The sequence below is a fragment of the Aureobasidium pullulans genome (assembly GCF_000721785.1).
Source record: "Aureobasidium pullulans EXF-150 unplaced genomic scaffold scaffold_7, whole genome shotgun sequence".
NCBI classification, from domain to species: domain Eukaryota; kingdom Fungi; phylum Ascomycota; class Dothideomycetes; order Dothideales; family Saccotheciaceae; genus Aureobasidium; species Aureobasidium pullulans.
Window position 1 is genome coordinate 1 of NW_021941027.1, and position 1,018,045 is coordinate 1,018,045.

General features: G+C 49.8%; 414 protein-coding genes across 414 annotated transcripts in view; 207 read left to right on the forward strand and 207 right to left on the reverse strand.

Annotated features, from left to right (window-relative positions):
* Window positions 1-704: 704 nt before the first annotated feature.
* Window positions 705-2,556, forward strand: M438DRAFT_396297 (MFS quinate transporter QutD; the record flags this gene model as incomplete). The annotated part of the gene is made up of 5 exons (XM_029909258.1): window positions 705-796; window positions 857-1,014; window positions 1,062-1,169; window positions 1,221-1,580; window positions 1,633-2,556. The coding sequence occupies 5 exons, from the start codon at window positions 705-707 to the stop codon at window positions 2,517-2,519; spliced, it is 1,605 nt and encodes a 534-aa protein (XP_029761382.1). The 3' UTR covers window positions 2,520-2,556.
* Window positions 2,557-3,312: 756 nt separating this feature from the next.
* M438DRAFT_344584 (uncharacterized protein) lies at window positions 3,313-4,752 on the forward strand. Its single transcript, XM_029905261.1, has one exon. The coding sequence runs from the start codon at window positions 3,555-3,557 to the stop codon at window positions 4,716-4,718; it is 1,164 nt and encodes a 387-aa protein (XP_029761383.1). The 5' UTR covers window positions 3,313-3,554; the 3' UTR covers window positions 4,719-4,752.
* Window positions 4,753-4,782: 30 nt separating this feature from the next.
* Window positions 4,783-5,742, reverse strand: M438DRAFT_272019 (Ribokinase-like protein; the record flags this gene model as incomplete). Its single annotated transcript, XM_029900525.1, has 1 exon — window positions 4,783-5,742. One exon carries the CDS (start codon window positions 5,740-5,742, stop codon window positions 4,783-4,785), a length of 960 nt encoding a protein of 319 aa, XP_029761384.1.
* Window positions 5,743-6,257: 515 nt separating this feature from the next.
* On the forward strand, window positions 6,258-7,327 carry M438DRAFT_271536 (dihydrodipicolinate synthetase; the record flags this gene model as incomplete). Its single annotated transcript, XM_029900490.1, has 3 exons — window positions 6,258-6,414; window positions 6,470-6,735; window positions 6,785-7,327. The coding sequence occupies 3 exons, from the start codon at window positions 6,258-6,260 to the stop codon at window positions 7,325-7,327; spliced, it is 966 nt and encodes a 321-aa protein (XP_029761385.1).
* A 1,680-nt stretch (window positions 7,328-9,007) lies between these two features.
* M438DRAFT_271493 (uncharacterized protein) lies at window positions 9,008-11,525 on the forward strand (the record flags this gene model as incomplete). The annotated part of the gene is made up of 2 exons (XM_029900487.1): window positions 9,008-9,205; window positions 9,255-11,525. The coding sequence occupies 2 exons, from the start codon at window positions 9,008-9,010 to the stop codon at window positions 11,523-11,525; spliced, it is 2,469 nt and encodes an 822-aa protein (XP_029761386.1).
* Window positions 11,526-11,776: 251 nt separating this feature from the next.
* Window positions 11,777-16,104, reverse strand: M438DRAFT_316586 (Non-ribosomal peptide synthetase C-terminal; the record flags this gene model as incomplete). Its single annotated transcript, XM_029902702.1, has 1 exon — window positions 11,777-16,104. Exon 1 carries the CDS (start codon window positions 16,070-16,072, stop codon window positions 11,777-11,779), a length of 4,296 nt encoding a protein of 1,431 aa, XP_029761387.1. The 5' UTR covers window positions 16,073-16,104.
* Window positions 16,105-18,697: 2,593 nt separating this feature from the next.
* Window positions 18,698-21,470, reverse strand: M438DRAFT_373676 (glycoside hydrolase family 3 protein; the record flags this gene model as incomplete). Its single annotated transcript, XM_029908440.1, has 7 exons — window positions 18,698-19,120; window positions 19,162-19,532; window positions 19,582-20,404; window positions 20,434-20,844; window positions 20,897-21,044; window positions 21,099-21,207; window positions 21,266-21,470. The coding sequence occupies 7 exons, from the start codon at window positions 21,468-21,470 to the stop codon at window positions 18,698-18,700; spliced, it is 2,490 nt and encodes an 829-aa protein (XP_029761388.1).
* A 363-nt stretch (window positions 21,471-21,833) lies between these two features.
* Window positions 21,834-22,623, reverse strand: M438DRAFT_344587 (uncharacterized protein). The gene has a single exon (XM_029905262.1). The coding sequence runs from the start codon at window positions 22,600-22,602 to the stop codon at window positions 22,159-22,161; it is 444 nt and encodes a 147-aa protein (XP_029761389.1). The 5' UTR covers window positions 22,603-22,623; the 3' UTR covers window positions 21,834-22,158.
* A 361-nt stretch (window positions 22,624-22,984) lies between these two features.
* M438DRAFT_354306 (uncharacterized protein) lies at window positions 22,985-23,755 on the reverse strand (the record flags this gene model as incomplete). The annotated part of the gene is made up of 3 exons (XM_029906938.1): window positions 22,985-23,396; window positions 23,455-23,597; window positions 23,654-23,755. The coding sequence occupies 3 exons, from the start codon at window positions 23,753-23,755 to the stop codon at window positions 22,985-22,987; spliced, it is 657 nt and encodes a 218-aa protein (XP_029761390.1).
* Window positions 23,756-24,672: 917 nt separating this feature from the next.
* On the reverse strand, window positions 24,673-27,035 carry M438DRAFT_272113 (glycoside hydrolase family 78 protein; the record flags this gene model as incomplete). Its single annotated transcript, XM_029900535.1, has 2 exons — window positions 24,673-26,817; window positions 26,871-27,035. 2 exons carry the CDS (start codon window positions 27,033-27,035, stop codon window positions 24,673-24,675), a joined length of 2,310 nt encoding a protein of 769 aa, XP_029761391.1.
* Window positions 27,036-27,364: 329 nt separating this feature from the next.
* M438DRAFT_271472 (uncharacterized protein) lies at window positions 27,365-28,665 on the reverse strand (the record flags this gene model as incomplete). Its single annotated transcript, XM_029900481.1, has 3 exons — window positions 27,365-27,753; window positions 27,829-28,438; window positions 28,597-28,665. 3 exons carry the CDS (start codon window positions 28,663-28,665, stop codon window positions 27,365-27,367), a joined length of 1,068 nt encoding a protein of 355 aa, XP_029761392.1.
* Window positions 28,666-28,831: 166 nt separating this feature from the next.
* On the reverse strand, window positions 28,832-30,735 carry M438DRAFT_294593 (FAD binding domain protein). The gene is made up of 5 exons (XM_029901849.1): window positions 30,547-30,735; window positions 30,025-30,495; window positions 29,539-29,969; window positions 29,269-29,480; window positions 28,832-29,215 (listed from the first exon to the last, which is right to left on the reverse strand). Exons 1-5 carry the CDS (start codon window positions 30,646-30,648, stop codon window positions 28,935-28,937), a joined length of 1,497 nt encoding a protein of 498 aa, XP_029761393.1. The 5' UTR covers window positions 30,649-30,735; the 3' UTR covers window positions 28,832-28,934.
* A 542-nt stretch (window positions 30,736-31,277) lies between these two features.
* On the reverse strand, window positions 31,278-32,404 carry M438DRAFT_344594 (Aldo/keto reductase). Its single transcript, XM_029905263.1, has one exon. It carries the CDS (start codon window positions 32,325-32,327, stop codon window positions 31,293-31,295), a length of 1,035 nt encoding a protein of 344 aa, XP_029761394.1. The 5' UTR covers window positions 32,328-32,404; the 3' UTR covers window positions 31,278-31,292.
* A 330-nt stretch (window positions 32,405-32,734) lies between these two features.
* M438DRAFT_334126 (uncharacterized protein) lies at window positions 32,735-33,775 on the forward strand (the record flags this gene model as incomplete). The annotated part of the gene is made up of 1 exon (XM_029903681.1): window positions 32,735-33,775. One exon carries the CDS (start codon window positions 32,735-32,737, stop codon window positions 33,773-33,775), a length of 1,041 nt encoding a protein of 346 aa, XP_029761395.1.
* A 660-nt stretch (window positions 33,776-34,435) lies between these two features.
* M438DRAFT_192441 (uncharacterized protein) lies at window positions 34,436-35,756 on the reverse strand. The gene has a single exon (XM_029899261.1). The coding sequence runs from the start codon at window positions 35,615-35,617 to the stop codon at window positions 34,622-34,624; it is 996 nt and encodes a 331-aa protein (XP_029761396.1). The 5' UTR covers window positions 35,618-35,756; the 3' UTR covers window positions 34,436-34,621.
* A 141-nt stretch (window positions 35,757-35,897) lies between these two features.
* On the forward strand, window positions 35,898-37,136 carry M438DRAFT_344596 (uncharacterized protein). Its single transcript, XM_029905264.1, has one exon. It carries the CDS (start codon window positions 36,129-36,131, stop codon window positions 36,873-36,875), a length of 747 nt encoding a protein of 248 aa, XP_029761397.1. The 5' UTR covers window positions 35,898-36,128; the 3' UTR covers window positions 36,876-37,136.
* A 493-nt stretch (window positions 37,137-37,629) lies between these two features.
* M438DRAFT_316606 (amino acid transporter-like protein) lies at window positions 37,630-39,673 on the forward strand (the record flags this gene model as incomplete). The annotated part of the gene is made up of 4 exons (XM_029902703.1): window positions 37,630-38,078; window positions 38,141-39,006; window positions 39,065-39,142; window positions 39,210-39,673. The coding sequence occupies 4 exons, from the start codon at window positions 37,630-37,632 to the stop codon at window positions 39,656-39,658; spliced, it is 1,842 nt and encodes a 613-aa protein (XP_029761398.1). The 3' UTR covers window positions 39,659-39,673.
* Window positions 39,674-39,857: 184 nt separating this feature from the next.
* M438DRAFT_404723 (uncharacterized protein) lies at window positions 39,858-40,780 on the reverse strand (the record flags this gene model as incomplete). The annotated part of the gene is made up of 2 exons (XM_029909739.1): window positions 39,858-40,315; window positions 40,375-40,780. 2 exons carry the CDS (start codon window positions 40,778-40,780, stop codon window positions 39,858-39,860), a joined length of 864 nt encoding a protein of 287 aa, XP_029761399.1.
* Window positions 40,781-41,297: 517 nt separating this feature from the next.
* Window positions 41,298-42,518, forward strand: M438DRAFT_391230 (uncharacterized protein; the record flags this gene model as incomplete). The annotated part of the gene is made up of 3 exons (XM_029909068.1): window positions 41,298-41,342; window positions 41,439-41,573; window positions 41,622-42,518. 3 exons carry the CDS (start codon window positions 41,298-41,300, stop codon window positions 42,255-42,257), a joined length of 816 nt encoding a protein of 271 aa, XP_029761400.1. The 3' UTR covers window positions 42,258-42,518.
* Window positions 42,518-44,435, reverse strand: M438DRAFT_364353 (malic acid transporter). Its single transcript, XM_029907712.1, has 3 exons — window positions 43,698-44,435; window positions 42,709-43,533; window positions 42,518-42,643 (listed from the first exon to the last, which is right to left on the reverse strand). Exons 1-2 carry the CDS (start codon window positions 44,270-44,272, stop codon window positions 42,846-42,848), a joined length of 1,263 nt encoding a protein of 420 aa, XP_029761401.1. The 5' UTR covers window positions 44,273-44,435; the 3' UTR covers window positions 42,518-42,643; window positions 42,709-42,845.
* Window positions 44,436-46,099: 1,664 nt separating this feature from the next.
* M438DRAFT_364354 (putative MFS transporter) lies at window positions 46,100-47,923 on the forward strand (the record flags this gene model as incomplete). The annotated part of the gene is made up of 4 exons (XM_029907713.1): window positions 46,100-46,215; window positions 46,269-46,318; window positions 46,370-47,231; window positions 47,288-47,923. The coding sequence occupies 4 exons, from the start codon at window positions 46,100-46,102 to the stop codon at window positions 47,814-47,816; spliced, it is 1,557 nt and encodes a 518-aa protein (XP_029761402.1). The 3' UTR covers window positions 47,817-47,923.
* A 782-nt stretch (window positions 47,924-48,705) lies between these two features.
* On the reverse strand, window positions 48,706-49,496 carry M438DRAFT_192489 (uncharacterized protein). The gene has a single exon (XM_029899262.1). It carries the CDS (start codon window positions 49,331-49,333, stop codon window positions 48,833-48,835), a length of 501 nt encoding a protein of 166 aa, XP_029761403.1. The 5' UTR covers window positions 49,334-49,496; the 3' UTR covers window positions 48,706-48,832.
* An 848-nt stretch (window positions 49,497-50,344) lies between these two features.
* On the forward strand, window positions 50,345-52,565 carry M438DRAFT_334133 (uncharacterized protein; the record flags this gene model as incomplete). The annotated part of the gene is made up of 3 exons (XM_029903682.1): window positions 50,345-50,514; window positions 50,590-51,510; window positions 51,566-52,565. The coding sequence occupies 3 exons, from the start codon at window positions 50,345-50,347 to the stop codon at window positions 52,563-52,565; spliced, it is 2,091 nt and encodes a 696-aa protein (XP_029761404.1).
* Window positions 52,566-53,699: 1,134 nt separating this feature from the next.
* M438DRAFT_373685 (alpha/beta-hydrolase) lies at window positions 53,700-55,638 on the forward strand (the record flags this gene model as incomplete). Its single annotated transcript, XM_029908441.1, has 3 exons — window positions 53,700-54,005; window positions 54,055-54,266; window positions 54,375-55,638. 3 exons carry the CDS (start codon window positions 53,700-53,702, stop codon window positions 55,636-55,638), a joined length of 1,782 nt encoding a protein of 593 aa, XP_029761405.1.
* A 455-nt stretch (window positions 55,639-56,093) lies between these two features.
* On the forward strand, window positions 56,094-57,876 carry M438DRAFT_364357 (xylosidase : arabinofuranosidase; the record flags this gene model as incomplete). Its single annotated transcript, XM_029907714.1, has 2 exons — window positions 56,094-57,663; window positions 57,722-57,876. The coding sequence occupies 2 exons, from the start codon at window positions 56,094-56,096 to the stop codon at window positions 57,874-57,876; spliced, it is 1,725 nt and encodes a 574-aa protein (XP_029761406.1).
* A 265-nt stretch (window positions 57,877-58,141) lies between these two features.
* M438DRAFT_271971 (alpha glucuronidase) lies at window positions 58,142-60,652 on the forward strand (the record flags this gene model as incomplete). The annotated part of the gene is made up of 1 exon (XM_029900520.1): window positions 58,142-60,652. The coding sequence occupies one exon, from the start codon at window positions 58,142-58,144 to the stop codon at window positions 60,650-60,652; it is 2,511 nt and encodes an 836-aa protein (XP_029761407.1).
* A 1,040-nt stretch (window positions 60,653-61,692) lies between these two features.
* On the forward strand, window positions 61,693-62,810 carry M438DRAFT_316623 (uncharacterized protein). The gene is made up of 3 exons (XM_029902704.1): window positions 61,693-61,849; window positions 61,906-62,163; window positions 62,219-62,810. The coding sequence occupies exons 1-3, from the start codon at window positions 61,785-61,787 to the stop codon at window positions 62,742-62,744; spliced, it is 849 nt and encodes a 282-aa protein (XP_029761408.1). The 5' UTR covers window positions 61,693-61,784; the 3' UTR covers window positions 62,745-62,810.
* Window positions 62,811-63,714: 904 nt separating this feature from the next.
* Window positions 63,715-64,721, forward strand: M438DRAFT_192538 (uncharacterized protein). The gene is made up of 2 exons (XM_029899263.1): window positions 63,715-64,630; window positions 64,686-64,721. The coding sequence occupies exon 1, from the start codon at window positions 64,041-64,043 to the stop codon at window positions 64,497-64,499; it is 459 nt and encodes a 152-aa protein (XP_029761409.1). The 5' UTR covers window positions 63,715-64,040; the 3' UTR covers window positions 64,500-64,630; window positions 64,686-64,721.
* Window positions 64,722-65,282: 561 nt separating this feature from the next.
* M438DRAFT_344602 (uncharacterized protein) lies at window positions 65,283-66,304 on the forward strand. The gene has a single exon (XM_029905265.1). It carries the CDS (start codon window positions 65,403-65,405, stop codon window positions 66,132-66,134), a length of 732 nt encoding a protein of 243 aa, XP_029761410.1. The 5' UTR covers window positions 65,283-65,402; the 3' UTR covers window positions 66,135-66,304.
* A 427-nt stretch (window positions 66,305-66,731) lies between these two features.
* M438DRAFT_391250 (alcohol dehydrogenase) lies at window positions 66,732-67,769 on the reverse strand (the record flags this gene model as incomplete). The annotated part of the gene is made up of 1 exon (XM_029909069.1): window positions 66,732-67,769. The coding sequence occupies one exon, from the start codon at window positions 67,767-67,769 to the stop codon at window positions 66,732-66,734; it is 1,038 nt and encodes a 345-aa protein (XP_029761411.1).
* A 1,716-nt stretch (window positions 67,770-69,485) lies between these two features.
* M438DRAFT_344603 (uncharacterized protein) lies at window positions 69,486-73,470 on the forward strand. The gene is made up of 2 exons (XM_029905266.1): window positions 69,486-71,477; window positions 71,529-73,470. The coding sequence occupies exons 1-2, from the start codon at window positions 69,556-69,558 to the stop codon at window positions 73,081-73,083; spliced, it is 3,477 nt and encodes a 1,158-aa protein (XP_029761412.1). The 5' UTR covers window positions 69,486-69,555; the 3' UTR covers window positions 73,084-73,470.
* A 4,402-nt stretch (window positions 73,471-77,872) lies between these two features.
* On the reverse strand, window positions 77,873-78,358 carry M438DRAFT_236898 (uncharacterized protein; the record flags this gene model as incomplete). Its single annotated transcript, XM_029899471.1, has 1 exon — window positions 77,873-78,358. A coding segment is annotated over one exon (486 nt), but the record flags the coding sequence as incomplete, so codon positions are not given.
* Window positions 78,359-78,658: 300 nt separating this feature from the next.
* Window positions 78,659-83,148, forward strand: M438DRAFT_391252 (uncharacterized protein; the record flags this gene model as incomplete). Its single annotated transcript, XM_029909070.1, has 10 exons — window positions 78,659-79,022; window positions 79,076-79,247; window positions 79,299-79,666; window positions 80,016-80,168; window positions 80,218-82,101; window positions 82,160-82,165; window positions 82,311-82,483; window positions 82,532-82,793; window positions 82,840-83,076; window positions 83,123-83,148. The coding sequence occupies 10 exons, from the start codon at window positions 78,659-78,661 to the stop codon at window positions 83,146-83,148; spliced, it is 3,645 nt and encodes a 1,214-aa protein (XP_029761414.1).
* A 215-nt stretch (window positions 83,149-83,363) lies between these two features.
* On the reverse strand, window positions 83,364-83,855 carry M438DRAFT_271499 (uncharacterized protein; the record flags this gene model as incomplete). Its single annotated transcript, XM_029900488.1, has 1 exon — window positions 83,364-83,855. The coding sequence occupies one exon, from the start codon at window positions 83,853-83,855 to the stop codon at window positions 83,364-83,366; it is 492 nt and encodes a 163-aa protein (XP_029761415.1).
* Window positions 83,856-84,040: 185 nt separating this feature from the next.
* On the forward strand, window positions 84,041-84,388 carry M438DRAFT_272025 (uncharacterized protein; the record flags this gene model as incomplete). Its single annotated transcript, XM_029900526.1, has 1 exon — window positions 84,041-84,388. One exon carries the CDS (start codon window positions 84,041-84,043, stop codon window positions 84,386-84,388), a length of 348 nt encoding a protein of 115 aa, XP_029761416.1.
* Window positions 84,389-87,124: 2,736 nt separating this feature from the next.
* On the forward strand, window positions 87,125-88,501 carry M438DRAFT_334147 (uncharacterized protein; the record flags this gene model as incomplete). Its single annotated transcript, XM_029903683.1, has 1 exon — window positions 87,125-88,501. The coding sequence occupies one exon, from the start codon at window positions 87,125-87,127 to the stop codon at window positions 88,499-88,501; it is 1,377 nt and encodes a 458-aa protein (XP_029761417.1).
* Window positions 88,502-88,902: 401 nt separating this feature from the next.
* On the forward strand, window positions 88,903-91,105 carry M438DRAFT_391253 (uncharacterized protein; the record flags this gene model as incomplete). The annotated part of the gene is made up of 5 exons (XM_029909071.1): window positions 88,903-89,133; window positions 89,197-89,214; window positions 89,263-89,476; window positions 89,529-89,813; window positions 90,413-91,105. The coding sequence occupies 5 exons, from the start codon at window positions 88,903-88,905 to the stop codon at window positions 90,892-90,894; spliced, it is 1,230 nt and encodes a 409-aa protein (XP_029761418.1). The 3' UTR covers window positions 90,895-91,105.
* Window positions 91,106-92,310: 1,205 nt separating this feature from the next.
* Window positions 92,311-92,790, reverse strand: M438DRAFT_271958 (uncharacterized protein; the record flags this gene model as incomplete). The annotated part of the gene is made up of 1 exon (XM_029900519.1): window positions 92,311-92,790. The coding sequence occupies one exon, from the start codon at window positions 92,788-92,790 to the stop codon at window positions 92,311-92,313; it is 480 nt and encodes a 159-aa protein (XP_029761419.1).
* Window positions 92,791-94,987: 2,197 nt separating this feature from the next.
* Window positions 94,988-97,650, forward strand: M438DRAFT_192555 (uncharacterized protein). Its single transcript, XM_029899264.1, has 3 exons — window positions 94,988-95,553; window positions 95,611-95,827; window positions 95,883-97,650. Exons 1-3 carry the CDS (start codon window positions 95,342-95,344, stop codon window positions 97,509-97,511), a joined length of 2,058 nt encoding a protein of 685 aa, XP_029761420.1. The 5' UTR covers window positions 94,988-95,341; the 3' UTR covers window positions 97,512-97,650.
* A 1,701-nt stretch (window positions 97,651-99,351) lies between these two features.
* M438DRAFT_334153 (uncharacterized protein) lies at window positions 99,352-100,054 on the forward strand (the record flags this gene model as incomplete). Its single annotated transcript, XM_029903684.1, has 2 exons — window positions 99,352-99,726; window positions 99,776-100,054. The coding sequence occupies 2 exons, from the start codon at window positions 99,352-99,354 to the stop codon at window positions 100,052-100,054; spliced, it is 654 nt and encodes a 217-aa protein (XP_029761421.1).
* A 1,498-nt stretch (window positions 100,055-101,552) lies between these two features.
* On the forward strand, window positions 101,553-105,441 carry M438DRAFT_354337 (uncharacterized protein; the record flags this gene model as incomplete). Its single annotated transcript, XM_029906939.1, has 3 exons — window positions 101,553-103,253; window positions 103,452-105,039; window positions 105,122-105,441. The coding sequence occupies 3 exons, from the start codon at window positions 101,553-101,555 to the stop codon at window positions 105,439-105,441; spliced, it is 3,609 nt and encodes a 1,202-aa protein (XP_029761422.1).
* A 528-nt stretch (window positions 105,442-105,969) lies between these two features.
* Window positions 105,970-107,046, reverse strand: M438DRAFT_354338 (uncharacterized protein; the record flags this gene model as incomplete). Its single annotated transcript, XM_029906940.1, has 3 exons — window positions 105,970-106,170; window positions 106,220-106,909; window positions 106,966-107,046. The coding sequence occupies 3 exons, from the start codon at window positions 107,044-107,046 to the stop codon at window positions 105,970-105,972; spliced, it is 972 nt and encodes a 323-aa protein (XP_029761423.1).
* Window positions 107,047-107,709: 663 nt separating this feature from the next.
* M438DRAFT_354339 (uncharacterized protein) lies at window positions 107,710-108,668 on the forward strand (the record flags this gene model as incomplete). The annotated part of the gene is made up of 2 exons (XM_029906941.1): window positions 107,710-108,183; window positions 108,234-108,668. The coding sequence occupies 2 exons, from the start codon at window positions 107,710-107,712 to the stop codon at window positions 108,666-108,668; spliced, it is 909 nt and encodes a 302-aa protein (XP_029761424.1).
* Window positions 108,669-108,920: 252 nt separating this feature from the next.
* Window positions 108,921-109,519, reverse strand: M438DRAFT_354340 (uncharacterized protein; the record flags this gene model as incomplete). The annotated part of the gene is made up of 3 exons (XM_029906942.1): window positions 108,921-109,025; window positions 109,083-109,373; window positions 109,424-109,519. The coding sequence occupies 3 exons, from the start codon at window positions 109,517-109,519 to the stop codon at window positions 108,921-108,923; spliced, it is 492 nt and encodes a 163-aa protein (XP_029761425.1).
* An 857-nt stretch (window positions 109,520-110,376) lies between these two features.
* Window positions 110,377-111,113, forward strand: M438DRAFT_334158 (uncharacterized protein; the record flags this gene model as incomplete). Its single annotated transcript, XM_029903685.1, has 2 exons — window positions 110,377-110,448; window positions 110,496-111,113. 2 exons carry the CDS (start codon window positions 110,377-110,379, stop codon window positions 111,111-111,113), a joined length of 690 nt encoding a protein of 229 aa, XP_029761426.1.
* A 975-nt stretch (window positions 111,114-112,088) lies between these two features.
* M438DRAFT_373691 (uncharacterized protein) lies at window positions 112,089-113,588 on the forward strand (the record flags this gene model as incomplete). Its single annotated transcript, XM_029908442.1, has 3 exons — window positions 112,089-112,578; window positions 112,634-113,045; window positions 113,096-113,588. 3 exons carry the CDS (start codon window positions 112,089-112,091, stop codon window positions 113,586-113,588), a joined length of 1,395 nt encoding a protein of 464 aa, XP_029761427.1.
* A 32-nt stretch (window positions 113,589-113,620) lies between these two features.
* On the reverse strand, window positions 113,621-115,516 carry M438DRAFT_294631 (monoamine oxidase N). Its single transcript, XM_029901850.1, has 4 exons — window positions 115,132-115,516; window positions 114,799-115,046; window positions 113,944-114,747; window positions 113,621-113,893 (listed from the first exon to the last, which is right to left on the reverse strand). Exons 1-4 carry the CDS (start codon window positions 115,307-115,309, stop codon window positions 113,657-113,659), a joined length of 1,467 nt encoding a protein of 488 aa, XP_029761428.1. The 5' UTR covers window positions 115,310-115,516; the 3' UTR covers window positions 113,621-113,656.
* A 473-nt stretch (window positions 115,517-115,989) lies between these two features.
* M438DRAFT_364370 (amino acid transporter) lies at window positions 115,990-117,798 on the forward strand (the record flags this gene model as incomplete). The annotated part of the gene is made up of 6 exons (XM_029907715.1): window positions 115,990-116,002; window positions 116,064-116,382; window positions 116,429-116,700; window positions 116,754-117,081; window positions 117,133-117,641; window positions 117,692-117,798. The coding sequence occupies 6 exons, from the start codon at window positions 115,990-115,992 to the stop codon at window positions 117,796-117,798; spliced, it is 1,548 nt and encodes a 515-aa protein (XP_029761429.1).
* Window positions 117,799-118,413: 615 nt separating this feature from the next.
* Window positions 118,414-119,759, reverse strand: M438DRAFT_344607 (uncharacterized protein). The gene has a single exon (XM_029905267.1). The coding sequence runs from the start codon at window positions 119,664-119,666 to the stop codon at window positions 118,437-118,439; it is 1,230 nt and encodes a 409-aa protein (XP_029761430.1). The 5' UTR covers window positions 119,667-119,759; the 3' UTR covers window positions 118,414-118,436.
* A 444-nt stretch (window positions 119,760-120,203) lies between these two features.
* On the reverse strand, window positions 120,204-120,842 carry M438DRAFT_316639 (uncharacterized protein; the record flags this gene model as incomplete). The annotated part of the gene is made up of 1 exon (XM_029902705.1): window positions 120,204-120,842. A coding segment is annotated over one exon (639 nt), but the record flags the coding sequence as incomplete, so codon positions are not given.
* A 5,329-nt stretch (window positions 120,843-126,171) lies between these two features.
* Window positions 126,172-126,699, reverse strand: M438DRAFT_354345 (uncharacterized protein; the record flags this gene model as incomplete). The annotated part of the gene is made up of 1 exon (XM_029906943.1): window positions 126,172-126,699. The coding sequence occupies one exon, from the start codon at window positions 126,697-126,699 to the stop codon at window positions 126,172-126,174; it is 528 nt and encodes a 175-aa protein (XP_029761432.1).
* A 356-nt stretch (window positions 126,700-127,055) lies between these two features.
* Window positions 127,056-128,011, reverse strand: M438DRAFT_344612 (uncharacterized protein). The gene is made up of 2 exons (XM_029905268.1): window positions 127,473-128,011; window positions 127,056-127,413 (listed from the first exon to the last, which is right to left on the reverse strand). The coding sequence occupies exons 1-2, from the start codon at window positions 127,643-127,645 to the stop codon at window positions 127,356-127,358; spliced, it is 231 nt and encodes a 76-aa protein (XP_029761433.1). The 5' UTR covers window positions 127,646-128,011; the 3' UTR covers window positions 127,056-127,355.
* Window positions 128,012-128,474: 463 nt separating this feature from the next.
* On the reverse strand, window positions 128,475-130,286 carry M438DRAFT_354346 (uncharacterized protein; the record flags this gene model as incomplete). Its single annotated transcript, XM_029906944.1, has 1 exon — window positions 128,475-130,286. One exon carries the CDS (start codon window positions 130,284-130,286, stop codon window positions 128,475-128,477), a length of 1,812 nt encoding a protein of 603 aa, XP_029761434.1.
* A 178-nt stretch (window positions 130,287-130,464) lies between these two features.
* On the reverse strand, window positions 130,465-133,401 carry M438DRAFT_391287 (uncharacterized protein; the record flags this gene model as incomplete). Its single annotated transcript, XM_029909072.1, has 3 exons — window positions 130,465-131,910; window positions 132,097-132,130; window positions 132,367-133,401. 3 exons carry the CDS (start codon window positions 133,399-133,401, stop codon window positions 130,643-130,645), a joined length of 2,337 nt encoding a protein of 778 aa, XP_029761435.1. The 3' UTR covers window positions 130,465-130,642.
* A 330-nt stretch (window positions 133,402-133,731) lies between these two features.
* On the reverse strand, window positions 133,732-135,168 carry M438DRAFT_334166 (uncharacterized protein; the record flags this gene model as incomplete). Its single annotated transcript, XM_029903686.1, has 1 exon — window positions 133,732-135,168. The coding sequence occupies one exon, from the start codon at window positions 135,166-135,168 to the stop codon at window positions 133,732-133,734; it is 1,437 nt and encodes a 478-aa protein (XP_029761436.1).
* A 202-nt stretch (window positions 135,169-135,370) lies between these two features.
* On the reverse strand, window positions 135,371-136,789 carry M438DRAFT_354349 (uncharacterized protein; the record flags this gene model as incomplete). The annotated part of the gene is made up of 1 exon (XM_029906945.1): window positions 135,371-136,789. The coding sequence occupies one exon, from the start codon at window positions 136,787-136,789 to the stop codon at window positions 135,371-135,373; it is 1,419 nt and encodes a 472-aa protein (XP_029761437.1).
* Window positions 136,790-137,412: 623 nt separating this feature from the next.
* Window positions 137,413-138,438, reverse strand: M438DRAFT_354350 (uncharacterized protein; the record flags this gene model as incomplete). The annotated part of the gene is made up of 1 exon (XM_029906946.1): window positions 137,413-138,438. The coding sequence occupies one exon, from the start codon at window positions 138,436-138,438 to the stop codon at window positions 137,413-137,415; it is 1,026 nt and encodes a 341-aa protein (XP_029761438.1).
* Window positions 138,439-139,036: 598 nt separating this feature from the next.
* M438DRAFT_334168 (uncharacterized protein) lies at window positions 139,037-140,590 on the reverse strand (the record flags this gene model as incomplete). Its single annotated transcript, XM_029903687.1, has 1 exon — window positions 139,037-140,590. The coding sequence occupies one exon, from the start codon at window positions 140,588-140,590 to the stop codon at window positions 139,037-139,039; it is 1,554 nt and encodes a 517-aa protein (XP_029761439.1).
* Window positions 140,591-140,762: 172 nt separating this feature from the next.
* M438DRAFT_192680 (uncharacterized protein) lies at window positions 140,763-142,576 on the reverse strand. Its single transcript, XM_029899265.1, has 2 exons — window positions 141,355-142,576; window positions 140,763-141,294 (listed from the first exon to the last, which is right to left on the reverse strand). Exons 1-2 carry the CDS (start codon window positions 142,487-142,489, stop codon window positions 140,936-140,938), a joined length of 1,494 nt encoding a protein of 497 aa, XP_029761440.1. The 5' UTR covers window positions 142,490-142,576; the 3' UTR covers window positions 140,763-140,935.
* Window positions 142,577-147,291: 4,715 nt separating this feature from the next.
* On the forward strand, window positions 147,292-148,547 carry M438DRAFT_294643 (uncharacterized protein). Its single transcript, XM_029901851.1, has 2 exons — window positions 147,292-147,349; window positions 147,403-148,547. The coding sequence occupies exons 1-2, from the start codon at window positions 147,326-147,328 to the stop codon at window positions 148,510-148,512; spliced, it is 1,134 nt and encodes a 377-aa protein (XP_029761441.1). The 5' UTR covers window positions 147,292-147,325; the 3' UTR covers window positions 148,513-148,547.
* Window positions 148,548-149,041: 494 nt separating this feature from the next.
* Window positions 149,042-150,609, reverse strand: M438DRAFT_316647 (uncharacterized protein; the record flags this gene model as incomplete). Its single annotated transcript, XM_029902706.1, has 3 exons — window positions 150,500-150,609; window positions 149,997-150,441; window positions 149,042-149,941 (listed from the first exon to the last, which is right to left on the reverse strand). Exons 1-3 carry the CDS (start codon window positions 150,547-150,549, stop codon window positions 149,042-149,044), a joined length of 1,395 nt encoding a protein of 464 aa, XP_029761442.1. The 5' UTR covers window positions 150,550-150,609.
* Window positions 150,610-150,700: 91 nt separating this feature from the next.
* On the forward strand, window positions 150,701-151,675 carry M438DRAFT_192741 (uncharacterized protein). Its single transcript, XM_029899266.1, has one exon. The coding sequence runs from the start codon at window positions 150,757-150,759 to the stop codon at window positions 151,525-151,527; it is 771 nt and encodes a 256-aa protein (XP_029761443.1). The 5' UTR covers window positions 150,701-150,756; the 3' UTR covers window positions 151,528-151,675.
* On the reverse strand, window positions 151,676-152,729 carry M438DRAFT_192776 (uncharacterized protein). Its single transcript, XM_029899267.1, has 2 exons — window positions 152,602-152,729; window positions 151,676-152,507 (listed from the first exon to the last, which is right to left on the reverse strand). The coding sequence occupies exons 1-2, from the start codon at window positions 152,605-152,607 to the stop codon at window positions 151,824-151,826; spliced, it is 690 nt and encodes a 229-aa protein (XP_029761444.1). The 5' UTR covers window positions 152,608-152,729; the 3' UTR covers window positions 151,676-151,823.
* Window positions 152,730-153,875: 1,146 nt separating this feature from the next.
* M438DRAFT_334174 (uncharacterized protein) lies at window positions 153,876-155,129 on the reverse strand (the record flags this gene model as incomplete). Its single annotated transcript, XM_029903688.1, has 5 exons — window positions 153,876-154,153; window positions 154,235-154,305; window positions 154,359-154,800; window positions 154,857-154,893; window positions 154,950-155,129. 5 exons carry the CDS (start codon window positions 155,127-155,129, stop codon window positions 153,876-153,878), a joined length of 1,008 nt encoding a protein of 335 aa, XP_029761445.1.
* Window positions 155,130-156,179: 1,050 nt separating this feature from the next.
* Window positions 156,180-159,724, reverse strand: M438DRAFT_344619 (uncharacterized protein). Its single transcript, XM_029905269.1, has one exon. It carries the CDS (start codon window positions 159,672-159,674, stop codon window positions 156,288-156,290), a length of 3,387 nt encoding a protein of 1,128 aa, XP_029761446.1. The 5' UTR covers window positions 159,675-159,724; the 3' UTR covers window positions 156,180-156,287.
* Window positions 159,725-160,043: 319 nt separating this feature from the next.
* M438DRAFT_354357 (Metallo-dependent phosphatase) lies at window positions 160,044-161,395 on the forward strand (the record flags this gene model as incomplete). The annotated part of the gene is made up of 3 exons (XM_029906947.1): window positions 160,044-160,184; window positions 160,240-160,330; window positions 160,386-161,395. The coding sequence occupies 3 exons, from the start codon at window positions 160,044-160,046 to the stop codon at window positions 161,393-161,395; spliced, it is 1,242 nt and encodes a 413-aa protein (XP_029761447.1).
* Window positions 161,396-162,801: 1,406 nt separating this feature from the next.
* Window positions 162,802-164,478, reverse strand: M438DRAFT_404750 (uncharacterized protein; the record flags this gene model as incomplete). The annotated part of the gene is made up of 3 exons (XM_029909740.1): window positions 162,802-163,174; window positions 163,257-163,428; window positions 163,579-164,478. The coding sequence occupies 3 exons, from the start codon at window positions 164,476-164,478 to the stop codon at window positions 162,933-162,935; spliced, it is 1,314 nt and encodes a 437-aa protein (XP_029761448.1). The 3' UTR covers window positions 162,802-162,932.
* Window positions 164,479-165,826: 1,348 nt separating this feature from the next.
* Window positions 165,827-166,366, reverse strand: M438DRAFT_344623 (uncharacterized protein). The gene has a single exon (XM_029905270.1). The coding sequence runs from the start codon at window positions 166,262-166,264 to the stop codon at window positions 165,890-165,892; it is 375 nt and encodes a 124-aa protein (XP_029761449.1). The 5' UTR covers window positions 166,265-166,366; the 3' UTR covers window positions 165,827-165,889.
* A 544-nt stretch (window positions 166,367-166,910) lies between these two features.
* Window positions 166,911-168,094, forward strand: M438DRAFT_354360 (uncharacterized protein; the record flags this gene model as incomplete). Its single annotated transcript, XM_029906949.1, has 2 exons — window positions 166,911-167,220; window positions 167,391-168,094. 2 exons carry the CDS (start codon window positions 166,911-166,913, stop codon window positions 168,092-168,094), a joined length of 1,014 nt encoding a protein of 337 aa, XP_029761450.1.
* Window positions 168,095-168,992: 898 nt separating this feature from the next.
* M438DRAFT_271459 (alpha/beta-hydrolase) lies at window positions 168,993-170,056 on the reverse strand (the record flags this gene model as incomplete). Its single annotated transcript, XM_029900480.1, has 2 exons — window positions 168,993-169,217; window positions 169,271-170,056. The coding sequence occupies 2 exons, from the start codon at window positions 170,054-170,056 to the stop codon at window positions 168,993-168,995; spliced, it is 1,011 nt and encodes a 336-aa protein (XP_029761451.1).
* A 653-nt stretch (window positions 170,057-170,709) lies between these two features.
* Window positions 170,710-171,983, forward strand: M438DRAFT_391309 (NAD(P)-binding protein; the record flags this gene model as incomplete). Its single annotated transcript, XM_029909073.1, has 3 exons — window positions 170,710-171,124; window positions 171,228-171,409; window positions 171,504-171,983. 3 exons carry the CDS (start codon window positions 170,710-170,712, stop codon window positions 171,750-171,752), a joined length of 846 nt encoding a protein of 281 aa, XP_029761452.1. The 3' UTR covers window positions 171,753-171,983.
* A 56-nt stretch (window positions 171,984-172,039) lies between these two features.
* Window positions 172,040-174,985, reverse strand: M438DRAFT_271475 (uncharacterized protein; the record flags this gene model as incomplete). Its single annotated transcript, XM_029900483.1, has 4 exons — window positions 172,040-173,504; window positions 173,553-174,547; window positions 174,600-174,737; window positions 174,791-174,985. The coding sequence occupies 4 exons, from the start codon at window positions 174,983-174,985 to the stop codon at window positions 172,040-172,042; spliced, it is 2,793 nt and encodes a 930-aa protein (XP_029761453.1).
* Window positions 174,986-176,700: 1,715 nt separating this feature from the next.
* M438DRAFT_192894 (uncharacterized protein) lies at window positions 176,701-178,414 on the reverse strand. The gene is made up of 3 exons (XM_029899268.1): window positions 177,841-178,414; window positions 177,750-177,782; window positions 176,701-177,683 (listed from the first exon to the last, which is right to left on the reverse strand). Exons 1-3 carry the CDS (start codon window positions 178,291-178,293, stop codon window positions 176,934-176,936), a joined length of 1,236 nt encoding a protein of 411 aa, XP_029761454.1. The 5' UTR covers window positions 178,294-178,414; the 3' UTR covers window positions 176,701-176,933.
* On the reverse strand, window positions 178,307-179,645 carry M438DRAFT_271401 (uncharacterized protein; the record flags this gene model as incomplete). Its single annotated transcript, XM_029900475.1, has 3 exons — window positions 178,307-178,752; window positions 178,802-179,490; window positions 179,545-179,645. The coding sequence occupies 3 exons, from the start codon at window positions 179,643-179,645 to the stop codon at window positions 178,307-178,309; spliced, it is 1,236 nt and encodes a 411-aa protein (XP_029761455.1).
* A 425-nt stretch (window positions 179,646-180,070) lies between these two features.
* M438DRAFT_316668 (uncharacterized protein) lies at window positions 180,071-180,568 on the forward strand (the record flags this gene model as incomplete). The annotated part of the gene is made up of 3 exons (XM_029902707.1): window positions 180,071-180,171; window positions 180,226-180,273; window positions 180,330-180,568. 3 exons carry the CDS (start codon window positions 180,071-180,073, stop codon window positions 180,451-180,453), a joined length of 273 nt encoding a protein of 90 aa, XP_029761456.1. The 3' UTR covers window positions 180,454-180,568.
* A 927-nt stretch (window positions 180,569-181,495) lies between these two features.
* Window positions 181,496-183,003, forward strand: M438DRAFT_271239 (glycoside hydrolase family 61 protein; the record flags this gene model as incomplete). The annotated part of the gene is made up of 2 exons (XM_029900467.1): window positions 181,496-181,597; window positions 181,657-183,003. The coding sequence occupies 2 exons, from the start codon at window positions 181,496-181,498 to the stop codon at window positions 183,001-183,003; spliced, it is 1,449 nt and encodes a 482-aa protein (XP_029761457.1).
* Window positions 183,004-183,497: 494 nt separating this feature from the next.
* On the reverse strand, window positions 183,498-185,542 carry M438DRAFT_344629 (uncharacterized protein). The gene has a single exon (XM_029905271.1). The coding sequence runs from the start codon at window positions 185,331-185,333 to the stop codon at window positions 183,654-183,656; it is 1,680 nt and encodes a 559-aa protein (XP_029761458.1). The 5' UTR covers window positions 185,334-185,542; the 3' UTR covers window positions 183,498-183,653.
* Window positions 185,543-186,003: 461 nt separating this feature from the next.
* On the reverse strand, window positions 186,004-188,611 carry M438DRAFT_294673 (uncharacterized protein). Its single transcript, XM_029901852.1, has 2 exons — window positions 187,083-188,611; window positions 186,004-187,017 (listed from the first exon to the last, which is right to left on the reverse strand). The coding sequence occupies exons 1-2, from the start codon at window positions 188,549-188,551 to the stop codon at window positions 186,438-186,440; spliced, it is 2,049 nt and encodes a 682-aa protein (XP_029761459.1). The 5' UTR covers window positions 188,552-188,611; the 3' UTR covers window positions 186,004-186,437.
* A 275-nt stretch (window positions 188,612-188,886) lies between these two features.
* M438DRAFT_344631 (uncharacterized protein) lies at window positions 188,887-189,942 on the reverse strand. Its single transcript, XM_029905272.1, has 5 exons — window positions 189,809-189,942; window positions 189,718-189,752; window positions 189,571-189,662; window positions 189,195-189,503; window positions 188,887-189,141 (listed from the first exon to the last, which is right to left on the reverse strand). The coding sequence occupies exons 1-5, from the start codon at window positions 189,867-189,869 to the stop codon at window positions 189,039-189,041; spliced, it is 600 nt and encodes a 199-aa protein (XP_029761460.1). The 5' UTR covers window positions 189,870-189,942; the 3' UTR covers window positions 188,887-189,038.
* A 326-nt stretch (window positions 189,943-190,268) lies between these two features.
* M438DRAFT_373712 (uncharacterized protein) lies at window positions 190,269-190,980 on the forward strand (the record flags this gene model as incomplete). Its single annotated transcript, XM_029908443.1, has 3 exons — window positions 190,269-190,351; window positions 190,401-190,497; window positions 190,555-190,980. 3 exons carry the CDS (start codon window positions 190,269-190,271, stop codon window positions 190,978-190,980), a joined length of 606 nt encoding a protein of 201 aa, XP_029761461.1.
* Window positions 190,981-191,238: 258 nt separating this feature from the next.
* On the reverse strand, window positions 191,239-191,805 carry M438DRAFT_271273 (putative stress response RCI peptide; the record flags this gene model as incomplete). The annotated part of the gene is made up of 2 exons (XM_029900469.1): window positions 191,239-191,627; window positions 191,748-191,805. The coding sequence occupies 2 exons, from the start codon at window positions 191,803-191,805 to the stop codon at window positions 191,239-191,241; spliced, it is 447 nt and encodes a 148-aa protein (XP_029761462.1).
* A 562-nt stretch (window positions 191,806-192,367) lies between these two features.
* Window positions 192,368-193,910, forward strand: M438DRAFT_294682 (uncharacterized protein). The gene is made up of 3 exons (XM_029901853.1): window positions 192,368-192,768; window positions 192,819-192,970; window positions 193,069-193,910. The coding sequence occupies exons 1-3, from the start codon at window positions 192,657-192,659 to the stop codon at window positions 193,798-193,800; spliced, it is 996 nt and encodes a 331-aa protein (XP_029761463.1). The 5' UTR covers window positions 192,368-192,656; the 3' UTR covers window positions 193,801-193,910.
* A 942-nt stretch (window positions 193,911-194,852) lies between these two features.
* Window positions 194,853-195,476, reverse strand: M438DRAFT_334192 (uncharacterized protein; the record flags this gene model as incomplete). Its single annotated transcript, XM_029903689.1, has 1 exon — window positions 194,853-195,476. The coding sequence occupies one exon, from the start codon at window positions 195,474-195,476 to the stop codon at window positions 194,853-194,855; it is 624 nt and encodes a 207-aa protein (XP_029761464.1).
* A 1,105-nt stretch (window positions 195,477-196,581) lies between these two features.
* On the forward strand, window positions 196,582-198,291 carry M438DRAFT_316690 (Clavaminate synthase-like protein; the record flags this gene model as incomplete). Its single annotated transcript, XM_029902708.1, has 2 exons — window positions 196,582-197,631; window positions 197,710-198,291. Exons 1-2 carry the CDS (start codon window positions 196,603-196,605, stop codon window positions 198,289-198,291), a joined length of 1,611 nt encoding a protein of 536 aa, XP_029761465.1. The 5' UTR covers window positions 196,582-196,602.
* Window positions 198,292-198,952: 661 nt separating this feature from the next.
* Window positions 198,953-199,787, forward strand: M438DRAFT_193001 (uncharacterized protein). The gene has a single exon (XM_029899270.1). It carries the CDS (start codon window positions 199,200-199,202, stop codon window positions 199,635-199,637), a length of 438 nt encoding a protein of 145 aa, XP_029761466.1. The 5' UTR covers window positions 198,953-199,199; the 3' UTR covers window positions 199,638-199,787.
* On the reverse strand, window positions 199,788-200,317 carry M438DRAFT_193000 (uncharacterized protein). Its single transcript, XM_029899269.1, has one exon. It carries the CDS (start codon window positions 200,212-200,214, stop codon window positions 199,939-199,941), a length of 276 nt encoding a protein of 91 aa, XP_029761467.1. The 5' UTR covers window positions 200,215-200,317; the 3' UTR covers window positions 199,788-199,938.
* Window positions 200,318-201,043: 726 nt separating this feature from the next.
* M438DRAFT_316693 (putative alpha-L-fucosidase) lies at window positions 201,044-203,764 on the reverse strand. The gene is made up of 2 exons (XM_029902709.1): window positions 203,405-203,764; window positions 201,044-203,352 (listed from the first exon to the last, which is right to left on the reverse strand). Exons 1-2 carry the CDS (start codon window positions 203,513-203,515, stop codon window positions 201,094-201,096), a joined length of 2,370 nt encoding a protein of 789 aa, XP_029761468.1. The 5' UTR covers window positions 203,516-203,764; the 3' UTR covers window positions 201,044-201,093.
* Window positions 203,765-204,326: 562 nt separating this feature from the next.
* On the forward strand, window positions 204,327-206,090 carry M438DRAFT_364399 (uncharacterized protein; the record flags this gene model as incomplete). The annotated part of the gene is made up of 2 exons (XM_029907716.1): window positions 204,327-204,436; window positions 204,491-206,090. The coding sequence occupies 2 exons, from the start codon at window positions 204,327-204,329 to the stop codon at window positions 206,088-206,090; spliced, it is 1,710 nt and encodes a 569-aa protein (XP_029761469.1).
* A 349-nt stretch (window positions 206,091-206,439) lies between these two features.
* M438DRAFT_294697 (uncharacterized protein) lies at window positions 206,440-208,609 on the forward strand. Its single transcript, XM_029901854.1, has 5 exons — window positions 206,440-206,682; window positions 206,736-206,831; window positions 206,887-207,802; window positions 207,851-207,911; window positions 208,190-208,609. Exons 1-5 carry the CDS (start codon window positions 206,524-206,526, stop codon window positions 208,419-208,421), a joined length of 1,464 nt encoding a protein of 487 aa, XP_029761470.1. The 5' UTR covers window positions 206,440-206,523; the 3' UTR covers window positions 208,422-208,609.
* Window positions 208,610-208,883: 274 nt separating this feature from the next.
* M438DRAFT_344641 (uncharacterized protein) lies at window positions 208,884-211,912 on the reverse strand. The gene has a single exon (XM_029905273.1). The coding sequence runs from the start codon at window positions 211,723-211,725 to the stop codon at window positions 209,062-209,064; it is 2,664 nt and encodes an 887-aa protein (XP_029761471.1). The 5' UTR covers window positions 211,726-211,912; the 3' UTR covers window positions 208,884-209,061.
* Window positions 211,913-213,066: 1,154 nt separating this feature from the next.
* On the reverse strand, window positions 213,067-214,303 carry M438DRAFT_364402 (Phospholipase/carboxylesterase; the record flags this gene model as incomplete). The annotated part of the gene is made up of 7 exons (XM_029907717.1): window positions 213,067-213,433; window positions 213,501-213,767; window positions 213,877-213,889; window positions 213,946-213,968; window positions 214,023-214,107; window positions 214,162-214,173; window positions 214,230-214,303. 7 exons carry the CDS (start codon window positions 214,301-214,303, stop codon window positions 213,209-213,211), a joined length of 699 nt encoding a protein of 232 aa, XP_029761472.1. The 3' UTR covers window positions 213,067-213,208.
* Window positions 214,304-214,849: 546 nt separating this feature from the next.
* Window positions 214,850-215,739, forward strand: M438DRAFT_373722 (aromatic ring-opening dioxygenase LigB subunit; the record flags this gene model as incomplete). Its single annotated transcript, XM_029908444.1, has 2 exons — window positions 214,850-215,473; window positions 215,533-215,739. The coding sequence occupies 2 exons, from the start codon at window positions 214,850-214,852 to the stop codon at window positions 215,737-215,739; spliced, it is 831 nt and encodes a 276-aa protein (XP_029761473.1).
* Window positions 215,740-215,935: 196 nt separating this feature from the next.
* Window positions 215,936-216,411, reverse strand: M438DRAFT_271979 (NADH dehydrogenase, alpha subcomplex, subunit 2; the record flags this gene model as incomplete). The annotated part of the gene is made up of 4 exons (XM_029900522.1): window positions 215,936-215,994; window positions 216,055-216,087; window positions 216,152-216,258; window positions 216,326-216,411. 4 exons carry the CDS (start codon window positions 216,409-216,411, stop codon window positions 215,936-215,938), a joined length of 285 nt encoding a protein of 94 aa, XP_029761474.1.
* A 272-nt stretch (window positions 216,412-216,683) lies between these two features.
* M438DRAFT_364405 (UPF0041-domain-containing protein) lies at window positions 216,684-217,279 on the forward strand (the record flags this gene model as incomplete). Its single annotated transcript, XM_029907718.1, has 2 exons — window positions 216,684-217,024; window positions 217,087-217,279. 2 exons carry the CDS (start codon window positions 216,684-216,686, stop codon window positions 217,277-217,279), a joined length of 534 nt encoding a protein of 177 aa, XP_029761475.1.
* Window positions 217,280-217,353: 74 nt separating this feature from the next.
* Window positions 217,354-219,008, reverse strand: M438DRAFT_193140 (short-chain dehydrogenase/reductase family protein). The gene is made up of 5 exons (XM_029899273.1): window positions 218,784-219,008; window positions 218,612-218,687; window positions 218,204-218,463; window positions 217,685-218,151; window positions 217,354-217,631 (listed from the first exon to the last, which is right to left on the reverse strand). Exons 2-5 carry the CDS (start codon window positions 218,671-218,673, stop codon window positions 217,575-217,577), a joined length of 846 nt encoding a protein of 281 aa, XP_029761476.1. The 5' UTR covers window positions 218,674-218,687; window positions 218,784-219,008; the 3' UTR covers window positions 217,354-217,574.
* A 376-nt stretch (window positions 219,009-219,384) lies between these two features.
* Window positions 219,385-221,014, forward strand: M438DRAFT_373725 (glutamine synthetase/guanido kinase; the record flags this gene model as incomplete). Its single annotated transcript, XM_029908445.1, has 4 exons — window positions 219,385-219,817; window positions 219,874-220,183; window positions 220,232-220,924; window positions 220,984-221,014. The coding sequence occupies 4 exons, from the start codon at window positions 219,385-219,387 to the stop codon at window positions 221,012-221,014; spliced, it is 1,467 nt and encodes a 488-aa protein (XP_029761477.1).
* Window positions 221,015-223,301: 2,287 nt separating this feature from the next.
* On the forward strand, window positions 223,302-224,142 carry M438DRAFT_193170 (uncharacterized protein). Its single transcript, XM_029899274.1, has one exon. The coding sequence runs from the start codon at window positions 223,582-223,584 to the stop codon at window positions 224,128-224,130; it is 549 nt and encodes a 182-aa protein (XP_029761478.1). The 5' UTR covers window positions 223,302-223,581; the 3' UTR covers window positions 224,131-224,142.
* Window positions 224,143-224,873: 731 nt separating this feature from the next.
* On the forward strand, window positions 224,874-225,870 carry M438DRAFT_354385 (alpha/beta-hydrolase; the record flags this gene model as incomplete). The annotated part of the gene is made up of 2 exons (XM_029906950.1): window positions 224,874-225,638; window positions 225,700-225,870. 2 exons carry the CDS (start codon window positions 224,874-224,876, stop codon window positions 225,868-225,870), a joined length of 936 nt encoding a protein of 311 aa, XP_029761479.1.
* A 1,640-nt stretch (window positions 225,871-227,510) lies between these two features.
* Window positions 227,511-229,378, reverse strand: M438DRAFT_271975 (subtilisin-like protein; the record flags this gene model as incomplete). Its single annotated transcript, XM_029900521.1, has 2 exons — window positions 227,511-227,731; window positions 227,836-229,378. 2 exons carry the CDS (start codon window positions 229,376-229,378, stop codon window positions 227,511-227,513), a joined length of 1,764 nt encoding a protein of 587 aa, XP_029761480.1.
* A 1,028-nt stretch (window positions 229,379-230,406) lies between these two features.
* M438DRAFT_316726 (uncharacterized protein) lies at window positions 230,407-232,873 on the reverse strand. Its single transcript, XM_029902710.1, has 3 exons — window positions 232,148-232,873; window positions 231,525-232,096; window positions 230,407-231,464 (listed from the first exon to the last, which is right to left on the reverse strand). Exons 1-3 carry the CDS (start codon window positions 232,528-232,530, stop codon window positions 230,770-230,772), a joined length of 1,650 nt encoding a protein of 549 aa, XP_029761481.1. The 5' UTR covers window positions 232,531-232,873; the 3' UTR covers window positions 230,407-230,769.
* Window positions 232,874-233,924: 1,051 nt separating this feature from the next.
* M438DRAFT_373729 (alpha/beta-hydrolase) lies at window positions 233,925-234,778 on the forward strand (the record flags this gene model as incomplete). Its single annotated transcript, XM_029908446.1, has 3 exons — window positions 233,925-234,209; window positions 234,263-234,639; window positions 234,694-234,778. 3 exons carry the CDS (start codon window positions 233,925-233,927, stop codon window positions 234,776-234,778), a joined length of 747 nt encoding a protein of 248 aa, XP_029761482.1.
* Window positions 234,779-234,938: 160 nt separating this feature from the next.
* M438DRAFT_193208 (uncharacterized protein) lies at window positions 234,939-235,248 on the forward strand. The gene has a single exon (XM_029899275.1). It carries the CDS (start codon window positions 235,035-235,037, stop codon window positions 235,191-235,193), a length of 159 nt encoding a protein of 52 aa, XP_029761483.1. The 5' UTR covers window positions 234,939-235,034; the 3' UTR covers window positions 235,194-235,248.
* A 1,259-nt stretch (window positions 235,249-236,507) lies between these two features.
* M438DRAFT_364413 (uncharacterized protein) lies at window positions 236,508-237,023 on the reverse strand (the record flags this gene model as incomplete). The annotated part of the gene is made up of 2 exons (XM_029907719.1): window positions 236,589-237,023; window positions 236,508-236,521 (listed from the first exon to the last, which is right to left on the reverse strand). The coding sequence occupies exons 1-2, from the start codon at window positions 236,821-236,823 to the stop codon at window positions 236,508-236,510; spliced, it is 249 nt and encodes an 82-aa protein (XP_029761484.1). The 5' UTR covers window positions 236,824-237,023.
* Window positions 237,024-242,326: 5,303 nt separating this feature from the next.
* On the reverse strand, window positions 242,327-244,118 carry M438DRAFT_396350 (uncharacterized protein). The gene is made up of 3 exons (XM_029909259.1): window positions 243,684-244,118; window positions 243,313-243,627; window positions 242,327-243,261 (listed from the first exon to the last, which is right to left on the reverse strand). Exons 1-3 carry the CDS (start codon window positions 243,973-243,975, stop codon window positions 242,639-242,641), a joined length of 1,230 nt encoding a protein of 409 aa, XP_029761485.1. The 5' UTR covers window positions 243,976-244,118; the 3' UTR covers window positions 242,327-242,638.
* A 3,585-nt stretch (window positions 244,119-247,703) lies between these two features.
* M438DRAFT_193271 (uncharacterized protein) lies at window positions 247,704-248,216 on the reverse strand. Its single transcript, XM_029899276.1, has one exon. It carries the CDS (start codon window positions 248,087-248,089, stop codon window positions 247,814-247,816), a length of 276 nt encoding a protein of 91 aa, XP_029761486.1. The 5' UTR covers window positions 248,090-248,216; the 3' UTR covers window positions 247,704-247,813.
* M438DRAFT_344658 (uncharacterized protein) lies at window positions 248,187-250,116 on the forward strand. Its single transcript, XM_029905274.1, has 2 exons — window positions 248,187-249,904; window positions 249,956-250,116. The coding sequence occupies exons 1-2, from the start codon at window positions 248,197-248,199 to the stop codon at window positions 249,967-249,969; spliced, it is 1,722 nt and encodes a 573-aa protein (XP_029761487.1). The 5' UTR covers window positions 248,187-248,196; the 3' UTR covers window positions 249,970-250,116.
* Window positions 250,117-251,332: 1,216 nt separating this feature from the next.
* M438DRAFT_193289 (uncharacterized protein) lies at window positions 251,333-252,135 on the forward strand. Its single transcript, XM_029899277.1, has 3 exons — window positions 251,333-251,735; window positions 251,787-251,840; window positions 251,891-252,135. Exons 1-3 carry the CDS (start codon window positions 251,576-251,578, stop codon window positions 252,040-252,042), a joined length of 366 nt encoding a protein of 121 aa, XP_029761488.1. The 5' UTR covers window positions 251,333-251,575; the 3' UTR covers window positions 252,043-252,135.
* Window positions 252,136-252,545: 410 nt separating this feature from the next.
* Window positions 252,546-255,009, forward strand: M438DRAFT_334214 (uncharacterized protein; the record flags this gene model as incomplete). Its single annotated transcript, XM_029903690.1, has 2 exons — window positions 252,546-254,789; window positions 254,842-255,009. The coding sequence occupies 2 exons, from the start codon at window positions 252,546-252,548 to the stop codon at window positions 255,007-255,009; spliced, it is 2,412 nt and encodes an 803-aa protein (XP_029761489.1).
* Window positions 255,010-255,849: 840 nt separating this feature from the next.
* On the reverse strand, window positions 255,850-257,873 carry M438DRAFT_404783 (uncharacterized protein). Its single transcript, XM_029909741.1, has 2 exons — window positions 256,252-257,873; window positions 255,850-256,198 (listed from the first exon to the last, which is right to left on the reverse strand). The coding sequence occupies exons 1-2, from the start codon at window positions 257,802-257,804 to the stop codon at window positions 256,039-256,041; spliced, it is 1,713 nt and encodes a 570-aa protein (XP_029761490.1). The 5' UTR covers window positions 257,805-257,873; the 3' UTR covers window positions 255,850-256,038.
* A 172-nt stretch (window positions 257,874-258,045) lies between these two features.
* On the forward strand, window positions 258,046-259,331 carry M438DRAFT_344661 (ribose 5-phosphate isomerase A). The gene is made up of 3 exons (XM_029905275.1): window positions 258,046-258,086; window positions 258,150-258,695; window positions 258,750-259,331. Exons 2-3 carry the CDS (start codon window positions 258,260-258,262, stop codon window positions 259,196-259,198), a joined length of 885 nt encoding a protein of 294 aa, XP_029761491.1. The 5' UTR covers window positions 258,046-258,086; window positions 258,150-258,259; the 3' UTR covers window positions 259,199-259,331.
* Window positions 259,332-259,833: 502 nt separating this feature from the next.
* M438DRAFT_193366 (uncharacterized protein) lies at window positions 259,834-261,204 on the forward strand. The gene is made up of 3 exons (XM_029899278.1): window positions 259,834-259,968; window positions 260,043-260,643; window positions 260,695-261,204. The coding sequence occupies exons 2-3, from the start codon at window positions 260,168-260,170 to the stop codon at window positions 261,065-261,067; spliced, it is 849 nt and encodes a 282-aa protein (XP_029761492.1). The 5' UTR covers window positions 259,834-259,968; window positions 260,043-260,167; the 3' UTR covers window positions 261,068-261,204.
* Window positions 261,205-261,341: 137 nt separating this feature from the next.
* Window positions 261,342-261,933, forward strand: M438DRAFT_334218 (uncharacterized protein; the record flags this gene model as incomplete). The annotated part of the gene is made up of 2 exons (XM_029903691.1): window positions 261,342-261,562; window positions 261,621-261,933. The coding sequence occupies 2 exons, from the start codon at window positions 261,342-261,344 to the stop codon at window positions 261,931-261,933; spliced, it is 534 nt and encodes a 177-aa protein (XP_029761493.1).
* Window positions 261,934-263,197: 1,264 nt separating this feature from the next.
* Window positions 263,198-269,691, reverse strand: M438DRAFT_344663 (carbamoyl-phosphate synth). Its single transcript, XM_029905276.1, has 4 exons — window positions 268,701-269,691; window positions 266,188-268,649; window positions 263,499-265,877; window positions 263,198-263,446 (listed from the first exon to the last, which is right to left on the reverse strand). Exons 1-4 carry the CDS (start codon window positions 269,299-269,301, stop codon window positions 263,390-263,392), a joined length of 5,499 nt encoding a protein of 1,832 aa, XP_029761494.1. The 5' UTR covers window positions 269,302-269,691; the 3' UTR covers window positions 263,198-263,389.
* A 466-nt stretch (window positions 269,692-270,157) lies between these two features.
* Window positions 270,158-271,345, forward strand: M438DRAFT_373737 (uncharacterized protein; the record flags this gene model as incomplete). Its single annotated transcript, XM_029908447.1, has 4 exons — window positions 270,158-270,167; window positions 270,225-270,822; window positions 270,876-271,097; window positions 271,147-271,345. 4 exons carry the CDS (start codon window positions 270,158-270,160, stop codon window positions 271,343-271,345), a joined length of 1,029 nt encoding a protein of 342 aa, XP_029761495.1.
* A 2,511-nt stretch (window positions 271,346-273,856) lies between these two features.
* On the forward strand, window positions 273,857-274,294 carry M438DRAFT_250670 (uncharacterized protein; the record flags this gene model as incomplete). The annotated part of the gene is made up of 1 exon (XM_029899642.1): window positions 273,857-274,294. A coding segment is annotated over one exon (438 nt), but the record flags the coding sequence as incomplete, so codon positions are not given.
* Window positions 274,295-277,126: 2,832 nt separating this feature from the next.
* M438DRAFT_334222 (uncharacterized protein) lies at window positions 277,127-277,836 on the reverse strand (the record flags this gene model as incomplete). The annotated part of the gene is made up of 2 exons (XM_029903692.1): window positions 277,127-277,733; window positions 277,790-277,836. The coding sequence occupies 2 exons, from the start codon at window positions 277,834-277,836 to the stop codon at window positions 277,127-277,129; spliced, it is 654 nt and encodes a 217-aa protein (XP_029761497.1).
* An 884-nt stretch (window positions 277,837-278,720) lies between these two features.
* On the reverse strand, window positions 278,721-279,398 carry M438DRAFT_334223 (ribosomal protein S12; the record flags this gene model as incomplete). Its single annotated transcript, XM_029903693.1, has 3 exons — window positions 278,721-278,786; window positions 278,839-278,939; window positions 279,053-279,398. The coding sequence occupies 3 exons, from the start codon at window positions 279,396-279,398 to the stop codon at window positions 278,721-278,723; spliced, it is 513 nt and encodes a 170-aa protein (XP_029761498.1).
* A 183-nt stretch (window positions 279,399-279,581) lies between these two features.
* On the forward strand, window positions 279,582-283,882 carry M438DRAFT_364426 (ankyrin). The gene is made up of 2 exons (XM_029907720.1): window positions 279,582-281,065; window positions 281,362-283,882. The coding sequence occupies exons 1-2, from the start codon at window positions 279,858-279,860 to the stop codon at window positions 283,802-283,804; spliced, it is 3,651 nt and encodes a 1,216-aa protein (XP_029761499.1). The 5' UTR covers window positions 279,582-279,857; the 3' UTR covers window positions 283,805-283,882.
* Window positions 283,883-283,916: 34 nt separating this feature from the next.
* On the reverse strand, window positions 283,917-285,619 carry M438DRAFT_344667 (uncharacterized protein). The gene is made up of 6 exons (XM_029905277.1): window positions 285,402-285,619; window positions 285,161-285,174; window positions 284,991-285,067; window positions 284,489-284,937; window positions 284,350-284,437; window positions 283,917-284,296 (listed from the first exon to the last, which is right to left on the reverse strand). Exons 1-6 carry the CDS (start codon window positions 285,484-285,486, stop codon window positions 284,209-284,211), a joined length of 801 nt encoding a protein of 266 aa, XP_029761500.1. The 5' UTR covers window positions 285,487-285,619; the 3' UTR covers window positions 283,917-284,208.
* A 215-nt stretch (window positions 285,620-285,834) lies between these two features.
* M438DRAFT_334226 (uncharacterized protein) lies at window positions 285,835-287,602 on the forward strand (the record flags this gene model as incomplete). Its single annotated transcript, XM_029903694.1, has 2 exons — window positions 285,835-286,570; window positions 286,626-287,602. The coding sequence occupies 2 exons, from the start codon at window positions 285,835-285,837 to the stop codon at window positions 287,600-287,602; spliced, it is 1,713 nt and encodes a 570-aa protein (XP_029761501.1).
* Window positions 287,603-287,668: 66 nt separating this feature from the next.
* On the reverse strand, window positions 287,669-288,505 carry M438DRAFT_271756 (DUF1681-domain-containing protein; the record flags this gene model as incomplete). The annotated part of the gene is made up of 1 exon (XM_029900504.1): window positions 287,669-288,505. One exon carries the CDS (start codon window positions 288,503-288,505, stop codon window positions 287,669-287,671), a length of 837 nt encoding a protein of 278 aa, XP_029761502.1.
* A 539-nt stretch (window positions 288,506-289,044) lies between these two features.
* On the forward strand, window positions 289,045-290,151 carry M438DRAFT_271923 (nagb/rpia/CoA transferase-like protein; the record flags this gene model as incomplete). The annotated part of the gene is made up of 2 exons (XM_029900516.1): window positions 289,045-290,004; window positions 290,062-290,151. The coding sequence occupies 2 exons, from the start codon at window positions 289,045-289,047 to the stop codon at window positions 290,149-290,151; spliced, it is 1,050 nt and encodes a 349-aa protein (XP_029761503.1).
* Window positions 290,152-290,564: 413 nt separating this feature from the next.
* On the reverse strand, window positions 290,565-292,256 carry M438DRAFT_354406 (uncharacterized protein; the record flags this gene model as incomplete). Its single annotated transcript, XM_029906951.1, has 1 exon — window positions 290,565-292,256. The coding sequence occupies one exon, from the start codon at window positions 292,254-292,256 to the stop codon at window positions 290,565-290,567; it is 1,692 nt and encodes a 563-aa protein (XP_029761504.1).
* Window positions 292,257-292,699: 443 nt separating this feature from the next.
* Window positions 292,700-294,860, reverse strand: M438DRAFT_316767 (putative allantoate permease). The gene is made up of 5 exons (XM_029902711.1): window positions 294,248-294,860; window positions 293,778-294,188; window positions 293,662-293,709; window positions 293,136-293,611; window positions 292,700-293,081 (listed from the first exon to the last, which is right to left on the reverse strand). Exons 1-5 carry the CDS (start codon window positions 294,508-294,510, stop codon window positions 292,774-292,776), a joined length of 1,506 nt encoding a protein of 501 aa, XP_029761505.1. The 5' UTR covers window positions 294,511-294,860; the 3' UTR covers window positions 292,700-292,773.
* A 139-nt stretch (window positions 294,861-294,999) lies between these two features.
* M438DRAFT_404796 (FMN-dependent oxidoreductase) lies at window positions 295,000-296,780 on the forward strand (the record flags this gene model as incomplete). Its single annotated transcript, XM_029909742.1, has 2 exons — window positions 295,000-295,694; window positions 295,781-296,780. Exons 1-2 carry the CDS (start codon window positions 295,474-295,476, stop codon window positions 296,778-296,780), a joined length of 1,221 nt encoding a protein of 406 aa, XP_029761506.1. The 5' UTR covers window positions 295,000-295,473.
* Window positions 296,781-297,420: 640 nt separating this feature from the next.
* Window positions 297,421-299,503, reverse strand: M438DRAFT_294774 (mannitol 2-dehydrogenase). The gene has a single exon (XM_029901855.1). The coding sequence runs from the start codon at window positions 299,344-299,346 to the stop codon at window positions 297,829-297,831; it is 1,518 nt and encodes a 505-aa protein (XP_029761507.1). The 5' UTR covers window positions 299,347-299,503; the 3' UTR covers window positions 297,421-297,828.
* Window positions 299,504-300,251: 748 nt separating this feature from the next.
* On the forward strand, window positions 300,252-303,037 carry M438DRAFT_316775 (ankyrin repeat protein; the record flags this gene model as incomplete). The annotated part of the gene is made up of 2 exons (XM_029902712.1): window positions 300,252-301,299; window positions 301,360-303,037. The coding sequence occupies exons 1-2, from the start codon at window positions 300,590-300,592 to the stop codon at window positions 303,035-303,037; spliced, it is 2,388 nt and encodes a 795-aa protein (XP_029761508.1). The 5' UTR covers window positions 300,252-300,589.
* A 586-nt stretch (window positions 303,038-303,623) lies between these two features.
* M438DRAFT_294778 (MFS general substrate transporter) lies at window positions 303,624-305,508 on the forward strand. Its single transcript, XM_029901856.1, has 2 exons — window positions 303,624-304,757; window positions 304,810-305,508. Exons 1-2 carry the CDS (start codon window positions 303,636-303,638, stop codon window positions 305,134-305,136), a joined length of 1,449 nt encoding a protein of 482 aa, XP_029761509.1. The 5' UTR covers window positions 303,624-303,635; the 3' UTR covers window positions 305,137-305,508.
* On the forward strand, window positions 305,323-305,939 carry M438DRAFT_193638 (uncharacterized protein). Its single transcript, XM_029899281.1, has one exon. It carries the CDS (start codon window positions 305,509-305,511, stop codon window positions 305,893-305,895), a length of 387 nt encoding a protein of 128 aa, XP_029761510.1. The 5' UTR covers window positions 305,323-305,508; the 3' UTR covers window positions 305,896-305,939.
* Window positions 305,940-305,982: 43 nt separating this feature from the next.
* M438DRAFT_334235 (uncharacterized protein) lies at window positions 305,983-307,173 on the reverse strand (the record flags this gene model as incomplete). Its single annotated transcript, XM_029903695.1, has 1 exon — window positions 305,983-307,173. The coding sequence occupies one exon, from the start codon at window positions 307,171-307,173 to the stop codon at window positions 305,983-305,985; it is 1,191 nt and encodes a 396-aa protein (XP_029761511.1).
* Window positions 307,174-308,359: 1,186 nt separating this feature from the next.
* Window positions 308,360-309,753, forward strand: M438DRAFT_373749 (uncharacterized protein; the record flags this gene model as incomplete). Its single annotated transcript, XM_029908448.1, has 3 exons — window positions 308,360-309,014; window positions 309,061-309,399; window positions 309,431-309,753. 3 exons carry the CDS (start codon window positions 308,360-308,362, stop codon window positions 309,751-309,753), a joined length of 1,317 nt encoding a protein of 438 aa, XP_029761512.1.
* A 514-nt stretch (window positions 309,754-310,267) lies between these two features.
* M438DRAFT_257571 (uncharacterized protein) lies at window positions 310,268-310,949 on the forward strand (the record flags this gene model as incomplete). The annotated part of the gene is made up of 2 exons (XM_029899732.1): window positions 310,268-310,388; window positions 310,480-310,949. Coding segments are annotated over 2 exons (591 nt in total), but the record flags the coding sequence as incomplete, so codon positions are not given.
* Window positions 310,950-311,748: 799 nt separating this feature from the next.
* On the forward strand, window positions 311,749-312,413 carry M438DRAFT_272056 (uncharacterized protein; the record flags this gene model as incomplete). Its single annotated transcript, XM_029900530.1, has 2 exons — window positions 311,749-311,912; window positions 311,969-312,413. The coding sequence occupies 2 exons, from the start codon at window positions 311,749-311,751 to the stop codon at window positions 312,411-312,413; spliced, it is 609 nt and encodes a 202-aa protein (XP_029761514.1).
* A 240-nt stretch (window positions 312,414-312,653) lies between these two features.
* On the forward strand, window positions 312,654-313,716 carry M438DRAFT_316782 (deoxyhypusine hydroxylase; the record flags this gene model as incomplete). Its single annotated transcript, XM_029902713.1, has 2 exons — window positions 312,654-313,156; window positions 313,212-313,716. The coding sequence occupies 2 exons, from the start codon at window positions 312,654-312,656 to the stop codon at window positions 313,714-313,716; spliced, it is 1,008 nt and encodes a 335-aa protein (XP_029761515.1).
* Window positions 313,717-314,054: 338 nt separating this feature from the next.
* On the forward strand, window positions 314,055-319,982 carry M438DRAFT_294786 (uncharacterized protein). Its single transcript, XM_029901857.1, has 2 exons — window positions 314,055-314,360; window positions 314,414-319,982. Exons 1-2 carry the CDS (start codon window positions 314,243-314,245, stop codon window positions 319,813-319,815), a joined length of 5,520 nt encoding a protein of 1,839 aa, XP_029761516.1. The 5' UTR covers window positions 314,055-314,242; the 3' UTR covers window positions 319,816-319,982.
* A 752-nt stretch (window positions 319,983-320,734) lies between these two features.
* Window positions 320,735-321,356, reverse strand: M438DRAFT_364440 (uncharacterized protein; the record flags this gene model as incomplete). The annotated part of the gene is made up of 2 exons (XM_029907721.1): window positions 320,735-321,136; window positions 321,210-321,356. The coding sequence occupies 2 exons, from the start codon at window positions 321,354-321,356 to the stop codon at window positions 320,813-320,815; spliced, it is 471 nt and encodes a 156-aa protein (XP_029761517.1). The 3' UTR covers window positions 320,735-320,812.
* A 387-nt stretch (window positions 321,357-321,743) lies between these two features.
* Window positions 321,744-322,449, reverse strand: M438DRAFT_334241 (uncharacterized protein; the record flags this gene model as incomplete). The annotated part of the gene is made up of 2 exons (XM_029903696.1): window positions 321,744-322,125; window positions 322,187-322,449. 2 exons carry the CDS (start codon window positions 322,447-322,449, stop codon window positions 321,744-321,746), a joined length of 645 nt encoding a protein of 214 aa, XP_029761518.1.
* A 375-nt stretch (window positions 322,450-322,824) lies between these two features.
* M438DRAFT_334242 (poly A polymerase C-terminal region-like protein) lies at window positions 322,825-325,617 on the reverse strand (the record flags this gene model as incomplete). Its single annotated transcript, XM_029903697.1, has 2 exons — window positions 322,825-324,098; window positions 324,153-325,617. 2 exons carry the CDS (start codon window positions 325,615-325,617, stop codon window positions 322,825-322,827), a joined length of 2,739 nt encoding a protein of 912 aa, XP_029761519.1.
* Window positions 325,618-325,931: 314 nt separating this feature from the next.
* On the forward strand, window positions 325,932-328,744 carry M438DRAFT_316792 (uncharacterized protein). The gene is made up of 2 exons (XM_029902714.1): window positions 325,932-327,163; window positions 327,219-328,744. Exons 1-2 carry the CDS (start codon window positions 326,035-326,037, stop codon window positions 328,436-328,438), a joined length of 2,349 nt encoding a protein of 782 aa, XP_029761520.1. The 5' UTR covers window positions 325,932-326,034; the 3' UTR covers window positions 328,439-328,744.
* Window positions 328,745-328,890: 146 nt separating this feature from the next.
* M438DRAFT_344679 (uncharacterized protein) lies at window positions 328,891-331,079 on the reverse strand. The gene is made up of 3 exons (XM_029905278.1): window positions 330,397-331,079; window positions 329,933-330,341; window positions 328,891-329,877 (listed from the first exon to the last, which is right to left on the reverse strand). The coding sequence occupies exons 1-3, from the start codon at window positions 330,666-330,668 to the stop codon at window positions 329,023-329,025; spliced, it is 1,536 nt and encodes a 511-aa protein (XP_029761521.1). The 5' UTR covers window positions 330,669-331,079; the 3' UTR covers window positions 328,891-329,022.
* A 684-nt stretch (window positions 331,080-331,763) lies between these two features.
* M438DRAFT_373756 (uncharacterized protein) lies at window positions 331,764-334,742 on the reverse strand (the record flags this gene model as incomplete). Its single annotated transcript, XM_029908449.1, has 3 exons — window positions 331,764-331,907; window positions 331,967-334,431; window positions 334,496-334,742. The coding sequence occupies 3 exons, from the start codon at window positions 334,740-334,742 to the stop codon at window positions 331,764-331,766; spliced, it is 2,856 nt and encodes a 951-aa protein (XP_029761522.1).
* A 1,320-nt stretch (window positions 334,743-336,062) lies between these two features.
* Window positions 336,063-338,743, reverse strand: M438DRAFT_396374 (uncharacterized protein). Its single transcript, XM_029909260.1, has 2 exons — window positions 338,489-338,743; window positions 336,063-338,437 (listed from the first exon to the last, which is right to left on the reverse strand). The coding sequence occupies exons 1-2, from the start codon at window positions 338,553-338,555 to the stop codon at window positions 336,300-336,302; spliced, it is 2,205 nt and encodes a 734-aa protein (XP_029761523.1). The 5' UTR covers window positions 338,556-338,743; the 3' UTR covers window positions 336,063-336,299.
* Window positions 338,744-339,005: 262 nt separating this feature from the next.
* On the reverse strand, window positions 339,006-341,772 carry M438DRAFT_316803 (uncharacterized protein; the record flags this gene model as incomplete). Its single annotated transcript, XM_029902715.1, has 1 exon — window positions 339,006-341,772. The coding sequence occupies one exon, from the start codon at window positions 341,770-341,772 to the stop codon at window positions 339,124-339,126; it is 2,649 nt and encodes an 882-aa protein (XP_029761524.1). The 3' UTR covers window positions 339,006-339,123.
* A 1,088-nt stretch (window positions 341,773-342,860) lies between these two features.
* Window positions 342,861-343,526, reverse strand: M438DRAFT_272125 (cysteine proteinase; the record flags this gene model as incomplete). The annotated part of the gene is made up of 1 exon (XM_029900536.1): window positions 342,861-343,526. A coding segment is annotated over one exon (666 nt), but the record flags the coding sequence as incomplete, so codon positions are not given.
* Window positions 343,527-345,827: 2,301 nt separating this feature from the next.
* On the reverse strand, window positions 345,828-346,966 carry M438DRAFT_193788 (uncharacterized protein). The gene has a single exon (XM_029899282.1). It carries the CDS (start codon window positions 346,737-346,739, stop codon window positions 346,158-346,160), a length of 582 nt encoding a protein of 193 aa, XP_029761526.1. The 5' UTR covers window positions 346,740-346,966; the 3' UTR covers window positions 345,828-346,157.
* On the forward strand, window positions 346,723-349,971 carry M438DRAFT_404811 (uncharacterized protein). The gene is made up of 3 exons (XM_029909743.1): window positions 346,723-347,164; window positions 347,221-347,375; window positions 347,424-349,971. The coding sequence occupies exons 1-3, from the start codon at window positions 347,058-347,060 to the stop codon at window positions 349,478-349,480; spliced, it is 2,319 nt and encodes a 772-aa protein (XP_029761527.1). The 5' UTR covers window positions 346,723-347,057; the 3' UTR covers window positions 349,481-349,971.
* Window positions 349,972-351,030: 1,059 nt separating this feature from the next.
* Window positions 351,031-354,420, reverse strand: M438DRAFT_193867 (ankyrin). The gene is made up of 5 exons (XM_029899283.1): window positions 354,405-354,420; window positions 354,164-354,356; window positions 354,091-354,115; window positions 353,446-354,042; window positions 351,031-353,385 (listed from the first exon to the last, which is right to left on the reverse strand). The coding sequence occupies exons 2-5, from the start codon at window positions 354,231-354,233 to the stop codon at window positions 351,231-351,233; spliced, it is 2,847 nt and encodes a 948-aa protein (XP_029761528.1). The 5' UTR covers window positions 354,234-354,356; window positions 354,405-354,420; the 3' UTR covers window positions 351,031-351,230.
* A 76-nt stretch (window positions 354,421-354,496) lies between these two features.
* M438DRAFT_344684 (phospholipase, patatin family protein) lies at window positions 354,497-355,954 on the reverse strand. The gene is made up of 3 exons (XM_029905279.1): window positions 355,499-355,954; window positions 355,219-355,452; window positions 354,497-355,169 (listed from the first exon to the last, which is right to left on the reverse strand). The coding sequence occupies exons 1-3, from the start codon at window positions 355,657-355,659 to the stop codon at window positions 354,560-354,562; spliced, it is 1,005 nt and encodes a 334-aa protein (XP_029761529.1). The 5' UTR covers window positions 355,660-355,954; the 3' UTR covers window positions 354,497-354,559.
* Window positions 355,955-356,234: 280 nt separating this feature from the next.
* On the reverse strand, window positions 356,235-359,500 carry M438DRAFT_364451 (beta-galactosidase B; the record flags this gene model as incomplete). The annotated part of the gene is made up of 5 exons (XM_029907722.1): window positions 356,235-358,181; window positions 358,277-359,068; window positions 359,124-359,153; window positions 359,201-359,268; window positions 359,327-359,500. The coding sequence occupies 5 exons, from the start codon at window positions 359,498-359,500 to the stop codon at window positions 356,279-356,281; spliced, it is 2,967 nt and encodes a 988-aa protein (XP_029761530.1). The 3' UTR covers window positions 356,235-356,278.
* A 668-nt stretch (window positions 359,501-360,168) lies between these two features.
* M438DRAFT_344686 (uncharacterized protein) lies at window positions 360,169-360,632 on the forward strand. The gene has a single exon (XM_029905280.1). The coding sequence runs from the start codon at window positions 360,182-360,184 to the stop codon at window positions 360,434-360,436; it is 255 nt and encodes an 84-aa protein (XP_029761531.1). The 5' UTR covers window positions 360,169-360,181; the 3' UTR covers window positions 360,437-360,632.
* On the reverse strand, window positions 360,613-362,404 carry M438DRAFT_316812 (uncharacterized protein). The gene is made up of 4 exons (XM_029902716.1): window positions 362,147-362,404; window positions 361,103-362,094; window positions 360,859-361,047; window positions 360,613-360,803 (listed from the first exon to the last, which is right to left on the reverse strand). Exons 1-4 carry the CDS (start codon window positions 362,349-362,351, stop codon window positions 360,738-360,740), a joined length of 1,452 nt encoding a protein of 483 aa, XP_029761532.1. The 5' UTR covers window positions 362,352-362,404; the 3' UTR covers window positions 360,613-360,737.
* Window positions 362,405-363,085: 681 nt separating this feature from the next.
* M438DRAFT_316815 (uncharacterized protein) lies at window positions 363,086-363,397 on the reverse strand (the record flags this gene model as incomplete). Its single annotated transcript, XM_029902717.1, has 1 exon — window positions 363,086-363,397. One exon carries the CDS (start codon window positions 363,395-363,397, stop codon window positions 363,086-363,088), a length of 312 nt encoding a protein of 103 aa, XP_029761533.1.
* A 120-nt stretch (window positions 363,398-363,517) lies between these two features.
* Window positions 363,518-366,143, forward strand: M438DRAFT_344689 (P-loop containing nucleoside triphosphate hydrolase protein). The gene has a single exon (XM_029905281.1). The coding sequence runs from the start codon at window positions 363,744-363,746 to the stop codon at window positions 365,958-365,960; it is 2,217 nt and encodes a 738-aa protein (XP_029761534.1). The 5' UTR covers window positions 363,518-363,743; the 3' UTR covers window positions 365,961-366,143.
* A 377-nt stretch (window positions 366,144-366,520) lies between these two features.
* On the forward strand, window positions 366,521-368,120 carry M438DRAFT_316818 (Arabinanase/levansucrase/invertase; the record flags this gene model as incomplete). Its single annotated transcript, XM_029902718.1, has 2 exons — window positions 366,521-366,997; window positions 367,056-368,120. 2 exons carry the CDS (start codon window positions 366,521-366,523, stop codon window positions 368,118-368,120), a joined length of 1,542 nt encoding a protein of 513 aa, XP_029761535.1.
* A 502-nt stretch (window positions 368,121-368,622) lies between these two features.
* M438DRAFT_294823 (Cloroperoxidase) lies at window positions 368,623-369,917 on the reverse strand (the record flags this gene model as incomplete). The annotated part of the gene is made up of 2 exons (XM_029901858.1): window positions 368,623-369,364; window positions 369,418-369,917. 2 exons carry the CDS (start codon window positions 369,915-369,917, stop codon window positions 368,623-368,625), a joined length of 1,242 nt encoding a protein of 413 aa, XP_029761536.1.
* Window positions 369,918-370,884: 967 nt separating this feature from the next.
* On the forward strand, window positions 370,885-372,161 carry M438DRAFT_404818 (paxneb protein; the record flags this gene model as incomplete). Its single annotated transcript, XM_029909744.1, has 2 exons — window positions 370,885-371,349; window positions 371,409-372,161. The coding sequence occupies exons 1-2, from the start codon at window positions 370,909-370,911 to the stop codon at window positions 372,159-372,161; spliced, it is 1,194 nt and encodes a 397-aa protein (XP_029761537.1). The 5' UTR covers window positions 370,885-370,908.
* Window positions 372,162-372,185: 24 nt separating this feature from the next.
* On the reverse strand, window positions 372,186-372,502 carry M438DRAFT_271436 (uncharacterized protein; the record flags this gene model as incomplete). The annotated part of the gene is made up of 2 exons (XM_029900478.1): window positions 372,186-372,394; window positions 372,445-372,502. The coding sequence occupies 2 exons, from the start codon at window positions 372,500-372,502 to the stop codon at window positions 372,186-372,188; spliced, it is 267 nt and encodes an 88-aa protein (XP_029761538.1).
* A 213-nt stretch (window positions 372,503-372,715) lies between these two features.
* Window positions 372,716-373,787, forward strand: M438DRAFT_364457 (uncharacterized protein). The gene is made up of 2 exons (XM_029907723.1): window positions 372,716-372,745; window positions 372,932-373,787. Exon 2 carries the CDS (start codon window positions 372,960-372,962, stop codon window positions 373,485-373,487), a length of 528 nt encoding a protein of 175 aa, XP_029761539.1. The 5' UTR covers window positions 372,716-372,745; window positions 372,932-372,959; the 3' UTR covers window positions 373,488-373,787.
* A 523-nt stretch (window positions 373,788-374,310) lies between these two features.
* Window positions 374,311-375,937, forward strand: M438DRAFT_373769 (FAD/NAD(P)-binding domain-containing protein; the record flags this gene model as incomplete). The annotated part of the gene is made up of 8 exons (XM_029908450.1): window positions 374,311-374,418; window positions 374,468-374,593; window positions 374,646-374,723; window positions 374,771-374,968; window positions 375,022-375,286; window positions 375,340-375,531; window positions 375,584-375,784; window positions 375,840-375,937. 8 exons carry the CDS (start codon window positions 374,311-374,313, stop codon window positions 375,935-375,937), a joined length of 1,266 nt encoding a protein of 421 aa, XP_029761540.1.
* Window positions 375,938-377,936: 1,999 nt separating this feature from the next.
* M438DRAFT_316833 (uncharacterized protein) lies at window positions 377,937-379,037 on the forward strand (the record flags this gene model as incomplete). The annotated part of the gene is made up of 2 exons (XM_029902719.1): window positions 377,937-378,204; window positions 378,289-379,037. Exons 1-2 carry the CDS (start codon window positions 378,012-378,014, stop codon window positions 379,035-379,037), a joined length of 942 nt encoding a protein of 313 aa, XP_029761541.1. The 5' UTR covers window positions 377,937-378,011.
* Window positions 379,038-379,913: 876 nt separating this feature from the next.
* M438DRAFT_316835 (SGNH hydrolase) lies at window positions 379,914-381,034 on the reverse strand (the record flags this gene model as incomplete). Its single annotated transcript, XM_029902720.1, has 3 exons — window positions 380,673-381,034; window positions 380,378-380,612; window positions 379,914-380,319 (listed from the first exon to the last, which is right to left on the reverse strand). The coding sequence occupies exons 1-3, from the start codon at window positions 380,788-380,790 to the stop codon at window positions 379,914-379,916; spliced, it is 759 nt and encodes a 252-aa protein (XP_029761542.1). The 5' UTR covers window positions 380,791-381,034.
* A 4,117-nt stretch (window positions 381,035-385,151) lies between these two features.
* M438DRAFT_404823 (uncharacterized protein) lies at window positions 385,152-386,366 on the reverse strand (the record flags this gene model as incomplete). The annotated part of the gene is made up of 1 exon (XM_029909745.1): window positions 385,152-386,366. The coding sequence occupies one exon, from the start codon at window positions 386,364-386,366 to the stop codon at window positions 385,152-385,154; it is 1,215 nt and encodes a 404-aa protein (XP_029761543.1).
* An 815-nt stretch (window positions 386,367-387,181) lies between these two features.
* Window positions 387,182-388,071, reverse strand: M438DRAFT_396392 (ubiquinol-cytochrome c r; the record flags this gene model as incomplete). The annotated part of the gene is made up of 3 exons (XM_029909261.1): window positions 387,726-388,071; window positions 387,422-387,661; window positions 387,182-387,381 (listed from the first exon to the last, which is right to left on the reverse strand). Exons 1-3 carry the CDS (start codon window positions 388,021-388,023, stop codon window positions 387,182-387,184), a joined length of 738 nt encoding a protein of 245 aa, XP_029761544.1. The 5' UTR covers window positions 388,024-388,071.
* Window positions 388,072-388,278: 207 nt separating this feature from the next.
* M438DRAFT_344698 (uncharacterized protein) lies at window positions 388,279-390,266 on the forward strand (the record flags this gene model as incomplete). Its single annotated transcript, XM_029905282.1, has 1 exon — window positions 388,279-390,266. A coding segment is annotated over one exon (1,684 nt), but the record flags the coding sequence as incomplete, so codon positions are not given.
* Window positions 390,267-390,568: 302 nt separating this feature from the next.
* M438DRAFT_316845 (glycosyltransferase family 15 protein) lies at window positions 390,569-392,727 on the reverse strand. The gene is made up of 3 exons (XM_029902721.1): window positions 391,466-392,727; window positions 391,124-391,412; window positions 390,569-391,061 (listed from the first exon to the last, which is right to left on the reverse strand). Exons 1-3 carry the CDS (start codon window positions 392,330-392,332, stop codon window positions 390,994-390,996), a joined length of 1,224 nt encoding a protein of 407 aa, XP_029761546.1. The 5' UTR covers window positions 392,333-392,727; the 3' UTR covers window positions 390,569-390,993.
* A 348-nt stretch (window positions 392,728-393,075) lies between these two features.
* M438DRAFT_194086 (uncharacterized protein) lies at window positions 393,076-395,745 on the forward strand. Its single transcript, XM_029899284.1, has 2 exons — window positions 393,076-393,295; window positions 393,350-395,745. Exons 1-2 carry the CDS (start codon window positions 393,162-393,164, stop codon window positions 395,613-395,615), a joined length of 2,400 nt encoding a protein of 799 aa, XP_029761547.1. The 5' UTR covers window positions 393,076-393,161; the 3' UTR covers window positions 395,616-395,745.
* Window positions 395,746-396,559: 814 nt separating this feature from the next.
* On the reverse strand, window positions 396,560-397,471 carry M438DRAFT_294854 (uncharacterized protein). Its single transcript, XM_029901859.1, has 2 exons — window positions 397,436-397,471; window positions 396,560-397,353 (listed from the first exon to the last, which is right to left on the reverse strand). Exons 1-2 carry the CDS (start codon window positions 397,463-397,465, stop codon window positions 396,565-396,567), a joined length of 819 nt encoding a protein of 272 aa, XP_029761548.1. The 5' UTR covers window positions 397,466-397,471; the 3' UTR covers window positions 396,560-396,564.
* Window positions 397,472-397,717: 246 nt separating this feature from the next.
* Window positions 397,718-398,215, forward strand: M438DRAFT_334269 (NUDIX domain-containing protein; the record flags this gene model as incomplete). Its single annotated transcript, XM_029903698.1, has 1 exon — window positions 397,718-398,215. One exon carries the CDS (start codon window positions 397,718-397,720, stop codon window positions 398,213-398,215), a length of 498 nt encoding a protein of 165 aa, XP_029761549.1.
* Window positions 398,216-398,503: 288 nt separating this feature from the next.
* On the forward strand, window positions 398,504-399,514 carry M438DRAFT_271233 (alpha/beta-hydrolase; the record flags this gene model as incomplete). Its single annotated transcript, XM_029900466.1, has 1 exon — window positions 398,504-399,514. One exon carries the CDS (start codon window positions 398,504-398,506, stop codon window positions 399,512-399,514), a length of 1,011 nt encoding a protein of 336 aa, XP_029761550.1.
* A 286-nt stretch (window positions 399,515-399,800) lies between these two features.
* M438DRAFT_272035 (GMP synthase subunit B) lies at window positions 399,801-401,497 on the forward strand (the record flags this gene model as incomplete). Its single annotated transcript, XM_029900527.1, has 2 exons — window positions 399,801-401,397; window positions 401,460-401,497. 2 exons carry the CDS (start codon window positions 399,801-399,803, stop codon window positions 401,495-401,497), a joined length of 1,635 nt encoding a protein of 544 aa, XP_029761551.1.
* A 557-nt stretch (window positions 401,498-402,054) lies between these two features.
* Window positions 402,055-402,530, forward strand: M438DRAFT_334272 (uncharacterized protein; the record flags this gene model as incomplete). Its single annotated transcript, XM_029903699.1, has 3 exons — window positions 402,055-402,199; window positions 402,253-402,362; window positions 402,423-402,530. The coding sequence occupies 3 exons, from the start codon at window positions 402,055-402,057 to the stop codon at window positions 402,528-402,530; spliced, it is 363 nt and encodes a 120-aa protein (XP_029761552.1).
* A 507-nt stretch (window positions 402,531-403,037) lies between these two features.
* On the forward strand, window positions 403,038-408,217 carry M438DRAFT_344703 (ARM repeat-containing protein). Its single transcript, XM_029905283.1, has one exon. The coding sequence runs from the start codon at window positions 403,181-403,183 to the stop codon at window positions 408,014-408,016; it is 4,836 nt and encodes a 1,611-aa protein (XP_029761553.1). The 5' UTR covers window positions 403,038-403,180; the 3' UTR covers window positions 408,017-408,217.
* A 2,690-nt stretch (window positions 408,218-410,907) lies between these two features.
* On the forward strand, window positions 410,908-416,525 carry M438DRAFT_249829 (Bromodomain-containing protein; the record flags this gene model as incomplete). The annotated part of the gene is made up of 2 exons (XM_029899632.1): window positions 410,908-411,270; window positions 416,274-416,525. Coding segments are annotated over 2 exons (615 nt in total), but the record flags the coding sequence as incomplete, so codon positions are not given.
* A 2,226-nt stretch (window positions 416,526-418,751) lies between these two features.
* On the reverse strand, window positions 418,752-420,206 carry M438DRAFT_194175 (uncharacterized protein). Its single transcript, XM_029899285.1, has one exon. It carries the CDS (start codon window positions 420,067-420,069, stop codon window positions 418,861-418,863), a length of 1,209 nt encoding a protein of 402 aa, XP_029761555.1. The 5' UTR covers window positions 420,070-420,206; the 3' UTR covers window positions 418,752-418,860.
* Window positions 420,207-420,858: 652 nt separating this feature from the next.
* M438DRAFT_344706 (uncharacterized protein) lies at window positions 420,859-421,978 on the forward strand. The gene is made up of 4 exons (XM_029905284.1): window positions 420,859-420,900; window positions 420,977-421,117; window positions 421,288-421,551; window positions 421,615-421,978. The coding sequence occupies exons 2-4, from the start codon at window positions 420,992-420,994 to the stop codon at window positions 421,672-421,674; spliced, it is 450 nt and encodes a 149-aa protein (XP_029761556.1). The 5' UTR covers window positions 420,859-420,900; window positions 420,977-420,991; the 3' UTR covers window positions 421,675-421,978.
* Window positions 421,979-422,202: 224 nt separating this feature from the next.
* Window positions 422,203-423,218, forward strand: M438DRAFT_294875 (nascent polypeptide-associated complex, alpha subunit). Its single transcript, XM_029901860.1, has 3 exons — window positions 422,203-422,631; window positions 422,690-422,748; window positions 422,809-423,218. Exons 1-3 carry the CDS (start codon window positions 422,407-422,409, stop codon window positions 423,119-423,121), a joined length of 597 nt encoding a protein of 198 aa, XP_029761557.1. The 5' UTR covers window positions 422,203-422,406; the 3' UTR covers window positions 423,122-423,218.
* Window positions 423,219-423,439: 221 nt separating this feature from the next.
* M438DRAFT_364477 (mitochondrial ATP synthase) lies at window positions 423,440-424,347 on the forward strand. The gene is made up of 3 exons (XM_029907724.1): window positions 423,440-423,480; window positions 423,584-423,979; window positions 424,039-424,347. The coding sequence occupies exons 1-3, from the start codon at window positions 423,469-423,471 to the stop codon at window positions 424,153-424,155; spliced, it is 525 nt and encodes a 174-aa protein (XP_029761558.1). The 5' UTR covers window positions 423,440-423,468; the 3' UTR covers window positions 424,156-424,347.
* Window positions 424,348-426,057: 1,710 nt separating this feature from the next.
* On the reverse strand, window positions 426,058-430,084 carry M438DRAFT_391457 (uncharacterized protein; the record flags this gene model as incomplete). Its single annotated transcript, XM_029909074.1, has 3 exons — window positions 429,338-430,084; window positions 429,249-429,292; window positions 426,058-429,165 (listed from the first exon to the last, which is right to left on the reverse strand). The coding sequence occupies exons 1-3, from the start codon at window positions 429,801-429,803 to the stop codon at window positions 426,058-426,060; spliced, it is 3,618 nt and encodes a 1,205-aa protein (XP_029761559.1). The 5' UTR covers window positions 429,804-430,084.
* A 91-nt stretch (window positions 430,085-430,175) lies between these two features.
* Window positions 430,176-430,896, reverse strand: M438DRAFT_354456 (actin-related protein-like protein 2/3 complex subunit 4; the record flags this gene model as incomplete). The annotated part of the gene is made up of 5 exons (XM_029906952.1): window positions 430,176-430,184; window positions 430,234-430,278; window positions 430,331-430,456; window positions 430,511-430,837; window positions 430,894-430,896. The coding sequence occupies 5 exons, from the start codon at window positions 430,894-430,896 to the stop codon at window positions 430,176-430,178; spliced, it is 510 nt and encodes a 169-aa protein (XP_029761560.1).
* Window positions 430,897-431,110: 214 nt separating this feature from the next.
* Window positions 431,111-432,782, reverse strand: M438DRAFT_364479 (alcohol dehydrogenase GroES-like domain-containing protein). Its single transcript, XM_029907725.1, has 3 exons — window positions 432,315-432,782; window positions 431,837-432,262; window positions 431,111-431,782 (listed from the first exon to the last, which is right to left on the reverse strand). Exons 1-3 carry the CDS (start codon window positions 432,357-432,359, stop codon window positions 431,210-431,212), a joined length of 1,044 nt encoding a protein of 347 aa, XP_029761561.1. The 5' UTR covers window positions 432,360-432,782; the 3' UTR covers window positions 431,111-431,209.
* Window positions 432,783-433,010: 228 nt separating this feature from the next.
* On the forward strand, window positions 433,011-434,604 carry M438DRAFT_334283 (fumarate hydratase; the record flags this gene model as incomplete). The annotated part of the gene is made up of 2 exons (XM_029903700.1): window positions 433,011-433,332; window positions 433,400-434,604. The coding sequence occupies 2 exons, from the start codon at window positions 433,011-433,013 to the stop codon at window positions 434,602-434,604; spliced, it is 1,527 nt and encodes a 508-aa protein (XP_029761562.1).
* Window positions 434,605-434,866: 262 nt separating this feature from the next.
* Window positions 434,867-436,998, forward strand: M438DRAFT_271801 (ALDH-like protein; the record flags this gene model as incomplete). Its single annotated transcript, XM_029900506.1, has 3 exons — window positions 434,867-435,064; window positions 435,346-435,524; window positions 435,573-436,998. The coding sequence occupies 3 exons, from the start codon at window positions 434,867-434,869 to the stop codon at window positions 436,996-436,998; spliced, it is 1,803 nt and encodes a 600-aa protein (XP_029761563.1).
* Window positions 436,999-437,124: 126 nt separating this feature from the next.
* M438DRAFT_344712 (uncharacterized protein) lies at window positions 437,125-440,362 on the reverse strand. Its single transcript, XM_029905285.1, has one exon. The coding sequence runs from the start codon at window positions 440,230-440,232 to the stop codon at window positions 437,311-437,313; it is 2,922 nt and encodes a 973-aa protein (XP_029761564.1). The 5' UTR covers window positions 440,233-440,362; the 3' UTR covers window positions 437,125-437,310.
* Window positions 440,363-440,745: 383 nt separating this feature from the next.
* M438DRAFT_271904 (malate synthase) lies at window positions 440,746-442,538 on the reverse strand (the record flags this gene model as incomplete). Its single annotated transcript, XM_029900515.1, has 4 exons — window positions 440,746-440,803; window positions 440,864-441,648; window positions 441,700-442,124; window positions 442,178-442,538. The coding sequence occupies 4 exons, from the start codon at window positions 442,536-442,538 to the stop codon at window positions 440,746-440,748; spliced, it is 1,629 nt and encodes a 542-aa protein (XP_029761565.1).
* Window positions 442,539-443,889: 1,351 nt separating this feature from the next.
* Window positions 443,890-444,509, forward strand: M438DRAFT_344714 (uncharacterized protein). Its single transcript, XM_029905286.1, has one exon. It carries the CDS (start codon window positions 443,961-443,963, stop codon window positions 444,333-444,335), a length of 375 nt encoding a protein of 124 aa, XP_029761566.1. The 5' UTR covers window positions 443,890-443,960; the 3' UTR covers window positions 444,336-444,509.
* Window positions 444,510-445,918: 1,409 nt separating this feature from the next.
* On the forward strand, window positions 445,919-447,676 carry M438DRAFT_271995 (choline transport protein; the record flags this gene model as incomplete). The annotated part of the gene is made up of 3 exons (XM_029900524.1): window positions 445,919-446,071; window positions 446,121-446,262; window positions 446,403-447,676. 3 exons carry the CDS (start codon window positions 445,919-445,921, stop codon window positions 447,674-447,676), a joined length of 1,569 nt encoding a protein of 522 aa, XP_029761567.1.
* A 1,045-nt stretch (window positions 447,677-448,721) lies between these two features.
* On the forward strand, window positions 448,722-450,900 carry M438DRAFT_404844 (putative sugar transporter). Its single transcript, XM_029909746.1, has 2 exons — window positions 448,722-449,386; window positions 449,440-450,900. The coding sequence occupies exons 1-2, from the start codon at window positions 448,848-448,850 to the stop codon at window positions 450,701-450,703; spliced, it is 1,803 nt and encodes a 600-aa protein (XP_029761568.1). The 5' UTR covers window positions 448,722-448,847; the 3' UTR covers window positions 450,704-450,900.
* Window positions 450,901-451,379: 479 nt separating this feature from the next.
* Window positions 451,380-452,674, reverse strand: M438DRAFT_316903 (uncharacterized protein). The gene is made up of 2 exons (XM_029902722.1): window positions 452,168-452,674; window positions 451,380-452,064 (listed from the first exon to the last, which is right to left on the reverse strand). The coding sequence occupies exons 1-2, from the start codon at window positions 452,552-452,554 to the stop codon at window positions 451,612-451,614; spliced, it is 840 nt and encodes a 279-aa protein (XP_029761569.1). The 5' UTR covers window positions 452,555-452,674; the 3' UTR covers window positions 451,380-451,611.
* A 197-nt stretch (window positions 452,675-452,871) lies between these two features.
* On the forward strand, window positions 452,872-457,071 carry M438DRAFT_344718 (uncharacterized protein). The gene is made up of 8 exons (XM_029905287.1): window positions 452,872-453,489; window positions 453,940-454,055; window positions 454,111-454,164; window positions 454,269-454,288; window positions 454,344-454,414; window positions 455,313-455,509; window positions 456,325-456,465; window positions 456,788-457,071. Exons 1-8 carry the CDS (start codon window positions 452,994-452,996, stop codon window positions 456,929-456,931), a joined length of 1,239 nt encoding a protein of 412 aa, XP_029761570.1. The 5' UTR covers window positions 452,872-452,993; the 3' UTR covers window positions 456,932-457,071.
* Window positions 457,072-459,361: 2,290 nt separating this feature from the next.
* On the forward strand, window positions 459,362-460,277 carry M438DRAFT_194796 (uncharacterized protein). The gene has a single exon (XM_029899287.1). The coding sequence runs from the start codon at window positions 459,615-459,617 to the stop codon at window positions 460,194-460,196; it is 582 nt and encodes a 193-aa protein (XP_029761571.1). The 5' UTR covers window positions 459,362-459,614; the 3' UTR covers window positions 460,197-460,277.
* An 80-nt stretch (window positions 460,278-460,357) lies between these two features.
* M438DRAFT_354465 (uncharacterized protein) lies at window positions 460,358-461,985 on the forward strand (the record flags this gene model as incomplete). Its single annotated transcript, XM_029906953.1, has 3 exons — window positions 460,358-460,642; window positions 460,703-460,915; window positions 460,969-461,985. 3 exons carry the CDS (start codon window positions 460,358-460,360, stop codon window positions 461,983-461,985), a joined length of 1,515 nt encoding a protein of 504 aa, XP_029761572.1.
* A 739-nt stretch (window positions 461,986-462,724) lies between these two features.
* On the forward strand, window positions 462,725-464,344 carry M438DRAFT_239897 (zf-C2HC5-domain-containing protein; the record flags this gene model as incomplete). The annotated part of the gene is made up of 1 exon (XM_029899516.1): window positions 462,725-464,344. A coding segment is annotated over one exon (1,620 nt), but the record flags the coding sequence as incomplete, so codon positions are not given.
* A 1,450-nt stretch (window positions 464,345-465,794) lies between these two features.
* Window positions 465,795-468,691, reverse strand: M438DRAFT_194841 (uncharacterized protein). The gene is made up of 5 exons (XM_029899290.1): window positions 468,395-468,691; window positions 468,306-468,342; window positions 468,113-468,253; window positions 467,920-468,057; window positions 465,795-467,864 (listed from the first exon to the last, which is right to left on the reverse strand). The coding sequence occupies exons 1-5, from the start codon at window positions 468,411-468,413 to the stop codon at window positions 466,007-466,009; spliced, it is 2,193 nt and encodes a 730-aa protein (XP_029761574.1). The 5' UTR covers window positions 468,414-468,691; the 3' UTR covers window positions 465,795-466,006.
* Window positions 468,692-469,387: 696 nt separating this feature from the next.
* M438DRAFT_373802 (uncharacterized protein) lies at window positions 469,388-469,772 on the reverse strand (the record flags this gene model as incomplete). The annotated part of the gene is made up of 2 exons (XM_029908451.1): window positions 469,388-469,585; window positions 469,653-469,772. 2 exons carry the CDS (start codon window positions 469,770-469,772, stop codon window positions 469,388-469,390), a joined length of 318 nt encoding a protein of 105 aa, XP_029761575.1.
* A 375-nt stretch (window positions 469,773-470,147) lies between these two features.
* On the forward strand, window positions 470,148-470,390 carry M438DRAFT_253163 (uncharacterized protein; the record flags this gene model as incomplete). Its single annotated transcript, XM_029899670.1, has 1 exon — window positions 470,148-470,390. A coding segment is annotated over one exon (243 nt), but the record flags the coding sequence as incomplete, so codon positions are not given.
* A 691-nt stretch (window positions 470,391-471,081) lies between these two features.
* On the reverse strand, window positions 471,082-472,937 carry M438DRAFT_271375 (cysteine proteinase; the record flags this gene model as incomplete). Its single annotated transcript, XM_029900474.1, has 2 exons — window positions 471,082-472,453; window positions 472,507-472,937. 2 exons carry the CDS (start codon window positions 472,935-472,937, stop codon window positions 471,082-471,084), a joined length of 1,803 nt encoding a protein of 600 aa, XP_029761577.1.
* A 206-nt stretch (window positions 472,938-473,143) lies between these two features.
* Window positions 473,144-473,821, forward strand: M438DRAFT_194821 (uncharacterized protein). The gene is made up of 2 exons (XM_029899288.1): window positions 473,144-473,651; window positions 473,703-473,821. The coding sequence occupies exons 1-2, from the start codon at window positions 473,297-473,299 to the stop codon at window positions 473,747-473,749; spliced, it is 402 nt and encodes a 133-aa protein (XP_029761578.1). The 5' UTR covers window positions 473,144-473,296; the 3' UTR covers window positions 473,750-473,821.
* M438DRAFT_194834 (DUF1348-domain-containing protein) lies at window positions 473,821-474,712 on the reverse strand. Its single transcript, XM_029899289.1, has 5 exons — window positions 474,628-474,712; window positions 474,537-474,575; window positions 474,493-474,515; window positions 474,413-474,434; window positions 473,821-474,246 (listed from the first exon to the last, which is right to left on the reverse strand). The coding sequence occupies exons 2-5, from the start codon at window positions 474,564-474,566 to the stop codon at window positions 473,893-473,895; spliced, it is 429 nt and encodes a 142-aa protein (XP_029761579.1). The 5' UTR covers window positions 474,567-474,575; window positions 474,628-474,712; the 3' UTR covers window positions 473,821-473,892.
* A 253-nt stretch (window positions 474,713-474,965) lies between these two features.
* On the forward strand, window positions 474,966-475,839 carry M438DRAFT_344726 (AhpC/TSA family protein-like protein). The gene is made up of 5 exons (XM_029905288.1): window positions 474,966-475,035; window positions 475,089-475,195; window positions 475,252-475,418; window positions 475,471-475,626; window positions 475,681-475,839. Exons 1-5 carry the CDS (start codon window positions 474,989-474,991, stop codon window positions 475,714-475,716), a joined length of 513 nt encoding a protein of 170 aa, XP_029761580.1. The 5' UTR covers window positions 474,966-474,988; the 3' UTR covers window positions 475,717-475,839.
* M438DRAFT_344728 (uncharacterized protein) lies at window positions 475,773-476,157 on the reverse strand (the record flags this gene model as incomplete). The annotated part of the gene is made up of 1 exon (XM_029905289.1): window positions 475,773-476,157. A coding segment is annotated over exon 1 (286 nt), but the record flags the coding sequence as incomplete, so codon positions are not given.
* A 136-nt stretch (window positions 476,158-476,293) lies between these two features.
* M438DRAFT_364495 (uncharacterized protein) lies at window positions 476,294-478,625 on the forward strand. Its single transcript, XM_029907726.1, has 4 exons — window positions 476,294-476,376; window positions 476,450-476,568; window positions 476,627-477,871; window positions 478,075-478,625. The coding sequence occupies exons 1-4, from the start codon at window positions 476,303-476,305 to the stop codon at window positions 478,413-478,415; spliced, it is 1,779 nt and encodes a 592-aa protein (XP_029761582.1). The 5' UTR covers window positions 476,294-476,302; the 3' UTR covers window positions 478,416-478,625.
* Window positions 478,626-478,646: 21 nt separating this feature from the next.
* Window positions 478,647-479,675, forward strand: M438DRAFT_316930 (uncharacterized protein). The gene is made up of 2 exons (XM_029902723.1): window positions 478,647-478,816; window positions 478,869-479,675. Exons 1-2 carry the CDS (start codon window positions 478,734-478,736, stop codon window positions 479,323-479,325), a joined length of 540 nt encoding a protein of 179 aa, XP_029761583.1. The 5' UTR covers window positions 478,647-478,733; the 3' UTR covers window positions 479,326-479,675.
* A 3,258-nt stretch (window positions 479,676-482,933) lies between these two features.
* M438DRAFT_391502 (uncharacterized protein) lies at window positions 482,934-484,317 on the forward strand. The gene is made up of 2 exons (XM_029909075.1): window positions 482,934-483,594; window positions 483,670-484,317. The coding sequence occupies exons 1-2, from the start codon at window positions 483,054-483,056 to the stop codon at window positions 483,885-483,887; spliced, it is 759 nt and encodes a 252-aa protein (XP_029761584.1). The 5' UTR covers window positions 482,934-483,053; the 3' UTR covers window positions 483,888-484,317.
* Window positions 484,318-485,011: 694 nt separating this feature from the next.
* On the forward strand, window positions 485,012-486,799 carry M438DRAFT_294936 (lipase 2; the record flags this gene model as incomplete). The annotated part of the gene is made up of 3 exons (XM_029901861.1): window positions 485,012-486,342; window positions 486,400-486,626; window positions 486,684-486,799. Coding segments are annotated over exons 1-3 (1,653 nt in total), but the record flags the coding sequence as incomplete, so codon positions are not given.
* A 549-nt stretch (window positions 486,800-487,348) lies between these two features.
* M438DRAFT_271854 (NAD(P)-binding protein) lies at window positions 487,349-488,452 on the reverse strand (the record flags this gene model as incomplete). The annotated part of the gene is made up of 1 exon (XM_029900510.1): window positions 487,349-488,452. One exon carries the CDS (start codon window positions 488,450-488,452, stop codon window positions 487,349-487,351), a length of 1,104 nt encoding a protein of 367 aa, XP_029761586.1.
* Window positions 488,453-489,743: 1,291 nt separating this feature from the next.
* On the forward strand, window positions 489,744-491,577 carry M438DRAFT_195131 (uncharacterized protein). Its single transcript, XM_029899292.1, has one exon. It carries the CDS (start codon window positions 489,970-489,972, stop codon window positions 491,485-491,487), a length of 1,518 nt encoding a protein of 505 aa, XP_029761587.1. The 5' UTR covers window positions 489,744-489,969; the 3' UTR covers window positions 491,488-491,577.
* Window positions 491,578-491,896, forward strand: M438DRAFT_195126 (uncharacterized protein). The gene has a single exon (XM_029899291.1). It carries the CDS (start codon window positions 491,668-491,670, stop codon window positions 491,836-491,838), a length of 171 nt encoding a protein of 56 aa, XP_029761588.1. The 5' UTR covers window positions 491,578-491,667; the 3' UTR covers window positions 491,839-491,896.
* On the reverse strand, window positions 491,897-494,152 carry M438DRAFT_195135 (uncharacterized protein). The gene is made up of 4 exons (XM_029899293.1): window positions 493,701-494,152; window positions 493,075-493,645; window positions 492,725-493,021; window positions 491,897-492,672 (listed from the first exon to the last, which is right to left on the reverse strand). Exons 1-4 carry the CDS (start codon window positions 493,894-493,896, stop codon window positions 491,955-491,957), a joined length of 1,782 nt encoding a protein of 593 aa, XP_029761589.1. The 5' UTR covers window positions 493,897-494,152; the 3' UTR covers window positions 491,897-491,954.
* A 709-nt stretch (window positions 494,153-494,861) lies between these two features.
* Window positions 494,862-495,759, forward strand: M438DRAFT_334305 (uncharacterized protein; the record flags this gene model as incomplete). Its single annotated transcript, XM_029903701.1, has 2 exons — window positions 494,862-494,897; window positions 494,962-495,759. The coding sequence occupies 2 exons, from the start codon at window positions 494,862-494,864 to the stop codon at window positions 495,757-495,759; spliced, it is 834 nt and encodes a 277-aa protein (XP_029761590.1).
* A 108-nt stretch (window positions 495,760-495,867) lies between these two features.
* M438DRAFT_195143 (uncharacterized protein) lies at window positions 495,868-496,588 on the forward strand. The gene has a single exon (XM_029899294.1). It carries the CDS (start codon window positions 495,975-495,977, stop codon window positions 496,452-496,454), a length of 480 nt encoding a protein of 159 aa, XP_029761591.1. The 5' UTR covers window positions 495,868-495,974; the 3' UTR covers window positions 496,455-496,588.
* A 7,165-nt stretch (window positions 496,589-503,753) lies between these two features.
* M438DRAFT_260197 (uncharacterized protein) lies at window positions 503,754-503,912 on the forward strand (the record flags this gene model as incomplete). The annotated part of the gene is made up of 1 exon (XM_029899762.1): window positions 503,754-503,912. A coding segment is annotated over one exon (159 nt), but the record flags the coding sequence as incomplete, so codon positions are not given.
* A 1,084-nt stretch (window positions 503,913-504,996) lies between these two features.
* M438DRAFT_354481 (uncharacterized protein) lies at window positions 504,997-506,512 on the reverse strand (the record flags this gene model as incomplete). Its single annotated transcript, XM_029906954.1, has 3 exons — window positions 504,997-505,767; window positions 505,821-505,908; window positions 505,959-506,512. The coding sequence occupies 3 exons, from the start codon at window positions 506,510-506,512 to the stop codon at window positions 504,997-504,999; spliced, it is 1,413 nt and encodes a 470-aa protein (XP_029761593.1).
* Window positions 506,513-507,791: 1,279 nt separating this feature from the next.
* On the forward strand, window positions 507,792-510,321 carry M438DRAFT_195211 (uncharacterized protein). The gene is made up of 3 exons (XM_029899296.1): window positions 507,792-507,816; window positions 507,921-508,378; window positions 508,434-510,321. Exons 2-3 carry the CDS (start codon window positions 508,045-508,047, stop codon window positions 510,224-510,226), a joined length of 2,127 nt encoding a protein of 708 aa, XP_029761594.1. The 5' UTR covers window positions 507,792-507,816; window positions 507,921-508,044; the 3' UTR covers window positions 510,227-510,321.
* Window positions 510,322-510,977, forward strand: M438DRAFT_195191 (uncharacterized protein). The gene has a single exon (XM_029899295.1). It carries the CDS (start codon window positions 510,416-510,418, stop codon window positions 510,878-510,880), a length of 465 nt encoding a protein of 154 aa, XP_029761595.1. The 5' UTR covers window positions 510,322-510,415; the 3' UTR covers window positions 510,881-510,977.
* A 1,580-nt stretch (window positions 510,978-512,557) lies between these two features.
* On the reverse strand, window positions 512,558-514,500 carry M438DRAFT_316942 (uncharacterized protein). The gene is made up of 4 exons (XM_029902724.1): window positions 514,308-514,500; window positions 513,717-514,253; window positions 513,551-513,661; window positions 512,558-513,502 (listed from the first exon to the last, which is right to left on the reverse strand). Exons 2-4 carry the CDS (start codon window positions 514,158-514,160, stop codon window positions 512,738-512,740), a joined length of 1,320 nt encoding a protein of 439 aa, XP_029761596.1. The 5' UTR covers window positions 514,161-514,253; window positions 514,308-514,500; the 3' UTR covers window positions 512,558-512,737.
* A 250-nt stretch (window positions 514,501-514,750) lies between these two features.
* M438DRAFT_364503 (uncharacterized protein) lies at window positions 514,751-515,379 on the reverse strand. Its single transcript, XM_029907727.1, has 2 exons — window positions 515,195-515,379; window positions 514,751-515,147 (listed from the first exon to the last, which is right to left on the reverse strand). The coding sequence occupies exons 1-2, from the start codon at window positions 515,346-515,348 to the stop codon at window positions 514,789-514,791; spliced, it is 513 nt and encodes a 170-aa protein (XP_029761597.1). The 5' UTR covers window positions 515,349-515,379; the 3' UTR covers window positions 514,751-514,788.
* A 204-nt stretch (window positions 515,380-515,583) lies between these two features.
* M438DRAFT_354484 (uncharacterized protein) lies at window positions 515,584-516,735 on the forward strand (the record flags this gene model as incomplete). The annotated part of the gene is made up of 4 exons (XM_029906955.1): window positions 515,584-515,657; window positions 515,745-515,870; window positions 515,900-516,381; window positions 516,434-516,735. The coding sequence occupies 4 exons, from the start codon at window positions 515,584-515,586 to the stop codon at window positions 516,733-516,735; spliced, it is 984 nt and encodes a 327-aa protein (XP_029761598.1).
* A 1,931-nt stretch (window positions 516,736-518,666) lies between these two features.
* Window positions 518,667-521,577, forward strand: M438DRAFT_271194 (uncharacterized protein; the record flags this gene model as incomplete). Its single annotated transcript, XM_029900462.1, has 2 exons — window positions 518,667-519,035; window positions 519,085-521,577. 2 exons carry the CDS (start codon window positions 518,667-518,669, stop codon window positions 521,575-521,577), a joined length of 2,862 nt encoding a protein of 953 aa, XP_029761599.1.
* An 839-nt stretch (window positions 521,578-522,416) lies between these two features.
* Window positions 522,417-525,905, reverse strand: M438DRAFT_354486 (uncharacterized protein; the record flags this gene model as incomplete). Its single annotated transcript, XM_029906956.1, has 3 exons — window positions 522,417-523,163; window positions 523,218-525,762; window positions 525,811-525,905. 3 exons carry the CDS (start codon window positions 525,903-525,905, stop codon window positions 522,417-522,419), a joined length of 3,387 nt encoding a protein of 1,128 aa, XP_029761600.1.
* A 1,885-nt stretch (window positions 525,906-527,790) lies between these two features.
* M438DRAFT_354487 (serine/threonine protein kinase, CMGC family) lies at window positions 527,791-529,765 on the forward strand (the record flags this gene model as incomplete). Its single annotated transcript, XM_029906957.1, has 4 exons — window positions 527,791-527,936; window positions 527,998-528,969; window positions 529,021-529,270; window positions 529,325-529,765. 4 exons carry the CDS (start codon window positions 527,791-527,793, stop codon window positions 529,763-529,765), a joined length of 1,809 nt encoding a protein of 602 aa, XP_029761601.1.
* A 1,447-nt stretch (window positions 529,766-531,212) lies between these two features.
* M438DRAFT_373816 (ERG25, C-4 methyl sterol oxidase) lies at window positions 531,213-532,316 on the forward strand (the record flags this gene model as incomplete). The annotated part of the gene is made up of 4 exons (XM_029908452.1): window positions 531,213-531,223; window positions 531,290-531,551; window positions 531,610-531,695; window positions 531,755-532,316. 4 exons carry the CDS (start codon window positions 531,213-531,215, stop codon window positions 532,314-532,316), a joined length of 921 nt encoding a protein of 306 aa, XP_029761602.1.
* A 660-nt stretch (window positions 532,317-532,976) lies between these two features.
* Window positions 532,977-535,087, forward strand: M438DRAFT_334314 (NCA2-domain-containing protein; the record flags this gene model as incomplete). The annotated part of the gene is made up of 2 exons (XM_029903702.1): window positions 532,977-532,993; window positions 533,098-535,087. The coding sequence occupies 2 exons, from the start codon at window positions 532,977-532,979 to the stop codon at window positions 535,085-535,087; spliced, it is 2,007 nt and encodes a 668-aa protein (XP_029761603.1).
* Window positions 535,088-535,611: 524 nt separating this feature from the next.
* On the forward strand, window positions 535,612-536,375 carry M438DRAFT_271553 (ras-domain-containing protein; the record flags this gene model as incomplete). The annotated part of the gene is made up of 3 exons (XM_029900492.1): window positions 535,612-535,644; window positions 535,706-535,973; window positions 536,041-536,375. The coding sequence occupies 3 exons, from the start codon at window positions 535,612-535,614 to the stop codon at window positions 536,373-536,375; spliced, it is 636 nt and encodes a 211-aa protein (XP_029761604.1).
* A 1,213-nt stretch (window positions 536,376-537,588) lies between these two features.
* M438DRAFT_404869 (putative nucleoside diphosphatase) lies at window positions 537,589-540,220 on the reverse strand. Its single transcript, XM_029909748.1, has 4 exons — window positions 540,094-540,220; window positions 540,007-540,041; window positions 539,826-539,952; window positions 537,589-539,769 (listed from the first exon to the last, which is right to left on the reverse strand). Exons 1-4 carry the CDS (start codon window positions 540,101-540,103, stop codon window positions 537,731-537,733), a joined length of 2,211 nt encoding a protein of 736 aa, XP_029761605.1. The 5' UTR covers window positions 540,104-540,220; the 3' UTR covers window positions 537,589-537,730.
* Window positions 540,221-543,655: 3,435 nt separating this feature from the next.
* M438DRAFT_344746 (uncharacterized protein) lies at window positions 543,656-545,215 on the forward strand. Its single transcript, XM_029905290.1, has one exon. The coding sequence runs from the start codon at window positions 543,682-543,684 to the stop codon at window positions 544,933-544,935; it is 1,254 nt and encodes a 417-aa protein (XP_029761606.1). The 5' UTR covers window positions 543,656-543,681; the 3' UTR covers window positions 544,936-545,215.
* A 200-nt stretch (window positions 545,216-545,415) lies between these two features.
* On the reverse strand, window positions 545,416-546,595 carry M438DRAFT_344747 (uncharacterized protein). The gene has a single exon (XM_029905291.1). The coding sequence runs from the start codon at window positions 546,589-546,591 to the stop codon at window positions 545,491-545,493; it is 1,101 nt and encodes a 366-aa protein (XP_029761607.1). The 5' UTR covers window positions 546,592-546,595; the 3' UTR covers window positions 545,416-545,490.
* Window positions 546,596-546,887: 292 nt separating this feature from the next.
* M438DRAFT_354493 (uncharacterized protein) lies at window positions 546,888-547,502 on the forward strand (the record flags this gene model as incomplete). Its single annotated transcript, XM_029906958.1, has 1 exon — window positions 546,888-547,502. The coding sequence occupies one exon, from the start codon at window positions 546,888-546,890 to the stop codon at window positions 547,500-547,502; it is 615 nt and encodes a 204-aa protein (XP_029761608.1).
* Window positions 547,503-548,455: 953 nt separating this feature from the next.
* M438DRAFT_195435 (uncharacterized protein) lies at window positions 548,456-548,855 on the reverse strand. Its single transcript, XM_029899297.1, has one exon. It carries the CDS (start codon window positions 548,767-548,769, stop codon window positions 548,539-548,541), a length of 231 nt encoding a protein of 76 aa, XP_029761609.1. The 5' UTR covers window positions 548,770-548,855; the 3' UTR covers window positions 548,456-548,538.
* A 25-nt stretch (window positions 548,856-548,880) lies between these two features.
* On the forward strand, window positions 548,881-550,802 carry M438DRAFT_373824 (uncharacterized protein; the record flags this gene model as incomplete). The annotated part of the gene is made up of 4 exons (XM_029908453.1): window positions 548,881-549,753; window positions 549,807-549,916; window positions 549,972-550,217; window positions 550,271-550,802. The coding sequence occupies 4 exons, from the start codon at window positions 548,881-548,883 to the stop codon at window positions 550,800-550,802; spliced, it is 1,761 nt and encodes a 586-aa protein (XP_029761610.1).
* A 1,245-nt stretch (window positions 550,803-552,047) lies between these two features.
* Window positions 552,048-554,087, forward strand: M438DRAFT_344749 (uncharacterized protein). The gene has a single exon (XM_029905292.1). The coding sequence runs from the start codon at window positions 552,156-552,158 to the stop codon at window positions 553,800-553,802; it is 1,647 nt and encodes a 548-aa protein (XP_029761611.1). The 5' UTR covers window positions 552,048-552,155; the 3' UTR covers window positions 553,803-554,087.
* Window positions 554,088-554,475: 388 nt separating this feature from the next.
* On the forward strand, window positions 554,476-555,658 carry M438DRAFT_334322 (uncharacterized protein; the record flags this gene model as incomplete). Its single annotated transcript, XM_029903703.1, has 4 exons — window positions 554,476-554,589; window positions 554,641-554,821; window positions 555,099-555,417; window positions 555,463-555,658. The coding sequence occupies 4 exons, from the start codon at window positions 554,476-554,478 to the stop codon at window positions 555,656-555,658; spliced, it is 810 nt and encodes a 269-aa protein (XP_029761612.1).
* A 1,687-nt stretch (window positions 555,659-557,345) lies between these two features.
* On the forward strand, window positions 557,346-558,886 carry M438DRAFT_294977 (uncharacterized protein). Its single transcript, XM_029901862.1, has 4 exons — window positions 557,346-557,411; window positions 557,463-557,484; window positions 557,543-558,523; window positions 558,581-558,886. Exons 1-4 carry the CDS (start codon window positions 557,397-557,399, stop codon window positions 558,604-558,606), a joined length of 1,044 nt encoding a protein of 347 aa, XP_029761613.1. The 5' UTR covers window positions 557,346-557,396; the 3' UTR covers window positions 558,607-558,886.
* Window positions 558,887-559,333: 447 nt separating this feature from the next.
* On the reverse strand, window positions 559,334-561,095 carry M438DRAFT_344752 (DNA repair protein rad18). Its single transcript, XM_029905293.1, has one exon. The coding sequence runs from the start codon at window positions 561,059-561,061 to the stop codon at window positions 559,664-559,666; it is 1,398 nt and encodes a 465-aa protein (XP_029761614.1). The 5' UTR covers window positions 561,062-561,095; the 3' UTR covers window positions 559,334-559,663.
* A 431-nt stretch (window positions 561,096-561,526) lies between these two features.
* On the reverse strand, window positions 561,527-562,487 carry M438DRAFT_255025 (uncharacterized protein; the record flags this gene model as incomplete). The annotated part of the gene is made up of 2 exons (XM_029899702.1): window positions 561,527-562,107; window positions 562,202-562,487. Coding segments are annotated over 2 exons (867 nt in total), but the record flags the coding sequence as incomplete, so codon positions are not given.
* Window positions 562,488-563,231: 744 nt separating this feature from the next.
* Window positions 563,232-564,635, forward strand: M438DRAFT_294983 (uncharacterized protein). Its single transcript, XM_029901863.1, has 2 exons — window positions 563,232-563,647; window positions 563,702-564,635. Exons 1-2 carry the CDS (start codon window positions 563,477-563,479, stop codon window positions 564,320-564,322), a joined length of 792 nt encoding a protein of 263 aa, XP_029761616.1. The 5' UTR covers window positions 563,232-563,476; the 3' UTR covers window positions 564,323-564,635.
* A 178-nt stretch (window positions 564,636-564,813) lies between these two features.
* Window positions 564,814-565,758, reverse strand: M438DRAFT_373829 (exoribonuclease family protein; the record flags this gene model as incomplete). Its single annotated transcript, XM_029908454.1, has 1 exon — window positions 564,814-565,758. One exon carries the CDS (start codon window positions 565,756-565,758, stop codon window positions 564,814-564,816), a length of 945 nt encoding a protein of 314 aa, XP_029761617.1.
* Window positions 565,759-567,533: 1,775 nt separating this feature from the next.
* M438DRAFT_316985 (uncharacterized protein) lies at window positions 567,534-569,102 on the reverse strand. Its single transcript, XM_029902725.1, has 3 exons — window positions 568,694-569,102; window positions 568,279-568,635; window positions 567,534-568,225 (listed from the first exon to the last, which is right to left on the reverse strand). Exons 1-3 carry the CDS (start codon window positions 568,895-568,897, stop codon window positions 567,647-567,649), a joined length of 1,140 nt encoding a protein of 379 aa, XP_029761618.1. The 5' UTR covers window positions 568,898-569,102; the 3' UTR covers window positions 567,534-567,646.
* Window positions 569,103-569,650: 548 nt separating this feature from the next.
* On the forward strand, window positions 569,651-570,845 carry M438DRAFT_271491 (uncharacterized protein; the record flags this gene model as incomplete). Its single annotated transcript, XM_029900486.1, has 2 exons — window positions 569,651-569,775; window positions 569,828-570,845. 2 exons carry the CDS (start codon window positions 569,651-569,653, stop codon window positions 570,843-570,845), a joined length of 1,143 nt encoding a protein of 380 aa, XP_029761619.1.
* A 164-nt stretch (window positions 570,846-571,009) lies between these two features.
* On the reverse strand, window positions 571,010-571,471 carry M438DRAFT_252579 (uncharacterized protein; the record flags this gene model as incomplete). Its single annotated transcript, XM_029899663.1, has 3 exons — window positions 571,010-571,098; window positions 571,166-571,348; window positions 571,408-571,471. Coding segments are annotated over 3 exons (336 nt in total), but the record flags the coding sequence as incomplete, so codon positions are not given.
* Window positions 571,472-571,686: 215 nt separating this feature from the next.
* On the forward strand, window positions 571,687-573,217 carry M438DRAFT_316993 (DnaJ-domain-containing protein; the record flags this gene model as incomplete). Its single annotated transcript, XM_029902726.1, has 3 exons — window positions 571,687-571,836; window positions 571,892-572,032; window positions 572,085-573,217. The coding sequence occupies 3 exons, from the start codon at window positions 571,687-571,689 to the stop codon at window positions 573,105-573,107; spliced, it is 1,314 nt and encodes a 437-aa protein (XP_029761621.1). The 3' UTR covers window positions 573,108-573,217.
* A 445-nt stretch (window positions 573,218-573,662) lies between these two features.
* On the reverse strand, window positions 573,663-574,787 carry M438DRAFT_271901 (S-adenosyl-L-methionine-dependent methyltransferase; the record flags this gene model as incomplete). Its single annotated transcript, XM_029900514.1, has 3 exons — window positions 573,663-574,244; window positions 574,303-574,471; window positions 574,738-574,787. The coding sequence occupies 3 exons, from the start codon at window positions 574,785-574,787 to the stop codon at window positions 573,663-573,665; spliced, it is 801 nt and encodes a 266-aa protein (XP_029761622.1).
* A 432-nt stretch (window positions 574,788-575,219) lies between these two features.
* On the reverse strand, window positions 575,220-576,642 carry M438DRAFT_295000 (aromatic compound dioxygenase). Its single transcript, XM_029901864.1, has 2 exons — window positions 576,230-576,642; window positions 575,220-576,175 (listed from the first exon to the last, which is right to left on the reverse strand). Exons 1-2 carry the CDS (start codon window positions 576,478-576,480, stop codon window positions 575,461-575,463), a joined length of 966 nt encoding a protein of 321 aa, XP_029761623.1. The 5' UTR covers window positions 576,481-576,642; the 3' UTR covers window positions 575,220-575,460.
* Window positions 576,643-576,896: 254 nt separating this feature from the next.
* M438DRAFT_195696 (uncharacterized protein) lies at window positions 576,897-577,330 on the reverse strand. Its single transcript, XM_029899299.1, has one exon. It carries the CDS (start codon window positions 577,226-577,228, stop codon window positions 576,935-576,937), a length of 294 nt encoding a protein of 97 aa, XP_029761624.1. The 5' UTR covers window positions 577,229-577,330; the 3' UTR covers window positions 576,897-576,934.
* Window positions 577,331-578,912: 1,582 nt separating this feature from the next.
* M438DRAFT_271857 (uncharacterized protein) lies at window positions 578,913-579,713 on the forward strand (the record flags this gene model as incomplete). Its single annotated transcript, XM_029900511.1, has 1 exon — window positions 578,913-579,713. One exon carries the CDS (start codon window positions 578,913-578,915, stop codon window positions 579,711-579,713), a length of 801 nt encoding a protein of 266 aa, XP_029761625.1.
* A 165-nt stretch (window positions 579,714-579,878) lies between these two features.
* M438DRAFT_354509 (acyltransferase) lies at window positions 579,879-582,558 on the reverse strand (the record flags this gene model as incomplete). Its single annotated transcript, XM_029906959.1, has 6 exons — window positions 579,879-580,628; window positions 580,675-581,350; window positions 581,400-581,544; window positions 581,594-581,704; window positions 581,755-581,973; window positions 582,072-582,558. The coding sequence occupies 6 exons, from the start codon at window positions 582,556-582,558 to the stop codon at window positions 579,879-579,881; spliced, it is 2,388 nt and encodes a 795-aa protein (XP_029761626.1).
* Window positions 582,559-582,795: 237 nt separating this feature from the next.
* Window positions 582,796-584,409, forward strand: M438DRAFT_373838 (mannosyltransferase; the record flags this gene model as incomplete). Its single annotated transcript, XM_029908455.1, has 3 exons — window positions 582,796-582,961; window positions 583,022-583,627; window positions 583,679-584,409. 3 exons carry the CDS (start codon window positions 582,796-582,798, stop codon window positions 584,407-584,409), a joined length of 1,503 nt encoding a protein of 500 aa, XP_029761627.1.
* Window positions 584,410-584,892: 483 nt separating this feature from the next.
* M438DRAFT_344765 (uncharacterized protein) lies at window positions 584,893-586,150 on the reverse strand. The gene is made up of 3 exons (XM_029905294.1): window positions 585,299-586,150; window positions 585,026-585,236; window positions 584,893-584,965 (listed from the first exon to the last, which is right to left on the reverse strand). Exon 1 carries the CDS (start codon window positions 585,991-585,993, stop codon window positions 585,355-585,357), a length of 639 nt encoding a protein of 212 aa, XP_029761628.1. The 5' UTR covers window positions 585,994-586,150; the 3' UTR covers window positions 584,893-584,965; window positions 585,026-585,236; window positions 585,299-585,354.
* A 184-nt stretch (window positions 586,151-586,334) lies between these two features.
* M438DRAFT_404889 (uncharacterized protein) lies at window positions 586,335-587,486 on the forward strand. Its single transcript, XM_029909749.1, has 2 exons — window positions 586,335-586,942; window positions 587,044-587,486. Exons 1-2 carry the CDS (start codon window positions 586,723-586,725, stop codon window positions 587,385-587,387), a joined length of 564 nt encoding a protein of 187 aa, XP_029761629.1. The 5' UTR covers window positions 586,335-586,722; the 3' UTR covers window positions 587,388-587,486.
* Window positions 587,487-590,398: 2,912 nt separating this feature from the next.
* On the reverse strand, window positions 590,399-592,682 carry M438DRAFT_195791 (general substrate transporter). The gene is made up of 3 exons (XM_029899300.1): window positions 592,226-592,682; window positions 591,672-592,171; window positions 590,399-591,616 (listed from the first exon to the last, which is right to left on the reverse strand). The coding sequence occupies exons 1-3, from the start codon at window positions 592,323-592,325 to the stop codon at window positions 590,531-590,533; spliced, it is 1,686 nt and encodes a 561-aa protein (XP_029761630.1). The 5' UTR covers window positions 592,326-592,682; the 3' UTR covers window positions 590,399-590,530.
* Window positions 592,683-593,319: 637 nt separating this feature from the next.
* M438DRAFT_317010 (DNA mismatch repair protein MutL) lies at window positions 593,320-595,852 on the reverse strand. The gene is made up of 3 exons (XM_029902727.1): window positions 595,529-595,852; window positions 595,207-595,473; window positions 593,320-595,156 (listed from the first exon to the last, which is right to left on the reverse strand). The coding sequence occupies exons 1-3, from the start codon at window positions 595,814-595,816 to the stop codon at window positions 593,492-593,494; spliced, it is 2,220 nt and encodes a 739-aa protein (XP_029761631.1). The 5' UTR covers window positions 595,817-595,852; the 3' UTR covers window positions 593,320-593,491.
* Window positions 595,853-595,972: 120 nt separating this feature from the next.
* Window positions 595,973-598,889, reverse strand: M438DRAFT_364534 (CLC voltage-gated chloride channel; the record flags this gene model as incomplete). Its single annotated transcript, XM_029907728.1, has 7 exons — window positions 595,973-596,921; window positions 596,973-597,327; window positions 597,379-597,704; window positions 597,754-597,831; window positions 597,882-598,241; window positions 598,295-598,362; window positions 598,412-598,889. 7 exons carry the CDS (start codon window positions 598,887-598,889, stop codon window positions 596,064-596,066), a joined length of 2,523 nt encoding a protein of 840 aa, XP_029761632.1. The 3' UTR covers window positions 595,973-596,063.
* Window positions 598,890-599,173: 284 nt separating this feature from the next.
* On the forward strand, window positions 599,174-599,773 carry M438DRAFT_334343 (histone-fold-containing protein; the record flags this gene model as incomplete). Its single annotated transcript, XM_029903704.1, has 3 exons — window positions 599,174-599,237; window positions 599,288-599,464; window positions 599,520-599,773. 3 exons carry the CDS (start codon window positions 599,174-599,176, stop codon window positions 599,771-599,773), a joined length of 495 nt encoding a protein of 164 aa, XP_029761633.1.
* Window positions 599,774-600,101: 328 nt separating this feature from the next.
* Window positions 600,102-601,255, forward strand: M438DRAFT_364536 (uncharacterized protein). The gene has a single exon (XM_029907729.1). The coding sequence runs from the start codon at window positions 600,422-600,424 to the stop codon at window positions 601,076-601,078; it is 657 nt and encodes a 218-aa protein (XP_029761634.1). The 5' UTR covers window positions 600,102-600,421; the 3' UTR covers window positions 601,079-601,255.
* Window positions 601,256-601,719: 464 nt separating this feature from the next.
* On the reverse strand, window positions 601,720-603,799 carry M438DRAFT_404895 (uridine kinase). The gene is made up of 5 exons (XM_029909750.1): window positions 603,561-603,799; window positions 603,382-603,509; window positions 603,030-603,331; window positions 602,801-602,842; window positions 601,720-602,750 (listed from the first exon to the last, which is right to left on the reverse strand). Exons 1-5 carry the CDS (start codon window positions 603,726-603,728, stop codon window positions 602,029-602,031), a joined length of 1,362 nt encoding a protein of 453 aa, XP_029761635.1. The 5' UTR covers window positions 603,729-603,799; the 3' UTR covers window positions 601,720-602,028.
* A 151-nt stretch (window positions 603,800-603,950) lies between these two features.
* Window positions 603,951-605,356, forward strand: M438DRAFT_344771 (uncharacterized protein). Its single transcript, XM_029905295.1, has 4 exons — window positions 603,951-604,084; window positions 604,164-604,243; window positions 604,434-604,629; window positions 604,828-605,356. Exons 1-4 carry the CDS (start codon window positions 604,082-604,084, stop codon window positions 605,293-605,295), a joined length of 747 nt encoding a protein of 248 aa, XP_029761636.1. The 5' UTR covers window positions 603,951-604,081; the 3' UTR covers window positions 605,296-605,356.
* Window positions 605,357-627,613: 22,257 nt separating this feature from the next.
* Window positions 627,614-629,641, forward strand: M438DRAFT_261961 (putative Myo-inositol transporter 1; the record flags this gene model as incomplete). Its single annotated transcript, XM_029899788.1, has 13 exons — window positions 627,614-627,670; window positions 627,717-627,738; window positions 627,788-627,894; window positions 627,946-628,032; window positions 628,091-628,369; window positions 628,417-628,604; window positions 628,657-628,761; window positions 628,816-628,957; window positions 629,007-629,147; window positions 629,204-629,241; window positions 629,297-629,375; window positions 629,425-629,534; window positions 629,587-629,641. Coding segments are annotated over 13 exons (1,410 nt in total), but the record flags the coding sequence as incomplete, so codon positions are not given.
* Window positions 629,642-630,159: 518 nt separating this feature from the next.
* Window positions 630,160-631,212, reverse strand: M438DRAFT_354522 (L-asparaginase II; the record flags this gene model as incomplete). The annotated part of the gene is made up of 1 exon (XM_029906960.1): window positions 630,160-631,212. The coding sequence occupies one exon, from the start codon at window positions 631,210-631,212 to the stop codon at window positions 630,160-630,162; it is 1,053 nt and encodes a 350-aa protein (XP_029761638.1).
* A 1,300-nt stretch (window positions 631,213-632,512) lies between these two features.
* On the forward strand, window positions 632,513-633,428 carry M438DRAFT_354523 (uncharacterized protein; the record flags this gene model as incomplete). Its single annotated transcript, XM_029906961.1, has 3 exons — window positions 632,513-632,838; window positions 632,893-633,212; window positions 633,271-633,428. 3 exons carry the CDS (start codon window positions 632,513-632,515, stop codon window positions 633,426-633,428), a joined length of 804 nt encoding a protein of 267 aa, XP_029761639.1.
* A 433-nt stretch (window positions 633,429-633,861) lies between these two features.
* Window positions 633,862-634,615, reverse strand: M438DRAFT_271488 (pectate lyase; the record flags this gene model as incomplete). Its single annotated transcript, XM_029900484.1, has 2 exons — window positions 633,862-634,095; window positions 634,148-634,615. 2 exons carry the CDS (start codon window positions 634,613-634,615, stop codon window positions 633,862-633,864), a joined length of 702 nt encoding a protein of 233 aa, XP_029761640.1.
* Window positions 634,616-635,514: 899 nt separating this feature from the next.
* Window positions 635,515-637,192, reverse strand: M438DRAFT_271473 (streptomycin biosynthesis protein StrI; the record flags this gene model as incomplete). The annotated part of the gene is made up of 2 exons (XM_029900482.1): window positions 635,515-636,532; window positions 636,585-637,192. 2 exons carry the CDS (start codon window positions 637,190-637,192, stop codon window positions 635,515-635,517), a joined length of 1,626 nt encoding a protein of 541 aa, XP_029761641.1.
* A 233-nt stretch (window positions 637,193-637,425) lies between these two features.
* Window positions 637,426-638,546, forward strand: M438DRAFT_295037 (uncharacterized protein). Its single transcript, XM_029901865.1, has 2 exons — window positions 637,426-637,791; window positions 637,847-638,546. The coding sequence occupies exons 1-2, from the start codon at window positions 637,486-637,488 to the stop codon at window positions 638,165-638,167; spliced, it is 627 nt and encodes a 208-aa protein (XP_029761642.1). The 5' UTR covers window positions 637,426-637,485; the 3' UTR covers window positions 638,168-638,546.
* Window positions 638,547-638,765: 219 nt separating this feature from the next.
* On the forward strand, window positions 638,766-640,577 carry M438DRAFT_271843 (phosphoglucomutase; the record flags this gene model as incomplete). The annotated part of the gene is made up of 3 exons (XM_029900509.1): window positions 638,766-638,818; window positions 638,911-639,212; window positions 639,268-640,577. 3 exons carry the CDS (start codon window positions 638,766-638,768, stop codon window positions 640,575-640,577), a joined length of 1,665 nt encoding a protein of 554 aa, XP_029761643.1.
* A 237-nt stretch (window positions 640,578-640,814) lies between these two features.
* Window positions 640,815-641,623, reverse strand: M438DRAFT_404902 (ribonuclease H-like protein; the record flags this gene model as incomplete). Its single annotated transcript, XM_029909751.1, has 1 exon — window positions 640,815-641,623. The coding sequence occupies exon 1, from the start codon at window positions 641,610-641,612 to the stop codon at window positions 640,815-640,817; it is 798 nt and encodes a 265-aa protein (XP_029761644.1). The 5' UTR covers window positions 641,613-641,623.
* A 313-nt stretch (window positions 641,624-641,936) lies between these two features.
* On the forward strand, window positions 641,937-646,545 carry M438DRAFT_344778 (uncharacterized protein). Its single transcript, XM_029905296.1, has 3 exons — window positions 641,937-642,270; window positions 642,324-644,701; window positions 644,750-646,545. Exons 1-3 carry the CDS (start codon window positions 641,985-641,987, stop codon window positions 646,502-646,504), a joined length of 4,419 nt encoding a protein of 1,472 aa, XP_029761645.1. The 5' UTR covers window positions 641,937-641,984; the 3' UTR covers window positions 646,505-646,545.
* A 253-nt stretch (window positions 646,546-646,798) lies between these two features.
* On the forward strand, window positions 646,799-648,116 carry M438DRAFT_195981 (uncharacterized protein). Its single transcript, XM_029899301.1, has one exon. The coding sequence runs from the start codon at window positions 646,853-646,855 to the stop codon at window positions 647,762-647,764; it is 912 nt and encodes a 303-aa protein (XP_029761646.1). The 5' UTR covers window positions 646,799-646,852; the 3' UTR covers window positions 647,765-648,116.
* On the reverse strand, window positions 647,975-648,601 carry M438DRAFT_334357 (uncharacterized protein; the record flags this gene model as incomplete). Its single annotated transcript, XM_029903705.1, has 2 exons — window positions 647,975-648,449; window positions 648,498-648,601. The coding sequence occupies 2 exons, from the start codon at window positions 648,599-648,601 to the stop codon at window positions 647,975-647,977; spliced, it is 579 nt and encodes a 192-aa protein (XP_029761647.1).
* Window positions 648,602-648,837: 236 nt separating this feature from the next.
* M438DRAFT_344780 (uncharacterized protein) lies at window positions 648,838-650,107 on the reverse strand. Its single transcript, XM_029905297.1, has one exon. It carries the CDS (start codon window positions 650,072-650,074, stop codon window positions 648,947-648,949), a length of 1,128 nt encoding a protein of 375 aa, XP_029761648.1. The 5' UTR covers window positions 650,075-650,107; the 3' UTR covers window positions 648,838-648,946.
* A 661-nt stretch (window positions 650,108-650,768) lies between these two features.
* M438DRAFT_364549 (uncharacterized protein) lies at window positions 650,769-652,264 on the reverse strand (the record flags this gene model as incomplete). The annotated part of the gene is made up of 2 exons (XM_029907730.1): window positions 650,769-651,239; window positions 651,482-652,264. 2 exons carry the CDS (start codon window positions 652,262-652,264, stop codon window positions 650,769-650,771), a joined length of 1,254 nt encoding a protein of 417 aa, XP_029761649.1.
* An 898-nt stretch (window positions 652,265-653,162) lies between these two features.
* Window positions 653,163-654,821, forward strand: M438DRAFT_404906 (uncharacterized protein; the record flags this gene model as incomplete). The annotated part of the gene is made up of 1 exon (XM_029909752.1): window positions 653,163-654,821. The coding sequence occupies one exon, from the start codon at window positions 653,163-653,165 to the stop codon at window positions 654,654-654,656; it is 1,494 nt and encodes a 497-aa protein (XP_029761650.1). The 3' UTR covers window positions 654,657-654,821.
* A 275-nt stretch (window positions 654,822-655,096) lies between these two features.
* Window positions 655,097-656,660, reverse strand: M438DRAFT_364551 (endo-1,4-beta-mannosidase). Its single transcript, XM_029907731.1, has one exon. The coding sequence runs from the start codon at window positions 656,571-656,573 to the stop codon at window positions 655,209-655,211; it is 1,365 nt and encodes a 454-aa protein (XP_029761651.1). The 5' UTR covers window positions 656,574-656,660; the 3' UTR covers window positions 655,097-655,208.
* An 816-nt stretch (window positions 656,661-657,476) lies between these two features.
* M438DRAFT_271207 (NAD(P)-binding protein) lies at window positions 657,477-658,403 on the reverse strand (the record flags this gene model as incomplete). The annotated part of the gene is made up of 3 exons (XM_029900464.1): window positions 657,477-657,509; window positions 657,566-658,040; window positions 658,099-658,403. The coding sequence occupies 3 exons, from the start codon at window positions 658,401-658,403 to the stop codon at window positions 657,477-657,479; spliced, it is 813 nt and encodes a 270-aa protein (XP_029761652.1).
* Window positions 658,404-658,804: 401 nt separating this feature from the next.
* Window positions 658,805-660,932, reverse strand: M438DRAFT_334363 (NADH-ubiquinone oxidoreductase subunit; the record flags this gene model as incomplete). Its single annotated transcript, XM_029903706.1, has 2 exons — window positions 658,805-658,821; window positions 658,874-660,932. 2 exons carry the CDS (start codon window positions 660,930-660,932, stop codon window positions 658,805-658,807), a joined length of 2,076 nt encoding a protein of 691 aa, XP_029761653.1.
* Window positions 660,933-661,372: 440 nt separating this feature from the next.
* On the reverse strand, window positions 661,373-664,951 carry M438DRAFT_317056 (vacuolar protein sorting protein-like protein). The gene is made up of 3 exons (XM_029902728.1): window positions 664,897-664,951; window positions 662,750-664,843; window positions 661,373-662,561 (listed from the first exon to the last, which is right to left on the reverse strand). The coding sequence occupies exons 1-3, from the start codon at window positions 664,909-664,911 to the stop codon at window positions 661,773-661,775; spliced, it is 2,898 nt and encodes a 965-aa protein (XP_029761654.1). The 5' UTR covers window positions 664,912-664,951; the 3' UTR covers window positions 661,373-661,772.
* Window positions 664,952-665,400: 449 nt separating this feature from the next.
* Window positions 665,401-667,311, forward strand: M438DRAFT_271824 (uncharacterized protein; the record flags this gene model as incomplete). Its single annotated transcript, XM_029900508.1, has 1 exon — window positions 665,401-667,311. The coding sequence occupies one exon, from the start codon at window positions 665,401-665,403 to the stop codon at window positions 667,309-667,311; it is 1,911 nt and encodes a 636-aa protein (XP_029761655.1).
* Window positions 667,312-667,811: 500 nt separating this feature from the next.
* Window positions 667,812-669,708, reverse strand: M438DRAFT_373858 (uncharacterized protein; the record flags this gene model as incomplete). Its single annotated transcript, XM_029908456.1, has 3 exons — window positions 667,812-669,446; window positions 669,501-669,602; window positions 669,655-669,708. 3 exons carry the CDS (start codon window positions 669,706-669,708, stop codon window positions 667,812-667,814), a joined length of 1,791 nt encoding a protein of 596 aa, XP_029761656.1.
* A 270-nt stretch (window positions 669,709-669,978) lies between these two features.
* M438DRAFT_404913 (uncharacterized protein) lies at window positions 669,979-670,523 on the forward strand (the record flags this gene model as incomplete). The annotated part of the gene is made up of 2 exons (XM_029909753.1): window positions 669,979-670,062; window positions 670,163-670,523. The coding sequence occupies 2 exons, from the start codon at window positions 669,979-669,981 to the stop codon at window positions 670,397-670,399; spliced, it is 321 nt and encodes a 106-aa protein (XP_029761657.1). The 3' UTR covers window positions 670,400-670,523.
* Window positions 670,524-670,662: 139 nt separating this feature from the next.
* On the reverse strand, window positions 670,663-672,242 carry M438DRAFT_373859 (zf-ZPR1-domain-containing protein; the record flags this gene model as incomplete). The annotated part of the gene is made up of 2 exons (XM_029908457.1): window positions 670,663-672,030; window positions 672,090-672,242. 2 exons carry the CDS (start codon window positions 672,240-672,242, stop codon window positions 670,663-670,665), a joined length of 1,521 nt encoding a protein of 506 aa, XP_029761658.1.
* Window positions 672,243-672,591: 349 nt separating this feature from the next.
* M438DRAFT_373860 (uncharacterized protein) lies at window positions 672,592-673,257 on the reverse strand (the record flags this gene model as incomplete). Its single annotated transcript, XM_029908458.1, has 1 exon — window positions 672,592-673,257. One exon carries the CDS (start codon window positions 673,255-673,257, stop codon window positions 672,592-672,594), a length of 666 nt encoding a protein of 221 aa, XP_029761659.1.
* Window positions 673,258-673,440: 183 nt separating this feature from the next.
* Window positions 673,441-674,606, forward strand: M438DRAFT_271587 (transcription factor Tfb4; the record flags this gene model as incomplete). Its single annotated transcript, XM_029900495.1, has 2 exons — window positions 673,441-674,368; window positions 674,425-674,606. 2 exons carry the CDS (start codon window positions 673,441-673,443, stop codon window positions 674,604-674,606), a joined length of 1,110 nt encoding a protein of 369 aa, XP_029761660.1.
* Window positions 674,607-675,185: 579 nt separating this feature from the next.
* M438DRAFT_354541 (DNA-directed RNA polymerases i, ii, and iii 145 kDa polypeptide) lies at window positions 675,186-675,790 on the reverse strand (the record flags this gene model as incomplete). The annotated part of the gene is made up of 2 exons (XM_029906962.1): window positions 675,186-675,291; window positions 675,465-675,790. The coding sequence occupies 2 exons, from the start codon at window positions 675,788-675,790 to the stop codon at window positions 675,186-675,188; spliced, it is 432 nt and encodes a 143-aa protein (XP_029761661.1).
* A 677-nt stretch (window positions 675,791-676,467) lies between these two features.
* Window positions 676,468-678,507, reverse strand: M438DRAFT_334372 (N-terminal nucleophile aminohydrolase; the record flags this gene model as incomplete). The annotated part of the gene is made up of 4 exons (XM_029903707.1): window positions 676,468-676,703; window positions 676,758-678,086; window positions 678,136-678,335; window positions 678,383-678,507. The coding sequence occupies 4 exons, from the start codon at window positions 678,505-678,507 to the stop codon at window positions 676,468-676,470; spliced, it is 1,890 nt and encodes a 629-aa protein (XP_029761662.1).
* Window positions 678,508-679,365: 858 nt separating this feature from the next.
* On the forward strand, window positions 679,366-681,277 carry M438DRAFT_344792 (actin-related protein, ARP3 class). Its single transcript, XM_029905298.1, has 5 exons — window positions 679,366-679,446; window positions 679,502-679,524; window positions 679,577-679,818; window positions 679,874-680,801; window positions 680,854-681,277. Exons 1-5 carry the CDS (start codon window positions 679,412-679,414, stop codon window positions 680,910-680,912), a joined length of 1,287 nt encoding a protein of 428 aa, XP_029761663.1. The 5' UTR covers window positions 679,366-679,411; the 3' UTR covers window positions 680,913-681,277.
* A 644-nt stretch (window positions 681,278-681,921) lies between these two features.
* Window positions 681,922-683,992, forward strand: M438DRAFT_317079 (glycoside hydrolase/deacetylase). Its single transcript, XM_029902729.1, has 5 exons — window positions 681,922-682,194; window positions 682,243-682,821; window positions 682,873-683,267; window positions 683,324-683,752; window positions 683,806-683,992. Exons 1-5 carry the CDS (start codon window positions 681,933-681,935, stop codon window positions 683,851-683,853), a joined length of 1,713 nt encoding a protein of 570 aa, XP_029761664.1. The 5' UTR covers window positions 681,922-681,932; the 3' UTR covers window positions 683,854-683,992.
* A 31-nt stretch (window positions 683,993-684,023) lies between these two features.
* Window positions 684,024-684,327, forward strand: M438DRAFT_196210 (uncharacterized protein). The gene has a single exon (XM_029899302.1). It carries the CDS (start codon window positions 684,075-684,077, stop codon window positions 684,252-684,254), a length of 180 nt encoding a protein of 59 aa, XP_029761665.1. The 5' UTR covers window positions 684,024-684,074; the 3' UTR covers window positions 684,255-684,327.
* A 134-nt stretch (window positions 684,328-684,461) lies between these two features.
* On the forward strand, window positions 684,462-688,640 carry M438DRAFT_364565 (GDPD-domain-containing protein). The gene is made up of 3 exons (XM_029907732.1): window positions 684,462-684,927; window positions 684,981-687,779; window positions 687,833-688,640. The coding sequence occupies exons 1-3, from the start codon at window positions 684,792-684,794 to the stop codon at window positions 688,438-688,440; spliced, it is 3,543 nt and encodes a 1,180-aa protein (XP_029761666.1). The 5' UTR covers window positions 684,462-684,791; the 3' UTR covers window positions 688,441-688,640.
* A 1,850-nt stretch (window positions 688,641-690,490) lies between these two features.
* On the forward strand, window positions 690,491-693,072 carry M438DRAFT_295086 (Lipoxygenase). The gene is made up of 5 exons (XM_029901866.1): window positions 690,491-691,719; window positions 691,774-691,811; window positions 691,863-692,258; window positions 692,315-692,540; window positions 692,612-693,072. The coding sequence occupies exons 1-5, from the start codon at window positions 690,555-690,557 to the stop codon at window positions 692,815-692,817; spliced, it is 2,031 nt and encodes a 676-aa protein (XP_029761667.1). The 5' UTR covers window positions 690,491-690,554; the 3' UTR covers window positions 692,818-693,072.
* Window positions 693,073-693,212: 140 nt separating this feature from the next.
* M438DRAFT_317086 (cyclophilin-like protein) lies at window positions 693,213-693,961 on the reverse strand (the record flags this gene model as incomplete). The annotated part of the gene is made up of 1 exon (XM_029902730.1): window positions 693,213-693,961. The coding sequence occupies one exon, from the start codon at window positions 693,959-693,961 to the stop codon at window positions 693,467-693,469; it is 495 nt and encodes a 164-aa protein (XP_029761668.1). The 3' UTR covers window positions 693,213-693,466.
* A 141-nt stretch (window positions 693,962-694,102) lies between these two features.
* Window positions 694,103-696,105, forward strand: M438DRAFT_295092 (uncharacterized protein). The gene is made up of 2 exons (XM_029901867.1): window positions 694,103-695,426; window positions 695,477-696,105. Exons 1-2 carry the CDS (start codon window positions 694,461-694,463, stop codon window positions 695,717-695,719), a joined length of 1,209 nt encoding a protein of 402 aa, XP_029761669.1. The 5' UTR covers window positions 694,103-694,460; the 3' UTR covers window positions 695,720-696,105.
* Window positions 696,106-697,067: 962 nt separating this feature from the next.
* Window positions 697,068-698,615, forward strand: M438DRAFT_391569 (uncharacterized protein; the record flags this gene model as incomplete). The annotated part of the gene is made up of 5 exons (XM_029909076.1): window positions 697,068-697,080; window positions 697,283-697,440; window positions 697,498-697,602; window positions 697,660-698,033; window positions 698,090-698,615. The coding sequence occupies 5 exons, from the start codon at window positions 697,068-697,070 to the stop codon at window positions 698,571-698,573; spliced, it is 1,134 nt and encodes a 377-aa protein (XP_029761670.1). The 3' UTR covers window positions 698,574-698,615.
* A 3,194-nt stretch (window positions 698,616-701,809) lies between these two features.
* On the forward strand, window positions 701,810-703,979 carry M438DRAFT_317092 (uncharacterized protein; the record flags this gene model as incomplete). The annotated part of the gene is made up of 6 exons (XM_029902731.1): window positions 701,810-701,885; window positions 701,940-702,035; window positions 702,088-702,344; window positions 702,391-703,528; window positions 703,580-703,759; window positions 703,813-703,979. 6 exons carry the CDS (start codon window positions 701,810-701,812, stop codon window positions 703,977-703,979), a joined length of 1,914 nt encoding a protein of 637 aa, XP_029761671.1.
* Window positions 703,980-704,385: 406 nt separating this feature from the next.
* Window positions 704,386-705,159, forward strand: M438DRAFT_271551 (uncharacterized protein; the record flags this gene model as incomplete). Its single annotated transcript, XM_029900491.1, has 1 exon — window positions 704,386-705,159. The coding sequence occupies one exon, from the start codon at window positions 704,386-704,388 to the stop codon at window positions 705,157-705,159; it is 774 nt and encodes a 257-aa protein (XP_029761672.1).
* Window positions 705,160-705,938: 779 nt separating this feature from the next.
* Window positions 705,939-706,482, reverse strand: M438DRAFT_404926 (uncharacterized protein). Its single transcript, XM_029909754.1, has one exon. It carries the CDS (start codon window positions 706,439-706,441, stop codon window positions 705,968-705,970), a length of 474 nt encoding a protein of 157 aa, XP_029761673.1. The 5' UTR covers window positions 706,442-706,482; the 3' UTR covers window positions 705,939-705,967.
* Window positions 706,483-707,659: 1,177 nt separating this feature from the next.
* Window positions 707,660-710,104, forward strand: M438DRAFT_396485 (FAD/NAD(P)-binding domain-containing protein; the record flags this gene model as incomplete). Its single annotated transcript, XM_029909262.1, has 4 exons — window positions 707,660-708,518; window positions 708,568-709,168; window positions 709,223-709,842; window positions 709,893-710,104. 4 exons carry the CDS (start codon window positions 707,660-707,662, stop codon window positions 710,102-710,104), a joined length of 2,292 nt encoding a protein of 763 aa, XP_029761674.1.
* A 608-nt stretch (window positions 710,105-710,712) lies between these two features.
* On the reverse strand, window positions 710,713-712,337 carry M438DRAFT_373874 (uncharacterized protein; the record flags this gene model as incomplete). The annotated part of the gene is made up of 2 exons (XM_029908459.1): window positions 710,713-711,857; window positions 711,923-712,337. The coding sequence occupies 2 exons, from the start codon at window positions 712,335-712,337 to the stop codon at window positions 710,713-710,715; spliced, it is 1,560 nt and encodes a 519-aa protein (XP_029761675.1).
* A 1,513-nt stretch (window positions 712,338-713,850) lies between these two features.
* M438DRAFT_344802 (amino acid transporter) lies at window positions 713,851-716,804 on the reverse strand. Its single transcript, XM_029905299.1, has 10 exons — window positions 716,206-716,804; window positions 716,080-716,150; window positions 715,976-716,028; window positions 715,868-715,928; window positions 715,487-715,815; window positions 715,306-715,434; window positions 715,236-715,258; window positions 714,713-715,036; window positions 714,558-714,665; window positions 713,851-714,499 (listed from the first exon to the last, which is right to left on the reverse strand). The coding sequence occupies exons 1-10, from the start codon at window positions 716,554-716,556 to the stop codon at window positions 714,098-714,100; spliced, it is 1,851 nt and encodes a 616-aa protein (XP_029761676.1). The 5' UTR covers window positions 716,557-716,804; the 3' UTR covers window positions 713,851-714,097.
* Window positions 716,805-717,209: 405 nt separating this feature from the next.
* Window positions 717,210-718,732, forward strand: M438DRAFT_317106 (uncharacterized protein). Its single transcript, XM_029902732.1, has 3 exons — window positions 717,210-717,568; window positions 717,627-717,854; window positions 717,911-718,732. Exons 1-3 carry the CDS (start codon window positions 717,260-717,262, stop codon window positions 718,628-718,630), a joined length of 1,257 nt encoding a protein of 418 aa, XP_029761677.1. The 5' UTR covers window positions 717,210-717,259; the 3' UTR covers window positions 718,631-718,732.
* Window positions 718,673-721,782, reverse strand: M438DRAFT_317108 (ARM repeat-containing protein). Its single transcript, XM_029902733.1, has 3 exons — window positions 720,762-721,782; window positions 720,540-720,713; window positions 718,673-720,487 (listed from the first exon to the last, which is right to left on the reverse strand). Exons 1-3 carry the CDS (start codon window positions 721,730-721,732, stop codon window positions 719,107-719,109), a joined length of 2,526 nt encoding a protein of 841 aa, XP_029761678.1. The 5' UTR covers window positions 721,733-721,782; the 3' UTR covers window positions 718,673-719,106.
* A 265-nt stretch (window positions 721,783-722,047) lies between these two features.
* Window positions 722,048-723,695, reverse strand: M438DRAFT_271210 (MFS general substrate transporter; the record flags this gene model as incomplete). Its single annotated transcript, XM_029900465.1, has 2 exons — window positions 722,048-723,581; window positions 723,643-723,695. The coding sequence occupies 2 exons, from the start codon at window positions 723,693-723,695 to the stop codon at window positions 722,048-722,050; spliced, it is 1,587 nt and encodes a 528-aa protein (XP_029761679.1).
* Window positions 723,696-724,293: 598 nt separating this feature from the next.
* Window positions 724,294-724,889, reverse strand: M438DRAFT_344806 (uncharacterized protein). The gene has a single exon (XM_029905300.1). It carries the CDS (start codon window positions 724,583-724,585, stop codon window positions 724,385-724,387), a length of 201 nt encoding a protein of 66 aa, XP_029761680.1. The 5' UTR covers window positions 724,586-724,889; the 3' UTR covers window positions 724,294-724,384.
* Window positions 724,890-725,155: 266 nt separating this feature from the next.
* M438DRAFT_364578 (3-alpha--hydroxysteroid dehydrogenase) lies at window positions 725,156-726,164 on the forward strand (the record flags this gene model as incomplete). Its single annotated transcript, XM_029907733.1, has 2 exons — window positions 725,156-725,652; window positions 725,717-726,164. 2 exons carry the CDS (start codon window positions 725,156-725,158, stop codon window positions 726,162-726,164), a joined length of 945 nt encoding a protein of 314 aa, XP_029761681.1.
* A 14-nt stretch (window positions 726,165-726,178) lies between these two features.
* M438DRAFT_344807 (SAICAR synthase-like protein) lies at window positions 726,179-730,812 on the reverse strand. The gene is made up of 3 exons (XM_029905301.1): window positions 729,671-730,812; window positions 729,339-729,616; window positions 726,179-729,238 (listed from the first exon to the last, which is right to left on the reverse strand). Exons 1-3 carry the CDS (start codon window positions 730,614-730,616, stop codon window positions 726,521-726,523), a joined length of 3,942 nt encoding a protein of 1,313 aa, XP_029761682.1. The 5' UTR covers window positions 730,617-730,812; the 3' UTR covers window positions 726,179-726,520.
* Window positions 730,813-737,728: 6,916 nt separating this feature from the next.
* On the reverse strand, window positions 737,729-738,194 carry M438DRAFT_196473 (uncharacterized protein). Its single transcript, XM_029899304.1, has one exon. The coding sequence runs from the start codon at window positions 738,089-738,091 to the stop codon at window positions 737,858-737,860; it is 234 nt and encodes a 77-aa protein (XP_029761683.1). The 5' UTR covers window positions 738,092-738,194; the 3' UTR covers window positions 737,729-737,857.
* M438DRAFT_295126 (putative poly(A) RNA transport protein) lies at window positions 738,169-741,865 on the forward strand. The gene is made up of 2 exons (XM_029901868.1): window positions 738,169-741,275; window positions 741,326-741,865. Exons 1-2 carry the CDS (start codon window positions 738,298-738,300, stop codon window positions 741,462-741,464), a joined length of 3,117 nt encoding a protein of 1,038 aa, XP_029761684.1. The 5' UTR covers window positions 738,169-738,297; the 3' UTR covers window positions 741,465-741,865.
* Window positions 741,866-743,643: 1,778 nt separating this feature from the next.
* Window positions 743,644-744,203, reverse strand: M438DRAFT_396495 (uncharacterized protein). Its single transcript, XM_029909264.1, has 2 exons — window positions 744,023-744,203; window positions 743,644-743,942 (listed from the first exon to the last, which is right to left on the reverse strand). The coding sequence occupies exons 1-2, from the start codon at window positions 744,136-744,138 to the stop codon at window positions 743,762-743,764; spliced, it is 297 nt and encodes a 98-aa protein (XP_029761685.1). The 5' UTR covers window positions 744,139-744,203; the 3' UTR covers window positions 743,644-743,761.
* Window positions 744,204-744,580: 377 nt separating this feature from the next.
* On the reverse strand, window positions 744,581-745,645 carry M438DRAFT_364582 (PRTase-like protein). The gene is made up of 3 exons (XM_029907734.1): window positions 745,586-745,645; window positions 744,990-745,522; window positions 744,581-744,933 (listed from the first exon to the last, which is right to left on the reverse strand). Exons 1-3 carry the CDS (start codon window positions 745,616-745,618, stop codon window positions 744,882-744,884), a joined length of 618 nt encoding a protein of 205 aa, XP_029761686.1. The 5' UTR covers window positions 745,619-745,645; the 3' UTR covers window positions 744,581-744,881.
* A 374-nt stretch (window positions 745,646-746,019) lies between these two features.
* M438DRAFT_272047 (uncharacterized protein) lies at window positions 746,020-747,845 on the reverse strand (the record flags this gene model as incomplete). Its single annotated transcript, XM_029900529.1, has 5 exons — window positions 746,020-746,961; window positions 747,011-747,378; window positions 747,432-747,499; window positions 747,552-747,650; window positions 747,706-747,845. 5 exons carry the CDS (start codon window positions 747,843-747,845, stop codon window positions 746,020-746,022), a joined length of 1,617 nt encoding a protein of 538 aa, XP_029761687.1.
* A 1,806-nt stretch (window positions 747,846-749,651) lies between these two features.
* Window positions 749,652-751,607, reverse strand: M438DRAFT_271982 (actin-like ATPase domain-containing protein; the record flags this gene model as incomplete). Its single annotated transcript, XM_029900523.1, has 2 exons — window positions 749,652-751,514; window positions 751,578-751,607. The coding sequence occupies 2 exons, from the start codon at window positions 751,605-751,607 to the stop codon at window positions 749,652-749,654; spliced, it is 1,893 nt and encodes a 630-aa protein (XP_029761688.1).
* A 256-nt stretch (window positions 751,608-751,863) lies between these two features.
* M438DRAFT_354564 (inositol monophosphatase) lies at window positions 751,864-752,806 on the forward strand (the record flags this gene model as incomplete). Its single annotated transcript, XM_029906963.1, has 2 exons — window positions 751,864-752,063; window positions 752,122-752,806. The coding sequence occupies 2 exons, from the start codon at window positions 751,864-751,866 to the stop codon at window positions 752,804-752,806; spliced, it is 885 nt and encodes a 294-aa protein (XP_029761689.1).
* A 236-nt stretch (window positions 752,807-753,042) lies between these two features.
* M438DRAFT_196665 (carboxylesterase) lies at window positions 753,043-755,006 on the forward strand. The gene is made up of 3 exons (XM_029899305.1): window positions 753,043-753,638; window positions 753,704-754,644; window positions 754,692-755,006. Exons 1-3 carry the CDS (start codon window positions 753,230-753,232, stop codon window positions 754,944-754,946), a joined length of 1,605 nt encoding a protein of 534 aa, XP_029761690.1. The 5' UTR covers window positions 753,043-753,229; the 3' UTR covers window positions 754,947-755,006.
* Window positions 755,007-755,065: 59 nt separating this feature from the next.
* Window positions 755,066-756,997, reverse strand: M438DRAFT_271798 (uncharacterized protein; the record flags this gene model as incomplete). The annotated part of the gene is made up of 1 exon (XM_029900505.1): window positions 755,066-756,997. The coding sequence occupies one exon, from the start codon at window positions 756,995-756,997 to the stop codon at window positions 755,066-755,068; it is 1,932 nt and encodes a 643-aa protein (XP_029761691.1).
* A 798-nt stretch (window positions 756,998-757,795) lies between these two features.
* M438DRAFT_344814 (uncharacterized protein) lies at window positions 757,796-760,537 on the forward strand. The gene is made up of 3 exons (XM_029905302.1): window positions 757,796-759,269; window positions 759,320-759,476; window positions 759,530-760,537. The coding sequence occupies exons 1-3, from the start codon at window positions 757,840-757,842 to the stop codon at window positions 760,208-760,210; spliced, it is 2,268 nt and encodes a 755-aa protein (XP_029761692.1). The 5' UTR covers window positions 757,796-757,839; the 3' UTR covers window positions 760,211-760,537.
* Window positions 760,304-761,591, reverse strand: M438DRAFT_196682 (vacuolar ATP synthase subunit E). The gene is made up of 3 exons (XM_029899306.1): window positions 761,170-761,591; window positions 760,597-761,108; window positions 760,304-760,547 (listed from the first exon to the last, which is right to left on the reverse strand). The coding sequence occupies exons 1-3, from the start codon at window positions 761,200-761,202 to the stop codon at window positions 760,397-760,399; spliced, it is 696 nt and encodes a 231-aa protein (XP_029761693.1). The 5' UTR covers window positions 761,203-761,591; the 3' UTR covers window positions 760,304-760,396.
* Window positions 761,401-763,049, forward strand: M438DRAFT_404943 (uncharacterized protein; the record flags this gene model as incomplete). The annotated part of the gene is made up of 2 exons (XM_029909755.1): window positions 761,401-761,577; window positions 761,631-763,049. The coding sequence occupies exons 1-2, from the start codon at window positions 761,545-761,547 to the stop codon at window positions 763,047-763,049; spliced, it is 1,452 nt and encodes a 483-aa protein (XP_029761694.1). The 5' UTR covers window positions 761,401-761,544.
* Window positions 763,050-763,838: 789 nt separating this feature from the next.
* On the reverse strand, window positions 763,839-764,652 carry M438DRAFT_271651 (SRF-TF-domain-containing protein; the record flags this gene model as incomplete). Its single annotated transcript, XM_029900501.1, has 3 exons — window positions 763,839-764,108; window positions 764,165-764,299; window positions 764,407-764,652. 3 exons carry the CDS (start codon window positions 764,650-764,652, stop codon window positions 763,839-763,841), a joined length of 651 nt encoding a protein of 216 aa, XP_029761695.1.
* A 1,334-nt stretch (window positions 764,653-765,986) lies between these two features.
* M438DRAFT_334403 (uncharacterized protein) lies at window positions 765,987-771,963 on the forward strand (the record flags this gene model as incomplete). Its single annotated transcript, XM_029903708.1, has 2 exons — window positions 765,987-766,012; window positions 766,062-771,963. 2 exons carry the CDS (start codon window positions 765,987-765,989, stop codon window positions 771,961-771,963), a joined length of 5,928 nt encoding a protein of 1,975 aa, XP_029761696.1.
* A 31-nt stretch (window positions 771,964-771,994) lies between these two features.
* M438DRAFT_196738 (uncharacterized protein) lies at window positions 771,995-772,689 on the reverse strand. The gene has a single exon (XM_029899307.1). It carries the CDS (start codon window positions 772,491-772,493, stop codon window positions 772,026-772,028), a length of 468 nt encoding a protein of 155 aa, XP_029761697.1. The 5' UTR covers window positions 772,494-772,689; the 3' UTR covers window positions 771,995-772,025.
* Window positions 772,690-775,604, forward strand: M438DRAFT_196739 (uncharacterized protein). The gene is made up of 4 exons (XM_029899308.1): window positions 772,690-773,414; window positions 773,463-773,608; window positions 773,694-773,760; window positions 773,810-775,604. Exons 1-4 carry the CDS (start codon window positions 772,885-772,887, stop codon window positions 775,539-775,541), a joined length of 2,475 nt encoding a protein of 824 aa, XP_029761698.1. The 5' UTR covers window positions 772,690-772,884; the 3' UTR covers window positions 775,542-775,604.
* A 149-nt stretch (window positions 775,605-775,753) lies between these two features.
* M438DRAFT_196852 (Rpl24ap) lies at window positions 775,754-776,818 on the forward strand. Its single transcript, XM_029899309.1, has 4 exons — window positions 775,754-775,982; window positions 776,060-776,203; window positions 776,378-776,521; window positions 776,651-776,818. The coding sequence occupies exons 1-4, from the start codon at window positions 775,932-775,934 to the stop codon at window positions 776,663-776,665; spliced, it is 354 nt and encodes a 117-aa protein (XP_029761699.1). The 5' UTR covers window positions 775,754-775,931; the 3' UTR covers window positions 776,666-776,818.
* M438DRAFT_344818 (DJ-1 protein) lies at window positions 776,693-778,373 on the reverse strand. The gene is made up of 3 exons (XM_029905303.1): window positions 778,227-778,373; window positions 778,102-778,173; window positions 776,693-777,625 (listed from the first exon to the last, which is right to left on the reverse strand). Exons 1-3 carry the CDS (start codon window positions 778,304-778,306, stop codon window positions 777,148-777,150), a joined length of 630 nt encoding a protein of 209 aa, XP_029761700.1. The 5' UTR covers window positions 778,307-778,373; the 3' UTR covers window positions 776,693-777,147.
* A 934-nt stretch (window positions 778,374-779,307) lies between these two features.
* M438DRAFT_364595 (MFS general substrate transporter) lies at window positions 779,308-783,112 on the forward strand. The gene is made up of 9 exons (XM_029907735.1): window positions 779,308-779,678; window positions 779,727-779,830; window positions 779,878-780,451; window positions 780,503-780,734; window positions 780,792-781,063; window positions 781,124-781,442; window positions 781,921-782,086; window positions 782,138-782,776; window positions 782,830-783,112. The coding sequence occupies exons 1-9, from the start codon at window positions 779,513-779,515 to the stop codon at window positions 782,986-782,988; spliced, it is 2,631 nt and encodes an 876-aa protein (XP_029761701.1). The 5' UTR covers window positions 779,308-779,512; the 3' UTR covers window positions 782,989-783,112.
* Window positions 782,977-783,676, forward strand: M438DRAFT_196903 (uncharacterized protein). The gene has a single exon (XM_029899311.1). The coding sequence runs from the start codon at window positions 783,135-783,137 to the stop codon at window positions 783,570-783,572; it is 438 nt and encodes a 145-aa protein (XP_029761702.1). The 5' UTR covers window positions 782,977-783,134; the 3' UTR covers window positions 783,573-783,676.
* A 480-nt stretch (window positions 783,677-784,156) lies between these two features.
* On the reverse strand, window positions 784,157-785,698 carry M438DRAFT_252438 (peptidase A22B, signal peptide peptidase; the record flags this gene model as incomplete). Its single annotated transcript, XM_029899661.1, has 1 exon — window positions 784,157-785,698. A coding segment is annotated over one exon (1,542 nt), but the record flags the coding sequence as incomplete, so codon positions are not given.
* Window positions 785,699-785,969: 271 nt separating this feature from the next.
* On the reverse strand, window positions 785,970-791,497 carry M438DRAFT_364597 (phospholipid-translocating P-type ATPase). The gene is made up of 4 exons (XM_029907736.1): window positions 790,635-791,497; window positions 787,573-790,572; window positions 787,289-787,518; window positions 785,970-787,238 (listed from the first exon to the last, which is right to left on the reverse strand). The coding sequence occupies exons 1-4, from the start codon at window positions 791,076-791,078 to the stop codon at window positions 786,206-786,208; spliced, it is 4,707 nt and encodes a 1,568-aa protein (XP_029761704.1). The 5' UTR covers window positions 791,079-791,497; the 3' UTR covers window positions 785,970-786,205.
* A 1,251-nt stretch (window positions 791,498-792,748) lies between these two features.
* Window positions 792,749-794,695, reverse strand: M438DRAFT_364598 (uncharacterized protein). Its single transcript, XM_029907737.1, has 3 exons — window positions 794,525-794,695; window positions 793,573-794,472; window positions 792,749-793,522 (listed from the first exon to the last, which is right to left on the reverse strand). The coding sequence occupies exons 1-3, from the start codon at window positions 794,553-794,555 to the stop codon at window positions 792,939-792,941; spliced, it is 1,515 nt and encodes a 504-aa protein (XP_029761705.1). The 5' UTR covers window positions 794,556-794,695; the 3' UTR covers window positions 792,749-792,938.
* Window positions 794,696-795,837: 1,142 nt separating this feature from the next.
* M438DRAFT_334410 (vesicle-associated membrane protein 4) lies at window positions 795,838-796,303 on the reverse strand (the record flags this gene model as incomplete). The annotated part of the gene is made up of 3 exons (XM_029903709.1): window positions 795,838-795,860; window positions 795,917-796,148; window positions 796,211-796,303. The coding sequence occupies 3 exons, from the start codon at window positions 796,301-796,303 to the stop codon at window positions 795,838-795,840; spliced, it is 348 nt and encodes a 115-aa protein (XP_029761706.1).
* A 1,217-nt stretch (window positions 796,304-797,520) lies between these two features.
* M438DRAFT_344828 (mannan endo-1,6-alpha-mannosidase) lies at window positions 797,521-799,756 on the forward strand. Its single transcript, XM_029905304.1, has 6 exons — window positions 797,521-798,007; window positions 798,055-799,151; window positions 799,204-799,256; window positions 799,309-799,394; window positions 799,449-799,482; window positions 799,534-799,756. Exons 1-6 carry the CDS (start codon window positions 797,917-797,919, stop codon window positions 799,547-799,549), a joined length of 1,377 nt encoding a protein of 458 aa, XP_029761707.1. The 5' UTR covers window positions 797,521-797,916; the 3' UTR covers window positions 799,550-799,756.
* A 210-nt stretch (window positions 799,757-799,966) lies between these two features.
* Window positions 799,967-801,065, reverse strand: M438DRAFT_364601 (uncharacterized protein; the record flags this gene model as incomplete). Its single annotated transcript, XM_029907738.1, has 1 exon — window positions 799,967-801,065. The coding sequence occupies one exon, from the start codon at window positions 801,063-801,065 to the stop codon at window positions 800,187-800,189; it is 879 nt and encodes a 292-aa protein (XP_029761708.1). The 3' UTR covers window positions 799,967-800,186.
* A 570-nt stretch (window positions 801,066-801,635) lies between these two features.
* Window positions 801,636-803,890, reverse strand: M438DRAFT_344830 (WH1-domain-containing protein). The gene is made up of 3 exons (XM_029905305.1): window positions 803,478-803,890; window positions 801,908-803,429; window positions 801,636-801,854 (listed from the first exon to the last, which is right to left on the reverse strand). Exons 1-3 carry the CDS (start codon window positions 803,685-803,687, stop codon window positions 801,826-801,828), a joined length of 1,761 nt encoding a protein of 586 aa, XP_029761709.1. The 5' UTR covers window positions 803,688-803,890; the 3' UTR covers window positions 801,636-801,825.
* Window positions 803,891-804,033: 143 nt separating this feature from the next.
* Window positions 804,034-804,929, reverse strand: M438DRAFT_344831 (nucleic acid-binding protein). The gene is made up of 3 exons (XM_029905306.1): window positions 804,810-804,929; window positions 804,663-804,741; window positions 804,034-804,599 (listed from the first exon to the last, which is right to left on the reverse strand). Exons 1-3 carry the CDS (start codon window positions 804,828-804,830, stop codon window positions 804,253-804,255), a joined length of 447 nt encoding a protein of 148 aa, XP_029761710.1. The 5' UTR covers window positions 804,831-804,929; the 3' UTR covers window positions 804,034-804,252.
* On the forward strand, window positions 804,886-805,716 carry M438DRAFT_197043 (uncharacterized protein). The gene has a single exon (XM_029899312.1). The coding sequence runs from the start codon at window positions 805,111-805,113 to the stop codon at window positions 805,567-805,569; it is 459 nt and encodes a 152-aa protein (XP_029761711.1). The 5' UTR covers window positions 804,886-805,110; the 3' UTR covers window positions 805,570-805,716.
* A 1,264-nt stretch (window positions 805,717-806,980) lies between these two features.
* On the reverse strand, window positions 806,981-809,480 carry M438DRAFT_317183 (S-adenosyl-L-methionine-dependent methyltransferase). The gene is made up of 2 exons (XM_029902734.1): window positions 809,126-809,480; window positions 806,981-809,075 (listed from the first exon to the last, which is right to left on the reverse strand). Exons 1-2 carry the CDS (start codon window positions 809,172-809,174, stop codon window positions 807,070-807,072), a joined length of 2,055 nt encoding a protein of 684 aa, XP_029761712.1. The 5' UTR covers window positions 809,175-809,480; the 3' UTR covers window positions 806,981-807,069.
* Window positions 809,481-810,181: 701 nt separating this feature from the next.
* On the forward strand, window positions 810,182-812,460 carry M438DRAFT_344834 (Amidophosphoribosyltransferase). Its single transcript, XM_029905307.1, has 2 exons — window positions 810,182-810,298; window positions 810,491-812,460. Exon 2 carries the CDS (start codon window positions 810,542-810,544, stop codon window positions 812,285-812,287), a length of 1,746 nt encoding a protein of 581 aa, XP_029761713.1. The 5' UTR covers window positions 810,182-810,298; window positions 810,491-810,541; the 3' UTR covers window positions 812,288-812,460.
* An 809-nt stretch (window positions 812,461-813,269) lies between these two features.
* M438DRAFT_258428 (uncharacterized protein) lies at window positions 813,270-813,845 on the forward strand (the record flags this gene model as incomplete). The annotated part of the gene is made up of 2 exons (XM_029899740.1): window positions 813,270-813,476; window positions 813,642-813,845. Coding segments are annotated over 2 exons (411 nt in total), but the record flags the coding sequence as incomplete, so codon positions are not given.
* A 729-nt stretch (window positions 813,846-814,574) lies between these two features.
* On the reverse strand, window positions 814,575-817,222 carry M438DRAFT_334418 (uncharacterized protein; the record flags this gene model as incomplete). The annotated part of the gene is made up of 3 exons (XM_029903710.1): window positions 814,575-816,395; window positions 816,443-816,842; window positions 816,915-817,222. The coding sequence occupies 3 exons, from the start codon at window positions 817,220-817,222 to the stop codon at window positions 814,575-814,577; spliced, it is 2,529 nt and encodes an 842-aa protein (XP_029761715.1).
* Window positions 817,223-818,269: 1,047 nt separating this feature from the next.
* M438DRAFT_197141 (uncharacterized protein) lies at window positions 818,270-818,756 on the reverse strand. Its single transcript, XM_029899313.1, has one exon. It carries the CDS (start codon window positions 818,628-818,630, stop codon window positions 818,313-818,315), a length of 318 nt encoding a protein of 105 aa, XP_029761716.1. The 5' UTR covers window positions 818,631-818,756; the 3' UTR covers window positions 818,270-818,312.
* Window positions 818,757-823,387: 4,631 nt separating this feature from the next.
* M438DRAFT_271489 (FMN-dependent alpha-hydroxy acid dehydrogenase) lies at window positions 823,388-824,702 on the reverse strand (the record flags this gene model as incomplete). Its single annotated transcript, XM_029900485.1, has 2 exons — window positions 823,388-823,495; window positions 823,548-824,702. The coding sequence occupies 2 exons, from the start codon at window positions 824,700-824,702 to the stop codon at window positions 823,388-823,390; spliced, it is 1,263 nt and encodes a 420-aa protein (XP_029761717.1).
* An 825-nt stretch (window positions 824,703-825,527) lies between these two features.
* Window positions 825,528-826,748, forward strand: M438DRAFT_271411 (uncharacterized protein; the record flags this gene model as incomplete). The annotated part of the gene is made up of 2 exons (XM_029900476.1): window positions 825,528-825,960; window positions 826,129-826,748. 2 exons carry the CDS (start codon window positions 825,528-825,530, stop codon window positions 826,746-826,748), a joined length of 1,053 nt encoding a protein of 350 aa, XP_029761718.1.
* A 431-nt stretch (window positions 826,749-827,179) lies between these two features.
* On the reverse strand, window positions 827,180-829,172 carry M438DRAFT_271658 (acetyl-CoA synthetase-like protein; the record flags this gene model as incomplete). Its single annotated transcript, XM_029900502.1, has 3 exons — window positions 827,180-827,527; window positions 827,576-828,993; window positions 829,052-829,172. Coding segments are annotated over 3 exons (1,887 nt in total), but the record flags the coding sequence as incomplete, so codon positions are not given.
* A 3,922-nt stretch (window positions 829,173-833,094) lies between these two features.
* On the forward strand, window positions 833,095-834,441 carry M438DRAFT_248448 (HCP-like protein; the record flags this gene model as incomplete). Its single annotated transcript, XM_029899618.1, has 1 exon — window positions 833,095-834,441. A coding segment is annotated over one exon (1,347 nt), but the record flags the coding sequence as incomplete, so codon positions are not given.
* A 373-nt stretch (window positions 834,442-834,814) lies between these two features.
* M438DRAFT_271949 (FAD/NAD(P)-binding domain-containing protein) lies at window positions 834,815-836,286 on the reverse strand (the record flags this gene model as incomplete). The annotated part of the gene is made up of 4 exons (XM_029900518.1): window positions 834,815-835,220; window positions 835,269-835,626; window positions 835,680-836,021; window positions 836,073-836,286. 4 exons carry the CDS (start codon window positions 836,284-836,286, stop codon window positions 834,815-834,817), a joined length of 1,320 nt encoding a protein of 439 aa, XP_029761721.1.
* A 725-nt stretch (window positions 836,287-837,011) lies between these two features.
* Window positions 837,012-838,271, reverse strand: M438DRAFT_344840 (NAD(P)-binding protein). Its single transcript, XM_029905308.1, has one exon. It carries the CDS (start codon window positions 838,205-838,207, stop codon window positions 837,359-837,361), a length of 849 nt encoding a protein of 282 aa, XP_029761722.1. The 5' UTR covers window positions 838,208-838,271; the 3' UTR covers window positions 837,012-837,358.
* Window positions 838,272-838,450: 179 nt separating this feature from the next.
* On the reverse strand, window positions 838,451-840,395 carry M438DRAFT_344841 (cysteine proteinase). Its single transcript, XM_029905309.1, has 3 exons — window positions 840,134-840,395; window positions 839,682-840,085; window positions 838,451-839,632 (listed from the first exon to the last, which is right to left on the reverse strand). Exons 1-3 carry the CDS (start codon window positions 840,204-840,206, stop codon window positions 838,838-838,840), a joined length of 1,272 nt encoding a protein of 423 aa, XP_029761723.1. The 5' UTR covers window positions 840,207-840,395; the 3' UTR covers window positions 838,451-838,837.
* A 214-nt stretch (window positions 840,396-840,609) lies between these two features.
* Window positions 840,610-842,387, forward strand: M438DRAFT_344842 (FAD dependent oxidoreductase). The gene is made up of 5 exons (XM_029905310.1): window positions 840,610-840,912; window positions 840,968-841,105; window positions 841,169-841,272; window positions 841,327-841,427; window positions 841,490-842,387. Exons 1-5 carry the CDS (start codon window positions 840,881-840,883, stop codon window positions 842,216-842,218), a joined length of 1,104 nt encoding a protein of 367 aa, XP_029761724.1. The 5' UTR covers window positions 840,610-840,880; the 3' UTR covers window positions 842,219-842,387.
* A 140-nt stretch (window positions 842,388-842,527) lies between these two features.
* Window positions 842,528-843,450, forward strand: M438DRAFT_317212 (COPI associated). Its single transcript, XM_029902735.1, has 5 exons — window positions 842,528-842,620; window positions 842,671-842,704; window positions 842,762-842,861; window positions 842,912-843,116; window positions 843,166-843,450. Exons 1-5 carry the CDS (start codon window positions 842,601-842,603, stop codon window positions 843,200-843,202), a joined length of 396 nt encoding a protein of 131 aa, XP_029761725.1. The 5' UTR covers window positions 842,528-842,600; the 3' UTR covers window positions 843,203-843,450.
* A 202-nt stretch (window positions 843,451-843,652) lies between these two features.
* On the forward strand, window positions 843,653-844,585 carry M438DRAFT_271945 (U2-associated snRNP A; the record flags this gene model as incomplete). Its single annotated transcript, XM_029900517.1, has 4 exons — window positions 843,653-843,731; window positions 843,802-843,842; window positions 843,907-844,167; window positions 844,223-844,585. 4 exons carry the CDS (start codon window positions 843,653-843,655, stop codon window positions 844,583-844,585), a joined length of 744 nt encoding a protein of 247 aa, XP_029761726.1.
* An 875-nt stretch (window positions 844,586-845,460) lies between these two features.
* M438DRAFT_197522 (uncharacterized protein) lies at window positions 845,461-845,923 on the forward strand. Its single transcript, XM_029899314.1, has one exon. The coding sequence runs from the start codon at window positions 845,580-845,582 to the stop codon at window positions 845,832-845,834; it is 255 nt and encodes an 84-aa protein (XP_029761727.1). The 5' UTR covers window positions 845,461-845,579; the 3' UTR covers window positions 845,835-845,923.
* Window positions 845,924-846,440: 517 nt separating this feature from the next.
* M438DRAFT_344848 (ALDH-like protein) lies at window positions 846,441-848,108 on the reverse strand. The gene is made up of 2 exons (XM_029905311.1): window positions 847,654-848,108; window positions 846,441-847,595 (listed from the first exon to the last, which is right to left on the reverse strand). Exons 1-2 carry the CDS (start codon window positions 848,053-848,055, stop codon window positions 846,594-846,596), a joined length of 1,404 nt encoding a protein of 467 aa, XP_029761728.1. The 5' UTR covers window positions 848,056-848,108; the 3' UTR covers window positions 846,441-846,593.
* Window positions 848,109-850,512: 2,404 nt separating this feature from the next.
* M438DRAFT_271898 (uncharacterized protein) lies at window positions 850,513-851,729 on the forward strand (the record flags this gene model as incomplete). The annotated part of the gene is made up of 2 exons (XM_029900513.1): window positions 850,513-850,676; window positions 850,727-851,729. 2 exons carry the CDS (start codon window positions 850,513-850,515, stop codon window positions 851,727-851,729), a joined length of 1,167 nt encoding a protein of 388 aa, XP_029761729.1.
* A 348-nt stretch (window positions 851,730-852,077) lies between these two features.
* Window positions 852,078-853,062, reverse strand: M438DRAFT_272095 (Caleosin-domain-containing protein; the record flags this gene model as incomplete). The annotated part of the gene is made up of 3 exons (XM_029900534.1): window positions 852,078-852,391; window positions 852,445-852,703; window positions 852,763-853,062. The coding sequence occupies 3 exons, from the start codon at window positions 853,060-853,062 to the stop codon at window positions 852,078-852,080; spliced, it is 873 nt and encodes a 290-aa protein (XP_029761730.1).
* A 481-nt stretch (window positions 853,063-853,543) lies between these two features.
* On the forward strand, window positions 853,544-854,794 carry M438DRAFT_344851 (uncharacterized protein). The gene has a single exon (XM_029905312.1). It carries the CDS (start codon window positions 853,597-853,599, stop codon window positions 854,722-854,724), a length of 1,128 nt encoding a protein of 375 aa, XP_029761731.1. The 5' UTR covers window positions 853,544-853,596; the 3' UTR covers window positions 854,725-854,794.
* Window positions 854,795-855,019: 225 nt separating this feature from the next.
* M438DRAFT_373924 (uncharacterized protein) lies at window positions 855,020-855,653 on the forward strand (the record flags this gene model as incomplete). The annotated part of the gene is made up of 2 exons (XM_029908460.1): window positions 855,020-855,242; window positions 855,313-855,653. 2 exons carry the CDS (start codon window positions 855,020-855,022, stop codon window positions 855,651-855,653), a joined length of 564 nt encoding a protein of 187 aa, XP_029761732.1.
* Window positions 855,654-855,780: 127 nt separating this feature from the next.
* Window positions 855,781-856,900, reverse strand: M438DRAFT_364622 (putative nuclear pore complex subunit; the record flags this gene model as incomplete). The annotated part of the gene is made up of 2 exons (XM_029907739.1): window positions 855,781-856,841; window positions 856,894-856,900. The coding sequence occupies 2 exons, from the start codon at window positions 856,898-856,900 to the stop codon at window positions 855,781-855,783; spliced, it is 1,068 nt and encodes a 355-aa protein (XP_029761733.1).
* A 126-nt stretch (window positions 856,901-857,026) lies between these two features.
* M438DRAFT_295236 (putative ATP binding protein) lies at window positions 857,027-858,358 on the forward strand. Its single transcript, XM_029901869.1, has 2 exons — window positions 857,027-857,443; window positions 857,499-858,358. The coding sequence occupies exons 1-2, from the start codon at window positions 857,054-857,056 to the stop codon at window positions 858,276-858,278; spliced, it is 1,170 nt and encodes a 389-aa protein (XP_029761734.1). The 5' UTR covers window positions 857,027-857,053; the 3' UTR covers window positions 858,279-858,358.
* Window positions 858,359-858,367: 9 nt separating this feature from the next.
* M438DRAFT_197645 (uncharacterized protein) lies at window positions 858,368-860,237 on the reverse strand. The gene is made up of 3 exons (XM_029899315.1): window positions 859,896-860,237; window positions 859,618-859,810; window positions 858,368-859,557 (listed from the first exon to the last, which is right to left on the reverse strand). The coding sequence occupies exons 1-3, from the start codon at window positions 859,896-859,898 to the stop codon at window positions 858,458-858,460; spliced, it is 1,296 nt and encodes a 431-aa protein (XP_029761735.1). The 5' UTR covers window positions 859,899-860,237; the 3' UTR covers window positions 858,368-858,457.
* A 399-nt stretch (window positions 860,238-860,636) lies between these two features.
* M438DRAFT_317238 (pantoate-beta-alanine ligase) lies at window positions 860,637-862,151 on the reverse strand. Its single transcript, XM_029902736.1, has 2 exons — window positions 862,011-862,151; window positions 860,637-861,954 (listed from the first exon to the last, which is right to left on the reverse strand). Exons 1-2 carry the CDS (start codon window positions 862,039-862,041, stop codon window positions 860,903-860,905), a joined length of 1,083 nt encoding a protein of 360 aa, XP_029761736.1. The 5' UTR covers window positions 862,042-862,151; the 3' UTR covers window positions 860,637-860,902.
* A 183-nt stretch (window positions 862,152-862,334) lies between these two features.
* M438DRAFT_344854 (NAD(P)-binding protein) lies at window positions 862,335-863,900 on the reverse strand. Its single transcript, XM_029905313.1, has one exon. The coding sequence runs from the start codon at window positions 863,419-863,421 to the stop codon at window positions 862,378-862,380; it is 1,044 nt and encodes a 347-aa protein (XP_029761737.1). The 5' UTR covers window positions 863,422-863,900; the 3' UTR covers window positions 862,335-862,377.
* Window positions 863,901-864,112: 212 nt separating this feature from the next.
* M438DRAFT_271897 (putative ATP dependent RNA helicase) lies at window positions 864,113-866,542 on the forward strand (the record flags this gene model as incomplete). The annotated part of the gene is made up of 1 exon (XM_029900512.1): window positions 864,113-866,542. One exon carries the CDS (start codon window positions 864,113-864,115, stop codon window positions 866,540-866,542), a length of 2,430 nt encoding a protein of 809 aa, XP_029761738.1.
* A 38-nt stretch (window positions 866,543-866,580) lies between these two features.
* On the reverse strand, window positions 866,581-867,854 carry M438DRAFT_373930 (WD40 repeat-like protein; the record flags this gene model as incomplete). Its single annotated transcript, XM_029908461.1, has 3 exons — window positions 866,581-867,182; window positions 867,234-867,559; window positions 867,616-867,854. The coding sequence occupies 3 exons, from the start codon at window positions 867,852-867,854 to the stop codon at window positions 866,581-866,583; spliced, it is 1,167 nt and encodes a 388-aa protein (XP_029761739.1).
* A 417-nt stretch (window positions 867,855-868,271) lies between these two features.
* Window positions 868,272-871,236, forward strand: M438DRAFT_317248 (uncharacterized protein). Its single transcript, XM_029902737.1, has 3 exons — window positions 868,272-869,452; window positions 869,502-870,367; window positions 870,419-871,236. Exons 1-3 carry the CDS (start codon window positions 868,553-868,555, stop codon window positions 870,867-870,869), a joined length of 2,217 nt encoding a protein of 738 aa, XP_029761740.1. The 5' UTR covers window positions 868,272-868,552; the 3' UTR covers window positions 870,870-871,236.
* M438DRAFT_344858 (uncharacterized protein) lies at window positions 871,195-872,104 on the reverse strand. Its single transcript, XM_029905314.1, has 3 exons — window positions 871,973-872,104; window positions 871,681-871,906; window positions 871,195-871,588 (listed from the first exon to the last, which is right to left on the reverse strand). The coding sequence occupies exons 1-3, from the start codon at window positions 872,098-872,100 to the stop codon at window positions 871,406-871,408; spliced, it is 537 nt and encodes a 178-aa protein (XP_029761741.1). The 5' UTR covers window positions 872,101-872,104; the 3' UTR covers window positions 871,195-871,405.
* A 441-nt stretch (window positions 872,105-872,545) lies between these two features.
* On the forward strand, window positions 872,546-874,086 carry M438DRAFT_404978 (pectin lyase-like protein; the record flags this gene model as incomplete). The annotated part of the gene is made up of 5 exons (XM_029909756.1): window positions 872,546-872,821; window positions 872,876-873,024; window positions 873,080-873,303; window positions 873,359-873,552; window positions 873,616-874,086. 5 exons carry the CDS (start codon window positions 872,546-872,548, stop codon window positions 874,084-874,086), a joined length of 1,314 nt encoding a protein of 437 aa, XP_029761742.1.
* M438DRAFT_344860 (uncharacterized protein) lies at window positions 874,071-874,730 on the reverse strand. Its single transcript, XM_029905315.1, has one exon. The coding sequence runs from the start codon at window positions 874,601-874,603 to the stop codon at window positions 874,241-874,243; it is 363 nt and encodes a 120-aa protein (XP_029761743.1). The 5' UTR covers window positions 874,604-874,730; the 3' UTR covers window positions 874,071-874,240.
* Window positions 874,731-875,212: 482 nt separating this feature from the next.
* M438DRAFT_344861 (Fasciclin-domain-containing protein) lies at window positions 875,213-877,110 on the reverse strand. The gene is made up of 2 exons (XM_029905316.1): window positions 875,774-877,110; window positions 875,213-875,716 (listed from the first exon to the last, which is right to left on the reverse strand). Exons 1-2 carry the CDS (start codon window positions 876,857-876,859, stop codon window positions 875,351-875,353), a joined length of 1,452 nt encoding a protein of 483 aa, XP_029761744.1. The 5' UTR covers window positions 876,860-877,110; the 3' UTR covers window positions 875,213-875,350.
* Window positions 877,111-877,271: 161 nt separating this feature from the next.
* M438DRAFT_344862 (uncharacterized protein) lies at window positions 877,272-878,232 on the reverse strand. Its single transcript, XM_029905317.1, has 2 exons — window positions 877,561-878,232; window positions 877,272-877,448 (listed from the first exon to the last, which is right to left on the reverse strand). Exons 1-2 carry the CDS (start codon window positions 877,909-877,911, stop codon window positions 877,308-877,310), a joined length of 492 nt encoding a protein of 163 aa, XP_029761745.1. The 5' UTR covers window positions 877,912-878,232; the 3' UTR covers window positions 877,272-877,307.
* Window positions 878,175-879,163, reverse strand: M438DRAFT_344863 (uncharacterized protein). Its single transcript, XM_029905318.1, has 2 exons — window positions 878,535-879,163; window positions 878,175-878,448 (listed from the first exon to the last, which is right to left on the reverse strand). The coding sequence occupies exons 1-2, from the start codon at window positions 878,784-878,786 to the stop codon at window positions 878,275-878,277; spliced, it is 426 nt and encodes a 141-aa protein (XP_029761746.1). The 5' UTR covers window positions 878,787-879,163; the 3' UTR covers window positions 878,175-878,274.
* A 1,770-nt stretch (window positions 879,164-880,933) lies between these two features.
* M438DRAFT_271321 (MFS general substrate transporter) lies at window positions 880,934-882,738 on the reverse strand (the record flags this gene model as incomplete). The annotated part of the gene is made up of 7 exons (XM_029900473.1): window positions 880,934-881,190; window positions 881,225-881,868; window positions 881,915-882,062; window positions 882,119-882,218; window positions 882,273-882,379; window positions 882,432-882,537; window positions 882,598-882,738. The coding sequence occupies 7 exons, from the start codon at window positions 882,736-882,738 to the stop codon at window positions 880,934-880,936; spliced, it is 1,503 nt and encodes a 500-aa protein (XP_029761747.1).
* A 1,693-nt stretch (window positions 882,739-884,431) lies between these two features.
* M438DRAFT_295268 (high-affinity nicotinic acid transporter) lies at window positions 884,432-885,980 on the reverse strand. Its single transcript, XM_029901870.1, has 2 exons — window positions 885,783-885,980; window positions 884,432-885,730 (listed from the first exon to the last, which is right to left on the reverse strand). Exons 1-2 carry the CDS (start codon window positions 885,801-885,803, stop codon window positions 884,510-884,512), a joined length of 1,242 nt encoding a protein of 413 aa, XP_029761748.1. The 5' UTR covers window positions 885,804-885,980; the 3' UTR covers window positions 884,432-884,509.
* A 2,388-nt stretch (window positions 885,981-888,368) lies between these two features.
* On the forward strand, window positions 888,369-888,908 carry M438DRAFT_197822 (uncharacterized protein). The gene has a single exon (XM_029899316.1). It carries the CDS (start codon window positions 888,416-888,418, stop codon window positions 888,827-888,829), a length of 414 nt encoding a protein of 137 aa, XP_029761749.1. The 5' UTR covers window positions 888,369-888,415; the 3' UTR covers window positions 888,830-888,908.
* M438DRAFT_364634 (aquaporin-like protein) lies at window positions 888,592-891,081 on the reverse strand. Its single transcript, XM_029907741.1, has 2 exons — window positions 890,841-891,081; window positions 888,592-890,789 (listed from the first exon to the last, which is right to left on the reverse strand). The coding sequence occupies exons 1-2, from the start codon at window positions 890,883-890,885 to the stop codon at window positions 888,987-888,989; spliced, it is 1,848 nt and encodes a 615-aa protein (XP_029761750.1). The 5' UTR covers window positions 890,886-891,081; the 3' UTR covers window positions 888,592-888,986.
* A 684-nt stretch (window positions 891,082-891,765) lies between these two features.
* On the reverse strand, window positions 891,766-894,120 carry M438DRAFT_295276 (RNI-like protein). Its single transcript, XM_029901871.1, has 2 exons — window positions 893,921-894,120; window positions 891,766-893,865 (listed from the first exon to the last, which is right to left on the reverse strand). Exons 1-2 carry the CDS (start codon window positions 893,956-893,958, stop codon window positions 892,020-892,022), a joined length of 1,884 nt encoding a protein of 627 aa, XP_029761751.1. The 5' UTR covers window positions 893,959-894,120; the 3' UTR covers window positions 891,766-892,019.
* Window positions 894,121-894,306: 186 nt separating this feature from the next.
* Window positions 894,307-895,796, reverse strand: M438DRAFT_344867 (GroES-like protein). Its single transcript, XM_029905319.1, has 2 exons — window positions 895,683-895,796; window positions 894,307-895,627 (listed from the first exon to the last, which is right to left on the reverse strand). Exons 1-2 carry the CDS (start codon window positions 895,779-895,781, stop codon window positions 894,653-894,655), a joined length of 1,074 nt encoding a protein of 357 aa, XP_029761752.1. The 5' UTR covers window positions 895,782-895,796; the 3' UTR covers window positions 894,307-894,652.
* A 3,604-nt stretch (window positions 895,797-899,400) lies between these two features.
* M438DRAFT_354616 (uncharacterized protein) lies at window positions 899,401-900,268 on the reverse strand (the record flags this gene model as incomplete). The annotated part of the gene is made up of 2 exons (XM_029906964.1): window positions 899,401-899,835; window positions 899,894-900,268. 2 exons carry the CDS (start codon window positions 900,266-900,268, stop codon window positions 899,401-899,403), a joined length of 810 nt encoding a protein of 269 aa, XP_029761753.1.
* Window positions 900,269-901,518: 1,250 nt separating this feature from the next.
* Window positions 901,519-902,943, forward strand: M438DRAFT_317281 (GroES-like protein). The gene is made up of 2 exons (XM_029902738.1): window positions 901,519-902,092; window positions 902,196-902,943. Exons 1-2 carry the CDS (start codon window positions 901,611-901,613, stop codon window positions 902,794-902,796), a joined length of 1,083 nt encoding a protein of 360 aa, XP_029761754.1. The 5' UTR covers window positions 901,519-901,610; the 3' UTR covers window positions 902,797-902,943.
* M438DRAFT_197975 (uncharacterized protein) lies at window positions 902,910-903,475 on the reverse strand. Its single transcript, XM_029899317.1, has one exon. It carries the CDS (start codon window positions 903,305-903,307, stop codon window positions 903,023-903,025), a length of 285 nt encoding a protein of 94 aa, XP_029761755.1. The 5' UTR covers window positions 903,308-903,475; the 3' UTR covers window positions 902,910-903,022.
* M438DRAFT_344870 (putative proteasome subunit alpha type-2) lies at window positions 903,215-904,662 on the reverse strand. The gene is made up of 4 exons (XM_029905320.1): window positions 904,597-904,662; window positions 904,525-904,544; window positions 904,423-904,473; window positions 903,215-904,365 (listed from the first exon to the last, which is right to left on the reverse strand). Exons 1-4 carry the CDS (start codon window positions 904,638-904,640, stop codon window positions 903,644-903,646), a joined length of 837 nt encoding a protein of 278 aa, XP_029761756.1. The 5' UTR covers window positions 904,641-904,662; the 3' UTR covers window positions 903,215-903,643.
* A 265-nt stretch (window positions 904,663-904,927) lies between these two features.
* M438DRAFT_344871 (uncharacterized protein) lies at window positions 904,928-906,490 on the forward strand. Its single transcript, XM_029905321.1, has 3 exons — window positions 904,928-905,601; window positions 905,654-906,000; window positions 906,055-906,490. Exons 1-3 carry the CDS (start codon window positions 905,082-905,084, stop codon window positions 906,157-906,159), a joined length of 972 nt encoding a protein of 323 aa, XP_029761757.1. The 5' UTR covers window positions 904,928-905,081; the 3' UTR covers window positions 906,160-906,490.
* A 17-nt stretch (window positions 906,491-906,507) lies between these two features.
* M438DRAFT_197993 (uncharacterized protein) lies at window positions 906,508-907,509 on the forward strand. The gene has a single exon (XM_029899318.1). The coding sequence runs from the start codon at window positions 906,652-906,654 to the stop codon at window positions 907,312-907,314; it is 663 nt and encodes a 220-aa protein (XP_029761758.1). The 5' UTR covers window positions 906,508-906,651; the 3' UTR covers window positions 907,315-907,509.
* On the reverse strand, window positions 907,261-909,425 carry M438DRAFT_364642 (uncharacterized protein). The gene is made up of 4 exons (XM_029907742.1): window positions 908,565-909,425; window positions 908,303-908,515; window positions 907,836-908,251; window positions 907,261-907,784 (listed from the first exon to the last, which is right to left on the reverse strand). The coding sequence occupies exons 1-4, from the start codon at window positions 909,331-909,333 to the stop codon at window positions 907,704-907,706; spliced, it is 1,479 nt and encodes a 492-aa protein (XP_029761759.1). The 5' UTR covers window positions 909,334-909,425; the 3' UTR covers window positions 907,261-907,703.
* Window positions 909,426-910,532: 1,107 nt separating this feature from the next.
* Window positions 910,533-912,609, forward strand: M438DRAFT_271178 (actin-like ATPase domain-containing protein; the record flags this gene model as incomplete). The annotated part of the gene is made up of 4 exons (XM_029900459.1): window positions 910,533-910,657; window positions 910,714-910,764; window positions 910,832-912,203; window positions 912,277-912,609. The coding sequence occupies 4 exons, from the start codon at window positions 910,533-910,535 to the stop codon at window positions 912,607-912,609; spliced, it is 1,881 nt and encodes a 626-aa protein (XP_029761760.1).
* On the reverse strand, window positions 912,530-914,541 carry M438DRAFT_391648 (cytochrome P450; the record flags this gene model as incomplete). The annotated part of the gene is made up of 2 exons (XM_029909077.1): window positions 912,530-913,947; window positions 914,023-914,541. The coding sequence occupies 2 exons, from the start codon at window positions 914,539-914,541 to the stop codon at window positions 912,796-912,798; spliced, it is 1,671 nt and encodes a 556-aa protein (XP_029761761.1). The 3' UTR covers window positions 912,530-912,795.
* Window positions 914,542-915,145: 604 nt separating this feature from the next.
* On the forward strand, window positions 915,146-917,127 carry M438DRAFT_317292 (uncharacterized protein; the record flags this gene model as incomplete). The annotated part of the gene is made up of 6 exons (XM_029902739.1): window positions 915,146-915,323; window positions 915,373-915,691; window positions 915,751-915,900; window positions 915,951-916,464; window positions 916,519-916,573; window positions 916,625-917,127. The coding sequence occupies 6 exons, from the start codon at window positions 915,146-915,148 to the stop codon at window positions 917,125-917,127; spliced, it is 1,719 nt and encodes a 572-aa protein (XP_029761762.1).
* A 793-nt stretch (window positions 917,128-917,920) lies between these two features.
* On the reverse strand, window positions 917,921-918,845 carry M438DRAFT_334459 (uncharacterized protein; the record flags this gene model as incomplete). The annotated part of the gene is made up of 3 exons (XM_029903711.1): window positions 917,921-918,292; window positions 918,348-918,691; window positions 918,746-918,845. 3 exons carry the CDS (start codon window positions 918,843-918,845, stop codon window positions 917,921-917,923), a joined length of 816 nt encoding a protein of 271 aa, XP_029761763.1.
* Window positions 918,846-919,361: 516 nt separating this feature from the next.
* M438DRAFT_317296 (MFS general substrate transporter) lies at window positions 919,362-921,026 on the forward strand (the record flags this gene model as incomplete). The annotated part of the gene is made up of 2 exons (XM_029902740.1): window positions 919,362-919,691; window positions 919,752-921,026. The coding sequence occupies 2 exons, from the start codon at window positions 919,362-919,364 to the stop codon at window positions 921,024-921,026; spliced, it is 1,605 nt and encodes a 534-aa protein (XP_029761764.1).
* A 92-nt stretch (window positions 921,027-921,118) lies between these two features.
* M438DRAFT_295303 (aromatic prenyltransferase) lies at window positions 921,119-922,618 on the reverse strand. The gene is made up of 2 exons (XM_029901872.1): window positions 922,515-922,618; window positions 921,119-922,465 (listed from the first exon to the last, which is right to left on the reverse strand). The coding sequence occupies exons 1-2, from the start codon at window positions 922,611-922,613 to the stop codon at window positions 921,194-921,196; spliced, it is 1,371 nt and encodes a 456-aa protein (XP_029761765.1). The 5' UTR covers window positions 922,614-922,618; the 3' UTR covers window positions 921,119-921,193.
* A 476-nt stretch (window positions 922,619-923,094) lies between these two features.
* On the forward strand, window positions 923,095-924,987 carry M438DRAFT_364645 (citrate synthase; the record flags this gene model as incomplete). Its single annotated transcript, XM_029907743.1, has 6 exons — window positions 923,095-923,417; window positions 923,482-923,679; window positions 923,734-924,064; window positions 924,117-924,544; window positions 924,601-924,686; window positions 924,764-924,987. 6 exons carry the CDS (start codon window positions 923,095-923,097, stop codon window positions 924,829-924,831), a joined length of 1,434 nt encoding a protein of 477 aa, XP_029761766.1. The 3' UTR covers window positions 924,832-924,987.
* An 8,210-nt stretch (window positions 924,988-933,197) lies between these two features.
* Window positions 933,198-934,543, forward strand: M438DRAFT_404996 (uncharacterized protein; the record flags this gene model as incomplete). The annotated part of the gene is made up of 4 exons (XM_029909757.1): window positions 933,198-933,297; window positions 933,346-933,422; window positions 933,475-934,210; window positions 934,260-934,543. 4 exons carry the CDS (start codon window positions 933,198-933,200, stop codon window positions 934,520-934,522), a joined length of 1,176 nt encoding a protein of 391 aa, XP_029761767.1. The 3' UTR covers window positions 934,523-934,543.
* A 332-nt stretch (window positions 934,544-934,875) lies between these two features.
* Window positions 934,876-937,178, forward strand: M438DRAFT_344877 (PLP-dependent transferase). Its single transcript, XM_029905322.1, has 5 exons — window positions 934,876-935,155; window positions 935,210-935,310; window positions 935,381-935,885; window positions 935,939-936,427; window positions 936,481-937,178. The coding sequence occupies exons 1-5, from the start codon at window positions 934,958-934,960 to the stop codon at window positions 936,679-936,681; spliced, it is 1,494 nt and encodes a 497-aa protein (XP_029761768.1). The 5' UTR covers window positions 934,876-934,957; the 3' UTR covers window positions 936,682-937,178.
* A 921-nt stretch (window positions 937,179-938,099) lies between these two features.
* Window positions 938,100-939,939, reverse strand: M438DRAFT_373954 (uncharacterized protein; the record flags this gene model as incomplete). Its single annotated transcript, XM_029908462.1, has 5 exons — window positions 938,100-938,803; window positions 938,860-939,354; window positions 939,416-939,562; window positions 939,616-939,752; window positions 939,800-939,939. 5 exons carry the CDS (start codon window positions 939,937-939,939, stop codon window positions 938,100-938,102), a joined length of 1,623 nt encoding a protein of 540 aa, XP_029761769.1.
* An 896-nt stretch (window positions 939,940-940,835) lies between these two features.
* Window positions 940,836-942,780, forward strand: M438DRAFT_334465 (uncharacterized protein; the record flags this gene model as incomplete). Its single annotated transcript, XM_029903712.1, has 2 exons — window positions 940,836-942,371; window positions 942,433-942,780. 2 exons carry the CDS (start codon window positions 940,836-940,838, stop codon window positions 942,778-942,780), a joined length of 1,884 nt encoding a protein of 627 aa, XP_029761770.1.
* Window positions 942,781-944,340: 1,560 nt separating this feature from the next.
* Window positions 944,341-944,787, forward strand: M438DRAFT_257430 (uncharacterized protein; the record flags this gene model as incomplete). The annotated part of the gene is made up of 1 exon (XM_029899730.1): window positions 944,341-944,787. A coding segment is annotated over one exon (447 nt), but the record flags the coding sequence as incomplete, so codon positions are not given.
* Window positions 944,788-946,021: 1,234 nt separating this feature from the next.
* On the reverse strand, window positions 946,022-946,906 carry M438DRAFT_198213 (uncharacterized protein). The gene is made up of 3 exons (XM_029899321.1): window positions 946,456-946,906; window positions 946,191-946,400; window positions 946,022-946,130 (listed from the first exon to the last, which is right to left on the reverse strand). Exons 1-2 carry the CDS (start codon window positions 946,663-946,665, stop codon window positions 946,212-946,214), a joined length of 399 nt encoding a protein of 132 aa, XP_029761772.1. The 5' UTR covers window positions 946,666-946,906; the 3' UTR covers window positions 946,022-946,130; window positions 946,191-946,211.
* M438DRAFT_198212 (uncharacterized protein) lies at window positions 946,907-947,755 on the forward strand. Its single transcript, XM_029899320.1, has one exon. It carries the CDS (start codon window positions 947,149-947,151, stop codon window positions 947,605-947,607), a length of 459 nt encoding a protein of 152 aa, XP_029761773.1. The 5' UTR covers window positions 946,907-947,148; the 3' UTR covers window positions 947,608-947,755.
* A 1,945-nt stretch (window positions 947,756-949,700) lies between these two features.
* On the forward strand, window positions 949,701-950,806 carry M438DRAFT_364653 (uncharacterized protein; the record flags this gene model as incomplete). The annotated part of the gene is made up of 3 exons (XM_029907744.1): window positions 949,701-950,096; window positions 950,166-950,200; window positions 950,548-950,806. 3 exons carry the CDS (start codon window positions 949,701-949,703, stop codon window positions 950,804-950,806), a joined length of 690 nt encoding a protein of 229 aa, XP_029761774.1.
* A 7,312-nt stretch (window positions 950,807-958,118) lies between these two features.
* M438DRAFT_391677 (uncharacterized protein) lies at window positions 958,119-959,849 on the forward strand (the record flags this gene model as incomplete). The annotated part of the gene is made up of 3 exons (XM_029909078.1): window positions 958,119-958,811; window positions 958,988-959,297; window positions 959,638-959,849. The coding sequence occupies exons 1-3, from the start codon at window positions 958,473-958,475 to the stop codon at window positions 959,847-959,849; spliced, it is 861 nt and encodes a 286-aa protein (XP_029761775.1). The 5' UTR covers window positions 958,119-958,472.
* A 743-nt stretch (window positions 959,850-960,592) lies between these two features.
* M438DRAFT_198233 (FAD-linked oxidoreductase) lies at window positions 960,593-962,234 on the forward strand. The gene is made up of 2 exons (XM_029899322.1): window positions 960,593-960,622; window positions 960,695-962,234. The coding sequence occupies exon 2, from the start codon at window positions 960,725-960,727 to the stop codon at window positions 962,141-962,143; it is 1,419 nt and encodes a 472-aa protein (XP_029761776.1). The 5' UTR covers window positions 960,593-960,622; window positions 960,695-960,724; the 3' UTR covers window positions 962,144-962,234.
* A 4,648-nt stretch (window positions 962,235-966,882) lies between these two features.
* M438DRAFT_271522 (Arabinanase/levansucrase/invertase) lies at window positions 966,883-969,108 on the reverse strand (the record flags this gene model as incomplete). Its single annotated transcript, XM_029900489.1, has 1 exon — window positions 966,883-969,108. The coding sequence occupies one exon, from the start codon at window positions 969,106-969,108 to the stop codon at window positions 966,883-966,885; it is 2,226 nt and encodes a 741-aa protein (XP_029761777.1).
* Window positions 969,109-969,574: 466 nt separating this feature from the next.
* On the reverse strand, window positions 969,575-970,831 carry M438DRAFT_251566 (uncharacterized protein; the record flags this gene model as incomplete). The annotated part of the gene is made up of 1 exon (XM_029899651.1): window positions 969,575-970,831. A coding segment is annotated over one exon (1,257 nt), but the record flags the coding sequence as incomplete, so codon positions are not given.
* Window positions 970,832-971,394: 563 nt separating this feature from the next.
* On the forward strand, window positions 971,395-972,570 carry M438DRAFT_271421 (Metallo-dependent phosphatase; the record flags this gene model as incomplete). Its single annotated transcript, XM_029900477.1, has 1 exon — window positions 971,395-972,570. The coding sequence occupies one exon, from the start codon at window positions 971,395-971,397 to the stop codon at window positions 972,568-972,570; it is 1,176 nt and encodes a 391-aa protein (XP_029761779.1).
* Window positions 972,571-972,865: 295 nt separating this feature from the next.
* Window positions 972,866-974,273, reverse strand: M438DRAFT_198271 (uncharacterized protein). The gene has a single exon (XM_029899323.1). It carries the CDS (start codon window positions 974,171-974,173, stop codon window positions 973,160-973,162), a length of 1,014 nt encoding a protein of 337 aa, XP_029761780.1. The 5' UTR covers window positions 974,174-974,273; the 3' UTR covers window positions 972,866-973,159.
* M438DRAFT_364660 (uncharacterized protein) lies at window positions 974,053-976,626 on the reverse strand. Its single transcript, XM_029907745.1, has 4 exons — window positions 976,041-976,626; window positions 975,539-975,987; window positions 975,293-975,421; window positions 974,053-975,245 (listed from the first exon to the last, which is right to left on the reverse strand). Exons 1-4 carry the CDS (start codon window positions 976,243-976,245, stop codon window positions 974,373-974,375), a joined length of 1,656 nt encoding a protein of 551 aa, XP_029761781.1. The 5' UTR covers window positions 976,246-976,626; the 3' UTR covers window positions 974,053-974,372.
* Window positions 976,627-977,559: 933 nt separating this feature from the next.
* M438DRAFT_271592 (aspartate/tyrosine/aromatic aminotransferase) lies at window positions 977,560-978,663 on the forward strand (the record flags this gene model as incomplete). The annotated part of the gene is made up of 1 exon (XM_029900497.1): window positions 977,560-978,663. The coding sequence occupies one exon, from the start codon at window positions 977,560-977,562 to the stop codon at window positions 978,661-978,663; it is 1,104 nt and encodes a 367-aa protein (XP_029761782.1).
* Window positions 978,664-979,231: 568 nt separating this feature from the next.
* Window positions 979,232-980,524, forward strand: M438DRAFT_248905 (uncharacterized protein; the record flags this gene model as incomplete). The annotated part of the gene is made up of 1 exon (XM_029899625.1): window positions 979,232-980,524. A coding segment is annotated over one exon (1,293 nt), but the record flags the coding sequence as incomplete, so codon positions are not given.
* Window positions 980,525-980,540: 16 nt separating this feature from the next.
* Window positions 980,541-981,853, reverse strand: M438DRAFT_354645 (putative aminotransferase; the record flags this gene model as incomplete). The annotated part of the gene is made up of 3 exons (XM_029906965.1): window positions 980,541-981,249; window positions 981,303-981,760; window positions 981,821-981,853. 3 exons carry the CDS (start codon window positions 981,851-981,853, stop codon window positions 980,541-980,543), a joined length of 1,200 nt encoding a protein of 399 aa, XP_029761784.1.
* A 307-nt stretch (window positions 981,854-982,160) lies between these two features.
* M438DRAFT_334479 (aminotransferase) lies at window positions 982,161-983,568 on the forward strand (the record flags this gene model as incomplete). Its single annotated transcript, XM_029903713.1, has 3 exons — window positions 982,161-982,628; window positions 982,692-983,080; window positions 983,130-983,568. The coding sequence occupies 3 exons, from the start codon at window positions 982,161-982,163 to the stop codon at window positions 983,566-983,568; spliced, it is 1,296 nt and encodes a 431-aa protein (XP_029761785.1).
* Window positions 983,569-984,472: 904 nt separating this feature from the next.
* Window positions 984,473-985,291, forward strand: M438DRAFT_334480 (uncharacterized protein; the record flags this gene model as incomplete). Its single annotated transcript, XM_029903714.1, has 1 exon — window positions 984,473-985,291. One exon carries the CDS (start codon window positions 984,473-984,475, stop codon window positions 985,289-985,291), a length of 819 nt encoding a protein of 272 aa, XP_029761786.1.
* Window positions 985,292-988,329: 3,038 nt separating this feature from the next.
* Window positions 988,330-989,569, forward strand: M438DRAFT_344889 (uncharacterized protein). Its single transcript, XM_029905323.1, has one exon. The coding sequence runs from the start codon at window positions 988,702-988,704 to the stop codon at window positions 989,374-989,376; it is 675 nt and encodes a 224-aa protein (XP_029761787.1). The 5' UTR covers window positions 988,330-988,701; the 3' UTR covers window positions 989,377-989,569.
* Window positions 989,570-989,759: 190 nt separating this feature from the next.
* On the forward strand, window positions 989,760-990,852 carry M438DRAFT_344890 (uncharacterized protein). The gene has a single exon (XM_029905324.1). It carries the CDS (start codon window positions 990,168-990,170, stop codon window positions 990,687-990,689), a length of 522 nt encoding a protein of 173 aa, XP_029761788.1. The 5' UTR covers window positions 989,760-990,167; the 3' UTR covers window positions 990,690-990,852.
* Window positions 990,853-990,974: 122 nt separating this feature from the next.
* Window positions 990,975-993,184, forward strand: M438DRAFT_344891 (uncharacterized protein). Its single transcript, XM_029905325.1, has one exon. It carries the CDS (start codon window positions 991,109-991,111, stop codon window positions 992,687-992,689), a length of 1,581 nt encoding a protein of 526 aa, XP_029761789.1. The 5' UTR covers window positions 990,975-991,108; the 3' UTR covers window positions 992,690-993,184.
* Window positions 993,185-999,985: 6,801 nt separating this feature from the next.
* On the reverse strand, window positions 999,986-1,000,958 carry M438DRAFT_334483 (uncharacterized protein; the record flags this gene model as incomplete). The annotated part of the gene is made up of 2 exons (XM_029903715.1): window positions 999,986-1,000,554; window positions 1,000,610-1,000,958. The coding sequence occupies 2 exons, from the start codon at window positions 1,000,956-1,000,958 to the stop codon at window positions 999,986-999,988; spliced, it is 918 nt and encodes a 305-aa protein (XP_029761790.1).
* Window positions 1,000,959-1,001,899: 941 nt separating this feature from the next.
* Window positions 1,001,900-1,004,562, reverse strand: M438DRAFT_364666 (glycoside hydrolase). Its single transcript, XM_029907746.1, has 8 exons — window positions 1,004,187-1,004,562; window positions 1,003,995-1,004,131; window positions 1,003,450-1,003,707; window positions 1,003,074-1,003,399; window positions 1,002,900-1,003,018; window positions 1,002,601-1,002,842; window positions 1,002,474-1,002,548; window positions 1,001,900-1,002,406 (listed from the first exon to the last, which is right to left on the reverse strand). Exons 1-8 carry the CDS (start codon window positions 1,004,261-1,004,263, stop codon window positions 1,002,387-1,002,389), a joined length of 1,254 nt encoding a protein of 417 aa, XP_029761791.1. The 5' UTR covers window positions 1,004,264-1,004,562; the 3' UTR covers window positions 1,001,900-1,002,386.
* Window positions 1,004,563-1,004,749: 187 nt separating this feature from the next.
* Window positions 1,004,750-1,005,375, reverse strand: M438DRAFT_344894 (uncharacterized protein). Its single transcript, XM_029905326.1, has one exon. It carries the CDS (start codon window positions 1,005,368-1,005,370, stop codon window positions 1,005,053-1,005,055), a length of 318 nt encoding a protein of 105 aa, XP_029761792.1. The 5' UTR covers window positions 1,005,371-1,005,375; the 3' UTR covers window positions 1,004,750-1,005,052.
* A 542-nt stretch (window positions 1,005,376-1,005,917) lies between these two features.
* On the forward strand, window positions 1,005,918-1,006,901 carry M438DRAFT_373969 (uncharacterized protein; the record flags this gene model as incomplete). The annotated part of the gene is made up of 1 exon (XM_029908463.1): window positions 1,005,918-1,006,901. One exon carries the CDS (start codon window positions 1,005,918-1,005,920, stop codon window positions 1,006,899-1,006,901), a length of 984 nt encoding a protein of 327 aa, XP_029761793.1.
* Window positions 1,006,902-1,007,946: 1,045 nt separating this feature from the next.
* Window positions 1,007,947-1,010,613, forward strand: M438DRAFT_271609 (P-loop containing nucleoside triphosphate hydrolase protein; the record flags this gene model as incomplete). The annotated part of the gene is made up of 3 exons (XM_029900498.1): window positions 1,007,947-1,008,291; window positions 1,008,406-1,009,516; window positions 1,009,571-1,010,613. 3 exons carry the CDS (start codon window positions 1,007,947-1,007,949, stop codon window positions 1,010,611-1,010,613), a joined length of 2,499 nt encoding a protein of 832 aa, XP_029761794.1.
* Window positions 1,010,614-1,016,383: 5,770 nt separating this feature from the next.
* The window catches only part of M438DRAFT_271455 (Ca2+/calmodulin-dependent protein kinase), a gene marked incomplete at both ends in the record, with an annotated part of 2,183 nt that continues 521 nt past the window's right edge, over window positions 1,016,384-1,018,045 (reverse strand). Inside the window, 3 exons of the mRNA XM_029900479.1 lie at window positions 1,016,384-1,017,775; window positions 1,017,867-1,017,917; window positions 1,018,015-1,018,045. The exon at window positions 1,018,015-1,018,045 is cut by the window's right edge and continues 521 nt beyond it. Of these exons, the coding sequence (XP_029761795.1) occupies window positions 1,016,384-1,017,775; window positions 1,017,867-1,017,917; window positions 1,018,015-1,018,045 (1,474 nt within the window). The remainder of the gene's footprint in view (window positions 1,017,776-1,017,866; window positions 1,017,918-1,018,014) is intronic.

Here is a 1,018,045-nt window from a genome sequence, read left to right on the forward strand (position 1 = left end):
TTTTAATACTCTTACTTACTTCTCTCTACTAAACACTTTTAATACTCTTACTTACTTCTCTCTACTAAACACTTTTAATACTCTTACTTACTTCTTTCTACTAAATAAAATCTAGCTATCTCCCTTACATTTTCTTATAACTATTACTATAAATACTTTAAATACTCCCTCCTACGTATAACTACAATTAAACAAGATACAAGAAATCCAAATAAGCCATTCTTTTTATAGTGTAGCAATTATAGATACCCTACTTCCGCTTTAAATATTCATTGACCTAATTAATATAGATCGGACCCCCCGAAATTAAACGGATCGGACCCCCCTAAAATTTCCCCCCCCACCCAAAATCAAATGGATTAGGCCCCGATCTGTAACTTTATGGAGGGTTAGCACAAGTCAGATTCTTCTTCGTCGGCTCGCTTTACCTTATTTACATCGCTAAGATGGGTCGGATCGGCAGCTGGCGAGCATTAGACAGCCAACGAATCCTTCCTCCAAGTTTACTCCCGACAGCAACACCCGTCGCATGTCTAAACGCCTCATCGCATGAAATCGATACCAAAGTACCCCATGGGGTGATCCGCGGAGGAAAACGCCTCTTCTTGAAGTTATATATGTATCACAAACCATTTCCCCATACTTCATAATCACAAGCTCGCCGGTTCATTGTTCATCACATCAGCTCCGCTAAAAGCATCAAGATGGGAGGTCTACACGCAGTCGAGGATCGACCAACCCCTAAAGAGGTATACAACTGGCGACTATATACCGAGGCCCTGATCATTGCAACAGGGTCCTTGCTGCAAGTCTTAAATAAGCCGACGACAGCGACTACCTCACTGACATATTCTAGCTTCGGTTATGACTCGGCCTTTGTAGGCACCACCATTGCTCGCGCCAGCTTCAAGAGCGACTTTGGCATCACAAAGGCTACCGCTGCCAGTATCTCAAGCAACATCACCTCGGCCTTCCAAGCAGGTGCATTCTTCGGCGCCTTGTTCTGTTATTTCCGTCAGTCGATTTACGTATCACGCGCTCATGATTATCACTGACATCAGCAGTCACGGAACGCGTGGGTCGCAAGTGGGCTTTACAAGTAAACGTCGTGGTTTTCATCATCGGGGCTGTCTTGATGACAGTCGCCACTCACCAACTTTCTTTCATCTGTAAGACAATCCTCGCTCTGCCATCAATATCAAGCTGACAAGACAATACAGATGCAGGTCGTGTACTGACCGGTCTCGGATGCGGTGCCATCACTGCGACTGTTCCCAGCTACATCGCCGAGCTCTCTGTTCCTTCGATTCGCGGTATTCTGACTGGTCTCTTCGAAATAGCATACCAGGTTGGATCAGTCATCGGCTTCTGGGTCAACTACGGAATCAACAATAATATGAATGTCAAGTCTTCATTGAGCTGGAGAATACCCATGGCTATTCAGCTGATTCCAGCTGCAATCTTGTTGGCAGGAGGCTTCTTCTTGCATGAAAGTCCTTTGTGGCTTATGCGCAAGGGTCGCGAGGCAGAAGCAAAGGAGGCCCTTGTCCAGCTCCGTCACCTTCCTGTTGAGCATGAGTGTGAGCATTGTACCAACTCTTCTTCTAGTCTTCCCATACTGACTGCAATCAGATCTCCAAGAAGATGTTAGAGACATGCAGAGCAGATTAGACGAAGAGGCAACGATCGCCGCACGTTACGGCAATGGCTCTCTGGCTTTCATTCGTGGCGCACTCAACGAATTGTCTCGCCCAGGCATGCGTAATCGTGTTCTTCTAGTCTTTTGCGCTTTCGCCCTCCAAAACCTTTCGGGTGCTTCAGCAATCAACTACTACTCGCCAACACTGTTCGGATCGCTCGGCGTGACAGATATCCCGCTATACACTGGTATCTACGGACTTGTCAAGGCTGTTGCATCAATCATCTACTACATCTTCTTCATCGACGTGATTGGTCGTCGTCATCCTGTACTGGTCTCATCAGTGGCTTGCTCTCTCTGTCTGTGGTTTGTCGGAGCTTACGTCAAAGTCGGACATCCTGCAGATGCCATTGCTGCTGGTGTACCTTTGTCGGCATCCACAGCAGCTGGTGGTCGAGCTGCGATTGGCATGATTATGATTTACTCCATCTTTTGGTCCTTCGGTCTGAACGCTATCCCTTGGATTGTCTCAGCTGAGATCTTCCCTGGCTCTCTCCGAGTTCTTACCGGAACCTACGCTGCACTTTGTCAATGGCTCGTCCAGTTCGTCATGACCAAAGCGTTACCGTACATCTTCAGTTCTTTCGGTTATGGTACGTGGTTCTTCTTTGCTGCATGGATGTTGGTCGCCACTGTTTGGACATACTTCTCCATGCCTGAGACTAAGGGTTTGACTATCGATCAGATGGACGCAATCTTTGGATATCAAGGTCATGGGAGTGCAGCTGATACTGAGTACGGTATGAGCAATAAGCAAGGAACTGACTCGGTGGAGAAGGTCGGCGCCACCGCCACAGAACATACTGAGAGGGTACAATAAACACATAGCATAAGTTGCGATTGGAAAATGTTCATGCAGATAAGTTGTTCCACTCGCGACATTTCCCTCGTGTGGCCCTAATCTCTGGGCATCTGTCGCCAGAGAACCGGTCCAAACGTAGCTTTGAGCGCCGAAACTTATCTGATGGTGAACATGAGACTCAGGGACCAAGATAGATTGAAGTAAATAATCAAATAGGAAGTCAAAGTCATCGAATCTTCCAATCGAAGATGAAGGCAGGGTCATAGGACTGACGAGTGGAAGCCGAGATCGGAGGTTCGAGCTTCTTCTCGGCAGCTGCGGCAAGAGTCGACGAATTCACCTTCCGGCATGAACGATCAACACCGACAACATGAACCAAGCAGGAACGGCAACACGGTGCGACTGGGAAGGTCAAGACTTGGGTGCCTAACATGTAAGCGAAGGAAGGTGCGATGCAACGAGCAACGGCCGAGATGCTCGCACTGTGAGCGACTCAATCTACAATGCGCCTGGAAGTCCAACGCCGCACTCGCTGTTGCCTTGTCGCAGCATGCCGTGGACGCGACTTCCCAAGCGACTCTCATCCATCCGACTTGGACTTCCCAAGCCGCCGCCGCCTTCACTGCAGACTCGACGTCGCCCGTCACGTCGCAGCAAGCTCCCGCAGTTGACAACTTCTTCGACTATGCCGGCTTCATGTGGGACAACCCTGAGTGGTGGCAGCAGTACCAGACCATCGACGCGTCTCTAGCCACGACTCAAGTCGACAACACCATGTCCGACCTCTTCAGTTCACCCAACACGAACTCGCCAGCACTCACAGCCACCGAAGAGACGCGCCGTCTCGAGCACTCCCACCCGCATCAACCAGCAGCAGCATCAGCCTCGGCGTCGCAACAAGCACAATCAGAAAGAGCTGGGAACATGGTACAAGACACACAAACGGGGGATCACCTGCTGCTGGACTACTTCTTGCATAGCACTGTCCCCCCCATCCTTGCGCCAGTCGAAACGCGCCAACAATGGTCTTCGATGCGCCGACACTTCCTCGTCATGGCCCAAGAGTCGCCCATGGTGCGCCTGGCTTTGTTGAGCTTCTCTGATCTGCTACTGCATCGTCGCCAGAACTCGACCATGTCTCCCGATGGCCAAAGGTATCATCAAGACTCTTCCCGCGAGTTGGCGAGTAGCGTCACTGGTGCCGGGACAGCTGTCACAAAGCGCGAGCATCTTCTGGCGACTTGCTTCTTCCTCAGCTACGTGGACATCCTGGGAGGCCGAACCGAAGCCGCCCATGGAAGCTTGAAGGCAGCATACACCATCTTTGACCAGGGCGACAAGGCCAGCTTCGGCCCTCTCGAGATCCGAATACTCTCTTGGATCCGGCTACTGGATGGACGCGCTGTCTCTGCAGGAGGCGAAGGTCTGTTCCTTTCAGATGATGAAGCGTCAGAGATGCTTGTACAACCGTCACCAGCTGGCTTGGAGAGTTTACCAGGAGATCTGGACACGACCAACGACATGGATCAGAACGCCGAGATCGAGGATGTCCTGTTCCAAGCACTCTACCAACCTGGCGCTGTATTCTTCCAGAAGGTGCAGTCTTTCATGGGTCGCATATCGAAGATTGACCCATGGCATCGGAGTCGAGGCACCGTCTCCGATGAGACAGAAGTCATGATTGTCGCTGCAAACATCACAAAAGACCTTGACAAACTGTTCGACGCTCGACCTCGACTCATGGACTACGCAGCAAAGGGCCAGCTGACACCCCAATACCTCAACCCCCACCTCTCGCATACCATCACAAGAGCCTTCCGGACATATGCCAGCAACTTCTACGCGAGCAAGGTACACCTCCATCGAGTCGCATACAAGTCCTTGCCTCTGGCACCGGAAACAGTCCTAGCACTTGCAAAGATCAGGGAGCTTGCAAGGATGATGGTTGATACGCCGTCGGAATCTGGTGTCGGAGGCGAGCCTCTGCCGGTGAACATGCTTTGGCCCCTCTTGATGCTTGGATCTGAAGAAGATGACGCACAAGAAAGAGCTTGGATCAGAACCCAGATATGCAGGATGCAAGAAGTCGCGACGAATGCTCACATGACAGCCCAAGTCCTGGACGAGGTGCAGAAGATGCAAGATGCGACAAAAACAAGGGTGGACATTCGAAGCATCATGCACAAGATTTTCGATGCATGTTTTGCCATTGTGTGATTGAACCTCTTAGTATGAACACTTGCTTTGACCCCGTTGTACCGCTCCTACGTCTTCACATCAATTACAACTCATCCATCCAAGGAATACTCTGTTGAGCGCCTCTTCGCTGGACCGTCACTGCTGCAGCGCTGTTGGCCTTCTGGACTGCGCTCGCTATTTTGAAGTCTCCTTTCACAATTTCCATTGCGTACGCGCCGATAAACGTGTCTCCAGCTGCCGTCGTGTCAACTACGTCCACCTGCCCTGCCTGAATCAATCCCTCCTCGCCAGATATTGAGTCAAGATAGAACACTCCTCTTCCTCCGAGAGTGATGATGACATGCTGGACTCCGTAGCTTTGGAACTTGCGAGCAATTGTTGACAAGCCAGACAAGGTCGCGAGGTCGCTCTCCAGACAACTCGCCAGGAACGAAGCTTCCGTCTCGTTCATCACAAGATGTGCGAGGCCGTCGTAGTACTTGGTAGGTATCTTTTGTGCTGGCGCAGGATTCAGAAGAATCGGCACGTTATGCGTCTTCGCGGTCTCCATGACTTGCAGAACAGTGTTCAAGGGTACTTCCAGCTGCATGATGATGAGGTCAGGTCGTGGTGTAGGAAGACTGACGAGCTCCGATGGAGAGAGCGTGTCATTTGCTTCAGCGCAGAACAAAATTCGATTCTCTGCTGTCGCTTGCTCCACCATGACAAAAGCCGATCCTGTCCTTTGGTCTTGTCTGACTTTGACGCCGGACATGTCGACGCCGTGTGCTCGCATACCAGTCAAAATCATCTCCCCGTGAGCGTCATCACCGACAGCACCTATCATTTGTACCGAAGCCAGAGGCGTGCTACCTCCGTTGCGAGATCTTGACAACTTTGCGCATGCGACGGCCTGGTTTGCTCCCTTTCCCCCCATGCTGATAGCAGACGATGATGCTCTGAATGTCTCGCCAGCATCCGGAATTCGACGTGTATATACTGCAATGTCGACATTGAGTGAGCCTATGACGGCGATGATGGGAGGGTCGAAAGTATCGGGCATCTTGATTTCCAGTATGACACAAAGCAGCACAGGAGCAGTCGCGTTCTCCAGCTCGATCGATCACGAATGATATCGGCCACAAAGTTGATTATTACATGCTTTCAAAAATTAGTGATAGTGGTAGTAAGCAACAGATCAAGACAACGGAAGTAGTTGTCGGATGTGGTCGGCGCAAGCAACAGCTGCGTTATTCCCTGTCATGCCGATGATTCCGAGTCGGGTCGCGACGTTCTAAGCCGATCGGATGTCGTTTTGGTGGAGCTGCGGAGTCACCGATCTCACTCCACAGCACCCCACAACTGGCGAGCAGCGACGAGCCGACCGCATACCACATGGATAAGAGTGGATGTTTGTCTAAAGAGACTACCGACACGACAGCTCGTCGCGTCGATGACAACTAAGATGCGAGCTGACTTGGCCTACCGCTCCGATATGTAGTTCCACACTCCCACAAGCTTTTCAATCAAACAATTTCCTACCCTCGAGTCCGCAGTCAACAATCTCGACTATCTACAATGGTTCACAGCACTACATCAAGATCCTTCCCTCCAGGTATCCCAGGTATCCATGTACCAAGCCTCACGTGGTTCGCCGATGATGCTAGTCAAGAGATTGATTGGCCTACGCAAAGCAAGCACCTTGAGTTCCTGATTTCGTCAGGTCTTCATGGCAGTATGTTATTTGTTCCTCATAGACTCTGCACCAGTTGCTTACAGGATTTGCTCAGTCGTCCTCGCCGGTACCAACGGAGAAGCTGTCACACTTTCGCTCAAGGAGAAGTCTGATCTGGTCAGCACAACTCGCAGACTTGCCAACGATCTCGGCCGACCAGATATCACAATCACACTCGGATGCGGTGGTCAAAGCACAAGAGATGTTATTGCAGAGACTAGACTCGCCAAGGAAGCTGGTGCCGACTTTGCGCTTGTGCTCGTACCAAGTTACTTCCACTTTGCTATGAATGAGGACGCAATCGTGGAGTTTTTCCAAGAGGTGAGAATATTCCATCACGTATGTGGGCCGGCGTCTGACTTCTTCTAAGCTCGCCGATGCATCTCCCATGCCCGTCTTGATCTACAACTTCCCCGGGGTCGTCGCTGGCCTCGACATCAATTCCGATATGCTCTCAAAGCTAGGCGCACATCCCAACATCGTCGGTGTCAAGCTCACATGCGGCGGTATCGCGAAAGTCGTTCGAGTCCGCGCTCAATTCTCTCCTTCAGAGTTCTGCGCTCTTGCCGGTCAAAGCGACTGGCTTGTCCCCGCTCTCGCTGTCGGTAGCACTGGCACAATCACTGGTGTCGCAAACCTATACCCCAGATACTGCATTCAGATCTACGACTTGTGGATGCAAGGCAAGACCAAGGAGGCTGAGGCGGCACAACTCGAGCTTGCAAAGATGGAGTGGGGTTTTGCCAAGGGTGGTATCAATGGCACAAAATGGGTCGTCGCAAAACTCAGGGGATATTCGCTCGACGGTTGTCATTGCAGAAGGCCGTACCCGAAGTTTGTGGATGCAAAGAAGCAGGCGTGGATTTTCGAGACGGTAAGCCCACTGCAGGACAACGAGCAGGAACTGGCATGAGTTGGTTTGACCAGAAAGCAATACTGTATACAAGCACAATCACAAAGCGCCTACGAGTCCCTATGAGACTTGTTTACTCTCTTTAAGTGATCGGATACTCCAGTCGATTCATCGGGCCCGTTACTACCTATCTCCCGGGAGTAGCGAATGATGGAAACACATGAGATCTCTTAAGATTGGGAATGCGACAAACCTAGAAGGAACCACCTTGGGCGATTATCAACTACTTTCGAGGTACGGTCTTGCAACTCTGGTGAATGAGTGAATGAGGCTGGCGCTTCGAAACCATCGAGATACGATGACATTCGCTCAAGCCACAGAGTCACCGAGGCAGCCCATGGTACTTTTTAAGGCGCGATGTGAAGTCGCCTGCAGAGTAACTTCCCCACTCCATCACAAATGCTAAGAATAAACCTTATCTGGCAAGCTGTCGGGTGCATGCCGAGCCCGGTGAAGTGCGGAGATAAGGTCGCGTCCTGACGGTTGCCACTCTTGCATTCATCCGGGCCGCTTTCGTCTTTGCGACATCCCAAACCTGAATTCCCACATTCAGATCTTCGACAACACGACTTGCAACCCATCTTACGCAAAACATCCCGGAGAAACAGAGGCGCCACTGCATCAATGAATTGGAATTGTCACACTGAACATGACCTTTCTGGAAACAGAGGCGAAACTCAGTGCAGCCTCCAAGAGCTGTGCCGCTTCATGCAACATGCAAGAACTATTGACGCAGCTCACCCAAAAACAAGGTTGGTCAGCAGCAAGAGTTCACTCAACTACCGCGTTCCTGGGACCTGCATGCGCATGTACAGGGTATGTTTGTAGCCGTTGACAGCGCGCACATGGAGCATTCGCTTGATCATTGGTCACGACTAATCGAGGAATATACCAACTCTGGAGCCGGCCGTCCTCCTGGAACGCGCTATTCGACAGCCGCAGGGAACCTCTCGACCAACAACTTCACCATGCCGGATCTAGGAGACCTCTGTAGCTCCAGAGCGTACTATCACATCGCCCGCAGCCTTCCTTGCATCCCCCACACCCTCCTTGTCTCCCAAGCGCGAAGCAATTGTGCAGACCTTCTAATTTTGAAACAATCTCCGGCCTAGCCACACACCATTTTATGCGGCTTTCATCAAGTTGATCGACGACCAAGCTTTCCCTCGGCCGTCTTCGGTCCTGATCCGTCAACAATCGCTACTTCTGGCAGGAGGTGGAAGCATTTTTCCGTCGAAACTCGAGCTGAATATCTAGCGGGTGCTGGGAACATGTACCATTGGATTTGCGCAAGCCACCTCGAGAGATGCGGCAGCCCAGAGTGCGAGCTGAGCCCAACATCGATCTGGATTTGACTGTGCAGGACGATGTTTCTCTGGAACTAAAAGGTCTAAGCATGGTATCTCCCAACATAAGCCACCTTTCCTTCTATTTCAAGTTGCTCCATATATCCCCCTCTCCTTGAGACATCTTCTGTCGTACATCTTCAGCAAAGAGCAGCCGTACGACATCTTGTGCTTCCATCAGTCGTCCAGCATGGGTCTGAAAACATACTTTCGCAAGCCTGGCAAGGATGCCCAGTCTCCCACTGAGAAGGGAGAAGATATCCCACCTATGCCCACCACACCCGCTTGCTACACACCTCGTTCAAGGGAATCTGCTGGTCTGGAAGGTATCCCCATGCAACGACTCAATGATGCAAAATGCGATGTCATGGTCAATCACGTCTGGTCTGAGCAAGCGAAACTTCTTTGGAACATTGGAAACGACGACGAGGGTGTGGTGATCAAGAAATCGCGAGGCCAATATGTGTGTTGTCCTCCGGACTTACGCAGACCGGATGGTTTCCTGGAAGCAGTCCAGGCACTAAATGTCAAGGTATGTTCTTAACCACGGTTTTCGAGATACTTTGGCTGATTAGACTTAGAGCGCCATGACAGTCAACACTCGTGTCATCAACATCCTCCTACAAGAAAGCCACTTCAGTTTCATGCCGATAGGCGATGACCTTCGACTCCAGATCCTTCCCGACATGTCATGTTTGAGCCGTTGCGCAAAACATCAATTTGCTGCCTTCATCGCTGACAGACGACTCCTGGTAGTCTGGGATGACCAACCTGAGAATCTCATTGCCCGAGCTGAGAAGATCGAAAGAGGTCTCATGGCCATGATCTGGTCAAGCGACACAGCAGATGAAACCAACGAGAAAAGCAACAAGGATAGTCGAGTCTCTATCCAGGAGCTGGATATGCCTCAGAGCGAAGAATGTCTAGCAGAGAAACCACGTCGCGTGGTTTTACTGCACTCAATCACAACTGGGCTCACGCTTTGTTTGATTCTTGTCGTCCTTGGTGCTGGCTACAGAAAAATCGTCAAAGAGATTGCATACGATAACAGCTACACCCGACTGGCACTGATCGCGGTCGCTCCGGTCACGACATGGCTGGCTTTTTTTTTCTTCCAGGCTCTCATTTCAAACATTCTCCAGATCTTCGGCCCGATCAGTCAAGTACAGGAGAACACCAAGTATTACTCTGGTCTACCACCAAAGCGACTCTCAAGCAATGGACCGCTACCTCATGTCACTATCCAGTGCCCTGTCTATAAAGAAGGTTTGCAGACGGTCATCGCTCCGACAGTGTATTCGATCAAGGCTGCCATCTCGACATACGAAATGCAAGGCGGCACGGCGAATATTTTCATCAATGATGATGGCATGCAACTACTGTCAGCCGAAGAAGCGCGCGCTCGTCAAGATTTCTACGAAGAACACAGCATCGGCTGGGTGGCGCGTCCTCGTCATGATCCAAAAGGAGAACACAACCCTGTCCCATTCCTCCGTCGCGGCAAGTTCAAGAAGGCGTCAAACATGAACTATGCTCTCTGGGTCAGTAACAGGATCGAGGACAAGATCAGTGCTGGTGGCCATCGACCTGATTACTGGACACAAGAAGACGAAGTTGCTTCCTACGTTAGGGCCCTTGAGGAAGTGATCGAAGAGGATGAAGGCCGTACCTGGGCAGACGGCAACATTCGCATGGGAGATTACGTGCTTCTCATCGATTCTGATACGCGAGTTCCGACGGATTGCCTGCTCGATGCGGTCAGCGAGATGACCCATTCACCACAAGTCGCCATCATCCAGTACTCATCAGGCGTGATGAACGTGACAGAATCATTCTTCGAAAACGGCATCACATTCTTTACGAATTTGATCTACACGCAGATCAAATATGGTATCGCAAGCGGTGACGTTGCACCCTTCGTAGGTCATAATGCTATACTTCGCTGGTCTGCGGTACAAGATATTGCATACGATTGCCCAGACGATTCTCGAGAGAAGTATTGGTCAGAGTCGACTGTATCAGAGGACTTCGATATTGCCCTTCGCTTGCAATCTTCAGGATACCTTGTTCGCTTCGCTAGCTATACTGGAGACGGCTTCAAGGAAGGCGTGTCGCTCACGGTGTACGATGAGTTGGCTCGCTGGGAGAAGTATGCTTATGGCTGCAGCGAGTTGATTTTCCATCCCTTCCGATACTGGCCAACCCGAGGACCGTTTACTAAGCTATTTCGCACGTTTGTCATGTCGGGAATGCCACTGCCGTCGAAGCTCACTATCCTGTCATATATCGGGACCTATTACGCCATTGGATCCGCATGGTTGTTCACACTGATCAATTATTTCATCGTCGGATGGTTCAATGAGCTTCTCGATAAATACTACCTCAACTCGTTCCAGGTCTACTTGTCGATCATCGTGGTGTTTACAGCTCTTGGAAACGTCTCGCTTGCCATCCTTCGTTATCGGATCGGAGAACAATCTCTTGTACAAGCATTGATCACCAATTTCAAGTGGGCACCACTCATGATAATGTTCATGGGCGGGTTATCACTCCATGTCTCGCAAGCTCTTCTATCGCATCTGTTCAGTGTCGACATGAACTGGGGAGCAACTTCCAAGGAAGTGGAGAACACGACGTTCTTCAAAGAGGTGCCCAAACTGATAAGGAATTTCAGATTCACCTTCTTGTTTTGTTTAGTACTGTCGGTTGGCATGGTACTGCTGGCAACTGTTGTACCTGAGTTTTGGAGGATTGATCAGTTCATCGCCATCTATCCACTTGGGACCATTGTTGTCAGTCACTTTCTCCAGCCAATCGTGCTGAATCCTAGCCTTATGCTTTTCACCTGGTAGTCGCGCTGTGTTGAATATGATGGACGGTACGACGGCAGGTCACATGTCAGGACAGCGGTAGAATCATGCAATAATAATGTTTTGTTTCGTTTTCATACGGACGATTGACAAGAATATGGAGGTTCTGACTTTCTCTTCCTTCGCATTCAAGATCTGCGATTTGCTCTTGACCTCCATTCTTGTGCGACATATATGAGCCAATCGCAAAGTGCATTCGTTGGAAGTTTTTGCGGGATAGGCATCAACAGATCTTACAGCTCCGATAGTCGCACGTCGCCGCTCGAACCGGACGCATTACCTGAACCTGCTCTTCTTGCGCGCGGGACAACAGGCGCACCCTCCCATGCTGTCCCTTGTGGTAACACTTCTCCTTTCATGAGCAGCGACAAGCTTCCAAGCTGCGCCCCATCCTCAACTCTACTCCCTGGCAAACAGACGGAGAACGTCTTGAGGCAAGCTCGGCGTCCAACAGATACATTGCCAACCTTCATAACGCGGTCCTCGAAGAGATGAGTCTGCGCACCACACATTTGGTTGACAATACACTCATCGCCAAAAGTGACACAGTCATATTCTGTAATGTCGCTGGAGAACAGCGTTACTCGTGAGCCAACGGAAGCGCCCATGAGGCGGAAACACATGGCTAGATAAGGCGTTCCGACCAATTGGGATGCTAGCAAAGGCTCAGTGAGAGTCTCCCAGGTGCTTGTGACAGCTTCGCTCAGCCAGACGTCAAGACTCCAAAGAGGCCACTCGGCTGGTTTGTAGCGACCGATGAGAATCCATTTAATCAGAGCTGTGAACGTCAAGGCAGGTAAAGCGAAGAGGAACAGATAGAAGAGTGGTAGCATGAGTAGAGTGCGAACTGCACCAATCTTGTGGTAGCCGTCGTGAGCAATTTGCAGTCCAAAACCAAGGCCGAAGATTATGATGGCGCGCGGTATCACGATGCGGAGACCTTCGATAAGCAGTCGTGCAGCAATACGACCACCAGAAGGTCGGAAGAGGAGACTGTCCTCGTGGCCCTCAGCTCGCTGACGATTGGGCATCAGGACTGGCGGAGATCCAAAGCATGAACTGTTGCTTGCCATGGGCGTGTCTGCAGGAGGGGCTATGGACAGCACACCAAGTAGGGTTCCTGACGCTAGTGTTGTACCCTGAGGAAGCACGGATGCGTTGCCTGCGAAAGCACGGGGTTCGAGTTTGGTCTTCTTGAGTGTTACCTGGTTTCTTCTCACCACACCCTCTCCCATGATAACCGCGTCGGCAACGAAGCTTTCTTCACCAATTTCCAGTAGCTCGAATGGGACATTGCGAGCAGTCGAGATTTCAGCACGCTTGCCAATCTTGGTTCCGAGTGCTCTTAGAAAGGGAACAATGTAGAGGGTAGCGAAGACCGGGTGAAGAACGTCCAATGCAAGGTCCATCAATCGATCGATGAACCATTTACGAAGGAAGAACATGCTGTAGATGCTGTAAGAACCCTCCTTGAGACGGCCGAGGAAAAGATGGCGGTAGACCAATAGCTGTGCAAATACCAGGACCTGGTAAGCAAAGGTAATTGGAATCGAGAGAATTGCAACCTGTTGCCATCCGCTAATGGTTCGAATATCGAGTACATCGAATAGAATCAGTCCAGGGATTTGAGGAAGAAAGTACAATAGTGGCAACACCAGAAACGCGATGAGCCCATTCCCAAGAAGCATGGCTGTTGCCCGAGCTTTCGACGGTCTGGTGTCTTGTGGTCGTGCTGAGTCGTCTGCGTTTTTAATCCTGTCAAGACGTGCAGGTGATCCATGGAAGCGGTGGAAGCTAGGAATTGTCATGCCAGAAGGTACAAGAGAAAGCGACGCGACTTCTGCTTCCTCGCCAACAGTCGTGCCACCTTCAATCGCGCAACGAGATCCAATACTTGCACCATTCTCGATGACGATTCGCCTAAGGATCAATTTTCCCCTCTCGATGGTAGATACACCGAGCAAGACATCGCCTCCTATGACAACGTCGTCTCCTATCTCGACAAGATCGTGACAGGGGCCAATCTGCAGCGCGCCAAGATGGCAAAACCGTCCAACTTTCGCTCCCATCGCTCGTAGAAAGAAGGGGTAGAGTCCAGAATCCGCGATCAACTTTGGGTTTGCCAATGAGGTCACGCGATCCACCAGCCACCAGCGAAAATAGTAGACACCGTATAGTGGGTGCTCACCTGGTCGCACTCTTCCAAGAATCAACCATTTGCTTGTAATGGCCACAACACTCAGAGCAGGTGGGATCACCACGAATACTGCGTAGGCTGTCAAGATAGCAAAGCCGATTCTGCCAGCGACCGCGTGGAAGTCGAAGAGCAGATAAGGAACCAGAATCTCGATCGACTGCAAGAAGAAGATGAAAAGCAGCGGTAGAATCTGAGCTATGCCGCAGAGCACGAATTTCGCTTGTGATATTGGTAGGTATTCTCCGGTCCAAGGACCAGTACCCTCATCATCGTATAGCGAGTCAACCTCGTTGATGTCAACGTAAGGGCTTTTAGTCCTCGGGGAGATATCAAAACGAGACGCGATGTTGGCAGGAGTTCTCGCTTCGTAAATGTCGGCGAGACCTATAGAAGCAAAAGGTCGAGTATTGCCCATACCAAGCTGTGCCTGACGCAGTCGCGACACTAAGATTGCTACTATCAGCGAGTGACCGCCTAAATCGTTAAAGATGTCGCTGTCAGGCTTGATGCGAACTTGTGGGAACAGTGGCGATAAAGTGGTCAACATCAGACCTAACACTCCATCTGCTGGAAGGATGGAGCCCAATGAGTCGATGTCGTCGTCCTCGTTGTGCCGGGCAGCCTGCGCATCTGCTCTTTCAGCATGGATTCGAGCAGAAATCCCTTGCAGGGCTTTCGCATTGATTTTGCCACTTGGTAGTCGAGGCATCTCATGCGACCGAAGGAAGAACGTCCCTTCTGGCCGCATATAGGATGGCAAGCTATCAAATGCAATCTGACTGATGGCGACAGTATCGGGGACAGCACCTTCGCTGAGGACTACGAACGCCTCTAGACGAGCGGACTCCGAGTTGGCATTGGCCAATATAACAGCTGCAGCTTGTACATCCGGTACGGCGTACAGTCGCGACTCGATCTCCCCGAGTTCGATGCGGAAACCACGGTGCTTCACTTGCGTGTCAATACGTCCAAGAAATACTATCTTCCCGTCCGCCTGCGTTTTCACAAGGTCTCCGGTGCGGTACAATCTCTCCCCAGTGCCAACTTTCAGAGGATGAGAGATGAATTTTTGAGACGTCAAGTCAGGGCGTCCAACGTAGCCAAGCCCAACACAGGGACCACCTATGGCAAGCTCCCCCTCAACTCCTTCACGCCACTCAAGAGGTTCGCAAGTCGCCAATGAAGAGTCGTCTGAGACAGGAAGAAGACAAGCATGATATCCTGGTAGTGGCTTGCCGATAGTGACTGGAACATCAGGTCGAAGCTCATCCCAAGTTGCGGTCACGGTGGTCTCGGTGGGACCATATGTGTTTATGATACGAAGACCAGGCCTTGCGATCCGGTTCACCAACGCGGGCGGGCAAGCTTCTCCGCCTAGATTGATCAGACGAACGAGAGATGGGAGCAGAGAACCCCCATCATCGGTCCGCGCGATATTCATGATACCGATCAGAGTTGGAACCGCGTTGACAAGAGTGACTCCGCGACTTGCCCAGACAGCAGGCAAGGCTGGTACATCTCTGCATTCCGCTCGGGTACCTATAGCAAGATGGCCGCCTCCAGCGATTGTGACCCACATCTCTTCAACGAACATGTCGAACGCTGGGCTAAAGCCATTCCAAACAATGTCTTGCGGACTTGTTTCCAAGACTTTTTGCTCGCTGAGAGAGAATATCAGCGCCGCAGAATGGGGAATGGCGATGCCTTTTGGTGTTCCAGTGGTCCCAGAGGTGTATATGAGATAGGCTGCATCGTGGGGCCGCGGACCAGACAATGCTGTACTTTGTGTGTTCAAGGCGAGTGGTGTTTGTGCTTCGTCAATCAACTCAGAGAACCCATGATATCGAATACATCCAGTCGCAGCGTCTCGTTCCGCTATGGCAACTCGCTCTTGTACTTCCCGGAGCTTGTCAGAGTGTGCCATGTCACTAATGACCAGGGAGACCGAAGCGTCGATGATACAGATGGCAGCACGCTCTGCAGGAACGTCGGGATCCAGAGGTAGCCATGTGGCGCCAGAATATGTCGTGGCAAGAATAGCAAGGATGAGCTCGAGACCTTTCTCTAGCCAAATTGCCACTGTTGGTACTCTGTCATCTTCGACATGGTGAGAAAGAGCAGCGATGCGAGTCGCCAATGAGGCAGCTATGGCATCTGCCTCAGCGTAGGTGGTTGTATGAAGGCCGGTTCCAGTCTGAACGGAATACGCGATGCTGTTAGGCTGTGTTTTCGCCATGTGTTGGAAGAGCTGTGGGAGTGTGGTAGCCGATCCTGGCGCGACAGGCTCCGCATCGAGTGGTGCATCTCCAATCAGAATACGGGGATCCATCATGACTGGCTCTGGTTCGATGAGCGGGGCAGAATTGTATAGAGCAAACGGAAGTGAGCAATTTCGTTATCGGTTACTTGGTGATGAGTCCGTTAGAGAGACCGAGCAGATGGGAATTGCAGTCTTGAACGCGAGGCAACGCTTGGAGGGAAATAGATCAAAAAACAGGCGAGAAACGTAAGGCGCTGAACATTGTCCATTTCGTGGTCATGACTGAGTATGACTCCATTTGGCACTGAGGCATTTTGAAGTCTGAGCCTTTGCTTTGGGCTTACGCCTACCCAGAATAGCATGTAGCGAAGATGAACAGGCCGGACCAAATTTGGAATTGGTCAGAAGCTGAGTGACTTGCATGCCGCGCGGCGCCAGATTGTCAATTCCTACGGTATAGACTTTGGGCGCTCGTATACCGCGCCAACGTCGTGGACCCCTCGGGCGGATGGACGGCTTGCGGTATTTGTCGACAAAGTCTGAATCGCCTTTGCGCGCATTGTAAGACCGTCACATCCAAGACACGTATTCATTCGGGTGTTCCCTTCCAGTAACGTGAAAATGTCGCCATGAGTGGAGTCTGTGATGCATTGTGCCATGATAATATGGAAGAACGTTGTTGTCAGGATCTGGAAGGAAACACATCTTGCATCTTGCCAAGCCAATTCAAGCACGTTGATCCCCGCTTCCGAAATGCTTGTGTGATCGGATCGAGGCGCCGGCGCGATGATTGCGTGTTCAAGGTTGGTGCTTATTTAGGACACAAGATGCGACACACAAATCAGAGATGACTGGGAACACACGTTCGCTCATCTAGTCACATTCTCACGCCCTGCCCTTGAACTTCACTTTTTTTCTCACCTTCTCACCCTGATGGCAATTCTCAAGAAGGCATGCCGCCAGTCTAGATCGCGACGCATTGGTACTTCACACTCACTATTTGAAAATGTGCCTTAGACACCTTGTGCATCTCATGGCTGCTATACTCTCTCTAGGATTGCCCTTGTCTGGCGATCTGGACATTCTCAAGACTCACATAGTATCATCACAACCTTCACGCCTGATACTCCCTGCTTGTTACGCTTCGGAGCTGCCTCAACAGAAGCGAGGCCTCCCTGAACCAGGCTGGATAAATTCTCTGACGATGGAAACACCTTCGCCACCAAGACGAGCCATAGCAGGCTTGGTCAGGCAACGTAGGTGTGTCGCACTACCCAGTCCAATCACCTGCTTGTTCTCTGTTAAGGGCTACCTCCTGCTCTGCTCTTGCACAGCTTTATCAGCCTCTTCCAGATTTACACAAACGATCAGTGCGGTCTCGACGTTTCCCGCCGCCTGAACGATCTTGAGGAACCCCTCACCGTCAAACGAACAACGACAGCAGGGGACATGACAATGTCATGATGTATGAACAACACCTTCCCAAGTTTGAGCTGTGCCAAGACAGCATCTTAACCAGAAAGTCTTCTCTACAGCGCATGTCGGTCGCTGTGGCTCTGTTATGTAGTCAACTACCTTCTGTTCCGCATCATTCGTGATTGCAACAGTCAATTTATTGATCGGCAGGTTAGGGTCATACCGCGCGTGCAATATCATCGAGTTAAATACGGACACTGAGATGTAAGGTATAGCTACCATTTCCACAATTGTGATAGTAGACGATTACGAGGTGGAAGGGGCTGCAGAGCGTTGGATATGTGATGCTCCTGTATACGGATGTCAGCAGCAGATGATATGTTCATAGTCATGGTCTCTTCTTACAGGATATCTGCACGAGTGGCCTAGTCTGGGCAGTTGGCCTGGACCTGTGAGGCAATCGCAAAACAAGAATGACCAAGGCTCAGAACGCAATCTCTAGAAGGGAAAGTGATACACTGTAGGGGAAGCATCGTCAAGACTATCTCTGGTTTTGTAGTTGAGTCCGATAAATCTTGTAGTCTGCCGAAAGACATGGTTTAGGTAGTGTAGAGCTGAAGCTTTTGTAGAGTAGAATTCAATGATGGGCATCCGGCTCAGGACGCTGGAAAGCTCTAGCAATAACATGTTTCAGGAAAGTCTTTCACGGATGGAAGACTTAACTTTCTAGAGAAGCAGACTTTCAGAGGCGTCTAAGATGTTTCGCGATTGTTGGCAGTCACAAAGAGATCCAAGACATGTCATGTCAACAAAGAGTGCAGCCAAAGGTGACTTGAGACACAAACCAGGCCAACGTTTCTAGCAGCTTTAGCTTCCATCCAGCACAATCTCGGTAGTCGGACTTGTTACGAGTACGAAGAGCCCTCATCTTTCTTTTGGACAAAGCCTTCATCATGTACGATTTTCAGAAATACCTGAAGTATCGACTGTCGCTGGGGAGGACCTGATTTGAGTGCATCATCAACCAATTGGAACATTATATTAGTGACGGCGTTCCTCAGTATCGGCCTCGTTGAAAGCAACTGCCATCTGCGACAAGTCCGTCGAAGGCTTGAACGAAACAGCAAAGCAGCTAGTTCGAGATCGTCCAAGTCATTGTCTACAATAATCAAGCGGTAGTGAGTAGCGAGCGAACGCTCTCTGTCCCATAATCGTAGCGAGGCACCGTCACCAGCGATGTTCTTCGTTGGTAAGAAGCTGTATTGCTTACCACTCTACAGGCTACTCAAGTACTGCATTCAATGGCAGATCTCTTGAAGATGAGCCAGCGTATACAGTCTTGATATGTTCAGTAATGACCCAGTCCTGCTTGACGGTATCCCAATTCGACAAATCTCTGCGAGCCAGAGGAAAAGTGACCTGCACAGTCTGACCAGGATCAATAGTCACGCGCTCGAAGCCACGAAGAATGATCTTTGGGTCAAAAGGCCCACCAAGAGAAACATATAGCTGAGCCACTTCATCGCCAACCACTTTGCCGGTGTTGGTCACGTTGACTCGGACATGATATAAGATATCCCAAAGGTACAAATTGCCGCCGTTCGGACCAGAGGAGGGAGAATGCTCGAAGCTTGTACCATTCAGAGCGTTCTCAGGTATGAAAGAGTCATCGCCAAAGCCTGTCGCACCATATGATTCGTTCAGCTGTTGAGCCAGGGGTAGACGTAGAGAGGAATTCGCGTAACATTCCCAGGGAAGGTATGAGCTGAGGTATCGTTGTCGATGGTGCCGTAGGTGGGTGCAGGCCCAGAGAAACCAGTAGTTGGCTGGTACTTGGCAACGTTCAACTTCTCAATGACCAGTCCCGAGTACTCGAAGGTGGTATAGCTCAATCCAAAGCCGAACTCGTATACTGGCGTGACATTTCGGTGATCGAACCCACGGTAGTCAATAAAGACACCTTCTTGGAAATTGTACTGAGGCACTTCTTGGTTTGGTGTGTAGAGAACGTCAGTGCCATAATCAGATCTGTTGCGACCCATGGTGAACGGCAATTTTGCTCCGGGATTGACGCGGCCGAACAAGACATCTGCAATCGCATATCCTGATTGTTCACCTTTTCCCTTGGTCAGTAATCGAAGTGCAGTAAGATTCACGAGGCTTACCTGGCAGTCCAGCCCAGAGAATCGCAGTGATGTTCGGATTGTCCTTGTACTGATCAATCTCGACGGCGCCAACCGAGTGAATTACCAGCACAGTGTTGTTGCAAGTGGCAGACACATTCGCAATCACGGCGTCAGCACCTTGCCAAAGGGTCAAGTTCTTACGATCACCAAGGTTGCCGTCGACGTTAGCAAATCCTTCCCCAGACCCGGCATTATCCCTAACGCGACGAGCCAAAGCATTGATCTGAGTGAATGCTGAGTTGTTGGTGATTGACTCGTACGATCCGTAACGAGAGACAACTTCATGCTGAATAGCTGCATCTGGGCTGATCAAATAGGGAGAGCTCGCTTGACCACTACCCCAACCAACTGCAAGAGTACCAACATCGCAAGCATGATTGCGACAGCCGTTTGGACCGAGAGGGTTTGAGCCGGCGTCTTCTCCGAACACTGCAGTCAATCTTGCCATGTTGTTGAGAGGCAGTGTGCCATGCGTGTTTTTGAGGAGCACGGTCGAGGCTCCCCCGATCTCACGAATCAATCGTCCGTGCTCACGTCGCACATCAACATGTTGATTGACCAACCCAGTGCCCCAAGTCGAGCCGACATGTGCGTGCACCGGGCCAAACGTATCGGGCGTCCATGACTGGAAGTTTGGATGAGGTACTTCGGTGTCTCCGCCCACCAAATACCAGCCAGCCAGGATACGGACGACCATGTCATCCAGGCGCCATTGCGGAACCGTACCATTCAAGACTGCAATGGTGAGATTGGGGCCGAAGTAGCTCAAGCCATCGCCGAAACGGATGTCGCCAGCCATGGTCTAGCTAATCCGGCAAGGATGGCAGACACACCGCTCGCAGTGGCTTGCCAGTCACTCATGACGTACCCCTGGAAGCCGAGTTCAGACTTTAGTACGTGGTTGAGCAGATAGCTGTTTTGGCAAGCTTGAGAATTGTTGACCAAATTGTAGCTGCACATGACAGAAGCAACCCCAGCCTTGACAGCATCTGCAAAAGGCCAGACATAGAGTTCATGAAGTGTTTGATCATCGATGTTAGAAGATCCAGGCTGAGTGATGTTGAAACCATAGTCTCGAGATTCGGGAGTTTGCCGGAAATGCTCTTGTTCGTTTCCGACGTAATGTTTGGCACTTGCTTGTACTCCTGTGCTTTGTATGCCACGGATTGAGTCAGCGAATAGCTTGCCAGTAAGATAAGGATCAGGACTGAATCCTTCCCAATTGCGACCTGCTGTGGGAGACTGGATGGTGATTCGTCAGCGTCAAGATCCTGTGATAAGCAGAAGAACTTACCCTCCCCAATGCGCCAGCATTAGGTCCAAGCTGGACAGTGACCCCCTTGTCGCGACTTTCAAGACCCATTGCCTTGCCTCGTTCATACGCAAGACGCCTGTCCCATGTGGCGCCAACATTGATGCCAGCAGGGAACAGACTGACGAAACTGTTCGTGCATCAGAAGCAGTTTTGGTGGAGCAGTCATGAACCGTGAACTCACTCGGTGTATCTCACGCCAACAGGCGAATCTTGAAGACATTGTCCACGGATACCGAGACGAGGAATACCTCCGGTCTGGCCAACACATTGTTCTTGCTGCCAGCCGGACCCTCAATCATGCTGTCAGCCACGCTCACGAATATCACTGAGAAGATAACAAGAACTTACCAGTCGTCAGATTCACCTTTTCTTCAAGAACCAACTGCTCGACAATCGCGATGGCCTTCTCGTAGGCAGTTGCCCATTCACCAGCCCCCGTGCCCCAAGGGCTAGGATATCTTGGTGGAGAAGTCTGGTTGGTTTGAGCTCCCAAAACCACATTTGGATTCGGAGAGATGGCGTCGGGATAAGTGACATTGGGAAACTGAGCCATGTCAAACGATGTTGAGAATTTCCAACAAGTGAGTAGTTACCGGAACTGCATTGTCACTGGATTGTGCTAGCGTCCAGCCAATAACAACAGCCAGTGTGAACATAGTCAGACGCATGTTGAGAAGCTGGCTCCAAAGGCTGTACCTTCTAAGAACGCGGAGGACCTTTATATATACTTCGCAGATGCTGATCATCGCTACTCGTTGCAGTCCAAGAAATGATTACCCGGCTGGTGTCTGGGCGAAGGCTGGTGATGATGTGTGGAGTGCATGTAACATCATCCTGTTGCGAGCCAAGCCCAATCCTACCAGGAGGGGTCACAATCCTACTCGCTTATGTTGAAAGCTTTGAGCGCTCGATGTATGCAGCGTGATCATATTATTGATGGATAACAATGAGACTCAATGCTGACACGACGATGTTGCAAGACGCGAGGAGGGAGGAAGACGCGGTGTTTGACGGTGTAAAGGCGGGGGGCAAGCGGCTAAACTCTCCGGCACTTCGGGCCAGCTGGCCGAGCCCGCATCGGACTCCCGAAACGCCGTTCTTGCTCATGCTGCTTCCTTCGATTTCGCTCCCACCAACTTAACCGGCGGACTCGTGTCGTTTGACCGGCCTGTCTGTTCGCACCCTGGTTCGATTCACACCTTTCAGCCTTCGTAATCACTGCTTGCTTTCCTCAGGACCCATCAAACCTTGGCTTCCTTCTTCTTCTCCTGGGCCAGCTCAGCAATGACCTCGAGCGCGTCCTCCTCCCTTCCAAGGGGTACAAACAGATGATCATGGTAGAATCCACTGATCGGATTGACGCCCATCCCAGCCGCAGCAAGCCTGGTCGCGACGACAGCAATGAACCCTACAGCATCTAAACTCGACGTGACGTCGAGCGTGATTTTGCGACACGGAAACGCGTACTCAATGCCATGTGACTCGGCATAGTCGCGTGAAGTAATGACTGTGATGCCTTCGGTTTTGGCTTCGCGGAAAAGCATCTCCACTTCTGTAAAAGGTGGTAGTTTCGTTTCGTCCGGGATCACAGCGAAGACGTAGGTCGTAGGACGGAGGGTGGTTGTCAATGTCGCGAGCAGCTTCGCAAGCGACAGCTCACCAGGATGCGTTGTTTGTGTCGACATGGTTCGGAACGACAAATCTGATGCAAGAGCGATCTTACATGATGAGGAGAGAAAGCAACAAAGTCACGCTTCGCGAGGCGTTGTTGTGGCATTTCTTCGGAAGAGCTCGTCGGAACATGCCTCCGGAAGGGCGTTCCATTGCCTTGTGTCAGCGTTGCCGACCCCTTCATCTACACGCGTCTCGCAACAACTGTATGGGCTTGTTACAGCTATGTCGTCAAACTCACACGTCTGCCGTAAGTAATGTCAGAAAGCTCAACACGCAAGATGCACCAAACAAGACGACACTGATTGGCAGCTAAGGATAAGTCATAAAGCCATATTTTGTTCCTCGTATATCTATGCGACTCTCCTTCTCACGCACTGCTACTCCTCGAATTGCTTAGCATGTGCGAGTGTTGACTCTGACATCGTCAATGACCAGACCGTTCAACGTGTTGACAGCAGCCTCTCCACCAGGAACAGAGAAAGTGAAAACAGCAAACTGAATATCCTCACAGCCCTTGACAGGACCAGAGTAAGCAAGCTGCTGAACAGCAAGAGCAGAGCTGGGGTTGAATTGGAACTGCTGGGAGCAGACCTGCTTGGCATTGCTGACAGAGTTGTCGCTGCCCTGGTATCCGGTCACCTCGACATTGCAAGCCTGGTTGAGGGCAGTGGCGCCTTGGCCAAGGTTGAGGACGCAAGAGAAGTAGAAGTCCTTGAGGTCGAAGGACTTGGTCTTGCTGTCTTGGTAATTGGTGGTGATCATGGGAGTACCCTGGAGCTCAGACACGAGGTTGGCGAACGCATAGCTGTAGCAGTCTTGTCAGTCTTTCTGGTTTCCATTTCATGACTGGGGTATCTTCGTACTTGGAGCCGGAGTGGGGAACGGGGCCAGGGAGCAGACCGGTCTGGATGACTGTGGCGAAGTCAAATGCCTGGAAGTAAAGGCCCTTGTAAGGAGTGGGGACAGGGCTGAGGTTGACGAGCGGGAGGGCAGTCAAGTCATCAAACTTTTGGCTTAGTTGTCAGCGTTGATTCTCCTCCGATTGACGAGCACATCACCCACGTTGGCATTTTGAGAGACAGCAGGGCACGAAGGCTGCTTGGAAGTCGGAACGGCAGCGACAGTGGCAGCGAGAGCCAGAAGAGTGGAAAAGAAGCCAGGCATGGTTTCGATGTGTTGAGATTGTTCAGTTGAATTGGTGATGGGCAAGGAATAGATAGAGGAGTAAGAAGCTGAGTTCAAGTTGTGATGAGAATACTGAGCAACGATGCTGCTCCACGCGCCTTATATCTTCGCACTTTGTGTTGAGCTTCTAGGCGACACATCATGGCATTTCGGAATATAACAGGCCAACGAATTCGAGCGTGAGCCTCATACAGATATGATCTGCTTGTACCTGGAAGGAACGAGAGACGTGGAGCTCGTTCAACTGCAGGGTTTCGTCACCGTTGCTGCGTTGTTCAGAGAAAAGAGAGAGGAAGGATCTTTCTCTATGTCATGGTGGAGAGTGTGGAGGAAGCACACACCGCAGCCGGTCAGATCTAACCAAATGCGTCGATCGCATCGGATCTGATTCAAAGTTTGTCAAACTTAGCTGTCCTATTATCAAAACGTCCGGAGAAGAATTCCGTGACTACTCCATTGCACGACGCAAAGATGTGTATCACTTGCTATAATTTTGAATATGCGCGACTTGGTCAGGAATAGGAAAGATCCCTTTCCCGAGAAAGCATTTACATAGCGGAGTAATTGGTGTCGCATCTGGCCGAATTTCATGCTTCTTTTTCGCACTTCCGCATCTTGCAGATCATTGTGGAGCTCGACTCGCGCGACGAGGAACTTCACAAGTCAATACGCACCGGGCACCGGGCTGACATTCAAACATGTGTTGCCCTGATCAAGCCTTTTACCGCAGCTTGGATGACTATGTCATCAACCAACGAGCTAGAGGCTGAAAATATTTGCGGAGTCCTGTCTCATTCCTCAATCACTTCTTGCACTCCAAATTCAAGATGGGGTGCCCACATTGAGGTCAAATTTGCGGTCAGAAGGATTTCATTCACTTTCACAATTCATGCAGTTCATCCTAGATACTGCGAAAGTACAAATGCTTCACAGCCGCGAACCTTGGAAGTCGAGCCTTGAATCAGACGCCCATTGACAATCGTAACCACTGCACGGCTTCCATTGGTTGCAGCGATGACTGAAGGGATACTCACTGTGCCTTGGGTCCCGACGGGCGATTCGACAATCATGGTGACAAGTCCAGCCTCGTCGATCCGCCATTCAACTGCGATATCTCCGAAAGGCGTGGGCTGACTTCCTTTCGCCCACGTCAGACCAAGCGACTGCGGTGCGACGCGCCATTCACGGAAGCCTGGTGCTACAGGCTGGATACCTAGAACGTTTCTGCTCAACTCCGCGGTCGGTCCCGATGACCAGGCATGACACAAAGATGACCCGTCGCCCAAACCTGGTCTACCGTCCAGATCCAAGGTCTCCCAGAAACAACCGGTGTAGTTGGCGTTGGTTTTCGAAATCATTGGCAGCCAAAGATTGTTGAGTAGATGGCTGGCTGCTTGAGCGTCGTGAGCAGCAAACGCCGCACGCAGGTGATAAGATGATGCGTAAGGGCTGATAAGCTTAGAGAAACCAGTCGTTGTGTTCGAAAAAGGCAATGTGCCATGATCCACAAAGAGAAGACGAGACATGGCTTGCGAGATACCGAGAGCCGTGTGATTGCCTTGGGGAACATTGGCCAGGATGACCATAGCATTAGCGTCTTGCGCGATCCCCTGAGGTTGAGCTTCTGAAACAAAGTATGCGCCTGTGAGGTCGCTATAGAGTTGTTTGTCGATGGACGTCCGGAGGACCCCAAGAGTCTTCTCATAATCAGTCGTATTTTGATCTGCCGCAGCGAGCATTGGTAGCACTTCTTGCAGCGCAAGTGCGTACACAACATTGAACTTTGTGACAATGCCTGACTGCGTAGGGTCATAGTAGTTCCAGTCACCACCGAAAGTTGGATCGGAAAGGTTAAAAAGTGCAATCTCGAGAATCTGCGAGGATGCCCAATCAAGCATACGAGTGGCAGCAGGTGCATATGCTTTTGCCGCTGCAACATCTGCACTGACCGTATAGTATTCACCCATCGCACTGAGCAGATTGAACGAATAGCCAATCAGGCCTGTCATGTTGATATTGATCAAGGACTCTCTTGGATGCTGCTGGATTTTCACTGTGGGAACAAAGTAGCCTGCCGTCATTTGATTGGAAGTCAGGAGACGAAGGGTGTCGTTGATGTAGTCAAGCTGGTAGTTGCTGGTCGCTATGGTGCGTGCGGCGATGTCCAAGTCACCAGCGTACGCAATCCTGTCTCGGCGAGCACCATCAACGATGACATTCAGAGAGTTTTTACCCACCAAAAAATCTTCAAGAGCAGAGTCGGACTTCAAGTCTGAGGAATAAATTTGATCGTCTTCGGAGGTGACCGTGAGGTTGGTGAAGAGTGCAGATTGACCATTAGCGGCGCCGATGCCGAACGAGCCATAGAACTTGACCTTCTGCGAGAACGAAAGGACAGGCATGTTGTTGATCAATACCGTAATGTTCGATAGATTGATAGAGGCAGGCACGTTATGCCAGTGACTTAGCAAGCTACTAGTGACGTTCAATCTAGCAGTCTGCAACAGGGTGTCGACCTCCGTTGAGCCGCTGTATGCCGAGATGGTCGAATTGGAAAGGTTGACCCAGACGTATATCCCATCACCCAGAGTATCGCTCAAGACTTTGAAGCTGAAGCCGCCTGTGATTGGTTTGACCATGAAATTCATTTGATATGAAGTCAACGCTTGCGCCTGAAGGCCGGCATAAGGCTGAGGAGCCGCACTCTCGATGAGAGTACCTTCAGAACTGATCTGCCAGAAGTCTGGGATGGATTTTGCGGCGATCATGCTTAAAGCAACAGTTTGAGCGCCAGCACGCCATATGTTAGTCCAGTTTCGATTCGAGCAATCAAAAGAGGCTCGCGGTCGGGGCGTATAATAGGATGGAATGATGCCCACTTCTGACAGTATAAGCTCGCCAGGAGATAAGAGCGTAAGAATCTGCCATCTGACTCCACCCTGGAGCAGGCGACTTGTGTGGGTGGAGTTGGACGCGGATATGTTGTAGTGTTGGACTCGGTAAGTGTTCTGCGAAGCAGACATGGCAATTGGTCCATCACTCTGCTCTTAAGTAAGCGTGAAGTGACCGAATGAGAAGCGACAATTGCACTGACCTGTATTTGGTTGAGCAATGCTCTTGATTCACTGTGAGCGACGCTGAAGAGAGAGATGTTCCCGATGGCGTGTACGACATTCAAGGTTGGGAATCCGGTAATGTCTTGACCATGGTCTAAGACGAATCCAGCTGGGTAAGAGCCATCAGTCCGAAGATGAATCATTCCATTGCGTTCCCGAGCAAAGACTGCATCGTCTGCTCTGACGAGAGTCGACACAGCCAAAAGAAGCGGCAGTAAGATCATCATGCTTGCGGTATCAGGTTAGGTGAGAGATGTCTGCTCTTCGATGACCAGACAGACGAGCTTTATGTATTCAAGATGGCTTGTCATGATGTCGATCCAGGTCCGGGAACTCTGTGTCCGTAAAATGCGTATGCATGAACCGCATGTCTAATTATTACCCCGGACTCCCAAGGCGTCCAGCTTAGCTTCTGGAAGTGTCGGATGCGCAAATTGCGTATTCGCTTGTTGCTCCGCTGACTTTTGCTTGATCACAAACCTACTAGCAACTTGACAGCGTCAATCTGGACAGAGAGGGCAGAAGATGTCTGCGATATCCCGGCCACCAGCGAGTTCACCAAGCACAGACCACCGTCCCTCAGCCACCATTTGCTGCGTAATTGATGCAACAATACGCCGTAGTATGTACATATCAGCAATGCGATTGGCTTTTTCGCTTGAAAAGCTTTGATGTAGTCATTGTTGACAAACGCCGGCCATGATGTAATTCCATCCGGAGTGTTCGATCGTTGATACCGACGCCAGGCAAGCATCAACTTGTGGGTCGCGTCCTTGTAGGCTTCGCTTAGCAGGACATCCTCAGGATCCAGGAGTTCATAGAGAGCTCGAATACTGAGCGATATTGCATCTGCGTCTTGCTCTCTGGAAATCTGTCAGATCGACATCTCAACAACAGCAGGTCATCAAGCATACCCGTCGTGATCGCGAGGTGAACTCGTAGCCCAGAAAACACTGAGATCTTCTCCAAGAAGATCAGCAAAGATCTCACCAAAGGGTCCAGACTTGAGTTCTTCTTCTGCCTGACGATAGATAAGACCGATGCCATGAACATACTCTCGCATCTCCAGTATACTCTCGCACGGGTCGCGCAGTGTGTTACCGAGTAGAGACAAAGCAGTCAATTTGGTCAAGACCGAGAAGCCGAATGCTGCATGGCAGTTGTCTGAGGTAATCTTGGTCAAGGCAGGTCGAAAGGTCTCTAGAGCTCGAGTTTGGTAGCCAAGAGCGTATTTCTGCCATTGCCATGGTGCATATCCTGATGACTTGGCCTCGAGAGCTGCTTGATGGAGACAGGTAAGTGCCATGAGACCGTGAAGCAGAAAATCGCAGGCGAAAGCTTGTTCCGGGAAGATAACTTGCCAAGTGCGCAAATCGTGGCCGCGACATATTGTTGGGGCTGTGTGGATGGTGTGGAAATGGATGAGACACAACTCCTGAGCTCTGGGTAAAAGTTCAATTGGCTGGTCGTCGTAGAATTGATCTTGCAGGCTGCATCGAATCTCGCGCTTTTGACAATAGCCACATATCGGTCTCACCTCGTCACACTACGTGAACACAGCTGGTCAGCGGACGAAGCACTCAACGACTTTACAATTGGCAAGAATTGCGAACCAGAACATCCGGATCTTGTACGTGCAGGCGTTGCCCTGGCACAATGCAGGTTCTGCGTCTTTGTATTTTGAGACCAAATCGATGTACGTACTTTCACGTGGCGTTGCTTACATTGAGCGCAGCCTCTGCGCGATTTCGAATGCGACTTACGCGTTGTCATCACGGTTTCTGCCTGTTAGTCGATTGCAACAAATTTGTGCTGATACGTTGGAGGTGCAGAAAGTGTCGTGATCGTTCGGAGACATCACAAAAATGCGGCGTTGATTGAGACGCGAAGACTGTTGCCATCAATATCTTGGCGATGTTGGCAACGCTCGAAAATTTGTCTCCAGCTTGCCAGTTTCGCGCCTTCCTCATCGCCTCAAACCTTGGAGCCATGGTAACTTCGCCCTGCCAGAACTCATGCGACGGTGGACCTTTGTTCGCACACTATTGGAGCTTCATGAAACCTCTCCAAAGACCTCGAAGAGTGAAAATACCCCGCGGATCAACCGCCTTCTGAATTTCCCGCAGCCTCTCCGCGTTGCTTTCTCCATACCCGGCGAAGACTTCGTCTGCTTGGCCAGTCCAGGCGTAGTTCATGTACGTAAAGTCGCTGGATACATTGTACTCGCGAGCAAGTGACTTGACTCGGTTCACGGTATTACGTGTCATATCCCAGACCGCGGAGTCGCCTTGTGCTTCTGTCCAAGATGTGGAGACGAAACAGACTGCGAGGTCGTCAGCGATGATTCGAAAGAGCGACTGAGTATCTGCCACGTACTGATCAGGGGTTCGCCTGTGTTTTTGATACCCAAAGCGTTGCCTCCCCGGCGAGACATGGCTGCGATGGTGTTTGCGTGGATTGGGTAGCAGATGAAGTTGGGAGTCAGGCCAGCTACTGTATTGATGGCTCTGACCTCCTCGCGGAAGATGTCAAGTGCTTTACTATGGACTAGTTGCGACGGCGACATGGTCAGAGTACCAAACAGATTGCTAGGAAGAGACTGTCAGTCAAAAACACAGATTTTCCAGGTAGGAGGAGTGATGATACCGAGTCACACCAAGCGGCGGGCTCGAAGCAAGATTGGCAACCGAGTCGACCGTCACACGTCTTGAGACGTGTGGAACACTGCTGAGGCCACTGAAGATGGAAGCGTTCATGATAGGCTGAAGATATCTTTGTGTGCCGCTGAAGGAGAACTGATCGCTAGTTCTGTTGTAAGTATAGTACAGATCAAGACTCATGTCCACATCACTGTAGACATCAGGATTGGCCCAAAGCTCGTAAGCTTCATCAAGGACCTCGTTTGTGTAGTTCGGGGCGTATGAGAACTGTGCTTGGTAGATGGGTCCTTGAGGGAAGATGTTGATGGTGAAGGTGGTCACAATTCCGAAGTTGTTGCCACCTCCACGCAAAGCCCAGTAGAGGTCTGTATCGGAGGTCTCGCTCGCTGTTACGATGGTGCCATTGGCAAGAACGACCTGAAGAGCATTAGCAAAGTTCTTCCCATCGCTCTTCTCATTCTCCGGAGATTACCTCATACTCATGGATATTGTCCAGCGCCCAGCCGTGTCTGTTTGCGAATGGCGAGGAACCACCACCAAGAGCATGGCCACCGACTCCTACCGTACCGACACGACCTCCGACGAAAGAACGATTGTATGGCTCAAGAGCAGTATAGACCTGCACAGAGTTTGCACCACCACCAACTCGGGCACGAGTGGCATTCGCGATCACCTCGACGGTACTCAAGCGATCAAGGTCGATTGTCACACCGCCAACAGAGTTTGAGTCATCTGCACTTCGAGAGTGGCCGCCACCCTTGACAGCAAATCTGCACCAGTTCTTCTCAAGGATGTTGATGATACGAGCGACCTCGGAGGCATTGAAAGGCTCAACTCGACACGCCGGGATCACCTCTTGTTGTTTCGCATCCCAGATGGTGAAGTTATCATTTTCGGGATAGTGCAGGTAGGCGTCGCCGAAAGCTGAACGAAGGGTAGAGCACTGGATCCTCTCAGCTTTTGATCAACACAGAAAATAAATGGAATATTTTACTGCTCTCTCGCATCCAAAAGATGTCACATTACTTCCGTAAGTGATCGCCTCAGCCAAAGTACTCAGCAAGACGATACCCAAAGTCTTGAAAAGTCGCGTCATGACTGCTTCGATGTCGTTGTGCAAAGAATGCAAGATTGGTTGCGTCGTGATGCTTTATATCAGCATCGTTCTGCGGCATACTTCCTTGCTCACGACGGAATACAGCGATCCGACTCAACACTCCTGATCGTCTCTGAAGTTCCAGCCATGCTCGCTAGCTCTACCATTGAATGACGACAGATGTGCAAGCAATCAAAAACGCGCATAGAGTCGTTCCCTTGGTATTCTTGGCAATGGCTTCCCCAGCCAAAATTTTCGGCCGAAAATGTGAGCGGAAGCAAGGCCGCTGTCTTCAAAGTCAAAAATCAGGTCATTGAGAAGGAGATACAACGTGAACTCCGGACGAATACTTAGCAGCGGATGTGATACTTGAGATTAAGTCCGGAGTCAGAAGATAGTCGCTATAGGCATCCCAACAGCAATTCAGAAGCCAGAAGAGGTGAAGTCGGGCGAAAGTGCACTGAAGCAAGCTTTGAGCACCACGTACATTGAGGATATTATCTTGGTCTGTAGGCAAATGACCATGGAAAGATCGGATCAAGATTCAGAGATTATTTGCTTTGCACCGTACAGACCAAGAGCAGGCAAAGACAATATGGACATGTTCGATAGACTTCAAGTTTTGAGATTCTCGCAAATCTATTCTACGCATGCCCAATGATGTTTCTAGGAACATACAAATCATCAATACTCTTGATCTCCTCAGCAGACAGCTCGAAAGTCGAAGCCTGAATCGCCTCATCAACTCTCTTGACAGAGCTCAATCCCAGAATCGGAGCACTGATGAACGGCTTGGCCAAGGCGTATGCAATAGCAATGACAGCCATTGAAACACTTCTAGCTTTTGCAATTTCTTCAATCTTCTCGTTGATCTTCTTGTCGGCATCAGTCATGGGTTGTCCCAGGAAACCTTGGCCTTGACCACTTCCTCTGGTGCTTTCGCCGAAGGACTTCCAAGGACGAGTCAGGAAGCCCATGGCGACGGGGCTCCAGGGAATGCCTCCCATACCGAACTTCTGACACGAAGGATACATCTCTCTCTCTTCCTCGCGATAGATAGCATTGTACAAGTTTTGCATGGAGATGAATTCGGTCCAACCGTTTGCGCGAGCAGTGTACTGGTACTCCAGCAATTGATGGGCGCGCATAGAGGAAGCTCCAATGTATCTGACCTTTCCAGACTTGAGGAGGTCATGGAGAGCCTCCATTGTCTCTTTGACAGGTGTGTTGGGATCAAAACGATGGATCTGCAACAGGTCGACGTAGTCCAGATCCAATCTCTTCAAACTGTTCTCCACGCTCTCAAAGATGTGTTTTCTCGAGAGACCATACTGGTTGACATAACCCTTATCATTTCTCTCCTCCTCAGACATCGACAGAGGCTCTTCGAGACCAAAGCCTATAGGAGCCCACACCTTTGTTGCAATGACAACGGCATGGCGGTTCCAGTTGTTTTGCTTGATGGCTTTGCCGAGGATGACTTCAGAGTCGCCGTTGGAATATCCATTCGCGGTGTCGAAGAAGTTGAGGCCGGACTTGTAGCAATGTTGTAGAATGGGGAGGGCTTCTGCTTCTCCAAGAGCCCACTTGTAGCGGCCTTCGGGGTTGCCGTAGCTCATACATCCAACTCCAATTGGAGAGATGCGAAGACCGCTTTCGCCAAGTCTGACGTACTTCATGTTGATGGAGAAGAAGGTCGGAGGGTGATCTAGGAGATTCGGTGTAGTGAGGTTCAAAAGTGAGATGTCGATCAATGTTCCAGCGAGGGCTCTATATGTAGTTCCAACAATTGTCAAGGTGTGAATCGTCAGGGTAAACAATACCGGAGCTATTCAAGCTTATGACCTATCTCCAGAGTTCAGTGAGCCCTCGGCGTTATCACCCCAGCTCCGATGCTATGACTTTCTACAAAGCGTTGATTCGGTCCCTGCTCCTACTGTACGTCACCTTTAGGTTTTACGAGAATACGGACTGGAAGTTCAAAATATAAATGGGACTTCATAGCTTCCAACACCTCTCGCTGTCTTCTCAGAATCAATTGCGACCTCATCCGTTGTTTATCCTTACGTCTCACTTGTCCCTCGTCATGATTTTTCCCCGAGCATATGGCGCATTTGTGCTTTTGAGTGCTTCGATTGTATCGGCTCTTCCCAAGCGTCAATCTGCTCCAAGCAATTTCACCTTCAGCACCGTGGGCACGGTTCCTGGAGCGGTCAACCTGGAAAATTTGGCAGTCCGACACAACGGCGATGTCTTGGTGACCTCTATCCGCAGCAATACTCTCTTCCAGGTCTCTCCGTCTAGGAACACGACTGCTAGTGAGGTGGTCCAGATCCCTGATGTGACCGGACTGACAGGCATTGTCGAACTCGAAAAGGATGTCTTCTACGTCGCTGGAACCAACTTAACAGGCTCCAGTTCCTCTCCAGGGTCAAATGGTGTTTGGAGAGTCGACCTGCGCAACTCCTCGATTGATGGCAATGGATGTGTCGTACAGGTGATCGCGCTATCACAAGTGGCAGACCTCTTATCTACCCAATTGATCAATGGATTTAGTAGTCTTGCACCCAATGACACATCCCACCTCCTCTTTTCTGACTCTGTTGCCGGCTTGGTCAGCATCCTGGACGTGGAGACTGGCTTGTCAGAAGTCGTCGTCAAAGATCCATCCATGAATGTCGTTCCAGGAGGATTGAACGTTGGCGTCAACGGTATCGAAACGTATGGCGATCGTCTTTTCTTCACCAGTCTCGATCAGCACTTGTTTGCATCTGTGTCGATCTCATTGTCCACTGGTCATGCTACTGGACCTGTCGTGCCAACCGTCAATATCACCGGCTCGGCAGATGATTTTGCATTATCTAGGGATGGGCGCACAGCATTCATTTCGTTGAATGGGGGCAATGCAATTCTTGAGGTCGATATTGCATCCAAAAGCAGTCGCTACATCGGAAGTCCTCTGCTTGAAAGCATATCTTCTGTTGCGCTGTCTGGAAGCAGAGATCAGTTCGGATCGGAGTCATTATACATCAGCGGAGCTATCATGGTGGACAACACGACCACTATCGGTGGTCTGTTCAAGGCGCAACCTTGCTTCGGGGTCGGATGTGCTGTTCAAGGAATCTGAGCAGAGGATTTCTGGATACAAATTGGCAGAAGCGAGTAATGGCTCTCATCAAAAATTAAGCTTGCCTGTATACCAGAGTCAATCAACTTTGCAAATTCTGCAGGAAATCATGCTATCCAGGCTCCAGAAAACGTAAATCAATCACACGTCGGTGTGATTTTTGATGATCATGTTTGCATAGACAGTTCCTCGGCTTGGCATATGGGGAGATTGAGTATGCGAAGTAAGCCAGACAGCATCTTCTTCCTGGCCCCGCTTTACCACACCATTCTTCGATTCCACCGACTCGGCAACCACGTAGCTCCCGGACGCCTCATTTGCAATCGTATGAGTAGTAACTCGATCCCAATACTTTGCAACGTCCTCATGATACATGGACATATGTAGATTTATCATCTTCAAGCCTTGGACACAAGACCCAGCAAATCCCTCAAACTCTCCGGGCTGCAGATAACCTGGGATACGATGGATCATCTCTTCTTACACTAGGTTATTTGTCTCGGCAGCAACCGTCACACTTCCAGATCTTGGTTCCATCGTCAGGGCTTAAGTCCTCTATGTCTTGGTCGCTGTACGGAGGAGGCAGGATGTAATTAGAAAGGAGTGAGCGACAAACGCGAATAATAAGTAGTGGACGACTACGGGTGAGCTAATCCTGTATCCTTGGCGTGTGCTGACTCATCTAACATGTGGCGAGATCCAGATAATCCAGGCAACCAGTGAACAGTCTTCCGTGGGTGACTTCTTTCGCTTCGAGGCTGGCTTCCAAGCGGTTCCTCTGTGCACTCAAGATCGCTGACGTGTGTGTATGATCTTTTCTTTAGCCATTGACAAAAGGCATGACCTTTACAGCTTGGACATCGGTCCGTCAGACTCCGTCGTCTCTTCCTTGGCCACATCCAACAATTCGGAGCCCGACTTCTCCACCGCGGTAGCCCAATTCGTCCTCGGAAGCTCGAAAATGTCTGTGATGCGAGCATATGATACACCTCCAAGCTGGCCAATGGGTCTCAACACATTCAAGTCGACATGACTTCTTTTCTCGTCAATCGCATTCTCAGCAACCCAGAATCTGGTGGCTTCGATGATTGCCAATGAGCTATGAGGTCCCACAGAGGGCCTGGAAGTCTTGTAGTTGACGACTTCCGTCAGCTTGCCTTCAATCGACATGACGGATTCCTTGACTCTCGGTGGCTTGACGGTCGTGCTGTCAGATTTAGTGAGGCCAGAGAGCGACCATTCAGAAGTGCCGTACGGTGCGTCCACCGAAGTCGCATTGACGGCTTCGATCATATCCTCCGATACGATGTTCAAGACGCACTCTCCGGTTTCCTCGAGATTGCGCAACGTATCTTTTGGTCGATTTGCGCGTCCAGAGAAGCCAATGACAAAGACTGGAGGGTCGTGGTCGACAACTTGAAAGTAGCTGAAGGGTGCCAGGTTTAGCTTGCCTTCTTTCGACACTGTGCTCACAAGACCAATTGGTCGTGGCGCAATTCCGGATACCAGCAAGGTATAGTTGTGGAACATAGGCCGACCTTCTTCAAATGGATCGATCTCAACCTGCGACTGGTCTTGCTTGCCCTTCACGCCCTCGCCCCATTTCCAGTCCGGCTTTCCTGGTTTGGTGACGCTGATTGTGGATTCTGGTTTCCAATCCGGCAAGTTCTTTTCGGTACCTCCAAGTGATGAGTAGTCGACTTTTGGTGTTGATTGATTGTGTTGAGAAGACGAGAAGGAGCGATTCATATTTGCAGGGATTCGTCTGGCCGTTGCGCAAAGATTTCTCCGAGACTCGCTAATGAATGCCGGTCGCCATAGAAGAGGACTGAACGATTGCATGGATGCTACTTCGGGCAGTCGAGAGAACAGAAAGCTGAGAATCAATGGTTATCGACGCTCTTTTGCAGATTGAGATTTCGATGCAGAGGACGAAATGCTAAACGCCTCCGTCGGAACGCGCCCTCCGAACATGTCTCCGCGGCAAGATATCGGCAAATCTGGCCGTTTGTCCGATGATAAGCGCGCTTTACCGCCGTGCCGCGTTTGTTGTGCGTTGCGCACTTCCCACACAAAGTCGTCTTCTTCTTCGTGGTCTACATTTCAAAAGGAAAGTGAGATTCACGGATTGGTCCTTACTTGTCTCTGGAGCGAGAAGTTGCACCATCCGCGGACCCCGTATCAATATGTCATGAAGGATTCAGGATGCGAAGCTTAACTCAAACTTGTTCGAGATAAGACTGAGGGGTTGTCGCTACTTCCTCCAAAACCCAGCCTTGCCCTCAACCCGCTCTCTTTGCCAAAGTCACAGTCACCTTACTGAACACACTTCGTCTTTGAATAAGACATAATTATGCTGTCTACTATCACACTTTACTCACTGCTGCTTCCACTGGCTGTCGGCGCCGCATTGAAAGACACTCAGGCCCCGCTGGTTCAGAACTCTCTAGACCCGTCGCTTGAACATGGCAATTTGACCGGTCTGCCCTTCAAGAAGTTTTTAATCGAAGAAATGGGCGATGTCAAATACTTGCTTCATCACCATGCCGCTAAAGCACTATTGGGGGACCGGTCGTACGTCCTCCTTCGTCAGGCAGAGATCCAAGAACGAGAATCTGCGGTCTGGGAATATCTTTGGAATCACGACTTGTACTGTGAGGACTGGCCAGAGTCTTCATCTTACTGGGATGGACCTCCCAAGATCTACATGTCTGATGGTCGCGTTTTTGATGCTGATCCGGAGCATGTGCCGCAAGATGTGATTGTCGCTTTGCAAGAACTGGAGGAGCAGGAATCAAAGCGTCGCATGGAGCTTAGACGTCATCGTTACTGCGAACTCACCAGGCCAGATGATGCGTCGGATGATGTCGTCGAAGCTATGCCTGACACAACTGAAGACGAATGGAAGATCGACATCCCAGAAGAGTACCTACGATACCTGATCCCCAGAAGTGTTCAAGATGAAGAAGACCAGAGAATGGACAGCTACTGGCAAGAGAAGCAGAAGGAAGACGAGAAGAAGATACTGGCCGGCAGAAAGTCCGTGAGAAACGTGGAGTTACCTGATCTCAAAAGGTGCAAGAAACTGGACAAGAACTGAAAATCGTCCGAGGAGGAGTAACGCTTGGGTAGGAATGGTTCGTGTTCTAATTATGATACAATGGAGTTTTGCAGGTTTTTCGAAAGATCAATTCGCAAGACCATTTCTTCCTAGGCTTCAAGGAATGGTTCCGTCGCCAATCTATTCATATTTCTCGTTTTGTCAGACAATCCAAAACTGCCATACAAGAGAGTGCGAGACATGTAGACGCGTCGAATACGATGCCCTGCAGTGATCCGTTGCGCGCCGGATAAGCGGAGCCCTGAAACAAGCTTTCACAAGCATTTTGGGAAACCTTAGTACACGAGCAAGCGATAACACCTTCTCGATTGGGCACCTTCCCAGTCAATCAGACCTTCTTCTCAATCCCAACATGTTAACGGAGTGACTATTGCACCTCTGAATCACGACGCCTACAGTGACAAAATTGCTGCGTTCGACCGACCAAAACTATTCTTACATCAAGTACTAAGATCAGATCGCAGCATCCAGCGAAAACTACAGTTGCATGCGTTCGGTTATAACAATACGGTATTCCCGTACCCCGGGAACTTCTAATCCGAGTTCATTACTTGTTTCCAGAGGATTATCGCGCTGTATGAGTAACGCTGCAACGCTGTCCGGCATGTTCGGCACTCTACATTGCGTACGCAAGTCTTCTCGATAACAACGCCATCCCAATCACCATGCCCTATAAGTACACTCCCTCTTGCTCCGTGTACCTGCATGAGACCTGACTCGACACATCAACAATATGGGGTCTCAAAATCTTGCCAACCTCGCCCTAGATGGTGGTGATCCTCGCGAGCCAAAGAACCCCACGCTGTTTGCGCTTGACCATGGCCATGAGAGTGACCACGCCGAGGGTTTCGTCATTGAGGCGGCTCTGGTTCGTAACGACCCGACCATATTCTTCGAAGAATATTTGCATTACGCCGCCATCACTCGCGCCGAAGAGAAAGAGTACGAAAAGAGTATCGAAAAACCGCCATTCTCAATACTTGGTGTCATCAAGAGCCGTTTCTCCAAGGGACATGTCCATCGATCCGACGACGATGACGATGAGCCAAAGTCACAGCATCTCACTGCTTCCACAGTCACTGATGCAGATTGGAGACGCGCATCTCGGGCAACGAGAACGGCAAGCTGGAGCTCAATCTTCTTCTTGATCACCACGGATATCCTGGGACCTACTGGTGCTCCGTAAGTGGTGGTGGACCTGGGGGCTAGATGTCTTTGCGGATCCTTTGACTAATTCATGATAGGTGGGCCTTTGCAAACACAGGCTACGGACCAGGCGTCGCTCTCTACACTGTCTTTGGTGGATGCGCAGCTGTATCTGGCTGGTATGTTTATCTCGTCTTCCTCGACATGGACTCAGACCGATACCCGATTCGTGACTTCGGACAGGCCTTCTTCCGTGTGTTTGGCTCCAAGATGAGACACATCGTGAACATCCTACAGACACTTCAGATGTTCCTACTGGTCGCCGTCTTGATCCTCAACAACGGTGGTGCCATCTCTCAGATATCAATTGGAGACAACGGAGTGCATGGCAATGGGCTTTGCTTTATCGTCTGTCTACTCATTCTCACTATTCTTGGTGGAGTGCTTGGTCAAATTCGCACCCTTCAACGATTTGGATGGCTTGCCAATATCTCGGTATGGACAACCGTCATCACTTCTTTCCTCGCAATCGGAGCCGCTGCTGTTTCAGAACCCAATTACGCTACAATGTTCAGTTCTTTCGGAGGCAAAACATCTGCCTACGGTAACACAAACTTCCCGAACGACACTGTCGGGAGCCACATTCCCATCCGCACGTTCGCAGGCACTCCAGAGTATGGCTTCGCTTCAGGCGGTACAGGGTTCCTTGGAAGTTTCCAAGGCATTGATCAAATCGTCTATGCTTACGGCGGCGCTATGTTATTCTTCAACCTCCTTGCCGAGATGCGCAATCCTTGGGACTTCTGGAAGGGAATGTTGTGCGCGGACATCTTCATCTACTTGGCTTACATGTTCTTTGGCATTTTCCAGTATTCGTATCAGGGACAATACACTTACAACACTGCTATTCAGAGTGTCAGTGCGTATGGCTACCAGACTGCTGGTAACATCTTGTCTATCGTTGGTATGTTGATACTTCGTTCTCCACCTGTCTGTCACAGGTACTTACACCAAATCCACAGGTGGTCTGATCGCTGCCGCTCTATACGGCAACATCGGCATAAAAGTAATCTACAGTAACGTTCTCATGGAAATCTTCCGTACGTATTCGCCCTCCCCTTCAATCCTAACCACCTTGACCAACCTCCTGACACAATTCACAATCAGATTTCCCACCCCTGACAGCTAAAGCGGGAAAACTCATCTGGATAGTCCTCGTCCCCATCTACTGGTCCCTTGCCTTCATCGTCGCCGGAGCCGTCCCAGAACTCGGCGACTTCAGCAGCTTAGTGGGCGCCTTCTGCATTGGAAATTTCACCTATACCTTCCCAGCGCTTCTGATGATTGGTTTCCAAATCAAGAAGGGTGCTGTTCTTCCTGAAGAGGGATTCGACCAAGCCACTGGGAAGTACGTTCGTGTTGATAGTGGTGTGAAGAGATGGATGCGTGGATATCGCAAAACGTTTTGGTTCACTACAGCCAACATTGTTTACTTCTTGGGCGCATTAGCGGTGTGTGGGTTGGGTTGTTATGCAGCTATCGAAGCGTTGATTACGGCGTTTAGTGGTGGTAGTGTAGCGACGAGCTTTAGTTGCAAGTCTCCTTATGCTGCATAGGGTTTCTATAGCCCTGATCAAAATCTTGCCAACCCACTCTCTTCTGTCCAGCTCACTACTACTCGCGAGACAACCATCTGGACTCGCGGCAAAGACGGAAGCCCCTCCGTCGCCGACACACAAGCAAGTCATGGTGTTTTCAACAGCCTGATGATGTGCTTTCGACACGCTAACTCGTATCATTGCGTAGTATGGACAGCTAAAGCTGAACTCTCTGCTCAATGTCCCTCATCTTCTCTACCGCCTTTCTCGCGAGACCCCTGCAGTGCTCATCAATATCTTCCTGCTCTGCCAATTCTGCAAATCGCTGCTTCCACAAAGCCCAACGATCAGCATTGAAAGCCTTTCTCATCCTCTCATGAGGTTCGGTGCTGTGAATCACGCTTTTGTCGAAACACAATCCGAACAGCTTTTCACCCGCAATTGACATCCACGCCTCAGCAGGAGGAATGTACATTTTCCATTTATCTGCCATTTCCCTCTCATCATCAAAAGGCAGTTCAATCTCATTGAAAGCATCATGTGCATGATACATCATGCCAATTCCGAAACTACCACCTCTCTGCATCAACGTCGCAACAAGCACGGTGGCATTCAGCAATTCCTCTTCCTGAGAATGCCACTCATCATAAGTCATACCATCAGTACCATTGATCTCTACAGTCACATCAGTCAACTTTCTTCACAACCAAGCATAGATAGAAAACCCAACATACGAACACCATGCTCCGCGAAAATCCACCCGAAATCTGGCATTCCTCTCCAAACCACCTCTCCAGATCTGATAACTTTATACCCCTTTTCATTGACCACATCAGGAAGTTCGCGGATTGCGATTATAACATCGGCCAATTGTTGTGTATGCGATGCACCGAAATGTTTGGTCGCGTCGGCGAAAAGACCCCAGATAGATCCTACACTTGCTCGAAGGCCGGAGATTAGACGAGGGGAGACGATTTCATTGATGCGAGATGCGGTGGAAGAAGCGGAGAGTTTGTTGTTGAGTAGTTGTTCGAAAGCGGAGATGATTAGAAAGTTCTCCTCCTTCTCGAGGGGATCTTTTTGCCATTTCTCTTGAGAAGCGCGTCGGTTTTGTACCCAGGAAGATATTGTTGTAGGCATGATTGTTGTAGAATTAAGGGGGGGTATGTCAGGATGTCACAAGGATATGTTCATGATAAATGTATCGGTGTTTCATGTCAAGGGTGGCGGCGGTGAACGCTTTGAGTAGTATTTGAGTCACGAAGGGGTGTGGCTTGGCAGTTCTTTTTGGTAGACCGCATACGTATCTTGATCACCGACGCTGCTCTTGTTCACTTGTTCCTTTGGCGACAAGAATGCATCTTGTCTGAGACCAGGCGGACAGCATTGCTGTCTCTCCTCCGTATCTGGACTGAGGAAGACATGAGGAGGCGAAGCTTCTTTCCCGACTGGCCAAAAGTCGTGTCTAACCATAAGCTAGTTTAAGCTCGCGCTCCTCCTTGTCTTCTCCTTCTCTCCTCCTTCTCTTCTCCTTCTCTCCTTTGTATAATAGTCTATAAACTAGAGTACAGTTCTCTTGGACCCTATTAACTCCTTACTTTCTAGCTACATAAACTTCGATCATCTCATCCGAAAATAGCTTTCCTCTATATAGAACATGGGCGGCTTACTATCGACTTTCCGAACTGAATTGCCGTTAGAAGTACGCGTATTACAACAGCACGCCGTCCGCCTCTTGGACCTGCCGCCGGAGATTATTCTAGAAGTGACCTATTGACTTTCACAAGACGACATTAAGCATCTGCGCGCGGTTTGCAAATATCTGGATGCAACCCTACTCGCAACATTTGGAGACCGCTATTTTGGTCGTTTACATCTGATACCCACACCGACGTCCCTCGACATTTTGACGCAGATTTCTACGCAAGGCCGCGTAAGTGATCATGTGCGCGAGCTGTGTATATGTTCTTCTATCTACCAGTTTTGGGGTCCTCGGCAGACGCGAGCTCGGGCTGCAGTCAGACGGACCAAACCGCAGTTGCGCGTTCTGAGTGAGACTGAGCGTCCATACCCTGATCCTTCGTCGCCAGAACAAGAAGTAGCTAATGTTTGCGCTGAACTCGTGCGCGGTGAACAATTCCGGGAACAGCTCACAACAGCGCTTCGAAGTCTCAAAGTTCAACGGATCGAGGTGCAAGGATGGCCGAGGAATCCTTCTCTAGTTCTCGGACTCACGGAACTGATGCACACCACGGGCAGAAATCCTTTTGAAGACAACTTTTCTGGCATTTCACCTGCCTGGGAGTACGAGACGTTGAATATGGTGACACGCATGACGGAACTAGTATTTTCTGCTGTCAAGGGAAGCGATACGCCTTTACTCGCCATGATTGTCGATAGGATCCAGATCGATCAGCTCAAACTCACTCCCGACCTTGGAAGCAATCTCCTGCACCTCAAACATGTCGAGTTCAGCATCGCATTGTCAGATCAAAGCCTTCAGTTTTCAGATCAGAAAAGGCGATTTGATCTTTTTACTCTGGTTAATCATTTGCTCTGTCTGGAACAACTTTCTTTGTCAAATTGTCCATACACCAGAACGATTGGGTACCACTGAATGATGCTCTAATGCACATTCACCCTCAAAAAGTCAGAAGACTTTGTCTAGGCTTATTCTGGGATGCTGCACCGCAAGTGGTGGACTATTTGAACAACTCCTTACCGAATTTACAGGATTTAGAGCTTCAATTCACCACAAGCAAAGATGGCAACAAAGCATGGAACGAGATGTTTTCTGGACTACGAGATGTCCTGTCTTTGGAGCACCTGAGCATTGATGTCGATGGTCATATAGGTTGCTCGCTACGTATTGGTAATACGCTACGCAGAAGAAGACGTATGATTCCGGATTGTTGGAGTTGAACTCTGCGTTCGTCATACTGGAATCAATGAACGGCATCTCGTTGGGCTTTTTTGTGAAATGTGAGATTTCCTTGTATGTGTCTAGGAAGTGTCAAATATAAGCGCGTGATTCTAAAGGTATATGTGGTGATTGGGGGGAAACGTACAGCCGGGTATGTCGGCGGTTTCGTCCTGCCAGAAAGATTCGCTTGTGATGAGTATAGAATGCGTTGGAATGAAGTGTAGGAAAATTAAAATCTTAGCATGAGAAATATTTGGAAGAAGAATAACCTGTCCATGGTACTCAAGCAGCATGAGCACCCCATCTGATGCCATTCATCGTTTTGTCCTCATCTTTTCCAGGCCACATGACCTGACCCTTTCGCACTGCCAAAATGTGAGCAATGGCTGTAAAGAACCACATAATGACAAGAGCAATGGTAAGAGCGCTGCAAAGACCATTGATTCCAGCGCTGGACAGAGCACCTCCAGCCTGGATAGTAGCCAAAGTCATGCCGGCATTTGGGAACACAAAAGCCCACCAGTTCAGAGTAAAAGACATCTGTTTGGCTCCAGCAATCACAGAGATCGTCGACACACAGAAAAACCAGAAAGAGAAGAGGAGTAGAAACAAACCAGCCATAATCCCCAAGACCTTGATCACATCTTCGACGAGAAGTGAGGTGATGCCAAAGAATTGCTTTCTCTCGAAGACTGCTGGTGCTTGTCGGCCGAGGGAGATGAGGGCAGCTGCAGTATATCCGGCTGGTCCAACGGAGACGTACATGCCAGGACGAGTGGAAGGGTCAGGGAGGGCGCTAACCATTAATCTTTGAGTGTAGATGGCATACATCATCAGAGCGACACACCAACCCATTCCCTGGAGCATGACGCCAGCAAGCCATATCGGAACGGCCGCGGTATGCGGTTGACTCGGAATGATGGTACCTGCAAGTGGCCCAATGACTAGCAATGGATAGATGGGGAAGATCCTTCGATAAAGTGTCAGATTTTCGTTCATTACGGCAGGCAGACTGAACTGAGAAACAAGACGAAAAGAGGTGCTGGAAAATAGAGGAAAGAGGAAGAGGAGGAAATGAACAGGCGCGTATTCTCAGAGCGTGATTCATGATGCGAAATCCATCGATGTACGTACCATGCAGGCATCGCATTGTTCACCTTCAGTCGCTCCAATTGGAACAGAACGTAGTACTGTCCAATGCCGACAATCAGCACAGCAGCCACATACATCCAGAACAAGATTTCGAGAGCCTTGACAAGCCACGGTCCGGTGTTCGGTACACCATATAGTTGTATGCAATTGAGGAGTAAACTAATCGTCACCCAGTAGCTTCCGAAGAAAAGAGACTCGACCGGGTGATGGAGCGAAGCCAGGAATTTCTGCGGTACCAGAATGAATCGGGTAATGATGATGGCGGTGAACGCGACAAATAACACAATGGCCAAGATAAAGAAGATTTTGCCAATGGTTTGTAGACCAGTGAAGGTGTTTGGTGTTTGACCGAGGACTACTGCGAGGGCTCCGGTAGACATTGTGCAGGCGAACCAAGGCCAGGTGAAGTGAGCGACGCGATCTCGCCATGTGACAGTTTCCGGTGGATAATGGTCGATTCCATTGGGGCTGTCGGCCGATTCTGGGTCGTCACACTCGCGATAACCATCGCGTTTGCGGTTTGAAACCCCTGTTGTTATTGACCCGTTCTCTGACATTGCGGGCAAAGATTGTGGGAGTGATGGGATGAGAGAGAAGTCCGGCCAGATACAAGAGAAACAGGTAGCTGTTCACTGACTAGGTGCTTCAAAGTCCTGGCTGAAACCCTGGAAGTTTAGATGGACCACTCGTCATTCCTGTCGCCCGACTCGCACTCCGTGGGGAGAGAGTTGACTTGTTTCTGCTGAACATGGTTTCCCATGACTACTTGGCGCTTTGATAACCTACCAGACGTCATCCTAGATTTGACCGTTGAGCTGAATTTGCAGATATCGTTTCAAACACGGCAAGTTGTCGTGTGACAAAGAGTCGCATGCTCTGTGGTTTTTTGAAAACCTCTATACGTCAAGGTCTCTTCTTTTCCAGCTCCATGAGAGATGCCAGGATGGTAGAAGTTGTGACGGTGAGGTCCAAATAATTCCGTCGATCGACGCGTAAGGTTGTGGCTGCCAAGAGTTCCAGGGCTAGGGTCGAGCGGACATGACGCGATTCGCCGAGCGCTGCCGGATGCCGCCGGCACTCAGGATTCAGGAAGCGACGAGATTCTGGGAAAGTGCCCTCAATTCCTTGCAAGTTGCAAGTTGCAAGACTGCGAACAAGAAGGCGCGACGAGTCTTCGACAGATCGCAACAAAGCCACTCGATTCGATGCAAAGCATCCAAAGATGATTTCCACATGCTGAATTTCGACAACCGTCGGGAGCCGGTCGCATCGACGGGACCGACCTATCAAGAGGTTTATACCATTGCCAGGTTCTGTGAAATGTTGGAAAGACGATATCTCGTCTCTCAGGCAAGCAAATGGTGCGATGCTCCACGACTTACAGTTTCTTTCTCATCCCATGGACTTGACCGATTGAAAGCCACGAAGTTCAGGATGGCAACAACCGTCGTCACACAGCACTGAAATACTCGGATCAGCGATTGATCAAGGAGCTTGACATGCTGCTGGCTGTGTGCTGTCGTAAAATCCTTGCCGAGTACAGGAAGGTCTGAAAAGAACGACGTTGCGACCATTCTCCTCTACTGGCTGCAAGAATAATATGCCCTTTCTTTTGGTTGGGCTCCACATGGATCGCGTCTTGCCGACAGAGAGATATTTATCATGGTTAGCGAGATTGTCGAAAACAAGACCGATTGGGATGGTCGAGAACAATACGAACGACTTATCAGCTGTGGACGGCACAATCTCGAATTCCTCATCGCCAAAATCACAACCGCAAAGCGCAACACTTTTCTCACTCTAGATATCGCCATAAAGCCTGGCATTGCGTGCTCAGGTCAAGCTACCACGCCTCAATGCCCAGTGTCTTGTTATACTTCATCCAAGAAGCCCGCCCAGACAATCTCACCCCAGAATTCCTTGTGTCGCAAATACGTGGAGACGGCAAACCACCACTTTCTTACCACATGTTCCAAATCCAGGTGTGCTTTTAGCTTCTTGCATAAAGATCTAGTCCTCGATGTTCGAATCAAGCCATCACAGTCTCGAGTGGCATCACATAGGTATTGTCGAGATGTTGAAAAAGAGAAACCATTCAAAGCCGCGCTCCCTTGGCAACGCCAGTCCAAGAGATTCACACCGTCGTCAAGAACAATGAGACTTTCCACAAACTGTTCTCGGGTTACTTGGCCTACATCGTCTTTGTATGCGGTACTTTTTTGTTCGAATCGGTAGAGGTAATAGAACGCCTCATCTTATGATTGAAGATGAGGTGATTAACTTGGCAGGGCAGGAATGGTTGATATAAAGAATGGGGACACCAGGGCATTATAATACGGTGTCAGAGCCGTGCTTTCTCCTGTGAAGTTGTGTTACAGAGCAAGATGGCGGAGTTCAAGACTGCCAACCCCGACCACTATCCCATCCCTAGGGATGATGAAGAAGGCTTGACAATTGAGAAAGATTGGACAGAGGAAGAAGAGAGAAAGGCGAAATGGAAGTCAGTAGAGACTTCCAACCAATCTGGACAGGTTGATGCTTACTCCTTTCCAGGCTTGACCTCCTTGTCATGCCCATTTTGACCCTCGGTTTCTTCTGCCTTCGTAAGAGACTTGTCTGCTTCCCACACCGCACGAGCTAATAATCCATCATAGAACTCGACCGTGGCAACATCGCAAACGCCATCACAGACAACTTCAGAAGGGATGTCGGCATCACTCAAAATGAGTTCAATGTCGGCCAGCAGATGTTATCTCTGGGTATCGTCCTCTTCGAGATCCCGTCCAACATGATTCTTTACCGAGTTGGCCCTGGCAAATGGTTGACTCTACAACTCTTTCTCTTTGGTACCGTCAGCACCTTCCAAGCTTTTCAGAACAACTACGCATCCTTCATCGCCACTCGCTTCCTCCTCGGACTAACAGAGTCTGGCTTCATTCCTGGCGGTCTGTGGACAATATCGACCTGGTATACTCGCAAGGAAACGGCGAAACGTGTCATGGTCTTCTACTTTGGCAATCAATTCGGCCAAGCTTCCGCTAAGCTCCTCGCTTTTGGCATCCTCCACATGCGTGGTGTCGCTGGCAGGCCCGGTTGGTTTTGGTTGTTCGTGCTCATGGGTGGCTTCACCTGTTTCTGTGGTTTCATCTTCGGCTTCTTCCTCCCTGATTCTTTCCGCAACCCGTGCTCGACCTTCCTGCCCAAGCGAGCATTGTTCACGCCTCGTGAGATTCACATTCTCCGCAACCGTGTTCTGCTCGACGACCCAGCCAAGGGCAAGAAAAAGAAGAAGATTGGTCTGACCGCTTTCAAAAAGGCCTTTAGCAACTGGCGCATGTGGGTTCATTTCTTGATCACATTGTCGAACAATGGACCTCAGCGTGCGTTTGATACCTATGCCCCTTCCATCGTCAAGGACTTTGGCTTTGGAGGTCTTTCTGCCAATGCTTTGGCGGCTGTTGGTCTCTTCCTTCAAATCCCCGTCTCGTATTCTTTCAGCTATGTTTCTGATCACTAGTAAGTCCTCCTCTTTGCACCGTCACGATGCTCGATACTTATATTCCTTTCCTCAGTTCACGGCGCGGCGAAACCGTCATGGCGGGCTTGAGTCTCCACCTCTTCGGCTACGTCCTCAACCGCATCTTCACCGAAATAGACAACCGCGGCGTCCGCTACTTTGGCGTCGTCTGGACCCAAACCTTCGGCACCTTCTCCCACCCCCTGAATATCACCTGGATGTCTCTCACCTGCACCGACTCTGAAGAAAGAGCTCTAGCAATGGCGATGGTCATCATGGGCGCCAATATCGCCGGTATCTACGGCGCTCAAATCTTCCGCAGTGATGATAGTCCGAGATATCGCAGGGCCTTTGGGGTTAATATTGCTGTGTTGGCTGTGGGTGTTACGTTGGCGGTGGTGAGATTTTTGGATGATAAGATTAGGAGGAAGAAGACGAAGAATGCTTTGCCGGAGGAGGACTCGGGGTCTGGATCTGAAGTCTATAGTGATGGGGTGGTCAAAGTGGCTGTTCCTGCTGATGAACAGCCGCAGCCTATTGCGTTGAGTGGGCGAAGGGCTTCGTTGTCAAAGGCGGATATCTGATTGGCACATGATTGTAGAATTACAGTGGCATCAATTGTTGGCAGTCACTGTTTCTGTTTCTAGATGCATCGTGCGATAGATAGAAAGAGGAAAATGTACGTTGAGAGATTCATACTCAAGATGCTCTGCTGTTTCGGCTCGGCTGCCACTTATCGATCACGTCACGTTGGGTGTTGCTGGCTTTTTGTTTGAATGGTAACCTCGAAGGTAGTGATCTGGGTGCACGTTCAGAAATCAAAGTATCAGAAAGCTATTTTCGGTCGTCGACGACCATACTTTGGCTCAATTTCTCCCAAATTTCTTAAGCCGAGTACAAAATACTAGAAAAGGACATTCTATAATCTCTTGGAGTACAGCTACCCGTCGTTGTCGCTATATGATAAGAATCAAGTCAGAAACCATTGCCAGCCCTACAACCCTGTCCATGCACACCATACCACCTTGCACAAAATGCTCAGACCACACAACGATATCATGCATAAATTCGGCCGAAGTATTCCTTGCATGCATGGGTACAAGACCAAAAACTCGGCCGTCCTCTGGCGAATTTAATCAATAGCGTGGTTTTTAGTATTACATGACTGTCTGCCACCTCTGCACTTCTTCTCTTTTCTTCGCTTTTTTGTTGTTCGTTGGTACAAAATTTGGTTGTTGGATTCGCGATGGCGGCTTCGGTGTTGCTGTATGGCTGGTACGTCATGATCACGGTAACATCTCTTGCCTTGAGGTGAGTACAGCTTGAGACGAGTACATTGACGTGAATGCGCTGCGGGCCTGTAAGAACTGGTTGTCTGGACCTGGACCTGGGCAAGATTAAAGATGAGAATGCTTGCTACTTCCGGAGTTCATCAAATCCTAAGCGTACTTCCTCGGTATTGCCTCCTGGAACCAAAGGAATATCTGGATGTACCGACGAACACGAGTCCAGCGATAACTCCAGCTCGACTATCGAATTCACCTTCATGGCTAGTCTCTTCGATACAAATGACTTCTGAGCGTTGCGTCTGCTCAAGATCTCACTGACGGAATGAGATACCTGGTGTGGTGTGGTGTTCTGATGGCTGTGGCAGTTGAGTCGAGACAGACATATCCCAGCACGTCAATATCTCACCTGAATGATCGCGGATCCAGGACTCCGGCAGAAATGGTCGATATGAGGACGAGAGTACCAGGTGCTGGAACATCCATTCGAAAGGAACCCGATGAATTCGAATGATCTGGATCATTTGCTTCAAGCGACCAACCAAGCACGCGCACGAAACTTCCTGGAGCATATCCGACCAAGTCCAGACGGTTGGACACAGCGTTCTGGTTGACCAGCGGCAACGAACATGACAACCCTGGTGGATGTCAAATCCAGGACTACCGCCGCAAGCGCACCTCAAAAAACTACCGGATAATGTCTTATCCGAGAAGAGACAAACCGGTGTGCAACGGGGATGGCAGGTAATTTGCCAACGTTCATGGAGAACATAGGCTATGTCGTGAGATCGTTGATTCGCGGGTCGTGATCGCATAAAGCACGGATGATAGGAGAAATGGCACTGATACCGCTGGTCATGGGCTTGCTCGCTGCATCATCCAGAGTCCATTCTTGTCAGTCAGCCAGGTTCAATAGATCTGATGGCAACCGGCTCCAGCTTCCAGGAATGCCAGGGACGACAGGAATACATTGAATGCCTGGATGGTCTCGAGATAAGCACGATACCATTCCTGTCGACGAACTTACGGTACCGACAACAGGGACTGCTGGCTTGCAGCGGCCCTTAAAACGTTTGACGGATGTCAGCAACTTCGCGTCCAGCGTCTGCCTGGCGATGGCGATGGCGATGGTCGAGCTGTTTCAAAGCATCAGGATCTCGTAAAATTGTCCAATGACACACTGCAAGGAGACAGTTTGGTCAATGCTGTCGAGTGATTGCTGTGCGATGTGCCGACGCCTTGAAATGATGCGCCGACGGTAATAAAACCTCGCAGCTATGCGAAAGCTTCGAGAAAAGCCTGCCGCAAGCTCACCCGCACTTGACCGAATCAACCAATCAACTCGAGAGGAAGGTCCGAAGCCGAACCAGCCGATCGTGGAGGGAACGAGCCTTTCTCGAGTCAGAATGCGGGGTGTCTGGGGAGATCCTCTTGACAGTCGACGTTACCCTTGCCTTGCAGACTCGATTTTCGTGCGCAAATTGACCTGGATATAGAAACCAAAACTTCTCTGTAAGTCTATGACAATTACTCGATCTTCTGACCCACGGACGGCCCTTTCATCGGACTCTAAAGAGGTCTTGGCGCGAGGCGGCAGACCCAAAACGGCAAGTCTAGACAGGGTCCACGCTATCCACCTATTAGGCTGAGTCGATGGAAAAAGTATATCTAATCAACTCGAACCAAGCTTCAAAGGGGTTGCCAAGTAAGTATGACCGAGTTCCGAAGTATTAGCAGCACCTTTAGATCCGGGACATTTTTTGACAAGCCACTTACATGCCTTGTTTCCCTCTGTTTGTCCGCAAGACTTTCTTGTAGCGTTCAACATGGACGAACAGAGCATCCGGTCGTCGCAGCGTGTCTCGCGATCATGCGTCGAGTGCAGCCGGCGAAAGATCAAGTGCGACAAGAAGATCCCGTGTAAGCCATGTGTGCGCCGGAATCTCGCCCACGAATGCCAGCGGCCCATCACCCGCGTCCGGGGCATGCTTACAGTGTACGTCCAGGCCATGTCCCCTCTTTCAACACCCCTCTGCTTGCAGTCCGTCTGAACATCAACTGACCAAGTCAGGGCGAGCACCGTCGACCGTCTGTCTGCAGACTCCGAGGACAATACCGTCGATGAACTGCTCAAAGAGCGATGCGCTCTCCAGGCGCAGATCGCCGAACTCGAGACTGCGCTAGCCCTGTCAAAACCATGTGGGCATACTCACGGCACTAAACCAGAGTCGCATCAAGGTCAGACGTCCATGGCCGCCTTCGAAGACCTTGTACCTGCTCTTGAGCAGTTCGACCTCCAAGTGTCGCACGATTCGGACCCTGTTGCCTTGTCGGAAAAAGACATGGCCGATCGCCTATACGAACCCTCGACCGACCCCGTCTTCCTCCTCCTTCCATCGAGAGAGATCAGCGAACAGCTAGTGACGTATTCGCTAAGGACGCTTGGTTGGTTACACGGTGCTGTGCATGCGCCCGAGTTTGTCGCAGAGCACGAAGAGTTCTGGAACCAAATACACAATGGTGTCCCGCTAGACGCCAAGGATCGACCTTGGCTCGCTCTATACTTTGCTCTTCTGGCCACTGGTCTGCTCTACCTAGATCCTGAGGAAGTGCCTGCCATATCGGATCTACCTCAGCTGAATCTTCATCAGTATCAGCAACATGATGAGATGAGATATGCCGTTCACACGTCACGCCTCTGGTATGAGGTTGCTCTGAAAGAGGTCGAACGCTATGGCTGCTCGGGTTCGCCATCTTTGAGAATTGTACAGGCGCTGTCAGTACTGACTCTCTGCCACTCCAACTTTGGCGAACCTCAACGAGAGTGGCTGTTCACCGGCTGGGCAGCCAGTATCGCGCGCTGTCTCGACATGCATCGTCTGGGCAGTGAGGTTGCTCATGCTCGACACTTAAGCAACAGGCCTGAATGGTCGACTTTTGAAAGACGCGAATTGGGTCGTCGCGTTTGGTGGACTTATGTAATTCGAGACTGGTACGTCAAGGCCACTCACTAGGACTCAAGCCCTCCATACTGACACCTTTTCTAGGCTAGGCAGTTGGTCTCGCCCACCTGCTATCACTCCAGCCAGCTTTTGTTGCAAGTTCTCGACTGAGAACGAGGCTAACCATGATGTGATCATCGAAACACCAACGCATACTTCAAGCCCTTCGCCACTCGTTTACCAGTCCGTCATGTGCCGATTGTCGTACATCTTTTACATTTACATCAAAGTCAACACGCATCAGAACGCATCCAAATTCATCAAAGCGCTGGAGGAGATTGAGATTGTCAAGAGGAACCTGCCCTTGCATTTGTCGAACAAATTCCCTGCCAACATTGATGACGAGGAATGGGAGGCCACGCATAGCTGGATCACTTTCCAGCGATTCCTCATAACCCATGGCATCGAGTTTATGTTGCTCAGCATCGCACGTACCTTGGCCATGGGAAATATCGGCAGCGAGCAAACCCGTTATCGCGAGGCAGCCATGGCTTCAGCTATGAGCATTCTACACAGCTACCTGTCTCCGGTGCCGCGAGTATATAAGCTTGTCTGGACAATTTCGGCTTCGACTGTTGCAGCTGCGGTATACACATCTCTGGACATACTCATGAACCCCCAGGACTACACACCTCAGAAAAGACAGGAGCATGTTCATCTGCTGAAACAAGTTGTCCAAGAATTGAGCAAGTACAGCCACGTCGCTATTCACGCCGCAAAGGGCTCGGCATCAATTCAAAAGCTCCTGGCACGTCTTGAGCAGAACTTCTCCATGTCCCACCTCTCTGTTCATGACATTCTTCGCCATCTGACGACCCAGGAGATGCCTTCAGCCGCTGGCACAACAGGAACTGTGGCAGATGGCTATGTCCTGCCAGCCCAGACGATTCCAGTACCTACGGATGGCTGGAATGAGATGATGGTTGGTCATGATATGACTATGCCACACATGGACCAAGGCCATATCGATGGACTGCTCGGTCCTTCCGACACCTGGGACAGCTTCATGGAGTTCCCGACTTTCCATCAGCACTACAACGGGTGAAACAATACGCGAACAAGATACCAACAAGCGGGACAAACGTTGAGTAGAGTCATCTACATGTCCACAATATCTGCCTCCTCTGTTCGAAGCTCTTCGACAACTCGAACTCCGCTCGCCAGCCGAGAAAGGTTTGACGCCAGAACTGAAGCAAGCAACTTTCACCACGTCGTCAGTTCACGAAACTCGGCTCGCTGTACCACCCGATATCCCAAATAGCGTGGGCGCGGATTTACGACAAGCAGCCTCCAGCCTTGTCTCTTAGTTTCCGTATCATCTAGAACTCTGTTCGCTGCGACTGTCAGCTGGGATGGTGTTCAGAACATGGAGATATGATGGGTGATGAGGCTTTCACCCATGTCCGCCGTCTTAGTGCGGTACACGGCATCTCAATCAATGTCTAGGTCCGGTTTGTCAAACATCACAGCTTCTAGGGAGATGTGCCTTATTCAGGAGTAGCAATGTTGTCTTCTCTTGCTCGCAAGATGAGCGAAGGAAGAATGGTCCCGAGGACTCTGTAGCATTTGAAGCTTCAGAGTAGAACCGAGGCTATCTAGTTGGCCCACTCGGTAATACCAGTCGCGATATATCCTGAAGACGACACATGAGAGAATGCTTAGCAGAGGCACTCATCAAGAACTAAGGAAATAGCCTAGGCTAGATCTTACCAGACATTACAAGTTACACCACTCCCAACATGATCCTATATTGCAGTCGCATATAGTTGACGAATTGAAGTGTTGTCGTCGAGACGATGATCTCGAGATTGGAGAGTTTACAAAACGCAGGAACAACCTCGGCTCAGGGCTTCTCGGAGTTCGGACAAACCCTGAGGCTCGCAGCTTGGCAGAACTCGGGCGAGCGCGGGTCAGCTCCAGCTTCCCCGGAGACTTTTGCACCTTCCTCCACATGCCGACAAAACATCAAGGTTGCGTGTCAACACTTGCTCAAGAACTTTAGTAGACGTACAATGTAAGCAGCGGCCGGGTGCGGTCGAGCAAGATCATGTATGTGAATAACAGTCGATCTCTCTGGCCCGCTTGAGATGGAGCCATGAACATAATACTCCACCCTTTCGCTGCTGGAAGAAGAACCCTCATCCACCTCGACCTCCACCGCACATTCACATCCACAATCATGCCCGTCGCATTCCAAGTCGCAAACACAGCCACCAAGCCCCCAACTATCGGCGACAATGGCTACCAAGGCTTCAACCCTCGTAAAGAAACCCTACCTCAAGGCTGGAAATTCAGAGAAGACGCTCGTCCGCTTTCTGAAGATATGATCGTTGAGCATGATGTCGCTGTCAAAGTCCGCGATGGCTGTACTTTGTACTGTGATATCTTCAGGCCTGTGGGGAGTGATGGTGCTGAAAAGGTGCCTGCGATTGTTGCGTGGAGTCCTTTTGGCAAGAAGCATAATGGTATTGAGATGATGTCGAAGGTCGGGTTTTGGAAGGATTGATTCATGGTGTAAGGCTGACTTGTCACAGGTGAAATGGGGTTGTGGTGTACCGAAGGGAGCGCTCAGTGGTCTTGAGAGATTTGAGGGTCCTGATCCGGCGGAGTACTGCCCGAGGGGTTTTGCTGTTGTCAACGTCGACGCAAGAGGTGCAGGTGATTCTGACGGTTCTATCGTCATCATGGGCAAGCAAGAGGGTGAAGATGGGTACGATTGCATAGAGGAGTTGGCGAAGATGGACTGGTGAGTCTATACCATCTTTTTCAGGTTTTCAACTTTTTCATGGTTGTTTTTGCGATTGTTTACACAACCTTCTCTGGCACTTCCGCAGACGTCTAACTTGTTCTGCAGGTGCAATGGCAGCGTCGGTCTTGCAGGCAACTCACATCTCGGTATCGTTCAATGGTTCATCGCCGCTCAGCAACCACCATCGCTCAAAGCTATCGCCCCCTGGGAAGCATGCGGAGATCTCTACAGAGAACAGTTTGTCCGTGGAGGTGCCTGGGACAATGGCCTTTTTGACTTTATCATCGAGCACGTCATTCGTGGCAAGAGAGGTGTCGAGGACTTCAAAGAGATGTACCGCCGTTCGAACACAATGAACCCGTACTGGGAGGACAAGCGCGCCGAAATCGAGAAGATCAAGATCCCAACTTACGTTGTCGCTTCTTACTCGAGTTTCGTACACACCATGGGCTCTATTCGCGGCTGGATGGAGGTCAACACAGAGAACAAATGGCTCAGATGGGATCCTTACCAAGAATGGTTCGATCTTTGGTCTGTCAGAGAGTCGATTGATGAGCTCGCCGAGTTCTTCGACCACTTCTTGAAGGGCAAGGACAATGACTGGCAAAAGACTCCGAAGGTCAGAATGTCTTCTCTACCTTTCGGAGACAAGGATGCCGTCTACCCCATCGAAGTACAAGATTTCCCCATCCCCAACACCGACTACAAGAAGCTGTACCTTGGCGAGAAGAATAATCTCCTCGAGTCCGCACCTACCGAGAAGAGTGTCGTATCATACAACTCAGAAAGTGGCAGCAATCCCGTTGCACACGCAGCATTCAACCTCCGCTTCGACAAAAAGACGAGATTGATGGGTTTGCCCAAAGCCGTCCTCTACATGTCTTGCGACGACTTGGATGATATGGTTGTCTACGTCTTGATTCGCAAGCTTGACAAGGACGGAAAGGCAATGATTGCCATCAACATCCCCTGGTCTCACGCACCATACCCTGACACGGCATCTATCCCTGAGTCCGACTACAGCAACCTGATGATCTACTTCGGTCCTACTGGTATTCTACGCGCCTCTCACCGCAAGACAGACCCCGCAAAGGCATTGCACCCCCAGTATCCCTTCCACACTCACGACGAAGTGCAGAAAATCACTCCCGGCACCGTCGTCGAGCTTGAGATCGGTCTCTGGGCCATGGGCATGGACTTTGAGGAAGGTGAATCTTTGAGCGTCCAGGTTTCGGGCGAGTATCCTCTAGTTGATGAGTTCAAGGGTAGAGGACCCAAAAAGGCTCAGGTTGAGGAGAGAAACAAGGGACAGCACAATGTTCATCTTGGTGGTGAATATGCCAGTCATGTCATCTTGCCTTTCGTTTGAACAGACGGCTGAAGTAGTTGCAAAATAGATACCCCATGAGAATCAGCACATCCTTAAGCAATGTCGCAATATCCATCATTAGGCAATACCGGGTATGCTCTGTGAAGAGGCGCAGCAAATCTGCAAAGAGCGCACAAACTCCAAATTTTTGGCGCAATGAAGCAATGCAGGACACTGTATATCATGTCGTCGATACGAGGCTCGGAGAGGGGAAGATGTGCACCCCGCAGTTTCATGATCAGCATCATGAAGAATGTGAGGGGTCTACTACGAATACTCATTTAGCCTGATATGTTTGCATGCATGGGAGAAAACTATGGTCGTATTGCAACCTCATATGGCAAGAGGCTTCAGCGGCCAAGACTCCCTGCAACAATGGTACGAGGATAAATACATCGCGACTCGCTCCTTCCTCAGATCTCTTGACCAAGACAAATCCTGAGTTTTGCAAAAAGATGAAAGCTCTTTCCTTCTTCACGGCTGCCAGTCTGACTGGAATTGGCAGTGCACAACCTGCAAAGCAACAGAACTCGACCATCTACAACCCCATCCTTCCCGGCTTCAACCCTGATCCAAGTTGTGTATTCGTCAAAGAATGGGACAACACCTTCTTCTGTGCAACTTCAACCTTCCTCGCCTTTCCTGGTATCCCAATCCACGCTAGCAAGGATCTCCAAAATTTCAGACTCATTGGCCATGCTTTCAGCAGACCTGAGCAACTTCCCGCTTTCGGCAATATCACTGGTCAGCAGCAAGGATGGTACGCGCCGACATTGAGATACCACAACAAGAGATTCTGGATCATCAATTCTTGTGTCGGAGCTGCCACGGGATATTGGAGCACTTCTGACCCATACAATAATGATGCTTGGACGAACGTTACCCCGACCGAGATTCCTGGCTACGATCCTGATCTCTTCTGGGATACGGATGGCACTGTCTATTCGGCCTTTGCCAAGACTGTTCAGAATGATCCTTTCACGACTGAGATCCACCAGGTCAACATCAGCATGCCCTCCGGAAACACAACTACAGATCGCTTCTTGTGGAATGGAACTGCTGTTCAACCTCCGGAAGGGCCGCACATGATGCTCAAAGATGGTTATCACTATCTTCTCCTCGCAGAAGGTGGCACGGCACAAGCTCATCAAGTCACCATTGGTAGAGGCAGGTCTGCTCAAGGACCTTTCGAAGCCAACCCGGCCAATCCTATCCTCACTGCATACAATACCAGCCAGTACTTCCAGACGGTCGGTCATGCCGATCTCTTCCAAGATGCTGCAGGCAACTGGTGGGGTGTTGCATTGGCTACTCGCTCCGGTCCTGAGTACGAAACTTGGCCGATGGGCAGGGAGACCGTTCTGTATCCTGCTAAGTGGGAGAAAGGTCAATGGCCAGTACTTGGAGGACCTGTCAAAGGCAAAATGTCAGGTCCGTTGCCACCAGCAAACAGGAACATTCGCGGCACTGGTGCTTTCATCAAGGATCCTGATTACTACAAGTTCTCCCCTGGCTCTTCCATTCCTTCGCACTTCAGTTACTGGCGCTTTCCGAAGACCGAGAACTATGCCATCTCACCCAAAGGCCACCCGAACACGCTGCGACTCCTCCCTTCTCGCTCAAATTTGACCGGTGATGCCACTGCCCTCCCGACCGATGGTATCACTTTCATCGGCCGCAGACAAACTGATACTCTTTTTACCTACAGCGTCGATGTTGACTTCTCGCCCTCTTCTGTCGGTGATGAATCAGGAGTCACACTCTTCCTCACGCAGGACTACCACGCTGATCTAGGTATCGTGCGTCTCAACAAGACTGGAACATACCTCCGCTTTCACGCCGAAGGTCCAGGTGCCCCAACAGATACTGTTCTCCCAATTCCGCAGAAGTGGAACAAGCAAGTTTTGACATTGCAGATTCAAGCTTACAACACAACACACTTCTCCTTCTCTGCTGGACCAAAAGCCGGTAGAATGCAACAGATTGCTACTGTTCCTGCTACCCTGGTATCCAATGGGTTTACTGGTGAGTCTTTCAAGCCCTCGAGAATTGAAAGTCGTATACCATGCTTACATTGGGATAGGTTCTTTCGTCGGCGTTCATGCTACCAACAATGGTAACACAAAGAGCAACACTCCTTCGTATATCAGCAACTGGGTCTATCAAGGGCAGGGACAGTACATTGGGAATGGAGAGTTCTATCCTAGCAACGGAAAGAAGGGTGGAGCTGGTTTCTAGTTGGGCGTGACATATGAAGAGAGTCTCTACTTCCTCGAGAGGTGTTACTCATCTGTATTGCCGGCTTCTCATTCAAAGATCGACAATGTTCCGAAAGCCAAAATAATGGTATAGGCTAAATTGATGGGGCCCCATGTTCTCCTCAAGATCGTCGTTCCCCACATTCTCAGCTACCGACAGCCCATGTATCATCAGCCCTCATTCAAGACATATATATATGTAGGGAGGTTTCCCTTCCAAGACTTTTCACATCCATCATATCATCATGCGCATTCTTCCATATCTTGCATTGATTGGCTTGGCCTTTGCAGAGGACGGCCTCAGCGGATGGCTACGATATGCTCCTTTGCCTTCCTCGGTGTCATGGCCGTATATTCCACACAACATCGTCGTTTTGAACACCACAAAGACTAGTCCAGTCTACACAGCAGGCCAGGAATTACAACGGGGTATTCAGAGTATCCTCGGTCAAGACTGTTATGTATCATCTGACAGCACGCACGAGTCCATCATTGTTGGCACTCTCGATGCATACGTTAATGCTTATGGCAATCTTTCTCAGACTGTTGATCTCAAGGAAGACGGCTTCTGGCTTAGCACGGAAGGCAACACTGTCCAGATCCTGGGTCAGAACGAGCGAGGCACATTGTACGGAGCTTTCGAATACCTATCAATGCTGGCACAAGGAAACTTTTCATCTGTCGCATATGCATCCAACCCCGACGCTCCGATTCGCTGGGTCAACCAGTGGGATAATCTGGATGGCAGCATCGAACGCGGATTTGGTGGCGCTTCTATCTTCTTCGCTAATGGATCTATCGTTGACGACTTGACTCGCGTCGCAGAATATGCTCGTCTATTGGCTTCTGTAGGCATCAACGCCATCGTTGTCAATAATGTGAACGCAAATTCAACAATTTTGACTCCCGACAATATCAACGGCCTTGGTCGTATCGCCGACACAATGCGACCTTATGGTGTACAGATTGGTCTATCTCTATACTTCGCTTCCCCAACACAAGGCGTCAAGGGCCAAGCGAACCTCACGACCTTCGACCCTCTCGATTCAGAAGTTGTCACCTGGTGGACGAACGTGACTTCCCAGATCTACGACGCGATTCCAGACATGGCTGGTTATCTGGTCAAAGCGAATTCAGAAGGCCAACCGGGACCTATCACCTACAATCGCACCCTCGCAGAAGGAGCGAACCTCTTCGCAAAAGCTGTGCAGCCGTATGGTGGTATCGTGATGTTTCGCGCTTTTGTGTATAACCAACTCAACGAAAGTGACTGGAAGGCTGATCGTGCGAACGCCGCCGTTGATTTCTTCAAACCTCTGGATGGAGAGTTTGATGATAATGTTGTCGTGCAGATCAAGTATGGACCTATTGATTTCCAAGTCAGAGAGCCCGCGAGCCCGTTGTTTGCGAATTTGAGGAAGACTAGTATGGCGGTCGAGTTGCAAGTCTCGCAGGAATACCTAGGTCAGCAGACTCATCTGGTCTACCTGCCGCCGCTTTGGGAGACTGTGCTGGGTTTCGATATGAGGGTTGACAATGAGACCTCACTGGTCAGGAATATACTTGCAGGCAGGACTTTCGAGCGTTCACTTGGTGGTTATGCCGCTGTCGTCAATGTCGGAACCAATCAGACGTGGCTGGGAAGTCATTTGTCCATGGCAAACTTCTACGCATATGGAAAGCTTGCTTGGGATCCTACTCAAGACACGACGAAGATTCACGAGGATTGGACACGTTTGACCTTCGGCCTGGACCAGAATGTCATCGACACTATTACTCAGATGGCTGTCGAATCTTGGCCGGCGTATGAGAACTACAGCGGCAATCTCGGCATTCAGACATTGACCGATATCCTCTACACTCACTTCGGACCCAACCCGCAATCCCAAGATAACAACGGCTGGGGACAATGGACACGCGCAGATCACGACACTATCGGAATGGACCGCACTGTCTCCAATGGCACAGGCTTCTCAGGCACCTACCCACCCCAAATCGCAGCCATGTACGAAAACATCTCAACCACACCTGACGACTTACTCCTCTGGTTCCACCACGTTCCCTACACGCAACGCCTCAAATCAGGGAAAACAGTAATCCAGCATTTCTACGATGCCCACTACGCCGGTGCAGAAACCGCTCAGACATTTGCTGCACGCTGGCAGAGCTTGCGAGGCAAAATTGACGATCAGAGGTTTGACGAACAACTATACCGTCTCAAATACCAAGCCGGTCATTCCATCATCTGGCGCGATGCCATTGTAGATTTCTACCACAACATCTCCGGAATCGCCGATGACCACAATCGCGTCGGCAATCACCCTTGGCGCATAGAAGCTGAAGACATGGACCTGAATGGCTACAAAATCTACACCGTCAATCCATTCGAAACGGCATCCAAACATCACGCTGTAATAACCTCTTCAAACTCCACTGTTGGCTCTATATCCACCACCTTATCTTTTCCTCCCGGAAAATACAACATCGGTGTCAATTTTTATGATTTATACGGTGGAAAGTCGAGGTTTGAGATTCGGGTTGGTAATGTGACGGTCGGGATGTGGAAAGGGGATAGTGAGGATTATCTTGGTCATACGCCTTCTATTTATTTGGACGGGCATTCGGCGAGGAGGATTACATTTGGAAATGTTGATGTTAGGGAGGGGGATTTGTTGGAGATTGTGGGTATGCCGGATGGGATTGAACCTGCGCCGGTGGATTATGTGGTTTTCTTGCCGGAGGGGGTGCTTGATTGATGGTAGGATGCTGTCGGATATGCTAACAAGATGTTACAAACTTATCATATTTATGAGTAGGAAATATGATGAATGGATATGTTACGGCTAATACAACATCCCATTGCGCGGACACAAGTTTTCTGGCAGAATATAAGGCTTTCTTGGTGTGTTCTAGCCCACTGGCCTTGTTAGCAGAATGAGAATAGCACACTGAGGTCTTGTCTTGGACTCATGATCGTTTGAGATTCGCCAAGCTCGCAGCACCTAGAGCAATTGCTGCATGGAAGACGGTCCGACTATGCATCGCGAGCCTCTGGAGCATATTCAAATTCAAAGGCAAGATGTAATGCACATCATTGTAGAAGTGTGATAAATACATGCACATCATCGTAGAAGTGTGATAAATACATGCACATCATCGTAGAAGTGTGATAAATACATTGTTTCCATGGACAGGAAGCTTCATGCTGTCAATACTGCGGAGTATGGGTTGCATCTTCAAACAAGATGAGATGTTTCACTAAGATAGTGGTTCTACACGGTGTTGAGTAGCAGCTTGTTGGTCAGTTGAAGGCTATCCGTTGTCGATCGGTACCGAGTTCATGCGTCCGGACCTCACTTGATTAACTTTCTGGGCTGCCCATCTGGCAACATTGCGGAATTTGATGGTCGTGCTAACGTAGCGACATCGACTTGGAGCTGCAAGCAGCTTTTGCAACCCGGTTTGCCTGCATCGCACTGAGCAGGTTCTAACTTCTCAGCACCTCATGAAGTTCAAGTTACGAAAAGCTTTACCTTGCGTCGCTTTCGATGACACGCTTCGCATCCCTCTCGACTCCGGACTGTGTTCGTCTTTTTGACATAAATTGGAGCAGGACCATACATCGAGACATAGAACTCGACATGCGAAGGTGTCACGGTGTGTGGACGGAAGTTACAAATTAGGCAGGAGTGCAGCGTCATCGCCAAGACACGAGTCCGACGCGTCGCGTAATCTTGCTCGGCTGTCCGCGCTCGCCGCGACCACCAACCTCCTGCTCTTATCCCACATGACCATCATCATCCATAGATCTGTCTCATCTCCGTCGACCTGATATAACATCAGGAATATCTAGCATCTTCTTCGCCGTCGACGCACCTTTCGTCAACCATGACCGCCGACCCATACTGCGAGCACCTGGCTTCCCCGAACCCTTGGGTTCTTGGCCTCTCCGTGTAAGTTTCCCCAAGCCCCATCAAGGTTCCATCAGATTCTGATATTACTACAACAGCCAGCTTGTGATCGGTATCCTCGTCTCTTATATACCACAACATGTGAAGATCATCCGACATGGCACCTCTGCGGGCCTCTCGCCGTGGTGGGTTCTACTCGGCACCATCTCATCTATCGCCGCACTCGCAAACATCCTCGTCCTGCCGGCTAGCCAGCATGATATGGCATGTTGTCGTGAGATTTCTGGAACTGCCTGCGGAGCTGCACTTCTCGGCGTCGTACAGATCGGCGTACAATGGGTCTGCTTCATGACCATGTAAGCTGCTTTCTTCATCTTTGTTCTTCACATGAGAAGCTGACAACAGCAACAGTATGGTACTCTTCTTGGTCTTCTTCCCCAGAGATGCGTTTGCGCAGACTCCTCCAGAGCATCTCAGCCCTGATACGCCCCGCAAGCGTGATGCTGTAATTGTTGGTGTTGTGTCTCTGGTTTCTCTCCTCACTGTTGGCCTCATCTCCACAATCTTTCTCTTCCGCTTACCCAGTCACCTCCTCAGCTGGGCAAATTTCCTTGGAATCCTTGCCGCCATACTTTCCTCCGTTCAATACATTCCCCAACTATACACGACTTGGAAGGTGAAGCAAGTCCTGAGCTTGAGTATCGCAACTATGGTCATACAAGTCCCAGGCGCTTTCTTATTCGCCTTCAGCTTGTGGTTGAGAGTCGGATGGGAGGGCTGGAGTACGTGGTTTGTCTACTGCGTGACTGGTGTCTTGCAGGGATCTCTGCTGGTCATGGCCATTACCTTCTACAAGAAGGAGAAAGACGGACAGGCAGGGGAGCATGAAGCCACAGAGACAGATCCTTTGCTGGAGCAGTCCGGCAGTCACAACTGATGGCCTTGAGATCATCTTTGACAATTTTTTGTATTTGTATCAATCTATTGAACTCTTCAAGCGACCGCATCAACGATGACTGATTGAAGTTGTCTCCCTCGCATGTATCTGGGACCTGTGAAATTCTCAGTCGCTCCTACCACTCTTATCTGGATCTTTATCAAAAGTTTCCCCAGGTCTGGTGAAACTGACGGGCAAACTTCGCCCTGACCCTGCTTTGGCCTCTTGCTTGGCACTTCCAACGCCGCTCAGACAAGACGACCATGCCACTGCCATCAAGCAGCGACTCAGGTCTCATCGCGAAATGATTGTGCAGACACGCGCAAAGATACAGGAATGATTAGTACATGCGACATCCTGTATTATCCTCGCCCGAGGCTTCGATGCGCTCGCGGTATGTCCGCCATCCTTTCTCGCACTTTCCCGCGTGCGTTCTGCCCACGGACATGGCAATCATCGCGTCTGTCATAACAACAACTTGCCAACGCCGATGAGTGAGCCTTTACGTGCGGGACCCAGCTAAACCTCTGTCTGTAGGCGATGATTTCGATATCGCACGAGTCTTCTGCACTTCGCCGCACGAATCGACTGCTTCGCAATCCACAAAGCGCATGTGGAACCAGACCATAGTTATCACACAGGACGTCTTGTATACCTCTCCTTTCGCTCGCAATCACTATATGTGACGCTCCCGGATCATTCGCACCGTGACAATACCATATGGTCTGTGAGGGAAGTACTTGTCTGGAAGCCCAAGTCGTTGTCTTACGATCACACTGATTCCCTGGAGTACCTCTCCGTTCTTACGAGGAGTACGACTACACTTCGAACAGGCACTAATTTGGACCCTTGCCTCTACCTTGTCAACATACTCTTTTCAACTCCTCGGGACTCAACATACGCCAAGGTAGGATAGCTGAAAATGATCACAGTGCGTGCTATCGAGCAGGAATATAATCTTGTCCACGAAAGAAGACCTTCGCGATAGAAACGGCTGTGATTTGTTCAAGTTTGACTGGCTGCTGACCTCCCGTGGTCACGAAAGTCCCAGCGTTGCTGCTGAGCCCGAATTCTTCCAAGAAAATCCACGTGGTGGCGGCGGATCTGACACCAACCATCTCACAATCAACTCACAACTCCCCGGCTCAAGATTTGACTCGCTGGCTGAAACAGACAGAGTTCTGATCCTACCACAATATATCAAGCACTACCGTCGACCTCACCTTGCATTTCGTTTCTCTTCCTTTTCTGACATCTCCGCACAATCGAATTCTCTTGATACTCTACTTCAGAATCATGTGCCAGCCCAACAGCCTCAAGAAAATCAACTTCGAAGAGATTAAGATGTTCTGCCAACTATGGGAAGAGCTCTCGCGCTCAGAAATCGGCCAACAGCTCTGGCACCGGGCGCTTGAGGAATTCGAGAGCGCTGGTCTACGAGCTTCTTTTTACGCCAACGACTCAGACGTCAAGATTTTGCAAGCGAACCGCAGCTTCCTCCGATCGATCGAAAGCATTTATCAGACCACTCTCCGCTACGTGGATACTTCGGAGGAGAACAGCCTCAAGCCAGCCCACTTGCCTCCGTACGAACCTTATGCACGGCAGACGTCTGCACCTTCAACGACGCAAGCACGACGGCCAGAGAAAAAACAGATGAACCTCAAAGAAGAAGATGAAGAGTACGATATCATGGATGACACCGACCTGGAAGACTGTACGAGGGGGATTTCTAGGATGAAGTGTCAAGAATGAATGCAGTGTTTGTCATTACTAGAGGAACGAGAGGAATAAAACAGAAAATTGAAGAGAAGCAAAGGAGCTACCACAAGATCGACAGCACGAGTTCTGATTTATTCACACAGAAGCTGTGTGGATATGCTCGAGTAAGTTGTTGATATTCGTGTCCATGATTTGATAGCACTTCTCACACAATTTTAGTCATGTTTATCATCATCGAGGGCACCAAACGGTACCAGTGTAGGATATATTGACCGACTATTCAGCTAAACGGCATTGTAGCATCGATGCGACTCGTTCACCAACACCCTAGGCCATATTCAAAGCCTAGTGCTTAGTGCATTTTAAGATCGCCATGTAGCAGGTAGGTGAAGCGCATATCATAATGCATGAGACTTTATCACTTAGCGCATCCTTATACATGGTTAGTCATGGCTATGTACAAAGGCTACCACCAAAGGTATGAATTCCAACGAACCCCCTGTGGAGGCAAATTCATATGAGCTCTCCATCGTCACTTTACGAATTCACATTACTCTCGCGAATCTATGTTGTGTCATCTTTTCCCATTGGTTGAGTGAACATAACGGGTAGCAGTGTTGCGTGGTCGAATGAGTCACGTCGGTGGTTGCGACGTTTGATTCATATATGAGCAAGTTTGCTCCTTATTCAGAATTCTCACGTCCATTATATATACCCGCCTCCCCCCTCCATCCCTCCATCTTCTTTTCTTTCCGTTCTTCCCAAGACGCATCGCAAAGTCCTCATACAACTTTTGCACCAATCCCATCGCATACTGCCAAAAACAAGTCCGATCTTCGAATCGCATCACCAATATCAAACATCAGCATCAAATTCCTTGCAACAACTTTGCCCACTTTTCAAAAAGTCGCATAACCTTTCGAAACAACAAAAATCATGACATCTTCATCTCTCGCATTCTCCGGCGCTGCATCGAGCGAAATCGCAGCTTCATCAACATATCGCCGCGCCATGAGCAAACAAGCTTCCCGCCACCTTTACAACTACCGTCTCAACACCTCTGAGCCTCAAAATGCTTATTCTTCAACATCAACATCATCACATCACCGCAAAAGCACTCGCACACATCAAACCGGCCTTACACAAAACCATCATGCGTCACGTCAACTCACCACTGCCATCGCTCCTCCACGCCGTCATCCAGGTGTGGAACTGCCAGAAGCAAGTGCATCTCAACATCAAGCAATGTATCTCGAATACCTGGATCTAGTCGCTGCAGGAAAAATTACCGATCCTGCTAGTCCTCCTGATTATCAGAATTATGGGATCAGGGATGGGGAAGAGGAGGTGCCAGAATTCGCACCGCCGAGTTATGAGCAAGTTTTGGGAGAAAATGGTGGATATGAGGATGTCAACAGGGGAAGTAGGAGTAGCAGGGGAAGGGATGAAGAAAGAAGAAGAAGAAGAAGAAGAAGGGGGGTGGTGTTTCGACCAACACAATCAACACAACCTTCGCCAGCAACACAACCTTCGCCAACACCGGCTATTCAAGAATTACAACTCATACGAATAACCACTCCTATCCCAACGACTCTACCACCTCGACCGAAATCGGTGAATTTCTTCTCTAGACTCGGCAATAAATTTAGAGTTTCAAGGGCAGGATAGGGAGGATGGGGGATGTAGTTGTGCAGTACATCAAGAGGGTGTATGGGGATTGAAGCATTTATGGAGAGGGGGAGGACAGGGGCGGGAGAGGAAAAACATTCGCTACTCTTTTTTCCCTAATAAAGGGGTTTTTAACGAGAGCGAAGCCACAATCATTGAATAAAGACCAGTCATTACTTTATACAACATACATCACATCGGCAATTCCTATCCCTACTACTCCTTGATTTGAAAGATACCCTCCCTATATCACCCCTGTAATTCTGGAAAATCTTTTAGTCTCTCCCCATATGTAGAACTATTGTCACCCGTATGGCTGTAGAAATGCATAATGTTTTTGAGATCAGTACAGTCGTCCACTGAGAGTGTAATGGTTAGCTGCTCTCTGCGGACGACTGCAGGGGTTTTGAAAACGATTGTGCATTTCTACAGATTGAAATAATACTAGGTATGGCTGTGGGAGATGGCTGGAAGTGACGAGATTTAGCACATGGGGAGGGGAGGAAATATTCATATTGAACTCGAATCTATATCCTTATGTTACTGTGATCGTACTTGCTTGCTCTTTCTCTCCAGCTATATATGCGTTACCATTTTTCAGATCTTGATGACAACCTTACCGACATGAGCGCCAGAGTAAAGATATTCAAACGCTTTCGGTGAGTCGTCAAACCCGAACACTTGGTCAATGGTAGGTTTTAGATCCACCTTCTTGTCGGCCAGAAAGTTGCACAGATCTTGATGATCTTGTTTTGTTCCCGTAGCGATACCCTGCACATGTGCAGACTTCATCAAGATTGCCATGGTGACATCGGGCATTTTTTCAGGGGTGCCGCCGAGGAAGCCGACAAGAGAGATGGTGCCGAAGCGTTTGAGTGCTTTGAAGGATTGATCCATGGAGGAGGTGCCGACATTGTTGACGAGGACGTCTACGCCTTTGCCATCTGTGAGCTTGAGCGCTTCTTCGGCCCAGTCGGGGGTGTTGCGGTAATTGATGGAGTGGATCTTCTGACCATCTTTTGCGAGCTTCTGAAGACCGGCGAGCTTTTCGTCCGAGGAGGATGTCATGATAGGTGTTATACCGAGAGGAAGACAGAGAAGGAGTGAGAAGAGTGAGACGCCGCCGGTGCCTTGCATCAGAGCGGTCTTGATGTTTGCAGCTTTCTTGGGGTCATCTTGGGCCAGAGAGGTCCAAGCTGTGGTTCCAGCGCAGGCGATGGTGGAGGCTTCTTCGTAGGACAGGTGATCGGGGTTCTTGACCAGTGCGTCAGATTCGTAGACGGCATAGTCGCGGAGAACGCCATCGAAGTCTCCACCCAGTGCTCTCATCTCACCGTCTGGGGTGTTCCAGCGGAAAGTAGGGGAGACGTGATCACCCTTCCTGAAGTCTGTGACTGCGTCTCCTACTGCGATAACGGTGGCGCCGGCGTCAGAGCAAGGGATTCCACGGTGATCGTGGGGAGCGGGGTATCGGTCGTGGATCATTGCGACATCGCGGAAGTTGAGCGAGACAGCATGGATCTGGATGAGGACCTCGGTGGGTTTGAGCTCCTTGGGGAGGGGCTCGGTGGATTGCTCGATGTTGTCTCTAGCTTCATTGCGACGAAAGACGCGGGCGGTGGTGGGAAGAGACATGATGGGGGATGTTGATAGGAAAATAGGTTAAATCAGAGTGCCGTGAGAGCTACTGTCGAGGAATGAAAGTGATTGGCAAGTACTTGACCTTTGTTTATGTAGTCTTTTACAAAAAGCACATCAGACTTATTACCTTGAGCTGATTAGCAAGCAGGCGTCTGAGTAAGACGACATTCTTGTCCTCGATTACGTCGATGAAAGGTGCTCATCCTGCACGGCAATCAGAAGGAAGGAACGGAAGCAAGAATCAAACAGGAAAGAAAGGTCGCGACGTACGGGCATGTTGTATCCCGCAGCGGAGGAGCCTCGGGAGCGCGGGAGCGGGATGGAGGCCTCGGACCGCTGCCTTTCCGGCGTCGCTGCCCGGATACGAGGACTCCGTGCTCGCCAGGCATGCCAGGCCAAATGTTTATAGGTGGGTAGAGATGCCTACTTTTCTTGGGACAGACTTCTGGTCACCTTGACAAGCAGTTGATGAGTGGATCGTTGTCAAGTTCTCGAGCACGTCTTGCGATGGGCTGTCCAATAACATGATTCGGCTTTCGACAAGGCTATCTTGCTGGAATGAACGGCCCAACACCGGAGCGCATTCATAGCAAACCTCGTTCTTGAGGCACGAAGCGCAAAAGGTATTGTTGTTGTGAGCTCCATGGAAGCAGCGTGATATTGTCGATGAAGCCGGTCATCTGTTGTTGGGAACAGCGAAGATGTGGAGAAAGGCAATCGTGAAGGCGCAGATCCCTGCCAAGCTGAGAAAGTGCATCGAAAACAGTTGGTTGCTCTTTCCTTCGTGGCTCCTTCCTTTGCAAAGCGATTTCCTTGACGAGATCAAGGCCAAGCTTGATGCAAAGAAGCAGCCATTTCGCAGAGGTAGGTCGAATTTGAAATCTTGTCGACAGAAAAAGCCGCTTTGGGACAACAAGATGAAGACGGTTCGACGGTTCGGCGGCCATCGACGATGTCGGGTCCAGACCCTACTGGTGCTTTAGTGAATCAAAGGCTAAAGTCGCAAAAGCACATCTGCTAAGAATGCTTGTTGCTGAGCATCTTCCTCTCAGTCCTAATAGGCGATGGGCTTGCAATGACCAGACTCATGGCGGGCGACGAACACAGCTCCAAAAAGCGAGCTCGACCGACCATGTCGCCGTCGGACGACAGCCAGGAAAAGACGACGACCACGCTGGCCATGCGCTGCCACAACGACGTCGCTCTACACAACTTGGGCCTGCTCCACTTCCTCGACCACGACTCCCGACTGACCTTTATCATCGACACTTGCGACATCGTGCCAGGCCACATTGCCTACCGTAACCCCGCTCTCGACCGATGGCTTTCCTCGACCTGGAACACGCCAGCCTTTGCCGACTGGACCACCACCTTGACACAAGACTCGACGACGGCGAGCTATGGCGGAAAGAGATGGACATGCACACTACAACAAAAGAGGTGGCTCATCGTATGCGCCTTGGACGAAACACTCCCGTCATCAACGACGACGTCTGAACCGACTCCGCCGCCGTCAAACAAGATACAAGGAAGCGCCGACGGCACCATCTCTCAGAACAGCTACACTTCGTCTTCAGACTCTCGACGACATTCGGTCGCTTCATCATCATGGCGCACCATGTCTGAAGACGGCGGCAGCCGCTTCCTCGATTGGACCCAAGCGCCCTCTCCCGCCATGTCGGCCCATATGCACCTTGTGCGCAACTTCCACTGGCACCAAGGCCCACTCGGCAGCATCCAGTCATGGCCCGACGCCCTCCGCCAGAACGTCCTCTCCATCATGGCCAACCCAGACCCCCGTCTTCTGCTGTGGGGTGAAGAGCACATCATGATCTACAACGAGTCTTGCATCTCCATGTTCGGTGCAAGACATCCTCAGGCAATGGGTTCAAGAGCTGAGGAAACCTGGTCTGACATCTGGTCCGAGATGCGCCACATGATCAAGTATGTCGAGGTCGAGGGAAGAGGCACTCGACTGAACAAACTCCCTCTCGTCATGACGCGCAACGGATACACCGAAGACACCTTCTGGTCCTTCAACCTCATCCCTGTCGTCGGTCCTCAAGGCACCACCATCGGCATCGTCGACGAGTTCTCCGAAGTCACCGAACAGGTCGTCATCGATCGCCGCAGAGACGCCATTGTCAAACTCAACAAGGGCATTGCAAGAGTTAACAGCACAAAGGAGTTGTGGTTTGAGTTCTTGGAAGGTCTTGAAGGCTGCAAAGACGACGTCCCTTATGCTCTTCTACACACGGTGCCCAATGCTGGCAACCCGTCATTCCACGACTCGTCCTCGAACTCTTCCATGTCTGCTTCACAGCGATACTCTCTCGAGGGTTCAATCGGCCTGGCAAACGGTCACCCTGCCGTCCCTCTTAGCTTTGATCTGGCCGACTGCGCCAATGACAAGGACCCTCTTGCTCGCGTCTGTCACAAGGCGTGGAAGTCGGGCGATGTTGTTGTTCTGCAAGCAAAAGACGGCACCCTGCCTGATAGCATGGCTGTCGCTGTTGCAGATCGAGCGTCAGGCGACAAGGTCCAGACTGTCTGTGTCATTCCCCTGCCAGACATCTCTGGCGATCACGTCATGGCCTTCCTGACCCTAGCCCTCACTCCACGCCGGCCCTATGACTCGGAAGCCGCCATCTTTGCTTACTATCTGCGCGATATTCTCGTCAAGTCTGCTTCGGCCATTTTCCTCCCCGAAGAGCATCGCCGAGCTCGTCAAAAGTTCGAACAGGTCGAAGCTTCGCTAGCACAACAACTCCGCGCCACCACTCTCGAGACTGAACGTCTGGAAAGCCGCTTCGCAAGGATGGCTCATCTCGCCCCTGTCGGAATGTATGCCATCACTCCCGATTCACGCACCACCTTCTACAATCAAGCCTACCTAGATATCACTGGCATCACAGAACAGGCTATCGAAGCTCGCACTGATCCGCTCGAGTACCTCCATGCCGATGACCGCGAGAGGGTCGTGAATGCTTGGATCATGTGCCTTGAAGACAAACAATCCTTCACCATAGAATATCGTATCTCCAAGGAATGGTCTCAGACAGATGCAATCTCCGGAGAGACCATGACTGGTGATACTTGGGTCTTGGCCACTGCCGCTCCAGAACTTGACGATGATGGCAATATTATTCATGTTCAAGGCTGGCTGCTCGACATCAGCGGTCAAAAATTCCACGAAAAATCGCGCATTCAACAGATTGAGAATGAACAATCAGAGGATCGATTTGCAAGAATGGCTGCAGAAGCTCCCATGGGTATGTATCTGCTTAAACCTACTGGACAACCCCTGTATCTCAACGACGCATACTTTGACATTATCGGTTTCACCAGAGAAGAATTTGAAGAGGCCGAAAGAAGAGGCCTTGGTTGGGCAGATCAGATCCATGAAGAGGACAGAGGCTTCGTTGGAGAAGCATGGCTAGCCTTGGCTCAAGAAGGTGTCCCCCTCAATCTTCATTACCGTGTCAAAAAGCCCTGGAATTACATCGACGAAGCGACCGGCACTCAGATGACAGGCGAGACGTGGCTGCAAAGCACAGCCTTTTCCGAGATTGGCCATGATGGACAAGTGGTTGCTGTTCAAGGTTTCGTTTTCGATGTCTCTCTGAAGAAGTTCTCGGAACGTCTTCTCAGCGAGCGATTGGAAGATGCGCTTGAGCACAAACGACAAGCCGACAGATTCATGTTCGTACTTGACCCATATCCGCTCTGTGATTGATACTGACTGTACGGCAGAGACATGACCTCACACGAAATGCGCAACCCACTTTCCGCCATCTTGCAATCCGCTGATGGCATCTTGACATCTCTCGAGAACAACAACCGCCTGGGCATATCGACTGGCTCGGAGACACTCAGCAGCGAGGTCCTCGAAACTGTACTCGACTCGGCTCAGACCATTATCCTTTGTGCTCAACACCAAGGTCGCATTGTCGATGACATTCTGACCTTGAGCAAGCTTGACTCAAATCTGCTGGTCGTCTCTCCCGATACTGTGGATATGCCAGCCTTGATGGAAAAATGCTTCAAGATGCATGAGGCTGAATTGGTGAGAGCCAAAATCGCCATCGCTTTGAAAGTCCATGAAGGCTACCCGAATCTGGCAGTTGGCAATGTCATGCTGGATTCCAGTCGTCTGCTTCAAGTGGTGATCAATCTCCTCACAAACGCCATCAAATTCACTCAATTCGCCGAGCGCAAAGAGATTACAGTACACCTCAACGCATCGACAACGCGACCAACAGAAGGCATGTACGACGCGCCATATGTCCCATTCCGAGCAAACAGACCCGAACATCAGTTCACCGCTGAATGGGGAACTGGTGATGAGATATTCTTGTCGCTTTCAGTCGAAGACAGTGGAAAGGGTATGAATGATGAGGAATTGAAACTACTCTTCAACCGCTTTTCACAAGCCAGTCCAAAGACGTACAAACAATATGGAGGAAGCGGTCTGGGCCTCTTCATTTCCCGCGAACTCACCGACCTTCAGGATGGGCAGATTGGTGTTCACAGCGAACCCAACAAGGGCAGTACATTCAGCTTCTACATCAAAGCCAGAAGAGCAGTCGAGTTCGACTCCCACATCGCAGATGCACCACTGACAACGCCTACACTCAACACACCCGTCACTTATACACGAGATACCGCTCACCTGAGTCCTCGAACTCTACACGCGAATCCTGACGTCGAGACACACAGTGCTGTTCGCAAACTATCCGCCATCAGCAACACCCACACGCCAGAATCCCCACACCTTCATGTCCTTGTTGTGGAAGATAACATCATCAATCAACGTGTTATGTCTCAGCAATTACGTCGTTTGGGTTGTACAGTTCACCTTGCAAATCACGGTTTAGAAGCTTTGGACTTCTTACGCACGACACAATTCTGGCGGCTTACCATCACCGAACAACAGAAATTATCTGTGCATGAAGAAGCACCTAGTCCGCGCACTAGATCGCCACCTCCTACTGCTGTCCCACTTTCAGTCATCCTCATGGATTTGGAAATGCCTGTTCTCGGCGGACTGGAAACGGTGAAACGTATTCGCGCATTACAAGATGAAGGCGAAATTATAGCTCATGTTCCTGTCATTGCTGTCACGGCCAATGCCCGCTCAGAGCAGATTGCTAATGCCATCGACCATGGAATGGACTCTGTGGTCACAAAACCCTTCAGAATCCCTGAATTGGTGCCGCAGATGGAGGAATTGGTCAAACGGGTAAGGCAATATGGTAGAAATGGGAGTCTTGGTGCACAGAGGAAATCTCTTAGTGGAGGGATTTGATGGATGTGTTTTTCGCTCATGATTTTGGATGGTAGATGTTCAGGGTGCGGAGTTTGGTCGTACATGGCATTTCTTGAAAGGGGTTTTTGGGTTTGGAGAAGATAATACCAAGGGGATTACTGGAAGGATGGGTTAGTGATGGGTTGCGGATTTATACATATCCGTAACGTTGTCATATGAGAAAGAAGTTTACATTTGTCATCACTGCATAGCGTAAAAGTGAGGGTTTAATATTTCCTTGTACCATAACATGCGTGGCGTGTTGTTTGTTTTATAAGATCCTTTTAGATGGCGAAGAGAGGCTAGTTAGGTATTTGATGCGAGCTTAGAAGTTTAGGGGAAAATCAGGAAGAAAGCGTAGCGTAGAGATAGACGATTCGATAGGTAGGAATAATAGACATAGAGAACGAATAGAGGTAGAGATGAAGAATTTGACAGATAGAGGTAGTCTAGTTTATGGATAAGTCAACTATGATCGCGCTAGGACTATAGTTAGAAAAGCCTCTTATAAATTAACACGGATAGATGTTTTTAGTGCTTACGCTCTAGTATAGGGTGTTTAGTAAGGCGGATATTAAACATCTATATAAGTATTTAATAATTACGGGGTCTAGATGACCGGATAAGAGGAGAACAGGGTTAGTGTCTAGTACCTTGATCTAGCGGCAGTCGTACCCGGCCTGGCCTAGGAGTACAAAGCAATCCCAAACGACGAGTGCTACTCCCGTCTGCGAGCTATGCCTATTAGTGGTCTAGACTCCTTTCGCGGCAGCTTAAGGATACCTAGCAAGTCTAGCAGTGAGATGGACTCAGGAGTCATGTAACCTGCGAAAATTGATGGGCAGTCGAGGCCGAGTCTGATTGTTTGAAGCCTCGCGAAAAGTAGCATAGCCGTATCGTGGTCGAGAAGCTATGCTAGTGCATTATAATGTGCAAGAGATACATGTCACCACCAAGAATTCTAAGGGTACAGTAAAGTGAAGTCAAAAATCCTGTGAAGCATGTGCGAAAATGATAGGTAGCTAAAACCGAGGCTTCAGAAAAAATGAAGCCTTACCTAAGACCAGAATCTTAGTATAGACATAATTTTTTGTATAGACGTCCTTTAATCTTGTGGCTTTCGGGGTAGCATTGTCTAGCCTAGAGGATATACCTAAACCGACGCCGACCTCGTAGGTAGCTCTAGTCGTTAAGAGACAAGACAGAAAGGTGGTCAAAACGTGTAGAAACGGGATCGGCCAAAAGTATGGTCAAATCTCAACCGATTTCGACCAAAAGTAGTCTAAAATGATCGTGAGCAGAGTGGGGTTCGAACCCACGCTCTTTCGAACTGGCGATTTAGATCTTGACCTAAAGCCAGCGCCTTAACCACTTCTGGAGTCAAGCACTGTAGGGGCTTCAATACTAGTTGTAAAAAGCATGTTTAAATCGCAAAGACAAGTATTGTAATGTTTTATATAAACAATTAATTACTTAACAGTATATCGCAGCTCTCCGAATTCTTTGCATATAAACAGACCTTTTTCTCTTGCTATTCTTTGGAATCCATCGTACACTTGCTAATACAGACCGAACGTACTGAGAATACGGCCTTTCAAACTCTGCTGGTGCACGTGTATATGACTCGACGATTAACTGGAAGTGTAAAGCGCTCCCGTAGCCGATTCGAATCTCGATGTTTTGCATTAGGGGAAAGGTTGCATTGTGAAGGAGTTCCCAGTCTGTGTGGGATGCTGATCTGATCCAAGTTCCTACAGCAGATGTGTCGGTAAGAAGCATTGTAGCGTCATCGAGATCAAAGTGTAGGAGAAGATGTTGGCCAGTAGTCAAGCCTGACCGAGGTAGCATTATTTCGGTCGTCCTAGAGGACCCGATAGATACGCCACGGCGCCCAAAGAACATCGCAAAGCTTAGCTTTGCGTAGTAAGAGGCGGAAAATGTACCCGAGTACAGCGAAGTTCTGTGTCTGAGATTGATCGACGGACAAAGCAGACTTCTGTTGGTGGCGAGTTTGAGAGATGCCTCTGCTTCACGAGAGCAGGGAACAAGAGCTGCTACAAGATCTGTTGAGCCCCGGGACAATGATGTTACCTGCCATTTTGGCATGCGGAATTGTACTGTCGCCATTGATGTGTGATGGACATTTGAATGGAGAAGCATGGTTATATAACTATTGCGTGATGCGTCCGATTGATGATGTTTCATGGTGGTGGGAACGACTGTAGTATCCTTACTTCGATAGCTGCAGTGAGACGATTGGAAACCTCGAGGACTCGTTAATAGCATGAATCATGCTTGGTGAAGATGTAGTCCAGGTTCTTCGAGTATGAGACACTGACAAAGCTTTGGGTCGTACAGCCTGCATTCGCGACATGTCCTTCAAGCACAAGCAGAATTCCAAACCGGTCTCAAGAACTTTGTAAGCGTAAAGATCGATGTCTCAAAGTTCAGATGGCCCACAAGGACTGATAAAAAGCGATATGTAAGCAAGAGCTACAAACCTTGTCTCCACGGACCATTGGGAAGAATGAGCCAGCTCATCTATGATGTGACAGTGTCCACCAGGTCTTATGTACATGCGTCAGTTGTCTCGGATATGTTTGGATGCGATGGTAATCATGGCGTGACCTTGTGATCCCCTAATCTCAGATCATTATTGCGCTTCTGGCAGAAATTTTGGGTAGAAAGGCACAGTACGAGAGACGTGAGCCTCGATGAGATTTGCACCCAGCTATGGACTTCGACAATCGATGGACGCAGGTCCCGATTGACAGCTGTTAGATTTTCAAAAGAAAATAACTCGTCATCAAGTTCGGTTGCGTGGCCGAGTGGTCTTAAGGCGCTAGCTTTAGGTTCTTTCCTGAATCGCTAGTGGGAAACCGCGCGAGTTCGAATCTCGCCGCAATCATCAACATTTTTGCTCCAAGCGAATTACAATCCCATCATACTCTATACTGTCATTGTAGGCACACACAAAGCATCGACTGGATTATTTTGCCCTAAGAATCGAATCGATCACATGCTACCGCGCATTTGTCTCAACTCCTCCTTTGTCTCAATACCCCCTGCCCCCAGCGCGCATTACGTACACTGCTCATGGCAAAGGCTTTTTGTGACTGGCCACCCTCAATTGCACTGGTACCGAAATTCTTCTGCAAGACGCTGGTGCAGGTCCTTCATCGAACAGCGATAACTTTTTGGCTCTCGTTGAAAACTGCATGGGTGCTCAAATGACGCGAAAAGGGTGAAAGCATCCAGCAATGTCCACATTGCGTCCCATCCCGATGATACGTATCCTTCAGGGCCACCAGTACCAGGCCGATACTCAGCAGCAAACCTTCCACGGTGAAGCAGAGCTGACAAAGTCGGGGTTGAGCCAGAGAACTCCTCGGCGGATCTCCCAAGGTTGCTGTTGAGCAGTTGCCTTTGGCTTGTAGTGGCGCTCATGTCCTCTGAGGGAATGACCGCAGGCAATTCATCATTGTACAGTGCGTCAGGGCCGAAGAGGTTCCAAAGAATCAACCGGCGGATAGTGCAACAATCGAGACGACGGAACTGAGAAGACGAGATAGATGGTCCTTCGAAGAATGTCTCTGAATGTTGCGCATAATAACATATTGGCACGACAGAGGTAGACGCTGGTAATTCGTGCGTCACACGAGGAGGTTTTCCAAGTCGAAGAAAGGTGTTGCTCTCGCTTTCAGTCCAACGATATCGACAGAAGCCGAAATCACACACAGGGTGATTGCCGGAGAAAATTATCAATAGCCCTGACCGTCTGTATAATGGGTTAGCAGTGCAAAGGTCCGTAAAGGCTATGAACTAGGAACCTGCCTTTGCGCGCATTGAGTCATGACTCGAGCAAAGAAATGTGAGTGACTAGACCGCATCGCGTTGGCCAGGTCCTTGCGTGCAGATCCTTGCTCGTCGTACTCTTCTTCTCTTGGCTCTGAAAGTGCCTGGGACAGATCTTGTAACTGGGCAAGATCCTCGTCTTGCAGGTCAGGCATATTCTCGGGCTTCGATTCCAGCGACTGAGCCAGGGTTCTGTGAGGACGTGGACCGATCTTTTGGGGATGAAGATTTTCTTCAACAATCTTTTGCACATGAGAAACCCAGATACCTTCTTCATCCATCGCCATCAAGTATCTTTTGAACTCTGGTCGGTCAAAGGATTGATAATGACTAGCCTCTTCAAAGAAGCTATCAGGGATCAGCCTTTCAGGGAAGAAGAGAAAAGACACGCGTGGTCTCGACATCTTGCTGGTCGAAAACGTAAACTGCACAAAGAAAAAATCGAACCTAGAGTGGGGAAGTTAGCCAATGGTTGCCTCAACAAGGCATCAAATTCTCACCTGTTTAGAGACGAGAACCAGTATTGCGCTTTTGGCCCGTCGTTACGGGTGACGCAGACCTTAGTCAACTGATCGTCTGCGTTCCTTGTCCTAGAATCGATCTTGTGTTGTACAAATACTTGACGCCAATCTTGACCTTGATCAAAGGCTAGAAACGGCGAGGGTGGAAACGATCCCGATATGGTGGGTAACAGAAGTTTGAAGTCGGCTAGACGAGGTTGCAAGCCAACAAGATCCACGAGCATGGAAGTAAGAGCGGACGAGTGATGAACCATACGGTATATATCCATAGCTGCCTTGTATGCCGTAAAATTGGAAGTATGCTCGGCAGGCTTGATATAACGAGTTGATCTAGTCGTCAGAGGTGACCAATCAGGAAATTCCACCAGGGTCCAAGGATTGATGTAGACGCCTTTCCCCTGCGCGGAAAGGCGTACACGCTCAATAGCTTGTGGCAGAAGAGAGATAGGCATGCGATATGGCGCGTTGGTCGGATCAAGACGATATGTTCGAAGCGGAAGCCTAGGAGCTCGGCCATTATTGACAGAGACCTTCCGGTTCTCATCTCCACCCATGACTCCGGGATCAGACTCGAAATCGACGGTTTGATGGTAGTTCGGGATGAGTTCGACGAAGTTGGGATCTGCGCTACTGACACAAACGTAGAATGCAGACCGTCGCCTCTGGAATAGTGAAGACACGTAGTGGTGCAAAGAGTTGAAGCTGGCTTTCATGTCGAAGAGCAACAGTTCGTCTGCAGTTTCAGATAGACGACTGGCCTGCTCCGTTGCCCAAAGGCGGTCTGCAAAGCTACTGTGTGGATCATGGGAATATTTGCAACTAACGGCGCCATCTGCCAGGGCGAATTCAAAAGCTCGAATGACATAGGGCGAGCGGAAGAGAATAGAGAATAGATTTCCTTCCGCAACGCAAGATCGATTGCGGAGAAGGAGATGGTCGATGGGTTCCAGCATTGATGCCCCTATGGTAAACTACTCTAGAGGGTGAGTGTTGATCGCAGCTGCCGGGGGTGAACGAGATCAAGATCCATGAGGTCAGGGTTCTCTATGGTTCAAGTAATATGGTGTGAGACAACACCTCAATCAGCGACCTCAAAGAAAGTAAGACAAGCTTGCAATACAACCCGTGCATTGATCTATCGCTTTTACTTACCACCATTGTTTGATAATCATTTTACACCCGCGAGCATTGAAGAAATCATGGCTTCATCAACTCCAGCACCGCCAAAACGAGCTGCAGAGGATCCGACAGTCCAGAGAGAGCACAAGAGACCACGAGCTGTGACGACTTCGCAGGCCCGCGGAGTGACGCCAGTCGAAGATTGCATCGTCGCGAGCGTACTATGGACCAATCCAGGATCCACTGTTGAGGGTAATCATGGCCTGTTCAGGAGCTTGTCACATACCAAAACCTTCGAGGACTTAAGGTCACATCTTCAAGCACATACACGAACTTTCGAACTTTTCGACAACGCGATCATACAAACAAATCTCAGAAGACTGTTGATCGATCAAGTTATTGTCATGGCTATGAATGACTACACATGCAAAACAGGCAAAGCTGGTACTTCATTTCTGGGCAATCCTTTTGCTGATACCCACTAACATATGGTATAGGTCGCATGATGCATTGTCATGGTCATTCTACCCATGATACGAAAGAAATGGGCATGGTCGTGTACTTTGCCGGTCGGGGGTGGAGTGTCGGACAACGAGAACATTACACCAAGGCCAGACCTTATGCTCGCCTGCAGATGAGTGGAATGTTTGCCGGTTACCACTGGAAGGAGTACGTGCAGAGGTGACGCGATACAAAGAGTTGTGCTGACACCATTGTTAGTCTCGACACCACCACCCTGAAGGTGCGCATACTGGACATGAAGCTCATGATCAAAGACGGAGGAAAGTGGTTCAAAGCCACTTTCTTCCTTCTAGCTAAGAACTTGGGAGAAGCGAAGAAGCTCTACGGCAATGACATTGTGATCTGGTGGCTTGATCACAAGCTGTACTGCACAAAGCTTGGAGATATCTTGGGTTCTCTGCTACTTCCGGCCACTTACACGTATCCTGAACTTGCAGATCCACCCCGACTCAGACTGCATAACAAATTGTTCCAGGGTTTTGTTGCTGGCTACTTGCAGTTCTATTGGTATTATGTACCAGGGTCACAACAATGTCAAGAGTGGGGGGCATATCGCGAAATCACCAGTGAGCGCCTAGCAGAGGGCCTGTATACAAGGTTGGTGGATGAGTTGATGGAGGAGGACAAAGAAAAATCATCACTCAAGAACTGGAAGGAAGCTCTCGTGGAGATGAATCAGAAGGGGAAGATGCTCAGCCATGTTTGAGGGGCTCGGATATGAGAAGCTGCGGATTTGATTGCTTGTGGAACATCACGACCCCCACGTTTCACTTATATATCTTTGATTGGTGCATCGCTCGTCACGTAACACAAATTATCAAGAGTGTGTTGTAAGCCGCATTTTCTTTCCATCACTCTCAACATTGCTTTGCATTCACCGTCCCTAAACTCTCGGGTATACTGCCAGATATCAAGCAATGTGCCTTACAAACTTGGCTTTGAAGCGAGAATTCGTTGAATCTATACGGTCCCTTCTCAAAAGTCCTTCAACTCGTATGAGTTGTGGATTCCTCGCAGAGATGGAGATCTTCGAGAAGCTCGATGCGGCCGGCGTACCCTATATTCGAAGTGAGTACGGACAAAAATCTAGTCCGAAGTTCTCTGCTAACGTCTCAAGGCTACGAAGGAGCGACTGTCGATGGCGCGTTCTTCTGTGGTACCGAGAAGGAGCTTGCTGATTTTCAGGCCCGCTTCGGACCAGATGACACCTACGACAAGTGGAGATGGGCTTTGGACCATCAGGGTACGATGTTCATCACATTCGATGTTAAATATGTGTCCCTTCGAGCATCAAGAACAAGAATGCAGGACTATTCTTTCACAGAAATCACCAGGGCCAATACCAACAAGAATGCCGAGCTCTACCTTCTCTCTTTCGAAGGTGTGGCTGACTACACAGCCATCGTCCCTAAGCTTGTCTGGGAAAAGGCCTCCAGCGTGTCCCACGGTATCGACCCCCTGATTGCGAAGATTCCATCATGGTGTTTTGGTTTCATGGTTCATGATGATGATATTCGTACTGTTGTCCTCGACATGATATCTACATCCGTCAGCCAAAGCGGTCACGTCCGAAACCCAACTGTCGGTACAACTCTGACAGGCTATCGTCCCAAAGCGACGACCCAAACAAACTATCTCATTCCTACTCTTGGCGGTCAGGCTCGCGCCCGATCGGCTTACGAAGCTGTCACATGGCTGTGGACGATGTTGGATGAGATGAAGCCCCGACCAAAGGTCCACTTCAATCCTCTTGCACCCTTAGTCTGTGATTATCTCTTGGAGATGCCAGGTCTCCAACACGCATTGAGAATCGAGGCAAAAACATCGCAAGCATTAGGAGCTCACAAGACAATCACTATGGAGACTGGAGAGGCTCGTTCACCATTCGCCCCTGCGCGTCAATGGCATTTCCTAATCTTACAGGGTGGGGTTGGGATATCTGCATTCATTTGCATTGGAAGACACGAGGTCCAAGACAAGTGGCAGGACCAACCTTCCTGGAGGCATGAAGATTATTCAGAGTTCTTGTTCGAGGGACCAGATGCGCTTGAGCGTATAATCAACCATATGCGTTCCAAATACTCGGAGGTAGTCAAAAAGGTTCGCCAGATCGCAGTAACTGCAAGTCTCAACGCTGTTGATCTGGAATCCCTTATTACTTCAAACGCCGCCGACAGACTAGCGGAAGCCTTGAGAAACACCACATCCATATTACCGGCAAGTCTGGTTTTCCACTCCCCTGGGTTACCCTGGGTAGCAGCAGCGCTCAATGGACAATGTCGTCGCGCGGAACGTGGTATCTGCTTTGCATTGGATTCAGGTCATCCTGTGTGCAGTCATGTAATGCTTGACTGGCATTGGACCCATGAAGAAGGCGAACGTTACGATACTGAAGGAAAACTTCCTGTGTTTCCATTTTCTCAGAAAGCTATGGATCTACCATGTGTTCCTCTTGATTTTGTCGATATGTCCGGCGCCAAATCCGCTCTACCACTGGGTATGCGGGAATACTACTGGACGATTCCAACAATCGAGCAAAACTTCCTTATGATTGGCAGTACTTTTGCATCACAAGATCTGGAACCAACAACAGAGTTCACGCCTTCCAACTACCTCATGTTTCCGTCCCAACACCTCAGTCGTATGGACGGAAAGGTTCGTAAGCCGGTGTCCACTGAGGGGTATGATGGCAGTGCTTTCTTCCGCCGTATCTATCAAGCGTGGAATGCAGCTGATCCAGAGCTCTGGACGAGTCAGAGAACTGACGTTCTACCTTTCAACCAAAAGAGCGTGTTCATCAATGACTCAGAGGTCGACCCCAAAGACTACTTTGTGAATCTCCAAAACGGTAGACTCAGGGCTCAGATATTTGAGATTTTCGAGGAGGGCGACGAGATGAGGATCAAAGGATTCCAAGAGATTCAACCCAACAAACCATTCTCTAAGGCTCTTTACCGCAGCACATTGAGAGTCATGCACCAGGCTGCGTGGGACTTCGGTGGTACGTCTTGTTGCCTTCACGCTCCGATTATACATGATTAGCTAACAAATATCATTAGTAAAGCGTAAGCCATGGAAGGAAGTCGAAGAGACACCAGAATGATGTGTTCGTAGCATCATGGTAGGATTTGGAAATGGGATTGTGTTGCAACAAGGTGTTGTGTGCCGCGTAATCGTCCAAGCATCTTAGAATTGCCCTCAAAAATAAAGATGGCTCTGACTCTTTCTGCTCTTATCGTCTGCCGGATAGAAAAATGAGCTTACCAACCAAGCGAGAAGTGGCTCAGGCCCTGGATCGCATCACAGGTGAACTCAGCAGTGATATCACCGCCGACATTGCTCTAATCTGTTCCGCTGCCAAAACCCCCGAGCGCCGGCGATTTGTAAGTGTCGAATGTGTGGTAAAAGCAGTGAACTGACCAGAGGTCAAGATCCAGGAGTGGTGTCCTCTGGTTAGGCCAGACGAGAATCACGATCAAGACTCCGTATCCGATAGTGTCATCACACTCCGGAAGAAGCTTTGGGCGCGAAATGAGTTCGTAGCTCACCGCAAGACAAAAGCGATCCTCGTGGGCAAGCCGCCTGGATGGAGTCAAATGATGTTCTGTCGACTACTTGACAGAATCCACCCTTTCCCAAGCTGCCTCGAGGAGTCGAGACAGGAGATCATGGCAGCCTCAGGGAATTTCGATCGTACGTTCTAATGCAGCACGATGCAGCACGAGCTCACATCAAGAAGATTATGCAGACAATCGAACAGGAACAGAAGGTAAAGTCGCTCACATCGCGTCCCTTCCGGCAGACACAGACTCAGAAAGCATCACACGTACTGCTGCCTATTCGCTCTGCCAAATGATGGTGCTATCGGTGCTCTCTAGAACAGAGAAACTTATCAGGGATGAAGTCGAGACTGAGACGGCCATTGACCGAAAGGAATTGCTCATGAAGCTGCAGCACTCCCTATCCAGATTCTGCGGTATGTGTATATCGATTGGAGTCTGATCACCTGCTAACAACGACAGAATGCTTTCGCAAATGGCAGGGTTGAGATTGACCCAGACCAACCACGGCTGCTGCCTTCGCCAAACTGTTTCCCGACAGCTCATAGCAGGAAGCCGAATCTCTTTGTAGCCCATGGAACGGGGTGGGCATATCCATACTTCGAAGAATCTTGTCTCTGGTAGAGCAAGATGAGCGGTCAGCGATTGAGACGATATTCAACATTGCTCTTTCCGTATCTCTTACGATATATGATGACAAGGGCTATGTTTTTTGGGGACCTTTCGGCCGTTTGGACAACCAATCCAATATCTCCTTCTCTTGTACTCCAGTGAAAGTTGCACTTCCGTAGAGAAGCAGACTGGCGCGATACATCTCAGCCTCTGTGAATAGTTCTTTCTCTGCTCGGTAAAGGGGAGTATCGAAGTCGGTCTGGGTGGTAGTTTCGATTTTGGTGAATGCGGAGCGACGGTCGGTTGTTGAATCGAAGATCTTTTGCTTCAAGGGGTCGGAGAACACTAGCGCTTCGTGACTCCTGAGGTCGGGGATGACCAATCGAGCCAGTTCCATAGCATGATGATCTTTGAGAAGATGGATGACACGGTCGACCATGCCAGAAGCAGCGGAATAGATGTTGGTGGTGCCGAGGGTTTCCCATAAATGCTCGCAAGCAAACTGGAGCTTGGCTCCCCAATCAGCGCATTGCGGGTGCTTTTCAAGGTCGTCCAGAAGTTTTTGAAGCGTAGCTTGGTCCATCATCATGATAGAACAGAGATCCGTGAACCAAAGCCGATCTGAGTGCGCCTCTTGCAGGGAGTTGTCAAGCACGTGATATGCAGGTACGCGCCCGAAGCGCTCGTTTGAAGAAACCAAGCAAACTTTCTGGACGGCCATGCAATGAAGACTTGCGCTCGACACTGTACTCATAATCTACCACAACAATGTTAGAGTCGGAGAGTCGCCAAATCTCCATCGCAAGCGAGGCTGCGAGTAAGAAACAGAAGCAACCAGCTAAAGACTCACTCCTTCGCAACCTACCTATCTCAGGCCGCCACTTCTGGAAGGGAACCTTAGCAGAGCAACTGTCTGCTACTCAGCTAGACAACAGGCCGACAAACAAGTCCAAGCGGAGTATGCCCGGCAATGAGCTAACGGTCATGGCGCTCAATGAAGTAGCGATCTCGCATGGTAGAGGTTTCTTCTTCCACGTCTTGGGTAGAGACTCATGGACTTCTTGGCCCACTGAAGATATGCACCCCAAGAGCCGAGTTCCCCAGCTTCCTGGGTAGGTAAGCCTTCCAAAGCTCAACTGCACTAGCCTACTGACGCGTGAATGAACAGATATCAAATACCATCGATAGTCTACATGAACTATGTCTGGTCCGATACTTCTCGTGCCGCCTTTCTTGCCGAAAGTCATCGAGGCCGATACCTCAAGTCTGATCTCATGACCAATCCGCCACCAGACGCAATTCCGCTGTATGCAATTCAGTACACCTCTCACAGCAATCAGGCCCTATACATAACGCCCGTCGACTCCCTAATTCTTACCGCAACCAAGACCTGCTTCTACCTCCTCAAGTGCTCAGAGTTGGAGAAGGTTGGCGGCCGCTGGCCTCCCAGAAAGCGCCCACCAAAAGGACCCGATCCGGAACAGAGGCTGAACACCGCACCCTATCTTTGGGACGGAACGAAAGACCCTAGGAAGGCTCAGGCTCTACAAAATTGCCATATGCTAAGCCTGGAGGAAGTCTACAAGAATGTGGTCGTACAGTGCACTCCTACAAATCTGATCTCCACGTTCTCCGCAATGGACTTTCGGCGCCTCATACCAAGACCTCTCGCTCCAGAGCTCGGCCTTCCTCTCGGTACTCCCGCCATGGATCAGAAGTTCAAATCAGCCGATCCACCGAGTAGAAGGGGGGAGATACACGCTCATGCACCACGCAAGACAGAAGGGAGGGGTATCAAGAGAAAGCTCAGTGATACAACAGAAACTACATGAAGCTTGAATGCTTGCTGGAGCCGTATATAGTGGATTCATGAAATTTTCGCATCAATACCCATCATGCTTGAGCCAACTATCACCCCTAGTCACTTGTGCGTAAAGTCGCGAAGAGTCTGCGTCTTCTGCCGCCCAGAAGACACTCGAGTGACTTCTTCACGACATGCTTTTTGTCCTTTCTCGAAGCTGCCTTGAGTGATGCTCTCTGTGATTTCGATACCCGTCTTAAGGTATCAGATCCTAAAGCGTCCGCTGTCTCTATGGATGTCGCAGCATCCAACAGAGAGACCGTGAACGCATGGAGATCGACGATTGTGGTTGGAAAGTCGTCCTCTCTGGCCACACCATTTATCTCTCCTAGCTGAAATCCCGTACGTTGAACGGCCCTGCGATAGCGTCGCTCGGTCTGGGACCAGTGTTCAAGCTTTTGATCATCGACGCAGGCTTGGTACATCTCTATCACGATCCTACTTCCAGGAGCGCTTGAAAGAGACAAATACCTAAGAGTTCGTCGCAGATTGGGGACTCCTGTGAGTTGAGGAGAACCGGTACAGATGAGGAGCTGGAAGTTATGGCAGTTGTATGTCTCGGTGATCGTCTCTAGAAAGAGCTTATGGAGGCTGGTTCCAGGCGTCGGTGCAGACGGCGAGTCAAAGTCATGAGCTTTTTGACACTCTAAAGTGACTGTAACGACAATTCTGTTCTTGTTTACGGCTCGTAGTAGGTCGGCAAGGGCTTTTGCATCTTGTCCAAGCGTTAATACTGGTTCGCTTTGCTGTGCTTTTGCGAAAGCCAGCGCGCGGGCGACGAACGGTATCTCTCGAGTGTCCATTGAAAATATGAAAGATCGGAGTCGCTGTTCTGAAAAGATGGAAAATGTTTCTTGTTGAATACTCTTGCCAGATCTGCAGAACATATCTCCTTTTATGTATTCTGGTCAATATGAGTGGCTAATTGTTGTGAATCATGGTTTCACATCTATTATAAATCACGTATCTCTGCCTCAAACATCATACAAAGAACATGGACTCGTAGATTCGAGGCCTCAAGTGAGTCTTGTTATAGATGAAACGGGAAAACTTCCCGAGCAGTTGGCCTCAGATAGTAATTTCTAGGAAGCAAGTCTCAAAATCGAGAAAAAGCACTATCATGATCTTCATCAGCTCCTTCCACAGTCACACTCATGTTCAGGTTTTCGGGATCTGGGACATGGCTACATCCTGACTCGTCTATATTACTGTATGAACACATTGTTGCACCTGTTCGGCTATCGAAGTGATGAACCGCGAGTTCAAAACGTTGAGACACGAGGTGGTCTGATGGCAAACCAATATTGGCACGACCTTAAGCCCGCCACGGCTTGTAGGGTTCTGTAGGGAGGCTCTGTTTGTGATGCCATCTGTAGGTGCAAAGCATGATGATCATTCGAGTGTAAACGAGATTCAGCTTCGGGCGTGTAACCTTTGTAGACGCGAACATGTTGAGTCATTGATCAGATGGCCTGATATCCGGCCCTGCAATGGCTTTCGATGTCCATGAGCTATTCTCGCATCGCTCCAACGGCAGTCTACATAGTCAAAAGCCTGTTGATTACATACTCTTCGCTCACTGCATGTCAAGGTGTGCTGTAGCTTATGAGTGGCAGGATGGTCTGCAATAATACCAAGAAGATCGAGAATGATATGTGTGTGTTTTATCGTACCGAACTCGTTGCCTATCACACCATCCATAACCCGAAAAATGATATCTCGAGCATCGTAAGTTTGAGTCTGCTGAAGCAAACAAACTTATCTCCCAATTCCACTCAGTACCGAGTCGCACAACTTCACAAATCTCAAGTACACACCGTCGAGGGCATTCATCTTGTATCAACCAGTGTTCCAAGTGTTGGAGATATTCTCGACCACATATCCTTTCTGAAAGTGTCGTCTAATCACTCGGCCAACACGTCTTGTGAAACCAATACTTATCCGTTCCCACTCTCTCTACCCAGCTTACCTCATACAAGACACCGTCAGCCATGGAGGGTGATATCGAACCTGCGGAGTCCATAGCAGGACGACCAAATGTTTCAAGCATTCAGACCCCCTACACGATCCTATCTCCCTCTAACTCTACCCTTACAACGACTGGCCATCAGACATCACCCGAGCGATCATCTATCGCGAATTTTGTTGCACCGGCAGGCGAGTCCTACAGCTTCGGGACCAATGCCTTCTTTGCTTCCGGATCGAATCTTCAGAATGTCACGAGCACTCTCAAGACTCTGCCCTTACTGCCCTCTTTTACCCCTGTCAGTTCGATGGCCGCTGTGCAGATCTTACCACAACAGTCATCTGCCGGCCCTCTTGCCTGCGCCTCGAATGCGTTGGTTTGCGACTTCGGATATCTCGCTTCCTCAACCCCTCACGCGAAGGACCGCTATGCTATAGACGCCGACGCTACCAACCTGGCGGCCGCCAGCCACACCTGGCCACAACAACGATTCCCAGACCATCCTGTCCATCCGTTACACATGCTACACACCTTCGAGTCTGGCCTGTTCCCGAAAGCCCACTCGACACGCCAGTACAATTCAAATCCCCCACTTACTCCCTTTGCACTTCCATCTTCAAACCCTACCAACATAACCACGACCGACCAAGCTCGACCACAGGGGGCGGATCCCAGTCACGCTTCTGTGATATCACATGCACCAGTCCAAACTTCCCTTGCCCTGGGAGTCGATGTAAGAAAAATCCCAAGATGGGGAAAACGAAACAAAGACTATGAGAAGGTGTGGATGACAGCCATATTGGAAAAGGTCATAAACAATCCCACAGGCGTTGCAGTCAAGTTTTCCAAAGATCCGATTCTGAACCATATGTACCAGAAGCTAAGCCGTTGGCGCATATCTTTTGACGACGATGAAATGGCTGCGCGCGGTCCGGCTTACCAAGGAAAGAAGCGCAAGAGAGAAGAACTTGAGAGAAAATCGACCGCCCAGGAACTTCATGTTAGCCCAGAAGGTGATGCAACAAAGTCAACAGGCCCAGCCTCACCTGTCGTCGATGATGCAAGTGGGCATGGTTCACACTCTACGGAGGTTAACCTTGAGCAGCCAGACACCACAGACACTGCCGATCCTCTTGCCGACAAGAAGAGATTGATTCGCGCTGATGAAATTCACGACTTTGCATTTGGAGGCGGTGCCTACCTTGACTGCCCAAAGTGCGCAGAAGGTTTTGATGAGTTCTGGATGTGGAGCAAACATCTAAAGGAAGAATGTGGTATCGAATGCGGTATCTGTTCAGTGAACTTTGAAGAGGTTTCTGGTCTGCTCATGCATCGTAGCACGTGCAAGGAACATCTGATGAAGGTGTCGACCTTGAAGGAGGAAATCGCGCTTGGGTCATAGGTAGCCAGCTTACAATGGATGTTACAGGGAACAAGCAGGTCGCTAAATTGCATTTTCTCAGTCTGTTGTTTTTATACTGACCCATGGCATTGGACTCTTTTCATCAACACACACCTCTTCCTGATCTCTACATCACTTTATACTTATGATCATGAAACAACTATCTTCTGATTTAATCAGGGCCGCCCGGTGCCTATGACTTTATGCCATACTGTGCTGGGTGTTGGATTTCACACAACACTCGCTGGAGGGCAAAACCGGGCCATGTGGCTGCCTATGACATGTGAATAACACGTATGAACGACACCTCGCATTCCTTGGTGGAACACCGATCCTCTTTGCCGAAATTCTACACCGACACACCTCTGCATCGATCACCGACTTCTCTTATCCACGAAAATATGGTCACCACAACCCCGACAGAACCTGCAAACAAGAGAATGAAGCAAAGCGCGATCAAGAGATCAGATGCCCACAGCTCTGACGGTAGAACTTCTGTGAACACCACTGATGCAGTTGGTATCAAGCAAATCCCGAAGCGTCATGCCCGCAAAGGCGAGGTCTTCAACAGAAAGCGCGCTTATGTTGAAAGGGATAAGCAAAAGAGAGAGAAACCCTATCCGCCGGTGTCTGTAAGTATAGAGGAGAACCTTAGGTTCTATGACCTTGTGATGGAGCTTGCTGAGGACATGAAGGTTAACAAGGATACTGGGGTACGTTGTGGTATGTTCCTCTTTAAGCGCTTACTTACCTGTAAACAGTTCATGAAATCTGTCACAATTGTGGGAGAGTTTGAGGGTGACTCCGACGGGCCCTCGATAATCGAGGCTCTGAGGACACGATACGAAAATTGGATGACCGAGTCGACAAAAGACAAGCAGAGCGAACATGAAGAGCTCTCTGGTCCTCCCCATGTCAGTGCTGGTCCCTTCTCCGACGGATCTCTCTTCCCAACCTCGAACTTACGCGCAGAAGGTATGCAAGTTGGATAATGGTTCAAGACGCTTTTCTGACAAGTCGAACTCAGATTCCGCAGCACACATCGAGTCTCAGCACACGCTTCCATCCCCTGACACGCCGGTCCAAGCCCCCATACCTGACGACGAGAAGATCATGCAAGAGAAGCAAAAGAGATTGGCGTCTGAACTTGCCTATGCACACGACTTCGCAAAGGGCAAGTCTCCACTTCGATGCGCATACTGTCAGAAGTGTTTCCTCAACAAACCCACCTGGAGTGGCCACCTCAAGTCATGCGCTGCATCGATCTGCAAGGTTTGCGACAAGTCCTTCAGCGGCCATCCGAAACGACACCGTGAGCATGCAGACCACATCAAAAAGGTCACTGCACTCAAAGCCGAGATCCAGGGAGCTCTTCAGGCCACCGCCCAAGACACATTTGATTGAGGACATCAGACTCAGGAGTAGAAATGATCCACAAAGGAGACATTTGACTGTTGCGGAGCTTGGAATGGTTGTTTCAAGGGTGCTTTGTTCTGACTTCGTTCTCTTGTTTTTGGAACATACGCAGTTTGGATTGGTTGTTTTTTTTTGGGGTGTGTTGACTTTCACGTTTTTTCGGTGACGTGCCGACATAATCGATATGTTATCCTCCACAAGAACGTAGTCTCCTGCCATCTTCAATAATGCTCGCTCTTGGTAAGCTGTTGGCACTTCCACTGTTTTTGCAGAAGTTCAGTGCCCCATCCGGGTCGTGATCTCGCTGTAACCAACACGTTTCACTCAAGCATCTTTTATTTTTCTCTGCACCTTTAATCTTCCTTTTTGCTTTATTTCAATAACCTTGACAATCTTACACAATGTCGACCCGATATGACTGCTCAGTGCTCGACTTGAGTGAGAAAACTCCAGAACTGCACAAACACCTCGCCAAAATACTTTACTGTCTTGAAGACTATGAGTATGCGGTGTCCCAATCCGAGATCGACTCTTCTTTCGCCTTATTGGCCCAGCTCTATCCACTGCTTCCCGATAAGCCTTCCGAGCTGTACAGTCTGCTATGTACCATGGGCGAGGCTCTGAAGAATGCGAAGTCTGCAATGCAGAGTCTTAATGATTTCATCGAGCGCAAGCAGGTTGAGCTCCGAGCTGGAGCCCGCGCGGATAGTGCAAGAAACGCCGACAAGAAACCCGTGGCTCTCTCTATCGAGATGGGAGCTGGCAGAGAACTCAAACAGGACTTTCTGATCTTCGCCCACAGTTGGTTCAAAGAAATCTCGTTCTCTTTGAAACCATACTGGACCACCGAAGTGGTAAACATCATCAACACGCATCATCACCCGGCAAGCGAGCACCTCGGATACCAGCGTACGCACAAGCAGTTGATCGACATCATTTGCAAGATCAACATCATTACTGGAAAAGTAACTGGTTGAATGTCACTAGTCTCTACGCTCCTGATCCACTCATTCTGATTGGTACCTACAGTCAGCACGTCCTCTGAGACTGCCCAATCACTATTCAAAATCATACCAGTAGATATTTTGGCACGAGATTGCTATCCCCCTCCTATGCAGAAACCCTCATACAAAATTCGTCGGTGCGCATGCCATCCTTACAGTATAACGACCATATTGCCCCCCCCCCCCCCCAAACCCCCCGAGGGAGGCTTTAAAAAGTGTTCTTAAGTATGGCGAGGTGCAGTTCTATATCCTATACGAATCTCGAAAGATTTAGCGATGGATGGGAGGGGGGTAGCAACCCGGATGGAAGGGGGATAGCATTTACGATTTTGGCAAATATCCTCTGCAACAAGCCAAAAGATATTCCAAAACCAGCCTGACCCATGTGGAGTCAGCTGGAACGCTCAGCTGTTGCTCCATGATTTGGCAGAACGAACATGACACAAGCACTGCTTCTCATCATAGTACCAGAAGTGGATGCCTCTCCAATTCGGTCTCGTACAAAGCCCCCGGATTCATGTGCTGTGTAACGTTGCCCTGCTACGTTCGTCTCCAATCGTCTGACCTATCAATAGATTCAGTGGGCTTGCGCCAGCCAGAGACAGCCCGAACTTGGAGCTATGATTGACTATCGAATTGTGACTGACTTGCATGGATGAATTTGGCTAGCCCATCATCACATCACAGACAAGGTTTTACAATGTATGCGGTAAGCATTTCACGATTTTCGTCAAGCGAATGATGACGAGTCGGGTCTTGAATATGATAGATTACGACTTTGCTACTGGCACTGGTCAACATGAGTATAGTAGACCAGATTCAGTCTCTGAACAGCCTTCGCGGGCATTCGCAGAACCGACAGTGTTCTTTCGAGATAGCAACCAAAAGCCCAGGAACAGAGACGAATGACCAAGCCCCGAAACTTGTATCCTTGTATGACTCCCAAGTCTATCTGAGAGCTCGGTCGTAAGAATTACCTTCGCAACGCCTGAGTCCGCCGAAGCACGTCGATCCTACTTGAACTTGGAGTGGATTCATTCTCATGGAAGTGGAAAGGTCTCTTGATGGCTGTTGGGGGTGGCGATGGTTGTTGGATAACTCAGCGCTGGGCGTGTCTTGAGGAACACAAATCTATCAGAGACACCAACTGATCAAAAAAGCATAAATGAAGCATGAATTGCCTAGACTTGACCAAAGTCACATGTCTTTGAAATTCAGCCCACAATGATGCTAATTACGGAAATGTCATCAAGACTTGACTTGCAATTGTGTTCCAGGGCTCCCAATATGAGAATTATAGGATCAGAGCGAAAGGAGAGTAAAGCCTTGTCTGAGTTGAGAGCAGTTCCTAGCCCCATACACGTGCTTGAAACTCGCGTAGTAGGAGATTTAGTTTTGAAGGCAAGCTTGGATACTCACGATTGTATCTCTGAGGCCTTTTGGATCTTCGAAGTCCTTGGGATCTTCCTTGATGAGGGTGAGTAGGGTACTTAATATAGCTCTGAACTCAGATCTGGGTACATCCTCGTTGGTAGTGCTGGGCTCGCGCATCATCCTGTAAATCTCTTTGAGTTGCGGTATAAGGCTTGTTTTGTCTAGTCTTTGACCTCCAGCCATGAGACAAGGTCCGCACACAGTGACTACGGCATGCGGTACCGAAAGACCTGCTGGCATGTATAGAACGTCACCAGGAAATAGCAAGATACACCGAATGTTCTCCGGAGCAGGTGTCTCGAAGTCTCCTTCTTCGGCACTCGGATCAAGAAAGAACCATGCCTTGATGCCCGCCAGACATTTAACCCAGGTGCCATTGAAAGCATCTTTGTGGAATCTTGACACTGTAAGTATGGTGCTGAAAACGTTGAACATCCGGCTAAGTCCAAGCAGTGTAGGCTTTTTCAATCTCCTTTGTATCTTATCTCCAATCCCGAATCGAGGATGACACATGAATGGCGGATCCCCCTCTTGTGAGTCTACAAGTGGTACCTTCAGACAGTTGATGGGATCAAAGTCAATTGAGCCAGGGGTTTTGCGATCGAGAAAGAAATCCTGCTCGAGTTGTTCAAGGGTTACCTTCCGTGCGCTCGGCTCAGACCCATTGCCTTGAACGTCCATCTCGTAGTCCAGTCCGAGCTCATCCACAAGCGATCTGAAAAACCATGATGCTCTGGCCACATGTTCACAATCTTGCCCCCGGATGATAATCGGCTTTGGAATGATTGACGCATGATTCACGCAATTCATGGCCTCGGCATTGGTGAAGCTCCATACATCAGCACGGTCGCGGAGGGTCTCTGGCATTTGCTCGTTCCATTCAAGTGCCATACCAAAGGATTTGAGACGAGCAAGTGCGAAGTCAAATAGTTGGTCTCTGTTAAGCTTTGGTCGATCGATTGCTTGATCGAGGGTATCTTGCATATAATCGTACGCTTGGGTGAGAAGCTCCTTGGCACGATGTTCCCGTTCTTCGTGCTGCTTGCGCTCGATGGGATCGCAGTCTGCCAGATAGATCTCAGCTCCGGGAGCGCGAATTAGAGTGACTGAATTCTTCTGGTGATGGTTTTCGTCATCTTCAGTGATATCAGGATTCTGGATCAGGCGTCTCCGAACATTCTTTGTTCTAGTGGTAGCCCGTGCTGATTTTGTACTCCCCACTTTGACAATCTTCATAGGTGCCGACGGTGCAAGCGCATCGGTGTTTTTCGGGCTGTGGGATACGCTGTTGACAATCTTCTGGTGTCTCGGCGACAAAGTAGGACTGATTGAGGATCGATGTGATGACAGTGGCGAAGAGTTACGGGATATCTGCTGGTCCCTGATAGCAGAGTTAATGGCTCGCCAGTTTCTGAAATCGATCTCATCATTGTGGATAATCATCAGCCCATAGCGATTGATGACCTTGTTATCCAGCTGGGGAGCACTCTTCCGGATCTGATCCAGATCGGTTCCGCGGGTCATTGTTAGATAGCCATCGTCGACCACAGCCTTCCAATTTTGCTCCTTGAGACGGTGGTGAAGAAGAGCAAAATTCAGCATAGATTTAGCGACCACCCAATCAGAGACTCGATTAGATGCACTGCGTGCTGATCTCCAGAACTGTTTCTCACCGGTACCAACTTTGTCAAACCATTTGTTCCGAGAGGCAAAATCAAGAAACACAGACCCCCAGTTTTCCACAGCAGCGCAACATGCAACGGTACGTTGATCGGCGGCGTTGCGGCTTGCGTCTAAGTGGCGTTCTGCTTCCGACAACCGCTGAATTCTGGCACATGCTTCTGAAGCTTTGATCTGGTCTCCGAACTCGTCTCCATATCTTGATTTGAAGACAAGATGCAGCAGGACTGCGAGATCCTGACCGTTCTGATGGGTTTCTAGATAGTAAGTAACGAACTCATCACGCAGAGCGGCGCGCTGTTCAGCATTTTTTGCACCGTTCAGACGTTCCAACAAAGTCTGAATGAGTGATCCAGGCTTGCCGTCTAGAAGTGCATGTTTCCAGGCGAGCTCGTGAACAGTCATCATCAAACAAGTAAGTTGAAAAGTAGGATTAATGAAGCAGCAATGTATTTTACGAGTAGATAATTCGTCGCTGGACCCTGAATCTGCCGCGACAAAACTGGTCTGTGCGCAGAAGCCCCGTGAAACAACTCATTGACGCGTCCGTAGTGTACGCAATCTAAGTCATAATCATATTGCAGGCCTGGTCGACCGGAAAGAGAACGAGCGAGTGTTGGTTGGTGCCAATTGGGGTATGGCGATTGGTATTTGAGGGGGTTTAGGAGGTGGGTTTGATCTCGCTGTTCTCTTCCCGGTCTTGGCATAGGCACGTTCCTTCTCTCATACCTCTATATACATGTCTCGCAAAAGTGTTGACAAATGCTGACTGATCTCTTCCAACGCTCCAGATCCCTTGATTTCCCTATGTGTTGGTGATTCTGCCAACTTTCTTTTCGAGCCTTTTCTGCTAACTGGATAATGCAGATTGGATTCAAGAGCTTTCGTTGATCGCAGTTTGCGGTATCATGTGGCATCTGACTCATCTCTTGCCGATAGTCCGGTGTACGCGAAAGCGGTTGTAATTCTGTACAATGGTGTCGACTGTTTCGTTCGGTGGCCCAGTTCTTGTTGTAAATTGCAAGGCTGTGATCTTGCTCTCGTTTCTATTCTTGTTCTTATTCTTCTTCTCGTTTTCGTTTTCGTTTTTGTTTTCGATGTCGATTTCGATTTCGATTTCCAGTCTTTGTATCTCTGACAAGTTCGTTCGTAGAGTGGTGGATGGGTGTTTTTCTGCTCTCGATGGTATCTATCGTGTCGCATTGGGTGCGCCTGCTGTGCGGCAAGCGACGATTTAGCAAGCGGATTGGTGGCATTCTGCATACTCGGCGAGGGTTGGCCAGACCCTCGACAAGACGTCAGTTGCATGTCCGAATTTTTGCATAGTCCAGCACCTTTTATACCAACTCGTCGATTTTTGACGAATGGCGTACCTCGCAAGCCGCGTGTCGAAATAGTAACACCACCAACACCCGCTCGCGTTCCTACCGCGACATTGTATGACTTTGTAACATGTCACTCCAAACCGAAACGCGCCTCAGTACCAGGTCTCGACTGTGCCCCGATGGATACAGACAGGTACGATACACATGTAACTATGCACAATAGCTGGCGACTAACAACCTGAACATGTAGACCGAGTCGTCGAGAGCTTGTCGACTCGCGATTCTACCAGCCGAGATTATCTTCTAGCAAGCTGTTACCTACCTTCGTCGCCCGCACGGCTACGGCCAAACTATCGATAGCACCACCTATCACAGACGACCCCGTTGGTTCAAGAAGATTACCAAGTTTGGCATCTCAACATCAAACATTAGCGGAAAGCAGTCATGAGCAGCGATCGGTTCCAACGGTAAGACTTGAGTTGGTGTGTTTTACAAAACTGTAAGCTAACAAGTCTAAATAAGGTGCCCATGTTGCCAAGTTGCGTCAAACTCGATCAGAGTCCGAGTACGTCCCAGCACCACCGTCTCCGCTCGACACCAACACTACTATCTCAAACAGCCGTAGAGAAAGCGGGAATCCCATACGCAAGTCCAAGTTCAAGTATATCTCCGGAAAACCATAATATGGAGCGAAAGCCTGGCATGGTCGGAAAGGATATCGAGGCACATGAATCGGAGTCAAGTGCTCGAATGGACACGAGAAAGAAGTCGCAAGACGCCAAATTGACAGATGCGATCTTTGAAGCACCTGAGTCCTCGCACATAGGTGCTGGCCACGGCCAAAAGCTCTCTTCCTCGCAGATGCAGTCATGGCCCATTGCAAGGTCGAGAGAAGACAACGCACGTTACAGCATCTCTCAATCCGTGGAGCAAGCTCCAGCACTGTTCGACGAAGCTTACTTGCGAGGGTTTTCACATCATGTGCTTGCACTATGCCGAGCGATACTCATCTTCTTCTGGCAAATGTGGTCTTGGTTCTTCTCCACGATCGGTCCCGTCGTGTGCATCTTTATGGTTTTGGTTGTGTTCTTCTTGATTTCGACAGAAGTGTTATGGTCATCGATCGTAGCGCGGCTCGGATCGCTCTGGGATAACTCCTGGTTCCTGGTCTCCTTTCTCGCCACAGCTTCTAGGAGTATCACTACCGCCGTACAACCTCTCGTCTGCCACTTCCCTGTCTTTGAGAACCTGTGTCCCGATCCGTACAATACCTTCGAATCTTACGGTAGTCACATTACAGCAACCGTGTCGGCTTTGAGCGACAACCACGATGAGATCCATACCACCTCCCACTTGCTAAGAACTTTTACGGCTATTTTATCATCCATCTATGTGGCAATTCCCCCCTCTGACAACGACTTTCTCGACAAATTCTTGCAGGACTCACACGATCTTCAAGAACTGTTCGATGCATATGCAAGCAAGAACGTCCTTCTGCTCGACGACATCAACTTCAAATCTTCATTCCTTATCAGTGCTTTGCAGACATTGCTCAATTCGCCTTCGCACTTCTATGGAGGGTGGGCAATGGGACTGATTGGTTATCCTAATCAGTATGCTTCCTCCAGAGACTCACTGACCAAGACCCTGCAGTCTTGGTCTGACGGTGTCGATGATCTTTCGCGAAAGGCTGAAATCATCACACGACAATGGTATGCCTATCAAAAAGCGCTAAGTCAACTCAGCTTCGATATGAAAACGAGAAGAGAGCGACAAGCGCTCGGCTGGTGGCTTGACTTCAGTGGTTTTCCTGTTACATTGAGTCAGAAGGCAACCCTTGGGGATTTCCGCGCGTATGCAAAGAGTGTCGAGACGATACAGAGGACGTCTCCTCCCTTTATTCGCAATGTTAGTATCAACCTCAGCCTTGCCAAGTCTAACATCGTTGATGCAAAGGCAAGGATGCCGCAAGCAAGGTTGCACCTCACGTTTGCTTGGGAAAAGAAAAGCCAGGTATTTGTGATTTTGCTTGCAGACTTGAGAAACAGCGTCGCGAAAACACAGCTGTCTCAGCAGGAGCGCGACCTGTCCAACAATGAGAATGCTAGATTTCTCCGGATTCCGCAGACGACCCAAGGATATAAAGCCTGATATTGTAGCTTTGCAGGTCTCGGAGGTAGGTTGACAGCCAGGGTCTCCCTTGCTGAGAACCCTCCGATCCTGTTAGTAATATTGAGAGGCTCTTGGCGCCCAAGCTATCCGAGGAACGAGGCTCTTCGCACGTAGGTAGACAAATCAAGTTCTTTTTAGCAATCACAATCTCTCTACACGACCTCCGCGAGTTCGACGTCGATATAATCACAAATATGCGTAAGCAATGCGTAAGCATAATAGTCAAAAGGAGAAGGTGTGAATCATGATCATGACGATTTGGTTGTCCAACTTGTAAGTCATGGTACCAAACTGCCATGCCTCCTCAAATTTGCTCCACACAATTTCCCCGCAAATTGAAAAGTTTGAACAAACAGGGGCGATCAATAAAAAACTGCCCCATCACATTGATGCAAATCCCGCGTCACCCTTCATGTCCCTCGTCCGTGTCTATGTTTGAGACCAGGAAGCACTACAATTGTTGTCAGTTGGGCTAGGCTGGCCATGTTGAGCACCAGGACATACCTCATGCATGCGAGTCCATGCTACGACGAAGTTGGCGAGCGCGACTGATGGCATCTCGCAAGTCATAGGAAACACATGCGCAATCGCCTTCCAGGTAGTGGATGTGGCTCGCGTTATAGTCGCAGAGATGCGCGATTGCGACCTGTCCTATCCAGAACCGGGCATAGGCTGAGAGGGCGTGGATGATCTGGTCACGCGATGTGGAAAGTCCAGCCTGGTACAGATCGGATTGATAATCAGCGTTTGCGAGGTAGCCGGCAATGGCGATGAGCTCGTCCAGGACTTCAGTGGTGGGACCCTGCATGCGTCGAGCAGCGGCACCAGATAGCGACGTTCCACTGCAGAATTCGGGCCAAGCCTGCTGAACTTCCAAGACTGCGGCGTACAGGTTGTGGTTGTTAGCACGGATGTGCATAGCAAGGAGAGCGTTTAACAAACGTGCGGGCATGGTGGGTTCAAAGCGAGCGTGTTGACAGTCCGCGACTCAAAGTGGGTTCGCCTCTACTGATATGCCTTCAAACTAGTATGTCAGTGGTCTGGCACGGCGATAATGACGATCGCTGAACTCAGGGACGGCTTCAGACTGATTGCATGGTTTGACACCACTAATCTTGATTTCCCTGATCTTTTAGAGCGCCTCGATGCACTCTGTAACACCAAGCTTGCTATTCCCGACGAGGCAGTCGCTGTTTACAGGGATCGATTTTAGCAGATCATGTAGCAACATGATTCACTGCTTTGCCTAAGATGAGGGTTCGTTCGAAATGCCCAATGAATGTTTCTTCTACTCCTGGAGAAGGACGAAAAACCAGTTTTGATGATTATGCGGCGCGGCGATCTTGGTCAACTCAATTAGACACCTGACTGATCAGCTCTTGTCAAGCCAACCAGCCATGTTGCTGTTGCTAGTAAGGGCGCGAACCGGAACAGTGGTTACTTCACAAACAGACTTGGATTCACTTGTCCAAAAGACTGCTGAGGATCAAGCACCTCAGGACCTATGAACAATTTCCACAACGATATGGCGTTCTTAGTCAAGAAAAAAAACAGGAGCTCCGTGTACGGTCGAACAACTCATCACCTCGACTTCTTTGCCTATATGGTATGAGCATTCCGGGCAGCTGTTGTCATTTCAGAAATTTATTCTTCACTCCATACAATCATAATGGTTGGTCTACTCCTATCTACCTTCATTTTGCTATGCGATACAGCCTTTCTCATCGCACCCTGTTCATTGTTCCTGTTGGCGATGTATCCCAGGCCTGTCAAAGTCTTCCTTTTCTGGCTTATACATGGTGTCCTCGATTTTGTCATCATGTTGTATGTTTCAGGCGGCAAATCTTGGGAATTGCAGAAGTTCAGGACTGAAGCGATTCGCGGACAAGTCTATCACCTCGAGCAGGCTGTGCTCAGTTCCATCTCTGGCGGCCTTGTCAACAAAAGCGGAGAAGTGATTCTTTCCGATGCTTCTGGGACATCTGTGAGATGCGGTGTTCTTATCGAGGGCGATGTCGAGTCCTGCGCCGATCATCACGTCGACGATTATGGGATGGTAGTCGTTCAGGGCCGCAAGCTAGGACGGGCTCTTCACCTTGAAGATATCAATCATGAGGAGGAGAGCATACTCATACAAAGCCTCCAGGATTATATCACAAAGGAGCTCATTCCCATCAGCCGGAAAATTGAAGAGGTAAGATCAAGTTTTGCTAGTACTGATGCCCACGACTGACGTTCCGTAGGCTGATATGGATCTCGACAAGAAACGCGACTTGGTTCGTCAAGCTCATCAACATTACGAAAACGCTCTACGCAGACTAGACCTCGTTCACGGCCTGTTCAAAATTACATCGAACGTCACGCAAGAGGGTTTGGACGATTGTATTCGAGGCGTGTGCAAGCTCAATGAGACTCTGATTCAGGCTTCTGATACGACAATGCCCCCTTCGAGGTGGCCTAGGGTTTCCCAAGCTCAGAATTCTGAGGCTGCAGCAATTCGCGGGCAGCGAGATCGTTCCTAGGTGAGACACTCCAAAACCTTCTTTCCAGTGCGATGACTGACCATTATTGTGCCTCAGCAGCTTGGCCAAGATGCCAGAAGAAACTTCTTCCGATAGTATAACACAGAGTTGCAAGCTCAGAGATCACAATTCTCTTTCACACTAAAGATCTATTTAAACAACTCCAAACCTCTTGTGTTTCCTTCCTTCTTCGCCTCACCCCCAACATCACATCAACTACAAAATCACATCAACTACAACCTACCTCCAGTCTCATACCACTCACAACTCAACCTCCAATGCCTGGCACCATCAAGGCCCCCAAGGGCATTCCCAAGTTTCCCAAGACCACCGTCACCTACGAGGACTCGCTGAAGATGGGCATCTTTCTTGAAGAAGCCCACAAATCGAACGTATGTTTATATCGTCCGTTCTCGGTTCTTCTTCTGCTTACTTTGCTTACACAGTATGACCTGCGTCCTTTCGCTCGTCAAGCAGGTCTGAACCCCGTTCAGACCACCTCGTTCTGGTTCCGCATGATGGAACTCTTCCCAGGTCCCGCCCAGGTTACCGTGGACGCCACTCCTAACTCTGACACCAACTCCGTGAAGAAGGCTGCCAACACCACCCTGGATGCCGCTTCGACCGCTGACGCCGACGCTATCAAGAAGGCCGCCAACACCACTACGGATGCCGCTTCGACCGCCGACGCCGACTCTATCAAGAAGGCCGCCAACATCACTACGGATGNCAGCGAGGGAGAAGTCGCCGTCAAGCACTTCAAGTCGGGATAAGGTTGATTTGCTGCTCTTCATCAATCCTCGCATACTCCTTAAATGCTCATGGCTTGGCTTGGCTTCCGTGGGGTACTTATTTTCTTTAGTTACATCGGCTTTTGCCTAAGAAAGCAAGATTGTTATTCACTCAGGGAGATGAGGCTATCTCGAACGTTGTTCATAGATTGACAAGCCACATTGTGCTTCTTATTATCCTACTCATCATGTGCATGCTGTATCTACCTGATTTCATCGATTGCTTGAGTACTATCTCAAGCCAAACAAACTTGGCAGAAGTTCGAGGCGCCAATAAGGCACGGGTAGGTTTCAGACTCAAACGACAGATCTTTCCAATTCAGGGGTGCGCTTCGATCTGGCAACCGGGGGGCTGTTTGACCCTCCATCTTCAGCCGACATAGCATCGAAAAATAGAGCACTCAAAGTCCTTCAGCGCTTCTGAATTCTAACACGATCGTTGGTTTGAAGAACACGTCTCAAGCGACTCTCCAATCAGTTTCACCCCGAGAGCCCATGCGTCAGCTCATGTCTTGCTGCGTGGCTAGTCTAGATCAGTTCGACTATTCTGGCGTGTCTTCAAGACATGCATCGAGACAAATCGGAAATGGCTTTCTCGCATGATAAATACTCTCACACAGTCCAGATGCCATCGTACCAATCATCACTCATTTTTGTCAATCAGTCTTCTATCAAGACCACATCAGCCATAACCGACAGCAATTAAGATGGAGCCGAATTCGAAGATATGCGAAACCGAGATTGCCCAAGTGAGCACTCAGAAGCCCATCAAATGGGACGATCGAGTTTTGCGAAGCTTCTACGAACTCATGTCTCGCGAAATGCTATCTAAGCACATTCGGCCTTCCCCTACCGCCCTCGCTGATCTTTGGAGCACGCACCAATGGCCACGAGAGCCAAGCCAACAAGTTCAGAAGGTGGTGTGCAAGATCTTGCGCTGGTTTGTACGACACACTCCCGACTTTGTGACCGAAGAGCAGGTAGATGAACACTCAGGGGAATATGTCTCTTACTGGCCCGAAACTGCCTTGGAGTGGGTCACTAGTGATACCTGGGTCGGCAATTTCAAAGGGTTTTCAGTATCAGAGGATGATAGGAGGGTCACGAGGAAGGAGAAGGAGAGATATATCTCCGAGACCAAGGCTACTACCGCCTGCTCCGCTGTGATCACTGGACTCCACGACTTGGTAGAACTGGACTCTCCGACCAATACTCAGGGTGAGTTAGATGTCGACTTTGAAGATGAACAACATAGGCCGCAATCTGGAAACCAAGCTCAGCCCGGGACCTTGCCGCCCGCTGAGCAGCAATGCCATCCAGTAAAGCCTGAGCAGTGGTGTCAATACCCACCAGATCAATCTAGAGAACAACAACAGCACCAGGCGTGGTCACCATCTTCGCTCTTACAACATTCGCCGTCAGCACAGCAAAACCACCAAGATCACTCGCAAGTACCGCGCCACTATAACCGTTGCCAGACGCAAAATTACGACAGTCCAGAGCCATCTTGTGACGGGCATATAGACCCTCAACAGAGCTACCTTACACACGCGCCTCAGCACAGCTGCTCACAGTCGCTTGGCGAGAGCTATCTACCTCGGTCTCGCCCCCAAGAGCACGATGCCCGACAGTACCTTCTCACTCAGTCGCTTCATCGCAGACTCGCCCCGTTACCCCGGTTCGACGACGCACACCCAGAACAACATTATCACCCACCACCGGCTCCCATCGGAATCACACGCTTACATCAACACAACAATCCGCAGCGACTTGGATATGATCATCAGCAATCGTCAATGAGGCAGCAACAATCACATGCGCCTTCAGCTCGAAAGGAAGAAAGATGCTTCAACGAAGCCAATTATACTGCTGCACCACAGCCCCGAGGTCTGCCCTCGAAGCTTCTCGGACAAGGCGTTGGATCCAGCTATGATCTATTCACGCCATTGCTGGAACAAGATTCTGCATACATTAGCAAGACTGAAGGCCACGTCAGAGTAGCAAGCAAGTTATCAGGATATAGCCCTAGGGCTCCAGACTTTGAAAGAGCAAACGACAGACCGAGAGCGTCCAGATCAGCGCCAACTTCTTGGAGGTTGACCAATCCTCTACAGCAGAGTTGGCCACCCGCAAGCGCCAAGTTCGAGGGTGATCTCCAGAGCTCTTGCCGTGTGGATACGCAGCCACCTCGAAGACCATCACGACCGTTCTCGGGCGGCACTGCTGACGAACGTTGTTTCCGTATGAATGAGGGCGGACAATCCAGACAAATTCAGGCAGATGAAGACAGATCTGAAGTGCTCAGAAGGGCGAACAGTCTCTATCAGGAGGGAGATGTAGATGATCGTCTTGCTGCTGTCGCACTGACGCTTGGCTGCCTTTTGAGCCGGGACAGAGACAGGGCTGATGTTAGGCAGGGATAATTGCGGTTGTAGACTTCTTCAGACACTCATGAATCCAATCATCCTCAAGCGTGGCTTCTGCACTACTTCTCGGGAAAGGCGCAGAAACTAATTGCACGCTGGCTCAACGTAAATGGTATTTCTATGGCCAATCTTCTGCGTGATTTTGTATCAAACCAATTTTACAGACTTCGATATCTTTAGAAACGGAAATCGTGGCTTTTCACCCGCAGAGATGAATGGACTGATCGCTTTGTTCGGCATCGAGACAGGTCTTATGCTCCTACACTACCACTGATTATATCGCACCACTTTCAGCGAGTCTTAACTTCCATGGTTTTGTACTTTTTCCGATCGCGCCCACCTCGGCTTGTTATCCAAACGCTGAACATGTTTTTTTCGCAAGATCAAGATGATCACTCGCTCGCAAAACGACTGCAGGACCACATACATTATATCGAAGACGACTTACGTGAGCTTCATCATGAGATGGTGGCATTAGGAATAAGTGAAATCGAGCAACGCGGCTTGAAAAAGTTGATACGGAAACTTTACATCACTATTGACTGGCTTGAAGGAGAACAGAAAAAGGATTCACTTGAGCAAAGTCTGAACAAGGATGACATTCAACAACTGAGAAACCTTTTCTGGTCCGTCCAACAGAAGCTTGACGAGTCTACAAAACTCCAGACTCAGACCTTGAACAGACTCGACAGCTTTGGTCAGCGGCTTGAAGAAATGCAAGCAAGGTACCATGAAGACCAGACACATATGGAGGAGAAGATGCAAGATGCCATCGATGCAGCGCTGAGAATACACAGTGCTACTTTCTTGTCCTACATGTCCGAAAGACTTCATGAATTTGAACAGCGCTCAGAAGCTTGCACTCAGAGTCAAGTTCAGAAATTGGTGTCAAAGCACCGGTTTAATGGCAGGAGATGGAGGTGTCCCAGCCCTACGAAGCTTTCCCGGCAGCTTGAGTCTCAAAGGAGTCTTTTATCGGAGCTGCAAGACCTTGGTGAAGAGTCGGACAGTACGCAGACAAACGATGGTGAATCCTTATCAATTAGCACCACGCCTGCTACCGAGCCGACCATCGATTCCAGCATGACAGATAGTCATCAACAGCGGAGCGACAGGGTGAAGCGGCACAAAAAGTATGTGGTCTCTCCTAAGCATCAGTCAAAGACTTTCACAACACGCGACTTGGATCGTGGTCCTATGGTCTTGCCAAATCAAAGCGCTCCGATAGCTCCTGACTCATCGTCCTTGAAGCGTATGCCACAGAATCTATCAAACCATTCACCAAACTACATACCACAGCTCCTAAGCACCTCAGCTTTGCCCATAGCAACCAAACATCTTCCCAGTTCAGCTCGAAGCGGTGAGCCATTACCTGGCCCATACTTACGCAAGCCATTCCAAGTCCGCACGGCGGTTTCCGACTCGGCAAACACTGATCAGAAGGGGGCGTACGCATCCAAACGACCACTTTCAAACAACAACAACACGTGGAGTTGTAGAGCACCAGACGTCCTACATCAGAAATCGCAATGTTTTTCGAGTCCCGGAATCAGTCGTGCTAGAGGTCTAGTGATGAAAGGGACACCGGACGTAACGAAGTTTCACAACACTTTTTCAACCATGAAGTCACACACATTTATAACGACACCATCAGCAATCGATAAATATCCTCAAATTAGTGCAGAGACACCATGTCAACAGATCTACAAACATCAGGGCCGTCAAAATGCAATTATCACCGACCACACCAATCGCGAGAAAATACAGGGTGTAGCTAGATTCGCCCTCACTCGCCCACCCGACATCCGATCTGAGTGATCAATTAAATTTAGTTACACCATCGTCTGTAGCAAGTTCAAGTCGATTGTCTACTCCACAGCAGTCAAAAGAACAGCGTGACTCCTTGCCAGACTGGACCATTCATCACGGGTCCGCCTCCAATTCGGCGCTACTCCACTCCGCTGCACAGGGCTCTAGCAACAAAGCAACTGAGTTGCAGTCCAATGTCAGCCCAGAAGAAGAAGAAGAAGAAGAAGAAGAAGAAGAAGAAGAAGAAGAAGAAGAAGAAGAAGAAGAGGAAGAAGAAGATCCTCCGGTTGAGACTGCATCTGAAAGCTTCCAACCGGTGCCCGAGACACAATGCGCAACTGTGGAACCAGATTATATATAATGATATTTTTATTGAATCAGATGACGAGGGAGAGGAAGAAGACGTGGCGCAACTTGGAGGTAGGGGCGTCAATATCTCCATTCTAGGGCGACCCAAGTTTTCAAGAAAGAAGTCCAAGTGTTTGGCAGGATAAACAGAAGAATCTCAGGAGAGTAGAGCCGCTGGAAGACGACCTTTTTGATGTTGTCCGTCTGTAAGGCTAGTAAATAAGTAAACTTGCCAAGCTATCAGGCTGTCAATCAAGAGGTAAATCATCCCTGGGACGGCAATGGTCAGTTTTATCGTTGAAAGTTCTGGAAAACGCTCACTGAATGATTTTGGTCACTCACTCAATTTTTGCTGGAGCCTCGTCTAGTAAACTGTCAAACATAGCGAGATACGAATAGCCTTGGCCCACTTGAATCGGGAGCTAAAGCGAGAAGTCTTGGAATATACAACGTTACTTGAGATCCTGGACGACAAAGCGTTCTTTCATAATCATATTACTTCTGAACTTTCCAAGATACATGACTGCCCGATATGCCCCCTTCAAGACTGTTGAGGAACAGAGAGTGGTCCGATATAAGTCTCGAACTCATCATATGCCACTCGGCTGAGGTTGAGAATAGTCTCGAGCAAAACCTCCTGTACTTCAAGGCTGAGTGTCTGGTACAGCTGAATTGAGGGCGGATAAGAGAGGACACGAGTAAGATCCCTCTCGACCCTAGCCGTGCCAGCTCGGGCCATGTACTATACAGCGTCAGCAAGTCCTAGTCTCTCGTGAACAGTTGACACTTACGCTACTGTTAAGCAGAGGTTGATCTGCCATGACCCTGCGAATCACCTCTTGTACGATGGGTTCCAATGATGGCGTCGAAGTTTGGTGCCTCTTCGGAAGTTTGTCTGTTCCGATGACAGAAGAGACTTGGGGGCCCTGGAAGTCTGTAGCTGTTCTTAGTGCGGAAGGCGAGATGATAGTCTCAACCTTTGTGGTTGGCATAGGGACACTTGCCCTGCGGGGACCATGGCTTCCCTCCGCCAGTGCCTGTAGAGTCAAGCGTGTTAATCCAGTTGGTCCGAGACGAACCATTCGATGAATTGTAGGGCGTGTCTGACCACTAGCTACACCATTCGTATCTCCGTTCCAGTCGGAGCGCAGCCAGTCTAAGGTATGAGCGGGCCAAACGCTGTCTCCAATCTCCAGACGGCCATTTATCTTGCGGACGTTGATGTCCATGACTCCAATACGGGTTGCTTCGCGCTCAATCCAGGCCAGGAGTTTTGGTACCAAGTTTTCTAGCGCCGCCATGGAAGCTTTGTGCCATCCGAGATCGCATATCAAAGCAGCGAATTCGCTAGGACTAGGCTCTGCTCGTCTGGACAACTGGTGCCTGGCCATAAAGGCTCGGATTCGAGTCTTGCTAGTGGTAAGTAATGTCAATCTAGCTCCTTGGACAAGATAGAATTGAGATAGACGGCCTTCGATATACTGAGTTGTTGTCAGCAGAAATCCGGACAAAAGTGGCACTGCTCGCTAAAACGTACGATATCCGTTTTGAATTCCTCCACAAGCTTCTTATCACAGGAAGCAACAATTCGCGAATTAATATCTCTATTACGCTGCATGATGAATGTTTTGAGATGAGCGGGAGTTTTAGAAGCGTGTGAGTCCAGCTCGTGTGTGTTCTGCTGTGGGTAGATTGTGGATTTCGTGAACGTATCGGCACCCTTTTGACAAATGCTTATATACTCAATGGAATTGGTCGGCTCATGTACTATGGTTCCAGACACCATATGTCTTTGTGCGTCCGTCGCAAGATGTCTCTACTTTTTGATTGTTGTGCTGCTACGAGTCCTACGTCTATACCACTTTTCTAGTTCTAAGGTCTCAAGGTAGAGAATGTCGCGATCTGACACACGAGTCTTCTTGAAGCTCCTTCACTGGTTGATATCTGTGCGAGACTCGAGAAACAGAAAAGAAACGCTTGGATTTGTAAAAGGCACTTTGTGATTGTCGAGGCTCTACCAGACAAAGCGATAATGTCCACAGCTGTAGAAGAATCTCCAGTTATAGAAATCTTGTCTCAGACTCACCCCGGCTTTGTGTTCGCATCAATATTGGTCTTGCCTCGGACCCTGTCTCACGAATATTTAATCGAAACCGGGTCTGATAAATCAATTTCCTCCCTGTCGACTATCTTCTGAGATTGATGGGAAGGTGTGGTTGATAAACGAGGGTGTCCCACAGCTTCAAGATCCATCATACAACATCCCTTACGACTATCTACAATGTCTGCATGCTGGACAATCTTCCTGGCTTTGCCACACCTCTTTTCTTGCCTGTTTCTCAGCATTAATATCATCATCATCGTCTCGGCTTTTAGATATATGATTACACGCTCTCAACGCCTATCCAAGATCCTCCTTTCTCCTTCTCGACTTCTGGTCTGGGAACAGCGATTGTCAAAGCTCTCTCGTGTGATTGACTCTGCGAAGAAAGGAGTAGCTAGCCCTTTGAAGGGCCACACTGTTGGCAGATATTGCGCTGTACGAGACAGACAGGGGAAGCTGAGTGGCGTTGTCCTCGACGGAAAATCACTCTGGTGCGATGGTTCCATCGTAGACCGCTTTGGTCTGGCAATCCGGGATGGCATCTACCAGGGTCAGGCTACATGCCTGGAAGACCTGACAGACGATCAGGTGGAAAGCATGGTTTACGACGTTCTGCATAGCATGGATCGTCAAGTCGATCGAGCTCTGTCTGTAAGTACTCAGACCTCTGAAATCATGTTTACTGAGCTAATCCCGATCAGCAGTTTGCCCGAGAGGAGAAGTTCGTCTTTCTCCGCAGCGCACATCAACTGATGACTTCTTGCAAAGCTAAGCTTCAATTCGCGCAAGACCTGACACAAAATCGACCCGGCAGCTCCCATGACTTCGTGATGGAGCTATCTTACAAAACACAAGAGATTTTTCGCGTAGCTTCTTTCCTTTCTCCTCGGAGTTTTGCAAGGACTCAAGATGGAGGCTACAAAACAATCATCAACTGTGAAGGCACACTAGACAAAGAAACACTTCGTCGAGTTTTGAGAGCATGTGTTGAAGAGTCAAACGAAGGTATGACGCAGCAGTTACACGAAATCCTGGAGGATGCTTGTCAATTACTTCTTACCGACCCCGCTTCAACAATCGGTTATGCGATCGATGCAGGAGCAAGGATTAGGGCGTCATTCGCTAAGAGTACCTGAATTTGATATAACAGTAAGAGAAAAGTCTTTAGAGGCACCGGCAGTGGCAGGCGAAGGGCGGTATGGAAGGCGTAGCATAATTTATATCATCATCACAGATCAAATGGCTCAAAATCAAGTAATTTTCAGTATACGAAAAATGTCTCCGCATATGATATTCTTCCCATCTCCTGCTTTTGTTTGGGAAGGGCGGATCATTCTGGGTGTGTATGCGCAGCACGTTGGCTTTCGAGTGTGGTCGCTTGACTCTACCTAGTTGGTTCTCTCGGGAGCAGATGAGGAGATGCCTTGCTGGGCCTTAAGGGTCTTCTCGGCCAGGGCGGCGACGTCAGATTCGGAACCATGGTCCTCGTCGATCTGTAATAACGTTTTAGCCTCTGTTTTGCCAAAGAGGTGGCTTGTACTGGCGCTCACCTTTCGCTTCTTTGCAAGTCTACTGCCGAGATATTTGATGTTCTCTTCATCGTCTTCCTCTTCCTCTTCGTCGGTCTTGTGATTGTGGTCCTTGGCGGAGAGAGGCGAACTGGTAGTAGACTTGACCTTGGGAGTGGGCTTTGTAGCGGGCGTAGACGAGGTAGATTCAGTTGTAGTAGTCGACTTGGCAAAGGCGGTGATCATGTTGCTGAATTCAATTCGAGCCTTGCAGTCGGCCTTGACATCGTCCGGGCTGTAGCCTTTGAGGCTTTTGTAGGTGGTCATGGGATACTACATCTCCGTCAGCTGTAATCCATGAAAGGGTTTCAGTCGACACTCACGTTGTCCATGATCAAAGAGTGGAAGAGGATGTTAAGATTAGCCGAAGGGTCTTCCTTGTCGTTCTCGATCTTCTGAGGTTGAGGTTGACGGCCCATGTTTGCAAAGACAGAGGATAGCAAAGTGAGACGGAGGTGGCGCAAGAAGGAAGAGAGGAACAAGAAACAGAGAGCAAGGAGAAGGTGCACAAGAAACCTAAGTGACAACAACACCAACTCTCAATTTGTTTGTGGGCTGCAGGTTGCCGTCACACATGGGAATAGCTTGGAGGAAATCGCCAAAAAATCACATTTCAATAGAGAACAAACAAATTACACACACGACAACTATTTGGGTTTGCGTAATGGCAGAAATACAAAATGGAGACTGAAGATATCGCTGCTTTCTCTTTTTTTTTTTTTGGCAATACTTCGTAGTCTAGGAAATTCACGATGATCAACGCCATCCGTGCATAACTCTGTACAAAAGTTGTGCCGCATCTGTAAAAGGCAATACATCGTGCTGTTCCAACAAACCCCCTCCATTGACTATGGACTCCTTCTCACTTGATTTTGTATTACGTCCGATTTGCAGTAAACTTCACGAGATGACTTCTCACTAACAACCTTCCCGTGACTCTGGAGAAATCATTTCTTACAAATCCGCGTTCAATGCGGTAAATACTAGTGTGCAGCTACATTGTCTCCTAAGATCTTGCCGAGCATGGTGTCTTAGCTTGAAACTGGAGTAGCTCGTGTTTGGAGTGACGCTTACTCTGGAGCCTGCTGCCTGAGCACAGTGTTGGTGTCTTACTGCTTTGCGACATGTGTAGGAACTTTCACATCGAATCCCGAATCGGGCAAGAAGCAGGCATTACCGAGCTATAAAACAAGATACAAACCATCCAATCGACTGATTGACGACATTCTGATTTTCCTTTTCGTGATTTCGAGCCAGGCCTTCCGACTCACACAAAATGACATTCACCGCCACTTCGAGTGAGCGCCGCATCATCCGCGTCTTAATCCAATCACTCATCGAGAACCACGTACGTCTTGCATACTTGACATGACGGACAAAGCTGATTACCCGCAGGCTTCGTTCAGTCAGTTCCAGATGGACGAAGAATTCCTATCCGTATCCGATGCAAACAAGACTCTCGTTCGCATACTCGCACTCTGTCCATCCTCACCGCCTTCAAATTCGACTGTCGGAAACTCAGACGCGAGTACAATACGCCCTGACACGAAGGTCTCACCAGCTGTTGCCCATTTCCTGCTTGACCAAGCTCAACTGTCCGTTATTGAGATCGAGAATACCACTCCATCCACCGATATTGGCAAGAATCTCGACTACCTTGGTCTGGTCAGCACGGTCATCCAGCAGTTCGACTCCTCACAGGTGTCCTTCAAACCAGAAATTGATGCGTTCTCTCGCCATCTCGCTCGACTGAGACAGCGCTTTGTAAGCCTCGACAACCAATCAAGCTCTGCTGCGTTCGCCCAACTGCAAAAGCAAAGCATCAAAAGAGAGTACGCCAGAGTCGCTTCCAGCTTCACCAATGTCGCCTATGCCTGGTTGGATCAGGCCGACCGGGGTTTCTCAACCCTGTCACTTCGCTGGGGGCTGGTCGAGAACATCGAGTACTCCGAAAAAGTGCTCTTGGATGTCGACGCTTTGCAGGTAGGCTCTAAGCCACACACTTCTTCATGAAGCTCTCATCGACACATACTGCCAGGCATCGATGACTCTTGGCTCGAACGTACGAAGATCTCAAGAAGGAGAAACAAAAGGACCACGCGGTTTTCATGTGATACCGGATTATCCTATGTCATAGTTCAGGTTCCAGTACGACACAGCCAAGGACCAAGAAGGGATGGTTTTTTGTTTTGTGTTTTGCGTCTATGAACATGAGAAAATGAGCATTAGAGAAAGAAATGGAAATCAACTTGCCGCTTTGTACCACCATACCATGCTCGAGACTGCCTTGATTTGTTTCTATACTTATCTACTTGAGCATAACTCTGCTGCCTTCGCAAACAGTATGTAACTAAAGTATGTAGGGGACCCGAGGCGTGACCTCGAGTAGTTACACAGGTATGTATGCACTTGTTCCTATCCTGAGCAGAAGCTCAAGGGATGTGGGTATAGATTGAGAATTTTCGTGTCACGTGAGCGCTACATACCCTTCTACCCATCAGAATGGCTCCCTATTTAATGAGTCCTCTAAGTGTATCTAGTATATTCCAGAACCACAGGCAGGTTCGCCTGGTCGAGGCGCGTCCGTAGAGCTGACAATCGTCATGATCGGGCAAGTATTAAGCTGGCAAATGGCGATCGAAGATTCGGAAAGAAAAATTTGGATATCTCAAGTGAAAAAAACCCTTTTCGGGAACGTAGAGTGAAGGATGATCAAAGAAAACACCCGGGCACATTGGGCGGCGACGGGTGCGAAGTCTAGCACAGCAAAGTCCCATAGAACGCGAGAAAAGCACAAGGGAGAAGCCTGCTCAGCCAAAAACTTGCTTGAGATTTGAAATTTCCGAAAACGCCGAAAAGAGTCTTGGCACATTGTTCCCGTTCCGTGCTCCTCGGTCGCAGTGAGTGACCCTCGTACCGTGCTCAAAGAGACGCATAGCAAATCGTTTATCTTCAATTCAAAGCACCCGAATTCCTGACATCGGGCGAATGCCGAGAGACGGCTGCAAAGAATGCTCGCGACGCCGTATCAAATGCGACAAAGGCGTACCCGAATGTGTAAAATGCACGAAAAAAGGCATCAAATGTACAGGCGTCGGGCGTCAGATCAGGTTCATTGAGGGTGTGATCTCGAAAGGAAAGCGCAAAGGGCAGACATTTCCTGATGTCGGAGGCTTCACGACCAAGCTGGGTCTTGAATTGGAAAATGTATTCATGTCAACGCCACGTTTGGAACAACATACAGAAACGGACAAGGAAGTTGAGCGAGTCTCAGTCGAAACAGAACATGGTCCTCCGAACACCGACATCGACGATGACGGTGCCGAGGAGATACAGCTTGTCCGCTACCAAGGACAGCACGACTTACCTGCCTGGACTTTGCCCGACGATGGCACTTTCATGCCATTCTACTATGACCCTGGCGCCGATTTGACCTTGGAACTGCTGAAGCCTGGGATACAGATGCTTTTCAACCACTGTAAGCTGGAACTGCTACTTTTCATCTGCCTCGTCAGGAATTTGACAGCAGACAGTCTCGCAAAGCATTGCTTCAATCATGGTCGTCTTTGACAGCGGATCCAACGGATATCGCAACTTCCTGCTCCCTCTAGCCTACGAAGACGACCTCGTACAACGTGCAGTCTCTGTTGTCGCTGCCTTTCACATGGCTCCACAGAGACCTGATCTTCTCCCAGTGGCAGAGAAAGGACTTTCATCCATCATACAGAGACTGCGGGCAGATGCGTTTGCTGGAGAGAGCAACAAAGTATTCAGCATGTCCACTTGGGCTACAGTCATTCTGCTCCTTGTAGGAGAGACTGTCACAGGATCTCAAGATTTTGTCCATCTGTATCCAATGCTTACTAACCTACTGAGTCACAATGAGGTACTGGCACCAGAGTTGACTCTTGTGCAACGAAGATTCTTGCTTCAGCAATCCAGAATGTACGTTGTGCACTTTGTGAGCATTAATCTCGAGCTGATATGAACCACAGATTCCAATTGTTCACACCTCCTCTGCTTGACTCGTCACAAGGCTGTGAAACTTTCCAAAAGGATTTGAGCTTCTATTTCGACTTCATGTTCTCCAAGGAATGCTTCGGTGATCCGTGTGTTGCCGAGGAGGCGGTTGTCTACCAGGATGCTATCAAGCAAGCGCGACATATCTATATGCGGCAGGCTCTCGGAAACTACCACTCCGGACAATTACACGAGGACGTCGAAAAACTACGCCTGATGGTCATCCCCATTCGATCAGACAGTCCGGGCATGCATACCTTGCCTTGGGTATACTTCATCGCAGCAGCATCCAGCGAAGACCAGTATCATAGAACGTTTTTCACGAGCAGACTTGCACAGGTCTACCAGAAGACACGAATGAACAGCATCCTGGTCGCTTTGAAACGTCTGGAGCAGATCTGGTTATTACAGCCCAGTGGCGAGTGGGCAAGAAATCCCAGTCTGGTGAACCCGGTCCTGATCATTTAAATCACAAAATTGAGTTCATCACTTGGAAGATGGCTGGTAGGGAATTCTTCATCATCATACACATCAAGTTAAAGATGTGCAGATCTGGATCTATCAAGGTCTCTCTTGACTGCCAATGCAGCCCGGGTGCCCTCCTCAATGGCACCATCAATGAAGCTTCTCCAGCCTACGGCCCAATCAGAGTTCGCGAAGTATATGTTACCTTGCGGTGCTCGGAGATCCTCGAGATGTTCGGTCACGAGACCTGGTGGTGAAAAGAACCACGCTCCCTTTGCGAACTCATCATCCGCCCAGTTGTGGAAAACCTGGAATATGTCAGCAAAAGCCTCGCATCACCGGCAACACAATCACCCACCACTCGCTCGACGTCCATTGGAGTCAAAGCCTTGAGCGCATCCATCGTCTTGTCGATGTCCTTTTCTGGCTGCAGGTGGTTGTGCTGACCACCAAACGCCACAATATGAGTGTTTCCACTAGGAGTTGTGCCATCGCCAATGGCGTACATCAGGCTGTTGTTCGGATATGTGATGCCGCTCCAAGATCTTAAGTCGCGATCGCGAACTTCTGCATGCACCTTTACGCATTTGTTTACGTGTTCGGTGGTAGAGGCGTCCAGCTTTCCAGCAGCCAATGGTGGACTGAAAGTGACATCCTTCAAGATGTTCATGGGAATTGCTGAGATCAACCTGGATGCTTTGAAGATACGACCATCTCTCGCAGTCGCTTGAACGCCATTTCCATCGTCGTTGATACTAGCGACAGGTGTGTTGAAGGCATACGACAAGCGTCCAGTCGAGCAAGCTTCTTTAAAGAAGTTGATGGCAAATGACGATTGGCCGCCCTTGAACTTGTACTTGATCAAGTACTCGATGCAGTACTCGTACGAGTAGTTGCACAAAGCCCACCAGTGCAGGTATTCATAGAAGCTAGTCTTCTCTGGTGTGCTACAACTGCACAGTAATACGAAGCCAAGTAACACGGTGTGTTCTTCAGAGGAAAGATCATCCTTGATCTGAGCGATACGATCGGCGACAGACATTTTGTCATATTTCGCTGCCTCCGGATTGTGGCTTTCGCTGTGTGGGAATGGCATCACAATTCTGCCATACTGTCCATCAACGTTGGCGAACTTTTTGAGAGCCGATTCCATCAACGCATCCTGGAACAACTGAGCATCAAGTCCCTCGTGTGCAGATTCATCATGCCTCACCTCGTCCTCATGGCTCATATTACGGCTTCCACTGGCAGAGTTCAGCGAGAAATGGTTGACACCTCTGGAGTAATCATGCGAGATTTCCAATTGGTCGCGCATCTCGTAACGAGAGATCTCTCTCCAGACGTGTGGCTGACCCCAGCTGACCCAAGTGCCACCCATCTCGAAAGGGTAGCCCTCAATGTTGCTTGACCATGAGCGGCCGCCAATTCGATCTCGCGCTTCAAGTAACAGTACTTTGAGACCTACACACTTGTCAGCCGGTTTTATGTACAGGCAAAGCTCGAATTACGATGAAGAAAAGAAAACAGCATCGAGGTCAAGACATACCTGACAAAGCTGCATCTCTGGCTGCTGTGAGGCCGCAGTAACCCGCGCCAACGACAATAACATCATACAGCTCGTGCTCGGTCTGAATATTTGTTGGCGGTTGGATGACACCAATACTGGGGACTCCTTTCACGAGGCCAGATGACTCTGTCCATTGATACCCGTCTCTTGAACTCATCTTTTGTCTTGCTGGATGTTGATCGAACGTTCAAGAACGACTGTCAGGAACTGCTCAAACATTTATTTTGTAAGTGCATTCTTTCAGGCTTCCAAGTTGTTTATATTGGTCATATCATTACCAATGGTTATTCCCGTTCCCGCCTATCATCTCTGTTTCCCTGAGCCGTCCACATGGACCATGCCCAAGGTCTGAAGCTTTCTCGCTTTTATTTCTAAATCGGGCTTAGTTCTCCCTTTTCTTTCCCGATCCGGACAGTCTCACTTTTTCTTCTACTTTGGGGACTCATCCTATATCACTTCGAGCGCACTCCACGCAGTCAACGTTGGTATATGCTTGAGATAGGGAACGATCCTACTATCTTGATAAGTAACTGAGACGCGTCTACCATTATCAATCTCGACTTCACTGGGGTGAGATACGACCGCGGCCAGAGAAAACAAGCCATGACAGTACCGCTCTCGTTTCGAGCGGGGTAAAGTTACCCTAGACCTCATGGTATCAAGCCAGGAATAGTTGTGTATCTGAACGGAATAGTTCCTCACTGCTCAGATACCTCAGTCTTTATCTCTACAGTGTAGTCCAACATAAGTATCCTTGACATTTCCTTCCCAAAGATTCATACCGTCAAGCCAAATTTCTATATCTCACCTACTATGTATTCCGGTGATCAGAAGAAGATGTCTTCAGACAGTACGTATAGTCTTCCATTATCTAATATTGTGTGATACCGCAGCTGACATCTTACGTCTAGGAGCGATAAGAGCGGACTCGACATTGAACAAATTTGCGAGGCATGATCCGGAGCGCGTTTCGGTGTCAATAGGAGACGTCAGCGAACTGGGCCTCTATCCACGTCCAGAGCGTCGACATTTCAGTGTGCTTAACATTGTCGCTCTGAGCTTCAACATCTGCAACAGCTGGAGCACCATCGCTTCTAGCTTAGCCATTGCAATCTCTGCCGGAGGACCAGCAACGCTCATTTATGGTATTCTGCTCTCGGTGACTGCATACTCAGCGACCGCAGCATCTCTCGCCGAATTGGCATCCTGCTATCCCACAGCTGGTGGACAGTAAGTCTCTCCTTCGTCTTCCGCTGGGCTAGTCTGACATCGTTAGATACCATTTCACCTCGATACTTGCCCCCAAAAGGTTCAGTCGCGGACTCTCCTACGCATGCGGATCTATCGCAACATTCTCATGGATAGCGATTGACGCCGCAGCAACTCTGCTAGGCGCGCAGATGCTCCTGTCAATTATAAGCTTCTACCTTCCGAGCTATGCGCCCGAGGCCTGGCATTACTTTCTTGTCTATCAAGCCATCCATCTGGTACTTTTCCTCTACAATCTCGTTGCACTGGTCAAGACGCCATGGGTGCACAACCTTGGATGTAAGATGTTACTTCTTGAGCTCTTTACATCCGCTGATGCTGACTATGTTTAGTACTGCTCACCCTATGTGCTTTTGTCGTCATCACCATTACCTGTCTAGCTCGCTCAGAGAAACGCAGCTCGGAATATGTCTGGGCAACGCTGGACAACAACACCGGCTGGCCTTCTGGTGTGACTTTTCTCACTGGACTTGCCACGCCGGCCTTCATGTACGCTGGCCTTGACGCTTCCATGCATCTAGCAGAGGAATGTACGGAGCCAGAAAAGACTGTCCCAAGAGCTCTCATGGCCACAATTCTGATCGGCTTCATCACTGGATTTGCCTTCAGTATTGCCATGTGCTACGGCATTCAAGATCTTGACTCACTGATCTCAACAACGTAAGTGTGAACATCCTATGGTGAAAAGTAGTAGCTGACAAGTTTCCAAAGCATGCCCATCTACGAACTCTGGCGACAAGCCACCCGCAGCGACACCGCAGCCACAGCCTTCCTCGCAACCTCCCTCACCATAATCTTCTTCGCCGTCAACGCCATCATCCAAACATCCTCCCACCTGATCTGGGCATTCGGCCGCGACAACGGTCTCATCTGCTCAAAACAACTCAGTCTCATGCACGCAAGCCTAGGCGTCCCCGTATGGGCCCTCATCGTCGAAGAGGTGGTTGTAATCATATGCGGATGCATTTATCTAGGCTCAACTGCCGCATTCAACGCTTTGATCAATACGGCTGTAATTTTACAGATCGTTTCCTTTGCCATCCCTTGCGCGCTTCTTTTGCTCAGAGGGAGAAGTGAGAGGTTTTTGGCAAAGGGGAGGTGGTTTTGTATCCCCGGGTGGCTCGGATGGGTGTGTAATGGTATCGTGGTTGTTTATGCCGTCATTGAACTTGTGTTTTTTGATCTGCCGACTTCGATTCCGACGACCGGGTCGAGCATGAGTAAGTCTACCTCCTGGTATATCTCTGGGGATATTGCTAATGCGACACAGATTATACTTGCGCTGTTCTGGCCACTATGGCTGTGTTTAGTGGGATCAATTGGCTTGTGTACGCTCGCAAGCACTACAAGGGTCCACGTATTGATCTGTCTTCTTAGAGTGTAGAGATGTTATCAAGATGATGTAGACACTGTGGACTATTCTATGACGGTTTCTGTCCACTCGAGTGTATGAAAGCTTGCTCCCACAATGTTCCCATCAAATGTTCCCATCAAGTTTCCCGGTATTCTGATCGGCTTCCGACAGCTTCCGAACAGATCCGAGAGTCAGGGTGGCACCACTTACAAGCCTTGTCGAGACAATCGGCGGCATTGTCAGTCCCCCACGAGCATATATCATTAGTAAACAAGCAGCATATATCTTGCGGATAATGTTTGATATACTAGTATATGTATTCTAGCAGTGGGAATACTCGTCGCCGAGTGATTAAGCAAAATGTGTTTTGGAAAGTGCTCATCTCGGAGGACGATCAAGAACTATGTAGAAAAGCACCAGGTTGTGGATGAGACCTAAACTCTACTCAACGATGGCAATATCATTTTGACATACTTGGAAAGTACATCGGAGTACATTTAGGCTTCTTCTGTGGCGATTAAGGGATTCAGATAGAACATATAAGATCATTTAACCATACACAAGACGTGTATGATCGAGACAGGGTGAGACCGCTTACAAGTCAAATTTCATAAAATTAATGCAACATGTGCTTTGTATCTAGGGCAAAAACATCCGTCACCTATAGACCCAACTCCTTACTGATCCATTTCGCTTTCACATCCGTCTCATTCGCAGCTTCTCGTGCCCACACACCTTCATTGATACTGACTCTCAAGGCCTTTCTGTCTGCGATGACCTTCTTCAAGATGGCACGATCGACCTTGATGTCAACCAGTGCACCTTTCAGCAAAGCGCGGCCATACTTTGGCTCAGAAAGAACTCTATACTTGTGCTGTTCAATTGCACGCTGTGTTTCAATCAACTCGTAAGATCCTTGATCAACCAATTCCTTGATCTCGACAATGCCGTCGGTGATTTTGCGGGCTCCTCGGAGGGCCTGTCGCAGGTGAAGAAGTCTGTGTGCGCGAGCCTTTTCTTCCTCGCTGCGAGATGGCTTTTTACATTTGAAAGGCCAGAAACAGGGTCGTGGGAGAGTGAAGGTGGGTCTTCTGGGCAGCAAAGTCCAAGGCCATTGCCTTGTTCCAAAGTCCGGTTCTAGTGTTTTCACCAGATAGTAGTCGATTTCTGCGAGTAGCTTTTTGCGGGTTTTCAGGAGTTTGAATACTTGAGCGTCGATTTGAATCAAGTGCTTGCGACATTGTTTGGGTTGATTAACAAGTGCTGTAAAGGCGCTGTTGACCGATGTGACTGTGAAACCCATGTGCCATAGCGAAAAGCTTCCCCACGACTCGGTCCAAGGTCCGTAGGAGATATCCCTCGAGAGCTCCTTGACTGCGGAGTTGGAATGATCCAGGACACAATCCAAGAATGTGTCCAATCCAGATTGTAGATAAGCCAGGTGTTTCAAGACTTTGTTGCTGTAAAACTTCGTATTCCTTCCAGTATCCTTGGTGACTTCGGTTGGGTCCGATTTTCTCAGGTACTTGAATTGAGCCTTGTTGACTGCCATGTCGTGTCTGAGCTGGAGATCGCGGATCTTGGCTAAAAGCTCGACCGCGCGTGATATGTTGAAACCTTGCTGAGTAGAAGGTGTGCTGTCCGAGTACTTGTTGGTCGACTCCTGGACTGTGGCTTGCTGAGTAGGAAATGTGTTCATGATGCTCTGCATGATAGAATCAAACTCCTGTCCTGGATTCATGCTGATTATTGGCTCCTTGACCTTGTGTTCAAAAGCACTGCTGATAGAGCTTGCTGAAGAGAACAACGCACTTTTGGCCGAGGATATGGGATTCTCGGTACGGCCACTTGTAAGATGGCCCTCAGAAGTCTTGAAAGAGTCCTTTTTCATCGTAGAAACTAGAGGGGGCACAGAAGACCTACGAGCCCTGGTGCTGGTGCTGAATGGATTCGAAAAGACGCTTCCGACCAAGACAAATGCTTTACTGGCCTTTGAGCGAGGTTTCTTCGTTGCCTCCTTTACACAATCGACAAGTCCTTCTGACCCAGAAATCTTGCACAGAGCTTCCTTGACTTCTCCTGCTACAACTTTTGCGTCCTCGGCTTTGTTGGACGCATCACTGACAACATGTTTGCAAGAATCCCACACGTCCTCAAGAGTTGCCTTTGCGCTTGTCAAGTCGAGTTTGGAGGCGACCTTGTCTGCGGCATTATGACAATGGCTCACGACATTCTCAATGGTGAAGTTCATGTCACCTTTGCAGTTCAATCCGGCAGGGTTGCCGAACCTATCACATATCGTATGGTGTGCGCTGTGGAGGGTGTCATCTCTGGGTAGATACGCCAAGCCTTTGATCATGGCAAGAAGTATCAGGATCGAGATGAGTGGCTGTGTGATATTAGAGAAAAAGAAGTTGCCTGCCCTTTTGAAGCCGAATGAATCGAACCGAGCCGAAGTCGGTGTGTCTGGTCTGGGCTTGATCCACGATGGAGAATGGGTCGGACTGAACTGGTCATCCTCATCCTCAGTGTCGTACCCCGTGGAAATAACAACTCGCTTTCTCGGAGTAGTCGATCTTGATCTTGTCCTAGGGGTTGAAGAGGCCATGGCCTTGGCTCGGCGATAATTCGAGATTAAGACTGGATCTTGGAACCTCCCATCCAGTGCGGTTCCTGGAGGAGCGCAGTAAGTGCTGAGTGGAACGTAACGTTGGCCATTAGGGTGTCTAAAATCAGGGAAAGGTACTGAAGGCTCCCCGTTGATGGGACTGACTGTAACATCGCTGAGATCGGATGGGTACTCCAAGGTGTGTTCGGCCAAATCAGAGCGTCTGACATATGATGTAGAAGGCTCACTCTCTCCCCTTTTGGTTCCATGGACCTCCACCCATGTCGGCGAGAGGGAGGCACTTTTGGGTTCGGGGGTTGGCTGACTGTAATTGGGGTCTGCGAATGTGGATGTCGTTTGAACATTAGAGACTGATCTTGCAGACTTCGAAGATCCCTTCGCCGGTCGGCTTCGGCTTCGACTTCGGTTTTTGGTACGTGTTTGTGTGATAGTCGACATGGTTACTGCTGTGATGCGGACGTGAGAAGAAGACCCGAACGACACCTACCTGGACCATGAATACTCAGTTCATTTTCTAAGCTCTAATTCCATGATTTCCGAAAGCAGAGAAAATGACAAACTTGGAAGACAATGTGCTGTTTGCGGAAATGTTTACCATCGACATTCCTTCGGACCTCGCGAATCCCCATGCACATGAATTAAGTATTGTACTTTGAGATGGGTTGGAGGCATGGTGAACTCTGTTAGTTATGACGACTGCTGTTACTGAGTACTTGTCAAAACGACATTAATACAGTGAACCACGAAGGTCGATAGGCAGAAGAAACCCATAAGCTGGAAGCGTCAGTTTGCCATGTTTTCCGGCTCTCAGGTGCAGGCTGCAGCAGTAGGTTCCCTTGCTGCAAACGCTTGCGCTCTGGAATGCAGACTATCCTAAAACCACCTGTGCATGAATTGCATTCCTCACTCACCTAAAACATCATCATCATATTGTCTTGCCAGACATTCGGGCCTTCGCACATCCTTCAAACATCTCCCAAGTTGTCGGCCGAGGAGCGAAGGAGCTGAAGTCGAGTTGCTGACGAATTCGCGTCACATAATGGAGCCGTAACTTTTTCTCTCGCCTCTCCGCAGGGTCTTGCATCGCATGAAGAGATAAGGGTCGGGAGTTGAGCGGGAGGTCGGGAAAGGCGCAGAAGCGTATCTACCATCCGTTTTGTCTCCATAACCCGTGCCTTCCGTGTCCGGAAGCCTCGAATGGCCTGCCGCCTGAGGTGGTGAGGAAAAGGGAAGAGCACCAAGAAGGAAATTCTTGGATGGCTGTGACGCAGCAAGCGGAGACTCATCCGAAAGAGCCTCTGACGTAACCCACCCATATCGTGCTCTGCCTCCATGAAGCACGCGTCAACCGTTTCTCTTTTCCAGAAATATTGATGCCATGAGATTTCATGATTTATTTTTCGTCGCTGTGGAGGCTGGAGATAGCCACACGTTTTTGATGATTTGCAAGTTGACGTTGCTGAACACGTTTGCTGTGTGCTGATCAATGAGATGATTTGCAAATGGTGTGTGTTGATCCAAGGGTCTGCGCCAGGTTGCGTGCGTGATGATGTTCAAGTCTTCTTCGGTAGGAGTTTACCAGATCTGTCCTTGATGCTGCGTTCGTTGAAGCAAACTCATGTATGGATGTCAAGTTCATGATTTGCGAGATAAACGACGATGACTGTTTCCCCGGGATGCGAAACGACGAGAGCTGCTCGAATCTACAGATTCCTGCGTGGCTCTGACCGGTAGTTTCTGTTGCACTTTTCTGGAGTTTGCTCCAACATCATGGTTGTATAGTGTAATGGTTAGCACATCGGATTCTGATTCCGGTAATCCCAGTTCGATCCCGGGTACGACCTATCGTTTTGCTCTTTTGCGGGCTCAAATCGCATACGGAAGCGTAGGGCGTCAACGAGGCTGTCGCAGATTCTTTTGGCCGAGAAGCGCCTCTACGGAAGCCACAATTCGTTCGGCGCTGAAGGGAATCAAAACGCCAGCTCCACAAGGCGGTCTGCTTGGCTTTCCAATATAGACTTTCCAATGTTTAGGTGGAGCAACGCACTTTTCTCGTATCCTCAATGATTTCTAGAAAGACGGACTCGGATTCCTATTCGTGCAATTTCTTCCTGCTCGATGCACAGCACATGTTCTTCTAGACCGGGGCATCGAGGCAGGAAATTGACGTGGTCGCACACGGCAGAGTAGATGAAAGTTCCAGCGAAGCGAGATGGTCGTGGATCACCGGAAGATTTCAGTGCGTCATGCATGGAGAGGAAAATTCGGAGAGAAAAAAATAGATTAAAATGTGATATTAATTGTACAAAAAGGGTATCCACGCTGTTCGGCGACAGCAGTCATAAAAATCGTTGAAGCAAAGTAGGGAAGAGAATAAAAAAGTCTGTTCTTCCAAACTCGTAAAATACGAGCGATGTTGAGTCTTGGAGGAAGAAACAGTGAACGGCTTCTCGGCGAAATGCTCGCGAAGCTGAAAAGAGCAGAAAATGTCCACCGCAAAACCCGTATGCAGACCTGTCAAACAAATTTGAGAAGAAGTCTGTCTGTTTCCGGTCGACCGCGGACAAGCTGAGCTTGAACCGTTGGGTGCTGTACGGACATGTGTCGCGGCCGTGACTCGGTACAGTCGGGGTGGCGGCGGAATGGACAAACCGCCTGGTCGCTAGACCCTGACTCAGGATCCGGGGCGCCCACCTAGTCTTCTCTCCATGGCCGAAAAACTGAAGAAAGCTTTGTATGGTCGCGGTGCTGATCTGGCTGATCAGGATTTGCCAGTGTCGAACGTCTGTCGATAGAAGCTGTAGGTTGTAGGTTGGCTGATGTGATGATGGATGGAATGGTCCAGGAATGCTCTCGGAATGGGTGACGAGTGTGTGATTGGTCGACGAAGGAGTGTGTTGTTATGTCTTGAATCCTCGAACGGCTTTCAAGGGGCGTTTCTTCTTCTGGTGGAGAAGGCTCGCATCAATCCTGAGATGCTAGGCGAGGTAGGTGTAGTTGGCGGACTGTGGGTGGAAGAGGCGAACTTGACGCTCTCAATTGAGCTCTTGGAACTGCTGCTTGACGATGGAGATCTTTGGCGGTTCTCGAGGCAGTCTTCAAGAGTGACGTTGGCCTCAGGAAGCGATGGAGGCGTGCAGTCGTCGAGCAACTCAGTGAACTTTGAAGTGACCATATTGGCTGTGTGATTGTTATGAAGGCTGATTGTTGTGGAGTAATTGAAGTTTGGGGTTGGAAGTGTGGTGGTATGTTGATCGTGGGATGATATTTTGTATGCAGAGGAAAATCAGAGTAAAGTAGAAGAGGGATCAACAAGTCCTTTGTACCATTCCATCTGTACCACGAGCCATGCGAAAGGGTCCAGCCATCCCTGCAGGCACAACGGTCATGGTGGACCATTGGAAAGCCTAAAGTTCGGCTCACGTTACCCTTAGCACGAAAGCTAGGCCCACACGTACACAGGTCGCTTCGCGGAGGGGCGCGCAAAGCAGATCTTCGGAATGATGTCGTGGTTGATCAACAGGGCATTCGTCTTGAGGTTTACGTACCCAAGCTCCAAGCACATCCCTTCGCCTTGTCCTCTCATTTCCTTCCAATCATGCAAGCCTGTGTTTCGAAATATGCGTCATGCAAAGATTGTGCAAAAGCGCAGCCGGCATGGCAACGTTGGCAAAGAATATCAGCCACGTTGACACGCAAAGGACACGAGATGGATTCCGTAGCCCGTCGCCTATTAGCTCTTTTACTACATCTTGTCGATCATTGGATAGACAAACATCTACATCTTTACAGTTCGAATCCTCAGCTCGCAAAGTATTATTCCGCCTGCAGATACGTCGCAGAAAACAAAGCATTCGTAGAGCGGGGAAGAGAGTTCTCCTGTTCCATTGCATCAGACAGGCGCCATTCCCATACTCGGCCGTCCGCCCTTCCGTGCAAGACGTGACCTCTCCCTCTACAATTTCTGCTTGGTCATGCGACGTGTGCAATGTGAGTAATAATCCAAAGGACGACAACGGCTTTCCGACTCGGACGTATTCGCAATCGCCACCCCGGGCGCAAGGCAGTTTACCTTTGCGACACCGGAAAACGATAGAGTAGAAGGACCCGTTATCCGAGTGTGAGGCGAGTCTCGCAAGGCTGCGACTTTGCGACAAATACTCGAATACAGCGAGAGTTCGCGGATGGAAGCTACCCCTCGAACGTACCTGCAGTCTTTCCCCTTTCTACGCCTCCTACCGCGGAATTGAATGATGGTCAATGTTGATGCGACGGAGGATGCCAGAAGAATTTAGGAAGCATATTCTTGCATGTGGAATGATAGGTCTAGAATCTTTTCCACGAGTCCAATCTATGAGGAGCCGGAAGTTTCGTGGTCAGGACTGTTGACAACTGTGCTATTTGTAGATAAGAATCTACTGATAGCCGTTGCTAACGGGGACCGCGACTGTTCACTGTTTGCGAGCGACGCGCACCTGCAGACAAGTCACCTGTCAGCCTTGCACAATTCCAACATCAAAGTCACCTGTCGCAAGCAGATGCTGAAACGAGATCTCAGTATGCATGTCGAATGCTCTGACTCACAAGAATCGGTGGATGTCAACCTGGACAACGAAACTCAAAACAAACAAAACATCCAAGCGTGCTTCAACACATGACCACAACGTTGCGCGATCAACTGATGCGCACAAAGTATCAATGCTCCTTTTCTCCTCCCTCTAATCCGGAGAATATTCAACAAACAAATCTGGAGAACAGGAGGAAACCAGAATTCTTTCTAGAATGCGATCATCGAATTTCCGCACCGCCGTCTTGTGGTCTCAGGGAGGACGGAGGGCCTGTTCCGAGGTCCGAGCGAGCCCTTTAGGCGTCAATTGAACACCCAAGCGACAACCCGAACCCGTCTTCGAGGCCGAGTGTTTGTGGTGCGGACGAGTGCAAGTCCCTTGACAACATAACGCCAAACCATCTTGACAGACCATCAAGTATGGTACAACTAGCGGGGTGTGCGAGCTTGAAGGACCTTCATTTCTTTTCGAGTCGACTGGTCATTAGAAGCCTACGGTAGTTGGGGTACGTACCCAGCCTTCCGGCTTGCATCTTCGGTTCGGCTACTTGATACTCGAGTTTATTATCGCTCCCCGATTCACATTTCACCTTCATGAAGATCAAGCTGACTCTGCTCTGCACCACTTTCCATGTTGCTCCGTCAGAGGACAGCCTCAACATGACAGATCAACAAACAAAGCTCTTCCCCGTGCCGAGCTGCATTCAGCCGGACGTCACATCTCACCGACATTCAACATGCTTCTCACAGACCAACAGCATCAACTCGGAAACACGACATATCAGTCCTCTACCACATGGGGCTCTGTGCCAATGCTAACTCTCATCATTCAATGACTCCAGCACTGCTCGTGCTGTTCCCCACGGACACAGCATTCTAGATCAGGCTTCTCTGTCGAACATCGAGAACACACAAGGCGAGCCACAGCTGTGGAAAGGAACCCGCATGATGGCATGACTCTTCTAAAAACGAGCAGAGTATCAGCTTGCGTTCCATGAAACTTCCATAACCCACTAACAACAGAATGTTGGACGATCGGACAAAACACGACTCCGCAGAAGCGTTCATCGAATATTCTCCATAACTCTTCATGCTAGACTAATCTATACCAAGTACCGACTCCTAAGAACTGCGTCTCTGAAGCGCACGTGGTGGTACTCTCGACTCATTCGTCCAAGAACACCTCTGCAGGTTGTCCATCTAGTCCTCTGCATCCCCGTCGTCTCCGTCTGCGATGACATGTGCGGTGGTTGAACTCACCATGTTCTGCAGCCGCCTGGCGTTCGAAATCTTCTTTTCGTCACTTGCAGCGACCGTGGATGAAGCAGTCACGATAGCAGCATTTGTGCTACTCGCACCTGTCGTGGTAGGTCCCCGGCTTTGCAGCAATTCTCGATGCAGCGACAGAAGACCTTGTGTCTTTGCAGGAACGGGTCCCTCTTGTACCTTTCTCATGGCTTCCTGGACTGCTCGTTGTCCCACTCGGGATTGGTTGATCTCAACCTCTTGTTCTCTGGTCCCGGTCTTCTCAACAACCTCATTCGCAGATTCGTTCCCGCGCGCATTCTCGATTCCCGTCATGTATGTGTAATTTCCGCACGTTGACGTGCAACCTTGCTGGCAATAAGGATCCGTGCCACCACAATAACCCATCCACGCGTTGATATTCTGGGTATCCGGCATAATTTTGAATTGCGACGATGATCTTTTTCTGCGGGTTCGACGCATGGCGAGAATGCAAAGAAAACATGGGGTTATCTGCAGTAAGTCTTTGTTTTCAATCAGAAAACAGGCACGTGGAACTTGATCGATCTGGATTGGTGTGACTGAGCTGTAAGACAGGCTGTAAGGTAATGTGGTACAGGGGGAGCGCATGGCAAACAAGGTTCACTGCTGTTGACGGTTTCTGGACATTTCACGTTTGGGGCAGTGACACGATTATCGTCGCACAGGAAACGCCTGCTTTAAGGTACATATCATTCTTTGCGTGGAACTTGGATCCAACGCATGGCTGCGAGTCAAGCAAATAGATTGTGACAGGAAGATGTGTATGTATAAGGAGTTACATATAAACACGATAAGAATAAAGAACCACTGATGTAAAACAGAAACTCCACTGCTTTAGAACCCCCAAAAGACAAAACGCCCAGCCAGCCATGCATACAAGAAATAAGAAATGAAAATGAAGCAAACAAGCCCGGCATGGAAAATCTTCAGACATCCTCCACGATTCCAATATGTCCATCTTCGCTCTTGACGATATGCTCATCAAACACCTTAGCGGCAGAGGTCAAAAGGTCAGAGGGTTGCGTATCCCCGACAGCAAAAGTCAAGCGATCGGAAGGACCCATGCCATCGACAAGAACATAGATGGGCATGAGTAGTCAGATGCCGGTTTTTTGGAGCAGGCCGGCTGCCATCCAAGGCCATCCGAGAACAGTGCTGTGTTTTTGATCAGTAAAGGTAGAGGAGAGAAGGGAAATGGATGGGGGATGACTTACATGATGAATGGTGTGTAGGTGGCTGCAGTGCGGAAGGTGCGTCTCATCAAGATTGAGTTGTCATGTTTGTGGGGCATGAGGGTTGAAGTGTTGCGAGCGAAAGGGTGTTCTTCCTTGATGAGAGTTCTCAGAGTGCGGAAGAAGGCACGGGTTTGGGTAGGTCTGAATGCCATTGTTGTGGAGTGTTGTGTGTGGGGTTTGGGTGTTGTGGAGTAAGAGTGGTCGAGATGGATTGGATCGAAGAGTGGAGATTGATTGATTGGTAGAGAGGAGATTGTTGGCTTGATGTTTTAGTTGTGATGGTTGATGATAGAAGAAAGGGTTACACAAGGAAAAGAAAGACAGTATACTTATAGAGGTGATAGACCTACGACGATATGCGGGATGAGAGATATTCTCGGAACAGGACGACAAACAAAAGCGTTCGCAGCGGACAATTGCAGCGACATCAGCAGATCACCAGATGACAGGCGACAGCACGAAGCCGAGTGTTTGCCGCATACTGCCAAGTGGAAGGCGCGTTCGACAGGTCAGGAATCTGGAGAAGTCGGGAGAGCGCGGCGCGAAGGCCACGGAGTCGAGGTGCGGCATAGCAAATTCATGGAAGGAAAAGGGATGCTGACCGACGAAGGATTGTTTGCGTGATTCGTGAGGTGACAAGAGTGCAGAGCTGGTGATGGACGGCGTGATTGTGGTCTGTGCCTGAGACTGTGGTGTGATGCGCCAAGCTTCTCACGGGCGACTCCGATTATTGCATTTTCCACCTTGATGTTGCAGTACTTCCTTCTTGCTTGTCGACTCCATGCTGGTTTCTGACATGGTTCAAGCGGACCTCATCGGCAGTCATGATAGAAGATCAAGGAGAGGTGAACAGGTCGACACGCACATCTGTATCTCCGGCGCCCACATCTGCCGACTGCCGCATTCACCATGGCAGCACAGCTAATCAAGTAGACTTTTACGACAAGAAGGAACATAATCTATCTATACGATTATCACTACCTACTCATCGCCCTTCCCCTCCTTACGCCTCCGGTACTCCCTCAACAATTCTTCAAACTCCTCGTCCTCCCCCGTCATCCTGGCTTCTCTTTTAGCCCAGGCCCTATCATACTGCCTCTCGGCCCTTTGACCCCTCCTTTGTTCCATCAGCATGGGCACCATACTCGCCGTTTCCCTCAATCCTTTGATGAGATCCTCGTCAAACATCCCTCTGCTTCTTACCAACTTAGTCCACCAGGATGACTTCTCATCTTTGATCATTGTTTTGGCCAAGTTTGCTGAAGTATATGCTTTAGATGTCGAAGCATGAATGGCGCGGAGGTGAGGGTACATATCTTGAATCGCGGCGAGTAGTTGCTCTTGATTTTGCGCTGGGGTGAGTGGTTTAGGTGTTTTCTTCTCGAAATCGGAGAAGAGCGTGCGTCTGGAGGGGCGAGAGAAGTCGATCGGGGAGGCCCAGAGGATGAAGCGTTTGAACAGGGACTTTCGTCGACGACTTTGAGCTGACTTGTCTCCTTCCTCACCCGAGGCTGGTCCGTCGGACTTCAACAACAGCCCAGTCTGCTCGAACAGGACACTCCACTCTCCACCCAACACCTCGAGTCCATCTCTCAACCCCTCGAGCACCATGGCATGATTCCTGAAATCGTCCTCCACAGCTTTCCGAAACTGGAGCTTTGAATTACCAAACCATTGCTTTGGATTGTATTGAACACCAGTCTGGGTTTTGTTGTTGATTTGCTCATACAACTTATCGACATGGTACGTTCTTCGCCGCATGATCTCGAGAAGGATTTCTTTGTTGCTGTCGAGTTTCTCGATGTGGTCTTTGAGGTAGGCGACGAGTGTGATGAGGGCTTCTATTGTTTCGGAGCGAGTGTGGGGTGTCTTCCATGATTCCGGTTTCATAGGCGACGATTCTGGCTCTTCGGTCTGTTGGCTCGGATCCGTGTCTGTGGTCAGAGTGGCTGACTCTGACTCGGCAATTGTTGCTTCGGCTGCTGTCCTATTGGAGGGCGAATGAACACGACCCGGCTGGGCAGATCGAGATGACTGCTTTTCACGGACTGGCGTCTCATGAAGCAACGCATGTAACCCTTTCTTCGCTTTCGCAAGCAGATCCAGTACGTCGTCCAGAGCTTCCGGACTTTCTGATAATGCATACAAGACTCCTGGGATGGCATGCCGGATGGAAATGTCACGAACCAGCAGCTGTGTCTCTGGAGGAGCTTTACAGTCCAGGATCTTCGGAAACACTGGCATTCGACACAGACCATATTTGACACCAGCGTTGACGTAGTTGAGATTCGGCCAGGCATGATACGGTGTTCTCTTGATCGAGTAGACAACGCCTGCAGAAGGATACCAGAAGAGAACCAGCCAAGAGAACATGATGCCAGCAAGAGCAACCATGCCAATGAAATGCTCTCTCTTCGGCACCTTCACTCGATGTCTCGGCGGCACAGACCTCGATTCGCGAAACCACTCGTCCAACCAAGACTCTCCGTATCCCAACGAGGATGACCGCTCACGCAACCTCGATCTCGATCTCGATCTAGATCTCGAGCGACTTGCCCCCAAGCCCACAGATATATTCTCCAGCATCTGACGTCCGCGATACTTGTTCCTCCATGCTTTCAAGTCAAAGTTCTCATCTGGAGCGAAAAAAGGTCTATCAGGATATCGGATTTCTGATATGGGTGGTGATGCGGTGATTTCGGCTAATTCTTGCCATCGGGGTTTTGCATTCCTGAAATCGTGGAGGTCTGTTTGGGCGAGATTGAAGAGATCGGGAGTTACTCGATATGCCATTGTTTAGTGGAATCAAAGGTATGGCGAATTTGACGATGGAAAGACAGGGACGTCGAATGTTTTCATGCTATTGCTGACGTTGGTGACAAGGTCTTGATCTCCGATTTCCGAATGCGGAAGTTGAAGAAGCTGGCATTGGAGTGAACGCTTCCTAGCATTCCTGCCATGTATATCTGACATGGAAATCTTGGCGACTCTTACGAGCTCGAGCTTCGATCTCGCACTTTGCAACATGTCACTCCCTTGAAAGACATATACGCAAAAAAACACCACCTGATAAACTGCTATCGTTACAATGTCATCTATCTGCCATTCTAATTCTCTCTTTACCTCCATATCATCTATCTCATGTCCCACTATTCCTTCCCAACCTCTTCCAACAACCATTCAACATATGTCAAAAGTCTGACTTTAGCACCAGTGAATAAAGACTTTCCACCTCCCGGTGTCCCTGCCAATATCCTCGCTTCTTCAAACGCATCAACGATTTTACCATCGAAAGAGGAAATACCATGAGTATATGCTGTTTTACGCAATGATGATCTTTGCGCTTTCATCTCCTTCTCAGCAGCTCTGGCAAAGGTATATGCTCTGCGGATACTGGCTTGTGCATTTTTCAATGCCGAAGACGTTTGGATGAGTTTATCGAGGAGGGCTTTGTGGTCTTGATGCATACGTGGGAATGTAGATTTGGGCTTGGGCTTGGAGGTTGTTAGCCAGATTGATTTGCTATCGGTGGGGTTATCCGCGGTGTAGATTAGGCGTTGTGTATGTTTGTAGAGTGTATCGCATGAAGTGCCAAGTCTATCTATACGATATGACATTTGCTCTAGTGGTTCGAACCAGCTTTTAATAGTGTTGGTAACGGCGTATTGATTATTAGTCCAAGGAGCCGTAGACTTAGCTCGTGGATCGTATGATTGGACGATCTTGGTTGCATCACTGTTGATCTGCTTTAAAAATCTATCTCTGTCGTCCACGAGGCGGAGCAAGTCGGTGCGGACGTTGGATGTGAGTTTGTAGACTGTTGTTCTCGGTTTGCGAGGTCTGTGGTAAAACTCCAGTGCATCGCCCTGGAACAAAATTATAGCATCCAGAGCGTCCGGAATGGTATTCGTATCCCTGGAGATGGCGTGGACAGCCCCGGGGATCAGATAGTTGATAGACTTCTGAGCCGGTCCCAAAGCATCGCTATTGTGTAGGTTGCAATTGAGAACCATCGAAGTACCTGGAATTTGACATAACTGATGTTTAAATTCCTCCACCAATCGAAAAGAGGCCCGGCGCTCCATTGGCGTAATCCTAGTCAAGCATTGCCAAAAAATAAGCAACAGCTTAAGCAGAAGCAGCAGTTTGACGAGATTCCATTGAAGTGTCCACCATAAAGATGTTGGCTTGCGGGTTTTCTCCACAGCAGTACGGTGTTTAGAAATACTTCTCACACGTGAAGTAGATTGAGCTCTCTTGCGAGGTGGATCTACTTGGGCAGGAGAGGGAAAATCCTCGTACTTTTGGTAGTCGCGTACATCGCTTCCGAAGGGAAAGAGTTTGCGGTCAGAGAAATCGTCGCCCTCGTAGCGAGGTCCATCCCCCGAACGTCGTGGCTCAAAATGTGAGAACGTGGCTGGCATTGTGTTTATGATGATGAGTGAACGATTGAGTAGAGCGGAATGCAGTCAAGACGGTGAAGAGCGAGCATAACCATCCCGAAAAGATATTTCCGCATGCGGAAGCCGCTCATCAATGAAAATTCTTGCAGCGTTTCAGCTCAAAGGACGATCTTTGAGAGTTATCCAGGAGTGGGACTCACATGCGAATCGCAGCCCAGCTTTTGGAGAGAGTACCTATGGATCATCTATACGAAAAATGTTTCTCAAAACTCGTGGTTCATGATAAAGATTGCTAACTCAAATGAAATATCTCCCATGATGTCTTTTCAAGATACACGTCGTGTTAGTACTACCAAGTCCTTCCACGACATTCTTACACCGCCATGTCATTACAATGATCAGATTCGCCTCTTCCCAGCTTTTAGGAGAGCGGCAGCACAATTTCTCCCTTCAACAAGCCCCTTATACACATCATCATCAAATGGAGGAACAGGAACAGGTCCTAAGAACCCAACACGCTTCGACCGAGGTTGCTCTTCCATTTTCGCTCCGACCGCTTTAGCCATATTGTATGCTTTCAATGCACTGGCCTCTGTCGACTTGACCAAAGACAAGACCTTCTGGATCTTCGCGAGGGTGATTCTGTCGGTCTGCAGTATGCGTGCGTCAGCTCGTGCTTGTCTGTCTCTAGTCCACAGTAATTGCTCAGTCTCTGCGTGCAATTTCTCACACCATGCAGTCAACTCCGAGAGCCTGTGTCCCAGACTTGCTATATAGCTTGGCCATTTGTTAACAGTGTCGATGACTTTATTCTCATGTCCTTTCCAAGGATCCATGGACTTTTTCTGTAGTTCGAAAGAATGTATTAGTGATGTGGATTCGCGGCTGATCGTATGCAGTATTTGATCTCTGTCATTCTTGATACGTCCAAGAGCCCGTTTAATATCGCGGTGTTGCGTGATGATTGAGATCTTTTCCTGCATCGAGTCACGGGATTTGCCTGGAAAGTGTGAGATGTCGTTTGTTGGAAACTCGTCGTGGAGCTTAATTGCCTCGATGATATTGCCATGGTCTTCGGATAGGATATGCACGATATTAGGGATTAAACGTTCAATTGAACTCTCGGACAATCTGGTGTTGCCGAACCCGAAAAAACTGGGCAAAGTTTGCTGTGCAGTTTGAGTGCTGATGGCTGAAGTATACCAGGTAGTGTATACCCCAGCGATGACCAAAAGCCATGCTAGGAAGCCAGGGAGGCATCCTCGTGTTGATCTGTGAGGAGGCTTTTGAGATGATGAGCGTCTAGGAGTAGTCCTCCTGTATGAAGGTGAGCGAGATGGAGCACGAGTCGATTTCTTTTGTCTTTCGCTATAGGCACGAGGTCGACGAGACTCTTCCCGATAGTTGTATTCTACATCTCGCCCTGCATCAGTTTGTTCAATGACTTCGCGAGTCCATTTAGATGTGTAACGAGATCTAGCTTTAGGTGATTCCTCCCTAAACATGGTTGATAACAGTTCGATGATTTACGGTCGTTCAAAGATTGATCTACGAAGCGTGGAAAAGCGCGTTGGAGGAATGTAAGGTTGATGAAGCGGAGATGATCCAAAGCAAACTGTGATTTGGCGCGCGTCCGTATGCGGAAGCTGCTCACCGCTTCAGGCCCAGTCTCAATGACCCCGTCGAGAAAATAACGAGGACAAAGCATCTTGCTCGTATATGTGTTGTAGGGCAGACATGAACTTGTTAATCAAGTAGCTAGAACCATATGAGACATTCTCTCGAAAGCATTAAGTAGCATACGACCTATCAACTTGAGCATCTACAAGATACTCTCAATCACCCGTTCGTGGTACATCAGTCAATGTTGGAAGCCTTGGATATCCTGATCCCTTGACTTCCTTCCGTAAACTTGCCATGATTGGCTCCAAGAATGCCGGTCTCTTGCCCGTAGCAGCTTCCTGTTTTGACAACTCGATGTTGGTGCTGATGTGAAGCTTCATCTCGACCATCTTTTCGAGGACGTAATTGTGTGTTCTCTGGAGTTCTACAAGCAAAGATTGCATTTCTTCCAGATTCACCACCCAGTCGTGGTCTTCAACATCCACTTCGTCATCATCTTCTTCTTGCCTCTCCTCCGGATGGCGGAACAAATTCTTCATATCGCTAGACAAACTTGATCGTTTGGGGACATGCTTACGCCGCCCTGTAGCCAACATTTGTCGAACGGCTTTGAGGAGCTCATCTGTCTTTTCCCTGACACCCACGAAGGAAGCGGAGATCTGGGTAAATCTTTCAATCGCGTCTGTATAGCTGTACTGGAGGTCATACATGAACTCTTCCCAATCACTTCCATATAAGAAGCCGAACCGGATTTGCGCTGGAAGCTTGTTGTATGCTGACAGTCGTGCTTTACATTGTCGCTGCATCGATGCGTCGTATAATTTGTAGTAGACGTTTTGTTGATCCAAGTTGGCCCATAGGCGTGACATGTGATTCATGACTCCCCTGCCGGTCTCATACTCAAGGTCAATGCCAGAGGAAACCATGTCGCGGCGCTGGTCATTTATGGAGAAGTATACCTGGGTCCATTTGTTTGGATACACAGGTTTTTCTTTCCTTGGTTTCCACCTTTTTGGCTTCGCTTTGGTTTGTTTCTCTGGTCGAGGGCAATGCAGCAGGGTTGACATGCCAGATATTTTGCACATCTGGTGCTTCAAACCCGCCCCAAGGCTTCCAGGGATGCCTTTGACGGGGCCGGTCAAATTATCGGAGAGTGATGGCAGACCAGCAGCGGGATTCCAGAACAGCGCCGCGCTAGGAACCTCCCATATCCAGAGAGTCAGTGCAGTGAGAAGCAGAGGTACAGCCCAGTCCGAAGTAAATATTGCCTCCAGAGCACGAAAGACTCGAGGGAAGAACGGTAAAGGTGGAAGATTGATGCGTATGGTTGGATCACGCTGACGCGATTGCGGACGAGAGCGTGAGGCGGTATGTGTACTGTAGGCGGATCCTCGCCCAGGCGATTGTGATCTTGGAGCGCTGTCGTGGCGATACTCATCCATGTTATCGTTGAGAAGATCATACCGACTTTGGGAGTCGGATGCCAACTGGTCATAATATCCGTGTGAATCTTGCTCAAGCCATTGTAAATCATCCTCGAGATCATCTTCGAGATCATCCTCAAAATCATCCTCGGAGTTTGCTTTCGAGCTTCTGAATCTACTCGATTCTGGGAAACGGGTGTATGCCGAATTGGGCTGTTGGTCCATGTTGCTGCCGTGTTGTAAAAGTAAGCTCGGGTAAATACATCGATGATGGGAGGCAGAAGAAAGAACACTTTCAGAGTGTGACGCTTGGAGAATTGTTGTTCTCAGCCGTACGCATTCCTCCCCTTACGATTCGGAAGCAAGGGGGTGGAACTCTGGAATTTGAGATGTCGAGTCTTGCATGGATGTTTCTTGTTGATTGTGATTATTTCTTCGATTGAAGAAGGATCCGTCTCGTATGATCAGCCACTCCAACGACTTCCCTGAACTCTTCAATAATCGCACCATTCAACCTTGTTCTCGTGCTGGACGTAACTAAAACCTTCTGAAGCTGGTCAAAAATTCGGACCTTTGCACGATTGAGCCTGTGATTGATTGTGTCGATGTTCTTTGCAGTAGATTCGAGTAAGTTATGAGTTTGGGAGAGAGCGTCCAGGAACTCAATATGTTTGCTGACGATCTGGCGCGCGTGCTCCTCATTTGTGGTGATCTTGGTCTTCCACAGCCAGAGTCCTTGTTCAGGTTTCTTGTTATTCATGGCCACCAGTGCTTTGCTTTTGAGTGCCACGGCGTGTTTTCGAGTTGAATTGCATATTTCCTTTATGTGTTGTATCGAACCGCTCAGCTCTGTCAGAGAATGCGTCCAGGCGTCGAGTGCCAGTTTGACATCCCGGCGAAAGTCATCTCCAATACGATCGCCGAATGCCAAGTGTACAATTGGTGGCAAAGAGCTGTACCATTTTCTGCCCTTAAGCTTTTCGTAAACATCGACGATGGAACTTGAGCTTCTGGCGACTCTTCGAAAAAGCAAGTCCATCTCAACATCGTGAAATTCAAGCTCAAGTGTGAGGTCGATAATTTGGTCTTCGGTCTCGGCGTAAGAAGAGAGATGTGCTGAAAGTGTTTCCAGAAGACGGCATGTACGGATCCATTCACCAGGGTCGTCGGCAAGTAACGCAATGCTACCGCTCAATGACTCTGGGGGATGGACCTCGCTATTGGGGTTGCAATCAATTATATGAGACAAAACAGGTATTCCGCATAGTGTTGAATACGACGGGAGGTTGGACCGGTGGAGCTGTGTCGACTGTGCGGTCGTAAAATCTGCCAATCGTATCCGGATTGAGTAAGGGATGACAGCAAAGCGCCAGACAGACCGAAGGAAGGGTATTGTCCAAGCAATCAGCACCAGCGACGCAAGCACAACCATAGTCAACGTCCATCCCGCAAGGCCAAGGGACGACGATGACCCGAGTCGCTCAAATGCCAGTGGCCAAGCGGATGAACCTTGTGTCGACAGGCGGTCTCTTCTTCTCCTGAAGTCGGCGCTTTTGCGCTTGAAAGATGGCGATGGCGCAGTGCTGACAATTGGCGGTTCACTCCGCTGACGTGCTTGAGTATGAGAATGAGAGGAATTGGCGGAAGTAGTCCGTCGCCATGATTGATGTGATCGCTGCAGCTCTCTGGTGTCGTCAAAGCCACTCGATTCGTCGCCCTCAGCCAACGGCCAACGGTACTCATCTTCCTGTTCTGACTGTAACTCAAGTGTGTGTCTTGCTTCAGAGGTTCCGAGTCTACTTGATTCGGGAAACCGAGTAAAGGTAGGGCCTGATTGTCGATACATGATAGTAACGCTGAGAGCGGTGATGGAGACGAAGGAAATACATTCCCTAGTTCTGCTTGAGAGAGAGGTAGGGATCCGCTACTCTGCTAATGATCATCTGACCAAATCTAGAGCAAGGAATGCAGATTGCGCAATTTCTTGGAGGCTGACAGATGCAATGCAAACAACGCCAAGATTGTGAACTCGAGGACAACGGTAAACGACTATCCATACAATAAGGGTAGGAAACCACACCATAAACCGAAACAACCCGAAAGCCAGCATTTGCGACGCGTTTGACGGGGAAGTCTCTTCGCTCTTGGAGACGAGGCAATCCATCGCCTTCCGGGTGTGATTATCTATGCTGACGAGGCATGATGAACGAGGATGGAGGGGAGGAGGGAATAGAGCAGGACGGAAGGCATCTATATATCGTCATTCCCTCGTCCAGAAAGGCTGGTGCGGAGTCCCTGTCTCTAGCTAGATACATAGTTTGCAGTGCTTTGAGACATGCATGACTTGTCTAGCTCGAGATCAAACCGACAGAGTGTGTACTCATCACAGCAGTGATACCCGTTGTCCAGGAGATGATAAATATGGCGTAGGTGCGGATGTCCGAGATCGTAGAAGACAGGACCATCCCATCAATGAAGTCCGTGGCCGTCATGGATCTTCGACATTCGAGCGTGACGATCTGAATCCGCCTTGTCGCGTAGTTGCATTCTGTACGCGAGGAGTTCTAGGGACAACGTCCTAGCCTCTTCCACATCAACAAGAGTGGCTGGGATATGTCTCGCCCTCTTTCCGATGAGCACTCTCCAGTCCGGCTTGCCAGCAATGATATTCCTTTTAGCTTCCCGCAACGATGCCAGCGCAGCTTCAGCAGCATTGTGATTTTTTCTCAACAGATCCAGTGCATTTTCGACAACGGTGTGGAGATGGCTGATCATTTTCAAAGCATGTGTTGAATCGCGATCGAGCGTGGTTGAAAATTTCCAGAATCTGATTGCTTTGTTCGCTTGCTCGATTTCGGCTTGGTTTGACTGTGATTGCTCGGTCTCGATTCGTAAGGTCTCTAGACTGTCTGACATTGTCTGACATATTAAGAGCAGCATCTCACTTTTGTGGTGCATCTTTGCAAACTCAGTGATGAAGATACTGAAATGGGTGACGACCTGGTTGTGAAAGCCTCCCCATATGGTGCCCACGCCCCTCCAAGGTTCTCTAGAGGGGACCGAATCATCGGCCTGTGTCCCCTTTGTAGACTCGCGGAGCAGCTGAGTCGTTGTGTAGTTGATCAGTCGAAGATTGGCGTCAAGATCACGTGCATAAGAGGGTATCTGCACCAGTAAAATGTTCACTTCTTTGACCAGAGTATGAGTAGCGCTGTAAGGCAAGTTCATGCTTAATGGCAGAAGATCGCGACGAAATTCATCAGCAAGGTGAGTTGCTTGAGTCAGATGGTCAGGAATCTCGACCAAAGCCTTGACAGTATCCGAAAGACGATTGAGATTCCTTTGATTGACAGTAATGTCCGGTTTTGCAGTGTTGGGTAGACCACAGTCCAAGACCCATGGAACGGCCGGCATCTTACAAAGGCCAATGGTCAAGCCTGGGCTGACTTGATTTAAGGATCGCGTGAGGTTCCGTGTCCAGATTGAGTAGGGCATAGAGGCAAAGCCCCAGACAAGCCGAAGAGAGGGAAACATCCAAGCCACTAATACTAGGAGCGTAAGAACAACCATAGTTGATATCCATCCCGAAAAACCGAGGATCGAAGAAGAGTCCCGTCGTATGAATGAAGGTTTCCTTGTGGCAAAGCGGTCATCTCTCCTGCTGGAACTGGCTCTCTTGTGTCTCGGAGATCCTTGATAGCCTCTTGAGAAAGCTCTGCGTTGATTCATTGGTGATTCCAGATCATCGGTTGCGTTTGCAGCTGAGTGAATGCTAAAGAAATGCCAACAAATGTTGTAGACAAGGCGCAAACCGATGATGTTCGAAGGTGAGAACAAGGCTTGCTGAAAGCAGAGGCGGGTCATCATGCCTACATTCCTCAAACCCGGGAGTGAGGGGCAACGCAAATTACGCAGACACGAAATGAGTCGCCACAACAAGAAGATCTACATGGAAGAGATAAAATCGAGTATGCTACCAAAGAATAAGCTAGAACGCTAACAAAAAGACGCCTCCCCGAAGAACAAAGTGAAATAAGAATCAAGTTAAACCAGTGTGTTGACCCCACTGACTGTCCGAGATGACACTGCATAATCATGATCCGCCTTCGATACTGGCGCGTATATCAGCCCTGTGGATTCCAGCAAATCGGGCGTTGTTCATGGTAATCTTCAAATCCTCAAGGACTAGTCCTAGTGTGACGTCAACCGATGTCGCCCTTAGAGGGCTGAAGAGAACCAGTAGGTCAACAGTGGCTTTATCATGGGCTGATCTAATCGCCGTAAGCGCAGACTCGACATTGCTGTTGGTGGCTACCAGTAGCGGACTTGCTTTCTCAATCACTTCGAGTATTTTCTCGTGCTTTCGGATCAGATTTGCAGAAGCAGATTGTTTAGAGGTCAACGGGATATTGGACTGGTGCATCCAAAATCCTTGCTGTTCGGTTTCTGAGCGTAGACCGCTGTTTGCTTCGACATTGAGAACCTGTATCTGCTCGCGCATGTCCTCACAAGCATTGATCAAGATCCCCAGTTTTCTTTGCAGATCACTAAGACTGATAGTCCACTCTTGGAAAGCAAAGGCAACACTGCGTTGAAACATGACGCGAGGCGAGTCACGAATTAAATCGAGACACGAACTGTACCATCGCCTCTTCGGTAGCTCGGCATAGCTGGTAACCAGCGCAGTTATAGTTCTGTGTACAGAACGTAACAGCGAGTCATGATCGGCATCATATCTTTGAAGTGCAACGATGACCTGGTTGACCTCTTTAATAAGAAGCTGGATAGTACCGTAGGGTAATCCGATTGCAAGAGGAGCTAGATCTCTTCTGAATTCGGCGAGAAGCTTTGATGCTTCGAAGAACTCTTCAGGGTTTTTGGTAAGCTCCTTGATACCATCAGAGGGATGATCAAGATTTCTTCCAACATGAGTAACCGATGCCGGAGTTGGGTAAAGCGTGTTGCAATTCATGACCAAGGAGGCACCCGGAAGCTGACAGAGATAGAATGCGTGACTCTGCCTGACTGGACGATTTGAGTATGAAGTACAGGCCGCTATGAAGGATACACCTGGAATGCCGCATATGCTGGTGATCAGTGTCTTTGGAATCCTTAGCACCCAGCTCAGTACTCCGAAAACCCAAGTGATGATTGCCCAGCACGATTGGACCAAGGGAAAAATCCAGACCATAAGAGACAGGAGCGAGAGTGAAGCAAGCAACAAAGCCCAGCCCGAGAGGCCGAAGAAGTTGAGAGGTCTCAGTGTCTCAAAGGTCCAGATAGCGTAGGTCTTGATATGAGTCCTGAGTGATACAGACGTTCCTCTGGCCGAAGAGCGACGCTTGTCAGAACCAAATCTCTTGGACTTGTCCTTAGATATTCTGCGGTGCTTTTGCGAAGAGCTTTTTGCTGACCTGACAGGCGAGCGTGAATCTTCCCCTGATTCATCGCCGTCCGAACATGAAGTAGGGACCTCTGAACCGAAGAACTCAAAATCTTCATGATCACTCGGAGAAGGCGAAGGAAATGCTGGCTCCTGATGATTGCGACTGGCCTTGCGTTTCTTTCCGATGAATTTGGAGAGGGATTCTTCGGCAGTAGTATCCGCTCCCGAACTTGAGTATTTGTGTCCGTGTCGTCGAGTCATGGCTGATAAGAGTGGTTGATGAATGTACACAAACGAAGTCGAGATAGGATGTTGGACGACAGGCTTTTATTGTTGGTAAATGAGCTTGGACTTATGGACGTAAGACTATGTCCTGATCAGAGGTGAGACCAATCATTCGAAAATGTGGTCTGTCTTGTGTTCGGACTGATCCGCCCGCCACAAGTCTTGGAAACCAGAGACAAAATGCATGTTGCAACAGCAGGAAGCCTTCGCACAGTCGTGACATCTCAGAAACACCAACAACGCGAAGCCCAAAACTCCATATCTCGCCGTTCCAACAGACAAGCAAGCGAACACCTGACAATGAACACCAAGACAGCGATCTCACATATCTGGAGTATACAGCTTCCCACCGCCTGGTACAATCTCTACAGCATCGCGCAATGCTTTCCGATGCGCCCTGAGCTCAGACGTGAGTTTTGATACTTCTTTCAAATCCGCAAGAGTGTTGGTGATGTGTGTAGCTCTTTTCCCGAAGTATTTTTTCCAGGTGGGCCCATTCGCGTTGATGCGTCGCTCGGCTGCCTGCATGGACGCGAGACCGGTCTGAGCAGCATTATGAGTGGTGTTGAGTAAGCGCAAGGCTTCTTCAATCGCGGTGATCAGACCTTCGGAAGTTTTGATTGTGCCAGTGGTATGTTCGGGAGCTTTGCCCAAGGATCTCCATGACTTGGCGGTCTTTGCTGATGTCGCTTGATCGGCTTCGGCTTTCAAAGATTTCATAGTAATGGAGACTGTCTCACATGTTGATAGCAGTCCCTTGGATCTGCTGTATAGGCTCGTAAACTTTGTTGCCCAATCGCGGAGATGGTGCACCATGTCGCCGTGGAAGCTACCCCACTTCGTTCGAGCGTTGATCCACGGTGCGATGAGCTCGAAGATGTTTTCTGTCCAAGGCTGCTCGTCGGAATCCAAGTCGCGCAACCTGGCAGAGATCTGCGGGATCCGTCGCAAAGTCAAATCAAGATCAAAATCGTAGGCAGCTATGTGTACCTTCAGTAGAGCAAGTCCTTCTATATACTCACTGGAGGCATCCAGGGGCAACTGGTCAGCTAGTACTCCATGGTCATGCATGACTTGGTTGACCAAAGTGTATGCTTGGAAGATATCCTCGGTGTTTTCAGTCAGCGCTATCACAGCATCCGAGATCCTATCACGGTTTACTTTATCAATAACCATGAATGAGTCCGTGGCATCCGGCGAAGCACAGTCCAAGACCCATGGAACAGTCGGCATCTTGCAAAGACTGGTGGTCAAGCCCGGGCTGACCTGATCCAAGGATCGCGTAATGTACGTCGAAGCCCATTGAAGTAGCGAACCCAGTACCGCAACATACTGCCAGATATTTGTGTTCCGGTAGGCCAACAAGATTGCAAGCACCAGAGTTAAGGTAAGAATGGCAATCAACGCCCAGTTCGCATATCCCATGCCATTCGATTGTCGCGTAAGCCAGTCATTGATATGGTGTCCGCAGGTTGTCGAGACTGGGTTGCGTCTACGGGATTGTGAGCGTGATTGGTGTGCCCGACCGGAGATGGGCCTATGGCGCGATCTTGATCGGTTCATTGTAGTTCGGTGACGCGGTGTCATTTGTGCATCTTCAGGCTCGTAGTAATGTTCTCTTTGGTTTTGCAAGCGTAAGTTGTACGAGGGATTAGAAGTAGCTGATGGCGTCCCAGATTGACGCATCGCGTTCGTTCTGGTCTGTCGCGATGCTCCAGTACTTGATAGGCGATGGTCTGCCCACATCTTGAAAATACAATTGTGATTGTGGTAGCGGAGAGATAAACTGGGGGCGCTGCACAAAAAGGGCGGAGATGAGAGCGAAGAACTAGAAGCGCGGTGCGAGCAGTTCTCAAGTCGCAAATTGAAGAACATTCCGCAATCTCCTGGTTGAGCTACCCCTGTGCTCGAGAGCTGATCATTGATAATAGGTTTTTGATCTCTGCGACGTAAGGGCACAAGCGCTGTTTGCAGTCAGTAAGTGTCAAGAAGACAGAAAATGTGAGTCTGTAAAGGACGGCATTTCGAGCAATTCGAACGCCAGTTTTGAAGCGCTGAAAACAAGAAGGAGCCTTTGTCCTCGGCACGAATCTTCGCCGACACGCATCTGCATAGACTGATCGTTAAAGAGACATCACATGCGCACCTTCCAACCCTGCTCCTCATGATCCAAGAAGCTCCATTTTCGTGCGGTATAAAAACCCTTTGAGAGGGCGAAATATTAGTATTCTCTACAATGATGAAATAGCACTAGCCCATCTCTGTTCATCTTTTCTGTTTACCTTGTTAGCATCTTATTCTCTACTACAAACGTTCAGGGGTGTAACTTACTTGTCGAAATGCAACAACATGCCAAGCACAGGTACGAGTTGCAACTGATGCTTCCTGTCCTTCTGCTCCAAAAATTGCAGTAGCACATTCTTCAGGTACACGTAGTCCACACTCTCACCCTTGGCGTCAGGTCCACCTGTGGTGGCCACACTACCGTTTCGGCTACCCATGGGACTACCGATACGTGATGACTCTAGTGATGAGCGAGCAGAAGGTTGAGATGTTCGACCCTTGAGCGTTTTGATCTCATCGGCGAGTGCCTTGGAGGATTTCTGGAGAGAAGCAAGACGGGTTTCTGTATCGGAAAGGGTCTTGCGGAGGTCGGTCTTCTCTTTTTCCAGAGAGTGCGAAGTGCGCTCGTGGTCATCAAGTGCATCACGTAGTTGTGTCATTGCACTCCTGACTTCCGTCAACTCCTCGTTCGCTGCGTCGGTCTTCTTCTCGAGCTCGACCTTCTGTTTCCGCCAAGCAGTCTCTTTCTTCTCGAAATCTTCTTTCTCGTCGTTGATGGAAGAAAGTTGTTGTTCTGCGTCCCGAAGCTTATGTTTAAGATCTTCAAGTTCACGGGCACGGCGACGACCAGCGGTCGATGCTTCCTCTTCAGCACGATCGCGTTCTTCAATTGCGACGTCCATTCTTTCGCGCATCTCCTTGACACGAGATTCAGCACGACCTTCGACGTCAGCTAGCAAGCGTCGCATGGTCTCGGCTTCTCTACTACGCTCGCTGAGAAGACGATGAGCATCCGCCAACTCCTCTTCCAAACTTTCGCATCGCTCCTTGACTTCCTTCATCTGAGTAGCAAGTTCGCGAGTCTGATCTTGCATGCTGTCCATCAAAGATTGGGCAGATGCTTGTTGTGCGGACTTGAGCTGCAGTTCCTCCTTCAGACGGCCAGACTCTTGAGTCAAGGTGGAGACCTGCTTTTCGAGATTTTGAAGCTTCTCGCGTTGCTTTGAAGACTCCTCTTGAGCCTTGGTCAGATCCTTCTGGAGCTTGTCTCTAGATTCCGTAGCTTCCTTCTGTGACTTCTCTGCCCTTTGAAGGTCCTTCTGTGATCTAGTCGTCTGCTCTTCCAAGGTGGCAGTGCGCTCTGCATTCTGCTTGACCTTGTCATTCAGAGACTTGATCTCGGCATCTTTCTCCTTAGCCTGAGTCTTGTAAGAGGAGATTTCTGATTGCAAGTCCTTCTCCTTGGCTTCCAGCTTGCGAAGAGTTCCGTTGGATGCAGTCAAATCCTCCTTGGCCTTCTTGAGCTCGGTAGCTTCTTGACGAAGGCTTGTCAACTCTGGCTGAATCTTGTTGAGATGTTCTCTCAGAGCCGTCAAGTCCTTGTATCTTGTCTGAGCCAATTCATTCGCGGCCGACAGGTCAGTTCGTAGAGATGAAGTCGTTGATTTGTGTTCGTCGAACTCAGCAGCCAAGCTCTTGTGCTTCTCGCTAGAGTCAATATGACTTGACTTGAGAGACTCGGCTTCCTTCTCCAGTTTTTTGTTGGTAGTCTCCAGAATTACCTTCTCCTTCTGTATCGCTGCAAGTTTTGACTCCAACTCCTTGCTTGAAGAGCCAGAAGATTGCTTGAGCTCATCTAGCTCCTTCTGAACCTTGGCTTGTACCTCAGTCTTTGACTTGATTTCAGACCTTAGGTCATCGCATTGCTTCTGTAGAGACTTGCATCTGTCTTCAAGTTGCTTCATCTCCTCGGCACGCTCTCCAGAATCCGAATCCTTCTGAGCTTTGAGCGTCTTGATCTGATCTCTAGCGCCACACAGATCGTTGCCAATGTCCTTCAGCTGTTCTCTAAGGTCATCGATCTCCTCTTTGAGATCCTCTTCGCCCTTCAGCTTAGCATCGAGTCTGTCAATAGCGGCCTCTTTCTTCTCAATCTGAGTGGTCAAGCTTTTGATCTCTGCGTCCTTCTGTTCAATCACAGTCTTCAACTCTGTGATCTTCTCACTACTTTCCTCTGAATCTACATTTCTGCCGGGAGCCAACTGGCCGAGTGAGTTCACAATGTGTGCTCTGGCTGCGGACAATTGCTCGGGTGATAGAACAGACTCCTGCAAAGTTGGCGTCTCCTCCGACTTCTCTTCAGGCTTTGGTGAAGGTGCAGATGAGGGTGGTGCGCTTTCTGAGGCCTCTGCAGGCTTATTAGCAGCAGCAGCACCGCCCTTCTTCTTTTTCTTGTTCTTGTTCTTCTTCTTTGCTGCTCCACTTTCCGCTCCTTGCGCAGGTGGGGCCGTATCCGGTGTAGCAGTAGGAGTAGACTCAGCCACGACGACCTCTGATGCTTCTTGCTCGGGGACCTTGCAATGGCCGCATGCCAGAATCATCTGATAAGCATCGTCACGCTCCCTCTCGGCAGCTTTCAGCTGACCTCGAAGGGCAGTCAATGATGTGTCTTGAGTGGAGACTACAGAGGCAGCTTCAGCAGCAGCCTTGAGACCATTCTCGCTCTTCTTCAAGTCGTTGCGCATGCTGTCCATGTCCTTTTGCAACGACTTCTTAACGGATTCAGCATCGGTTAGCTGAGACTTGAGGGTTTTGACCAAGCTGTCCAAGGTCTCCAAGCGCTTCTTGTCAGCATCGCTGGCCTTCTTAGTGCTTGCATCCTGACCGGCCTTGTCCTTGTTCTCCTTCTCCAGCTTGTTTAAAGCATCTTGGGCAGAAGTGGCTTTGGCCTTGGAGTCCTCGATCTGGCTGTTCGCAGTTTTCAGATCAGAGCTTGCTTGACTGAGCTTGTCGCCGAGAGACTTGATGCGGGATTCTAGAGGCTTCTTTTCCGACTCCAAGACATTGTCAACCTGACTCAATTGGGTCTCGATCTTGTTGATAGCATCTTCGGAGTCGTTGTACTTCTTCTCCAGTTCAGATGTCTGCTTCTGCAACTCCGAAACCTTTTGTTCAGACTCCAACTTTTGCTTCTCCAAATCAGACTTTTGCTTTTCAAGAACGGCCACCTTCTTCTCGGAATCCGAGTCAGACTTGTCTTGCGATTCCTTCGCAGTTGACTGGTCCTTGGTTGCCTTTTCCAGCTCGTCGCGGGCCTTCTGACCGGCGTTCTGGGCGGCCTCGAGGTCGGTCTCCAGAGTGGTAATCTTCTCGTTCAGTTCTTCAACTTGACGGGTCTTCTGGTCCAGCTCTTCCTGCAGACGTGGAGCCTCTTCCTCATAAGAAAAGAAATCCTCGCTCTTTCTGGTAGACTTGGAATCCTTGTCGTCGACTGACAGGGTGACTGCGCCTAGAGGATCCGTCTCGGTTGTAGCTTTGTTCTTCTCATCCCTCTCTTTCCTCAGACCAGCAGCTTCGTCAAAGGCATCCTTTGCCCTCTTCTCAGCATCGTCAAGTTTGCGCTTGATGTCGTCCTTTTCACCAGTGACTTTCTTGTACTCTTCCATGACCATGTCGCCCTTGAGGTTGAGTTGCATGAGGTATTCGACCAGAGCGGAGGGATCGGCAATTGAGGTCAGAGGGGTGTTTTCGCGAAGAGCGGCTTCGAAAGGCTCGATGGCTGTGACCCTTGCATGAGCGATGCGGTATGAGCGGAGAAGTTCGGTGTAGCGAGATTCGAGCTTTTCGAGCTTGCGCAACTTTTGACGGACATCCTGAGGTAGCTCTTCGGGTTGCTTTCCCCCACCTTGAGGCTTGTCAGTGACAGGGGCGTCGGATTGGGCTGGCTCTGTTTCGTTGGTCGCAGTAGCTGATTGATCGGATGAGGAGGCTGAGGCTTCGGTCACGGCAGGGTTCGGCGTAGCGGTACGAGTGGGAGCTTCGTCATCTTCAATGACAAACTCGCTCGGGTCAGGACCTTTGGCGGGGATGCCACGATTCGAGTCGGCGCGGGCACGATTGGCAGGACGGTTGGGCGATTCTGTTCTCGAGACGCCTCTTCTAGCGGCGGACGAGGGAGTTCGCTTTACAGGAGACGAGGTACCAGATTGGCCTTTTTGACGGGCTTGTTCCTCGGCGATCTTGGAGTCCAGAAAGGAGTCCAAGTTGCCTTTGAGGCGCTGAGGGTCGAAGTCAGGAGGAGGTCGTGGACACCTTAGCGTCAATGTAAGAAACTCACTTGAAACATGATGGGATGCTTATGATGGAATAAACAGCATAACTAAGGAAACAATAGATGGCAAGAAGAGAAGCGAATATTATTATTGTTTGATGAAGACGCAACACGTTGATGGACGGGCGGCTTTCCGAGGCGCGGCCAAGTCTGACTTTCGGCCTGTGATCGGTCTTGGGAAGGAGCACGTTGGAGCTTTGGCGGCAGGAAGGAGCGACCGACGCGTGTGGAGATGCTTCGTCATAGCCAAAGACGCCTTCGCGTTCTTTCTCTTTACGTTTCTGCTTTTGCATATCCATGCATCTCTCATAGCAATAATGGTTTCATTCTGGCCCTTCAAGGTATGCATTGTTCTATTATTGCCGTATGTTCTCTACTGACCCTAACTGTCTAGGGTCACGACTCTACCTCGGCAGCGTCATTCGAAAAGCTGCTGTCTGCCCTCTCGTCCAAGATCAACAAAGAGAGCGCTCACAATGATCGCCTGCGCCAGAGACAACGTCGCTACAAGGTGCTATGGACGCTATATACCACTTTTGCCTACATCCTCGCCGCTGCTATCCTCATCCTCGTCACCGGCCTACCGAACTGCTCCGCCATAGAGTACACCGGTCTTGCCGCCTCACCACTCCTCATCTACGGCGTAAGGACTGGTCTTGACGCATACTTCAACTACCGCCTCTCGTCATCGCAGAACTACCTGAACGGATTGAACAAGCAACGCGACGATGCTATCACAAAGCTCAAGGAAGCCACAAAGTACAACTCGACCCAGCAACTGCTCGACAAGTATGGCGGCTCCACTCCCACAAAGTCTCCTCAGCAAAAGAAGCCACAAGACACTCCCACGAAGAAGCCCCAGCCTTCTTCAGTCAGACGTACAGGACTGCCTCCACCACCCACAGCAAACATTCCTGGACGCCAACTCCCCCCATCATTCAACCCCATGACCCCACCTCAGCAAGGTGCACAGTTCCAACCTCTTCCCCCTCAGCAACAACAACCTACACAACCTCAACCAGACCCCCAAGCCGAGTTCGCACCAAATGCATTCACAGCACCCGCTCCCCGTCATACAGAGTCGTACGCTTCCTCAGGCCCCAGATGGTACGATCGCATCCTCGACGTCGTTCTCGGCGACGACGAAACCCTACCCAAAAACCGCATCGTTCTCCTCTGCCGCAAATGTCGCCTCGTGAACGGCCAAGCCCCACCGGGTACCAGAAGTTTGGAAGACTTGGGCGCGTGGAGATGTAAAGAATGTCATGCCTTGAATGGACAAGAGTCGGAAGCCAAGGCAATGATTAGGGAAATTGCTGGCGAGTCAAAGGTCGACGATAGCAAGCCGAAAGAGATGCAGGAGGCTTCTGGTGCTGAACCGTTGGCCGATAAAGATGATATTGAGGCGGACAGTGATAGCGAGCAAGACGCCGTGGACGAGGACAGCCTCAGGGAGACGCCTGCTGCCTCTACTAGAAGTAAGGTCAGACAGCGCAAGAAGTAGCGGATCTTCTCATCCATTCATCACTAGCATAACGGAAAAGCATACGTACAAGCAAAAAGCATCAAACAAATAAAAACAGTTGGAACATGATTGAAGTTCTCTACCTTTATCGCAGCAGCCGAATAACAGCAAGCAGGCTTCAGTCTAAGCTCAGCTTCCCCTTTATCTCACGATTTCAAAAAGTGACCACTCGATGTCTGGACCAAAACGAAAAGACAGCAAAGGACAGCGATTGATTTAAAGTGCGATGAGGAGATTCAAAAAAGAGCAAAAGCAGAAATGGACGACTAGGGGATCGAACCCTAGACCTTCAGCATGCAAAGCAGACGCGCTACCACTGCGCCAGACGCCCAATCATATATAAGCCTGTTTTTTAACACCCTATAAGAATCTGGGAACAACGCTCTTGCCAACCATCAAGGTGTTCGTGTCTTTGATTCATTCCTGGTGTTGACGGGTTGAAAAGGAGTTGAGGAGTTGAAAACAATCATGCATTCATTAGTCGAGTCCATATCTACAGAATCGCAATCTACACCCCTTCCATCTGCACCTCTCTCTGTTCTGTGCTTTCGAACTGCTTGTTCATCTCTCCTTCCTCGTTCTTGTCCTTGTCCTCCCTCACCCCCTCCACCTTTTCCAATTCCGCCAATTTCTGCTTCGTCTTCTCCACCTCTTCTTGCTCCCTCTTCTCCCTCTCAACTTTCTCCATAGCCGCAAATTCTTCGTCCACATCTTCTTCATCCACTTGTCCTCCAGTGTTGGCTTCATTGATGACACGGCCAACTTCATCCACATTTTCCATTTCCTCGCGCAGACGATCGACGACTTCTTCTACTCCTTCCGTGCCGCCTACTTCTGCGTGAAGTGATTTCAACACCGCTGTTGATGCGGACATGGCGGATACGATTGCCACTTGATCGGCTGCTGATTGGATTGCCGTGTATGTTTCTTCCAGCTGGGACAGGGTGGCGGATCTAGTGTGTAAGGTTGTTTCGGCGAGCTTTTTACTGCGGAGGGCGGATTTGGCTTGGATGGTGCGTTTTGCGGCGACTGCTTCTCTGGCTGTGATGTCGAGGGTGGTGATTCGAATGGTCAAGGCGTTGACTTGTGTTTCCAATGCCGAGATCAAGGTGCGTAGATTTGCGATATCCGTGTCGTGTTGGGTTATTGGTTGAGGAGTGGTTTCGGATGGATGTTTGAGCTTGATTGTTGTAGAGGTGAAGGAGAGGTATGGTTTATCGCGGGACAGGTAGCGGAGGAGGATTGTAAAGTCGGTGCTGCTGAGGGCGGATTCAGGGTGGTCTGTGGTATTTGCTGTTGGATCGAGGACGAGGGCGAATTCTGATTCGAAGAGGTCGCGGGAGAAGATGCGGGAGGTGAGCGATTGATCGAGTTGAGAGGCTTTGGCTATGATTGCATTGGCCGCTTCCTGGTGCTGGTGTTAGTGGGAGGTAGAAGTGTTGAGAGAGAGAGAGAGGTTGTACCTCGACATTGGCCATGACGACAAAGTTGCCGACTGACAGCTTGTCTGATGTACCGAACAGTGATGCGACTCCGACCTGTTTAAGGCCCCAGCTCACAAGCTGCCATGGTGAGGGTATCCAGGTCTTTGCATAGACACTCTTGGTCGAGTTCAGAAAATCGTCCAGCGGAACAAAGTCGCGCTTGTCAAGAGCATCCTGTATGACAGCACCTAGAGCCAGCGGCCGACCCCATTGTGTCGAGTTCAAGGCACGAGACAGATCTTCACCGCTGCCAAAGGCGACGTGACTCGGGCGTTCAGATGTCGTGGTTGTGGGTGGTAATCGTCCAGCGCGTGCGGCAGCCGTCAGGCCACGTAGCCATGCTTGAGAGTTTGCTTGGTATCCATCCGGGTTTGATGTCTTTTGTAGGCGGAAGTCCGAATAGAGAGACTGAAGGCGGTTGCGACTGCTCGTGGTATTAACCTTGTCTCGCCTGAGAGAAAGACGCAGACGAGGGCATGTACCTACGGAATGCCTCCTCGTGTGTTCGCAGAAACTCTACAAGGTCGTTCATGGTGATTTGGTCGTTTTGGTTGTACAGGAAAGAGATGCGCGATGCGCGATGCGAGATGCGAGATGCGAGATGCGAGATGCTTGTCTCGGATAAGAGATGCAAAACAATGACGCTCGTGTCTTGGCCTTCACATGCGTCGTCGCGCTTTCCTTCCGCATCTTCATCTTCTACAACAACCAATTGTTTCTACCTACTCGAGTATCGACTATGGCTTTGTTACTTCGCCAGACCTTTCAAACGGCCTTCCGACCTTTCAAACTTAGCACTATCCTCTCTTCTCAGTATTCTGCCTTTTCGTCTTGCCGCATACTCAACTCTCCCCAGCCACCATCTGATGCCGCATCAGATCGTGATGCCATGCGTCGAGAGCGAAGGCGCAAGAGGCATATCGAGAGATGCCAAAATGACTCCGAGTTTCGAGAAAAAGAATTGGAACGCGCCAGGGCATATCACAAGATGCGCAAAGCAAAGGACACTGAATGGCGTAGAGAGCATCTGCTCGCTCCAACCAGACGCAGGTTAGAGAACATCCGTGCAGATCCGTCTTTGTATCAGGCATACCTAGCCAAAAGTGCCGCATTCTTCCACAAATATCGTCTTGAGCAGCCGAGATATCGATGGCGAATTGCACTTTACGGTTGGTTCAACCGAAATAAAGACCATCTGTCTCAATTCACGTGGAAACGTTGGGAGCCCATCTACTACCCTGAAAAGGTCGAGCGGACGTGCGCCGCTTGTGGTGAGTTGAGGTTGTCTGGTACAAAGCTCTGGTTTAGGAGAAAGTCGTCCGACTCTGCTTCTGATTCTCAGCATGAATACGACTGCTTTCCTTGCTATGCCTTTTCAGATTGGTCAAGCATCGCGCCGATTCAGACAATGGGAAAATATCGTTTCTTTGAGCCCAGGAATCCTGAACTCATTGCCGTGCGTGATTCGCTCAAATCACCCAAATCCGCACAACAGGAGGATCCCAAATGATCTTCTCTCTGGCGTGCCCTCTTTGGACCATCATGCCAACATCAGAACAATCATGCATCTTGATGGCTGTGTGGCGAGGCACATACCGGACTACCATATCGATCACAAGGCCACTTCCACAGTTCAAGCAGTACTCAGGACCATGTCTTGTCGACTTGCAACGACTCTGAGGGATGGGGTCATCTGTATCTGTAACAATGCCAACCGGCACACACACTGTTTCATTCTGCGTACTGCATTCTCTATCTACCCCCGAGAACTCCAGGACGTTATCCTTCAGGCAAGCCCTCCGCTCTTCATTCATCGTCATCCCGAGTACCTCTCATCTCTCGTAACCATTTCACAAACCAATTCGGTTCATGATCGAATCCCTCGAATTTATCCAAATCGGAGGCATTGGGCCCTGGTGTGGCGTCGTCGATCAACTCAAGATCGGGATCCACCTCCACTCTGTCAAAGCAACTGCCCTTCACACCTCCACAACATCTTTCTCCATAACATCCTCCCTGGAAGACAGTTTTCATTTCATGTGCCGTCTTTCTCCACTGCGCTCTCTTACAACTGCCTTGCTGCTTTGCACAAGTAACATCTCCGAAACCAGCTCTGATGATGTAGAGATGGTGTTCAAAGAAGACGGGTTCCGCGGACATGTGAGCGTCGAAGAACTCGGCGTCAGTGGCGGTGATGTCGATGGCGGGAGAGCTATGAGCTTCGTTGTTGAGGGCGGCGACGAGGTTGACCAAGCAATCGTCAATCTCTTGAGGTGGGATGACGGCGCGATTGACCATGGAGCCCAGAGGTGTCTTTACGTGTGGTCTCCATGGAGGACGAATCGGACTGGCGGCGGCAACGTTGAGGAAGCCTAGGAAGGCGACCACGAGGAGAACGGACTTGTTCATCATGTTTTCGATTTGAGCTTGAGTTGATGTTTGTTGAGTTTTTGTGATGGAACTTGGGTTTTGTGGTGATGGAGGAAGTAAGTGATGATCTCGGTTTTATACCTTCAGGCGCAGATATTTTCCGTGGTGACTGGCTGCTATGACTGGCTGGAATGACTGACCTCCGTGCTGACATGTGCATCTTAAAGTCAGTCGGGATTACCCACTTTCCGCGCTGGAACAGCTATACGAACAAACTCATCGAACCTCACGCCCAGGAAGACGAGGAAATCGCTATTTATACCGCCACCGATTTGGAATCATTTTAGCATCGATTTTGATGGATTGCACACTTGTCGCCTTTGCTAAATCCATTCGATAACGGTGCTGCCTTCTTTACAAGCAATTTTTTCCCCATTTCGAGGCGAAAATCTTGTATCAATCTTGATGCTCGTAATTAAGCAAGTTTGGCAAGAGTCACCGTATCAACACATTCTCGCGCTCGAAGTCCATTGCTCTTTCCCAACCAATATCTCCCTGTTACCGCCTCCGTCTTCAAACCCTCATACCACCAACGAAATCAAATCCATCAACACAAGCAACAATGAAAAGCATCATCATCATCACCCTCACAACTCTCTTCGCCTTCAGTTAAGCCCTTCTGACACGTCCAATCCACTTCTCCACCGATAGCTCCAAACACCCGCACGATCAAGTATTCCGCAGACGAGAACACCCCCCACCATCAACCCCCCCACCACCATCCGCCCCTCCATCGCCACCACCCTCCTTCTCCTAAAACTCAAATTCAACAATGCAATTTCCGCCGACAAGATCTCCAGCAAATCAAGCCATGACCTTTAACCCCCACGTAGATATCAACACCTAAGTCGCCGCAAAATTTCTCACACATCGACTACTTTTTCCCTAGAAATTTGTCTTTTGAATTCTAAACAAATGAGGGTTTGATATCCGCGACGGGGGTGGGACGATTAGTGGTGAAATTGACATCATTGAGAATGGAATACCTCAGAGGAAGGAAACGATGGAAATGGAAATGTGGAAAGAAATGAGGGCATGGTTGTGAAAATAAAAGGACGCAAGACACTGATAACACAGTGAGTGGTTTCGTCTCTTGGATTTGAAAAAGGTTTGATTTCCTGCATTTCTTGATAGGGGGGGGTATTCAGCGAGTGTTAAGCGCAGAAAAGAAATACACAAAAGAGAAGAAAAGGTAAAGACTTGGTAAAGAGATTGACTAGCCAGGACAACCAGTTCTGTCCCCAATCCTAGTGCTTGCCATCCCCTCCATGAAACATTCTCCATCGCCATGAAAATCCTTCCCCTGATATACAATCCCTCCATCCGTGGAGATATTCAACAGAAGCAACCCAATGACACAAAAACGCCCAACCCCCAACGCTTCATAAAGATTCAAAAGGCACAGTTGAAAGAGAAAGTCAACATCGTTTAGACATAGACATCTCTCTCCTTGGCGACTGGACGAGCGTTGTGATCCTTGGTAGTCCAGGAACCACTGATGGTAGTCTCACCCACACTGGAACCGTCGAAGGTACCGTTGCGAGGACGAGACGACAGTGAGAGACTGCGCAGACGTTCGGAGTTGGGTTGTTTCTTGTTGCGGTCGGTGTATTTGCGGTAGAGAACGCGACAGGCGGGTAGGCAGGCGCAAGTGATTTGTACGGCGGGTTCGATGGTAGTCCAGATGGCAGGGTTGACGAGGATCCCTGTGATGGGATTAGCAAATGAATATTGATGTAGAAGGGGAAGAAGAATGGAACATCATGGAAGAAAGAAGGGTAACGTACAAGTCGCGTCGTGTCCCTGGTTCTTCAACTCGACCAAGACGGCCAGACGAATGATTCCAAAGACCAAGGAGCTGTGTAAAAGTTAGTCTGAGGAAACGTGTATGTGAGAATAAAAGTGACTTACATGACCCAAAGGAAACAAGCGGCGGCCACACCAATCTTCTGCTTGAAAGGCAGCTCAAGTCTCTGAATCTCACGGAAAGGCAAGAGAAGGATGAGAAGATCGGTGATGACGTTGGGAATCTGCATGCCGTAGTAGTAGGGAACGAGAGAGATACAAGAGCCAGGAGTGAAAGGCTTCCAGGCCTTGTGGACGGGTGTGCACATGAAGATTCCGGTAAACATGACGCCAGTGCACCACATGATCATGATAGCAATCAAGGTACTGGTCATGAGCTTGAAGTCGCGGTTGGGGAAGAGGCGTCGGTATTGATAGAGAATCGAAAGCTTGGTGAAGGTGACGCAGAGAGGGTATTGGATGACACCGGTGAACTGAATCTTTAGGAAGGCATCGAGGTCGGCGGCGCTCACGGTTGCTGCAGGACGACCCATTCCATGCTCGATGACTGTAATAAAATTAGATATGATTATGAGGTAGCGGAGAATAGTCCGGAGTATTTACGCAAGGAGCCGCTGATGTCGAGACCGATCTTGAACATCTACGATCTCATATCAGTAATTGCGGAGTAAAGCCTCGACAATCTGATGACCTTACCCAAGCGATGATGATGAGCCAGTCATCGAAGTAGAGGCGGATGCGCAGAACATGTCTGGCGAGAAGGCGCAGGCCGAGAGCGATGGTAGGAACAACAATGGCGACGACGGTAGCGGCAACGAGTCTGTGGGCAATGCTGCCGGTGTGCACTACCTCAGTAGAAGCGGCTGAAGTCGACATGGTGTAAGATTGTTCTGACAATGTCGTTACGCCGAGTGTTGATGATGTCGTCGATAAAGCGCGCAGAGACGAAAGATTAAGACGCCGAAGCTCGAATTAAACGAGTGTGAACGCGCGTGCAAGCTTGTGCCGAGTGAAGCTTTTCAGAAGATGAATTGACAGCGGGCTTGTAAATGAGTTCGGGGGTTGAGCTTGTGAAAGTTGCCTTCTTCTGCCTCCAAAAGTGTGTGACGAAATGATATCGAAGGTGGTGTTCCCGAATGAACTTATCTTGCATCTGAACCCAGCTCACGCCTTGTCATATGGGACCACCAAAGATTGGGAATGTGCTAGGTATATCGGTCCCGAGTACGGAGTACCCGATGGACAGGTTACAGCATATTGATTAGGGTAAGAGGAGGGGAACCAGTCAGGCTTATTCGAGGGATCGATCTAGAGCGAAGTCCAAACGAAGGAATCTCCAGTGGGTTTGTTCCTCGAAAAGTGCTTGGTTGCATTCACATATGTATTGGATCACCCTTTTCGAAGAGTCGTGGGATTTGTGTCTCAGGCAAGAACATGCCGACAACCGCATCAGGGCTTGCGCCAGCCTCTTCGATGGACCCGTGGCTACGTAGCCGGAGACCTACTCGCTGCTCGAAACAGTCGACTGCGCATGGGTGCATGGAATCCAACTGTCGTCGCTGCAAGCAACTGACAGCACCTGCAGGTCATATCTTTGGCTTCGCACCGTCGCCGGGGAGCAGTCTGTGCAAGACGGAGAGCCGCACTGTCGGTGGAAGCTACCGGGGAAACAGAAAAGGGTCCATCTTGCATGCACGATCTTCCCTCATTCCGGCTATGGACATGACGGAAGGTCGCAGAACTGGGAGATTTTTACAGGCGCCGTGCAGCAGGCAAAAAAGAAACACGAGGGGAAGATGGAAGTGTGGTTGGGCTGACAAGCGTTGTCGATCACTTCTCTCGGTTGAACCTGCCATTTTCGCTTGCTACACCCTTGTTTGACTTGTCAAACCTGCTGCACGACATCTGTTTGGGTTTTTACATTTACACTTTCGGACGGAGCTCCTTGCATACCAATTCTTGATTATTTTGTCATGAACGATTGCAGAATGCTTGATTCTACGCTATTTGGTCATCTGGGATGATGTTTATACTCTATGCTGCAACAGCCATCATTGCTCCCTTGCTCCACGTCTTTACTCTGGTTTCATCAAGACCGTCATTCACCTTGCGCCTCAAGACCTCGAGAGTTGCCGCATCCACATCACCGACCTTTGATCTCATGTCTAACCAGGCAAGCACGCCGGTTCTGGTTACAAGGCTGGTTGCACCACCAACGGCAGCCACTCTGTAGGCAACCTTCAGCACTGCATCCTTGACACCCTTCGGCGCCGATGGTGAAGCGAACAAATCCAGAATCTTCTCCATGCAGTTGCGGGGGAGCAAAAGGTGAACATCTTGGAGTGTCCGTGTGCCGAGGATTATAAACTCGAGAACAAACTCAATCTCTGCCCAGTGCTTGTCATCTTCTTCGGGCGTCTCAAGCACAGACTTATCAACCCAGTAATTAGCCAACTTTCCGACATTCCAGATGGGACCCTTGTTTAGGTACTTGTTGACCTTGGGATACATGAAATGCGAAGGGTCTTGGAGAATACTGAGAGCCTGCGTAGCGAACACACTGGCGATGTAAGGAAGTGGTTGTTGTGCAATGGGGGGCGACATTTCGGAGACGGTTTCTGAAAGCTCACCAAGCAAGAGATAGATCTGATCCTTGTCGTCATTCGTGGACTCCTTCACCTTAGCCATGAGTTTGCGAATCGCTGCATGTGCTTGCAGTCTGACAGAACTATCCTTTGAAGACAAGCACAGAATGAGGCTGTCGATGTCGCCGTTCTCAAGGGACTCCTCCAACTCCTTTTGTTGCCATCTACTCAGCTCAGGGTGATTATGCTTTTCGACAGGAGGCTCAGAGAAGGCAAGCGGTTGTCTTGTTGACTTCTTTTCAGACGAAGCTGCTGGCCCTGCAGTTTTATCATCCTCTGACTGTCTGCGAGACGCGACTGATCGAAGTGTAGGTTCGAGCTCGATTGATGAGACGACAGGTAGGTCCGACACTCTTTGTCTGATAAGCTGCAATAACTCGACATCCTCGCCCGTAAGCTTGAGTAGCTCAAGGAAGCGAGAGAACCACATTAACACGTTCGAGCGGTCAGATGCGGCCAGGTTAGAGGTGAACGGAATCTGTTCCAGGCAGACAGTGACTAGCACGCTGAGGATCTTGCCGTGATCAGATCCACCAGCCAACTCGTCGAGATCATCAAGATACTTGATTGGCTTTCTGACAAGGCGACCGAGACACTCATCAATGAAGGTGTACAGGGCATCACTCGGCTTCCAAGCCTCATCGTCTGCCAGACTGGCAATCAGAGCATTTACTGGCGGTTGCTTCGTTTGTTGTTGGAGGATGCCATGCTCGTCAATAACTGACTGAAGCAAGTTGATGAACTCAGACCCGGTAGATTGGTCCACGGGAGTCTGTGCGCTCAAACGAAGAAGCGTGGTGAATGGAGAAAACTTGAGCGAACCCTGTTTGTGCCACCAACGCATACCTGCAGAGCATTGGGCAATGACGAGTAGATGTTGCAACTCCAACAGACGGAAGGCGTAATTCTCGCTATCTGAGGTTACCGTCTCGACTCTCGACATGGCAACAGTCAACGCCTGGGAAACATCGAACTTTTCTTCCAGCGCGGCCTGCGGTGTAACTTGATAGTACATGCGAAGCAGTCTTGAGATGGCCTCCTTCTGAAGAATGTTGTCGTCTGAGACTTTGCGGAAAGCAGCAATTACATCCTTGACGTGAGGGCATCTTTGACAGAATTCCGCAATCAGTCTGATAGATCCTTCTTTCCAGAGGGGGTTGCCTTCGGTCGCTGCAACGTTGAATGCTTGCAGAACTTGCTGCAACTTTTGGAAAGCAACCACCAAGATACGAACAGCAAACAAAGTGATGAGGTCGGAGGACTGATTCAGAGACTTGGTCAGGATCCTTTGAGTGAGAGGTAGAGGCAGAATGTTTTCGATGGCAATTGAGACTGGCGGAGGGCAGCTTGTGTAGTGATCTTGCGCTCCGAAGTACTTGGGGAAAGGAACTTGGACAGATGAAAAGAGGAAGGACGCGTATCCAATCCATGTGTTGGTGAGTTTTGGCTCGAAAGAGAATTTCTCTCCCCTTGCGAAGTAGTAATCTGCGATGATCTCAGGAGCAGCAGTGAAGATTGAGAGCAGGATGTCCCTCTCTTCTTCGCTCGCATATGGTTTGAGAGTTTGCGAAAAGCCGGACAGGATAGTGTTCCGTACAGTGACTTGGCCTTGGAATTTGTTGTACCAGTCGACGGAGTCCAGTCCAAGGTCGAGTGCGAGGTCCGCGTCGACATCGTCATTCTGGTCTCTGGTGTGTCGCTCGCTGCCTGGAGGGTACCAACCACTGAGACGTAAAAGACCAAGAGAAGGTGTGGTACTGACAAGCTTCAAGAAGGATATCGTTGCTGACTTGCCACGGATGAGGGTAGAGTCGTCGCCGGTCGGGCTTTCTGTGGCGGCGAAAGTGCGAAGAGCAGCAAGAACACCGGCCAGAGAGCGTTCGCTAATCGTCTGGGTCTTGGTTGCACGAGCGATAGTCTCATCACGTAGGATACCAGTTTCCAGCGTTTTGAAGGTTTCTTGAAGAGCGTCGGCTGAATCGTCCTTTAGGTGGTCAAACAAAGCCTTGATGATATGACCATTCTTGAGAATATCAATCTTGGCGCCTTCTCCTTGGTACTTGAAGTTCGCAAGCAGATAACGGACGGCGTTGGAGCGTACGGAAGGACCAGATCCACTCTTTACCAAACAGAGATTACGAGCCACAATCTTGGACTCGAATGTGAAGTCACGTTTTGAGTAGACCTGCTTAGCCATAAGACCGCCATCAAATGAGACCATTTCGGTGAGTATACGGAGCGAGGGCGAAATAACATGTTCCTTGTGCTTGGGGGCAGAGACACTTCTCGAGATGAGCTTGAGCTGAGCATGGTTCAATAGAGTCTTGATAAGCAAGATGCCGTATTCGCGAGATTCGAGAAGAGTAGCGATTGTCTTTAGGAGTAAGGCCAGAATGGATGAGACGGATGAAGCCAAGTAGTCATTGTTGGTCTGGTTTGCAAAGCCCCAAGCTTGCATAAAATCGGGAAGATATTCAGCATCCTTGTCGCGAGCAGCCTTCAATTTGGCAGCATCCAGATAGTCGTTGAGAATGTTGATCTTGGCCGGGCGATTGGGCTCGTCCTTTTCGTAGAGGATGAGCTCCAGAAACTGCTTGAAAGATTGGATACCATTTCTCAAATCCTGAACACCGTCTTGGCTGAATGAAAGAAGTTCCTGAAGCTGGCGAGCGGAGAAGATATCTGTGGCCGGGATCACAGCGACCGGAGGCTGTGTTTTCGGGCGCTTGTTATCCCTTACTTCTGAGCCATCGGACTCTGCGAATCTTTTTGACATCTTATAAAAGTTGGTTGATATGATGAAGACGTCCAGGCCTTGCAGAAAACATCATCCTGCGACAGGCTTGGCATCAGATTGGAGAAGTTTTTAGGGTTTGGCGGAGATGGCGGGAGCATCCGGCGATTGGAACGGCTCGGCATACGTGAAGACGCTCGGACATTCGGTGGTGTTGGAGTGTTGGAGAGGCGGAGAGGCGTCAAGTTCCTCGAATTGTGTTATTCGCGCCGTCGTGTATATTGTTCTGGGAAAGCTGTCGTTTCGTGCGCGCCATCATCTCGCGACGACTGTTGCCTTACAAGTTTCTCCGGGACAGGAGTCAGATCACCACGGTTGGCCGATCGGCATTGCACGCGACATAATTCTGGAATGAGCGATCTCGATAAAGCCATCGCGCAGTTGCGCTCATGTCGACCCATACCTGAGACGCAGGTCAGAGAGCTGTGCTACAAGGCACGAGAGCTGCTGATCGAAGAGGGCAATGTCGTCACAGTCAATGCGCCCGTCACGGTATGCGCTCCTTCCCTGCTCTCTACTCTGACTTTCTTCTTCTGACGCATGGCAGATATGCGGTGATATCCACGGCCAGTTCCACGACTTGATGGAGCTCTTCCGCGTCGGCGGTGATGTTCCCGACACCAACTATCTCTTCATGGGTGCGCATCCTTCGCGACTTCCGACTCCAGCTTCCTTCCTAACTCATGAACTCAGGCGACTTTGTCGACCGCGGCTTCTACTCGCTCGAATCCTTCCTCCTTCTCCTCTGCCTCAAAGTCCGCTACCCCGATCGCATCACCTTAATCCGCGGAAATCACGAATCACGTCAGATCACCACCGTCTACGGCTTCTACGATGAATGTCTGCGCAAATACGGCAGCGCCAACGTCTGGCGGTACTGCTGCGAGGTCTTTGACTACCTCGCTCTGGGTGCTCTGATCCTTGGTGCCGCCTCCGAACTTGGTCCTACTTCTGCCGAGCTGCCTTCAGACGCAGGCCAGCCCATACCCGAATCTCTCGAAGACGTCGAGATCGAAATCATCAACTCACACAACCAAGTCATGAACCGCTTCCCTCGCGCAAAAGCTTCGACCGAGTCGTCGGTGCCCAACATCCCCTCAAATACTGGCCCCGCTGGTACAGGCGCAACATCATCAAGCGGCGGATCTGTATCAAATCCTGGAGGTGCCGTGTTGTGTGTACACGGCGGTCTAAGTCCTTTGATCGACAGCATTGATAAGATCAGGCTCATCGATCGAAAGCAAGAAGTCCCCCACGAAGGTGCCATGTGCGACCTTCTCTGGTCAGATCCAGACGAGATAGACGGCTGGGGTCTATCACCACGAGGAGCTGGCTTCCTATTCGGTGCTGATATCGTCAAGCACTTCAACCACAAGAATGACCTCAGTCTGATAGCCCGAGCGCATCAACTCGTTATGGAAGGTTTTAAGGAAATGTTCGACAACACCATCGTTACTGTCTGGAGTGCTCCCAACTATTGTTACCGCTGTGGAAACGTCGCCGCCATCTTGGAGTTGTCAGAAGATGGAAGCAACGGTGGCTACACACCACGCAGCAATGGTGAAATTGACCGATCAGCAGGGATTGTGTCTGAACTGGAACTCAAACAAGGGCCTGGCAGGAGGTATCGCGTCTTCGAAGCCGCGCCGCAAGATTCCAGGGGAATGCCTGCAAAGAAGCCCGTTGCTGATTACTTCTTGTAATTCTCGTCGGACCATTCATAGCACCTCTGCCACCGACTTGTTGTTCGGTCACCACATCCACGACCACGTCGTTGTCGTTCTTGTCGATGGAATCGACTACCATTACGCAATGCACCGCGATCCCCCGATACGAGTCGCATTGGCAACTGCCACTTCCTCGACAAGCCTTTCCATTCCTCATCGGCCACTGTACAGCACGGCCACGAGAAGTACCATCACAGTGGTGTCGGGAATTGCTGGGCCGATGGTCTCGAGATCATTTGACTTTGCACTTCGACTCCTCCGCCGGCGGTCGGTGGAGTTCTGGGCGCGCCATGCCCAGCGTGAGAATCCAAAAGTAACGGAAAAAGAAGGGATATACCTTTATTGATGACTACAACAACGAATTTCCTCAATTCTTCTTCGACATGGCATTGCAACCATCAAGGTCTGAGCATGGCATTTCTGATTCTTTGTCTCAAATGCAATAGGACTCTCGATAGATACCCCCTTTCCACACAAGGATATACATTATGTTCTTGACTATACGTTCCAGAATTTCTCTTCTGTCCTCACAGCACTGCATGTAAGCAATTGTGATATATGCATGACCACGTCGTTTCTTCATCATTGTCATTGATGTTGCCATAGCGTTCCTTTCCCACGTCCCCCTATCCTAAAATCTGTCACATTTAGCCATCTCCTGCGGCCACGCCTGGTGTCGTAAAATGCACAATGTTTTTCAGATCGGCATAGTCGTCCGCAGAGAGGCGCTGACTATCACACTCTTAGTAGAAGGCTGCACTAATCTTAAAAACATTGTGCATTTCTACGGCATTGCGCGTGACAAAGTTCTGCACACGGGGAGGCCCGAAAAAGCCCCGCACGCCAACCCCCAAACAAAAAAAAAAGTTCTCACCTTCCACCCATGTTTCTTTTAGGTCAAACAAGTCACAAAACAATGGCAAAAGAAGTATCTTCCGACACGGGGAATTGAACCCCGGCCTCCTCGGACCTAGTTGTTTCTTTGGGGAGAAACGGTTTGAGAGCGAGAAATCCTAGCCACTAGACCATATCGGATTTGATCGATGAAACTGTGGTAAGATCGTATATCTTATTTCAATCTTTGGAGGAAGGAAGATAGAGAGGGGTTGGTGGTGCGACCTTGCTTACATCGGGTAGTAGTGTATAACGTAGACGTAGCCGTAAAGAAATTGATCTGGCACCAAACTCGGTCCCGCCTATAAGGCCTTGCAACCATACCTGCAAAAAGGGCAGGATACTTTTGATGATCAAGTACATGTCCATTGAGAGCGATACTGCCCCTTAATCTCTTCGGACCTACATCAAAAACCAAAAATCATTGTGCCTTTTTGCAGGTATGGTTACCCCTAAAGGGGAGAGCGAAAGAGTGGGTGATTGTGCGTCATTGTTTGGAAAGATCAGATAAAAGTACAAAATCCAATTAAACGTGAGAGTATGGAAGTGATGTAAAGCACAGCGACAGTGAAGAAAACTAGCCTGCTCTGCTCATCTGACTGTATAAGATCTGCCAGGCTCACTTTCCCAACTCTCTGACCTTCAACCCTCCGTATCCATAGAGTCTTCTGTACACTTCACCCTCGACTTGCTCCAGCAACTCTTTGAGAGCCTTTTCTGTGGTAGTGCGGAAGCTCGATGACATGAGGCGTTTTCCTCCGTCTTGAGGGCGCTCGACGATGTGGGCGCCGTGGAGACCGCTGTAGGAAGAAGTGACGAGCATGAAGTTGACTTTCTCGGGGTGAAGGTAGCGGCAGTTTTCTAGTGAAGAGAAGGCATTAGCGACTGACTGGCTGATGAGGGCAGAGTGAGTGATGGGTACCGATGATTTGAGTGCGCAGACCGATGATGCTGTTTTCGATGTTGTTCATGTTTGGCGATGGTGTGATTTGTATTTCATCTTGTCTTGTTGGCTTGAGAATTGATGGGAGCATGGTGGGGAAGAATGTTGACATAAGATTGAGGAGAGAATTACAAGTCGGCGTTTGTAGTACGTGATTGAGAGGAGAAAGAGACTGGAGTATGTCGAGCAAGAAGTCAAGTGTGAGAGCCAGCGTGCCACGATGACCCTCACTCAAATTTCAAACCATTCACTGCGGCAAATGAACACCAAGTAACTTCTCAGCATTCTTGTAACAGATCATCTCCAACTCTTCTTTGCTCACCATACCGCTCGACTCGACCTCCTCAATGAACTTCAACCCCTTCTCATTGCCACTGAACGGATAGTCAACAGAGTATAAGATTCTGTCTCTTTCACACATCCTTAGCAAACAGCTCAAGGGCGCCAAGCTGAACATTCCAGAAGTCGTGATCCAAAAGTTTTCTTTCCACACTTGTTCAAGGCCTCGCTTGTTGTCTGGTGCCCAAGATGCGGAGGTTGATATGATACGATCGAGCTGATAGGGTAACATCTCACCCATGTGACCAATGATAATCTTCAACTTTGGGTATTCGTCGAAAAGCCCAGATGCCCAGAGACGCAGAACGTGAAGCCCAGTCTCAGAATGCCAGCCCCAAGCTGCTATGCTCATCATGATCGCCGCCTTTTCGCCAAAGTTGCCACGGTAGTGAGGCATCCACTCATCTGCTGCAAATGTGGGATGGATATAGATCGGCACATCCAGTTCTTCGGCTTTCGCAAAGACGGGTCGGAACGACTCGCCATCGTAGAAGGTACCATTGCAGTGATTGTTTATCAGAGCTCCAACAAACTTGTGCTGTTTCACGCAGCGTTCGAGCTCGGAGGCTGCAGAAGAGGGAGAAGCCATGGGTAACAAAGCAAACGCGGCGTAGCGTGGTTGGTCTTTGATTGCGGATGCTAAATTGTCGTTTGTCGCGCGGCACTCGTCGGGAGAAGCATTGAGAGGGCTATGTGAGAGTACTTGCAGTGATACATTGCCGTTGTCCAGGGCCTCAAGACGGTCAGAACCGAGAGAGGTAAGCTTGTCAATCAGAGGCTTAGGGAATTGTGCATATGGATCCTCGCGCCCTGTGTCGGCGAGATGCTTGCGGACATTTTGAGAGAGGTAGTGCTCCTCTAGAGTAATCATCGGAGGCACCATTATGGTTGCCTCTATCGATGTCGCTCAGGGCTTGAAATATGAAGCTATTGGTGGTCGATGGGAATAGGCAAGAACATAGGAGGCACTATGGATTTGGGTAGCAAAAGTTGTTTGAACAACGTGAATCAAGCGAGAAGGGGTATCCTGGTCTGCTTCTGTTCTTCCCATGAGTCTTTATAGTTCTTACTGACAATCAGAGGGTCGCGGGCAACAATGTCCGAGTGTCCGACTCAACAAATCGTGACATCACGGGCAATCTTTCCTCCGTACCTTCACGGCGGAGCCAGGCAACAGCAAAGTGAGTGGTGTACTGACCGTATTCTTCATCAATAGCGCACGCGCGGCCTTCCAGATGTCATAGAAGTTACGTTCGGGCATAGGAGTTATGAAGGCGACAAGAGCTGAAAGCCGTCAAAGGTGGGACAGGTGTCGGCAGAAGTTCGTGCCGAGTCGCCCGCTAAACAAGAAACAATACTGTCTTAGCTGTTTGCACTTCGAGCTTGTACAAAATATCTTCGTTTAGACTCTGCCGGTCCATTCATCATCAAGAGCAGGAGGTTGGCGATCACCTCCAAAAACTTCCGTAATGTGCCAAAGTTACCCGATTCGAAGAGTTCGGTAGCTTACTCGAAGGAGAAGTCCAATGATAACCCTTACCTTACAAGATGCTCCATCAGCGCTTGATTTCACTATACATTCTTCTAGTCAACAGCAGTAAACTTCAAGATTGATCCTATAGATGCGAAAAATGATAGAGCGCCATTTGAAGGTGTACACCATTTAAGTAATCCGATCCGATTCTCTATAGCGGAATTTGTTATTGATGTGTCGGCCGCCGTAATATACAAAGATAGTAAAAAAGTTAAATAGTTAAAGCTTTCTATAAAGAGGCTTGAAAAAGGGGAGAATTAATCTTACTAGACGAGTCCTATATTTTTACTTAGATAAGCTAGTGCATACCTATACGTGTAAGTCTTAATTAGCTCTTCTTCTTTATCACTATCCACGTCGACAGTACAGAAACGGCAATAAGAAGAGGAACGCCAAGCCCGACTCCAATTCCGGCCCCTAGCCGAACCGCTCGCTGATGTCTCCTCCTCAACCTCGCCTCTGCACTCTCAATCGCCTCTCCAGTAAAGTAGTTACCGACCAGAAAGCTGTCGCTGTTGTCGAAGTAAGGGTAAGTCAGACGACTGTCGTGACCAAGCGGCCGTCCATCCTGGCCTAGCACATCCGGCTGAGCGACGTCAAGCTGCATGAGCACTCCTGTCGCAAAGCGTGCAAGGACCGCCTCGCGACTGGCCTCGGACCCATTCATGTACGTGAAATTGTCCAGACTCGGAGGAAACGTGATTGAACTTGGCGGAGGTACAGATGTGTCTGGTACGGCGTCAGCAAAGATCGTGGCAAATCATTGGGCTGACTGACTGTATTGCCAAAAGATCCGACTCTCGTTCACGCAGTTGCCTCCGTCTGTGATGCATGGCAAGTCCCAGGTCAGCTGTACTGGGTAGTTTTGGTTGGCACCTGTCCATGAAACATTGTACACGGCTCCGCGAAGTATGATTGCAGGTGGGCCGGCATAGTCCTTAGGGATCGTGGGATAGACATTTTCAGGCCATGAACAGTCGTTGTGATTCTGGCTTTGGCCTTCTCGACCGCACCAGATGAATGAAGTTAAGCATAGCCGTGTGTATTCCGGACAGGTTCTGCTGCTCGCGTCAAAGGCTCTACATAATCTCGCGAGTGAGATTGTGAGAGCAAGTATTTGACGGAAGAGGACCATTGTTGGATGGAAGATGCTAGGAGGCGCTGTATCACGCGAAACACAGGCGTGCTTTTATTCTTGATTGCTTTATAGCACATCCTCTACTACGAGCTTGATGGAGTGGATGATATCATGTGCTTGGCAAAAGTTGATGATTCCTGTTATCCGAGTCCTGTCAGGTATCTCTTATTAGCTTGCTAAGGGAAACAGACTTGGGCTCGGATATTGACAAATGTTCATGCTCTTGGCGAATGTGGAAGGATGAACTTGACGTGATGTACTCGCTTGGCATTCCTACAATACCGGAAATAAAATAATACCCGCCCGAACGTCGCAAATCCTACCAGCCTTGCCTTTCTTACAGTACTACCACCTTTACCGTCTGCCTCTTACTCGGACTGTGTACTTCTAGATTGTTTCTCTGTCGTCCTCACTAGCGACCGGCTTATCGTGACACTTGAGGTCAAGCTTAGAGGGTGAAGCGAAAGTTGGGCCGATGATTACAGATTGCATTCTTTCGATTGCTTCCCAACCGTCCGCTCCGGCTACTGGCCCACCATCTTCCTTAACATCTACCAACCTCAGAGGGAAGTACGACTACCTCTTCTCTTCTTCCTGCGCGCAGCTAGAAGAAGAACCGAAGCATAGTGGACACTAAACGAACATGTCTGTTAAGTTTCTGGACATTGCACCCGCACTACCCGCAAGCGTAGCATTGGTCTACGTTACCTCCTTCACAAATGTGTGGAATCACGTACTGCCTTCTTGGATTAATGCAGAAGCCAGCGATGTCCAAATCAACTGCAAGCCCCAAATGCTCGACGAGGAAGCCAAAGGGCAGAATCCTACGTCGATACCCGATCGGAAAAGCCCGCTAGAAGCGTCTTCTTTTCTGTTGCACATGGGTCACCACAGTCTTACCACTACCAAATTCTTCAGCGACGATCAGTCCTGCTCGATTAATGCATGTATTGGTCAGCTTGGTCTTGTGGTTGCTGAGCTCGCTGTCTACTATTACCGCACTGGCATCTGGGTCCAAAATCAGCTGATCCTCTTGGGGGCGTGTTGGGCTGTATGATGATACGATCGCTGTGGCCAACGCTGCACCCTGTTTTCGATGAAATATCATCTTTGCTCATTGCAGCAACCGCAATCGGTGCTATACTGCCGCAAGACTCGCCCAAGGAGTCGAAGACGTATTCTGCGGACCAGAAGACCAGCGAGTCCAGCACTGGTGCGTCTTTGACAACAGGAGAGGAAAAAGAGCCACAGCGCCTACTGGTCCACATGCACATCTTTAGCGTTACGGCGCTGCTCATCTTCCTGCTAGATCGCCACGGACTCTCAAGTCCCACTGGATATCTTGCGTGGCGGCGTCTTTGGATACCTATCCTCCTGATCACACTTCGGGGCGCTATCGAAGATTGGCGTGTGACAGGGCAATACAGTCGGGCTTTTACATCGCACGTACAAGCCTGGATCCACAAGACTTATGCGTTCATGCCGCAAAATGCCTATTGGGGTATCTATCGCCCCCTTTCCGCGATAGCACCCTTCCTCATTTGTGGCGCGATGACCAGTTTTCTGACTTCATGTCTTGGATTTCAATATCTGATTCTAGGACTCCCGCGCACTGGCCCCTCATTCAGGGATGGAGGGATGTTGGGGGCGATTGTGTATGTGAGCGTTGCTTGTGTGGTTCTGGTGCTGAGGGGACGGGACATGGGACAAGGTACTGATATGCGTATGTGGAGATATAACATGGCTATTCTTGCGGCTTTTGGACAGACTGTTACGGGGTTGGTGGGGTTTGCTGGGGTGTTGTTTGTATTGAAGTGGTCATTTTGAAGTGGCCGTGTTAAGTGATTTGAAGAGGGGGGCAGTGCTCTCAATGGCTTGAGGGCTCCATGGAGTGGAGGAGAGGCTTCACTCCAATAGTGTGGAGTAAATTGGAGTAACAGGTGGCCACTCCATGGAGTTCCACCCTCCCCTAGTGCTAAACTTTGTCACGCGTGGAGCTGTAGAAATGCACAGTGATTCTGAGTAGGACTGCTTCGCCCACAGAGAGCGGCGCTCTAGAGCTCTCTCTCTGGATCTAGCTCTGGTTTTCAAAATCATTATGCATTTCTACAGGTTTTTTAATGTACATCGCTGCGACAAGAGAGTTGATGTGACGAAATCCGGCACACGGGGAGGACGAAGCTGCCTGAAGGGGATGTCCCTACGCCGAGTCAGGCATAGCGACGTTTCTTTCAAGAAGGAGGCGAGCTTCTGCCGGATCGAATATCTCCGGTCGCCTAGTCTCAACTTCCATGAATCCTACCACTTTTCCTACCTACCCTTCTATCTCTAAGACCATGTTTACTCAATCTAGAATTCCAAACTGGCTATTTGATAAACGTACCCTCTCTATCTCAGATACTCCTACGCATGTATTCCTCTACTCGGATTCAACCGAAGCCGTGCTTTCTACGGCTAATAACTAGAGTCGTTAGCAATATAGTTGATGGCGGCAACAATCTACCCTCTGCTTTAACCTAATTTGACGACCCTATCTAGAGCAGGATACGTGGTTCTTTTGGTCCTACCGATGACGGCGTGGGTGTAGTACATCATTCACTGCGGCAAACTGACACTAAGTAACTTCCTGGACGACCCTTTGTATTCGAATGATTGTGCATATTGAAAGCTAGTTCATTGCAGTGAGTGCGAGGAAGGAATAGTTCTACTACCTTTGTGACAAGGCTCATCGTGCATACCAAGTGGAGCTCGTCTTGTGCAACATGACGAGCACTCGTTCTGCAGTAAGAACGGGATCATCTCTCTGGATAAAGTGACCGCATCTTCCGGCCATAGCTGGTCCAGCGCGTCTTTCCTCATCTTCCGTCAGTCTGGTCAGGCCTTCATTGTATTCATGCCAAATCGGATTGATGTACTTGTTGACAAGGGCTTGAGGAACCCCATAGCTTCTCTGCAAAACATCAGTGACCCTGCAACCGATGGTACTCTTTGATAAGAACTAACCTCATTCTCCGCTGCGAAGGTATCTGGATCATGACCAATAACTGTGATCCAAGGTGGTCCGTCCGGACCTTGCAATTTGGGTGTGTACGCAAGTGGTAGAAGCTCGGGAAGACCAGACCTGTCCAATCCTTCTGCATTGGAAGAGTAAACGTCGAATATCGTTCTGTACTTCTCCCTTATGTGGCGTAGCTGGTCGGTAGTGGTACCTTTGGGCAGCTCCTTTTCGTCGAACTTTGGATCATCCGGATCCGGCCAGAGTGATGCAAGGTCGATATGCGCCATTATAGAGTCCAGGAATATGAAGCCGGAGACAGTACCAGGATGAGCGGCTGCGTAGAGGCGGGCAAAAGCACAGCCTATCGAATTCCCGACCAAGATTAGGTGTCTGGGTGATCTAGAGTTGAGCTCTTTCTCCGTGAAGGCCTGCAGAAAAGCGTAGAGATCTGTAACGACATCTTGGACATCGTGTGTACCGTTTGGATCTCTGTCGGACAAGCCCTGACCATATCGGTCGTAGGATAGTAGATGTGGTCGTAGATTGTTAGCTTCTTGGGTCTTTATGGCGATTTGCGATATTGTTTCTGCCCAAGAAGATTGTGGTAGAATCAGACCGTTCAAAAAGACCACGAGGGTTTTGTTGTCATCTCCATCTCCAGCTGCGAAACTGTAGCGGAGGCTTGCAGTGGGTTTATGCGTGAGCTGGATGGTGCCGAGCTTGGGGTTCACAATGGGTTTGTCTGGATAGTGAACGGTGCCGAGCTTGACTTTGACAGAAGGTGTGGACATCATGGACATGATGAAGGCGGGGCCGAAAATGGGCTTTGGAAGGATGAATGGCATGTATCAAGTATTCTCGGTCTCAATGCAGAAGTGATAGTTCTGGATTGATAAGGTAGATATCCGGTTGCTGATGATGAAGAAAGATTCAATGGAACGAGGTTTGAGGTGCAGCGTCGGGCTCCGTGTTCTTGCCTCTACTCGAGTAACAACAGACAGGAAGCTGCGTTCATCGACGTGACGTACTCTTACCTCACAGAACCATGATCCAGAGGTATATGAACATCTTGCGTCTTGGCAGCTCCCGGTCTTCCTACATGACACGAATGAGGAGAGTTGACCTTGGTCTGTATGGAGGCGGGGTTTGTTTGAATGTCATCGGAGATAGTAATTTCCCTTTTCGACCCCCGTCGGATTTAAGCCACCACAGCGTCTGCTCACCTACTCGATCACCATGATGACCACTTCTCGTCCGGACGGAAAGTTGACCAACTATCTCCGCATCCTTTAGCAAGTATCGAAGTATTTTCAACTACATAAAAGCAGGTCCTTCCATCAAACTCGAGCTTCCTACTCCCAAATCTCTCCACAGCAGTTGAAGACTATTAGACCCTTTCCTCAGAAAGTATCATTATCAAAACACTATCTGTAGAAAAGCACCAATGGCCATCCTCCTCACCGGCGGCACGGGAAAAACATCCCTCCACCTCGCCGCCCTCTTACAACAAGCCAACATCCCTTTTCTCCTAACCTCTCGCCGTGGCCCCTCAGCCTCTTCCCTTCCAACCGTCAAATTCGATTGGAACGACGAGACCACCTGGACCAATGCATTCAGCCATCGTTTCCCTAGGTCCGAAAAAATCACAGCCATCTACCTACTCAGTGGCGAGCTAGCCGAACCAGCACCACTGCTCAACAAATTCATCGATCTTGCACATAGCGAATATGGCGTCAAGAGATTTGTATTGTGTTCAGGCAGTACAGCTGAGATGGGTGGACCATACCACGGCAAAATATGGCAGAAACTCTATGAAGAGAAGCTAGAATATTGCGTACTGAGACCAAGTTGGTTCATGGGTATGCACCATCCCTACTTCCCTCCCCCATCTCTCCTTTCCCCAATGTAAAGAAAGCTATAGACTGACGTGATCATTGTGGACAGAAAACTTCTCTTCCCCAGGTCAAGGCCATTTCGAAACAATCAAGTACAAAAACACAATCTTCTCCGCCTGTGCCGATGGCAAAATCCCGTTCGCCAGTGCAGAGGATATAGCAAGAGTTGCTTTCCACACCCTCACGGATGCCACCCCTCATAACCGCAGCTACCGTATCCTAGGTCCCGAACTCTTGACCTACGATCAAGTAAGCCTCCCTTCCCTTCTTTCCCAGCCCTCCAATCCAACCCTACTGCTCTGAATGTTTGGGACGTCTTACTAACTCATCACCACCACGACAGATTGCAGAAAAGTTGTCCATCCACCTCTCCAAGAAAATAACCCACGTCAAGTTGTCACCTGAGGAAAGAATCCAAGGATTCAAGGATGTCGGATTACCTCCCCACATGTCATCCTTCCTCACAAACCTAGAGATCATGGCTGCAGAAGGTAAAGAAGCTTGGGACGGCAATGATGTTCAACTCGTGACTGGAAGAAAACCAATGTCGTTTGATGCATTCGTGCAGAAGAACAAGCAAGTTTGGGAATAGTGATGATAATGAAAAGACAGGAGTGGGTGGCAAGGAAGAGAACGGAGGAAGAGAAACCCAAATTTTGCTTCATCTACTCAAAAAGCAGAAAGTTGCAGATTATCCAACAAACGAAAACAATATAAGCGTATCGCTATGCCAGGGGGTGGGTTTTGCCACGACCCTTAAAGACTAAGAAAAACCAAAACCAAAATCATAACATCATTTTTTGTTCCGACCAACCCAGAAGCCCTGCTCCTATACCCGTAAAGGTCACCGAAAGAAATGGACAGAGGAGAAGAAGTAAACTATCGAGCCCAGATGACTGCAAGCCAACCAGGCGTGCGTGAGACTCGTGAGCCACGAGCGGCATATTCTGCAAACTCAACACCATCGACGAAAGCAGCAACATCATCAGCGCCAAAAGATCTTTCCAATGCAGAGAGCCATGATTCGACATCCTTGATCTCGCGATCCGAGGAGGTGCGGCGATGGTGTGCGGCATGTGCTGCCACTGCTGCACCAGCCAGTGCCTCGCTTTCCCGCCGTTGCTCACCAGTGAAAGCATGTATGCCTTGCAGCGGTTCTCTTGAGTTGCCATTTGAAGGCGTCCAAGCTGGTGTCTGAGGATGCGAATGTGACTGAGGTGATGCGTCGGCATATGCGGCTCGGAAGCCGTGACCTGGATAGTTGCCTGGTGTAGAAGAAGCCGAGGCTGGAGGGAATGCGTTGTAGAAGCGGAAGTGCGGGTTGTTGCTATTATTACCAGGCGCTGATTGTGTCAGACTCCTACCAGCAGCCACGGCAGAAGCAGCTGCTGCAACACTGTTGATAGCGTTCCAACGTTCTTCTTGCTGTGCATGTGCTTGTGCTTGTTCGGCTGGGGTCGAGAAGGATTGCTTGGGAGGTGTATTACCAAGACGAGGGCTACTGATGTCGGATCTCGGAGGAGCAGGAGCGCCGTTCGGTCCATCTGCGAGAGCATCCGACATGTCAATATCAGAATCTCCAGAGTCGTCCGAGTCTTTCAGTGCTCTCTCTAAGAGGACTCTTGTGCTTTCGGCATTAGGAGGGTGTAGCTGAGCAGTGGCGATGCTCTGATCATGGAAGACACCAGGCAATCTGGCTGCAGAATCTACCCATGTCTTCCTCAACCGTGAGAAGTACTTGTGTGAGCGTTTGACGGTCTGGAACCAGCCGCTAGCCATGTATAGGCGATTCTTCATCGAGGCGAGCATCTCAATAGCTTTACGAGAAGCATCTGCACCTGAAGCAACACCGTCATCCTTGGCGGTGCGACGAAGATAACCTTGAGTGTCCATCCAAGGGAAGTTGATGACATAAACACCAAGCAATGCAACGTTGTAGAGAGCGAAGCCAACCAGGGGAGTCTCTACCACAACGCCCCATTCCTGGAACGAACCGATCAAGTCAACGATGTCACGGGCAGCAGCGAAGCACTCGCGAGCGCTGTCTTCCCAGAAGCCATGTGGTGAAGGAATAGTATCGAAGCGTGAGCCATCGAGGGGACCTGATGGCTTGCCATGTCGGAAAGGAATGAAGGGGAGGAACTCGCGGGTGAGAAGAAGTTGAGAGAGGAGGAAAGTGAGGTGCACAAGAGCGTAGGGAGTTGAAGAGTGGAGGTTGATGTGCGCCGATGTGTTTTGTGCCGTTAAGGAGTGGTGTCTAGGGAGGCCGACTTTGAAGTCTTCGAGTGTTTTCCTGAGACCGTACCACTCGGATTGTGGGTTCCATGGTGGTAGAGCATCACGTCTAATTTGGTCAGTAATCAATCATAGCATAGATATCAGATTGACTTACTTTCTGCCTCCTCCACAGGTCCAGCGCATGACTTTACCGTGTATGTCCAGGACTTTGATATATCGACTGATCAAACCCTCATCAGGACCAACCTCCCAACGGCCTTCGGAATTTCCAGGAGAGGAGGTTCCGTTGTTACCATCTGGAAGTGAGGGTCTTTTGTAAGCGGGGTTCATCGGGTCGGTGGCTAAGGAAGCGCGACGTTGACTCTGAACTTCTGCTCTAGAGGTGTTATCCTCGCTCAGAAGCAGAGTGCGAACCTTCTCGCCAAATAAAAATGCATGCTCGCTAGCTGGCAACTGAATGCGCAAGTCCTTGGCGTTGATACCCTGAGGTCTGTATTTGCCATTGCTGAAGTAACGATCAAGAATGAAACAAGCCCATAGAGTACGACGACGGACTTCTTGTTTGACGAAAGCATCGTTCTGGCAAGTCGCGCTGTCGGGCGAGGCATTACCAGAGTCAACAAAGCCTTGCTGCTCGACAGCCCGAGATGGTAACGAGCGAGAAAGAGGCTGATCGTCAAGTTCCTCTTCGTAGTGCAATCCCATAGCCTGAGCAGAACGAATAACAATACCTAAGTGACCCCAAGCTTTAGGGCCTCGGTTCATGCCCCACTCGTGCAAGGCCAGCATCAGCATGGCTTGAATGGTGGAAATGTCGTGCAGACCCAGTCTATCGGTGGTAACGGCATTGAGCTGAGCTGTGGCTGCCGTGGCATAGAACTCGGCGGCTATCAGAGGGTCACTAGGACGGTTGGCGTTCCGTGATGAATGATGGGCGACAAGTATGGGGTGGAAGCGAGATGTCAATGCTAAGAAGGCCAACAAGAACTCGGTAGGTGCAGGTGGTTGTACTGGAGGAGCAGGGACGTTCGTATAGGGTCGGTATTGAGATGCTTGGGCCTGGGAGCTGGCCTGGCGGAGAGGTTTGAGGAATGTTGGGGGGTGGATAAAGGGGAGGTCGGCGGAGAAGTGCAGCTGGAAGATGTCGAACTAGATGTTGGGTCAGCGAAGAATGTTATGCAGGAGCGGTAGGTCATCTTACCAGTTCCTTCCAGACAGCAGGTGTCAAGACGTTGGGGTCCAAAGCATCCGAGGGTAAGATGGAGGGTTCGACGAAGGTGGGCAAGGGTTGACCTGGTAGGCCGGCATTACTTTTACGTTGCTGTCGGGACTTCCGGATCTGACACGCAGTTAGTATCCTGCATGTAGCTGGCCATAGAAGAAAGGGCATACCTCTTCGGTCATGGGATCAATCTTGGGAGCAGGTCCGGTCAGACTGTTCTCCCTCTTGCGACCACCGGTAACAGGCACCGGGTAAGTGCACTCCCGGTTTCCAGCCTCGCAAGACCGGCAAGGAGTACCGACACCACTGTTGACGCATTTGACCTTGGATCGCCGGCAGCGAGCACATGCTATCGAGGACCGCATACGTGCTTGGGCATGCCGTGTTTGTTGAGCGTTGCCGGCTTGCTGTTGCCGGGATGCCTGATCCGAGCCCGGAGCTATCGCCGGTGAGGGTTGGGTGAAGCCTTGTGGAGTGGGAAGAGGGCGAGCCGGAGTTACAGTCGAGACCAAATCGGGACGGGGACTCTTGCGAGGCCGGCCATCGTAGTCGTCGCTGCCGTCGGGAGAGACGGAGAAGCGGCGCTTTGGCGACGGCACCGAGGGCCCCGAGAGCAAATTGGCGAGGGCGACTGAGGAAGTAATGGTTGCGGCGTGCGTGAAACGCGTCACGACTTGGATACAGCAGGCCTGGAGGCACGCAGAGAGTGCTGCTCGAAGAAACGGAGCAACGGAATATCTGAAGACTGTCGGCTACCAGCTCGGCGATAGTAGCTCAATCAGCCGAGGGAAAGCGAAGATAGCGAACTTTGCGGAGTAACTGTTATCGAAGCACAGGCGCCAACGAGAGACGGCAATACCTGTTTGTGCAAAGCTGCAATCGCTCAGGTGAGAAGGACTGTCGGTCGGAAAGGAGGAGGGAGGGAAAGGGAAGGAGAAAGAGGAGCCGGGCCCTTGGTCCTCTTGAGCCGTGGCCGTCACCAAACATGCGACTCCGAGTACAGCCTGCTTCCATATCAACTCTTGGATTAAGCCGACACGGTCCGACTGCTCCACATGCTACAAACCCGAATGCCGCCCGAGCTGTTGATCCAACCCACGGATTTGACATGTGATCTTACTCGCACTGCCTTTTGTGCCTCCCGGCCCTCCAAAGCCCAGTCCATATCACTTCTCGCAAAGTCCCACAAACTCTCACGACTCCCGATACTTTTTACCGTCCATTTTCTTCACCCGAACATGCAACGCTGAGCGGTAGGGCTCACTCGTCTCTCCTGATGTCGTTGTCACACGCTGTCCCCTACTTTTCTCTTAGCCGCATTCCTTGCTCCGGTTGGTTTGCTTAACCGCAACCGCCAGACCGTATCCCGCCAATTCGGCTCCATCGTGCCTTCGACTCGGCAATTCATACTTGGACGAGTCCCGTCCACTCAGCTTCTACAATTTTACCCAGACCAGTCTTTGGGGAGACCTTTGTGTTACTCCATCTGCCGGAATGTCGTACAAATACCTACCGAACCCCGCGCTTCATTGGCTGTCCATCGCCATCGCGCGGCTACTCCTCCAGCGAAAATATGCCCCCGGATTGTAGATTTCGTGTTACCTTCCTGAACATGCATACCAGATTGTCTCAATCTGCATGGTGATGGATGGCAATGCAACCTTGATCGCTGATACGATTTTGCACATGGCATGATAGTATACCAGAAGTCTGGTCGTGCCGTCTACCATGTCAAGCAAGGATTTTGTCAATCCTGTCATTCTTGTTGTGTAATTTGCGTGATATTCTACACTGTGATGCTGTGACCGACCAGAATCGACAGGCCCTAGACCTTTGTTGTCGTCCATCACAACACGTACACACACATATCAAGCACTCACCCATTGCCAGCGACGACTGAAGAAGCTGCAAAAATTCAAGGTACTTTTCAGACATGGCGATTTGTCCATCAAGAGCGGAAATCTTCCGTGCTCTCCCTGTGTCCGTCTACCAATTCAACAAGCATTGTGTATTTCTACAACAGGTCAAGATTGTGGTCCATGGGCCTGGAAGCCCTGCGTCTAGATTTTGAATATAGCCGGTGAGGCCCCTAAACCCAAACCAGAAATTGCAAGCACGACAAGCACGCATTGGAGCAAGGTTACGGCACATCAGTCCCAGAGCCACGGATCAAAACACACACATTCTTATTTTGCGATTCAGCAATGTGACGTACTCTAGCTATGTTGTGTCAAGCCATGCATTGTTTCCCGTGATAACCCTTGCATCCATAGACCGACTCTCTGAGCGGCTGCAACATCATGACCTCAGCGGCTAATACATACCCCCCTCATAGAACTCGTGCTCGGGCTCCATCGAGTTGGCGCGAGCATCGCAAGGAGAGCTTCTTGGTGTGATGCTTCCGTCACCTGAACTATCGTTCTGAGTTCCGACTTGCCTTTCGTCAGCAGCGTTCTCCTCGTAGGTCCGAAAGCTGAAGATACCATCGTAGGCGTGGTTGGTTTGGATACCTGAGGCACGAGTAACAGGGGCAGGTTCCGCACTTTGAGCAGAGCTTTCTGAGCTACTTGGCTGGGGGGTGTTGACATTGTGAAGCTGGATGGGAGCGAGGGTATGGTCTGGGTCATGGTACTGTGGAGGAATGCTTGGGCGTGGCAGAGGTAGGCTCTGGCTCTCGGTGTTGGCAGTAGCAGGAGCGGGTGGCTGGCTTGATGCAGAAAGTCTTGCTGAAGTAAGGCCGTGGGTACCGGAAGGGTGCAGCGTGCCGCGGTAGGCATTGGACAGGTAGCGGCGAACCTCTTCACCATTGGCTCTGTTGGCAGCAAGTTGAAGCGTGTCCATGACTGCTCCCATTTTGATGTTGTAGATCTCGTTCGCCAGAGCAGCGTTGTGCATGATCCATTGACTGTTACCGGATGTGAGACTGTGTGAGATGAAGGCACTCATGCTGGTTGTAAACAGCTCGCTGGGGCTTGGATCAAGAGCGCAGTATTCACGTCGATGGCCGAGCTGTTCGCAGCCACCACACTTGACCAGAGGTTCCTGACAAGGCAAGGGAAGGTGCTGCAACAAACACAGTTAGCGATCATTGGGCGACCTCTTAGTTGAGAACAAGCAGCGAACACTCACCCATTTCTGACAGTTGTGGCAGAGAGCGAAGTACTGAGCGCATATTAGTGACCCTTGTTCAAAAAGACATGGCTGGGGCGAGATAGCTTACCTTATAGTCAGGCTGCAATCTGTGAGCACCCAGGTGGCAGAAGTTCCAAGTGTGACCGAGGGCACCGCAGTTCAAGCATTCTTCAAGAGCCTGCTGGCAAACGCGAGGCAGATGAACTAAAAGTGTCAGTCTAGATTCATAGCTTGATCCGAAAATCTGGGGCGACATACTCTGATGGCAGTTATAACAGAGATCCGACATCTTGGCAATGCTTTGAAAGTAAATTGGCACTAAGGGTAATGAAATGCGCAATGGAGGATCCGAGCGTCGATGAGGTTGAAGAGGAGCGGGAGCAGGGTAGAACGATTGGCAAATATGCAAAATGGGAAACGCCGGAGGCAGGAAGTGGGTGAACGCGCTTTCCCAAAGAAATTGCCAGGCAGACGTGCGCCTCTTGGGCCAATCCGGACATGAGAGGTAGCGTTCACCGAGGGCAATGCTTCTCAAAGTCATACCTCCTACTCATCTATCGCTTGTTCTTCTTCCAGTTTCCACCTTTGCCACCTTTCCTTGCAGCCGGGGGCTTGCGATCGAACAGCTTCTCTCTGCAGAATCCTGCATCTGCGAGCCTCAAATAACTTGTAACACCTTGATCCACAACAGCCAGGATAACGCTCTTGTATCCATTACGCAACTTTTGATACAGCTGTACATCTTTACGAGGTGGCTCGTATGATTGAGTGTCGATAAGAGCACTCAGCTGGGCAAGCGTTGGAACAGAAGTCTCTCTAGCATTGATGACTGCGATGCGGAAGTCAGGCGTGCCAGGGTCGCTTTTCTTGTAAGTTGTTGAGCCAGGCTTCCACAGGTGGTATGTAATTCTGAAAGCAGGATCTGTCGCATTTGCGGAATCCTTTGTTCTGGATGTCGGATCGTAGCTTGGGATGATTGCAAGACGGCGATAAATTTCAGCTGAACATATTAGTAGGAAAACACAAGCATTGTGCCAGCAAACACATACCATAATTGCGATAAAGCCCTGGTTTTACCAACGGTCCAGCTTTCTGCTCCGTTTCTGTTGCGGATCGAGGGATGAACATGCTTTGCCACTTGTCCCTGAGCAAGCCCAGGCTCCAAGACGTGCCTTGCACAGGCGGATAGCAGTCGTCTCCAGGATCACTGCCCGGACCGTCCCAGCTCGGAGCTCTGTGGACTGTATAGCCTGATCTCTTCAAACCAGAGTATACAGAATACTTCTCGAAAGTCAGAGCACCTTCGCCGTCACCCTCCATGCCCAAGAACGCAGCGTACGCGCCTTGAAGACTCATGGGCAAGCCCTCACCATCTTCATCGTCCTCATCCACTGGCCATCGAACATCAATAGTTCCTCGCTCAAGCAGATAGATGACTTCTTCCGGAAGCAACCAGATCCTGTTCTCTCCAGCGGTACGGGGTCCGAGTGGATCTTCTTTGGCAGGGAAAACTTTCCCCATACTCTTGAACAATGGTCCTTTGGGATCCTCTGTGTACGCCATGTTGGTCTCCGGATGGTAGTGAGCCAGAACATACTTCTTCGGTTGATGCACACGCTGGAACGATAGTGCTGTGTGCATAGCATCCCTCGAATCTGCCAGTGTTTTCGACTGAAGGTCTGTGTGGTGAGGTTCAAAGTCCTTCTCACCTCTTTTCGGAATCTTCGCATCATCGCTGCTGTGAAATATCAGTGAAATGTCAACCAGACTGTTGGATGGGATAGAGGCGCACGAGAAGTTCAGAAGGAAGCGAAAGTCCTGTGTCTCATCTGATAGATCGAGGTCCCCTACGTCCGGTCCACGTGGAATGACATCCTCATCTGCGTCCGCCATGTCGACCTGAGTCTTTCAACAAAGTCGATGGTTTTGTTGGATGGAAGTGAACAATAAAAGTGCCTGATCGGATTACAACTCGCGCACGAATTCCAACAACTCGACGACAACCGCTTTCCAAGACAGTGACGCGTCTTACTTGTTTTGTTGGTCTCTGTCTCGTTGCTTCTTGACGCGACTGTTCTGATAGCTTCTACAATCTGCCTTTCACAGACAACGACCATCTGACGCGCGAAAACGCAGTTGCAGTCAGAAAATCACATTCGCGCCTTACTCTTTTCGTCAGATTTCCAGCGGCTAATTCAGCCCTACCCGTCGGGGAGCTTTCCTCCACTTGAACTTCACTCCGGCGCACCCTCACCGCACTCACTAACGGGTCTTCCCCCGTTTGAGCATCGAGCATCGCATTGTACATCGCATTAAAAATGGCTCGTCTGTCAGGCTCAACCCAGCCTGCAGGTTTGGGCAAGACCACCACCGGCCTCGGCGGTAAAGGACTCGGCAAGTCCACTGCCAAGCGCCATCGGTGCGTTATCCGATCTCGATGCTACTTGGGTGACCCTGCTAACGGTTACCACAGTAAGATCTTACGCGACAACATCAACGGCATTACCAAGGGTTCGATCAGGTAAGTACCTGACTTGTATAGCGCCTCGAATATGCATTAATCACTCCCAAACTCAGACGCTTGGCCCGCCGCGGTGGCGTGAAGCGCATCTCAGCTACCATCTATGATGAAGTTCGTGCTGCACTGAAGGACAGACTGAAGCTGGTGCCCACCCATGACACCCAACATCCAAATGACTGATGACTGACATTTTACGTAGCTTCTCCATGACATCTGCGCTATCCTGGGTACTTACGGCTGCATCATTTTGCCTTCTTTCACTAACAAGCCGTACAGAATGCACCGTCCGCAAGACCATCACCGTTCCGGACGTCGTCTTCGTCCTGAATTGCCATGGAACTCCCATCTACGTGAGCTCTCACTGATTTCTGCAGACGACAAGAATTCTAACAAATGGCAGGGTTTCGACACACCTTTCCGCACTCGCAAATGAACACTCTTTACACAGACGTGGAACTGTTTAATGAAGACTGATGGATACCCCTGAATAGGCGTTTAGCGGCGATGTTTAGAAAAGCAAGGAAGCACAGGTCGTGGTATACAGACTGGTACAAAGGAGTCATTCTCATTCTCATCTCACTCCCTTGACGCAGAGGCATTCGCAAATGATTGGCCTCATAAAATTGGGATGTCGTGCAGTGTTTGCAATTGGCGCCGAAACGCCATCCGTTTGTTGCGGAGATCTGTTGATCTTCTTCAGACGTGGGGAAAGCTGTTCCTCCAACCTTGAAACCTTCCTTCCCGAACCAACCACACTCCTTGCAATATCCGGGTAGTGGCTGTCATCATGCACAAGCAGGACCTATCGTTTGCCAAACAGGCTGCCCTGTGAGATCAGTGAGCACAGTGTGCACGAGAGTGGTGGTTGAAACGCCTGCGCGCGCCGCCAAATGTTTCATGTCTTAGGTGCATGACAACCAACACCGCAGATGCTTGGTTTGTGAAATTCGCACAGAGGCAAGTGGCAGAGCAACCTTCACCTTCCATTCATGTCCGTCCTCGTATTCTCCCTTGAAATAGTTGGACCAATCCTATGCGCTTTCCTTCCCGAAGCACCTTTGAACTTCCGTCACCCACACTCCTTTGTACAAACGCACCAGCATTTAACTGCTGCCATCACGCTCCTTCAACACTTCTTTTCTCAGATTCATCCACGCTCTTTTAAAACCCTTTCGTATTCTCTTCTGCCATGTTTGCACTGCACTTCTTTTCTTTGCCCATCATGAAGATCTCTTCAATTGCTCCTGTGCTCGCCTTGATGGCTGCGCAGAGCGTCAACGCACACACTCTCTTTGCCGAACTCTATGTCGACGGCCAGGCTCAAGTAAGTAGATGTTTGATCGTCCAGCCGCGCGATGTTCAATGCTAATCTATCTCTCACAGGGCGATGGCACTTGCATCCGCATGCCCTCGGATCCCAACACTGCCACCAATCCCATCCCCAGCCTGGACAGCAGCGACATGGCTTGCGGTGTTGATGGCACCAAGGGTGTCGCTCGTGTTTGTTCGGTCGACAGCGGCTCCACCCTCAGCTTCGAGTACCGCGACTGGCCCGACAACCCATCGGTCGGCAGCATCGACATCTCCCACAAGGGACCTTGCGCCGTCTACCTCAAGAAGGTCTCATCTGCCATCGACGACGAGGGCACCGGTGATGGCTGGTTCAAGATCTGGAACGAAGGCTATGACGAGTCCGCCGGCAAGTGGTGCACCGAAAAGCTCATCGACAACAATGGCCACCTCAGCGTCAAGGTTCCCGAAGGCCTCCAAGGTGGTTACTACCTTATTCGTCCCGAGCTGCTTGCCCTCCACAATGCCGACAAGGGTGATCCTCAGTTCTACGCTGGCTGCGCCCAAGTCTGGTTGAACTCTGATGGCACCCAGCTTCCTCAGTCAACTGTGTCCATCCCGGGCTACGTCGACTACAACCAGCCCGCCACCAGCTTCAACATCTGGAATGAGAAGATGGCCCTACCCTATCCCATGCCCGGTCCTTCCGTCTACACTCCTTCATCTTCCGCCAAGGTCGGCAACCAGAAGCTGAGAGTCTCCCAGCAGAAGCAGACCGAAGGTCTTGCTCCCAGCAACAGCATCATCACCAATGGCAACTGGAACGGTATCGAGCTCGCCAGATACAACGATCAGGAAGGCTGCTGGAACGCCAGTACCGCATGCTGGGCTCAGTCCAAGGAATGCTACGACACTGCTCCTCCTACCGGTCACTCTGGCTGCAAGATCTGGGAAGGCAAGTGCCAAGACATCAACGATCAATGCAGTGCCAGCAACTACAAAGGCCCTCCCAACTACATGAAGAACCTCAACCCCGTCGTCAAGCAAGTCAAGCTTCCCGCCGCAGAGGCTGCTCAGACTGGTGACGGTTCTTATTCTCCTGCCTCTTCCGCCGCCGCCAGCAAGCCTGCCACCACGTTCAAGACTTCGGCTCTTGTCGCCAAGGCCACTGCTGTTGCCCCTCCGTCCAACTCGAACGCGCTCACCGTCTCTACTGAAGGCAACTGCGGCAATGGCGTGACCTGTAAGGGCTCAAGCTTCGGCGACTGCTGTTCTAGCCACGGTTATTGCGGCTCCAGTGACCAGTACTGCAGTGCTGGATGCAACAGTGCTTTCGGCACCTGTGGTGGTCAGTATAAGAGAGACGAACACAACCACATGCACGTCCACAAGCACAAGCGCGCTGTTCGTATCGGTGGCGACGCCAGAATGATGCCATGATTTCCATGACCTACTCACAATGACCAATCAACAAAAACAGGGGAGCATTGGGACGGGGAGTTTCTAGTCTCTGGTTTGGAGCATATGGAGGAGGCTGTTGTCAAGGGATGCTGTGCGTTTCTTCATCATCGGGCCTTTGTGTTTTCTCCTTTTTCTTTTTTCTCTTCCTTCACTTCTTCTCAGGGATGATGTCTCATCATACTGCTTTTGTAGGATAGTTTGTAACCTTCCAAATTCGAAACAAGTTTGTTTTGCTTGCTCTTTTGACCTGTGTTATGAATGTGATCTTGTGCCTTTCAAAGGTGAAGGGTGGTTATCTTGCATAGGTTTGCGATGGTTACAAACGCCAAGTGGGCATCTAATCAACCATCATTCAAATGCATGGTTTCGTGGATCCATGGTTGGTACATCACGTTGTAGTCGGACCAGGAAAAATCATGGGATGAGAGCGAAGTAGAAAAACCTTGTAGCATAAGAAAGGGGGTATCTTTATAACGAAAACGAGAAACACCAGTGCCCTTGGAATACCATCAGCCACTAAACCGCACCAACTCCCTCCACATCGTAGAGAAAACATTCCTCAGCGAAATCGCAGTGGAAGAAAAAAAAAAGAAACCAGAAAACACCTCGACCACCTTGAAACACCACCTCTAAGCATCACGATCCTGACTAAGTCTCTGAGCCCAACGATCCCTATATCCAGAAGGTCTTCTCGCACAACCTCTCTTGACACCCACATCCCTGACATGAATGACCAGCAAAGCGAGCGCCAGAGAAGTCCAAACGTCATAGCCGGAAATGCTGAAATCGAAAACACCGACCGTGCGTAGATATCCCACCGAATCGCTCGAATCGCCACCGGGTACAAAGGCCACGATACCGACGAGTCTGTGCGAAACCAAGGTACCATAGAGTGGTGGTGGCGTATTGAAGTCAGGACGATTAGGGACGGAAGGGAATGGTGTGGTGGAAGTTTGAACAGTCCAATGTTGATGCAAGGTATGCAGACGACTCAATAGTTCATCCTGCATGGCTTCTACGTCTTCATCTCTGCCACCTGCATGGATTTTGATGAATGGATGATTGGGGTATTGATTGTTGGAGTCCCATTCACCCCAATCCATGTAACGGCGGATCTCAGCCACGATGAGATTTTCCGGACTCTTGTTTACGAGAAGTTTATCGCGGACTTTGGGGCCGAGTTGCATGAGGCGGTTGAAGGCGTGTTTGGCGCGGAAGTCTGCGGAGCGTAGGGTGTTTATGTAGCCTGGATGGGTGTGGTGGGGAGGGAGAAACATGCCTTCTGGCATCATGGGAAAGTCGAGACGCCAGTGGTTGGCGAAGAGGGGTTCGCGACCGCGGTTGTGGATGCGTTGGACGAGCCAGACGTTGTTCTCGGGCCAGTTGCGATCGAGCAGTTGTTGCTTGGTCACGCGCTCGTCTTCGAGACTACCGACGCGGGCGCGTGAGTCGACAAGGATGGTGTCACCATCGATGGCTTCCTCGAAGAAAGACTCGAAGATGGAAGCGTTGTTGTTTGAGGCGATGATGGAAGAGTCGTCTTTGTCGTATTCGACGTCGAGCGCATCGTTGTCGCTGGCGTCTGTGTCGGCAAAAACGATGAGGTCCTCATCTCCATTACCATAGACAGGAGTGTCGTGACGGGGAAGGACGTTAATCACATCGTCCTCTTCCTCTTCCTCTTCCTCAACACTGTCGATGACGATGTGAGGAACTACTTTGGGCGTCTGTCTGATTATGGTGCTCGGCAGAAGAGTTTCCATGCCTGACAGAGGCCTGTCTGAGCGGATTGTCGGGTTGTAGATACTGTAGTCGTACTCAATGCCATCGTCGTAGTCTCCCTCTCCCTCAAAGACTTGTCCCATTGTCTCTGGGGTATCGAAGGTTGGGTTGTGGACATCGTGGTCGTAATAAGCGCCTCCCTCCTCGTCCTCGTCACCACTGTCATACTCGTCGTCCTCGGAGAAGATGCCATCGCTTTCGTACTGATCTACAGGTCTTGCCAAGTACTCTAGCTTCAGGTCTTCCAGGCAGATGGCTTCAAGTTCAGCTTCGCGTTCTGCACGTCTTCTCTTTCTCTGGTCTTCGATCTCGGTGAGTCGCTTTCGTTTGGAGCCGGGCTGTGTGTCTTCGGGAGTAAGTGGTTTGTATCCACCAACGTGGCGTTCGGGGGTGATGAACTTGTACGGCGACGCGGTGGACGGTCGGGCGGTGCGAGTGACGGTAATTCTTTTGTGCGCGGCAGCCTGCTGCGGCGACACGTATCCCCAGAAGGCCGCCGAAAGTCGTTCGAAGAGTCGAGGCGGCATGATAAGCGTGTCTCTCGGTTGTAGCGAATTTTGTCTCGAGGTTCAGTCGAGTCTTTGTGCGACCGTCGCGATAATGTTTAGGCAACCAAAGCAGGGAAGGAAGCTGTGTCAAGATGCGACAAGGGTAGAATGGAAGACCAAGCTTCGAGTACGGTCGAAGCCGAACAGTGAGTGATCACTCGAATCAACAACAGACCTATTCATAATTGTCGCAACCGATTGTCCGGCTTTGTCGAATGCTCCCTCGTGCTCGTGGACGTGGATGCAATTTCCCCGCATGCGGTATACAAAGCTCGGGCCACACATTCTTCGTTCTTTCCGTTTTCGGAACCTTCTTATCTTATCGGCCAGACACCTTGATGTGCCCTCGACGGCATGCTTCGTTTGCAATCATAGCCATTACAATGCACAATTGGTCTCCATTCCCGGGTGGCCTCCACTAAAGGTGCGTCGGGATAATCATCACCTTCAATCAAACCTGTCCACTTTTCACGCTTCTCCCAAGGCCGTACGAGCACCCACCTAGCAATCATTATCTCACCTGCAGTGTCTATCTTCGTAAGCAGAGCAGAAAATCGTTCGACCGAAAAGCTGGAGATGCCCAATGTAGTGAACATCCATAATATCTAAGCTATCATACATCTAGCCATCGACACCAACCACTTGACTTATAAATTGAAACGCGCGACAGCCACACCATTCATCGTGCTTTCTGATCTTCTTTCTTATCCTCTAAGCCTTTCCGCTGCATAAGCCCACTTCTCCAACCCCATCCAATGCTTTGACCACATCTTTACACCTCTGATCAATCCACTCTACGCTGCAGCCAGGTTTTTTCGGCTCCGTAGACGCATGTGATGGTAGTCCCCGGATGTACGTGTGAGGTGGATGCGATGCAGTACTTGCGCTTGCGATCCTCGCATCTGGAATTTCCACGCTCGGTGGGCAGGTAGGCGAAGCGGTGGGAGGTGCCGGTGTTGGCACGACGTTGACGCTCAGTGCTGGATTCACGGTTGACAGCGGTGCCGTGATGGTTCATTTGCCTTCCTCGGGATTCATTTTTTTGGAATCTGTAGCGTCTTCCTCATATTTACCTCGTCAATCTCAAACATCACCAACCAATTTCCCCATCAATAGCGCATCAACCATTTCTCCCTTCTTGATAGATCCTTCTCCGGCAGGTAAACACAACAACGCATTCGCGCCCTTGAAGCTTCCGATCCGCGAACTTCTCTGCCCACCAGTGCTCAAAGCATGTAACAATCCGTCCCCACCAGCCTTGACAACAGCACGGTGAAACTCATCTCTCTGCCTATCCAACCTGACATCCCCATCCAACTGCACCTTGACCCTCGCACATCCTCTGGGCTCAACCCCGGCCATCTGGTGCAAACTCGGCAGAACAAACAGATGATAGGTGACCACGCAACTAGCAGGATTTCCGGGTAGTGAAAATACCACCTTGTCGATCCTCTCGCCGGAGTTTGATTTTACAGGAATGGTGGCGAAGGTGGTAGGTTTTCCTGGTTTCATGGCGACGCGGCCGAAGTGGATGGAGCCGCCGAGTTGGCGTTCGAGGGTGGGTTTTAGGAGGTCGAGTTCGCCCATGCTGACGCCGCCGGAGGTGATCATTACGTCGACTCTGCGGGTCGCATCGCGGAGGGTTTGCTCTAGGGCGCCTGGTCTGCGGTAGTTTGTCAGCTTTGGTTTTCCATGATGAAAGAGGATGTCAGAGGAGGAGTGGCGTACTTGTCTGATACTATACCGAGATCTACGGCTTCGAAGCCTGAGCCACGGATGGCGGTTAAGAGGGTGGGGCGGTTTGTATCTCTGACTTCTCCTCTTTTGAGATCGCCTTCTCTGTCGTGGTTTACGATCTCGTCGCCTGTGCTGAGGACTCCAACGATTGGTTTCTTGTACACGGAGACCTCTTTGACGCCCACGGAAGCGAGAAGACCAAATTCTCCACCGATAGCCGAGATACCTTCGCCTTTTTGCATAATGACATCGCCAGATTGAACATCAGAGCCTACCTCTCTGACATTTTCTCCAACTTCGATCTCATCAGTCAAGATCTCGACTTCCTTTTCCTCGTTACCGTCGTCGGTTTTGGAGACGAGAATTGTGTCTTCGACCATGACTACAGAAGTAGCACCGGGAGGCAGAGGAGCACCAGTAGTGATTCTGGCAATCTGTCCCTTCTGCAATTCTTGATGTTCGCCAGCTTGAGCATGAGAAATCATGGATACAGGGAAAACTCCCTTGGTTGAGGGAGCATCTGAGCCGGCGATTACAGCGTAGCCATCTACGATGCTGGCGCGGAAGGCAGGGACGGATTCTTGCGCTGTGACGTCTTCGGCTAGGACATGACCGACAAGAGATTCGTTGACTGGAAGTTTGATGATGGTGGGTGAGGGAGTGTGCTCGGCGATCTTGTGGAGGGCGTCCTTGACCGTGAGCATTGGATAGGGCGATTGTCTGTAGCGTCTACTGGGTCCTTGAGCAGGGTCGTTGGATTGCTGAGGTCGTTCTTCCGGCGCCGTGTGGGCTTTTGGCCCCTGATGTCCTCCATGTCCAGGTCCATAATTATGCCCACATCCATGGCCACCATGACCATGACCATGCGAATGTGAATGCCCACCACCAACTTTCTTCTCCCCACCCTTCGCACTCACTCCCGCCTCCTTCTCCAACTTCTCCACACCCCCCTTATGCATATTCCTCGAATCGCCCCCCTGCGCCTGCAAACAAGCATGCCCCAACAACTTAAACACCGCCTCCAAATTCTCCTTCGCACCCTTCGGACTCCCCGGCAGTGTCAAAATCAGACTCCCATCCCTAACCCCAGCAACAGGTCTACTCATCACAGCAAAAGGCGTAACCTCCAAACTAGCAGCCAACATCCCATGCACCAACCCCGGCGCTTGTTTTTGAATAAGCGGACCCACGGCTTCGGGCGTTACATCTTTGACCGCAAAGCCAGTGCCGCCGGAAGTCACGATGAGGTTTACTCCTTCAGCGCAGGATTGGAGGACGGCATTTTGGATTTTGGTCACGTCGTCCGGGATGATTTTTGTGGCTGTGATTTCCCACTTTGAGGCGCCGAGCGAGGTGAATACTTTTTGGAGGGTGGGGATGCATTTGTCTGTTGAGGGGTCTGCGGAGGCGGTTTCTGAGATTATTATTATGGAGGCTGTGAGTTTTTGTTGGTCTGCCATTGTTGCTTGGGATTGTTTGGTTGGGATTGATGGGTGGTTGGTTGATGGGATGAGGTCGAGGTCGAGAAAGCGGGAGTTGTTGCGGAGATGCTCGAGAAATCAACAGGAATGAATTGATTACTCAGATATCTTCGAGCACTCTCTATCTTTTGATTCAATGTTTATATCACTTAAACAAGGGTGCACGTAATGGTGATCACTACAGAAACATGTCGAGACGGTTCAGATAAATTGTTTCAATCATTTGCTATACAAGGTCTATACACGGTGGTGATGATCCACTCAATTCAGATGCTTTCAATAAAAACACAACATGGCTACCCATTTGCTTCGCTCCGGACGCCTACTAATGCTGGCTGACTGGCTTCGTTTGCGACAGTATTTGTGAGGCAGTGTTGAGTTGCCCTTTTCTTTCTTCTTGTGGACTCCATTTCATTATCCCTTCTCTCCTCTTTCATGACACACAGCGTCCAGGGTATCGAATAGTTTAGTGGAAGTCGGCAGCGGGACCGGAGAGTAGGAGACCAATGATGAGACCGAAGAGTCCGAGGACTGAACTGAAAATCTCAATGACCAGGATCTTGACGAACCTGGAGCGGAATTAGTATGACTAGATGCGATCGATGGAGAGTGTTAAACGTACAAGCTGGGGTCAGCAGCATCTGCAAGAGCAGCACTGGAACCGTTGATACCAACAGACACACCGCAGACCAAGTTGCAAGCGCCGACCAAGAGACCAGACCAGAAGAGGGCGAAACCAGTGTAGTAGTTGCTGCCTGATCTTGCGGCATCAGAGCCCACCGAGGCCAGCTTTGCGGAAAAGACAATGGACATGATGACACCGTAGATGGCGACGACTTCGCAGAAGATGATGGAGATCAAGTTCTTGGTTCGGATCCTGGGAGCCTTGACACCACCACCGAGAATCGAGGAGCCGGTGATGAAGATACCCCTGTAGTGTGTTGTCTCAGTCTTTTGTTCTTTCTTTGCAGCTCCTTCTGGATATTGTGTGTACTGACCATGCAGCTCCAACGACCGAGAGACCAATGCAGAGGCCGATACCTGTGCTAGCCCATGCGTGGGGCGAAATGCTGAGAAGGAAGTCTCCAACCTGGGGTGCTTGTCAGATCCATGTTCGGCGGTACTTGTCGTTCGAAGGTGCATACGTTAAAAGCCTCGCCCTCTCCATTGAACAGCATGTCTACCGTCTGATTAGCTTTGGGTCCATCGCGTCCAGGATAGTGGTAAGAAGCGTACAAAGTCCGATGACTGTCAGGGCAGTGGTTGCGCCATAGGCGCCATATGTGAGACCGCCCATGTTTGATTGATCAAGGACTGCGCAGTCGTCGTTGAATAGAAGGCTGAATATCAAGATCCCGCGTCCCTTGGTCTGCCAACGTTGGAGGTGACGCTTCGGGCAACCAGGATGATGCGCTGCGGCAATCTCCGTCACTTTCCACGTGATATGGATCTGATGTTTCGAGTCGACGGCAACAACGTACTCCTTCAACTATTGGGGACTATATGGCAGTACAGACAACAGTCTTGTGAAAGAGAGAGAACGGAATATCTCAAAAGAACATGCTGGCGCAGAAGTAGGTAAACTCGCACCAACTAAAGCGACAAGAGCCTCAGCCTTGGCATACCCGCACCTCCTCATCAAGGTCGCTGCCCCAAACATCTAACTCTGGCCGTCCACTTTGATTATTCGAAAGCCATGTCGGCCTCTGCACCCAAGTGGCTGTTGTTCGCAATCGCCAGTGGAGCCTGCGCTGCTCTGAATGGTGTCTTTGCCAAACTGTGAGACATATTGAGCTCAATTGCGCATCCTCCTTACTCACTACTGCAGCACTACCACCCATCTGACTACAGCATGGGCTGAGTCGCTATCCCATATCTTCGGCCTGTCCGGACCTAACAAATTCTTCGAGTTCCTTGTGCGCGGTGTACGTCTATACGACTTGCGACCCACTCTTGTTCAGAGATATTAATCTTGCTACCAGCTCTTCTTCGTCCTGAATCTCGTCTTCAACGGCATCATGTGGGGACTCTTCACACGCGCCCTTACCTTGGCGACAAGTACGACCAGAGTCAGCGTCATCAACACGTCCGCCAACTTCATGATCACCGCCGTACTGGGCTTCCTCATCTTCTCCGAAACACTGCCTGGATTGTGGTTGCTTGGGGCTGCCATGTTGGTCGCGGGAAGTGTCATTATTGGAAGAAGAGAAGAAGGCAAAGAGACGGGCAATGCAGGAACAGCAGGTGCTGAGCCCACCGTCGTCGCACCGGACAGTCCACAGAGCACACCTTTCGCCGATGAGCCAGATGCTCCGTTACATGGACATGGACGGGATGAAGATTCGGGCTTCAAGGACACACACAGCACACACGAGTTGGAAAACACTGATAGAGTGTGGTCAAGTTAGAGATAGATGATCGCTGGTTGGAATGTGATATACATCACAACTCTGGCGAGAAACAACACGCCGTTCCATTTCGCCCTTCGCTGTCCGCGCAGAAACATTGTGAACAAAAGTAAAAGCAGCAAAGATTTAGGTACATGAATTGCATCATAGTCCGCTCGGTTTGGAGCGTTTTCTCGGGGTATGTGGGTATAGAGGGTGAGGGTATTGGGAGTCGTTGGTCGTTATTCAGCGTCTTATGACTATGAGAGCACAAGCAATCTAGTCGTGTGACTGGACCTTGTTGTTTCCCTTGACAGCCTCGGCATATGTGGGAGGGTTCGCGGCATCATCTCTCTTCGAGGCAGAAGGCATCTGCTGGTCCTGACGGTACTGCTGGGGTTGCGAACCCTCGGGCTGGTTGCTAGGGGCGCCGCTGATGGTGCCGTATCCGGGACCCCTCGAGCTGCTGACTGAAGGGCGGTGACTTTGCTGGACGTAGTAGTATGTCACACGGCCACCTTCGGGTTCTTGGTCGACCTGCTCATACGTGGGGTCGGGGTAGCGCGAAATGATGTACCAGGCGTGGAGGAGACCAGGGAAGAAGCCCAAGCAGCAGAGGGCGATGTTGATGAGAGAGTCTGCCGAGCAGATACCGCGCTTGACCCATACTGCAAGCTCAAGTCAGCACTTGAATCATCTAGAGTTGACCCTTCAACCACTCGCTTGGTCCATGCTGCACCGGTGGCTGCGCGGGCTTGTGGAGAAAGGGACCTGTCGTCGTCACTCACCAGCGATGGGCGGGAAAAGGATGGCCAGGAAGCCCAAGAAGATATCGCTGCCGCACATGTTGTTCGTTTGTTGTTTGTCCGATGTGTTGATCTGTTGCTTGAGCGAGGGGGAAGGGGGGTCAAAAGTCGATTGAAAGCGGTTGCCTTCGTCAAAAGCCCTCACGCGCGATGACGCGAACGCTAGCGTGTGGCTCAGCCCTGCCGGATCATTGTCATGCGCCACACCACAATACTGAAACCACAAACATGGAATCTTCGAAGCTCTTCATGAGCTGATTAAGAATCTGAGGCGAGAGTCAAATACCCAAATATCTCATCCGAGGTAAACGTTGAGATGCGATGGTCCTATGAGCTCTGCGTCGGTATGCATATACATGGTGCACTGCTTCGTACACCGCATTCATGCCTGTATTACAAGTCGGTCAAGTCGGTAAGGTGTGATGAGCGAAAAAGACCCAACTCAAAAGATATTCGAAACCATGGCATGTCTCCTTTCACCGCTTGGGTCAACTAACTCGGCACCTGAAAGAAACATCCTTGTCCATGGCCATGTGTCCAGCATCTGATCTTATGCAAACATCTGCTCGCAGGTTCAACAAGAATCGTTTAAATTGGAAAATCCTCCGATGAAATGATTCCACCGATTCTTTGCAGCCTTGCTGCCGACTTTGATGCCCCAGAAAAGATGAGGCTGGTGTTCTGTCCACCCACTTTCCCCTCTTTCCCATCTCCGCAAGCCCCGGATATCCGTGGCACCTTCTTCTTCCTCGGTTGCCGAAGCCGATCTTCGTTTGCTGTGTGCCTGATGATGCGCAGTATTATCTGCTGATAAGAAAAGGTCGACATGCTGTTCCTGACAATCTTCTTGTCTTTTGTAACTCGCAATCGTGTTGATCCAATCACTACAACATGAATGCTTTGAGGCGTCAAGTTTATGCTGTGAATGCACCGATACAACGATGCTTCTCCACGTCAAGTCAGAGGCACGCGACCTATGGCTTTATCGGATTGGGTCAGATGGGTATGCGATTACGATCCAAATCCTTATCAGCTATACCTAACACCAACCAGGCTATCGTATGGCTCAAAACCTAAGAGCCAAGCTGCCCAGTTCCGACAAATTGATCATTCATGATGTGAACAGCGAAGCAACGTCGAGATTCGCAAAGGAGAACTCAAATGTAGAAGTCGCTGAAGATGTCAGAGATGTCGCAGAAAAATCAGTAAGTCGAGTCCCTTGCCATTTCCAGCAGTCATCTTGCAACCCTACTAAATTGTAGGCATGTCTTATCTGCTGAAATCATGCTGATGATCGTTCCAGGAAACAATCATCACAGCACTCCCAGGACCATCTCATGTACAAAACGTTTTCAAATCAATGCTCAAACCACCAACACTCCTCCGTGACGGCGTGGACCAAGAACGTCTCTTCATCGACTGCTCAACCATCGACCCCCTCTCCTCCGCAGACGTCGCCAACGCAGCCCACTCAACCGGCCAAGGCAAATTCATCGACGCCCCAATGTCTGGCGGTATTGTAGGTGCCCAAGCAGGCAAACTCACCTTTATGATCGGGGCACCATCAGAACTCGTCGACCGCGCCACTGAAGTTCTGCTGATGATGGGAAAGCGTGTAATTCACCTCGGACCTCAAACTTCTGGCTTGAAAGGAAAACTGGCGAATAACTACCTTCTCGCTCTTAACAACATCGCTACCGCAGAAGCCATGAATATGGGTGTCAAGTGGGGATTGAATGCTTCCGCACTGGCTGACATGATCAACACGAGTACTGGAAAGTGTTGGCCCAGTGAAGTCAACAACCCCGTTCCTGGTGTTCTCCCTGATGCTCCCGCTAGTAAGGAGTATGCAGGTGGCTTTGGCACGGCACTGATGAACAAGGATTTGAAGCTGGCCATGCATGCTGCTCAGCAATTCGGCATTGAACCTCGTCTTGGACCCATGGCTGCTTCCATTTACGCCGCGATAGAGGGTAACCCAAAGTACAAGGGCAAGGACTTTTCGGTGGTTTACAAGTACCTTTGCGGAGAGTAGACGGAATTGATAGCGATTGTGTTTCAAGGAGTCGAGCGTGCTTTCATATGCTAGATATGTAGACTTTCAGGGGTCGTCTTTTGCAGGTGCTGGTCACCAATATCACTTGCTTTTACATCTTGACTTGCCGAACTGCAGACAAAATTCCACTTTGCGACCGCCGGACACTGCTACACTGTATTTGCTCCTCTTCCAGCTCTCGAGAGGATAAAGCTCAAAGGAAAACCTGACATCAATTCCTCCTTCTCCTTCGTGACAGACCACCATCATCTCGACAATAGAGAAGCACATGCGTCATCATCCCAAAAGGTAATAGGCACATGATACGCCAAAAATCCCGACCTCCATCAATCCAGGCAAGCAGCTCCAAAAGATTGCCTGGCCCCGGTATGGACAGCAAAAGAGATGATTCCGCCCGGGTTCGAACCGGGGACCGCCTGTGTGTTAGACAGAAGTGATAACCAACTACACCACAGAACCATTTGATGGAGAAACGATCCAATTTAGCACTCATAACTCTAAGCATAAACACACGTGGCAGCCACGAGGAGTGAGTAATTTCTCGTGATTCAACTCATCCAATGGTTTAGATACTACTTTTCTTATAGCTTTAGACTAGGACTTGAGTCATTTCTTGTATGACTTAAGGGGCCCGCATGTTCTAGCCTCGTGGTTCGGGAGTAGCCGCTCCTTGCTGGCATACTTTATAATCTAGTTTCTTGAAAAAGGTTACAAGAAAACTGCATACTAGCATATTGCTAGAGGCAACGTCTTCATCCTTGCAAAACCAATACAGCAGGCTCGTAAGTATAGAAGCTTAGGAGCAATAGGATCAGCAAGAAGACGAAGCTACGGTGGCGCCGCAATGTCGTCGATTATCTTAAGAAGCGTTGTTAGAGGCATGACCCTGCCTCATTCGATGCCATAATGTCGCTGATTGTCTTTGCAAGTCTTGTCATTGTGGTGACCTTGCTTTTACGTCACTCAGTCACCCTCTCGAAAGAAAGGACGGCATTGCCGTGCAGCCGTACACAAAGCTGTCTGAGAATTCCTCAGAGCTTGCGTGGCAGACCTTCGAAGAGGTCGCAGTCTTCATCAGACACCTGGTCGGGCGAAGCCACAGCATAAGTACTAGACTCTTTAGAGGTTGTCGAAGAAGGCGTCTTTGGCCGAATCGCGAAGTCGAATGCGCCACATGTGCATATCTTGTCGTGTTTGTTCATGGCTCTGAGCACGCGCTTGCTCCTCTTCTCACACATATTGGAGCTCTTCGATGGAGTATGCCCAGTCTTGATGTACTCGAAATCGCAGCTGCAGCCTCTTGAGCCCCTATGCTTGATCAGCACCTTAACGATGGATCTGCACTTGGAGTCGATCTTTTCGCCGCCACGTCCTGGTCTTTGTGGTTGGGATTTACAGGTAAAGAGGACCAGTGGCTCCTGACGAAGTACGGAGCCTGGAACGTAACCAAAATTTAAGGCGTATTGATGCCACGTCCAGTCATCTCGACGTATCTTGCGGACGAAGTATCGCGAGTGGGCACAAGGACACATGCGCCATTGCTCCTCAAAGTCCTTGTAAGATGGTGCGTTTCCAGATTGTCGCTTGAGTGCGCATCCCGAGTCTGATCTGCTGGCTGAGCCTGTATTGTTCGGCGTGGTGTTGACTTGACCCATCCTGTCAATTTTAATTGTATCTCGTGTTCGATTATGTGATGCATCATGAGACCCCAGAATCGAAGCAAAATGCTCGAGGGCCTGCTGTTAGTCATCCACCTCAAACTTGCTCATAGCCTCACCTTGCCGAACAGTCAAGGTTCATGCTGTTCGACAAGGTTCGTGCTCGAGAGCTTGATCATGTGGAGCTCCATATTCCATCACCGCAGAAGTCTTCCGTACGTTTGGCATAAAGTACAAGATCCATCAACCGAGAGAGAAGTGGATATCAAAAATGGCCACCACCGTCGATGCATGTGACTCTTTGTGGGCATCCAAATCGATCGACCCAGAATCATCAGCATACACATACACAGGCAGGCCCGACTGGCGAACCAAGCCCCTGATACCACGCGCCGTGGCAGAGAGCATCACAGAAGCTGTACATTCAGCAACAATCACCGCGTCTAAACCAGACCTTCCTCCGGCATACGACGATATCATGACCCATAGGAAATGGACTTACAGATACAAGAACGCCTTCATACGCGAGTCCCACTCCAATGGCAACAAGGAAACCCACTATGGAGTCAGCGATGATGGAGGAAGTGAGCCAGTTGCATCTTTCGTCTGCAAAGGAGAAACCAAGATTTCCAACTCAAACATCAACCACCAGTGCAGAAAAGTGGTTCGCAAGCTCTTGTATCACAGAGCGAAGATGGGTCGGAACTGTCACTGTGATTTTGAGTACATCAAGACCGGCAAAATAGAACGCAACACGTCGAGGCTGTGTACTTGGACTCCAGGCAAGACTGGAAAGTCGGTGTTGAAGCAGATGGAGAAGCATGACAGGAAGTGCTCTTGTGGCGCTTTTGACTTCTCGAGGGTCGGATGAGTCGTGCGTCTCTCGATCCTGCATCCCGATGCAAAAACACTCTGCATCACTTCAAGTAGAATTTCTAGAAAGAGCGAGCGCGGGAGTAGATGAGGAAAGAGGTCAAAGTCGGAGAAATAGCCAGGCAGAGAGTCAGGAATTAGCGCCTGTTTCTCCACACTTCGGCAATAAGAAAACTATCTCCATACATGCATCTTTCGGAAAAAATAACAGCTTCAAGTCTTCCATCAACTCAACACATCTAAATACAAAATGACGCGCACCAAGAAGAGCGCCTACAAGCCAGGAGCCAAGGAGAGAGCAGACAAAGCCGCAGCTGCGAACCCTCAATCTTACAATGCTCCCACAACGACAGAAGGAGGCATTCCGCAATGGAAGCTCGGCAAGCCGAAAGACTTCTACGATAGATTCGTCAGCAAACGCCAGCCTGCCGTAATCCAGGGCAAACTCGAAGACCTTGAGTTCGTCACCAAGAACTGGTCTAAGGTCGACTACCTGCGCGAAACAGCTGGAGATGCACCCGTCAAGGTCGAGCCTATGCACAAGGAGAAGAAGCGCTACGGAACCGACGTCGAGCGCGTTGACACGACATTTGGCGCCTTCCTCGATTCCCTGAAGGAAGAGAAGGACGAATACGACTATCTCACGACCCAATACTCCGACGATGAAGACGACTTGGACGACGATGATGAGGACGACGAGGATTATGATAAAGAGAAGGAAGACCAACACAACGAGATCGCGAGTGGTACATTTCCTCAACCCATCCGCGCTCTCTTGACCAAGGAAGTCCCCATGCGCCCCGAGGTCATGGGCAACCTTGTGCTCCAACAGATGAACATTTGGCTTGGAAAGAGCAAGGCCGGCACGAGCTCAGGCCTGCACCACGACTTCCACGACAACCTCTACGTCTTGCTCAAGGGTCGCAAACGATTCGTTTTATACCCACCTTCCGCCGTCCACCATCTCGACACCTACGGCAAGGTCAAGAAGATCCACACGAACGGCTTGATTGCCTACAAGCAGCCTGGAGAGGACGAGGAGGATGACGACGACGAGGAAGCGAATGAAGCCGACCAAATCAGAGCTGATGGTCTTGTCGAGAGAGATGCCGCTGCTCTGAAAGTTCAGGCCTTGGAAGAGAAAATGGACAAATTCGAAGCGACTGGAAAGACAAAGGGCCTTGATAAGGTCCAGAAAGAGTATGGCGAGGCTGTTGAGCGTCTTATGAAGTACCAGACCGCCGACTTTGGCGAACTCGGCGAAGACGACTTTGACGAAGTCTCTTCAGAAGAGGAAGAAGACCCCGAGGAGCTCAAAGATCAGGTTCTGCGTGATGCTCCCAGCAAGAAGCGCAAGGCTGACGGAGAGTTGGACGGAAGAGACACCAAGACCGCAAAGGCTGGTGCAGAAGACGACCAAGACTCGGATGCCAACGACGACGACTCGGACGCCGATCTCCTCGAAGCGCTTGAAAAGGCCCAGAACGGCCAACTCGACGACCTCGGCGATGATGAGGATGCATCAGACCTCGACCTGATGGAAGCTCTTGAGAATGCACAAGGCGAAGACGGTCCATCCGAGCCCCTCTCATTCTCTCAAGTCTCGACACAAGAATTGCATTCGCATCTCGGTCTCACCTCGCCCCAGAAGACCTCTGACGCTCTCGAGAAGGCAGGGAAGCCCTACATTGTAGACCTCAAGGCTGGTGACATGTTGTACCTGCCCACCAGTTGGTTCCACGAGGTCACTTCGTTCAGCGATGAGAGTGACGACAACTTGCACATTGCTCTCAACTACTGGTTCCATCCTCCGGATGCAGCTTTGACAAAATTCGAACACCCATACTCGGATATCACCTTGTGGAAGTTTATGGAAGAGAAGGTGAAGAGCGCATACCACAGTCTGGTCGAGAATGAGGACGATGACGAGGAGGAGTAAATTTTGAGATACCCCTGATATGACAACAATTCTTGCTTTCAATGCTGTAACGCACTCGCGCAACACCTGCCGCAATGCAGGAAGATTTCCATTGTAGCAAGAATGTCCAGTGAGAACTTAGCAACAGGACCGCAGACTAGCGTAATAGACTCCGCGATCTTCAGGGGGATCGCGAAGGTGCTCCGACACATGATAGGGTCAAGAACCTTCGACGTCCGCCTCGCCACGCTCAACAGCTGCTCGCATGAGTCGCTTCAAGAGTACTTCAACGCCCTTACGCTCGTGATGCATGAGGCAGCACGGCGCTCCTGGCAGAAACCTGCCCAATGTAGTCGTACGGCCACAGTCAGGGGTGCGTGGTCTCAGTGGACGATGGCACTACCTGGAATTCCATCGTGCATTGTGATGCGATAATTTAGCATAATCACGATCTCGGAGATTCCACCGAGATATTATAGCTTTGTTTCTACATTTGTGCGGGAACGCAGTAAGGAGGCAAATGATGTTGAGTAAACATCTCTTGCTTCCAATACTGTCTAGATCCTCTTAATGATGGAAGGCGCGATGGTGCAAGCTTCGATTGGTCATGTTCAGAGCATCCACAACCAACCAACCAACCAACCAGCTTACCCTAGTAGTATGTGTCACACTGCCAACAGCAGGACTTTCACTAGAGCTTGCTGCGAGAAATTTAAGCACAACTTGAGCTTTACATGACTCTTCAGACCACCAAGACTCAAATTCACTCACGACGCGCAAGAGAAAGCCATCCAAAAGGTTCTTCCCTCTCGAGAGCAACATACCTTTGATTCACAACTAGAAGATCGTCTCACAGGACTATCGATCGACTTCATCAAAAATCACGACACTCTCATCCTTTCAACCGATCACATCTACTCGATCACATCATGGGTAATCGCAACAGCAAACCACAAACCCCACACGAGGCAGCGGCACTTTATCAAGCACAAGAAGGCCGATCGAAATCTCCTGCGAAGGACCAACCGCCTTACGAAACCATAGAAGAGCCATGGAAGGTTTTCTGGTCGCGCGGGTTTGGCGTGCCGGGAGTGGTTTACCACCGCGAGATCTATCAACCAGACGGATCCAAATGGTGTCGATATGGTGTCGCCCAAGACGAAAGGCCGCCACGACCGAACATGAGCTTCACTTGCACCGTCCAGCTTCGCAACAAGTGGAGCAGCACGATGTTACTCCACATGAAGTGTGTGAACATAGGTCAGAAGTTGCTTCTTCACCGACGCAACTATGGGTGTTCGTGTGATCTTGAGTACATCAAGACAGGACGCAGCTCGCAGAAGAACACGAAAAATTGTGCGAGGTGAGAAGTTACTGGATAAACTGGTGCATGGAGTCGCATGACAAGAAATGTGCTTGCGAAGCATTCAGATTTGGGGTGGATGATGGGTCTGCTGAAAAATTACATCGCCCTAGGTTTGCTGCATGGCTCGACCCATGATACAGCGGCACTCAAATTCTACATGGACCTTGATTTATGATTTGTGTAACGAATTAACTACTCAGTGACTTCTTCTTCAGCCTCCATTCGAACACCAGAATCACGAATGATGAAAAAGAGATAAATGTTGTCGATTGTGCTCCCGTTAGCTTCACCCCAAAGGGTTACTAGACCGACACACCACGGTGAGGTGGGAGCTTGTGCCGGAGCCTGCCACTCGTGCCAACTGACGCGCACGCCACTACCCAGACCGCAATGGCAGAGAGGGGTTGAACCCCTCTACCATGCGGAACTGAGCACAACGCGCATGCTCCCAGCGGCACTGAGTCCAAGCCCCCCATCTCCGTGCCATCACGCGTGACTTGCTCCTGCGACCACTCGTGCTGCGTCACCAGAGGGAGACGATGGCGTGTGGCTGGCCCTCTCAGACAGAGCCTCTGCATCAGTGACCGGGGCCACTGATGGGAGGTTGTCTGAGAGGCGTCAGCCACCGCGCATCGCCTGCTACCCCTAGTGACTGCAGCCACGAATGGGAGGAGACAAGCCCGGCGAGATGGTCGAGATGAGGATTCGAAGAAAGAAGAAAAGGGGCAGAGGGGGAGAACGCTGGACTTTATAGTCCCCTTTTGCTTACTAAGCTGGATGACTGGATGAACAGTTTACTTGCTCTGCACACCACGTGGCTTCTCATGTTGACTCATATCAGAACAGGACGCAGCTTGGAGAAAGACGCGACCAATTTTGTGGGGGTAGAAGCAGGAATGGTGTTCAAGGCGACGAGAAAGCTCGACAACAATGCCGAGTGCGATCCATTTGGACTTAGAATCCCTGGAAGGATGCCTCAAGAGGCCGACACTGAATGCTGGTGCGTTTCATGTATGCAAGCATTGCTCGATAATCAAGCACCTGAATCTATCCCAGCCTCCCACCCAACGATCGAACCATCTATCAAAAGGCACGATGATTTTGGATCTGGCGTGATGGTCCAGAGAGAGCAGTCGAAAGTTCAGCTCTCTGTGGACATGTCACCGATCACCAAAAACATCTTGCCTTTTGACAGCTATTGTTCAGCAGGGCGTTTCGACAGCTGAGAGCTCAGTTCGCTAGGTAGGTCAAGGAATGCTGTTCATGTTGCGTCTCGGTGTTTTTCCGTCATTGCACAGTACATACACTGTTAAGCTATTTATACACGTTTTACTGGCTGACACCAAGATTCGCCAGCGATGCAGAGCACGTCCTCAAGGATAAGCCTTATAGCCGTCTTATGGCAGTGTTTCTATTGAGTGTAAGATTGTTTCGGCCAAGTTGGCTGTGAGTCTATGCTAACTTAAAGAACGATACTCCACTTTGAATACCCAGCAATACTCTTCTTCTTTGATGATGCTCTGCGGAACATCAATTCGCAAGCCATCTGCCACCTTCTCCCACGTCAAGCTAGTCCCATTGCCCACACCTACAGCGCTTAACTCGTCCCCTTCCAAGATAGGTATTGGTGCATCGATAACTAGCGTGCCGTTCATCGGTTTCTCAAGCGATAGAATGTAGAAGGCGTCATTGGTCTGCGTAAATCTTAAGCTCCCAGACTCCGGGGTAATGAACCAATAGGTAGTGTTGAAAATTGCCTCAGCATGGGTATTGATCCATTTACCTGCTTCACGGAGGTTATCTTCCTCCTCCTTGACAAGACTGCCATCTGCCCTAGGCCCTATATCGAGTAGGAAGTTGCCGTTCTTCGATACCATGTCTACTAGATCATAGACTATTGTGCTTGCGTTCATATAGGCCGATGGCGAGGTAGCGCGATTATAGCCATAACTATAAGGGTCCATGCCTTGGTTGCTTTCCCATTTTCTAGCCTGGACTGTAGAGAAGGTGGCGTATTCGGGGGTGTCAAAGTCTGCAGTATGGGCAAGTCCGCAACGCGAATTCATAGTAACTTGACGGTCTTGAGCGCGTGCTTTGTTCCACCAGTCCGCGGCAAAGTCGGCTGTTCCATTTGCAGCGCCGCAGTCGCACCACATGATATCGGTGGAGTAGTTGTAAGCCAGGATTTCCATCTGGGGTACCATGACGTCGGCTATGAAGTCGTTGACAGGAACATGGCCGGTATATGGCTCGTCAAGTCCAGTGTATGGGTTCGTGGCTAACATGCCTGGCCAGGAGGTCGAGCTGTCAGTGGCTAACTGAGAGAAGCCGTAGGGTCCAAAGTCCGGATTGAACCACTCTGGTAGAGAAAAGTAAGTGCCTCTGCGTAGAGATGGCTGATGCTCAGCTGCTGCGTCGAACAACTCGCCCAGTATGTCTCGTTTCGGCCCGTAGTGGATTGAGGAACGATTGCTTGTTACGCCCGTATCGAAGTTGGCGAAACCATCATGGTGCTTTGTGGTGAAGACAAAGTATTTGGCTCCAGCGTCTGCGAACAAATCCACCCAGGCCTTCGGATCAAACTTTGAAGCAGTGTAGTTGACAAAACTATCATCGTAGTTCCAGTCTGGGCCGAACGTACGTAGTCTGTAATCATAGAAGTCAGAGGCATCCGCCTCAGGATGATGGGTGGTGTACCACCAGAACCATTCAGCGTAGCTCTCATGAGGCGTTGAGTTACCCCAGCCAGGAACAGCGTAAGGACCCCAGTGTATGAATATACCGAACTTGGCTCCATCATACCAATCTGGTGCCTCGTGTTGCGCGAGACTATCGAGATCGGTAGACCATGCCGAGAGCCCAAGCTCCAACCCATGGAAGGATTGACTTTGCTGCAGCGACCCGTCGTTCAGGGTCACAGATACAGGACTCTTGGATACACCTTTGATACCAACATTGACCCGTTTCTGATCTCCGGGACATAGTCTTTTGAGGAATCCTGGATTTGCGGCTGTAATATTGCCACCTGATAAGGTAATGTTGAGTCCAGCACCCGAGACGCACTCCGTACCTGCATTGTTGACCGTGACTTCGACGATTTGTGTGCCATTTCCTATCCACTTCTGTGTGGGGCGAACGGACTGAACAGACACTCCAGAGCCTTCCCATAGAGAGACTGCGAAGACGTGTAGTCTTCCAGTTGTTGTATTAGTAGTAGTAGGTAGCGAAATCGATGCTAGAGCCTTATCGCTCTGTAACGCATAGCTATATTCGTAGATGTGTGTGGTGTTGAAGTTCGTGTCGTTACTCGTGTACCTGTAGGGAAGGATGATTTCTCCTCGGTTGATGGTCAAGAATGCAAACCAAGGCTCGCTCCTTAGTTCAGAAGTCGAAGTAGTATTGTCATGATAGGTAAAGGTCAAGTTGTCTGACACGGTCTCCAGCTCGACGTCTGAGGCCACTAGTATAGAGGCTGAGAAGTAGTTCCGCTCAGGCACGTCAATTACTTGGCCTGTACAGAGCACGTTATCCGGCTTACGTGGGCCACGATAGCCAGGGAAGTCGTATATAATGCCAGTCTGGGTAGATGAGTAAGAACCGTTAAGAGCGACCCCAGGTGCTGGGTAGGATTGGTTCAGAGGATCAAATGCTGCTTCTCCAGGATAAGTGCCAAACGCCTTATTGTTGAAGTAAGCTGTGAGATCGATAGGCGTAGACTATGTCCGTCGTTAGCTAGATCTCTAGTGGTAGCACAAGTATTCTCCGAACCTTCGACACAAGTGCACGAGGCCTGACTGGGGTAGCTAAACTAGCTGCGGCGTTGACTGCCAATACGATACACCAAGCCTTGATATGGCCCATCTTAGAAATCGAGGGCATGAAGATGCGATAGTCAGTCCAGAATCAGACGAAGACGTTCCTTCAGGTCTTCTTCTATTGCACCCAATCATCATCCTTATCTTCTAGAGTCACAATGAGCCTGTAGCGGAGACACCATAGCCTAGCATTGTTGCCATAACAATGGTACAGTAGCATCGTCAGGTACGAAATGCGCGACGTGCGATCTTCACTACCTTGCCACCGATACCCTATCCTTGTTTGGTTGCAGATGAACAATGATCAGCGTCGCGATAGGCCAGCATCTCAAAGCATATTCCTCTCCAGGTCGGCAAAGTTAGGCGACTCGATGGGCTCACAAGCTCGGTCAAGTCGTTAATTATCTGTAGCTTGAAATCTATTTCTATGCGTGAGAATCAGCCAAATTGGTAGAGCTCATCTGAAGAGGCAGGTAGGAGAGGTTGGTGATGGAACAGCACTGCCCGATTTCGGACGCGTCATCGTGCGGCGCGCCCAAACTTCGCACTTTGCTACTCCAACTCTTCCTCATCGACCTTATCTTGATTTACATCAACACACGCACAGCTTATCATGACTTTTTCATATCTCGGTATCACGGCCTAGCATTCGTAAGTTGATGCGACGTTGGACTCGAGTGTAACTTGATGTCCCATGATCTTCAGCCTGAGGAGACCATCGTGCGGAGTTTCGGCAATGCAGTGCAGCCGTGTATCACACCTGTCTTCAGACATACCAGCCCCAATATGAAAGGTAGGTCACCTCTGTTGTTGTGGGCATCTCTAAGTATCTTCGTTTCCCAATTACTTCGCATCTTGATGACAAGTTTTGTGCCATGTTCGCAAAGGTTGCTCTTGTCTTGACTGCAGCACTGTCCTTGGTGGATGCTCAATTCAACAATCCAACAGGTGTCGATATTTGGTGTGGCAAGGCGTATAGAGATACGTAAGTTCTCTTTGGTGACTAGAAGCTGTTGCAGCAGACTGCTCACAATCGCAGCAATGCTTCCTTCAATCCAGGAGGCTGGTTCCAAGAATCTTCAAAATCCGACACACCACTTGTTGACTTCAAAATCAAACCTCGGATGAACTTGTATCTGGAAGATGATACAATCTCCAGCTTCATAGTCGATGCACCTGTGTCTTGGTACGTTGGCCATGCTTTGCCTGGTGGTAACACGTCAACATCAAGACAGGGATCGAAGATTGTTCTCAACATCATGACCGGGAACAGATCTCTCCATCTGAATCAGACGTCAATCAAGCTTGGGTCAACCAACAACGAGATACCATTCGATCTATCATCGTTTTCAGCAAGGTCCGAACCGCACAACATCACAGTGACTGGTACACTCGACGGCCACAAGAATGTGACTTTCACCGCCACGACTCAGCTTAACAAGCTGCCGCTTCGCTCAGACAATGGTACGGCGACTCGGCTTGATAACCTGTATGGTGGCTTGTCTGTTCGAAAAGGGCAAGCCAAAGAATGGACTTCTCTGTTCCCTTACACGTATTATGTCCAATGGAGTCTATACTGGTACGCCAACCTGACAAACCTCGACGAGTTTGCAGCAATGGGCTACAACGTAATTCACATTGTGCCCACTGGCGACCTTGGCGATACACCATTTCCCTGGGACAAGTTTCAACCCTATTTGGACCGCGCAGACGAGCTAGGTCTCTACTTTATGTACGACGTACGCTGGGATTATGCCAATCTCACCACAATGATTGACCAAATCCATCACTTACACACGCACCCGTCCATTCTTCTATGGTACACGGCAGACGAGCCTGACGGCAAGTCCAACCCTATCAACTCGACTGCTATAGCCTACAACACTATAAAGGCAATCGATCCCTACCATCCTGTCTCATTAGCCCTCAATTGTCGAGACTTTTACTACGCCGATTATGCAGCAGGTGCTGAGATTGTTCTCGAAGATGTCTATCCTATTAGCACGAACACCTCGTACTCGACCGTCTACGATACACCTTGCAACGCTACCTATGGCTGTTGCGGCTGCGACGACTGCTCAGGCAGCTTCACCGACATCTCTGATCGTCTAGACGAATATACTGCCAAAGACAATCTGCTTGGCTGGCAAAAGATCCATTGGGCGGCTCCTCAAGCATTCGGAAACGAGACATTCTGGACTAGATATCCTACCGCTGCCGAAGAGGTCGTGATGAACATGTTGAGCATTAATCATGCGGCCAAGGGAATTGTGATGTGGGACTTTCCTACGAAGGCCAAAATTCTCGAAGTCACCAACAAGTTGGCTGCTGTTCTGACTGACGAGAAGGTGGCGAAGTTCCTGATAGGAGCGCCTTTGACACAGAAATTGAAGGTGGCTGGTGCTGAGAATATCGATGCTGCGGCCTGGACCAAGGATGGCGAGGTGCTGGTCTCTATCGTCAATCTTGACTATGGAAATACACCTTCCAATGTGACGGTCACCTTGCCTGAAGGCATGAAAGTTGCTCATGTGGAGGAAGGTCTCTGGGGGAATGCTTCGTGGAGTGTGCACGGTGAGAAGCTGTCTACAAACTCGGTTATGGGCTCAGAAGTCTCCTTGCTATTGCTGAAAACATGATTGGTTGCGTTTTCAGATAGATTTGATATCAGTAATGCTGACAATACGCAACTAGCATTTGACCCAATTCAAGGGAAGCTGAGCTTTCTTCGTTGTCCCACGACACCACTTTTGCGACCCATGTTCATATACTCATTGAAAGAGATGTTACTGTACAAGGTCATGGTTGAACACTTCTACTAGGCGTGTCAAACAACTTTAACCGGGCGAAAGGACAAAGTTCAACCGTTGACGATCAGGTGCTAATTCCGATAACGGCAGCTGCCCCGCATCATCGGAACATTAGGGTGATTCGTAGGCAAGAGCGAGCCGCGGTCACGATGATATTGTGAAATAGGTACAGTGTACACGGAAGAATACAGTCGTGGTGCTGTGTAACGGAGCTTGTTGTCCTTGTCCTCTTGTCTCCACTACTTTGAACCATAAGCCAAAGATGACTTGTCTTCTCGACCTCTCACACGAGCTTCTCCAGGGCATACTGAGCGAGGTCGACGGACATGACCTTGCAGCATTGAATGCGACATGTCGTGCCTTCAACTCCTTTGTCAAGGGCAATAGAATACTCTGCAAGAGTGTATATCTAAGATCTTGGGTTAGCAAATTTAGACATCCTCCAATCGTATACAGCACTAATGCGGAAGATAGGACTCCCCAGCGGAGGCCGAACCTTGCTGGGAGACGTCGGTACGCAACTTAGTCGCACTCAAGAAGCTCCTCGAGAGCGAAAACCTCGAGACTAAGGTTCGAGAAACCAGAAAGAGAAGATGCAAGTCGTCAGAAAACTGATATACACCAGCGCGAAGCTTTCGAGTGGGCAGCTCCCTTGATCACACCACTCTTGACTGTGAAGGATGGTAAAAAGAACACCCGCTTCCTTGCCGACCTGTTCAAGTCACAAAACAACATCGATGCCTTCCTGGCTTCTTCGTCGCTCTTCGAGAGCGCTGGAAATTTGACGCAACAACCAGCCACCACATCAGAGCTCCGCCAGCTCGCCGCTAAACTACACTGCCTGTATGGCGTGCCCATCGATTGCCAGATCCCACCGATGCTCGTCCACGAAGACAGCGACGACAACTCTCCATCTCCATCCTATTCGGTTCTTTGGCATCCAGACTCAGCTGCTGAGAGCGTTCAGATTCCGACAAACAATTACGCCCGTGCCGTAGTATACGATCTACGACGGTACACAGAAGAGAGTTTCTGGGGTCCTTTCAAGAGCGACGGAAGCCAGAATGTCGACTGGGAAAAGGTGGAAGCCATCATGGTAGTCCTTGGGTACAACATGCGCTTGTTCAACAGAAGAGCACCTCATGTCTTTGAGCCTATATGGGAAACACCTTTCAACGGCGCCTCGCCTAATTCATACGTCTCTGCTCCGCCGAAAGGTCTTGTCCGAGAACCGAGTCCACCTGGCGATCTGGACATGCAGGATCCGTACGGTATCACTGGAGAGTGGATGAGAGTCGTCTGTTTCCTGGATTACCACGACTTATTCGCATTCAACTTCTTACACAGTGTTCCTGCTGATCAACCACGGGATCCGATCAACACTCGCGAGGCAATCAGAATTATTCGTCTCAAGCTTCGTGTGTCGGCAATCGAACCACCTGGTCCAGAAGACGGTCAAGACTATCCGGTCGTTTCTTTCACAGGCACAAGCTGGAGTTTGCACGCAAGTTGGGACGCGAACGCAAACTCACAAATCAGAGGTACGTTCAAAGACATCCTGGAAATCCAGCGACTGACAATGTTGTTAGGTGTGGTCCGTCAGACACCGGAAGGTGAGATTCGCTGGACCACATTTTCGATATTCCACAGGTACGAGACTGATGTTTTGTTGAGATTGTTATTTTCTACAACTACTTTTCCTTCATCCATCATCCGGTGTGGTCTAACGGCTAGGATTTCTCGCTTTCACCGAGGAGGTCGGGGTTCGATTCCCCGCACCGGAATGTCTTCTTTTGCTTCTTTTTGCACTTCGCCTGCAACCCTCGAACCACATTCCGCAATCTTTTCCCTTCTTCTTTCCTAGTCCTCAATTTTTTTGTTCTTCTGCGACACTGAACATAACCACATGTGCTGACCCATCACAACAGCGAAGAACGCTGGCGAAGCGAAGGCATTCAAGTCGGCGGCATACGCTCAGGCAGAGGCGTCCTAGGCAACTGGTTCGACAAAGATTTCGACCGCCACGGTCCCGCTGGCCCCACCGCATTCTGGAAAGTATCAGACTACATCGAAGATAAAGACGCCGAGGAAGGTGCACCTGATGATGCGTCTTTGGGCGATGATGATTCGGACGGTGATACTGAATATATGAGTGATTGATTGAAAGATCGAGGTTATAACTGGAAATGGTGTTTGAAGATCTTACGAATTTGGGGTGTTATGGAATATGAATGGATTGGGCAGAGGAGGGAATACACGAGGCAATGTTTGGTGTTTATGGCGTTGTGTTGTGATTTGGGTTCAAGTGTTTCTAGATTGACACGATTCAAGATATGATTATCCCTTCCATCTCTTTGCGTCCTCCCCGTGTGCTAATATCTGTCTGTCACTTCCAGCCATCTCCCGCTGGCCACGCCTGGAGTCATCTAGACGTGTAAAAATGCACAATGTTTTTCAGATCGGTATAGTCGTCCGCAGAGAGCTGCTGACTACCACGCTCTTGGTAGAAGCTTACCCCTGACAATGCTGAGATTTTGCTGTTCTACAGCCGTACGCGTGACAAATTCTAGCACATGGGGAGGGTCATGTGAATTTTGTGCTAATGTATTGATTCATGCTCAACCATCCTGTGCTGGTTTGTATCCTCTCCATCTCACCTTCCAGATAGAATCTCATCAAGAAGATCTGCGATTGGCATATCAGGTCCTTGCATTGTATATCAATTGAACGTTCGAGAAATAAAGGGGTATCAACAACATAAAAAGCGGTAAGAAGCGAACAACAAAAGAGAACCTCCATCTCATACTCTGATGACGACTTTGACACCCAACCCACTCGCTTCTCTGACGCAACAACCCAAGCAAGTCTTACCAACTCTACCCACGACAGCGTTCTCGCCAACCTTAGCACACCAAGCCCTAGCTAGTAGTTGCAGCTCGCCTGTACCCCTGCAATCTAACACTACAGTCTCGTCACCCAAATGTACTGTATCCGTAAAGTCATCTGCCAGGATGGTTGCAGCAGGGATGACTTCGATAGCATACGAGCAATGCAAAGGATGCGTAGGTGGTTGTGGCAGCTCTTTGAAGGATGGAACACGAGAATGTGTGCGCGAGCGTGACTTGGGAGATGAAGTATTGGTTGCAGGTGTGGACGGTCTGGAAATATTTGGGAAGCAAGGTGTTGCGGAGATGAAGTGGACATCGTAGAGGAGTGGCAGGGTTACTTTTTTCGGTTGAGAGCTGCGCTTGGCGCTGAAGTCAAGACAGGCGACTGCAGTGGGGATTGGTGCGAGATGTGCATTGTCGTTGGTGTTGTCATCCGAGGGCAAGGCAGCGCTGAGTTCGAAGCTGGTTCCTGTGGGTAGAAGACTGAATCCATGATAGCGTGCTTCGTTGCCTAGGACGATAAGACCATCGACAGGCCAGGCGAATTCTGTGTCTGTGATTGTGCTCTTCTCGCCAGGTACGAATGCAGAGTCAGCTGCTAGAGCAGAGCTATCGGCGATTCGAGGTGTGGTAGAACTAGGCAGATCTTTGACTTCGAGGTTGACCCATCCATCCTGTTGATCTACAGGTGCACTGCTGCAGGACACCCAGCCCATGCAATCGGTCGCTCCATTGGCAGCTGCGATCACTCTGCCTACGATACAACTCTTACTCCAGTAACTGCGTGATTTGTAGACGAAGCCTTGATAGAGATTAGCAGCATCACCTAGTGCTGCCACTGCGGATGGTGAGTTCTCCAGTAGCGTCGAGATGAGCAGATGTGAAGTGGATTCGCCCGGCAGTACGAAGCCTGTCAACCAAGATCGGCTCAACCAGCCACCGAGGTCGAAGCTATCAGCTCCATATGCTGAAGCAGGTAGAAGTTGTAGCGATTGCGCCGTGGCGGTGCGACCGATCTGTGGCCGTTTTTGGAAGTAGTTGTTCTGAACAGGAGATTGACCCGGTGTTCCCAGCGGTGCACCATATACGTTAAATCTGCCTGCGTCGCGTGAGTGTCTTCTAACTCTTTCGGCAAAACGTTCTTGAATCTCTTCAGTATGTGGCCAGGCGAGTGTTTCGGCGAATTTCAACAACCCCTGCACCTGCCTCTTCTCGTGCTTCGGATACAGGATCGGTTCCACGCGGCTCTCGTCCAAGCTTTCTCTTGCAGTAACAAAGGTAGCAATTGACATCACGCTATTGCGGTAAGGGATTTCGGCGTCTGTTGGAATCTTGGGTGCAATGTTTATGCTGTCAAGAAAGCGTTGCGCAAGCACCAGGTCCCATCGCAGCTTCCTCGAAAACCCAGAAGTGGGGAAACCAGAGAGCTCGACACGAATTAGTAGCTCGCAAGCCAACGTAATTTGGAGGAGCAGGATATCGCGTTCGCTGGGCATGGTCGGTCCTTCCACGTCAACAACAGACTCGTCATCGAAGTCCGTTGACGGCCACAAGATCTGACCTAGACGTATCCGGTGCTCGACAAGGCTAAAGTCATACCAGAGTCTAGTCGTAACCAAGACCCTTGCAAGCGCTACTACCTGGCCGTCCAGGTCCGTGAATGGGGGATCGTCTTCCTCTCTCTCAGGCTCCGTAAGTAGATTAGAGAACAATTCGCGATGAAACTCTGCAGCCTTTTGTTCATTTGATTTTCGCTCAGAGTGTTCGCTGTTCCTGGGATGTCGACTATCACTGATCTCGCGCAATCTGTTTATCATGTATTCGAGATTGAGACGTCTCAACTCTAGCTGTTCGGGTGACGTGATCAACATCTGCCTCTTTGTTCTCAAGGTCTCTTCGTCGTCCTCGGCGCAGCGTTTGCTGTCTGACAAAGGCATCTGCAGGAAGTATTCCAGTCCGATAGTTCCAGGTTCACTGCCGTTCAGACTCATCATGTTTGGTACTTCCATCATAGGAATTTGATTGTCGGCGTCCTCCGCTACTAGGTCTCGGAGTTGTCTTGTCCTTTCGCGACGTCTTAGTGTGGCAGCTTCGAAGGTGCCATGGCCAACATCGACAAAATCCTGCGGTTCGCCACTCTCCTCGTCTAACTTCCATCGATAGCTGACCCTTGGTCTGAGGGATTTGATAGCAAATTCCGGTGCTCCGGCAAAGTAATTGATAAGATCCTCGTGACCCAGTTGCTTAGGGCTTGATCTAGGAGACTTGTGTGATGGTTTTGCGATGTTGCCGATGTAGTACTGTCCGACGACTGAATCCCTAGACGGACGTGGCAAGTCGCTTGACCTCTTACTTCCCCATTCGGTTAAGATGTCAGGCTCTGATTCCACCACGACGGAAGGGACGTCCAGGAGCTGGCTTTTGCGACGGCTTCTCTGTGAGTCTCTCTTGCTTGTGCTTCGTTTCAGTTTCGAGGCAAAGCTCTTCAATGCCTGGCGTTTGGAGGTTCGTTCTGGACTGGTCTGCTGAGAGACCGGCTCTTGCAAGATAGCAGCAAAGTCCACATGTTTCGTCATATCGTAGGCCGGCTTTGAGTAGTGCGAGATATTCTATACCTTCTAGCGATGTTGTGCTGCCCGCAGCTAGAATGACAATGACAAAGACAAAATACAAGTGGGAACGGAAGGACTGAGATGTCAAAAGATAAAACAAACCAGGGCCATCCGTTCGCGACACGAGGCGCACCACGCAATTACATACATCTCATCTCATCGTCCCCCTGCCGAGGTAGCCCACCACATCATTGAACAGATGCGTGGCCAGGCGCCACGCACCATTACCAACAGCGGGGAACAAGGACCTAACGCATCCATTCGAACGTCCTGGGTAAAAAGGCAGGGAAATCACAGGCAGTACTGTTGTGGCTTAGGCCTCTTGCACACCCTAGTAAGTCGAAAATAGAGAGATCCGCCCTATGGGGGGTGGCACGTCCTGACGAATAACAGACCGCGCACCAGGTTCTCGGTGTACCCGCGTGCACGATTCAAGAAACGAAGTTGCAGTTCGTCGCGCAACGATGGCGCATTTCGTGCATTCTTGATCCTGCCAAAAGATCGTGAGGAGCGGGAGCTGTTATCAGGCGTCTGTGGTTTTCTTATCCAGCGTATGGGACAATACTACCACCACTAGCTATCAAAAGGCACAATATTATCGCGAAACCAAAGATGCTCCCCTGAGAGCTTTAAATACTCCTCCAATGGACAATTTTCAAGTTTCCAAAGGATTCCCGCAATTTGACAGCTAGAAAGTGGTTTAGTAGTTGTGTGAGAGTGGCTTCATATGTTGAATAAGAGAACCGCGGGCGCTTGATAGTAACTCCTTAAGAAACCTGCTTTGTTTGAAACGTTGGTGCTTTGGTACAGAGGAACAAGGTGGGGAGGACCGTGCGAGCAAGAAGGGCAAAAGAATGGATTGCAAAGCAACAGTGGATGCCGCAATCAAGCTGCATCCACCTGTCATGGGGCTGTCAAATCTCGGGCAATTTTTTTGTGTATCTTGATTGTAGGGCACGTCAAGTTCTTTGAAACATGGTTTTCGGGACATTTTCCTTTGCGTAGGAGGCTGGCTGCGGGATGAAAATCAAGATCTGCCATGTTGTTGTGATGAAATGGTTCCGAATCTAGCAATATCTTGCGCTGATCCGATGAAACATTGGACGTCTGGAGTCGCACCTAGCTACAACTCTTTCGCAACCATTGTAAGGCTTATGACAAGGATTTCCGCATCTATATGCTTGTCCAATATTGCGTGTAGAATACTCACCTGTATATTGTAGTCCCTGTCAATTACCGCGCGGCCGAGTGCGGGTGTGTTTCGAGTGCTTCTTATACACGAAATGAATCCGATGTAGGTGATATGAGAGTTCATGTAACTTGTCTATTCTGTCTTTACTTCATTTCTAGGTCGGCCGTTCCATCTCCAGAAAAGCAGGATGCAAGCGAATAACGGCACGACCACCCAGATCTTTCCGATTCCAGTGTTCTGAGCATCTTGCTGCAGTCATGCCTTGGAGGGGAGCGGCTTGTCGCCGAGATCAGGGACTCTCTCCTTAATGTAGCGCTCCAGGTCGTTAATTTCCTGGGGAGCGGCGGAGTGAGGCAGACCCTTGTAGGTCTTGAAGTCGACGTTCCAGCCCCATTCTTGGAGGACCTTAGAAGTGGCCTGGCCCCATTCGTAGCGAACAACCGGATCAGCATCACCGTGACCCATGAAGATTGGTGTTTGCTGTTTGAGATAAGCATAAGACATATCTACAAGATGAGGTGCTCATCTATGGGGTGCGGAGACGTACCTTGTTGGGATTCTCGCTAGGAATCATCTCTCTGAGCTTGCCACGGAGCAACAAGTAGCAACTGAGTCCAAAAATACCTCCAAGACGTGTAGGAGCGGTGACTCCGGACATGAGACTCATAGCACCGCCTTGAGAGAAGCCACCGAGGACAATACGTTCTGAGGGGATGCCCTTCTCGATCTCCTTGGCAATCAAAGAGTGGATGTATGCCTGAGAACGCGTGATACCAGCCTCGTCCTCGTTCTGCTGGATATCATCGAAAGACATCTAAGAGATAGATACAGTCAGTGCCATGTTCGTGTCGTTGATCATGGAGTGGAGAAGATTGAGGGTAAGGAAGGATCGTGCAAACATTTGCTGAGTTGCGAGGCCTTACAATGTCGTACCAACTACGGGCGGTTAGGGTCAGCAAATGCTGGATGTTAAATTATTCGAGCTGTCTTACCCGGGCATTTTCATTCCCATGTTCTGTTCGCGTCAGTCAAGCAACGTAGTACACCTATAGGCAAGTGTTGTACATACCACAGAGATAGGAATCTCAGGTGCGTTGGGGAAGATGAAAGCAGTCTCATCGAACTTGCCCTTCCACATGTCGGCAAGGAAAGACCTTCAACGTGATGAGTATCACCGTCGACTTTTCTCTCAATGATATTGCGCTTACCATCCATGGCCACTAGGTAATCATTAATGAAGTGTTCTTTAAAGTTGATGAGCAGCTGTTAAACTCACCTGTCGCCCAAGCCGTGCATGACGATAACCGAGGAGGTGTGCCTTCTGGCAGCGGGGATCACGATTGCAGCCATCTTGTCAAAATGAATTAGATGGGCTTGTGTTTAGTCGTATAGGTAGGTTCGATGTTGCCGCTCACAATTCAGAGACCAGCCAGTGACGCGCACGGAATGAGACGTTATGAAGCCGACAGAGAACTTTATGCAACACTTGCCAAGTCTTGCTTGTTTTATGCAGCACATCAGCTTATGATCAAACATCCGATGCTCGGAAGCGAACATGCCGAACCCTCGTAAGCATCGCGGAATCAGAACCGCATATCATAATCCAGCAACAAAAAGGCGATATGATAATCAAGAATGATCTAGACATACAAACCCCTCCACTTGCCTTATAAAACAAGCATCAACAGCTGGTACACATCGCAAATGCAACATATCCGCACCGGTATCTTGACCTCGATCATCTGCCTCATCCTGGCTATCGCCATATTCCCTATATCAACCCCTCTACTCCGCTGGGCCCGGACACTCACCAGAACCAGTTCTACAACAACTTTGAAGAGCACTGCAGCAGTCGTTACAAGCAAGATACCAGCAAATCTCTACTCAACATCCACAATGCCGCGTACACCAGTCTACTTTCTCTCCCACGGAGGCCCCAACATAATGGAAGACTTTGACCACCCAGCCTACTCCAAACTCCAAGAAATCGGCAAGGAAATCACCGGGAAAGTGAAACCTAAAGCTGTAGTCGTGTTTTCCGCACACTGGCAAGCAAGTCCCGACAAAATACAAGTCAACACTGCGGAGATCACGGATTTAATTTACGATTACTACGGTTTCCCGGATCATTATTATAAGGTCAAGTACCCGAATGTGGGAAGTAGGGATTTGGCTGGAAAGGTGTTGGGTGCGTTGGAAGGGGCGGGGATCGAGGCGGAAGGGGTCAAGAGGGGATTGGATCATGGTGTTTTTGCGCCTTTCACCGTGGCGTTTGATCCGAAGACGAACCCGCTGAATGTGCCTTTGGTGCAGGTGTCACTTTTCGATAGCGATGATGCGGATAAGCATTACAAGCTTGGAGAAGCGATGCAAGGGCTGAGAGAGGAGGGTATTTTGGTTATTGTAAGTGGTATGGCTGTGCACAACTTGAGGGACATGTGGAAGGCCATGCAGCAGCCTGCTCCCATGCCTTACAGTGTGAGCTTTGATGCTGCGTTGAAGCAAGCAGTTGAACAGAAGGTATGTGTTGCTCCAAGTATGAGTGTCGAGAAGAGGCATGTGCTAACAATCAGATACAGCCAGAAAACAGACAAAAGGCGATGGCCGAATTGCTGCAGAGAAGTGATGCAAGAAGAGCTCATCCATCGTTTGAGCATTTGTTGCCCATTCATATCGGTGCTGGCGCTGCCGGTAGTGATAGCGGAAAGCAGTTGTGGACTTTGCCGCAAGGAAGCATGTCCTGGGCTCAGTTCAGATTTGGCGAGGTCTCGAACGTTACAGCGTGATAATGGGGAGATTCTTTACAACATAGTCAAAAAACACAATCTCAGTATCGTCGATGAAGATTTCGAACACGTCTACAGCTGTGCATCTTGAGTTTGTCGCATGACTGTAATCGTGGCAGGATTCGGCGGGTGACTGAGAAAGACGGTCGCAAATTTTATACAGTAAAACGGAAGAAGGTTGTTTCGAACGGGGTATCTATTGAGCTTGTTGGACCAGCTCAGCAATCTTGCTCTCAATAGCCTTGTTGTCGAGACCTGTGTTTATCGTGTCAGCACTTTCCCCTGTTTTCCAAGCTTCTCTCAACCAAGACATACCCTTCAGACTTGCACTCTTCTCCTTGCCAAAGTCTAGTAGACAACATCATCAGCGTTTTGCTCCAGCGTAAATAGACCGTGTTGTAGGGTTGCTAACCGTATCTTGCCCAGACTCTCGGCTCGACTTCCAAAGCTTCGCGGATCAGGATGGGGGTGTGAGGGTTGGCCTTCTTCATGGCAGGGTATTGCTGGGTGAGGAACGAGCTGTTTTCCAGTGTCAGAGAATCGGTTGCGCATCGAATGGAAGGTCTGCGAGAGGATGGCGATTTACCGGACGGCGGCGCTGGATTCCGAGGTTTGGCAGTGGTGGAAGCGCAGCTCCTTGAGCGCCTTGGAGAAAGATTGCTTGAGCGACATGATTGTATGTGTGGGTTGAGTTGAGTGTTCAATTGCTTCCAACCTCGACTTTCGCGACAGTCGAATGTCGCTGTTGCTGACCTACGGATTCGAGACAAACAGGGCAAACACTTTCTCGGAAACGGCAGGCGCTGACACAAACTCCGCTCTTGCTCCGCATTGCGGCATCGGGTCTGATATCGCCGGAAAGCAGCAGCGAACCTCTCTTTCTTCGCAAGCGCAACTTCCCTTTCAACCTTCACCCAGTCAATTACACCAAAAAGACAGCCATCATGTCTTTCAGAGCCGGTCTCCGTTTCTTCAATGCCTTCCGCCAACAGGCTGCCAACACCGGCAAGCCCATCATCCAAAGACGCACCTATCAGTCCGCGGCCGAGACCAATGCCACTCCTCCACCAAACCAGTCCCGTCTGCAACAACTCTGGAGCTCGCCCGTCGGCCCCAAGACTGTTCACTTCTGGGCTCCTATCATGAAGTGGGGTCTCGTCCTTGCTGGTGCCGCCGACTTTGCTCGTCCCGTTGAATCGCTTTCCCTCTCTCAGAACGGTGCGCTTATGGCTACTGGTTTGATCTGGACCCGTTGGTGCTTCGTCATCAAGCCCAGAAACCTTTTGTACGTGGGAAAAATATACCAGTGAGCTTCCAAGGGATCGAATGCTGACAAGGGTAAAACAGCCTCGCTTCCGTCAACTTCCTCCTCTTCTGCGTCGGCGCAACACAGGTCTCGCGTATCCTCCTCTGGCAACAAGCCCAGAAGGGTGACTCTATTCCCGCTGAGCTTGAGAAGGCTGGCAAGCAGGAGGGCAAGGAACTCGAGGCTATCGTCAAGGACCCCAAGGGTGCTTTCGAGAAGGCCAAGAAGGTGTAAACACGTTCTTCTAAACCTCTCCCCAACAACCTACCCTCAAGAACTACATGATTCTCATCTGCACTATACGAAGCAGATATTACGCCGCAAATGGCAATACCCCTCACACCTCACCCATCTGGTCCGCTGGACCGAAACAGAGACAGCAAGATAGATAATAGTCTTGGTCTAATGCGAAATCTCATAAACTTGAATAACCTTGCTGCCTACGAGAAAATCGTTAAGTCATTCTTTGCTCCATGCAAATTCAGCCATGCGCCAACCCGACCAACTCATGAAAATAACATCAACCACTTTACTTGGCGAGGTTAGTAGGAGCAGGGGCAGGAGGGCCCTCGGGAGTGACGTATGCCTATCAAAAACATTAGCCATTGCAACAAACACATTCCGGATCTCGAAACTAACCTTGGTCATACCACCATCAACGACAAAGTCGGTGCCGTTGACGAAGCTGGACTCATCACTGGCCAGGAAGACAACAGCGTGTGCCTGCTCGATGGCTTCACCGAAACGTCCGGTAGGGAAGTGAATCTCGCGGCGCTGACGCTTAGCCTTGTCGTCACCCAACCAGTCCTGCAGGAGAGGAGTGTTGAGAGGAGCAGGGCAGAGAGCGTTGAATCTGAAGCCCTCACGTGCGTGCACAATGGCAAGCTCACGGGTCATGGCGAGGACAGCACCCTTGCTAGCTGTGTATGCCAACTGAGGTGTGGCAGCACCGACCAAGGCGACAACGGAAGCAGTGTTGATGATGGAACCCTTGGTCTTGTTGTGCTTGCGCAGTGCCTGCACTGCGTGCTTTGAGCCGAACCAGACACCCTTGACGTTGATGTTGTGAGTGAGATCCCAGATCTTCTCTGGTGTGTCGATGGCGTCTACAATCTTGTGAGCTTTGGAAGATCTGATGTTTTTTTCGAAATCACTTACCTGCGTCGTCGGCGTGCATGATACCAGCGTTGTTGAACATGACGTCGAGACCACCCCACGAGTCGACCTTCTCGACGGTGGCAGCAACATCGGACTCCTTGCTGACATCGCAGATAGTGGTCTCAATCTTGCCGGTAGCGTTGGGAACGATCTCCTTGACCTTGGCGACGGCCTTCTCGAGAGCAGGTGCTGAGATGTCGCACATCAGAACTGAGGCACCCTCGCGGGCGAAGAGGATGGAGGTCTCAAGACCGATGCCACTGATCCGATGTCAGTACGAATTCTCTCGTTGACCCATGCTTTCGATGAGGATTGGTGATTTTGATGGTGGCAAGATATGCTTCTCTCTTTCTTTCTTCGAAAGTGATGTGATACAAAGGTGACAGGGAAGAAGAAAAGAAGACTTACCCAGCAGCACCGGTGATGACGGCGTTCTTGCCAGCGAGACGACCTCTACCTTCGGCGCTCATGATTGCAGATATGTCTTATCGAAAAGTTGTGTAAGTAAAGCTTGTGATTGAACCTGGGATCTGAGCAGCGTCAGAAGTGAATTCGTATGACCACTTGGACCAATCCTCACCTTGAGAGTGCAATGAGGTCAAGTGAATAGCAAGCAGAGGAGGCGATTGATGTTGAATGGATCGAAAAGGAATCTGGAGTTGAACATGTGTTTCATCAACTGCCAAGGGATGACTCGCTATCGCTGGCGGTCAGTGAGTCCGCCGTCCGGGCCGAGATCGGGTTCGTTTTACGTGATAATGGTGGGAGCAGGTGAAAGCAGGCGACACTGAGGCGGACTTTCTGTGGGGTGGACAATGATGTAATCACGAATCGGACTTGATGCTCAGAGTTGACAGAACTGCCTCTGGCAGAACCACACCTTGATTTAATGTTGGTATAGCCAGATTACTCGTCTTGTCTCTACAGAACACGGCACGTGAGGGATGGAAAGACATCCAATCGGCGGCCAGAAAACAAGCCCTGAGGTGAGACGCAGTCACGCAGCAGGAAGGCACGATCAGCGCTGCAGGCTGCCCCGCATTGACGCTTATCTTCGGCCAACAATCAGGTTGCGTGTGCAACTTGCGACTGGTTGGAGATATCCATAACAAAGACATATCGCCTCCTTGTCATTTCGTCTGAAGCTTCGATTCCTGAATCTCTGGATATTCGAACTCAATATGGCGATTTCTGACGATCCCACAGCTCTCACCCTCGAGGACCTCCCCGAGCTGCTCAAGAACGACACGAGTGTCAAGCTTGCAGGATGCGACATTGACGGTATCCTGAGAGGCAAACTCGTCTCCAAGAAGAAGTTCCTCTCGATTGCATCTTCTGGTTTTGGCTTTTGCTCAGTCATCTTTGGCTGGGATATGCATGATCAGACATATTTCAAGGAGCTCAAGATTTCAAACAAGGAGAATGGCTACAGAGACCTCACAGCGCAAATCGACCTTGCCAGTTACAGAAGAATACCGTGGGAGAACAATGTACCTTTCTTCTTGGTCAGTTTCTACGAGCCTGAGGGCCAGTCTGTTTCGGCTTGCCCGCGAAGCGTCTTGGGAAGAGCGGTAGAGAAGATCCAGGCCAAGGGCATGAGTGCTATGGCAGGAGGTGCGTATACTTGATCTGCTACCAACAACCAGCAGCTGACCATGATTCTTGCATAGCCGAGTACGAGTTCTACCAATTCAAATCGCCCTCCGATCCTACTGCCTCCGAGCGCAACTCGTCCAGCACAGCCAAATTCCTCCAGGAGAATCCTCCCTCCGCCCTACCCTCCCTCACCGAAGGCATGTTCGGGTACAGCGTTACCAGACCGGTACACAACCAGGATTACTACTATGGTGTCTACAAAGCATGCGAAGAGTTCAGATGCAACATCGAGGGATGGCATACCGAGAGTGGTCCTGGTGTCTTCGAGGCCGCTCTCGAGTTTGGCGAGATCAGAGGCATGGCAGACAGAGCTGCTCTTTTCAAGTGAGACGCAAACCCTGCCCAGACCGACTTCCGCTAACACAGTCATAGGCTCACCGTCAAATCGATCGCCAGCAAGTTTGGCATTACACCCTGCTTCATGGCCAAACCTCGCCAGAACCTGCCAGGTAACAGTGGACACATGCATGTCTCATTGTGCGATCCGGAAACGAACCAGAACCTCTTTGCACGCAGCGAGCCCGATCCCAATGCTCCTTACGAGGACATCAAGCACCTTTCTGACCTCGGTCGTCACTTCCTCGCTGGTCTAATCGAAGGCCTTCCGTACGTCATGCCTATCTTCGCCCCTACAATCAACAGCTACAAGCGTCTTGTCGAGAACTTCTGGGCACCCGTGACCGTCAGCTGGGGGTTAGAACATCGCGCTGCCAGTATCCGTCTTATCGCTCCCCCCACCGCTTCTCCCAAATCCACCCGCTTCGAAGTCCGTGTTCCAGGTGCAGACACAAATCCTTACCTAGTTTTGGCAACCATTCTCGCACTAGGATGGAGAGGTGTGGAAAAGAAGCTGGAGATTCCAATTCCCCCTCTGGGTAAGGGCGAGGACGTTGGCGGTGCAGCAGACAAAGGTGTCAGATTAGCCAAGAGCTTGAGAGAGGCCACCGACACGTTCAAGAGCAAAGACAGTATTGCGAGAGAGGTATTTGGTGATGACTTTGTCGATCACTTCGCCGGCACTCGTGAGCACGAGCTCAGACTGTGGGACGAGGCAGTAACGGATTGGTACGTTGATCTGTCTTTACTCTTTGGTGGGATGTTTACTAACAGCCTTGTGTTCACAGGGAGTTCAAGCGCTATATCGAGACTGTTTGAGAACAGAACTAGTGTTGCAATGGCCTTCAACACCAACAAGCCTCGAGAGACTTATGTTGACAGGCTTTGGATCTATGAGGCACGATTCCACTCCACAGCTTTCTCTCTGGTATGTTCGATGTCCTCCATGTGCTCGTCGATTTGAAAGAAGACACCCCAAACGCGACAGTTCTCATCCACCCACAGCAGCAACTACAGAAAGAAGCAGATTCCCAAAGCAACACAAGTCCCTATGCGAACACGGGCAGGTCCTCAATTGCCAACAGGAGAGAAAGAAGTTCCATGCCATAAGCAACCACCGTCAACAAATCCAGGGCCTCCACCGACAAGGCTCCCTGCTACGATCAACACTATGCCTTTTGATGGACATGAGAACACACAGAGCTCTCACTGGAAACCACATGCTACAGCCTCACCGGGGAAAAAACCACTGCAAAAATGCAAGAAGGTTTTTGAATCTCTTGATTTGAACCAAAGAGAGCTTAGGGGCAAGCGTCTCTCTCTGGAGGTACACTGATATCGTAATATGTCTCTGCATTTTGACAGGGCCAAATCAAACCTTACTGGGTGATGGAGATATCGATCAAATGATGCGGTAATTTGCATGTATAAAGACTCTCTGCAAGTCTTTGGGCAAACGGATGGAGGAGAGCATCGCAAGACATTCTCATATTGGAGTTTGCATTTCTTCAAGAGTTCCAGACTTTGATAGTCCCGGTTAACGAAATCTGAACGGTTAACTAGTGATTACTTGTCGGGTTTAAGGCGAAGATGATTGATATGGTTGATTCGCTAATGTTTCTAATTAGGAGGAATTCATCTCCGGTCTCCATCTTCGCTTGCATACTGCGCTAAGTACGCTTAACATGCATCTCGAGTGTCGTAATAGCATCTCTAGCTGCGTTAAACGGCACAAGGCACGGCCGGATGTACATGTTTGCAATAAATAAGATGCCTCTTCCGCGGTTCGCTTCTAGAACGATGCCGATTAGCGCATCGACAGTTGCGTCGGTATACTAAGTGTCTATATGGATTAGCTCTAAGTCAAGCACATCAGCGTTATATCCACCAAAATTTCCTAGGGCAGTCTGTTAGTTTTGTTTGATCTCGTCCTAGAGACTTGTCATAAAAGCGGATAGGGTTAATGGCGCGGATAGCTATACTTTTTCTTCTTCTAAGTCTTCCTCCCTCTTAGGCTCTTCGTCGTCGTCGTCGTTCTATAGATCGTCATTCTGCGGATTAGAGAACCATTAAGGAAACGACGTGTTGTCGCTAATATCGATATCTCCTCGCTTCTTAGATCTACGCTCGGAGGACATAGAGACTTTCTAGAAATGGCGCTTCTTCGAAGATTTAGATGCAGATGTCGCTACAACGATTTTGCTAGGAGTCGATGCCTTCTAGGGAGATGTCTTTTAAGACGAAGGCTGCTATTGCGTCCTCTAATCGGAATTAAGCCTCGAGGAAGTGTAAGGAGTTTTGTAAGCTTTTGCTAGTACGGAGCGTATGTCGCGAGAAGCGCTAGATTGCTCGGAGGGTCTAGTGTCGCGAACGTCCTTACGTTTCGAAGTGTAAGGGGTGTTATACGGCCTTTCGCTATGGCCGGATCGCGGACAGTTGTCACGAGAAGCGCTAAGTTACTATAAGGGTCTGTCGTCGGGATGATCATAGCGATCTTAAGTGTACGGCCTTTCGTAGCCAGGGTCGGATCGCTAATAGTTGTTACGACTAGCGTTAGATTGCTCGGGTAGTCGACTATCGGGATGCTCTCTGCGGCCTTCATTATATAGTCTTTCGTAGCTAGGGCAGTATTGCTAGTAGTTATCACGACCAGCATTAGATCGCTCGGGTAGTCGATTATCGGGATGCTCTCGGCGGCCTTCGTTGTACGGCCTTTCGTAGCTAGGGCCGTATTGCTAGTAGGTGTCACGAGACTGCTCGGGTAGTCGATCGTCGCGATTGTCGCGGCGCCATAGTTTGTGTTGTTCTTCTAGTCTACGGTGCGGTGGCTAGTAGGTGTCACGAGGAGGACCTTTAGGAACGGGAGCTGTATCTGATTCAGTAGGGAAAATGAAGAGAGTGCGATGGGAGACTGGCAGAAGAACACTGTGCATTCTTTCAGTCATTTCAGGACATCGACCAGGAGAAAGAGGAAGTGTCTCCAATTCAGGAAGCTGCAACATGGAAGCGTTCTTTTGTGGTTTGCTCCTGCTTCACTGGAGTTCTTAGGGACAACCCGAAAGCACAAAAGGAGACGCAAAAATGTAGAAATCGCAGCATTATTGTGGTTCTAGCCTTTGGCTGGATAAACAAGGGGCATCCGCAATACAACGGACAACAGCTGGTATAGAGGCTGGTGGATTTCCATAGTTCAATCGTCTTGAAAGACCATTGATGAAGAGCCCGGTCAATATTGCAAGGCCTAGAAGTGAAGCTCAGCGTCAAATGTTTGTGTCTTGCACGCCCATCTCCTCCGGCTTTGCGCGCGTCTCCTGGATTCTTTCTTCCTTGTGCATCACTCCAAACTTGATTGATTTTCTTGCCTTTCCGCAGCCATCGTCATCGTCATGAACAACAGCAGCAACACCAACAACCAACAGCAGCAGGCTCACAATGGTGAAGGCCCTCGCCCAAGCCTTGCCGAGCGCCAGTGGTGCACATGGCACCACAGGTGGGTCCGTCACACCTTTGAGCAGTGTGAGTGGGGTGTGCAGCAGCGCGCCCTGGGTCATCTTCCTGGCCAAGTCCTCCCTCCTCGCCCTAATCGCAATAGGGCTTCTAACCGCGCTGTACAACAGCCTCGCCGTAACAGGCGTGCCGACCACAGAGATCCGGGCTTGGCCGAAGTCATGGATACGGTGAGAGATCTCGCGGGCTCTCGTGCTAACAGCCGCATCGCAAGGCGGCTCACTTTTAACGAGCAAATTGCCATCCAAAGCGCAGGCATAACAGCAGTCGCTGGCATAGCGACTAGTATCGTGAGTGGTGGTGCCAATCGCCACAACGTATCGCAGGATGTTCTGCTACGCCGTTTCCGTGACACGGTGAGGTCCATCGTGGACCGACACGCCTCGCCTCGTCAGGCACCCAATGGTCGCAGTGGCTCCACCACCTAGTCGGGCTTCTCCAGTCACGAGTGCCTTCCAGGCTTCTTCTCTTTCTTCTTCATGGGCTTCACGCCACGTAAGAGCTATCGCTTCAAACTTGTGGGTAGTCTCTTAGGAGCCCTATCACGCGAAAGTGGTCTTCAAGATCACGGGACATCTCAAAAAAGAAAAACCAAAAACATTCAAGAAAAACACAAAACAATCACCAAAAAAAATGTACGAGTGCCCCCCCATCTTGATTCTGGCTTGCAAGCCGGGTTATGAAGGGGTTATCTTGCAGCATTCAGAGCAACATACCTGTCAAAGCGCAGATGTTGTGTTTTGAGGTCATGTCCACAAAGGAAGGGGGTCGGCTTTTGACCAACGCATGTTGATTGTGGCTCCCCCGTTCAGTGCGATCAATGAAACTACAGATCAAAATGCACAGTGCTATTGAGAAATTGGAAAACGTCCAGTGAGAAGGGCGAACAATTCGAACTCTCAGCGGATCTTCTCTGGATTGTCAATAACATTATGCCTTTTGATAGCTGTATCCGCAAGAGTGTTTGGTGCTTGGAACAGTCGAATGTTCTTGATGTCAACTCTTCAAAGGACTGAGTGTCGCATTGACGAGTGACGTTCGAAGAGATTCGGCGATAATAATTCGGAGGTACCATTATGTCCGAGGTCAACTACAACATGTCACATCATAATTATCAATCTTCCCCCTTCAACTTTTTGAACACATCCATTTTGATTAGGAAATAGCGATCATGGCAACTCCATCCAAGTACTCCGACTTTGACCAAAAAGATGTTGTTTACAAGACCGTTAACGACCAAGATATATCAACCACGATCCTAGTACCGAAGAATATCACGCCAGGGAAGCACCCTCTGCTGGTACATTTCCATGGCGGTTTCCTGATTTGTGGCTCGAAACTTTACGAGGAGTGGCATGCGACATGGACGATTCAACTCGCAGCTCAGAAGAATGCAATCTTGGTCACACCAAATTACCGACTCCTACCTGAAGCCAACGGAAGAGAAGTGCTCGACGACATCAGCGATTTCTGGTCCTGGGTGAAGACGTCTTTACCATCGGAAGTTGCAAAGATGGCAAGTGGAGTGGAGGTAGACACCACCAATACGTTAGTAGCCGGAGAATCAGCAGGCGGCTACCTAGCCATCCAATCCTCCCTCCTCCACCCATCCGCAGGCATCAAAGCCGTGATATCACAATACGGCATGCTCGACAACAAAATCCCACATTTCACCCAAAAAGGCCAAAAACACATGGCGGGAGCACCCCAACAGCCCGAATCAGAAGTAGATGATTACCTCCAAGATATGCAAAAAGGAGCTGTGAGGACGGAAACCCATCCGTGGGAAATGTGGTTGTTCATCTGTGCGACCGTGCAAGCTGGAAGGTATTTGGAGTTTTTGGGCGATGGCGTGGGTGTGCATGCGATTGATAATCTTGAGACGGCTGAGAGGGTGCCTGCATGTTGGATCATACACGGCAAAGAAGATTCGCTTGTAAGTGGGGAAAGGAGCGGAAGGAAGGGTCTCGATGACAATTTACTAACTCGGAGAGAAGGTGCCAATCGAAGCGTCAAACAATTTTGTCGACAAGTTGAAGCAGACGCATCCTATTACCCCGTTGAGGTATACGATACAGCCTGGTGAGCATGGATTTGATGGTGCGGTGAACATGGATGAGGACTGGGTCAAAGAAGGATGTGCTTGGCTCGAAAAGTATTGGCCATGAGCCAAAATGAATCAAAAATCACGATATCAGTGTACTTCAGAGAAAGACGCTTGCCCCTGGGCTTTAGCTCGGTGTAGCCTCTCTCTACGGCGTACAAGAACGATTCGACTATGAGTCTCGAATACTCGTTACGACCGTCTGCTTTCACTATGGCGTATTGCTGTTGCGAGTCGCCGGCGATGAACATATGCTAGATAGTCTTCTAGTTAGACATGTAAGTTGTTGCGAGGTTACCGTTAAGCGCCATACTAACTTCGTCGATTAAGATATAGACGGCTAGAAAGTACGTTCTAAGCCATTCGTGAGCGGAGGTGTTAAGCGTAGCACACATCACGTCGATGGTCTTAGCCTATTCGATGGTCAGAATGTGCTCGAAGTATAATGCCTTAGTCGTTAGTGCAGGCGTCTATTAGGACCGATTGTTAGATCTAGTTAAGCTTCTTGTTCTCGCCGTACTTATAGATAGCCTCGGCCTAACCAGGAGGCATGTTCTTAGCCTAAGGATTGCAGACTTTGATAGTTCTATTAGCCTTGTAGAAATAGAAGGCGAAGTCTGGTCTAGAAGAGGTTGCAGTGTTTGAGGGTATCTTCGTCTCACGACAAGGTCTCGAAAACAGCGGTAGAAATGCAGAGATATGTTCGCATATGAGTGAGTTGTCCAATGAGATGTGACGGTCTTGCAAGCTCTCTTTGGAAGGCACAATCGAACTGAAAATCATTGTGCATTTTTACAGACCTGTTTGCGTGACTCGGCCTCGCCGGAGCGCCTGCCACTTTGATTCGTTGATAGCACAGTGCATCTTTTTTGCTTTGGTACATTCGATCTAGTGTGGTACTGGTAGAATGAGATCATAAATTTTGTAGCTACAGATAGCAACGAACAGGGCTTCAGAAGTAAATCATACAATCATACAAGCATTTAAGCGGTCGAGTTACCCTTAGAGATCAAAAGGGTACCGAAGACATTCGAGTTGGGAACAGCCTTGCCAACCTTGCTCTTGAGGTAGCAGGCTGAACCAGACAAAGAGGAATCGATACAGCCAGGGGTCTGATCGCAAGCGGCAACACAGCCCTGGATAGTGCTGTTGACATAGGCCAGCTTGAGATCACCGCCCTGGTGGTCAACACCACACTCGACGAAGTACTTGGAAGTGCCGACGTTCAGGATGGTGTTGTTCCAGCTTGGGCAAGAAGGCTTGTCGGTAAGCTGGGCGTGCTTGCCGATGGGTTGGGAGATCAGACGTGCGCCGACGGCACCAGGCTTGGAGACGGCAGCGCCGACAGCACCCTTGAGGTAGCAGGTAGTGCCGGAAAGTTGGACGTCAATGCAGCCGTTGGTACCCTCGCAGGCCATGATGCAGTTGTTAAGTCTGTCGGTACCGTTGACGTAGATTTGGGAGAAAACACCACCGGCGTGGTCAGTACCACACTCGATCTTGTAGGTGCTGCCGGTCGAAGGCGTGTATTCCAAAGTGTTCCAGCTGGGGCAGCTAGGTGTGGCAGTCTTGTTGTAGGCACTAAGACCTAAGGTGTCAAGAAGGACGCCAAAGTTGGGAATACCGAGACCAGTAACGGGATCCCAACCGACTCTGTTGATTGTTAGTACAATTCTAGGTTGTAGACGAACAGGAAACCATGACTTACGTTGCGTTCCAAGTAGCCCAGGGAATAATTGATGCACCAGGGATCTTAGCACCAGTCTGAGCATTCACACCGTTACAGCCGGTAGCAGCGCCTTGAGTGACATCCGTGAAACCAGACTTGAGGGAGTAGAAGAGAGGGTTGACGAAACCAAGTGCAGGCTGGCCTGCCTTGAAGCGTGCGTCGTTCAGCAGTCCTATCCAAGCGGCCCAAGCCGGGGCTTTAGGTTGGTAAGTTAGCTTGGTTCTTGAGTAAAAAGGGATTGGTATACCATCGAGAAACTTGGGGGGAAAAAAGAAAGAAAAATGAAAATCAAAAACTCACCAGCAGCAGAGGTACCAGAGTAGAGAGCAAGAACACCGTTAGCGTAGACAGGCCAGTAAGGGTTGGAGCTATGCGCTGAAACGTCAGGGAAACCACGGGCGCTGAAGTTGGTGAATGGTGTGTAGTAGTCCTGAACACTTTTGCTGATGTAAGAACCAAGGTAAGTCTCGACGGCAGACTCCTGGTACCATGCACGAGAGAAGTAGTTGCTGAATCCTCCTGTCGATCCATCCCAGGCTTCCTCGTTGAATCCTTGAGTACCACCAACGGCAGTAATGTAAGGGCAAGTACCGGGGAAGGCAGGAGTAAATTGAGGAGTCTTCTTGCCATCGTTGGATTGGCAAGGAGCACCAACACCAGTGTCGCCCGAGGACTCGAGAATGGTGATACCACGAAGGCCCATCATACCAATTTGGTTGCAGACATATCTGGCATAATCGATAGGCACGGTCTGCTCGTCATCTCCGTAAGAATTGGAAATAACCTGGGGAAGAGCCTCATTAGACTGAGACAGGAGGTATGCGTAGTAGTCGAGGTAAGGCTCGTTGGAGTTGTCGGCCTCGGTTGGGAGGTCCAAGTTTGTGAGGAAAGGTGGCGAGCCTCCAGTAATGAACTCGGTAACAGGCAGGGGGTGAGCCAAGCCGAAGATGTTTTGGGCGTCCAGGTTAGCCTCGCCGATTGTGGTGTACTCAGGCTCCTGGTGGTTGACACCGCCGTTGATGAGAGTTACGTTAAATGACTGCTTGGGAATGCCATACTTCTGTTCGTAGAGGAACAGGTCGGCTTCGATGGCAGATTCGTTCAGGAAACTGCCGAAACCGATGCGACTACCAGAAGAGGCGTCTGGAACATAGGTCACATTGTAAACCTGCTTCCAGCAATCGGGTCCGAGGTAGGCAGTTCCGCGAGCAGAGTAAGAGACACAAGCAAGGGCACGCTTGGTCAAGCCTGACTGTGGCTCCGAAACTGGCTCACGTCTCTCGACGCCAACATTCTCGGGGAGTCTGAGAGCACTCTCCGCATTCGTACGTCCAAAGAAGGTAGTAGGTGAAACGAAATCAACGTGGCTAGAGATCACGTCAGGAACGGAGTACTGCAGCGTTCTCAGCTTCTCAACTCCAGTAGATTCGTCCTTGAAGGTTGTGAAGTTGGCTCCGAAGACCTCGTTGGCGTTACCGATGGTGGTCTTGATGGTGACGTGCAGGCCACGGTCAAGGCTGTTGTCAAGGCTTGCAGTCTTTGCCCAAGATGTGACAGCATCAACGGAGCCACTTGATGGTGCGAAGAGAGCGTTGACCTGGTCGGCAGTGTAGTATTTGCCGTAGTTAGGGCTTGATGGGTCAGAAACCGACTTCAAGAGACCCTCGAGCTGGTCGATGTTCTGTTGCTTGACTGCAAGCTTCAAGGTGATGGACTGAGAGGCATCGGGAGTACCAGAGACGGACCATCCTGCTGGTACACCCGGAAGCTGGTCACGAAGAGATGCTGCCAGAGCACTGGGCACGGTCAGAGCCGCAATGGAAAGAAGAGAAGCCGACAACATATTGATCGACGCGAACAAAGAGAGTACGACTGGATGGAGGGACCACGAACATTCCAGGGAATGATTGCCTGTTCATACCCCCTCACGGGTACCTGCTGAGCTCCATGAACTTCCAGTAGCACCTGTGCTCTACAGGCGCCGCTCCACAAGATAGCGGAGTATATCTGGGAAATTACAGAACACGATACCTGCAGATAGCGTTCGGTCTACTGCGGGAACTTAGATAGCAAGCATGGGGTATGTGCTCAGAACTCGAGTGGATGGCACGGCGAATGCTTAGACGCGATGCTTAAGCCTCTGCTGGAGGCATGCGAAGTGGTGGAGCACGAGATCAAGACTTGGTCTCAGGGGCTTCTAGAGGGCGATCAGTGCATGTTCACCATCCCTCACCTGCCTATTCAGATGCAAAGGTCGCGACGAAGGCCTTTACGGCCGCAGATCCGTATACAAGCTCGTAGCCACAACTTCGGTTAGATAGACCTAGAGCAGCGGCCAGGATATGGAGGAATAAACTCTGTAATTTGCGAGAGAGGCACGCTCAGCACGCGACATGCCTCATAGCAAGAGCGATAGCGAAAGAGGAAGGTGGAGGTGGAAGTTGGCGCGGAATACGAAGCGCGACGGGCGGCATCGGCCAAGCGCGTCAAGAAGCTTATTGCCTTTGACAAGTTTCGACCTTTAATTCCACCATCTTGCTATCACGGAATAGGAGACCTCGGATCAAGGAGTGTGAGTACAGACCGAGGGTTTCTTCTGCTTGAAAAGGTATGCATGTATCTAGCGCATAAAGTGTGATAACTATCGACAGGCAAACTAATGCTGAGCAGCGATAGTGCTCTCAGTAGACGAATTGTCGCCACGAATTGGTTCTCATCCTTGGGTATTAGGCCCATATTCAAGCACTCATGTCTGATGAAAGGAGAGGTAAAGCAATGGATAGATCTCGCTGGCTCGTATGATCGTATCTGCTCCAAATGCTCAAACATGATCGGATGCCGGTTAAAGTACGAATCGATTTCAAAGAACGGCATCTTATCTTCCGAAAATCTACATCGCAGAAAGTGGTTCATGTGCAATATGATCTTCATGACAGGCTTCATTTGTATGCAGGTACCGCTGATCTGCAGGATACTTCAACATCTTGCTATGATAAGTTTGTACTGTAACTACCAGTCCTGTATGCACATGCACCTGCGAATGCGAACGTCTCGCACCACCGTCAACTCCCTCAGAAGTTGAAACAAAGCAGAATTGAGCCTAGGTTATCCTCCAAGCATGCCACCACTGCGCTGAAAACACAGCCAGATATCATAAAAGAAGCCACCGAACAACCAGAGCAATGCAGAAAAGGAAAATTATTCAAAAGGGAATCGTGAATGTCGTGAAATGGATTATTCGCTCAACTCGGCCATTTCTCTTTCTTTGGCCAGGAGCGCTTCTCTCATCATTGCCATTTCTTGTTCCAGCCTTGCTCTTTTTTCCTGTCGCGATGGTGTCAGGAATTCACCCGCGCCCATGACAGCCAGAGGAGCTTTGTAGTCTTGCGCTGAAGTACTGGAACCAGGTGCGGGCGGTGCTGAAGAAAGCGAAGGATCTATGTTTTCGGCTTCGCTTCTATCGCTGCGGTCGCTATGAGGGTATGCGGGAGAAGGAGGTTGGCGCGCCTGATCTGAGGCGTTGCTGATGGAGAATGAACGCTTGCGCGAGACTGGCGGATTTGAAGCTTGGGCAAAAGCGGGCTGCTGGGCCGATGTCGGGCGCAATGGCTTGCCGAAATGCGTAAAATCGACAGCGATTGGGGCGCGGGAAATGCGAACAGGCTCGAGTGAAGCAGGCAGAGGAAGGTGGTGAGGGTGAGAGTGTTCGGGGTGTTGGTGTTGCTGCTGCGGCTGAGGGTAGAATGGCGGTACAGATCTTTGCACGGGGGGAGCGGGTTCGGGGGGAGGCGAGATGGGTTGCGTGTTGTTGACAGAGAAGGGAGCAAGATGCTGGTCGTTGGTAGCAGGCATGACTCTGCGACGACGCTTGATTTCCGACTTCTTCATGCCTGAGGGGCGGTGTACACCGTGAAGCTTGTAGTAGAGACCTAAAAGATTGAATCAGATTTGATCAAGATAAGATAAGAAATGGCATTCGTAAAACATACCGCAGGCATTGCAGATGGTGTGTCCGTTGTCGTCGCGTCTCCACAATGGCGTAATTGTCGTACCACAATTCTGACAGGCGACCGTGACGCTGGCCGCCGGCACTTGGCTTGGCCCGGGGCTGTGTTGAGCGTGCGGATACGGGCTCCGGCTGGCAGCGTGTTGACCTTGAGGCTGGCCTTGTGCGCGGCTGTCGTTTGCTTGCGCCAGAGCAATCTGCGCAGTCTTGCTGACGCGGTTGTTGTATGCTGGGCATCCGTTGCAGCCATCGTGGCCTCCAGTGCCGTTGCAGCGACCTCCGCCGGGGCATGTGCCGTTCGATGTTGTGTCGGCGACGTATGTTGCTCCTCCAAGCTGTTTGGCCGATGGCGATGAGCTCTTTCTATTTCCTGATGCCGTCGTCTGCTGATCTTGCTGCTGCTGTTGCTGGCCGGCTGCCGGTGCTTGGGCTCCTCGTTTTAGGTTGACAGGGCGCATCTGGTTTCGGGCCTTGAGGTAGAGTCCGCAAGCGTTGCAAATCGTGTCGCCTGCTGGTGAGCGTCTCCATAGTGGTGTTCTCGTTGTACCGCAGTTGCTAGTGCTTGGTTAGTATGAGAATGACATGTCGCGGCTAAAGATGGCGTACCTGCAGACTTGACCTGCTCCGCCCATGCCTGTATTGAATGGTTTCCTCTGTTTGACCCATGTGAGTTCGTGGATGGACGGGAGTTGCAGGTTTTGTTGTTGCTGATGATGTGAATGTTGCGGAGTGAGCTGCTGTTGTTGCGCCGAGAGACTCGTCTCACTGCCTCCATCATCAGACAACCGCTCGACATCTCCACCACTTCTGCTGCCTTCGTCGGCTGTTGATGGTGTAGTTCGGCGGTCGGCTATCGGTGGAGCATGTTGGATGCCTTGTGAGTGCTCGATCAATCGTTCGGCAAGTTCGAGTTCCTCTTTGGAGCGTTCGGTGGACAAGCGTGGACCGGCGACTGGGGACGGCGCGAGTGTTGTTGCCGGGTTGGACATGATAGAAGATGAAAATGATGTTTGGTCTTGTCGAATGAATGCGCACTGCCTCGGGGGCAGAGTGGAATAGACGAGAGAGAGCGCCAAGACGAAGGTGCTTGGGGAGCACGCAACTCACTTGCTGCAGCCTATTCTATCGTCGTCTGACAACCTGGGGGAATATGGTGTTTCTTGGCGACCTGATGATTGATACGGGAGACGACTGTCGACAAGCTTTCGCAACAAATCGAGTTTGATGGACTGTGCCTGTTATCAGATATGGCTTCGAGACGTGTACGACGGTATGTCGAATTTGCCTGCGAGGCCGAGGGAGCAACAGGAAACAGAGAGTACGAGATCACGGTCATGAAAATGCCTTTGATTTTATTGGCTGAAAAAACAGCCAGTCAAATCAAAGGCTATGGTAATATAGAAGAAGTGACTCCACTTTACCGCTTTACTTTTAGGCAATGGAACCTTCTGAGCGCTTTCGCTTATCTTGGCATCTCTGGTGACATCTCAGCGCTGTTACGGCATTTCAACTCTCGTGATTAGCGACACCGAGATGTGCCCGTAGGTCACGGTCGCGCTGCCCGGGTTGCGTCTAGTTGCAGCGCTTTACTTAACTATGTGCTTGTTGCCTGCTAAGGACTTGATGTTGCGTCCTCCCCATGTGCTAAAGTATGTAACTTTAACTCTCAAGCCGCGGCGATGCGCATCGTTCCAGCCATCAAAATGCACAATGATTTTGAGTAAGAGCACATTGTCCACAGAGAGCGGCGGTCTAACGGCCTCTCCTTGGACCTAGCTCTACTCTCGAAAATCATCGTGCATTTTGACAGCAGCATTAGTGACAAACTTTAGCACACGGGGAGGGTTGTGGTAGAAGTTCTTTTGATCTAGACACCTGATATGATAATATGCCACTGTCTGGGAGTGGGTTTCCTGCATCGAATGTGTCGAATTGCACAAAAGCACATAAGACTTACAAAGAATGTGCTCTAAAGGATGACTAGACCCTAATTCGCCGCTGAGAACAAACATCTGCCTCACTGAAGTTATGTATCAAGATCAACAATGGTGCTGTTCGTGTTCCGATATGGTATTGTAATTCCCGGACAGGGTTGTCCGCTTACCATCAATCACATTTCGGCCTCGGTCTCCGGCCATCTGACGAACCATGACGTATTCTACCCCATAGCTCGATCTCTCTCGAGCTCTCGATGGTGCCTCACCCGGGTGGTTTCCTGTGTGGAGCTGTTCAAAGCCAAAACAACGATTTGCAGGTGATTTGGAAGCAAATGCGTTTACCCGTTTCCTCTTCTACGTGCTTTCAAGTCCAACTCTTCAACTTCTTTCCTTTCTCCGCTACACTGAACTCCATCACCTCTCAATACCCCAGAAATATATACACAATGGCTCAATCTCACGCTTGCTGTACCGTTCCTCCCGTCATTAGCAAGGGCTATGATGCCAAGGGTACTTATACCACTATCGATGGCATGAAGACCTATGTCACTGGCCCCAGCGATGCGAAGAAGGCTCTCTTGGTCATCTACGACATCTTCGGTTTCAAGGACCAGACTATCCAGGGTGCCGATATCCTGGCTACCAGCGACAAGGAGAACCAGTACAAGGTCTTCATGCCCGACTTCTTCGAGGGCAAGCCCGTCGACATTAGCGACTACCCTCCTGACACCGTATGTGCTTTGCAATCGGGCCACTGAGATCGAAACGCTAACAACCATTACAGAAGGAGAAGGGCGAGCGTCTCGGCAAGTTCTTCGAGACCACCGGCGCACCACCCAAGACCGTCGGCCGCATCCCCAAGGTCATCGATGAGATCAAGTCGCAGAACCAATGCATTCAATCCTGGGGCATTGTTGGCTTCTGCTGGGGAGGCAAGATCGTGAACTTGTCTTCGCAGAAGGATACTGTCTTCAAGGCTGCCGCTGCCTGCCACCCCGCCATGGTCGACCCCAACGACGCTGCTGGTATTAGCATTCCTATTGCTATGTTGCCTAGCAAGGATGAGGACAAGGAGGCTGTGGAGAAGTGGGAGCAGGGTGTCAAGACCAAGCATCTTGTCAAGTGGTACAACGACCAGGTCCATGGCTTCATGGCTGCTCGGTAAGTTCTGCGTTGATGATTGATGGAACGAAACAATGCTAATGATGATTGTAGTGCCGACCTCGAGGACGAGAATGTCAAGAAGAACTACATGGATGCTTACGGCGTTCTGTTGAACTTCTTCCACGAGCACCTGTAAGTGCCTCTCTCACACTTACGAGATGTAACAAGTGCTTCGCTGTGTTGGTAAGCAGTTGGATGTTTGCGACATGCTTCCGATTGAACAATCATGCTGACAACTCTCTATCAGGACTTCGGCCAATACAACCAAGCTATGAAGCAACGCAGACGAATACAGTAGTCAGTAGTAGATGAATCATGAACACTTTTTCTCAGCTTGTCGTGAAAGTCGTGAATTATGTGTGCAAGTATGAATGTCGTTTCGAGCTCTGTGAATGTCGAGACGTGATCAGATGCCCTCGTCTTCGACCTCCTCTATCTCGACATGCCTGAGTGCCTTCTCGGCTTGTTGTCCTCTAGTTTCTCCTGGACCCATTTTCTCGAATTCTGCCTCTTTCTCCATCTCATCGGCCACCTTTCTCGCATCGTTATAGCCTACCTCCTCGAGCTTATCCGCTTCTTCCGGCTCTAGTAACCGCCTTCCTTAACCCTTTTATCTCGCAATATTTGAGCTACCGTATTCTGCACGAACCTCGACTCTTCCTCAAGATTGCGCAACACAGGTGCAGAGCTGTGTGTCGTTTGCGCCGGACAATAGGGATAGGAGAGAAGTTTTAAGTTGTTGTTTTTTGTCTGCTTTGTGTTGGGCGGCGACGGGATTAATGGAGCGTTCTTGGTGTGGGGTCAGATGGAGCTGGCGGTGATGGTTGAGTTGGGTGTCTCTATGCGACAGTGACTGTGAAGATCCAGAGTATTTTACTTTAGAGGTTGGTTTGCGAGAAAAGTGATGGTCTGTCAAGGCGCATTCAGAGATTCTAAATTCTGACGCAAGTTCGAGAAAGCTGCTTGTGTTTGCTCTGTTTGGTCCTTCCGTCACCAGCTCTCTCTCTCCAGCACCAGCTTCGCATCAATGCTTGACCATCCAAATACACAGTTATTTTCAAATCAGCCAAGGAGTCCGCTGAGAGCAGATACCTAAAACTGTACTATCTCTTGTATGGGTTCTTGATCATGAAACACTTCCTGCCTTCTAATAGATCAGATCCCTACGCGACTCCCTCCACTCGAGCCTCGGGTTACAGTGTCTACTGCAACTGCTGCCGCTCGCGCATCGCTGGCCGAGATGCCTAGAAACCTCTGCATGGAAGCACGAGAGCATTATCAAACGACGTAGTCACCGAACGAAACAACAACTAGTCTAGATCCTTCACGAACGACACCAGGGTCAATGTACCAATGTACTGTTGAGTTACAACGAACAAGCACCGGGCTTCTGGACGCTCGGCCTTCCTCTCAAAACCCTCGAACCTCGATGTCATGTACGGATGCAATGCAGGATGCACTTAGAAATAACCGCGTGGGTCTGATATGGTCTAGAGCACATGTCAACGGTTGGTGACCTGATAGAGCCATCGACATGTCTGGCAGTCTGCACCTCGGTCTTTGAGTTGGCTAGAACAGCGCAAGCTCATGAGTTGCGGAATTTTGCGAGCAGCTAGACAGCCAATGCCATTGATGGTAGCATATGATACTTGGAGCAACTCTGCACGCGAGGTTGGTTTAATGCTTCCATGCCTACTGGCCAGGGACTTTCAGCGGTCAAGACCGGACACCAATACATCACTTTGCATGTTTATAGGTGTGTTTCTGAGGGTGTGTGGTGGTACACACACTTCATTGACATTTGATTAAGGGTATCTGTTACTAGTAGGCACACAGGCCTCGACATAATCATATCATCATAGCAGTCACAGCTTGAGAGCTTTACTTCTCTGCACATCGAGTTAGCATATCATTGCTCCTCTCAAATGAGTAGATCGACAACTTACTGTCGCTGGAGAAGGTGTTGCTGGCAGCATCCTTGGCTTGCTCAAACATGCTGGAGCCCTTGTCTCCGGCCTTCTGCGAGTCCGACTTTGTGCTGTCGGGCTGCATAGAGCTAGCGGCGCTATCCATGCCACCAGAGGCCTTGTCCTTGTACTTGTCGCCGGTCGACTTTTGGCTGTCGGGCATGACGGTCTTGGAGACCTTGTCGGTGAAAGATTCGCGGCCTTCGTCAGACATGTTGATTGGTATGTGGTGGTGGTGGGGTTTGTTTTGTGTATTTGGTAAAAAGGATAAGTTGGTATGTGGATGAGACTCCTTACAATTCACCTACAACAGCTACCTTTATATAAGACCAGGACGAGGGGTCGTGTAGAAGTACAGTGCGACAACCAAGCTCACCTCTCACCCCTCTTCTACCACCAACGTCATTTGGGTCTGGTGGTCTGTCTGCTTCAGCCTTGGATAATGTCCTACATGACCCTTGTGATCAGGTTTGATTGGTCTCATTGATTGAGGCTCCATGCGATTACAGCATGGGTTGATAGGGAGGACCAAGGTCGAGATGGGAAAACTTGATAGTCGATAGCAAGCGGTCGTGATAGGAAACGTCACACTGATGGACGTGCCTCGAGTCTTTCATATGACAGACGCATGGTTGTCTGAGCCTCGTCTCACGTGAAGTCCATGCTCCGGCGTTCTCGAACGTGGTGGACATGCAGCTCGACTCGACACACAGAGCATGACGTCCGACAAGAGATGCTGCTGTGAGATTAGCGCTGCCTTCGGATAACGACATGTAGCATAACGACACGGTCGCCACTCATAGCTACAGCATAGCTACAGTCGGTATCCTTGCGCACTAACATTGCTGCCTAGCACTTGCCCGTTTTAAGGGCCGATCTGCTAGTTAAATCGTCATTTTCGCGGGTCAAAGTTAGTCCGATGTAGGTTAAAAGTACGTCATTTTGGGAGACTATCTACTATAAGTGTCTAACTCCAAAAATCCTCTTATTTTGCTATATGCGCGAGAGGTAGTATATAGAGGGAGGAGGCATATTTTCTTTATTACTATTGCTATTACTATATTGCGAGAAGGGGTATAGCTAAGACTAAGACTCGCCGACAGTAGATTATTCTAAAGGGCGAAGCGTATAAGAGGGTAACTACGGTAAGAGGAGCGTAGATTTAAGCGAGGGTAGTTTAATTGTCGAGGGTCTTAATAAGTTAAATAGTGCGAGCGTAATAGCTAAGTTTAGTAGTGTTATAAGGCTCGATTCATCTAGCATAAGTAGCCGCTTAGCTAGAGTCGTCTAAGTGCTTAAATACCGAGGTTAGGAGTACTAGAAGTAGTATTAAGAGGACTAAGATTAAGAGGACTAAGGTTACGAAGGCTAGAGGGTATTAACATTAATAAAATCGTCGTTATCTATATCTTCCTCTTTAAGTTTAATGTTATCGCGGAGCTCTATAGTGCTAGCGAGGGCTTCCTTCGTAACTAATGTAGAAACTTCCTAGTTAGTAGAGGGATTGTCTTATTATTACTTTATCTTATTAAGAGTAGCCTTACGAAGGCGCTTCCTTATCTTACCTTCTACTCTTATAATAAGACGACGTACTTCTACTCTTTACTTACGTCGTTTCTCTACTTTACGAGAGCGCCGGAAGGCTCGCCGGTTCCGGAAGATATAGATAAGCTTATTCGTTAAGCGACTTAAGAGGCTAGATCTAAACTTATTCTAGATAAAGTTTATGCTCGAAAAAGACCGCTTACTCGGCACCGAGTTCGCTAGTATTAATGCTAGTCGTTTAGCAAGAATAGCTAGATCTAGGACCTTCTTACGTACGAAGGACTAGAAGGTTCCTACTTCGGTTCGTTACTAGAGGAATTCGCTTGCAAATGGACCTAATTTGTCTTTAAAATTAGCGAGCTAATTATAGAAGTCCTTATGCCGGTACGAAGGAACATGCTACTCGAAGAAACGACGTACGCGTACTTAATCCTTATTATCGAGAAGGTCGTATGCCTTAGGGTTAGTAAAATTAAGAGCGTACGTAGTAAAGTAAATGTCGTAAGTCTACTTCTTAAAACGAGCATTAAATAACGCTAAGACCTGCTCCTTTAAGGGTATGTCTATAGCCTCGTAGTCGTTTCTTAGATCCTTCTACCTATTAATAACTATACCGACGGTTAAACGGTTAGATTTAGAGGCTACCTACGCGTTATACGTAGGCTCGAGGAGCTTATAGAGGAGCTTAGTCTAGCGCTAGAAGTAAGGGTCTCGAAGTCTCTTATTAACACGCTTACTAATAGGATCCTTACTATCCTTCTTCTTCTTTAAGCGCGATAACTAGAGGTCTTTCCGGTTAAGTATTAATAGCGAGGTAATGATGTCCTTATTTAAAAGGAGCATATCTAGCCCGCCGAACTAAGTTCCCTAGCGTGTAAGTACTGCCCTTACTAGAGCTCTAATTTTAACCTCGTTATCGCTCGCTCTAGCGACGTAGATAGCCTAAAGTTTTGGCGCATTACTAATATAACTAACTACCTCGTTAATAGCCTCTATCGCGGCCTTAATCTATAGCACTAGTTAAATTAGATTACCGAAATGTAGCTATAGACTATGCGCATTATAGAGAACATAGAAGACATACCTTATCGATAGGTTAGCTTTAATTAGCCGGTATACTAATCTCTAGGTTTTGTAAGTATCTGTATAAAGGCTATTCTAAGCACCTAATCTATCGACGGTTAGCGAGCTAATTTTTTGATATAGTAGATTAAGCAGCAACCTAGCATCCTAAGTCGATTCCTTAGTGTTAGTAGTCTCGAGGTAGAAGGCCTAACCGTCGTTAGCATTAAGCGAGATGTTCGCTATCCTAGCCTTATTCATTAATGTCAATTTATTACTAATTAAGTTTAGGTATGGCCCTTTAAAATTAAGCATCTATAGTCTCTACAATTTAATCATTTTATCTATTTCCTTACTAACTACCTCGTAGTAAGCATCGAGTAACTTAGTCGCTAGTCGCTCGCGACCCGGAGGCTTATAATCTAGATCTAGACCTTAAATAAATTGCTTAAAGGAAGGCAAATTCTTAAAGGTCGAGAAGGGTAATCTAGACTTATAAATCGACATAGCGTATAGCAGATTAAGCGTAGGCTTTAACAGCTTTTCTAGCCTCTCGTATGCTATATTAACACTTGCTAATGCCTCCTCGACTAGCTTCTAGTCGTCTATCTTCCTTAGCTTAAGTAGCGCTTTATTATCTTCCTTACGCTAGAGGGTAAGGCCCTTTAGATGTTCGATAAATTGCTAACATTTAAGTAGATGTTTCCTCTTCCTTCCTACTTAATTCCGGGCCTGCCTTACTCTAATACTACTACTACGGCACTAACGATAGACATCTATAGGGGTAACACTAGTAATTCTATCCTCGTCGAACTGCTTTAATACGAAGCCGGTCTGTAGCGCTATGCTAAACCTATGATTTAAGATCCGCTAACTCTAGCGATAGATTAAATACCTCGTGCTACGCCATTGACGTCATATAACAACTAGCTTCGGCCAACTTTCTGATACCTACCAATGTAGCTATCGATTTCCCTCCTATCAACGACCAAACAATACCTACAGCATAGCTACAACTCACGGATGTAGCCGAAGGCAGCTCTATGTGAGATGTGCGACAAGCAAGAGAGGGCGCGAAAACCTAGGTGTGCACCATCTCCTACTCCCTGTGTAAATTGCGATGCGAGCACTAACCCAGGTTTTCGCTGTTCTTGCCCTTTGCCCCCGCCGATATTGTTGCCGCTGCTGCCATACGACGCACACCTTCTTTTAGCTGCTCCCTGGCATCATCCCAGCGCATTGCGGGTCTTGCCGTCGCTTGTTTTCTTGGGGATTGTCTTGGGGTGACCGTGATAGTCGCTCTTTTTCGTCAGAACTGTCTTGCCATCGCCGATTTAGCCTTGCGCAGAGCAACAAAAAATGCTACTGTACATCAACACACAAGCGTGTGCCTTACGTTGCGCCCGCCGAACATAGCCGCCGGCAGCGCTTGCAGGCATCGCACCCGACTCGCTATCATCCTCGCTCTAGTCTTTTTAGCAGCCTGTCGTGTCCGTTGTGTTTCATGAGAGGAGGCCCCGGTTTTCTTACCAGTCGGAAAGGTCAAGACAAGTCAAAGACAAAGGGCCCCACAAATGCATGTGGTCTTTTGGCGAGGAGGAGTGTGAGAGCGACCGACGGCGAGTAAGCAAGATGCAGCATAAGGCTTGCGTAGTGATGTCCGCACAACGGCCGCTGCCAGATCTGCATTTTCGCTCTCGGTCACAACCCCGTAGGAGGGCATGTCATTGGCATGCTTCCTGTCCACCCCCAACGCCAGGGCGTTTCCTGTTGGCAGGAAAGTGGACTGTGGCTGTGTTTGAGAAGACAAAATGGAAAGAGGAGGAGATGGCTTTCCGGGCTGGATGTCATTGGGCAAAGGCCAGAACAAGGGCACAAATCGATTGCAACGTTTGACCCTCGAATCCTTAAACATTGCACACACTTTCTCTCTTTTGGCACGGAGGAGATGGAGTATCCTCCTGCCTCCACTTAACGCGCAAAGCCTCGCTTTGCTATTACCTATATCAGTGATCGGATATAGAATTTCCCAGCTCCACTACCTGGTCTCGAGTTGGTCCCCATATAATGTCTGGCCCAAAATACGTACAGGGCGCACGCGCAATCTCCTCACTTTCCCCTACTGACATAATACCATAGATCCTATTCGTACATCATCCAAGATCCGAACTTCTCCGCAATAAAAGATGTGGTTGATTGGTAGTGATTGGGTGGACGATGATGCATCGGCATGCAATGACCCGTGAACCGGAAGAGGCCAAAAGTCATCGGAGGAGCAGTCCAAATGAAAAGCTCGGGCGATCATCAGGTCAGAGCAGAAAACCGTTTGAGCTCTTCTGTTGCCAACGCTAAACGAAAGGAACGCTGTCAAGCCTCAGAAAATCAGCCCTCGCAAAGCCTATGGGGCATCTGGGCCCTCCCTCATCCCTCATTTGCTCGCGCTTTGATGGTTGGACATGTTTAACGACACCACCTCTCCTGATGGATGTCATGATCGCTGCTGCAGACATTGCATGCACTCTTATTCCCATGTCCACGTGTATTATTGAACTCTCACGGAGAATGCCATTTTTCTCAAAAAGAAGATCAGAAGATCACTCATTCAAGGTGACTGCTTGTGGTTGTATCGACGGATGAATTGATCTCCGATTTCAATGCGGGCTCCGCATTATTGTGCATACGTGTCGGTTGAAAGGGCACCTTTCCTCAAAAACTGTAGGCAGGATTACTGATCAAGGATCACGCCCTGATGCGGACGATTACAATCGTTCACCTGCCTTGCGTTAGACTCTTGGAAACTGTTGGTCATTGGTCTGCAAACGCTAAAGCACACCATAATTTGGCAGGTCCACAAGATCGTGGAAGAGTCGTGGGTTTGCGCAGAGTGATGATCCTAATTGCAACACTGTGAGTCTGTGGCGTTCAATTGTACGCGCTAACAACGGCTCCACATCGTCAAAGTCGAAGGGGAAAGTGCTCGCGTTGTGTAGGTTTTGAGGGCCGAAGGAGCGCAACATGAGACGCTCAGTTGTTGAGGAGGGAGAGGTCAGCACAGTGAACTAGAACTCCGAGAAAGGGTAAAAAAAGCACATGAAGAGAAGAACTATCATGTGTACTGATTCCAACAAGAAAGCAAACTACTGTATGTGCATCAATCCGTCACCAGATTGATTCTCCCGGCCCATTAATTCCTCCCAAAACACAGAACTCCAAGTCTCCTATTGAGAGACCACCCTGTCGTGTGCTGTCGATACGTCTTGAAAACGCCTGATAAGATACATATCCCATCCTGATTTTTTACACCGCTGAAAACGCCCAAATGTAAGCCCAATGAAAGAAAGAACCCATAAATCTAGAAATTGAAGTGAAGCTCCTCGAAACGTAGTCGGAGTTGTGGTTGATAGGTCCAAGAGCAATTTCGCTTAAGGTCTTTTGGAGTATCCGCTTCCGGGAGCATGGGACATGGGGTGCTGTTGGTGGTGATGTAAATCGTGCTCTGTCATAGATGGTCCGAGCTGCTGAGGATGATACCACTGCGTGGGCAGAGAGTCGTGTCTAGACGAATAGTCCATACCCATGGGGGGTTGTTGCTGGTGCTGATAGAAACCCCACTGAGGAGGGTACATGCCAATAGGAGTCATGGTTGGCTCACTCGTGACAGGTGTCATAGATGATTCTGACATGGTGCAGACTGGAGGAGCTCCTGTGTCGAGAGGTGTCAGACTGTAATGCGCTGATCCTGGTCTAGTGTATTCGATAGGAGCTGCAGCCGGTGCAAAGTTCCCGAGCTGGGGTTCGATGTGTCCATACGACATGGATCGCAACGGAGGCTGCTGGAGAGCATACTCATCTCTTTGCGGCGGGAAAGAGAAAGAAGGATATACGTTGGGAGAGTGTTCGGCTGTTGTGGTGGAATAGTTGGGGTATTCACCCATCTGCGACGAGCTCCAATGCACAGGGGTTGGGGGCTCGGTTCCTGACATGTCATTGGTGTAGATGGCGGGATAGCCAGGGCGAGCGAATGCAAACTCGGACGCGACGGGTGCTGTTTAAACTATCAGCTCTGATTGAGTCAATGCGATGCAACGAGACTTACTGCCTGTAGAGATGCCTAACCCCGTGGCAGGGTCGACAGAGCCATATTCCGGTGGCGCATTCGATGCGAGATGAGGGAAACGGCCTGTTTCATGATCATGTTCTAGTTTTGAGCCCGGAGGATGCATCTCGGATGGCGAGTTAGAAATTACTGATGAATCCTTAGATCCCTTGGTTTGCGCGCGACTTTCAGGTCCACCGGCTGAATCAACAGGATAGAAGACACATTCTTTTTTCAGTCGAATGCAGTTGTTGCATCGGCCCATGTCGTCGCTCTCAGCCAGAACGCAGCGGATCTTTCTGCGTCTACAGTGCGCTGATGATAGTTAGTATATGCCACACAGTACCATAACGAATGTGTTCTTTACTTACAGCAAGCAATTGATATGCGCTGGTAGCCTAGCTTGTTCCTTCTCTTGTCGAGAGCTGTGGGAGAGAGTCCCCCCGCCTCCTGAACAGAGAGGCCGTTCAACTGCGGAGTTGACGAAGCGCGTTTGAGTATAGGGCTCATCTTGACCTTTGAATTCTTCCGTCTCTTTGCAATTCCGGCAGATGATGAGTGTGGTAGTGTGGGTGTAGGGTAGTAACTCGCCGAAGGAGCAGAGTCCGTGGGAGATGTTGATGCGAAGTCGGAGGGTGCGTGTTTGATATCGATTTCCGGCATGTCTGTTTCTTTGAACAGACTCGAAGTGATGCAAGGTCCAACGACCTGACAGGAGCGGACCAGTAGACCTCCAGGTGGCAATGGAAGAGCTCAAGTGAGGAACACTACACAGCTCAATATCAAAGGCTCTGGCAAGCGCCGGCCATTACTCAGGAGAAAGAAAAAGAATCGATTGGATGAACGCGACTACGCGAAAGATATCCAGCCCTTGTTGGAGAATGCGCCGTGAAACCAGGACCACAGATGCGGTGATAGATCTGATGCAAGGAAAAAGACCCTCGTGTGTACGCGTAGGATACGAGGTGATATGATGATGAAAGGTGACAAGGTCAAATTCGTGCGAGGGGAAGATTGATTTGCCGGCGGGAATTAACAGAGGTACGGTTTGCAGATCGATGAGAAGCAGTAACGAATGAATGAAGACGAGTTACAAGAGGAAGTTGGAGAGAAAAAGAAGGCTACTGATGGACTACAGGTTCTAGAGAACAGGCTCGGGCCTTGACACGGAGTTACCGATTCCTGGGGGAAGGACCCACGCCTTCTGGATGCAGTAGAAGAGTCGGTTACGAGATTGGCCATTGCTATGGTGGCAAATGGGAAAGAGCGCCCTTGACTTGTTGCATTTTTGGTTCCAATCCTTGCATTGGGCTGGGCATCATGGATGGTGGCTGTTCTGCCCAGTTCAACGGCGGAAATGTCACTACTGATCCATGCCTGGGTCTGGCGCTAAACGGTGCTCGGACCCGGTGATGTGCGTGGGATCAAAGGAGCGCCTTCTAGACCTGGAAAACACATGGCCAATCTACCGAGGCTTCATTACTCCTGGACGTTGTAAGCACGGCAGTTTCCTGGCCGGCGCGATGCAAGAAGGACGTAGAGATATCCACAAGAACAAGCGTCTCCGCGCATAGCCTGGTCGACGACTCGCACTCGCTCCTCTGACGAGACAGAGAGAGGGGCAGGAGGTGTAAGCAATACCTTGCTGATCTTCCTCTTTCGCTCATCACTTCGAACAGCCTAAACAGATCGTTGGGCCACTCACAGCGCCACGACATTTGGCAGAATCTGCTGGTTGAGTGAGGATTGCCAGTGTCATGGAGTTTCGGCCTGTTTATCTCCGCCGACCATCATCGTCGCGAAAGCGCCGCGTACTTCTCGTAGTCTTGTTTCATAAGGACCTTCCAAAAGGGTAGCTGACGAGTGTCGCTCAAATGTCATCGATGACGCAGAGGTTTGTGGTGCCAAAGTTTCGCGCTTGCCTGCAGGAAACATCGGTGCGAGTCGTTGAACCGATTAGCTCAAGGACCGCGCGCCACTTTGGCCCCACCTTGCTTGCGGCTCTAGTGGGGTCCTGGAAGATCCATCAGAAGATGCGCATACGAACAAGTGGATGACTAAAATCCAGCTGAGGTTTGCGACGACACTTTTCACAAACAAGACTTCCGACTCAGAGCTACCACTCCTTCGGTCCTGAATGTTCAGTCCCTGCGCGATGCACAATCTCCCTTTGGTGTCGTCTCATGTCTCGAGGGTCAAGAGGCGTAGGCTAAGACCAACTCTGACACTCAGCCACAGAGGCAGGCGTTCGAACGCTTCAACAGTCGTGGTACCGAACGGGACCCCAGTGCCACGTTTTAGTTGCCGGCAATTGGTCCAGGCATGAAAGAGATATCTTTGCTCGCAGAAGTCGCAAGACCTAATACAACCATACTGTTAGGGTTGTTCGCCAGACTGTGCAATACTGTCTTTGACTTCGATGTCCGCGTTCTACCATTCCAAGTCCCGAGGTTCGCATGAGATAGCCACTTCTTCGCAGCGGCGCGAACCTACGCCGAACGGAACCCACCTTGAGCATGGTGATCAATACGTGCTTCGCCTCCCCGAGAGTCTATCACCACGTGAGGATCCGACTTCCAGCACGTTGGTTAGTTGCCGATTTTTGCCCTGTGTCATCCCGAACGTGCAAGTGTTGCGTGCTCGTGTACAGCGACCCGAACTTTGAACAAGAAGCCTAGGGTAGCCAGCGGCCCTATCGAAGCAACCAAACATTGTTTCTCGCTTGCTATTCATCTACTCAGCTCGTAAAACATTATACAGAATGGATGACTCGCGCTGGCGCATTCGTATTGAAGCAGGTGAATACCTATTGGCTCTCAGACTCAGCCTGGATTACTCTCTGAGACTTCGTCTTGACTTTCGTCGCTAGCAGCACTGCTTTGTCATACTCGAGCCATGGTTGGCGAGCAGAATGCAATCTCGCCTGAGTTGATGAGATTCAGGCCCTAACATTCCTTCCCAACACGCAAGCGAGATGTCTGCTTCGCTGGCGAGAGAAGTGGAAAGAAGAACACACGCACTGGCGAACAGGAACAGCGTTCCAATCATGGGAGTTGTGATGTCCTTCGACTTACAACGTTATGGTCTTGTATGAACATCATTTCTTGCATCTCGCCGTCAGTGTCTGGTTTGTCCAAATCCTATACTTTTTCTCCCTATTAATCTTCCTTTTCTTTTCTTTTTTCTTTTTTCTTTTACTTCTCTTTTGATTTCGCTCAAAACAATTTCTCTTCATGCCAAGATGTCACGATTTTTTCTGGTTTTTGTTCTATTTTCTCTCTTCTGCAACATCTCGGCATCTTCACCATCCGGTTGCATCAAGGACTTCTCTCCTTCGCAATCGGTTCAACTCATTCATAGATCCTGCTGCTTGCTCGAGCGGACGAGATCGGACACCAAGCCGGCGGTACTTGAATTCCTGTATTTCCGAGGCTTCCCCGCTTAGAGCGCCCAAGGCCGCTATCTGTGGTCACATGGAGACAAAAGGACGCGTTCAGTGCTCGTACGAGCAAAGCGTTGCAACATCCTGAAAAAGTCACTCGAGTCCCTTGGTGAGAGCGCTTCGAATTTCTCTTCAAGGATAGTCATGGACATCGTAAAGATGTCGTGAAAATGATGGGAATTAGTCTTGATTTATTTCGCAACTCCCATTGGTTTGTTTGGAGGCGTAATCTTCCTTCACGGTCAACGTTCTAGATAACATGCAGCTGGGGATTAGATAGCGTGGCCAAATTGACCAATGGCGAAGCTGATGATGCAACGCCAGGTCTTGTCCTAGGCCTATCTTCTGGCCTCCACATTTCGTGCGGGGTCGTCTTCCCACTAGCGGTATCAGCTATCTCTTTGTATCTCGAGGGAACATTGTCAGGAAAAGAACAATCCACCCCTTCTCATAGCATGCCCTATTGCCTCTTCCTCAATTAACCCTTTCGAGATCACAGCACACAACATGGCGGATACGATCACGATACCGTCCCCTTCTGTCTTTCTCCGCGCTTCGCCTGAACCTGTCCCACAGCCTGAACAAGTGCTCGGCGACGAGCAAAACAAGGCGGCTCCTATCAAGAGACGAAACACCACCACGAGGAAAAAGTCCACCGCCTCAACCTGTAAACCTCGTCGCGATGGTGCCGCTGTAGCTAAGCCAAAGCAGTCGAAGAGTCGTAATGGTAGGCTGAAACCGCACCTGATTTCTGGTGGTTCTATGTGCCTTTTTTCTGTACTGAGCAAAATAACTTTCAGGTTGTGTCACTTGCAAAGCCAAACGCCTGAAGTGCGATGAGAAGAAACCGGGTTGCGAACAATGCAAGAAACGAAACGTTGACTGTGGAGGTTACAAGAAGGACTTCAAGTGGAGGCCCTTCGAGGAGACCAACGTCGCCACGAACATTGCTAAACAGAACAATGGATGTGAGTACTCAGCATGAAACCGTCATGTGAGGCAATGTATCGTCGTCTTATGTTGACGGCGGAACCTCACGACTTACCTGCCTTCGACCATCTATGCAGTATCGTCGTTGCTAACGCATACCTCCTGCAGCCTTGATAGTGCTAGGAAGTGCAGCTGACGGCTCGGGTAAACGAAGCCCAGCGTCACCAACAACAAGAGCGCCGTCGTCAGAAGCACCCGCCCAGTTATCTTCCTCATTCGCACAGCAGCTGTTCGTTGCTCCCGCACCGCCCAAACCACAACGTGCACCGTCTGCAGAGAATGAACGTTCGGTTCAGAACTCTTCGAGAACCTCGCCCGCTGAAGTACAAGCCGAGCAAGGTGCATCCCCTACCGACTCTGCCAACGATGCTGGAACATCGTCTCAAGGATCACCTCATGGTAACCCCATCATTGATGGTGCACCGAAAGAGAATGACATGCCGCCCAATACAATGCCAGGCACCAAAGAGGTGTTCGACTTCGATATGAACTTCATGGACGACTTCCTGAACATGACGGATCCACCACTGATGGATGAGATGGAGACAGACTTTGACAAACATGTTGGAGGACTTACCCCAATCGTGCCCGACTATGACGCCTGGGCACTGCAGCTCTCTCACTGCCCGACTTTCCAAGACGACAACTCGATGTCGAGCCCGCCGGCAATGGTCTTCCCACAACGAATCACTTACATGTACGAGCAGCCATCACTTGCCCAAACCAGTCCAGAGATGTTGATGCTTCGGTTTGATCGGCTGACCTGTGGTATCCTTTCGATCAAGGATGGGCCAAACGAGAACCCTTGGCGTACGTTGATCTGGCCAATGGCTCAGACCTCACCAGCGCTTTACCACGCCATCTCTTCAATGACTGCATTCCATTCTTCGCGTGACATCCCCGCTCTTCGTGTGGCCGGCCACGAGCACAAGAGTGAGAGTGTGCGTAACCTGCTCGAAGGCATTGAGGAAAGTACCATGAATTTGGACACAGCCATTGCCACCACCCTTGCTCTTGCTTTCGCAGAGACTTGGGATCAACACCTTTCCAGCGGTAATGATCACATCCAGGGTGCTCGAGCAATGATCAACATTGCCCTGAACCAGCACAAGCAGTCGGCTTTGACCGGGTTGAACCTTGCCAGGCTGAAGTTCCTTGCTAACGCATGGGTCTACCTGGATGTTCTCTCTCGCGTGACGACAGCTGATGAGGACACGTCCGATGACTATGACAACCTGTACTGTCTCTACAGTACACCAGACAGTCCTCAGATTGGGCCTTCAGGTCATGCAGGGTTTGGCATCGACTTCGGTTTGCCGATTGATTCTAACCTTGACCCTCTCATGGGATGTGCAAGCACTCTGTTCCCATTGATCGGTCGTACAGCAAACCTCATTCGCCGAGTTTATCGCGCGGAGTCGAACTCGCCTCCCATGATTAGCCAAGCGATGGAACTGAAGCTTATGCTCGAAACATGGGAACCACCGGCGTTCATTGAACCACCGGAAGATCCTACATGTGACGTGCGACATGCATTGCAGACAGCAGAGGCATACCGTTGGGCTACACTTTTGTACCTGCACCAAGCACTTCCCGAGATCCCTGAACGTCTCTCAACAGCCGACATGGCGAAGAAGGTTCTTGTGTTTTTGGCCACAGTCCCTCTTGCCAGCCGTTGTGTCATCATTCATGTCTACCCTCTCTTCATGGCCGGCTGTGAAGCCGATGTCGAAGAGGACAGACAATGGATCAAGAGCCGCTGGGCTGCCATGTCTCAACGTATGAGAATCGGCATTATCGACAAGTGTGTCGATGTGATGGAAGAGGTCTGGCGCAGAAGGGACGAGTACAAGAACAAAGTCTTGCCCGTGAGGCGAAGCCTTGTTGCGACTGCAGATCTGCAGGCTCCGGGAGGCAACAACAGACCATCATCAACCAGACGTGGCTCATCTTTCAACAGCATTGCAGGTGCCAGTGAGGGTACCATGGCTTGGGCGGACAAGCTGCGACGCATGACCGGCGGTGATCCGGGTCAAATGGACGCTGCTTCCATCTCATGCCGAGGATCACGCGATGCGGTGAATGGTGCGACAGGCACGCTGCTCACAGTACGCGGACGGTTGCATTGGATTGGTGTGATGAAGGATTGGGGCTGGGAAGGTGAGTTTTTCCACAAGTCCAAAGCTTCCAACGTGAGCTGACCCGTTCAAGTGCTGCTTGGATGAAAATGCTGCATGGATTGATGTCGCCTGGGTGTCTGTCGCTTGGATGGACGTGATGTTGCTGTGATAGCTTGCCCGGACAAAACGTTACGTGAACAGAAATTGCTTGGATATTGGTGGGCGCTTGGTAGCGGAGTTGGTTGAGGTGTCGAATATTGCCGCTTAATGAACAATGCTGCATCAGATTGCTCAGATGAGTTTCCACGTAGATGAATTGTCTCTTGGATGGATCTTGACGCTTGGACGAATGTTGCTGCAGTATGATGCCGCTCGGATAGGTGTTGCTTGGACTTGTTGCTCGATGATATGGTGTGCGTGAGTGTCGCATGGATGACTTGGTCAATCGATGTTCGTGCCTGGATGATATTGCTGTGTTGCAATTGCTGAGGCAATACTGCACGCATAGATATTGCTTGGTCAAGACTTTGTAGGTTTGCTGGTACCTGGAAGTTGTCGCTTAGGAATAGTCGCTAGGAGATGATAGATAGGTCGCTCAGGAAAGGACCAAAGAGGTCGCTCAGGAAATGCTGGGTAAGTTGCTCAGGAAGTGCTGCTTTGGTAAATTGGTTGGGCTTTGTATGAGTCGCTCAGGAAGTGTTGCTTTGGTTTCTCTGTCGGGCATGAAGAAGTACATGCATTGCTGCTTTGGAGTGTTGTGTTGTCGACACCAATGATGAAAACATGACAAGTCTTTCTCTTGAATGGGTTCGGACTTGGAACATAACAGAGATGTTGAAGTTATGGCTTTGATTTCTCATTTTTCTGCAGTTATCAGATGAGGATTTATCAACGTACACTGTATTCTTTCCAAATTCTGGTGGACGGTATTCTGCTGCTGAGAGCTCCAAAAAGAAGGGCAACCTCGGTGGGAGAGGGAGACGGAGCGTTTTATGGGAAGCTTCGGGAGCACGCCTCGGCAGCACGCCATCATCGCGTGAAGCGGGGTCAGGACAGACCTTCTGAATTTGGACAAGACCTTCCAACTCTTTCTTGCCCGCCCTTGCCGCGAACCACAACCTTGTCTTCTCCACTCCGACGCTGCCGCCCTGGGCGAGGCGGGGGTCTGACCGGGATCGACTGACGTGCATGAGCTCTTCTTATCGACCACACGCTTCATCATGAGACGTCAGCAGGACTTTGGCTGTGAGAAGTCACGAACATAATGGGCATCAGACGATGCCCAGCTGAAAATAAGTCGACATAATGTCGTTCTCATGTCTTGAGCTGTGAAGGGCTACCGATTTGTCAATTGATAAAGCGTTCTGAAGACAGTGGTGGCACGCGTTGGATAAGATTCTCCATGGGCTTGGTATCATCTCCCGGTCTGACCAAGCCCGTTACGGCATATCTGAACACGCCTATCGCAGCTCATTCGGGACATCTAGTCCTCTATCGCGTCTATCTACTTCGCGCGAGTTCACAATCTCAACACGCGTGCCGAACTACCTTGTAGAGACTTGTACTTAGTAGGTCTATCGACAACAACAGTGAGCTTGGGTGTTCGAAAATGTAGATAAAAGGTGGGAGTGTTCGTCTTGAATTCACATCTATCATCAATCATCTGAGTTGCTACGTATCAACATCGACAATATCCTCAATATCTACCACTATGTCTGCCCCCGTTGCTATGAAACACTTTGCTCAGGCCCAGAAGGAGTACAAGCCTCCTCTCATTGCCAATGAGAACGCATTTCTTGGCGATGTATACAGCAGTGATCAGACCAATCCCGAGCATCCCATCAGTTGTGGATTCTACAGGCTAGAAAAGGGTATGTTTCCCATTGGCTGCGTTGTATCTCAAATCATCTGATGTATTCAAGGAACACCTCTTGTGTACACATACACTTATGACGAAATGAAGATTATCGTTGAAGGTATGTTGGACTCCACTTGTCCGGGACTCCAATATCTGATATCAGCTTAGGTCAATATACTATCTCGGATGAGACTGGCAACAAAGTGGAGGCCAAGCCTGGTGACGTTTTCTTTTTCCCCAAAGGCTCGACTATTACATTCACAACCGAGGACTATGGTTTGGCTTTCTACACTGGTGCCAGAAAGGAAGGTGCTGCATAGGGTTATGGAATCCTCAAATGCAAGATTTCGAAGGAATATCATGAGCATCATATATCGAGTGACAACTCAATATAAAATAACGAATTCAAGGAAGAAAATGCTTCGATATCACAAGAACTCACTGAACTTCACTTTCAAGATGGCCATCACCTTTAACGACGAGTTCGAAACTAGAGTCAGGGTTAGGGTCATAGCGAAAAGACATGGTGACATGAAGTCGCAGATGGCTGACAAATGACATTCCAATTCATGAATAGCATGATAGAAGTCACAACCACCCATTAAGTTCAATCTTACACATAATACAAGGTGTCAAGCAGGTAGTGTGGATATATTGTCGAGTAACACATGGAATTGAACTCGCCGTAGCCAGAAGTCTATACCGTGATCGAGAGAAGGAACGCCCAACCAGTCTTGGCAAGGCAACAACTTCCACCCCTGCACTTGCTCAATCCTGATGTTTCTGCAACGAGCTCTAATCATCATCAAACACCACGAACATCATGGCCAGCAGAGAATCCAACGAGGCGCACATGAAGCAAAAGCGCGCAAGGTCACAACTCAGCTGTACCGCCTGCCGACAAGGCAAATTACGATGTAACCGTGCTACACCATGCGATCAGTGTACGAAGCGAAGCAAAGAATCATCGTGTTCATATCTGCCACCAGCAGCGAAAACACGAAGTGCGCAAAATGTCAAAGGCCGCATTCAACACCTTGAACAGCTTGTTGTCGACCTGATGAATTCGAGATCAACAAATGATAGCAATGCGACACACAGTAGTGGGCGAACGAACAGCACTGCTACCAGTACTAAGGAATCACCCACCTCTTCCCAGACCGAGGTTTCACAGCCCAGCACACATAGCTCATGCAGAGCAGACAAGACTTATCCCGAAGTGACTCCGCCGTACAGCGAGGATGATCACTCACCGGTCAGACATCATCAGCATGAAGCGCCACAACTAGAATCATTTGGTCATCTACGAATCAGCAAAGAGGGGACCAGTTATGTCGGGTCATCTCACTGGGCAACCATCTTGGATAGTATCTCTGAACTGAAGCGCGATCTGGACGATTCTGAAGCCGAGGCGTCAGACGAAGAATTTGATGCATGGCAGAATGAAGAACCACTAAATAGCCATGACGATGGATTACCTGGATTATTGCGTTCGCCTCGAAAAGTCACGAAAGCTGAATTACTATCAATGCTCCCACCAAGACCTGAAGCGGACGGGCTCGTCTCGCTTTGGTTCAGAGCACCCCAGCCCTACAAGTCTATCATACACGCCCCTCAATTCCAGAATGAATATCGACAGTTCTGGCGCTCACCGACTAGTGCGCCAGTCATGTGGCTAGGCGTTTTATATGGCATACTTAGCATGGCGAGCTTGTTCAAGATGCGTGCTTTGAGAAACCCCAATACTCCAGAAGTACTCGCCGCCATCAAACAGGCGGACCTGTACCAAGAGCTAGCGGCGTCTGCAGCTGTATTGGGCAACTACATGAAACCGAGAGCGTATACAATCGAATGCTTGGTGTTGCATGCTGGAAGCAGTCGAACGAACAACATGTTCGACATGTGGCTTATCATGGGTGTCGTCTTCAGACTGGCACTTCGAATGGGCTATCATCGCGATCCGAGTCACTACGGCAACGTAACCGTACTGACAGGGGAGATGCGGCGAAGAGTGTGGCATATGCTGTACATGGTCGACACTCTCGTGTCGTTTCAACTGGGCTTGCCTGCCATGCTGCGCGCTGTACAGAGCGACACCAGACCACCACACAACCTCTTTGACCAGGACTTCTCCGTCCACAGCAAAACATTACCACCTTCAAGGCCTACAGACCAGATCACGCCATCTTCGTACGGCGCTGCTAAGTTCAGGATGTGCCAAATCTTTGCTCTGGCGGCAGACATGTCTCACGCGACAACGGCACCATCGTATACCGAGGTCATGGACCTGGATGCGAAATTGGAGGAAGCGAAAGCGAATATACCAGGTGCGCTACAGTTCCAGGCTCTGGAGTTATGTGTCACAGAAGATCCAGAATCGTTGATGTGCAGGTTCAACCTGGAACTGCTCTATCTGAAGACAAAGACAGTACTTCACAGACGATTCATGGTGGCTACAGCGACACAAGCAGCGGAGTCATACTCCCGAGAATGCTGCATTGGCTCAGCGATGAAAACATTGCGCCACCATCAAGAAATCTATCAAGCCTCTTCCCCTGGAGGTCAGCTCGAGTCCGTGTCTTGGTACATGTGCTCGATCGGCACACACGACTTCTTGCTAGCGAGCATGATAATTTGTGTAGAGCTGTCACGACAACTCAACGAACAATCGGATCCAGCAACGGACAAGATCGCTACACGTGGAGATATGATTGCGGCACTTGAAGCGTCGAAGCGAGTCTGGGAAGAAGCCGGTCAAGATGACTGCTTTGAACCATCATTCAATGCAGGTGGAGCATATTTAGAAAATGCAGCATTGTCGGAAGTCCGAAAAGCTTGCAAGGCAATGGCGGTCATGCTGGAAAAGGTCAGGAAAGATCAGGCAAGAGATGTGATACCACCAGCTGTGCCTGTGATTGCAGATTGGTCGCAGATATCGATGCCATCAATACCGATGCCCAACACGCTACCAGTGACCAATGACTGGCCAGCGATGAACCAATGGACGCCTCCAAATGATTTCTCAGCATTGGGCAACATGATGGACGTGTCCAACGACATAAACTGGGTAAGCATTTGCACATTGACCAATCACGAACACCTTGCTAACCACTCAACAGGAAATGTGGGATCAACAACTCTCGACTCAACAACAAGGAGCAAATCAACAACCAGAGCAGTTCTCATGGACAATGGACGACGTGTTGGCAGCCACCGCACCTGGATTTGCCGAACCAGACATGACCATGGGATATGGTCAGAACGGTGTATGGCAGCCAGAACTGTGATGATAGCGTCTCCTTGGCAAGAGCGAACTAGCCATGCCGACGAGGAAATCTATGAATATATCTTCGCTCTCAATGTTTACTTTGATCAACACAATTGAGACCAACACAACGCTTTCTCCTCTCGCTCAGATGACGTGATAAAACCTATGGGAAGGCCACATTCAATACATCATCCGTATCTACACCAACCATGCCTCGCCAGAAGGAGGTGGTCGAGGATGTGATTCCGCATTCAGTTTCCAGGAGGCACACCGCCCCGTCCACCACACGGAGGAGACCGGGCTCTCGACGAGTTACATGAATCCTCTACCTCCTGTTCTTTTCTCCCTTGGGTTTCTAAGCAGTAGAAAGGATGAATGGCAGTTATTTGTGAGTTTCCAAGGCATCCGATTCTCTGGAGAGTGCGAGATCAGTCCATGTACCTCCTGTATCGCGCCGATGTTCTCGCTCGTAGCAAGCACGACAAGAATCACTCGCTGCTTCAGCGGACATCGAGGCGCAGGTGTGATTTAGTGCTAGGCGATGATGAGTGGATCTTGTCTCTAGGTTCTGTGGAGGTCGACTGCCGATGTTTGAGGGGGTCTAGTACATAGCAGAGAACAAGCAAGCAACATCATCAAACGAGTTTCACCGTCTTGGACTTTTCTTCCACAGATCATGTTGACTTCTACTACGCCGCCCTCCAGGAGGAGAGGGTTGAAAGCGGTATAAAATCATTGACCCGAGGCTTGCGTAACGGATCCGCCGCGTCCATACAGCAAACCTTAGGTGATGCTGAGTGTTGATGAAGTTGGAAGAAGTATTTTGTGAGATTTAGTCGAAGGTGAGAAGCAACCTTGTACGTTTACATGATGCATTTGATGCAGCTGGTATGCCACTTCTTGAGGTCTAGCTAGATCTAATAGCATGACCAAAAAGGTGATGAAGAGAAAGCCCAAAATCGAAAACGCCTCGCTATGCTTTCTTGATAGCCATGAATATCCCTTGTAAACACCATTCTTTTGTAAAAGTCGTGAAATGCGAAGTGGCTCAGACGCGAAGGACGGTTGCCTTGCTCTCAATCCCGTCGAAGATGCAAGTGTTGTCAATGGGCACATATTGCTTCGTGATGACCTTGATGACCTCTTGGGCCACCATGCCGCCGGTGAGCGAGCCAAGGTTGTGTAGTTCTGATGAGCCAGCACGAACGCTGTCATAAAAGTTAGCAGAATTCGAGATTGGTAAAAGATAAATATGACTTACAGCTCGCGTACGATTTTGGCGCTCTTCTCCTTAAGCTCGTCATAAGTAGGGTTCTCGATAAAAGTCCCGGCCTCCTTGATTAGAGAATCCATGATGTTTGAGGCAATACCGACCATCTTATTCTCGTCGGCTTCAAGTTCAGCCTTGTTTGAGCCGGGCACTCTCGGTCCGCCGCCGAGTGCATCGACGTCGTGACTTCCGACGAACGTGTCCCAGGCTACAAATGCAATGTAGTGCAAGATGCCACTGTCCAGACCAAAAGTCAAGTTGTTGAGCTGCTCAACAGCAGACTTGGCGAACTCTTCACCCCAGTGAAGAGGGGCATCACCGCGTGCAATACGAAGAGGCTTTCCACGGACGAGTTTGATATGGGCGGCACCCTTGCAGAAAGCCTCGACTTCCTTCTCATCAATGGGGTCCCTTCGGCCAACAGCAGACTCTAGTGATCGAACAATCTGCAATACATCGGCGGCATCCTTGCGGGCCTTTGACTTGTAGATGTTTTGTAATTGAATGTAATCGGCGCTTCTAGCCTTCATATCGGGTACTGCTCCAGGAAGAGGAAGTTGGCCATGGGTGGCATAGAAGGTGCGTACGGCGCTGGCGATGAACCAGAAAGAGGGGGAGGCGGCATCCAAAGACTGCGACTCGGGGGCACCAAGGACGGCGAGAACTGATGATGGAGCGGTTGGGGGATTTAGGGACTTGATGATTGCAGCAGTGGCCTCAGTAAAGTTCTCTTCGTCAGGAGGTGAGGCCTTTGCGACCATGGCGCGGAAATCCGTCTTGTCCTGGTATGACTGAGGTGGTTGGCCGTTGTGAGATGCACGCCATTCATCGAGGAAGTGCAAGAGGAGCAGAAGGTATGGGACATGGCCGATATCCTCAGGTGACAGGGCTTGGAGGTTGTTTGTCTTCTCTTTCTGGAACTGGATAAGCTCTGGCCAAGGAGCAAGCAGGCGCAAGTCGGTGGTCGACGCGGGATCGGGGTGGGTATCGACGATGGGGAAGGCGGGAGGTAGCGAGAGGGAGAAGTGCGAATAGAAGCCGGAGCAGTGGATGTAGAACAGAGGCACGGCGTGTGTCTGACAGTGTGTTGAGATGACTTGGAGCACGTCTGGCGTGATGGGAGCGGCAACGAGGATGAGCGTGTATGGCTTGAGAGCGGCGTCTTTGGCGATGAAGGATTCGATGGGCTCGGTGATGGCGTGACCTTTGACGTCTGGGTTCAGCTCTTGCAGCAGACGACTGCTCTGCTCAGCGCGGAAGGAACCAAGGCTATCCTCGTCGAGGAAGAAGTTGACACCTAGATCCTGCTCTGAGACGACAGTAGAGTCAAGTATGGTGAATTGTCCAACGCCGGGAAGAATCAGGTTCTTGAAAGTCTCGACACCGACGACACCAGGACCATTGTTGATGAGCAAGATGTGAGCTTCTTCTAGCGCCGCCTGTCCGCTGGCCGCCCAGAGACGAAGTTGTCTGTCATATCTCTTCTCTTTTGATGTAGGAACTCCGTGGAGAGGAGGAGGTGTTGCCTCTGCGGTGGCAGCCATGATGATGCTGGTTTGAGTGTTTGGTGGGACTGATGGATTGGACAGTAAATACAGATTAGGAAGCTACCAGGTACGCCTGCTGCGTGTCGGCGTTTGTCGATGACGATGCCCAAAATGGCGGGGCAGCCGGCGAATGCGATGCCGGCCCGCCCTTTTGCAGGCGCCGGCGAGCACCCCGCCAGTCTTCCCTGCGGCTAATATCACCTTTTTGATATCACTTGCATCTGCTATTTATCATCTTGGTCAGCCATTTATCCAACCATCTGCAGTGTATGTTCGGTCGTAAGTCACTCGTGTTGTTGTGTCGCTGCCATCTAGCCCTCGATTGCTCATACATACCGCCAGCTTCCCAACAAACATTTGTCCGTCTCTTCTCCTCGACTCCCTCGACTTTCTCGACTCACACTATACGCACCCTCCGTCCTCTGTCCCGCCGATACCAATTCACCCGCAACATGGCCGCTACTGTCCAAACCCCCGATGCAGTGGCTGCTGCTGCCGTCGACTTGATCGAGCAGGCCAAGCGCAAGGCCGCCTACCGCGCCGTCGCAGACCACTTCAACCCCGAGATGCAGTTCGTCGGAATTGGTTCCGGAAGCACAATTATTTACGGCGTTGAGGCTATCAAGGACTGCTTGGCCAAGAACCCTCCCAAGGGTGGCCGCTACATCTTCTTCGTCCCTACCGGTTTCCAATCGAGAAAGGTCATTGAGCAGGCTGGCCTGATGCCTATGGCTTTCGACAGTTTGCCCGAGAACGTCATGCTGGATGTTGCCTTTGATGGTGCCGACGAGGTCGACGACGACTTGAACTGCATCAAGGGTGGTGGTGCTTGTCTGTTCCAGGAGAAGCTGGTCGCAACCCGCGCAAAGAAGTTTGTCTGCATTGCTGGTATCGACAACCTCTTCCTACGTCAAAATGTCATGTACTGATCTTTCGCGACAGACTACCGCAAAAACCAGACCCGTCTGATCAGCAAGTGGCCTTCAATACCTATTGAGGTCGCTCCCATTGCCCATGCTACCGTCATGCGCCAGCTCAAGCTTATCGGCTCTGTTGACCCTGTTCTTCGCGAGCACACTCTTGCAAAGACTGGTCCCGTCCAGACAGACCAAGGTTTCTACATCATTGACGCCCCTTTCAAGCCCCTTCTTATCCAGGAAGATGTAAAGAACGGCAAGGATGGCTCCGGCAAAGACGGCCAATGGGAGGTCACTGCTCTGGCTCACAAGATCAAGTCCATCTCTGGTGTCCTCGAGGTCGGTCTCTTCTACGGTCCCAACGGCTACGAGGTCCAGGCTGCTGGCGGCCAGGGCGGTCAGAAGCCTGTTGCTGCCTACTTCGGTAACGAGGATGGCACTGTTGGTGTCAAGGAGGCACAACCTCCTAAATAAGGTGCTGCTGCTTTCTCTTTCTTTACGTGCCCTTTCAAGTCACTCGTGCCATCTTGTCACTATGTTCATGCCAAAAGATACCAAAGTACATCCTATATCCATAACTTGGATATTTTCACCTCCTTGCCTTGCCATAATCTTCTGTTTTCCCATGATACTAATGTGCATATGTTCCTCGCTCTCTCGGGCCCTCTGTACCTGCTGTGGCACTTTCACATCTTTGGTGACTGACGGGCCCTCTAAGCGCTGATGAGACATGCCTCCAAGATCCCGTCACAGAAGCGACGGAAGCAAGGAAGGTCGAGCCCATAAGAGCAGAGTAGAATGTCTCATATCATAATGTCTATAATTGCCCTTCGAGGAGGTAGGCCACGATGCTCACGTTCCAGTACTCGCATCAAGATCAATAACACCCAAGAAAAAAAAAGACCTTCACTCACAGGAGACCCATAAACCCACACAACCAGTCCAAACACCAACAAATCACAATGGTCTGATGGCTTAACCACCATCCTCACCGCCGCCAGTCGCAAAGCTAACTCAATTCGGCAGTCACTTCCCCCCTTTCACAACAACAAAATCACCAATGTGCTCGAGTTCGACTCTCTGCATCAGCTAAAACTTTCACCACAGCAACTTCAACAAACTTGTCTCTTGGTATAGCGCTCCTGTGGAAGGGAGTCGGGTCACTATCGGGAGGCTGGAGGATGAGGAGGAGGATGGGGATGAGGATGAGGATGAGGGGTGTGAGAAAGTGAGAAAGTGAGAAAGTAAGTGAAACAACTCCTGAGCCATCAGACCTGTGATTTCTTTTTGCTGGTGGCTAAAGATTTGTGGATGGCAGCCAGTGCTGGTGGGTCATCACAACGCAGAAGCTGGATGGTGATCAAGATGACATCAGCCACGATGCTCTGATTTCATTCTCTCGAACTCCAAAGACACTGCATTCCGCGATGGTCGCAGACAGTGATGAAGACGGCAAACGTCGTCGACAAGCTGCATGCAAGACAGAAGGAGCGACCGCAAGGTTGGCTGTCACATGCAAAATTGGGTTCCGTCTTGAAGAAGTCGCGACTTCCTCGATCGAAGGCAAGGCACCTGACATCTCGACGCTCTGATTCTCTGCTTCCCTTGGACCTTCGACCTTCGACTTTCATTCCCAAAAAACCTTTCTTTCACTTCAGCCCGTCGTTCATCATGTCGAAACGATCTGTACCCGACGACAAACCTGCCAGCCTGCCCTTCGCCAAAAAGTCCCGCCTCGAGATCGATGAAGGTCTAGCAGAAGTCAGGGCAAAGGGCGCCAGCTTACTTGAAGGTCTCAAACTTCAGAAGACCACTTTCCAATGGCCTCAACCCTCCGCCCGCGAAGAAATCATCACGAACATCGCAAAGGCTGAATCTATGATGTCCTCTCTCACCAAGCTCGAACAGAAGTCGAAGAAGTAGGCTAAGCATCTTTACAAAGTGTGACTAGCGACTGATCATGAAAGCAGTGCCTCCGAAACCGTCGAAAAGCTCATCGATGCAATCATCAACAATGAGTTGAACAAGTGCTCAGTCTTGCACGTAGAGACATGGAATGCGATGAGCAGGGACCAGAAGGTCGAGTTATGGAAGGCCTCTTGGTCTACGATGCGCAGATCAGAGCTGAAGTCACCAAGATTGTCAAGGAGAAGATGCAGGGCCTGGCCGCCAGTGCCATCATCGCCAAAGCCAAGGCAGAAACCGAAGGTGCTTTCAAAGATGTTGCAAGCAAGAAACTGCTCAGTATCCTCAAGGCGGCAATGGGATCTCGTGTTTAACGGGTGGTCAGTCCGATGGGAGAAAGAACCGTGGCTGAGAAACGATGCAAGAACGAAGATGTAGCTTTCGCTGAGCCTGAAAACAGTTTCTTGCTCCAGACTTGACGAAGTCAACCACAATCACATGCTTGTCGCTTTGCAGAAGTCTCACTCATTTTCACTTTTGTGTCCATCACTTTCGAGTTGACTTTGTAATTCTCGAGTTCGCAACATCCAACACGCTTCTTCACTTGGTTGATTTCCCCAACGCTCTCATCATCCGCATCTTTCTTCCCACCTTGGTGTGCGCCTTCTAACACACCACACAACCAACATCATCACCAGTCCTACCAACCACAATGTCGAAGCGCACTCAATCCGAAACTCCCACCGAGGATGGCGCCACCAAGAGACCTCGCCTCGACATTCAAGAACAAATCAAGCGCGCCGGTATCCTCGCTGAGCAGCTGCGCAACACTGTCGGCAAGGATAATGTCGAGTCGAAGACTACCGCCGCCAACCAGATTGCCAGTGAAGAGCTCGTCCGCATCTTCGAGAGCCTGCAGGAGAAGACTGCCGAGTATGTATACACTTCACAGAAGATCAACTTCACATTACTGTACTAACATGATGGACAGCACCTCTGAATCTGTCGATCAACTCATCCTCGCCCAAATCAGGCTTGAGACCGGAATCACGATGAACTACATTCATACCAGAAGCGCTAAATCTCATCCTCTCGGCGTAGAGCTTGCTGAATACCTGACTCCGGCCAGCTTCGGAGCCCAACAGGCAATCATTGAAGTCGTGCAGAAGAAGATGGAGAATGTCAGTTCTGGTGACTACGTGGCCAAGATCAAGGAGTTCATCAAGGAAGCTCTTCTCGAGAAGTTCCTTGAGGGAATTAGCAAGAAGTTCGACGGCATCATTACAGGTCGCGTATTCTACTAAGGAGACGACAAAGCGTTCCGTCTTAGCAATGGTCCGTATTGTTGCTTGACAGATAGAGACAAGCAACAACAGAGCGAGCGTAAGGAGAAGAGGATCAGCGAGATCAAGTCAGACTCGAATAATCAGCTATGATTCTATGATGCAGCAAGGTCAATTCCAGCAAAACCCCTCACAAACAAATCTGCACAGAAACGCCCGCTTTTCCACTCCCTTGCAGAGTCGTCGATATCTCATCAGTATGCGACATATTCTCAGCCTATCAATTTGTCCTGGAAGAACAGCACCTCGACACACTTTCTCTAGACAACCATGATAACTCAAAAACATTCTATCTCTGACAGCTGACCACAGAAGGCACGTATAAACTTAGATGTATGTTCCAAATGCTCACATTCGGAATGAATACTCCCTCCTATCCTTTGTAGTGCTCCTGATATGCCTGCCAAAATGCAAGATATTCTTTTCGGATGGCACAGCTGGTCTACTGAGATATCTGATCACTGTTATACTTTCGCTCGAACCAAGTCTTGACAATGATGTTTTCATTCACCATTCTGATCAATCTGCTTCTTGTCTTTCTTGTCCGCGTCACTTCAGAACATCCCGACGTAAAGATATTGTTGATCGCATATCTTCAATTGCTCAAGATGGTATACACCACCCTCGGTTTGGAACTTTCATTCCCGGTAGACTGTCACCCATGCGCAGAGGCTGTGGGTGAAACGTGGGATGCGGTCTTTGTGAGTCGGATGTGTATGCATAGTAATGTGGACTGTTCTTTGGACAATGACAGGGAGCTGAAGATTATCTTGTCTTTTTGACAGTTGATGGGTCTGCTGCTTGGGAAGCTGAGTTGCTGAGATGCTGAGATGAAAGTACGTGGACCACAAGTAATGCGATGGCTCTTTTGCATTCGAGTGCACGCTCAGTAGGAATGTCACGATCGCTCGAGAAATCATCTTGTCCTTTGATACATGGTCGAGTAGCTAATCGGTGTCTCAAAAAGCTAACATGAACTCGAGGTCCGGACGTGATCGTCCCTTCCTTGCATCACCGTTACTCGAGGAACTTGAGGAACATCAATCCCAAACGAAACAGCAGACAAAAACACAAGACGATGAAAACAAATTGAAATAACTTCTTTATATACAGCGAACGTACAAATATATATACATAAAACGTAAAAACATAAATCGTAAAATCGTGAAAATCATAAAACGGTCATAGGACACGTAAAACACGCATACGAATCGTGTTGACGGGACGGACGTTGGCGAACAATTAAGATGAACGCAAGCGGTATCACAATCCCCAGAGTCGAACCTCAAGTATGAAGAGGTATAGTTGATTGTATACAAAAAAAGAGAAATCCTCCAATCGTCGCTTCGGTATAATCTACAAGGCAATAAAAGAAAACGCCATGACCCAATTTTTACGTTTTGATCCGAGTTCCTTTTTATGATGCCATGACCAAGGCCAAGAGGGCCATGCGGACGAACATGCCATACTTCATCTGTGATATTTGTCAGTGATTGTGTTGGGGAATGTGCATTGATAGGACTTACCTGTCTGAAGTAAGCAGCCCTGGGGTCGTTGTCAACCTCGGGGCTGAGTTCCAAGTTGCGAGGCAGAGGGTGCATGACAATCATGTTCTGCTTGGCGTGCTTGAGGGTAGCGGGGCTAACAACAAGACCGTCCTTGACCTGCTCGTACAAGCTCAGGTCATCGAAGCGCTCCTTCTGCACACGAGTGCAGTAGATGACGTCGGATGCGGCGACGATCTCGGGAGTAAGCTCGTGGGACTCGACGCCGAGTTGACCGCGGCCTTGGAGGGCGCTGCGGACCTTCTCGGGCAGATCGATCTGCTTGGGGGCGACAAGATTGATGGTGCAGTCGTAGTGCTTGAGTAGCTCGCACAGAGAGTGCACGGTACGACCGTACTTGAGGTCACCAACGAAGGTGATGGTAAGACCGTTGGCGGTACCAAGCTCCTCACGGATGGTGAAGAGATCAAGGAAGGCCTGGGTAGGGTGCTCGCGCGAGCCGTTGCCAGCGTTGATGATGGGGTGGTCAGCAGCTTCGGCGGCAACGTCGGCACTGTCATCGCTGGGATGGCGGAGGACGATGGCGTCACCGTATTGGTCAAGGGTACGGATGGTGTCTGACAAGGTCTCACCCTTCTTGGTGCTGGAGTGAGATTCGTTAATCATGATGCACTGACCACCAAGACGCTTCATGGCAGCATCGAAGGAGGATGAAGTGCGAGTGGAAGGCTCGTAGAACATCAAGCAGAGAAGCTTGTTCTTGAGAATGTCAAGAACACCATCGCGCTCAACACCAAGACGCATCTCCGAAGCAACAGTCATGAGAAGGTGCAATTCCTTTCTTGTGAACTGGTTGACTGAGGTGATGTCTCTGCCCTTGAGAGGAGAGTTGTGAAGGAGTTCCTGAAGGGTAGGGGTCTTCTTGGCAGCAGGCGCCTCAAGAGAGGTCGAGGGGTGGTCAGCGAAGGTCTGGTAGTCCTGACTGGTGACGGCCATGTCATAATCGCGAGCGATGGCCTCGATCAAGATCTTGGCGTTCTTGACGTTGGTAACCAGAGGAGTCTGGTAGTCAACTGCCATTCTGCGAGTGCGGTAACCCTTTGACATGTAGTTGGCAGGGCGACGGAAGCGGTTGCTTGAAGGCAAGTTGATGTACAAGTCGATAAGGTTGTTGGCCAAGGCGTGGGTCAGAGAGTACTCGGTTCTCTGCTCATCATCCTGCAAAGCCTCCAAGAACTTGCAAGGAACGCCGTGCTCCTCGAGGAAGTCAGCGGTACCAGCAGTGGCGAACAAGCTGTAGCCGAGCTTGTGGAGCTTCTCAATTGAAGGCAGCAATTCCTGCTTGTCCTTGTAGGCACCGATGGACAGGAGGATGTTCTTCTTGGGCAGACGGAAACCAGTGGCGACGAGAGCCTTCATATAAGCCTCGTACTTGGTACGACCGAAACAAGCGACCTCACCAGTGGAAGCCATCTCGACACCAGTGACGGGGTCAGCACCAGAAAGACGGGAGAATGAGAATTGAGGAACCTTGACACCAATGTAGTCCTTGGGCATGGTGGTGGGAGGGTACTCCTGGAGGGGAAGACCAGCCATGGCCTTGGTGGCCAACTCGATCAAGTCAACACCAGTAACCTTGGAAACGAAGGGGAAAGATCTTGAAGCTCTGACGTTGCACTCAATGACCTTGATGTCGTTGTCCTTGGCGATGAATTGAATGTTGTAAGGGCCGGTGATGTTGAGAGCCTCACCAATCTTCTTGGTGGCCTCCTCAATACGTCTGACAGTCTCGGCGTCCAAGTCCTGAGGGGGTTGGATCAAAGTGGCGTCACCAGAGTGAACACCAGCGTTCTCGACGTGCTCGGAGATGAAGTGGCCAATCATGGTACCATTGCGGGCAACGGCATCCATCTCAATCTCCTTGGCACCCTCAATGTACTTGGTAATGACAACGGGATGGTCCTTGGAAACCTCAGCAGCCTGGTTGAGGTAGTTTGCAAGGTCGTGCTCCGAGTAAACAGTGTTCATGGCAGCTCCGGAAAGAACGTATGAAGGACGGACAAGAACGGGGTAGGTGACAGCGTCACAGAACTTTCTGGCCTCGTCAATGCTGGTCAACTCCTTCCACTGAGGTTGATCGACACCAATTCTGTCAAGCATACGCGAGAACTTGTATCTGTTTTCGGCAGAGTCAATCATCTCAGGGGAGGTACCCAGGATCTTGACATTAAGACGGTGGAGGGGCAGAGAGATGTTGTTAGGGGTTTGACCACCCATGGAGAGGATGACACCGCTGGATTGCTCGAGCTGGTAAATATCGAGGACGGTTTCGAGGGTGATGTTCTCGAAGTAGAGACGGTCGGCTTCGTCGTAATCGGTGGACACGGTTTCCGGGTTGTACTTTTAAGGACAAGTTAGCAAAGATTCAAGTAGATCAAGCAAAAATTGACAAAGCTGCAAAGAGACTTCACCGAAACCGAGTTCCCCTATCTTAGCATACCCGCAAGAGGCTGTCGAAATGCACGATAGTTTTGGTTCAGGGAGTGTTGCCATTGAGAGGAGCGATTCAAACATGCTCTCTCTGGACAATCATACCGATGCCAAAAACATCGTGCATTTTGATGGCCGGCAAGCGAGACGCCTCGAGGATGGGAGAGCTCGATTCTGAAGCGATTTCTGTGCCGCTGCATGCATGCGAGGTGTCACTTACGTTGATCATCACTGTTTTATACCCGTTTTCCCTCAAGGTGCGAACGGTGCGGACAGAGCACCAATCGAATTCAACGGATGAACCAATACGGTATACACCGGAGCCGAGGACCATGATACCGTTGTCGTTAAAGTCGATGTCACTCTCGACACCATTGTAGGTGGTGTAGAGGTAGTTGGTGTATGCGGGGAACTCGCCAGCAACGGTATCAATCTGCTTGACAACAGGCATGATGTCGTATTCGAGTCTGTGCTTGCGGACAGTCTGCTCGTTGGTGGACCAGAAGATACTCAGTTGCTTGTCTGAGAAACCGAGCTCCTTGGCTTGTCTGAAGAGCGACGAGGGAACGTCGTTGACCTTCTTGGTGCTCATCAGCTTGCCGAACTCGCTGAGGCCCTTGAGCTTGCTCAGGAACCACTTGTCGATTTTGGTCAGCTCCCAGATCTTGTCAACGGTGTAGCCAGAGTGCATGGCATTGGCAATGGCAAACATTCTCTGGTCAGAAGGAGTCTGGAGCTCCTGGTCGATGGACATAAGAGCGCTGGTCTCCTGGAAACCGAGGTTGCTGACATCGACAGCACGAATGGCCTTCTGGATGGCCTCTTCGAAAGTTCTACCGATGCTCATGACTTCACCAACACTCTTCATAGCAGAGCCGAGCAGGGTGGAGACACGAGTGAACTTCTTCAAATCCCAACGAGGGATCTTGACAACGACGTAGTCGAGGGAGGGCTCGAAACAAGCGCACGTGACCTTGGTAACGGTGTTCTTGATCTCGTTCAAGGGGATACCAAGACCAAGCTTGGCAGCAACGAAAGCCAGAGGATAACCAGTGGCCTTGGAGGCAAGAGCAGAAGAACGCGACAGACGAGCGTTGACCTCGATAATGCAATACTCTCTTGAGTCGGGGTTGAGAGCGTATTGGATGTTGCACTCACCAACGACACCAAGATGACGAATGACGTTGACAGCAGTGCGTCTAAGCATCATGAAGTCCTTGTCAGACAGAGTCTGCGAAGGAGCGACGACAATGGAATCACCAGTGTGAATACCCAGAGGGTCGAAATTCTCCATGTTGCAAACAGTGATGCAGTTGTCTTGGCAATCGCGGACAACTTCGTACTCGATTTCCTTCCAGCCCTTCATACTGCGCTCGATGAGGACTTGGGGACTGGCAGCGAAGGCTTTGTTACAGAGTTCGCGAAGCTGATCCTCGTTGTCAGCAAAACCACTGCCGAGACCACCAAGAGCATAGGCAGCACGGATGATCAGAGGGAAACCAATTTGTTTGCCGGCAGCCATGGCCTCCTCCATGTTGTTGGCAGAGGCGGACATGGCGCACTTCTCGCCAATTGACTCCATGGCGCGGGCAAAGAGCTCACGGTCCTCGGTGGTGATGACAGTATCAATCTGAGTACCCAGAACCTTAACGCCGAGGCCTTCGAATTCATCCTTGAGCTGAATACCAACTGACAGAGCGGTCTGACCACCGAAGGTACAGTAAATACCGTCGGGCTTCTCCTGCTTGATGACCTTGCGAACAAAGTCGGCGTTGACAGGAAGGAAGTAGACTTTGTCGGCCAGACCCTTGGAGGTCTGGATAGTAGCGATGTTGGGGTTAATCAAGATTGTGTAGATACCCTCCTCCTTAAGAGCCTTGATGGCCTGCGAACCGGAGTAGTCGAACTCACCGGCCTGACCGATCGAGAGACCACCACTACCAAGAACGAGAACCTTCTTGACAGTGACTCTAGGGTTGGCCTTCTGGTTCTCGGCAAGATCACCGCCGGGGAACTTAATAGGCTGATGCATCATGCTGGAGTCCTGAATGACCTTCTGGACGGCGTCCAGGAAAACGTCGAAGAGGAACTCTGTGTCCTGAGGACCGGGGGCGCTCTCGGGGTGGAATTGGACACTGAAGTAGGGTCTGCTGATGTGGCGGATCCCCTCGTTGGAGCCGTCGTTTGCGTTCACAAACAGTTCGGACCAGTCCTGGGTCAAAGTGCGGGAGTCGACGGCGTAACCGTGGTTTTGCGATGTGATATAACACTTGCCGGAGATCAAGTTGGTAGCGGGAATATTGTGTCCTCTGTTACCATACTTCATCTTGACCGTCTCAGCACCCGAAGCGCGGGCAAGAAGCTGGTGTCCCAAACAAATACCGAAAATGGGCACTCTAGCCTCGCGAATGTTGGCTTGAATGTTCTTGACAGTCTTCTCCATCAATGCCGGATCACCGGGACCGTTGGAGATGAAAAGACCATCATACTCCTTGCCGGCCAATGAAGGGAAGTCGTAGTCCCAGGGGACGACCTGGACCTCGACGCCGCGCTTGACGAGACATCTAAGTTGGTTGTACTTGAGACCAACGTCGACGCAGACAATGCGAATGGGTCTGCCCGAGGGGTGCTTCAGGGCGTTTGACGGGTCTGGCGAGTAGATCTTGGGTTCCTTGATCGAGACTGGAGCATGTCAGCAGCAGACTCACAATTGATGCTGTCGAGTAGCCTTACCATCTGCGACCAAGTTCTTGTTGTTGGGGTTGGACCATTCAACCTCCTCGAAATCAGCCTCCTCTTGGGACTCGCCGTTGCTGAGAGTGATGCCATTGGTGATGGGGGCATTGGATTGAGAGCCAGACTTCTGCAGGCGCATACGGCCGAGCATGCTTCCCTTCTCGCGGATGATCTTGGTGAGGGCGCGGGTGTCGACGCCGCAGAGGGCGGGCACGCCTTGCTCCTTCAGCCATTTGCCCAATGAAGAGGTGGCCAAGTAATGTGAGTAGTCTTCGCCGCAGTAAGAGGCAACGATCAGACCAGAGACGTGGATCTGAGAGGCCTCGAAGTGAGCAGGGAGGTCCTTGAGGAGAGGGTCCATTTCGTTTCTGTCGGGCACACCATAGTTGCCGACCAGGGGGTATGTGAGGACCAGGATTTGGCCTTTGTATGAAGGATCAGTGATAGATTCCTCGTAGCCGACCATGCCAGTCGAGAAGACCAGCTCGCCAGCTACGCTCTTCTCAGCACCGAAGGATGTGCCTACGGCAAGACGGACACTTTCCGTGCCTTCTCTTGCCTCAAGGGCGATGAGTTTATCTCCAGTGTGGCCAGCCATTGTGCAAGACGAGGCCAGTTTGAACTGATGACACAAGAAAAAAGGGAAAAGAATTGAGAGCTGTATGCAATTGAAAAATCTCCAGGCTTGGCGATCCCCGCGATGAGGAACTTCGATGTCTGTGCGGGCTGCGTCACAATTTTGGTCAATGTTTCTCCTGTAAATCGATGGAAGATGGAGAAGATGTTGTTCTGGAGTGGAAGAGAAGAACTGTCGAGACTTGGAAGAGCTTTGAATTGCCGATTAAATGGCATGTGGAGTACGATGTGAGTGAATCTACAAGCTTTCACAGCCAGCTCAAGCACATTCACCTCCATAAAGCATGCAAAACTTTTTCACCTGAGTGGGCGCCGAGTCAGGCCGTTGGCACGCAAAGCATCACAATTTCGTTGAGTGCGGTATCGCTGAGCTTCACTTCCAGAGCTCTGCTGCAAGCAACGACTCGATCTATACTGGTCCACTCTACTGCCTCGTGAATAGCAAGGCGATGGAAATGGTTCAAATTGAACACTTTGCAGCCCCTGAAGGTGGTTCCTGCGGCCAGCGGGAGTGCGGGAAGATCAAGCTGCACGCTGCTGCAGCACGACAAGCCGAGGGGTACGCCGCTAGCGGAGGACATTGCCCTTAATTAATGGCACTTAACCAGAATTAATGTCAATTAACAGCATTATTCGGTCATCACGACTCTTGCAGCTTTCGATGAGGTCAGCAGCTTACAAGCTACATTCGAGCTCTTCTCACGACAGGCGACTTGATATATAACAACTTGTTGCTCATAATCAAAAAACGCATGTTGTCCTTTCTAAGACGCTCTCAATTGATCAACTCACATTTGAAACCTCTACACGCTCGCACAATGGCCGTCAGTTCTCATATTCATTGCTTCGGAACCAACAGCATGCTGATATACTAGTAGACTCAAGACAAGAAGAAGGACATTCTCAACTGGGTCGATCCCAAGGATAAGTCTGGCGAGTTCAAGAGACAGCAGTCTGTCTTCCGTGACTTCATCAAGAACGAGTCTGGTGCCGAGTTCCCTGCCGAGAAAGGCAGATATCACCTCTATGTGTCCTACGCATGTCCTTGGGCCCACCGTGCTTTGATCGTCCGTAAGCTCAAGGGTCTCGAGGACATAATCTCCTATACCTCAGTTCACTGGGAGATGCTTGAGAAGGGTTGGCGATTCGCAACGCCTAATGAGAACATTCCTGGAGAGAACACTACACCGGATCCTCTTCACGAAGGCTACACCCATCTCCGCGACATCTACTTTGAGAACAACAAGGACTACGAAGGTCGCTTCACCGTGCCTACTCTCTACGACAAGAAGCAGAAGCGCATTGTCAACAACGAGAGCAGTGAGATCATCAGAATGATGTACCACGTCTTTGACGACCTGCTACCTGAGAAGTTCAAGAACATCGATCTTTTGCCTTCTGGCCTCGAGAAGCAAATCGAAGAGACAAACGAGTGGACTTACAATGACATCAACAACGGTGTCTACAGGTCTGGTTTCGCAACGTCAGTTCCGCATGCACCTCAACTTTGCCAAATGCCTACTGACCTTACTCTAGTACTCAAGAGGCTTACGAGAAGAACGTGAAGACTCTTTTCAAGTCCCTTGACCGTGCCGAGGAGGATCTTGCCAAATCTGGCGGCCCCTTCTACTTGGGTGACAAGTTAACCGAGCTCGATGTCCGCCTCTACACAACCATCATCCGATTTGATGCTGTTTACGTCCAGCACTTCAAGTGCAACATTCGCGACATCCGCAGCGGCTACCCGCATTTGCACAAGTAAGTTCAAGTCATGTCAAGCGGAAATCAATCATACTAACTTACCTAGGTGGATGCGCAACCTGTACTGGAACAACGATGCTTTCAAAGATACGACCGAATTCACTCACATCAAGTCGCACTACACCAAGAGTCACAAGCAGATCAACCCATTCTCGATCACTCCTGTCGGCCCGATCCCTGATATCCTCCCTCTCGATCAAGATGTACCTGCTGCTACCGCCGCCATTCGTACAACGAACCAGTAGAGGATTCAAGGATGAGATTTCGATATTATTGTACGCTAGCGAGTCTTTACAGTCTTTCGACTCCAAACATGAGAGAAAGCACATCTTACGAGCCAACATATCGTGATTCATGATCCCGATGTTCACATCCAATTTACCGTTGCATCTCTCCATGTAGTTCCCAGCCTTGTGCAACGTCGATTGGACTTGAAAACAAGGCAGGCAAGTGATCTAGCCAGGGCTATGCTGAGGCGCCATGTCTCTGATTCTTCCGGGGTGCCGGCCGTACTGGGCCGCTTAGAACCGTAAGGGCACGATGACAGATGTTATCGTCTCTTTGGCTGTCTGCGTGTCACATAAGGATTATTTGTCGTCATGCCGTAGAAGCTTGTCTGGTAAATCATGCAACCGAAGCCGGGAACTTGAGAAGAGAGCTACGAGTTGAATAATAATGCCGTTTCTCGATGAAGAGGCCGAATTCGTCCAGCCTTATCCCGAGCCACGAGTCTCGGCTACAGCTTTGTCTCGGATCCTGTACGAATCTACGATTCGTCTCGGAGCGCGCTGCGAAAAGAGCCACGTTGGATCCTGGAACGAATGTGTGTCATGGTGGGTGAAAGTTCATTGGAAAAGGTTAATTTCATGCTCCAACACAGAAAGCATGTAAGCGCTCTAGACCTTTGTGCTCTCGCCAAGACCCATAACTCTCGACATATTACACGTATCGGAGAGAGAAGTGTCCCCGAATCAATTGACTCCGATCCGAGAACATCAAAGGCCAAGCATTCGCTCCAACCTCGAAAAGGAACAGCCGACCGCGTGCTGCTGTTGCCTGGCCATTGTTGTTGCTCGCTGAAGACTTCAGGTGTGTTCAGCTGGCGCAGTTGTTGAGCGCCTGCGACCCACTTGTAAGGTGCAGATTCTTCCGTAGGGGGCTCCTTATGTAGCATATCCTCAAGTCACTGAGCTGGTACTGAAGTTCATCACGTCCAGTACGAGTATGTCGTAAGAATTCGAAGACCTGGATGCTCGTACTGACTTGTGCTGCAAGACATCTGCCGCCATCTACGGCAACGGGCCGTCGAGTGTGTGAAGATCGGTGTTATCGAGATCTTCAACTCTGCATCAATGAGAGATCTAGGCTGTCTATGCAGTTGCTTGACCAATATTGTGCATGAAAAGTCCCTCTGCATCGCTATGTGCTTGTCAGATCGGCGATGGTATCCCTGAAAACACGTTTGGGCTGAAAACTCGTACGCAAGCTTTACCGACTTGAACAAAGTCCTCTGCAAGCCACCGGAATATCCGATAAACTCAGAGATCCAAAAGGTCAGTGAGAAAGTTGTCACGGTTGCGAGGAAACGTTCGGCAGCTTTTCCGAGATACGCTCTGATTGGGCAGAAGAACTTCACTCTTTCCAACGTCGCGACCAAACACGCATTGGGTTCACGGAAACGGTCTTGGATTCCACGTGCCCCGCCAATCTGTCAGCGCGAGTCTAGACCTGTGGCTTGCGCAGGAAATAATATTCTGACAAAACTCGCACCAAACTCAAGCCTTCTGCGCAACACAAACCGGCAAGCCCGACTGAAAAGGCGCCTCTTCTTATTTTGGCGTAAACCATTGACCGCATTTGTACCGCAAGGTAGGTTTTGGCGTACTATGATCTTGGAAAAGGCAGTGGCTTTTTTCTCTCTGCTGAGATCACGGCGTACGCGATGCACTCTTGCGCAACGCGTTTGACCTGACAGTGGACCCCGTAATGCAGGGGCTCAAGATACAACTCATCTGTAGCAAAGATTTCGAAGGATTCAGCCCCGGGAAGTCAAGTTCAAGGTAGTTGTACATCACAATTCATATCGGGATGGGTTGCAGGCCACACTCGGACGCGAGTCCACCGACGTCTACCCGTTCACACCAGCAACCGAACAGTCGCAACGCTTAAACATTGACACTTCCAAAAGAGCTTAAGGTTTGCTAGGTTCAGTTCTCTACCCCCTGAATGGGCCCTGGAGAAGCTTGTTGTTGACAGCGCAGATCACTTGCTGGAATCAGTCAATCCACTACTCTGGTCTCGAATACATATATCTCATATCGTCTTCTTATCCTTGCCTTTTGGTTTTCATTCTTCAGCAAACCAATACAAAGTCATCACTCTGGTAGACAATCATCAACATGAACTTCGCCTACTCCAACACTATGGGTGCCTTCCCTCAACAAGCCTTCTACACATCGACCATGGCCAACAACCAATGGCTACTGCAACAACCCAAGGACTCGGGCTACGCCAGTGATGACCATGACCTCTTCGAGAAGGCTTTCGAAGCCCAACTTCCCAGCATTCCTCAAGTCTCGTCGATTCACATGAGCCAACAAACACCCATGTCAGCATTCTCAGATTCATCATCATCAGAGGCATCAAGCGCTGGTAGCCACAGCAGTCCCTTCGAATATGCCGACTCACTCTGCACGCAATCAAACTACAACAACCAATGGAACCCTTACGAGAGTCTCAACATGGGTGTCAAGAAACTTTCCATCGATGCTGGCATCACTACAATGACTGGTTACTGCGACATCGACTCTATGCTCACTGCTGCCTACCACAACACTAGCGCTTCTCAACCTAAGCGCTTCAGTGCCTTTTCTCAATCATCCTCTCCTCGCGGCTCCACATCAAACCAACAAACTCCTCAACAAGAAGAAGCTTCATCAGTAGAAGCACCTGCTTCACCAGCACTTGGCCGTCCTCGTGGCCGCGTACCTCACACGGCCGTCGAGCAACGCTACCGCGCAAACCTGAACGACAACTTCACACGTCTGCGCAACGCAGTACCTGAGATTGCCACTCTGCAACCCGCAAGAAGCGGACAACCTCCCAAGCCATCAAAAGCTGAGGTCCTCGCTGCCGCTGCCGAATACATCAGGCAACTCGAAGAGGAGAATGAGATGCTCAGAGAGAGCATGATGAACGCCGCCGCTGGCGAGCTGAGAAGAAAGAGAGCCAAGACTGGTTGATCGTTTTCTATCTATACTTGTAATGACTGGTCCTGTATATGAGAAGTGGTGTAATGTATATAATCAAAGTGGTGTCAGGGGGAAAGCGGCGTTCTGGTTCAACGCTGGGCAAGCAGGATTGGGGAGTCTTTGGTTCATTTCTCTTGTCGATATACCCGCTTGGTTCTTCCAAAATTCAGATTTTCTTGTTCTCATTTCTCAACATCCTTCTCCCTCTCTCTCTCTTCTCTTGCACTCTTCGTTCCCTCCTTGGACGAAGACCGCACAGGCTTGGCAAAATTGAAACCTCTCAGTGTCTTGGATCTGCCTTCTCCATCCCGACGGCCGAGTACGGAAATCTTATGCCTACCTGTCAAAGTCAATCTGTATTTCTCCCTCCCACGTTTGATGGTCTGGAGCTCTGCAAGTCGATGAAACTGTTGTCGAGACTCCATGCAGGGTACATTTTAATGGATCTTTCACTTTCGAACCAAGCTTATACCTTCCCATCCCTCGGGTTTGGATCTTGCTATATCGAGCCACAGATCTTGCCTTCGATCCCACAGTTGGTAATTCCGTCTTGAAATCTTGATTTGTGTCCATCATCTTCTCTACACCAACCACTGGCAAAGCATTTTTCCTCCTCGGATCGCTTCTTTCTGCTTCAATTCACCGGCAGAGAGTTTTTACGCTTCGCATTGCACTGGTATTATTACTCGAGCAGTAAGAGACTTCGATACAAATCCAGGCACCGGTCTTCTAGATCGCTCCCTCTTGCATTCGTGTTGAAAAATTGTTCCTGCATCCTTCCTTCGATATCGATCCTTCCACATCCACATCTGCTATATTCGATCCTTTTATAGTCGTTCCATCCTCATCCGTCATTCCTTCTCTCAATCCTTCCATGCATCCTTCGATCAATTTTTGCATATTATCCTGCTTTTACGGCCGTATGTTTTGCCAGTCATGGATTTTTTTTGGAGAACGAGTCATGACGGGAGTTCGGATATGCTCGGTCTTGCGTCTTTCCCTTCTTTCCTTTCAATATATCCAAGACTGCTCAACTCATTCTCCAGGGTCTTGCTTCTCGTATCTGATCGATCTTGTTTTTCGGGTCTGTTTGACATGAGGATTGAGACCGTGGATACTGGTCGCTACTGCCCGAGCTAGTGTCCTGTTGGCCGCTCATAACGCTGTCGAGATGTATCGATAGCTTCTTTCTTGTCTGCTTTGTAGGAAGTTCCTCCGTTGACTAGTCTACTTGCCTTGTTTCCTCGGGAAGTGGTGCGAGGAGTGGAAGGTGCGAACCACCTCGATCGATCGTTCCTTCCTTCTTCCCTCGAAACTATTGGGTAGATTCTTTCTTTCTCTTGGTTCAGCCAATTACACCTTCCGCGTTAGATGAGCTCCGGTAAAGTATTGAAAGGTGCAATTGACCTCGGTCGTTCCTTCCTTTCTTGGAAAATCTCTGAATCGTTCCTTCCATTTGTGTATGCCTGATCGTGCCTTCCCCGTCTGCCACTGCTCACCGAAAATGGAAGGCGCAAACATTGTTCCTTCCCATCTTATTATGTGTTGTGTCGCTATTCCCCTTTGACTCTTTAAGACTGTTCTTTCGACCCCATTTAACAACTACCGTGATTCTATATCGCCATCTTTCTTGGCCATATCTTATTCCTCTGGATAGTGTTGTTTAGACACCACCTCCTAATCCAAACGGTTCCTGTACATGACGAAAGACTACATTACGGAAGCCTCGAAATGGACTTAGGTAGTCATGTTGCAATCAGAGAAAGAGTCTAGTGTGCTAGAAGAAGTTGTACTAACTAAGATCTAAAAATAAACCACTAATTTAGACAGACAAGACGTGCAAGATAGCCTATGTACATCTTAGTCCGCAAAGTGCCCTACCTAGGACATTTGATAGCATTACCCTAGTTGCGAATTTTTTAGTAGATAGCACTAATTGTTCGGAGTCTATTGTATTTACCATCAGAAGCAAGTCTAGTCCTAGAGAAGAGATGCTATTTGTTACCGAGAGGAATAAATGACAAGATCTACAAATGATTTTAAGAATAGCAACCGAAATCATTAACAGTGCTTAGAGAGCCGTCTTTCGGCTACCTCGATCAAAAGAGCGTTGTTCTTTATTCTCTCGCTCTAATCCCGTTCCTTCCCCTCTGTGAGTCTCTTGATGGATCGTCCTTTCCTTTTTTCTGTCGCTTCTCGCAGAATTCGGAAGGTACGAGTATCCTAGGTCGTTCCTTTCTTTCTCGTGAATCTCTTACTGGTCGCTCATTCTTTTTCTGTTCTGTGTAATCGCTCATTTCTTGGATTTACTTGCCTGTAGACTCTTTCTTCTTCTTATTCATCTATTGAGAAGGTCGAAGGTGCGAACGTAGTCGGACGCTCCTTCTTTACTGGTTCAACCTTCGTTCCTTCCTTCCTCGGACGCTTTCTGGGTCGCTCTTTCCTTCTTTCGAGGAAGATGAGGTGCAGATATTCCTGGTCGTTGCTTCCTTCACAAAGATCCTTGGTCGCGCTTTCCCTCGTAAGAGCACCATGTCCCATGACTTGTCGTTTTCCCCGTCTCTACGAAGACATGATGGTCTGTCTACGCTCATTCATTTTGACGCAGGCAAGATGGCTAATCAAAAGGCCCTGGCAAGATGCGAGCATGAGGTAAAGCACTTCTTGCATTTTGATAGACACGTATACCACTTGAGCCAATAAGCAAAGCAAAATATCAATCAACCAACAATATCTGGACTTCCTTGTAACATGAGCACCACGTTTTGCTTTCTCTCAATCCAAAGTAGCAATGGGGGTTGCCACAACCTCAGCTCCAGACGTAGCAGTATAAGTAAAAGAAGCACAACCAGCCGGACACTCGGTCTCACAAACCGCAACTTCCGTCTGCGTGACCGCCTCACCACAGCTTGGCACCGTAGTCGTAGTCTCGAATACACAAAGCGGTCTTATGCATTCTGAAGTGTCGAATGTGCATGCCGGATTGATTGCCGTGGTTGTGACAGTGTATGGAGCACATTGACCTGGGACATTGGTAGGAGAAGGCTCAGAGGTAGGGAGGATGATGGGACCGCCTGGGTTGATGGTTGGTTTTATGATAGTGGGTTCGGGGTCTGCGATGGGCTGCTCTGTGCTGGGCTCGGGAGCAATGGTCGGTTGGACCATGACAGGGTCGTCTTCGACGGTTATGGTTTCGGTATAGCAAGGCGCGCAGGAGCGTACACATGCTGTGCGGGTCTTTGTGGCGCAGTAGGAGGTGGGAATGGATGTTGTGGTTGTTACGGTACAGGTTGGCTCAAGGCAGTTGATGGCCGGACAGCCAGCTGGTGTGGTGTAGGTGATTGAGATTGGGCAGCGAGTACAAGCTGCTGCATGTGCAGTGCTGGTACGTTGTTAGACATCGCATGATGCAGAGTCAACGCAGACGATGAAGCGTACCTGGAAAGAAGGCCTAGGAGGGCGATATGGTTGAGTAAGCGAAACATGATGATGATTGCGAGCAGAAGAGGTGAGTCGATTGAAGTTGTAGCAGCTGATAAATCAATCAAGCTTATAGAATGATGGACGCAATGAAGGCAGAACAACCGGGAATGCAAGGCTTCTTTTATATCCGAAGAGTGAGATGCGCGTGAACATGTCCAGAAATAAAACACCTTAACCGTTTCTTGGGAGCTATGCAGTTTTGGCTACGGACTTACGAAGGAAGGAGCAAAGGAGGGGTTGAAGATCGTATCGATAGTATCACATACCTCAGTTGGAACAAACGCAGGGGCAGAGTTATGTGTTACTGTACATCAAAAAGGCGCAGTGAAGACACCAAGAGAGACTATGCGCAATAGTTAGGTCTCGCCTAAAACAATCCGCGAAAAGTCAAAAGGCGAACAGGCGATCATGATGTAGTTATCTGGGGATTGATGCCTCTAGTTTATCTTCTCCTGTAGAGCGCGACAATCATCATGCAGAAACGCTGGTAGATCTTCGTACGAGAAGAAGACGCCGGGCGTTTGGTGTTCAACATGGCCAAGACCTCTTTTTATTCCCTTTTGGACTTCATTCCTGAATAGTATACAAGAAACCACGCACCAAAAAACGCCATGCATGTGCACCTGACCAGCCTCAGGGCAGTAGTAGAGCAAGAAAGAAGATGTTAAGTACAGAAAAGAGATGGCGGAAAAGAAACGGTCGGGTGTGGTGTTACAGAATGGAATGCTTGGAGCAAGTCATGGCGCCAAGCTCTGACTGCAGCACGACGATGAGACACTGAGGGGGTTGGGCCTCATGACCGTTCATTGATCATCTCTGTAATGAAGATCCAGAAATGGTAGAGGGTGAAAGTGTGATGTGATGATGTCGTAAGTTAAGAGATTGTTTAGGCAGCCTTGGGCTTCTTGGTGCCGTACTTTGATCGTGAGGTGATTCTGTTACCGACACCGCCCTGTGGAGAAATTAGTGTGCTGAAAGGGAAGACGGTAAACAGAATGACGAACCAGATCCAAGGCACCTCTGACAAGATGGTACTTGACACCGGGGCAATCTTGCGAACGACCACCGCGGACCAGAACGACCGAATGCTGCTGGACGTTGTGACCTGTGATTACTCTCGTTAGCCAATATGGCCTTCAATCCATCCTCATGTTCCATCAATGCGATGGGGTTTCCTTCAATGTTCCAATCTTCCTCTTCCTGCAAGAGACAACGCACCTTCACCAGGGATATATGCCGTGACAACTCTTCCATTACTCAATCTCACTCTCGCAACCTTGCGCTCTCCGGAGTTGGGCTTCTTGGGCTTCGTGATACCCACACGCACACAGACGCCCTTCATCTCCGGTCGGTCCTTCAATTGCGGCGATGTCGGTTTACGGGCTCTTTGCGCGACACGGCAGCCGCGCATGACCTGGTTGTATGTGGCCGAGAATGGTGACGATGTGCTGAATGCGCGTGGTGAAGAGGCGATCGGTGTGCGGAGACTGCTGCTAAGGACGGAAAAGCTGGGGCGCGCTGTGGCAGGTAGCCTGAATAGGCGGGTGAAGAGGTTGAGAGCCATGTTGGGCGTATGGCGACGTGTGTGAGTGCGGTATAAACGTCTTCCTGTCGCAGATGTTCAATTGTTCAAGCTGCAACGAGTTCGCCGCGGGAATGCCCAAAAAGGCTTAGACATGCTTGGCACACATTTATTCTTTTTTGCTTCACGAAGAATAACTCACATTCAACACATCCCTCCTGACTACCGGGGTGTTGTTCAATTCTTTCGCAAGACAACCGGAATCATTGGCTCATCTCTTGATTGTATCGAGCTATATGTGCGGCCAGGTGAGTAATGTAAGGCTGGGGTTTACGGCCAAAACTTGCCGCCTGATGCTGCGCCCACCTATAGCAGGCCACAGGAACATGCATCCTTCAAGCGGCAGGCGCGAAGAGCGTGAAATGCCGCTCTGATTCAAACTCCGTGAACTTTCACCAAACTCATCTCATCTACTTGCAGAATTATCTTCACTCAGTGGATATGGCAGAACTTGGTATCGCTAGTGGGGTCGCTGGCCTTCTGAGTCTCGTGCTCGACGTGATACAGGTCACAGGCAAATACATACAGGCAGTTTCGACCTCCAATCGTAGCGTGCTTGATGTGCTTGATACCTTGACTTCGCTGCAAGCCATCTTCATCCGGTTCAAAAAGCATGTCGACAATACCTATCTCAGCAGTGTCATCTCTACAGGGCCTCCGATCATATCGTCTTCGACCATGATCGCATGCGAAGACCGTCTCAAGAGGTTGAAAACATTGCTGGAGAGCTACCTGAACGATGAGGGCCGTCTGAAGAAGAGGCACGCTCTGGCTTGGCCTCTTCGAACCGACCAAACGAAGGATTTACTCGTCAGCTTGGAGCGTCATCGCGACAACTTCCATGCAGCGCTCTCGGCAGACGCTCTTGACCTCTCCTTAGCTACTCACGCAAAGCTGTCGGAGCTAGAGTCGGATGAACACCTTCGCAGTGTCGTTGATTGGCTATGCCCGCAAGGCATAACGGTGTCACCCCAGTTGGAGTCAGAGGTCGACACAACTCATGGCTTCTGTAAGAAGCCTAGTCTCTTGAACTGGATGGCTAGCCCTGGCAAGATTCTTTGGTGCTATGGAAATACAGGATGTGGGAAAACTGTTCTCATGTCGCTGCTTTATCGCGACTGGAACCAGATCTTTACGTCGAAGAGATACCACACTTTCGCCTATTTTCATCACTATCAGGAAGCGAAGCAACAGTCAGCGGATGCACTTGTGAGGAACTTGCTTGCGCAGATCATCAGAGAACGAAGCGATGTGCCTATGGAGATCGACAAACTGTACACCGACGCAAAGTCAGGGATTCAAGCGCCTTCGAAAACTCGTCTGCGAGATACACTCAGCCAGTCACTCAAGACAATCCCTAACGTTGTCATCCTCATCGACGCTTTTGACGAATGCCAATTCAGAGCTGATAACCTATCGGTGCTGCGATCATTGGCAGCCTGCGGAGCTTCAATACTGGTCACAAGTCGAAAGACACCCGATATCGAGAGCTTGTTCTCTAAAGACCAGCAACTCGAGATCAGGCCAGATGATTCCGATATAGTCAAGATGGTCGACAGTAAACTGACCGAGATCGAGGATGATTTGGAGCTTGATCAAGCCTTCAAAGACGATGTGATTGGTAACATCGCCGACCGATGTGGTGGCATGTAAGTCATTATCCCCTGCTTCAAATGTGGCTGGATGAGGTCCATTCAGGCACTGCTTCAAGCCTGCCTCCCCTATGCTTGTGAGACGCAGGACGTTGGCTATCATAAGGCATGATGTTATTTCGATACATGAGCTGGACCGCGAGATTACCTGAAGGAACGCGCTCTCTGTCGGTGAACTTGTCGTCGTCAAAAGCATTGTGCCACTTGATGGACTGCTTATCAGGCCCGGTGCTAGTGGGGCCCGTGGTTTTTCTGCTTGGCCGCTGTCCGAATCAAAAGCTGACTATGTGCAGTTTCCTACTTGCCAGATTGATAGTGAACGACCTTCTCAGGACTAGTAGCCGGAAAGAACTTCGCAAGGCACTCGTAGGACTACCAAAGACATTACCAGAGATGTACCGGAAGACGATGGATCAGATCAAGCGCTCCAGACATGCTGACTTGGCGATGAGAGTCGTTCAATGGGTCATACTTGCCGCCCGCCCGCTGCGGATTCAGGAACTTCGCCATGGCCTCGCGGTAGAATTCAGGACGTCAGAACTCGACGAAGACAATCTGACAAGCAAGAAGACAATCATATCTGCTTGCCTGGGGCTGCTTACGATGGACACCGACGGCTTTGTTCGATGTGTACATGCGTCGGCTTTCGAATTCTTAGCCGAACAAGATCTTGAGACTACCAAAGCTGGACATTCTGATATCGCTGGAGCTTGTTTGACGTACTTGTCTTACAAAGTCTTCGATGAGCCCTGTCAGCGCAGCGAGGAACTTGAAGATCGAGTTGCAACCAACCACTTTGCCTGTTACGCGGCACAAAATCTGGGTTTCCATTGTCGACATATCGAGACCGAGTTCACGCAACAATTATCAAGTCTTCTCAACAATGAGAGTTTGCGTAGAAGCAGCACCCAGCTTTGTTACCATCGAGAGATCAAAGACAAAGTCCTTCGCCAAGAAGCCTTTTCCATGCTTCCAAAGGGTCAAACAGCCCTACAGGTAGCTTGCAGGCTAGGCCTTATTCTGAAAAGCGAGCAAATGATACAATCTGGTTGTGATATATCTGCATCTGATGCTCAGGGTTGGACAGCACTCACCACTGCCTCTTCATACGGTCACCTTCACATCGTTCGATTGCTTGTGATGGCCGGCGCAGATGTCAATAGCCAAGATATACACGGATGGAGCCCCCTAATCTGGAGTGTACTCAAGAACAATGTTGATATTGCTCGAGAACTTCTGACGGCAGTCGCATCTATCAACTTGTCTGACGAGAACGGATGGACAGCTATGCACTGGGCAGCCAGTATTGGAAACTTGGAAATGATCGACCTCCTCTCACCCGCTTGGGACCGGCTGTATGAGTCCAGGAGCACCGAAGACTATGGAAAAGCGAAGTCAAAGATACCAGACGAGCGTCTAGAGCCTCTTTTGATCGCTGCCGACTATCGAAACGACTCCGCCCTTGACAAGATGATCGACGTTCATTCCAACTCGTTTCGAGCCATTGAAGTAGATCGGCCTCTCGATACAAGTGGGCTCTTTCGTTTTTTGAACAAGGAAGAATACATCGCTCGAAGATATAACCTGGGACGCCCTAACTTGCCTTCTTTGGTGTTTCCGGAACGCTTTTCGGTGAAGCTTTTCGACTCCGCTATCAGATCCAATCACCTAAGCATGGTAAAACTTCTGGTCGAGCGAGGCATGAAAGATGAAATGTATCGTGAGGTGAATGGAAGAAAGCCTTTACACACTGCTGTCTTTTGCAACACTCCTGAGATACCTCAATACCTCATCGATCATCATTTTGACCTCTACGCAAAAGACGCAAAGGGTTACACCGCCTTGGATATTGGACTAAGAAACGGCACGCTTGAAATGATTGAGTATCTACTGAGTCTACCCGCGGCAAAATCTGTCATACAGGGTAGCCGAGGGAGCACTCTTCATCTGATCTGGAGCAATCAGCGTCTTCTCCTCAATCACGGTATCGAATCACCTCAAAGCAGCCATCAAGCGTCTCACATGCAAGCCTGGGGCGTACGACGGGCCTGGACCGCAGAAGCACACGCACGAATATCAAAAGCTCAAGTGGCCACCGCGAAACAATTACTAGCACACGGCGCCAATGTCAACGCTCCAAACGAATTTGGCGAAACACCCATTTTCCACGCACTCAAAAGCGGCAGCCAAGCCGTCGAGCTTCTCCTGACACATAAAGCAAAAACCGACATCCTGGACAACGATGGTAATTCTCTACTCCACCACTGTATCGATCGCGACCGCTTGAACACACAACTACGAGAGCGAGACGGCACATATATAGTTAACCACGAGCAAGACCCACAACTGGTCGAATTGCTCGTCAAATATGGAGCGAGTACGGACATCGTCAACAAATATGACGAAACACCATTACACTTACTCGTTACGCAAGAGGCGACAGAGAAGCAACTTGCCACCCTACGATTTTTGCTCGAGAGATGCAAATCTGGTACTGTTAATGCGCTTAGCGACAGGCGGCCGAGCAATGAGGAGTTTCATAATGTGAAATATCGATCGAGGACTGGGGATTATATTGATGGGTGTAAGGATGTGCTTAAGAGAAGTCCGATGGATCTGGCGTTGTTGGTGGGTAGTGCTGAGGTGGTGGAGGAGTTGAAGAAGTATGGTGCTGTGGCGTACTCGGTGAAGGAACCAGAGGTCGAGCCTGAGCCCGCATTGGCACAGGGTAATTGAAGACGCCTTCCCTGTAGAGCGCTCAGGTAGATAGCCGATTGTCAAAGGCCAAAATGGTGATCGTAACGTCCGTCGGGGAAAGACCGATTGAGAGGCTCTCACAAGATAGCTCTAGACGTTCGCAAAATTTTGTGCATTCTGAAGGCTCGCTCAAAGAGCCCCTCGGCAACTGAGATGATGGGCTTGAGCTCGATTCAGGTGCATTGTTCGTCTGTCTAAGTAGTACCATAATCAATGTTTTCTTGTTATTCCCAGAAGTATGTCTATCGAAATCAGTGACCGGCCTGATCTATTTCTCGACTGTAGTCCTTCTATCTTTTTATCATTTTTCCTATGCCGCGCTAACCAATTTTACCAGTCTATTTTTACTTTGAGTAGATGATACTGAACTTTTGATGGTCGGCTTAGACGGTGGGCTTGACACCAGCCTGACCCTTCTCGTAATCTTCGACACCTTGCTTGGCGGCCTCTTGTACGGTGACCTTGCCCTCACTGAAAATGATGGTTAGTTTGGAAAACGATAGACGAAAGAGGCAGCTACTTACACAACTTGCTGGACTTTGGCCTTGATCTGGCTCCAGTCTTCGAAGACGGTGAAGGGAATGTTGTCTCTAACACAGAACTGAATGAGATCTGGCAGACGTTAATTTCCTGCCCAGATGGAATATGATATTGTAGACCTACCGTGTCCAGACTTGGCGAATAAGAGGTCGGTCTCCTTGGCAGCGCTCAAATCCGAAACACCATCACCGGCGTAGAAGAGAGTAGGACGCTGATCAGCAGGAAGCTGGGCGTAAGGGCGGATAGTCAAGCTCTTGTCATGACCGAAGTGAGAGTCGTCGTGGTAGACGAGCTCCCAACCACCCTCCTCGTTGACCTGCTTTCCGGGTCTGGCCTGGATGTTGTTGCAAATAACATCAATGTACTTTGCGTCCTCACCGACCAACTTCTCGAGAATGGCGCGGATGATGGGCTCCATACCGGAGGACAAAACAACAGTGGGAATATTGTTCTTGATGGCCCACTTCAGGTAGTCGTTGAAGCCAGGGTCGAGCTTGACGTTTTCTGAGACGTACTTGATGCACTCGTCATAAGGCATCTTGACGCTGTCCATCATACGCTTGAAAGAGTCTCTGCAAGTTGTGTTAGAGGTTGATCAGTTCTTCCATGGACATTGATTATGTACCTGAAACTCTCGGTGCCATTCAGGACATTCATGTTACCCTCACGTCTCTTCTCGTAGCCGAAGCCGACATTGTCGGTCTGGTTGAACAGTTAGATTTACAATCTTGCATCAAGTGGACTTTTTGTTCCAGAACAGATATTAGATCTGGACTGGAAATCATAGGAGCTCACCATGAAATCGTTGCCTGGGACAAAATCAGCATTCGCAATCGAGAAAATTGTTCAGGCATGTGTGTATTGTGAGAATATGTTCGACTCGATTATAGAAGCAATTGCAGATACAAAGCAGATATTGATACTCCGTACTGCATCTGGAAATGATGTTTTTCTGGAATTTGAGATGGTGCATGCGTCGAGATTGAAACGCGGATACATGAATGGAATTGTGGCAACATAAAAGGATGTTACTCACTGTCAAATAGGGTGATAGTGCCATCGAAGTCGGTGAAGAAGATGAACTTGGGGTTCGTCTTCATAGCGGGGAGTGATTGGGCCATGATGTGTGATGTGAAGAATATGTAGATCAAAGAGGGAAATAGCAGAAGATCAGGAGTAAAACTCGATATAAGAGTTGATATGCAGGGCCAAAAGAGAGACTCGACTTTGCGTTGAGGGACTCAAAAAGTTCGGTGAACCAAGCAATCGACAACGCACCTTCCGCATACGTCAGGGTAAACACATTGGCAAAATTCGGCAATATTCGGCGCAGATCAGAAGAAGGCTCCACCGAGAAGCATCCGTTGCAACTCCGAAACACAAGTCTCCCCAAACCTCTCTTTACCCGAAAACATTTGAAACGATTGATATAGCTTGGAAGGATGCGGTAGAAGAGAAGGACCAGGGAAATGAGCACACCAACACCGCCGTATGCATTGCTACGCAACATCCTCGCCTCCGCCAGGACAAGCTCCGTCATAACAAGACCATTCACATCACAATGTCGACAGACTTCTACGAGGACATCTTCTGTCCACAACGCCCAATGGATCGGTAAACGACAATGGAGCTCTTCCGCTTGGAGGGCGGCATCTCCACCAGGTCGCGATGACCCACAGCCAAAGGACGACAAGACGAAAGCGGCAGAGCCTCAAAAGCCAGATGAGCGATTCTACATGCCACCGCCGCCTGAGCATATTCAACAGAGGATTGATGCGGCAATCATGGATGCTGCAAGAGCTGCTGCTCCTGCCCGACCAACCCCACCGCCGCCGCAACCAAAGCCCGAACCAATTAAGCCTGCGCCACCAATCGAACAACAACCTACTGAACCCGCACCTACCCCAGTATCAGAAATTTTGGAAGATGTTCAGAAAGAGACACCGCCTGTAGAGGAGCCGGTAAAGACCGAGGCGGAGATTGTATCTGAGAAGATCGAGAAGATGGCAAAAGAGGAAGCTGTAGCTGCAGAACAGGCACTACCCTCGACCCAACAAGCGCAAAGATGGCATTTGTCGAAGAGGGTACAAGAACGTATGGATGAGCTGCTGGCCAAAGCTGCGCTTGTTAGTCACAAGGTCAACAACTACACTGGCACAGACTACTCTGGTATTGAGCGCTTGCGTCGCGACATTATCGATCAAGGTATGGCATTTTGCACCTGCGATATGCGATTCAAGTCAGACTAACAAGAAAATAGAACAAGTAGTCAAAGCCGCCCACGCCGAAGTCACAGCCGCAAAAGTAGCCTACACGACATCCTACAGCCAACAAGCCGCCTCTCAAAAGGAAGTCGTCGGTCTCCTCGAACGCAAACACTCTTGGTCAGCCTCCGATCTCGAACGCTACATGTCTCTGATTCGCTCCGAACACCTCAACGAACAAGCCGTACAGGCCGCAAAAGAGCATCTCGCAAACGCCGAACGTGAGCTCGAAGACGCCAGAGGAAAGCTGGAAAAGAAGGAACGCAAACAATATCACGAAGAGCAGATTTGGAGTGACACAATTCGTCGCAACAGCACTTGGGTTACATTTGGTCTTATGGGTCTGAATATCTTCCTGCTACTGGCCAACTTGGTCATCTTCGAGCCCTGGAGAAGGCGAAGGATTGTCAGGGAGATCAAGACAGCTCTGGACGAGAAGACGACAATGGCTCCATCGATGGCTCCTGCTGTTGAGGCAGAGGTTGACAAGGTTGTCGAGCCTGCGGGTCAGACGCTTGAGAAGCTAGAGGAAAAGGTTGTCGAGACTGTCGAAACGGCTATACCAGAAGCCATGCCAGAGGTCGTGTCAGAAGTTGCACCTGATGTACAACCCGAAGCCATGGCCGACAGCGAAATCGCAGTCGGAGAAACAACACTAGCAGCTGGTGAAGTCCTTCCAGAAGAAGCCGTCGAAATCAGCGACCCCATCGCAGAGATGAACGAAGCCGCCGAGAAGGCTATTGAAGAGCCGGTACAACGACGAGAACCCGAGAACTGGGAGGAGAGATTCGCCCTATGGAAGGAGATTCTGTCGACCAATCTGGCTCTCTTCAAGGCCAAATTGCAAGACCTCTTCTCTGACCGTCAAGTCACAGTCAAGAGAATTGACGTGACGACGATAGCTCTTGAGGGAGCTGCAGCCGGTGTGGCTGTAGTCGGACTCGTATGGGCGCTGCTCACCACCCGATCATGATGATGAAGTCTCTTGCAATGTAAATAAAGCATAACCTGTATATCAAGCGCACTGTATTATTATTACTCATTGGAACTCGCCAAATTCGCCATCGTCGAAACCTAAATCTTGCGCAGAGGGTTGATTCTGGTTCTGCTGGAACTGGGATTGTGGAGGCGGCCTTGCTGGTGAGGGGCTTTTCGATGCAGCTTTGACATGGGCTGCCGAAGGTGGAGGGGCGAGGGAAGGTAGGGCAAAGTCGTCTCCGGAAGCAGGCGGCGGCGGAGGTTGAATGGAGAATAGAGCACTGCCGTCGTCTTTGGCTGCACCGCTTGATTGTTGTTGTCTCCTTCCACGACCACCAATCTCGACATGAATGCTCTCTCCTGCCTTGAGGCTGAAGTCTTTCTTTGGTTCCTCGACAGTCTTTCTGTTCATCTGCTGCGGCAGGGCTTGGCCAGGAGCGGCCTTTTGGTCCAGACCCAGAAGTTTCCTGGCTTCTGACAGGGTGATGCTGAAGTCGAAAGCATCAGGTCTCTCTTCGAAGCCCATACCTAAGGTAGCCTTCATACCACCTTCGCCGACGACACGAACAGCAAAGAAACGACTACTGTCATTTGCTTGCTCAACAACAGCGGGCGAGGTGTAGGGGGCGGCAGCAAAGAGATCACCAGTCTTGGGATCCTCAAGCACGATATCCGTCTTTATTTGAGTCGCGAGCGAAGTTTCAATGATTCTTAGACGGGCGGTGAAGATCATCTGGGCAGTCGGGCGTGGAGGAGCGGTCCATGATCCGGCAGAGAAGCCCTTGTTGGAAGTGAGAGGTGGGATCTGGTAGACATGGACGCGAGGGCAGATGAAGAGGACCCGCTGGATGGCAGAATCGGGCAAGGGACGTCCAGTGGCTGGATCGAGAGTGGTCATTGTTTCGGATGGCGGCTTTCTATGTTTGATGAGTGACACAGCGATGGAGAGACAGACCCTTGAGATGTTGGTGCGGGGCAGTCGGGCAGGACGGAGCTAGCATGTGAAGCTACCCGTCTTGGCGGAATGAGAGCAAGGCATGACATTGCAATCACAGCATATCAACAAGGCGGTTCCTTGGCGATGGATCCCTGAATCATCTCAGTATGGGTCAAAGAGCTTCAAGTCTGTCATGAATACGCTGTAGATTCTTTGAAAACGACAAGACGAGCACAATGGAAGAGGCCTACGCGAACGGAGGAGGGACGGTGGATTTAGACCATTCTCACGCTAATGACTCGTTAGTCGAAGCTTCTTCGCTCGCGCAAGTCGCTGCAGACAAGAAACAGTCACAGCCCAAAGTCCATGTCGAAGTCGAATATCAGAAACCAAAAATCGACATACACATCGATCCTCCCACGCCCGTCACACCCTCGCATCCTCCCACTCGCCCTTCGGTTCTCCGCCTCTCGCTGCTCGACAGCTACTATCTCGCAAACATGACCACCACAAACAAGCAGCAAAATTTCGATGTCGTCGATACATACAAGCGTTTACTGGCAGATGACCCAGAGCTAACCATGCCTGTCGCCGCCATCGAAGCTCTCGTCCTCGCTCTTGCCCACACCCCCGCGACCACCGTCTCCGAAACTCTGGACCTGTTATCCACCCTCACAGCCGAACTGAAGGCCCGCATTCCCAACCCCATTTCCCTCTCCGCCGGTACCGATTTGTTCCAACGCTACATCATCACCACTTTGCAAAAGCCCAGCGCTGGTCGCAACAGTGACTTCGACACCATCCGCACACATCTGGTCCAGAACGGTCGCCTGTTCGTCGAGCGCGCGAAGGAGGCCCGTGACAAGATTGCTGGTTTCGGTAGACATTTCGTTCGCGACGGCAACACCGTCTTGACGAATGGTGGTTCGCGTGTCGTTGGTGCTCTCTTGCGCTCAGCCGCCGAGACAAGTGCTGGTTTCGGTGCTCAAGGCAGCATCCGTTTCCGCGTCATCTACGTCGTCTCCGATTCCTCGGATGCCGAGAGCAGTGAGAACATTGCTCAATTGCGCAAACTCGGCATTCCTGTCGCCACTATACCTCCTACCGCCATCGCATACAGTTTGAACCAGGTCTCACAATGTTTCGTCGGTGCTGAGGGTGTTGTGGAGAACGGTGGTATCATCAGCAGGTTGGGTACCTATCAGATCGCTATGCTGGCCAAGGCTGCAAACAAGCCTTTCTACGTCGTCTCTGAAAGCCACAAGTTCGTCAGACTATATCCCCTCGGTCAGACTGACTTGGGTATCGATCAAAATATTGTCGAATTCAAGACTACTGGAGACTCTGGCAGTGCCAGTGGAAGTGTTTCTGCAAAGGACGAGGGTGTCGCTGATATGGATTCTCAATCTGACGTCGGTGTCTCTGACAGTGTGGCTAACAATGACGCCGTTGACTTTACAGTACGTATTCATACAACTCGATGTCGTGATGGAGATTGAACTAACATTATTTCACAGCCTCCTAACCTCATCTCTGGTATCATCACCGAGTCTGGTGTCTTGTTGCCATCTGCTGTCAGTGAAGAGCTCATCAAGATCTGGTTCTAGGCGCCTGGACTCGTGGAAGCTCGTATTGTGAGCTTGATTGAACATGGCCATGCGCGCAGAGGTAGTGCGAGTGCTTACACAGATACATCTGGCTGAGTGACACTTAGTCCTGCGCCTCAAGGGCAATGGATCGCCGTCACCTGCCAGAGAAGCGCCGCGCCGAGATAACGAGAGTCATGAATACCCATGATACTTATGAATCAAAAAGAGAAGGAAGAGGCTCTGAAAGAATCGGGAGTGTTTGAAAGGAAACTCGTCGCAGATCAATCTGCGAAAATGGGGTGTGAAAGAAGAGGAAGGCACCTCAGGCCAGACGTAGAAGATGGGTTGATGTGCTAAAAGTCACAGCACATGAACGGGTTCGATTTGTGAACATCCATTTCATACCTTTTGTCTGTGACTTCCACGTCAAGCTACCCATGATACTTTCCAAACCTCTCTCTAGCCATCTTTTCCAACCCCTCTTGCGTAAGCACAACATCAAGATCAACACTAACACCTCTCCAAGCACTTGTCCAATCAAATCCTTCTTTCACCTCCTCTTCAACTTCCAACGCTTGTTTTCTTCTCATATCATAGATGATCCAATCCCTATCTTCAAAACTCGCTGCTGTCATTCCTTCCTTTGTTTCCGCAATAAGTGTTTTTAATCCTTTGATCTCGTCTTCTGATCTTCCCTCTTCGCGCTGTTGTTGAACGGATTTCAGATAGCTGGTGAGTATATCAATGCTGATGGGCTTGTAATACTCGGGGAGAAATTCCTTTCCACATCGTGCTTTTATGCGTTGTAATTCTTCTCTTTCCTCCATGTGGGTGGGAGATTGTGGTAGAGTGGATAGTTTTTGGACTGCGGAGGCGTGGTGTAGTTTACTCAGTTCGCGCGATTGCATGGTACCGACATGTTCGCAAAATTTCCTCAGGGGCTCTTGATCGTGGTATCGTTGACGTTGGTCTTTTTCAAATTGTTTCCTTAGTGCGTGGAATTTGTCGGGGTTGAAGGCGTTGGGCCATCCGGAGGAGAGGTAGAGATTCTTGTAAGCAGCGTATTCAACGCCGTGGTTTGGGGAGTATAGACCTCCTGGTATCCAGTCCAATGTCTTGAACTTGTTTATGACGTTTCGAAGGTAGGGAATTGCGTTGTGGGTGAAGTTGCAGATTGTGCCTGCTTCTTGGTCGGTTTGGGAGATTGTGAAGGTGTGGGTGTTTAGGAAGAGTACTGTGCCGTGGTTTCCTAGTTTGTTGAGGGTGACGTGCCAGGGGCGGAGGTAGAGGAGGAGGCGTTCGTCTCTTGGGTCGTTGTCCAAGGTGTGTCGTTTGGCCCGTTCTGCTTCTTCCACTTGAGCCTGGAGTGCTGCTTCTTTCTGTTCGGCGGCTTCTGCTTCAATGGTTTCTTGGTGTAGTGCGAGAAGTTCTTCGCTTTCGATGTCATCCTCGTCCGAGTCTTCGAAAGAGCTTTCGTCTTCGGCGGTCATGTTGTCGTCCCAGTCTTCGTCTTCGTCTTCTTCTCCGTCATCATCGTCTTGATGGTTGTACATCATCAACCATCCCTCTTTCTGCTCCTGTTTCTTGCCCTCTTCCTCCATCTCCTCCCCCTCATCATCAACATCCTCACACCTCAAATTCCACCCCACCGCTCTCTTCCCCTTCCAATCAACATCCAAATAAAACAGCGGATCCACACACTTCCTCCACCAAACCGCCTCTATACCCTCTTCTTCCCCTCTCAAATCATCGTCAAATTCGCCTCCGAACAAAAACTCTCCATTGTCGCTGCCGAAATTCCAATTCGGCTGGCTTCCATCGTGGTAAGGCAGCATCTGCAATAAATCCACGACTTGTTTTTCGAGGCCGAAGAGAGCGGCATGGCGGAGAGATATTGGGTTGGTGGTGTGGGGGGCGAAAGAAACGGAGGAGGCGGGGATGTATTGCATGTCGATGAATAGGGTGTAGAGTTCGTTCATCAATGATGCTATGGTTGCGATTTTGGGGTGAAGGTTGGTCGGGTAAATAGGATCGTTGTAGATTGAGACATCTTTTGGTTCGACGAAAGGATGTAGCAACTTGATCTTTTCGGTCAATTGCTCATATGTTGTTGGAGCGTTCATTGTCTCGTTGTGTAATTAAATGGCAGTTTCTTGGTTGCAAAGTGGGAAAGGACCGTGATGCGTGGATCGAAATAATTTTTTCAACAGAAATGATGCAAACTATTCCCTGGACAAGTAGGCTCTTTATGTGTTACAAGATATTGAGGAGGTTGGGTGAATGTTCAAGGCAGCATCAGGCAGCAATGGGTAATCAACGCGTTTCGGGGTCTCATCCGACGCTTGACAGCTTGCGACATGTCATCGTCAATCAGCACTTCTGGTGGTTGGGGGTATGCGATAGAATCGTGTACCGTAATTATTGCAAAGCATGATTGAAGGAAGACGATAATTTATATGCATCTTGACGGTGACTTCCCGCTCGCCGCGAGCGTCAGAGACGAAGCTCCTGGTTGAGCCAAGCAGGGTGACACCTCACAGCAAGATGAACTCGAAGGAACGGCAATACTAGACAATCGCATTCTCATCGAATTGGGAAATTTATTCTCGTAAGCATACACTCGACAACCTGCATTAAGAATTATTCAATCTGTCTCATACTCCAACGTTCTTGGCCTTGGTCAGCACTAGACCCAATGGCCTTTTTCTTGTCTCGATTCCACAAGAACAAGATGAGAAAGATGACAACTAACTGTACCACCGTCGTAGCTAATGCACTACTAGAACCTGCATGGAAATTTGGTGCCCTACTAGCAGGGAATTGAACCACCTGCGAACCTGCAGCGATGGCTTGTCCTATGGCGTTCATGCTGGCCGTCACGACCGCACGCTCCTCAGCATCACCAGCCATGATGACTGTGGCCCAACTCATGGTCATCGGAGACATGACTAATACGAATCAGCGTTGGGAATCAAGATATCGCTGTATACTAAACCACTTACCTCCTTGGAAACCAGTCAGGAAGAATCCTGCTAGGCGACCTTTCTCCCCAACATTCCACGCGACCAAGAGCGATATTCCAGCTATCACCGGCAAAGTGGCTGCAGAACTAGCAAGCCAGAACTTCCCGGTTTTGTCGGCGAATATGCCAGCAGTCAAGGCCGCGACGATGCTGATGGCAGTGGTGATTGTAGGTAATGTGTTGACTTGAACGATGGAGTAAATCTTTGGGTATGCTTTCAAATACAGAGAGAATGGCTGTCCTCCGGGGGCAACATTCTGATCCAGGAGAGTCCATTGAAGGACAAGAAGATACCAGTGCCAACGACTGAGGACTCGTTTGAAGATGCTTTTGGAAAGCTTAAGTTGAGGAGGTGCAGTGACACCTTCCAATCGCTTACTAGCCAAATCATGGTTTGCTGTTGTGAGAAACCTTGGCTTCTTTCGGGATGGGACATCTGGAAATACAAAAAAGCCTCTGAAAATTTGTCAGGTATGAGACTCCTTCAGCTACAAGCTTGAACTTACATGGTTGCGATTGGGATCGTGATGATTGCATCAACGATAAACAGCCATCTAGGGAATATGTTAGCTTAACGTCGAAGTGAAAACGTGCTGCCCCATGACGGTATCATGATACTAACCTCCAACCAGCAAGCCCGTGGACGCCATGCAGGTTAGTGTAAGCAGCTGCTTGAAGATAGCCGGCAAACATGGTGCCGAGTGGAGAGGCAATGAAGAACAGAGATACTCTGCGGCCAATTTCTCCTGGCTTGTACCACGATCCGATAACGTAGATGGTTCCTGTGAATGAGCAGCATTCGAAGATACCCGTAAAGAAGCGCATAGCATAGACATTCTGCAAATTCTGTGACCAAGCGAGGCCGAACGTGCAAATGCCCCAGCCAACTTCCAATCCAGGTAACACGTAGTTGGCAGGATAGTGTGTCATGAAGTAACAGGCTGGAATCATAAAGGTACAGTAGGAAGCCCAGAAGGTAGCGGTAACGTAATTGAGGTCATTTCCTTTGAAGTTGAGGTCTTCTCTCATGCCACTGGTGATGAGTTGTTAGCATGATTGAGTAAAGGCAGAAAGTCGAAACGCAAAACAAACCTTACGTAGGCATTCGTCAGGGAAGCCTGGTCCAAGTACTTTATAAAGAAAGATAGGCATCCGAATATAAGGATGCTTAAATCAAGTCGGAGAATCAATTTTTTCTCCTCGCTCGGCATGTCCTTGGGGTACCAGTGGAGAAATGTTAAGAAACGAATCCACGCTCCTTCTTTGACACGACCATCAGGTGTATCGGCTGGCTCGTGTATAGTCGAGGATAACACGCGGGTGACTGTTTTCGAGTCGTCTTTGTAGTCTGCCATCTTGGTAGAGTAAACTGATAACTATGATGACTCTGGAATGAAGGCCTTCCTAGACAGAACAACATTGTTTTTTATACAATATACCTTATCGTCTACTTTACGTAGCTCTCCATACGAAGCGGCCCACAATGGCATGGGCGCCATGCCGTCTGTAAGCACAATGGATCAGGTCTTCAAGTGCGGAGCTCTGTCACGCAAGCAGCGGTAAAAATGCACGATTGTTTTCTGCATTGGAGGCAGCTTCCGTTGAGGGCACGTCAGCCAGCGCGCCCCTGCGAGCGGCTACATTACCCCTGAGGAAATGGAGCGTCTCTACAGACAACTCAGACACCTCTTGTTGCGACCGTGAGGGATGGCAAGATTGATGCACTTTGTCATAAGGAAGGTGTGATGGAGCCTCCGCGCCAACCAAAGTCGATGGCTTGGCAAAGGTTTCCCACCTTGGAGAGCTTCGCAACTCACAACTTCTGTCAATTCAAACATCCTGGTCGATATTGCACGTGCTACATCCGTGAAGGCATACTGATGACCCAAGAGGGTGTGGTGAGTGTCTTCGGAAGCGACCCTATTTCTCCCCACTCGATGGATTGTATTGATTGCGCAGTATGCCGGTCGCTCTGATCGCATCATCGGAGATGCAATCAATGTTGAGTGCATGCCCCAACCAGGCATCAGAATCTGGACTGTTGTTACGGAGTACAGCTTATCAAAACAATGCTCGACGTGACACGGTATCTTCGAATGTCGCGGGTTAAGGTCGATACCGCATCACGAAATCCGAAGGATCAATTCGACATCTCAACATCTCATCACGATTTTGCGGGACTGGACTCGACATCGTGTCACGGGACATCTCGACCAATTCAACTCAAGCAGCATGTTTAAATCCTCGTGTTCACTCGACAATCGACATTATCCTAAGCATCTGATGCAACCTGACAAATCCACCAAGTCTTTGATCAAATGACGACCAGTTCTCACAAGAAGCTCCATCTTGCCGCGTTCACTGGTTTTCCTGGCTGGTCTCAAACATGGCGCGACCCAGACTTACATGCACTGGATAGCCTCGACGTGGACTACTATATCAAATTCGCCAAACTCGCTGAAGAAGGCAATTTGACACGCTCTGTCTCGCGGACGGAGCATCATTCCACGGCGGCTCTTTTGCTCAACACTTGTCGAGTGTCAGTGCATTTGAGCCAGCAACTCTACTCTCAGCTATCGCCACACATACGAAACACATTGGGTTGGTGTACACTGTTAGCACCAGTGACAATGAGCCAACACATGTCGCACGACAGCTTGCAAGCCTTGATCACATCAGCCATGGGCGAGCTGGTTGGAACGTAGTGACCACTCCTGGTCCAGGTGCTCGCAACCTGGGTATCCCTGTAGAAGATGGAAAGGCAAAATACAAAAGAGCAGCAGCGTTTCATGACGCGGTAACGCAGCTGTGGGATAGTTATGAGGATGACGCCTTCGTACGAGACAAGAAGAGTGGAATATTCCTCGACATGAGCAAGGTCCACCCTCCTAAGATCGACAATGACCTCTTCAGGGTGTCTCAAGCTCTCACAGTTGAGCGCACTCCTCAAAGCCACCCGGTAACGGTACAGGCAGGCACCTCGCCAGAGGGCATGGCACTCGGTGGTGCGATAGCCGACTTCGTCTACTGCGCCAACTATTCAATCGCGGATGGACAGAAAACCTACAACTCGCTAAAATCATACGCCACCGCAGCAGGGAGAAACCCAGACCATCTGCTAGTCATGACCGGAGTCGTTGTAATATGGGGAGAAACCCAAGAGGAGGCTGAACGCAAATTCGAGAAAGCCATCTCGGCATGGCCAATCGATGTCGCTGTACAAAGTCTGGCCTTTGACTTCAAGGGCTTCGATCTCGATGATCCATTCCCCGATACTTCTGAACAAGATGTGCGGTCCAAAGGTCGTGCCGTTGCTATTACGTCTTATGCTCGCTCAGATGGCTTGACTATCAGGCAAGCAGCGCAGCATTGCTCCATCGGACTGGGTCATCGACCCCTGGTTGGTACAACACAGTCTATTGCAGATGATCTGCAAGCATGGTTGGATGCCGAAGCGACCGATGGATTTGTGATACAGCCATTACATATCAAAGGCTTGCAGGAGTTCAATGAGCATGTTATACCGGAGCTTGTGCGAAGAGGAATTTTCCGAAGCGAGTATGAGGGAAAGACACTGCGTGAGAATTTGGGTGTTCCTAGACCACCCAATAGATATTTGCAGTAGGATGAAAGCTACTAGGATAGGACGCATGTAGTCAAAGGTTTAACCGGTCTCTCTTCCTCTTGTGCACTGTGCAGGCTATAGATGGTTGTCAAGATGCGTTGTGCTTCTCAGTGTTCTAGACTTCTCCGGCGAGATGCGTACAACAATTCGACTCTCAGTAGAGGCCTCGCCAGATTCAAAAAGCAAATTCCAATTGAACAGCTTTTCTCCCATCACTCTGCTAGTTGGAGACGAAACTCAATTTCAGCCAGGGTGACACCCATTTCAAGCATTGGATAAACCCATTGCGCTATCTAGCAAGCAACAACGCGTTATATCTATATTTCATCGCGTCAAAACGTGTATTATGATACTCTCCCACAGTAAACCAGTCCTTGAGAGTGTCGGTCTCATATGTAGCAAGTCAGGTGTGTTTTCGATTTACAAAACACATCAGTCCCGCAGAAGCTCTTCGGACCACTGTGTTCCGATGTGATGAGCAAAAGACAGCGAACTCGGATCACATTTCCTCGCATCAGCAAGCCCTGACGCCGAGGAAAACACTGCATGACTATTTTGAGAAAGTGGCATGCGTGATTTAATTGCTCAGGAGAAGGATCTATTGAAAAAGGCTTGAAGTTTGATTGATGTATATTCATCAAGGCACAAGCACAGCTCCGAGGACGCAGCTTCGGGGATAACAAAATTTTACATCCGTGTCCAGAAATAGAATGTTTGCGCTTACACCTTGAGCAACACTTGAGCCACGGACAAGCAAACATCACGGTATGGGAAGAAAGAAACGTGATTGAACTTGGAAAATCGCTTCATTATGCTGTGAATCTTCTAACTTCTTTGGACCCGTGGTCCGTGGCTATCCTACGTGCCTTCCTTTTGTTCCGGACCCGCGAGCTCGGGGGTATATCATATCTCAGAGCTGGCTCGCGGCACTCTCATGCGATACACGCAATGAGAAGGAGTATAAAAGGGAGTTGTAACGTTCTTCTCTTTCTTGATGTTGAGTTCAATGACAAGACCGACCGGCAGTCTCGTCGAGAAACTGGGTCATTTAGTCAATGTACTTGGGGAGAGTGGCCATGATACCGTCCTTGGCGATGAGCTCCATGGCGGTGGTGATCTCCTTGATGAACTTCTCGTCCTTGCGCAAGTCGTCACCGAAGAGGGACTTGATGCTGAGGAGCTCGTGGGGCTTGGTGCCACCAGCCTTGGCCTTGGCCTGGAGCTCCTTGACCATGGGGTCGTCGACCTCGAACTTGTTGCCGGCATCGTCGACACCGTTGATGTAGCGGAACCAGGCAGCGGCGACGAAACAGAGACGGCGGAAGTCGTGCTTGTCCCAGATCTGCTCGGCGATTGAGGGCATGATGAACTGAGGAATCTTGCCGGAAGCACCCAGGCAGATACGGGGAAGCTGGTCCATGATGGTGGGGTTGGAGAAGCGCTCCATAAGGGTGTTGCAGTACTGGTCAATGTCGACACCGGGAATGGCAGGGAGAAGGGGCTTGACTTCCTTGTGCATCATCTGCTCGACGAACCTGCGGTAGACAGGGTGGTTGATGACCTCGTGGATGTACTTGAAGCCAGCGAGCTGACCGCCGTAGCCGAGAGCAGAGTGAGAACCGTTGAGAAGGCGAAGCTTGTGCATTTCGAATTGTTCAACATCGTGGACATCCTTGACGACCTGGACGCCGACCTTCTCGAAGGGAGGGCGGCCATCACAGAACTTGTCCTCAACGACCCATTGCATGAAGGGCTCAGTGACAACGGGCCATTCATCTTCAATACCAAAGTCTTCGGCAAGGGCGGTGATGTCGGTCTTTTCGGTGCGGGGAGTGATACGGTCGACCATGGAGTTGGGGAAGGCACCCTTCTCGGAGATCCAGTTGGCGACTTCGGGGTTGGCGAGTCTGGCGAAGGAAACGAGCATGTGACGAGTGATGGAGCCGTTCTTCTGCATGTTGTCGCAGGAGAGGACGGTGAAGGGGTTGAGACCGAGCTGGTGGCGTCTGTTCATGGCAGCGTAGAGGAAGCCGAAGGTGGTCTTGGGCGAGTTCTGGTTCTTGAGATCGTGCTGGATGTCGGGGTGCTCAGCCTGGAGCTCGTGGGTGTTCTCGTTGTAGTAGTAGCCGGATTCGGTGATGGTCATGGAAACGATCTTGGTGTCGGGGTGGGCCATCTTGTCGATGACAGCCTGGCGGTTGTCGGGCGCAAAGAGGAACGAGGTGATGGCGCCATTGACGTTGGCGGAGCTGCCGTCGGCGCCGCGCTCGATGACAGTGTAGAGGTGGTCCTGCTTCTTCAGGATGTCGCGCATGGAAGCGTCGAAGGGCTGAAGACCGACACCGGCGATAGCAAAGTCGCGGACGCCATGCTTCTCCATCAAGTTGTGGAGATAGACGGCCAGGTGAGCTCTGTGGAAGCCGCCGACACCGATGTGAACGACTCCTTCCTTGACCGAAGAGCGATCATAAGTCGGAACTCTGACAGTTGCACGACCCGACTGGGACGCGATCTGTGAGAGGTTTTTGCTTAGGAGCTTCAAAGACTGTGACGTGGAGTGGGGCATAGTTGATGTCTCTCAACACGGAGGATGAATGAAAAGAGAAGATGCCTAAAGGCGAGTGCGAGTTATGTACAAGCAAACGGATGATGTTCGGACGCAGGACTTTTCGATGAATTGTCTTTGCTTTTCTGTGAGTGCGCAAGGGTCTGTTGGGTCAACTGGAGCGAGTGACGATTACCGGTCAACAAACCGGGAATGACGGTGCCTTTTGGTGGAGCTCTCACCACCGTCCCCGAAACACTATTCACTTTTTGTGTCACTTCGAATCCATTCACTTGTATAAAATGTAATTACAGCAGCAAACATTCTTGCATGTCGATTCACACGCTCTGCCGTCCAACGACTCGAACGCAACACTACGCCTCCACCTGGTCATGACCATAAGTTACGTGAATATATGGGACACTTGAAGGATCTATCTATCTGAGCAAGAGCTCAGCGGATCTCCAGGGGACATCTTTTTCTGGACTGGGCGTTCTGCAGATCAGCCAGCCTCTTTCTGCTTCGAACCCAGCTCCTAAGCGCTCACTCGTGCATGACACCATACCCGGCGCCAATGCGGATACCCGAGAACGATGGAGGCTCCTGCGAGTAGGCCATGGCCATCGGAAGAAACAACAGCTTCAAGAGAATGAATCAGAAGGCAGACATTTTCAATTCAGGGACATGGTTATGACGTAGCCAACAGAGCTGTTATCTCCACTCTAAGTTTTGAGCCTCCTCGGCTGGTAGGATCCACATCCTCGTGTCGCACGCGCTCCACGGCTTCAGGCTTCCTGCGGATGTGAAAACGATAATCACACCTCCCCGTGTGCTAAATTCTGTCACGTCGACTCTCTCGCCGCAGCAATACACGTTAAAACACCTGTCCGGATGCATGATGATCTTGACTAGAACTGCTTTGTCCACAGAGGGCAACTCTTTAAAGCTCTCTCCTTGAACCCAGCATCGAGTTCAAAAAAACATTGTGCATCTCTACATCTTTACGCGTGACGATTTGCAAGAGTGCGAGTATATTCACCACAGCAATAACATTTGAATCGATGTAGGTAGCGAACACTTCTCACACACTAACGTTTCGGTGATATATCCTGCCGAACATGCATCCTTGATTACCTGCAGGCAGTGGGCTCGCTGCGCCCCTCCTAAGATATATTAGAGTGGTGTCCTCCACAGGTTCTGGCAAGAGGATTCCTTGCAATAGTTGATTCTGAAAACAAGCATCCCTTTCTGCTCCAGTCGACTAATGGATCCTGCCTCAGTGATTGGGGTGATCGGCGTTGTCCTTCAAATCACAAAGACAATCTATGCTTACGGAGATGCAGTGCTGGAGTACAAGAATGAAGTCGCACGTCTACGCTCCGAGCTATTCGGCATGCACGCGGCACTTACTCAGATTGAGCAAGACTTGTCCCTGGTTGGTAAAGACGGCAGGCACACTTTGGCCTCGCCGAATCTGGAATCACCACAGTTTCGACAAATGCTGGACGAGACGCACACAATACTTGAGCAGCTTGCCAATACGCTCCAAGAGTACATCTCAAGGTCACGTCGCTTAGCAAGAAGGATCATTTGGCCTCTCAAACGGCCCCAGATCCAGGATTTGGCAACACATCTTGAGCGCTTGAAGTCCTTCTTCATTCTTGCAACCATTCGAGATACCCTCGAGACCACTAGAGATATTCAACTATCTATACAAGCTCTTCGGCAGTCCATCCAAGATATCCAACAATCGAAGGAAGAGCAGACCCTTTACATGGATGCGATCAGATGGCTCAATCCTGGTGACCCCCAATCTATTCACACCGCAGCTTCCTCTGCTCGGCTCGATGGAACGAACTCCTGGTTCATCACAGGTCCTTTCGACAGTTGGGTTCCTGGGACAAGCCCTCTTCTTTGGCTGAATGGAAAGCCTGGTTCAGGAAAGACCTGCTTGACAGCTGCTTGCGTTCACAAGTCTGTCCTCCTGATCTGTTACCGCCTTGTAGAAATATGCTAATGTTAAGTACCACTCAGACTTCAGCAGAAAAGGTGTGCCGTAGCCTACTTCTATTGCTCTTACAACGACTTGTCATCACAAGAGCCTCATAGAATCTTAAGCTCGCTTATTGTGCAACTTTGCCAGAGCCAGCCCACTGCTCGGCGATCTCTTTTAAGCGCTTACGATAAAGTGAAATCACAGAACAGCCTGCCAAATGCTCCTGACATAAAAACGCTCATCGATCTGTTTGGACAGATGACCAACGCCCTGAACTCCACATTTTTCATCCTAGTTGACGGCGTAGACGAGTGCGGCAAGAACTTGGCGATCGTGCTTCGCGCAATCTTCCAGATTGCCACTGAAGGCAAGCGAGCGAGACTCATGCTGTCAAGCACAGAGAATGTAGCACACATTATCCAGGAAAGCATCTCTGAGTCTAAGCTCACACCAAACACAGTCAGCATGGATCTAGGAAAGGTTAGTGGCGATATCAACGATTACATCAACACGCAATTTTCTCAACAACCCAAGCTGAAAATGCTTCGGCGTGAGCTCAGAGCGTCTCTTATAGAGCGGCTTCAACGACAGCATCATGGATCTTTTCGATGGACTTGCACGATTGACGATCTCACGCGACGGCACACGCCAAAAGCCATCGAGAAGGCTTTAGACGGGGTCGCTCCCACTCTTGGAGAAATCTACATGGGGATACTGCAAGGAGTTCCCGATGACATGGTACAAGCAGCTGCCTCAGTGTTACAATGTCTAGTGTCATCACTACGACAGCTCACTATTAGTGAACTTTCGGAAGCTGTCTCTTTCACATTTTCCGACGACTTTGACGAAGATGATCGTTTGATTGAACCAGAGGCAGTTGTGCACTCCCTGTATAGTTTGGTTCACTACGACCTTAGTAGCCAACGCATCGAACTTGCCCACTCTTCTGTCCGTGACTTTCTGACATCGCCTGAACTCTCTGGAAAATATCATGTTGATTCGGTCAAAGCCAACATCGACATGTCTAAAATCTGCGTTCACTACCTCACACTTCCTTCGTTTGAGCAGGTATGCTCCGATCAAGAAGAGTTGAATGCTCGTAAGCAAGATTGGCCCCTGTTGGAGTACGCATCAGCATTCTGGACCCGCCACATACGAGTTTCCCCTCAAGAGAGCGGCGAGCACCTTACTGCCTTTTCCAGGTTCGCTGCTTCTTCTGATCTCAGAGCTGGGGGCAATTTCGCGGCTTGGTATCAGGTCATTTATCCACAGGGAAACCCGCGTGTCTGGAGCACCAAACCATTATACATGTGTGCTCGTGAAGGCCTCATCGAGCCACTCAGGACTCTATTAGCGACGTGCACCAAAGACCAAATTGAACATCGTGGTGGTGCACGTGGCTCAACAGCACTGCATGTCGCAGCCACATATGGCGAGACCGAGGCCGTAAAACTCTTGCTTGCCGCCGGAGCGGATCCGAATGAGCACAACGATGCCGGGGAGAATGGTATACAGTGGGCTGCTCTCTACGATCATACCCAGACGGTTCGTCTGCTTCTAGAAGCGGGTGCTCTGCCTGACCTGCTCAGACCTGAGAGTAATCCCGAGCTTCATGAACAGATGGTCCGGCATTCTCTGGTTCCATCTCCAAGACACTTGGGCACTGAAGGGTCTGGAAAACCAGGGTCGCCCAAGAAGCTTGAAGCAGTTTCTTGAGCAACCGCCTACATGAAAATATGTCTCCTTCAAGTCATGCAAGCATTTTAACACGGCCTTTCACAACGTTGTCTGTTCCGAGAGTTCTCAACATAGATAGGACTACCACACCGATTACCTTGATGGAGACCGCAATCTCCCAGCTAGGATATCACCGCCTTATCGTGCGTGGAAGGGTATACAATTCAAGGACCTTGGCGGACCTCCTTACAACCTCCCCGTGTGCTGAAATCTGTCACTTGCAGCCATCTCCTGCGGCCACGTCTGGAGTCGTCTAGCATATAGAAATGCACAATGTTTTTCAGATCGGCATAATCGTCCGCAGAGAGACGCTAACTACCACGCTCTCAGGGGAGGTACCCCTAACACTGCTGAAGTTGTGATGTTCTATAGTTGTACGTGTGACAAAGTTTAGCATATGGGGAGGAAGTTATGCCGAACAACTAAGCACTTGATCCTTGAGATGAGCATGTACTTGTAGAGATATGATTATGACGTAGCTAGCAGAGCTGTTATCTCCGCCACGTGCTTCGCTTTTAAGCCTCGTTCTCGTGTCGCACGCGCTTCAGGCTTGACTCAGTGATTTAATTACCAAGACATGAACGCTTTGAAATTCGTCTACCACGAGTCTGGGCTCAAGTATGTCAGAGATACTGGCAGAGATGCCTGGCTAATAATATTATTGCGCTGCTTCCGCATGCTCGCGTATGGCACGATCTCTCTTATCTTGGCCCTCTTCTTCTCTGCTCTTGAGTTCTCGGACTTCCGTATCGGATTGTTTATGACTTTGACCCTCTTGGGCGACGTTATTCTCTCTGCTGGACTGACCTTGATCGCTGACCGGGTAGGTCGGCGGAAAGTCTTACTGGGTGGATCCTTCTTGATGGTATGCTCAGGTGCAATCTTTGCTTTGTTCGAGAACTTCTGGATTCTGCTTGTTGCGGCTGTCATTGGCGTGATTAGTGCTACTGGCGGTGATTTCGGTCCATTCCGCGCTATCGAGGAATCTACACTTTCTTCACTCACGACGCCCAAGACCCGTGCGGATGTTTTGGCATGGTATGTGACCACTGCAAGTGTGGGCTCTGCGGTTGGGTCAGAGCTCTCCGGACGGCTTGTCTCATCTCTGATCGCTAGAGAAGGATGGACGACTCTTGACGCCTATCACGCTGTATTCTGGGTGTATTCAGGCATCGGAGTATTCAATATCTTGTTCACTCTCCTGCTCAGCAGAAAGTGTGAGCTTTCAGTACAGGAAGAGGCCGAGACCGAGGAGTCAGGAACTTTACTCAGCAATCTTGAAGACCGGACCGAAGAGGGTGACGAGTCTCGACCTGCTGGTCCTCCTCTCTCAAAGCCCAAGAAAGTGGCATTCGCTCAGGTTTCAAAGGAAACACTATCCGTCATGTATAAGCTGTGGTTCCTACTTGTTGTCGACTCGCTCGCCGATGGTATGGTTGGGTATTCGTTGACCGTTTATTACCTGGATCAGAAGTTCAGCCTCAGCAAATCATCATTGGGAGACATTGTCTCGATAAGCTATTTCCTCTCCTCGTTCTCGACGATCTTCGCTGGTCCACTTGCTCGACGCCTAGGCCTGATCAACACTATGGTTTTCACTCACCTACCGTCATCGGCTGCAGTACTTCTCTTTCCAGCACCTAGCTCCGTCATCATAACTGTTGCGTTGTTCTTCCTGCGTACGGGCTTGAATAACATGGTAAGTCTTATGCTCCTGTAACAATCGAATCGCTGACCTGACGCAACTATAGGACCAAGCACCTCGATCTGCTTTCCTTGCCGCAGTCGTGAAAGAGGACGAGCGGACCGCTGTCATGGGTATCACTAGCACATTGAGAACCTTGGCTGCAACAGCTGGACCAACCGTGACGGGTGTGCTTGCTGGACAAGACCGTTTTTGGATTGCGTTTGTCGCAGCCGGGACGCTCCGAATTGCATACGATCTTGGACTGTGGGCCATGTTCGTTAATATGAAGCTGTATCAGCACGAGAAGACCGATGTCGAGGAACGTTACGAGGAGGTTGATACGCGGGAAGAAATCAGTTCTAGCGATTCAGAAGGCAGAGCTAGGAATTGAGTGATATGAAGTCCTGCTCTGATACTCCAATGCCTCGGTCTTTGGAGCACCCTGCCTCAGTACGAGAACTGCGAACCACCAAGCTGACGTGGCATTGAAGCTGTGCAGGTCTCAAAGTTGCCGCCGTGTCCTCAGAATAGCCCAAACACCACCACCCGACCTGCCACCACAATGCAACTTGCGTGCTGTGAAATTCGCCCAAGGCCATACAGTGTATGGTCAAATCCTCCTCAGCTGCTGCTGCTCGTTGATCAGTCATGACATACTTGTCACAAGTGTGCTCTCTGCTTACCGTGCTAGCGCTCCATCGATCAACGACCAGAGAAGACGCAATAGGATACCCGTATTCATGCTCGCCTTGAATAGTCAGCCATGTTCCTTCCTTGTTTCACCGATCAACTTACTCAGCCATTAGAGCAAACTTCTTCACGCGAACACAGCGTCCACAATCCACCTCGAAGCAAGGGCAGAGCAACAAAAGCATTTTTCTCGAAGAAAAATGCCCGCCCACCCACCCACTTGACGCTCATTCGCAGCTCAGAACATTCTCGCGGGCGTATGAATCATCTCGATGGCGTCCGGCTCGCGTGTGTCGGCGGTCGACTAGACGATGATGATGATGATGATGATAATAATGTTGTTGTTGATGATGATCTTGTTGATGATGATGTTGTTGATGATGATGTTGTTGATGATAATGTTGTTGATGATGATGATGATAGTTGTATGTGCCTCCCTGCTCACGATAAATCGCGGTAGGGAGGCTACTTCGGTCATCTCGGTGTCGTTTCGCTCTCGATCTCGATCTCTTCTCTTTCAACGGCCTTGGATGGGAAGGACTGGAGTTCACACGAGGCTCATCTGGTTGCAGAGTTTCCTGAGAACCTTCTCCCTCTCATCCTTCTTGTTCTTCCAGAACTCAGCCTCCGCGGCGCGCTTGAGACTGCCAAGAATAGGAGGACCCCAGTTCTCTTCAATGGCCATAGCCCACTCCTTTTGCAAAAGCTCCGAAGTGAACTCTTTGTATGATCGGATGCGTTGCAGCATGGTGTAGATTGCCTTTGCACAATGCTCAACCTCCCATGGGGCGAGCTCGATCTGCTCCCAAAGAGCCAGGGGATCTTGTGTGGTGAAAAGCTCACGAGATGGGGTCTGTCCTTGATCGCTTGCTTGTTCAACATCGTCTTCAGATACAGCCAGTTCAACATTGTCTCCAGATATACCCAATGCAGCCGCTGCTGAGATGGTCGGCTTCTCCATGATGATTAGGGCTTCGTAAGCTGGGCGGTTATCCTGGAATTTCGAATGCTTTGGAAGCTCCTTGATGATATTGTATTGGCGAACTGGTGGGACGACGGCATCCTGTTCGTGGATATTTTCTTCGACGAGCTTGGGTTGTCTGTTGGTGACGGAGTTGGCCTCAAGGTTGTCATCATCCTCCTCGTCCTCGCCGAAGTCGAATTCTTCAAAATCAATCCAAACCTCTGGCTCGACTTTCAGAGTCCGAATGTCGAAGCGGTCCTTGTCGACTACAAAAACGGCCTTGATCTTGTCGAGGTCCTTGGAAGCCGCGTCTCGATTGTCGATAGAGCCAAGCTCGTCGTAAGCGGGACTTGAGGGGTCGCCGATGTCTCTGCCAGAATAGCGCTCGCTGATTGTGCCAAACTGTGGGAGGATGACATTTTGCTCGAGAGCCTTTTCCTCGGCGATCTTGAGCATGCGTTCGATGACAGGGTTGACCTCGTAGTCATCATCCTCGTCGTCGTGAAGCTCGAACTCGTCAGATTCGTCGTTCTCGCTGGAGTCAATTTCGTCCTCGTCGTCCTGGTCATCCTCATCATCGCCAAGGTCGTTTTCTTCGAAATCGATAAACTCTTCGGGGCCGGTGGATCCCGTGGAAGTCGTGTTTTGGTCTCGGGTTGAACCAAACTCGTTGCTGGAGAAACCTGCGACGGACGCGCACATGTCGGTGCTCATGGAGCCAAACTGCATATTAGCGAGAGCCGCCTTGTTGGAGTTGTTTGTCTTGGGAGACATGTTGAGATTGGAGAATTACCAACACAGAGTGTCAGGCAAGAAGGAGGTTTGAAGAATTGCCAGCACAGTGTGCCCGACAAGAGGGGAGAGGGGAAGAGGGAAGGGGAGGATTTTGGTTTGAGAATTACCAGCACAGTGTGCCCGATAAGAAGGAAGTTTGGAGAATTGGAGAATTGCCAACGCAGAGCGTCAGACAAAAGGGTGTCGATGCGGTGGCCACTGGGGCACACACAGAACGTGTAACAAGATGACGCACCTATGAATAAGGTGGTATGCGTGATGTGTTGCTGTGCTTGTGAAAAGAAGAGAGAGTGAGAAGGATGAAAAGCGCTGGAGATAAATTGGCTGCGCGGTGCGCGTGGTCTGAGCTTGACAAACAATCGACTTTTGTTTGTTCCGCACTCACTTGTTCTTTCATCACTTCACTTGGCTTATTTGGGAAAAGCAAGCTGCGAGAAAGGCGATTCATTGCCCGGCTGGATCCAGGCTATTCCTCGACAAACGCCATCCACATCTCGATCTCCTTGGAGGCCTATCTGTAGCCATCAAAAGGCAAGATTCTTTTGATCTTACTCTGTTTGTCCAGAGAAGGGTCATAAGAGTGGTACTCTCAGTGGACAATGAGCTGGCTTTCAAAAGCATCTTGCAATTTGATAGCCTGGCTAGAGGTGTTGCATTCACTAAGAGAGCTTGATCTGCAAGATGGTCTTTAAAAGTTCTTTTCACCCCTTTGTCATACGTGCTGTATGCCTGTCAAACTGCAGGACACTTCTCACAAGATGAGTTCCTATGGGTTGAGGGAAACAATGGTTCGTGAAGTATCTATCGCTTCAATCCTGTTGACGATCCTTAGTTTCTGTTTTCAAGCTTCGGTTCATCACGAAATACGAGATCAGGTGCAATATGAGGGATTTCGTTACTTATTCTAGTAGAACCTATATTTGAAAAACATCCTACAAAGACCCATGCTCAGATGACCTACCTCGATCAATCAATCTGTACCCTGTAATCTCACAAGTAAGCGCGCGTCTACAGACCGCCAAGCAAGGGGGTATTATATCTACGAGGTTGGTACCTCGAAATACACACCTGGGGGCTCTTGTTCATTCTCTCTCTCTTTAGTTTGCAGGATCACCGTCTACCACCTTCCATAAGTTTCACGGATCTCTTCATCGACTACTCCTCAATGGACGAGGATGATCTCAACAAAGACCACCAACATGCTACCAACAAATGGGCGAAGCATTTCCTCGACGAATACGGCGACAAAGGCGTCGAAAAGCTAGCATCAAGCTATCGCGAAGGACAGCCATGTAGATGGGAGCTTAAAAGGAATGGCTCATTCAACTCTTGCCATAAGGTCGTCTTCAAGGACGGCACAGCATGGGCAGTACGTTTTCCAATTCCTGGCCGTGTGATGCATCCAGATGAGAAAATACGTCGTGAGGTAGCAGTCATGAAATTTGTAAAGGAGAAGACCAAGATACCAGTTCCGAAGGTGATAGCTTTTGGCACTGCTGCAGACAATCATGATCCCAGTATAGGCCCATTCCTCATCACTGATTGGGTTGAAGGCGTACCTGTCACCAACGTCATCGAAGAACTTCCTCGACCATCTTGGAGCCCTGTACTGCGTCATGACATTGAGGATAATCTGCTTCGCAAAATCTACAGTCAGATGGCCAGTATTCTTCTGGAGCTAGCAGAACACGACTTCACCAAAATTGGCGCCCTATATATGGCCGAGGAGGATGATACATTGCCCTCGTGGTCTATCGAGCATAGACCTATGACCATGAAGATGAACGATGTTGGAGGAGGTGGAAATGTGATTGTAGATGGTATGACTGCGCTTGAATCGTCCTTCCCTTATGCTAACATTCGTAGATCATACGCTTCCTCCATTTGAAACCACTACGGACTACATGCAACATCTTGTGCAGCAAAACATCACTCACCTGCATAAACAGAGGAACTCAATCGACGACGCTGCTGATGCCCGGCGCAAGTTTATACTACGCTGCCGGATGGAAGCACTAGTACCGTATTTCACCTCCAAAACGCACGAATCTGGACCTTTCAAGTTATTTTGTGACGACTTCAGATTCGGGAATGTGTTGATCGATGAGAATACCCTGGAGTTCACTGGTGTCATCGACTGGGAATGGACTTATGCTGCACCTCAGCAATTCCTGTTCTCTGCGCCCCCATGGTTGATTCTGGAGCGTCCAACTTCATCATCGTACCGAGAACGGAGAAAATCACTACAAAGAGAACTTCACCATATTCTTACAGTGCTTGGGCGAGGAAGAAGAAAAACGACAGAATCAAATACCAGAAGACCAACGCATGTCGACTTTGATGCGTCGGAGTCTAGATGATGGAACGTTTTGGTTCGCACAGCTGATGCAAGAGGCTTTCAATTTTGACGAGGAGATCTTATGGCGAAACCTCGAAAGAGCGGTCCAAGAAAGAAGGTTGCTGGAAGTGGGTGTTCCAAGCGAAGAGGACGATGAGAAGTTTGTGGAAACGAAGCTGATGGAGCTGGACCAATACAACCTGGAGCTACGTATGTTGTAAAGGTGATTGGGATGGAAAAAAGACTAGTAAGGTATTAGTGTAGTTCAATCTCTCTGTTCTCGTACGTGTTAGACACAACAGGCCACCCGGCTGAAGCGTCGTCCGACTTTACCACAACGCACTTCTAATTAGACGACTGCTTGCTCCTGTTCAGGACCGAAATCCTGCAGTGAATCTGTGAGCACGGAATCTACTCATATGCAGGGCCAGAATGTTCAGCATCTGGCCCCTTGAAAGACCCCGCTCTCCAGGGCAACCTCCCGTGAATGGATTTAAGGTTGAAAGGCGGACAGGGCCCATCCTTGTACAACGACTAATCATCGATGTGAATACATGCAGACAAGCCGCCATGACGATTTAAATTTACAGCCACCATGGTTTGCGGGGTGCTTGCAGTCGCATAAGTGCCTGGTAGATGCTATAGGAACTGGAAAGGCCCCTTCAAGGCGCAAGTTCTCTTTCCTAGCAATTATCATCGACGACCCGTAGGATGGCGTCCCTTTTCAAAGCTACCACAACGACTGTGCCTCTGCACAAACTTCTCAATGCTGCAGATAAAGACGGAAGGGACAAACTTACAGGACAATGGAGGGATCATAAGCTTCAGGAATTGAATTTTGTCGGTGTCGTGGTCAGTAAATTTCGCTACTGGAATGCGTACCTTTCTGCACTCGACATCTCGCAAGGTCGTCATACCTCCACAGTACTAAATCTCAATTTAGGGAGGCCTTGTTGCTGGGATGCTATCAGGTACAGGTTCCTGGCCAGTCATCCAACCCAACGGAAAGATATCTCCTTGGACTGTTCGCGCCTGTTGGTACTGCGGAATCCTCTTCGCAGTCGCTGCTGTGCTTACAGCATTGCAACAATCGATTCGTCTGCATAGATTGTCTTGTCACCAGCATCCCGGGAAGTACATCCGACGACTTATCAGTCAGCAGCACCCCGATCGTAATGGCCTGATACTTGCTCGCAAGAGCCACGTTATGCTATGGCAGTGTGGTACTTACTTCCTGTCGCTTAGTGCATTGTCGATGCTTGTCGGTATGTTTATCCTGATCTGGGATGCAACGGACCCACTGCCCGGCGGATTTGAAAGAGCTTGGTGGACTGGCGAAGCCAAGTTGGCGGTTACCTTCAGCATCATTGGTTTCTTTATTGCCTGCGTCTTTGTTTTCCAACAATTTGCGCTCTATACTTGGAGAGGCGAGGACGACTCTGCAGTGCATGCTCGCCAACAAGACGAACCGTAGATTTGGCATAGCAAAAGCATTGTCTACTGAGATTTCATGAGTCTGCCGCACTCTCGTGTGACAACAGCTGCGAAGATATCAACGTAACGTAGTTCTACACGAGGAAAAATCGCGCCCGAATTGTTGCTCCGCCTGGCGCTCTCCGGATTCAGGGCAGGCACTTAAATGATTATCAGGTTGCAGGATGTTTTGTCGAACCGAGTATATGACCACTGAGAGTGGCTACTCCCTCATGCTCTCTCTGGAAAACCGTACCAGCATCAAATTCATCCTGCATTTCGATAGCATGTTGCAGGCCTGTAGGTCGGCTCCAGTGGAGTGTTTGTATCAAGTTGTTTGTGGTGGAGAAAGGATACTTCACGAGGATGACGTGAGAATGTTCGGCTGCGCCTTCCCGTTTTGAGCTTCCACTCGGGTGGCGAATGTCCTCAACCATCATCTTCTCTCCTAATCCGCTTCTCACTTCACCCGACATCGACTTACGAAATACAAAATGTCGGAGATTGAGAAACAGCCTCTTATTGAGAACCAGCCAGAGCCCACGCTCTCGGACCTCCGTTCAAGATGGCAGGAGGCCAGAGCAAACCTCCAGGCCGCAGCGAAAGACCTCTTCACAGCACGACGCGAATATGAACGTGCATGGTCACAAACTACCCGCGGCCGCATCACCATTGCCGCTTTCTGTATCTTCATCATCGTTGTCTTCCTCCTGCCGATGGGCGGCCTCCTGGTGCTAGGTCTGATGGACGATGATATCAACGAGGAATACTTGCCTAGAAGAGTCCCTTTGGAGGCTCACATCATGAGCAAGTGCCCGGACGCAAGAGACTGTCTTCACGACCTTGTCCTTTCTGCCATGGTCAACGTCAGCAACCTCGTTGACTTCAAGCTGTCTTATATTGGAAAGTAAGCATAACAAACACCACATAGCCCGAGCTGAACACTAGCTGACAAGACAACAGGACTTCTGAGGATGACGGTGTTGCTTGCCTCCATGGCCCATCTGAGTGCCTTGGAAACTCCATCGAACTCTGTGCAGCTCACCTCTACCCCAACCCTAAGGTCTACCTTGGCTTTACTATGTGCATGTCCCGTAATTACTCCGAGATTCCTTCTGAAGATCTCGCCAAGGATTGCGCTCTGGAGCACGGAATGGACTTTGGCAAGCTGAACCACTGTCTGAGTGTTGACGACGGAGAGTACTCTCGGGAGCTCCTCAAGAAGTCTGTCCAGAGAAGTGCTGAGAAGGGGGTCACCAAGAGCTGTACTATCAGAGTTGATGACAAGAACTGGTGCATCCGCGACGGTGGAAAGTGGACCGACTGTGAGAACGGCTCCGAAGTCAAGGACCTTGTCGAGGAGATCTATGATCTGAGATGGAAGCACAGCAGTGCCTACCAAGAGTAGTACTGAGATCTAGTCTTCCCTATGTACTTCTAGAATCGCGTGTTCAAACGAATGGAGTCTCCTCTTTTTCATTGTCCCTGGAAATTTCCTTATCTACATCTGATAATCAATTTAAGTGGCGTTCGTGGTCGATCGAGTACCCCACATACCCGATCGTGGAACGACTTTTTCGGGGTCTTTAGAGGCACTAAAACTTCTTCTGCTTCTAACGACTTTTACCGTACCTTCAAAACACACAACATGGCACCTTCAGCGATCACCCCTGAGGAGACTCAGATCCCTAGCGGCGACTCCACTGTCTTGGCTCTGCGCAAGACGCTGACTTCCGAGAACGAAGCGCTGGCCGCTCGCTTCCGCGCTCTTTTCTCCTTGAAGTACCTGGCCTGTCAGGAGCCCCGTACCGAGAACACTATTCCCGCTATCGATGCTATCGCTGCTGGATTCGCCTCTCCATCTGCACTCCTCAAGCACGAACTCGCATACTGCCTTGGCCAGTCCCGCCACGATGCCGCAGTCCCTTACCTTCAAAAGGTCCTCAGCGACCGCGAGGAAGATCCCATGTGCCGACACGAAGCCGCCGAGGCCATTGGCGCTCTCGGTGACAAGGCCAGCTTGAAGCTTCTCATCGAGAGAAGAGACGATGAGAGCGAAGAGACCGTTGTCAAGGAGACTTGCGACATCGCCGTCGGTCGCATTGAGTGGGAACACTCTGATGCTGGAAAGTTGGAGAAGTTGAAGCAGAGGTAAGACACATCGCACGACAAGACCTGCGACTCAGACTGACTTGTTTGTGTGCAGCGACTTCGCCTCAATCGATCCCGCACCTCCTCTCGCCATTGCCGCAAAGCAGCCCTCCATTGCAGAACTCGAACAGACTCTCCTTGACGCCAAACTCTCCCTATTCGACCGCTACCGCGCCATGTTCGCACTCCGTGACTTGTGCTCTCCTCCTGATCTCCCCACCGCCGTCCCCGCCATCAACGCCCTTGCACGCGGTTTCACCGACTCCTCCGCTCTTTTCCGTCACGAGATTGCTTTCGTCTTCGGCCAACTTTCACACCCCGCTTCCATTCCCGCTTTGACTGGCGCGCTCAGCGACTTGAAGGAGAGTAGTATGGTTCGTCACGAAGCAGCCGAGGCTCTCGGTAGCTTGGGCGACGAGGAGGGTGTAGAGGAGACACTCAAGCAGTTCTTGAACGACGCCGACCAGGTCGTCAGAGACAGCATTATTGTTGCTTTGGATATGGCCGAGTTTGAAAAGAACGGAGAGATGGAGTATGCAACAGTTCCTGTTGCTGCTTAAGAGCAAAGCATTACGAATTTAGGCGTTTGAAGATAAAAGGACATTATGGGACGGAGTTTCGGAGATGTCAGAGAAGACCAATGAAATGTTTATATTCCACTTTGATGAAGTGATACGGCACTAGTTGTTTCTAGCTGTCTTGTACATATCTTATATTGCGCTCATAGCAAATGTTATCGAACGTAAAAGTAAAACATTGGACCATCTCAAACGTACTCTAAGGACAAGACTGTGCGACTGTTGACACATGAATTGCGGAGGTGAGAACGGGAGATCCGTGCTCAATTTGTACCTGCCTACCTAAACAACTCTCTTAAGATTTCATCATTCTTGGGTGGCACTTGCCTAGTTTGTGATTCTTTTGCTATGAACGGTTGTCATCAATTTCAGACCGATCTATCTGGCTTCGAGACTAGACAGCTTGCTACCATTCAAGCTTCATCGTCGACTTTCCCAGGCTTCGAAATCTTGCCAGTAAAAGCAGCCATGTCAACTTGACAAGACTCCCGGACATTTCCCAAACAAAATGTCGCATCCCAATGGCGCCAACCATGCGAATGGCACACGCAAGGCCATGCGTGTTCCTACGGTCGCAGAGGCTCTCCCGTTCTCGCCATTCACATCTATCGTGCCATTCACTCTGGGTATTGTACTGTTGGCGGACAATAGGTGCACAATAGCTGATTGTTCTACTCAGATGCCATACCTCCTCCATTAGCGTTTCCTTCGTCCCCGGCTCAGATCTTCTCGTCAGAAGAACAAAAGATCTCGGCTCATGGAATGCTAGAGCGACTCGACGCGCAAGCCAACAATGCTGAAAGAGCCTCGGAGCAGTTGACCAAGACGCTGGAATCTGTCCAACACCTTCTCAACCCGGACAATCTCACTCAATACCGCTTCAACAAACCTGCTAGGTTTGCGCAGTCCAACTCTCGTCCCGGCCAGTCCGCATCAACTCCATCCAGGATCCAACTTGGCCCCTTCGCAAAGATGGTTCTTGACAGAACTATTCCCTCTCACTACACTGCCACAAAAGCCACTCTACCTACGCCGGCTTCCAATGCGGTATCCAAGCCATCCAAGCCACAGGCCCGTACTGTCACACCGGCAGCAACTATACCCGTTCCTCTCCACCACAATCAGAGCCGCTCTCAACCAACAACTGCGCCTCCATCATCTGCGACACAACCTGCGTCTTCAGCTTCAAGACCCCTTCCACAAGTTGTGATACCCATCACTCTATCGCCAGCCCCTCCCTCTCAACAACCAAGCCGTTCATCGCAAGCACACAATAATCTACCAGCCCAATCGCAAGGCTCTCAACCCAGCTCTCAAAGATCCACAATCGCTGTCGTGATACCGAAAGCTCTCACCGAGGCACAACGCGCTCAGTACAACTATGTGCCTTCCCAGAACATTTCTCAGGCCACCAAGACCGATGCTGAGAAACGTGCGCAATTCGAGGACAATCAACGTCTGACTTCGGCGAACATCGTTCTACAAGAAAAGGCGAATACCGCAGTGACACGGCTTCGAAACTTGATCGCTGAGATCTTTGAGGCTGAGGATCAAATGCAAGCCGACACGTCTGGAATGGTCTCGTCCAACGCTGCTCGCTTCTTCAACACCGAGGACGCAACTGAGGGCGCGCCGGTCCTTCAAGCGACCGTCCAGACACAGCTTGACAGTGCCTTGCTCAAGGTCGTCTCCAATGGTCGCCTCTCTACCATTGATGTCGACGACCTTAGCCGCATACAACGCTTGTGTGATCATGCTGCCAGCGCAGCAGGTCTTGCCAATTATCGCATCGATGAAGATACGCCACAAGAGGTCGATGAATGGCTTCACCGCATCGCCATTGGAGAACAAGGTCTGACTGCTTGTAAAACATTGCTACGTATTATGACGGCTGGCCGCGAGGAGAAGCAATTGTACTCTGAAGAGACACTCATCACTCTTCTGAACAGTCTGACCCATGTGGTCGAGACTTGCATCATCCCCGTGGTGGAGATGAGAAGTAATGGGGAAACCAGCGATGCGTTCAAGGTGGCCTCTTTCCAAAGCAAGCCACTCAATCAGCTGCTCACCGTCTGTATCCGCGTCATCAAGCTTCTGGGTGATCTCATTGCAGCGACCGACGTCGATGAGCGTGCTATCATATCCGCAGAATTTATCTGCAAAACTTTGGTATTCGTCGAGAATGCGACAGCTGAAAAGGATTCTGCGCTTGGGATTCAAAGATTTGAAACTGCTCGTAGAGCTGCCATGGATGTACTCGCAAAGGTCTTTGCCCGCTACCCGGATCAAAGACAATCAATCTTTGATGAAATTTTGACCTCTCTCGAAAAACTTCCTGTCGGCCGACAAAGCGCTCGTCAATTCAAAATGGTCGATGCAAAGCCAATTCAACTGGTTTCAGCTCTTCTCATGCGGTTGGTTCAGACTAGCGCGACTCGTATGGAAGCCAAAACGAAAGTCATTCCCGAGGACGATGCAGAGGAGAACGAGGAAAAAGATCCGGAGTCTTCTGATGATGGCGCTGATGAAGACTCGGACTTCGACAGCGAGACCGAGAAGAAACGTCGTCCCAAGCCAAAGCCCAAGAAGCGCGTGAGCGAGGGGCCCGAGGACTTAGCGTCAATTTCCAACCCTCTCTTTGAAGCTGCATACAGAGACGCTCACTATGTCGTCAACTACATGGTTCAGCGTGCTTTGACTTCAACGAAAACCGGTGATCAGCCATACAGAAACCTTCTCGACATCTTCACTGAAGACTTTTTGAACGTACTGGGCAACACCGATTGGCCCGCAGCGGAGATGTTCCTCCGTGTGCTTTTGGCAAAGCTGTTTGAACTTTCAGAAAATCACAAAGGATCGGCGCCTTCGAAAGCCATGGCTCTTGAGTTGATGGGTCTCATGGCCTCCAGAATCACAGAGCTACGTCTTCTGGCCCAATCCTCAGCTCGTCACCCCAACACAGATCGCTCGGAAGTCACAGCCATGTTGTTGCAGATCCATGAGAGCATTGTCGCAGAGCAGCTGGAAGATGAGGAATTATTGTCATTTGATGGCCCCTACCGAATTGTTCTCGAATATCTTCAGGCTAGAGGTACGGAAGATAAGGAGTTGTTGACTGCACGTGGTTACCATACCGTTCAGTGGGCCAAGCAGGTTCTCCAACCCATCCAAGGTACATCGAGGTTGACGAAACTCGAAGATCGCCTGGCGCTCATGGTCAAGGACTCGACATGGCTCGACCAGTACGAGTACAAGAAGGTTACCACAGAGGATGGCAGATTTGCCGCCGTCTTAATTACCATGAATTTGCCCTTCTGTCGTGCCTTCAACAAGATCTTTAGTAAGCTTCTTGGCACTATGGCCGGTGATCAAGCTTCCCTACGAAGCAAGAGTCTGAAGAGTATTGAACAACTTCTCGAGATGGATCCGGCGGTTCTCGATCAAGGAACATTCTTCATCAACAGCATCATCAGGTGTTTGCAGGACAATTCAACTCAGGTTCGAGATTCTGCTCTGGGTCTGATTGCGAAGTGTCTTTCGTTGCGACCGAAGCTAGATACGACGCTCTACGAGCGCGTCATCATGAGAGCTCAGGATGCCAATTTGCACGTTAGAAAGCGCGCGATGAAGATGTTGAAAGACATGTACTTGCGCAACGACGCCTTGAGCATGAAGGCCTTGATCGCAGACACTTTGATCAATCGAGTCACCGACGCTGATGAAAGCATTGTGGAGCTCGCTCGCCATACTTTCGAAGACATCTGGATGACGCCTTTCCACACCATCTCTGGTTCAGACACGGACTCAGTCAAGAAGAAGCTTCGTCTACGTGAGCAAACCAGTTTGGTGATCAACATTGTCAAGCGCAAGACGGATACCACAGAGGCAGTCTTGCCCGAGCTCTTACAGCAGATCTTGTCGGACAAATCCAAAGCAGCAAAGCCCAACATCGCAGTCTGTAAGGAGATGGTCAAGCTAATGTTCGACGCTATCATTGATCCAAGCGAGCTTCCGGAAAGTCCTCCGCAGCAACACGTATTGCAAACGCTCACCATCTTTGCTGCTGCGAATGCCAAACTTTTCACTGCCGATCAGCTCCAGACTCTACAACCTTATGTCAAGAACCTCAGCTCTGACGACAATCTGCTAGTATATCGCTCGGCAATCGTCATTCTCCGTCACACTCTGCCCTATATGAAGAACCTCAATCGAGACTTCTTGAGTAACATTCAGCAAGCTCTTCTTGGAAGCTTTACTAGACTCCCACCAGCAGAGCTCAAGGAGGTGGCAACATGCCTTTGGACGCTTGACGGTGAATTGCACAACACTGAAAGACTCGTCAAAGTTACACTATCGCTCTATGATCAGATCAAGCGAGGCTTAGTTGTTGATATGAACGGCAACCCAGCTGCAGCGCAGAAAACGAGAAGACTCATCACCATTGCTGGTCATTTTGGTAAAGCATTCAACCTCGATTCTCATCTCGAGGCTTTCAAGGAGAAGTTCACAGACTACAAGGGCAATCATGTGGCTTTCCTGGCAGTCGACCTGATATGCCCGTTCACAAGTCCTAATCAGCCCATGGTACTTCGTCAAGCAGCACTCGATAGTGTCTGCATGTTGTGTCAAGCATGGCCTGGTCAACTGATGCGCACCGATGTTTGCAGTGCTTTCAAGTTGGCTCTTGAGTCTGATGAGCCGCAGTTGCCTATGACTTTAATTGTTGGTCTCAAAGACTTCTACTGTGCTGGCGATAAGCCTGGTGAGTCGAGTCAAATTAAAGTCGGGACTGGTGTGGAAGCCGGCACCGAGAGGCTGGGCAATACATACATGGCGACTGATCGTGACGGCGCGGCCACCTCTATTGCTCAACAGTTCTTAGGTAAGATTCGCCATGTCGCTCTCACTTCTGCCGATGCTCTCGCCTTCAATGCAGTCCAAGTGGTCGCTAGTATCGGCCGTCAAGGTCTTGTACACCCTAAAGAGACAGGACCATGCTTCATTGCTCTTGAGACCTGTCCGGATGCTAAGATAGCCACTTTTGCCTTCCAGGAACACATGGGACTTTATAGCAAACACGAGGCTATGTTCGAAAAAGAGCACATTGGCGCAATTCACCAAGCTTTCGAGTATCAGCGAAATGTGGCAAAGAGCAATCAGGGTTACACTGGCACTCCTCCAACCTCGAAGATGCATCATTTCTGGGAAGTGCTCAAGACTGGCAAAGCAAAAATCCGCATCAAGTTCTTGACAGCAATCTGTGGCAAAGCAGGAGTGGGCTTTGATGTTTCGAAATTAGACATGTCGGGCGCGCTGCCTTCCCATGTCGCTTTCACCCGCTTTGTCTCTGAGAACTTGGCTTTCTTCGACTACTCCAAGTTCGATGAACTACAGCATCTGATCGATTGCCTCGAGAAGCTCATGGCCAACACTGGTACTCCTGTGGCTCACATGGTCGATGTTGATGTCCTTCGAATGCTGATCGAACAAGACGCACCAATGACTGATGTTGAGAATGGTGTTGCAAACCCGACCACCTTCACCGGAAGCCAAAGCAAGCCTGTCGAGCCAGCGCGCTTGAGAGAGCTGACTGTCTACGTGCAAATTCTTCTACTCTTGTGGGAATTACGTACATATCTTCGTCGTGTCTGGAACGTGTCCAGACACCAGACGTTGGCCAAGGGCAAGGCCAGTAAGGAGGGTATCCGTGCACCACAACGCATCCCCAACTCGACCAATCTGACCGAGAGGTACCTTCAGCGTAACCAAGAGATTATGAAGGCCCTCGAGGCGCCTGAGGATCAACTCAGGCTCTGTTCTTCCTTTTCGGAGGTTATGGCGGTCGACAGTGAGCTCAAGGTCGACAGAGAGGACGAGGAAGGTGACATGGACACCTCAATGACATTGAACGGTGATGGATATGAAACGCCAAGCGAGAGAGGTGAAAGCGCAACGCCCGGCAGTGGTCAGAAGCGTGGCCGCAAGCGAAAGAGCATCGACTCTTCGCAGAATACACCAAGGAAGAAGGGACGACCGAGGAAGAACTCGAGTGTGCAAGGCCGCTCCGTCTCATTTGCTTGATGACGATGGTGCATCATTCCCGCCTTTTGCTTTTACAGATTAGGTGCTTGAACAATCTGTAGCACATTGCTCCTTATTGCGATGAGCTTGAAATGCTACGTACCTTAATTAACAATCACGTTTGTTTGCTTCTGCATCGTGAATCGTGAATCGTGAATCGTGGACGGTGAGTACTACTGGACGAGGAAACATTCCATCGAGAGGTATCTACTGTATACCACCACTTTTTTTTTTGCAGCAGTCAATGCCTGCAGAGACGTTGTGGAAGTAGAAGTCTAGCAGGCTGTTTTGCTTGATAATTTCATTCATCCTGAGAGAAAGCATGTTGCAGTTCCATGAATGTCTTGGGCAGAATTGTGAGCTCTGGGGCAGAATCATGCAGAGGAATACTTATTCGCTCGGAGTAATGATTTTCATCTCATGACCGCGATTTCCTTGAGTGATGGTATTTCAGTTCGTTTGCTGTCCGACTCCTAGGTAACGTAGACGTAGCCGCGACGAGATTGACCAGGCACCGAACTCCCTCTTCCACTGTGAGGCTTCCAACCTAGCTGTCAAGTTATAGGATACTTTTGATGATTCAAGTGAAATGTCCACTGCCATGTCCGAGTGCCACTCTCCTCCACGCAAAAACAAACAATCTGCTCCTCCTTACCAAAAACAAGCAAGCAAAAAAAAACCAGAGCCTTTGAGGCTCTGGGGAAAACTCCCTCGACAATTTGTTCCTTGATCTAAATCACCAGATGGCGGACATCTGGCTGCGATTCGCGCAATTAAGACTACACGGCGGAAACTCTTGGAGTGTGGTTTTTGGTTTAGCCGAAATCATGAGTGTAAGCCGTTACACCACACAGCGGATTGCTGTAAGGAAAACAAATCTGGTTGGATTATATGACCTCGGTGATGGGGGGCGAGGGTTCGACTCGGGAGGTAAGCTTGCTCTCTTTTCGCTATTGCTCTGCTGAGCGGCGTTTTCTTTTCAATCTCGTTGGCGATATCAAGCACCACCTACAATGATGACTGCATCATCTAGATCGGCTGCAGCGTTATCGCTCTCGAGATGCTGTCTCAACACCTCCGTCTGCTTTCTGTGAAACTCCTCGAAATCCTCCATCAGAGCCTTGTTGATCTGAGCCTTGACTCTGTTCCTGATCTCTGTCATTAGAGCGTCATCGAATATGGCATCGGCTCTGTCTTTTGCCTTTTCGGCAAGGAAGGCTTTGAGAGGTTCTGGCTCGATGCTGATGAGAGGTTTTGTGGTGGGGTTTGAGTTGAGGTCGGTGACAGTGCGGGTGACTTCTTCATCGATGATTTTTTCGAGCTTTGATGTGAGGGGCGCGAGTCTGGTGGAAAGGAGTTAGTAGTGGTCAGATGTAAGTCGGTTGGTAGTGGACTTGCTTCTTGAGTTCTTTGGTGGCTTGTAGGATACGTTCTCTGCAAAGTTTGGCCTGATGTTTGATGACATCCATTTTCTGAGTAATATTTTCCTCATGTCTGTTACTGCTAGATATTTGCATTCCCTCGACAGTGCCCGTGATCATCTTCGCAAAGCGAGTTGCCCCCCTCAGGAGTCTGCCGATCGAGCGGCTTTGGTCAGACATATTTTTGCTTAGTTCTTGTATGGGGGTTGCTTGACCTGACGACGGAAATGACTGTTGAAGTACGCGCAATGGTTTGTTGAAGCAATTATATGAGAGGATGAAGAAGAGGAAGAAAGGAAAGAAGTTGGAGATGTTGTGTTTTGTATTGAATTAATGACCAAGTGTGAAAGTGAAATTGAGTAATGGGTTGCTCTTTCTGGTGAATGCCGAGTAAAGCTTTCTTCACTGTAGTGCTGTTTGCTTCCGATGAAGTTGTTTTACATAAAAAGTGGAAAGAACTCATGAATGAGTCTGCTGAATACCCCGAGTGAGGAAAGAACGGAACGCTTAGCCTCCAATCACTTCTTCGTCGCTCGACTCGCTTGACTCGCTTGACTCGCTTGCCTTGTCGTCGCTTTCTGCGGTAGCTGCTTCGTCGACTTTCTCCAACTGCTCTTCAATTTCTGCTTCACGTTCTTTGTGAATCTCCTTGGCAATATCCATAGCTGCATCATTGATCCGCTCCTTGATCTTCTGCTCCAAGAACGTCATGATCTCGTTGTCGGACACGAGCGAAGCCACATTGACCTTTTCTGTGAGGAGCTCGTGCGAGTTTTCAGAAGCATTGCCCATGCGAGGCTGTATGTTTTTGGTAAGGATTGGAGCTTTGAGGGAGGCTTCCTCTTCGATTGTCTTCTTGACGAAGGACTCAAGACCGAGATCTTCAGGCCTAGTGAGGAATATGTTAGAAAAGGGGGGTTTTCCAATCTACTGTAAGGAATGAGAGGTACTTAGTGGCTGTCTGCTTGAGCCTTTTTAGCCAAAGTGAACTACGACGGAGTTCAAGTTTGAGAACTTTCATCTCAGCAATGTCAATGCCACCAAGGTTTCCCAGGGTGATAGAGTTCTCGACAGAGGCCAAAAGTGCCTGTGTACGGGCGATCGTCTTTTTAGTGTCACGCGAGGCGAAATCAAGAACGCTCTTGGGTACGCTGACCATATGCTCCTTGCGCTTACGCCTGTGGGTGAACGCTTTACGGATTCTGCTTGACATCTTGGTAGATGAGGGTGTGGATTGTGGAAGTTGTTGTCAAAAGGAAGGAGGAACAGAATCGATGGAAGATCTCCTATAGCCAAGACTGAGAAGGAGATGTGAGAGTGATGACCACGAGTGAGAGTAGATATCATCGATTACTAGATCAACCTTGTGTATCCTCGCCCTTGACGCTGCGATAGGTTTTGAGTTAGAAAGCGAAGAACCACGCTCTCTGTATGTAGTAACAAGTCAAGGTAAGGTCTTTGTCGTCGGAGCTACTTTCACTGCTCAGAGTATTCACACAAAGGGGACTCGAATCGTCACCTCATCATGTTGGGGAGGGCCTGCGGTTGATGTGATCGAGTGAATTGTCTATCTAGCATCACCCATCGACTAGCCAGCGAACAACCCTGCCAATCTCGGATCCACTTTGATCAACTCTTCGACGTCTTCTTGAAACTCATCAGCATGTTCCTGGAGAGCATCTCTAAGCATCTCGAACACAACCTTACACTCCTCCTTGATCTTGTCAAAGTCTTCTCCCTTTACTTGCTCCTCTTGCATCCTTATCCACGGAACCGTCACACATTTCAAGATTTCTGTCTTGTGAACGTGCATCCTGGGCCATGTGTTAAGGATGATCGCTTGCAATGCTTTGATCGACGAAAGCAAAAGAGGTGGAGAAGCAGTGACGAAAGGGTGTGTAAGGATGGAAGAAAGCATGGGTAGAATGAAAGGAAGATGTTTGATAGAATCCAAACCTAGCGAGCTGAGAATGGCAGATAGACTTGAGGTTGTGACTGTGGTGACTTTGGCATGTTCCGGACAGTAGGTAAAGGTCATCAAGACACCTTTGCGGACCAAATTGTCTAGTAGCTTCAGCCGTTGAGATGGCTTCTGCGAGTTTTGAGCGGTCAAAGAGTCGTCCAGAGCAGCAGAGAGTGATAGGAGAGCAGGGTAGGCGACAGTAAGTAGACGAGCACTTTGGTCTTCAGGTGTCAGATTAGGTAGGTAGCCTAGACACGGCATCAGGACTTCTTCAAAAACTTCTCCCAGACCAGTGCGTTTCAACAAAGATGGCGGTGTCTTGTCCAGTAACATTTTCAGCAGTTCGCAACCTTGAGCTTTGTATTCCGTGTCGACATCGTCAAGAATGCTGAGTAACGGTGGCACTATCGCGTGCCAGTTCTTTTCCACCAGACTAGCATCTGCAGCAACGATGACCCATCGAAGCAAGTCTAGTGCGTAACTATCTCTTCCTTTCCATGTCTTTTCTTCCTGATTTCGCTCAAACTTTTTAGGTAGGACGGTGGTTTGCACCTTACGCCCTTGACTTGTTACCTGCTGTGTTTGTGTCTTTACAAACAGCGGGCGAATGGTAAGCTGGAGGAAATATGTCATGAGGTCTGCTGTGAGCTCACCAGGAGTTGGGGATTGGTCTTTGGCGATGCGGACTTCTTCAACAGCTTCGGCAGTGTCCTTCTTGCCAGGGTTACGCAGTTGCCAGCGCATGACTACGTCGAGGGCGTCCTTCATCCATGGGCCAGTTGGCACGCCGAGAGCTTTGGTCAAGGCTTTACCATCAAGGATAGGCTTGAGCGCGTGGACGTCGAGAAGGTCCAGCTCATGAACGTACTCGAGGAAGTTGGAGAATGCAGAAAGATGAGCTTGTGTTGTTAGTTTCGAGGACAAATCGACGTAGACCTGGGATTTGGACTTACAGTTGGCAGCAGACGGCTCATCGGCAACGTTGACTAGCAGGGCGAAGGCTGTCTGTGATCTCCATGTAGAACCCCAGCGGCGAATGGCCATTCCCAACTCTTCACGTGCTGGGCGCTTTCGTCCGTAAGAGTTGCTTACCATCATTGAGATTTCGGAGTGATTCTTGATGGAATTGGTGATGACTGTGCATACGTTATTGGTAGCCTTGAAGCCTTCGCGTGCGACAGTGGTGGCAATAGGGGGTGGCGGCTTCTTGCCCTCGATTTGTGGAGGGGAGGGAGCATCTCTGTAAGGGACCATTGCCGACAAGAGCCATACAAGATATCTTTCTTCTGCATCACGAACCAGGATGTCGCCGGTCTTGGACGAAAGAATCTCCTGAACAAAGTTGATGACGGTAGTCCAGTTGTCCGTATCCGGTGTGTAGACCTTGCTCTGGTCCTGAACAGGGTCCGAGAAGATGGTAGAGTAGAGGGTGAGCTGGTCAATCAGGTTCAGAGCCATGAGTGGATCAGGACCTCTCAGCATCTTTTCCAATTCTACTCCCACTCTCTCACGACTGATCTTTGCTTGGAGAGCACTCTTGATCTCGGCATCCTTCATCCATTTCCTTGCCTCGGACTCGATGGTGTAGTTGAGTCTGCTGGCAAATCTGATCAATCTCAGAACACGAAGGGGGTCGTCTTTGAAGGTTTGGTAAGGTTCGAGTGGTGTGCGAATGATGTTCTGAGCCATATCGCTGTGGCCTTTACCGGTGAAGTCCTCAATCTCACGAGTGGTGATGTTGTAGAACATGGCGTTGACGGTCGCATCACGTCTAAGAGCATCTTCTTCAGGGGTGCCAAATTCCATCTGAGGGTTTCTGCTGTCTTCGGAATATGTCTCCTTGCGTAGGTTGACCAGATCGATATCGAGACCCAGGATTTTTGTTGTGACAGTTTCCAAGTGCTTCGACTTTTCCGGGTTTGCTTCGATCTTGTGTAGGCCGCCAACGATTTTGCTCTTTCCAGATTCGGCCTTTTTTGATTGAGACTCGTTACTAGCCACACCCTCTAGGCCATATTTTTCGGGATTTCCAGGAATCTCAAGGTACTCCTTCAGTCTCAGACCGAATTGGAAACCAGTCATCTTGTTAATGGCCACATCAATGTCATGGCTCGCAACACCGAGAAGTTTGTCACGGACCCAACCACCGGTCCATCTCAGAACAAGAGGTTGTTTCGCGAGCTCATCAGGAAGGGGAACTTGACTTTCTGAAGCATGTCCGGGAGAGTTATCAATGTATTTGGCAACATCGATTAGGAGAGTGCGCAGGTTTTCCTCAACTTCGGTGAGCTCCAAAACACGAGAACTTGTGGACATGTTGGCGGTGTTGAAAGCACGAGCAGAGCTGAGCTTTCGACGTTTGATGAATTCTTGTACAGGCTCAGGCGACTGTCTTGTACGAATCAAAGCAGGAGACATGCACTTAGTCGCGAGACATGGAGCAGATAATGGTCGTAGCAGTGAGAGTCTTCTTGTATGAGCGAGCCGAGTGCGGATGATAGTGAATCCCAAGCTGCGTGGATTGATCATGAACGTGCGGTGGGAACAAGATGTCTTCTTCAGATAGTTGTTGGGCGCATTGCAAACATGTGTTGGTCGTTATTGATGATTGTCAGTCACATGAAAGGCTGATGATGCATTTTTCGAGCTCGGCAAAGCTTCCCGAAACAGAAGGAGCAACCATTTGTAGCCGGCGCATCTCGACATGTTTATCCGTATGCCATCAGCGTGGCACATGATTTGACATTATTTACAACGTCTTGATTTCTGATTTCTGATTTCTATGCGCATCCGGAGGGCTGGTCTATCAAGTCACTGGCCGCGTGCAAGCGACACATGACGTCTACTCCCAGCGAGGCGGGCTTTCAGTCACCGCTCCAAAGCGACTCCGAGTCGACGACATCTATACCACAATCCGCCGCCCGTCGCGTAGCACCCAGATTATCACTACCCTATCGACGCTCGAACGCTTCAGTCGCCAGCTTGTTCGCATCCACCTCCTCAGCCCAACACTCGCCCACCGCATCAGGCACATCGACACCACCTGCTGGAGTCGTCAATGCCTCTGTCTTCTCTCCGCCCGCAACGAGACTCGCAAATGCCTTGAACTCGCCCACCACGGCCGCTCAACCCGATGAAGCCCGCCAACTAGTTCTACGCGCATTTGCTCCTCGCGTTTCGGTCCTTGCCTCGGATGATTGTCAAGAGCTGTTGCGTCACAAAGGCATTAATGGTGGTCTTCTCGAGTTATTGCGCCCGTTCGGAGAGAAGGTAGCTGGTAGAGTCGTTGTTAGGGATAGCACTGGTGCCAGCAGACCATGGGACGACTTTGGAATCAGGTTCACCGGTGTATCCGATGGCCTTGAAGCCCCTAGACTGGACCCCAATCCGTCCGACCTCCCCGAATACCGCCCTGCACGTCTACGGACTGGAGGCGATGTCGAACAGATTGATGAGCTAGTTGCCCGCCATCTGAAATATGCACAGGATCAACCGCCAGCTGGCGATGACTACTTCTCTGGCCCCGAAATAAAACCACATCCATCACGCCTTACTCCCTTTTACACCCTATACCTTCGAAGACTCCTTTCCGGAATACCCGTCACTTCTCACGAAACTTTTTCTCACCCCGTCGCTCTTGTAATAGCCATCAGCTCTCGCAACCCTGCCCCTATAGATGAGCTCCGGACCCTATATGCCAACTCCAACACTGGCCAACACAAACCACCTCCATACGTCAATAATGAGTTCTTACGATATTATGTCCTGATTCATGACGAAGATCACGACGACATTACAAAGTCCACTGCTCTATACGAACAAATGAAGCGTCATTTCGGTCTACATTGTCATTTACTGCGTTTGCGAAGCAATGAGTGTCTTCCCTCAGACGATGACAGCATGAGGTTACCCACTTGCGAATGGTTATCTGCCGGTGAGGAGTTGGGTGAGATTGCCACTAGAGGTAAACACAAAGCGTTTCTTGCTGCGTCCAATTCATCGTACTAACTCCCAAACAGAAAGCTCAGAAGTAGACGACGATCCTACACCATACATTTTCGAATCCGATGCAGCCGCCATTCGAGCATTTGTTCGAGAAATGGTGACCCAATCAGTAGTACCAGGAATGGAACGCCTTTCAGCCCTCTGGAACAATGAAGTAGCATCACGCCGACGAGGTATCGCCGGCAAAATCGGGCTCGTCTCGAAACGTTTCACCTTTGGCTTCTCCTCACGAGGCTCCTCTACTGGCATTGGCGGTTCAAACAGCAACTACGATGCTCTCCAAGGCTTCTACAAACCCGACACACCTGAAGCCGTTCTCCGCAAACTAGCTGACTACGCCTTCATGCTGCGAGATTTCAAACTCGCACAAAGTACCTATGATCTCCTCTGCACCGATTACAAAAACGACAAAGCTTGGAGACACTACGCCGGTGCCAATGAAATGGCCGCCATTACAGCATTGCTAGCCGCCCCAGTGGTATCCTCAAGAGTCCGCGTCGACTCCCTAGACCAACTCCTAGAGACGGCATATTATTCCTACCTCACACGTTGTTCAGCACCCTACTCCGCCCTGCGCACTCTAATCCTCAGCACCGAATTACTACGTCTACGCGGTGGCTCCGCACTAGACGATTCAGCGCGCTGGGCCACACGTATCCTGGAAGATCGCTTGGTACCACAAACAGGCCATGCACTTCTCCTCGAACGAATCGCTTCATGCTATTCATCTCGTCGCGGCCATGGAACACTCAAATCCGGTGCTAGAGCTAGAAAAGCCGCGTTTTTCCATGTACTGGCTGCGGAGAGTTGGGTGGTGTTGGGGATGAACAGACAAGCCGATACTAATCTAGTCGCGGCCACCTCGTTGTATACATCAAGGAAACAAATGCTCGAGAAAGGGGAAAAGGCTTATTCGACGTTCAAGCCGCTGTCTGCATTCCAGCATTTGGAAACATTTTTGCAGGACTTGGGACAGAGGGTTGAGGATAGTCGACCCAATACCGCTGATGATGGTGCTGAGCAGGGTAATCAAGACACAGAGCCGGCAGAAGCGGATGTGGAAACTATCCAAGAACCCACCAGGACTCTCGGACATGCTAGAACTCTCAGCACCGCAGGTGTCGCCGCTGGTATTCCACCCGTAACCTCAGGTTTGGATCCTTTAGGTGTCGCAGTGGTCGGAGGCAGCCCCACTCTCGATCGACCCGATCCGAAAAATGATGGCTTTGAATAGAACCGGGGAGATATCAGTGTTGTGTTGAAGGGTTGTTCTCTGCATGGCGTGGGTATATTATTATTCGTTTTCGGCAGCGTGTTGCATTTTGACAATGATGGGCGTTTTTGTATAAGTGCATGCATGCAGCAGCAGCCAGCTGTAGGCGCCATTGTTCATGTCTCTTATATATCACTTTTTCTCTTTTTGCTCATGTTGTGATTTGCAGTTTTGTGTCCTTCCCTCCCCATTTGCTGATCTTTGTCTCACGCGTATAGACTGTAGAAATGCACGATTCTAATATTTCCAGAGCTGTAGGCCTTCATTGAGAGGCATGAGAGTTAGCGTTACTCTACGGACGACTAGAGCCATCTTGAAAGGATATTGTGCATTTCTACAGGACCAAACAACCCCTGACATGGCCGTGGGAGATGACAGAATTTGGCACACGGGAAGGGTAAGAAGCACTCAAGCAGATGGAGAGAAGAATTGAAAATTATATCCACATAATCCGGTATCTCACGAAAAGAAACTCTCGCTCACAATCCCATCCTCTGATACCAAAAAGAACGAGACCACACAAAAGTATCAATATGGAAAAAAACTCAAGGAATGGGATACCTTGACTTCTTCCCCTTGCTCGATCCTTTGGGTCCATCGTCACCTCCACCCAATTGACTCAACAGGTCCAAAACACCACCTCCATCCCCCAATCTCCCATTCTCTTTACTCTCTTTGGCCTGCCTCTCTCGTTCCTTTTCCTCTTCTTCGGCTTTGAGTGCTCGTTCTCTGGCTTCGCGCAAAGATCGCTCTTGAGCTTCGTAGTATGCAGAGTGTGGCGCTGCAGCACTATTGTGCTCGTCGTCGGAATCGTCGAATTCGGAGTTTTCGGCGCCAGAGTCGGCGACTGCGCGTAATTGGGGAGATTGTAGCAGTCCGCGGGATGGAGAGCGCAGTGTTTCGGGACTTTCGCTACGATTGCTGCCGAAACTGCCACTGCGACCACTGCGTCCGCTGCGGCGACTAACGTCTGAGCGTGCGGAGGTTACGCGACTAAGGGGCTCTCCGTCCGGTGCGATTTGATCTGGGCGATATCCGATAGCTTCGGCGACCATGCGTGCTTCCTCTTCTGCGTCGCGTTTCTCCAGTTCGGGTAGGGCACCTAGGCCGTCGCCTGGCATGATGCTGAGGCGGTGTAGGGGGTCCAGGGTATAGCCTGCGTCATTGGCGGCAGTGTTGTCACTCTTGTCCAAAATGTCGCGATAGCCACGGCGGGTAGGATCTTGAAGTCTCTTGCGCTTCTTCTTGTCGCGTTTGGATGAGGGGCGTACGACGATGACGGGGACTGGGGAATGTTGGAGACAGTATTTGGACACGGAACCCGGTAGCAGTCCTTGGAAGCCTCCCAGAGATCGACCTCTGGTGCCGACGACCAAGATTGCCGGCTCGTAGATTCTAATCTGTAATCCATGTCAGTTGCTGTGACTCTCCGAAGATGGCAGTGAATCAACATACCATGCGTTGAATCGTGTCCTGGACTTTGCCGATAGAAAATTCCAGGATGATGTTGATGGCCTTGTCTTCGGTGTTCTTCTCTTCAATACGTTCAAGCATGCGGTTGGCCTCCTTACGGTAACTGCGCTCTCTGCCTCCTCTGTCACTGCCACCACCAGCCCATTTGGCTGCCTCTTTACTGTCCTTCTCAACCACTCTGAGACAGACGACCTCATCGCCATCGTCGACAAGTTCATCAATCAACCATTCCAGAGCAGTATCGGAATAGTCGTTGGTATCTGTACCACAGAGGAAGGTGCGCGAACGCTTGGTGTATTCGTATTCGCGGTGCTTACGACTCAGCGTGAGGGAGAAGTCAGATGCGTCGCGATTGTCAAACGTGTCGAAACTAACGCGAGGCTTGAACTGCCTGATATATGTGTCAGTCTGCGCAATCCCTGAAGCATCAGCTGCAAGTGACTCACGTAGGTGGTGGAGGACTACTAAGTCGCCTGTTGATGGAGCTATCCTTGATGGGTACCGGTCTACGACTCCGGCTACGGCTGGCTTCAGCTGCTCCTCCAGCGACTCTCACATTGGGCATGAACTGGACGGAGGCTCTACGAGCGGGATTGTTGTCGTCGGAGCTGTGGAAACGAATGGGCAAGGGGGCGAGGCTTGTCGGCCGTGTTGTAAGTACTCCCACCGAATGCCAACGATTGCGAAGGGATGTCTGAAGTTGATGCTTCAGGAGCATTCTGTGTAGGAGCTGACATGGGCGACTGCATCGGCGACGGATCCATGATGGGCAAGCTCGCTTCGTGTTTGCGTTCGGGGAGTGAGAGTTATGGAGAAAAGGCAGGATTGAATTAATGCGATTGTTGATGAAACGGAGGAATAGCTGTGTTTCGACGACAGGTTCGGCGACGGCGATATGGGAAGTGAAGTCTGCGCCGTATAGTACTCAAAAGTGCCTTGGCCGAAAGGATTGGATGCCCTCCTCGAAAGTCGGTCGGCGACTACCTAATCCAATGATGCGGTGATGCGGCCAAGCCTTTGGGCTTGTCAATGCCACCTTACGGGAAAGAACATCGGTTGTCAATATGACCGAGCCTTCAAGCCATCGACCTTCCCTCGGATGCGAGTTGTCTATACTGTTGTCCCTTCTTTATATGCCTACTGCAGCTGTGTTTGTCTTGCACGTGTTCCTTCATGTCGTCCCTGAGTCTTGCTCGTCTCCACCGTTGTGATTGACAGACGGCATGTGGGGTGATGGACTGTGCTGTCATTTGATTTCACATGCGCCGGATCTTGGCTTGCTCCGAAACCCTGTCCAGCCACGGCCATTACACGTGGACCATGACACCATGTTGATGCATACAGTAGATAAAATTGACTGCAGTCTCCTATTGCTTTATTGGATAGATGAATAGGGATGAGGCAGGGAGGGTTACTAAGCACGTAGACATCTATAGGTCGACAGAGTAAGATTATCCCGCGAAGTTCAGGGATTGAGCAGAATAGAACTCAGTTGCGTCCTACATCGTCAAATGAGGTCGTTCTCCTATGCAAATCACGGGCATCCGAATTCGATGCCGCATTTTGACAGCACTTTTAAGAAGACGTTTGTTTCAGAGAGTGTGCAGGACATGTCATCGCATACAATGTGTGCTGTCTACCGCGACGCTCGAAAACAGGATAGGGTATCTGAAAATAGAGGAAACAGAGAAAAGAAGAAAACATCGGGCTTGATAGCAGCCATCTCGACGCGCGCCAGAGACCATTCCATACCCACATGACATCGTTGTTGCTATAATCGCTTTTTTTAGGAGGTTGGGTATCCGTCGTTGATCTACAACGCCAGTCCGGAACCATCTCCTGTCCATCTGTACAATGCAAGCACCTCCCTGCGGCGTTGCTGTTGTTCTCCAAAGTCTTCGAGACTGCGCCCACGAACCTGGCTTAATGCACTACGCATGACTTTTCGGAAGTTTCTCTGTGAGATGTGTTAGTCGTTTCTTGAGGATGGGAACGGGAACGAAGGAGGTAACTTACCTGGTATTCTGTGTTCAAAGTCACAACACAGACTTCGTGTGCTCGAACAATCTGCTCGCATGCCTTGACGACACTCGCACTGGCCTCTCCTTGCAGCTTGTCCGCAATCAGAAGTAGCAAGAAACTACCCTGCAGAAGATATATTCCGAAGAAGAACGGCATGAAACTGAGATCTGGATCGTAATCCAAGATACCACTGATGGCATCGGCGGCTGAAACTGCATGTCCCGTAGCCGAGACGAATGATTGTGAAGAGATCCAGAGATCGTTGTCGTCCAGAAGAGAGATGGGGTCCCACTTGCCGTTCAGAAGGATATGCAAAGTGTGCATCAGGTGCGTGCCGTAAGCCACGATTGTCTTGGTGAGCAAAACGGTTTCGGTAATGCGGTTGCTACTCGTAGATTGGTTGGAAGGACTAGCGTTGTCGACATGTGTGCCGTCAGGATTGGTGCCATCAGCTGGGATAAATCGCGCCTCGAACGCCTCCAGACTGCGACCATACGAGTCAAGTTGAAGGCTAATCTCGTGCGCCATATCATCAAGGTCTGTACCATTTCTGAAGCGCATACCGAAACGAGGGTGATTGCGTGTATGATTAAGATCCACGATTTCTCCTAGTATGGTCATCAATGGTAGGAAGTAGCCAAAGATGCTGTGTCCAGTGCACTCCAGCGGTGGGCCTCTTCGTCGATAGTATGTCTCGGGCATATTTTCGGTTGTGTAATACTCGCCTGCCTGGTAGACTGACTCATCTTCAGGCTGCAGCAGACCTTCGCATTCAGCATCGAGGAGGAACAGTGGCCTGTTGTAGCATAGCGCAAGATGTCGGTCGACAATGTATAGAAGCCACCAAGCTCTTCTCCTTTCTTCTCTTTCTTCTTCAGTCACGGCACCTGGTTGGGACATCGATGCAGGCATGCCACTGAATCGTCGCGAGTTGAAACCTTGCTGGCCATTCATGCCCATATCGTTTTCGGCGTTCCCATCGACTATTGCGTTCTCGTCCTGCGGCAGCGAAGGGTCCGGATTTGGTGGAAGCTCTCTGCCAAGTTTTAGCTCTCTGGCTAGTGACCAAGCTGCATTCCACCATCGTAGACTGGCAGCCTTATACTCGCTAGCAGAGACCACAGTAGCCAAATTGATATATGTCGCGACGTCGTCCAAAGCTCCTGCGGCTCCTGTAGAGCCTCCTTCGCTGTCGTGTCTTGCGGTATGCAAAGCTACGCCAAAGCCTCCAAGAGCGACACCGTTCACGACGGAGTTGGCCGCTTGGTTGGCGCCTTCGGTGGGAGTGTGGATAAGCGGTCGCAACAGGCTGACTGTAAGCTCCAAAAGTTTCTGACAGACTTTGCCTCGTGCTGATGGAGGCGAGGTCAAGAAAGCAGATTCACTCGTCTGAGCACCGACCCAAAGCATACTCGCAAGCAAAGCAGGACTGCATGCTCGAGGGTTGTTTTGGCGAAGGAAAGAATTTTTGCGGAAGATGATGCCGAGGACATATGGAGAGGCAGGTTGAATGAACTTACTGTAGGAACTAGAGAAATAGATTTCTAGAAGGTCGCAAGCAAGACTGATGGGTATAATGGCTGAGATACGCGACAGAATTGGTTTCAGCACGGGATAGCGCAGAGTCTGGTTGTTGGGTTGCTGGAAATTTGTGTACAAAGCGGCAGAGGGAGAAGGCAATTGCAGCCATCCGGGAGAGCCGGCATGTGGTGATGTGCCCATCAACCCATGTGCCGAGATGGGAGACTCGCCCATTCGAAAATTTGTGTTGAAATTGTTCTGGCTTTGCGGGCTCGGTACAGCATATGGGCTCTCAGGATTGAAAGGCATGCCGTTCGGATATGTGAGTGGAGCAGAGAGAGGAGCAGAACCCGCAGGCATCATTGGATGGTGAGCTACAGCAGATGGCGGTTGCTGTAGTACGCTACGGTGGTAGTCGTCCATGGAGCCAGTGTAGTTCGTCACGCCGACTGGATTCCGATCAGGCATTGCTGAGTGATTTGGACGAGGTGCAGGCAAGGCATTGGACTGATTCTGACCGTCTACCGAGGCACGCATGTTCGAGTAGCGCTCGTTCGGAGCTCCTGGTACGGCATCCTTGTTCAGATTCAGAGGTGGTAGATGGTGCTGTGTTTGCGGCTGTGATTGTTGAGATTGGGCAGTTTGTGGAGGTGGAGGTGGAGCGAGAGTCTGCGGGTTTGGTATCGTCATACTGGCCCTCCTCGGCGGAGGTGGAGGGATGTGGTGGTTGCTCGACCGTCGTCGTTTCAGCGAGTTCTGGGCGATTTCTGTGGCGTTTTCCGGGGGAGCGGATTGCTCGTTGCTCGACTTTGGACTGTCGTTGGCGCCATTGTCCGAAGTAGCTGTCCCAGGATTTTGCGATTGCGCGGCGATGTCTTTGCGTGAAGCCTTGCCTCGTTTCTTGCGCTCTCGGTTGTATTCGCATGTAAGTCCAAATTCTGTATGTCATGACGCGTTAGCCGGCTTCGGGTAAGTATGGTCGAGTCTTGGAAGTCGGCCTACCAACACAATGCGCGCAAGGTGTCTTTCCGTCGCATTTTGTTCGCAACTGGTTACACTGGTCGCACGCTCGGCTGATTCTTCGTCGTACTGGCGCTCCATTGCTGCTGCCCTTGTTGCCTGCTTGGTCTTGTCCACTCTGGTTTTGGGAGAACGCATCGTGCTCTTGAGGAGCCGGGTTGAGGTGAGAGTCATGGAGTTGCTGCAATGCATACTGTGAGCCCTGGGCCAGAGCATCCAATCCGGACATGGGAGCTTGGTTGTGATCGTGGTGTGTTACCATGTTGGCACTTGACATGCGGCCGAAGCCTTGAGCGTAATGCATGCCGCCGGCTGACAGCATTTCGATGTCCTGGAAGAGTCTCGTCCACCGCCGTCAAGTTTCCTTTGGTCGAGTCTCTCTCATACAAGACGAGGGGCAAATTAAAGTAGGAGAGAGCGTTTCGAAGGACTCTCGAACTTGAAATGCGGGATCTTGTGGGCGGCCTCCGCAAATCATTCATGCAGCCGGGGAAGCCGCCAAGAGTCGAACGCGTTCTCCACACCTCGGCCTACCACCGGTCGCTTGCAACTTGCATTGCGGCTGCCCAAACCTTCAATTTCTGACACCCGAACTTCGATCAAACTTCCGAGGTCCCTTGTTGATCTCAATCATCCAACCTTATACCCTGTCTTGTCCTCATGCAAAGCTTCGGACATTCTGTCTCGTCCATGTTTTCCCAGCTCTTCGAGCAGACACGCCATGTTGTTTGTAACGATCAAGTAGGTGGCGTAGCTTAGCTGGATTAGCTCGTCCTGTGATCCACTTAGAAGGCGTGATGTCGGCTTGTATGCGGCTTGAGTCTCCACGTGACGACTTCCTCTCCCGGATGCATTTTCGTACATCGTTCGTGGCATCGTGCATGACTTGATGATCCCTTCTACTTTTTCCACACCTCCATGCCATTCGCATCTGACACGTCCGCAATCTGGCTATTTTTTTCATTAAAGTTGTCAGAATTACGGCGAACTGCATCCACGTGCGTTCCGATCGATGGACCTCTCTCCTAACGTAGCAGTTCTCATCTCGGGCCTATTCCACTTGCTTTGGTCAAACGGATCATTCCAATTCGTTGTGGATCGAGACCAAAGCCCCAGAACCTCCCCACCTCGGACCCCGCCGTCCCCGGCACTTACTCCATCAATTCCACCACCGTGACCACATTCAACTCCCTTGTTCCTGGCACTATTTCGGTGTCAATGAAATTGTTGCTGACATGGCGGTGACCTCATAAATTCGCCTGTCGCGCGCTGAAGGATCGTGCAGCCTTCTCTTCGTATGCATCATCGCGAACTAACATGTCATGACAGCAAGAAATAGAAAGTCTTGCAGCAAACAACATCTGCCGTGACCCTGGTCGAGAACGGTGCGCTTTCTGCAGCGCGGGACATTAGCTTTGCAACAGCTATGGGAATGTACGCTATTTCCTGGATCGATGGATATGTCCATGAGAGCAACTGTCTCACATTCTCTTGTTGGATGCCCTTTGAGATGGTTACAATCATGATGCCGTTCAGTAGACACACAAAAGCCCTAATTCACTTCCACCTATATAAGCTTCCAGCCAGGATGCTTGTTTCTATCCTCGGACAGGTTATTTCCTGTTCGGCGTACTACATATCTCTAACATCGATGACCAGCAGGAATAAACATTATGCCTTTTGATGAGTATTTAGTAAAGTGCATTGTCGAGCTGAGAGCTCTATGTGGATATAAAAAAATGCCTTTCAATTATGCCATGATGCCTTTACAAGTTTCCAACCGAATCTATCTGGCTTTGGTCTTTGCCTTGACTCTAGCGAGCAATGAGTTCAGATCTTCGCCACCGGAGGAAGCCTCAGTCTTTGCCTTCTTCTCCCTCTTCTCAGCTGGCGGTGCATCAGCTCTCTCACCATCCTCATCAGCTCTGCCCTTTCTCTTCCTCCTGCCCTCCTCGAGCAGCGCCTTCATACCCTGTGTACCCTTGAATCTAGGATTCGTAGGATCGATGGCGAATTCGTGACTCTCGAACAACTTGGCGAATCTGGGATCTTGGGTTTCCATGTTGAAGTCATCTTGACCCAACACTTCTGCTGCATCCTTGGCTTTCTTGTTGTTCTTGGATTTCTTCTTGAGGGTCTTTTCAGCTTTGGCGATTTCGTTCATGTTGAAGTGGCGCATGTTGTCTGATTTGTCGTCGACCATGAGGAGTTCGAGTTCGGCGCGCTTGGCTGCTGTTGCTGCGTCCGCTGCTTCACGGGCCTCGCGCTTCTTTTGACGGTCGGCTTTACGAGCTTGCTTTTCGGCCTTTTGTGCTGTCACTGTGTCGTTGAAGAAGGGGTCGTTGAAGGGGTCTTCTTCGTCTGCTGGTGCTGTGACTTCTTCCTTTGCAGACTTCTTCTCTGAAATGGCGTCGTCGTCTGAACCTTCCTCTACAGTCTCGCCGTTTCTTGATGCCTTCATCTTTTCCTTACGGCGGGCCTTGCGTTCCTTTTCTTTGCGAATGTACTTTTCGCGTGTAGTTTCTTCGATGATGGGTTCGTTTTCGAAGACGCCGTTGGCTTTTGAGGCGGCGTTGGAGAGACCAGATGTGAATGTGATTTGCATGTCTCCTACGGGGCCATCGTCCTTTGACTTTGACTTTGAAGGTGCGGAAGAAAGACCTAGTGCAGCGCGCATCTTTTGTCTTTGTTGCTCGGCCTTGGTCAAGCCTGTGTCGTCGTCTTCGCCATCACTGCTGTCGCTACCAATGTATGCTTGTAGGTCGTTCTCGTCAATCTCGGCACGCGAGAAGGCGCGCTTTTGTACCTCCTTTCTCGTGGTGTCATCGGCGTCCCATGTCAAGCGGACTTTACTGTGAGTGAGGGCCTCGGTGACGAATTCGTTGGGCTTGTAGCCTGAGGTGATCTTTGTGCATTCGTCGCGAGGTGTGTCGGTGTCGAAGTCGACCTCGTCAGGGATGAATCGTAGATCGAAGAAGTTTGCTGTGGAGAGGTATTCGCGGCCGTCCATGCCATCGTAGAGCGACTTTGCCGTCTCCTTGGAGTCGCAGGTGATGACGGCGTAGTAGTACTTCAGGCGGTCCAATTGGTATTGACGCAGCTTTGCTGAATCGAACTCCTCGCCAGTGTCTCCCTTCAATAGCTCCTTCTTGATTCTCTCTTCCTCGTCATCGGTATCCTCATCTTCGTCGATCTCTTTTGTGGCGCTGGCAAAGATGTCTCTCGGCGGGCCCTCGAGCTCTTCCTTCTCCATGCGCTCCTTGCCGAACTCGCTGGGGTACACGACGACCTTTGAAACGCGACCGGTTGATGCGAAACTCTGAGCGACAGCCATGAGATCCTCTGCGCGAATGTTGTCCCAGTCGAGGTTGACGACGGCCAGACGAGACGAAACATCGCCTAGAGGCACTTCAGCCGCTCCCTCGTTAGGGAACTCGACTGCATCATCCTCGATCTCTTCCTCTTCTTCGCTCTCGTCTTCTGAACTGCTGTCATCTTCAGACGAAGAGAAACCACCCTCTCTTGCGGGATCTCTGACTCTGTCATCCAACCTCTTCAACTCGGCCTCGATTTCGTCATCGTCGGCAACAACCTCCTCTTCACTCTCACTGTCGCTTCCGACAACATCCCTCGTAGGCTTTTTGCTCTTCTTGGCCTTCACCTTCTGTGCCTTGCCCATCTCTTCCTCTGACTCCTCATCTTCTTCCTCCTCATCTCCATCCTCAATCTTGTAAAAACGTTCCAACTCTTTCTTCGCATTGCCCTTTGAGACCTTACGACCGTACTTGTCAACGGTGGCTTTCTTGGAAAAGTCGTCGTCCTTGAACATGCGACTGAAACGCTTGTCGACTCCAACTTTGCTGTGTCGTGCTGAGGGGAGGCGGAAGCGAGGATCTGTGGTCATGGATGCGAAGCGAGGATCACCTATTACACATATCAGTTTAGTTCTCCTCTAGTGCTCTGCGTCAAACTCACTCGCTGCAGCAGAAGAGGAAGTGCCTTCATTGCGGCGACTGCCCTTTGCTTTGCCTTGAGCTGGCATATTGGCGATCTGTGTATGCAAAATCCGATCTAATGTGTAGAAGCAGCAACTTGCGATCAAGTCAAACGCAAAGAAATTATTCGCAAAGAAATTCTCTCAATGTCGAGCGAGTCGCAAAGATCGATAAAGGGTGCTTGTAACTTTTCTAGAACTTCGAGAAAAAGCTTCGGAGTTAAGGTCTTTGCCCGGAGCTTGGCGAAAGAGATGGCCAATCACCAACGCACGCCCTCTGTGATGTGACTGCTGGTTTGAAAAAAAAAACACTCTGTAGTTTTAAAATCATACAAAAGGTGGATTGAGGTTGGTCCGAGAGAAAGCGAAAAGTTCACATCCCCACTACCGATTTGAACTATCTGAATTCCCTCTATCAGTCAGATTATCTACATGTCCGCCTGTAAACGGCACGAAATGGGTCTTCTCGGCATGCATTTTAAAAAGTAATAAGGATCTCAAATAGGGTGGTGGAAGGAGAAGGAAGAAGCGGGATCAAAAGTCAAAGAAAAGGGGGTATCATTAAGAATGCAATATAGGTATCAAGCAGAAAATAAAAGTGATGCTCTTCGTCTCATCATGTAGTCAACTGCGTCTTCTTCTTTGTTGCTCTCATCCCCTGAATAGTTCCATCTCTACCGAGTCCTCTGCCGCATTCCAGAACGATCATGCGAACAAAGTCCTTGAGGAGCCAGTAACTGCTGTGCGCCCCGAGCATAGTCAGATATTGGATTTCTAAGGGTCCCCCACCGTATTTGAGGAAGTAGTCGATTTGGCCGTTATCGTTGAGTAGTAACATGCGCTGTTCTGCAATCTCCTCACGTGAGAAGTTATGAGTTTCTAGTTCCACATTAGATGGCAGTCTGGGTAACTGGTCGGGGCGATTGCCTGATGCGCCTTCGGGCGAGGAATAGAACCATGATCCGGAGGATGAGAACCAGCCTGGACTGGCTGTGGGTACCCACGCTGACTTGAGCGAGGAGGCATATGGAGCGTCGACCGTGGCATTCAAACGATACGACACTGGATCATAAGGATTGATGATGTTGTAGATGTTGTCGACCGCAAGACAGCCGTACGTTCCATGACTTCCACAAATCGGCTTTCGGATGGAAGACAAATTTGCACCGGGCTTCTGCTTGCCCAGTCGGGGCATCAAGGATGCTCGCTTCAAAAGCAGGAAGAAGCCTGCAGGCGATCCACACAGGAACAAGCCAGAAGTGTTGAAGAGGAAATGCTCCAGAGGCGGCGAAGAGTTCAGATCGACGGTGGTAGGATCGGAAAGCTCCGCAGGGATACTGGTTGGTTGTTTAGACAAGATATCCACCGCCATCACGCTGCCCAATGAATGCGCAATGATGTGTACTCGTCCATGCTGAGCGAAGCCAGGATTGTTCTGACACCAAAGCTTGTAGATACGGTTGGCCTCACCAATGACGGCGGCAATCATCTTGGGTTGATGGTGTGATAAATAGTAAGGAACATCCAGCATGACGTCCGAGACGATGTTTCGCACGGATGGAAGAGTTTCGGGAGTAATGTCCTTGAGACCAAAGTCATTCAATGCCGGATCATCAGGGATGTCTCGTTCGCCATCTTCGAAAGAGAGACTTTGACGCCAATTGACCGGCAGAACCATGATACCACCCATGTTCGTTCTTAGCCGTGACTTCACACCATCTGTCCCCAATTCGACGCTCACTTCTCGTCGAAAAGCGTTGATAGCATGCGTAAAATGAAAACTCTCCATACGTTCCGAAAGCTTTTGGCCAATGCCATGAATGACGAGAATTAACTCTGTGACTTTGGGTCGCTCAGCATGGGCAAGGGCGGGATCAGACTTCTGTCGCCGATTCGGAGGCGCTCCTGATTGAGAGGATGATACACCTTCTTCAGCCTTCGTCGCGGTAGAGCTTTTCTTGGTTGGGTACAATCGATCGTATGCGGCTTGATCGAAGCCACGAACAACGGCTATACCCAGCTTGCGGCCTTTGCGGATGTAGTTCGCCAGGGGACGACGACCGTAGTAGGCTGATGGTTGGAGATTGGGCTTCAAAATGTATGCATCGTTCGCATTCGCGTATACGACACCGGCAGTGGGATACCACCTGGGCAAGCCGCCACCTGATGAATAAGTGGAGGTACCAGAGGCCTTGTTGTCGACACCATCGACACCTGAAGCAATATCAATGATATCACAAGCGATCTCAACAGCATGTTCGCGATCCTTCTCGGCTGTGGCTGGCTCGTCGTCGAGGTTCATAGAGGTGACGCTACCCATTTCTGTTCTGGCAGTGGATGGTCTGCTTTCGAGCCTCTTGAACAGATCAGGCCAAAGTTTGTGCAAGATTTTCGCTTCTCCAGCGGCACCGACTTCGATGGCACTATTCAGCTCGTCGCTCCAAGTCTCGGTCCAAGGCTGTAGCTCGGTATAGCCTGCTTCCAGCATGTTGGCGACAGATGGCTCGACCGGAAGCATGGTATCTTTGTAAAACCAAGTGGCACGCACAACTGGAGAAACGTCGTTGACTGGACGCCAGTAAATGGGCTCCAGGTTGAGATCCGGCATGGCTACATGGTGCAGGCGAGAGACTCCGACGGCTATCTTTGCAGAAGGTGTTTCTGGACTGGCTTGCGGCTTCTTGGGCTGCTTGGCCTTAGCTGAAGGGTCATCCCACTGGTAGCTGTCGAGCAGTTGAGGTTGAGGTCTGGAAGGAATTCGGTCTGCTCGTCGCATAGAAGGGGCGCGAATGAAAGGAGTCCCGGTTGTGTCGTGGTTCTCAGCGTCCGGTGGGACAGCCGGTGCCTCATGGATAACAGGCGGTCTATTGCTCCTTGTCGAGGCATCGCTGGCGGATGCCGGACGGCGAGCAGATGGAGAGGTACTCAGTACACTAAGCTCTGCCTTCTTCCCCTTCTCTTGCCTGCCGGTTGGCTCAGGATCCGCATGTGGCTTTGGCTTCTCGCCCCGCTCTTCGTTGTACCTGAGGAGCTTTCGCCGGAGGTCGTGCCATGCCTTGTCGAGAGCAGTATTATCGAATTCGGAAAAGGGCCGCGGTGGCAGTTTCGCATACATCGTCTGGGCTGTCTGAGCTGAAGGCGGTAGCGGTGATAGAGGATCGTCTATGGCTAGCGGTGAGGTGTAGAAGAAGCGGGCTTTTACTGGTGGCGGTGCCTCGCTATGATGCAGTATCTGGCGGATATACTGGTTCGTCGAGGATGTCATCTTGTCGCCTTGCAAAATCGTCCATGGCAAGTCTTTTCGTTCGTCTTTTGTTCATCTGCCCGCCTGAGCATGACCCACGGGTCCCACGCATCGCGCTTGAAACAAAACGTCATTGCCCCAAGCTCGGCATGTGAAAGCCTCCGCAAACATCACCACCATCGATGCCTTCCTCATCAGTCAAGTACACCTGGATGCTATCTCAAGTTTGAATATTGTTTTCTGATTTTCTGCAGAGTGTTCTGATGCTTGTGTTCCTTGTGTGTATGCATATCTCCTTCCTTGGTATCGTAGAATAGAACTTTTCAGCACTTGAAAAGTCCTTTGATGCAACCCCGATGCGACCACCCAAACTCCTTGATATGCTTGCTTCCCTCCTCATGACTCTAAAACAATGGGTATCGTGTGCAATGATAAAAAGAAGACCATGCTGCTTTGACTCCTATCTCCAAGCTCCGAATGCCGCCTTGCCCTCTCTTCCTTCTTGTTTTGATGTTGTTTGTTTCGTCTTCTGTCTTCGGTCAGCTTCTTGTCGCTATTTGTATTGAAGACCAGGTAGAGACATACCTTTGTGTGTAGTTTGTTTGGACCACAATTTTGTGCGCAAGGACATGCTGCCGCCCTTTGAATGTGTCCCTATTGTATGTATGCCCTTGAGTGTATGAGTGTGGGGGTAGGGCAGTGACATGTGTGGGAAGAGCAGCCCGCAGCCCTCACGGCTTAGTGTGTTTGCCAAGGTATGGTGAGGGCCACAGGCTACAAGGGCAGCAGCATGTCTGTCGTTTTCTGGGTCAATGGTTCAAGGCTCAGAGGTTGGGAGGATTTGAGTTTGATCTCCATCGAGCCTTCATTCATCGCAACTGGATGATGCCGATTCTCTGGGGACGCGCTTAGGGTAGGGTGCTTTTGAGCTTCTTGGATGCTGCGTGTTGCGGATTGATGAGGCAGGCCAAGATATCGTTGAATGTTTTCACGACCATTGAGTTCAAGTACGCATCTTGGAAAACGCTGCGTCTTGGTGGCGAAGGTCCGAAGTCCTCTGCGGCTTGGTCAGCAAGCAAATCAAATTCAAGAATAAGGAAGCAAATACCTCAAAGCTCAAAGTGTTTGTTGAACCCTCCGAGGTTGAACATCGAAACCATGGCGCGTCTAGCGTAAGGTATGTGCTCAGGCCCAAACTCCTTGGTCGGGTTGCTGAGCTCAAGAGCAGAGGCGAAGCCGTTCAGGCAGGTGAAAACGCCACAGTCTGAACCATTGTTCTGGATGGCGCTGCGGCGGTCGACGTCGGTCCAGTCCCCCTCAACGTACTTGTCTCCAAGCTCCATCTGCAACCACTGTCGACCCAGCCTTATATAGTGGGCGCTCTTGCGATTCTCCTCTGAGCGACCAACGTCCAGACTGTCGAGGTATTCGATGGTGTGGTTGTCTGGGCAGATGACAAGCAATGACCAGTGATTGCCAGGATTGACTGGAAAGAAGATGCGTTTGCATTGCAAAAGCTTGTCGCCCATGATGCCTTTGCGGCGCGACCATCTCTTGATCGCATCAATGCCGTTTCTGGTGACTGAGGAATACCAGCCGCTTATATACGAGGCGAATGGCGGGACTTTGCCCTTGGTGTGGCCGGCCTTGTCGTTCATAGCATTACACAAAGCAGTGAAGAAGCCATTGATGATTTCATCATTGAGCCATCCTTCAGGCTCGCCTGTGCGGTAGTTTGCGGAATGTAAAAGTGTGGCAAAGTCTTTGCGGGTCAAGTCATTTCCCTCAGGAGACTTGACAATAGCTCTGCCAGGGTTGGAGATGTTGAGAATTTCGCTGACTTTCTGGTCTAAGTCTTGGGGCAATTTCTTGAGGAAGAGAGCGAGCTTCTCTCTGAGAGGGGCTTCGAGATCTTCGTCCTCACCAAGTTGGATCTGGCTAACTCGTTCAGCGAAAGCAGCGGCTTCTTCTTCTGAGGCGGCGATGCTCCTGTTCCAATCAATGAGGTGGAGATAGACCCAGGGAGTCGAGATGCGACCGGGTTTGTTTTGAGCATATGATCTTGCTCGGATTCTGCGGCTTGACCAGTAATGTTGCTCGGCTTCGTTGGATGCTTCTGCTTCGTTGGCTGCGCAGGTGCGTGCTTCCTGCTCCCAATGTTCAGACGGGAAGGTAGAGAAGGCCGGCTGGGGAGATTCATGATACTCCCATGCAACTTGAAGACGTTCTCTCTCGGCTTGAAGCTGATCGGTAGAACTGGCAACAAGATGAACAGTATATTCGTCACCGTCTTCATCGGAATCAGTCTCAAATGCGGGTCCGGCATCGGGTGCGGGTCCGGCATCAGGTGCCTCATCGATTGATCTTTGATGTTTTTGGAAATGAAGGCGCGCTTGTCTGATCTGTTTTGCTTTTTCGATAACTGTATCGCGTTCCTTGCGAATTCTGTCGCGACCATTGACCTGGGTAGTTTTGGGTAGATCGGAGTTGTCTTCGCCGTCAATCTCCATGGGATCACCGAGTCCTTCCAAGCAGAGGCGCAGAATTTCGAGATCTGCCTCCTTGGGCTCCCGATCCGCGTAGACAGCCATCATATGCAGAATCTCTTCCTCAGTGTGGGCGAAAGTTGTTTGTGTTGGAGCTGAATTTATATGTTGCAAGGGAGACGCGTGGGAGGGGCTGAATGCGGCGTCACTGCTGAATGCGGCGTTGTTGATGGTCGGTGCGCAAACGTCGGCTTCGCTTTCGAGCCTCTCTTCGCTCTTCACCTCCTCTTGCTTCACTTTGAAGTCGCGCACGTTTCTGCAGTCGTCGGCGTACTTTGCAAGTTCAGACAAGAGTTGATCCGAAGCCTCGTTCTCGTCGGCATATCTCTGGAGCTCGGACAAGAGCTGCTGCGATGGCTCGTCCATGATCGTCGGCTGAAAGGCTGCAGGAGTCGTTGTAGCTGAACGTGCTGCTGCGGGTGAGAGCTCCTTGGCCGGCGAAGATGGCGGTGCCATGCCGTGAACTTCACGAACTTCTGACGAGGTACTGGTATTTCCAGGCTCCCTCGCCAGTTGCTGCTGTGCCTCGGAATGGTGTTGAACCATTGCGGTGGCTTGAGTGAACCCACCAAACGTGCTTCGGAGCAGTCTGGGGCTGGGGCTGTCCCCATCACTCTCGCTGCCGCTGCTGTCGGCACGAGCAAGCTTGTAACGAGTCACAGGACTCGGAGAGCGACTGATAGAGGCCAGTCGGGGGTCCAGGGATGACCAGACAACAGGCCTGGTGGTTGAGGTAGCTTCGTACGCGCCATTGCCAGCAACGACAGCGTACTCACCACTCACCACAGTCTCGAATGCCCGATGGTGACTCGAGCCGACCTGGTACTCCATGTCCTGGTCGGTCTCAATTGATGCCACCACAGGCATTTCCGACTCCTGACCCTCCTGGAAGGAACTGGCGCGAGGCAGGGTCAGGGCAGGCACCCGGAACAATGCCACTTGCTCCAGGTTGTTGTTGGCATGCTGGCCGACGGCGACCTCTTCGTCACTCTCGTAGTCAAGGAGCTCGTCCTCCATCTCCACCTCGGACTCCACAGGGCCGGCACTCTGACTGGCGCCAGAGGCCGCGTCGAACAAACCGGGTAGACGGCTCTGCGAGGGAGAGCGCGATCTACTTGCTGCAGCCCCTCTTCTCTTGCGAGAAGAGCTTAGCCAACTGTTCCTGCGAAGGACAGCTGCATGGTCGCCAGAGTCAGTGACCGAAGTCATCTGCCTCTTGGGCGAAGGGGACTGAGCGTCGGAATCATCCGACGGGTCGCGAGACCGCTTGCTGCTGGTCGGCGAGGGTGGTGAGAGGGGGGGAATCGATCCCAAGCTGGTGCTGGCGGTAAAACCAGGCCCGGACGAACGGGGCTTCTTGACGGGTCGTTCAAACTCCCACGTCTCGCCGCTCTCGGTCACGAAGGACTCGAGCTTGCGCTTTCTCTCGTTGTTGCTGTTGTTGCTGTTGCCGCGAGGCGAGACAGCGCGCGAAGGGGAGGCGGAAGAGTGCTCCATTGTGCGACGCTTTCGCTTCCTTAAGGCTACGGCGTGCTTTTGGAGACACTGAAAGGTAGGCGCAGGGCAGGTAAAGCAGTTGGTGGTGCTTTGTTGGTTGTCGTCGGAAAAAGGAATTTTTGACTGGTTGCGGTGCGCTGGGTAAGAAGAAGGGTTGGTGAAAGTCGAGAATTGTTTTGATACTGACGAAACGCGAGTGTCGATTGGTCGACGCATTTAACGCGATTCACTTGTTTGTCTCCTTCACTTCGAGTTTATCTCATTCGCTCAAGTCTGTCATTGAAGTAATGCATAATTTTCAACTTTCTGCATTCATGGGTATGATGTCCTTTCCATGACCTCCTTGACCACGGCGAATTGAACCTATCTAAAGCAAGTGTTTGTCTCCTCTGGCCAGCTACAAGACTGAGTCTCACGGTCCAGATGCAGAAGGCTGGTCAAACAAAGCAACACATGCATGGAGAGGCATTGTTTGCTCTGTCTGCTCGTCTCGTACGTACACAAGACCTTCTGCTCTCCCTGGACAATTGACACATCTGACTTCCCATCTTGCCTTTTGACAGACACATCTTGGACGATGTCAGAGCTTGGGAATGGCTGTAGTGTCGGTCGATGAGTAGTGAAAGGAAGTGAGTGAGTGATTGATGAAGTCATTGAAAAAGGCCGAGGAGTGAAGAATAGCTCGGTGTGACCACGCAAAGTTGAAAATGGATATTGTAGAAGGGAGCTCGGTCTTACAATGCATAATGATCTTGATGGTATTACTGTTTCACCTGAACATGAGATTGAAGAGAAGGAAAGACGACGCCAAAAGACGTGTGGGATTTGGGCATGAGGTTGGCAGACAGAATGCGGAGAGGGCGGTGGAGCGACGGACGACTTTCGAATCACCAACACTCCTGTTTGACAAGTCAAGCTCATCTCAGACAGCAACTTCCTTCTCATTCCCTGCAATTCCTAGTCAAACCTCAGTCTTCCACTCCTACTAGCTTCATTGTTATCGTTTTGGGCGGATCCTTGCTCAGTCAGCGCAAGTCGAAGCAGCTGACGCTCCGACCGAACCCTTCGCCGGGCGACGACAAGAACACATCGCGCCAACACCTTCACCCACCTCTCACTATCCACAACTTCGACGCTAACAGAGTCAATTTACACGACAACATCCAGAAGAGCTTCCACCACATTTTGTCCGCCCACGAGGCTACTTATTCTTGAACCTATCCATCGCCTCAAACAGCGACTGCCCCTCACTTCGCCAACAACATGGCCATGGAGGGTGCGCGCTACACGATAGAGCAATTGAAAGCTCTTCGTGAATCGCCCCTGGTGCGCAAACCAGATGAACTGCCCTCGATCGACGAGTGGATAGAGTAAGCCTTTCCTCTGACCGCCTCCCCAAAGAGAATCCCTGCTCAACCAAGAAAAGAGGCAGTCAACAACAGTCGCAACAAGAGAATGGCGGTCGCAAGCCCCGCAACCAAGCCCAGAGACAAGAAGAGCCTGCGCCCATGGGCAACTTCTCATCACAGAGACCATCACTACTACAGACCAGACACACCTCGCGCTCTGCCCAGCAGCCTGGTACGTCGCTCACCACACCCACCCCTGCCAAAAGCTTACAGTCTACAGACGAAATCGTGCTTGGCCCGCCAAAGACGTCATTCGCATCCTCCCGAAACATCAACAAGCTCGAAGAGCGCGAGCAAGAACAAGAGTCACCCGCAGCCGCACAGCGCTCGCGCTTTTTCCGCGACAGGGAAACCACAAAGACCGGCAACAACAGAGACTGGAGATCATCCAAACAGCAACAGGAAGACGACGATGCCTTTGCTGCGGAACCCAGATTTACACCCCGTCAGCCACGTGAGGGCAACGGCAACGGCTTCGGTCAGCGATTCGATCAACGCTGGTCTCGCGACAACAACGACCGTGATCGCGAGCGCGAACGCGAGCGTGAGCGTGAAAGACCCAGTCAGCGTGGTGGTTGGCGCGACAAGGCACGCAACGAGCGCCAGGGCCAAGGCCAGGACGCTTCCGAGAAGGAGCCTGAATGGATGGATGAGCCATTGGAGAAGGAGAACAAGAACCAGATGCACACACAAGAGGACTTTGAGCAATGGAAGGAACGTATGAAGGCTTCCAACGCAGCACCCGCCGAAACCAAGCAGGACACATTTGATGAGGTTGCCACTCCAGTCAAGTCAACGCCGGCACACTCAAAACCACAGACTCCTCTGGTGACAGACGCACCCGGCTTTGACAAGAGCATCTTTGGATCTTGGGGAGAGAGCAAGAGACTTGAGAGCCCTGTCGATACGCGCACAACCAAGACACCCGCCGCAGGAAAGGGCAAGTCCTCCCGCTTCGCATCCATGTTTGCTCCCAAGGAGGAGGCTCGTCCTGTTGTCGAAGAAGCTGCCAGCCCTGCGCCGCTTGAGTCGAATGAAGACAAGGCCGGCTTCTTGAGAATTATGGCCGGCCTTCGCAGAGGACCATCGCACTCTGGCGTCGACTCACCCATCAGAGAGCAGGATGGAAGAGGCCCTCCTGCTGGACCGCCGCCTGGCTTTGGCGTTCAAGCACCACAAGACGCTTTGGCTGCAATGTTCGACAAGGCGCCTGCATCTACTCAGTCTCCGCGACCTCAACCTGGCTTCGCTACTTCTGACTCGTACTTGCCACCTCCATCTCAATTCAGCCGACCTACGAGCAATGTCGCTTCGCCGGATCCCTCTTCAATGAGGTCGGGGAACCCTGCTTCGCACTTGCCTCATCAGATGCAGAACATCTTTCTCGATCAAGCTCCTCGTAACGGTTCCACCCCGGAAATTTTCAACCAGCAGCATTCGCGCAAGCAGAACTCGTTGAACAAGGACTCGGAGTTCTTGCTCAACTTGATTCAAACCAAGAACGCTAACAGAGCTGCTCCTCCACCTCGCAATCAACACGAGCCAGAGCCTTTCCAGCTTTTCCTCGACCAACCTCCCAAGACTCACACCCAGACCATTGCCCCCAAGCCGCAGGCTCCTCGTCCCACCGAATCAATCGAGGAGCAGCTGTTCCGTGGTAACCAGCATCTCTCCAACATCGATCACGGTCGTCCTCGTGCTCCTCCTGGCTTCATTGAAGACCCTTCGATTGTCCTGCAACAAGCTCAACGTAGCTATCCTAACGGCCCTCCCCAGCCACGCCGCCAGAGTGCTGCCCAACAGATGCCCAATACTGGACCTGGAGCTCCTCAAGACTTCCCTCCCAATTTCCCATACATGTCTGGTGGTCCTCCACCTCCTGGTCCTGGCGACCGCATGCCTCCACCTGGTTTCAACCCAAACCTACGTCACCCACCTGGCTTCGCCAACATACCCAACATTTTCCAGCAGCCTGGTTCGCAACCTCCTCCGCAACAAGGTGGTATGCAAGGCCCACCCCCTGGCTTCCCACCTGGTATGGCTCTGCCGCCTCCAGGTTTCGGAGGTCATGGCCCGCCTCCGCCTGGCTTCTTCAACAACCCTAACCATATCCCCGGCGTACCACCTGGTTTTGCTCCTCCAGGCATGATGATGATGCCCGGTAGTGGCGTCAGAAGCCCTGAAGGTACGCCTGGTATGAGAAGTCCTCAAGAAGGACCCGGCATGGGTATGCCTATGCTTCAGGGCATGGGTGCTGCCTATGGTGGCAGACGTTAGAAGTCGTATATGCTACCCAGATATGGTGGAAAGCCATACATTCACTACGAATCATGGCCGACCGTGAGTGGATAAACAGGCATAAGGATGAATACAGGCGCCAATGATTAGGAAAAGATGAGAAAACTCAAGGGATGATCTTTTTTTTCCGGTTCGATGTTCTGAGATAAAACTATGAATTCAGATCGAAGGGCACTCCTATGCCTTATTTGCTATCCCGATATCTTCTGTTCCTTTTGTGTTTTTCTATGCTGACATACCATGTCTTCCCAGCACATAAACCAAAACAGTCCATCTCAGTCTCCTCCATTCCACCCTGATGTTCTATTTTGCGGCGATGTATCGCGCTGTTCATCGATGCCGGCAAAGAAATCGTTTGCCATGGAATCGACGTCCCAAACCACATCATCACCTTCACCACCTCAAAGCCGCCCGCCTGTACGGTAGAGTAGGTACATCATAAAATTTCCCGATTTCAAAACTTCTATTCCCTGCTTCTTCCCATCCTCATCACATAATCAAACTCTGGAAATTTGAGGATTCAAATGAGCGCTTTATTAAACCCCAAGGCCACCGATCCCAACATCCCAAAAAAGACCACCACAACTTTTTCACCATTCTTGATCTACATACGGAATACGCTTATCGTGCTTTATAGCCTCTGTGCAAGTACCCCGGAATAAAGGTTGTGTTATTGCCCGAGTCGAAAGAGCGGTGGATGTGAATGACAGTGTTGTATTTTTTGACTATGCTCAATTTGTTGATTGGGATTATTTGGCTCCTAAATGTGATGATTGACGTGTTGGGAGGATGGGATGGAGATTTATGAGTGGTGATATGGCGGAAGAGATTTGCTTGGCTTGTGCAGGCTTAGTGGATAAGAAAGAAGATCAGAAAGCACGATAGATGGTGTGGCTGTCGCGCGTTTCATTTTCTAAGTCGAGCAGTTAGTGTCGATGGCTAGGTCGTATAACAGCTTAAAATATTATGGACGTTCACTCTATTAGGTATCTCCGACTTCCGGTCGAACGATTTTCCGCTCTCCTTACGAAGGTAGACACTACAGGTGAGATGATGTTTGCCAGGTATACTAAGCGAGTTTCCAGTGTTGTTGGAACCATTGAAATGTGCTTTCATCAACCATCAATGAGCTGTCAACGCCGAATGGCCCCTAGTCTAATTTCCAAAGCTCAAAGTTGTAAACCCGACTTCAGTCATACACCATCTACACACATATATATGATGAGATCTATATCCATGCTATACAATGTTGATCTGCTAAGAGGCTTAGGCTATTGTGCGTTATTTCTGGAACCCAAACCTGAGAGATCCATATTACTGGGATTATAGAATTTCGGATCTGTCAGAACGGTCGGCCGTCCACCAGAGTTATATCTCCGTGATCAAGTTGGAGATATTGCATGCTGTAAGGATTCAATTCGAAGTTGAAGAGTCTTTCCCATCCACGCTATGCAATTTTGACCTCTGCGCGTCGCCTCATCTTTGCTGTGCGTCTACTTCTTCAAGCAGTAGGCTGTGTATCGGTTGCTCCAACCATCAATCGAAAGCCAACGTAAGGCCGAAGACTCTTCTCGGAAGACGTGTTGACTCGCATCTCAAACTTTTCGTTGAACAAAATGCCTTCCCCGGCTTTCCCAGTGCTGCTAAGCTTGAGCGATCGTTCAGAACCCTTCATCAACGAGGTCCAGACTTCAGAGGTTCAAACTCCAGATGTCCAGACTTCACCACGTTACGTGAGCTGGATGTGCTGCATATTATACGGCTTTGGGCTGTACCCAAAATCCTTCACCGTTCCGTCGTATGAGATCCTGACGAGTGTGCCACTATGTTGCAAGTCCGTCAGAGACCGATCCGGTGGGGTTGGTCGCTTTCTCCAAGCAGTAAAATCTGCCTCAGATGTTCCAATCATCAGATCAAACCCGAGGAATCGATGGGCAGATAGTTCGACTTTCAGTGCATATATGTCGTTATCTGCGCCTCGAAGTTTGACAACATGCAGGACATTAGGGTAGCATTGTCCAACAAGAGTATCCTGGGACGAAGAACCAATCTTGGAACCATCGATTGCGCCACATGTCAACACGACACCGAGCCAACGTACACGTGGATTCGTCACAGATATACGAAACCTAAGTGTGTCAACACAAGTAACACAACGCGAAGCCAACGTACGTGTGCATTCGCCATACAGCAGCAATGAAGCCAACGATACCCAGCCCCGATTCAGAGCAAGGTGAAACGGCCTCCAAGTTTGACTGTTATGGTTTGAGTCAACATGGCGACCGGCGCCGTTCATAATGAGCGCAGTGGCAAGGTCAGGCGTTGAGGCTTCTAGCGCGAAGAAGATTGCCGCGCAGATAGTCTCCGGCTCATCTCTATCCAGCTCCGGGCTGCTGATGGCTTTTGAGCTGATTGGGGTGTCCAAAGGTACGCCCGCTTTGACAACACCGGGCACAAGACTGGCAAGACCATGCTTGACAATCCACGTCAGGAGCTTTGAGTGTGAATACCCACGAACTGATGTTACTCTCAGCAGAACATGATTCGCGAACTCCAGATTTCTTTCGCCTATGAGAAGGGCGTCCAAGACTTCATCGATGACATGTTGCTGCCAGACCTGACGACCCCATATCGATTCGATCACTTTGATGGTTTCGAATGATTGTGCCTTGACAGCCAAGCTAAGCACGCTGTGACCATCGTGTCCGCGTAGCAGTACTGAACCTGAATCTTCTTGCAGAAGGCATTTGACTATCTCCGAGTGGCCTTGCTCAGCGGCATAATGCAAAGCAGTCCTGCCAGTAGAAGGTGCCTTGGCAGCAATATCACAATGTCTAGCGACTCTGGTGAACATATCGAGGGAGCCGCGCTTGGCAGCTAGATGTAAAGGAAGCAACCCTTCGTGGTAAGCTAGAGGCAGTGTGAAGTCAGGACGAGATGCGCCGTCCAGCATTGTCGACCGCTCCATGGCGATATCATACAACGGCACATGAGTGTTGTCGATCGCCCACCAAACGATGTCGGCGTTTCCAGCGATCCGGCCCTGGTTCCAGGGACACATCTGCGAATCATCGCTATTACACATGAACGCCAGCTTCCAAAATTTGTTCATAAGCATCGAGTCGCCCGACACAGACCGGGATAGAGTCAGCCAATTGAACCTTGCATATTGTTTGAAGGCAGTCACTGATTTAGAGTCGTTTGGCCGCTCCACCAGCCTTTGGATCAGCACGGGCTTATCATTCATCTTAGGAAACGATGCTGGCTTCCTCCAGATAAGTGATGGTCTCTGCACGTACGCTAACGCTTTGCTTGGCCGTGCCCAACGACTCATTTGTGAGAAAGAGGGCATTTGCAAGGTCGTAAGCTCAAGCTCATGGTGAGTACGATTTTCCTCTCTTAGGGCCAATTCCATATGCCAGCAAAGATGCGTGATGCACATCGCGCCAAGTTTCAGCTCAGCATCATCCCAGACATGAAACTTCAGTTTCTCGAGTATTTCAGCACGAGAACTGTTCAGGAAACGTCTCACCGAATGATGAGCTGGCACTAGGAATCTCTCGACCTCGTCAAAGATTACGAGGTTCGCACCACATTCGATAATGAACCTGGAAGGTGGAATCTGCTTAGACTGTAGTTCTCCTGATAGGGGATCCGTTGCCAGTGCTTCTCCCAGAGCGTCGACAGTGAGCGGGTTCTTGGCTTCGTACACGTAGCGGAGCACGCGTAGAGCGTACGGTTCTTGTTTTCGCCGAAGCCGCTCTAGACACTTTTCGTATGTCTCATCGAGATCCTTGGGTAGTCCCCTGAGCGCCACGACAATCTCGGCGTCAGTTCTACACGTATCCCAGAGCACATCGATCTGGAGACGAGTCCAAAGCAACCTGAACTTGATGGTGAGCAAGGTATGTTGGAAAGTGCTTCTGGGCCACGGGGTTACGTACATTCCGTTAGCTTTACTGATCAGGGTCTCGATAATTTGTGTCACAGTATTTGGATTGTTCGATATCGGCCCGTCGTACATGCTGCGTTTTTCAACATGGTGCTTGACATACACTGCGATGTCATCCTTGTTCCTTGCGGCTGTGACCTCAAGGCGTATCGAACCCGGAAGTCGACTTTTGATGTCAAGTTCGTCACGTCCACAGATAACGACCTTCGCCGAGGTCTTCTCGAGTATGCTTGCGAAGCACACGAGAGCATCTAAATATTCGTCTCTGGCGCACAAGTCGAGTCCGTCTACGACAAGGACTGTTCCTTCGACCTCCGAAATCAGTGGTAGCAAAAGCTCTCGGAGAATTTCGCTGCAGCTTGGATTGGTAACGCGAGAGCCGAACATACGTCTGAGAGCCAGGATGACGGCTCTTGGAGGCTTTTGTTGACGTGTATACAGGTGTCGAAGGAACTGTTTGACGTAGCTTCGAAACAGGTCCGCTGCTTTCAACGAGTCACGCTTCTCAGAATCAAAATAGACGTGTGCAACGAAATCTCGCGATGATTGCTTGTCGTGGTGATCTAGTAAGATTTGGATAATCGTGTTTCTGCGGTGTTTAGAGATTGCACCTTGGGCCGGGTTAAGATGCACTTACGCCAGAAAGGTCTTTCCACATCCGACTATATAAGTATCAGTATGTAAGTTGGTGCACTTGGAGCATGACTCACTAATGCCGGAAACCCAGAGGCAGTTTTGATTGGGTTGCTGTTGTGTTTGGGGACGAGCAATTGATGACATGAAACTTTCAAAATCCTTGATGATCCATTGGGTGGTGTTGAACACCTTCAACAGTTTTATCTTATGGTGTACCCGTTCTGGTTGATACTTAGAGATATGTGCCAGGAGACCCCGAGAGTCATCCTCTGACAGGTCAGCAGGAGTGATTTCCATTGTGCACACCGAACACACCTGAGTTGGCCAATTGCCAGCCAGAATCTTGACTTATCAATTCAAAATCATGATCCTCGTCTCGAGCGATTTTGTTCATGCTCTCTAGCAATAAAGTAGGCTTCTGCACAGAAGACTTGGCTATACATGTAGTCATGAGTGATGCATCAATTTTGCTACATGAAGTCTGACATACATTGACGTTGTCGCAATCGCTCGACACAAGTTCGAAGGACACTTTGTACGGCCTCAGACTGCAGGTGGTCAGCTGTCATGGACTTGATAGTGGCAATCTGCTCGGTCTCCGCCAATCCTATGTCGCCCAACCCTCGAGGAACATTGAATCGAAAGCACAGCTTCTTCTCAAACAGTCTAGATTGAGCTCGATGAAACTTGTCGGCACTAGCTTCGGTCTCGGTAGCGATACTCAACAGCGTTTTCCCGATGCCCAAGATTGTGTCTTCGAAAGGTTTATAGCCAGGCTGGCCTGTCCCAAGGGAGATCAGACATCCAACATTTTCTGACAGCGACTCCTCAGAGGTCAAGAGATCGGCGGCTTCATCCCAAACATGCTGGACAGGGTTATTCGCACCAGTACCTCCATCCAGAAACCGCTGCTGGGGATCACCAATGCTGATTGAGTCGAAAAAGCTTGAAGCAGCGGAGGTGGCGCGAGCAGCTTCCCAGATGCGGACCGTCCTGTACAGATCAGGATCGCCTCTTGATGTGTACCAGCTTCTGAGTAGAGATGTCTGCGACGTTTCACCACTCGTGCAGCATACAAAGCTATGCGAGGTTAGGAAAACGATCTATGCGAAATGGCCGTTGTGCTTACACTTTAGTTCCTTGCGGGTCTTTGAGCAGCGTATTTTCGTCAAGGTTGCGGTCTCGAATAATTTGTTTGATAGCCTGTTCCAAGACTTTGCTATCGTAACGTTCCTTGAGGTTGCCCTTGATGTTGACAGGAATGCGATGCTTCTTGTGGAATACTGTGGCAGACAGTTCTGTGTAAGCTTTGATACACTCGTCGACACTCATATCAAGACGACCCAGCATGATTGCGATGAGCCTAGGGAGATTAGAAAGGTGAGGAAGAAGCTTGTGAATATGTTTACCCGCCAGTACTTGTCCCGCCAATAACATCGAAATAGTCGCAAGGCTTGGGTGGGTTGTCCGGATCAATTGCGTTCATAATGCGTTGAAGGATATATAACGAGGAGAGCCCACGAACTCCTCCGCCGTCAAGGCTGAGAAGATTGAGATCTCTGCCAGGCATTTTTTGAGCTCAGAAATTTGGCGGCTAGCCAGGACCGATAAGACGAGAGCTCAACAGAGGCCTGGGAAATGCATGATTTATCATCGGCAGGCACGCGGGGGCCCGCAAAGCAGCGTGCCGCTGCACACCGCAAGCTGGAGCTGAGTCGCAACTGCCTATTGGCATGGCTTGCAGGGGTTGTCGACGCGCTTGATCGCGTGAGACGCCATGCATGAGGAAACGGGAAAAGTAGACTGATTCACCAGCGGCGCATCTGTTCGGACATCGTTCACGTAAAAAGTATGAGAATTAGAGCATTTCCAGATGGTGTTTGGGGAACACGGTCGATGTCAAGATGACACATGCTGATTCGGATACAGATGTTGCAGAAGGATTGATCGACTCGGACTCGTGGTAGCTGCGATTGCCGGGCGGTGGTTCACGGCGAAGCATCGGAGGAAACACGACCACTTCAACGATATCTGCCATTTGAACAAAGCTTCACAATTGTTCACAAGATCGATGAAAGAATCACGAAATCAAATCGAGAAATCAAACGACGGCAAATTCAGACAATATGATTTATTCAGAAAAATATCGGCTCTCCCATTACTTTTCGTAAGCCAAGCACTCAACGAGGCTAGTAGTATTGCAGTCTCTCGTTCGTCCATCCAGGTCTAAGGTAGGTTGAATCAAACCCAACATCGAAGCCCGAAGAGTGTACACCGAGGACACTGACGTCGACAGAAACGCTTGCCTCAACGTTGTCCTGAGACCAAATCGACAGACCAATAGTGTTGTTGCCATGATAGTTCAAGATACCAGGGAAGACAGGGAACTCAACCTGATTACCAATGTATGGAACAAACTTGCCAAATTGGTAACCGTTGACATAGAGTTGAGCTCTGAGCTTCTTACTCTTGGTCGCGTGAAGGTTGAAAGCCAATGAGACATCATGACCCTCAGGCAAGTCAAGAGCAAGTGTGGTGCGGTAGAAGTTGGCACCTGCAGTGCTGAGGCCAGTAGAAGGTGAGCCAGAAGCCCACTTGCTGTCGTCGAAGCCGGGCAAGTGCCAGCCGAGACGCTCAGCGTGAAGACCACCTTCGTTGTAAGGACCACGAACGGGGTCGATGTTGGCACCACCACCGGCCTTACCAGCGACCTTCCACGAAGAGAACTTCGCACCGTCGGTCAAGGTGGCGTTGAGGATACCGCGAGGATTGATGGCACCAGTAGTCTGGTCCTTGCCCATGTGGTCTTGAATGACGAGAAGAACGTTTTCTCCAGCTTTGACCGCATCACCAAACTTGAGAGTCTGGTTGGTCTGGGAGAGCTTGATGTCACCGAATGTTGATCCGATAAACTTGCCGTTCAACCAAGCAGACCAACCACTACCAGTACCACCAATGACATTGATGAAAGCACCACTGCTGGTACCATTAAAGCGTCCACGCCAGAGGAGGTTACCGCCGTGGAAACCGTACTCATCGGCATAAAGAATGTGGTCGGTGGCAGGCTTATTCCAGTGAGGTGTGGTAGTGTGGTTGGCATTGACCCACTTTGAGTCGTCGTAACTGGCCTCACGCTCAGGAAGACCATCAGCAATCTTCCATTGCGACAACTTAGGAAGTGCGGCACTTAGCGACTGAACAGTAACTTTGTCGTGAGAAAGCTCTCCCTTCAAACTGCCGTAGCCTGAGGCCTTGACAGAGACGCTTTCGCCGTTGAAAGTGACCTTCTTGACACCTGCAGCAAAGACTTCAAGAGGAGTAGTTCCGTTGTAATCACCGACTAGGGCGAGAGTGTCTCTCTCTACAGCTGCTGTACGGACAAGGTATGGGCCAGTGACCAATGCAGTCTTGTCAAGAGGAACATGAGGGTCGTTGGTCAAGGTAGGGTGCCAAAGCTTGTAAGCATAGGATCTGTCCACAATGACGGCAGTGACACCGTTACCATACTGGGAGACGCTCATACCAGAACCCTGAGCGAAGCTGGTAATGACGCCATCTTTGGTTTGGTAGAAGCCAACACTGGAGCAGCCATTGCATTGCTTGACGTTACCGTTTTGAGCACCCTTAAGGTAGAATTCTCCGCTCTCGCCAGTAGGAACCCAGAAGACGATGATGGGCTTGCCATTTTGGATTGAGACAGCCAGAACTTCAGCGGTAGAGTAGATGATCTTCTGATCTCCAGCGTTGTAGTCGGAAACGAGGATCTTGGACTCTCTTCCGTTGATACGGATATCAGCGGCATGCTGAGGCACCTGGAAGTGTCCAAGAGAGGTGGTCATGTTCTGCTTGAAGGAGAGAGAAGTCTGCAAACTGGTGTTGGCGTGTCTGACAACGTAGAACTGAGCATTGTTCTCGACGTTGTACAGGACCTGGGTGAACACGTTGGAGCTCGTAGTGAGGTTTGTGCCGTTGATACCTCTCTCGATCAGAGGAAGGTCCTTAGCAGAGCGAATGAAGTATCCAAGCAGTTTTGTCTCGGAGTACTTGTCGCCAATCAGGCGGTCCTCTTGAATAGGAGCAGAATAGTCGTAACTAGTTCCAACCAAAGGGAAGGCTAATTGACCAAAGTTGGTGCAACGAGGGTGTCAGTACTGACGACAAAAAGTAGATAGATCATGGAAACTCACCCTCCGTACAGCATGTACATGTTATGAGCAGTGACCTTTTGAGCAATGTTGTTTCTGTAGAACACGTTCACCCAGTCAGGCCCAGTGTTGTTTCTGCATCCACCCGCGGGGCCATCCCACGGGTTGTAGCTTCCACCTTGGAACTCAGCGAAGAAAGAAGGATCTCCAGGAGCAGTCTCCTGGAAGTGAGTATAGTAGTCGAGAACTGTGAAGTCAGGGGCAGGAGAGTTGGTAGAACTACACTCTTGAAGGTTGCAACTCCAGCAAGAAGGGTAGTTATCCACTGCATAAAGCCAAGTGTCACCACCAACGTCATTGATATCGTAGTCCATGCTCCAAGACTTGCTACCAAGGTTGGGGTTGTTGTGTACGGTAGGCATGTTGATACCAGTGTCGTTTGCAACAGTCTCGAGAAGCTCCATGTAGTGAATGGCAGTCTCGTTGGGGGTTCTCTGAGCGGTGTTGGTCCATTGGTAACCATACTCATTCTCAACCTGGTAGAAAATCACATTGCCGCCATTGACAATAGAGTGCTCAGCAATGATACCGTTGACGGTCTCAATGTAGGGCTTCCAGGCTTCAGTATATCTCGTGTCGTTGTTGCGAAGAGATCCGTAGGCACCAGTTGTGACCCAGCCTGGGAAACCACCGCCAGTACTTTCTGCGTTAATATAGGGTCCAGGGCGGTAGAATATGTATAGACCCAGGGATTTGCATGTCTCGAACAAGCTGGTGATGTTGTGAGCTCCAGATTCGAAGTCTACAATACCGTCACGAGGAGCGTGGTATCCCCTGTAATCAATGAGTTGCCGATTCTGAGAGTAGTCTGCTTCCGTATTCTGCTTACCAATGAGAGTAAAAAGAGACTGCGTTGAATCTATGCATGTCAGTCGGTGCGTTGTAAGCTTTGTTGACTCCACTTACCCAGCAGCCTTCACCTTGTGTAGGACATCAACCCACAGTTCGGGGACTGGGATTCTCCAGTAGTGCATCTATCGAAAGTGCTTAGTATATTCAGACCGCTGATGCGGAGTAAACTCTATCACATACCTCTCCGGACCAAATAAACAAACGTTCGCCATTGACCTTGAAGCTGTAGTGGTCCCACTCGACCAAGTCTGTGAGACCGTTGCTTCGAAGCGGCCATTGAACTTCCTGTGCGCTGGAGAGAGCGGCAAGACTCAATGGTAACGAGAGCGTTAAGCTCTTGAAGAGTCCTTTCATGATGTCTGAAGATCAAAAGGCCTCGCAACAAGAGATGTTCAGAACCAAGTCGAAATGTCAGGACATGGCTGGGATTTATCACAATGCTGTCTGCTCCATAAGCCAAGCCATGCCGCCATAGATGTCATGCTCGCCTAACTGAATGCAGCATCATATCTCGTGTGAATAGAGTCTTAGCACGGAAGAATGACACTTTACCCACATCATTCATGCGAACCTGCACGACAGACGAGACGGAAAAATAGGTGCACGGTGGATGTGTAAAGTGGCGGGAAGGCAAGGAAATGAGGGGAAATGCAGATCCATGGTATAGAGACATGGGATCAATCTACCGAGCACCCTTAAGTATGCAGAGTTCTCACGTGGAAGACGGCATGATGGCCATCGAGATCGTCCGACACCAGCGATCGGGCGCAAATTGTGTCTGACCAAACACGACTGAGGTCTATAGAATCTTTCGAGAACGAAAATGAGAGTTAGGGCTTGGTAAAAAGGTGGAAAGGTCGGAGCGAGGAGGTGGGATGAGTGTGGGGGTTTCTGCAATCGAATGTGGAGTCTCGTACCGAGGTTGGCTCGTGCATGAACATCGCCTGTTTTTGCACCACCAGAGGACTTCTTCTCTGATGCTCTCATAGAAGGACCTCATCTCAATATTCATTCCATTATATGCATAAGCATAAGATGAGCCTTGGAGTATTCAAAGCCGCGTGGACTACGCGACAGCTCTCCGGAGCGTGGTGCCTTGGGCTCGCTTCAACCTCGAGACACTCCATGCTCACAAGTCCGAAAAGGGAGAGCGACCACAATCTCTCGAAAAACACAATCCTCGATTGTAGAAAGTTCTTCCGGCGACTCGACACTCTTCAGAAAAGCCTCACATTTTCCAGCGAGCGAACAGAAAAATCACACGGATACTGGGAGCAAGTGATCGTATAGTTACGGCACGGCCGAGTCGAGCGTCGCGAGACTCAGCAGGCTTTGATGCTCTCTGCTGACGGTCGGCAGTCACGTTGCCTGGCACGTGTTGGTGTTGGGTAGCATACTAGGTTGTGATGGAAGCGATTTAAATGAGAAATGTACCATCAGTGGTGAGAGCGACTGGATGTGTATTCGTGAGAGTGAATTTGTTACAAAGTGTATATCGTTACTTAAGTGTAGGCTTCTAAGAGTTAATGATTGTTTCGTTAGTGTGAATTAGAGGATCCAGGATCGTTGAGTAATTGGCTTGACGATCCAATTAAGCCCAGTATTCATGGATCTCATGCTTGCGCTTGTACATGAGGAACCAACATGCAAGAGGGAACTGTATTACATGTCAGTGAACTGCGCAATTCCGAATTTGTGAGAGATAATCTTACCACAGCCGAATTGACAGCTGCCCAAGCGAACAAGATGCCAAAGTTGAGTCCAATACGAGAATGCAAACCGAAAAGAATTTGCCTGCTTCCCTCGACGACGTTGTGTAATGGCCATGCATAACCCCATCGGAAGAATGCGGGCTCAATGTCGATATCATAGAACGAAGTGGTGACGTTAGTGATGACCCACTGCTCTCTGTTAATATCACGAACGAGTACGAAGTGGCAGCAGGTGAGAACTTACGAAGATGAGCCATAGACCTGTCCATGGTTGTCCAACTACCATGGCCACGTTCTCACTAGCAAGACCGAGAGCGCACATGCCGACAAAGTTCAGCATCCAGTATACCGGGAAAGTTCCGTGTCCGTAAGCATCCGGATTGCCGTACTCAATCTCTGTGACTTGAGTTGTCGATGTGATCGGGTTGCCTCCGGAGAAGTTGATTTGAAATGCCAGTGAAACCAAGGAGTAGGCCAATGAGAGGAAAAGGTAGGCAAGCACAGTGCCACCCCAACGAATAGCAATGAACTCGACGAATCTGAGAGGCGGGTGTCCCTTTGGCATGAGGAACTTGAACCAGATAGGCAAATAGAAAGCGAAGGAGAAGAAACTCAGAATGATGAGGTAAATCAGACCAATCGTCGTAGCCGGAATTGCAGTATAAGGGTAGAAAGGCCTGAGATCGTACTCGGAGAACCCAATTGCTGGAGAGACAGCCTGAGGTACGTTGGCAATGTTGCGTGCGAGGGTCTGATCAGTGGTGGCATTCTGGAGAACCATCCTAGCCCATTGCTGGCCAACCATAGAAGTTGCTTCGGTCTGGAACTGCGAGATCAAGGGCAGCATGAAGTCATACCACGAGGTGTCGTCGCGTGCGGATTGATAGATAAGTTGACATGCACCCATAGGATCGTAACTTGTGTTGCCATTCTGGACCGCGTTGTAAAGTTGTTGGGTTGCGTTAGGCATGATGATGATAGCAGCCCAGGCATCCCAGTCGTATACTGCTTGTCGTACAGCAAGCGGATCATAGTTGAAAGCAGATCCAGGTAGAGGACCCCATCCAAGAGTGGGTGTGCCTGATGCGACTTGAGTGCGAGCAAGTCCTTGTACGATAGGTCCCACAATTGGCTCGATACCAGACGTGTTGTATGGAGCAGTCTGGCCATCGAAGTCTACAACATAGACAACTAATGCAGACAAGTTCGCCTCTACGTGGAATAATGATGCCCAGTCTGAAAAAAGGTCAGCTTTTGGGATATTTGGTGCTCAGGGGCTACGACTTACAAAGAGACAGCACCGCCATAATTGCAGCCATCAGTGTAACAGTAGTCAAACACCACTTCTTCACAATCTCTTTCTTCACATCCTTGAGTTCTGGTGAAAAGATTCCGACCGGCTTAGGTTTTTCCTCTTCACCCTTCTCCTCTGAGTCGCCATCTTGCTGCGAGTTGTCACTCGGTCTTTCTCGTGAGTTTTCCTTGGAAGACATAGTATAATCCTAGAGGCTCCAAATCACGTCCAATTCTTACAGACAAACCGGCGAGGACCAATATTTATTGACATTCCTTAGTCTGATTTGAGAACGATTTGAGTAATGTTTCTCGTCCGTGCCGCGTTATGACGTCGATGTGAGCGTCACTTTGCAAAACGCCCTCCACGATTCGGATCGAGTTACCCGGCTTATTCAGATCAGATCTGTTGACCAAAAAACTGCCGATTAGCAGGCCGGTACTTGTATGGTTAATGTGAATTGAAGTGCAATATAGCAATACTCCCTATGCCAGCTACATATTCTTTGAAGACCTGCTGAAGCATTTCCACCATTTGGTTATCGCAAAACCACCTTCGTTCCTATTGAGATCGCATCGAGCAGATATCTTCAGAATTCTCCATCATGTAATCGCTGAAGATGATATGCACTGTCTCACGTTTGGGCCACACTGTACATGAGATGCCGATCAGAAAGCAGCGCAATCTCGCATTTACTTCTTGGTATCTCCATGAGACTCATGGACAACCTCAGCTGTCGTTGAGCCGTTGAGCCAGAGATCCTACTGAGACGCCCTTATAGATCTCCATTATCGTCTCCATTATCGTTCAAAGACATGGCAGAAGCTTGACAGCTTCTGATAGACGGATATCATGGGCAGTTGGTTGATAAGTTTGCACATTCTTGTAACGTTTGCGGTGATAATGTGATGCCGTTGTCAAGAAACGAAGAGGTCAAAGCTTGGTCAGAGGCGTTGATTTGTTTGAGTTGAAGACATAGCCTGTTGCCGAAGGATGAAAGCCAGAGGAGGGTACAAGTGGTAGAGAAAATGGTGGTTTATGGTAAGAAGTTGAGAAGAAGACTGGATGGCAAGTTGCAGGATTGTATGATTGTGGTTGGGAGGCCGGAGACATCTGTGGAGGCATAGCTTCGATCTGACTCTGAGGTTTCGAGACGTCATGCGATACACTTCGAGTCTGTTGGAAATTTGGCCGCGACGGAGCTTGCGAAGGCGGATACTGGTCAAAGTCAGCTATTGGACTCATGCTATCGTTGTCGCTTGCTTGCCTTTGGCCTGGATGGTTGAAGAGCTGGAAACATGGTTCACAGATGGAAGTGATGTGAGTATGGACAGGGAAATTAGGTATGCGCGACGGAGGAGTTGTTCACTGTGGCTATCTTGTCCTTAAGCTCGAGTTGACACTTGATAGAGGGCTATGACCGAGAGCCGACAAGGTGCGGAGTCGAGGAAGGCACGGGAGCGAAGGTTAAAAACAGGAAGGCGCATGCGAGTCCTCGGAGCAACAGCGACGTCAGGGATCGGCTTTTGACTGGCTTGGCGACGGAATTTCTGGACGGCGGCGCAGCTGACAACTTCGAGGACAATTCATCATGTTCAGAGCGCAACTGCGCCGTCGACCACCTGGCCCCCTATTCAATGCCTGTCGCAAATCACTGGTATCCAGCTATGCCAGCGTGAAGCCCGTTGTCCGCCTGCAAAAGGCGACAATCTACAAAGACAATCCGGACCAAAAAGATGCGACGCCCATCTTCCGCGACCTAAATTTCACCCTGCCAACGGCAGGCGAGTGCTGGGCTGTCGTCAGTTCCTCCTCGTCTGCCCGTACTGGTTTCCTACAAGTCTTGAATGGCAGGTATCTCTGCACGCCGCCCGACGCTCGCTCATATCCCTACTTGATCTGGCGCAAATCATTACCGGAACACGCCATCAGCTATGTTGGCTTCGATGCAGAGAGAGACGGCCTAGGCGGGACTGCTGTCAAAGGCGCTTATCTGAGCTCACGCTACGAATCACACCGTGAAGTCACGGATTGGTCTCTACTGAATTATCTCGAGGGAAATACCGAGCTGAATGCTTTGGAGAAGGAGGATTCCGTGGACACGCAGTTGTTGGCAAAGGTCATTGCGGATCTGAATTTGCAGCCGCTTCTACAACTACCTGTCAGCAACCTCAGCAATGGCCAGACTCGTAGGGCTCGCATCGCGAAAGCATTGCTGGCCAAGCCCGAACTCCTCTTGCTCGATGGTCCGTTCATGGGCCTGGATCCCAGAACTCAACTCTCAATCTCCTCGTTCCTCCAGGATTTGGCCCAGAATAACAATCCACGCGTCATTCTCTCTCTTCGCCCTGAAGACGAGATACCTGACTGGATCACTCATGTACTGTTTATAAGTCCGGGGAACAAGGTTTTGCTACATGGCGACAGGGAAAAAGTCTTCCTGTCTATTCCTCAGACTGGTGTCAAGGCAGGAGAGGCTCGTCTTACCTGGCAGGCTTTTCGCTCGAATCTAAAGCCTCGTCTACGTGGCATCAGAGCTAAGCCAAGCGAGCGTAATTTGTCTCGTGATGCATTCCACTTCACACATTCTCCACTTCCGGTTGGCGAACCTTTAGTCGAGATGCAGGGCGTCAAAGTATCTTACAGTGCAAACGACAAGCCAACGAGACGGACAGTCTTGGGCGATTGGTCCGAGTCCGTTGACGGTACCCAAAAAGAAGGTCTATGGTGGAACATTCGTCGTGGTGAGCGCTGGGGTGTCTTTGGTCCAAATGGTTCGGGCAAGACCACTCTTCTGTCACTCATCACCTCAGACCATCCTCAAACCTACGGTCTCCCTATCAAGCTTTTCGGCCGCTCTCGCATTCCTTCTCCAGGCGAGCTCGGAATCAGCATCTTCGAGCTTCAATCTCGCATAGGACACAGCTCCCCTGAAGTCCACACATATTTCCCCAAACATCTGTCGGTTCGTCGCGTGCTAGAGAGTGCGTGGGCCGATACACCCCTTTCAAAGCCGCGATTGACGCATCAACACGATTGCCGAGTTGACGCCTTCCTGCGTTGGTTCGCTCCAGAACTATCACCGACTGGTATCAGCGAGCTCCAAACAATCTCAAATAGCTGCATGCGTGGCAACTGGCGTCGCAGCGGCGACATGAGGGCCAGACTAGAGGGCTTGCTCGTCCGCAACAACGACCTCGACTGGGCAGACAGTACGACTTTCAGAGACCTGTCCTTCAGCTCGCAACGCTTGATTTTGTTCCTTCGAGCAATAGTCTCCAATCCAGACCTCATCATCTTGGATGAAGCTTTGAGTGGTATGGACAAGCATGTCCGCGATAAGTGTTTGCTTTTCCTATCTCATGGTGAGAAGATACAATTCAAGGGCAAGAGTCGGGCAAATTCCGCAGGCACCAGGTTTGTCAAGAGCTTGCAAACAGACAATGACATGGTCAACTTTGGTGGTTTGGAGGACAGACAGGCATTGTTGACGATCAGCCATAGCAAGGAAGATATTCCCGGCTGCATCAGGCAGTGGATCTGCCTCCCAGAACCTGGCGAAGGCAAGCCAGCCAGAGTTGGTGAATTACCAGGACCGCTAGAATTCAATGTCAATGGTTGGGAACACATCTGGAACCTGCCACTCCCTGAGCCGCCTGCTAAGAGAGGGCAGTACAAGAGGGTGCCAGGAGTTCACAGAAGCTCGTCCGATTCAAGGTCAAGGAGCAGGGCAGAGGGAGAAGAACAAGAACAAGAACAAGGGGAGGAAGAAGTAGAAGGAGCTGTTCATGATCATAGACCTCAATAGAGATGTACATTACCTGTAGCATGTAGAAAGACCCATCACGACTTGCATCATGGTCACAGTTGCGGGGTGAGCATCGCTCGTTCTGGCTCTCGGGCGAGCACGGGTAAGCCGCTTCTTTTGACCTCAACTCAACTTTCCTTAAACAAAGTCATGCAGCCACCACTAATATAAGTCGTTTCAGGCTCGTTTCGACCCTCAGAGGTGTTCGTATTATCCATCAATCGTAGACCCCCATTTCCATCTAGCCGCTGGTGGACAAAGTTTGGACCACAAAAGGTAGGGGACAAACCTACTATTCAGGGACGACTTCTCGTTTCATTGATCAACATGATCGAGTATATACTTTTGTTGGCTTTAGCCGCACCCGAAGGGTATTGACACCTGCACTTCAGTATTGCGAGATGCTGCAACCCCTCTCGAGGCCTGTAAGCGATGTGACGCTAGACTTGGTTTAGCAGTCATGACATTTCTTCGTCTGTACCTATAAAGGCCATGTCTCCACGAGCTAAATCTAGGATTTCTTCGAGCAGAAACTTCAATCTTCCTGGACCGGATCCAAGATGAGGTACTCATCTGTCCTCGCGGCTTTGTCCGCTGTTGGTAGTGCTCTCGCACAACAGACATATACCAACCCTGTTCTTTGGTATGATCTTGCAGACATTGATGTTTTCCGCAAGGGCAACCAATATTACTATTCAGCTTCAACCATGTCGTTCTCACCTGGAGCTCCCATTCTCAGATCTGGTGATCTTGTGAATTGGGAGTTTATCGGACACTCTGTCCCGAGACTTGACTTCAAGGACACTGCCTATGATTTGGCCGATGGCAAGCAAGCCTATGTCCGTGGTATTTGGGCTTCCTCCATGCAGTACCGCGAGTATGATAACACTTTCTACTGGATTGGCTGTGTCGACTTCAAGACTACCTATATCTACAAGGCCAGTGATCCTGCTGGTACTTGGAGCAAGGTTGGCGAGATCGGTACTTGCTACTATGACTGCGGCATGCTGTTTGACGGTCAGAACATCTATGTTGCTGTATGTTGATCATCCCTCTCTTTTCCCAAACATCCAAAGACTGACTTTACTTCTACAGTACGGCAACACCAAGATTAGTGTAGCTCAACTCAACAACGACTTTACTCAAAAGTCCACCACCCAGGTCTACTCTTCCAGCATCACGATCGAAGGCTCCCACATGAAGAAAATCAACAACCGCTACTACATCTTCGTCACCCAACCCGCCTCCAACGAATACGTCCTAAAATCTAACTCCGGCCCCCTCGGCCCTTACGAGTTCAAGATCTTCACAAAGGCTCCGGCCAGTGGAATCCAAGGCTCTGGAAACCCGCATCAAGGCTCCGTCGTCGATACACCTGATGGAGATTGGTACTATTTGTCATTCATCGATGCGTATCCGGGAGGCCGCAGCCCTGCCCTTGCGCCCTTCGTCTTCGACTCTCAAGGCTGGCCATCCCTGAAAGCAACAAATGGTTTCGCAATAGCAAACCCCTACCCCGTAACCCCCGTACCTGTAAAATCCACCACGGGCACCGATACTTTTTCTTCTGGCAAACTAGGCCCGCAATGGGAATGGAACCACAACCCGGACACGTCAAAATTCTCCTTCGCCGCTGGAGGTGGATTGGTGTTGAAAACAGCTTCCGTGACCAAAGATCTCTATCATGCCAAAAACACACTCACGCACCGTATCTTGGGCCCAGACAGTACAGCGACCATCCAACTAGATATCTCACAAATGACATCCACCGACCAAGCAGGCCTATCCCTCTTCCGCGACAATTCCGCCTACATCGGCATACGCAATGGCGTTGTAATCCTCCAACGCGACCTAACCCTCGGCGCAAACTGGAACACCCTCTCTACCGGCCGTCTCGAAACCTCCGCCTCCTTGCCCGCGAAAACGACAAATGTGTGGTTACGTCTACACGCTGATATCAAGCCCGCTGGAACCCATCAGGGTGTTTTCAGCTACAGCACTGATGGGAAAAGTTTTAAGCAGTTGGGTACGCCGTATACGATGAATACGACTTATTACTTTTTTATCGGGTATAGGTTTGGTATTTTCAATTTCGCTGAGCAAGGGTTGGGTGGGAGTGTGGTGGTTAAGTCTTTTGATTTGGCTTTGGGTGCGAAGTGAGAGAGAGAGGAGGATGATGTGGAGGAGATAGTGTTTTGTTTGATCGCACGTCAAAGGTGATGCTTTGTGTGTTTGTAGACAAGGAGGATGGTGAGGGGTCTATCGTACGTAGTCATGCAAATGTGGATTTGTTTAATGAAGCTGTCGATCCAAATGCAATGCGAGTTGAAAGGAATGTGCATGATTACCATACTTCTCATCTTTATCTTATTTTCAGGTGCATTTGGCCATTCACTCACAAAGCAGGAATCTGGAGGGAAGGTGCGAGGCAGACTGGGTTTATGTTGCTTATCGACGGCGAGACTTGGCGAGCGAATGTGTTGTGCTTGCTCGACTGCGCCATGCGGATCTACTGTACATTAACAGACACCAGCATGTTACTTCAGAAAGCACAGCGAATGGAAAATCATAACGATCATGTCAAGAGGTTGCATTCATATCTTCTTTGACTAAGTAAAATATATATCGTACATTCATAAAACAATCATCCACCAGGGACAATCTAGTAGGTGCCATCAGACTTCAGCTTGGTGTAACCAGGGTACTGATTGAATTGGTCCTGGTTGATCTTGGTAAGCTCAGGGCACCCAAGCTTCTGAGTGGCGTTGCCAAAGGCAGAGCTGACTTTGTTGACTGCGGAGGCGAGATCGGTAACCAGGCCAGAGAGCAAGTCGGGAAGTTCTTGTACAGCAAGCTGCAGGCCGTAACACATGAGGTTGTTGCCTTGAGTGAGAGTGGCAGCATTGAAAACACCGTCAGTCAGGATCTCAGGATCAATACCAACAAAGCTGTTGGGAGTGCCAGTGTTACCACCAATGCTTCCGAACTCGAGGTGCTGGAGGAGCTGAGCATCGGTGTCGATCTGGAGAGCGAGAACATCGTAGGGGTCGAGAGCGTTACGGGTGTACCAGTTCTCGGGAATTCGCTCGTTGCCAGGGGTGTATTTGAAGTTGCCGTCGTCACCAGTAATGGCGTAGAAGGACTTGAGAACCTCGCCGTTAAGCTTGCCCGAAGGATACTCGGCAGACTTGTTGCCCATGAAACGGTAGATAAAGCTCCACGCTGCAGGTTGAGCAATAACACCAGAGAAGGGTGCGTTGAAGAAGTAAGGGTTGGTCTCAATGTTCTGCTTGAATCTGGCGGCTCTACGGTCGGTCAAGAGCTGAAGATCGTAGTTGTCGGCTGCCTTGCCAGCGTCGTAAAGAGCCTGGAAGTTCTCCATTTTCAGGAGGTAGTCCTGACCACTGGAAAACATGTTAGTGTTGAACATCGGTCCAGAGTTTTGCAATAGACTTACTCAATATATAGATCACCTCTGGTTGGTGACGCATCGCCCTCATACTTGTTGTGAGAGCCACTGATACCCTGAGGCTGTCCAAGAAGGTTGATCGAAGGAACGTTTGGTGTTGGGCCTCCAATGCTCCACGAAACAAGGTTGCCGTCGATCGCGGCTCCGTAGACGGCAAGAATGAGAGCGAGATCAGCACCCATGCCGAAGACCTTGGTCGTGGCAGCGATGAACTGGTCGATTGTGCCAACACCGTTGTGTGGGAGGTAGTTGTGGTTGGCCAATGCATTCAGTCCTGGGCAAGGACCGCGTTGATCTCCGTTGCCAGGAGCAGTGAAAGCGTGAGAACCAGAGACATCGATCTTCTGAGCCACTGGGTCGAAGAGGACCCTCTTCTTTAGCGAAGAAGCCTTCTTCTGTGATTCCAGTTCGGCAAGGATGTTGGGGTAGGCGGCAGTGAGGCCTGCATAGGCAACAGCCAGAATAGATGTGATTTGTAGTGTCTTCATGATGGTGATGAGTAAGGATGAATGTCTTGGAATACGTATGAGTAAGGAGATCCGATCTTGTTTATATATCTTCCTCCCAGAGACAAGCACCGAGGCATCTTGTCGAATTCAAAAGACAGACGACATGGCTTGCGGCCGAAACACACTTGACAATTGGGTACAGATGTCGCAGAGTGTGGTAACCAACCATAGAGTGCAACAGTCGAGTCCGGACTTCCCAGACGAATGCGGAGAAACACGACGAAAAGGGTGTTGACCATGGATGATCCCCCAGATCGTCCCTCGGCACGCTGTCGCACCTGTTGATGAACAGGGACGAAGTCTTTGGATTGCAAACTGCGGATATCTGATTGGTCAAAGGCCAGAAAATCTTAAGAAAGCGCCCAACTATAACATGAAAAGAACCAACCACGAGTTCGAGGGTCTGACGGACAGGCGGGGATCATGTGTGTCTCGCACCTGCCATGTTGGTAAAGCTTAGCGACGCCGCGGGCTGCACCATCCGTCAGCCATACAGTTGCATCGCCTCCACCTGTGTCAGTCATTGAGACAGGGGACCTGAAAACTGACAGCGTGGCTCACGCCAGCAGTATGGGGAGTTCCGGGAATGGCGGTCTTGTGAGTAGGCTTGAATTAAAGCTTAACGTTGTTTCCCAAAGGAGGAGATCAACGAAGCAGCCACACCATCATCCGGCCTCAAGAATTTTCACAGACAAGTGGCGAAGCCTGCCAGAGGTGACAATTATGGGAAGCGTTCCTGGTACAGTATGAGTGTGCTTGCGGAGTATGGCACAGTAACAGCAGTCGTGATTTACGAGTTCGAAGGATCTCAGCCAGCAGCTGTCGTTGAAAGAAAAGTGACAGTACTGAGGAATAGAGAGGTGACGGAGCGATAAGAGATAAGCTCCGCATTTCCGGGCCGAGCGCAAAATCTCAAAGTCGTGGTTGTTCACAACATCAGATGCATCCGTAGAAAAGGCCCATCCACAACATGTCCTTCCGAAAGCGCAATATTGGTGTCCAGAGAGCCCCCGCCACATCGCCTTCAGGAGATGCCCCAGCAGAAACAAACAGCGCTCCTGCGCCGACAGCTTCAGGCATACGGCCATCACCCTTGACCGGACAATCTACGACGTCAACAGGAGCTTACTCGCTCGACAGCTTGCTAGGCGGTCATGCGGGATTGGCGCTTGGATCATCGCTATTGATTGAAGAGAGTGGAACTACGGACTTTGCGGGTGCTCTGTTGCGATATTATGCTGCCGAGGGAATCATCCAGAGCCACACTGTGCATCTCGTTGGTGCCGGTGAGCAATGGATCAAGGATCTACCAGGTCTGGTTGGAGACGCCGAGGCAGCAGAGGCTCAAAAACAAGCAAAGAGCGATGAGAAGAAGATGAAGATTGCGTGGAGATATGAGAGGCTAGGCCAGGTAGATGCCGACCGAGGCAGTAGAGGTGAACAACGATACATAGACCTTGTAGGACAAAGTATTCTGACTGCTTCGCAGTCGTTCCCCAACGTGGCCCCGCCCCTGTTCAGAATGTCGACCAGCAAGAGGAACAACAATCGTTGGCTTTCTGCCACACATTTGACCTCGCGAAGCGTCTTGTTGTGCCTGCCGAAGCAGACATCAACCACATCGCCATCTCCCCTCAATCGCCACTGCCTGCCATTCTGCAGAATCTTGCCCAGCGATTGAGCACTTCTCCACCTCACACGATACACCGACTAGTGATGCCTTCCCTCCTTTCTCCTGCTCTCTACCCCCCTTCAGCCGGTGCACCAGAACAATTGCTCCAGTTCATGCACTCACTGCGCTCGTTGCTTAGACAATACCCCAGCCGTCTCACTGCCATGATCACACTTCCGCTAGAGCTATATCACCGTTCTAGTGCTCTCGTCCGCTGGGCCGAAACTCTTTCAGACGGCGTGCTCGAACTGACTCCTTTCCCTCATCTGATGGACGCTGCAAACAGCTTGGCCGAGAGTGGTGGTGCAAGAGCAACAGACGAACAGCCACAGGGAATGCTAAAGCTGCACAAGCTACCTGTCACAACTGAACGTGGTGGTGGTGGAGCAGCTGCTGGTGTTGGTGACGATCTGGCCTTTACTGTGAGCAGACGAAGGTTCGTCATCAAGCCCTTCAGTCTGCCGCCAGCAGAAGGAGATACCGAGGCACAGCAGGGCAATGCTGAAGGAGGAGCACTAGGCAAGGCCACCAAGGTCGACATAGAGTTTTAAAGCATAAAAGATGTAGAATGGTTTTCAAGGCTCATCGTCCGAGTCGTTAGGTCCCCACTTGTCGTTGTGTAGCATGTCTTCCATTTCGATGGCCTCAGAACCCGCGGCTCCAGGATATGAGGGGAGGTTCCTTGCGTATGTTCGGCCGTACGCACCGTGCCTCGGGTTGATGGTGGTACCTCCAATTCGAGCTCGAACATTGTCGCCGAGGCAGCTGGATAGTGCAAACCAGACTACATCATATTAGGGAAGTCTGATCAAGGTTACGGCATGAATAGCCTACCTAACAGTGCAACGAGGGGTAGGAAAAAAACGAAGAACAGCAATACAAGGATGTTCATGCTGATCCTGGCAGAATGTTCTCAGTACCGAGTGTGGATCTTCAAAGATACAAGGTAGAGCGAACAGAATACTGGCGGTTGTTCAGCTCTCCAATGTCCGTGCAAGTCCGTCAAACCAATCAAACTCGTGTTGTGTCGAAACGGCGTCGCATTCTCCCAGGATTTACCTTTCTTCACCCTTTGCAAGGGAAAGAGCATCATGGGTTGAATAAACACTCCCGCCAATTTATCTTCTTCTTCAAGGTACGTCGGCAACAATCCCTCACTATCGCTGCAATCATCAGAACATGATTCTACACGTCCTGGCAATCATTAGAGGTCCTTGTGGTCCTATGACGAAGACCGATGCCATGCTCTTGTCTCCGAGACATGACTCCGTTCCCACCACGTGTTCCTCGGTTCGTTCATGTACTGACATTTTGCACGTAGACTTTGACGACCGTCTTGGTTCACCAACATGGCCGAAAACAACGTCCCCGAGCCCTTCCGCATTACTTTGACCAGCGGGAGATTCATGGTCTACGATGTCCAGACCATCGCACACATCCAGCGCAAGCACGGCATTGACGGCGCATCGCAAGCTCTTGAGCAATACAACCCTCTGGAATTGAGATCCGAGGACGCTGCATTGCTGGTCAACAAGGGTGCTGCCCACATTGTCAACGACGACTCCAGCAAGCCACCCAAATCGCCACAAAACGCTCCGAGGTCACCGAACGGCATGCCCAAGATCGCCACAGCCAGCGACAACACACAAGACAACTGGAACGACATCCCTGAAGACATGTTCGCCTCTCGTGGCAGAAGTAACAAGGCCAAGAAGCCTCGCGCACGCCTTGGAGTCTCGCCTGTGCCTTCTACTGCGCCAGGAAGCCGTACCGCTAGTGCCGCTGGCCTTCACACTGGTCCACCTCCCTTGAGGTCCACTGCTTCGCAACCGTTTCTACGCCCTCCTCCTCCGCCTTCACGACCGACTTATTCTTGAGCTTCTTTCGACTACAGACATTGCTCATCTCAATGCCAACATGGTCACGACCAAACATCATCATTTGATTGCGCTACCTATCTCTGGCTTGGATGCATCGGACCCGACATGGTCGCTCGGATACACAGGCTGTCTATTTGCTCAAGACATGCTGGGGATAGACTTTACGAAGCTTTCGTTACCCTACAATATTTTAATCTTAATACCAGCCCTCTCTTCATGATGGTCGTCAATCATTAGTGCATCAATTTGTGAGCGAACGCGCGATGCATGTTGGTCGCACTTCATCCACTACATGTCCATGTTTTTCAGTAGATTGCTCGCACCTAGATTTATATGCAAGCATCTTCGTGCAACACAAGCCCACACACTCCGCATTTGGCCAAGCTTAATATCGGATCTCCGAAAGCTTGAGCCGAGAACGGCACCTCGATATCCTATGCAAAGACACCAATCTTCTACATCTTATGCTCCTTTTCACAAACTGACTCTAATAAGTATGAAGGACGTTCGGCAAGCGGACTCTCAAGATCCGGACACAGAGTGGAATATTCTCACAGTGCTTCAAAAGAGAGCTGTGTTCAGGGTTTCTCGGGAGAGCGGGAGTGGCTTGTCGCCGAAGCCTAATCTATGAATGGATCATCTCGACGTCGATCACTTTCAATGTGCATGCTCGCGCATTTCGGTTGCACCTCAAACCCGAAGTCCGCTGTCATACCACGGCAATGTTACAAGTCACTATAGGCTACTATATAATGAGGGGGGCCTGGGATCAGCATGACTCTCTATCTTTCACGAAAACTCTTTCGATTGAAGAGACATTATGGCTGTCGACATGGAACAACAACCGCTGAGGGTTACAATCATCGGAGCTGGCATTGCTGGGCTGACTGCGGCGCTTGCACTCCGAAAACAGGGACATGTGGTTACGGTCAGTCCAAATTCTCATCGCTCAAGGACTATCACTCACGTCTGCCTAGGTGCTCGAAAGATCCCGATTCGCTGTCGAGACCGGTGCTGCCATGCATATGGCACCAAATGCCACAGCACTCTTGGAATGGATGGATATTCGCCCTAGTGAGGTCGGCGGAACTCTCTTGAGACAGGTGGGTGTATCAAATAGTCAACTGAGAATCGTAATACTGATTATTCTTGCAGATGCGTCGCTTCGACTCGAGTGGTAACCTCATCCACACAAAAGTATTCGGGCCGGAAGACAGAAGCCACTGGCAAACAGTAAGTCAGGTGCAGACAGACCCATCTCAGTAGACTGACAATCATAGGAATGGTACCTTGTACATCGCGTTGATCTTCACAACAAGTTGAAGTCTGAGTCGACATCAACATCCAGACCTGGTGTTCCTGTCAAGCTTCATTTGGCCTGCAAGGTCTCGGACATTGACATCTCCAACGCCAGTGTAACACTTGAAGACGGGCAGACGTTCGAAGGCGACGTCCTTCTGGGTGCAGATGGTCTCCACGTAAGCAAACGGCGTACACACTATCGGCAGTATACCACTAATTCTCACAATAGTCATTCACACGAAAGCTCATCTCTGGTGACATCAAACCATACGCCGTTGGTAAATCAGCCATGCGATGGCTGGTACCGAAAGAGACACTCTTGGCTGACCCAAGAACGGACCGTGTGTCTATCGAGACACCTGGTGCTTTTGTCGAATGGTCGGCTCCAGACCGTCGTCTGGTGGCATACCCATGCTCTGATGACAAAATCATGAACATGTGTGCTTTTGCTCCTTCATCGGAGTTCCAGGATCCAGATTCGATCGGCGAAGATGGTATCATGAAGCAACCTCAAGACCAGAGTTGATGACATACTAATGATTAGTAGCATACAATACTTCTGGAAACAGAGATCTGATGCTTCGTGCTTTCAAAGACTTCTGTCCCGCAGTCCATGCTGCTATGGAGAACTCTGGGGACAGTCTCAAGATCTGGGATATGTACGACATGAAGACTTTGCCTAAATGGTGTGATGGCCCTTCTGCTATCATCGGCGATGCTGCTCACCCTTTCCAACCATGTAAGACATTCTGTTTGTGTGTGCATGGAACTCAAAGCTAACACAATGAAAGACATGGGCCAGGGCGGCGCTATGGCTATTGAGGATGCAATCTCGGTCGCTGTACTCCTTCCTCTCGGAACCACTAAACAGCAGATTCCTGAACGCTTGCGCTTGTACGAGAAATGTCGCAAGGAGCGCAACGAACTTGTCTTGATGTATACCCGTATGAACGGCAGAGACGAAGGTGATGATTCTGTGAGGAGGATGACTGGTGAGTCTTCGGTTACTGTTATGAGACATAAGATGCCATGCTAACATTCAGGAAGCCAAGGATTTGGTCGACTGTATGACCATGTGCGTGATGCACAACGAACGAGCCTCGTCGATGGAAGCCTTGTCCAAAGCCGCAGCCATCGCTGTGTGAGTTCGATGATTGAACGCGTAATATTTACTCATTGCATGCTTTAGAAAGCCAGCGAAAAAGATGGGCTGTTTGCCTGTAGGTCCGGCCAATTCGAAAATTCTTTGTCACTAGTCATCCGTTCTTTTTACCAAATTCGTGGTTTGGTTGAAGAGTCTCACATTCAGTAAATCCCATGTCTAACCCAGATTCTATCGTCCAACACATCTCACTCACACTTGGCAACACTTCCAGTCAACCATGTCTAACCCATATCCCAATGAGTCCGCCAGCAGCATATACACACATCTCCGCACATTGAGCAACACGATTGGAGATCTGGGGGATCTTGTTTCCTCTCTGCAATTCTCAGCCAGCATTACTGAGTTCACAGACCCAACCATGCCTTCCTCGGGTCCACCAGGCTCTTTGCGCCGTCGCTTTCTCAGGATTATCAGCTTCGGGCGTTATAGCAGTCACAGCGCAGATGACACAGAGCCCCTGAACAAGACCTATGATACTGGCCGCAGACACAGCGCTCCACCAAACTTGAATATTGACACCAATCGACCCTCAACCCGCCGGAATGCTTCTGCGATTGTCCACAGCAGCCCTCAATCTTCCGACAGCGCTCAGACTACCATCCACCACGAGGTGTTCGAAACCGCAGTTCCCTTCATGGAAGCGTTCCGTAAGCAACATCCAGCCCACTACGCCATAGTCCCAGACTTCGACACAACCACCGAGACAGAGACGGAGGAAGAAAGAGAGCAAGAACCTAGGGACTCTTCTCCTCGTTCATTGACGCGCCTGCAAAACCGCCGCCACGACTTCGATGGAGTTGATCCAGCCCATGTAGGACACATCTATTGCGACAACTGCGGTGGATACTGGGAATACAACCATATCTACTGTCCACGCTGCGCAGGCAGAACTCTTCGTCACGACTACGGAACTGGGGGCCAAGAACCTGCTACTACCAACGATGCTGAGACAGGAGAAAGCACTTGGGACAACAATGCCGATGGCCCTATCACCGGCACAATTGAGGAGTCTTGGGCAACGACAACCACATCTGCAGCTGACACTTCTACTTCTTCGGAAGTTCACACCTCCTCAAGATCTTACCGCGAGCTAACTCCAGATGCAAGAGCGGAGCCCTCATCTGCTGCAGATCCATCTCTCCGCCATGTTCATCCGGTGATCGATATATGCTGCCGTGGCGTCCCCTATCTCGAGATGCCCACGCATTGCTGCTGCGCCCAACCCTGCACACACGACATAGCCCCTGCTGGTGTTCGTTTCTCCAAAGCTCGGGTGCGTGCTCAACCTTGCTGCACTTCGTGTCTTCCAATCACCGCTGCTGTTGTTTTTGGTGGCCCGGTTCCTGCTATGCCCGTGTGTAAGTGTGGGAAATCGGGAACACGTCATGCTTGTCTTCGCCTTTGGGGTGGTGAATGGGTGGAGCTCCATGAAGAAGGAGCTCGTGATAAGCACAAGGACGAGAGAAATGGCTTGCTCAGAGCGATCGGATGGTTGGGTAGGATGCTGAGCTGGTTTTGTTGCTGTTGAGTTGGGCGATAGTGCTGTTCTTTGCTTGTCATTTTGGTCTTGATTCTTTTATTCGCAGTCGACACCACTGAGCACCATTAGGGTACCTTTCATTAGACATAACTTTGATATCGGCTGTTAGAGACCCTCCTCACAAAGGTTTGCTGCTCCATTGTGTTCGGCTTCTATAGACTATTAGAGGAAAGGCAAGACTGACTGCCTTGAGAGCGTTCACGGCATTGAAAAACCATAGCGATTTCAGGCATCTTGCCTAGTATTCAAACGATCATCTCGTCTTTCTTTTTCTAATCTTGACAAATTCGTGTTCTGTGACAGTGAGAAGAAGAGCAGTCTCAAACGCTGAAGGAAGTTGTGAGTCGTGTGGCATAACTATGCACATCTGCACAAATCCTTATCGATAGCACAACGCCAAAGCCCTGGACTTTTTTCCAAACATGCCCAAGGCCCAACTTTGATCATCGCTCTTTCGCAAAAGGACGACCTTGACGTAATATCTGCTTTTGGACATACGCCAGACACCACAATCATGACTAGTCGCAAGCGCAATGAATTCCTGGACCACGAGCTCAGCGATGAGGAGGACGTCGGCTACAATTCAGAGGATCAGGAAGAAAGCCGTGGCGCGCGATCAATCAAGCGACGACGAGTGGATCAAGACTCTGACGACGACTCACAAGCCGACTTCGACGAGGAGGACGAGGAAGCTTTCGACAAGACGAGTGCTATCGCCGCAAAACCTGCACCTGCTGTCTCCAAAGGTCGCTTCGAACTAGACGACGAAGACGCCGATGATTTCGTACCAGAAGAAGACGATGAAGACGACAACGACAACCTCGAAGACGCAACGGATGCCACATCAACCAAAGAGAAGACCGTAAAGCCACTCACCCAAAAACAACTCCTCAAATCGCAAAAGGCAGCCAAGAAGACCGGCGTAATCTACATTTCCCGCATCCCTCCATTCATGAAGCCCGCGACTCTAAAACACTACCTCACACCCTACGGCGAAATCGGGCGCGTATTCCTGACCCCCGAAGACCCCGTGGCACAAAAACAGCGCGTCCGCAACGGCGGCAACAAGAAAAAGTCCTTCACAGACGGCTGGGTCGAATTCATCAACAAAAAAGACGCAAAAGCCGCCGCGGAGACATTGAACGGCAACATCATCGGTGGCAAAAAGGGAAACTTCTATCACGATGATATGTGGAATATGAAGTATTTGACGGGTTTTAAATGGAGTCATTTGACCGAGCAGATTGCGAATGAGAATGCGGAGCGTGCTGCTAGGTTGAGGGCTGAAGTTGCCAGAACGAGGAGGGAGAATAAGAGTTTCGTGGAGGATGTGGAGAGGAGTAAGATGTTGGAGGGTATGCGGGCGAAGAAGGCTGCTCAGGCGGATAGGGCTGGTGCCGCTCCTGCTAAGCCTGTAGGAAGAGTGAGGGAGTTGACGAGAGATTTCAAGCAGAATGAGGTCAAGAGTAAGAGGATCAAGGATTCGAGCAAGTCGGAACAGAGCGAGGATGTGCAAAGGGTGTTGAGCAAGATCTTTTAGTTTTCTTGTAGATCTTGTCTCAATCTTGAAAAACTTCAAGAGAGCATCATACACGTCTCGGCATGTATCTCTCGTCTCGCATCTCTGAATCTCCATCTCGTCTCGCCATCGTAGCCAGACATGCTATTTGGGGCTAACTCGACTCCCTGGCAGTAACAAGTGCCTCGATGCCAACCACAACTCCACCCACAACCCGAAACATCAAACCCCTACCACCACCACCCTCTCCCCCCATCCTCGAATCCCAACATCAAGACGATCACTCCGATAATCATATTTCCTCCCCGACTTGATCGACTCCCTCACCTCCTGTTTCAATTCCTTCCCCCGTACAACTCTGTATTTTCACAGTGAAATCGACAAAACACTTGATATCTTTGGCGTAATATTCTATGACGATTGGGTGGATGTCTTGATTGTGTTTATTGTAAGATAGCAGTATTGAACTGATTTTTGCTGGAGGATGTTCGGTGGGGGTGCACATTTTAGGGGGCCGGCTGTTTGGGATGGATGGTTGGGAGATGGGGTTGGAAGGAAATGATGAGGGGGTTTTTTTTGAAGAAGGATTTTATGGATTGGTTTGTGGAGGACAAAGGAGTATATGCGAGAACTCGACTGCATCTATGAAGAGATCGAGGGTGTGAGAGAGTCGTCGAAGAGCAGCTTGAGAAATGGGTTTGACTCAGTGACTCACCGGTCATGCCAAGCGAGGTACTGTTGTACTTGTACATACAACTTGCAACCGTCGAAGAACATAGGTAACACCCAAAAGAAGACAAGTCGGTTTCTACGGAAAGATCATGATGGCTAATGTTCTTGATAGGTCGTTGTTTCATACCACTATCATCCTCTACTCAACTGATATAACCCCCCCACTTACAAACAAGATCCCTCAATCGAAGCAGTAGCATTCTTGACATAATTGCTCAACAACGATCCACCACAAACCAGTCCCCTAACAAAAGCCTGAGCAACCAAATCCGCACCCTTGGGCGCCGTATGCGTATGATCATTAGGGAAATAGCTGTTGACAGTCGACACGGGCAAAGGCTTGTACGCAGCGAAAGAATAAGCGTTGTGATCGACATAATCCACCTTTGCATTTGTGGCGGCGGTCTTTGCTAGGGCGACGAAGCGGGGAGGGGTGGAGACGAAGACGCCGGATTCGTCGGGGTTGTTGGGGGTTTGGGAGGAGATTATTACGTGGGCGCCCTTTGCTACGTAGGATTTTGCTGCTTGCTCGAGGTAGTAGGGGAAGGTGTGGACGGTCTCGGTGACACCGCTGGACATGAACATCAGAAAGTTGTTCTTGAGTATGAGGACTGGAAAGGTTTCCTTACTTGTAGGTGTATTGGCAAGTCTCGGTGCCACTGCCGGGGCAATCGGAACGGCCATTGTCAGGTGAGCTGGCTCCATCGTTGTGACCGAACTCGATGACCACAAAGTCTCCCTTTGTAATGAGTTTGCCAACCTCGTCAAAACGACCTTCACGAGTAAAGCTGCGAGCAGAACGTCCAGCAAAGGCCTTGTTGACGACCGGGATCTTCATCGAGTAGTGCAAGTATTGGCCCCAGCCTGTGAAAAGTATATGTCAGTCTGATGCTTATATCATGAGAGCTAGAAAGATCTTCTTACCTTCTGTGCCTTTACCACCACCTCCAGGAGCTGTGGTCGAGTCTCCGGTCAAGTATACGGTCTGGCCAGCAACTTGACCCACGAGGGCAAGAGCCAGGGGAATGATTGTGCTGAGCATGTTGAATAAGTTGATGCTCTGGAAAGAAGTCGACTGGTCTGTTGTTTGTCAAAAGGAAGTTGATGCTTTCGAGTAGGTATACCAGCGACACCCTCTACCTTATATAAACCCTACATTTCTTCCTGTGTCACCAGTATACTCGGCTCCCTCGTGTTAATGAACGCCGAGATATCTCTAACATACTACCAAAGCATGCTCGCGAAACTTTACTAATATTTGCATTTCAGCATCCACCTACAGGACAGGCTGGTCAGCCAAGAAAGGCTACCCGGCTGTGCCTATTGACGGAATATCTTTAGCAACAGCATCTGGGCCGGCGGGTTTTCTTGTCTATGCTCAAGCGAGAACGGATGGTTTTGAGAAGACGTGCACGTTCGGGTAATATGAAACAGTGCCCCCGAGTATGATCGGCAAGAAGATGTAAGCGATTGGCAAGATGTCACCGAGGGGTAGAGTGCGGAGAATGTGGAGGCGATGGAGATCTGCCCGTCGGGTGTGGAGGATTTTCCATACCCTCTATCAAGCAGATTGATCATGACGGCCATCGCTGGATCTGTTTCCGAGCAAGAAATTTCGACTGTTGTTCGTGCAGGAGAGGAAGCGACGTTCGAGTTGGCGAGTGCCGGTGCTTCGTTGCAGGCAGGTCTAGCCTAAACTTTCTACCGCTCTCGACTTGGCTGGCTTCTTTTCCTTGTCCCCTGCGGTTTCATCTTTTGGCATATGCTTGTGCTTGACACTTTCAAACTGAGACATGTTTGCCCTGTGACCTTCAACTTACGCGATCGAGACCGGTAACAACAATAGAACGGGTCTTATTGCTTTATGTATAGTGAAGCTCCCGTTCGTTCAGTCCTCTCACCTCACGGCCGACCGCCTCACCAGTCATCGATGTCTAGCAAGGTCTTCATGATCTGAGAAGAGGATCCAACTCTCAAAGAAGGTTGAAGCCGTGAAGACGAAGCTGGTGATAAAGTCTGGTTCGTTTGGTTGAACTTGACAAGCAAACACATCTAACTTCTTTACAAATTTCTTCATCACGATTTGTGACAAAGAATGACTGGTTTGAACGATGGACTGAATGTTGGATGTTATACGTACTGGCTATCAAAACCAACCGCTGAGTATCCAAGCCGTCTCCATTATTTTTCGAGCCGCTGCTCGAACCTTTGTCGACAAATCTGGTCAAAGGTTGCTCATGTTTGTGCTTGCTACTAGCCCACAACTCTTGACCGCTGCCAACTTAGTCCAACGCAACATGTCTAAGAAGCTTCCAGATGCAGTAGAGCCTTTAAGAGCTTACATTCTTTGTAGTCAGAGGATATATATATCTGGCTCTAGCCGGCTTCTCCAAGTCCAGTCTTGCACTCATTCGGTGTGTTTATAAAGGCGTAAGAGCTGATGGATCTTCTTTTACGAATCTGGCCTGCACTCTTCCTTTCCAATCAACATCAGCCAACATACTATACATTATCGTGGTGTTGCGCAGACACTCTTCCTCATCATCCATCTGTTCTCTTCTTCTTCAAAGCGAGGACTTATCAATACCAGCGCCACCGACTACAAGGTATGCTCTCAAGATACATGATGCTCCTTTTCCTTCTCTTTCTCTTTCTCTTTCTCCTTCTTCTTCTTCTTCTTCTTTTCCTCCTCATGGTCGATGTTGACCAGTCACAGGGTTCAAGATGACTTGCACCGCATGCCTCGAGAAGCTCGGGTAAGGATTTTTTACCTCGATGATGGCCTGGAGAGCCGACGCACGCAGGCATTTCCCTGGTGATCTGGTGATGCATTTGTGGTTTGGAACTAAGGACTCGGTTGACCCAACCGACCAGAGCCAGACAGTTGGAAGCTCGGTCAACGATCTCCTTGCCGACCTTGCGGAGCTCGATCCTGACCCTCTTAAACCCCCTATACCCCAATCCTCGCGGCTAGCTGGCATGCTTCCAACCATCAACCTTTCAATCCTCTTCAACACGCAGCATACAACCACAATATTCCAGAATCGTGGCAGCATAACAGCAGATATCTCGCAGTCGGCCTGCGCTTTCACACCTACCTACAACTCCACTCTGCGCACGTCTCTCCAACTGTCTCTTTTCCCAACAACATCAATTCAAGACAACGTCTACCAGCAATGATCCTAACGCGCAACATCTGCCGCAGGGGCCCTAACTTCCACGTTACCTGCCATATAAAGCACCCCTCGTTTCTGAATTTTCTTTTGCGCAGGTCAATATCACATCAAGATCACTTGCACACTCCCACCGTCACCACAGCAACTAGACCCCTGTCTCGTATCAATGTCTCCTATACTAACACCCGCGAGCAAAAGAAATGAGAGCAAGTTCCGCCCCCGCCCATTTTTCGGGCGCCGGCAAGCGCGCCGCCGCCGCCGCACCCGAGGCCCCCGAGCCAAAGCACGGCAAGGTGGAGGTCGGTGTGAGTACTGTTGGTGAAAGGAGAAAGGTGTTCGATGCTGATATATGTCATGTAGGGCCTAACCCGCGAGGAGCGTCTGGAACAGGGTGGTGACTAACCTACACCCTCTGTACCCATGCTCTTACTACGAGGACCTAGGCAATGGCGTAAAGATCCTCGTTATGCGAGGCCCACATGCGTAAGCAACTCCCCTTTCCTATCCGCAACTGGTCCCTGCTTCCGTGTCCTTGTGTACTGATTGAAGCTATCGGCAATAGTCTCAAGCAGGCTTACGGAAAAATATCCATTGGCGTTCCCCCAGTTTAATGTAGCTCGACTACTAGTTACATACACCGACACATCTTTTGCGCGCCATTATCTCTGCGTTGACACCCTTGACACAGCTCCTAACTACAAGCAAGAGCAATATAAACAAAGAGGTATGTCTTGTCGTCATCGATCCCGTTCCTGAGTTTGTGTATTGACCCGCAACGTGATCAGTCAAAACGACTTCTCCTCTCGTTCACACAACAACATAAGACCGAAAACGGTACCTCGGGACCCAGCCGCAAGACCAAGGAGGTCTGATGGTAGAGTTCCAGGCTCTTCGACCTGAGACTCTTGTCTCCCTCCTCGTCCACTCGTCCTCGTATTAAGGCACCCCTATCACAACATCTTGCTTACTCTTTCACACCTTAAGTTGCAAAACATGCAGCGCATTAGGACCGGGAGTAGGGGCTCCGTGCGAGACGTGACCATCTCCGGCATAGATGCTATCCCGTCCCGTCTACTAGGTACAGATGCTATTCCGCCCCGTCTACTAGGTACAGAAGACATCCTACGCCCGGCTGTACGTCGCCGTAACTTAAATAACGGAGAAGAAAGCATCTCTATGTTCGAAATCCTGCAGTAACGCGAGGAGCACCTTACTCCCTCGGCCGTAGCAGCTACATAGCGGTCGAGGGAAGTTTAAGCTAGGCCTCTGCTAATTACTACTAGAGAACACGAAGGATGTAAGTCTTTCTCCTAGTTAGCCCTATCCTAGAGCTAAGCTAACTGTTTGCAGATAACCTAGATACTGTTAAAATTTAACAACAAAACTACGAAGAGATAATTTCGCGTGTCGTACCAGAAGATGAGCAAGCTAACAAGCTAACTAGCCGCTTAATCCGCGTAGCAGTTCGTGCTAGCAAGCTCCTAAAGATCACCAAGCGGAAGCGAGATAACTAGGTCGAAGGTAGCATCCATCACGAGGTGCCTATTTAAATGAGGTTTTGTCAAAGGTAGCATTCCCGGGCTCAATTTCTTTCTGCATACACTAGTATCTTGTCATAAGAAGCGATACTCGTCTTAATGTCCTACTTCGCATTGCAAGAGCTTCGACTTTATTAAGACCTTTGCTCGGCGCGCGCCTTTGCAACGCGAACTAGATTCCCTCCCCCCGTCTTGTCTAATCATTCACCAAAACACTGACGACATAGTTGTTCTCCCTCTGCACGCGATCTACCCCAAGGAATCTCATATATACTCCAGCAAAAGCCCTATAATGGTCGCTACAAGAGCATCAGCTCCCGCCGATGCGATGAGTACCTGTAGGATCACTAGTGGCATAGTCGGCAAGAATACCACCTTCACCGCCAGCCAAGTTAGCCAGCTTAAGAAGCATATTACGATATCCAAGGGCTCAAAGAAGACGCCTATCATCAGAATCCCTGCGGCCGAGGTCGTAAAGGCCAACAAGAAGGACCAGACCGGCAGAACCTCCCCCTCGCCTATCATTAAGATCCCTGCGACTAAGGTCATTAAAAGCCGACAAGAAAGCTTAGACTGCCGAAATGCTCCACTCTACTTCCCTTAAGAAGATCCGCTAGACTGCTAGGTATGATCGCTTTCAAGTGGGAGAGAAATTCCTCTCGTGCTACTGAACACGACTAGACCCAATTCTAGTTTGAGGGGTTGGTGACGCTGGGCGTACGCTCCCAGGAGATGACATAATTACCGTACTTCTTTGCCAACTGACGCTGAGTTCGTGGCAATGATATATAGACAGGCGTTCCATTTTCATCGATGTCGTCTACAACAGGTCTTGGTTTTGGCATTTCGGGAACCCTTGAAGGCGATATTGCTTCCTGCGTAGTCGGAGCCATGTCTTTGCGACATCGGACCCATTCCTCCAGATGTTTTCGAAGAATCGGGACCTCAACATCCAGGTTGCGTCGTTGTGGCCAATACTCGAGGTTCATCACTACGTCCGGGTTTCGCTCTGACGGCGGCAAGCGCTGGTATGAATCATCCAGTGTGATGATCTCGTATAGAGTGAAGATTACACCCTTGATGTCGTTTAGCTCCTCAGCCCACCCGAGCTGTCCAATCGAGCTCGCGCGATCGAAGTCGAACAGTTGAAGCTGATGGCCTTCTGACGCTTGCTCAAGACAGATGATATTCCTGGGTGCGATATCTTGATGAGCGACTCGCAGCTCTAGGTTCAAGAAGTCAACCACAGACGTCAACTGACATAGCCAATCGAGCTTAAATATCTGCTCGCGATCATCATGAATGGTGTGTGCAGATATGTATGGAACAGTGAGCCCCAGGATGTGCTGCGATGTCATGTCGTCAACAACAATGCGATCCAGAGGGACAAGATTAGGATGTCGAGGCAAAGAGTAGAGCATATTGATTTCCCACCACCTTCGCCCTCTAAACTGCATGATCGGCGCACTTTTGAACACCACTTTCTTGACAATGCCGTTCTCATCTTTGTAACTCGCGAGATCTACGCCAGGACCAAAACGATCCAGCTCCACCAGTTTGGACATTTCTATGGTCGGACATCCTTGAATACTGGGGGCGTCATGAAGACTCGGATAGAAAACGGCATATTCTGGATCCTCTTCGGGGTTGGATGAAGTCGAGACAAGAGAACCTTCCGCATCGACCCGGATCGTATGAACGCCAGGGTCGAGTTGATTCATGTAGCGTCTCAAAACATCAATTGCTGCGCATCCATCCTTCTCTTGATCTTCTATTTTCAAAAAGCTCGAAGGGCCAGAAATTGTGTAGTGACGTTGCTGGTCCCAGTCCATGACGAAGACCTCGTCGTCGAGATAATCGGTCATGCCTCCATCGGCCCAGAAACGGTAGTCGGGATCAATCATTGCAGGAAGACATACTCCGGAGGAAACTGATTGTAGTCGATGAGAGGAATGTGAACAGTACTTGTGGCAGATAGGTAAGATCTACTTATAGATTGGAGATGCGTAAGCTGCAACTTTCACGCGCGCGGCTAAACAACCAATCGTATTACTTTTGTCGGATTTGAATATTGGGCTGCCATGACTTTTTGATCCGTTCGGGTGGAGCCAAGAATTAATGTTTGTGTCTTTTTGAAGGTTCGGCTTTGACTATCTTAGTGGTCGGTCGTTTGACGTTCGTGTAGAGGCATCCGTCAACGTCGGGCGAAATGTGTCTGTGATATGTAAGCACACCATTTCGATGTTTTCTACTCGCCTTCTTCGCTGTCAGTCTGCCGCTGATTCGTGTCGGTCGATTCATGTACACCTTCAGTCGCCGATGCATTTCCCTAGCAGTTGGAGTCAAGTGCACTGCACGTGTGGGGAGTCGGAGGAGAGAGAGAATAAAATGGCAAGCGACTTTTGTACACGATGCTCTAAAAGTCAAATGCTGCTGAAATACATGTACAGTACAGAAGACATGAAAAGAGGAGAGAAAAAGGAAAAAAGGGGTGGAGGCTGATAGGTAGGTGGTAGGGGTGAGAAGTTGGGTGGTCGGGTGAGAGAAAGGCTCCGCAAAACACAACAAAGGTCTGTCTATCGCATTGAAGCAATTGTCGTGGTCGCGATATTGGAAGTATGTTTTTGAAGTCGTTTTTGCGTTTTTTGTGTTGCTCGCTCTCGTCTATTGTCCATTTTACCCAGCATTAAAAAGTCGAAAGATTGGAGGAAATAATTCTCTAACCAATGACCATGGAGTTCTCCTCGACGAAGTCGTACTCGGGAACCTCGAGGTTCAAAGGGGCGGGACCCTTGCGGATACGGCCAGAAATGTCGTAATGTGAACCGTGGCAAGGGCAGAACCAGCCGCCGAAGTCACCAGCCTCGCCAATGGGCACACAACCCAAGTGGGTGCAGACACCTGATGTAGATGTCAGTACTGTTTGTTATTTCGTGTCGACTGGGGCAGAAGAACGTACCCAACATGACGAGCCACTCAGGCTTCTTGACTCTGTCGGCATCCGGCTGGGGGTCACGGAGAGCCTCCCACTTGGTGTCCTCGGCCTCCTTGATCTCGTCGGCGGTACGGTGTCTGACGAAGACGGGCTTTCCTCTCCACTTGATGATGACGTTCTTGCCCTCGGGGATGGCGGCAAGATCAATCTCAACCTTGGCCTGAGCCAAGACATCGGCGGAGGCCGACATGTTGACGAGGAAGTCTGCGGTATGTGTTAGAACCGTGGCTGCTGGCTGGTTGTGTCCAATTGGAGGGTGCGGGCATACCCTGAACGGTGGCCTTTGCGCCGAGAGCGGTCACAGCGCCGAAGGTGCCGACCATGAAGTACTGGAAGACCTTGTTCTGGGTCTCGCCGCCAGTGCTGCGGTACTTCTTGAAGTCGGGGATGGCGGTGGTGTCGCGGTGGTTGCTGGTGCCACGGAAGGGCGAGGAGTAGCTCTCGGCGGTGGTGGCGCTGGAACCAGCATTGCGGACCTGGAGGGCGGCGACAGACGAGCGGACGGCCGAGGGGCGGGCGCATTGGCGAGCCAGAGAGGCTGCCGTCGAGACTGAGAGAAGAGACATAGTGGGATGTGAGAGGAGACGGGGAGCTGGACGGAGGTTGCTGCAACTGAGGAGGCTAGACGTCGTCGTCGGAACAATTCGTTGCACTTCGCGACTTCCCAACTTCCCAATCCCGTAGGGCTGAGAATCTGGTCAGCAAACACGTGACTGCCAGCCAATCACATCCGGACTCTTCACTATCACTACGTCTTCTATTTATTGCCTCGCCAACTCGTCTACTCCTTCCTCTTCTCAACAACAACATTTGTCCATCAACATGGTCAAGAGAAAGGAAGCACCAGACGGTGTAGTCAATGAACGCTCCACACGCAAGTCTCCTCGCTCGACAACCAAGTCTTCCACAATGTCAGATTCTGCCAAGCCGAAGAGCTCAACCTCGGAAGCGAGCAAGAAACAGGCCAGAAGGCCAATCATCAAGAGATCAAATGACAGTGACGACGACGACGATTCCAGCGATGACACCAGTGAACCCGCAAAGCATAAGACCTCTGCTACCGAGGTAAAGGCACCCATCACTAAGTCCAGCAAGGCTCACGGCACCAAGAAGAAGGTTGCCCAGAAGTCTACCAACAACGACGATGATGAGAGTGAAGATGCCGAAGATGAGAGTGAAGAAGAAAAGCCAAGGAAACCTGCTACTACCACAAAGTCTGCCATTGCAAAGAAGGAAGCCCTCAAGAGAGCTCACGAGAGTGATAGTGATGACGTCGAGGAAGTTGTCGCTCCGAGCAGAAGCAGCATCAAGGCCAATACCGACACTTCTGCGTTCCCGGCTGCTAAGAAACAACTGATCGAACCACCATTGAGCAGTCGCGACATTGTGGAAAACTACAACGACGAGAGTGACGAAGATGACACACAGCCCAAGACTTCTGAATCGTTAATCACAAAGAAGTCTACAGTCGAAATTGACTCCGAGGATGATAGTGACGACGACGACAAAAAGCTCAAGCCCAAGGCACTCTCGTCGGTTGTCAAGAAGCTAGCCGCTAAAAAGACATCCGCCAACCTGTCCAAGGCCAGTGATGAAGATGACTCCGAGGACGACGCCTCCGTGCATGGCAGCAAAGCCACAAAGCCCAAGTCCAAGGCTCCCACCTCATCCGCTAAGAAGTTGCCTGTCAATAAGGCCACCGTCAAGCCATCCAAGAGTGATACCGAAGACGAATCTGCAGACGAATCCGCCAACCAGGTCAGGAAAGGCACAAAGGCCAAGCCAACCGTCAACAAGGTACCCGCCAAACCTACTAACAGTCGTGAGACCGACAGCGAAACTGAGGATGACAGCGAGGAGGACGATGACGATGACTTGACCAGTAAAGTCACAAAGGCAAAACCGAAGACCTTTACCTCTTCGACCACCAAGAAGCAATCTGGCAAGGCACCAGTCCCTGCTCCCGAGGACGACGAAGAAGAAGAAGAAGATGATGATGAAGACGACGAAGAAGAGCCTGCCATCGTTTTTTCAGAGTACAAGGGCGACCTCTTTGCCGCGCCCCCCAAGTCCCTCCTCCTCCACGCCTGCAACTGCGAAGGAAGCTGGAACAAAGGCATCGCCTACGAATTCCAAAAGAAATACCCTGACCATTACGCCAAATACTCCAACCACTGCCGTGACAACGGTATCGAAGCCATCATCGGAACATGCCTCATCATCCCTCCACAAAGTGTTGGCAGCGACCATTGGGTCGGTTGCCTCTTCACCAGTCGCAAGTATGGCAGAGGTAAGGACAAAAAGGACAAGATTCTGGAACAGACCGAAAGAGCAGTGGAACATTTGGTTGAGCAGATTGAGAACATGGTTGAGAGACCCAAGCTGATCTGGATGCCCAAGATCAACTCTGGCTTGTTCAAGGTTCCTTGGAGCGAGACCAAGAAACAGATTGCAGAAATTACCTGCAAGGACGGTCTTCACATCATGATCGTGGACAAGAAGTAAGTATGATCTCTACGCCGTCCTCATGAAAAAAGAAGAGATTCGAAAGTCTACAGAATACTCCATGAGATCAATCAAGCATAGCGACTTGACCGACGCCGCCAACCGAGGCTACGAACTACGACGAAACAAGAAGATCATTATTTCCAACATCACGAATATGATAATTGCTTCTTATACATACTAATGCAGGAAAAGCGACTATGCTTTTCGTTAGGACGAGCACCCCATCCAGTTAACCACATACGAAGGAAAGAAGAGTCACCGGCAGAATATTGCTGAAAATTGACACTGGTCAAGGACGACTCGATAGACTCACGAGCGCCAGAAAGCAGCAGTAATTACTTAATCTTCAATTGAACTTTCTGGTCTTCTTCCACCTATTCTTGCAAGCGTGTGACACCCTCAGCTATTATAAAGTGACATGTTGTGCTTTTGGAATTCTCACACATTCAGTCGTGTTCAAGTGTTGAAAACAGTAATTGCCCAACCGCCTGCAAAGTATACTTGATCAATCAAGGACGACTGAAGCCCATTCACGACAGTCGAAAGAGGTTACAATTTGAGTCAATTTTTCGAATGCATTTTTCTGATTTTCTTTTATTTTCTCTGGGTGCAAAAAAAGGCATGCATCGCCATGGACAGCAACTGTGCCCTCATCATGTGAAAACGCCATCCTCTGTGCCTTTTGTATTCCTACACACTCCCAAATTGGTACTCCCCGTCCCATCCACCAACCCAAAAAAAACTAAGTCAGAGAAGAAATAAAAACTACTCATGCAAGAAAGGAAGAAAATCCGGTAATCTCCATTTATCCCGTTCGCAATCTCTTAATAAATGTTTTTGATCATCTCTCTTCGCTGCGGCGAGGACATGTGATGAGGGCCAAGCGGCTCGTAGCGGGAGCGCTTGTTTCGCATAGAGTGTACGAGATTGAGGATGGGGCGGATGGAGAGGAGGAGGATAAAGCAGCCGACGAGGACGGAGAGGACGATGAGGAGGATGATGGGCCATGACAAGCGTTTCTTGGAGAGTCAGTTGTTCTCTTGCTCCCAGCCCGCAGGCTTGTCCAAGTTGTTGAGTTCGTAGTAACGTGCGGTACCTGTGCAGTGAAGGTCAGCGATTGCCATTTCCATGTGTAGCAGTGGAAAGGGATTTTCTTACATGAGTAGCCGTTCCAGTCGAAGTTGTCCTTGGGGTTGCAGTGGCATTTGTGGTCCATTCTGTACTGCTCGCCTGTGGGGCAGTGGGTGAAGGGGACGTGGTAGTAGGCAATGTCGTTGAAGAAGTGGATTTCCTCCTTCTTGAGTGTCAGGCCGGCTGCGATGGAGTGGACGGGGGCATCTCCCCAGCGCTCGTAGAAGAAACCGCCGTCCTTGTCGAGGGCGTCGAAGTAATCGAGGTAGGCGGGGCTGCGGAGCCAGTCGAGGTTGCCGATTTCGAAGTTGGACCACTGGACATGAATTAGTATGCTGATTGGAACTAGCTGCTTGCGGAGATACTCACGAAATGGCAGTGGTTGTAAGTGTCACCACCGTCGTCAGAAAGGAAGCCCATGGAGTTACCCTCGACAATGTGCTCGGGGTGGTTCTTCATCCACTTCTTGGTGCTCTCCCACAAGGTGGGAATAGTCTCGACATATTCGTACAGGGAAAGGGTGAAACTGTACTTCTTCTTGTTGTCGGCCATGAACTTGAAAGTGTCGTACTCAATGTCGCAGAAGAGCTCAATGCTGGGCTCAACGCGCCAGTACCATTCGTAATCGAGCATCAAGGGGTGACGGAAGAAGAAGCCGGACTCGTAACGACACATGTGTCTGTAACTGATCGAGTCTCCGTAGATGATCTTTCTGGCAGCCATGTCGGCGCGCACCTTGGCAGCCTTGTCCTGGTCAATCCACTCGGGGAAAGACCAGTGCTCCTTGGGGATCTCGCCATACTTTGTGTTTCCGGAAGTCAGGGCCGAAGTGACCTTCTTGAATTGGTCGTCAAAGGGCTGGTCGTTCAGGAAGACCCAGTCGTAGTTGAACTTCTTGTTGAAGCGGTCTTCGACCTGGCGAATGGAACGAGCAATCTCCCAAACGTCCGAGTTGCGGGCAAGAGTAACGAAGGTGGCGTTCATGCGAGGACCGGGGTCCTTTGCGGGAGGCAGACCGGCGTGGGTGTTGGGGGTGGTGCCCTGGTCAGGGTGAGATTCCTTGACATCGCCGTGGGACTCTTGCGAGCCACGCCATCTTGAACTCGAGTCCTTAAGCAAGTCTGTGGCACTCTGGGCATATTCGCGTCCGGGGACTGATGAAGAGCTGGAAATGAAGAAGAGGACGACAAGTGCGACAATCGCAAAGACGATGTATCGCAGATACCTGGCCGCCATTGTTGCGATGGAGTCGGAAACAGGTCAGTTGAAACAGAAAGGAAGGGGGGAGTTGTCGTTAAAATGCCACGAGGGCAGGAATAGCAGCAGGTCCAACGACTCGCGCTATTTGTGGAGAAGGGTTTGGCGGAGAAAAGCCAAAGGTGTTAAAGGAGTGGCTACGGGATTGAGACAAATGCCTAACGTCCCATATAGTGAACGGCGAGAAGGAAGAGACAAGATAAAGAAGGGAAGGAAGCGATCGTCCCGATACAGCTGGGCGACGTGCGCAATTTGTATTAAAAGCAGCGTGCTATCTATGTATTCTCACAGCTTGTAGGGGTGAAAAAAGGGGTGAGCAGACCACCGCGCGTTCAGCCCTTCAGGAGTGTGGCTAGAGCTTCCCTTGACACAAAAGTCCAATCATCCCTGCGTACGCAAGAACAACGCAAGCAACGGTTCAACATATATTCGTATCCCCAAGCTTGGCCCGTACTCAGCATAGTGCTTAGGCTACTTTCAGCCTCAGACCCGGCTGCGATTCTCGTGACTTTTCGTGATGTTTCCTTGGCACTTGGAGTCGGATATTCTCCGGGCATCGGCCAATGTCATCACCGTCCATCGTTCATCGCTGAGAGAGTCAAGCTGGCCCGCCGCCGTCATATTGCTGCTGCTTGATACCGCTGCCGCATTCTTCCTGAGCGCATACCCCGCGCGTCACTTTCACTACTTGTACCAGCCTTCAGTGATTGACTGGAGTTGACAAGTCTCGACATCTGTAGTCCTCGGTCGACTGCAGTTCAACCCCTCCCACCCTCCCTAGTGTTTCCGCAAGCTTTCGCTACTCATCATGTCTTTCTTCGGCTTCGACACGAACCTCCCTCGGGACAAGCAAGACAGAGATGCTGGTCGCGGCTTCTTTGCCGGCCAGCAGGATGCCTTTGCCTTTGCCAATCGCGACAATGCCGCCGAGCAGGGCGACGTGTGAGTCTCGTCACTTGGATGCAATGCTCTCGATCCTGACTGAACACGCCGCAGCCTCAACTTCGATGATTCATACGATGCCTTGGGTGACAAGCTCGACGAGGCTGGCGATGCCTTCAACGACGATACCTTTGGTGGTGGTGGCCGTGTAGGCAAGGACTTCGACTTCTTCGGCACCACCAACAAGGTCGCCGGTACTCTGGAAGAAGAGCAGGCACTTCACTATGCCCGTCAACCTCCCCCGAATCAGCAGCGCTTCCAACACCAGCAACAGCAACAACCCAAGCCCGCTCGTTCTGGTTACGAAAACTACTCCAAGCCCGAGTACATCCCTCAGCTCGAAGCCAATGCCAGCATCTGGGGTCTTCCTTCCAAAAGACCCAATCAACAGCAGCAGCAGCAGCAGCAACAGCAGGAGCCCCAGTTCAAGCCCTCGACTCCTGCTAGCAGAAAGATGATGAGCCTCGAGGAGGTCGAGGCTTCAATGCGCGCCCAGTCACGACCCCTGTCTGGCGCCATGAACATGCCTCAGCAGCACACTCCCGTCCAGGAGCCTTTCGGTGCTCCAGGAAGCTTCCCCGGTGTGCAGCAGATGCAACAACACACTCCGCGACAGCCCTCGAGAGAGCCTCAGATGGCTTCTCCTTTCCCTCAAGCCCCCCACATGCCCGTCCAGCCTCCGCCAGGCATGCAAAACCCCGGTTTGATCGCTCAGCAGCTCCAACAACAGATGCCCCCCACTGGCTCTCCTTCCGGTCCCCCACCCGGCGAGTCAGGCCATGGCCACCGCGGCTCCTACTCTGGTCCTCCCATCACCCAGGCCAACCAGATGATGCAGCTGTCCGATGAGCAGCGTGCCCACTTCCTCGCTGAAGAAGCAAAACGCGCCAAGCGCAACCACAAGATCTTCTTGCTGTCCAAGGACAACGGCCTCATGACTCCCCAAGACAAGAACTTCATCACTCGCATTCAGCTGCAACAGCTCCTTACTGCCACTGGTGGCGTCGACGAGCAGTCTTCGGATGCTCAACTGGCCGAGGACTTTTACTACCAGGTTTACGCTCAGATCCGTGGTGCCCCAAGACAACACCCCGGTCAGCCTCTGAACCAGTTTGCTCAGACCTACCTTTTCCAGACCGGTGGTCGCTATGGAGCAGGCCGCAGACATCCTCGTGGTGGTGATAACCACATGCAGAGAATGGAGCAGCAGGTTCAGCGCGCTGTCGAGGCTGCCAAGGCCAGACCCAAGAATAGACAACTGATTGTCGAGGGTAGCTTGGGCAAGATTGCTTTCAGCAACTCCAAGACACCCCGTCCTCTACTGAGCTTCAAGCGCCCCGACAGTGAGAGCAAGACTCCCAGTCAAAGAGCTGCCAAGCCTAGCGTTGCGGATCGCAAGTCCACTCTTCGCAACATCGAAAACGTATACGAGACTTTGATGCAAATGGAAGACCACGAGCGTCACCTCCCGCCGCCACCAAATGAGGAGAGTCACCCTGATGCTATTCAGCGCCACATAGAATGGAGACAGAGGGCTCACGAGCTCAACCAGAAGCTGTGGTTCAACCTACGAGTTATGGAGCCCATCCAGCAAAATCCTTCAAGTCCTCACCCTTTCATTGCCATCTTGTCTCACGCCAAGGGCAAGAAGGCCATTCCCCGTGTCTTCCGCCACATCGACGACCAACAGCGTCTGACCATTTTGACCATTCTCATCATCCACCTCGACATCCTCGATGTCATCCGTTTGGCATACCCTCACCCTGACGAACCTCAATTGCCTCGCGCCGTCCGTGATGAAGTCGAGCTGTTCAGCCAAGCTGTCATTCCTACTCTGCTTGCCTACATTGGCGATGCTCCGCTCAACATTATTAGCGGTCTTGTTGGCCTTGTCCTCGACAGAGTAAATGTGCAAGCAATCGTCCGCACCAAGATTGGTGTTGCCATGCTCACCATGCTCGTCTCGCGCGCCTTCCTCGTCAAGCAACAAGCAAGTGCTCAAGTCTCGGATGAAGACTGGGCACAATGGACTCAGCTCTACAACCGTCTCTTCGACCTAGCTGAGCCCGTCCTTCCTTACATATTCACCACCGATAACGTCAACACCAGCAACGATTTCGAGATCTGGCAGTTCTTGGCTACTATGGGTGTCAGCGCCAGTCCCGAGCAACAACAACGTTTGGTCTTGGGCGTCAAGGACAGAGTCATGGCTACTGTGGAGATCTCCAAGCAACTGCCTCAAGACATGGCCGCTAGAAAATTGGGCGAGGTCAACCTTTTCATGAGAGCCATTGGTTTGGATGTTGAGTTGCTGGGTTAATTGCAACATGAGTTTCTAGCCGAAAGAAACAAGGCAAGAGTCAAGACTGTATTTGGGGATACAAGTCAACTCTTCCTCCTTTTATCTCGGCAGGACCTTTCTTGTTCCTTTTACGAAAACGAAGTCATTGGACCAAAAGACATTGCATGAATTGACTAGCTATTTAATGAAGAAGCAAAACAAAGCGAAGCGTGCCATTGCTCAAAGTTAAGAACGAAACACTATAAAAAGAATAGAAAAGCAAAAAAGATCAAAATTTCTACATTTGCCATTTTCTCAAAACGAATGTTACCGTCCTGACTGGCACTACGCTCATCGGACAAAACCTAGGAACACTCTCAACAGTTAAACATCTACATTCATGATCAGGAGAGGGGCTCGAGGGGTAGACGTTGTGTATGTGGATGCTAAATGCTGACTCGCACCTGTCCAATATCGATTTTCCCAAGAGGGAGAGAGTCATGTCAGGAGTGGCTGGTGCTGGTGGCTTAAGGACAGGGTGACACCCCATACCACTACTTTTTGACAATGATGGTGTTTTTCTCTTCACCCATGACATTTTTGTTGCAGTGTACTATGTGATCATGTGTAATATCGTTCTCCGGGTGTTCTTGGGTAATATTGGGCTGGGAGACCCGAGGTGTCGTTGTTGATGGCGGGTTTTGTGATTTTGATATTCGAGTTTTAGGAAATGGATGGTAGACATTGCGGGATGAGCACAAGAGTCGGGGATTGTGGGTGGGTTGGAAAAAATGCGTGAGATGATAGGTCAGGTACATTAGGTTACAGCTAGGCACATGGGAGTGTCATGCAACGGAATATTCGTGGATGGAACGTAGTGTTGAAGTTTGATCATGGAAAAGTAGAGAGGCAGGGTGACCCCGTGCAACCAGAAATAGTTGAGGTCGAATAATTCTAGAGCGTTTCATATCTCCCTTCTCCTTGCCTTCTAGTTGCCAGACAGGTATTCACCAACACCCTTGATAGCATCGTTAAACTTGCTCGCCTCGACAAGAATCAAATGTCCCTGCGGCCTAATACCCGCTTCCTGGAACGCCCTCTTCGCATCCGACGCACCGTCCTCACCCACCTTGTCGTGATCAAAGTTTCCACTTCCCACACTGAACCTCTGCAAAGCCTCATCCTCGGGGTGGAAATAGAACGTCAGCGCCTCTTGCTGTTTCTTGCCCTTCTTTTGCGGTCTGTTTTCTTGAGCGTCCAGCTTGCTCTCGACTTCGGTGTAGGTTTTTGAGAGGATGAGGTAGTGGGTGAAATTGTAAGGTTCCTTTTCGTCGATCGCCCATTGGATTTCTTCTTGCAGCATTGTGTACATTGGCGTGACGATTTCCGAGGGCATGTTGATGAAGCGTTCGGTGAGGATGAGACCGACCTCTGCCTTTGACTCTGGGGCCAATAATTGCGGCAATGTGGATTCCAAGCTGGGGATGGAGGTTGCCTTGCGCGACAGGTATTTTGTCAAGTCTTGGATTACGGGGTGGTCTTTGTGTTGGGCGAGGTTTAGGACTGTGAGGAAGGCGTAGGGGTCGCTTTCGTTGCCGTCGACTTTTACGGTGCTGCCGAGCATGGGTTGGGAGAGGATTAGGTCGGTGAGGGCGGAGAGGTTGAAGAGGTCGTTGTCCACGTCGAGGAGTTGGCGGAGGAGTGTTTTGAGACCGTGGAAGTCGACGGCGGGTTGGGGGTCGAACCATTCAAAGTCGACGTCGATCATGTCTTCGTCCTGGTAGTAACTATGTCAGTTTCATGTCTTGATCGTACTGTTGCGCATTGCTTTGGTGCTGTAGTGGGAATGGACGGCGTACGTCGCTGCTTGACTCGTCGTCGTCGCGCATCTTGGTGTCCTTGACGGGCGCGTCCTCTGCTGTTGTCTTTCTCTTAGGCATGTTGATTGATGTGATGTGGTGATTTGTCAATGAGGTCGAGCAAAAAAGTTGCGATCAAGGTGCATCAACTTTTCGACATGCACGCCAAGACCCCGCAACTTTGCATGTGATGGTGATGCCTCTGACGACCTTCGAGATCTAGAATATCTTTATGCATCAACTCAAGTTTAACAAGTTTATCATCACCTCCCAAACTTCGTGATGGCCAAAAGCTCATATCGATCGCTCTTGTCTTCGGACGAATTCGTCATCAGCTGTGGCACAGTCCCACTAGATATCACCCACAAGAAAGTGCTCCTGGTCAGGGAGCGCAAGACCAACGAATTCCTTCTCCCAAAAGGTCGCAAAGATATGGGCGAGGACTTGCAAGCAACGGCTGTTCGAGAGACGATTGAAGAAACTGGTTATGCAGCAACTATCCTCCCTCTCAAAACTGCGACACACGCTACAAACGATCACGGCGGTAAGCATACAGAACCTATCGCTAGAACGGAAAGAAAGTCTGGCGACGTTCTAAAGACAATCTACTGGTTTGCGTCAAGTGTGGACTCGCAAGGTGCACATCAGCAAGATACACAGCAAGAGGGAGAAGATTTTGAATCTGTTTGGATGAATCCGGACGAGGCAATTGAGCGCTTGACATATCATGACGACCGAGAAGTTGCTAGGATGGTGATAGATGCAGCATTTGGGACCTAGTATTTTGCATGGCGATGTTTCACTCTTGTGGCTTCTTGATGTGTCTGCTTAACTTTATGCATCTCTGCACATCTTATCCTCATCGGGCAACTTGAGCGAGCATGAACCTTCATCTTCCTCAGACATCGCTTTCGCGTAATGCTAGCCGACTGGAAACTCAGACCATCCCATTATGTAGACACAAGCGAACTGACTTGGCGCTTGGATCTAATATCCTATAAGTTCCTCTTTTCATCTTGCGCCTTTTGCCTTTATCCCTACAGTTGACCTCACCAACTGACCATGACCATGGATAGCCTGACCAAAAAGACTCTGGATGTCTCGCGCTCCCTGACATATACCTACTATACTCATCCACCTTCACGACCAGAGAACCCCACAGTGCTGTGTATTCATGGCTTTCCTGACGAGGCCGCTGAGTGGGCGGACCTAGCTACTACTCACCTGATTCCTGCTGGCTACGGCGTCATCGCTGTTGACTGCCTCGGCTATGCTGGAACATCCAAGCCTCTCGACCCTGCCCTATACGCTTTCGAACACATGACCAAGGATCTTGCAGAGATTCTCGACAATGAGAAGATCCAGAAAGTTGTGTCTTTGGGCCATGACTGGGGTTGTTCCTTCGCCCAGAGATTCTACAACTATCATCCCGATCGTGTCCTGGGACTCGTCATGATCAATGTTGCCTACAATGCCCCCGGAGACAAAGCCTTCGACTTGGATGCAGCCAACGAGATGAGCAAAAAGTTATTCGGTTACGCTACTCAGCCTTACTGGTACCTGTTCTCAAGCGAAGATGGTTATAAGCTCCTCGACGAGCATCTGGAAAGCTGCTTTACCGTTCTGCATGGTCCTCCTGAGAGCTGGCTCGACACAACCTGCAAGTACGATGGCCTCAAGGACTACCTGATCGCGGACAAGAAACAGCAAACCGAGCCTTATGCTACCGAAGAGATGATGAACGCCTTCATAACTCGTTTCAAGCGTGACGGCTTTGCTGCGCCTACATGTTGGTACAAAGCCATTGTTGGTGGTCACCAAAACTTTGAAGCAAAGAAAGTCAAGGCTATGGTCGTTGAGGTACCTTCATTGTATATCGGATTTGACAACGACAAAGTTTGCCGTCCAGAATTGATTAATATGGGCATCAAGAACGGCTTCTTGCCGAAGCTCACAAATGTGAAGCTTGAGGGCGGCCACTGGGGTCTCCTTGCCAATGCAGACAAGTTTGGCAAGACTATTGTGGATTGGCTGAAGAAGGAAATCGATGTATCGCGGGCCGATAACTCCAGACTGTAGTCTCAATGTAACATAACTAGAGAAGGATATATCACGAGCAAGTGAAGATAGGTTTCTACAATCGTTCGCGTCGAGACCGAGGCAGCGATAAGGGCTTGATAAGTGACGCCAAGAGAATCCATGCCTAATCAAGTAAAGCGTTTCAGGCCTTCGAGGTCGGACCCTTGATCCGTTGCATTTCTCTGAGGAGAAAAATTATTGATCTCGTCGTGTGTCATCCACCTTTCACCTTCTCTTTATAGTCTTGTAGCGCAGCAAGTCGCATCAAAGACACACGACCATCACAATGGCCGACTCAACCACCAATGTCCCTCCCCCACCCCACACCATCTTCGACACCATCTTGGTGCTCGACTTCGGATCGCAATACACACACTTGATCACCCGCCGTCTGCGCGAGCTGAGCATCTACTCTGAGATGCTCCCTTGCACTCAGAAGATCTCAGAGCTCTCCTTCAAGCCCAAGGGTATTATCCTTTCTGGTGGACCTTACTCTGTTTACTGGGACGATGCACCCCACGTTGACCCCGCCGTCTTCGAGATGGGCGTCCCAATTCTCGGCATCTGCTACGGTCTCCAGGAGATCGCATGGCACAGCGACCAGAAGAACGTCGTTGCTGGCGAGAAGCGCGAGTACGGACACGCCATCTTGAACGTCCAGAAGCACTCTGGCAAGACCGCCCACGTTGACGCTCTCTTTGCTGGTCTCGAGGAGGACATGGACGTCTGGATGTCCCACGGTGACAAGCTCTCTCAGCGCCCTGCTGGCTTCGTCACTGTCGCCGCTTCCGAGAACGCACCTTACGCCGGTATTGCCCACGAGGAGAAGGAGTGGTTCGGTATCCAATTCCACCCCGAGGTGACTCACACCAAGAAGGGCACGCCCTTGATCAAGAACTTCGCCGTCAGCATTTGCGGTGCCAAGCAAGATTGGACCATGGACGCCTTTGTTGGCAAGGAGATTGACAGAATTAGAGCCCTTGTTGGCCCCAAGGGACAAGTCATTGGTGCTGTCAGCGGTGGTGTTGACTCCACTGTTGCCGCCAAGCTCATGCACGAGGCCATTGGTGACAGATTCCACGCCATCATGGTCGACAACGGTGTCCTGCGCTTGAACGAGGCCAAGCAGGTCAAGGAGACCCTTACCGCCGGGCTCGGCATCAACCTTACCGTTATTGACGCCTCCGACCGCTTCCTCGACCTGCTCGCAGGTGTCAAGGACGACCCCGAGAAGAAGCGCAAGATTATCGGAAACACTTTCATCGAGATCTTCCAGGAGAAGGCAAAGGAGATTGCTGCTGCTGCCAAGGGCTCTGCCAACGAGGGCGAAATTGAGTGGCTCCTTCAGGGTACCCTCTACCCCGATGTTATTGAGAGTATCTCCTTCAAGGGCCCCAGTGCCACCATCAAGACCCACCACAACGTTGGAGGTCTGCTCGAGGGCATGCACCTTAAGCTCATTGAGCCTCTGAGAGAGCTCTTCAAGGACGAGGTTCGTGCCCTAGGTACTCAGCTCGGCATTCCGGAGGACCTTGTCTGGAGACACCCCTTCCCCGGCCCTGGTCTTGCTATCCGCATTATTGGTGAGGTTACTCGCGACCAGGTCCGCATTGCCCAGCAGGCCGACTTCATCTTCATCGATGAGATCAAGAAGGCTGGCTACTACAAGCAGATCAGTCAGGCATACGCCGCTCTTCTGCCTGTCAAGGCCGTCGGTGTCATGGGCGACAAGAGAGTTCACGCTCAAGTCATTGCTCTGAGAGCCGTCGAGACCACCGACTTCATGACCGCCGATGTCTTCGACTTCCCCACCAAGTTCTTGAGCAAGGTCAGCACTCGCATTGTCAACGAGGTCGACGGTGTGTGTCGCGTGCTGTACGAGGGTAAGTCACCACAACAACCAACATCAGAAGTTTCTGGACATAATTTGCTAACGGCTCAATAGTAACCAGCAAGCCACCAGGCACGATCGAGATGGAGTAGGGCCGAAGCAATCGGGAGAATGCGCGATATAACTAGAATTCTGTACATCGGGCTGGGGAAGGGCTTCACAATTTGGCGTTTTACTGATGATTTTCTGGAACTGAAATGCATGCATGAAAAAGCTGGCGGCGTTTAGATGGATATTCCCAAAGACACAGATGTGTCTCTCGTCATAAGGTAGCAACACCAGGCCCTTACGGCCTTGGAAGAAAAATCACCTCAATCTCAAGCCTCCCATGACGGAGTGCTGCTCAACTCAACGAACAGTTTCCCAAGTTTTCGATCGCGTGTGTCAAGTGGATTTTCGAGCTGTGGATTTTCGAGCTGCCCAAAGCACCCCTCAGTGTGGGGCAGCTGCCAGTCTTGGAGAAATTCGTGATGATACGTCATCAACAGACTCAAGAAGGCAGATACGTCATGTCCTCCAGGGACACATATTTACTTCTCTGCAAACACTCTTTCACGTTTCTTTTCCTCCATCAACACATCTTCTACAACTTACAACTCCATCAATCCACCTCCAAACCAACCCACACAACCCCCCAATCACAATCAAAATGTCTGGAACTTCCAACGTCGGTAACTCCTCTGTCTACGAGGCCGCTGATCAGAGAACCTACAAGGACTCTGAGATCGCCGAGGCCAAGCAGGAGGCCCGTTTCCACGAGGGCAAGGAGCACTCTCACAAGGCCAACGACTCCAGTAAGAAGCATCACTTTGATGACAGTCAATCACATTCACTAACAACATAACAGAGGACGAGCGCACCATTGCCAACAAGCTTGCCCGTGAGGAGAAGCGCGAGAACGAGGACGAGAAGGAGTCTCTCCAGACCCAGCAGATCAAGAAGGACGCTACCCTTCCCGTACGTTGACCTGATGCGAACTACTTTTGCCATGTCGAACCATACTTACACATACCACAGGCCCAGTCGCACGGCAACGAGCCCAGCAAGGGCGCCAAGATCGACCAGGAGCTCAAGGAGGAGGACGAGGCTGCCCTCAAGGGCAAGGGCTCTTTCGGTCCCCAGTAAATGCTTCGCCTCGATTGTCGAGCAGCATTACTTTCCACACCACCAGCGATGATTCCCTTTCTTGTTTACAAAAAACATTTCGATCCAATGCATCCTCATTTAATATGAGATGAATGCAATGCTTTAATGCATATATACGAATCGGCGTAGAAATACCTGATGGTCATGAATCAACGAAATAATACTTCAAAACACTTCAACTTTCTTCTCATCAAAACTGTGACACAAAGGCCGCAAATCGAAGCTTTGAACATATTGTGACTCTGAGCAGACAATCTCGATGATCTGCTATTCTATGTTGACTGTATACCATGCCAACAGGGCAACGGCCATGTTTTTAATCCAAACATGTCAATCGCATTTTCGCGACTTCTTGCAGGTGGTGCCTGATCGGCCTTCGCCAGTGAAACGCTTGGCTCGAACGTGGGATGTTTGCTCTGTTTGTTTCGTGCCTGCCAACTCCATGTGATCACTCTATTACCCGAATTAGTATCTTAAGTTAGCTCACACAACTTCCTGATCATGAGTTCGAATAACACTTGAGACCTTCCGTCATCGTCGATATCACAACCAGAAGTATACTCGATGCGCTCTGGAACCTGACATCAACGACTCGAGGACCCGAAACATGCGCGTAGACAACAACCATCATGGGCCAAGGATATTCTATTAACGTGTCCGCTGGCTCGGCTGGTATCGATGTTCCAGAACTCGCAGATCTTGAGACCGAAAGAAGTCTTGGTGCTGTACGGTTCATGAAAACGATCCGCGCGAAACACAAGGACGGTCTCGTTATCGCCAAGGTCTTCATCAAGCCATTTCCTAACCTGAAGCTTGAGGAACAATCGAAGATATTATTTGCCCAAAGGAGGGATCTCGCAGATGTACCAAACACTTTGCCTTACCATCGCATCATCGAAACCGCAACGAATGGCTATCTGGTTCGCCAATACATTCACAGTTCTCTCTATGACAGAATCAGCACAAATCCATCGCTTGAAGACATCGAGAGAAAATGGATTGCATATCAGCTCTTGTGTGCGGTCAAAGAGTGCCATTCGAAGCACATCTGCCATGGAGACATCAAGACCGAGAACATGCTTGTTACTACCTGGAACTGGCTGTATCTGACCGACTTCTCCACTGCCTTCAAGCCTGGAAGATTGCCTGAGAACAACCCGGCCAATTTCTCGATCTTCTTCGACACTACTGGCCGTCGCATATGCTACATAGCACCCGAGCGATTCGTAGACGACGAGGAGCTGAAAGAGCACGAGCCGAATCCTCAGGATGACGTGTTTGAGAGAGATGCAAGAAAAGCCTGGCATAACGTTACCTGGCCAATGGATATTTTCAGCGTCGGATGTGTCATTGCAGAGCTCTTTACTGAGAAACCCACCTTTACACTCAGCCAGCTGTTCAAGTACCGCAAAGGAGAGTATGACCCGACGCACACCACGTTGAACAACATCAAGGACGAGAATATCCGAGAAATGGTTGCTCACATGATCCAACTCGAGCCTGGCAAGCGCTACAGCGCCGAAGATTACTTGAACTTTTGGCGTGGCAAAAGCTTTCCAGAGTACTTCTACACCTTCCTGCACCAGTACATGCATCTCATCACAGATCCAACTTCTGGCAGAAAGCCGGTAGTCGTCGGTGCAAAGAACTCTGGAGGCTCAGACGATCGTATTGAACGTATCAATGCAGACTTTGACAAGATTTCATACTTCCTCGGATTCTCGGATGTGGGGAAGCTGCCACAGTCCACTCGCGCACCAATCACCTCTGGCCTAGATCTGTTCCCACTTCAGGTGGATCTACCAAATAACAGACACGATGCAGCAGATCGCGCTGGAAGCGTTCAAGATAATGGCGCTCTTCTTTTCCTGAATGTTGTGATCTCGGCTTTGCGAACGACTGCTCGCGCGAGCTCCAAGATCCGAGGTTGTGAACTTCTCCTTGCTTTGGGAGAGAGGCTGACCGACGAAGCCAAGCTCGATCGTGTATTGCCTTTTGCCATTGCTTTATTGGAAGATGAGTCGGAAAATGTTCGAATGGCTGCTCTGAGGACCATCACCCAGCTTCTCGCTATCGTCACTGTGTTGTCTCCCATGAATGTCTTCATCTTCCCCAACTATCTGCTTCCTCGCCTACAAAAGTTTGTTGCAAGTCCAATGTTCCGCAAATCAGGACCGCTCAGAGCGACGTATGCAACCTGTCTCGCGAATCTGGCCACAACGGCTGCACGTTTCTTGGACATGATGCAAGCTTTACGCGCTGATGGGTCTTTGCCTTCGACAGACCCAGAAGCCGAAGATGATCTTACTTCCTATGCTGCATATCAGAACACCTACGACACTACCCGCGAGGATCTTATCCAGCACTTCGAGGCACAGACTAAGCTGTTTTTGCAGGACGACGATCCTTCGGTCAAGCGCGCCTTCTTAGGATCTGTGACAAGCCTCTGTGTGTTCTTTGGCGAAAACATTGCAAGCGATCTCATCCTCACGCACTTGAATACGTATCTGAATGAAGAAGATTGGACGCTGAAATGCGCTTTCTTCGAGACGATAGTAGGCGTAGCTGCCTTCATTGGTGGCGCAAGTCTAGAAGACTTCATTCTTCCGCTCATGGTCCAGGCGTTGACTGATCCGGAAGAGACTGTCACTGAACAAGTGATCAGATCACTCTCAAGCATGGCGCATCTGGGTCTGTTCCAGCGATGGACGACGATAGAGCTCGTACTCATCGTCTCGCGCTTCACGCTTCATCCAAATGTATGGATTCGTGAAGCAGCGGTGCAATTCATTGAAGCAACTTCAACCCATCTTTCTGACGCGGATGTCTGGAGTATGGTCATGCCGTTGTTAAAGCCTGTGCTGAAGATGCCGTCAGCTGGGCTCTCCGAGTTCGAGCTCCTAGACGCTCTTCAGAAACCATTCCCTCGGCCTGCATATGATCTAGCAAAAACGTGGGCAGAGAAATCTGAGAAGAGCGTCTTCTGGAAACATGCACAACAAGTCAAAAGTTTCTCCTTCGAAGCGGGCAGCAACAAGGCTTTGACCGATTTTTACCGTGACAGCGATGCTCGCGCCTTGAGCAAAGCAATGAAGAACGATGATGACGAACAGTGGTTGGCCAAACTCCGTGTTGCTGGCATGCGTACTGAAGACGAACCCAAGCTGCTTGCGCTACGAGATTACATCTGGCGAACGACAATGCGCTCTGAGAAAGAGGTCACGAAGCAGTCCGACACGCAACTAAATCAGATAATTTCGCTAAGCGCCATACAAGTACCACTTCAGAACGTTTTCTTCGAGGCGGACACTGGTTCTTATCAGACGCTTCCTCAGGCTGATATTGCACAGCCGAATGTGAAGACTTCCCTTGAGGAAGCCTTGCGTGACGCTGCAACGCCTGCTGATCAAGACGCAAAGAACTTGTTCAATCCGGCAAGAGGCAAGCCATATCCATCTTCAGCGCAGCAAACATCAAACACGGCCGTACCAGCCGACATATCCCGAGCCCAAGCCACACCTATCAATGGACAAGTTTCGAACCATCGAAAACACATGGCAAATATTGATACTGCTGCGTACTTGTCCACATCTCCTGCGTCCACAACATCTGTCAGGAGCGGCCACAATCATACACTTCATTCGAAAGCGAGTGCGATGAACCTCATGAAACGCACAGAGCAGACCAAGGCATACGCAGAAACCGGTACAGACTCCATCAACGCCGTCGGTAAACTTGACGTCCCTGCAAACCAAGCGGCGATTGCACCTTCAAACTCAAACTCAGGACAAGCCACGCCACGTCCATCGCGACCTAAAATTTCTGCGACACACTCTTACCATGGTGGCGATCCGACCGTGTTAAAGTTGTTAGACTCAGTCTACACTGGTAGTCACCCCGGAAGCGATCGTGAATTTGGACCCAGAGTCTCGACACGCCCTCGTGCTCGAATGGCCACGAAAAACGCTCCTAACCAACAACCACAAAGTTACTGGAAACCAGAGGGACAACTCACTGCTGTACTTGAAGAGCACCAAGCACAAGTCAATTGCATTGCTGTATCTCCAGACCAGGTCTTCTTCCTTACCGGTTCTGATGATGGCTCTGTCAAAGTCTGGGACACCAGTAGATTTGAGCGTAATATGGCGCATAGATCGCGTCAGGCCCACAGACATGCTTCAGGTGCGAGTATCACCAGCCTTTGCTTCGTGGACTCGACGCATAGCTTCATCTCGACCGCTTCTGACGGTACAGTCGATATCGTCAAGGTAGATGTGACGGAGACCAACGGTAATGTCCGTTATGGTAAACTCCAGGTGTTGCGCAGCTGGATGATCCCAGCCAAGCCCGAACAAAAGGAATATGCCATTGGTGTTGAGCATGGAAAAATGGAAGGCCGATCAGTCTGTGTGGTCGTCACCAACCTCTGCCGCATCCTGTTTATTGATATATACTCGATGGAAGTCACGTACGAGCTTCAAAACCCGATACAGCATGGTACGCCAACGACTTTCTGCATATCGAAGCGATGGCAATGGCTTTTGATAGGCACCTCACACGGTGTTCTCGATATCTGGGATCTTCGCTTCCGCCTCAGACTTCGTGCGTGGACAGTAACACGTCCAGCGCCCATCACCCGTCTCACACTACATCCAAGCAGGAAGGACAGCAAGAAAGTCAAGATTTGCGTTGCTGGTCTGACGTCTCCCGGTCACGTCTCTGTTTGGGACCTCGAAAAGCTTGTGTGTACGGAGGTGTACCATGTCAGTCAATCCGACGGTGGCAGCCAACTGAAAGCAAGAGACTTCGAACTTCTCAATGTCGACGAAGACAAGTCTGGCACCATGCCATCCCGAATCCTCGGCTCTCTCGCAACAGATCTGCATCTGAGCGCCCGACCATCCGATAATGGTAAAGACAGATCGGGCGGAGGATCTGGAGGCAGTGCAGGTGCTGTCAAAGCATTCGCCATGTCGATGCACACATCACCTGACAGTTCAGAGCCAAGACATCCCTTCCTCGTCACTACCGGACCCGACTGGAAGATCCGCTTCTGGGACACCGATCGCATCGCCTCTTCCATGATCGTAAACGACAAGGGAGACAAAGCCCTCTACACAGCCTCAAAATTCGGCAACGACATATCCGCCTACACAGAAATGGCACTCTCCGACAGTCTATCAGAAAAAGAAAAAGAAAAAGGTACTTCCAGTCCAGCTTCTGGACGCACTGGCACCATGTCACCCATCTCCAACGACGCGGATAGCGATAAAGTCGGCGCTGCGTCCAAGAAGAAGAAAGAGAACAGGGAGGGAAAGATTGCGAGATATGAGGTTATCCGTAGATCGGCGAATCAGCTGCTCAAAGGTCATAAGGATACCGTTACTGCTGTTGCTCTGGTGGAATATCCTTTCGGCATGATTATTTCTGCCGATCGCTCTGGTGCTTTGTATATCTTTAGATGATTGAGGGTGGTGGCCTCGTCATGGGCTTCATTCATGGATAGCTGGATGGCTCGCAAAAATGATGTGCATTTTTACAACTATGCTGATGTGGCTAGGGAGGGATGGGGAAGAAGTGGATTAAGGGAGAGTAGGGATATTCGATTCGTAGCAGTTTGTTGGCGAGGAAGTAGGTAGCATGAATCAAAGCACAATTTCACATCACCTCCATGTCCGATTAGAAAATGGTATATGCCCACTCTCCTCTGCCCCGCACGATCTCTCGTTCACCTGTGAAAAGGCAAGAAGTTTTTGACTTTAGCGTGGATTTCCAATGAGAGTAACACTCTCACGCGCTCTCTCTGAAAGCGTATCCCTTTTCGAAAGACCTCTTGCCTTTTTATAGCTTGATTGATAGAGAGCTTGAAGCAACGTAAATTGATTCGATCTCCGCCTTCCTCGTAGGGTTTGTCAATCATCTATCAAACTGCAAAACGGTTTTCATACTACTGCGGATGTCTAATGAGAGTATGGGAGAGCGATTCTCCAGCAAAGGTTCTAATATGCCTGTCAAAAGGCAAGATGATTTTGACATCAAAGTGGATGTCCAGTGAGAGAGCCGTAGTAGTTCTCCAGCGCCAATTTCGGAAGAGCCAATCTCATTGGACATTCACCTCGATTTCAAAAACATACTGCATGGAGATAGAGAGTCCGAAACAGTTATCAGGGGCTTGAGATCCATATCGGCATCGATCTTGCTTATCCCAGACTTCCAGCAAGCTCTTGAATACCCTTGTCAAAATGCAAGGTGTCTTTGATGTTGTTGTACTTGTCCACTGCGAGAGGATAAATTGGCCAAGAAAAGCGGATGTGGTTTGCTACTCTCTTTGGCCCTGTGGTCTAGTGTCGAATACTTCTTGCATCTTGATATATATTTTACGGTCTTGCCCTGGCCTTGAGATGGTAGGATATCGTTTTGTTTTTCTGCTCTTGTTGGTGACACAGGTATGCATGATCACTAAAGCAATGCATGATGGTCTGAAGGCGAAGTTGTCTGATGAGGGCGTCGGGTGTAGATGTTGTTGTAATGGAACCCGGTTGATAGATCGCGGTATGTAGAGTGGTGTTACAGGTCTGTCAAGACGGGTGCTTCTGTTGGATGTCTCGAATGGCGGATGGACAAAGGCGAGCCTTTCTTGCACAAAGCATGTGTATGTCGGTGAGGATAACACTGACACGAGATCGAGTATCAAGAGATTTCACAGAGGTGCCTGGAGATCGTATCGCGCGTTGTTGGCGGTGTGTATTGTGTTCAGATGACCGCGAGAAGAGGCGGCTGGCGTGGGAATCTGAGATAACGCATGAGATAGGCCATACTATCAACGAAACAAAGAACCAAAAAGTCCTACTTGAATGTCTGAACAGTGATCTGCGGTGTAAGGTTGCACTTCGGGTTCCAGAAGATAAATGATCATCTCAACGCTGGTGGTTCCGGTGGTCGAAGAGGAGTTTGTGGAAACAACGCACGATGACAATGAAGTAGAAGGTGCTGATGAAGAAAGCAACAACGGGAAGATCTGTGCGGCACAAGTCGCGTCGTGGGCTTCTGACAATGGATGATCCTTCCTGAGATTGGCGAGGCTAGGTTCGAGGCGACACATACGGTAACGACGCACGAAGGGTGCTACTTCCACGAGGCCGAGAAGAAAGTAAACGCAGAGAAGTTCTGCATCGCACAGGTCGAGCCACGGGCTCCCGACGGTCGATATATTCTCTCCATCCCGCGGAGGCCGACTTCAGGCTACAGGCATACGGAAGCAACGCACGAGGATGTCAAGACTAGTTGTGCCAACGACGTAAGGAGTTCAGAGAGAGCTCACATTACATAGGCGGTGAGACGGGTTGCTGTCCTTTCAGAATCCCTGCGAGCGCTTCGCAGAGGCAGAGTTCCAGCCAAAATCTTGGAAGTCATGCAAGAAGTCTGCAACGTCCTCGACAGTGTTGACGAGCCAGGCACGATTGAGTTCGATCTTGGTGATACTCTTGATTCATTTGCCATTCCTGCATACTTCTACGTTGTTTACATATCAGTTTAGACTCTGAATCATGCAAAAGTATCATCCCTAGGAGTGATTCGAACGCGTGACCCTTTCAATCACTGCAGTAGAGTGGCGTTCTTGCAGATATAACGATGAATTGGTCTAACTACATACTACCATTCTCATGTATGGTTCATCTTTTACCCAGATAGATGAGTACAGGCAGACTGAGCCAAGGAATGATCTTTACCTGTAATTTAAGCTTGCAAAGCAAGGGATTCTGTGGACTTTTGACCCCTTACTTAGTAGTATAGATGACTTGCAGGACATTCTCAGTCGGAAAGTGTTAGCACAATGTTTTATAGGGTCCTGGATATGTCGTTCATATCTGTAGTCACTGTTAGGGGTGTGGTATGATGTTATAACACTGGAAACATGGATTGTACATCCTGTATGATTTTTATAGACATTGCTTATATCTTGAGAATGTGTATACGGTCTCCAATACTCTGTAAGATCTTTAGAACACCATAGCATAGCTATACAGACATGTGTCGGGCAATTGGATCATCGAAAGTGGTACTAGCGTCCTTGAGTGCAACACCGCTAGCGTCTATCAAATTGCCGACGCTTGATTCTTTTTCAGCTGTCGACTTTTTGTTTTTTACTTTGCGCGTTTCGAATTCTCGACAATTGCGCATCGACAGATTTTCCCCGTTCGTATCTATTCTTGTTATCCAGTTGCATAACTCTATTACTAAGCCTAATGTCCTCATTATAGTCCTTCTTAACATCAAAATGTCTGAGCTCGCTTTCTGCAGTCACCTCCTAGCCAAGTACGAGGACTTTTGGCTTAAGTCTAAGGCTCCTTACGTCGGACCCTTCCTTAGGCCCGTAGACGAGGTTAGGGATAACGCCCCCGGCTACTACGCCCGAATCCGCCAGCCTATGGATCTGGCGACTATGCGCACTAAACTCGAGGGAGGCCGGTACAACGCGGCCGCAGACTTTAAGGCAGATTTCGATCTTATGATCAGTAACTGCTACGAGTACAACACGGCCGGACCGGCCTCCCTTACTGATCTTGCCGAGAGGTTCGTTAAGGACTTCGACTGGGAGTGGGAGCAAATGGCAAGATGGAGAAGTAAGGAGCGTAGCCGCTTGCTGAAACTCCAGCAGCCTCCTCCTGCTCCCTCGGCTATTGCTCAGAGCTCCGTGTCCTCGGGCAGCAATGTTTCTGTTGCCGATAGCTCTGCCGCTGAGAGGTATATTTCTCATTCCAACTTCCATGCTCTCACTGGACAATTTACGGGAAGCGAATTCAATCCTGTATTTTGATGTTGACGATACAACTGGTGTTAGATCATCGAGACCCTCGCCCGAGCTGGGCAGCCCTTCGGCCCTGGGCAACGACCTGGTGGTGCCCTCCTCCGTCCTCTCTTCTCCCGCCCGCTCCTCAAAGAGAGCTCGTCAAATTGCAGAGGAGGATTACGAGACTAACGAGTCTCCAAAGAGAGCTCGTGTCGACCAGCCCTCCGAGGACGCAGTTGACGCCGTTGTTGCAGCCCTGCGCCAGATCATGGCACAAGAGATCGAGGCTCTTACCGCAGAGCAGGATGCCTTGATGGAGGCTCAGGTCGGGCCTCATTGGGCTCTTTGGGACAAGGTTTGGGGACCTGATCGCCATGAGATCTTCCTCGAGATGTGGCACGGGTTGGCTTTTGCCAACATCACCGACAACGAGTGGCCAAACTCCCAGGCTGCCATCAGAAGCCTAGTCCTTGCTGCTTGGAATGTCACCTTCGAGACACAAATGCAGTTCGTGTACGAAGAAGAGGCCAACGAGGCACAGAGAGTGGAGGCAGAGAAGGAAGAAGCCAGAGCTGAGATGCTGAGACGCATGAGAAGTTAAGAGAAGTAAGTCCAATCAACCAATGGAACAGATTCAAGATAGTATTGCCATGGATGCACAGTATACTAATGGTATTCTTGACAGGCAAGGCCTCGATCAGCAACCATTCCGCACGACCACTGGCACGAAATGCTCCACGGAGCTGGAAAAGACCTTCCAAAACAACATCAAGGGCATACACGATGACAACGAAGAAGACCACCCAAGGTCATGAGGTTACGATAATGCAAAGGGGGCCAAGACAGAAGTTCAGGCTGTTGCAAATATAGCAGCAAGCAATCAATCAATCATGAGGTTCGACAGATCGATTTTCAAACCCGTGTTCCAGTGATCAGAATGTGTATGTTATTCTCCGGTCCCTCGTAGGTCGCGACCCAGGTTGTCGGTTATCATAGCTGAGGTCTTCCCCGCTCCTGATGTCGCAACACTGCTCAAATTACTCTGATGACCGACAACTACACCGAGCCAGAAGCGAGCTGCGTCTACGAGGAGAGGGTCAAGATTGTAACTCGTCGTTGACCCGGGCAGAAGCCATCACTCCATGCGACCAATCTCTACAAGCCGACTGCAGGTCAAACTATCTATCAAAAGGCAAGATGCTTTTACTGTTTGTGTGCATGTCCGCAGAGAGTGTGCATTCCTTTATGATCTCACTGGACATCTCTCCTGCGTGAAAAATCATCTTGCCTTTTGATGGGTAGTTCTCAAAGACATCTCGGCAAGCTGAGATGTGGGTTTTGTGCCCCGTACCCCTTTCGTCTTCGTTTGCACATTCGACGCGTTATTCGCACTGTGTCTCACTTCGCTTGAGAAGTTCACTGTACGTGTTTGTTTCAAAGCGTCGAGTTCGACTGTAGTCTCACTCGTTGCCCTCTTCAAGCTTGCTCTCATCTTTCGTCTTTCTTCCGCATCCGACGCAGCATTTGCGCCTGTTGTCCTTCGATTCAAAGAGCACTGTAAGTGTTTGCGATCTATTTGTTTGTTTGTCCCTCTTCTCATGAATGTCACCTTACCAGTCGCTACTCCATGAATTATGGCTCCTGCAGCTCCCAAGAAGCAAACAAGATCGCAGACCGCGCCTAAGGTCGCTGTCAACTCACACGAGACGCCCAAAATCGGCCTAAACTACACAAAGACTACCAAAGGCACGGGCGCAAGTACGTCAAAGGATTTGCAGGACGAGGGCACAAATCTGCTCTTAGACGCCGCCCATGAGGATGTTGCCGACGAGGAAGAACCGGCCGCTTTGAGAAAGACCGCCTCAAAAAAGTCCACTCCATACAAGACCGCCCTTCCAGAGAAGATTGTCCCTCAGAAGCTTGCCTCCAAGTCACATGTGGTCAACCAAAGGTATGTTGCGGTAACATGAATCCACCTGAACACATTTTGACACATCCAGTGAGAAGAACAAGGAGGCTCTCAACAACCTTCTCCAGACAATGGTTGAAGAAGAGATGCAGAGGCAGCTTCAAGCCCTGGACACCAGTGAGGACAGCAGTCTTCCCAAGACTGCCACTGTCTTTGCTAAGTATCTCTTTCTTGCACCTGGCCAGGGCGCAACTACCAACGCGATGTGGATGGAGAAGTCAATGGAGAGAATTAGACGCATCCCCATGGAAATTGCTCTGCAAAACGGCATTGCAACTCAGATCCAAGAGGCCATGATCGAGACAATCCAGAGACAAACAGCCCTTACCGCCTACCAGATTGGAAAGGATGCCGTCAATATCATCAAGCATCTGAAGCAGTAGCTGGCAGATCGCAACGGTCTCAGTGCTGCTATCGATTTAGCATGAGCAGCGATCAGCAGGTTCAGCGCCGCGGGAGGTAGAGAAGATTGGCCCTTGGGGAAGCACAAGAAAGCAGTCACCATTATAATGTGCTCCTATCAAGAACGAAATCAAAGAAGTGCTCGCCTTGTATTGTCTGTTGAACTTCTGGTTCTTACTTCTTGTCATTTGTGTTCCCTACTTCGTTCTTACCTCAAGAATAGACTCGTACAATGGCTGCGTATGCCATGTCTCTTCCATTCAGTGGCAGAACAAAAAGCATCCATGTTGAGTTGTCAGATAGGCCTCCGTTCCTTTCATCTTGTTGTATGTGCTTCCTACTCGGTTACTACCTTCAGGATCCACCGGTGCAGTAGCTCCATGTATGATGTCCTCTAAGTTTAGTACCAGAACAAAAGGTGCCCGCCTCGCGTCTTCCGAAGAGCCTTCGATTCTTGCATCTTGTTTTATGTTCCGTCTACTTTGCTTGCGTTGCTGAGACCGACTCATGCAGTAATTCCGTGTGTCGTGTCGTGTCCACACGGCAACATGCTGGAAGTCGCCTATCTCGAATTTTGAGATGAGCTTCTGGCGCTTGCGTCTTACAACCTATACTATCTTCTTCGCTACCATCTCCAACATCCACTGGTGCTGTGGTTCCATAGCTCAGAAAGTCAGGATGGAATAACAGTGCACATCTTGCGCTGTCTAACGAGCTTCTAGTCTTTATGTCTCGTCTTCCTTGCTGCTTTTATTGACTTTTGGCTCTAACCTTCTGTATATACTCAAGCAGTGTTTCCATTTGTCGAGGAGACTTGGTTGAGGAACAAGACAAAAGTCACCTATCTCGCGGTATTCAACGAAGCTTCGTTCTGTGTGTCTTGTCTTCCCGACTACTTGTCCCATATCCTGTGCCTCAATCATCGAAAGCCTTTCGTATGGTGGTTGGGTAAGACCATTTTCTTATTCTGCTCCACAAGCAAGACAAGGAGAGCGCCCATCTCGCTTTAGCCCACCAGTATTCGCTTTCCAACGGCATATCGTCTCCTAAGATGCCTGTATCTCCTCTTCGTCTACAGATTGCGGACTCAATTATGTAGCGCTTTCGAGACCCACGGGCCCTTCTATACTTGATACTAGGAGGGAAGGAAGAATGGGCTTGTCTTCTGTCGTTTGATACCCTTGGTCCTAGAGCCTCGTCTTCCAGGATCTTTGTATTGTCTAACCCGTTCCATGGTTTTACTACCACTCGTGCAGAATTGCGATATATTAAGCTCCCCTTTACTACGCTAACGTGACCAATGGACTGACCCGTCGCTTGTCCTCCGATAATCTGCCAGTACTTATGTTTAGTCTTATACCTTCTATCTTGGTTTGTTCCCATTTCAGGTAGCTTAACGTTGATGCTGCTTTGCCTAACTTAAGAAACATCAAATCTGTAGTGAGGACAGTCTGTCTGTCTATTTAAACACTATGTACTTTGCCAATATCTGAAATCTGAGCATCTGCCTTCTGCTTTGCTTGTGTTATCAGATCGTTCGTTTCTAAGCTTGTGAGCCACCGTGCAGTGACTTCGATTATCGAAGCTAACTCTTCTTGCTTCGCGAGCAAGTCAATCGAGAGCCCTTGTGTTGTGTTCTTACAAACCTCTAGTACATCAATCTCATCTGCATACCCATCTCGAGTCACCCCTACTGCTGAAGCCTGTTCAGAAGGGGGACCTTGTGAGCGTTTTGTAATAAACCATGTGGATGTGGTGGCACTCGCATCTCAACAGCAAAGCTCTGTCTGGATAGATCCATCGAAAGGCACGATGCCGGGAGACTAATGAGACACCTTAGCGAGGAGAGCTACTGTACGTTCTCGATGGACACAGCACATATTCTCAAAAAGATCGTGCATTCTAACAACCTCTTGATAGCCGCCCTTGCTAGAACAAGACATTGATTCGAAGAAATGGGAACTCATGTGTTTGAGTGTTGCTCTCACGAAGAGAAAAATCATACATAGGATATGATATCATGATGACTTTGCCCTTCCTTTGAGACTTACTTTCCGGTTTGCGGTTCAGAGTTGTAGATGACATGAAGCGTGGTTCGTCGCTTCCCGAATTCTTCCCGTCCTTACTTCTTCTGCTGCCGAGTTCTAACTCTACCTTTAGAAACTCCGCCACATCATCGAAGAGCAATCAACTTAACGATACGGAAGCATCAAGATATCAACTAATAACAGTCTGCTTTACGTGCACCTCTTATTCTTCTTTGTCTTTGTGTTAAAGTCATTTACCGTTGTACGTTACATTCACCAGTCTCTCTTGGAACCGGAAGATTCGTGCGTCTTTGCGTTTCCTTGACCGCAAAACATCCAATCTCTTGCGTTAGCACCACTCGACGTGTGCATTTTCTTCTTCGCGCAACAGAAGTTCAATCGCAGCCTCATCTTCTTTCTCGACAGCATCATCACTGTTTCATCATCAAGACGAGAGCAAACTTTTCGCTTTCTCTTCGTCATCAACCATCACCAACGCTTCCAGAATGGCTCCTAAGCAAAAGGCCACTCAGATGAAGGAGGCCGAGTTACTCTTTTGTCAGCATATCCTTCAAGAGTTCATTCGTCCGAAGCACAAGCGTTACGTGCCCTTTTTCAAGGAGCCAGTTGACGCAGCTCGAGTTCCTTCTTACCATACCATCATCAAGAAGCCGATCGACCTTGCGACCATCACCACCAAGCTCGAGAATCAGCAGTACGACTCAGCTGCCACCTTCAAGGCCGACTTCGATCTCATGTTTAACAACAGTGATCATTTCAACGCTGGTTCCCCTCCCAGCCGTGAGCTCCAGGCTGGGGAGACGTTCAGGGAGGCCTTCGATGAGGAATGGATGAAGCAAGGCCCCTGGCTCAGAAAACACCATCCTAGTCTTGTCGAAGATCGCGTGGATGACGAGGAAGATACATCCGATGAGCCACCTGTCAAGAAGCTTCGTCAGAGCTCGCGCCTGACCGGTTCAGATTCATCGCCTGCTGGACAGTCATCTCACACCTCAACTGGCCTCTTCAACAAGCGCAGCGCCTCGAACCTGTCAACTCCAATGTCCACCATGTCCAAGAAGAGCACTACCAAGACCGGAGGCTCCAAAGCAACCCCTTCCAAGCCTGATTCTTCAGAGCAGATCGTCGAAGCTACCAGCTCACCACGTGTCGCGCCTCAGCCCAGGTGAGTGGCTCAAGGTCCCTCAGTGAACAGTGCTAACGTGATTGTAAGCAGCACAAATCCCCGAACCACTCTTCAGAACACTCTGAGAACAATGGTAGTGACTGAAGCAAGAGCCATGCTCGAGGATCCTAGCGTTAGGCACCCTAATGAACAAAACACCCTGGCAAACACCATGTGGCAGGCCATGCAAAATGACTTGAACTTAACCGAGGAGGACGGCAAGGCCAGCATGGAAGCATGGTATGATGAGGCAGTGAAAGAGCTTGCTAAGTTGCCCTTTGCGGAAATCAGTGACAGCATCCGGGCCGAGACCAAGAAGGCTCTGCTTGTTGTCATGGACCGCCACCACAAGTACCTGAGCGACAAGCTTGCTGCACAGCTCGCTGCTCTCAAGGCCAGAATTGAAGGATGAACGAGATAATCAGGGAAGAGATCAAGCGAATGGTCAGAAGAATGACCAAGGAGTTGACCAAGTGGACGACTGAAAGGATGGTCAAGCGAATGCCGAAAGAGATTGCTCAAGGAGATGATGATAATAATGGTCGAGCTCATGACATAGGAGATTGCTCAAACAACTAGCTCTGGCATGATAAGAGACGAGCAACAGTGGCCAACAATACAAATGACTTGCTTTTTGATTTATCGGGTTTGTCTTCAAGTGCTGTCATGTCAACTTTGAGTCCATTCTTTCAACTCGCGAGTGATTTGCTGACATACATGCTTTTGTCTGGTGTGCTCGGTCTTTGCTGTTTCCCCCTTACATCAAGCTCTTTATTCCCAATCTGGCAGCAACAACCCAGCTCGATGTTCTATCCAGGGGGAGCCTGGTGACGTATCGCTTACTCAGGCAACGTTAACGGATCTTAAATTCATTCTGTATGACTGCAGTCACATGTCGATATGGACATCATGCAGCAGATACACTATTGTACAGTGGCCCGCGATCATACAGTCACGCAACATGCAGTTCTGGACCATGTCAAAGAAGAGAATTCCTTTCCGCACACTATGTTTGACTCTCCTTTGATCGTTGAACTCGTATTGTCTCCTCGTTACTAGCTCGTAGTCCACTCCAGATGTCAAGACCACCTCTGATGCCATTCAATGGCCTGATTTCCATATCTGAGATGGCTAGTCAGATCTTCAGTCTTCAGCAACCCCAGCTCGACAATCTTCAAGAAGTGCTTGCTAGATGTGCACACTCTTTGGAAGTAGAAGGAATCAGGGCCGTATGGATTGGGGATAGCATGTGTGATCTGGACATGAGATGGTCTCAAAAGGAGCCACAAATCATATACACGGCTGTATCTTCAAGTTAATAGGTCTGATGACGATGCAGGAGGTAGGAGAGACGGTGTGTTTACCTCTCTGGACAGTGATGATCGCACCCTCAGTTCTTGTGCGTTGCATATAACGGGGTTGACCAGCGCCTGAAAGAGGCTGAGATGAAGCCTGCTTGTGGGACATTGCACTGACCTGACTATCGCTCTTTTGCGCCCACAGACACGATGCCAAACAGAGTGATCTAGATAGTCGACATGATGAGCTCAGGTCTGCAAACTGTTTTAGATGGATGCCCCGTCTCCGCATCACGGCACTCGTATACCGATCCTTCGTGCCTACGAACATACAACAGTCCATCTACTCGAGCAGGTGGATGAGCAGACGAACTGCTAAAGACCGTTCGTCGACCGGATGCACCCCACAGTGACCATAGACGTGGTAGTGACCACGAGGAATGCCGTTTCCGCCGACGACATTTCCAGGGCGAGCTTTCCACCACAGAGAATAGCCACGTGGCAGAGAAAGGTTCACAAAGAAAAGAGTCGTTGACCAAACCATAGAGAAGCGGGAATATTTGTTGAGACAGTGGCAGTCCATATGTAAATACTAGAGAGGTCATTGATGTGTACAATGTTGTAGTGGGATACTTTTCAGTTCGCAGCGGCGGCAGCAGGCTCGGCTTCTTCCTCTGGAACGACCAGATCAACGACTGGCACATCTACCCTGACGACTCCATCTTCCTCTCTGCCGCCTACACGTCTGAACTCTTCAAATGCTTCTTCGTCCCAAACACTCGCTCTCATTCTATCACCCGCAAATCTCAACACCTCTTTCAACCATCTGCCCTTCCTATTTCCAGCCTTCTCCACTCTTTCCACCCAATGCCATAGACTTGGGTCTCTGAAATTGATGTCTGGTGCAGAGTCGCCAGAAGCACGAGAAACGATATGAGCGCGCAAGGCAGCAACGAGCATATAAAACACCACGCTGGGGTTGCAACCATGGTCCATGACTGCAATCTTCAACGTGGTAGTATCTGGGACGACGTTGATGGCTGGTGAGCAGAGTAGTGCGACAGCAGTATGTGAGTGGCCAGAAATCGCTGTTGCTAGGCCGGCGGTAGCGGTCTCGCCTCGAGATGAGGATGTCCAGTCGATGGTGCAGCCAGACCAGATCAGGTAGTTGAGGAACTCGAGTTTGGGTGTTGTCCAAGGTTCGTGTAGGAGGGATTGAGGCGGCTGGATCGAAGAAGAGAGGGTGAGATAGGGTAGGTGTGGTTGGTTATGTGGGTGGGAAAAGTTGGGGACAGGCACGACGAGTCGCTGCGCTTCATCCTCATCCTGATTTTCTTCCGCGTCCTCGTCATCGCTCTCATCTGTGTCTGAGTCGGAGGGCGATGAGGCGCAAGATGGCGGCAGGCGTCTTTTGTGTATCTCTTGGATAGCGTCCTTGAAGATGTCCCAAGTCATCCATTTGCACTGGAGCATGCGAGAGACTGCGGCGGCGTCGGCGAACTTGTCGTCGCTTGCATCATCCTTGGACAATGTGTCGACGGCAAAGCGAAGGTATGTATTGCGGTACGACAAGTCGCGGGCGAAGACATACGACGACAAGGGCAGGCTAATGTTGTTGCAATATTGAAAGATCACATGGACTAGCTCGGTAGGAAGCTGCTCAAACTTGGATAATGTTGGATCTCGTTTTGTTTTCTTTTTGCTATTGAAAGAAGAGATGTTATTTACTGCATGAAATCTGACTGACAGACTTTCATGATGAAGAAAGGAAACTATTCTTGATGCGCCAATACTTACTTCTTCAGGGGTTGAGAGCTGGCTTGGTTGAAGCGCGCAGCCTTCCATGGTCTGTCACGAATCTTGAGCGACGCGTCTTGATTATCAGACGTGCGACCACGCTTGCGACGACCACGGATCCTGATGGGAGTGAGGTCCATGTTGGATGGAGTACTCAGCATGAGCCGACCAAAGGTGGGCGGAAAGAAGTAACCGTACTATCAACTCAAAATTAGCAAGTGTTTCAAAAGACAGATGCCTGTGATGAAGAGTGATAATTGTGAATGTTCTCAGTGATCTTGGTGTAAAGCGATCAGCGCCGAAGCTCAATTACTATCTAGTGCTAGAGTTTTTTAATCATTGAACGGGGGGAGGATGTGCTGTGATGAGATGGAAGTGTGTTCCTACCTATTGGAAAGTCGAATACTGAAAGGGAGTGTTGCTGATGCGAAGGCAAGCCTGTTCTGAGCTCAAAGTCAGTGAATGGTTCGAGCAAGTATTTCTTCAAAAAGTAGAGAATGGTGTTGGGTGTCAGAATATGTAAGAATTGAATCTCATAGCGCATGCGCCGTTTAGAGAAACAGGCGTGTAACTCCGGTCGCACACGTCAATCGCAAATTATATCATCTTTCGGAGAGGTGCTGGGAGTGGTGCAGAAAAGGAAGAGAGCGCGGATAGAACGTACCTTCACATGTTGTTGTTGATGAGAGAAGGAAGCAAAGAAAAAAGTCTCAGTCGCGCGCGAGCTTTTAGCAGACAGCAGAAGCCGGGGAAGGAGGTGGTGGATTATGTAAGCGGAGGGTAGCCGCTGCCAAGCCCGACACACACACTTTGTCGAAATCTTCCACATTCATACCGATACGCGAGCAATTCCGACATCAACCCATCCCTCCTTTTACTGTACGTCCGACCCGAAGAGCATTGCAGTCGCTGCCGCACCAACTCCTGGAACTTTTCATCTGACCCTTCTCGCCAGAACGCAACAGTCAAAATGGGTGACGCAGACATCAAGGCCAGCCAGTGGAGACTCGTCGAGGTCGGCCGTGTCGTCCTCTTCAGCTCCGGCATCTACGCTCAGAAGCTCGCCGCTGTTGTTGAGATCATCGACCACAAGCGCGTACGTGAACTCCTCCGACCGACATTCTGAAATCGACCGACATCGAATATACACTTTCGCACAAAACACACTTCCGCACACCACAAACACCGCACCCGCACATGTCGCAAGACGCGCACAGCACGAAAAGACGATCAGCAAGAGCGCAAGGCTGACAGTGTATGAAATAGGTCCTTGTCGAGGGTCCTTCCTCCGACCCCAAGGCTGCCGTCCCCCGCCACTCCGCCTCTCTCTCGGACCTCTCTTTGACTCCCATCGTCATTGAGAAGCTTCCCCGCGCCGCCGGCCACACCGCCCTCAAGGCTCTCTGGGAGAAGGACTCTGTCGACAGCAAGTGGAACAACAGCGCCTGGGCCAAGAACCGCGAGCGCTCCGTCAAGCGCAAGCAGCTTACCGACTTCGAGCGCTTCAAGGTTATGCGCCTGAGAAAGCAGGTGCGTGGATGAACATCTGGAGAGACACAGTCGAACAAGTCCGGCTGACAAGATAACACACAGGCCCGTTTCGAGGTCCGCAAGCAGTTCGCCGCTGCCCGCGCCCAGTCCGCCAAGGCATAGATGGATGACTCGGACAAAACAAAAGGGGACGGATACCTGGGTTCAATGGGAGTAGTGGGCTTTGGCTTTTTGCACAAATGAAAGCGGGGGTTCTTCTTTTCACACTGCTACGTTGCAAACACTCGATGCTGCCTTTACGTGTTTCCAGCAGAAGGTACATGACAGCTTCTGGGAGACTGACGGAAGGCCATAAAAAGTCCTAGCATCGACAAAGCCTATCCAGCTTCTTTTCTCAAATGCTGTGGGAAAACAAGGAAAATGCTTCAAACACCAAAATCTTCAGCAACAACGCTTTTTACGTTCATGAATTGTACATGTCTGACTTGTATCGTGATTTTGACTACCCGAGTGAAAGTGAGTGTAAACAGTGCTGATGTGAATGTTGATTATTGAGCGTCTCCACGCATGTTGGCCAGTGACGCAGCGGATTCCAGTCGAAGCAGCCAAAGTGGACAAAGTGGAAATTCACCGTGCGCGCAGCTTCGGCAATTCGAAGCACACCACGAACCCAACCTCATCCCAAGGCCACATCACCTCTTTAGCATAACAGAATCTTTTATATCGGTATGTACAGGCGAAGCCATGCGCAATTTTTGATGTTCCAATTCTCCAAATTCATCAAGCGACGCGCAATGCCTTTCTCAACTTCGGACAGCGAGGAGCTCTCGTGTCCCGCAGCAGCAACAGTCGACTGACGCGCAAATTCGCCCACAGATCCTATAACCAGCCAAAATGTCGAACCCCCGTGTTGAAGAAATCGTTGACGACAAGCCCGAGCAGCAGGTCGAGGTTGATGACAGCTCCTCCGACTCTGAGGGTGAGGACGGTGGTATCCCCGCCGGCTCTTCCGTCACCGTCCACTCGCGCAACGAGAAGAAGGCCCGCAAGGCCATTGCCAAGCTCGGCTTGAAGAAGATTGAGGGCATCACTCGCGTCACTCTCCGCAGACCTAAGAACGTGAGTGGCACATCTTGGATGTGTGTCAATCGCGATGGAGAAGCTAACATGGGTCCAGATCCTCTTCGTTATCAGCCAGCCCGATGTTTACAAGTCTCCCAACTCCAACACCTACATGTAAGCACTCAACGTCCATATACCTACAACACAAGTATATGCAACTAACGCGCAACGCAGCATCTTCGGTGAGGCCAAGATTGAGGACCTGAACTCGCAAGCCCAGGCTGCCGCTGCCCAGCAGCTCTCCCAGCAGGAGGGTGCCGCTGAGCACACCCACGACCACTCCGACAAGGGCAAGGCCCCCGAGGTTGAGGCCAAGAAGGAGGAGGAAGAGGAGGATGACGGTGAGGAGGTCGACGAGACCGGTCTTGAGGCCAAGGACATTGAGCTTGTCATGGCCCAGGCTTCTGTCAGCAGAAAGAAGGCCGTCAAGGCCCTCAAGGAGAACGACAACGACATTGTCAACTCCATCATGGCCTTGAGCATATAGATGCAGTCGCATGTCTCGAAAAGATATGACTGAAGCTCTGATCAAAACCCACCACTTTATATAAAAAGTTTCTATCAACGATTGAACGTTCTCGTTGTATTCTGATTCATCTCCCTCTCTTGTCTCTACGTGATTATTCCCTGGTTGCATCTGTTCAGTTAGCGGCAGGCCGATATCGTGCACTCGCAGAGACTCGGGACTGAAGGAGTGCACGGACATGTATGCCAAGAACGGAAAGAGCGACGGAGTTGCAGCAACCTCAGTCGATGTTCGCGAAGGCCAACGGATACCGCCTGCACCGCCGTCTCTCTCCCCTCTACCACCCGTCAATCCAACCCATCTTCACAATGGCCGTCGGAGTGAGTTATATCGCCCTCGATCCAACCCCCCGTCGCCCTTCCGCCCGCGCCGTCCCATCCGATGCTCGCCCTGCCGCCAACATAAGCTAACAGCCTTCTTCAGCGCAACGCAGCCACCAAGCTCGACTGGGCTAAGCTCTCCCAGCAGCTCTCGCTCAAGGGTGCAACTGCCAACTCCCTTGTCGCCTTCAAGAAGCGCAACGATGACGCCCGCCGCAAGCTCGCCCAGCTCCAGGGCCAGCAGCAGACTGTCGACTTCGCCTACTACCGTGGTCTCCTGAAGAACTCCGCCGTCATCGACGACATTGAGAAGCAATTCTCCGCTTTCCAGCCCAAGAAGTACGACGTCTCTCGCCAAATCAAGGTCATTGAGGCTTTCGAGGCCCAGGCCGTCAAGGCTGCCGAGGAGACCAAGGTTAAGGTCGACGGTGAGCTCAAGGACTTGGAGAAGACATTGAAGAACATCGAGGAGGCCAGACCATTCGAGGACTTGACCGTCGTGCGTATACCCGGAGATATCCCTCAAAGAGTCAATCCCTGTCTAATACACACATCTAGGACGATGTTGCCGCCGCCCAGCCCGAGATCGACCAGCGCACCGAGCAGCTCGTCAAGAAGGGCCGCTGGATGGTGCCCGGATACAAGGAGAAGTTCGGCGATCTCTCCATCCTGTAGAGTATTTTTTCCATGCCTCTACTTCCTTGTATCTTCTCTTTTTTGCTCTCCGCCACAAATTCCCACCCTCCAATATACGCTCAACCAACCTGTATCTTTTGCCGGTCGAATGGGCTACAACCAAGGCAAATTTACTTTGTAGCATAGACAAAATCGCATTTGCCCTTTGATCAAAACGAAAGCAGCGGATTTACGGAGAAACTTCAAGATTTTGTCTACCCTTTTTTATATCCCAAAAATTAATTCAATGAGACTAACCACCAGCCCGAAAAAGACGTTCCAGAGTAAGTCTTTTTGTTTCATGTGGATTTTTGTCACTCGTAAGACGTGCAAAAGCTATACAAGGATGCCTGTTCGCTCTTTCCATTCTTCCGATGTTCACAGTATCGTACCTGCCTTTGTTCTGTCTGGCCAGGTTCTCTTTGAAAACACTTGATTGCTCTTTCCTTTGAGTCAAAACATAACCCTACTGCCCCTTTCCTTGCCCTCTTTCAGTCGTTCCTTCTCCATTTATTTTCTTCACTGAAGCTTTCCTCCATCAGTTCCAATTCGTTCTCTCATAACAGTCCCGATCCCTCGCTCTACAAGATTTTCGAATCAACAATTTCATAATCGTAGATGTGGTCTTGGATTTGAGACTGATGAAACGAATGCCTGGCTGTGATCATGGACTTGGCTTCTTCGTCTCCTTTTCTTCACGTCTGATTCGAAGCGTGATGTTGATAGTGTATCTTCAATTACGTTACGCTACTCTTTGTACCCATAGCTCTTGTCTGCTTGTCCAAATGGCCTTCTAATTTTCATTGCTATTCGAAATTTTTATAAGGGTGACCCTGACGTTTTGTTAGGATACTGATCTCTGCTCTTAGTCCTTTGCCTATGCTCATACTCTTGATGGTAGCTATGCAATACGGAGCTCTGATACCCATGCGAGTAGCAATCGAGCCGTATCAATCATTCAAGCCCCTCGTGCAGCATCCACACTAAATCAAATTAACAAAGACACGAAACCCCCAACTTTTACAATGCTTGGGCGAAACAACCTGGCTAGCTCAACAACAACTTAGCTATCACAATACAAAAAGACTTCCAAGCACTCCTGTCGCGTAGTGAAAGGGAACCCTACTGTTATAGCCTCTTTGGATGAGCCCATGGTTAGAAAGAGAGCTACGAGCCTTGCATAACAAAAGAGTAGTCAAGCAAAACAGTAGGCAGCGACCGACTGAAATCGGAAAGAGCGATCTAGAAAATAGAAGGAACGACCGGTGGAAAGAGGAAGTAATGATCGATCAAAAGAAGAAGGAACGATTAATCAAAAGAGGAAGGAACGATAAATCAAAAGAGGAAGGAACGATTGATCAAAGGAAGAAGGAGCTACTGATTGAAAGAGGAAGAAACGACTGACTGAAAGAGGAAGGAACGATCAATCAATTGAAGAAGGAGCGCAAGATCGAAAGAAGAAGGCCCGACCGACGAGAAAGCAGAACGGGAAAGAGCAGTTACAAAGGCAAGAACTACTACGAGGAACAAGTACAAGGCGAAACAGGATATTATCACAGGCAGTGAGGCAACGACTGGAAAGAGACACGATTGAAGGTATCGACCTAAACTAAACTAAGTATAGAATCAAACTCTCCATTTCCCTCCTTCCCTTTAACTTCAAGGTACCAAAAGTGGTAGTAGTTTGTAACCATCTCGTCCAATATCCAGAGTTTCTATCCATCTTTCCGTAGTCGAGTGTGATGCGTTGCCAATAAAGTAATTGCAACAGCCGAACGACACATCCTTGGGAAGGGAAGATATGAAGACGGGATGAGGATCAAAGGACAAGAGGTCAAGGTTTGAAGAACAACAGACGTCTGGTGCCTGAAGTCTTCATGAGTGGGTCAAGGAGGTGCAAGCTCAGTTGAGCGAAGAATCCTCAGCACGCTCGAGGCCGGGCAGAGCCAGAACCTCACCACCATCGTAGTGACCGTTCTCCTCAGCACCACCCTCCTGCTGACCATCATCGTAGTCGTTGTTGTGGTAAGCGATGGCCTGGCGAGCAGGCAGAACACGAGAGAGAGCCTCATACAGGGCGCGCCACTCATCGTCAGCAGCCTCCTTGAGTGTGCACGACTCCTTCTGCTTCTTGTACTTGATGGAGAAGTTTCCGAAGTAGGACTCAGTGCCGAAGTCAGGCTCGGGCAGTTCAAGAGCGGAGCTGTCGTCCTTGCTGGCCATGTGAGCAAAATTGCCGTTGGGGTTGGTAGCAGTGCAGAGGAGGCTGATGACATAAGTCATCAGCTCGTCGGAAGCTTCGGGCTTCTTGGACAGCACCTCAAAGGCCCACCAGCTGGCCAGTCTCAGCTCGATGTGAGTGTAAGGCACGAAGCTCAACAGGTGGGTGTAGTTGTTGCAGTTGACGCAATCGATAACGTAAGCCTTCTGCTGAACACTGAAGCCGGGGTTGCTGAGGCAAGCAGTGATGTACTCTTGAAGAAGAGGGAGGTGAAGGCTCTGGGGATAGTGGCCGCGGGCAATGGCGGCGCACAGAACGCGCAGCTGGGTGACGGCACTGATAAAGATGGCAGTACGCTCACGGAGGGTGATGTGCAAGATGGCGTGCCAAGGGTACTTGTGCATGAGAGAAATCATGGTCTCGTAGGTGCGGTTAACGCAGCGCTGAGCGAAAGGTGAACGCTGAGGAGTCTCGGCGTGCTTGGTAATCATCACCATCTCCTCACTGGTGACAAAGCCCTGGAAGCCAGAGTTGAAGGCCTCCTCAGTAGTGTAGACTTGGGGAGTGTGACCGTCCCAGTTGACACACTTGGCACGAGGGAACAGCTCCTTCATGAGTTCCTCTTGGCTGCTGAGCTCAATATCGACGTGGCGATCACCGATGCGAGGGTGGCGGCTGTTTACGCAGCGCTGCTGGAAGCCAGCAACAGCAGCCTGAGCCTCGGCGACGGTGTTGAGCTCGACGTAACAGTCCATAGTCTTGCCAGTCGAACGTTCCATGATGATATGGATGGCCAAGTAAGATGCGCCGCGAGGCTGGTGAGCGATACGAGTGGTACGACCCAGAGCAGCGATGACCTCGTTCTTGGTGGTGCCATAGGGGATGTTGCCAATCTTGATCACGCCGGCAGTGGAGGCGACCGAGTCAGCAGCAGTGTCAACGAAAGGAATGTGCTGGTACACTTCGTCGATGCTAGGGAGGGCGTGCATGTGAACAGAAACCCAGTCGGGGTCGGGGTGCACGTCAGGGGCCATGGTAGCCTGACTACGTACAACATGCTGAACAGCAAGCTCATTGCCAGGTCTGTCACCGGGACCGCGAGGAGGAGATCTGCCACCGAAGTGATCAAGTGTGCCAGATTTGATGGCCTCAGCCATACGAGCAGCGTTGGTCTGAGGCTGTTGATTGTTATTGGTCGAGGCGTTGGTGTGCTGAGCATCGGGGGCGTTGAAGTAGCTAGTGCCATTCATGCTGCTGGGGCTGCTGACGGGAGAGGGCAGAGAAGAGCGAGGGTCAGAGGTGAAGGGCTGACGGCTAGACTGAGCGGGCACGAAGCCGGTGTTGGCATAGCTGGGAGGCTGGGGGTCCACGAAGGGATCGGCCTGATCAGCGGGCGTAGGCATAGCACGGGGGATGGGCATAGGGCTGTTCATCTGGTGGCCGTTCGATTGTTGACCGTTCATGTCGCGGCCGTTGATGTGTTGACCGTTCATGTGTTGACCGTTCATGTGTTGACCGTGCATCTGTTGACCGTGCATCTGTTGACCGTGCATCTGGTAGTCGTTGAAGTGACGAGAGTTCATCTGAGAACCATTCATCTCGAGGCTGTTGGTGAGGTGGCCACTTCCATTGAGACCGTTCATCTGGCGGCCATTCATGTTTCCGAAGCTGGCAGGAATGGGAACACGATTGAGAGAGGCGCCTCGGTGGGTGCGAGGGCCAGCGTTGTGGTTCACGCTGTTCATAGGAGCCACGCCAGGCATGAGAGGGGCGTCGAAGGGGCGGTGCATGTAGACAGGCGACTGCAAGCCTCCGAGACGAGGAGCAACAACGTTCTGGTTGTCAAAGGCGGGGCGGTGCATGTTGACAGGCGACTGCAGACCTCTGAGACGAGGATCGATGTTAGAGTTGCTAACGGCGGGGCGCTGATCGAAGGCAGGGTGTTGCTGAGGGTATTGGAAGTCTTGCTGCATGTTACCCATGTACTGCTGGCCGATGGGGTACTGGCTGATGGGTGGGGCAGGCTGGGCGCTGTCGTCCATGGGAGCAGGAGTCGCAAGCTCACGGAAAGCGTGCGAAGCTCTGAAGTTGTTGGGTCTCGGAGCGTGAATGTGCTGACCAAGACCATATGGGCGCTGCTGAGCCTGGTCGAGACTTGACTGCTGACCGTAACTGGGCAGGGCTGAGTTGTACTGCTGACCATAGTCGGGCAGAGCTGAGTTGTACTGCTGACCATAGTTGGAAGCAGTCAAGGCAGGCTGCTGGACATGGCTAGGCATACCGTGCTGGTTCTGCTCAGAGGCGGCCTCCTGGCCCTGGTTGGAAGCAGCGTACTCGGGGAAGTTGTCAAAAGCCGATCTGCTAGGGTTGAAAGAGTGCACGCGGCTGTGTTGAGCCTGCTGGGGCTGGGCGCCTTGGTTCTGAGCGCCTTGAGCCTTAGTGCCCTGGGCCTGGCCGGAACGAGTCTGCTGGGTAGCCGTGGCCTTGCTACCATTCATGCCACGAGAGTGGTCAAGAACGCCGCGGTTGGTGGCACCGAGTTGAGTCTCATCCTCAGCAGAGGGAGGAGTTGAGGGGCGCTTGTCCTCGTGGACGTAGTTGGCGTTGGGGCGGCGCATGTCGGACACGCTTGCGTCCAGGGACTGAAAAGCCGATCTTGCGGTTGAGGATGGGCTGTTCCAAATGCTGCCAGTAGGCGACAATCTCAGACCTTGGACCGAGGCAGAGAGATCGTTGAGGCTGATGTTGAAGTCACCGAGTTCTTCAATCTCGTGTGTAACTGTGACGGACTGTGAAGGTGTGAGCAAGGGAGTCAAGTAAGGGGAGATGAATATCATGAAACGATATAGATCGTAGGATATATGATGCGCACCTTGAGACAACGTGCGCAGCGGAGGGAAGCGCCTTCGGGGTGAGCTAGAAAATGGTCATAGCAGACTGTGTGTTGGCAAGGGAGCAGACGGTGACTAGGGTTGGAGACACAAGCATGGCACTGGGGAGCGCCGATGCGGCGGTCAGCGCTCAAGCTTGTCTCGGCGGCGCTCAAGTCCCCCGGGTATCTGGGCTGAGGAAACATGAAGCTTGAGTGTTGCCTAAGATGGCGGACGTGGGTTGCTTTGATAAGTCTTTCGATGTAAGGAAGAGTGTGAGATCGTGTGTGGATAATGTCGCGTGGTTGATCGCGTCTTGGGAATGATGTTGACATTGACAGACAATCCAACGCCAGGGAACTGACGAGATCAGTGAAGGTATAATTCCGGTATGGCCCCGGCGTCATCCAATCGGGAAATCCGGCAAGTTCCTTTCTGGCACAGCAACCAAAGTGAATTACTTCCTCCTCTTCGGGGATCAGACATGGGTAAGAAAGATATTGATATTTTTTGGATGAGGGTAGCTCCATGTGTGCGGTCGGGACAGCAAAGTACATCACGAACAGGAGGACAGTACAGTGTCAAGGACAGCAAGGAGATATTGATGCAAGAGGAGATGAAGGTATACTACCGGTTCAAGATACAAATGCCTATGAAGGTGTTGATCGCAGAAGGGACGTGCGCCGTAGTTGAAAGCAAGCATGCTGACACAGAGCAAACCGCCGTCCTATGGAGGCGTCGGTCTTAGCGATGGCATGAGACAGTGATGATAGTCCTTGTCGACGAGTAGAAGTTCATGTCCATCCAAGGGAAAGGGCTGGTCATAATCGTTTCTGGTCGGATTGGTATCTTTGGGAATCTTCTATGTAATGCAGCGCCAAGACCAGATACAGAGACCTTGGGGCAGCACAAAGCGGCGTGCAGCTGAATCAATCGAACTAGGCTGAATGAGTATGAGTAGACAAACAAGAGTAGAAGGTGTCTTACTGGAGTCAAGAAAGATTCGGCGACGAATCTTGCTCTGGCGTTCAACTGGAACATGTAAGTCAAGGCCGGGCGGCATTAGGCAGAAGGGGTGACATACGAAGAGCTTCATCTCGGAAATCTCCTTGTCTACCTCTTCCATGAACTGGATGATGAAGTCAACAAGCTTGTGCTTGAGCATCTCCTCGGTGTGGAAGTTTGTGATGAGGAAGGAGATGTCGTATCCCTATCGTTGTGTGAGCTTGTTACGGGCGGCGTAAAACAGGTGTGGTCAACGGACCTTGACGGGTTTCCTTCTCAGAATGAAGAAAGACTCGGCACGCTGTGTCAAGAAGCGAGTGAACTTGTGGACCAGGATATGCTCAATCTCGTCTGCCTGCTTGATTCTGATGCTGACGCGGATGCTGTTGACGCTGGGCTCGATGAAGACGCGCTCGTTCTCATTGCGGGAGACGGTCAGAGGGTTGAGAAGAACTTCGGGAGAGGTTTGGGCTTCGATCTCGGGGACATTGTGACGTTCAGACGCTTGCGAAGCGAAGTTGGATAGCGACATGGCCGCCGTCAACGACGACCGCACACATTGCAGGTATGGTCGGAGTGATTGCGACTAGGAGTTGATCAGCGCTGGATAGCTAAGTTGTATGGATGGTCCAAGAGGCGTACCATGATTGAATACTGTGCAGCGACAATGTACTAGACAAGGAGCTGTCGTTGGTATACAATGCCACGCTTCAGACGACGAGGTTGCGGAGATGCCGAGCCGGTGACGCGCCCGATCGAGGGGTCTTGGGTGCTCCTTCAGCCACAGCACGAGCCACAACCTTGACTTCCTCTGTTATGCAACTTTCCTTCTCTCCAATCTCAGGACATTGCGGTCGATCATCAGTACAAGCTGTGATTCCAAGTGTCGGAGTCATAATGAGGGCTTCGCTTTCAGCCCGAATGTCTACTGACCAAGAAATTTACTATTCAAGCAGGATCAGAATTTCATGACCAGACGCCCCTTCAAATGATTGTCCATGTACATCTCGGGAAGATCTGGCGTCTTCTCGAAAGGCACGGTTCTCACATATGACTTGACACCATGAGATGCCACAACCTTCATCATCTCCTCTACTTCCGACCTGTTAGCCACTCCAGAACCCTTGACGATGATTTCTTTTCCAATTAGGTCGAATGATCCAAAATGAAAGCCTTCTCCTGGCACTCCGAGAGGGACACAGATTCCATGAGGTCGCAGTGTCTTTAGCGACCACTCTATCGCTTGAACGTTGTCAGTGCAGACGACAATGCCTGCAAGTCCACCTTTGCCCGACCATTCCACAATCTTTTCGCCTGCCTTTTCGTCGTTGTAGTCAATGACCAAATCCGCTTTGAGTGGAAACTCAGTGGCTAGATCACGTCCTTCTGGACGATTGTCTATCGCGACAGTCGAGTAGCCGAGTGCTTTGCAAAACTGGACACCGAGCCCACCAAGGCCTCCAATTCCCAGAATGCCGACGGATTCGCCTGCAGGAAGACCAAGCTTAGAGATACCGCCCCAGACCGTTGCCTAGAGCTGAAGATCAGTCTCATGACGGTATCGAGATCACCAAGGTATACTTACACCAGCACACATCAAAGGTGCAGCCTGCTCAAACGGAATGGTCTCAGGCAGCAAGACAGTGTTGTCGGCATCCGCGATCATGTATTCGGCAAACGCTCCATCGCTTGTGACCCCGGCCATCTCCTTCTTCTCACAAAAGCGTATGTCTCTAGTGGTCTTGCAACCAACACACTCGTGACAGGCGTGCCTGAAAAGGAGTACGCCTACACGTTGGCCTTCGTTGAAAGACTTGGCAGCCTTGCTTCCAACCGCGACAACAGTTCCTGCTGGTTCGTGAGAGCCGATCTGAGGAGTCTGAGATTGGTAGAAGCCTTCATAGACTTGATAATCTGTATGACAGAATCCTGCTGCGCCGATTTTGACTAGCAAATCATTTTCTCCGTATTTAGGGACATCAACCTCGTGTATTTGATACTTCTTGTTGTACTATTCGATGTAAGCATTCAGTAGTCATGGAAAAACAGACCATGAACAATACCTCGACCAGGCGGGCAGCTCTCATGGTTTTGGGGACTGATGACATGATGTCTGATATATTGCAGATGTATAGGTAGATGTCAAAAAGTCCTTTTGTCTACCGCTTGGTGGTTGAAATACTTGAAGATTGATAGAGCTTCATTTTTATAGCAGCTTACGAGAGTTGCATGACGTGCATTTGATCAACGGTTCCGCGGGTAGTATGAATCTAGACAAAGCACAAAGCTAACTTTCTCGACATCCGTGTCGTTATTGTGCGATTGCTGTTTGGAGTCTTGGTTGTAGATGATCGCTTTAAGCTTCCATCTCTGCAAGACATAGGACATCTAGAAGGTAGAGCATCCATCGGAAGCGGCGCCTTTACGCCTTCACTAGATGCGACACTAATTGTGAGAAGCTGTGCGTCTTCTGACAATTTACTCATGGTAATCGTGCTTGATGATAGGAAATCCTGCCTGGGCCTTATATCGCGTGCTGTGCTAAGTAGAAAAGTGCGTGGACGGAGCGTAGAGAGGCACAACAAGAGGTGGTCGAGCTTCATTCAGGTCTCCTCCGGTCCTCGGCTTTCATCGGGATCGTCGGTCGGTGACAATCGCGAATTAATTGTGCTTTCTCCACGTCGAGGTTGACAATTGCTGTTGTGCTTGTCCTTCCTTCCTTTGTGTCTCTCCAATCAATTCCCGAGTCCCGACCTATCATGTTCAGATCGTCGGCAATCGTCAAGAGGGGTAGCTCCTTCGCTGGAGCTGCTCTCCGCGTCAACCAGACTCCTCGTCTTGCCATCCCCGCCCTCCGCCAGTTCAGCACATCCCTCCAGATGGCACAACAAACCCGCGCCGAGAGCGATGCCTTTGGCGAGATCCCCGTCGCCGCCGACAGATACTGGGGTGCTCAGACCGAGCGCTCGCTGTCCAACTTCAAGATCAACCAGCCTCATGACCGCATGCCTCCGCAGGTCGTGCGCGCCTTTGGTATCCTCAAGGGCGCCGCTGCCACGGTCAACATGAAGTTCGGCCTGGGTATGCCATGATCAAGACACGTCCACAACCACAGCAGCTGCCTGCTAACGCCCTTCTCTCCGCGCAGACGCAAAGGTCGGTGAGGCCATCCAGCAGGCCGCCAAAGAGGTCGCCGCCGGCAAGCTCGACGACCACTTCCCTCTGGTCGTCTGGCAGACCGGCTCCGGCACCCAGTCCAACATGAACGCCAACGAGGTCATCTCCAACCGCGCCATTGAGATCCTGGGCGGCGAGATGGGTTCCAAGAAGCCCGTCCACCCCAACGACCACGTCAACATGTCCGCCTCGTCCAACGACACCTTCCCTACCGCCATGCACATTGCCGCCGTTCTCGAGATCGAGGAGGAGCTCCTCCCTGCCCTGCGCAGCCTCAAGGACGCCATGTACAAGAAGCAGCAGGCTTTCGACAAGATCATCAAGATTGGCCGTACCCACTTGCAGGATGCCACTCCCCTGACCCTCGGCCAGGAGTTCTCTGGTTACGTTACTCAGCTCGAGTACGGTATCCTCCGTGTTGAGTCTGCTCTTCCCCGTCTGCGCTACCTCGCTCAGGGTGGTACTGCCGTCGGTACCGGCCTCAACACCTTCAAGGGCTTCGCTGAGGACATTGCTACTGAGGTCAGCAAGCTTACCGGCCACGAGTTCGTCACTGCCCCCAACAAGTTCGAGGCTCTTGCCGCTCACGACGCCATCGTTGAGGCCCACGGTCAGCTCAACACCCTTGCCTCCTCCCTCTTCAAGATCGCTCAGGACATTCGTTTCCTTGGTTCCGGTCCTCGCTGCGGTCTTGGTGAGCTCAAGCTTCCCGAGAACGAGCCCGGTTCATCCATCATGCCCGGAAAGGTCAACCCTACTCAGTGCGAGTCTTTGACCATGCTCTGCTGCCAGGTCTTCGGTAACCAGGCTGCCGTCACCTTCGCTGGCTCCCAGGGTAACTTCGAGCTCAACGTCTTCAAGCCCGTCATGATCCGCAACCTCCTCCACAGCTCCCGTCTGTTGAGTGACGGTATGCGCTCTTTCGAGAAGAACTTGATCGAGGGTCTTGAGGCCGACGAGAAGAGAATCGAGGCTCTCCTCCACGAGTCTCTCATGCTTGTTACTTGCCTTAACCCCGTCATTGGCTACGACATGGCCTCCAAGGTCGCCAAAAACGCCCACAAGAAGGGTCTTACCCTCAAGGAGAGTGCCATGGAGCTCAAGGCTCTGAGCGAGGAGGACTTTGACAAGACTGTCCGTCCCGAGCTCATGCTTGCTCCCAAGGAGAAGAAATAAATGTAGATCATGAAGCGAATTGTATAATACACTTTTTTGGAATCATCTTAAGTGCGAAAGTGTCTTTTCACATGTCCTGGTTTAATCTCCTACTTTTGCATCTCTCTCATTGATCGTGTCTCCATCTCAGAATGGTTCGAGAAATAATGCAATTTCACGCACGGACATTTCTTTTCGCCGGGAAATCCAGCCTCTCCCCCGAGCTTTGAGGAACAATCTCCTTTATTCGAGATCCTCGAGAAAATCAATTGCATACCGGAAAATGGAGGAGGCATTCGATTGGGTGTCCGATAATCAAGGCACAGTCGCCTTAACATGGGTTGCTGTTGTATTCGCCACTGCTGTGTTGTGGTTCACGACAAAAGGAGATTCCGAAGCTGCTGTCAACTTTGAAGTGCCACTTCCCAAGCAGTGTGAACCTGATTGGCAAGGAGAGGTTTTGCAGGAGCCTGGATTGAAGGTGTGTTTTGCTTTTCCTTCGTGTTCATTTCTGTCTTTCTCTGGTTTCTCGTCTCTTTTATGGAATCACGAGTTTCTTGAATGCTCGTTGATGGACATGTGAGAGGATAAAAGAGTCGGATATCAGGAGGCTTTCGGAAGTTGTCTCTTCCTCTGACAGACCTCAAAGACTTCCAAGCACCTCTGAAATTTGGTCATTGATGTTCTGAAACGGCATGATTTTATACTCTCTTGGTCTTTGAGACAACGTTATGAGTATGTGACTGACATGAGGCTTCACAGATCTCAGGTTCTTCTGCTGTTCAATGTTACTGCCCAGCAACAGGCGAATTGCTCGGCGTCATCAACCCTTCTACACCTGATGGTATCGACAGAGCCATTGCACGTGCTCAAGAAGCCCAACACACTTGGGCTCTGACGACCTTCTCGCAACGTAGAAGAGTGCTCAAGACACTTTTGAAGTGAGTGATTTCGACAGGTTCCATGTGACACAAATACTGATCAATCAGATACGTGCTCACACACCAAGACGATATCGCTACAGCAGCATGTCTGGACTCTGGCAAGACGCGCGTGGATGCACTTTTTGGTGAAATTCTGGTAACAGTCGAGAAGCTCAAGTGGACTATCGACCACGGCGAAAAGGCTCTTCAACCCTCGTCTCGCCCCACCAACCTTCTCATGATGTACAAGTCCAACTCGGTCGTCTACGAACCCTTGGGGGTAGTCGCCGCCTGCGTGAGCTGGAACTACCCTTTCCACAACCTCCTCGGACCAATCATCTCAGCACTATTCACCGGAAACGCCATCATCGTCAAAGGATCCGAACAAACAGCCTGGTCCTCCAACTACTTTGTGGAAATTGTCAAGGGCGCTCTTGTAGCTTGCGGACACAGTCCTGAGCTCGTTCACGCTGTCACCTGCTGGCCCACTACAGCCGAACACTTGACCTCGCACCCAGGAATATCACATCTGACCTTCATCGGCAGCAAGCCAGTCGCCCACCACGTCTGCACTTCAGCAGCCAAATCTCTCACCCCAGTAGTCGTAGAACTAGGCGGCAAAGACGCAGCCATCATCCTCGACGCACCCCACCAAAAACCCATGCCCGCTTCCGAACTCTCTCGCATCGAAAGCATAATCATGCGTGGAGTCTTCCAATCAGCTGGACAAAACTGCATCGGTATCGAACGCGTCGTCGCCATGCCTCTAGCTTACGACTATCTTCTCTCCGTCCTTCCTCCCCGCATCCGCTCCCTACGCTTAGGAAACTCCCTCCACTCTCTCGACATCGACGTCGGTGCCCAAGTCTCTCCCGCCAACTTCGGTAAACTGGAATCACTGATCGCAGAAGCCGTGTCCCAAGGCGCCATCCTTCTCGCCGGCGGAAAACGCTACAATCATCCTGAATATCCCAGCGGTCATTACTTTTCCCCCACGCTTCTCGCGGAAGTGACGACAGACATGCGCATCGCCAATGAAGAATGTTTCGCCCCGATATGTCTTCTCATGCGCGCAGAATCACCTTCCCACGCAATCGAAATCACAAATTCCACAATCTATGGCTTGGGCTGCTCGGTCTTCGGCCCTTCTTCCTCTCCTCTGCATTCCGTCGCTGCTGGCGTCAAAACAGGTATGGTCGCCATAAACGATTTCGCAGCATACTATGCCGTTCAACTCCCCTTCGGCGGCGTCCGGGGTAGTGGGTATGGCAGGTTCGCGGGAGAAGAAGGATTGAGGGGTTTGTGTAATGGAAAAAGCATTTGTGTGGATAGGTGGGGGTGGATGGGTGTCAAGACTGCTATTCCTGCTGGATTGGACTACCCTATGAGGGAAACGGCTTGGGAGATGGGAAAAGGTGTCGTGGAGCTTGGGTATGGAGAAAGTTTGCGACGTAAAATCAGAGGGTTGAGGAGGATGATTGGGGGTATGTGAGATCATTGGGATTGCTGTTGGAGAGTAGATTCTGCAAGAACATAAGCCATGGATGTAGAAGTATTTGCTATACTTGGCTGTATAACAAGAGAATTGCTATAAACAAGGCAAAATCACACACACATTCAACAGGCAACCTCGCACTTTGCAGCAATTTGTCCATTCTCAGATCCACGAAAGATACAAATCTCCTATACTAAAAAGATACAAGTATTCATATATATACAAAAAACGCCCCATAATGTATCCCAACTTCCCAAGCCCTCACCATACGCCCCCTACATAACCCAAAATATCCCATATCCATCAAACTTAGAACAGTGCCTCGGTACTGATCTTCCCCTTCTGCTGAATATCCCTAGAGCTAAAACCCAACTGCACCTCAAAGTCTCCCATCGGCAAGACCCAATTCTGCAACCCCACATCCCAGAAACTAAGATCTTTCCTCGTCAACTGCAGAGAAACCTCTACTCTCTTTTCAGGAGTGACGAATAACTTGTCAAATGCCCTCAAAACACGGACGGGGAAATCGACAGTGTTGCCCAAGGAATCGATGATGGGAGTGGAGGGGTAGGAAATATACAACTGAACGACACAGTCGCCTGGAAGAGAACCCGTGTTTGTCAAAGAGGCCTGGACGACGGCAAGAGGGGTGTAAAGGTCAGGATTTCCGCCTTCTGCGCCTCCGGCTTGGGAGAGCGGTTGTGCGATTTCGTAGCCCACTGGATAAGGGTATTTGCCCGTTTTGATGTCGTCGACCGAGTTGATGTAGGGGTAGATGTATTTCTTGAGAGCGATGAAATTGGAAGGCCAGAGTGCTTCACGGGCGTCCGGGATGGAGACGTCTAGGTGGGGAGGTGTGATGGATTCGGGTCGCTTGGCTGGGAGGGTGGAGTATTCGGTGGCCAAGGGGTGGATGAATAGACTACTGAGGTGGAAAGTCGTGTATGAGAGTCCGAAGCCAAATTCGTAGCGTGGCTCGATGTCATGCTTGTCAAAGTAACGGTAGTCGACGTACAGACCTTCAGAGAAGTTTTGCTGCGGGATGACAGCGTTGGGGCGGTAGAGAATCTTGCTTGTCGGGCCGTAATCATCCTCGTTCTTAGCGATTGTGTAGGGAAGACGACCAGAAGGATTGATGTCTCCGAAAATGATGGAGGCCAAGGCGTTACCGCTCTCTTGTCCAGGCAGGTTTGCGTACAACACCGCCTTCACGCCAGGTAGATCGATCCATTTCTCGAGGATGACAGGACCGACAGCGTGGACAACAACGATAGTAGGGCCACCACACTTGGCTGCAACCTTCTGCACAAGCTCATCACCACCTTTCTGTGCGTAGAGATCATTACGATCACCCTTGACGTCTTTCCATGCTACGTATCCTTCTCCTCCATCGGAGTTGATAAAGACAAAACACAAATCTTGGTCGGCTGCGCGAGAAGGATGCTTGTCAAGATCTTCGTAGTTAGAAGGGTAGTCGGAAAGAGTGACACTTTCGACGTCAAATCCAAGATGGATACCCTCAGCAGGAGCAACAAGGTAAGGGAACTCGACAGTACCAGAACCCCATCCTTGAGCAAGAGTACCTTCGTTGCAAGCACGGTCTGCGCATGCATTGGGTCCCTTACCGTTGTTGTAAGCGTCTTCGCCGAAGATGGCGACACGAAGCTTGTCACCATTCTTAGTCAACTTCTTACCATCACGATTGAGAGGGAGGACGTGGTCGTCATTCTTCAAGAGGACGGTACCCTCGGCAGCAATCTGGCGAGCGAGCTTGCCGTGAGAGTCATCACCTTCGCCTTGGACGTTAATGAACTTATTGACAATACCCTTAGTAGTGTCATTGCTTCCAGGGTGCAACAAGCCAATCTCATCGTTGGTCCAGGAAGAGAAGTTGGGGCCACCACCATCTTTCTCAGCGGGCCATTTTTTCTTGTCGTCCTGACCGAACTGGTACCAGGCAGCAACAACGCGAAGGACCATGTCGTTGAGTCGCTCCATAGGAACACTACCATTGAAGACAGCCTTGGTCAATTCACCGCCCCAAACAGATTGGCCATCCATCCAGCGGAGACCATCACCAGGCATGCTCATATCAAGACCAGCAAGAGCCGAGGCAACACCACTTCTTTGAGCGAGCCAGTCGCTCTGGATGAAACCTTGGAAGCCCAATTCGTCCTTGAGAATACCATTGAGCAGCTTGCTGTTCTGGCAGGCATAGGACTGGTTGACCATGTTGTACGAGCACATGACACTACCAACACCAGCCTTGACACTCTCAGCAAATGGCCAGGCATATATCTCGTGCAGAGTTCTGTCGTCAAGGTTGCTGCTGATAGCATTGGGGGTGCCCCACTCCCAGCTCTGACGGAAGTGTTCCTGCTCGTTGGCAATGTAGTGTTTTGCAGTAGCAATAATGCCCTCCTCTTGAATACCGCGGATCATGGCGGCAGCGGCGAGGCCTTGCAGGACGGGATCCGAACCAAAGCCTTCCCAGTTTCTACCACCAGCGGGCAAGCGACCGAAAGGACCCATGCTTGGACCAAGCGCAATGTGAACACCCTTGCCACGAGCTTCGCGACCATGAGCACGGCCTTTGAGGTAAATCAACTCCTTGTTCCAGGTAGATCCAAGAGTGATGCCTGCAGGGAAGGCGGTAATGTTGTCGGCGAATCTCAAACCCAATGGACCGTCCTGCAGACAGAGGGAAGGGAAGCCGAGTCTTTCGACAGGACCAGTGTTTCCAACACACATGCCCATCTCCCAGCCAGTACCAGTGGTAATGTTGACCTTCTCGACGACGGACATTTGGCCAACCAGGGCGGCAGCCTTCTTGTACGCCTCTTCCCATGCAGTAACGGAGCCTCCTCTTGGTGCCGGATACCATGGGTCACTCTGACCGCCTTCGGGCTCGGTCTTGTATACCCAGATGCCTCCAGCACTCAACAGCAGTACTAGAGCAGCTGTGAAGAGCAAGACCATCATGCAGCACATGCGAGATGGGAGCAAGTAGCGACGCCATGTCGAACGACGGCGTGTGACGAAGACCGAGTCGTGTGTTTGTGAGACGTCGTCCTTGTACGGTCGATTGGGTGTCTTGAGGGGGTCGAGTTCATTGATCGACGACGAGATGGAATCGCGCGATGAGGTGGACAGGCGGTAATCTTCGGGGTGGTCGAGCGATTGACGCGGCGACTCTCTGGGCGTCAGCTCGTAGTCCTGCGACTGCGACATTGCTGTGGTTATGGGTCGTCGCTGTTATGACATGTAGGAAGTATAACGGGAGATGTCTTGTACTCAATGACCTCTTGGAAGCATTGGAGCAGAAGAAGAGGAAGAAGCCATCATGTACCTGAGGCTGACAGAGTTACGCCATGCCATCTATCTGCTGCACTCCAGCCGACATCCGATCCGTCACATCTTGAGCATTCGCCCCGCTTTTCACCCTTCCCGTCCTTTCCTAATTCGGTCCATACCGTAAGCCACCACTAAAGTCTCCGATGGCCAAACTCACAGCACAAGCAACCACTTCTCTCAATATGATATTTCAGGATTCGGTATTAACGCTTCATCAATTCGACATATACATAGGGGCCATTCCTCCCATTCGTGTTACATTCGCCATAGCACATCATAGTTCAATCGCAGCCTGGGCCGGTCCGACCTAAGATTCCCCATTATCAGCCTTCCGTTCGGGTATCAATTTTGAGGCTGCTCAACATCGTGCTGACCATTTGGACAACTTCCTCAAAGCTTAGAGGCAGGGGCGGGGCTACCCACAGTCGTGATTTCGTCGTACAACAACCTGTGCAACCACGTTAGCAATCTTGTCCTACTGTCAATCTTGGAATCTCTTGTTACGTACGATGTCAAGAACTCGTCATACTGCTCGCCAGTCACCTGAGTGGCAAAGTACTTCTCTGCCAACTGGTACTTGTGGCCCTTTGGTGCCTTGGACCCGAGCTCCTCAGCCTGCTCGTGGAGGAGCTTAAGTGCGTACTCCTTGTTGATCGTCTGCCCTTCGGCCGTCTTGACCTGGTGCTTGCACCATTGCCAAAGTTGACTTCTGCTGACCTCGGCAGTGGCAGCGTCTTCCATCAAGAAGTTGATGGGGACACAGCCAACTCCTCTGAGCCAGCCCTCCATGTAACCGAGACCGATATTGAGGTTCTTTCTGATACCGTCCTCGGTAATCTGGCCGGGAACGTTCATGTTGAGGAGATCGTATTGCTTGATGTTAACATCCAATCTGCGTACGTGGAGCTGGTTAGGCGTGGGCATGTGCTCGTTGAAGACCTCGGCAGCAATGCTGGCAAGGGCGGGGTGAGCAACCCAGGTACCATCGTGACCAGCCTTGACTTCGCGGAGCTTGTCGGCACGAACACCAGCCATAGCCTTGTCGTTGGCCTCCTTGTCGGTCTTGATGGGAATTTGAGCAGCCATACCACCCATGGCGTGGACGCCTCTGCGGTGGCATGTCTTGATCAGAAGCTTGACGTAAGCATCCATGAAAGGGGAAGTCATGGTGACAGCAGAACGGTCAGGCAAGACAAAGTTGGGGTTCTGGCGGAAACGCTTGATGGTGCTGAAGATGTAGTCCCAACGGCCGCAGTTCAGACCTGAAGAGTGGTCACGGAGCTCGTAGATGATCTGTCCCGACATTAGCTAACTCGTCCGAAGTTTTGCAAATGCAATTCTTACCTCGTCCATCTCGAAGGCCGCCATGATGGTCTCGATCAAGACAGTACCTCTGATGGTACCACGGGGCATGCCAATGTAGTCCTGGGCAAGGTTAAAGACATCGTTCCAGAGTCTTGCCTCAAGATGGCTCTCCATCTTGGGGAGGTAGAAGTATGGGCCGGCTCCTCTCTTGACGAGCTCCTGTGCGTTGTTGAAGAAGTAGAGACCGAAATCAAACAAGGAGCCAGAGATGGGCTCGCCGTCGACGGTGAAGTGCTTCTCCTCCAAGTGCCAACCACGGGCACGAGCGATGAGTGTGGGCAACTTGCGGTCGGTACGGAGCTTGTAGTCCTTCTCACCCTGCTTGAAGTCGACCTGCTTGCGGATGGCGTCGTAAAGGTTGAGCTGACCGTTGATCATGTTGTCCCAGGTAGGTGCACTTGAGTCTGGGAAATTCTGTCAGCCGCTTGTCTTTTAGTTCCTTCCCTGGTGGGCTCACCCTCAAAGTCGGCCATGTATGTCCAGACATCCGAGTTCAGGGCATTGACAACCATCTTTCTGTCGGTAGGACCAGTGATCTCGATTCTGCGGTCGGCAAGGCCGGGTGCTGGTGGTGCACCCTTCCATGCATCGCTGTCGCGGATGTGCTTGGTCTCAGGGAGGAAGTCGGGAAGCTTGCCGGCGTCGAGCTCGGCCTGGCGGGTTTCGCGTCGTTGCAACAGTTCCTTGCGAGTCTTGTTGAATGTGCGGTGGAGAAGGGCCAGGAAGACGGTAGCCTCCTTGGAGATGACCTTGCGAGTCTGCTCATTGAGAGGTCCGAGGATGTTGACCTCACGGAGAATTTGTTCTTGGCTCGCCATTTTATCTTTTTTGGTTTGAATCTGAATGTGTTTCACGGATAGAACGAGGAAGTTCAGAGCAGGAGGGAAGACAGAAATGATGAGCAGATCTCCGACGTATATATGTATCTAGCTATCGTTATGCCGTCAGAGATACCTTACCGAGGCTAGTGATCTGAGCTCTTTTACACCTCTTCTCCGGCGAGAACGGCGGGGGAAGGGAGATGGTCGAGATCCGGGAGATGTGGGGAAGTTCTCTCCCAGTGGTTCACGTCATTCATGCTCTTCGGCAATTGCGTTCCGCCTTCCTGAATGTAGAGTCTCAAATACTCTTCAATCGCCATTTGTATAGAGAGACCTTGCTCATTCTGCGAGTTTCAGAGATCAATTCATCACCTCGGGTTGTAGACGCCGCGGTCTGGCACATCGACTTTTCTTCACATGCTGCCGGTGCCGAGGTCAGAGAAAACAGTCACAACAAAATGTTAAGCTCGTGCAAGGACCTGGAGACGCCCGTGTTTCCCCATTCGGGTGCCCGGAAGTCGCCGCGCTTGTGATAGGCCTGCAAAATGCCATCTTTACTCGATGAATACACCTGAGAGTGACTCGATGGCTACATGTAACATGGAAAGAAGGGTTCGCCCATCGCGCACTTTGGATCTTTCGGGATGCTTTCCGATCAGGGGCTGAGTATTCGTTATATGCTCCCATCGAGTAAGAGCTGGATGTTATCTTCGCCGTACGCGCTGCTCGGCTCCCTTCACCGTGTAGATTCTATCGAATCTCCTCGTGTGCTGAACTCTTGTCGCGCGTTCAGCTGTAGAAACGCGCGACTCTCGCCAAATAAGTACCGGTGGCCTTCACGATGCACGTGACTGTCAACGCTTCTCTGTGGACGACTGTCCTGCTTGAAAAACAAGATGTTGAATTTGTCACTTTCCACCGCACGAGACATCTCTCTTGTCGCTTTACGCGGTTTATCACAGATGCAAGTGGAAGCAACATGAATTTTTCTGAAGAACGGTTCCTTCCATGAACAATACGGCGCGAACCCAGCGACTCGTGGCCGGAGCGGGATAATCCATCGTTCTACTTCATGTCCTGCACGTACTGCTCTTCAATAGAGAGTCTCTTTTGCTTAGCAAAACACAGACGATACTACCTTCGAACACGAATATCACAGATTCACAGATGCGTATGCGACCACAATCGCCATAAATTTCGCTCAGGTCATGAGTTGCTCTGCTACGGTCCGAGGCTCCTACGCTCAAGTCAATCCTACAGTTGAATTTGGACCGCCGTCTTGTCTGGACTACCCTCTTTCTGATTGATTTACTGCCGAAATGCTATCTATATTCCTGTTATGGGCGGACGTGACATTGCATGTGGTCTAGCAATGTCGTGTCTTAGTCGGCGCCAGGACACTGCTGGGTGTGTAAGATCATGCGTGTTGTTCTTCTCTGGCTCAACGATTCGACATCGACATGCCTCCCCTGTGTTTGTGCACTACCATCGACAGCACTCGTACGCTTGGACCCAAAGTCCGACATAAGCCGGTATCTCCGTACTTCTCCTCGCAGGGTCCAAAAAGCGACAATCGCTCATCTCGCCGAGACTATAGTGATGGACAATCTTGGAATAGCGGTCGGCATGATTGGTCCCATGCAGCATAAATCAACATCTAATCTGGAGTTAGAATGGAGAAAGGGCGAGCTGCAAACTCCACAGCTATCAATGATAGGGCATGGTCAGGATAGACACGCTGTCCGAACGTTTTGTTGCTGCAGCTCTTATCACTTACGCCTAGGACACCCATAAGATGTGTCCCCATTTGGTATACAAATCCTTGTGCCCGAACTTCATGCGAAGAGGTCAGACGCGTAGACAAGAGCGCAATACTGTATCAATCCCAAAGCGTCTCTGTCCATGATCATCTTTGATGCAGATAGACAGGGTTCGTAATTTCGTATACGACTCAGGTACGGATGTCCACGCATGCTGAGAAATCGGTCAATCGAAACATCTTCCTCGATTGACTTGCTGTTTGTCAATTCGATCTTTGTTGCTGTGTGATACGTATGAATCATGCTCCGAGGGCAGGGTATCAACTTCGGTCGACAATGCCAACCCACTAATCCAACTGACTCTGTTGGTGTTTTTTGACCATCTTGGCAGCATGCAGACTCCTGTCGAGCTGTTTCACCCTCAACCGCTGTAGACACCAAGGCCTCAGACGTCTGACTCTCCATACTGAACCCCAAATTTCAATCCCGCTCCCGTCAGAGTATTGTTAGCCATGGCGTGTGACATGTTCAAGAACGAAGTCAAGTTCGGGGGCCTGGATTGGTGTCCGAGACGTTGGCTTCCGGCAAAACTTGGCGTGCAGTGTTTGTCACAGAAATCCACCGCGACTTCTGAAAAGTGGTCCTTTCTCGCAAATTTGAACTTGCCTGCGACGTCATTCGCAAACGGGCTGTCAAAGCGAGTTGAACGAAGAGCTGGAGATGCGAGATGCGCGACACCATCTGGACAGACGGCATGCTTGCCCGACTTGCCCTCGACCTGTAGGGTTACTGACACCTGAAACTGGTTGGCCGACGCCGCGAAGGCAAGCTTACGGATGCAAAACTTTTCCTAATAACGTAAAACTTGTACCTGCAGGATGGCACAGCTTTGAACTTCCGAGCCCTAGCTCTGGACTGTGCTCTGCACTTCCTGCCTACCGCCGCGCAACGGTCAATGCCATGCTGTTAAACCTATCCACCTACGTCGATCGGATCAGAATTCTTGTGTTTAATGCTCCACTAATGGTCAGGTACATTACCCCCCGAGACGACCACCGTATCGTCATAGTCTTTGTGCCACCCTTCATTTTCTCGAGATCGATACTCAAATACCATCCTCCTTCTTAAACACCATCCATCTCTGCCTCCTTTTGATACCCAGCTTTCAACACCGCCACCTCCTTCCTGCCCTTCCCTACTGGCATTGATCCTTGACTGGTTACAGTGTTTCACCGCCGCCTCCAATCATACACGACCCCTTTTTCACCCTGTGTCTATCGCTACATTTGACAGAGTCGAAGAAAGAAAGAAAGACTGTCTTTCCAACAACCCATACCCGATCCGAGCTGTGCTTGACAATTGGTAGCGTCGTGTGCGTGCCAGGCATCTTCAACGTCGAGTCATTCGCCCAAGCAACAAACTTCACCTAAAGCAACATCATTCGCCACGAGTTGTCTAACGATACCAAAAGCAGCATTCTTTTGATCCGTTGCGAACTGAAGACGACTACGAGAATACCAAAGCGACTTTACCCTCTGCGACGTGATATTCGACTTTACTACTTGTGCTCAGTAACAAATCAGTATGGGCAACGACAAGATCGCCAAGGGCGACACTATGTTGCGAAGTAACGGTTCATCTAGCGAGCTGTCCGGGTTCGTGGACTCTGACGGCATGCAACTTGCCTCCATGGGCTACACTCAAGATCTGAAAAGAAATTATTCAGTTTGGTCTATCCTGGGAGCAGGATTCTCACTCACCAACTCATGGGTATGCGACTAATCTAACAACATGTCTTTGTTGTGCTGACATCTTTCAGTTTGGTGTGTCCATCGCAATGGTGACTGGTATCAATTCGGGCGGCCCTGTCTTGCTTGTCTACGGTATCATTGTCGTCATGTTGGTCAGTATCTGCGTTGGTGTCAGTTTGAGTGAACTTGCCAGTGCGCTCCCAAACGCAGGTAAGTTGATATCCCTAGAACATCCTTTGACTTCCTCCTTGTCAACGCGGCTTGCTCTGAAATTGCACGATGCTTTTCGAGATCAGAGCTCTGTGCAGTGAGAGCGTCTAAAGCAGTCCTTTTCTGACACGAATCAATAGGTGGACAGTACTTTTGGACCAACGAATTGGCCTCGAGAAAATACGCCAAATTCTCAAGCTATCTTACCGGCTGGTTCTCTTGGGCTGGATCTATCTTCTCGTGCACATCAACCACTATCGGAGTAGCAAGTGGACTCGTCGGATGCTGGCAACTCGCTCATCCGGACTACGTCGTCAAGGACTACCATGTTTTCGCAACTTACCTTATACTTACATGGTTCTGCTTCTTGTTCAACTGCTACGGCAAGATTTTGCCCTCAATTGCTACGGTTGGACTTTACTGCTCTCTAATCTCATTCGTCGTAATTTTGGCCACCGTACCGGCCACAGCACCAAGTCACCAAACCCCTAAGTTCGTCTTCGCAACCTTTATCAACAACACTGGCTGGACCAACTCCGGTATTGCCTTCATCACTGGACTAATCAACGCCAACTGGGCCTTCGCATGTCTTGATTGCGCCACGCATTTGGCTGAAGAAGTACCTCGTCCCGAAAAGATGATACCCATTGCTATCATGGGTACGGTCGCTATCGGATTCGTCACTAGCTGGTGCTTTGTCGTTTCCATGCTGTTCAGCATCGTTGGAGATTTCCAGGATGTCGCCAATAGCTTGACTGGAGTGCCGATTCTCCAGCTCTTCTACAATGCTCTTAACAACACCGCTGGGGCTATAGCCTTAGAAGCCCTCATCATCTGTACCGGTTTGGGCTGTGTCATTGCAGGGCACACTTGGCAGAGCCGCCTGTGTTTCTCTTTCGCTAGAGACCGTGGCGTGCCAGCCCACAAGTGGCTTAGCAAGGTCGACCCTAAGCTGGATGTCCCTTTGAACGCTCACTTCACTAGCTGTGTCATCGTCACCATTGTCGGTTGCATGTATCTGGCTTCTACCGCAGCATTCAACGCCATGTCTAGTGCTTGCATCGTCCTGCTCTACATCTCTTACGCCATTCCAGTCGTCTGTCTTTTGTGCAGAGGAAGACAGCAATCTCTCACTGGTCCCTTCAACCTCGGCGTATTTGGACTCATCTCCAACTACGTCCTACTTGCATGGACAGTCTTCACGCTCGTTCTATACTCATTCCCGTCTTACATGCCCGCAACTGCCGGAAACATGAACTACGTTTGTGTCGTTTACGCAGTCGTCTGTTTTATCATCGCAGTCGATTGGTTCTCAAGGGGCAGAAAGTCCTACAGAGGACAGGAGGATAGACATGTTGATGTCGGCGACAACGACATCTTCGTCAAACCGATTGCGAGCGCGACGGAAGCATAGAAATGATGCATCGGCCTTCTTTCCACTTTCTCACGAATCATGTATATACTTTCAATTGAACCATTATGTCAGAACAAGGTTTTTCCGGGAATGTTCTGCCACCATTCCCGAAGTTTCAGAGGATCGGAGCGGCAGATGATGATATCGAGCGCCAGAAGAATTTCATGCGACACTAGCCGAGCACCAGCATTGTATTGTGAGGGGCATCAACGGGTCGACCAGGAAGAGAGGCAGGATCCCCTTTTTGCATCTCGAGAGTGTACAATGTGACAACTCGATAACTAAGTCTTCGTTGGAAATTCTCTCAGTTCCCCAATTGTTGTGCCTTGCTATGGCTGGTCATACTGTGGCATGCGCTGGATAAGAATGCCGGTTCTGCTCTGTATGAGTTCAGGACAAGCATTTCCCCACCGGCTCGGCTGCATATTTTTGGCTGTGCCGTTGAAGTCTTGTGCGCGCTTGTCGAAACCTTCAAGTCTCGAAAGCCTTTTTCCAGCCTCTTCCGCCTGTCTGCAGGAACGTCAAAGTACCCTTCCGGAAGACTTCTCTGCTTCTGAATTGTATCGCAAGATCATGAAAATGAGAGATCATATTCGCAAGCTTGTTTGCTGTCAACATCGTTTCCAGGAATCGTACAGGGCGGGTTAAACCGGTCTTGCGACACGAAAGACGTTACTTTGACAAACTTGCGTGGTGCACGGCTTGAAGTGGTATCAGACACGATCCGAGTTCCGGTTAAAACTCGTCCTCGACCACTCAGGCGGCAGTAGATAATGAGTTGCCTCGTCATATCATCAGTCGGACCGAAAACACACCCTCATCGGTGGACACACCATTCCTGAAAGGACCTTGAAGCGGATCTTCAATTCGGACCTTCTCAACAACCCTACAGGCATCCTGCATGTTTTGGAGTGATTCTGGGGGCAAGTTCTCCATGGAGATGAGAAATGGAGAGACCGCGTGCCTCCACCTTCGCGATGGTCTGCCCACGGAGAGTGATCGGCTCTGATGCACGAGCATCCCCATGGATGTTCTCCACTTTCATGGAGCATACAAAAAGGTGGAGGGTCACCCAGTTGAGTGAAAGTTTCCTTTCTTGAAGCATTCTTTTGCAACCGTCCACTCCTCTTTCAACCCAAGCCGAGCGTAATCGTTCGCTTTCTACATCAACATGGGTAAAGGTGTCAAGGGTGCTGCCTCTGGAGAGCAGCATGAGAACATTGAGATGTTCGACCCCGCTCAGCAGGGAAGCTACATGGATCGTCGCGAGATGACAAAGGACCAAATGGAAGACGCAGTTCGTGCTGGCAGTGTTCCTCACGTCAACACCAGCGAGGCTGTCGATATTGCAAAGAACGGCGGCTGGGAAGTCGATGCTCTGATGACCGAAATGCAGAAGGAGATCGACGCTCAAGGTGGTGACAACAATGGCCACTTCGACCTCGAGTTCGCCAACCCCAAGTACTTCACATACCTCATTGTTGCCTTTGCCTCGATGGGTGGTATGCTTTCTGGTCTCGATCAATCGCTTATCTCTGGTGCCAACCTCTTCCTTCCTGGAGATCTTGGACTCAACGACCGTCAGAACAGTTTGGTCAACTCTGGTATGTCTCTTGGTGCCGTCGGTGGTGCCATCATCTTGTCTCCTGCCAACGAGTACCTCGGACGTCGCTGGGCTATTATCCTCTCTTGTATTCTCTACACCATTGGGTATGTCAAAAAATCACTATGAAACCAGTCACGAGTTCTAACCAGAATGACAGTGGTGCTCTCGAAGCTGCTGCCATGAACTACGGCATGATCATCGCTGCTCGCGTTATTCTCGGATTCGGTGTCGGTCTCGAGGGTGGTACTGTGCCAGTCTACGTCGCCGAAACTGTAGAGAGAAGATACCGTGGTAACATGGTCTCCCTCTACCAGTTCAACATCGCTCTGGGTGAAGTCCTTGGTTACGCCGTTGCCGCCATGTTCGTAACTGTTCCTGGAAACTGGCGCTACATTCTCGGTTCCTCGCTACTCTTCTCTACCATCATGGGTATTGGTATGCTTTATATGCCAGAGTCTCCTAGATTCCTCATGCATAAGGGCAAGCCTGTGGAAGCCTTCAAAGTCTGGAAGCGCATTCGTGGCATTGAACAGCTGGATTCTCGTGAGGAGTTCTACGTCATGAAGATGTCTCAGGAGCAGGAAGATCAGGAGGTCGCTGCCGGTCGTGGCAACGCAAAGTACCCCTGGATGGACCTGTTCACCGAGCCTCGTGCACGTCGCGCCTTCGTTTACGCCAACGTCATGATCTTCTTGGGTCAGTTCACCGGTATCAACGCCATCACCTACTTCATGAGTACTCTGATGCAGAACCTCGGTTTCGACAAGTACCAGTCCAACTACATGTCGTTAGTTGGTGGTGGCTCGCTTCTCATCGGTACCATCCCTGCTGTCCTCTACATGGAGAGATGTGGTCGTCGCTTCTGGGCTTGTGCTACTCTCCCCGTCTTCTTCGTTGGTTTGATCATCGCAGGTGCTTCCCAGTACGCTGGTGGCCAGAACGCACAGATGGGTGTCTACCTTACTGGTCTCGTCATCTACGAAATTTTCTTCGGAACCTACGCCTGTTTGACTTGGGTCATTCCCGCTGAGTCTTACCCCACCTATCTACGCTCCTATGGAATGACCACCAGTGACGGCTGGCTGTTTTTGTCGTCCTTCATCGTCACCTACAACTTCACTGGCATGTCGAAGGCCTTCACCAACATTGGTCTCACCGCAGGCTTTTACGGCGGTATTGCCTTCGTCGGCTGGTTCTACCAACTGTTCTTCATGCCCGAGACCAAGGACAAGACCCTCGAGGAGATCGACCTCATCTTCTCTCAGCCCACCAGCAAGCTCGTCGCTCAGAACTGGAAGAACGTCAAGGAGACCACCAACGATCTCCTCCGTTTCAGATTTAAGAAGGTCTTCATCGATGCACACAACGCCCCTGCTGTCGACTTCTCGCAAGGAAAGCACGAGGTCGGTCACCAGGCATGAGCTGTCCACGATCACATGGATCAGGGCTGGATTACCTGAGCCGTGGACCTTCATGATATGCCTGAAATTATCAGGAAGATGGTTACTGGCATCTGTGTGTTGCCAAAAGTGAGATTGGTTCTTCTTGTAGATACATGACCATATAACATGAGCTTACGATTTCAAATCACTTCTTGTCGACTCGTATGTTTTCGGCCTAGTTAATGTGACTTACTGTTGTTACTTGTTCTAGCCATTATTCTGTTCTCGTGCCTGTGTAGTCCTAAGATCATCTGGAAGATCACGTTGTCTTTAGAAACTTGTATCGCTACCAAGAAGCGTGCCAAGCATCGACTTTCCGGGCAGGGTCGTATCTTCAACCATACCTGCAGAGGTCGACAACGATATTGCGAGTGTACTACATGTGTTGATGGTGTAATAATATCACAGGTATACTTTTTGCAACTATCTTCAAACGGTTACAAGTATTCTGGACGGTCTGCACCTCTCTGTGATGAGAAATCTGGGAATTCAACTAAATTTCACAGTCACTTCGGGAAGAGCACTACTTTTGTAGCGAGCACGACTGCGTTGCTGGATGTGATTCGTAATTTGTAAAACCGAGGGGTATCATGAACTTTCGACATGACATATGGATAATGTTAAAGCCATACAGCATCACACGGAAGGAGCGTGTAAGCCACACGGTATTATGTACAGATTGAGTGTGCTTAGTAGGCCGAAGTCATGACAAGGTGACCCTTTGACTGTGGCTATTCCACCCGCTTCAATGCAGTATAAAAAATGTGTTGTGTAAGACACGTCTTGTCTGATGATGCCCAATAGTAAGAAAACCAGCTCTTCACATATCTCCTTTGGAAGCTAAACAACAGCGATCTGAGCCCTTGCCCCATAACTACACTCCATCATTATTGCGAGCTGCGAGCAGAGTCTTCTGTAGTCCTCTGCGCATCTGCTTTGCGGCGAATATCGTCCTCTCTCATCCTCACCCTACGCTGCTCAATGGGCTCCCACGCACATGGGCCAGAATATTGCGCCTGTGGTGGTCCGAAACTCGTGAGCAAGGCATTCTGAAATTGTTGTGTCCTCGCCTTGTTGGCCTGGAATTTTTGATTGCCGAGCTCGATAAGGATGCGCATATATGCTTCCGTGACCATCGGAATCAGTCTACCGTCAGGTCCCTCATAGCCAATTATGTTGTCGAAGACTAGGTCGTTGGTGCGTATTGCTACCATAGCGGTTGATGTTCGAAGATTGTCAGTCGAGATACTCGAAATACCACTTTCTCTAAACCCAGACTGAAGTGCTGCTGTGTGTATCTTTTGTGCGCTTTCGAGCGAAGAGCTCAGCACATGTAAGAACTGATTCAACAGTCAACACGGGGCCAATGTCATCGTTTCCGACGCAAGAGACGATGGCTTGAGAGCGGACCGATGGAGAACGAGATATTCAGGTTTCACCTACCATGGGTTCGAATTTGCACCTTACCCACCTCACGCCCTTGGCAGATGAAGGGACGCTCAACTCGGTATGATCGGACAGTCCCAGCATTGGAGCTACAGATCCATTTCCAGATAACGGCAGAGGATCGTGCGAGATAAACAACCACTGACCGTCACCTTCATCCAAGGATGATTGCGATAAGTTTGGGTCTTTGCCTTCCAGATACACAGCGAAGCGCCCGGCGCAGCTGCTTGTCGTTGCAAGTGTGTCTAGTTTATTGATTTCATCTACCAACTCGCGAATGCCCACGTCTACGCAATCTCTAGGCTGGATATCCGTGGATGAGGCATCAGGCACTGCGAGTTGTTGCAGAATTTTCGCCTTTTTGGCCGCGAATGTCGTCGACATGGTGGTGGTGTATCTCAGGCAGCGCGTCAAATTTGAGAGGGAGTCCCGATCCAGCGGTAATCAAGCGCCTCGTGGATAAATCCGATTGGAGTCGTGTGAATATTCTTTTTTTCCTTCCTGGGTACAAAAAACACACGCGATGCAAGAGAGTCGTGCGATGTTTGGAGGGGCTTCATGATGTCATTCTTGGAATGCGATTCTCACGTTCCGGTCGCGTGGAAACGACTCGCGAATTGAGTTGGGACACGGACAAAGTGCTGGCCTCCATCGCACTTTCTGAAATTGATCAAAGTCTGGTTCGCTCTCCACCAGGGATTGTCTAGTTACAGGACTGGTGTCTCAACAGCCAGCAGAGAAATAAACCATTTGATAACTGTGGAATTGGACCCTCCCCACTTGGATAACACTTTCCTCGAAGATCAAACAAACGACGCGCAATATGGCTCGGAAATCCGCCAACACCATTGAGAGCGATGAAGCGAAAGACCCAAGCATTGGGGACCGTAAACGAAAGCAGCCATCTACTAGGGCATCTCAAAGAGCTGCAACCAAAAGCCGATACTTTGAACACAACACAGATGAATCTGGAGAAGAAGCTCCAGAAGACAGTTCATCCAGTGTCGATGTGGAATCTGAAGACGACTCTGATGATGAACCTGAAGAGCACTCATCCGAGGAAGAACAGCGTCCCCGAAAGCGCAGAACCCCTGCATCAACAAAGACGTCCCAGACTGCCCCAGCCGCAGGCACCAAAGGCAAGGAACTTTGGCGTCAAGGTGTTAGTACTGGACTCGCCCCAGGAACTCAGGTCATCATCAAGAAGCCGAAGCCTAGAGCTGCGGGAAGCACTCCATACTCCGATGACACGATCCATCCAAACACCATGCTATTTCTCAAGGATCTCAAGGCGAACAATGACCGAGAATGGCTCAAGAGTAAGTAGATACCGTCTTTCTTCCATTAATGCGTATATCTCGCCCCGTGTCAGAATCAAAGATCTCGACAGGGGCCGAATTCCGCTATTTCTCCACATCACCGCCTTGATCTGAATGACCATCAGATTGTTGCGTGTGCACTATCCCATCACGGCTGCGCCGCTCAATATAGCATCATGCAACAAAACACGAGACAGAATTCTCTCGGCCGAAAGGTCCTTTCTTGGCTGACTGCAAGGAACGCTGGTTCGCTTTGCAGCTCGAGCATTTGTGCAGTAGCTTGCAGCCAGATCAACGAAAGGACGTTGATTTTTATCTGTTCTCCACAAGTCCTCCACCCGCTCGAGCGCCTATTTACACCGCTAGATCTCACACACCATTCTCCAAAGATGGCTTCGCCTAAATTCTTTTTGCATTCATGCAGTGGCTGACTCGTTACCATTACCACAGTGTACGATGCCGACTATCGTTCTAGTTTGAAAGACTGGAACTCTTTTGTGGAGGCCTTGACCGAAAAGCTCACCGAAATTGACGACACCATTCCAGAACTGCCACTCAAGGATGTGGTCAGTGGAGTCTAGAATGTGATATATACATCACATGGGACTGACATCTCAACAGGTATTTCGCATTTACAGAGATATCCGGTTCAGCAAGGATCCTACGCCTTACAAGGTATGTACTTGAATGCTCTCGGCCGCAACAAAGATGCAGGCAGTATCGAAGTGGCCCCATCTCTCTTGCGCGCTAATACAATAATAACGCTTTGACCTCTATAGCCATATTTTTCCGCAGCTTGGTCAGTCACACGTGAGCACAAGGAACGAGGATACGACGCTGACCAACATATTTAGGTCTAGGACCGGACGTAAAGGCCCGTACGCCGCCTACTATGTTCAAATTAGCCCGAACGACAGTTTTGTTGGTGAGTGACACGATATGTTTTCTTTGATTCTTGATTTATATGGCGCTTGTTGGTCTGCACGGTTGTGGCTTGCTCAATCTACTTGGTGGTCATTTGCCTTCCCGGAGCGACATCATCTTGAATCGCTACCCGCTCCCGGCACGATTGACAGTGGGGTTGACGAACACGGCGGCAATCGATCAGGGTCGAGCCGTGTGTGATTAGATAACGGCTCGATCAACCGATCAGACTGTTGTTGGAAATGCCCTGGAGGACAGTCGTCTTGCTACATCACACACGCTTGCACTTCTGTTCCATTGTCGGACGTTGAAAGAGACCCATTCCGACTTCCAACGCGGAATGCCGTAGTCTAGACGATGTCCCAGCCGACATTGTTCCCTCGCTCTTACAGTGTGTCTCGATATGAAAAGAGCGGGCTACACAGCAAGGGTCGTATGGCTCGTCTTTTCGTGCTAGAGACTCACATACCCGAGTCGTGGGAATGCACGATGTCTTCCCTACGGGTACGGTCGTCCGAGTAGAAGGGCCGCTTGGCACACTCCCGTAGGCCATGAGTCCAATCTGGAAGCAACTGTGTGTCTCCACAGATCGGTTTGTCAGGGTCGTGGATGTTGTGTTGAGAGTCGTCTCTTCTTTCTCACAGTATATGCGGGCTCGAGGTGTTCGGCTACGCTGCGCTCTTGAGTACGATTCGTTTGGACGTCGTCTACGCTCAGGTCGACTGCGACTGCGACTGCGACTGCGACTGCTTCATTGGTTAGCGTTGTTGTCACAGTCTTGCTTGTTTCGGACACAGAAGCAGACCGAAGTCTTGAGCATGGATTGAGCTTCCTCATGCGGGCGCAAGCTAAGCCTGCCTGGCGAACCTGTGAATTGAAGCTGACCCTTCATGATGTAGGTGGAGGCTACTGGTCTCCGGACGCAAGAGCTCTGGCAGCTTTGCGCAACACAATCGACAAGAATCCGCAGCGTCTCAAGGACGTGCTGATGAACGATCAGATGCGAGCTGAATTTCTCTCTGGCAGCTCGGCCAAGGGAGCTGTGAAAGCTTTCATAAAGACAAACGCGGAGACCGCATTGAAGACCAAGCCAAAGGTAAGCAGCCAACCTCTCTTTCTCCGTTGTAGGTAGATCGTGTATGCCTTCAACCACTGGTTGTGGTGAAGCTTATTGAGACGGACATGCTCGATGCTAGCCTTCAGTCTTGCTTGTGTCAGCGAGGAAGTGTTTGGCGAAGAATGTCACCATCCAGCCTTTTCCGGTGCTTCGTGGCTGGCTACCTTCTTAGCAAGCCGCTTGAGCACGCTCGGAAGAGTGCGGACTTCGATGTGACGTCCACAGCCCATCCCTAAACGGCAGGGAGTAGCAAAACCTCGACTGCCGGATGTTTTGAGGAAAGAGAAAAACGAAGCAAAGTCGATCACACTCACGAAGGATTGCAAATGCAAGTCGTCACAGGTGATAGCAAGGGAACCTTCGGTCCATGCTTCATCCCGGGCGGGTAGGGGTTCCTCGCTACTACCTTACTCCCGCTCGGGCTGGAGCGTCCCGCGTTGCCTCTTTTCATCGCAACACCGAGATCAACAAAGGAGATGACAGCTCATTTCCCTTGAGACTGTACGGAAGGTTCGTTTTTCGATACCTCGTCTGTCCGGCACGGCCAACTTTCATTCACTTACCCTTCATCTCCTAGAGTCTACAGATACCCGACGACACGTATGCCGAGATGACGAGCGAGATTCGTGAAGTGGTTATTGTTTGGTAGACTAGTCGGTTGAACCCCGCTAGCCAAACCTACCTGACATCCATACATGTGTCTCATGGCATGAGCGCCAAAATTAACAGGATGATTGATGGTCATACAGTGGCATACGAAATGGAAATTAGAACTGACCCTGTTCATTTTGTAGGGATACGATGCTGGTCATCCGGACATCGACCTTCTCCGCCTCAGACGCTTTACAGTCGGCACCAAGTTGACTGATGCTGAAGTCCTCGACGCGCAAGTTCTGCGCCGAATTGCGGATCTGTTCTCGGCGCTGCACCCGTTTGTGAGTTTCCTTCCCTCTACCCTTGCGGGCCTGCCCTTCCTTGACTTTTCGAATCGTCCGCGCATACAGAAAAGGGCGCGTACTCAACCATGGTACTCGTGTTGCACCGTCTCTCGACTATGCGGCGACGGGGGGTGGCGGACCTTTTAAGGTCGCGAGTCATTATCCACAAAATGACAACCGTCCGGCCCGCGGTACGGTGCGCGGTCTGTTTCGGGCTTTGTCCTTCTCTGAAGCAAGCCTTGAAACCTTCTTGCCAGCCAATATCCCTACTAGCCAACCACAATTGAAAGAATGCTGGCTGATGTTTATTGAATTCCAGATCGCTTGCTTGAATCGAATTTCCCTTCCAGACCCTGGCGAAGAAGAAACAGATGCTGATGACGATGATGAGGATGGAGATGAGGAACAAGAAGCCGAGGACGAACAGAATGAAGAATCCGAGACAGAAGCCTCTGATGCCTAGCTAGCAGAATGCAACACAGAATCCAGAGGTGTGCCGTTGAATTACGGGTAAAAGGTTCCAACAGACATGTTGGTCCTCTAGTTAGCAAAGTTGATCAACAAATCCTCGACTGCCACGAATGTATCGTTTTCTCATGCCCTGCGCCATATTCTTCATTCGACCACACGCAGTATGCAGCACTTGTCGTCTGTGACAGGTCGACGTTTGAACTTCAAGAAGAGTCTGCCAACGCATCAAGGCTCGCATAACGTATGATTGGTCCCTCCCTCACTTTAGGGCGTGCATTCTGCATTGACCGACCGCATGAGATTTCAATCACCTGACGACGCACCTTGCGCTTTTCGGCTTAGAGCTTCCACGGTACATGCGCGCGCAGTGCCACCTTTATGTTGGCTTCGGTCTGTGCTACCCATGTCCGGGTGTGGTTCATCATCAGCAGGGCAGTGGTTATGCGAGAATGGGAAGGACGGCAGACCTTTCAGTAGTGAGATGCGAGCTGTAACAATGCACAGGTCTTTCTAGATTGGAGCGATGCCCAGTGAGAGCGCGTCAAGCGGCTGGTCTCCATGGGCGGCTCTACTCATTCCGAGAACATTGTGCATTTCTACAGCTACATGCGTCAGACCTGAGCCGATGGGATCGATACATGATGATCAAGGTTGGACGGACGGTCTTTCGATCCGCACCGCTTCCCAGCGTACCGTACCTTATGTTGGTGGTTCGTTTGCAAGGGGCTTGGACGCGCGGGTGGCAGTGAGCTTCTCGAAACACACGACTGGGATCGGCCCCGGGACGCCGCGGACGGGTCAACGTTGCCGACAGATTACAGGTCTCTGTTAGATCACGATGTCTTTGCCCTGTGTTGTTTCATTTTTGCTAGAGACAAAACACATCGTTCAATGTTTCTCGCTAGTGTGGTTTTGCCAAACGTCGGAACGGACCGCCATCGGCAGGAGGGGTAGGCCTGACGAGGGATGCGCAACAGCCGAAATGACTGCACATGAAAACAAGCGACGTCCAGGGCTGATGTGTGGTCGGTCGGCTTTCTTCAATAGGAGCCATATTGCGAGGAAGAATAGGTATTTAGAGTTATTGCCATCATCTTTCCAGATCACGATACAGCGATGTTGCATCCGACTATTGCAAAGCCGCATGACTGCAATGTAGCTGCGTTGGAGGGAAGCAGATGTGGTTTTAACTAACTTTTGTCCTTCATGCAGGCTCCATCTTATCGCAGAGACGCATCTGCCGGGGCCGCCACTCCACGCTGTGCGCTGTACGGCATGTCAGCGACAGGTTGGAAAGCAAGGGGACAGAAGAAGGAAGGGGATGTGATGTGATTCAGATATGCCATGCATTCGCGCTTCGTCCCGGGCCTTTTCTGAGACTGAAACCTTGTATGGACCCCTCTGCATACCGGTTGTTGGTTGACAGATCAGAATTCCTCGTCTCGAAAGGGTGATGCCGTTGGAGGAGCGCCGATTGAAATAGAGCGTTGGAATCATCTTTTTTGCAATCCCTCAATCAATCTCTATCTTCGCTCAATCAGCGCATGACGTCCTGCTGTTCCTCCAAAACCAAGACAGTGTCCAGACTACTCCTTTTCGGTGATTCCAATTCGGAGAGTTCTGCCCAAAAAGGATCAGAATAGCCTAGACAAGGTAACGTCAAATCTTCGGACGCTCGATACAGCGGTCAAGCGCAACTTCAGTTTCACTCCCTCGATTGCAGTCGTTGGAAACGGTGTGATCTTGGACATCCTCTTAGCCGCGACTTGCCCCAAAGTCAGTGTCCTCGGGGCGCCGCATGAGCCAGCGGGTGAACGGTTTGGACTAAGGTAAGTGTCCCGTACCGCACGTGTGTGTCTAAGACATGGACGACCTGTCTCTTCGTAATCAATTGACAAGGCGCAAACTGACTCGAAAGGGCAGGGCAAACGATGAGGTGATGATCAGATGCAGTGATCACTCGAAGCAAACAAATTGCGGAAGGTCACCGGTCAAGCGAAACAACAGGCGGAGCAGAGGTGACAGTGACAAACGACCAGCGCAGAAAGGTGACTCGGTTTCTCCTGCACAAGTGAGAGCGGTCAGCAAGAAAGATCGCCCCTAAGCGCGTCAAACATACGCGCGCACACGCCGGAGCCGCTGACGGAGCAGATTTTGGCGAGGCTCGCACCGTCACAAACGGCGAACGAAGGCTTCACCCTAAACGCAGATCATTGCATCCCTCGAGATCCGCCTTGGTCAGAGAGTTCGTGCTGTCGCGTGGCAAGCCGAGGGACGGTCCTGCAGAGCACTCGGACCAGCCGAAGCAAGTTGCTGAATTAGCGCGCCGGCGACCGCTGCATCCCACAAGGACGACGACGGCCAAGTTCACTTTCAGCTAGAGCCTAGAGAGGTGCTTAGAAGCGGACCACAAGTCAGCGATCAGGGCCCCCCTTCCGTGACACGTCCAAATCTCGCTTTGCCCTGCCGGTAGTATTTGTCTTCTGACCGCCTGGCCGTCCAAGTGGAGACCTACCACCAAACAACGTTTCGATCACGGCACGGCTCTCTACGCACTGAGTGGCAGCGTCCGCAAAGCTGAAGCCTCTACGACACGGCGTGGCTGCCTTCACCCGCGCGCGCCGTGATCGACAGGATTGTTTATTGCGTACAAATTCATTACGCTAGAGCCGCGCATGCCCTCTGCTCTTGCTGAGATTGGGAGGTTTAGCGAAGCAGGAGGACGCGGAGGATTCTTATTTTTTCTCACATCCACTCACTTTCGAGACTTACTTGCTCGCCAGGGCGCAGGGTGGCCAGAAAACTTCTTGGGGAGCGTCGCAAGAAAGCTCGGGCGCCAGACAGAATATTGGATTCGAAAGCATCCACAAACTCACGGACGCTCTACCCGTCCGCGTTTCTCGCTAACCACGGCCCTTCCGCCAGAGATTCAACCAACCAAACGAAACCGCTTCGACAGCCGGCGGTCTTTTGCACCTGAAATAGCGGCAAGAACCCCACCATCTGTTCCTTGGACATTTCCGTGCCTGTGTGTCGGATTCACATCGTTTCTTTCTACCGCTCCTTCTGCCGCCCCTAGAAGCGCGCTTGAGGTCATCTGGTTGATTTTCCGTACAAGAAAGCCTGCACACCCGCACCCGCGACAACTCGCAGCTGCGTACAACACCTTCCGACTCTCCGTACTGATATCCAAATCCCCTGTCACTTTCTGCTGCAGCTGTCACCCGACGCCGCTGTCTTGCCTTGAGTGCCGTTGATCCTGCAGCTCGCCTGCGGCCCGCGCCTCCCTTGTGCAACTACGACGTAGCTGCCACATCCCACATCCCACGCCAGCCGACGTGCATACTCGGCTACTGCTGTTCGACAAATCTCACCAAAGCGCATTAGTCGCACCCCTCCCGCGTGTATTTATTTTCAGATGTACCCAAACCCCGGACCTCCTGCTGGTTGGAGTCCGAATGGTACTCCACAGCAACAACCTCACCCTCAACATCCTCAGCACCCTCAGCACCCTCAGCACCCCCAACACCCGCAACAACACCCTCACCCGCAACAACATCAACAACCCCCGCCGCAACACCAACAACATCAGCAACAGCAACCTCCTCCACCTTCATCATCTGCACCTCCGCAACATCAACAGCAGTGGGCGCCACCTACAGCGCATCCCAACGCTCAGTACGCCCAGCAACGTCCTCCTCAGGTATGTCGAGTCGCACAAGCAAACACTCTCTTGTGTCACTAACCATTTCTTTCCATCCAGATCCCTTCCATCAGCCAGACATTGCCTCACGGGGGACCTCCAACCATGGCCACGCTTCAACCTTCTCACCCGGAACAGTATCGTTCGCTGCCACCGCCTCCGATGTATGGACATGCTCCTCCAGGTCACTACCAGCCGCCTCTCCCTTACCCTCCTCAACCTGCACCTCGTCAGAGAACAGCGATTGCTTGCCGCTACTGTCGTCGCAGAAAGGTATGCTCTTGAACGCGATCAATGGATCAAAATAACCTTCTGACTTCTTCCAGATCCGATGCTCTGGCTTCGATCAGTCCGAGGATGGTCGCTGCACCAACTGTCAGCGTTTCTCGCAGGAGTGTGTCTTCACGCCCGTCTCGGCCCAATCGCAAGCTTTTGTTCCGGCGCATACCGTCTGGAGACAGCAAGGTGCACCACCACAGCAATTGTACGGAGCTTACGGTCAGCCACTTCCTCCTCAGCAGCATGCACGCGATCCCTACCCTCCGCCGCAACATCCCTACCCTCCCCAGGGTTACCCTCAGGGCCCACCCGTGTATGGAATGCCTCAACAGATGCAACAGGGACCTCCACCACCACACGTTACGCCTCCACAGCCGACAGGAACACCACAACCTGGGCAAGAAGCTGGTCGCAAGCGTCCCAACGAAGAACCTCACACGCCTACCCTCCCTCCGCCAAACCCTGCACAAGCTGCTCAGCTACCTCAACAAGGTCCTCCACCTCATGTCCCACCTCAGTACACCTACCCTGATCCCACTGGCTTGACCCCTGCAGCTGGTTCGCCTGCTTCCTCGACGACCTCGTCTCAGTACCCTCAGCCCCACGCTCCTCAGCCATACTTTGCGCAGGGAGCTCCACAACGCAAATCACCTGCTCCCCAGCCGACTTACTCGTTCGATCAGCCTCGTCCTTCTCACTCTCCGCACACGCATGCTGCTTCTGTTCCTCCAGCCGCCTACAATCCGGCAGTGACCTCGCACCCAGACACTAAGCCGCCTGTGCCTTCCTCAGAGCGTTCAAGCCCTTCGAACGCTACTAGGGGTGTGCGCATCGATGCGCTTGTCGGTCCCGGTGGTCTACCCCAACAGCCTCAGCCTCAGCAGAACCATGCTCAACCGCCACCACCTCCTCCCTCAACCGCTGCCCACTCTCAGCAGCCGCAGCAAGCACCTGGCGCAACTTCTGCCTCACAGCAGGCTCAAAACGCAGCCAACTCGGAGGGTGGGAGAAGCCAAGCTGATAGTAACATGCTTAGCAAGCTCAACAATCAGAAGCGCATGTAGCGCGATAACTCAGCATACTTCCGGCTGTAGATGCTTTGGGGCTGGCCTTCAAAAAAGTTGCTGGATTGCTTTACTCAGAATGATCACGTCTTGTTAGTTATTGTGTTTTTTCGTGTTTGCTTTTCTTCCCTCCCATAGCCGGTCCATTAGGCGAGGCGTACGGTTGTTGTTAGACTCAAAAGGCATTGAATTTTTGCCGGCAGGGGATATCTGATAGCGTTTACCTCATGCATTGGGTGGTTTATCTTCTGTTGCCACGAATAGCACTTCTTGAGCTAGTGGATAATTTGGCTCTATAGAAGAGCTGAAAAATTGCGAATATTGTCGTTTCGAAGATTCCTTGACGTTAGCCATTTCCTCGTGTGACAATGTGTCGAACCAGAGCTGTGTACAGTGAGAACTTGAAAAATAGCTGGACTCCATGGGCGACTCCTTAAGACAAGATTAAACCGCGCAACTCTAGAGCTTCAAAAAGCTAAAGACTCTCGCAGGCGGACGAAGATGACAAGAATTCTATAGTATGAAGTTGAAACCATCAATGTATCCATCTTCGGGTTCGTCGAGATGTTCTTTACATGCAAGAGAAGCTTGCCTGCGGGCCGCGCCGGTGCGATTGACGGTGACGGTGATGATGTCGACGCCAAGAGGACACCGCGCTCAACTTCTCTTTCAACACCTTTCTTGACCTTGACTGGTGTTCAATCAAAACTCATCAGCGTTCAATTTCAAAATCAAAAACATGACTGAAGCATTGGTGAAATGGGCAGTGCCTCAAATCTCGCGGCTTTTGCCTCTGGACGAAGATTCGCTGAAGCAGATCATCACATACCACGACACACTACCAAGAGATGTAGCGGCTGAACAACTTGGTGGTCTATTAGGCGATTCACCACAAGCTTTGGAGTTTATTGCTTCGTTTAATTCACGTCGTCAAACACCACCTGCAGAAGCTAAACCGGCGGCTGCAGCTTCTTCAAATCAGAATGAGGGTGTACCGAAAAGACAAGCGAAGCAGCCAAAGAAGAAGGCGAATATCCACAATTTGCCCGCACGGCAGGTCCAAGATCTTGGAGGTGCTTCTGGAGCATACAGAAAGCAGGATGAGGGAGATTACATGGCTGGATCGTCGAGAGGCAAGAAACCGCAACCCTCTCTATCAAATGCTCTAGCTCTACAGGAGGCGCCTGATGCCAGGCAACTTCCTGTTCGTACTGCTGGAGGTGTCTCTCGTGGATCCAAGGCTCCTCCTTCAGCATCTGGACCTTTGATCTCTGATGTGCTTCCGCCCCCATCTCAATCGTCTACTCCTCGCACTGCATCACCAGCGCCCACGAAGACAAAGGTCAACATTACTGGGGGTACCAACATGCACGGAGCTGGAAAGACTTTGTCAGATCTGGATTCTGCAATTCGAGCTTTGGAACTGCAGACGAACCCTACTTTGGCTTCGAATTCACAATCAGCGGCCGACCTCGCAAAGCGAAGATGTAATTGCATGGCCACACGTCACCCTCTGTTAACCATCGCACCAAACTGCTTGAGCTGTGGAAAGATTGTCTGTGTCAAGGAAGGTCTGGGACCCTGTACTTTCTGCGAATCTCCACTTCTCTCATCCTCTGAGATCGCAAGCATGGTTCGCGTACTCAAGGACGAGCGTGGAAAGGAGCGTCAAGCCGCCAACAATGCCTCTCACAAACGTGCTGAAGTCAGCCAAAAGCCTCGCGCCTTTACCGGCCGTGACTTCCTATCCTCTTCCGCCGCAGCCTCTACGACTGCATCACCGCTTTCCTCCGCACCTCCCTCGGAAGACGAAGGCGACAATGCAGTCAGCAAAGCCAAGGAGCACAGAGACAAACTTCTTGCATTCCAAGCCAACAATGCAAGACGTACACGCATCCACGACGAAGCAGCCGACTTTGACGTCCCCACCTCCGGCACAAACATGTGGGCCTCACCAACCGAACGTGCTGCAGAACTCAAACGTCAACAAAAGATCATGCGCGAAATGGAATGGAACGCCAGACCCGAGTACGAAAAACGTCGCATGGTCGCCAGTATCGACGTGGTCGGCGGCAAACTCGTCAAGCGTATGGCTAAAGTCGAGAGACCTGCTAGCGATGCTGAGGAGGAAGAGGCAGATGAGGAAATCACACCGGTGCGAAGGGATGATAATGCTGGGTCGGGAGCATTCAGCAATAACCCTTTGATGGGTGCGCTGATTAGACCGACGGCTAGAGCGGAGAAAGGAAAAGCCAAGGGGCAGGAGGGAAGTGAGAATAGGAAGAGTGCTTGGAGGAGGGTGCAGGATGATAACGATGACAACGAGCAGTGGATTTTGGACGGTGGTGCGTATGGTGGTAGAGTTGAGGGCAGAAGATTGGGTGAGGAGGAACATGCTGTTGGTTCGTAGACTTAGTAGCTGCGAAGAGACCATACGACTCCTTGCTTCTATCCACTGCGTATCTAATTCGTCGAGTCCGCCCACATATACTCGTTCATAAGATATATGCCACGAGCATAATGTGTATGCAACATCAAGGCCCTTGCGTCTCGAACGTCCTACATCCCGACCACCGACTCCCTCCACATTTTCCGACGCCTATCTCCATACTGACATTTCCCTTCCAGCTCTTGGTATGCAAACAAATGAATGTTCACCTTTTCTCTATTCATACCATACCAGATATGTCGAACAAAGAAATGAAAAGTCATGTGCTGAAGCGCATCAACCTAGCCAAATCAAGCTAGTATTTTTCCTCTTTTCTTTGTGCGGTCTTCTCGTTCTTCTGGCTCAAAGTCGCTTGTTAGGTGAATTGCAGCGAGAAAGACGGACTCGATTATTGAGCACATGACCCACGGGCAATTGGACTCAGAGTTACAGAGCGAATACAAAGATACGAACTCGGACTCGATGTGAATGATGCATTTCAAGTGCTTACAGGTCGTGAATGCACGAGAAACGATGCCTAATCGTCGCAATTACTGCTGCAGACTGGATATCACAGCCGAGGTGATATTAACCCAAGATCTTGGGAGACCTTCAACAAAAAGGAATAGTGGTGTAGTGGTAACATAATCGCCTTCCAATCTGTTGATTGCGAGCGATTGCTGTGGGTTCGATTCCCGCCTATTTCAGTTCTTTTTGCCGTCAGCTCGACGCGGCGGTTCCAAAACTGTAATTAATTCTTTTTTTCCTCGACGTTTGGGATTGATTTCTTTTTTTTTCGATCTCATATCTTTTTCCGAAGTTTCTGCTTCTCTGTTTCCTTCTGACACGAAGTCCTGTGTGCAGTGTGGTGGGCTGGCTGTCTGCTTGGACGTGGTGTGACTTGTAGGCTGGCCGGTGGCACTTTCATGGTGGAACAGATTCGAAAACCAATTTCGTCGTATCACAGACGATTGGGTGTAGTGTTGGATCGTTACCTACTCCTGTATCAACGGCAGTATCTTAGGAATACATCAGATGCAACATTCTCAGAGTCGAAGCATCCGTGGATGAGCAGTGTCGTCGATGACCTCACAGCCCATAGTCAGGTGGGTGACCCTGGCTCGAGAAGCCTGCCAACAGCAATAGAAAATTCATCCAATTCTGGAAGAAATATCACGAGATCAAGAAGAGTGCAAATGCTAGGCGCTTAAAGGTGAACAGACAATATCAATTTAACCAAAACAGGTTCACTGACCGTCTAGTTTTGTGCCCATGGTAAGGCCTCAGATTGGAAAGAGTATTGCAGCAGGTGCATTCAAGACACATCCCCCCCAACCATTACAGTGAGCTCCAATATCCAAGCACTCGAATCATTGGAAAACCTTCACCCATGATATTCTTTTTCTAGTTCAGTACAGCAAAGTCATCAGCTAACATAACAGCAGCTAGCAGCAAGTGCCCCGTAACAACAGCAGATTCCAGCAAGTATAGCAAAGTCCTCCTCCATCACCTCCTCTCTAACAATGTAGCAACAATAACACCCATCTCAGATCATGAACTCTCTCCATCTTCGATAATCATCCTCAAAAGAGCTCACAAAGCTCTCAACTCAATAGCCCCATACGCCTCGACCTGATCAGCCGCCAACAAATTCCTCGTAACCAACGTCAACACATGCAAAAACCCTTGCGCGGCCACCACCGTCGTGTTCCCCCTTGGCGTTAACAAGACCTCAAACTCCACAACTGTATCGCTGGCATCAGAAGAAGTGGCAGCTTCAACATCAAGAACAGAAGCTATAGCCTCGACAGTGGTTTCTGCTTCCGCCTGCACCTGTGCGATGCCGGCTTTTACGAAAGCGAGGAAGTTGAGGGATTCGGAGGATAAAGCTGCGGAGAGCCATTGTGATGTTCCTGCGGTTTGGGTAGAGACGGCCGCGGCGGGACCGAAGAGGGAGTAATCTGTTGCCATGGAGGGGTGGGGGAGTTCTGGGTCGATGTTGTCGTCGTTGCCCGGGTTGAAGGCTTCGGCGAAGTGGGCGTTGTCGTCGCTTTGCATGAAAGCTAAGTCGTCTACGTTGGTTGTTGGGTGGACTCCACGGCCGACGAGGGGAGAGGCAGATACCCCACGGCGGTTGTGGGAGGATGGGACCATGAAGCCTCCGCCTGCGACTGAACTGCTGGCTGCGGTTGGGAGCAAAGGGAAAGGTGGGTTGTAGGCGTTGGATGATCCACGCGATGCAGGCATTGAACGGTTCCAAGGCAGTGCGGCGTGGGCTGAGGAGTGACGGTCCGCCAATGGAGTCTGACCCTCACGACCTTGCTCGATGGAGTTGTCGGTTGTGTTGTCGCCGAAGCCAGCGTCGAAGTTGGCCATATCGTTGGCATCAGCACCTCTGCCGACTTCATCCTCGTCGCTGCGAGCTCTGACTCTTCTACCCTCTTCGTCTTCTCCTTGATCGTCTCTGGCATGCTTGGTTCCTGCCACGGTCAACTGGATACCGGTCAAAGCTTCGAGCAACGCGCTTCCGCTGAACATCCTCAATGGCTCTGGCATGTGGTCTTCAGCTCCTAGGTACGCCATACCAAGTCCGCCGATACCGTTCTGCAACACCCAGAAGTCTGCATTCTTACGAGCCAAGGTACCAATCTTGTTCTGCAACTTGTGTTGTGAAGCTCTTGCCTGGTTCTCGAGATATTCACGGTCCCAGTCTTGGAGGTCAGAATTGTGGAGTTCGAGTTCTTGATCTTGAGGTAAAGGCTTTGGGATGCGGACGCGGACGGCTGGGGCGGATGCTGAAGTTGCTGAAGTTTGGCTGTGTGCTTCATCTCCTTCCACAGCAGCTGGGTGATCGAGGTCGGCCTGTTGAGCGGCGGTACGGGGAGTGAAGGGCTCGACATCAGCCATGTCGACATCATCTTGGTGGAAAGCAGGAAGTGGGTCGTCGTCGTACATGACCACATCACGATCACCATCGGTGTCCGGAAGTGCGCCTTGACGCATGTTAGGAGCAGGAGTGTGCACCGAAGCTGCTCTTCCGATGTCTGGCTCTGCCTGGTCATCTGCAGGCTCAATCAGGTTGCCGTCACCATCAAAGTCAACACCGATATCGTCGAGTAGCCTTTGTTCTTGTGCTCCGTAGAGAGAAGGGTTGGCTCCTCTATTGTGATCAGAGCTGACCACACTGCCGCCGCCAAGGCCAAAACCAAGGCCGCCTCCACCAGCTGAGTACGAGGATGCTGAAGGAGGAATGATGATATCCAGATTCGGGTCCATATGTTCAGAGCCCAGAGCGCTGGAGATTGCGGCATGTGGTGATAGAAGACTCGATCTTTGAGACGAGCCATCGCCGCTGGTGAAGCCAAAGTCATCGCGAAACGGATCGAAGTCGATACCCCATGCGAGCTCGGGGATGAAGTTGGGGTCGTCATCGAGGACGAGTTGATTGGGCCTAGCATAACTCGGTCAGTCTTCTCCCATTCTGGAGAGATGGGATGAATACTCACTTGGCCTTGTGCTTGCCATCAAGCTCAATCGGAACCGCATGTAACGAGCGCAGCAGAGCGCGGATCTTGTTTTGCTCCACCTGTGCATCTTTGAGCACGAAATTGCATTGCTCGCCATACACACGAGTAACTCCATATCTGTGAATCTCGTCAGTGGCTTCCTCAAACTCTTCCGAAGCAACACAACTCTCACAGTAAATTGCTTTGAAGTCTCAATGCCATGGGCGCCTCAGGCGACACGATAGTCTGACATGCCTTGGGAATATTGACGGCACAAAGTTCTTTGCGGTCGACTTTCTTGAGCGTGGATTTGGCGCCTAGAGTTGCGACGAGCCTGGGTCGTGATTAGAGATGCGTTTTGAGATGGAAAGTTCGAGTGTGCTTACCAGATTGTTGCTACGCCGTGTTTGCGCGAGGTAAGAACTGTGAGTGATGATGTTAGATGGGGGAGAAAAGATAGAGGCGCATGACTTGCCCTCGTGACTGTAGAACATGATTAATATGTGCGTGGAGACATGCACAGAGAGGATGGATGAAGAGAAGGATAGGAAATGTACAGATGCCGGACAGATTAAACAATGATGGATTGAAGAGTTGGCAGAGGTGTTGGGGTTGAGGTGACAGTCAAAAGATGAGTTGCCGAGAAGCGTAAGATGATGTTGAGAAAAGAAGGCACTCGTCGATGTGCAGAGGAAACAATGGGTTGCGTAGAGATTTGATTAGGATGCTCGAGGTTGATGGAGGAATTTTTTTCTTGATGCTGGCACTACATCAATATTTCAGCCGTAGCACATGAAACCTCCTGACCGTTGTAGATACCGACCATAAACACCCTGACCGACATCCCATCATCCTACTACCTGTTCTCGTCCAAGCCGTGTTTTCTGTTTAGGTCCAACTCTTCCCGCAAGTACCTGTTTAAGCAGCTCAATTGCGGACTTTTAGTCTGATCCTCTAGCGCATCGGAATTGTCTTGTGAATTTGCAGCCTTGATCCAAGAACAGCTTTGCTCTGGTAAGACGGAACCATGCAAAGATGGCATTCTTCCAAGCTAGACGGCAGTTTGGTTGTTGCCCTTGGCTGGGCTGCATCTGGTTTTGCGACTCGAGGGTAGTGGTGATAGCTGTTGCTCCCTCAGAAGACCATGACTCCACAGCGTAGGTGGCGTGTGTGTGCCATCTTTGTCCTGATGGCGGATGACCTCTGTAAGATCGCGTGAGACTATCTCAGGATGAGCCTGTGGCATATCTTTGGGCCAAGATCTGCAAGACTGCCGAAACCTCTTCCTTCCTCATCTCCTGGAGACAAGACGGAGCCTCTTCCCAGTTGATTGGGAAGAGATGTCTGCCTCTTCGGACTCTGTATGTGTCGACCGGTCCAGTGTATCCAGGGCAAATGTGTGACGTCTCCCAGCCTTGCCCTTCGAAGGCAATGTTTCGCGATATCATCCATGAATATCCCAAATCTCTTATTCCCCTTTCTCGGCCTTTTCTTTCTCCAGCTTCTGCAATGCCTTCAACCTCCTCCTCTCCTCCTTTCTCTTCTTCATGTCCAACTCATCAATCTTCTTGTCCAGCATGATTTTCTTTTGCATGAGGTTGGCGCGGTAGGTTTCCAGTTCTGTTATTTGTTGGAGTGGTGTTGATTCGGCTGCCTTTTGTTTCTCCTGTTGAGCACTTATGTCAGTATTTGTACTTGAAGATACTGAGAGAGGTGTAGCAAGGGAAGCATACCTGTTTTATATCTTGCTTCATCTTCAAGCCAGCGCCATACCAAGCTCCAGTAGCCGTAACGGCGGCAATGCTGCCTGTGAGCACAAAGCGACGAAAAGTCGCGAATTGTGGTGTCGACATGATTGACTTTCCAGAAGATGGTTATGGAAGCTTCGAAATATAAGGATAGAAGGAAAGGCAGAAGCAACCAATGATGGCAGAGATTCATTGCGATCGGCTTGTCCCGCCGGGTGTTGCTTTCTCCGCATTCTTGATTGTTTACTTGCACCTTTAACTTGCTCTTACCCGTCTATCGCAAACCATCTCTGCAAAGAAACAACACTGAATTGCCAAGAAACATACCTTCACGCCAATTAAAACATCTACGCGATCGCAATAATGTCAAACTACGGCACCCACCGCCAATCCCTCGCCCACCCACGCCAATCCACAAACCACACCAACCACACCTCCCACACCACGAACCCCTACGCCTCTTCCACAACCCACCAAACCTCCTCATCACGTCTCTCTACCCTACCCACTCAAGCTTCCAAACAACGCCAATTGTCGCATCTGAACTCCCAACTAGCCCAGTTGACAGCACACATGAGCGACCTGGAGAATCTATTGCGCATGACTGCCGTACAAGCTGAGGGCATGAGAGGGTTGGGTGGTTATGCGGGTGGTATGTTTATGGCTGCTAGTAAAGTATTGGGCGAGGAGGCTGTGAAGAATGAGGGGGCTGGTGAGGGGAAGAGATGATGACGGGAAGGGAGGAGAAGGATATATGGTTTATCATGAAAGAAAAATTGAAGTACTCTGATGTAGAGAAGAGCGACGGGATCTGCTCTATGATGGTCAGAGCAACTTGAGCATGGTTCGAAAGATGGGTCGCGACTCTTTTCAGACGATGGCAGCGGAGACGGAAAATGCTTGACGACCCATAAGGCATCGGTACCCATCTATCTCTACGGATCTGAGAGAAGAGGAAGCTACGACTCAACATCACAACGAAGAGACGCCCGCTGTATGGAGTACATCATTCACCTCTCGCCTTCTGATTGCAGGGATTGAGCATCCATCACGATCCACGGCTTCAAGTCATGAGGGAAATCGTAGTGTCTATCGAAGCCAAGACATGTCAATTCTCTGTCCGAAGATCCGGAACAAAGGCCCGCTCTCCTTTGCCGTACGACAAGCCGACACGAAGGATAGCAGAATGGAGGAAGACAAGAGAGGAGAGATTAGAGGAGATTGGAAATTCATCATGCATGTCATTCCACGTTATCTATTTGAACAGAAAAGAAAAAGGCCAAATCGCTAGCCTGCGCTGTGTGAAGAAAAAAAAGAAGCAAAGTCCATCCCCTTATAATCAACTGAAGTTATGGACTCCATCTAAGCCTTCCTGTAGCCATGCTTTTGCGTTCATTCCATGAGGACGAGCCTTCTATGCCAAAGCCTTTTCCTGCTCCTCGATTGACTTCTTGGAAGGAAGCTCGACTGCCTTGTAGAGAAGAATGAGGGCAGAGTGGCTCTCACCACCGCCGGACAGTGTCTCGACCTTGTCAGCCTCGACTTCGCTGACCTTGTCGTCGTTGAACCACCACCACTTGCCATCCTCCTCTCCAACAGTGCCGTCGATGTTCTTGCGGCCCGTCTTTTTGACGTATGAAGTGTAATGACCGCTGTCAGCACTAGAACCTTGGTGAGTGATGACGGCGCGGAGTTCGAAGAGACCAGTCTGGTTGGCGGCCTCGTCGGCGGCGAGTTCAGGAGAGACGTGGGCGAGAAGGTCCTTTCTCATGGAGAGAATCTTCTCAGCACGCTCTCTCTCAATCTCGGCGTCGGTCTTGTATGTCTCGGTACCGCCCATCTCGGTGTCACCACCTGATGCACTCATACCGACAGTCTTCTGCTTGGCGAGCTGGGCCTCGGTGTCGGGGCCAGTGGCCTTGGTCTCGCGCTCCTTTTCCTTCTCCTTGCGCTTCTCCAGGGGCTCGGAGGCGTTGCCGGCCAGGTCGTCGTGCTCCTTTTGCATACGCTTTTGTCTCTTCTTGGCACGCTCGACATCCTCTTGCTCCTTGCGGACTTCACGAATGCGATCGCGGATGGGAATGAGCTGCTTCTTCAGCTCCTCGGTACAGAACTCGACGGCGTCAAGCTCCATGGGGAATGTGACCTTGCGCATAATCTTTGCCTTCTTTTGAGTATCCTTGCGCCAGAAGAAACGAACGAAGTGAACGGGCATGTACTTGGGAAGACGGGAAATGCGGGAGGACTTGGTGTAGGTAGCCTCACGGCCGAGCGACTCCGAGCGCTTCTCGATGGTCTCGTTCAAAGCAATGTTGACACCCTCGCGGAGGTGGTTGGTGTCGCCACGGATGTTGCAGTCGAGCTTGAAGAAGACGTCGCTCGACTTGACAGGCTCTTCGGTGGCACTGGACTCGTCACAGGTCATAACTGATTCGGTGGTGCCGGCCATAAACTTGTCAACCCAGTTGTTGCCACGAGTGTTACCCGAAGACGACGACGAGGAACCGTCCTGCTGCAGCTTCTGGCGAAGCATCTGGACAATCGAGGACCAAGCCTCTTCAGCATCCTGCTGTGCGTAACCGTGTCCATCCTTTGACTTTTGCGAGAACTGAGGGAAGCTCTGGCGGAGAGCGTTGACGAAAACGAGAGGAGGGAAGCCTTGCTGGGTCTCGCCCATCTGCTTGTAGAGGTCGCGGAGGGAACCAGTGAGATCAGTGGATGAACCGAGGCCACCCAGACCGAACTCGCTGAGGTTGCCTAGGCTGGAGGAAGGACCGGCGCTGCCACTGTGACTTGAATTAGCAGACTGAAGACCATGGTACGGTGCAAAAGCGCATACCTGTCGGAGTAGGAGTTCAGGGCGTCTCCAAGTTCGGGAATGCTCTTGAGGGTCTGAAGCGCAGAGTTGAGATAGCAGGTGTTGCCGAGGTTCTGAAGACCGGCGGGACTAGCACCAGAAACTTGAGCGGCCTCAGCCTCAGTCATGTCCTCAAGGAAACGAATCTTCTCGGTGGGGCGGTCAACTTGAGATGCGGCGTCTCCAGAGGGAGTACCCATCATCATAAACTGCTGGCCAGGCTTGGCCTTGAGGGATGAGAGAGGAGTGTCATCCTTGAGCTGGCCTCCCTTGATGAGGATCTTTTGGCGTTCGGGTTCGACGTTGGTAAGAGAGAAGAGCTGGTACTTGAAGGTCTCTCCGGTGGCTTCGGGGTCGAGGTCTACCTCGTACTTGGTACCCTGGTGCTTGACGATGACGGGGATGGAAGCCATGGTGAGAATGCGCTCAAAGAGACAGTCAAATGGCGAGCCAAATAGTTTGTAGAGATAGCTGTGCACTCCAAGCAGAGGCGATGGAACGAGCGAGAACAACATGGCGGCGTCATTGTCGCCGACCTCCGAGGGCGCACGGACCAGCTTACTGACCATGGCGTACTTCGAGCTTTGGTGAGTTGGGTGAGCTTCGCGAATTTGGGAAGTGCTTGTTGTCAAACATCAACAAGAAATTATACCATCTGCGGGGCTTGCAACACAAACACTCGGCGGCGGACCTCTTCTTTCACAACTTGTCTCGGCGTGCCACGTCCAACAAATTCAACACTTCCAACACGTTCAACACTTCCAACAACAACATGATGCAGCAAAACCCAGCAGACGAGAGCTTTGCTCATCTTAGCCGTCTGTCGCAAAAGGCTGGTGTCCAGGCAACTCTTATCCTCTCTCGCGAAACTGGTGCTATTGTCCGTTCTTCTGGTCTGGTCTCGCGCGACGATTCTTCAAATGCAGAGAGCACTTTGCCTGCCTCTAATGGTCTGACGGACGACCGAACAGATGGTGCTATGCCGAATGCTGAGCACGTGGCTGAAGTTGTCTGGAAGTTTGCAAAGGCTGCCGGCGATATGCTGCAGGAATTGTCCAACTCGCCCGACGATGATGTGAGGTTGCTCAGACTGCGCTCCAAGAACAAGGAGTATGTCATCTTTCCAGGTAAGCACATTTCTCCCATCTTATCGAAAACTCTCCTCTCATTCAAAACAGATGCCAAGTTCATTGCAGTCGCTATTCACAACACTCCTCCAGCATGAGGGAAGTATCAACGAGGCGACATCGGCTTATCAGATCTGCCAAGAATCCTCCTAAAATCACACCACCACCCATTCGAGACATGATACGATTTTGAGCAGTCAAGAGAGGCTGCCGACTGCTCCATGCTTTACGGAATCTTCCTCTACCAGTGCGCTTCGGAAATGTCCACCGAGTTCACATCAACGCCTTCCTTGAACCATCGCTCGGCCTCGCTAATCTCAATGTTGTTACCGCTCATCTGTCGCTTGCGCATCTTGCCGTCCTCTGCAAATGTCCAATCCTCAAGACCGTAACATCTCGTCCACTTGCCACTTTGGGCATCTTTGAATTCATACCAGAATTGGACCGCGATCTTATCATCGCCAAAGGCAAACAGCTCCTTACGCAAGCGATACTCCTTTTCCTTCTCCCATTTGCGAGTCAAGAAGTCAATGATGGCATCGGTTCCGGAGAAGAAATGGTCTCTATTGCGCCAGATGCAGTCTGGAGTGTATGCCTGGCGAGCAGCCGTTAGTGTGTGGATGGCGTAGGAGAGAAGCACAAACAGCTTCGGCATGAGCAAGGCGGTTGGAGATGGGAGTGATGATGAACAAAGCGGGACAGTGGTCACAGCATGAAATGGGATTTTGTGAAGCTCAAGGCTCAAAAGAAGCTTTCTTTACCTTTGCAACGTCTTCGGGGTTCCTACGGGATTTGATCAGCTTTCTTGAAACACCTAGCTTCAAAATGAGATATGCCCTACTGTGCGTTCCAGAGATCTTGAGCCTTCTTGACCTTCTCTTGCGCCGTCGCTTGAGTGAATGGGGGCTTCGACATGTTTTATTGCTGTATGTATCAACAATCGAAGCAGACGAGTAGGGTGACGTGTTTTCTGTACATCAAGGTGAGATTACGGAGTGTTCCCGAGATCGGTCCGCCCACGAGTTTCGTGTTTCGGCAACTTCCACACGCGTTGCGTCAATGCCGGTGGAGCTCTTCTCCGTTGAGCAAAAGGCAAGAGCGGTGGAGAGCTCACGGTCCCATGGAAAGTGCCAGAGACTCATGGGCTCTCTGCCTAGAGACTGATTATCGTCTGATTTGAAATTCAGATCCCGATGTGATAGATAGCTAGCTCCGATACATAAGTGTTCTCTTCCTCTTCCCATATCTCTCCCTGTTTCTTATCAGATCAATTCACTTTCCGTCTATCAACTTTTTTCCATCTTCTCCTAATCCCACATAACCTATCTACATTCACAATGGTTCTCCAGGCTGGTGACAAGTTCCCCGAGGGTGTCAAGTTCGGGTACGTTGTCTAGACACCTTCTTCCGAAGTATTGGTACTAACAGATACATCAGCTGGGCTCCCATCCTTGACGAGGACCCAACTGTCTGCGGTATCCCTCAAATGTACGATGCCAACAAGGAGTGGGCAGGCAAGAAGGTCGTCATCGTCAGCGTTCCCGGTAAGTCAATTGAATCGTCTTAGAATTGGATACAGTAAACTAACATTCCTCTCAAGGTGCCTTCACTCCTAGCTGCTCCGCCTACCACCTTCCCCCCTACGTCCAGAAGTTCGAGGAACTCAAATCTAAGGGTGTCGACAAGGTCGCCTTCATCTCCAACAACGACGAGTACGTTCTTGCTGGCTGGGGCAAGGTCAACAAGGTGCCTAAGGGCGAAGACTTCGTAGGTGTATTCAGAAAGAGCTTCGGATAGACACGGGCTAATTGTACAACAGCTCATGCTCTCTGACACCAAGACCTTCTTCTCTGAGAACTACGGCTGGCAGGCTGGCCCCAACAAGGGTGACCGTACCGGTCGCTGGGCCATGATCGTCGAGAAGGACGGCACCATCAGCTACGCTGAGAACGAGGGTCACCTCCAGGAGGTCAAGGTAAGATCAATTGCCAGTGTTGATTTAGTTGCATGATTCTAACCCTAGTACCAGGCTTCCGCCGTCGAGACCATCCTCACCAAGGTTTAAATCCACTTAATATTCGGGTCAACCCCTACTTCATAGAACATGGCATAAAGAGGTGCCATGCCGGCCATAGAGGATTATACACTTAGATTATAGACATGCTGCAACGAATGATACACATTAACGTCCAAACATTGTCCAAGTCCCTAGCCACAGTGTACTGACGGCAGAAGATCCCAGTCGAATTGTAGATCGGGCCATTGCAATCAGACAGCAAGAGGATATGTCTTGAGCGGCATGCTTTCACGAGAGATATGGGACCAAGCCTTCTTGACGACTTGCACAAATGATTATGTTGCATCACAAACGACCCGCTTCCTTCAGTTGAAATATGGAGCAGGAGATACAGGACGGACTTCTTTCTCACGCGACCCATCGGGACCGACAATGAAGCGGTCAACCTGCCTAAAAGCCTTTTCCTGAAGTGATCAAAGACTCGCAGCGGGCGCGGTTGAGAGAAGAAGAAAGAGCAGAACGGTCGTGCGCAAAAGATTCGAAGGTCGATCAGGATTCGCTTAGTCAGCGCGCAGAAAGCTGCGAAATTCGAAGAGCACCCCTCGTCTCTCCAACTACAAAACCCAACCTTATCATGGACTCTCTTGAAGGATCTAGCTTTGATGTCCTGATCTCAGGAACAGGCATCCAGCAGTCCTTGCTTGCTCTGTATGTCTCTTCATGCTTTGCTGTTTGACTTGACCGAGAGCTTGTCTGACTGACGCAGCTTCTTTGCTTAAAGTGCTCTCTCGCGCTCTGGCAAGAAGATCTTGCATGTCGACAAGGATGACACCTACGGCGGTCCCGAAGCTGTCTTGAGTCTTCAAGAAGCCGAGCAGTGGGCTGAAAAACTCGATTCTGGTATGTCGCCGCTTCCAATGCGCGCATTGATCTGAATATCATACTAACTCTTTCGCAGCAACGCAATCTAGATTCAGCAATGCCTCGATCGCCAAGTCGGAGGGAGATAAGAAACTCTCTCCCTCTCGCGCATACAACTTGTCGTTGGCGCCGACTCTGGTCTATACTCGCTCCGGCCTGCTGCCCATCCTAGTGTCATCGAACACCCACCAGCAACTTGAGTTCATGGCTGTTGGTGGATGGTTCGTCTATGAAAAGCAGGAAGATGGCACGCGCCTAGCCCGTGTGCCCAACGGACGCGAAGACATTTTTGCTGACCCTTCACTCACCTTGAAGATGAAGGGTCAGTTGATGAAATTCCTCCGATTCGTCGTCGCGTTTGAGGAAAAGCCTGAAACATGGGAACCTCACCGCAACACACCTTTCGCCGACTTCTTATCTGAACAGTTTGGTCTGCCTGCTGTCGACACTCTCATGGCTCTCTGCCTCAGTCTTGAAGTACCGGAAAAGACGACTACCGAGTTTGCACTACCTCGCATAGCTCGCCACCTTCGTTCCATCGGCGTCTTTGGTCCCGGCTTCGGTGCTGTCATCCCCAAGTGGGGTGGTCTTTCAGAGGTTGTCCAGGTCGCCTGCAGAGCTTGTGCCGTTGGTGGTGGCATCTATGTTCTTGGACAAGGCATCTCTACCATCGAGCCTGCTCAATCTGAAGAGGATGATGTCGAGGAGATCCCAAGAGAGCCAGAGAAGCCCGATGTCTCTCAAGATATCCACAACTTGATCACTGAAGGCGAAGGCTTTGTCGACACGAATCCGGATAGTCTTGATGAGCTTGAATCTGGTATCAAGGAGCAGTCTTTGGATGACCTCCTCGCTGCAGCTGGATACAGTATCGCAGGTGTTGAGGAAGGAAAGCCCGCCCTTGCTGCTGCGGAACCTGTTGAAAAACAGACTACTTTCGCTGTGCCTTCTGAAAAGAAGTCATTGTACACTGTCCAGCTCAGCAATGGAGAGAAAGTATCTGCGCAGTATATCATCGGCTGCTCAGACGATCTGCCTGGATCTCTTCCTGCAACAACAATCGGCACAAAGGTTTCAGGTGCTCAACCTGAGGCCGCTTCAAGGAGCGTTACCATCATCTCATCACCAATGCAACACCTGTTCGTCACTGTTGCTGAGGGTGGTGTCGCTCCTGCAGGTGCTGTTGTGGTCTTCCCAACTGGCTGTCTCTCCAGCCCAGACCACCCACCTGTTCATATTATGGTTCACTCCAGTGACACAGGCGAATGCCCACAAGGTCAATGTAAGTTCCAATCATCTCCCTTTACTCTCCCTGGAAGATCATTGCATGATGAATGATTTTACGAATACTTATCTACATTGTCTGAACAATAATGTCGATCAACACATCTCTGACAACCTGATCGCTTTGGTCTTCCAACCGTTAAAAATAATCAATCGTTATTTGTTTTGCTAGAAAGCAATTGCTAACAATGGATTGTACAGGCATCGCATATGCAAGCACTGCACTCACCGGTCAACAAGGCCAGGACCTTCTTGCTGAAGCTGTCAAGTCACTTCTCGCGGCCCATGATGGTGAAGCTCAAGCTCTGTGGTCGCTCAGCTACCAACAGTATGCCCAGGCACTAGCACCCTCAACCGAGACGTCTCAGTCCAACATTCTTAAGTTCCAGGATCCGCCATTGGACTTTGTGTTCGATGATGCGATCATCGAGAACGTCCAGGCCGCCTGGCAGAAGATCTTGCCTGGAGCTGATGACTTTATGGTCTTCAGGGAGAGGGGTGATGATGCCGAGGAAGAGGCTGAGGACGAGGACGAGGAGTAATGAACGATGGATATAGACTTGCTATACTACATGAATGCTACGATTGCAGAACAAGTATATTGTATCCTTGCCAACACCTCCTTAAGCGGTTTCATGCGCCATACGTGCTTCTGACGAGAAACTGACATGCCCATATGGTGTCAAATACCCCACATGACGTAGTTGCTTCGTTCCTGCATCACCGTTAAATATCTCTCCGGAAATGCCGCCTTGCACCTTCTGTATCTTCTCACCTTTCCTATTGCTTCCTAACACACAAGCAAGTCAATCCAAACACGATTAAACAGAAACTTGACAACCTCAAACCATCCACACATCATGTCTTCCGATAGTCTCGCACTCTTCCGCAAGAGCCTCGGTAACGAGCTCGGTGCCCTCGCAGAACAACATTACCAACATGAGTCCGTCTCCCGTCACGGTGCTTCTCTAACAACAGCTAACATTACTGTATAGCCTTCAATCATCCGACCGCGAAGCTCTCCAGAAAGCAGCCTCTCGCGTCTCAATGCACACGACCATCGGCTCCGTCGTAGGCCTCTCCCTCGGTCTCTTCCTCTCCTTCCGCCTTCGCAAGAACAGAACCACCATGTTCAACGCCTTCCGCACATCCGAGAAGCCCGTCGCTGTTCAGTTCGCCGGTGGCCGCACTGAGCCCCTGCCCGACCTTACACCCATGCTCAAGCCCTCAACCCTTGGAGACATTGCCACATACACACTGTTCGGCCTAGGCGGTCTGTTCGTGGGAGGAGAGACTGGACTCTTGACTGGAGGATTGAGTGCACAGAGTGCTATTAAGAAGGATCCTGAAGCCAAGAAGAGAATCGAGGCTGCCTTCAGAAAGTTCAGAGCCGAGACCTTGAGGTTGGAGGCGGATCAGCTGGAGAAGGGCGAGAGGGGTTTGGGCATGTAGGATATCCTGGTCAAGGATGTTTTGTAATGAATTGCTGTATTACTACTGACGATGGAAATGAAAACACATCTAATACTCACCTTTTCCTTTTGGTGCTGGTCAAGATGAGGCAAGGTATAGCAATGGTTAGGAGAAGGCTTCTGGCGTGGTAAGTAGCTACTTCCACAAAAGCATCCCGATGATTGATCAATTCTTTAGGAGTTTCCTCGAAATCACAAGCATTTCAGAAGGTGCGGGCTGTCCTTTCCTAAATCTGCTTGCTTCCACTGATATGCCAGGCTTAGTTTGACACTTCCTTTTTCTCCCGATCCATCAGCCTTGCAATTAATATTTTAGCCAACCTCGATCATTGTCCATACCTTTGAAAGTGCTTGATGTTTGCGCCTTGTATCAATGAAACTATCGCCTCTGTAGCAAACAGCTGGAAGATACTGGAGCTGGAGAGACGAAGTTTATCAAGCCCGTCTTCTGCCCATTCCGATGCTCATGGACCTCTCCTACGACTTTCTTCTCCTCAAGCCTGGAAGATTTATATAGGCTCGGCTCAAGCACCGCTTGAACGCCACGAGCCAAATACGCCACAACGAACACCCAGTTCGCACCAGCTCGTTTGCTTTCGTCATCCCATGTCCCCAACATGAGCCCACCTGATACCTACGCAAAAAGACTGTCTCATTCTCGCGCTCATATCACTTGCTTCAGATCATCACCAGAAGCACGTCGAACAAACCACGATCTGCTCGCCAAATTTCTTCCCACACTTCTTCTTGCGTCTGCGCGAAAGACCTCCTCCTCCAACAACCATACACCGACTGCCTTTGAAGCGCTCACAGGCCTCGACAACGATAAGTGGTGAGGCTGACCGTATATCTTAAAAAACAATCCCCGATTTCCTAGGGCTTGTACGACGCCTCATCGTGCTTTCGATTTATATGGGCGTGTTGTGTTGCACCGCAGCACTGAAGCACCATGTCGTCAGTGGTTGTATATCGGAAGCAAGACTGCAAATCGTAAATCTTCATGTCTCTATATAGATCTCGAAACGTCGTTCATCCACGTCACAACGCTCTGTTCCATGAGAGTGCGCCTGCAGGCTGGGACCTTGACAATCGCTGTCCGCGACATGTTAGCATCTGGAAATATGGACACCATTATCTCTCAATCATCCATCGAGAAGTCAATCGGCACTGATTCTGGATAGGAAAAAGTGGACGACCTCCTGACTGATTGGAAGCAGAGCAAGACACCACTGCCAAAGGGATTAGTCGATGCCCCAGCTTCTCAATTTCTTGATCTGCTCTCTGCTGCATATGGAGCCTGGGCAGAGGACAAGATGACCGCATTTGTAACATGTATAAAGCCAGCCCAGCAGCATCGCCGTCGTCACCACCGCAGACGATGGATGGTGTCGAAGAGGGCGGTGTCGATAGCTCGAGGAGTTTTTGTCTGTTACTGACGCTCCCTCGCCAACCAACTTCTCAGCTACTCCAAGCTCTGCTACGATGATGATGATGGCATTTTGTTCCCGGAGACTCTCTATCGGAGATCGTGGCTTTCTTGTCGTGAGCGCGAGCAATTTCATAATATATACATCGAGGGCTTCTCATGGCACCTGGAGGAGAAGCTCAAGAACATGCTCGAGGAGATACTGAGGAGCTACTGAGGAGCTTGCACGACTCTGCAGAACAATCGTCCGGAAGATGCGGAGGGACGGTGGGCAGTAGATGGCAACCGAAACGACGTAATTGTCAACGCCCGAGGCAGGAAGGTGATCGCGAGTAACACGGCCTGCCTTGCTCACCTGGCTTTCATCACGTATGACGCCTCCGCCATTGCTTCAACCATCAACACTACAGTAGGTCATGCTTTCGGAGAAGAGTGGATCACAGCAGTCATGTCCATCCAGGAGATCATCTCTCAGATTTCGGCTGGGCAGAATATTAATGATGCGCTCTGCACACAAGAGTCGGGTACAACAATCACGATCGTCCATATGCTCTCTCAAGGATAGCGGCCGTCAAGGCATTCGAACGCAGTTTGGCTGACGCAGTCAACTACACCTACAGGCTCTATTCTGAGCACTGTCCTTTTGGTACCCTCTACGATCTTGTCGAACAGCAACGCCCCCATAAGCGCAAGGTCGGTGTCAACTTTGGAGCACGGTTGATCGCAGAGAGCGCAGAAGAAGTAGCAAGCCACCTCAGCCAAAGACACTACCTTCGGCGATCCCACCGAAGCTCCCGAGGCCGGTAAGAGCGAAGAAGATGACGGAGAGACTGTCACCACTACTCTCACATCTTGAGCAATCAACAGCACTTTGATGAACGCGCATCACCGCATACAGCGCAGAAACTGGAACGTGCTGCCACAGTGCTGCATACAATAAACATATACAATCGAGAGATGTGCACGTACATGGTCATGGTGAGTGTCGTTAACGCATTCTACTCTCCTCTAAACAACACCCACGACGTGGGATACAGACATCTGCTCAGAACCGAGCCCGTAGAGCTCACAAGCTCAAAATCCATAGTCGTCCTGGTTTCTTCCACAAACTAAGAAAGATACTTGGACAGTCCCCGAGTATGACTCAAGTCTCGTCACACGACCAAGAGCTTTAGAAACTCTGGGATTTCCATCACAGTATCCACATCTGTCTGAGACGGAATATTCGGCACTTGGACTATTCGCTTGTGATTTCGTAGTATTGCAACTGAGATTTCATGCATACCTCCAGCAGCTCTACCGCGGGATCAAGCCCTACCAAGAGCAGCTGCTATGGGCAGGCGTCTCTGTGCAAGTCACCCAAAAGGAGACGCGAATCTGGATGAACGAAGGAGAAGCTGAGCTGGTCGTCCTCTTGTTAGACACATAGAGAGCCCATAGTGCTGGTGGGTAGTATAGTTTAGCTGCCTGCTAGAAGCCAAGAGAATGCTCAATGTCGGTACAATGGACAGAAGCTTCGTCCTTTCAACATGGTCCTCACGGCTTGGACCGATATTCTTGGATCAACTATGCTTGGACGCTACCCTTACTGCGTAGCACAATTCAAAGTCCCAAGCAAAATTTCGAACAGTCAATTGCAGAAGAAAAAGCATCAGTCATCTCCAGTTTCGTTCGATCTGGCTACACACTATCATCAGTCCAAGTTCTGTCATGGTGATGACTCGCGAAGGCTTTCTAACAAAGGCCACTGTACCAGCTGTTCGATCAACACGACACACGCGCCAAAAATGGCAGCGGCTCCTTCTTCCTCCGTGGTCGCCACCACACCTACCACTTGGCCCCTCTCACCCATCATGCCCTCAACCAACACCGCTCGCCCTCGGGTCGTCGTGGTTCGCATTGTAATTTGTAGAGGATGATTTGGGCAAGCCGCTCATCTGACTTCCTTGAAACAGGACGTCTTAGAGCTCACAACGATCACTCAATCCATGCACAAACACAAGCCTAGCTTTGACGATTCCTGTAGACTGTTTGTTGTTACAAAGCGGAACAGAGCTGATGATAAACATGGCAGAAAAGCCGGAGCTCAGCCCTTATGGGGAAGCATCTCGAATTTCTGCACAGATATCACTAGAACAACGGACGCTCCAGGCTTAGAATTTGAGGGTGTCAGATTAAGACTACACGGGGGGTACTTTAACGAGTGTTTCATTGAATCGTGAGTAGGATATGATGTTGCAACAATTGTTGCCCCTGCTCTCCCTAGCGCCGCTACACCGCGCATGTGCGAGGTCTGTGGTGAGGACAAATGTATCAACAGCTTCCCCAATGCAACCCAGGTATCCTCTCACGACCACGAACACGACGTCTGCCACGAGTGCTTTGCCATGCACCTCGACGTTGAAGTCGACTCGAAGATGTGGGACCAAATCTCCTGCCCTCAGTGTCCTTCCCTTCTCCAACAACACGAGATACAGAACCTCGCTACCCCTGAGTGCTTCGCAAAGTACGCCCGCTTTGCTCGTAGAGCAGCTCTCTCCAGCAACCCTGACTACAGATACTGCTTCTCCACCAGTTGTGAGTCTGGTCAAGTCTATGAGGGTCAAGAGCCCGTGTTCTCCTGTCAGGAGTGCGGTCATAGGCACTGCACTGTTTGCGAAGTCGACTGGCATAAGGACGAAACTTGTGAGCAGTATCAAGCACGCAATCAGGTCCAGAAGGGATACGAGGCAGAGTCCGAGGCAACACTCCAAGCCACTTCAAAGCCCTGCCCCAACTGCCAGGCCAGAATCGTGAAGAGCGACGGCTGCGACCACATGCTCTGTAAGTCTTACCCCTGAATAGGAAAATTCTCACATTACATACCCAATGAGGAACAATTTCTAACATGTCATGCAGGCTCTCAATGCCAACACCAGTTCTGTTGGGCCTGCTTGGCTGACTTCATCCCCATCGCTCGTCACGGTCTTCACAACCACCATCCCGACTGTCCAAACCATCGCCCTGCTGGTGATATCAACGAAGACATGATCGCACACGCCAATGCAATGCTGCTGATGGCAAATGGCAGATTCCAGGAGATGCTTGAAGAGATCTTTGGATTCAGATTGCAGTAGTCGATTGATACGAATGGGAGTACGTACAGAGATACAGTAATAATGAAACTTTCCGATGGCACGAACACCGTTGCCCCTGTTCCCCTGAGCTCTTCCTTATCTCACTGTTAGGGGTGGTGCTAGATGAATTCAGTGAAATTGCAGGATGAAATTTCGTTTTGCGTAAAGATCCAAAGAGAGCTGGAAAAATAAGCAGTGAAATCAGACTTTCAATGGTCAGTCAGAGCGGAACGAAAGTCATCTTGCATCTCGATGCAATATATCGGGCCTAGGAGAGCAGTACTAAATCCAACCTTCCTAGTACCCCTTGATGCTCGCGTATAGAGCCCTGCCATCCTTCTCATATGAACGTGTCAGTCCAGAATACGCCAGTAGGATTGCATGATGATTTTACATTCTGTATGTGCCTCCAGAGAGAGTCATGATTGATTCTGACTCTCATTGAACATCTTGAACAAAGCGAAAAATCTCATGCATCATGATAGACATGACACAGACCAGCGTAGGTCATGTGAAACACGTCCAGTACAAGACACAGCTGCAACTCCCTACACACGTTCATTGAACTTGCCATTGTTCCACGTGCCGACGTGACAAATGAAAGCATACTGGAAGAATGCAAGGTGTATAAAAGTCCCACCTCCATGAACAATGCGGCCGACGACGGCCGACACCTCTTAGGCTAGCAGACAGCCGACACTCCACTGAAGATCATACTACAACACTTTCGAGAGGTTCATGAAAGCTCCACAGAGATATCTGCAGCATGGTGATCTATGCGGAGTGACATCGATCATTGCGGGGTTGATGGCGGGGTCGCGGCGCCGATGATTGTACGAATCGCTCCTTCTCTGTCATGTAGACATGGAATGAACACTTTTTGTAACCAAGACGGCAGTTGCAAAGGATTTGACTCGTGGACTGAATCTTTTTGCCGATGGTCACTACCACCTTACCCCGATACAATGCATCAAGACATCATCCCAAAAGCGGGGCAGAACACCCACCAGACCGTCGTGTATCGTAGCAGCCGGGGCTATGCTCTAGAGAAGTATGAGAGCGGAGTACTGAATTAACATAAGTACGAGGCTCTCCCGGTTACACAAACGCAGCCGAAGTGAGCACTCAGATCATCGATCATCAACATGAAAGTCCTCGCTAGTGGGTTCTTGCTGCTCAATACTGCATCTGCAGCTGTCATCAAAAGATACAGTACCTATCATGGCGTTGCCATACCTGCGGTACAAGTCAAAAACGGCACCTACACAGGGTACCATGCTGCTGCTTACAACACCGACAATTTCCTCGGTATGCCATATGCTCAACCACCAATCGGCGATTTACGCTTCCGTATTCCTCAGTCTCTCAACTCTACCTGGTCTGGCTCGAAGAGTGCTACCGAGTACAGCCCAGAGTGTATTGGCTATGGCAGAGATACCTGGAGTCAAGGCAACTATGTCAGTGAAGACTGCCTGACACTGAATGTCATCAAGCCAGCCGGCTCATGCGAAAGCCTTCCTGTCCTTGTCTGGATCCATGGAGGCGGTCTTGTCATGGGAGGCAGTGGAGACCGTCGGTACAATCAGTCTTTCATCGTCCAGCAATCTGTTGAAGCAGGCATGCCAATCATTGCTGTCAGTATCAACTATCGTCTTTCGTCCTGGGGCTTCTTGTACGGCCGCGAGATCCAAGAGTCAGGTAATACGATGAATGGGTTCAGAGACCAGCGTCTTGCTCTGCGTTGGGTGCAAGAGAACATTGCTGCTTTTGGTGGTGATCCTGACCGTGTCACTATCCAAGGAGAGTCTTCTGGTGGCACGTCTGTTGGAGCGCAATTACTCGCCTACAACGGTCGGAATGATGGTCTCTTCCATGGTGCCATTGCACAATCTGGAGCTCCTGTCAGCCCCGGAGTCGACTTTGATGTTGATGACTGGGAGCCTATCATCGCCAATATCAGCAGAGCTACTCAATGCAGCGGCACTGGCTCTGTACTCGACTGTCTCCGCAAAGTACCCACTGATCAGCTCAACTCTGTTATAAACTCTACCGTCACAAGAGGAGCCCGCTACGGCCCTGTGGTTGATGGCGATTGGTTCACTCAAACAGCTTCGCAAGCACTGTCCAACGGCGACTTCTTGAAGATCCCATACATCATCGGCGTCAATGAGGCAGAAGGCGTAGGCTTTGGTCCGAGACAAATCAATACGACCCAAGAGATCTTGGACTACATTGTTGACTCGGGTTATGATAATGCCACAGCTCACGATCTTGCGATACTGTATCCTGATATTCCAGCTATCGGCGTACCGAGCACTCTCCACGGCAGACCGAACTCTACCATCGGACTTCAGTTCAAACGTAGCTCTGCCATTGCTCAAGACATGAGCATGAACGCCGCAAGACGCCTGACATCCCACTGGTGGGCAAGGCACGGTGCCAGATCCTATACCTAGTAAGCATCAGCAGATGAATCACAATCGCGACCATTCTTTACTGACGTTTTGTACAGCATCTTCAATGCCCTGGTCAATAGCCTCTCCTACTTCTCAGGCGCAGTGCACTTCCAAGAGGTGGCTTTCGTCTTCTACAACACAGAAGGCCTAGGCTACCCGCAGAATGGCAATCCTAACCCTCTTGGTGGATCTGAAAGTGAATCCCTCGTCACACTGGCGAAGCAAATATGTCGTATGTGGATCAGTTTTGTGAACTATGGTGATCCAAATATGCATCTGGGCTGTGAGTCAAACTGCTTTGCTTCATTGAAAAGGGAATTTGCTGATGCTTGGTGTCTAGTGAAAGCAGAGCCTTGGAATCCTGTTGACGCGGAAGAGCCTGAGTTCTACTATTTCCAGCAGAACGAGACGTCGAAGTCGCTGCCTGATATCGTTCGTGCGGAGGGAGTGAGTTATTGGGAGGAGCTGATCATGGCGAGGAAGGGCACTGATTGTACTGGCATCGTTGCTTGTGGTGGCAGTTATGATGGAGACCTGGATGATCTGTGAGCTATAGTGTGTTGGCAAGTCGTCTTAGGATCCGCCAACACTCATTCAATCCCCTGGTTAGTCTTTATATTCTACCTTGGCCAGGAGATTCCCATCGAGACAGCGGACCAGTCGGACTCCTCCATTGGGGACCCTGCTACGGCGGTGGTATATCCTATGGTGTGGGGGTCGGGCTCCCCTGTTCTCTAAACTCATCGTCACTCCGAGTTTCTTTTTTGTAGGTCTTGAGTTCGATCCCCCTCTTGATCATCGATCAATCTTTTGCATTTACTATTTTGCCAACCTCGACAGTATTACACAACCTGCGGTTGCTAGTGTCATGGAGGCGGCTTACTGTGAATACGTCTGCTGGCCCATCATAGAAACACGGCTTAAGGCTTTCTTCCAATTTGTCGATACCATGGCATCTGGAATATTGATTTGATTGTTTAATTGGTCGAAATTCCATGTTGCGGCTCATACGTAGGACACACGTTTGCCGGTCTCGTTGCTTTTGTATAGAGCATCCACCCAGGCATGACGCTTGACAGCCCACTTCCAGTCAGGGTAGTACTGGCCATCAGCGAATGCCTCATAGAGTCTTCCAACATTACCAGGAGGTCCCGGCTTATCCTCTGTGAACTCAATATCCTTTACATCACCAGTCTCGAGCAGTTGCATCTGAACATTCATGTCCAAGGACATACTCAAAGCAAATGGTTGGTCACCACGAACCTGAATGACACCTTTCTCGCCTTCAATTCGCCAAAGGAAACTAGGGTCGCCTGGGAAAGCCTGACCTCCATACACCACTGCCGAAGATTGAGCACCGTTTGGAAGAAGGCCAGACATGGAGATGTGGTCGGCTGCCGTGCGGCGAACGGTCTTGACAATTTTCGAGCCATCCGCAGACTTGACAACAACATCTGGGTGCTGAATGGACAACGTCGAAGAGACTTCTTGAAGCTCACCAAGAGTATAACTTATAGAGTCGTAGAGGTGTCCGAATGGGATTACAAGCATGTTTCCGCCGGTTTCAGCATAGTTGAGATACTCCATGGGCTCGATGGTCTCTTTGCCACCTAACATGCCGGCCAGACTGACATGACTGCCGGTGATGCGGCCGATAGCCTTGTCTTTCTCGATGATGGCCTTGATGCGGCTGATGACAGGGCTCATCTGGCCTTGCAAACCAATCATGGTCTTGACGCCCTTGCGCTCAGCAATTTGAAGTAGCTCGGTAGCTTGTTCTACATTCGAGGCGAGGGGCCACTCCACGAAACAATCCTTTCCAGCTTCGAGGGCGGGCTTCATGGCTTCGTAGTGTCGGTCAACTCGAACAGCGCAGACAACAAGATCAACATCAGAGCTAGCTGCCATCTCTGCGACTGAGCCATAAGCTTTAGCATCTGCTGAGAAGCCATAAGTGTCGATTGCCTTTTGTGAAGACTCGGTCGATGAATTGCAGACGCCGGTAATCTTGTACTTTGCTGAGTCCTTGAGGTAGGGTAGATGAGCGGAGGCACCCCAGGATCCTCCAGCAGCTGAGAGGCCAATGATTCCAACACCGATAGGCGCCATGATGATGCGGAGATGTTGATGGGTAGTAGAAGAAACGGTTGGAGATCAAGTTGAGGGATGCAAATATACAGATGGTGTTCAAGGATGGGTCTACAGCACAGTCAAGATCGAGACCTGGGTTACCTTATATGAGCCGATAAGCACATCAGAGAAAGCCGACGAAATTGAAAGCTGTTCTATTGCGTCAAATGTAGATAAAGATGACCAAGCAGGCAGGAGCTGTGGATGAAAGCAAAGCCGTGGCTCGGATGCGGAACAGCGTCGGATGTCCACGTGATTTGACATCCGGTATTCATAATCTCTGCCAAGATACACAATATTGTGCATACAAAGCTTCATATCATTTGAGACATCAACCAAGGGTCGCGCTCGAGGAACACAATCATCTTCCATCTTTCTCGTTTACCTCACCATGACACTTCATGGCTCAAACTTTCAGACTCTTAGACCTTCGGACCTACAAGGATGTTGCTGTGAGGCACAGTGTCCCACGCATGAGCGACACGAGCTTACCATGACCTTTTCCTACCCTGCGTGACGAGCACGCGTAGAACTGAGAGGCATCAAAGACTGCAACAGCTTTGTTTGCATACGTGGCCATGGGAAAATTGAGATGCCTAAGCTCGAGATTGATATGGGCTTACCGACCTCGCCTCGTAGACGCCCTGAGCTGTTCCTGCCTTAGGCCACCAACACCGGGATTTCGACCATTGTTTCACTTTCAACACAGTACATGATACGCCAGTCGCCAAAAGCCCTAATCTACAGTGCACTTGCGAGGTCTCAAGAGTGTACGTGCGAACATGCGTCTGCATATGCCAGGATGGTGGCCAATAGAAGGCGATGTCACATTCGGCACAAACAGTCTGCAAGCTGCGCAGAATCACATGGCTGCATAGCATGCAGTCAGGGCTGTGAAGCGTCCTGGTCTTCCAGTCATGCCACCGTCTTGATTGCTACATGTGCGATTTGGACTTGTCGTCAGACGAAGAACACGAGTACTGTGCCTCTATGCATCTCGCTTGCACAGCAAGCCAACACCAGCACAGGTTTATCTGCTACATGATTTGCCAGACGGTACAAGGTTTATCAAAGCTACCAGACAGCACGCATAGTCATACGAGACTCGCAGCGAAGTTAGCGACACGAGGTTTGGCTCGAGGGGTTTGTGAGCCGTACACTCGCAAGACCTCGCTGATCTTCTGCGCAAGGTTGAGCTCGCCAATGTGAGACTCATATTGCAGCGAATCAAAACTCTTGTATTAGGCTGCACTAGGCCATTTCCAACATCATGCCGGCTGTATCAGGCTTATCTCGGCCTTGTGAGCAGCGCTCGCGAGAAACAGCCCCTGCCACACCTCTTGCCGCGATGTAGGTCAGGATCTGGTCTTCTGCCACCGTTAAGTATCGACTCCCCCTCAACCCGGGCCAGTCAAGACTCTGAACAATTCTACTACTTCGTTGAATCCAGGCTTAATCGTTCCTGCCTCGAGTCTCTGACCAGCATTATATTCAAGATGCCAAAGACGCCCAAAGCGACTGCTCGCAGCACTGTTTCGAACAACGCACATCTCAGCCCCGAAGCCTTGTCTCATGGTGTTGAATCCCGAAGGAGCGCTCGTCTCGAAGCAAAACGAACTGCTCGAGAGCTACGAAAAGATGCGGATCTGCTACCATCGGTAGAGAACACCCCAACACGCTCAAGGAAGGACTCCAGAATCTCGGTACCGCACGACTCTAGTCTCCAAAAGAAGACATCCAAATCCGAGATCTCTTGTCATTATGACATTGGAGAACTGCAGAATGTCTCTGGCGATGATAGCGATGTGGAAACAGTTTCCGAGCTGGAATCTCTGGAGGATGACTGCTCAGACCAAGACTCTACCTATTGCCCTGAAGATTCTTCACACGGAAGCTCAGAAGACTATTCGGATGACTGCTCAGATTACTCGGACGAGCGCTCCGGTGATCTCGTGAACCAGGGCTTCGATGATCAAGCAGATGATTGTTCTGATGATGAAGTGATGATGAGCGACAGTAACATATCCCAAACGCGACGAAAGCGGTACGATCATACTTCTCAGAAGCTTGTGGATATCCTCCCTGTCGTTTGTGAGGATAGCAATGGCACACGAATGGCTTTCTTAGCCGAATCAAGCCCATCACGCGCGCATCGAAGGCGAACACAGACTCCCGACCGCCAAATTTCTCGCGCTGCAAGAGCATCCACAACTCTATATGCCGACTCAAGCTACGAACATAGTGTGGTGATCAACGCAAGCAAAGTGCGAGACGTGATCATTGATAAACTTCAGCACGGAGATTGGCGAGATCTCGATAAGCCAGGCTTTGTATACGCGTTCCGGGACGAAGAGCTTGGGCTTGTCAAAATCGGCTTTACTGGCGATCTGCAACGAAGGAAAAGCCAGATTCAGAGCACTTGTAAGATGTCGCGTCCCTTGGTTCAAGTTGCAGACAGTGGTCTAGTGCCGGCTTACCGGGCACTCGAAGCAATCTTGCATCAAGATCTTGCGCCACTTCGATGGGTGTTCCTCTGTGATTGCAAACAACCGAAGAAAGAGTCTCCCAAATCACGTGCCAAGTCATACTCGACGCCATACACCAAACACCAGGAATACTTCGAAATCAATGATGACGACGTCAAAAAGGTTATCAGGTTCTGGAGCGAATTTGTCAAGTCGCGCCCTTGGGAAAGCCGATTGAACAGGAACCCATGTTTTGGTTTGAAGGCAATGACCAATTTCCAGTCTGATTGGCTTCATTTGTTCAGCCCCGACAAAGGCGTTCTTCCCCCCAGATACGAAGGCCAGCATGAACATCACGATTACAGACTGATCCGATGGCGCAAGATCTTGGGTCTGAAGTGTGATAACGCGAAGACGTCCGGGGACGAGGAGCCGTCTGCTGCATCTCTCGTTCGTCACAAGAAAGCAAGGGGTGTCAGAAGAACTACCATTGATTCTACTCTCTGTATCTCCATGAATGGTTTGACCATCAACGTGGACCAGAGGTGAAACAACCAAGCGTCATCCCTTACGACAACTCGAGGTCCAGCTCTAGGCTCCTAGTTTTCCCTCCGTCAGCCCGCCAGGTTTACTTCTGCTTCCTATCATTTATCTACTCCGATCGAAGAAGCCGGTTCTTTTGGCGGTGTCCGCACTCGGAGGCAGTATGACTTTTATGTCAGGGCCATCATGCTAGAAAGCATCTGTTGCTTGATGTTGGTTATCAACGTTCGTCCATTCTTTCTCTGTTTCGTTCTTTGGCATGTAGTGTTTTCAACGATTTCCGGTTTTTCTCTGATGCCTTCCATATGGTTGTATAATGTGCTTCTGGCCTTGCTAGTGAGATATTCATATGGGTAGATGCATGTAAGTAGTTCATCGATACGCTGAGCCTAGTCCCACAGGAGCTTCGGGAATGCCTCAGACATATCTATCGATCGGCTTAGCTGCATAAAATTTCGTCGTGCAAGCCCAAATCATGTGCTCGGATGAACAGTAGGAAAATGGACGCCTCCGAGTGCATGGAGGAACGAAAAATCTAGATCAGTATCGAAGCCATCGGTCAAAGCGTATGGGTCGAAGCAACCATATCCAGAGGCCCATGCCGTGTCGATAGATGAGAATACCTCAGGTACCGGGTTCGTAGAGATAATTATACTTTGCCGTACAGTTGCATCGCTACCAAAGAAAAAGCTTTCCTGCGAATCTGTAGGTTGTGTTCTTTGACTCAAGACGCCGGCTTCCAGCTCCGAGTCATGGTTTGGGAGTAGTTCTTCCAACGAACCCTGGATATCTATATTGCATAGTGCTGATAACTCCCGCAAGGTAGTCTTCATGTTGTCCAGACTTTCTCCCCATCTGAGACTGTGGCCATGAAGTAATACCAGCGTTTTGGCCACGAATTGCGACAATTCGGCATGAGATAATTCCATGTGCCAGAATGCGTAGAATAGTATTAGACATGAGGTCATAATCCTGCAGACCTGCCTCCAAGTCGATGGTAGAATGTGGCGTCCTGTACTGTTGCTTTTGTAAGAGCAGCTGGATGCGTTGTTTGCAGTCACAGTCTGTCGCTTGGACACAATCTCGTAGTATTCAAGGAGAATCATTTGTGCTCCACGAACACCTACGCTAATTGAAGACAGCCAACCACGAGATGATGCAAGCAGAGGTATACGCAGCAATACGCGCAGCCTGGTGTAATCTGATTAGCGTGTTCCGGAGTCAAAAACTAGACGTGCCTCACCAATACATGTTGATAGATACTAAGGATTCGAATTGAGCCTCGGGCGTATCATCGCTTGACCTGACTTTAGATGAACGCTCTGAACGAGCTTGCACGATGTCTTGCTCGATATCCACGACCTCCTCCATTCCCGTAGATTCCCCGTCATACAGGCGTTCGATGATCTTGCCGTTAAGCTGGACCATATTCACTACGGGGCGAAGCTCAGGATGCTCTTCAAGCAAAGGATGAAAGTTTTCAAGCTCAAGATTGGAAGCTTTGATTCTAGTCATGCAGGCATGGCTCATTGCACAATATCTGCATGTAGTTAGCTTCTTCTAGTGCTAACAATGCGGTCGCGTGTTACATACTGATCCGTAAAGCAAAGAATGAGGTACACATAAGACGCGTGAACATCTGACGTTTTTTGGTGAAGGCTCAAATCGTGCGCAACCTGTATAGCTTGGTCGACTGTTGCTCTTGAGCGATTCGATGAGCCTGTACGAAGTACGTAAAGATGGTGGAACAAATGTATGACGACCAAATCGATAGTCTGACCACCTGCATGCTCGTTTATCCAATATATCGAGAGCTCAAAATAGTAACTGGACTCGCTTGTATCTCGCGTAGAAACAAGGAGACACGCGAGAATCGCGAAACTTAGGGCCAGGTCCAGGGGCGGTAAAGTCCAGTTGCGATCGACTCCTGTCATGTCGGCTACAATGCCTGGTGGCAGAATCTTAGCCAGCACGTTAAGGGCACTTGGGAGGTCGACTATCTGAGCATAATAGCCCAGACTATCCGAAGCTGTTGAGAAAACTTGTGATGCTTTTGCAAAGGTCACGCTCGTCGTACGTGAGAAACCCTCATGGGATTGTAAAGGTTCCAGAGACAATACTTTCTTTCGTTCAGGCTCTTGCAGCTCCAATTGAACTTCAAAGTCTGCCTGACGTTAGTCTGCGGATCCAAACTGAGACGGTGGCGGCGGAGGAGCTACCAAAATGAATCTTCGTGTAGGAGTTTATCAGCCAAATTATCGTCACTGGCGTAGTTGGAGTGCTGAGTGCACACGATACACCGGAGAAAACTTCCGAGCCATTGGAACGAATAGGACACCTTGTCGTCTTGTCTAAGTGATGTGAATTTGCAATAGAGGGTTCCAGAACAAGGCATGGCTCGTTAACAGATCGCATACGTGCCCGTCGACTGCGGCGAGATTGGACGTCGTTTACACCATGCGAGGGACCGGGTCTACAGACTACGTCAGTCAGGCGGAAGCGCAGCAGTTTCACTGCTGAGTTTCGACCTTGCTTTGCTTCGCATCACGCACTCCACTCCAGCGGCCCTGCAAGCCGAGCAAGGCCACGACTGCTCGCACTTTCGTTTGTTGCTACGGCATCTCTGACATGCTTTGCTTAATCTTTTGTGTTTATCCGTCATGATTTGATCATTACGACATAGGAAGAAGGCAAGTGCTTGGAATGTGCTTGCCAAAAGATATCGATGGTCCTCAGCTCCCGAGATTCAGCCAGGTCGACGCGCCAATTCTTTGACGCGGCAAAGACCTTGCAACAACTTTGTCTGTTAGCGTCCAAATTACATACGATCACACGATCGTCTACAGCCATTCGCTACAGAACATCCACTGGTCGTAAATCATCGCGTCATTGTCCGTTGTTTGATGCTTACGAGACACATTGAGAGAAAAGGCCGTTGCCAAGTCCAAGTCCATTAATGATGTCTGCGGATATAGACGTGCGGATGTAGGAGCGGCAATATGCTGTTCAAAGAAGCTCTACCACTCTCTGTGAGGCTTCATAACTATCACAGTACTGACTGCATCAACGACCAAGGTACGAAGTTCAGAAGCCAAACGGTCTAACTAGTTAAAATCTCGCACACCACACCTCGTGCCGCCAAAGCCTGTCCATGGTCCTTATCATCGAGGTTACGGATAAAACTTAAACAGCGGATATACATCTAAATCGGTCTTATTCGTATGACCGAGACATCTGTTCGAGCTTACGCTACCAAAGATGCCGACTTTGCCTTTGCTCTTATCAACCTGGTTGCTACATCTTCAAGATGCGCCCCGATCAATGTGCCAACACACCTCTCTCACATTCATATCTCTTTCACCATTGTCAGCTCTATCAAAATGACTTCGTCGCAAGATGTCGCATACTCCGCTCTGGTTGATTTACTAGCCGATTTCGGTTTAGATCACTCGCAGGCTGATTCGAGGATACAATTCGTAGACAACATTCCACCAAAAGCCGCCACCAAAAGCCGCCACCAAAAGCCAGCATATCAAATTAACGCTCGTTGTTGCCATACTATCCGCTGCAAATGCCCTTGTTGCCGCTCGAATCTTTGAGCAGCGCGGCGGCGAACCACACGCAATAACTATCGATCTTCGCAAATCTCACAACTATATCGACCCGGATATCGGCATGACACCATCTATCAATGGACAAGAGATTCCACACGACGTGGTCGTCGGTAACCCTTTCCTGCGAAACATCTTCCAGACGAAAGATGGAAGACATGTGGTTATCTCGGCCGTGTACGTCGATCTGGTCTACAAGTGGACAGCATTTCTTGGGTGTTCAGTACTGGAATCAAGCGTCAGAGGGACTGTAAAGAATTGGAACAGCAATGATCTCGAGGAAGCTGCTGACAAGGCGGGTTTGCCGCTCGCATTGGTCCAATCTGAAGACGCCTGGTTGACAACAGCACACGGAAAGCACATTTCCGATTCGACCATAGTTCCGATCAAAAGAGCTACAAACTCTTCATGCAAAGAGCTTTCTCATAATCTGCGTCGCCCACTTGAAGGAGTCAAAGTGCTGTGTTGCACACATGCCATCGCAGGTCCATCCGCAGGACGAACAGAACACGGCGCCTCCATCTTACAAGTCATGTTCACTCATGGCTTTGAGCATAGCTTCGTCTACACGTACGCAAACCTTGGATGTGCATCGACTCGACTGAATCTGCACAAAGCTGAAGATCGCGAAAGGCTTTGGAACCTTATCAAGGACGCAAACGTCTAGATTGAATCCTACCGGGAAGGCGCCATCGCTCGTTTTGGTTACTCGGATATTGCTATGTTCACTGCAAACCCCAGCCTCGTTATATCGCATGTCCGATGCTATGGTACTACAGGTCCGTGGTCTGACAAACCTGGATTCGGCATGCAAGGCTCCGCGTCGTCCGGACTCATGGCATATTGCGGTGGGAGCCTCCAAACTTCCGTCTGGCCACCCGTATGGTCATCAATGACTATACAACAGGTTACTATGGAGCTTTGGCAATTCAAGTCGCTCTTCTTCGACAGCTCAAAGAGGGAGGAGGCTACTTACTCAGCCCCTCGTTGACTGGCACGGCAATTTCCATCCTTCGACACTTCAAAAGCTCCGAATTGCACAGCTTCCAGGGCTCGCAGGATGCAGCCTCACCACCCGGCACACTAGAGGGCTGGACTGGTTATGGTTATCTCAAGACACTTGAAACCTTTGCCAGTGATACCCAAGACGCCGATCAAGTACGATCCTGTTCTTCTTGCGCCCACGGGGTCAAGCCCACCATACTTTCCCGGGTTTCCAGAGACTGCGATAGATGTCACCCAAACGCTGCCTCGCTTGAAATAAGATTTTTTTTTTCCGATGTGGGCATGCCATTCTTGCAAAAGCTCACCTACGTGGAAAGAATTGGTAAAAAGTGGATCAACAACACTTCCTCCATTTGATCTTCTCTGGTGTATAAATCAGAAGAACGCACATGAGTCTCAAGTATCGAAATATGAAGTTGTCGGGCCGTCACCACCAGGACCTTTTTATATGCAGAAGTTCAAACGCTTGTTTTGTTTGTGACCACATTGAACTTAGGAAGACTAGACGTCTATGTGCTGGGCATCATTTATTCAATCACAAACACCATCGTAGAGGTGGCTTGTTCGCTATGTGCCTATTCATGGTTGAATGCTCCCTTCTGGGAACTTAGAAAAGGGATTTCCATGAAGTATCGCCCTCAGCTCTGGACATTACGAGTCTACGAAACCTTAATGGAAGACTTCGCAGTTCAGAGGGCCTTGCGGAAGTACGGAGGTCTGCTTGAAGTATTTTCCACTGGGGATATCTTGCTGGTGGTGAGTTCATGTCCTTATTCCTATTCTGGCAACATCTGACGGCGAGTAGTCTTTCCTGCTGCAGCGCTGGTCCAGCCGTCTCTCTTGGAAAGTTCATCTCTGGCTTCATCGTATGTTGGGGTGCTGTGGTTATGCTCACTGTACTTGTAAAAGGATACCAAACATTTCTTGTCCAGAGGTCCGTACTTTTGATCTGGCAATGGTCAAACACTTATTGACAAGGGTAGATTATTTCTCGGAGTCTCTGAGAGTCTGGTTGCACCCGCATTCACCATCTTCACGGCCATGTGGTGGAAGAAATCAGAACAGCTACTCCGCTTGTGTCTATGGTATACACCTACTGGACTTGGAGATCTTCTAGGATCTATCCTACTCTTCGGTATCGGTCACACTCAAGGCCCAATTCATCCTTAGAAACATCAATACCTTATACTGAGAGCCGTGACTGTTGTCTAGGGTGTGTGGCTATCCTGGCTGCTGCCAGACAACCCTAAGAAGGCAACATTTCTGGACCCGAAAGAGAAATCGATCACCGTAAAGAGGATAGAACTGAGCGGAGTCAAGCCAGAGGACAGATCTTCCAAGTTGTACGAGATCAAGGAAGCTCTTGTCGATTCTAAAATTTGGCTTTAAATCTGTGGGTTTACTCACAATTTGCGCTCTCAACGCTGACTTCGCATCCCACAATCACTTCAGTCTTTGCCTCGGCTTCGCTTCAATCGTACATCCTCCGTCATGTGCTCAAGACAAAGGCCTTACCCCTAGCTGCAGTATAGTGTGCGATTGTCACGTCAAGCCTCGCGCTACGTCATAAACTCCTGACTTCATTGGAAGCCTCTATGCTCCTCTTAGCAACTAGCAATAGCAACTGATTGTCCTGTTCTGCCTTCCCCAACATCGGGAACGCCCGCAGCGCTCTGCACCGAAATTCAGCTTCCTAGCTATACTTGCGGGACTCGGTGAATACCAACACATCTACACGATCTCGCTTCTATAACGCTACTTTACTGCCTACATGCTCCTCTTAATCGATACGAACAACGCCATGGATACGCCTGTACAATCGCGCCACTAGAATTATGCCTCTTTTGCGTTTGTTGTCTGCTTAATCGATCCCAACCTGTTGTTCGTCTTGCCGCAGCCAACATGTTCTGTCCTGTCGTGCCGTCGAGCCGCGCCAGACTCCCGTGCGGCAGCGCAATTGGCAATAACTCGCGCGATTTCTCCACTATCTTGTCTAGGGTAGTTGTTTGTTCTTGCTGGTGGATTCGAGATACGTTTTTGCCATTGTCATGTAACACGCCTCAAATTTTCCCGGCCTCAAGGACAGCTAAGTCGAAACGTCTGTGCTAAAGGTCAACGCTCAACACAATCTGCTAACTAAAAGTAAGTTATACGTTATGCTAAGAGGTTCTTCTTAAGACTTAAGCTCTCTAATCGCTTTACGAGCAAGTCATCTTATGCTCTCTATCTTTCCTATATTTCTAACACTTCCTTGCTTGCTAGAAGCTAATGCCTAGCCTTCAAACCCTTAAATATCCGGTCCTAATATGTCTTAAGTGACCTATCCACTTTATAAGGGTCGGCCTTAGTCATCCATCGTGCCTATCTCCCCATTATTTCTATAGCGTGCCGCTTACTAACTTCGAACTACTCTAAATGCAATGTGCGGTAGTTAGAGTAGACTATGGATGGATTAATAATCCAATCCACTAGATAATCTAGTACTAGATTAGACTAGATTAGATTAGTATAGGCATTAGACTAGACTAGATTAGGTTAGCCCCTAATCCAGTACTCTAGTAGATTCTTAGCCCTATGCTAAGCCGCCTTCTAATTAGCTTACGGAGGTCCCCGGCGGCCTATAAGGCCTCTAATTAGTTAACTCTAACGTTAACAAAAATCCTTACGAGTGTAGAGCTAGGCGCGTCTCCTAACTTTTTACATTACTACCCTAATAATTTCAATTATTATGAACGACACCGTATCTAACGTACTATCTTCTATACTAAACACCTCTATAATTAACGTACCTACCTACCTCTAACGAACCGACGACTTTAGAAGTACTACCCCCGAGGCGCGCGAAGTAGAAGGCACCGACACTAAGTACTATAAACACGTCGACTAGTCCTACCTCTTATAGTACGAGGGCGTACCTAACGGTAAGGGTACGAGTAAGAGCCCTATCTAGAAGTACGGTTAGCGTGTTCAGAAAAAAGCTACAGTTCCTACAAAATTCTTCTAGGTCTATACTAACTACTATAAGTCTCGTGCTTATCGCACCTATATCTATAACATTACTAATAGTACGGATAGCGCCGCTAACTACCTCTTAGCAGTTTACGACATCGGTAAGGATAGCCTAAGGAAGCGCCCTCGAAGTATTATAGACTAGGTCTTAAGTTAACCCGCCTTATCTTTACACGGTTAAGATATAGAGCGATATAGGACGGTCTTTAACGAAGCTGCGTAGAAGGGAGCAGTTACTACGCTAATTATTTATAAGAACCTCGCCTTCCGTCTTCTTAAGTCCCTATATATGCAGAACTGTCTAATAATGCTTAATCTAGTAGTAGACTTAAGGGGATGTCTCCTATAGCATAGGACCATGCGCCGGTAGATTTCTTAAGTCTATAACAGTTACCTTAGAGTAGTAACCGAAACACTGCACTTAGCGTCCTCTACTATCTACTTTTCCTTCGACCTTTAGACGTCTCGTAATCTTAAGGCACTCTACGGCATTAATGTTTACTTTACAGATAAATACGGCAACCTTAAGACCTTCCTTCTAGCCCTTCTACAGTAGGAAGGTAAGCATATAGGTACTAATATTGCTAACACCATTACTAAGATTATTAGTCGCTTCTTACTTAATAAGAAGATCGGGTTCTTTATTACTAATAACGCATCGAACAATAACACCTACATCTCCGCCCTTACTAATAAGTTCTACTTTAATGCTGTTTAAAGACGACTACGCTACGCCGGACACATCTTTAACCTTATTACGCGCGCATTACTCTAGGGTGTTAACGAGGACGCCTTCCTTATAGAGCTAGCCGGCGTAGAGGTAATAGAGTAAGAGCTCGAGTGCTAGCGATGTCGAGGACCTATTAGTAAAGTTAGAAACACTATTATTTACATCCGCGCCTTGCCTTAGCAAAATAAGGAATTTAAGAAGGCTTAGAAGGCTTACCTACTACTTACTAAGGTTACCGAGCTCTATACGTTTAACGATACTCGCTAGAACTCGGTGTTTAATGCGCTCCGAGTCTTTATCTTAGTGCGCCCTACTATTAATGATTTCTATTAAAAAACCATGAAGGATTAGCAGGATTATGTTAATATTAAGACTAATTTTAGGACTAAGCTATACCCTAAGAAGATGCGTAAGAAACTAGTAATACTAAACGACCGCATTACCTAAGACGACTAGGCATTACTAACTTAATATTACGAGATCCTCGAGCTAGTATAGCAATTTACCTAGCGCCTTAAGGGTCGAGGCACCGGTGCTAGCTATAGGGTAGTCTAGTAGGTAATACTAGCAATAGAGCGCTTGTTCTCGTACTTTAAGAAGCTTAAAAATTAGTACACCATTATTAAGCCTATATAGAACTACTCTGCCGTCCCTTTACTAACTAGTTAAGTCCCTGCTTCTTAGAGTATAGTAATATCGCAATTATAGTCCTAAAACATCGACCTTAACGACGACCTTCCTATTTCCTAACCCCTACGTAAGGCCGTTAAGACTACTCGAGGACGACGAGCTAACATCGCTTTAGTATCCTCGCTAATGCTACCGCCTATTACCCCTCTCCTATCGTCGATACTAGTACCCGCCGTACCTACCGAGTAGACTCTAGAATATCGTATGTTAGCTACCGGGGTTAACTTAGCTTAGAAAAAATTGAACGAATACTATTAGATAACTAATTAGTCGCCTATATACGTCGCGGCAGTTGTACTTCATCCGGCTTACACCTAGAGATAGTTAAGATTAAAGTAGAGAGGGCGATAGGATTAGCTCGTAATGTTAGAGAAGTTAGTACGTAACTTCTAGCTATCCTCCTACTCTTAACTTATCGTAGAGACTACCCCTCTCGAGGACGATCGTACGCCTAATATAATAGTATAGATAGACGCTACACTTACCTTAGATAAGGAGGACACTAACACTAGTAGCCCTAAGACCGATAAATACGCTAGATAGTGCGTTAAAGGGCGTGTCCCTAACGTCTACTATCCTCTTAAATTCTAGTCGAAACTACGTATTAAACACTCCTATCCTAGGCTCTCTCGTATAGCCCGCGATCTTTTTATAATACTAGCTATATCTAATGAGCTAGAGCGGGTGTTTTTAAGCTACGGAAACATAGTAACACCCTAGAGGGGAAAGCTTACTAGCGAGGCAATAGAGGAAGCATAATGCATTAAGAGTTAGATAAGGCATAGTATTATAACTAATCTCGGAGCAACATTTAAGTTAATAGTATAGGCACTAGAGGAAGCGCCGGAGGCGCAGATGTACTAAACAAACAAAGCAAACGTTAAACTATCTACTAGTTCTGTGTTTTATCGCGTTTTTGAACGAATTAGACCATTTCTAAGAGAGTGTAAAAAGAATAATTAACCGTTACGACTAAGGCTCGAACGGTAGTCTATAGTCTATACTAATCTACTAGACTCTATAGATTGGATCCACTAGATTAGACTAGATGCTAAGGCCGACTAGACTAGATTAGATTAGAGGGTTAATCTAGTCTAATCTATCTATAGTCTACTCTGCCGGTAGTTCGGATTATTAATACATGTCGTATAGTACTTCCGGTGTTAGCCTAGTTCGCTATAGACGAGTCTCTCTATTCTTCTAATATAGGGAACATGCCTAACTTGCCGTAATGGAATTAGTATAAACCTATATAGAGATTCGAATAATACGAATCTATTATCTATAACTATAGTAGTAAAACCGATCTTAACATGTCCTAGATCCTTTTCGCGCTTAAAGATGTATAGTGTTCCATTATAGAACTCGGATTCTCGTAGAGGCAAAGATAGAATGTACTAAAGCTCGTTTTTTAACCCTTTTTATTTATAAGGGAGAAAACGCGTTAACTCGGTTAACTTCGAGTTAATACCTAAAGTAATAGATAGAGCACTAAAAAGTTTCGTATATTCTCTTAGAAGTTGCTATAAACCTTTCTCGGGACCCTTAAGAAGTTTAATAGTTAATCTTAAATGGACTGCTATTTCTCTGTCGCCTTTGTTAACCCTATTCTTATAGCGCTAGCGACCTTCTACGTTATATATATGTATATAAGTAAAATCTGCATCTACTAGGCTAAAACTGTTAAAAGAGAGAAAGGAGGACGCTAGAACCCTAGTAGCTCTATCTAGACTAAGGACGAGATTAAGGTCGTAATTAGGATCCTCTATCTTAACTAGCATAGTAATTTAGGTCATTGTCTCCTACTACAAAGTTGTCTTAAATGTCTTCTATTAATTTATTATAAAGAGTAGGTTATTAGACGAAGGTAGAAGATAGCGCTATAGAGGTTTAAAAGTGGGGAAGCTAGGTTAGGTACACCTAAAAGAAGGTCGACTATATCTATAAAACGGCGAACTCCTCGAATCCTTAAAATTCCAAAATCTGAAATCCTAGGTCCTCCGGGCGCAAATAGGCGGCTTCGTACCTTAAGATCGTAAAACAATTATCTACACTCTACAAGTCGCTATATAGATTATCTAAGTCGATAGTTCTACTTTTTAAGTACAAATCTACTTAGTAAAATTATCTGCTACATAAATTTAGATAGTCTAAAATTTGTTATATATAGAAAAATCGAGTACGTGCCCGGCGTTATTAGGATAGCTACGTCTAGAATGCGTTTAGAACGTATTTAGAGCAAACCTTGGCAGGATTTATAATAGATAATATGCCTACCCCGGATAATCCTAGTGATATTTAATGCTATACATAAAATAGTTATGTAGCATACTACCACTTTTTCTTTATAACCACCTAGTCACAATTTCTATAATCAATTTAGCACTTATATAATAGACCTATCGACTCCACTTATATGTTTAGCGACTTATAGAATGTAGAGAATTATTCTAAAGTTTTAACGCACGAATCCGATTAACTTGCGCCCGGGGGACCCCGGATATAGATAGGATTTAAGAATTTCAGAATTTGAGGATTAAGGAGTTCGCCGTTTTGTAGGTATGGTCGACCTTTTAAAACAGGTTTAGTGATGGCAAGAGCGTCCACTTTAACACGAGAGCCGATCCTGCCCGTCCCGCAACTCCTCGGCAAAATCCAAGTCCCTGCTCTGTGTTGCAATCGCGTACCTTGCCCAAACGATCATCACCCCATTAGGATTATTGCTCTCAGGATCCGGAAAAGTCGTCATTACGGACAGACGTCGTACCTTTATCTACTCCAACGTTCTTCTCGAATACTCTCCATTAACAAACATCTGTCTTGTTGGCTCTGCCATGGACATTATGTTTCAAAGGCACCGGAGAGTTGTAGAGGCCGCTGAACCCTCGATGTAGTCAAAGCCATAGTGGCAACATACGGAGACAGCTGGTTTTTTTTGGCAAGGAGGCTCACATCATTCGTTTTAGTTGTGTCGTCCTTGAGTCGCTCGAGAGCCTCATGATGTTCTGGGATTCTTGTAACGAAAACTTGATACAGCGAGGCGCGGGAGGCGATGGCAAAGGCAACTCACCTTGGGAATTGTTCCAACTTCAAGTCGTCGTCGAGCTGGCATCCACTGCTTTGCAGAGAGGAAGACACAGCAGCTGCGTGATACCACCCGTTCTTCTTCAACCAGCTTTCCACCACAATTACATTGCCGCAATGAATCCACGCGAGTTCAACCTTCGGCGAGCGTCGATGAGTTCAACCAAGGCACGATTCTCTCAATACGAGCAAGACCGCGCACGCATAACATCCCCGAACGAACCATCCGTCGACGCCTCACTGGTATACAAGATCGACGTACCACTCACGCACACGAGCAGCGACTGGCTCCACGACAAGAGATTGCCTTTGAAGATTGCATTCTCGCACGTTCGAGCTCGTGAGATGGCTACCCATATTCTTCGTCTTCAAGACTTCTACAATGCGCACGAAGAGGTAGTGCGCTTGTACATCATCCAGCCATGTAAAACATAGAATGTGGATGGCTACGAATCGCTCTTGGTATTTGCACGGACTCAACAGTCTTTTCGAGGCGCCTCTGGTCGTTGTCAGTACGTCAAATACCCATGATAGCGGCACGGGTCGAAGGTGATGTCTAATTTGATTCATGAGACTGGTCGTGCTCTCGAAGCTTTTTCTCGTGCTGCTGGCGACGGTAAATAACGAGGTATCTTGGGCAACCATCACTCGATCGGACTCGTATCTTGATGACCGCAAGACTGTCAAAGAAGAGTCAGCTTCGTCGAACATGGACTTCTGATAAGTGATTACGCATTCGGTGCGCACGCTAACGAGGCACAACCATGCCTTGCACTTTTCCAAATAGCTACATGAGCGAAGGCAGAGTTGACACTGGATGGAGTGGAGTGGAGTGGCCCTCTAATCCACTCCACTCCAGTGAAGTCTTGGCTAGAGTGGACTCCGGTGGACTCCAGGCGGGGTAGTAAGTAATGGTATAGGGGGCACTAACCGTAGACCACCGTTCGAATCCAAGCAGTACTACAAAAAATCTTGTTTTAAGCTTCGTTGTAATCTCGCCGGAGCTCTTATAACGTCAAACAATACAGACTAGAAGCATATCTAATAGCTGATTCAATGGTTTTAGCTCGTTCTGCAGCATTTATTAGTGCCGAAAATCAGCCTTAGAGTCCGCTAGGTACTGGAGTTATACCGTTTCGAATCCACTCCACACCACTCCAGCCCTGGAATTTGGAGTGGAGTGGGGTTTTACTCCATCCACCGTCGACTCTGAGCGAAGGGGTGTTCCAACCAAGGTTCGTGAGTACATGGCTCAAATTAGATCAATTGAATCAATATCCATATAGCTCCTGCAATCGCCTGGTGCAAAAAGAATTGACAATGAGATGGATGGCAGCCCGCCTCACAAATGCTGAAGGCTTCCACCAAAGATGGCCCACAATCTCTTCATGCAACTCCCAAAAACAGACTCTTTCCCAAAATACTGTTTCTTCTGCCCCGAGACTGTCCTTTCTGAGGCCTGGGGATGGCTTGATCAGCTTCAGCCTGTGCTTCTGCCTCGGCACTGATGATCTGCGACCTTGTCAGGACCATACGCGGGAAAAGCATTTCTCGCCGGCCCGTGCAAGTCTTAATGAATCCAGGAAAAAGCACAAGTACGACATCGTTTGGCATCGTGTCTCTTGACGCAGCTGTCTGTGTAGCCTTGACCATAGTACCACTTGAAAATCTCGACCATTCGGAAGTCTCTCCGAGATGACGGCTAGCATCCACCTTGACCGTACTGCGCTGTACGTCTTGCCATAGATCCATGATTCGACTTAGAAGCAACTGTATGTCGGTCATGCAGTTCTTATACTCGGTGGGTCCGAGCAGCTTGTTTGCAAAGATGGAGAACCCGTTGTAGATGGCATCTGTAGCAGAGTTGATACAGGGGTCATGGTTGTTGAAGTCCGAGATGGATAATAGGAGTGCGCGGCATAGTGATTCTGCCTCGTCGTTTGAGTATGCTTTGTCTAGAAGGATATCGTGTAGCTCAAGCTTGCCACCTTCGATGTATGTAGTCTGTAGTAAATGCATCGATACAAGGCTTGAAAAGACGGCAAGGGCAATCGCCATACGAACATCCTTCGCTACATCGGAGTTCGACGCTGGTATTGGAGGAAGTGGTTGCTCCCCGTATATTGCTTGTGCCTGGTCAAGCCAGCCGCTCTGTCTCTGGACCGCCAAGCACATTAGATCGGATCAACTTTTGATATCAGCAGACTCACCTCGAGGAATATGCGAGGAATGTCGGCTCGGAAGTACTTCTCTGACATATCTGCGGTATCTCTCCAAATAGATGAGATGCCCTCCCGACTTAGGTTTTCGTCAGTACTGGTCCATACCTATCCCAGAGTGTTACTCACAATCTGTCTAAGTCGACTTCAAGAAGAGTCGATTTATAAGATTGCCACTTTCGTAGTTCCTCTCGTGAGCTTTTCGACGAAGTAAGTGATTCTCTCAGCTCCACTTCCTTTGACTTCAACATTTCCTGCAGCTTTCCAGAACGGATCTTCTCATTTTCGAGGGCTTGAATCGCTTTCGCGAGCGACACTTCCGTCTTCTCAATCTGCTGAGTTAGTAGGTGTTGTTGCTTTTGTATTCCTTGTAGCTGGGCGCTTTGGACGTTTGCTTCGTTCCGGAGTTTTGCCTTCTCTTCTCCTGACTTCTCAAATTTCAGCACGAGATCTTCAACGACCAGACTTTTCTGCTGAAGCTGCTCAGACAACTCTCGTGATTGTATTTCCAAGTTCAACAGTCTATCCTTGGTTCCTTCGGCGTCAGTGTAATACGATTCGTGCTGAATGCAAGTTTCCATTGCATCCCTGAGGTTGCAAAAGGCACTTTTAGAGTCAGATGGAAGAGAGGAAGGTTTTGAGCCATTACCCAGATGAGCAAGTGACACGCTCGAGCTAGGCATACTGGCGGGAAAGATGATAGTTCAGTGCTTGTTCTCGTAGCGATTGATATCACGCGAACGACGTTACTTATAACCCCTATCAGTTGCGCCTACCTAGACACGGAGACAACCCGAATCGACTTTTATCCTAATCGGGTACCGGCAGTCGCTTGCCAATGCATTCCAACGCATGCATGGAGAGTTTCGATAGTGCCTACTCGCATCTGTTTTGGTCCAACAACCACTGGACACGTATCGTTTCATTTTGTGCAGATGCAGTGATCTACTTGTTCTCGGGCAGAACTTATGATACGACTTGCGTTCGTGCTCTTACTGAGCGTAGCATCCTATCGCGTAGCTGCCTCGTACAAGTGTTATATCTTCGGGCATGCCAATAAATTGCTTAGCATACATGAAGAACCTGGCCCGGAAGACACTACGATTGGTGGAACGTTGGTGACTGTCTTCGAGCTGATCGTATCATAGCTCCCGGTCCTAGATGGGAGTACATTGTTAGTGATGAATCCACGGCCTTGCGCCTCGACCAGAACGGGGGCACAATTCTGCATACGGTTGATCGGCGTCCAAAGCTAGGCTGTAAGATGTGCTGAACTGGGCAGCTATGAAGTAGTTACTCACATCTCAAGAAAATCGGGTGATCCACCCAAGTCAGTATCATAATCTGTATGTACCCATCGAATAACCAAAACTGACATCTAGCCGTTGTCCGTAGCGCAACCCTAATCAGATACCAGACTCAGCAGTCATTCGCAGCATCTTGGAGAGCTATGCGAACGAAATGGTTGGCAATCGCTTACAGTCCGGATCGCACATCGAACCGCTAGAGATGTAAGGATAAACGGACCAATAGAAGTGTAAGGATAAATGAACCACATTTGCGGAGTGTTGCTCTCCGAGCTGCTACAAGGAATTCCACTCCAGCCGCCAAGAACTCAATCTCAAAGACTTAGTCCTGTCAGGTCGCAGACCACTAAACGCACCCCTCTCAGAAAGGCGATACTTAATCCATAATTCCGGCAATTTAGTGCGCGCACAAAAACAGACTCGATCATCCGGGTTTTAGCCGTGATAAGAGTGAGCAGCTCTTTGTGCCAAGCTACAGTACATTGTCACAAGTCTTGGGGGCACGGAGAAATGTTTGCCCATCGCAACAAATGCCTCCCCCTCATGACCGTTTGCAGATTGTGCCTCGAAATTTTGCTGCATGCTTGACGTGGCCAGTTTTGACATGCCTTTCAGTCCTGCAAGCCTTGCATGTGCTTGCATACAGGTTGTACAGGGTGCTTTCACGTCCGACGGTTAGCGTAAGATCCCACTTTCTTGCAAAGCAAGGGTATTTGACCAATGGCAATTGTTACCAAGGTCGATATAAGCAGTGTTCAAAGCTCACACTAACCGTCGGATGCAGCTACACCCTGTAGCAGCTGGCGGGCAAGGCTACTACAAGATATGTTCCCCATGTAACGTGAGTCTCAAATGCTCTTCGAATCCATGAGTCGTTTAGTCAACCTTGGAAGCATCAGAGCGCTGGTATGGAGCCTCATTTAGGAGCCATAACGGAAAACATAGCGTTTCTGGCTTTCCTTAAGCATAGAGGACGATCCAAAACAAACCCGATACCCCTATGTCCTTGCAATTCGAGCAAAGATATTTTCTCGCTCTCGTTCAAGCACGAGGTGATCATTGGGAAAGCCTTTGCCTTAATTCTGGTAAACACCAATGACAAAAGCAAGGTCGGGGCTGTCTGCATCGAAGAACGTGTTGACCAAAGTGGCATAACGGTTCGTTCAGCGACAAACACAGGATCGCAAGAAAAAAGAGAGTCTGCATTTACCCGTATCGCCAAACTATTGGAGCATTTATCAGGTACCGTCTCAAGTCCAATCTTGGATACGTCCCTTTCTTACTTGCGCTCTCGCAGCTAGTCGACGTGATGAGAAACAGCAGAATGAGCTTTTGTTCGAGATAATCTGTGTCTGCCAGAACAAAATTCTTGGTCGATTACGTTCAAGACATGCACCGCAAACAAAAAAGAACAAGCGTCCTCTGCTTCGCAAGCTGTGGCACGTCATGGAAATCCTGAAGAAATACGATCATCGCAGTCGCCATTATGACAACCTGGAGATCAAGGCTAACACTGTGATCGACCTACTCAAAGCCCTCGAGCGTCACGAGCGTGCGTGGGCGTTGGGGCACGAAGGAAGCAAGTGTATACAAGAAATGTTTAGAGGCGTCCAAGCCCTGTTGCCCCAAATTCTGGAAAGCCGGAAACGGTTGTCGACTATGGAAGCAGAATCTTTGGAGCCTGTTGAACATTTACACCTGGAAAACCTCATTGAACGTCTAGAGAAGCTTGATCAGTATCGGCACGCAGCAATGAACCTTATAAGTCTAAGAAGACGCTACCGAATACTTCGAAACATCAAATTCGAGGGAGTGACCATGTCCAATTGTCCCAACGAAGGGAAAAGCATGGACCTGTGCCTCACGAATAGAGGACTTTTCACTCAGTTCTACGCCAGGCAAGAAGTAGACCATGGACGCCCTTCTTCTTTTCCTTGTACACCAGAAACATACCAGAAGATACGTACCGCAGCACGACAGAAAAGCAAAGTTCATGCAGAAATTCAACTCCTCTATTTCTACGAGAGCATGGGGTCAGATTTGGGGGTAACCAGACCTCGTGTCATTTGCTCTGAAAAGCACGCATGCTTTCTCTGTGACACCTTCATAAGAGCCCATGCACAATTTTACACGGCTTCAACACACGGAACATTCTATTCGCAGTGGAGATTACCAAGACCTGGAGAATTCAAGGTGTCAAGCACAAGTATCATGGCTGCCTTGAACCGTTTCAACATATCACTGGAAGGGGAAATAATGGCCCGGCTTCTGCATGGGCCACAACTAAACCTCAGTGTCCCAGAGAGTGTTCTGGTCGAAGCAGAGACTTTCACGCCGTCCCTGCAATCGTCAGTCTACACTAACGATCGGGCTCAAACATTTGATGATCTACCTGACAGAGGAAAATTGAGCTATGCCTCGACCGTTAACAGAGACGAAATCTTTGCTACTGCGAAACTTTTCCGAAATGGTCGATCGAAGTCAGCTACTGTTCTCAATACTGTGAGCGCCACGCATCTCGATGAAACACTCTCTTTGAAGTCTATGCAGGGTACTGTCATCTCGGTACCTGACTCAAGCCTCTGTGCTATCAAAGAGCTATACAAAGAGGACGAGAACGCAACGTTCGTATCGAGTAGACGCTCGATAACAGACTTTGGAAGACCAACTTTTGGCACTTCAAGGATTCTTGCTTTTGACAATGCTTCTAAGGATTGCTTAATTATGCAATACGCAGAAAGTGACCATGCGATCGCTACGATTGTCCCGGGCCAAAACCTGACTACATATCTCTCACCTGGCTGCACAGTACAAGTGCACACACCATATATTCATTTGCACCTGGAATATGCATCGATCGCACCAAGAGCGGAATTGCGTAGCGATCTGATCCTAAATTTGACTTGTGCAGTTGGAACTATCGACGGATCTGAAGACGAACGCCCTCCTTCTACTTGGATTGATCTTGGAGCTAGAGGTGATAAACTCCCAAAGACTCTTCCCGAAAACGCTCTTCTCCAAGAAGGAGGTATCAAATTGTGTAAGCATGATCAGTTTGTGACCCTCAGAGCTTTAGTAAATGAGAGCTAAACTCCCCCTACAATTATTGTCTTCGATTGTCGGATGGCCTGCCGTCAAGATCTCTGCTGCTTACTCTCAAGTCGCCACCGGCTATTCGACGAGCACAACAACGGCCGCCGCATTTAATCTTCTTCTCACAAAGAGCGACATGACGACGACTTTGACGCAGACGTAATCTGCTGTAGCCACAGCAACCACATGCGTTGGTACAACACAATGACTGGACTCACTGGTAAACCTGGTTCAGTCGGCTTAGGTTTGTGGACGATGGCCTCCACTTCCCCAACTAGAGGCAGTTCGATGATGCTTGGGCCCGGTATATTGAGCGACACGGTCATCTTGACAAACTTTAATGGAGACGCTCCATACCTCTACCATCCGAGATCGGGTATCTGTGCCACCTTGCAGCCTGGATTGTCTAGTACAGTTGCCATGCAGAAGTATGATGGCGGCTCGGTGACGCTTGAGCCCTGTGGGTGCAGCGACGTGCCCGCGGAAAACCAGGCTTGGCTATCAACACCTCGCCTGTTTAATGGTCAATGTGTCATGGCTATCGGAGACCGTGGTGCTCTGTGGCCTAGTGGCTTCTACTCTGCGAACAATAACAATGGCTATTTTGTCAGCCTGAAGGCTGGTGATGGTGGTTGCTTCTATTTCCAGTAATAACAACTTTCGAAGTTGAGGGTTTTGAGGTCAGAATGAAATAACAAAAGTAAACAATGTCGAGATGAAACTGTAACTGATCTGTCGTCCCCAGCGTCTCCCTCGAAGCACATTCAACATCCCCAGCGGAGGCTCAAGGGGGCCTATCGACGTAGATGCTGGATATTTTTGAGATTCAGTTCTGATCACAGACATGGTCCAGTTATGCAATTTGACCATGGCGACGGTATACGGCCCATTGCAGTGGATGTCGAGACTCAAAGTCCATGCAGGTCATTTGCTCAAGACTCTGGTTTCGACAAAAACGGATATTTGGGAAATTGTAAAAAGTGATCAAAAATGCTGGTTCGCCAAACTTGAAGCAAGACCATTGCTACACCTGATGCTGCCAAGCGCCCTCAGTGGTTGCCAGTCGGAGCGTTCCTTCCTTGATTCTCTGACCTCAAAGAGATTGCTCTTTTTCTTGTTATCACAATCTCTTGTCGCGACCTGGGAACAGTGAAGCAATACACAAGGCATAAAAATCGTGGGCACACGACAAGCAAAGAGACCAATCGCCACAATTCCAGATTACGACACCTTGCTGCAGCAATTCAGGAACCATCGAGAACCTCCAAGCCTCATCATGCGCCAATACCACATGTACCACATTCAAACCTCGAAACACGGAAAAACAGATCCCGCAAAAAAAAGAAAGAACCTAACCGCCTAATATGCAGCATTCCCATCTCAGGTATTGATCTCGCGACACTCGCGTCTTCAAACCGGGGTCAAGCATGCCGACCAAACCGAGAAGAAACATATCAAATATGATCAACAGGTACCCGGTCACATAACATTCTCTGCCAAAGTTGATAGAAATGGATATGCAGGAAAACGCACGATCCCACGGACCGGGGTGGAGTTGTTCGGAAAGGAGTTGACAGGTCGCTTCCTGCAGCTAACTCGATCGGGTAATACCACTCGCTTTTCTGGAACATTGGGAACTGTCAGTTGCCGTCCACGACAAGGAAAAAGTTGACTTGTCGACTTGCGAAACAATTTGATAGAGTTTGCGGTGAAGAGAGACGAAACATGCGACTTTTCTGATTTCGTAGATTGGAGTTTGGGTGGAGTTTGATGGGCATTTGGGGCGGTATAAGAGGGCTGCCATTTCCCACTCGAGGTCAGTCAATCAACTTCTTCATTCTCAATATACTCCGACGTACATTCAATCTACAATCTATACATCGATTCCTTCCCATTCGGATACATCATCTACCGCAGCAATGTTCCAAAACTCACACAATGATGGCCGCGAATGCTTGCCCCAGCCGTACACTCTTTGCTTCGAAAGCGCCTCTTCGTCTACTTACGTCGACCACACATCTCCAATCCTTGGTCCCGTAAGTATTAGTACTACGCAGTGCCGAATAGGAGAACATTCAATATTGACGAGTCAGTAGATCATGTTCGCAACAAGAGCTTGCGCTGGTTGCGGCCGGATGGTGATATCTGGAAAGCGTTGCGGTCACTGTGGCCAGCCGGCAAGTTAAATGCTGCGTCGATAATCAGACCTACCGCGCCTTACATGTATCAACCGTGGCCTGGAAGCCCCCAGACCCGCCGATGTATCACTTGGAGAACATGAGCATCATTTCGACTGTTAAAAGTCGACGATTGTAGGGATACAAATGAGGATGTGCTATACTTGTTGTCAGGCAATTTCTTTTGTTCTTGTTGCACCTGCTGGAGTCCGGTTCAGGAAACTAAAATCATCCTCATTTATCCTTTCTGTATCACTAACCCAATCAATTTTCGCCTTGCGTCTCTTATTCATGTTCGCTTTCCCAGCCTCTCTCCCTCGCGATCTCTCTCTCAATCTCTCTCGCACTCATCAGTGGCTCCGGCGCCTGCTTCTAGATCTGGTGCTTTCCTGGAATGTCTACGTAACAGACCGGGTATCGGAAGGTTCGTATTTGATGGGTGTGACATGGAGCCCACGACTGGTGTTGGGGCTAGATTTCCGGATGCTGTTGACGTATGGATGCTACCAGCGTTCTTGTCCTGTTCAGATGCTCCCGAGGTTGCTTGAAACTCTGGTGTCGGGTCCGCATCAGAAGTTTGGTGATCGATGGCTGAATGTTTCGCATCTTCCGTCATGTTTTCGGGCTTTGCGTCATCCTCTGCAGGGAGCGCTTCAGCGGTGACATTTTCTGTAATGCTTTCTTCTTTGACTTCCTGTGGCCCACTTCCACAGTGGCTTGGTGCTAAACTCTCATGTGGTACGCTCGATGCAGTATCTGAGGACGAAAATATTGCTCGACAGAGTCTTGACACTGCTGTCCAGATTGGGGCAAAGATAGCCTCAGATAGATACCAAAGTAAAAGCCATTCTGACGGTTGTGGTTTTAAAGGAGGTGGTTGAAATTGTCCGAACCTGGCGGCTCTCTTTTGCCAGTCATCATTGTCAGACTCAGTCATACTTTTGACGACTTTTTTCCTTCCGACGTCGTATATGCTTCGCGACAATTTCACGAGCTGGTTGAGGTTGAAGGTGACGAGATATGTGATTACGGCAGTCAAAACCATGGCAAATTTGAGACCGTTCCAGCTAAATGTATCGGTTGTGGACCACAGGGACTTTTCATGTGTTAGACATAGTAATGAACGCAATAGGTAGATACGTACTGCACAAAAGCCCAGAGGCAGATAGAAGATGCTCACATACGTGAGCAGCTTCACGTTCTCACTCAAGCGATTTGCTGCTCGGCTCTCAAGCACTGAGCTAGCATTGAAGAGCTGAAGAAGGTTAACAAGCCTGCTTGCATGGTACTCGAGAGATTATGTGACCTACCCCATCGCGGAATGCGACAACCCTTTGTTGAAGTGTCTTTGCTCGCCTCGTCACTTGGTCCAATCTGGCTATGTGAGGGCCTATGGCTTCCAAGGCATCACTCTCCATCATCGAGAAATTAGTCGTATCAGGGTATTGCTCTCGAACATATTCCTGGAGTCGCTCGCAGTTTAGTTTGGTGTCTTCCATCATATGGACGAATGTTGCCAAACTGCTGAGCATCCAGAAGTACAGTCTTGATCGAGAGAACCTCTCGTCATCAAAAAGAAGTCGATCATGCTCTTCGGGATTGACAATGACTTTGTGAACTGACACAAGACTTTCCATGTATTGCAGTAATTCTTCCCAGTCGGTGACAACGTCTCTCAGTGTGAAGGAGGCGAATAGGCATAGCGCCAAAGGCAACTCGAATAGGGGTTCGGTAAGAATCCTCTTGACATTCATCGGAGCAATGTGACCAGACGGGGTAAAAATCAAACAAATCCATCGTCCTGGAGATACTGCAGAAGTTCTACTCTCCGGATATATGGCTATCAGCTTGCGTCGCGAATTAGTTGTGAACACCAAAATTTGTGACCGGTGCGAACCCACAGAGAGCGTCTGGCCCGACAAAGCCTTGGTATCCCCTGATCCATACAGATGTCCAGATGGCCATGGCTTGAACGGATTCCCTAGAGAATGGTTTGCTGAAATTTTATACCAGCAAATTCTCAACACAGAATGGGAATAAAGCCTTTCGAACAGACCAGCACCTTGTCCAAAGCGGTAGATAGGAAAAGATAGGCGCTTCCACGAATCGCTCCCGAACCCTTCAATGTCTATACCCTCTTGCAATCTGTGTAACAGATTAGACGGCTGGCCATGACTTCAACAGATTTGTACTTACACCACTCGTCGGAATGTTTTTTTCGCAGCATCACAACTTTGTGATACATCTGTTGGTGTAAATGCTTTGGGCCAAGGTCCATGTGCGACCTCGTTTCTTATTGGGGACGTGTTTTTGAAACCTAAAGAGATTTTGCCACCTCCATTCTCTAGATAATGATAATTGAACTCCCAGCTTTGATACGTATCATTGTAGCGGTAATGTGAGGACTTCCGCTGTACAGGAGATTGACACCTGCAACGTTGTCCCTGACGAATAGTGCCGGGGCATGGTTGAAGTCCTGGGGGTGGTGGAGGTCGTGGAGGTCGTGGAGGACAGATTTAAATTGTTCCGGTTCAGTTCTGAACAAATAATCAAATGGTTCAAGTCTCCAATCCAGGTCCAGATCATCCTGCGGCGCGTAGAAGAACGAGGGTAGCTGTCCATTCGTAGTATCAAAGAATCGAATCGGTATCTCTCCTTCCTCGCGAACTTCTGTATAGTAAGATTCAGAAGTCGTCGAGCTCGTTTGCGCAGGAGATCCGTTTCCAGGCTCCTCTGACACACTACTCCAATCAGCTTTGTAGTTTTATAATGTGTGATATCTGCGTACCTTTCGTCCGCCATGTTCTAATGTGATGTGGTCTGCTTCGTGGACCTCTCAGTAGTGTTGAGAAAGACAGCAAGTTCACTTCGAGTCGTCTGTCAGACGTGTCGTATCGAAATAGCCGCCGAGGCTGGCAGCTGCAGCCACGACGGCGTCCCATTGGTCATCGATATGGTCGTCGTCCTGATTGCTGGAAATTCTAGGGCGCATGATTCCGCTGCTGTCAACATCAGAAGATAAATCGAAGGCTAAAATCATTTAGCAGTTGAGTGCTTTCTGATGATCCAATTTTGTTATCAAGGAGGTAGAGCAGCTCTAGGCAAGCTGGGAGGCAGGTGCGACCGTCAGCTACGACTCGCGTGCTTCTTCTCAAGAAGCCAAAATTACGACTGATCATGCCTTCCACATCTGCTGAACGCGATTCCTTGTCGAAGGTACCAAGAACACCTTTGAGCTATGCTCATTCACAGTATGTCCTCATCAACAGGATCAGCACACGCGCAAATACTATCCCTAGAATGGTGGGTTTCTCAGATAGATGAAACTGTACGAATAGAGATACCGGCATGCAGCAGTCCCAGACGACTGTGAGAGGACAACATCAAGGCGTGGCTTCTTGGTCAATGCCAAGATTGAAGCTCACCCACCCTCTGCCTGATTACGATTGCTGTCAGGCTCGATAGTAAGTCATTGTGATATACCACTGACCAGCCTCTGGTGTCTCTGCAAAGCGCTTTCTGCTTGTGTCCTGACAGCCACAATGACGAGCGCACGAAACTCGACTTATTCGACACACAGTGTGGCTGATACTCACCTATTGGCAATGCTCGACGGCAAACAAGATATCCATGGAGACGACACCCAAAGCTCTAGACTTTCAGCATACTTTTCTACAAAGCTTCTGGAAACAATCCTGATTGTTCCAAGCACCTCATCTCGCAAACATGGGCACGAATTACCCGGCACGCAATTATCAGCAACATCTTTCGACGACATGCAGAGAACGGTCCAAGTCATTGGGCTTCCCAAACCTGAGAAGTCAAAACCAAGCCTGAAACGTTCTCCCGAGTCAGAACACATCATCGACGACGCGGCCATTGATGATCCTTTTCGAGGCCATGATTACGACTCTGAACCACAGATGCAATACATGTCACCCAGTCAAGAATCAGTCGCCCACGCGCCCGAGTACCGTCAGCAAGGCTGCGGACATCGACGCCCAACATATTATGGACCTTGTGGGAGGCCAGTATATTATGGATATGGCGGAGGATATAGTGGTCCTCAGCGACCGCCGCAGGCTTACTTTCCGGGAGGCAAGCGACAACGAAGGTACGGAGGAGGTTATTATCATGGCGCGGGTGGTTGTGGGTATGGCAGAGGTGGTTATCCAGGCTGCGGTCCGTACTACACACCACGGCCAGTCTTCGTCCGGCGACATGGCGGTTGTTGCTGTTGCTGTTGTTGAAGGTTCTCAGTCAGGGCAAAGCACTAGGCTTACAGATGGGTTGGAAGGCCTCGTTCAATTGATTCTTCTTGGGGGTTAAGTAATCGGCGCCTGTCTCCGGTACCTCGTTCAAAGCAATTCAGCCCTCATTGTCGAGTCATTGAGGAGAAAGATCTTTGGTACAATTCATCAAGTCGTGTTACGCGAGGATAGCGGGGCCTGCGATGGACCGTCATGGATGTCGGCCTTATATTGCATCTCACAGGTTGATCCATGGAAACAATGACATGCCGTCACACACAGTGGGCCATGGAGCTCCGTGCAGCAGTACCGGTAGTTGTGTACTTTCTAGAAGCAGTTGTCGCCCGGCATCCTTGTCAGATCGAATCTCGGTTATCGTGAAACGCCACGTGAACGCTGCGATAGGGTTACTTCGGCAGTGCAAACATCCAGAGGGTTCGAAATGGTATCCTTGCGTGCTGTGAAAGAAGTTCAAAAAAATTCGGTCGAGTTTGACGCCTGAGCAGACACGAAACAAGCGGCTCGAGTTTGTGCTGTGTGCCTCGAAAACCAAGACCGGGATGAACCGAGAAGAGAGCGGGCTGCAGCCTGCATCGAGTTCAGGAACACAAAAGGTGGAGAGCCGGTTGATCACATCACCATCCTGCAGGCGCTTACGGCGTGCAGCAAACATGTTGATGACAGTTTTCTCAACAATCGATCATCAATATTCGCTGTCCTACGAATACTCTTGCGAAACCTCACGCTCTATTCGATAGAATTTCTCATGAAGTTGTCGACTTGCTTATCAGATGATGCCAACAACCGACCTCGGCGTTTCGGACACGCCGACCTTCTTCTCAGCTGTTGAGAACAACTCGCTTCCACACAAGTTTGTTAATAACAAAGACGAGCCCTCTGAGCAGCATCTTTAATATCACAGAAGGGCGGAAGACGGCAACGTGCAAGATGCAGCGGATACCTGCACGCACTGTTGCACGCATTTCACAGACCACTGCATCTCATGCATGCTTCTCTCTTTGATGAGCTCATGACTGACTCCTGAAGAAGCACTTGAATATTCGGTTGACAGCCTATCAAAGTTGGAAAGCAAGAGACACGAACGACAGCTTTAAATGTAACAGGGGTGGTCAAGACTCAAGAGAATGTGGCAGTTCCAGGCTCTAGAAGATGAAAAGGCAAACCAAGGCTATTTGCTGATATGACAGGGATACTGCTTTGGGAGCAGCAATGAACATCACCCGAATGGAAATTGATTGCTGCGAAACAAAAGCGTCCGAAGCAGCGGGCTCTGGAGATTGGACGGTATATTTCTTGTTGGTCAGCGGAGTGGTTCTTGTGTTCCCAGAGCAGCAACAACGATTGTCCAAAGCGGCATGCTCTTTTAAGGACTCGGGAAAGTGGTGAGCAAGGCAAGGCCGGGGTTGCAGTAGGGTGAGTTTAAAGGACCACAGCATCTGACGAGGCGTGTCGATGAGGGTTGCTGATTCGGCAAAGATCACTAGAGTTGAGATAGCGGCCGTGCGTTAGCGGTGCGCTTCTCCAGTGTGGTTTATGCACAGCCGTCGATCCCGTCTCCCCATCGGACTGCGCTGCGACGGGCGCGGTGGCGCGCTGTAACTAGCTTTGACTGCTCAATTGTAGGTTAGTGGTTACGGAGTCGACACTGGTGTGTGTCCGGCTGCGCTCATCAATTCACCATTCATCTTCCCTGCCATCAACTCCTTGGGCCGCGTTTTCTTTTCCTTCCGTCCGACTCTCTTTTCCAGCACTGTTCAGCCTGCTTGCTTGCTTACCTGCTTGCTCTCTTCTGTCCTTCGCTATCCCATCGCAGCGACTAGAGCCTCACACGCCTGGACGCCGGTCGTGCCAGCGAAATTGGCATATCTGAATCCGACGTTTGAACGGGAAAGTCAAGCTGAAACACAGTTGCGGCGTTCGCACCATTGCAACGTGGGGTCGTACAAGCATCAGGAGATATAGCAGACTTCCAACGACGATAACGACAAGATGCCTCAGAGCTTCACCTCACGCCCGCGCTCGTCGCGCGACTCAAGACCGGCCAGTCGAGCAGATGAGGACCTCGTCATCCCGGACCGCACATCGTCGCTTCATTCACGCATCACACAACCATTGGCATCGCAACTAGCCCAACCGCGCAACGGTCAGCGTACACCAAAGACTCTCACGCATGCCTACATGGTATGCGGTGTTGGTCGTGAGCCGTCGCAATGGGTCAAGGCACCCCCACCACCACAGGGAAAGATTGGACATATGAAGGGTGCTGTCGGTCAATTCTGGCTTCCTGAGATTCTGGGAAGCAGCCCGAGGTTGGAACAGGACAACGACATTGCTCGTGCTCTGCATGCTGCTATGAGGGTATGTATACTCAACGTCACTCCCACTTGACAACACTAACACTGTGTAGGCATGCTTCCCTCACGATGTCGAGATCTGCACCGGCAGCATGCAGCCTCACTGCGTACACCACGCCTTTGTCCTCCAGCAGGACTCATCTCACACTCTTTACGGTATCGCTCTTCGTGTCTGGTCCCGCGCAGACGAGAAGCGTGCCGAGACAATTCGCGAGTTGAGAAAACGCACCGAGTCCGACTACTATGAGAGCCCTGGCGAGACATACTGGATCCCTTACTGCTTGAGTTTCCTTTCGAGATATCCTCTTTACAACCTCCTTGGCGACTACCTTCGTGGCATGTGGATCCACTGGAACAAAGCCACCAACCTCTTCCATGCCGAGGAAGTCTCTCGTATCCTCAGTTTCCCTGCTCCCAGACTCAACGACCTCGTCCGCATCGACATGAAGGACTACGCCCTCTGTTATCAGTTCCCTTCATCTCCAACCGGCTTCCAGAATTTCGCCATGTGGCCTCTGTTCTCTTGTTTGTCTATTCCTAACATTGTCGGTGTCATCGAAGCCGCCATCTCGCCTACCAGAAGAATTATTTTCGTCAGCCACTACCCTGCAATGTTGACCATGGCCGCCGAGACTATCCGTTACATGGTTCGCGTCTACGAGTGGAGTGGTTTGTACGTTCCCATCGTCCACGCTCGGCATGCAAAGGACCTCGTTCAGGAGCCTGGTCCGTATATTATTGGTGTCACCGCTGAGTGTCGTACTCTCTTTACCGCTCCAAACGACGCTCTGGTTGTCGATCTGGACCGCAACTTTGTACTGACCTCAAGCCCTCCGGATGTTTTGACTTCCGGCCAAAGAACGAAAATGATCAACCGTCTTACCCAGGCTCTCAATGGCGATGTCGCTCCTTCTGGTGTTCCACAGCACTTGCGCTCCGCATATGGTGGTGGTAAGCTTATTCCTGCTGGTCAAATTATCGTTATGCGTGGCGAGGTCGAGAGTGTTCAAGATCCTGGTTGGTGGAACCAAGATGCTGTCATGACAGTAATGGACCATGTCTGCGAGAAGTTGGGCCGTAACACTGGTCTGAAGGCTGTTTTCGGAGGTGCTCAGAAGAAGCCTTTGATGACCAAGGTTTCGATGCGTCATCTTAACGAAATTATCCGTGAGCGTAACCAATACTCGCGTGACGCAAACGAGGCCTGGCAAGACTTCATCAACCTCAAGTGCCGTATGGATACCGAGGTTGTCAAGGTTACCAAGCGTAACAACATTCTGGATGCCGAGCTCGATTCCTGGAAGCAGCAGTTCCTCAAGTTCCAGTCTTTCGCTGAGACGCTTACCAAGGAAACTCAGGATCTCAAGGTCAAGATTGAGGGCCACAAGCGCGAGAACAGAAGACTGGGCCAGATCGCTGACCAGGCCAAGGAGGAGATCGCTCGTCTTACGCCTAGGCTCAGTGGCACCGAGAAGCAAAGAGACGACGCTTTGGAAGCTCTTGTTCTCCAGCAAGAAATTGCTGAGGAGCTCGAGCGCGAACGCAAGCGTAACAAGCAAGAAATTGCATCTCTGCAGCAGACCAACTCAGCAGTCCTCCGCCAGCGCGATGAGGCACAGCGTGTTGTCCTTCACCTTCGTGCTCTGATCGATGGTCAAGCACACCACATGGAGCACATTGTTCGCACCATTGAATTGCCCGACGAGACTGACGAAGCCGCTGCCACTGCCCTTCCCGCATCGCCGGCTCCTGGCTCTGCCATCACTAGAGATCTTGGCAGCACCAGCAGCTCCCGCGCCTCATCTCGAAGCAGCACTCGCATGTCAGCTCGTGGTGAAGATGCTGCAGCAGAAGCACTGCGTCGCAATGCTGATGCACGTCGTCGTCTGAGCTCTCTCAGCATGACCGATGTAGCAGACCGCCAATTGCGCGACAAGACCGACGCTATTGCGTATATCATCCGCAACATTAGCGAACAGTGTGCCGCCGCTGTTGAAGGTCTCAACATGGCTCAGCGTGCTGAGTCTGTTGCTGGCGACCGTAACGGGAATGATGAGGAGGCAAGCTTGGCTTCATCTGAGCACGGAGGCAACCTCAAGCGCCGCAGCAAGGGTCGCATCATGACGCGCGCCTCTTTGAGTGACGCTGCTTCTGAGTATGACGGTAGTGAAGCATCCGCATCTTCAAATTACAGCCTGCACGATGCACGAAGCCACACGATCCGCAGTAGCATCCCTCCCACTCCTGATCTCATTCACAGCCACAGCGCAAACACCCTGAACAACCGCAGCAGCACATCCATGAGCATGATCTCTTCTTCCACAGCCGCCACACCGACCGATCGCGGAAGCATGCAAAGCCACTGGCGCACCACCTTGCAAGAGGACATCCCCGAGCTCCCTACCAAAATTGTCAGAGGAGAGTCCAGTGATTCTGGCGTCGTCGACGAATTCGGCGGAAACTCCGGTATCGAGGACGAAGAGCCTCTCAACGCCAAGTACTCACCCAGAGGTCTCGAGCACCGCCTGAACATGCGCGCGAACTAAAGCAGACTATTTCTGATCTCTTTTGTTTGTCACTTGTCCCATTCGATACCCCACCCAGTCTTTCACTCCGATCTTTGATACGAATATCTAAAGCCGGGCAAAAATCTTCTTTTTTTATGTAGCCTTTTTTTCTTTTTTTGATGATAAGGACAAATTTTTCTTTTGTGTCTTGTTTGGATTCTCAACTACCCTTAAGCAGGCGAGCGCTTTTTTTTTGATTCATCTTCTTTGTTTGCACTTTGTTTCTGATTTGATCTATCTACTCAATCTACTTGATCTTTTCGATAGTGAATCTCACTTTTCTCCCTCATTACTTCCTGTCTATGCATCTAGTTATGTCGTCCTTAATGGTCCATCGTGTGGGATGTGAATGCTTCATCTTACAGACCTAACTAGTCGCTCTTTCCTTGTTAGTCGATCCGTCCGTATCTTCTTTTCTTATGAACCAGATCACTCCTTTCCTCCTATAACGTGGATCGTCCCTTCCATTTTTGTCTCTATAAACAAACCTACTTGTCAAGTATGGCGGCATTCTACATTATGATAGAGAATCAATAGATCCGATATATCCGGCCGATGCTGCGACTTTTTCTGCTTCGACCCACCCAACCTCAGCTTGTTCGAGATGACATGATTTCTCTCACAAAGCAGGTGAGGCACTGTTTCGATACTCGATCTCCGAGGCTCCGTGTTCACTTGTCAATATATGCCTTGGACTTCCGCCAAAGCGTAGACACAAGTCAGACTCACATCAAAACAAGACACACGCCACACAAGTTCGAGTGTCAATAAAATAGTCATCTGTATTCATGAAAGTGGCGTTTACTGCCGCCAATGCTCTAGTGCAACCTTCTCAAGGCCTCAACGATACTCCTGACCTCCTCGACGTCGACGCTCAGGCCTTCCACAATGCTCTCCTGTAGCTTTTCGTCGCAGTCCAAGAAACGTTCGATCAACTCGCCATCGACGAATCTGTTTGGCTCATCGGATTCACGCACAGACGTCTTGTAGGCGCGGTAGCGGTTGAAAGGTACATTGCCAGGACTTTGAACCTTCTCTGCCATGTTTTCTTGCAGACGCATGAGCGTGTCTTGGTGTTGAGGCGCAATAGTTGCAAAGAGGTAGATGGCACCTTCGACGGTGGCGAGGAATGCGCAGGGGATAACGATAGCGCCTGCGGTGGGTTGCACCTCAATGCGACGGATGCGATTGACCATCTCGCCAAGCTGCATGTCTGAGAGAACACGTAGGCGGCGCTTGTCTTCTTCTGAGAAGCCGTTGACGTCTTGATTGAGCACAAGCAAGTTACCTTCGGCATCGCTTTCGAGATAGGTGTTTGCTTCGATGTTGGCGACCGCGGTTGCCCATGCAGTGTCGTAGTGACGAGCGACCTCGTTGAGGCTGTCCTCTTGGCCGTTTGTACCCTTTTGGTACTGTACGACTGAGACACTCTTCATCAAGTCTGCAATAGCAATCTTATCTCCCGTTACCGATACGTCGATCGGGGCTGTGGATGTGCGATAGCTGGCGACCTTGTCAAGGTATGGCGTGCTTGATGTCTCGTACTTGAAGTCATACACAACGACCTATAGATGTCAGCAGGGGGGTGGTGGGAACTCATCGTCAGGAGAAGCACTTACTGTCTTGACCAGAGCGGCAACGATGCGACCCTCACATATAGCTAGGCATCTGCAAGCTCCTTTGACCTTATGCTCGGTCACAAGCTTCAGATGTCGATCGTCAGTCACCTCGAAGACCAAGATGCGGCCTCTAGGTGCGTCTCCAACGTCTTCTTCGATGTAACTTGTGCCTACAATAAAGCGTTCCACCAAATCACCCGACCCGTCGTCTAGCTTTGCACGAATGCAACTTTCGACCAGTTCTTCCTCGTTCAAAGCATAGGTATGCAACTCTTGGAAGGCGACTTCATCTACAAGCTTGAAGTGACTCTCTATGTGTTCAAAGCTGTCTTTTAGTGTGCGCTTAATGGTTCCGAGACCGAAAGCGCGTAGGTCGGCAGAGTATGCAATTCTGCGAACAGTCTCGTTGACTGATAATGTCTGGACATGTGTGGTTCTTTCTTCATCCACCAGAGCAATCTTCAGCTCATTGGCTGTGGCGATTGCGATGGCGTTTGGGAAAGCCTCAGCGTCGAATGGAGCAACACATGTCGCGTCCTCTGCTGTGATGGCTGAGTACACGATGCGACCCTCGGACCCATAGATCAGACTGGGGTGCTCGCAAATGGCGAACACTGTCTTCAGTCCATCACCTTTGGGTAAGGCCTTGAAGTTGGCTTGTTGTGTGCCGAGAATCGTGCTCTTCTTGGACGATAGAGCGTTGGTGCTAGGATCGATAGAGTACGTTACGACATTCCCATCGGCCATGCCGACAAAAAGAGTTGGCAACGAGCCTTCCAGAATGGGAGCAACGAGCAATGAACGTGGGACCGCTATGCTCTCTTCGTCGATCGTTTCGGAATGGATGGTCCTCAGAGAAGAGGTGTCCAACAAAGCTATGCTAGCATCTTGCCAGAAGCCAACTACAGCAGTGCCGCGTAGTGTAGGTGACAGTGAGATACAGGCAACTTGAGAGCCAGCATCGAACTCTCTTGAGGCTGTGACTTTTACGCTGTCGCCGGCGACGTTGAGCATGGAGAGACCAACACCACTGACAGAGACCAAGATGTTGCTACCAGCTGTGGAAGCTGCAGCGATTGACGAGCCTCCTTCTGGCGACCATCTTTCGAGCGTCATGCCGCTCTCAGGGTCCGTGATATGTACCGCGGAGCTAGTGATCTGCAAGATCCTGCCACTAGGAAGATTGGTCGCAAACAGAGTACTTTGTGATAGATCCATGCCTTTGAAGTTGTCGACTTCCTCGACGTCACCTTCGGGAGAAAAGTTGAACACCCGGGTATGCGCGATGAAAGATACAACCAATGTGTCCACAAATTCAAGGCTGGGGTTCGACTTCAAGCTGAAGACATCGGTAATGTTCTCCATGTCGCCAATAGAACCCAGGTCTTCAAGACCGACACCACTGCGGACACTTCGTAGGCTGCCATCTTTGAAAGCACCACTACCAGTAACGATACGAGCCTGCCCTGAAGAGTACTCGTTGACTTGAGCTTCAGAGGAGCGGTTACCCATGTCCATGACCGTGAAGTCTAGGATAGGAGCAATATTGGAGAATGTTTGAAGGATTTCAATGGACCCGGGAGTGATTTGGATGAGCTGAGAGTTGCCTTGATGAGAACCGACAAAGATGCGGCCTCCATCCAGATAGACCAGTGTCGATGCGCGAGAAGTCTCACCAATGACGTCCAGCTTCCAACCTTCAAGGTCGTTTTTGCTATTCAGGACTACCATCAGCAAGTAGAGCTTACCGTAATCGTCGGCAAGGACGAATCGTTGATCGTCAATTTGTGTCCAGGCGACAAAGATGGTGGCCTCTTTGAGTGGCTCGTTCTTTGTGATCTTGCGGTCGAATTCTTCGCAGTAGGCAATGGTGGTTTCCCCAAGAATGAGTGCACCATATGCTGGGGCTGGCAAAGGTATCACATGGCTGGCGCCTAGATCCAACTCTTCGCTTGCATCCTGCTCGTTTTCAAGCTCGGCAGTTCCAGGCTCGTTTGACTTCAAAGGTGGACTATAGTCGAGTTCGCGGACCTTCAATCTGACTTTGCCTACTGAGTCCTCGTAAAGCAGAGCTAGTTCGGGCTTGTCCTTTTCCCTCCTCCTGTGCAAGAAAGCAGACGATCGTACATTGAGCTCAGGTATTCTGACCGATGCCGGCTGACCCATGTCTGAGGGCTGAGATTGTGAGGAGGATTTGCGCTTGCTGTCAGGTGCGATGGGGATGACGGATACTATGCCTTCGTAGATCTCGAGAGCCATGAATTTCCTTGTCGGGTCGATGTTGCATCGTTCTCCTAGCTGTGCTTCTCTTGCTGCTCTGTCTGACATGTCCTCAAAGCTCTTCTCTGTCTGCAGTTGATTGGTCTCGGGATTCCAGGAGAGGGTGAAGTACATGTAGCGATCGGTTCCGACGAATAGATGATCGATCTGGGAAGAGGTCGGACGAATGCTCTGCAGCATGATGACCTTGCCATAGATGGCTTTCGAATGCTGCAATACGAGACCATCTTGTTGCTGCGTGTAGAACTCTAAGCGGTTTGCCTTGCTGTCTTCATGTCAGCGCATAAAGTGAAGCTTGTCTGAAGCGACTCACGCCACCACAAGGGTGTCTTCGTCGGCGCTCAGGAAGTTGAGTTTGAGCGCGTGCCGTACGCTACTGGGCCGGTGGATGGATGCCAGGTATGCCATGCTGAAAGATTAAATAGTCACAGCTGGTTTGCGATAAACACAACCGTTGATGAATCGAGAGAGAGCTTGGGAGCTTCCGCGAAAGTCGCTTGTATGATGACGGCGTCACTGCTCCTTATCTCCGCTCCTCGGCAAAAAAGTATGGAGAGCAACGACAGTGATTGATGTGAGAATCATCTTTTGTTACAGCGTTCTACTTCATCTTTCTTTCACTTTAGTAGGCATTTATCGATACTTGGAACCTCTCCGAATCAAGAAGTGCTGCCATTTTCAGAACTCCGCAAAGTACTTGGGTTCATCTTGTGCTTCTACTGCAGTCGAAGCCATGTTCTCCGAATTCGATATACAGATGGTTCATTCCTTGCCCACATGCTCAAGGCTGCACATACTGTGCCCAGGAACATTATGAGACCTCAAGTATTGTCCAGAAGGCCGACACAAGAGTCCAAGGGTAGCTAAGCTTTATATCCAAGCTCTTATGGCTGCAACTACTCGTAAATTACTGCCGGCCGGGTAACCCTGTTCTTTTCCATTCTATCATGTTTGGCAACAATCAAAGACTCCCAAGCTGAGAAATCAAGGAAGCCAAGGCCAACTACATGAGATCCTGTAAAGAAAAATGCGTTACTATGAATTCTAAGCATCAGATTCTGGGATGGAACAGTCATGAAAGGGCAGGAACGATTTGGCAAATAAGAGAGAGCCTCCATCGAGATCTTCACTTTGGATTACTTCATGAACACTTGTAGGGCTTCGAAATAGTCCCGTGTAGCTTTATAGATGGTTATAGTGCCTGTCTCCCTAAGGGATCTTCGGTTCCTATGTGCTTCCTGTCCAGGTCTATCCATGAGAGTTTGTACGAGTCGTAGAGAACTCGTTAAAAAGCTGGCGTCTGTCAATTGTTTCGAACAATAAACCGGGTCAGCGGTCGAATGGCGCGCTAGTGGAGACATATGTCATGGAACGCATGGGACAGGCCTTGTTTTATGTGAGAGTGCAGACAGGCACAGTGACATGTTTCAAAGGCACTGCATGTCGTGAAAGTCTGACAAGTTCGAGTGTGACAAGGAATGGCCAAAAAGTGGCCAAGCAGCCATTCGCGGTGGAGAAAGACCAACCTCCCCACCATCCGCAAGACGCAAGAAGAGTGACAGAGCACAGGCCATTAGTACAAGATACTCGATAGAAGACCAATAAATGGCCGTTCACGCTTCACGAGAAGAATAAGAGCTTCGGGGTAAGAGGGGAGGCGTTTGAAAGCAGCGGGTTGGTCATCAGTTCTGCATCTTGTGTCGGGTTTTGCTTTTTATCGAGCAGGATCTCTGTTAGCAAGAAGTCGGATACAGAGCGCTTGGGCAGATAGACTGGCAGGCATCTTCCCAACCATCTACTTATTGCATCCCCATCGGCATAAAAATCATTGATAGCCCTGGCTAGCTGGGAGCAAAGTCGCGCATGGTCAATCAGCAATCCACGTGCACAGCAAGAGCGAGAAGACCGAGACAGGCATTTTCGCAAACAATCAACAAGTTGGCAGAAAGTCAGCTTTGACCATCGAATTCTTGAAGGTTGCGAGTGCAACAGCGTCACCATCCCCTCCACGCCCACACACGCCTAGCCCTTCCCGCGCCGTACGCTTGTGCTTGACGACGCTCGTGAGCTGCGACAGCATCGACACAGGCTCCAACAACTCTATCGAGATCGCAAATCTATCATTTGTACCAGTCGGGACTCTCCAACCAAGCGCGCATTCGACTACGACCGAAGCGACGCATATTCTAGCACAAACAGCAGTCGCTGCCCGACTCTTTATTCTTTGCACAGCCGGCTTGTGATTGTCCGTCAAAGCCAGCAACAACCCGCTCTCCCTGTTCAGCCCTCGAAAATGAATGGATCCGACATCAAGAAGGCTGCAATCCAAAAGGCAAAGCAAGTCGCCCAATCCGCAACCAGCGCTGCCAACGGTACCAACGGCAAGAAGCGCAGAAAGCAAGAACTGAAACCCATCGTCACCACCGAGCAGCAAGAGGCGTAAGTACAATGCCCATCCACCCTTCCGCTCCGTCGCATTCTAACCACAGATCGTCTATAGCGCTTCAGGCACAACCGCATCGCCCATGAGCTACCAAAAATCAACAACCAGCACCCGTGACGTGAGCCCGTCCGGCTCAGATTCATCCTCGCTTTCCGGTGACGAGCAAACCGAAAACACGGCCGACGAGGAGGATTCTGAGGACTACTGCAAGGGCGGCTACCACCCCGTCCAGGTCGGCGAACAATATAACAACGGCAAATATACAGTCGTGCGCAAGCTGGGCTGGGGTCATTTTTCCACCGTCTGGCTCTCGCGCGATAACGTCACCGGCAAGCATGTCGCCCTCAAGGTTGTGCGCTCTGCCGCCCACTACACAGAAACTGCCCTGGATGAGATCAAGCTGCTCAACAAGGTCGTCCAGGCCAACATGGACCACCCTGGCAGGGCACATGTAGTCAGCCTGCTCGACTCGTTCAACCACAAAGGCCCTCACGGTATGCACGTTTGTATGGTCTTCGAAGTTTTGGGTGAGAACTTGCTGGGCCTGATCAAGCGCTGGAACCACAGAGGCATTCCCATGCCGCTGGTCAAACAGATTACCAAGCAGGTCCTGCTAGGACTCGACTACCTCCACCGCGAATGCGGCATCATCCACACCGATCTCAAGCCCGAGAACGTCCTTATCGAAATTGGTGACGTCGAGCAGATTGTTAAGACCTATGTTCAAGAAGATCCCAACAAGGCAAAGGACGAACACCGCAATGGCAGGAGGAGGAGAAGAACCCTCATCACCGGCAGTCAACCTCTACCTAGCCCGCTCAACGCCAGTTTTAGTCAGACCGACCTGTCAAGCCTTAACAAGCTCATGGCAGAGCAAGGTAAACCTGTTCCAATCACGGGCCCAAGCCCCAGTCCGAGTCAAGATGTTGAAATGAGTGGTGCTGCAGGCGCAACTTCTCCCACAAAATCCATGAAAGAATCCCTCGGCATTTCAGACGAAGCAGCGCAAAAGGAGCGCGAAAAGACTGCGTAAGCTTTTGATTTCCAAGTACGTGAAACCCTGACTGACCACTATCTTAGTGACATCCTCGCAAACAACGTTTCCGGCATTGATCTTGGAAAGTCTCCCCCAACCCCATCATCATCGACCAAGCCAGCCGAGGAGGTATCGTTCGACACAATTTCGGTCAAGATTGCCGATTTGGGTAATGCATGCTGGGTTGGTCATCACTTCACAAACGACATTCAGACACGACAGTACAGATCACCAGAGGTCATTCTTGGAGCAAAGTGGGGTGCCAGCACCGATGTCTGGAGTATGGCTTGCATGGTAAGAGGAATCGCTCCAATCAACACGTGCAATTCAGCTAATCTTGTTGTCCAGGTTTTCGAACTCATCACTGGCGACTACCTCTTTGATCCTCAGTCTGGCACCAAGTACGGTAAGGATGACGACCACATTGCTCAGGTCATTGAACTGCTCGGCACATTCCCGAAATCGTTGTGCGTGTCAGGAAAATGGTCGCAAGAGATATTCAACCGCAAGGGCGAGCTGCGCAACATCCACCGTCTACGCCATTGGGCCTTGCCGGACGTGCTGAGAGAGAAATACCATTTCAGCGTCGAAGAAAGCAAGCGCATCGCCGAATTCCTGTTACCCATGCTCGAGCTCCAACCCGCAGACCGCGCCAATGCCGGAGGTATGGCAGGCCACGGCTTCCTGGAAGGTACAAAGGGCATGGATGGCGTCAAGCTGGAAATTGAGCCAGGCACCAAGGGCGAAGGCATTGACGGATGGGCCACAGAGATTAAGAAGCAACGGTAGTGCAGCTGCAAGCACCCTTGCGACTGTTGGACATGCTTCAAAGCATGGATCGTACGAATGGCCATTTTCATCTCCATCATCGTCCACCGCAACAGATTGTCCTTACGTTTACGAGAAACGCCTTCGCCGAGAGATGATGAAGAGTCACAGCAGACCACTGCAAGGAAACGGAAAGAAAGAGGAACAAACACAAGAAAGATGATGTTAGAAAGAGAGGTTTAGGAAAGTTACAAGAAAGCAAAAGAGTGCTGTGGATTGAAGAAGAGGAAGAGGAGAAGCTATTTTCGTCCTGGTTTTTTTCCTTTTCCACTCTTTCTTGCATGCCAGAACAACAGATGTGAATATGCAGGCAGAGAGAAACAAGATTCGGTTCTTTTTATTCTGTTTAGTTAACTTCATTTCCCTTTTACGAATCTTGTTATCGGGCGCATAGCCTTATTGATTTCTACCTTTTGAATCCCTTTCTATGTGCTCGACTTCTCACTTTCGTAGCTGGTGAAATGCACGATTCTTGCAACACTGGAGGCAGCCTCTACTGAGAGCTCGAAAGTTCATGCTTCTCTGTGGACGGCTGTGTGGATCTCATGAACACTGTGCATTTCTGCAAGGTCGGATTGGTGCGGACAAAGCTAGATACACATCATCAATCGCGTCGCTTCATGTGGTTGTTGACTCAAGGATCATCATCATCATCAGCAGTCACACTGCCGCCAGAGTTAAAGTTGTAAAGACTGCTGAAATACCACCTTGATCAAAATGACAACATGCGAACATCCAATATCATCTCAAACATCTTACGAGAAATAGGCCGACCACCATCATCCCATCACGGCGACCCGGGATTTGAACACCACAAACAACATCAGACGTAGGATGCAAAAGAGTGGCGTTCGGGATTCGAAAGAGTGAAGCTCAATTGCTCACAAAATCTGGTGATGCCAATACTTAGATGTATGACCAGGTGGAGCCACGCAATCGCCGCCATCAGACCAGAATTTGATGGAAATACGGTGTTTGTACGGGCAATGTCGTAGGAGGGGTCATGGTTTTGTGGCTTGTCCAGGGGGCAAAAAGGAAGGGGAGCTTTCCGAGTTGCTTTGTTTTGCGATGTGAGATGATCTCAATGCTTAGCACACGCAAGCGGAGATTGCAGGACTGTGATTGGCTGATAGGGCGATGGTCGGCTTCGATCATCCCCAAAGGACGGTCGGCAGCTTCTAGCCTCCGCTTTTTCAGGGACCATGTGGAACGATTTGTGGGCAAATGGTCTGATTTTGGTTCTCACTGGAAATTTAACGTTGGCAGCCCTCTGCGGCAAGGTGGATGTTTAGAAAAAGGGTAGCTCATCACTTCTCGGTCTTCTCGTTGCACACACACCACACCCTAAGGGTTCCCTCTCTACCAGCGACACGATCATTCCCAATTGGAGGATCAAGAGAGGCTCATCATGTCGTACCTGTGAGATTCGCCCCTTTCGTACTCAAGTCTGTTGATCCTCAGGAACACTTTCTGACCTATCGACAGCAACGCGACCGCCATTCTTGAGCACGCTCTCCCTCACACCTCGGACACTTACTGGAACCAATTCGAGTCGGTTTCGAAGTACAATGTACACCTGAACTACTTTGAGCGCCTGTGGATGGCATGGTACGCGTACATTGGCAACGATGTGCTCGCAACCGGTATCATGTCATTCATGATGCACGAACTCGTCTACTTTGGCCGTTCTCTTCCCTGGATTATTATCGACTGCATTCCCTACTTCAACAAGTACAAGATTCAGAACGTATGTCGATTCATTGGTTCCGCTAGGCTCCGCGACCGTATACTGACAAGCACCTCAGCAAAAAATCCCTACTGCCGCTGAACAATGGCAATGCGCCAAGCTCGTCTTGTTGAGTCACTTCACCGTCGAGCTCCCTCAGATTTGGTACGCCGTCACTCAAACTCCTCCAGCCTAGACGACATTGCTAACACTGGCTTCTCCAGGCTCTTCCACCCCATGGCTCAGTTCTTCGGCCTCGGCACCGAGGTTCCATTCCCTCCCGTCTGGAAGATGGCCTACCAAATCGCTATCTTCTTCGTCCTTGAGGACGCATGGCACTACTGGATGCACCGCGCTTTCCACTGGGGTCCCCTCTACAAGGCCGTCCACAAGATCCATCACCAATACTCGGCTCCCTTCGGTCTCGCTGCCGAGTACGCCTCGCCCATTGAAGTCATGAGCTTGGGTTTCGGTACCGTCGGTATCCCTATCGTCTGGTGCGCCATCACAAAGGACCTCCACATCTTGACCATGTACATCTGGATCGTCCTCCGCCTCTTCCAAGCCATCGACGCACACTCCGGCTACGAGTTCCCCTGGTCGCTTCACCACTTCCTTCCCTTCTGGGCTGGTGCCGAGCACCACGACGTTCACCACGAGAAGTTCATTGGAAACTACTCTAGCTCTTTCCGCTGGTGGGACTACGTTTTGGACACCGAGGCTGGTGCCGAGGCTTCCAAGAGAAGAAGAGAGAAGAAGCTCGCAAAGGCCAGAAAGGCCCAGTAAATGCGTTGCCTGTCGTCCTTTTATACTTCAACCTGCTACGACTGCGCTTTCGGATTCGACGAGGTATGAGCTGAGCATCTTCTCCTAAGACATCAACTCCTCTCGATCGAACATCTTCGTTTTTAATGGCCCTTTTTTCGTATCTTCTGCATTGGGATGGAGTTCTTACTAGACAAGAGAAAGAAGCACGCGGGCAGGATCTTGGTCTCTGCGTCAAGCTTATCTCTTTGCAACCTATCAGATGTGGTGGCGGTGGAGCCGCATGAATACAAAACATCCTACGTTTCCAATCTTTACATCGTTTATCCTCAGACTAGACCATGTGATTGCTGCGAAGTACACCAGATCGCCTCTGTTATCAGGTCCCGGAGGCAGAAGTGTTAGGTAGATAGTGACTGGCCAGATGGCCTACAAAAGAAGTTAGATCAAAGATGCAGTCAGCCTTTCGGGATGTCGGTGGGAGACACAAAGCATGCTCTGACACATGAATGCCTGGTTTTGATGTTTAAAGTTGTCGTCATCGCATGCTGGCTGCACGTTGTTGGTCCACGTCGCACAACTTTGCCAGCGACACAACCTCCTTCCCAAGAGCCATGACAAGATAGTTTTGTGCTCTGAGCATCGAAGCTTCGTTTCTATAACACAGTCACAATCGCGATCATGTCCTTCGTCGTAGAGTATGTCAAGCATCTCTGTCAACCCCCACTTCCTTCTGTCTCTAGCCAGCAGAGCTTCGCGCAAACACACACTTCGTATATGCATGCTGACAAGCTATCCTCAGTCAAGTACGGCGAGTGGACTCGCAGATAGACCGTCTGCAATTGAATGCTCCACCACCAGTTGGACCTATCAACATCACTGGCGATGACCAACATTTTCCTTCGGACCGAGCGGAACATCTACAATCACTAGTCAAATCACTGTCCATACCTTCAACCTCAAGAAACCCGCTCCTCTCCGCGTCTCAGATCCACCACTATCTCTCACGCGCCCAAATCTCGCTACCCGAAGAAGGAGAGGATCTATCCGTGAAGAAGCACGATGGTGAATACGAGCAAGAGTTGGCATGGCTGCTGGTCGCAAAGGCTACAGTTCAGGTATATGGCTTGATACTGTCACGACTACTGGATGAGACTGTCGCGCTCGCAGATGATGTCTGGTACTGGGATCAGGTGCTAGGCAGCCAACACGCGACCGCGCTTTACAGCATTCAAACGGCACCTCTACGCATAGCCGAATGGAGCAACTACGTCTGGGCAGACGTGCGCAGACGGAGTGCCGACTTCACCATCCGTGGTGCTGGCGCCGAGGCACAACAAAGCTTGACTGCCCGCTGGACTGAGTTCTACGGATTGGTTAAAGAGGTGGTCAGGGAGAAGGGTGTCAAGGAGATGCGCAAGCGTGTCGTGAGTCCTGTCGCTAGGGTTCGCGGTTCTGTTCGTCAAAAGCAGAATGAGCTCAAGCGCTGCAGGCTCCGTGGAGCCAACGCACTCGGTGTGCTATTAGGAGAAGGCTTGATGAATGAGAACATGCATGGCGAGGGCTTCGCGACACCGAATGGTACTCAAGGCCGTGACAAGTGGAAGGCTAGCGTGGCACGTAACGTTGCTCTTATGGACGCTGTTCTGGCCAAGGTCAACGAAGAAGAGCTTGCCGTCGATAAGTTCGATGCAGCCATTGCGGCAGCCACCGATGACGACCCTCTCTACGACGTGGAGGTCTATACTCAGGAGAGTGGAGAGGTTTCCGAGCTAGGTGTGCATCCGGCCACAATTGCCGACAGACTGATCAAAATGCTACATGCGAGGATTCCGGAGTATACTCAGCAGTCTAAGGTTGTGGTTCAGAAGCACGGCAAGCCGTCGCGCATTGTCCGATACTGGCTTCCAATCACCGTCGGCATTCTCTCCTCGAGCACTATCCTACGCTATCTGGTCAACCGCAAGGCGGAAATCCTCACCTGGATTCAAGAATTTGGTCACACTATCCGCGACTTCTGGATCAACTGGTGTGTAGAGCCCACTCGCAAGGTTCTACAGACAATCCGCCACGACAAGGACAGTGAAGTTTCGATCATGTCGAAAAGATCTTTGGAAGGCGACAGAGCTAGTCTGGAACGTATGGTCGTGGACTTTGCAGTCGACAACCCAGGAAACGCGACAGAGACAGGCAGCCCGCTTACAGAAGCCGAGATTTCAAGCATCAGATCCAAGGTTCGCGAAGGCGATTTGACACCAGTACTCAAGGCATACGAGAAGGACCTCTCCAGCCCCTTCATGGGTACTATTCGTGGCAACCTGATTCGCGCACTGCTCATTCAAGTGCAAAAGACAAAGGTTGACGTCGAGGTGGCTATGGGCGGCATCGACGCATTGCTCAAGAGTCAGGAATTGGTGTTTGGCTTTGTAGGCCTGACACCTGGAATCCTCGTCACAATTGGAATCTCGCGCTGGTTGTCATCTTCATTCACATCCCGACGCGGTGCGGACGCAAGTCGCAAGCAGGGACACATGATGCGACAATTGCGCAACATTGACCGTGTACTCACTAACTCGACACCGACAGAATTTGGAGAATTGTACTACAAGGATCATGGGCTGTTGCTATGTGAGGTGCACGTTTTGCGTGAGGCGGCCCACAAAGTTATGCCCGCACAAATATTCAGGGACTTTGTCGAGGATGTGGAGGAGTTGGTCGATGTCCGAACCGGAGTCAAGAAGCAGAGAAAGGTGGTGAATAGGATTCGCTGGGCATACAAGCGGTACTTTTAGATAATCTCTACTCTTCATAGGAAAACAGAACTCTTGACGAGATGGCTGTCAGTTGCTTTTCTTGTAGAGAAGGCTGATCAATAGCGACGTTGCGAACAGTTGTTAGTGGGATGCTTCGTCGAATGGAGAAGTTGGGGTGTGGAAACTTGGCAGGCCGAGCTGCTGAGGGCTGGACGAGGGCGGGAGCCGGTAACTTTTGGGCCAGTGGGCATCTGCTTGTGCTTGACGTCGTCGTTAACTTGTACTGTACCTTGCTGTTCGTCCCATACACACTCTATACAAGTCTTTGACAAACGAGAGCCGCCGACGTCGTTGATTTCTCTTTGTTGTCCCTCTCAACCCCTTCCACTTTGGAACAAGTGACCTTCAGCTTCGCAACAACGAACAAGATACACCGCCTTCTGCCTATCCCCGACACGACCTGACGCCTATCTCGTAAATTCGCTGCCTACCACTATATCGTCGTCGCTTCTACACCTTTCGTCGCCAGCCGCCGTCGCTCTTTCTCACATTCTGCCCGCGCCATGGCAGGCCAAAACCGCAACTATGACTTTCTCGTACGACCCCACTTCTGCCTACGCTGTCCTGCCAAATCAACCCCTCTAACCAATACCACAGATCAAGCTCCTTCTGATCGGTGACTCGGGTGTTGGAAAATCATGCTGTCTGCTACGATTCAGCGAGGACAGCTTCACCCCCTCGTTTATCACCACCATCGGCATTGACTTCAAGATCCGCACCATCGAGCTCGACGGCAAGCGCGTCAAGCTGCAGATCTGGGATACCGCAGGCCAAGAGCGCTTCCGCACTATCACCACCGCCTACTACCGTGGAGCCATGGGTATCCTGCTTGTCTACGACGTGACGGACGAGAAGAGCTTCAATAGTGCGTTTTACACCATGACTTTTCCCCCTCCCCCTCTTCCCTCTTGCTAATCTTCTCATCTTCACAGACATCCGCACTTGGTTCTCAAACGTCGAACAACACGCCAGCGAAGGCGTCAACAAGATCCTTATCGGAAACAAGTGTGATTGGGAAGAGAAGCGCGTCGTCAGCACCGCCCAAGGCCAAGCCCTGGCCGACGAACTCGGCATCCCCTTCATCGAGGTCTCGGCAAAGTCAAACATCAATGTCGAAAAGGCCTTCTTCTCCCTCGCCTCGGATATCAAGAAACGCATCATTGACTCCAGCGGTGGTGGTCAACAGGGTGCCCAACAAGGTGCCAGCCAGGTTGATGTTGGTCAGGGCCAAGGTGTTGCAGGAGGTATGGGAAAGAACTGCTGTTAGAGAGTTTCCTCTCCCTTCCAGAATTCTTCCTTGCCCTGTTTCCTTGCACTGCCTGATGTCTTTCTGCATGCCTTTTTGATCCTTTCAGACCGCACCCACATCCCCGTTTTTTTATTCGTTTTTTCTGCTTTTTCTTTTCACGGGAAAGGCGTATCATGGCGTCAAAACCTACTCAAGGGTGGGCGTTCTTCCTCTTTTCTTCTACAGTTTTTCTTCTCTTGTCATACAGGCAAATGTTTATGCTGCTACAGAACTTTCTTGGCCCCAGAAAGCCGCATTGATACTTCTTCTTCCTCATGAAGTAGAAGAGATGCATTGAATTGAAACTTTACCATTTGAGTTGTTGAAACCGCTTGTCAATCGAGTTTCGTCTGTTTCAATCGTTGTAGATGTACAAAACAGCGATCTCATCCGCCATGAACGCTACTGAGGATGTCTGTCAAAAAGTTACAGTAATCTCTAGACCAGTGGTGATGACCACAGGAGAGTAATTCATCCGCCTACGGTCTCCATTGGACACGAACTTTCGTATCTCTGGCAAAGCTATCACAAACCCCTCTTTTCCCACGTCTCCAGCACAACTTCGTTTCTTCCGAAAATGTTTCGAATACAAACTCCATGACCGGTCGCACCTCCCATTGCATTATGTTCTGTCGTTTCACCTGTGTCATGTGCTATAGTACCGCGGAGACCGTATACATCTCTCAGGTCGATGAAAATCTCACCCCAGCTCTGATATCGTTGTCTCCAGGAGGGTTAAATATGGAGGGGATGTTGCTATGATTCAGTGCGGGTAAGAATCGACAATATAATGGAGATATAACAGAGATGTGGTCGTTAGCTGAGGGTTGGTCGATAGGGGTAGAGAAGGAGGAAAACGATCGGGTATACATACTATACTTACTCTCAGTCAATCATCATATCTTGTCGTTTGAGACTTGCAGATCTACATATATAGTGTAGAGTATTATATACCACTGAAACAGTGCAATAAACCTGACTTTCTGAATTCCCGTATAGCTATAGCGAAAGAGCGGCTAGATCAAGGGGGGAAGAAATCACCATGCTCTCATCCCAATTGCTCTTTCCTATTCTCCCCTAACTTCTCTTGGCTAGATTTATCTACTTGACTCATTGCACAGTGATTTCGCAGAATATGGCAAGTGCGGTTGGAGAGCTATTTGCAATTACAATACTTTCTATTCTGTGGTTTGATGAAAAGAAAGGAACCCCATGAAAAACACCATCGCTAAAACAATGAAGACCCCGAAATCTCGTGAGAGAAGGAAAGAACCCCAGCCCGATCATGTCCTGAAAACACCATATCCCAAAACACTGCAAATTTCAAGTCTCATTTACTCAATCCCTTCTCTCAAAGGAGCGATAAACGGACTCCTTATCCTACTAGGACTGGCAGCCCGACTTCTACTCCCCGATCTCAATGTTGCAGTAGCCAATTGCTCCCTACTCTCCGTTCTAGCGAGCAATCCTCCCCTACCACCAGGTAATTGCAGTCCAGGCGTTGTGGCCAAAGAATGAGTACTACTGGCATGATTGGGAGGGCCGTCAAAGTATCCAGCCATGGGTTGGGGTGGAGGATGTTGTGCGTTTGCGTTGTACAGGTTCACACGTGCGGAGCGAGGGGAAGAATGTAAGACGGGGCTGCTGAAGCCATTGTTGTTTGCTTTGGGTGTTGCCCAGCCGGAGGTATGGCCGTTGCTGTTTTCCGAGTCTGAGTCGTTCATGTCGTCGAGTTCGAAGTCCGAGGGGTCGGGACCGATGCCGCCTTCCAGAACGCGTTCGTATAATGGACCGGAGTTGTTGTTGCCGAACAGTTTACCCAGGCCGTTGGTTACGGCGTTCTTACGTTTGTTGCCTTTGCCGGGTGAGAAGCCTGCTTTGCGTAGGAGAGAACTGCGTCTGTCACGGCCGCAGAGGAGAAATGCGGCGACGAGGAGGATTAGTAGGAATAGGAGGAAACCAGGAAGTCGGCGAGAAGAGCTGGAGGTGAAGAGTTTGTCGTGCCAGTCAACGTCGTCGTCTTTGAGGTCGCTTGGCAGAGGGATGGAGCTACCACCTGCATGTTGGAAGTCCTTGGGAAGGTTGGGTCCAGCGACGTTACTACCGAAGCCAACTGCCAAAGCCTTGTCATCCGGGCCAGGGACTTGTGAAGCAGCATACAAGACCATCTTTCCGAGTGTCCAGCTAACTTCCACATCATTGATCTTGTTGACTGCCTGGAACGGATCGAGGAAGCCCTTCTCTTTCGCACCATCTATCACAGCCTTTGTACCGTTGTGTCCACCTTTTGTAGCTTCCAGGCCAACTCTTGGAATACCAATGCCATCGTGTAACATGTTTATCAACCAACTGGCCTTGAAGCATACCTCAGCGACCTTCTCTTCTGTAACTTTGTGACCCCATTTCTCTTCTTTGACGCCTTTTTGTATCGACTTCCAGTCTTGACTGCAGAATTCCAAAACTCGTTGTTGATAGGTGTTGAAGTCGTATGCTTTGTCCTTGTGCGCCATTTCGAAGATTTCATGGGTGGTGTGCCAGTATTCGGAAACACCGACGAAGTGGTTGACGTCAAAGTCGATGGCAGGAACGTGAACACCGTGTAGCAAACATGGAGGATCCAGACATGGCGCATCCTTGTCCAGCAAGGGGAATGTCTTTGAGAGACACTCGGGGAATTTGCCTGTTCCCAGCAGGTATGTCTCTTTCCCAGCCGCCTCATGAGAGCCAGGTCCAATCGCATGTCCCGATTTTGTGACTTCCAGACCAGTAGGAAGACACGGATCAGGCAGCTCAGCGATTCCAGGGCTTGCTGTTAGGAGCGAGTCGATGTAGCGTCTGCGAGCCTCATTGACACCATAGCCCAGCCAGGTGGTAACAAAGACCTTGTATTCGAGAGGATCACCATTGACCTTGCGCATGCGCAGCAGCTTCAAGTCTTCGGCGTGTTTTTCGGCTTCTGTGGCATTGGGAGCGAAGGCAATCTGGGCAGATGCGCCTCCCATATCCAAAAAGCCGTATGTGTGGTGGTCTTTGCCATGACCGTGGTGTTTGGCTGCATCTGCGTCAAAGGCACCTAGCAGGTAATTTGCAGCGATCCATCCGTATAATCCTTCTGTTTCTCCTGGAATGACCTGAATGTGTAGACCGCAATCTGGGAGTTGAAATTGTGTGTTTCGTTGTAGGTAGGAGCAGATGTTGTCGAGGACTTGGTTGCGTTGAATGTCGGGCAGGAGGCGCATTCCTGCTGTGGCAAGGAGGAAGATGGGCGTGTCTTGTACTTGATCATCGGGGATGTATTCGAGGGCATGGTCGACGAGCTGCTTAAGGTGGTCGGGTCCAACAGCTTCTGGCTTCTCTCCGAATGTCGAGACACCTATTCCATCGCATCAGTCACTGTCCATGTACGCGACACGTATGGTAACAACACACCAGGGTGAATCTTCAAAGTCCACTTCTTCTTTGTTTCCAGCTCGGGCAGGCTGTTGAGCTCAACCTCCGTGCCTTCCTTCCTTGCTCTTTGCGTGTTGAGCCATCGGTAAATATGCACTCGGGTGCCCTGAGTGAGTTAGCTATGCGATCGCGACTGGTATGCGGTTGGGATTTGTCGTACAGATGATCCGGCATCGAGAATGACTCCGTATCGCCCTGTGGGAATATTAGTCTTTTGCGATAAGATCAATAGCATCAGAAGCCGTACATTTGCCCATTTGTTCGAGTCTGCCAGGGAGAGTATCAGGAGGTATATCAGGTGCAATGGCCGTATCTCAATCGCAGGTGCATGGCAGGATCTCGACGAGGGAGACGGATTTCCAAACTTAGGACCCTCTTGACAGTTTTGTTGTCTTTCTGGACCGCAAAGGTTACAACGCTAGTCGATCCCTCGCCCGTTCCCGCCAAACTCTCGCGACCTCCGCAAAACCTTCCCACGTCTTCAGCTTTCGCCCTTGCGCTTTCACCAATGCCCCTCATTTGCTTACGACGACTCCTTTCCTATTCTTGCGAGACATGCCATCCTCTGACTTTCTTGACACTTCACCTTGAAACAAGACATTTGTCTCTCCTCCGACCTCGACAACCGACGTGACGACAGCGGCTGCAGATATATTGGTCGTCGTATCGCGACATCCTGCCTGCGACTTGCATGACGTTGGATTTTCCATACCTGACTAGCCAATTGCCGGCATGAACGACGCTTACTACTCAGTCTTGAATCAACGGCTGTATTGATAACGTAGCATCTGCTTCTACATGCGCTTGAAGATAAGCGACCTTGTGAAGTACGTATCTTGTCACGACTGCTTGTCACCCGTGTCCGCTCGAAATAGATATGGCGACATCGAGGTCACCTTACCTTTCAAGTCATCTCCGAACAAGCACGTATCACCACTGTCGGTGGCTGTCGTACTTGCGCTGCGCCTATATAATGACAGGCAAGACATGTGCACGACCATTCGAGTATAATCGACTCCCGGCTACCGCTCTCTCATGGTACTGAGCTCATGGGTCTGGCTCAATCTCGATGTCTTCTCGTCGCTTTCACACACAAGGTCACTCTTCGGATGCAGTATGCCATGTTACTGTATGACGATCTGTCATCCCGACGATGATGGCAGCTGTGTTTGTCGTTTTGAAGTATGTTCCCGGTTGTGTGTATGTAAGATGGGCATACTCAAATGATGTCGTGGCTTGTGGCTGGTGGCTCGGGCATGGTAGTGTTGGATGTGGCAGCAAAGGTCAGGTAAGTCTGGACATCAGTGAAAATATGGGTGCCGGTACCATATATGATCCAGATCACGGTATGGTATGGTATGGTTGGTTTGGCTTGCTTACGTGGATTTAGATTGCTGTCATCCCAGATCACTCGCATAACTGAATGATCGGATTAACCAGCTGCTTCATCTTTGTAGCATCATTTCGATTCAACATAATATCATCGCTACCACCCATTCACTCCTCTCCCGGTGGCCCATACATACGACCATTGCAACATCGTCAAGAACTGGAACAATCCTGCCGTAACGGCTATCCCAAGTTCCGCCTCTCCACTCATTAAACCAGCTACAAGCCCTATACTAAATGACAAAAGAGAGAGTGCCCCGAACACAATGACAACCTTGGCGCGTCGAATTTCCTGAATCACAAGTAAAGCGTGCATAACCTGGTCGCTTCCTGGATCTGCACCAAACTGTAGACGACTAGTCAAAGAGTCAGGTGTCGTATTGCCGAGTTCGGCGGGCTGTCGAAGTGCGAGGGTGTATGCTTCGCTATAACGCTTGCTTTTGATGAGGACCTCGCAGGTCTGAGCTTCAGTATCGTTCGAAGTTCGGACCTTCCAGTGTTAGAACTCGGACGCGTACTACAGAATCGAGCCCTACTGGTACAGCAGTAGCGGAATACACTACTGGGTCGTGCAGGACGAAGAGCCAGCTTAAGGATTTGGTCGATGATGAGCAAAGCTGCTGGACTTTTATAAAGATGCTTGCTTCTGTGTCTTTGGCTTCGACTTCTACATGGTCCAAATAGTAACGACCATTTTTTCCTTTGAAAATGATGTTCAATCGGGTGGTTGGCTCCGTGTCTGGCATGGTGGAGAGATAATCGTAGGTGCAGACCTCAGCACTGGACCGTATCCCTTTTTGTGGAAACAGCCATTGCTAGATTGTCTCGAGTTCTGAACCTCCAGAGTCCATTATCGTCTTCTGCGCACTCGCGCAACTCGCTTTCTTCTTCCACGTTCCGTACCTGCTCAGCGGAGATTCATCGCGATAATATGCACATCGTCAATCGGCATGCAGCTAAGCCTGCTTGAAGGAGCATTCTACGCAGCTGCGCGAGTGTGGCTTGCTCGCTCTTATCCCCGACTGGCATGCAAGATCGCATATGCTCTCCGTCTGACCCCTCCAAATATACCGTAGTTTCGTGAATATCAACGCACATCTAACGGACAGGGATATGAGCTGGCTTACGGTGACCGACGGTGGCCATCAATTTTGACAGCAGATTCTGTCATCACAGGAGTCGAATGTGACCTGCATGATTTTTTGCCTACGAGGATCAACCCAATCGATGGACAGAAAATATCTCTATCTGGTCTGTCGAGACAACTTTCATCAATCAAATCGACATTCGCAGAAGATAACGATGGCTATTCGGGTGGCTTCAGAGAGATGTTCGGATGCCACATGAGACTCCCGTTTGGCACTCGAGTGCACATCAACCCTACCGAGAGAGTCCGCATGCGAAACTCATGGAACAACTCATCTTCCCGAGATAACTTAGGGGCTACTATACTGTCATAACGATCAAATGCAAGGAATTCGAGACGGATGTTATCTCATTAATTAGACGCTCTTACTTGACTCGCGAAGAAAAGCACGGACGGAAACGCGAAGCGGCGTTCGAGCGTCTAAGGATTTAATGCAACGATTTTGGTGGAGAGACATCAGAAAAACCACGAAAACAACACCTTCTAAAAACCACGACAACAACAACGAATATCGCTAAATAATCCTATAATAATTACTAGAGCTATACTATATGCTAGTAAGTAAAGTCGTCCAATTTTTAGCATTATCTAGCGACTATTCGTTACGGAACAATTGTTAGAAAAATAGACAATTAGTACGGCATCTAAAAACGTCAGATTGCGCCCGGAGAGCTTCGGGCGCACGACGCTAGATTTCATTAGAAATCACTAATTAATTAACAACAATTCAACAATAGCAGCTATTTAGCTAAGATCTGTAAGTCTAAGTAATTGCTCTATTCTCTTCCTATCCATCGAAAAAAAAAGTCGAAAAAGTTATATTATAAATTTTGTGCTAGCTAAACGTATATCCTTGTATTAAGTTTTAAGAGCGGCGCACCCTTCTATGAGCTATATAAACTATGACTAATAGTAGATGTATAGCTGAATAATCTGAATATCTAAAAAGCTAATGTGCAAACGTACGTAGTAGACTAGTATACCTTTTAAAATGGTTAAAATCGCGTCGAGTTAACGACTTACTTAGTAGGGAGTATGCATTAACTCTTAGACCCTCTGCCAACACGCATCGATTTCTCTTACCAAAATTTGAAGTTATGTGACCTCTAACTCGAGTATAGCGGAGGGTCTAATTAATGAGATAAGACGGATGTCAAGAAATCGTACTCATCCGAGCAGGGTCGCCCCACAAGCACGGAGTTTGCGGAGACAAGCAAAAACGTCACAACTTTCACATGTCAATCAATGATTGAGAAAACAACTTTTCCTCCAACTTTCCACTTTCCATCATACCCAAAAATGGCAGACTCGTCAACACCATTGACCGCACTATGCAACATCTGCCACAGTGCACCGCCCAAATACACATGTCCCCGCGACAAAGTCCGCACCTGCAGTCTCGCCTGCTCGCAAGCCCATAAACGCCGCGCCGCCTGCACCGGCGTCCGCGACCCCAGCGCCTACGTCTCCAAATCTGCCCTCGCGACCGCCGGCGGCATTGATCGCGATTACAACTTTCTCAGCGGATTGGAGCGCAATATCGACCGCGCCGATAAAGAGACGACCGAACGTGGTGTTTCGTTATCTGGACATGGAAAACCTGTGTTTCAAAAACGATGGCATGACAATGGCGCGTTGGGAAAATACTTGAGGGAGAATGGGATTATGGTGCATAAGGCGCCGATAGGGATGGCGAGGCAGAAGGCCAATCAGACGAGGTTCATTCAGAAGAGCAAGAGGATTGTTTGGAGTGTTGAATGGGTTGTTGACGGCGAGAAGAGGATTGCCGAGGTTGATGAGTCGAGAACGATGCAAGAAGGATACAAGGAATTGATGCTAGAGAAAGAGAGGGAGAACAAGAAGAGGAAGAGAGCACACGATGACGCAAATGCAAAATCACAGAAGCAGAAGGTGCGATCAGAGAAGGTCGCGGCTGCTGAAACACAACCACAATCTGAGGGAGGCGCCATCGAGCAAGAAGAAGCTGTGCCCGAAGCGGAAATCGCAACCACAGTCGGCCCTACAATCGCACCTTCCGCAGACGATACCAAAACAGAAGATTCGTCAGAGCAACAACAACCACCTCCATCGCAGGATGAACCCTCGACGACAGCAGTCGCCCACTTCTACCTCCACAAACCGCACACCTCCTCAACGAATACCGTTCTCATCCCCGTTGCCTCAGACACCACCTTGACACACGCCCTCCGCCACAAAGACGTTCTCGAATTCCCTACCATATACGTCTTCAACACCAATGAATCCTCACATCCCCAGAATCCCGCTCTCGAAGCAGCACCGGCTGGCACGATCGTGAAAGATGATGGAAAATCGCAATTGCCTAAAGGCTTCATCACACTCGACCGATACAATCAAGAAAGATCAGCCGAGGATAAAGAGTTGATGGGACTAATGGAGTCAATACCCGAGGGACAAAGAAAGGTCGCCTTAGATGGTGGTATCTTTGGAGGTGTTGAAGAGAAGAGAGAAGAGGTGGATGAGAAACAGATACTTGAGGTGTTGCAGAGAGATGCAGATGCTTTGAAGGAGTGATTTGATCTACATTTGAGGAAACCATAATGGAATCCTATGAATTGCAGCACAATGAGTCTTTTGAGTTGACAATCAGATTCTTCGGCTCCAGTAAAAACATGAAGATATCTTATTAGGAAGAGACCGATTCCATGAGATACATTTCGCAGAGTTGGAATCTCCAAAACGGAGATAGATTGGTGCGCGTTTCGACGCGATCGCGAAGTCTTGGCGATATTTCGGTGCTTATGGGATGACCCTGTCAGAATAATTGGTCCTTTTGAACAGACCCTATCCGAAGAGCTCTATCCAGGTTGGTCCCTTCTACTGTGGAGTTCTATCATCATCCATACATCGGCAAGCTTGGTGATTTCTATGATGGTTGTTTAGTGGATTGTAGTGGCCATTCGATGCTGAAGTGTGTTGGCGTGGTTGACAGTCAATCTCCCTTGCTCGCACTCAGTCAAAGGTAAGTTTGTAATTTTGCACAATTCCGGTAGAACGACTGAAGAAAACAGGATTGAGCATCTGGACCAGCCATCTGTTCATCTAACTAATTATGCCATGTCTCTGACTTCAGGCGGTAGGGAAATCCAACTTGCGATGCAACCTGCTCACGATCTCGATGAAGTCCGGCTCATTCTGAGCGTTCAATACACCGTGACGGATGAAGAAGTCAAGCAAGACAACAGCACAGTTCGGCTTGAACTCGCCAGCCTTGAGTTTTTCCTTCAGCTCATCTACACCCATCAAGTAGAATTCCTCAACCTCGTCGTCGGATGGCTTTGGCTCTACGTCGCTGGGCACCTCGAGGTCGAAGATGTATTGACATTCCGGTTGCAACAGTCGTGTTTCTCCTCCGGCACGCGAGTCTCTGATATGGAAGTATGTGACTGTGCCTGCTGAATGTGCCTTTTCACGAACCAGATCTTCTGGCAACGAAGCTTCTTCGCTGGCTTCGCGCACGCAGCAGATCTGAGGGTTCTCTCCTGTAGCCATGCCACCTGCGACTGTGTTGTCAAGCATGCCGGGGTAGGTTGACTTGGTCTTTGAGCGACGTGGTGTCCAAATTTTCAGTTCACCAGATTCAGACTTTGTGTAAGCAGTCATGTGAATGCCGTAAGTGACAATGCCGAAGAGCGCGCTGGCGGCACGCTCAATACTGAAAAGCAAATCTCTGGCGGGAGCAGGGCCATAGACCGGATAGAGCTCATTGCGCCAGCCTTTGAGGATGGAGAAATGGCCAATCTCGCGCATGGCTGCTGTAGTTCTGGCGAGGATAGCGCTACGGGTGGGCTCATCGTCACCGGCTTTCAGAGTCAAGGTTCGCTCATCATCATCCAACTCCCATTCTTCGAGACCACGCAGAACTTCAGCGACAGAAGGCAGGACATAGCCGAGAGTGATTTCTGGATATGCGGCGACTCGTAAATGGTAATAAGTTGAGACGTGGTTGAGATAAAGTTGAGGAGTTGATTGGAAGTAGGGGAAACTGTCGCATTCGTTGACGAGGTCGAGGTTTGATTTGGGCTTTGATTCGTCGATAGGTTGTGGATCCAGAGAATTGATGGGTTCATCGCTGTCAGGCTGAGCATGAGGTTTGGTCTCTGCTTCAGTGGTTTGTGCAGTTGTGGCATCCGATGGCTTGTCGACCGGAGGTGGTGACAGCGAGGGCATTGATGGCAACATGTCGCGCACTTTATCTAATGAGAACATGTCCATGGTTGTTGATGAGGTTGGTTGCGCAGATAACAAAATAGTAAGCAAGGATTGAGTGTCATACAGACGCCGAGGCTCAGACGCTGCCGTGGGTTCGAGAAGCTGCCAGTCACACGAGAAGAGCTGGCCCCACAATCTTCAAGTGACGATAAATTCACATGAGTCTTGCGACAAGAAAGTCCTTCTCCATCGCAGAGAGTCACAAAATCCATATTTTCCGTCCACAAGCTAAGTCTACTTCATAGCGCGCGAAAATGTTTGGCCTCCTTATTGCTGGCCGTCCGATAGACGCGGCACCCCAAGTCATCTCTCAGACTCAATACGCCTTTCAGGTGCCGTCGCGACCAGCCTTCAACCATATCGCCGTCTTTTCCCTGCCAGGTCAGGAGCTGCCGCCCGATGCCGCTGCCGCCATATTCATCCAAATCCAACCATCGACCGAGTTCAAACTAGTTGGCGCGCTGTCGTCGCTGAGGCCGTCGACCATGTTCAAAATCAACACGGGCAATAATGTTGCGCCGGGCGCTGGAGAGGACGATCTCATGTTGGATGAGACCCCCGAGGGTGTCGAGGTGGGAGGTCCAGCCGTCGTCGTCGGCATAGAGATACAACCTGCCGCACAAGTCAAGGCTCTGCTGGCGGAGCAAAAGGCAAACTCGTCGACACAGCTGGTGCGGTCGAATCAGTCAGCTACGGCCTCTCCAGTCACAACAAAGGTTCTCGCCCAGCGCATCATCGCCAACGCTTTCAATTTCCTTGCGTCATTTGGTAGCGATACTGTCCCGCTCAAGGCCTTTGAGGCATGGTGGTCGAAGTTTGAAAGCAAGGTCAACAACGATCCCAGTTTCCTTGAGCGCCCGCAAGACTGAGCCGCCATTGACTCTGAATTTGCCGCCGCGGGTAGCACATCTCGATCAACTCGTTGCCCAGTTGGGTCAATACCGAGACGCGTTGGGAGAGAATGCACTTGTCCTCCACAAACACTTGCAACATCTGGCACATCGCCTCCTCACCTTTTCCCTCATCTGCCTTCAATATTCTCTGACTTCTCCATATTGTATCTGCCCCGTTGATCTCCGCCAGCGATCGTGCTCGGCAATGTTATCTGATCGGATGTTGTGGATACATGTGTGGCCGCGAATATGGCCGCCATTGGTGGAGGATCGTTCGAAGACGATACCATGGGGTTTGAACAGGCTGTGTGCATGCATACGCAATCTCATGGTGATTCAGAATATCACCGTGTAGTAGTATAACGGCAAACGAATGGAGGATGAGGGTATCAATAGCGCAACCTGCGCCGATCCTTCCTCCTGCATGCTTGGACGGAGCTGACATGCATGCACGCGGCACGCCAAGCGCGTTCCTGAATCTCGAAGCAGGAACGTCGCTTTCTCGATACCCTGCTTCTTGAAAGCATTTTGATCGCGATTATAGAGTATTACAGTTGGTCAGTCTGTTCTTTTGATCTTTCGAGCAAAATACCACAAAAGAAGATTATTCTCCCGTCTAAAATCCCATATCTCACGCGTCATGGCAGATTCGCCTTCAATCGACTCCATCATCCTTCTTCTCTTGCTGAAAAGACGTTATGATTGGGGTGGACTAACAACCGTTATACTTATGATAGAACACCCCACGAACTCCACATCCAACCTATAGCAGGCAAGCAGGATCTTGACACCCCACAACAAACCAGTATCCCATTGCCACTTTGCTTTTTGACACTTGAGCCGCATGGCAGTAAGACACTGTTCCAATTCATCGTGTTAATCATACCGCATCCTCCAGAATCCATACCCATACACAGCGCACGTTTCACTAGTCTAACAGAGGATTCTATTCGCCGGGTCGATCTTTCTGCTTTACCCTGCTACACGGCCTTGCTCGCCGTCACTCACTCCATCAAGCGAGCATAACGGTCGATAAAATTGCCGCTCCTTGGGACTGCAGCACCTGCGTGCCATAGGAGATCTTGCGAAATGAGCCATGCGATATTGTTTTCTCAGCAAATTGTTCAGCTCGTCGATGAGACACGGGAAATCCTTCCTTGTTGATGACGTCCCTGAATGGTTGTTGTTTGAGGATGAGATAGATATAAAGAGGGACCATCACCAGACACATTAATCTTCTCATCCACTCAACCCAGTCGACAATCAGGACCACCACGACCAGCGACCAGAGTCTTTCTCCAACAAGACAACACTTCTCTCGCTTTAGTGTTCTATACTTTCGTTTCCAGCAACAATGGTCTCCAAGTACGCAGCCTTGATGGCTCTGATCGGCTCTGTTGCCGCTCAGGGTTACTCAAACAGCAGTTCGATTGCTTCGACTACCTCTTCTGCCTCTGGTGCAGCCTACACCAACGGTGCTGAACCCACCGTGGGAGGCACAACTTTCCTCATCCAGACCGACACCACTTACAGTGATGCCACTGTCCTGACTCTTTCGAGAAAGAGACAGGCAAGCTCTGGAATTGCCTCTTGCTTGGCTACTTGCTCTGACAGCGATCGTTGTGTCGGCACCTCGTACTCGGACGACACTATGCAATGCACATACTACAGCAGCATTGACTCAACCTCGAGCACTCCCTCCCCCGGTACCGACTTCGCTCTTGTCCAGGACCGTGCTACCTCTTCCACCACCTCGGATGTTTTCAACGGCACTACCCCTGTTACTTCTGGATCTCCTTCCACCAGAACTTCCGGTGTTTCGGTCTCTGGCGCCAACAACTCCACTACTCGTGCCACTGGTAGCTCCACTCGCTCTGCTGGAGTTTCTGGAGTCAGCAACTCCACCACTCGTGCCACTGGCAGTGCCTCGCGTACTTCCAGCACTGTCTCTCGCACTTCCGGCTCTGTCCCCACCAGCGTCCCCTCCTCGCTCCTTACCATCAACGGTGTCCTCTTCCTCATTGAGATTGACATCAACTACCGTGGTATTACCATCGACTTCGCCATTCTGTCCAAGCGTGCTGGCGAGACCCTCGACCAGTGCTTGACCACCTGCGCTGCCAACGCTGCCTGTGCTGGTACCGGTTTCGAGGATGGCACCTGCACTTTCTACAGCTCTATTGAGGATGGAAGCCGCGTCGTCGATACCGGAAACACTTTCGCCACTGTAAGTATCAAAAAGTTGAATATTCATCCAACATTTCACTCACTATATTTCAGGTCATTTCCCGAGCTGGAGCCATTGGATCTGGCAACAATGGAACTGCCCCTGGCGTTAACGGAACCACTCCTGCTCCCGCCAGCAACGTCACCGCCGAGTCTCTTATCTGGTGAGTAGTTTTTTGGATTCACCCCCAGCACCACCATCATGCTAACTATTAAAAGTCCTCAATTCAATGGGCAAGTTATCGTTTCATCTGTTGATGTTACCTTCTCTGTCAGCTGTAGCCAGTTCTTGATCGGTGTTACATTTGATGCCGCTGGAGCCATTTTGAGCAAGCGTCAGGCCATGAACCTCCCTCAGACCATTTCCAACTGCGTCGACATCTGCTCCTTGTCTGAGGAGTGTGTCGGTACCACATTCAACGTTGCCAGAGGAGAATGCAGCTACTACAGCTCTGTTGACTACAGGTGAGTTGAAAATACATCGAGTTATACCGAAAATAGGCTGACCAAAATTACAGCGTTGCTCTTGACGGCTTCGATTCAGCCACCCGTGTTCAGGATAACTCTGATGGCAACGGTGAGGGCTCTGGCGCTGTCACCACCACTACCGTCGTCGCCCCCGGTGTCACTTCCACCGTCGTCGTTGGTGCCGCTACCACTGCCACCGTCTACACCACCTCGGTCATCACTGTTACTGTCTACGCTGGATCCGACTCAACTGCTTTCCCCTCGGGAGCTGTCGTCACAACTGTGTATCCCGTCGGAACAACATCCTATGTCAATGCTGTGCCTACCGTCACCCTTCCTCAGCAGCAAAACAACGCCGTCCCCACCGTGACAGTCACAGTCGGATCTGGAGCTGCTGTCGAGACCTCTGTTGTCACTGTCACTGTCGATTCAAACGGCAATGTTCTTGGTTCTTCCACTGCCGGTGCCGTCGCTGGTGGCGCCGCCGGAGCTGCCGGAGCTGCCTACCCAACAGTTACGGTTTTCGCCGCATGCACTACCCCTGCTGCTCAAGATACCGTGTGGACAACCGTATATGTTTGAGTGCTCCACACCTAAAGGTCACTGCTGGGTGTCCTCAAAGGTCGAAAATCAACTGATAACTTTTCGTATTTCTATCACGCAATTTGCATCTTGGTCATACATGGCCTAATGTAATACTACTAACTACTGACGCATCACAGCATGCGGACTAATGACTTTCCTTTATATCTGTCTATTTAATTACATACTCTTCTTGTAACCCCTCTTTGGGGTCTTTTGATAGCTTTGGTTACCTCCTTAGTTACACTTTATCTCTATGGAATCAATAATGTTCCCTATATACCTTCTTCCACTCTATTGTGCACTGTTCTTTGCCTAGTCATGACTTACTAACTATACGGGTTGCTAGAAGATTTTTTAAAACTTGAAACCACCCTTCCAATTCGGACGTGCAACTCAGCTATAAAAAGGCATGATGTCTTTCTTGTCAGTATACCTGCCTTGAGAGAGCATGTTGGGAGGATGCATTTCCCAATAGGTATGCGTTCAATCATCTAAGATTATGTACATCTTGATAGCTGGTTGGCAGAGTGCCTCAAGGGGTTGAAAAGCTCAATTGCTATCTGGATCATGGACTTTCACTTAGAACTGTTATCAATCATAGTAGCAGCAATTCAGCAACCCATGACATTCCCCTAGGTTCGTTTGATGCAAATGTGTCTGATTGCGGATTGCGATTGTTTGGTACGAAGCGAGGGATGAGTGAGCTACTTCTTCCAATGTGAGTATAACTCCGACAGTCTCACAAGAGCAAGGGAAAGACAATCAGATGAAGCATGTTTCACCTAATTTTGATATTCAAGATGTCCCTTGCCGTCGAGCTTGAGTCAAGCTGCAACTGTCGATGGTGGCAAGTTTAGGCTGTAGATCCCCTATACACTTGGTAATGACGCCCCTCCTCATCCGACATCGCATTCCTGATCAGATGCAACTCAACGCGCCTTCTCAATCAAAGTATGCGATGTTGGAATATGTCTTCAGCTTGGCTAGCAATTTCCCCTCTTTGGCTGTACCCTCTGCTTTTCCAGAAGGGTTGCCTGCGACTTCCTGAGTTGCCGCATGTCGTTGAACGGCTGATAAGATAAGGGCGTTATTACCGACTTCCGAAATCCGAACCCCAAGCACCGAAACGTCACCAGCCACGCGCGACTTGACACTTTCCCTCGATCAACCCGTTGCCTAGGCTTACGTGGACCTGGTCGATTTCTTTCGACAATTCTTGAGTGACTTTCCATCCTGTAAAACCACACCTATGGCACACATGAGGAATCTTACTCTGTTTCCTACACGACGTTGATCACAACATTGACCTCTCCACCATCTGGATAGTTCGCGCCGAAAAAGTCCCGCAAAATGCTCCCTTCAATGGACGATTGCAATGAGTGCAGGCCTGCCTATCTACAGCGCAGACTTGACTCTTTCCCGCCTTCTACGATAGCTTTATCTTCTGCGCCTTTTGCCTTGACGTTCCTGGTAACAGCTGTAGCTGTCTGGCAGAAAGTTGTGCCGCACCTTTCATCATCAAATTCCCCAAAAGACCAGAACATACCATTCTTCAACCGAGAATCCTTGCGCTCAAATAATCACGGACTCGGCTCGTTACAGAACATTTCCTTCAAAAGCATTGCTGCCGTCACCTTCTCTGCGACAATTTCACTTTCCGCGGTCCTCGTAGAGCTGATCTTGTGCGAAATCTCGAATCTGTTGAATCCAGCAGCCAGAGGATTGGCCTTACGCATCACCCTATTCTCGCTTCTGATCCTCATCATCATTGTTATTCCGAGTCTGGAAGTCCACTCTCTGGTCACTGGATCGCGTTCTCGGTCTGAGATCGGCACTCAGAATTCACGCAAGTCTCGTCCAACCCTTCGCTACACATTCGAAGCTTTCCTTTTGGGAATCTGGTTCGTTGCCTTCTGGTACATGCCACACACATCGCTTCTTCCAGCTTCACTACATTCGCAAGCAGGCCACCCGAGCAAGGAGAAGGACTTCGACTTTGTTGAGGCATGCCTTGAGCGAGTGGGCATCATAGGAATTTCTCTCATGGCTTCTCTGGCTGGATTTGCTGCGGTTTCCTCGATCTGGCAGACTTTCGGCGTACGACACCGTGCTGTCCGTGACACCGACATCTCGCGCAAGGAGAGTGGTTTGGCAGCAACCAGAGACATGCTGGCTGTCAAGCAGAGTCGCCTTCGCGCATTGCAACGCAAGATGTCCGAGGCACCACAGGACAAGGGTGGAATCATGACCAGAATGATTGGTTCGATCAAGGGAAATTCCGACACGAACGAGCAACGCAGTCTCGAAATGGAAATCTCAGGTCTTGAAACGATGTCCATGACCCTGGCATCATCCTTGGCGACCATCAAAACGCGATATGCCACACAACAACGCTCTCAGAACAGCCTTGGACGACTCTTGAATATGCTCAACTTTGGTTTTGCAATCTACTGTTTGTATCGTATTGCAGCAACATCCATCTCTTCAATGCGCAGGTGGTGGCAGCCAGATGCAACCTTCGCGACCTCTGATCCCATCAACAACGTCCTGGCTCTACTCACCACACACTATGACCCTACACTCGACCGCGAAGCATGGTCCCGTCAGATCTCATTCGTGCTATCAGGAGTCATGCTTTTGCTGTCATTCAACGCTGTTCTCCAGACCTTCCGCCTCTTTACCCGATTCTTCCCAAGTTTGGCTGCTCATGCGCAATCTGCGCTCCCGCTCGTCATCTCGCAAATCGCTGGCGCTTACGTCATCTCATCTGCACTATTGTTGAGGAGTAACCTGCCCAGCGAGGTCAGCAGTGTTATCAGTGAGGCGTTGGGTGCACCACTGGAAGGCAGATTTGTGGAGGCTTGGTTTGAGAGCTGGTTCTTGGTTGCTGTTGTGCTAACGAGCATCGGTATCTTGATCAGTCGTAAAGTGGGATCATCTGCTGATTGGGAAGACTGGGAAGATAATCAAGACATGGAGATGGGAAAACTGCATTAATGTCGGACACCATGTATTATGGGTTGGGTCTTGATGGTGAACAGGAAGGCGTATTTCTAAGGTAGGATTGGCGTTCTTCAGGGATGGTAGATAGATTGGTTCGATACCCGCATGGCATATCAGAGGCATTGGCGTAGGAACATTTGATTTTGTGTATTAGATTAATGATGATTTGCCGTCAATGGTAGTTGAGACCTCAGTTCTGGTTTCGGAGCAACATATGAATTTCTTGCAAAATGCCTTGTATCTATATTTTCCTAAATAGCAGTAGGTGAAAATTCAGGGGCTGTCAGTCAAGCGTGCTTTCCCAATTCTCACCTTACCTTGCTCTTTCCAATCCGAGGCGGGGAGCGAATCGTACATCTTCTCTCCCATCATGGCTACCGAAACATTTTACAGGTGGCTCCAAGAAGACTTAGTGAAGCGATCTAGGCCGGCGTGGTTGCTGGAGCCTTGTTACGCTTATGAGCTCCATCGTAACATCCTCACTTCACATGAACCTATCTTCTAGTCAATTGCCACCAAATCACCATCAGATTCGCATTGACAACGTTTCACTTGAGAACTGGATTTATCGACTGTTCACTTTTGGCACATGGCGCTGCCAACAACAGCCAATTGGACTGCACGCATCAACACGAATATGGTACTTTCCAACGACGAGCGATTCACCATGGCAGAGAAGGAAGCGCACATGCTCCTCGAATACCCAGAACTGTCCCAATACTTTCGGCTTCGAAACCTCATCTTCCTTGCTCAATCTGTGGAGAGCTGGTATAATGGCAAGGTAAGCATTCCGATCTTGCTATGATATAGCAGCATCCTGACTTGTCAACAGTATTACCGAGACGCTGCTGAAGATATGTGGTACAGTCTGCGTCGCATGTGGCCTGCTAAGACCGCTGGCTCGGACAATAATATCGTGATGGACAGACTTCGCCGCTTTCTCGACGAACTATATGAAGACATCCTCGAAGATCGACCTGAGAACTGGTACAACCCTCATGGTCTCATTGAGTGTAAGAGCGTTACTCGATGAAGATGAAGATGAAATGTCCGACGAGCTAGAAGACGGTGATGTATTCGAAGAACATGTAGATGTCTCACACCAAGAAAAGCAGGAAGCGGACGGGTCAGACCAAGAGAAGGAGCTTGAAGACGAAGAGCAGACTCTTGAAGACAGAATACCGCAATAACCCGATGATTCTGAGTTCGACGATTCAATCACGAACCTACTTTTCGATCTTGAGAACGAGAGCAGCAAGCTATTCACTTCTTCTGCGATCAATGAAGGAGACAGCACATCACCTCACTTCGAGCCACCCACCTTCCTCGAGACTACCGAGAAGGTCACTGGCGACGATCATTCTGTCGCTTCTGCCGACACAAACAAGCAGGATGAGTCGAACAGCACTCTTCATCTCCGTGATTTCCACAAGCTCTTCGCCGCGGAAAAGTCGGTACTCGGAGTAGATCGAATCGAGAGCCAGACAGAGACTATCGTCACCAACAAGTCAAGCCCCGACACCCTCAAGATTGACGGCAACCTGATCGAAGAGGCGAATGTGCAGCCTGACAAGTCAACCAAGGAAAAAGAAGCCGAGCCCAAAAACACGTTGGACAAAGACAAGGTTCAAGACACATAGCCCAAATGTGTCAGCAGCCAGGAAGAAGCCGCCATTCTCGACGACATACCTTCGAAGAAGCGCAAGGCCGCCGACCGACCTTCTACTAAGGTCAACGAGATCCAGAGTGTGCTGTCATCTCAGCACAAGTCTTACATCGAGCCATCCAAGCAAGACGTAACCACAATTCTTGATGATCCTGCTCCAAATAAGCGCATGAAGAACGACTAATCTGCTGCTGCGTATTTTGAAGAGGACATATACAAGACAGTTGACATGTACAAGACACTCGACATCTACGGTCAGTCTCATGAGCCAGTCGACAAGAAGAAGAGAGATGCTACAATCAGCAGTACCAGTCCGGTCAAGAGAAATGTGGGCGATCGCTTTGTATCCTAGAAGTCGGAAATGATCTCGAGAAAGAGTGTTTAGAATGAGTAAAAGGTCTCCAGCCGATCTGTTGCTGAGAATCAAAGAACATTTTAGAGATATCAGTGTTCCCGAAAATTCTGCTAATGAGACCAACGAGAAGAAGTAAGGCTTGAGTCTGACCGAGACTGACCAGAAGCAAATCATGTTAGGCCACCAGTGTCGCATGAAAACCAAAAGGAAGGACAACGAGATGTCCAGGAATGGTCCCGTTGGATTCTGTTCAGAAGACAATGTTGCTGATTATGATTGAGAGGATACGAAATTGAACGAGTTGCTGACAACGACATCACCTAGATCGCCTTCACAATCTCGTCCCCGGTCACCTACCGAAGACTTGCCTTCATCCCCAATCAGACCCAAGCTTACTCACCTACTCTCTGGTTTCACGGACTGCTCCAACGCTGCTCCCAATATCACTACCCAAAATGTCACTGTCCAGGCTCAGCTGGTTCGCCGAACAAGTGTACCAGGATTGGATACAACCGGGTTCGGCGTGCTGACGAATGCAGAAGCGGACAGATCGAACAGCCAAGAGAACGCAGAATCCAGGGAAAGAACTACGAACTGGAAGGACAGCGCCAGGGGCTTGAAGAGTGCCATTGGCGATTTCGAGGGAACCTTGACACACCACGACAAGAAATGACGTCCGGACATTCTTTCGGAATCTACATACGCGATCGATTTGGGAATTGATGGTGGTTGTGGAGACAGAAGAAAGAAGAAAGCCTCGAAAAGAAATGTATCTAGTGCAAGACTTCTTCCGATGTTCAACTCCAAGAAGTGAGAATAGAGACCATCGGTAGCGCGAGCAGAGCAGTCATCAATGAAGCTCACAAAAAACCCTTTACTCCTTGAAGATTATTAAGGAGTGATGTCGAGGTTGGAGGTCATGGTCGTATACTTCTTAAAGTCATGGCGATGTGATTGAGGATGAAGGCTTGCTTGTATCGTTCTTTCTCCGTTGGTGATTGGAGTCTTGAGATGATCAATCTACATGGTTGATCTCTCTCATACACGTATTTTCTTTCCTGCCTCTGCCGAGGAGCAGGCAGAGGCTTGCGCGGAACCTCCATGTCTTGCAGCACGAGACGGTGAGGTCAAGACTGATGGTTGATTGAGATGGCTGAAAGCGGCCTGATATACTCGAGTAACCAGTTCATCGTCTACTTCAGGATGACAACGATGGCTTATCCGCAGTTCAGATGACACTGTCTTGATGATTTAACAAATTTGTGAAAACCGAAATGACGGTGTAAGCAGAGTGGTTGCACAGAATAGGCAGGTGGGGAAAGAGATGAAGCGGGAGTCACAAAAAGCGGGGTTTGGCTTCTCCCTCTTTGGTCACAGCTGAGCGTCTTACATAAGTCTTGCTTAGTGATCATTGCGAGTTAAGCCAAAGCGACAACCAAGACAAAGTAAGTTCGGCAACCACATCCAAGCCATATATGTCCGCCGAGATGGACACTATACGAGATGGAATGCTAACCGGCGCAGCTCCCAACACAGTTACGGCGGCATTGCGACCAAGACGACGACCATGTCTTCGGCTGCAGTAAGTCATAATCCATCGAGTCCGAGGCATGAATGCTGACAAAGTGCGCAGGACTCGCAGGCCTTCGAGATGAGTAAGACGGGCTTTCCTTTGCTATAGCATACTCGGCGACTGACATGGTGCGCCTCTAGGTCTGCGCGACCAACTCATCGCCGCTCAAAACAACCATGCCCCTCCCACCCAGCAGCAACAACCTCTTGTCCACGCCCCACCTGCTTCTTCCTACGGCGCTCATCAGAGTCAGCAATCCAGCCAGCAGCATCACCACGATCAAGTCATGGCTATCCAGTCATATGGTATGCCCCATCAAGGTGCCGATCTAGCCCACCCCCATGGAGATGCCGCCAACCCCAACACCCAAGGAACTGCACCCGCCAAGAAGGGAAGAAATCAGCGCGAGCTCTCGAACACAAAGCGCGCCGCCCAGAACCGTGCCGCTCAGCGTGCTTTCCGTTTGCGTAAGGAGCAACACATAAACCAGCTGCAGCAGGACATCAAGAGGTATGGGACCGCCGAGCACAACCTCAACATTGTTCAGCAAGAGAACTCTGCCCTGAGAGCCTACATCACTGAGCTCCAGACAAGAATGACCGAGAAGAACATGAGCTATCCTCCTGCCCCTGAGCCCATGCCACTGCGTTCTGCTGAAATGTCGACCGACGACAACCAGTCTCCTCCTCTCCATGACCAGGACCAGGACCAGACCTACCCTAACACGTCTGATCGCCAGCCCTCTCAGCATAACCAGCATGACCAGCAGCATCACTACCCTGTCAACTCTCCTCCTCAGAGCCATGCTGCTGTCGTTCACGTCTACCCTCCACCAACCCTTACTCCTTCTCATGACCAACACCACCACCGACATGACCCTCTTGTTCACACTCAACACGCCCATCATGACTCCGCAAACGACCCTCTTCCTCCAGGTGCCATCAGTCAACTCCAAGCTGCTGCCGCTCAAGCAGGTGACATGGATCGTCCTCACGCTCCTTCTCCTACGCATCGTGACCATCACCAGCAGGCTCATCCTCAGGACGCTCAGTATGTGCGTGCAAGTGAGTATCCCGCTCACAAACGTCCCAGAATTGACGACGAGCCTTCTCACCAAACACGTAAGCATTCACTCGTCCACTTTCTGTTATTCACACATACTAACAATCAAGCAACAGCCCCGATCGACAAGCCAACCGCTTAGAATGCGCATGGCGACTTGTCGGATGACTTTGTTGATATAAACACTTTGGATCCCCAACTCCGCTCTTCGCTCGAACTCGAGCTCGAGCTCTTTGGTGACGACAGTGATACTTTCTTCCAGATTGACGGCATATTGCCTTCAGGTGCCGATGTCATCGACCATCAGTGGGATCCACTGGCTGACTGGAGACTCTAGCGACGGCCGATCACATGGCGTTACGAGCACTGCTTTCTCTTTCTAGCTCCATTCGCCGCAGCAACCAAGCCCCCAAAAGACGAGCACATTTCTGCTGAGGTTAAAGGGGTTTGTTACCTCCTTTTTTGCATTTACATCTCCTCGGGTTCTCCGTTCTGTTTCTTTTTGCTTTGCTGCATTCTGAGTGCGACGTTTAATAGAGGTAACGATTACGAAATCAACACAGCGATGGCGCATAGGCGTTTCTCTGCTTTCTTACTTGATGTGCTTGCTTCATCGATTGCATTGTTTGTGATGGTGATCGATTTGACTCCTTGATAGGACATCGTTTCTTTCCGGCAACTGAGTCGATTATGCTTTGCTGCCACCATTCTAACAAGACCGTGTTCGTACTCGAGTCGTCTGATTGATTGCTTCTACTTTGTTCGAATAGCTCGCGCTGTCACTGGGTGGTTTGGTAGTTCTTACAGTACATCTATCACTCGCTTATATGCTCAAGATCCTCTAATACTTTTAGGTGAGAGTGAAAGAGAGGGAATGTTGGATAAAGATATAGGTAGTGGTCTGAGCGGACGATGAAGTTGTTTGATCGATTGAACAGACCTGCTCGCATCTGTATCATCGTACATGATTGAAGCTTATGAATTCAGCATCTCGGAATCGGTAAGGTGGTATGTCGTTCAGAAATATGTCGTCTCCAGCTAATCACACTTTGAAAACTTTCTCAGCAAGAAACAGCAATACCATGTCCATTCTTCCTGTCGCTATCGAAGGGTTCGTCACAACAGCAAGCTCCATCTGCCCCTGAGACGCGTGTAAAGCGTTTCTCTTGTGTACATAATAAATCTCAACAGTCTCTTGATCAATGCCCACCACCTTCATGCATCGTCTCCACATCAGCAACAGGATGACTAGAGACCTCAAACATATTGATCGCTTGACCAGGTTCTCCAAACTTCTCAGGTAACGAGGTCTCTTTAGACAGCTTTGGCGGAGGGTCCACTCGCTGTCCTGATGGTGGTGGATGATCTATATCAGGGAAGTTTTCTTGCGGGACGGTGGCATCGTGGTAGCCAGTTGGTAAATCGGTTTCTGGTTCGAGGTGTGCTGGTTCTGGTTGATCGACTTGCATGGCGGCTTGATCCTTCTCCTCTGGTTGGGCTTCTGTTTCCTTGGTTGCTTCACCATCTTCTGGTTGTGTTGAAGCCTTTTGCTTGTTCCTCCCTTGTCTCGCTTGCTCAATCAACCTCGTGAAATCATCCTTGTTTCCACTACTCCAAGCTTTTGCGTCGAAATCTTTCTTCATGACTTGATTGCTTGTTCCGAATTGATCTGGCTCGCGACCGATAGAACGATCCCACTTTCTGAGTTCGTCTAGGAGTTCTCGTTTCGTGCGTGGAGCACCTGCGTCGACGTTTGCGTTCCAGAGATTCACCCACTCTGTGTGACGGCGTGATAACAGTGCTTTTGAACCGGTGGAGGGGATACCGAGTTCGGCGAGTTTCTTGCGGAGGGCTTTGTCGTTGAGAAGGGAGTAGTTCAATTCGGCGAGGCGATCTGGGATCGGTTTTGGGGTTGCTGACGGCTGTGGCGTTTGATTCGTTGTGGTAGTACTGCGTGGGGGTTGTTTTTGCTTTTGGGATGGAGAGGTACAAGCTGATGTGCCGATGTGATTGAAGACGGTCTCTTCTTTCATGCGTGTTTGACAGATTGGACAGGCTACTAGACCGTCGTCTGGTGTTTGGGCTCTTTCTGGTTGGGTGCCGCCGTTTTCAGTCCATTCAGCATCACTGCCATCGTCGTCTGCTCCGTCGAGAGTGGCGGGTTGTTGGTCTGCTTGTTGCGTCCTCTTGCTTTTACTCCGTGTAGTGCGTACTGTCAAGTCGCTGCCTCCACTATTTCTCTCGGTCCTCCGTCTTTTGTTGGGTCGACTCGGGGCTTCTTCTTTCTCTTTCTTGTCCTTTGTCGCGATTTCCAAGGCAACAGGCCTCGCCGTCTTGAATGCGCCCACGACTTCCTCCAAAGCCCAATTACGGCGCAATTTGCTAGCTTGATCGTTTGCTCGACAAGCTGGACATTTGCCGTCAACAGAAAGACAGCGACGGATACATATACTGCAGAAGGTGTGCGAGCATGTCGTGACCATTGGCGTCGTGTAAAAGTCCTTGCACACTTGACATCGTAGTGAGTTTTCGAGTGCCGAGAAGGGTGGTAGCGATGTGTTTAGCCAGTCGCTGGGATCTGAGAGTTCGTTATCCATGATTGATTAGGTGTTTGTGTTATGCAACTGGTAAGCGTAAAGTGGAAAGAATCGGGAAGGTTCACTCGAAGGCGACGCGCCGCTGCACGCGACCCTTTGTTCGAATGAAGCGCGCTTTCCTTTTTCGGCCAAAATTGATCAAGGACACTCACCTCGAGTCAACCCATATTCTTTCACAAATGGAGGTGAGATGTCCGAGGGAGGGGTTTCCTTTCTGAAAAGACTGATTCATAGCCGTCGTTAAAGCATTTGGATATATTGACAAATTTCGTTTCTCATTGCTCTCATTGCACATAGCCTTCCATCATCATCACCATCATAAATCCCATCAACCTCCAAATCCAACCCATCCAGAAGATCATTAGTTCGTACCTGCGAAATCAAACATCAAAAAAACCTTCATCAACTAGCAGGGATAACAGTAACACCATTCGTACCAACAAATACAACTTGAACAGATGCAAGCGCCACACTCGCCGTGAAGATCTCAATCCGGGTTGCCGATGTGAAGAATGCCAAACAAACACTGAAAGTCGCGCTCCAGAGTCCGATAAAAATCAAGCGCCAGATAAGGACGGGGATATAGTATAGAGCGATGATACTGCTGGTAGGGAGCAGTGATGCGAAGAGGATGCTGATGTAGAAGGCCAACTTTTCCAGTGCTGCACCACTATACATGTGTCCGCCAAATTCTGCATCTTCCTCCAGTAGGCGACGTCCAAACATTACGTGGAACCGTTTGACCACTTTACTGCGGACCAGTTCTGTAAAGCTATCGGGTGCAATGTGACCAGATAGACTGACAAGATCGGTTTGTGTTGCTTTGGCTCTTTCGTGAGCTCTGGCTCGTTGCTGATCAGTCTCGTACTTGGCTTTTTCATCAACGTTGAGACTCCAGATCGTATTCTCAGGATGATGCAGCCATTCTTGATCGCTGTTGTGACCATGGACTTCACTATCGCAGATAAATTCTCGGAGACCTCGCACTTCGCCGTTGGTAGGTCGCGGTAGGCTGTAAAGTTTGTGTTGTTGGATGAGAACCTCATCTTGGAGTTTGTATCAGTATTTGGCAAGCTTTAATCATGCCGAGAATGTGGGAGAGGACTGCCGCAGAGGTGGTTGATCAGGGGTAGTACTTACTGTATTCCTTCAACAACTTCCGCTGATCCTCATACAGCTTCCATCGGCTACGAGCTTTTGATCCTTCTGGAGCTGCTCTTCCGTTGTGAATACCACGCATGCTAAACTGCAGCTGCCTCAGATCTTGATCACGTTGATCATCAATCTCAGTCTCGTAAAGCTCTTCCTCGATATCAAGCAGCTCCGCCTGCAGATATAATAGATTGCGCGCATTAAGTTCGGAGAAGCGACGAAAGATTGCAAACCCAGGTTGCTCGCCGATGAATCTTGCTAGCTTAGGATAGCCTTGTAGTGCTGGTCGTTCGCGAACCGAGTTCTGACGTAGCAAGCCTGGTGACACAAAAGTGGACTCGGTGTTATATGTATTGTACGAGATGGGCGAGAAATGAACAGAAGAGCTAGCGGCAGAACTGGTCCTCGAGTCTTTGCCGACAGCTTGAACATTCGTTGAGATCCTCGGTTTTCCAGGTCCAGAAGGCTCAACAACCGGAAGCTCGTACTCGCCAGCCATTGTTGGTGGCGGAGGTTTTGATACGCGATCGTGAAGTCGTCAAAATAGCAGAGGCGTTGTTGAGATGTTCCGGCAGCATGAAAAACAGGAAAGAGAGGAGAAAGAAAGTGTCACACAAGCAAAGCGTTCTCTCCTCTCCGTCGAACCCAGCCTACCTGCATGAGTACCGCCCCACCTCGCAATAAAGCACTTGATTGGACATGTCATGCATGAGCGAATCGCATATCACTAGGGCCAGAGAGGCTGATGTTCTGCTTGCCAAGAGCAATGCCTCGTCGCCTGAGTGGTGATGGGTTGAGGAAGTACCGGTGAAGGAAGGGAAAGGCGCGACTTGCATGATGGGATCGTTTTCCTAATTTAGGTACGCGGGATGATGAATACTCAGCAACAGTATGGTGTGCACGCCCACTCCAATGCACTTTCTGCCCGCAGGCTTGCCTTAGTGCTGATTAACCCGACATGTCGCGTCCTTCGTGGAGCAAAATATATTGCATTCCACCAGGACTTGGCCGCTATTCGCAGAAAGCTGCCATCAAAATAGAGGGCTGTCGTAGTGAGCTCCGCCATGGACTGCCTCAGCACATGAAAGACGGCTGTGCCTGGTGGCTTAGAGGATTCTATAGGTAATAATACTTAAGACATGGTTGTCAAGAAGGAGGTACTCCCAACCTATTTGTTTTGCTCAATTCGCACCAGTTTGATACTCATATTGCAAAATATACACACCAATTCACAAGTATCAAGAATCCCGAAAACACACGATCATGGATACTCAACAATTGACACCCGCACTTTCTGTCGACGACTCGCCATCACTGTCTGATTCCGAGTCTTCGTTTGGCATTCCAGCCGAGCAAGTAGACATTATCAGAAACATCGTCGACAAATGGCACAAGAAGCCTCTCCAAATAGCTAGCGACATTGTTTCAGCACTGGTACAACACTTTCTCAATATCTGCATTACAAAGCCATACTAACCTCAACATCAGGAAGGAGGCGATCACACACACATCCCTCTTATCGTCCGCAATGGCGAAGACCAAGAAGTAGTAGTCTGGGCCAAATGCGACACAGGCGCCTGCGCAAACTTCATAACCATGGCCCTTGTCCGCAAACTCAAACTCGAATATAGCCTGCAAAAAATCGACGACTACGAAGCAGCCAAATACCTCGAATCTCCTCCTCGCGATCACCTAGGTGTGGGTTTGATCAAGAAGGTGTGCAGTTTTGAAGACCGCGAGGTCAGCATAAACTACATCCTACCCATCACATTCCAGACTGGCAAGTTCAGGAAACAGCATGAGAAGGTTGAATTTGAGGTGTTGGAAATTGGCGATGGGATTACCAGTCCTGCTGCCAATGAGAAGACGGATTTATTCTTGGGTGCGAGTTGGTTGTTCAAGAATGAGGTGTTTATGTTGAGGAAGAGTTATTATGTGGACCCGCCAAAGGACTTGCCTGTTGTTGAGACGGTGCCTACCTTTGACAACGAGTTAACGCCGATCTCAGGAAGACCTGGTAACAACGTCTTTATATCGCGAGGCACTCCTTCAATCAAGTTGTCAGCAACTGCTGGACCGCCTAGACTGCCGAGAGGTCGTATGGCATGATGGTGAGAACTGGCTTGGTGATATGGTCTGGGTCCGACAATTGGGATGTCATGATACATTTTGTACTCAAGAGGCTTACGGTCAATATGATTGGTTCTGGTAGATTAGGTTAAAGACTTTTGTACGGTGTATGATTGGCGTATGTTACAGCAGTGTTCTCTTCAACCCCCTGAGTGTGGCCAGTTTCTGGCATAGATCCGGCATCCTCAAAATTGCCCTTTCCTTCAACATCTTGCCTCGACGCGGTGATTTCGTCCACTCGTGAATTTGGATCGGGTTCTTATCGCTTGAGTCAATTCCCGTGATAATGTCGCTTGGAAGGTCGTCCCCTTTTTCCTTCAGACTGTAGTCGACGCCTTCTCGGGCGGCTGGAATTCAGTGTTGGCTGCTGGTGGATCTTCGGACTTGTTGGGAAGGACCTTATGCTAAGGTTCGTGGTATCATCCAATCCTGCCTAATCTCGGTCTGTCATTACCAGATGCTGATGTGGCTCATCCTGTCATCTCAATATCGGTAGCCTTGACCACCTCTTGCTTGCCATTGTCGGCGACTTGAGAACCGATCTTAACCTCGGCAGCTTCCCTGACGGCTTCAGCGAGCACGCTTCTCGATAGACCTGCAGCGTCGACAGCGCGATCCACAAGTGTCTCGAAGCCTTCACCAGCATCACCCTTGACCCACAACTCTGTGAGTTCGTCTCTTGATTGGAGATGTGCGACTACAGCAGCAGCGCGCAAATCATTGTGTTCGCTCGGACAGGGGTCCAGAACTAGCTCTCCCTTTCCTTCACCAGCGAGTGCAGCAACACCGCCTGAGACAAGGTCCACGCAGTCGATTCCGGCATCCACGATGGCAGCACTCGCAGCAGTGACGCAACCAGCAAGGACATTCATGAGACCAACGCCTCCAATGTTCTTCTTGCTAGCATCATCATCGCGCCACCAGTCATCCTCCTCACTCTCCAAAACCGTAATGACGACTTCGGCGGCGGATTTAGGCCAGCGCTCTCCGATGACCACACCTCGTAGCGCAGTCTCCAGATGCAATCCCAGGTCTCTTTCTGCAGTATCGCGCAGATAGCCTCTCCTTTGGCGACTAGCGAACGGCGCAAACTTGACGTGTGTGTTGAGGAGTAGGTTCGGGCTGAATGCAGCGGTACGAGGAAGTGGTCGCGGACCGTGGACAGTGCAGGTGAGTTTGAGGGTGCCGCTCTGAGCTACCAGGGTCGTTCTTGCAGCATCGGTAGAAGGGTGGAGTTCCAAGTATGCTGATCCAGAGGCAGAAGGTACAAGACCAGTTTGTAGGAAGATTTTACGAGACTCAGATGATGGGCGTTGGCGAGCTGGTCGCTGTGATGATGTCGATTCTTGTGTAGGAACGAAGACGGGTGCAGAGGTTCCTCCTGCAGGCGCATTGGTACGACGACGGTCGGCCATGGTGAACGGATATATGTCTGGTGGTTGACTTGAATTGACTGAAATGTCTCTTTCGATGATTTCTTGAACTGCCTTCCTGCTCCAACTTCGGCAAGATGCGTGACGCCGACGTGCATGGCCCAAGCTCGAATTTTCTGCTACAACCTTCTTCACCAAAGCTTTCCAACTTTCTTCCTTCCACTTCACACCCCTCACCTGCCATCACGCGCGCGCAACTCTTTCAACAACATGCGAGACCGCTGGGGGCTTGCCGCTTTTTCTTCTTCTTTTTTGTGTAAGTTTCTCACCACCACAATCACCACTGGTTAGGAAGAAAACCCAACACTACTAGTTGGCGATCAACCCTCGGGGTTTCCTGAGCCATAAACTAACATGCACTACCATCTGAACCACAATCCTCATCAATCCTTCACACATCACCTGATATTGGATGAAAAACATGTGCTGACCTGCGCAAAGCTTTCTAGTTTCTTGCTTTCTTCACTTGGCTTGGCCATCTGTCTTTACAGGCATGAGAGTTCTTCCACTCCTCGCATAAAAGTCGTGCGCTTCGGGGCGGAAGAATTCTTGAACACTGCCAAAGGTACGCTACTCACTTTTCTACTTCCTTCCCCCCCACCTAGCCAAAGGTGTTTTCAAGATGATTGTATTATTATTCAGTTCTGCTACCAAGAAAATTATGCGGATACTCATACACCAAGCTTACCTGTCTGATCCAAATTCACCTTTGGCTTTTCTTCACATCCATCATCAACAACTCTTGATGATCAATCTTGCTAACAAGCATTCAAGACAGGTGGTTCCTGCACTCACAGACACGCGCACTCATGCACACATCAAAGGGTAAGCTATTCTTCCCTTCATCTCAACACAACACACCACACCACATCACCCCTCCCCCACAACGCAATGATGACAACTAGTCAATCCATTCAATGAAGTTTACCTATACCCGCCGAGCCCCCCTCCCCGATACCCTACCTGTGTTTTAAGTCCAGGGATGACGGGTTGTGGAGTTACAATTCAAACCTTTCTAGTAGTTTGGCTTCGGTCGAATGGAAAAAAGGTATAATGGGGCTTCCGTGTGCTGAGAAAGTTCACTCGTCTTGGGTGGACGATTTCGGTGCCGGTGGGAAGGGCTTGAGTAAGACGGCTTTCTGAGTTTGCGTAACCAAATCACAATTTATCACATGGGTGGTGTTTCGAGATGGCTGTTTCGAAAGTTCCTTTGCTGACTTTCTATTCAAGTAGGTATTTGATGGATGGATGTTATTGTTCGGTGCATGGCGTTGTCGTCATTCAACATTGCGGCCGCCTGTTTATATAGCTTGTCAATCATAATGTCTTACCTTTGCATCTTTTGCCTGTTGTTGAGTGATATTGTCTGCCTCGATGCTTCGTGTAGCTCATCAGAAAGAGCTTTTCAGTCTCCTCGACACCTCTATCTCTGAATGCACCACGCGAACTTTGCCATTGACATCGGTATCATCGCACGATGGGTACCTGAATCTATCCATCTGTTGCCAGAAACGAGCATGATAATTCTGCCTTTCACCCTTTTCATATTGGACTTGCCCTAGCAGATGGACCATTTTAAGAGATGTTTCTGGTTTCGACTGCTCATTCTCACGTACATGTAAACAGGATATACAGTCGATTGGTCGTTTAAAACATAATTGTACATTTATTTCTCTGGTATGCGCCAACCTCTAGACAAAATGTGGTAACAGCATCTCTTTTGTATGCCGTATTTCTCCCTCTTCGCCATGCAAGTAGTTTTCCCTTCCAAAGCCGGATTAATAAAACATGTGGGGTTCTCTAGTAAGTGGTATTCAAAAAGAAGTTAGGGGGGAAAAAAGAAACAAGAAAGAAAAAAACAATCCGTCGTTTAGGCGTTCATGGGCTTGCGGCCAACCATGAGGTACATGGGGGTGAAGAGCTTCTCTCTACCACCAGCGACAAGAGCGTCGGCAGCGACAGCCAGAGAGTCGGCGGTCTTCTGGGTACCCTTGGGGGCAAGGCCAAATCTCTCGAGAGCTCCGACAAAGTTGTGTGCGGTCCAGCGACCAGCCTTGGTCATACGAGCAAGAGTGGGGAAGTCCCAGATGCTGCTCATGTACTTGAGCTGACCGGAAAGAGGCCAGTACCAGGGGTAGGGGTCGTCACGGTCTGCAAGATCCTCGTTGATCTCAAGCTCGAAACCGGCAGCCTTCATGGCAGCAAGAGCAACCTCAATCTTCTCCATGTTGGAAATACCATCACCGACCTCGATACCGAGACGGATCTCACGGTGGTGGGGGTTGTCGTTGTCGTAAGCATCAGTCATGAGCCATTCGTAAACGCCGAAGACACCGCCGGGCTTCAAGACGCGGAAAATTTGGGAGTAAATGCCCTCGAGGGAAGGAGCGTGGACGGTAGCCTCAATGGCGTAGACGGCATCGAAAGTGTTCTCGGGGAAGGCCATTTGCTGGGATTGTGTTAGTTTTGGGCATTGGAGCTGTAATCTCGGGTAGAGCATACCATGAAGTCACCCTTGACAAAGTCGAGCTTGTGCGAAAGACCCTCCTTAGCAGCGTAGTGGGTGGCTCTCTCAATCTGGTAGTCGTTGTTGTTGAGACCAGTAACATTTGCGCCAGAGAACTTGACAATCTCCCTGGCAGGGCCACCAACACCACAACCAACATCCAAAACCTTCATGTTGTCCTTGAGGTTCATGACGTGGGCGAGGTAGTGTTCGTGACGGGCGAGAGCTTGTCTGAAAGGCTCGCCGAATGCGAAACGGCAGAAGTGGAAGGACTGGCCCCAACCGTACTCGTAAAGGTCGGTAGCCAGGTTGTAGTAGTGGCGGGTGAGGGTTGCGTACTCGGCTCTTCTGGCCTTTACAGGAGGTCAGTATGATGTCAATTGGGAAGCTGAGATATCCAAATTCACGCACCTCTCTGATCTCGGGAGTCTCGTCCTTTGCGTCCTTGTTGTCCCAGTGCTTGAAGTACTCGTCGACAGCGGCCTTTTGGCCATCTGCGCCCTTGCCCAACATGGCGGCGAAACCACCTCTCTTCTGGGCGGAGCTACCGTGCATGACCTTGTTGAAGGCAGCATCACGGTTGTGGTCTTCTTGCTCGAGCGAGTGAGGAGCCATTGTGTCGAAAGAAAAGGGGTATTTGTAGAAGAAGAGAAAGACACTACAAAAGGTACAATTGAAGATGCGGTTGAGCGCGAAGAGAAGGGTTGATGGAGGGAAAGAAGAGAAGCAAACAACTGCACGCGGGATTGGGGCAAAGAAATGGCAGCAGCACTAAAATAATTATAAAGGGGTGGCTCTTTCCATAAACATCGTACGAGACGCGGCGGGGGTCCTGCCTCTGGGGGCGCGCAATTTCATTATCTCCAATTGGCTTGCTCTTAGCGTGTCTCTGAGTCCTCACCCAAATTTCCGTTGCGGCTTAAGATGCATTCTGGAATCCGTGGGTTCCGTTTGTTGAATTGTGGTCACTGAGTCTTGAAACATGTTATGAGAGATGTATTGTCGTCATTGAAGGAGACGCTGTACAGCTTTCTCCTCATTCAACACGGATGTTTCGAATGCCATCATGATCAGCGATTTACGTTTTCCATGTGAGAAGGAGCCGTCAAGTCCTAAAAGACCCTTAAGGTTATGAATTGTGAATTGCGGAGAGAAGACGGAGGTGCTGGTCAGGTCTTGGCAAAAAGCGTCACCTTCGTTGCTTCTGCGACTGGCATTCGCGCCTCAGCTTCTGCTTATACAGCAACCATCACTTTTTCGACTCCGTACACACAACTTATCGCGTCGCCTTCACAGTGAATCAGAATCATCTAGAAGCCTACGCGATCCTGATCATTCCACTCTCGTCGCCTCTATCCACCATCCACAATGCCTCCCAAGCAGGATTTGAACCGCTCAGGATGGGAGTCTACCGACATGCCCTCGGCTTGCGAAAAGTGTCTCGGCGACAATCCATATGTCCAGGTCTTGAAAGAAGATTATGGTGCTGAATGGTGAGTCCTTTCCAGCCCCTTCATTGCAAAGCTTCCAACTAACAAGACGTAGCAAAATCTGCACCCGCCCTTTTACAGTATTCCGCTGGAAGACCGACCGCACCGCCCGTCAAAAGCGAACGAACCTCTGCCTAACATGCGCAAGACTGAAGAATTGCTGTCAGTGCTGTATGCTCGATCTGAGCTTTGGACTTCCTATCGTTGTGCGTGATGCCGCTTTGAAGATGATCACACCTGGACCGAACAGTGAGATCAACAGAGAATACTACGCTCAAAATCACGAGAAAGAGATCGAGGAAGGAAGAGGAGCTGTTGAGGCATACGACAAGACGGATGAAAAGGCTAGGGATTTGCTGCGCAGACTTGCCCAGAGTGAGCCACACTACAAGAAGCAGAGAAGATTGGAAGAGGAGGGTGCTGCGTCAGGTTCAGGACAAAAGATGCTCGAAGGACCATCATCAGAAGCCGCCAGACCTGGACCCATTCGCACAAAGGATTCGAGACCAGCAGGATATGGACCTCCATCACGCCCTGTCAAGGGAGCATCAAGAGCACGCCCATTTCCCAACACAGCAGCTCTGCCACCGCAACCGCAAGACATTCTACCTCCGGCTGCCAAGCACGTCATGTCACTTTTCGTCACTGGTGTTGAGGACGACCTCCCTGAGCACGAGATCCGCGTTTTCTTCTCACAATTTGGAGCTCTTCGTTCGCTCATTTGCTCGCACCGATCACATTGCGCATTCGTCAATTATATGACCAGAGACACAGCCGAGGCAGCAGCCGCTGCATGTCAAGGAAGAGCTGTGGTTAAGGGTGTGCCACTCAGGGTGCAATGGGGCAGGCCTAAGACGCTGGATAACATGGACAGAGACGCTCGTATGGCAAATGCAAGAGCTGGAAGGGAGACAAGCGCAGCCGTCAAAGCAGCTTCGTCTACCAGACCGGCAATCGCTGCCGGACCTTCATCCTCCGCAGCTGGACCATCTGCCAATACGGACAATTATGACCTGGTCGCACCTCCACCTGGATCCGAGGATGTGCAATACGCAAGTTTGGCAGGCGAGTAGGCTCGTCTTGGTTTGAAGGAGAAGGAGAAGGAGGAAGGTCCCTGGCGTTTGGGCAGAACAGCATGGCGTTTGAGGCTTTGTGCAGCTTCTTGAGAGTCTTGAGCTCATGGATTGAACAGGAGAGGGGTATCATATATTTTTACATATCAAATCAGGGAGCATCGCTTGACTTCGGCGAAAGACTTTGTCGTTCCCTTGAACTGCTTGACAGACTCGTTGTCGCCCTTTTCGGTTTGCTCGTGAATGCGCAGTTCTAATTCGTGATGGTCGTGTCAGTCGTCGGATTCTAGTCGTCAAATTTAGGAGCGGCCTGGACTCACTGTAAGCTCCCGATTCTTCCTTGTCGGTCGCGCCTTGTACTACATTTTCCCTCAAGATCTGGGCTACGCCTTGTGCATGTTCGACGGCCTTTTCTGCTTCAATGCTACCGGCCTTGACTCCGCGGTTCTTGTCGAATGAGTCTCGTGCGAATCTACGGGAGTTGTATAATGTGCTTTGGTCGCCTGGAAGAAGTCTTGTGTTAGTGACTTGGTCTGGATGGTCGAGTGTTGGTGGTAGATACCTTGAAAGGCGATGCGGGTTGCGCGCAAGAGGTTGCGATATGTTGACAGGACGACAGTCTTGTTGTGAGGGACGATTTGTGACGACATGTTGTTCTATTCTAATTCGAAGGTGTAGGAATTGTTTGACTGTTTCTTGGAATAAATTATTGTCCAGATGATGGAGGTTTGGACGGCGAATGCATGCCAAGGCTTTTGGTTCCCCGGACCAAAAATTCGAGAGTCTTCAGCAGATTTTGAGATGCCGCTCCCTCTGTTGTTCAGTCCATATCAACATCAATATGTCTGTGTCTCAAATTAACAAGGCTCTGCCTACCCTCCCTGCCGGCTGGTCCGCCGACAAGGACTTCAAGGCTGTTGGCAAGCTTTCCGCTGCCGCTCGCCGCAATGTCGAGCCTGTCGGCCCTTACTTCCTGGCCCACGCCCGTAGAGTACGATTGACCTTGTTATACGACTATTGTCGACTCCGACTAACGCCCTATTCAGACTCGCCACAAGCGCACTTTCTCCGAGGATGACCGTATCCGCGCCCAGGAGAACGTCAAGAAGGTCGAGGAAGAGGATGCTGGTTACATCAGTGAGCCCGAAGACCCTGCCATGCTTGCCCGTGAGGCCAAGGACTGGAAGGTGCGTAACACAATCTCAAATTCTTCAGATTCCACGTCTAACAACCACGCAGAGCCAGGATCACTACGCCGTTCTCGGCATAACAAAGTACCGCTGGAAGGCCACCGAGGAGCAAATCAAGAAGGCCCACCGCAGAAAGGTCCTCAAGCACCACCCCGACAAGAGAGCCGCTGCTGGTGGTAACGAGGACGACAACTTCTTCAAATGTATCCAGAGAGCCCACGAGATCCTCAGCGACCCCGTCAAGCGTCGCCAATTCGATTCCGTTGATGAGGCCGCCGAGGTCGAGCCCCCAAGCAAGAAGCAGACCCAGAAGGGCAACTTCTACAAGCTTTGGAGCAACGTTTTCAAGGCCGAGGGTCGTTTCAGCAAAACCCAGCCCGTCCCCAAGCTCGGTGACGAGAACAGCTCTCGCGAGCACGTCGAGAACTTCTACAACTTCTGGTACAACTTCGACAGCTGGAGAACCTTCGAGTACCTCGATGAGGATGTCCCCGATGACAACGAGAACCGTGACCAGAAGCGTCACGTCGAACGCAAGAACAACAACGCCCGCAAGAAGAGAAAGGCCGAGGACAACCAGCGTCTGCGCCAAATGGTCGACGAGTGCCTCGGTCTCGACGAGCGTATCAAGAAGTTCAAGAAGGAGGAGCACGCCCAGAAGAACAAGAAGAGACTGGAAAGAGAGGCCGAGGCCACCAGACTCGCCGAGGAGGCAGCAAAGGCCAAGGAAGAGGAGGCCCGTCTGCAAAAGGAGAAGGAGGAGGCCGACAAGGCAGCAAAGGCCGACACAAAGAAGGCAAAGGAGGCTGCCAAGAACGCCGCAAAGAAGAACAAGCGTGTCGTTCGTGGTGCCGTCAAGGATGGCAACTACTTCGCCGAGGGCGAGGTCAGTGCTTCCCAAATCGACCAGGCCCTCAACGATGTTGATGCCATGATCGCCAAGCTCGAGGTTGACGACCTTGCTGTCTTCAAGAGCAAGATTGACGGCAAGACCGACGCAAAGGAGATCAAGACTCTGTTTGCCGAGGAGGCTTCTCGTCTTGGTATGTCCGACCTCAAGTCCCTGGCTTAAGCACATCCCTATAGACTTATTTTTCCGGTTCCCTACAAAAAGCATGCGGAGGATGGAGAGATAGATGGTATTACGATCTGAACAAATCCAATTACGTTGGACACTTTTTCAATCAAGACTTTCCACACCATGAATAAGATTCGAGCACAATATTCGCTCCTCTGTCCAACATCGCTGTGACTTGTAGAAGCAAAAAGGATAAATGCAACGAGTAGGATTCGAACCCACGATATCCACATTGCTAGGGAAATAACGAGCTCAGCTCTGGGATCTCCCCTACGTGCTTGTGTTTGCAAGACATATTTGTGTGCTGTCTTGACCACTAGACCACCGCTGCGTTGTTGAGGTTGAGGCAGCTGTGCGAAGTAATAAGGGCAGATATGAGACTAACGGAAAGGCACATGCCCACACATGCACAGGAAGGAGCAACACATAGCAAGAACCACCAACCAAATGCAGAAATAGTAACAAAAAAGAAACATAAATATCGATACCTAGACTCCGCACATCTGTCAGATCTAGTCCTACCTACAATACTCCCCTCTTCTCCTTCCTCTAAACCTTCCTCCCCTTAGCGATAAACCCAGTCTTCTCAACCTTCTTCCCATTCATCTCCAACACGAATTTCTCCCCCAACACCACAAACCCAAACTCCTCAAACCCTGCTTCCTCAAATATCTTCCTCATATCTTCTTCAGTGAATCCATTAGTCTTGATGGTCTTTTTCATCTTCTTCCACTCTTCTGTTTCTTCCTCTTTGACGTGATTGTGGTTGTGATTGTGGTCATGGGAATCAGGATGAGCGTGTGCGTGTCCGATATGTTCGCCGGGAGCAATTTTGTTGGGCAACCAATCGACGATGAATAATACGCCGTCTTTCTTCAAGCGGGAAGCTAGGTTTGCGATACAGGTTGCAGGGTTGGCGAAGTGGTGGAATCCTAGAGCTACACCTGCGATGTCGAAATTGTGGAATTCGGGGCCAGAGATTGAGGGTTGGGGGTCTGGAGAGCAGAGATCTGCCACGGAGGTTTTGAGGACAAGGGATGGGTGGGTGGAGGAGAGAAGGGAAGTGTATTGGGAGAGCATGGCGGAGGAAATGTCTATGCCTGTGGCGTGGGTTATGTGTGTGCTTAAAGCCTGATGATTTGATATCAGTGTTTGAACAGCAGGGCGGTAGAGGGAAGGAGATACGGACTCTAGTCACACTGCCAGTTCCACATGCGTAGTCTAGGAGATGGCATTCTTGATCTGAGGCAGAAGCCCAGTCTGCGCCTAGCCAGTCGGCGTGGGAGTTCAAGGCTTCTGCTACTTGGGAGGCTATCTTCTTTTGCCATGGCTTTGCATCGTATTCTTTTGCTTTGGAACTAGAACACTTGTTAGCAGATTCCTTTTGATCCAGCAGATAGTGAGAAGCAAAGAAGATCGACTATGTTTCCGAGCCAATCATTGTTGATGACGAACGACGAGAGAAATTGTGCAATGTCTGTGAGATGGTATGCACGAGATATCATAATCTCGATGGTAAAAAGCAGACACCAAGGAGCTTAGAACAGGGAGAAAGGCAACAGATAAGCATCAAAGTAGCATAACATCTTAAACGCATCAACAGAAAGTGGAAGAAGGTACTCACTCCCAGGCCTCACGGTTAGCAGCCGTGAGATCATTGTGCTCTGTACTCATGGCTGTGAATTGATTCGAAGACAGTGATCGAGTTTGTCGAGATGTCAAGTAATGCTGAGCTGCTAAAGAGAATAAAAGAAAGCAGAATGAAGCTTTTATATATCGAAGCATTGTAGGATGTCACCGAAAGAAGTGTCCGAAAAGTCTCCGCCGTTGATTATGCGGAGACATGTCGGAGTCTTCTTTCTCGCAAAGGCGGACAAGACACTTTGCCCAATTTCATCGCATATTCTGATCAGTTGGATCGTTCTGTTACCAAAACAGATCTGGACCAGTGTTTGTATCGAGACTTGGAAGTGGTGTTACAAGCTTGTCCAACTAGCAAGACTTACTTCGACGAAAAGGGCAAGGTTCAGCCAAACTCACGTTCATGTTCGAGCAGGCAGTATCCAACAAACAACAAGTTCGAACTCACGGCGATGCTAGAGACATGTTTTGAAGTAATAAGAAATTGATTTTCATGTTGGATATATCGCAAAAAAAGAAAGCGAACATGAAAGATGGCAGAAATGGCCAGTCGGATGTAAAAAGTCCCAGAACGCCTCTGTAAATCCAACCACATGATATATGCACAATATGCTCCCCTGCCTTTCGGATCTCTCAACAAATGTCAGATCGTTAAAAGTATGCTCTCTTCATCATATACAAGTTCCAGCTTTTGAGTATTCCACCTCTACAGGTTGGCAGCAGCCTGGTTGGGGTTGATGGGCTTCTTGGTTCCCATTGAACGTTCGAATGACGAAACTGGGGGAGCGGAGTTGGGGTTGGGGTGGTGCTTCTTGAGGGCCAAGGTGACGTTGTACTCGAGGTCAAGCTGTGCCTTGGGGTCGTCGGTCTTGGGCTTGAAGTCGACAACGAGATCATCCTTGACGGCGAAGACGGAGTCAATGTCGAGATGAGGGTCGTCGCTGGGGTAGATCTGGTTGATGACAGTGGCGTAGTCGGGGTGGGTGATCATCAAGTGAATGTGAGCGGGACGCATGGGAGAGCGGTCCATGAGCTTGAGGAGGACACCGGCGGGACCATCGGTAGGCAGGGAGTAGGGAGTAGGGTGGTAGCAGTACCAGTTGAACTTGCCATCCTTGTCGGACTTGAACTTGCCACGGAGGTTGTTCTCGGACTGCTCGGGGTCCTGGAAGTCGTACTGGCCGTTGGAAGAAGCCTGCCAGATGTCGAGAACAGCACCCTCAATGGGAGCACCAGTCTCCATATCCTTGAGGACACCGTGCATGTATGTAACTCTGCCACCCTCCTTGTGGTCTTGAATGATGCTGTCGCCGAGCTCACGGAAAGGTGCGTTGGGAGACCAGAAGGGGCCGAGAATGACGTTGGAGGTGGGGGACATGCCCTGCTCGGTAACAATGCGGTTGGCAATCTCGTCGACGAGTCTGTAGGGAATTGATTAGCTGGGATTGAGATTTATAGGATGCAGTCAAACTCACGATTCGAGACCAATGACATCGCAGATGCGGTGGCCCTCGTTACGGATGGGAGTGCTGATCTGGCCAATGGAGTTGATGAACTCGACACCCATCATCCACTCTGCGGGGGTGAGCTCAACCTCACGGGTGAAGTCGTGGATGTGCTTAATCAGAGAACCAAGGACGACACGAGCACGGTCGGGAGTGCCGGGTCCCATGGCATTGACGACATAGGGAGTGAAGTTAGGGTCGAATCTTGCGTTGGTAGACATCTTGGCTGATGTGTGTAGGAGGTTGCGAGAAGTGCAAGGACAGAGAGGCGACTTCTTGAGGATGCGGGGAGTAAGAAAGTGCTGGAGAGGCAACTTTCTGAGAGGCTTGAGGAGGGAAATGGTGGATGGGAGAGAGAGGTTAAGGATACAGAGGAAGATGCGGGAGGACAAGGGGAGCTTGGTCTATATACTTCTTTTACTACTAGCTGATGGACCCATGGACAAAGTCGACGGCAGATGAATCGGCTGCTCGTCCATGCCACTCGGCCCTCCAAAACGGCATTCGAAAAATGCGGTCCGAGGGGTCACTTGAGAACCGGCACAACGACTCGGAGACCCCACGCCGCGCTAACGCGAACCAGCCCCGCAGTCGATGATTTCTGCCATGCTTTAATTGGTCAATGAGTCCTTCCTGCTGTTACCGCGAGCAAGAGCCGGTCGAGCACAGGGTTCATCAAGCCCGTCCTGCCACGAACACACCTCGAGTCCGGTCCGAACGACTCCAGATTGTACGTAAGGTTTGAGGATGATTGCCAAGGCATCGCAAATGATATTGCTGTTTGCTCATACTTGCCAACTCTTCTTCAAATATCTCCTGACGGTCGCAGAATTCTTCGGAGGTCTGTATCTTGCGCTCCGCACAGTCCTTCGCAGAGTGGATTCGTGCAGTGGGATGTCCAGTTGCAGTCAAAGCACTACAAGGAATATGGGAACAACGGAGTCTGTCCACGTCGATGTCTTCAAACATTCAATTGACGATGGCGTTGATGATTGAGCTGAGAGTCAACAAACGACAATCATCATCAATCTGGACTTCTCAACCGGACCCATCGCCGGTCGAGCAGCACCAAGTATCAAGGTCATGCGACATCGAAAGTGCCAAAGAACCGATGTCTCAAAGACAAACAACGCCTCTCTAAGTAGCAAGCAGATGTGAACGGCACGGCAATGTCATGTGCATAGCCATGTGTTTACTGTACCCCTGGACCTGGACACCATGGAACGATGTCTGGGCTCGAAATCCGATGATGCGGATGATGAGGTTTCGACATTGCCATGACTGCCATCGAAGCAGATCTTGAAACGACTCCGACCAAACAGCGTGTCTTGCGACCTCGGGTATGGCGTCTCTACTTGCGGTACTCTCAAGTGGCTGCCACCTTTATCAAGTACCGACAACAAGGCAAACCTCGGCTTGCTATCTACTGGAGTAGATGCGTTGAAAATGCATCGAAGAATCCCATACATAACCGAGCTTTTACCTCCGACATTCAATAATGTCATGTGCCGGTATAGTGGCTGCTGCAATGCAGAGCCCACCCGTCTTGACGGAATTATCCACTGACAGCCAGATCTTCCACAAATTGTCATTGGAAGATGCTCTACTCGCTATCAATGTTCTGCACTAGGGTGTTCGCTGGGAATATTCGAATGAAGCAGGACCACATGCTTGGACAACGTCCGTTCCGAGCAGCAGTACAAGAAGATTATGATCTTTGACCGCAATTCCAGAGCGCCATGGTAGGCTGGAAGCACCGAGTTCGTCCGACAAACTTCATAACAAAGGCTTTGTACAGCCTTCAGGCATCAACAATCAAGTCGTAAGATGCGTTTAGATGAACGCAAACCGGGCACAAATGACACCCACTAATGAAACACGCAGATGTCCAAAGATGTAATATTTCGGCCCCCAATATGTTGTGTGGCCTAGACCCAGTCCCATCCGACAACATACAAAGTGACAAATCTAGATTCCACGGCCCGCAAGGTCCCGGATAGATGGGTCTTCCCAAACGAATGGGATCAAAGGATCTCCAAGATCCCAAGCGAATGGGAAGTAGAGGGCCTATAAATCCCAAGCAAATGGAAATCAAGGGGGAGGGCGGACGGAGAAACACAACACACGACCACATTTTTCTTGGTGGTGGTGGTCAGCAAATTATGGGGTTCCTTGGTGGAATCTCTTGTTGCAAGGCTTGCTTTGGGCTGGATTGTCGGTGTTGTCTGTGTGCGTTACACCGAGTTCTGCCTCTTTTCTTTCTCGCCCTGCGGGGAGTAGGGCGGTTATCGTGCATGAGAAGCCAGCACTGCAGCCGCCCACTCACCGAGCCAATCTCTGCTGCGTGCTGCACGACAAGACGAGAGGGACAATGGCTGGGTGCGCATGACAAAGCTCTCACCTCCACTCTTGACATCTGAAACATACACGACGCATTTGTGGCATCTCCATTGTTTTCTTAACAGCAAGCACGTTTCTTGATCCCTGTTTACTTCAAGTTTTCAGGTCGAGCTGAACGACAAGTGGGAAGAAAGGAAACAGGACAATTGTTTGCTAGAGTAGCAAGCGACAAGGCGACAAAGCAAGAAAGGAGACAAATATATACACGAGCTTCATCATACACTCACAAAACACTCACAAAACACACGCAAATATGTCAGCGCATATATATACAACATCCAGAATCGTGGACAGAAGAAGACAGAGCAGCAACACAAACACCCTAACCCGCCGCCTCCACTGCCAACGACAGAAACAATTCACCTGGGATCCTGGCAGCACGTCCTCATCATCAGCATCCTTCGAACAGCAAGATAGTGTCGGTGACTATATCCACCACACAAGACTGGCAAGACACACCATGAGTCTCACCCACTACAGCTCAGCAACCGACGACGACGAAGACTACACCTCCAGCGACAACGATCACTTATTCATGAAAGACTCGCCCCGTCGCCAAAGCAGTGGCACCGCTAGTCCACCACGTAGCACCAGTGACGCTCAATCCATACCTCCCTCTTCACGAAGCCGGACGTCAAGTCGCTCCACACCCATCTGTGTTTGTCGTAACCCTTCCGCCATCGCTTCAGCCGCGTCCTCGGCTGCCGCATACAGTCCAGTCGAACCCGCCATCTGGAGCGAACTACGACGACTCTTCCACGGCAAAGATCCACGAAAGCAATTCGATATCCTGCGGGGGAGTACGCCAGCGAGAGACGAGCAAGGGAACGGGTTCGTGCTTGTGGAAGCTAGAGTGCAAGCGAAGGATGGATCGATGATTGCAAAAGGGGAGCCATGCACTGATGATGTCTTGTCATTGAGAAGCCTGAGGAACGCGTTGATGGAGACGAAGGGACTAAAGCATTTGCCATTTGAGAATGGGGATGAGATTATTGCGGGTAGGATCGAGGGGTTTGAGAAGGTGTGTTCGGCTTGTAGTCTGCCACGCTACTGACAGGATGCTGTCGAGCGTTATCGAAGAGTTCGTGAAGGTTTCGGATTGATGCCTCCAAACTTGCTCGATACTCAAATGGGGAAGTCACGACTTAAGGCTGCAAACGTAAGCCAAATGGATCAAACGTTATCATGACACATATTTAAACGACTTGCCATTTTGATTTTACAGCTTCGGTGCAGTTCGAATCTCCCTCCTCTTGGCTTTCCATTCTGCGTCTCCTGTCTTGGGCGCGATAACCTTGGACGGCTCAGCACCCTTCCACAATTCAGTGCCGACCAGCTCCACCAGTCCAAAGATCCTTCTGATGACTGTATTACCATCTCGTCTGTTCTTTCCTTCTCTTCTCGCTTTGCTGATACTTTCGCAATACTCCCAAAGCTTGCCTTGAGCTTTGATTTGTCCATCCTCTGTTCTTTCCGGCAACCACCCCGGCGTCAGACGGACCGAAGCTGGGATCTTGCCGTCCTTTGACGGAGAAGTGATGAAGATAATCCCACTCTCAGCAAATCTCGTATATGCGTTTCGTAGGGTCTCACGATTGACTGCCTCAAGATACGAAATGTCGCCTTGTGCATACAAAGTTTTGCCTAGCCTTTGTGCTTGGGTGACGACACTGTTCAGCGGTAGTGAAGTCTGCTGTGAGGCGTTCGTGGATGGAGGTGTGAGCATCAATAGACTTATAGCGCCCAGCCAGCTGGCTTCGATGAATGGCCAGATCAGGAAACAGTAAAAGTCGTAGTTCTCTCGGCCTGACAGGCGCTCAGACTCGTCGAGTGAGATCGATTCAACCGTGCTGCCATCGTGTTCAGATCTCTTGATGGCAATGATGTTATCTGCCTCGAGTCCAGTCAATGTGTTGGTGAGGTTCTCTGCTAGGGGTGTTGTTGGGAAGATGAATTCGCCGCGGAAGAGCTTACATGGTTAGCACAAATATGACCCAAAGGAGGTACAAACTTACCTGCGATAGGAAATAAACATAATCGTACAGATCGTTATAAGAAATGCTCTGATATTCTGGGCCTCCGCCAAGCTTGACTTTGGTGTATAAAGCTGCGCTGACTAGTGCTTCCGAGACGAACAGATGAATGGTCATGTTGCGGTAGAAGCTGAGCTGGAATCGATCTGCAGCGTAGTATGTCTTCTCGGGCAGGTTCCTGTGTTCTCCAACTAGATTCTGTCCAAGGACTTCAAGCGCACGCTCGACAACGACAGTTGTGGGTAGTCCAGAAAAGTGGGCGATACGACCGCCTTGCTTCTTTACTCTTTCTGTCAGCCAATCGACACGGCGCACAAGTTCGGACTTGCCAGCTCCTCGCCCACGAAGAGTAAGAAGAACCGTGCCGACCAGAGCTGTGGGCATGACAACTGATACTGCGTTGATATCGGAAAGAACTTTATAGCCTAGAGTGGTGAGAAGGCGGCGTTTGAGAATAATATCCTCAGGTGTCTTCATTTGTGGTGGCAAAGTGGTAAGTCGAAGCTTTTGCTCATTGATAAAGTCGCGTAGACTCCAAGGCTCATGGAAGCGAACGTCAACGCGACCAAGCTTCAGAGAAAGGACTGATGAAGAGGACAAAAAGTTTCCTAGAGACTCCTTCGGTTTAGGTTGTCCTAGAAGTTCGGATATGTAGGAGCTACATTCAATTAGCATTCATGGTCTCGAGCATTGAAGGTAAAACTTACTCGACCTCGATGACCTTGTCGTATTGTGTGCTTACAGGACAAATGATAGCATCTTCAACTTGACCTGACAACACACTTTCAAGCAAGAAGCTCAAAATGCCGAACTTTGGCTGCAAGAGCTTTCCAGTACGTGAGCGACCGCCCTCTATAATTGTGTCAGCAATAAGCAGTAGATATCAGGAGATGATACATACCAACGAAGCACTCGAAGTTGTGGCCTTCTTGTAGCAACGTATCCAAGTACGCCTGAACGAGCGTTGTGTATAGAGCATCATCACCAAAACTGCGACGAATCCACATTGCGCCTTCCGTAGGTCAGTACTAAACATTACGTCTTTGGTCGATTCAAACATACCGGCATGTTGCAAGAAAGGCCCTACTACAGGAAAGTTAAGGTTGTCTCCAGCCACCACGATTGGTAGAGCGAGGCCAAGACGATAGCAGATCAACTGTAATGAAACATAGTCCACATGTGATCGGTGACAAGGTAAGAAGATGATGGACTGTTTCTTTCTCTCTGCTTCTTTGGCGACCTTTCGAAGGCGGAGGACTTCTTCGCTCGAAACGTGAATGCCTGGCTTGATCAGTATGTGAGACAAGAAATGTTGTTTGTGGCCCAAGCTCGATTAAAACAAGACAGAAGCAGGTATTATTGCAGCACGATGTTGTTACCTTGGTGATATGCTCTCGTCAGAAGCTGAGTGGCAAAGTAATAGGCACCACGAATGAACCGCCTGCTGTCCATCTTGCAGATCATCTGATCAGTCCATGAATCGGCAACTTGAACAAGCTGAGCTTCTAGTTCTTTGCGTCTATCCTCGACCTTGTGGTCGGGAAGAGTCCCCTCGGCAATCTCGACATCAAGCCTCTTGTGAGCCAGCTCGGAGATTTTGGCCTGCAGACGAGGATTCTTCAGGACCAAGGCTGTGATGTGACTACTGAAGCCATTGTAGAAGATGTTTCGACCGATGAAGTCATCGTATGAGCGCCATCCAGTGCCAGAGAGATGTAAGCTAACCTCTCGCAAAAAGTCCAATGGAGCTGAACGAAAGCGTGCATATGAACTTAGGAGAGGTGTTTCTTGGTCCTGAATGACACCAGGAGGATGTAGTGTGAGGCGGTCACCCACGATGGAGAGATCAGGGGCGTTGTCACTCATGTCAGCGAATTCTCATGTTGTTCCAAGACCAGTCAAACTCGAAGCATTCTTAATTAGAACAGGAAGTCGCGACGGTGGAATGAAGGAGCATCATGGACGGGCCGAGGCTGAACGGCAATAAGAGTTACCCCGGACTGTCGATGCCAAGACAAAGATATAGCGGGGTCAGTCAGATGCCGACAAGCTTCAGGGTGGCCGAAACGATGTCGGATGGGCTGTCTGTTGTCCTGATCAGCAATGGCACAAAAGAAGAGTATCGTCTTCTTCCACCCGGACTTGGGTATTGGAGGCGCTGAGAGGTTGGTGATTGACGCTGCCGTTGGCCTGCAAGCACGCGGTCACAAGGTCACCATCTTCACGTCGCATTGCGATCCAGGCCATTGTTTCGAAGAGGCCCGCGATGGTAAGTCTTCATCTATACAGGTCGTGATGTAGGCTGAGAAGGTAGGCTAAACTTTACAAGGCACCCTCGACGTACGAGTACGCGGTAATTCGCTTGTGCCTTCGAGCATCTTCGGACGATTCGCCATTCTCTGCGCCATCCTGAGGCAGCTACATCTCGTCTGCATTGTCGCATTGTGGAACTACGAACTCGATCACCTTAGACCCACGCACTTCTTCGTCGACCAACTGAGTGCTGCCGTACCGCTCCTTCGCTTCTTGTACACGGACGTCGGCATCCTGTTCTACTGCCATTTCCCGGATCAATTGCTCGCTCAAAAAGGAGAAGGTGCCATCGCAGTGCTGAAGAAGGGATACAGGGTGCCGTTCAATGCTATCGAGAGCTGGAGTACTGCTTCCAGCCATGGCATTGTCGTCAACAGCAAGTTCACTGGAGGCGTTGTGAAGCGTGTATTCCCGAGACTGGCCAAGAGAGACTTGAAGGTCGTCTATCCATGTGTTGATACCTCGACTGCCAACCAGCTGCAGAAGAAGTCAATGTGGTCTGGCCGAAAGGTTATCTTGAGCATCAATCGCTTCGAGAAGAAGAAGGACGTGGCACTCGCTGTCAAGGCTTTTGCCAGTCTCGATGCTCCGATTCGCAAGTCTGCTCTGTTGGTAATTGCTGGTAGGTATCCTGTTATCCGGCCATCCAGCCTCGTTTACTGACATGTGCCAGGTGGCTATGATCCTCGTGTTCAGGAGAATGTCAACACTCACCAAGAGCTTCAACAGCTAGCCGACTCTTTCAAGCTCTCCCATGAGACTCATAAATCTCTCCCTGATCCTTCCGTAATTTCTGAGAACACATCAGTCCTCTTCCTCCTTTCCGTACCGGACACGCTCAAGCAGTCACTTCTCGCCTCGGCCGATTTGCTTGTCTACACTCCCCAGAATGAGCATTTCGGCATTGTGCCCCTCGAGGCTATGCTCGCACAGGTTCCCGTGCTGGCTGCCAACGAGGGTGGTCCTCTCGAGACCGTTGTTGAGGGCGAGACTGGCTGGCTTCGTGACATTCGGAAGCCCGAAGAATGGGCGGCCGTCATGTCTCGCGTTTTGTCCCATCCTAATCCCGCTGAGCTTCGCAAGATGGGAGAGCATGGTCGCAAGCGCGTTCAAGGAGAATTCTCAAAGGAGCAAATGGCTCTTCGTCTCGATGAATCTCTAGATCAAGTTTCGGATCCGCACAAGAAGCCTCAAGAGCCCCCAACCATACCTTCTTGGCTTTGGATGGTCATTATAGTCGCCATCGTCGCAATCTCGCTGTCTCTTGGAGCCACGTGGCTGTTGTTCTTCCTACTCAATCAAAGCAAGGCCATGCAAGATTCGATACAACAACACAATGCTGCTCAGACCATCACTGAGCAAGTCATTGCCGTTACTACCCAAATAGTAAAGAATGAGCTGTAAATAGCTACGTTTGCGTATATCAAATTTGTCTTTCAATCTCCTCAAACGCCCTACTTGAGTACTTTGTACAATTTTTGATCTATCTGCTTTGATCATGAGCCAGTGGCGGAGCCTAAAGGACCGCTACACTATTTGCCAGCAGCCCGAGGTCCCGAGGTGTACTAGCAACAAGCATGTCTGTCCAAAGACCAAATCATAGGTCATGACGTCTTCCCCTTCTGTCGTCTCTTCTTGATCAATGCTCGACCAGGTCATCCTTCAATCGTGATCCTATCTACGAGATTTATCTCGCGACAAATGTCGAATTCAGTTGTGGAAAAATATGCATTTGCACACTTCAGAGCAAGCAAGGCAGAATTATAATGAAGTGAAGCAAGGGACGTTCTCCTTCGAGTATATATTTCTGCTAGCTCTTCCTTTTTTATTATCTATCCGTTAATGCCTATGCTAAACTAGAATGAGTTCTCTGCAACATGATATTATGTCTAGTCGATTTTACCTAACCCCGAGGCGAAACAGGCGACGAAACGAGTAGGGTCGATAATACCGTGCATCCCTTCCCTCTATCTAGTTACTATATTCTGTTCCATTGCGTAATATCACAACCGATGCATACCTAGGAGAGAGTAAGAGAGATCTATCTCGGTACTAGCCCGGTATGCGTCGTTCTCGACATGGACCCGAGGCGCCGAGTCTGCCGTCTTCCGATATAACAGCATTGTCACAAGTATTCGCCAGATGTAGGCGATGGGAGCGCGCATGAGCACGATCCTGTATCTTCTTCAAGCAGATTTGCCGTGGTAGAAAGTAAACGTGCAATCTCCGCCCTATGAATGTGTTAGTTTCGACTCGTCCCGTTTGCTTTGATATTCGTGTGTTCGCCACCTACCTTGCTAGCGAGTATATACTCAACTCGTTTTTCCAAAACCGAATGGTTTGACATGTTCAGCGTGACTTCTCATCTTCTGAAGACGAGGGAGATGGCTTAGCTTTAAGGGTCTTGTCGTGTTCTCGACGAGCCTTATGCAAGGCCAGAAGCATATCCCCGAAAGCGAGATCTTCATATCCGACAGGCTTCGATCGTTCGGGGTCTATAGCGTAAAAGCAATATGTGCAATCATACTCGACCGAATCGGCGTCTGGGTTCTCATTCTTTCTTGCCCACCACATTTTCAAGCCTGCGAACTCATGATGCCCACAAGATGCACAGGCACGCTTCACTCTCTCTTCGGTTGCAATCAGACGATGGGTCTTCCAGGTAAGCTCTTTCTGCGCCCAAACAGGATGTCTAAATAAATAGCCCCTGAACCGTTGGTAGTCAGAATGTGCTTGGTACCAGACTCTGTAATCCTCTCGACGTTTGTCAAGGTTGTCTTTGCGGTATTTCCGGTCATAAACCTTGTGATATTCAACAAGACGTCTATTTTGTTCTCTCGTTTTAACGGTTATGCTGTCGGTCTTCAGTTGACGTGGTGGTTCCGGAGGGGTCTTGGTGGAATATAGATATGCTCGGATTGTTGGCCAGATCCTTGTGACATGCATCTGTCGCTGTAGGGGCAAAACATAGGCCGAGAAAAGAGACATGCTGATGAGGTTCTTGTAATGGAGTGAGCAGTTGCTCTTCGCATCATCCAACCAACAATATTTGTCGACTCACGGTAACTTCCGTCGAGATTGATGAGATTGTGTTTTTCGCTCGACGAGGGCTTCCAGAAAGTTTTCGCGATCCTTGAGAGATTGGTCGAATGTACGCGCTCTTCCGGGACGAGACTGTCGCCGACTTTTCAAGCGTCGAGATGACCCTGGCACCATGGCGTGCAAAAGTCTCTGAATGCCAAGCCCCCCAGTAAGCATAACTTTTTGGTGACAGATTTTCAGAGACTTTTGCACGGGATGGTGCTGGTTTGTTGAAGACTTGTGCATTCAGCGGCTCGGCACGGACAACCTTATTAATGCCAACCATCGCATTACCAATATGATCCGAGTGTTCGTCCAACCTCTCACCGTCAAGCATGTAGATTTCAAAATTGCACCCATCTTCGAGAATGATAAAGGGATTCGAACGTTGTCAGGCCAGACACATGCAATGCTCGCCGTGCCCTCGGGTTTGATCTCGGACATCCGAACCGGGAAGGAGCAACTGTCCGACCGGAAGCAGAATCGATGACCACACTTGCCTGCAGGGGATGCATACCATTGGTTACGATGTTGTGTATATAAGGTCCTGCACTGTAGGTTCCTCAAAGTACTACATCGTCTTTCCATCACCTCACTGCCACGTACTTCGCCCAGCTTTGCACCACGAATAAGCACATGAGCCTTGTTTTTACTTCACATAAATCCATCGCTCGAACGACACTTCCTCGACTCTTGAATCTCTCAGCTTCTACAACCTTCAGATTTGCCAGAAGCTTCTCACACCCTCAAATATCAACCATGTCTCTCCCAAGCCCTGTACCAATCGCCCTCTGCGGCAAGAGCCAGACAATGGCCACCAACTTCAGCGACAGCATGTCAAAGGAAGGCTACGAAGGTTTGTCTTACATTTCTAATTCATCAAGCAATCGAACAATCAAGCATCAATATCAAAAACCCCCCAATCGTAGGCCACGCAGATCTAATACCTCAATCCAGTCGTCCACACCTGCCACGATCTCGATTCTGCAAAATCCACCCTCCCTTCCCTTCTAACCTCCTCCACCGGCCCCCTCGCCGTCGTAATCGGAAAAGGCTTCTACGAATCCGAAATGCAAGACATCATCAAGCATTGCCAATCAGAAGCAGGCAGTGCAAAGACTGTCTGGTTGTTGCCCGATGATGACAAGTTTACTGCGTATATGAAGGTCAAGGCCGTGGCTTCGGCCGGGACCATGCTGCCCGGTATGATTGCTGAGAGGGCAGCTGCTGCGTTGAAGGAGAATGGTGTTGTGGGCGGTGGTAGTACTGAGGGGGTTAAGAGTGGTGTGCATGGTTTCTGAGTGAGAAGTGGGTATCTCTGGCAGAGGTGTAGGGTGATTTTGTAGTTATCAGAATGCAAGAACCTATCTGATGTTTTGAACTCGTCCAGTGAGATAACTGTAGGGTTACACTCTCCGTGGCCAATTCTCTAATTCCAAAATATTCTGTGCATTTTGATGGCCTATTTCAGGGAGAGGCTGGATGTTGGAGAAGGAGTGAAGCTCTTGGTTCTCGAATAGCATGGCATCTCCTATACACCAGGGTATCAATATGACAGAAGCTCTCATGACAATCGGGTCGTCGGTTAGACTTTCCAGAAACACTGCTGCTATACTTCATTCAGTCAGTTCTCCATGTTTAGCACCCCTGTAGGGAGCGGGCGTCACTGAGGTGCCGTTCAGGGACGCGATGCGCGTAGCTGGCGCCCTTCCAAAGGGCATTTATATCTCTGTCAGACATTGCCCAACGTCAATGGCTTCCTCGACGGGGAGCCATGTCGAGAACTTGGGAAGAAAGGATGATTTCGAATTCGATTGTCGCAGATGGATCCTGATATAGCTGTTCTGATGAAAGAATATGAACAGGGCAGAACTTGTCGATGGATGGATAGTTTCTGGACTCTGATATGTCAGATTAGCTCTTCTTTGGAAGAAGAAATGATACTCCTGAGTAGCTATATCCTCTGGATAGGATGATCTTGTGAAAACGCCGTTTCGTCCGTCGGTCGATTGGCCCAATTGCCGATTGCAACACCTTCTCGACGACACCTAGTCCAGCTTAGACCTCGAGTGAAAATGGCACATCCCATCCTGACGGTCGAAAAGAGGCTCGGCATTCACACTGGTGATTAAAATTCAATCCTGGCCACAGCTTCTCCCAGAATTCTTCTCCAACGCGCACCGCGACATCCACCATCTACCATCCGACAACATGACTGAACGCCGCAGCGTAAGTCTTCTGAGGTTCTCCTTCATCATAACCCTTTGCTAATTCATCTTTCTCAGACCAGAAGGAGTGTGCTCCATGAGGAGTGGGACGATGCCAATGACCCTGACGATGATTCCGCCATGACAGAGGATGATATCGCTTTCTGCACCTCGACCATGGCAAGGTTCAACAAAGGCAAAGAGAACAGGTCCATGGCCGAACACTTCCTTGACACCATCCATGATGCTGCATATGAGAACATTCCTGCCGCTTCTCGTGTCGACATCAACGCCATCAATGGCAAGCTCCGCAACAGACAATACGGCAGCTTCAACGACTTCAGGAGAGACATTCAGGCCATCGTGAACAACTGCAAGAATGTCAACAGCACGACCAACGAACAACAACAAGCAAGGGCCGAGGATCTTAAGCTCTACTTCACCGTACAGTTCGCAAGGAGGAAGGCTAGATCGGCAGCCTATCAAAAGGCTCATCCACGCCTTTCTTCTCCTGCCACCACCACCAACCCTACTTCTGCCCCTCCTCCCCCTCCTCCCCCTCCTCCTACAGGCAGCAGTCAGGTCGTGCCCCCTGTCGTCGCCCCAGGCCAGACTGCTCCTCCGGGCCCTGTCGTAAACCCTTCGCGCGCTCTTACTTACCCTATCCACACCCGCACTCCTACTCCTGGACCCTCCCACATGACATACAACAGCTTCCAGGGAACAGCCAACCAGAACCAGACGCGCAACACTGCAGGTGGTCAGTCATTCGGCGTAGCCCCTCAGAACACTGGCCTCGAAAGTGATGATCCAGTCTTCCAACACAGCCAGAAGGCACCCGGCCATGATTCAGCACTGCAAGATGCACGCCTCGGCAAGAGAAAGGGCAGTCCTCTCCACGATGGTTCGCGCCCCAAGCAAGCTCGCCAAGAACCCAAAGAGGCCATCCATGGGTAAGCTTTCGCACATCTACTGTACTACAACTTATCAAAACTGACGGTCAGCAGCAACCTCCGCAAAACCTTCGCTGGACTGCTCAGAACGGAGAGTCGTCTCATCCACAGTGGCAAGTCAACCTTCGAGCTAAGCGAAGATGCGCAGTTTTATGTCGATTACCTGGCTAAGTTGGACACGGAGGAGAGGGAGGTGAAGCAGGACTTGGACCTGGATGAGATCAGGAAGATTTACGCCGAAAACTTTGTGGCACATTGTCTTGACTTTGTGCACGAGAGCATCAAAGACTTGATGACCAAGGAGGGCCAGGAGGCGCGTAGAGAGCCTACCCACACCAGCATGGAGGACGTTCACCATGATTCACCTCCCGAGGCCGACGTCAAGAAAGAGAGCAGGCGCTGAAAGGTATGTCGCCAGCGCGATGTTTTGTTACCTACGACGACCAAAGAACGCTGACTTGACGAGAATCACAGGTCCGAACCGACAGTCGCAACGACACACGAGCGTCTCGTAAGGGGTCCGAAAGCAGGGTTCAATCGAACAATAGGAGGCGGCATGGCAATTGTCATATGGCTGCTATCCTTGGTGAGCACTTTGCTGCATTAATCTTTGCTTTGTCGCATTGCACGAAGAGATGTTGATGGAAGGTGATGGAGTGATGGATCGAACGCGATCGTCAGGAGATGTCAAACCATCTTTTTCTGGGGAAGACGAGTCATCAGGATCGTCATAGCAAACATCAATCACCACAATTCAACTTTCTTCCTTCCTTCCACGTTCTACTGCGTACACACTGATCTTCAGGACAACAATTCACTGTGAAACACGGGACAAAATACATGCGTCGCTACTGCAATCTCCTTCCAACTTCTATCCGCCGTAATTTACCAAAGTAACTACCACGCACAGCCCTCTATAACAGCCTAGGAAAAATCACTAGCGCAGTAATGTCATCCTCCACACCCAATAAACGTATCTTTGCCCCCGGCGGCATAAACGACTCCTAGCAAGCCTAAAGTTGTTCTGGAGATGGTCGAGTTTTGGCATGGAAGACCCAGTCGCTTGCACGATCGTTTTAGATATTAGAGATGAGAAGAGTGAGTCTAGGTGGAAGGTTGACAGATTGAGTCCGTAAATCAATGCGATGCTTCTTTAAGCAATTATATTCTATGTGTATTAAGCGGCTTCTCTGTTCTATTCTAGGTTTGTCGCGATCGTTCATGGAAAGCATTTAAGGGAAAGAGCGAGGAGCTGAGTTGAGGTAGTAACTGCCTTCAGTCCGATCAGATGGCGTCCTTTTCTTGCATCTTCTCCACCATATCGGCAGACTCCCTGTTCTTGCCACCACGCAAGCCAGTCTCTGGGTCCGTGATGGAGTTGCCACGGCTGCCAGAGACATACGTAGGGTTTCCAGCTTGGAAGTCCGCGAAGTGCTTCTCTGCGTCCCAAACCCAGGGAGACGGTGATGAGAAAAGTATGTTTACCTCTTCTAATGTGCGTTGGTTGGTCTCCGGATAAACGGCCCATACCATAGGTATCGACAATATGTTGACCGCACCAAAGATGTAAAATGTTACCTCTCCTATCGAGTCAAACATGACAGGGCAGAGGAGGGTTAGCCAGCCATTTCCGATGGACCAGCCCACCACACCCCAGGCGTTTCCTTTGGCGCGGACCTCAAGAGGGAATATCTCAGCAGGGTAGAGCCATGGCACTGTCAACCAGGTGGCACCGAAGATTGCAGTGTAGATAAAGGTGAAACTGGCAGCCGCCGCTCCATAGCGTGCAGCCAATTCGGTGTTTCCGCTGTTGGTGGCGTTGATACCACCACGAGACATGCCACCGATGAGGAACATGGATACTGCTTGTGCTGCAGCACCCCAGTAAAGTGTCCATCTGCGACCGATCCTGTCCAGAGTGAAAACACAGACCAGAGTCGCGAACATGTAAGTCGTATCGTTCAAACCAGACAGCCATCCACTCTTCTGAGCGTCATATCCGGCGATACCAAAAATTGTGGGAGCGTAAACCGTGATACCAGCAATACCACACCACTCCTGGATGATCTGCAGCCAAATAACCAGTTGGACTCTGCGACCGGTGTGAAGACTTCCAGAGGTTGCACCACCGAAGTCGAGTAGCATGTTCCAGTATGTGTTCTGTTTCGAAGTGCTTCTCTCCAACTGCACGATGTTGATGATGTCTTGGAACTCGGCTTCGGCTCTGATTCTGTCTTCTCCTTCATCACCGCGGAGACGGGCGAGGATATGTCTTGCTTCCTTGTCGCGGCCGACCTTGCATAGCCAACGAGGTGACTCGGGGAAGAACCAGATGATGCCGAAGAGAACAAGCAGGGGAATGATTTGGAACTATGAGAATGATCGGTCAGTACAACTCTCGCAACAACGCAGGGAGAATGCTTACAGCAATGGGGAAACGCCACTGGAAAGCTCCACGGCCTCCATCAATAAATGACAGACCAAACTCAAGCCAGTAAGCCACAGCAACACCGAAAATGTTGAGAGTAAACTCGATGGCGATGAATTGACCACGAGAAGTGTGCTCAGCAGTCTCCGTAGCCCAGACAGGAACAATTGCGTTCAAGACACCAGTACCAATACCATTGACTGCACGAGCGCAAATCATCCAGACGTGGTTTTGAGCAGAACATTGCAGAGCTGCTCCCAAGATTGCCCAAATAGATCCAAGGGCGATTGTGCGAATACGGCCAGTCTTGTCACCAACCCAGCCACCCAGGAAGGCTCCAAATAGTGTTCCGAGGTAGTATACTGCAACGATGCCTCCTTGTAATAATGAGTCTGTGACGACGACACTACCAGTAGTGTCGTCCCTGTAGCCGAATCCCATCAATTCGGCATAGTCGGCTGAGGTGTTGACACCTCCCATCATACCTTGGTCATAACCTGACTATCGCGTTAGTGCCAGTATTGCGAGATAGTTGATTGGGAAGTGCTTACCAAAGAAGAAAATGGACAATGCAGCTGCACAGGCAATAGCATTTAACAGGCTCTTCTTGTACAGCTTGTCCGCTACACGAAAGCCACTGAGTTGATCCATGATGAAGGTATCAAATATCGCGTCCTGATTGTATCCAGAGTGTGACCAGAAAATGAAAAGTCCAGATCCTTTTAATCCAGACCAGAAATTCTATGAGCAAGTTTCGTCCGGCTAACCTCCGTCTACCGATTACAGAAGCACAAAACACAATCGACAGAGGAAAGCACCCGGCAAAACAGAGCAGAACCTACATGATATATCCTCACCTCTCCATCGGCACACTACTCTACTCCTAGCCATCGCAAATGACCCGGTAGCATCGCGTAGTGCCACAGACATCATTGCCGATTCGAATCCTTCTCCTCCTCCTCCGGCGGCTCACCCCCAAACCAGTATTCCGGAGCGCAACAACGAGCTCCACTGCTCCACAACATCCCCATCTCTTTGCTCCAACTGGAGACAAGGAATTGTGGATACGAAAAGACACACGGACGGAGTGTCGATCGCTGGTCCGTGGGAAAGAGTATGCCCGAGTCAGTGGGCTTGGCACTGCCAAAGTTGCTTGCGTTGCCTTGGTTTTTGCTTCACTCTCACAAGAATTTTAAGCCACGTCTTTCATGAGTCGCATTCGGAAGGCGCTTCGGCAGGCGTTTTTGAGCTCGCTGTTGCAATTCGGTATGACGATGCCGATATATACGGCCCGATTGGCTTGGAGATTTATCTCCGGCTTGACACCCACCAGGGCTGCCCCATGTCGACACTCACACCACCCCCATGGAGAAAACAAGTGGGTTACGAGGAGAAGGAATTGATCCAAGCGTATCTGACTCTTTCCTGCTTGACCTTTGTTATCTCAGAAGTCGGCGGCTGTCATGCGATTCTTGCAGAAAAGGATGGACGTTATGCAATGCAATGTACTCGAGTACCAAGTTTTTCAACGTAGAGATCGACAGGGCAGGCACACGATTTCTTCCGACCTCGCATATCGCTCTTTAAGGTGTCATTCACGGGTAAAAAGGCTAAAGAGGACAAAGCTGTGGACAAGCTCAAGAAAAACTGCTTTGTGTCATGTTTAAAGATGCCGATTGTATTTACATGCATCTTTAACAAACTAGTGTCTAAACTGCTAATCTCGAAAATGCCTTTGCTAACAAACAACAGAAGAAGGAAGAAAAAAACTGTAGGTGGTATCATAGCAACATAAAAAGAGCAATTTCTGCGAACGCTCAACATCTTTCAAACACGCGGTACAGTCCTTTCAGGTCTGCTACCTCGACGACTGCTTTTCTGAGGCTCTTGGTTGCGACGAGTCTTGTTCGGAAGGCTGGGAATATCGTGTTTTCAATCGCTCTTTCCAGGTGGGCACGATGTTTGTTGATTTCATCTTGCGCGTCTTGTGAAGCTTCAGTGGATGTGTTCACAGCAGGAAGGGCCTCGGGAGAGTAGAAAGAAGCCAGTTCACGTAAGAAGCTGTCGAAGCAATCCTTCTCATCATCCCAGTTGACATGAGGACCGAGTCGGAGCAGGAAGGTTGGTAGCTTGGCCATACATGGAAGATACCCCTTGAGCAAGAGAGGGATACTCAACAGCTCACCATCCTCGGAGATTTCGAGAGCAAAGTACTCCTTGAGCATACCTCTGCTTTGCACGAGTTGCTCCAAAGTCACTTGCACGACCTCATTCCAGTCCAGTTCTTGGTCGTCGATCGGTGTCCGTTTGCGCTCATACTCCGCTCCTATGCGCAAGAGATCTCCCACGCTCAGCGGCTCCTTGAACTTGATGGTACCGAAGTTGCTGAAGTCGGACAGGCCGAGTTGGTAGAAGAACTCCGCGCCAACCATACCATAATCAATCAGGAAAAGTTTGACGCCCGACTGAACAGCGGCGATCCTTTTGGTAGTATCCACAAGGCCCACAAAGCTGTGATTCGAGAACATGTCACTCAGACTACTGTGAAGCTCTTCCCTCACGGCTGCACGAAGTTCCTTAATCGAAGTGAGGCGGATGGTCGTTTGTTCTTTTTCAACAAACTCGTACTCCGCGTCCTCGGCAAAGCCCTCTGCCCTACTTCCCTTGCTTGGAGAGGAAGATAGGGTAGGAGGAAGCATGGATGTGATCTTGCGGACACGTGAGTCGACTCGAACCAGGTTGTTCTCGTATGGCTTTCCTGTTGTTCTCGGAGTTGTGGATTTGACAGAGCCCGTGCTGTCCTGGTGTTGAAGCAATGGTGTGGAGAACGACATTTCACCTTGGACTTGTGCTGATGGTGTTATTGGAGTCGTGGTCTTCTTCGATCCTAGTAATGATTGTGTCATGAAGGTACGGCTTGTGTCGACTGCGCCTAGTCTGGTACGGATCTCGTCGCAAATAACTGCGACAATCTCTTCCTCGTTCAAGAATCCGACTTCACGCTTCGTCGGATGAACGTTGACGTCAACTCTGGCTGGATCGATATCAAGACTGAGGTAGATAAATGGCTTGCCTCCTTTGGGCAAGAAAGTCGCATACGTTTGGTCGATGGCTTTGCGGATTGCCGTCGATTCGACTGAGCGGTGATTTATGAATAGCAAGAACGTTGACTTCTTCGCTGAGTAATTGGCACTGCTGATCAGTCCCTCTGACTTGAATCCCCAGCGATCGTTAGCGACCTCGAAAGATATCAGGTCATTTGCCACTGCGCTGTTGAACACTGTGCGAATGCGGTCGACCATACTAAGGTGACTCTGCACATTGAGACTTGTTCCAGCCTCACCATGTTTCTTGCAAGAAAACGCGACACCCTTGCAATGGATAGAGTACTTGCCAATGATGTCCAGAATCTTGGCATATTCTTCACTGCTAGATCTGAAGGCCCGTCTGCGAGTTGGCACGTTGTAGAAGAGATCTTCGACCTTTGTATAATTAGCTTGGTCACAACGACTACATGGTCGGTATTACTTACAGTGATCTGTGTTCCCTGTTTGCCAGCACAAGGTTTGGGGTCTGGAGTTTGCCCAGGCTTGACTGGTGTGAGATTCTCATTTGTGTAGTAAGCCTTCCATGCACAACTCGATTCGCGTGTCTTTGTAGTGACAGTAAGATGAGCAATGTGACTGATACTGGCAAGTGCCTCGCCACGGAATCCGTAGGTGCCGATTGAAGTGAGATCTTCGAATTCTTTGATCTTGGAGGTTGTATGCCTTTGACACAAGAGAGGCAAGTCGGCTTTCTGCTTGTAGTCAGAATTGAATTTGAACATGAATGTAGTATCCGTCTATCCTTACGTTGATACCATGGCCATTGTCGCTGATCTGTAGCAATTTCAATCCTCCGTCTTTGACCAGAATTTCAAGCATGGTCGCTCCAGCGTCAACCGCATTCTCGATAAGCTCCTTCAAGGCATTCCAGGGTGAGACGATGATTTCACCAGCAGCAATCTTGTTGACAACATCCTGGTGGAGAGCACGAATAGGTGGCGGTGCTCTGTTGAAGGCTTCGTCTGCAGATCTTTTTGTACCACGCGATGGAGATGGACTGCGACCAGTCATCTCCACATCTCCGTTCTCTTCCATCGTGAACAGTCAATTCTGGCAATGGTGTTGTCGAAGACTGTAGAAAAATGATAGAATGAAAGTATGGTGGACGCGTTCGATTGCGTCAGGGCCGTCACGAAAACGGCGCGTGCACGGGGTCATGATTGCCTGATTAGGCCATACGATTGGTAACCACCAGACCATTCGTCCCTTCTGCCTTTCATGAAATTGTGATCATTGCTTTGGAGTAGTGTTTTGCTTTTTATCACTGAAATCAGACATGGTGTCATGTTCTGTGTTCTAACTCTACATCGCCATTTCTTGCCGCTGCTCGACCTTCTGCTGATGTCCCAGTCCTTGGTGTAATACCTCCATCAGAATTTGATGGCAAGCGAACATGACTATGACGCTTCAAGAATGATAGTCGGCTGCTTATCCATCCAGCCGTCTTTCTAATGACTTCCCATAAACGGTCCTGTGCTTCTCTCAGAGCAGAATCGTCTTTAGGGTTCTCGTGAGCTTCTGCCTGGAACTGGTATTTCAGGCAGTCTTTCACTGTGATGAGTCCAGTGAGCCTGCCACGGTATTCGACAAGGATTACTCGAGGTCCGAGTTTCTTGAAGAGTTCCATCACTGTCTCCAGAGGGAGGCGAGGATGGACTGTAATAGGTGTAGCATCGATGAACTTGCTCAGGTCAACACTTGATTGATTTGATGATGCGCTCAGGTAGTCGAAGTGGACTGCTGGATTGGGCGTGGATGGTGTGATCGGTACATGCCCTGCGACTGGGGTGAAGAAGCATTTCGTGCGTGGTGTTGCCATCTGATCACGTCTTGCGCGGTCGAGAGCATAGCGAAGCTCAGTACGGCCAGCATAGCCAACCAGCATCATTGAAGTTGCATCTTCGACAATCGGGTAGCCAGAGTATTTGGTGTCTTCCAACAACTTCTCAATGTCTCTGACCTCTAACCCGGAGATAGGCAAAGCTTTCAACTCGCTAGTCATGGCTGTGGAAACAGGTACACCAAAGGCGTGGTCTTCTTTGTTATCCAAGAAGGGCATGCCGTTGAACCAGATCATACGGTCTGCAATACCGCCTTTTCCGAAGCGGTCACTAACTGCTTTCGTAACACCTACAACAATCTAGTGGGTGTCAGTAGGTGGAAATCTCATAGCGCGGTCTGGATAACATACCATTGTGGGTAGGATGTATGTCAAGGCTCCTGTCAACTCGAACATGATAACAACGACAGATACAGTGATATGCATGATACCGGACAGAGCAGCCGCAGCGCCCAAGAAGGCATATGTACCAGGTGTAATACATGGCATATCAGGCTGGCAAGCTGAGAAGAAAGCGGCGTTGGGGAACGCTTGTTGCATTGCCTGGACAAGAATACCGACCATGCGGCCGAAAGATGCTCCAATAGCCATAGAGGGCACAAAAATACCTGCTGGTACCTTGCATCCGTACGAGATGATGACCAGGAAGGTGCGAAGGACTGTAGCAATGAGCAGAGAGAACACAGACGACCAGCGGTTTTGACGACTGCTCATGGTTAGACTTGATACGAAAGACACGAAGACATTCCCAACTTACTCGCACAACCCATCATAGTCATGACCTCCCTCGCATTCGAGGAAGAGAATCTCCATACTCTCTGTCATGTCGATCCTCAAGAATTTGTTAGGGTAGCAAAGAATAGCTGTGGCTGTGGCGAGTATAGTCGCTTCGAGGATAGGATATTGAGTAAGGTAGCGCTTTCGGAAGGCTTGCATGCGGAGGTTCCATTTGATGACAAAAGCACCGTACAGGCCGCCAAATATACCTAGAATGATGTAAAAGAATATTTCAAAGAAATGCCACTGGCGGTCGTAGCTGACAGTGAACATGACGAGCTGTCCTGTACGGAAGGGGTTCATGGCCTAGAGAATGTCAGTCAAAGGCATTAAAGGGATGAGACTATAAACGTACGGACAAAACTGCTGTCGCTACCAGAGCACAGAAGTAACTCCTCCATAGTGTTTTGAGTGGGAAGTAGTTTGACATTTCCTGGCTCTATGGTTAGCTCTATGTTATCAAAATTCGAGGATTGTTGTTACCTCAAGAGAGAAGAGAACACCACCGATTGGACTTCCAAAAGCCACGGCTACACCTGCAGCAGCACATGCACTGAGAATCTCTCGAGTCTTTGCAGCATTTCTCCGGTACTTATCGAAGAAGCGGGAGATGACATTGCCTGTACACACAGCATAGTGAACGCTTGGACCTTCTTTGCCAACTGACAGGCCAGAAGCAATAGCAAGAGGTAGACCAATAGACTTGATGAGGAGCGTCCAGAAGCCGAGGAAGCCTTTCATGACGAAGCCTGCGATAATACATTTGATTTCGGAGATTCCAGAACCAGCAGCGTAAGGAGCATACGACTTGACGAGTCTGGCAGAGGTGAACGCAAAAGCGGTCTTGATATTGGGATTAGAACATGACGAGTGGTATTACAAGAGGCGGAGCTTACGGAGAAAATGATGTATATTACATAGCGGAAGATGATATGGGAGCTCCAAGGCCGCCATTCTGCGCAGCCTTTGAGGCGTCAGCAAAGTACGACTTGGAAGAAGAGAGAGAGACCGACCTTCCTCGGCACCCCAACAGCAGAAGCTCTCATTCAAATAAAAGGCAGTTGTACAATGACCCAACTTGATATCAGACAACCATTCGGTGACTATATTCAAGAAGGCAGCATTCAGACCAATAGCAGTACCAATCAAGGTGACAACCAGCCAGGCCTGACCAGCATCATATGCCTCCCATAGTCTCCTCCTCCAGCCTAAGCGACCTTCTCTTTCAAAGAAACCAGCTCTCTCTTGTCGCTTGGCCTTGCGGCGTTGTTGCTCCCTAGCTGCATCCCTGACCCAATCTATTGTAGTGAAGTCTTCATAGCGCTTGATCTCGTCAATCTCATCGGCGACGACCTGGTCTTCTGGATTGACGCGGGTGTCATCTCCTTGTTCGGCGGCCGAGAGGGAGAGTGCCGAGACTCGACGATTGAAGGAGCGTGAGCCAGCTGACGGGGCCAGCGACGGTCGGCGAGAGGGCGGGAGAGAGTTCATCGCATTTCTATCATAAGCTTCATCCAGTCATGCACTCTGCGATTGAATGCGACGGTCAGGTAGTTACTTGAAGACGAGCAGTAAGGAGAGCAGTCCGTCGGCCAGACCTCAACCACTTTCGGAAGGAGCCGTTGTCGCGCGCTGCCACTTCTGAAACGCGTCACGCTTCGCATCCATCTCTGCTCCCAGCAAGCAATTCTCATCGCATATTCAAGCCGATATCCTCATCTGTCGTCGATACTCAATCCTACACCAGCAAAGTCGCACATACTGATTCCTCCAAAATGCCGTACAACAACACCCCAATTACTCCCTCGTCTGAGATCACCGGCACCGTATCCCTTCCTCGTAAGTATAGGACATCAGTCAGACTATACAGTTTCTGACACAATGAATAGTCGCCAGAGTCAAGAAGATCATCCACGCCGACGACGATATCGCCAACTGCTCAAACAACGCTGCTTTCGCCATCACCGCTGCGACTGAGCTTTTTCTTCAATACCTGGTTGAGCAGACTCAGAATGTCGTCAAGGCTGAAAAGAAGCCCAGAAGAAACATCCAGTACAAGGACGTCGGTTCGTACACATCTCGACTGTCCAACTTAATGTTGCATTGCTGACCCTTTCCCAGCCAGCGCAGTTGCCCGTGTCGACAACCTCGAGTTTCTAGCCGATGTCGTGCCCAAGACTGTCACATACAAGGAGCACAAGGCTAGAAAGCAAAGAGATGAGAAGGAAGCCGGCCAGACAACTCTCCCTACCGTCGCCACTACTGCTACTGCTACTGCTGTTCTCCCTGCCGATGCTGTCATTCCTGCTCAGTCCGACCCCGTCCCTGCCCCTGTCCAGGCACAACTTCTGGATCCCATGGACGAGACTTCTTGAAACATCTTCATCACTCCACCCACTATCATATCACGCCAGCTACGATGATGCATGGCCACGCAAGCTTTGCTTTCGAATTGCTCGAGCCATCTCTCGCACACCCTTGACTCGCAGTGCTGCCCCAGCCACATATCCGCCTGATATCAGCAATATGAAGGACCATCACATAGCGCCTCACTACACCTCACATCACATGGATAGATGAACAAGGACTTCGGGCCCGCTGTGACACCCGTATTGTCACAAGCTGTTTCTATTCCTTCTTCAGCCTTGCTCTGCCAGGTACTGACAGCGCCATGAGAGCATGCGCATCACGATATTATGTTTGCTCTTCTGCAAACAATGCCTCGAATTCATCACAGCACGTGCTAGAATTATCATTATGAAAGTACGCAAATTCAAATCAATCTTCTGTCACGTTCCACAGTCCAGCATCGTGTTTGCTGACTGTCTCTACCAGCGTATAACTATCGCTGGCCCCATTTCACATGCTTCTGGCCCATCACATATGCCTCGTCATCCGCCTCTTCACTGGTCTATACCGCGGAAGCATGTGCGTCTCGAACTATATATTCCCTTTGGGTGCAATGTGTTTCTTCCTTCCACCAAGCACAACAATCACCAGTTGCATCACCAAACCAACTCGATATGTACCAGCCTGATCGGTGTTCAGCTCAAACTTCATTAGCAAATATCGATACTATACGAAATTGTTACATCGCTTCTGGACCTTCCAGTCACAACAGCAAGCAAGCAATGGCACTTGGAAAGTCGCCTGACAAGACGAGGCCCATTTCACGCGCTCTTCCACCAATTGCACTTTGCGAGTGCCGCGATCGTGTTGATGGCATGACATTTGCACCGGGTGAGAGATTGGAATGGCCGCTCCTCTTGCAGAAGACCCTCCGTGTCTTCCCTCGCTTCTCCAATCCACTCACACCTTGCGACTGGGGTCAAAGGGAGACCAAGACGGACGCTAGCGGCCATACCTGGGAGGTTCACCATCTGGAGATCAAGGAGTGTTTACCCGCGCCCTCCCACACACCTCTAGCTCCAGGAGTTGCACCTCAAGTCATGCTGCGTGGAGAAAGCGCGACCAGAATGTCTGACGCGCTGGAGAGTATGATGCAGATTCTTGATCAACTGCCTAATGATTGGAGACCCAGTGCTGGAGTTCACAAGCTTCCTGTTCGTGCTGAGAATCTTCCTGCTTTTGAGAGTTGTTGCTCAATGTGTGGGCTTCCTCGGAAGGATCTCAGATGGGTGACTTCTAAGAGTCCTACAAGTCACAAGCTCAGACGCTGATGGCTGCATGTCTTGACGAAGCTATGACGAGAAACGACTTGATACGAAGCTACAAGACTGATGGATCTATACACCGACAACAAAATACGGTGGCATCCTTCAGGGACTCTTCTCTACAGATCTGAATGCATGATCAACTCATACTCTCAAACAAAAATGCAAAAACCTTGACAATTCCCTTGATCTCCGAGTACTTGTGACTATTTTATTCCTGTTTAGTGATTACCTGACCTTTACAGTAGGCTTAAATGTAGGAAGGACATGGAAATCGGGGCTCGATTTATGGTATACCTTTCAGCCAGGGTCATACCCCAGACAAGCTCTGCTGACACAAAATGTCTTCTCAACTCCGACGCAATAGATCTATGAGTTTATTGTTGGTACTCACAGGTACTTGATTACACCTTCTGGTATGTGTGAACACCACTAAGTAATATGGATTGATTTGGTGGAGGTATATGTCATTTTCTTGTTTCGATTACGCTCGTGCTAAGACGTTCATTGAGATCACTGCGATGGCATGTCAGCTTCATGATCGAATCCACATTACTGCATTTAAACTGAATTCAGTCAGAATAGGTTACACCCATAGGCTCAAGAGAACAGAACAGAACAGTGATAAGAAGTAGAATACCATTCAAGCATGGGCTCTCACACATGTAACCCCGAAAAAGTCTCTCCCAAATTCAAAAGCACCACACGCACACCTCCCATCATGCCTCCCCATAACCCACCCAACCCACCTACTCCTTCTCTCACATAATCGTATGTTCCTATATCTATTTCCAATCTTGATGTACCCCAATCACACCCACAATTGTATGTCCATCCCACGTTGACTTATCGAGCAGTATCGTGGGGCATAAACGAATTATCGCAAGACCAGTGGAAAAATAAATCAGGGTGAAGAGGAAGTATGTTGTTCGTGTATATACATCAGGTTGAGCCATCTAACAGCCCATGTACCTGTTCTCAACCCATCTCTCTTCATAATCGTCGACGACTCTGCAGGCGACGACGTGGATGTCGGGGAAGACAGTCATGAGTCTGTTGAGACCTCTTTTGCCGGCGATGTATGTAACGAAGACGATTCTACTCTCTTCAACACCGTGATCCAGCAAGACACGAACGGCCATGAGTGCAGCACCGCCACTGGACATTTGAGGATCCAACAGCAAGACCTTGTTGTGTGTTGAGACATCATCGGCCATCTTAAAGTAGTGCAACTCAGGTTCGCCAGTACGGTACGAGGTCTGAATGAGCATACGCCCAGTACGACAGTCAGGAATGACACGTCTCAGACCAGTCTCGAGGATGCTACCCCCACGGAGAATAACAACAGCGCTGACTTCACCCGACATGCGCAAGCCATTGTAGGGATGGCTGCGAGGTGGTGGTGTCTCAACCGTGACGGGGTCGAAGTCGGCATTCTCAGTGGCACGCTCGACCAGGAGAGCAGCCAAACGATCGAAGTAGAAGACAAAGTCCTCACGTGTTGTGTCCGGCCCGCTGAGGAGGGTGTTGATGCCTGTTATTTGCGACGGACCGTCCAGAATTGATACGTTTTTGGAGAGCGGGAGATCCTTGGTCTCTTTGCCTAGGCGCTTCAACTCAGCACGATGCTCCTCGGATTTGAGGTCCAGGGTCTTGTGTATACGGTCGGCTACCATGTCTGGAAAGAGTTAGCAAAGGCTTGTGTTTGAGCACGGCAGGAGGACATACCAATAGCGACCTTGTTTTCAATACCGCGAGGTACAATGATATCTATTTGCAGCAGTCAGCATCCATCAAGTCAAGAGGAAGACTGAAGTGTGTGATTTGAGGTGATAGATCAGATAGGAGCGAAAGATGATGGTAATGTTTATCAACACGATTATTCTGTTGAACTATGCTATGGTTGTTGTATCATCATGAAAGGGTGGGGGTGTGAAAGAAAAGAGAAAAGACATACCAGCTACGTTTCTTTGAGGCTCAACAAACTTGTGGAAGTTGGGCTTGACGAAGCCAAACCACTGTTTGATGCAGCCTTCAATGTCACGACCACGCTCCTTGATATCTCGAACGAGTCTTCGTGAGAGACAGAGATCTGCATCTGCCTCGCAGAAGATTCTCAGATCGAGAAGATCAAGCACGCGCGGATCATGGAGGGCAAAAATACCCTCGAGGATGAGCACGTGAGGAGAGTAGATCGTGGTAGTCTTGTCAAGACGAGAGTGTTTCTCGAATGAGTAGACGGGGATCTCGGCCTTTTTGCTGCGAAGAGGTTAGACAGGGTCAATCCGAAGAGTTTCAAAAATACACACCCTTCCTTGATGTCCTTTAGTCTTTCAACCAGAACATCGAAATCGATAGCATCAGGTGAGTCGAAATCGTACTCGTTCCTATGAGCCGCGGCAATCTGGTCCGGGGTGAGGGGTCGATAGAAAGAATCCTGGATGGAGTTGGTTCAACAATCCCTCAGTCAAGGACCAGACAAACGAACCATTGACAGGATGACAACCCAAGGCAGGCTCATTTGCTTGATGATAGCCAGAGCAAGCGATGTCTTGCCCGAACCCGAGCTGCCGGCAACGCCAATGATGCTCGTGTTGGCCCATGGCGGAGAGTAATGAGAGCGCTCCATCCTTTGGACGGTGGATTGGTCGGCCATGTTCAGTCGTTGACGTACAGCCGTGAGTCGACCATGACGAGCGAAGCAGAAGAAGCAACTGAACAAGCTTGAAGCAGGAGATGGAGTGACGGGTGCGAAGAAAAGTGAACTCGCTAAACTTCGGCTCTTCACTGTGGAACATCCCGCGTTGTGCTCGGACCCGACGCTTTGCGCGAAGCTCTTTTCTTCACCACATCACAGCTCTTCTTCCTTTCTCTCATCACCATCGCACTTTGCATCTCTGCTTTTTTCGCACATCCGTCTGTTGAAAACGAGAGCGCGGTTGTGAATTGTAGCTGCACCTGTCTGTCATCCAACCTGATGGACCATCGCGGCTCGACTCATCTACAACAATGGTACGTCACAACACGCGCACTTCTCAATGCGCATTCATCAACAAACATTGCGCAACAGCTGTTGACATGATTTGCGCAGAGCTCTTCTCTTCTACCACCACCTACGTCCTTGCGGCATCCATTTGATCGCCGCGTGGACGAGGTGAAACCATCAAAAGCGTAAGTCTGACCGTCCTCACCTACCCTTCACCACCCCTCCATCGAATGATGTTGATTACACTCAAAATGGGAATCTCTCCGAAATCTATGTGGAGAACTACAGAATTTTGTCCTTCTGACTCGACCCCTCACTCTTTACTCGATACAAACATCTTGGTTGTCGAAGTTGTTGACTGACGCGCATCAACAGAGACTTGAACTTCCTCATCATGGATTATCTGATCAATGAAGGCTACCCTGACGCCGCGAAGAACTTTGCAAAAGAAGCTAGCATCGTTCCTTCGGCCGATGGTGAAGCGATTCAAGAAAGAGTAGACATTCGTAACGCCATTCACAACGGTGACATGCAGCTTGCCATTGAGCGCATCAATGAACTCAACCCAAGGGTTAGTCATCACTCCTTCCCTCCTCCCCTTCACCATGTTGTTATGATTATACGGTTTTTTCATGCACCACGCATAGCTTCGGGCATTGATGATACAAACCTCACACACTTCAGTCCTCAGTATGACCCAACAACCATTCATTCATCTTCTTGTCGCATCATCTTCTTCTAAGACATCGACGCTGACATGTTTGTACAGATTCTTGACAATGACCCAACACTGCACTTCCAATTATTGCGCCTGCAGCTGATTGAACTCATCCGTGAAATTGTCAACGCCTCTGGGCCTCCATCACCTGCTGCCTTTACACCTGCTCTTGAGTTTGCAACATCGCAGCTTGCTCCACGGGCTCCAACTTCGCCTGCCTTCCTGCAAGATCTTGAACGCACCATGGCCCTGTTGATCTTCCCGTCGGACAAGCTCACTCCTCAACTCAAACAACTTCTCGATCTCAGCCTGAGACAGACAGTGGCCAGTCAAGTCAATGAAGCCATCCTGTCATCTCAAAATCAGAGACGTGAAGCGCGCATTCGTAATCTCGTTCGCTTGAGGGCTTGGGCTGAGCAAAGAGCACGCGAAACAAAGAGTCCTGAGTTGCCTGAGAAGATCAGCTTGGGTCTGGGATCCCAACTGGACGACTCTGCGGATTCAGTTATGATTACGTGAAAACATGATGAACCTTGAGTTGCTCTTGACTTGCTTTATTTTAGCGTTGGCGTTGGTCGGTCCGGTATATGCATAGATATTGCAGACATAGCATTGTTAATAACGACGTTCGTTGAACACTTTTCATACCACACTTCTTCGCTTGAGTATTTCCTGAGTGCATGCTGTTGCTGTTGCTGTCTTTGGTCTTTTACTCTTTGGTGATCCTTCTGCCAGGGCTCGGAAGAGAATGAGTTCCGCTGCAGGGCGATGGGATGCGGCTTGTCATCACATGCAAGGCATGCTCCGGTTGAATATTGTACCAATCAATTTGATGGTCACACCATTCGCCGACTGCGTCTGCATCTCAGTCAACCGGTCCTTCTTTCCAAGATTCGACAATTTGGTTTCACGCTGGCCATGAGGCAGGTGGCGCTTCAAGACACCATCGGAGTTCGGCCGCGGTATCGTACTCTAAAAGCAGCCTCGTCGTCACCCACATCTAGCGGTGTCGTCCTCGACGTCGGTATCGTGTCGACGACATGTAGAGGTTAGATTGTCGGTGTTAGCACGTAAAATCGTCATCGACAATTGTCGATATTAGGTTTTGAAGCCTCTAATGACTGACAAGGACTGATGCGCAGTTGATGACATTGAATTAACAAGCTATAGGACGAGGAAAGAAGAAGGAGCGCGAGGCTCGAAGAGGCTAAATAGGTGGTGTAGCTTGGCGCGAGCCAAGGACCACGGTTCGAATCGGACCTGAACCGTGTCATTATCCCCCCCTAAAAAAGCGCGAGCTCCGCGAGCTCAATTCTTCTAAATCTGTAATAATAACTAGAGCATTAGATAGTTATGTGTTTGTCTTGTTTGCTTGCTTAATCGCGGCGTACGAGAGCGTTTAATTCGTATAAGTCGTAAGAGGCCTTAGAGCCTAAGTCGTTATCGTCGAAGTCGCGGATAGTAGTAGAGGTATCGAGCTTATAGCTACGGCGCATAAGGGTATAAAGATTAGTGTATTTAGTGCCGTCGTCGAGGAAGTAGCTATAGTAGTAGTTAACGCGAGCGAGGAGGTGCTAGATCTAGTATTCGTCGTTAACGTTAATATACGAGAGATAGTCTTCGAAGCGCGCGAAGAAGTCTAAAAAGGGTTCGTTATCGCCTTATTCGAGGGCATTAAACTTAGACTAAGCGCGAGCCTTACGATAGCGGTCTCCGTACTAGTCGTTAAGAAGGGAGAGGCACTTAGTAGCGGAAGTAAGCTTATTAATGCGAGCCTTAAGACGGTTAAAGGGGCTAGAGGTAGTACGAGTAAGGATGTATTAGAGCTTAAACTCCTTATTAGTATAGCCGAGGTTAGTCTTAAGCTTAAGTCTTATCTTAACGAGCTAGTTATCGAAGGAAATAGTCTTATTATCGAACTTAGGAGGATTAGGAACACGAACTAGTAAGAGCGAGGAGGCGCGGCGAGAGCGCTAAACTTAAGAGGTCTAAGGAGCTTAAGGAAGCGCGTAGCAAGGGTCTTAAGGAGGTAAACGAGAGCTCTAAGCTTAAGAAGGTACGTAGTAAGCGACTTAAGGAGGTACGTAGTAAGGGTCTTAGAGGCGTAGAAGCGAAGGTGAACGAGAGCTTAGCTTAGAGCGGCGGCTCGATAAGCGTAAAGCACCGTAGAGCTAGAGTTTAAGCTAATCGAGCTAGCGGTTGCGAACTACGAGCTACGCGCGTAGCTAAGTAAGCTCGTCGTTGTTAGTACGAGGGTCTTAGAGGGTCTAGTTCTAAGGGCTCTTTATAGTAGCTAACTAGCTCTTATAATTAGTATATTTAAAGGGATAAGGAGCGCGGCGGCCGCGGCCGTCGATATAGAGGTCTTCGAGGGCGTTAAGAAGCGATAAATCGGCTATATTTATAATAGATCTAAGAGGGTCTTAGTAAAGCGCGTAGCTCGTAAGTATTATTATGCGTAAGGTGCCGTAGTAGACAAGGGAGCCGCTTCGTAGCAGTAGTTTAGTAGATAGCGCGAGCGCGTAGTCTTAGAGGGGCTCTTAGAGAGGCTTATTATATAAGGGATCTAAGAAGGTCTTAGTAAAGCGCGTAGCTCGTAAGTGTTATTATGCGTAAGGTGCCGTAGTTAACGAGGTACCTACCTCGTAGTCGATAGTTCTAAGGAGGGCGCTATAGCTAGCGTAGTTCGATAGTTTCGATAGTTCTAAGGAGTTTAAAGTAACGCGTAACGCTTATTAGAAGTAGAGGTGCGAGGACTCGGAGCTCTCTAAGGTGCTTATAATAAGACTTACTATATAGCTCTATTTCTAGTAACTAGTTTTAAAGGGAATACTTACGTAGCACCGTCGGTCGAATTAGCTTAAAGCGATACGATAGATATAATAGATACGCGCGTGCGATAGCTATTAATACGGATCGTAGTTAAGAGGGTATTAGTCCTATAGAATAATAAGGACTAATGCGCAGTTAATAACATTAAATTAATAAGCTATAGGACGAGGAAAGAAGAAGGAGCGTAAGGCTCGAAGAGGCTAAATAGGTAGTATAGCTTAGCGCGAGCTAAGGACTACGGTTCGAATCGGACCTAAACTATATTAATGACATAGGTAGCTCCTAGCTATGTCCTTTTTAAGCTCTATTTAAGCTAGTTAGTTGTTATATACCGATAATAATGCCTCTATTACCTAGGTTCGCTTCTACTTAGTTCGAGCCTCTTAATAATAGGGGTAAGACTACGATAGATCTTTATATATAGTGCCGACTTACTTAATAACCTTATAACTAGCCTAGGAGGAAGCGTAAGTACCTTATAGAGAACTACGAGCCGTTTCGCTTCTATCTTAAAGGGTTACTAGTACGATAGAGGGATAGAGATAACGCTACTTGGCGCGAGCTAGAAGTAATAGCTAACTTCGAGTTAGTTAAAGTAATTACGAAGAAGGTAAAACTACTATTTTAAAGACCTTTAAAGAAGAAGAAGTTAGAGATCTATAAGTTATTCGCTATAGCCTTATATAAAGTAGGGTTACCCTTTATAGCCTTTACAAATTTACTAACCTTTAAGGACTTTATCTATGCTCTTAATCTAGACTATTTATTACCCTCGCGCGAGAGGTTAAGCGAAGAGCTTCTTTAGAGCTACTATCTCGATGTTTAGGGCAATCTCGAGAAGGTTATCTAAGCTTAGAGACCTAATGTTATAGAGGGGGAGAAGGTATTGCCCTATCTTAATTTTATTAGCGATAAGTCTACGTCGACTAGTAAGGCTCGTATAGCGAACATCTCGCTTAATGCTAATAAAGGTTAAGCCTTCTATATCGAGACGACTAACACCCTCGATGCGACCTAGAGTTTAGAGAAACTAGCTAGTCTGCTCTATTAAAAGATTAGTAGGATAATAACTAACGGTCTCTAAGCATAGAATAGTCTTTATACGGATACCTATAAACTATAGAGAGGTATACATAAAATCATTAAGTCGAACCTATTAACTAGGTATGTTTTCTATGTTCTCTGTAATGCCTATAGTCTTTAGCTATATATCGGCGACCTAAGCAAGCAAATACCTTAGATTAGACTAGCTATAGAAGAGTTAAATAAGACTATTAACTTTATTATAAATTCTCTAAAACTTTAGTCGATCTACGTCGCTAAAGCGAGAGATAATAGGGTTAAGTTACGAGCTCTAGCAAAGGTAGTTGTTACTTAATAGGGAACCTAATATAACGGTCTAGACTTACTAATTACTAGTCGAGAAACACTAACATTGCCGTTAATACTAGATCGTAAGGACCTCTAGTTACTAAAGTCGAAGAAGAAGGAATAAGCTATTAGAAGGCGCGTTAATCGAAGGCTTAGAGACCTAAGGTTTTAGAAGAGACTTAAGTACTTATATTAACTTCTCGAGCCGATTTATAACGCGTAGATAGCCTCTAAGGCTAATAGGTCGACTATCGGTATAGTTCTTCTACGCTAGTACGACATGCGCGCTAATATCGAGTTAATAGATAGAATTAACGAGAAGGAGAAGGTCTTAGCGCTACTAGATAAGCGACTAGAGGTCTAAATAACTAACATTTACTTCGCTACGTACGCTCTTAATTATAATAATCTAAAGGTCTTCGACACCTTATTAGAGCATAAGAAGAAGCGCGCTATTCGGTTCTTTAAGCGCTATGTCGATAGTACTCGCTAGTACGAGTTCTACTCGTAATTCGCGTAGTTTAAAGATAAGACTAAGTCCTTCGCCGGTAACTAGCTCTAGTAGCACGACGAGCCCTCGACCTTTTAGTCCTTTATTAGGTCTATAGCTCCTAATCTAACTACTCTTACTAAGAGGTTAGCAAATACCCCTACTAATTTAGTACTAAGTGAACGGTCGTTTTCGAGCATAAACTTTATCTAAAATAAGTTTAGGAGTAGACTTACTAGCCTTCGAACCGACTAACTTATCTTTATCTATCGTAACTTACGCGCCCTTAGACGAAACCGTAAGGTAGAGAGGCGCTATAAGTAGCGCGCTAATATAAGAAGATAGATTATAAGGGCCTCTAGCGAATTAAGAAGGCGCCTACGTATAGAAGAACTCGATAACGTCACGAAACCCTAAAACTTAGATACATAGATTTCCTTAGATACGTAGATTCGTGTAGAGACGCTTAGGTATAGGGAAACCTTAGCATAAAAGTCCTAGATTTTAGTAAGCTAACGCTAAGAGCTAGCGCCGTACGGGCTAATACGCTCGAGTCTCTTCCCCTTCTACCTAGCAGCTAGGCTGCTAGCCTTATAATAGCTACGTACGAGCTAGCCCGCTTAGCCTTAAGCGTATAGCTACTAGCTAGGCTATTAGCTATATAACAGCCCTCGTACTTGCTAAACCCTTACGAACGGCAACTATACCGCATTATCATCGCTTCTATAGTTACTATATGGACGTAACATTACACGAAAAAACAAGGCACTATAGAGCAGAGGAACACGGTATTACAACGTAGAGAAGAATTCATTGCATAACTAGAACTCTTTATATCGAAGAGCCCTATAAGTAGACCTTATTAGAGTCTTCCGAACCGCCGTCCCCGTCCTTTATAATAATTTCGTACGCTCAAATCTCCTCCTTATAGTTAGCCGAACCATTAGGTAATCCTACGAACTTAACTACGAGCATAACGTAGCGCTTATTAACAACCTTGCTAGCAACATTGCTAATAACCTTATTAAGGTAGGTAAGTAGCACCTTTATAAGACTCTTGTCTAGGTCGAGAACCTTAAAGTCCTCGTTAACCTTAGCCTCTAACTCTTCCTTTATACTAGGGCTACTATCTATAATAATGNCCTCCGTTAGTAGTAACGAGATCCTTAGCGAAGCGGCTAGCTTCGGCGAAGAAGACCTTAGCGGCCTTATCGGGTTTACTATTAGCTCTAACGGCCGTAAGGATAACGGCTAACGGAGGTAGATGTAGTCTATAAGCATCGTTATAGAGGCTATAGCGGTCCCCTTAACCTAGTTACTAATAGTAATGCGACATAGAGCCTTACGGACCTTATTACTAGTACTGCTTATAAACTAAAGGAGGCTTATAGTGTTGTCGAACTTAAGTCTAAAGCTGTACAGAATATAGCGAGCTTCGGTAGCGCATTCCTTATTAAGGACAGTAATAGCAAGTCTATGTTTAAACTCCCTAGCGTACTCCTTAGTAGCCTTAATAGCACTAGCCTTCTCGACAATGTTAACCTTACTAATTAAGCCCCCATCTTTGTGCTTAGGAGGTAGGTTATATCTTAGGGGTCTACCGCGGATGTCCTTAGGTAGCTTTATAAACTAGAACGGGGCAGCTAGCTTAATAATAATAGCCTAGTAGCCGTTATTAAGCATGTAGGAAGCGACGAGCTCGAAGGGTTAAGTAGTAGAGAGCTTTATAGTCTAGCCGATGCCGCCTTCCTTAGCCTTAGGTAGAGGCTATAGAATGTTAGTGTTAAACAAGTAATACGTTAAGAAGGATTAACTACTTATAGTAGTAAGAACAGACTCGTTCTTATAAGTAATATCGACCGGGCCTATACCGCTAGCAAAAGTAGCTAGTCTATTAGCACCCTTAGGAGTGCCTCTCTTTCTAGTAGTCTTAGTCTTTACTCTAGTAGAAGGGGTTAAGGGAGCCTAATTCTTATCTCTAGACTTAGCATCGGGAGTAGTAGGAGTAGGTTCGGTAGCGGGCTTAGCTACCTTAGAGAAAATTGTCTTGTTCGTAGTCGGTAGGTTTTATATACTATAATAGAAATTAGCTCTTGTCGTAAAGACGAGTAACGCGTTTCTAAAAACAAACATCTAGCGCGCCGCGACCCTCTCTACTATAGCGTAACTCTAGAGCGAATAGCTAGATTAAGTCCCTATGTGTGCGTACGATGTTAGTAGAGATGTTTACATAGCGGTGGTCGAACTAGTAGTAGTCAAATAGGGAGGAGCGAAAATTTCATTAGTACGCGTTAACAGCTTTAGGGTCTTAGCGGTAGAGGCCTCCTACTAGGCCGCTACTAGCCTAGCTGCCACTATTTATTAATTCGAATATTAATCTATAGGTGCCCTATAGCGTTTTAGTAGTAGAACAACTTTATTAGCGCTAGTCTCTTCCTTAGTAGTATTATCTCTACCCTTCGTCCGCCTCCTCTTCTTACTCTAGGGCCCTCTATAACGATTTTGCTATAGCGGTCGCGGTACTATATCCTCCCTATTACCCTTCTCGTCATTATCTACCTCGCTTTCTACCTCTAATTGCTTCCTATCTCCTCTTAAACTCCTCTTCTTCTACTTCCCTACATTCCTCTTTTCCTCTTCCTCCTACTTCTACCTTACCTCCCGTCTTATAGCTATCTCCCTAGCTCTTACCGTCGCTTGCCTTTTCTCTCGAGACTTTATAGCGTCTTTTATTAGACTATTAAACTAATCCGGATCGTAGAGAAAGTTATAAGTCGCCTAATCTACAGTGTTATTAATATACATATCTATATTGTTCTTCTCTAAGCGCTCTTCGACCGGCACTACGTAAATCGTATAGTATACTATCGTTAAAGGGTATACCTTTCGACCTTAAAGCACTCCGCTACTAGGCCCTAGAGGTAGTAGCTTAATAGTTAAAAGGCTACTCTCTTTATTAGGTAACTCGTCTACGAACTTTAGTATCTATACGTCGACAAATATTCCTACGTAGAAGCGTTCGTTCTTCTCTTCGGGGGTGCTCTAATTATAATCCCTACTAACGTCCTCGATAGTTATAATAAGTCGAAGTCGTATAGGTAGACGACTAGTAAGTAGGTCTCCATTTGCTAGCGTCTCTTATACCTAGACCTAGTCGTATCGCGGTTTATTTAAGTTTTGCTAGTTCCTTAAAGCCTAAGCCTTATTAAGCTTAATCGCGTCGCCGCCGTTAGGATCGTCTCCCTATAGTTTACGGCACTTAATAGACTTATGTATCTATATAGGATAGTTAACTACCTAGCTGTCGTCTAGTTCTATCCTATTAGGATTAGGGAGCGGCGCCTTTAGACTAATAGGCGCCTCTCTTAGTCTACTTTCTCGTACGAATACTACTATTACCTACTAGAAGTGACGGCCCTCTACGCCCCTAATATATTAGACAATCTCTCCTACCGTTCGCTATATATCTCTCTAGGTTTGTCTATAGTACCTAGATATACCGAAGTACTTAGCGATCGGTACGGCTTCTATAGGAACTACTAGTACTTCCGCCTCCTCTCTTATCTCTACCTTACTCTTCCGCTTCCTAGTATTAAGAAGATCTTATAAAGCAGACATGTTTAGACTACGGTAGTAGTAATCTATAAGCTAGTCCTCCTATCCGTCCCTACGGTTAGTCCTTCTAAAACCTTCCTTAACATAAGTAAAGTGTTTATGCTCGGGGTGACTAGTGTCCTAGTTTAGAGCACACCCCTATAGCTTAATTATGTCGACGTAGTGTGTTAAAGAATGCTACTTAGGAAAGTTAAAGTGTCTATCCTCTTCCGCGCTCTTTAGGTTACGATAGCGTCGAAACACTTCCTTATACTCGTTTATTCTAAATAGTGCTAAATTAAAGTAGCGGAGCGTTTCGTCGTCGTAGCTGCGATATATAGTAAGCATAATAAAGTCGACTATAGCACGAATAAACTTAATAGCGTCGCTAGCCTCCTTTATACTAATCTCTTCTAGTATTAGGACAAACACTAGTAGAATCTGTCGGAGGATGCTTTTATATTCTACGCTAGTCTATTAAGTAATACTCGATAGTCTCTTAAACACTCGCAGCTTCGGGTAACCTAGCATTAAGGCAAACCTCTAATCTATAACGATTTCTATAACTAGCTTTAAGACCTTTACTCCCTTAGCCTTCTTTCGTCTTAAGCTAGCATCTACTATTACTGTCGCGTCGTACATTCGGGTTCCTATCTCGTTTTTTGCATGCTCCATTACATATGACTAAATCTACGAAAGCATATAGACTATAACACCCTTTAGTAGTTAATAGAGGATGTCCATAGTTATACTATAGTTAATCTTAAAGTGAGGTTAATAGAAGGCAAAGCAGTTAACGTCGTTAATCCTCTCGTCTAGATTTAGAAGCTCGTTATTAAGACCTACATTCTTGTCTCCTTCTACCCTCCTTTAATCGGCGTCCCTCTATCGTTAAATGCGTTCCTAGGTATAGCTTATAGTACGCCATTTAGCCTTAACTTCGAGGTCTTCCCTTAAGTTAGGGTAGATCTTACATACTAGACATCCCTTATTACTTAAGACTCCTATTAGTAAGACTTGCTCCTCGTAATCGGTAGTAATTATAGTAAGGGTCGGAAAGCATCGTCGCACGTATCCGTCTACGTATTCGACCTCTATGCCGCGTAGATATAAAGATCTAATCTCTCTAAAGATTTTGTCGAGGCACATATAGAATGCTCGAGCCCTTTAGATATAGTCGCGATAGTATAAGATTAGAAGTAGCGCTAACAGTATCGAGCCTAGTCGCTTATTAGAGTGTCGTGCGTTAGTATTTAGATTACTAACTGTCATGTATACAGCATAAGCTGCTAGGTCTCTAGACTAGAGTGTTAGCTAGGTCTTATCGCTTACTATAATAATTAGAACAATAGTACCCCTAACACCTTTATCTCTTAAACTAAGCTCTACTTGCTTATTCTACTACTAGTCTCTAGAAGCTATGTCGGTATAGCGTCGCAACTTTAGCTTCTCTTTATTACTATTCTTTTATGCTTCTAACTCTTCGTTGTCCCGATCTAAACTTACTTTCTCGTAATTCGTATTATCTCCCTCTTAGTCGTCCTCCTCCTCTTCTTCCTCTCTATAATAAGCTCTATATAGTATATAAATTAGGTCGTCTTTAAAGCCTAGGTGTCCTAGAAAGAACCGCATCGCCCGTATAGGGTCGCGGTAGCGTAGAACGTATTCTCTCGTCCTAGATAGACTAGTCTTATTATCTATTATAACGTTCTCCGATTGCTACTATCTAATGTCGGTAAACGTTAGTATATTCTCTATCTTTTTACGTAGTTAGTCTACAGTTGTCTAGCTTAGCTGTAATATAAGTAGTTCAAGGCCTAGTTAGTTAAGGATGCGGTTTATCCCGTTCTTAGATATGTTTTCTTAGTAGAGGTAGCGTATAAAGTTAAAGTCGAACTCATCGCTAAACCCCCCTAGAAGCGAGGACGTGTTATAACTTTATACCTAGCACCTAGTAGTATATTAGTTATATAGTTTAAACGAGGCGCCTCTTACGTACCGTGCTATAGGCCTACTAGCCTTTAGTCCCTACTTAACCGTTTTAAACGCTATACGAGATTCTATTAATGCTAAGGACGATAGCCTTCCCTTTATAGACCGGATACCTATAGATCTAGTACTTAGCGGCCTTACGTTAGTAGGATCCCTTTCTATATCTTAAGCATTAGTGTTATCTATACCCGTTGCGTGATCGCCGTTGTCGCTATTATTAGTAGGCTATAGGATCACCCTATCTATTAATGTACTCTAGTGTGCATATGCGCTAATCGGATTGTCCTCCTTATAATCCGATAGATAATCTAAATCATCTCTAAAGTCCCCCTCTTTATAGTAGTTATCTAGCGCTTCTATGTTATTAGGCTCGTCGTCGATCGTAAGTAGTAGCGGTAGCCCTAGGCCGATAAAATCCGTATCTAGTATAGCATTAGTGGTCTCTATAGTATTAGGGGTTTATGATAGGCCTTCGTCGCGGTTATTAGACTTAGTCCGAGGTGCGCGGCCTATAGAACGCGTATTAGTATAGTTTAAACCGCTCCTAGCTATGCTATAAACTTGCTATTCGGAGCCTAAAGCGCGTTCCTACTTTCTCTTATAGACTAGCATAAAATGATATGTTTATAGAGTCTGGTTGAGCTCTTAAACTCTAATCTCCTACATATAGGGCAGGACCGTATAGAAGGCATAGTTTTAAAGGCGGTAGGAGGTGCTAGGTTAGCTATATATCGGCCTAAGAAGCGGCCGCGACGCGTGTCTAGAGCGCAATTCTCTCCTACGATGCAACTAGTAGCTAGCCTACTAGCCTAAGGTTAATCCTTAGCATTTTTTTTCCCGTTTAGCGTCCTTATTACTACTATAGCTCTTTCCTACGATGTAGCTAGTAGCTAGCTTGCTAGCCTAAGGTTAATCCTTAGCATTTTTTTCCCCGTTCGGCGTCCTTATTACTACTACGGCTCTTTCCTACGATGTAGCTAGTAGCTAGCCTACTAGCCTAAGGTTAATCCTTAGCATTTTTCCCTCCGTTCGGCGTCCTTATTACTACTACGGCTCTTTTCTACGATGCAGCTAGTAGCTAGCCTACTAGCCTAAGGTTAATCCTTAGCATTTTTTTCCTCGTTCGGCGTCCTTATTACTACTACACCCCTTACCCATTATAGAGCCTACTACCTCCTAAATGGCCTATAACTAGTTCGTAGCCCTTTATCTACCTTCCGCTACCTAATTATGACTACGACTTATACCTACTATGCGACTAGCGCGCTACGTATCTACCTATCGGCGGCCTCTAACCTTTCCCGAACATAGCACCCTACTATTAAAACCTCCTTCTTATTCTCTATATCTACGACTCTATCCTCTCCTCGACACCGTCCCTATACTGGCTTATATTACTATATATATATTAGTATAAGGATCTCGGTGCTAAAATAACTAGTATTACATTACTTCTATCTTTTCTATAGAAGGAGTCGTTATTTAGTGTCTATAGTTCGACAACTTTACTATCGCCCTATCTCGCATCCTAACGTCTACGTTTATCCCTCTTCTAGGCCTTCTTATATAATATTCTCTTACGATTAGCTTCTAACTTCCTATTAAAGTCCTTAATAAGCTCCTTTGTTAACGAATGATTAACTAGCTCCTTACGAAGCTCCTAGGTGTTTAACATACGATTATCTATCTATCGCTAAGTCGGGAGATCCTTATCGTAACACTTAACGAGGAAGACGTTAGTTACTAGGGCCTTCTACATCTTGTCTCCGCGTCTTATGCGCATATAAGCTTAAAGAACTGTAGCAGTAACGAAATCGGAGTCTAAGATAATAGTCGTATCGCTAGGGGTTAAGTTATGTCCGGTTCTAAGCTAGCTTATAGGACCTATAATAACGCTAGGGTTAGGGTTATACTCTCTATTGCCTATGCCCTTAAAGCGATTAATAGTAGCAGCCTTCTTAGCGGGCAACATATTTATATTAACAAAGACGAACTCTTTATCGAAGTTGTTAAAGGTTAGAAAGTCTTCCTACTAGCACTTCTATCGGAGATAGATAGTAGCTAGACTAGTAGTAAATAGTAAGAAGGCTATAATAGCGACCTTACGTAGATGTTAGTTAGTAAAGTTCTTCTATTCTCTAAGCCCGACTAAAATCTTAATTATTTGCTTTATAGTAGGCATCGTATCGATAATCTCTATAACGTTCTAGAGAGGCGACTCTTCGAGATTAGGGTCGGCGAGGATCCTATTTATGTTAGGCGCGGTTAGCTTACTAAGCTGCTTTTTTAGTTTAAGGTCGTCTTCTACTAGCTATACTAAGTAAGGAAAGACTAGGTAAATGCGCATTAAGCGGCATATACTAAGAAACCTAAATAGACTAACGTCTTAACCGTTCTCGGCTAACTCTCTTAAGGCGTTAGAAATACACTTTAGCTAAGTCTTAGACAGGTTCGGCTTATCGTCTAGGGGGAGGTCGACTTCGCACGCGAACGATACGTTTAGTACTATCGGTATAGCTAGAAGACCTTTACGAGGTCTACATTATGTAGTAGTAAGGAGCTAGCGCATGTCTATAGGGAACCTTAGAACTAAACGAGTTACAAGCTAACTAAGCCTACGGGAAGCGACTCGAGCCTCCTTATCGATAGCACCGAGCCCGAGCAGTTCCTCTTTATCCTCCTCTTCTAGCGCTAGTTCCTTACCGTTAGCTTCCTTTATGTTCTCTAAGGTAGATTTTGTAACACGATCCTACTAGACTTAAGCCTTAATAGTAGCAAGTGTAATCTATATAAGGCCGCGTTCGGTAAGGAGGGTCTTAATGTGCTTAGGTTATTAGCCTCCCTACCTAGAGAACAACACTTTATCTTTAAGCAAAGTCTTAAGGGCTCTATAACCTCTGTCCCCCTAACTAACGTTCTCCTTTATAAAATCGACGAGGTCTAGCGTTCGGACAGTATAATACTAAGCTATTATGCATAGCTATAGCCCGAGGAGAGCCTTAGGCTTATTAAAGGGGGTGCTACTAAGAAACATGAACTATAGCGTACTAGGAACTCGAGCTAACTCCGTCTAAGACGACGTAAATAGGTTAACGTGTAGGTAGAACTCTTCTACGACTACGCGCGCCTACTATAAGCTATTAAGATACTCCTCGCCGCTTCTAATTCGTTTCTTAAGCTTAGTTTTAAGAAGAATCTTGCTACTTAACAACGCCTTAGTAGTTAGCACAATCTAGTTAGAGCATCCATTATTCTATCTAGGAGGGCTACGATAGCAAGGTTACAGTAGATCTCTAGGCGTAGAACTAGAGGAAGCCTATATGTCCGCCTTAAGGAGGTCGCGGACTAGGAAAGGCTCTAGTACATCGTATCCCTAGGTAGTGTATTTCCCGTAGAGCTCCTAGTTAGACGGCATAAACTCTTTAGGGACTTTCGAGTCTAGCGTAAAGACGTTATTACTCTCTATCGTACGTAGCTTAGCCTAGGATGAGATCTTAGGGCTAGTATAGACAAATAGTAGCACGTCCTTATAAGCAAACTTGCGAGCATTATTGATCTAAGTGCTAAAGAGCTTTTCTTTATATATTACTAGGGTAGGTCCTTTTTCGAGGCGCGGGACTACTCCTTCGAGCTCTACATTAGCGTCTATAAGCATCTAGGCGTTATAGAAGCTATCCTCTATAGGCTTGTTAGCCTAGTTCTTAGTAAGCTCTACTATAACATAGATCTACGCGAGAGTGACTACGGTCTTGCCTAGGCCTAGATCGTAGCCGTTAACCTACCTAGGATGACCCGTAAGGCTTATTATAACATGCTAGCCGACTAAGTACATCTAGTATGCATATAAGGGACAATCCTCCCTCTAGCCTTTAATTTGAACGCTAGAAGCTAGGTTAATGTCTTAAGGATCACCTCTAAAGAACCGATAGACTACGTACTAGAGGTTAATATCGCGGTGCTTAATCTCTCTACTCTATGCTACGATATCGCTAAAGGCGACGAGGGTGCTATCGGCATGCTAGCCTACGGACTCCGTCTTAACAACGTCGCTAATAATACTACTTAAAAGATTAGGGCAAAATGTTGTCTTATAGCTTAGCTCGAATGGTAACTTTGCTTAAACGGCATCCTTTATCTTACTTATTACTACCTTAACCTAGCAACCCCTTAAAAGGCTGCTCTTAGGCTCTAGTTCGACTACACTCTATGTTAGCGAGCTTATAGCGTCATTAGAAGGTGTAGGTTTAGTAGTAGCGAAGAGTACATTAGGCATAGAAACATTAGGGAAATGCTAAGCGGACAAGTCGGCTATATTAAGCGGCTCGGGGTTAGTCGAAGAGATAGGGGTGGCAGCATTAGACATAATAGAGCTTACAGCGTTATTAGAAGGTATAGGTTTAGTAGTGGCGGAGATTACATTAGGCATAGAAACATTAGGGAATCGCTAAGCGGACAAGTCGGCTATGTTAAGCGGCTCGGGGTTAGTCGAAGAGATAGGGGCGGCAGCATTAGACATAATAGAGTCGTTAGGAGTCAGAAGATTACCTCGAGGCGTCTAGTAGACGAGGGGACTAGCTAGTAGCCCGAACTCCGACCTATGCTCGACGGGAGAGCTAATTCCTTAAACGGCAGGTTAAGAAGAAGCTCCGGGGTTAGATAGACTAATAGGGCTAGAAACGTTACTACTGTCGGCGGCACCGGCATCGGACATCGGTTAATCACTACTAGGACTAGATAACGGATCGTTAGTAAGGGCAGGGCCTATCTAAAAGGGTTTATAGCTAACGGCGCCGTTCTTTGCCGGTAACTTTAATCTATTCGGGGGTCGAGAAAGCTTTAATATAGGATAAGCGGTGCGGGGCGGAAGCAACTCCTAATGATTAAATCGAAGCCTCTTCTTAGGCTAACCACTAGTAGAAAAAGGCTCATTATTTATTCTAACCCGTTCCTACTAGTTATAAGGTATACTAGGGTCTTAAAACATCGTAGTTAATTAAAGTACATGTAGAGCCCGCTTAGCCGTAACGCCTTCGACTTATATAATCTCGTAGTAGGGAATAAGCTTTATATGCATATAGTTAACGGCAACATAGATCGCAATTTAAGTCTCCGAAGTCTAGCGGCATCCGCGTTCGAGTAGGTCGTATATCTAGCTTATAAAGACTTCGTCGAAGTCGGGATCCTAGGCTTATTTAAGGTCAATTTCTTCCTATCGACGCTTACTAGCTACCTATATAGTAGCCTAGAGGTCGGAGGTAGAGCTCCGAAGAGGAGAAGGCTTAGTCTCGTCTAGCATCTTCTTTATAGCCTTTTTATAGTAGTTTAAGGCTACGCGGGCAAGTTAAGGTATCTTAATAAGTATCTTGCCCTCGTAAAGAAGATAGCCGATCTTTATAGATAGGTCGGCAAACAACGTAATAGGCGTAGTTAATCCCGCTTTACCTTAAAGAGGATAGACGAAGACGAAACGTAGAGAGTAATCTTTAAACGCGATCTTGTTACTATAGGGGCTAAGCTACATAGCGCCGACATAACCTAGTAAGGCGGCGGAGGTTCTAGTAGACGAAGTAGACATAGTAGAGTTACGTCGCTTATTCGAGGGTTAGATAGGGGTCGATAGCGACTATAAGGGAGAGACACTACTAAAAGAAGCTTCTTCTTTAGCCTCTCGTTTAGTTACCTTCTACTAGATGGACTTATATATAATAAACAGCGCCTAGGCATAGGACTTTAAGAAGGTAGTTAGATCGACTACAGGATCTACTAAACATAGGGTATCGTCCTACTAGTGTAGCTTTTCCCTTAACCTTCTAGAAAGGGCTTCCTTAAGTTCATTGTTTTTAGGCTAGTATAGTAGGCGACTAGAAAAGAGGGTAGTCTACATTTCGTAGCGCTCCTTAAGAGCGGGCGCGTTCCGCATTAGCTTAGTACTAAGTATTAACTAGGACAGGAGCTCTATAATAGCTACTTTAACGAGGGCCTCTTTAGATTCGGTAAAGCCGAAGAGTTCCTTTACGAATCCTATAGAGGGGGATCCTTTCTATAGAACGTTTCTAAGGCTTTCCTTCGTCTAGGTAGCACTATCCTCTTTCTTAAACTATACCGAAGAGCTCGAGTCGGCGCTACTAGTAGGAATAGCTATAGTAAAGGGAATAAGGCCTATTTATGCTATTAGTAAGAGTATTTAACCTAGAGGTAAGCGGTGCCCGTACCTACGTGTAGGCAATAGAGAGCCGATAGAAATAATGCGCGTAAATCGCGTAGTAAGTTAAAACAATAGTATAACGTAGGCGCGGAGCGAGGACGAGTAAGAGAAGTAAGTAATTAATATAAGGGCGACAAACAAGTAGTAGGGAAGAGGTAAGGATAAATTTAATTAGAAAGTTCGCCTTAGTGCGCATAAGACGACAAGCTCTAGAGGCGTACGTTAGTAAAGTAGTAAATGCGCTTTAGCTAGCGGTTACTTTATTAATAGTATGCGTAGAACAGTCGGGTTACGTAGAATAGTCGTAAAATGGGAAATTAACGGTGCTAAGACTAAAGGACGAGTAGCGATAAGCTTAGGAAGAAAGAGTTTAGCGATACTATCTAGCGATACTGTCGAGATAATAGAGTAACTAAAATGTAACTAAAATAATATAATGATTAGCGTATAAGGTAGACGGCGACATTAGGATTAAAGAACTACCTATGAACCTAATTAAGCAGATAGAGCATATAAAGATAGTAGGTATAAACAGTAGAGTACACGGTAATGTAATTAAGAGGGAAGTAGTTAAAGATAATGTTAAGAGGAGGTAGATGTTTTAAGAAGGGAGGAAGGAACTTAAGGTAACTACTAAAGGCAGTAACAGTTATATAAGGTGCAATCGGAAGGAGTAGTAGTAGTAAAGTCGGTAAGCAAGAGAGGGTGTAAATGCCTAGCTAGCAGCCTAGCTAATAGCCTAGCTAGCAGCTAGGAGTAATAGAACTATGTCTTAGTACGTAATAAATTTAATTAGTTTTACATAGCACCCTTTTCGAGGTAGACGGTTAACGCTAGTAAGCTAAGTAAATGAGTGTTAATAATAACCTCGAATAGATATAACGGAATACCTTATCGAGAACTATACGACATCTTACGTTACTCTTAGGATGTAAGGATTAAATTGTAGAACGAGAGATTAAAGGAGGGAAGGGCTCGTAACGACTAGTATAGCATCTAGATGACGCCTTTATGCTTAGATCGAATTTCGTACGTAGAGCTATAACGAGCACTATGTAACGATTAATACTATAGCCCGCTACGGTAGACATATTAATATATCGACATTAGAGGCAGAAACTGTTATTAGGACTAATTTAGTAGATGTTTCGAGCGAAGGAATATCTAGCTAGGGTAACACCCCTAACAATAACGAGGGTAGAGAACGCGTCGGAGTTCGCGTTTTATAACCGGCGCCTACCATTCTTCTAGTAATAACTATACCGACACATTATTAATAGGGTAAGTGATGCCTAGCATATAGATGTATCCGAGCTAATTAACAAATCTTAGATGTCTATATGCCGCCATTAAACGACGAGAAGCTCGAAGGCTACGCGCTATAACTAGAAGCAATCTATAGCGCTCGGAATTAAATAGGCTCTTTAGCTTAACGTATAGAAGTATTACGACTTCTACGCCCTTATCGCTAATACCTTCGCTACCTTAGATTTCGTCGGAAAGAGCTTCGTTACAATTAAGATAAGAAACTACGTAGATGTAGAGATATTTAGCGCGGTATTAAGGCAATATAGGGGCTCTTTACGATTCGAAGGGACTACTAAAGTTATGTCGACTAAGCCCGGCAGAGAGGCATTTAGAAAACTCGTTTATAGAGTAAACGCTAATTTAAAGAGATAGGGCTAGGAACGTAAAGGTCGGACGAAACGGAGCCCTAATCTTAATTACGACAGTAGCATAGCGGCTAAATAGGAGAACCGCGCTAGCTAGGACGAGGAGGATCGTCGAGACTAAGACTTAATTATAGCAGCGTAGCCTATCTAGGTTACTATAAAGGGTAGGGATTTTAAGGCAGTCGGCCTTACAAAAGAGGTAGCGAGGGCGGATCTTAAGCCGTAGACAGCGTACCTACTAGAACAGCTAGATTTATCTCGGCTAATTAAAAGACTACGTGCTCGCTATAGGTACGACGTAAGGGTAGACCGACTATAGTTAGATTAAGAGGACGAGAAACTAGCTATAATCGACAATTAAGAGGACTAGGAAAGGTTAATTGTAATCCGGTTATACGAGAAGAAGAAGCTTAAGTTTATAGTAGTAAGTATAAGAGAGGAGCGTAGAAACGTAGTGCTAATATACATTAGACATAAAGACCGTTATAGGAAATAATCGCTTTTACTAGGCGGCTAGTAGCTAGGGTAGTAGGCGTCTAACGCGACGGATAGGGTAACCTAGAATTACGTAAGCAAATGAACGGACTATCGTATAGACGAAATCGCGTCTACGTATCCTTACTCCCTTCCTTTTCTTCTTCTACCCTCCCCCTCCCCCTCTCGCTTCTTCCTTTCGTCCTCTACTCTATTAACGCTTATTTTCCCCCTCTTACCTTAATTAACGCGTATTACATCTACTATATATGCTCTAATGGCGCTACGAAGGAATGTAAGTTCGTATAAACCTAACCGTATAAGTACGAATGCTCGTGTCGAGACGCGAACTTATACTAACGCGTATATAGCTTAGGTACCCCTCGACAACTACGAGCTAGCCCCGACGGTAGCTAGGCTAGGTAGTAATATATAAGAGCTAACAGCAGTAGCTAGCGTAGATGTCCTACTAGCCGTAGCGGCGACACTCTAAGGGAGATAGTACCGTAATAATTAGGCACTTAGCTAGGTCATTAATCGTAAGAAGAGTTTTACCCTACCGCTAGAAGCACGTAAGGTTTTTAACTTAATAAAGGTAGCGCTTAAGGTAACGTGCATTACGGGTATAATACTGCTAGAGGGAAAGCCGACTTGCTCTACCTTTAACCTAGCTTTAACTAAAGACTATTAGATAGACGGCATCATTTAGCAACTATAGCTTTCCTACTAGTCGAAGGAAGTATAAGATAACGCCGACTTTATAGTAGCTAAGGCTCCTAAGGGGGTAATAAGATTCTAGGTAAGACATCCCTTAGTGTATGCACTATATCGCATCTATTAACATTGCTTTAGTTGCGCGAGGCGGCGCGCGACGGGCGCAAGTTCTTTAACCGGATAATAAGGATGTAGATAAACACCTATTTTAATAGAACCTCCCCTAAGGGAAAGACAGTTAATAATAGAGAGTTCCTATAAAGGTAGGCAAAGAAGGAAGGCGAAAACGGGCGCTTTCTAATGCGTAATAGCGATCTAGTAGAGTATCTATAATGCATTAGAAGGCCTCGGGCTAACATAATAATAGAAACTTCGCTTCTTAAGCGACTTGTTTATTAAAATGATGGCTAAAGTCTATTTTCGTTCGACTAGTCTAGTAAATAACCGTAATACGAGGCAGTAGTTTATATCGGTTATACCTTACATGGTTTTTATTCTTACAATAACTATAGAGCATATTATATGGACATAGAGTAGAGGGCGTATAAGCTAGATAAGAAACAACGAGGATATATAGACGCCCCTTAAAACCGACGTCGCCTAGCGTATGTATACGTAGTATGAGCATATATAGAGGACTAAGAATAGTAAGCAACATAAAACGAAAGTGCTATCCATTATTACGAAGAGAGCGAGAAAATAGCTTACCTAGGCGGAAGACCTAGATGCGGAGATAATAGCGCTAAGACCCTAGGAAGGCATTAGGGATAATATAATAGGCCTTAATTTTAACGACGACGACGAAGGTACGTAAGTCTATAATAACTATTAGCGAAAAGCTAATGCCCTCTAGTAGTGTCTAACGAGCAGTCGGATAGCGGCGAATATAACGAGATTAACGATAAGCTTATAGACCTACCGGATTTTATACTAGTGCCCGCCTCGACCGGCCTACCCTCCTACTCTATACGTCTAATTATACCTTCCTCTACCGTCTCGACTAGCCTACCTTCCTCCCCTCTATATCCGACTACTTCTTCTACTACCGTCGCGACTAGCCTACCGACCGTTACTTCGTAAATAGCACCGACTCTAATAATAGAGATATTATCGTCTATAGGAGAAGAACGCTTAGATAGCGCAATTAGAGGTAGCCCCGAGGCGATACTATCTCGTCGTAAGCGTAGCTATAAGCTACTATTATTAGTAAAGCGTCGGCGCATAGATATACCGAGCGAGGTAAGTAACGTAAGTAGTAGGCTATCTAGTCCTATAGCTTCGGTTAATTTAGCCCTATCGACGCCTACAGTAGGAGATGCTCTAAAGTCATTTATTATAAGTGTAATGTCGCTAAGGGTATAGGAAGAGATTAAGGCTACCGTCGAGTAGGAGGCAGGGCGCGAAGGGGGTAATTTAATATAGTTCTACTAGGTGTAGAAGGGAAAGGGTAAGGCGAATCTTACGTAGTAAGTAGAGTCTAAGGGGGGTAAGCTAGATAAGGACCGACCGTTTTATAGTAGTTCCCTCGACACTATTAAGAGGAAGTACAATAAGAGAGGTCTATACATTAAAGTATTCCTAGATAACCTAGGGCAAGAACTAGAATAAATACGCGTCGCGTTAATCTTCGATCTAGTCTCGCTACTGCTCTACGCACTCGGTATACTATACGTTAAGCGAGAGCTATAGGAATAGCTTATAAACGTAGGTGACTTTCGATTATGTTATATACTACGATACCGTATAGGCGAAGGGATATATAACTCCTAAGGCAAGACACCTATAATGGCGGATAGCTTTAAAAGAACGTAGCGAACGAGCTAGTAGACGGGCTAGTAGACGGGCTAGTAGACGGGCTAGTAGACGAACTAGTAAGCGAGCTGCTAGTTAAACTAGTGATTACACTAAAGTAGCGGTATCTTTTATTATAACAAAAGGTCGAGTCGAAGCACGTACATTCGTAATAGAAACGTAGCTATTACGCACTAGGAGGGAATATAATACGCATACTAAGCGCAACCTAGGAGACGTAGGCATATAGTTATAATCTATGTCCCTACGAGTCTTAGATTTATCTAAGCGTCGTAGATATAGTAGATTCGTAGTACGGAGTGGATTCGTAGATGTATCTACGAATCTAACTTTTAAGGTTTCGTGACGAAGATAATTAAAGAATAAGACGACCCTATTACGCCTTAGGAAGTTTTAGAGACTTAAGCTACTAAGATCCTCGCTAATACGCTCGAAATTAGAGATAACTATGTCTTTAATAATAAGGAACCTAAGGAGGAGGTTAATGGCGAGGACTTTATTAATATTAAAACATTTATAGGACCCTCTTAACCCCTTTAAAACATATAGCAAAATTAGCATTATACGCCTTCTTAACCTCGCTATTAAGGCTCTAATGTAACTCTACGTAAGCGGCCACTTAATATAGAGTTCTCGAGCCTCGTAATACCGCTAGATTTAGCATTAACCCTACTACCTCTTAACTTATCTTAACTATCGTCTATACCGCTTCTATTACTCGATTCGACCCCCTCTCGCTAACCTCGACCCTTAGAGTAATCTACTGTCGTTCCCTCCTTTCTATATAACTATACTAATCTATATAATAGTAGTAATAAAGAGAACATGCCTCCCCTTCTATCTCCTTCTTAGCTAAGTAGAACCTTTAGTTAGACTAATAGGTTAGTTTTTAGAAGTTAAGGGTTATAGTAGAATAGTTTCCCGAATTTACGTCATTTAACCTACATCGGACTAACTTTAACCCGCGAATATGACGATTTAACTAGCAAATTAGCCCTTAAAGCAGGCAAGCGTTAGGCAGCAAGGTTAGTGCTTTAGGACACCGACTGTCGAGGACCTGTCGACGACAACACCGACAATTGTCGATATCGACATGTCGCGAAAAACCGACACCTCTACCCACATCCAATGCCTATTGTATGACTCGAAGCCAAAATTGAAGGATTGCGATAGACGCGTTGCTGGCACGTGGCTATTCTTCAACAGTACCTCCAACTGGTAACGGATTTCCACCAATTCCACTCACGACGGATCTGTTTCCCAGCCTCGAGCGCTACGGGTTACTGCATCTGTACTACCTAACGGAAGGCACCCTGCTGATCATCACGTCTCTCCATGTTTGCAACCCCACGTTACCTCATCTCCGCAACCGTCACCCCCGCATCCATAGGACATCATGCAGATCTTGTACTCATACAGCACTTCTTCATGTCGATTGCGAGCCTTATTAACCGATCCATACTTGCTCATGCAGTCTCAAACATCTACCGATGCTATTAGGCTTGCAGCCAATAAATGCTCGTGCCGTGCAATCGAACATCGGAGAGTTGTGCGGGAGTATGAATGTTATATGTAGGTCGTTCGCGTGCAACCCGCGGACTCTGGACCCGACTCTGTTTTCTCCTCTTCATCTCATCGCTGTTGCTTGATTGTTGAAAGATACAGCACATCATGCCTCATCTTAACTGGTTCGGGCGCGGCAGACCGCTGCAGATTGCCATCATGGTGACTTGCCAGGTAAGTAGATAGAACTGTTTTCATGTACCATGCTAATGGAATATAGCTTGCATTCATTCTATTTGGCTGTATGTCAATTGGTAATCACTCAGCAACCCCAGGACTAACAACTTGCAGACGATCAAGGTGTCTTCTCTGGAATTGTTAGAAACCCAGATTGGCTGAAAACCTTCGGCCATCCCGGAAGTGGACTTGAGGGTATTATTGTGTCAATCTACAATCTTGTACTAGCCTCTTTCATCGAAGCACGAGTTTCCGAGACTGACGACAGACAGGGAGCCTTCAGTGGCTGCATATTGGCTTTCCTGGGAGGCGAGAAGGCTGGCAGACGCATGTCTATGTGGATCGCTATGGTCTTTATCGTATGTCTCGGCACATCATCAACACATACTTGAATACTACTGACAAGTGTTTGATCAGATCGTGGGTGCAATCCTCCAAACGACTTCCTATGGCGTCCCCCAAATCCTGGTCGCCCGTTACATTACTGGAATTGGCACTGGTATCGAAACCAGCACTGTCCCCATGTACCAAAGTGAACTGGTAGAGGCACACAAGCGTGGTCGCGTCGTCAGCTCCGAACCACTTTTCGTTGGCGTTGGAATTGTTATTGCATACTTTTTCGATTATGGCATCGCATATGCAGGTGGACCGATTGCATGGCGTCTTCCAATTGCTTGTCAAATCATCTTTGCTATTGTAAGAGTTTCAAGCTTATGACTTTGCATAATATCTGACAGTTCTAGGTTGTCATCGTTATGGTATTCGGCGTTCCAGAATCACCCAGATACCTCTACAAGGAAGGCCGTAACGAAGAGGCTTTGCAAGTCTTGTGCGACGTCTACGATGGTACACCTGAAGATGAGAAAATTGCTCGTGAACAAAAGGACATTTTGGATGCACTAGCGATGGAACGCGCACACGGCGAATACAAGTATGAGTCCAAGACTCCATCTTGAGAATCAAAACTAACGAGCACGTACTAGATGGAGCCAGATCTTCAAGCAAGATGAAGTTCAGACTGGAAGACGTGTCCTCCTTGCGTACGGCATGCAGTTCATGAACCAAATTGGTGGCATCAACTTGGTCGTGTGAGTCTATCTCCTCTCCACGGCCGCTTGTTCAAGATTGCTGACTCGTAGCAGATACTATGTCCCGACAGCTCTCGAAACAAACGTTGGACTTACTCGCAACTTGTCACTTCTCATCGGTGGATTTGTGCAATGCTGCTTCTTCATTGGATCGCTGGTCCCAACATTCTTCCTCGACAAGATGGGCCGAAGACGAGTGAGTCTTTCATCGCAACAGATTGAACATCATACTGACAATCACATAGCCAATGATGTGGGGTTCTCTCGGTCTTGCCATTTCCATGATGCTCATCGCCATCTTGCTGAGCTTTACTCGGGAACGTGGTTACTCTGATAGCGTGAAGACGGCCACTTCTAGTGCAGCCGTGACTTTCTTCTTTACCTACGTAAGTGCTTGGTCACAAGAATATCTTGGAGAATAACCACTAACGACTCTTCTCAGATGCTTTGCTTTGGTGCTTCGGCAAATTGCATTCCTTGGTAAGATAACCCTTCGCTCTTTGGATGGAACGAGCAGCGTGCTGATACGTCCCAGGGTTTACGTGCCTGAGATTCTACCTCTACACGCAAGAGCCAAAGGAACGGCCATTGGAGTATCCTCAAACTGGCTCTGGGTAAACTTTCTCCTAATTCTTGCTTGAGACACAACACTGACTTCGACAGAACTTCGTCGTGGTTATGATTACACCAACCCTCCTCAACAACCTCCGATGGCAAGCCTACCTCATTTTCATGTGCACCAACCTCGCATTTATCCCTCTGGTCTACTTCTGGTACGTCATGCTTCTACTTTGTTTTCTTGAATATAAACTAATGATTGCGCAGCTATCCCGAAACCTCAAATTTGACCCTGGAAGAAGTGGATTTCCTATTCATCAAGGATGGAAGCAAAGGAATTCACAAGTTCACTGGACCCAGCCAACCCGTCAGAATCAGTCTGAGTGGAGATGTCGAGCAGGGCGCAAGGAGAATGATGCACGGCGAGAAGGACGAAAAGAGAGGCAGTGAAGGTGGTGCCGCATTTGTAGAAGATGTCGACAAGGTCGAGAAGTAGGGTTTGTCTCGAGACAACAGACAACAGACTAATGACTTAGATAATGGAAGGGTTATCTCTCTTGGGCAAAAGTTTGTCACTAATATTGCTGTGAAAATGCACGATGATTTTCAGAAGTGGAACTAGGTCCAAAGAGAGGACATCAAATCGTCGCTTTCTGTGGACGACGTGTTGTTGCTGAATAACATTGTGTATTTTGACAATGGAATCATGCGTATCGCCGCGGCTTGAGAGTCAATGTGACAAAGGATAACACACTCGTAGGGGGCATTTAGGCAGAGCCGCTTATCTGGATACAAAGTGTCCGGGAAAGGGGCTCCTTTTTCAGCTCGACGGTCCAAGAACTAGTTGCGTTTCTTCAAATCCATCTTGAACGAAGTATGGCCAGTCACAACACCCATAGTGTTCTTGGGCATGGTACAGTGGGTCGTCTTCAAGCTCTCTCTGACATCCTCGGTTCCAATATCCAATCGCGTGAGCACTTCCATCAACGCGACGTAGAGCATATCGATATTGCCATCTTCAATCTTGATCGCGATTCCCAGACCATTCTTGGCACCCAGGCGTCTTGTAGACTCGCAATCGCGGACGCCGATACCATAGCAGCCTTCTGCACCGAGCTTACCGACCAGAGTCCCGGAGAAGGCGCGCATGAGATCGGTGCAGAATCGAGAGTCTCCGCCGATCATCTCTGGGTGGGTTGCCATTGCGTTGAATATGCGTGCTTGGTTTTGTGTCGATGCATTGGCGGACTTCTCTTGATCTGCGGCATTCGCCAACGCCGCGTACATCAAGGCCATGTTGCTCAGGGGTAATGCAGGCGAAGGCGCGTTACAGCCGTCAATGACCCAGTATATCTCTTCGGGCATCAACTTGCTCAAGTCTTCATGAACTCGTTTGATCTCTGCTTGAACAGGATGCGCCGGGTCGTGGTAGTTCTCAATTCCAGCATCCAACGACTTGGCAGCCGCTAGCATACCCACATGCTTAGCAGAGCAGTTGCTGTAGATAGCTGTGGGTGCGAAGCCAGTTTTGATCCATCCGTTGTTGATGGTCTTTGACAAGGCAGGGTGTCCACCACAATTCATGTTCTCTTCAGATACACCTGCCTTGTCCAGCATTACCGTAACACGCGACACATGCTTGTCCTCTGAGTTGTGTGAGCCACACATGAGTGCGACATCAGCCTCGTCGAAATTGAACTTTTCTGCAGCCCCTGTCTCCAGAATCGCAAGTGCTTGGAAGGGCTTTGCTGCGGAACGTGCGAGCGTCAGGCGATTTGGGTCGCCCAAGGAGAAGAGAAGGTTGTTGTCACTGTCGACAATGGCGGCGTGGACAATGTGGCTGTTCTCAACCACACCTCCACGCCAATTCAGGACCAAATCGTGGCTGTCCATAGTTTTCGATAAGCAAGTCGATTCAGGTATCGCAACAAGAGTATCAGGTAAAGTCTCTATACGAGGAAGACAATAATGAGTTGGACGTGATTTTGCGCCCTGAGGTTGACATATCGAAACTGATGGGTCGAAATCGAACCCACTGGGCAAGGTCTATCGAGGACACGTTGACTTCTGACCTGCTAAAACAGGAAAGGCCAACTCTAGAAGATGAGCGAATCAACTCGAGCAGAAAGTTGTTTCATTGGTTTTCAATCGAGAAGGTGTACACACTCTTATCCTACTCCCCATGTTAGCCTATGGCTTAACAATCAAACCATGAGAAGTGTGAGGGTTGTGCTCTGGCAGGGGCGTGTCGCATTCGTGTTCCGATGGCTGGGAAGTTAGCCAAAAGTCTTGGTAGCCGTCGTCATGACGTTCGCATCGTTCTCAATCTTTTCGGATGCGATCTGCCAAATTCGTGTTCTCAACAGTTCCATCGAAAACCCCTGATTTGACGACCCTCCTTCCTCTCCAGAATACTGATGTCTCCCGACGATTGCCCTTGGATTGTTACTCGCTGGACTCTCCTCCCCCCTTCATGCATCAGAAACCTGCTGTCAAATTGCAAGAGGGGGTTCAAGATGGCGAAAGGTCCAGTAACTGTCGAATTGTTATTGACTCATGCCACCTAATACCACTGTTCGGAAGACCTCTCGTGGGCTTCCTACTAGTTTCTCCCTTCCTCAAATTCGTGCTCGAGTTTGCTGTCTGGGATACCGGGCTTTCTTTGCTAGCCTCTTTGCCTCATGAGTTCTCATCCGGACTCATTGACGGGCAGCTTGTCCTCCTCACCAATGACATCGGACGAATAGTGCCCCACCCCTGAGTTGTTAGTCTTTGAACTCTCTCTTCCTCTCTCATACATTAGATCATACTGTCAAAATGCGAAAAGAAAATTGAGACGTGGATGGTGTCCATTGAGAGTCCCTGGTTGGCAAGTCGTTCAGGGGTCAATTCGGTATGGTGTTTTGAGACGACCACCTCATAGTCCGGAGATTCGGCTCGTGAGACAATGACCACTTCACTTACAGTAAACGCCAAGCTGAATCTCACCAACACGTGCCATGCTCCTTTTACAAACATTCTGTCGTTGAATCTACTGCACAACGACGTTGCACAGGTTCGAATACGTCCATTGACCCCAATAGTTTGGTATGTTTACTGACTCACGCATAGCAGCATCCTTGTCTCATCTATACCTTTGGTGGTCCTCCCAGTCCTGTCTCTTTGGTGCGTCAGTCACGCCATCGAAGCCACTATGATTGCCCTCAAACGCAGAGCCAGCACCCCCCCTGTCGAGCCTGTCGAACCTGTCGAGCCAGTTGAGCCTCCCAAGAAGAAGAGAGTTCTGAGCAGACGCACGTGCACAGTCTGCGACACAAACAAGGGCAGCAATCAGTTCCCCAGCTCGACCAAGGTGTCCTCGCACGACCATGGAGCCAATGTCTGTCGTGCCTGCTACATGACCCACATCCAAGTCGAGATCGACTCAAAGATGTGGGATCAGGTTGCTTGCCCAGAGTGTGCCGTTCTCTTGGGTTACGAGGAAGTCAAGAACATGACGAACGCTGAGGACTTCTCAAAGTAAGTTGACAACTCATACAATCATTCTCTCGAATAAGACTGATAGTCCCCTAGGTACGACGAAGCTGCCTTCAGAGCAGCACTCTCCGCAGATGCAGAGTTTCGCTACTGCATGTCTACTACCTGCAAGTCCGGTCATTGCCACCCAGCCGGCATTGATGAACCCACATTCTGTTGCAGAGAATGCGGCCACAAGCACTGTGTCAGCTGCGAGGCCAATTGGCACGAAGGTGTGACTTGCGCTCAGTATCAGGACACCCTTCAGCGTGCTCAAGAAGAAGAGGAGTCCCAGCAGGAGGTCGCAAAGATCTCAAAGTCTTGTCCTAAATGCCGCGTGCCTATCCAGAAGAACAACGGCTGCGATCATATGACATGTCAGTCTCCCTCAGCTCCTATCCTCTTACATATTTCCCATGCTGACAAGATAAACAGGCTCCAGATGCTCTTATAATTTCTGCTGGATCTGCTCCGCTGATTACATGCCCATTCTCAGAAGTGGTGCTCATCATCACAACATGGGTTGCCATTGGTACAGACCAGATCCATTTGCAAGACCAGTCGCTGCACCTGCTGCACCCGCTACTATCTAGAGATACCAGGAGGAAGCCCACGAGGAGGAACCTGAACGCCATGACTGCTGATTGGAGAGTTGAAAATGGTAGTGGAGAAGATGAGAGAGGATATACAGGGAGAGACGAATGGGCAACGGAAAGGATTGGAGGCACCAAAAGCACAACAAGAGTGTTTTGAAGTTAGCAAAGGATCTCACAAACAACGCCTCTTGATCACTCTAGAAACCACAAGCATTGTCAAGATTCAACTTTCATGGATTGCGAAGTACCTATAGCTACCTCCACAACAAAGGATTGTCGAAAAGCCGAAGTCAGAAGCTGCCAGAATGTCTCGGGAACCAGCCTGAACATCTGGCAGGAGGAACCGTAGTGTGTTTGATCATCCATCTCTCTGATCTCTCATATTCTCAAACTCTCGAGCCTTGATCATCTTCTGTGAAGGAAGAATGATTTAGCAAGCCTCGACGTCAGACTCCTGGTAGATGCAGGCATCGGAGGGACCCTCAGAAAGAGTAGAAGGCTCCTCGTCATTGTTGCTAGTACCCTTGTATTCTTGGCAGATGTGCTTGACAGAAGAAGCACAGGTCTTTGTGATAGTGGCAGAATCTCCGTAGTTCGAGTTAATACCAACAAGGTACTTGCCGTTGGTGGCCTTGACGTTGGTAATGGTCACTTTTCTGGCATCCTGGGAGACGTTAACACATGCCGCGAAGTCAAAGGGGGTAATGAAAACTTACGCCATTCTGCTTGCAGTTGCCGCAAGAGCGGTAGAGCTTGCCGAAGTCCTGGACGGTGAAGCCGTCGATAGAGATGGAACCAACACCGTTGTGCTGGATAACCTTGTCCTCGGCGTTGCGAGCACCACCACCGATGACCTTTCCGTCACCGTTACCCTTGAAGGTAAGAGCGTCCTCACAGACAGCGTCCCACCAGACGTTCTCAATGGTGCAGGCACCGAGACAGTGGACACCCTCGTTCTGGTCCTTGCCAATGATGGCGTTCTTGAGGGTAGCACCGTCCTCGAGGACGAAGACGGCATCACCGTTCTGGCCCTCAGCCTGACCACCGCACTCAACACCACGGCCGTAGGTCTTGTAACCACCATCGAAGGATCCGGAGATGGTCTTGGCGTCATCGTAGGTGACGGAACCCTGACTGGCAGGGATGGGGAAGCTGCCAGAGGCACGAGTGCGAAGGGGACCCATTCTCTCGGCAGCAGCCAGAGAGAGGGAGGCGGCAATAATGGCGGAAGTGCTGAAACGCATGTTTGCTGAGTTGAAAATATAAAGTTGTTTGTTGGAGGGAAAAGAGGTTGATTTGAAAAAAGTTCAAAGAGTGACTTTTGGAGGAATGAATGAATGTGTTGCTTGATTGATCTGGAGCACGGCTCTGGAGAAAGAAAGAGAGTGGGAAGGTGCAGAGATGTGGATATATATACTTGGTGGATGGTCAGGGTTGGTGTCTGCTGTTCTCGCACTCATCGAAAACCACCACATCTGATGTTGCACTGTATATTTCTGAAACGATGACATCCTTCCATGTGTTGACCCGCTCAATCTCGTCTCAATACTCCCCATGTTGAATAGGCCATGCGATGAGGATCACAAGGACCACGCTTCGGTTGAAGCACATGGTGAGCGGGTTGAAAGTGTATCAATGCATGCGAGTCAGGTCGATCGAAGGACTGTTCGGTAGCGAGCAACTTCAAGCAGACATCTCACTGGAGCAAGATACATGAAAGGACGTGATGAGGAGTGATACGCTAGGATGTGCAAGGGAAAAGTCGCAAGGGCGTTCGAGGTGATCGACCAGCCCTAATTACTCGATCATTGCTCAAAGTCAATCTGATATGCCTGAATCAGTCGTTTTACTTGAAGATCGTTCAGAAAGCGTCAATTGTGATGGTGAGAACCACGGAGATGATCATTGTGAGTGGGGTCAACACAGCCTCACTCGCTGAAACGTGCCAAGTATGCTTGCCAAGACGACCGAATATGAGGAAGGTTTTGAATAAAACACGACGGCATGTAGAAAGCATGCGAAAAGTAGGAGAAGCTGCAGCTACTTGGTCCAGGTAACGTTAGGGTTGGTGAAAACAAGATACTCAAGACTGCTGGGCGTTGATATGCGGCGTTTCGGATGTTGAAGCATCGGCGGCAACATTGACTTTATCCCACCATTGCTGCCAGTCAACAACTTTGTTTTCAAGCCGAGCCTCTTCCGCTGCGAATACCAGAGCATGGCTTCGAATGACTTCTTCCAAGGTGCATCCCAGGTGTGTAGTTTGGGCTTCCTCGATGGACATTTCCTTGGACTTCACCGCATTGATGGCCTTGAGGAATTGTGTTGCCAGTCCATAGTCTCCTCCACCATGCCCTCCACCAGGTCTATGCGGATGATGATGCTGAAACTGACCGGTTGAGAAGTCATAAATAGTGATTAGGGTTCCATCGTATGAGATCTCTCCCTTCTCGCCATAGATTCGGCCTCGCCGCTCACACTGCTTCTCGGTCTGAGCGATCATGTGGAAAGACGCAGTTTTGGCCATCCTAGCTGGTGGATCATTGCCGTCAGGGCAAGGCAGACCGGCGTTGGCTGTTCCGGGCAAGGGATCGTCATTCCAGGAGAGAAGGACGAACTGATCATCACAAACATCGTTCTCAGACTCCCAAACACATCTGCCAAACCATGGACGCTTGTGTATCTCCTCAGGTGATGTGCTCTTATCATAGTCGATTTCAAGCGTCTTGAACAGCATCTCTTTTGCAGCTTCTTTGCCATGATCATTGTAGCATGCTTCGATCTCGGGGTTGACGATATTGACTGGCCAATCGGTGTTTCCCTTGGCAAGCTGGTTGTTGTAATATATCCTAGGAGCACTATAGGTACAAGTCTTCTCAATTGGACAGCGTAGACAGTTCGTGGCAGTGCCTGCACTTGCAGGTTTCCGAGATTGTTGGAATTGTTTCAGGGATCCAAACGAAGCCACCGATGCCGGGACGTGAGGAGGGTGGTTAGTACCGGGAGGGGGCGAACACAGCATCCACAATAAGAAGTCAATGTCGTGGCATGATTTCGTTAGTAACGATGGGGCTGTAGTGGACTCCTTTCTCCAGTTGCCCCTGATGCTGAGATCAACAAAGAGACATCTTGAGATCATCGTGTTGAACGTACCTGACATAACTGTGTGAAAAGTGCCAATTACCAACTGGTTCAGTATGCTCCATGGACAGTATAGGACCGATGATTTGATCCTCAAGAACCAGTTTTCGTAACAACATGTTGTGCGGACTGTAGCGAAGGACATGTCCGATACCGAATATGGCTGACTGACCTCCTTGTTGAGAAGACATGGCTGATGATATGGCCAAACAATCCTTCAGTGTCGTTGCGAGCGGCTTTTCACAGAGTGTATGGATTGCCAAATGACCCAAGGCTGTAATGACTTCGGCATGCTGCTCATCGAGTATGCAGATGAAGATGCCATCAATACCTGGAGGGACTTGGCGGCCGGCAGCAGCATCAGTTCGGCGATTAGTTTCCCATTGCAAAAAGGCTCTCCAGTCTTCGAATTCTTGCCCATCCGATGGGCTGTTCTTTGAGCCCCAGATATACTTGGATCCTAGTAGATTGCGTTTGAATGCTATAGGTTCTGCGATGGCGACTACAATGCCTTGGCCGGACTCTGACACAGCTCGAGCATAAGCATTGCCACGAGAACCGGCGCCAACAATCAAAATTCGCGGAAGTGCCGGAGACTGGTTTTGGTCATCAGGTAACATGGTAAGGAAGTCACGACTTGCTTTCAGAACGAAGAATTCGGTTCCAGGAGGACATGAGGTTGTTGTCAGATAGTGCCGTTGTTCCGTACACCACGTTGCCTCGGCCGTATTCGTACGAGTCGGCCGAGGCTACCTGGAGGCTTGGAGCACGAGGGATCAAAGATAAGATTAGATTCACCGCGCGACAAGTCTCCGGAGTTTGACGGCGTTTTGCTGACATAACTCTCGCCGCCGCCTTTCGCTGTAGTGACTGTTTAACATTTGCATACCTACCTACGACTCACAACACAACCATGGCGCTTTCAGGAAGAGATTCTTTGCTACGATGCTGTCGCAGCGCATTCAATCAAGCGTCTAGAGATGCGCGCATATTCTACCCTCGCCGCCAACTATCGCTGTCCACCCGCCCGTCACAACTATCGCCACGATCAGTCTCCGTTCCTCGATTTGCGCCTTTCTCCAAGAAAGATATCCTCCTGTCACCGAACGCTCGAGCATTCAGTGCATCAAGTCAACTTGCGACCAAGGCTATAATCAACCCGCGAAAGAACGAGAACGGCGAGGACATGGTGATTGACATCTTGCCTCGCGCTGTCAATGTAAATATACACGCTATTATGTTCGACAATACAGCATGCTGACAGTAATATACAGCGGCTACACGCCATCTCCACGAAAGAGAACAACCCTTCACTCTGCCTACGAGTCGCAGTAGAATCAGGTGGCTGTCACGGCTTCCAATACCTCATGTCCACGACAACGCTAGAAGAGATATCCAAGGAAGAAGATACTGTATTCGAGTCAGAAGACGGCAAGGGAGCCAGGGTAGTCATCGACGAGCCCAGTCTTGAGCTTCTCAGTGGCAGCAAGATTGACTATACCATGGAGTTGATTGGCAGTCAGTTCAAGGTGACGGGCATTCCGGGTGCTACCAGCAGTTGCGGTTGTGGATCCAGTTTCGATATTCAGGCATGAGGAAGAACTAATGAAGGAAAAATGAAATCAATGTTTCAGGTGGCATTGGATGCTGCAGGTCGTAACACCCTGCTCACATTTTGATCTTGTATCTTTATTCAACGTGTGATCAAGGTAGTGAGCGGAGTTCGAAAAGACCACTACTCAGATCTAATCATGGTGAAAGTGATGTGGATATCTCGCAACTCGAAATAGAGCATCCAAGCATTAAAATTGGAGGATGAGACATGTCGAAACGGGAATGACGCCAGGCCAACTTTTCGCGATGATCCATCAGGTCAGCTCTGGATGTGGATGATCATGTAGGTGTTGGGAAAAGAGCAGCTGCAAAAGTCGATCAAGATTCTTCTAGATTTGAACGACAGTTCATTGGTTTGGCATGTGGCGTTCAGTGGTCTGTAGTTTTGGACTCAATTGACACCCCACAAATGGAAGCTTGGGCGGCTCAGTTCTCAACGCTTCCATCGTCACCGCCTTCGGGCAGACCCCACTACGTAAAGCTGAGGTACTCCTCGGTCAATCCAGCCTGAACTATTTCTGTCTTGTTTCCCTGAATCTCCCAACTTTCCTTCTTGACAAGCACTCACATATACACATCATGAGCGTCAAGACTGTTTCCCTGAAGCCATTCCAAGACCAGAAGCCCGGAACGTGAGTTGACTTCCCTCTCCTGAAGCTTGGTGCCAGCTCCGCAAGGCGACCCACTTCTGTTGTTTGTGTCCATCTGCTGACTTTCTCACCAGTTCTGGTCTTCGTAAGAAGGTCAAGGTCTTCCAGAAGGAGCACTACTCGGAGTCCTTCGTTACTAGCATTCTCCTCTCCATCCCCGAGGGTGTCAAGGACTCTACCCTCGTCATCGGTGGTGACGGTCGTTACTGGAACCCCGAGGTCACCCAGACCATTGCAAAGATTGGTGCCGCATACGGTGTCAAGAAGCTCATCATTGGCCAGGATGGTATCCTCAGTACCCCTGCTGCCTCTCACGTCATCCGCATTCGCAAGGCCACTGGTGGTATCTTGCTGACCGCTTCTCACAACCCTGGTGGTGAGTGTTGGAATGAGCCAATTGATCAAGACACGTCGACTAACACTCTTCGCAGGTCCCGAGGAGGATTTCGGTATCAAGTACAACCTCGCCAACGGTGCCCCTGCACCTGAGAGCGTCACCAACAAGATTTTCGAGACCTCAAAGACCCTCACCGAGTACAAGATCTCCGACATTCCCGATGTTGACCTTGCCACCATTGGCAGCAAGACCTACGGTGATCTCGAGGTTGAGATTATCCACTCCACCGAGGACTACGTCAAGATGCTCAAGGACATTTTCGACTTTGACCTGATCAAGTCTTTCCTCAAGGAGCACCCCGACTTCAAGATTCTCTTCGACGGTCTTAGCGGTGTTACTGGAAACTACGGTATCGACGTCTTCGAGAAGGAGCTTGGCCAGAAGGGTTCTACCCAGAACTGCGTTCCCAAGCCCGACTTTGGCGGTCACCACCCCGACCCCAACCTCGTCTACGCTGCCAGCTTGGTTGATGCCGTCGAGAAGAACAACATTCACTTCGGTGCCGCCTCTGACGGTGACGGTGACCGCAACATGATCTACGGAAAGGGCGCCTTTGTCTCTCCCGGTGACTCGCTCGCTATTATTGCTCACCACGCCGAGCTCATTCCTTACTTCAAGAAGCAGGGTGTCTACGGCCTTGCCCGTTCCATGCCCACCTCCGGTGCCATCGACCTTGTCGCCAAGAAGAAGGGTCTCGAGTCGTACGAGGTTCCCACTGGCTGGAAGTTCTTCTGCGGTCTCTTCGATGCTGACAAGATGAACATCTGTGGTGAGGAGTCATTCGGTACTGGTTCCAACCACGTCCGTGAGAAGGATGGTCTCTGGGCTGTTGTTGCCTGGCTCAACATCATTGCTGGTGTTGGTCAGCAGAAGGGTGAGACTCCCAGCATCAAGTCTATCCAGCAAGACTTCTGGAAGATCTACGGTCGCACTTTCTTCACCCGTTACGACTACGAGGGCTGTGAGTCCGAGGGTGCCGAGAAGATGACTGCTCACATGAAGGAGCTCATCACCACCAAGAAGAGCGAGTTTGTCGGTTCCACCATCTCCGGCCGCAAGGTCATCGAGGCCGACGACTTCAGTTACACCGACCTTGACGGCAGTGTCAGCAAGAACCAGGGTATCTACGTCAAGTTCGACGATGGCAGCAGAATTGTTGTCCGTCTGTCGGGTACTGGCTCTAGCGGTGCCACCATCCGTCTGTATGTTGAGAAGCACGATGCCGAAGAGAAGACATACGAGATGGACGCACAGGACTACCTCAAGGACAATGTCAAGCTCGCCACCGACCTCCTCAAGTTGCAGGAGTTCATTGGCCGTACCGAGCCTGATGTCAAGACTTAAACATCTCGCATTTATGAGATGTGGCATTTTAATATAACGACTTTTGCATGTACAGAACAGAAACAGAGCGTACATAACACGAAAAGAAAAACAAGTTAAACTTTATTTTTGTTCATTGCTTGATGTGCTGGTGTTGTAAGAGGTGTAATTTACTGAGCGTCATGGGAGTTTCCTATGCAAAGACGTTGGCTGAAGTTCGCAACACTTACCATCAATGATCAATTGGAAGCTATAGATCTACGAGGCCAAATCGCGGTTACCTCCATTTCTGTCAAGATCTTGCTGTCCAGATGTGGCACCGAAACCCTCTGCTTCAAGACTCTGTACTGTAGTTTGGGACTTTCCAGCACCAACTTCTTGTGTGATCTCGCGAGGCTTGACATCCTTGTCACCAATGATTGAGCCATGAGCATCACCATCGACCTCGGCAGTGTCGGCCTCAGCCTCGGGCTCTTCCTTTGGCACAGTGCCGTTCTGGAAAAAGGCCTTTTGGTAGTATCTTGCTTCGGCGATACTTTCAAGAATATCAGCTCTAGCTTCATGCTTGCCAGCCTTTCCTGGACTCTTCTTGATGACCTCTACAGGAGCCCATCTCTTGGCGGCTTCCTTGATAGCAGACACATCCAAGATACGATGATGCAACCACTTCATGACCGGTGTATACGGTTGCTGAACCAAAAAAGCTCTATCGGCATGCACAGTATTTCCAGCCAGCAGGGCCTTCTTCCTCTCCGGACAGTATTTCTGAATATACTCGAGTAGCTCTGTAGCCACTGTTTCTGCAGTCTTTTCGGATTCAAGACATTGTGCTGTGAGACCGGTTTTGCCGTGTTGATTTGTGCACCATTCGCCCATTGCGTCGAGTTGTTCTTTGGAGTGATGAATGACTGCTTCGTAGCCTTGGTCGTCGAGGATGTTTAGTTGGGCGTCGGTGATGAAGCAGCAGAGGGACATGACTGTGTCTCTTGAGAGGTCGAGGCCTGTCATTTCGCAGTCGATCCAGACGAGGGGGTGCTTTGAACGAGACTCGGGCATGGTGGCGGAGAATTGACGGAGCTGGGAGGTTGGTGATGGGAGGGCGGTGCGAGGAGTGTTGACGATAGAGAAGGAGGTCCTGACGATTGATACACGACGAGTGAATAGTCGCAACATGCAAAATATATTTAGAGAAGGTGAATTGAAAAAGTTCAGGAAGCTATGGATGGTGACGTGGGGGTCCTTCGGTGAGTTGCTAGGGTCAATGCTCTTTCGGGTTAGATTGATTGATGCGGGCCACGGGCACGACACGGACACGACAACGCGCGACGCGTGCAACAAGAATCAATCACCACGCCCTGATTACCCTCATACCAACATTTCATATTTCCCAATCCCTTACAACACATATACATAATAAAACATCACATCATGCCTCCAAGCAGAGCGGATCGATTGGCCGAACTCCGTGCTGCGAGAAAGGCTGGCAAAACTGCTTTCTCCTCATACGAAGTCCAGGACGAGGAACAACTCTACGAAACCGTCGACGAGGATAGTTACAAGAAGATTGTCAGAAAGAGACTCGACCAGGATGACTTTGTAGTCGACGACAATGGTGAAGGTTACGCAGACGACGGTCGCGAGGATTGGCAGAACGAGCAACGACAAGATTATGATGATGAGAGTGATGATGACCTGCCTGCGAGAGGCAAGGCTGGTACTTGACATTGCTCACTTCTTTACTTCCAATCAATCCACTGACATGCAAAGCAAAACGCAAGCGCGAGGAAGACGCTCAAAAGAAGGAGAAGATCAACAAAGGCATTTCAAAGTACTTCAACGCAAACCCCACCGTCGTCGCGCCCAAGCCCAAGCAGGCTTCAACTGCTGAAGATGCCGCTTTCATGGCCGACCTTCTCGGTGAGGTCAATGCCAACATCCCCTCATACAAGCCTAGATCGAGCATGAACCCAGTCAAGTCCGAGACCCGCCGCAAGACCAGAGTCCTATCACCGCCTGTCGAGCAGATGAGCCACATTCCCAAATATCAAGCGAGAAATCAAACAGTCGACTCTCCGCCAGCACCTGTCGACGACGACACATATTTCCCCATGGACGAAGGTCTCTTTCCTCCACCCGAAGACAATGATGTACCAATGAGCGACCCTCTCCCTTCATCACCTGTTGCAAAGGCTGCACAAAGAAAAGAGTCGAATGTCAAGGTCGAGGAAGATGAGGATGAAGATATGCTCGAGGTTGCCCAAGTCACAAATCAATCATCTCGCAGCACTACCGCAATCAACATGCGTGGAAACCGACCCATCCCCAAGATTATTAAGACAGACTACCCGACACCAGCGAGCTCATCTCCTTCACGGCAAGCACCTGAAGTCATCGACACATCAGCATTGACGAATGTCACCGACAAGTTGAATGTCTTGAGCAGTTCTGGTGTTGAATCTGTCACTTTCGGAAAATTGGATCCTCAACACGCTCAAGAGGAGGACGGGAGCGTGCGCTTCTTCTGGTTCGACTACACCGAGATCAATGGCAGTCTTTGTCTGTTCGGCAAAGTCAAGGACAAGTCAACTGGTCGTTTTGTCAGTGCCTTCGTCAAGGTCGATAACATCATGCGCAAGCTATTTTTCCTTCCTCGTGAACATCGCCGAAAGCAGGGCCGTGAGACGGATGAGGAAGTTGAGATGGGCGACGTCTACCAAGAAGTTGATGGTCTTATGTCCAGATTCAAGGTCAACATGCACAAGATCAAGCCTTGCTCGAGAAAGTACGCCTTCGAGTTGCCCGATATACCGAAGGAGGCAGACTATCTGAAACTCCTTTACCCATACGACAAGCAGGCCTTGCCAACGGATCTACAAGGAGAGACTTTCTCGCACGTCTTTGGTACCAACACTGCACTTTTTGAACAATTCGTTCTCTGGAAGAATATCATGGGTCCTTGCTGGCTGAAAATTGATGGAAGCAGTATCAACTTTAATGCTGTCAAGAATGCCTCTTGGTGTAAGCTGGAAATGCTGGTTGACAAACCTCAAGGCATGTCTACTCTTGGGGACACCGACAACCTTGACGCTCCTCCGTTGACTCTGATGAGCATTGCGCTCCGGACAAAGTTGAACGAGAAAGACAACAAGCAAGAAATTCTGCTTGCAAGTGCTCGTATCTATGACAGCATGTCATTATCCGACACTACAGCACCTGAGAAACTCCCTTGCAAGACCTTCACTGTCATGCGTCCGAACGGCCCAGATTACCCAGTAGGATTCAAGACTGATGCTGAAAAGTATCGCGGTAATGTCCAGATGGAGAAAAGTGAAGGTGCAGTTCTCAGCAAGTTCTTGGCTTTGTTGGACCGTAACGATCCCGATGTCTTGATTGGTCACAGACTTGATGATGTTGACTACACCCTCCTTCTCAGCAGAATGAGAGAATGCAGGACTCCTGGATGGCATCGTATCGGAAGACTGAAGCGTCATGAATGGCCCAAGAACATTGGCAAGGGTGGTGGCAGTTTCTTTGTTGAGAGACAACTTGCTGCTGGAAGATTGCTTTGTGATCTAGGCAATGACATGGGCAAGTCTTTGATGACCAAGTGTCAGTCTTGGAGTCTCGACGAAATGTGTGATCTTGTCCTCGGTGGAGAGAACAAACGTCGTGATATCGACAACGATGTTTTGCTCAAGATGGCTACCAACAGAGCTGGTCTGATGCAATACATCAAGCTCACCGAGGCGGACACATTCTTCATTGCTGCAATCGCTCTCAAGGTTCAGATGCTTCCACTCACCAAAGTTCTCACCAATTTGGCTGGTAACTCTTGGGCCAGAACATTGAGCGGTACTCGTGCTGAGCGTAACGAGTACATTTTGCTTCATGAGTTCCACAAGAACAAATACATCTGTCCCGACAAGATCTGGGGTAAGGGTAAAGCCAAGTCTGATGAAGATAACCCAGAAGGAGATGAAGGAGCAGATGCAAAAAAGAAGGACAAGTTCAAGGGTGGTCTCGTCTTCGAGCCCGAGAAAGGTTTATACGACAAGTTCATTCTTGTCATGGACTTCAACTCTCTTTACCCCAGTATCATCCAGGAGTACAACATTTGTTTCACTACGGTTGAGAGATCGGAAACAGTAAGTCATTCAAGACTTGATCCTCAAACACAGCTAACACATTTCCAGAATGAGGATGAAGAAAAGGTTCCTGAAGTCCCAGCCGATACTAATAACAAGGGTATCCTTCCTCGACTGATTCGAACACTTGTCCATCGTCGTCGCGAAGTCAAGAAACTCATGAAGGATAAGAGTGCCACCTCTGATCAAATCGCAACATGGGAGATCAAGCAGATGGCTTTGAAGCTGACTGCCAACTCTATGTACGGTTGTTTGGGTTACACGAAATCACGCTTTTACGCTCGACCTCTTGCTATGCTCACCACTTACAAGGGTCGTGAGATTTTGCAATCCACCAAGGATCTGGCTGAATCTGCTCATGGTTTGAGAGTCATCTATGGTGACACTGATTCAGTCATGGTCAACACCAATGTCGACAACATCATGGATGCCATGAAGATTGGTAATGATTTCAAGAAGAGTGTCAACGAAAGATATGAACTTCTCGAGATTGATATCGACAACATCTTCAGACGTCTGCTCTTGCACGCAAAGAAGAAGTATGCTGCTGTCAACATGATCGAGAAGGACGGCAAATGGATAGACAAGCTCGAAGTCAAGGGTCTTGATATGCGCAGAAGAGAATACTGTGCATTGAGTAAGGATACCTCGACTGAGCTGTTGAACTTCCTTTTATCAGGAGAAGACCCGGAAACTGTGGTTTCTCAAATTCACGATCATCTCAGGGAGGTCGCTTCTCAGATGCGCGCCAACACTATCCCTCTTCGCAAGTACACCATCTACACACAACTCGGAAAGAATCCCAAGGAGTATCCCAACGGAAACAGCATGCCTTCTGTTCAGGTCGCATTGAAGTTGATGGCAAAGGGCAAGCATGTCAAGGCCAAGGACGTCATGTCCTACATCATTTGCAATGACTCTTCTGGCAGTGCAGAGAAGGCAGCAAAGAATGCTTTCCCTGTTGATGAAGTCCTTCGTGCTGAGAATGAGCTCAAGCCTGATATCGACTACTACCTTCACAAGCAAATCCTGCCGCCTGTTGAGCGTCTCTGCGCACCCATCGAAGGCACGAATGTCAGCTTGTTGGCTGAATGTCTCGGTCTGGATACCAGTAAATACCGCGTCAGCAGTGCCAGCGGCGGAAACAACTACAACGCCGAAACAGAAATACACCCCCTGGAATCACAGGTTCCCGATGAGATCCGCTACAAGGATTGCCAACCTCTGGGCCTTATGTGCCTCTCCTGCCGCACACCCTTCCAATTCCGCGGCTTGGGTGTCAACGCTACTCCAGATGCTGAAACCAGAACAGCAAAGGTGGAAAACGATGGTATCCACTGTCCTGCTGATTGTTGTGGTGCTGTGATTCCTCAACTCGCACTCGCCGCTCAGCTCGAGTCACAAATCCGCGCACACACAGCCCAGTACTACGCGGCCACTCTCGTCTGCGATGAAGCCACCTGCGGCAATCGTACACGTCAAATGAGCGTCTACGGCCACCGCTGTCTCGGCCCCCGCGGCCTGGCCTTTGGTTGCAACGGCAAAATGCAACTCGAGTATTCAGAAAAGCAATTGTACAACCAATTGATGTTTTTGGGCCGATGCTTTGATGTTGAGAAGAGTGCCAAAGAGGCGGAGAAGAAGAAGAGTGAAGAAGGAGAAAGAGTGGGTGTCTTGGCTGAGATGAACAGGGGCAAGTTTGGAGTGTTGAGGGGAGTTGTAGAAGGATATCTGGACAAGAGTGGGTGGGGTTGGGTCAGTATGGATAGTCTTTTTGGATTTGCATTGAAGGCATTGGTTTGAGAGGATGTACTGTAAATGGGTACCATGGAGTTGATTGGGGAAGGACATGAGGGATCATGGAGCATATATCTTTGTATCGAATTTGCACAGCTACCAGCAAATGTCTATGTCTGCTTCCTTTAAGAATTGCACATGATGGATCTGGTATCCGATATCAGATGGATCTGCTCAGATGATATTGACATCGTAGTCCATGAGTCGTGGGTATCACTACGGCCTTATTCCCGGATGTGCCCGAAGCCCCACTTTTAAACATCCTCCTACTTCTATCTTTGGATATTCACCTCTTCTTCTATACACACCACTCAGAAAAACCGTGAAATAAGAACCGAGATACTGCTGCAAGCCATGTCGAGGCTTACACAAACTTTGCTCGTTGCAATCACTTTTTCATTACCATTGGCGGCTTTGAACTATCCGGTTCATGGAGTCTCTATTTTTCTATCTCTGGTCCTCTGGCGACATTACTTTCCTCTGCCGCCGGAGATGGAGAGTATAGAGCAGAAGAGAAAAGAGAAGGATCTGCCTAGTCGGGAGAGGTTTCTTGAAAAGCTGCATAAAGATAGTACTGCTGGAAAAGAAGTACCGAATACTATTGGAGAGAGCACAGAGATCTCAAACGCCATACTAGAAACCAAAGAAACATCAACGACCACCAAAACACCTGCAGACAATCCGACACTCACCGAAGACAACGAACGACCAGAAACCGAATGCCTAATCTGCTGGTCTTCACCCTCCCTCACACTCCACTGCAACCACACCTTCTGCTTCCCCTGCCTGGACTCCTACTTTACCACCCACAAGTCCAAGCACAGCTGCCCAGTCTGCTCATCCCCCCTCTTCCGCCCTACCCTCTTCACCTCCCAAAACCTAAATATCTGGTGCAATAAACTACGCACCGTCCTCTCCATCTTGATCCTCCTCCTCTACTTCCTCCGAGCAATCTCCTGCGCCTGCATACTTCCAACTACCAGTATCCTTGCATGGGCGAAATGCTCAATCAGCGCTGGAAACAGCATTGACTGGATCGAGATCGCAATCAAGGAGATACCATATCTAGTGGTATCGGTGTTGCAGGTATGGGCGCAGAGGAAAATGGTCAGGATGTCGGGGGTCGAGTGGGCGCAGGGGGAGTTGAAAGCGGCGAGTTTTGTTGCGGCGGTGGGGTGGGTGCAGAAGGTTTGGGGTATGGTTTGGCGTGTGGAGACGGTTGTGAGGTTTGCTGGGAGGGTGGTTTGGAAGAGGTTGGTTGGTTGAGTTGGAGATGGGAAGGGAATGATAGGAGGAAAGTAAGGGAGGAGGGGGGTGGTCGGCTCTTGCCCATCATTCTGTGGATCGGTGTCTAGGTTGTAAACTTGTAAAGATGAAAAGAGCGCTTGACGTAGAGATGGGCTGGTTGTAGTCTTCATATCCTCTCTCCTCTCTGGCCAAAGGGTTTTCATGTTGAATATCAACCTGGCGCTCAGCTTACTTCTCATGGGCTTCCTCGAACTTTTCCTCATTTGCATGGCTGACCAATTCCTCAATCTCGGCAGTGAGTTGCAAGATCTTTCTGTCCTTTGCTTCACACTCAAGACGTCTTTGCATCAACTGATTAGACTGTCTCGAGATAGTTTCTTCCTGCATATCACATGCCTGTACGAGCTGATATCTTGTTCCGACGCATCTCGCATGTGCTCGGCTGACCAGCAAAAGCTTTTCATACTTGTCGTTGAAATCTTCGCGCTTGTCCTCCAATAATCGGGACAGTAGCTCGTTTTCCGCCATGAGGTTTTCGATTTCGTCATCTAGTTCCTCTTTGACTGATTGGAAGTGTGCGTGTGTTGCTTCTCTGTGCTCTTTGATTTGGTGTTCGACGTTGTTGCGGGAATTGCGTAGTTGGAGTTTGAGGCTTGCGATTTGTTTGTCCTTATTTTTGCTGGCCTTCTTGATCTCGTGGAGTCTGGGATCGTCAGATTTGTGTTTGGTTGATGCGAAGATTTTGACTTACTGTTCAGGAGTTATCGTGTTGTTTGCGATCGTTTGAGGTTCAGGGGTCTCGTCAGCGTTGTCGTGTGAGCCTTCCATGACCACGTCGTCGTTGGTGACCGACATGGTGGGTGTGGGTGTAAGTGTAACGCAAGGTGAGAGTTCGAGATGGTGGAATGATAAGAGCGAGAGGTGGGCAAGATCTTGGTTCAGTGCAAAGCAAAGCGAAAGAGGGCGGTAGATACGTTTGACAAACCTCCAAAACTTCAACAATCGAGGTTTTCAACATGGACGAACTCTCATGGTCAGATCGTGATGGTAAAGCACAGTATGTTTAGAACCTTCTATTAAATATGAGTTCTGCTCGCTCTCTTCTTTCGATGATGTGCGTCTATGCCTTTGCGAATACACCGAGATCAGATGGCCTGATGGTTCTGATAATACAACATGTCTGATGGCTTATGGGAGCACCTAACTTGCTGTGAGTAGTGAAACGGTCGACAGATCACTCACACTGCTTCCGCAAACCCAGCCGGTTGTATTCTCGCTGACGAGACCGAGGTCGCACAGCCTTCGTGAACCAAAGGCCTGCACAAATCTCAAGTAAGCCATATCAACTTCACCACGGAATTCTTCCCACAGTGTGCTCGCTGAACAATAACCCAAGTTGCGCCAAGTGTCCAGAATGATCTCCAGGGCTCCATTTGAGTGTCTGCACACTGTCCATATCAACTCGACCCCCTCACAGTCGTCGCAATCCGTCACAAAGGATCTCTGAACGGGTTCCTGGTCTGGTGAGAGCTCGAATTCGGCGATCATCTCCAACACGGTTACAAGACGGTGACTTGAGGCGTGTTCACAGATGTATAGTTCGGTGTCTGGGCGCTGGTCAATGACCAAACCAATTTGAGCCACACACTCCAAGCGAGAGACATATCTTGAGGTGAATAGAAGGCGTTGACAGGCATGTATCATCAAACTATCTTTAACGACTCTCGGTTCGATGCTGGACTTCGACAGCCAAGCATTAGCACAAGATGGGAGGTCGTGGCAAAGTTTCCAATCTGTATCCAGCGTGATCGGTTCCAGGTTCCCGCCATGAGAAGCCTCCTCTCCATCGCAATCCATGATCATCTCTAAGTACCAGGGCGGCAAGTGTCTTCCCGGGACAATTGCCAAACCGAGCTCTTGGTATTCTTGTGCTTTCGGGCATTTACCGCGATTTGGCCATTCGTAAGCGTTCTCGTCCTTCGAGTGAAGCGTACGACACCAGCCGCACAGTATATGATCCGGTAGGTCTCTCCATAACAGTTTCAAAAAGCCAACGCGTTTCACTCTAGCTTGAATCCAGCCGACTGCGCTATCGCTGGGTGTCTTGCCAACACACAAAGCGGGATACCACTTTCGTCGCAGGTGTTTGTCCGAGTACAGGTCCCGGCATGTGAGCGCGATAGAGGCTGCGCTGTTGGGCGAAAGATGTTGAGCGATGTTGGCGAGCAAATCAACTGGCAGTCTGCTGAAAAGACCTGCTTCTGCGGAAGTTGCTTCGGGAGTCGCTGGGAACGCATCGTCGGACGACACAGTTGCTTCTGCGGACATCACGGGGTCTTCAAGGGCAGTGGATATTTGCCGATAAAGTGTTGGAAGATGCCTTGGGTCTGTGTAGCAGAAGCTCTAGCTATTTGAGTGATCTCGATATCTGGGAAAGGTTGCAGCGACTCAAGATAGGAGAGGCTTTGTTAGGCAGAAGGTAATCAATGAAATTTTCTCATACTTGCTCTGAGAATCGTTGCTCGTGACCGTGGCATTGTCACATCGGTCAGCAAACTTAGCGGCTAAGGCATCGTCCAGCATCTCAACAGATACAATTCGGAGATACTGTTCCGCTGATCAAAATTCTATTGCGACGTCCCGACAAAAGAAGTCGACGAGGATACAGCAAGGGAAAATGGTTGTGGCTTCCTGGACAGGGTCGACACCACGTTGCCAACGGTGCCAAGCGCCGGATCTGCAAGCTGTTGCCAACATGCTCGATCCATACAGTACCGAGTGATCGCTTCTTCTCATTATCCATCGGCGTATTGACATGGCAGACCGATATTAACAAGCGCACTGTGCTTCAGACACAGCAAGCAAACAGAGAAGTGTTCTCGTTGCATACGTATTACGTAAGTGCGGGAGTGTTTCGAGGTTGTAAAAGGATTGTACAAAATCTAAATCCTCTTGATGAATAGAGAGACATGATGCCATACGTATTCGAGAAGGCCTCAAAAGATGAGTGAGATTCTCATTCTCAAGCTCCAGGCGATCTCTCTGTAGCAGCCTTTGCCATCGATCCCAGTCGCCTTTTCAATCCAACAAGCTCGTCGTAACACTTCTTTGTCATGGCGTCTGGCGTGTCAAAAAGGAGGACGAGAGACTGAGCTATACCTTCGAGCGTCGTACGGTCCAACAGAGCTTCACCGCTTCCGTCGAATTGGTCCAAGACCAACTTCAAGCTCGTGGCCAACTGCTGAGTCTTGATATGAGCCTTTGCCGCAAACGTAGCGCCTTCCATACTGAGCAGCTCTTTCTGCAGTTCCAGACCGTGTTGTTCGCTCGCGATGGTTGAATAAACAAGAACTTGGTGGTACTGGTTGGCGATGTGCTCCCAAGTGGCTGGACTAGCTCTAGCTGCGGAAGAAATGGTGACACCGGATGTGCTGAAGTTGAATCCGCCGTAGCCAGCGTAGCTGTTGATAAGGTGAGATCCTATAGACTCGAACTGGAGATAGTCAGCAGGGTAGTGAGAGAGACCAGCAGCATCAAGGTATCTCCTGTGTCCTTGGAGCACCAAATCATGTATATTGAGAGCCACAATGCTTCTTCGAGGCAGCCATGCATCCACTAAAAGTATGAGAATTGAAGGCTCTCGACGGACAGCTCCTGAATTCAACGCCTCGTGCCTGTTGATGGCCAAAAGATTGGCGATTCTCGTTGAGGAGCGCACTGCGGGATCTGACTTACCATGTGGACCTGAGCCCAACTGATCACACGAAACAAGGCGAAGGAGGACAGCTCGAACCCCTTGTCAGGCCAAAGTACGCCGACAACACACATCGTGAGGCGAAGCAGCAGTTCGTTGCCTTGGAGTTTCTGGTGTTTCTTGATGCACTGGTCGACATCAAAGCTCCAGCGAACCTCACCCGGGAAGCGTATCTCGAGAGCACCAGCCTTGGTCGCAGCGTTAATGACTTTGTTTTGGTATCGCATGAATTCAAAGTGATCCAGATGAGCGTTCAGAAGAAGTCTGGAGAAAGGGGTTTGCTCTCCGGTGCGCTTCTTGTAATAGACGTCGATCTTCCTGATAATGTCGCGCTTCTTGCCGCCGACCATAGCGTTCTTTCCAAGCATGGCAGCAGACATTGCTTCGAGATATACCTGGTATTCTGCAATCGAGAGGCCAGTACCGTCGGCTGCAGCAAAGTAGTTGACATAGATAGCAGGCTCGTTCTCTCCACGCACAGCTCGGGGAATACGATGCCAGTCATTGATGACAATCGCTCCAGTCTTCCACTTCTGGACCAGAGTATTGTCGAGCAGGCTTATCATTAGTTCAGGCGAAACCTGTGCCAGACACACCATCCCAGCATTGCTCAAGGTGGTTGGCGGAGTCGCAGAGATGTTGGAGTAAGGAGCATATTTTTGGTCAAGCTCAGTAATCTTGACAGCCAGTCGACCCAGACCACCTGTCTTGAAATGCTCCGCCATGCTTGCCATCTCTTGACTGATGTAGTGCGGACCAACCATTGTGAAGAGGCACGAAATGATTGCACTGATTGAAGTTGGCTGACGAGAGTTCAATAATAATCAGAGACTCCATGAGAATGCAGATGCTTTGGGATGGGGTGTAACATAGTTTTCATGGCAAACGAGTGTATGCAAGTTGCCGTGGTAGGGAACCCGCATCTGCTTGGATCTTTAGTTTGATGAAGATCCTGGAAAACATTGTTTGTAGCCTAATCTGACGGATCATCCCATGGATAAAGTTGAGTCATGGTGCAGAATACCTCTTTGACTACAAAACAAAAGCTCGGAGATATGTTGATGATCCACCACAGCAGACAGGGAGAGGTGCTGATGAATAACGGTGTGTAGAGGTGTTTGCAGAGAAGGAGTAGCTGCGGGCCGATGATTGCTAATCTTATCAATCTCATCTTCCGAACTAGACCGCTTCTGGTATAGCTAGATCGACAACCTCTCTCGCTCTTTCCTCCCGAATGCACATTTCCTCGTTCGTTCCCACTCCATTCTGACAGACAAAGCCACGCCATCCGTTATCAATGCAAAGGGCGGATTGCTTCGACAACCAGGCACTGAGCTTATGGATCAGCGCCAAAAGATAAAGAAAGCCTTCTTGCAAATTCACGGCCATGTGCTTTGCTCGTAATCAAGGATAGAATATGACATCTAGATATCGGTGGCTCCTTCCAATGGATCATTAAGGATTCTTTAGATTGTACCGTGGCCATCAGCCAGAAGCCGGTTAAGTAAGCTTCGTGCATTGTGGCAGTCGCGACGCCATTGTATTCATGCTCGGAGAGTGTGTATCTCCACCTTCCCCGACGTCTGATCACTCTTTCTGAATTATTACCGGACTTGCCTCCATTGTTGCGGTGCTACAGCAATCACAAACAACATCACAGTCATGGACAACTCGCACCATCAACTACGTGAAGCAGAGGCCACCACTGATCGTACCGCAAGAGATCAGCAGCACGCCATTCAAGCCGACCTTGAGACCTTGAGAAAGAAGCAAGCGCACGATACCAATGAGCTGACTCATGGATTCTTGAAAGAGCTAGAGCTCAAGAAGATCGAGATCAAAGACAAGGACGACAAGATAGAGGAGCTTGAAGGCGAAGCTTATCAACACACGCAAGTTGAGGCCAAGCCCAGCGAGGATCTGCAAGCCTGCGATAACTCGCCCAGAAAGAAATCGGATGAGCTTGACAATATTCAGAAAGAGTTGAGACAGAGTCAGCAGGCCCACGCAACACTGAAGCGTCAGTATGAGACACAGAATATCACTCAGCGTGGTCTCGAAGAGGACATGCGGACTCTCAGAGACAAGCTCAAAGATGTCACCTCGGCCAAAGAAGTGCTCGAGACACGCCTGAAGGTCACATTGAGCCACTTGCGACAGCTCGCATTCGAATACTCGCAAGATGTCGATAATCAGGCCTTTGAACATCTCGCTGGAGTCGAGACGGAATTCGATTCGTTACACAAGACCTTCCCGACTCGCTACAGATGGGCAGTCACAAAGAAAGCATGGTCTTGGACCTTGTCCATGGCTTCAGAATCGGAGACTCGCCCCTTCCTCGGTCAAACGTTTTCTCAACTGACCGTACGCCTTTGCTTCATGATGAGCTCGCTCAGAAAAGAGGGCCCCAAGATCTTCATCCTCATTGAGACCATGCTGCAGCTGATTGAAGCATGCAGGAGTGAAAACATCTTACAGCTGGCATCTTCTCTCCAGTTTTACTTGGAGTCGTCGGAGCAGATCGACTCTGAGCACAAGATGTTGGTGGTGGCTCGCGTCATTGAGCTCATTCACAGGGCCGCCAACTCTCTCGAGCTTTATTGGAGTGGCTCCGCCGACGTCTTCGATCTTTGGAAGTCCAAGGTTTCGCAGTATGAGCTCTGTGCTCAACATCTATTCGTCAGAGCTTATTTTGCCTGGTTTGCTGCGTACGAGAAGGCTGTGCTGCATGGCATCAGAGACTTCACCCTGACTCTACCCGAGCTGTGGATGCTGATTGGCGATACCGATGATATCGGGCTTGGAAACATCTCTTACACCCTGCTCCATTCTACTGATGAGGTTCTGTTGGGAGGCCGTCCTGGAAAGCCTCGCAGATTGTTTGCTGACAGTATCGCTTCATCCACTGACGACTACGCCATTGTCGATTTGGATAAGCAGTCTATCTTCGTGTATCGCCAGGCAGAGGGTACTCACAACATTGGAAAGGTGGTTCTGACTCTGACGAAGCGCTTGAACGGCGATGGTGACTTCGAGGAAGTTGCACCATTCATAATGACCTACGTCGACATCCGCTTTGTTGATCGCTACATGAAGGGTGTTTTTAGACGCGCGCTCCTCAGACTGGCTGCGATGGAGAAGCCTTTGGGAGGTTGATTTGTTGCTATTATAATGATGATGATGACACTGGCCACTCAAGTGGTACCATAGCTGGTAGAACTAAAGAGGAAGACCTTTTAGCAAGCAAGAAGGCCGTAGAAGAAAAAGACAAACAGATCGCTGCTCTAGAATTATAACTCCGCCGCTCTCGCGATAACGTCGAACGCGATGTCTAAGTCTAAGCCTATCGAGACAATAATGCTACTACATGTGTTGCAGCGCGGCATGAATACTGAGATTCCGCATAAAGAAATAACACGAGATGCTAGTTAATCTTTCTTTAACACTAGGCAGGGAGCTAGATAGAGAACCGTTTTAGGAGGTAACTACAAGCTTACAGAAAGATCTCGCAACTGACTGCCGAGATTGAGGAATTGGTCGGAAAGGGAGTTGAGCCCATGGAGGAAGCTCATGCGAATGAGGAAAAGTTGATTTGGGTTTTCGAGTCTGTCTTTGAACGGTGAACGAGTATAAGATATCTCAATTTCAGAACCTCGACTTTCCTCCAGACTTCTCAACCTCAACCTCCTCGTCAACGACACACCACATCTAAAGACTATCAATAGCCTTGATATGATTGGTAACCAAACAAGTATACAACGCATCACCATAGAAAGCCGTGTTGCCATCCTGACTAGTCTGTCCATAACTCAATGTATCCCCATACTGCCAGAAAAGATCCGCTCCAGTGCCCGCAGCCTTGAGTGCAGTAGCCTGCCAATCACTCTCAATACCACAGTTGTTGGATGCACCGAACTCTTCAAGCAGACAAGGCTTTCCAACAGCAGTGCAGGCCTGAGCATGTGCCTTGATCCACTGGTTTCCCCAAGCTTGGGTGGGCGTGACGGACCAGGATTCTGGATACAAGTGGTAGGTGCAGAAGTCGATGGTGGGTACTTCGCAGTTTGCGGTGAAGTTGCTTCCGCCGGCGGAGAGTTGGTAGGGGTAGCTTCCGTCGTCGCCAGGGATGGGGCCGAAGCCCTCTTCACCGGTTGTAACCATGTGTTTGGAGTCAAGACTCTTGATGTACTTGGATGTGTTGACGACCCAGGTCTTGAGAGTGGACAAGTCGCAACCGGTACAGCGGGGCTCGTTGGCGAGTTCCCATGCGAAGATTGCGGTGCTGCTGCTGTAGCGTGATACGACTGCTTTGATGTATTTCTGGTATTGGGCCTGGGCTTTGGTGCTGTTGTACCACTGGGCGTTTGAGGTGATGCCTGCGTAGGAGAAGTAGGCTGCCATACCGCCGTAGTCGGTCCAGTTGTTGACAAAGTTGATGATCAGCTTGATGCCATGAGCTTCGGCACTTTTGACGACGTAATCGAGGCGTTGCAATCCATTAGCACCGGTGTTGATGGTGGGTTCTCCATTGGCAAAGGATTGATAGTAGACAGTGCCGTCAGTAGGAGTGGTAGTCACGTCGTTGAAACCCCAGACACGAAGGATCTTAAGGCCTGAGCTGGCGAGATGCTGCATAACAAGATCGATATCGTTGTTGTTGGTGAGGAAACCGATCCAGTAAGAGTTTGTGCCTGCATAGTATCCAGCTTTGCCGTCAATGATGAACTTTGTTCCCGAGGTCGTGGCGATGGAGCCTGCAGCTGCAGTAGTGGTGGTTGCAACCTTAGATGTAGAGACGACCTTGGAAGTGGTGACAGGTGGCTTAGTCACAACAGTGCTTGAAGAGGATGGAACGACCGAAGTCTTGATGGTGGTTGCAACGCCACTCGATCCTGCACCAGCAACACACTGAGAATAGTAGTCGTTGTTCTTGCTGCAGTGGTAACCAGAAACACAGACAGTAGATCCAGTATAACCCTGACCACCACACTGTCCATATGCTGGAACGGCTGATTGAGCAAATGAGACTCCAGTAGCAGCTGCCAGAGCCGCAAGAGTAAGAGAGTACCTCATGATTGAGATACAGAAGAGAATGGAATGAACGTTGAAGAAATGTTGAGCTGATGAAGAAATGGAAGAAGAACGCAACCAGGCGTATAAGTAATGAAGCTCAAGAAGAGAATGGTCAAAAAGATCGAAGAGGGGAGGTCTAGAAACACAGAGTACTTACAGCCATGTATACGCACTTTTTACGCGATGGCATCGTGACCACAGACCTATTTCTCCGTCAAGCCCTAACTACCTCTTAAGTCGTGTTTCGCATTGATCGTCAAGAGGAGATTTCTAGAATTCAATAATGCTTCATGCAGGAGTCAAGTTCTGGTCAAGCAAATGCAGCCGAGGAAAGCTTTTGTCTTCTTGACTCGTGGAAGAACCTATATCATGATGAGGAGATGCATGTATCCGGCCGTATAGTTGCATAGGCTATTTGACCGGTCGTGACCTTCTTATATGAGTTGGACATGTGGTGTAAAAGAGGAGTCGCGGCTGTAATGAAGCGAGGGCTCGAATGGTGGAGAAAAAGGTTCGAAACGCGCCAAGGCAAATTTGTCGTGTTTCAAAATGACCGAGGTTCGCTTCCACGACATCTTTCCCTTTTTGTCACGGAGCTGGACGGAGTATTGTTGGCGAACCATTTTAGGAGGTAACTACAAGGTCCGGTCAAGAATTTGGAAGTACATGCCAAATCCACATAAAGCTTGTCTCGAATAAGTCTAGGCATTAGTAGTGTGACTCGCATAAGACACTTCTCAGACTGTAGTATTGGCTTGGGGGATGACCTCCTGCATACCATTCGTTGTCATATCTAAATCTTGGGTTGAGGACGCTTGTACGAGTTGCTGCCTCCAGCGCCGGCCTAAGTTTTCCACGTTAGATCCAAAAAGCACGTCATTAAAACAATGTGAGCTCTTCCATCTAACTCTTTCTGTGCATAACCGTAGCAGCGGCCTTCCAAAAACAATCAGCAACCAGAACGCAAGGAGTATTGAAAAGAGAAAACTCACCTGATGGTTAGGGAAGATCAGCGAGTCGGCCAAAACGACATTCTCCCGTCTGCCAGCAGCGAACACAACAACCTCAGCAATATCTTCCGGTGTCAAAGGCTCGCATCCCTCATAAACCTTGTCTGCAGCAGCCTTGTCTCCATAGAATCTGACAACACTGAACTCTGTCTCCACCTGACCAGGGTCAATCTCGATAACACGGATACGGGTAGCGATGAGTTCCTTGCGGAGGGCGTCTGTAAAGGAGCGAACAGCAGCCTTGGTGGCACAGTAGATGCTACCGCCTGGGTAAGGTTCGCGTCCGGCGATACTGCCGACGTTGATGATGTCGCCGGCTCCCGACTCTCCGCGAGCTTGGAAGATGGGGAGAATAGCTTGAGTCATGTTGATAAGGCCAGTAACGTTTGTCTTGAACATGACGTTGATGTCTGCTTCAGCGATTGAAGGTGCTTTGGCGACACCCTTGACCAGACCGCTAAGACATGTGTGTCAGCATAATCATGTCTACTTCCATCTCTTCCATGTATACTCACGCATTGTTGACCAGAACATTGATATCCTTGAACTCCTCTGGCAAGTTTCCGACAAAGTTTCTGACTTCCTCCGGGTTGCTCACGTCCAGCTTGACGGGCAGAACTTTGACACCATCTCCAACCTCTTTCTTGATTTCCTCCTTCAATTGTTCCAAGACTTCCAATCGGCGGGCGGTAACGATGAGTTTGAGGTTTTTAGGGCTGGTGCGAGCAAATTCGATAGCTGTGCTTTTTCCAATTCCTGAAGAGGCGCCAGTGACTACGACAGTCTTGCCTTCGAGGCGCTTGCTCATCGCTGATGCCATTGTGCGGAGTTGGTGGGATGCGGGGTACGAGAACGGGTTCGGACGTGTCACAGAGGTGGTGACAAGTGAGTGGACGGTTCGGAGAGGTTGGACAAGACGACGGAAGAACATGCGATATGATCAGGTGTAGAAATTAGACGCTCAATCCAGAATTGTGTCAGAGAGGAAGGTTGTCCCTTATCGCAATACTGCCGGGTAATGGCGAGCTCGGAGTGGTGGAGCTTCGGCAGGGTCCATGCTTCACTCGCGCCATCCTTTGCCGACTACCGAGAGCTGGCCTGTCGGAAGAATGAAAGTCCACCTTCACTTGCTGGAGACATGGACATGAAAGAGGAAAGGAAAAATCGCTATCTTAAATACGTAATCAATTATATGAGCTTGACGCTGTCTTAATGTCTGCTCTAGAAGTTCATGAGATCTGTTTATTGTTAGCGATTTGGTCTTGTAGTCGAGCATAATCATTGTCTTACCTCTTCCGAAAAGTGCTCTCTTGGTCCAATCCATGGCAAGGAGAATTCTGGTGCGGAGACTGACACTCTGCGAGAAGTAAACGGCACGCCAGAGGTAAACTGCTACCAGGCCACCAGCGAAGTTCAGCCCACCAAAGTCGAAGATGGCAGCGTTACCAACATAAGCAAGACTGCCCATGTTGGTGTATGAGAAGGCCTTGTACACGGCATCATCGATATCACCATAGTCAAGTCTGTTCAACTCCATACCAGGCGCAGCCTGTGCAAGCTTGTTGAACTTACGACCCAAGTAGATACCCTGCTGGTTGGCACGCTGAGCAGTGGCAGGCAACGAAGTCATCTTGCCGTCAATCTGCTTGAGTAGCTCTTGAAGCTCGCTGAAGTCAAGAGTACCGCTCTTGTCCTTGTCATATTGCTCGAAAAGCTTATCCAAACGCTTCAAATGCTCAGCGGCTTGAGGGAAGCGCTGCTTGACACGCTTGGCAACACCTCTCCAATCACCGTAACCAATAACCATCTTCTCGGGGTCCTTGCCCTTCTCCCATGCGACAGTACGGAGGAATGACACGATATGATCCGAGACGTTGTTCTGAACGGTTGAGCAATCACCAATGGCGTAGACGTCGCCGAGAGGGGCACCAACAAGACGAAGATGAGTGTCGGTTTCGAGAGCATGACGGTTGGTCTGGTTTTCACCAAGCTTCTCGGCAAGCTTCTTGGAGAATTCAGTTTGAGCTACACCGGTGGACCACAAGCAGAAGCCCATGGGGATCTCCTTGGTGACTGTATTGCCGTTCTCGTCCTTTTGCGTGAAGAGGATCTTATCTTTCTGGACTTCCTTGACACGCGAGTTGGTCAAGATATCAACTGAATCCTTTGCGAAACGAGCTTCGGCGTATTTGGAAAGAGTCTCGTCGTAGGTGTTGAGAATGTGGCCTCTGCTTTGGATGACGTGAACCGAAATCTCGTTTCTGAGGATACGAGGGTAGTAGTTGCATAGATCTTCGTTAAGCATGTCGAACAATTCGGCAGCAAATTCAACACCAGTAGGACCACCACCGCAGACAACGAACGAGAGCAGACGGCGTCTCTCTTCATCAGAGGTAGAAGGGATGGAGGCGGCTTCGAGGTTGCGAACGATTTGGTTACGGATCAGGCGTGCATCGGTGATGTCCTTGAGGAAGTTGCAGTATTCAAGACCCTTGACACCATGAGGGTTAGTCATGGAGCCAACACCAATAACAAGCTTGTCGTAGGGAAGGTAGAAGTTTTGCTTGGTTCCATCAGGCGCAGTCGCCGATACCTCAACAAGCTTGTTGGAGAAGTCGACGTCCTCAGCAGTAGCCTTCAGGAAGTGACCCTTGACGCGAGAGATGATTCTACGGACAGGCTCGACAAGAGATCGCAGTTCCAGAGTACCGACAGTGGCAGAGGGAAGCATGGGTGTGAACAGGAAGTAGTTGGACGGAGATACGACGGTGACGTGGTAGTCATCAGGGTTGAGTTGTTTGAGAAGAGCAACGCTGCCCCAGCCAGTACCGAGAATGACCAGCTTGGGCTTGTGCTTTTGAGCCTTCTTTTCCGGAGAGTCATCGTCGTCGATGAGGTGTTCAGCGATGGGCAAGTTCTTGGGACCTCCTCTTCTTGGGTTCAGGGCGAGTTCAGAAACAACAATATCGACCGAGTCGGATTCTTCCTTGTATGTGGTGGCATCGAAAGCGAAGAAGGCGACAACGAGCACACCAGAAACGACAACGAAGATGCCGAGGAAGGTGAAGCCTCTATACAGGAATCGAAGGAGACGAGATCTTTGGACGGGAGAGGCGGCCGGCGACTTTGGCGGAGGCTCGGTGTTTGTGCTTTGGCGACGGACGTGGTTCAATTGGCGAATGATTGCGGGTCTTGCAATGGACGCTGGCGACGACACGCGCTGGAGTAATTCACGACGCACTGGACCATTGGTCAATGGACGTGAGAACTGCTGCGAGCGACATGCTTGTGCAATGGAGCGGCGCAGTTGCATCCCAGTGCGGCCGCTCAATTGGCGTAGCGGCTGCATCTTGGGCGTGATGCGAGGAGATACCAGTAGGATACGTGAGGGCGCAAAGGCCAGAGTCAATCAGACAACGAGTGATAGATTGAAAGAGTTTAACAAAAATTGTACATGCCTATTAACAGGCCGTCGGTAAGAGATGACGAGTCAATTGTCAATGTTGGGAACTTGGGATACGAAACATCTGTCCAGGATCCACATGCACGCGAGAATCGTGATTGGAATGATGTCACGATCCCGATCTTGATTGATTAGATCCGAACTTGCCGTGCCTCCCGCAACCTCAACCTCTTCAACTTTCTTTCTATTCCAAGTCCAACCAGCAAGTTGAAGCTTTTGGTACTGGTGCTACTCAGCTTTGTCTTGATCTAGAGGCTACTTATGCCACGATGCGGTGAAAGATTTCGGAAAGTTCGTTGCCGTGTAAGTGCCGAAGATACTCATTTGCTGGTAATTCTTAGGTACGTTCAGTCAAGGACAAATGCTGCCTCTTTCTGGGAATATCACCGTACATTAATTGAGGGTTCTGGGATGGGAGGGAGTCAAGATGGGGCTAAGATTGCTGCCACGACTACTTTGTTGGAGGTTGATGGTGGTGAGGGTGGTATTAGTGGAGATGCGGGTTCGACTGGTCCGTTCGAAAGAGGGTTAGGTATGCATGCAATGAAGACGAGATCGGTGAAGCGTCGTGTTGTCGATGCCATTAGACTTTGCTTGATCGATGCGTGTGAATAGACGATCCATCACAATTACATCTTGTTGGCAAGTACCCTCTCAAAAGTGGCTCACTTTCCTCGATTAAAACAAAACAACATCTCCTTATGGTATCAACACATCTACTCAACACTACTCAACACCCGTAGCCTTCCCCATAACACCTCTACCAAACCACTCACTAACCGTAGCGAACTTATCCCTACTCCTGCCAAGCGCATCCATGAACAATTCATGCCTATCAGCGCTCTCCTCTTGCGCACGCTTGATAGCCTTGACCGTAGCATTATCGTTCGCGCACTTGGGGCACTCGACATCACTATCCTCGTCGCCTGCGCCGACGTACAAACAGCGTTCGTGGAAAGAGTGTTTGCAGAGGAAGTGCACGGTGGGCAGGTCAAGCGGTGCACCACAGGCAGAACAGCGTGTAGCGGAAAATGAAACAGGCTTCGATGCCAGAGTTTCCAATTCATTCGCTTTGGCAGCTGTGTCGGTACGGTAGGAAGAGATGAGTTTGCGGTTCGATGCAATCTCGGCACGTTCGCGCTCGATAGTGCGAGAGAGGTATGTTTTTACCAATCCCATGGTGGCGACTTTGCTCTGCGAAAGTGTTTGGATTACTTGAAGAGGAGCCATGAGGCCGTCATCGTCGATCTTCTTGAGCACGCTGTCGAGTTCGGATGAGGCTTCGGAAAGAATTTCTTCGGTCGAGGTGAAGTAGGCCAGGGCGGCTGGGTATAATTGGGGTTCCTCAGGGCCGTATTTGCGCAGAGCCTTTATCGCGCCAGCGGTGTCGTTTGCGGCTGTGTAGGAGCGAAAAATATCGAAGTAGAGGCCACGCTGCTCTCTTACGAGTGTGGTGCCGTCTCTGAAGTTTGACAAGTGTGATAGTAGTAGGATGTTGGAAGTGCCCATGCGTGTCTGCAAGCAAGGTTAGTGAATATTTCATACAGTGTCCCAGCCCTTCGGAGAACTCTCTCAACCCCCAGAGCAGTGTCCAGGGAGAGCGGACGGGAATCTGGCTCGCACTGGACGACTCTTCGACCCCAAGAACATTGTGCCTTCTCACAGCGCTCTCTGTAGAAATCGATGCTCGTGAGATTACTTACGTTTTGTTCTTCCACGAGCTTCCTCGCCTTGCTTTCCCACTTTGTCTTGTCGTCGCCAGTCTTTTTGCTAGCGATTTGAAGGTACATCTCAAACAATGTCGTGTACAGGTCCGTCTTATCTTCTTCTTGCAGTCCGGAACTGGCAATACAGGCCTCAAGGAAGAGGATAAACTCGTCCGGATGGTCGACGAACGACGAAAATGCTGCTCTAGGCTTCGGCACCTTGTACTCAACGTATTCATCCTCAACTGTCGTTTCGATCACTTGTTGCGTCGTCTTGGTGCCGCCTGGTGTTCTTGGTACGTCCGCGCTCATATATGGCAACGGGATCAGAGCAGCCAGGTTTTGCACCGCCGAAGTGGCCATCTTACCGATGCCTCCTTGTTGTTGCTCAGTTGTGACTTCTTGTTCTACTACAGCATCCTTCTTAGGACGGAAGTTGCCAGTAAAGTAGTCGATGAACAACTGGTTTGTATCCTCCGAGTGTTCAAGCAATACTGTACCGTACTTTGTGAGACTGTCGTATGCTTGCTCCGGTTCCAGACGCCAGATGTACGCCAAGGCTTCTTCATATCTCTTGAGGTCCTCTATCAAGATATCAACGACAAGACCGTGCTCGTTGTGTTTTCTGGCCAGGAACGCTGCCTGATCTGAGTAGCCCCCTTGTCGGCACATTGTGATGGCAGTGTCGAGATCGAATTTGAGATCACCCGGTGACTTGATGAAATCTTCCAGCTTGTCGACGTCTTTCAGCTTAGCATAGCAATTCAGCAGTAGTGTCGTATGATCTGAAGAAGCCTTGTGATGTTCGTGCAATTCCTCCAGGTACTCTATGAGATTGCGTATCCTCTGATTGTCAAGGAACTTGCGAATGATTTGTGAGGGTTCGGTGTTGTCGATAGCGCGAAGGTATTGTTGCATGGCGGTGTCAAAATCGCCCTTGCGGTAGAGGTAGTCGCCATATTTGCGGAAGATGAGATTTTGCTGAACGGCATCGACCTTCTCCTTTTGCGCTAGGTTGATAGCCAAAACGAAGAATTCACGCTGATACAAGACTTCGAGCTTCTGCTGGAAGGTCTTCTCAGTGTAACGCAGGACTTTACCGTCTAACGTGACGATGTAGATTTGACCCCAAGCAGAGAACAAGGCGTTCACCTGACTAGGCAGAGCTTCCGTATGCGCAATGAGCTTCAGATCAGGGTTCAAAATCGTAAAGTTAGAGGTGCTGAATAGATCATCTGCCTGACCACCGCCGAACGACCTTGCGGGGGCGTTTGTCATGCTCTTTGGTGGTGAGACCAACAGAACATAATCCTTGTACATGGCTGTGAGCTTCTTCGGACCCTCATAGGCATATGAAGCGACTCTGCCTCGCGGGTTGTATGCGTATACAGCATCGTCCCGCGCAACAATAATGTCGTTCGAATGCAAGTCCTTGGTCAGACAGCCAACGGCGCAGCCATGTTCATCCAGAGTTCGCGCGGGTTGACCTTGACCCTTGCCAGAAATGACGAGGGTTGAAATCCTGCTTGTAGTGGAGATGAACAGTGTAGTGACATTGGCTTCTCTGAATTCCAGACCAGTGATCGGCTCGTCTGTCTCGAGTACAGTTCGTTGCTTCGTTCCTCGATCGTGTATGAAATCGCCGCGTACTACAGTGACGGCACCATTTGCGAAGCCAACCGCGACCTGGGACAGATCGCGCAAGACAGCGAAAGCCGAGACGGGAAAGGGCTTCCTGCCATTTGTGACTGCGACTGTGCAGAGGCAACGCGGTATGCCTGTCTTTTTATCAGGACGGTCCAATGCCCAGACCTTCAGTACGGGCTCATTGGGTAGGTCTTCGGCGAGGGTGATGAGTAGCGATGAGTGTGGTATATGGCGGATGGTCGTTAATGCGCCGGAATCGTGGGCTCTCCATGATTGTACCGTCTTGAAGGACTGATTCAACAGGCGAAGTGTGCCGTCTGGCGAGCCGACAAAGACTTGGTCGGCACTGGCAGTAATACAGCTGACATTGCCTTGCTCTAGTATTGACTTGTCGGCATCGTTGAGCTTGATTGGTGCAACATCGAAGAATCGAAATGCTTTCCACTACATCTATTAGTATACGCGACAATCAACCTTTGACGGGAGATAGAACAAACCGATGTCAAGGCCATTTTATCAAGCCATGCTCTGAGATGCAGCTGTTTGGGGACTATCGCCCATGTAACTAATGTCCGACTCCGTCATCCCCGAGGCAGCTTGGCAAGGGACATGGTATTGAGCGTGCGGGGAACAACATACAGCACATCTCCGACCATCAATTAAAGTCACTGTGAAGCTGTTGCGATGCACGACGAGGCTGAGATTCTACAAAGATCCAGTGAGATACAAGGAGTTCCAAATTCCCAGTGGATGTTCTCTCAACTCATAACATATCCATGCCTTCTTACAGCTACATCTTTCCAGCACCTGTGTGTTGGGGGCGACCGCTGGATAAGAAGCCTTGCGTGCCCTGTATGAAATCACCTTGGCATGAGTTAAATTGAATCATGTGATATCGTGGGGTCGCAACTTCCAGACTTGCGCGTCTCCCAGGCTGATGCAGGCCGTAGCTGGACGCAAAATAAGCAGGAGCTCTCGACTAGCTCAATGACAATTGCATCATGCCGCCTCGTTTCAGCGAGATCCTCGACTCGGAGGACGAAGATGATCTTGTTGCCGTAAAAGCTCTTTCCGCAGTGGCAACTTTTACAAGCGGGGAAGACGCGCCTGTCGACCTTGATGTAGATCACTCTTCAGCTTCGACAGCAGAACAATTGAGGCGAGCTCATCTAGCATTGATGGCTCCCACCCAGGAAGACGGTCCTGTTGTCAATTTCTCCGACCTTGCTGCTACTTCTGCTGCCACCTCGCCATCTAGTACCCACAAGAAGCGTTCTTTTATCGAGACGAACCCCGAGCCTCGTTCATCTGGAAAACTCAAGCGCATTAAGATTGTCACAAAGCCCTCGCCTCAAAACTCCCCTACCGACCTCGTCATCCCGCCTCCAATTCTACCATTCGATGGCACTAGCGATACCATTCCTGGCCCTACCCTACCCTCGCTGGTAGGCCATGACATGCTCAGTGAGAAGAGAACCCCTAAGCCTCGGAAGCGCAACTCTTCGCAGCAACAATCATCCTCTGCCGACCAGAACAGTCTCACGCCATGGTCAGGAACTGCTCTCGGTAGCAGCGATAAGATCAATTCCGATGATGCTGTAGGCCTACCCAAGGAGATGTACCAGCCGAGACCCAGTCGCTCGAGGTCTGCCCAAGTTGACAACTCACATGTCGACTACACTATGGTAGTTGAGAAAGCCATCAAGAAGGCCAAACCGAAGCGATCCATCACCGATACAGCCGATAACATCACCTCAGAGCCTATGTTTCCCAAGCATCCCATCGATCAAGCGCCACCTTTCGAAAGACTGTCGCCGAGCCCCGAGTCGCCTACTTTTGAACAATCTATACAGCTCGACTCTACCGTACCCGAGTCGATACAAGAACATCCTTCATCAAGCAAATCGTCAAAGTCGACCAAGAGAGCCGCTGCCACAAAGCCACCTGCTAAACGTGGACGTCCAAAGAAGCAGGTTATTGAAGATGAGGAAGATGAACTGGCTCCAGAAGAGGACGTCTCAATCGCAAAACCCAAGACACCCAAGTCATCTTCCAGAACCGAAGTTCAAGTTGTGATAGAGTCAAGGCCAGATCCAGCGTTGGCAGCCAGCGTCCTTGCCCAGCTTAGACAACACAAGTCGAGGGAGCCAACCCCAAAGCTACCACCAGATCCTTTGGCCGAGGAGCCTCTATCAGAACCACCTCAAGCAGAGCCATTTGATGATGTGAATGCCGAACACGCCCAGGATGAGGATGAATCTGAAGATGATGTCGTGAAGCCTAAGCCAACCGCTCGGACAAAGGCACTGGCCAAGTCGAAGGCCAAACCAAAGACACCTGAGCCGGTCTACAAGGAAGAGGATGCTTCAGTACATGAAGACGAGGATGACTTCGAGGAAGAGGTCGTCAAGCCGAAGCCTAGGGGTAAGGGAAGGTCTAGAGCCAAGCCAAAAGCAAGGGGAAAAGCAGTGAAGGCTGTCGTTGCTCCAGATCCACCTTCCGACCATGAAGAAGAGGCCCCGGAGCCTCCTCTGGTAGACGATGATGAGGAGTCCGAAGCCGACCACATTTCCGAAGCAGAAGAAGACTCCGAAGAAGAATCACCTAAACCGAAGGCCAAAGCCAAATCGAAGGCTAAGCCTGAACCAAAATCGAAAGCGAAACCCAAGGTCAAAGCGGCGACTCCAAAGCCAGCCGCTGCTACTCCGAAGCCGACCCCCCCTGAAGCAGAGACGCCGAAGCCTGCGATCGCTGAAGCGCCCACACCAGCTGCTATTACCACACCAAAGGTTGCTACAGTGAAGAAGGATGCAAAGTCTTCGGCAAAGCCAAGTTGGCAGCAATCAACATATCGTGTGGGACTGAGCAAGACGCAACGTATCCCCTCTTTGCTCAAGGTGTTCAAGAAGTGAGGTTGACGATGTACATTTTTCTTCAGTCCATAACGGTGTGCTTCTGGTGTTGATTTGCTGGAGTTCTTCTTCGTTCATTCTTGCTCGGAAGGAATTATTTGCATGGGAAAGGTTCGGATTGCATGTTCAAGGGACGGAAACGGGTAAGGTGGATGGCCGGCACATGATTCTTTTGACACGATCGCACGATACCCCTTTACAGCTTTTCCTGTATGCTTACAAACTCTAGCTATATACTCTGTATGGCTTTTCTCCCTACAGATCAAGATAGAACATGGTCTTCTTAAACGGGTGCAGGAATCATCCTTTCAAGTGCTGGATGCTACAACATCGTCATCTCGGCGGCCGATCTACAGTGTAAGGAATATTGTGCCTTTTTGCAAGGCATGATTGTGTTTTCTCTGATAGAGAGACAAGAAGTATCGATGGGACGTTCACGAGCCTTTCCATGTGCTAGGTTGTGAGCCCCTGATTCCAGTTTCTCCTTCAATACTTTTCACTCAATATCTGGGTCCGCCACGACCTCTGCCCCTACCTCTTCCACCGCCACCTCTTCCCCTTCCACCACCGCCCCTACCACGTCCACCTCCTCTTCCACCCCTGAACCCACCATCCCTTCTCTGCTCTTCAGCTCTCGGTCCAACTCTCATCCTCTCCTCCCTCTCTTCTTCCGAGATGTCGAAAGGATTAGGAATATCGAGTAACTCGCAGAACTTCTTGGTCTGGTTATTGGTGTACTCTTTCGGCACACCTTGCACATGAATCCCTTGAGCGTGATCAAACACCGGCGCTGTGATTTCAAAGTTCTCCGGGACCGTGAGGGAGGAAACATTTTGATCGATCCAGGATTGTTCGGCATCGATGAGGGGTGCGTAATGAGCTTCTCCTTTGTCTTGAGGCGCGCGTGCGTTAGGATCGCCGCCGACGTGGAGTTCAGAGGCAAATACGCGTGTGATTGCTAACCATTCTGCATCGTATTCCAACTGCAACGGACGATCGACAGAAGCATTGGAGCTGCTGATCGTGGGCATAGATAGCACTTGCAGGAAATCGCGGTTAGGAAGGCATTTGTCCAGGGCGAGGAAACTGGTTTTGGTGTTTGTGATTCCTGGTGGGTGGGAGATTGGCTGATTGACTGGTTCTGAGCGAGGAGGAGGTTTGGCGAATGAGGCGGGTAGCTGGGCGCGAAGATCTTCGGGGACTGCGGAGGGTGCTGGGGGATCAATTGGTACTCGTGCGCCGTCGAGACCCTGCCCTGGAGCAACTGGTGCTGTCGTGGGTTCTGCGTCGTCTTCGAGTTCCAGGTCGATCTCGTCTGCGTTGACAGGTAGAGTAAGGGTTGCCTCGCTGGCTTTCGGTGCAGGCTCGTCGTCATCCATATCGAGATCAATCTCGTCTGTGTTCTTTGTTGGCTGGACCTGAGTTAATGGCTCTTCATCATCCATATCCAGGTCGATCTCATCCGAGTTCTTCTTGGGAATCTCTTCCACTGCAACTCCATTGCTTATGCTTGCTGTCGCAGAACCAGATGCTTCTCCAGACTTCTCATGGTCAATTACGGCAGCATACTTGCAATGCAGATGAGCACTGAACCAATATGGCGGCCGTAACCTATCCATCACATAAGTCGCAGCCACACTACCCAACTGCCCATTCCTAGCATCCTCTTCCAGATGCGCCTTTTGCCTGAACAACTTCTTCCAATCGCCTTTCCACTCTACGCCTCTCGGCCAATCGTGAGAGATACCCACATCAACCTGCGTCCTTACCTGTAACAGCTTTCTCACGTCCAGTTCTCTGACGTGGTAGATACTTTTCACATCACCCTCGTTAAAAGGAAGACGTTCATGATGCTGTTTCTTGTAGTCAAAGCCTTTCCAGATACCGCTCATACCTGCGATTCTCAGTGGTCCGAGTTTGAGCACATTGGCGGCGCCCATATAGTAGATATTTGGTGCCACCCAGCCGCCATAGTAGAGTTCAAACAGGTAGTTGGCGGCTTCGTGGTTTCCGCCGACAAAGATAGTTAGGTAAGGTGCTTTGCGGGTTCCGGAGTAGTACTCGTGAAAATCGTGCATCTCGCGGTACTTGGCTGGCATTGAGACACATTGAAGGTCGTGAGCATTTCGGACAGACTGGTGAAATTAGTATGGGGTGGGATGTTCTTGTGATTGTTGGAATTTGGGTACCTGGAAGTCACCTCCGATTATGAGGAGGTCTACTCCCGGCCAGCCTTTTACGGCACATGCTCTTTCGATTGAGGCGTAGATTGCGTGAAGTGTACCGTGACCCTTGATACTTGTGAGATAAAATGTTGTGATGCGGAAGGACTGTTAAACGTACACATCCCTCAACGGCAATCCTGACGCCGTGCTCTTCGGATAATTGCGGCTCCATATTCAGATGACTTTCTTTCGAGAGTCAAACCAGAAACTGATGTCGAAGTTGATGCTATTGGAGAAGAGAAAGATGAATTGTTCGTTCATCATGGAACGCGATGTCTTGGCGACGCAGAGTCGCACCTTCTTGCTTGGTGGACAATTGCCTCATGATTAACAATCACTTCGGAGCTCTAGAGTCATCATTCATCAAACCATCCAGGTCGAAGTCACTGAGCAACAGAAGCTACAAATCGAAACAATAAGTGCTCTCGACTACATATTCACAATGTCATCACACAACGACCTCCTCCAATGCGTGGGTAACAACAATTTCTTCTACCACTACAAACAAAAACTTAATCCCGAAAATGTACTACTATCTCTTCAAACTTCCTCATCTGCAGCCTTTCCTCTCTCTTCTCTCTTCCTCGCAATTCTCTCTTTTTCCGTTCTTCTGACTGTTTTCAAAGTTATTCGTCAACCTCCGCAACGCAGCAACAAGCTGGGGCACAGAAAGCAAGCAATACAAAGAAATCCAAAAGATGGTTCAGGATCTACTCCGAGAAATGCAAGATGCAGGCGAAAAGACGAATCTATCTGGGCTGAAGCAGAAGCAATTGCAAGAGGCAGATGATTTGTCTGCAGCGTTTGAGAAGTTGGATTTGCAGTTGAAAGATCAGGAGGCGGCTGAAAGAATGGAGGAGTAGATCGATTATGAGATCTTAAAGGGCGACAGGAGTTTGCGGTGCTCATAGATTGCATTTCACGGTGTTCAGGGTTTGTGAGATTCAAGATATGATAATGTGTATTTTCCATTTCATCATGACGTCCAAATATGCTATAAAACTAGCGACGCGGCAGTGGTATCAGTTATGCTTTCCTTTCCTCCCTTGATGGCGACACTTCAAATGTCCATCTTATCCTCAACATCGTCAACATGTTCCAATTTTCTCTTTCTACCACCATCTAGTCATTCAGTGGTGGTCTCCTCCTTCTTCTCCTCAGTCTGGGTGTAACCGTAGTCCTCGGTCTTGATGTCCTTCAAGCCCAAGTCTTCCTCTTCCTCTTCAGTGCGCTCGTACTCCTCGACTTGGATTTGCGGGTCGGGTGCGGGAGCGGTGTAGCTTTGGACGTATGATGAGGCGAGAGGGTCTTCGATGACGACGGTGAAAGGTCTCTTGCCGTCAATGGCATCACCAAGGGTGGTGAAGAACTCCTCCCAAGTACGCTTGGTCTCGTTTTGCATAGAGTCGGCGGCTGCGCGGATTTCCTCCTCATCGTCACCGTTCTCGAGACCAAAGGCCTGGGCGCGGAGATCCTTGCGGAAGTTGGTCAAAAGACCTTCGACGGTTGTGAAGCGACCACCCTGGGTACCGGGCTCGACGCGCAGTTGAAGCTCAGGGCAGTAAAGAGCGGCACTCTCAGACTTGAGAACATCACGAGCCAAATCCTCGGGGGTGTTGACTGCGAGGGTGATTCTTGAGCCCTTCTCAGGAACCTCACCACCAGTCTTGACTTCGTTGCTGCGGTAGCCGCAGTGCTCGCAGACAGTACTCATCAGGACAACCTGCTTGAAGAAAGGAATGTTGACCATCTTCATGTTGGTTGTGCAGTGGCGTGTGCATCCGGGGCAGCTGGCGGGGAATGAGTAGACTTCGTTCTCGCGAATATCCTCCTCGTCAACGTTGTTGGTGGTGACAGTTCTGGGTGCATCGGCAGCACCACCACCGACAAGGCCGTCGGCGGCACGGTATTCGGGTCTGATGTTGGTCTCAGGGGCCTGTTGACCATCGTCGGCGGGAGCCTCCTCACCGATACCAAGGAAAGCGTTCTGTTCGGGGGTTCTGTCGAACTCAGTGCGAGTGTACTTGTGGCGGGCGTCGGTAGGCGAGGGCTGGATGAAAGAGTTTCCTGAAGGGTCCTCGGCGGAAACGGTGAAGGGGTATCTCTTGCCGTCGAGCATGTCACCCAGAGCCTGGATGACCTCGGCGACCTTTGCGCCAGCCTCGGGCATTTGCTGCATTCTAGCTTCCTGGTGCTGTGAAAGGTCCTCCTTGACACCAGCGAGGATACCCTCAATGTTGGTCATCTGACCTCTTCCTTGAGGAATCTCGAGGTCAATGTCCTCGACTCTGAATGCGCAACCATCACCCTTGACAACTGATCTCTGGAAGTCATCGGCGTTCTCAACCTTGAAGACGTATTTTGAACCGCGCTCCTGAATCTGGCCGGCAGATGAGATCTCGGTGTTCTTGAAGCTGCAATGAGGGCAGTAAAAGGATGAGAGAACGATTTCGCGGAAGTAGGGAATGCGAGTGAGGAGAAGGCGGGTCATGCCCTGTGCGACAGGTGATTAGTGAATTGCGCAAAAGTGAATTTGAAGTTGAAGGCGCTTACATCGGCGTGGCAGTTCATGCACAAACTCTCAATCTCGTCGACAACTCTCTGGTCGTCACCGTCCTCAGTGTTGGCCTTCATGCCTTCGACCTGGCGACCCATGTCCTCGAAAAGGTCCTTGGCCACTGAAGTGGGCTTGTCGTTTGCGGCCATTGTTGCGATTTTGTGTAGTTGATTTGTTGTCGTGTCGTAGGGGTGACTCTTGTCAGTGTAGAAGAACGCGCGTCGGTATTGTATTTTGCGCAAAGTAGTAACAAATAAACAGTGAGGGAAAAAGTTGCAGATGTTATGTTGGAGGGAAACGATTTGCAAGCAATTGGGCGGCTTTGGTCTCTCGGAGAAGCCTTGGAAGCTTCTGGCGGGCCCAGAGCGTGGGGCAACAATTTTTACTTATCGATAAGGACACGTCAGATCTACTGATAAGATTAGATCTTTTGAAGGTCGATGATGTGATCGAGAATTGATGAAGCAGTCCAGCGAGCCATTCGAAAGCTCTCGTGCCTCAAGTCGTCTTCATAAAGTCCATAAAGTCGAAAGCTGCAGGTGCAGAAATCGAGGTTTTGGACTTTGCCAGCATAGCCTGCAGACCACCCAACTTTTGCTTGCGACCGCGTTTCTTATCTGCTCCAGCACGAGTCTGTTCCGAGGACGACGATGCTGCAGTAGAAGGAGCAGGACTTGGAGTAGCTGTCGTTCCTTTTGTGTTAGTGGTGGAAGGTCTTGCTACTGGTGCCATGGTGGGCACTGCGACCGCTACACTCTGCTTGCTTTGGATGGCTGATTTTGAGGTCTTCGATCGTCTTGCTGGAGGTTGTGTGTCCGACTTGAAAGTATTCTTTCCATGACAGAGAGAACATTCATAGTCGATATATGTGGTCGAAGGCACAGCAGGCTTCTTTGCGACTTTTGACTTGGTCTTTGACTTTTTCGAGGGTCGTTCGGGGAGTCGTCTGTTGGATGTTGTACATGACCAGCCGGGTACTAGAGCATTTCCACAAGCTCTACAGTTGTCGGGTATAGTATGCGACGATGATTCACTTGACGGTTGGGCTTGCGAAGCCAGGAAGGCTGAGATATGCGGTGATGTCGACAGAAGTATATTTGAAGCGGCTTGGAGGTGTCTCTGAGCAGCAGATATGCTGTCTGTGTTCTTTCTAGAATGGTTCATGGCGGATAGTGAGAGTTGTGTTGGTTGTGACAGGAAAGAATGAAATCGGTGATGGATTCGCATGACGGAGTTGATCGAAGCCTCGCACGTGAAATGTTAATGATTGTTATTGTTCTATTCATCTTCAACTTCTAGACTTCCATCCACTCTTTCACCAACACATGGACCGATAGAAGACTCAACATGAATGCGGTGGATGCGTCGTCGCACGAAGAGGTGGCCGAGACGAGTGAGGCTCCTGCCCTGCTGACCATCATCCTCGACACCAACCCACACGCCTGGGGCCTACTATCGTCAACTCTGCCACTCTCCACCTTGATCGCAAACCTTCTGGTCTACATCAACGCTCATCTCGCCATCAACAACTCAAACCAAGTCGCCGTAGTCGCCTCACATTCCGACAGCGCCCGCTTCCTTTACCCAACCACTCACGACGACCTTCACGTTCCCCAAAACGAAGTCAACGACATACAAAATGACGCAAACAAATACCGCCCCTTTGCCCAACTGGAAAAGGCCTTGACCACAAATCTACGCGCCCTACTCTCTACAACCACCCCCGAACACCTCAAAGCCTCTACCTCGACAATGCTCTCCGGCGCCCTAACTCTCGCCCTTACATACATCGCCAAAGCCACCTTGAACGCACCAGGAAGAGCAGGGGACGGCGGCTACGATGCCACAAATACCGCAGGCACTTTCACAACTTCTACCGCAGATGGCACTTCTCAACCCTCCCACACCGGTCTCCAAAGCCGCATCCTGATCCTCTCCGTCAGCGGTGACATTGCAGACCAATACATTCCCATTATGAATAGCATATTCGCTTGTCAACGCCTCGCCATCCCCATAGACATTCTCACACTATCTGCACATTCGAATGCCGAGTTTCTGCAACAGGCAGCTGATGCTACGGGTGGTGTTTATATGGCTTTGGGGAACAAGGTGGCTGGATTGTTACAGGTGCTCATGATGGCATATCTACCTGATGCCACGGCAAGGAACAATCTGGTCAAAGCTGGTGAAGCGGAAGGTGTAGATTTCCGCGCTGCATGCTTTTGTCACCGCAATATTGTGGATCTGGGCTATGTGTGCAGTATCTGCCTATCGAGTATGTTGATCCAGCTCCCTTTTCAATTTGTACATCTACTAACACCTAAACCACAGTCTTCTGCCAACCGCCCCCTGACAACAACTGTCTTACCTGCGGCACGGCACTGTCATTAGCAGGTCATGCTGCCAAACCGGTTGTCATCCCTCGCAAGAAAAAGAAGAAGCAGCAGCGAAAGCTTGATGGTGTCACACCTGCGGACTCGCCTACTCCGAGTGCTGCAGGTACTCCTAGATGATATAGCTAGGATACTCAAACGATAAAGACATGATTTACGTACAATACTACCAGAAAGTCTGCAAGCATTCTCCCGAGACGACTTGGCATTCAAGAACAGAAGCAGCTTTGAAAGCTTCACTGGATGGATTGGAGAAGGAATTTGGGTGATTGCAAGAAGGATTGATTCTTGCTGATACAGAAAAAAGCATATGAACGAGAGCAGAGGCAGGGCAAGAAAGAAGCCGTGAAAACCCAGCCGTGCTCACCCTCTCCATCACACCAAAGGTGTGTGTATTCGCGTGCTCTTTTAGAAAAGGACCCCCATGAACTCCGCGCTATGCCTCTCTTTTCCCAAATGAGATGAATGATTTTTGGTGTCCATTTTTGTTCCTCGGTCCTTCTCCGTGTCTTTCTGTAGGGTTCTGCATGGTCATCCTGCCGCTTTCTCTCATTCGGTAATATTCAGGCGAACGTGGTTGGAAGAGAAGCGCATTGATGTTGCGAGAAGAGCAGGTTCGTTGGAAGAGAGTCGATGAAGCAGGAGTCGTTTAAATGTTTGTCGAGCCGTGTCGTGCGTAGTAGGTAGGTGTCGCTACGTTCATTTCTTGATCAAGAGGTAGACGTAGTCGATGCGGAGAGGAGTGAGCTTCTTGTAAGGACCCTCAAGGTAGAGGAGAAGTCCACCGAAGGAGACGTAAACCTTACTGTTCGAGTTGTCAGTACTTGTTTCCTCTTTCGCAATTGCGCGCGTTCCATGTTCTCCATCTCCTCTCCATCTCTCCATCTGTCTCCTCTAATCCTTCTCTTCATTCATCTCCATGTTCCATATTTCCTGCCCTCGGAACTCGCGATGGTATAAAGGTGGGTTAACACTCACATATTCTCTCCCTCGCCCTCCTCAAATCTATACACCTTTCCCCAACAAACGTAATCAAACATATCCGCCAGCGAATTCTCCTCTGCGCCCTTTTCCCTCCATCCCTTGCCTGCTTCCTCTTTCGTGCCGTCCAAGTTCAATGTCGAGGCCAGAACAACTTGCACGGTTTCGCCAACGGCAAGGGGGTAGATTTCATGGTTGATGTCGAGGGAGAGGATGGTTTGGGAATCGGCGGATGTGGCTGTGACGCGGGAGACGCGGTCGTATTTTTGGTTGTTGAGGCCCGTGAGGGTGAAGGTGTCGTCGAAGAGGGTTGCGTCGGCCATGGTTGTGGTGGGCTTGTGTTGTGAGAGGTTTGGTGTGTAGAGAGATTGATTGCGCGTAGTCGCAAAAGTTGTTGCTGCTGGTTGGTGAGCTTGCGATTGATGGTCGAGAAAACTGAAAGGCGGAGAAAGCCGTGCTTCTCTCACATCAACGCCAAGAGCTTCCTCGACTTTGATACTCCGTTCACTGCTCACATTGCCTACGAGTATGTCCAAGAGCTGATTCTGCAAGAAGTTTGCCTCAATACCTCACTACATCTTGTATATCTCAGTCTGCCATGAAGGTGCAAGATGATTTCCAGGTTATCCTGAACTTCCAAAGAGAGTGTGTGCGGATTTCAGCTCTCATTAGACATCTACCTAACTTCAAATCACACCTTGTAATCTGATAAGTACAAAAGAACTCCTGTCAGGGAGGGTGAGTGGCTCTTGGTTGTAACGGATGGTCTGTCTCAGTTTACCGAGACCTCCTGAACATGTTTATCAATATGCAGGTCTGTCAGTCTGGCACTCTCTTGATGGACAATTCTCGAGCTTGAAACATTATGTATTGTGATGGTACAGATATTACAGTGGGATGCTAGGTTATTTAGGGAGAGCCATCCAGCCAATTCAGACCATGCCAGCGGTATCGCGTTCACAGCGACAGAACCTCCTTCCTTTCATCTTCATTCCTCCAATCAAGTCGACTTCTTGCCCGGCTTGAGTCTGACAGCACGCCCGCCCTGTGCAATTGATCCGTTGCCTGCACTGCGAGACATTGTGCCGACGGGCTTTTGCTCTCCTCCATGCATCGACGCCAACGCGAATGAATCCGTGTTGTGAGCAAAATATAAGTATATACCGTCGCGAGTTCTCTTCACGGCCAGAATACCAATTGCACCCGCTGAATGACTGTGCTTGACGCTTGGGTGACCTGTCCAATTATTAGTAACATACCCACAACATGTTCAACCTTTGCTCGACTTACCCAGAAAGTCGTTCTCGATGAACGACTTGATCGCATCCGATTCATCAGTCTGAACAATACCGGTCTTTGTCTTCTTGACATTGCTGAAAAGACGTTCGGCCACAACTGTAGAAGCCATAGTAGTGGCCATATGCTCACCTGTTCCGCTTGTGACTGCTGCTACACAATTACGATCCTTGTCATCGATGTCGACTGGTATGACAGCAGATCCAACACCAACTAGAGCAGCAGGTCCAACACGACCACGATGCTTCATACCAATGCCTCCAGATGATGCGCCGCAAGCAATGTTACCATAGCTGTCGATGGCGACGGCGCCAACAGTGTCCGTAATGTAATCCTCCTTGTCGATATGAGGAGTAGGCGGAAGCGGGGGTGGAGGATGGTTCGACTCAGGGGAAAGAGTGGCCGAATGATCTGTTGACGGTGATTCCATCGCTTCATCGCTCTCGGGCAATTCGACGTCAATAGCTTCCAGAGCAGGCAGAAGAGATTCTGGCATGGGTTCAAGTTCAGGACTTGGGGTTATTGATGGCAGTTGCAGAGATTCTGATGATGCAGAACTGGATTCGAGTTCGAGTTCCGAGTCAGCGGAGGAACCATCATGGCGGTCACTGTAGCGTGAGCCGTAAATTCCACCGGATAGACCTTGAATATCATCAATGTCCATGGTATCGGCGAACGAGAAGTTAGCTCCAGAGTAGTGACCATCATTGAGTCGACGACCACTGTTGGCCATGGGAGCATTGCCGTAACCGCCGTTGGTCATAGGAGCATTACCAAAGATGTAACGAGGTCCGGGTGGTCCGTATGGATCAGTGTATATCATCGGAGAAGGGTCGGGAAGACCGTTCATGTTTCTGTTGTTTGCAGGCATTCCGTTATACGAGACTCTTGAAACAGGTGGTGGCAATGCGAGGGAATCGGAAGATGGGAGCGGAGTGATAGGCTGCGCTTCGTTCCAGACGCCAGCTTCCAGGGCACGAGTATGGGCCCGACGCATCTGTTCACGCACACGATGTTCCGGGTCGAACGTCAAATACTGCGAAGATGGTGTAGCGTTGGCTGAGCTGGATAGTTTGGTTTGAGATGCCGAGCTTCTTCTGCTCTTCTCCTCCACAGTGTTGAGATCGGCTTTCCACTTCTTCCAACGATCTTTGGCAGCAGGAGAGACCAGGGCATCATACGGGAGGATGGGCATGTCGGCACTTGCAGCGAATTCGATGGCACCCTGGCCGACCAAGAGATTGGGAGGGACACGGCGAAGGCTGAGCAGATGGGTGCTGCGATCCAGAAGTACGCGAGCCAGCGAGATGGGATTCTTGATCTCTGCGTTGTGTCAGTCGAGGAAGGAAGATGAACCGATGAATAGACTGACGTGAGACTGCACCAACAGCGCCACTGCGACCGTGGTGGTCAACAACGGTGGCATCGCACTCAACAACTCCATCGATAGCTAGGTTGCTTCCATAACCAGAATTGGTGATCTCACGATCTTCCAGTACTTTTATGCAGATTTCGACGGCATCCACGGCAGTGCCACCAGTACGGAGAATGGCCATGGCGGCTTTGCAAGCACTACTCGAATCAGCAAAGCACATAGATCCGAGACTCGACCAACTTACTCTTCACAGGCTTTGAGGTGGGCTTTCTCATTCTGTACGCTATGATAGCCAGCGCCAGCATGAACGAAGATGCAGGGTTGGTGGGCACCAATCTTTTGAATCTTGTGGATTCTCGAATGGAGCATGTCGTTTGTGAGTTGACGAGGGGGAGCAGGCGATGTGACAGGCGTCGCTTTAGATAACAGATCAGATGGAGTGAAGAGCGGAGCGTGTTTCGAAGGAGGTTCGGCAGGGGGTGGAGGGGCTTGAGCAGTTGTTGGAACAGCATCCAACGGCGAGAGTGAAGTTGTTGATGGCGCCAGTTTTCGATAGTAACAAACTCAAGTCTGGAAGGTAGAACAAAGAAGAAGACCAGCAATCAAGAACAACCACACGCTAGGGCAATAGGTCGAGTGAAAAGGACGGTCCAGACAGGAAGAAGGATGGAGCGAGTGATGATAATGTGAAGAGAGTGAGTCTTGCAACACGCCGCTACAGAAGCGGCCGAGAGAATGCAAAGACTCAACTACGGGATTTGTGGGAGGAGAGAGATGGAAGATGAGCTTCGAAGAACGAGAACGAGATGTTTGTTGGCCTACTCCGTACGGCTTGGATGAGGGTCGCTCTTTCCATTTTTTGTTAAGCCTGTGCGGCCGTGAACAGCGTGTTGAAGCAATACTACACTTGCCAGAGCGATTACGTTATGGCTATAGATGATGGCCGAGTTTTGATGAGAATGGTCGAAATGGATAGCAAAATGAAGCAAAGGATGGTCTATGTACGTTTAACAGAAGTCTACAGGTCACTCAATCAGATAGAATGGTCCATTGCCAGGCGGTCAAGCAGTATGCGCACGGACATCATGGCGGGGAGGCAGTGGCCGAGCTCTCCGACTGACGACAACGCTCTTGGAGACAACGCGACATTCGTGGTTGCCCTGTATCTTCAATTCTTATACGTGCCCGGTCAAGCTCTCGCCCTCTTTCCGACAATTGACCTTTGGTCGTTCTTCATACCCACACAGGCACCCGGATAAATCTCTAAGTCATCATGGCCAACCAAACTCCTGCCGTTGTCATGGACAAGTAGGTGCTCCCTGGTCTCGTCGCGCGCATAGGCAGCAACACTAACATGGAACAGCGGTACGGGTTACACAAAGCTCGGTTGGTCACCCTAAATACTCATCCGTCCTGTTCGCAATCACTGAGTCTGCAGGTTTCGCCGGCAATGATTCTCCGTCTTTCGTCTTCCCTACCGCCATCGCTACTAAGGGCCCTACCAGCGGAACCGTCGGCCGTTCGGGTAGACCTGGTGGCGGCAACAATGCTTCAATGCTTTCGGGAAAGAGAGGTACAGAGGATCTCGACTACTTCATCGGCGACGAGGCTCTAGCCGCTTCAAGCGGTCCTGGTTACGGTCTTCACTACCCTATCCGCCATGGTCAGGTTGAGAACTGGGTATGCAGAGAATACGCCATCACAACTCCTTCGGCAGGAATGCTGACTTGCGCAGGATCAAATGGAGCGCTTCTGGTCCAACTCGATATTCAAGTACCTCCGCGTCGAGCCCGAAGATCACCACTTCCTCCTTACCGAACCTCCGCTCAACCCTCCAGAGAACCGTGAAGCTACCGCCGAAATCATGTTCGAGTCCTTCAACGTCGCTGGTCTTTACATTGCCGTCCAGGCTGTGTTGGCCCTTGCCGCTTCGTGGACTTCTTCAAAGGTTCAAGACCGCTCCCTGACCGGTACAGTTATTGACTCCGGAGAGGGTGTTACCCACGTTATCCCCGTCGCCGAGGGTTACGTTATCGGTTCTTCCATCAAGAGTGTGCCCATCGCTGGTCGTGATATCACATACTTCGTCCAAAGCCTTCTTCGTGACAGAGGTGAACCGGACAGCTCTCTCAAGACGGCCGAGAAGATCAAGGAGGAATTCTGTTACGTCTGTCCCGACATTGTCAAGGAATTCGCACGCTACGATCGTGAGCCAGAACGTTTCGGCAAACACACAATCAACTACCCGAACGGTCGCAATGCTGTTGTCGATGTCGGCTACGAGCGTTTCCTTGCTCCCGAAATCTTCTTCAACCCTGAAATCTACTCATCCGACTTCTTGACTCCTCTACCCAACATCGTCGATACCGTCATCCAACAATCACCCATCGATGTCAGAAGAGGTCTCTACAAGAACATCGTCTTGTCCGGTGGTTCAACCCTTTACGAGAACTTTGGCCGCAGACTTCAGCGCGATATCAGACACTTGGTCGACGCTCGTATTCAGGCTAGCGAGGCTCGCAGTGGTGGTGCCAAGTCGGGTGGTCTTGATGTCCAGGTCATTACTCACAAGCGACAACGTCATGGTCCCTGGTTCGGTGGTAGTTTGTTGGGTCAGACTCCCGAGTTCAAGAGCTACTGTCACACAAAGGCAGAATACGACGGTTCGTTGACACCCCTTTGTTTACTCTCATTACATACTGACAGACATTTCAGAATACGGTCCTTCAATAGTGAGAAGATTCGCTCTCATAGGAGGCCCAGGAAGCTCCTAGATTGCTCATGTAGATTACACGCTTTTGTCCAAACTGAATTCATCAAAATTATTCCAAGTACTCAGATAGAAGTACGTCCATTCTGTCTTTATCATCTCTTCCTACCGTCAATCGCTCCCTTGCCACAGGTCGATCTCGTACGACAGGATGCCCATTTGACGAGGCAAATGATGTTTTGCAGATCGTTCTTGGAAAATCAATAACATGTACATGAAAGAGGGTTACCTACTGCAATGCATATGCTTTAACCATTGGAGAACCAGCTGGGCGTGCATATTTACGACCGACTCGAGCTCGAGGTCGGTTACACCATGCAGTCTAAAAATAATCGGGGTCGTGGAGAAAGCATGGGGTTCAAATTCGATCTGCGCAGTGACCTCTCGAACGTCCAATCATGACTTGGTCCACATGCAGTCTTTACACAATTCGTTCCCTTTTCCTCTTCACCACGTCCCAGAGTGTTGTTTCCAAAGCAAGCCACATGCACACCTCAAACAAGTCACCCGATGATTCGCTCTGGAAAATGTACGGCACAGAGCTCCAAGCCGTCGTCCCGCTTGCTTTGACTGCCAAGAAACAGCACGAAACAGACCATGGCTTCACCTCATGCCGTTCCAGTGTTTCGATCCAGTCAGGATAGACGATACATGCAAGCAACCTTTCTGCTTCTGGACGACAGAATCGGTCTCATCCACTCTTGTCTCCAGACCGCTAGGGCATTGCCTGCGATTTATGGATATTTACGAGCATGCCTAGGCCACAAGCAAGGGAGGCCAATGCAGCAGGGGATGCTCGCAGAGGCTTGTTTTGTAGGTCGTAAGTATATATTATAGCACGCTCGACGAAATTTTGAAGACGTGAGATAGGCAGGTTTCCTTTTTCCATTGACATTCCGTCGTGTCGCATCTTTCGTTCTGCCCCTGTCTTTTTTGGACCTCACACTCGTTGAAGTACTTCTGCTCAGTATTCTTTGCTCGAGTATCGCTCCCGAACCGTCTTTATCATTTCAAGAGCATCAAGATGCATTTCAACAGCCTCGCTTTGGCGACATTGGCCCTTGTGCCATCCTTTATCGAAGCTCACGGTGATGTCCCTGGAGCTCCCAGAGTTTTTGGCAGAAGATCGGCTCTGAGTGGTGCCAGAAGAGCCCGTAATGTAGCAAGCAGCTATCAACCAGTTGTGCCTGAGGTTCATGAAAAGCGTCAAGCCTCTACCAACACCGAAGGCCAGTGTGGACAAGGCTTCGGCTCTTGTGCCGATGGTTACTGCTGTTCTGAAGCTGGTCGGTATCGTACATTCGCAATTGTAGCTCGAAGCTAACATCCACTAGGCTGGTGTGGTCAAGGAAGCGATTACTGTGCTGCACCCGGATGTCAGTTCAATTTTGGTCCAGCTTGCGATGACAACACGATTCCATCTGGCAGCAGCACTTCTACCGTTGCTAGAACTAAACTCGGTAACGTTCTTTATGGTGGAGCTGGTATCTACGATTGCACAGTGGCAGGAACCATTGCCGTTACTTATGACGACGGTCCTTACATCTATACCGAGCATATCCTGGATGTGTTGAAGCAGTACTCAGCCAAGGCCACCTTCTTCATCACTGGCAACAACAATGGCAAGGGAGAGATCGATAACGCTGCCTATCCCTGGGCTGCTACCATTAAGCGTGCCTATGCTGAAGGACACCAGATCGCTTCTCACACTTGGACTCACCCTCATCTTTCCAACATCACCAGCGCCCAGAGAAAACAAAACATGTACAGCAACGAGATGGCATTGCGCAACATCTTGGGTTTCTTCCCCACTTACATGAGACCTCCTTACTCCGACTGCACTGCAGAATCTGGATGTCAACAGGACATGGCCGACCTTGGTTACCATGTTACCTACTTTGACGTAGATACTGGTATGATACCCTTGCTACCGAGACTGATCTGTGTCCACTAACGTGTTACAGATGATTACAACAACGACTCTCCTGCGCTTATTCAAAACGCAAAGAACAACTTCGATGCTGGAATTGCTGGTGGAAAGCCTGCAACCGATGACTACCTTGTGATTGGACACGACATCCACAATCAGACTGCAAACGTTCTGACTGCATACATGCTTGACAAAATTCTGGCTCTTGGTTACAAAGCAGTAACTGTCGGCGAATGTCTGGGTGATCCCGAAGAGAACTGGTACCGCAAGTCATCCGGTAGTGTCTTCACCTCTTCAACATCTGCCGTAACTTCTGCTACCAAGACCTCTGCCACCATTGCTCCCACTGCTACATCTAATGACGGCACTTGCGGAGGTGGTTCAGGATTCATGTGTACTGGCTCAGAGTTTGGTGACTGCTGCTCGCAGGTACGTAGTAAATGAATGTCAATCTTGCAGAACGACACTGACCGTATTTTATCTAGGCTGGTTGGTGTGGATCAGGAACTCTCTACTGTGGCGAAGGATGTCAAGCAGGATTCGGTCAGTGCGGTATCAATGTTCCTCAAAGCAGCAGCACAACCTCGACTGCTCCTGCTGCAACCGCAACTGGCGTTTCGACCGATGCAACCTGTGGTGGCTCAAGTGGCATGACTTGCCAGGGCTCGGTCTTTGGTAACTGCTGTTCGCCAGCAGGATGGTGTGGTAGTACTGCTGCCTACTGCGGTGACGGATGCCAGTCTGGCTTCGGCTCGTGTGGTGATTCTGGTGCGGCAGCAGGTGCTGTTCAAGCTACCAACAATGCCGCTGTATCCTCGACACTCGCTACGTCAGTTACTACCACTACCGCCGCCACAGCAACCAAAACGTCGACAGCTGCTAAGGCTACCGCTACTAACAAGTCAAGAGTTTCGGTAAGCGTATCCCAATCGATGTCTGGATATTCTCGTACTAACCATTTCTCCAGACATGGGTCAACAGCTGGCTCAGTAAACTGAGATCTGGATCTCACTAAATCTGAGTACAAGCTTGAATGAATGTAGTAGTCAGATGATTTGATAATGTTTGGAAAGAGGACCACAGTCAACCTATATATTGCCTTTAGACTGTACAGACTTTGGAAAGGATATGTCAAAAAGTATTCATTAACGAGCAAGAGTTGTACCATTGCAGACCATATGACTTGTGCTCTTGCCGGAAAGGAAACAAAAGAAATCACCTTATCGCAATGCATCAATGGCGGAACTTGCTCCGTCTAGAATTTCATCTTCAGGTCATACCGGGATACATGCGATAGTGAAACCCTACCCCTTGTTGCTTTTTCTTGTTGTGGTTCGGAAGTGGCGGGATATCTACACTGTCACTCGGAGACACCATCGCCATACACATGGCCAGTCAAGCTATGGCACAGCATGAAGGAGGACATCACACGCGCTGGCACAAAAAGCCTCACTTGATGCATATCCATAGATGTCGATGAACAGGACGGAAGACGGATGTACTCGAGTAGATTGAGTTGGACATGACGGTGATCAGCGCGGGGTCCCTGAGGAACGCGCCTTTTTGCAGCCCCTGCGACGGACAAAAACATCATCATCCAAATCCTTTTTCCGCCAAGCACCAGTTTCAATCGCGACAGTTCTGTCCAATAGATAGTAGAAGTATCTACACGTTCGCACCCTTCACTCTTCACTTGACCCTTCTCTCACTTGCTGTGTGAACGCCAGGCACGTCGAGGTCTACCAATCACATCATCTAGCTCGACGTTGCTGGTCGAACGAATGGCCTCTGTCCTTACCCCTGCTTGCATCTCTACCAAACCAACTGTCCGTTTGCGCGGCTATCAGTGAAAAGCATTTATCCAGTCCCTCTGGACCCTCACCATCATCTCTCACACCTACTACTTGGTGGCAACTGCCAATCGTCATCTTTACTAAGCATTGAACAACCAAGATGAAGTTTGGACAGAACCTCCCCCGCAATCAGGTTCCCGAGTGGGCATCTGAATATATTAACTACAAAGGTCTCAAGAAGCTGATCAAGGCCGCTGAGCACAACACCGAGGCTGGCGGCGAAGTAGATCTTGCAGGTGAGGCTTGTCGACAGGTGCTTGTGAAGGCTGCTTGACTGATTCTCTCCTAGAATTCTTCTTTGCCTTGGATCGCAACCTCGAGGACGTGGACAGCTTCTACAACAGAAAGCACGCCGAATTCTCGCGACGACTCAGACTACTCTACGATCGCTATGGACAAGCCGCTCAGCTTCAGGATGGCATCGACAAGGAAGAGATGGAAGATCTGATGGGCGCGTTGCTCGAGCTCAGAGGACAATATCGCAATCTGATCTGGTTCGGCGAAGTCAATCGTAGAGGCTTCGTCAAGATCACGAAGAAGCTGGACAAGAAGATTGAGGCTTCGCACTCGCAAAACACATACCTGGCCGCCAAAGTCGACCCCAAGGCATTTGCGAACAACCGCAGAACCGAGGCCGACATGCGCGCCATCAATGACTGGCTGTCGAATCTCGGCGATGTCAAGGTCTTTGACGACACTGCCTCGATCGCCTCGACCGGTTCCTTGCACCGCGTCTCCTCAAAGAATGCCATGCGCGTGCCCACGGCTGTGCTCGACGCCCTCGAACAGAACGTCCGCCAAAACGATCTTACAAAGCTGCAAGAGCTCATTTCGACATCCTTGGAGGATATCTCTCCTTCTGTGACCCAGAAGCTGATGCTCAATCTCTTGCAACGAGCTATCTCCGCAAGATCACATGAATGCATCACATATCTGTTGTCGCGGATATCATCTCTTACCGAAGACGATGACATGAACAAGAGAAACATCGTCCATCGTCTGGTCATCGCGACTGGTCGTGCAAGAGCATTGGAAGAGAACGGCCCTGCTGCAGTACCCATTGGTGCGGAAACCAACTCCTTCATCAATGCAGCAGAACTTCCCGTCCGTGTTCCTACATCATTCAAGGTCCAGGAGAAGGATCTTGGCCAAACTCTTGGTCAGGAGGATCCTGCCATCAAGCTGATGGTTCACATTCTGTCACATCTTTCGGCCGAGCAGAGAGCAGTCCTCAAGGAGAGAGATACATACGGCCGTCTTCCGCTCCACTATACTGGTCAGTATGGCCTTGTAGCTGCAGCTCAGACCATCATCAAGTACATGCAAGCTTGGGGTCAGTTCGACGTCAGCAAGGGTATTGACTCCGACATTTGGCAGGACGCTGAAGGATATGCACCTCTGCATCTCAGTGTTATCGGCGGTCACTATAGAACTACAAAGGCTTTGCTGCTTGCTGAAGACTGGCACGGCGAGTCCGAGGACAGCCATGCCGTGAGACGCAACGTTGAGAAGTCTGGTGCTGCCTTGGCTCTGGCTACGAAGAACAACTTCTTCATGATCGTCAAACTGCTTGTTGATGCTGGCATCAACATCAATCACCAAGATGAGCAGGGCGAGACAGCACTACACATCGCTGCTCGCTTTGGCTACGTAGAGTGCACAAAGTCGCTGCTCGAAGGTTCGGAAACTCAAAAGGCCAACCTCGAGATCACTGAGAAGACATACGGTTGGACGCCTATTTTCATAGCCTGCGTTGACGGCCACCTGCCAATCGTCGAATTGCTCATCGAAGCTGGTTGCGAGACCAACAAAGCCGATCTTTCAGGTTGGTTACCTATCGAACATGCGGCACTCAGAGGTCATCTCGACGTCTCAAACAAGCTGGCTGATCTCAGCCCGACTCCTGAGAACCTTGATGTGCCTTCACCACATCTCAGACCATCCAGTGCTTTGGGAACATCCCCCAAGAACAACTCATCCATCGAAGATCGTCGCTCCAACGTTCCTCAGGGCCGTGATGCTCCTCGCATTCCGGAGCCTGTCAAGACCTTTGGTCACAGATATCTCACCGATGAGTCTTTGGTTCTTGTCAGCTTGGGTTCCATGGACAACCGTAAGAACATACCTGCAGTGACTCTGGATAACATCCCGCTTGCAGATGCTCATGCGACCCAACTTGACACTGCTCTTTCGCTTGTTGTTGCTGCGTCTGGCGCCAACGGAGAGCCCACAATCGTTGATCTGCCCGTCCAGGAGAATATCAGCACTTCACCCATCACGTTCAAGACCCGCGACCCCACTAAGGTCAGACTCTTGTTTGACATTGTCCCTACCTATTCTGGATCCAAGGACAAGATTGTGGGTCGTGGTGTGGCCTTACTTTCTAGTATCAAGCCCAGCATTGGCTCGAAACGCATGCTGCTCCAAGGTGACTTGAGTGTTCCAATCGTTGCTGCCGAGACTTTGGACGTTATTGGCTCTGTCAACTTCAATTTCTTGATCATCACTCCATTCCAGCACCCCAACATGCACATTGCTGAGAACCAGACTTACTGGAAGAGCACATCCACACAAGTGATTGGTCACCGTGGTCTCGGCAAGAACATGGCATCGATGAAGTCCCTGCAGCTAGGAGAGAATACCCTTCAGTCGTTCATCGCCGCCGCCAATCTGGGTGCATCCTACGTCGAGTTCGATGTCCAACTTACCAAGGATCATGTTCCGGTCATCTACCACGACTTCTTGGTCAGCGAGACTGGTATTGATGCGCCAGTGCACACATTGACCTTGGAGCAATTCATGCATGCTAGCGAAGGTCAAACTCCCAGACCATCGCGTCCGTCCTCACCCAAGAGAAGCCACCTGGACGGAGTGGCCGAGCAGTCACGCAAGCAGCGTTCCTACTCGCTCGGTGGTGCTCAAGACGAACGCGCTCCTGACATGTCTGAGCGCATGAAGCATACGCGTGACTTCAAGGAGAAGGGCTTCAAGGGCAACAGTCGTGGAAACTTCATCCAAGCCCCCTTCACCACTCTCGAAGAGATGTTCAAGACACTGCCATCCTCGATCGGTTTCAACATTGAAATGAGTACGTTTTGACCTGACTATGATTCTGTTTGACAACCACTGATTATTTCACAGAATATCCCATGCTTTTCGAATCCGAGGAACACGACATGGACACCTACGCCGTTGAACTGAACTCGTTCGTCGACACCGTCCTGACCAAAGTTTATGACCTCGGCACCGGTCGCAACATGCTATTCTCCTCCTTCAACCCCGACATCTGCCTCTTGCTCTCCTTCAAACAACCCTCCATCCCCATCCTCTTCCTCAGCGACGCTGGCACCTCACCCGTCGGCGACATCCGCGCCTCCTCTCTGCAAGAAGCTATCCGCTTCGCCTCTCGCTGGAACTTGCTCGGTGTGGTTTCTGCCGCCGAACCTTTGGTCACTTGCCCCAGACTTATCCGTGTAGTCAAGGAGAGTGGCTTGGTTTGCGTCAGCTATGGCACATTGAATAACAATCCCACTATGGTTGCTAGACAGGCCAAGGAGGGCATCGATGCTGTCATTGTGGATTCCGTTCTGGCTATCAGAAAGGAGCTTACTGCTGCTCAGGCTGGTAAGATGAATGGAGATGCAGATGGATATGAAGCTGGCAAGGTCATTGAGGTTCCCCAGGTCATAACCAGTGGCAAGGCTAATGGAGTCACTACCAATGGACATGGTCAGAATGGACATGCTTAGGAAGTTTGGACGAAGGAGTGTAGGATAGAGGAAGAGAAATTATCCAAGACGGAAGAGCAAAGACGGAGGCATTTTTGCGTGCAGCTTTTTTCCTGCTGGTATTTTCTTGTACATTACATTAGCATAGGGCATCTTTGGGAGCAGGCAGGCAGGCAGGCATGGTTCTCTACTTTATAGGCAACGGATTTCTTCCTTCACTCTATCACTTTGCTTCATGATCTGTTCGGTGCCGCATGGATTTCGAAAGTGCTCAGAGAGGATGAACTTGTGTCAGGGTGGCAAGCTCGACAAGCATTTTTGAGGTCGCCAACGACGTTACAGCACCACGAATGGGATTTTCGTGATTAATCTATATCTTTCATGGTTCTAGTATTGTTCTTGACATGTTGAAGTGTGTTTGGGCCGTATGAATGCGCTTATCCTGTTGCCATCTGCGATAAGGCATTTTCACATTTGCTTCCACACAGAGGCACTCATGAACTGTTTGGTTGGCGCACCCAACACACGTCTCATGATTGGCAGCTGTTTGTTTTGAGATTCCACAGATTGTTCAAATAGGGTATTGACTACTCAAGCACAAAACATGTATCGTGCTCGACAGGCAACTTCAACCAACATTGGCGACATGAGAAGAGCTCAACATTTATGCACCTGCACAACTCCGCCAAGCCCCACCACTCAATCTAGGGTCCAAACTCCATGCACAAAAAAGTTCTTCACCAATGAAAATCCGAGATTCCAAAACTTGATGTACCTCGCCCTACACCTCCACCTTCATTCTAAAGTAGCGGTATGCACACAAAAGAGCAAAAGGAATGTTGATGAGAAGGGGATTCGAACCCCTGCCCTTTCGGACCAGCGTATTGGAAGAACCTTAAGCTGGCGCCTTAGACCGCTCGGCCATCTCACCATTTGATGTAGTTGAGGTTGCTGAGAAACATTAAGTAAACAGATGTCGTAGATCATACACGCATCGATCATCAATCGGCGGCTGCCAGGTTGGAAGGTACTGCGTCGAGGGATGCCGGTAGATGAGTGGGAAGCCAGGGTAGGACTAGTGTATGAAGATACGCAGCAAACGTTGTGGCTGTGAAGTTGTAATGCCCTCATGCACCGTCTCTTCCGAGCTACAGAACTGATGTCCTAAGCAAATTTCACCGGAGAATGCCAGAAGTGGTTAATGTATTCTGATACGTCATGTAAGAAGGACGCTGAAATGTCTCACGGCATCGATCGCATCTGCCTTTACATCATGGTGTGATGTCCTAATGTCAACGAAGAATCAGGCTGATCGGCCGGCTTGGACCTGATGGCTTCTGAATAATGTCGCGCGGATGTCCTCGGTCGCTTCTGTCGGTGGAGATGTTTAGGAACACACGGGAAAAAGAAGAAACAGTTTTCCTTGGCCCTTCTTGTGCTTTGGCGAGTGGGAGACAACTTGCAAGGCTGTAATCAAACAGTGAAGCAGAAGTGTTTATGGCACTGTGAAGGCATGCGGCTGTTGGTTGTAGCCTACCTTCAATCTCTCGAAACCTACATTCAGGCTCTTCGTGGTATCGAGGCATATTGCTCACTGGGATGCTTGACGCAATAGCATGTGAAACATGTCGTCGCGACAAGAGGTTTGCGGCAAGATAGGGTGTTATTTAGGGTGAAATCCCACCTGGCAATTCGCCGATTGGCTGCGCTTCTTTCTCCACATTCTGTCAATCCGGCATCACCGGTTGAAGGATCAATGGTCCCTTATTCTATTACATGTACGTCCGCCGTTTACTTATCGGACGGTGATATACAATCGTCTGCTTCTGGAAAGTATAAGCAAGAATTGGTCTACAGCCGTCACTGTAGGAATGATTGTTGAGACCATGAGCTTGCTGATCGACCGGTCGACTCTGTAGTCTCTGCTACTTGCGGCCATTGTGTTGACGTCTGCCAACATGCCGTATCCTTCACGTATCCAGTGCGGTTTGTAACGGCCGATGTGGAGATACAGTATAAGACAACATAACCGTTAGTGGAAGGTGATGGGTAGATATGGATGAGTATATATTCACAACGCAGACCAAAAATTGAATGCTCTCAGGTATAGCTACTTTTCCGCCCTACAAGCAATCATGACGCCGCGTCGATTCTCAGTGGCATCGCTCTTTGTAGTACTGTTGTGTATTGCGACTGTCTATTCTGCTATTCTACCCAGACAAGCAAGCTCAGCGAAATCTTCGTCTTCCAGGATCTTGTCTTCTAAGGCTTCGTCTTCTTCCAAGGCCTTGTCTTCATCGAGGGCCTCATCTTCTTCCAGAGTCTCATCCTCGTTCAAGGTCTCATCCTCAAAGGTCTCCTCAAAAGTTTCGTCGTCCTCCAAGGCATCAGCTTCAAAAATCACTTCCGCTTCTATCTCCAACCCAAGGACAGGGTCGACCACTTCAGCCAGTTCTTCCGTATCAGGAGCCTACTCCATTCCTCAAAAGGAAGCCGCGCCCTCCAAGAGAGCAGATGCCATCACGTCAAAGCGGAACAACTTCCAATATGGACCACCCGTTGCAGGTGGTCCTGCTTTTCCCAATGGCACTCTCGGTAATACTTTAGTCAGCAACGATATATCGAGCCTTCAAGCCGAAACCAACAAGCAACAAAGTGCTTCCTCCTCGGACACCGCATCTGCCAATGCCGATATCTCCAAGTATAATGGACTCAAGACATTGAATGATTACACGTTGCTCTACGACGATGAGTGGACAGCAACATTATCTCAAGGTCCCATCCGCGGTATCCTTACAAACTACACCCAAGACTTGCTGTTCTCAATGGAACGTCTTTCTTTCAGCCCCTATCAAATCCGCAGGTTGAATTCGAGCAAAGACAAGCTCAACTTCCAAGTCGATGACAAGATTGCAAAGAACATCACTGGCATGACCTTGCAGCAACTGTTCACATCTGGTCGTCTGTTTTACTCCGACTACAGAGATCAGGCAAAACTCAAGACCACGACAAACGGAGCTCGTTATTCGGCTGCTGTGGATGCTTACTTTTATATCAATCAGACTTCGGGAAATTTCCTGCCCCTGGCCATCAGAACTAACCAAGGTGGAAGTCTTGTTTACACACCAGCAGATACCAGGGATGATTGGCTCCTTGCTAAGATCATGTACAACGTTTGCGATCTGTGGTTTGCCCAGTGGGAGCATTTGGCGAGAACCCATGAGGTTGTCCAGATTGTGTACATGGCTGCTATCCGCACGCTGAGTGATACCCATCCTGTAAAGGCACTACTTGACCGATGTAAGTTCGTCTAATCACCTTTTTTCGACCGCCTACTGATATTGAATGTCATAGTGATGTACCAAGTCTTTGCTATCCAGCCCCTGGCAGCAGTAAGTTTACTCACACATGTCTAGAAGACTTCATGTTCTGACATACAACAGTCCATCTTATTCGCCCAAGGCGGTGCCGTGGACATCTCCTTCCCATACGCCTACGACGCCGCCCAAGATTACAGCACGGGCTACTACTTCAACCGCAGTGGTGCCTTCCAGTCCAACTACTTCCTCACCGATCTAAAAAACCGTGGCTTGATCAATTCCACAACCGGACCGGCGCTCAAGAATTTCCCCTTCTATGAAGACGCTTCTGTCATTTACTCGGCTATGCGCGTGTTTATGACTTCATTTGTTGGCTCGTATTATTCGGCGGATTCGGTGGTGCTGGCGGATAAGGAGATACAGGCTTGGGTTAAAGAGTGCAATGGCGCTGCTAAAGTCATTGATTTCCCTGCTGCTATTGCGAAGAAGGATACATTGGTTGATGTATTGACGCATATGGTAAGCATATCCAACAACCTCTGATATTGGATATATTGACTAACGATTTACTGCAGGCCCATCTGTCCTCGACAGCACATCACACGGTCAACACCAACGAACTCATCTCCGCATCAGCCACCCTCCCGTTCCACCCCCATTCCCTCTACCAACCTGCCCCGAAGCAAAAGCGTAGCGTTTCCAACCTAACGACTTTCCTCCCTCCCTTTGAAAAAGCACAAGAGCAAATTCAAATAAACGCTCTGTTCTCGAGAAACTATCTCGCTGGCACTAATCGAACATGTAAGTTTGAAAACCCTCTTCCCTATCCAACTTTTGCTTCGTGCGTATCTTGATACTAATTTCTTGAGCAGTGAGTCACATGTTCGACGATGCGACTATGCTTCAGAAAATGAATGCGAATACCAAGACTGCAGCTGCGACATTCAAGAGTGCTATGGATTCATTTAGCTCCAAGATCAAGGGCAGGAAGTTTGATTCCAAGGGGCTGAGTCAGGGTATGCCGTTTGTGTGGCAAGCGCTGGATCCGAATGTTATGCCTTTTGGTGTTACTGTTTGAGAAGATGTATGTAGTTGTCGTGTAAGATTATGTGTATATTATTTCATGGTTGAATTTGGTTGAATTTAGTAAAAGCATTGATTTAGCACTCGTGTAGAACGGGAGCGGTGATGTGTTGTCAAGAAGTGGTTCTTTTGTGTGCGTGGAAAGACCGGGTAGGCGGACGAGAAGAGAAATAGATAATCGTGACGAAGAACACAAGGCAGGACGCAGGAAAGAGAAGCAAACAAGGGGGGAAAAAGCAGGTAGAACATGAAATAGATATAATTTGTTTATCATCGAAGAGTGTGGTGATACGAGTATTGTATATTAGAGCGTGACATGCTCAGCATGTTAGGCGTAAGGCGTGATCCAGACCTTGGATACAGCCAGATTTCAGCCTCAAACCTTGGAGCCTCGCTCTTGAGATGTCGAGAACGTGACTGATCAGTGAGCCTCGATGTGGCTTGTGTCAGGAGGTTTGGCGCATGGTGTTAATGGCAGCTGATGTATGCTGAAAGTGCGATGCGACAAGGATTGCGTATCGCTGGCTGATGGCGCATGCGGTGAGACGCTTGAGTAGCTCCGTGTCGCGCAATGCTGTAGTAATGCAGCTTGGTGCGTTCTTGCATGTTGAGAAAGGCAGATTGATGCCTAGCAGTTTTGTGGTTCATCTCTGCTCATCTGCAAGAGGGTTGGCGTGGATTTGCACATTCTGGATGCGAATGGGATCCTTTGGCCTGTTCTTCTTGTCGACCTGTATCGACTCCATCTTGTCAAGAGTATCCCATCCTTCCAGTACGCGACCAAAGACGGTGTTCTTTCCATCAAGGTGAGGGGCCTTGTCAAAGGTGACGAAGAACTGGCTGCCGTTGGTGTTGGGACCCTTGTTGGCCATGCTCAGAATACCGCGTTGATTGTGCTTGAGTTGCGACTTGATCTCATCTTCGAAGGGCTGACCATAGACGCTGGGACTGTCCTTTGTCGAAGTGGCCGCAGGAGAGCCGGCTTGGATCATGAAAGACGGAATGAGACGGTGGAAGGGCGAGTCATTATAGGCGTCGGACGCGCAGAGGGCGAGGAAGTTGTACGTCGTCTTGGGACATGCGCTGCAAAAGAGCTCGAGTTTGAGGTCGCCATGGGTCGTGTGCAGCGTGACGGCCATGTTGGATGGTGATTATCTTGACGAGAAATTCGAGAGAAGCGGTATGCGATGACGATGATTGCGGGCGGGAAAGTGAGCTGTGGCTCGTGCAGTTGCTTTCATCTCATCTCAGTCGGCAGCTCATCAAACCAAGGAAGGCTTGGTGCATCTTTGCGAGTTTCAAGCGACATCATCGTTGGCCAAGTCATTGAAGTCTGTTATTCTTAAGGAAAGAAATCATCAACTCTGCTCTTTGATGCGTGTGTGATTGTCACATCTAGAATCCCCTTGTCCGCAGCCGTCCCCCGCCCTGTCCCGACCATCGTGCTTGGTGTGTGTGTTGGTTGACGTCTAGACACAAAGAGCTGACAGGCGCCTTGTCTGCGTCTCCCTTTTGCTCTCGCTCAACCTTTGCAATCCCATCCTCGCTCTTGCAATCTCTCTTCATATCATCGACCCAAGTCCATGACATGCGGGCGACGGCGCCTGTACTAACGACGACGACTCCGCCGCACCCATCATGACCTCAGCCTTTGTGCGCGTTTCTGGCCCGCCGAACAGCAACTTCCTCGTGGGATATCCTGGAATCTCGGCCACTTCACCGCGGATAGAGGGCAAGGTTGAGGTTCGCCCACTGTTGGGCGTCTCAGCTCCTGTCCATGTATCGCTGGTTACCGTCTGCCTGCAGCGCCGCGAAAGCATCCACCCCTCGGCCGATACAATCAAAGGCCATCTGGTCACGTCAAATCGTCGCGAAATCACAGACATAGTCGGCAAGGAGATGCTGTTATATCGCGCTCCACTTGGGAGAGAAAGCGAAGCAGTACTGTCTATGGACCTTCCATTCGTCATCTTCATTCCCTACGGCCGAGGTGGTGAAGAGATGGCTCGCCGTGTACCACCGGCGAGCTTGCAGCTGGATCGTCGCGCTGCAGAAACATACTACGAGATTGTTGTCACAGTCCAACACGGCGCAAGCGACCAGAAGAAATACGCCTTTCCTGTACCCATCGCCCGCTACGATACCTTGTCGACTTTCGGCATGTACAACCGTCCAGAAAGCGCAGAACGGGTCGTCGACCATCTCGTCACTCTCGCAATATCATTACCACGCTGGTCTTACGGCCCCCTGGACCCCGTCAGCGTCTACATCAAACTCACTCCCAACCCGGACATGCTCAAGAAAGCCATGAAGGTTACAATAAAGACGATAACTGTCAGCATTGAAGAGGAGGTCATATACAATCATCAGGGCGACGAGCCGCAACGAAAAGCAAAATTGCTAGCTTCATCCACCCACCGCGTAGGGATTAAGATGCCCGAAGCTGGTTACTTTACAAATTTGGGCTTGGTCTTTCCAGCCAGAGACTTGCGAAATCCAGAAGGAATCTTGCCCCGACAGAAGCGAGAGTTTCCTCTATACGCTGTCAGCGGTTTCACAACCACCGGTACTCTTTACAAGATTGAGTACTACCTGGTGGTAAAGGTATGTTGCATGTTGACTTCAGTGTCAAGCCGCTTTCTAACTCAATCCAGGCCACCATGTCTGGCGCAAAGGACATATTGATCCGCCAACCCATTGTCGTCTGTCCCTGGGATCACGCTGGTTGCAAAGAAGAAATGGAAGCCATCGAGCAAGCCGCCAAAGACGCCTATCACATCTCTCCCGACAACCCCATGTTACCCGCCCCTACCATCATCAAAGCCTCCGACGCCAATGGTCTCAAAAGTCTAGGCATGACCATAGTCGGAGGTCACAGGAAACCCCTGATTGAATGATCTGCTCTCTCCCGATTTGTTTACTGTTCACTTCTCTTATACCACTACCACTTTTTGGGACAAGTTACGACGTCACGACTAGTCCACTTGCCTCTTATTCTTTGTTTTCTCAGCAGCGGGAAGGGGCAAAAATGTTGATTTGGCGCGGAGTTTTTGGGCGTTTGAAAGGATGGAGATATGTCAGGCAGACTGGTGTCAACGGGACACTGGTGCCTTGCTCGAATTGTGCCAGCCTCTGAGGATTTGAATTGCATTTCTGGGAGTTTTCTTCTTTTTTCAGACCCTGCTCCATTCTCCATCATATGTGTCATCGATGGGAGACAACTTTGTAGCTAGAAGGACGGTATCCTCTGTTTTTAGCAACATAATGTCAGTTCTTTCAGAAGATCTTATTGACCAATCGAATTGTCGCTTGCAATGAACAATCGCTTTCTATCTCCTGCCGTTCTCAAGAGCTGTTTGGTTTACCGAAGCATGACCCAAGATTTCGGGATTCTGTGGGGAGTGGGAGTGGGAGTGGGAGTGGGAGTGGGAGTGGGAGTGGATTGCGCGCGGCTGTTTCATCAGCGACAGCCTTACGCAACATCATCCACTCCTACCGAAACAACCGAACTCTGGGCGGAAATTGCATGTCCAACTCAAGAACATGCTAAACATTTTCCAACTGCCGCTTTTTACCATGACTGTAGGATGCCGTGCCTGTTCAGGATCTCTCTATGGAGCCATGATAGGGCCAGATTGTTCGTATACCCACTCAACTGCGACTCACCCACACTGGCCCATTGAAGGTGATGTTCACCGACAACTTTTGACAAACCGGTGTTGTTATAGTGTTTCGAGACATGTGATCGTCAAAAGTATCAATTGTGTGAATAACACACCTGCGATATAGGACTGCTCATCTCGATTAACACGTTGCTCCCCACGATAGACAACACACTTTCCAAACCTTCCAACAACCAAAAAGGCGTTCGAGGGCAGATGAGGTTTGCAAGCTTTGGGTTTTGACAGAAGGAACCGATGAAGGGTCTAGTTCTACATGATTCCTGTAAGTAGGATGCTGAAACCAATTGACAGTTTCACCGACTCGCGATTTGAAGGAGATTTTTCTTCAGGTAGATTAGGGGAGGGTTATATGGCAACCGGTGTTGTTTTGCTATGAGGCTCAAAGAGCGATCAAAAAGTATGCTTTCTTGGAAAGGGAAGTTGCAGATCGTCCCGTGCCTTGATCTGGGTGTTTAGTGTGTGGTTGTAAGGTTAAGTATACAAGGCATCCCAGGTGTGTGTCCTTGTGATACAAAGTGTGCCTTGCAACACTCCTGGGGAGATATTGCTGTGTCGTGGCTCGATGTCTTTTGACAGTTCTTCTTCCTCGCCAATATCAACATTCTTTTCTTAGACTTTGTTTTGTTTTCTGCCTCTACATTCCTTTTTTGTTCTTTTCATCTATTTGTCTACATCTTTTGTGGATCATCCCAGAAAGATCCGCTATCAGGGACCAGGGTATACAGACCACACTACACGGACCCATCTCTCTTTCAACCGCATAAATGTCTGGACCAGATTCACCCCTCTCGCCGGTGACCAGTACGGATCATCGAGGTTGGCTCTGGATTACTGTCATAATTTGCACAATCATTTGTCCTGCACTACTACTATGGCGAGGAATAGCCAGGTATCGCAGGTATGGTCTTGATGACCTTGCTGTCGTCGTTTCTTTTGTAAGTCAACTCTACCTATGATGTGTTCCTAGAATACACAAACCTGACCACAAATAGGTCTTTATCATCGCGCATTTAGCACTACTCATGGGCTCACTCAAGCTCGGTTTCGGAGTACAGTTGATACCAGAAACTAAACCAGGCATTTTAAAAGCTGCAGAGGTGCGTAACACCAACCGACCGAGCATCCAGACATCAACGCTAACCTTCCATCCCAAGCTGGTCTTTGCAAGTAGAATAACCCTCTCCCTAATCCTCGGCACATCGAAACTCTCCGCCCTCCTCCTCATACGCCGTCTCCTTCCACCCAACACCTGGCGCACCTACATCTGCAACACTGGTCTTGTGCTTGTGGTTGTTTGGGGTATCATGGCTATTTTGACTACGAATACTGCGTGTTTGCCTAGTCATATGCTTCTTCGCAATGCGGAAAACTCTTGCGCACATTTGGATATTCGTATCGCTACGACTATGGCGTTGAATATCGCCACAGAGTTTGGTGTGATAAGTCTGGCTGTGTGCTTTTTGCGGAGAATGCAAGTGGAGGGGGGACAGAGGAAATGGGTGGCATTGGGCTTCTTGTTGCGATTGCCGTAAGTCTTTGCTCTGCCTATATTAATTGTGCCAATTTTTGCTAATGGGAGAACAGAAACATCGCACTATCTCTCCTCTACCTAACTTTTTACCTCCACTTTCTCTCTCGCGGTCACTCCTCTATCGGTTTCATCCCAACCGCAATCATCCAATGCGTCCTAGCAACCTACTCCTTCACCTCTTCCTGCATCCCCTCTTTCCTCCCCTTCTCCCTCCCCATCTTCACCCCTTCCCCCTCTTCCTCACCCATCGAACTTACCTCCTCCAAATTATCTCGCAACAAACTAGCCCGTCGCATGTCCACACCCATGTCCTTTTTCGGCGACAAAATCCGCGGCGACCGCGAAATCTTCACCCACAAAGCTAGGATATTCGCTGATGTCAAGGGCGTGCAAAGGAGAGAATCAGAGAGGAAACTGAGGAGGAAGGACAGTGATAACGTTGATGAGGATCAAGAGAGTTTGAGGGGAATCGTTAGGGAGGAGACTTTTGAGATTAAAATGGATAGGTATTCGGGTGTTGGGGGAGGGGTTGTGTAGAGAATGAATGTTGAATTGGAATGAATTTGTTTGATACGGAGATTGAAGAGATTTGCAGGCCGAGTGATGGAGTAAATTCGGGGTACAGATGTCAGAAGGCAAAGTGAGCTGGACGGTGGATACACGCGACACTCATGCGTCGAAGAGCAGGCACTGCCATAGCGACAGAGGAAAGAGCAACCAAGCGACATGGAGGAAGTAGTATGAACGATCTGACACGGAAAGAGCTCTACGGAAGATCAAAGTGCTCCATGAACTACAGCGAGGTGAGCAAACCCTTTCGAGGGTCACAGTCAGCACCACACTCCTTCTGAGAAAGAGCACTGCTATCGGTTGCACTCAAAGCAGGAGACAGTCACCATTATGCTTTGCAAAGCTTGAAGTGGAAGCAGAGCGGCAATTCGCCATACGCAACGGGGTAGACACTGGAAAGAGAAAGAGCTGACGTATGTACGGACGTGTTTGCTGGAAATCGAAGATATTCGACAGAGTTGGCTGGACCTTCTGCGTGTGCATCAAATTGGTGGATGACGAGAAAGTGGCAAAGGAAAATCGAGCGTAAGAGGCTGGACAAACCATGAATTGTATCAGCTACCTTGATATTGGACTGTTCAGACAGCCACAAATCGACGTAGGTGTGAATTATACTCAAGGGTCGACGAAGAGGCGCATGCAAACCGTGGTTTGAGGCGTCGTTGGGATGCATCGAGGATCACATATACCTATAGAGACGCATGGGGTTAGGTGGTCGTCTTGTCAACGCCTTCCAACATGTTCTGATTAGGTCAAGGTTCTTAGAGGTCTGTACTTCTTCAAGCGATGCGCAGCTAGAGGGTGCGGCCACATGCCGTGCAAAGACGGGTCTTACAAGTAAAATGAAATGGCATCTTCTCCATCTTCACCCGTTGTGCGGAGTTGGTGTATACGATCTAGTTCTCGACCAAGATCTCACTTTGGAACCTGGACCAATAGTAGATCGATGCCTGGAAGGAGGCAACAACCCCAGCCGCAAATGCCAAAAGCGTCACGATTGACCAACGTGCCGAGATACCGAAAGCAGGTGAAGAAGCAAAGTTGAAGCTTTTGCAAGATGAGCACGTGGTGAGTGTCCTGTCAATATCTCAGAGTGAGACATCTCCACGTTACTTCGGACGGCCATGCCGACAACAACATCCAGATAACGTTTCTCCAAGAAATCCAAGAGATAGATGCTTTGCAGTATTGGATTGCTTTTTGAAGTGTGGGCCTTGGAGATCTTGGATGTGGGTTGTGGAGTCCATGGAAGCTGGAAAGCCTGGCATAAAAGTCCGCTTCGGCTCCCCTCACTACCCTCCATCCAGCTTTTCTGCTGACAGACACCGTTTATTCCCTCGCGACCAGTGCAGCCATCTCGATTTATTAATGCTGTTGGAAAAAGCGGCTGGTCAATGGTAGCAGTGTGTGTTTTTTGTGGGAGGCAACTTCGGGCGACTGAATATGGTGTGGTCTCGGGGAACACTTCTGACTCGAGGGAGGTACTTCGCCAAGTTTCCAGGTTTGGAAGGCACCAATACTGCGACTGAAAGTAGCGGATCAGGACAAAGATCTCTAGAAAGATCGCGCATACTTCTGACAGGCACTCGCGAGCTTTATACACGCCGTAGTACGGAGAGACGTCAATTCGGCAGGTTGCCGAACGTGCTTTGACTGATGCGTAACAAACTCGGGAAGCCGAATGCTGTACGAGCGTCTTCGATATAAGAACAATTCTCCGATGCAGGTACGCAAATCATTCGACGGCGGTTAGCATCTTCTAGTTGGGACTGGAATTCGATCGCGTCAAAATCTCAAAGGCCGGCTGTGAGATGGAGTAGATGTCCAATATCAAACGTACTCGAGTATACCATCCACACAAGAATCACAACCTTGGCTACGTGACTGCACGCAGCACTTGGCGAGAAGTGTTTACTCACGAGACCCATGCCTGAAACACTTGCCTGTTTGATGGCCGTCCTTGAACCATGTGTTCAGAAAATGGTAAACAACAAGGCAGAGGGCATCCTTGCCACAAGGTTCGCGTAAGCAGCATCAACATGCAAGGGATGCACTTGCCGCGCTACATGCACGCTTGCTGCACGAGTCGCGCAGACTTTGGGACTGGAAGCAATGCGTCGTCATGGATCAGAAGAGTGCGCCTTGATAAGGAGTTGACGAAACAATGGGACCGTTGAATTGCGCATGCTCGTGGAGTCGTAGTCCACTGGAGGTCAAAGTTAGCTACCCCACTGCTACGCGCAACTAAGCTCCGCCAATTCACCAAGAGAAGATGAGAGGTTGGAGCTGCGGCTTAAGAGCAAAAGTACACGCCAAGCTTTGTTGATTGGTGCTGGGTAACGGCAAGTATGACGCTTATACCAGGACAACGTCCCGTCGTCCCAACCCAACCTTCGGATCAAGGACCATCCTTGCACAACGAACCTATCCTTGTCGCATCGGAGATTTATTGCCGTGCGACTTGCAGTCTGCAGATATGCAAGAGTGGTAAAATGGCATGGTGGATCCAAGGCGACACCAATCTCGTGTAGCCCTGTTTGAATGCTTCCAAAGAGCTGATGCAATATCTGGATCCTACTGAGCCTTGAAGATGTAGACAGACCGGAGGTACATCTTCCCGCGGTACCGGCCAACAAGAATATGCCGGCAAGACCGCCTTAAATCCTGGATCCCACGGTGTGAATCTTGAGAGATCACACAGCTAAAGCTTAACATGCATGAACAGCTAAGAGACTCCCGCATGCATGACAAGTGGAGGTGTGCCATAGATACGGTATCGATTTGCGCCAATATCGCTCTTACCCAACGCCCTCCCTCGCTCGCACGCTTCGTTATGCAGACCCGCCACTTCCTACAGGCTGGCCCCGGTAGGATCGGCTCGAAAGTCATTTGCCAACTTTAGCTTCATGTTATGGCCTTGTTGTTGCGGAGACTACCGTAAAGGAGTTTAGTCTTAGCGAGCAGTGGTCGTTGGCATCCAAGGGCTTCAAGTTGCCGGTAGGTGGTTGCCTCTCCTCTGCGCCTGGTTATATAGTTGAGGCAGGCTCCCTGCTTGTTCTCTACCAGTGGCTCAGGTGCGACCTTCCAATCTCTCTCGTTCTTCGACCCGTCTTTCGTTTCAGCATCCTGCACACACCCGTTATACTGTCCTCCACTTACTTAAATACTTGTACACTTGACTTTCAATTCGGTTCACACACGACATGAAGTCCGTAGCTAAACTTTCGGCCACGGCTCTGTGGAGTTCCGCAGTCGCCCTTGCCTGGAGGCCGCAATATGGTAGCCCTGTCAAAGCAGAGTATGGCAACCTCGTCAAAGCTCACGCTTCTCAAGACTGGAATGGTTCTGCGACTCAGAATGCACCATGGCCATTCTCTACCTCTCACCCTTGGTCTCCTAGTGGTTCACTCCCCCAAAACATCACCAATGGTATGATATTCTATATAGCGTTTCTAGTCTTAGAGCTCACAACACAATCTAGGCCTCAGCACTTTTGGCACCATCAATCATCCGGACCTGGGACCATGGACTGATGGACCTCTTCCACAAGGCTGTCCTTGGGGTCTGCGTCAGTCGAACGATACTAACCCCTACAATGAGAAGAATGTCCCCAACACTGGTATGACTCGCTACTACGAGTGGGAAATCTCGAATCGAACCATGGCTCCGGATGGCGTCGCGCTGCCGCTTCTTGTTGTCAATGGACAGTTCCCTGGACCTCTCATCGAGGCGAACTGGGTAAGTCGAACCTGCTCCTCAATATGAGCAATTCTAACCTTCTCAGGGTGACTGGATCGAGGTTAGAATCACAAACAATCTCAACGAGGGTACCGCCATGCACTGGCACGGTTTCCTCCAGAAAGGCACTCCCTGGTATGATGGTACTCCTGGTGTTTCGCAGTGTCCAATTGCTCCCGGCAAATCGTTCACTTACCGCTTCCGTGCCGAACTTTACGGCACTAGTTGGTGGCATTCTCACTGGAGTGCTCAATATTTAAACGGCTTGGCTGGTCCCATTGTCATTCACGGACCTGTAGCTGATGAGTACGATGTTGACCTTGGTCCAGTCATGTTGACCGACTGGTTCCATGCAGACTACTACAGCTTGGTCGAGCAAGTTTTCATTGCCACAGAATTCGGACCCATCTTCCCTCCCATGGCAAACAACATGCTCATCAACGGAAAGAACAACTACGATTGCAAGAACACAAATCTCACCTGCACTCCCAATGCAGGAGTTTCTCAATTCCGCTTCCAAAGCGGTAAGAAGCATCTCTTACGTCTTGTCAACCACGCGGCTGAGGCTGTCATTTTCTTCTCAATTGATGGCTATCAACTCAAGGTTGTGGCCAATGACTTTGTCCCTGTCGAGCCTTACTATACTGATCTGGTGACCCTCGCTGTTGGCCAGCGTACTGACATCATCGTCGAAGCCACTGGAAACAGCACTGATGCCGTCTGGATGCGCATGACTGAAGGCCCTTCCGGGCTCGGACCTCCTCGTGGTCAGACTGGTTGCAGTTTGAACGACGGCAACAGTGTTGAAGCACTTGCAGCTATCTACTACGAGAATGCCGATATCAGCAAGCCTCCCACCACGTCAAACACGATTGATGTGTCCCGCACATACTTCCCCCTGAACTGCAACAACCAGCCTCTCAACCTCACCGTTCCCAAGTATGCCATCCCTGTCAAGGAGCCCGATGTCATTCTCAACTTCACCATGTCTGCGGCCTACAATTCAAGCGGAGCCTTCAAGTGGTACATGAACAACGAGACATACATGGCCAACTACAACGATCCTACTTTGTTCGAGGCTAAGCTCGGTAACCTTGACTTCCCTGAGGAGTCGCGTGTCTTCGACTTGGGAACCAATGGCACTGTTCGTATCATTATGCAAAGCGTCGGCTTCCCTGCTTCTCGTAGGTCAATCTTTTTCATCACTCAGTAAATAAACTAATCGAATCATACAGATCCTATGCACATCCACGGCTTCAACATGCAAATCCTGAGCGAGGGCATTGGAACTTGGGACGGCGTCTCAATCACCAATCCCGAAAATCCTCAGCGTCGTGACACTCAACTCGTTCAGCCCAACGGTTATCTCGTCATTCAGATCGAGCTGGACAACCCCGGAGTGTGGCCCTTCCACTGTACGTACTCTGAGCTTCCTCTCTTAAGTGAAAGACATACTAACTTATCCCAGGCCACATCGCGTGGCATATCTCGGAAGGCATGAACATCAACCTTCTGGTGAACACGCCATATGTCGTCAACGAAATGGAGATCCCGTACGTGATGGCACAGACATGCCGTGACTGGTCAGACTACAGCGGTACCACTGTCGTCAACCAGATTGATTCTGGTCTGTAGACTTTCTTTGATGTTTTGTTTTCATGACTTTATAATTATATATTCTTCACAGTCTGGCTTCTATGGCTATGGCTGACACCTGACGTGTAATACCAATATCTGAAACAACAAATGAGATAGCACCAAGGAGCTTGGATGCGGTTCGCCTGAGTTCGCTTCCAACCCTGATTGTCTCTACCTCTTGTGCTCGTTGGGCAGCACCTACTCTAGTACAGGTTGGAAGTCAAGAAAAGGACAGGCTTCTTCGGCCCAAGGCGGAAAGTGCGTCATCGATGTGGGGAATCAACATCCAAAGTTTGGCAGCCAACGAGCAGAAAAGCTCCTAAGTTTTCGTACAAGTAAACCACTCAGGTAGGTCTTTGATTTCTGCATTATCTGCTTGCCAACCCCCTGTCACATCGCCGCCATGGACTTCCCCTCAGACACAGCAAAATCCAGCGAATACGCAGCTCTCAAAGCGTTCCTCAACGACGAATCTTCGCTTGAAGAAACAGTCGACAACTTCATCTCAACCCCCGACTCCTCATCCACCGAAGACAAACTGCTGCGTTCCTGGGACGCACTCGGTCTCACCGCCTCACAAACACCCGCCGACTCGCCATCGCAAGAAAAACTCGTCTCCTTCCTTACCGCCCTCCGCCAACGCGACACCAACGTCGGTGACGTAGAGGGCAAAACAGTCTCTTGGTCCACACTCCCGCTTTTCGGCCGACAGATCCGCGAGCATTGGAATTATGATGAGAGGGCTGCACAGAAGGATGCCGAGACCGCGCGCAGTTGGGCCAACGCAAATGCCTTTGCTGCACGCGTCACAGCTACTGCATCGGCGTTTGACTCTTCAGACCCCTTGGACTTTTCCTTGTATGCGATATGGGCGCTGAGAGCGGCGTTGGAAGACAAGGACGATGTGCCCGAGGCTACGGTGGCGGCGGCCGCTATGTGGATTCTGTATGCTGGCGAGGTGTTGAGGAAACAAAGTAAAGAGCAGAGGAGTTATGAGGGCAAGGTTGCACAGGCTGGAAACAAATACCCGAATAAGGAGTGGAACGGCTTCGAAATGGATAGGTGGAGATCGTGGAATAACAGATTCGCAAACATCAGTGAGGTCTCGCCGTACAAGGAGATCAAGGACATCGCGAAAAAGACGAAGAGGCATATGGGTGATCTCGCCAATTGTTGAGCCAGATCTAACCATCATCTTTGAGCATTTGCCTGCTGGAGTACAATTCGTTCTGAAGAGGAGCTACATACAAGACATCATAATGGACGACGTCTCAGACTACTTGCTCTTGCTTTCACCGAGTTGAGCCTGACTCAACTTGAGCGATTTCGATGGGATTTCATCGGTCATTTCCTATAACACATCAGCACCACCAGACATACCGGAGTGGATTAGGAACACTTTGCTTACGTCCAAGACCGTATCATCTTCTCCATCGCAATGGTCCTGAGACGATTCAGAATACCTATGCTTCATTTCTTCTTCTGCCTCTCCGCCTTTTCGGGGCCTAGGAAGAGTTCAACATCATGCTGCGAGTATCCAATCTGGCTTTCATGAGAGAATCAATGTAGGCCCGCGCTTCCTTCTTCTTTGCTGCTTCCTCTGTCTCTTGTTTGTCCAACTGCTCGCACAAGAGAGCTTGGCACTCTCATCCATTCTGCTTATAGAGCGCCTTGCGATACGCCGCTTTCTGTTGCGCTTCTTTTTCGCGTTGAAGATGAAGGAAGTCTTTATAAGCTCGCTTCTCTTGCTCCTGGTCCTGGTCCTCACAAGCTTGTAGGTCCAGCTTAAGCTCAAAGGCTACTTCTGACGGGATCGGTACTGTGCACTAGCAGAGGCTTTAGAACAATGTTGACGAAATTATATCTGCCGCTCTTCGCATCAGATTATCAAGAAACATTTGGCGATAAAGCAGAAGCCATAGTGTCAGAATTATACGTGACCCAAATCTGCTCATTCAAACAACAAAGCCTATCACACCTCTCGATTACTTCATCAAGTTCGATACACCGTTCAAAAGCGAATTGACAGAGCTCTTTCGCATCTCTTTCTTCTCGTTGCGATATTCAGCGCGAAGCTCACGCTTCTCCTGACGATACTCTCGCTTGAGCTGTCTCTGCTCGTTCTTGCGTTCGCGTTTTGCTGCACATCTACTCTGGCATGTCGACTTGGTAGCGTGCGACGAGGTATTGTTCAACGAGGAGTCAACAAGAGGGTCGACGCTGGCATATTGAGGAACACTGCGTATGCTTGATGGATTGTGTTCCTCGATGAGAGCTGTCGTAGAAGCATCTTTGTTCTTGCCGAGTTTGGTGGACTGATGTTCGACATGCTCGTAGGCTGGGGGAGGCCCCAAGGGTTCGCCAGTATTGACAGAGGAGGTTGCGACCGGTCGACTTAGGACCTGCTGAGCTACAGCCCAGAAGTTGGTTTTGTTGTTGTTGCGGCGACCACAGCACATTTTGGAAAATATATTGTTGGTAGGATTTAGGGAGAGATGATTTGTTTTGCTTTGGAGAATTGATGAGTGCTGTGAATTGTAAAGGCTCGACGGGCATGGACTATAATATATATCTTATTCATGAATTCTACATGTTTGCTGTCCAAGTCCTGGCTGTACCTCGAAGAGACCGCAGCTGTAGGCTTACATCTCGCAGACTTGTCCGCTTCGGGCAAGGCTACGGAAGGATTCCAGGCCGACCATACTCATCCCTGTTTGTACAGCAAGCAACCATTTGTCTATTGTGATGCAGTGAGCAAAATTGCGGGCGCAAGGCCATTCATCTACTGAGCGGAGGAATTAAATGCGGACTGAATCATGAGACGGCCGTAATAGTCGGGCTTGTGCAATGTGGCTTCCATCGGTATCAAGCAACATGTACGGGGTTCCGTCACCCCATTGAATCTTCTCTTGAAGCGGCCGGACTCATGGAAACAATGATCCGGCATTTGGAGGAAACAGGTGCCACCAGTCGACATTCACGACAGATGTTTGAGGCCTCTGAATGGAATTGACACGATGCGAACAAGGAACAAAAACGTGAGAGACCCTCAGGTACGTCATAGGGAAACAGGATTGTTTGCTTTGTTTGCTTTGTTTGCAGAATGTCTTCCAGCCACTCCAGCCTCCTTCGGTGTCCATCTATCGCAAAGCATTCTATCACATCCATGCGCATAGTTACGCACTCTAATTCAGTACCTTTCGCAGAGCCATTACTGAAGCGCGTAACACAGGGACTGATGGCCGTGGGAAGGCTTTGGACAGGCTTTTAGACCAGGAGTGATCTGAAACGCCAAGTCTCGAACCCATGAGTCCCGTCCAGTCGACGGCGTTCAAGGCTCCCAGACCTTCCCTCATATGTTGTATCATAGTCTCGAGCGTTAACGGATGATTTTAGTATGATGGAGTGGTAACTCTCCTCCAACGCTGGCGTACAGTTATCATCGTAGAGAATGTCCGAAGAGAACTACCAACTTTAGCACTGAAACTTGACGTATGATCCAATCGAGGGGCATGCAACACTGATGCGTTACAGCTTCACTTTGTGGGTTACAGATTGCTGTATCCTCGGAACAAATTCTAGGCAAGTACATAACCAAGAAGACTCCAGTCTCTAGGAGCAGGTCGTCCACCCGTTCCTTCGTTTCGTTGACTCCTTTTTCCTTTCTTGTAGCAGCTATGCGTTACTCCATCGCTGCTTTATCTCTGGTTTCTCCAGCCCTTGCGTTGCCAACCCTATCTCTGCTGGGCGGAGGTTTGTTTGGCGGGCATCATCTGCTTGGAGGTCTTCTGCCTCATGGCCACGGTGGTGGCTCGTCTTATGCCAACACACCATCACACAACAATGGTCCCGACTCTTACGGTGCTGGGTCGACTCCCGCCGGCGAGTCATCAAGCTATGGCAGTGGTTCTGTTTCTAACGGTCAAGACTCTTCGTACCATGGTGCAACTTCTGGAGAGAGTGCCGTCTCTTCGTCCGTGGTCGATGCAGCTTCTGCCAGCCAGGAAACTGCCACCCAGGAAACTGCCACCCACTCTGGTTCTGGCTCTGTTCCCTACGCAAACGGGCCCGCTTCTCACAGCGTGTTTTCCTCATCCACCAGCTTGACTTCAAGTAGCACCCTAACACCTATCGTTCCTGCTGCCACTACTTCCTCAAATAACGGCCAGTCCTCCGAGAGCGGGCAAACATGCGAGAGTCCTAGCATTATCGGCTGTGAGACTGCTTCTGATTCGCCGGCTACCGAAGTCTCACCAGACAGTGTTGGAATCTACGACGTTGTCATCGTTGGTGGGGGAACTGCTGGTCTAGTGATTGCGAATCGACTGTCAGAAAATTCGTACACTACAGTCGCAGTCATCGAGGCTGGCGATCTGGTCTTTGACAACAAGAATGTGTCCACTGTGGATGGATATGGCTTGTCTTTTGGTACCGAGATTGACTGGCAGTACGAAAGCACTCCGCAGGCATATGCTGGAAACAAAACACAAACATTGCGAGCTGGCAAAGCACTTGGTGGAACAAGCACAATCAATGGTGGGCCTAACTATTTACACATCTTCGCAAGTCGCTGACATTTTTCAAGGTATGGCGTATCTGAGAGCTCAAGAAGCTCAGATTAATTCTTGGGAGCATCTCGGAAATGAGGGCTGGAATTGGAAAAGCCTTTTGCCTTACTACAAGCGCAGTGAGCATTTCCAGATCCCGACCGAGGATCAGTGCATAGCTGGAGCTTCGTACGACATCTCAGTCCACGGTACGAGTGGACCTCTCAAGACCGGATGGAACACTGGACTTTTGGGCAAGAGCGTTACTACGCTTGTCAATGCTACATATGCTTCTCTCGGATTGCCTTACATCGAGGAGCCTAACGGAGGTGTTATGCGTGGCTTCACCCGATACCCAGCAACCGTCGATCGCGAGCTGAACGTTCGTGAAGATGCTGGTCGTGCTTATTATCTGCCCATTCAGAACAGAACTAATCTGGACCTTTACACCAACTCATTTGTGCAGCGTATCACTTGGGACGAAACTTCGACAAACTCGACCCCCAGGGCCAATGGAGTACAATTTACTGATGCTTCTGGAAAGCAGAAAACGATTAGTGCTAAGAAGGAGGTGATTCTATCTGCTGGTTCATTGAGATCGCCTCTCATCTTGGAGCTATCAGGAATCGGCAATCCTGCGTGAGTGCCAGAACTCCGCCTGCAATGTACTCAGATGTGGCTGACGAGATACAGTATTCTGGAGCAACATGGCATCGATGTGAAAGTGGATCTTCCATTCGTGGGAGAGAATCTCCAGGACCAAACCACTGGCGCCGGCGCTTACAGCTCTAACACCAACTTCTCAGGCGCCGCAAACTACGTGGGCTATTTCAACGTTGCCGATATCTTTGGTAATGGCACGTACGACCTGAACTGTACTGTCAGAGACTCACTCCTTCAGTATGCTACATCTGTAGTTGAAGCTTCAGGTGGTATCATCGACCAAAAGGTGATGGAGAAGTTGTTCATGATTCACTACGACCTCATATTCAAGGATCAAATCCCCATCTCGGAAATCCTTATCAGCCCTGGAGAGGATCAAATGGCCTTTTCCTATTGGGGTCTCTTGCCATTCTCCAGAGGTAGCGTTCACATCCAATCCAACGACTCAACCACTCCTGCTGCCATCAACCCAAATTACTTCCAGCTTGATTACGACCTGAAACAGCAGATCGGTACCGCCAAGGCTGTAAGGAAGTTGGCCAGCTCCGAAGCCTTGTGCGATATTGTTACTGGAGAACTCAGTCCGGGCCTCCAGAGCGTGCCTCTCAATGCCTCGGATGAAGTTTGGGCCAAGGCTGTCAAAGAAGGATGTGAGTATTGCGCTATGTAGTGATGTTGACGACGACTAACACATTCGCAGATCGTTCAAACTACCACTACATTGCTACAGCTGCCATGATGGCTCAAGACTTGGGCGGCGTGGTCAATACTGATCTATTGGTCTATGGAGTTGACAACGTCCGCGTGGTTGACGCTTCCGTCATTCCTTTCCAAGTCTGTGGTCACCTCACTGCCACTATCTATGCGATTGCGGAGAAGGCCGCCGATGCCATCAAAAGCCGCTACTACTAATCTATATCACAGTCTCTACTATAGGTCTTTGAACTCTCTTTTCTGGTCAAATATAGTTTCTATTTATTCTCAACACATGTTCTCTGTTCATTCTCAACAACATCCATTATGAAGATGAGTGGCTACGAACGACGCAGCTTGATACAAAACAATCCTTGCTATAACGAGCGGATCAATCGAAACAGCTTAGTGTTTCGCCTAAATACGGAGGTCTCGAGCGGGCGGTCCTCGCTTTGGCGAAATCGATTCCAAGATGATGTAATCGCGTTTCGTAACCCGGAGTTGTGGTAGGCGGGTGGTGAAAGCGAAGCGACAGTTACAGATCTTGCGATGTGCCGCTTCTCATCGCATCGACACCCCTGCAGCCGGTTTACCGATCGACAATCGCACAGAGATGCAAGCAAATGCCATGTGCATGATCTAACTGGGATATGAAATCCTGAGTTACTGAAGTGTCTTTATTTCCTTCAGATATAGCCAGACCTGGGGTTCTGAAGACGCAACCCGTCTCGAATTGGCGTGTTCGGCGCGGATGTCGGGGTTCGTTCAGCTTGGAAGTCATGGTGAGATGGTATTCCTTTTGTCGGGACTTCTGCACGCAGGCAGTTTCAGACGAGGGGCTCTTTACCACGTCTGAATGTCGCAACATGGAACCGCGAGAGGTTGTTATGCTCGAACAAGATTGCTTGGTTCGGCATCATCTGATTCCACAGGATCTTTGACGCAATGTCGATACTGTCTGATGGATAGAGGTATTGACGTAAGGTTTGCTCTGCCAACGACCAATTTGTAATGGAGAGACTTGAGACCAACTTTTCAAGCCCATCAAGCAGTATAGGAGAAGGCATCGGTGTTGTGCTGCATATCAGGAAAAGGCTCCAGACTCCAATTTCGGCATAGACTGTGTTGATGAGTACTGTCGGCACGAGAAATTCGCTCAGTGTCCAGTAGTTATCACATTCGACGCCCTGGAGGTGAGAGATCAGACATAGGAGAGCAAGTTTGATGTGCGTCTCGGCCTGAACAACAATTGTGTCGTCGACAGCACTGTTGATGGGAGAGAAATTGCTCGTCACATTGTCCAGGAAGTAGTACTCGGCAAGCCGCGATTGAACGTCAAGTAGAGCGTACGTGCGATGGCGAGGTCTCTTCATGATAAGGTTGATCTCCGCGATGAGCCCCAAGGTAGAGGGAGCGATCAAGCAAATCTGTTTTGGGGTCACGAATTTTGCGAAACCTTCGGGCAGATCAAGGCTTCCTACAGCTGTCTCATATCTCGACTTCAACTCCTGGGGTATGAAGACGGGATCCATTCCGGCATACCAGAGCTGGTCATACGTGACGAAGGTGAGGAGCTGACGGACAATGGGTTGGAGGTTGACGTCGTGGAAACCTCCACGGAGATTGATCATAGTTCTCAGACCCGCCATGTGGGCCTTTGCTGAGTTCTCGTCACCAAATTGGAACTCCCAGCCGCAAATCAGGCACACTGCTGCGATCAGCTGGTCGCTTGTGTTAAAGCCAGCAGCCGAATCCAAAGCGGTTTGTATGTTGCGCATGGCTTGATGACGAAACCATACAACGATATCCGGTGACCGTTCTTGTGCGAAGGAGGGATGGCACGATGCAATAAGCAGACTCGTGAAAAACAAGGCATTGTGTGACAGTGTTTCAGGCCACAATTCCTTGCGGAGGACAGGCCGGTTGGATTGATAGATTGGGTCTTGGACATCTGGAGCGAAATACACCAAATCTGCGAGGCATGTCAGCAACGTGTTCCCGATGGGGGATGGAAAGACTTGCATGTGTTGACTAGACGGGGAATCGATGGATGCCAGGCGTCCGCGGAGGGTAATGTCAGGAATGGGTCGTATTGAGTGTTCCATTGGCCAAGCTGTAGGTCAAGAGGGAAAACAATCGACTCTGGTGGGCTAGAAGATGCAGAACTCGCAGAGCTGTGGTTCGAGATGGAACTCAAAGAACTGTTGTTCGAAGAGATGGTGCTCAAGGAGCTGCTGGATGCTTCGGGCTCATCTTTGATTGCTTTTGCTTTGCTTCTCCTACGTGCTCTCGAGACCTTGTTGACTTCTTCAGGAGCATTCGGATTCGTCGAGGCTTTGGCGGCGATGGTGCTTTTCCGACAGTCGGCGCTGCTCAATGCGGCCTGTGAACGAATAGCCCGTCGTAGATGGCCTTTCTGAGTGTCAGAAGGGAATTGAATATTGATGAACATATTTTTGCATTTCTTCGAGTCAGCCTCGATGGCGAGTGACGAGGAGCTGTCTCTATGACTGCCTGACAGTGTTGAGCGGCAGCGCAAACCATATTTAAAGGAAGGATCCCTCGGACCTCATTCCTAGGCTGAGGTCTGAAGATGGGCATGTTAGAAAATCGCATTCGATCATGCTCGCACCTGCAGCGACGTTGCAGACGAGTGGGGGGAACTAGCCTTCTCCAACTAGTAACCTTAGCCAGCCTACTGGGTGTAATCGCGCTTGGTATGTGCTTTCCATGTCGCCGCAAGATTGATAGCACGCTTGCTGTGACAAGCTTTCGATCCAGGCTCACGAGTCGGTCTGCTATCCAGCATCCAGTGCTCTCGCACCATTGGAACAGAGCATTAGACGCCGCCGTCGTCCACAGGTAGGGTCTAAATCCGCTGAGGCGGGTGTCACGACTGCTCGGGATTTTGACAAAAGTCAAGCTGCAGGCATCATATTCCAATTTCTCCGGCTCCAGCCAATCGCAATTAATCATAGGCTCCAGGGACACAGGTCCTAGAGGTCGAGCCTCGAGAACTACTTCGGGCTATGTAACTGGCGTGGAGATCCTCACATCAGCGGGCCCATGCGCAGCTCTTTCTGCTTGAACCAAATCGGGAAAGGCGTGATCCCTACTGCCCGATTAGGTCAACCTACAGCAAGAACGTCACGCCCGTTGAGACTTCAGTCTTCGTCTTCGACTTTTCTAGACGATCACCGCTTACAACTTCTCGGTGCTCGCCGGGGAAACACCATGCATCGCGCCCGCTAACCTTGCCATCGTGCTCGGCACTCGCCCCGGGGAGAGCTTTATCAACCCCCGCGCGTTCTTATTGGGTATGGGATGGAGCTATAAGCTGAATTTCTTGCTCGGACCCTAAACAGCCGTCAACTTGACGCCGTCGACACGTTCACGTCAACGATCCCACGACGCTTTTTGCTCCACCTAATTTGTGCTCTGACACACGCCGTGGGTGCCAGGGGGAGGACACCATCGCGATAGTCGCTTACGCAGTACGATCTTTGCACATTTGAGATAGTTGGTGCTCAAGCCAGCTTGCAGCCTGCCCAAAAACAAATCTGGGTCCGGGACTCGGTCTGACAATGGTCCGGAAGATAGCATGTGCTCGACTATCTTGACAACAACAAGCACGTTGGGACCTTGAAAATCCAGGGTCGCATGTTGGGGGGTTCTTTGGCCGCAACAATGCAACGCATGTACTCACGTACCTGGGTGCTGTCCGCGGTGCCTGAAGTACCCGTTCCTCACTTGGATTGGTGGAGAGCTGCGCGTAAACGTGGTAAGTGGAGCTCACGAAGTTCGCGCCGGCAGTTCGCATAATTCACCCGATCAAGACTGCTTACTCAATGGTGGCTTACAAGCCATATGGCAACGTCCTGAATTCGCTTACCTAGACATGTCGCGCGGTCAGAGCTGTAGCTTGATGACTGAAATGTGAAGATGTTTCCTCTGAAAACCTCGTCGTTATGTCGACATCGATCGGACAACCTTGAACAGCCATGACCAGCATATAATACGAGCCATTGGAAGAACTAGGACTAACAGCAGATTCGACTCGTTTCTCTCCAAGACCTTACATCTGCTCTATGGCTCGCTTATGGTCAACCAAAAGCAACAAACGGAAGTGCAGCACATTTCGCGTCATTCGCTCAAAACGGTTTCTGCAGATATTCTCAAGAGAGTTATGGCACTACTACATCTTAGTACTTTTCAAAATTCCTCTGGAATCGTCAAGAACTGAACATTCTGCCCAGTGCTGAGATGGCTCAGATTCCAATTGGGGGTGTCTCTGGTACGCGCCACCGGTGGCACATACAAGCGCTTGGCTCGAAGAAAGTACGTTGCCATCATCAGAACCAAAGCGCCAACAAACAACGCCCCTGACGGATTGAAGTTCGTCGATGTCACTGGCAAAGTCGGTGGTGAAAACGACCAAATGAAGCTGTTCATCGAGAAGGTGATTGCAAGCGTATTGATGATCACAGGCCTCCAGTACCCTCCAAGACTCCAGCGTGCTTTTGGCAGTGTTTCTGGCGATTTGATGCGGCGGTAGAGTACACTTGCGATCGCCAATATGTACGATAGCGATTGTGCTGCTTGTCCAAGTGTCACCTAAGTTATGTCAGTCAGCCATTGCATGTCCAATTCACAAAATGGACATTGAACGCACAATTCCATAAAATGCGGATGACGATCCGAGGTTGATCAGTGATAACAGTACACTGACTGCAGCAGTGAGTAGCACGGCATTTATTGGTATATTGCGATTCTTGTTGACCTGTTTCCATTAGCTGATTGACAACCCTTAGCAGCCATTACACATACCTTCCCGATCCACTGTGAGAACGGAAGACCTTGATCTCTTGCAAATGCATACGTAATTCTTGCAGTCGCTGCTGCAAAACCGATACTGCTCGAGCCTACAAGACCAAGCAGTACCAACAACACGCACACGATGACGCCATTTGGAACCGACAACTGCATAACATACAGAAACGAGTAGCCTGTCGGATGACTAAGAGCATCTGCAACACTTGGGATGCAAAACACAAAGGTCACCACGACGAGAAGACCACAGATTCCGCTGATCCACAGGCTTCGCATAATGACCTTCGGCACAACAATTGCTGCATCCTGCACCTCTTCGGACTAAACTTACAGTTAGCATGTGCCTAGTAAGAGGAGATCAATACACCAATACAAGCCATTCGCCACCAGTATCTGTGTCTCACTCGTTGCAGTACTCGATAAAAAGCTTCTGCAATGAGATCGCTACAGTAGGGGACAGCCTCGAAGTGAAACACCATCTGGAGGTTCTCGGCTCATGGTCTATGTATCTTCAACTTACAAGATGCACCGGCGAGTCGGAATCTGCTCGAAGTCAGTCATAATTTCCCTCCATCGCTTATTGAACTTACAAGAACAGCTGTAGTTCATGTTTGCTTGACCAGCAAGCATTGCTAACGCAGTGCTTGACCACTCTGTGTTTTCGATTCGAAACAGCGCCCTACCCGTCGGTATATGTGGTGAGAGTACCCACATGATCACTTGACGATTGTCAGCCTCAAGCAAAGACGCCACTTGGCCAACCACACTCACCAACGACTGCGATCAACGCTAGAATATGCACGGACATCGAGATGTTCTGCGAGATTGCCATTGCACGTCCGCCGTAAATGTTGACCAGAATAACGAACGCAACACAAGGTAGGAGGAATACAACCGTCTGCCACATGATTGCTCCGTTTTCTGGGCGATAGATGGTAATGATGCATTGAATCAGAGAGCCTGTCAGAAATATGCCGGAGGCGTTGCCACACTGCCATCCGATGAGCGTCATGTATCCAGCGATATATGACAGGAACGATTGACAGCGCTTGTCGGCGAACTCAGAGACCCATACGTACTGGCCTCCTGAAGACGGTACCCTGAGTTTATCAGTATTTCAGGTGTTCTCTCCAGGTACGATTATGCACTTACATGGAACACATTTCAGCAAGCGATGCCGTGACTAGCAACGATCCGGCGAACGACCATATATCTAGTACGGTCAGCATCTTGCCCTTTGTTAATTGAAAAATGACCTACAGGACCAAAACAACAGAGCTGGACCTCCTGCCTGTAAAGCTTGATTGTTGTTGCTGGCCAGTCAGTACTGTATTGAAATTCTCCGAGCACTTAAGATGACTTACAGTAGCACGAACTCCCAGGTACATTGCGACAAACAACCAAAAGATATCAGGGAGAATTGTCTGAATACTCTCTAGTCAAGGATCAGCATTTTTGGTCGATCGTTCGGTCAACAAGTCCATGCGTACTCTCATCTCCTGCGTCCTACCCATCCTGAGCATATCCTTGAGATCTTCTGGTGATCCATGGTCGTCCACAGTCGCTGCAGGCAACAGCACGTTTTCTGTGTCTTGGGCCCATTCTGGTTGATAGGAGCTCCTAGCCGCTGGCGAAGATGGCCAGTGGACTGTCGATGTGCCGGTAGATATAGGCCTCAGGGATCCAGTTGAGATAGGTCTCGGAGGTTTGCCTGCTTTGCCGCTTCCATCAAGCTCACTGCGAAAGCTGTCACCCCTTACTGTGACAGGCCTGAGGAAGCTACCCTTTCTCTGCGGGATTATGTCGACGCTGGTAGCTTTTTGAATGGAATCCTGCTGCATTGTGTCGCTGACCCAAAAGGCTGGGTCTTTAGGAAAAAGAAGAGAAAGTCCCGGATGCAGAGAGTACGCAACGTCTCTGCCTCGTCTCAGCGGAGAGCTCGGTCATGCGTGGCAGAGCTCCTATTAGTTCAGCATTTGCTGTCTCACCAAAGCTGCGCGTTAGAAAGCAATTCAAGCTGGGTAACGTCACGCACTCCGGTTCAAATGTGCACTCTCAACGAGCTTGCCTGTGAGCATGTCATTCGTTATTCCCTCAAATTCTTATACCTCTTTTGCCTCAAGCTGACAACGTTTGCATCGAATGTGGCTTCAACCGTTGCATTTGCGGAGAGCTCGGCCGTGTAAGCGCCAACTACATTGTAACGTCTCATCAACATGGAGCACAAGGCGTCCGCCCAGAACACAATTCTTCGAGGCACGTTATTGTAAATCGATGGTAAATGACTGTTATACAAATAAGAGTGTGGGGTCACGGCCACGCCGAGTCAGAAGGTTACTTGACAGGCAAGGTATGTGACCTTTAAGGAAGCCACGACCAACGTTACTATCAACAAGCTAGCTTGGCGACCGCCGTTGCCACTCTTGACTCTAGACAGAGTACTTGAGCTTTTGGTGTCTCACATTGACATACGACTTCGACACTTCGACAACTTCTCTCTTCAATGCACATCGCGAAACATACAGCAACGCCATCGCAGTTGGTATGGGCAGCATCACAGCCCTCTCAACAGCCGACCTTCCTTCGGATGTCTACTATCTCGCCCAGTTAACACCCACAAACCATGGTGGCGTGGTCTGGGTGATCTGCGTGCTCAGTCTGACGTACGCACTTCTCTGTAGTGGCATTCGATATACTCTTCGTCGCGGCATGTATGGCTTCGACGATGCTGCTTTGCTCGTCTCTACCATTGCGTGCATAGTCCAACATGCATTCGTATTTCTCGCGCTGGAGAACGGCCTCGGGGTGTCTGTATCCGGCATTGCGCAGAAGCATCACGATGTGGTTGCCAAAGTAAGCAGGCTCCTGAATGTAATTACTCAGACAAAACACAACTAACCAAGCCCTCTAGAGTACCTATACTAGACTTGTTCTATTCTTCGTCGTTCACTACCTGGCCAAAATGTCGTTGACTCTTTTCACTCGCCGTTTGTTCGACGGCCAAGAAAAGTACTATTTACGAATCTGCGACGCACTTCTGGTTTTGAACTTCATCTTTGGGGTCGTCAGCATCTTACTCATGTCCATCAGCTGCGAGTCCGGGTGGTATTTCGCCACGAGAGACGTTTGTCCCGGTCTGGTAAATCAACATGTTGCATCACCTAAACCAGCTGGACGAGACTGACTCTTGTGTAGTTCACCCGATGGGTCGCTATCAAAACGCTCGATGTTGTGGGAGAGCTCGCTCTCGTTCTCGTTCCAATACTCCTCATTTGCAAGATTCTGCTCAACTCCAAGCACAAAGCCGTCATCGTTGCTACATTCGCGGCCCGACTGCCAGTCATTGCATTCACCATTGTCCACTTCTACTATCTACGTAAATCCTTCCATAGCACCAAGGATCGAGGGATATCACTGGTGCAACCGGTCGTATGGCTTCAGGTTACCCTCTTATGGTCAATGGTTACAGCTTCTCTCCCATCTTTCAGGCCGCTGATATCGCCATTCGATACCGTCATGGAGGATTCGTCCGATCGATCAGCTTCGGTGTTTACAGGCGCCGCACTTGTTTTAGGAACCGAAAAGGAAGAGTTTGCAGATCCTGCTGCGACATCTTGGTCGCGTCTCTCTCAACTGGAGCCCGTGGCTAGCGTGCCGAGTCGACACAGAGACTTCAAGGGTCATAACGAGACCATCATCGAAGGACCAAAGAAGAAACTGTTCAGATTGTCGAAGAAGGAAGACGATATCGAACTAGGCACAATCCAACACACCAAAGACTTCGAGATCAGATATGAAGAAGCCGCAAAACCTAGCCGATGGAGCAAAGTTTGGCGAGAGTCTGGCTCTTCCTTCATGGAGAAGGAAAACGACCCCGCGCCGGTAGAAGCAGTGGAAACTGCTGATGAGACGTGAGCAACCCCATGACTACCGAACTCGGAAATACCAACATATTCTCCCAGGCCCGCTCCACGGAGACGCAGCACCTACGCTTTCATCGACGAGGCCGACCTGATCACAGAAGTTCAAGAAGCTTCAGACGAGATCGTGCCAACCTGAGGTTAGCGATACGTCCCACTTTCAGCTTGGCTGTCCCCCCTCATTTTCCGATCCTTCCAAAGGCCAGACCGACCCCTCTCGACCTCAGCCCTCAACCACAGGCCACAACACGAAGGAACAAATTTGTCAAGGGAAGATGGGCATAGCATTTGTCACGAATTTAACGAATGATGTTTGATCTTACAGGAAACGATACCACTGTTTTTAATCTCGAGAGGTAAAATTGTCCGCAGCGCCGCTAATGCAAGTGCTAAAAAGGATAATCTCATGCAAGAACAATCAATTGCGCATGCCAAAAATAACCATGTCAATTCTCTCACCAAAGCACACCCTTATCCCTGCGTGATTGCCCGACCCGAGTTTTCGTTCTTGCCCATGATGGTTTTCAGCACTTCCACTCCAATGGCCATGACATCTGTGTTCCTGCACTCGCGCAGGGAGCTCTTGATCGTTTCAACTCCGTCCTGTTGAGCGACTTTTTGCAGACCCATAGTGCCCACTTCTCCAGGCGCAGAGACGAGATTGAGAATACAAACCAAACCTCTATGTTTGATCTCTTCACTCTCATCTCCGCACATGTCTAGCAAAATGCTCACGCCACGGTCATGTTCAAGTACTGCTTTTGCGGCTGCGTCCCATTCGGTCAACATGGCTAGGGCGCCGCCTGCTGCGCGTCTCGTTGCTAGATCTTCTGCGTCCGCCAATGCTAGGAGGACGTGTAAACGGTGTTTTGCTGCTGGGCTGCCATCTGCATATTTGGCGACACCGGCGGGAGAGGCCATGAGATTGCAGACGAGTTCGACGGAAGCGCGTTGGACTAGTTTGTTGGTGGAGAGGAGAAGGTCTTCGGTCGGTTGCCAGGCTTGACGGAGGAGTGCATCTTTTACTGCGTCGTCTTCTAGAGATGCGAGATTGGTAAGTGCGAGTAGGGATTCGAAGACTGGGAGCAGGTCCCGGGTTTCTGAGCTGGTGTCGGGGGTGAGGAGGAGAGTCAGAGGTCGTAGGGCTGAGATGGCGGGCATGGCTCTGCTGAAGACGTGCTGTGGGTTCACAGATATCAGGATGCGAGCGAGTGCGTGTGCGGCGAGCTGGATAGCTGCTTGTGCCGAGTCAGAAGCTGAGGCGGGTCCTCCAGGTGTTTGGAGACGGTCAATGGTTTGGAGAAGCAACTTTACAGCACCTTGTTGTGCTAGTTTACCACGGTGCTTTTGCTCGCGGGCGAGTGCGTGAAGGATCTTGACTGCTATACCCAAGATAGTCACAGTGTAGTGGCTTCTGGCCGCAGTCACGAGGACGGGTATAAGGTTTGCATCCAGCACTGTCTTACAGCGGGCTGTAACATGCTGGTCATCATCCAAGGGATCCTTCTCTTCTTGCTTCTTTGATTCGGCATAGTTTCTCAGCTGCGACATCTTTTGCTGTTCTTCGCTTTGTGCTGGGCGATATGACACCAAATTTGAGAAGATTGTCAAGATGCCGAAAGTGCAGGGATCAGCTGTCGTTGTCGATTTGAGCCGTTCGATGAGCTTGTTGAGTAAGGCTGTGTTGGACACAATCTCGCCTTTGATCTTCGGTTGTAGAGATGTGTATGCGAGACCCTCAATCGAGCTCTGCTGTTCCGCCGGGCTGCTGGCGTTCAACGTAAGATTGACCAGAAGGGATGACAAATCGTCTGCGTGTGTTACTGAGGATTCTTCCGAGTCTGGTTTTGGCCTGCAAGTTGTCAGTATTGCAATACGCTTGGGCGTCTGCTGGAATTACTCACGGTATCTTTGCAAGCACCAACGCAGCCATACTTGCAGCTTCAGCCTCTGAGCTTGTATGTGCTACATCGTCAAGCCAGTTGTACGCAATCTTGGCAAGGCTTTCTCTGCACGCTTTATCTACACAGGCTGCACTCATCAGCTCCATTGCTGCCTGTTCGAGACGATGTGATTTTCTGTATGAGTGTTAAATTGACTCTGATACAATCCTTACTTGGGCTTACCTTTGTCCTGAAGAGTTCCTTTCCAAGACTGGTATCAGACCTTCCAAGAATCCGGGTGTAAGGAACAACTTGGCCACGGTCTGCGGTACCAGTGGGAAAACTGATGCTGCTGCTGAGAAGGCCACAATCAACTCGTCGTTGTGACCTTTTGAGACGGTGTTGGTGACATAATCCGTAAATATGTTTTCTCCCTCCTCACGCGTCTCTTCAAGAAGCTTTGCAACAGCCAAAGTCGCCTGTGCTCTGATCTTGGTATCAAGACGGATGTCAAGCTGTGCGAGAACAATTTCAAAGGCATCACGATCGATGAGTCCAGCCATATCATGCGCATTGCTAGTGAGCAATCTGGCGATCAAAGTCATGCTCCATTCTCCATGTTCCAACGCTGGATCCAAGAGTTTTCCAAGCGCAAGCAAAAAAGCATCACGCTTCGCCTGTGTCTGAGTTTCTGAATTTGGCCATGCGTTTGCATCGAGGAGGACTGGTAGAATGCTGTTGAAACTGTGTTCACCACGTCTCCACAGTAGACGGAAGAAGCGGGTTGCTTCTGTTCCGACCTGGATCCTGCTGGCGAGTTGTTTACGTGCTGCTGCGGAGTTGATCACAAATGCTCCAGTCAATTCGTCCCTGGTTTCTGTCGGCTTTCCATCATGGTCGAATAGGAAGTGAGCGACATCAGAGATTTGGTCAGAGGGTATAGCAGTATGCTGCTTCAGCAGCTTGACGGCTTCCTGGCCATCCGTTTGGTCACCCTGTTCCACGTAGTTTTTGATCAAAGTCAATATTTGGCTTCCGGATGATTCTTCAGTCGACAAAGATTGTACAAGGGCTTGAACGTTTTGGTTGGTAGGTGCCAGAGAAGCAGCTTCCTTGGCCAGTTGTGTTGCTTTCTGAAGTTGGCGTTGTTCGATGCATGTTCTTGCTTGCGCCACCAGCTCCTCTACCCGCTGTGTTGTTGTTGAGTCTGCCATTACAGCATTTCAGTCCCCAGTCGTATTTTCTATTGAGATGAAATTGTTGGTATCTGAATTGTTAGACGTGTTTTCGGGAGGGCTCTCGTCTTGCATTTAAAGCTGAAGCTCGGACTCAAGATCTTGGCCGATGGCTTTGAATCGTCACCAGACAAATGATACTGCAACCACGAGAGAATGACGCCCAATATTCAATGGGCTGACTGAGAAGCAACAAGGACCGATTAGAAGGCAACATACAAAAAGTCATGAATGATAAAGTTGATGAATTTCAAAAACGCTACCTCCATATGCAAATGCTATGAAAGAAGGGAACTAGATGACGATGCCGCGCCTATACCAGCCTCCAGGGCCCCGCCATGCGTATAACCATAAGAGACATGCCACCCAAACACTCACCGCCATGGCCCAAAACGTCGGAGCATAGCAAGCACGTCCGAAACAAAGCTCGCTGCTTGCTTCGACGTTGTCGTTGGCTGCATATTGATAGACTGCACTGTAAAGCAAGCCCCATAGTGTCGCACCCAATGCTGGAACAGTAGCAACACATGCCCAGTTTGTGCCGAAATTCTCGACACCCCAGACCACAGAGGTAATGATAGGAGTCAGACTGAAAACAGCACCATAACCAGCGCCTACAGCAGCGCTCACCCACCAGAAACGCTCGCCGTGGTCTTGTACGACACCCGAAGCGAGCACGGCTTGACCGATAGACATGATGAGCGAGAAGATGAGGAGGAAGGTGATTCGCGAAATCTCCAATCTTTTCTGAGATTCTGCGGCATCAGCACCAGGCAAAGTGGCCATGGATGACATGAGCGAGTTGGGACCTCTGCGATGCTGGTGCGGCACAGATGTTGGAGCAAATAAATCAGACAGAGTGCCCGTCAATATGCGAGCAATTGTTGAAGTGATGGCGACGATAGAGACATGGGTAGCGGCGCTTGTGGGAATCTCTTCATCAGGCATGGTTGGCGGGTAGAGAGTACCGATGACAGTTCCGAGGTTGTTGATGAAGGCTTCACCGGGACCCGTAACGAGGAAGAAACCGCCAGCAAGCAGCCACATAGTCCTGTCTGACAGGAAGCGGCTAGTCTCCTCGTTGAGCAGCCAAGTCTTCTTACGGGCCTCTTCTTCTTTGCGTTGGCGCTCTTCCTCGTCATCCTCGTCTTCATCATGTACAGCACCATAACCTTCGTGATGGTCATGATGCTGGCCTCTGTGGAAGAAGGCACTGTCCTCTAGCAGACCGCTCTGTTCCAATTCTTCAATTGCTTCATCAATCATCTCGTCCTCGTCAATGATCCTCAATAGGAAGAAGCCAACGGCACCAGCTGCAAACAAGGTACAGCCGAGGAAGATGAAGAAGCGAAAGACATCAATGTCTCCATGGGAGCCGTCGGGCTTCTTCTCGTATAGCAGGCGACTGCCGACCTGGCTCTCCCACATGCCGCTCAGACCAAAAGCGGCGATAGGGAGAGCCAGAGCAAGGCCCTTGTGTTTACCTCTTCCGAAGTTCTTTGCGCATGTGGTGACAGCACTCAAGTACATGCAGCTGGTGGCCATGCCTACCCAGACAAAGGAGAAGACCATGACAGCAAATGGCCAGTCGGGGTTGCGGTAGGTGAAAGCGGCCAGTATATAGCCGAAGCCGGCGAAGCAACCCGAGAGGATAGAAGGAATGCCAGGGCCATAGCGATCGCAGAGGAAGCCGAAGATAGGGACGGGTAGGTACATGGCGAGTTCGGCAGTGATGGAGATGGTGTTTACGCGTAGTTGTGTGTAGTGTAGGCGTTTCTGGAACAGAGGCGCGTATACGGAGAAGCAGGTGATTGATCCGGCTACCAGGCTACAGTCATGCGTCAGTCTGGGTCTAGTCTAGGTAGGGATATCAGAGAGTGGAAACAGACCAGTTGATGATTGCCCAAGCAAAGGTGAGATAGCGCGAGAGTTGACGCTGCATCTTCTGCCTGTCGCGGATCTGGATGCCCTCGGCGACCTGTTCGAAGAAGCTGCCAGCATAACTGTGTTCGGCACTGGGCCTGCCTGACGATTCGGCCTCATCGTCAGCGCGTAACAGCGGTCGTCCAGGGTGGTAGTCGAGTTTGTCGATCACTGTCCCTCCACCAGCATTTCCACTGCCTTGACCTGCCATGTCGTGTGTATACCTCCTCTGTCTCCAGAGGAATGTCGGTGTAGGAGGCAGAGAGAGACTCACATTGCGAATGACTGTGCATGAAGCCTGGTGACTCTACTGACTCGTGGACACTTCCGAGGGCAAGCCACTAATTCCGTTGTCGCACGTCATCAAGCCGAATTCGCTCGTGGCTGTCATGTGCAGTTTCGCTCAAAATTCATGTCAAATGAGCCAGGCCCGTCACCCTGCCCCTATTCCCAATAGTACACCACCTGGTCATAATCGCTTATCCATTGTCGGATAATCACAGCAGTAGGATTGCATGGTGTCTCTGCATGATCTGTGTGTTTCTTGAGTGGTTGAAGGTCTTGGAGAGGGAGTATTCGGGTCATGCTTCGGAACAATCACAATTGTTGTGAACCAAGGGGACTTCAAGCATTTCTTGCATGGACATTGCTTAGGTTCGGCCATACTGTGGTCCTGACAAACATCGCCAACTTTGAGATTACTCGCACTCAAGACACCACCTTCTCGACAGTAATGACAGCCATAATGCATATGATACAGGAAGCTGCAACAGAGATGAGCAGATTTGCCGAGAAGCCAGTATTGTAGTAAACCCAGAGATTGCTCACACAAACAGTCGAAATCAACATTCTATCAAGGCATCTGATCTTCCAGACAATAGCAGAGGCTGGCCTGGGGGATTGAGCCATACTGAAATGTCGACGCACTCGAGGTCGATGTCTTTTCAATAACTGGTAGAGTCCCCTGAGTGGAACATCGACTACTCGACTACCCGACCGCAGAGACTAGGTACGAGATGAAGGTATACTTCGTATCGTAGAGACTGACACAAAGCCAATGATGCAGTCAACTGCAACAATCGCAAGCAGGCTGAGAGAGAAGCCTGTAAGGTAGTAGACGCAGATGTTGGCTATCAACGCAGTGACGAGAAATTTGTGGTCGAGAGGTCCAATTGTCAATTGTAGATCATGGCTTGTGTCGTTGCGGTCGTTCATGACAGGATTGCAAGATGCTCTTTCGGTCAGGAAGATGAGGTGCAGGAGATTTCACGACTCGTTGATGAACCAGCATGATCACCACCGCGACTCGCTCTCAACGCGGGGAACCTCGGTATGTTTTAGCTCTTGGAAGTCATCCACCTCGGTGGACATGTTATGCGGAGATACTCAAGTCAGCAAGAGAGAGTATTCTGAGGCACAACACTTGCTCTCTACAGCAACCACACACACATTCGTTCTTCCATACAACCCACCTTCACAATGACAGCCGCACCCAAGAAGTCCCTGGCGCTCTCACCACCGCCAACACCCCAGACCATCGGCGGAGGTTCCTCATTCCCGGGTATCCCCACCATCGCCTCACCTCCGAGCTCCCCTCGTTTAAAGGACAAAGTCTGCATCATCACCGGCTGCAACAGTGCCCTAGGCATTGGTAGAGCTTCAGCCTATGAATTCGCCAGCGCAGGAGCAAAGGCCTTGATCCTCTCCGACTTTGACATTTCCAACCTGGACAATTGGAAACAGGATATTGAGAAGTTATATCCAGGCACGCAGGTCGTGGTCAAAAAGGTGGATGCTGGGAATGAGGAGGATGTCAAGGCTGTGGTAAAGTTGGCCGTGGACAAGTGGGGCAGACTGGATGTTTTCTTTGCGAATGCTGGTATAGGAGGTACCATGGAGAGGGTATATGAGGTTGGGAAGAAGGAAGGCAAATCAGAGGAGGAGTTCATGAGAACGATGAAAGTGAACGCATTAAGGTCAGTCTTCTTATCATCTCTTCAACACATTTATGGAACTCCTCGGCTGACTGTTGCCGAACAGTGTCTTCCTAGCAACAAAGCACGCTGCCAATGCTATGATGCAGAACAAACCCAGTCCCAGTGGTTCAATCATCAACACAGCATCAGTAGCTGGTTTACGCTCCAACGCTGGCCCAACAGACTACTCTGCCTCAAAAGCTGCTGTCATCAGCATAACTCAAACATCAGCTTACCAACTCGCTGGCACAAGCATCCGTTGCAACGCCATCTGTCCAGGTATCATCGAGACCGGCATGACGGCAGAAATGTACAAGGCTGCAAGAGCGAGAGGCAGTGTAGGCAAAATTGGACAGTTGAATCCACTGATGAGGGGTGCAGTTGCCGATGAGGTCGCAAGAGTTGCCTTGTTCTTAGCCACGAACGAGAGCAGTTATGTCAATGGACAAGCATGGGCTGTCGACGGAGGCTTGAGTGCCGGCCTACCTTTCGTACCAGGAAAGCTAGCATAAGACAAGGAAAAGGCTTAGCACGACGAAAATGATTTTACAATTTTAATACATGCAACTCGAAGTTTTCGATGAAAGAAAAACGCCTTGAATACCAGAAAACAAAAGCAGAGACCAAAACGCAACCGAACGCCATGCTAAGAACGAGGAGAAAGAAAAAGAATGCCCGTCCCTCATATTCCAGGACATGGAAAGCGCCATTCTGTAAGCATACCTGGCATGTTTCCCTCTTTCCCAAATGGCAAGTACAAAGATCACCATGTACTCTTTCCTGTCCGTCCACTCTTCCCCTCACGCCCGCGTACACAGCATCCTCGAAGCGAGAAGACTAGCAAGAGAGCGATAATATCCTTACCTGGTTATATGCTGACCTCACCCGGGTCCTCTTCAACAACCGCATCACTCCATGCCCAGCTGCTCCCTGAGTCTAGACCTGCGCCTCCACCGATGCCTGCTCCACCATTTGATTGAGCCATACCTTCACCTTCGCCTCTTTCAACGAATCCACCATCTTCAGCACTCAAGTCCTCGTAGATACGCTGGAAGTACAGACGTAGAGAGCGTAAGCCACGAAGATATCCTCTGTCTACACCTTCGGGATCATGAGGAGGACTAGGTGCCGTCATCCGAGTCTCGACATCCTCGGCTGTGACACAGTTGGCAAAGTCCACGATCTTGAGCGTAATCTGGTTCTTTGACTTGGGTAGGCTAGTGCCGTTCTCGGTCTCGCTTTGTTGAGGCGGAGGTTGACGAGGCTTGCCATGTTCATCAACATCACCGCGATCATAAATCATGAGCAGTGAACTTGCGTACAAGCGATATCCAGGCAGTTTGCGGATGATGTGCTCAAGCTGTGTTATCTTCTGCAAGACTACAGGGATATGCTTAAGTGCTCTGCCATGGCTAATCCCATCGAAGAAGAAACGCGTCAGCGCGGCTTGAAACTCACTTCCAGCTTTAAGATCTCGGCCGAAGTACTTGTCCTCAAAGATGTTGGATTGAGTCTTGACGTTCCAGACTTGCATGCCGCATACACGCACGCCTAGCTCGCGAGAAGTGGTCGTCTTGCACTTGCGGCGTTGCGAGTTTTTCTTCTTATCATCGGCAAAGACACCGTATTGCCGAGTGCCCATCTTGAGATCCAGTACACAGGGGTGTACCATGCCAGCTGTGAGATCTTCAAGTAAGATAAAATGAGCAATACGTCCAGGGTCTTCAGTGCCTTGGTCAGGGTTGCGTGGAATCTCGCCCATATCAATCGGTTTGTCCAGAGTTGGAGCGTTGTGAACTGGATTGAGCTTGAAGTCTGGAGCACCCTGGAGTGCGTCAGGCAGACCGATCGACTTGTTCTCCTTTGGCTTGGTAGGGGATCCTTCAAGATCATCCATTGCAAAGACGTCCTCACCATCACCGCGGTAACCTTCGTCCTCGTGGTACTCAAGGTCTCCCCGAGAAGCGTCGATGTCGGCCTTCTTTCTACGCAAGCCACTTCCAGAATGACGGCGTCTGGGCGTCTTGTAGGCCTGCATTAAGTGGTTGTCTGCGTCTGCGTTCTCCATGCTTCTACTTTCGCAACTCAAAGGCTGTTCTTTACGCGGGCTTATCATGTAGTTATCAAGTGATTGTACGCTGTTGTGTGGTGAATTGAGCTCTCGTCGATTCTTAATCGCCAATCTACGAGTGGCATCAGCAGGTGAAGGTGGTGACTGCATAGCGGAAACATCAGCACTGTTGCGGCGCTCTTGTAGGCCTGTAGTCTGAACTGAGTTCGCCACGTTCACGTCTGGTAGCGAGGGCATCGATTCACGCTGCTGAACTTTTCGGAGGTGCCTGCCATGGTGATTCCTGCTTCGTCGATCATGACGGATGATGACGGGAGGTGTAAAGACGTCACGGAACACCTGCATCTTCAAATCTTGGTTGACACTGGTAGCACCCCAGCTGGCTTGTTGACGCAAGGGCGGGCGATCGTTATGGCCAGGACTTGTCTCAGGCGAGTACGAGGAGCGCCTATCGCTCATCATCTCACTGATGGAGTGGGGGCGAGTTTGTCGGCTCGGTTGAGTGACGTGAGCAGGAATAGCTGTTGCGGGTCTCGGAGGCAGGTTACGCAAGAAATAGTCGGGAAGTATGTGACGGTTGTTGATGAGACTGACTTCCGGAACAGCATTGGACTGTGACTGGGAGTGGCTGACAATGCGAGGTGCATCTTCCTTCTTTTCTTCGGGTGGTGCTGAACCCTTCTTGGGTGACTTCAAGTCTTGGGGTTGCATGTCAGGAGACTTGGACTTGTCGATGTTGTCCTTCTTCTTCTTGTTCGGCTTCTTGTAAGTGACGTTGAGAACGCCGATGTATCTGGGAAGAAAGTCAAGCAAGTCCGGGTGATATTGTTCCACAGTCTCGTAGAACTCGTTCTCTTTACTGTTCAGTTGCTTGCAAACAGCCTGACGAGAGAAACTGTAGATGGTGCTGTGACCGCCCACCTGATGATTGTAAGGCTTCAGCTCGACTGCACCAAGTGGAGGAGGTTGCGATTGGACTTCAGATGCCTGGCCGTTTGCCGACGGGCGATCGTGCAAGACACTCTTGTTAGTGGGTGTCGGTGTCGGAGTAGTCTCTTCTTCTTCCTGATCGTGGGAATAAGCCGAAGACTCGGTGTCATAATCAGACTCTGCAAGTTGAACGGCAGGGGTCACATTGGGATGACGATTGTCGGAGTGTGGAATTTCACCATGCAATACTTGACTTTCGTCTTCTGACAGCAACGCAATTTCAACGTTACTCTGCGGAACATCGACACCAGCCTCGAGAGAATTCTTCATAGGTAGATGCACATCAACATCGGCCGAGGGCTGTGGGACCACAACCTCTTTCTCCTCATCTTGAGTAGACGGAGTGGGCAAAGGCAATGCTGAAGCAGTACGTGTAGCCTTGCCACGATGTGGGATGTATTGAGCAGAAGAAATCTGTTCCTGATCTGAATCTTCATCCTCTGCCTCCTTTGCTACTTCTTGCTGAAGCAATTGTGCCTGACGTGTCAAGAGTGACGTGTGAGGGGTTTCTTCACGTACGGTTTCCTGTAAACGCTAGTTAGTATCGAATATGGCTCGTCTGTATCTCTCTCCGCTCGGAGTTTGGAGAAAGGAATCCGGGCAGCAGCAGATGTGGTGGACTGACCTTCTCGAATGACTCGGCAAGAGGCTCTCTTTCGGAAGGAGCCTTGTTGCTTGAAGGACCCAGAATGATATGGTGATTACGAATCTCCTCTAGCAAGCTTGGTGGGATTTGGTGGGCTACACGGCCTTCAGCGTTATCAGTTGTTAGTGGCTTCTGTTCGGCTTCTGCTTCGAAGGTGCTGGGTGCGGGTAAAGGAGTGCTGACAGCGTCAGGTGCTTCGGCGTCAGGTGCTGGCTCCGCAGGTAGATTATCGTTGAGAGTTATCGATGGGGGTATTTCTGGCGCAACGTCAGATGAGCGGTCTGCGGGAGATGAAAATGGCGCAGGCGTACCGGTGGTAGCATGATCATGATGTTCGTGAATGGCAGGTAGCGTTTGCTGATCCTTCTCTTGCAGCAACAGCTCCTCCTCCTTGTGTTTTTCCTGCTTTTCCTTGTCTTTCTTTTCGCGCTTCTTTTCGTGCTCGGAGTCTTGATCCTTGAAGAGGCCGAGGTAGTGGCTAGTCTTTCTGCTGCGAACATTGATGCTCTGCTCGATCTTTGGCATTTTGGCGTCAATCTTGCGATCAACATCGTTATCTTCCGAATTGAGGTTCCTACCCTGCGATTCGGCGATGGATTTTCCGGCCATGCGGCCTTGACCTTGGCGCCAGGCTCTGTACGAGGAGCGTTGAGCGCTGGATTGGAGGTCTTCGGCAGATGTGGCTTTTGGGGAATTGGGGTTGTTGGTGGGCGTAACGGGTCGTTCGATAGTGGGCAGAAGTTGCGGGTCGTAGAGAGAGTGTCTGTTTGATTTGGATGCGAGTGGGTATGGGAGACGATTCAGATCCGTGTGCGGAAGTGTGTGGAAGAACATGGACAAGTCGGTCATGCTCGTCCGCATGGGCGAGAGTGACGAAGCTGACATTGGACCGTCGTGGGCGGCAGAGCTCTGATCGCGATCAAAGCTTTGTTCCTGATAGCGCGTCGAAAAGTCGCGGTGTTGTTGGCCGTCGTCGTTTGGATCAATGTCTTGCCTCTGCGAGTCCTGCTGCAATTGGTGGCGTTGAAGGGCCTGCGATATCAGACCGGTCCTCTCGTGGGGCGGCTCCTTGCGAGGCTGTTGGGGAGAAGTTACGGGCGTGTCGCCTTGGTAGTTCGTGGCAAAGATGCTGTCGCGCTCAGACAGCGGGACTGTGGTGGAATACAAGACATCCTGGGACGAGGAGTTGGTGCGCGTAAGGACAGGATCGGCTGGGCTGGTCTTTGAACGCGCCAGGTTTGTACGAGTCGTCTGCATGAGGAGGCCCAAGACATTGGTCGGACGGCTGCCGCTCTGCCGTTGGATGTCGTGAGTACTGTACGTGCTATCTGCTAGCACTGTCCGGATTGACGGAAGCAATGCACGAGCGACGATGTAAGGTGTGTGCGGGTGGACGACGGTGATAGGTTACTTTGCAAAAATGCAAAAACGTGGGCTGGCGGTTTGGCTGGATTGAAGGCTTCGAGAAACAGAAGCCTCACGTCAGTCGCGATCATTGATTCTCCGTCCTTCTTTCCCTTTTAATCACGCCAACTACTCTACGCGTGTACCCCTGACAATCACTGCATTTATATCATTTCACTAGCCATTAGCCTTGCTCGTCTTTACTCGTATATCTTGCCCAAACTCAAGGGTCTGGTGCAATTCTCTTGCTTCGTCGAGCAGAGGTGCACCCTCCTTCCAATCTGACGCGGCCTCGTTTCCCCGACCAAGCAAGTAACTAGGAGCCGATAGCCCGACAGGTTTGAACTGTGCAAGTGCAACCGCCAATCGAGTTGCGTCTGACGTGTCCGTCCTCTCTCCTTATCATGCCTCGCTCAGCAATCTCCCCTATCTTGATTTAAAAGTGCTGTCTTCTGGCAAGGTGGTCCCGTTTGGGGGCTGAAACATTAGAGGCTTGTCTTTGCGCCAGCACAAATACTGTTGTTCTTGTACGGAGACAGGTACCATAACCATGTACAACGTGTTTCTTGCTTCTTGCTGCTTGCTCGATGCAGTGCACTGCGCTTAGCAAATGAATTATGACATGCGCCGCTGCTGTGCTGTCCCTGTTCCCCGGCCTCCTCGTAGAGCTCCGGATCAGCAAAGGTTTCGATAGGCAGGCGATCTTCATGGCCATCTGATGTCTTTTTGAAAGACTCGACGGTATTGTACCCGGTACCCCACTACTGGTCTCTCCGACGGCGCGATCCAAGTGCAGGCACAGCAATCCACCAACCCGGATGTGAACATGTTTGAATGTTGAGACGGGAGCGCTAACCTTGAGCTGCATGCAAAAAGGAAAAGGCCACACGGAAATTCTTGGTATATACGTTGAAGTGGTCACAGCATTGGCACATGGTAGAAGCGTAGATCCGAAAGTCAAAGGATACTCCGCCGACGAGTTCACCGTGCCGTTATAGTAGTATCTTGGCGCTCCTCCCAGGTACCGATTGGGGTGAAGCGATATTCCAAAGTTTCCAACACGTCGATCATTGACGACCTTCACTTCCGTTCCTGCAGTCAGTCAGCTCACGTTCTTGTCCCTCGCGTCTAGTGGAAAAGAACAATGGCTTGGTGAAGCACAGGAGTGATCGACAGTACATGAATTTCGAGGCCCTTGCGCTTTCCAACGGTTGCACAAGAGCGTTTGAAGTCGGGGGAGCATCTTTGTTCACTGCAGCAGAGTCGCTCTCTCTTTTCTCGTGATCTTTGCACGACGTGAATCTCACACGACTCTCAATCCGCCTGGCCACCAGTGCCACAGGCGCCCACGCACCCACCTTTCTACTGGAACACCAACCATGGACTCGATGTCCACGCCGCCCACCTCTCCGATGAGCGGCCACCCGCACCGGCCCTCGATCGCGAATGCTTTGCGCACACCGAGGAGTTCTAGCCGTCTGAGCCTTGGAGGTCGCGCTGGAGGAAGTCGCGCGTCAGACGAGGACTCAAAGACGGCTGTCAAAGTTGGTGAGCAATCATTAACCCCTGACGGCCCAACTTGCGACAAGCTCCCTGACTGACCATGACACGCAGCCGTCCGAGTCCGCCCCCCTCTCCAGCCCTCAGATCCCGGTTACGATCTGATCCCCCAGCGTTTCCGTGCCTCCACGTGTGACGTTTCGTCGTCGACCAATCTCGCCATCCAGTCCACTCAGGGAAAGAAGTTGTTCGTCTTTGACCGTGTCTTTGGCGAGGAAACATCGCAGCAAGGAGTCTGGGACTATGTCAGCGACAGTGTCAACTCCTTCATTCAGGGCTACAATGTCTCCATTCTGGCCTACGGTCAGTCGGGCGCCGGAAAGTCGTATACTATGGGTACTGCTGGCTCTGAAGGCGCTTTTGACCCCGTCCATGCTGGTGAGGCGCATTACGCAATTCGAGACCAACAGCCTAATACTGATTCGTGTCATGCAGGTATCGTGCCTCGCGCAGCTGCTGCTCTCTTCGAGAAACTCAATGCTTCTTCGCCGCCCTCAGCTCCTCTGACTCCAAGCAAGTCTGGCCTTCGGTCTCCCTCCCGCTATTCGGTCTCAGCCGTATCTAGTCTTTCAAATCTTCATCGCCAAACGAGTAGCGACAAGTCATGGACGCTGACAGCAACCTACGCCGAAATCTACAACGAACAGCTCCGTGATCTGCTCATACCGAACACGGTGCCCGAGGCCGAGCGCCCGCAGGTCTCAATCCGTGAAGACACCAAGGGCCGCATTCTGCTCACTGGTCTGACCCAAAAGCCTATTAACTCTTCAGATGATCTTCTGGAGGCTTTGAGCTTTGGCTCCAACATCCGACAGACGGACTCAACTGCTATCAACGCAAAGTCCTCGCGCTCTCATGCCATTCTCAGTCTGAATCTCACTCTGAAGAAAGGCCCTTCGGTCAACAGACGCGCCTCTGTCCAAGTCGACAACTCAACAGCTCATGATGCTATCGTGACCACCGAAAGCAAGCTCCACTTTGTCGATCTCGCAGGTAGCGAACGTCTGAAAAATACGGGTGCTCAAGGTGACAGAGCAAAGGAGGGTATATCCATCAATGCCGGTCTTGCTAGCTTGGGCAAGGTCATTTCCCAACTGTCTGCTGCGAAGCAGGGTGGTTATATTTCCTACCGCGACTCTCGATTGACTCGCATTCTACAAGATTCTCTGGGTGGAAACGCTATTACTTACATGGTTGCTTGCGTTAATCCCGCAGAATTCCATTTGAGCGAGACTCTTAATACAGTCACCTACGCTCAGCGCGCTCGCGCTATCCAGAGCAAGCCCGAGATACAACAAATGACCGAAGAAGCCGACAAAGCTGCAATCATCGCTAGACTGCAAGCCGAGGTCGCCTTTCTTCGTGAGCAAGTCAACAAGAACAACGAAAAGGGCGAACAACGCATCTTGGCAGCCGGCGACCACAAAGAGCGTCGCGAAAGTGAGCTGCAGGATCAGCTTATGGATATGCAGGAGAGCTACAACGCCCTTAGTGGGCGCCATGCAAAACTCATATCTGAAATCTCCAAGGCCAAAGAAGACAACAACGAGGATACCCCTATGCTCAGAGACGCTGTGGGAGAATCAGCCATGGAGAGACTCAAGCGATCCAACTCATTTGCCGAAGCTGTTGAACAGGTCGTCATGGAGTATGAGAAAACCATACAGTCGCTGGAGACCTCTTTGTCCAACACTCGATCCACGCTTTCCGCCAGTGAAAGTTCACTCATGGAGCGTGAAGCGAAACTCGCTTATATGGAGTCACAAGCCCATCAACTTCAGGTGAGACTGCAAAAGGCTAGCGAGCGTGAAGCCAACAACGACGCTTATCTACGCGATCTGGAAACCCAGATAGAGGGTGCAACTACCAGCGAGGAAAAGAGCTCCACCTTGATTGCTAGCTTACGAAAGGAGTTGAGCAGAGTGAGAGATACTGAAAACAATTCAGAGCAGTACATTGCAACAATCGAGGAGAAACTGGCAGAGGCAGAGCAGGATCGCGATATCATGCAACGCGAGCTAGACCGCCTTGAGAATGTTATCGAACGCCAAAGAAGCATCGGCAGACTTGATAATCTTCTGGCAGAGCTCGACAACATTCGCCACAGTGAACAAAATGGACGTCCTCAGCAGCTTAATGGTCATGCATTGGAAGTGGACGAGCAAGATCCGTTCATCAACGAGTCAACCGTTCCCTCCAGAGCAACCACCGCCGATAATGTAGTACGCGAAGAGCGTGATAGTCAACCAGTATCCACATCGGAGAATGGCGCAGGATCATCACCTGAACAAACCCATGATGTGGAGAACTCGCGCAAGAAAGATGAACATCAAGCTGCTCAGTCTAACTTCATGGCCGATAAGCTGGAGACCATGACTCAAGAACTCTTCGATCTCCGCAGCGAGCACGAAACGACGATAAACGATTATGACAACCTTCAACGCAAGTACGAAACTGCTTTACAGGCGCTTGCAAAGATGCAAGAAACGCGTGAAGAGCACGACAGACCGGACTCGAGGAATTCAGACAAACCAGAGTCTTTTTTAGGGGGCGCGGGGGTGAACGGCATGAAGGGGGATGGACAACTGGTCGCATCCTCGCGTTCCTTGGAAGCGGAGTTGTCATCGGAGTCGTCATCGCAACACTCGTTCAATACAACCAACGAGGAGTCGGACGAAGCAAATGGGTCTCAAGACAGAACCACGAGAGATATTGAGAGTGATGATGCAAGCACGATTGTCGACGAGGATGAACCCCCTCTTCGGTCTGAAGAACGAGCACTCGCCCACGAGATGGAAATGTTGAGGCAGCTACACATTGAAAGAGAATTGAGCCTGAAGGAGATCTCGGACAATTACGTCAGACTTTCGGACGAGCACAAGAGTGCTCTCAGTCAGGTCGAGGATCTGAAGCGCGAAGTTCAGCGAGCTCAGCTGGCTACCAACAGACAGTCGTCTCCTTCGCTGGTCAAGCCTATGATTCGTCGTAAACCCAGTCAGGATCTCATGGCCAACACTACTATCAACAACGACCGAGCGATGCGTTCGTTTGCATCTCTCCGTAATATTGCTCTGGATAACTTCGAGTCCAACATCGATGTCCGCCAGAATTTCGAGATCCACCTCAACACCATTATGGGTGATCTGCACGATCGCACTGAAAGGATGCATGCTATAGAGGCAGAAGTCACGGCTACTCGAAGAGATCTTGATGCCAAAACTGCTATCATCACGGGATTGACACGCGAAAGAGCAAGTGCTTCGGCTTCCAACACCGTAGATTTCACTGCTCTTGGTCATATGCGTGATCAACTCACCCAAAGTGAGCAGCAGGTAAGTTCTCTTCGTGAAGCCCACGAGACTCGGGAGAAAGAGCTTCAATCTCAAATCGGCGAATTGAGATCAAAACTACAGCATCATGTTGAAAGAGATGCTGTCGCGGGCGGAGAACGATCGCCAGACAATAACGATGATCACGTTTCTCACCTGCAGAACCAAATTTCCAGCTGGGAGTCGAAACATGCTGAAATGAAGAACTCAATGAAGGAGTCGGAGGTTAAGCTACTCGCTACCATCGCCACTCTCGAGACCTCCCTCTCCGACGCACACAAGTCCGTCGCCAGCCGTGACGCCGAATACGACGCAGCGATTGCAAATCTCGATCAAGAGCGTGTCCAGCATCGAGAACTTGTTGAATCTTTGCAAAAGCAGATTGGTGATTATCAAGCGGCCAGTCACGAGCACAATCAGAAGCTCTCGCTACTCGAGCAGTCTTACGCAAGCATCAGGCAACAGGTCGATGAAGACAGCAAGGGTAGAGAACTTACCGAGAAGGAACTGCAAACCCACCGTAACTTGGTCTCAAACCTGGAAAGCCAGATAGAAGCTCACAAGTCTGCAATTGGAATACACGAGCAGAATTTGGAGACTCTCAAAGCGTCACACGCCGAAGAGCTCGACAGCGCGAAGGCCGCTATGACGACGGCTGAAAACGACTTCAACGAGAGGCACGCAACTCTGGAAGCTCAGCACAAGTCTGTTCAGCAAGATCTCAAGCGGTCGCAGGTCGATCTGGAAGAGTTGCTTGCTGAGGCATCGGCTATTCTTGGCCATGAAACTGATGTTGGGCGATTCCACTCCCATCTGACCGACTTCGTTGGCCAGAGCAGAGACGTCAACACTGGTGGCGCAAGCGAACTGGAACTTCATACAGCTCTGACCAAGGTCACCGGTCTTGAGACGGAGATCGCTCAGTTGAAGACCAGCAACCAAGAAATTCTGGCCAATATGGATCGGGCAGTTGAAAACGAACGCAAGAGCGCTGCTTTGGTGCAAGAATTGGAAGACCAACTCAACTCTACATACGACCTACACCAGGACACTAGCAATAGACTGTCAGCCATACAGAGCGAGCGACACACACAACTTGAGGAAGCTACAAGCGCAAAGAATGAGATGAAGAAGGAGCTTGAGGACGCCAGGCTGAAGGTCTCTCTTCTCGAGTCTCAGCTTGCTGAGTTGCAACGTCGTTCAATGGCATCGACGTCGCGTGATTCGTTGAACTATGCTCGTGAGTCGTTGTCGCCAGAGGCCGCAGCATTTGCACTTGCACGCACGAGCTCACAGACATCATTGATGAACCGTCCAAAGTCCAGTGCCACGGTCGCGACAAACGCTACTTCGGGACTTCCCTCTCCACCTCCCGCAATTCCCTTGCCGCCAATCCCTACTCCGGGCTTAAATGGACTGAGTCCTTTCTTGAGCCAAAGTAGTAGCATCCCGATGGGCTTGGGTATTGACGCTCGTACTTCGAGCCCTGCACCGACCACTACCTTCACGGCCTCATCTCCTCCTGGAACACCTCATCACGGCTCATTTCCACAGCCGCCATCGACTGCGCCCTCCACCATGCAGCCAGATCCTGGATATGCACAGATGATCGAGGAGCAAGAGTCTCGCATTCGCACTATTGAGAAACATTTGTTTGCGGAGAAGCAACTCACTGCTACTCTGGAGGAAGCGCTTGTCGATCTCGAGACTTCACAGAACAAGACCAGACAAGACCTTGAGTCATGGAGGAAGAAGTGTTCCAACTTGGAAGATGAGCTTGTTGGCTTACGCAAGGAACGTACGAATTCCAGGGCAAGCATGCAGCAGGTTGAGGAAGAGAGGGAGATGAGACACCGCGCCGAGCGAGCGAGACAGGCGCTCGAGGAGCGTATGCGGGAATTGAATACAGGTCAGAAGAAGAAGAAGGGAGTGTTGAACTGTTTCTAGGCTGTCCAGCTGTGGGTGGATGCAGGAGGATTGTTGTTCTTTTTCCGAGCTATCATGTTTTTTTTTTCTGTTTATTGGCACTATACCCGGAGCTCTTCTGCTACCACGCTATGCCAAAGAATCTGTTTTATCTTTCTATTCCATTTTCATGTCTTGTGCAGTGGCGACCATGTTCTTGGCTGACCACACGGGTGGTATTTCGGCAATGCTCCAGGATTGACAAGTCGCTCGTGATCAGTCAACTGAGGTTGCTAAGCTTCAGCCGTGGTCAAGATCGGTAGGGATATGCTTATGATACATGCCTGACAAACAGCAGTTAATTGAAGGTGAAGAAAGAACATAGCTTCTATGGCGTTCGATTGCGTCCGGATTGCAAAGCTTCAGATGGCGGGGCATTTCATGTGACGTGCGAACTTGGCAAGACACGAGCACCAACAGAGAGCAAGCACAACCCAAACTCTCGCCTCTAACATCCCGCCCGTCCATCTCCATCTCCGTCCTTTCCGATCATCGATCGCCGCCATCAACACTGCTTCTATCACGCGCACTACCCCCACGAACGATAGTTCCGCCTTCAAGATTTCTTCGTCCACAGTCAAACTGGGCAAAAGGCGCTTGTCCGGCGAGGCCGAGGCCAGTCCGTCCAAGAAAGCTATGACTGTGAGAGAAGAGGACACTGCTGGCACGAGAGAGCAGACATGCTGACACTGTGGCAGGACACCAAGATGGATGTCGACAGCCCTGCAGCTGCCGTTGAGCAGCTCAAGGAGGCAAACGGAGAGATTGACGAATCACTATACAGCAGACAGCTCTACGTGCTGGGCCACGAGGCCATGAAGCGCATGGGCTCATCCAACATCCTCATCGTTGGTATGCGCGGTCTCGGTGTCGAGATTGCAAAGAACATTGCGCTTGCAGGTGTCAAGAGCTTGACCCTGTACGACCCCAAGCCCGCTCAGATCCAGGACCTGTCATCACAGTTCTTCCTCCACCCCGAAGACGTCGGAAAGCCGCGCGCCGCAGTCACAGTTCCTCGCGTCTCGGAACTCAACCCTTACACTCCTGTAAACCTCCTCAAATCGAACTCCATCACCGACGACCTCAGCCAGCTCAAGGACTTCCAATGCGTCGTCCTCACCGACACCCCCCTCAAGGACCAGCTCCTCATCTCAGATTACTGCCACCAGAACGCCATCTACCTCGTCGTGGCCGACACCTTCGGTCTCTTCGGAACCATCTTCACCGACTTTGGCAAGAACTTCACAATCGGCGACTACAACGGTGAGAACCCCGTCAGCGGCATCATCGCCAACATCGACTCGGAGGGTATCGTCTCCGCTCTGGACGAGACAAGACACGGTCTGGAAGATGGCGACTTTGTGACCTTCTCCGAAGTCCAGGGCATGGATGCTCTGAACGACTCTGCACCCCGCAAGATCACCGTCAATGGTCCCTACACCTTCTCCATTGGAGACGTCTCTGGTCTTGGTGACTACAAGCGTGGAGGTCTCTACACCCAGGTCAAGATGCCCAAGTTCCTCAACTTCGAACCTCTGAGCCAGCAGTTGAAGAAGCCCGAGCTTATGATGTCCGACTTTGCCAAGTTTGACCGCCCCAATCAGCTTCACGTTGGCTTCCAGGCCCTTCACGCCTTCAACGACAAGCACGGACACTTCCCTAAGCCTCACAACGAACAGGACGCCGACGAGATCACTAAGCTCGCACAAGACCTGGCAGGCTCTGGAGAGGAGAAGGTCGAGTTGGACGAGAAGGTCATTCGTGAATTGGCATACCAGGCTCAGGGTGATCTCAGTCCCATGGCCGCTTTCTTTGGTGGTCTTGCTGCACAAGAGGTTCTCAAGTCCGTCTCTGGAAAGTTTCACCCTATTGTTCAGTGGCTCTATTTTGATGCTTTGGAAGCTGTTCCTACCTCTGTCAAGCGTTCTGAAGAGCTTTGCAAGCCCACCGGTACCCGTTACGACGGTCAAGTCGCCGTCTTCGGTAAGGAGTTCCAGGAGAAGCTTGCCAACAACCAGCAGTTCTTGGTTGGTGCTGGAGCCATTGGTTGCGAGATGCTGAAGAACTGGGCCATGGTTGGTCTTGCAACTGGTCCCAAGGGCAAAATTACCGTCACAGATATGGACCAGATCGAGCGCAGCAACTTGAACAGACAGTTCCTCTTCAGATCCAAGGATGTTGGTCAACTCAAGAGCGAGTCTGCTACCAGAGCCGTTCAAGCCATGAACCCCGACCTGAAGGGTAAGATCGAATCCATGAAGGATCGTGTCGGTCAGGATACCGAGCATCTTTTCAACGAGGACTTCTGGAACAGCCTTGACGGTGTCACAAACGCACTTGACAACGTCGATGCTCGTACCTATGTTGACCGCAGGTGTGTCTTCTTCCAAAAGCCTCTGCTGGACAGCGGCACTCTCGGTACCAAGGGCAACACCCAGGTCGTTCTTCCCAGAATCACCGAGTCATACTCAAGCTCGCAAGACCCGCCCGAGCAGTCTTTCCCCATGTGCACTCTTCGCAGTTTCCCCAACCGCATTGAGCACACCATCGCCTGGGCCAAGGACCTCTTCCACACCTATTTCGCTGGACCTGCTGAGATTGTCAACGCATACATCACTCAACCCGACTACCTCGGTGCTGCTCTCAAGCAATCTGGCAACGAAAAGCAGACTCTCGAGACTTTGAAGGAGTTCCTAGTCACTGACAAGCCCGAAACCTACGAGGATTGCATCAAGTGGGCCAGGTCGCAATTCGAGAAGCAGTACAACAATGCTATTCAGCAGCTCCTGTACAACTTCCCCAAGGATTCCAAGACCTCAAGCGGTCAGGACTTCTGGTCTGGTCCCAAGCGTGCTCCCGACCCGTTGAAGTACGATTCAAACAACGACTCCCACTTCACCTTCGTCCTTGCCGCTGCTAACCTTCACGCCTTCAACTATGGCATTCCTCAGAAGAGCACCAAGGACAAGGCTGAGATTGATGAGCTTGTTAACAACATCATCATCGAAGACTTCAAGCCCGACCCTGGTGTCAAGATCCAGGCCAGCGAGAACGAGCCCGACCCGAATGGTCCTGCAGCATCGATGGACGACAACGATGAACTCGACCAGATCGCAAAGTCGCTGCCTTCGCCCAAGAGCTTGGGTAACTTCAAGCTGACTCCTGTCGAATTCGAGAAGGACGATGATTCCAACTTCCACATTGATTTCATCACCGCTGCCAGCAACTTGCGTGCAGACAACTACAAGATTGTCAATGCCGATCGTCTCAAGACCAAGTTCATTGCAGGAAAGATCATTCCTGCCATTGCAACTACTACTGCTCTGGTCACTGGTCTTGTGGTCCTTGAGCTGTTCAAGATCATCGACGGCAAGGACGACATCGAACAATACAAGAATGGCTTCATCAACTTGGCCCTGCCATTCTTCGGATTCTCCGAGCCCATCGCTTCGCCCAAGGGCAAGTACCAAGGCAAGAACGGCGAGGTCGTTATTGACAAGCTCTGGGACCGCTTCGATACTGAGGACGTCACTCTGGAACAGTTCTTGAAGGACTTCTCTGACAAGGGTCTTGAAGTCACGATGATCAGTTCCGGAGTCAGCTTGCTATATGCTAGCTTCTATCCTGCAGCCAAGAACAAGGACAGGTTGCCTCTTAAGTAAGTTTATTCACCCTGTGTTTCTAGACTCATGCTAACAATGTTCTTAGGTTGAGCGAACTTGTAGAGACCATCAGCAAGAAGCCCATTCCTGAGCACCAGAAGCAAGTGATCTTCGAGATTACTGCTGAGGACACTACGGAGGAGGATGTTGAAATACCGTACGTCAGACTCAATCTCAGAAAGTAGTGCTTTCGTAGTGAGGGCGCCAAAAGAACTCATCACGAGGCGTTTGTGATGGTATAGATTTGGGTGCGGGCAAAATGGCTTGGCATCGAGTAGTACAACTCCCAGCACATAGCAACGACAACTTATGTCTCAACGATACACTAAGTAACCTAGATTCCATTGGCGTGTCTGACTGTGCCGTGGATGGATCGTGGATGTGCTTCCGATGGTGACAGAAAGAAAGGAGGCCAAATTGAACGGATCACGTGATTCACATTGTACCATCCGCATCGAGCACAAGGAATCCGGCACCTGCTCTACGCTGGCCTTGCTCTTCAAACGTATACTCCATTGCTAGAATACCATACAGGCTACGATCCATCATGTCCCTTGCGAGACTCTGGATTGTTGGGTTGTTGTACACACTTTCTGATTAATCTTCCAGCGCTCCCGTGCTTCATGACCGAGAGCTCTGGACAGAGAAGGCTAGCGTTGGATTTACACAAAATCACGTGAGAATTGTACCAGGCGTTGTCGTATCTCAATCGATTGCATCACCGATGCAGAACATAGTCGTTCTTCCGCTTAAACATGACACAGATAGAGACCTCGAGCATGTCTGGATGAAGTAGCACTCACTATTGCTGTTGCGTGTGGATGATGAGCAGAGGTCTGCCTCTTGCGACTCGGACATTGCTCTTTCCCCCACTCACAGCACGGACCTCCGTTCTGTACGACACATAATACGAGCCCCTCAGCTTTCCAATGTGATTCAGAGGCGGTTTGCTGTCGTATCACACTTGTAGAGCCTCGAAAGCTTGTGAGCAGATGTCAGGTCTTATCAGCAACTCATAGCGCGGTTTTTGTTTCTTTTGAACGCGCGAAAAATGACAGCATTCAAGAGTTCGAGAATACAAGCCACGAAGCAACGCTTAGCAATTCTCAACGAAGCTTCGTGTCCCGAACACCGGGATTGGCAGCAATCGACGTTGCCATCCGCAACAGGTACCTTTGCTCACAACAACCACAACATCTCTCTCGAATTCCCCAGCTGTATTTTAGCATCATATCATTGCCCGTGGTCTTGCCAATGAGGCTCTAGGCGGAACAGAGAATCCGCTTTCGAATGTACACGATATCGATGCTCGCGAAGAGCTCCTTCTCCCGCTCCTGTCGAAACGACAAACTAGCACATCTCTCATCTTTATGTAGAGCAATGATGTTGTTTTATTTGATTCGGCCGCAGAGCTGCCGCTGTATACACGGAGGAGGTTCTTCGCCAACCCAGGAGCCCCTATCTCTCATCTTTATGTCTCTTCAACTTTTGATCGAACATTTGATGTCAGTCTGGATGCTCTCGTTGGCACCAATCTGATAAATGTGTGTTTTTAGCTAATTTTTGACCTGGTGTACAGCTGTGAGCTTTCTTCTCCGTGCTTTCTTCCAAATCTGTCTGTGGTCCAAACGCTCATCTGCGTCTGTCGATCCCACGACCGTCTCAATGCTCTGGTGTGCCAGTGGTAGACCTCATTGATTCGTGTTACAGCGTTTCCAATGGCCGTTCATGTCCCTGTGTACTCCAAGCTAGCACTCTCAGAGTCCATGCGGTCTGTCACAAGCTAATGTATGCTCTTCTGTGACTTCTGGAAACTTGCTGGTACCCATGTCATGATGTTTGTGTGGATTCCCGCGCGAATTTACGTCCTTTTCGACGTTCGAAGAATTGACTAGCTTCGCGTGTTACGGTTAGCTTGAGCTGTAATCATCTGCTGACTTCACTTTTGCCAGTTCGGGAATTGTGGTGTGGACCGAACTCCAGGGAGACTCAAGCGTGGGGAGAGGAAGAACCTCGACGCAGATGTTGAAGAACGGGAGAATGTCAAACACCCGATTCGTGGTTTTCCAATTACTTACCTCTTCGCAAATCATGTCATGTGTTGGGAAGGGGGATTGAGTTAGGCACCACATCAAAACGATTCAAAATCACTCTTGAGGGAGAGGTCAGTCTCAGTCTGTAAGTAGGTATATTTCTCATTCTCGAGCTTGGGTTTGGGTCTCATAGAGGTAGTGGGTAGTACTATGGAAGATCACGAAGCCCGAGACCTCGTCAATCATGACGGGTCGCGAGAATCAAAGAAAAAAAAGTAGTGTAAATCAGTGAGACGCCATTGAGTAGTGAGACACTATTGAGGTGGCGGTGCATATGCAGGTATGGATGCGGTTTGGTCCCTCGGGGCAATGCCTTGGTGTCTTGAGCTGCGATGGGGGTACTCGTTGGTGTTCTTTGCTCGAAAGTACGAGTAGGGGCGCCCAGCCTCCTAGTTCACAGGGGCGCCAGCAGGAGGAGGGAGCGTGCCATAGCCTCTACCGCCAGTCTGGACGTTATCGCTATAGACGCCAGGAGCTCTGGTGTTGTCGTAGTTGCCAACGGCACTCTGTTCCTCTCTCTTGAAGTAGACGTATTCGAGGTAGAATGCATGGACGTGGCCAGGGATGACGCTGTGTTATAATTAGTATGTTGTGATGCGAAAGATATAATGAAGGAGGTGTGGTGTGGAAAAAGAGAGTCAGTCGCGTACCCGAGCACAGTCAGGCAGATGTTGATCAGAAGGTCTGCTCCACACCCGGCGATGAAGAAGACGCCAACGGGAGGCATGAAGATGGTGATGATGAGGAGTAGGAGTTGAGAAATCATGTTGTTAGATGCTGTCCTGATTGAATTTTTGAGTTCTAGGTGTTTGCGATCAGAATGAATGTAAGTAAATACTTGTAGATAAATAAATGTTGCACACTGGACAATGTCAGCAAACAATGACGCGTCATTGGGCGTGCAAAGCAGGTTCCATACGGGCTTGTATACGGCGGCTAATTGCCGGTTAACATCGATGCATGCATGCATCAAGTATTCTATCAGGTTGTTCGTTGCATCAAGACATATGAAGTTTGATGTGATACACAGGTAGCGACAAGCTCGTTCCAAGGTATCTCATCAGTGTGACATCGAATTCATTCGCACTGTGCGCTGCATCACACGAGCGCTCCAACAGTATTCACTGGTGCCTGGGACGAACAACTTCTGATTATTCACCTCCATCAACGAACCAACACCACAAAGTCGTCAAGAGAAAGCACAGACGGTTTTGTTCCAGCGAAAATGCTCCCAGGGATTGCTGACATGACTAAACAGAGATGGCAAGCCTACGGAGACGGATCAGATGAAGCTTAATACCCGGACCAGGGTTACCCTATCAGCAACATGACATGGCGGTATATCAATAGATGGCTGACGGACTCGGACTCGGACTCGGCCTCGAAGTAATGATGAAACTCTTTTATGATTTTGAGATCGTAGATATTGGATTCATGAACTTGACAGGGTCTACCCCAAACGCCGTATTATCTTTGCCCTTCCCCATCCGCCGGAATGTTCGTGAAAATCTATTGTTGCTTGGCCTGCTCAGCAGCGTTGCGGTCGTGCTCGTCAATGTCCCTGAGAAGTCGGGTTAGCGAAGGCACGTGAAGAATCAATAGGGAGAAAGAACGTACTGAGCTTCCCAAGGATAGCAGATCCAGTAGTCGGGAAGAGTGACGGCGGCAACGTAGTGGTCGGGCTTGACCATCTCCTCGGGGAGGGTACCTCTCTTGGTCTTGTCCTTGTTGTGCAGGACGAAGATGGAGAAGGTGGTCTTCTCGGCGGTACGGCCAAGCTTCTCAGTAGCGATATCGACATCCTTCTGCAGCTCGCGCACGGCGTACTCGAGAGTGGTGCGTGTGTCATCAACCTCGTCGACGATAAGAATGTTCTTGCCGATCAGGTTGGCCATCTCGAGAGAAGACAGATCCAGCCATTGTGTGCGGGTGACCTTTGTGCCGGGGACCTCTTCGGGGGTCTCGGTGCCGAGGGTCTCGTAGAGAGAAAGACCGATGGCCTGGATGGGGATGTTGGGGCTGCCGGGCTTCTTGAGGAAGGAACGCAGGATACGGGCAGGAACGTAACCGCCGCCGCCGATTGCGATGATGAGGTTGGGCTTGCAGTCGCTCAAGATGCGCTCAGCCGAGTTCTGGCAGAGCTTGTGTACCTGCCTCTTGTCAGTGCGGTTTCATAGCTGCCATGCGATTCAGCGCTACTCGGGGACTCGTACATCGTTGTACGTGACATAGACTTTTTGCACCATCTTGGCAGGCGACAGCGAGTGTGCGATTAGGATGCGAAGTAAAGTATGTATATGCGATTAGGACAGAAGTAGGGGAGTGCGTTGCGACTCCAGCAATAATTTTTATTTTTCTGCCAACATCTTCAATGCTGCCCGCTGCCGAGGCCAGGCCCGCCGCCAGATTTAGGGTCGAGAAGCGGGCGGCCCCGAACGAACGCTTCTGAGTCCTGACTCGGTCCTATTTCTACTGTACCCTGTCCCTATTTTTCCTTCCGATTACACGCGACTTTCACATCCTCGACGCTTGAATAGTCACGAGAGCATTGCAGCATAGTCAGGACATGTTCAATTTCTATACCTAAAGACATAGGGTGTCTGTTCTGAAAAATGCTATGCATTGTGGACTGCTCCGTCTTCAAATCTTATGCTAATCTCTTTCGCTTCCTATCCTCGGGTCCTTCTTCTCCATCTCGATCTTGGTTTGACTCTGCTGTAGGATTAAGCAGTGAGTGTACATTGCTGGCCATGCTGCTTCGGCGAGTTCCTGGTGCCGATGCCTCAACACCCTTGAAAGAGAACTTTGGTCCAGGCAGCTGCCATCCCGCCTCGCCGCTGTTATTGGCATACGACGGAGGTCCTGAGTCAGGTGGTGTAGTCTGTCGAGATCCAAGTCTAGACGTTGCACGGGGCAGTTCATATTGCGCCAAAGTGTCTCTGATCTGCTGGCCTTCATTGTTGCCTTGACGGAATGGAGACGAAGGCCACTGTACTGAGTTTTGTCCTCCTGTCGTAAAAGGCGAGCCCCCGTGTGGTGGAGGAGGTGGAGGAATCGCATGGGGTGGGCCGTTCCACCCTTGTAGTCTAATATCCGCAGAAGTGTGACGACGAGACAGATTCATGGGAGGTGAGGCTGGGCGATGCTGCACAGGTGCCTGGGCTACGGGGACCGGTGGAGGCGGAAGTGTCGTGTATGTGGGTGGTGGAGGCGGGGGTGCAGGTTGCCTGGACGAAGGTGATGGCGGTCCGGAAGGACCACTCAGAGAACCAAATCTGTGAGGTGATGCCGTCATGTGTGGAGGCATGGGCGTCCTGAAAGAAGAAGCGCGCGAATTTGGTTGCAGCGAAGGCCTACGGGAAGCATCCATTGCTTGCTGACGTGGCGAAACAGGACCACCGTGGTCGTAGGAAGGCGCTGACATGAAAGGAGGGCGGGTGGGTTGCAAAGTTTCGTGTGGGCCTTCATGAGTTCTCAAAATATCCGCATTTCGGTTGATCTCGGCGCGCAATGCTGATACGTCTCTGTGAATTGGCGTTTCCGGATCAGGTACCATTACGAGCAACTGCGATGATAGTTCACCACTCCACTGGCTTGGGGTCAGTGGCTGAAATATGAGACAATGGCGCAAGACTCACATAATGGCATCTTGCCAATCCCTCCGACAGCATCTGACATTTGGCACTAAGGTTTGCATATGCATCTTCCGATCTTGCCAGCCTTGCATAAACATCTTGAAGATTGAACTCTAGCATGCTGAGTCGGGCTTCGACAGGATCCGGCATTGGCGGCTCCATCGGTGCACCAGGAGGTGGCGGAGGAGGTGGCTGAAGCGTCATCTTGGGGGTAGCGTTCGAGAAAGAGTCGCGGTGTATCAGAGTGTGCCTGGAGGCTCGGCGTTTAATGTCTCTCAATCCGTTCAAGTCTCCCCTCCTGAAATTGTTATTGCCATGTTTGAACTCCCATAGAGGAGAGTCCGGCGACCCCGTGTGGAAAACATCACTGACTGTTCGTGTTGTGGTCAGCATCATGCTAGCTAATGCAAGTCACCGCGATTACCTTTGTGAAAACCGTACATATTCAGTTGACGGACGAATGATGAAATATTGGTGTGCTTAAAATATGATCTAGCCGGTTATTAGCTTCAAGTCGAATCCGACTTTCGAAAATGTTGCTTACGCAAGAACCTTGGAAAACTCGGTTGAAGGTGACATGACAAAGCTCTCATTGGTACTAGACCAGGAAATCAAATGCTGTATACTTTGGTCTTCAAGCATGCTGGTAAGGGGTTAGCCGGCTGAAAAGCTTCCAGATGGTAGCAAGAAAGCACTACCTGTATAGTTTATGAATAAAGGCAGCACTTATGGCCTTTGGTTGCTGTGCTGCTGCTGCTGCACCCACCGCGTGTTGACCGAGGACTCCATTTCGCTGACTAGGGTGGCCGTCTTGCTCAGCAGAGTTTCCAGGCTGCATATCCCGCTTGTCACCCCTGGGACTGGCATTCTGCGAGTCCCTGGCAGCATTGTCGGAACCAGTATCCATTGGGTCGGGAGAAGCGTCGGAGTCGGGGGCGCTGGTCGTAAGAACGGGAATAGGCCTGGTCGAAGATTGGGTGGAATAATCGGAGCTGAAATGAATATGGCGAGAAGGCTGCTCAACAGTCGTCATGTCAAGATGCGCAGCGGCGATTCGTCGTTTAGTTGTCGCGCACCAGTCGCTTTGGCGGGCGCAATCGGGTCGGGGTTCGGGTAATAATAGAAGCGATCGCTCCAGGGCGGCAGTGTGACTTGTGGTGTCTATCCGTCTCTTTCAAGTGGTATGGGTGGCGGCGTCGAAGCTGGAGGAGTCGGGTGTTGCGACTGCTTACGCGTTGAAACGCAGAAGGGATCGATGCAGGGAGGTCTGAGATATTGAGAAACCAAGGTCTGAGGAGATGCCAACGTCGAAACGTTTTCACACGGTTCCTCGGCGAGCCGACTTCTGTTCTAGAACAATGGTCGAATTCGAGAGGGTGGGCGTGGGGTTCAGATCGTTGTAGCGTCGTAGCTCGGGATTGCCGTCTTAGATCGACGAGGAGGTTAAAGGTTTGATGGCGGCAAATGCAAAACCTTCAGGCAGAGATAGAGCTGCTCTAGGTTACTTGTACGAGTACGGCCTCGAGTACTCCTATCCGAGTAGTGATGAGCGAGCGAACGGATTTGCACCTGCCAGCGGGATGCAACCTCAAACTTGGTCGGCCAGATTGATACGGCCCTGAGATTGGAGCAGGGCAAAAGGAAAGAAAGAGGAACGAGAAGAAGGAATAGAAGGGAAAAATATGAACAAGGTGTTTAGCTAACAACTCCCTGAAGATACTAGGTGAAGCTCGTCTCGGGTCCGACAACCCCTGCAACCATCCATACGAGCACGGCCCACCTGAAGATCGTGGGAAGGCTGGCCGCCGCAGGGAATAACTAGTGTTGAGTACTCGCCATAAAGCCTAATTACCGAACAGTGCGTGTTGATGTCTCCTCCCTTTCCTGCTTGAATAGCTAACTTGGTCTCATCGTCGAGGTCGCTGATTTCCAGAAAACCAGCTCGGAATGCGCCCACTCATTCGGCAGGATTGTGCGCATTTGGCTCGTCGAACCATTGCGCATGAAACAACTCGAGTCATTTTGCAGGCCAAACCTAGAGTACCTGAATTAGCCAGTGGGGTAATACTTCTCGGCGCATTACGGAAAGAGACAGAAGTTGATACAGAGTGGATTTCTTATTCAGCGTACGCGTCCGTCGAGGTTTTAGCTATGGACGTGAAAAACGCCAGCGGGAGAGTCATGCTCGGTCGAAACTGACAACTTCTTGGTTCTTTGACTGCTGCAGTGCATCATGACTAGCACAGTGAATCTTGACAGGTGCGTTCGAGTAATAATCCCGGTCTTGAAAGAGGTGGGATGTGTGGATGACAGAAGATGCTTGGTTTGCGCTGGATAAGGACCTCTACACGCTCAGTAGCAACTCCCGGAGAGATAAAAGGGTTTTTCTTTAACGAAATTGGTGTTCCCGATCGATCAGGGTCTTTTCACTGCTTCGTGCAGCTAAATGAAATGCACAAGCCTGCGCTTGGTCTTTGTTTCATGCCGATGCATCTCCTGACGATGATCGAAGTAGTAAATGGGTCGCAATCCTGTGAAGCGAGAGATGTCTCGCTCTTATCAATACTTGACTGAACACGATGCTAGACTTATTTGACCTGCTGACGCCTTGTTCACCATCCGATGCACCCCATCCCGAGTCCCTTCACATGCTGCAATCGTGAATCCCTTGAGGTCCCTGTTCGTTGTAATCTGTCCTCGTCATGTAGCCCTTGTTCAGACCTTGGTCTGCCATGAACAGCACCTTTGCAGCGACCTGAGCGCCAAGGAACACTGCTTCTTCATAACCAGCATCCTTCCATTCAGGGAAGTATTCAGGCATCTTTGCGAATTTTACACTTGTCGGAGATTGTGCGTGTGACGTGTGCAAGCTGTGAGGCATGTTTCCACTTGGCATTCCACCGCTCATAGGGTTCAGCTGTGGATTTTGAGCCGTTGTCGCAGCATATAACAAAGGATTGACACCAGAGCCCAGGTGTGGAGGTAGTGTAGGTTGTGGGGTGTTAGCACCGGTTGCCATTGGGGTAGAGAGGTTTGAAGGAAGTTCGGATGTGAAGATGGTGGCCGAAGATGGTGAGATCAGGTACTTGGTTTGCAGTGTTGTGAGGAGAGCCTCTTTGAAACCGCGGACCTTGGATCCATTACCAACGATGATGAGCGAGTCCCACAGTTCGCTTCTCTTACCCACCTCTTCGACGGAAGAAACAGTGCGGTAGATAACATCAGCCAGTCTGTCCAGTATGCCACCAGTAGCAGCTTGGAATCGCTCGATACCGACCTCGGCTTCTCGGCGAATAGCACCGCCATGTGCATGCAGGTCATCCTGAGCGCCATCGCTCACGAGACGATCTCCGTCACCTGCGTCTGCATCGCTTTTCTTTGCAGTGCCAACATCGACAGCAGCTTGCATGTCTGCAATCTGCTTGTCGCTATAGTTTTGTTGCTTCATGGCATCGCGCAAATTGTGATCCTCATACACAAAAGTGTTCTTAAGTCTTTTGGAGTTGGGCAGCTTTGCAGGCTTTGCGCCAGCGGAACCGGCTTCTGTGCCCTTCTTCTTTGCCGCGAGTCTTTCAGCCTTCTCTTTCTCCTTGCGTTCCAGGAATTCTGTCATGTTTCCGCCTGTGACGATGCTTGCAATGTCTAGCACACCTTCATTATCCTCGCCGTCTTGCTGTTCGCTGCCGACCTGTGTGCCAGGACCTGGACCTAGAGGCGTCTCTCCAAGGGCTGCAGTGGTGGTCCGTTGCCCGGGACCTGAGCCTTCCGCACCAGTGCTGGCAGCTGCAGCAGGGTTAGATGGTTGATCGGCCGATGCTGGAGCGTTCTCTGATGGCAACTCCACATCCGGAGGCAGAATTTCGCAGATAGGGTTCTTTTTCAATTGCTCGCATACTTCTTTGGAGAAGCCTCTCGACGCAAGGAGCTGGAAGAGACGTTCGGTCATGGCCTCTCCACCACAACTGGGCACACTAAGGGCGCGGCCTGTGTCGTGGATCAGGTAGTCGGAAATGGCAGTGACGTCGGCTTTCTCGTATCCCACATCAACAATGGTGGCAGTGGAGACACCATATGCGTATAGTGTGGCCGAGGCAGCATCCATTAGGCCAAAGGCTGGAGGCTTCAGCTTTTCGAAGATGAACTGGGCAATCTTCTCGTGTTCCTTGGGAGTCCATGTTGGCTGAGCAATGAGGAGGACGGCAGTGTGGAAAGGTGGGTTGATGTTGCGGTAGACGTGGTCGACCAGAGCAAAGAAGCAGTCCCAATCGACAATGCGACCTTGTTGAATAGGCCAGACAGCGCCCTGCTCGGACAGGACATCCTCTTCGTATTCAGGCTCGCTATCACCATCGGCGGGAGGGGCATCTTTCCGGCGGACTTTGTTGGGTTCGAACTCGCCAGGCTTTTCGGCGGGAAACATGCAGGAACGTATGCGAAAACGCGCCGGAGTCAGAGACTCAGGCAGACCGAGCTGCGCAAGGGTCGTTCGCGAGCCGGGCGCAATGATCTGTGAGGCGCACAAAAAGTGAGCGGGCTGACCAGAATTGTGCCAGCATGGACGTCAGCTTACCAATATTTGCTCATCCTTAAAGGGCGCCATTGATGTGAATCGCAATGCTTGAAAGCTTGGGAAGCTGCCGAGTTGTACGTGTTGGCAGGCGCGTTCTGGAGAGGAGCCATGCGCTACTTCCCTTATCGATAACAGTCTTGGCACCTCCGACCCCAAGTTCCTAATGATCCAAGGATCCACTCGGGTCAATACATCGTCATAATGCCATGCCTTGACTTGTGCCCTCTCTGGACTGTACCTAGTTCTATCTAACTTTGCAACTTTTGATTGCAACACCACCACAATCATGTCCGACATCAATCTTCAAGAAGTGCACGATTTTCTCGTTGACGTCGCCAAACAGGCTGGCGAGGTCATCACTGCTGCTCGTCCTTCTACAACAGCAGCAGGCGAGAAGAAGAACTCGGTCGATTTGGTAACGGAGACCGATCAGGCTACTGAGAGACTGATCACCGACCTCGTTCGCAAAAGTTACCCTCACTTCGAGTGCGCCTTGCCTTAGTCACCTTGTCCTCCATTTCCCATTTCTCACACGGTACATCAGGTTTATGGGCGAGGAAACTTACAAGCCCGGTGACAAACTCACCAATTCTCCAACCCTTATCGTCGACCCTGTTGATGGGACCACCAATCTAGTCCACAGATATCCATACATCAGTGTTTCTCTAGGACTCGCCATCAACCGCAAACCGGTTGTTGGTGTCATTTACAACCCATTCAACAAGACCTTGTTCTCGGGAATCAAGGGGAAGGGTTCTTTCCTCTCTGATCCTTTCCATGACCATGTCAGGCTACCTCTGAAAGAGCCCGAGCCTCTCACCCTTGATAAAGCTCTTGTCGCGGTGGAATGGGGAAGCGACCGAGCAGGCCACGACTACGACGTCAAAGTCAAGACTTTCCGTAACCTGTGTGCTAGTGCAGAAGAAGGTGGCGCCATTGTCCACGGCATCCGCTCCTTCGGCTCCGCTGCTCTGAACCTGTGTGGCGTTGCTGCTGGTCATTTGGATGCCTACTGGGAAGCAGGATGCTGGGCCTGGGATGTATGTGCTGGCTGGGTAATTCTTGAGGAAGCCGGTGGCCAGATTGTCGATGCGAACAAGGGCAATTGGCAACCAGAAGTCGATGGTAGAAGGTACCTGGCAGTAAGAAAAGGTGAGCGACAGAACGCTTTCATCGAAGAGCTCTGGGGCCATGTTGCCGGAGATCTCCAAGTTGGCATCGAGGGCTAGTTCTTCTCCAGTATGCTGATGCTGGAAGCCCTGACCAATTTTGCAAATATTTTCTGTCAATCTCATTTTCGCACGGGATTACATCAGTACAGAACAATCCTTCCATTTCTCCGTTTTAGATTCTGTACATCTTCGCACAATTCTTCCGGAAGCCTTTCACTTGAGCCGTCAGCTAACTGAACATTGACGGAAATATACAGTCTGCAGAGCTAACCCGCACAGCCTCGGCTCCAATTCATCCGAAGTTGCCTCCATCTTACCCCATCTTCCTCCCTCGCCATGAAAGACCAAGCATCATCATACATGACACAGAATGAGGGGATGATGGGTTAGTTTACCCGAATACCGAGTCTTTGTGAGTATATCCTGCATGCACAGCAGTGTACGTGGACGCAGTCTATCTTCGAACACCAGAATCCCACAATGATTCTAAATCTGAACGCATGTCTCTACGCCATAGCGGTTGTGGTAGCCGTGTGCAATGGTACTCCTACCTTGACAGCTGAGCTTGACTATGGCACCTTCGAAGGATCTCACTCAGCAAGATACAACTTGAGTTACTGGCAAAAGATACCCTTCGCCGCTCCCCCTGTTGGACAGAATCGTTTCAGAGGACCTCAACCGCCCATTCCAATCACTAATGGCACATATAACTCAACACAGGCTTTTGACATGTGCCCTCAGAGGACCGTGAACGGATCTGAAGACTGCCTGTATCTTGGGTTATACTCAAGACCCTGGACTACAGGACAGCCATTGAGACCGGTCGTGGTGGTGTTCTATGGAGGAGGGTTTATTCAGGGCAGTGCCTACTTTTCTATTCCTCCGTCAGGTAAGTGTAGTGCTCTAGCTGGGGTAGAATTCGTGGCTTTGAAGATCGGTACTTATTATCTGCAGGCTATCCCGTACTCAACGTTTCCGATTCTAACGACTTCATTTTCGTCTACACAAACTACCGAGTCAATGCTTTTGGTCTTCTGCCGGGCAAAGAGATTGCTGAAGATCCAACCTCTGACCTGAACCCAGGGCTTCTGGACCAACATGCTGCGCTGCAGTGGACTCACAAATACATCTCTCAATTTGGTGGTGATTCTTCCAATGTGACTATCTGGGGTCAATCAGCTGGAGGTGGTAGCGTAGTTGCTCAAGTCATTGCGCAGAACGGCAAGACAAGTCCCCCCTTGTTCTCCAAAGCTTTGGCGTCGTCTCCATTTTGGCCAAAGACTTACAAGTACAACGCACCTCAAGCTCAGGTACTCTACGACTCTCTTGCTAACCTTACGGGCTGCTCCGGACCCAACTCTCTGCAGTGCCTCAAGAGTGTTGATGTTCAGGCCATCCGAAATGCCTCCCTTGTCATTTCTGGGTCTCATGTTTACAACACATCATCCTATAGTTGGTCACCCGTCATCGATGGCACGTTTCTGACGCAATCACTATCATCTGCAACTGCTCGTGGTCAGGTCAACATCGACTATGGATTTGGCATGTATAATTTGCACGAAGGAGAAAACTTTATTCCTCCAGGTTTTCAGCATGCAGCTAGTTCCGGCTCGCCGCCGTTCAATTCATCAGTCATATCGCTTACAGCCTGGCTGAAGGGGTATCTGCCAGGACTATCGGACCGTGATAGAATGCGAGTACTGTCTCTGTATCCCGCACAAGGGTCGGCAGAAGGGCTTCCCAACTATAACACCACCTACATTCGTGCAGGCCTTATCTTCAGAGATACTGTCTTGGCTTGTCCTGCCTATTGGATGGCTGGCGCTGCCCAGAAGAAATCGTTTCTTGGAGAATACACTATCTCACCTGCTAAACACGCTTCTGACACAATCTATGTGAGTTGACACCCGTTTACCTAGACAGTTCCTGACCATTTGAGCAGTGGAATCAGGTGAATGACATCCAAAAAACCGACACTTTTACATATCAAGGATACGCAGGAGCTTTCGCATCATTCTTTCAGACGGGTGATCCGAACGCACATAAATTGACGAATTCGTCTGTTCCTGGAGTGCCAGAGCTTGATTCCGGAGAGCAGTTTTTGGTATCATCAGATGGATTTTCTGGCATCTCGATCGCACAACTGGCTCAGCGATGCGACTATTGGCGTAGCGTGGCCCACAAAATTCCCATATAAGCATTTGGACATCTCTGAGGGCATGTAAGAGATCAAGTCATAGCTAGCAATTTCGTAAACCTAGCATACAGGGGGTATCTTTTTAAGCAAGTACGCCGTCCTTCCTCCACGCAGCATTTTCATGAGGCAACATCTTCCACTCTGACCAGACCATTCGCGATTCCTGCAGCAATCCATCCACCAACATGAATGTTCGGATTCCAAGCCATCGAGCTGACAGTCGTCTTCAAATCGTAAACGGTGGAGTATACCGCTCCATTCTCCCTATGAGTGAAGGCATCTTCTGTGTTGAAGAGTTTGATCTCCTTGCACTTGAAACCTTCCAGTATCCGACTGATTTCTTGCGGTGTCGGAACTGCCTCCTTTTCTGTGCTCGTTACTTGCTCCTCCGGTTCCGCTGCTTCATCAGCCATGACTTCGTCACCATCGGAAGCGCCAACGGTAGCAGGCTCCTCGATCTTGCATTGCCTCCACTCATGCGTAAACCACGTCTGGTTCCAGATCGGGACTTTGTTTTCGTAGGCACGACGGAGAGGATTGTTGCTGATCGCTTCACCACCAACGCATCCTGCCATCACGAACGGATGAACAGGGCTGTAGGCAAGACACGCCACGGAACTCTTATAACGCGTGAACGAGATTTGGCGGAAGAACCGGCGAATTGGAAAGGCAATAAGGGTGAAGTTGTCATCAACCGTAAGGACAACCTGGGCGAACTCGTGCCACACGAGAACAGATCTTCCCACGCGTGAACGGCTGGCTCTAACTGTCGCTGCTGGGCTCATGGTTGCCTTGGAAGTCATCTCCATTAGGTCTGTCATCTGGATATGGCCTGACATGGAAGACGTTATCATGATGTTTGGTCGTGATGGATAGCAGGTCGTGACGTTGAGTATGTAGGTTGGCGATATGGGGGAGAACATGACAGGCTCTGCAGTCGGTGCACGTTGATCGCCCATAGATCTGGACTGCAGTGCAGTAGGAATATTCCAGACACCGACGCAACCATTAGCGCAGCCAGCAATAATGCTATTCGAGCTTAGCCATGTCAAGCAAGTGCAGATAGTGTTGGGTGGTTGGGCTGTAAAAGCAGCGTTTCTGATCAAATCGTATTCTGTCTCAGCGACCTCAGGATCTTCGACGAAGACTTCCAGTACTCTCAATGCGCCATCTGCCCAGATCCCAGCTAGCAGGCCAAGGTTGCTCTTTCCGGATGCATGTTGGGTTGGAAAGTTTCGAGGCATGGGACACCATTTGAATAGCTTAACATCGCCCCACTCTGAGCATATGACTTTCCGAAGCATTGGAGTGCACGCAGAGTCTATGCGACCATCAGGAGCGGCGCGAAACTCCCAGATCTGTATAGATGACTTGGTTGGTGGACGCGGAGCGAAAGCTGGTGCATAAGGTGCGTTGAACTCTTGTTCCTCTGGGGTTGAGCCTATCAATGGAGAAGTTGTGACGGCTAGAAACTGTCGAGAGCCCTGGATGTTTGGCACCCATTCGAGGTGCTGTACCTTCTCGCCCAGGTTGAGCATCCACCCGTTTCTTCGTGACTTTGCATCCTGAGATGGCGGTGGGGCGTCAGCAGATGTGGGCTTTGGTGCCCATGAATCGTTTAGATCAAGACTTGTGTGAAGGTCGAGCTCGAGAAGAGACTGGCGTTTGTATGGACCCATGAGCAGCTTACATGTTCCGAGTGCAGCGGGTGATATGTAGGGGCGGGCCTTTTGAGAAGACAGACTGATCGACTGCTGATTTTTTGCAAAGCTGTCCTTACCACCTTTATGATACCAGTCCCAGCCTTCCTCTGACTCGGTCTTCATGGCCGCATCCCCATGAAAGTAACTCGTTTGGAAGCCACCAAAACCACTGGCATTTGCCTCATGACTTGGGATAGTGAGCTCGGCGCCCCACTTGTAATGAGATTTGAGGGCGGGCATTTGATCGTCTTTTGCAGGGCCGAAGAAGAACAGTCTCTGTAGCTCTTTTGAGCCGCGAGCAGCAGGTTCAAGCAGACCACGAGGGTTGAACCTAGGATCACCTTTCATCTTCGCAATCTCGTCGACCTTGACTCTTTTGAAGCCACGGACCATAGTTGGAGCGTCGATTTCCGAGCCAACGATTGACTCTCCGTCAGAGACAAGGTCGTTATAGGGTTGATTCTCTTCATCTTCTTCAGCACCACCGTCAATTGAAAGGTCGTCGTCGGGCGGCTCGGGTGATGCGTTTGGGTCCACACGAAAGTCGTCGTCTTCGTCGTCGTCTGGTGTCTCAATTGGTAAACTGGGACCATCTCCCGTGATACCATCGCCAATATCGAGCCCTTCGAAAGCGTCGACTGTATACTTCTTACTAGGCTGGCGCCTACGTCCGGACTTGCGATTTGAAGCATCCATGGCCCATGGGACGATGGGGTTTTGACGCGATTGTCGCGGCTTAGGAAATGTTGTGATGGAATTGTTGGCAGTAAATTGATCGATTGATTGAACAAGGAAATCTAGGACATGATACCGAACAGATATGCTTTGTTACCGAGCCCCAATCATCAAGGTCTCGGAATGGGCTATTGCTATGTTGAAGGCATCGGAAATCGGTGAGACTATCAGTCTTGTCTCATGTTTATCATAATTCTCCTACTGTGCTATTGATCTCCCAGATCTATCTCGTCGCTCTCATGGTAGCTACGTGCATATAGATAAAGGTGCTGCATAAGCAAGACTGTGTGTTCGGTAACGATCTCGCGCTCGCGTGCTCGCGTGCTGGGCTGGCGCGCGTTACATAGCAATTTAGCTCGCGACGCGGCTTCTAATGCATTGTAGCCTCAACTTTCTTATTCGAGCGTCATTCACGACTTAGCCCGGTGCGGCCTGCTTGACAGTATCATTATCCAATGGCCTTCAAACCGGATCGAAACATCACCGACTTCTTCAAACCGTTCGCGCAACCAAAGTTCAAACGTATATCTGCCGGAGAGGGAAGGAGCGCGTCTGAGCCTCAGAACGCGCCTGCCGCTGCAACCACCAAGGTGCAGCAACAGACTGCCAAATCTCGTTTCTCCATGCCGCCCAGTCGATCCACGTCTTCCAATGTCCGCGACACCAATCTTGTCAAGTCCGTAGAGACAAAGATAAACGACCCCATCCCTACACCGATACCCTCGAGTCCACCTGTGTACCATGCACCTACTTCGCGCTTCCCACGAGAGCTGAGCCCGCTCTCCTCGCCCGAATCCAGTCCTAGTCCTCCGTCACCTCCGCCAACCATTCCGAAGAAGCACGAAACTCTTGTTATACCACCCATGGATCCCTCGGTGTCTTCTTCGTCTCTATCGAGCCTCCCAATCAGCTCGCAATCTTCGAGTAAACGCGTCATCAGAGACGGCATGTTGGCCGTGACAAATTCCGACTCTGATAGCATCGATACTGATTCCGATCCCTTGGACGACATTGATGAACTTATCCGAAGAAAGCGCCTGAAGATGACCCCACCTGCTACCTCTTCAGAGACCCCGCAACGTCCTTCCAATGCCGCACGTGAGTTGAGAAGTTCCACTCGCCGTGAGCGGCCCTCAAATGCCAAACCAAAGATTGCCCAACCTCCTCGGAAAAAGTACAAGTTCAGCCTGGCCTCTTTGGTGGCGTCCCACAACAAGGACGCTCAGGCAATCCAAAAGATACAAGAATACGAGGAAGAGTACCAGCAAGAGATGGATTTGACGGCCCGTCACCAAAGAGAACTCAAGCAAGCATCAGATATGAATGCCGAAGAATTTGCCGCCCTTCTGCAGGCAGACGATGGCGATGAAGAACAGCGAGAGCGTGTAGCACGAGCGATTGAGCGTAATGACGTTCTGGAAAAGAGGGTTGAATATCCATTCTTCAGACATGCCGACATCAGGGCACATACAACCAAGCTGTTCCCCGCCACGGCAGCCTCTGAAGAAGGTTGGACAAGTTCATTGCGAGACGAGAGCGTCAGGGATGAATTGTTTCGAGCTGGCTTTGTGGCGGATATGGCGCGTGTTTCTGCTTTACCCGATGAAGTTGTGCAGTGGATCATGTCTGAACTCCTTCAGGATCTCGAGGCTAGTCTGGCTAACAGCTATGTGAGCGCCTTGGAAAACTCTTTCTCCAACACATCCTTTACGACAGACAGCTTGCGTAGACAGTTCCTTCTACGTGCGGGCAGAGAAGACCTTGAGCCGGATCTCTTCTCCGATCTGCCATCTATGCCACCTCCTGCTCATCAAAGGCCTTACGTGGAGAGCACACCTGTGGACGCCAAGTGGGCATGTCTTCTCCTTGACAGTCTAGCGAACAGGTGAGTATTGCAGCTTTGTCATGCTAAAACCTGCTGACTTTGGGTCATAGATTACACGTCGCCGAAAGGAGGAGCTGGCTTACAATTCTGATGCTCCTACTTGTAGACCCGCAGCTTGAGCAAAGACTTGATACACTGTCATCTCTCCAGACGTGCATCTCCACTCTGCTCGAAGCTGACGCTGCGTCTTCAACATCAGCAACAACAGTAGGTCTAGACTCCGAATGCCAGTTCGACTGTTTTGCTAATTTTGCTTCCAGATCGAACACGTCGGACAACGCATTCGCGCACACATCCCGAACCCAATTCTGATCCAACGTTTGATTGGTCTACTACCCTCATCTACGGCCGTGACCCATATGTTCAAGCGGCGATTGGGACTGGCGTCGTTTATGAAGTCCAACACTTATCTCACCAACGAGCTAGACGATGTTTCAACCATGAATTTGTTGTCACTATACCTTCACGAGAATCGGGCCTTCAAGATACAACAGGAATCGGACTTCCACAAGCTAGGATCCCGATTTGAGACGCTGGACATAATCATTGGGCTAGGAACGTCACGATTCGGGTTTTGCGGAGACGAAGCCACCAACAAGACTGATAGTCCGATCAGTACAGAGAATGCGACAACGAGACAAGCACTATCAGAAGAAGAAACTAATTTCAATTCGGCCATAGATAAAGTGGTGGCCGAATTACGAGCGATAGCGTTCAACATTCGAGACTCTGGAGCAGCGCACATGCGGAGAACAGAGTGCAAGACGGCGATTGAGAAGCTGTCATACAGACTGGAGTTTTCAGCAAGGACTAGGCCGAAGCCGAAGAAGGGAATTTTCGGAGCGGCCGAAGGCGCAAGCGATTCGATTAGGAATTTCGTTGCAAGACGCGAGCAAGACACGATTATGGAGAACGGAGTCAGCAGTAGCAATGGCACATAGAAGATATTGCTGGCGAAGGTGCGAGTTGTCAGGAACAAGAGGCACCACGGGTAGATGTAATGAGGTATATTGCGTACAAGACGAAAATCAAAGAAAAGCGATATCTACAGACTGCGCTGGCTCGGGATACCTAAGTATGCAAAAGGACGTTTGGAGGGAAATTAGAGAGAGGCAAGAGGAAATGATTTAGTCCTTGAACTTTCTGTTCTTGTTCTCGCCGAAGAGAGTGGCTCGCACGCTGGGCAGAGCCTCGGATTGAAGCAGACGAAGACGTTCCTCGAAGGTGTTGTTGATGTCGATTCTGCCGGTCGAGTTGACAATGGTGACACCACCGGAGCTGGATAGCATTAGCGGGCGGCACATGTATAGAGGGTGGAAAGACGTACGTCTCCTCGGGCAGCTTGTCCTTCTCGTCAATCTTAATCTCGGTCTCACGACCATGCATCTTTTCCTTGTACTCTGCCTGGGCAGCATCGGCAGCCTTGCGAACAACATGGTCGTCCTTTGACCTGCAGCGGACGGAGATCTTGGACTCGTTCAAGGCGTAGAGGCCCTCGAGGATGAGGTTCTTGAGAATGTCCTGGTATTTGGCTTGGTCCTTTGCGGAGTCTGCAAGCTTGTTGTTGGCCTGGTCGAAAAGATCATCGAGCAGCTCTTGACGAGCGCTCAGCAGGCGCAGTCTTGTCTTGTTGGACAGGGTGGACTTTGTGATTTGTTGGGACATGGAGGCCTGCTTGAACTTCTTCTCATACTGGGCGTCGATGGACTGGGTCTCCTGGCGCACAAGCTGGGACTTTTCAATGGCGAACTCCTCGTCGGCCTTGAGATGGATCTCGCGGGCCTTCTCCAGGGCTTCCTGGCGGATGAAGGCCGTCATCTTGCGCAGCTCCGAGGCGACCTGTGGGTGACGGGGTCATCAGAAGGACGTCGCAGAACAAGAATTGGCAGAGTGGGATTACCTGATCGTCTGACATGGCGTGGATTTGCGACATGATTGCGGTGAGAGAAAGTGTGGTGGGTGGTGGGTGGTGGGTGGTGGTAGAGGCAGACAACAGCGGTCGCGGTATGGGCGTGGATTGGTTGCTGAGTGACGTTGGTCCAAGGTCTGGCTTGTTGGTTCAGGGCTTCGATTGCGGCCGTGCTTGATGCTTGTGCTGGTGCCTTCTCCGCAACCATCAACGTCTCCAGCCACGAGACTCAAGACACGCCCATGTCGCAACACGTCGTTCGACTTCCACCCTCCGTTCCTGCAACATCGACCCCTAACTCGAATCAACATGCCGCTGCGATAGTCACGACTTGAAGACGTCTTCGTAACCACCTACTCCAACAACATGGCCTCATTGTCGCCCGGTGCCACTCTCGGCGTTAGTCTTCCATGGAATCGTCATCATCACAATCATCTAACCCGACTCTCTAGCTAGGAATCGTAGTCGGCCTCATATCGACATGCGTCCAGTCCGTAGGCCTCACCTTGCAGCGCAAGTCGCACATGCTGGAAGACGAGAAAGACCAACACCTCCCACGCCGCGCCCCATACCGCCGCCGACGATGGCAACTCGGCATGCTGCTGTTTCTCCTCAGCAACATAGTCGGCTCGTCCATCCAGATCACCACCCTCCCTCTACCCTTGCTCAGTACCTTACAGGCCTCCGGCCTCGTCTTCAATGCTCTCATGGCTACACTCCTCCTCCACGAGCCCTTCACCCGCCGCACCGCTCTGGGAACTCTCCTCGTAGCCGCTGGTGCTGTCCTTATATCCCGCTTCTCCGCCCTTCCTGAGCCATCGCATTCGCTGGACCAGCTACTCAACCTGCTCGTCTTTCCCAACTTCGTTGTGTGGATGACCCTGACTCTGGTCCTGGTCCTCGCCATCTTGGTCGCCGATTCTGCCACTGGCTTCTTTATGACTGCCCAGCAAATGCAAAAGCCACGATCTAGGTTGTTGCGCGGTATGGCCTATGGTCTCGTTTCTGGTGTCTTGTCGGCTCACGCTTTGCTTCTCGCAAAGAGTGCCGTCGAATTACTAGTACGCACCATTGTCGACCACAAGAATCAGTTTGATCGCTACCAGTCCTGGATGCTTCTATTGCTCTTTCTCCTCTTTGCCCTTACCCAGCTGTACTATCTCCATCTCGGTCTGAAGTTGGTCAGCACGAGTATCCTATACCCCTTCGTCTTCTGCGTATACAACATCATCGCTATTCTCGACGGTCTCATCTACTTCCGCCAGGCCGATCAACTATCCGCACTCTATGCCGGTCTCATCGCTCTGGGTACCGTCATCTTGTTGGCAGGCGTACTGGCTCTCAGCTGGCGTCTCAGCGAAGAAGAGGCCGCTGCTGCACCCGCAGGAAGTGAAATGCCTCATTCTGCCTTAGCACCCGGCATGGGCTTCGTCGAAGACCATGAGCACGAAAATGGATCTAGACTTCCTTCTGAGACAGCGCCATTGATGCGTAGACACACGTTGCGCGACTCTGCCTTGATGATTGGGCAGAAAAGAAGACGAGCCAGTAACGCCCGTGAAGTCGAAGATATCTGGGACGAACTCGGTGACGAGGAAAGATATTACGGAACCACTGCTCGTCGTGAATCCCTGGGTTCAGATCTCGAGAGCGCTCCTTTACTCGAGAATCGTCGACCAGCACAGCTCAAAATCTCGAGGTCAATATCCGACCCAGCGAACCATGCACATTTCAGAAGCCGTTCTGAGCCATTGCGACTTGATCAAGCCGCATACGGGCATGAGAGTATATCCAAGCAGCTTGTCGACTGGTGGCATACGAGGTGGAGAGGTCGGGAAGATGCAAGCGATGCCGAAGAATCTCACGGATAGATAATTACAATGCTTTTTCTGTTGTCTCTTTTACGAAAGACTTGACGTGTACGGCGCAATGAGTTCTTGGATACCTGCCTTTTTTTTTTTGATTGTGTATTTACTTTGTCAATTGGCCTCTAATGCTTATACCATACACACGACCTTGGTCTCTTGTAATTTGTGATAGATGTGAACGATACATTAAGGGTGTGGCCTCGAGCTCTTACACATACTCTGCTTCGATATCCTGGTCTCGAGCCGTGTTAACAAGACACACATGGCGGATGATTAATCCATCGAGCAATTGACCTCGACTCCCTTCACGTCACATCCATGCCGGAGAATCAGCAACGATGAAAGCCTTTCATCTTGGTTTTGACTATAATACAAGAGAACTCCCAGAAGACTGAAAAGGGCGACCTGACCTGTCTCTTTTGATTTTGGAAATGGGTAAAAGCAGAGGAAAAAGCAAGTGTCAGCCGTGTAGATGGAGAAAAAGGGGGAATCCGCCTTGCGAAGCCTTCTTCCTTGCAGGGAGTAGTTGATGTAACCTCTGAAACAACAAGGCATTGGGAAGCGAAGGAGAAAGGAAAAAGCAGAGATAAAAGGAGAAAAGTGAAGATAAACCAGCCCGATGCTACGCCGCAATTCGCCTCGCCCAGCCTGCTCTCCGAGCATGGCATTCGTTCCAACAACCCATGGCACCAATGAAAATCACTCTTCTGTTTCCGCGTCGCACGTGTCATTATGTCGGAGCAATGGTAAGAGAGAGCCGAGGACTCGTCCTTGATCTCTCGAATGATTCATCTATTGGTGTCCGGGGTGACGGCCAGGGATGGGTGCACCAGACATGGGATAGGCGCCGGTCTGCTGTTGTTGCTGGAGATATGCTTGGTACTGCAAGGCCTGTTGCTGGTCGGGTGTCATGGCGTATTGGTTGGTGGGCATGCCGGCGGGGCGGGGCTGCATGCCGGCGGCTGGAGCGGGGACGTTGGCGTGTGTGTCCTCGGGAGACTCGACAGTGGATTCACCGTCGACACCGTTCGAGTCAGCGGGCTCGGGTGCATTGAGGCAAGCCTAGTGAAAGGATTAGTCAGGATGTTGAGCAATGGATGGTGGTCGATAAAACCAACCTGGATGAGGTTCTTGCCCTCGGCCTTGGTGACCAGAGGCTGGAGCTTCGGGGTGGTGAAGGTGTAGACGAGACCGGTTTCAGACACGACAAGCAGAAGGACTTGAGTGCCGGTGAGGACGGACAGCTCGTAGGCCTGGGTCGGTCATGTTAGTGAGGCCGAAAAGGGCTGTGAGAGGTATGACACGTCGCGACGCGTGTCGGAGAGGGTCAGGGACGACGGGCATGGCAGGGACGACGGACCTTCTTCATGATGCCGGCCTTTCTCTTGGAGAAGGTGATGTGACGACGCGACTTGTCCTGGATGAACTTGATCTCGATCTTTCTTCTCTCGCGGCCGGGCTTGTCCTCGTCGGAATCGGCATCATCTGCTGGCGCAGCGTTGGATGTGCGTTGTCTTTTCTGAGGGCGGCCGCCTTCAACGCCATTATCCTCGAGAGCCGAGGGTGATTGACCTTCGTTCGGGTCGATGATGGAGTTTTCTGCCATGTTGTATTGAGTCTGAGAGTTTGATATGTTGGTGATGATTGGAGCTAAAACGCTTTTGGTCTATGCGGGGACTCTACGAAAGAGTGAAAGCGCGCAAGAGGGTAAATCGTGGTTTTGGGAGGGAGGGTAAGGTATCTACCCTGTGCCTGCCCTGTACGAGGATGTGCCAAGGCGCTAAACAACGTCTGTGTGCCAAGAAATGTCTCCCCTGCCAATCAGCGATCCTGTTGATCCAGGAAGTCCGGACAAGGCAAGGTCTCCCAATCTTACGACTAACTGTTGCTGGAAGCTGCGACCCGTCTCTGGTTCTTGACTGTTGGACAGGGCTATTCTCCACTGGCTACTTGCTCCAAGTCTCGAAACAGATGTCATCCGCTACAGTATGGCCAGAAACAATATCCCTTCTCACCAGAAATATTACGTAGTAAAATAATTCAGTGTGACCCTCGAGGTGGCCTCTAAGCAATGCAAATCCTAAATGGAAGCCCGTGTGACGGCTACCACATTCGTCACTCAAGATGTATGGGCTGCTTTTCTTTGAAAATCCCACAAAAAGTAAGACCATTCGTAGAGGGTGTCGCTATACAGATGGCATCTAATCGGTTCTGGGGCAAGCCTCCAAGTAGAAGAGGCTAATCGTTCGTGCTCGATGGACAACTCTAATACTGATCTAAGAAGCACTGCATCTTATGGCAGCCATGGATCACCCTTTTTACGAGATTGATAACCTGTGTCCAATCTGCCAGAGACTCCACATTGCAACCCGATCCTATCTTCGTAGCTATTCGCCTTTGTGGCTATAGAGATGCACCGGTGTTGAGTGTCTGGAAGCGAGTGCCAACGAAAGCCAGCTTCTGCCAGTTGCGCTTGCCTATTCAAACAGGATGCCCACGTCGCAGACTACTTTGTGTTTTCACAAGCCAAGTTCTTGTCACGAGTTGTGATTGATCGGTTCTCAGACTGTCAAGAGAATGTAAAGCCCAGTGAACTTCACTTTATGCTTTGCTCAAAGCGGCTACATTATTAGTGCCAAACACGAAGAGCGCGTCACGAACGAGAAGACGTGCGCTCATCGTGCTTCTTTCTACCGCGGTGGCAGCACAGACCCTGAGCAACCAAAGTCATTGTTGACAATTGGTCCAGACCTTTCGACACCACATCTTGACAACCACGACTGTTCAGTCGTCACTCACTTACACTATCAATCTGATAAAGAAGGCCGCAACTAACACTACTGCACCCAACTATCCGGACATGAGATCTTGACCGACCCTCGCCTCAAGAATTTATCAACGCCAAATGCTCCGTCGGAAAAGCATCTCACACATTTTGCAATGTCCGAACTCGTAGAAGAGATCGAGTGAGTCTCCCGCGACCCACATGTAATGCGACCCGTACTGATTGCCCAGGCACCTCGAAGCTCTTCCCAGCGACCTGCACTGGTTCTGCCCACGCACATCCCCCGACGACGTCTCCCTTTACTTCGACGAAGATGTTCTCAGCACACTACCCAACGAATCATTGGAAGAGAGGGAGGCCAGGCACACAAAGATCGAGGAGACTCAACAACTGAAGAAGAGGGTGCTACTCGCCTGCCAGATCCTTGCCTATGACGGCGACCGGGCAGTCCAGCTGACGGCTATACTCAAAGACATGCTCAAGGTTCAGCTCAAACGATGTACCGTATGTGTACGCGAATACCACCGCGGACGTCACGACCTGAGGCACGATCTTGAAGCATTATTCGACATAGAGCAAGTCGTTACTTTCATGCCAATATTCGACAAGATGAACACGGATCGGATTTCTGCAGGGCTTGACAGTGCCACTAGCACCCTTCTCGACCTCACACCTCAGGAACGTTCTATCAGCGTACTGCCCGAAGTCGAAATGTACGCTCTCTTTGAGTCTATGCACTGCACTGCCTTTTTGCAGAACGAATTGCTCCTCCGCGAACACTTCGACAAGCCATTCCGTCTTGTCCAGACCAGGAAGAAAATCACCTTACCCGAATACACCCCAGCCTTGACTTCTTTCCTCTTCAGTCAAAACACTGATAGATCTGCCTGGGCCCTCAGAGGCTGGAAGAAGTTCAAGCGTTCCATCACTGGCATCGAATTTGATTGGACGGTTCGCGATACTTTGAACACTGCCATGGCTCGTGTCCCTGCCGCAAACATTGATCGCGATTTCTTGCCTATCTTCTGGGAAGGCGTCAGAGTTATCATCGAAAAGCTCGACAAAGACCTCATCACACACCACCTTCGAGCTTTGGATGTTGACATCTACAAGCTGGCTCTCGATCATTTCCAACTCCCCTTTGACGGTTACGGAAACATAGTCGGTAGTTTCAAAGCCCTCCTGGAGAAGTCACCAGGCGACGTCTGGGATGCCCTTGCAACTGTTCCTCCACAAGCTGTTGCAGAACAAATTCTTGGTAGTCCTTCCATCGAGCGGCCGATGATGACTACCGAGGAAGACCAACCGCTACAACTCGAGGCACTGCTAGAATGGGCTGACCCCTTCGTGCGATCCATCAAACCTACCAACTTGGTTCCCGCTTGTCGTGCGCTGATAGGTCAACTCATGACTAGACTGCAATCAGACGTCTATTCACGGTATGCAAGAACTGTCTGTTGGCACAAAGGTTTACAGGTCATGAATGCTACGATGGAAATCATGAACCGGACCAGTGCCGGTAGCGCTGTTGTGACGGACCTGCTTGAATTTATCCGCGAGCCCGTCTTGACCACATTAGAAAATCTTTGTGTCTTCAAGAACTCGCCAGCACACAGGCGCGAGACCGAGCTTGGCCTTGATGTCATTCGCAACGCTCTGTCCCTCGATTGTCATTCCTTAATACTGATCCGTGAGTCAATCTTGCACGGAAAGACCAACGGGTTCGATCTCAACGTCTCCTCTCTGGCCATCTGGAAAGCTGCAGTAAGAAGTGTCAAGCAGGGGGACATTTCTCTCGCATCGGCAATATTGATCGGCGCGAATCGTCTACTGCTTCTGGAGCCGCTCGCCCCCAAAGAGTCCGCCAAATCTCCCAAGCATGCTGAGAGTTGGAATAATGCATTCCAGCGAGCTTCTGCCTACATTGTCGAGCTGTTTGAGAACATTCAAGACCTTGATCCCAAAGAGCTTCAGGGCCTGATGATTAGCCCCGGCGCTTCTCAGAGTCTCTTCTTCGCAGTATTCTCCGGGCATGCTGAAATTCAACAGTCCGCTTCCACCATCATCAAAAGTATGGGCTCTCAGGACACGCGTCGAGATGGTGTCAAGTACCTTCTGGAGAATTATTTCATCACATCGCTCCAGTCCATTGCCTCAACCCTCCGGGGAATGGCTCGCGGCCACATGTTCTCACCCTGCCAGACTCTACTCAAGCTTGGAAGAGACGTCCTCGATTGTCTCTGCAGTACTCAAGACGGTACTCTCCGGTCTCGTAAGCTCAACCCAGAGGAGGTTCAAGCTACTGAGAATGCTTGGCAAGCCCTGTGGAGTGTCATTGGATCCATGTTCAAATATACAGAACAATGGAGTCTCGCTGGACATGACAAGAACTTGATGATTGAATTCTGCCGAGACGCTATGGACTTTGCAGACTACGCTTTCAACCAGTACAGCGTTATTGCAGGAGCCTTGCGCGATGCAAATGTTGCTTGCGGCGACGAAAAGTCTTCTCAGGAGGTGGAGCAAGGACTGCTTCAGATGCCTAGAGAAGCATCGGGTCTTGTTACTAAGTGGCTTCGTTTGCGAGACGATTACCTGATTAATAAGGCTGTGACCATCACTTGCGAGATTATGGGCCGTCTCGAGTCGGTCGACTTACGTCTTCCCGAAGAATCTACAATCTACGTAGAAGATGTGTTGGACGGTACCGTCAAAACAAGGCTCAGCAATGCTCAGAAGGCCGAGTTGCGTCGGTCACTTGAAAATCACCTTGGTATTGACACCGAAATCCATGAGCAAGGCTCGACCGAGACCTCGAAGCCTCAGAGGCAAGCATCTCTGGCGTCTTGGGTCACGGCTGGATCGGGTACGACAGATGAGTCTTCGACGAGCAGACCGAAGAGAACATTGGACATGGAAAGCTGGAGGGCTGCAGCAGACGAGTCGAACCTGAGAAAGGCCACTTCAAGCGCTTCGCCAACTGCTGAAATGCTCAAAGCTCGTGCAGATCTTGGGAGAAAGTCGGTTCTACCAAGCAGGACTCAGGTCACTCACCAAGACCCGAACAACTTCAGGCTCAAGCGTCAGCAAGAACAGGAAGCCAAACGCAAGAGAGATCTCGCAGCCATTGCTGCTGCCAAGCGAGAGGGCGGTTCGGGTCTTCATGGTATCGGTTTTGAGGGCAAGGACCATTCAACAAAGGGCCAGGGTGTCATGGTATCTTCAGATGAAAGTAGCGAGGATGAAGACGACCAACTTGACGCAGAGCTATTCGGAGTCAAGCCTACCAAGAAGCGAGCCAATACTGCGAAGAGTGATGCCGCTGGTGCCATTGGCTTGAAGCGTGAGCAGCGAAACCAGCCCGTCAGGATCGAGAGGCGTGTCCGCTCTGCAAAGGACATGCGCGCTCGCCTTGCTCCAGATCTTGCACCCCTACACAAGACTATCCTGGGCTGGGACTTCTTCCATGATGGCGACTATCCGCCCAACTCCAAAGAATGGGAATTCCAAAAGGTTGCCGATTCCTTCCGTCATGTTGATGACTACCAGCAGACGTTCCGTCCGCTGCTCATTCTCGAAGCCTGGCAAGGATTCGTAAAGTCAAGAGAGGAAGGTTCTTTCAAACCCTATGAGATTAAGGTCGTCAACAGATCAAGTGTCGATGCTTTCATCGAGATCAGCAGCTCTGTCACTCATGCCGAGAACAAGGAGGTGCAGATCTCGGAAAGCGATGTCATACTCTTTTCGATGTCTAACAATCCTACCGCGGGCCCTGAAGCACCCCATTGTTTTGCCCAAGTCTATCGCACGCGCCGTCAGAAACAGCACATAGAGATCACCTATCGCGTGTTGCCGATAAACAGCAACAGCATGCTTCCTCACCTCGTGCCAGGCAGTGTCATCTTTGGAACTAAGATCCAGTCGATCACGCCCCTAGAACGCGAGTACGGCGCTTTGTCGGCTCTGCAATACTACGACTTGTGTGACGAGATTACAAAAGCCAGGCCATCACCTCTACTCGAGTACAGCGACAAGCAATTGGCGCCCGTCATCAGCAACTACACTCTGAACAAGGCACAAGCCAAAGCCGTGCAGTCTGCCGTTCAGAACGACGCTTTCACTCTGATTCAAGGCCCGCCCGGTTCTGGAAAGACCAAGACAATTGTCGCGATTGTTGGTGCCTTGCTCTCCAACAGCCTTGCTGATAAGCAGCTGGGAACCAAAATCGAGATGCCTAAAGGAGGTGGCACTTTCCCTGCGAACACAACCGTGTCAAAGAAGCTTCTTGTGTGCGCGCCCAGCAACGCCGCTGTAGACGAACTAGTCATGAGATTTAAAGAAGGAATCAAGACACTCAAAGGCGTTCACCGAAAAGTGAACGTTGTTCGTGTAGGTCGCAGCGAAGCCGTCAACTCTTCCGTTGTCGATGTGACGATGGAAGAACTTGTTAACAAACGTCTGGGCTCTACCAATAACGACAGGCAGGCAAGAGAAAAGACTTCGCTGCTCATGAGAGAACATCAACAGATATCTGAGCAGGTTCGGTTGACACGTTCAAAGCTAGATGGAGGCAATATCAAGGGCAAGGAGCTCTCCCAGCTTCAAGATGAGTTCAATGCTCTTCGAAGTCGTAAAACTCAGCTGGGAACTCAAATCGACAACGCCAAAGACAATGAAAATGCCGCTGGACGAGCTGCAGAACTCAACCGCAAGAGAGTACAGCAATCCATATTGGACGATGCTCATATCATCTGTGCCACATTGAGTGGTAGTGGTCACGATATGTTCCAGAGTCTCAACATTGAATTCGAGACTGTCGTGGTCGATGAGGCCGCTCAGTGTGTTGAGATGAGTGCACTCATCCCCTTGAAGTACGGCTGCGCAAAGTGTATTCTCGTTGGAGACCCGAGACAACTACCTCCAACGGTCTTCTCCAAAGTAGCCGCAGCCAACAAGCTTGAGCAAAGTCTGTTCGTCAGAATGCAGAATAATCACCCAGAAGCCGTGCATCTGCTTGACACACAATACCGCATGCACCCCGATATCAGTGCTTTCCCAAGCGCAGCCTTCTATGAAGGACGTCTCTTGGATGGAGACAACATGGCGAATTTGCGGAAACAACCTTGGCATGCTAGTGGGCTGCTTGCACCATACCGGTTTTTCGACGTGCAAGGTCAGCATCAAGCGGCACCCAAGGGACATTCGCTCATCAATTTGGCCGAGATTGAAATTGCCATGCTTCTCTACGAGAGGCTCATCAAAGACTATCGCGACTACGACTTCAGGAACAAGATAGGCATCATCACACCCTACAAATCACAGCTCAGAGAGTTGAAGCAACGTTTCTCTGGCCGCTACGGTGTTGAGATCACGGAGAGCATCGAGTTCAACACGACAGATGCTTTTCAAGGCCGTGAGAGTGAGATCATCATTTTCTCTTGCGTTCGAGCATCGCCTACAGGCAGCGTGGGCTTCCTCTCTGATGTTCGACGTCTGAACGTGGGTATTACCCGCGCAAAGTCAAGTCTTTGGATTCTCGGCAACTCCGACAGCTTGATGAGAGGCCAGGTCTGGAAAAGACTGCTTGAAGATGCTCGGGACCGCAATAGCTACATCAGTGGTGATCTGCACGGTATGCTGAAGTCACACTCTTCCAGCTTTCCTGCCAAGTCTCAAACTTTGCCAAAGCAGATCAAGGGGTCTGTGTCGAATGGTGCCAGAGGTAGCATTCAGAGTGGCCCTACTGAGGGTATCTCTAGTAGAGCTCAAGGCAACGGAACCAACATCAAGAAGGATGCTGATGGTCAGAAGACCATGAGGGAGGAATCTACACAGGCAATGGAAGGCGTTCGTGTCAAGTTGGAAGACAAGCTTGCCAGTATGCGCAAGAAGAAGGGCGCAGAAGACGTGGAGATGGCTGATGCGGACTCCGCACGAAGTGGCGCCTCGACGCCGACAATTCAGAGTGAGCCAATGTCTGCTTCGGACTCTGTATCATCAGGGACGGCAACAGTTGCAAAGCCAAGGACTTACCTGTTGCCGACGACGACTGCACCTCAGATTATCCGCAAAAGAAAGAAGCCTGCGGACCCCTTTATGCCCCAGCCCAACAGAAAGTCGAGAAAGGAATGAGTCGTTTGACGACAAGGAGCATTTTTTGGGCGTGACAAGGCAGGCTAGCGCGGCGTTAATCCTTAGGGTTCGATATGTACTTTTTGTATTACACGAGACTTGATTTGCAAGGCGTGGACGGAAGGTAAGTGAGCAGCTCCAACTCGAGTCTCCACCCTTGCTTCCACGTGTGGCACTTGAGCGTGACCTTTGTTCAAGGCACTGGAAATAGTGTGCTTTACTAGTCGGTGACATGCTCCTCTTGTCATACCATTGGGCAGTTTTGAGCCAGTCCTTTTCGGTCCTTGCTTCCATTGTAGCGGTATCATACATGCACATGCACGCAAGTGAAACCTCAGCACCATGAGCATCACGAGTGCGGGAGCCAGATCTACCAAGGCAATTGTGGCTTGTGAACACGGGACAGCCGCAAGTCTACGAACATCTGCTCTTCGAAGACAATCTTCGGACCAACAAACCATTGTTCTTGCAAGACAATGGCCGATTGTTAGTTTGCGACTGCGAAACGATACTGGAGTAATTCTCGGCATGCGTCGGGGTTGCTAGTTCGACCAATCCTAAAGCGAATCCTTGCATGACAAGCGGCGCACCGTCTCAAGGATGCAGCATTCTGCATGGTAGCGCTTAATAGCCCGAGGGTTGCTGCGTCCACTGACCTGTCTCCTGGAAAGAACCCCGACTCTGTGCATACGATCGTCGCACATCGCTGCTGTAAGGACGTGGTTCTTTTTCCCTTGCACGACTACTTGTCGAACTGTGATTGTTGTTATTTACCTGGCCAGTTCGACCGCATGCATGGCCTCTCTGTCCCTCGAGCTTAAGTGCTGTATTCTTGCTGTCCTCTCAGTCTGTGTCACCTGTCCGTATGAAGTGAACAGTGTCTCAGAGCTTCTTCTCCAAGCCTTGCCTTCTCCATTCTAGATGCACATTTCCGCTATTCCACGACGCAGACCTGTACCTCCATTTGCCAACCACACGCCTAGAGCTTTTGAGTTTCAGAAGACCGGCAAGCTACATCAGACTTCAGCGATGTTCGGTCCAACCGGTATGGCGGTCCCTGTCATGCTGCCAGCCGGGCCAGCCCCCTCAGCCAAACCGGCCAAACCTGATGTATCTGCAAGTGAGAGGAGCAGCACGGGTGGTAGCGTCAGCTATGCCAGCTCTCGAGCAGATGTAAAATCACAGGACGAGTCTCGCCCGACATCTTCTGAACTTGTTGCTGGCGAAGACAGCAGAAATCCATTCGTTGACAGGATGATGACTCAAACTAACCTTCTTGTTCTTCCTCCATCGAATCCATCTTACCAGATGGCATACTTTCTCAAGACAACCGGGCCGGTCAAGGAGCCACCAGTCAAGGGTGCCAGATCCAAGAGAATCTCATCTGCAATGCGTATCTTCAAGGGAAGCAGCAGGCGTCCTTCAGAGTCCTTGACAGCCGCTCACATGAGGTTCGTAGAGAAAGATTGCCATTTCTGTGCCGTTCTGATTTTCTATAGGCTCAACGAAGTCATCTCTGAGGAGAAAGAGGAGCTTGAGCTCGAAACACAGGCTACGGAAAAGGCGTCTCATACATCCCGAAAGCCTTTGATATCGCCGGAACCGAGATTACCAGAAGTCGTAGTACCAAAAATCTCCAAAACTGGTGCGTTGAAGTCGAAATCGAAATCGAAATCGAAATCGAAATCCGAGACACGGGACATGGGACACGGGACTGATCAATATTGCAGGCAAAAGGTATTTCGAGATCGAGCCGGTGAGGGCGCAGAAAGAAAAGCAAGGATCGGCATCGAAGAAGTATGTCTGAAATTCATAAGATATTAACACACAACTAAAACAACGATAGCCCCCAAATAGCCGAGTCCAGGGTCTCCGTCCTTGTTACAGACCAGCTGAGTACAGACAGCCTTCACGATTGGGTTTTGGGCTTTGAGGGCGCCAAAACCGACACCAAACCTCAAGAGCACGAAGGACCGGAAGCACTCAGAGGCTGGCCGATCAAGCGAATATCCCAGACACTGCCTCATGAGGAAACAATTCGAGTCCTCGATCGCAAGATCGTCGCTCCAGTACGGCCTCTATTCCTCGGCACGAAGGCTCGTACAGAACAGTTGGGAGCGGACAGACATGTTCGCGTGATACGTGGTAGAACGGCACCGCTTCGAAGTCATCCTGTCACCCCTGGACCTGTACCAAGCATCGCACCTCCAGCCTTGCCTGAGAATAAGGCTAGCCCGGTAGTTGCTGATCCAGTCAAAGCAGCGTCTCTTGTTCAACCGAGCCCTCGGAGATTGCACGACCACCCCTTAGTGCTCCAGAGGACTTCGAGTGATGTTACTGGACTTCGGTTTTCGCATCTATCGCAGGACGGAATAAGATCGGTGTCGGATAGCCCTGGACCCCCTCCTCCACGTAGTCCTCTACGTTTGTCAATACCATCAGAGTCTTTGGGTGAGATGCTGGGCAAATCAACGGGAGGGACCAGTCCTGAAAGATGGGCGAGAGACAGAACACCAATCAACGAGGAACAAGCAATCCGAGTTACGAAAGAGGCCGCTGTGACATATGTCGATCGAGAGGAGAGAGACGACGACCTACCTTCTTTTCTCCGGCCTGGCAGCAGTGGGACAAGCAGCGACGTGTTCTGTACGAATGCAACTCTGTCCAAGACAGGCTCTTCTAAACCTCTTGAGCTCATCGATGCTATGGTCAAAGCATCGCAGCAGAACACATCACGTCGCCGACTTCGCAGAGCCAGACCTGAAGGACCTCGTCCGCTTGACCTCGGCGGCTCGCACTTACAAGGCTCCATTGAACGCGATCAGAGGCTAGATGGATATTGTACCAGTCCACTCTCCATGAAGCGTACCAATAGCATAGGCGACTTGTCGGAGAATTATCGAATCATCGCCACAACTGCCTCTCCATCGCCTAGGATCAGCCATGTGCGTAAAGCTCCGAGTGCAAGAGGCAGGAACAGTCCAATCCCACGAGTGAAGACAACCAAGCGTGGCCGAGGCCCTAAAAGCATGACCTCGACTCCTTCGAGGGCAAGTAGCCCATCCAAGAAGACTCGACAATCGACTACTCCAGAACTCCCATCGCCACCCCCCCAAAAAGAGCTGCCGCCTACACCGCGTGCGAAAAGCGATCGCCTCTCTAGAATGGAGGCTACGTTGGAGATAGGACTGGCAAGAACCAGCTCGACCAGGAACCTACCTGCACCGCCTGCTGGAGAGAACGGGCGCAGTATGATGTTCCCATCTCCACCCTCAAGTGCAAAGACAGCCAGATTCAAGCTGCAAGCGGGCGAAAATAGCCCATTGACCATCGAGGCGCGAATGGAAGCACTGGAGCGCCAGAACAAGTTGTTGGAGGCTGCTCTATCAGCGGTGCTCAAAACCGGAGGTACACTGAATGGCTGTCCTTGTCAGGCATCACACGCCGAGGGACATGATTGTCAGGAAGCAGTGGCAAGTGAGCCGTTAGTTGCAAGAGGAAGTGTTCGTAGCAGAGTGAGTTCTGTCAGCAACGGATCGAGCGCGCTAGATGTATATCTCAACACGAGAGGGAAGTAAGCAGAGCTGGATGGACAATGAGGAGATGAATATAGTGGATAATCGATATATATGTATACACTTTTCGGGTTTGTGTTGAATAAACGTGCGGTGTCTTCTGTCTGATGTTGATCCGTATGACGGTGTTATTGGAGAGGCAATGCGAAGAGTGACAAGATGGGGTTGCACGGTATTTCATGCTCGGAAAGAGGCAAGGCAGATGACGATGGCGGGGAGTGGTTGACGGATGTGGAGGTGAAAGGCGGAAACGGAAGTCGCGAAGCGCCAAGACTGTGGAAAATCCTCGGCTAGAGCACAACGCACTCGCCATTTTCAAACGCAGCTTTGCAACACGACGCCGCGCCCAATCGACGAGACGACAAGAACCCACCCAACGACACAACCGACAAAATGAGAGTCTACGAGGACAGTTTCTCCGGCCAGAAGATCTACCCTGGCAAGGTGCGAATTGCTGCCATTCCGCGCGGATGAAGAAGAGCTTGGAGATAACATGAGGCTGATTGGGTTACGTGCAACAGGGCAAGCTCTACGTTCGTGGTGACAGCAAGATCTTCCGTTTCCAGAACGGCAAGTCCGAGTCGCTCTTCCTCCAGCGCAAGAACCCCCGCAAGATCTCCTGGACCGTCCTTTACCGCAGACAGCACAAGAAGGGTATCTCAGAGGTCAGTCGCCCACACGCCCGTCTGCCAACCAGCAAGCCCGCGCGCACACGTACACCGCCAACCACGATTCGACCTGAAGCCTTTCGCCATCGACCGCCGCCGCTGCTTGGATTGCGCAAAGAGACAACAACCAACTATGAAAAGAACAGTGACTGATGGACTTTCGTTATACAGGAGGTCGCCAAGAAGCGCACTCGCCGCACCGTCAAGAACCAGCGTGCCATCGTCGGTGCTTCGCTCGATGTGATCAAGGAGCGCCGTTCGCAGCGCCCCGAGGCTCGTGCCGCCGCCCGCGCCGCCGCCATCAAGGAGGGCAAGGCCAAGAAGACCGAGTCTGAGAGCGAGAAGAAGGCCAACAAGGCAAAGAACGCCGCCTCTGCCGCCAAGGGCCAGGCCGGCAAGATTGCCAGCAAGCAGGGCGCCAAGGGCGCCACACCCAAGGTCCAGGCCAAGTCCCGCTAAGAAGATGGATTCTCGCGGTTGATGTGGTTTGATTGTCGTTTAGGCGCAGGCTGAGGCACGGCATGGGAAAATGCATCTTCGTTACTTTATACCGACTTTTTTCGCACTTCTCATGCCTTAGGGAAAATATCAAAAAGCCGCCCCCGCAAACGTCTGGAGGCGCACCCACAACGCGTTCATGATAGGCCTCTGAAATGCATTTCGAAAATTAAATGACCCAATGTTTTTTCTTCACCATTGCTCTCTGGCGCCTGTTTTGCATAGGGATGTCTGTTTGCTAACGGCATGTGACACTAATAACTGCTATGTATGGCTGTCTATATTCGTCGATCAGACCAATGTTTACTAAAAGCTCAACACGGGCCACTTGCACTGGTAAATCCCACAACCTCGAAAGTGTCATGCCCTCCAGCAGATTGCTCAAACTGTTACGAGGCATGGATATCTATGCAGCTGCAGTAGGACTTTTACGAATCAGTACCTTACAACGTCCCAGCACAGATCATTGGCCCGTGGACCTCATCTTTCTTAGCCTTGCCAGCCAACTGCTCGACGATAGTAAGTGAGAACAGCAGAGCAGTGCCGGGACCACGGCTCGTGATGATCTTTCCGTCAACTACAACTCTCTCGCTGTCATCCGCATAAGTCCAGCCAGCGTCCACAATTTCCTGCTTTACTGAGGGATGCGATGTGACTTTACACTTCTTAGCAGCCTCACCATCAGCGCGTGGTGACTTGACACTTTCGACTAGCGCCGTTGTTCCAGCACAAATCGCCGCGACCCATTTCCCCTCGTTCCGGAACTCTCGAATCAGGCGTAGGACCTCTTCGCTTTGACAGAAAGTCTTGGCTCCGGGCGCACCTCCTGGAAGAATCAGAATGTCCGCTGCATCGACCAGACGATCAGGAATCTCATGCGGGGAGGGAATGTCTGGGATGATCTTGATCCCGCGAGAACACCTGTGGGGTATGTTAGAGGCAGAAAAAAAGGACGGTCTCTACGTCGATTGTGTGAGGCATCGAGCATCTGAGATCCCAGCATTCCTAGAATGCCAGTGACATATTCCAGGGCGCTTCTCCCAAGTTGAAAAGGTGACCAAGGGTCTCCATTGCAATGCATAGAGCCTTGCAGCAGGCAATCAACCCCAACGAGAGCGTAAAAGTTGGCACATCACAGTGGCAGATGGCAATGCCGAGCCGATACTCTGCACTGTGACGGCTAAGAATGGTGCCTGCTCTCGAGGCCGAGCCGAGGGATACCAATCGACATGAGATTCCCAGCGCAAAGTCTCGCTCAGCTAGAGCCCAATTGTCATGCATGAGATTGAATACTTCGCAGCTACCCAGCCATTGCAAGATCTCGTTATCTGGCAATTGCAGACGAACGGGACAAAACAACCATGGATCGACAAAATGATAGCGGGAGATTAACCTACTGGGCGTAAAGAGGATTTTTTAGGCCGACTCCCACAGATGTGACTGCTGCAAATCCGGCTCTCACCAAGACGCTGTTTCCTCAAGTCAGCCGAGGCACTTTTCAGATCAATATTCCGTAGCTCACTCGAGAGGTGTGACTGTCTCAATCTCCTCGGAGCCGTCGGCGATGAGTACCAGAGCAGAGAGTTGCTTTTCTGCCGACATTTTAAGGTATGGAGTGTTTAGAGATTTTCTAAGTTGAATTTCAGGTGTTGTTGGAATAAAAGGTGTGTTCAAGGTGGTTGATGAATTGCTTTGCCTTAGCGATCGAGTTCCGACGTTGATCGCTGCTCTGTGCCAAGACCCCAGCGTACATCTGGTTGCTCCCGTCCAGATCAACATAAAATTCAATTGGTGTGATGTGGTGTCTTCTTGCTTCGAGGAGCTTTAACACGTTTCGTGGAGAGGTCTACTTGAAAGTATATTGTAGGGCGGCTACCGTGCTTGAGCTGTCATTGCTCCGAGGGTTTATCGTCAGAACCCGTGTGGGATTGCCAATTTGTATCCTCTCCGTGCAGAATTCTGTCACTCCACGCTTCTCCAGCGATCTTGCTTGGAAATATTGAAGCTGTAGAGAGGCAGAATACTTTCCCAGTCAGTGCAACTTCCCGGAGCGATGAGTCTGTTGACGAGCTCTCAGTGGCAATGACTAGAATTGAAAAACATTGTACACTTCGACAGCTAGAAGCGTGACCAAGTTTAGCATGTGGGGAGGTATGCCTCGGCCCCAGACTGTTGTTTCCCCGTCCCAAACTCTAATTGATGTCTTGCGGGGAGATTGGTATGCGGGGTATTCGACTAGAGATATTCGACTAGATATCGTTTTGGTCTCTCATCCCCACCGTTGCCTGTTCGTGTCGGGTTAGCCAAAGGAAGTCGTTGATAGTCCTAAGCCAACGAAAGTATGACTTTGGCGTGCGCAAAGATCAGTTGTTATGATTGAGCTTTGATTCGGACACGAGTTGTCATAGTTGGGCAAGCTGTGAATGCTGCTCCAAAGCCCATCCAGTGGCGTTAATCCTACCAAGTCTTCTATTGATTAAGCTCATACTATCGGACGATACGTCTTGCTTGGCTCAACCAAGCCTCGGCTCCGACAACAAAATGTTCGAATAACGGCGGCCTGGATAGTCGACCACATCGTTGATAATCTTCCAATCAGGAGCAGCGTCCCCGCATGTTCATCTGTGTTCCTATCTCCTCCACGTTCGAGGTTTGATCGTGTGTTGCATCCTCACAGTAGTCGTGAACCTAAATTGACTCGGGCATATCCAATATAAGAAGGCTCTTGTTCCTCTACGTTGACCTCTCATCCCTAGCACTACATTCTCTGGGTCGTTTACCATCCTTCGACTTCAACCTACCGACATCATGGCTGGTCCCACCGAATCTGACAGACACTCCGATGGGTCTGAGTCTCCCCGAGGAGATAAAGAAGCCACTCAACACGTCGAGCGAGTCCAAACAAGAGACTCGGAGCTTGGTCATGCTGGATACCATGACAAAGGCGGTCTTCGCACCGACAATGACGACCAAGGTGTGTTTCGTCGGAAGGGGAAAGCATGATCCATACTGACCCCACCAGACCATTACACCGAGCCTCCGATGTCGTTCAATCGATGGATGAGTTTAGTGTCAATGGCTATGCTTTGGACTGGTTCCCAAATCCCCGTCTACCTTTTCGGAGGAGTGAGTTGCATGAATGCCCTCGTGCTTTACATCGTGCTGATAAGTAGATCCCCCCATACATCTATGCAGACATTGGAGGTGCAGATAGATGGATCTGGCTTGTACTCGCCAATCTTCTTTCGCTGGCCGCGGTCTGTCCATTCGTCGGCTCTCTCAGCGACATATTTGGTCGCAGATACGTCGCCATCATCGGTGCTGCCTTTGTCGTAGTAGGCATGATCATATGCTCGACTGCTCACTCCATGAATGTCTTCATCGGAGGCATGGTCTTCGCGGGCATTGGTGCAGGTATCAACGAACTTACGGCGTTGGCCGCGACTTCGGAGTTGGCTCCCACTGCTAAGCGAGGAAAGTACGTCGCGATACTCATCTTCAGCATTCTCCCTTTCTGTCCAAGTGTGCTTTGGGGGCAACTGATCGCTGCCCATTCCTCGTGGCGATGGGTAGGCGCACTCTGTGGAATATGGGCTTTCATCGGACTCGTTCTGACCGCATGCTTTTACTTTCCTCCACCCAGGGTCAACTCGGAGGGTTTGTCAAAGTCAGAGGTCTTCAAACAAGTCGATTTTGTTGGTGGTTTCCTCAGTGTCAGTGGTATGATTCTGTTCATGGCAGGCATGCGTAAGTACCAAGCACACATCCTTTATACCTGACCAAGCTGACATTTCGAAGAATGGGGTGGCTACCAGTACTCGTGGGGTAGCGCTCATGTTCTGGCACCCTTGATCCTGGGAGCTGTTCTTTTGGTTGCCTTCGGCTTTTGGGAGGCTTACGGTGCCAAATATCCAATGTTCCCCAAGAGGCTTCGGCAGGAGCCTCGAATTTTGTCGCTGACCCTTGTCATAACATTCATCTCTGGAGCAAACTTCTTCAGTCTGCTGATGTTTTGGCCAACCCAGGCATTGTAAGCTTTCTACACCAAGCTCCAACTGACTTGTGATTTAATGCTGACTTGCGACAGCAACGTCTACGGTCACGATCCCGTCGGTGTAGGCATCCGCGGTCTTCCTGTTGGGTTCTCCATCCTAGCTGGTGCTTGTATCGTCCTCTGGCTCCTGTCCGTCTTCCGTGGCCAGAACAAGGCCTTGATGATTGGATCATCTGTCCTCATGACGGCAGGGTGCGGTGCCCTTTCCATCGCACGGGTGGATAATCTGAGCCAGCTCTGGGGAATCCTTGTAGTCGCAGGCCTCGGCATTGGTGGAATCGTTGTGCCTGCCTCAATCATCACGAGTAAGTCCATGGATAGTTTATGACCAAACTGCTTGCAAGAAGAGTGCTGACATTTCCAAGCAATCATCTGCCCCGACGACCTCATCGCGACAGTAGCAGCGCTCACCTTGGCCATTCGTGTGATCGGCGGGTCGATCGGATACTGCGTCTACTACAATGTCTTCATCAACAAGTTTGTGCCCTCAGCCACGTACTACATTGGCGGAACGATGGAATTCAAGTTGAATATTACCAGTCCAGCTGTCATCAAGGCTGCGATTGAGCTCACGGGCGCCAGTCTCTTGAGCGAACTTGAGACACTCCCAGGCATCAAGGGCGTACCCGGGGCGTACGAGATGGTCGTGATTGCTGGAAGGTTGGCATACGCAGAAGCATACAAGTATGTGTACTACGTGTCGATCGCATTCGGCGGAGTTTCAATCATCGCGGCCTGCTTCTTGGGCGACATTAACAAGTACATGGATGACCACGTAGCGGTTGTCATGCACTGATAGATATCTCTCTCATATCCTCTCTACCTAGCGCAATCAATATCGTTCGACAATGAGTCGCGAACTCACAATCATCAAAGTTGTTGAGAAGCTTCACCTGGTTGTTCAATAGGAAGAATTTGTGTGTGAAGGTGACGAGTGAGTACCTTCAGTCTGAGGGTGTGCAAAAAGGAGGCAGCCACAGTGACGGAATTTGGAGAAATGCTCCTTCCTTTTTCGCTGGAAATTTAGAGAAGATCAAACAAACAGCTTCACTGCTTTAGTGAAAGGGTTTAGTCGCCAAAGAAATAACACGTTTGGCCAGTCACTCGTGTTAACTTATTCCTCTCTACTCTATAACTATCACCTCGGACTCGGTTGTCATAGTACCTACTCGGTACCTCGCCTAGCACAGAAGCGCCAATATCCATTCGCATTTCGTCATCACGCGCGCGTCAAGATGGACCCAGTCGTGTCAGCAACCATCCAAGCAGCTGTTCTGAGCGCCATCTCGAACATTCTTGCTCAGCTCATCTCTTGTCACCGCGAAGGCGTACGTCTAGAACCTATCACACTCGTAATTGATGCTAACATTGACCTGCAGCATGGCTACACCATCGACACGACCCCGCTGGTCATCTCCGTGGTCTACGCCCTCCTCTCGTGCCCCCCCAACTACCTCTGGCAGTCCTGGATGGAGTCCAAGTTCCCCGGCTACACCTCGCCCGATGATGCTGGTACCGTAGCAAGCATCACCCAACAGCCACAAGTCAAGGCCGCCCTCGACGCTGCTGGCCCAACTCTGCAACGCATCGAAGAGACAACCACCCCTGCTCTGCAGAAAGCTTCGGCAGCCGCCTCGGCAGCCACTACTGCTTTGGCAGACAACGACACTGTCAAGAGTGCTAGACGTCGCGCAAGCGAGGGCGTCGATACCGTCAGAGCAAAGACCCAAGAGCTCGAGGCTCGCGCCGGTATCAACCACTCGCCTATGGCCAAGAGTCCCGCTCGCTCCCAGACCTTCAGCACTTCCGACGGCCAGACGATCGAGAAGAAGGTCGACGGCGCCTTTGCTCAACCTCCACCTGCCTCGACACCCAAAGTTCTGAGCGTCAAGAACACAGCTATCAAGTTCGCTCTGGACCAGACATTCGGTGCTGCCATCAACAATGCCTTGTACATTCTCGGTATCGCTTTCCTCCAGGGTCAATCAGCCGATGCCGCCTTCTCTGCATTGCGCACTGTACGTATACTGTTTCACTTGCGCTTTGCTGAGTTATATTGACTTCCACACAGGACTTCCTCCCACTCTTGTTCGCTGGCCAGAAGCTTTGGCCTCTTGTCTCCATCATCAGCTTCACCCTCGTTCCTCTCGAGTACCGCACTATCTTTGGTGGTGCCATTGGAATTTTCTGGGGTGTTTATCTGAACTTGATGGCTATCGGCAAGAAGTAGTCTGCGCCATTTCTGAACCTGCTGCATGCCTTCACGACCTTTACTGATGCATATGATACCTATGACATGATGCCATAAAAATAACCCTAGGGTGAATACTATCTTTTCGCCCACATCTTCTGTCCTATGCTGCTGCCTGTGCTGTGATGTTGGTGACTAGTGAGAATTGGTGCCACGACTTCCTCGAGCGCTTGAAGCATGCAAATCAGCGAGAATTGCCGAGAACTCTAGCAACTGCGCGCGCGAGAAGGCAGGAGCGACCAAGACCACAGCTAGCTTCATGCAGTTACTTTTTCTCGTACCTTCCGCTTCTGATGCTTCCTACTTCTCAATACATATGTACATGTAGAGGGACAAAAACGGTACCAGAACTCGGCTCTTTTCATTCCAGCTACTTGTCTGAACAAGTCATCGCAAGGCACGATAGTTGTGCGACTCGGGCTATGTCCATTGAGAGCGACAACCCCTGCACACTATCTGTGCAGGAAGACATCGTGCTTTCTGACAGTCGCTTTCGGCCTGATTGGAAATCTTGGCCACTCTCTCATGGACCAACCAGCTGCCACGATGCAAATTACTCTTGAAATTGCTCTAGTTGTCTTCTCAATGGACACATCTCTAGTTCGAAAGAATTGTGCAATCTTTTTAATATGAGGCGTACCAAAGTTTGGGAAGATTGATAGTTGAATACACAGGAGGGATTTTATTAGCTAATGTTCGGGCAACACTCACCGCTGCTTCAAGTCAGGTTACCGAACTCTATCCATCGCTCTCTGTCTTTCACTCTCGGGACTCAGATGCGTCTTCTCTTGCCAGCACGCTCCTCTGTGGCCTCTTGCGGACCGGCACCCTTCCACTCGGGACGCAGTCCATTGACGCCAGTTGCGACCACGGCAGCATCTTCCGATTCAAAGGACGATGAGCGTTTCTTCTCATCGTTGACTGAAGATGAACCTTTGGGGGTAGCAGGAATGAATGAGAAATGGAAGAAGCCGACGTTGTCCTTCTTCTTTGCAGCCTGCTTGCCTCGGTCGTCCTTGTCCTCGCCATCGCTCTTCTCATCGCTGCCGACGCTCTTCGCGAGTTGTTTTTCGAGCTTCTTTGCATTGCGTTCGGTTTCTTCGGCCGAGAAGAAGCTCTTGCTCCACCAAGAAGTACATCCTTTCTTGTCACCATCCTTTTTCTCTGCGTCTTTCTTGGAGTCCTTCTTCTTGTCTTGCTCTTCTTCCTCCTCATCGCTTGCTTCTGAGAAAGCCCACATTTGCTTGATCTCTCCTCTGACCAAAGCGGTCAGCCATAGACTGCCCAAGACACCAGGAACCAGGTAGAGCAGAGCAGGTTGTGCGTGCTTGAAGACTTGCATGATTCCAAGCGTGACGCACATTCCGAGAATGTAGCCAACGATCGAAGCATAAAAGTATGGTTTCGAGAAGGTAGGGATGGGGTTGCGAGAGAGCTTCTTCGAAGGTTCGTACTCGGGGAGCAAGGAGCGGCCGATCCAGGAAGTGGTCCAGAACTTGTTACCCCAATGGCCAGTGACTGATCGGTAAGGCTCCTTGTTGACATCTTCTTCAACCTCCTTGTTGCTTGCCTTTTGTTCTTCATTGTTATGGATTGGTCCAGAGGGAGTAGGCTTTGAGCGCTTCGTCTGCCTCTTCAAGTAGTACATGTGGAGATCGAATCTCAAAGCGAGTCCGATCATCATACCTGGGATCACAATATCACCCAGACCGAGCATAGCCAGCTTTCTGTCCGCAGCAACCTGGCCCTCCTCCAAAGGCCTAGGGAAAAGTAACTTGATAGGAACATCAAGCTTAGTAGCCACAGTAACCATCAGAGGAGTGTAGAAGACAAAGTAGATGTCATAGAAGAACAAGGCGCAGAGGATAAGAGATCCGGTGCCAAATGTGGTAGGAGACATGAGCTGAAGTGCGCTGTACGAAAAGGCAAAGCCTTGGAGATTGGTGAGCCACCATGCGTCAAAGACAAAGTTGGAGCAGAGGATGGTTGCCAGTGCAAGAATAGTCGAGAGAATTGTGCGAAGGGTAAGCGTGACCTTGAAGGACACCAAGCTGGACAGATGGAAATTCAAACGGTACTTGCGTCTGAGCAAGCCACGTACTGCCCAAAGAGAAGCCAGAAGGCGTTGAGGAAGGATGATGCGACCCAAAATACCAGGCAAAGGCGACGGTCTCATACAGATAGCTGAGTGGATGGCTTTTCTGTCAGACTGGCTGACTTGCCACAAGACACCTCCTTCCGTATAGTAATGAGGGAAGCAGAAAGATTCTGCTACTCCCAAACCATCATTGATAAGTTTAGCAACACTGAAGATGGCCATGGCCGAAAAGTACCAGCGCAAAATCTTGTTCAGCAAGGAAGCACCCATGTACTTGATGAGTAGGTAGAGACCACCCAACGTGCATCCGGCGAGGACGGGAAAGATAACAGCATCACTGGGGCTCAAGCCTTCCATCTTCTGGATACTGTCCTCATCATCGTCTTCATCGTCCTGCTCGTCTGATCTGCGATGGTCCTTTGGCTTTTTGAGCGGCTTGGCTGCTGATGAAGGTCGTGATAGTGAAGAGTAAGCGCCCGTGACGATGGGGAACAATGCCGAGAGAACAAGATGGGTGTAGAGAGGTAGTAACGGTTGTACTTGTGCGAACGCGTAGGCCAACATGCCCAAGAGCTCGCTAACAGGTCCAGGGCCGCCTTCGCCGCCGTTAGTCGTCATGATGGTATTCTTCCCAGCTGCTGCAGAGTTGTATAAGTCGCAGCAGGTTCTGTCGTTTGTTTTTCACAGCGACAGCTCGCTCTTAGAAAAGGAAAAGAGTGAACAAACACAAATTCAGTTTGGCATGCCGGCTTGTCTCGCTCGTGTCACGTTGCGTGTTGTCGCAAAGCGGGCTGTTTGCACACCAAAACAATTCATGCCAAGACATCGAAGAACAATTCTGAAACTCAAGTGAAGGATAGATAGAAAGATAAACTCGGTGATATTCAAAACCTATCAACAGGCCAAAGCGAACGCTTCGTCTGAAAGAATGACAGCAGGGAATCTTAAGTAGCTAAAAACAAATCTATGCGGAAAAATCCAAATCATCAAAAACCATGGCCGAGGAAGACGCCATGCAAAACAGACAGTAATCAAGACAACCGAATCAAAACGCCCACGCTTCTGACCTTTTGTACAACCTCCCCACTTCTTCTCTTATTACATGGCGTAGCCAATATCCTTTCGGTCTTCGTGCACGCCAGGCGTACCAGCAGGTGTGTGACTACTTTCCACCCTTGATAAATAGGCCGCGCTGGTGAAATCACGAGAGCTCTCAAACGATGGTCGTGTTCGTTCAAAGTCCATGCTGGCCCTCAGCCGATCGAAAGAGGGTCTTGGTCGGTCGTAGCTTGGTCGAGGCGCGGGTGATTCGAAACCTCCAGCAATGACAGGTGGTCGGTAGAAATCTATCGGACTGTGACCAAAGTCTTCAGATGGACGGGATGTCACTTGTCCAACTGCAGGGAACGTCCGCTCGATCGAAGATCGGTGCCCGGTGTAGTCAGTACCATCACTTCCGTTGTGCGACCTAGCGTTACGTGTTGTCGCGGTCGCTGCTATTGAAGGTGGGTATATTGGTCGCTCGTCTTCGGTAGGCATCCTATTGTGTGACAATTTGTGAGCAAGTCTTTGCGCACCTGAGGGCTTGCTGATTTCCGAACTTGAAGTAGAGTCCGAGCCCTTCTCTGGGGGAGGAGGGGTGACACCGTTCGGGCCATCCGGGTTGACATTCTTAAGGTAGTCGAATTTGCCTTGTCTGATTTGCTCGCGGATAACGTCGATGTCGCGAGGCATGAAGATCTTCTGGAATGACTTTGCGGCGAAACGGGGAAGCAGAGCAACGATGATGACCATCATCGTCAGTGCCCAGAAGCTCAAGGATCCATAAGCTTCGGCGCCTGCCTTGTAGAAAGTGAAGCCGACGGTGAAGGAGGAGTAAATACCGGTCCAAGTCCAGATGAGAAGAATGGAGATTGTGGTAATGAGAGTGAAGAACCAGTCCCAGCGGTAGGTGTTCATCAGAATATATACGTTGGCCACCACGACAGTGGCATTCGCAATGTAGACACCAATGCGCTGGTAGTCGTTGACGTTTTGTCCTGATTCAGTGTTGAAGTTGGCTGGTCGGAAGAGAAGATACGGAAGAAAAAAGCAAACGAGTGACTGGTAGAGACCATCAATCATGTATGTCCTAGATGCATAATTAGCTTGACGATCCACCGAAATATTGCACAAACATACCAGAACTTGATTTGTGTCCATTCTTTCCTCTCGATGCCACGTCTGTAGAGCTGAGGCACTGCCAGGGACACTTTGTCATCAACATCCTGGTCCAGGATACCCATGAGAATGACCGGCAAGGAAGTGAAAGCCAGGTTGTACAGTAGAATGTACGAGTAGTCGAAGATGTATGAGCAATCGAAATTGGCAAAAATCTGATACCAGAAGAGAGCGAAGGTCCAAATGATGTTCTGAAATGAACGTTAGCAACATGTTCGTCTGAAATATCCACACGAGCGACTTGCCTTGTAGAAGAAATTCGCAATCGTTTCCGCAAGTCGGCGGTATGACCAACGTCCATGGACCAGAACAAGCCTCGTAAGGAATCTGAATTGACCAATGGCGTAATCGGATGACATAACTGCTTGTCGACCTTCCTCACCAGCGATACCGACACCAACATGAGCCTTTTGAATCATGGCGACATCGTTAGCACCATCACCAATAGACAGGGTCATTACATCTAGCCCGTTCTTGACCATGCCAACGACAGCAGCCTTTTGACTCGGACTGACACGACAACAGAGGACGGATTTGCACTCCTTGCACAGAAGCAGGAACTTCTGTCTCAGTTTATCGTCCAGCATGAGCTTGAGTGTCTCACCATCGACGACAACAGCATGAGTAGGCGCTGGCGGTTCATGGTTCTTCTTTGCGGCCTTGAGCTCCTCATCGGATCCGGTCTTGCCGAAGATGGCCAAATTCTTATCAAGTTCGGCCTCGGCAGTAGCCAAGTTTTCATCCTGAATGTTCAATACGATGAGATCCATGTCGTTGCCCAACAGGTTGCAAGAGAATCCAATGTTGATAGCAGTCTCGACCTTGTCTCCTGTCAGAACCCAGAGCTTGATACCAGCCTGGGCAAGAAGCTGGATCGCGTCTGGTACACCATCCTGGAGTCTGTCTTCAATTGCAGTTCCGCCGAGCAGCGTGAGGTCGCGTTCAATAGCGTCCGAAACTTCTTCAAGCTTCTCCTCACGATTCTGAATAGCTGCTGCTGCGATGTCGTGCTGCTTGTTCCAGATCTGGTATTCCTCTTCATCTAGCTCTCTCTGTGCGATGCACAACGTACGCAAGCCCTCACGAGCGAACATTTCAAGATGGTCGGCAGTAGTCTTTCTCAACTCTTGTTGTTCTCCCTTCTTCAACCTCGAATAGATAATGCTGTCGGCACCCTTGCAGAACAAGACGATCTTTCCGTTTGGCATGCGCACAATCGCACTCATACGTTTTCTTGAAGAGTTGAATTCGAGGATGTTGAGCACGGTATACTCGCGCTCTTCTCCAAGAACGTTGACAATAATGCCGTCGTTCGAGCGACCCAGAACAGTAAACCCACAATCTCTGGCTGTTGCGACAAGAGCAGCTTCATCAGGCGATTGTGCTTTGAATTCGAGTTTTGGCGGATCTCCAGGAGTACGTTCGGTGATGACGGTATGACAGAGCGCAAGGACGAGCATGAAATACTCGTTGGCTGCTTTTTGCTGAGGTCCGGAAGCACCGGTCAGGTCAGAGATGTAGTCAGGCGCCACAAATGTCACGTTCTCATCCAGGAGGTAGGGATTGTTGTGAATCTTGCGGAGGTCCTCAAGCATCTTGACCTTTCCACGGGCTATCTGTTCACGGGCCTTGGCTCCTTCGACATCAGTATCGATTCCTTGTCGTTTTTGCATGCCGGCCAAAGCCTCGGTATAAGCTTCTCCATAAGGTACACCGTTAATTGTAACCTTCTTGAATTCCATGACGTTTTGTGTCAGCGTTCCGGTCTTGTCAGAGAAGATGTACTCAATCTGGCCAAGATCATCGGAGATGTTCCAAGATTTTGGAGTGCAGGGATAGTCGACCGGAGCGTAGTACATGAAGGTGTCGCTGTAGATGAAGAAGGCCTGGGCAGTGCGAACGATCTCGAGTGAGATGTAGAGAGAGATAGGGACCAAATTCTGGAAGAGAATGATGGCAGCCCAGAATGTGATAAAACCATTGAGACCTGGTGTACCACCGTAGGAGCCGAATTCGAAGAAGTCGAGTGATTCATTGCCTTTACCCCAGGTAGTGCCTTGCACCAGAGCGGAAATGAGACACATGAAGAACAAGATGATGAAGTTGTAGATGACGTTCCAGTTCAGGTCCTTGGAAATTTGTGCGCGCTTGGTGGGAGTGATACCAGAGTTGAGCATGATCTTCGTCTCTTCTCCAGTGAAAACAACAATACCCAAAACCCATTCGGTGTTGCGGATTGAACAACCTCTGAGCAGCATATTGTTGATAGAAACGGGCTCGGCCATCTCGGCCGCTTGAACCTCGGAATTCTTACTGCCTTGCTGCTTCCATCGAATAGCTCCACTGTAAGAGTAAAGATTGGCGTGAGGCGGCTCGCTTTCCAGAATGAACTCGGCTCGTTCGCAGTCGCGCGCTCTTTTAACTTTCTGACTACAATGCAGAGCCTGGCGCACCTTGAGGTTGGTCTCTCCGTCCAGGTTCTTAGTTTCCACATAACAAGCGCCATCAGGATCAGAAGTCGACAAGACCACGATATCGGCAGGAATAGACTCCTCGTTGTAAAGTCTGACAAAATCTCCTACCTGAACGTTCTTCCAGCAATCTTTCTTGAAACGTGCTTTACCAGCAGGCTTGTTCGGATTGATGACATTGCCGTAAAATCGTTTGGGGATAGGAGCGTTGGATTCGGTGGGGTCTTTTGCGACTTCGACGACTTGACGCGCATCTCCTGGTTTGCTGGCATCGTTCTCAAGCGATGTTCTAACATGGTCACCAAAGTCCATCTCTTTATTGCCTTCCATGGCTGGAGCTGGCATTGGCGAATGGACCGGTGTCATCTCCATAGCTCCAGGCTCTTCGGTAGCTATCGACATCGCAGACATGCGCTGAGAATACATGGAGGGTCTCCTGGTGTCTGTGGAAGGCCTGCCCTCATCCAAAGCTCTATCCGTCTGGGACTTCCTCTTTTCGTCCTTGGGTTCTTTGCGGTTTTTCCAGAGGCGCCAAACAGAGGTGATGGCCCGAGTGTTTGCCTTCTTGAATTTTCGCCACAATGAGATTTGATCCTCGGCAGTGTTGACGTTTTCCCAGTCAACGAGGCGGTGGGCAGGCGCATTGTTGAGCTCGTTGTCAAGAACAGTTCTTCTCCAGTCCTCGATTCCGTCCTTGACAGCGGTGATGAAGACAATGACGATCAGCGGTACAGCACTCAGTCCGGGATTCGTGGCGCCGAAGATTGGGAAGATCTAGCAAGAGCTGGTCAGTACACAACGAAGAGCGAAATCGAGGTCGATGGGAGTGTTCGTACCGATAGAATGATGATGAACAAGAAATAAATGTTGGCGATGTTATGAAACTGAAACCACAAGTTCTTTGGAATGAAACTAATAGGGGTATACTTTGCAGTACGAATCTTGTTTCGCACGAACTGCGTATTGGGATGCCCTTCTTCGTCGCGCGCGTCCTCGGGCAATGGCATATTGAAGAAGACGCGACGGCCAGGACCAGATTGGTCGGCCGAAGCTTCTGAGCCCTCGGGCACGGATTCGAGGTCGGTTCCATTTGATTCTCGTTTGGCCGAGTCGTCGCTTGTGCGCTTCTTATGCGAAAGGCGTCTGAGGATAGATTGCCGTTTTGTACCCCCTTGAGAGCCAGCTACCCTTTGCGTAGCCCAGCGTAATCGTTTCGCAGGAGCTGTGTCGTGAGGTCCAGAGGAAGCCTCATTGTCTTCCTGGTACGGTTGAATGGCCATGGTAGAGGATGGATAGTCAAGGCAGAGTAGTCGAGTTGATTATTGACCAATGTTGACCATAGGAGACGGGCGCCGAGGCGTCCAGGAGGTGAGCCTCAAGAGCCAGGATCAGGCTCACTGCGCAGAGCCTAGAAGCATACAGTACGGAAGCAAACGAGCGAAAAGAAAGACGGCAGTCGAGAGTGTCTGTACAGGAGGTGTTGGAGGGTGATTCGAATGAGTGCGAAGAGATTAGTTAGGTAGGAAGGCGGCGGATGTGAATGAACAACGCGGCAGAAGTTAGAACCGTCCCGAAACGCGCGAAACGAGTCCAAAGAATGTTGTAATGACGACTTTCCTCCGAATATCTACACGTAGATCTTGTACAGCGTTGCACTCGACAAACACTTTTCGGTGAGGAAGTTTTTGGATAATCAGCTACAACTTGGGTCTGTGAGACGTCCGCACGAGTCGGTTCACGTTATTGTTGTAATTGTACTGCTTTGTAATTGTGGCATCGCTCCTTCCTCCTGCTCCCTTGAAAACGGGCACGGCGGCTTCAGAGATCCCGGATCCGAGAAGCCGCAGTGGCCCTGCGGCTTACGAGAGCAAGCACTAAACTCCGCTCCTTCCAAAACCTGTCTCTTCAGTGAAGACTGTCTATTCGCCCTGAATTCGTTTTTACGTCTTGTGAATCTACATGCGAGTGATACGAGACCTCGGATGCCGAAGCATTTCGTGCGACTGCTCAAATGCCAGCCCCTCATCTGCAACGTCTCTCCTGCAGACACGAAATAAATCTCATCAACCGTGGCAGTTACTTGGCACGTTTAACCCTACAGCTCTATCTCGTACTGAACACGAACCTCGCGCGTTGATCTCGGTGCTCATTGTGGCTGGCTTTGCCAATGAGGATCCACATTCTTCGCCTTGGAAGAAGACGCTCACACATAACTTGACAAGAACCATTCTTAGTTCCAGTACAGGGGTACCGGGTACGTTACTGCTGATTAGGAAGACCCGAGGCATGGGTTGCTTACTCGAGTAGAAGAACAAGCAATCCCTTGAACGGCGGGCCTGGACGGGTCCGACCACACACATTGACCATCCTTCAGCTCCAGATCGACTCGTGAATTGCGTCGTAAGAATTGTCAAACAAATAATTTGATGTGTTGCTGGGACGAGGTTGATCGTCGTGTTCTTAGTGTCCTCGCAATTTGCTTGCTCCGCCTTCGTGTACGCAATTCGACCTGGAGAAGCTGATCATTATTCGCGGTTTGTGTCTGAAACTCCATCTACTGTATTCAGAACCTCTACAGATCCCAACGTAAGTTTCGGTGACATTGTTTGCTCTGCCTAGAAGAATGGATCTCACATGTCCGTGGAGCCTGAAATACGACCCTGACCTACAATTTGGAGATTTCACATCATTTCTCATGGCCTTCGAAGCACATGGGCGAAAGACATGGTGTTTTTGTCGGTCAGAATCGCGCTTGGAGAGAGCTTCGGACAACTTCACTCTCAGTGGACGGTACTCCCGAATGGCGAACAGTATGCCCTTCGGCAGAACCATGGCCTGGTTTCGATGGAGACCAGGAGCGTCGTCTTCAGCTTCACGCCTGCATGCTTCCGAACATTTCACAATTTCATAGAACTGCACGACACCTATTCTCTGGCTATCTCAAGTTTTTTGATTGCTAATCGAAATGTTTCGAGAGTTCCTTCTCCTAGTTTTCGTCTGCGTCGTTATTCTTACTACCAAGATTAGTAGTAGTAACTTCTACCCACATATTTGTATGTAAGTAGCAAAGTATTGGTCTCCTCGAGAACCGTCTGCTTCTGGATCTGCGCCATGCAAGACTTTCCGATCTCGTCTTCCTCCTAGAGACTCCGAGACGAGATTAGGTTGCTGGAATCCTCGCCGTCATTCGCGATCGTTGTGCTTTTATACCTTCGAAAATCGACCTCGCTCTCGCTCACTGAGTCGATGATGGACAGCGTTGGGGCTGTCTTTTGTCTCTTCAGGTCGTGGTCCAAACCTCCAAGGCCTTCTTTCAGATCCCCATCACCCGTTTTTTCGAGTGCGTCCACACTATCTTGATCCACATTGTCGTCGTTGTCTTCCTGATCGACGGTTCCTCCGATCGGAGCATGCTTACGCTTTCTGATCTTACCCCAGATGTAGCAATCGCATGTGAGACCACATCTTTGTTTGATCTCATAACCTTCTGAGCTCGAAGTGAGCGTGGGTGTGCAGAGAGCTTCGTAGTCAGCATCGTTTCTCAGCATCAGCGCCTGCGATCGTGGATTCTGTGCAAAAGTCCGGACCAAGACCAAGGGGTTCAGCGGCTGACCGCCGACAACAGATTGTACATCTGCTGCCAGATGGTACAATGAATGGAGTTCTGGCAGGTTCGAGGGCAGAACCTCGAAACCAGCATGAAGGCCTTCGTCGAAGTCACTACCTACGCGTTTGTCAGCAACAATCTTCTAATCATGTTCCGTGACAACTCACGGGTGTATCCAAGTTGACGGATGCGATCCTGGAACAACTCGTCTCCAGCTTCTCTCTTACGGAATGTGAGGTAGTTGAGGAGAGCCCACAATTGCGGTCGGTCACCTTCTTCCTTCTCTTCTGCCGAAGAAAGCGTGTGCAGCCACGCCAACTTCTCAGCGGCCTCCATCTCATTCTCGGTGATCTTCGACGCGCGGGTACGCTCGAAGTTGCTGCTTCGGAGTCCGCGTAGAGTAGTATAGAGGCCGGATGGCCTCTCACGACATTGTACCTTGAGATCTGGGAGGAGCTCAAATATTCCTGCGGATACGAGATCCGCCCATGAAGCATGCTGAAGCACATCGTCTTCTGGATATCCAAACAAACCTTGAGTGATATACTCATGTGTAAACTTCCTGTAGTGCAGGCCAGGGACGCTCATTTGACAGACCCAGTTGTGGTTGAAGATGTCAATCTTGTCGCATAGTCTAGGGCCATAATGAAATCTCACCAAGCCGGGCTCTTTTGCGTTCTCTGGCTGCTGTTTGTACCATCGTTCCAATCGGAAGGCCCTCGTCCGATTGATGATTGCAAGGTAGCCCTCTCCTTGACCTTTGAGATGTCTGAGTAGAAGGTGAACGATGCCAAAAAGACAGGATGAGGTATGTGACAGGAGCTCGTCTTGGATACGGTCCTTCCAGAGTAGGTGATCACCTAACATGGGCCTCAACTCCTCTTGTGGGATATCATAAATGGATCTTCGCATCTGTAAGAAATCCATGTTGCCAGCTCTGTGCTTCAGGTCCGGGATGAACGCCGCGCTTGGCGCGTACAGTCTGGGGGTTGTAAGACCGTTGGTGTGCTTCATACCGTCCAATGTATAGGCCCTGAAGAGGAAGATTGGTGTGCAATCGCTAGAGGCTTTCGAGCAGAATTAGCAGAGGCTTGTAAAAAAATCCTAGATGCAGCGTACCTTCAAGCTCAGCAATGTCGTTTGCACTCATAGTTCCTTGGCCTTCGGTGCTCAGGGAATATCTTTTGAACGATCCGCGGAGTTTTCTTTCGATATAGATCCGCTCCCACAAAGTGAGCTGAATGAGTGGACTTGATTGAAGCTTCCGTCTGATCTGCCGGGCCAACAAGTTGTCTCTTTTGGACAGCTCATCTATGATACTCGACTGTGTCGACGCTTTTTTGTTGCTTGCTCTGAAAGCAATATCGGTTGATCGAAGGCTGAGGTGTTGAAGCCAAACTTCGGTACGACCAAGCTGAGGAGCCATCGAGGCTCAGCTTAAATGAGGGCCGGTCACTGTGGAAGAGATCTTCCAATAAGAGGAACAGAGATATGTGTAGGTTGAAGACAGAAGTGGGATGGAGAGAAGAGGAGTGAACAAGCTGAAGTAAGAGAAGAGGGGTGAAGAGTTGATGTAACGATGTGATGGTGAGAAGAGAGACGAGAGGGACGAGGAGCTGCCTGTCAGGACGACGCTGCAGTGACTGAATATACAGTGAGACTTGACTTAGATGCTTGTTCGTGTAATTTGAAGAAGGGAGGGCGAAAGGATGGTTATAGGGCAGTCAGATAGTCGATGTCTTCCAGTCCAGAAGCTAACAAGTCAAGGCCTGTGAGGAGACTAGCTTGAAGTACTGAAGCAAAGAAGAACAGCTCCCACTGTAACTGCTAGTTTGAGGTGACGACTAAGACGGCAAATCGCGTCGTTCAGAAGTTTCGCGAGAGGCTTGAAATATAGAAGGCTAACAAATTGAGCCTCCAAGTGAGCCGTAGAGAGGCACTGTGATTTTAGAGATCAGTCGTAGTCCTCTTAGAGTGTGTAACTCAGCCTCTCCCAATGGACGATTTCAAATCCTCAGAAGCGCTGTGTCTTCAGACAGGGTTGCTTCACGAGGATAGGATTGCTTCAGTCAGACAGCATCGGTCGTTGCTGCCATACAGGCACATAGTACCCGGGTAGTGAAAGCAGGTAGAATGTCTGGGATATTTTTGGTAGGAAAAGAATAAGAAGAAAAAACAATCATATTACTACACGTATAAAAGCCCATGGCTAGTGCAGAGGCAGAAAACAGTCTTAAAGTCAAGAAACAGATCAGCAGATGCTCCTTGATGCGCCGGTTCGTTAAGTGCAGTCGGAGCATATCGTGGTATCGGAGGGGTTCGAACAGACAAGGGGAATCGTGGCAAAGTGGTATAATACGCGTGCCTCGTTGTCAGAGGCTTCGCAAGCTTCCAGGGTCATTTCGTGAAAAACACATCGAGGACGGATCGCTCTAGTGATGTTTTGTTGCGACGACTGCGTGTTGTTAGCTGGTTGATTGACACGAGACGGAGCGTTTGAGCATGACATACCACTGGGGACAATGATGATGACCAGCAGGATGATGATGCCGATGATCAGGCACATTCTCATCTTCATGTCCTTCCACCACATCTGCTTTCTGACTCTGTTGGCACCGCGTCTGAAGCCCTGCGCCGAGACGGCCAGATTGTCGGTCTTGTCTTGCAGACTATCGAGGCGCTCGCCGCGCTCTGAGACCTTGTTGATGTTGTTGCGCATGACATTGACGGTGGAGTCGATTTCCTGTACAAACAATTCGTCAGCATTTGTGCGCACTAATCGCAAGAACGACAGGAGCGGCATACGGCTTGGAGGGCAGCGGTACGCTGGTTGCCATCTCTGCTGGCGCCGCCAGTCTGGCCGGAGGGAATGTAGGGGTCGTAAGGCTGCTCGGACATTGTGGCGAGGCGGTTGACGGTGTGACGGCGGGTTGGGGTTTGCGGTCTTGTGGACGATGGAGCGAGAGCGGAAGCGCAGGGAAGCGATAAAGGGATTATTTGGAGCGGAGTTGTGAGTGGTGTGAGGATGCAGTAGAAGTGGTGACGAGAGCGTCGTGGATAGAGGTCGACAGAAGCTCAAAACGCCGCGACCAGGATGTGAGCGGGGCGGTGCACCATGAGACGGAAGCCAAACCTGGAAATATCGTTGTTGCCTGCAAAAATGCGTTGCGTTGTCACAGCACCCGACTCTGCAATACTCTTCTGTCTACGCTGCTAACTACCGGGTTTCTTGCGACTTGCAATTGCTGTATTGGACCGTTGCCTCTATCGCCTCTATTCTACACCTGTTGTTGATATTCTTTGTTGTTTTTCATGCTTTGTTGGCCGCCCGCGGCTCTGTCCTTTGCCAGCTTCACCAATAGAAGGCTACTTGGCTGTCGGCCTGAAGCAACAAAAGGCCGAACACAGTGCAAGCACCGGGCAAACTCTCTGTGATCTTTTCTGACACATCAGAGCTCAATCGGCTTGCAAGAATAGACAGCCACCCGAGCAAGCATTATTGGCTCGGCTGGCGGCTGCAACAACATGCCGACAATCTGCGTTCTGTATCTTTGTCTGTCACGTGTACCACATAGTCATTCATGTCTCAACATTCGAATATCGAAACACCGCTTCTCCTTTCATCGAAATTCAGGAGAAGGAATGCACTGCCACTGCGAGTTGCGACGCACATTGGCAACAGCAAATCATAAAAACTTCTTGTCAAAAAGGCGCCGGGTGCTTGGCCTCTGCCAGACTTCTTCTTGTCCAGCCTCGGCGCCACCTCTCGTCATAATGCAATCCTCTCGTATCAAGCCTTGGTCTATACGCTTCGTAGTCTGGTGATTCAGCAAACCTGTAGTTTTGAGCGTGTATACATGCCATTCTGACAGCCATGAGCCATGACTTCTCTCTACCCTCCGAGTCAAGACAGAGCGGTGGAGGGTCTGGTCTGACACAGAAACAATTTGGAGAAATGACGGACATGTTGGTTGATCTTCAACCGCTAAAGTGTGGAGAGCGGGCTGCCCAGAGCGGGGAGTCCCTTGATTGGCGCCGGCACCGCTTGGCCAGAACGTGCACCATCGTGACTTAAGGCACTATTGTCCTGCTCTGTTTCCCTCTTCTCGAGCTGACATTCTTCCGCCACCGTATCCACCATTGTCACCACTCTCGCTAACATACATTTTCTTGCTTTGCTGGGATTTGTTTGCTCCCGTGCCTTCCTTTTCGCTCAACCGCGACCATCCGCTTGACCGTGACGCCGCTGCCTCTGTTTGCCGCCCTTCACCTCTCCCTGTCTTCAACCGACGTCACCATCGGGATCACCTCGATCGCAAATTTGGTTAAACGTTAACTTACTGGATGCTCCGGATGCGCCAGTAGCTTGTCACTTTTGCCATACCGCAACAACATCCTTCCCCATCTTTACTTGTCCCTGCTCAACATCCGGCATCTATCATCACCACTTGCACGACGCCGGCGCGTGCCTCGTATAATTCACCTACTCAACGTACATTACTGCAATCAAAATGCGCGTTTCTTCAATCTTGACCGGCCTGTCATGCGCCGCCGTTACCATTCTGCCATGTGCTGCTCTGACGGTCGATCTGTCTAGCGAAGGTGGGTGCCTCTCGCCATCCTGTAACCGAAGAAACTAATTGGGACAGAATCAATCAAGACTGCCGCCTCCACTGTTGCTCACGGAATGATGAGATATTACAACGGAAACCAGACTGGCGGTATTCCTGGTTTGCTTCCTGGACCATACTACTGGTGGGAAGCAGGCGCCATGTTTGGCTCATTGATCGACTACTGGTACTACACCGGAGACACGAGCTACAACGCCGTCACTACCGAGGCCATGCTCTTCCAAGTCGGCGACAAGAACAATTACATGCCCAGCAATCAAAGTAAATCACTCGGAAACGATGATCAAGCCTTCTGGGGTATGGCTGCCATGTCTGCCGCCGAGCTCAAGTTCCCCAACCCTCCTGCAGACAAGCCTCAGTGGCTCGCTCTCGCCCAAGCCGTCTTCAACAGTCAAGCTCTGCGTTGGGACGACTCGACTTGTGGCGGAGGTTTGAGATGGCAGATCTTCACCTTCAACAATGGATACGATTACAAGAACACCATCTCCAACGGCGCCTTCTTCAACATCGCTGCTCGTCTTGCTGCTTACACTGGAAACCAAACCTACGTCGAGTGGGCCGAGAAGTCCTTCCAGTGGACTCATGACATTGGATTGATGAGCGATGACTACTACTTCTACGACGGTAGCGATGACAAGATCAATTGCACACAGCTCAACCATATTCAGTGGTCTTACAATGCTGGTGTTCATCTTCTCGGTGCCGCCACTATGTGGAACGTTACCCAAGACGACATCTGGAGAGAGCGCACCCTTGGCATCTGGAATGCAACCCACGTCTTCTTCACCGATCAAGGCAACACAGGCGCTGGAGGACAGGTCATGTTCGAGGTAGCTTGCGAACCTAACAACAACTGTAACATCGACCAGCTTAGTTTCAAAGCCTACCTGTCCCGCTGGATGGCCGCTTCTACCAAGGTCGCTCCTTGGCTCTATGATGAGATCAAGCCTTACCTCATGGCATCCGCTGCAGCTGCAGCTCTGTCTTGCAGTGGTGGTGATGACGGCACGACTTGCGGAACCAAGTGGTGGAACAATGGAGTCTGGGACGGCGCCTACGGTGTTGGACAACAGATGTCCGCGCTCGAGGTCATTCAGTCCAACCTCATAGATAGAGTATGTCCTAGCTCACGAGCTTCAGAGACTGTCATCTCGCTAACTTATTAAGGTTTCAGGGCCTGTGTCCAATTCGACCGGCGGAACTTCTCAAGGCAACCCAAAGTACGTAGTTGACTCCCCGATTGCTTTCATGACGACTGACCGATTCTTGCAGTGCTGGCACTGGCGGCGATTCGAGCCCTATCGCCACACCCGATCCTATCCACACCAGCGACAGAGCCGGTGCTGGTATTATAACAGGTTTGTGCAAACCTCTCAGATTTTGTGGCCAGCATCACTAACTTTCTCTCTTAGCACTTATCCTTGTTGCTCTCGTTGGCGGTGCATGGTTAGTTTCACCTCATATTCGTCCGACTTGTCCGAAACTAATATACAACAGGTGGATGATTGCATGATGGACGCCACAAAAGGCATAATACTACGTGCACGACGTGTAAAATAATGCGACATGGGTTCGGGGTTAATGGAGCATCTGGGTCTGGGTCTGGACTAATCATGAGAGGGTTTCAGGGGTGTTTTTCAATTGCGCCAGGAAGTGCGCTCACGTTTTCTTCTTTTCTATTCCACCACATCAAGCTGACCATCTTGAATCTTCTTCCGTTTTCATTTTCGATCCGCGAAGCTTTGTTTTATCATCGTCGTTGATCGACAACAATAATCCTCACCGGACACTGATTTGGTGCATTTGAACAGATACACGCTGACAATGCTCAGCACATGACTACTGTATAGGATTTGCGCGATTGGGCAAGAACACGATGAGCGGGACAAGTTACGAACCCAGATTCTCCTTGCTGTATATACATTTGTCTCGTTGACCAGGTTCTGAGCAAGGACGATGTACACTACCGTTGTCCGAATGGTTTGGTCGGTCCTCTATGTTTCGAGTGCTCCTTTTGTGACTGCAGGTGAGAGCCCAATTCGTAAGACGTTCCAAAACCATGGTTTGTGAGTTGGAGCTATGTCTACCTTCCTCGGATTATTCGACTCGCTGCAAATACCATGCTCGCATTGGTCATATCGGACCTCCTCTCAGATGTCTGAGCGAGAAGTCCAGCCCAGCCATGACTTCGCTGGAGTCAAACTTTTAATAGAAGACGTGATGGCACTTTCTCCTTCAGAAACAGGTACCACACCCTTGACCTGCACGCACACCGTACCATCCAACGTCTCGAGCTGTGCATCAACTCCAATATCATTGGCCGACGCAGTCTCAAAGGCACCATATCTAGGCACAGCACGCACAACGTAGAACGCATTTGCATACGTCGGCTTCTTGTATGTCAGATCCAACCTCGTCGGCTCGGTAGGCCCCACAGAAGCATCCTGTGCAGGGGCAATACCCTTTGCCAACCTCGCTGCCAGCACCATCTTATCCGCGACCACAGTCGCAATGCCACCGCCATGTGTAACGCCAGGCCATCCAGACATGGCACCGCCGAACCACACCACGGCTACCAGTTCATGCTCTTTCTCATTCCAGAATACGCGTTGTACGCCTAGCGAGCGGGCTCCGGATAACGAATCTGACACCAACGAGCCATCTAGCGTTGTCGGGTCGAGTTCGCGCCAGACGCCTTCGTCGCCGCGAAGGCTTGCTGCTACGGCTGTGCATTTTCCTCGTAGGACTTTTACTTTGAATTCAGAGTCGATGCGGGTGTTGAGATCTTGCATGAGAATGCCATCTTCGTGTGTTTCTGGTAGTGGGTGCGGTGGTGGTGCGATTGTGTGCGAGACGATTGTACCCGTGGTGCCGCCAACCGCTAGGCCGATGGATGTCCAGAGGATGATGCCGCGGTATTTGCGGAAGAGTGATGGTGCGGTATTGGGGTTCTGATTGAGTGTCGAGGCTTTTCTAACTTGGCGTATGCCTCTCAGGCTCCGTGTGGAGCTGGTCCGTAGGTTGTTCATCATGTGTGTCTGTGATAGAAGATGGGCTCTCGTCTGTGACGAAGTATTTGTGTTCAAAGCTGACCATGCTGGCCGGATCACCCTGATCTAATCATCATTCATTAACAGCACCACAAAACCTCATTCGATTGGTCCGATCACTTCAGTAATTTGTACTTCCTATTCGTTGGTAGCTGCAGTGATATAACTTTCGTGTGAAAAGGCTGTAGGTTTCTCATATTCGAGTTGCTCCTTGCTTTTGAACTTTCAGCATCAACATTGTTGTCCGTCCGCATCCGGAAACAATTAGATCGCGCATCAGTTTGAGCGCATAAAACTTGGTACCTAGCGCATGCTAGCTATCATAGACCGTATGCAACAGTGATAGTGCAGGACAGATTGACAATAGAAGACTGCCCGGTGGAAGTGTTGTACAATTGAGCCATGCTGTTTGATTCTCGAATGGTTTGTGCATTCTCTGGCGAGTACCTACATAGAGCATGTTTATGAAAGTTTCATAAAAAGACCAAGAGGAACCACAAAAGGTCTAACCGAGTTCAATAGAGATAGAGTGGCCGAGGAAAAGAAGCAGTGTTTGACATGGATCATTGCTGATCGGAACTCTATACTACTGGAAAAGCGGCGTGACAGCCTTGATATATGATAGATTGACAATATTTGTCCCCTGTAATGGAGGAGTGCGCTATCGGTGGTATCTCTGATAAAAACACCTCGCTCGACTAAAAATGGATACGCCTTTGAATCACTTCTTTGCAAAAATCTACCAATCGTCCTTGTCGTCTTCGTCATCTGTGGAATTGTCAGCACACGGTAACTACTGATAGAGCAGAGGCAAAACTTACCACTATGGCTGACCTTGGACTTTCTCGCAGCGAGCGCACTAGCCAAAGCACCGGCAAGACCACCGCCAGCAGCAGCATCACCGCCGCCGCCACCAGTACTGGCTGAAGCAGCAGGTTCACCACCAGGTACTGCTGCAGCACTGCGGTCTTTCTTCTCTTGATCTGATACCTTCTTGAGACGGGCACCACCTCGGATGGAGGCCAAAAGATCGTCTCTGCCGCCTCCGCCGACTGGGGGCAAAGGTGGAGGTGCTGGTGCATCTCCACCGGGAGCACGGCCTGGTGGCAATGGAGGAGGTGGAGGAGCGCCACCCATAGGAGGCATTGGTGGAGGCGGAGGCGGAGGCGGTGGAGCACCACCTGATGGTGGGAGAGGAGGGGGAGGGGGCGGAAGATTGCCAGTAGCAGGAGGAGGCGGAACAGGACGAGCAGATGGCGGAGGAAGAGGTGGTGGAGGAGGAGCACCCGAGTTGGGAGTCTTTGGAGGCAGTGGGGGTGGCATGGGAATACCAGGGGAGGCGACATTGTTCCTGGCTGGGGGAGGAGGGGGTACAGGGCCTCTGGCAGGTGTGGGAGGAGGACCGGATGGAATACGAGAACCCGCAAAAGGAGGAGGAACACCAAACTTGGACGAAGATGGTTCTTCGGCTGGCGCTCTTGCTGGAATACGTGGTGGAGGGGGAGGAGCGACAGAAGAGGTAGCCCTTGACCTGGCAGGTGGTGGAGGAGCATTGGCGAACTTTCCAGCATCGGCAATTGGAGGAGGAGCACGAAACATAGGTCTCGGAGGCGAGGGAGCGCGTGGAGGCGAAGGAGAGGGTGATGGAGGTCTCGCCGGTGCTGCACCCCTCCTAGGCTGTGGTGGAGCAGGCGGAGGACCGCGTCTGGAGTTGGTTCCACTACCTCCTGTGGTTTGGGGGGACATCTGTGCAGCGACAGGAGGGGGTGGTGGAGGAGCTCTAGCTTTGCGCTCTTCTTCGGCAGCAGCACTGGCCTTGTGCTGTTCGAGGTATGTCTGAATGAAGCCAGAGTGCTCCTCTAGTTGATCCTCGGTAATGCCCATGCCCAGTAGCTGGTTAAGGACTTCTTGCACAACGGGATCTGACATGTCCAGATTGTGAGATGGCGTAGGGCGAGCAGGCGCGGCATGGCTGATAGTCATCTCACGTGGAGGAATAATGGACTGAGCGGGGGGAGGGGCGGCATTGGAATGGCGATGTCCAGGCAGCAGACTGCTGAGTCCGAAGCGATGTTTGGTCGAGCCACCACCGCCGGCACTGGGTGAAGCATAGCTCTGAGAAGTGCCACTGCCGCTGCCAAAGGGCTTGTTTCTTGTATTCTTGTGTGCATTCTTCTCGCGCTCGTCCATCTTCTTCTTGAACTGCTTTGCTTCCTTCTCATCGGCAAAAGACAGACCGGCCAGGCAGTCCTCGAGCTCAAAGGTGTGGAAGAAGGTACGGTCCTGGTTGTATTGGAACGTGTCGTAGATTTCCTGGTCCCAGATGACGCCGCGGTTGGCGGGCTGGACAGAGCATTAGCGGGGCACACGGTATGGTTTCCTTGGACATACCGAGACGTCGACCATCTTGACCCAGAAGGTATTGCCGACCAGGTCATTGGCGAGGACTACAGCGCCCTGCAGGCCGGTATACTGCCATCGATTGTGGTTTGGGTAGGCAATGTACAACTTGGCCACGGCGACGGCATGGATCTTGTTGGAAGCCTTGGGCACCTGCCGCTTGACATTCTGCTTGTCGTCGTCGTTCAGTATAGAGGGCATTCTGAGGGTATGCACATGTGTCAATTCACAGTGGCGCAGGCGAGAGTGGGGGAGTCGAAGATGGTGAAACTACTCGTAGACAGCAAGTAAAGAGCAAGAGGCACGCGTACGTCAGTCAGCGTTTGGAAGCCGTGGCCGGGACCCAAGGCCGATGGATGAGCATTGAACACCAGTGACCAGTGACCAGCCTCTCCCACGCGCGTCCTTCGCCGAGCCCGCCGCTTCCGCACTTCCAATTTTGGCTTCCCATGTATTTGATCGCTGCTGCCCAATCACATGTGCCTGCAATCAAATCTCAAAATACTCGATGTGGTCATGAAGATGGAAATGCACCGAATGGTCATTACGGGGTACTAGGGTATTGTTTATGCATTGCGTTCGTCAGGTAGTAGAAGCAGGTAGTAAAAGAAGTTCATTTTTGCCAGCCCGGCGGCGTCAGACCCAGTTTGAAGGAAGATGCTCGTGAAAGAAAAGGACGCCCAACGCTGGTTAAAATCGTGAATGCCGCCTGGCAGATCCATCTATGCATCGCCAGCAGCCCAACTGCACAATCCAAGCGAGTTGCTTAGATGTCGTCAATGTCGACCTCACCGCCGCTCTCGCTGTCGTCCTCGCCGAAGTCGAAGCCGATGCCCTCTTCCTCACCGCCGTATGTGTCGGTCTCGTTGATCTTGGCCGACTCGGGCAGCTCGCCGTATGCCTTCAAGCTTCGTGCTTCGTCGGCGTTGTACTTGAGGATGACGTCGCCCTTCTCGTCCTGGTAGTCACGCAGCGACAAGAGGATAATGTCGCCCTGGTTGATCCAGACCTTCTTTCGCAGCTTGCCACGGATGTGTCCTAGTCTCTTCTCGCCGTCGAAACATTGTGCTTCCAGTCGGCCGTTACCCAGCATCTTGACGACTTGGGCGTATTCTGTAGCGTCCGCTGTCAGTCCCGTGTCTTTTTGCGCCTTGTTTGTTGTAGAGTGCCACATACCCTGACCCTCCTCCTTGAAGGTGAGCTCACGCTTCTCGTTGTCGTTCTCGTTCTTTCCTCTTCTTCGGTTCTTACCACCCTATTTGCCACATACAAGTCAGATGGTGTTTTTTTCGTCGTGGTCGCTCGGGCTTTGCGGGCGCATACCTTTCCCTTGTTCTTGGGCATGGCGAATGTGTCGCTTGTGAATTTGGACTTTGACTAGTGCGGCTTCGTTGCCTGGGTCTAAGGGTGCGAAAAAGTCGTTGACAGTAAAGTGCTTGTCGTTGTGGAAAAGAAAGAGAGTGGAGGGGTGGTCGCTGTGACGCATGGGTTGCTTTGGGTGGGGGATTCAGAGCCTGCCAAATCTCTTGGCCAGCGCCTAAACACTTCCACCGCGCTTTCACTACGAGTAGGCCATTGTTCTCTCTTTTCTTTGTTCGTCTGTTCACTCCTCAATGATCACATCATGTCGCGGGCTCGACTTCCCAAAAGAGCTCTCACCACTCTGTACCACCTGCGATTCGAGCGTTTTCCGAACTCTTTGAATTGTGCCAGGTTCAATAATACCCAAGGCATTGCCAGTGATGATCGCCATCCTCTACAAATTCCCTTCTCACGTCGCCTCGAGGCTTGGAATCCAAACCGACTACACTGGATCATCAAGACTCCCGTGTCTATCTCCAAGAAACGTACCGTTCGCTCCTGGGTCATGAGAAGGTTTCGAGACACCTTTATAGACGAATTGGAAAAGAATGGCTTCAACAGATGGGGCGAACCTGTTGATGCTACCAAGAGAAAGTCACCTCTTACCGGCGCCTTGGCCATTACCATTACTCCTCCTGCACTGACCGCTTCTGTTACAGAGGTGCGCGGAGTCTGCAATTTGATTCTACAAAAGAATGTGATCTCTCGTCAGAGGCCATGAAATCAGTTGTTTTCATACATCCATGCCTTACCGACATGCACCAGCAAGGAGAGGTCGATCTCTCTTGAAGTGGTATTTTGCTACCACTATGGCACTGTCAATTCGACCACGGCTGCCGCTCACTATGGATGAAGGTCATGACTAGTGTTGACGCAGCAACCTCACAGCCTCTCCCATGGACAAAGCTGTCTACAATGTTTGCTTGCCTGACATTTACGATTAAGATCCCTCGCACTAGCGACCGAAGACATGGCCCCGTTGATGCCCATCTGTTGGACGTCGACCATCCTACTCCATGTACAGTACTCGATGGCCTATCTTCCGTGTCAACCTCTCGTCCTCGTTCTACCCTCTTACTCAATTCGAAGAGAGTGTGGACACATTCAACCTGTTGCCGCTACAGTGGGATGGAATGAGGACATCATTCATGCACGTGGAGCATTCCTCGTGCTACAGCTTGCAAGTCTGCGTCGCATATGATCAAATCTCGCCGCAGATGTCTAGTGGTCATTCAGGCAGTGTTTCTCATTTCTGGAGAAGCCTCAGAGCAGAGAGTTGCGATCTGTGTAGCCATTCGAGACTTCGAACTTTCTGGCGCGCTGAAACCGTACTAGAGAGTGATGCTAGAGTAGGTTACAATCGTCTCAAGGCTCAGGAGTCAAAGGTGTACAATCTGTCATTGATTTAACGGGCTTTCTCTTAATGATTTATGCATGTCCCAATTGAACCTTTCCAGCACATGCTTCCAAACTTGGTCATCGGATAAAAGTGTCGATCCTCTGACGGAATGCACGATGACTTTCAACTCATGGCCGTGTCCAGTGAGAGCGTATAGAGACGCCTGTTCTCCGTGGACGACTACAGAACAAAAACATCATACATCTCTTCAGCTTTCAATGTGTCAAGGAACCACCAAAGGAGAGATGGTAAAAGACTACAGCACACGGCCTTACACATTTCGATACTAGAGACGGGGCAGAGAGAGTTAGACACTGTCAGGCGTGTGGCTATTGGAACGCACAGTAATCCTCAACTCAGAATCGTGTCCAGTGACAGTTTATGAGAGGGGGTTGGCGAAGGTAGTCAAGTTCGAGTTTGCGCACTGTTAGAGATGGGTGGAAAGAAGAACATTAAACACGAGCAACATGTTGATAGACTTTTTGTATGCACTAGCCACATCTCATGGGAACATTATAGAAGAGAACGATTTGATTGCTACTAACGAGAAACAAAAAGGTGATGTTGTCTGGAACCATCCTTCGTCCTGCGATTGCTATCGACCTCCTCCTTCTTTTGTTTTTGACTATCAGATGGCGAAGACAGTGATTGCGATCCTCGGCCAGGAAGAAAACATGGAACGAGGAAACAACATCATGGGAAAGCATGTTCTGTGCTCTGCGTTTTGAAGACAAAGGAAAACATGCAGGGGAAAAAACAATGTGGCTGGCTGACTTGTGAAGAACGTGAAAGAGGCAGAAAAGTCCATACAGCACATGTAACTCAAGTCAAGTCCATAACAACTCTCTCGTCTTTCATCATTTGCTCGATGTCGACATCAACGTCGTCGTCGTCGTGAGTCAAATCGATAGGTGCAACTCTTTCACGATCTTCCTCGTCAACCTCTTCGAAGCACTTGCGAATGCTTGCGTAAAGCTTCGAGGAGAACGCAGGTGGGACTGCGTTTCCAACTTGCTGAACGACAGAAGTTCTGTTGCCAATGAACACATGGTCCAGGGGGAAGGTTTGGAAGCACGCAAACTCTCGCTCGGTGTAATGACGCTTGCCACTGTAATGCCAGTTGTTTAAGCCACCGCTAGTGGTTATGCATCCTCTCACCAGCTGGTGAGGGCTGTATGGCAGGAAGTCTTTGGGATCCAGGTTGCCTGGGTTGTGGTTTGGTGTATTGTGGCGGATGGGTTGGAGGGCATCGGCAATGGTCACTGAGGGCCTCAGACCGACAACAGGGTTGGCGGGAGAGGGAGAATGAGTGGGTAAAGGAAAGTCTGGCAATGGATGACCAGGGCAGGCTCCGAGCATTATGAGACGCTTTCGGGCTTGAGGGACACCATACTCAGAGAGAGTGTGAACGGCCCACTTGACTGAGTAGTTCATGGAAGTAAACTGCCAGACGAAGTCGTTGAAAATCTGCTTCTTGCCCTTGTTGAGAGCACCAAAGGTCTGCTCAAGCGTAGCAACCATAGGCGTAGCCTTGCGCAGGATGTCCGAAATACAAAAAAGAGTCGCCTCGTTAGCGTCGTGATTCTTGCCTCTGACGGTGTAGGCGGTAGAGACAGTCTTGCAAACCGTACTCATGTGGCAACAACGAACATGCGCATTGCTCTGCTTGCGACAAGTCAAGTTGTCGTGAATGCTTTCTTCAAACACTTGTGTGCCAGGGAAGTTGAGACGATATGTAGAGCAGGCATCCTTGTCGTGATCGACGGCGTACAAAATCTTGAAGCCACTCATCTTAGCTCCGACCGAAACGCCTCCAGCTCCACAGAAGAAGTCGGCGAATGTGAAGGCTGAGTCGGCCCTTAGGTCCGAGATGCGCATCTTTCCCATCTGACCTAGGATATCCGCTAAGCCCTTAGCATCTTTGCTGGCTGCTTCTTCAGCAGTAAGGTCAACGACAGAGAGGTCAGAGTCGACTTCGGGAACAGCTCGACGCAGCATGAAGTCCGGAATGGCCAGACCTTCATCACATTCGGCGTCGGTCAGTCTCTCAAGAGACTGCACATGTGGATAGCCAGTCATCAGATCCGTGGCGTTAGTGTACTGGAAGACTCTTTTCCATCTGCATGTGAGCCCGGCATTGGCTTGGACAAAAGCTGGGTTTCGTCCAGTCATGTCTTCGAATGTGCGGAAACTGTTTTGAGGGAACAGAGCATTGGTGTGTCTCAAGCCACGAATTCCAGTGGCCAGATTGACAGGAACGTCATGGAGAGATTGCGTGTGGATAGGACGGGAATCTCCTAGGTTATGCTGAAGGACTTGATACACTTCGTTGAGCTTTTTGGGAAGCATGCCCTCTAGAGTCCTAGCGCGACGGAAGAGAATACCTCTAAGGTAGACATTCTTGGTGTCCAGATCCTCAAATATGCTCTCGATACGAAGGAAATCACCGCACTTGAAGGGAGCACTGGGATCTATGCGCAGCTCAACGGTAAGACCGGGAACGACACAGTGCTTGTCCGAGACCCAATGTGCTTCAAGGAATGCCGTGTTGACAATAGGCTTCGTCCTGGGCTCGTAGACAACGAAGGGTCTTTTTGGTCTTCTTTTGGGGGTACTTGCAGGGCTTGACGATTGGGGCGCGCCCCAGCGAGCATCGTTGTCAGTGACCGGAGTTCGCTCAGAAATAAATTCCACGTCATCATCATCGATGTTGTCGTCTTCGATAGTGATCGTATCATAGGGATTGCCCTCTTTATCGTCGATAGTGATCATATTGTACATGTTCGTATTCATGTAGTCGTCGTCATCATCATCGATCATGATGGGCTCTGTCATGGAGGTCAGATAAAAACGTGGAAGGATCATGTTAATCACTAACGATGATGAGTGCCTGTACGGTCAGGTGCGACACTGCTTGGTCTGCGCATCTTGGATTGATCCGAGGAAAGGTAGGATATGATGGGGAGCAATGATTGATAGATGCCAGTCGACGTGGTTTTGTATTCAGAGGTTGGATTGCTGTACTGTTTGAAAAGCAGAGAAGCTCAATGAGAACCAGCAAAGTGAAGGCAGCTCAATGAGAACTAGCAGAGTGAAGGCCGCGGAGAGTCAGGCTCAAGACATGAATGAACCTTGTTGTGGTGTAGGATGGATGAGGGTGAGGTCAAAAGTGTGGCAGGAAAAAGAACAGATAGACACCCTTCCACAGTAGTCTTATTGCTTTGAAGTGAAAGGTAAGTGGAGGTGTGCACAGAATAAAGAAGAGTAGGTTAAGTAGAGAGTTGAGACAAAAGAGCGCATAGATGTTGAGAGGTGTTGTAGGAGGAGGTGAAACCATGTTCCATCACGTCTTGGACCAACTTCAAGTGAAGAGTACCATCGGATCAAGGGCTTTCAACCTTCAGACCAGTGTACCACCACGGATGCCTTTCCTTTGCTGTCCTCGATATCAAACTTGCCTTCTTCAGAAACGACTGTAATCAAAGATATAACGAAGCTGTATTTCTGATGTCAAACATGTAGACATTGATAAAACCATAAAATACGAGTCGTGAATGATGACCTAGGGGACCGATCCTGGCAGCATCCCATGATCTCTCTGCATGTCCGACTTTGTCTCAATGGCAGAAAGACCCATAGATTCTTCGGTCTTCATAGCGCAATCTTGAAAAGTCTTGTTACCGGAGTCCAGAGCTTCCTGCACAGGTGACGCTACGGTGCTCTCGAGGTTGTGATCAGATAAGCAGACTTCGCAGGAGCTCCGGAAAGGAGGATGGAAAATCAGGTGGACCCCGCTATCGGGCCCTCGGACGCTCAGGCCCTTGGCACTCGTGGGCTGCCCGGCGCCCGGGTGTAGATAATTCTTTTTCGCCCTGGAGCTCGAAGAACCCTTCCTAACAAAATGTCTATCTCCATTCCAAGAGCCTTTCCAAGGCATCAACTGCCCTTTCCTGTTCACTGACAATCTGGTCAGGCCCATGTCCAGCTGCCAATAACATCTTCGCTATCTTTACGCGCACCCCTCGACCCTACTCCAAGGCTTCCTTGACTCGTGAGTTGCAGACTTTTCTTTTGCGCCCAAAAACACCTTCACTTTGCACGGATGAGATCAGAAGTAAAAAATAGATGTTAGACTAGTGATCTTTCATGAACACATTTTCTAGAACTGAGCAACACCTTGACCACACGCCTTGACAAGAAGCACTACTTGAACAAGCCCGGCTAACCTCGAGTCACCGAACAGAACCCCTCATTCTCTACCCCTCACAAATCCTCATCCATATAGCCATACATCATGTGTGGTATCCTCGGCGTTATTCACGGCAACCCGTCGTCACTCGACGCTGCCGCTGAGATCCACCAGGCTCTCTACTACCTGCAGCACCGTGGTCAGGACGCTTGCGGTATTGCCGCCTGTACCCGCAATGGTCGCATCTACCAGTGCAAGGGCAATGGTCTCGCTGCCAAAGTCTTCCACGACGGCTCCCGCGTTGCCGACCTCCCTGGCTTCATGGGCATTGGACACCTGAGATACCCCACCGCCGGCAGCAGTGCCAACTCAGAAGCACAGCCCTTCTACGTCAACAGCCCCTACGGCATTGCTCTTACACACAACGGCAACTTGATCAACGCTCCCGAACTCAGAGAGTACCTCGACCAAGTCGCTCACAGACACATCAACACAGACAGCGACAGTGAGCTGATGCTGAACATCTTCGCCAACGAGTTGAACGAGACCAAGAAGGCCAGAGTCAACGCTAACGATTGTTTCGCTGCTCTCGAGCGCATGTACAAGCGCTGCTCCGGTGGTTGGGCTTGTACCGCTATGCTTGCTGGTTTCGGTCTCATTGGTTTCCGTGATGCCTATGGTATCCGCCCTATGGTTCTCGGCTCGAAGCCTTCGGACGATGGTATCGGTACTGACTACATGATGGCTTCGGAATCTGTCGCTCTGTCGCAATGCGGCTACAAGAACATCGTCGACATCAAGCCCGGTCAGGCTGTCATCATCGAGAAGGGCAAGGAGCCCGTCTTCTCGCAAGTCGCTCAAGAACTGAACTACGCCCCCGATATCTTCGAATACGTCTACTTTGCTCGCCCCGAGTCAGTCATTGACGGTATCTCCGTCCACCGCAGTCGCCAACTGATGGGCTACCGTCTCGCCGAAACCATCAAGCAGCAACTTACCCCCGAACAACTCGCAAGCATCGATGCCGTTATCCCTATCCCCGAGACCAGCTTGATCTCTGCCTACGCCGTTTCCAAACACCTCAAGATCCCTTACTGCCAGGGCTTCGTTAAGAACCGCTACATCTTCCGTACCTTCATCATGCCGAATCAGAAGGCTCGTCAAAAGGGTGTGCGCGCCAAGCTCAACGCTATCCCTATCGAGTTCCAGGACAAGAACGTGCTGCTCGTTGATGACAGTATCGTTAGAGGTACTACCAGTCGCGAGATCGTTCTCATGGCCAAGGAAGCTGGTGCCAAGCAGGTCTTCTTCGCCAGTTGTGCTCCTCCTATCACCTACGCTCACATCTATGGTATTGATCTCGCCTCATCTTCAGAGCTCATTGCCCACCACAGCAGCTCTCAGGATATCGCCAAGAAGATTGGTGCCGACGCCGTCGTCTACCAGTCTCTGAAGGATCTCGAAGAGTCTTGCGCCGAAGCCAGCCCCCGCCCAAACCAGAAATTCGAAGTCGGTGTCTTCTGCGGCACATATGTCACTCCCGTCAACAACGATTACTTTGAGCACCTTGAGCGCATGCGCGGAGATGCCAAGAAGCTGAAGGTCATGGAGAGTGCTCGTGAGGCCGTCAGACAAGGCACTGCCGGAGAAGACGAGGTGCGCATGGCAGCCAGTGGGGTGAAGGTTGATCATCAAGGCAATGTTGTGCCTGCTGACGAAGGCAATAAAGCACAAGTCAGTGCTGTCAAGAAGATCACAGCCGACGGCGACAATGAGGAAAAGAGGCCGAAAGATGGCTTGGTCCACCGCGGAAGCCAGGACGTCTCTCTGCACAACTTGAACGATTATTAAATGATGAAAGGGTGGGTTTGGCCGTTTGGAACGGTAGAAGGATTTCAGACACAGGAGACAAGGATGGCGTTTCAGGCGTGAGGTTACATTCAACCCTTCGTAAGAGGGAGACGCAGGAGGGAGGAGCATTGTCTTTGCTAGAGTAGAACGTCTTTTCTTGCTGCAAAGCTACATACGCAAGAAATCAATAGTCAATTGACTTTAATTCATGTTCGAGATCCACAATGACCCACAAAGGAGATGGTGGAGGAATCCGCGGTTAGCGTGCCTCGTCTCCATGCTAAAGTTTGTCACTTAACCAGCGGTATCAACGCACAGTTCTTTGCGGATCCGAGTCGTGTCCAGTGAGAGTGTGTCAGGTAGACGCTCTTCATGGATGACTTTCCGATCGCGAAAGCATCTTGCATTTCGTCAGCTCATATGCGGCTAAGCAAAAGGCGAGAGAGAGCAGCAACATCCAATTAACCAACGTGGGGCCCTTGGTGCCCTATCTCATCAAGCTGTTGAGAAGTTGCCAGCGCCTGAAGGATCGTAATTAATGTTGTTTGATGAACATCTCACTCTTGCAAAGGGTGGGCATGTGCTACCGGCATCGCTCTCGCCAATTATTGTGGTGAACTACAGAGGCTTAATTCTTGTTTCTCGCGCCGAGATGCGGGCCGCCCAGGGCAGGAGTAACCAGGGCAGCAAGCCAGAGCCCCCCACAGGCGACCCACGGCGAGGCCGAAATGCAACAACACTCTACCGCACTCTCCAAAGGCGCACATCCTCATCATTTCCGGCCATCAACACCGACGTAACGCAGACAGCAACTTGCGCGGTAACCTAGCTGGATACAAAAAAAGCCATTTGCATCCGTTTGCGAATTATTCCGAGCCTTCCCGGTCCAGACGCAAGTGGATGAAAGTCAAAAGATGAGCCTCCATCTATGGTGCCCAAGAAACACTCATCCTCGTCGTCTCGAGCAGCGGCGCCTACACCTTCTACGGTTCCTCCGTCACAGCTGGGTCTGAATGGGGAAGAGGTTGCGACTTTCCAACGACATCAGCAGGTCGCGTTGTCCAGGGCAAACAACAATGCTCGTGCGGCGGCCGCAAATGGCAGAGTCTTGGTGGACACCAGCAGCCTACAGCTTCTAGCCCATTATTTCGATCATGTCATGGCTGGTATACAGCAGAGAGCCGATCTTGTGAGTACTCTGGCCCGTGAACTCCTGGTTTCGTGTGTAGCGTGCTTCTTCTAGTTTGGCTGGCGGGATATCTAAGCCCCATGTGTCATGTGTCATCATTGAACTATGACTGTTACATTTAGCCATGCTTTCAAACGCACCTACTGACAGCACCGTGTTTTGGAGTTGACCCGCGAAACCCAAGCATCAGTACAACGACAGAGCTCAAGAGCGATATCTTCAATCCAGGCTGCAAATGCGGAAATCGCCCGTGTGCAAGGCCTCCTAAGACAGATTGATGAGCTCGAGACAGAGTTTGACAAGATACGACGCATTCGCGACATTGTGGCGGCGTTCAGGAGCAGAGTTGAGGCGTTGGAGAGGAGAGTGAGGTGATGGCGCGTCGAGTAAGGAGAAAAGCCAAGGGGTACTCATGAGCACCCAGGTCTCAAACATCCGCCAGGACGTTTGTATGGTTCTTTTGGAACGACAATTGCACCAGAGGGACTCATGTCCAAACATCACGTTGAAATGGCATGACATTGTATTAGAGTTGATTACGCAGCTCCTAAGAACTCCAATAGGAAAGTAGTCAGTCTAAAGATTGGATCGTGTAAACAACCAGGCAAACAAGAGGAAATAAATCAAAATCGTGTACCATCATTGCCACGGGCAGTATCTTCAAGCCGCCCTACACAAAATTCCGTCCGTCTCATTAGAAAGTCAGATGAAAAGCCATAGGGATCTGATAATCCCACACAATTCGGAATCCGCCCCACCAGTCTATCAAGGGAATCATAAACAAAAACAAAAATACCACACCTCTTCCAGGATACAACGCCAAAGAACACCGTGCAAGAAACAAATGCAGGCCGTAGATGCAACGGCCCGCTCACCCCAATAAAACATCAGAAAGCAGCCCCCGGTACAATCCCTGTTGGATGCCCAGTGCCGAAATACGGGCGGGTATATGATCGAACTGAAAAAGCAGAAAAGAATGCTCAGTTGAAGGCAGCGTGATTTAAGGCCAAAGATCACGGCATCACGTGTTGCGTGGAGAAATGTGGTTCTCCTTGTTGAGTACTGTCAGTCGACGAGGTGTCGCCAGTAGTCAACACCCTACAAACTCATGGTAAGCCATTCCCACTCTTGGGGGCCGGCTGGCATGCCAGAAGGTGTGGTGACCAGAGATCCGGGTGTACCGTTGTTGTTCATCATCATGGTCGGCTGCTGGCTGGGCGCGAATGAAGGCATAGGTGCTTGAGCGACCTCCTTTGGTTTGATGCTGGGAATATCATCCGCCTCACCCATCTCAATCTCTTGTGGAGAGCTACCGACTTTGCTCTGCTTGCGTTGACGCTTCGGTGCAACCATGCGCGTAGGGGCGGGGCCTGTGGCAGGCATCTGTGGCTTTGGTGGACCAGGTGCAATCGGCACTACGGTAGTCTTGGGCGCAATGACGGGGTTGTTCTGAGTGGTAGGGGTGTTTGCGGTCGTCGAAGAGCCAGCTGTGGATTTGGGAGAGTCGGCATCGTGGGTGGGCTTGGGAGTAGCGGCGGGAGTATGAGCCACAGAGTTCTTCCTGCTCGCGGCCTTCTTGGAACGGCTGGAGGAAGGACCGACAGTTGGGGCGCCCGCTCCGCCGCGGTTACGCTTTTTGATGACATCCGTCTTCAAACTGAGCGGACGTACAACGCCGTGAAGCTTGAGGAACAAACCACATGCGTTACACAGCGGGTGTCCTTCAGGGTTGCGGCGCCATAGAGGAGTGGTTTGTGTAAAGCAGTTTGTGCATGTGGTGGGCAGACCGTTGTCACCAGGCTTTGGACTTCCAGGACGAGAAGGAGCGACAGAGCTGAATCCAGTCGAAGACTCGGGCGGCGATGAGGGAGAGGATTGAGGGCGAGCAGAGAACATGCCATGCTGAGCAGCCATAGCGGCGGCGTTCGGGGTTGAGCTTGTACGGGGTATCTTCTTGAGACGAGGGTCGTTTCCGCGGTTGCGAATTTCGCTGACCGAGGCGGCTGAACCATGCGTGCGACCCAAGCTGCCCACACCCCAGTCCTGCGGGGAGGGAATCATCTCAGTATGCCCAATTGTAACGCCCTTGCGAGCGGGAGGGCCTGCGTAGCGAGCAGGCAGCGAATTAAACTGCCCTGAGGCGAGACCGCTCTCCCACTGGTATTCGCCCATTGCAGGATCTTCCATAGGTGAAAAATCAGTCTGCATCATAAAATTGTTTCTGTCGCCAAAGTTGGGTTCGTCGTCTTCGTTATCGGAGTCGGCTCCGAAGGTGAACATGTTGCTGTCACGCGGCAACGACATGCCGGTGGAGAGCACCTCGGTCGGATCGACATGGCCCGACATGGAGAAAGACGAGGGTTGGTTGAAGGAAGTCGATGGGTCGGGAGCGGAGACTTGACTGAACATGTTGTCGTTGTTGGGACTGAAAATGTACTGAGGCTGCATGCTAGCAACAGGGGTAGGCTGTTGGCTGGTATAGCTGCTCATGTGAGCGTGGTGCCTCAAGTCGACACTGCTAGAAGTGTTGAAGAAAACAGGCTCGTGCTCGGGGATAGGTTGAGGGGTCGAGACGCGGGACTGATAGGATGACTGAGGTGGCGAGCAGTAGTTGTTGGACATGATGGCCTGGTTGAACATGTTGGTGTATGGGCCATTGTTCATCATGGGCGAACCGACAGGCGAAAAATTGAAGTTGGTCTGGAAAGGGCCAGCCGACGATAGCAAGGGATCGTTGTGGTTGGAGTTGGCACCCGTGTCGAAGCCGAATGTGTCCAGGCCAAAGGGTACTTGGCCGTGAGTGTTAGGAGGATTGAAGGCGCCTGAGTCGAGCGAATAGTTGTTGAGGAGAGCATCGTTAGGCATACCAGTAGTGACAGGAGGGACCTGGGGTGAGCAGTCGGCACGTCGCTTTGGTGGCTAGAGAAGTCAGCAACGAGAAAGGCTTCAAGGAGTGAACGACTTACCCTGCGCTCATCAATGCTGGTCTTGCGTACATGGCGTTGGATATAGCCAAACTCATCGGTCGTTTTGTTCACAGCAGTGGGAGCGACCGACGGAGCCGAGGCACGCGCGACAAAGTCGTCCTGAGCCTCCTCTTGTAGCTGCTGATGGCGGCGAATAGGGATGCCCGTCGGAGTTGCCTTGAATTCCGAAGTCGCGGGGTCGAGCGAGGCAGGCGGCGAGGGTTGGCTGATGGGCGAAGCAATGGATGAGGGGACGATAAAGTCGTCTAGATTCATGTGATCGTGGGTGGGAGCGGGAAAGTGCGACTGAGACTGCGACTGCGACTGCGCTTCGGCCGACTGTCTCAATTGCGCAATTCCACTAGGTGCGTTGGCACGCTGTTGATAGTGAGCAAGCCGACTATTGTGGCTTGTTAGCATCGACTTGTTCTTTGTCTGGGAGCTCAAAGAGAGCTTGGACGAATAGTCATACCTCTGGTGCTGAGCCCGCCTCAGGTTCATCGACATCATTCTCCACGTCAAGTTTTCCATGCGCTCAGAGTTAGGTAGTGTGTTCTTCGTCTTGGAATATAGCTTCCAGATCTGGGTGCCAAGGGGATCTTTTCGTTGCAGTTCCTCTGGTGACTCGCCGTCCGTCTCGCGCCATGTTGCCGACTCGAACACTGAATCACGCAGCGCTCTTCGCGTTGACTCTGTAGGGGAATCCAGTGTGCTCGCGCTGGTAAGGGAATGTACGGCCGACGAGGTGGTGGAAGAGGAAGGTGCCATCATTTCGCCCATGTTGGTTGGGAAGGCACGCGGCGATGTCATTTGGTGGATGTTTTGGTGGCCCCCACGCTCTTCTGACATGAATATCCGCTTGGCTTAATACATAAGCGTTCGTGCGGGCGTAGCTGTCTTTGCTTCAACACGTTTGATGCGCAATTATCTCAGTTGGAACAGATGGTGAACAGATGGTAGTGGTGAACAGATGACGCGCTGGGTGGGATGTGCAGTATCTAATGTTGGCTCGTTTCCTCGGTCAGCAATGTAGGGGTGAGCACCGACCGCAATTCGGGACGTCGCCAGTTTTCTCTTATGGTGGTTTAATGGCTGTACACTAAAGCACAACAGGCTAGACCGGGCTTGTTAGACCCATGTCCAACCTTTAGGCACTTCGCGCGTGGATCTGCCACATGCTGGAGTGTCTGCCCTTGCCGTCGCACTTTCCAACTGGTCCCTTATTTCTCTTTGATTCACATTGTTCAAGCCCTCGTGTTACGATACTTTGGATTCGTCCGTGATGGTTTGTTCGAAGGCTATCATGCCCTCTCTCGAATCGTGTTGGCACATCACTCACAGCCCATACAGCATCGGCTCAGGTGAACACCGACATGAACCCCCACGCCATCAGATCTCTGTATTTCCAAAGCCCCCAAGATGACGACGGGTCACAGCGTTGACAGCCATCCAAGAGACCCACCACTGCGGCTCAAAACCTTGCTCCTCCTATTGCATTGTACGAGTGTTTGGTGCCGTTGTAGAACCGCTCGGTGGCTCGGTTGAGGAACCCACCTACATACTTGGGCCCGTTCATCATTTGGCCCTCAATATGCAACATGAACATCATCAATATATCCATCTACATCCTTGCACACCCACGATCTCACCTTCACGCAGTGATGTGGATGCTCCTACTCGAGTACTCCCTTGCCTCTTGCACTGTCTGTCCTGACTCACGAGATTGTCTTGATCAACGACCATTTCTCGACATCTCCTCCTCCTACCCGTGCGCGACACTCTAACTCCCCACACCAACCAGTGTGGACCATCCGTGAAATTCCGAGGTAGACCCTGATCTTCGGTTCATCTCTTTGGGGCTTCAAAACCTTCATCCGAAGCGATTCGGAGACATCCAACTGGGGACCTCCAACTGGCGACACGGATGTGACCGCTTGGAAGCTAGAATCGACCTCGTGAATCTCCGCCTGAATCTTGAATCTTCATGACTCTCTGAGGAAGCGCTTTGCACCAATGATGTCTGGTTATTTACTAAATGTCCACAAGCAACTACCGATGTATCGTGGGTGGTTAGCTGATCTTCACACGCTTCACAATCCTGCAAAGCGAACAAGCAAAAGCAAAAAAAAAATGCACGAGACAACAAGCTCCACCGTTCCCCTAGACCTGTCGCTTCCGTTTCTTGCATGCTACGATTTTCTTGCGAGTCTCGAGACTTCGTTATTACTGAAGTGCCGAAATACACGCTTGACGTACCGCAATTGGTCTCTAGGCTCTCGAAAAGACCTGGCCATTCAATAGGGAATCATGCCTCTTGAGCCGGATTAGTGAGCCAGTCGATTTCAGGGACTTGTCCCTGTGTTTCCGCACACGACCACCGGCGAGCGGATGTCGCATCTTTAGCGCATCCCCGTCATTTTGGGTTAGACGCGCCCGAACCATGTGGATTGTGGATGGCAATGGAGCTAGCGGATACGGACAGCCCAACGAGACTTACCACGAGTCAACGTCGCCTTCTCCAGGATCAATTTGGTTGGAATTAAATCCGGTCGGCGGAGCCAGTCCATACATTTTAGCAACTCGCAGTACATGTGATAGAGGTGTCGAAAGATTCGAGCCGTGTGCTATGCTGCAAAGACATGCATGAATGTGCAAGTACCTACTAGAAGCTTTCACTTGGTGGTCAGGAAGGCTGGAGTTGACGCCGTTTCCAAGCCTTCCAAGCCACCACCACGGCTCTTCCTTCTCGAGGTGGGTCTGCGACTTTGCATCCTCCAGCTTGAGCGGCGGAACGCGGTGAAAATAACTAGGCCGCAGAACTGGTTTCTCCGGCACCGTCTACCCATTGTGTATTGTCGCGTGTCGTTGTTTGTGCCCTGAGGTCAGTCGTACCTGAATCGAAAGAACAGTCGGCGCACGTCCGTTTGCCTCGGCGAGAAATCCAGAGCGGCAGAACAGTCCTTCCGATATTAGCCTGTGCTTGTTGCAGGCGGCCGCGTGGAGCCAGGCGTTCGCATCCATCAGACGAGGGACTCTGCTTCGGGCCTCTCCTGGGCGACGCGGTTGCTTCGGCCGATGCTCATCAGCTGCATTGATCATCTCTCTTCGCCTATGGCACTTGTTTTTCTGCATAGCCTTGCTCAAGTAGTATATGGGTGGATATTGGCTTTTCAAAGACTGATCTGATGAGGGCTGACTGATTAATGCGAGGCAAGATTGTGGAGTCCAGAACATGAAAAGGCGCTCCTGCATGTCGATTGTCGGGCGGCCACACTCGCTTGCACGGGGCCGCGGGCGCGAGTAGCTAAATTCAACTGGAGATGATGATCCCAAGGTGCTCCACTGTCCATAGCGGTTGGAAGACAATAACCAGATTCGTGGCTGCCACCAAGTGAGGTGGGTAGATTTGTTTAATGTCGCGTGAGGGTTGCTGCTGCAGTGCTGATGAGGGCCGGCCCCTCAAGCCCTGTGTGTTTTGGATGCGAGGTCTTGGTTGGGATGGGAGTGTTGATCATGAAGAGGTGAGTATCCAAAGCAAGCGATTGTGGGCGTGGTGTAGAAGTTATATGCGCGCGTGAGCACGGCATGATAAGAGAGTGCTGGCAAGAAGATAGATAGACATTCCTATCGAGCACCAATGTCGCGATTTCTCCCTGTTCGCACCTGCTCTGTTGATGCTTATCTGCGATGGCGTTATCAGTGTCTGAGCTGCTGCTCATCTGGGGCATGCAGGTCAATCCTCTCTTATCAAGCAAGTTAGGCAGGTGATGTTTGAAGGAGTGAGATTCTGGAGCGACGTAGAACAAGACAAGCATTGTTGCGAAAAAAAATATTCGGGAAACCCCAAGAATCATGTCGACCCCCTCGTGGCCATCAAGGTCGCACGTGGTTGCGCAAGATCACGCTATGGATTTCTATGACTACAAAATATAACCCCACTCCCAACGACGTGGTACTTCTCCAACAAGACTATAAAGCTGCTGCCTTCTGGTCGTGTGCGCTCACGTGGACCTTGACTTCGGACCTAAAATCGGATCTTGTATGGGCACAGCTGGACAAGCATTCTGGAATCCCTTCTTGGACAACATTTGACCCGGACGATATGACACATCTGACAGAAAAACAATAATCACGCGACACACTCCATGCTGTTTCGATTATGACGAATCGGTTCTGGATACATGACTGGCTCAATTGATCGGGACTGTAGTGGAAGAAAGAGCTAGGGAGCTGAATGGTAGTAGAGTTAGGAGAGAAGAACAGCCAATCGACCATAGTGTCAAGGACGAGAAAGAGGTGGAAGACTGTTGAACAAGCTCGATACTCGGGACCTTGAGATACACTCTCACTGAGTGTTTTAGGACCGAGTATTGTAAACACAGGGCCATGGAAGTCGAGCAGAACCGAGCTCTCGGCTTGCCGTGCCGCTATGCAAAGAGCTATCACTAGACAAGAAGGTTTCCAAGTAGAGCTAAATTGTCCAAAAAAGTACAGGGAACTTTCCACTTTCAGCGAAGCACGCATTCGACTATCGTAAAAAAATCTTTGATAGCTGGTTGGATGCTCAGTTTGCGTTCGAGAATCTCGGTTCTGTTGCAATTTCTCTTTGTACACATTCACGCTACCCCTGACATGGTCGTGTGGACGCTACAATTCTGGACTACATGGATCAGGCCAAGCTAAGTCACAAAGAACCATCTCGACCTCGAATCGATTGTGAGATTATCTCTGCATGCTAGCATGCTGTTAGCGCTCAACTCTGTGGCGAGTCTAGATGTCGTCTACGTTGTACGTGTTGCCCATTTCAGACCATGTACTGATGCCTGTAAAACCGGGCTTGTCGATCGTCATCTGAAGTGACAGTTTTCCATTGGGCTGAAGTCGCAAGAAATGGAAGGATCACTGTCGCTGAGTTGTCAATGACAATGCTCAAGCCGTCTTCGCTACTAAGCGACACGCTCCAGCCCACCGATTCTTAGCTAAGCCACTCGCCCTCCGACTTATAACCAAAGCGGACTACCGGATTCGTCCGTATGCCATGTGTTACAATAGAGATAGGCTGATATCATTAAGGCAAACCAACTATAGACACTGACACGTGGTGTGACCTTCGAACTTATTCTCAGAATGAGCGTGTTAGACTGGTCACCTGCAATGTCTATCGACCATGTTCACAAAACCTACGACAAACCACTTCTACTTCTAGCGTACCGGGATTTGACCCAAGAAAGAACACCAGCATCTCTTGATGATACGGTTGTCACCACGTCGCACGGAACATGTTACATACAAAATCTTGAACAAGACTTTAGGGCCAGTCATCTGATGAAACATCAGTGTGAGAACCCAGCTGGGAAGAGAGTTACCAGACTCAATGGATCAACATAAGGCGAATCTGCTCGTCCACCATAGAATTGTTCATGGTGGAGGCTCGCAAATATGCTGGTTAGCCAACACAGCCTTGTAGACTTCATCTTGTGGACTCATCATACTTCAACTCGGTTTTTCAGGTACGTGGAGGGAAGTTGCAGTTTGGCGATCACAACACGATAGACTATGAGACTACGTACTGAAGAGCTATAATCATGTAAAGTAAGGTAACAATCAGTTGAAGAAGATTGAACGAATAGATTCGAGGCATGAGATGCAACAGAAGGATGACTCGACATCAAAAAGTTAATAACTTTCTACCAAGTGCGAATGCAGAGACTGGTAGAGGCAGTGTAGTCAGTTAGGCGTAACGGAGAGAACGAAGGGTCGACGACGTAAAGGACCAAAAATTGGCAAAAAGAGCAACGCCCGACCAGAGGCTCGAACTCTGAACCTTGAGATCTCTAATAGATAAAAGTCTCACGCGCTGACCAATTGTGCCAGCCGGGCAGAAGATAGCAATATTGTTTGAAAATGCACTATGATCCTTCAATTTGGTGCGACCGTCAGCTCGCAGAGCATCTTCCTGTCGCAATGATCCTGCGACTTGCTGTAACATCGCTTAAATATAAAACCCTTGTTCATGACTTGCTACACCTTAGAGATCTTTCCTAGATGATGTCTAATTGTTTGTGTGTCTGCATTTGCCTCTAGTTGCAAGGTTAACAGCGATAAACGGGAGTGAGACATGCTTAGCTAATAACGTAGTCTTGACGTGTAAGAACGTAGTGATTACGGTTGTCCCTTTACGAATTAAAACATAGATAATTGTCACGCCATAGGCATCTTTGTGTGCGCTATAGGCTATGTTTGCCTTTAAAGGTCGAATGTTTATTAATTAGACCTCGCAACCTGTGCGTAGGTGGCCACCCTGTCATCAATCACTTGACCTAGACAGAATATATTTTGTAGACACTTTTTTTAAGGGGCATCTTCTGAACTCACCGAGCGCTGTAGTATGAACAGTAGTTCTAGAGTGAGCTTCTAATTGATGCATAGGCCGTCATATAGACTAAGAGCTATATTATCGAGTTGTACTATACCCCTGTTGCAAAGTGAGGATTGTACTATAGTGGATGAAGCCTCCCTATGTGCCGACCTTTGTCACTCGTGTGCTCGAGTAGCTGTAGAAACATATAATCTTACCACCTTAAAGGCGACTTCCACTAGAGTTGATAGCTAGCGCATCTTCATGGACGACTGTGCTAAACTCCAAGACATTGTGTATTCCTACAGCCTATATATTCAGCTGTGGTCGCGGGAGATGACTAGAACTCACAACTCCTAGCGCACGAAGAATAGGCAGAAGCAAAAAGATCCCGCTGGAAAATAGAACCTTGAAAGCATTCATTAAATAGGTCACAAATGCAACAATTTGGGAAGAAACATTTCATTACCATACTTCGTAGCTAGTATTAGAAGTGATTTATCTTAGAATCCATGTATAAATTCTAAAAAAAATTCGAATCATAGTCTACAATAACCGTGCTGTCGAGGGTGTTTCGGAGTGACTGTTTAGTTATTTGAGTGTCTGTCTCCAGGGTAGAACGTGCGACGAAGCATGCTCTTATCGCACTCTTTGATAGATGAGATACCAGCAAGTCCCATACTCTGATCAAGGTCCTGAAAAATATTAGCGTGTTACTCGCAAATAACCTTCACCAGATACACTTACTGCCAAGAGGCCCTTGAAAGCATCTTTAGCTCCTGCCTTGCCGGCAATACCAAGACCGTAGACCCAAGGACGACCAATAAGAACACCTTTAGCGCCGAGGGATAGCGCCTTGATAATGTCCACACCAGTTCTGATACCACTGTCAAACAAGACTTCGATCTTGTCACCGACCGCTTCGACAATCTCGGGAAGCATCTCGAGACTGCCAACTGCTCCATCGCACTGGCGACCACCGTGGTTGGAAACAACGATGCCCTGAACACCAACCTCAGCGGCCTTTCTAGCATCCTCAACATGCTGAATACCCTTGAGAACAATAGGACCATCCCAGTTGTCCTTCAAGTGCTGCACTTCTTCCCAAGTGTGGGCAGCGCCAGGGAAAACCTTCGCCTGCCATTCGAGAGCAGCATCGTGGATGTTATCTTCAACCTCCTGGCCATGCTTGTCCTTGAACTGTCGACGGAAGACGGGGTCAGAAAAGCCAATAGCATCACCAATGCCCTTCATAAATGGCACGTAAGCACCGTCAAGGTCAAGTGGGCGCCAACTCAAGGACCAAGTATCAAGAGTCACGACCAAGACTTCATAGCCAGACTTCTTCGCTCTTGAGAGCATGCTTTCGGTGATTTCTTTGTCGTGAGGCCAGTAAAGCTGGAACCATCTGTGTCCGTCACCGTTCGCTTCGGCGACCTCCTCAATTGTGGATGACGAGGCAGTTGACAAGATGTAAGGAACTCCGATTTCAGCGGCAACTTCGGCAACTCCAGTCTCCTTGTCCTCGTGGAAGATCGACTGGACACCAACAGGAGCGACGAGACAAGGCGTGGGATATTCCTTTCCGAGGATAGTTGTCTTCAAGTTTCGGTGCGTAGTATCGCGCAGCATTCTCGGAACCACTTTCCAAGTCCTAAAGGCTAAACGGTTTGCGTCCATGGTAGCTCCTTCGCCGGCGCCTCCACCAACATAGTTGTAGCTTCTCTTGTTCATAGCCTCCTTTGCTTGTGCCTCAAGCTTGTTTGGGTTGGTAGTCACAGTAGGGACGACATTGTCGTACATTCCTCTGCGGTAGATCTCGGTCTGAAAAGCACCGTAGTGATCGTGTTGGGTAGGGACGTTACCCTTGTCGTCCTGGTGGGTTCCTTGGATGGCGTTCATCGTGAATTGAAGTATATGACGGACAAGATAGAAGTGGAAGATGGAAAAGTCAACTTGAATGAGCACCTACAATTCTTGATTAAATAGTGATGGCGACAAGCATAACCGTCTTGGAGAGACACCAAAAAAGTGATGTAGGAAATGACGTTCATCAGCTCCGCGGTGCCGAAGGGCCGAAAACGATCATGGAAGGAATTTGTGTTCTTCTGCGTCCCACTGCAAGCACATCACCATGACCAAGAAGCCTTTCTCGGCGCAAGTTTCGTGAAAGAAGCTTGTTTTGACAAGCGCTACTTCCAAGATATCTGCTCCGGTTACTCATGACATGGAGTTGTGCCGCGAAAGAGGGGAGCGCTGTCTCCAGTCATCAAGCTTCCTCGTTCGGATGGTTGCGGACGACTAGCTGCGTATGACACAATGATTCTCATGGTCGTTGTGGTCCACAAATAGTTACAGGCCGCTACAGTTGCAGAATATGTATACAGGTAGACGACCACCAGCCATACTGCGCCGATTGCTTACGATTTCGAGTGGCCACACCGCCGTATTTTGCTTGCGTATACGGCGTATCGTCCAATGACAGACGATTCCGAACAACGCCCCAGGAAACACAGGTGGCCGCGTATGCAACCTTGCGGCCATCGTCGTCATGATAGATGCTGTGTTAAGGTAGATGCTGTCAAGGTAAATGCTGTTTCGAGATTTCTGCTACATTATTGATATTTAAACGCCGGTCGCGCTTTCCTCGTCCCACTCAACAGTTTCCCATCTGAACGACATCACGAAAGCTGCAACCGGTATCAGCAATCAGCAATCGTCAAAGACATGGATCCACAAAATTCGGAGAAACACTCAGAGGCATATGCACAGCCTCCAGCATACTATGAGCAGGCACCTCCTCTGCCTCCTCGCACCGCTAGCACGTCAAGCACATTGCAGCCAGGCGGCGGACAGCCATCATATCCAGCACCCCCTCAGAGATTGCTGAGCGCGAGGTCATCAACCGAAGATATCTCATCACCAGTTCATTACACCCGAGACCCGCACAAACTTGTGGCATATCTGGTACCCTTCCCCAAACCAAAGCTTCATGGCATTCCACCAGAGGCCATTCCTGCCAGGTTCCTAATCTACACGCCCCCACCTCCTCCTTTGAAATCACCCAAAGAAGGAGAGAAGGAGGCCAAGGTCCACAAACTGCAACGAAAATGGCAAGAGGAAGTACGTTCAGCAAAAACCTCGACTGCCAAAACTGCAAGTTGGCAAGGCGTGAAGAGCAAAGCGACAAAAGCCATTGATGTAGCTATGGGCTGGACGAAGAGCTCCAACCTGGAATTCATCAACAGAATCAATATCGAAGGCGACAAAGGCACCAATAAGCACTCACAAGATGGACACCCGGAAGATCAAGAGACACACCGTACAGTCGGGCTCGAAGAGATGGTTCTTATCTATCCTAACAGCATCAAAAGTTCTCCAGATCAGCTCAAGATCGAGTTTGTCCAATCAATGATGAGAAGCAAGAGTAAAGCTCAGAGAGACTCTGTCATCGCCACCGGATTGCTACCTGTGTCTGCCGCCATCGATATCATGGCCACGTTGATCTGGCCATTCGGAGGACTGCTGGAGATTGACGCAGTCTGGGCAGCTGCTTCGATCAGAGGTGCAAAGATTTCTCGTAACGTGACGAAACGACTCACGTCGACCTCCACCACCGGCAAGCATGACGAAGACACTTTGAAGCTTTCCTTCACGCCCTCTCCTCGTCTTGAAGTACTGGACAAATACCTAGGGGCGAAATGCCATGACAAAGATGCAAAGACTTTCCCCTCGTTCGGCGCTGCTCCGACCGAGACAGATTGTCTCCAAGCTATTGGATGGGCACCCAGTCAAACTGGTGGCGACGCGAAGAACTGGGAGGACGAGCACTGGGAGACTGCGGAGGTCAAGGAGGACTTGAAGACTGTCATGACTAAAGCAGCACGTGAATGGGAGAAATGGTGTAAAGCCTATGAGAAGAACCCCGAGAAGGCAGTGAAGAAGTAACCAGAGAATATGCACTCCGATGGACGTGTTTATTCATTGAACACGTTTTGGAAACTCGACCGGCTTTATGATGCTTCCACGTGCGCTAGAGTCTGTCATGCCTAGGCTGCTGAAATGCACCATGATGTTCGGACTGAAGTCGTATGTAGAGGAAAGGTGCGGAGTAGCACAAATCCATGGAAGACTCAGGCAAGACGACAACCGCTGTGCGTATCCACAGCTTCAACGTCTCCAAATATGGTTGAGGGATGATGGCGAGGGAGACAGTACCTCGTAGGTGAAGGGGTTGACATATAATCTTTGAACTGGTTGAAACAGCAATCGTGCGTCGCGAGCAATAGGCATCGAGATAATTAGGCTACAGGAACGTTACATGATTTAATGTGCAGTCCAGCGGCTTCAATGTAAACTTTCAGGCCCGATCTCACTCACTATAGCTTGGCCTTGCCTGCTACTATTCTCTTCCACTCGGTCTCGCCGAATGGTTCATAGGTAGTGCCCTTAGGTTGTAACCAGTAAAGCACATCCTTAGATCCAGCTTGCCCGTTGGCAACCTTTGCAGGATCCACACCTTCCCGTCTCAGCTGAGTCTTGTTCTGCTTGTTGTTGTGCATCGTATGCGCCTGGTCATCAGAGACAAATCGCAGGAACAGCGGCACAGCGTACTTGGGCAGCAGTTTTTGGTTGTGGTTTAGGAATGCCTTGAAGTCGAAAGATGCACGATCTTGGGGCTCAATATAGACAGCAGCGCAGCATGCTCTACCGTCGTGGCCTGGAATCTGATAAGTGACCATTCATAAACGATGCGCAGTGGACTTACCAGGAACTTCAACACCATAAACATTTGCTTCTTGGATAGATGGAAATCTACCCAGACACTCTGCAACCTCAGTAGTACTGCAGTTCTCGCCCTTCCATCTAAAAGTGTCTCCGAGACGGTCCATAAAGAACCATTTTCCGTCTCTGTCTCTTCGCAGCGCGTCTCCAGATCTGTAGTACAAATCTCCCTTTTCGAAAACGTCTCTAGCGTATTTCTTTGCCGTGGCTTCAGGCGCATTCCAGTAACCTTTGAAGACATTCTCGTCTTCGACCTTTACCAGCATTTCTCCGCCTTCCTCGTATGGTTGGCGTTGAGCAAATCCGGTCTTGGGGTGTCTCCAGATCTCGCCAGTCTCGTAGTCCAGCTTGACTGGGACGTAAGTCTTGTGGAAGACGGTCCTGAAGATAGCTCCGTGGTGGCCGACGGCATCAGCATAATGGTCGTTTCGACTGTAGTTGTTCAGAGTGAAGACGCCTTCAGTACTATTGAAGAACTCCATAACATCTGTCACGCCGAACCTTTCCTGGAACTTTCTCCACACGTCTGGTCTCATACCGTTACCGTGCATCAAGCGAACTTTGTGGTCCTTGTCTCTTGACGATGGAGGTGCAGACAGCAGGTAACGTGCGGTTTCTCCAACATAGACAAAAGCGGTCGCCCCAGATTCGCGAATCTCATCCCAGAAGCCTGAGGTTGAGAATTTACGTCCAATGGCCAAGGTCAGGCCAGAAGCCATACAGCCAGCAGCGAGAACACCGCCTGTGCCATGATACAGCGGCATGCAGTTGTAGAAGACATCTCCGTTTGGTCCGGAAGTTTGGTTGGTGAGACGTCTACGGTAGTCGCCAAGGAACCAGATTCTTTCAAGATGGAAGTGACTAGCCTTAGGAAGCCCAGTTGTGCCGGAAGTATATATTAGGCAGACGGGTGTTTCACCGTCAACATGTTCTCTATAACGAGCATCGACCGGCTTCGGGCTGATCGCAGCAATTGTTGCCTTTGTTGAAGAATCCAGGATGATGATCTGCATACCCAATTCTTGCTCGATTCTATCACGAACGTCTTCGACACGTTGCCGACATCCGGCATCCTCGTCGACCACAAGGACTTTGCTGCTGCTGATTTTCAGACAATGCAACAACGCATCACCAGAAAGATTATAGTTGATCATCGCAGGAGCAGTACCAAGTGCCCATGTGGCAAGCATTGAGAACATGAACTCGGGAGAGTTTTGGAGATATATAGCAACCGGTTTGTTAGACTGAGCTCCATGGGTTGAGAGAAATTCTGCATATCGACATGCTTGAGCACGTGTCTCGGACCAGGTATAGGTTCCCGTCTTGGACCAGAGACATGTTGTTGAGGAGGGCAGACGTTGTACTTGCTTCTCAAATTGGGACCAGAGAGAAGGTTCCCCTTTCTTGACTGTTGAATCCGACGCTTGTTAGATCTGTGATGGACCGAAAATCGCACGTATTATTACCTGCTCGGTTCCACTCGAATTGAGCTCTTTTGACGTTCCAAAGATCTCGCAAGTCCTTGCGAATTTGAAGTTTGCCGTCAATGTATGCAGCAGCAGCAACGGCGGCGCCGGCAACGGTAGCAGTGCCTGTTAAAGCGTGAGCTCTGTAGATGATACAACAATACGCAGTATAGTCTACCTATGTCCATAATGTGGAAGAGGCGGAGCAACAAGGCAGATTATGGGGTCTGATGGAACAGATTGTTCAACAGCCAGCGTGCTTGTATATTTACCCTTGGCTCTCGGCCGGCTGACTTATCATCAATCGGCCGTAAATATGGAGCGGGGTCTACTAGGGCGTTTATCAAAGAGCTGAAGGATGATCACTAGCAGACAAAAAGACCTAGGTACTTGGTATAGCCGTTGATAGCTAAGCAAGACGGCACGTGTGTACAGGTCTAAAGGTTGTCAAGTAGCAAGCACAAGAGTCGTATGCTTCAGGGTCGTACTGCAGTCAAAGATGGCTCGGCTTCAGGCATGCCGAAGATCGAGCCACGAAGAAAGCATCCGTACGACATGGTGAGATGGAAATCGAGAGAGAGCAAAATACTTTGCCGAAGCAGTCGACCAAAAGATGGCTCTGAGAGTTCAAAGAGCGATGTTAGCAAGATGAGCACACTCGGTTGAGGTGTCTGTTGGATGCGGCTCAAACACAGGCCAAGTGTTCTACGGACCTCGGCAAGCCACCGACGATTTTTTGCTCGCACGGCCATTGCGGACCTGGTTACAAGATATTTTGGGAAGGATCGAGGGGTGTTTTGGAGCACCTATAAAGTGCATGTCGTTTCACAAGCATGACAAGAATGGGAGTGCTTTTGGAAAGAAGTCGGGATCACCATGTCGTTGGTCGACGTGGTTTGACAGCATTGTGGTGCGTCCAAGCTCCTCAGGCGCGTAATAACAGGAGGTCCGAAACCATGGGCAGTTCATCTGAAACTCGGTGTGACGATGCTGGAGCAGGAGAAGTAATCTCATGCTTGTTGTGGATAGATTGCTTGTCGACATACAGATCTTGACCTTTCTCTTCTTTCTGGTCGAAGGATTAGCAGACTGAATTCCAGGCTTGCCAGGGCGCAACTATAAGCTTCACGCTGGCTTCAACGGCGACGCAGACGCAGGGATAGGAGCAGAATGGCGTACGACTTTGGAAACGAATACATTCCCCCTCCGCGGGGTTACCTCCAGAAAGCACCGCAAGCTGCATACGCACAACCGACACATGGCCAGGAAGTAGAGCAATCCGGATTCAGATCAGTTGCGACAGCACACGAGGATTACTTACAGGATCAAGACCATGGCATACAGTCGCGCTTCGTAGCAGACAAGGTTGCACAGACGAGCCGAGGAAGGCCAGGAAGAGACGATTCGCGCAGAAGGGACCCATCACGCCCAGGTGAGACAAGGGAGGCTATGACACAGAAGACCCAGGCTGATGAAGCGAAGGAGCCCGCAAGCCTTTGCTTGATTCACCATCACCCGCAGCAATGGCCCAGGACAACGCCTTTCCCGTCTTTCCTACCAAGCGCTCTGTTGCTGCTGCTGCCGCCGCGCAACCTACAAGGCCGCCGCGCGATCCATCCAGACCCCGCGATCCATCCAGGCCTAGGGAAGGTCATGGCCAGTCGCGCCCATTTACCGCCAATGCAAACCCGGATGCGACCAGGCCGCGCAACAACCAGCCCGAACGTCTACAAGCACCACCCACCTCTCGTTCAAGACCCTCGACCGCCGACGATGCTCCACGTCCTCCACCGCATTCGCGCCCTCAAGATCTGCCGCACCCCATACCGCACTTCCGCTCACAAGACTCGGCCCATCCAATCCCACAACTTCGTCCACAAGATGCTGCTGGACCCCCACCATCCCATCCTCAAGACTCGAGACCCACCAGACATGATGCCCCCCCGCAAGATTCGAGATATGCCAGGCAGGATGCCCCTCCGCAAGACCTGAGATATGCCAGACAGGATGCCCCTCCGCAAGACCTGAGATATGCCAGACAGGATGCCCCTCCGCAAGACTTGAGACACGCCAGACCGGATGCTCGTCCACGAGATATCGGTCCTGTCAGACAGGACGTACATGCACAAGACATGAGGTCTGTCAGACAGGATACATATGCACAAGACCCGAGGCCCATCAGACAGGACGCACATGCACAAGACTTTAGGGCCGTCAGACAGGATGAACAACGCGATCCCTACCGCAGTCCTCCACAACGAGCGCCAGCCCAGCTCGCACCTCTGCCAACCTTCAGTCCTCCGTATTCAACTTCGTCCCGCCCCTCAACAAGCGATTCGGCAAACGGTCGTGAACGTCCTTTCCTGGCTCCCCTGGATACGAGAATCGCCGGCGATGCACACGTCATAGAGTCTCCTCAACTGAGCAGTGTTACGGCACGCCATCGTCCAGCCATTGTTCCCGTCACACATGTCCCCTACGAAGCACGCATATCGCAAGCAGCCCATCTCTCCAATGCCTCAGCCTACCAAGATGACTTCACTCAGCCTCAGCAACCATGGAATCATCATGGCGACAAGCATGAAAGCCTGGGCGGCGTCTACGATGATTACTATCAAGAGCCTCCGCGACCCATGAACCGCGAAGATGAGATAGAAGCCGCTATGCCCGACTTTGACAGACCGACTATCCACAAGCGCCAGCCTACCATAGACAGAGATCTCGACAACATGAAGAGCCCTGCTCTGCCTCCGCAACCGGCGCCTGGCTACCAAACCGCTTCCAGCAAGCTGAACTCGGCCAAGTCAACACCAGATTTGCGCCAGCGTACCCCTGTACAGGAAGAAGTTAATGCCTTCGATTTTGGTTTCCAGGGCCAGCAGATCACTCAGTCTCCCGAGCCGAACTATCCTGACGCTCTCCCACACCACCCCGCTCAGAACATGTACCATCAAACTCAGTCACATCGAGACCCACGACATAATCGCAATCTCGACGATCAATATCTTGCTTCTACGAGGCCGCCACAACCTCCCAAACATGATCATGCTTATCGCGAGCAACCCTCAAAGCCCACACCACCGACACACTACCAGCCACAAAACCCTCAGCATGACTACAGTTACAACGGCCAGCCCTCTATACACGAGCCCCAAATATATAGTCAGCCGCGTAACGAAGGTTATGACGTAAGGACAGATCAATCTGGACGGCCTCTGAGAGGACATCAGTACAAACAAGAATATCCCAGTCAGAATCATATGATGCCGCCGCAGAACCAACAGCGGAGCCAGAGTTATGACGACCCTGGCCCTAGGCAGCCTAGGCCTCCTCAACAACAAAGAGCCTTCACTTCCGACGACCAAGATCCACATTATGGCCAGTTGTTCAACGGACAACCACCCATGCCGAATCCTAGCATGCAGCGCGGGCCCATGATGAACGGCAACACGCCTGGCCCAGCTTCAGACGGAAGAATGCCTCGTGGGCCACCTCAAAGGGGACCAATACCTCCAGGTCAGGGTCCGATGGGCGGCATGCCTCCGGGACCTATGCCTAATGGGCAAGCTCGTCGTGGTCCACAACCACCCCGACCAATGCCCCCAGGATCCATGCCTCCGGAGCCGATGCAATCTGGTCCGTCAAACAGTGGAATTCGGTCACAGTCTCGGGGACCCCCATCTAGAAGGCCAATGCCAGGACCACAAGATTTAAGACCAGGCATGCCAATGGATGGCCGAGCCCCTGCTCAGCGCCAGTTTTCTGGTGACAGAGCTCCAAGTGCTCCCGCAGTCGCGAGTGGATTTGCTCCTCCCCCAGGTAGACAAGCTGAATATGGTTATGTTCCCGATCCAACAATGAATGGAAGGGCACCAAATCAACGCTTTCCTATGGATGACAGATCTCCGAGTGCGCCTGCCACTCAGAATGGCTTTGCCCCACCGCCATCATCCGATCGCTCTTTTGGTGCTCCACTCGGCAAACAGAGATCTGCCCCACAGACAGCACCAGGAGCTCAGCAATATGGCCACAGTCAGTCTGCCAATCCTGATGCTTTACCAAGTCATCCGGTTCCTGTGAGGCCTGGTCTAAACAACGCTCCTCCCACGCAACCCCCAAAACCTGCACCTGTGCGCAACTACGCCAACAATACAGATACTTCATCAAGCATTCGTCCTCAGACTTCACTGCCAAAGTCTCCTACTGGAAATGATAACAGCACATCTGGGCCAGTCACAAATAGTGAGCTCGATCTGCTGCGTTCAAAAGTAGATGCCAATCCCAACGACATGAAGGCCTCGATGGCGTTGGTCAAGAAACTTGTCGAAGCTTCAACCGTGTTGGCATCAGAAAATGGTCGTCTTGACGCCAAATCAACCGCAAAGAACAGCGAGCGTTACGTGTTAGATGCTCATAAGCGCGTGAAGAAGTTGGTCGCCGCAAACTACCCAGAAGCAATGTTCTACCTTGCAGACTGCTACGGATCTGGAGACCTTGGATTAGAACCAGACCCAAAACAAGCCTTTTCGCTTTACCAAAGTGCGGCCAAAGCCGGACATGGTGCTGCAGCTTACCGAACTGCCATGTGCTGTGAGATGGGTGCTGAGGAGGGAGGCGGCACCAAGCGGGACTACCACAAAGCCGTGCAATGGTACCAACGCGCCGCACAACTTCAAGACGTGGCAGCCATGTTCAAGATGGGCATGATTCTGCTCAGAGGTCTGCTCGGCCAGCAGAGAAATGTAGGGCAATCAGTCGTCTATCTCAAACGAGCTGCCGACAACGCCGATACCACCAACCCTCATGCCATCCACGAGCTAGCACGTCTCCATGAAGCAGGTAACCCTGATCCCGCCATTAGCGCAGCAGTCAAGCCCGACGAGAAGTACGCACAGAAAATGTACATGCAAGCAGCCAAGATGGGCTACAAGCAATCGCAATTCAGACTAGGTCAAGCCTTCGAGTATGGATCGTTGGGTCTACCGGTCGACTCGCGAAACTCTATTGCATGGTACACGAAAGCTGCAGCACAGGGAGAACACAACTCCGAGCTCGCACTGTCCGGTTGGTATCTTACGGGCGCAGAAGGCATATTGAACCAATCAGATCAAGAAGCATATCTCTGGGCACGCAAAGCTGCGGTCAGTGAACCTCCTCTTGCAAAGGCCATGTATGCTTTGGGCTACTACATTGAGAACGGTATTGGTTGTCCTGTTAGTCTGGAGGAGGGAAAGAAGTGGTACACAAGAGCCGCCTCGTACAAGTTCCCCAAGGCCGTAGAAAGGCTTGAAGAGATCCGTAAAGGCAAAGCTGGCAGACCACAGCCCAATCAAGGTCGCTTGACTAGAAGCAATCAAAAGAGAGACGAGGCCGAGTGCGTTGTCATGTGAAGGAAGAGATGAACACTTGGATTGCAGTAACGCGTTTTGTTTGTGGAACGCTGTTGTCTAGTTTAAGTATACTTTTTATACCCAGTTCTTTTACCGTCTTCAGTCCGCTGAGTTGATCTCCTTACAACTCATTGGTGCGAAGAGGGGCCACCTCGTTGAATAAAGCCCTGCGCTTTCCTTGATCGTCAAAATCGTTCGTTCGTTTTGGGTCATCGAGATAGCTGTGAAACCTTCATCGAGCCTTTCCTCACTTCGGCGACCTTCTCACGGAGATCGGAGAATAAAACGATCCTTATTCGAGCACATGCGCGTACATGTGCTGCCAGAGCATGCAAGCACCATTTGGATTCCTCAATACATATAAACATTCAATTTACACCGTGATAGCTTGCCCAAGCTTCATATAGTTCCAACAGACTGTGATAGATGTCAGTATTGTGAGACTCACAACCGAGGACCAACAATACATACTAGAATTTGCAAGATCATTGCCGAAATAGCTTCCCATGAGATCCTCACCAGAAGAAGTTCCGTTTGTCGAGTCGAAGATGACGGCTTTCTTACCTACAGCAAGACCCATGATATTCGGGAACTCTGAAAGTTCCTTGTATGTGGGCAGCTGGCCATAGCGATGCTTGAGCATGTCTTGGTGAATGTTAATGGCGCAGTAGTGACCCATGTGCATGGCTCCTCCGCAGCGCTTGATGCCGGACCATGAGGCAATGTCTCCAGCTGCGAAATGACTTTGTGAGTTTGGAACGTCGCCGGTGAATCTTAGTCTATATTGGAGTCAGTGGGAAATAAATGGAGAGTCGCGTATCACGTACGAGGCGTCGATCTTGACATAACCGTGCTTGTCCAGAGCTGTGGCTGGGAGATAACCGGATGTCGGTGTACTCCTTGAGATTGCTGTGATGACATGACCAGCCGTAATTTGCTCTCCATTGGCTAGAGTGAGTCTCCATGATTTTGAACCGGCGTCGGTCTTGATAGTCGTTGTGTCGGTCACCCTCTGTCCCATGATAACCTCTACACCGGCCTCTTTGAGCACTTCAAGACTACGTTCTTTGAAGTCATCCGGCAGAGGCTCTGCAGATAGGAGTTTATCTCTCGAATGAATGAGAGTGACCTTTTGCCAGGGCTCAATAACCTTTATCTCGCTCGCCATCTCGATTCCAACAGCACCTAGGACAGTTAGTACGGTACTTAGCTGAGTATTTGGAAACGAGCTGACATACCCCCACCGATGACTACCACGCCCTCTTTAGCATCTCTGATGGATTTCGTATGCGTTCTAGCCTCGGCAAGGAACTGATCTCTATCCAATGCCTGTGGTACAACAGGAGAGGTCCTTCTGAGACCAGAAGCAACAAGAAGGTAGTCGTACGGCTCTTGACGTCGTTGCTCGGTGACAGTATCTACTATCCATGCAACTTTCTTCTCGCAATCAATTGTGGCAACACTGCCTTGCAAAAAGCGCACGTTAGGTAGCTTCAAGGCAGGAATGTCCCTAAACCTGGTCCAGCTCTTAGAGGCGGCGTCGTCGGAAGCAAATGCTAGTGGGTTTCCAATCAGATGATCTAGAGACTGGTGAGCTCAGGTTTGCTAATGACTGATCAGATATCACATACAGTAGCCATCGCGTTCGTCAACAATAGTGATATCAACAGGCAGTTTGGAGATTGATTTGGAGTTGTCATTTGCTGGTGCAGAGGAAAAGCGAGGTGGCTTCCCATCACAGAGATCTAGAAGATTTACTGTTGCTGCCAGACCAGAGTACGAGCCTCCGATGATGAGAACTTTGGGGGTGTTCTGAAGAACGTTGGGACCTTCGTTGGATGGCATGGTAGAAGAAAACCGATGGGTGGATGTGAATAATCGGAGTTGAGGGGACAAAAAGGTTTTGTTGTAAAGAAATGGCGTTTCCACAATTGCCGAGCACGGGGTCTTGGTATTCCTACCGAAGCTACGCAGGAAGAGTGGTCTGAGAATTCCTCGAGCAAAACTCATATCGATGGAGCGTTAGCACAGCCATGCTACCACCTCCTGAACTTATAGCTCTCCCACAAATGATAAGATGGTCTGACGCCAGCCGTTGTATAACGCCGAATCGGCCACGTAGATAGGTTTGTACGCCCTGTGGAAGGAGAAAAGCACGATGGATGGCTTGGATGAAACCATGAGCCCCGCGCTAGTGAACTAGCTTCGAATTGATCCGCGCCATTTTATCTGATTGATAACTTGGCTTGGCATAATCTGCCTGATCAGATTGATCTCATCGCCATATCAGCATCAAACAAATGATACTCAGTTCCCAGCTAGTATGGTCATGAGAGTGATAGTCATCTCTCGAATTTAGGCGTATGGAAAGGGCGGGTTTCGTTTATGAATCAGGCCGAAATCGGTTGGCTCGTTTTCTATCACGGGCCCGTGCATCTGGTTCGCGATCATACCAAGAAGCAGCGTCAGGAGGGGCGGCTTTGTGGTTGTATCTAAACGGAGAAGGCGGAGTTCTGCGGAAATGAATTGAGCTCACCCGGCCAGGTGCTCTGTAGAAACCACACAACTGCAAAACCGCTCTTTCGCAAACGTCTGTGAAAGCCCTTGAGATATCCATTGAAACAGAATAACGTCGCCGCGAGCATTTCCAATCAACAGAGGCGTATAATTGCACCTCCTCAACGGCTGCTGAAATCGTGTCGTCCTCTAGTACTCTTGTTGGGCAACACGTCTGGCTTTTTGAGTATCTATGTTCCTGAAGACCTCTTTCATCAATATCATACGTTGGAGGTGTGCAATGCACTGCATCAAGAATCCGCTATAAATGACAGCGTGCTTAAGCCAAATAATATCGTCTGCACCTTGATCATGTGAACGGAACCTTCGACGTTACATTAGTCGTATAGCTCGGCGTGTCCTATTCTGGGTAGTACATCTTTCGAGTGACACCGCCGTCGACCACAATTTTCTCGCCAGTAACAAAGTCAGATTCGACGAGGAACTTGACTGCTTTGTAGATGTCCTCGACCTTTCCGACTCGACCAGCGGGGTGCCAGGAGTGATCTTCATCCGTCATGCCGTCTTCCCACTTGGCATTTTTCTCGTCTGCTGCTTTGTTCTCGTTTTCGACATTGATCCAGCCAGGGATTATCGCATTGACACGGATGTTGTGCCTATGTCCTAGACTGATGGACATGCTTTGTGTGAGCCCAAGGATCCCCCCTTTGGCTGCGCTATAGCCTTCGTGATTATCTTCTGCCTGTTCTGCCCGAGTGGAGGCAATGTTGATAATACAACCAGCACTTGATTCTTTGCCTTTGCCTTTGAGCATGGGCACGCAGAGTCTCGATAGGAGGAATGGAGCCGTCAGTCCGACAGCGATCTTATCATCCCATTGATCCATGATGTCGTCAGACGATGGATCATCTTCCATGCCTTTCTCGTCTCTCCATGTGTGTGGAGTTGCGAATGCATTGTTTACCAAGGCGTGTAGTCTGCCGCCGAAGAACTCATTCACCTCGCCGACAACATTCTTGATCTCTTCTCGGTTTCTGAGATCAACAACCTTGCCTTTGTAAAGGCTGTTGCTAGAGACCGAAAAGGAGGACTTTGCCCAGTCTGATGCAAGTGAAAGAGTGTTTGAAAGCTCACTCTCGTTGCTATCCAAGAGGAAGACTCGGTGGCCTTGCGCGAGGAGATTGCGGGCGAGTCCGCGTCCAATACCTCTGCCTGCGCCGGTTACTAGGTAGTTCATGGGGGTCGACATGTGTTGATCGGGTAGAAACTCGTAGGACTTTGTTGAGAGACACTTGCTGACCGGAGTCCGAGATCGAAGCTCGGTCAACAGTTTTGCGCGATGTGGACATTGTAGACGAATTTCGATGACGTTATCTTGAACAAGAACAGGAACAGGCATAGATCGCCGCGACTGTGGTACTGTACAGCAAGAATATCAGAAAATTCGTACGAACACAGGACTCGCGAGCCGAAAACGCAAAAATTTCACAGTGCAAGAACTTCATATTCAGGGGGAAGCACTGATCGATCAGAGGGACATTGTATTGCGTTACACCTCGTCTTGAGTGTTACTGATCGCTATGAAACCAAAAAGATTAGAAGCTCGGGTTACAGTACCCGTCTAGTGTCATCATGCCATGCTTCTGGCATATCGATGCCAATTCGTATCCTAAATGCACCACCATTACTCCTGTGTACGCCGTCGCCATGCTCATGGTGGTATAGAAAAATCACAGTTCCGGACCGTCAAAGTGCCCACGCTATGCATCATTGAGAGCCATAAAAGAAGAAAAGAGGATGTGAGGGCGTGTTGCTCATGTACCGGCATGACCGCCCTTCATCCGATACCGAAAGGCCATAGGCATGAAAAGCATCCAGTTCAGATGAAGAGGGTACGGAAACCAGACTCGATGGGTGGAGTGTTGACCATGCCTTTGCTGCGCAGCTTCATACCAGATGTGTTGGGGCTGTCAGGGCGATCGCTGTCAGCTGCGGCCTGCTCCCGCTCTTTACGAGCAGCCTTTTGAGCCTGCTTCTTCATGTCTTTCTTGTCTCGGGCAGTCTGTCGTTGAGGCCCTTTGGCGGGGACAGGTGCTGGAGAAGGAGCCTTTTGTGAGTTGAACTTGAGTCTGATAGTGGGTCTGGGGCGTGTGTCAGGAATTGCCTCGCCCTTCTTGTCAGATTGTGAGCTTGGAGTTTCTGAAATCTCGGATTTGACCGATTCGACGGAGTCGTTGTGGCTTTCGAACTTGGCTCGCATCTCATCTGAGTTGGCCTCTCGAGACTGCTGTCGAGACGACGGTCTGCGGTCTCGCTTCTTGTTGGGTCCGTCTTTGCCAGGGTATTCCTCATCGCTGTCAGGCTCACGCTCGACGCTTGAGCTTTCTTGTGCAGACGAAAGGCTACCGTTCTCTTCAGCACCCATGAGTTTATCGACAGCAGCATCGATGTTGCCTTTGCATTCTTCAAGTGTGCGTTTGATGGTTGGCTTGTCTGCGAGGAAGGGTAAGGAAGACGAGACGACGTCGACCATCCAAGGGAGCACGTGAGGTGTTTGTGCCAGCTTCTCTTTCTGCTTCTGCTCCTCGTCCGGCGACAAGGCTTTGACAGTGACTTCGGGTGGGCCAGAGTGAGGGCCGTTGAGGTTACGGATGGACGAGTAATGCTCCCAGGCCTGTGAAGCGTCAGCATGAGTACGAAATGGCGAGCTCATGGAAACCAACATGGTAAGCAATGTGGGCTATTTCCCTCTCGCCTGCGTCACCAGATCCTGAGATCATGTAGGCAAAGTCCCGCTGATAGATCTTGACATCCACGTTGTATGCAGAGCTAAAGGCCGAAATCTCCATGTTGTCACCATATGTGCCACCTTTTGCCATCCTCTCTAGGTGGTTCTGGAACGTATGGTCGATGTCTGCCTCGGAGGGAGCAGCCGAGACGGCAGAGAATGAACCGACATTCTTTCTCTTGGGATTTCTTCGGGTGCCACCTCCAGGCTGAGCATCTATGAATTGCTTGTAATAGTCGGCATGTTCTCGCATGTATCCAATGACCTTGGAACGTATGACTTGGTGTTCTCTTTGGTGTCCGTACAACTGATCACTGAGTGCGTGGAAAAGGCAATTTCCTGGCTACATTAGTGGGTGAAGGCAAAGAATATGGAAAGACTCCATACCATCACCGAGTATGTTGGCAGCATACAAGCCAAGGCTGTTCAAGAGTGGAAATTCTTCTTGACTGCCGCCCATTGTGCTGTAAGGGAGGGTTTATCAGCGAGCCAAAGTCAACGACACAGCAGACAGGCATGGGTGCGAATTGAACAGCAAATTAAAAAGACATGACAGGTGAAAGTGTAGAGCAGCACGCTCGGGGATCAGGAGTTGTAAGTGAAGAACAAGGAGCAGAATTGGAAAGCTGGAGGGCTTGGCATTTCATCACAGATTCACGAGAAAAGACGCCGCCAAATCATGAGCGCATGGACGGATCAAAACTCACGGCTCTCTTGTGTTTGTTCTGTCGCTTATTGCCGTGGGCTAACCCCGTGCTACTCGTACTTTTGAGTCAGCTACATGCCAGATGCCAGAGCCTCTCCTCCGTTTCTGACTTGCCGTTATCTGATCGTGCGCTTCTTGGTAATTGGTGCGCTTATTGGCGGGCAAGATCAGGAGTCTATCTGAGCCGATCACGGCTTGCGGCCAGCGGAGAGATAATGCGGCGGTGCGGGGCGGGAAACTGATGACTGAAGGACAACGAGCGTAAGAAGTAAGCGGACAAGCAAGGATAAGAATATAAGTGCGAGCTGCCTTGATTCTGGCCAACGTTCCAACTCGTGAAGCTCACTTGCTCAAACTCACTGCGTGTGATAGACTCACAGTAGGCAGCAATCCACACTGAACCAATCACTTGATCAAATCCAGTCATCATGGCACCTCAGCACAAGGTGGTTGTCTTAGGGTCAGTTTGAACAGCAAGCAGACCTTCAAAAGACGTCCTGCTGACCAAGCTGTAGAGCTGGAGTGTCGGGTCTGACGGCAGCTTTCACATTATCGAAGAACAAGAACTATAGCATCACTGTTGCGGCGAAGCACATGCCTGGAGACTATGACATTGAATACGCATCTCCATGGGCCGGTGCAAACTATTTACCGTACGTCTGTACTCTTTGAGTTCACGTGGCTATTACGATCTTGAACCAGACTGACGTTGTAAGTGTTGGCAAGGAAGGGACTCCATCACAAGAGTATGAGAGAAACACATGGCCGGAACTAGCGAAGCTTGCTGAACAGCATCCCGAAGCTGGTATTCATTTCCAAGGTGAGTTGAGGGACAAAAAACATAAACGAGAAAATGCTGAACTGTCCCCTGCAGACACTCTCATCTATCGCAGAGAAAAGGACAAGGGACCTGTTAGCGAATGGTTTGCAGAACTCATTCGTGAAGACGCTTGGTTCAGCAAGGTTGTGCCAAACGTATGACACTACCACATTCATCTTTGCCCAATGATTACTAACGATTCGATTTGATCTCATAGTTCAAAGTTCTCAGTAAGGAAGAATTGCCCGAAGGTATGGATGGCGGCACTTCCTTCACTTCGGTCTGTATCAATACTGCCATCTATCTCCCTTGGCTAGTCTCACAGTGCCTCAAGAATGGCGTCATATTCAAGAGAGGCGTTGTAAAGCACATTGCGGATGCCACATCACTGCATCACTCTGGACAAAAGGCCGACCTGGTGGTGAACTGTACTGGCTTATTCTCTCTGTTCATGGAAGGCGTGCAAGACAAGAACATGTACCCAGCTCGCGGACAGATCGTTCTCGTGCGCAACGATCCAGGATACATGGCCACCACTTCTGGAACAGACGATGGCGATGATGAAGCAGTTTACATTATGCACCGTGCGGCGGGAGGTGGTTGTATCCTCGGAGGTTGCTTGCAGGCAGACAGATGGGACTCGGCCGTAGATCCCAATCTAGCGACCCGCATCATGAAGCGCGCAATTGCCCTTACACCTAGTCTTGTACCCGAAGGCAAAGGCATTGAGGCCCTGGATATCATCAGACACGGCGTTGGGCTGAGACCAATGCGCAAGGGCGGGATCAGAACCGAGAGGGAGACCATCAAGAGCCCAGATGGCAATGGGATCAAGGTTGTCCACAGCATCGGTCACGGAGGATACGGATATCAGACTTCATGGGGCTGCGCTGCCGCCGTAGTCAAGCTTGTCGAAGAGTCTCTGGCTGAAAGAGCTCGCCTGTAGAAGCTAGCCGTCCGAGAAGTCAGTGAACAGTACATAAGAACAATGAAATTCTTGACAGAGGTGTGGTCTCTTCAGCTTCAGCTTCAGATTCGTTTCAGCATCAAGTTTTGTATGGGCATACGCGTGGAAACAATGTGTGCACGCAGTTACGTGACTTTACGTAGCGTTCACGAAGTTGCGATTCAAGCACAAAGAGAAGCTGGCTTTAGCACTCCCGTCGGGAAAGCGCGTGGCTGAGGACGGCAGTGACGACGGTGGAGCTTGGCGCAGACCCCAGCCTCGAGCTGTCTATTGACAGCTTCCAGGTTGCCATTCTTTGTCTCTCCCACGACTCCCTGACAGCTACTCGACTGCGCATCTTGGAATTCGCAATATCGCCGTCATGGACTTCTCAGATATTTTGTGCGTAGGCAATCGACGTCTACGATGGATTCGAAAGCTAACGGAAGCAGCCGCATTGTCAACCTAGCAACCGGAGCCTTGATGGTAGGGTCGCATTACTCGGTGGACTTGAGCGTGTGCTGATGGGAAGTCAACCACTAGGTTCTTGGAGGTATCAGTCAATTCTGGCCCCATGTCAGCGTGCAAAGCACCATTTGCGCCGTCTACATCATCCTCTTCGGTCTTGCCAATGCTCTTCTTGGTTCGTGGCCCCCTTAGGTCTACACCGGACAAGTCTAACGAGGTGTGCAGAGTTCCAAATCCCGCCTCAAGTCGCCAGATATGCCTCGTTTATGTTCTCGTTCATCGGACGCGGAGTCTTCTACATCTTTGTTGGAGGCCTCTGCTTCTCGGACAACATCTTGAAGTACCTGGTAGGTGGTGTCATCATACTCGTTGGTATCGCCTATGTCGTGCTCGAATACGTGCCCAGCATCGAGCCTCCGGCCAACATGAGGTAAGAGTCGACGAGTGCTGTCATGATCAAAAAGCTCACGCGACAACAGGGATGCCGACGCAGGTTGGGGAGCCGAGCAAGTGTAGAGGGCAGAAGGTATCGGTTGAATGGATCGAGAGGCAACAGTGTACAAGATACGGCGGGATTGATCACATACTTGCGATGTACACATACGACAAGCGATGGGAAATGGAGCAGAGGGGTTGTTGTACTGAATGAGGAGACGGAAACGGTTGGACAAATGTCACAAAGACGTGGATATGAGCAAAAGAGAGACGAAGAATTAGCACGCTCAAGGAGTAGATATAAAAGCAATCAAAGCCATGTACAGAAGCTGTCGGCGATGGAAAGCAATTTGGAAAGCGCGCATGATGGATACAGAGAATGCCAAGAGCTGCGCGCGCCGACACTTTTGCGACGCCTCGAACAATGGCAGAAGACCAAGTCGAGTGCAGCAACCCTCTCTCATACTTCAGTCGACACACATATACGACGCTCATCCGCATCGCGATTAGACCTTCGACACACACGACGCAATGAGACTCACAGCGGAGCTTGTGCACCACTCGCTCTCATACCTCAACCCGCTCAAGGAGCGCGAACTTGACTTGCGAGGTACTACCATCCCTTGTCATGAAAGGACAGATACTATACTTGAACTAGCTGATTCATAGGCATACAAAAGGTCATAAAATTCCCGCTCTGGAGAACTTGGGTCTCATCACGGTATGTACGCCCGCCCACAAGCATTGCGACAACGACCGTGAAGCTGATGCGACTGCGCTGCCAGAATGAAGATGCAATCGACTTCACCGACAACGACATCCCGGCACTGGCCAATTTCCCCAAGAACCACAGATTGAAGGCTCTATACCTCGCCCGAAACCGCATCACCGCCATCGCCTCAGGCCTGCACAACTCTATCCCAAACCTTGACACTCTTGTCTTGACCCAGAATTCCCTGTCCGAACTTGGCGACCTCGACCCGTTGGCTGAGCTGAAGAAGTTGACACATCTGACCTTGTTGGACAACCCCGTTGCCTCAAGAGAGGTCAGTCATGCCCCAGTCGCCCATCTGCCGAACCTATCCATCTGACATCACACAGAACTACCGCTACTGGGTCATTGCGAGATGTCCATCTGTCAGATTTCTCGATTTCCAGAAGGTCAAGGATGCTGAGCGCAGCACAGCCGCCGAACTATTTGGCACTGTGGCAGAGCCAACCGAACTCGCCCAGAAGCTTCTTTCCTCCCGTTCATCGAGATCAATCAACACGGGCTCATCGACAGCCAATGCGAATGGGGCTGACAAGATCTCGCGTGTCAAGCTCACCGACAAGGAGAGAAAGCGCATCGAAGAATTGATCAGAAACGCAAAGACTTTGGCCGAGATCACTCGTCTGGAGAAGGCTCTCAACGAAGGAAGAATACCTGCCGGCGTTCTGGACGATGTTATGGACACATCATGAAGGCAGAAGCCGCGTCACTTACCACTGGATTGACATTCACATGAAAACTATTCTGGCTTCATACAAATAGCCAAACCCCCCACACAAGCCGACAGTCACGCAAAAAGCGATTACTGGTATGCCAAACACAGGCACTTGGAAGGGAATCATGGCATAACCATGGACAGAAAAGTACGACATCGAGGACTTTTAATTAGAGCTTTGCACAGCCCGCCGGCTCTTTCCCTCATCTTTAGAAATTGTATCTGATCCGTATGCAGCTCTCTTTGCTTACCGCTCTTCACGAACCCATCTACTGCTCTCTCCATTCAAGCTTCACTTTGCCGACCTCCAACTGCGATTGGGGTACGTCTTGCGCTGACTTCTTCACTTGGTACGACCGAAGCTTCTGCCACCGTCATCGTCCTCCTCACAGCCGGCGATGGCAGTCTCAACGCTTCCCTTTCCGGTGAAGCTGCTGCTGGTCTCGGGGCCGCCAGCGTCGCGAGGAAGTAGCTCCTTCATCTCGTGAGGAACCTCATCGTCATCGGCTTTGTGAGGCTGTGCAGTGGAAGGACTAGTGTTGGCAAGAGCCGAGTACCCCGAACTCCTGTGTCCAACACTGGACATGGCATTGGATCTGGCTGATCTGAGCGAGGAGCTGATAGCTCTAGTATGAGCTCTGGCACGGTCCAGCCGAGCGATAGGGGCAGTTCCATCAGGATTGATGGGGTAGGTGGGTGCAACAGGGCGACTGTTGATCATGCTTTGCCTAGTTTTCGTCACATAAGTAAGTGTGCCTTGATGTGTTTCGTGAAGTCAATGCGGCTTACTCTTCGGCGGTCAGGCCAGGGAGGATGACCTCGTTGCGCTCGAATCCGAAGGGCTCGCCCTATAACGCGAATACGTTAGTCGAGTCATCGTCGAGAACGCCGTGGCACTTACAATAACGAACACAGGGCGTTCGGTCTCATCCTCCTCGCCGCAGCACAAGTAGGTCTTGATCTTTGCCCACATGCTGTCTTGTTTTCGTTGTTTTCTGTTGTCGCTCGATGTCGATGCGATGAGCGTAGAGTCGAGGAGAAAACAAAGGATTATGTACGCTCACGCAACACGAGCGGTCCGAGGAGCCGGGGAAGTATCACTTTCTCTGGTAGACCCGGGGTTCGACGACAAAAAGTGTGTGAGCCTTGTAGCGCTAGGAGAGACGGTCTGTCGATGCAGTCAAGACAGTTCCGGAAGGGACAAAGAAGCACGCAAGCAATTTTAGCAGCACTAAGACGAGGGACAAAGAGCACGCCAAAGATGAAACGAAAGTCTATAGGAACAGCGGGACATGAGGGCAAGTCCCAATAACAGGCGAAGAGAAACGACCGGTTGTGTGCAAATGGTACAACAAAAAGGCACAAGAAAGAAGAATCTGGAGTAGCAGGACGAACAAAGTGGTATCAGAAGTCGAAGGAACAACCGAAATCAGCAAACCTGCCATTTAGCTGCAGGTTGAACATTGCAGAAGATTGCGTTGACCCGACGAGCTTGATAGAGACCGAATTATTGGCAGATATCGAAGCTCTGACAGTTGCAGTTGCCTTGCTTAGGACAATCTTTGACTGATACAGGCCATCAGACATGATGGTTGGCACATTCTTTCCTTCCTTCCGAGACAACCTTGCCGAACAAGATGTCTGGAATGCTTCGGCATGCCGAGGAATGCGTAGATCGTTGACAGAATAACCCCGGATAAGACTGTCTCGAACGAGGATGTGTTCACTCTCAAGTTCGGTCAGAACAGCAGGCGAAAATGTTTGGTCTTCGAGTACTATCATTATTGCGATTATCAAGTCTGATCGTGCTTAAGAGAGGGGTGTTGTCTCACTCTTGGCCCCTGTACTAACTAAACATCCCTCTGCATGGTGATGGTGAACGTGCCTCATTCCTTCCTGTTAAGGTTTCGAGATAAGGAATCCACATGGCCCTTTGTCGATACTTGCATATATCAAATGCCACAGTCCCACGTGGAGCTATTCCTTTATTTCGGGTAGTTCTTGATGTGGTAGCTCTTCAGTCTGGAGAACTGATCGAATCCGAACTTTGAAAGGGTCTGACCCTTGCCAGAGTCTTTCCAACCAACCCAAGCAAGGTCGGGAGCAGGGTAATCACATCTGTTGACAAAGACAGTTCCAGCCCCGACCTCATCAGCAAGTTCGTAACCCTTTTCAGTCTCCTTTGTCCAAATACTGGCAGTCAAGCCGAACTGGCTGTCGTTCATCCATTTAATGGCCTCGGCGTCATCCTTGACCTTCATGACAGGAATGACAGGGCCAAAAGTTTCCTCAGTCATGACATCCATATCGTGCGAAACGTTGGTCAGGAGAACAGGAGCCACGTAGTTACCATCAGCGGGAGGCGATTCGAAGGATGCGTTCTGGGGGGTTGCGTCTTTGGCACCCTTGGAGACAGCGTCCTTGACATGAGCGCGGATAGTCTCAGCCGATCGCTTTGAGACAACTGGCCCAACGTGTGTAGACTTGTCGAAAGGATCACCTAGCTTGTAGTTGGCCAGGACCTTTTGCACCTCCTTGACGAAGTCGTCGTGGACCTTCTCGTTGACGTAAACACGCTCGATACTGCAGCAACTTTGGCCCGAGTTGAAGACTGCACCATCCACAATCTCCTCAGCAGCCCATGCAAGGTCGACGTCGGGTCTGATGTAGGCAGGATCCTTTCCGCCAAGCTCGAGACCGACACGAGAATCGACTCTGTCGCTTGCGGCCTTCTGTACAGCGAGACCGCCGGCGACGGAGCCTGTGAAACAGACCAGCGAGATCTGGGGGTTCTTGACGAGCTTTTCGATCTTTTGGAAATCACCACAGTGGAAGAATTGGATAACGTCCTTGGGGAGGCCAGCTTCGTTGAATGCAGCGACAACTTGCTCAGCAATGGTTGGTGTTTGAGGCGAAGGTTTGATGATGACGCTGTTGCCGGACAAGAGAGCGGGTACGATTGAGTTGACCAGGGTCAGGTATGGGTACTGTCAGGAGCTATGGTTAGCACGGAGCTACCAGACGGCAGACATGAGCAAGACTTACGTTCCAAGGGAAGAGAACGAGGACCGGACCAAGGGGGACCTTGCGAACAAAGCGCTTGAAGCCTTCTTGAGGCTCACCAGGAGTGTCTGATAGAGCGTCGTCGGCAATCTTGAGCAAGTAGTCGCCACGAGCGACGGCAGTCTTCACCTCGACGGCTGTGTATGCGATTGGTCGACCCATCTGCTCAGTGATCTCCTTTGCGAGCTCATCCTGCTTGGATGTGATGATGTCCAGAGCCTTCTTGATGTACTTCTTGCGCTCGTCCAGCGATGTCTTCTTGTATGTCTTGAAGGCTTCGGCGGATCTGCTAGCCAAGTCACTCAGCTCCGAGTCACTGAGGCCCTTGCGCTCAATGATGCCCTTGTTGGTGATGGGTGAGATTGTAGTGATTGTTTCGGCCATGGTTGTTGTGTCCTACTATCGGAAGCTTATGTGTGAAGGGAAGAAAGGTTGACTTGTCAATGAAGAGAACAAGTCATAGGAGGCCACTCCGTTGTCGCTATGTTGCCTCTTATCGCCTTATCGTGAACGATTGCGGGGCTGTGTGCGTCATTCAGACTGCTGAAACATAATTTTTTGGATTTGTTCTCTCACCGACATCTCTTCCCCAGCGCTGTCACATGCTTGACTGTATCGAAACAACTTTGTGATCTTCCCACCTTGCAGCATGGTTACCACGTCTGCACAAGCGATGTGTTTATGCCACATAGCTCCGCCCCTTGTCCTCATGCCCTTGATGTCTGCCAGCTTCTTCTGCTCTTTTTTGTTCCAGGCGAAACCTCTTTCAACTGCACAATCAGGCCTGATACGGCTCTTGAGTGCGAGAGTCCACAGTCGATCGCAACAACATACAGCATTTGCCCGATCATTCTGGCCCGATATTGCTGTCCAGAATTCATATCATCAACATGCACTGTTCCAATCCATCCAATCTACTTGTTGGACTAGTATCTGATCAGCTCCTTGAGGCTATCGGCGTCCAAGGTCGAGAAGCTGGAATCACCACCTTTCATCTCAGGCAGAAGCTGCGAATATGTAACCAAAAGGTTGTTCATTAGAGAGGAATGCTCGTCGTCTACGACAGCAGCAACAAGGAGCTGTTACATCGACAAGTGCTCTGCTTGCCAGACAGGCCACTGTTCAATGCTTGTCAAGAGCATCAGTGACCTCAACATGGACTCCTAAGTGTCGTCTCTCTGTGCCCCCCAACTCGATGCGGCCTTCCATGCACGAGTAATTTGGAAACGGCAGATAACAGACATGAGAGATGCACAATATGCTCTGCCGTACCTATAATATACAACCGATAAGACCTTATCGTTGCGTGCGTGTTTCGAGAGTTCCAATATTCCAGAAAGTGAGCTCTTGTTATGGAATATAGCGAAGTAGGGACGACAGTCCATCCAATCATAATGTTCTCATCACTGACGACATCGAGCAAAATAATCTCACAACAAGGACAACAAGAGCTCTGCATCCAGGCACGATATCTCTCGCAAGGACCAGCCGAGGCTCGAGCTAGCTCTGACGGGCTAGTCTTGACATGTCACGTGCGATGCTGCGTTTGACTTACGGTGCCCAAATATTTCGGTATACTTCAGCTATCCGTCTTTGGCTCTGTCGTGAGGACATGTTGTTACTGTTTATCCTTTCGGTTCTAAGGCGTATCGAGATTGCAAAGGGGCCGAGAGATACTCAGATGTTCAAGGGCCGTCAAGCTGACTGAAATTTGACAAGTCGACTCACTAGACCAGCAGTCATGGTTCAACAGTGCTTGTTTAGATGATCGCGAGCTCGTCAAATGACTAGCATTGGAAGGTCCAGATCGGACTTGACAGGAAACTCCGTGTCCAAATTACAAATTTAGTCAGAAAATGGTGAAGAGCATCCTGTCTGTCATGGCTGCGTTGGTGGAGACTTGCATCATATGATGCCTATCAAGCTTACTTCCAACTTCCAGACCAGGATGACTGGGACGGTGTTGCCGCGATAGGCATGTCTGAAGCGATATCATGATGAAAAAAACCGCTACCAACGACTCTGTCGTATTGGCCATGGATGGTCTGCATTGGCACAACAGTCGCTACGTCAGGTCTGAGTATACCGCGACAATGCAGTAAGCAAAGTATTTTGCTTGGAACCTGATGTCAAGACTCAACTTTCTAATGTAAGAACGGCGACCTCCATCTTGGGCAGAAGACAATAACGAATGACGGCGACATGCTACTGCTCGGGGTGTTTGAACGAAGCCGAGCACTGTCAGCGGAACAGATCCGCGAGACAATACGGAAAGGTGCTCGATCACGAATGAGCTTGTGCAGGAAAGACACGCCCTGTAGGATTCCAAGTAGCCTTGAAATGGTCAACGACCAATCTGCGGGGCTCACCAGAGATAGGGATATCTTGGAGGACAGTAACGGGTCGATTCGTCCAGAGCCATATCAAAGGACGCGGAGTCTTTGATCGAAGGTTGAAACAAAGTTGCATGGCGTGCGCGACGCGAGGCAAGTCGTGGCGAAAATGGCCTTGGACCCTTGAATATATTTACTCTTTAACCAGTCATCTTCGACCACTGTTCCTCCTGCACGTTTTACTCCCTATCCAGCACCCATGTCACCGACATTGTCACATGCGGCAGTGCTCGCTACGTCTGCATGTCCACGACAGCAACTAACGAGGCCACTATGTCGCGCATATACGAACAGCACAGCAGCATGGCGCGTCCCTGGAGCGTCTTTCACTCGGGGAGCATTGAGGGGTTCTTCGGGGACACTTCCATTGAAATGCTTGAGAGATAGCAGCACGTCTTATGGATCTACTTTCGCGCCATTCTCCTCTCCTTCACGATTCAAGTCCGACATGTCCGTTCACAGAACTAAATACGCTGCCGTAGTCTGTGGTGGCGGCCCTGCAGGCATTACAGTACTTGGAAACCTTCTGGAAAGAAAGGTTGGCCCAGTGCTTTGGGTAGATGACCTATTTGAGGCCGGCAGAGTGAACAAAGCATACAGAGAAGTGCCTTCGTAAGTCTCACTTGAAATCTATATACTGAACTGTTCACTAACCTAGACAGAAATACCAAGGTCAAACTGTTTGTCGACTTTGCTGAAGCAGTATCACCCTTCCAGAAAATCTTGAAGGAAACACCGTCACCCCATGCAGTAGACTACCTCCGAGGGCTTCCCCAGGATACTGGTTGCGATCTCGGCTATGCTGCGGACATGTGTTTGCTGCTCACAGAGGGTCTGAAAAAGGCACCTGGTGTTGAAGCTCGTCAAGGCAGGGTTACTGATGCAGTCCTAAGCGAAACGAACGATTGGGTAGTCAACGTCAAGCTCTCAAGCGGCGAGACAAGCAAAGCAATCTCATCAAGAGTCATCCTCTGCACTGGCTCATCTCCGACAAACCAGCAACTCCCAGTCTCAATCTCCGACCTCTCGCCACTGGAGCTAGACCACGCTCTTAGTCCGACCCTTTTGGCAAAGTCACTGCCCAAGGAGTCAACCACTGTTGCTGTCATTGGCGCATCCCACAGTGCTGTCTTGGTGCTCATAAACCTCTACAATCTCGCTTCCACCACCCACCCTGATCTGAAGATCAAGTGGTTCACCAGACACCCTCTCCGCTACGCCGAGTTTATGGAAGGCTGGATCAAGCGCGACAACACAGGCCTCAAGGGCGCCGCGGCGGCATGGGCCAAAGAGAACCTCGAACCCGCAAAGTTCGGTTCATCACCCGTCAGCCGATTCATCCAAAAGATTGCCTACGAGAAGGAGAACGAGACTCGGACCTACGAGCAAGAACTTGCTGGCTGTAATCGTTATGTCCAAGCTATTGGCTACACTAGAGATCCTCTGCCTGGACTCAAGGATGCTGCTGGCTCGGACATTACCTACAATTATCAACCCGACACTGGTTCTTTCAAGAACGTGGACGGCAAACAGATTCCTGGTCTCTTCGGTGCCGGTATCGCATGGCCTGAGAGAGTCACCGACCCCGAGGGTAGCGTGGAGTGGGCGGTAGGCTTCTGGAAGTTTATGAGATACGCAAAGAGAGTCGTCCCGGACTGGAACTAGAGATGCAGAGCGTTTCAGACGTGCGAGCAGGAGAGTCCTTTGATTACATGCGATAGACGAACGAGCGAGGCGTTGTTGTTAATACATTTCTTCTTCTTCATAACACTCTCCCCAAGTGCTGAACTTTGAAAGAGAGCTTTGGGGAATTGCTCTCTGTGGACGGGGCGATCCCACTCAAAGTTATCGTGCATTCTGACAGGTGATTCAGTGTGTATCGCTGTGACACGAGAGCTGACCGAAGTCTATGTTATGATGATAATCATCAAGTCTAATCTATACTGAATGCGAGACTGGTCCTCGAAGCTGCTCAAATAGCACTGCCATCATCCTCTTGTTCATTCCGAGCAACTAAGTCTGCTTCTTCCTGCTCTCGATGGTCTTGTTAGCACGCCCGTGGTGCTTCTTCTTCTCAGCGTACTCATCAGCCTTGAACTGGAAGATACTGCCGTCGTAGATTCTGCGAACATCGTCCTTGCGCAGGATACCGTCTTCAGGCCAAAGCAACAGATAAGTGGCAAGCCATTCGAAGAAAGCAGCGCTCCAGCCGAAGAAGTCCATGGCCATTCTTTGACCTTTGTGCATTCTGATGAGATCATACGCGTCGAGTCCGCCCTTGTTACCACGATCGTACTTTGAGAACAGGTCTTCGAAATTTTGGGGTTCTGCGAATTGGTCAGTTCAGGAATATGATAGCTTATGGTTTACAAGTGCTTACTGAATCTGCCTTCGTTGTCGAAAGCCATGGAGTCACTGCCGTGCTTGTCTTTGTGAAGATTTGAGATGTGAATGCGGAAGAATGGATCCGGGATCCAGGAAGGCGATGTAGGGTAGGAAAGGTTGACGTTGATCAGGAAGGTAGCGATCAAGCACAAGATTGGGTTCCAACCCCAGGCACGGCAGCCTCTGTAAGTATCCAGAGGCCAGATGATACCATCTTGGTCCTTGTCCCAGTAGACGACGTGTTGTTGTACGACCTGAGATAGCATTAGCAATCTTGAATAACATTATACTTCACCCCAAGATCAAGACGTACAGTTTGGTGCTTGTGCTCTTCAGCCCAGTTGTCTTGAATGGTCCCATTTGGACTTTCGTTGGAAGCAGCAATGTTGACCCGAGCGGTGCCGGGATCTTGGAGACGATCTCCGTCTTTAGGATAGTAAGGCAGACGCTCGACAGTCACAGGGACTTCTTTGATTGCAATACTATATTGCTTTCCAGGGGGGAAGTTGTTGATTTGATCTTTGAGCAGAGACAAGAGTTCATTCGAATCTCCAGTGGCGGTCAAATCGCCGTTTTTACGGTCAGGAGCACCAAGTTCTATAGCGGAAGGCATGGTAGGATGTACAGGGATTTACTTAGGAAACTTAGGTTGGAGATAGGTAGATATATCAACGGCTTCTACAAGATTGCTGACCTTTCGAACAGGGTGGACTTGTTGAACCAACCTGACGTACTTTTTACTCGCCGTGCTGCCAGTGACGTGATTGAGTCTTGCATGTGAAAACAGTGCTTCCTACAGAGGCTGCGTGTTTCTGATTGGTCGCGGACCGGCATGATACGGAGGTGGTTGATCCATTTCTTTCAGAGAAGCCGTGTAGGCTGATCTGTGGTTATACCAATATACGATCATAACTGTCCTCGCAAGAGGCTTGAAAGAATGATTGTATTCCGTACCTGTTGATCCAAGATCTGGCATGTGAAGATCTTCTAAGCCGGCCGGCGTTAAGCCGCTCGGTCGGCCCAGCAGCCGGCCGCGGACTGAAAAAAGTACTCAGGAATGCACGGACCAAACCTAGACAATTGTCTGACTCTTGGAGAGAGATTCCCCAGAGACGCAAAGCAAAGCAACCCACATCAACAGAAAGAGATGGCACAGGTTGAAGTTGCAAAGTTGTCGAGCAACTGGAAGAAACTACAACAGACACTCAAGCCGAAACCCACCGCCGATGACGACCACCCAAGCGTGAAGCGCAAGAGAACGACCGAATCGCAAGACGAAAAGTTCAAGAGATTCCAAGGCGCATCGAATGGAACAAAGAGAGCGAGGACTGAGCTGAGCAAACCTTCTTTCGCACAACGAAAGAACAAGATGGGTTCTGCAGCCTCCAAGTCTCCTGCCTCGACGCCGAGAACACCATCAAATGCCGAACCTGCAACTGTCAACGAAGTAGTCGCTTCGACACGAACTTCCACAGACTCTCTCGTCAACCAAGGACTTCACCCGACACACAAGCCTGGAAAGTTCTTGGCCATCGACTGTGAGATGGTCGGTACTGGACCCCTCGACGATAATGTGCTCGCGCGCGTTTCGATTGTCAACTTCCACGGCGAACAAATCTACGATAGTTTCGTACAACCCGTACCTGGCGTCGAGGTCACCGACTACCGTACTTTCGTCAGTGGTATCCGTCCTCACCACTTGAAGGCAGATGTCGCACGTCCGTTCTCAGAGGTACAGAAAGAGGTTGCTGCTTTGCTGGAGGGAAAGATATTGATTGGACACGCTCTGAAGAACGATTTGGACGTATTGCTACTCTCACATCCCAAGAGAGATATCCGGGATACTGCACGACACGCAACGTTCCGCAAGATGTCAATGGGAAGAGCCCCTGCGCTGCGCAAGTTGGCAAAGGAGTTCCTTGGCATGGACATTCAAGGCGGCGAGCACAGTTCAGTAGAGGATGCAAGAGCAACCATGATGCTTTTCAAGCTCGAGAAGGAGGCTTTCGAGAAGGAAGTCAAGCAAAAGTACGGAGCCGCAATCAGACGGGAAGAAAAGCTGAAGCAACAAGCCGAGGATAAGAAGGCAAGAAAGGAGGAGCTGAAACAGGCAAAGGAGAATGCAGGCTCAGACTCGGAAGATGAAGACGAAGAGTCGGACAATGAAGATGAGGAACAGCTCGACGATGAGGGCAATGTGATTGCACCCACAATCAAGAAGAGCAAAAAGTCAAAGAAGAACAAGAAGCGCAAGAAGAGAACCAAGCGCGCATAGAGCAAACCTTGTACATTCTGAAAAGCATACCTAGCATAGATACCCCCAATCTCGAAGCATATTGCCAGTTTCTTTTGAATCATTTCTCGAACAATCACATGTCAAAAAGTGACCGCATGCCAAGCTCCAGACTTCTCGAAGCCGTCGCGGACTTCTGAAAGCAAGACGAGCATCATCGTCGCAAAAATCACCATGACTTGAACAGCCTTTCCAAGCACTTTCTGCGCCATAAGATGCCGATCGCATCCGCCACCAAACTCCACAGCGTCCATCACAAGCGCCCACAGCCGTCATCATGGTCCGACTGAAGCATCGCTACCTCCTTCTGAACATCCTCTACCCGGATGCAGAAACTCCAACCAAGCCCTCGACAGACGCCGAATTACCACATGTAATCTCTTTCCGCCGCCCGTCCTCGGACAAACTCAACGCACAACTCTTAGCACGTATAATCAGAGATGGCGTGGCAGAACTATTCGGCGATTATGGAAGTGGTATGATAGCGGCTAGTCTAGTCGGTAAGTTTCCACTCTCCACCGCTTTCCGAATGAATACATCTATGAAAGAGCGAGTGTTGATCGGAAGCAGTAAAATATCTTTCCCCCGCCACCAGTACGGCAATCGTCCGGGTATCACGCGCGCATTATCGACTCGTATGGGCAGCCCTGAGTTTCGTCACTCGTCTACCAAAACCGATCGATCAGAACTGCGTTATCCAGGTCGTCAGGGTATCTGGAACTATTCGCAAGGCGGAAGAGGAGGCTATCAGAAGAGCCAAAGCCGCGATTATACGAGCCACTGCTAGGGACAAGGGTGCTGAGTTTATACTTGACAAGATGCTTGGAAAAGACGACATGGCGAATACAAGAGCTGGTGCCTCGATGGGTATCATCAGCCATGACGATGAAGATCAGATGGACGAGGATTGAAGGAGGAAGGCGAAGAAGAAATATAAATTCATGTCAGGACCCCCTCGAGTTGAAAAGGATGGAAAACGCCTACGCTAATGTATCAAAGACCATATTTTCTAAATTCTTCCAAACCTCTGCTTTGATTCTATTTGGCACTCTTGCCCTTTGCTTCTCCGTCAGCAAGCTCTCTGATGTACAGCTTGACCTGGCCTTCCGAGATGACCTCCTTGCCGTCTTCGAAACCAGGGCTGATACCGACAGCCAAATACCTGCCGTCGGAGCTCCAAGAGACACTCGACACACTGGAAGGGTAGGCCTGGTACTGTCTGATTCTGCGCTTGGTCACGCCATCCCACAGCACGACAAAGCCATCACCGCCTCCACTGACAAAAGTGCCTTGGTGTACCGGGTGGAAAGCCAGAGCGTTGACGGGATATACAACATCAACACCCTCGTCGGCTTGTCTATGGCATTTGAAGGCGTACTTGCGGGCCTGTGACTCGGTCGAGGGATCAAACCACTCGACACCAACGCGACCCTCGATGGAGGAAAGCGCATAGCCTTGATCGTTGGGCATGCAGCAAACAGCGCGCGTCATGAACTTCAGACTGCTCTCGCGCTGTTGCCATGGCTGGATCTCGAGGATGCTTGAGTTTCCGGATTCTTGAGAGGGTGCGGATTGTGAAGTGAGCATTTTCAAGGAAGCCAGGTCGTAGATGAAGATCTGACGCGATGCCATGGCGACAACAAGTTTTGTAGGAGTCAAGGAGATGGAGAAGGGCTTCGATGGCAGCGGAACGGTAGCAGGAGCGTGGGCGACATTACCGTTATTGAGTATGTGGACATGGAGGGTGCTGTCCCAGGATGCCGAGACGAGCAGGTGATGTTGGGCCGAGTAGACGATGGATTTAACACCAGCTTCGTGTGATGAAATGACGGTCTTCTCTCCAGTTTCGAGGTTTATTCTGTTGACGTCCCAGTCGAGGCCAGCGGTAAAGGCAGTGGCATCATCGTCGCCGAAGCAAAGATCCAATACGGGAGCACGGTGCTCTACTTTGCGCAATAAGGAGCCGTTCTCGCCTTGTTTGGTGTCGTAGAGGTAGACATTGCGATCCCACGAGGCGACCAGCAGGCGATTTGGTGATTGAGGAGCAAAGCGGACGGCCGAGATGGCGTCGGATGGCGCATTGGCGAGCTCTATTTGGCCTGCGAGAGGGTGTCAGTATTGTCAAGGGATCAAAAGGAGAAAGCGACATACCGCTCATTGTCGTGTGTGATTGATCAGGAAGTGAGAGATGGATTTGATGCTTCGCTTGCTTCGGCGCAACTTGAGCCAATGTTTTGCGGGGCAATCCACGCCGCCCTCTTGTTCGTCATTGCAAACATTTATTTTCCCATCATCAACTCTCACAGCAACAATGCCTTTCGCACAACTGGTAATCGGTCCGCCTGGTGCGGGCAAGTCGACATACTGCGATGGCATGCACCAGTTCCTTACAGCCGTCGGTCGCAAATGCGCCGTCGTCAACCTCGATCCCGCCAACGACAAGACCTCATATCCATGCGCCCTGGACATTCGCGACCTGGTCTCACTAGAAGAAGTCATGGAACAGGAAGAGCTAGGCCCTAATGGCGGTGTCATGTATGCGCTCGAGGAGCTGCAGGAGAACTTTGAGTGGCTCGACGAAGGCTTGAAAGAACTCAGCGACTCGTATATTCTCTTCGACTGCCCTGGCCAAGTCGAGCTATTTACACATCACAATACAATGCCCAACTTGTTCCACCGTCTTGAAAAGATTGGCTTCAGAGTCCGTCTCCTCTACTACTTCTCCTGCCATTACACCGTACACTGACTCTGTCTAGCTAATCGTTGTACATCTGCTCGACTCCCTCACCCTTTCACGCCCTACCCTCTATATCTCATCGCTACTGTTATGTCTGCGTAGCATGCTACATCTACCCTTTCCGCTCGTCAACGTCTTGACCAAAATCGACAATCTCGCAAAGAACTCCGAACCACTACCCTTCAACCTCGACTACTATACCGAAGTCCAGGATCTAGACTACATGTTGCCTTACCTCGAGGCCGAACAGAACAACACGACAGTACAAAACATGGATCATCGCGCCGGAGGACAAGACTTTCCAAAACTGCCAGAGTCAAAGTTCACTGCACTCAACGAAGCTTTGATCCAACTCATTGGCGACTTTGGTCTCGTGGCTTTTGAGACTCTCGCTATCGAAGATAAAGTCTCAATGACAAACCTGCTTCACGCCGTTGACAGGGCCAGCGGTTACGTTTTTGGCACAGACAAGGGCACAAACGACTCGGTCTGGCAGGTCGCCATGCAAGAAGTCTGGGGAGGCAAGATCGATGTCCGAGATGTCCAGGAACGCTGGATCGACAGGCGCGATGAGTTTGACGAAATGGAGAGAAAGCAGATGGAAGATCAGAAGGCTGAAGAAGCGCGCCAGGCAGGCCAACCTGAGGTACGGCGTGTTCCAGAACAAGAGCCATCGAAACGAGAAGACTCGCAAAAACCTGGCGGCGACGACGAAGACCTGGAAGCCATGCAGGCTGCCTTCCTCAAGGAACAGGCGAAGAAGAATGACAATGGTATAAAGACTATCAGGAAAGACTAGGAAATCTGGTCTGTAATTTCATAATAGAGGCTGTGGTTATTTACACGAATGAAACACGAAATCATGACAAGTACAAAAACTCCTCGCTCGTCCTCTTAAGAACGCCCTTTGCCTGCTTCCTTACACACACATCTTGCTTATCCGAAACGTGCTGTGTTTCTTTCCTTCTTTTCCCAAACTCAGACATCCTCTCTGGGCATCATCGGAATAGCAGTGGAAACAGCAGACATGCCAGAGACCGGTCTGAGCTTCCACTTACCACTCTTCGAATCCCAGCCCATCTCCTGCTCCGCACCTGCAATACTCGCCGGTCTAGCAATCTCACCATCCTCGGTGGTGACATAAGGAACCGGCTCCACGCCATCCTCTCCAATCCCCATCTCCGTATCCGCTTGACTGATACCACCCCAACTGATGACAGAAGGTGCCTTGCTTCTGCCACCACGACGTGTGCTGCCACCCCACGATTGCAATGACTGAGAGCTGCCCGTGAGGTTGCGGGTAGAGTCGCGTTGACCCAATCTACTCTTTTCATTGCCGCTTTCGCCGGCAAAGACGAAGCCGCCGGCGTACGAGTAAGGCCCCTTTGCACCATCGGGGATGATGAAGCGTTTGTCCACTCTGACAGCCATGTAGAAGAACAAGATTATAATCTCCACGCCGAAGCCGAAGCCGTAGAAGATGCCGCGGTTGAAGTACCAAGGTGTAGGTTCGGGTGTGTTGTCTGGTGTCAATAGCGGGACTTGACGTAGATAACTGGTGCCGGCCTTGAGAGAGGCAGCGAGGGTAAGGAGGGCTGCGCTGGGGATTACGATGGCGATTTTTGTGCTCATCTTGCCTGAGCCAAACTTGTCGAGTGCCTTTTGGCCGCGGACGCTGGGGATAAGTCGAAGGAGTGTCGATATAGTGATGATGACGATGGGGACGAAGGCGATTGCAGAGAAGGCTGTGGGTCCATACAGCTCAATGATACGGTCGATACGGTGGATGTTCTTGTGCAAGGTATAGAAGGACTGGATGACAGCAACAATCAAAGCAATGATTGTCAAGACGGTGATGGCGCAGATGATCGGGATCAGTGGCGTGAACAACTTGCTCCAGCCAAAGTTGGGATGTTGTGCTCTGACGATGCGTTGCGTGAAGAAGAGGTTGACAAAGTATAGCAATACGACACCGATGTTGACGAAGATCTGTGCTGCGATACCCAGTCTGATGTTGCGAGGGTAACATGCCCATGCAATGCGAAGACTGAGTGTTACTATCCGGATTTTGCAAAGACCTGGAAGTTCAAGTAAGCTATGTGATCAGACGTTAAGAGGAGCGAGATTCGAGGTCCTACCAAACATCATTCCACCAAAGATGAACTTCTTTCCAACCTTTTTATTTCTCAAGAACGTTCCAAAATGTAAGACACCAGCGATGATATACAAAAGCATGAAGACGGCGCATACTGGTATGTCGACTGGGACTGTGGGTGTTCCGCCCAAGCTCTGAACCTCAGGCCGATATGGCGCACTCTGATGTGTTGAAGCCTGGTCTCTACGTTAGGAATATTCATCTCATACAAGCATCTCGTTCTGCGCAGGGAAGCTGCAGGACCGTTCGGACATTACTCACCATAAGGGATCACTGGGGTCTATCAAAAATGCAAGAGAAAGAGAAAAAGCAGTGGCTGGGAAGAGATGGGGAACAAAAAGATAGACATCGACATGAGCAAGAGTGACAAAAACAAGGTCCAACACGACGAGCTGCCACTTACTCCACCACACTTACGCTTATCCACGAGGCATCCATCGGTAGGTATCTGATGCCGATTGCCCGGCTGATTAAACTCGCCTGCGGGAGGATATACCAACAGATTTGGCGGGCTGTTGCTAGGGGAGGGTGACACGCGCACTCACATCATTGATGATGATGCTTCTGTGGTCGAAGTTTGCCTGTTGGAGAGCCGATGTATGTAAGAGTCATGCAGGTGACTAGACCAGGCTATCGCAGTTCCCCTTGGTCTTTGCTCCAGCAACACCTTGTTAATGGTGGGCTTTAGATCTCAAGGCTCCTAGTGTAAGTATCGCCCTACTCAAGTCACTTGGTCCGAATACAATTCTCAAATCGTGGCCGAGACATCAGACACATGTCCAATGGATGTCTGCCTCGCACGGCTAGCGGCTTGCAGAATCATCAGTGTATCATGAGGCAGTGAACCGTGCGAACAGCACACGATAGAAGCCCTGTTGTTTCTGTTTGTGAATCGGCAGGTTGACCAAGGATCAAGCATGCAGGTATGCAGCAACAGTCGTCATGAGGTGTAGAAAAAGGGTTCCCCGCTACGGACTTCAAGCATCTGGTCTCGGCAAGGATCTGCGAACCATCAACACTCGCCGGCGACAACCAACCACCGACTTTCCGTTGATTCTGTTGATCTATATTCTAAGCATGTCAAAACGCTCCGATGGAGTACAAGGCTAGGTGTAGATCGGGTTCGTTAATCTTCTATCTTTGGTGGTCACCTAGCCATTGGTTGGTTCATGATGGCTTGGACGAGCGACTGGTCTCAAGCGAAGCATTCAATGCTAGGTTGGGGCATTGCTCTTGGCTCATCGCCGTGACTATATTGTATTAGTTGTCTAATTTATGGGCTGAAGAATAATGTTGTCAATCAGCCTGACTGGCACGACACCGCCGCCCAGTCCACAGTCTTCACCTTCTTGAGGCTCTTCAAGAGGGAGCATTTTGATAGCTCCGCTAAGAATAGCACCCTTGGCAGCATCTACAACTTTAATCTCCTCCATGGTATCAGGATCAGCCAACGAGATGTAGTCCACTTCGACTCTGGCACGCTTCGACGGTGGTAGATCGTCTTGCTCCATCATCTTGCTTGTCGAGACCTCGTTCGCAGGCCAAAGAATATCCGCGCGGGTACGTTTCCCTTGTAGATACTTCTTCTCGGCTGCCTTCAAAGCACGAGACAAGACCACACCGACTTCTCTTCTCCTGGCACCCAAGTAGACGTTTCTCGAGCTCAAAGCCAGGCCATCAGCCTCGCGTTCAGTGTGTCCAATCTTCACTTCTGTGTCGAGGTGGAAATCCTTGACCATACGTCTGATGACGACCGTTTGTTGTACATCCTTTTGTCCAAAGTAGACCCGCTCGGGCATGACAATGTTGAAGAGCTTCATGCAGACGGTAGCAACACCACGGAAGAAGACAGGACGCGAAGCACCTTCCAGCAGGCTTCCCAATGGTGTGATTGTAACAAAGGATCCAGGACCTGTGATCTCAGAAGACGGCGGCAGTGTCGGGTAGATGACTTTTGTGGTAGGCGCAAAGATGGCAGTGATGCGACCCGAGCCAGTCCGAGTCGCAAGTTCCTTGTCCAAAGCCTGCAGTTTTTCCACATCCTCATTCCATGTCTTGGGATAGCTGTCCAAATCCTCGTTGACGCCGAATTGAGTGGGATTGACGTAGATGCTCACAAATACATCCGTGTTCTCGGCTGCTGCCTGGCGCATCAATGAGAGATGGCCTTCATGCAATGCGCCCATGGTGGGTACAAAGCCCACGGTCCGTTGTGATCCCTGGAGCTCTTTCCTGAATGTGCGGAGAGGTCGGACCTCGCGGAATGTGTGTATCGCACGCCTGGCAATGTTGGACGTAGAATATCGGCATTGGAGAGCAACTATCAACTGTCAGATGACGCCAATTGATTTCGAGCAGCACCGGATGTGTGCATACCATGGAAGTTGCGGAATAACGGAAACGCCATGTTGGTGCGCCTCCACTACGTGACTGCGGTGGTTCGATAGACGATGATGGGTTGTTTTTGGATCTGCTTGTCCCCGCACTTGCGAGGTCGACGTGGTGCTTTTCAACCCATTGTCAGCATTTTGGCAAGTGGAAATTGCAACTGCTTCTGATCGAGTATGGACAGTACGCTGTGCTTTTGAGTATGGGCAGTACCCTTGCTTGTGCCTGAAAATACGCGCTACATCTCATAACGGTTGACGCTCTATGACTCGTGACCGACGACGAATTGTAACTAATTGTATTAAATATTGTACATCGTCCTAATGCTACAGACATCCTAGACTCTATCAAGACTTTACTGCTTCGCGCCCACTCTGATCACAATCTTGCCATGAACATGGCCACCCTTCAGCTTTCCATATGCTTCAGCTGCGTCCGCCAGGGGGTACGTGGAATCGATGACAGCCTTGATCTTGCCGTCAGCCATCCATCTTCCGAGCTGCACCAAGTCATCGCGATGTGATCCGAGCAGAACATGGACCTGTTCAGACTTGCGTCTTCCTCCACCCATGAAGGTCGGGAGCGTGCGGGCTGCAAGCGATCTGATGTCGTTCTTGCTTCCAATCGAAATGAACTTGCCCTCCGGCTTGAGGTATAGGTGTGACTCGTTGTACAGATCTGCGGGTACGCCAACATCGTCCACCACGAGATCAAATGGCTCCCCAGACTTGCCGCTCTCAATCAACTCGGCGATAACGTCGGTTTTGGTGTAGTCAAAAGCCTGATCTGCGCCGAGTTCTTTACAGAGTTCCATGCCAGCTGTTGAGCAAGATACTGTCACATGACATCCGAGAAGTTTTGCGATTTGGATGCCGTAAGTGCCTGTTCCTGAGGAGCCTCCGTTGATGAAGACTCGGTCACCAGACTGGACGTTCGGTACAATGCTGCGGTATGCCGTCTCACCAGCAATGCCAAGAGTGGCAGCATGATCTGGGTTGACGCCTTGTGGAAGGGGTATGCAGGTACCAGGGTCGATGTTGACGTACTGAGCAAGGGTTCCTGAAGATGTTGGTCTGGTCAAACGACCGTATACCATTTCGCCAATGGCCAAGCTATCGATGGTGGAGCCTGTGGATTTGATTCTTCCACAGTAATCCATACCAGGTATCGAGGCCGAAGAGGTAAAGGAATAGGTCAGAGCTTTTCCAAGGACAGGGGTTTCGGGCATCTTCCAGTCCAGAGGGTTTATGGATGCAGAGATGACTTCAACCATGACATGATCTCCTCGTTGCATCTGCTCGTCATGTTGTGGAGCCAAGGCGTCTTCGGTATAGCGTAGGTTCTTCTCAAGTCCACCCTGGACTGATGTGTACTGTACTGCGCGCATTCGTTGAGCCATGATAGAGAGCTGTATGTCAAGGTATCACAAAGAGATTTGGAGGATAAAAAATTCCTGATATGCAGGTCGCAAGAGAGCGGCAGAGGGTGCATCAGTGCATCTGCATGTTACTTTCAACACACGTCATGGTTCAACGGTTTCTCGTGTCTCAGTGCTGGCAGGCTGGCATACGCGTAGATCAACCATGGCAGGCCTGAAACAAAGCCATCTTTACGGCGCTGAGCGAAGATAGCCATTCGTCTAACAGAATCCGGCGTGCTGGGCTCAGCTGAAGTGGGTAATATAAATTCGCTAAAGAGATGCGCTGTGGCTGTGGAGCAATCTCATGGCCAATGGAAGAGCCAATGTGACCTATCAGAAGGCACAAAGTCTTAAGGTTGTCGAGACCAATCATTGAGAGACCGGATGGCAGGAAGGGCAGATGAAATTCCCAGTGGAAGCCTCTGACATCTTGACGAGTTTTGTGCGTTGCGACAGTCGTTGTCCTTGAAGTGAGAGATGGCCGGAGAGAGAGACTCCGAGCCTTCGTTTGTGCCATCAGCATGTGGCTGGCCCGAGCTCGTCTACCCTCGAAAGCTTGGCGATTACCCCAGATCTGCAAAGAGTTTCCTGAATCTTTCCGTTTGGTGAAGCTTGCAAAATTTCCGGACTTGCATCAACATTTGTGTTTTTTACTCGAAACTAAGTCACCATGGCCGACGATGGAATGCTTCTGAACTTTGCGGTTGGCGATACCCCATGGGCACCCAAAACAACCGCATACAAGGGTGGCCGCTGGAAGGATCGTTTGACGGCGAAGAAGGCTCTGCAATATGGACAGAATAAGAGCAACCCGGATTACAAGAAGGAGAACGATTCGAGAAACGACGTTCGTTCAGGCTCGAACTCGGAACCCAGACCTTTCAAGCGTCAGAAGACTGACGGAGGCGAATACAAACCCACACACACCACCGGACGTACTGGTCCTAGAGACCCCAACAATGCTCCCAGACAGCGTCCTAAGGAGGTCATCTCGTCTCTGTTCACATACAACCCTACTGCCACGACGGCACCTGTCGAGGAAGAGGAGGAAGTAGAAGATGCAGAGCCCGTACAACCTTCAAACGCTCCTCTGAGCTCAGAACTCGACACTTTCACCTCACTAGGTCTGTCGCCGAACGTCGCCCGCCACCTGCTCGAAAAGATGGGAATCAAGGCACCCACAGCCATTCAAGCAAAGGCTGTTGCACAACTAGTAAAAGACGATTCGGATGCTTTCATCCAGGCCGAAACTGGTTCCGGTAAAACACTGGCATACCTCCTTCCCATCGTACAACGTCTGGTCACCATGTCAGAGACAGCAAGGAAAGCCAATGGTGGCACCGGCGGTTTGACACGAGACTCTGGACTCTTCGCCATCATTCTGGCCCCCACTCGCGAACTCAGCAAGCAGATTTCGACCGTTCTTGAATCGCTACTCGGAGCCGCGCACTGGATCGTCGCTGGAACCGTCATTGGTGGAGAGAAGAAACAATCAGAGAAAGCAAGATTGAGAAAGGGTCTGAATATTCTGGTCGCCACTCCTGGTCGTCTGGTCGATCATTTGGAGCATACCGAAAGACTCGATGTGAGCAACGTACGATGGCTGGTCCTCGATGAAGGTGATCGTTTGATGGAACTCGGTTTCGAAAACGACATTCAAAAGATCGTCTCGCTCATGAATCTGCGTATGCGCAAAGTACAACAAGCACCAATCCCTGGACTGCCTGAGAAGCGAACTACAGTTTTGTGTTCTGCGACAATCAAGATGGACGTCGAGAGATTGGGCAACATCACCTTGAAAGAGGCCGTGTCAATCTCTGCCGAAAAGCCTAGGGACGCAGAAGACGCAGAAAAGAACGGCCACGCTTTCTCAGCACCCGCCCAGTTGAAGCAATCGTATGCAGTCGTTCCGGCCAAGCTACGACTGGTCACATTAGCTGCCATTCTCCGACGAGCATTTGCTAGAAAGGGATCAGTCATGAAGACGATCGTGTTCATGTCATGTGCCGATTCGGTGGATTTCCATTTCGAGGTTTTGACACGCGGTGGAGAGAAGAAAATTACTGGCTCCGAGGCAAAGGAGGAGAGGAAAAAGAACCCGGAGCTGTCTGAACTGGATAAGATGAACCCTATTACAACAACTGCGAAGAAAGAGAAAGAGAAGGAATTGTCAAACTACGAGAAGAAACTGGCACCAGGCAAGATCAGACAAGGAGGTTCGATCGACGACCAGTGCACTGAGGCCATCGCACCCATCATCTCGGGCAAGGAAAACGATGTCTCCATCTTCCGCATGCACGGTTCCCTTCCGCAAAATATCCGTACCTCGACTCTCAAGGCTTTCACAAATAACAAGGATGCTTCGGTTATGGTATGTACGGATGTTGCCTCCCGTGGTTTAGATTTGCCAAATGTCGACTTTGTCATCGAATACGATCCTGCGTTCAGCAAGGATGACCATCTCCACCGTATTGGTCGTACAGCCCGTGCAGGTCGCGAGGGACGAGCTCTGATCTTCCTTCAGCCCGGTAACGAGGAAGGCTACGTCGACATTTTGAAAGAGGGTCGAAGAGACGCCGGACATGGTCTCACTCGTCATGACGCTATTGAACTTCTCAAAAAGGGTCTGACTCCCACCTCTGGCACAGTATCGTCTGGTCGCGAGTGGGAAGAAAAGGCAACGGACTGGCAACTTGATGTCGAAAGATGGGCTCTTGAAAGTCCCAAGCATCTCGAGCAGGCTCGTCGTGCATACCAAAGTCATATCAGAGCTTACGCTACCCACGTAGCTGCCGAGAGAGGAATCTTCAACATCAAGACTCTCCATCTCGGTCACCTGGCCAAAGCATTTGCTCTCAGAGATAAGCCCGGTAGCATCAAGGTGCCCGGTCTGCGTCCTGGCAAGGAAGATGCGAAGAAGTCCAAGGACTCTCGTCACAAGGCTAACATCAAGGGTGCAAAGAGTTCTGGCGGAAAGTCATCAGCACCTGATGGTGATGACGCTCCTCAGATGACAGACTCACAGGAGGCAGCCAGGATCATGCGTGCAAAGACAAAGGCCATGATGGGTGGAGGTGCTTCAGAGTTCAACCTTGGTTAAGAGCCAGGTTCGTAGCGTACACAGTTCTCTTTTCTTTGTCAATAGATATCCCAAAGCGAGACTTTTCCATCCTTTGAACCAGCGGCTATCCAGTGTGTTGTTTGTGCTTTGGTGTTGCGTCTTTGGACGGCCGTCTGAAGTGCTTCCGTGCCCTCGCTCGAGCCTGTACTGTTTGTTTCTGAATCTTCGACTTGTTCCGGCAGTAAGTCTGCAAAGGCAAGAGCATAGCACCCTTGTTTGTGCCATTTCAGAACCGCGAGCTCGCGCATTGTTTTGACAGAGTAAACTCGCACATTACCATCCCAACCAGCGGTAGCCAGTATTTTGTCGTCGGATCGGACTCGTAGGGACTGTTGACCGGAGTGTTTAGTCTCGATTGTCTTCAGAGGTTGGGATGTAGTTGGTTCTGTAAGAGAATGACTAGCGATAGTGGCATCTGCAGCCGATGTATAGTATCTTTTGAGTGAGTGGGCGATGTCCAAGGAGAGGACCGGCTGGCTATGACTTTTACTGGTGGAGAGCAAAATCCATTTACTGCGGTCCTTGTCGAATTGCCAGAAGCAGCAGTGGCCACTTTCATAGCCTGCGATCAGGATAATTTGGGGTCCTTGTATCGAGATCTTGACGCACATGGCCATGCCTTATTGTCGAATTAGCCCTGATACCACGATATAGAGGTTCAAAAACGTACCTAGCTTGACAGTCTTAGGCGCACAGACAGTGGACAGTTTCGTCTTAGAGGGTAAGGAATAAATATCAATATCGCCTTCACGATCTCCTGGGACAGCGACCAGAAGCGTCGTCTCCTTGGCTTCAGAAGAGAGTTGTGCGGCTTCTGATGGAGAGGCTTCGCAAAAGGAGAATGAACAGAAGTTGAGAGTGTTCACCGAGATTGTATGTAACAGCCATGGCTCATGGCGCAGAGTGACAGGATCTTCTATGGGCAGAACAACAGAGAAGGTAGACTCATCCGACTCACGGAGCTGCCAGACTCGCAACTTACTGTCTCTCCCATGTCTTCGACATGCGTTAGTTCATGGCAACAGATGAAAAGACATGTGCCTGTAACTCACGTAATCAGCTTGTCATCGGTCCAAGTGGACACAGCTAGGATGGCAGCGGCATGTCCCCTCCACACAGCGACAGGTCGCTTAGAAGCCAGATTCCATAGGATGAGCCAGCCTTCGGCGTCACCAGTCAACAGACGAGTGTTATGGCGCACAAAGCAAATGCTGTGGATCTGTGCATTATGACCTCTGAACACATAGGCCGGCTGTGCGGGAGGCAGTGTAGAATTCTGTAGCAAAGCCATGTACGTATATAGAGCTGAGGTATGAAACCTGATCAGGCACGAATCATGAGAGCTGGTCGGTACAAAGTGACAGATGACAGCGGGAAGGCGCTCGTGAGTAGGCTCAGATTGCCAATTGAGCAGTCAAGGGTCTCTGCACAAGCAGCCGAGATGAGAAGCAGGCAAGAGTTTTTGGAGGACGTGTTTCCAACTTCCAAGCAATATCTAAGCAGAGTGCATGAGCGGGCGGGTCGAGTTGGCAGCACGAGAGAAGAAATGTACAAGGGTGCATAAAAGCAAGAGGAACGATTAGTCCAAGGAAGAGACTAGTTCCGAGGAGGATTAGGAAGGAGCAAAGCAGAAGCGAGGGCGTCCGAGCGTTGAACGAGGGCAGGAGGCATGTGCAGACGTGCGTCAACTCGGCAGCAACTTCCCACCTTTACATCGCGCTTTGAGTTCACCATCACCTCTATGTTCTATTGCTATCTCTCTCGACCCAACTGAATTTGTAGAGAGCGCCGCGGTGCGAAGAGTGCCGACCGGTAGACGCGACTTGGCCAAGTTGAAGAGCGACGTGCCTGCATCCACCAGTCGAACCTCGCCAACTGTTTTCCGCTTGACTCGACACAACTCGAGCGAACGACGCTCCCGGCCAACGAACCAAAGCCAGCTTCGACTTGTAGGCTTCAAGGACGAGAAGCGACCGACCTTCCGGTCCCATGACTGCGCCAACAGGCAATGGCGATGTGCCTGCGCCGGACGCAGGCGCGGCCGTCGTGTCCAAACCAAAACGCGTTCGCACCGGATGTTTGACGTGTCGCGAGCGCCATCTCAAGTGCGACGAAGGAGCTCCCATCTGCCAGAACTGTCGCAAGTCCAATCGCCAATGTAAACGCGGTCTGCGCCTCAACTTCATCGACACCAACTGCCAGGGACCTCCGCAAAAGGCTCCCACTCTGGAATGGAAGGTAGACTTCGTGGACGAGTCTCGCGAAATTGCGTCCGAGTACGTCGGAGGTCTTGAAAAGTACGGCGCAAAGGACGCGCGCCCTTCGCGGCCATCAATCGTCCAGCCGCAGCTGCAAGCCACCGACATGACGGGCATGCCCATGTTCGAATACAACCCGGCTGCTGTAGCACATGCACATGCTCAAGCACAAGCTCAGGCACACGCTCAAGCACAACATGCACACGCTCAAGCCCAGGCACAAGCCCAAGCTCATGCTCATGCCCACGCTCAAGCTCAAGCCCATGCTCAAGCTCAGGCCCATGCTCAAGCACAAGCCCACGCCCAGGCGCAGGTGCAAGGAGCTACTCCGTCTGCCCCAAATATGGCATACCAACCGCTTCCATCTATCCAGGGCATACTCCCCGAGTCATATCCTCAGGTCGAGGATCACAAGTATGATGCCTATAACACATCAAATCATGCCACTCAAGATTCTCCTTTCTCGAATCAACAGAGGAACTCAATATCAGCCTACAGTCAACAGCAAGATCAAGATGACCCCGCTGAAGGCAGACGCGAATTTCTGACTACCCAAGAGGAGACTTTGTTCATGCAAGTTTTCGTCGAGGAGGTCGGCCTCTGGATGGACAGCATGGATCCGATGAAACACGTACGTACCACTTGGACATTTGGTCACAGGTTTCGACTAACGCCCTCAGTTTTCCCGCTTGCTACCCTTCCATTCGTTAGGCGAGCCAATGCTACTGAACGCCTTCTTGGCGTGTGGTGCCCGCCACTTAGTCCTCGTCAATTCTGCTTACAGTGAAGAAAAGGCTCTGCACTATTACGATACTGCAACCCGATACCTTCTCAAGAACCTTCAGAATCCTAACCGCGACACTATCGTTTGTGCAACTACTGCGGTAATTTTGAACGTCTATGAGATTATGAGCGAGCGCGCGCTACAAAGGATGAATCATATTGCAGGTGCGCGTGCTCTCATCAAAGAATGTGGATGGAACGCGCGTTCATCAGGCATTGGTGCTGCTTGCTTCTGGCTGAACGTTGGACTGGAGGTCCTGAGTTGTCTCCACTTCAACTGGCAGGTCGCTTGGGATCCTGATGACTGGGGCATTGATATGGATTTCAACCGCGAGATTCACAACGGTCGGGAAGAGATCTGGACTCATCGCATGTTGTACATCGTTGCAAAGGTTGCGAACTTCAGAGCTACCATACCTCGACACCAGGAGCAAGACCAGCGTGATGAAGAAATGCGCCGCCAAAACAGGTACGGTGAATGGCAGAAGTTGAAGTCTTGGACAGATGCCTGGAACGACAACATCCCACGTACCATGCACCCTATGGCCTACCTCTACCCTCAGCACACTTCATCCAAATCTTGTTTCCCAGAAGTATGGTTGATCAAGCGTACAACCATTGTCGCTCGCCTCTTCTACCACACCGTTATGGTCCTTCTCTCACAAATCCATCCCTATTTTGGTCTGGATAACCCTGAAATGCACGACATGCAGCACCGCCATTCGCAAATGATCTGCGGTATTACGGCTCACGTCAAAGACAGGTAAGTGCAGTTCTTAGTGATGTCGATCGCTTAGTACTAACAACTGTGCAGAGGAGTTGCTAGTGTAGCTATCCGTTCCTTGGCACACGCTGCTGAGTGCTTGACCGAGCGTCGCGAACAAGAGGAAGTGCTTCAGATCTTCCAGAAAATCAACAAGGAGACCGGATGGCGCATCAACTTTGTTTTCAAAGAACTCAAGGAGAAGTGGAACTGGCACGACGAACCTCAGCCACCTCCACAGCCTGTGGCCCCTGTCTCGACGTCACTGCTCACGAGCCCTGTGCCAATGCAGCAACAATACGGACAATACTCGACCACTATCTCGAGCGTTGCCGCGCCTGCACCCGCGCAGCCTCCAGCTGCGAGCAGACGTCCCCCAGCGGGCATGGTGAACCCAATGTTTGCCAATGCCGATTTCACCATGCCATCACACCCATATCAGAACGTGTATGTGGCACCCAACCCCGTCACCAACCAGTCTGCATTGTATTATCAAGCCTAGTGCACGACAGTTCGTGTAAGAAAACCTCTGGGCAACTTCTACCATGGCATGGACTACATATTGATTCCCAATTTTGTGGTTCTCTAATTCTGTCTTTTTTATTCGATCCATGCGGATAAACGCCCGCGAATACCGCGTATACCGCGTAATGTCTCGTTGAGAGGTTTCCTGAAAGTCCAGGAAGAAGGAATGGTGCCAAAACGATCTGATCATGTCTGACACGAAAGAAAAAGGAGGGATTGGTGGTTTTGTTCATGCGGCGTTACATGGTGCAATAATGAATCTGATCTTTTTGCTCGTCTGCTGCATTTTGCTAGCTGAAAAACTGTTATGCGTTTACTAGACCATATATATACCCTTGTTATCTTTCTCCAAATTACCTCGCATATCTTGTGTGAACTACCTTGAAGGGGAAAACAATCTTCCGGGGTGTGTATCTATTTGAAATGTCATCAGGCAATAGTGCTCAGCGTAGACTAGCAGACCTTGCTCAAGGTCCTCGTTGAAATCTCGCAATCTTTTCCTACTACTTTAACCTAGCGACCAAACAGCCCGAACAAGCTGCTTCCTCCAGCACCGCCTTCGCCATGACGCTTAGCTTCCGTCTCGATCCAGCTAATTAAGAACTGCCTATTCTTCATATCCTCCACCTTGTGAACCTTTGTCTCCAATTGTGCTTCTTGTCTGTCAAAGGCCAGTAAGGTAGGTAATGAGTTAACCTACACAGCCACCCATATCAATTAGCACAAGTCTCCTCGAACGACCAAAGCTCACACGCCCATAGGTGATTGGGGATAGGGGAGCAACGTACCTGATACCTCAACGCCAAACCACCCAATGTAGGACTGTCGAGCTCGATCTCCGCAAACGAAACACCGCCTTGCTCTTCCCCTACTCCCTCTGTGATCAATTCCTTGAGCAATGGCGAAATCACTTTACACGAAGGACACCAGGAAGCCGACCACAGCGTGATCAATGGGACTCTACTGCTAGCCGACAGCAGGTTGAGGGTCTCGAATTCATCTTCGTAGCGTACACTGTTTTGTTTGATTTTGTTAGTATACTGTAGTTGGGATGAGAGAAGGGGTTAGAGGTGGATTCACGGATTGTAGAGACGATTCTTTGCTGCTTTTTTGGGTGCGGTGGAGGTGTATGTTCGCGTGAAGGTCTGGATGTAACTGCGTGGTAAAGATGCCATAAAGCGAGACCTAGCCAATACTGCTGCTACCATTTCTGCTGCTTTGGATGTGGGATCGATTGATTGGTGTCTTGATGCGAAGATGGCATTGGTTGAACGACGGAGTCAGTCGCGGTGCCTTGCAGAAAACAACACACGTCATGGGTCGATGGCGGCTTCCCCGCGTTTACTCCTTCCTTTTTGAGAGAGGAGGACTCTCGGTATGTTTCATGCCGAGCAAATGGCTAAATGCTTGTTTTGGAGTTTGGATACTGCACATCATGCCTTCAAACTGCATTTACTCCTCACGGGACAGGACAAGATGATTGGAGCGAAAATGCTTACCTTCCATCACAACCACCCTTGTCTTTCTTCCTTGCAGAAAGTGTAGATCTCTCTCTTTTGCGGAGACAGTAGGTACATCTTGATAGAGTATATAAACGTGAAGGATGTCCCCTGTAGAGAATCGGTCTGAACAATTCATTACTGTATTGCAAAGATGATTTCAACTAATCTCTGGACACTTCTTGCGTTGGCGACTCCCACAGTGTCAGCAGGTGGTGGTGTGCATTACTCTACTCATGGAAAACGACCTCAATGCACAGTACTCGCCAATGGAGGCACCACCAACGACGTTCCCAACATTCTCAAAGCATTTAGCAAATGTGGAAACGGAGGCGACATCATCTTCCCAGAAAACCAAAACTACTACATTGCTTCAAAGTTGAATCCTGTTGTAAACGATGTCAATATTGATTGGCGGGGCATTTGGACTGTAAGCATGGAGTGTAACAGTCGATGATGAGAGAAGGTGCTAACAGAAGACCAGTTTTCTCCGGATATCGAGTACTGGAGACAGAATAGCTCTACCTATCCGATCGCTTTCCAGAATCATGCTGCCTCGTTCATCTTGACGGGCGATCACATCCGCATCAACGGATATGGAACAGGAGGTATCTTTGGAAATGGTGATACCTGGTGAGTTCTACATCTATCGAGTCTCCAAATACACCAAATTTATGTCTGTTGACAGGTATACTGCGGAAGCTGGGCATACAGTACCCGGCAGACCCATGCCAATGGTCTTCTGGAACGTCTCGGATGTGACAGTAAAGAAGTTCTTCGTCAAGGATCCACCTCTGTGGAGTTTCAACATCATGAATGGCACAGACATGTGGATTGACGAGTTATACTGCAACGCCACCGCAACACAAGCAAACACAAGTCAGAATTGGGTGCAGAACACCGATGGATTTGGTAAGTTGCTTTGAAGATCGACAATGTATGACCAGTTGTACTGACTTGATGCAAGATACGATGGACTCGAAAAACATCCGTCTCACCAACTTCGTATACCAAGGTGGTGACGATTGCATTGCCATCAAGCCCAGATCTTACAACATCTTCGTCCAGAATGCAACCTGCAGAGGAGGCAACGGCATGGCCATTGGTAGCGTAGGACAATACCTCGAGGACAACACTGTCGAGAACGTAATCGTGGATGATGTAAAGGCAAGTCTCCACTCCAATCTACCAGCGCTACCAAGCAACGACTAACCTTTATCCCAGATAATCCGCTGGAACGAAGATATGCACGGCTCCGTCCTGATAAAAACCTGGGTCGGCGCCCTGGTCCCCCAAAACCCGTCCGCAAACGGCTACTACGAAAATGCAGGCCTCCCTCGCGGTGGCGGCTGGGGATCCGTCCGTAACATCCACTTCTCGAACTTTGTTGTCCAAGGCGCAGATGCAGGTCCCACCATCGATCAAAACTCGGGCAACAATGGCAGTTTTGCGGGTACCAGCTTGATGGATATAAGCAATATTGCTTTCACCAACTTCACTGGCTGGTTGTCTGGCAAGGAGTCCAAGAATCGGACGGCAAGTGTGAGTTGTTCGAAGGTGCATCCGTGCTTCAATATCAATTTCGACAATGTCACGCTGACGACGGCGCAAAACTCGACGAGTACGGGGACGGGTAGTTGTAGTTACATGTCGCCTGGAGGTGTGCATGGTCTTTCTGGAAGCGGGTGTTCGTAACTTTTGTGTTTGGATAGCGTCTAATGTACATTGTTTCGGAATGAAGGGGGGTATATATATCCTGACCAGAGAGAGTGTTGGTGGTCGGCTGATTGGTGCGCAAATTGTATGTACATGAAACAGAAGTGGAGAGATTCTTCTTCGTCCTATTCTCTTAGACAGACTTGTCGCTGGACCCGGAGTCTTGTCTGGCGTGTCGTTCCCGTAACGTTTGGATGATGACAGTGGGGTTTTGTCGTTGTTCTTGAGGCTTGAAACCCATGGCCTGGCCAATGAGACCACTAGGCTTGGGTACAGGGCATTCGCGCTTCGGGCGGTCCAACTGGCTCATGTCGTTGTCGTCTTGGAGATCCGAGTCGGGTGATGGAGCGGCTTGCTTGCGACGTCTGCGGCGTCTCGGTTCGCCGCCTGCCGGGGGGCTATCGTTGAGCTGTGTCTTGTCGACGGGACATGGAAGGACGTGAGGAGCAGCCACGACAGCGAAGCAAATGGCGAGGCAGCCGCTGAAGAGCGACATTGTGGACCGCGAGCGCGGGTGGAGGTGGGCGACCATTGTGATTGGAGACTTTGTCGTGTCTATTCTGCAACCATGGCGCGATTGACTTGACAGCCGAGATGCTGAGCTGCCCTGGTTGCGTGGCCGGACAGAGGAGAGAGCGAGAGTGGGTGAGTTGCTCAAATCTTAATTCGTCGACATTCTGGACTTGCATCGTCAAACGTCCGTCGCCGCTCTCCGCAAATCCAATGTCGTGATTGGCTCGTTGCTTGTCGGTCGGGCCACCCTGCTTCAATCTTCTCATCTCTCGTTCTGACCATGTTTGCAACTCTATTACACGAAAGTCCAGTTCTGACATCTGTAGTGTCTTCTTTCTATATTAATCGCTCGATTTGACACTGAGTGAGTCGATTCGTGGTGTGATCTAGCAAAATTATCACCGGCGATGTTCAGTCCGCTTCTGCCTGACAGGCGTCAGAATCAGCAATCCGCCTTCCATCACATCAGCAGAGAATCAATTACAACAAATGCCCATAGAACAGTTTCAATATTAGTCCAGGATTACATACAATACGCCAGGTGATACGCACTGTCACATTGTACTCGAAACAGAGTCGTTTTGACAAAATATTTTTGAGATTGTACAGTAGCTCAAAGCCTTTTTGTTCCGAGTTGCCTCAAAGGGCAATTACTAATGTTACATACTAATTAAAGATGATAGAAAGGATCGTGTGGTCATATCATAAATCGAGAAGTATCGCCTCTGATTTAAAGGTCGATCATTCTCTCGACGTGAGGCTCGAATCTGGCCTTGAACTCCTCGAGGCTGAGCTCCTTCTCCGAGCCGAACCAGTTGGAAGTTCTAAGCTTAGCGCCATTGAGCTTCTTGGGAGGGATGAGGACATCGCTGACGACCTGAATGACACCATCGGCAGCAATACCATCCTGTACGCTAACGCGGGAGAAGGCGTTGACCTTGATGTCAATAAGACCACCGTATCTTCCAACGTCGATAGACAAGGAGTGCTCCTCGAGAGCAGTGGGAAGATCAACGTGCCAGTGACCCTTGGGAATACCATCATGACCCTCGGCCTTGACGAAAGCATCACTGTACAGGACGTTGTCGGGGACAGTCTGTATTGAGTGTTAGTATGACGCTTTGACAAGCTCGAGGCGGACGAGGTTACTTACGTGGTAGAGGATCAAAGCCTTGAGGTACTTTCTGCCGTACTCGCTGAAGAGGAAAGCGTTGATCTTAGGACCAAGCTTCTGGAAGGCAAAGTTGGAAGGGGCGAACAGGGTACCGCTGGGATGGTCGGTGCTGTTGTAGGCGTCAAGAAGGCCAGTCTTGCCGAGAGCCAACTCGAAAGTAGAGAACTCAGAGGGAAGAAGGTCAATGATCTTGAAAGCTCTTGGGGGAGGAATGAGAAGGCTGTCGACACCGTGGATGACACCGTTGGTACCGAAGACGTTGATGGCAACCACTCTGGAGTAGAAGTTGATAGTCAAACCCTTGAGACCAAGGTGGACACTGAGTCTCTGAGGAGCCTTGCCGGGCAAATGCTCGCCCTCGAAGAGAGTAGGAATGGTGTGGGTGATGAGGACTCTGCCAGCAGGGTAGAAGTCATTACTGATGTGGTACTCGAGGAACTTCTTGATCATCTCCTTGCTAGGCTTGTGGTGAGGATCGTGGTCAGGGAAAGCCGAGTCGGCAGGTGCGAAGATGGTGAAGTTGCCAGAGTCAGTCGAGTTGAGCTTCTCGACGAGGTCAGGGTACTCGGAGATGAGCTTCGAGAACTTCTCAGTGTACTTTGACGAGCTGAGCAGCTGCCAAACAGTCTCGTTAGGCTTGTGGCCATGGTGGGGGCCACCGTGATGAGGGTCTTTGTGGTGGGGAGGAGGGTGATGAGGGTGATCTCCGTGGTTGTCCAAAGCCTCATATGCATCCTCGTAGGCCTTGTTGGCGTTGGACTCGAACCAAGACTTAGCATCGAAGGCGGTCTCCTGGAACTTGGTCGTCATTGAGCTCGAGGCATCCGAAACGGAGCTAAAGGCCTCGTCAAGGGCGTGCTTAGCATTGTTTGAAGCCTCCTTGATGCCCTTCTCAGCCTCAGCAAAGTCATGCTTCAGCTCAGAAAGGACCTGCTCAGACCAGGCTCCCTGGTTTGCACGGGCGTGAGTGGTATCATCAATCGATAGTTCACTGAAGACCTGCTCGTTTGGTACGACAAATGCGGCGCTCAAGGCAGCCAAAGGTAGAATGTGTGAGAACCTCATTTTTGCTGATAGAATGGATAGATCAAACCTACCAAATGGCAGAGGTCTGGCTGCCTAAATAGCAACCTCGAATGTCAGCGTAATGTGGCCAAGCGATGACGAGACTTTACGTTCACGTCCCGCCCCCGCGGCGGCCATCATGAGGTGATTCGGCTCCCGCAGTTCCGAATACGCTCGACATACGGTCTAAACGATGAACGATGTACAATTCTCGTTATTCGGTTGCCTAACGACTTTGTCTGGCATGTTTTCTTTCTGTTTCCCAGGCTTGAAGCTGTGCTTTTCTGTGTCCTTGCTCCAAGCTGTCGTGTAGAGTTGCCGTGTGGGGGACCCCACGGCTTTCACGATTGCGCGTCTAAGTCCGCTCTTATGTCCAGCAAGCATCGCCCTTGTGCCGCCTCTAAAGCCATCCACCGCTTTAAACATACGCCATATCATGGATATGTGGTCAGTCTCCTGACGAGAAACCCGGCCTAGAGAAGCTCAACAATGTCATATTGTGGGCCAAGAAGCGAGACTTCACCTTTTGAGAACTCAAGAAGAGCGACTGCACTACGTGTCTTGCAATGTTGATGGGAATGTTTCTTGGGTACGTCAGATGAGGATTGAATCGAAAGCCGAATCGATTTCATCAACAGACGCGTTCTAAGTCCATGGCCGTCAAAATGCAAGATATTCTTGACACTGATGATGCGTTCCAGTGAGAGCATTCCGAGGAGTGTATTGATCTGGAAATGACAAGTCGCGTTTGAATCCTCATTCAGAAGGCTGGCCTCATCAATGCAACCAAGCACGTTCACCATCGAAGGTCTCCTACGAGTCACACAGTCTCTACTTCTGGCCCCGACCATCCATCTCAATTTCCGCTGTTTGAGGTTGTACACAGGCAACGACTTCGAGAATAGGGTTGTCGACATGCCACCTCTCGCGCAGCCGCTCAGTAGTCGAGAGGTATAAAGCAGGATTGGGCACGGGAGCAAGCAAGAATACAAGCCGATGAGGAATCTGCAGTTGGAAAGTAAGATAGAAAGTTCGGAGCCTGCTGCGCGCATGCTTAGGTTTGTCTCTGAACGAGGTTAGAAGGTCAAAAGATCTTCAATGTCGAGATGCTGGTTCTTGCTTCGCTGAGCGGTTATGCGTACGAGGATGCAGCCGTTTCAGCGGCATAGTACTGGAAAGAAGGCTACCCACAGTCAACGTGCGTTCGTGAGCCAGCCGTGCGGATGGTTGGATAGGTAGAAGGTGGAAGGCATCGTGCAGCTTCACAAGCCATTTTGCAGGGTTGGACCGACACGAGGTTGGGCATGTATGGAGGATTGTTCAATAGTGATTCATATTTTCATAGCTCTTCGCAGAGTCTGTCTGTCTGATGCTTCCAATACCAAAGAGTTCCAAGATTATTTCATGCAAAGAGTTTACTGAGGAGGAAGGACCTCGAAGGTGTTGGCAACCTCCTTCTCCCACGAGAAGCGGTCCTTGCCGTAGATCTCGGCGGCGGGGCCGAAGTTCTTGCGACCCTCAGAGAGAAGACCTGTGCGGAGGACAATCTTGTCGTCGCCGAGAGCGGTCTGGTGGTGGTAGACGTGAGTCTGTAAACCAAGTTGTCAGCGATCACTTCAGTGGAGTTGAAGCGCGATGGTTTGTAAAGCATTGCGATGTGACAGGCAGAACTTACAGTGCATTCGGGGCAGTAGTAGCAGTGAACGGGGTTGCCAGAGTCACCCTTGTAGGTGTAGTTCTTGAGGTTGTCACCACCCTTGGTGATCTTCAGGCTGTCCTTGGGGACGATCTGGTTGAGAGTGTAGGCGCCACCGGACAGGATCTTGCAGGTGTTGCAGTGACACAGGATGTGGCTGCTGGTGTCCTTGTCGAGGGAGGCGGTCCACTCGGTGGCTCCGCAGTGGCAGGCTCCGTTGTAGGTAGACATGATTGCTATGTGTGGTGGGTGAGATGTGAGGATAGGTCTGGTGTTGAAGATGGAGTGGTGTAAGGAGGGGAAGAAGGGAAAGGGCGAAGCGGTCACTTATAGCCGAACGCTCGAAAAGGTATTTGAGTCTTGAGGATTGACATCAGAGCTAGAAATGCTAGGTGTTCTGGAGTTCGTTCGGCCTTTTGCCTTTGCTCCTCTTCTTGCTCAACTCCTCTGCTTATCAGCCTATCCTGCGAGCCCGCGCTTCAGCTTGCCTGTTTCATGAGCTTGCGACATGGCCTCTAAGCTTCATTTGGCTCATCACACTTCTTCACCGCGATATGACTTCCTTGTCTGCGAGCCTGGCGCTTGTTGTCGCGAACGATGTGGGATGCAATTCCAAATCGCAACAACAAATCATTGGTTGGAGCTGCCATGAGCGGGGTGAAACCATCGAATATGACGTACATGCCTTGGCCAGAGCTTCTTTGACCGTGGAGATGCATTCCGGTCTTGCTTGAAGCGGTGAAAGAGCAGCAAAGAAGCATCGAAATTTTTTCATGAATCCTTCGAGATTCTGGCAGCATTCCCTCGACTTCTATCATGGTGCAGGTCTGACTTTGCTGTCATGCCATTGAATGATAGCAGGACGAAGCGTCGATGCTGATGCTGTTGTCAACGTTTCCCGTTGGCAAAGCTCAAGTCCATCATTCGGAATGCCTCGGTCTGTTCCCTGTGTGCGGATTTGTGGAATACATCCAAAGAACTGGACGCGAAAGGGCCAGAACAAGGAGATTCTGGAATTTAGACAGCAATCGACAGCCTAAGCCGCTTGACACTCGTGCTGACCTCGCTGTCTGTTTCTGGATCTTTTTCACTCCAGCAGATCAAGGGCAAGTGAAAATCGCATGTGGGTCAACAACGTAGAAAGACCGCCTGTGGTATCTCCAGAGTCAACCACGAACATCTTCCCGGTAATATGGCATTAGCCATCAACAACGTCGAAGGCATCTTGCAATCTCTTGAGGTACATCTCAAGCACCGAGAAGCCTCCCGAAACATAAACGACAAGCCAGAGGAAGAGCAGCAAGAGCTCGAAGATCTTATTAAAGCAAAGCACGACGCCATCAGTCCAGACGATATCAGCTGCCCTGTCGAAGGCTGTATTTACGTGTTCTCAAAAGGCGGACTGCAACAAAGGCAGACGGTTCAGCATCGATTCCCTCCTATGGATCTGTCCACCTTGCTTCTATACAGCACGAGTCAACGGCGGTGTAATACAGCCTGTTGTCAAGTCGCGCTCATCCACGGTCCGAGCTACGATCCGAGCAAAGTCGATCTCGTCTGCGCCGTACCATGGTGCACAACATTGATGCAAAAGAAGACAGGATCAATCTGACGCTAATGGCACGATGGAACGCAGATGTGGACTTGCGCGAGGTGTCTGCAGGTTCCAGCTCAGCCATCACTTTGCTCTTGGCCATACTGTACAAAAGCAAGATGCTTTGAAGGTCCGCTACATGTCCATTGAGAGCGACCGTTGATCGTGATCTCTCTGGACAGATATGTTCGGAACAAACACATTGTGCCTGTTGAAGTCTGTTCAGAAAAGCGCTTTGCCAGGCCAAGAGCTCGGTTTCGGTGCGATTTCCATGCCTCTACATCCACGTTGATCCACCAGTATGTCCATACTAGGGCACTGGTTCTGCAGTCCTTGCCACTTCGGCAAAGCTGCGATTCTCTGACAGAGGTAGATCTCCGGTTCGATCTGCGCACCTGTTCTACAGATGCTCAGAATCTCCATCAACGTGATGATCGCGGGCTCGTCTTGGTCAGCATCGTCGATAGCCGCCTGCCAAAACACTAACCACTTGGCGGTGCAGTTGTTTTCGATTAACTCGCCATGAAAATCTGGGGATGGAGCTGGGGAACGAGCCGAAGACCCGCCTACAAGATCGTGAAGGTCTGCAAGAATTCACCACGCATGTAACTGCTTTTTGAGGAGCTGACTCTGGCATACGGAGAAGTCGGACCTGACACGAAAGGTATGACAGCCTTATAGCTCTGTTCTGTTCTGATTTCTCTCCCGCGGAAATATCTAACCAGTCACAGCTTGAAGAAACCAACCAGGTAGCCGGTCTTGTGGCAATCGGCCAACAATTCCTTCAGAGCGTGTACCGGTACGTCACAGCTTTATCACCCAGATCTCCAAGTGCCTCAGGAGTAAAATTCTCGGCTTCGCCGGCTGTTAATGAAGCCTCTCTTTGCTTGTTGATGCGCCGATAGTTGAAGACTTGAATCAGAAGAGCCACAATACCCATACAAATGAAGCCAATCTCAAGACCGTGGCCAAGGATGTATCTTGGAGCGTCGGTGCTACGATAGAAGTTTGATGCCATCGCTATCAAGCGTGTTAGCGGGGCTAGACAAGAGACATAGATGAAGAGAGGACATACCACCAGCCAAATTGCCAACGCTGATCTGGATACCCATTCCGACAGCCCTTTTGTAACTTCCAGACAAGTTGTTGCTCAGCCAGGTGATGTTGCTTGGCTGACATTGATACAACGCGCAAGCAGCAATAAAAATACCTGCATACGTGACGCCGGGATGGCTAGTCGATATGCACATAATGAAGCCGATAGCCTGGAAGCACAAGCCGACAAGGATCCATGGCGAGCGAAGTCGCTTACGATCAGCCGCGTATGCTACAGCAATCGTAATAGCAGAAGCAACGACGTATATTGGGACAGTCAGCAGCTGTGCTGTCGTCGTCTTGTACCCAAGCTCTTTGATGATCGTAGGCAAGAACAGCGAGATACCGTACAGTGGACAGACATAACCCCAATATACGACGATGTTGACCCAGATTTGCCAGTCACGGAAAGCAGCGAACAAGAACTTCTTGTCAGAGCGATCTGTTTGAGCGACGCGATATCCGTGTTCGGTGTTGGCATCTTGTCCATCATACTTTAGACGATATGTGATGAAGGCACGCTCCTCGACAGTTAAGAACGAGGCCGTCTCGGGGTAATCGACAAGAACAAAGTAAGCGACGATTGCAACGAGGAAAGTGAGCAAGCCTTCGAGGATGAAGATCCTGTTGGACGGTCAGCGAAAGACAGGAGATGATTGGAGGCTCTTACCATCGCCATCCTGCCAGTCCTCCCACGCCTTCCATGTACGAGATGCCATAAGCTAACAGTCCGGAGAAAGCTCCTGCTACACTTGCCGCGCTAAAGAAGTACGCCTGTCGGACCTGGACCTCGTAACGACAATACCACATGGTGTTATCTGGATAGAAACGACCGTTAGTATAATAGTAATTCAAGACCAGGTTATCAACTCACAAAAAACGACTCCAGGGAACAGTCCTGCTTCAGTCACGCCCAAGAAGATTCTTGCGATGAGCAAACCGTGGAAATCCTTTACTAAACCCATCAAGGTCATCTGCGTCTCGTTAGCAAGTCTCATCAAACTTCTCCATAAACGAGATAGACTCACGACAATACCCCATGCCACCATAATCGACGGCAACCAGATTGAAGGTCTAAGTTTCTTCAACAACATGTTACTCGGTACCTCGAAAGCACAATATGTAAAGAAGAAAGCTGTTGCTGTCAACGTCTGCATCTCAAAAGGCGGAAGGTGTTCATATTTTACCTGTCAGGCACCAATTATATTCTGCACCGGTGAGTTTTAGATCCTCGGCCAATCCTTCAATCTTTGCGTTTCCGATGTTTCCGCGGTCTAGAAAACTCAAGAGATACTGTATCGTTCGTCAGTAAGGTCTATTGCTCGTTCCGCCTCAGCAGATATGATTGCTTACCAAGATAGTTAACATGGGTACCAATCGCATATCAATCTTTCGCAAGATCTTGTTGATATCCAGATGTGCAAAGCTCTCCAGCGTGACAGAGGGGTCCTCAGCAATGGCGTCGATGGCGGCGATTCTCTCGTCCTTGGTCATGTTTTTGTCTTCGATGTGCATGATGTCTTCTTTCGCTGAGCTTCCTGGCGAGGAGAGCATGGCCTGAACTTCTTTGCCCATGATTGAAAGCGGTCAATAATTCAAGGCTTTTCTTGGACTGCTTGGTATGCTTGGTGAGAAGTTCAGAAGAAATGCAGCGGTCACAGGATGTTTTTGTTTCCCTTGACCTGTCATGATCGACATGCTATGGAGGAGCTGCATGGGGTACTTCAGAGATCCATGGCCTCTCAGCGTGCTAAAGTTTGTCACCGACACTGCTGTAAAAATGCACGATCATTCTTGAATATAGAGCTAGGTCTAAAGAAAAGGCCTCCGAGCATCGCTCTCCGTGGACGGCATGCTTTTTCTCAATACCTTCTTGCAATTCGGTGGGTGGATCAGTGCGTATCGCTGCGGCATGAAAGTTGATGTGACAAAGTTTAGCACACAGGGAGGAAGTATACCATACCACCCCACAATCTGAACCCACATCGGCCTTCACACCGGAGGGGTACAGATGCGGGGATATCTGAAGATCTGCAGTGTTTCAAGAATGAGCGGCAAGCACTTTGAGAAGGTATAGCGAGCAGACGACATGTCGTACTTTGTAAGTATCGTGCATTGACGCAACTTTACTACATTTCTATCAGGTAGAGATACGAGAGTAAAGGTCCGATATTCTTCCCGGGCTCCGTCAAGTTCCAGATCCCGGGTTTCTGTCGAGCACCATTTATGGCTAATCTATCTTCTCCTTGAACTCGTACTAGGCCCACGCTGCATGCTCTCCGTTTTCTTCTTTCTCTCCTTACTGTGTCGAACGAGAGGTCTCGATTTGCTTCCCTTAATGTCGACCCTACTCCGGTTAGTATGGTGCATGCAAGGGATGTCCTGGTTCCCCCTTTCTTATCACGGGCTAACATCGAGAAGACAACCGCACTTATGACCACTTATCTCTCCCGGCCAACAGCGACATGGTTATTTCTATACTTAATGGCATGCAAAGTATGCTAATCTCTCCTTCGTCGGCGACCGTATGAGACAAGATTATATAGACGATACACAGACGTGAGTGTCGTCTTTGCCGGCTACGTCGGGGCAAAGGGTTTAATGAGTAGGTACTACTGCAAGCAGTAACTCCTCTTCAATCTGGCGGATCTGACAGGTTAGTGTAGCAGTTGTGTAAGAAGCAATATCTTGTTGGAAGGAGCTCTTTTTATACCCGGCGAGAGGGGGAAAGAGCAGCATCAACGACTAAGCGAGATAAAAAAAGATTGCTAGCAACATTCACTTCCATACCAAAGTGAAAGCCATACTGTAAGAGAATAAACAGAGCAAAGGGTGAAGAATTGAGTTTTAAAGATTTTTGGAAGGAGAAAACGACATCCCTTGCTTCACTTGCCTTACGATGGCCAAATCAAAACCCCCCAAAAAAACTTGAAGTCTATGATTTCGAAGGAAATCTAGTTAACTGTCCGTCTCCGTCATGTGTGCTGATGGAGTAGTCTACTTGTCTCTATCTATGAACAACACATTCAAGAGTAGAGTTAGAAATCAGGATGAGGAGGAAAGGATAGAATTTGATATATAAGGTTGAGATGGTTTGATAAAGGTGGAACGGAAGAAGAGACGTTGTTTTGAAGTGTTTCATTGCAGATGGATCTCTATTGGGAGATGAGAAGTCTACATATCAAAAAGAGAGTCATACATATTCGTGCCGGTAACCATATTCATATCCGTATCCCAAGCCCAACTCCTAGTCCCTGTGGGTATCTTAAACAGTGTAGCGGAAGAAAGTGGCGTTGTCACCACGCTCGCGCTCCAAGGTCTTCTCCTCAGTAGTGTAGTCCTCGGGACGCTTGTACTCTGCATCTCTGCGAGCGTTCTCGCGACGGAGGTAGACGGTCATGAAGATCTGGAGGATCAGACTCATGCTCAACATGCCAATGAGAATGAAGTGGCCGTTGTGGAACTTTGGTGCATCCTTCTTGAGGTAGACGAAAGAAGCGAGGATACCACCGAGGTTACCGAAACCGACGTGCATAGCAATACCGACACCACGCTTGGTGGAGCCACCAATATTGTTACCGTTCCAGGCAACACCTTGAGGAACGTTGGGGTAGATACCGCAAGCGAAGAGGAAGACACCAGCGTACTTGACGTGGGGGTTGGTGGAAGCGACTTGCAGAACAACACCAAGGATGGCAGTGAGGGTGAAACCGATCATGAAGACACCGCGAGTGCGGAAACGGTCGGCGAAGTATCCACCAGTGATGCAGCAGAAGCAGGCAACGATGTAAGGAGGGACACTCATGAGCTGGGCCTTCTCGTTGCTATAGCCGAGAGTCTTAACGATGGTGGGCAGGAAAAGGGAGAAACTGTAGAGAGGGGTGTAAATGCCGATGGTGATGAACATGTGCACCCAGATCTTCCAGTCGGCCATAGCGTGTTTGAAGTACTTGTTGCCATACTCATCGGCAAGTGAGCTGCGGTCCTCTTCGAGGCGGCGGGAGATTTCCTTCTTTTCTTCCGTGTTGAGGAACTTGGCGGTCTGAGGGTAGTCGTTCATGTAGAAGAAAGCGACAATAGCAACGATGAAAGTAAGGAGACCCTCAAGGATGAAGATCCAGCTCCAGCCAGGAAGACCTCCGAGCTTGTCCATCTCAACAATGCCACGAGCGAGAAGACCTCCGAAGGCACCGGCAGCAGTAGCAGCGGAGAAGAATATGGCGAGACGCAGACCACATTCGTGGCGTCTGTACCACATGGTGATGTAGAAGGTGACACCAGGGAAGAGACCACCCTCAGCGAGACCGAGGGCAGCACGAGCAGCAAGGAGACCGTGGTAGTTCTTCACGACACCGAGGAGGGTAGTGGTTATACCCCAGAGAACCATGATGAAGGGAATCCAGAGTGCGGGACGAGTGCGCTTCATCATCATGTTGGAAGGGATCTCAGCCAAGACGTAGAAGGGGAAGAAGATGGCCAATGCAATCTGTCGATGTTTATTAGTTCTTGATTATGATAAATCCTTACAATGTACTCACGTTGTAGTCCAAACCCTCCATGTGAAGACTCTTCTCGAGACCAGCAAGGCGGGCATTTCCGATGTTGGTACGGTCGAGGAAACTCAACAGGTAGAGCAGAGCCAGGAAAGGAAGCAGACGCAAGTCAATCTTTCGGATCAACCGAGCAGTTGCCTTGTCGTCGAATTGATGTTCTTGCGAGTCTGAAGAGGTCGAAACAGTCTCGTAGAGCTCGACAGTGCCCTTCTCATCGACCGCAGGGGTGTGCTTTGTCTCTGCCATGATCGTCATGGTGAGAAGTGTAGTGTGAACGAAAGAAAAGGTGTTGATAAAAGATGCCGATAGGATGAGCGATAGTGTGTAAGAAACGCGAACGTTCTTGATCAGCGCTGTCAATGAGAGATGAGATCTACCATGCAGAGTGATACGGCCGGAGCCATCTTATATGCCACTGCCTGTCTATCGGTACCCCAGACCCCAGACCGTACCCCAGACCCCAGACCGTACCCCAGTCTGGAGAAGTCAAATCAAGTCTGATGCCGTTGGTCGTATTGGAACCTTGCCAGCGGTGCCCAGCATCCAATTCGAGTCTATCGAGGCATTCTGCACCGTCGGATGAAAGGCCAAGCAAAGCCACCAGTCTTGGAAGCTGTATGTTTTGATTCCACCCAACGGCAGAGCAGGCGAAAAGACGAGAGAGTTTGATACTGCAGGCGGCATGCGCGCTCCACGTGCGTGATTCGATACTTAGAGTCTCAAGAGTCTCGAACTTTGTAATGTCGCACCAAGGGGAGCCGCTGTGCCAAGGAGGTAGTGGCTGAGGCTGGATCTTGGAAGTCGACCTGGATTGATTTTTCCGCCTTGACAGCGTTTACGCGATGTACCTTTGATCACCCTGCCCAGCAGGAGGCTGCGAGCCACCAACAGGCAGAGATGCTTACTTTCCGCTTCATCTTGCAGCTGACAAATGGGCGAACGTCTTTGGTATGTGCTAATGGAAGAGATGAAGTGAAAGGAAAGTGTGGAGAAGGGGAAAGAACGAACCTTGCGATAACCTTCGGCGTGTCCGGTGCTGCCAAGTCGCTAAGGACTGCAGCAGGCTGTAGGAGCCTCGGTTCGTGATGCATTTGACCACAATCGGGATGCACTCCTTCTGCAAAGTAATCGCGATAAACATTGATCGTCAATCTGTCATCTTCGGCTAATCTTAGAGGAAACCGCGACGTCTACTGGAAGAAATCTGGTAGCCAAAGACACTCGTTGGAATCGGCCCCCCACACTCAACGCGAACGCGGGGTTCAGTATCGTGTCAGGAACGGTCATCTTACCTCGGAGACCCAGACTGTCTGTCGACTTTTTACCGATGTTACACCGTAGCAAGCTACGAATCGGTGTCGAAGCGACAACGAAGCCTGCGACGGAAAAATGTCGGATTTCAAGACAGTCTGGATCATCGAGGTAACGGTCATCCAACAACCTCTTGCAATTCAGCCATCTTTCCAACGTCAAGTCCGAATGACCACCTACTACCTTTTCTGTCGAACTCGCCATTGCGGAATCGGCGGATGGGATTTTACCAAGTCCCGGATGGATGGAAATTCATGTTTCGAAGACAGGCATGCTTTTTTCTCGGATACCAAGTCTTTCAAATATGATTTCTCAGCATCTGCAGCCACGAGCAAGCCGAACTAAGTGCCCTGTCTTGTCGTTGATGAATAACCAACATGTATCGAAACGGCGGATCCTCCGGATAAAGGATGTCGTGTGCGGAACACTCTCACCGTTTCGTATCTCACCATCGCGAAAGAGACCTGCAGGCTGCATGTATTGGCCAAGCTTTCGGATACCCCCTCCCTGATCTAAGCCATTGAAAAACTGCACTGCCTCGTTCTGGCGAGCTGGACTGGTCATGATTTGAGCATATCGCTAAAACTCTTGCTTTTCTCTCGGCTTCAGGGTTTTTGTTGTCTTTGAACTTGTCATTGAATCATCACGATCGCGCAGCTCAAAGGGTATCACGAATCTACGATGAGAACCTGTGGCTTGCTACTCAATCAGAGACGGCTTTCCAGCATACGATACCAGACATGTCAGCCGCGTCTGGAGCGTGAACCCTTGGCTGACCTCTCCTTTTCCTAGCGGGTGTGTCATTTGGCTATCAAAAGGCAAAAATGAGAAGGCAAGAAGACTTTGGGTTTACCTTCAGCGGCAGACGAAGTCAAGTAAAAGATCTGCCCCCAATGATGAGGTCTTGATCATGAAAAAATGGTTCTAGTACCCTATCGAAACCTTACACTCCTTGGTGTGGGAGTAGAGGTGAAAGCTGCCGTAGTAAGTGGTCTTTATATTGCTTGATATATTGACGGAGAGGCTAGTTACACTTGGAGTGTCATCTGGTGCGACTGAGTCCAGCTCTACGTTTCTGACCTCGAAAGCATGTCGGGCAGTCCTCTTAATCATTTCACCAATCCACTCTCGACCGTCAACGACCATGCGATGCTACCCACCCTGTCGATACGACTGCTTGTGCCTCTCACACGCTTGACTTACTCCGCACAGACTGGAGCGCATCTGAATTAACGGCATACGTCGACAGATATCGCCAACCGGTTCTTGATAGTATCGCTGCTCAATCGCGAATCAAGGCAGGCTCCATGGCCAAGCCCATCGATTTCTGCCAATTCGGCGTTCGTGGCACGCCGAGCGTATCGTTCAACACAACCAAGAAGAAGCTCTGCGCCTGCGGCGAGGCGATATACCACCAGACACCACAGGATATTGACGTAAACTCGATCGAAACCATCAACACTATATCTTCAACCATAACCCTGCCAGCCCTGATAGATGCCCATCTTGAGGAGCAAGATATACAGCGCCATAAGACCGACTTCTCGAGATGCTCAACATGCGGTAGCCAGCTGCCTCTGAGACAAAAGATCATACTACTCGATCGTCCGCCACACATACTCTGTCTCGGTCTCCCTACCAGCGTAAATCTCTCACATGTAATCCTGTTACGACCCCGCATTACTTACTTGTCCTTGCTTCCACACCGTCGTACTATATAAATGTACCCCGCGGCCTTTATCTCTTTGCTTCAACATTTATGGGAGATTCGTAATAATAGTTTCTCGCTCCTCGAGTACGGTACTACGCAAGGCTTCTTCTTTCGAATCAACTGCACTCTATTGCGCGGAGAAGGCTATATTCTATTGTTTTGCACCATCAAGTCTTCTGCTCTTCCACTTTCTTCCCCTTGCCCTTTTTCCAAGGTCTAAGTCTCCTACTCCACTTCTTCTTCGCCTTATGTCCAGCTCTCCAAATTCTCTTCCTAGGATAATTGACCGGTGACTCTCCACCGGTGAAGATACAGATATCATACAATGCCGCCCCTACAATTCCACCAGGTATACAAGCCAAGAACGGTCCATATAGCCACCACGTCCCTGCAAATAACTGATCTCGTGTGAAACCTACACACCAGAGAGCTAAACGTGGGCCTAAATCACGAGTAGGGTTTAGAGCAGCACCAGTGTTTGTACCAAAGGCTTGGAGAAGCACAGTGATGACGAATCCAAGAATTAAGGCAGTCATACCAGCGCCGGGGGGTGTGTTTGTGTCATCACCCAGTGCGAGAACGGTAATGGCTAATCCGGCTGTCGCGACGAATTCGTTGAAATAGCCAGTTGCGAGGGTGACATTGCTGCTCCTGAGGTTCGTAACAAATGCGTTCAAGATGTTCTGAGTAGTTTCTGTAGTGGTTGTTCCAGCAGAAGGAGCAGCAATGTACGCATCAATCTGTGTCTTGTACACGCCATAACTGATAAATCCAGCGACAAAAGCACCGAGTATCTGTGCCAGAAAGTAGCCACCCATTTGACGTTTAGGAAAACCGCGGAAGATGTATAGAATTATCGTAACCACAGGATTCAAATGCGCTCCAGAAGGTCCTCCGGCGATGTAAATTCCAGTCATGGTGGCGAAACCCCAAGCCAGAGATGCAAAGATTGCATTGTTTGCTGGGGCACCGCCGACAGTGATGGCGAGGTCTGAGCAAAAGCCTAGAGTCAATTGAACGACCACGGCGAGGAATTCTGCGAGTTCTTGACGGAAGCGGTGGCGGAGGACGGACCAATGGGTGTGTGCGTTGTAGACTTCGTCTTCTAGATTGTCGTTGTTCAAAGTCAGGTCGTCATCTTCGGGTATGTCGTCCAGCGCGGTCTTTGCTGAGAAACTGTCGTCGAATTCGTAGGTTGGTCTATAGGTTGTTGTAGGGTCGAAGTTCTCCTCATAAGCAGGGAATTGTTCGTGATCGGTGGGTTCAAGTTCTTCGACCACATCTGGGAGAACATCAACAGTAGATCCTTGTTGGGCACTGTTCTCCCGTCGCAGTTGTTGTTGATTCTGCGAGTGTACTGAAGATTGAGAATCTGCTCTTGTCCTTGTCGTCCTCTTTGATCCACTTCTGCCTTCCACAAAACGTCTCTCTCGTTCTGCACGCACGGCTTGTAGTTTTGAAGACACACGGTCGAGACGTAGAGTCGGTTCTGGTCCTTGCTCCACATCACCCTCTGTGATCTGTGTATCTCCTGGTTGGTTGTTGACACTGTCCAGCTCACTCGCAGTAGGCACCATACCCGGCCTCACGACTCTAGGCAAGGGTTTCGCCAACGACCATACCGGCCTAGCATGCATAGGCTGAGCATAAGCCGGGTTCAATTGTGCATATCCGGGATCCACATATGGAGTATGTTGATGGGCCACGGCGACGATATCCTGAGGTCCGGCAAGACTGAACGGTTCCTCATTTCCAAAGCTAGTTCCTGAAGCTCTACGAGCTAGAGATCTGTTTCGTGGGCGGAAACTTGTTGTTGTGCCTCTACGGCGAATACCAGCGCTTGGCGATGAGTCTGCTAGGTTCCATGTTCGGGCTCTGTTGACGACTGGGTTAGGTGGTGGCTCCTCATTGTTGTTGTTATCTGGGCCTGGAGATTGGACGTCAAGGTTTTCTTGTTGTTGAACGGAGGACTTGTTCAACATTAGCTATATGTATGAAGAGTTAGAGCCGACATGACTTACACCAGAGCGTAGACGACGGCCACGATCAACAGATGGCCGGTCCATGACAACTGCTTAGAGTGTATTCATTCACACCAAACAAACACCCTGTATCGAGATTCAAAAAGAGAGTTCTGTTTTCAAATGTCGTACTGGAAATACACGCCAAAAGTATCATTCATGGGAAAAGAAGCAATGGAAGAAAACAGAAAAAGCGTAATGCTATACTCATTTGATAGGAAGGATTAGGGTATGACGAATCCAATGTCGCCGCCGACAGGTTGGGGCCTCCTCTAATTCTATTCGTGTTCGGACGCGTATATAACGGAGCCGCCCCATCCGAAAAAAATAGATAGCTAGATAGGGAAGTCAAAGACATCAGGAGATTGATCATCCTACCACTCTAGCTGCAAACATCGGCTGATATCGAATAATCGCGAGCGCGGCATCAATCACATCCTTCCGTCGCTCCTGATATCTCGTCACCGAAGACAGAGGAGAGATCGATGCAAGGCGGTTCCATCTTCATGTCGTTGAAAGACAGTTGAGGCTTTGGCAGGAAGTTTAAGCCGACCCTGATCGGCGCAGCACTCAGCACCAGGAACAAGGTTCGGTGACGTAGCGCGATATTTGTCGATCTTTCTCGAACATGTTCTTCCTGCCTATTTTCCGAACCCGTCAAAGACCACGAAAGAACACAAACCCAGTCCTAATGTGGTAGAAGCTGCGAGAACAGCACTTTCCTGCAATGCTGCGGCTGTTCATGGATGCCCTGCCCTGATGGAAAACGTGCTGCAAAATCCAGAAATAAACACGCAAAGCTTCGGCTATCCCGGAAATTCAGGTCCAGCACCAAAATGCCTAATTGATTATCAAAATGTTCATCACGGCTGTCACGGCTGCAAATAGATAGAGATGTAAGACAAGAGGAAAGAAGGAATACAAAATGATGGTGATCAAAAGGCCTTGTGTGCAGGCCGAAAAAAATACTGTATTACTTTTGTGTAGAGAAAAAGCTCATCTCTGATCGCTATTTGCGATCTTTTGTGATGGAAAAAGGCCGCCGCCTTTCTAAGCAGCTTCGCGCAATGTGGAAAAAAAAGAACGCCATGAGAACTCCTTGCTAATGCCGAAATGTAAAGAAAGAGAAAAAAAGTTTGATGCCAGGAGAAGCAGTAGAATCAATTGCTCGTCACTTTCTCAAGCGCCAACGTCGACCATGCGACCAAGGGCTTCAGCAACATCGATACCCGTACCAATCTGCTCGATAGCATCCTGGGCCTTAGGAACGCCAATTAAGGCGATACCTCTGGGTACAACAACGTCAGTGACATCGAAGCAGCCGAAAGCGATGACCTTATTGATAGATGGACAGCTGCGGAAGACACTAGCGACCACTGAGGTGTCCATGCTACTACAAAAGCTGAAGTTGATGGATTCGAGGTTAGGGTATGTCTTGCCGCTGCCAAAGACATCGAGGAAGGCTTCCAGACTGATGTGACGACAAGAGGCAATGTCGAGTGTGCGGATTGCTGAGCCTGAGTGTTCCATCAAAGCTTTGAAGCCAGCAGAGGCGAGACCGATAGCTTCTTCAGGACCTTTGGGATTATTGTTGTCGACATCGCGAGTTCCGCTAAGGTCGACGAAGGTGAGGGGAGGATTCTTCCAGTTGGTGAAGAGATTGGCGTAAGCAGCATCTGTTGCGACATCGTTCATTGACAGGCGAAACTTCTCAAGCTTGGAGCAGGATTCCTTGATCTGCGCGAGAACAGTATCGTCAATGTCGAGGAAGTCCTCGAAGGACAGTGTGCGCAGGTTGGTGCCAACAGACTTGACGAGATTGACAACAGCTTCGCATGACGGCTGAACGCCAGTCTGTAACGACAGGCGCTCAAGATTGGTCAGTCCAGCAAGAGCAACGATGGACTCTTCCGTAAGCTTGCGACAAAGCTTGAGCTTCAAACGAATCAGATCCGGGCAGCTCTTGACAAGCTCCTGTACGGTATCATCGGTGAACGCGGCATCCAACCAGGACAGCTTGACTGCTCTGAGTTGCTTGCCGTATCGCTGGAAGAGTCTGCACCACATCTCGTCCGACACCAGGTTGCCGGCATAGAACTGGATGAAGTTGATAGAATCACACTTCTCCATCATGTACTCGATTACTTCGTCCTTGAGCTGACAGGCATTGCGAAGGACGAGTTTCTTGAGTCCAGGGGCAACGGCGAAGATTCCTTTGTAGTCTTCAACTTCCAGATATGCAGCATCGTGAATGCAGACAGCATCCGAGTCCGGTCGTACAAAGAGCTTGACAGTCTTGGGGTTTAGCACGCGCTTCTTCGCGAAGATCTCAGCCAGGCGCAACATGACAGGCTCGGGCAACTCTCCAAGCTCATCAACGTCCTCGTGGTACTGTGCGACTTTTTCAATGCAGAGCTGTTGTAGTGTCTTCGCTCCACCAACAGCGATACCATTCAAGCGCTCGCTCTCAACCTGTCTTCTCTTTCTTCCAGCTGGAGGCTTCCTTGTCTTCTTTCCTGCTGCTGCATCTCCGTCTTTGGCCAGCTCCTTGCCGCAGGGTGTGCAGACAAGACCTCCTTCCGGACCAGTCTTGCTGTATGGGGTGACAGTAAATCGCTTGCTGCACACCTCGCAGTTCTCGAATTGGCCAGGCAGAGGAGCGGCCTTGGTATACATGACATCGAGGATATCGAAATCATCATCATCCTCGTCGTCACTGCCAGGTGCCTTCTTCTTCTGCTTCTTTCCACCCTTGGATCCCTTTGCCTTCTTGATCTTCTCAATGGCTGCCTCCTCCTTTCTCTTTCTCTTCCTGGTCTTCTCGGCGGCAGCGTCTGCGGCGTCTGCTGCTGCTAGAGCGGCGGCAGCTTCGGCGTCCGGGTCGCTAGGTGGTGCCGGTGCATTGGAACCACCTTCTCCGGCATTCTCTGACTGTGCTGCTTCGCGCACGCGGCGTTCGTAGTCATCGCGAATCTGCTGTGCGGAGATGTTGTGTGAGGAAAGGAAGTCGGTCAAGGCTGATTGTCTAGATGCCATTGTTAGGTTATGTGTGAGTGGTTTGAGGAGGGGATGGTGCTTACGGTCCACGGATGCGGTTTCCATTGCGTCTACCAGTCATCTTGATGTATATCTAAAGTGAAGTACTGCGTGTATCTTTTTGTGTAGTGAGGCGAGTGGAGCTGAAATATGTCCTGAAGAAAGTAACAAAGAGAAAGTTGGAAGGCGAAAAAGTTGAGTTGGGATCAAAGCAGCCTGCTGCCGACTACGAGTGAAAGAGTGTTGCACAGGACGAGTTCCTTCTCCGAGTGAGGGAGAAATGTTTCGGCGCGTCTGCCTGGTGGCAATCATGGTGGAGTTTATCTCTTATCGTTATCTTATGTCCGCGTCTCTGCAAATTGGGGAACCCTGCTCCTTGGGTGATCTCGCAATTGTTACACGATAGAATGTGTTTCATGGGTACAAGCATATTTGGCACGCGCTTCATGTGCTTCTTTGGTCACTCATAGAGTATGGACTCGACTGTGCCTTCAGTCAGTAGGCATAGTGGTATGACACAGAGCGAGAACCCATCGGGCTTCACAACAGCGAATCTTTGTTCTTCCCAAGTCTGCGCGACTTCTTTGCGCGTCAATGATAGCAACCCGCTTCCAGAAATCTGATCAAGTTGAAAAAGATTGTTTGAGAGCAAATGCAATTCGTAGCGTCTACAGTCTATAAGTCTATGGGGGTATTCATAAATGGGGCTTGTTCATAATGCCCTTTTTCCAAAACAAGCAAGCTTCCAAGCAAAAGATGTCCTCGTTAGAAGACGCTTAGTTCTCCAGGACGAATCTGTAGCGGGGAAGACCCTTCTCGAAGTCGATGATGGCCTGGTTAGCCTCCTTCATGGGACGAACCTCGATCCAAGGCTTGATACCCTTGTCGGCGGCGAGCTGAAGCATCTCCTCGATCTCCTGAGGAGTACCGATGAGAGAGCCACCAACCTTGATGCCGTTGGCAATGAGGGTGAAGGCGTTGATAGGAGGGAGGTTGCCACCGTCGGGAGCACCGACCTGGATGAAGGTACCGCCGACCTTGAGGAGGGAGAGGTACTCAGTCATGGGCATCTTCTCGGATGAGACGGTGCAGATGATCAAGTCAAGAGTACGGGCGTTCTCAGCGGCCCAGTCCTTGTCCTCACCAGTGGCGATGTACTTGTCGGCACCGAGCTTGAGGACGTCGTCACGCTTGTCGTTCTTGCGGGAGATACCAACAACGCGGTCAGCACCGAGAGCCTTGGCGAAGAGGACACCGAAGTGACCAAGACCACCAACACCGACGATACCGACAGTCTTGCCGGGACCACAGCCGTTGCGGACGAGGGGAGAGTAGACGGTGACACCACCGCAGAGCATGGGAGCAGCGTCTGCAGACTCGATCTTCTCGGGGATCTTGACGACGAAGGCACCGTGGGTACGGTTGTAGTTGGAGTAACCACCGTATGACTTGTCCTTCTGGTTGGGGTAGATGGAGCCGTAGGTGTTGACGGCCTTCTTGCAGTAGGTCATGTTGCCGTTCTTGCAGTCAACACACTCAAGGCAGGACTGAGCCTGGGCACCGACACCGACGCGGTCGCCGACCTTGATGTTCTTGACCTCCTTGCCAACACGGACAGCCTTGCCGACAATCTCGTGGCCGACGCAGCAGGGGTAGGGAGTAGGGCCCCAGCCGGAGCTGAGCATGTGGATGTCGGAACCGCAGATACCGCAGTGGGAGATCTTGATGTCGACGTCGGTCTCCTCGAAGGTCTGTCATGTTTCGTTAGTGAATGTCTACAGGCATTGGAGGATTGATCAGACTCACCTTGGGCTCGAACTCGCCCCAGACCATCTTGCCCTTGGCGGCCTCAGGCTCGTGGCCCAACCAGCCAGAGAACTTCTCGGGGATCTGCTCGGTAGACATTGTGATGTGTGAAGGTGGTAGAGAGGTGAGTGGGATAAAGTGTGTGTAGAGGAGGAAGGAATGTAGCAAGCAAGGGGAGCCCTGATTGCTATATATGAATACGCGTACGATCAACGATTAGAAATTTTGTCTCGCACCTTCTTCTTCCAAATGCCATCTTCGAATTTCGGCCGGCGGTCGTTTGCTGTTTCATATACTTATCTCCGGCCTTACATCATACCATTTTCTTCGTGTCACAACCCGGCAGATGGGTCGCCGTTCTCCTGTCACATTTGCAACCTCTAGCCAGATGTCTAGTGACCTACATGGCTTCTAGATGCAAGACTGTGTGACTGGCTTGCAGCACAATGAGACAGTCTTCAGGAAGGAGGCGTTCTTTCGAGTAAGTGGGATAGAGCGCACGGGCTTCCACATGACTTCACCGCTCGCCGTTTATCTCGGATGCAGAGCGAAAAGTGGCCGCCCAACAGCTTTGTAAGGCCCTGTTCGGTTCAGCGGCTTCGACTGACGGATTCGACTACTTGGCGGTCGATATCGTCGTTTTCGACAGTCGAAGTGGAAGTCGAGGGTAGCGTTCGGTTTGACCCGCGGATTCGGTCGTTTTGGCAGAGGAATCGGTCGATATCTGGGCACCGACGGATGGTGACTTTTTTTAGCGTGAAATGTCGAATTCTTGCAGGCAAAGCCCTCGGATTCAAAATTGAAGTCAAGAGGTCAATCTTTCGTCGGATTTAAGTGCGTCACGTGCCATACTCTATAGATGGATGATTAAAGGAAGCAGGTAGTCCGCTACATCCTGGCGGCGAGTGTGTTAATGTAGAGATGGGGCACCTTGCTAGACTAGAGCGCTTCGAACCTTGGTATTAGGACTTTGTATACATCTAAGACGAAGGGGCATAAACATACCGAGGATCTACGAGTAAGCGAGAAGAGGTTGTTCCGCGCTACGAGACTAAAATAGGATGCTTTTAAGGACTTGTTAAAGTAGCTTAAGACCCGCGGTTTTATTCGAGACACACGCCACATATTAGCTACTAAAAAGCTAATAATGTTCCTTAAGTTGTGCGCAAAGGGACTTAGCTATCGGGACTTATAGGAGGTCTATCACCACTCGGCATTAACCATTAGCAGATACTTCTATTAGGTGCTTAATGGTTTAGTCGAGCTACACAAGGAAGTGGTTAAGATGCTAGATAAGCAGGCGCTAACACCCGAAAGGATAGAGGATAGCGGCAAGTTCTTCCCCTACTTTAGAGACTATATCGGTGCAATAGACGGGTCTTACGTACCTATCTTTGCGTTTAGGGACTTAATACCTTAGAGAAACAGGAAGACCTAGCTATCTTAGAACGTTCTAGCGATCTGTAACTTCGACGGTCAGTTTATCTACATCTATGTAGGATAGGAAGGAAGTGCGTACGATGCTAGAGTCCTTAAAGATGCGCTATCGAAGACATTAGCTGTTCCTAAAGGGCGATATCTTCTAGCAGATGCAGGGTATTTAAACTCTGCGATTGCGCTCGTGCTATATAGAGGAACTAGATACTACCTATAGGAATGGCAGCAGGTAGACCTACGTCCTTCGAACAAGGAAGAGCTCTTTAATCTTAGACATTCTTCGCTACGCAATGCGATTAAGCGCGCCTTTAGTGTTATTAAGAAAAGATAGAAGGTCCTACGACTAGCGCATAAGTTCTCTATTGTAGACCAAACAAGACTAGTCTACGCATTAACGGCCCTTTATAACTAGATAATTCGACATGGACAGGATAACATACCATTTACTAACGCGGACTTTAAAGAAGATGAGGACAATTCCTTCGTATCGAGTGCGCGCGCGTAGAGTAATAAGAACGACGACAAGAAGATGATAGCATTTAGAGAGCGCATTGCAGAGCAGATGTAGAACGACTATAAGGCGATAGTTGGCTAAGAAGTTAATGTTTAGAAGGTGTATGTACAAGTCTAACTTTGCTCGCGTTGCTTAGTCCTCTTAACTTCCTCTCCTTCTATTACTCTTTAAACTACATTAACGACGACTAGCCCTATCTACTTCGTTATAAAGGCCTTTCTTGCTAGCGCTAGCGACACTAAGAACAGACGCGCATTATTACCCTCTGCCATTGCACTTAAAGTAGCTATCTAGTTGTCGATATAGAGGTGCGCAAACTCCTTATAGAACTCGCGAGCAGCGTTAGTAATAGGATTAAAGGCTATGATCTCATTACTTCTGCTCTACTGCTTGCTTATTAAGTCGACACGAGCAGCGAACTCTTAGTTCGGAGTAAGTCTCTTCCTCGTACCTCCACCTAGTGTCACTAACGTTCGTTTCCTTATGCTAGTCTCATTAGTTGTTTCCTCCTCTTCGTCATCATCGCCATTAGCATTAGGTATCGCCGAAGGTGCTATCTTACCTATAGTACGTGCGTTTGCGCCGGTCGTAGTCGTCGCCGCGAAGAGAAAGTCTAGCTAATCCTCTCGCTCGAGACGTTAATGTAAGAACTTCTTACCTTCCGGATGCTTTAAGAGGTAGTCATCTATGCCTTGCTAACTCGATACCGGCAGGCTAGTGTCCTTATCCTTGGCCCAACCGGAATTATTCATCATGTGGACCTAGACTTTCTAGCGGTTCCTAAACCATGCTACCTTATCGTTACACTTCTTCCTCGTTACGATAATCTTCTACGTAGCAGGTGTTACCTCCTTCACGGCCTTAACAACGACGACCTAGGCCTCTAACTTCTAACTCGACCCGGCACGTTTGCCCTTTTTTGACTGGTCCTCTAATCTATTAAGCAGCTCGGCGACCATAGCATCGGTCTAGGCTAGGTATGCGCTTCCGCTGTCACTCGACGAAGACATAACTAACTCACTTCGAGCAGGAGTAGGAGGCACGCTGCTGCCTAGTCTACCTAGAGGATTCGTCGATAGGAACAACTAGCGAGCTAGTGTTGGCGACTAGCTAATTTCTCTTCCTTTAATAGACTCGGCGGGAGTCATAGATGGCATGCGACGACGCTGTTGTTTAGCTGGTGATGGTGACGGCGACATTGCCATGAGGCGAGGGTCTATAACACCCTCATCACGTAATTGACTGGCCGATTTCAGAGGGGGTGGCATCGAAGGGGCCATGGTTGCTATCTTCCCAAGTTCGTTTCTCTATACCGTCTTATTTGCTAACAACCCCCACCAGAAACTCACGCCGCAGAGAAGATCACGTGGGCAATCCGAACCGCTGATCCGAACGCTCATGTCGACTTCGAAAGTAGTCTACCACACGCTAGATAAACCCTATTACCGACGGCCAAGAAGCTGAATCCGAAGTCGCTATCGACGAACCGAACAGGGCCTAAGCCGTGTTTGCTTGACCCTCCAGCGAAACACGAAGAAACATGGCGAGTCGTGACTCGTCAACACGATAAGACATGTGATTCCACTACAAGGCTGACAGTGCTGGGGGCCCTGGAGAAACACTGGGGGCTCGTGGGGCGATTGGTTATGAACGAAGACTTGCTTGCTTGGATGCTGCAGTAGAAGAAAATAGAAGAGGGCCAAGAATCAAATGCTCAAATCGCTACAACGCACATTGTGCCTCTCTTGCTCCATGCATCGCATGCTCTCAGAATGCATAGGTTCGCTGGTCTCCAATGACCATATATGTCATGAGATCCTCCAATTGCTCCATGCCGCACATGGAGTCTAGGCGCGCCTGTCTCAACTTCTCCTTGTCCAGCTTCTTCAATCGCTCAGGGCCCCATGTCAACCGCTTCTCAGCCAACAAGACCGTAGAGGCAAGCGCGTTGAGCATTGGCGATTCAACCTCCACACCTTCCCATGCATCGATCTGGACTTTGCGGATGCTAGGAGCTTGCTCGAGAATGTCTTGTAACCAGCGAACACAGAGGTTCTTGTATGTATTCTCGTCATTGCCTTTTCCATGATGGCCCTTGAAGGTCGTGTCTGTAGGATCAATTTGTACGAAGATGTTGAGGTTACGCAGGGAGAGACAATCGGCAAGGCCTAGTGACGGACCAGTATGCCAGCATTTGGGAACCTAAGACAAAGACAGGTTAGCAACTCTCCACCGAGATGAGGACTCGGGATGGACTTACCCTTTCCCAACCAGGCCCAAGGCGCAGCTCAATAGTGTTTATAGCTCCTCGATATGTGGGTGTCAGGAGTTCAAGCAGCGGCTTCTTTGTCCTGTAGACATGTCCACCGACAGGAAATAGTCTAAATGGCTGCTGTGACGAGCCATAGAAGATTGGGTATGCTTCCTCATGCATGCGCCGACAAGCGCGAAAGCAGGTCAGACGTGGAGCGATTCGCCTGTCGTTGAAATAGTCCAGGTCCACGACGCCTTTTCCGTGCTCAATGAACAGCACGTATTGATAAATCTTGATGCGCAACTCAGACGGCAGCTCGAAGAAGGGGAACGGTTGTTTCGTAGGCGCGTCCGAGGACAACGATGCGACGGAGGAGTCCATAGGTGGCAATGCGGTATGTGGGTATTGTATTCGTTTGATTCGTAGGTAGAAGTATGTACAACGGATGTGGAAGGGGCGTTCAGGGTCTCTAAACGTCGTGTCCAGCGCAAGCCATAATCACGTGGCTCCGCCTCGGAATCAATACATCTCGAAACTGAAGAAGACCGATGAAGATGATGAACAAAAAGAAGATCTGTGAGTCTACAACGGGAGTCAACACCCAGAGTGTTTGGGGTGCCGCTTCTTAATAAGACGGTTCGCTCTCTCCAGACGTTCAATTCGATGTCCCACGGTGATACACAAGAGTGTACGACAGGTGATCAAATCAAATTGTACTGGATTTATAAACTTTCATGAGAGAGAAAAGCTGGGTGCTGGGGTGGCGAGCCTTTTATACCTCTAGCGAAGGGCTTTCTGCAAACAGAGCAAACTTGAGCTTCTCCGCTTTGTGGGTTTACCGGCTTGGAGAGCTGCATCGCGCACGATATTGAGAACCTCGCGTGAGCTCTGAGAGGCCTCCTCACCAATATCACTACACGAAAGTTGCGGTATTCGGATACACACACGATTCTTCAAGGATCTCGGTGTTACACGTCGTAGTGCCATCGATGCAGAGTGCTTACTACAGACGGAGCCACAGCGGTGGAAGATCGCTCAAACCTGTTACGGAACAATGGACCAGCTGGCAGATAAGTACTCAGAGAACAATGCTTCATTAAGCACTCGAAAGTGCTGAGATGCTGCCTGCAGGTTAAGTTACACTTACTCGAAGTCCAATATATGATCTTTCAACAGGTCTTAGCAGACCATATTGTAGGACTCCAGCCACACGCCTTGATTCAAGCACGGCAGTTCCAACAACCACCTCGACACAAGCATCGCCAGAATTTCCAGATCAAGGATCATGTCTTCTCTGCCGCGTCTCACATGAAGCAAAAGTATAATTCCGTCGTCTGACCTTCCCTCATCTCCGCAAACCCCTCGTCTACAGCCATCTACCCCGCAGTCCTGCCCCACCATAGCTAAACATGCATTGAAACGGCATACACAACTTGCAAGCTCACCTTTGCCTCGGGACTCGGGCAACATGAACGTTACCCAAGGCAGTCACTTACTGAAAAGGTAAGGGTTCGTTGATCAACTCAAGCCTTCTTATCTACCTGCAGTAGTTCGTCTCACAATCCATAAGTTATCACTGCTTTCCTCTTGCTCCTGTCCACTTTCCTCCTCCTCTCTCACTGAACCAATCCAATTTGCCTTGCCCCAAACCAATCGCCTATAAAGTGTCCCAAAGCACACATACATCTTTCACCTACCAAACCATTTCCATACTCCAACAACAATGGCTTCTCCAGACATTCCCAAGTCCTACAAGGCGGTCATCTACGACAAGCCCGGCGAGATCTCCACCAAGATAGTCGACCTCGACACACCCACTCCCGGCCCCGGCGAGGTCCTGATCAATCTTACCCACAGCGGTGTCTGCCATAGTGATCTGGGTATCATGACAAACAGCTGGAAAGCCCTCCCTCACCCCACCCAAGCCGGCCAAGTCGGCGGCCACGAAGGTGTTGGCAAGATTGTAGCAATGGGACCAGGAACTGAGAATGCTGCCGTCAAGGTCGGCCAAAGAGTTGGAGTCAAGTGGATCAGTGGCATCTGTGGAGGATGCCCAGCTTGCTTGTCTGGACACGACGGCGTTTGTTTCAACCAGAAGGTATCTGGATATTACACTCCCGGCACATACCAACAATATGTTCTCGGTCCTGCCGACTATGTTACTCCCATCCCTGATGAACTGGACTCAGCAGCAGCTGCACCGATGTAAGTGTCTTCCCTCTACTACAACACTCCCGACCCTCTTTATCCTCTCCCACCTCTGTATCTTTTCTCCCTTGCAAGATCGAATCACTGATATACCACACAGGCTCTGCGCAGGTGTAACAGTCTACTCCGCCTTCCGCAAATCCACCGCCCAATCCGGCGACTTCGTCGTCCTCCTCGGCGCCGGCGGCGGCCTCGGCCACATCGCCACCCAAATGGGCTCCCGCGGCATGGGCATGCGCATCATCGGCATCGACCACGGCAGCAAAAAAGACCTCGTCCTCTCCTCAGGCGCCGAACACTTCATCGACCACACCACCAGCAAAGACGTCACAGCCGACGTGCAAGCTCTGACCGGCGGATTAGGCGCACAAGCAGTTCTCGTGCTCACAGCGGCTAATGGCGCTTATGCTAGTGGAATGCAATTGTTGAAGTTCGGCGGTACGTTGGTTTGTGTGGGGTTGCCTGAGGGTGAGTTGCAGCCGATCGCTACTTGTTTCCCTCAGGTCATGGTGGCCAAGGAGCAAAAAGTCGTTGGCTCAGCTGTGGGAAACAGAAAAGAAGCTATTGAGACTTTGGACTTGGCTGCCAGAGGCATCATCAAGACGCATTACCGAACAGCCAAGATGGATGAGTTGACGACTATCTTCCAAGAGATGAATGATCAAAAGATTCAGGGTAGAGTGGTCTTGGATCTGCAGTAAATGGCTGCATGTTTTGGAAATCTTGATTTAGTTGTTGGATATCACTGTGGTCGCTGGTCGACTGGAACTTGGGAATATTGTTACCTCTATGGTTAAGTATGGTATGCTTATATATTGAAGTATGATGAAACTGTATATCTTCCTGGTCTTGAACGTTTTCGCCTAAGCCTCCATCACAAGAAAGCAATGACTGATCTGCAGCTCTTATCTGGGGTTCCTTCTTATATCACTTCTCATATTCCTTCTCGATGCAATCGAATAAGGACCCATTGACTCGACATTGTCGTCCTAGGATGACAACAATGGAGCGGGAGATATGTCGGCGTTTGTGTTGGAGGGAAATCATGGATGTAGGAAGCGAAGACTCTAAGACTAGCAATCGGCATGTCAACATCCCCGAAATCAACACGGCCCTGATATAGTAGTGTAAAATTGGGACAAGGCGGTCCCAGGGAAAACTTGAAAGGGTTTCTTTGTCTTGCCAATAAACGTCTGTTGGTTGGGAAAACATGTAAGCATGGATGGTTGTACAGTGTTGGCTGGACGCCGCGTAAGAGGTGATATGACTTTTGTCCTTCAGCCGACGCTTGATGATGGTTGCTTGCGACTTCGAGAAAGCCTCGATCGAGCGTGGAGACGAGTGATTATGTCTAGCACGGCAAGTAGTAGCGCTGAGATGTTAGTAAACAGTACACGAACGTCACTCACTAATGAGCATGGGAGAGGTTGACAAAAAGGTGAATGTCATTTTGGCCAGCATATCAGCAGCCTCATGTTAGTATACAGAGCCGTCCCTCGTCATGTGTGGAAGATTAAGAAAAACGCCATGCCCTTTAAAATGCTCCGTTTACAAACTCGTCAGATAATCCTCAATCTCTTGCGAGCTGAGCTTTCTGAAACGAGGACCTTGAGCACCCTCGACACCTTCAACACCCAGTAGGTGGTCGGCGGGAGCACCGACGATACCGATCTCGATGGTGTCACCGTTCATCTCACCCTCAATAGTCTCCTTGAGTGTGAGCAGGGCGATGTGGATGGCGTCTTCAAGCTCGAGACCGTCTGTGTAGCGCTTTTCCAAGAAAGTCTTTGCCGAGGTGGCACTCTTTCCGATAGCAGTAGCCTTCCAGGGGAAATAGGAACCGCTGGGGTCGACCTGGTACAGCGAAGGACCACCCTTGAGGATACCACCAGTCTTTCCCTTGATAGCCTTCTTTTCGGCGTCATCACCAGCATCGGCAGCCTCAGTCTCGGGCTCAATGCCGTCGTCCCATCCAGCAACCAACAGACTGACACCATATGGCCGCACGCCACCTGATTGGGTAGCCTCTTGCATGACACGAGCAACGTCCTGGACCAAGATGCGGGTGGGAGGGTATTCGTTGTAGACACGCTTGTAGTTTGTGTGTGAGACCTTACGGGCCTTGTCGACGAGGATGCGGTAGTCGGGACCCATGCCGGCATAGACAGTACCAATGTTGGGAGTGATGAGCGAGATCTTGCTTCCGGAAGCGGCGTCGATGAGGGGCGATGATGACTTCTTTTCGGTTGCGAGAACGATACCGTTGGTAGCTGTAGGAAACACAGTCAATACTTGAATGACTGGACGGAGGATGGTTGTATGATTACCTTTGATGCCTAGGGCGGTAACACCTTGGTTGACGGCGTTGAGAGCATATTCTGGAAAGGCATGAGTGGGAATCTTGTAGGTAGTAAGCTATCGGCGCATACCAATCTGTACCAGCTTTCCACTACATAGGAAGTTAGCAATGATGATGCGCAAACGAAATAGACTATGCATACCTGGGGGAGAAGGTAGTGAGCGAGAACGAGTAGCGGTCCGCCATGGTGAGAGAAGAGGCGAGGCGGGGATGTCGGAGCGGTTGAGAGAGATTGCAGAGAGATGGACAGAGCTGCAATCAAAGAGGGAAACAGACGAGGAAACAGCTTCAGGCGATGAACGGATGGATGATGGCGCCTGTATGGAGCTCGTCTGGCCTTCGCCCAAGGCCGCTCTCTCAGTGACGCCGACGCGCTACTGCTCGGTGAAGCTCGGGCCATCCGCTAAACGCCAAGGCCAGGGCCAAGGCGGAGCTCTTTCTTTCCTCTTCTTCCGCAAGCATCAGCCTGCAACAGAAGAAGCTTTTCCCTTTCACTCCCGTGACATGCAAGACAAGGCAGAGACACCAGCTGGCCTCTCCAATCTCTCCATTTGATCATGACCGTTGGCAATCTTCCTTCCACCTGCATATTCGTCTTCGCCGGCACCTGAACATATTACACCCGCCATGAATTCATCCTCGATCGATCCTGCCTCCTGGACTTGGCCGGACGACTTGCCTGGTGCATGGTCATCCGACCATGTCAAAGAGGAAAATAGGCCTCACTTCCGTCCGAAACAAGAGGACCAGCATTCCGAGGAAGAGAGAAAGCAGACTCCGCCGCCGACTTCATCCTCGACAGGCTCCACACACTCGACAGGCCACCAACCGCCACGCGAACGCCACTACGCTCCTCGCACATGCCGCATCTGTCTGGAGACTGTCTTGCCCACATACAATCCACCATCAGACTCGTTACCTGCCTTCTTGCGCTCTTCGCCGAGCGTAACATACGAGAGCGAAGATGGTGGTCGCCTGCTTCGTCCTTGTCTGTGTAAAGGCAGCCAGAAATATGTCCACGAGGAGTGTCTTCAGGCTTGGCGTTTGCAGAATCCTGAAGCAAAACGTAACTACTGGCAATGTCCCACATGTAGGTACAAGTATCGTCTGGAACGAATGACTTGGGCACACTGGATCAGCGGTACCGGTAAGCTGCAATTGACTTTCTGGTCCGAATCCAACCTACTGACATGCAAAAGCTGCTCAAATCATGCTTACTATGACAATCTTCATCGTCGCCTCATTCATTCTAGGTTATGTTGCCGACCCCATCATCAACCTTTATCTTGATCCTTACGACACTCTCGCTCATGGTTCTCAGCCTCTGACTTTGACTGATGAGGTATCTACGTGGTCTGAGCACTTTGTCAAAGGCTTCGCATCATTGGGGCTGGTCGGCTTTGCCAAGTTTCTTCTTACACTAAGTCCATGGCAAATGTACAATTTCCGTGCCACTGGCGTTGGTGGTGGTCGCACTACAGGTCGAGACAGAATGGCTCAAATCAGCTGGTTTGCCGTAGCAGTTGGCATCATGACTTTCACTTGGGTACGCTTCCTCCGCTCCTGCTCAACTTTCGAACGTAGCTGACTCATGTATCAGGCTGTCTGGAAAGGCGTGCGAGCTTGGAGTCGACGCGCCCTCGCGGCTGCATCAGAACGTGTCATGGACGTCCCTGGTGCAGAGCACGACGAGGACGACGAGTGATGTGATTTTGAATTCCAATGAGAACCCGCACTTCTTTAAAGTTGTCATGCCTCCGATTTCATCTCTTGGTGGAAACGATTCAGTGGCGTGGTGATCGAGTCTACTTGCGGAGATTGAACGCTTTTCAAGTTTCTTTGCTACCCAAACCGAACGTCTTGTTCACTTGGGTGGTGGCTTGTGGGCATTGTCAACTTGTTTAAAAGGTAGCTGATCCGCCGTCGGCAACGAATCATCATGGCGGAATGGCTTCGACGAGATTGACACATCTCTTTACTGATTTGTAGAATCTACATTCAATTGCAATCATATCTTCCCACGAAAGAATGCCGAATTCACTGTTTTATAACATTTCTCGCTGTGACGGTCGCTCCTTCCTCTTTGTCGATTGTCCGCAACTGCAACCGCATCCATCGAATTTGTTCTTTGTCCACGGCCATCCCTCTACTGCTTCTCCCTTCCACCATAGCAAACTTCGACACAAAGACAATCGACATGCCGCGATCAATATCATCGTCGCACTCGCGCACGGCGACCAATTCATCATCCCAGCACGGCTCAAGTTACTCATCCACCAAGCCTCCCTCGGTGCGCAGTGCGACTGGTTCCTTTTCGACAATCAACAGCGGACCCTTCATACACGCCGACGATCTCGACACAACAATTCAGTGGATACCATCCTACTATCTAGACGATGTGCCGCCACAGCAGTCTCCAGTCGGCTCACCTAGGCGCAATGCGCTGGTTCCGGACACGCCAACCTCATCTGTTCTCTCGTCGGCCTTCTCATCCAAGGTCAGTCTACTGCCTCATGGATTGATGCACTTGATTCGCACATCCGAGCTTGAGAGGCCCACAAAGGAAATGTTCCTAGCTACGGTCCGCATGATGGTGTACATCTCCCATCAGCTGTTCCCACCATCACACATACTCCGAAAAGATGTGGCACACGATATTGAGAACATCGCCCAAGACATCTGTGAGTTCTTGGATCTGGTCCAAGACAAGCTCCAAGAAAGACTTGATGCTGCAAACTCAGCAAATGCTAAGCTTCCCGACAACGAGTTGCAGGATGAGGTTCCGCTGGAAGAGGTCATCAAATGGGTCGACATTATCGAGTCAGTTATGTACTCGCAGTTGGTCCACACATTAAGCTGACGTTCGACTAGTGGATTGCACAGACCGACGCACATCGAGGCAAAGATCTTCCGCCGCATTGCTACCCTGTACGATGAGTTCGTCTACATGCCGTTTTTGCAACTGCATCGCCAAGAGCCAGAACACAACATGTTCGCCCTCCTCGACACCTTCCTGGATGCTATCTTCATCCGCCTGCGTGCCATCACGTCTGATGCTACTAGTGCAGACAAGCTTGTGCACCATATTGAGCAAACATTGGACGCAACCATGACGCGCATCAACAAGGCCTCGGCTTCCAAGCGCCATGTACCTTCGAGATCCGAGCCCGTCGCTGACGTGCATAGGAGAGTGTTAGGCTTACGTCAACGTGAGAACACTCTTTGAGCCAAACTCCTTGACCTTTAGTCTCAGTCTACGGAACACTCGTCGTCAGAGTCTTCCTCAACGCAAAGCACTTTGGCTTTCAAGAGGAGATTTCTTACATCCATCTGCTTAGGGTCAGTCAACCTCACCCGTTTGGCATTGTAAGGAATCCTCACATCTTCACCTTGCTCTCCTCCCATCTTCAACAATGCTGGGAACACAACACACTTGATGTCCTTAGCATAACCATCATCCTCATGCTCATCCATTAGATCCTCCATCGTGGCGACATCGAATTTGAGGTTGCCTTCCTCATCAGTTTCTGGCAGAAAACACCGATACGTAGCCCGCTGTCGCCCAAGTGTCCGCGACAGCGAGACAGCGTGCTCGACCACTGCGACCAACGTGCGTCTCTGATCTTCCGAGACGGTCAAACCAGTCAATGTTGACATTATTTTGCAGATTTGCTCCATCAATCGTGCTTGCGCTTTAGCTTCGGAAACTTGACGAAATTTCTGCCAAACCCCATCCTCATGCTGCAGAAACTCAAATGTTGCAGCTCGCCATTCACTAAAGGCTGTTTTTGGTGTTGCTGCACGATAGTCAGCAAAAAAGAACACCAGTACATATCAGAAAAGCATACCTTGCATTGCCCAGGCGGCTGTCTCCAAACCTTGCAGTTCCTCTGGTAATCCGAAGAAGTGTGCATCAAAAATCGGCATCAGGAGATGCAGCACCGTAGCCTGAAATGTGAAGATCTTGATACTCGTATCGAACATGGAGTAGAGCTTGCGTAGTAACCTGGCTTCTTGCAAAGCTTCTATCTTTTCAAACCTGCAACTCATTCTCCGTGGATCTGGAGCTTGTCAGCAATGCTTTATCATGAAAGCCTATACAATCCATACCAATCTTGACTTTCCGGAAAGTGCTAACACACCAATTTTGAACCAGATGGTTGAGCTTGTTCATCATGTCCAGAATTTCCTGATCACTAACATCTGCCTGCTTCCCGGATCTTGCAGCAACGTCAGTCTTGAGTTCGAGTAGTTGATTCCGCAATGCCGAAATTTGGCTGTCTGCAATCTGAGCCTTCTCGTCCGCAGTTCTGATCTTTTCCTCTGCACCCCTAACCTTCTCTTCCGCAACTCGTGCTCTTTCTACACTCGCTTCTGCCATCTTCAGCCGCTGAGCCACGATGTCGCGCTCGTTGGCCACGGTGACAATCCTACGCTCATATTCTGCCTTTTGGATCTTGTCTCTTCGAGCAAGCTTGTCGGCTAGTCTGTTGACTTTGGTCTGTAAGCCAGAGGTTTGCATGTGCAGTGATGCTTGCAACTCTGTTCCCTCCTCCAATTGCTGCGACAGCGTGGTCAAGATGTCATCATCTTCATGGCATCGTCTTCGGAGCGACTCGATTTCCTGGCGCAACTGTGCATTGCGATTGAGTTCTCTCTCCAATTGAGCAGACAGTGTTGAGGTATTCGGCATTGAAGAGAGTGATAGACTTCTCCTTTCATGTTGGAGCCATGACTTTTCGCCGTGATGAGATGCTGGGCGTGGTGAGGTCGGAGATGTTGGGTCTGAAGTCTCACGAATTGGAGCTGCTTGGGCGAGCTGCTCGAAGCGGCCGACTAGATTCGAGACTCGTCGTTTTGTCGTGTCTGGTCGCGCCATGATGTAAAAGTCCAGGAGTGGCGTTCAAGTCGTATGTCGTGGGTATGTCAAGATTTTCGAACACACAGGAGTTGAGCAGTAAGGATTCACATGTATCCGGGTTGATGCAGCTTCTGGAAAGGATACACAAGGAAGAGCTTACTTCTGATCATCTACTAACTAATCACCTTACTTCCCGACAATTCCGCTTCTACCATATTTGGCCCGTCTTTGGTCTAGCGAAAGGAGATCCAAGAATAACACCCAAAACACTGTTTTTACAATCATCTTTCTCGGAAGGAGGGAGGTTTTGCAATGGTGAGGCAAGTTTCAGAACGCAGTCGAGGTCGCAAGCTGAGACATTTTGACTGGAAGCTTTTTGTGCTTTCTTGTCCTCGGAGCTGTGAATCTCTTCAAGCGGGCCAGACCTCAAGCTGCACGACTTGATTGAGCAGTCCATCAACCTACGACTGATCAAAACCGGTCAAGAGCTTGCCAGAGATGTACAGAGAAGGAAAGTTAGCCAAGCGATGATGATGCTGTCGACATGCGAACCCGAGGACGCGGCTCTCCAGGAAATGCCGAGAACAGAAATGATCAGCGAGAAAATGTCCGAGACAAGTCAGGGTGACCCGGGAGTGTGGGGCAGTCCCGGGCGGGCTCTGGACAAGCGGGCTGCGTCTGATCAATATTCTCACCACTGCGGGCAGGTTCTTTCTGTAACAAGACCGGTCTGAAGCCTTGGGTTCCCGCTGGTTTCGGACTCGGACGAGGGGGGGAAGTACATTGCTTGAGGAGCAAGGAATTGGACGGTGCGTGTTTTCAAACCATGCCTCAGCTCTCTGCCGAGTCGGGCTTCAGACTTGTCGGACGCAGGGCTCCGAGCTGTCATCGTACCGCTCTTTTGCTGCTGACATTGGGCTGGCTGCATGTCCCGGGTCTGTCTGTTTCCTCTCCTTCGCTTTACCTCGTGGGGACCTGCCAGAGTTAAGGTTGATGCGAGACTCCTTTTCTCTGACAGTGCTTGTCATAATACCAACTTTGTTTCCTCTCTCTACCCGCTCTGTCTGCCGTCCCTTCTGTTGATCCCGGGTATCGACGACTTGCATTTTGATACTGCCCAGTGCCTGTCGCTTGGAGCTCTTGGACAGACTAACCTCGTTGACTGACTCCGTGGATAACGTCCCTTCCACTTGACTCGATCGCAGAAGCACTTCATCATGGCTGGACCGAATATCAGCTTCTCTGCACCGTCGCCGATCGTCAATGGCAATAGCAATGGACACACCCAGGTGACATCTGACCGACTGATAGTCGGCGTCGACTTTGGCACCACGTACTCAGGGTGAGCGACCTTGAGCGTTCGGACTACTGCAAGACACACGACTAACAACTGTCCAGTGTGGCAGCAGCATACAGCGCAACCCCTGACGATATCGAGATCATCAAGACGTGAGAAACAATAGCCGGGCCCCTGCTGCATACGTACTATCAGAAAGACTGACGAGAGGATACAAAGGTGGCCAGGAGGCAACGGCATAACCTCCGACAAAGTCCCCACCGAAATCGCCTACGAAACCGCCGAACTACCCACCACAACCAATACCGCAATCACTCCCGAACAAGGCGGCGCCAGAGCCACTGTCCAAAAGATAAAATGGGGCTTCCAGTTCAAACCCGAAGAACCACGCCTCAAATGCATAAAACTGTTCTTGGACAGGAATCAAAAACTCCCACATTTCGTCAGCCCTTTGGATACAGCAGCCCATCTGAGACAATGCGATCGCACTGTCATGGATGCGGTGAGTGATTACCTGGGTCAGATCTACACACATACCATGGAGACTCTCAACAGACGATACGGCGAATCCTTCATGGCCATGACGAAGGTCGAATTCGTCCTCACCGTTCCAGCAGTATGGTCAGATTCAGCAAAGAATGCCACTCTACAAGCGGCGGAAAAAGCAGGAATGGGAAAGAAACATGAACTACGCCTCATCTCCGAGCCTGAAGCCGCCATGCTGCATGCCTTGAAAACAGTACAACCACACAACCTCAAGGAAGGAGACAACTTTGTCATCTGCGATGCGGGAGGGGGTACGGTAGATCTCATCGGGTATAAAATCACACAGCTATCGCCATTGAGAGTGGAGGAGTCTGCTGTGGGTACGGGAGGATTATGCGGTTCTGCATTTTTGAACTTTCGATTCGAAGAACACGTCAAGGAACGACTGGGCATGGACCGCTACCTCAGCATGCGCAACAAGAAGCCCAAAACCTGGATGATGGGCTTGAAATACTTCGAAGAATTCGTCAAGAGGAACTACAACGAGGACGAGCAGCAAGAGGTAAATGTACCTTTTCCTGGTCTTCCCGATGACGAAGAAGCGGGCATTGACTCTGGATTCATGGTCATGAGTACACAACAAGTCAAAGCAATCTTCGACCCCGTCATCGATGAAGTGCTCAAACTTCTGGATGGTCAAGTCGACGCTATCCGAGCAAAAGGCGACATCGTATCCGGTATCATCCTCGTCGGCGGATTCGGCCAATCCAACCATCTCTACAATCGACTAAAATCTCACTTCAACACTTCCTCCTCATCTGCACCCCCAGCATATTCGGAGAAACCGGAACATCAAACACAACATAACGAATACCCTGCAGTGGAAGTCATTCAACCTTTATACGCATGGACGGCAGTTGTCAGAGGCGCCGTAATTAGAGGACTGGACGACTCAATGGTATCGTCCCGTCGCAGCAGATTACACTACGGCACTTCTTACGCCACCGTTTTCGACGAGACGAAACATGATCAGGCGGATAGATATTGGAGTCCGCTCTGGGAGAGGTGGATGGTCAGTGATCGCATGCAATGGCATATTTCAAAAGTGAGTTTGAGCATGCATCTCTCCGGGCGCTGCTGGAGAGCTTGGAAAGTATGGAGCTAATCGTGATGGACAGGGCACCGCCATCTCACCGGATACCCCAATATCTTTCCACTACACGCGCAATTTCCGACCTAATCAGAGTCTCATTGTCGAGGACGAGTTAATAGCTTGTGGCGCTGACTCTGCTCCTTCTTCGCGGACGAAAACACTCTCGACCGTCTGCACATTGAAGACCGATCTAGCGGCAGTACCGGAAGAGCTTTTTACCAGGCTGAAGACAAGTAAAGGTGTTGAGTTCCTCAATCTAGACTTTGAGCTTTGTATGCGGATACAGAGTGCAGATCTTGTATTTGAGTTGAGGGTGGGAGGAGTGGGATATGGAGTCGTGCAGGCTGAGTTTCATTGATATGATGAGATGGAAGACAAGGGGGAATAGAATGGAAGGAAGAAAGGTTGGGTCTGGTCGCGGATGCCAGATTTACAAACAGCAGTCTTAGCACTCATGAACGGCTCGTCGAGGAGCGAATTGTCACTCGTTGTAGGTCGGTGTTGAAGGGCTGCCCTGGAGCCCTCTTCATATACTAGCGACTAACTAATCTTCTATACATCTCAAATTAACTAAAACACCATCTTTTGGCGATATAGAGATAGACCTTATAGTCTCAATCTTCTTTGTTGGATCCTGAAAAATGAATTCAAAGCGACCTACGAGCACAGCTACTAGACAAAGTAGCTCAGACCTCGCAAAGGTTTGACCCAAACATCCTCTAGGCCCTGTTAGAAAGGTAAGATTTGCGTGATTACTACTGGCGCCTCCACTCCCAGAGCGACATTCTCCGAGCCAGCGCTCAGGCTTGAATTCGCTGGCATCTGGACCCCAAAGATTCTGGTCCAAATTGACCGACCCAATGGGTATTAGCATCGTGGTACCTTTAGGGATGAATGTACCCGCAATAGTTGTATCTACCCTAGCTTCTTTGATGGTAGAAGGCACAGGTGGATAGAATCGAAACACTTCGCTACAGAAAGCGTTCAGGTACGGCATTGTGTCGATTTGAGTCGCGGTGATTTTGGGAGCCGGTTCACCTTCCTTCGACACCGTGCAAGGCAAGTACGTTCGTATCTCTTCCCGCAAGCGAATTTGCATATGTGGATGGCTGCAAAGCGCGTATACAGCCCACTGCAACGACGCGGCGATTGTCTCGTGGCCGGCGACAAGTAATGTCATCATCTGGTTGACCATTTCCTCCTCAGAAAACAACCCACTAGATATGGCAGTCGTAGCAATATCCTTGCCTTGTGCATCGCCAATAGAGTACCTTTTCTCATGCACGATTTCACGTGCCACACCTCGGATGTAGCTCGCAGCTGCTTTGGACTCCCGGTTCCATCTTGTTGGTAGCTGAAATATCCTTTCAAAGCCTATTGTGGACGAAACAATAAGCATTAACAGCCTGGTGCCAGTCGATGGTTTCAGTGCCAGGCTCTTGTATCGTTGATGGAATTCCAATTCGGGATTCTGGATGGCCCCAAAGTCGTGACCCATTCCAGCTGTTCCAATGATATCCAGTGTCACTCGATGCGCCCAACCGCGGATCTGTACCTCCTGCTTCTCCGGGGATGGGGACGCATCGATATACTTCTTTATCGCATCAGCTACCTCAACCGACTTTGACCAGAAGGTAGGGTACAAATTTTTTATCCTTCGATAGGAAAAGCTGGGGAGAAGTCCTTTGCGTTGTGTCTGTAATGGATCCAATGTCAGTCTTGTATTCTAGTCTGGTCTCTTACGATAACCCTTCATGTATAAGGAATATACCTTGTGTTTGTCCCCTTGCGCCAGAAGGATTCCATCTCCCGTGAAGCGGAGAAACTTGATCCTCAAAGACTGCGGAACCATGAAATCATACGCTTTGGCTATCAAAACCTCGTTAAGTGTCCTCGGTTCTGTCACCAAGATTCGTTCGATGTTACCGACCATGTAGTAGCGCAGCAGTCCATTGTTAGGAACCTCCTTGCTACAGCGACGCATGCGATCAAATTGCAGATTCAAAGAACTCGAATTGCCCCATAACCAAGATCGGCCCTGTACAAAATCTGGTTGTGAGAAACAAGTATGGTATATACTCAAATCGCTTTGACATACCTGAGGAGAGGGAATGTGCCGCACAGGCGAGAAGAACTCAGGGTACAGCACGCACCAATAGAGGAAGCAGAACAGGACTACCGCACAGGTAGTAACGGAACAACATGACAAGAACGAAAATGTGGTGGCGTAATGTAGCATGGCAAGGATCATCAATAACAATGATGTCGTAAACAGCCGTGCAAACGCCATGCTGAGCCGGGAAATGCAGGCCAAAATTGAATTCAGGATATCTCTAGCTAGAAGATGTAGACATGATCCATTTCGATGGAATCAAGACGTGAAAACCGTGCGCGCTAGGATTTATATAACCACGAGTCCAACCTAGACAAGCATATGGTTGTGGGCTAGAACACGCGAGTCGAGTAACCAGTAAGCCAGCTGTATTCTGAATGGCTTACTACAGCTTTAGTCATTCGTGTTGTCACTCTGCCCCCAGCAATCATCAGATTGCCGACTGGTTGAATGTCTACCTCGAAATTTGTTGTGGGAAACATTGATCCGGCCTGACCTATTTTAGTCATGTTCTTATGGGACTAACGTCGTGACCCAGCTATGCTTGACACAACTCGTCAATCCTCTTCTCAATTCGAAAGATCAGACTAACCCTTCTTACAAACGGGTGGACGCACGGTCGCATGACCCATATGATGGATGTTAGAAGCTCCAAAATTCTGCTGATTTATGTTTAAGAAATGTGCGACAATTAAAACTACGAGAAGACCTAGTTCACGAGGTGAGGATGCCAAAGCCGTACTCATCGCATTGTTCCGAAACCAAAACGAGACCGGCAAGAATGGAGACACTACCTACAGGTCTGCTAACATTCCAAGACCGAACTTTGGAGCAAGCGAAGACCTCTTCCACGATCTATCTCACGAAACTCCCGTTGTTCCAGCCAAGACTAGATGCCACCCGTGAAGAAGCATTCGAACTGTCGTATCAGAGGGCCAAGGCTCTCAACGATCACTATGGTGCGTCTGTTTCAATTGGCAGGGATTTACCTTATTGATAGAAACCCAGGACTTACTGCCGACGATATAATCTCCCTCTCGACAAAATTCTTCGACATGCACTGTGACGACATAATTCTCCGCGATGTGGGCTCCCATGCTTTGCTCTCGATCCAGCATAACCTCGCTGCAGGAACGATCGCACCATATGTAAGAAGATCACCTGGACTACAAGATCTGCTCGACAAAATCTTGAGGTTCGAAGTCTCCGCCGGATTTATGTTAACAGAGCTCGGTCATGGGCTGGACTGCAAAAACCTCGAGACTGAGGTCAGGCTGCAAGACGACGGCACATTCATCTTGCACACTCCACGGCAGGAGGCCGCAAAGTGAGCTCATTTGTATCAGATGTTTTTGTTTTTGGGATGAGCAATTGACACGCTGATAGGTTCGTTCCCCCTTCGATGCCCATCGCGAACCTTCCGCGTATAGCCATCGTTATGGCCAAGCTCGTGGTCAAGCAGGAGGATCTCGGTATCCGACCTGTTATAGTGGCTCTTGGAGACGGAACACAGATGTGTAAAGGTGTGACTTCCCGGTAGGTGCTCTCGTTATTGTCAAACTGTGTCTAGAGGCTGATCTTACAAGTTTACTTCCATACATGGGTGGTATACAGGCCCCATATGCCATCACATCATTCGAAAATGTCATTCTGCCCTCCAATGCAGTACTAGGCAGCCTAGAGAAGCCAGCCAACATGCGCGAAAACTTCTTCAATCAGATTGGTCGCATATCTCCTGGCACTCTCGCGATGTCGATGATTATGATTCCCGCCCTGAAGCTTGTAACGTACATCGCAGGAAAATACAGCCTTCGTCGCACGGTAGGAGTGGCCGAGAAGAAACGCATACCTATCATCCTTTTTCGGACACAACAGATGCCTATCCTTCACGCATTGGCAAAGTTGGCTGTCATGGTGCCATTCGCAAAGCAGTGCGTTGAATGGTTCAAAGACACTTCCTTCAAGCCTGAGGTCAGATATGGTTTTGCTGTGATTATGAAGGCGGTTTTCATTCGCATGGCACAACGCAGCATTCCGGAATTGGTGGAGCGTTGTGGGGCTCAAGGACTATTCCACCACAATCAAATCTGTGACGCGGACGTGAGTCACACCTTCCAGAGCTTCAGAGATCATGGCTGAAAGTAATCTTGCCAGAACATGGTACGCGCATGCGCTATCTCAGAAGGCGACACGCTCGTAACAAGCATTCGTAAGGATTCCAAATGCGATATATGACCCACTACTAAACGATGAATCACAGGTCTCGCGGTCGAACTATGTCTCGGAAAGTATATGATGCCTGAGGCAACCAGGACCGACTGCTTGCTGGCGAAATACGAAGCGGGTCTGGCTGAAGATGCCATGAATACAATCAACTCAATTCCCGAGGGCCACAGGAGTACAGAGTTCAACAGACAGCTGATTCCCCATTGTCGACCGATAGTTGAGGGTATCGGGGATCGGATGGTCTACGAGACTGCGCTCGCTCGTAAGGTTGACAAAGACTTACTTACCCTCTGGGAAGTAGGTGCTATCAAGGAAAATCTCAGCTGGTACGTCGAAAAAGGTCTACTCACAAGAGAGAAATTTTGGGAAACCGAGAACCAAGCTCTAAGTGCTGTCGAGTCTCGCACTGAAGAGCTTATCGGTCAGCTCGATATGGAGGCGTACGTAACAGCACCGATTGTCGAACAGTCATTGTTCGACGATTTTGTGGCTGGCTTGCCAACTTTCACAGGGGATACCATGTTATCACTGGTTTGAAGGCATAATTACGCTAGGTTTAGAGGACATTTATCGAAGATCACCTACAGCCTGTGAGAGACACGAAATCCGGGTCGTACTTACGAAAGTAAAAGTGTATGAAGCATGGCAAATTGGGCGTACCGAATAGGATTTTGTTTCTTTGGTGAACTATCTCAGTGCTTGCTCACAGAGTGCTCATCCAAATTAGAATCGAGTGGAATGACTGTTCGACGGCTTGATTCAGCCAGTGAAGGGACTGGACGGAATACACGAAATCCACGGAACCCACCCTCATTCCAACTCTAAGTGGAAAATCCCTGATTGCAACTCTAAAACCCATTGATTTCCCATGGAATTCTGGAACTCAATAGACCTTTGGAACTGCATGCCAAAGCCACAGAATTCGTGGATTATTGCCAAGAATACTATAAGTAGGTACAAGAAGCATTACCATACGGGTCTAACTGAAACGTTTGTATGACCATATGTATATGTATATGCTTGTGCGTGTTTATATGTGCAGCCTTATGTGGTGTGTGCAGTTTATGTAGAAGTGTACAATGTTCATACAGACGATCCATGAATTCCATGGAATATCTATGAAGTCCAAGAACTCATAGAGTTCTATGGAAGCCCAGAAGTCCATCAAGTGCTATGAAGTTTCCAGGTAGAGTTGGAGTTCAGGGAATCAAGGTCAATTTCACCTAGTGGATTCCGAATGGATTTTTCACAGAAATCCATTCGAGATTCCATCTCGCCTCTGGACTGGATCTAACAAAACCTCCTAGATATGCATGAGTCGATTCTCCAGCTAAAAATCTCCGCGCCGACTAGCAATAGCTGTCCAAAGCATGAGAAATATAGCCAATAACAGGACTGCGAGCGCCGATGTCTTCCACAGCATAATACGGACCATTTGCCACCAACGCCGTTCACGATCTGCCAGGAAAGAATCCTTATTGTTAACTCTCGGGAAAGGTGTCGTAGGGATATCTTTCCCGAGAAACTTGCAGAGGGGCTCCCATCCTTCGCCAACGCTGAAGTTCAGCACCTGATGCGCAGGAACCATCTCGTTGATCTTCTGGTAATGGTCAAGATATGCTTGGCGCTCCCCATTTGGAGCCAGAATTGGTCTCAGAGAGTGCTGGAACTTGTGGTAGCTCCACCACAGACCAATCCGGTCCTGGAGCAAATTAGTAGATGATTCCAGATCATAACTTTGCCGAATCTAGACGTACCGGGTCCCACGAAGCGAGCCAATCGAAAGTCCTCCATCTTACCGCAGTATCAACTGAGTCCCTCATTGAACGCTGCCATTTGCTGACGTCGCGGGTGCTTAATACGATCTTTGCGTTCGGGTATGCTTTGATCAGATCCTCCGCCAGAAGCGAGCCTGGCATGTTGCAAGTGACGTTCCACCCATCAAACATCTTGTCAAATTCTTTGCGACCGTATGGGCTCGAGATGCCGAAAAACTTCGCCTTGAGAGCTTCTAACCATATATTAAGCAGGTGGGGGTACTGTTCCATCATGCTACCGTGGAAAGGTTTGTAGCCTAACACTTTGAAGGCTGAAAGCAGTGCTAGGGTGGGAAGTCAATTTTTCGGAGAGAAGCACAAAGACTCCAAACACTTACAAATTGTGCCAGTACGTGGCATACCGAGCAACAAAACCTCCATTTCCACGCCTTTAGAAGGCTCCGGTAGTTTGTCTATCAAGCGAGGTTGCGAATCCATGTCCATGAATCGTGGTTTCTAATGCTCCAGCGGTCTGTAAGACGTTTTTGCCGTAGAATTATACCTTGCTAATGAACCACCTGTTCCCTTTAAGGATCGCGAAAGTACAAGATCTTTACTAATGCCCATAGTGGTTGACGGAATATCGGTAGCTCCACATTACAGGTGAATCATCCGAGCACATCCATCTAATTGCCGGATTATGCAAAGGGTAGTGCTTCACAAATTAGAGCTCTGTCAAACAAATAGAACTGCCATCGTGCTAGCGCCAAGTTCAAACATTTACTAAGGCAGATTCTCTTCTGACTCAGCGCTAACGTCAGTACGAAATAGCTAAAGGGTCTGAGAACGCTTTGATGTTTAAGTTTAAGCTCACAGTTCACTCTAGTGAGCCATTTCGCACGGTCGCAAAGCCTCCGAACAAAAGCCCTAAGATGTCCCTACCTGCACGTTGATGATTTCAACCGCGTTTTGCCTTGTGACACTCAGAGCAATCGATATTCGTCAGCCATGGCCATGCCACTACAAGACAAAGTCGTCACGAGTGACTTGGCCCACCACGCTACGGATGATGGGCTGGGTCAACGATCCGTCCCCATTTTGCAAGATGAAGCTCAGGACAGTACCAAGGTCCAGAATAATCCAAACGATGAGGGCAGCGATGAAACAGGGAGACCTTGGTCGATATGGACACCGAAGCAGAGGAAGATGATCATTTTGGCAGCTTCTTTCGCGTCATTGTTATCTCCCCTTTCAAGTCAGATCTATCTTCCCGCTTTGGACGTCATCGCAAAAGATTTACATGTCACTGACAGCTTGATCAATCTATCCATTACGACATATGTGGTCAGTATCATGAAAAGAAAGTATTACGATCCTTTCGAGCTGCTTACAACTCGCTGTCAGGTTGTTCAGGGTATTGCACCGACCTTCACGGCTCAATTGTCTGATACGATAGGCAGACGGCCTGTGTACATGGTCTGTCTTCTTCTCTATCTTGCTGCAAACCTCGGCCTAGCATTCCAGAATAGTTACATCGCTTTGATGGTTTTGCGATGCCTCCAAAGTGCTGGTAGCAGTGGGACTGCCGCGTTGTCCTACGGGGTCGCCACTGACATAACGACGTCCACTGAGCGTGGGACCTACGTGTCTTGGGCTGCTGCTGCGCCTATGTTGGGCCCAACACTCGGACCGGTCATAGGTGGGCTGCTCTCGAGATATGCAGGGTGGCATTCTGGTTTCTGGTTTCTGGTTGCGGTTACTTGTGCTGTTGCCCTTCCTATGTCGATCTCCTTTCCCGAGACCTGCCGTAATGTCGTAGGCGATGGATCTATCCCCCCTCAGGATTGGAATAAGTGTTACACAAACATTCGCCGCGAACGAAATATCCTCAACCAAGGCGTGGAGGTGCCTTCCGACAGACATATTTCACGGGCTCGTATCAGTCTTCCTCGCCTGCCTAACCCTTTTGGGAGTCTCGTCTTGATCACCCAACGAGAATGCGGGTTTGCGCTACTATACAGTGCGATCTTGTGTTGCTCTTTCTATGTAACTCTTTCTGCGATCCCGTCTCAGTTCAGCAAGACATACCATTTCAACGAGCTACAAATCGCCCTCTGCTATATCCCATTTGGAATTGGGAGTTTAGTCGCAGCAATCAATCGCGGTCGGATGATCGATACCAACTTTGAACGCCACGCCAAACGCTTGGGAGTTGACACGGACAATAACAAGCAGACTGACCTTAAAGACTTTCCGATCGAACGTGCGCGTCTCGAAGTGGCTGTTCCAATGATAATATTGGGAAGTGCGTGCAATATTGGTTTTGGCTGGACAGTACAATGCAAGACCAATCTGGCGGGCCCCTTGATTCTTTTGTTCGTCATTGCCTTCTGCACTTCTTCCTCCCTCAATTGCGTCGCCTGTCTGATGCTGGACTTGTATCCTGGCCAAGCAGGTACTGTGACGGCTAGCAATAATCTGCTCAGATGTCTCCTGGGTGCGGGCGCGACTGCGGCGACTGTTCCGCTGATCAACGCCATCGGGTTCGGTTGGGCAGTGATGGTGTTCGCAATCCTCAACGTCGTTGCTTTGCCACTTTTATGGTATGTCATGAGGGAAGGACCCAAGTGGAGGACTGGAACTTTGAACAAAAGGCTCCATGCAGCGGCCAATCATTGAGAGCGCTGAATTCGACGGCTGCAATCACATCCTGGTATCTAACCAAGTAGCAAGTGTGATATCTGTCCTTGATGACGGGCATCGTGTTTGGGATCAGAAGAATTAGACATATGTGCGGGCGATTTCTCGACTTCTGACCTTACTTTGCTATATCTCCAGTGCTTTGCCTATTTAACGCCCAAATTTCCTAATCTCTTGTGAACTTGGGGGCTAAGATAGGAAGTCACATCAAGCTCTCCATTCTTCCCGACTGAGAAAGAGATATATGTCTGTAGCCCATTTGTCCGGTTCATCTCCTCTTGTTTCGCAAACCCACGCAACATGTCCAAATATTCAGCACAGTTCCTGCTCCCAAACCTCCTCATCATGAAGGCCAGTAGTCCGGCGGAAATTTCTGCGTCAGTCCCGCCGTAGTGACGCACTGGAATGTACACCTTGACGTCCGGGATTGTCGCAGTTGGTTTTATGTCGAAATAGAAGAGTATACCAGACGTCTGGTGTGTCCTAACGGGCAGTTCTGCTGTTTCCGGAAATTCTGAATCAAGTTTTAGGACCGAGGTCCAGAGCTGTCGCACGTCGGAGAGTGTTGAAGGTCCTAGCCATCGTCTGCCACCCAAGGACATTATCGCAATGGTATGTGCCAAAGAGGTCACAGAAGTACGCATGTAAACCTTCATACGTGATCTTGATGGCTCGACACAATCTATGCCTAGCAGAACCATGTTCAGATTCCTACCATCTGGGTCATTCTGTAAGAACCAGGTAAGTGTACTGAAGGCATCGAGTTCGCAGTTTCGGCCTCGAACAGCGGAGACTGCTTCCTTGAACCCGGAGGTTAGGAATTTGTCGCAGCAGGATCGACTTCGAGGAACAAGATATGCTTTCAAGCCTATCTCATGTTTACCCAATTCGAAGCCTGCGAAGACGGAGGATTCCCATTCGATGCTTTCGTCATCTTGGCCGACCTGGGGCTTGAAGTCCTCCAAGAACCTGTCAAACCATGTCATGTCGACGCTGGACATCATGCCGCTCAATTGTTGGAAGAGACATTTAGTGGGACATTGATTGTGCAGATCCGTAGCTGTACCAGAACGATCTCCAATCAATTCTACACTCAACCGTACTTCTGGCTTTTGGTCCTTCTTCCATTTCCAGCTGTATTCTATCGGCGAGAAATCGTCCGTCATGAAACTCTTGTATGGCAGGCGCGTAGTAGACAGAGGCGTGGCGCCTAGGTAGGGTACCACGACCTGATGGTGAAAGAGAAGGTACTCAAGTTGTGTCTCTGGCGGGTATCCGGCCTGCCAGAGCATGCTCGCTAGATGGGACCCCGTGACTTTCCACCAAAAGTCAGTATCTCCACCTCGGGCAGGCAGCCATTGATTGATTTTGCTCCATGTAGGAGACACACTAGAACCGACCAAAGCTCTTGTGTAGTACTGTATCCAGTCAGCGGTAGTTTGTAGTCAAGTCGACTTAAGACCATACTTGCAAGCCAGTTGCATGAACACCCAGATTCGGAATGAGAGCATTCGCTGGTGATCGGCTGCGAGATCTCAAGGGAGTGACTGTCATACTTGTCTCCATGTCGTTACGCGTCAAAGCAGTGTGAATTCCCGGGGCCTTATACCAAGAACGGGATTTGGCTGGCATGACCCAGAGAAAATGCTTGCATGGAAGTTGTGATACTACGACTTCTGTCCAATCATCAATGCCTGAAGCCACTTAGTCAGCATTTATCCCAGATTTGGAGAGCCGGGACTGTTAGTAAAGGTAGAACGCTCAAAGCTGACAAAGGTCTGACTAAACTTACCGTTGGAGCCGGAAATCTACCAGTGATTGTATCGAGCAAAACTTCCCAACGAATCCAGTGTCCATCTAAACACTAGTAAACTTCTGCAGTAGCCCGGTATCGTAGATGTAGATGTCATGCATGTTTGTACATTCGATCCTCTGAGTGAGGTTCGTTATGTGCTTCCAGCCTCACCAGCGGTCAGATGACATACATTATCTGCCAGCGCAACCCTCCGTGACCCGAAGCATAGTTTCACACGACGATTGAATCATCATGTTTGACACGATCCTTGCTGCCTTCAAGATATGGAAGAATTTGGTGTGCACTTCTGCTACATCAGGTGTTTTGTTCTTCCACAGAGTACTGGGCCATACCGCTGTTGGACCGTCTTCTGGAACCCTCGGTATAACCGACGAACGCACAGGCCGTCGTTACACCATCGAGATAAAGAACAATGCAGTCAAAGCACTTGACTTCTTGCAGATCACATCTGCAGGGTTGGGCGCAGAGGTAGCCGATCTGTACGACAACAGTCTCAGAATTCTTGATGAAGGATTCTGGAATACGGCGTGTTGTGAAACGTCGATTATACATATGTAAGTGATTCTTTCATGAAAACTAATGATGATGGTGTACATGGATCGCTCACGTCTAAGGCAGCAACGGCAAGGCTGGCTACATGCAATATCGCAACAAGTCGATTGAGGAGCTGTTTCTCAATAATGACTATGAAGAAGTCGTTCATCTCTTGATTTGGGGGTCATTACCTAGTCCAGAGCAAAAATCAACATTGAGACGCAAATTGGCCGCGCACATGACGGCTCCGAAATCTGTGATAGATACCATCAAGGCTTTCGCGTAAGTCCCGCTGCTGCCCGCGCGAACACACGAAGCTGACATGTTCTACACAAGGCCGGACGGCTTGACGCATCCCATGATTCTGGCCGGTATCGCCGCTTTCGCCGCTCTGGATAGCGGAACGCGCTTGGTACACAAGTCTAGCAAGCCTGCATATCTCGGAACTCCAGAGCGAGCCGACGATGCCATCATTCGCACTCTCGCTAGTCTGGCTAGCACAGTGGCTCTAGTATACTGCCACAAACGCGGTCGGAACTGGACGCCTCCTACTCCTGCGGGCTCTTACATCGGAAACATCTTGCTGATGATGGGCCTCGTCGAGCAAAATGATGGTGGTCCGAACCAAAAAATGGAACATTGCCTGGAGCGGCTATGGGTTCTGAATGTAAGATGTTCCTCAGATCTTACCTTTGTGAACCAGCTAAAATAGGTGACAGGCGGAACATGGGATGACGAACTCTACCGCTGTATTTCTTGCTGCTGCTTCAACGCTCCAAGATCCCTTGTCATGCACCGTGGCCGCTGTGGCTTCGGCATATGGTCCTCTCCATGGGGGCGCTGTCGAAATGGCATACAAGGAATTCGAGAGAGTGGGATCAGTCGAGAATGTTCCGAACCTCATTGCGGATGTCAAGGCGAAAAGGTACCGCCTTTTTGGTTATGGTCACCGTATCTACAAAGTCAGAGACCCGCGTGGAAAGCTCGTGCGTAGACTTATCGACGAGTATAAGGAAGACCTCAACAAAAATCAGTTTTTGAGAGTTGCGATGGAGATCGACAGAATTGCAGAAGAAGATCCATACTTTACCTCAAGACAGTTGAAGTGCAACGCGGATCTCTACGGCTGTTTCTTATACAGTGCGCTGTAAGGACGATAATAGTTTGAACTGGCGGCATCGAAGAGTGCTAACAGTTTTGCAGCGGACTTGAGACGGACATAATTTTGGCTCTTTCATGCCTCTCACGAGCACCTGGAGTTATGGCCCATTGGAGAGAATCCATGATGAGTAAGCCTTTTGTTCTTTGTCACCCACCTTTTCTGGTGTCTCTGCCCCTGACCCAATGCTAACCCAATGGGCTCCAGAGAAATCGCCCACGATCTGGCGACCTCAGCACATCTTCACCGGTATTGTAGACAAAAACACAACCTGAAAAAGGCGTAAGCTACGAAGCTCAGATTGGAAAATCAGAGTTTTGTCCACAAAATTGGTTCCACTCGGCCCGTTTGACTCGTACAAACAGTTCCTCCATGCAGACAGGTAACCACAGCTTACGCCATGAACACTCGAACAGAGCTTTCTTCTCCCCATTGGTTCCTTGTGAGCATCAATCGCACCCAACGGGTTGTTGCATCGATGGCAAGTGGGGTATTGACCCCGAGTTGGATTTGATAAAGGGTCATGATTTCCGACGACTCAAAGGGCAAGGATTGCTTTATTCCTTCGACACACGCGTGCTAGTCTCGTATACCACCTTCAACCTTTTGCAAGTTGCTTTAGACTTTCAGATGTCGATCCCCGTGTATACTTACTTGAGTCAAGAGGTTCGCTCGAAGCTGGGCACCCTGTTGGCACCGCGTCACGATATCTTGCGCGTCTTCTTTACATACTATTGGATGCTCACCAAGATTGGTGTGGAAGTTTGAGGTCCGGGTACAGTACGAGTTTAGCTACGCCTAGACGCCTTGCCCGTGCTTCTAAATAGGAAGAGAACCGAGACGAGAATATTCAAGATCCAGCAGTCCAGGTACAAAAAATGCGAAATGCTTTGCTCAAATCGTGTACGAGGTGCAACTTGCATAGCAAATCCGGGTGGATCCGAATATCGGCTGTCGGTGAAACGGTCTTGCATATCATCCCATGGCTTGATCCTCCTGTACAATTCTTTCGACAATCAGTGTTGGGTTTCCACTCTTTTTCACACATCTCTACGCTCTGCGGAAAGCTCTCGCTCGGCATAACATCAAGCTTCTTATGGTATAGAATCAGTACAAGAGATAGATCTAGCCGCCTTAGGGGTAAAATGAACCTCTCTAAGGATGGTGCCCTGCTGAGCGGGCAACGCCGTCTACGGCCGTATGAGCAGAGCCACAGCACCAGCCAACAACTGCACATGGTACCATCCCTTTCCTTGTTTTCAGGGCACTCTCACTCCGAAGAATTAGGACGAACTTAGAGGTTTAAGCCAATAGAATCGTCAGATTCGTGTGTGGGGTATTCTCGCTAACATTAGTCGTGGGAATTCGCCACCCCCGTCATCAATCTCAACCTCTTGATTGCTCGATTTTACAGCTCTACGACCGTAATCCATGCTATTTAATGCTCTATATAGCTCTGTTTCCTTCAATAGTTGGTGTAATAGCTTAAGGTAACCCTGCCCTTGAATTCCCTGTATTTCTAGCAAAATTAGAGCGTCATTTGACTCGCATATTAGGCATCGATTCCTACATTTATAATGCCGCTTAACGACTATAATAAAGACCTTATATAGGCGATGTTTCGCGACGGTTACAATATTGCTATAGTACTTAAAATAGTTCCCTATGCTACTAAGACTACGCTCTATCGCATATAGCAGAACATTAAGCTTTTTAGACAAGTACGGAAGCCTTCTACTACCCTTAAGCGAATAGGTCCCCCTAAGAAGATTACGCCTATTATAGAGGAGTACGTCGCCGAGCTACTCTCGTATAGGAATGACCTCTTTAAGGAAGAGGTAGTCTTTAAATTATAGTGCTAGTTCGACATCGAGGTAAGCTATATAACTATATCTCGCCTGCTACGCGAATAAGAACTCTCGAATAAGGTTAACATACGTATTGCTAGTCGTTAGTCGACTGCTTAATAAGGTCTATACCTCGAGTAGCTCGGCGCTCTAATGCGCCGTAGGAGGGAGATTAACATTAACCCTATAGAAATGCTAGTATTTTTAGACGAGTTAGTAGTAAGCGAGAAGGTGCTATTTCGTAACCGGTTATAGAGCTAGATAGGCCTACTAGCATATATAAGGTTAGAGTTGCTTAATAAGACTCGGTGTTTAGTGTTACTAGCTCTAGATGTTTATAGATACCTACCCGGAGCAACCCTCGTCGTCGAGGGCGCTATTACCTAGGCTATCTACGAGCACTAGCTAGAGCATATTATGCTCCCTTAATGCGAGCTATTCCCTAGTAGAAGGTCGATTATTATAACGGGATAGGTTACCCTAGTCTTCTCTCTCTTTTACTAAGCCGGCGTTTCCTATGCGACACGCTAGCGCAGCACATAAGAAGAATTCTATAGCTACCCTACGTAGAGCAACAAATAGCTTTAGCTATAGACAGACCTATTGTCTAAGAGTAATCTATACGTTGCTACATACCTTTATACCTTTACAATTGTTATTATAGATAATTGCTCTACCTATCATTTAGATAAGGTAGGTGCAAAAATTGGTGTATTTTAGCTATACTCTAACATCGACTAGATTACCGAATTAGGTCAAGAATTTGGTATACATCTGCTCTACCTACCGCCTTATTCTCCTTATCTAAACCCTATTAAATAGACCTTCTATCTCTTAAAGTAATAGCTTCGGAAGAATAGAGATCTAGCACCTCGGGTCGGCGATATAGGTCCTATAGCCTATATAGCGTAATAGATTACTCATTTAGAGTAGGCGACGCATTAGGCTCTAAACGATGTTAGTATTAGGAATTTATTTATTAGGAGCTAGGTACCTTATTAAATCTTATAATTAGAGCTTAATATATAGGAGCTTAATGCGCTCGACGAGATGCTAGTTACGCTCGGAGGGCTAGTCGGAGGGGTAGGGTAGCCTTAACTAGTCGATAGTAGCGAGGCATTAGAATAGCGATAGGTCTGCTTATAATTATCGACGAACTTAGTTAGTTCCTCTAGCACTACTATTCTTAGACTACTTTACTTAATAACACGCGCTAACTGCCTATTAGATGAATTAAATAGTAGTCGTAGGTTCTAGTAGTCCTACTTAAGCGATACCTTAGCTCGATCGAGGCCGCTAGACTACTCTAGGTAGGCGAATTTTACCCTATCCTAGAACGACTCCTAATTTGCTATAGTATTAAGCTCGACAGGAATAGGAGACACTTAACGGACTATTAGAGTAGCGAGGACTAGTGCTAGAGCGGTCTATTACTCTTACCCTTACGGTTAACCGACGTAGAAGTAGTTAATAGTCGCTAGGGTAGATAGCGATGTTTAGGTCGATATCTAAGTAGGTCTCGACCGCTTTTAAAGCTCTACCTCGTGCTAGAGATGACGACGTATTATTAGCTGTCTTATCTCTCTATTAGGTCGTTTAAGTGTGCTTCGACCGGCCCTAATAGAGTCTCTCTACTTTATAGTAACGTCGAAGAGGACCTCGTAATAATGTCCCTTATAAATAAGACATACTAGTCCTCGGCGCGCGAAGATATAGTAATAGTTAGGGGTAGGGCATTACTAGTGCTATATAATAGAGTCCTAGAATAAGGCGCGCTCTTCGAAGTAAGTATTAGTCTATAGCTTAGAACGTTTAGAGCGACGGCGACGAGGTTAGGCAGCATTTAGAGTCGAAGGAGGTGCAACTAATGCTACTACTAAGGACGCTACTACTTCGTACGAAGGAGGTAGTTCTAGCTCTAGCTCGCTACCGTTAGAAGTCCATATAGACTCGATTATAATAGACAAATCTTTTATGCTACTACTAGCATTATGTCGAATAAGGTCCATTACCTTCTGCTAGCGCTTACCGGCGCCTTTAATACGTGCTAGAGTAACTGCCTTAGTCTAACGGATGCCGCGAGCACCGGTTAATGTAAGCAATGCTCGGATCTTCTAAGGCAAGTAGTTATATATGTTCTTAGCCCTTAACTAAGGGATAATAGTAGCATCTATCTCTTTAAGAACCGTAGCCTATAGCTTCTTAGTATTAACGATGTCGGTGTCGTCCTTAGAGACCTTTTAGTAGACCTAGCGGCTCTCGAATTAAAGCTTAAAAGTAATAGGAGCTAGAATCGGAGGAGGCGGTAGCGACGATATCTAAGAAGGTCTAAAGTTAGTATTTTGCTATACTCTGTTCGAGGGGCCCTTCTTCTTAGTATTAGTAAGTACCTTACAAATTTTGGTTGCTATATTAGCAGTAGTTAACCTTAAGGTAGTAGTACGATGTCTAACGACTAGTTTAACGGACCGCTTTATAGGCAACTTTAAGACGGCGAGTGCTTATTTTCCTGCCTTTCTTAACGTACTTATTGTTCTAGTTTTTCCTAACGTGTTTAGTACATCTACGAGGACCTTCCTACTTTTTTTTAGAGTTATTAGAGGTAGTTATAGTTATTAGGTAGATGTTTTGCATTTATTGTTTACCTTACGAGGGGTCGACTTTACGGGCGCGTTAGCATTAATAAGTCGAACTAGAGCAACACTACGCGTAGAACGACTCGGTCTTATAGAAGGGCCTTCCTTAACGTCCTCTATAGGCTCCTTCTCGAAGGTAACCTTCTTGCTAGTGCGTATAGAGACTAGTGTTATAAATAGAGAGGGGGGGGCGTCTAAGAGGTTAGATTCGGCTACGGGTGTCGTTCGAGCTTCTAAGGCGGATCGCGCGCGCGTACGAGGTCCGGTATTATTAATAACGTTAAGGATAGTTTAAGCATCTTAAGAAGTAGTTATATTAGTAATTATAACAGTTTAATTTAATGTGGTAGTAGAGTTGTATAGCTAATAAGAAGATAGAAGGCTCCCTAGAGGATTAACTTTAAAGCTAACGCGCTTAAATTCCTACGACTAATGTTAGCGAGAATAAGTATCTTTTAGTGACGTTCTACCTCGAGGAAGGCTAAGATAGCTCTGTTTATAGGCTTCCCGTAGCTTTCTAACTAATAGAACAATTAGAACTACGATCTATAGCACTATCCTCGGGCTAGCGACAAGTACACGCACTAAGAGCAGTAGTAAGTGTCCTAAAATCTCTGCCGGCTAAGGAAAGGGATAAGGAACTAGCAGATACGGACGAACCTCGTACATGCATTTCGCCGATAATCGCTAGCTAACTAGGAGTTTAAAAAGAGCGGAGGAATAACACCGATTGTCGAAAGGATTGTATAGGGTTACTTTCCTAAAGAGTAGACATGCATATACTATACTTTTAAAATCCCGTAAGCTCCTACGTTTGTTTACGACTTGCGTGTATGTAATCCTAACACACCTCTCGATATCTAATCTCTAGCTAGCCTTGTCGCTAGAGAGGTCTATAAATGAAACCAACTTTGAAATAAATCTTTAAAACTGACATTTTGAGCTCTAATATTTTAACTATTGCTTTGAAATTACATTGAAATCATAGATTTAAATGTTTCAGTGTTTTAAAGGTGTTTTAACTGCTAAAAATGGTCCGATTTGACCTCGTCGTCGTAGTATAGAGAATTGAGAGCAGGGTAAACCTGTTAGTAACTAAGTCGACTCTAGGTTAAGTGCGCTGCTCGTAGGCTAGCGCTACGCTCGGCGGACTGCTAGCGAAGCCTTGCTAGGCATAACGCGCAAATTTTACACGAACACGACGCGAAGCTAGCCTATCGGAGTAACAGATCTTATCTCCGAGATAAGATCTAACTAATTAGAGCCTTAGGATCCGTCGCACTTAGCAACTAACACCCGAGCGTTACTAGCTACTTGTCGCTACGCGCGCATTAACTCCTAAACTTCTTTATACTAACCTAACTACCTCTTAAAAAACGCTTAATTCTAGACATTAATCCTCGCTTACTTCTGTAATCTTCTAACACTCTAATACGTATAAGAGGTCTTTCCTATTGCATTTCTTACACCCTTTTCTCCCCTTTCGCGTCCTTAAACCCTCTATTTCTACTATATAATGGACTAGATACAAGCGCTAATGGTAGCTAGTTAAGACTTAGAATTTCCCGAATCTTAGTTAGATCCCTCTCTTTAATGCCTTAACAACTAACTCTCTCGCGCTAGTAAGGCTAGTAAGTAGCAGTTATTGCTTCGTTATAGCACTCGCAATGGAGGTAAGAGAAAGACTATTATTCTATAGGCCGAGTATTAGAACTCTAAGGGTAACACCGAGTCTATATATGCTACATCTAAGTACGAAGAATCTAACCCCGAACCCCTTCCTTTACTACCTGCTAAACGTTAAAAGAAGACACTACCTACCTCTCGTATAGCTCCCGCGCCTACACTACCTATACTACCTACATCTAAGCCTTCTTAGACCGCACCCGAGACCCTACCCGATACTATCGAGACCCCCTCTAAGACTAGTAGTTCTACGTAGTTAACCGATATTCTTCGACCTTAAGTAAGCTTCCGTAGGTAACCGAAAGAGCGTGTTATAAAGGGCGATAGTAAGGAATTGTTTAGCTATTTAAGACCTCCTCGTAGTAGCGAACTAGAGAAGAAAAAGACTAAGCGGATATAGTATTGCGCCCGTTGTTCTAAGAATACTACTAACTACTAACAGATTAGAGACTACCTCGAGGGACATAGTATTAAGCTTTCGACATTACTAGAGCCTATTGTCGGTCCTATCGACAAGCTACTTAGTAGTAAGAAGCTATAGAAACAAGCAGAGATGGCCTTACAAAATTAGCTCCGGAACCTAGTCGATTCTAATGCTGCTAATGAGCTTCTTGTTACTCTTATTACTCGCAACCACTTGCCCTTCCGCTTTATTAAGTATCTAGAGTTCTATCAACTAATTGCTATGTTTAACCTAGCTACTACTAACCTCCTCGTTAAGAGTCATACTAGTGTTACTAGGCACATCGAGCGACTCTATTATCTTTAGTAGGACTAGCTTAGACGGTCTATTACGTAGTCTAAGTTATAGATCTACTTCACCGCTAATAGTTAGACGTCTAACTACGGTAGTTTAGAACTACTCGTAATAACTAGCAGATAGGTTAGACCTAATAGTACGTTAAGTAAAGCACTCCTAAACATATATAACTTACCTAATGGTTATGCCGGCAAGCTCACTGCGCCTTGTCTCTTTAAAACCATCTAGTCCTTAGGCATTAAGAACCCTAGCTATATTACCTCTAACAATGCTACCTATAACGACACTATAATGGCAGAGCTTTTAAAGCTCCTCGAGGGCATCGATATTAACTAGGATCCTGTTTAATATAGGACTCGCTGTTTCGGTCATTAGAACAACCTTATCCTCTAAGCCTTTTAGAACTACGTAATAGAGGAAGCAATTAAAGAGGCTAAGCAGTAGAATCTAGATGATGTCGCCTTAGTCATCGCACGCAAGGATACCGGTTAGGTAGCAGATTAGTTAGTTCGCTTACTTAAGTGCTTAATGAAGACTATTAAAAGCACCCGTCGCCTTACGCAGAAGTTTAAGCTGCTTACTAGCCTTGTTCCTATTACTAACAATTCCACGCGGTAGAATAGCTATTACCGTATGTTTGAGCGTGCGCTAGCATACTATAAGACCCTCTCTAAGTAGCAATGGAAATACCTAGAACTTAGGAAATTTGCGCTTCATAAGGAGGACTAGCTAGTTATCTAAAAGACATACGACTTTTTGAAGCAGTTCCTCGTGCTTACTAAAGAGACTAAGGGCGATAAATCGACACTTAAGTAGGTTAGTCTAATGATGCGCATTACTTAGCTCTTGCTAACTATTATAGGTCATCATTATAATGGACTACCTCCGAGTCCATTACGATAAAGTAACTATTAAGCACGCTAGCAACACCCCCTTCCTTACCGCTCTATAGTTAAGTCGTTATGTCTACGAGTCTTAGTACGCTATAAACGACCGAACACCCGCATACTAGTCTACGATCCTCCTTTATCCGTCCTATCGAGCAGCATACGTAGACTACTACTAGCCTAATGACTAGGTCGACAAGGCAGTTAAGGCCGTAAGATCCCTCTATAAGACCTAGTATTATAAGGCACCTCTGCCCGCACCTGCTTCGAGTTCCCCTTAGGTTAAACAATGTTTTAAGAGTTAGAAGGAGTCGATTACACTAGTTAAGAAGGTTACCGATAAGTTCGACCACTTCATTAAGGGCGACCTACTTGCTATCGACAACCCTCTATAATGGTGGCTCGAAGCTTAGTAGTAGCGTTAGTATCTAAACCTCTCTCGGATGGCTATTAATGTCCTATTAGCGAACCCGATGTCTGCTAAGTTAGAGAGGGTATTTAGCAGTTGTCGACGTGCTATACCATGGGATAGAGCTTAGCTGAACTTTAAACATGTCGAGATGGTAGAGTGCCTTAAGAGCTGGAAGAAACACTAGAACTTCGAGGAACTACCGGTCGAGGACGCTGAGTTCATCGATATCGAAGAACTCTGTAGCGACGACGAGGTAGCTGTATAGAGCATTGAAATTGAAATTAAATTTGCTTGAAACTGACATCTAGCTATATCGATTTCAAAGCTCTTGAAATAAACTTGAAATCAGAGCTGATTTCAAGAGGTTTCATTTATGGACCTCTCTGCTTGTCGCTTCTGGTCGTCACAAAGCGATGCAGAACGATGATAGGGATGGCGAACCAGAATGGTCACACATATCTGATCCTCAAGAACAAAAGAGGGTGCAAAATCGGGTCTCACAACGTAACTACAGTATGTATAATCGTGCCGTAAGGGACTACCAGTACTGAATTGCCTTAGGGAGGAGACTCAAAGATCGCATCGCAGAGCTCGAAAGAGAAAGAGCGCAGAATCCGACGTCAAGATTGGTCCGAGAGGTGCGTTGCGTAGTCTTCTGACCAGTCATGTAAAAGTGGTTAAGATCTGTAGGTTCGGCACTCTCTACATGCAGATGGGGAGTATGCCCAGATATCCTCAGCCCAGCCTGTCAGAGCCGCGATCACACATCAGCCTCAATCTATCGTCACACGTCAGGCTCAATCTATTGAGCCTGACCAAATCTCGCCAGCACTGCCAGATCATGCTTCCCGGATCCTACCCCCTCTAGATTTCGAACTAGAAGAGAGCACGCAGTATACGTATCCTTCAGCAGGCTCCACACAAACAATGTCACTGAACATGGACACTCACAATGAGTCGGACAATATCGCCGGATCTTACTTCCCAGATATTGCATACCAAAGACCTATGCTCTCGGCATCCGACAGAGACTTCGAAGGTGGAATCTACAGATATGGCGAGGGTGGCGGCAGTCAAGCTTCCGAAGTTCCTCTCGGATCGACTCAGCCTGTCATTCCGACATCCAGAATACCGGTGAGTAGGCAAGATGGAGCCGAGCGAAGACGTCCGACAAGCAACAGCTTTGGGCATTACGCACTCAGTCCTACAACAGACCTTACCGAGAGCAGCAGAACACAATCAGCGGCAGCCACTCGAATAAACTTTCCCTCAGGTCACGACTTTGCTTGGTCACCTGCACCGCGTCAGCCGATTGTATCCAAAGGCGAGTCCGGCTCTCTTCCTACGCCTCGAGACCCATTAGAAAAACAATTCACCCATATACTACTCAGTATCAAAGAAGCTGGAATCGACAATTTTGACACAGGTGAGTCGTTCACAGAGTACGACCGGAGGAAGCCTGACGATCCACCAAGCGGTACTTCAATATTACACCTCTGCTTTCCGCGACGACTCTCTCGCGCATTGGGCTCGGAAGCGCAGTCGATTTGAACGCCTAGGACCAGTCCTGAAGGAACTTCACGAGAGATCCATGCATTGGCCTGCGGAAGAGTTGAGACAATATCAGGACACTATTCTGGAAATTGCAAGCCAGGTTTGTGATATGAACACAGGCATCGACGGTGATGTGTGTCGAGTGGACACGTCGGTGGCTCAGATGCTGGAGGACGTAATCTAGAATAGTGACTAAGAAATACTGAGTGACTTTCTATTCGTTTGCCGTTATTTCCTAATGATATAGATGATGCGCTAGAGCGTCTTGTGCTGCAAAATATGGTGGCACCTGACTGCACACACTGGATTGAATCTCGGTTGTCAGAACAGGCTTTCTCTGCCATATGTTGTCGCACTTACGTACCGTTTTCGTTGCGTGGTCAGATCTCGGCTCTTCTTCCGGACTATCGTGCCCTTACTCCTTTGATTCCAATAAGACCCACTCCTGTAAAGTAACAGTTGCACCGTCGCGGACCCTGCAATGTACAGTCAGCGCCCACCCACAACCGCTTAGTCAGGCTTTTGTTGATTCTGGCAGAGCCAAACGAGGTCAATCCTCTTCCCCTGTATTTGTCGCAGGCAGCTTCTGTTTCAGTGCTTGCAGTTGAATCAATTCGCCATGGATGTTGTTATGGCATTCTTCAGGAACATCCCGGGCTCAGCCATCTTGGTCGGCTATGTACGCTCCCGGTGCGAAACTGAACCTCTCTTCTTCGCCGTCGAGCTAATGCTCGTCTTTATCTTCCTGAGATATATCTGCGCAAGATCATACTCATACAACCTTAGACAAAGCAATAGCATTTCTTTGACAGAAAGTGTATGTACATGGTTTTCATAGCGCTCGTTTCAGTCTGCGAACTAATTATCGTAGGAGATCGATGAACTGATTGAAGCCTGGACACCAGAGCCACTTACCACGGCTCTGACTCCACTTGAGGAAAACGCTCTCAAGAACTTGCCCATTATCGTTGGGTATGCATCAAGCTCCACGCGCACTTACGCTCACAATCCATGAATACGAATTCTGCTGACGATCACATAGTCCGACAGGTCCAAGATGCATGCTTCAAACCGGCAGGACAGTTACTAATCTGGCTACGTACAATTTCTATGACTTCGCTGGAGATGATCGTATCAAAGAGAATGCTATCAAGGTTCTGCGCAAGTATGGCGTTGGACCTTGCAGTGCTCCGGGTTTCTATGGCACACAGGATCTACACATGGATGTTGAAGCTAAGATTGCTTCCTTTCTGGGCACGGAATCTTGTCTACTCTATTCACAGGCTTTCTCTACGATGTCGAGTATAATCTCCGCCTTTGCGAAAAGAGGCGATGTCATTGTGGCCGATGAGGCGTGCAACTACTCGATCTGCAACGGCCTTCGAATTTCTCGAAGCAAGATCTACTGGTATAGACACAACGACATGGAAGATCTCGCAAGGATTCTGGCAAAGATAGTCAAAGACTCTAAAACAATAAGCAGGAGGTTCATCGTGACCGAGGGTTTGTTCGATATTGTTGGCGATATGGTCCATCTACCTGAAATCGTGAGTGCGGCTGCCTGCATACAACTATCACAATCACTACTAACAGTCTAGAGATCAAACTAAAGCGAGAATACAAATTTCGTTTGATTCTTGATGAATCCAATTCTATTGGAGTCCTCGGTCGAACAGGTCGTGGCGTCACTGAAGCTTACAACGTAGATATATCGCAAGTCGATATCCTGGGGGGCTCACTGTCAGGTCCCTTCGCCGCCGCAGGCGGCTTTTGCGCCAGCTCGCGAGAGGTGGTAGAACACCAACGGATTAACTCGCCTGCCTTTTGCTATTCTTGTGCTTTGCCAGGAATGCTAGCCACGACTGCTGGAGCATCAATCGGTATGCTTCAGGCCCAACCAGAACTCTTATCGGAATGTCGTTCTTTGATCGCCGCTCTAAGGGAACAAATTGCAAAATCTGACTGGGTCATTTCTACGAGCTCACATCTGAATCCCGTTCAAATCCTGGTTTTCAAGACGGATGTCATCAACTCTGAAAAATTAGACATCATAGAACAGGAAGAGCTACTTCAGGCCATCATAAATGAGGTACGAACATCCCCTTGCATGTATGTGACCGAAGTTACTAAGCATGTTCTTAGCTACTCAGTCGTAGAATCCTTATTTCCCGCCTAAAGTGCGTTCCGCCCGTCTTGGATACAACTCTCAAGCATAACGAGTGGTTGCATCGACCTGCACTTAAAGTCAGTGTCATGACCGGCTTATCCAAGAGAGAAGTATTTAAGGCTGGGTTAGCTATTCGACAAGTGATCAGCAAGATCATGAGACAGAAGCAGAATTGATCCTAGGGTTCGTGATAGAAAGCAACAGCGGTCTCAGCAATAGTCGCTCTGTCTGCCGGACTAGGACGCAGCCGGTCTACAGTATGGACTTGAGTATTGAGCCTGTTTGTGTCATAATTAGCTATAACGAACAGAGCCTTAACAGCTTGTAGCAGCTCGGACACCACTGCTAATGAGAAAATCGAGATGAACATGTGTTGTTTTCTGTGGCCGAACTAACCCAGACCACTGGTGTCAGTCTCGCCGAACAGCGATGCCGCGCTCGTGCCCGACCCTTCCAGAACAGCTTTGATAATCGTCTCCGGTTTCTACTTCCTAGTGCTTGAAAACTCCTGCGGTGTGATGATCTGCTGTCTACAACAATTTTTGGCGGTCTCTGATACATCGGAGCCGCATGAAAGTTTTCTGCCAGGAGAATTACAAGACAATAAATTGCCATGCCGAACATCCGTAAGACCGGCCGGAGAAGAAAATGATTTACTGGAATGTTGAACGCGTATCAGCTTTGTAACATGCAGACTGTGGCTCATGTAGCAAGCTGGTAGATAATCTGCTTTCAATGTATCTATCTTTGTTGAATCTGTGATCATAGAAATGTACAATCATGTTCGAAACAGCATCTCATCCAGTGAAAGTCCGTCGAACTAGATGACCGCTCTCTATCATCAACAACGCCACCATGCTCATAAGAATACTGCAATTCCACGTGGTTGAACACAAGAGACCAAACGCCACTTCCTTGCTCAGAAGCGGCTATAGACACACTTTCTGTATTTGTCTTCATGGACCACACAGAAGTCGTTCTGAACCAGTACATTGAGACTGTGACACGAGACCAAACATACTTGGCTCACAACAAGAACAAAAGCAAGAACAAGAAGTCTTCCGTGACTTTACAAGGCAGCACATGAGCCGTGTACGACACCGATAGTAACGCAACAGGTCGCGGATACTGCGGTATGGCCCTGTCACTCCTAGCCCCACGTTGCGAGCAGGTAGATGCCTGTGCCATGACTCCGTTGACACGAAGGGCGTATTAATGTATGATATGATAGAGAAAGCAGGGAGCCCTTTACGCGTCGGTCGCGACAAGGTAGACACTCTGTTTGCCCCTGATTTACAGCTCAGTGATTGTGATCTTCATGCTGCAGGTCCAGTGTGTGGAGAATGGCGAGAGATTTACAGCCCGGTGTGCGACGGCAGCGACAAAACAGACCCTCTAGCTTCCACCACGGCTCGGTTATTATAGTCTTTGTGCCACAGGTCCGATATCCCAGAAGACAAACGGACGTTTGCACAATGGAGGTGCTGGGGAGCCCGGTACGCGACAGTTGCATCGGAGTCTGTTGCATAAGAAGCAACGAATGATCTTGAGTCTACAAGCTTAGGTTCTGTAGATGGCCTTGAGTGTAACAGCGTTAGCCGGTCGAACCATTCGAATTTCTAGACCTCTCTAGAGTATCTCGTAGGGATATATGAGCCGCGCTTGGCACTTCGAGAGTATCTCGACGCTCCGGGTTTGTGATGCCCGAAGGTCCAGATGTCAGCGGCGAGGGTGGATCTTGACTGTCAATGGTCCTCGCTCCTTCTGAATCTGACCGCGGACGCCGCTGTGGCAGGTCTTGCACAAAGGGACTTGACATCCGGATGTCAGAACTACGACTAGCAGATCTCGACAAAGGTCTATATCGCTTCTCTGTGACTCCGAGCTCTGGATTGCGTTCATCTTCACCCGGTACTTTTGGGTAATCACTGGCGTCTCGTCTGAACGTGGTGTTGTCGAATTGACCATGACCAGGAGTGCCCATATAATCAGCGATTGTCGTCATGAACTTGGCAACTTTCCGTCGACCTCCTCTGTCGGTCAAAACGGTACTGGCCATGCTACGTCGAGTTGTGACGGGCACAAGATCTGTAGACTTTGTCTTTTGGTGGTTGAGGGCATCACTATTAGGTGTGACGCTACCTTGGCCAGACAAAATGGAGATGGAATTAGTGTCAGTACCTTCAGGAGGCTGCACGGAGTCGGAGTCACTCTCGGGAACGGCTGTCGCTTTGGTGATGTTGACAATCAGAGACCCCATAACGGCCAATCCGGTACCGACGATTGGTGCCCACTGGCCTTTGTTGGTCAGTCAATTTATTTGTCTCTGAAGATTTGCAGAAGGAGAAACTCACCAATACTTTGAATCGGCTCAGTCTGGTACCTGACTTGTGGGCTGAAGAGATTGATCTCACCAAGAATCAGAATGACCACTACCGCAACACCGAATAACGGAGCCTCGATGACGTTCAAGAATCGTTTGATGAGGTTGTTGATGTCCTTGACTCTTCTTTCTTCCGGATCCTTTTCTGCCTCGGCGCCTGACCGTGATCTCCAATTGATCTCGAGAATTTTGTTCCACATGGAGATGAGCGACAAAATAGCCGGAATGCAGCAAGCAGCACAGAGAAGTGTCACTGTCCCAAAGGTCAACCGACTCGGAGCAGGTATGACAAAAATGTTGCTTGCGGCATCTTTACGCATCGGCGAGAACGGGCCGTCTTGTTCATTGCATGTCAAACCACAAGTGTTTCCACGATTGAGGTTTGCGATGGTCAAGGGACCTGCAACATCTGAATGGCAGATCCGTGTCTTTGTGCGGAAGAACTCAACAGCCAGGCTGAGCAAACCTTCATAATAAATTTAGCATTTCTGAACGCTTAAAGCGTGTAAAAACCGGTTCTCGCTTACCAGAAAGAATGAGGCCTGTCCACAGGAAGATGATGTTTCGACCGGGATCGAGAAAGTATGTTCGCGAGTTCTTCACGGTTGCTGGAGCGGCCAAAATTCCTAGGGAGCATAGTTGGAATGCTCCATATATGTCCATGTCTACAGCGTCTGAAGTTCGGCTTTAGCTAAATGAGTCATGTTGGTCGAACATGTTCACTTACTGTCGTTATGCAGAGCAGCAAGTGTGATGCCATGTAAAGCAGCGACCGCTGGGAACAGTAGCACTGCTGCAAGACATGCATTCTTTATCCAATCTGTCTTCTTACCGAAAACACACAACACAACAAGAACATAATATCTGAGTTTGTTAGTGGCATGCTATCACGAGATTACGACGACGCTTACAAGACTCTTGAACCTGGCCCGTACTGACCCGATACAGGCCAGGCACACACAACACGCAGTCCAGGACTTGTGCCATTCGCTGCCGTGATGTTTCGAGAGAGCAGCTCTCCAATCGGGAATGACGGCGAGATAGGTGGCATGTCAAGGTCGATTTCGTCGCCGAAGGAAGGCCGGGGGCAGTGGTTGAATGTCGGATAAATGCTTCGTCTGCAAAGAATGGTCACCGAACTTTCAAAAATTCAATGTTATCCACCAAGAAACGTCCAAGGTAAAGAAACTTGGGTTTTGCAGAAAGGCCAACTCCCATCTTCAAATGCGGCACTGCGCCTTCGAAACGTGCCAGAATCCCTCGGGTACATAGGCTGCTGGTGGCTGCCTTATTTGGCTGGGAAGGAACAGGGTCCTCTTGGTCCTTGGGTGCAGCAAGGCGACGCTGAGGCGGGGTCGACGATCTTGACCGGTTGTCTGCAAAGATTGCTGTCGATTAAACCATCTTCTGGGAAGGGGCGCTCGAGGTGTCTTAGACGACCGCCTGCCTAATAAGCATAAAGAGGCTTGCATGCACTTTTTGTCACACGGACGCTCAGCCCCTTTCGTTTGCACCACAACACGTCCGGTATATCTGGTTTCGCGTCGCACTGATCAATGCCTTCGCGACGACATAATCAGGGCTAGACGACCGCCGAATATACAGATCCTCAAGAGTGTTACGCTCGAAGGCACGACGGCCGCAAAATGGCGGAAGATCTAGACACCGGCAAGATCAGAGAATGGCGGTCAATCGTCACACTCATTGTGTTTCTGTTGACCAGTGAGTCCGCACCTCGCCACCATCGCGTACCAACACAATTCTGATCGGAGAACAGATATTGTGGTTTTATTTCCCTTCAAAGTTTCGATATACATACCACGAGTATGTTACAATGCTATACTGGACGCGCTGAGTGCCTGTCGCATAATTGCGCCGCGGCGGCATGAAGATTCGCGACACGGCAGTGTTGACAGAGCCTCAAAATTTGTGCGGATGAATTTCTCAATGAGTTTTTCGACAGCACCTTTGATCGCAGATTTATTCTTGTTGGCCATTTCAGCCATTGGACGTCAAGAAGTACACGATGGAACTGTTGGGGCAGACAACATCAGCCCTATTGACATTATGGTATTCTTCCTAACGCTGGCATACATTGCCATTTCAATTGATGCTTCTGGCCTCATCAGATGGCTCGCTTTTAAAGTGCTGCAGAAAGGTGGTAAAGTTGGACACTTGCTCTTCTTCTATCTCTACACATTCTTCTTCGCTTTGGGGACCTTCGTCGGAAACGATCCAATCATTCTATCTGGCACGGCTTTCCTGGCATATATGACAAGAGTTTCTAGCAACATCGATCATCCTAGAGCATGGATGTATTCACAGTTCGCGATTGCGAATATCGCTTCGGCTATCCTGGTCTCATCCAACCCAACGAATCTGGTACTTGCAGGAGCCTTCCAGATCAAATTCATTGTTTACACCGCAAACATGATTGTACCGGTCGTGGTCACTGCCATAGTGCTATTTCCGTTCTTATTGTACGTGGTCTTTGCGAGCCCTCAACTCATCCCGCTTTCCATTGAGATGGAGACACTATCAGAGGAAGCCAAAAACAAGAAGCCGGTCAATCCCAACATTCCCCAAGCTAAGGGCAAGAAGGCCGGAGAAGATGAAGATGAGTCCTTGGAGAATAAGGAGCTTGCACTTGCGGAAATTATGAATCCTTTCTTGGATAAGGGAGGTGCTACCTTTGGAGCAGTCGTGATGGCAGTCGCACTCATCACACTTCTGGGCATCAACGCTGCCAGCTCAATTATCGGCGAGCACCCCGTCTTCTGGATCACTCTGCCAGCTGCTTTCATCATGTTTTGTTGGGATGTCGGTTTCGGATGGAAACATCGCAAAGAGACTCGCGACATCGCGAAAAGAAGACAGGCCGAATTCAAGCAAGCCCAAGATGAGCGCGCCAACAGTGTGAGACAGAGTAATGGCTTGTTCCAAACACCAGGTGCTTCAAGCTCCTTCGTTCATGTAGTGCCGCCTACGCCGGATGTCCCAGGCTCCGAAAAAAGTATTCGATCCATGACGAACGCCAGCCCACCTGGAGAAGCTTCGATGCAAGGCGGGCCAGCACATCACAAAGCACGGCAATATTCGTCCTCCCAACTTTCGCTCACGCTACCGGAAACAAACTACTCGCATACCAAGAAGCTAGACGCCGCTTTGGATCGGGCAGTGGATGAAGAGAAAGTCAGATACACCGAGGACGACGATATGTATGAGCAACACGAAACTTTCGTATCCTTTGTCGCATCTGAGTATCGATGGCTACAGGAGACATTCCCCACCGTAATGGCAGTCTTGAGTCATTTGCCTTTCAAGCTTGTGCCGTTCGCACTTTCCATGTTTGTGCTCATCCAAGGCCTTGTTACCAAAGGTTGGGTACCTGTGTTTGCTTATGGCTGGGACCATTGGGTAACAAAGACCGGAACTGTTGGTGCCATCGGTGGTATGGGGTTCCTTGGCGTTGTTCTTTGCAACGTGAGTATAGACCCCCAGCCTCCGAATTCTACATTTTCAAAACTGACACACATAATCGTAGTTCGCCGGAACCAACATTGGTACAACCATCTTGCTTTCCCGAGTGATCCAAGCTTGGCAGCAGATTCATATCAACAACGGCATACCCATCACGGATCGCACTTTCTGGGCGACTGTCTATGCTATGGCCTTAGGTGTTAACTATGGAGCATTCAGCACAGCATTCAGTGCATCGTTGGCCGGACTTCTATGGCGAGACATCTTGGCTCGCAAGCATATCCATGTCAGACGGCTGGACTTTGCACGGGAGAACATTCCCATCATCGCGACTTCTATGGCCGTTGGCTGTGCGGTACTAATTGGCGAGGTTTACATCATGAGAGACAATTCTCCGTACAAACTTGGGTGATAATCTAATTATCATAATCATGTCACGATGGAAACAAGTTTCTCACCTTCGCCAAGAAAAAGCCTCCACCCAACGCCATTTACTAAATCCGATGTCCACTAGAACTCACTCCTCTCAGCCTCCATATACATAAAATCGCAACCACCTCCAAATGTCCTTCTCTTTCACATCTTCCTGATACTGAAACTTCACTGGACCGAAGTCTACAGACGACGACATGTTGTGCTTGTGCGGCCACTTCCCAAAAGCCGGCACCATACGTCGCTCACCGGGTCCTCGACGATATGAGTGGCTCCTGGCCCAGAGATCCTTATGTCAGGGGCTGGTTCTTTGGACCTCGACATTTGATTTAGAAGTGATTCTTTGTGGGAAGGGTTTGAAGACCATTGACAAACCCTGTTGCAACTTCGTTCTCAAATTACCATAAATCTCGTGGCAAACCAAGTTGGGACCTTGAATCATGCATTCCTCTATATTGAATCTGATAGCTGAACAATTCGATATCTCATCTCGACTGGTGTCAAGTGCAGATTGCACTCAGCTTTCTCAAACAACAACAACAGGCAAGTTTACACGAGCCGAGCTGAACCGGAGATTTTCCGGCACTTTTTGTCTGCGGAGGACCTGGCTGCGCCTGCCGTTTTCCTTCTCACCCCAACATGTCTCAAAGAAGCCATGACTTAGAACCCGACACAAACTGCTCTAGAACACCCGTTGATATCTACTTATACACTGCTGAACGAAGCTGGGACCAGCTTGACGACTCACTCGGATGGCGGCATGACCGACAAGTATCCTCTTGGGGTTTATGCAGTCACGGCGATGCCGGCGACGAGCCATAGGGGGATAGCTTGCATCTTGGAGAGACATGAGTACATCGAACTATGGCAACGGTCCTTCCACGAGCCTTCCTTCTATTTTGGTCTCTGCTCGTGCCCGGAGCACTTTGGACGGCCATCCCGAAGCTGAGATATGAGACTTGATGCAGATTTGGTTATACCATGGCATGGTGGTGGCTTCTAAGTTCGCTCGACCAAGAAGAGTAGTATGCATCCGAGCTTGCGTTATTCAATGTGGTGCTTGAGAAGGCGCAGAGGTGTAAGTATATAAGTCGCCAGAAGCCAGCAAGGTAACCAGTAGCATCTCGAATACTATCATTCATCCTCAACAACAACAGCTTTCTCACATCGTCGCCAATTTTCTCGGCCTCCACTCGCCTCACCTTCTCTTCCTAGCTCGAGATCGATTAACTTTGCCAACATGAATCGAGCAGTAACAGCTCTCGCAGCCCTTGCGGCTTTGACTGGAGCCCAATCGACCCCAACAATTGATGTTGATGCCATTGTTGTCCCTGCGCCCTCGGAAGTCTTTGTCCTTCCTGTGGTATATGTGACCGCGGAGAATGCTCCGGCTGTCACCGCCACAACTCTTACTGGCACAGCGACAGCATCTTCGGACCCACTGGCAGCCAACGTTTTCGATTCAAAAGGAGACGTAGCGGTTGCCCTTTCGTCCGCCTCTGTATTAGCCACCGCCACCACTCCAGATCTTTCCAAGCGCGCTGCTACTTGTGTACCTCAGCCTTCTGGAATCGCCTATTCATCAGTCCCAGATTCTGCAGCTGGATTCGTCGCCGACACATACTACAACAGTCAAGCCGTGTTGGCATCTGTCCCAACCGGCTGGGTCCAATCGTTCGCCGGAATCAATGCTTCAAACTCTGCTGACAAGTACATGGGATTCTCTCTATTGACATCCTACGATCCCAAAGCATGTATGGACAAATGCACTGCTGTATCGGGCTGCAACTCGGTCAACATTTACTTCGAAAGAGATCCGAGCACTTCTGTTGACGCCTCATGCTCGAACCCACCCAGTGTCGTCAATGTGAAGTGCGTGCTGTGGGGAGGTGTAGTGGCTACAGCAAACGCCAACAATTTCGGCCCATTGCGTGGCGATTTCCAAGTTCTGATTGCTGGGAGTGCTGGATACATGAAGTCAGCCTTTGCTGCAGCCCTTGCGGCTCAGCCTTCTGCTACTTCAAGCCTGCCATCGACTGCTACTGATGCTGCAGATAATGTTTACAACATTTATGCCTCCTCAGATTCAACACAAGGTTCTTATACTAACGCTCAGGCCTTGACGTCGTACAAAGACTGTATGGACTTCTGCGATAATGACTCAAAGTGCAATGCTTGGACCTACGTTGGCGGAACCAACGGTCTAGGCCCTGGCAGCTGCTGGCTCAAGAGCAAACTCGGCTCACCTTCCCCCGCTGGCGCAAACGTCGTCTCTGGCTCCAAGAACGGCAAGGTCACCACTACCTACAGCACCACCGACCCTACATCAACTCCCTTCTACATTAAAATCTCAAGATCCGGTACCAGCGCCGATAACAAGTATATCTTCATCTCCAGCGCCAATGGACAAAGCAAGTTGGTCTCCAACCCAGCCGATGCTACCAAATTTGTTGTCAACCAGAGAAACAACTACATGCTTGCTCAAACTGGCAGTGCAGCTGGTTTGGCCTTTGCTCTCGGCCCCACAACTTCGGCTACTTCTCCACTGTACTTTGCGAAGCAAGGTGTTGCTGCTCAGTCCTACTTCAGCTGTGCCGTTCAACCCAATGGAGATGCCGCTTGCAGTGTCAATGGTGTGGGTATTGCTGGCACTGTCTGTGCTGCCGATAACTACAGCAGTATCCAGCTCATCACTGGAGGATGGCCTAGTTCTTGTCTTTGGGTGCTTTGGAGTTTCATCTCGGCTTAGGTTAGTGGTTGGGATATATCTGGCGTTTTTCTATTCTAGAGGTTCTTGTTTCGTTTTGTGCTTCATTCTTCTGCCTATCGTTTCGATCAGCTATGGAAGTTATTGTCTTGAAGCTACCTGTCCTACAAATACTTGATATCTACGTGCTCTCAAAGCCCTATGAGATATCTGATATATCGATTGAATTGCACAAACATATTCGGTTCCCCATGATTGTCCACTGAAAGCTTTGAAAAACTCTAAGATGATATTGCTCTCTTTGGACCTTCCATCTGATATGGAAGGCTTGTTGCCTTTTGATAGCATGTTTGGGGGAGAGTATGGTCGTTGGAGAAGGCCCTTCCTACCAAGCTGCTATGTGCTATATCTTGGGCCCCTAATCAGGTACAACCAGGTAATTCCTTCTTCAACACAACAAGGAGTACATGGTCACATTGCATCACATCATAGCACACAGGACGAATAAAGCAGAGCGGCGAACGGAGATTGATTTATACATGTTTAACGACCCGTGGTCGGATGATTTACGTCCATCAGGACAGGGCTTTCTTTCCCTTCTTCCTCTTCTTCTCCTTGATCTTCTGTACCAACACAGTCAGTAAGGATACCCTTGAAGCACAGCAGGATAGGCTCAAACATACCAGCCTTGGGCTCATTGTGGCTCAGGGGGCTCCGTACACAGTGGTAGGAGGGTTCTCCGGAGTTACCGGATCGCCCTCCTGGCCGACTGCCTGCGAGGGAGGCAGACGGCCACGGAAGCCGGGCACAGGCACTGCCTTGCGAGGGCGAGGTGCCGTGGGAGGAGTGGTGGCCGTGCCCAGGCCGGGAGGTGGGAGGTGAGGCAGGGTGCCCTGTAGTGATCCATAAGTATAAGATCTCACAGCAGCATGGAGAATGGAAGCGTACCTGGCTATGGGCGCTACCCAGACCCCAGAGAGATGACAGGGTGGTGGCCGAAGCCGACCAGAGCCTCCAGAGGTGCTCAGGTGCTGCTTGTGCCCTGAGGCGGCGCAACAAGCGAGCCACCTCGAGGCGGCGGAGGGTCTCTACTCCAGAAAGGAGAGAGGGGCGAGGTCTGCGGGCCCTGTGGGCAGGATGGTTGAGGTGGCGACGCATTGTCGCTGTTTTGGTTCTTGCGAGAGGGGAAAGGAGATCAAGAGCGCGCTGAATTTAGTCAAGGGAGCTGGAAACACGGGCGTGGGCAGCTTCTCCATCGGCCAATGGCGTGGCTTAGGCATCTCATGCTGCTCAATAGCAAGGAGTGAAGACATTGAACTAGCTTATTGATAGAGCGTCACCTTGTGCAAGGTACAGTGAGATAGATGAACAGGGTATCAGGAGCATCATAAACATCTCTATACCAGTGTACAGGGGATTGGATACATCAAAAGGCAAGGTCAAGAGCTGTAGACTCAACTTGTCCACTGAGAGCTGGTGCTATACCATGTTCTTAGAGACTCTCAGTGGACAAACCGGTGCTTACAAACTCAATCTTGCGTTTTGACAGCAGGTTTGAAGGAAGCTCTGGACAACGGAGAACGAGCAGCTTCATTGCTCAGAGCAGCATCACAGTAGGATGCGCTTGTTCACTCCCAGCAGATGAGTTGCGAGGGCGAGCAAGCGGTGACCACGCGCTTAGTAATCGATACACTTGCCAGCAGGTATAAATTCAAAGTCGAGCTCAGCAGTTTCCCTTCTTTTTTTCATCCCTGTCCAGATTGTTGGTTTCTGCTGACAGTGGTTCAGGGTGTGACAGTTTCTTCGAATTCAGTCTGTCCTAGTGACATAATTTTTGCTTTCATAGCTGACAGAGACTATCTCTGTGGGCATACACTTTTTCATCAGTGTCTTCTGGTCTTTGACTGGGAGCTGGAGAAGAATTGGCGTGATTGGTGTTTGCGAATTACACTTGACATCGCATTGACCTCGCAACAGCACCGTTATGCCATGTTTGCCCGCAAGACCAGAGCGTCCCTTGTAGCACATGGAAGGCAGCATGGAGCGAAGCGATGCTGGGTCTCCCATCAAGATCAGAAACCAGGTAAACTCATCGTGTAGATGCCATGACACAGAACTAGCTGGGAGTACTCTAGGATAGATCAGACTCTCCGGCGCAGGTTCTTATAGACGCGGACGACGCAGATGTCCTCTCTAAAGAATCACAGGACATCTGGCGAGGGCCTCTTGTGGTGATTTCTCGACTGGATGACCAATCAATCATGCTGCCATGACCTCTACTGTAGCTAGAATTGCTAGACATGTGCTCACATAGTTGCCGCTAAGGTGATCCTTAGAGACTCGTGATTTGAGCAGCCTGTGAAGTCCTTTAGCAGCATTTGCGAAGCAGTAGTAACCATGAGGATGATGTCTGCAGTGCTCTCAGACTCTGTACTACCAGTTCACTGTCGGCCGGCGGTAGCATCACAGTGTGAAGTGCTGCGCTCAAAGCTTCAGCTTTCATCCCGCGTCTGGGCTGAATTTTGTCATCTTTCCTCCCACCCCACTCCAGAAGACCTCAACAGTTCTCAAGGCCAACGCGAAGGACACTCTTCTCTGCGATGGGCATTGCTTCATGGCCATCATCAAAGCCTGAGCTATCACTTGATGGCAAGACATCACGTGTGCGCGCATGCGCACATGCACCCGGTACGTCTTTCTGGTTTCTTGACGCCTTGACTGCAGCATCTCTACTGACTCAACACACTAGAATCAACAGCAACGTTTCTGGCGCCGCACTGGAGCATGTGTCTGCTCGTGTCAAGATTTGATGCATCATCGCAAGATCTCTTGCACTTGGCCGACTTACTGCATCTGCTTGCGGCTGAACAGCTTCCAAGCGCACGTGCTATGGTCTGCGGCTCAGGTATGTTCCATCGCGCCTTCCTCATGACATTTCTGAGTTGACATTTGAGATCAGCATTCATCGTCGTTGCATCCACGTGCACGCAACTGATAGCCAACAGCACAAGATCCTGGCTGATTACAACGTCATCTGTTGTAGCTCAATCCCTCTTGCGCGTTGGCCGTTTTGCTGGCGACTCAACCAGGTACGCTCTCTCATCAAGCTATGATCAGATCTTGTGCTGACTGACTGGTGAGCACAAGCAGTCGATCTAGTCTGCCCAAGTTGCCAGCAGCTTTTACCGTCTCAACCACCTCGGCTTATAGCCAAGGTCGTCACATGCGCTTCAACCGGGGTTTTCTTCTTGACACACTCCATCCGGAATCCTCAAGCCCACCTTGCTGGCCTGTCAAGCTCGGCTTCGTATGCGCATACTCGACATTCAGTACTTCAAGATGCTCAACTATCTTTCAGTACTTGATAGCATGTTGGCTCTTCGCCTCTCAGTATGTCTTTCTTTGTTCGGACCGATCAAGATCTTGACTAACATTCAATAGTCTTCTCAGGATTTTGGTCTTTACGGTCGGCTCTGATGGGTGTCTGCCAGCTTCTCCCGATGCAGTCCTCAAAGAAATCTTGGACAATCGTTCAGCTCAAGTCCTCTGACGATCCAATCGAGTCGCCTGACACTCATGGATGTGACTCGGCGGTCATAACGCCATCGACAAACGTCTCATCAACGGCTCCTCCGATACAAAGCCGCGAACAAAGAGCGTCACCACTGCAATTGACACTGTCGCTGATATCTCCACCATCGTCGTCGGCTGCTCTCTCACGATCAAACAAGCCGAAAAGCTTCAAGATCTTCTGTTTCGACAAGATCTGGTAGCGACCAAGCTGCCTACCGCGGGTCGACTGTATCTCACCGCCGTTTCTCAAGCAAGTCGTGTTTTCAAGACCAAAGCTTCTACCAACACCACCTATCACAAGCTCAAGAACGAGATCTGCCGCGACATCTCAGCGACTCCGACGTCCGATCCTCGGTCCAGGCAATTGAAGAGGTGGCTGGCCTGGGATCGTTGACACTCTTATACCGGTCGACACCAGCGCATCCGCGAGTCCTCGGTCCAGGCAATTGAAGAGGTGGCTGGCCTGGGACCGTGAGTTGGCGACACCTGTTATCTGCGTCACCACCGGCAGGAGAAGAGTTCACACTCACTACTCAGCAGCCCTTGCCCCAGGCAATAGAAGAGGTAGCCTGGGCCGGGGCGTTCTCCTCCTGCCGGTGTCATCAAAACTCAAGGTTGACATGGACAAGCTGTTTGGCATGGCCGGTTACAAGACCAAGGCCTCCACCAACACCGCCTACCATAAGCTCAAGGCTAAGATCAAGTCTGTCAGCGCCGCCGCCGAGGCTGATGAGGCCGAGGCTGAGGATTCTGCCGTTCCCTCTTCTCCCGTCAAGAAGAGCCGTGGCAAAAAGGCTGTTCCCGTTAAGGCCGAGTCTGATTCCGAGGATGACGACGAGGCCGATGAGATCGCTCCTACCAAGCCTACTGCCTCTGGCAGATCTTCCAGAGTTACCGCCAACAAGCATGCCGCCTTGAAGGCCAAGATGGCTGCCCGTCCTTCGATCGGCCGTGCCACCCGTGCCTCGGCCAGAACTAACAAGGTCGACGTTCAGATGTCCGAGGACTCATCCTGGGTCCAGGCAATAGAAGAGGTGGCTTGGCCCGGGATGGTGCACACTGACCAACACTTCAAGCCATCCTAGGTCCAGGCAATCGAAGAGGTGGCTGGCCTTGGATGGTAGGTCGGTGTGCACCCAGTACAGTCTCTGGCACCGTTTCCACCAACACTGTCCATCTGTGTGTTGGTGCTCGTGGTGCCGGAGGAGGAACAGCGGTGGCTGGCAGGGCAAGGGTAGAGCAAAGAATTGTTTCTCATGGCAACGGCGGTATGACAGCCCGGTAAAAGGGGCGCGCGGCCTCGATTTTTCGTGTGCGCTTGGTACTGCCGGCCAGAGGAACAAGCTCTCCCTTCGCCAAACACGCTCGCAAGGAGAAGGTCAACAGGAAGGAGGCACACCTACCGCCTCCTGACTGCCCGCAGGGATGGCCTGCCGCCTCCTGACTGACTCCTTGTGGGCGTGCCAGTGCTTATAACCCGGTGAAGAAGGCTCAACTGTCGACCAAGGGATCAGCCAGCAAGGGCTCCCCTAACAAGCCTTCAGGTGTAGCAAAATCGAAGAGATATACACCTTTGAAGAAGATGCAGAGCAAGGCTCCTCTTGAAGACACCCCTGTCCGCGCTATGACCAATGGCATGGCAGCCACTGGAGTCAACTCCTCTCCAGTCAAGACCCCGTCAAGAAAGACAGCCGCTGCCACTTCCGACCCCGACCAAAGAGAATGAGCAGCCACGCAAATATGATAGGCGCGAGGAGGATGTCCATGTCGAGCCGAGCGAGACATCCGGCGACACTCTGATCAACGCACCCCCTAGCTTTGACATGGATCGCAACTTAGACCTCCTGGACTGTGGTCCTCGGACCGACGCACTGGACTTCCATAACCAGTCGATGCACAGTCAATGCAACCAAAGCTTCGGCTCCCACCGTCTGGATTTGACGTGGGTCAGTGCTTATAATCCGGTGACGACAAGGAGCAGGCGGTCTTCGACATACGGTACGCCCGTGTCGCCGCCTGCTCCAAAGCAGGACAAGGAGAATCCTCAGTACAGTGACAAGGAGATCCTCAACTTTGCCACACTCATATACGTCAAACCCGGCACAGAAGAGGACGCCAACGGCGTACCTGGCACGATGCCGCCTATCTACACCCCTCGGCCCATTGTAGTAGGGCCTCATTTGCCCTACTATGGCCGACCTGGTTGGCCTCTAAGCCTAGACGTGGCGGACGAGATGATGACTCTGCTAGCTATCAGGGGAAGCCAATGGTCTAAGACACGACCCTTGACAGTTGAACCTCCACCTGGTGCACTGTCCATCAAGAAGAAAGCAAAGTCCGCAAAGGCCATCAAAGTTGAGCAAGAAGACAACGACGACGATTTCACTCTGAAGTCGGTTCGTAAGGTTTCAAGCACGCCGACTGCCTCGCAGAAGAAGAAGAAGGCGCAAAGAAGCCCACCTTGCATCTCGCGCAGCCGAGCGCATACAACCCTATCCGAAATGTCGAGGGTCTGCGCATGCTCTTTGACTCGGGTTACATTCGCAAGCCGGACAGCCCCCGTTGCGCCATGTGGGATGAGTGCATGTTCAGAAAGTTGGAGGTCCAGGGGTTTGTCATCCAGTGCTTACAACCCGATGATATCGAACACCCTCTCGATTGGCAGCATTCTCTGAGCCCTCGGCGCAGATTGAAGCAAATTCGAAAGCGTTCCTGCATTATCGCAGTGCTTCCTGGACAGGCTCCAAAGGCCAAGATCGAACATTTTCGAGCATCCTCTTCATCTACTACAGAATCTCCGAGCTGTCAGTGGAGGTCGTAGCGAGTTCGAAAACGTTTTTGCATCTTCTCGGGAACCACGGTGGGGTTGCGGAGGTTCAGATGAGGGCTCAAGGACAACCACAACAACGTTTTGTCGAAGGAAGCAGATGCTCTCAGCGGAAAACCGAGCATGCTTGAGAATGACGGTGCATCTTTGCAGACTAGATAGATGCAGAGGGAGCAGGAGATAGACTCAGAAGGAACAGGAAGACTGGCATGGAAGGTCCTTCGCCATAGCTAGAGCTTGAATGTCCAAAAAAGACTAACAGCATATCAAACATGCATTCCCTTTGTGATAAGCATGCGTCGTGAAAATGTTCAACGGAAGCGGAGTGTATGCATATGCAAGACCCAGGTCTTTGTTGAGCAACAGCGAAGTCTCCATGGTTTTGTGGAAAAGGGTGGCTTTCGCTCTTTCCCTCGATGACAGCAACAGTACTCGAAGATGGTGACTTCCTCAAAACGTGATTTTCTTCAACTCGTAGGCTTAATTGCGGGACTGACGCCTCGTAAAACCACGAACGTGGCTCTGGCAATCGCAACGACACAACTGCATGCACGCAAGCCACGCAAAAACCGCCTTTTGCTCCTTCTTAGCACTGATGAACGTAGTGCTTCTCACGAGCATTGATTCTCTCGAGGTCGGTGTATTGCAGACTCTTGCCATGCTTTGACGCCTGGGCCAGCGCTGATGCCTCTAGCAAGGACTGCGACTTCCTTCTCTGCTTCGATGGCTGCATCCGAAGAGCTTCTCAGACGATTGATCAGCGTTCCTGCCGTCTTCATCTCGCTCTAGAGGTCATCGCCAAGGTGCACAGAGCGCGAAACGAGGAGTGGGGAGTTGCCTGCGTGAGTTTTGGCCTGCACCTCTCACTCTTTGACGTATTCATCACCACAGCTCAACTCAACGCACACCTTCCAGCTTTGCGTTCATCATCAACAGAGTCTCTCTGACGCATTGATTATCATCAGGTAAGACTCCTTTGCTTCCGACTTGACTTGCTGATGCCGACTGCGCGCAATAGTAGCTTGGTGACCACTCAGAATCATGACTTTACGCCATCTTCTGCTCTGGTTCATCAAGTTTTGATGGGATTCCATGGCGCTTTCCATCAGCTGCCTGCCGGCATTGCTCGCGCTGAGTGCGCTTGGTGGTCAGTCTTGTGCTCGCCGCCGCCGATGAAACTTGCTGACTTAACAACGATAGATCGTCATCAACATCATCGTTCACCATCGGCGCAAGTTCATCAACCAGGTATGTCAAGTCTTCTCCTTCTGCACACCACTCCTTCACGGCTATGATGTGCTCAGGTGACCCTTCAATGGTCAGCTTGCCACTCGGAGCATATCGCCAGCCAAGATAAAATCCCAGTGCTTCTTCGTCCAGTGCCAGACTTTGTACTCCTCTGGTCAGTGTCTTCTGAGACAGGTCGAGCGGAGAAGCATACATCCCCTCCCATCAAGACTCTTTGCGCTTTGATGTCTTTGAAGTGACAATGCTGACTTGCTGACAGATCTTGAAGTCTTCTCTGCACAAACATCTTCCAAGGTAGGTCGAAGCCTTTGTCCCTCAACATCGGCTCGGTCTCGCAGACTCTTGTGGCTTCCTTCAATGGCCATCGATTTTCCAAAGAGGCAAACCTCTCACATCGAGCCAAGATCAATGCTGGAAACATCAAGCTCTGTCATGGACTGGTGCAATGAGACGTTCTGATCTACAGTCTGTTCAAGTCGTGCGTCGTCTGTTGTGTCTTATGAGATGCCTGTACGGCGTGAGCCACACCTCTTCTCGATGCTCACGTTCTTCAGTCATGAGGAAGGTAAGGTGTCCAAGCTGACAGCCTCCAGGCAATCAAGATGTGCTCAACGCAGAGCCAGGTAAGCGTCGTCGTCCTTTTCTTCCCCCGAACATGGCTGATCATTCAAGTAGTTAGAACAGCCATGTGCGCCGCGCAACAGCCCCTTCTGAACAAGAACATTGGCGTCGTCGCCGCCTCAAGAACCATATGTTGGCGGTTTCAGAGGTTGAGAGATCTTTTGCAAGTTGACAAGTCTCCTCCGTCCACCCTCTAACTCCATGATGACAACAAGCATTGTCGATATGCCCGTTCATCACCATGACGGATACACGCAAAGACCTCTGATGAGATCTCTGATCAATGAACCGCACAATTTGAACTCCAAAGGGACCTCGGACTGACAGCGCCTCATGAACAGGTCGGCTACTGTCCCCCGCTATTGCAAAATCATGCTTTGCTTTCTCCAAACAATACATGGCGCTGCGCATGGCCTTGGGCTTTCTCATCGACCTCGGGGTCTGACACGGTAAGTCAACCTCCAAGTCTTTCCTCCTCTGCTAGATGATGAAAAGTTCTTGTGCATCCTAATCTTGCGGCGGTTCGCACTGCGGAGAAGAAGGGCAACTTGCGACGGTCTCGGTCGCAATCTGAGGCATATTCATCCATACCACGCACTCATGATACAGTCGCAAAAGCCCAGTGCTGACAACTTTCCAGATGCTTCATGCCACGTCTGTAGCGGTGCTGCATTCATCAAGGCAAGTCGCTTTCTTCTCTGCATAACCCAGTGCCGGATCAAGAGACAGATATCGGTTGCGTGTCTGATGTGGCTTATATCCTAGCCCCTGTCGATTGAGTTTCTGGAGGAGCATTTCGACTGACTGGGATACAGGTATCTTTGGCAAATGACTCTCTGGATCCTCCTGTTTTTGCGGAAACTTCGAGATACGCGACTGTTGCCTTCTTAGACCTGGTAAGTGTTTCGTCCATCACAGCCTTGTCAGGCTCTGCTTTCATGATGATCAACCACGCAGTTTCACCTCCGACCGCAGCATGAAGAACAATATGCAAAAGTCTGACTTGCAACCTGATCCGAGCTGCGGTGGAGCCTTTGACGCATTGAAGCATATGCTAACCATCATGCAGGCCATACGTCTGCTCTCTGCTCTTCGACGATACAAAGGCTTTCGAGAGTTCTGCCCGGCGTCTCCAGGTCATCTTGAAGCAAAGCATAATGCCTAATAGTACGAAGGTGGCTCTAAGGCCCGTTGAGCTTGTTGGTTTTTCTTGTGCAAGTGCTGACAATGATCTTGCAGATCTTCCTCTTCCCGCACCCCCTACTCCGGCCCGAGGCTGTCGAGACAAGATCGCTCTGTACGATCAATGGCTGCTCGAGCTCGAGGCCGATTCAAGAGGAGGACCAGAAAGAATATGATAGTGGTTGCAGAACGCCCTTTGCAGCTCCAGCGACAAAAAGCCACTCAGCCGCAAGCACCAAGGCTGGTGACACCCCGCTGCAAGCGAACCGGCTGGTCATCAAGTCAGAGGTTGATGCTGACTGGTAGCATGCAGAACATCTGTACCACGACATTGTGATAAGAATGCAGGTATGTCGCTGCTCTTGTCCATTTTTCCTCGCGAATGATGGACAAAAAAGACTCGTCGAACTGAATCCTGACGACATTTCATGCTCTTTCTTCTGACTACGCTCTTTCCTCACTTGACTTAATCAAGCTTGGAAGATGACTTGCTGACCTTCTTGCAGTCCTGCTGCGGCAGAAACCATCATCTTGAGCCAGTCAGACAGACGCGAAGGCGCCATGGCCAGTAGGAAATGATACATCGACCTCTCTCTCTATTCCATCGAGGTTTCTAAGGAAATCCAGAAACAAGGCATGTCGTTCTCGTTCTGTTTCTCTCCTCGCTCCCCACTTGTATGATGAACACCATAAGAATTAAGCATCTGAGGCATGATGAACCTTTCTTGCTCTTGCACTGAGACAGCCCCAAACGAACTCAATCTACTCCAGCTCGTAGGAGACACTCGCTGACACGTTCGCAGTCGAATGCCAAGCTGCAAGGTTGCCGACGAGATGTGATGAGTCCAGGGATATGTACTGTAGCCCTCGGAGCACCTCTGATTGGCCTCAGAACATTCTCAGCTCTTTGTCAGGGGCCTTGGCTGACTTCTTGCAGTGTTCTGTCAAAATATCGTGCTGTAATCTGCAAAGAGGAATCAGAGCTCAGCTCATCTTCAGTAAGTGCATCTACCTCAAGTATCTTTCCTAAAGCCATGATGAACACCCCTTTCTCTTCTGCTTCCTTTTGACTCTAAGCATGAGAACACCCCAGTGCTTCACGGCAACTCTGAGCGGCTTTCCAATCCTTCTCTGCAGTATCTTGAGAGGCCTGAAAGAACATCGCTGACGCTTTTTTGCTCAGGACTGAGTCAATGACGCCTTCGACAGAGGATTCCAACAATTTTCTGGTATGTCTGAGATGCGTGCCCCTATCCTGCTGCATGATGAACAAAAACTGTGCATTTTGAACCAAAGATGAAGAAAACATCCTTAGTGGTCTGAAGAAGCAGCTTGAAATCCAGAATGAGTTCCAACCTGGCATGCAGAACCTGTGCTGATGTTTCATCGCAGCAGCACCTCCAGGAGATGGCGGCCTAGGTCGGCGGCCTCGATACCATTGCTGACGTCTTTTCGCTCACAGGTCGCGAAAGAACAGCTTTCTTTCCGAAGACCACGGAAGACCTTGCTAGCATGTCGAGAGATCATGATGAAACAATATTTCGTCTTTTGAATCAAGGTTGAGAACAAACCTATTCGGTGTTGTGACCAGCAGCAGGATGCTCAAACTTCCTTTCAGCTTGATTCGAGAAAGCTTGCTGGCATGTCTTCCAGAAACGCGCTGCGTGAATGTCGGGTTTTGATGAGCAAATCTTGGTGAGTCAAAAGAGTTTCTTTCTTCTCTTTCCCGCATATGATGACAAAAGCCATGTATTATCTCTCGATCAAGCATGAGAACACCATCAATTATACTGATTAGCATCCATGAACATAATTCGTACTCCAAGAACATGGGAAGCGACATGTGCTGACTTTTGCGATAGCAGATCCGTGCCCCATAGCGGGGGAGAAACACCTTGGTAAGTGAGCTTCTTCTGGAGGTCGAGAAAGACAAGGCTGTCGTGATGATCAAAAACCAGTTTACACTTGATCTCATGATCCCGGATGAATTCACAAAGAGATCTGAACAGCCACCTGTCTCATATTCGGTCTGATTCTCTGAATTCAAACCAAAGACTGACAGCTTGGTTATTTCATAGACAATTATCCAAGGACGTCCCGAATGACAACCAAACGCGATGGCGGACTGCTGTCGTCGAGGTCCGAGACAGCAGCAAGTTCTGAGTTTGCGTGATTCAACAAGGCGCGTCGTACTTGAGAGCCCTTCCCGTTCAAAGTGAGTCGATTCCCTTCTTTCTTCTGCTGCCCGCTTCTTGTCGTGATGAAAAGCTCAGACTTCGTGTAATGGCCACTCCGAGGTCGACGGCAGTCCCCTCCAAAGTTCCCCGAGCAAAAAGTCGGCCTTGAGTGAACCAGCCGTGATGGACGAGATCACCCGCAAACGCCTGAAAAACGAGAGCGTGGCAGCAAAGTCGTTCGAAAATTGAAGGAGCTTCTGCTGACGTGAGTGATATCCCAGGGAAACCTCATATTGGAACCCATAGCAGATAGGAACGAACAGCTCTCCTAGCAGAGCATGGCGGTGAGTACGACGTTTCCTTTGTCTTTGCAACACTCCGTTCATTGACGTCGTACTGCAAGGCATCCACGTCTTCTGATGGGCGATTTCCTTGCGCCGTGAGGCTTGACTAGTGTCATGTCGCCGAGCGGCGAGAAATCAAGTTAGTCGAGATCTGGAGGAGGGGCCTGTGGCGAGAGACAACGATGCGGCCATGATTGGGATTGGTTGGATTTCGTCTTCCGGTCTTGACGACTTCTGTGCGGCTTTGATTGACCAGTGCTCTGGCGATAAGCCCCGTGTCTGAGCAACTTCCCCCTCTTCCTCTGTTTTCGTAATGAACAATGGCTGACTTGCTGGTGCTAGACAAATATGGTGTTGATGGCGACTGTTTGCAGCAGGTGAGGCTCTCGTTCCTTCCCTTGCACACGTACACGACAGATGAGACTCTTGCTGTCATCTGCCGAGTTCAGTCGGATCAGCTCTTGAACTCAATCTGATCAGAGTCTGTTGCAGGGGCCATTTTCTATTGCTCGTGAAGTCGTCATTGGCGAGCGTCATCTTTCTGGGCGGTGCAATGATGATCCACAGATACTACTCTGATCGAGCTTTGGTGCTCCATGCAGAAAACATCATGTCTGAGCCCTGCTGAGTGAGAAGCTGGTGAGGTTGCGGTGTCAAAGTCAATCATCTACGAGCATCACTCCAGCTGCGTATCAAGCGCTGAAGCTCTGCGGTTTGCAGCTGATCTTTCATCTGGTTCGTCAGAGGCTTTTCTCTTGACAAGCCGAGCAGGAAGAAATGTCGGAAGAAGGAAACGATAATGGGAGTTGAGTTGATCAGCACCGCATCGCGAGGGAAACGTCTCGCCGGTTGAGTTGATCTCGCCGGCAATCATGGGCGTTTCTCAACAATCCTTCCTTCCAAGAAAAACAGCAAGCCAGAACGACTTTCGTGTGTTGAGATGCGGCACAGGGTCTACTTGACAGTTTGCGACATGCCGTATAGGAGGAGAGTATGACAGACAGAGCAGATAGTCGTGAAACCCTCGTGAAACACTCATATCCGATGATTGGTTGGCAATCAGGAATGGCACTGCCGCTTCTTCCTGTGACACCACCGAAGAGCTCTATACCAATAACTCAGGGAGAAATCTGTGCAAAAAGAAGGTCCCGTGACTTGTCTGCTTGCAAAAAGCGCAAAACGAGTTCACAGGGCTCGGGGGGAGAGGACTGCTACGTCTCGAACCTGCGAGAAGTTAGTCAAGAGTTCCAGAGGGGAGACGCTCTACCAGTGGGCCACAAGGGCCTACCTGGCCACCAGAAGCACGGTCCCGGAAAGGTCCCCGGTGGTAAGGTATATGTAGTCCATGAGTGAAGGAAATTTTCTTTTTCTCACTTCAACTTTTGATGCTGATGTTGTCAAGCAGGAATCGCCCGCCAGCATACAAATCTACGGTCCTTGTTGCATGTCGTTGACCGAGGTGGTACTGTGTCGCTGCCTTGGAAACACCGCCCTGAAAAGTCGTCTAGGAAGAAAGAATGATTTTTCTTGATCAAATGGTCAAAGATCCTTGGCGAGTCCAGAGCGCAGTCAAGTACACCAGTATTGCTCGAGTTCAGAGGAGCGGTTTGTTGACTCGCGTGAGCGAAGTTCGAGGGTTGGCAACGTTGAGACTACCAGGTAAGGAGCAGAGACATACGTGCTTGATGGACGTGACTCAGTGTATCAAACGATGCACTTTGACCATTGTTGCCGAGAAACTTGTTGTCGACGGGTTGTCAATCGCCAGGACTATTTTCGGAAGCGAAGGCTTGAAGGAAATCTGGCAGCATGATCAATGTAAGTGCCGCTTGCTCTGGTACCGATTGGCGCAGGAGAGTGCGCAGTCCTTTGCGGGTACACGTCAAATTTGACCGAGGTGGTCGTCCCATGTAGCAAAGGCAGTACAAGATCTCTACCTTATCATTTGATGCGATAAAACCAGTCGATATCTGACACGATAGGTGCACCAGAAAGGTGTGGAGGATACAAATGGCTGGCGTTTGTGTTGTTGAGAGCCCGCGACAACAACGCAGCTTGGAATGGCGCCTACCTGATATCATTTGCTGTCGAGTCGGCAAAAAGTTAAAGACGAGCGGCCAAAGTCAAAGCGAGCGCGCCATCAGCACATGATCTCTAGCCAGAGACGAGAGATCTTTCGAAAATCTTCCGACTCAAGGTAAAGAAGAAAAACATGGTGCCAGCGTCGATGCGTTGAGATGGCTGATAAGTCAAGGGGTCGTCCTTGGTCATCATCGTCAGCACCGAAGGGTGCGCGAGATGAGCAACAATGGTTGCGTGTCGAGATGGAGGTTGTTAAAGGCCCAAACCGATGGCTCTCGATGGTGGTGATGAAAAGGTGATGGTCGAGGCAAATTGACGATGTTGGCCTGCGCTCGGGAATCGACGTGGCTTGCGAAACGACAGCTTGCCCCGACGTCTGCAAACCGTCAAACGACCGTCACGACCATCAAGGCAGAGGAGCGCGAGCTCCTTTGCAGTGTGATCTCGTCATCCTCGTGTCCATCCTGTTGGACTGTCAAGAAACTCTGCTATGCTTGTCGTATCTGTTGGAGGTCACGCGAGCCATCAGACCGGGAAGCTGAATGCTGATAAGACATGGCCGCAGTCAAGCGATGGAGTCCTCACTCGCCCTCTCACATTGCTCAGCAAGATGAACGGCTCAAGTGATGCTCGGATATCGGCGGTGCAGAAATTGATGAGAGAGGTGGATACTCAGCAGTTTTGAATCAGCTCGACGCAGCTTTCTCCGAACTCGCAGCGAAGAACTGAAGAAGGAGCGACCTGCGGAGATGAAGCAAAGAAGGGAGTTCGCATCCAAGACCGATACAGGCCGTTCGACAAGACCGAGATGACAGCCTCGAAAGCCGAAGCGTGTGATTACCAAAAGCATGAAATTGAAACGGATTTTGGTGGAGAGAGTTTTTGCATGAGATCTGGGCCATCGGTGCGACAGCAAACTGTAGCCGAGCGAGGCCATATCGGGCTAGCGTGGTATGGAGAACAAAGCAACTCCAACTTTCTCTTATCAACACCAACGCTCAAGGCCGAGGATAGCCGCGAGGCAACAGTGAGAGGAGAACAGCGGCCTAAGCACAAAGCGAGTGAGTATTAAAGGCACATGTCCCTCTGTTGTCGTCGAGAGCTTCAAGTGAACTTATCGACCTTTTCCACAGTACCTTAGAAGACATCTCACGCACAACAACATGTCTTCTCTCAGAGTGCGCTCCACAATGGCACGCCGCCTTGATGGCCGCGTCGCTACTCCCTTCTTGATGTCTGCCAGACACATGCACAGCACTCCCAAGGAACAACACTCCATGACAGCTCCTCAGGTGGCTACTCTCCCCAACCACATCCCTGGATCAAAGGTCACTAAGACCAACAAGACTCCCGCTCTCGCCGTTCTGCCTCTCTCCATGGTCCTCAGAACTTACATGATCACCTCCATCTCATGCAAGCCCGCACTTTTGTCTGCCTGCTTCAAGGCTTTGACTGCCATGCTCCACGCAAAGGGTCCGATCTTTAACGTCGAACGTAACCCTCTGCTCAAGCTCATTCTCAGAGAGACTTTCTACAAGCAGTTCTGCGGTGGTGAGACCAAGGCCGAAGTCCGCGCCACTCGCGCTCAATTGCAAAGTCTTGGTTACTCTGGTGTCATCTTCGAGTACGCTCGCGAGGTCCTGTCCGACATTCCCTCGAATGATACCGCTGGCGATGTCGAGATGTGGAGAAAGGGTCTTCTCGAGACCGTCGAGGCCGCTCAGCCTGGCGACATCATTGGCCTGAAGTGGTCTGGTATGGGTGGCTACGCTATGCAGCTCCTCAAGCAGGGCAAGCAGCCCATCGACATCATGGAGAGTGCCATGAAGGAGATTTGTGACGCTGCTTCCGCCAAGCGTATCGCTCTCGTTCCCTCTGCCGAAGAAACCACCACCAACCCCATGATTGACGCCTGGACCTTGAACTTGCAGAAGATTTACAACAAGCCCGATAACATCGTTCTTTACAACACCTACCAATGCTACCTCAAGGGCGCACCTGCTTCTCTTTCCAGCCATCTCCACCAGGCCAAGACTGAGGGTTTCACTCTCGGTGTCAAGCTCGTCCGTGGCGCCTACTTGCACTCTGAGCCTCGCGAGAAGATTTGGGACACTATTCAAGACACTCACCGCGCTTACGATGGCATGGCTGAAGCTGTTCTTACCCGCACCTACAACGACATTGTTAAGCCCGCTGCCCACGACGATGGTGTCTTCCCCCGCAACGTCGGCCTCGTCCTCGCAACCCACAACGCCGACTCCGTTCGCAAGGCTCAGGCTATCCGCACCAACCAGCTCCGTTCCGGCGAGGAGAGAGTTCCTTGCGCCTACGCTCAGCTCCAGGGTATGGCCGACGAGGTCAGCTGCGAGCTCATCAGCGCCACTCAAGCCAAGCCTGAAGAGATGGTCGACATCCCTCGTGCTTACAAGTTGACCGCCTGGGGCTCCATGACCGACTGCCTGAACTACCTCCTCCGCCGCGCTGCTGAGAACAAGGATGCCGCCACCCGCACCGTCGAGAGCAGAGATGCCATGCGCGGTGAGATCTTCCGCCGCATCAAGGCCACCTTCGGTCTCGCATAAGCTTCCTCTCTCTCCACGACTTCTCTGATCCCCCAGAAGTCCGATTCTTCTTGATGATAACGATGGTTGGCAAAACATGGCAACTGGACAGCGATGACGATTTTCTCTTTTTGTTTACCCACAAGCATTTCCCTGGCGTTTCTAGCGATTTGGGACCCGGCGTTCAACCCCCTGGATAGGGATGGTTTCTTTTCATGCACATAGACGCTTCTTCTTTACACATTCCGAGGGCAACCTTTTTAGCGATACCAAATACCCCCTTCAAGCAGACATGAATGCAATTCAAAATCTTTCACAAACCTACAGTTTTCTTCCTGGTGTCCTTTTCACTATCTCGATGACAGTAGATCTTTATGTCCGATATTCGCGTTACGGTGATTCGATATCGGCATCAACAATCAGATCTTCGCGATCAACGCAATCATCACAATCCGGAAGCCGATCAATCCGCTCCAACTTGCTTCATCTCGGTCCATGACTATCTCCGCGTTCAACCGTAGAAAGCCGATCTGTGCCGCAGCTACCCGCAAGCCAAGTCTAACCGGCATTGCTTCTTTCCGTTGCGGACATCCTTGTGACACTGCGACGATACGAATCGTCATCTTGCGAGCGTGACCTTGTGTTTCGTGGCAACGCTCTTGATGAGATGGTCATGTAGTCGTAACATTCACGAGAGGCCTACCTTCCTTACTCTCTGCGGACGAAGCTACAGTTTTGAAAAACTTTCTGCATTTCTACAGCGCTAAAGATTCAAAAGCATAGCAACGGAAGAGAGCATGCAAGGTGGAATTATGATGGAGTAAAGCAAGCGACGTTCTCCTTCGAGTATATGTTTCTGCTCTCTCTTTCTTTTTTTACCATTTCCTCACTCTCTGCGGACGAAGCTACTGTTTCGAAAAACCTTGTGCATTTCTACAGCGCCAAATGTTCGAAATCATAGCAATTTAACCAGAGCATGCAAGGCAAAATTATCACAAAGTACTCGAGTAAAGCAAGGGACGTTCTCCTTCGAGTATATATTCTGCCCTTTGTTCGAACTCTCTCTTCCTTTTTTACTAAGCCCTCAATGCCGATGCGAAACCAGAATGAGTTCTCTCAACTTCTCTGCGACATGTCTAGTCGATTTCACCTAACCCCGTAGCGAAACAGGCGACGAAACGAGCAGGGTCGATAATACCGCGCATTCCCTCCCTCTGTCCGGTTATTGTATTTAATTTATTGCGTAATATCACGACCGATGCATACCTAGGAGAGAGTAAGAGAGATCTACTGTATTTCGGTAGTAGCCCGGTATGCGTCGTTCTCGACATGGACCCGAGGCGCCGACTTTGTATTCCCATTTTATGGATGCTTCTCTGTATTTTTTTCATTACGGAATGTCATAGCCGATGAGTACCTAAGAGAGAGTAAGAGAGATGATCTCGGCAGTAGCCCGGTCATTTCAGACGTGAATTACGGGTGAAGATCTATTACTAGCTCTTGTATAAAGGTTTCAATTGCAATCACAGTTGTAGAGCAATCAAACTAACCACACCAGCTATATGGAGGCTTGTCCATCACCATCAAGAGAACATTAAGCTGACGAAACATACAGAAACTGCATTTTGGAACGCAGAGCCCAGGAAGGTGATCAGGTTAGTGAACCCGAGACTCAAGAGACTCTCCATGAACTAGCGTGGTTCTAGAAATTCCCAAGTGTGGAACCAGGGTGAATGGTTGAATTCTTGAGTCAACGCGCGGTATCACAGACCTCTTTGTTTCGCGTGTATCTCCGTCAAGCAACGAACCTTGCCCAATCTAACTGTCGCCGGGTTCCTGTTTTCATCACGATGGGATCTCGAGCTCTTGGTGTCGGTATTAAAAATAGTACAGTCATTAAAGCAATGATCAGCAGAGTATGTGATGATATCTTCATTTCTTTCTTATTGGTGTTGCATACTCAAGCCAGCAAATCATCAACTGTAAATTGTCGAAGAAAAACTTACAACCACAATCAATATTGTGCATATAGCCTTACATCTTAGAGCGAAAAAGATTATATAAAATCATTTCCAGGACCAGATTCGAGATTTTCAAAACTCATACAACATTCCGGATGAAAGTAGAGGTTGTTCTGCGCACAAGATGTTGCAGATGTTGCTCCTAATCTTCCATTCTGACGCTGTAGCAGGAGACTCGTTGTACGAAGATGAGAACGGCAGATTAATGAATCTCGGAGAGCTAATTACTCCTTCGGAGAAGAAACTCCTTCTATAACGATGACGCGTAAATAGGTGATCAGGCTTGAGATGTGTTTTATTGACCTGCTAACCTCTCCATTGCTCCTGAAAAGCTGTTACTACGCGTTTGGGTCAAGTACAAACCGGACAGCCACAGAGGGAAGGCTAGTCCTGTTATTATTTTCTGTTACTAAGGATAATAGGTCTCAGCATTGAAATTGCTGGCGATGATCCTTATACTCGTGCCTTTTCGTGTTTTACTGACTTTTCATTGTTTCCGTGACCAATTCCAGCACTGCGGTGGCAAATCATAAATTCGGTCTGTTCTGATGAATTTAGTGAGAGCAAATCTCTGAATGCGTCATACTTGATAACCAGGCTTACAGTAAAACTCTGGACCGGAATGCCAGAATCGCTAGAAACAGAGGAAGCACTCGATGAGATGTGGATGAGCACCAACAAACCTCGAATCATATTCCGGCAAAGATCTGAGTGGTCAGCAGTACACCTTTACGAGCCAGCAAGTGATTGACGGAACTGCTTTACTCATTTTCCTCTCTGTCTCTCTCTGGCTGTCCAGATGCAGTCGAATACATCATGGTCAGTGAATTGTTTTTTCGTGCTGACGGGTAAGAGTAAAGCACGCATGGATGCCTCTCGCTCAAGATCATAGGTATGGTGCAATCTTCTGCCGTGAATAATGCTCCCGCCATTCACGCCACCAGACATCCAGGCAGTGATGCCAATGAGTGTTCACTCATGGATTTTGGGATAACTCATGACTCTATAGCTCATGAGTAAGCTCACTCATTAACTCATGAGTGCTCATAGCCATGAGCACTCATGAGCACTCATGAGTTGTTAAGTGAGTAATGAAATTGGTTGCGGCCAGGGAGCGATCTGATTGGTCAACCCTAGATTGGAAATTTTAGGGGTCCGCCGCGGGGGTGACCCTGTCCTCCGTGGGGGCGACCCTGTCCTCTCCATGAGCACTCATAAGTTATGAGTACTTATGACTTTTCTAACTCATGACTCATATAGCATGAGTTGAATGAATTATGAGTTATATGAGTGAGTGCTCACAACTCATTGGCATCACTGCATCCAGCTTCCCTATGTCTTACGAGCGCTACTTCCGTCTTGGGTGGAAAGGAGACACATATAAAAACAACAGTATCCGCGACCTTTGCAATGACTATACATGCATCTAACGTCTCCATTTGGAGCCTGAAACTGAAACCAACACCATTCCCGTGGAGTAGATCTATCAACACCAACCTGAACATCGAGACAACGGCAAGGGCAAGGGCAAGGGCAAGGGCAATGCAACAAAGCAATCAGGTCAATGAAGTCCAGACTGTTTTCCAGCATGGGATCTGGGAGGAGGAGGTAGAGAAGAAGTGCATCAATTCTTGAGCCAGCATCAGTGACCTGGTTGTTTTCTCTACCTACGTAGCCGCATGGTCTGTGGCTCCCCGAATAATTCGAAGAGCGAGGGACGGAAGGCGCAAGTGGTTTGGTCGTAGTGTTACTGACACGAGTCTTTCATTCTCCGCGGGCGGTTGATTGTAGCAGTTTCCTAGTGGAGATGACGACGATTTATAGTCACGATCAAAATTCCATCTGACATACTGTGAGTGCCATGGCAGTAGAATTGATGAAATCGATGGACTGGTCAATGCGTATCCTCTTCTCTTTGCAGTGGAGATGAGAGATATAAAACCAGCTACTTCGCTCGACTTCTGAACTTCTATCCTTGGAGCTAGCCATCGGACTGTAGGAGCAGTATACATTCAGCGCATTGGTGCTTGCTCCTCGCAGAAACTGTTGAACGATAAGGCTGCTTGCTCAGAGAAAGACCGAGCGATACGATCAAGTCAGTGAAGCTCAAGTTCCCAACAGCCTTCCCCTCATTGCAGCCTTGCTACAAACTTTCGGGGCCTACTTTGCGGAAACACAATTGTTTTTGCAGTGTCATTGACCTGTGCCTTCTTCTTGCCTTCTACCTAGCGGCCTTGACTTACATCAGGGCAATGTGTAAAGATCCGATTCCGACTTCGTCTCAGCTATGGGTTGATAGTGTCGAGAACAAGTATCGAGTGCATGGTACTTTTTTGGGGATCAAATACGGTAGTCGGAAGCGTTAGAGAACTCTTTCGAATGTTTACAAACTGTTTTCACCCTTCCACATGCCTCTGTGAACTAATAATGATATACAGATGGGGCGCAAATGAATAGCTGGTCGGCGATTCCATGGTTGATCTCCACATTGTGGAGGACTTGGGTCGTGGGGTTCTTCCATCTCCATCTCTTGTATGTTTGTTGAAGTCCAGTCTGTCCAGGAGTGTTGTCATGAGCCTTTTCGTCCATCAGGGAAGATCTAGGCATAGTTAAACACAGAAGTGAGATTGCACGATGGTTCAAATATGGAATGAGCGATGAACAACAGCGTTAGGCAGTAGAATATCATCATTTACCAAGAGTCAAAACTACAAACCAGTCATCAAAAACCACTCCATCTCAATTCGCAGGCACAGGGAAAGGCTCCACGCTACTCAACGTAGGCACAACCACATTCATCAATCCCGTCTCCTCATCAAAAGTAACTTTATCAATAGTCGTCTCCCTATGCGTGCCATCACCGTCAGGAATCGCGAAACGGTGGTAAGCAATATACCACTCATCCGTCCCAGGCACATTGATCATGGAGTCATGTCCCGTAGCCAAGATCCCCTGACCAACATCCTTCTGCAACACCACACCATGATAATTCCAATTTCCAGTGATGGAAGTGGAAGTGGCGTAGCCGACGCGGTAGTTCTCGGAGCCAGTGTCGTCGATGGAGTAGGTGAGGTGGTAAAGGCCTTTGCGGTATACGAGGAAGAGACCTTCGCGGAAGTCAACGAGGCCGGTGATGTTTTGTGCGGTGTCCCATTTTATCGAGGTCATGTTGTCGGCTAGTTCTGCGAGAAGAGGGTAGCTGTTGCCCCAGAGGAGATACCACTTTCCGCTGACAGGGTCGAGGAAGGCATCGGCATCGATGGCTTGACCAGTCGTGAGGCGCTCGTTGTTCAAAATCATGGCGGTAGGCTCAGCGGTGAATGGGCCAGTGGGGGAATCTGCGATAGCCACACCAATAGTCTTTCTGTCGTATGTAGGGTTCTGACCACTGAAGTAGAAGTAGTATTTTCCGTCTTTTTCGGCGATGGTGGGAGCCCATGCGTTGCCTGTTGCCCATGGTACGTTGCCGCTGGTGCCGTTCAATGTGAGGAAGGACTCTGCGCTGCGTGTCCAGTTCACGAGGTCGGGCGAGCTCCAGGCATAGAAGACTTGACCTCCCCATCCAGGAAAGCCGTCTGTGGTGGCGTAGATGTAATATGTCTGGTTGAAGACAGCGATGTTGGGGTCGGCGAAGTAGCCTTTGAGTACTGGCGAGCCTCCAGCTGTGGGTGCTGTGGGTGATGAAGTGTTGGCAGTGCCTGCGTTGAGGCTAGCCAGCTCGGCAGCAGTGATAGGTAAGACAGTTCCATGTCTCGGGCTAGGAGGGAGCTTGTAAGATGCAGGTACTGTCCAGTTGGGGCTGGCGATGTTCTTGGTCGAAAGAGGAATGTATCCACGCCCGGTGAATTCGTCGACGAACAGGTAGAAGTTGTCACCGTTCACATCTCCAGGATTGGATTTGAAAGCTGTAGGACCTTCGACATTGGCAGTGCCGGCCTTCTTACCAATGCAAGTAGCGACATTGGTCCAAGAACCTAACGTGGCTCTCAACGAAGTCGACTTCTCTTGAATGATGTCGGTACATCCAGTCTCACCAGCACCTTCATCCTTTGTAAAGCGATAGTAGGTATCGCCCTCTTTCAAAACCGTAGAGTCGATACGCGACATGCCGGCATCTTGCCAGATTTGGGGCTCGCTGAAAGTCACAAAGTCTCTGGTTGTGGCATAGAGCATGCGGTGATAAGTCGCTCCCGTACGGTCCACATCAGTTGAGTTGTAGAGAGAAGAAGCCCAGAAGACGACATAAGCACCAATACCTTCATCATAATATGCCTCAGGGGCCCAAGTGTTACCCGCTTCAGCAGGGGAAACCAAGACATGACGATGCTCTGACCAAGTCTTGAGGTCGTGAGATTCCCAGACTTCCAGGTAGCGACTTCCAAACTTGACTGAGTCGCCCCAGGAAGTTCCGGAACCGATGGAGAGATCGGTCGCGATAAGGTAGAAAGTATCACCCTCGTGAGAGCGGATGATAAAAGGATCGCGGAGCCCAGTGGTACCAAGGGTCGACTTCAGAACAGGCTGTGCACCGTTGAGCTCTTTCCATGACAAAGCATTGTTGCCGTTACTGGCTGCAAAATAAATGTTCTCTCCAGATTTGGTGTTGTTGGTGAAGTAGGCAAATGCATAGCCCTCGAATGCACCAATCTTTGCTGCTTGACGGACTGAAGCAGAGAATTGGCGAGTGGCTGGCTTTCCGTTGCAATTTATGGTCGCTGTGAGGCCAACCTGAGTAGTGGCGTTCTGTCGGCCGACAATGCCATCGTTTGACACGACGGGCTCATTGCTGCTGCTCCAGGTGACATTGAGACCGCTCTTGGCCGTAGGCGGAAGGTGTAAGTTGCCACGAACGTCATCAATATTGGCTACAGTCAAGGCTTCTAGATCAGATGAGCAAGTGGTGTTCTCAGCAGCAGTGGCCAGCAATGCCAGAGCCGAGGACACTAAAAGATGTAATGATCGCATGGTGTGGTAGACAGAAATATGATTTGTGAGGCATGAAGGGCGATCGATCAAGGTTATATACAACACTTCCTGCCCTCGGATACGACGTTACCATGTGGCCATGCATGGTTGCTGATCATTTGTAGAATCACGGATGAAAGCACACCGAAGATCTGATGCCAAGGAAGGTTTGTGGAGAAGTCTGGGGGGATTGATGTTCGTGTTGCGGAGGGGGCGGATGCTTGGCTTTCGTGATGGGCTGGATAAATGTCCATCATTAATTAGGTTCGGTGGCTTTCAGCCGAATCATCGGATGCTTGATTGCTGTTTGCAGAATAGCATTTTGTAGTTCAAGGCGCAGCGGCGTCATGTTGGTCCGGTAAAGCGACGACGCTTGATCTTTGAAAGAACTGCGCAATCAAGGCTACTTGTTTTTCTTCTCTTTATCCGGGGTAACATTCCTCCCCCTGGCCAGTTCCAAAAGTAAAAGGATTACACTCGCGAGTCCCAAAGCAATGACTACGGAATCGACAATGTGAATGGCCCACCAGATGTGCTGCTTGCCGAGCGCGCAAGTAGCGTACTCGAACTTCCAGACAGCATCGTCTGCGTCAAACCAAGCAGATAGAAGGCCAACATTTCCGCCATAGTCTCCCATCATGCTGCGTACAGTAACCTCCCGAATGCCGGTTGCAGTTTTGTTGGTGGCAGAATACCTGGTGTGGTTCCATTGCTCTTGATCTGCCTCGAAGCGGTTGTGCCATGTATCACAGCCCTCATGGTCATGACCGTTGAGTACAATACCGGCACGCTTCTCTCGGCTACTCTGCTGAAACAGGCCATTCAATATCTTGCCGCTCGATTGTTCGGAGAGGTGGTTCTGCTCGCGAATGCCACCACCATGGCGAGGCTCAAAATAGCTGAAGAAAGGAGGATCCACGCAGATACCTGCCGGTTTGTACAAAGGTACATGGGTGAGGAGGATGACAGCATCTTGAGGGCTGCGAGTATGTGTGTCGTTGATGACTTGATCCAGGTATTCATGGGTCGCATGATACAGATGTTGATTCCAAGCAGGATTATCCAAGATCATCGAGTTGAGATTTACGAGGTGCAGCTCCGTGGTGAGATTGGACTGCGGAACAGCATGGGGAATTCTGATGCGCCAGTTGACCTGACCAAAAGCACCTTCGAAGCGGTCGATGCGACGTTGATCGACATCGCCAGCATATCCGATATCGTGGTTTCCAGCCACATTCAGCAGGGCGGGCGCCTGGCTAGCGTTGGCCATATCCAAAAAGTCCCAACCATGGACGTCCTCAAGCTCTTTTCCCTCGGCTTTGTGTTTCCAAAAGTGTGCATCTACAAAGACACGATTCCAAAACCTGTCGGCTCGTCGGTCAAACTCTTGATTGCTGATCCATTGACTACCGAGCAAGTCACCCAAGACGGAGATGTGGGTTGGCTGGGTCCACCATTTGGTCGTGCGGTAGATGTGTGCGAGGTAGTAATCGTTACCCAGAAGATCCAACCTCTTGCGCTGCGTCTGCACGTATCGCGGAATGTCTCTCGTTGCAATGTCCGTGATCGCTCGTCGGGCGAGGCGCGCTGCCTTGTCCAGGGGCTCGACCCATAGACCATGTCGTAGGCCAACAAGACCAGGAAAAAGCGGCGCATTCGGATCAGGCAGGGAGCTGTCGCCTTCGAGTTGCGGGTCGCCTAGGGCGAGTAGTCGAATGGGCGCCACGCCATGGTAGCTGGATGGAGCCGCCGGGAAATGGCAGTTCTTCGCGATGGGATAAAGATATAACCAGATGGTCGATAGAATGGCTGGTATGATCAAGGCGAGAAACGCATATCGCACCACGCCCGAGAGCCGCATTTGAACTGCATTGTTGTTGCTCTTTTCCAAGAGTTGAAACAAGTCGTGCCTTCCTGAGAAATTGCGTCGGACTTTACGCCCGCCAATCTCCGTCGACAGACTTCACCTCCTCTTGACTGCACCTTCTTCTTTAACATCACAACCCAACATCATCAATGATCTTCCGAGAAAGGATTGGCAAGACACTGTCTTGGGAGTGAAAATCTTTCGGGGCCACGATGGATCCAGTCAGCGAGTGATACTGCACAAATCACCCACTTGCTCGTATAGTTATCTCTCCGACCACGTGTATCCCACGAGTGGCTCTCATCAACAAACTCACAACTTCATGCCGATCAGCGATCTCAACAAAAAGACACATAAATGTCCAAGTAATCGCCTTCATGTTCCCAATCGATGTCTGCCACTTCACTTCTCGCCTCAGCATGTCTCCTATACACTCTCTCCTCTTTGCCGTTGCTGCTTCTACCGTATCTACTCTTGCGATCCCCATCCTTCAACCCACAGATGTCCTCCGATTGAGTCCCGATGGCTCTTTCCAGCTCAGCATATTCAGTGACTTGCATTTTGGCGAAGCTGAAGATACGCTCTGGGGTCCGCTGCAAGATGTCAAGAGTGCTAGGGTCATGAACTCTGTGCTTGATGCAGAGAATAGCACCGGCTTGATTGTCTTGAACGGCGATCTTATCACTGGCGAAAACACTTTTCTTCACAACTCTACTAAATACCTCGACGCTGTGGTCGCCCCATTGGTGCATCGCGGTATGAGCTGGGCCAGCACTTATGGCAATCACGATAGCGACTTCAACATCTCACGTCAAGGCATCTTCGAGCAAGAGTCAAAATACTCGCTTAGTCGTACAAAGAACATGGTCTCCTCCTCCGATGCCGGCGTCTCGAATTATTATCTGCCTGTCTACGGCAACGACTCAGCCGTACCTGGATTCCTGCTCTGGTTTTTCGACTCACGAGGTGGCAACTACTTCCAACAGTCATCTTCCAGCAGCAAATCTGTCCCTCAACCCAATTGGGTAGCTCAAAGCGTCGTTGACTGGTTTACTGAAACTAGATCTGCTTTGGAGAAAAAACACAACCGTGTTGTACCCAGTGTCGCTTTCGTCCACATCCCTGTCAACGCCATGGCAGCTTTCCAAGCTCAGGGCGTGGACACACACCGTGAGCCCGGTATCAATGATGATAATCCTCTGGCCCAACAAGGATCTGCTTCCGGTCAAGGCGATGTCAGTGGTGCTGTGTTCACCTACAACGGCCAAGACATTCCATTCATGCAAGCTCTTTTGGACACCAAAGGACTCAAAGCAGTGTTCTCAGGCCATGATCATGGCGACGACTGGTGCTTCAGATGGGACTCCAAGCTCAAGGGCATGAATCTGACCGGTAACGGGCTGGATCTTTGCTTCGACAGACGCAGCGGGTACGGCGGCTACGGATCTTGGACAAGAGGAAGTAGACAGGTTGTGCTACGTAAAGGCAAAGACGAGGTGCAGACATGGGTAAGATTGGAGGACGGAAGCATCAGTGGCAAAGTCACTCTCAACGGAACGTACGGACAGGACTCATATCCTTCTGTAAAAGCATGAGGCGTCCGCAGCTTCCAGTATCTCATCATAGTTCTGAAGGGCCAAGAAGGTCAGGCTCTCGTACTCCCTGCAACCAGCCACCCTGCTCATATACCATTGTGCAACATCAGAACATCTCCCCTCGTGCCCTCTCCGCTTACGAAATAATACTTTGCAACCGGAGCATCACCGACGTGATTACCTTCGTCGCTTCTCCTGTCTGCACGGTCGACACCAAAAACAATGGCCGCTGCAGGCAGCGACACACACATAGGACAAGTAAGGCTTTGCTCTCTTGATAGAGAAAATGCTCGATAATAGAGAAGGAAGCAGGCGAGTGCGAGGAGGATAGCGTCTTATATGTCGAAGGAGGTGAAGGGCAATGAAGTGATAATTCTGTTTCCCCATGATATTTGCCCAGTTCCTACAGACTACTTAAACTTCTTCTGTGGACATTGAGGTAGCATCACACTTGCTTACTACAGTAATACCTAAGCCTCGACCTGCTCACAGAAACCGAATCATCTTCGCGATTCTCGTGGACCCTAAAAGCCTCATCGGGAGCACCAATCAATAGCCAGGTCCCGAAGCCGTCCACAACTCGGGTGTTTTATACATACATGCAAGGCTTCAACCCAAGGTCGGCGATGTGGTGTCTAAAAGTTGATCCTCTTACGCCTTCCATCAACTGCTTCATCCGTGCTTTGTTGTCTAAAAGCTCGCTTCGTCTGCGGCCTAGGCCTTGACCTTGACTCGCGACAAACTCGTCGTCTAACTCCTCACCCTGACATTCCGAAGGCCACGCTCTAAACCATGAGAGCTCAGGATGAGAAGTGATAGGTGGTCGGTCAAACGGTCCCTGTCTGGAGTGCCCGAATATGTGTTCAAACCATTGTATCGGTGGCTCGGGATTCTTCAGTTCTTTCCAACTCCTAACAAGAATGGGTTCATGTCCACCAAACTCCTCCTTTCTGCGCATGATCGATTCAAGAAATCCGCTCATACGAGGGTCGCGGACGACTTGTATAGCTAGAAGAGGTGATTGTTCGAGGTATCGCGCATAGTTATTCGCAGCTCCTAGAGCGACATATGCACCAAGAGCGGCACGCCAGAAAAGACCATAGACCCAGCGCACGTAGCGACCTTTCTGGTAGAGTCGGTTGATTCTGGGAGTAAACCATCCGATTCCCACACCGGCGCAGATGCCGGCATCGAAGCCCAAGACCTTCCAGCGAGATTGGGAAGCAATGAGTCGTGCTTTGTACTCGAGCAAGACTTTTCTTTCGGTAGTTGACAATTCACGTCCAATCGCTTTACTGGCGTCAGTCTCCAAGCGCTCTAGGGTTGCGAGCTCCCGAGAAGTGTAATCGCGTGTGCCATAGAAGTCGTTGATAGGTCTGCGGACTGTTCCTTGTTGTATCAAGGCTTCGAGATGGGGCAGATTCGTAGGAAGCATGTTCGATCGAAGTATAGAAAGGCAAGAGTGGGAATTTGAAAAAGAGAGGCAAAACACAAGTTGTCTTCTGCGATTTTTAGAAAGAATGTTTTGTGCGGCGCGTACATGCATGCTGTGCCGCAATTTATGTGAGCTGCCCAAAGCGTCGGTATGACCCACTGATAACATTGCTACACAAGCATACGCAAGTTACAGTATGAAGACATAAAACTACATGATCCATCGTATAGTGTAAAGCTGGTTGTCAAATTACGAAGTACTCTTGAGACTGAATGGCTTGTCAACCGATGGCTTTCACACATAGACGGAGCATGATATTTATCGGACGCTCGGATAAACACCCAAAGCTTGTCCTTCAGAATTCCCATCAAGCCCACTCAAGAGCGATGGCATCCCACAAGAAGCCTCTCCATAGAACATATCTATTGACGGTGAAGCTGATGACGTTCTTCCCTTGCTTCAAGTTGCTGACTGGGTACACGAATTGATGCCATTCTCCGCTTACAGTACCTGATCTGTAAGTTGCGGCATCAGTCGTGACATTGTCCTTGCTTAAGCTTCCCAAGACAGCTCCGTTCGATGAGATTGTCAAAGCAGTGCTCTGAGAGTAACCAGCCAGAGAAACAATTAGGCGTGCGGACGACTTTTCGAGCGTCGCGACGTCAAATTCTACGTTCCAGGTGCCGAGGTTGGACGATGCATAGTACCAGTCAGAAGTGTTTGATTTGCCGACAGTGTAAGTAAAGTTGGCGGGTGACTGAGCAGCAAGACCGTGGTGATACGGTCCACTTTCAATGAAGCCAGTGGTCTTCTTGTCAAAGTCTCCGATTTGGAAAACACGCTCATTGCTTGGGACAGACCAGGTCAGTGTTGACAACTTTGTGTTACCCTTTACGTTGATGCCAGATTTTGTATAATTGGTGTAGACGTCGCCAATTTTGCCACCATTGGACCAAGCATATAAGCCATACTGACCTGTACGAACATTCGAGAAGCTGAACCTTCCAGATGCATCTGCGTACGAAGTGTAGTAGTAGTTCACACCTTGAGCCAATGGAGCTTGTATGTCAGAGTCGCCAAGGAAAACAGCGGCACCAGCAGCAACACGTCCATCGGAGAGCTTGAGAGTTCCTGAGACGGCGCCGCGAGAATGGTAAGCTGTATCATTGACCCATGAATAGGGCCACTTTGCTAGCTCCTCTTGGAACTTCTGTTTCGCATCGGTGATAGAGCCATCATTCTGGTAAAATTAGAAGAGCTTTTGCTTCAAATTCATCGTAAACTCACCAGATACCATAGCCATGGTCCCCAAATCTTACCACTGGGTTGAGTGGTCGTGACCTGGGTCTGGAAGTGTGAAGTGTCTTGTACTACATTGAGTTGTACGGCATCTCCAGTGCTACTTTCGCGATGAACCTGTTACGGTCAGTTGAAGGTTCAAAAATGCCCACGTGTTCGTGAGCTCGCGCACAGTAGTCGCAGCCATGTACAATGGAGATAGTGCATGGTAGAGAGGTTCGATAAGGCGCTTACAGTCAGGGTCTGCTTAAGGTGATTGCCGCTGAAATAGTCTGTGCTGGGGTGGATATACCAAGATCCAGTAGATGGACCATAAACGCCGTTGAAGTCGCGGTCCCTCACGTAGTTAGACCAATCATACTTCGTGATGTATGTTCCATCCGACGTCTCGAACGTCTCATCTTGAACCTTAGTTCCATCAAGAATGGATTGGAAAGAAGGCAGAGGCTCATCCTTGAGGTAAGTGCGTCCGTTAGGGAACCTATCAGGGTCAAGGCGGAAAAGTGAACGCAGGATGCTGATGTCGCCCAGAGCACGGTTGACGAAATACTGATACGAGCCAGCAAGATCATCGTAGATCACCCAGTGGAGATCGCCTTTTTCAGAGACAAAGCTCACGTCAATAAAGTCGTTGCCTTCATTGACAATACTTGCTGACTCCCAGACAAGGTTATTTTCTCCATCTGCAGTGCGTCAGAATCTCAGGCACGAGGAAAGAATACGATTTGGTTTTTACCGGCCCCAACATAATGTCCAGCAGCTTTGCCAATAGCATCTTTGCCTTGATAGTATAGCTTGATACCATAGATGGATCCTTGAGTGATATTCCAGAGGTCATTGCCGATAATCCAAGTGTTGTTGCTTGTCTGTTGCAAAAACGGACCTCCAGCTGCTACAAAAGGCAACGCTGCGAGCGAAAGAGCGATTACTGAGAGTCCCATGGTGCGCCTGGTCAAGATTGCAAAACAGCGAAAAAATAGAGGCAAGAACGCGACATTGCTTTATAGCATCTCACTGATTGAGCGGTGGCCGTCATTCGTCAAAATCGCGCAAGCTATAGTCATAATGCTGTGTTGTCAAAGTCCACTGATCTCCCTGGAAAAATGTAAATCAATCTAGGAGACTGCACTTATCTCGGAAGCATGGTTAGAAACCTTTTTGGTTGGCTGGAGATCTCGCGTTGCTCAGCATGAGAAAATCCCGTGAGAGTATGGCGTGCTCGACTCGTAGCGCGTCGTGGCGAGAATTTGGCTGCCACAATTGCTCATCCTCACGCTTTGAATGCTTCTCACGGTCAGAGTGGATGGAACAGACAAAATATGTGGTAGGAGCGAGTGGTGCAAGGACGCGATTGCCCAAACACCAAGGTACACCGCAGTCGCCGGATAAACGTTCTTCCGGCGACTGTTAAGGACCACGCTTGAAGCTTTCCGTCTTTTTGCAACCTTCCTTTTTGCTTGGCCATCCCGCATCATCTTCAGTTTCGTTGTGATCTTTCGTTGTTGTTGTGCTATGAGAACTTTCACACAATGTGTTCGAAGAACGCTTTGGGTGGCTAGTGCACTAACCTCATCTGGTCAGGAATGCGACGTGACCAATCAGGTTGGAGGCCGATTGTACGGCGATAGACCTCACTCTCATCCTGATAGCCGTAACACCGTCCTCGGTAATTAATATCAAGACGTGTCTGCTTCCATTGGCCGCTGCAGAAACCAAGTCGAATGGCAGTCCGCCCTGAGCATAAGGACACGAAATGTGGAAAGCGAAAGCCTTTGCTGGCGAGTTTAAACTACGAAAGGAGGAATGCAGCAGCAGCCAATGATATCTGTAGTCTGCAACGACTTCCGTCTGGCCTCCGGAGACTTTGACTCTACGCGGCCGGAACAGCTACTCGATTCGAGAAGTGGCTGCGAGCGGGCCCGATGACATTGTCACATGCTCAAGTCCTGTTAGGCTGTTTCTGACAAAACAAGGAAGCCAGCCGGTCCAGAGCTAGTCGCTGAAACCCTCTTGACCGACTGCGCTCGCTGAGAGCGTGGCTCGATACGTTGCTAGCTTCAAAGCCATGTGCTTGCACACGAGTACTGTGCAGCTTGCTATAAAAGGACCCTGTGCTGCTCATATCCATAGATTCATCTACACCACTATCTTTTCCTCTGTTCTCTCTATTTCCCGTTGACTTTGTTGTCATTGCTTCAAGTATGTAGTCCACTACACCTATTATTCCACATCTCAGAGCTAACCAGTCCTACAGGATGCGCTACGATCGTATGCCCATCGAGATCGAGGCCCCTGAAGAGTACGGATACGAGAACATCAGATGCAACTTGTCCGAAAGCTCGTTCACCGATCAAACACTCGAGTCTCTGGATCTCAAGATTCCCAACCTCAAATTGATCTACAATGAGCACCGAGGAGGAAAGAAACTCAGAAAGCTTGTAGCTAGTGGCGGCGATTCACTGCATGAAGATGATGTTCTTATCACCTCAGGAGCAGCCGGAGCGCTTTTCGTCATCTCAACCTCGCAGCTCAACCCGGAGTCCCATCTTGTAGTCGTTCGACCAAACTACAGCACCAACATCGAGACGCCTAGAGCTATTGGATGTGAGATATCTTTCATTGATCTCACATACGAAGATCAATTCCAAATCAACGTCGCAGCTATAGAAGCCTCGATCAAGCGCAACACCAAGATTGTCTCCATCACCTGCCCCCACAATCCCACAGGAACACTCATCTCGGAGGATTCTCTGCGTCAGCTTGTTGCCGTCACCAAAAAGCATAATTGCCTTCTTTTGGTCGACGAAACTTATCGGGATATCAGCTATGGCTCTCAGTTGCCCATCGCCGCATCTTTAGGTGATCATGTCATCAGTGTATGCTCGCTTTCTAAGTCCTTCGGTGCCCCCGGCATCAGAGTAGGATGGCTCATCTGCAAAGACCAATCCCTGCAGACGACCTTTCTGGCTGCAAAGGAGCAGATGAGCATCAGTGGAAGCGTCATTGACGAATGGATTGCTGAACAGCTCCTGGCACGCAAATCAGAAATTCTCCAAGTCACCACGGCAGAGATGAAGATCAGGAGAAGCATTGTTGCGGCTTGGATTGAGAAGGAAGAGCTTCTCGAGTGGGTCCAGCCTGAAGGTGGCATTGTGTGCTTCCCGCGCATGACCAGGGAACCAGTCGGAGGAACGGCTGGATTCTATAAGAGGCTGCTAGAGGTGCACGGTACTTACGTTGGGCCAGGCCATTGGTTCGAGATGCCAGACACGTCCTTCCGTGTAGGATACGGTTGGTCGACCAGAAGCGAATTGGAGGAGGGGTTGGAAGCCATTTCAAAGGTGTTGCGAGAGCTTTGAGAGGATGGAGGTTGATGCGCATTGAATTGCTAGCATACGCAAGAGCTTGTGATCGTCGATAGGTCGATCGAATGATAAAACTGAGCTCTACAGGACAGAAATCCACGTCAATTGTGGCACTTGCCCAACTTGGGTGTAATCGCGAATAGCCGATTAGCTCGTTCAGTGAATCAGAGCCCTACCCAACGATTCGATTTCGTAATTAGTCACTACAGGACCAAAATTTGAGATGACTTTCGCTCATCGACCAACGTTCATGTTTTGAGGTTCGAAAAGAAGTTTGGCCGAGATGCCACTAACCCTATTGGGTCAATAATGCGACGTGACCAATCAGCTTGCAGAGGCAATGGACCCTGAACCTTGGACTCCCGAAGATGCTCCTGCGGTCTGGAAACTCACCACGACTGCAAGGAGTTTCTTTCTTAACGACCAAACGTCTTTATTTTCTTCCAATGTGATTAACGCCGATCAAGGAGGCAGAGCTCCTTCCGCAATGACAGGCTCGCTTGCCACTTTCGCAGCCCGCAGCCCTACTGGATGTTCCGAATGTCGAAGGAAAAAAGTGAAGTGCTGCAGAAGCAAGCCTGTGTGTACTCGCTGCAGTCGTTTCCCAAGACTATGCAAATACGACATGAAATTCGTACCTTGGGCCAACACGACCTCAAAGACAATCAAACACCCGATTCAGTCGACGGTTTCCAGCCTTCCGAAACAAATCATCCAGCCTCTATCTTGTCATCTAGTCGATGACGAGTCTCGATTTTACATTCATCACTTCAGTACACAGACTTCCATCCTACTGTTCCCATTGGCACCTCCGTCATTCCGGGAGCGCTTGGTCTCGTCGGCACTCAGAGCGCCAAGTCTCCTCTATGCTCTTCTGGCGGCTTCATGTAGCCATCACGCACGCCTAGCCTGCAACTCAACGTCACAGAAGAATGTTTTGAGATACACTAACATTGCCCTTACCGCGCTACAGAACGCTTTAGCGAGCCAGGCCGACAGGGTCGAGTTGTCAGACGTCGCCTCTGCCATTGTACTTTGCACCAACGACGCCTGTAATGGCAACCCTAGCTCCTTTTATACACACTTGAGCGGAGCAAAACATTTGCTGCAGAGTCTGGTTGACCAAGAACACACTGGAAATGAGAACTCATTTGTTCAATGGCTTGCAAAATGGTTTGCCACCCTCGATGTCTGCGCAAGTGCATCTGGCTCCTATCGATCTGTAATCACCAACGACAGCTATCCTCTGCTTGAAACATTACCTCGTCCGCGACTTGCTCAGCCGGACGATCTTTGTGGTTATTCTCTGGAGCTCATGCCCCTGATATCTCGAATTGGGCAGCTTGCAAATCAGGATCCTTCGCTCTGGTCATCGCCAGTGATACTTGATGAGATTTCTCAACTCGAGGCCTACACTGGCATGTTCTATGAGCCTGACAAACCAGGGAGTCTGGCCGATACAGATCCGATTACACGTGAAGAGAAGATGAGAAACACAAACAACGCCTTTGCGAGCTCTGCCCTCCTACATTTATATCGTAGAGTGTATCAGTTTCCCAAAGATCACCACATGGTACGCACGGCCATCCAGAATATCCTGCGTGCAGTGGAAAATCTAACAGCCTCTTCAACAACGATTGTTTTGTTACTCTGGCCGATCTTCAGTGCTGGTTGCGAGACCGAAAATGCTGAGGAGAGGCGTTCTATCAACATGAGAATGCAACACATGGAATCACTCGGACTTGGAAATTTCAAGCAAGCCCGAGCTGCCATGAACAGTTACTGGTCTTCAGGCACTCATCTGACATGGGGACAGTATCTCGAAAACCATGGCTCGGTATTTGTTCTGTTCTAGCTGGCAATCTCTAGCTTTAGTATGTCGGCAACGTTTCATAGTCAGAGCGCATGAAATCTTCCAGCACTTTGAGGCCATCAACGATGATCTGATTTTCTTGCACGTACCCCAAACGGACATATCCCTGGAAGTCAATATCGCCTCCAAAACAACGGCTTCCAGGTACCAGCATAGCTCCAGTCTTTGCAAACAAACGCTCGCAAAACTCGACATCTCGAATGGGTCTACCATTTCTGCCAAAGAACTCGATGAAAGCAGTAGTTCCAGCTTTCGGACGTGTCCATTGGCAAGCCCAACTGAACTTTTCAACGAAAGCGTTAACCAAAGCGAGGTTTTCTCTTGCAAGCTGGATGTTTCGCTGCATCAAGTTTTCTCTAGTCGGAAGACTGAGTGCGAAGGTGGCGATCTGGTCATCTACTTGGCTTACGGAGATTGTTGTGTAATCTCTTGTAGAAGCACATGCGTCGATGATACTGGTGTCCGCGGAGACAATCCAGCCCAAGCGAATGCCTGCCAGACTGAATGCTTTGGACATTGAACCTGTGGCGTAGCACTTTTCATACCCGAATGAAAGGATTGAGGGAGGATTTTGTGATCCTGTGGAGTGGAAGAGGGGTCGATATACCTCGTCGCTGTGGATGGTGATGCTGTGCTTACGAGCAAAGTCTACTATGCCTTGTAGAGTTTCGCGACTGAGCACAGCACCAGTTGGATTTTGCGGGTTGCTGACAGCCTGATCAGTAAGGAGACCTGATCAAGGTCCGAGAAGCAAACTTACTTGAGAATAATGAGCTTCGTGTTCGGCTGCACAAGCTTTTCCAGTTCCTCGAGATGCAGCCCCCACTCTTTGGTCTCATCTGAGCGCCACAAGCTCACCTCGGCACCAAAAGACTCGGGGACAGAGTAGAGTTGTTGATAAGTAGGGTACTGGCAAACCACATGATCACCAACGCCCACGTTGGTATACAAAGTCAGAAAATTCGCCTGGATCGCACCGTTAGTGACCAAGACCTGACTCGGCTTGACATCTCCGTCTATGCCTCCAGAGTAGAGATTGGCAATGTTCTGTCTCAGTTGCTTAGAACCTCGGATGGCGCCATAGATCTGCTTCTTAGAGAAGTCGATGATGTTTGTGGACTTGCTTCCGGCGAACACTTCCAGGTCGTTGAGGGATACAGAGGCACAGCAGGTTTCGGCGAGGTTGTATCTGGCATTATCTTCGTATTCGTCCATCCACTGAAAGAGTCAATTCAATGCTATGTTCGAGGTGTGTACGTGACAATCTCTTGGACGCACCCTTTCGACGGCAAATTCTTTGATGTGGACCATGCTGGACAGGTAGTGTGTCAATCTGTTTTGAAGGCTTGGAGAAGTTCTGCAAAGAGCAGAAGTTGGAGAGAGCGATTCTCATGACCTTTTATATCACGAATCGTGCGGCATCGGAAACTAAAGCTGACACACATCCCTCGAGTTCATTGGCCAGGTCGCCATTCTTTCCGAAATAGGCTAGCTCGCACCAAGGGCGAGCCACGCCGGTCGATATCAACTGTAGAGTTTGAACGTCCTCTTGTCTACATATATTCGGTCCACTGCCTTCCTTCTCAAACAAAAAGGTCTTGTCTCCAAAGCTCAAGGTATGGCCGAAACTACAACAATTGATCTTTTGAGTGGCTGGCCAGCTCAGTCTTTGTTCCCCACCAACGAATTATCTTCTGCAGCTGTCGCGGTCCTGAAGATTCCGGAGACATACAGAGCCGGGCTCAACTATGGAGACGATGAAGGATACCTCCCTCTACGCCAGAACTTGAGGAAATATCTCGCCAACTTCTATACACCAGAAAGAAAAGCATCAGTGGATCGTGTTTGCATCACTGGAGGTGCAAGTCAAAATCTTGCCTGCATCTTACAAGTTTTTACAGACCCGCTGGTCACCAGAACAGTCTGGATCATTGAACCATCTTACTACCTTGCATTTCGCATCTTTGAGGATGCAGGTTTCCATGGTGACAAACTTCGAGGTGTTCCGCCTGATGAAGGAGGAGTGGATCTTGGATTTCTCGAAACAGCTATGAAGCAAGTCGAGAGCACACCCGCTGAAACCACAGTAAGTCGTTTTGCTGCGTGATTGGCACGGTATCAAGAGAAGCATGATTGACGAGCAACATAGCAACAACCCATCAAGCCATGTCAGCCTCACCGCAAGATCTATCGACACATCATCTACTGCGTCCCAACTTTCTCCAACCCGACGGGATTGATTATGCCTCTTTCAAAAAGACAGGAGCTTCTGCAACTTGCCCGGAAGCACGATGCACTACTCATATGTGACGATGTCTATGATTTCCTTCGTTGGCCATCTAGGCCCGGTGTAGAAGTCAAGCAGGCAACGGCCACTTTACCGCGTATTGTGGACCTGGACATTCTGGATGATGAAAAAGATGCAACAAGTTTCGGGAATTGTGTCAGTAATGGAAGCTTCAGCAAGATACTTGGTCCAGGATGTCGTGTTGGATGGGGGGAGAGCACACCAAGATTCATTCACGGTCTTACACAAGCGTATGAAACCCATCCACTCCACTCATTGATCTCTACTGACTTTGCAAAGTGGCTCAACTCGCTCAGGTGGTGCTCCATCTCAAATGATGTCAACGATCATCAATGAATTGTTCAAGGAAAATTTTCTGGAAGCACATATCGAGAAGACATTGATTCCAGAGTATGCTCGCCGATATGCTCTCTTTCTCGCTGCCATCAAGCATGATCTCTACCCTCTCGGATTTCGCTTGGACGAGAGTGTGATCAACCGCGAAACAGTCGGAGGATTTTTTATGTGGCTACAACTTCCAGACGGTATCGACTGCTACCAACTCGCGGCACGAGCAGCAACACATGGTGTATCTTTCAGTATCGGCCCAACCACTGCGGTAACTCGTCCGCTGGAGGTCGACTTACCATTCAAGAACTTTATCAGACTCTGCTTCACCTTCGAAGAAGACCATAGGCTTGTGGAGGGAGTGCGAAGGATAGCTCTAGCAGCGGGTTGAGCCATGCTTACAATTGTAACTGTGTCTCCTTCAATGTCTCTAGGTCGTTTTGGTGTGTTCAAGATGACATTGCGCTAACTTACCGAGCTCCGTTCGTCCATGGCGGCCTCCACCGGAGAACAGAAGCTTCTGACAAAAGACGTCACAAACAAACACACTTCGGTCCTTTCCTCCACATTTGTACGCTCACTAGTTGTACTGTCGAGCAGTTAATAAGAGCTTCCTCCCTGAATTGAATGAACGAATCGGCGTTGGAGGATAACAAAGGAAAATAACTCACCATTCTTCATCTAGAGATCAAGATAGATCATGGTGCTTGAGAGCACGCTCATGCGTTCTCATGCCTGCGTTTCAAGTGAGCTCCAGGCAGAAAGTCCTTGAAGTGGCTACAATTTTCCAGAGAGAGTGAAGAAAGTACTGCCATCCTTGGCAATTGACACTATCGCGAGAATCATTCTGTATTTTGCAGCTGACTTGAGACGAGGATTTGTGCGGTTCGCATCACTTTTGGAAACGCCGCCGACAAGACTGTGCTTCACTGCTTTCCACGCCTTTTGATCTTTCCATTTCACAACACCACCACCGTGTCAACTCCTACAACGTCTTCATAGCTACAACTTACCAACAGATCAACGAATCAACACATCAACGCATCAACTCATCAACGCATCAACACATCAACGCATCAACACATCAACGCATCAACGTATCAACACATCAACGCATCAACACATCAACGCATCAACGCATCAACNTGCAATGTGTGGACAGACAGTCAATCTGCCGAGGCAAGTTGATCTCAATCTTTGAAATCTTTGGCAGCACGAGTACCAGATCGCTCTTACGACCTAATGCGCAAAGCATCCGAAAGCTACGCCGCATGATGAGAGCAGACGACTGCGCCATGAACAACTATCTCGCATGGAGTCGCCGCGAGATTATGAACGCTCTGATTCAACGCCAAATCTTGATACCTGGAATCGAGTCAATGTCCAGAACGCACTGTCGCATTGCTTTGGAAGAAGCCGATGACCGACGCAGCTTTCACCTCATGCAGCTTCCAAAAGAAGTGCGCCTCATGGTCTACGAGGCTGCGTTGTCAGCTGAAGATGTTTTTGTCGTAAGAGATTCCTCAAAGCCGGCTCTCCTTTCTGTGAGCAAGCAAGTGCAGCAAGAAGCGAGCGAGATCTTCTTTCGTGTCAACAGATTCGAATTTCGTATCGACCATGGATACGTCTCGCCATCTTGCCTTGGACCACGGACGCAGCTGTGCAGCGTGGAGCTGCAGTGGTTGGTTAACATTGGGCCAGAGAACGTTGCAAACATCCGTCATTTGTCGTTCGCCCACTACGATAGTTGGTCAACTACAATAACTACACAGATGGATCTATCATGCCTCGATGCTTCGAATTGTATTCAGATCCGAAGGAAGATCTGCAAGTGTCCCCAAGCATGCGAAAATCGATGCCGACAGTCGCTGACCGAGAAACTCAACGATGCCCTCTCAGATACGGAATACAGAGATGAAGACGGGAACCAAATGAAAGAGGATGGCATTCGCGAGCATGGCCAATACCGGGCCGCTAAGCTGAGGAAAACCATCGCTGACCTTCGAACCTCATTTGGTAGATTTCGAGAACTCTGCGGTACAGGCAAGAAAGTGAAGCCTTCGGTGGAGGGCATCAAGCTTCTGACACTGGCAGCATTCTTGCACTGCCACTAGTGAGGATATATTGGTTCTCTTACAGGCTGTCGTCTCTGAAGTAAGATCTGGGACGATATGACCTTGGCATCATGCCCGGGAAGAGTCAAGACAGCACCCTCTCAGCGGATACTCTACGGATCTTTGGGACATTATGCTTTCAGGTAGCTCACTCGATACGATACGATATGGCGATGGAACAACTCTAAGGCTCTCAACAGACCGAGCTTGTGTTGATGGAGGTCTTCGTTTCAGCAAAAAGGGATTCGAGCTCGCTCAAAATAGCAATGCACCTGACCATTTCACAAAATAATCTCTCTGGGACAGAAGTGCATACTTGATCATCAAGACAATGAAAGACGCACCCTGCTGGGCTTTGCAAGACATGTATCAGACTTGGGCTAGAGATATTGAACCGGAGGTGACGGTAGTCAATAGCAGCTTCACTCACTATGGTGTGCATGCCGGCAGGATTTGCAACGTCATTGTGTTGCCTCAGCTTCTTTCACTCTCGTTGTTTCCTCCCAAACACACTACCGGAAGTTCTCCAACATCATCACTACTACTATCTCAACAATCCTCTCTTTCATCCACAGAGTTGTGACCATGGACCTTTTCCCCGCAGCATCGTCCAAGTCAACCGTCTCTCCGGAGACCTTACGCTCAGAAGTTCCATCTCTTCTCGCAATCAACTAACATAGAGCTCAAGACGAACATATGGTCGGCACCTTTGAGGCGGGCCCGTATCGCATGGGTCCAGAGCTTCTCGCTAGATTCCAGTTCGCTCAGCTCACCCGTGTATGAGCTCGCTCTGTGGCAAGACACCGGCGAGCCTATCGATGTCGTCAAGGATTCCAGAATTTGGCCAGCTTTGAGTGGTGTGAGTCGTCAAGTTCGACAAGAATCAACAGAAGTTATCCTCCGCACCAATCGCTTCCGACTACAAACGGTCAACAATCCCCGCTACCATGTGTCGCCTTCCTCACTGGGGCTCAGATCTGACAAGTGGGACTCACACCTGGACTATGGAACCAATCAATTTCTGCAAAAGATCGGAACCGAAGGAGTTACCAAGCTCCGTCGCCTGTCCTTCGCGTTCGGAAGCAGAGAGGTGCAAATCAATTTGGCATGCCTTGATGCTTCCCAATGGGTCGAAAAAGCACGATCTTCGTACGAACGATCAGTGTGGTCAGCGAGTGATAATGAGCTGATAATTGGTCTCGTCTCGATCGCTCGGCAGAAATTACCCTCTCACTCGCTCACGCTCGTGATAATCGTGATCGATCATGATCGCTCATTTACTGCCAAGATCCCGCTAGACTAACCGAATCTAGAAGATCTGCGCATCTTATCTGATTCTGTAGGTGCGACCCTGCCAGCCCTAGATATCCAGGGGTTCGCTGAGGGGATAACCCTGCCCTCAAATTATCATGATACACTCATGATAATCTCACGGTGTTAGAGCGATCACTTGATAGAAATTGAGGCCTTGTATCAATCAGCTCATCTGATAATTATCATGATAATTATCATTAACGATCGCTCGCTGGCCACACTGCGAACGATTGCCTTGGAGAACTCTAGGAGAAGGCCTCAAGTTCTGGCAATCAAAGAAGCAGAAATACGTTGGCATTTCAATGTTTGATATTATAGGTACCCGCAGGCTGGAGTTGTGTCTGTACGCAATCGAAGAAGCCCAGAAAGAGATCAAGGCCGCCCAGCTCGCCATGAATGGTTTTGTAGAGCTCTGTAGTACGAATAAGTCAGAGCTAGGACTGGATGGATATCGAAATGGATATCCAATGGATATGAGGTTAGATATAGGTTGGACATGGATATGACCCTATATCCAGTCCAGTCCAAATCTAGTTGAATATCCACTGGATATCCAGTCTAGTGTCTTGGCAGGCCCAATTAGGCAAGGTGACTGCTAAGAAACCCATCACTTAATGCAAAAATAGAAGAACCCTGCCGTGACTCGAACTACGGCAAAATCTTGTTACCTAATGCGGTAATATCTAATGGATATGACTGGATATGACTGGATATTAACTAGATATTGTGGACTTAGAAACGGGGTCCTCTAGATATGGATTGGACTGGATAAGTTGGACTGGATATCCATCCAGTCCCATCTCTGGAATAAGAGGGTTAAGACCACGATCGAAGGCCTCGAGATCCTGGCTACCGCCGTCCTTGCTCTCTTCTTGCCTAAGGACATTCTCGGAGGATATTGATGCGTAGGAGGCGATGTTACAACGATGGCTTGTTTGGCGTGTGAAAACACCGAACAGCGAAAATGGTGCTCGCGTACACGGAAGAAGGATGTGCAGCGAATAATGATTAGATCGACATCGAACACATCTGCCTGATCATCAAGTAAAGTTGATCTGGCATTGAAAGTCTGCAGAAAGCCATTTGTTGCTGGTTCAGGGGGAAGAGCGAAGGCAGGGGAAGGAGTTGGGAAAAATACACCCGTAACTCTATCTCCATCGAGCATTCTGCCAATCGAAGCATCAATATCGTGGATAAGCGTGCATTGTAGCAACAAACACGTCAAACCAAATTGTAAGCCCGTGGAGAAGGTACTTTCACTCGTCGTTTCGGACAAGTTTGGAATGCGCAGTTTTTCGCCGCGTTGTCTTTCATTTTCACAACTTTTTGGATCGCTCGCCGACTGAGATATCTCGACACTATCACTGGGCTTGAGACTGCGCCTTTGCTTTCATGCTGGTCGTCAACTGCACAGCACTATAATTTCGACGTGATAGCCACATATCTAGGGGTTCTTTCCTACTTGGTCCGTCGACGTTATCACGTCTGTCCTGTCGAGCTCATGATTGCTGACTGCAAATTTCAGCCGCCATGGACGACCTGTTGCGCCTGATGGAACAGGCCACTTTGTCGCCTGGAGCGCGCAGAGTGGATCCCAAGTTCGGACCGACCGAAAGGTCAAAGGACCAGATCACCTACGAGGTAAGGATACAATCGCACCAAGCATTGAGAGCATGATAATGACCGGGTATATAGAATTACCTCTGGATTCGTCATCGTCACGAGATTTCTGCAAAAGAGCGGGCCATTCAAGAGACTTTCGAACGCAACTTCCTTGAGTGCGTCCGAAGGCCATCAATCTGCAGTGAGGAGCTGAAACTCTCGTCTCTCTCTTATACACAGGATTTTGGTATTGTCACGCAACTTTACCCCGGTCGCCGTTCCACGCAGAGGAGGCGCGTGCCTTGCGACAAGACGACTGCTTCACCAATCCACATCTCGAGTGGAGCCGTCAAGACATCTTGTCCGCGCTGCAAAACCGACAGATCGCCATTTCAGAGTCAGACTCCGAGTCAAGATTTAAATGTCGCCTCGCCCTAGAACTTGCCGACAAAACCGCTACCCTCCGCTTCCTGGAACTGCCGAAGGAGGTAAGAATGCTCGTGTACGAACAAGCCCTCTTGCACCAGGGTGTTTTCAAGCACGACTCGCACGCGCCACCGGCTCTTTTTCAGATCAACCAGCAGGTACGCCAAGAGAGTAGAGAGATATTTTTCAGCATCAACTGCTTTCGCCTGCGCACCCGTCGTTGCATCATCCGCCGCTCCGACAAGACAGCCAAGACCCACCAAACCGTGCGTCTGCACCCTTATGATCTTGTATGGCTGCAGATGATCGGATCCGAGAACGTCGTTAGGCTTCGTCGACTCTCGTTCATCACGCGCTTGGGCATCAATGGAGGAAAAGGCATCCAACTCGATCTTTCAATTCCTGACGTCTCTAGATGGGCGCAGCCACTAAAATGCGGTTGCCGAGAATGTCAGACAAAGGCCCCTTGGACCGTTGGCCAGCAGATTGAGAAGAGTGATAAGAAGAAGAAGTGGCTCGACAGCTGTTGCTCCAATCCGGAAATACTCATTCTGTATACGAAGGCGCTGGAAGAGGAGATTCGTACTCGTGACTCGGCCCAAATGGCCATGAATGGGTTCGGCGAGAGGTATGGCAAGGGTAAGAGCGTCAAGCCAACCATTGAGGGCCTTGAACTTCTCGGTGGTTGCATCATGCGAAATTTCGGACGTAAGGAATGGATCTGGAGTCACTGCAGAGATTGACGACTATCTTTAACGACTGCAGTTTGTCCATGGAGACTACCATCGTCAGTTGACTTCGTCTATCGCAAGAGCTGATGAAGACGCTTGTAGATGTGGACGAGAGCCTTGAAAAGCGACTCAACAATGGCTACCGTATATGGAGGGAAAGAGAGATGACCGTCAGTAGATAATGTCAACAATTAAAATTCCCCCATCAGTTTCTTGAAGAACGCCTTCCGGTGCAGTATGTGTGTCGGTCTGGTAGGAAGACATGAATCTCCAGCAGCGATGGAGGTCGATTCATGCGTCCAGCACGGACCACTGTCTCACCAGAAGAGAACTCCCACTCTTCCATCACATCTCCAACTCATACTCGTCATCTCGTATTACCTCCTCTATCACAATCTAGACGAACACACGTTCGCATCGCCGCGACGACAGAGCATGGAAACGGACAATGACAACTCGGAATAGCCAAGCCGTTGACTTTGGACGATAACGGTTGGCATCCCGGCAGCAACGAGTGCAAACCGCTACTCCGTCTATCGAAGCATCGGCCTCGCTGTCGCCTGTGATACACCGGGTCATCGTTTATTGTCGCCCACATGGCTTCTGGAATCCTCGTCATTCTTTTGCGGTAAAGCCGTTGCTGCGATTGCGATTGCTTGAGGCAAGCTTTGAAGTCGAAGCCTATCGATCAGGGGGTCTCTCTTGCCGAGCGACAATGTGCCGGATGATTTCAACAGCGAAACACATGTCGCATTGAAGAAAGGAAGATTGCGACAAGCGGACAAAGAAAGAGGAGTCAAGTAATGGTCAAGAGCAAGGAGTTTAGGTTTGGATGTGGAATGCAGTCTACAGGATACTCCAAAGCCGAGGCAATGCATCTAGAGCCATCTAGGTCAGGAGGAGACAATACACGACATGCAAAAAAGCACCATGTTCGGCATCACCTTGCCGAAATGCTCATTGCTAAGCAGGCATTGCAAGCATTGACGCTCACACCACGTAAGTCGCATGATTGCTTGATTTACTTGCGAGTCTCGCTTGACAATCGATTGCGCAAAACGACTGTCGCTTGGTCTTGTGATTTTTCTTGTTCATGCTTTCTATTCACGTTGTTTCTCCCTATACGCGTCAGAGCGCATAAAGAAAAATACTCCTTGCAGCAGTATCGCGCAACGGTTGCACAGCATACGACCGTTGAAACTTCTGACCGGGTCTTGCTCCTGAGAACACCACATCCACCCCTTTTGAAACACGCCTCTTTTTTGCCATTGTTTCTTTTGATCAACGAAACATGTATCAGAAGAACTGGATGGGTGAATAATTGATTCTGAATTGTCTTGGGATGGGGAGGTTTTTGGAAAATGACTGGACGTCAATGCAAAAGCCGCAGTAACGGCTTCGTTGGTCACGGCTTTTATCTTTCTCCCTCTGACAACCATCGTTTGCGTATTGGGAAAGCCGTTTTACACTTGACCCTTTAACGTGCCTTGCCTCATGGAACGTGTGAGGGAAGAGGAAAAAGTGGCTGGATTCCAATAAGGAGCATCGCCAGAAATAAATGGTATAAGTAAAGCATCCAGCCATCGCATCTCTTGGCCCTTTCTTTTGGTCGTCCATCCATTCACTTGTCCTTTTTACCTACCACATACGCAGACGCATCAAACATTCGCTTTTTCATTTTTTCTTGTTGACTGACACTCACTACGCGCATTACAACTACAACAACACATACACAGCATACAAGATGCCTGGTTCGAAATCAACGCGATCTGTCCTGGTGACAGGTACGCTTCTTTCGCTCGCATCACAGGCGCTGGGACACATGGAGATGAGCTGGCCTTATCCCCTTCACAGCAAATACAACCCTTCAAACAGCTACACTGTCATTGATTACAGTATGACAGCACCATTGTTCAGCGATGGTTCCAACTTCCCTTGCAAGGGCTACCAAAACGACCGACCCATTGTTCCTGTCATTACTTACTCAGCTGGATCGACTTACAACATGACTATCGCTGGTAGCGCTGTTCACGGTGGTGGTTCGTGCCAACTTTCCTTGTCGTATGACAATGGTGCTACTTTCAGAGTCATCAAGTCGATGATCGGAGGATGTCCTTTGACCTCGACCTACGACTTTACCATTCCTTCTTATGCACCTAACGGAAACGCTCTTTTCGCATGGACATGGCAGAACGAGCAGGGTAACCGCGAGTACTACATGAACTGCGCAGAAGTTGCCATTTCAGGATCTTCAGCATCCAAGCGCGACACATCGAGCTTCGAGGCTCTGCCGTTCATCTGGAAGGCCAACGTCCCTGGTGTCAACACTTGCACAACTACTGAGGGTGAGGATCCTGTCTACCCCATGCCTGGACCTGATGTTCTGTATGGTGGCAAGATGACCTCTTCGAGCCCAGCAAACTCCGTGGCTGGCGTCTGTGACGCAGCCACCCCTTTCGGCAAGGCCTACAAGAGTCTCGGCGATACTGCAGACCCTCAAACCGCAACTGTTGGAGGCAACACTGGATCTTCGCCTACCACTGTCAAGTCCGCCGCTTCGTCTTCTCAAGTCCCTACCACTTTGAAGTCGACTACCAAGACTTCCGCCGCATCTTCTGCCGCATCTAGCGTCAAGCAGTCCACTGCTTCCGTTCCTGTGATTCAGAGCAGCAGCATCAAGAGTTCCGCGTCGACCGTGGTAACTCTCTCGACCGTCAATGCCGGAAAATCAAAGACGAGTTCGACTACTCCTCTGCCCTCAGCATCTTCCACCGACGACGAGTGCCCTTCAGATGTCACCCTCACCGTCTACACCACCGCCGGCGCCACAGCAAAGACCTCCGTCGTCTCTTCTGCCGCAACTTCCGCAGCCTCGCCCGCCGCATCTTCCACTCCCATCGACCCAGACACTGAATTCGCAACCGGAGACCTCAGCACATACCTCCCCTGTGTCCCAGGCACCTACATCTGCACCTCAGCAACCACATGGGTGACCTGCGACAGCACAATGTACTCCGACGGCAGCACATCCTGGGTCTACCGCGACGCCCGCGTCCTCGGCAACGGCGCCTCCTGCGTCCCCTCCTTCTCCCCCTACTCTTCCTCCACCAAAGTCTACGCCCAACAAGCAGATTCACCAGCCGGCTTCTACCGCGACGACCGCATCGCCTACCCCTCTGGCGCGGGCGCTTGCGCGGAAAATGGAGATGTGCAATGTGTGGGCACCACCGGGTTCAACATGTGTAATGACTTGGTTTGGTTCGGGATGGGTGGGACTGCTAGTGGAACGAGCTGTAGCAATGGGTTGTTGGTTGCTTCTTCGTAGAGCGGAAGGGGTTGCTGTTACTGCTTTTGCCGTGGTCGTTTGCTCAGGTTCCGCAGGGATTGGTTTGTGAAGTCCCCTGCCAGCGAGACTTGGATTTTTTTGTTCTTTCGTTTCTTTTCATCACGCACAGCGAGTGGCGTTTTTTCCATTCTTCTTTTTTTGCAGAGTTTTGATGTTTCTCTGGGAAAAGGACCACCCCGAGATCAGACTTTTTGCAATATCCTTCTTTTTTTTGTGTTTTTGGGGGATTGCCACAAATGGGCAAAGTGATTGGGGGTTTTGGGGGATCATGGGAGGGGGGGGAAAAATTGCATGGAACTTGCATGCGAAAGAAGTTTGTATATAGATTATACCAAAGTATGTAGAACAACCACACACCACTTGTGCTGATCCCAGCAGAGAAAGGAAAAGCCTTGGACAGGTATTCCCCCTTCTCTCTTTTGGCGGTCGAACAAGGGATGCACGAAATATCAAAAGAACCATCATCACAGAACACACACTGCTTTTTTTCCTCTTTTTCCTTCTGCTGTCCCTTCTTCACTTTTTGCCAGAAGTACCATTTCTTATTTCCCGCAATCCTGGATGGGTATTCGCCTGAAGAAAGTGAGCGGATCAGCAACGCCGTAAGAAATCAGACAATTCACCGCCGGCAACCCCATAACGGTGATGGCAAAGAGGAAGAGCCTTGGAGTGTACACCTCATTTGGTACTTCGGCAAAGTTCGGCTAAGGATGCCAAGAGGTGGCAAAAAACAGGTGAAATCTTCTAAACTCAGCTGAACTTTCTAAATTGTCAGGTGAGAATCCTTAAGAAGAACAATAGTAAAAAAATATTTGACATGTTTTTGTTAGGTATAACTATAGGAACCTTCTAAAAGAAACATAGTAAAAGTTGAAAAGTTTCGCCTGGTAGTCGGAAGCTAGAGCTCTAGAGGAAATAGGTATCAAGGGGTGGAACTAATACGTGTGTTATGATTAAGTTAGTTAACTACTGTTGCAGTACGGAAGTCTTTATGTTACGGCTTCTCCGCATTACCTAACTTCCTCTTACTACATCTATTACCCTAACTGCCATATTGTAACACTCCTCCTTAGTCTAGACGGTAGATGTTAGTAAGACCTAGCTAGTTAATGAATCTTGCAAAGTCCGGCTTAGGCAATAGCTTTATAAAGCCATCTATAACTATATCTCTTGTTCCTATGAACTCGACATTAATCCTGTTCCTCCGGTGTAGGTCTCTAACATAATGGTATGCAACGTCGATGTGCTTTAACCTCTCGTAAGTATAGGCATCTCTAACTAACGATAGAGAAGCTTAATTGTTACCGAACAGTTTAACTAGTAACCTAATAACGAAGCTTTGCTCCTCTCTTACAGTTAGCTAATATTGGTTGCAACTAATGTACTTGCTATAGCCTATGTCTCTTAGAAGTTAAGCTAGCTATTGTAACTGCTTTGCAGCCTAACACATAGCCATATATTTAGCTTCTATAGTTAAGGTTGCAACTAACTTCTGCTTCTTGCTAGACTAGCTAACAGGGCAGTTGCCTATTATGAATACACTTCCTAAAATGGATATCCTGTCTACCTTGTCCATTACGTAGTCTAAATTAGAGTAGCCGACAAGTTGTTGCATACCTTCTATATTGAATTCTAGGCTAAGGTCTGTTGTTGAACGTAGGTACCTTATAAGGGATTTTAAAAGTTTAAAGTGCCCTTCTAATGGATCCGACAGATATTAGCTTAGCCTTCTAATTGCAAATGCAATGTTAGGTCTCGTTAGAATAGCTAGATAGATAAGGCCGCTAATGATCTTTTAATACTCCTTCTAGTCTACTCTTTTGTCTTGTAGACTAGCTAGTTTTAATAGATCATATCCATTTAGTAGAATACTAATTAGATTAGCCTTCTCCTTGTCCATTCTATGCCTTAATAGAAGATCCTTAGTGTAGTGAGACTAATCTAGGGTGATCGTTTTGTTCTTTCTATTACGAATGACTTAAACTCCTAGGATCTTGCTTACTTCTCCTAGGTCTTTGATCTTGTAGATCTCTCTAAAGTGTTTCTTAAACTAGTTAATGTTGTCCATCTGTTTTGATCTAATTAGTATGTCATTAACGTAGACTAGTATAAGGATTTCTTTCTCTAGATGTCTTAAAAGGCATAGGTCGGCGTCTATTTGGATAAAACCTATCTTCTGCAACGATTCTATATAGCTCTAATTCTAATCTCTTGCAGCTTGTTTTAGGCTATAGAGCGATCTTAGTACTTTTAGTACACAACCTAGTAGGATGTTCATTCTAGGTAGTGCTACTATATAAATCTCCTCCTTTAATGTTAACTCGGTAAAGGCATTATTAACATCGACAGCATGGCACTTAAGATCCTCTATTACAACAATTGCAAAGAACACCCGTAGTGTATTATAGCGGAGAGTAGGCGTAAAGGTATAGTCGAAGTCCACTCCAAATTTCTAGGTAAACCCTCTTATAATAAGGCGTACCTTTAGCTTTTATAACGAGCTATCTAGATTATGTTTTGTAGCAAGTACCTATCTGCTTGTGATGATATTTGCCCCTATAGGTGGCTTAGTGATTTCAAAAGTCCCGTTTGCCTATAGGGCATCTGTTTTAAGCTTAAATGCTTCTTGCTATAATGATCCCTATGTAGGATCATTAATTGTAGCTTAATATGACTTTAGGATCGGCACTTCTTCCTTCGCTAAGAATGCTGCCATAAAGGCATGATACAGGATGTTAAGTTAATCATTGTCCTCTAAGTCAATTCCTAGACTTGGAAGGTTAATTACTAGCATTGCCTTATGCAACTTAAAATTAGGTTGCCCTTCTAGTATGCTATACTCTTCTCTTATCCTCTTTAATACTCGGGGAATTTTAAGGTAAGAAAGGATCTTTCTTCCTACAGTTGCAGCTGCTAGTACTATTGTTATAGCCATTACTAGTAGAGATGGTCGTAGCTCCTCCTAAGACTTAACATTACTCTCTTCTAACAGCTCTAAGTCGCGCTCCTCCTGTAAGTTAGCGCCATTTTCTGGTTATAGCTGTCTAGATCCTTATATAGAGTCCTAATAGAGATGTCGTTTATGCTCTAGGAATGCTAGGATCTCGACTTGTGGTTCAGTTTTCTTTAATGTAGCAGTTGCAACTAGTAGAACAGTTGTTGCATCTATTATAGGAGTCTGTTGCAAGGGTGGCCGACCTCTTAGATTTCTTAGGGGAGCTGTGTTTAGTGCAGCTCGTCTAGGAATCCCTAGTTGTAGGTCTCCTCCTTGCTCATTCTTAAAGAAGTCTACTCTATGTGATTTAATCACTTTTCTTATGTCTAGAGCCTAAAAAAGCTACTGCTTTATAGTTCCTTTAACGTATCTAAGAAACACATAGTGTCTGCCTCTATCTATGAACTTATCTCTCCTAGTACCCTAGGGTAGGGAGTCTAGATTCATGTATGAAACTGCTTAACATCCCTAAACTCTTAAATGGTTAATAGATGGTTTAATCCTAGTAAACGCTTCTTCTAGGCTAACTTGTACTCCATTAATGATTAGACCATTCGAAACTCTGTTCCTAATGTAGACGTCTGCTTATGTAGCTTCGACCTATAGCTCTACTAGCAGATTTGCATCTTTTAGCATAGCTCTAGTGCCATTCTGAATTGTCTAGTGTGATCTTTCAACTAGTCCATTTTGACTTAACATGTAGTGGACAGTTAATTCATGTTGCATACCTAATTCTTGTCTCTAGGATCTAAAGAGGTTCTCTAGTTCTAGTGCATTGTTAGACCTTACTGCTAGGATCTTTAGATCTGTTGCAGTTTCAACTTCCTTTTTCTATTAGTTTAGAATAGGAGCTGCATCTGACTTTACCCTTATAGGAAAGATCCATGTCTTTCTTAAGAAGTTGTTAATAATCGAAATGAAGTAGATGTATCCTTTACGAGATTCCGGCATCTAACTATAGGTGTTAACGTAGATAAGTTCAAGGATTCCCTCCTTTCTCTTACTTATTGCACCTCTCTTGTTTCTTATGTTTGCAACTAAACAGACGATGCACTAATGGTTAGGTGCCACCTAGACTAGCTTCTCTAGAGTAGTAACTTTATGCAAGTTCCTAATCTTCTTAGGTCCTAGGTGTGCAATTCTTCTATGCTAGAGTTGATACTCCTCCTATGCTTTTAAGCTTAATTCCTCCTCCTAAGGAGAAACGATGGCGTTAAATGCATGTATAGTAGTATTAGCCGTAGCTAGCATTATAGTGTAAAGTTGTCTAGATAGTCTTCCTAGATAGACGTCGGTAACAACATACACTCTATGCTGTATTTTGCTATGCACTACTGCGTTTCTACTAGCATCTACCATTGTTATAGAGTTAGAGTTAAACTTTCCATTTAGTCTCTCCTAGAGACAGAGGTTTCTTACTAACAATAGGTTTACACTAAGTCCTAGTATAAAGAGGGTCTGTTGCAACTCTAATTCCCTTCCCATGTGGTTAGCTAGTATAGCTGTTCCTATAGAATCTAAGTGTAGGATCCTACCTCTAACCTAGATGTACCTCCTCCTAATTTAAATTAATGGTCCTCTAAAATAGTTGCTTTTGTTAGTCATATGTGAACTAGCATAACTGTCTATATACCATTAGGAGGGGTTCTTACTCGTAACATCCTTTAAAAGGTAGGCAACTTTATAAGATACTTAATCATTAAATGAGATAGCAATAGGTGACTTCGAAGTTGCAGAGCTAATAGTAGAGGTTTCCTCTGCTTTGTAGGCTCTCTCTTTTCTTGCAACTTTAGTTTAGACCTTAGCCTTGTCCTCCATAATTTGTATAAAGACCCTAGCAACTATAGCTTCTAGGTCTTTTATAGCAATCATAGGTTCTTAGCGGGATAACTAGGAGGACCGCTTTTGTCTTCGATCCTCTCTTGCTGCTCGTTAGGCAGCTAGAAGAGATAGACAGTCCTTAACAAAGTGATCCCTTTTACAAAGATGACATTTAATAGGACCCTGTCTATTCCTTGTAAGATAAGCATGTAAGGTCGTCTTCGAGTTCAATTTTGCTTTAAAGTTCTCTAAAAGTGTAAGGATATCTTCTAGGTCTAGATGACTTTGCACGTTAATGGCGTTTATAGTTATGTCGTACTCCTCTAGAAGACTTATAAGTAGCTTTTAAATCCTAGCTTTAGGCTTGCCTAGATTCGCATTAGTTAGGTCTAAGCTTGCAATCTTTCGTCCTAGCTGTTAAAGATATAGCTACGCATCTTAAATCGTCTAGTTTTGGTCCTTCTAGAAGGAGTGGAACGATTCTAAAAGCAGTCTCCTCTAAATAGGTAGAGTCTTCTTGTATCTAGCTTGCAACTAGTCCTAAAGTGTCTTTAAATTGGCTATGTTAACATAACGCATCTGGTCGTCTTCTAAGATGCATTTATTAATCTAGTACAAAGCTGTATTGTCGATTTTAGTGAAAGCCGCTTTATGCTTGCTTTTAGGTGTCTTAATTGCTTTCTAGCAGTCCTTACTGTATAGCTATCTCTTTATGTTTTAGAACCATAGTTCCTAGTTTTCTCTAGTGAGGGTAGCTACTAGCCTACCTCTCTATGTTTCGGCGTCGTCTATTTCGTGTTCGATCGTCGGGTTCGGGGGTAAGTCTATCTATCGACTTATAGCAGTGTCTAAGTACTATTAGATTTAGTAGTCTTCTACTAAAGATACTAGAGCAGGCTAACTGTAGGTCCTCTTACGCGAGGGTAACTTACGGCTGCTGTTTCGGGTCGGGCGCGATCCTAGTGTAAGTTTTATACCGCTTATATTCCTCCGAGCTCTTGCGAACCCGGGCTTATAACTAGTTAAAAAGTTTCGCCTAGTAGTTGGAAGCTAGAGCTCTAGAGGAAATAGGTATTAAGGGGTGGAACTAATACGTGTGTTATGATTAAGTTAGTTAACTACTGTTACAGTACGGAAGTCTTTATGTTGCGGCTTCTCCGCATTACCTAACTTCCTCTTGCTACATCTGTTACCCTAACTGCCATATTGTAACAGTAAATAGTATTTAAAGTGTTTTCTAAGTACTTCTAAGAAAAATAAATTTGAAAGACGCTTCTAACATGTTTCTAACGTGTTTCAAACGTCTTTCAAATGTCTTTTAAATGTCTTTTAAACACGTTTTAAATATGTTAGAAATTTCTTTATAATAGTTTATCTTAGAGACTCCTAAAGATGTTTTAAACATGTTTAGAACGTCTTTTAAACATGTTCTTACTATCTTACTTTAAAGGGCCTTAAGATCTATTAGGAAATATCTATTAAACGTCTTTTAAGCGTCTTTAAAACATGTTATAAACGTATTTGAAAGACGTTTGAAACATGTTTTAAAGACATTTAAAAGAGTCAGAAAAGACATTAAAAAGACGTTTCAAACATGTTTAAAACGTGTTCTAAACATGTTATAAAATATTTAGGTGTTCTAATGATACATCTAGTTGTAAAAAAAATTAAACAAGTATATGCTCTATTTTAAATATGTAAATAAAGCTTTAGAAGGGTTAGTAAAAAAAAAAAGACTTAAAAATCAGGTCAACTTTCCTAAAAGTCAGATGAGCTTTCGCAGCCACTAGATGAGTGAAGGCTTGGCGCGCATATGACAGCCGAGCTTTGCCAAGATAACAGATGAGGTGTAATCTCGAGCCTTGTGACCTGATACGTGTACTTCCCCACACCATATCGAAGAGGGAAGCCGTTGGTTGTTGCACTGTGCTGCAAGCCACAGGGTTTTTGTTGTTGAAAACGGTATTTGACAAGTTTCGCGTCATGGCTTTTTGGGAACCCCTCATACGCGTTTGAGTCGGTGGAAAATCGAGAGGGGGAAAGTGAAGAAGGACGGGGTAGAGGATACGTGTGATGAGATGTGGAAGGCGGTGTTGTGGAAGAAGAACCTCCCTGTGTTGCTAAAGTTTGTCACTAATACGCGCTGTCAGAATGCACGATGATTTTCGAAAGTAGAGCCGGGTCCAAGGAGAGGCCGTCGGATAGCCGCTCTCTGTGGACCATGTCCTCTTACTCAAAATCATTATGCATTTTGATGGCTGGAACGATGCGCATACGCCGCTGCTTGAGAGTCAAAGGTCACATACTTTATCAAGCCCTTTCCATTCACCATATCCAAAGAAAGAGAGAGAAGAAGAACAAAAACAATGCATATCCCACGCATTAATCCAGACGCTCAATACATTATGCCTGAGGATTATGGACAAGAAGCCACCGTCATGAATTCCAGTGCGAACCTCTTACAAAACAAGAGCAACAACACCAGCAGCGAAAGCAAGGCCGCCGAAACCAGCGCCGACCTTGACAGCAGCGCCAGTCTGAGCAGCAGCGCTGACACTGGCGGAAGCAGATCCACTAGCAGAAGCAGCAGATCTACTGGCCGATCTGCTCGCCGTGCTCATAGACGAAGAAGCAGATGAGGCACCGCTGTGCATGCTGGAGGAAACACTAGCGGCAACACCAGAGGCGGAGGACTTTACAGAAACGGTTCCATTAGCAGGATGGAACATTGATGTGTGGACGGTGGAGTTGTGGCTCACGGAGGCAGATGTCATGGCGGCGGAAGCGCTCATGGCGATGGCGGAGGAGGCGGATGAGTGCACGGAGGCGGCGGAGGATGAGGCGCTGGCGATGACGGACGAGGCAGAGGATGCGGCCGAGGAGACGGCGTCGGAGGCGGATGCTGCGGCGGCGGAGACGGGGGACTTGATGTTCACGCTGACGGTTGTGGTGGCAGATGCGGTGGATGCGCCGGTGCTGGCGAGCTCTTCCTTGTAGTTGTCGTTGGAGATACCGAATTGGGTCGAGTCTGGGTGAAGTGTGTTAGTGGTTGATCGCATGGCCATCGCGACTGGTCTGCGTACATTGGTATTGGCCAGTGCCCTCGACGATCAATTCAATGCCGTAGTAGGTCTTGTTGGGAGCAAGACCAGTGTCGGGAGTCCAGTCGTAGCTGCCAGTGTTGTCGATGCTCTCGACAATGGTTGCGATGGGCTTGACATTGGTAGAGGGACCGTGGAGAAGGACGAGAGAGACCTTGCCCTTGGTGTCGGGCTCCCATGTAATTGTGAAAGGCTTGCCGACGGGGACGATGCTGTTAAGACCGGGCTCGTAGATGGCGTTGCCAGTAGGATCACCCTTGGGGGTAGTGTAGGCCGAGACAAGAGGAGCAAAGGCAGCGAGGCCGGCGGTGAAGAGAGCGCGGAAAGACATTATCGTATATTCTTGTTCTTTCTCTTGGGAATGGTATATGATGTAGTCGTGTGAATGCCCGTAGAGATATAAAACACGAAGAGGCACAAGGAGCGACGAGGGCGATTTGTAAAAGAGTGGACTGGTTGTTGGTGAAACGAGTGACTGATAGGCGGTGATTTACCTTTTAATGGATGAAACGAACGTGGGAAGGAGTGATGTTGCAACGGAGGGAAGTTATAGAAACGAGAAAGAGAGTGTCAACGGGATCTAAACCTTTGATGATATTGCACTACTGACTTACAGGAAGGCAGCAACAGGTATAAACGCCCTGCAGCAAGCCTAGAGTTTATTACCTGCGTGACAATCAAGCCGAACGTCGACCGCCGTCGCAGCTTCGCCCGGTTGCGGCAGCTGTTCAGGTACCATCGCGACCATAGCAATCACATAGAGGGTCTTCCTCTAACCCCGAACAACGTATATTCCGTGGTTCACCTCCAATCGGACGTGGTTGAGATGCGCCCGAGATGAGGTTGTCGAGGAGTGCTAGACAACAAAAGGGAAGGCGTCGCTCCCATTTGGAAAAGTCAGGGCTCGGCGCAATTTCCGACCGTCGAGCCGTGGAGTTTCTCGACTCGCTGCCGCCTTCCTTTGAACTTGTCTCACTCTCGAGCACTCTACACGCGATGATGTCTGCCTTTCTGCCCAAGAGCCTGAATGTGTGAAGGATTTAAACTAAATCGTCACACGCAAGCGATGTGAATATCGAATCTGCAACCGATTGACTCTGCCGCTTGCCGACCACTCTGGAACATTGACAGGCGCCATGCACAAGGAAATTAATCAATACAACATACATGGAGGATCAACAAAATCTTGCGGAGATTGGGTGTCCAATGTGATGATCAAATAGGAGGATCATATTTCGAAACAAAGAATATAACTACATGTACAAAATCCTTCCTTTTCCTTTTCAACTGTTCTCCCAAACGCTTGCACGCCGAGAGAAAAAAAGGTGGAAGAAACTTTCAAAACGCTCGCTGATCGAAATTCGCGACAATCCTTCGTGAACAACAAAAAGCCCTCGAACGTCAATCAGCAACCAGGCTGTTCGATGCGAGTGACCTCCCAAGTCCAGTGGGGTATGCAAATGTCATGGATGCAACTTTCCGTGAGGTTCGTGGTAAACGTGTCGTAAAGTTCTTCTAGCGATGGTATGGAGATGCGAACATGAGCGTAAAAAATGGTAGCGTTTCATCGTGATTCGTAACGAGTGGTGGTAGCCAGGATTGGAGAATGACTTCCCATCCGATTGGTTAGTTGTGTACACAGAGGTGTGATTATGTGTTGACCGGTTCTCATAGTCATGACTCGAGCCGGAGAATAGATTCCTGCATCAAGTCAAGGAATATTGGCGTCGTGCCGAGTTGGAGAGATGGTGGTCGACGTTTAGTTGCATTGGCCAGGGTCTGTCAAAGAAACCATGGTTAGCCAAGTTGCTTCGCCTCGGAGGGAGTACATTTAAAATAGACTTACGGTTTCGGTTGGTGACGGGATTGGGGAAGACTCCGTTCTGCAGCAGTGCCTGCATGTCCCATTCGGGTGCGCCCTCTGCATAATCATTAGTTTGGTTCTGCTGACGAAAATAGATATTCCAACATACCAGTCTTCCATGTCCAGAAGATCCAACCAGCAGCCTTCTCGTAGGCGTCAAGTTGAGCTTCAATGAACTTGCTGATGTTGTCTCTGTAGGTGCTGTCGAGTCCGCTGACTGAGCCGGTGTATTTTCCGTCGCAACTAGCAATGTAGTATGAAGATTGGCCATTGTAGTTGTAGGTTCCATCATATCTTGCTCCAACGCCTCTACCATTCAAATATTTTGCACAGTCTGTCAAAGCTCCTGTCCTGGAGTTTTACTGTTAGCAAGGTTCACAAAGGTAGAGCAGGTCCAGTTCCACTTACCATTCTCCTGAGATGGTCCACTTGTTGTTGGTAGCCATTGAGCCACCGAAACCGCAAGCAGTACCAATGTGGGAACCGAAATCCATGGTCAACTGGTCGCTGGAGAAGATCTCGTAGTGCTTGAGGAAGAAGTGTTAGTTTTTGTCCTGGCAAAAGAAACAGTCATGGACTTACGTGAGTGTCGAGCATCAAGTTCCACATGCCACTACCCCAATCGTTCCAAGAGGTAACGCCAGCAAAAGCATCGTGGAAGGTGATGGCGACGTCGCTGTTCTTGAGGTTGCCCCAGCCGTCCATGTAGAATTGGCGAACAGTGTCCATGCCAACCGAGGAACCCATGGGTTCGTTGAGAAGCTCGATTGCAGAGACAGCAGGGTGGCTAGCCATGTCGTCGCGGATCTTGTTGAGGGCGGAAATTGTTCGGCTGACCGAGTCACCTTGACCCCAGCCAGTGCCTCCTCTTTGACCAGAGTTGTCGAAGCCGTTTTGCGAGTAGGGAGCTATGTCTTCTGTCAGAGCATGCTTTGATCAGGCGAGCTGTGTTACTTACCACCGTGGAGATCAATCATGACCTTGAGTCCTGCACCGCTAGCCCAGTCCAATGCTCTACCGAGGAATTCGTATGCACCCTGAACGTAGGGTGCGTTGTCGTCTTTGATGACTGACCAGTAACCGACGGGAATACGGATGTGGTTCATGCCTGCAGCAGCGATCTGATGCAAGTCATCTTCGGTGATCCAGGAGTCCCAGTGCTTTGATAGTCTCGAGTATGCTTCATCGGAGCCGAGGGTCTCGCAATAGGTGTATTCTGTAGAGGTCAGTCAGTGTTGGTCCAGTTCAAGAGAACAACATGAGGGAAGCTGCAAAGCGCCCCTGTCACTGGGCTCTCCGTCGCCTATCAGGGGCTAGTGCAGCCTCATCAAAAGGCACAATGATTTTCAAAACCAGAGCCATGTCCAGTGAGAGCCTGGGTGACACTCGCTCTCAGCGGAGGACCCTGCTGGTTCCAAAAACATTGTGCCTTGCGACAGGCCTTTCCGGAGAGTCTCGTGCTGACAGGAGAGCTTCTTCATCTGTATTGTCTGTGCAACGTACCGTCTACTACATTGTCTGGTGTTGCGTCGAAGATGCTGGGTGTAATCCAGGGCTCCAGTACGAACCAGCCACCAAGGTTGACACCACGGACTTTGTCATTGCCAAAGTTGAATTTAAGGTCGCGCTTGAATTGTTCTCTGCAAGAGCTTGTTAGCAAGAGTCATGGACGGCAAGGTAGCTTCGTATGCATACAATGGCGCTGCTACACTAGCAGATGGTAGCAGAGTAAGTGCCGCAAGGGCAGAGGATAGTAATGCTTTGCTCAGCATATTGATAGATTGTACAAGGGTCTTGAGAGATTTTCGTCCAGGTTTGAAGGAGGAAAGAGATGTACTTGATGTGGAGAAATACGAGGTTCAAATAACGGGCTCCTGCTGCCTTTTGTATGTCTCACCTTCAGTCCACATTGCCCGTTACAACTAACGTAAATCATCTCAGGTGTAGATCCTCCACAATGACTCCACAAGTGCTACACAAGACCACGAGACCATTGTTGCAGCAAGTCAGCAGTCGGTGTTCAGACCAACAGTCAAGATGACGAGAGAGGGATCGTCTCCTACAACTTTTTTTCTCCTCTGCGGTCTGTGTTTACCAAGATGCAACAGCTGTAGCATGACAGCGATTGGCTACTCCACAACCCCAAGGGTCCACAGCTTGAGCAGGGATGACGGTGTGGAGAACCAGGCACGCATTGTGAGTGGCCAAAGGACAAACTCAAGGGAGCTCACGGGAGCTCACGCGGAAGTGGCTTGTATGGGGCAAGAGAAGAGGTGCGGGCCGGAAGCAAGGCTGTAGTGTCACAAGGTCTCTCGGCACCAATCTGACCGCATCTCCAACAAGCTGCCCAACTCCCATACGGCAAAGGATTGTCGCGAATGTTGGTGGCTCTGTCATGAAAATGAGCAATAACCTTTGAGATACGTCACGAACCAAGCTTTTCTCCACAGCTTTCTCCACGATTCAAACGCGCTTAGAGTTTGGGCCAACGCGGGCCAGTCTCTCGTGAGGTCTCGCTCCGCCTCGGTTGACAGTTCCAACGACATTCACGTGCCGTGTGATCAACTTGATCGAGTGATATGACAAGCATTGACTGAGATGTAAAGCATGAGTTGAAGGCAGCAGCGATATGGACGGTGCTTCGGCGCGACGACGAGAACGTGTTCCGGCGCGGCGGCGACATAGGACCCTCCCTCGTGAATGCCAGGTGGAATATACGCACGTATTCCGGATGCTAAGACTGCGGTGTTACCCCAAGCCATACCAAGTCCTACTAGGGCAATAGGAGAAAACAGCATGGAAAGAGCAAGTAGAGTGTAGATCTTGATGACTGCATGGCAGAGTCGCAGACGAATGATGCAACTGTACAAAGGGAACATAGCTGCCACTGACGTGAAGGGTTGAAGATGTAACGAGCATCTCCGCTGAGCAACCCATACTCGAGTACTCGCTGTGACCTGGTGATGGGCAGCATCGGCTATGGTAGAAGCATCAGCACGTCGAATACCTAGTTAGGGTACTGCTTGCCCAAGCATGTCGTCAAAATCTGCCTCGGTACAGGTCACAAGGCGCGATGACAACGGTTTGTTTGGGCGATCTTTCTACGTCGCTTGCTCATACATAACAAAGGTTTTGTTTTAGCTTGACTCGCTGCACATAGGTTTTGGTCTTTAGTACTGTACAGATGATGATACATATGCGACATCGGTGTGTGGCTTGCGACGGAGGAATGGAAGCAATTCGAGACGGTTCTGGAAAAGAGGACCCTAGTCGGCCGCACGTGATTGGCTCGTTCTCTGGGCGGCGTTTCGCGCGCGGGCAATTTGACCGAGGGCCCGAGAGGGAGGCGATTGCCAACAAATTATGCATCAGCATCAGCATCAGCAGACCAAGAGATTGTGCCCAAACACTACGACATGAATTGTGATGGGTCGGAAGAAGAAGGAGGTGAATGATGGGAAGCAGACGCTGAAGCAAGCAAAGGCAGCATTCAAGGCCCGAGGCTCGACCTTCGTCAGCGATACCGAGAAGCGTCAACTCGAACGCGGCGCCATCTTGTTGCAGCGTGCAGAGCGCATCAAGGACTCGGAAACGCGTCGCAAAGAAGTGCAGAAGAAGAAGTCAATCCAAGACACCAAACCCACAAAGTCCTGCCTTCTGGGAACCCAACGCGTCAACGACAAGTTTGGCTATGCGAGGAGTCAATTCCATCTCGGCGCCTTCTTGAAGCCCAAAGCTCCTGGTCCCGCCCCTTTGCCGGCTCAAGAAGAGAGAACATCGCAAGAGCCCTGGGAGCATGACGGCGTAGACGATGACACTCTACTCGATCTCGCCGGCGAATCACCAGTCACAACCTTGAAAGGACCATCTGCACAGACACCATCACGGGCGACTCCTACTAAGGGTCCTGCCAATGTGGAGCTTCTATCTCCCTCGACGACCGACGACTTCGGAAGCTGGGATGATTTTCTCGAACGCAGCTCGCAGTTAGCACGAGACCTCTCTGTTGACCAGAAGCCAACACCTCCAACAACGCGCTCTTTCGACCGCATATCGTCCTTTACGTCCGCCGACTTTGACCTCTCGGTGGACGATCTTGAAGAGTTGGATTGGGCAGTCGAGAACATAGCTTCACAGAATAATTCATCCGTGTCGAGAGTGCCTGAAACCCCTTGCAAGAGCGAGGCAAGGTATACAAAATCTACTGGGAAGCAGGTTGGTACAGAGAAGGACATGGACAGGAAGCTGATGCCTCCACCAATGATTCCTGCAAAGCGTCCTGCACCTTCTAGTCGCCTTGGATGTCAAGCGCGACCCACGCCACCAAAGTTTGCCCATGGAATCAGTATTGCCGATCTCGAGTGTTTGGCGGGTGAAGACATTCAGTTGAGCCAGTTCGGAGACGTTTGAATGCACCTGACCCAGTTTGTTGGTGTTGAAGATTTGGTCGACTTTTTGGATCATGCATGAGATGATTGAGATGCAGCCCTGTCGATAGCCGCTGCTTCAATCAGGACACGTCAAACCCTAGTGTCATGTCGCCGTCGATCTTGCAACAATGATTGGCGAAGTCTTGTACAAACCCGGTTCTCGTTACATCAAGACGATGGGAGCATGGCGGAGAATGGTGTAGCAATACAGATTGCGCAATTGGAAAGCTTTGAAGTCGAAACTATACTGTATGAAACATCATGACAGGAATACGTGGTGATCAGTTTTGCACGTTCTGAATCGAATGAGGTAGGTGAACAATGTGAATAGCCGCCCGAATCGAATATGAGAGGTCCATGGAGATGGGCTCGAGGGCTGTCGCCTGCATCAACCCGCATGTCCAAGCTTGGCCGCATGTGATAGCATCTTCGTCTCACTTCATCGCAATTCACTCTCATCTTTTTCTGGCCTGTCTTATCAGAAGACGCATGATTATCATCAGTCACAATCGACATCTCTGTCGTATTATTGCGCAGATTTCAGGCTGTCGCAAGGCAAGACCTTTCTGCAAACCAGCCAACGTCCACCGAGCGCCGCCTTCATCGGGCTGCCTCAAACAACCATCTAGACGGAGCTCTTTACTGGCTCGGATCATACGCCTTCCATCGCAACCAACAAGTTCACCTGCAAATTTCTTATCAACTCGAACGACAAACAAGGAATTCCGATCATTAATTTGCACTGCCTGACCAGACTGTGCCACTCAACTGCGGGGCCGATTGATCTGTCTCGCAATAACACCTTCTTCACAGCCCGCTTTCACTCAGAATCATCACACAGCTTTCCATACGATTCCGGCTCCGCTGTCTGTTTCATCAATTTCCGCCCTCACCCACAACTTCGACCAACTCAAACAACCCTCCACGCTTGAGCGACAGATATGGAGGGAGGACCTGCTGTGTCTGCCGAGGCTCAAAAAGCCTACATGTATAGAATCATGGGTGCACGGATTCAGCGCGAGCGAATGAAGTCTGCTCAGCTTAGTCGGCGCTTGCAAGGCGAGGAAGATGAAGAAGGCGAGGAAGATGAAGAAGGCTACGACTCCGAACAGTACCCCGACTCTGAGCCTCAACTGTCCTTCCCTGTCCCCGCCATCGACGGCCTTGATGGTTCCAAGCCTGCTAAGCCAAAGGAAGAGAAGCTCGATCCCAAGCTAGTGGGTATGTCTGTCGGTTTCAAGAATCTCTATGCTGGAAAGGAAGATCGCAGAGGCCGCTTCCAGTGGCAGGAGACCATCCCGGAGGATCTTGTGCCGCCTGCTGAGAATGCTGAGACCCAGAAGTGGGCTTTTGTTGCCAGATATACAAAGGTAAGTCCATCGCTCGACTCAGCACTGCTGTTCTTGCTACAGTCACGCAAAGCGCTTATCCAATGGCTGGAGAGCCTTCATTACTAGACGTCCAAGGCTGATCTCAATAACTAGGTTTATGGCGATCCTCGCAGAACGCTGGCACTGCACTCCGTCGTCATCCAGTCGCCACTCCTGAAGAAGGTGCTTGAGGACGTACTCGCTGGCTATCCCAACGTCACTGTTGGTCTTCAACGCCTCGAGTTCTCCGGTAAATTCGAAGCTCTGATCCACCGCTTTCCCGAACTCAACTCGGCCATCGATACACTGCAGAAGCAGCTCGAAGACGAACGGAACGCCTCGGCCGAAGTGGCCACAGACGAGGACCTTGAAATGTCTGGAGTGTCCCTTGGCGAGCACGATACACCTGTCAGTGGAGATAAAGCCTCAGAAGTCGCGGAAGCCAACGGCAAGAGCGATGAGGAGCAGAAGCTTAGTCAGGACAAGACCAATGGCACCAAGTCTGCCTCTGAGCTTACTCCCGAGTTAACTCCCAGCGACACAGAACTAAGATTGAAGCACACAGTACTGCTGCGAGACCTCCTCTTCAATGAGTTTCAAGTCTTGCTTGAATCCTCTCGAGACATGAGGGCTCAGGGCGTGTTGACGTACGAAGCTCTCTGGACCATGTTCGAGCCAGGTCACCTCGTCTATGCTCGCGAGGAAGGTCAAGACCGCGTCTACAACATGCTATCAGGCAAGCACGGTCTGGATGCGGAAGAGAAACCCGTCTTCTGGCTCAAGGTGCGCTACATTGACTTTGACGGCACAAAGTTCGGCTGGAGACAAACCAAGATTAGTATTTCGGACTACCAAGGCACCTGCCCTATCGCCTCGCTTGCTGCTTACCCCATCAACTTCTATGCCAATGAAGACGCTCTGCGCGAGAAGCTACTGAAGCGCGGTTCGGACGTTGAGTCTCTGGTCGGCACTCACTACCGAGCATATGATGGAATTGGATGGAAGCTTGACATGTACGGCCAGAAGGAGCGTCACAGCGTCAAAGGCAGAATCATTGTCGACACTGTCGGTTGGAATCGATACAACCCTAACCAGGCCATCTTCACGTCAGCACTCGATAGCAAGGGCAGCGACAAGTCTGCGCCGCCCCACTTGCGTGCCATGTTCCTGCCGACCTTCGGCGAATCGCTTGATGACGGTTGTGGAGGCGGTATGCCGCTCGATGGTTAGTCTATTGATCTGTTCTGGTGATTCAAGTACACAGCTAATTATTGCGCAGGACACTTTGGCGACGAAGAGGACGTCAAGAAGCTTCCATCCCTTACCGACGACCAGAAGGTACTCTGTACACACCTCATTCGTGGATATGCTCTCAAGGAAAAGATCTGGCTCAATTTCTTCGTGAATTCAGTGCAGGACGTCGCCTTCAACAGTTCTGCCTTCCAGTCTTTGGTCTTGCCTGAGGATACCAAGGAACTCATACTCGGCTTCACATGCACACAACAATCAACTCGTATGGCATATGACGATGTCATCGAAGGTAAAGGCCGTGGTATCATTCTGTTGCTCTGCGGTCCTCCAGGTGTCGGCAAGACATTGACAGCCGAAAGCGTGGCCGAGGAAATGAAGGTGCCGCTATTCATCATGTCCGCCGGAGACCTAGGCATGGATTCTAAGCATATCGAAGCTCGTTTGCTATCCGTCTTGGGCATGTGCACTCGCTGGAACGCCATTTTACTACTGGACGAAGCAGATATCTTCCTTGAGGAGCGCAGCCGTCATGAGGTGGAACGCAACAAGCTTGTCAGCATCTTCCTGCGCGTGCTTGAATACCATGAGGGCATCATGTTCCTAACCACCAACCGCGTTTCGACCTTCGACCCAGCCTTCCAGTCTCGTATCCACATCAGTATCGACTATCCCGAGCTATCTCCCGACAGCCGTCGCATGATCTGGGAAAACTTCTTGCGACGCCACAATGACGCCCAGGAGACAGTTCGCCTCTCGCCGCTCAAGAACCCAGCTTCGTCAATCAAGTCGGTATCAGAAGCTCAAGAAGACAAGGACGATGCTGCTACAAAGGCCAAACACGAGGCTCTGACTCGGCCCCACGCCATCACCAAGCAAGAGATTCGCCAGCTCTCGTTGCTCAAGCTCAATGGTCGTCAGATCAAGAACATGCTCAAGACAGCTCAACTGTTGGCCAACCGTAAGGCAGAGCTATTGCAACACAAGCATATCAAGACTGTCCTGGACGCCACCCAGCACTTGCACAACGCTAGTAAGGCTACCGAACATGCTCGTAGCAGCATCTTCAACTGAGCCTCCATAATCTCACTGAACCCCTGGAGCTCTTGGAAAAAAGACCATACATTGCATCAGCTCTTTTCGCTTGAACTCACTGGGCCGAGAGAGGTATGAAAGAAAAGATAATCATTGGGACATGGAAAGAACCAAATCATCAAGCATAGCATAGATAGCTTTTCTCGGATTCTTCCATACAATCATTCTCCGACCCAATCCAGCTTCCTCATCATTGTCTACATGCAGTATCCCAACCAGTTTGATTTAGATTGTGGTGAAGCCCGGCAGATATCACCTACTCTGCTCATTCGAAATCTCTCAATCGAGACCGGGAAAATAGTCAGAAAATGTGAGAGAGATATGCAGAAGGGCAGAAAAGGATTTAAAAAGTCATACAAAATGGCCGACGGAATAACTAGTGGGAAACGTGTCATTGCAAGGATCAATCGGACCTTCTGCAAGAGGTCACCGGCAAAACTAGATATGCAGACTCATGTCGACAATTTTGAAAGTGAACGTACAGACCCGAACTTGGGGCCAATGGAGTCGTCTGCTAATTGAGGTGAGGAAAACAGGTCTGTGAGACACCTGAAAGGCAACTTCAACTTCGAAAAATAAAGATGGGAGAAGGAGGTTTGCGGGGAGTGAGCTGAGCAGGTGAGCTAAGTAGGAGATGATGATGCGTGTACACGGTCTGGATCATTGACCTGGGATATTTTTTGCGTTGTCTCCCTATGAACAGTCTCTGGAGATTGAGATTTTCAATTGAGAGTTTTGGAGAGAGTGACTTTGACACAGATGAGGTGTTGGTGGTTGGAGAAGTGGTTTGAAGTCGGGCATCAAGCAGGGATTTTGGGCGCCTGTCTCTGTCTCGCCAATCTATCGTGTTTTGGTCCTTGCTTCTGCATAGCTCGTTGTGACCGTGCAAAAGACTACTTGTGGCTCAATTCAACTACGCGTACTCGCCATACATTGAACATATTATTGTTTCGATAATACTTTGATCGTGCACATATTGTTTTGGAGTGGCTATGCTTCCTGCGCGATGGTCCAAAAATTTCAAACTTGTTGTAGGAAGGGGGTATAAGACCGAGCCATCGTACTATAATTCTCCTTACAAACACACTCGAAGAAGACTAAATTACAGGCAACAGGACGGTATGCAGCGAGCAAGACTATGGTAGCAGATAGCAAGAGTAAGTGGAGCAAACAGTAGCTCATACAAAACTACCAGGTCGCTGACTCTAACAAAACATCTCTGATGTTGCAATCCTCTTACCAGTCATTCTGTCATGGGATTTTACATGTATTCTATACAGGAGAAGCAATGCACAGAACATGTTTCACTGACCTGATTCGCACATAGGCGTATCGAAGCATAAACAGGGTAGTGTCATCCACGAGATCGTCGACTAGGAATAGACCAGCTCCGATGAAATCGGCAAACTCTGGCTCTTTGTGCACGCAGCCGTTTCAAAATTAGACAACTTCTGTGCCAATTATATATGTAATGCACAAGCCTCGAAAGCTCTTGTTGTCGAACTTGGGTATCAATGCGTGGAAATGAGGAACACAAATTTTGTTACGAAGGTCATGAACCGACCCGCTCAATGATATCTGTTGTCTTAATCCAAATTCTGATTTACTCTCAGAGGGGGGACTGTATAGTAGGGTTATCCTCCTCTATTACTCTTACAGGAAGCAGTCTTGTATCGTATATCCAAATATCTTTTGCATGTTAAACAAACGTCCACCGCATGAGACGCCTTTTTCTTGAATTTCCATGTAGCAATTGACCAAACTTTGCCTTCCAAAATCTAGTATAAAAAGGATCACGGTCCTCCTATACACCAAGACCCAGTACCATCAAGATGAGATTCTATTGGGGTCCAGTAAACCCCTGAACTAGAGCTGATGGCTTTCAACTGACATGAAGATTCAAGCCTGATTAAGACCTCTGTGCAGAGGCAGGAGAGACTCGGGTCCATGATGCCAAGTTTTGTCGTCTTGTCTCTGCTCTCGACAGATGAATACATGAAACTGTCGTTCTGTGGAGACGGAGAGTGCAGGATAAGGAAGACTTGTGCAAGACCATGGACCTGTTGGATACATTGAGGTGTCTTGAGCTTTTGAGGGCGAGCTCAGATCTAGATATTGAGATGACTTATAAGCAGACACATGCGCTGCTGAAAGGGATCGAACGATGGAAAGAACCTCGTTGGAGAGATACACCCACACTGTGATATACCGATGATCTTACGTAAATCTTTCTGCCCTGTTGTTGTATTGTGACTATAATGTGGCGGCTTTTTTAGCATGACTATATCGGTCATACTCGCGAGGGTATTCTGAATTAATGATGTTTACAATCACAGAAGGAAGATTGACAAGAAACAGAACCATCTCGTTGGTAGTCAACAACAGGCAGTAGTCACACATCAACCCAGTACTCCTACATCCATATAAAACGAATGTCCAAATACCAACTTCATACTCACCACAACTTCTTCAAGGCCATCTTGCTTCTGTCTGTGACGTCGAGCTCAACATTCGAGCTCATAGCGACACCGCTGTCGCCGCATGTATCTGATACAGACGAACACTGCTAACATAAGCGCAAGGGAAGGTACACAGGCATGACCACCGGGTCTGTGAATCTCACAACCTGATCTCTTTCTGGGCCGGAAACCAGATCATGACAGGTAGAAAGGGTTGGACAGGAACATTGAGATGCTAGCAGTTTCACTGACCCGAGGGTCCTGTCTATCGGACTGCCTTGGAGTTACCCGAACTGATAGCCAGACTACGTAGAAATTCAGGGCAGCCAGTATGATGAAACCATTCAGCCACCAGAATGACCTCCACCTGCTGGGTGCATATGCAAGAATCCTCCCAGTGTTGATGGTGTATATATAGCCAGAAGATGTTGACTCAATCAGGCTGTTCTTGAAGTTCTTTTCGCCCATGCGATGATTTCCGTCTGTGGAGGTCATGTACGGCTGTAAGAAATTTGAACAGACTTTTTCATTGTGAAGATACATCTGAATTGATCGGTCACGACCTTGGAATGGCATGGTTTCACCGGTACGTACTATAGAACATGGCTTTGCTCTCAGCCTTGCAGATACAAAAATCTTGAGTTACTAGCTGTCTTGATGTTTTCCAAACCAAGATCTACGTAGGTCTAGAGAAGGGGTCTCGCTAGGCGTGATCCCATTCAGGAGTCTACCATCATCCATGCAGTTTTTACCTTGCTTCCGACATCAACAAGAGCCACACATTAAGGAGACCAGGTCAATGATACCTCTATTACATTGCTGCTCCTTCAGAAGAAAGAATACAAAAGTCTTGCATGTCTAGAAATTGCAACGAAGGCTGTGTTGGTAAGAACAAAAGGACAAAGGAAGTTCATTGACCTTATTGTTCTTGTCACTTAATGCTCCAGGTGTTGTAGCATAACCAGAATTGGTCCAATTTGGAGAATGTCATCTTGGTTTTGTCCTTCAAGCCTTTGTCGACTTTGGCAAGTTTCCTCCCTTGGTGACTGCCACGGTCTTTTGAGCTTTGCGTTTCAGCCAGTGGTTGACAGCGGCAGGAGTGGCATACTAACCATTGCTTCTTGTGCATGTCAAATCTAGACTTCTAGATTGCAGAAGAGAAGTGTCACACGTACTTAGCTTTGTATGTAAGCATACTTTGGAAGCAGAGTGTGTCAACTCCTATACCTTTTCCTAATTAACATTGATATGCTGCTTGTCAAGTTGCAAAGTATGAGTGATTTCCTGTCGGTGAATTTGTCCTAAAGATCCTTACATTCTTTGTCTATCTTAAAAGCAACATCAAGTAATGCCTGTTTCCATTTGTATACTTCTCCTCTTTTCGATAGAAGAAATTCTTCTTGTCCAGACACTATAAATTACAGACTGTTCTGCTCTTTCTTCCTCTTCTTATTAACAAGGCCGATCCTCGTCGATGTTCGAGCAAGCATAGCAAGCCGACCAATTCGTCTCGGTATAAGTTTCTCTGCCAAATCTACGCCCCATTGATCGCCGGTGTCGCCGACGAAAGCAACCGGGTCCGTAACGTCACTACACTCTCTGACTCTGCGTCTACCGTTATCGCCGCTATCCTGTCCCTATGCTTATGTCGTCCTGTAACCCGGTCACTGCCTCTATCGCCGACGAAAGCAACCGGGTCGATGATAGTATTGCCATCTCCGCTTTCTGACCCATACTCTTATGTCGTCCTATAACCCGGTCACAGCTTCTGCCGGCGAGGAAAGTAATAAGGTCGATGATAGCACTATTTCTCCTACTCTATCTTCCTATGTATACATGTATTTGAACGCTCCACTCCTTTAAGACAAGATACAGCCAGTTGTAAAAAGGCAGGATGATTTTCGAATCATTAGAAATGTCCAGAGAGAGTAGCATTAATTCCCACTCTCACTGGTCAATGACTCCAAAATCAATTCCATCTTGCCTTTCTGCAAGCATGAAATCGGCATCGCATGAACCTTAAGAGAGGAAGAGATGATTAGATGTTACGACACTCCCCGTCTCAACTACACCTCTCGAAAATCTGACAAAATGCAGGATGGTATTTAAGATCGGGGTCATGTCCAAAGAGAGCAGCATTTCTACACACTCTCTCTGGACAATTACATCTCTTCAATATCATTCTGCCTTTTGACAGCTAGATCACCAGCCTGATTTATACGAGAAAGGTGTATGCTATTATAATCTCTACTTTGATACATCGATCTAGGGGCGACAGAATTCCATTTACCTTCTTAGTACGACGAGTGATATCTTTACCTACTTAAACTTAATTTCCATTTCCATTTCCATCATTCCTATCATCCCTCTCCTTTTCTTCCCTTTTTTCTTTTTTCTCTAACGTCAGGGTGACACCATTCACAAGTAGTTTTTCGACAAACCCTCCTATTCCACCATCACCTTTTCCTCTTTTCGTTCCAATATTCCGTTTATACACTGGAATCATTTTTTTCCAGGAGGATCCGAAGCTATCAGCGGTTATGTCTTGTGGTCGTCGCGTTATCGTCGATATCATATTTTCCAGACCTCGAATTCTGCAACCCGCCATCAAGACCGCCACAATCCCACAACATGTTTCTGGGAACGGATGGTTGTTTCATAAGAAGACTTCAACTATGCCCATGGAAAATGAGAAGAAGGGTGCTGAAAGAAGATGTCCAAACAGGAAAGTTTTCGCCAAATAGTCGCATCGAAGCGGCAAGAAGAGAAAAAGGGTCGTTGAGCAGACGTAGATGTTCTAAGTCAACATCATGCTGCGACACGAGTCTTCGTTGTGTGACGTTAATTCAAGCGAGCTTTTCTTGGAATGGTGGGACCACTGCACTCACAAGGAAAGATGTGTCTTACAAGAGGTCGCAGTGAATGGCAGGCAGACGAGGTGAAGCTGAGGTGTTACAATGCAAAAGGTAGATATGCCATTTCAGTCTCGCGCTCTCAATCTATGATAGTTACTGCCCTCATGATGAAGAAAGGAGGGAAGGAAAGAACCCTGACTTATGATAAGCTAAAGAGGAGAGAAGAAAACACAAAAACCCGTCCCAGTTTCTCATGATTTCGCCCATGTTCGTTATCCTAGTCAAAGTAATAGCACGTAAAAGGAAAATTTGGAGAGATCGCTGCGTTGCGCCTCCCGATCGGAAAATGTAGCGTGACCCATTCTTTTCCCCCGGTGGAATGTGGCCGTCATGACAGAAGATGTATAACATTAAAAGAAATCGTCAGCGTCCGCTTTATTGCACAGTCATCTGCTCTCTCAAGCCACTGGGCTCGGGCTTCTTGCGGCGACCCAATAGTGTGGCGTTATCCAGGCTCAGCTCGAAAGCGCCACGGTTCTTGACCTGGCGCTTGGCTGCAGCAGCGACAGCGGCACTGTGCTGACCGTAGCCCTTCTCCTGCGGTGCTGCGCGAGGAGCCGCCTGCTGGCGAGCTTGGGCGGCAGCTGACAATGATGTGTTGCGCATTTGACGTTCGACACCAGTAACATCAGGTGCACCGGACTTGGGAACCTTGGCCGGAGGGTTTGCTGATGAAGCGTCGTAAGGTTGTGATTGGCCGTACTCATCCTCCTCGTCCTCGTCAGGTGCGTTGAGAGAGTTGATGCCATTGGCACCGCGGTATCCTTGCTTGAAGTTCTTGCGACGCTTACCCTCCTCTTCTTGACGGTGGACGGCGTATGAGACATCGAAGACCTCGCGCAAGTTGACAGCACCAGGCGAACGGAAGTCCGAACGCTTTCCGGCACCGGGAGTCTCGTCGAGGTAAGCGAAGTTGGGCTGGAGGGGAGTCTTTGAGTCGTAGTCGGCAGAGTGGGGTTGCTTGTAGAGAGGAGTGGCGAGAGGAGGAGCATCGGCGGCGGCGTGGGTCTCTTCCTCGGACTCACGGATCCAGGGGTGCTCGAGGAACTGGTTGATGTCATAACGCTTGTCGGGGTCGACAGTCAAGAGATGTGAGACAAGATCTTGGGCAGACTTGGAAATGTCATCCCACCAAGGAGACAGGAAAGTGTACTGGCCCTTGGCAACCTTCTCGGTGAGGACCTGAATGCTCTCATCGTAGAATGGAGGGAAACCGCAGAGAAGAGTGTAGAGAACACAGCCGAGAGCCCACATGTCGACGGACTTGGAGTAACGCTCATCCTTGACAATCTCGGGGGCGGTGTAGCCGACGGTACCGCAAGGAGTCATGGTTTGGCTGTCCCAGATGACCTTGGAGAGACCGAAGTCGGCGACCTTGATCAGACCGATACCACCAGAACCAACGCCCTTGATGAATTCACCTTCGTCGGCCTTGTCCTCGTCATCAGGCCCTCTGGGCTTGGGGTTTCTGGTAGGGACGAAGGGTGTAGGGTAGAAGAGCAAGTTTTCAGGCTTGATGTCACGGTGGACAACACCAGCTTCCTCGTGCATGTACTGCAAAGCCTTGGCCACTTGGACGATGACGTGTCGTGACAAGTCCTCGCTGAAGTAGGTGAGACGGACGATCTGGTGGAAGAGCTCACCACCAGGGCAGAGCTCAAGGACGATGTAGTAGTACTGGCGGGCCTCGGAGAACTCGACAAGCTTGACAATGTTAGGGTGGTCGAGTTGACGCATGATTTGAACTTCCTTGAGGATGTTGGCACGCTGTTGGAAATTAAGTCAGTGGCTGTCGAGCAGATATCCTCTTGAAAGTTGCAAGGAGATACGAAAGCAAAAAGAAAAGGATTTGGCGCACCTCCACTCCCTTGGGCGTCTTCTTGAAATCCGGATGAAGAACCTTGTCGCCCTATTCCACAAGCACTGTTGGCTGCTGCACGTACGAGATGTTGATGAAGAAAGAAGAAAAAGAAGAAACAAAGCAAGGAAGGATCGCAGACACGTACCTGGGTCGAGTTCATCTCGAACTTTCTCACA

Excerpts from the sequence above, each read along its gene's own strand:
- M438DRAFT_404783 (XM_029909741.1), bottom strand. The coding sequence starts at position 257,804 with ATGGCTGCCACCGCAGAGGCAACACCTCCTCCTCTCCACGGAGTTCCT. Across the intron at positions 256,199-256,251 it reads GCCAAAATCGTACGCGAGCT|CGTTCGTGCTGGCTCATCAG; the intron begins GTAAGTCATATT and ends CTTTTATGACAG.
- M438DRAFT_193638 (XM_029899281.1), top strand. The coding sequence starts at position 305,509 with ATGTTCCTTCCTTGTTTCACCGATCAACTTACTCAGCCATTAGAGCAA.
- M438DRAFT_197141 (XM_029899313.1), bottom strand. The coding sequence starts at position 818,630 with ATGCAAGAAACGGAAGCGACAGGTCTAGGGGAACGGTGGAGCTTGTTG.
- M438DRAFT_193867 (XM_029899283.1), bottom strand. The coding sequence starts at position 354,233 with ATGTCATCAATTGCTCGTCCCCAAACACAACAGCAACCCAATCAAAAC. Across the intron at positions 354,116-354,163 it reads CCTCTGGGTTTCCGGCATTA|TCGGATGTGGAAAGACCTTT; the intron begins GTGAGTCATGCT and ends ATACTTATATAG. Across the intron at positions 354,043-354,090 it reads TGTGGAAAGACCTTTCTGGC|AAACACGATTATCCAAATCT; the intron begins GTAAGTGCATCT and ends TAAACACCGCAG.
- M438DRAFT_344607 (XM_029905267.1), bottom strand. The coding sequence starts at position 119,666 with ATGAAAAAGGACTCTTTCAAGACTTCTGAGGGCCATCTTACAAGTGGC.
- M438DRAFT_344842 (XM_029905310.1), top strand. The coding sequence starts at position 840,881 with ATGGCACCTCAGCACAAGGTGGTTGTCTTAGG. Across the intron at positions 840,913-840,967 it reads CACAAGGTGGTTGTCTTAGG|AGCTGGAGTGTCGGGTCTGA; the intron begins GTCAGTTTGAAC and ends ACCAAGCTGTAG. Across the intron at positions 841,428-841,489 it reads TCAGCAAGGTTGTGCCAAAC|TTCAAAGTTCTCAGTAAGGA; the intron begins GTATGACACTAC and ends TTGATCTCATAG.
- M438DRAFT_344841 (XM_029905309.1), bottom strand. The coding sequence starts at position 840,206 with ATGGGCGGCAGTCAAGAAGAATTTCCACTCTTGAACAGCCTTGGCTTG. Across the intron at positions 840,086-840,133 it reads TGCCAACATACTCGGTGATG|GAAATTGCCTTTTCCACGCA; the intron begins GTATGGAGTCTT and ends TAATGTAGCCAG. Across the intron at positions 839,633-839,681 it reads TAGCCCACATTGCTTACCAT|GCCTGGGAGCATTACTCGTC; the intron begins GTTGGTTTCCAT and ends GACGCTTCACAG.
- M438DRAFT_294593 (XM_029901849.1), bottom strand. The coding sequence starts at position 30,648 with ATGACGCGACTTTTCAAGACTTTGGGTATCGTCTTGCTGAGTACTTTG. Across the intron at positions 30,496-30,546 it reads CTTTTGGATGCGAGAGAGCA|TGCTCTACCCTTCGTTCAGC; the intron begins GTAAAATATTCC and ends GAGAGGATCCAG. Across the intron at positions 29,216-29,268 it reads CACAGGCGAACCCCTGATCA|TCTGTTTCGTCTCCACATCT; the intron begins GTACGTGGCAGA and ends ACGACCTCGCAG.
- M438DRAFT_364551 (XM_029907731.1), bottom strand. The coding sequence starts at position 656,573 with ATGAGGTACTCTCTTACTCTTGCGGCTCTGGCAGCTGCTACTGGAGTC.
- M438DRAFT_195791 (XM_029899300.1), bottom strand. The coding sequence starts at position 592,325 with ATGGATCAACTCAGTGGCTTTCGTGTAGCGGACAAGCTGTACAAGAAG. Across the intron at positions 592,172-592,225 it reads ATTGTCCATTTTCTTCTTTG|GTTATGACCAAGGTATGATG; the intron begins GTAAGCACTTCC and ends CGCGATAGTCAG. Across the intron at positions 591,617-591,671 it reads AGTGGCGTTTCCCCATTGCT|TTCCAAATCATTCCCCTGCT; the intron begins GTAAGCATTCTC and ends TCATTCTCATAG.
- M438DRAFT_316693 (XM_029902709.1), bottom strand. The coding sequence starts at position 203,515 with ATGCCCTCGATTTCTAAGATGGGCCATATCAAGGCTTGGTGTATCGTA. Across the intron at positions 203,353-203,404 it reads CTCGTGCACTTGTGTCGAAG|TCTACGCCTATCGATCTCAC; the intron begins GTTCGGAGAATA and ends CGACGGACATAG.
- M438DRAFT_192741 (XM_029899266.1), top strand. The coding sequence starts at position 150,757 with ATGGCTTTGTTACTTCGCCAGACCTTTCAAACGGCCTTCCGACCTTTC.
- M438DRAFT_364457 (XM_029907723.1), top strand. The coding sequence starts at position 372,960 with ATGGCCGAAAACAACGTCCCCGAGCCCTTCCGCATTACTTTGACCAGC.
- M438DRAFT_344792 (XM_029905298.1), top strand. The coding sequence starts at position 679,412 with ATGGCCAACCAAACTCCTGCCGTTGTCATGGACAA. Across the intron at positions 679,525-679,576 it reads TACGGGTTACACAAAGCTCG|GTTTCGCCGGCAATGATTCT; the intron begins GTTGGTCACCCT and ends CTGAGTCTGCAG. Across the intron at positions 679,819-679,873 it reads ATGGTCAGGTTGAGAACTGG|GATCAAATGGAGCGCTTCTG; the intron begins GTATGCAGAGAA and ends TGACTTGCGCAG.
- M438DRAFT_344848 (XM_029905311.1), bottom strand. The coding sequence starts at position 848,055 with ATGGCCGAAACAATCACTACAATCTCACCCATCACCAACAAGGGCATC. Across the intron at positions 847,596-847,653 it reads TCGTTCTCTTCCCTTGGAAC|TACCCATACCTGACCCTGGT; the intron begins GTAAGTCTTGCT and ends AGCTCCTGACAG.
- M438DRAFT_193000 (XM_029899269.1), bottom strand. The coding sequence starts at position 200,214 with ATGCAGAGGCTCTGTCTGAGAGGGCCAGCCACACGCCATCGTCTCCCT.
- M438DRAFT_195981 (XM_029899301.1), top strand. The coding sequence starts at position 646,853 with ATGTCGAGGCTTACACAAACTTTGCTCGTTGCAATCACTTTTTCATTA.
- M438DRAFT_316812 (XM_029902716.1), bottom strand. The coding sequence starts at position 362,351 with ATGTCTTCCAAGGAAAACTCACGAGAAAGACCGAGTGACAACTCGCAG. Across the intron at positions 362,095-362,146 it reads TATGGCGGTGCTGTCTCTTT|ACTGGGCATCATTATTCCAC; the intron begins GTAAGTCGTAGC and ends ACCTTTTTTCAG. Across the intron at positions 360,804-360,858 it reads CAGCTGTCAATTCGGCTGTG|TTCCCTCTTGCATGTTGGTT; the intron begins GTAAGATTATCT and ends CATGTAATACAG.
- M438DRAFT_195696 (XM_029899299.1), bottom strand. The coding sequence starts at position 577,228 with ATGTTTGAAGACATCGACGTGGACAGACTCCGTTGTTCCCATATTCCT.
- M438DRAFT_404889 (XM_029909749.1), top strand. The coding sequence starts at position 586,723 with ATGAGCCTTGTTTTTACTTCACATAAATCCATCGCTCGAACGACACTT. Across the intron at positions 586,943-587,043 it reads GTCAAAGGAAGGCTACGAAG|TCGTCCACACCTGCCACGAT; the intron begins GTTTGTCTTACA and ends ACCTCAATCCAG.
- M438DRAFT_192489 (XM_029899262.1), bottom strand. The coding sequence starts at position 49,333 with ATGCGATCACGACCCGCGAATCAACGATCTCACGACATAGCCTATGTT.
- M438DRAFT_294631 (XM_029901850.1), bottom strand. The coding sequence starts at position 115,309 with ATGAGTTCAAGAGACGGGTATCAATGGACAGAGTCATCTGGCCTCGTG. Across the intron at positions 115,047-115,131 it reads CAGAGATGCAGCTTTGTCAG|GTCTCAAAGTACTGTTACTT; the intron begins GTATGTCTTGAC and ends ACAAGTGTGTAG. Across the intron at positions 114,748-114,798 it reads ATATGAGCCATGAGGACGAG|GATGCGTTGATGGAATCGGC; the intron begins GTGAGGCATGAT and ends CAGTTGTTCCAG.
- M438DRAFT_316767 (XM_029902711.1), bottom strand. The coding sequence starts at position 294,510 with ATGGCAGACTACAAAGACGACTCGAAAACAGTCACCCGCGTGTTATCC. Across the intron at positions 294,189-294,247 it reads CTGACGAATGCCTACGTAAG|TGGCATGAGAGAAGACCTCA; the intron begins GTTTGTTTTGCG and ends ACTCATCACCAG. Across the intron at positions 293,082-293,135 it reads CCTGACTGGTTTCCAAGGAG|TCATGTCTCCGATGACCATG; the intron begins GTAAGTGGTTTA and ends GATTCGTATTAG.
- M438DRAFT_194175 (XM_029899285.1), bottom strand. The coding sequence starts at position 420,069 with ATGGAAGGCTGCGCGCTTCAACCAAGCCAGCTCTCAACCCCTGAAGAA.
- M438DRAFT_193170 (XM_029899274.1), top strand. The coding sequence starts at position 223,582 with ATGAACAACAGCAGCAACACCAACAACCAACAGCAGCAGGCTCACAAT.
- M438DRAFT_344641 (XM_029905273.1), bottom strand. The coding sequence starts at position 211,725 with ATGACGAAACATGTGGACTTTGCTGCTATCTTGCAAGAGCCGGTCTCT.
- M438DRAFT_317010 (XM_029902727.1), bottom strand. The coding sequence starts at position 595,816 with ATGGAAGAGAACGGAGATGTGGAGATGACTGGTCGCAGTCCATCTCCA. Across the intron at positions 595,474-595,528 it reads ACAATGGCCATGGTATCAAC|AAAGCCGACTTGCCTCTCTT; the intron begins GTAAGGATAGAC and ends GACTACAAGCAG. Across the intron at positions 595,157-595,206 it reads AACAGGGAACACAGATCACT|GTCGAAGATCTCTTCTACAA; the intron begins GTAAGTAATACC and ends AATTATACAAAG.
- M438DRAFT_364426 (XM_029907720.1), top strand. The coding sequence starts at position 279,858 with ATGGCAGAACTTGGTATCGCTAGTGGGGTCGCTGGCCTTCTGAGTCTC. Across the intron at positions 281,066-281,361 it reads GCCGACCGATGTGGTGGCAT|TTTCCTACTTGCCAGATTGA; the intron begins GTAAGTCATTAT and ends GACTATGTGCAG.
- M438DRAFT_344765 (XM_029905294.1), bottom strand. The coding sequence starts at position 585,993 with ATGTCTCTTTTCTCGGCCTATGTTTTGCCCCTACAGCGACAGATGCAT.
- M438DRAFT_344871 (XM_029905321.1), top strand. The coding sequence starts at position 905,082 with ATGAATTCATCCTCGATCGATCCTGCCTCCTGGACTTGGCCGGACGAC. Across the intron at positions 905,602-905,653 it reads ACACTGGATCAGCGGTACCG|CTGCTCAAATCATGCTTACT; the intron begins GTAAGCTGCAAT and ends GACATGCAAAAG. Across the intron at positions 906,001-906,054 it reads GCATCATGACTTTCACTTGG|GCTGTCTGGAAAGGCGTGCG; the intron begins GTACGCTTCCTC and ends CTCATGTATCAG.
- M438DRAFT_344658 (XM_029905274.1), top strand. The coding sequence starts at position 248,197 with ATGCCAGGCACCAAAGAGGTGTTCGACTTCGATATGAACTTCATGGAC.
- M438DRAFT_317079 (XM_029902729.1), top strand. The coding sequence starts at position 681,933 with ATGCATTTCAACAGCCTCGCTTTGGCGACATTGGCCCTTGTGCCATCC. Across the intron at positions 682,195-682,242 it reads TTACTGCTGTTCTGAAGCTG|GCTGGTGTGGTCAAGGAAGC; the intron begins GTCGGTATCGTA and ends AACATCCACTAG. Across the intron at positions 682,822-682,872 it reads CTACTTTGACGTAGATACTG|ATGATTACAACAACGACTCT; the intron begins GTATGATACCCT and ends AACGTGTTACAG.
- M438DRAFT_295236 (XM_029901869.1), top strand. The coding sequence starts at position 857,054 with ATGCCTTTCGCACAACTGGTAATCGGTCCGCCTGGTGCGGGCAAGTCG. Across the intron at positions 857,444-857,498 it reads TTGAAAAGATTGGCTTCAGA|CTAATCGTTGTACATCTGCT; the intron begins GTCCGTCTCCTC and ends GACTCTGTCTAG.
- M438DRAFT_295037 (XM_029901865.1), top strand. The coding sequence starts at position 637,486 with ATGGCGCTTTCAGGAAGAGATTCTTTGCTACGATGCTGTCGCAGCGCA. Across the intron at positions 637,792-637,846 it reads TCTTGCCTCGCGCTGTCAAT|CGGCTACACGCCATCTCCAC; the intron begins GTAAATATACAC and ends AGTAATATACAG.
- M438DRAFT_344714 (XM_029905286.1), top strand. The coding sequence starts at position 443,961 with ATGCGTGTTGTTCTTCTCTGGCTCAACGATTCGACATCGACATGCCTC.
- M438DRAFT_196903 (XM_029899311.1), top strand. The coding sequence starts at position 783,135 with ATGTTGGTGACTAGTGAGAATTGGTGCCACGACTTCCTCGAGCGCTTG.
- M438DRAFT_295086 (XM_029901866.1), top strand. The coding sequence starts at position 690,555 with ATGACGCCGCGTCGATTCTCAGTGGCATCGCTCTTTGTAGTACTGTTG. Across the intron at positions 692,259-692,314 it reads TTGATGTATTGACGCATATG|GCCCATCTGTCCTCGACAGC; the intron begins GTAAGCATATCC and ends GATTTACTGCAG. Across the intron at positions 692,541-692,611 it reads CGCTGGCACTAATCGAACAT|TGAGTCACATGTTCGACGAT; the intron begins GTAAGTTTGAAA and ends TTTCTTGAGCAG.
- M438DRAFT_193788 (XM_029899282.1), bottom strand. The coding sequence starts at position 346,739 with ATGAGAAGGAAGTTGCTGTCTGAGATGAGCTTGACTTGTCAAACAGGA.
- M438DRAFT_344629 (XM_029905271.1), bottom strand. The coding sequence starts at position 185,333 with ATGCCGCCTCGACTCTTCGAACGACTTTCGGCGGCCTTCTGGGGATAC.
- M438DRAFT_195135 (XM_029899293.1), bottom strand. The coding sequence starts at position 493,896 with ATGCGATCTGTTAACGAGCCATGCCTTGTTCTGGAACCCTCTATTGCA. Across the intron at positions 493,022-493,074 it reads ATTCTTTGCTTTACGGATCA|ATATTGTGCAATGAGCCATG; the intron begins GTATGTAACACG and ends AACTACATGCAG. Across the intron at positions 492,673-492,724 it reads GTATCTATCAACATGTATTG|GCTGCGCGTATTGCTGCGTA; the intron begins GTGAGGCACGTC and ends AGATTACACCAG.
- M438DRAFT_193271 (XM_029899276.1), bottom strand. The coding sequence starts at position 248,089 with ATGCACCTTGCTCGGCTTGTACTTCAGCGGGCGAGGTTCTCGAAGAGT.
- M438DRAFT_294786 (XM_029901857.1), top strand. The coding sequence starts at position 314,243 with ATGTCGCATCCCAATGGCGCCAACCATGCGAATGGCACACGCAAGGCC. Across the intron at positions 314,361-314,413 it reads TATCGTGCCATTCACTCTGG|ATGCCATACCTCCTCCATTA; the intron begins GTATTGTACTGT and ends TGTTCTACTCAG.
- M438DRAFT_294977 (XM_029901862.1), top strand. Across the intron at positions 557,485-557,542 it reads CTCGCAGGCCTTCGAGATGA|GTCTGCGCGACCAACTCATC; the intron begins GTAAGACGGGCT and ends GTGCGCCTCTAG. Across the intron at positions 558,524-558,580 it reads CGAGCCTTCTCACCAAACAC|CCCCGATCGACAAGCCAACC; the intron begins GTAAGCATTCAC and ends ATCAAGCAACAG.
- M438DRAFT_295276 (XM_029901871.1), bottom strand. The coding sequence starts at position 893,958 with ATGACTGGTAGACGCAATGGAAACCGCATCCGTGGACC. Across the intron at positions 893,866-893,920 it reads GGAAACCGCATCCGTGGACC|ACAATCAGCCTTGACCGACT; the intron begins GTAAGCACCATC and ends AATGGCATCTAG.
- M438DRAFT_344861 (XM_029905316.1), bottom strand. The coding sequence starts at position 876,859 with ATGAGGTTCTCACACATTCTACCTTTGGCTGCCTTGAGCGCCGCATTT. Across the intron at positions 875,717-875,773 it reads AGGCTTTGATCCTCTACCAC|ACTGTCCCCGACAACGTCCT; the intron begins GTAAGTAACCTC and ends CACTCAATACAG.
- M438DRAFT_344834 (XM_029905307.1), top strand. The coding sequence starts at position 810,542 with ATGTGTGGTATCCTCGGCGTTATTCACGGCAACCCGTCGTCACTCGAC.
- M438DRAFT_404926 (XM_029909754.1), bottom strand. The coding sequence starts at position 706,441 with ATGTGCTGTGGTCGCCGCAACAACAACAAAACCAACTTCTGGGCTGTA.
- M438DRAFT_344631 (XM_029905272.1), bottom strand. The coding sequence starts at position 189,869 with ATGGGCGGTCTCACATATGGCGCCTATGGCGCAACCACTGCCCTGACA. Across the intron at positions 189,753-189,808 it reads CCTGACAGTCATCGGACTTT|ACATGCTGTTCAATGGAGAG; the intron begins GTACGCTTCTTA and ends ATCAGACGGTAG. Across the intron at positions 189,663-189,717 it reads GAGAGGGCGAGGCTTTTAAC|GTTGGAGACTTCCTTCTCAG; the intron begins GTATGCACCTTC and ends CAAGCACCCCAG.
- M438DRAFT_344877 (XM_029905322.1), top strand. The coding sequence starts at position 934,958 with ATGGATGTTGTTATGGCATTCTTCAGGAACATCCCGGGCTCAGCCATC. Across the intron at positions 935,311-935,380 it reads AACTTGCCCATTATCGTTGG|TCCGACAGGTCCAAGATGCA; the intron begins GTATGCATCAAG and ends ACGATCACATAG. Across the intron at positions 936,428-936,480 it reads TTCAGGCCATCATAAATGAG|CTACTCAGTCGTAGAATCCT; the intron begins GTACGAACATCC and ends GCATGTTCTTAG.
- M438DRAFT_344889 (XM_029905323.1), top strand. The coding sequence starts at position 988,702 with ATGCTCGTGTACGAACAAGCCCTCTTGCACCAGGGTGTTTTCAAGCAC.
- M438DRAFT_344686 (XM_029905280.1), top strand. The coding sequence starts at position 360,182 with ATGAGCCTTGGAGTATTCAAAGCCGCGTGGACTACGCGACAGCTCTCC.
- M438DRAFT_194086 (XM_029899284.1), top strand. The coding sequence starts at position 393,162 with ATGTCTTTCTTCGGCTTCGACACGAACCTCCCTCGGGACAAGCAAGAC. Across the intron at positions 393,296-393,349 it reads GCCGCCGAGCAGGGCGACGT|CCTCAACTTCGATGATTCAT; the intron begins GTGAGTCTCGTC and ends AACACGCCGCAG.
- M438DRAFT_295092 (XM_029901867.1), top strand. The coding sequence starts at position 694,461 with ATGACCTCAGCCTTTGTGCGCGTTTCTGGCCCGCCGAACAGCAACTTC. Across the intron at positions 695,427-695,476 it reads AGTACTACCTGGTGGTAAAG|GCCACCATGTCTGGCGCAAA; the intron begins GTATGTTGCATG and ends AACTCAATCCAG.
- M438DRAFT_192680 (XM_029899265.1), bottom strand. The coding sequence starts at position 142,489 with ATGTTCTTCAATTTGCGACTTGAGAACTGCTCGCACCGCGCTTCTAGT. Across the intron at positions 141,295-141,354 it reads CAAGGGACTGCTATCAACAT|CAAAGACCGCCAAGTCATGG; the intron begins GTGAGACAGTCT and ends AAGCGACATCAG.
- M438DRAFT_317108 (XM_029902733.1), bottom strand. The coding sequence starts at position 721,732 with ATGGCAGACTCAACAACAACACAGCGGGTAGAGGAGCTGGTGGCGCAA. Across the intron at positions 720,714-720,761 it reads AGGAACTCTTCAGGACAAAG|AAAATCACATCGTCTCGAAC; the intron begins GTAAGCCCAAGT and ends ACACTCATACAG. Across the intron at positions 720,488-720,539 it reads TTGGTGCTTGCAAAGATACC|GCCAAAACCAGACTCGGAAG; the intron begins GTGAGTAATTCC and ends GACAACTTGCAG.
- M438DRAFT_344863 (XM_029905318.1), bottom strand. The coding sequence starts at position 878,786 with ATGTCTACCTACAACGGAGCCTGCCACTGCGGAGCCACCGAGTGGACC. Across the intron at positions 878,449-878,534 it reads ACTACTGCCCCGAATGCACT|ACTCACGTCTACCACCACCA; the intron begins GTAAGTTCTGCC and ends CTTGGTTTACAG.
- M438DRAFT_317212 (XM_029902735.1), top strand. The coding sequence starts at position 842,601 with ATGGACTTCTCAGATATTTT. Across the intron at positions 842,705-842,761 it reads TAGCAACCGGAGCCTTGATG|GTTCTTGGAGGTATCAGTCA; the intron begins GTAGGGTCGCAT and ends GTCAACCACTAG. Across the intron at positions 842,862-842,911 it reads TCTTGCCAATGCTCTTCTTG|AGTTCCAAATCCCGCCTCAA; the intron begins GTTCGTGGCCCC and ends CGAGGTGTGCAG.
- M438DRAFT_196473 (XM_029899304.1), bottom strand. The coding sequence starts at position 738,091 with ATGGAGATGGACGGGCGGGATGTTAGAGGCGAGAGTTTGGGTTGTGCT.
- M438DRAFT_344667 (XM_029905277.1), bottom strand. The coding sequence starts at position 285,486 with ATGGCCCAATCACTCCCCGCTATGAAGACGAACCCCAAGTTCATCTTC. Across the intron at positions 284,438-284,488 it reads ATTCGCCAAGTCTGGACACG|ATCTCATTCAGTTCTGTGTT; the intron begins GTAGGTCTACAA and ends AACGTCTGCCAG. Across the intron at positions 284,297-284,349 it reads GCCAAAGTCCAGCAAGTTGT|TGAGGGCAAGGTCACCGTAC; the intron begins GTAAGTAGCTGC and ends CATCATTTTCAG.
- M438DRAFT_316985 (XM_029902725.1), bottom strand. The coding sequence starts at position 568,897 with ATGGCTCCTCACTCGCTCGAGCAAGAAGACCACAACCGTGATGCTGCC. Across the intron at positions 568,636-568,693 it reads AGACTCCCGAGATCAGAGAG|GCCAGAAGAGCCGAGTACGC; the intron begins GTGCGTGAATTT and ends CCTCCTGTAAAG. Across the intron at positions 568,226-568,278 it reads TTGTCAAGGGTGACTTCATG|CAAATGGCCTTCCCCGAGAA; the intron begins GTATGCTCTACC and ends ACACAATCCCAG.
- M438DRAFT_344802 (XM_029905299.1), bottom strand. The coding sequence starts at position 716,556 with ATGCAGCAGGATTCCATTCAAAAAGCTACCAGCGTCGACATAATCCCG. Across the intron at positions 716,029-716,079 it reads ACCTGGGAGTTCGTGCTACT|CAACAACAATCAAGCTTTAC; the intron begins GTAAGTCATCTT and ends CTGACTGGCCAG. Across the intron at positions 714,666-714,712 it reads TCTCACAGTGGATCGGGAAG|GTCAACAAGAATCGCAATAT; the intron begins GTATGTGTAATG and ends TAATGGAAACAG.
- M438DRAFT_316942 (XM_029902724.1), bottom strand. The coding sequence starts at position 514,160 with ATGAATGTCAAGAGGATTCTTACCGAACCCCTATTCGAGTTGCCTTTG. Across the intron at positions 513,662-513,716 it reads TTGTCGCATTCCGCGATGGG|CTCTTCAATGCTAGCTCAGT; the intron begins GTAGGTCACATA and ends AACCTTCTTCAG. Across the intron at positions 513,503-513,550 it reads TGCCTCTGGGCTTTTGTGCA|TCCCTGTGGTCCACAACCGA; the intron begins GTACGTATCTAC and ends ACACATGAAAAG.
- M438DRAFT_295303 (XM_029901872.1), bottom strand. The coding sequence starts at position 922,613 with ATGGAGACAAGTATGACAGTCACTCCCTTGAGATCTCGCAGCCGATCA. Across the intron at positions 922,466-922,514 it reads TTCATGCAACTGGCTTGCAA|TACTACACAAGAGCTTTGGT; the intron begins GTATGGTCTTAA and ends GACTGGATACAG.
- M438DRAFT_317238 (XM_029902736.1), bottom strand. The coding sequence starts at position 862,041 with ATGGCGTTTCCGTTATTCCGCAACTTCCATG. Across the intron at positions 861,955-862,010 it reads GTTATTCCGCAACTTCCATG|TTGCTCTCCAATGCCGATAT; the intron begins GTATGCACACAT and ends GACAGTTGATAG.
- M438DRAFT_344603 (XM_029905266.1), top strand. The coding sequence starts at position 69,556 with ATGGCCAACCCAGACCCCCGTCTTCTGCTGTGGGGTGAAGAGCACATC. Across the intron at positions 71,478-71,528 it reads CGACAAGCCGACAGATTCAT|AGACATGACCTCACACGAAA; the intron begins GTTCGTACTTGA and ends ACTGTACGGCAG.
- M438DRAFT_198213 (XM_029899321.1), bottom strand. The coding sequence starts at position 946,665 with ATGCGTCGCCACCTCAACCATCCTGCCCACAGGGCCCGCAGACCTCGC. Across the intron at positions 946,401-946,455 it reads TGGGTAGCGCCCATAGCCAG|GGCACCCTGCCTCACCTCCC; the intron begins GTACGCTTCCAT and ends GGATCACTACAG.
- M438DRAFT_295126 (XM_029901868.1), top strand. The coding sequence starts at position 738,298 with ATGCTGACACTGTGGCAGGACACCAAGATGGATGTCGACAGCCCTGCA. Across the intron at positions 741,276-741,325 it reads AAGGACAGGTTGCCTCTTAA|GTTGAGCGAACTTGTAGAGA; the intron begins GTAAGTTTATTC and ends CAATGTTCTTAG.
- M438DRAFT_197993 (XM_029899318.1), top strand. The coding sequence starts at position 906,652 with ATGCCGCGATCAATATCATCGTCGCACTCGCGCACGGCGACCAATTCA.
- M438DRAFT_364477 (XM_029907724.1), top strand. Across the intron at positions 423,980-424,038 it reads CATTCGAGGACTTGACCGTC|GACGATGTTGCCGCCGCCCA; the intron begins GTGCGTATACCC and ends ACACACATCTAG.
- M438DRAFT_344851 (XM_029905312.1), top strand. The coding sequence starts at position 853,597 with ATGGCACAGGTTGAAGTTGCAAAGTTGTCGAGCAACTGGAAGAAACTA.
- M438DRAFT_344867 (XM_029905319.1), bottom strand. The coding sequence starts at position 895,781 with ATGTCTACCGAGCAGATCCCCGAGAAGTTCTCTGGCTGGTTGGGCCAC. Across the intron at positions 895,628-895,682 it reads GGGGCGAGTTCGAGCCCAAG|ACCTTCGAGGAGACCGACGT; the intron begins GTGAGTCTGATC and ends GAAACATGACAG.
- M438DRAFT_404895 (XM_029909750.1), bottom strand. The coding sequence starts at position 603,728 with ATGGCCGACCAATCCACCGTCCAAAGGATGGAGCGCTCTCATTACTCT. Across the intron at positions 603,510-603,560 it reads GGGTTGTCATCCTGTCAATG|GATTCTTTCTATCGACCCCT; the intron begins GTTCGTTTGTCT and ends AACTCCATCCAG. Across the intron at positions 602,843-603,029 it reads GCCTCAAAGAAACGTAGCTG|ATATCATTGTACCTCGCGGT; the intron begins GTATGTCTTTTC and ends TGCTGCAAATAG.
- M438DRAFT_404844 (XM_029909746.1), top strand. The coding sequence starts at position 448,848 with ATGGGTAAAGGTGTCAAGGGTGCTGCCTCTGGAGAGCAGCATGAGAAC. Across the intron at positions 449,387-449,439 it reads TGTATTCTCTACACCATTGG|TGGTGCTCTCGAAGCTGCTG; the intron begins GTATGTCAAAAA and ends CCAGAATGACAG.
- M438DRAFT_294643 (XM_029901851.1), top strand. The coding sequence starts at position 147,326 with ATGGTTTCATTCTGGCCCTTCAAG. Across the intron at positions 147,350-147,402 it reads TTTCATTCTGGCCCTTCAAG|GGTCACGACTCTACCTCGGC; the intron begins GTATGCATTGTT and ends CTAACTGTCTAG.
- M438DRAFT_194796 (XM_029899287.1), top strand. The coding sequence starts at position 459,615 with ATGCCCTCTGCTCTTGCTGAGATTGGGAGGTTTAGCGAAGCAGGAGGA.
- M438DRAFT_198212 (XM_029899320.1), top strand. The coding sequence starts at position 947,149 with ATGAGTTGCGAGGGCGAGCAAGCGGTGACCACGCGCTTAGTAATCGAT.
- M438DRAFT_294983 (XM_029901863.1), top strand. The coding sequence starts at position 563,477 with ATGGATACTCAACAATTGACACCCGCACTTTCTGTCGACGACTCGCCA. Across the intron at positions 563,648-563,701 it reads GCGACATTGTTTCAGCACTG|GAAGGAGGCGATCACACACA; the intron begins GTACAACACTTT and ends CCTCAACATCAG.
- M438DRAFT_344831 (XM_029905306.1), bottom strand. The coding sequence starts at position 804,830 with ATGCCCAAGAACAAGGGAAAG. Across the intron at positions 804,742-804,809 it reads TGCCCAAGAACAAGGGAAAG|GGTGGTAAGAACCGAAGAAG; the intron begins GTATGCGCCCGC and ends TGTGGCAAATAG. Across the intron at positions 804,600-804,662 it reads CTTCAAGGAGGAGGGTCAGG|AATACGCCCAAGTCGTCAAG; the intron begins GTATGTGGCACT and ends CGGACGCTACAG.
- M438DRAFT_295000 (XM_029901864.1), bottom strand. The coding sequence starts at position 576,480 with ATGTCTACCAACGCAAGATTCGACCCTAACTTCACTCCCTATGTCGTC. Across the intron at positions 576,176-576,229 it reads GATGTCATTGGTCTCGAATC|ACTCGTCGACGAGATTGCCA; the intron begins GTGAGTTTGACT and ends AATTCCCTACAG.
- M438DRAFT_294778 (XM_029901856.1), top strand. The coding sequence starts at position 303,636 with ATGAACGCTTTGAAATTCGTCTACCACGAGTCTGGGCTCAAGTATGTC. Across the intron at positions 304,758-304,809 it reads GTACGGGCTTGAATAACATG|GACCAAGCACCTCGATCTGC; the intron begins GTAAGTCTTATG and ends ACGCAACTATAG.
- M438DRAFT_195131 (XM_029899292.1), top strand. The coding sequence starts at position 489,970 with ATGCCAAAGACGCCCAAAGCGACTGCTCGCAGCACTGTTTCGAACAAC.
- M438DRAFT_294854 (XM_029901859.1), bottom strand. The coding sequence starts at position 397,465 with ATGCGCGACGACGACGAGTCAAGCAGCGAC. Across the intron at positions 397,354-397,435 it reads ACGACGAGTCAAGCAGCGAC|GACGAAGACATGATCGACGT; the intron begins GTACGCCGTCCA and ends AGTTACTACCAG.
- M438DRAFT_316792 (XM_029902714.1), top strand. The coding sequence starts at position 326,035 with ATGACGTCTACTCCCAGCGAGGCGGGCTTTCAGTCACCGCTCCAAAGC. Across the intron at positions 327,164-327,218 it reads GGGTGAGATTGCCACTAGAG|AAAGCTCAGAAGTAGACGAC; the intron begins GTAAACACAAAG and ends ACTCCCAAACAG.
- M438DRAFT_404811 (XM_029909743.1), top strand. The coding sequence starts at position 347,058 with ATGGCCATGGAGGGTGCGCGCTACACGATAGAGCAATTGAAAGCTCTT. Across the intron at positions 347,165-347,220 it reads TCGATCGACGAGTGGATAGA|AGGCAGTCAACAACAGTCGC; the intron begins GTAAGCCTTTCC and ends AACCAAGAAAAG. Across the intron at positions 347,376-347,423 it reads GCGCTCTGCCCAGCAGCCTG|ACGAAATCGTGCTTGGCCCG; the intron begins GTACGTCGCTCA and ends TACAGTCTACAG.
- M438DRAFT_196665 (XM_029899305.1), top strand. The coding sequence starts at position 753,230 with ATGATTCTAAATCTGAACGCATGTCTCTACGCCATAGCGGTTGTGGTA. Across the intron at positions 753,639-753,703 it reads CTTTTCTATTCCTCCGTCAG|GCTATCCCGTACTCAACGTT; the intron begins GTAAGTGTAGTG and ends TATTATCTGCAG. Across the intron at positions 754,645-754,691 it reads ACGCTTCTGACACAATCTAT|TGGAATCAGGTGAATGACAT; the intron begins GTGAGTTGACAC and ends CCATTTGAGCAG.
- M438DRAFT_193289 (XM_029899277.1), top strand. The coding sequence starts at position 251,576 with ATGTCTGCCCCCGTTGCTATGAAACACTTTGCTCAGGCCCAGAAGGAG. Across the intron at positions 251,736-251,786 it reads ATTCTACAGGCTAGAAAAGG|GAACACCTCTTGTGTACACA; the intron begins GTATGTTTCCCA and ends GATGTATTCAAG. Across the intron at positions 251,841-251,890 it reads AATGAAGATTATCGTTGAAG|GTCAATATACTATCTCGGAT; the intron begins GTATGTTGGACT and ends ATATCAGCTTAG.
- M438DRAFT_396495 (XM_029909264.1), bottom strand. The coding sequence starts at position 744,138 with ATGATTTCTCAACTCCTACTCCTCATCATCACCATCTTCATGCCTCCC. Across the intron at positions 743,943-744,022 it reads ATCTGCCTGACTGTGCTCGG|CGTCATCCCTGGCCACGTCC; the intron begins GTACGCGACTGA and ends ATTATAACACAG.
- M438DRAFT_404869 (XM_029909748.1), bottom strand. Across the intron at positions 539,953-540,006 it reads TTCTCGATGCCGGATCATCT|GGCACCCGAGTGCATATTTA; the intron begins GTACGACAAATC and ends TAACTCACTCAG. Across the intron at positions 539,770-539,825 it reads GACTTTGAAGATTCACCCTG|GTGTCTCGACATTCGGAGAG; the intron begins GTGTGTTGTTAC and ends GCGATGGAATAG.
- M438DRAFT_344584 (XM_029905261.1), top strand. The coding sequence starts at position 3,555 with ATGGCCCAAGAGTCGCCCATGGTGCGCCTGGCTTTGTTGAGCTTCTCT.
- M438DRAFT_195211 (XM_029899296.1), top strand. The coding sequence starts at position 508,045 with ATGGAGCCTCATTTAGGAGCCATAACGGAAAACATAGCGTTTCTGGCT. Across the intron at positions 508,379-508,433 it reads ACTATTGGAGCATTTATCAG|CTAGTCGACGTGATGAGAAA; the intron begins GTACCGTCTCAA and ends GCGCTCTCGCAG.
- M438DRAFT_344858 (XM_029905314.1), bottom strand. The coding sequence starts at position 872,100 with ATGGTAGCAGCAGTATTGGCTAGGTCTCGCTTTATGGCATCTTTACCA. Across the intron at positions 871,907-871,972 it reads AAGAATCGTCTCTACAATCC|TGTACGCTACGAAGATGAAT; the intron begins GTGAATCCACCT and ends CAAACAAAACAG. Across the intron at positions 871,589-871,680 it reads GTTTGGCGTTGAGGTATCAG|GTTAACTCATTACCTACCTT; the intron begins GTACGTTGCTCC and ends GTGGCTGTGTAG.
- M438DRAFT_192441 (XM_029899261.1), bottom strand. The coding sequence starts at position 35,617 with ATGCAATCGTTCAGTCCTCTTCTATGGCGACCGGCATTCATTAGCGAG.
- M438DRAFT_317106 (XM_029902732.1), top strand. The coding sequence starts at position 717,260 with ATGGGCAGCATCACAGCCCTCTCAACAGCCGACCTTCCTTCGGATGTC. Across the intron at positions 717,569-717,626 it reads ATCACGATGTGGTTGCCAAA|AGTACCTATACTAGACTTGT; the intron begins GTAAGCAGGCTC and ends CAAGCCCTCTAG. Across the intron at positions 717,855-717,910 it reads GAGACGTTTGTCCCGGTCTG|TTCACCCGATGGGTCGCTAT; the intron begins GTAAATCAACAT and ends ACTCTTGTGTAG.
- M438DRAFT_344684 (XM_029905279.1), bottom strand. The coding sequence starts at position 355,659 with ATGCCTGGCAGAGATCTCAATCTTCTCAGCCTTGACGGCGGAGGAGTT. Across the intron at positions 355,453-355,498 it reads GGCGGGACAAGTACTGGCGG|GCTCATCGCAATCATGCTGG; the intron begins GTAAACATATTC and ends TAATCTCCCTAG. Across the intron at positions 355,170-355,218 it reads GACCCGCAAGGAACTAAAGT|CTTTGTATGCTGCACGAGTG; the intron begins GTAAGCACAACG and ends AACCTCGCATAG.
- M438DRAFT_344679 (XM_029905278.1), bottom strand. The coding sequence starts at position 330,668 with ATGCTCCTGAAGCATCAACTTCAGACATCCCTTCGCAATCGTTGGCAT. Across the intron at positions 330,342-330,396 it reads AGTAGTCCTCCACCACCTAC|GCAGTTCAAGCCTCGCGTTA; the intron begins GTGAGTCACTTG and ends CACATATATCAG. Across the intron at positions 329,878-329,932 it reads AGGACACGATTCAACGCATG|ATTAGAATCTACGAGCCGGC; the intron begins GTATGTTGATTC and ends CATGGATTACAG.
- M438DRAFT_364479 (XM_029907725.1), bottom strand. The coding sequence starts at position 432,359 with ATGTCATCAGTCCCCAAAACCATGAGAGCTGCCCGCCTGGTCGAG. Across the intron at positions 432,263-432,314 it reads GAGCTGCCCGCCTGGTCGAG|TACAACAAGAAGTATCAAAT; the intron begins GTATTGTTCATG and ends TACATCGAATAG. Across the intron at positions 431,783-431,836 it reads CACCTTTGATGTGTGCTGGT|GCAACGGTCTGGGGCGGTAT; the intron begins GTAAGTATACCT and ends CTTCAGCTCTAG.
- M438DRAFT_364595 (XM_029907735.1), top strand. The coding sequence starts at position 779,513 with ATGGCTGGTCCCACCGAATCTGACAGACACTCCGATGGGTCTGAGTCT. Across the intron at positions 779,679-779,726 it reads CACCGACAATGACGACCAAG|ACCATTACACCGAGCCTCCG; the intron begins GTGTGTTTCGTC and ends TGACCCCACCAG. Across the intron at positions 782,777-782,829 it reads CCTTCTCTGCATTGCGCACT|GACTTCCTCCCACTCTTGTT; the intron begins GTACGTATACTG and ends ACTTCCACACAG.
- M438DRAFT_192894 (XM_029899268.1), bottom strand. The coding sequence starts at position 178,293 with ATGACTTTGAGAAGCATTGCCCTCGGTGAACGCTACCTCTCATGTCCG. Across the intron at positions 177,783-177,840 it reads GATTGCAGCCTGACTATAAG|TACTTCGCTCTCTGCCACAA; the intron begins GTAAGCTATCTC and ends ATATGCGCTCAG. Across the intron at positions 177,684-177,749 it reads GCCACAACTGTCAGAAATGG|CACCTTCCCTTGCCTTGTCA; the intron begins GTGAGTGTTCGC and ends TGTTTGTTGCAG.
- M438DRAFT_344806 (XM_029905300.1), bottom strand. The coding sequence starts at position 724,585 with ATGGCTCAATCCCCCAGGCCAGCCTCTGCTATTGTCTGGAAGATCAGA.
- M438DRAFT_364598 (XM_029907737.1), bottom strand. The coding sequence starts at position 794,555 with ATGAGTGCAAACGACATTGCTGAGCTTGAAG. Across the intron at positions 794,473-794,524 it reads CGACATTGCTGAGCTTGAAG|CCTCTAGCGATTGCACACCA; the intron begins GTACGCTGCATC and ends TCTGCTCGAAAG. Across the intron at positions 793,523-793,572 it reads CCGTCAACTTGGATACACCC|GTAGTGACTTCGACGAAGGC; the intron begins GTGAGTTGTCAC and ends ACAAACGCGTAG.
- M438DRAFT_364660 (XM_029907745.1), bottom strand. The coding sequence starts at position 976,245 with ATGGGACTCTCAGTAATCGCTCTTTCGCTCGCAGCGTTGCCTTTTGTA. Across the intron at positions 975,988-976,040 it reads TGGACATTATGTTGGGGCCG|ATGGAGAAAATAACCTTGTC; the intron begins GTAAAAACCAAA and ends GACGCACTGCAG. Across the intron at positions 975,246-975,292 it reads GACCATGGCTATGGTATCTG|AATGATGGCTCTATCACCGA; the intron begins GTGAGTTTACGA and ends TAATTTTACCAG.
- M438DRAFT_344703 (XM_029905283.1), top strand. The coding sequence starts at position 403,181 with ATGGGCCAAGGATATTCTATTAACGTGTCCGCTGGCTCGGCTGGTATC.
- M438DRAFT_344862 (XM_029905317.1), bottom strand. The coding sequence starts at position 877,911 with ATGCGCGCAGCAGGCTCCGAACTTTCTATCTTACTTTCCAACTGCAGA. Across the intron at positions 877,449-877,560 it reads CACTCCTCGGAATGCTCTCA|CCAAGAAACATTCCCATCAA; the intron begins CTGGAACGCATC and ends CATCTGACGTAC.
- M438DRAFT_196210 (XM_029899302.1), top strand. The coding sequence starts at position 684,075 with ATGGCGGAACTTGCTCCGTCTAGAATTTCATCTTCAGGTCATACCGGG.
- M438DRAFT_344891 (XM_029905325.1), top strand. The coding sequence starts at position 991,109 with ATGCCTGGTTCGAAATCAACGCGATCTGTCCTGGTGACAGGTACGCTT.
- M438DRAFT_317056 (XM_029902728.1), bottom strand. Across the intron at positions 662,562-662,749 it reads AGCTCGTGGAAGAACAAAAC|ACACGCATGGGCACTTCCAA; the intron begins GTAAGTAATCTC and ends CCTTGCTTGCAG.
- M438DRAFT_344807 (XM_029905301.1), bottom strand. The coding sequence starts at position 730,616 with ATGCAGACGACTCGTACAAACCTGGCGCGTTCAAAGACCAGCCCAGCC. Across the intron at positions 729,617-729,670 it reads TCATGATCATGCTACCACCG|AAATACCCCCATCGATAACT; the intron begins GTACGCCTGCGC and ends ACGTTGCGCCAG. Across the intron at positions 729,239-729,338 it reads TTGCCGAGTCATTCGAGAAG|GAAACCGTACGTGAAGAAAC; the intron begins GTCAGTCCACCA and ends TAGCGTTTACAG.
- M438DRAFT_196852 (XM_029899309.1), top strand. The coding sequence starts at position 775,932 with ATGAGAGTCTACGAGGACAGTTTCTCCGGCCAGAAGATCTACCCTGGC. Across the intron at positions 775,983-776,059 it reads AGAAGATCTACCCTGGCAAG|GGCAAGCTCTACGTTCGTGG; the intron begins GTGCGAATTGCT and ends TACGTGCAACAG. Across the intron at positions 776,204-776,377 it reads ACAAGAAGGGTATCTCAGAG|GAGGTCGCCAAGAAGCGCAC; the intron begins GTCAGTCGCCCA and ends TTCGTTATACAG.
- M438DRAFT_364495 (XM_029907726.1), top strand. The coding sequence starts at position 476,303 with ATGGACTCTCTTGAAGGATCTAGCTTTGATGTCCTGATCTCAGGAACA. Across the intron at positions 476,377-476,449 it reads CAGCAGTCCTTGCTTGCTCT|TGCTCTCTCGCGCTCTGGCA; the intron begins GTATGTCTCTTC and ends CTTTGCTTAAAG. Across the intron at positions 476,569-476,626 it reads GGCTGAAAAACTCGATTCTG|CAACGCAATCTAGATTCAGC; the intron begins GTATGTCGCCGC and ends ACTCTTTCGCAG.
- M438DRAFT_195126 (XM_029899291.1), top strand. The coding sequence starts at position 491,668 with ATGCTAGAAAGCATCTGTTGCTTGATGTTGGTTATCAACGTTCGTCCA.
- M438DRAFT_344771 (XM_029905295.1), top strand. Across the intron at positions 604,244-604,433 it reads GAGGTGAAACCATCAAAAGC|AGACTTGAACTTCCTCATCA; the intron begins GTAAGTCTGACC and ends GCGCATCAACAG. Across the intron at positions 604,630-604,827 it reads TCAATGAACTCAACCCAAGG|ATTCTTGACAATGACCCAAC; the intron begins GTTAGTCATCAC and ends ATGTTTGTACAG.
- M438DRAFT_344752 (XM_029905293.1), bottom strand. The coding sequence starts at position 561,061 with ATGGATAACGAACTCTCAGATCCCAGCGACTGGCTAAACACATCGCTA.
- M438DRAFT_344718 (XM_029905287.1), top strand. The coding sequence starts at position 452,994 with ATGGCTCGGAAATCCGCCAACACCATTGAGAGCGATGAAGCGAAAGAC. Across the intron at positions 454,289-454,343 it reads CCATATTTTTCCGCAGCTTG|GTCTAGGACCGGACGTAAAG; the intron begins GTCAGTCACACG and ends CAACATATTTAG. Across the intron at positions 454,415-455,312 it reads CCCGAACGACAGTTTTGTTG|GTGGAGGCTACTGGTCTCCG; the intron begins GTGAGTGACACG and ends TTCATGATGTAG.
- M438DRAFT_316903 (XM_029902722.1), bottom strand. The coding sequence starts at position 452,554 with ATGTCGACGACATTCGCGGCCAAAAAGGCGAAAATTCTGCAACAACTC. Across the intron at positions 452,065-452,167 it reads GGTGCAAATTCGAACCCATG|TTCTTACATGTGCTGAGCTC; the intron begins GTAGGTGAAACC and ends CTGTTGAATCAG.
- M438DRAFT_344602 (XM_029905265.1), top strand. The coding sequence starts at position 65,403 with ATGACATCTTCATCTCTCGCATTCTCCGGCGCTGCATCGAGCGAAATC.
- M438DRAFT_317248 (XM_029902737.1), top strand. The coding sequence starts at position 868,553 with ATGACTGCGCCAACAGGCAATGGCGATGTGCCTGCGCCGGACGCAGGC. Across the intron at positions 869,453-869,501 it reads GCATGGATCCGATGAAACAC|TTTTCCCGCTTGCTACCCTT; the intron begins GTACGTACCACT and ends TAACGCCCTCAG. Across the intron at positions 870,368-870,418 it reads ACGGCTCACGTCAAAGACAG|AGGAGTTGCTAGTGTAGCTA; the intron begins GTAAGTGCAGTT and ends ACAACTGTGCAG.
- M438DRAFT_364597 (XM_029907736.1), bottom strand. The coding sequence starts at position 791,078 with ATGGCCATTCAACCGTACCAGGAAGACAATGAGGCTTCCTCTGGACCT. Across the intron at positions 790,573-790,634 it reads TGTTCATCATCATTCTATCG|ATCTTCCCAATCTTCGGCGC; the intron begins GTACGAACACTC and ends AGCTCTTGCTAG. Across the intron at positions 787,239-787,288 it reads TGGACACAAATCAAGTTCTG|GACATACATGATTGATGGTC; the intron begins GTATGTTTGTGC and ends TTATGCATCTAG.
- M438DRAFT_195143 (XM_029899294.1), top strand. The coding sequence starts at position 495,975 with ATGGTCATCAATGACTATACAACAGGTTACTATGGAGCTTTGGCAATT.
- M438DRAFT_195191 (XM_029899295.1), top strand. The coding sequence starts at position 510,416 with ATGCGTTGGTACAACACAATGACTGGACTCACTGGTAAACCTGGTTCA.
- M438DRAFT_344663 (XM_029905276.1), bottom strand. The coding sequence starts at position 269,301 with ATGGCTGGCCACACTGGAGATAAACTCATCGCCCTTGAGGCAAGAGAA. Across the intron at positions 268,650-268,700 it reads CAAGAACTTGGTCGCAGATG|TCTCGATCAAGGAACCCAAG; the intron begins GTAAGGCTACTC and ends GACATGCTCCAG. Across the intron at positions 263,447-263,498 it reads GGGCTGCTTACTTCAGACAG|ATGAAGTATGGCATGTTCGT; the intron begins GTAAGTCCTATC and ends CAAATATCACAG.
- M438DRAFT_194821 (XM_029899288.1), top strand. The coding sequence starts at position 473,297 with ATGATGCAGCAAAACCCAGCAGACGAGAGCTTTGCTCATCTTAGCCGT. Across the intron at positions 473,652-473,702 it reads GGAGTATGTCATCTTTCCAG|ATGCCAAGTTCATTGCAGTC; the intron begins GTAAGCACATTT and ends CATTCAAAACAG.
- M438DRAFT_396350 (XM_029909259.1), bottom strand. The coding sequence starts at position 243,975 with ATGCCGGAAATCGATATCAAACACGCACCCTCCGACTTCGCATCAACA. Across the intron at positions 243,628-243,683 it reads GCGCATATCAATTGCTTGCT|CGCACTGTAGACGCAGAAAG; the intron begins GTAAGTAAAGAA and ends AACTATCATCAG. Across the intron at positions 243,262-243,312 it reads GTTAGGCATCTCTACAGGCA|CACCCGTCGCGTCCGAGTTT; the intron begins GTAAGTCTCGTT and ends TAGTTTAAACAG.
- M438DRAFT_344854 (XM_029905313.1), bottom strand. The coding sequence starts at position 863,421 with ATGGCTCAACGAATGCGCGCAGTACAGTACACATCAGTCCAGGGTGGA.
- M438DRAFT_364666 (XM_029907746.1), bottom strand. The coding sequence starts at position 1,004,263 with ATGCTGAGCAAAGCATTACTATCCTCTGCCCTTGCGGCACTTACTCTG. Across the intron at positions 1,004,132-1,004,186 it reads GCTAGTGTAGCAGCGCCATT|AGAACAATTCAAGCGCGACC; the intron begins GTATGCATACGA and ends AAGCTCTTGCAG. Across the intron at positions 1,002,843-1,002,899 it reads TGGACCATCTCAGGAGAATG|GACAGGAGCTTTGACAGACT; the intron begins GTAAGTGGAACT and ends GTAAAACTCCAG.
- M438DRAFT_294875 (XM_029901860.1), top strand. The coding sequence starts at position 422,407 with ATGTCGAACCCCCGTGTTGAAGAAATCGTTGACGACAAGCCCGAGCAG. Across the intron at positions 422,632-422,689 it reads CTCTCCGCAGACCTAAGAAC|ATCCTCTTCGTTATCAGCCA; the intron begins GTGAGTGGCACA and ends ACATGGGTCCAG. Across the intron at positions 422,749-422,808 it reads CCCAACTCCAACACCTACAT|CATCTTCGGTGAGGCCAAGA; the intron begins GTAAGCACTCAA and ends CGCGCAACGCAG.
- M438DRAFT_197975 (XM_029899317.1), bottom strand. The coding sequence starts at position 903,307 with ATGTTTTCCCAACCAACAGACGTTTATTGGCAAGACAAAGAAACCCTT.
- M438DRAFT_193208 (XM_029899275.1), top strand. The coding sequence starts at position 235,035 with ATGTCGAGACGTGATCAGATGCCCTCGTCTTCGACCTCCTCTATCTCG.
- M438DRAFT_193366 (XM_029899278.1), top strand. The coding sequence starts at position 260,168 with ATGAAGACGGCAAACGTCGTCGACAAGCTGCATGCAAGACAGAAGGAG. Across the intron at positions 260,644-260,694 it reads CTCGAACAGAAGTCGAAGAA|TGCCTCCGAAACCGTCGAAA; the intron begins GTAGGCTAAGCA and ends TCATGAAAGCAG.
- M438DRAFT_316930 (XM_029902723.1), top strand. The coding sequence starts at position 478,734 with ATGTCTTCCGATAGTCTCGCACTCTTCCGCAAGAGCCTCGGTAACGAG. Across the intron at positions 478,817-478,868 it reads GAACAACATTACCAACATGA|CCTTCAATCATCCGACCGCG; the intron begins GTCCGTCTCCCG and ends ATTACTGTATAG.
- M438DRAFT_197645 (XM_029899315.1), bottom strand. Across the intron at positions 859,558-859,617 it reads CTTTGGTGGAATGATGTTTG|GTCTTTGCAAAATCCGGATA; the intron begins GTAGGACCTCGA and ends TTGAACTTCCAG.
- M438DRAFT_344828 (XM_029905304.1), top strand. The coding sequence starts at position 797,917 with ATGCGCGTTTCTTCAATCTTGACCGGCCTGTCATGCGCCGCCGTTACC. Across the intron at positions 799,152-799,203 it reads AGTCCAACCTCATAGATAGA|GTTTCAGGGCCTGTGTCCAA; the intron begins GTATGTCCTAGC and ends TAACTTATTAAG. Across the intron at positions 799,257-799,308 it reads ACTTCTCAAGGCAACCCAAA|TGCTGGCACTGGCGGCGATT; the intron begins GTACGTAGTTGA and ends CGATTCTTGCAG.
- M438DRAFT_396374 (XM_029909260.1), bottom strand. The coding sequence starts at position 338,555 with ATGCCAGCTCAAGGCAAAGCAAAGGGCAGTCGCCGCAATGAAGGCACT. Across the intron at positions 338,438-338,488 it reads TTCCTCTTCTGCTGCAGCGA|GTGATCCTCGCTTCGCATCC; the intron begins GTGAGTTTGACG and ends TATGTGTAATAG.
- M438DRAFT_192555 (XM_029899264.1), top strand. The coding sequence starts at position 95,342 with ATGTCCGAATTTTTGCATAGTCCAGCACCTTTTATACCAACTCGTCGA. Across the intron at positions 95,554-95,610 it reads GCCCCGATGGATACAGACAG|ACCGAGTCGTCGAGAGCTTG; the intron begins GTACGATACACA and ends CTGAACATGTAG. Across the intron at positions 95,828-95,882 it reads AGCAGCGATCGGTTCCAACG|GTGCCCATGTTGCCAAGTTG; the intron begins GTAAGACTTGAG and ends AGTCTAAATAAG.
- M438DRAFT_344712 (XM_029905285.1), bottom strand. The coding sequence starts at position 440,232 with ATGTCGCAGTCGCAGGACTACGAGCTGACGCCCAGAGAGTCGCCGCGT.
- M438DRAFT_344814 (XM_029905302.1), top strand. The coding sequence starts at position 757,840 with ATGGCCTTCAAACCGGATCGAAACATCACCGACTTCTTCAAACCGTTC. Across the intron at positions 759,270-759,319 it reads CTTGACAGTCTAGCGAACAG|ATTACACGTCGCCGAAAGGA; the intron begins GTGAGTATTGCA and ends TTTGGGTCATAG. Across the intron at positions 759,477-759,529 it reads CTTCAACATCAGCAACAACA|ATCGAACACGTCGGACAACG; the intron begins GTAGGTCTAGAC and ends TTTTGCTTCCAG.
- M438DRAFT_193001 (XM_029899270.1), top strand. The coding sequence starts at position 199,200 with ATGGGTAATCGCAACAGCAAACCACAAACCCCACACGAGGCAGCGGCA.
- M438DRAFT_197522 (XM_029899314.1), top strand. The coding sequence starts at position 845,580 with ATGCTGTCTTGTTTTCGTTGTTTTCTGTTGTCGCTCGATGTCGATGCG.
- M438DRAFT_364353 (XM_029907712.1), bottom strand. The coding sequence starts at position 44,272 with ATGTCAGAGAACGGGTCAATAACAACAGGGGTTTCAAACCGCAAACGC. Across the intron at positions 43,534-43,697 it reads AACAATGCGATGCCTGCATG|GATCTTCCCCATCTATCCAT; the intron begins GTACGTACATCG and ends ACTTTATCGAAG.
- M438DRAFT_344780 (XM_029905297.1), bottom strand. The coding sequence starts at position 650,074 with ATGTCCGCAGAAGCAACTGTGTCGTCCGACGATGCGTTCCCAGCGACT.
- M438DRAFT_344619 (XM_029905269.1), bottom strand. The coding sequence starts at position 159,674 with ATGTCAAAAAGATTCGCAGAGTCCGATGGCTCAGAAGTAAGGGATAAC.
- M438DRAFT_194834 (XM_029899289.1), bottom strand. The coding sequence starts at position 474,566 with ATGTCGAAGCCCCCATTCACTCAAGCGACG. Across the intron at positions 474,435-474,492 it reads CAAGATCTCTGGAACGCACA|GAACCCCGAAGACGTTGCAA; the intron begins GTAGGGCATATC and ends CAAATCCCGTAG. Across the intron at positions 474,247-474,412 it reads ACCCCGAAGACGTTGCAAAG|GCATACACTCCAGACTGCAT; the intron begins GTAAAGAAAGCT and ends GCTGCTCGCCAG.
- M438DRAFT_198233 (XM_029899322.1), top strand. The coding sequence starts at position 960,725 with ATGTCTTCTCTCAGAGTGCGCTCCACAATGGCACGCCGCCTTGATGGC.
- M438DRAFT_344689 (XM_029905281.1), top strand. The coding sequence starts at position 363,744 with ATGTTCAGAGCGCAACTGCGCCGTCGACCACCTGGCCCCCTATTCAAT.
- M438DRAFT_294682 (XM_029901853.1), top strand. The coding sequence starts at position 192,657 with ATGAATGCTTTGAGGCGTCAAGTTTATGCTGTGAATGCACCGATACAA. Across the intron at positions 192,769-192,818 it reads TATCGGATTGGGTCAGATGG|GCTATCGTATGGCTCAAAAC; the intron begins GTATGCGATTAC and ends AACACCAACCAG. Across the intron at positions 192,971-193,068 it reads GAGATGTCGCAGAAAAATCA|GAAACAATCATCACAGCACT; the intron begins GTAAGTCGAGTC and ends TGATCGTTCCAG.
- M438DRAFT_316845 (XM_029902721.1), bottom strand. The coding sequence starts at position 392,332 with ATGGCGGCCAGGTATCTGCGATACATCGTCTTTGCGATTGTCGCACTT. Across the intron at positions 391,413-391,465 it reads CTTACAACCACTGCCATTTC|TGGTCCAACTTCGAAATCGG; the intron begins GTGAGTATCTCC and ends ATTCATGTCCAG. Across the intron at positions 391,062-391,123 it reads CGACTGGAACGGCTACTCAT|GTACCGCACGTTACTACGAA; the intron begins GTAAGAAAATCC and ends TTCACTGCACAG.
- M438DRAFT_192538 (XM_029899263.1), top strand. The coding sequence starts at position 64,041 with ATGTGCCAGCCCAACAGCCTCAAGAAAATCAACTTCGAAGAGATTAAG.
- M438DRAFT_344860 (XM_029905315.1), bottom strand. The coding sequence starts at position 874,603 with ATGTCGCTCTTCAGCGGCTGCCTCGCCATTTGCTTCGCTGTCGTGGCT.
- M438DRAFT_194841 (XM_029899290.1), bottom strand. Across the intron at positions 468,058-468,112 it reads AGACTTCAAAGCAATTTACT|ATATGGAGTTACTCGTGTGT; the intron begins GTGAGAGTTGTG and ends CGAGATTCACAG. Across the intron at positions 467,865-467,919 it reads GATGGCAAGCACAAGGCCAA|GCCCAATCAACTCGTCCTCG; the intron begins GTGAGTATTCAT and ends GAGTTATGCTAG.
- M438DRAFT_196738 (XM_029899307.1), bottom strand. The coding sequence starts at position 772,493 with ATGCCGAGAATTACTCCAGTATCGTTTCGCAGTCGCAAACTAACAATC.
- M438DRAFT_364642 (XM_029907742.1), bottom strand. The coding sequence starts at position 909,333 with ATGGCGCGACCAGACACGACAAAACGACGAGTCTCGAATCTAGTCGGC. Across the intron at positions 908,252-908,302 it reads AGCCGCCTGGGCAATGCAAG|CAACACCAAAAACAGCCTTT; the intron begins GTATGCTTTTCT and ends ACTATCGTGCAG. Across the intron at positions 907,785-907,835 it reads GAGGAGAGCAAGGTGAAGAT|ATGGATGTAAGAAATCTCCT; the intron begins GTGAGGATTCCT and ends GACCCTAAGCAG.
- M438DRAFT_294673 (XM_029901852.1), bottom strand. The coding sequence starts at position 188,551 with ATGGCAGACCAACAAAAACTCACAGCCTCCATAATAATAATCTCAGAA. Across the intron at positions 187,018-187,082 it reads CTCGGTATAGTATCAGACAA|ACCAGGCGCCCTAGAGCAAA; the intron begins GTACGCCACTCC and ends AAACTACCGCAG.
- M438DRAFT_294774 (XM_029901855.1), bottom strand. The coding sequence starts at position 299,346 with ATGCCCCACTCCACGTCACAGTCTTTGAAGCTCCTAAGCAAAAACCTC.
- M438DRAFT_344778 (XM_029905296.1), top strand. The coding sequence starts at position 641,985 with ATGCCTCCAAGCAGAGCGGATCGATTGGCCGAACTCCGTGCTGCGAGA. Across the intron at positions 642,271-642,323 it reads GCCTGCGAGAGGCAAGGCTG|CAAAACGCAAGCGCGAGGAA; the intron begins GTACTTGACATT and ends TGACATGCAAAG. Across the intron at positions 644,702-644,749 it reads CGGTTGAGAGATCGGAAACA|AATGAGGATGAAGAAAAGGT; the intron begins GTAAGTCATTCA and ends ACACATTTCCAG.
- M438DRAFT_193140 (XM_029899273.1), bottom strand. The coding sequence starts at position 218,673 with ATGAGCGCCGAAGGTAGAGGTCGTCTCGCTGGCAAGAACGCCGTCATC. Across the intron at positions 218,464-218,611 it reads GTCATCACCGGTGCTGCTGG|TGGCATCGGTCTTGAGACCT; the intron begins GTAAGTCTTCTT and ends ACATCGGATCAG. Across the intron at positions 217,632-217,684 it reads TTGATGGTGGTATGACCAAG|GCATACGTCACTCCCGAGGG; the intron begins GTTAGTTTCGAG and ends TGTTTTTGATAG.
- M438DRAFT_344746 (XM_029905290.1), top strand. The coding sequence starts at position 543,682 with ATGGCAGACTCGTCAACACCATTGACCGCACTATGCAACATCTGCCAC.
- M438DRAFT_316623 (XM_029902704.1), top strand. The coding sequence starts at position 61,785 with ATGACCGCCGACCCATACTGCGAGCACCTGGCTTCCCCGAACCCTTGG. Across the intron at positions 61,850-61,905 it reads TGGGTTCTTGGCCTCTCCGT|CCAGCTTGTGATCGGTATCC; the intron begins GTAAGTTTCCCC and ends TTACTACAACAG. Across the intron at positions 62,164-62,218 it reads TGGGTCTGCTTCATGACCAT|TATGGTACTCTTCTTGGTCT; the intron begins GTAAGCTGCTTT and ends CAACAGCAACAG.
- M438DRAFT_364634 (XM_029907741.1), bottom strand. The coding sequence starts at position 890,885 with ATGGACCGGCCATCTGTTGATCGTGGCCGTCGTCTACGCTCTGGT. Across the intron at positions 890,790-890,840 it reads GCCGTCGTCTACGCTCTGGT|TCCTCCGTTCAACAACAAGA; the intron begins GTAAGTCATGTC and ends ATGTTGAACAAG.
- M438DRAFT_196682 (XM_029899306.1), bottom strand. The coding sequence starts at position 761,202 with ATGTCGCAAATCCACGCCATGTCAGACGATCAG. Across the intron at positions 761,109-761,169 it reads ACGCCATGTCAGACGATCAG|GTCGCCTCGGAGCTGCGCAA; the intron begins GTAATCCCACTC and ends CGTCACCCACAG. Across the intron at positions 760,548-760,596 it reads GACAAGCTGCCCGAGGAGAC|CTCCGGTGGTGTCACCATTG; the intron begins GTACGTCTTTCC and ends AATGCTATCCAG.
- M438DRAFT_344890 (XM_029905324.1), top strand. The coding sequence starts at position 990,168 with ATGGTCAAGAGCAAGGAGTTTAGGTTTGGATGTGGAATGCAGTCTACA.
- M438DRAFT_317281 (XM_029902738.1), top strand. The coding sequence starts at position 901,611 with ATGGCTTCTCCAGACATTCCCAAGTCCTACAAGGCGGTCATCTACGAC. Across the intron at positions 902,093-902,195 it reads TCAGCAGCAGCTGCACCGAT|GCTCTGCGCAGGTGTAACAG; the intron begins GTAAGTGTCTTC and ends TATACCACACAG.
- M438DRAFT_344612 (XM_029905268.1), bottom strand. The coding sequence starts at position 127,645 with ATGGCATTCAGACCTACCCAAACCCGTGCCTTCTTCCGCACTCTGAGA. Across the intron at positions 127,414-127,472 it reads ACCTACACACCATTCATCAT|CACTGTTCTCGGATGGCCTT; the intron begins GTAAGTCATCCC and ends TCAAAAACACAG.
- M438DRAFT_344747 (XM_029905291.1), bottom strand. The coding sequence starts at position 546,591 with ATGCCCTCGCTGTCACCACCTCCGGTCGACAAGCCATCGGATGCCACA.
- M438DRAFT_344596 (XM_029905264.1), top strand. The coding sequence starts at position 36,129 with ATGCTGTCTACTATCACACTTTACTCACTGCTGCTTCCACTGGCTGTC.
- M438DRAFT_198271 (XM_029899323.1), bottom strand. The coding sequence starts at position 974,173 with ATGTTATCAGTGGGTCATACCGACGCTTTGGGCAGCTCACATAAATTG.
- M438DRAFT_195435 (XM_029899297.1), bottom strand. The coding sequence starts at position 548,769 with ATGAGAAGATTAATGTGTCTGGTGATGGTCCCTCTTTATATCTATCTC.
- M438DRAFT_344661 (XM_029905275.1), top strand. The coding sequence starts at position 258,260 with ATGGCCGCTACTGTCCAAACCCCCGATGCAGTGGCTGCTGCTGCCGTC. Across the intron at positions 258,696-258,749 it reads GAAGTTTGTCTGCATTGCTG|ACTACCGCAAAAACCAGACC; the intron begins GTATCGACAACC and ends CTTTCGCGACAG.
- M438DRAFT_344726 (XM_029905288.1), top strand. The coding sequence starts at position 474,989 with ATGGTTCTCCAGGCTGGTGACAAGTTCCCCGAGGGTGTCAAGTTCGG. Across the intron at positions 475,196-475,251 it reads CGTCATCGTCAGCGTTCCCG|GTGCCTTCACTCCTAGCTGC; the intron begins GTAAGTCAATTG and ends ATTCCTCTCAAG. Across the intron at positions 475,627-475,680 it reads GTCACCTCCAGGAGGTCAAG|GCTTCCGCCGTCGAGACCAT; the intron begins GTAAGATCAATT and ends CCCTAGTACCAG.
- M438DRAFT_295268 (XM_029901870.1), bottom strand. The coding sequence starts at position 885,803 with ATGGAGGGTTTGGACTACAAC. Across the intron at positions 885,731-885,782 it reads TGGAGGGTTTGGACTACAAC|ATTGCATTGGCCATCTTCTT; the intron begins GTGAGTACATTG and ends AAACATCGACAG.
- M438DRAFT_344587 (XM_029905262.1), bottom strand. The coding sequence starts at position 22,602 with ATGTCGACACAAACAACGCATCCTGGTGAGCTGTCGCTTGCGAAGCTG.
- M438DRAFT_294697 (XM_029901854.1), top strand. The coding sequence starts at position 206,524 with ATGACTTGTCTTCTCGACCTCTCACACGAGCTTCTCCAGGGCATACTG. Across the intron at positions 206,683-206,735 it reads GTGTATATCTAAGATCTTGG|GACTCCCCAGCGGAGGCCGA; the intron begins GTTAGCAAATTT and ends TGCGGAAGATAG. Across the intron at positions 206,832-206,886 it reads GCGAAAACCTCGAGACTAAG|CGCGAAGCTTTCGAGTGGGC; the intron begins GTTCGAGAAACC and ends GATATACACCAG.
- M438DRAFT_196739 (XM_029899308.1), top strand. The coding sequence starts at position 772,885 with ATGCACATTTCCGCTATTCCACGACGCAGACCTGTACCTCCATTTGCC. Across the intron at positions 773,415-773,462 it reads TTGACAGCCGCTCACATGAG|GCTCAACGAAGTCATCTCTG; the intron begins GTTCGTAGAGAA and ends GATTTTCTATAG. Across the intron at positions 773,761-773,809 it reads CAAGGATCGGCATCGAAGAA|CCCCCAAATAGCCGAGTCCA; the intron begins GTATGTCTGAAA and ends AAACAACGATAG.
- M438DRAFT_344840 (XM_029905308.1), bottom strand. The coding sequence starts at position 838,207 with ATGTCGACCCCCATGAACTACCTAGTAACCGGCGCAGGCAGAGGTATT.
- M438DRAFT_391502 (XM_029909075.1), top strand. The coding sequence starts at position 483,054 with ATGTGCGAGGTCTGTGGTGAGGACAAATGTATCAACAGCTTCCCCAAT. Across the intron at positions 483,595-483,669 it reads CGGCTGCGACCACATGCTCT|GCTCTCAATGCCAACACCAG; the intron begins GTAAGTCTTACC and ends CATGTCATGCAG.
- M438DRAFT_344706 (XM_029905284.1), top strand. The coding sequence starts at position 420,992 with ATGGGTGACGCAGACATCAAGGCCAGCCAGTGGAGACTCGTCGAGGTC. Across the intron at positions 421,118-421,287 it reads AGATCATCGACCACAAGCGC|GTCCTTGTCGAGGGTCCTTC; the intron begins GTACGTGAACTC and ends TGTATGAAATAG. Across the intron at positions 421,552-421,614 it reads TTATGCGCCTGAGAAAGCAG|GCCCGTTTCGAGGTCCGCAA; the intron begins GTGCGTGGATGA and ends GATAACACACAG.
- M438DRAFT_317183 (XM_029902734.1), bottom strand. The coding sequence starts at position 809,174 with ATGCGCAGACCAAGCAGTGTCGCACCTGACCGTACAGGCACTCATCAT. Across the intron at positions 809,076-809,125 it reads CCGTACAGGCACTCATCATC|AGCCCATCATGATCGATGAT; the intron begins GTTAGTGATTAA and ends CCTCCATGACAG.
- M438DRAFT_344594 (XM_029905263.1), bottom strand. The coding sequence starts at position 32,327 with ATGAAGTACGTCAGACTTGGCGAAAGCGGTCTTCGCATCTCTCCAATT.
- M438DRAFT_344749 (XM_029905292.1), top strand. The coding sequence starts at position 552,156 with ATGCTCCCTTCAATGGACGATTGCAATGAGTGCAGGCCTGCCTATCTA.
- M438DRAFT_197822 (XM_029899316.1), top strand. The coding sequence starts at position 888,416 with ATGGCCAAGCCCATCGATTTCTGCCAATTCGGCGTTCGTGGCACGCCG.
- M438DRAFT_364565 (XM_029907732.1), top strand. The coding sequence starts at position 684,792 with ATGAAGTTTGGACAGAACCTCCCCCGCAATCAGGTTCCCGAGTGGGCA. Across the intron at positions 684,928-684,980 it reads CGGCGAAGTAGATCTTGCAG|AATTCTTCTTTGCCTTGGAT; the intron begins GTGAGGCTTGTC and ends ATTCTCTCCTAG. Across the intron at positions 687,780-687,832 it reads CGGTTTCAACATTGAAATGA|AATATCCCATGCTTTTCGAA; the intron begins GTACGTTTTGAC and ends ATTATTTCACAG.
- M438DRAFT_197043 (XM_029899312.1), top strand. The coding sequence starts at position 805,111 with ATGTCGCGGGCTCGACTTCCCAAAAGAGCTCTCACCACTCTGTACCAC.
- M438DRAFT_344894 (XM_029905326.1), bottom strand. The coding sequence starts at position 1,005,370 with ATGTTCCCTTTGTACAGTTGCATCATTCGTCTGCGACTCTGCCATGCA.
- M438DRAFT_364503 (XM_029907727.1), bottom strand. The coding sequence starts at position 515,348 with ATGGGACGCCGTCGTGGCTGCAGCTGCCAGCCTCGGCGGCTATTTCGA. Across the intron at positions 515,148-515,194 it reads TAGAACATGGCGGACGAAAG|TGTGTCAGAGGAGCCTGGAA; the intron begins GTACGCAGATAT and ends TGATTGGAGTAG.
- M438DRAFT_344818 (XM_029905303.1), bottom strand. The coding sequence starts at position 778,306 with ATGTCGGCAGAAAAGCAACTCTCTGCTCTGGTACTCATCGCCGACGGC. Across the intron at positions 778,174-778,226 it reads GAGACAGTCACACCTCTCGA|CGTCTTGGTGAGAGCCGGAT; the intron begins GTGAGCTACGGA and ends TTGAGGAAACAG. Across the intron at positions 777,626-778,101 it reads AAAAATCCTCTTTACGCCCA|GTGTTCTCGCGGGATCAAGA; the intron begins GTAGGTTAATCT and ends CATACCCCACAG.
- M438DRAFT_344870 (XM_029905320.1), bottom strand. The coding sequence starts at position 904,640 with ATGGCGGACCGCTACTCGTTCTCGCTCACTACCTTCTCCCCCAG. Across the intron at positions 904,545-904,596 it reads CTCACTACCTTCTCCCCCAG|TGGAAAGCTGGTACAGATTG; the intron begins GTATGCATAGTC and ends CTTCCTATGTAG. Across the intron at positions 904,366-904,422 it reads TACCGCCCTAGGCATCAAAG|CTACCAACGGTATCGTTCTC; the intron begins GTAATCATACAA and ends TGTTTCCTACAG.
- M438DRAFT_344830 (XM_029905305.1), bottom strand. The coding sequence starts at position 803,687 with ATGCCCTCTATACTGAACGACGACGACAAGCAGAATGTCAAGCGGCAG. Across the intron at positions 803,430-803,477 it reads TCAAGATGGTCGACGTCTCG|CCCGCCAACCGCGGCGTCAT; the intron begins GTATGTCCAAGG and ends TGCTCTGTCCAG. Across the intron at positions 801,855-801,907 it reads GTCCAAGGTCAGCCATAGTG|ATGACGAAGACGACAAGGAC; the intron begins GTAAGTTTTGCC and ends ACAATTCCACAG.
- M438DRAFT_364536 (XM_029907729.1), top strand. The coding sequence starts at position 600,422 with ATGTACCAGCCTGATCGGTGTTCAGCTCAAACTTCATTAGCAAATATC.
- M438DRAFT_344623 (XM_029905270.1), bottom strand. The coding sequence starts at position 166,264 with ATGGTCCTCTTCCGTCAAATACTTGCTCTCACAATCTCACTCGCGAGA.
- M438DRAFT_364582 (XM_029907734.1), bottom strand. The coding sequence starts at position 745,618 with ATGGTGCAAAAAGTCTATGTCACGTACAACGAT. Across the intron at positions 745,523-745,585 it reads TCTATGTCACGTACAACGAT|GTACACAAGCTCTGCCAGAA; the intron begins GTACGAGTCCCC and ends GACAAGAGGCAG. Across the intron at positions 744,934-744,989 it reads TGCTATCCTTGGGAAGCTCA|GGACATTGACGAGCACGACC; the intron begins GTACGTTCTTTC and ends CCGACTTCTCAG.
- M438DRAFT_316726 (XM_029902710.1), bottom strand. The coding sequence starts at position 232,530 with ATGTCCAACCCGGCAACAACACTCGCGCCGTCCCCAGTCGCCGGTCCA. Across the intron at positions 232,097-232,147 it reads GGAGCAGGTCAAGTCTGCAG|CAACTGCGGTACAACGAGAA; the intron begins GTACGCCATCTT and ends ACCAAGCACTAG. Across the intron at positions 231,465-231,524 it reads CACCATCTGCAATGCCTGCG|GTCTCTACTACAAGCTTCAC; the intron begins GTATGTTTTACG and ends TCAATCTTTTAG.